Source organism: Leptopilina boulardi, unplaced genomic scaffold, assembly GCF_019393585.1.
Source record: "Leptopilina boulardi isolate dan_hultmark-lab unplaced genomic scaffold, ZJU_Lbou_2.1 LbouV2_278, whole genome shotgun sequence".
Lineage (NCBI taxonomy): Eukaryota > Metazoa > Arthropoda > Insecta > Hymenoptera > Figitidae > Leptopilina > Leptopilina boulardi.
In genome coordinates, this window is record NW_026137838.1 from 1623229 (window position 1) to 2501813 (window position 878585).

An 878585-nucleotide genomic window follows, 5' to 3' on the forward strand; every position below is an offset into this window, starting at 1 on the left:
AATTAAATTGTTTGAAAAATTATTTCAAACATGTTTTTTATATTTAAATAATAATTCTAAACGCTTTTTTAAAAAAATTTTCGATTTAAAAAAAAAAAAAGTAATTTCTTTTTTGTTAAAAAAATATATAATAATGGGTATGTATGTTTTCTACTTGGAGAGCGTATATAATAAGCGAAGTCTATAAATTGTTAATTACTATCAATTGTACAAAATCCATTATAAATCGATATTAAATCCCAAATATTTGCTGACTGTACAAAGTTTTAGAACTGAAAGTTTAAATTCTGAAAAATTTTTTGTTTGCAAAATTCCTGATTCTGTACAAATTGATCGATAATTTCTTCGAAAAAAAAATATACATATGTATAAAAATGAAATCAAAGATTAAGAAATAATCAGCTTTCAAGTTAGTTAATTGTAGATAATTACAGTACAACCTCTCGAAAATATATATCTGAAATCTTTATATTATTCACTCTAGAATTTAAATTAGTTAGAAATTATTTTTAACTAATTTTTATTTATAGAGTTATTCAAATGCAATAACTTTTTTTTAAATCAATATTAATTATTTTTAATCAATTATTGTAATAATTAATTAAACCTAATTAAATCAATAATTGATAATTATTAATATTATTAATTAATTAATAATTAATTAATTAATTAATATTGATTAAACAAAGTTAATATTAGAAAATTTTATAATAAGCGTTAAAGAAATACTAATTCAACAGAGGTTCTACTGTAAATTATATTAAGAAATATCTATATGAATGAGAAAAAAATTTGTTTACAACATTCTGTATATTTGAAAATAATTTCAAATTTAGTTTTTTGAAAAAAAAAAAATTTCTGATAAAAAATATCAGCATGTATAATGAACGAATGTGTATAAGATCAAGTGCGAATCAATATAAATATAGTATCTAAATTTTTAAGACGTTTGAAACTATGCATCAAGGGAGAGATGTTTTTAATAAAGACGGTTTTCGCACCGATTAAAAAGAAATAAAAAAAAGTGTCTCATTTTTTTTTTATTACAACCTCCTAATATCTTCCTATACACAACTTTTATACTCGAGTATTGTTTCATAAAGAAGAAAAAACAGATCACATCAAAGAAGATTAAATGAAAAAAGTTGGAAACAATTTTCAAACATTTTTGCAATTGAAGCTTATTATACATAAAATAGCAAAAAAAACTTTAAATGCGCAAAACATGACTCCGTTTATTTAATCCTAGTAGAAATTTTAATTCCAGGGGAAACATAAATTATAAATTCATTGGCGATTATAATGTTTACCTATAACGGCAAAAGTAGTTAACGACATATTGTCCCAGCATCGTAATTTAAAAAAAAAATTAAATTTTTATTTAAACATATTTTTTAATATATTTATCAAATAAAAATTCCTTAAAGTTGATATAAAAAATTTTTAATATGAAAATTTGTTATACTATAGCTAATAAAAAAAAAAAAGAAGAATTGTGTGACTCCTCTTTTATAGAATAAACGAGAAGCTAACTTGAAGTTCAAGAGCCCGCAGTGAAAATGTATTTGAAAATTTCTTTTGTTTCGTATACTTGCGCGCACTTAAAAGGATATCCAAAGAAGTTTATGGAAACTTGCCCTATAAATTTTGCCCTTAATACGAACGTTGGATAATATTAAAACGCTACTACGAGTTATGACCCCAGACGTCCATTATGCACACAGTTGATAAAGGTAGAACACGATATACTTTGTTTCACTTCCATGGCATGGGCTAAAGGCAACGGTATTTGGATCATAACGATACCCAACACGCTCGTTAAAAGCAATTTCCCTTCTTTTAATATTTAACAGTTAGCGGAAGGATTTTTCCCAAAAAAAAAAAAAAAAAATAGAAACCTTTTTCCTTTATACATAAAGGAAGATCAAAATATATATTAATATTGAAAAAAAATTCAAACGCTACTTATTATAAAAACCAAGAAGTTTCTTTTTCATTTTTAGTTACATTTTAATAATTGTTGGAATAATTGTATATTCGCGCTTATATCTCGCTTGACTCTGTCAGTAGTTGCTCTTACGTCACAACCGTATGCGCACGCACTCCTTCCTACTTCTTGTTCTTGCTTCGACCGTGAACGTCTCGATCGTCAACGAGCTCCCAATAAACGACCGTATTTATCCTTATTTCCGTGTTATTTATTGACTACATCCTGCCCTAAATAAACTGCATGCCGACAGGTTATGGGCCCAGCAACGATTCGACTGCGCTGGATGTAGCATTCGGTAAGAATTGTCCAAAATTCTGTTGGTCGCGTTTGGCGTGCTCGCGGCGTCCTTGGCTTGTCGCGCGGAAGCCATTGTGATATTGTGTGTGCCCAGAACTGTAACGAGGATTCTAACGATTTGTATGTGCCCAGAACTGTAACGAGGGTTCAAACGATTTGGAACGAAGTGTGCGAAGATATGAAAGAGACTCATTAAAAATGTCGACAATAAGGAGAGTACGTACTCGAGAACGAATAGACGCTCTGTGCGTTGGCCACTTTCTGTGCAAACAAGAAAGCACATTCCAAAAAGATATTTTCTTTGACGACTGTTAACGACAGGAATTTGGGTTGCAAAAGGTGGAACGAATGGTTTGAGTGGGTAAAATGTTTTACATTTCAATAATCGAAATTTGTTTGACGACAGTTGGAATTCAGTTTAATGACTGTTTTTAATTTTTATATAAATAAAAATTAGCTTGTTGAAGTTTTCGATGAACGACAGTATATATAACCTATAATTCACGAATAGCTTAATTCTCGAGAAAAGATATTTTAAACTAACGAGTTTATTATTTCATTGCATTTTATTTGCTAAATATCTTTAAATTTAATTAACGAGTGTATGATCAAAGTAAAAAATATTAATATAATAATTAAATTAAACGATTTGTGAACGAAATTGTGCATAAAAAAAAAAAAAAAAAAAAAAAAAAAAATTTGACTATTGGTCAGTAAATTTTCTACCTTATCCGTTGTGGTTTGGTAAGTGTATTGTCCGCTAGATGACAGTCTTTAATTTCAGAATAAAATAAATACGACTGTTTTGGTGTTGAATAATATTTACAGTAAATGACAGTTTTAACACTAGATATATATGGTTAAGCTCTAGTAGATGACTGTTTTAATGACGAATATTTGATGGTTGTGTCCAGTGACAATTCCAACCTCAAATTAAATAACAAGTGAAAATAAAAAAAGTAAATTTTTAACGAATGAAAGAGTTAACCTAAAAGTTGACTGTCTTGTTTCATATTTTATTTAACGAATGATACAAGAAATCAAATTTATTTAACGACTGTTAAGGAACTAAATAACTAGTTAATTGATGGTGGTAATGTATTAGAAAATAAAAAAAATAAATATCGATATATAAAATTCAAAAATAAAATATAGTGCACAAATAATTTCTGTTTAAATTATATACATGTTTATGAAACGATGTTCCAGCTGAAAAATATTACGACTGTCCGACTGTGTGAAAAATTCTTTTGAAGAAAAGAATTAAAATACGAAAGTGATTATATTTAACGAGTATACAGTGTGACGAATTTATTTTACTATATTTTGATGATTTTGTTATAACTATATAGTTTATCAAAAAGTACTTTTTAAACAAATATTTAAGTTAATACTTAATTATTGCTTGACGTCGTTAAAAATAAAACGCTACAAAACGAGAGAAGGACCAGTTTTACAAACGAAAGTTTATATTTTAACGAAAAGTTTTGTTTTATTATGACAGTATTTACTGACGAGGAGTTATAAACTCTTGAGAATTTATTTGTGAAATTCTAAGACACATGAATCCGCTTATCTGGGTTGTTTCTTTTTGGACGGAGTTGTGTTCATTCCCGAAAAACTTAAACAACTAGGTTTGTTTTTCGTAACAATCGACAGTAACGAGGGTTGGAAAAACGAATCAGTTCCAAATTATTTTAGCACGTGTTCTGTTTTAATGATTTAGGAGCAGACTATCTTCGAAGCACAAAAATTATTAAATGACAGTTTTTCTTGATTGTGTCAATTGACAAATGTTTATTTTGAAATTTACTTAACGATTTGTTTTTAAGGTGAAATTCACTTGAATACGAATGGATAAGTGCGGAGAAAGGGTCAAATCCAGTTGACGGCGACGTTCGATAGCGTTGGGAAGTTAATACCCAGTGGATCTTGACACAAATTTTAACTCTGAATATTCCAAGAAAAATTGACAGAAATTTGTTTTCTGATCCAATCGAAGGAACGATAATCATCTGGAAAATTCAGAATTTTATCTATGACTGTTCAATTTCTTCGGATAATGGACGATTAGTAATCGAATTGAAATCAGATTGTTCACGACAGTATACGAATGTATTTATAACGATTTGTTTATATTTAACGACTGTACGAGTGGGTTGTCGACAACATATTTAAATGACTGTTTTATAAACTTTTAAATTTGTCTGGTCAATGTGTCACCAGAAGAAAATAGAGGTCCTAGAAAGAAAAATAGTTACGACAAGGAGAAATTGATTAACGAAATGATTGATTTCTATCCCTCAGAACGAAACTGAGACAATTAAAAACGAATGTTGTTCATAAACAATGACTGTTGAGGACGGTTAAAAACGATAAATTACAAAACGACATGTAGTGTAAAGACAGTAGAAACGAAAGTAAATTAAATAATATTTATTTATAAATTATACGACGATATATAATTCAAAGATAGTAAATACGAAAGTAAATTGGAAGACGAGTAAAAGTGAATTAGAAAACGAGAGTAATGACCGAAATGATTATAAAAACGAAAGTAATTTTAATAACAAAAACGAAAGTATTTTCAATAATAAAAACGAAAGTATTTTTAATAATAAAAACGAAAGTATTTTTAATAATAAAAACGATGTTGATCACTATAAGACGAAAGACAGTATTGACGATTAATCAAAGACGGAAAAGGAAGATATCAGAACGAAAACTTATTTGGTGATTTTAATCATAAATGACAGTTTGAATGTAAACGACAGTATTAACTCAAAATTGGCAGTATTAGCCCTTTTAAAGATAAAACGATGATGTTGACGATGCATAACAAAATGCAAGAGAAGGAAAACTCTAATTTCAACAACGAGACAATGATATTAAACATCTAAAACGAGTTAGAATTGTAAATAACTTAGATCTTTCCCAAATTTAAAACGACGACTGTTCCTCTTATTCAAACGACATAAGTAGAAAATAATAAACGAGTGGTTAATAAAAAATAAATAAACATCGACAGTAACTAACAATGGTTTTAAAATTAATAACTGATGCTTTCAAAAATAAAGTTTGAGAGGCAACTGAAATCGAATTTAGTAGTAAAGACAGTAATATTAATCATGATTGTAAATTAAGTTCACGAGCTAAATTTAAATATTTATACGAGTTGTTAAGTTGTAAATTACAGACGGTAGATTTGTTTCATATTATAAATACGACAGTTATTTCTCTACAATCCTTTTAACGATGAGTTAAGAGACGAACAAATTAAAATTTTGAGACATTAAAATTGATGTCGAGAATTTTATATATTTCAGAACCAAAAAGAAATTTTAAGTAAACTAAGCGAATTTAAACGATGTGAAGTAAAATTTAACGAGTGTAACTGAAACAATTATATATACTTGAATATGATACGAAATGTGAGACGACAAAATTTTTAGTTCGGTTTGTGAAATATTTTTAATTATAAAAACCAAAAAATAAAAAAGGAGAAGAAAAATGACTTGCCTTTTTTTTAAAAGTTTAGATTATGAAAAACACGAAGCTCTTTAATTCAGTGACGAATAAAGATTTGATTGTTTGAAATTTTTATTATTTTTGCCGAAACAAATTGAATACAGGCGAGTAATAAAAGATCTCTGAATTTAATAAAAAAAAATGACAGTAATTGCTTCAAAATACTTTAGACAAACAAAACGAGATGTTTAAATAAACGATATGAATTTTACGGTATAAGACACATAAAAAAAAAAAAAAAACGATTGCTATCGAAGGAATCAGTAAATGTTACAAATGTCAAAATCTTACCTTTTATAAGACTACTTTGGAAGTATAACGACTGTCGATCAAATAAAAAAAATAGGAAAAGGAAAAAGAGGTAAGAATTTGATCAACTCAGATGACAAGCCCAAATTTCACTTATTGAGCCATCAATGTATGACAGTTTAAAAGGTAAATATAATGACCAAAATGTTAATTTCAATTTACTTAAACGATCCTATTTTAATAGTAAGTAATTTTATACAATAAATAACGACAGATAATTACGAAACAGATTTGTTTATAGAAGGATAATTTATAATCTCAAAAACGACAGATAAACGAAACAGTACGAGTGAAGAATCAAAAATTGACTTTTCAGAACTCTAGAACAGTAAATCAGGTATAATAAATCAAACTATTATTACGTCAATGCCTAAAAATATTTTCACCTTAATAGAAGAATCATGTAATAATCATGTAAATATTTTTAATCCAAAAACGAACGATTTGTTTGCGTCAAGTTTACATGAAAATCTATAAGTTCAGCTACTTCAGATAAATTTTATTGTTTTCGACACGACTGTAGTTTATGAAAAACCGAATCAAAATAACGAAATTATGAAAGCCTAATGAACAAATAAATAAACGACTTGATCAAAACGACTGAAAAAGATACAACTAGTTATAAAATGATTGACGACAGTTATAAAAATGTTAACAATATTATAAATTCAAGTATTGACACTTTTTAATAAAGTGAAGATCCACGAATGAAAATAAATTACTTATAATAAATATTCTAGATTAATTTATGCCTTCTGGGCATTCTCATAACGATTTTGTCAAAACTAATAAATCTATACGAATTAATACGAATTGATTATACGAATGTTGGGTATCTACATAAGTCACAGGAGTTATATAAATTATATAAAGAATTGCAGTCTGTAGAGTTACGACAGTATTCTAAATTTTAAAGTATATTCATTAATTAAGTAAAAGAAGTTTTACTTTTGAAACGACAGGAATAAAATAATAAGACCGTAATAAACTATTTATTCGAATCATTAATAATAAAATTTTATCCTATACACTTTCGCAAAAAACATCTAGATGCTTATAAACGATTTTTCTCGAAAATCTTTAGTTGAGAAACTGAAAACGAAATGAGTTTTTGCATAAGAAAATTTATTAAAAAAATCGCAAAATTTGTTTGACAGTAACGAGAAGTTTTATTAATTACGATCAAATCAAAATAAAAAGAATATATATACAAAATTAAACAATTGAGGTACTGATTCACAAAAGTATAGAATGACAGTCTACTAATCCTGATACATATCAATAAATAGAATCTCAGAAAAATTTAACTAAACGATACGATAAATCAGTTGATTTTAAGTTTTCTAAGTAAATTTGCAACAAACGATTAGTTTAATATAAATGATACAAAACGATTCGATTGATTAGATCATTTATTATTAACAAAAAAAATGTGTTTATGGTAAGAAATACAATACAGCCTAATTGCAGAAACGAGTTTGTCATCATACGATTTGTTCATTTAAATATTTTGTTGATAAAGTAAATTTTTAGAAAAACAATTATGTGTTATTAAAAACGGAGGGAGATAAAAATAAAGAATAAAATTAAAAAGAGTAGTAAATCACGAAAACGATTGTTAGAAACGGAGGGAGAGAAATTTAACGAAAATATTAATAAATAAGTAAATAAAAAATTAAATTCACAAGAGAGGCTTTTGAGATTCATAGTAAGAAAATATATGAAATTAGTTAAAACCAAAATTTCTAAATTTACGATTGTTTTGCAAAATTAAACCTTATCGAGTTTAAAAGATGAGTTCATTAGGACTGAAAATAAAACACAATAGAAATTTTATTTTCCATTCATATTAAGATTATAAACGATTAGTTAACTCTTAAACAAACGATAGAATCTAAAAATAAAAACGATTGGTTACGAACAATTAATAACGAATTGTATTCTATGATAAAGAGTTAAGTCTTTGCTATAATAGATTAACTAATGACAGTTAAAAATTATACAAAGTCAAATATCGATTTGAGATAAGTTTTTTTTTTTAAACAAAAAAAATACGACAGTTTATGAACTGTTAAATTCAAAGTAAGGTTAGTAATTCGAGATTTTAAAAAAAAAAAAAAAAATTAAAATTTATACGAAATAGAAGATATTGATGCGACAAAATCTATATTACTTTTTGTACGAACAGTTTTAGCGATGATAAAACATAATAATTTTTCTAGTAAGTCGATAACGATAAATTATTTGTTAACTACGACAGTAAAGAAATGTTAAATTATAAATTAGAAAATGTTAGAAATCAAAAAAAAAAATTGATTTTGTTTAAAGGTATAAAGTTAGGTAAACCAAAATGTACGATAGATATGAAAGGGACGACTGAAGGACTGCAAAAATATGACAGTTACACAAGAAGCATACGTTGAGAAGAATTTAATGAAATTTTGTCCAGATAATAAACTTCATAAAATCAGCGAATGTAATATGACAGCTATAAAATAAAGAACGAAGGGAACGTAAATTTGATGACATTTTTAAATCTTATGAAAAATAAAAAGAAACTTGACATTTCTTATAGAGAAACGATTATTAATTTTCTATACATACATAGAACTAAGAGCTTAAAAACAGCTATTGTAATCTTACCGAAAACGAGTGGAATTTGATCAGAAAAATTATCCAATATTTGTATGGAACAAAAATTATTTTTAAAGTTCGTAAGTAGACGAAACGATCTGTAAACTTATTTGGATATAAGTTTTTGCCAATTGTAAATAATCCATTTCGAATAAGTTTTTATAATACGACTGTTTGAAGATATTATCTCCTGATATGTTAATAAACAAACTTATATGGTTTAACGAAATTTGAGACTGAATATTTTTAGCCATGAATCATTATTTTAACATAATTATAACGATTAGTAAATCTTTGTTGAAAAGGTTTATCAAAACCTTCCTTACGGTGACTGTTAAATGTGATAATAATAAAGGTGCAACGATGTGTGCATAAACTAATGGTGAAATAAATTGAGGCATATGACAGGACGGATGTTCATCAAGACTATATGAAATAATTTGTTTAATACAATGTTGAAAATATCGAATGGTTTTCAACTAAAGAATAATTGGCTGATATAATAACGAATAACGAAATTATGAAATAAAGTTTTAATTAAGTGTCAAAAATACCGAATAACGACAGTTCTCTTAGGTAATTAAGATGAACAACTAAAATATAAGATAATTTCTCTCTTAGATGGTTCCAATGAACATTTGAAGCATACGACAGTTCCTCTGAGAAAGTTTAAATAAACGACTGAAATACACGATAGTAAACGATATGTGACGATGGTAATAAATTATATTATACACCTGAATTGCAATATTAATTATTTTAAATAGTTTTCAGTTACTGGATAAATTTAAAACAGGATGACTAGCAGATATGCTGCTTTAAAGATGTCCAAGGATTTCCCAAAAGTAAATTATATCAAATCCGATAATACCAATATATCCAGGATTTTCTGGTTGCGAACGAAAGTACTACGAACAACTGTGTTCAGAAAAATTTGTGAAATCTATAAATTGTTATAAAATCTGTAATTTACAAAATAGTTCATTTTTATTTCAATTGTAAACGAGTCAATCTCGGGAGGGAGTGTTGGAATAATTGTATATTCGCGCTTATATCTCGCTTGACTCTGTCAGTAGTTGCTCTTACGTCACAACCGTATGCGCACGCACTCCTTCCTACTTCTTGTTCTTGCTTCGACCGTGAACGTCTCGATCGTCAACGAGCTCCCAATAAACGACCGTATTTATCCTTATTTCCGTGTTATTTATTGACTACATCCTGCCCTAAATAAACTGCATGCCGACAATAATATTAATTTAAAAAATTTTTAATTTAAATTTCCATTTAAAATAAAATTTCCCATAAAAATCATTAATTAGAATTTTTATTTTTAAAAATTTTATTAGAAATAAATTATTTATTAAATTATTAATTACTTAAATTATTTATTAGAAATAAATTATTTAACAGAATTTTTTTTATACGAATTTTTACTTAACAAAATTTGTAGTTACAGAATTTTTGTTTGTCAGAATTTTTATTTTATAGCCATTTTATTTATTTATTTAAATATTTACATGAATTTTTATTTAAGTGAATTTTAATTCAATTGAATTTTAATTTAGTAGAATTTTGTGATTCGAATTTTTTAATTGACAGAAATTCTAATTCACCGAATTTTAATTTTTCCGAATTTTTATTTGTACAAATTTTTAAGACGCCGAATTTTCATTTATCCGAAATTACAAATGCCCAAATAAACAATCAACAGAAAGATTTAGGCGCAATTTTTAAAATTGACCGAACACGATTTTCTTGATAATTTCAAATTGGTCAATTTTAAAAATTGCGCCTAAATCTTTCTGTTAATTGTTTTTTCGGACATTTGTAATTTCAGACAAATTAAAATTTGCTGCCTTAAAAATTCGTACAAATAAAAGTTCGGACAAATTAAAATTTGGTGAATTAGAATTTCTGTCAATTGAAAATTAAAAAAAAAAATTTATACAAACAAAAATTCGAGCAAATTAAAATTCGATGATTTGGAATTTCTGTAATTTAAAAATACGAATCACATAAAATTCAATTGAATGAGAATTCTGTTAAATTAAAATTCGATTAAATTAATATTCTCTTAAATAAAAAATTATGTAAATATTTTAATTAATTAATTAATTATTAATTAAATAACAATAAAATAAAAATTCTGCCAAACAAAAATTTCGTAGCTAAAAATTTTGTTAAGTAAAAATTTGTATAAAAATTGGATTAAATAATAAATAAATAAATAAAAAGAAATTCTATCAAATTCGTCTAATAAATTCTAATTTCTAATAAAATTCATCAAAATAAAAATTCTAATTCACGATTTTTATGGAATAATCATGCGCCTCGTTTCTCAAAATAATGTTCTTTATGCGTATATACACTTTCTGAAATAATGGAATGCATACACGAGTTCAATATTTCATGTCTTAATGATTTATAAGATATAGTCAAACTTTCATTACCTAGTGAAAACAATTTTACGTTAAAACTTCCGACACTAACAAAGTTAAAATACTTGAAAATGAAAGCTTCCGAGAGAGAGAGCGAGAGAGAGAGTTTGGGGTAATGGAATGCCATAACTAATTAATGGAGAAATGTCAGCAAATAGCCTAATTGAGTAGGTGTAAGGAGAAACACCAATGGTATACATAGAGAGATAGAGAGAGAGAGAGACATACCGTAAAATCTATTGGTGTATATTTACACTAAATTTCCGTCGACGAGAGGCACTTCAACGACCACAGCTATTGGTATCTCGAGGATTACTTGGTGGTTGAAATTGGTCAGATAAGGATAACTTCACGAATTACAAGTTGCTTTCCACCACCATTTCAAATCATTGAAAATTCTGTCATAAATAATTAAACGAATAACCTCAATTTATTTTTCTAAATAAATAATTGGGAACACAAATATCGATTTGATATATAAATAAATAAAAAAGCCAATTTACTTTTGAGAAAATGTGAAAACGAAATGGAAATCGGGTAAAAAGAATTATAAATACAAATTTTTATCACTCTTTTTGCACTCTACTACGCGGCTAAAAATTATATTTTTTTATAATGCGAATAAAATAATGTTAACGAAAACCCTTTTTTTTATTTACAAAAAAAAGAAATATCGTGTTTCAACTATAATAAAGCGTGGAGCCACCAAAATCTGACCAAATTGCAATGAGATATTCTGCACTGGAGCATATTTCAAGCTAAAATATGCAAATTTTCATTGTCCGACAGAGAGCATATATATTCAATGTACATCGAGTAAAATATATAAAGCTAAATGTAATTTTCAAGCGTGAGTGCGTGCCAGTGTCACCACATCTATTCCTTCAAACTGTTTTTTTTTTTTTTTTGCAAACTGATTAGCCAAATAAACAGTAACGACGCAGAAATATATATAATTAACTAACGACCCACAATATAGACGAGAATGCAAATGTTTCTGAATGCAATGTGGAAAGGTAAACATACCTAACGACTAACTCAACACGAACAGAAACTGACACATATATATATACAAATTGGTCAAAAATATTTTTCTCTTTTTGTATATAATAAAAAAAAATTTTTTTGAGGCAAAAAAATCCTAACTATATTCAGAGCACAAATTCAGAAAAAGAGTTTACTTCATGAATTTTCATCATCGTTTTGAATCGTCGATAAATTGCTTTTAAAATTTCCAACATTGTAAGACTATATACAAATGGCTCAATTCTCTCGAGAGAATTTCAAATGAAATTCATATATATAGTCGCAGCTGACAAAATTACAATTTCAATTCACCGCGTATATCTCAAAAAAATGTAAAGATGAATAAATTTATATAAATCTTCGAAAATTAATGTCACTGACAAAAAATTCAATTTTTCAATTTAATGATAATATTCTCAATTTTTATTGGAAAATTAAGTGTTTTCAATTTAGAAAATATTTTAATTAAAAATAAATTTTTTGCAATATATTTTTAAGAAGTATTTTTTATTTCAATATATTTTTTTATTTTCATTTAAATTTACTATAAAAAAATGTTTTCAAAAAATTATATTTTTCAAAGATATAAGTATTTTTATATGAAAAGAAATTGAGAATATAACCTTAAATTTAAAATCCTATTTTTTAATATTTGTATTCGATTTTAATTTTTTATATTGTTTAAATTAAATTCGTTTGCCTAAAACTGAACCTAAAATATTTATAAGATATCATACGTGATCGATTTTATCATACGATGATTTAAGTTTATGGAAGAATTTTGATTTTATGTATGATTTAAAAACTCTAACTTACATCTCAAAAAAATAATCAAGATAATCCGGAAGCAGACATCCTCCTTTTGGTGTGATGACGACATTGCAATGATATGGTGGAATATATTTTCTTTCTAAAAAATTTTAAAATACAGTATTATTATATTATACTATGATTACAAAATATTATAAAACGTTCTAGAGAACATATTATAATATTTGCAATCATTTATTAGCAAAAAAAAAAAAAAACCCTGAAAATAGAAAAAAATTAATATCCTGAAAAAAAAACAATAGAATTAAAAATATAAAAATATTTCTCACCACAATAACACAGCTGAAAATAAGAATTGATTAAACAAAAATTATTTTATACAAAGAATATGAAGAAATAATATCCCAACAACATAGTGACATAAAGAAAAGAGTAAAGTATATTTTACTGGATTCACCAGTAAATGTGACATACACACATTATGTGTGTATTCCCGATTTTCCTACCTGCCCGTAAATTTAAATCGAAATAAAACACACTCATACAAAAAAAAAGCTATTCCTTCCTACCTATAGCTATATTTAAAATAAAAAATTCTATTTTTCAATCGCCGAATCTCACATACCACCCAGGTGCAAAGGACCTAAACTAGGGCTAACGTCCCGGGACCGTTACCGTCACCTGAGCTCAAAATTATACACATACATACACATACAATAACAATAGAGAAGAAAAAATTGACAAAAATATATTAATTCATTCTCTTAATTTGAATTAATCAAAAATAACTGTAAATTGATAGCAAAAAAAATCAGTCACTGATTCAAATAGTTTCTACTAATTATTTAATTGGAAGTAACAAATCACTAAAGAATTTAAAAAAAAATTTCAATTAAAATTTTATAAAATAAAAAATTTTTATTTAATATTTTACTGAAATTTAGTTATTGTTAAAGAATTGATAAAAAAAAAGTGAGCCAAGCTTTTGCTAACAATTAGTTATTTTTAACCAACAATTCAAATTTAGAGACAAAGTAGTAATTATAAAAATTACTACATAAAATAATAAATTTTGTCAATGATGTCACCATGTTGAAAGGATTCCCTCCCTGTTTTTAATATTACGATTGAATGAATATAATATAATATAATTCATTCATTTTTTCGTAATGTAGAAAAAATTATTCCGAAAATTAATAAATTAAAAATATTAAAAACAAATTAATTTTCATTTTATGAATTAAATTTCATTGTAATTAATTTTTTGATGCAACGAAAATTGATTAATGAAACAAATTAAAACAGGGAAGGTTTTAAACAAAAATACGACTCACCGATCGGCGATCCAACGTTGGAGCAATGATAACCAATGCCCCTACCTTGGCTTCTTCTTGGACCACCCCCGAGATCCCTGTCTCTTCCTGCACTTCTGCACAGGTCGGGGGGGATGCTGCCAGCAAAAAAATAAAATAAAAAAAAAATAGACTACATTTGGAAAATAATATGGCAGCATGCTGGGGCCACTTTTCTTCGTCCACATCCTTCCTTCATGTCCTTCCTTTCTTGAGCACACTCTGAAAAAATAAAAAAAAATTTATTAAAAAAGAATAAATAATTTCACAAGGTAATGGTAAAAATATAATCGCAACCATCTGCGTTTTTATGAATTAATTAATTATAAAAAATCACTAACTTTTGTTTCAATTTCACAAATAATTTCGACATTATTTTTTAAATATTAAAATAAACTAATGAAAAAAGACTTACTTTCACTTATTCACACACTGTGAAAGATAGATACGATGACAGCAAAAAGATGAAACTTCCTCTGCACTGCACCAACTGTCTGAAATTTTTTTTAAGAAAAACATAAAATAATTAATAATGTATGTAATTATAAATTATAATTTAATAATAAAAAACATAAATATGAAAAATAAAAATCAAATTATTTTATTTAAATTAATTCAACAATATAATTTGTAAAATATCGAAAAAAAAGTTTATCAACTAACATTGAACTGCGCTCAGCCATGCAAGATCTCCTCCAGGAGCAGCTCAGCAACAAACACCCATCAAAAAATAAACACTGGTAAACTGAAAAAATATTTTATACATAAATATAAAAAAATTAAATTACAAAATTTATTTTTATCATGAAATATTTTTTTTTAATTAATTTAAATAAAAATAATTTCTAAACCACAAACAAAAATAAACTTAAAATTTTTTATAATCATAGAAAAATAATAAAATTATTATTTAATTTACTATTTATAGTTTGAGAAAAAAAATATTCTAAACCAAACAAGATACAAACTTGTAGCAAAAATATTGGGCTCAGCCAATCAAGATCTCCTTCAGGAGCAGCATCGCAACGAACACTCATCAAGAAATTTTCTCTGACAAACTGAAAAAAAATTTATACATAAACATACAATAGTTAAATATAAATATTTTTTTTATTTAATTAATTTATTTATTAATTGGATGAATGACCTGAATGACCATATTCAATAATTAATTTAATTAAATAATTTCATTAAAGTCATTTCTAAAATTCAAATAAAAATAAACTTAAAATTTTTTTTAAAATATAAGAAAAAAAAATTATTATTTTACTTTGATTTATAATTTATTTCCTAAAAATTTTCCTAACCAAACATACAAATTTGCAACAAAAATAATTTATTCAAAATTAAATTTAAAAAAATTTCAATTTTTTTCAGGAAAAATAAATTTTACTTTTAACATCAATAACATATTCAAAAAAACAATAAATAATTGTATATGCGAATGTTAAGTATTTAATTGCTAAAATCTTTATTTTGTTCAAAGATTTTGTTATCAAATTACACAGCCATTTGACAAACAAAGCGAAAATTTAGTCGATTTTTAATAATTTTGCTAATTGTGAAATATAACCTAACAAAGTAACTTTATAACAATTTTTATAAATACGTTATCAGCTTATGATTTTCATCCAAAAATTTATTCATTGATATTAAAAGAATGTGCACTAATTATGATTATCAATCTTTTGATTTAAAAAAAAACGAATTTTTTAACCTAACCAACAAAAACATTTTATGAAATGTTTAATGATTACCTGTTCGATTTACTATTCGCTGCGCAATTTAGACTCGTTTGGTCTTTTAAAACAAGTATTAATTACAATTATTCATCTTCCGCAACACTAAAATATATATTTTTATGAAAATTTACTCAACAATTGAACGATATCTTTACACTACTGTGGCCACTTGCCAAATGCTGATCGGAAATAAATGGCAGCACCAGTATTACATTCTGCGCATGCGCAAAAGTGTAGTGGAAATTTTTTGTAAAAACTAATAATTTTACCAAATTAAACAGAAATACAATTAAAAAAGCATAAAATAATGATAAAAAGAAGTTTTAAACCCATTTAAGAGTTGAAATATTTAATTTTATTAATGGAAAAAAGTAAATTGAATGAACTAACCTAAAAAGTAATGTTGCGTCAATTTTCATGATACCTGATCGATTTATGATTTTCAACAAAAAATTGACTATTTACTAGTAAAAAAAAACATTCGATCGTTACGATTACCAATAATCCAAAATATAAAACACATTTTATGTACAATTATTATAAAAAATAACGGATCATTGGGAGGCACACTCGAGATTCAACGTCGATTAACCACTGTAGTCAAATGAATGACTCTATAACTGTATCTTGAGCGCATGCGCAGAAGTCAAGTAATTCGTGGGGTAAAAAAAATTTGTTTTAAGGCAAATTTTATTAAAACAGGATAAAAAACAAATTTTACTTCCAAAAAACTAGTAAAAGTAATCATGAATTGAAATATTTTGTTATATATTCATGAAAATAAAAAAATTATTAACCTAACCAACAAAAAAATTTTATAACATTTTCAATGATTACCTGCTTAATTTACTATTTGCAGCACGAAATATACTCGTTTGGTTATAGGAAACAAGTATTAATTATGATTATTCATCTTTCAGAACACTAAAATACATATTTTTATGAAAATTTACTCAATAATTGAACAATAACTTTACACTACTGTGGTCACTTGCCAAATGCTGATCAGAAATAAATGGCAGCACCAATATTACATTCTGCGCATGCGCAGAAGTTTAGTGGCAAATTTCTTGTAAAAAATAATAATTTTACCAAATTAAATATAAATACAATTAAAAAAGCATAAAATAATGATAAAAAGAAGTTTTAAGTGTTGAAATATTTAATTTTATCAATGGAAAAAAGTAAATTGTATGAACAAACCTAAAAAGTAATATTGCGCCAATTTTCATGATACCTGATCGATTTATGATTTTCAACACAAAATGGACTTTTTACTAGTAAAAAAAACATTTAATCGTTACGATTACCAATAATCCAAAATATAAAACATATTTTAGGTAAAATTATTATAAAAAATAACGGAACATTGCGATGCACACTCGACAATATTGTCGATTAACCACTGTAGTCAGATGAAGGACTCTATGACTGTATCTTGTGCACATGCGCAGAAGTCAAGTATTTCGAGGGGAAAAAAAATTGTTTTAAAGCAAATTTTATTAAAACAACTTCCAAAAAGACTAGTAAAAGTAATCATGAATTGAAATATTTTGATATGTATCGATGAAAATAAAAAAATTATTAACCTAACCAACAAAAAAATTTTATGATATTTTCAATGATTACCTTCTCAATTTACTATTTGCAACAAGAAATATACTCGTTTGGTTATAGGAAACAAGTATTAATAAAGATTATTCATCTTTCAGAACACTAAAATATATATTTTATGAAAATTTACTCAATAATTGAACGATATCTTTACACTACTGTGTCCACTTGCCAAATGCTGATCGGAAATAAATGGCAGCACCAATATTACATTCTACGCATGCGCAGAAATGTAGTGGCAAATTTTTTGTAAAAAATAATAATTTTACCAAATTAAACATAAATACAATTAAAAAAGCATAAAATAATAATAAAAAAAAGTTTTAAACCCATTTAAGAGTTGAAATATTTAATTTTATTAATGGAAAAAAGTAAATTGTATGAACAAACCTAAAAAGTAATATTGCGTCAATTTTCATGATACGTGATCGATTTATGATTTTCAACACAAAATTGACTTTTTACTAGTAAAAAAAACACTCAATCGTTACGATTACCAATAAACCAAAATATAAAACACATTTTATGTAAAATTATTGTTATAAATCACGGATCGTTACGACGCACGTTCGACACTCGACGTCGATTAACCAACCTAGTCAAAACAGTGACTGTCTCTGTCTCTTATGAGCATGCGCACAATGTGAAACAAATATTTTAGCGCGAAAATAATTCAAATTTGAATTTAATAATCTCCCGCATATATTAATAATACAATAAATTTTGAAAAAAATTCTAAATACAAATTCTGAAATTCATTAAAAATAAAGAAAATTATTTTTAAAAGTGAATAATAGTAAAAGGATCAGAAAATACAAAATAGTTTTTTTGTATTGATAATGTATTGTTTTTTTTAATTTACAATGTACAATGGTTGTCTTAACTATTATTACAATAATAATGGTACAATAATTACAGCACATTTCTTGAAAAGTGACAGAAAATAGTTTATCATTATTAATAGCTATAATAATTATCCGAAAATTCAATAAAATAATTTTATTATTCATTCTGTTTCTTTTCAAGGGACGTTTCTCACGAGAGTTAATAAGTATAAAAAAGACTGTTTTTCCTCGATATTTTCTCTCAATTATTATGAAGAAATTCTAAAAGCGTAACTCTGATAAAAATAGCGATTCTGTATATTTATTTATAATATATTCTATTATTTTGATTAAATCAAAAAATAAATTGATAAAAATAAAGACTCTCTTTCTAATATATAAGACAAAATTCTCTCTATATTTTAATGCCTTTAATAATAAAGTAAAAAAAATAAATATTCTCGCAATAATTGCAAGAATGTAAAAAAACAAATAAAAAATCAACGGATCAGAGCCTCTTTTTTATCTTCTTCTAGGATAAAAACTAAACTGAACTAGTAGATCTCTGATATAGGTCTTTAAAAAAAAAAAAAAAACAGTTACTGGGTAGAGACTGGAAAATTGATTCAGGTACTTTAAAAGGTCCAAAAATGTAACTAAAAAAAAATAATAATAATATAATTTACCTTCCAGAGGTAATAAAACGATTATTCTACGGGAAGATCGAGTTGAAAAAAAATGTTAACTGATTGTTTAACTTAATGAGAAAAAAAACACAACTGTAAAGCGTAAACACACTTAAAACATAAAACAAAGGATTTTTTTTTGGAGTTTCTGCTGGAAGGCACGTGGTTTTATTTTAGTTGTTGTTCGCCTCCTTTTTCATGGAACCAAGTTCCTCCAGCATCGCTTGTATTCCCTCAGGAACTCGACCTGAATCCAACTCCTGTCCCCAAAAACGATACTGAAAAAATTGGAAAAAGATTTTAGGACATTTATTTTTATGATAATATACATTTTTTTTTTAATAAAAATTTTAAATTAATAAAAAATAGAAAAATTGAATAAAAAGAAAAAAAAATATCCAAATATGATGAAATAATCGAAAATTGAAAAAAATTATGAATTTTGATGCATTATATCAAAGAGAAACGACATTATGAAAAATTTGCTGAAAAACTGTAAAACGTCTTCAGGCAAAGTTCTCTATGAATATTAAAGTGAAAAAGATTTCTGACAGAGTGAGTACCAGTAAAAAAAAAAAAAAAAAAGGAGCAGTGAAAGAAATAGAGAGAAAGACAGCAATAAAAAGAAAAATAGAAAGCAAGCGCAAAAGATTAGAGAAATGAAACATGTGAGAAATATATAAGAAATATAACAAAACAACAAAAAAAGTTAAGTTTTTTTTTTGTTTTTTGTTTTTACCATGTCTAGCTCCTTTCGGAGGGCCATCACGGCCTTTTCTCTATCGGCGACAAGCTCTTCCAGGTACTGATATCTCAACTTTTTACGAGCACGGCACTCCCTCGCGCTCTGCCGGCTTCGTTCTATATAAAACAGAAACAAAAAAAAAAAAAAAAAAACAAAAAAAGGATACAGATGAATTTACAGTTTTCTTTCTTTAAAAAAAAAAGATACATATATATAGGATTTTCAACAAAGGGTGACTCTCAATCCCTCCACACAGTAACCTTTCAAAATGACATTTCTCTCTCTCACACAAATTCTCATATATACAAAAACAATAGAATCGAAAATATTACATGAGAAAAAAAAGGACAATTAAAACGGAAATATAAATTTATAATAAAAACCGTTATTTATAAATAATTTCCCAGCGAATTTTTATTTTAACAAAAATTTCACTCGAATGAAAGGAAATTAAAAAATATGAAAAAAAAATTATTAAACATAAATTAATTTAGAACTAGATATTTAATTTAATTAATAATTATAAATTATAATTAAAAATTAATAATTAATTTAATATTCTTTAAATTATAATTAAAAATAAAAAAGTTAAATTCCAATTTAAAAAAATATAAACTAAATCAGAAAATTTAAAAATAAAAAATATTTCTCATTTTAATGTTTAAATTAAAAAAAAAAAAAAAAACCGAGTCACACAGTGTTTATAAATGAATTTTAGAAAAAAAAATGATAAATTACTTATTTTTTAAAAATTGGATCAATTGAAGGTATCAGGATAAATTTTTCTTGTAGAATTTCTGGAAGGCATCATAACTGGATAGTGGCACACTTTTGGATATATATATATATACATATATGGAATATATAATGGTTGGCACAAACAAGGAGTGTATAGTCCATACAGTGAAGTGGAAGGAATTGCAAATAATTTCGTACACTATTTCACCGAAGTGATAAAATATTTTACGATCAACCCTGCATTATCGCGCTTCCGGGCTTGTTTTACGTGATCATAAAGCTCGCCATTCACTATACATATATATATATAAACGATTCGTATATAGGCAAACACGGATACTAGATTTCGTTAAAATATAAACGTTTGTTTTTGCATCCGGCATTTGTTACTTAAAACTTCGAATCATTAAAGGTTCACGTTTCGTCGTGAAAATAAATTCTGAAAAGGAAAGACCTTCTTCAAAACAAAGCTTGAGATACTCAAGTTTAAATGTACAAATAAAAGCACAATTGCAACTCAGTGCACTATATACATATATATATATATTCTGTTACAAGTGAAACGTTTCAAGCAAAATGAATAAGTACACTGAGAATCGCAAAATATTTGCATATAAAATTCTCAGCATTTTTTTTTTCAATTTACAATTTTTTTTTATAACTCAATAAAATTCTTTTCACAAAATTTAAATTTATTTTCTAAATAATATTTAATATTTAATATTTAATATTTAATATTTAATATTTATATTTAATATTTATATTTAATATTTTTATTTAATATTTTTATTAATATTGAATATTTATATTTAATATTTATATTTGATATTCATATTTAATTATTTAATAATTTGTAAGTATTAAATTTTTTTTACTAAAATTTCAATTAAGAAATAAATTCGTCAAAAATTATTATATACATATATATGTATATAAGAAAAGTGTCTGGAAATGTTGCAAAGTTTAAAACTCATTTTCCGACGCTCCTGATAAGTTGAAAAGTAAGAAAAAGAAATTAAAGGGGATGGGTTGCTTCTTAGTCTTCAGCGCTAATTTGGCAAGACTGGGGTCCTCGTACAAGCTTTAGTACCGAGCAATAAAGCAAAGTCTAGAGAGAAAAGTTTCGATGTTCCTGTACGTGATTTTCGTCGTTAAGATACGTGCGTTGCTAAACACGAGATGAAGGTGTTAACCGTAAAAGGAGAAAAAAAAAACATGACAAAAAAAGAAATAAAATAAATTAATTTGTCACAATAATTATTAATAAAAAATAGCAAAAAAATACTAGTTTAAAAAAAAATAAAATTGTAACCGATTTCAGAAAAACATTTTTTCTAATAATAAAATAAAAAAATATTTTTTTTCCCTCATTACCATTTTCTTAAAAATAATTTTTAATGAATTTCAAAATTTGGAAAAAGTATTTTTCTATTTTTTAGTTTCAAAAATATTTCTATTAATTCTAAAATATTTTTTGTACAAAAAAAAAAATACAAAAGTATTTGAGAACTAAAAAATATCCTCACACTAAATTTTTTTTTTAAAAAAAGTATTTTCTATTTTGTAACACAATGAAAAATAATCAAACAATGAAATTAAGAAAAGAAAAATTCATAAAAATGTAAAATAAAAAAAAAAATTATTCACGAAACATATACAAATGAAATTCAAAAGCCTAAGGTGTTTAAAAAGAGGTGGAAAGAACACCGGAGAAGAAAACAATTGCGAATATAGAGCGAGAATTTCACGAGAGTGAAAAAAAAGAGGAATAATAAACATCGAGAAGAATGAAGATGAAAAAAAAAATGGTATACGATTATATAAACTTTCCACTAAATAAAAGGACTTTACGTAGCAGAAATAACAACTCGGTGAAAATTACTGTGATAGCAAAAGCGAGTAAGGCAACAGAGTTGCATTTTGCCTATACCATCGCGGTACACTTCGTCTTTGGCAAAAGGACGCGGAATAGCAAAATATTCCACGTGTATATATATATATGTATATAACGTTCGTTGTAGCTCGCGATAGTAGAGAAAATGATAAAAAGGGGGTGGATGGAGGGGGGGAGGAAGGAGGAAGGGATGACCCGCATAAATATTCATTCGCAAAAGAGATAAATATACTTCATCCATCACGTCGAATCTGTGCTCATTGCAGTCGGACGCCTCTACGAGAGGACGGATTTTGAATTCCAGAACATTACAATTTATAATTTTTTGGTTACCCTCCCATATACTTTTCCCGATCAACATAACTCGCTGGGTACGTGACGCGAAAATATGAAACAGACAATTTCTACCCCTTGGTTTTCGCAGATTTTCATTTACAAATTCTAGAATTCCAATTGCAATTTAAATTTATAATAAATGAAATATATAAAAATTTATATTGCAAATGCAATTTAAATTTATATAACATATTAAATAAATAAAAAAATTTAAATTTCCGCAATTTAAATTATAACGAATTAAATAAATAAAAATTTAAATTTACAATAAATAAAAAACTAACAAAAATTTAACCAAAAAGAAAGAAAAAAAAAATTATCATCACATTCATACATATCTAATTTGAATACCAAAAAAGGCTCTAAAAAACCACCTCTACCAAAAAAAAATGATATAACAGAAAAAATTATTTAAAAAAAAAAAAATTACCTCATCAAGCTGAAAAGTTTTTAATTTAGAAACATAATCAGAATATATCAAATAATTCAAAAAATGGAAAATGACATGCGTGAATAATTCATTTGCTACAATATGCAATCTTCCGACACATATAAAAAAAAAAAATTGCCACTCTCGTCGAGATAATTTTTTTTATCGAAAAAAAAAATTCGTCTACGTGAGTTTAAAAAAAAAAAGTGCATTCATTTGCAGATGAAAAAAAAAACAATTTGCCATCATGGGCAAAAACTTAAATGATGCAATCACTTAAAAAAGTGGAAATTTACAAAAAAAAAACAGTGCAAGAAAAAAAAATATTCAAATCTACAAGTAGTTTGATCACCCTTTTTTAGAAATAAAAATTTGAAATATTAAAAAAAAACTATTACAAAAAAAAATAGTGTCTATAAGTAGGTAAGGAAACATAGAATATAAAAAATATGTACCTATAGCTTCGTGTCGCTTTCTCTGCATCCCTTAAATAGGAAAGCATCACATATATAAATTCTTTGTTTTAAAAAAACAAAAAATAGATAAGTACGATTTTATGAAAACTGCGTTTCTATTTTTTTTATGCATTTAAAAAAAAAAATTATTCATTTATTTTTAATTTAAGAATATATTTTTCTTTTTTAAAAATCAATGAAAATAATTTGGAAAAAATTAAAATTTTATTCTAAAATAATTTTTGATAAACCAATAATATTATTTCTATACAAAAAAGCAAATGTGAAAAATAGAAACGCAGTAATTTTTATTTAGTACTCTCAGTACACTGAGAAGAAAATATTTTCAATATTTTTTGTATATTCAATTAAAAAAAAAATCTTTAATCAATATGTTACGATATTTATAAAATTTTACATTATTGATTGCATTTTATGATGAAAATCATTGAATATTTATTAATTGATTGCATTTGTACGAGAACTATTCGATGAAAATGAAAAAATGATATGAATTTCAAAGAAAAATGAAAGATTTGTGAAAAATGCAAAACTTATTGTAACGAGAAATTTTTCATCTCTTGAATTCGTTTTTTTGAACCGTATGCTATGGTATGAAAGTTTCGACTCAATTCACCGCAAATGAAATTTTTTTTTTTTTTTTTTTGAAACTAGGTGTACGTGACACTTCAAGTTCTATTCGCATCAGCTTGAAATTTGGAAACTTTTTTCTGCATATATAAAATTCTATAGTTTTTGACAAGTTTTTCATTTATTATAGAGAAATTAGCAATCAAAATTTTATTTTTGGTTTTAATAAAACGTAATTTAAATATAAACGAAAAAAAAGAGTACGAAAAAAAAATAGTCATATAGAACTTTTATAGAAAAGAAAAATGAACTATATTTTTAATTCCATTTATGTGAATTTATCTTTGAGAAATAAAATTTAAAAAAAAAATTCTAATTTGTTGAAATTTCTTTCTAGTTAAAATTGTCAACAAGAGAGAATAAATTCTACACGGTATATTTATATAACAAAGAAGAAAATAAATTTAAGAATCTCTCTCTCCTTTTTTTAGTTTGAATATAATTAAAGCTTGACAAAGAAAGTCAAAGCAATTTGTTTCCTCGAATTTCTCTATTTCTTCTCAGTGTATTGAAAAAAATTTGTTAGCTCACCAAGCTTCGCTTTCATGTCCGTCTTGTCGGACGCTTTCCTTCCGGGCTTGCGTCCTCGCTTGCCCCCCTCTTTCCGGTCACCGCGTGTGCCCTCCTGAAATAAAAAATAAAATTAAAATCAAATAAAAATTAATTTACGAGTGATTAAAATATTTTACAGCTCTAAAAAAATTTTTTCAATTTTTGGTTTTTTAAGTCGATTTAGAAAAAAAAAATTTCAATAGATCCCTCCTGAAATAAAAAATAAAATTAAAATCAAATAAATTAATTTACGAGTGATTAAAATATTTTACAGCTCCAAAATATTTTTTTTTTCAATTTTTGGTTTTTTAAGTCGATTTAGAAAAAAAAATTTTTAGTAGATCTGGTACATTTTGATCCGATTTAGAGATAAATAGTCGCGACTATTTTCCACGCTGATCACACATGAAATAGCAAAACGATCCCAAAGGAGATTTCATATATTCTACTGAGGAATAGGTTTTTATCGTTTCAACGTGGGGGAAAAAAAAAGAAAAAAAAAATATTGCAACGAAATACAAAGAACTCCGAGACACCTGGGAAATTCTCGTTTTAAGCGTCAACTCCCAGGAACGTGATTACGTCTTCCATATTTTCTCGAAGGTAAAGCAAACGCGAAAACGAATAGCCCACTCAGGTCATTGAAAAACCGGACATTGAAAAGTCGAAGTTATTTCCGGTTGTGTATAACCTCGTACATGTGTATATATATATATATATAAACATACACACCTGGGGACTAAACTCAACTGTATGGGGGTTGAAATCTTTTCCTATCCGCATAAAGAGAGATAAGTACGGTCAATGGTGAAGGTAAAAATGATTTTTAAGGGTCGTCCCAGAAAAATAACAATTTTTATACACTCTCTACCTTTAAAAATGCTAGTATCGAGAGAAAAAATTAAAAAAAGAAAATAATTTTTTAAATAAAAAAATACACTATAATAATTATAAAAATTATTAATATTTTTTAAAATCAAAAGTTCCACAACACATTTTTCAAATAGAGATGTAAAAATCTTTTTTGGCATAGGTTCAGAATACTTTTTTTTTTAACGAATATGCAAAAACGAGTAATTTTCCCAATTGTCACATTTGCAAAAAGTTACTATTATATTCTACAATTCGTTATATATAAAGGTATAAATTTTCCACTCATCCAAAAAAATGAAACAATTACGCAAAACGCTTTTTTAGTCACTGTTTCTTTTTTTTGCTCCAATTCAGTTAAATTCATTCTAGCAGATACGAAATCTGTATTGCAATCGTAAACATCCATTGGTCACTCGGAATATTGAGGTTCGCGCAAAAGCAAATACAGAAAAGAATTTCCTCTCTGAGCTTTTTGGTCCATAGAATATAAAAGAAACGTACGTGCGAGTAAAAGCGAGATAGTTTGAAAAAGTAAGATATATAAAGAATCCCAAAAGTGACGATGAGATAGAAAAAAAAAAAAAAAAAATTCGAGATTTAATATCAGATAGGATTGACGAGTATATACATATAACGTTTGAGAGATGAGAGGAGGGAATTTGTATTTTGTCACCGAGGGCGTGCATGCATAACTAAACTAAGGAACCGCGACACGAGAGAGTATATGTCCCTCGAGACGAGTCCAATTTTAATGGTTAGTCAAAGTAAAAGGGGTAGAAAAAAAAGAGAGAGAGAGAGGGAGAGAGAAAACTTCCCTTTTGAGAAAAATCTCTCTCGCCTCTGGGTCAATCTCTTCTTGCGGTTGGAATTAAATTAGCGTGGACGGATTTAAAGTTAAAGGAAATAAATCCTATTTCAACCAGGATTTCACACTATTGTGAAAGAGAAAAAGTCACTATATAGGAGATCAGTTCTGCAACCTTTTCTCAAATCCTAGCAATCTGCCAACTGCGACTTATACCTACAAAAAAAAAACTAATATAAGAAAAATTGTCATTATTTATCCCTTTGAAAAGAAAATAATAAATCAATCAAATTTAAAATAGAAAAAATAGAAAAAAAATAGAAATATTTAGAGGAAGTTGAGGCCCTTTTCTCTCGCATAATTTTCCGAGTTACGCCTAGTAACAATGAATACAAGGGAGATTCTGGGGACAATAGTGGATCATAACTACATCTACACGACGTTGCATCGCGTACTAACACAACTTCAATAAATTTGCATCGTCTATTCGAATTTCAAGGCATTTAACTCGACACAATAAATTTCAACTTATATAAAATTTTATAAATACCATTTCGATTAAAAAATTTTTTTTTCACAAATATTAAATATTTATGGAAGGGAAAAAATTCTATTTAATTAATAATAATTTCAAGAAATAAAATAATAAAATTCACAAATATTAATAATTATAAAAAATTCCTCTAATTAATAATAATTTCAGTAATTTCAACGCGAAAGTTTTGATTTAAAAATAGTTATTATAAAATTATTTGAAAAGTTTTTATGAAAGTACAAAATTTGTCTTGGGGGGGGGGAGGAGAAATGATTGAAAATATATATATATAACCGAAAGCAAACGAGAACATTAGAGACTTATTTTTATATTCGAGATTTTATACACATATAACGAAATCTGAGCTTCGAGTTGGACAAGTTTTTACTGTGAAACTATCATTTTATCCCTCTTGCATAAAAAGATAGAGTAAAGTAATGTTTGAGTATTAAAGTTTCCATATAGAAAAAGAGAAATAAGTTCCTCTGCACTCCGGAAAGCTTTAAATTACTTCAAGCATTCAATTTCCTCTTTTCTTTTTTTTTTCTTTTTTAATTTTTTATAATAGAAATTTAGGGGAAAATTTTTATTAAAATTAACATTTTTCCAAAAATTTGTAATGTTTTTTAAAAAAAAAATTAAAAAATACTATTAAAAACCAAATATTAAAACAATAATATTAAAATAATTAAACGAAATAAAAAATAAAATAATAAAAAATAAAAACACTAAAATTAACAAAGAATAAACATAGGTAAAATTGTTAGCTATAATATTTCCGCAGAAAAGATTTAATATTCTCGAAACTCGAAACTTGATCCGCACCACTAATTAAATATTAAAATAATTTGTTATCACGTCACTTAAAATTAAATCTTAACAGAATTTGCATATATTATGCTCAACTTTTTCAGTAATTTTAATTTTACTATCTAATTTTTCCAAATGACCCCTGTTTCGTGAATTCAGTTTCTCTCACTTTCATTAAAAAAAAACCTGTAACAGAATTTTTTAAAAAAGTATTAGGAAAAAAACAAAAATAATTATAATAAATTTTTTAAGCCCTATGTCTTAATATATATATATATATATATATATAATAACACTTTTATATATTCTCTGGTTATGAAAATTTTCGCAGAAATATAAAAATTGCATTTATGCAAATTTCACGCCAAGTGCATTGAACGAACGAACATCGATTTCTTTCCATGCTAATCTGGTTATATGCATGTATATATGAGTAGTTTGTAAATATCTGAATACGCCCTGCTTTAAAAAAAAAAAAAAGGAATATATGGTGAATGATGATATGCGCTCATAAATCTTTCGTTGGGGAATTTAATGAAAAACATAATACGTTCTCGATATAACTGTGCAATGTCCGATATGCTCTGTAAAATCTATGTATGTATATAATTTCATAAAAGCAAAATTTGTGCACTAAACATGTACAATACTATACAACAATATAGAATTTATCTCGCCATGTGGCACAAGAATTTCAAATGAGAAATAAATTATTCGCGTCCATTATATTAATTTTCATATTTACATACAAAAAAATAATTTATTTTCTATATTTCAAATATAACAAAAAAAATAATATTTTTATTTAAAAAAAATGTTACTTAACTATTTTTTTTCTTTTACAAATATCAAATCCAAAACTATTAAACGCGTTTTCTCTCATTATCATGATTCTACAGAAATATGTACTTGAATTACAAAATTAATTCCACTTATTTTATTAAATAAACAGAAATGAAATTATGAAATACAGATATTTTTAATTAATAAATTAAATTAAATTAAATTAAATTAATAAATTTACAATTTGGATTATTTGAAATATTTTAAATTGAAAAATTATTAAAATTGACAATTAATTTTTCAAATTGTTTTTTTTTTAAATAAATTCAATTAAATTTATTCGTATAAATCATATGAACGGATGAATGACCCGCTATATAATATGGAACTGGTAGAAATAATTCGTTACTCAATGATAGTAGTAAACCGACAGAAGCAAACTAATTAACAGATTACAATGTATGTATAAACCTCGATTCTTGATATCTTAATTGAAAGCGTTTTCATCGTCTATATTCTATGTTAATGAATACTTTTTGAAAAATCAATCAAGAAACTAATTTTCTTAATATTTGATATAAAAAAAAAAATTAAAACCTCCGAAATAAAATTTCATTCATTATTATTTAAAATATCTTTTAAAATAATTTTTTCAAATGAATAATTTTGATTTTATTTTTTTATTAAAATTATAATAATTAATTAATATAATAATTAATAATAATATTAATCAAAAAAATATAATATATAATTTCATGTAAATTTGTAATTAAAAATAATTCAAATGATCCTGCTACGTTATTAAAAAATTTTATGTGAAAATCTATCAATAAAAAAAAAACAATTCTTCCTATATATTTTCAATCGAGTTGAAGATCCTTGATTATATTGTTAAAGAATATATAAAAATACCGTTGATACGAGGTTGCGAGAGTGTTTCGTGCGTAACGACCTACTGAATGATGATGATACGCAGTTAAGACTTGCAATCGATACAAAATACAAATACACAATTCTCATTTACCTTGAATGAAAAACAAAGGAAATAAAATTTATATCTTTTACACAAAAGTGTTAATATTTTTTTTTTCAAAAAAAACGACGCATATGGGTTCAATGACATCGCGGGAAAAATCGCAATCATTATAAAACTATATTTTTTAAATCCGGCACAATTTCACCTTGAAAATTTAAAACACAAACTAGTGAAAATTTAAATAAATTCACATACAAATAAATAATTAACGCAAGTAGTTTAAATATTATTACGTTTTTTTGCAAAATTTTTACATTCTTCTATTTATGAATGAAAGAAATATTTAAATGCAAAAAAAAATAATTAATTTTCAAACGCGCACAAAGAGGGAAAAATTTTATAAATTTATATGAGAAAAATTATCACAAATTTAAAAAAAAATTAATATATAAAAAAAAAGATAAATAACTCACCGGTGAGTTGTGCAGTGTTCTTTCTGTCAACTGCGCAGCAATACACAATCTTAGAATGGTCCAGGGACCGCTTAATAAAGAAAGTACCCGATTCAATATACCGACTTCCTATTATAAATACTATACAATATTGTATTTGTAAATTCTTTTTTTTTATACACGATTACAACGCCGCATTACGGATTCACATAACATTATACGAAAAAAAAAAATTTTGTATTTTCAATATCGCAGAAATGTTGATAATAAATCGCAAATTAGCATATTATAAATTATTGTAATTGGCACTCTTTATGCAAAATGGTAAATTTACAAAAGAAAAAACAGTGTGGGAGTTGTATTATATTACATCATTATAACGTTTATATGTTAATTATTTATTTTATTACCATTGCGCACAAAAGAAACAACAAAATAATTGTTTTTGCGAGATTTGTGGGAAAAATCGATATGAAAAATTAGAAGAAAAAAAAAATACTAATGAAGTCCCGTCAATCAGAAAAATTTCATAACCAGAAAATTTTATATTATATATACAAATATTGTAACCGAAACTAAATTTTGTTCTTTGAGGTTTATTTTTTATATAATACAGAAAAAACATTTTTTTCATTACTAGTACAATATTTATGATCAAAGGAAACAGAAATTTCCTTTGATCACAAATATTGTATATATAAATACTAATGATTTCTATCTCTTTCAAAACATCCGAAATTTTTTTTTGCAGCTTTTATTTCTCGAAAATTAATAAAAACTATTTTAACTCAAAAACAAACAAAATCGTAAAACTGAATTAAAACAGAAAACATTGGAAAAATTAATTTTAAAAACAAATCGGAAAAAAAATTAAAGGAAATTAATAAATTAATTTAATTTGAATATACAAACAATTTTAAAAAAAAGATAATTACTTTAAAATACCCGAAAAAGTATTGTAAATGTTTTTTTCATTAATTAGAAATTCCTTTAGATTTGATAATTTAATTTACATTTGCAAAACACAAGTCAATATTCTCGGGACAAATTATTCAGTTGGTACATTTATTTGCAGAGAAATCATGAATGTCAGTGTTAATTAAGGAACCGATAATGAGATTTAGTAAATGGGAAACTGTCTAATAAGGTTACCTGAAAGAATATTTTTCCTTTTAAATTCGAAACATGAAAAAAAACCTTTCATAAATTGTAATTAACTAATCAAAAACAAAAAAAAAGTATAATTCACATTGCATCATATTTTTAAAAGAAAAAATATTTATAATCTACTTTTATAAGAAATAACAAAATTGAATAAATGAAATGAAATTATTTCTTGTTTTAAAGCAATGAAAAAATTTATAATTAAATAATTATTTAAAAAACAATATATATATCTTTGGAAAAGCATTCATTTCTCTTTGAAAAATGTTTCTATTTCACTGTAACATATGTGGTTCACAATTCTGAATTTCTTTATCTGTTAACAATAACGTGATACAGAGACCACAGATTTATTATATTTGAAATTGAAAGACACCAGCTGGAAGCTGAAAAGCCCTCTTGAATCCAATAAAGTAAATTAAAATATTCTTATAAATATTTATAACAAACCACTGTTGATAAAAATAATAAAAAAAATTTTGCTGCTAATAATACTACAATAAAAAATGTAATACTAAATAAAAGAGATTATAATTAACTACCATAAAACTATACAGTTTTCCATTTAATTAAATCCTAACCTTAATTTCCAACAATTAAACTTTATACTCAAGCTTTATCACATTTTGCACCATAAAGTTAAAATTAACAAAATATAAATACCTTTTCAAAATTCCTATTTGTTTTTCCATAACATTTTTTTTTTACTGTGACGATTTTTGCCTTTTAAACATGACTTCCGGTCATTTTCAAAGAAAAAAGCAATATTGAATTATAATTTCAAAATTCACCAATCACAATCGATCTTGCAATAATATTATTGGTCACTTGATTTTTCCTATATAATAACGAAAGAAACGGAAGTAACAATATACATGACATAACCTCAAAATCAAACCCCTGAGAAAAAAACTGTAAAATAAAATATAATAATGTTAATGCAAAACTAAATTTTAGCAAAAATATGAAACAAAATTTAAACATAAACACATCCCTGATTACCCACGTGATAACTTAATATACTAGTGACATCTAAATGAAGAAATATGCAACAAAGAAAAACAGAACAAGACCTAAGGCGCCAACTCGTTTCGTTTCCTGAAAACGTGAAAGCTATAACTAAAAAGACAAGAAAACACGATAGTAAATAGCGATTCCTCCATTGCGCACCTTTCCCTTCTCCCCTCAAACAATAATCTGTAGACAACAAAGACGAGGTGATTTGACATCCTGACGTCATATGAAACAACGCCCTTTGTTTAGACCCCACATACACAAAAAAAATGTAAAAACAATCGAATAACATTGTTCCATGCATTATTATACAATTAATGTTAATTATATTAACACGTGTCGTCATTTGTACTTAAAATAACAGTTACCTACTTCTTTGGATTTTTCCCCCCCAAATGATTGATTTTATATATACTGAATAAAATTTGTTTTCAACTTACCGTTTCGTTCTCAACGATGCACATCTGTTCTACCTCCATGATTCCTCTAGTTTACTGTTGTTTATTCTAATTGTCGTAAACTTTAAGCAAATGATTTTCACAATTGGTATGAAAACTTTCGAGACTTCACAACACAACGTGTATCTGTTTACAAACACTGCAAGGTCACTCAGCTGGCCGCAGACACACTATTGTTGAGAGAGTGTTGGAGAGCTTCTTCTTGCGTCATCATTCGCGATACTAGCGCCAAGCGCGGCAAAATTTTCAACTTAAATTCAAATTTGAATTCTTTCAATCGTGTATAATTTTTCATTTCAAGTTAATTTGTTTTAATTTATAATTATTATCTATAATAATTATTATTACTTAATTAAGTATTAATCAAGTATATTAATAATTAACAAAGTATATTAATAATTCAAAATAAAGATTTGAGACCGTTTCTAAATTATTGTCAATAAAAATCCAAGTCTCAAGTTTTGTTTGTTTTTTATATAAATAATAAATAAAATTCTTTTTAATATAATTGTTAATTATTAATATATTACAAATTTTCAATAAATTAGAAATAATATTTTTCTTATTAATTGTAAATAGTTGTTGATATTTTAAAAATTGTTAATAAATAAAAAAATTGATTAGAAAATTTTTTCCATGAATTTCATTATTAAAGTTTAATATAAACTTTTTACGATTATGATTATTATATATTTATCTTTAGTAGCTGTAATTATTGATTAGCTCAGCTTAACACTAAGACATAATTGCCATGTAAATTGTTCCAATTAGAGAAGATAATTACAAGATTCAAATCTCTCTCTTAGTACCTATATCAGAATATTGATTTTGAGAGAGAATTTCATGGTTCAGGTAATCAAATACTATATATTCGATAATTATTCAACTGTATTTTTTCCATTCGATTTAATTGAAACAATAGACAGTCTGCTAATATTGAAACGACCTGAAGCAAATGTCAAAATGATTTTTTATTATAATTCATCACAATTAATTGAAAATCATGGAGAATTTAATAATAAAAATTTTTAAATTTAAAAGTATTTCAAAATTTTCATATTCTAAATTATTTTTCATTGAAACGGAAAAAGAGATCTATTTTTAATTCACAAATTCAAAATAAAAAAAATCGACGTTTTGGAATGAATGATGATGAAATTGATCATGATTTTGATTGGATCATAAGAACTTGTTTAAATGGACTCAATTTATTTCTTACGATGCTTCATGTGGTTGTTTATGAAAATATGACTAATTTAAATTTCCCAGGTAAATATAATTTTAATTTATCAACAATAATAATTATTTTCAATGACGATTTATTATTATTAATTATTATTATAAATAATTAAATTAATATTTATTTATTTATAATGAATTTTAATTTATCTCTTATAGAAGTTTTGGTTTATCCATTATTTATGACCATAGTTGATCTTATAATGTACAATACTATATAAAATCGAAAATAAGCTACTGAAATATGGAAATTATTATAATTGAATGTAATTATTAATATATTTCAAAATAAATATTCAAGTAAAAAAAAAAACTGCCAATTAAATTGAACACTATATGAATTTTATTAGAGGTAAGAACAATTAGTAAAATAATTTTTAATGTTTAATTTAAAAATTAAATAAATTTTTCAATCTGATTCTATTTAACATTAATTTGTGACCTGGACAGTTAAAAGGGACCTTTTGTTTGAAAAAATTAATTTTTTATTGATTGGTGATTCTGATAGAAAAAAGTTTTCTTTATCAGAAACACCAATCAATAAAAAATCGATTTTTTCGGACAAAAGGTCCCTTTTAACTGTCCAGGTCAAATTTTAATTCTTAATATTGTTACTATTAATATTATTTGTTATTTTGTTTTAAAAAATATTCTTTAATTTTCTATTAAAAATATTGCATTAATAACTTGTGAAAATTAACTATGAAATTGTTTAGAAAAAATGTCTTACATTCAATTTTTTAATATCTCCCATAATAATTTTGATGATAATTATTTGGTAAATATTCTTTTTCATATCCATTCGAATATTTAGTATCATAATCATCTCTATAATAATCCGTCCAAGTATCATCAAATCCATCGTAGTAACGTCTCATAGCAGGATAATAGTGATCATCATTATAATAATTATGTTGATTCGAATAAATTCTAGAGAAAAAACAATTAATAACATAATATTAATAATTAAAATAAATTTATATTATATTTTTAATAGTAAAAAATTTATTTTATAATATTTTTTGCAAAAAATTAAATTACCCAGTATCGTAATGATTTCGAGGATAATAAGCATTATAATGAGGATTTTCATGAGGATAATATTCGTTATCATAATAAATATAGGGATGTTCTCGACGATAGTAGTAGATCTCATTTCCATTATGATCATAATATCTTCCTGCTCCATCGTGGTAGATTTTTCTTCTATCGTCATCATAACGACTGTTGTCATATCCTCCCGCGTAATTATATCGATTTTTGTATCTGTAAATTGTACAAACAAAAAATAATTAGATTCTTAATACAGACACAATAAAAATAAATAAATAGAAATTAAAAAATTTAATATTATCATTATATTAAATAATAAATGAAAATTTTAGATAAAGTAAATTAATTATTAAATCATGGTAAAATAAATATATTCTTTTTACCCTTTTCCCTTGTCGTAAACGCCGTGATTAGCATTATTTTTCGAAGCTAGAGCTCTATCATGAGCATCATCCTTATAAGAATCTGCGGTCTTTTCATAATTTTGTCCATTGCGTCCTTCATATCCCTTGTGTCCTTTTTGATTGTCACTATCCTCATAATAACTCGAATTATCACTTGATTCATCCTTGTGATATTTATTGACAAAACCACTTCTATGATATCCTTTCTTCTCTTGTCCCTTGTCATGTTTTTCATGTGAATGTTCACTTTGATCAATTTTTTCCGATTCACCACCAGATTGACGTGCAACATCGTGTCCCTTTGTCATCGAATCCTTTTCATCGTAATGTCCTGATTTTTTTTCCTCCTCATGTGATTTACTTTCTTTTTTCTCCGTCTCTGCACTATCCTCATTGATACTTCTTCCCTTATCATGAAGTATATATTTAGATTCACTTCCACGATTTGTAATATCCTTTATTGATGATCCTTTCTCGTTGTCTTTCACATGATGATCATCATCAAAATCCAAATTTGAACAAATTACAAATGGTATGATGATGAAAATAATTGTAAAAATCCGTAATATCTCCATTCCTCAAAAATTTTCCCTATTAAAAAGAAATAAATTTATTAATCATAAAAAAATAATATTTTTCAAATTATTTAGTAAAAAAAAATAATGAGAATATAAGTGACATTACCAAAAGGCAGTCATCGAACGATCTGCTGATTTACTCGAGAGAAAATCGCTTCTTGTAAGTGATCGAAAATCCTTGTAAAAGCGACAAAACGAAATACATCCTGTTTTCAAAAGTGACAAAGAGTACTTAAAAAGAAAAAATTAAAATCCGTGGAGAATATATCCTTTTTCGAAACGGTTTAAATTCGATTTCAAATCAATCCCTTTCTTCGTGGTCGAGGTTCTTTATCAATCGCATCGCTAAACATGACAATGACATATTGCATTGCCTTTAATTTCCCAATTTCCTTAAATTATTTATGTCGTTAATTTTCCAAAAAAAATAAACTCCTTAGAAAGAACTTCTTGCTTTTATAAATTTTTTTTTCTCCACTTTTCATCAATAAAAAGAGCGCTTTGTATATAAAAAAAAGAAACTTTATTTAAACCTAAAAACGCTTGGCGACATAGTTACAAGTACTTTTCAACGAAACAATGGATTAAAATTCATCTGCAAAAAAAGCAATAATTACTATACTCGACATTTTGCTGTTTAAGTGACAAAAAAAAACCAAAATCATCAAGTGTATAAAATATGAAAAATTAGGGTAATAAACGCAAATGATGGGGGGGACTAGAGTTGGCGAAAGGTAAAGATTATATTATAAATATTGTAAAAAATATTCAAAACTTATATTTTATGAGGCCTCAATCAAAAACAATAATTGATCGAGAATAGTAGGTACAAGATGTTCTACTGTACTCGTGACTAAATTTCGTCATAACGTTTTTTTTTTCAAAGGGAAATGGGAAACAAAAAAAAGAAGAAAAAATTTGGGCAGCTAATTGTCGATTACTTATAACGCATTATATGATACACAATATCATAGTCACTCAATTATTTTTTTTTCTTTTTTGCTTTTTTGCTGCAACAGCAAAAGCACTCGAAAAAAATATACTTATTATTCACGCAAACAATGGACTCGTACATAATTTTACATTCTTCAAAAACATTATCTTCTTCACACAAATCAGACGCTAAACAATATTTTGCACTTTCATATTTGTCAATTTAATAAATAGATGTTTTTTTCAAACATTTTGTACCAACAGATAATTTCAAAAAATAATTTAAATAATTTAAAAAAAACACACATTAAAGGAGAAATATTGACTACATTTTTTACATGAAAAATTATTTGGTAAATATTTTTTTAAAAATCGAGAATTATTAAAATTAATAGTAATTTTATTAAATTATTAATAAAAATTAAAATATGAAATTACTTGTAAAGAAATGTAACATCTAGTAATTAAATCACATTTCAATGCAACTAAGTTTAGCTTCTGATTTTTAAATCTAGCTGCGCACGTCGAATTAAATATTAAAAAAAAAAAAAAACGATCATTAACAAAAATCGTCGCACTTTTTATGGGCAGTGATGATTTGAAAAACATTCTCTTTAATTTTTGAAAGTTTGTCAATTGCTTGAAGAAAACGATACGAAATAATAATAATAATTATTAATTTTATTAATAATTTCATTATTTATAATTAAATATTAATTTAATCATTAAATGATTATCGATGTCTTTTTTTTTTTTTTAATAGAAATTCAGTGCAAATTTAAAAAAAAAATAAGAATTTAATTCTGAATACATAATAAAGCCTATAAATAATAGTCGAGAATTTTCATTGTTAATTATATAATTTAATTTTTTCTTTGGCAGTTGGAAAACTTTCAAAGTGCGAATTTAATTAGCCGATTTTTGTTAGTTTCATATACTCTAAGCAGTGTGTTTGTTATGTATGTGTCAAAACTATCACAAACAGTCTGTTGCTATTCGCATTTATAAAATTACTTTTATTGGGTGGCCTTAAAAAATGTTTTCTACAAAAATAATTTTCTCTAATACATAGAAAATTTTCTTTTTCCATTTACTGATTCTTTCTGATACATTTATTTATATCTGATATAAAAAAATAAATTTTCAGTTTTGATTTCAGTTTCTTCTTCTATACAAAACTGGGCCAAAAAAAAATACTATTTAAATATTGAAAGAAATTGTTCAACAGTTCTTGTTCTTTAATATTTTTCAAATAACTCTTTTCTGTTCTATTATATTTTTTAATTCTTATTTTTTGAAAAAATTTCGTCAATTTTAAAAAACGTAATTTTTGGAAAAAAGAAAAGTCAAAAAAGTGTTCTGTAAAATTCACAGATGGGATAAATTCATTTTTCTCTCACTTAAAAATTGAAAAACAAAAAATCATAGATTAATTATTTAGTGTGGAAGTTAAAAAAGCCCAGTTTTGATTCTACAAAACAAAACAAAAATACAACTAGTATCAAAAATGATCTATACGGTAAATTAAAAAAAAAAAAAATAATTAAGGCCACCCATTGGAAATAAACGCTGCTACAATTTAGCGACGTCATTTTCATTATCGTAACTTAATAATTTTATAATTAATTCTGTACATGTACGATCGTATACACTACGTTATTCAATTAGATACATACATACTTGTTAATGTATTTTTATGTACAGATTTTGGCGAATTAAAAATACTCGAATGTTTGTATCTTGGTGTGAATAGATGAGCAATAAAATCACACGCACTAAAATTATTATCATCAGCTTGAAACCCACTATCCATTCGATCTTATATCATTCCGAGGATTATTATTATTATCATTATTATTATTATTATTTAAGAGAAATGGAAAAAAAATGGAAGAACAACTTTTTTCCTCGATAATAGCTGTAATATTTTTCCACAGCATTTTTTTTTTTCACCATTGACGATCCTCTTTTGGTATTCTATAGTTGTTGTCATTTTTACTATACAAACTGTATTGAATGTCATTTTTAATTGATTTGGAAGCGCTACTACCGACAGATGAATTTGGCGAATTATTCAATTCTTCCTGAAGTTGTTGAATTGAACGCATAACCATTTGAATATCATCGGTTGCTTGATCGTTGGCTGGTGTTGATCCCAATAGATCATCAGTATTTATTGGTTCCTTTTTTTCCGGTGAATCATCATTTATAAATTGACTAAGATAATTTGTTGCTGCAACTGTTTCTTCAATTTGTTTTTGTTCTTGTTCAATTTTTTCCTTATCACTTTTACTCTCTCTTTTTCTTTTTTTTGTCTCATGCGATTTATGACGACCATCATAATAACGATCTTGTTTCTTTTCATTTTTATTAAAATAATCCATATCATGATCAATGTAAAATTTATGACTGTGAGAAGGAGTTGTTGGTGTTGTTGTTGTTGTTTCAATGGAGGCATCTTGAAGTACACGTATTGGCATTGAAACCATAACGGAATTTTGATTATTTATCTCCTGCTGACGGGAATGATAATTCTGCTGTTGCGATATGTTTGTTTCATTATGTGTTGTTGTTGATTCAGTGAATGGAATAATTGAAACGGTGTCTTTTTTTATTTCGTTGGTTTTTGTTACAATTGGTTTTTGATAGTCGACAGGTGTTATTGATAAAGAACTATTGCCGGTAAGATCCATGGGATTGAATTTTTCAATATTATTTGATGAGGGCTTCGCCAACAATTGCGCGGTAGGCACGACGGTTATTTTTCCGATAGGCACATTAGGAGTCGCGTTTTCTGCTTGATGATGACTACTATTATTCTTTTCTTTATGTTTCGAACTGCTTTGCTTTTTTTCATTATATGAATCATTTGATTTTGTTATTGTTAGATTGAGCGAATTTTCCGTCGCATTTACTTTATATGAATTTGAAATTGTTTTCCCTTTATCCAATGAATGTGATGTTGTATTATTCACAATAGATTCGGATTTTGATGTATTATTGACACTACCAGAAGCAATGACAATGGAATTTGATGGAACACTCGAATCCTTAGACTTCTTCTGCTTCTTTTTAGGGCTAAAATCATAAAAGAAATTTATTTCACAATTGGACAAATCTTCTCTCTCTAGTATGATAAAATTTTCTTCTAATAACAATTTAAATTAACTATTAAGAAAAAAAAAATTACATTTTCTCAAGATTTATTTTTATATTTCTTTTCTTTTACTTTTTTTTTGCAAGGAATTTTTATTGTTAAGGAAAATTGTAGGTGAGTAAATGAAAAAAATAAAACAAAAAATTATTTAAATCAGAGAAATTCTTAACTTTTACTAATAAATATTATAAACACAAAAATTTCGAATACATGTAGTACAAAAAAAATAATAATTAAAATAAACAACAACTTAAACAAAAAAAAAAAAAAAAAAAAAATATTTTAAACACTTTGAGAGCCAATTCAAGTATTTTAAAACGTATTCTCGAAGTTCAATTTTTGTTAGAACAAACTGATTTAAATTACAATCGTCATAAAAAATTATTTTTGAATATTTATTTTTTTTACGTCTCAACATTATTTTAATGAGGAGACAAAGGACGATTAGTAGCAATGATCCGTGTTAACATTCTAATGATCCAAAAAAAATCACCTCCTAAAACACACAATATAATAAACAAAATAAGCGATGCTTAATTGTTAAAACCAAAAAAGCATTTTCTAATTTTTCATTATATTTTGTTTTGTCTCTTCAAAAATATTGCATTATATTTATTTTTAATTTTTGGTTTTGACGATAAAAGAACAAAAATAAGCAGTGTAAAGCATTGAAATTTTTATAAAAATGTAAAGTCCCAATTAAAATTTTGTGAATGTGAATAAAATATTAATTATTTAATAATACTTACGAAACATTAGCCGTAGCACACTGTAAAAGCTTTTCTAATTTCATCCAACCCGCAGGCCAAAGAGGTAACACATCCGACTCGAAAAAAGATGAAACAAAATTCTCCAGACTTGTATTTCTCGGTTTTGAAATTTTAAAGTAATTTCTCCTGCAGCTTGCCATTTCCCGTAAAATGTTTCTAAAAATATATATATTTAGATTAAGTTTCATCATTAAAAATATAATTTTTTATAATTAAAATAATAAATTTAAATAAATTCTTAATAAAAAAAAGAAAAGAAATTACAAGCTCTCATTGGACCAAGGAAACTTTTTCTCTGGTAATTTGTCCGTATTTTTATTTACACTCCCATCAGCATCATTTGGATCAGATAAAGAATCTCTCATTGGTGACTGGAAATTCCTGAAAGCAATTAATAAATTTCAATTTTCAATTTTATTTTTAATTAAAGTTCAAGAAACTCAGTAATAATGTCAATGATGAGAAACAATTAAATTAGATACTGATGATGAAAAGCCCCGTATTATTTTTTTTTTTTAATAATTATTCCTTTCCGAGACATTCTTTTACTAAATATTTTATTTTAGAATTTTTAATTTAAAAAATTTTTAAATGCATGATTACAAAAAATGTCTCGGAATTAATGATGAGTTAAATATTGAATTTAAATTCAAGCATGAATAAAATTTTCAAACTTCATGTTTAATGGAGAAAATAAATGTAAGAAAAAAAGTGTAAAACCAAAAAAAAAAATCGAAATCTATTAAAAGCATAAATTTTTTATTAGGGGCACCTTACCAACAGTACCGATAAATATCCCAGTATAATTGAGGGCTGAGAAATAAAGAGAAATTTTTACTGAAAATTCCTTCCTTCTTTTTTAAAAAAAAGTTTTTCAAATTAATTTTCAATTTAAAAATAAAAAAAATTGTTATTTAATTTGAAATTACGATTAAAATCTTACAAGTTTTAATAAAACTCACTTTTCTTCAACTATCCTCTGGCATTCTTTTTTATATTTTTCCTCAGCCGCTGGCATAATTTGATCAATTATAGACTTTAACCTAAAACAATACAAATCTTTACGAACATCGTGAATTTGAAAATTCATCTTGACTATATTGTATTTATTTTTAATTTCCATTATTTAAATAATAATTAATTTTAACTTACTTTTCTAATTGTGATTTAACACGACCTTCTTGATATTGCATATGCAATTTTTTGGCCCGATTAATAAGAGTAGTTTTAGTGCATGGTACATAATGTGCCAAATGTTTATAGGTTTGTAACCTTATATTATTTGCGCCTATCATTCGAAGTTTACTCTCTAAGCTGAAAAAATAAAAAATATTAATAAATTTTCAAGACTTATAATAATTTAGTAAAAAAAAAAAAAAACAATTTATGTTAAATAAGAAAAATTCGTACCTAAAGAGAAGCGTACTAACGTTTTGATTAAAAAATTTACTTTTGCCAGTTGGTTTACGAGCAAGAACTTTTAAATTATTACAAATTTCTTTAACATCATCGGGAAGGCAATCAGGCAAAGGACATTCTTGTTCCTCATTATCGGACTCAGTTCCAGGTGCTCCAGGTGATTTTCCAGAATCCGATGTTTCACGACTTGATTCATCAACATCAACATGAGATGCATTAACTACACTTTCAATAGCGTCATCAATTTTACTATCCTTCACAATATTTGTCTCCTTTTTTTCCTCCACTTTTTTTGTATCATAACCATTGCTCGTTACTTTTTTCACAAATTTTTTCACATCAAATTTCTTCTCACTCGTTATTTTCGAACGTTGAACATCATTTGATTTTGTGTGCTTCTTTTTTTCTTCTGATTCTGTTAAAAAAAGAAAAGAATTTAATAATTAAATATTTTTTTATATTCATTTAAAATATCTTAAATAAAATCATATCAATTACCACCATTTGTTTCTTTCTCTAAATTATCAACTCTATTTTGGTCTGAATTCTTTTTAAATGATTCAGAATCTCGAGTATTTTGTAAACTATTATTTTGACCCTCATCGGAGTGATGATTTTTCTTCTTTTTTCTAATTAGAGAATCGTTATTAGCTTTTTTCTCAACATCATCTAATTTTTGTTTCTGAAAATAAATTATTGATTTAAAATTTAGAATTAATGTTATTTTTTGAAATTTAAAAATACCTTTGCAGGATGATCACGAGCGATTTCTTCTCCTTCTTCACATTCTGAAGAAGAATTCATACGTTTATCTGTTCTCTTAGGAGTATCTTCTTCATCTTCATCATCATCATCGCTAGTTTCATCTTCGTCATCGTTATCATTACGAACATTAAAGACAGTATTGTTATTAGAATTCTTGAATTCAAGAGCGCCACTATTAATATAGAAGCCACCATAAGCTGTCGTTACCTCTTCGGGTACAATTTCATCGTACTGTATAATAAAAAAAAAAATAATAATTTTTATAAAATTTCAATTGTAAAAATGAAATAAGAGAAAAAATAATACTCACAGCATCCGTATTATCGATAAAAGAATCATTTTCATCGTAACCTGCTCCCAAATCTGTGTAACTATCGAATTTATGATTGTTGATTTTCTTCCCTGATGTTGGTGTACCCTGTAATTAAATTTTTTTTTAATTTCCCAATTTTTTTTCTTTTTAGTTTCAATTCTTTAAAAGAATTTTATTCTTACATATTTGGCTTCGAATTTCCTCGCCATCTCTTTGAGCATATCCTCATCGTCATCATTATAGGGATCCAATCCATTCATACTATGATCACCTTTTCGTTTAAGCTCTTTATTTCGCTTTTTCTACAAATAAAAATTATAATTCATTAAAAAAAATTGAAATTATTTAATAATAAAAATAAAACAATTTTTTTTTTGTTTACTTTCATTGATTATTAAATTACAATATGTAAAAAAAAAGACGTTGATAAAGAAGGGAATACGAGAGAGAGACGCGAAGATGGGTGTTATAGAGAAGAGAACGCTTGGGGGTGTTGGGGTGGGTGGTTGAGGGAGAGACGCGGGGGGGAGGGAGAGGGTAATCATCCAAGGGTACGCAAAGTGTCCATCGGCACCAGGAGCGCACGAATATATACGATTTTGCGCGACAGTCTACACGTATACCAATCGAGAAAAGCTGTTTTGTTCCCCCCCCTCCCTCTCCCACTTTGAATTAACTTCTTCCTAGAGAAGCTCTGATTCTGTTCTCTCCTGATCTCCTGTTACTAGGTCCTTAGAAAGATAACGCCTGATGTATAAAAATAAACTAAAAATATAAAGATAGCAACTAATATTTTCTTTTTTCAATATAAATATATTTTTTCCCGCATTAATTCATATAATATTAATATTGATTATGAATCAAAATCTCTGATTAAGCATATGGTAACGAAATAACACGTGACCTCAAATAATATATATGAAATGGTAGATGACTACACAATAACCGACCATATATATAAAAAAAAAAAAAAAAACGAATAAGAACGGAAGAAAAAAAAGGAAGCTGTCGGCGACAGTCGGGATCAATATCCATCAGTATAAAGATGCGTTCAAGAAAATTCAACGTAGAAATGGATTTAAACCTGTTCTCGTCAGTTACTTTGTTTGGATGAGTAACATATCCCCCTCCTCCTTCTGAATTTGATGCCAATTCCTAATAAAGAAATGCAAAAAAAAAATGCAATATAAAATAACTATTCTTGTAAACTAATATAAAAATCCGCGAGAATATAATAAATAAAAAAAAAATAACTAGCAGATTTATTCTTTTTTTAAAAAATAAATTTTTATTTTAAATTTTCAATAAAAACTATTTAATTATTTTATTAATGAATTTTGAAAAGCTGGAAAATTTGGATAAATACTTAAACACATGTTTTATGATTGAAACGTGCGCGATCGTGTCGCTGCTCGCGTTTCTATACACGGATCTTTGTCCTTCAAATTAAAAAGAAAGGCATAATGGCAACGACGATAAGATGTTAGCTACGAGTGAGATTTATAAAAGAATGTAAAATAATATTTTCGAGTAATACAAAACATGTGTCGCAATACATCGCGAATCAAACAAATTTTTTTTTGCAGGTTACTCTATTGAAAATAAAGTCTCACTTGTTAGAAATGAAAATTTTTTTTTTGACACAAGAAAATAAAATAAGATGAAATTAATTTTCGTAATATAAATTGATTAAGTAAGAATGCTTGGCAGGTTATCTAGGTCTACAATCACCGAGCCTACCGCAACGTGACAGTGCGTATGGTCTGCTCCGTATGGCAGACGAATGAGATTAGAAAGGTTGCAAATCGATCAGACTTATTTTCACACATTGTGGTCAACTTGAAAAAAATTACAATTGGAACGTAATAGAAATACGAGTTTATTCTCTCGATGTAAAAAAATATTGATATGACAGTCATGCAACCCATGGGATTCACGTGGCTGATGATAGTCGTCAAAAAAAAAAATACACGAGGAAGTAGCCGACGCCTTGTACAATCTTGCCATCGGAAAATTACGAAACTAGTCAACAGGGCTGGTTCCTGATTCTTTAAACAAAAAAAAAAATAATAATCATCTACCCATACTAGAGATAGAGGAGACTCTAAGTTGGGAATTGAAAAATTTTCATGCTCAAAAGCGAAGGGATCATTTTTTTTCTAGCATTGGGATAATATTACAAACCTCGGCAGTTTTTTGAAGTTGAATATAGTTGAACTCCGGACATCTCTCTTCATTAGGTTCCGGCAGGGTCAACGTAAAGCGGTGGGAGGGAAGGAGCTTCTTGTCCTTATCCTTCTTGGCGGCGTGGCCCAGGGAATCCGGAAACTCCAGGGTTTGCAAAGGAACCCGTTTTGGTTCTGACATTATACATTTACACTAAACTCAACATGGATCACAGAAACACTTGCGCGTACTTGACAACATGCTTTTTTAAATGCCGCCCCAAATTCGCGACTCACACCGCGTCGCCATTATCGCCATATTGGCTCGTGCTCCACTGTTTTGGTTTTTACGGCACATCTCTGCCATCTGGCGTTAATTTCCTGCATTAAACCTACTACGCATGCGTCGCATATACCCACGAAATTTAAAAATAATTTTCTAAAATTGTAATTAATTTTCTGAAATAGGCTTCTTCTTTATCTTTTATATATTTATTGTAAAAATAATTTTTCTCAAAGAATTTACTCTTATTAATAATAAATTAAAATATGTACTTTGGTAGTATTCAAATTCAAATGCGAATGATTGAGGAAACAAAAGAATTTAAAAAATTATTGTCGTCATTATAATAAAAAATAAATTCCTTAATGAGGTATTTATACAAGTAAAATTACTTTAATTAATTAATTTATTAAAATTTAAAAATTTTGTCCTGAAAAAAGTGAGAATGCACCTTTAGGCTTTTATGGAATTGCACCCTGACACTTGCAGTGATTGTAGAAGTACATTTATAACCTCGTTGTAGCAGACGACAATTTTGAGCACATGTATTTACAAATTACAATACTAATTGTTATAAAAGTGAACATTGTAGTTTTTCTTTAATGTATTTTAGTTCCAAATTCTCCACATTATTTTAAAGTGAAAATAAGAAGAAAGAAAATTATATTTATTAATAAATTGTATTTAAAATTTTTCTCTAAGTTATAATAAATTTTCAATTTTGAAAGTGGTAAGTTCACATTTACCGGTGTGTAATAATGCATTATTGCACTGGTACTTATAACCTAAAAATATAATTTAAATATGGAACACGTTTATGTACAAATTTCTTGCAAAATTCTAGAAATTTTTTCGTCTTCTAGGCTATAAATACCATAATTTTAAATATTCTAAAGATTCTAATTTATTCTTAAATAATGTGAAAATTACATTGATATTTTGATTTTTATAGATATAAACTTATAAAGTAATTGACAGCACTGATAATTTTATAAATTATTTCATTTAATATGTCAAAAACAACATCGTTAAAAACTTTAAATACAGAAAATGGAGGTAGGATAAATATGTTAAAAGGATCATCAATATCTGAACGTGAAATAACACTTATGAAAGAAGATTTAGTTTCTGATGATACTTATGTTCTTGCTGTTTGTGGTACTCAAAGGTAAATATTGCAAAATATATTCTATTTAATAGATGTTTTTTTAATATTGTATTTAATTTTTTTTTTTTTACAGCGATTCAGATATTTGCATAGGAACTGCCCTTTCAAATCATTCATGTGTTATATATTCATTAACTGATGACAATTTGAACAGATATGTAACTTTAACACATAATAATGCATCAATTGTGGGCATAAAATTTAGTCCTACTTCTCGAAATATAATTTACACTGCTACCGCAGACGGATATGTTCGAATGTTTGATTTAAGATTAAAGGAGAAATTGGTACTTGAAATTAAAGGTAATTGATTTTGATTTTTTTTAAATTATTTCAAACAAAATTGAAAAGCAATGAAATATTTTATTTTTTAACAGATGACGTAAAAGGATCAAAGCCAAAACCTCTAGCAAGTTTTGATATAAGTTGTGATGAAAGACTTTTAGCAGGTGGTACTGAACTAATAAATGGAGACGCATTTATTCTTTTTTGGGACATAAGATACAGTAAATCTAAAACACAATGTAAAAACAATCTTCTAGGCGGTTATTGGGAATCACATACTGATGATATAACCAGTTTGTCTTTCAATTGTAACAAACGAGACGTATTGGCATCGGGTAGTACAGATGGCTTGATTAATATTTTTGATTTAACGCAATCTTGTGAAGACTCTGCATTAATCCACTCGTTAAATACGGAATCATCAGTGGTAAGTTAAAAAAAAAAAAAAACAGTCTCTCGTTTTATAGAAAAATTATATTTTTCAAATTTATAATTTACAAATTATTCCATTATAAAAGTAACGAGAATTTTTTAAAATAGGATAAATTAGGTTGGCTTAATACCAAAAGTCTATGGTGTACAACACATACCTTCTCATTACAATTTTGGAATAGCGAAGGAGCAACTCCGTATACCAATTTTGATAGAAGTCAACTTGCCGCCTTACAGGTAATTAATTTATTTATTAAATTATATTCTAGATATTTATACTTTGATCCAATTATCTGAACAAATACCAATTTCTGAAAGGTATATTAATGATTAAAATCATGAGTTTTTTTTTTGTTCGTTTATTTATTAATAGGAAATTTATGTTTTTTATTTTAAGAATGGAACTGTAGACAATTGTTGTCCGATACGAATTCATACTTCAAACGCATATGAAGAACCTCTGCTGGTTTTAGGATCAAATAGCGGCAAAGGGTAAAAATTTGTTTAGATAATTTTTAATATCAAATTTAATTACCATTTTCGTAATTAATTTTTGTTTATTTGTATAGAGAAAACTTAAAATGTTTGAGTGTCTCCGATGACGATTTCAACATTTGCTACAATTTAGTTGGAAACAAGCAAATTGTTCGTGACAGCTGGTTCCATAAGAAGGTATTTATGATCAAGTTTTTAAGATAATAAATTTCTTTAAGAAACAATAAAAATTAATGAACTTTGAATTTTTCCAGAGTGGTTGCTTAGTAACTGGAGGAGAAGCTGGTATTGTAAATGTATGGAAATCAATGGATTCAAATGATTCTCACAATGGTACATTAAATAAATTACATCTTAAAGCCAGAAATAATGGAAAACAAAATAGGTTCAAACCTTATTAAAGTTTATATATTTTAACACTGTTATAACAAAAATATAATTTAAATTCAGTTTGTTTATTAGGTATATAGAAATTTGTAATTAAAATTTTTTAAAATAAATATCAATTATATTTTTAGGCAATTGTGATTTTTTTTACTGCAAAATGCATCCAGTAAAATTATTATTAATACATTCTTGATATATTTATAAACATAAAAAATTATGTTTTTAAATATTTAAAAAAATTTCTTTACTATCAATGAAATTCAGAATTTTCTTTCTCATTGTCAAATACATCTACAATTGATAAACTATCCAATTCATCAACTAATTGATTATTTTCCTGAAGAATAAAACAAATTTGTTCCTGTATATCACAAATATTTCGCCATTTTTTAACATTTCCATTATCTAAAACATTTGGTCTCTCCAATGTTGATAATTTGCCTGGTAATTTATCTATTTCATGTAAAATATTATCATAATGTTCTTTACTTTCATGAAAAAGTCGATATGAAAATGATTCTAAAGTTGTTTCATAATTGCCAACATCTTTGTCTAAAATTTGAGATTGCAAATATACCGTTTGTGCCATTTTATACCAATCTGCCAATGATTCAGATCGTTGAGTAATCGCTGGTATACATTCTAAATCAAGAAGAATTTTAAGCCTACGTCCAGTTTCTGTTACCTGTTGAAAAATATTTTTTTGAATATACAAAGAAGTGAAAAGCAAAAAAATAATAATGAATAAACACAAACCTTAATTCGCTCCAAGACATGAAATTGTTCATCATTATATGAAAGACTTCGAGTTGCTCTATCACGTAATAAATGTTGCCAGCCATCTCTTAAACGATCTACCAATGTTGTTGCTCTTTGATTTGCTTTTGATGACCATGGACATTTTAAACAACGAGTAATATTATCCCATTCTGCTTGTAAAATATTTTCTTTCACGTATCTGTAAAAAAAATTGTTTTTCGAATTAATTGGAATCTGTAACAGAATAAAAGTTAAAAATTTTACCTTTGATGCAATTGTGTCACCGCTGGAGCTAGATCTACCAAAAGTTCTTTACTTTTCAAATCAAGATCCTTCTTCCAATTTTTAAATTCAAAATTAATTTGATTTCTAAATTTACGAAAAATTTGCCTAGCAATATGTTCAGTTCTCTCTGTTGCCGTGACAGTGTCTTCTATTGCTTTAGTTAAATCCTTTAAACGATGACATTTATTTAAAAGTTTTGTCAAATCTGTTGATAAAAGTTTCATAAATGCAGAAACTGCATCCTGTGATAATTTACTGCATCTCACTAAATTATCAATTCTTCTTTTACAAACATGACCAACGGAACACGATAATTTTGCTTGACTAGCATCATTTTCAACTGAGACAAGATTTGAAAATGTTGGAAATTTTGGTAATTCAGAATCTTTTGGAATAATCACATTATTATTATCACGTGAAAATAATATTAAAGGATTATCTAATGTTGTTAATGGATAACCTTTGCCAGGTGTTGATTCATCAACAAGAAATGACAATGGATTTTCATTGACTAACAATATTTGTGCATGAAGAGAAATATCAGTTTGATCTTGTATATGATTTTGAAATTCATTCATTTTTTCCTCAGGATGTAAGAAAATTTTAATAATATCAGCACGTGGAACATTAAATATATAAATTTGTTTTCTACTCAATACATCCATAACTTCAGCAAAAAAACGTTCAAAAGACCATATTCTCTGTGGATCAACTTCCAATAAACCAGCCAATAATGGTGTTGTAATTTTTTTAAGACCAGTACTTAATTGACAATTTTGTGGTAATTCTCTATTCCATTCAATTGGTCCATTTTCTGATGTTTGTGTACCTGATATTACACCCGATGCTTTTTTAGTTGTAATATAAAACATTGTTTCTTTATTTCTTCGACCGCCAAATGGACGAAATGGTAAATTTCCCGTTGCCACATGATATAAAGTAACTCCAATTGACCAAAGATCAACAGTTGCTCCAAATGTTTTTCCCACGGGTTTTCTTAAAACAGCACGCTCATACATATCAGGATGTAAATATTCTTCAGTACCATAAAGTGATACAAATTGTTGATCTTCCTGTAATTCACGTGCTGCACCAAAATCAGTAAGTTTATAAACAGTACTGCCATCATCGGCAATAAATTTCATAATATTACCAGGTTTCAAATCACGATGTACTAAATTATTATCTCTCAAATGTTTCATTCCCGCTGATAAATGTTCTAATACAAGAAGAAATTCACTTTCTGATAAACCATATGTATTTTCTGGATCATCTAAAATATTAAATAAACTTCCACCAGTACAAAGTTCCATAACAATTACTTTCCCACGGCCATCTTGTTCCTCTTCAATTGCTAATAATTTAACAATATTTTCGTGTTTAACTTTCTTTAATACTTCAAATTCTCGCATTTGAACATCATGAGGTCGCATATGACTAAGTTGATTAAATGTTTTTACAGCAACTGGTTCGCCATTATTTTTATTTACCCCTTGAAAAACAGCACCTGTGGCACCTTTTCCAAGTACACTGGTTGTACACCATACATAATTAGCAGAGCCTCGAAGAAAGGCCATTGTAGTATTTTATTTAATTCCTGTAATTAAATTAATTTAATTGTTATGATTAAAGAGAATATTTTTGCATTCAAAGTCCACTTACTTTAAACTTTGACAACTATAATTCAATAGTTTATAAAAATTTGTCAACTATAAACATTTATATTCCTCTTTTTAGTTGACTATTAAATACAACAATAATCCAATTTGACAAACTACTTTTTACATTTCTTTAATTTCTTAACAATTAACCAACTGTCAAATCTGTCAATATGTTTTTGTTTACCAATTTTGACACATGTATTATAGGTTAGTTAAACTCGTCACTTCCGCCACTCTACAGGAAACACAAAATTTGACACCGCGGAAATTATACTATTTAAAAATATTAAAATTAATACAATTTTTTCTAATTAAATATTGTGATTAAATAAATTTTCAATTATAATTACTCAAATAATAATTAATTAATTAGCGAGAGACATAATTTTCAATAAGCACAAATGGACCATTTTCTAAACTTGTCCAGTCAACCCTAAACAATTGTAAACTGCCATAATTTCATGAGAATAATTATCGGGAATCCCAATTTGATTAAAAGTTGCAATTCTTGTTTATTGTTCATGGTTTACTTTAAAAAATAATACAGGTTTTAAACCAAGGGATGTCCCGAGTTACATATGCATTTAACCAAGTGAATTAATTAATTATAAAACATTAAATAACATTGTCATTTATGCTAAAATATAACCAAATGACAATAAATTCATTATCAATAAAAAGACTGATAAAAATGATCAACTCCGACTGAGAAGAACACTTTGTTTATGTAACGTGATTTTTAAGGTTATCTCTTTGTATTTTTTTGTTCTTCTAAAAGAAAAGAAGACTAGAATAGTCTTCAAGAAAAGTAAGTTATTTGAAATTAAATGAAATTTTTTAACAATACAAAAATAATTTTGTTTATTTTTTTTTTTAAGAAATGGAGTCCACAGAACCACCGGCTCCAAAAGTACGACGCATAAACAAACAACCGCCAATGCATGTCTCAGAATGTGTTCGACAATTTAAACTTCCCAAACACTTTCCAAGTTTAGCTTTGGGTCATAAACCAGTTCCCACAGAACATACATTATCTTCGAATAGTGTTGCAAAAAATATGGAAACACAATCACAAATTAACGATAGCGAAAAGTTAAATATAAATAAAACATCAAATTCGATATTAAAAACAATAAATAAACCAATAACAATAAATTCCTTAGGGAATAATAATGTCAATGGAAAAAGTACATTAAAAACATTAAAATTAAAAAGTCCCGATGGTAAAGATCTAGGTGAAATTAAAGTAAAACTCCTAGACGCTCCTAATCAAACGCTGAAACGAAAACTCATTACTATTCCAAAAAGTGTTATACCTGCAATAACACAAAATGACACTCAAACTGAACCCGTTGTTTCGTATTCAATGAAAGATGTACAATATCCAGGATCAATTTATCAAGAACCACGCATTGAAAAAGTAGGACAAGATTTATTAAATAAAGTGAAAATAATAAGTAATGTCTCATTAAATAAACTACCAGCTGAAGATCTCTCAAAAATAATTCAAGGCAAACAAATGATTCACAAAATGTTTTCAAATACACCATTTGAACCACCAACAGTTAGTACATCGAAAATAAATAATCCCTGGATTAAAATGGACACAAATAAAGTAATTTTAACAAATTCTGATAGTAAAAAAAATAATAATTTAGAAAAAAATTTAGTATATCTCAAACCAGAGGATCATCCTTATTTGAAAAATATAACAAAATCAGGAAAACCAATTGCATTAAAACCAGTGAAATTAAAATCATTATCATTAAATTTAAATACAAATGAAGAGGCAAATATTTCTGAAACAAATTTCATTAGTGCTGGTGGATTATCAGGTTATGATAATGGCGATATGGATGAGCATTGTAATGATGAATTGTCAGTAATGATAAAAAATAGTGAAGAAAAAAAATTAGATAATTCAAAAAGTAACGATGAAATATTTTCGAAGAGAAAAGAAAATAATGAGGATTTAAAAAATGACAAAGTGCCTACAGAATCACCAGTACGTGAATGGAAAAAATTAAAATACACTCTAACGAAAAAAAATGTAATGGTAATGTTACCAAAAGTTCCATCAAAAAAAATTATTACAAATCTACCATCATCGGAGAGTGGTTCGGATTTTGGTAATCTTGCAATAAGTGACGATGATCCTACTGATCCAACAGATAGCAATAATGATGAAGAAGAAGATGATGATGATGATGATGATGACGATTTCAATAAACAAATAGCTAAAAATAATAAACCAAAGAAAAATAATAATTCTAAAAAAAGTAATTTAAATCAGAAGAGCAAAAAAATTGATAATGAATCAAACGTCGATATGAGTATCGTTGAAAGAGCACTTGCTCATGTAAAAGATAAAAATCTTCGTGAAGAGGCTTTAAAAGTTTTAGCAACATGTAAATTAGGTGTCGAACGACAAATTCCAATTCGTTCACCATCAAATGAAATTTCAATACGCGAAACATCGTGTCAAACAAATATATTTGGAAATTTAGATCCATATTGTGAGGAATTTATTGAAGTTCAAGAATCTGAGAAGAATATCAAGAAAATTAATAAAACAATAAAAGATCGTTCAATTGCATTTAAATCATTAAATTATATTGTCACACCAATGAAAGAAAAGGAGGAGAAAAGTAATTTTGCAATAGAATTGGATAAAATAATTATGGATTTGAATATTAATTCAGAAGAGAAACAGGAAGTAGAAAATATGAAAAATATTCTCGATAGACCAATACAAAGTACAGAGAAAATAAATCGTGTATCAAAACAAATTGTCGAAGATATTAAATTATTGCAAACACATGATGAAAGTGGATTAACGGGATTACACAAGGCTGTTATGCGAGATGATATTAAATCTATCAAAAGATTATTAATGATTTTACGGGTGACGAAAAATGATGTTGACATAAAAACACATGAAAATAGGGTGAGTTTTATTATAAAATTAGTGATTAAACAGAAAATTTATTTGCAATTTTATATTTTAACTCTTTTTTTTTTTAATTTTCAGACGAGCTTAGAATTGGCATTAAAAATGGATGCTGATCCAGAAATTGTTAGAGAATTATTGGAAGCTGGAGCGAATCCAACATCAGATGAAGTGGGATACGATTCAGCTTTAATAATTGCTAGTAAAAATTCATCTCCACTTTTACCTCTACTCACAAAATATACCAGCAAGGCATCTTTGAATTGTATGGATGTTGAAGGTATTTTATTTCATTCCTCCTGTTATTTTATAAAATTGAAAAAAAAAATTAATTATAATTTTGACTAATATTAAAATTCTCCCTTAGGATTTGCAGCCATTCATAATTGTGCATTGCGAGGCAATTTATCAGCGGTGAATGCCTTAATTGCAGCTGGGGCAAATATAAATTTACAAGATCTACGATCAGGAAGAACGGCTCTGTTTCATGCTATCGAAAATGGACATATTGAAACAGCACGTCAACTATTATCATCAGGTGCAAAACCAAATATAAGAAATAACGATGGACACAATATTTTACCACTTCTCGATGAACCGAAAACGCAAATATTGAAAAATATTGTTTTAAAAGCAATGAGGACACATTGAAATTATTTCAATGGAAAATTTGGTAATTATGATGAAGAGATTTATTTCCTTTTTTTAAAATGCTTTGTTACCATTTCTTTTCATCATGCTAAGATTATCTAAATAGATTAAATAATTATGTCATTGTCTTTGAAAAATATTTGATAAATAATTATGCTTTTTTTAAAAATTATTTCATTGACAATAACTTGATTAAATTATTAAGGAAACAAAGATTTGTAATCATTTGAAATTTAATAATTTCGTTATTTGCATTTTAAATTATTTAAAATTAAAAGAGCAGCTGTTATATTCGTTATAAAGCAATTTTTTACATATATATTTTTTTTAAAAAACGTCGATTTATATTATTTTTAGAAGACAAATTTTTAAGTTACATTTAAGGAATGTACATAATTCTACTTGATGTATTGTAGAAATTTATAATGTAGAATTCTTCGAAATTTGTATTAATCTTTTTTGATTATTCGAAGTTATTTATAATTATAATTAGAAAATACGAATTATTTTCAAATTATATATTAACAAAAAAAAAAAAAATTGATCACGCTTTCAAAATTTAATCATAGTTAAAAAAAAATACTTTACAATTTTTTATAATTTATATGATTATATTTAAAAGCACAATTACGTTAAATACGACAAATTTCTTTAAATATTTAAAATTTGATATGATTTTATAGCAAATATTTTTTTATTTCGAATATTTTCAAAAAATAATTGCGTTGAATGACAAAATACAGTGTCATAATATTGTAAAAAAAAAAAAAAAAAAAATTGTGAATATATATTTTGTAAATTAATGAAAGAAGAAAAATAAAGTTATATAAAATTACAATTTTGTAGCTTACTTATGAAAATAAACATTATTTGTAAATTAAATGTAATTTTATAAAAATTAAATTTTACCTTTTTTGTTGCTATTGCTGGATATAATTACATTATATTAAATATATTTTAATATAGTTAAAACTATTTGTTATGCTCTTTATGCAGTATAAATAATTTAAAAAATACTTTTTGTTATGTAAAAGTGTAAACAATTCAAATTTGAAAAACTTGTCCCTCTTGTGACGCTCGTGTCAACTAAAATCCAGCAGAACGTCAATCGTCAAGTGACGTCAAGTTTACTTCTGTTGTTATTTATTAAAAAATATTCAGCTTTTCTGCACTATTATGGCAAAATTTGATAATTAGAAATCAATATCAATAAAAGGAGGATTAATTAAATCGAAAAAAATCTATATTTAAGACTCAAAACAGGTAAGTGCGTTTGATTATATTTTTTATAAACATAACCTAAATTTTTACTGTCAATTTTTTATTTCTTTTAAATCATATTCTCATTAAATATTTGTTTTGTTAATTTCTCTATTATTATTTTCTTTAATTTCCTTATTATTAAATTTAAAATTTGCTTTAATAGTGTTCAATAAGTTACCTTAATTTAAACAGAATTGTTTTTTTTTCCAAAAGATAAAAACTCCAAAATGCCAGACGAAGAGGATATTAGTGCTTCGGTTCGCATGACGAATGATGATTTTCGAAAATTATTAATGACACCTAGAGCATCGGCTCCATCGTCAACGCCAGCAACTGTACCTGGAACACTTCGCGATGCAAGTGCAAAAACAGCACAAACACCAAATATCAGCGGTAATAATCGCGGTGAATTACGTCGAAAGAAAAAAAGTTTTTATGCCAAACTAAAAAAACAAGAGGAGGATAAAATGGCTGAATTAGCGGAAAAATATCGCGACAGAGCAAAGGAACGTCGCTCGGGTGTTAGTCAAGATTATCAACCAGAAGATCCAATGAATACAACAAGTGCTTATCGTGCCGTTGCACCCGATATACAATCGGGAATGGATGCTGCCGAACGTCGAAGGGAAATGATTCAAAATTCCAAATTTTTGGGTGGTGACATGGAGCATACTCATTTGGTGAAAGGATTGGATTTTGCCCTTTTACAAAAGGTATTTTAAACATCAAAGAATTTTTTTTTCATTACTAATATTTTGTTTTTATACAGGTGCGAAGTGAGATAAAAAATAAAGAACTGGAACAGGAGCAAGAAATGGAGAGACTAGTAAAACCGAAGGAAGCGGCAAAGGAGGAGCAGCAGCAGCAACAACAACAACAACAACAGCAGCAACAACAACAACCAAAGGAAGTGAAGAAAAAAGAGGACGAGATGCAATTTAAAACAAAAGTTGGTCGTAATATTTACAAAACAATAATGACAATGAGATCGAAGCAAATTGAACGTAATGAACTTTTTATTCCCGGTCGTATGGCCTATGTAATTGAATTGGACGATGAAAATGTGGAAGTTGACATTCCAACAACATTAATAAGAAGTAAAGCTGATGTTCCAACTGTTGATACAACACCAACTTTAACAACAAATGATATTGTTATTAATAAATTAGCGCAAATTTTGTCCTATTTACGTCAAGGTAGCCGACATGGTAAAAAAGGAAAGAAAAAAGGTCGACTTGACGATATGAATGAAATGGATATTGCACCAAAACCACCGCAAGATGATAGTATTTATGGTGATATTGGCGATTATGTACCATCAACGGAGAAAAGTAATTCCTCACATCATCATAAATCAAAAAAGAAGACAACAACATATTTTGATAAACCACATGATTCTGAAATGGAAAGTGATAAACACAATGTACCAAGATTACCAATAGCTCTTGCACAAAATATTGTTGGTACATCGGGACAACAGGCAGAATTATCAAAAGCAGGTTCAATTCTCAGTAAATTTGCCACAGAACCAGAGGGATACGCGGAATGTTATCCTGGTCTTGATGAAATGCAAGACGCAATTGATGACTCAGACGATGAGGTTGATTATACAAAAATGGATCTTGGTAATAAAAAAGGACCAATTGGTAGATGGGATTTTGATACACCGGAAGAATACAGCGAGTATATGAATAATAAAGAGGCATTGCCAAAAGCTGCTTTTCAATATGGTGTGAAAATGGCTGACGGAAGAAGAACAAGAAAATTCAATAAGGAGAAAAATGAAAAAGCCGAATTGGATCGCGAATGGCAGAAAATTCAAAATATTATGAATAAACGAAAACCATCAGGTAGTGCGGACTCTGCGCCAGAGTTCAAAGTTCCAAGATACTAAGATTTTAGTATCGTTTATACAATAAATTAATTGAATTATAAATAAATACACGATTTTTTAAGTAGGAAAAAATAGTTTATTTAAAAAAAAAAATTATCTTGTAAAATTATAAAATTTCGCATGTAATCAATAAAAAAAAGAGATAAAAATCATTAAATTGTAAATTTGTTCTTACATTTTAATTAGAAATTTTTTAGATTTAAAAAAAAAACTTTGACGAAGATGATTCGTGAATTGTTAATGCATTTCCATCAGCTGAAAAATTTCTACTGTAGATACCAAAGGACATTAAATTCTTCTCTGTTCCCTTGAAATTTAGAGAGAGTATTTTAAAATTTTCCAAATCAATTGATTCGAGAGAAAAATTCTCAGGATCGAGTGGTGTAAAATCGTTTTGAAGAGAAATTGGCATATTAATTAAACTATTTTCTCTTTTTGCCACGGTTGTAGTTATTTGAATTTTTAGAAAATTTGTTCGAAATTTAATATTATTTCTATCTAGTTGTTTACCGCAACTGCTTAAAGAATCATTTCCACAAATCATTAAACCACAAACTTCAACACCTGCATTTACAACACCGTATGATCGTACTCCAGCAAAAATACCAAAGCGATATCTGAAATTTGTTTTTAATGTATTTCTTATAAAAGAATTTCTTTTTTTTTTTTTTTATATAAATACTTTAAATATAGAGACACACCTGTAATATTCTTCCTCTTCACCAATTGTCTCATTGTGTTCTGCCTTGTAATTTAAATGACAACAAAAATTATTTTTACAAAGAGTAACAAATTTATCAGTTTCCGGTCGAATAGAAATAGTGGTGAATGATGAAAGAAAATCAGTTAAAAAACCACTGTGACTCGTATCATTGTCAATTGTTGGCATCTCATTGTTTGTAAATTGATATAAAATTTTTTCAAAATTTGTAACATTTCTTTGTCCTTGAATTACTTTTGGTATATTTGTAATTAATAAAGCATTTTTCTTTCTATCGGCATGAATTAATCCGGGAATTTTGGAATATTTTCCCGTAAAAATACCACTTCCTGTGGAACCAGTAGTTGGATTATTGAAACCAGATGCCAATAAATTAACATCATTTGCATATGACCATGCCGCTTGAACTGATAGTGCATCTAAAAATGGTAATTCTCCAAACCAATGTGTTGGATAGACAATATCTGTAATTTTATGTTTTCTCAATAATTCTAAAGCTGGTGTTTCAAATAAAATATCAAAACAAATAAAATGTCCAAATTTAACTCCAAAATCTGTTTCAAATATTGAAATATCCGGTTCGTGAGTTATATTAAAACTAAATTCCTGAAAGAGATTGTATTTTCGATAGCGACTTATTATTGTTCCATTTCGATCGAAAATTATGTTTGAATTGTAGAGATTTTTATTGTCACCACCACAATTATTGCAATCTTCTTTCTCTATATAATTAACCACTAGATAGGCGTTATACTGCTTTGCTGCACATGACAATTTTTTTAAAGCCTAAAAAAATGTTTTTTCTTTACCTTTTCTTAATTTTAAATATTTTTATAATTCTTTCAGATTATTTAAATAAGAAAAAATAAATATACCTTACCATCGAAATATTTGAATTTTCCATTTCACATGGTATTATTTTTTTTGAAATATCAGGAACAATGGGAGCAAGTGATAAATAACGATTTCGCTTTTCTTCGATGGATAAAAATATTTCATCTTCAGATTCTATTAAAATACCTGTCTCGGGATATACAATAATATCTAAATTCTAAAAACAAAAATATATTTACAATAAAAGAAGATTTAATTTAAATTGAATTTTTTTTTAATGTACTGAAAAATAATAATAGAAATTAATTAAAGTCTTTCTGAAAAATGAAAACTTACAGAATTTAATTCCTTGGCCTTTTTCAAAATGGTAATATAATTTTCAATATTGGAAAAAGCAGCAGTTTCAGAAAGTCCATGTATTGGATGATATTCAACTACAGCTCCGACATAATACAAAGATTCTGAAGAGCTCTGAAATAATATACAATAATTTATTAAATAATTATTTTATTGTTACAAAAATAAAGTACCTGCGATGAAGTGGAAAAAAATTGACAATACAAAATTGCCAAAAAATACCAGGACGTGTCTTTAAATCGCATTTTATACTCCAATTTCGAAAATTAATTAAAGCCAATTACTTCAAAAGTATCTGAAATTATAAAAAAAAAAATTACAAATTTAATAAATAAAATGATTCTAGTTTTTTAAAAACAAAAAAACTTTTGTTGATTTGAGCCCTAGTTTATAAAAATATATTTTCTCAGTATTTTCCAAAGAAAAAAATATTGCAAATTCTAATAAATATTATCTAAGAAAATGATGTGAGAAAAGAAATTGAAAACATTCCGAAACATAGTTATAGAATGATAATTAAATGCATTTTCATTGCTATAACTTTTTTTCTTTAGCGTATGTTATCAAAACTTCTTATGAATCAAAACTGACTGCTACCAGTTTCAGTTCAACTGTGTAAACATATTATCTTGTGGCTTATGACCTGATCGATTACGGGTGATTCTTTTTCCAATCTAGATTTAACCGGTTACTCGACATCAATGTTTAAGCAAATGTTCACAAATGTGATTATCAAAAAAAAAAAAAATAAATAAATAAAAAAACAAATAAAAAATTTAATACAAATTAAAGTAAATAGAAAAATTATATTTAGAACTTAAAATAAAAAAAATAATAATTTTTTTTTTAAACAAAAAATAGTTTTTAATAAATTTTAGGCAACAAATATTTCAAAAAATATTGAATATTTTAATTTAATATAATGCAAATTTGATGTGAAAAAAATTAATTTTTTTCATTATAATCTCATTACATGTTTTGTTTATATATCAACAATGTTAATTTGAGTCTTAATATTTCGATATATTATAATATTTGTCAAATATCAACTTCCATTCATACATGTCTAATATAAAACCGGTCTGCATTCTATATTTGCGTGCCAATAAAAGCAATCCTAGATCACCTTTCTTTTAGACATATATATTTTCTGTAATAAAAAAGTAAACATTAAAATTTTCAGAAGATTACTTTTAACAATTAATAAATTAGTACAAAATAATTTTTTTTCTAATCAGAAAGAAATAAAAATGACAAAAAAAAATTATAACTTACTAATAATATCCTAAATTCTAAAAATAGTAAACAATCGTTTAAAGAATTATTTTTAATTCAGTAAATTTCTTTAATCAATTCAAAGACGAAACTAATTAAAACCAGATTTCTAATTACTATTAATCGAAGATCATGACCCGTATAGAGATTATTTAATTTTTTTTTTGAAATGCACGCGTGGCTTCTTTTTTTTTTTTACTACCAATGATGATTTGTATTTCTGAATTTAACAATGACAATGTCAAATAATGAAAGATTAAGTGAAGAAAATCAACAGAAGAGAAAGAGGCAAAAGAAAAAAGAGAAAGAGAAAGAATAGAGTATATAAACCAAGCTACAATTTTCTTTCAGTTCAGTAAACTCGTTGGTTGTAGATAGTTTGTGATTAATCTATAAGAAACATCAAACAAGTGTTTCTCTCCAACTATAGTACTATAATTTATAAATAGTGAGAGTCGCATACAAGAAAGTGAAAGAAAGTGATATAATTTACTCACAATTATTATTTAAATTTAAAAAATTTTTTCATTCAAGATATTAGAACTGTTCGATAATTATTTCCAATTCAAATGTTGTCAATTAATAGAGTTATTTTTTATCAACGTTCCTTTTTTTCCAGTTCCGTAAGTTTTTTTCACAAATTTAAAAAAAAAATTATATAATTGTTTTTTTTACGAATACATTAAGTTAATTTATTTTTAATTATTATTTTTATATAATAATAATAATTAATTATTTCTTGATTTTTAATTTGATTCAATTGACACTAAATTTTCTTCAAATTCATGAATTTATTATTTGATGAAAAAATTTAATTTTGTTTTTAATATTAATTGCTTGCTATTAACTAAAAAAAAAGCATGAAAAATGGTATGCGGGAAAATTCCTGTATTTACAACATAATTGGTTACAGCTTTTTTAAGGATCTACAAAGGTGTGCGATAGTTCTCTATTTTTAATATTAGGTATGTATTTTGCACTTAGAAGTTAACATTCTCAAGTAATAAACACAAGTCTTTGACCTGCTATGAATCATAACAAATAGAATATTAAATATTTTGCAATAATTGAAAGATTGATTTTAAAGTAATTTTCCTAAAAATTTGTTATTTAAATTACAATTATAATTTTATTTATTATTAAATAATTTAATTTTGAAGTTAGTGGTATTTAATTGGTTTTAGGATTTATAAAAAATTATCCTTTTTTTAAATAACAAGAAATAAAAAATTAAACTAAAATCAATTTAATAGTTTCATCTTTTGAATAGACAAATTGAAACTGCAGTTAACCACTTAATAATATCAAGATGTGCATTCAAATTGTTAAATGTGTTATACAAGATGCATTTGATAACAAGAATTAGAAAAAATATTATTTATAAGCAATTGTAAATAAATATTTTAAAACTGTTATAAAAGAATCTTTTTTTTCAAACTATAGGCAGTGATGGCAAAATTAAAAGTAGCCATAATCGGACAAAGTAATTTTGCAGCAGAAGTGTATAAATCATTAAAACAAGATGGACATCTCATTACTGGTGTCTTCACAATTCCCGATAAGGGAAATCGAGAAGATCCACTTGGTAATTTTTAATGACACAATTTAATTTAAAATTTTATTAAATATTTAATTTAAAATTTTATTAAATATTTAATTTTAAATTTAAAATTTTACTAAATATTTATTTAATTAAATTAATTGTAATCGTAGAAAAAAATTTGGATGTGTGTTTACAGCCATTACAGCAAAAGAAGACGATGTACCGGTTTTCAAAATTAAAGCCTGGAGAAGTAAAGGAAAGACTCTACCAGAAATACTCAATCTTTATAAAGAAATTGATGTCGATTTAAATGTATTGCCATTTTGTACTCAATTTATTCCAATGGAGGTGATAAATCATCCACAACATCGTAGTATTTGTTATCATCCATCTATTTTGCCCAGACATCGTGGTGCCAGTGCAATCAGTTGGTAAGATTTACTTTCTGTTTATTAATTAAAATTAGTGTTTTTGATGAAAATTAGAAATATAATTTTTTCAATTACTACTATTATAATAATAAATAATTATTTAAAAAAGTTATTTTTCTAAGACTAAGAGAATTATTTTAAAAATTGAAAATTTACTTTTTAACAAAATTACAAGAGACACTGAATTATGCACAATAATCTCGATATTACTTAATATTAATCAGAATTTCGTGATTCTAAACTTGTAAATTAACATACAACAAAGTATCGAAAGCAAGTTTCTCACAAACTTTTCAAAAACCAGTTATATACTCGACCAACACGTTCCATTTCATGCTCCACTTATCAATTTGTTTATTATTATCGTTCATTTATATATTTATACTTTTTTTTAATTATTTTTGATTTTTATATTTATATCACTTGTATTTTAATGTAACTTTTTTATTACATATATTTTTATAATGATTCCCCCCCCCCCTTTATTTTAAAGTCAAACATTAATTTTAATTCGATAAAGAAAGATAAATTATTATTTGAAACTCACTGTGTGTTCACAAAAGGACGCTCATTAATGGTGACAAAGTTGCTGGTCTTTCAATCTTCTGGGCAGACGATGGTCTTGACACTGGACCTATTTTATTGCAAAAAACTTGTCCAGTGAATCCAAATGATACCTTAGATAGTTTATACAACAACTTTTTGTATCCTGAAGGAATAAAAGCCGTAGCCGAAGCAGTAAATCTTGTTTCCATTGGAAAAGCTCCCAAGATTGCTCAAACCGAAGAAGGAGCTACATACGATCCAATTTTAACCAAACATGAACTTCAGAGGTATTTTTGTTATCATTGAATCTGAAAAATAAAATTCTAATTAAAAATAACGAATATTAATTTAATTTTTAGATTAGACTTTTCGAAAAAATCAGTGGAAGATGTACATAATTTTATAAGAGGTCTCGACAGTGCATTTGGAGCATGGACTTTGATAAATGGAGAAGAAATTCGTCTTTATGGGAGTACAATATGGGATAAAAAAATACCACAAGGTGATAATGTTGATGTAGACGGTCGCCTTGGTATTGTTCACGATGATGGTCTTCTTATTAAAATCAATGAAAATAATTATATCAATGTGGAAAGACTGAAAATTGGCAATAGAACAATTATCGCTAGTAAATTTGGCAAACAATTGGATAATAATCAAAATATTGAATTTACTGCTGAAGAAACATGTCAAATTGATACTGTACGAAATATTTGGGAAAGTATTCTAAAGACGGAGATTTCGGATGACACTGATTTTTTTGCCTGTGGTAAATAAAAAAAAATTCTTATTTTCTAATGATGTGGTAAATTATTTTCGGTGACTTTTTTTTTAGGAGCTGGAAGTATGGATGTCGTGAGATTAGTAGAAGAAGTCAAGGATTCGGTGGGAATTTCTCTTCAAAATACCGATGTTTTTATGGCACCGATTTTTGGTGAATTTGCAAGAACAATGATTTTAAAGGGACGTGGTGATTCAGCACAATTGGAAATTAAATACGATCCAGTGGAATTAAGAGCTAATAATAAGGATCTAAAATTCCCGAGACAACTATTTATTGATGGTCAATTTATCAATGGTCAAGGAAAGCCAATTGAGACAATAAATCCTCACGATGAGAGTGTTATTTGTTCGGTTGAGTCAGCAGCACCTGAAGATGTTGATCTCGCAGTAATTGCGGCTAAACGTGCTTTCGAAGAAGGCGAATGGAGTAAAATTAGCGCAAGGGAACGAGGAGTCCTTCTCTTCAGGTAGAGTTATCATTTTTTTTAAAAATCTATTAATAATAATTAATTCAAAATCTCTCGACAGACTCGCTGATTTGATGGATGAGCATAAAGAGGAATTAGCAACAATCGAGAGCATCGATTCGGGAGCAGTTTATACTTTAGCATTAAAAACACATGTTGGAATGTCAATTGAAACATGGAGATATTTTGCCGGTTGGTGTGATAAAATTCAAGGATCAACGATACCAATTTCACATGCGCGACCAAATAGAAATTTAACAATCACACGAAAGGAGCCAATTGGTGTTTGTGCTTTGATAACGCCATGGAATTATCCTTTAATGATGCTCTCATGGAAAATGGCTGCTTGTTTGGCGGCGGGAAATACTGTTGTTATGAAACCAGCACAAACGTCACCATTGACTGCATTGAAATTTGCTGAGCTTGCAGCCAAGGCTGGTATTCCCTCGGGTGTAATTAATATTATTCCCGGAAGTGGTTCAATCACTGGCAATGCATTGGCAAATCATCCCATGGTGCGAAAATTAGGATTCACTGGTTCCACGGAAATTGGACAAGTTATAATGAGATCGTGTGCCGATAGTAATTTAAAGAAAGTCTCTCTTGAATTAGGTGGTAAGAGTCCACTCGTTATATTTGAGGACGCTGATTTGCAGCATGCGGTTAGAGTCGCGATGAGCAGTGTTTTCTTTAATAAAGGCGAAAATTGCATTGCTGCAGGTAATTAATTAATTATATAATTAACTATACTTAAATTGTAGACAATATTTAAGATTAAAAAAAAAATTTATATTAACTTACAGGTCGTCTTTTCGTGGAGGAGACAATACACGATGAGTTCTTGAAGAAAGTTGTTGAGGAAACGAAAAAACTATCAATTGGCAATCCATTGGATCGTGGAACAGCACATGGACCTCAGAATCATAAGGCTCATTTGATGAAATTAATTGAATTCACAAAAAAAGGTCTTGAGGATGGTGCACGTTTGGTTTACGGTGGTAAACAATTAAATTGTCCTGGTTTATATTTTGAGCCAACAATTTTTACTGACGTCACAGATGATATGTTTATTGCAAGAGACGAATCATTTGGTCCAATAATGATAATTTCCAAATTTACATCGAAAGATCTTGATCGTGTGGTGACTCGGGCAAATTCCACAGAATATGGCCTTGCAGCTGGTGTCCTTACAAAGGATATTTCGAGAGCCTTAAGATTTGCCGAAAAAATTGAGGCAGGCACTGTGTTCGTTAATACATATAATAAAACAGATGTTGCAGCACCTTTTGGTGGTTTTAAAAAATCCGGTTTTGGCAAAGATTTAGGCCAGGAAGCACTCAATGAATATCTGAAAACAAAAACAATTACTATCGAGTACTAATTCTTTTTTTGTGCTCATTATAAAAATTTTATTTTGAATTTAATAATAAAAAACAAATTGTGCAATTTTCATTATAATTTATAGAAATAAGTAATTTTATAAGCTGTTATTCATTATATAATTTTTTTTGTACCATATAGAATATATTTTTTAACTAATGTTATACATATTTTATGAAACTGTTAATAAATAATAATATTTCTAAAAAAATAGTGTTTAGTCAATTTTATTAATTCAAATTATTGTTAATTAATTAAAATTATCAAAAAGAAACTTCTTTCCATGGTAAATTTCAAAATACAAGTATATAAACTGTTCTAACAAGGTCATTGCCATGATTCCAGATGCTTGGGATAAGAGGTTTTTCTTTTACAGAAACTCCATATGTTAACAGTTGCACTTCTTAGAACAGAATAAAGAATTTTTTTTCTTGAAAATCTTTAGATACTTAAAAAAAGTCATTTAGAAAAATAATATAAAGTATACAGTGAAGTTTCTTTTTCATGCATAAAATTAATAATTGAACAAAAAATTCGAAAATATTTTTTCTTTTCTAATTTATTCATTTTGAAAATTATTTTTCAATGCAATAATTTTTTTTTAATTCTATATGAAAAAAATATTTATTTTTTAAATTAATATAGAGTACGAAAAAAAATTATTTCAATTAAAAAATAAGTTTGTAATCAAAAGTTATAAAAAAAAACTTATTGTAGTGGCAATATGATTTAGTAAATTTTTTTTACCTTATGCTGAACATGTTTTTCTCGAATCTAAAATGCGAAGGGCCATCCATCCCTTGTGAATTTCACAGGGGAATTTCTTGTTTCCAATGAGACGAAAGAAGTGTGGGTACCACGTGTTTAATTTTGAAGCTGGAAACACTATTCAGTTTGACTCTGTGCGTCGTTCAAGTCTGTTCGTAAAAATTTTATAATCTCCTCCAAAAAATATAATATTAATTTGTGAACACTAGTTTAAAAAAAATTTTCAACAAAAATAAAAGTGAAATATAATTTTATCGGGAATTTAAATTAATATTTGAATTAATTAACTTTTTGTATTAAATTATAAATTTCAATTTTAAAGTAAATAATTTTCAAATAAATATTTTCCAATTGAAAATTATTATTTATTTATAAATTTTAATTTAGAATTAAATTGTAATTATATTTTTTTTTTAAACTTACATTCTGGAATTTAAATTAACTTGTAAATTTGTAATCAATGATTGACATTTCATGAGTCCACCCCTTCCTGTTTCCTTTCTGCATTTTGAATTTTAATATCTTCAACACACACCCACTGCAGCTTCCTAATCACGAGATCCTTGACACATGTTGGATGTTCTGATATGAAAACTTCCTTTTTTTCCTCAGTTATTTTCAAACTGCGAAATTACTTTTAGTATTCTGAGAATCTTCTCACTGTTCAAAACTTCGTTCTGCAAATATTTCTTCAACAATAATTGTAATTTAAATCCAAGAAAAATATACGGTAAAAGTCAATTAAAAAAATAGTTTATAAAAAATTGGAAACGAAAAAAAAAAAAACAAGCAGCGGATATCGATTACAGTTCGGCTCATCATCAGGCACTTTGCTAAAATTTAAAATTGCGAGCTGCCTTTTGAAGGGCAACGCTGTGGTCGATTGGATCTTCATCTCTTCTTGGACAATTGTGAGGAATTTCTTCAAAAAAAAAATCTAAATAAAATTTTGTTCATAAATTACAAAATAAATCAAAACTGAGATTAAATAAAAGGTTTTTATTTACTGTAAATTCAAATTTCAAAATCGAGTTTTCAATTTAAATATAAAATTACTATTTATAAAATTCTGAAATTTATTAAAAAATAAATATCTATAAAATTAAATTCAAAATAAATCATTAAAGTTAATAAACAAGAATATTGTCTTAAAAAAACATAAATAAAACAAAAATGTTGACAGTTGAAATTTTGGTGAGAACGTAAATTTATTGAAGGTATTGGTACAGGCGATATATAAGATTCTCACTACTTCAGAAGCTTGTATTTAATGACCGTTATTTTGACATTTTTATCATCAGGAAAAAAAGTCATTGTGCATATTTATTTATACGGTCAAAGACAAGAAATTTATTAGAATTTCATAATCAACTTTTTATTGTTTTTTTTAAATATATCGAATGTATCTTCAATAATTGTAATTGTATCTTTAAATTACGTCCGCAATGAAACGTAGTGAAATGAACTTAGAAACTAGATCTTTGAAATCTGCGATCTAAACGTGACGATTTTACGAAATCATTACCAGGGACTTACTATCAAGCCTTTTTTTTTTTAAAAAAAAAACCCCAATTAATATTATTTTCACAATAGTCATTAATAAAATTGTAATATAGATTTTTAAAATTTCGAAATTAATTCATTTTTTTGGTTTTTTATTTTCTTTAAAAAATTTTACGTTAAAAAAAAATTTAATTGAAAATAAAAGAAACTGTAAAATTTTTAAAAGAAATTTTAATTTATCATAAAAGAAAAATTCAAATTTTACAAGCAAATCGTAAAAGGAAAAAAAAAACTCTTTTGAAATTGTAAAAAAAAATAATTACTTAAATTATAAAAGAGAAATTTACAATTTAAAAAGAAATATTTTTAATTTAAAAAAAAGTGTTTGTTAATTTGTAAAAGAAAAAAAAATGTAAAATAGATATTTACGAAAAAAAAGAACATCCTAGAACTAATAATAAAAAAAAAAAAAAAAAAAAAAAAAAATATATAATCCCCCCGATTAATGAAGACAATCGTCTCTCTAAAAGTTTATCACCTATAAAAAGTCAGTCTCACATTTCCTGTACAGTGTTGCGATAACAACGTGCTTTTTCGCTGTAATTATACTCATGTTAAACTCATTAACATACGCACAAAAAATTACACGAGCTATCAAAACGCACTCGCGAATTCGTCTTCAATAATAATGAAAATTATTATTCTGCGATTTTTCCAACAATTAACGCAGTTGATATCACGAAACAATAAAAAAAATTGATTTTTTTTTTTCAAACAAATTTTTAATCAAAGAAAAGACGAATCCACGTGTGCGATATGCACCCACTGAGAAAAAGTTGAGCCATAGAATCTATTTGGATACTTCGTATTGTCGAACGCACAATTCATAATGTCCGCACATGATTAAGATGAGTGTCTTTTCGATACAAAATACGAACATCTGCTAATTATTTACATTTATTCAATGAGAATCATCGCCTTTTTTTTTTAATCCTATCTAAGCTTCTTCTCAGTGATCTGGAATTCATTTTTTTTTTTCTTTAAAAATCTCCTTAAACTAACATAGATAGACGATTTTATTTGAAGCTAAAAGGAAACATTTAACAACGAGCAGAACCCAGCGTGTGTGGCTCCTTTCAACGAACGCGAAAAAACGTTGAAAACGCGCGAAGTAAACGTCGTTTTTTTTCTTTTTTTTTTTTTTTTATCAATTCTATATGTAACAAATTTGTGACATCAGCAACATCCGTACTTTATCAATTATTAAAAGCCGCATCTCAAAGATCGGTACATTAGCAAAAAAAAAAAAAAAAATAATAATTTAACACAATGATTAAAATGAAAAACCCCCTTTTTCAATTTTTTAAAAAAGAAAAAAATCTTTCCGAATTTTCGGAAAATGAGACAAAAAAAATAATAATTTGTTTACATTTTTAAATACTAAGTTTACAGAATTTTAAAAGACTATTTTTTTTTCTATTTTTGAATCGCAAAAAGGAAGGCTTCGGTTATTAGTTTTAACGACGGAGATAACTTCGGGCGAGATATATAATATATATATGTATATAATATATTTTTCTTTTCTTTTTTTTTTTTTTTTAATGGAGAACACGATGAACGCTGGATTATAAAACTCCGTCGTCAAAAACTAAGGAGCGGCGATGGAGCCGATGTCACTCGGACACACCAGTATCTACAGGTGGTCACCAGAAATTTGATGCTCCATAACCGCCACCTCCACCTCCTGTACCACCACCGCCGCTAATTCCTCCGCTCATGCCAATTGGATTAAAACGATGTGGATGCATTTTTTCCATTCTCATTGCGCCTGGACCTCCACCGACACCTCCCCCGCCAAAATGGTGACCTCCACGGGGTCCAAAACCACTCGATCTGCCCATTATACCTGGTGGTCCACCTGCACCTATACCTGGCATTCCTGCTCCCATCCCAACACCAACTGGTGGCCCTCCACGTCCCCTACCAGCCATTCCACCTCCTGTAAATTTTAATACTCTCTGTAGATAAAATCCTCACTCTCTCTCTCTTTCTCTACGTTAAATTAACGCAAAAAAAAAAATAATTAAAATTACGCCTCCTTCTCTAGTCTCTCCCTTTTATTCTCCAATTCTAACTTTTTCACGAACGAGTCTCGCTATTAATTTCAATTAAGTTTCTCGCTACTAATTTTGTGATGGAATTCGGACACAACCCCTAGACTGCATTAGAATTTTCATTTCATTAGATAGAATTTCCTTTTAGTGGAATTTTCATTTAATCGAAAGAATATTTGATGAAATTTTTACTTAATCGAACAGACAGAATTTTTTTTTTTTTTTTTGATAGCCTAAGGAATCAACATTAAGAATGATTTAATCGATATTTTATAATCCATTTCTTTCGGTTAATAAATAACCTGAAATTTCGACGATTTTTGATTTACCACCAAATTTTGTAATCCAATTTTCCATTTACAAATTTTGAATAAAGAAAAAGAAGTTTGAATTTTCGAGGAAAATAAGGAAAATGCCAAAATTAAAATTAAGTGAAAAAAACGTTTTCCATTTTATCAAAACTTAAAAGGAAATTAATACAAAAAATTTGTTTTTTTTCCAAAAAAAACCAAAAAGAACAAAGATAATTCAAGGGGGGGGGGGGAAATATGAAAGGCAGAACAACGTGATGAAAAAATATATATATTTTTTGTTGAAAATGATGTACAAAATACACAAAAAAAAAAAATGCGACACAAAACGTGTTACATGATACAATGCGCGAATAAAATAACAAAAATTCTGGCGAAATATAAATGAAAATACAAAAAAAAAAAAATGAAAAAAAAAAAACAAACATTAACAGTGTTTTAACGGTACTGTCGACTTAAACTGAGTCCGCGAATTTCAAAAAAAAAAAAAAAAAGAAACAAAGAAAAAAAAATGAAATAATCCATCTGTCGCATCGTTAGAAATTCATCAGTAGAATTTTTTTTTCGAGACAAAATTTTTTCTCTGTCCCATATTCTTCTGAATCTTCTTCGATGTTTATCAAATCCAATTTTTATATCATCACTTACACAACACTACCGTTTTTTTTCCCTTTTCTTCGACAATATTACCGATCAATTTATTCTTTATTATCGCTTCGCGATATAATAATTTTCCTTTTCTTAGAGCCAATTTCGGCTAAATTTAATTTACTTCGCCGGGATGAAATTATTGTGTACGTTTGTTTAAAAAAAAAAAAATAATTAAGAAAACTCAAAAAAACGTAGCTTTTGATCGTTCTCGTTTCGACGATCTAATTCGTAAGACGTCACCCGGTGTCCTATTTAAGAGGCAGTTTAGCTGACAAAAGAATTCAGACATTATTAGTTTTTTTTTCTTTTGCAACAAAAAAAAATAATATTTTTTGCTCCTGGCAATTTCGTACGACGCGTTCAATTTTCTATTTTTAAAAAAACGTATATATGGACAAAAAAATGTATACTAAGGAAAACAGACAAATACAGAATTTACTGTATTATTTTGTTTCTTTCTTTTTTTTTTGCGAAATATCTTTGCGAACGAAATTGACAAGAAAAATGTCAAAAACCAAATAAACGACCGTTTGATAAAAAAAAAAAAAAGTATATCGATTTTCAATTTAAAAAAAAAACGATATAAAAATGTAAATTAAATTGACATTAGTGAAACAAAAACGATAATAAATTTTTAATGTCAATAAAACGGAAAAAAAATAGAATCAAAACTTACCGCGACTCTGATTGTAGCCCGCTTGCCATCCAGCGTAATAAGCCGCCTTTTGTTTTCCATGTTCCTCGGCTATTTTCACGCTGAGTGGCTCAGAACCACCATCGGGAATCGTTCCATTGAGAAAATTGATCGCTTCTTGTGCTTCTTCTCGTTTATCGTATCTATTGAAAAAAAGTAACATGTAAAAATCAATTTTATATTAAATTTTCATTGCGACTAAAAATAATCCCGCAAAAAAAATTCCGTTAATTTTTATTTTGTACGCTATATATGTATTAATAATTTTCCGGTCAATAAGAATTGAAACCAGAATAATTTCGTCGAACGTAAATTTGTCAAGTGTCTCATTGCACAATGACAGTGGTTTCATACTCGCACCTGTTCGCTAATTTTGGATACATTTCAAATTCTAGCACTCTTGCTTTAATTCCCAACTAAATATCAAAAGCTATAACTAGGGCAATTAAAAATAATTTTCACCGATATCGATCATTCAAAAAAGAAAGTAAAAAAAAAAGACACTTTTTTTATTTAACTTACCTTACAAATGCAACACCTCGTGGTAAACCTGTATGTTTATCTTTGAGAATATTTTTCTGTACGATATTTCCAAATTTACTGAAAATATCTTCGATCTGCTTATCCGTTGTATTTCTGTAAAATCCAAAAATTGTAACATCAAAAAAATTAGATAATTATATAGAAAAATAGAAATCAATAAAAAGTTAATTTTTTCATACCTTGGTAAATTCGTAACGTAGAGATTGGTCTCCTTAATCTCCTCACCAGACGGACGAGCATGTGAAACTTTTAGTTTCTTGTTTTGAACTTGAAGTCCATTCAAAGTGGCAATTGCAGTATCAGCGTCTTCAATTTTTGCATAGTTAACAAAACCAAAACCATAACTGTAACCAGTCTGAAAATTTCATACAAAAATTAATTGACAAATTTCCTAATTAAAATATTGGAGCTAAAAGGTTTTAAATAAAAAATTAATCTCACCTTGTAATCCTTCATGACTCTACATGATTCAACCGGGCCAATCGTAACAAACATACTGTAGAGTTCTTTTTCTGTCATACTCTGAGGCAAATAATTTATAATCAAATTCGTTCGTGAATCCATTCCGTTGCCTTTGCTTAATTGTTGTTGTTGTTGACGTTGATGATCTGTCATATCTGGACAAGCAGTCCCGTTGACAATTCTTTGATCTATTATTGTTGGTGTCACCAATACTGGAATATGTTGTGGTTGTTGCTGTTGTAAATTGGTGCCGCTGCCGCTGCCTCCACTGCTCCCAAGAAAAACCATTGACGTGATCGGCAAATACAAAAAATATAAACAAATTTGTTACTACTATTATGCACGGTGCCATGTGCCAGCAGCAGATGATGGCCCGCACTAGAACGTATATCATCTTTTTTTTCTGAGAGACAAAAAATAAATAGAAAATAAATTTATATATGCGCATAAACAGTGCGACGTCAGACCTGCATTTGAGAAACAAACAAACAAACAAAAGCAAACATGAGGATTTGAGCGGAATATATAGACACGCAAAGTGTTTATGGAGGGGAAAAATTCAAATTTGGACTTTTACTTTTCATTTTCTTTACAATAGTATACATATATTTTTTCTAATCGTAAAAGTTTCAAAAAAAAAATTAAATTTTAATCCAGGCATAGAGTAATTTTTTTTTTTATAAGAGTAATAATACACAAAGATAGAAAATTGACGAAAACTTCTTCCTTTTCAATCTTTGCACTTCTAATTGAAACAATTAATTCAGAAGAACTTACTGAATATTTAATTTCACGAAAAATATACAAATTTCATGAAATTAAAATTCAATTAATTCGTCAAAATTATACAGATTTCAATTTAATTTCAGAAATTTTAATTTAAAAAAACTAATTTACTTTAAAAAAAAAATTGAATGGAATTTAAAAAAATCTTTTTACTTAAATTTCTATTTTATTCTAATAAATTATATATTAGATTATTTTTAATTTCCTAGAAATTAAAAAATATTAATTTTTGCAAATAAAATGAAAAAAAAAGATATATATTTATTTTATAATAAATATACGCTTATTAATTAATTATATTACGTAGAATAAGTATTTAAATCTTCTCTAGTTTTCAAAAATAATAAAAATTAAAAATTTGTATTTAATTAAATTTTCAACTCTCTAATTACAATAATATGCATTATTTACCTCATCTATATAAATGCAATATCTTTTGTCTGTTTGCTAAGTATTCCTTTTGTTTGATATTAATTTTCTCAATGTCTGATGGTCAAATGACCTTGATTGAAAAAAAATAAACAATTTAATTATTATTGCAATATTAGTGTAAAGACCTTTTCTCAAGGGTTGTAAATTTTATTACCTGAGAAGGATCTATATAATTATATTGCCTTTTAACTAAATAATAAAACAAAAAATTATGACGTAAAATTTTAAATTCAAAATTGAAGAGAATAAGAAATCTTTTAAATTACTTGAAAATTTTCCTAAATATACTCTTGAAATAAATTAATTATTTATCAGTACTTTTACCTATTTCAACCACGTAACAAGTTATTCCACTAGAACATTAATTTAATGCAAAAAAAAATTAGATTTACTCTCAATTAACTTGAAAAAAAATTTTCCTTAATTCAATTTAATTAAATTACAAAAAATAAAATAAATTGAATTATAATTTCAAAATCACATTTTTTTGTCTTTCATATTTAATTACGACGGATTCAAAGCTATTATACATATTTATAAATAATTTCATTCCCCATTTTTTATCATGAAAAAAAAGATGACATTTTTAAAACATAATATAACATAAAATTTTTTATCTGTATAGAGAAGATTACATTTAGTAGAATTTTTTTTTATTTTAAATTCTTAGTGAAAAAAAAATTGTAATTTCTTTCTTTTTTTTAAATACAAATTTAAAAAAAAATTTATATTAGTAGTTGTGCAATTTTAATTTTATTAAATTTCTAAATTTTTAAGAAAAAAAAAAAAAAAAATTCATTACAAACATAATTTTTCTCTACTCAAAGGAAAAAAAAAAAAAAAATTTTTTTCGACTTACCACAAAAACCTGGGATTATTAACTAGCAAATCTTGAAATTCCATCGTTGTATTACTCTTTTACTAAACACACAATGCCAAGGAGTGAAGTACAGGTAGAAAAAGGACTAAATGAATTTTCAATTTGAATCTATTTTCTTTTACCTCTACATTTCTCAAACAATGGCGCAGGTATTGAAAATTTCATTTTAACGATGGATTTTCAAAAAATTTCTGCATATACAGACACCAATGAATTTTTGAAATTTAGTTTACCTGAATGCCATGCAATTTAAAAGACAATAAAATGACCTTCAGGTATTATTTCTTAAATTCAATGTCAAATACACCCCTCAATAATATAATAATTAAATTTCTCAAATATATATATATGTATAACGAATTTATATTTGTAAAATTTTCACCTTAAATATATTTTAAAATTAAATATAAAATATTTAATAAAGCTAAAATTTTATTTAAAAATATTTAGCGTTATTTTTTTTTCTTTTAAACTTTTAAAGTAGATTTTTTCCACATTTCTTGTTCCTAAGTTATTGTAGTGTACAATAATTATAAGTAATAAAAATAATAACTGCATCCGTAAAACTTTTTATTTCTCAGAAAGTAATTAAAAAAAATATATAGAAAAATATTAACAGAAACAAAATATTAGGTACGAGAAATTTAATTTCAGTAGGTTATTTTAAACAGTAATTTAATGTAATTAATTATTGTTTTTGTAATATTTTGTATTCATGAGAATTGTATGTTAATAAAAATAATTAAAAGACCATAAATCGAAATAAAATTAAATATAATAACCAATTATTATCAAATTTAATTATTGGAGCATAAAAATGCTATATGAATTAGAAATTTGATACCTTTCAAATATTTCAATTATGCAAAAATATTAACTATTTTGAGGTTAGGAAGCAATAAACTAAATTTTTAAAAATATAACATAAAAATCTATTTTTAAAATAAATAATGTATAAAACTAGTAATTTTAACTGTTTAGCATTTTTTTTAAAAATAGTTTATTCACGTTATGTACTACCTCACAGGACATCATAAATGCCATGAGCCGTAAAACAGGAAATGACTCTACACCAACTTCCTGTCCTCACATTGCAACACCCATTAAAAATGTCCAACAAATAAAGAATTAAAAAACGACGCCGATACGATTATTGATAAAAGTATAATATTATCAAAATGTCCGCGTGACCTGGTTTTTTTTTTTTTTTTTTAATAAATAAAAAAGAAAAAAGGCGGTAAAATGGAAAGCTTGGCGCAACGATCGACCAAAGCCAGGGAGTAATCATTATAACAGAGAGAAAAAAAAAAACGCCAAAGTATGTGACTTACCACTCAAAAATAAGATGCCACGAAAAAAACAAGAGACCGCAAAGTCGAAGAAAACTGAAAAGAAGCACTCGCGTAACGCGTTACAAAAGTTTATTTGATACACTCCAATGGACGAAGATGAAAAAACTAAAACTTGGCGACTATCAAAACTTTTTGAGAGAGAATCGTTCGCGTGAATCGGAACGCTTACGTAGAGTTTGCGAATTACTTACACGATCAACGTGGCGAACTCAAAATTTGGTTGAAAGAATTTTCTCGTTCGTATTAAAGAATAAACGAACCTTTTTCAATATCACTTTCAGCCTTTGATCACAGTATTTGATGCCAAGCCAAAGCCCGGTTTTAGTTCTTGACCTGCCCCTCAACCTTAAATTTTACCTATCGACACTAACGCGCCAAACGACAAATGTTTGAACTATAAAAGAAGATGGCGTCCTATTTCCGGTTGAATGTAAAGGCGGAAAAATTTGAATTCTCAAGTTAAAGGAAAAAGAAAAATAATTTTTTTTCTAAAAACAAGCATGTATCTCCCCCTCCCCCCCTAAGTTGTCAAAAGAACACAGAATTAATGTTTTAATACATTAAAATTTGAAAAAAATTCATTAAATTTTGTTCTAAAGAATGATTAGCTTTAAACACAATAAAAATAACAAGAATATATGCTTATTAAACGTGAGAATAACTTGAAAATAAAAACATAACCTCAAAATGTGTGGAAAATTGTAACACAAGAAATTATAATAAACGATTAATTACCTTATTACTGGAATTACGGTGTCCATTGTGCTCCATAAAGCAGTAGCATACATCACGAAATAAAATAAATTCAACGTTGGAAATGAATCTTTTAACAACAAAAGTGAAATGATAAAATCGTTAAATGAATATGCTGTTGACGCGTCGATTCTACAATGACTAGTGACGCCGTACAAAAAAAAAAGAAAATCGCTTTTGAAGACTGGATTTTACTTATTGGCGCATGCGTGAAAAAAAAAGTTTTGAATGTTTTTTTTATAAAAAAAAAGGTTAGTTAAATAAGTTAATTAATTATATTATTATTAATTTGTTTATCTATTTTTTCAATACTTATTTTTCTTTCTATATTTATAATTTAGTTTAATATAGTATGATAAAATAAAAAATAAAAGATATAATTAAATTTTAAATTAAAATTAATTTAAAGATAAATTAAAAAAAAAACAAGTTTTATTAAATAAATTTTATTCCAAGAATGTAGAAAATTACATTTTATGCTAATAGTATTGTATACTTATGTGTATTTAATACATATTTTTATTTTTAATTATGTGAATTATAAAAATAAAACCAATTTTTAATTGTTAATTAATTTTAAAGACCAAATAGATTATTTATTTGAAATTTTTTACAAACGAAACTATTTTAATTTTTAGAAACTTAAAATTAAATTAATTTAATTTAATTATTAAACTGTTTAGTATACAATTAAATTGAAATAATTAATTTGATAATTTTATCAAATTATTTTTAATCAAATATCAAAAATCAAAATTTATGAATAAAAGTGAAAAAATTGGTTTTATTTTTATATTTAAAAAAAAGAATAAAAAGAATACCCTGATTGAAAAATATTAAATAAATAATACATAAATGAGTATATATGTATCGAATGTTTATATACAATGTTCGATGTGTTAAATATTTAAAATTTGGATCTAGTATTTTTATACTAGTTTTTTTTTTTTTTTTTAAATTAAGAATATTTGAAATTCACAAACAAGGTTTATCGTATGCTACGAAAACCGCTAATTTTTGTAAAATTAAAAAATCTCTTATGCTTACTATTTTTAAATGATTTTGGTGTATCATCAAATTCAGTCGGATCATTTTCTTTGTCCCACACGCGTAATGGAGTTTCAATACCAAAAGGACTGTATAATTTCGTAGGAGTTCGTCCCAATAAATCTCGTGATCGAGTTTGTGGAGTTTCAGATTTAATTGCATTAATATCCGGAGTAAATTGTTCTTCTAATCTTTGACGTCTTCGTGTAGGAATTTTAAATCTCTGCAAAAGATGAAAATTTTTATTTATTAAAAATAGAGATTATAATAAAATATATAAAAGGAAAAAAAGCAATTAACTTGTAAACAAACCTGTGATATACTTCCAAAAGTGACTTTAACATTTGAAAATGTTTTTGAAATTTTTTCAGCTCCAGTTTGTAATACTTTTCGAGAATCAGTTGTTACATTTCCAAGGCTTAAATTATGCCAACTTTTTCCTGAATCAGAATCCTGCTTTTTTTTCGAATTTTTTTCCTTTCCAAGAGAATTATTTGATAATTTATCATTATCATCGAAACGATCCTGTAATCTTCTTCGCAAACTTTTACGTCCTTGCATTGGTTCAATATTATTACCGGCATTTAAAAGATCCCGATGAAATGTAAAAGAGACGCTTCGTGAATCAGGAGGCATTTTTTTCTTCTTTTTTTTTAAATGACGGTTATTTTATCACTGATGTAAAATAGATCACTTTATTTTTACTTGTTTGACAAGTTTTTCTCAAATTACAAGAACTTGATACAATGTATTTTTCTTTCAATACAAAATAATCAATTTTATATCACCGGATTTTGATAATAAACAAGCGGATTTAAATGTTATAAAATTCTATTGACGTACATGACTCGTAAACTTCACAACGGTTTTTCTTTGAATTAAAATCGGAAATATTCGTGTTCAATCGGGAAATGTCGGTAAAAAGTATTGCCACCACATAAAAAAGTAAAGATGTAAGCAGTAATAAAAATCTCTTGCCTGCCTGTAAATCTGAAATCACATTTTCTATAAAATCCGTAAATAATCTTTAAACCGCTGTTTTTCAAGGATATAAATAGTAATTGATTCTAAAAATATTTTTTAAACATAAAATATATGTTGTATAAATGAAAAAATGTAGTGCAACATAACCTCAAAAACGTGAAACTCATATATAGTGGTGTAAGTTAATAAAGAATTATGTCAATGGTTTATATAAAAATTGTGTTTAATATAAATTAGAAAATGTTGAGGATATTATTAATAGAGAAAAAAACAAATTGACGAAATGAGGAAAATTGAAAAAGTTTTTTGTTTTGAGAGTTCTAAAACTCGAAATTGGACTTGAGATGCGGATTTCTTTTGACGTTTTTGCCTATTATATATGTGATTATAATCTAAAAAGTAATTAAAAAGTAATCAACAAAATGTGGATGAGTCTAATTTTTCAAGATGACATTTTTCAAGTCATTATGTGTTGATTTAACAATAGTTTGAGCCTGTCTAGTGCTTCAATGGCTTGTGTGTCTCGAAGAAGGTGATCAACGTTGAAATGGCAATATCTAGCTGGATGATATGGGGTAGAAGCCTTCGTAGTAGTAGACCTCATCGAAGTATGTATTAATTTAAAGTAATATTTTTTTTAAATTATTCTTTATATTTCAATTGAATCCTTTTTCTTTTCTAGGTCGACAGGATAACGAAGACCGCTGTGTGAAACTCGATCTGTCAAAAGGTTACTGACCTAACCTCTTTTATTTTAAAATATTTTTTGTTTGTGTCTTAATTTTTAATTTTTTTATTAATACTTTTTTTCAATATTTACAAATGTGAAATGAAAAAGTAAATCCCTTTTTTATGAATGAAGACGTATTTGAAATTTTTCGATTTTTATAAAATATTTTTTTTTTAGGTTTGAATGAAAATATTAAAGAGGCTTTAAGTAATCTCTGTCAACGGCAAGGAGTTTCGACTGGTAAAAAGCTCGCCTATTTAAATGCATTCGTGAAGCTCATTAGGGAAAATGACGCCAACGATATTGGATATTCTGTTGAACAACTATTTTGTTGGTGAGTGTTTTTTTTTTCCTCCGCTTTAGATAAATGTTTTGTAAATTTTTTATAATTAAAAATTTCATTTACATAAGATTTTTTAAATTTTTTAATATTTATTATCTTACAAAGTTGATGATGTTTCAATATTAATATGTTACAGTTTGCGTGTGGGACTTATTCATGAAGTTACACAGGTGCGTGCAGCGGCATTGCGTGCTGTTCGTTATATGCTTAAAAAAGAGCAAGATGTTGTGTCGATCAACAAGCTGCAGTATCCTTATTTCTTGGCACGTAGTATGGACATCAATCTTCGCACTGAAATGGAAAGAATACAAGCTTTACGTTTAGTACGAAGAATATTGGTACTTGCTCCAAGATATTTTAGTCCTGCTTTAGCAAGATCACTGATAAGTCTAACTAATGGTGGTATCGATGAAAAGGATCGTGGCTTTCATGCCTTTTTCTCAACACTCTGTGAATTAGGTGTTCTTAATTCAAATTTATTGATAAATTGCGGTGGTATATCAACATTGGCACGTGCCGCAATGAATGGTCAAAGTCCATCAATTATTGAATCGGCAGTTGGTGTTCTTCTTCGATTATTATCAAGACCGGAGACAAGAAATCATGTTTCACTATTTTGTCTGGCAACACCGTATTGTGAATTACATTCACCAGGTTTGGAGCGACCAAGTGAAGATCGACAACAAAAATTTACTGCCAGTAAACATGCACTTTTAAGTGTACTACGATCATTTTCGGGCGTTATTCATTTTTGTAATCCAAATCATACATCGGGATTGAAATCAATTGTTAATATACTTTATGTGGAACAACAGGATGTTAGAGGAGCGGTTCTTGAACTTTTCTATGAATTATTGGGAATACCATTGCCATTGTGGACAGATGAACCGGATGTTGCACTATCGGCCGTTGATCCAAATCGAGTACGTGAGACATGGAAATTATCCGAAGGTTTCATTGCCGCTGAGGGAAAAACAATACTTCCTTCATTAATGTCACGAAGTCCAAATATCACTGAAATGCATCTTGCACTATTGGTCTATGTACTTTTGGAATGTGGTCTACATAAAGCATTGGCCGAGGCTATTGTCACATCGGATACATTTATTTGTGTACGTGCTGCAATTCTTCTTGGTGGACTTTTACATTTATCACATTCACTACTTCCACCTGAGGTTTGTGATCTTACGCCACCATTGCCTAATTTGGTGATTCATGCAAGTCGCGGTAAACATCAAGCATTGGCAGCTGTGACAATACTTGGACGAATGCATTCAATGATGCGTGAACGACCATCGCCAACGAGTCTTTTTCTCGATCGAATGATACAAGGGGGAAATTGGTTGAGATCAACAATACCAAAAACTGATCTTCCAGTGACGCCGAAAAATTGGCTTAGACGTGAAACATCATCAGCTGTACTTTTAAAAAAATCACAAGTTCTCACACAACGCGATGTACTTTCTTGGAATTGGCCAATTATTCGTGCAATTTTACATTCACGTGAGGATTATTTTAAACTTCTTCATGATTCAGATCATCGATTATTTATCAAGAAATTGATACGTTACTTTAAGCCATCGTCAAATCAATTTAGTCGTGTTGAATTGGGAAGAACGGCAACACTTGCACGTGAATCAACATTAGCTGGTAGTCATTTAATTATTTGTCTATTGGAAATACCCGAGCCGGATAGTACACGTTTTTTAAATGAATTGGTAGCTGATATTGCTAATGAAATTAGTGCAATTCGTACAGTACAATCGGCACATGATTGTTTATTTTCACCACGTCATATGTCAACGACATGTTGTCAAAAATATTTTCTCTTTCTTGGTCAAATGAGTCATTCAGCGAAAGGTACAGTGATTCTTAAGAGTTTTAATTTATTGCAAAAATTACAAGATCTTGCAATAACAACAAATCATGATTGTTATGTGAAATTAATAATGTCAAGTTTAGATTATACTGGCAATGGTGTTAATCGAAAAGTAATGAACAAAATAATATCTGAATCTTCATTAGAGAGTACAAGACTTTATGCAACACAATTTTTACGATGTATATTGAGGGCAAAAATGAAGGATGCTTTTCAATGGGCAATTACAATTTTATCGGAGAGATTGTCTGATTCAAGTAAAGCTGTTGCATCGGCAGCTCTTGATATTCTTCATGAAGCATGCGAGGAACCACAATATTTGGAAGTTTTTTTTCAACAAAATAAAGATTGGGATAAAATATTATTGAATTTGGGTGATCGTGGTTATTTATTGAAAATAAGACTCTATTCTTTAAAATCAGGTTTTGCGAGTCTCAGTTCACCGGCTGAGGAATTGGAGAAATGGATGAAGAATGGAGGATTTGCTGAACGTTACGTTGGTTTAATTGAAGGTGAAATTCATGATTGTTTAACACGTAGACAACGTGCTGAAAATGGTAGTTATATGCGAAGAAATACTAATATTCCAATTTCACCACGTGATGTTTTTATACCACCACATTTAATTGGTCAATTAGTGCAACATGAATTGGGATTACAATTGTTAATGAGACGTAATGTTTTACAAAGATTCGCTCGAGTTGTACAGAGATTTCGCTATGAATTTGGAATGTGTGAACAGGAAGTGAATTTGAAAAATATAATGAAAGGAAGTCGTTCAATAATTGAAGATTCTTATTTGGTATCAGAAGAATCGGGAACCGATGAGGCTGCCGAATCAACACGTTTGGAAACGATTATTGATTCGGAAGTGATGGAATTGTCAGAGAGTCATCAACCACCGCAAAAAGCTGATTCTCTTGTTGAAATAAGAAGGAAATTAAGTTTAGATGAATCGAGACGCACAACACCGGAGAGAAGTTGGAAGGGTGGTGAATCGGAAATACGTGATGAAAATTTAGTTTCTTTTGAAGGGAGATTATTGAGAGTGAAAGCGGCACTTTGGGTATTGGGCCATGCTGGAACATCGGCCGAGGGAATGGAGCAATTGAAAAATTTGGGAATTATTGAAATGTTGACATTAATGGCAGAAACATGTCCTTATTATGTGGTGCGTGCAACGGCAATGTATTCATTGAGTTTGGTTAGTACAAATCGTGCTGGCGCGGATGTACTTACAACATTGAATTGGCCATGCGTGAGATTTAAAAGAGGTGAAGAATGGCCTGTTGTGCAACCAAGTGTTCCCTGTCAATCACCTAGTCCACCACCTGTTCAACGACATCATCGAAGTCTCAGCGATGGTAAACCCGAATTTCCCGAACCAGTTATTCGAAGAACGAGAAATCGATCAGAGAGCGCGGCTACTGAATTGGAAGTTCGACGACTCATTCTTCCGTAAGAATATATTTTTTTATTAAAAATCATTTTTATAACGCAGTTAATAATAAATTTTATAATTTTTCAGAGAAAGAGGCGAGACTCCGAGTCCAGTATCCAGTGTTCAGAGATTAAGTCAACAAGATGCTGAGGGTTATGCTCGACTTCGTACTATTCAACGATATCGTAGGCCGAGTTTTTCTCAAAGCAGTTTAGAGGTAAATAAAGTTATTGAATTGAATGAAATAAATTTTTATTTATTTTATATTAAAAATTTATTTTTACAGATGTATAGTTCAGATGGTAGACTTTCATTGCAGAGTTTGTCTGAATTTGAATTTTCACGAAGTTGGATTGCTGAAAGTATTTTGTCATCAACACCACCACCACCGACACTGCCACCACCGACTGATAATGATAAATCATCATACATGGGTATTTGCCTTCCGAGGAAACTTACGACAATGTTTCCCATTCCCAGTAGATCATCTTTAAAGGGTAATAAAATGGAAGAAAAATCAAAAATTGATTCATGTGGCGCCGATGAGGAATCAGGTTCGGAATATGATGTCACCGGTGATCATAATCGTGTGTGCCTAATTTGTTACACTGGAACAAATAATATTAAAGATACTGATACGGAATCAAAAATCACAAGGTAGGTTTTAAAAAAATTAATTAATAATTAATTATTTAAAGTTACGTTTATTTACTTTACTTTTTTTTAAGGGATATATTTAAACACGTGCAGCGTCTTGCAAATCCTGTATTATATAAGCATAGTAAACAAACATTGTTAACATTGCGTCAGAGGTATCCAGAGAAATTTCAAGTAAGTTTTATTTTTTTTTTAAACTTCTCATTTTCAAATTTTAACAAATTTTTTTTCTTTTCAGAATGTTTGTATATTTTCCGAGGTTTCTGCTCGCTTAGGAAGTAATACTTACAGAATACCGGCTCGTCGATTTTTGCAAGAATTATTTTTAGATTCTTCATTTGATGCGGTAAATTTTTAATTAATAAAAAAAAATAATCTTTTTATTTTTTTTTTTTGTAAATTTAATGTGAAATTTATTTTTGTATATTTAGCTGTATAAAGAGCCAGCGGAGATATTGAGTATTACGTTAGATATTGAAGAGAAATCAGTTCCTACTTCGCCTTCGGATAATTCACGTCCATCGGTAAAGCCTTCAGAGACTAAAATTAATGGTAGAGTGACACCGTTGTGTCTTCAAAATGATCCATTGACTGCGGTGCAGGAAGAGGCAACTGGACAGCCTCGAATTGTTTATCCACAAATTAAAAAAGAAACGTCACTTATCACCGAGGAGAGATTGAGTGATGAGAAAATCATTGCTGAAATTCTTAAACCAGAAGAAAGGATACGAGTGGCAAAGAGTTCCGATAAAATTTTAAAGGTAACAGGTACAAATACTGCCATAAACCTTGAATAGTACTTCTTGATATTTCAGCATCTGTACATATTTTTATATTAAACGAAAAAAAAAAATCAATTTCGCCGTACAAAAAATAAAATAAAATAAAACGGGAACTGCCACAATGACACCAGACGTTTTTAAATTTACTTAGGTAGTTACATTTTTAGAGAGTAGTTTAGTTAGAATTTCGTCTAATTTATTTTAAAATAGTTTCCATGTTTTTCTTATTTTTCTAATTATTAAATTGCTTTTTATTCAATTGGTTTTGTTGGGTAAAAGTTTTCGAAAAATAATAAAAATAATTTTAAATAAATTTGACACATATTTTTTGTTTATTTTTTTTAAATATTTCTGACAATGACAACATAATTATTAAAAATTTGTTTTTTAAATTAATTAAATTATTTTTTTTTCGCTTTTTTTTAGTATTTTAATAAATAATTATTATTTTTCTTTTTTAATTTTCAATTTACATTTCTTATATTTAATTTTAACATTTACTACTATAAAAGATTTTAATTTTCTCAATAAATGTTTAAAAAAAAGATTTTTAGAAGTAATGAGAAAATATGGAAATAAAAATTTAAAAAGTTAGTATTTAAATTTTCCCGCGCAAAAGGTCGATAACATCGATTTTTTGATAATCGCCACCAGGTGGCAGTGGTGGTCACAAATAAACAACATCTTAAACCGGACGGCACGCGCCAAGTTTCTCTCTCATTTTACAGTGAATTTTCATTATTTAATCGTGTGTTTAATTCATTCCTCGTGAAAAATCGTCATTTAATATAATCGTGAGTGATATTCTTGTTATTAAAAAACGTAATATAACGAGTGATTGTTTTTTTTCGGCGAGGGAATCCTGCACTTGGGATAAACATGTCCCGGAAGGTGCGCAGTTGTTGATTGCGCATCTCATTGCGTCTCAATTTGAGGGGGGAATGGCGTGGTAAACAACTTGTGCGCGAATCGTGAAAACACCGATTTTCTTGTTTGCGATTACGGGCATCGTGTGTTAGTGCGCGTAACGTGTGTTACTTGCCGGTTTTGAACCTCGACCTCGTTGTAATAGAGTGCCGCGGCTATAAACATGAATTCTTTTGAAAAAAAAGAGTGGTGATCTGATGTAATGGTGTTTTTGTCACACACTGAGGTTATGACACATCCTATTCGCGTTAATCTTGACGGAGAGTGTGATAGTGAGTATATTTTTAGTAATAATAGAAAATGACTAGTATGATATGAAATGTGTTTATGTTTTTATTTTCAATTGAGTTTATGTAAAGAATATATTGTGAACAAGTGTATTAGGTGTAAATTCATTTAATCTTTTGCTTGGGGAAATATTTCGGGTCGGCGTCCTTCAACCGCTTTCTTTCAACATACGGTTCCGCTAGTAACTATGACGCAGTGCCTCCTCCAACACAGGTTGAGCTACTTTGGTTCTTGTTATCTCTCTTATCTTTTGTTGCGAATTTTTAGCAGACACGTCGATAAGTTGAGACGAAACGGTGTGTGTATATGTGTTGTCATTTCGAAATGCGTTATCACACCTTGACGGTGACAAAATATATGACAATTTTTGAGCCCTTTCCGATACAGTGTTTTTTTTTATCCAAATTTTTTTGGGGATTTAATTCCGCTTTTGGCATTTTACCATCAATTATTCTCTATTTTTACTTTTTAAAATTGTGTTGACGGCCAGTGAATATAAATATAGAGTGCAGTGATTTATTTACAAACAAAACTGACTAGTGGATAGATGTTGTGCAGTATCGTATGAATGCAGTTAGTTATTGTGTACTGTTTTTGTTTACAAATCGCTATTGTTAATTTGATTATCTATTTATTGTTGTGATCCATTCAGACCCTTTGGAATTCCAAATATTGTTCCACATTCTTGTTTGAAATGACCAAGGTTGTAGTTATGTGAAAGTATTTTGCTTCATGTAGAATTCTACGTCTCAAGATTTTAATATTCAAAAATTCCAGTGGTTGATTTATAAAATGTGAAAGTATCATCTCAAAATCATTAGAATTAAAAAAAAACAACATTCAATTTGTTTTTTTTTAGAAAAAATGTTTAATGGATTTGAAGTGAAATCTCGTTATTGGATTCTTGTTTCCTAATAATGTGATTAATTTCGAAATTTTTCAATGGTCGAATTATATTATTTCACAATTAGTTTTAGAAAATACGATTTTATGTTGTGTGTAGTGAAAAATACGAATATTAAAATGGGGTTTATGGAGCGTATCATACGACCTTGCTCTTCTTTTAGTTTAGGAAAACGTGTTCTCATATTAAAAGATCGTACCTGACATAAATTTATGGCAATTTGGTTTTTAATCTTAATTATTGAAAAAGAAATTGTTATTGACAAAAAGAAAATTTTTTTTTCTTTAGAGAAAAATATTGACAGATGTTGAAATTTGATAATATAATAAACGAAGATAAAACATTGTTTTGCAATATAAAATTCAAAATTCAATCAGACATTTCGTCGATTTAAATGTTTTGAACTTGTGTGTGGCACGTGTATTCTCTTTATCTCTCTTTTTAATAGATAATATTTATATAAATAAACAACGCTAATTGTTTTGTTTACAAAATTATTTTTGTAAAAATAAATTCTTAAATAATGATGATTTATTCAAATTTGTAATTAGTTTTTTTTTCAACTTACAATTATGTAACTTTTATTTACATTTTTTTCTCTATATATATTTTTTTTTAATTCTAATTTGTAAAGCAATGTTTTATTTATTACTATATGAAAATATCGAAAAAAATATTTTGTTCTACTCCAATTGTCTTGAAATACTGTTTCAACTTGACCGAATGTACAATTTAGTTATTACGACTTTATATAGTGTCACATTCCAGGATATTTCTCTTTAGTCACTGACCTCGCGGCTGATTGTTGAGCTCTTCTAGTCTCTCGCTATGTAAAACACTTCCTATTTACTTTCCGACATCCACGTCACGATGACCAACATAACATTCTTTTATTATAGTTCAGAAAAACATATTCTCTTATTATTCATCGATGTTTTGTAATTTAATTTTTTTTTTTTTCAAAAAAAGTGCGAGTTTAAAAAAATCATTATGAATATAATTTATTATTTTTACAAAATATTTAAGAGTTTATCGTGAATTAAAAAAAGAAAAAATATATATGTGAAGTCCCGTCAAAAGTAGCTTTTCGTTTGCTTGTGTATATATATAAGCAACGTTCATTCATCATTTCATTCACCGCAGTAGGAATTTTCCCATATTTACTCGCGTGTAAAATGAATGGTGCATTCCGATTAATCTTGAAAATTATCTGTGCACACAATGACAAGATCGAAACGAACGTTCACACGGTAGATAGTATACTAAACACTTGAGTGTGTTGTATATATGAGAGAGATTATTTTTTCTTCTTTCTATATATATATATAATAATTTACCTATCTTGCGACATAATTCAAAAATAGACTATTTTTTTTATAAAAAATATATTTTTTTAAATAAGGTTTTGCTTTATTTTTTTTCTATCGGAAAATTTTCGCGCAGATTCATTTTGCAAAGATGGATAAAGAGTTAAAATTTATATCCTCTCGTATAGACTCACCGAGTCTTTGATCTGGAAAACTTAAATTACTTTCGACAAAATATATGCTCTTGAGGAGCATATATATATGATATTTATGTCAAAGAAAAATTAATTTTGTATTATTATTTTCTTTTTATTATTAATATTTTTATTATTATTATTATTATTATTATTATTATTATTATTATTATTATTTTCGTTAATATTGAATTAATACAGTTTTATCTAATTTTGATTTGGTGCAAACTTTTGTTTCTATTTTTTTTTAGAAAATTATCAAAAAATGAATTTACGAAAAAAAAAGAGTCTAAGTGGATTAAGACTATTTTTATGTTATAAAGACTCGAAGAGATATTGTCGCCAAATTCGTTTAATTTTAGTTACACGGCACATTTCCTCGCGTGGAAAATTGAATCTCTCTTTCTCTCTCTCTCGAAAGAAATATATACGCGTATTTGAAAACCGATCCCTTATCATATTCATTTTCTTCCCGCGCCTCTATAAATCCTCGTTTTTCGGATGTTATTTTTTTTCCTGTTTCGTGGTATATACGTGCGATACACACCGCGGTGGCCTTTTTGTTTCGGGAATTTTTATTCCGATCGAAGTAACTGTCATTAAAATTCAGTACCCAGACGCGAAGAGTGTCACGTGATTCGAATATTTGATCTTTCCTTAAACATATACATGAAAAAAAAACTATTGTTATTATATTTTCCCTATTTTTTGAAAAGTTGAAAATTATAAAAATTTTTGCATAATGAAATTATATGATTTAGGAAAATAAAAATGATTGATTGGTGTCAATTTGAAATATTTTTTTTTTGCCGAACAGTTAGAAGCTCATCGGGGAATTTTTCAACTGAATAAACTGTTTACAAAGGGAATTTCGAAAAGGATTTCAAATAATAACATGTAATTTTCAAAATGACTGAGTGCGCAAATTTTTGCCAGCTATACTACTGCCTTTTTAATCATGGCGTTTGCCGAAGTGCCGCGTGACAACCTCACTATATATATATATATATATATGTGTATATATAATAGACCACGTGTTCAAATACATTAAATCCACGTTTACCCTCTGCTTTCCATTTGGCGTTCCTTATAGCACGTGACAATAAAAGTGAAAAAAAAAGTTTATTTTCTTTTTTACAATTTTGAAAATAAAAAAAAACTAATGAATATAAATTATATCGAGAAGTTAACTACGTCGTAGTTCTAATTTTTATATGTACATGCTTTATTTTAATGTTTATGACTTCATTGAAGTTGTGAATTACTTTAAACGATACGTAATGGTGAATCGAGATCGTAAATCTAATTGAGACTTCATAATGAAACAAGACAAGAGAGAGAGAGAGAAAGAGAGAGAGTACATAAAATACATGTGTCTGTTGTATATTATATATATAGTATATAAAAACAAGAGTGAAAAATTTCTCGTCAATGGGAACAAAGCCGTAAAATAAATGTCTTGCTATAGTGTATATATATATATACTATACACTTATAACAACCGTGTAACAACCGCATTCCACAGTCAAGCAGCACCGCCGCGCCATATTTGAAATTTGAATCTTTCTCTTTGCTCATCCCCACCGAAGTCTCTTCTCTCACGCTCTCTCAACTCTCTTGTTGTGCCTCCTTTCATCTTTCTTTTTCTCTCTCTTTCTCTCTGTCTCACTTCCACTCTCTTTGTCTCCATCTCGATTCTCCGTCACTTTTACTTATGGCGCGTACCATGCTCTCTATGGATCCTATAAATATATACAAGTCCTAACTTATTTTCAAAATATTTTTTTTTTGTTTCAGATTCATTCTCAGTATGGATTTATCTAGGAGGATTTTCTACGTCAAGGTAAGAATTTAAATATGTATTGTAATATTAATTTTATTGTTACTATTATTATTACTATTATTTTTGTTTTGGAAAATTAATTAGGAGCAATAATGAAAATAATATATTCAGGGAAGGGGATTATAATTTTTGTTTTTTTTATTGATGATTAATAATTGCTTACGTTATCGTGCCTCGTTTTGTTTATATTTTATTAATATAAAAGGTATTTTTATGAGTGTGTTTATATTGTATAGACATATTCTTGCCCCCCCCCTCCTCCCTTCGATTAATGGTCCTTTTGCTAAAGCTCTGGTGGTGGTGCTATCATCCCTCGCACGTTTTGTGGTGGCTATAAATTGTCTGGTTACCGCGGCGGTACAAAGTTTTGTTAACGAATTCGCTTCGGAGGCCAACAACACCCTCTCAACATTTACTATACTTGCTCTCTCTCTCTCTCTCGCTCCGATATGACGTATAAGGTTGGTCCGCGAATTGGCTCTTATCGCTATGAAACAGGAGGCGATGTATCTCGCGTCACAGTTTATAGGCGCGCGTATATATATACATATATTTGAACGGCTTATATACTTTTATATATATATATATATATAATCATTCGGTTTTTTTATGCTATTTTTATTATCCAAATTCGAAATTTTATTATATTATCGATTTTTTGAATTTGGATCAAAAGACTTGTGATTTTATATCAACTATTATATTATTCTAAGGATATTCTGTTGCTGTTGCAAATTATATACAAATCAATATAAATAAAATTAATATATTTTATGATAATATTTAAAATATATTATAATTATTAATTCAATTATTATTATTTAATTAATTAATTAAATTTTTATTAATTATTCTGCATATAATATTTACATTTTTTTGACAGAAGAGCTCCGCTCTACTTAATTAATAATAATAATTAATAATTAATATTATTATATTATAAAATGAGAGATATGATGAGAATGTAAAAATTATTATTTTTTATTTATATATGGATAAATTACTTACATTGTTGATATAAATTTATTATTTTATTAACGAAGCTGAAGTACCCAACGTTTATATAAACGATTTTTAAAGAATTAATTTTTTAAAATGAAAAATTCTATAATTTTTTGTCGAAAAAATATTTCTTGTAGTTTTTATTAATCAACAAATTATAAAAAAATAATTTTTAGGCAAAAAATTAAAGAATTTTTTATTTTAAAAAATTATTTCTTTAAAAATCGTTTATATATACATTGCGTACTTCAGCTTCGTTATTATTTATATAAATTTTGTTTATATTACTGCTATAAATTTATTATTATTATTATTATTATTATGTTATAATTATATATCAAAAAAATACAATTGAAAAATTTTCATGAATGGAATTTTTTTTTAATAATTCAGACAGTCTGTTTGCCTTGAGCTCATTTTATATATTTCCAGGCCAAAATTTTAAATTTAGAGTTCAAGTAAAATTTAATCAACACTTCTTTGTATTTAATTATTTATTACACAAAAAAAAATTGAATGTTGAAAATATGTTTATATATAGATTGATTTTTTTTTATTTTTTTAAACAAAAAAAAAATATTTTCATCAACAATTTTGATTTGGAAATAAATAATTATAAATAAATTCGACATTTCCACGAATTTTTTGTGCCTGGGTCACGGTGACCAAAAACAGGGTGTCTACTAGTCCTATGGAAATGTCCTTGAAAGTCCTGGAATTTTAATTTTTGTCCTTGAATTTTTTATATTTTGCTTTTAAATTTTCAAAAATTTATAATTTTGTCAATCATGTTAAAAAAAAATTCATTAAAATAAGTAAAATGGAAATTTACTTAAGTACCTAATTAATTAATTTTTTAATTAAATTTCTGAAAACAACACAGAAAATTAAAAGGCATTAAAATAAGCTTCAACGCTTATTATTTTAATCCAATTTTGCTTATTTTAATCCATTTTGGTATTAAAATAAGCAAAATTGGATTAAAATAATAAGCGTTGCAGTTTATTTTAATACCTTATAATTTTCTGTGAATAGTTAAACTAAAAATTTTTTTATTTCTTAAGGTCATCGAATTTAATATACTGGAAAAATAAGAAATTTGTCCTGTAAAAGTCTTGGAACTTTAATTCAGATTTTTAATAGACACCCTGAAAAACCAAATTTTTATAAAATAAAAAATTCTATTAAATACGTTTCTAATTTTTATTTTATAATAATTTGAAAAAAAAATTTACAGACAAATTTAGTCATCGTGACGTACGTACTTGTTCACTTTTTCATGGAAATTTTTTTAATTATAAATAATTATAAAAATAAATAGTAATAAATAAATTAAAATTGTTATAAAATAGAATTTACTTAGTTAAATTTGTGCAGTAAAAGAAATATAATAGATTAATAAAAAATTTTATTTTTATTATAAAAATTTTATCGAAAAAAAAAAATTTCCATCCTATTTAATAAATAAATACCATAATTTTCAAAAAAAAAAAAAAATTTAATTATAAAAAATTATAAATATTTATTGTATACGTATATTGATTTGTATAGAGAAGTTTCTCAGCACACCCTGGGGAAAGAAATCGATAGAAAGCAATTTTCTAGGAATAAATTTTTAGCGACAGTTTAACCCTAGAGAAAATTGCATATTGCAAATATTGTTTACCGGCGTAAAATAGGTTTGCGTGTTTCGGTAAAAAAAAGAAGCAGTTTCTCTCTCTCTCTCTTTCTCTCATAAGCGGACGTTCTTGGTCGCGTTTGTGTTTATTATTGGTCGTACTACTACTATATGCACACGTATCACGTATGTTTCGCGCTCGTGCGTCCTGAGGAGATATTTTACATTAGACGCTTTAGCGAACTCGCACGAAGTTAATAACTGTCTGTCTGCCGGCTATAACGTCTGCCTCCCATGAACCCTATCAGTTGCTCCATCATTTTCTTTTATTTCTCCCTCTGATAATAAGACGCAAATACTCTTGTTTTATGTAAAAAAAAAAAAATTTCCACGTTCTAACACTTCTTTTTTTTATTATTATTATTTTTTTCATTTGAAGTTTGTCACCAAAAAAAAAAATAAATAATATTCGAGAAAAATTAAAAAACTTTTTTTCTATTTCTTTTTATTTGAAAGAGCAGTAAAAGTGGTGAAATATATTTATGATGTAGGCAAATTTATTATTATTATTATTATTATAGGAAGAAGGTTTGATTTAAATTTTGTCGTCGTTCGAACATTAATTACACGTGATAAGAAAATGATTTCATCACTGTAACAGTTTAAAAGAGAAATTATGCAAAAGGAAAATAAATTATCTATGTATAATATTTTGCATACTTTCAGTGATAAATCAAATCAAGTAAAACGAGTTTTCGATTATATTTCATAGAGTGGTGGTTTTGCATAAATAGCTAAAATTGTTTAAATTAGTTCACTGAGAGAAAAGTTTTATTCAACCAAAGACCAAATTTACTATTTTTTCTATAATAATTTATTATTTTATTTATTTTAAAAATAATTTTTGAACGAATTTAATTGAACCAAATAAAAGATAAATAAATATTTATTTGTATTTAATAATTATTATATCAATTTATTAAATATTTGTTTCAAATAATAGAAATTATTGGTCCAAATTACAATTAAATTAATTTAATTATTTAATTCAAATACAATTTTATTGAAGTCAATATTTACTTGATTCAAGAAGACATTTATTTGTTAATAGTCAACTGATTTATAAATTAAATAAATTATAAGTTCTATATAAAATTATAATTTCAATTATCTGAAATGATTGAACTAAAATTTTTTACTTGAACCAAAGAATTTTTATTTGAATCAAATAAATTGTATTTAAACTGGAAAGATTCCCCGGAAAGTGACCCCTGGAGGTTCTATCAGAATTCCGCCGGAACTTACAACGTAATTCCGTCGGAATTCCATCGGAGTTCCAAAGAATTTTCGATGGGATTCCGACGGAGTTCAAACGGGATTAGGACGGAATTCCGATTAATTTTTTTCAAAATTTTTAGAGTCCTAATTCCAACGTAATTCCGTCGGAATTCCATCGGAGTTTCAAAAAAATTTCCGATGGGATTCCGACGGAGTTCCAACGGAATTAGGACTCTAAAAATTTTGAAAAAAATTAATTGGAATTCCGTCCTAATTCCGTTTGAACTTCGTCGGAATCCCATTGGAAATTTTTTGGAACTCCGATGGAATTCCGACGGAATTACGTTGGAATTAGGACTCTAAAAATTTTGAAAAAAATTAATCGGAATTCCGTCCTAATTCCGTTGGAACTCCGTCGGAATCCCATCGAAAATTCTTTGGAACTCCGATGGAATTCCGACGGAATTACGTTGGAAGTTCCGGCGGAATTCTGATAGAACCTCCAGGGGGCACTTTCCGGGGGAATATTTCCAAGTGGGAACCAATAATTTCTGTATTTGAAACAAATAGCGTTTATTTAATTCAAATAAAAATTATTCAGTTCAAGTTAATATTTATTTTATAATAAAGTAACCGATTATTTGAATCAAATAAATTTTTTCCAGTGTAATTAAATATGATATATAGAAAAATTTATTTACAAAAAAAAGTACCAAATTTTTGAAATTATAAAAAATTATAAAATTATAAAAAAAATTATAAAAAATATATTTTTTTTCTTATCAAAATAAAGAATAATAGTAACATATATACAGGACACGAAGTTGTATAATATTGTGTGTGTGTGTAGGTAATGCACGCGGGGGTGGTCGATTGGGGATGAAAGGGGGATGGTTTTGAGTGAGGGGGTCGAGGGGGTGAAAGTGGGGGATCATAGTGCCCATCCTTTCCTTACTGCGCACTTTCTTACCCCTCCATTCGTATTTCCACCCTCAACGTACACGACATCCGCACCCGCAGTTCGCTTCTGGGAAAGGCGCGGCGCATGCCTTCCTTATTATTATATCTTGACTTCTCTCTTGTCGCCATATAGGCTCAAATATTATTATTATTATTATTGTTATATATATAAAAATATAAATATATATATACAAAGTGCAAAATAATAAAACCCTTTTATAGAAATAAATTTATTAGGACAATATTGTTATATTTATTGTGAATTTTTTCGTTTTTTTTCTCTCACCTTATTGTTTGAGATAACACACTCTGGGTGTTCTTTTATCGGCTTCTAACAGCATCCGAAGATTTACTTTTTTTTTTATTTTCTTTTCTAATCTTTCTTGTTTCTTTTTCTTTCTTTCTGTATGTTTTTCTTTCTCTGTCGTTGTGTAAGAAAAAAAGAAAAGTGCGACGCGAAAAACCACCTTTATAACAGCACACCGGAGATTCTCGCGCGCGTTCCTGTTATATACAAGAAGGAAGGAAGGAAGTTTCCGCGAGATTCGACGCCGGCATCCTCGCTGAATTTCTCACTCTCTTTCCTTCTCTCACTCACTCTCTCTATCTCGAGGTTGGAGATAAATTCGCAAAATTATTGCACCTTGACTACCTTCAATTATAGTTATTTCTTTCTATATAGTTGGTTATTTACTGCTTTCTATTGGTTTTACAAGATAAGCGACAATACAGTGAAAAAAAAAATTGTGATTTTGCACGAATATTGTTTTTATTTTTTTTTTCAATTTAATTTCTATTTGAATTAGAATTGACAATTTTGCATTATAATTATCGTTTAAATTTATTAAAATCCTTATTAAATTGTACTACAAAAATATTTTATTGTTTGTATCGCAATTAGTTTTAAATTAATTATTTTTATTTCAATTACTAATCATTTCAATGAATTATTATATTAACGATACAATTTTTCTTATAATTAGTTATTATATAATTAATAATTAGTTAATATAAATTGTTATATTAATATTAATTAGGTATTTATTAATATTAATAATAAATTATTATAATTATTAATTAATATTAATCATTTATTTATCTAATTTAAAAAAAATAGTAAATATTAATTATTTTTGTTGAAATAATAGTTTATTAAATGAATTTTTATTTTTTTGGAAATAAATAAAAATTGTTTTCTTTTTCAAATTACATATTTTTTCGTGTTTATTTTAATAGCAATGGAATAATGTAAATTAATAATTGGATATTTTTAGTTAGAATTTAGAAAATTTATTTTTATTCGCTGTGTAACGAAAGCTTTCTTAAAATGCATTTTTATTGTTCTCCTCTGCACTTTGTCGCTTTTATTTGTTTTAATTAAAACTAATTTTACATTGTTTGTATAAATAGTGCGCTTTATATAAAGTAAAAAAAAAAAGAAATGCTGTTTTCATACGCATAATTAAAAATTTTCACTTAATGTCTTTGTTTAGAAAATTTGTTTAAATTTATATAATATAAAAATTAAAAAAGAATATTAAACAAACAAATAATATTAAAACAAACAATATTAAAAAAATATTTTAAAAAATATTGAAAAAATATTTTAAAAAATATTGAAAAAATATTTTTTTAAAAATTGAAACAATATTTTTAATTATAATACGCAAAATGTTACTTTGTATATCCAATTTGAAAATTTCATTTGAATTTTATTATCTCTACTCGGATTTTCTAATTAGTTCCATGTTTAATTTAATTTTACAACAAGTATGTTTATATGACACGAATTACCGGTTTATTATTTAATAATATTAAAAATCAACAATATTTAAAAAATTTGAAAATTTATTTATTTAAAAAAAAATTTTTTTCTTCCATTTATATTTTATATTAATTCATTAATAAATATTTAATTATTAAATTATTTGAATGAAAATAGTTTCTTTTTTTAGATGAATATATGTTTCGCAATATAAAAAGACGAAGCTGAAGTACGCAATGTTTATATAAACGATTTTTAAAGAAATAATTTTTTAAAATGAAAAATTCTATAATTTTTTGCTTAAAAAATAAAAAATTTATTATATTTATTTATTTTTATTTATTTATTTATTTTTATAATTTGTTGATTAATGAAAACTACAAGAAATATTTTTTAGGCAAAAAATTATAGAATTTTTCATTTTAAAAAATTATTTCTTTAAAAATCGTTTATACAAACGTTGCGTACTTCAGCTTCGTTAAAAAGTGTGTCTTTAAACTCGGTTAGAATGTCACACGTAAGAATATAATAACAATAATAAGTTTTGCTTCGCATGTAGCCTTCATTAATAATTAGATGTTAATTGTTTAATATTTGTAGTGGAACGAATATCCGTCCTTAAGATCAGTACTGTATTGCAGGGTTGCATTGTACGTCATTATCATGACACTTGTACTTGTAACTCTGCGTTGATTTCATTGATGATAATGGTGTTGATGAATGAATTTTGCAACTTTTTTCACTTCCACCTGAATGAAATATTATTGCTCATAGAATAATAATTCATTAATAAATTAATATACATGAATTAATAATTTATTATTAATAAATAAAAACAAATAATAATAATAATAGTAATAATAATAATAATAATAATAATAATAATAAAAATAATACCAACACTAATAATAATTTTTTAAATAATATTAATAATAATAATAGTAATAATAATAATAAACAAAAAAATTTCTATGAAAGAAAAATTAAAAATAGTGGAAAATATTTTTTTTTGCAAACTTTCACGTTAGATGAAAATAATAAATTTTTGCCATTTTTTTTTTGGGATCGAATTTCCAATAAAACGGGAATGATTATACTGGTTTAGATAAATTATTTTTCTTCGCCATTAAGATATATTCTGATTAGGATATAATCGTTTTAGAAAATTGAAGTTTTATAAAAAGTATATATAGGAGATTAATTTTGCGAGATTGGACGATTTTCTTTCGCTCTCTATATATATCTCTCTTTCTATCTCATATAAGACAAAATGTCGTTCTGGAAGTGATTTTCTGGTTCTGAGAGCAACGTGATTTGTCGCTCGGGGAACGTTGTCAACTTGACAGACGTTTTTCGGTTCCAGAAGGTGCAGGTCTAAATTCCTAAACATCTTATCTCACGGTATATATAGCTACTCCACTTTCTGATAATTACACCTCTCTCGAGAGGTGAACGAACAGTCCGACATTATTTATGTAAATGCAATTCAATTAATTATATATATATATATATAGAAAATAGTTTTCTCTCAAATACGAAATAATCATTGAAAAACTGGAACTATATATTTACGTAAAATATATTCGAATTTTTTTTTTTCTCAGCAAAAAAAAAAGACAAGTTTCAATGATTGTCAGAAATGATTGTATTAGAAAGAGAGAAAGAATAAATATACATAAAATTATATATATTTCAAAATTTAAACCGCGTGCGTCTGTTATAAGATTACCTTATTTTATTTTTCATTTTCAATGGATAACACACAGTCACAAAATAATGACATGGTATTTTTTTTTTTTTTTCTTTTCACAATGTGCACGTGTTTACAAAGTATATTCTCCGAAGCATTTAAAAATCGTTGCTTGTTTGTTTCGCATATACATATATATAGCTCGAGAAAAATAGGGAAACAGTACAATTTTATTTCTTTTCAAACTGCAATTTCAAATGCATATATATATAGATTTGATGAATATTGCTGGTTATATTAAACAAAATTAGTTTATGGAACTATAAAACTGAAAAAAATGCATTTTTTTTGTTATTGAAAATATCTTTTTATTAATAATAATTTATATTATACTGTAAAAAGTAAATCTTATTTTAAGATGAGTTTTAAATTCAGCAGTACTAGTATTTTAATGTATTTAAATTCAAATTTAAATTCATTGCTTAGATTCAGCAAGGGCTGTCTTAAAAATGTTGCCTCTTAAAATAAGACCTCTTTTCGGCCTTAAAATAAGACTTTCTTTTTACAGTGTAATTATTATTATTATATTATCAATAAATTATTGTAATAATTATTATATAATTATGTTAATTATATTAATCTTTATTATATTTATTATATTTATTATTAATAATAATAATAATTTAGACAATAATTGTTATTGTGAAAAAAATTACTCTCTACACTGAAAAAAAAATTTATTTGATTCAAATACTCGATTACTTGAGTATTATCAAATAAATATTTATTTGAACCAAATATTATTTTTATTTGAATTAAATAAATTGTATTTGAACCAATAATTTCTGTATTTGAAACAAATACCATTTAATTGACTCAAATAATAATTATTTGATTCAAATAAATATTTATTTGATAATAGTCAAGTAATGGAGTATTTGAATCAAATAAATTTTTTTTTCAGTGTAAATCTGAATTAGTAAAAATCTTTACTAAATTAGACTAGTGACTCACTTTTTGCTTTAGAATTAGTTAAATTTTACTAATTTTTATAGTAAAAGTTACTAATAAATTAGTAAAATTTTACTAATTCAGAAACAAAAAGTGAGTCATTAATTCAAATTAGTAAACACTAGCAAAATTACACGCGCGCAAGCGCGCGTCCAACTTTAATTGCACTGGTTATTTTAAAATAATAATAATATTAATAATAATAATAATAATAATAATAATAATAATAATAATTCTGCATCAGTGGAGTATTAAATTAATAATAGGTATATTTCTAATTTTCACGTTATCATTTATTTATACACAGAAAAAAATGAGTTTGATGTTATATAAATAAATAAATTAAAGTAAAAATTTTAAAATATAAATATTAAAATTTTAGAAATAAATATTTTTGATAAAGTCAATGTTCGATGAATTTTTTATAATCTTTCAAATTACAAAAAATTAGTTATGCTAAATATTTTTTTGTATTTTCTATAAATATTTCGTTGCAAATAAAAATTTTAAATTTATGTTTTTTTTTCAAAAAATTTAATTAACTGATAATTAATAAATATTAAAAAATTATGTAATCAAAAAGAAATTTAAATTAACTGAAAATTATTAATTATATTTTAAAAAGTAGTAAGCAATTAAAAAATATTTAAAAATTTTGAAAAAATAAAACCTAAAAAAAATTTGTAATGTTTTAAACTTTAAACTTAAATTAAAAATTAAAATCAAATTGAAAATTTTTTAAAAAAGCAAACTATTTTTATATTGTTTATAGATAAAAAAATATAACAATTTAATAATTAATAATAAAAACAAATTAATAATAATAAATTTATGAATAATAATTTATAATAAATAATAATGAATAATGAAAAAATAATGAAAGATAAATAATAATTATAAGTTAAAATGTTCTAATTATCTGTAATAATCATTATATTTAAAAAAATGTATATATAATATAATATATTTATAAATAATAATAAAAATTATATTATAATTGAAACTTTTTTTTCTATAAATACCAAGTAGGAAATATACTGGTGCTGCACACAATGAACAATATTTTTCTTTTACTTTAAACTGTCACTTAGTATATGACTTAATTAATGGCGATGAATAAAAATATCCGTCGTGTTAACCATAAAATATTACGAAATCAAGAATTGTCAAAATTTTAGAAAAACAAAAGGAACAAAATACGACTAACTTCAAGTGTGGACAGACGGAATGAATGAATGAATACGGAAATTATTATAGTTAATTTTTACTAATTCAGATTTAGAGAGTATTAGAAGTAATGGTATTTAATTTTTTAAATTGAGATGAAAATAAAATTTGAGTGTTTTTTTTTCTCTCTTAGTAAGCTGGATTCTGTGTATAGTAAAAAATCTCAAGTGTCGCTCGCGTACGACTACGAGCTTTAGGAGTGGTTATGAGACATTCAGACGTAGCTTGCGGGCTAGGCATGTGGCAATGTTTTGGCCGGAATCGATCGACCGCCCCTTCTACACTGCGGCGTAGTATCGTACTTCCTTGCCTAACCCTTCACCCCACCACTTGCATAATCCACCCACGCCCTGGTTCACTCAACCACCCTCAGACAGCAGTGGCTCTCAATTTCCATCAACCCTTTTTTTTTTTTTTTTTATTTTTCTCACAACACTGTTTATATATCTTTCTCTCTCTCTCTCTCACGATCCCATTAACTTGTATATATGTGTGTTTGTGTCTTTTTCTTTTTATTGAAATTCTTTCGCGGGTTTAATTGAATCGCAATATATATATACATTCATCCTTTCAATTTACATATAAAAAAATAATTATTAATAAAAAAAATTTTTTTATTTTAATCAGGCCTCGGATTATACGAATTTTTCGACTATTTCCGACTTTTTTCGACTTATTTTAATAAAATGCGACTTTTTAGACTTTTTTTTACATTTAAAAAATTTTTTTTTTGAATAAATTACGATTTTTTTTTGTATAAAATGCAGATCTTCTTCAGATCTTCTTTATTTTAATTATTTAACAAATTTTTAACTAAAACTCTTCACTAAATTAATTATTTTTAATAATTTTAATGGAATTTATTACAAATTCAATTATTTTAAACTATTTTTCAATTAAAATTTTTATGAAATTTAATCATTGTATATAATTTAAAAAAAATTAACAAAATTAAAATTACCAAAAAATTCTAATAAATTCTTCATCAACAGAAATTATTAGAAATTTCTCTTATTATAATAATTATTGTCTGAAAATTAATACAATCTTTTGAAATTAAATTATTTTCCAAAATTTCAATTTGAAATTCAATTATTTACAAAATTTTCAATTAAAAATCTTTTAAAATTCAACAAATTTTCCAAAATTTCCATTCAAAATCAAGTAAAATTCAATTATTTTCCAAAATTTCAATCCAAAATCAACTAAAATTCAATTATTTTCAAAATTTTCAATTCAAAATCAACTAAAATTCAATTATTCTCAAAAATTTAAATTCAAAATTATTTATTATCAATATTTTAAATCTAAAATCAACTATAATTAAATTATTATTCAAAATTTCAATTGAAATTCAATTATTTTCAAAAATTTCAATTTAAAAGCTTTTAAAATTTACCATCTAAAATTGTTTGAAATTTAATAATTTCAATTATAACTCTCTTATGAAATTCAATTATCTTTAACTATTTTCATAATATTATTCGAAAATTCAATTATCTGAAACCATTTTTTAATTAAAAATCACTTGAAGTTCAATTAATGTCAAAAATCTCAATTATAAATCGTTGAAAATTCAATTATTACTTTAAAAAAATGTTATCTGAAATTATTTAATAAATTATTTTTAATTCTGTAAAATTTAATTATTGTCTGAAAATTAACAAAATCTTTTGAAATTCAATTATTTCTAAAAATTTCAACTTTATAATTCTTCTAAAATTATTATTATTTAAAAAAAAAATTTTTATTTGAAAATCTGTAAAACTTTTTTTGTTTAAAAAAAAAAGAAATCGACTTTTTCGACTTTTTTTTAACATAAATCGACTAAAACGACTTTTTTTGTGCCTTTAAGTCGATCCGAGGCCTGTATAATTTTCTTATATTATTATTATTATTAATATTGAAATATAATAAGATTAGGAAATTTTTATTATAATAAAATTTGTAATTTTTTGGTGAAAAAAAAATATTTGATAAAATAAATTATATGTTTTATCATAAACTAGTATTGAACCAGCGTTTTATTATATTGATTAAAATGAGAAATTATGTGTAAAAAGAAAGGTATGAATGAATTGTCATCTAGGACATTTATAACATTTTCAATGATAAATCAAAAATGTTGCAAAACGAGTTTTAAATTGCACATATTTCATTAGATACATATCCCGTTTTCTAGAGTGTAGATCTTCACACATTGACTTTTTTCAATATTGATAAGCATTAATTGTGATAGATCACGTCCAATATTTTACGTTTTTTTTTTTTTTTTTTTTTTTTTTCATAATATCCTTCGTGTTAAAAGGCGTTTTTATAGAAATTTTTTTTCCCAATTTTCTCTATTGGAAAAATGCAAATTTTACTTAATTATTATTAAATATTTTCTATATTTAATATCAAATTTAATAAATAAATATTTTCTATATTTAATACAGAAGTTATTTAAAATTATGAATTTTTATTTAAATTTTCATGATTAATTTGCATATAATTATTATAATGAAAATAATATTTATCGTTTTCATTTTGCACTGTTTATTTTTCTTTTTTTTTTTTTGATATTGTTATTCTAATTTTTTGTATAATGAGCCAATAATACAGTTAAAGTGATAAATCGTGGATAATAAATATACTTTATCGTACATATAATTAATATATATAAAAAAAACAAATTGTCAGCTGCATAAAGACGTCAACTGTTAATATTCAATTACATTCGATTTTAGTATTCGAAGCACACATATTTCAATTAACGTTTATATTAATTACCACTCATTTTTCTGGCGCCTAACTAATAAACGCACGAATCAATGACTAATAAAAACAATTTATAAATTATTAATAGTAAAAAATTTTTTTTATCGTAATTTTTGGTAAAAAAAAAAATATTTCATTTAAAAAAAGTCAAAATTAATTAAAAAATTTTTTCTTAATATAAAGTTATTAAAATTTTTTTTTTTTTTAAATATTTCACGTGCTTGAAATTTATAATTTATTGGAAATTGATAATACAGAAATGTATTTTTTTTTTTTCATTAACATTCGTGAAATACATTTTTTGGATATAATTAACATTCATCCAATTTAAATTATCTGTTCATTTTATAAATTATTGATAAAAATACTTTAAAAAAAAAAAAAGTGGGTCATTAGCAATAAGAGAGTGTCCCACTTACTCTGGGGGCACTGTTGTAAATTTAAATGCCTTTTAAGAATGACTTTATAACCTTTGCATTACATTTTCACTTAAATTAAACTCTTTATAAAATATCATTCAAGAATGTTAACAATTACGTGCGCAGTGACAATTAAAATAGATGACATTTCATTCTAATAGAGAGAGAGAGAGAGAGAGGTTTTCAATATCACATTTTGTGAAATCTAAAATAAATTTTTCCTGTTTTTTCAAAATATTCTTTTTTCTTTTATTATTATTTTATTTTTTTAAATTTTATTATTATTATTATTTTATTTTATTTTTTTTAATTTTATTATTATTATTATTTTATTTTTTTTAATTTTATTATTATTATTATTTTATTTTTTTAAATTTTTTTTAATTTTATTATTTTTTTATTATTGTTTATTAATTATCGTATCGTTTATAATTTGGTCCTTATTTTTGAAACAGTTGAATATTGATACACTGTGAAATAAGTTGCGTCTAACTAACTCCTTTTTTGTCTGGGAGCATTGCCAACTTTAAGCTGCGAATTTACTCCTTTTACCGTTTTCGTGCAGAGACTTCTCAAGCGCTCTCACGCCTCCTTTGCATAATTTTATCAAAATGGTGTAATACAGTCAAGTTGATTTGCATTTCAGAAATATTTTTTCCCCGAGACTTAAATAAACCTTCTCTTAATTTACTCGTTTATCGCTCTCTCTCACTCTCTCACTCTTTTTCTCTCTCTCAATATATATATATAAAAACGATGGACCAATTTTGCATTCCACTTATTACTCATTTCACCAGAAGACACTAAAATTTTTTCTTCAATTTTTTTTTTTTTATTTTACAATTTAGGAAAAAAAAAATGTGCGTCACCAAATTAAATTTGTTTTCATGTTTTTGATGATGACGTTAATGTTCGTGACGCGCTTTTTTTTTTGATAAACAAACAGGAAAAAAGAGAGTCAATTTTCTATATTTGAACTTTTATTTAAACATTGTTTACTGAAATGTCAATGAGAAGTGACATCAATTAAAAAATCGATAGAATTGTTAATTATATTTTTATTTATAGTATCCAAAAAATTTAGGTTAATTTTTTTCTTCACACAAAATTAAAAGTATCAAATTGATACCAAAAATATCAAATTGATACAAATTTTTATATCAATTTGATATTTTTGGTATCAATTTGATACTTTTAAATTAGTGTGTTATTGAATGAAATTTTTCATTTATTGAAATATAATTTTGTCCCATATATAGATTAAATTTTTCATCGGAATAATTTTTTTCCTTTTATTCAATTTTAGAATAATTTACTTGATGAATTGAGAAAAAATTACTTGACATAAATAATTTAAAAGTGTAATAATTAAAAGCCTCTAAATTATGAAATATTAATAATAATATAATAAAAAAATAATAGTAACAATAAAATAATAATAATAGTAATAAAAAAATAATATTAACAATAAAATAATAATAATAGTAATAAAAAAATAATAGTAACAATAAAATAATAATACACTGAAAAAAAAATTTGTTCGATTTAAATACTTGGTTACTTGACTATTATCAAATAAATATATTTACTTGAACCAAATAATTTTTAATTTTTAAATTTTTATTCATCAATTAAATCATAGTTAAACCAATAATTTCTGAATTTGAAAAGATTTGATTCGATAATTATTTATTATAAATAAATATTTTTATTTGATAATAATCAAGTATAACCGATTATTTGAAATAATTTTCCTTACAATGTAATAATTCTCAAGAAAAATTTTTCGCCTAATATTAATGTATAATTTAATTATCTTATCGCACTTAATGAATCAGTATAATTAAATGTAAATTCTTGTGTGAAGAAAGTAAATAAAATGAAATATTTCGTTAGTGAAGGAAAAAAAAGAAAAAAAAAACGGCGGGCAAAAATAAATCCGTGAATGCAAATCGTTCTATAACTCGTGTCCGTATTACTACGTCGTACGTTTTACGTATACAAGAGACCTACGCTCATAACTCATTGGCTACGACTGTTTAGAGAGAGAAAGAGTGAGATTGTATATAGAAGTGGGGATAGAAAGCGTCCGAGGGGAAAATTGTATTTTATATAGTGGGGAGTGGAATATCGACCATTCCCACTTCCATTCAGTTGGCATCTCGTTTTGAGGAGGAGTAAAACGTTGGGGAAATTTGTGAGAAATTGGTCATGGTTTCGTATCCCCACCACAAATTTTCACGAATATATATATATACACAGGGACAAATTCTCTTCTCCCCCTCTCACCATCATCATTTTCTTTCCTTTTCTTCTCCCCCCTCCATTTGCTCTCTCTCATCCCCACTTTGAAATTTCCCCTTCTGTGCCTCGTTGATTCGTACGTTGAACCTACGACGAGTTGTGTGTGTGTAGCCCACTCGCAAAATTTACCGAGGTGCGACGTCCTTTTTATATTTACATTACTTTTTTTTTTCTCACTTTTTCTTTTTCTCTCCTGTTGCTTCTAAAATTTTGCAAAATTATTAAATTGAAAACAATTATTATTAATGTTAATCACTTTTAATAATAATACGACTTTTTTTTTTTTATTTTCCTTCTCTCATTCTTGGCGTCCCTCCACAAAAATTAGTCTCCCCAATTTTTGTGAGGGTCGAATTTTTCTTTCACGAGCAACTGGTTTTGTCCAAGGACGAATTCCCTCGATGAGAGACACGCTGAGAACACGTAAATGACGAAAAATCAAGGAACTAAATCGATTTGACCAAAAATTTTTCTGTTATTTATAAAGTTCTCTTATTTTCAATAAAAAAAAATGAGAGATTATTTGCATGGTGTGTGGAAAATGGTGTCGTATTAATTTTATATATGAACGATACAATTTTTCATTTTTTTTCTTCTTTTTTCATTAGTTAAATGATTTTTATCCTTTTTTTTGGTATTTAGTTAAATAATTATTCTTTTTTTCTAGCTATTTATAGTTCTAGAGATTATTTCTTCAAATATACAATGTTTTGTGCTTGTATATTGCTTTCTTATTTTAAGAATGAGACACATTAAATGTGTTTTTGGTATTATTTATCTCCATTTTGTACTACAATCCCCTCATTCTGTGTACCATAAACTTCTTCTACTAAAATTCGTACGTATTATTATTCTCAAATGGAATATTGCACTTCCGGTTCATAACGTGTTTCATTGCTAAAGAAAAATGTTTTGGTCCAAAATGCATTTACTTTAGTCATAGAAAATTGTGAGGTATTAAAACAAGAATTTAATTCTAATCTTTTTTTTTAATTCTACTCTAAAACTGAATTAGTAGCCGTTAAACTAGTAAATTATTAGTAAAAAATGACTAATTCTTAGTCAAAAATAACTAATTAGTGGTTTTTTTACTAATAATTAGTAGAAAGCAACTAATTAGTAATATTACTATTTAAATTAGTAAACTTTAATAAATGACTCAGTAGTTTTATTTACTAATAATTAGTCAATAATTTAGCAACCTGAATTAGTAACCATTTTGATTAATTTTTAGTCAAATGACTAACTAATAGTAGAAAGCTCGAGAATAAAAGTAAAAAAAAATTAATATGAATAGTAGAAAACTATTAATTGATAATATAAAAGTGCCAATTAATAGTAGAAAACTACTAATTGATAGTAGAAAACTACTAATTGATAGTAGAAAACTACTAATTGATAGTAGAAAATTACTGATTGATAAATAAACTACTAATTCATTTATTAAAATTTACTAATTAAAATATTAACCTTACTAAATAAATTAATATATTCTTCAGTCATTTTTGACTAATTTTTAGTCAAAAATGACTAATAGATAGTGAAAAACTACTCATTTATATATTAAAGTATACTAATTGAAATAGTAATCTTAATAAATAAATTAGTATGGCTTTCTAGTCATTTTTGACTAATTTTCAGTTTAAAATGACAAATTTATAGTAAAAAAAAACTACTAATTTTTTTTATTATGGTTTACTAATTAAAATAGTAGTTTTACTAAATGAATTAGTAGTTTTCCACTGCTAATTAGTCAACAATTTACACTCTAAATCTGAATTAGTAAAAAATGTTTACTAATTTAAATTAGTGACTCACTTTTTGCTTTAGAATTAGTTAGATTTTACTAATTGGTAGTAAAAGTTACTAAGAATTAGTAAAATTTTACTAATTGTTAGTAATAGTTACTAATAATTAGTAAAATTTTACTAATTCAAAAGCAAAATGTGAGTCACTAATTCAGATTTAGAGAGTAGTAAAATATCAATTCTCTAAACCTAAATTATTCCCTTTTGGCTCATTTTTAGTAAAAAAACGACTAATTAATTGTAGATAACTATTAATTGATTGTAGAAAACTACCAATTAGTAGTAAAAAAACTATTAATTGATAGCAGAAAACTACCAATTAGTAGTAGTAAAAAAACTATTAATTGATAGCAGAAAACTACCAATTAGTAGTAAAAAAAACTATTAATTGATAGCAGAAAACTATACTAATCGATAGTGAAAAACTACTAATTGATTTTTTAAAATTTACTAATTGAAATAGCATAATTACTAAAGGAATCAGAAGTTTTCAACCAATTAGTAGAATTACTAATTACTGTAAAAATTTACATTCAGTTATTTTTGACTAAAAATTAGTCCAAACGGTTACTAATTCATTAAATGAACTCAGGCTCAATTAATTTGTCAAAAGTTAGTCAAATTCATATTTAGGGACTAATCTTATGTTTACTAAAGTTTCACAGTGTAAAAAAAACTAAAAATAGTTAGTAGAAATTTTCACTAATTTCGTTTCCCCTTGAAAAAGTATATATATATACTCGTAATTTTGAAGAGAAGTGTTGTTTATAATAGGGCAAGGTTCATTCATTCACTTTTGCAACACTCTCGCGAATGTTATTGTATATATATATATATATATAAAGAAATATTTGCGAGGGTTGTGAGCGCGGATTGCATGCAATTGCGGAGGAAGGTGACGAGGTAAGCGAATTGGGTGGGTGTGGTGGTTGGTTGACTGGGAAAATGGTGGGGGGTATATGGGGGGTGAAAGACAACCCCCCCCCCTCACCTCTTTTTGGTGGATGAGGGCAACCAAGAGGTCGACTAGCAAACGAATACACATACTCATATATGTATATATGTGTATATATATATATATGCCGCGTGTAGTAGAATGTTCATAGTGAATGAAACGACTGCTACGCGCGCTTGTATACTCCCCTCCCCTCTGGTAAACACCCTTCAACTCTCTCTCCCTCCCTCCCCCTTCCTCCTTGAACGCGCAGAACCTCACCTCTTTCCGCACTCAGTCTAGGTTCCCACTTATCGTCTGCTACTACCGTCACCCCCTTTCCCTTATACTTGCTTTTCACAATTTACCCCCTCCCCCCTGTTACCCCCTTTTCTCCTTCTTTCTCTCTCTCTCTTCAACCCTTGTGAATAGGCTCTCACTTCAATTTTTTCGCATAAACTTCCCTCGCAAATTTTTTTTTCCGTGTCCTCCCACGCAAAACGTTTTTTTTTTTCATTTTTAGCCGACTTTTGACTTTATAAATTTTATAACTCAAAAAGAAATTTTAAATTTGATTTAGAAAAAAAATTTATTTGATTCAAATAATTTTAAAACATTTTAGATATTTCATAATAATACTATTATCAAATAAATATTTCCTTGAACCAAGTTATAATTAAGTCAATTAAATGCATATTTGTTTCAAATATACGGAAATTAATTGGTTCAAATAGAATTTTGTTAATTGAAAATTGAAATAAAAATTATTTGGTTCTAGTAAATATTTATTTGGTTCCAGTAAATATTTACTTAGTTCCAATAAAAATTTATTTGGTTCTAGTAAATATTTATTTGGTTCGAGTAAATATTTCCTTGGTTCGAGTAAATATTTCTTTGGTTCCAGTAAATATTTACTTGGTTCCTGTAAATATTTACTTGGTTCCAGTAAATATTTACTTGGTTCCAATAAATATTTATTTGTTTCTAGTAAATATTTACTGGAACCAAATAAATATTTATTGGAACCAAGTAAATATTTACTGGAACCAAATAAATATTTACTAGAAACAAATAAATATTTTTTGGAAGCAAGTAAATATTTACTAGAAACAAATAAATATTTATTGGAACCAAGTAAATATTTACTGGAACCAAATAAATATTTATTGTAACCAAGTAAATATTTATTTAGTTCCAGTAAATATTTACTTGGTTCCAATAAATATTTATTTGGTTCCAGTAAATACATACTTGGTTCCAATAAATATTTATTTAATAATAGTCAAGTAACCGATTATTTGAATCAAATAAATATTTTTTTCAGTGTAAATAAGTGGAAATGAACTGTTACAATTAGGGGGAATGATGCGAAATTAAATCCGTTTGAGAGAGGGGAAACGGTAAAGTTGGGAAGTAGAGATTATGTTGTTTGTTTACGTTATAATTTTCGATATTATATATATCGAGCAGTATCGATTGATTGGTATTGCACTTTTTTGGTTGCTTCTGAGAGGAATTGTTTTCATTCAAGGAAAATGTGTTTAATTTCGGTAGGGGAGACCGAGGAGGAAAGTAACAAAAATCAGTTTTTTTATGCTAGCATTAAAAATATTAGTCGGATAAATTTGTCCAATATATTAAATGAAAGCTTGGACATTCACCTTTTAAATAAAATTTGAATTAAACATTTATAATAAATTGACAGTTCACAGTATAACTTTTACGCAAGCTCTTCATCTGTTACTTTCCTCCTCACCCCCGAGGAGGAAAGTAACAGTATAAAATTATGTAAAATTCTTTAGACTAATGACTATTATTAATTAGAAATATTTTTATTAGGAACACATAAAAGTTTAAGTACACTTTATACTTATTTGGCACATATTTGGGACATATTTAGCACATATTTCGAACATTTTATGAATTTAGCTCATTTTTTTTCTTAAACATATTTTATGCTTACCTAGATCACAGGTTTTTCTTAAATAAATCTCTGTTATTAGTAAAATTAAATACGATTTGCTTCAATCATTAGTTAAAACATGGACAATATCGACAACAGGAGAAAAGTAGCGTGTTACTTTCCTCCTCGGTCGCTTTTTTCTTGTATGTCAACAAAAAAGTTAAAACTACACAAATGTTAAATTGTTTGTTTAAGCACAACTTAAAGACAGATAATAAGGCTACAAAATAACGAAAGGCACATTTTGAAAAACAATAAAATTAAAGAAATACGAGACTTTGAAAATTTGAACGAAAACTTACTTTTGACGTTTTTTCTGCACATCACACCGGAATCAGACCTAACCTTTCCTGTCAGGCTCGGACACACTATGGAGGAGGAAGGGGGAACAGTGCCGACTAAAAATATGTTTGAACCATGTCTATCCGATAATTTGTTTAAAAGTTATAAGCTTTGTTACTTTCCTCCTCTGTTACTTTCCTCCTCGGTCTCCCCTATACGGTGAAAAAAAAAATTATTTCGATCAAATAAAAAATTATTGGTATAAAATAAAAATTACACTGAAAAAACAATTAATATTACAATAAAAATAATTATTTCGACAAAATAAAAATTATTTAATCCAAATAAATTACTTTTCTATTATCCATTAAATTTGAATTTAAACCAAATAAATATTTTCTAGACGTAAATATTTCAGTGAAAAATTATTAACTATTTGAAAAAAAATTTATTATTTTAAGAAATTATTTTTTAGAATCAGTTAATTATAGTTAATTATAATTTATCTGGTTTAAATATAGTGTAATACAAATAATTCAAGGTTAATATATTTTTTAAAGGGAAATAAAAAATATTTAATCCAAGTAAATATTTTTCAATATATTAAAATATAATTAATATAATTAATAATATACTCATATTTAATATAGTTTGAATTGAAGTAATTTTTTTTCACTATACCTATATTCGAAATTATATTGGAAATAATAAAAACCGCAATTTAAAGCTTAAAAAATTTTTTCTTTAAAGAAAAATTCTTTTCCGATATATATAATATATGGTTAAAAACAATTAGATGGTAATTTGTGTGCGAAACCGGAAATAGGAGGACAATATTAACTATATTTACAACTATCGTAACTAATTGGCTGGGTTATAAATATAAAAAAAAAAAGCGTTAAACAATCTTCATTAGGAGACTAAACTGATAATGTTAATGTCCATTTAAAAATAGTCTTTATACTATAATGATATAGGAAATGTACATAAATGCACCATGTACATACGTTGAAATATCTATGGAATGATGTATTTATTTACCGCTTGCAATTGATAATTCCAATTAACACAAAATTTACTTTCTAGATTATCGTTCCTAATTGCTTTGAAAAGACCGATATATACATACATATATATAGATATTTTACAATATACTTAGTAGAAATACTAATTAAGGGAAAAAACAAGTTTTTGCTTGAGAAACTAAACTGATATTATAAGCCCTTTATCAATATATTATTTTTTTTTTTTTTACCAAAATAGTAAATTTTTACAAGTTATAAATTAAAAAAAAAAAAAAATTTAAACTAAAAGTAATTTTAGAGGAAAATAATATTCAATTGGTTTCTATATATATTGATGATAAATGGAGTAAATTGTTTCTTTCAATTTTGTTATTATATTCGTCGCGACATATCAGAGATTGTCATTTGTTACTTAAACTTATTTAAGCAAATTATTTCGGGCACGTACCATGGGTCAGGGTTGATACATATACCGTGAGTGATTTAATCGACTATCCGGATGATAATAATAATAATAATAATAATAATTTTGAGCCTCGTGCCTCTATAATATGGTCCATTGCTATCAGTGCCCTGACCCCTTTCAATCCAATAAATTAATTATTGTCTCTCATTGAAAAAAATCTATTTTTAATCGAATCATATTTAACCTAAACCTTAATTCATTAACTTTAAATCGTTTATTCATACCTTTGTAACCATTCAAAATGGCAACAATAAATAGAATTTATGTTTTTTTCTTCTTCGTATTTCTTTCAAATAAAATTGATTAAGGTAAATATTTATTTGATAATAGTCGATTATTTGGAATCAAATTTTTTTTAAAGTGAAGGAAAATTAATATATTTTTTGTAAACTAATTATAATTCTAGTTATGTAACAAATTAATGTATAGAAAAAAAATGGTTTTTTTTTTGCAAAAATTCTGTATAATTAAAGTAATGTCTTTGCAACTTGTATATATAATGAGGAAGTTGAAAAACATGGCATTCCGGATTCTCACAAATAAGAAATAGTCAGTATGACTAGAATTATTAAAATTCCTTTAATATGTAAGTTATATATTGAATCGTTTGAGAGATATTAATCTTTTGTGAATATATAACTTTCTTTTGAAAATTGTTTATATAATTCAAAAATTGTTGAACTGAAATCTGCAGGACATTTTGAAAATATAAATTTTTATGTTTTAATTGAAATAATTTTTTCGCATTAAAAATTACTACAATAAAAAGTATAAAAAAAAACATTTTAACGTTTATTAAATTATTATAATTTTAAATTATTTATTATTATAATTATTATTATTATATTAATAATAACAAATTATTAATTAATTAATTATTAATTAATTAATTATTGTTAATTATTATTATTATTAATTATTAATTTTTTCAATATTTTATAAGTTGTCAAAATTTTCAAGTTGATTTCAACTTATAATATTGAAATTATTTCGTAAAATATTTATGATAAAAATTTTGCAGCAATTAAAATATATTTTCTATTGTAATTATAAATTGAATTTTAGTGAGAATTTTTTTTTTTTTATATAATATACAAATTCGCAAAGTTATAATACACAGAGATGATAATAGGTAACTTGAAACTGAACCAAAACTTCCTTAACCACAATAAACGGGCGTCTTCTCTTCTCTCTCAAAGTTTCATATTCCTTGACTTGGCTCGCATTTTGCTCTTCAGAGGTTTAGGAGGTGGTTTACGTATAATAATACGTAATCTATCTAACGACGCGTGAGAAAGTGCCATTCGCAGGTTTCTGCCCCACTGAAAATGTAGCATAGACGATGCATGAGATCGTTCATCCAACCAAAATAACGCACACATTTCGGTCACTTGGTATCGAGACACTGTTCGTTGACCATCGAAAATTACGATTTTCCACAAAATTGTCCAATATATATATAGGCGAACAAAAAAATAACTAAATCGGTCAATGTTCATTTTTAATTCAAAAATTTATATGAAAATTAATTTTAATTAAAATTTAAATTAATTTTAATTATAATTAAAATTTAAATTAATTTTAATTTTAATTAAAATTTAAATTAATTTTAATTATAATTAAAATTTAAATTAATTTTAATTATAATTAAAATTTAAAATTAATTTTATTTTTTAATTTTAATTAAAATTTAAAATTAATTTTATATTACAGAAAAAAAATAATTACGTACCTATAAATATGTAATAAAATTAAAATTATAAATAATTATACGTAATTTTATTTTATAATTAATTAATTTGTTGAATAGAAAAAAAATAATTTTTTTAAATAAACAAATATTTACTTGTGAAAATTTGATAGACAATTTATGCAATTTTTGTTTTTGTTTTGCGTATGCGTTATAATAAATTTATTTTTCGTTAAAAAGGATAATAAAAATTGTTTTAATTTTATCTGCTTTATTTTTTAATTTTCGCTTGTTATTAATTTCATGTTACAAAATTGAATATTTTTAATTTTTCTAGTTTTTGTTAATAATAAATGTTAATTTTTTATTTTACAGATTCATGATGTAGTTTTCAAAGTGCCTCGCGAAGGAGTTGATTCCCAAAAAGTGAGTTGAATTTATAATTTTATTGAATTATATATAGTACACTGAAAAAAAAATTTATTTGATTCAAATACCGGTGTATTTGGTTATTATCAAATAAATATTTATTACGAAGCTGAAGTACGCAACGTTTCTATAAACGATTTTTAAATAAATAATTTTTTAAAATAAAAAATTCTATAATTTTTTGCCTAAAAAATATTTTTTTATAATTTGTTGATTAATGAAAACGACAAGAAATATTTTTTAGGCAAAAAATTATAGAATTTTTCATTTTAAAAAATTATTTCTTTAAAAATCATTTATATAAACGTTGCGTACTTCAGCCTCGTTATTTATTTGAATCAAATATTTCAGTATTTGAAGCAAATACAATTTATTTGATTCAAATAAAAAATATATTTGATTCAAGTAAATATTTATTTGATAATAACCAAATACACCGGTATTTGAATCAAATAAATTTTTTTTTCATTGTAATAATTTATAATAATAATAATAATTAATTTTTCGATTTGAAAGAAATATTTTAGATAAATTATATTTTATTAGGAATATTAAAAATTTTTTTAATTCCATTTATAGAAACAAATTTTTTATTTTGTTGTAAATAATTTTTTTTAAAATTCAAAAAAAAAAATAGAATAAAAATGATAGTAGAAAGTTGAAACCAATAGAGTACCGCGTTATTATAATTCCAAATAAGTACAAAATTCTCCAATTTAAGCGACGCGAATTCTATTTTTTATATATATATATAAATTCCGGCAGAAGTTCTTCGCTTCTTGATTTTTTTTCCTCTCTCTCTCTCTCCTGGTTGTAATTGTTCTTCATTGTTCTCGAATCGTAAAGAATATAATGAAAAGTATATATATAAAGTATTTGCCATATATAGTTAAGTAACGAAGCTGGCTCAGAAACATTGTTGTTGTGGCCGTCGAGGTTGTGGCTTCTGCCTATAACACAGTTCACAGTTCGTCGCGAGAGTGTCACTAAAAGCATAATATATATATGTATATTTACCGCAAAATACTATATCAGTTACTTCGAAAATTTTGTCAAATATATTATGGTGGTAAAAAAAAATTTTCAACGATCAAAAAATAAAAAAACAGAAAATAGCTAAAGCCCCTAAATTGAAGCGGAAAATTATAAAAAAAATTTCTCCTAATAATCTATTTATTATTTACTGAAATATAAAAAATTATAAAAATAAATAATAATTATTATTATTAATAATAATAAATAAATTTTATTTTTATAATAATTTATTTCCATATATAGATTTTTTTGATTGTTTTTTTTTCAATTCAAAAAACTTTTCCTTTTTTCCATATAAAACACACACGTGCGTTTCTTCCCCTTTTTTATATTTACAATTTTTTATTTGCGATAAAAAAAAAAAAAAAAAAAAATTGTGACCTCGTAAAAAAAAAGATCAAGTCTCTTCTTTTTTTGATATGTATTTTTATCATAGGAATACATATACTTAAAATATTGTATTTGAAGTGTTCTCAAGGGACATGTTGACTATTTTGCCCCTGATAAAAAAAAAAAAAAACCAATTTTCGGTTATAAAAAAGAAAGGAAAAAAATTAACTTTAACTTTGAAATCAGGAAGTGTTATATACACTGTTAGATTGGATTCGTAATAGAGAGAAAATTCCATATTTTAGTAATTCATTCATGTCATATGACACGCGGGGCAGGAAATATACACGTGGCACTTGAAATTCATCGCAAAATTTTGGTGTGCTGCTGACGATCGATCGTGTGCGCTAGGATGAAGCATCCTGCTACTACACTCCATCCCAGGATTAATGTCACCCCAATTCTGACATATATAGCGCGAAATGTGACTTTATTATTGACGTGGCGCATACTCAACTCCCACAGCAGATTATTATTTTTTCCTTCTTTTTTTTTTTTTTTTTTATTTTTTCGCAAAATCAAATAATTTTCCTGCAAACAACTTTTTCTCTTTTTGTTTTTCTATCTATTGCTTTATAAATAATAATAAAACAAAATCTGTTCAATAATAATAATAATAATTAATAATGGTAAAATAATAAATAAATTAATAATACAAAAATTAACAATAACAAAATTACAATAATAATAATAATAATAATAATAAATTAATTAATAATAATACAAAAATTAATTTAAAAAAAGGCCTAGAGAAAAATTCAAAAAACGGTTTAAAAAAAAATTATAAATTTGTTTAAATTGAAAAAATGTTTATTCAATTTTGGAAAAAAACCTTTTTCCATTATTATCTGTTATTTATAGATAAAAATACGTTATTCTTAATATACCTATTATATATACGTTTATGCATCCTTTATATCTTAGAGGAAACTCCATGCCATTCTTTACCCGGCTTAATGTATAACTTAACGTTGCTCGCGTGTTTTACGAATCGGCTTACGACGTCGTTTGCATTTTAGCGCTCGTTCGGCTTCCATACAACTTGTAATATGAATATGTGAGAGAGAGGAGGAAAAAAAAAAGACTTTTCTGACACCTAAAGCTTTGAGAATTAAACTCTATCGGGCACATGAACATGTAAAACATTATATGAAAAAAGAACTTTAAAAAAAAAAAACTCCTGTAATTTATTGTAGGATTTTTCAAATATTTTTCCCTACAAACAAATGTGGAATTTTTTTTTTTATATAATCCATGAGAATTCTTAAATACCGCACAAGAGTCGAGATTTTTTTTTGTATTTTAGAAATAAAAATGTTGTCGATATATTGATTTAGGACAAAATATTTTAAGAATGTTAATCGAATTCCATTAATTAGAATATGTTTGTTAGATAAAGGAACTGGTACAAGCGATGTAGGTCTAAATTGTTCTGAATTGAATTTTTAATTAATGAATTAATTTGTTTAATTATTTATTTATTAATTAGTTTATTAATTCATTTATTCATTAATTTATTTAATTATTAATTTATTTATTTACTAATTACTAATTTACTAATATTTAACAATTTATTCATTAATTTATTTACTAATTTGTTCAATTATTTATTTGTTTATTAATTCAGTCAATTGTTCATTAATTTATTCATTGAAGAATTAATTTATTAAATAATTCATTTATTAATTAATTAGTTTATTAATGCACTGAAAAAAAATTTATTTGATTCAAATACCGGTGTATTTGGTTATTATCAAATAAATATTTACTTGAATCAAATATTTCTTATTTGAATCAAATAAATGATATTTGCTTCAAAATACTGAAATATTTGATTCAAGTAAATATTTATTTGATAATAACCAAATACACCGGTATTTGAATCAAATAAATTTTTTTTTCAGTGTGTACCTATGTATTAATTTTTTTATTTAATTGTAATTTTATTCATTTATTAATGAATGAATGAATTTATTTATGTATTTATTTATTAATTAATTCTTTTTTTAATTACCGATGCTGTCCCAGATTCCGTACAGTTTAATTTTGAAGATGGCATTTATAAAAATATTATTTTCTTTTATTTGTTTACTTAAACTAATACAGTCCATTGTATGCCAAAAAGAATAAAATTATTCAAAAGTAATTTAAATTATTGTACGCGATATTTGTCAAAATAGACGGAAACTGGGACAACGACGGTAATTTATTCAGTAATTAATTAATTTAATATATTTTTTTAAACTATTTTATTAATTAATTAATTATTTTATTAAATTATTTATTTTATTTAATAATTAATTTACTAAATAATTAACTAATATATTACTGTGTTAATTAATTTATTATTAAATATTTTATTAATTAATTTATTCACTTATTAATTAATTCATGTCATTTCTTTATTTATTTTTTTATTTTTTACTAGATAAATTTTTTTTAAAAATGACAAAATTTATTTCGTAAATATACGATTTTCTCCTTTTTTTGCAGTATTATTGAATGAAAATTTTAATGAATTAATATATATATATATATATAGTCTAAAAGTAAGGGAAAAGAGTAAAATCCGCGAGCATATTCTAAAAATGAAACAAAAGTAACCTCATTTCTTTTTTAATGGTAGAGATCCCTTTCAGAAAATACTCACGGCATTCACGTACCTATATTCTTTTTTTTTTCATCTCTCCCTTAATATTGAGAGAAAAAGAGTGAGTGAGAGAGAGAGAGGTTGAGCGAATTTTTTTTCCGCGAGTGCGCGCGTCATTAGAGCTTCATTCCGTAAAGCTGAAGTTTCTACTCTTGTAATACTCGAGCCGAGTCTGAATGAGAGTCCTCCAGCCGATTCTTGTAGAAATCATTCATATCCTTCACGAGAGATTCTCTTCTATATATAGAGGATAAATTTTTCACCGGCAAATTTTTTTCTTTTTCTATTTTTTTCACGAAAATTGCAGTAATTTTTGTCTTTTCATTTTTTTTTTAGAAATTTTTTTTATTAATTTACAGAAAATTATTTTAATTATTTGATAAGAATTATTTATTTTAAATTTATATATTTAATTGATAAATAATATTTAACAATATTAAATTATTGAAAAAAATTAGAAAATAAAAAATACATTATACACGCAGAGAAATGATTTATTTGAACCAAATAAAATATATTTGAGTTAAATAAACGCGTATATTTGTCTCAGAGCCTACTAACTTATTTATTTGGCGTAAATAAAAGTTTTATTTGTCAGAAATAAATTTTTCTTTGCCTCAAATAAATTTTTTATTTCAATGAAATAAAATATATTTGCAACAAATAAATGAGTTAGTATAGGCTCGGAGACAAATATACCATTTCTCTGAGTGTAGAAGTATGGATAAAAGAAAATAGAGAATATTTCTCGGAGAATAATTTTTTTCGGGTGAATAAAATTTTTTAATTGACGTAACAAAATTTAACTGTTTAATTTAATGAATTTTAGAATTTTTTAAAAATAATTATTTAATATTTATTTAATAATTAAATTTAATTTTAAATTTTGTTGATAAATTGATTTTTATTTTCAGAATGAAGAACCATGATCATTAGCCAATGATTATGGAATTGCAGTGTCGATTTTCGTGTCGGGCATAATCGGAGCCCAAAACGATGCGATTCTCCCAAAACAAAAAAAAAATGAAGAATGGAGTCTTGAAAATTTTTTTCGAGTGAAACTCGCGAATCAAAAGACGACAATTGTAATATATAAATAAATCTCATCTTTCATCACAAAAAGATGAATTTAAACGATTCAATGATCTCTTCGGCGAGATCCGCTGATGAGATTAAGGATCGTTGCTGCTACTGTCCTGGTGCTTTCGACTCATCATCATCATCATCATCATTATCATTATCATCATTATCGTCTCAGGATTGCAAAATAGCGGAAACATTTTGTAAAGCCTGTCAACGACTCCATAGTTTGCCAATGGAGTCTATTGAAAAAGACTGTTGTTCTTGTTGTTGTTGTTGTTGTTGTAAGTGCCTGGACAAGAATCGGTTCAGACGTCGAAATAATTGTGTGTCGAGGACTAACGTCATTGAAAGTGTTAAGGGACATCGATGTCGAAGTTGTGTGAACGAGGGTCGTTGTTTAAGGTGTGTTTCAAGTGTTGTGAGATGGACCAGTGCCAAGAAAACTGTGCGAAGACTCATTTGGCTGATTGTTCCATTATTGTTGTTGCTGACCTTCGTTTCGCCAAGTATCGCTAAACTTCAGAAATCGAGTGGAAGAATCAATAAGTCCGGTGGTGAGTCCTTTTTTTCTTTTATCAATGATTTTTTTTTTACCATTTTTCCAAACGTTCAAATTGAACCTAAAAATTTGTTTCAAATTTTTTAATTAATAAACAACGGTGAATAATATTTTTGAGCTGAAATTTTTTAGAAATTTTTCCTTTAAATAAAAATTATTTCTATAAAAATCGTTGATCATGTTGTGCGTACTTTATCATTGATGATTTAAAAAATAATTTATTTATTTTTGAATATAGAAATAAATTAAAATTTACAAAAAAAGTAGTAAATAAATTTTTTGTTTATTCGAACGTTGAGAACATTTTTTTTTTAAATTCTTCTTTTTTTAAAAGAAAAACAGATTTTTTATTCGAAATCAAATAATTTATTTTTAAAATATATTTTTAATTGAAAAATTTTATTTGGTGCAAATTATTTGAATCATAAATTATTATTTTTCTTTGAAGCCAATATATTTTTATTTACATAAATTAACACTAATTTAAATACATTGAAAAAAAAATTTATTTGGTTCAAATAATCGATTAATTATTGCCAAATAAATATTCCCTTGAACTAAATAATTTTTTATTTTTTTTTTTGAGTCAATTAAATGGTATTTGTTTTAAATACAATTTATTTAATTGAAATAAATTATTATTATTATTATTTATTTAATTGGAATAAAAATTATTTGCTTCAATTAAATATTTATTTAATTTAAATAAAAATTATTTTGTTCAAGTTAATATTTATTTGACGTATGTAAAAATTTTTTGGTTCAAGGAAATATTTATTTGGTTCAAGTAAAAATTATTTGGTTCAAGTAAATAATATTTGGCTCGAATAAAAATATTTTGGTTCAATTAAATATTTATTTAACTCAAATAAAAAATAATTTGGTTCAAGTAAATTATTTTTTGACTTAAATAAAAATTATTTTGTTCAAGTAAATATTTATTTGATGTTTGTAAAAATTATTTGGTTCAAGTAAAAGTTATATTTGGTTCAAGTAAAAATTATTTGATTCAATTATTATTATTATTGTTATATTATTATTATATCAAAATTATTTGATGTTGGTGCAAAATTTTTGGTTTTGGCAATTTACATGCGAATTCTTCGTTCGCGAGCTTAGTAAACAAAGTTCGTTGAAGAAAAAAAGAGAAAAAAAAAAACTTTTGCGAAGAAAACGTGACAAGCTCTATTCTGACTTGAGAAGAAGAGTTTATAAAGAAAATAAGAGACCGTTTAAAATAAAAGTTAAAGTGACATCTCGCAAATCTGACTTGCAACGTTTTTTTTTCTCTTTTTTTTTTTTTGAGAAAAAGTTACATTTTGAAAGACTCTTTTACATTAAACATGAATGAAGAGGAAAAATTTTCTTCTTTTTTTCCCCTAAATTTTAAATACAATTTTTTAGTATTATTATTATTATTTAAAAATAATATCAATTTTGCAATAAATTTTATTTTTAATTATCATTTTATTTATAATCGCATTCATGTCAATCATAAGGTCATTAAACCAATGAGTAAATTGATATTTTAATTATTCTAGTTTAATTGTAATTATTTTATTGTTGAAATTTTTTTTTTTATTTAAATAATGAATAATATATGAAATTAACGAAATTGTAATGAAAATGAAATTTTTTTTTGATACTTATCTATATATTCACTTCATTGAGCTCGATAATAGATCATTGAGAAAGTTTTATAATCGTTAGTCATGTTTCTCATTATCGTTCGAAGTTCATAGTCTACCGACCGAAAGGCAGACAATGAATATAATAATAACACAGTTCGTTGATTATGAAAACAGAGTAAGCAATTTTGCGAAATATTATAATATTTAGAGTACACGTGATACATAATAACAGTGAATCGGGGGTTTTTTTTTTTGCAATTTTGCAAAAAAATTTTTTTACAAACATACAAATAAAAATAATAAAAAAAAACAACAAATTTATTTATATATTATTTTTTTTATTATATATTTATGATTATAATAATTATTGGTATAATTAATTTAAATTTTGCAATCAAGTGCTTCTCACGTCACATTCATTATTGTTTCGTGAATCGATTGTATCAAAATGTTAAAGGTTGTTTACTCCATAATTATTAGATATTAAAATTGGAAGATAATTAACGTGTGCAGCGAACCAAATGGTCCCTTTATTACAATAATGAGTTAATTGGTCTATAATTTCAGGAAATGATAACGAAGTATTGATGCCAATTACTATAGTTAACATATTTTATGATGAAAAAATATATAATTAATTCGATATTTGCAATTTGGTATACTTTTTTGTTTTTGTTTTTAAATCGATTTTTGCATTTATAATATTATTTTTATTTGTATGTTTGTAATAATTAACATTTTGAAACTATATAATAATTAAAATATTAACAGGCCTCGGATTATACGACTTTTTCGACTATTTCCGACTTTTTTCGACTTATTTCAATAAAATTTTAGTATAAAATGCAAATCTTCTTTATTTCAATTATTTAACAAATTTTTAACTAAAATTCTTCACTAAATTAATTATTTCAAATTATTTGTCAATTAAAATTTTTATGAAATTAAACAATTGTTTATAATTTAAAAAAAATATCAAATAAAATTATCAAAAATTTTTAATTCAAAACCGTAAATCAATTCAAAATCAAATAAAATTCAATTATTTTCAAAAATTTCAATTCAAAATCAACTAAAAAAATTAAATTATTATCGAAAATTAATTATTATCAAAATTTTCAATCAACTAAAATTAAATTATTATCCAAAATTTCAATTGAAATTCAATTATTTTCCAAAATTTCAATTCAAAATCAAAGAAAATTCAATTATTTTCAAAATTTTCAATTCAAAATCTTTTAAAATTCAATTATTTTTTAAATTTTCAATTTAAAATCAAAATTTAATTATTTTCCGAATTTTCCATTCAAAATCAACTAAAATTCAATTATACTCAAAAATTTTTATTCAATAATTATTATCAAAATTTTCAATCAAAAATCAACAAAAATTGAATTATTATCCAAAATTTCAATTAAAAATTCAATTATTTTCAAAAATTTGAATTTAAAAGCCTCTAAAATTTAATTATTTCTAAAATTTTTTTGAAATTTAATAATTTCAATTATAATTCTAAGGAACTTCAAATATTTTTAACTATTTTTGTAATATTCTTTGAAAATTCAACTATATCTGAAACCATTTTTCAATTAAAAATGGTTTTCAAAATTATTGTATTTTTGTCCGCAATTTCTAAAAAAAAAATTTTTTAGTGAAATCATCAAAAAATTTTAATTAAAAATCACTTTAAATTCAATTAATTTAAAAAAATCTCAATAGTAAATCTTTGAAAATTCAATTATTTTTAAAAAATGTTATCTATAATAATATTTGATAAATTATTTTTAGTTCTGTAAAATTTAATTTTCATCTGCAAATTAACAAAATCTTTGTAAATTCAATTATTTCTAAAAATTTCAATTTTAACCCTTACAAAAGTATTATTATTTAAAAAAAAAATTTATTTAAAAATCTGTAAAATATTTTTGTTAAAATAAAAAAAATCGACTTTTTCGACTTTTTTTTGGAATATAAATCGACTAAAACGACTTTTTTTGTGCCTTTAAGTCGATCCGAGGCCTGTATTAATTTAAAAAAAGGGTTTCAATGTCAGTGTTTATCGGAAATAAAAATTGCAATGATTTTTTTATGACTAGGGGCATAAATATATATATATAGAGAGAGAGAGAAATAGTTGGTATATATACACTGACATGCGTGATTATCAACAAAGCAAGATTGGTTGTGCAAAATGATTTCATCCGGTACTTCTTTCCTCTCACGTTATGTTGTTGGAAGTGTTATTTGTACCACTGACAATTCAATGTTTTTTTTTTTCCTCTCGCGCTTTTCTAATTGTCTTCTCTTCTATTGTCATATAATATATCATAATAATTTCAAGTAACTAAAATTTAAAAATTATTTTTTCCATAAAAAAATTTTAATTTTTTATTTTATGAAGAAAATTTTTTATAAAATTGTTTTTCAAAAATTTGCTTTTGTATTTGTGTTTTAAAGAATAATAAATGATGGGTGTAAAGGTGAGCGCGCGAGAAAGAGGAAAAAAAACAGTCTGAATGATGTAGCACGTGTCGCGGGATAAGAACGAGGTCATTAATTGGTGACGGAATAACACAATCGTCAGTTGCGTTTGACTAAATTTTACATTCCTAAAGTACTGGGATTTTTACTAAATAAAATAAAAAAAATAAAATAAAATAAAACAGAAGGAAAAGAAAAAAAGAAAGAGAAAAAAAACATTGAATTCTCATATAAGGTTTGCGTACTTGGTTTTTAGGCGCACGTGTAAAGCGGATTTAGTACACACACTGTTTCCGGGGCGGAAAGAGTAAAATATATCACCCAGTCGTGACTCGTTGGATCTTTTTCCCCCTTCCGTTTCTCTCTTCATTAAATTCTTCCTACGTTTTTTTTTTTTTTTTGCGTTTGAATCTCCCAACATTTCTGGTATATCATTCCCACTTGGAAAGATTCCCCGGAAAGTGCCTCCTGGAGGTTCTATCAGAATTACGCCGGAACTTCCAATGTAATTCCGTTGGAATTCCATCGGAGTTCCGAATAATTTCCGATGGGATTCCGACGGTATTCTGACGGAATTAGGACTATAAAAATTTTGAAAAAAAATTAATCTGAATTCCGTCGGAATTACGTTGGAAGTTCCGGCGGTTCGGGGTTCGAATCCCCGCAAAATAAAAAAAAATCCATATTAAATAATTTTTAAAAATATATAAAAGGTAAACCCACTTGGAAAGATTCCCCGGAAAGTGCCCCCTGGAGGTTCTATCAGAATTCCGCCGGAATTTTCAACGTAATTCCGTCGGAATTCCGATTAATTATTTTTCAACATTTTTAGAGTTCTAATTCCGTCGGAATCCCATCGGAAATTCTTTGGAATTCCGTCGGAACTGCGTCCGAATTACGTTGGAAGTTCCGGCGGAATTCTAATAGAACCTCCAGGGGGCACTTTCCGGGGAATCTTTCCAAGTGGGTTTACCTTTTATATATTTTTAAAAAATTATTTAATATGGATTTATTTTTTTTATTTTGCGGGGATTCGAACCCCGAATCTTAGGCACATGAGTCGAGATGAGTTCTATAACCAACAAGCCAAATTCATTTTTATATCTTCTAATTAATTTCGTTTTTTTTTTTATTTAAATAATAAATTGAAGATTTTAGTTATTTGTGATTAATTATTTTGTTATACTTATTTCTAATTAAGAGTGTTTATTTTCTTGTTCTCTTCTATTTATGCGAGACTTCAAATGCGACGGCATTTCAATTTGCAAAAAGTGGAAAAAGATTTTCTAAGAAAGGAAACCTGTTATTCAATAGCTATAGTTTAAAAACAATATCGTGCACGATGTGAGTGACAATCATGTATCGGCGCCGAGATAAATACACACATAAGAAGCTGAACAACCAAATACATATATATATATAAAAATTGAGTCAAACTGTTGTATCCATGAATCACAGTGTAAAATTCAAAATACATTTTTCCTGAATTTTTCAAAAAAATATAGAAATTTTTTTTAATAATTCCATTTTTTAATTTCAATAAAAAAATAATTATTTTCAAATTTAAAAAATGTAATTTTTATTGTTACAAAATGTAATTGTTTTTATTGCTACAAAATTTAATTATTCTTATTGTTAAAAACTTAAATTATTTTTATTATTAAAAATTTTGAACCGCCGGCAAACTAAAAGGGCTTAGCTTTTCATTGTCCCCCCCCCCCCTGGAATAGCTGGAAACACGCTGAACGCGAGGCCAATGAAAATCACACGTAATCTCTTTTGGTCCTTCAATTGTTAAATTTAATTATTTTTATTATTAAAAATTTTTATTTTATTGTTAAAAAATTTATTTTTATTTTTGAATTAAAAATTATTATTAATTATTAAAAAATTCAATTATTTTTATTGTTGAAAAATTGAAGGGAATTTTTTTTTCTCGCCAAATTTTTATAGAGAATAAAATTGTCTTTAATTTAAAATACATTAGATCTAGTTTCATTTATGATTAGAGACTGATTTTTATATATGGATTTGGTTTGGAATTGTTTTTCACGGTAGACGTGTCGCGTCTGACGATTGTATAATATATAGATATCTATATAGAATATTGTAATATATATATATATAGGCGAGTTGAAGAGAAAATAGTATTATTTTTTTTTTACTCTTTTTCTTTTATCACTAAGGTCGTATGAAGGTGATTGCGTAGGGTGTCAATTAAACTGTCTCTCTATACGTATAGATATAGGAAAGAAACTCGAGGTTTTAAAACCCTGTTGACAACAACGACGACGAAGACGACAACAACAGCAGTCATTGATTTGAGCGTAGGCGAATTCGATTCGAAGAATTGCAAAGGCAAAGGCCATTTAAATTAAATTCACTTCAGACTATAGATTTGGAAATTTTGTTGATTTAAAAAAAATTTGTCAATTTTTATTTTATTTTTTTAATTTTACTCTCTAAATTTGAATTAGTAAAAAAAGTTTACTAATTTAAATAAGTGACTCACTTTTTGCTTTTGAATTAGTAAAATTTTACTAATTATTAGTAACTTTTTTTTTACTAACAATTAGTAAAATTTAACTTAATTCTAAAGCAAAAAGTGAGTCACTAATTTAAATTAGTAAACATTTTTACTAATTCAGATTTAGAGAGTAAAAAAGTGGAAAAATTATGCTGAAATTAAAATCAAATTTTTTTTCTGAAATAAATAAATAATTTAGTATTTATATATTAATTAGTTACAACGCTAATTGGTAATAATAAATATTAAATTGAATATTCATCTCGATAGTAATTTACTTAAATATTAATATAATTACTCTCTAAATCTGAGTCAGTCATATTTTACTGATTAGCAGTAGAAATCTACTAATTGCCATAGCGAGAATTGAGCAACTGACAATTAGTAGAAATTTACTGATTCAATTAGTAAAATATCAATTACTGATTGAATCAGTAATATAAATATATGGCGGCGGCCACAAAATCTACTGATTTAATAGTTAATTTTAAAGGTTATGTTATATACAAATTGCTGATTTACCTACACTGAAAAAAAAATTTATTTGGTTCAAATACTCGATTACTTGACTATTATCAAATAAATATTTATTTGTATCAAATAATTATTATTTGAGTCAATTAAATGATATTTGTTTCAAATACAGAAATTATTGGTTCAAATGCAATTTATTTAATTCAAATAAAAATTATTTGGTTCAAATAAATATTTATTTGATAATACTCAAGTAATTGAGTATTTGAATCAAATAAATTTTTTTTCAGTGTAAGTTATTTTCTATTGCTTGAATATTCACTAATTATATTAGTAAATTTCAAAAAATAACTGAAACTTCAATTAAAATGAAAAGTACTGATTGAATTAGTAAAATTTCTACTGGTTCAGATTTAGAGAGTAGTAAAAATGTTTACTTAATTTAAATAAGTGACTCACTTTTTGCATTAGAATTAGTTAAATTTTACTAATTGATAGTAAAAGTTACTAATAATTAGTTAAATTTTACTAATTGTTAGTAAAAGTTACTAATAATTAGTTAAATTTTACTAATTCAGAAGCAAAAAGTGAGTTACTAATTTAAATTAGTAAACATTTTTACTAATTCAGATTTTTAGAGTAAATAATAATAATAATTTATTTATTTTCTCTCTCTGCCAAAATTGAATATTACTCTTTAAATCTGAATTAGTAGTTTTCTACTAATTAGTAGCAGTTTAATTAGTAATTAGTAATAGTTTTGACTCTTTTTTTAGTAGAAAACTACTAATTCCTAGTAGAAAACTAATATTTTCTAGTAGAAAACTACTAATTCCTAGTAGAAGACTAGTAATTCCTAGTAAAAAAAAAAACTAGTAATTCCTAGTAGAAAACTACTAATTTCTAGTACAAAATTCCTAATTCCTAGTAGAAGACTACTAATTCCTGGTAGAAAACTACTAATTTCTAGTAGAAACTACTAATTCCTGGTAGAAAACTACTAATTTCTAGTAGAAAACTACTAATTTCTAGTAGAAAATTCCTAATTCCTAGTAGAAAACTACTAATTCATGGAGTAAATCGGCTTACTAATTTAAAATAGTAAAAAATACGATTTACTTCATGAATTAGTAATTTTCTACTAGCAATTAGTAGTTTTTTTTTACTACAAATTAGTCAAAACTTTTACTAATTCAATTGGTAAACGAATACGCACTCTTTCATTAGTAGAAAACTACTATAATTCAGATTTAGAGAGTAATATATATATAACCGCGAATATTAAATATTAAAAATATTAGTACCAAGAGTTATAAATAATTAAAATCGATAGATAAAATTTTCATTGAATCTCTATTGTGGTGTTTACATTTGTTTTCATTTGAATTGTATAATAAGTTCATTGACCCTTGCTATTCCTGTAACTCGACTTTGATTTTCTGATCTACATTTAGTTTAAACGATTGAAATGACACCATAAAATATTGCTTATCAATTTTTTGATATTTGAACGGTTTTTCTTAACATATCGCTATGATAATATTTTGTCAAAAAAAAAAAAAAAAGTAGGTTAAAATTTTTTTTAATAGCATGATAGGAGCTAAAAGAGCGCGTGTGATTTTATTATAATGAGGAAATTCAAACAGTACCATATGTATTATTTATTTACCGCGCACATAAATGACGATCTTATATATTAGCAAACCGAAATGGCACCACTAATTGGAAAAGTTGTCTATATAGAAAAAGGCTATTTGCCAAGGAACTGCAAATTTGATAACCGCAAGGTTTTATTGGCCTTGATTGAAAAATCTATTTTCACAAATGTTCTAAAAATATATAATGATCCAAGAAAGAAGGGACTTTTCGTTTAAAAAAAATTTTAGGTTATGTTTATAGTGATAGTTTTACCTTGATAAATATATAGTTTCTGTTTAATTAGGTAAAGTCAAAATTAGTTTTTATTAAATTTTTTATATTTAAACATAAATGTTTTGTATGAAGAGTAGATTTTATGTCAGTATTTTCACTTTAAAAATCATAAACATAACCTAAAATTTTTTTGACTTAAGGTCCCTTCTCTCGTGTAGCGTCACATATCGACGGAATTACGTTGGAAGTTCCGGCGGAATTCTGATAGAACCTCCAGGGGGCACTTTCCGGGGAATCTTTCCAAGTGGGTTTCGCTATTTTAGTGTAATTTTTCGTTGTTTTAGGTAACTATTTTGTTCCATGGCAAATATATTTTATTTAGTTCAAATAAATCATTTCCCTAAGTGTAGTTTCGTGATTTATTTAAAAAAAATAAAAAAAAAGTCGCAGTAGAAATTTTTTTTTTTTTGAAGTGTTCGGTACTTTTTTATCACTCTGTATATGATACCGAGCGGTTATAAGTAATTTAGGAAATTTTGAGAATAAAGAAGGAAAAAACCAAATATTTGCACTGAGAAAACTGGAGTGTTAAATTCAGAGGTTCAAAAAATGTATGTTCAACTGTCTTATCAAGAGAGTTTAATAGTCCTTCGAAATATATTTTTGAATTAATAAAAGAAATCTGCTTTCATATTCTGCCCGTTCACGCACGGAGGGATAAAAGCTGCGCAGAAAATTTGAATTAGCTTCTGCGCACAAAGATCGCGCTAAGATCACCACATGGACATACTGCAAAATTCGTTCGCCTCGTGAAAGAATGTGTTTCGCGTAAAAGTAAATTTTTAGTTTTATTTCAAATTTTAATGGAAAAACTGATATGAAAGTATATTAGATGAAAGTGTATTTTGTATTTGTTATATTAGTGAAATTAGTGAAAAAGGTAGGTACGTTTAAAAAAATTAATATATGGTGTTATGTCTAATATTGAGGTTAGGTTATTAAAAGAGTTTTTTTATCCTTTTTTTTAATTATTTACATAAATCACAAACAGTACAGGCTTAAGTACGAATTTTAATTTGAAAATCGTAGAATTTGACTTTATATAAAGTAAAAAAATAGTTTTGAGGTTAAAAGTGTCTTATTATGACGGACAAATTACTCATTGAAATTCGTTGATTCTCATAGTTAAGAATATACGAAATTAAATCAAAATTATATTGCAGTGATACATTATATTATTAAGTCATTTTAATTAATTATTCAAAATTTAATAAGAAATTAATTATGATAAACAATATTAAACATTATATTGGAGTGATATTAAATTGACTTTAAGATGTCTTCTCGAAATTATGTAAATATTTTGAAATCGTGGAACTGTGGAGAAGTCGTTATTCGAACATTTGAAGGTATCTATATTGTTTATAGTTTGAAAGTCAGAAAAATTTCAAAATTTTTAATATATATAAACGAGAAATGTGACTTATGTAAAGATTATTTCTTATGTGAATTTTTCAGAAAATGAAATTGATGATGAGGCGTTTTTAATACTAAACGAAAGCACGATTAAAGACTTGATTCCACTCGCAGGAACGCGAATTAAATTCATGAAAAAATATTTCGAGTATATAGAATCGGTATGATAGTTTTAAATTAAAATATTAAAATAACCGTAATCAATATTAAAAATCTTTTTTCCTTTCAAATAAAGGAATATAATACGAATTATAATATGAATATAATTTTTTTCTAGAATCAAGAAGTCATTCCTGATAATAATAATCAAAGCCAAAGTAAGTGACTTATGAAGTGTAAAGTAGCTGATGAAAATTTTTTTTTAAATTTTATTAATCTTTATAAAAAATTCATTATATAGGGTCTCAATTTGAAGGTTCTCAAGAAGTTGGAATTGCTTCATCATTTAATTTTAATTCTTCGGGAAATGAAAATATAAACTCATTTGAAATCGAGGATGACGTTAATTTTTCGAACACATTACAGGCAAACTCATTATTTCCCAATGTAAATAAACACCATATCTTAATAAAATTTTTTAATGTAATTCAGCTAAATTTCAACACTAATTTTTAGGGTTTAAAAGCATATCTCGCGACAAATTCCGATGGCAGAATCGCCCTCAAATCTGGAGAAATATTAAATAAAAAATCAAGGAAACATTTAGTTCGATCTGTTGTTGAATACTTGTTTAAAAATTTTTCTAACAACAATGTGTAAGTTTATATAATTTTTATATCATTGTTTTATGTAGTAAGACGTAAACAAAAAAAAATAAATAATTTTTTTATGATTTGCAAAAATTTATTTATGTTTGACTTAAAGAAAAAATTTAGAATTCAAATTGTAAGAATTTTTCTGACTTAAAATTTTTTAAATTACTTAACAATTTTTCGAAAATTAAACAATTAATCTTCGATAAATGTTTTGCAAACATTTTAAACAGCTTTAACAGTTTCCCACGTTTTTAACTGAAAAATATTATTGAAATAATTAATTAAAATTTTCAATATTGTAGTTGAAAGTAGTTACGAGACTTATTAATGCCAATTGATATGTACATTTGGAAAAATATATATACTATTTTATGTTTAGGATTGATAAAATATACTTCCAAAAAGTCGCTGATGAGATAGTAGCAAATTATCCGAATGAGAAGGCTTCTATTTACTTTATTCCTTCCAAGCCTAAAACAAAAAGTAGTTGCAGAACTTATAACGAAGGGAAGTTATGGAATAGATATCACATTTTGCAGCGAGCCCTACAAGGTTTTACCGAAGAAAACGATGAAAGAGATTATTACACCAAAGATGTCAGTGATGGTGTGTATTTAAGTATTAATAATTTTTAATTTGGATATTAAGACAAGTTTCAAGAAAAATGAATACTTAGTTTGAGACATTGTTTATTATATTTTACAATATTACATATATTTTACATTTTATTTATTAATAGAGCTCAGCTTCACAACAAATGAATTTTCTGTAACCGCTTTCGAATATTTGAAAAGTAATGTTGATACTTACGAAGAACAAAAGGATAACTGGCTGCTTTGCAGAGGGGAGCGAATGAATTTTTTGCAGAATCATAGCATTTACGAATACTTCGAGTTGATTCCTGCTTTGAAAGCACAATTTGGATGTCAATTATTATTACTTGATTTTAATATAAAATATCCAAATCATCAAAGAACTATATATTCAGTTTGGCAACATTTGTCAATTGCAGTTTTGAAGATTGCTGTTGAAAAGAAATTTTTTAAAGAAGATGTACTTCAATCAGTAAATGGTACGTGATATTCCATTTTTAACAACGAATACTTCAATATTAAGTTGTTTGCAATTTCTTTGTTTATTATTCTTTACTGTTCATAATATATATTTTTATTTCTAATTTCAGTAGTTGAAAATTCAATTTTTAAAAGTAATAATATTATAATTAAATTTTTTACAATTATATTTATATTATTACTTTTTATTAGTAGATGCACTTGTACTGGAATATTTACCTCGACTGTTCAGTGGATGTCCAGTAAGAAATAAAATTGAAAAGAAAAACTTCAGGCCGTCAGATGTAGAATCCGTAGAATCGTTTTACCTTAGACTTGAGGTAAAATGTGTTAAATTAAAAATTTCAATATTTATTTTTGGAATTGCAAATGTTTTTAATTTTTATTTTACAGAATTTAAGTGATCTGAATGAAGCAATAAATCGAAGAAAACACATTGTTGGAAAACGTGGAGATACACTCCAACCATTCATTGTTTCAATTGGGAGCGCCTCACATATTTCGGATTCTATTTCAATTTATGTAGACGGTGTAAGATACCTAATGACAGGTCCCGTACAAGCATTGGACTGCCTCTTTAAAATATACCAAGTTCTAGATGCGGGTTATCCATCTGTCAATATGCACATGTGGAATTTTATTCAACAGTATGTGTACAAAATTTTCACAGAAAGCGACTTAAGAAGCTCGACCCAAGAAGAAGTTGCTGTTGACTTGTGCAGTGCAAAGCCTATTTTGAAGTAAGTCGTTTAATACTTTTTTTTACCTTATTAAATTAAATAATTACATAATTTTTACTTTTTCAGAGATTTTTTATGGGACGGGATTCGTTTAAAAAAATCGAGGAAGCATTAAGTTTATCAGAGTATCTGAATTTTGTTTGCAGAAGTTTCTGCACAGTAGACTGGAGCAGTATTTTAAAACATTCTGATAATTTTCTACGCATTACTATTGTTTCTACGTTTTTGTTTTTTTATTACTTAAAACTGTTAACCAATGAGTTCAAAGTTACCGATTTAAGAGATTTTCTTTATGAAATTAAGACTGAAGTTAGTCATAATATATTGGTTTACTTAATTGTTCTGTGATATAACAGTATAAGTCACTAGTCATAATGGAAATAGGAGCATAATTGAAAACAGCATAATTAAAAATTTTGTATAACTTAAAACAAGGATTTTGCTTTCATTGATGGTAAATTTAAAACAATTGTAATCATGAATTGTTTCATATGCAAAGTTCACTGCACTTCTTCCTTCAAAAACTTTATCACTCACATGCGTGTATTCCACAATCTTGGAGAGAATAGTTTGTATGAATGTACGGTTCCGACATGTGAAAATCGGTATTCCTCACTACACTCTTTTAAACGTCACTTTAAAAACGAACATCCAACATATTTCGAAGATATAAAAAATCTGACCCTCTCGTCTTCCGTTAATACAAATTCTGCTGCCTCTGGTTCGAAAGAAAGAAATTCACTAAATAGTCTCAAATCAAATAATATTAGTACCAATGCCACAAATGAAAATATTTCCACTCAAAGTAGTGTGAACAAAATACCGAACACTTTGAAACATGCTGAAAATACTGTACAAGTCGTCAAAAGTGCATGTTTTTCACAAGTTCCGAGTACTTTGCAACAAGTACAGTGTACTTCAAATCATCTTTCAAATACACCCATTACAAGCCCTGAGGAAGCAGAATTTTCGAATTTTATTAATATCCAAATGCAGATTATGATTTCCAACTTGTACGCTAAGCCAGCAATTCCCAGGTACATCGTTCAAACCGTCATGGATGAAATGAAGAATGTAATTGCTGTTCCTTTGAAAATTCTTCAAGATAAAACGCAACAAATTTTAGTGGAAAATTCGGTTCCTCAGAACCAACAGGAGGAATTAAATTCAATGTTTAATGCTTTCCCTTTGGTTTTACAAAAATATAACTCGGAATATCTACGTTTTAAACATCTTCGCGAATCAGGGACTTTTATTGATCCTAATTCATGCACCATTAGTGAAGAAATAGAATCGATTAGAGGAAAGGAGGTCGTTAAAAGTAGATGTTCACAGGTAATACCTTTGCGGATTCTTTTAAAACAATTTCTTGAAATGGACGGTGTACTGGATTGTATTCTCGAATACGTGGCTTCTTTGGATACAGAAAGCACAGTAATCTCAAACATTGTGCAGGCAGAGTTGTGGAAACAAAATATTCAGAATTTGGAAGGAAAAATTTGTCTTCCTTTAGGCATGTTCTTCGATGAATATGAAACTGGGAACAGTCTCGGATCTCACAACGGTATACACAAGCTGGGGGGAACATACATCATACTTTTGTGTATTCCACCTGAATTTAGAGGCAAATTAGAAAATATTTTTCTTGCCATGCTACTTCATAATAGCGATCACGAAAAAGTTGGCAATAAAATAGCTTTCTCAAAATTAATTGAAGAATTTAAATACTTGTTTGACCAGGGCATTTTAGTTGAAATTAATTCGAGAAAAGTTCGTGTTCATTTTATTTTGGCAGCTATTTTTGGTGACAATCAAGGATTAAACAGAATTTTGGGCTTCAGTAGAAGCTTTGTTGCCAATCATTACTGTAGGCTTTGTAAAATAACTTACACTGAAGCGCAATACGCTACTAAGGTTGAGAGTATTGATTTGAGAAACGAGTCTAATTACGATTTCGATGTCAATCGCGATTCTTTCAAAGATACTGGAATTCACGAGTCGTGTGTTTTTAATGAAATTCCATTTTATGATTGTACGAAAAATAAGCTTGTCGATATCATGCATGACCTTCCTGAATGCGTCATACCACATGAAGTTGGGCTTGCTTTCTATGAATTCATCTTTAATGACAAAAAAATTAATTTAAATCTCGAAAAATTCAATTCGATATTATTAAATTTTAATTATCAATTTGAGACTTCCATACCTCCACTCGTAACCGAGAAGCAATTGCGAAACAAATACTTGAAAATGTCGGCTTCGGAGATGCGTGTTTTTTTCACATATATGCCTGTAATGTTCGGTCATCTAATTCCAGAAGATAACAAATACTGGCAGATGTTGCTAAAACTGCGAAGAATTTATTCCTTCGTTCTGTGTCCAAGTTTCGATATCGAGTGGCTAGAATATTTTTCATGTCTCATCACCGAGCATCACGAATTATACATTGAATTATTTGGCCCCTTAAAACCCAAGCATCACTTCATGCTGCATTACGCTTTAATTATAAAAATTATGGGACCACTTAAATTCCTTCAAGCTATAAGGGGAGAAGCAAAACATCGAGAGGGTAAATTAATTTCGAATTCAGTTTCGACCAGAGTAAATCTCTGTAAAACAATAGCAATCAAGGAACAATTGATTGCTTCGAATACATTGCTTTCAAATAAAGGTCTTAAATTAGACATTAGTTTTGGACGTTTATATGACTTAAGTGAGGAAACTGTAAATGCCTCGTTTCATTTTAATTTAGAGACCGACGAATATCGCGCAACTGAATGGATAAAAGTGAATAATACAAGATACCAATCTAATTTTGTTGTCCAAGTTGAAGAAAATAACATTTTCCCAAAATTTGCAATGATCGAAGAAATTTTAATTTCTCCTAAAAAAAATGATATTTTATTTTTTTGCGAAAGCTTAAAAACTTGCTCTTTTCAGGAACATATTTATGCTTTTGAAATTTCGAAAACACGTAAAATGTTCTTTGTTAACCAAAAAGATTTATCAGGTTATTGTCCTATTTTACATTGTGAACGGCATGGAAAAATGTATGCTATTAAAAAATATGCAATTTAATATTTTTATATATAAATATAAGAAATGAAATGTATTATTATTAATAATAAAATGTTTTATTATTAAGAGGCCGCTCTGTTTCTTTTCAATAAATATAATTTTGTCTACAATGTTAATAATTAATTTTTAATATAATATTTATTAGTTTTAAAAACACAATTTTGAAAATAAAATATCTTGCTGCAGGTAGTTTTTACACATTTTAAAATAATTACAACAGACCAACGCTATTAATTTGATTAATGCAAAATATTATGAATCTTATTCATTATTTGTTTTTTAATTGAATAGATCAGTTACCAATTAAAAAAGATAATTAATTAATGAAATCAGTTTATATAATCTTCTAATAAATTAATTGATTACTTAATGACTGATTAATATAATGTTTATTTTTGTGACATTTAATTTAATGTATTAAATTTTGAGGTTAGATTGCCATATTTATTTATTCCGCGCAAGATAAGGAAGGGATTCCTCAAGATTTATCATTTGTTCCTCAACCATAAACTTATTATCCCTCCAGGAGGGATAACACGACTTTCCCTGAATGGTGTATTCGATTACTTAGAGTGTTGTTCCATAGCCAACTCTCAAAAATGAATTCTTAATCCCTCCAGAGGTTTAATCTGAACCTCCAGTTTTCTCAGTGTGGTTCGACGAATAAAAAATTTAAAGAAAACTGATTTTCATTATTTAAGAAAATTAATTTTTATATTTAAAAAAAAAAGATTTTTATTTACATTAAAGAAAATTGATTTTTTTTTTTTGAATTTTGGGATACATAAAATGAATTCTCCGATGATGACATATGTACTGTTGGAGATTTTTCTGGAAAAAGATGGGTGGGAATGGGTCTCTCGCGTTTTGGCTATTGGCTCGATGACCAGAGAGTGTGTTTGTTGTATATGTGTGTATATAGAAGCTGAGAAGAAGTTGGGTAGGCATTTCACGTTCTGGAATGTCGTTCTCGGTTCTCTCATTTGGAGTCAGACGTCAGTGGCGGTACCGACTTTAGCGATGTTGTCCCACGACCCACGCTCCATGTACAACGACGTTTTGGTCATGATATCGACTCTCTTTCTCCTTCTCTTTCTCTTTCTCTCTCTCTCTCTCTCTCTCTCTTTCTACCAAGGCGAGCGCTTAATGATTGGCAATTGATTCTACCAAATCGAGGCCTGGGATCGCCAAAGAGACAGGGCGCATACTCGACCCTCATTTATTCCAACTCTTATACATTGTAGCATTATATACGTGTTTTTCGGCTACTTCTCCTATCTCTTGATTTCTTACCATTTACCAAACACGGACAACTTTGTTAGTCCAATTCTCAAACCTGTATATAATACATCTTATGGGAAGAAGATTTTTCTTTTTTTTACCAATGAGATGTGAATTTTTTTTTTAAATACCATTTTTACGGGGGAAATTCAAATGAGATTTTGTTGTTTAATTTTTCTTTTAAATTTTGGAAAACAAGCAATTTTTTTAATATTGTCCCAGTTAAAAATTTTGTGATTGTCGAATTAGTCATTTTTGGCTAATTTAACTGCGCCAATTCGTTCATTAAATTAATTAGTACAGTAAACCAAAATTTATTTGATTCAAATAATTAGTTACTTGCTATTAACCCCTTCGCAGTGTAGCAAAAATAAAGCTTCAGTGCCCCGTATGTGGGAAAAAAAATTTTTTTTTTTAAAATTGATATTAAAAAAAACCCGAAAATCTAAGAATACCCATTGACAAGTTTATTGTATTGTTAAAATAATGAAGTAAACGATTATTAAAATAATCAAGTAAACTATCGATAATTTATCATATTTTGTGTCTACTTATTTTTTTTGAGATGCCTCTATAGCGGTCATGCACACTGGTGGCACGACATTTTTATGCCTCTATAGAGGTCAATAACAGTGAAGGGGTTAAATAAATATATTTATTTGAAATAAATAATTTTTATTTAAATTAAATAATAATTATTTAATACAATAATAAAAATAAATATTTATTTTATAACAAAATCAAATAACCGATTACTTGAATCAAATAAATTGTTTTTCTATTGTAATCGTTTTGACTAATTCTTACTCTCAGAGAAATTATATATTTGTCTCAGAGCCTACTAACTCATTTATTTGTTGCAAATATATTTCATTTCGTTTAAATAAAAAATTTATTTGAACCAAAGAAAAATTTATTTATGACAAATAAAATTTTTAATTATGCCAAATAAATAAATTAGTAGGCTCTGAGATAAATATACGTTTATTTAACTTAAATATATTTTATTTGGTTCAAATAAATCATTTTTCTGGGTGTAATCAACTCTCTAAATCTGAATTAGTAAAAATGTTTACTAATTTAAATTAGTGAATCACTTTTTGCTTTAGAATTAGTAAAATTTTACTAATTGTTAGTAAAATTTTACTAATTGAGAAGCAAAAAGTGAGTCACTAATTTAAATTAGTAAACATTTTTACTAATTCAGATTTAGAGAGAAAAATGTATAATTGTTACATTCAGAGAAATGATTTATTTGAACCAAATAAAATATATATTTAAATTAAATAAACGTATATTTGTCTCAGAGTCTATATAAACTTATTTATTATTTAAAGTAAATAAAAATTTTATTTGTCATATATATACTCTCTAAATTTGAATTAGTGAAAAGTGAGCTACTAATTCACATTAGTAAGAATTTTTACTAACTTTTAGTAAAATATTACTATTTTATTTAGTAGTTTTAATTTTTTTTTTACTAAAATTTTTAGTAAAAAGTGACATAAAGATTAGTGAAAATTCTTACTAATTTAAATTAGTAGCTTACTTTTCACTAATTCAAATTTAGAGAGTAAATTTTTTTTTTTTGCCTCAAATAAATTTTTTATTTAAATGAAATAAAATATATTTGCAACAAATAAATGAGTTACCAAATAATTTTTATTTTGAGTCAATTAAATGAGAGACAAAAATTCGATTCGATTACAAAACGTCTAATTTAATTGGAATATAAAAATTTAAAGATTTTAATATATTATTATTTTTTTTTTTTGTTAACCAAGATACGTGTAATTTTAATTGCGACATGGCAAAAGGATATTTCTGCGTACCATGTGCTATTTTACTCTATATATATTCATAAATATGATCAAATTACGCATGCGCAATTTATTTCTTTATTTTAAGGGGGGAGGGGGGTAAAATATTAAATTACCTACGCGGACTAGATTTTTAGTACCTATTTTCCTGAAACAAAATCGCTTTTAAATTATTATTATTATTATTAAAAAAATGAATTTTTTTTTAATTTTGCAAATACATTGTATTTTGAAAGTTAATTTAAGTAGGCAATTTATTGAAAGAGTATATAAAAATGAAAAAGAATATAATAAATGAAAAGAATCATTATTATTATAATTATTATTGTGCTCAGTTAATTATGACTCTTTATTATATTTTATTGTCTCAATTTTAACAATATTACAATGTATAAGCGGCATTCAGTGTCGGAAGAATAAAAAGATTTTTTTTTTATTATCAGCATGACAATCTGTAAAAGTATATACTATTGCACAGATTGTTGAATCGTCTGATTTTTTCTCTTTTTTTTTTATTGTATTTGTCAGTCAACAACTTCCTCATTCATTATAAAAATTGTTTAATTATACTTGTGAAGTAAAGTCTTTGCGAAATATAATTTATTTGAAGTTTGATTTTGTTATATTGAAAGCGATTAAATTATTTCTGTTTTTTTGCGAAATATTCTTGTTTTTAGAGTATATAGGGTATTTTACTCTTACACTGAAAAAAAAAATTTATTTGATTCAAATAATTGGTTACTTCACCCAAAGAAATGTTTTTTTTTTTAAACCAAATATATATTTGAATTAATTAAATATATATTTGTCTCACAGCCTACTAGCCCTTTTATTTGGGGTAAATAAAATTTTTTATTTAAATCAAATAAAAATTTATTTGAATCAAATAAATATTTATTAGTCCGTGAGACAAATACACTCAGAAAAAATATATGTTTGTACCAAATGTACCATTTTTTTTATATTTACCCAATTTTTTGGTTAGTTCAAACAAAATTTGTTTAATTCAAATAAATATTTATTTGATCTAAATAACTGTTTGGTTTATTTTAATAAATTTTTTGAACAAAGAAAAAATTTGATTGAGCTAAATAAACGTTTGGTTTATGCAACCAAATGTTTGGTTAACTGCATTGAAAAAAAAAATTTATTTGATTCAAATACTCAATTACTTGAGTATTATCAAATAAATATTTATTTGAACCAAATAATTTTTATTTGAATTAAATAAATTGTATTTGAACCAATAATTTTTGTATTTCAAACAAATATCATTTAATTGACTCAAATAATAATTATTATTTGATACAAATAAATATTTATTTGATAATAGTCAAGTAATCGAGTATTTGAACCAAATAAATTTTTTTTTCAATGTGTATATCAATGCATTTATTTTGTTGATTTAAACAAAATTTAGTTGCTTCAAACGAATTTTTTTCTGAGTGTATACCTTTTTTTGTGGGTGCGTTTATATTATCCAATAAATATTTACTTGAACCAAATAATTTTTAATTTAAACAAATTAAATAATATTTGTTTTAAATATACAGAAATTATTGATTTATATAAAATTTATTTAATGCAAATAAAAATTATTTCATTCAATTAAATATTTATTTAATAGCAAGCAACTTATTTACTTGAAGCAAATAATTTTTAATTTGAATCAATTAAATTATATTTGCTTTAAATACAAAAATTATTGATTCAAAAATACAGTTTATTTAATTCAATTATATTTGGTTTTGAAAATTATTTGGTTCAAGTAAATATTTATTTTATAGTCAAGTAATCGAGTATTTGAATCAAATAAATTTTTTTATTTAAATCAAATAAAAATTTATTTAAATCAAATAAATATTAATTAGTCTGTGAGACAAATATACCTTTCTTCTGGGTGCGTTTATATTATTTCAATAAATATTTACTTGAGCCAAATAATTTTTAATTTGAACAAATTAAATAATATTTGTTTTAAATATATAAAAATTATTAATTCATATAAAATTTATTTAATGCAAATAAAAATTATTTGATTCAATTAAATATTTATTTAATAGCAAGCAACTTATTTACTTGAACCAAATAATTTTTAATTTGAATCAATTAAATTATATTTGCTTTAAATAGAAAAATTATTGATTCAAAAATACAGTTTATTTAATTCAATTATATTTTGGTTTTGAAAATTATTTGGTTCAAGTAAATATTTATTTTATAGTCAAGTAATCGAGTATTTGAATCAAATAAATTTTTTTTTCAATGTAAAATGAGATTACTTTTTTTTTTTTTTGAATATTATTTGTCATGAAAATTTTGAAGAAAACAGAAAAAAATCCTATTCAAATGAAAGTTATATGGTCGCGACGTAAATATAAGCATTGTGAACAATGTTAAATTGGTGTTTGTTGAGGTCGAATCTCGCGTATATGTGTATGTGTATAGACTCTGGTAGACTACTCGTTTTAGCCGCAGACGTTCTCCGTAAACTTCATGAGCTAAAAGTTGATCTAATTTATCAGGGTGAAGAGAGAATAAGTGCGCGCACTGAGGATAAAAGAGAGAGAGAGAGAAGATGAGAGTGAGAGAGAGGGGAGGGAAGCAGGTGGACAATAAGGTGGGGGGGAGAAAGAGGGCGCGAAAATAAGTGGGGATGGAAAGAGAGTTTGCAGCCGCATGCTCCGCCACAAAAAGGTGGGCCAATCCGCGTGAACAACAGGATGATACCATGGCGTTGGTATTCATGCGATGCACGCGTCCAAGATCCTCTCTTATAATACTTTGAATGTACGCCAATGCAGATTGTATGCATTTGAAGAAAAAAACAAACTAAAAAAACATTTTTTTTTTTTTCAAAAATAATTAGTGTTTATTTTACTGGAATTTAATTAATTTCGTTGATAAGAGGAGAATTTTATAGGTCTTAGTGTAATGAAGGATCAAATTGAATCTAAGGTTCAAAAATTTGATTTTTTTTTGGCGATACTGAAAAAAATTTCTTTCTTTCACTCAGAGAAATGATATATTTGTCTCCAAGCCTACTAACTCATTTATTTGTTGCAAATATATTTTATTTCATTGAAATAAAAAATTTATTTGAGGCAAAGAAAAATTTATTTCTGACAAATAAAACTTTTATTTACGCCAAATAAATAAGTTAATAGGCTCTGAGACAAATATACGTTTATTTAACTCAAAAATATTTTATTTGGTTCAAATAAATAATTTCTCTGCGTGTTCGAATAATTCGTTATCAAATTTACTTGTATTCAATAATTATTATATTTAATTAAATAGTAAACCAAGAAAATTATTTTATTTTGCATTTGAGATAAATACAATTTATTTGAATCAAATAAAAATATATTTTTGTAGAGTCTATAATAACTTTTTATCTCTTTCAAATAAAGAAGTTAATTTAGTACAAATAAAATGTTATTTAGCGTAAATAACATTTTTATTTAAACCGAATAAAATTTTATGTAAATGTAAAATTTATTTGAAGGAAATAAAATTTGTTTGATCTAAATATAAATTTATTTGAAACAAATATTTATTTTGCTCTGAAACAAATAATATCTCATTTCTCTGGGTGTAATTATTTCAATTAAATGTTATATGTTTCAAATAGAGAAATTATTGGTTCAAGTACAATTTAATTTATTCAAATAAAAATTAATTTGATTCAAGTAAATATTTGTTTTGGCTAAAGTAAATATTTCTTTGGTTTAAGTATATATTTATTTGATTCGAGAAAATATTTATTTAGTTCAAGTAAAAATTTATTTTGAACAAATATTTGTTTGGTTCAAGTAAAAATTTATTTTGATCAAATATTTGCTTGGTTCAAGTAAAAATTTATTTTCCTTAAATATTTGTTTGGTTCAAGTAAAAATTTATTTTGATCAAATATTTGTTTGGTTCAAGTAAAAATTTATTTTCCTTAAATATTTGTTTGGTTCAAGTAAATATTTATTTATAGTGAGATTAGCGATTATTTGAATCAAATAAAGAAGAAAAACTGAAAGTAAAATTTTTTATTTCAAAAAATCGTAAACAAAAAAGAAAAGCGAGTGATTAATTTTTATATTTTTCTATTAATTTTCAAAAAACAATGTGTATATATAATACAAGGAGATATTTTATGGGAATAAATAACAAGTTTGGAAGCAACGAAATAACATTATATGGTCAGTTCATTCATTTTTTCCTGGCGCACTTTGTTCTCACAAGAGATTGTTTGGAAAAAAGTGGGAAAGGACCAGCGAGATGTAGTCTCTCTCTCTCACTCTCTCATCCCTTTGAACTCTCTTGAACCAGAGCCGCCTGGAATTCGACAGTGGCTAAAACGAAAAAAATAATATATAAATAAAGAACGCACCCGAGAAAGAAAGAAATAAAGAAAAGAAAAGAGGGGCAAAAAAAGTAGAAAGAGAGAGAGAGAGAGAGAAGGGTTAGGGATGTATATATGGGGAAGAGGAGACGAAGAGAAGAAAAATCGTGATGCATTCCTGTTCTTAACGTCCCGGAATTCATCGAATCTCGTTGGCATTATTATATCGGAGAGAGAAAGAGAGAGAGAATAAACGGCGCGACGTACTTTCACACGCCGGCAAAAGGGTCCAATTCAATCATCGATTAACTTTGACGTCTCTGACTGGCAATTGCCATAGTCATGCGACGCAACAATTACGCGCTCTCTGATGTTATCAAATAAAAGAATAATAAAAAATTCCTATTCTTTGTATAGGGCTATATTTAACACTTTGTTAGGAAATTATTAGAAAATTTTTTTTAAATACAAAAAAAATTGTTTTTTTTTACAAAAAAAAAAAAAAATTGAAAAAAATGTTTATTTAAATTATATTTGTGTTTTTTTTTCTTTGTTTCAGGTGAGTTTCTGATTTACTTGTTTGGTTGTTTTTGCATTAGCAGTACGGTAATATGGATTTATTATTATTATTAATTTTTTTATTAAAAATTAAAATATTATTAATGTTAATTATATCTAATATTAATTAACAAATTTTTGGTCTAAATTTTTTAAATTCTACTGCAATGAAAAATAAACTTATTAATTATTATTATATTATTATTATATTATTATTATTATATTATTATTATTATTATTAATTATTTTAATATTAATAATTCATGTTCTGAATTCAAATGAACGAAAATTTTGTTTACTACTTCTTTAATTTCAAATTTTATTAAAAAATTTTTGTTTTTGTAATAGAAAACAAATTAATAAATGTATTTTTTATTGCTGTAGTAATTTTAAAAATATTTATTGACCCATAAAAATTATTTTATTCATTTGAATGTTCAGAGTTTCGTAGGTAAATAATAATTCAATGTCTTGTAAATTTGCTATTATTAGTACAAGACTATTTTTAAGTAAGACAAAAAGTTTTTCTTCTATAATTACAACATTAGTAAAGTTTACAAAGTTTATTGTCCACAATTGAGAAAAAAATTTTTCAATATAAATTATTATAATTTTTTCTTTAAAAAACATTTTGTAACAAATTTTATTAAGAAATATTTATTTAATATTTATTAATATATTAATAACTTGATAAATTAATTTATTAATTAACTATTAATATTAATTAATATTTATTTATTATATACTTTTTTCTTTTTTAATAAATTTATTTTTTCCATTTTGTTTTTATTTATTATTATTTATTAAAATGTTTATTAATTTGAATTTTTCTCTTGTTTATTTCTTATTTATTTATTAATTATTTTATTTATTAATATTTATTTAATAAAATTTTTTTCGATGAATTTTTAAAATAAAAATATTTATGCAAAAAATATTTTTTTATTTCTAATCGTTGATCATAAACGTAAACTTCATTGAATTTAATTATTTTTTTATATACACGGATAAGAAAAATTTATTGGATTTAAATATTCGACTATTATTAAATAAATATTTATTTGTATCAAATAAATTTGATTTGAGTCAATTAAATGGTATATTTGTTTAAAATACAGAAATTATTGTTTCAAATACAATTTATTCAATTCAAATAAAAATTATTTTGTTCAAGTAAATATTTATTTGATAATAGTCAAGTAATTGAGTATTTGAATCAAATAAATTTTTTTACAATGTAATTTTACAAATTCGAAATAAATAAATATATATAAATAAATATATATATATATATATATATATTTTTTTTTTTTAATTTATATATAGATTAATTAAATGCATGACAATAATGATTAATTGAAGTGGTAATCAGTTTATCGAGACGTACAACAGGTCGTGTAATTGAATTAACATAAGATGAAGTGGCTTTTGTAAGCAAAAGGGGTTAAATACAAACATATATATATATATATAAGAGAGAAGAGGTCATTGATGTTGCATTAAATTTATAAATAGAACCACATCGTTGTCACATCTTTTAGCCCCGGGGCTGTTGCAAGTTTGGACAGTGTGCGGGGTTTGACTGAATGGAAAGGGTTTTACCGGTTTACCCTTTCTTTCTCTATATATATATATAGAGTCTAGCCCCCCAGTGCTATATCGATTATTTTTCCCCGCCAGCAATAAATGTTTGACCCGTCGTGAGTCGCGTGGCCTCCGTTCAACAAGAAATACGAGCACGTGCACATTTTTTTTTTATTTTTTTTTTTGACAGTGTATATAGCAAAAAAAAAAAAAAAAATCGTCTAGACAGCCAACTTCCGGTATCCGGACGACCAAAGATAGAGCCTTTCGAACCCTTTTGCGATGCGTCGCATTGGCCTGACACCTGGCCCCGGGGCCCTTTCGTCCTTTGCTCCTTTGCCACCACCACCACCACCTAGCCGAAAAAAGGTTAATGACCTTCATTTCCGTCCGACAACTTCCGTTATATATATATATATTTCTCGGAAAATTGCACATATGAAGAAAATGCCAAGACAATGTGACTAAAAAATAAAATAATTTTTATTGAAAAAAAATTATTTAATAAAAAATAGTTTACTCTTTAAATCTGAATTAGTAGTTTTCTACTAATGAAAGAGTGCGAATTCATTTACCAATTGAATTAGTAACAGTTTTGACTAATTTTTAGTAAAAAAACTACTAATTCCTAGTAGAAAACTACTAATTTCTAGTAGAAAATTCCTAATTCCTAGTAGAAAACTACTAATTTCTAGTAGAAAATTTCTAATTCCTAGTAGAAAACTACTCATTCCTAGTAGAAAACTACTAATTTCTAGTAGAAAATTCCTAATTCCTAGTAGAAAATTAGTAATTCCTAGTAGAAAACTACTAATTTCTAGTAGGAAATTCCTTATTCCTAGTAGAAAACTACTAATTTCTAGTAGAAAATTCCTAATTTCTAGTAGAAAACTACTAATTTTCTAAAACTATTAATTCCTAGTAGAAAACTACTAATTTCTAGTAGAAAACTAGTAATTCCTAGTAGAAAACTACTCATTCCTAGTAGAAAACTACTCATTCCTAGTAGGAAAATACTAATTGATGGTGTAAATCGGCCTAGTAGAAAACTACTAATTCCTAGTAGAAAACTACTAATTCCTAGTACAAAACTACTAATTTCTAGTAGAAAATTCCTTATTCCTAGTAGAAAACTACTAATTTCTAGTAGAAAATTCCTAATTGCTAGTAGAAAACTACTAATTTTTGGAGTAAATCGGCCTAGTAGAAACTACTAATTCCTAGTAGAAAATTCCTAATTCCTAGTAGAAAACTACTAATTTCTAGTAGAAAATTTCTAATTCCTAGTAGAAAACTACTCATTCCTAGTAGAAAACTACTCATTCCTAGTAGAAAACTACTAATTTCTAGTAGAAAATTCCTAATTCCTAGTAGAAAATTAGTAATTCCTAGTAGAAAACTACTAATTTCTAGTAGGAAATTCCTTATTCCTAGTAGAAAACTACTAATTTCTAGTAGAAAATTCCTAATTTCTAGTAGAAAACTACTAATTTTCTAAAACTATTAATTCCTAGTAGAAAACTACTAATTTCTAGTAGAAAACTAGTAATTCCTAGTAGAAAACTACTCATTCCTAGTAGGAAAATACTAATTGATGGTGTAAATCGGCCTAGTAGAAAACTACTAATTCCTAGTAGAAAACTACTAATTCCTAGTACAAAACTACTAATTTCTAGTAGAAAATTCCTTATTCCTAGTAGAAAACTACTAATTTCTAGTAGAAAATTCCTAATTGCTAGTAGAAAACTACTAATTTTTGGAGTAAATCGGCCTAGTAGAAACTACTAATTCCTAGTAGAAAATTCCTAATTCCTAGTAGAAAACTACTAATTTCTAGTAGAAAATTTCTAATTCCTAGTAGAAAACTACTCATTCCTAGTAGAAAACTACTAATTTCTAGTAGAAAATTCCTAATTCCTAGTAGAAAATTAGTAATTCCTAGTAGAAAACTACTAATTTCTAGTAGGAAATTCCTTATTCCTAGTAGAAAACTACTAATTTCTAGTAGAAAATTCCTAATTTCTAGTAGAAAACTACTAATTTTCTAAAACTATTAATTCCTAGTAGAAAACTACTAATTTCTAGTAGAAAACTAGTAATTCCTAGTAGAAAACTACTCATTCCTAGTAGGAAAATACTAATTGATGGTGTAAATCGGCCTAGTAGAAAACTACTAATTCCTAGTAGAAAACTACTAATTCCTAGTACAAAACTACTAATTTCTAGTAGAAAATTCCTTATTCCTAGTAGAAAACTACTAATTTCTAGTAGAAAATTCCTAATTGCTAGTAGAAAACTACTAATTCCTAGTAGAAAATTCCTAATTCCTAGTAGAAAACTACTAACTTCTAGTAGAAAATGCCTAATTCCTAGTAGAAAACTTGTAATTCCTAGTAGAAACCTACTAATTCCTAGTAGAAAATTACTAATTTCTTGTAGAAAATTCCTAATTCCTAGTAGAAATAGTAAAAAATACGACTTACTCTATTTGAATTAGTAGTTTTTTCACTGCAAATTAGTCAATACTGTTACTAATTCAATTGGTAAACAAATACGCACTCTTTAATTTGTAGAAAACTACTAATTCAGATTTAGAGAGTAAAAAAAAAAATTATTTTTTGATTACAATTTCTTGAGAAAATAAATGAGAAAATTATTATTAATGTTTTAAATAAGTTTCAAAGAAAAAATATTTGCGAATTTAAAAATATTAGTAATAAAAATATTAAAAATATCAGTCGATTATTATAATGAGTTTCAAAATTTTTTGTGTTTAACTGATGATTTATTGTATCAATGATATGGAGTTAATCAGGATTACCTTGGCCTGTTTTCATTAGATTGTCCATACAGCTGAAGCTGAATATAATTTACTTAGAATTCGACCGTCGAACGAGATTGCCCACAGAATTCGAAATCAGTTTCTTTTTTTTTTGTCGATAATGACAATATCGACAATTTTATCCCGACGATCATATAAAACACGTCTTTATAGGTATATATTTTCCTTTTTTTCAAATGTTTTTTTTTTTAGAAAATTTATTTATTTTCTAAAAAATATTTTTACTTTTTTTTTAATTAAAATAAAATTCTAAATCTAATTTTCTATTATTAACTGTTTGTTAGCTAATTTTAAAAATAATGTCTAATTATTTCGCGGATTTCTTCTTTCGCCTGCATGGTTTTCATCCTTCTGACTGACTCTTAGTGAAACGGAATGTTCCAAGATCTTCATCACCTTTCAGTTTTTTTTTTCTTATTTCGGTTTTTTTTCCCCCTCCCTCCATATTATATTCTCGCTACTTCCTGTAAACTATTCTTGGTGTTTAAAATGAATGAAACTCATCAAAGAAAAGAAAAAAAAACTGTCTTAATTACCTAACGAGAAATCTTTCAGCGAGCGCAAAAGTAAAACATATATATATATTCGTTTCGTTTTGTCAAATAACAAGAAGTCGAATATTATGACGTTTATTTATATTATTTTATATTTTATTCTTATTAAGGAATTATTAAACTTTATTTTCAATATTTAATAAACAAAAAATATTAAAATAATATATTAATAAAAATAAAATATTTATTAAATTAAGTTTATTAAAATTAAAAATAAAATTTTTTTTATTTATAACAAATATTGGATTTAAAAAAGAAAAGAAAATAGTTTCTAAAAATAAATTTTTATATCAAACAAAAGTTGATTGTAGGAAAATTTAGCTGATTTTAAATGGAAATTTTAGTAACCGCCTACACATTTCTTTTTCATTTTAAAAATAGCTTTTTCTTTTGATAGAAAGACGAAGATTATTTGTCTATGTTAAAATATTTCATAATTTTTTTTTTTTTATTTATTGTGTATAGAAATTGCATTTATTTTATTTTTTTTTTATTTTTTATATACGTACACGTGTTTGTGAATCACTATATGGGAGTAAATAATTTTCTGGGAATACATGACGTTACGATTTCATAAATAGGCCCTTTGTGAGAGAGAGTATATTCATAGTTGGAGACAACACCTGTCTCTCAATGTTCTCTGAACTCTGCACGCAAACAAGACAAGCGCAACAAAGTTGATATTATTTTTTTTTTTACTTTTATTATTATTTTATAATAATAATAATAATAATAATAATAATAATTTATTTTCATTATTATTATTTTTAATAATTTTATATTATAATTTAAAAATCAAAAAAGGGAAGGTGTTGGTGCGTAAAATATGATTATTTGAATACAAATTATTTGCGTGATTATTATAATGACTCTATTTTTATTATGGAAAATTTCCGAATTTATTTTAGGCTCATTAGTAATTTCTTATAAATTCATATTACTGTTTTCAATTTTTAGAATTTAAAAAACTATTTTGTAGTCGAAAAACTGTTTTTTTAATTGATCACAGTTAAATTTGAAAGTACTCTTCGTATGTTTATTAAATAAATTAAGAATTAGTAACAGTTTTGAATAATTTTTAGTAAAAAATGACTAATTGCTAAAGGAAAACTACTAATTTTAGTATTATTAGTTTAGTATTAATTTATTTACTATTTTAATTAGTAAAAATTAATAAATGAATTAATAGTTTTCTACCATCAATAAGTTAATTTTTAATTAAAATTAGTTAAAACGATTACTAATTTATTTAGCAAGGCTACTATTTCAATTTCTTGGTAATACTGATTGTTAGTAGAAAATTACTAATTTAGTTAGTAATGCTACTATTTATAATAGTAAGTTTAATAATATTATTTTAATTACTAATACTAATTTTAATTAGTAATACTATTTTAATTAGTACTACTAATAATAAATTATTAGCAATACTAATAATATTCTATTAGTAGGAAATTAATAATTCATTTAGTAATTTATTTAAATTTATTGGTAAATTGGTTAGTGGAAAAATACTAATTTAGTTACTACCATTTTAATTAGTAATACTAATTTTAATTAGTAATACTATTTTAATTAGTAGTACTAATAATAAATTATTAGCAATACTAATAATATTCTATTAGTAGGAAATTACTAATACATTTAAATTTATTGGTAAATTGGTTAGTAGAAAAATACAAATTTAGTTACTACTACTACCATTTTAATTAGTAATACTAATTTTAATTAGTAATACTATTTTAATTAGTAGTACTAATAATAAATTATTAGCAATACTAATAATATTCTATTAGTAGGAAATTACTAATACATTTAAATTTATTGGTAAATTGGTTAGTAGAAAAATACTAATTTAGTTACTACTACTACCATTTTAATTAGTAATACTAATTATTAGTAGAAAGCTACTAAATCAAAGGCTTTTTTTCCTATTAGTAATACTAATTATTAGTAAAAAAAAATCTACTAATTTATTTAGTAAGGCTATTATTTTAATTAGTAAACTTTAATAAATTAGTAGTTTTCTACTATCAATTAGTTATTTTTGACTAAAAATTAACCTTCAAGTTAACTGTGATTTTATTTTCTAAATGAAAAAAAATTATTTTGTTGAATTAAAAAAGAATCATAGAAAATTTTTTATTCGTTTTCACCTCCTCTCAATTTATAATGGACATTAAAAAAATATGTTGATTAAGACACTCGTAAACTTTTGTATATATATATATATATAAATATATTACCTTTTTCCACAACGGGTGGCCTAAAAGATAAGAAGATTGCGCTGCAACTTGAACACAAGCTCTTCTAGGAACTTGTGTGTTCTCTATCATGAGATGTATAAACATATATATATATAAAAGGAACGTATAGGCCATCAGAGTGCTTCGGCCTTTGGGTGAATGGCTATACCAACCTTGAGGAGAGTGTCTGGAATGCGCGATCCGATGCAACTCCTTAAGTAGACTATTATCGAGTTCCTTTGCGACGCGACAACGAATCAGCGAAAATGCACTCTTTTTTTTCCACACATTCACAAGAGTCATCCTTATCGATTACAGTTATATAAAGCCAAAGAGACCATATAGAAATAAGGACTAAATAAACCGTGTCGGCAATAGTCTCTCTTGGAAAATAAAAATTGCTTTGCCTCAGCACTAAAATATTAACTCTCGAGTAACACGAGACAATAGTGTGTGTATGTGTGTGTTAAATTACATTTGATAGCACATCTCTTACGGGACTTCTATTGTTGTATCACGATTTTCAATATTTTTATTGTTATAAATAATAATTATTTATTAATTAATTAATAATTAATTTCTTTTATTATTTCTCATAATATTTTAGCTATTTTTTTACGCAATTAGTGCATACTAAATATTTATTTATTTGTACCAAATATTTATTTCTACAAAATAATTATTTATTTGTACCAATTATTTATTTGTACAAAATAATTATTTATTTGTACCAAACATTTATTTATTTGTACCAAATATTTATTTGTACCTACAAAATAATTATTTATTTGTACCAAATATTTATTGGTACCAAATATTTATTTGTTTGTACCAAATAATTATTTATTTGTACCAAATATTTATTTGTACAAAATAATTATTTATTTGTACAAAATAATTATTTATTTGTACCAAAAATTTATTTATTTGTACCAAAAATTTATTTATTTGTACCAAATATTTATTAGTATCAAATATTTATTTGTACCAAATATTTATTGGTACCAAATATTTATTTATTTGTACCAAATATTTATTTGTACAAAATAATTGTTTATTTATACCAAATATTTATTTGTACAAAATAATTGTTTTTTTGTACTAAATATTTATTGGTACCAAATATTTATTTGTTTGTACCAAATAATTATTTATTTCCAACAAATAATTATATATTTGTATTAAATAATTATTTACTTGTAACGAACAATAATTATTTGAGTCAATTAAAAGGTATTTATTATAAATATACAGAAACTATTGATTTACAGTTTATATTTGATTCAAATCAAAAATATTGACTCCAAAAAAATATTATTTGAGTTAATTAAATTTTATTTTGTTTCAAATAATTATTATCTGAGTCCATTAATTATTATTGTTTGAATCAATTAAATTTTATTTCAATCAAATAGAAATTTTTTTTGTTCAAATACAGTTTATTTGATTTAAATAAAAATTATTTGATCAAAATAAATATTTATTTGATAATAGCCAATATAGGTATAGCTAGTATTATCAAATAAATTATTTATTTCCATCAAATATAATTATTATTTGAGTGAATCAAAAGGTATTTATTTTAAATTCAAAATTTATTGATTAAATAAACTTTATTTGATTGAAATAAAAATTGTTTGATCAAAATAAATATATTTTATTTGTATCAAATTATTATATTTGATTCAATAAAAATGTATTTATTTTAAATACGGAAACTGATTGATACGAATACAGTTTATTTGATACAAATATAAAAATTATTTGGTATACAAATAAACATTTTTTAAGTTAACTAAATTTTATTTGTTTCAAATAATTATTATTTTAGGTCAATTGAAATTTATTTGAGTCAAATGCAAAAATTATTGGTTTAAATACAGTTTAGTTCATTCAAAGAATAAAATTACTTTGATCAAAATAAATGTTTATTTGTATAGAATAATTATTATTTTATTCAATTAAATGGTATTTATTTTAAATACAGAAACTATTTATATTCGATTACAGTTTTTTTAATTCAAATAAAAAAAATTATTGAATTCAATTAAAAAAATATTTGGATTCAAATAAAAAATACTTGATTCAAATAAAAAAACTATTTGGTCAAAATAAAGATTTATTTTCTAATAGCAAATTAATTAATTATGTGAACTAAATAATTTTTTTTCAGTATACACTGAAAAAAAATTTATTTGATTCAAATATAGGTGTATTTGGTTATTATCAAATAAATATTTAATTGAATCAAATATTTATTATTTGAATCAAATATATAATATTTGAATCAAATATTTATTATTTGAATCAAATATTTCAGTATTTGAAGCAAATACCATTTATTTGACTCAAATAAGAAATATTTGATTCAAGTAAATATTTATTTGATAATAACCAAATACAACCGGTATTTGGATCAAATAAATTTTTTTTTCAGTGTAACTTTATGAAATTTTTTTTTTGAACTTTATAATTTTACTACAATCTAAATAATAATTAGACATTTAAAACGTATTAGTTGAAAAATAGCAAAATTACACGTAAATTATTATTATGATTGTATTTCATGAGAAGAAAATGTTAAATAACTTTTTTAGGACCCCATAAGAAATGCACCTGGGTTTTATTACGGATTATACAGGAGTTACATCGTTGATGCATGATTATAGCGATTTTGTAACAGTTTGCCTCGGATCACATGGATTACACACGAGATTACTGATTTTATACATTATAGAGTGCAGTTATATATATATATATATATATATATATATATAAAATGATAATTATATGCGTCTAAAAAGATTACAAGGATTATTTTAAATATTTCCTCACATTAGATGGATTAGTCGTGTTTGTTAAAGTTTCGAAAAAAATATATTTATACTCAGAAACTCAATATTCAACAACAATTAATTAAAAAAACAAGTTTTTTGTTTAATTGTTTTTTATATTATTAATTTTAATTATTTGTTTAATCTTTGAAAATTGAATATTATTTTAAATCAAGTTATATTTTACCATTGAAAAAAAAATTAATTTTAGTAATCCGGTATAACTGCTTTAAAATAATTTTATATATATATATAGCGTTATTATTTATTGTTATTGCTAAATTTTCAAGAGAGATATGAAGATATTATTAGTGATAAATAAAAAAAAAAAAGTACACTTACAAAAGGGGGAGTACAAATTTTATAATATACAAAGTATATATAATATCATATCATAAATTTACATTCCATATACAATGTATATATACTTGATTGTAAGTACAGATAAACTTTAAGTAAAGACCAGTAAAACGGGTTTAAAATAAATTTTTCTTCATTATGTTCAACATATCATTTGCAACATTGTTGTTTTATCGTTGAGCGTTAAAGAGATTTAATAATTATTACTTTGATGAACGATATATTTTCTTATATATGAAAGTAATATATATTTTAAATTATTTATCAAATTCATCGATCAATATAATATTATATCGATATCTCAATATATATGGGCGATTCCACGTGAGATTTACCTATGACCTTTTATATTCGTTTAAATATATTTTTTCTTATTCTTTGTAGAAAAAAAAGGTTCACTTATTTTTTTTTAATTTTTTTATAAGTGCTCAAATTTTCGAGTTATGAATTTTTAAAAATCTAATTTTTTCACGTTTTTTTGAAATACAAACAGAAAATTTTAAGGTATTAAAATAAGCTGCAACGCTTATTATTTTAATCCAATTTTGCTAATTTTAATCCATTTTGGTATTAAAATTTCAATGACATGTAACTCTAAAAGTACTGAATTTAGGAATTATGATTAAAATACAAAAAAGTTTCAGTTTTTTATCGACTTTCAAAATATGTTAACTAAAAAAAAAATTTTTGAATTTGTTTAAAAAAAAACGATTTTTCATAAACAAATTAAATTTTTTTAAATTTAGGCGCGATTTTTTTTTATTTTTTTTTTAAATTTTTACACACATGAAAATAAAAAGAAAATTTTGTAATAAGTTTTAGAGTTTTTTTTTTTAGAGTGGGCCTGATAATCCTTTTGTTTATATAATTTGTTTTAAAAAAAAATTTTTACTTTTTTTTAGTTTTTTTTTATTTTTCAAAATAAAATGTATTTTAATTTGCTTTTCTATGAGTTTACTAGTAGATCCTAGTGTCAAAAACACTTTTCATTATGAAAAATTAAAAAAAAAAACTAAAATTTTTTTTTTAAACAAATTATATAAACAAAAGGATTATCAGGCCCACTCTAAAAAAAAAACTCTAAAACTTATTACAAAATTTTCTTTTTATTTTCATGTGTGTAAAAATTTAAAAAAATAAAAAAAAATCGCGCCTAAATTTAAAAAAATTTAATTTGTTTATGATTGTTTACAAATTCAAAAATTTTTTTTTCTGCAAAGAATAAGAAAAAAATATATTTAGACGAATTTAAAAGGTCATAGGTAAATCTCACGTGGAATCGCTCATATATAGAACAAAAGGTTTGAAAAATAAAAATAAAATAAGACTTTCTTCTTAAAAAAATGTTTAAAGTAAAATTTTTCTTGTATATACAATTTAAAAGAAAATTGTAAACGATTTTTCATGGATTTGTGAAAGTTTTGAGATAAAAATAGTGTTTTTTTTTTTTTTAGTTGACGAAAAAAAAAATATAATGAAGTTTTAATTGTGGTTTGCGCGATTGACGTCATCAGTTAAGAGAAAAGTAATTGTTTTATCACGGTACATCTACCATGAAATCGCAACCATGAATCATGAGAATCATTCCCAAGACGAGTTGGCAAAGATTTTATATTCTCTCCCTCTCTCTCTCTCTCTTTTATGATTCGTTACGAATTGCACCGTCACAACACATTATCACTGTATACAATATATGATTTTTATTTATTTATTTTTTATTATTTACATTTTTATTCGATATTAAATGTAAATTTGAATAATTCTTTAATTATTCCTTCAGGGAAAAAAAAATATTTATCTTGAAACGTTTCACTATAGTAGCAAAAAATTTTACTTGCTTCAATTAAATCTTTCGCTATTCTAGTGAAACATTTTTCCCTGTTTCAGGGTAAATATTTTTTTCCGTGTTGAAATTTATCCAAGAAATTTTATTTAAATATTTTAAATTGGGAGAATTAAAAATGTTTTAAAAATTGAATTTTAGAATTTGATAAAAATTATTTGAAACTTAATTTGATGCAAATAATTGATTACTTGAATTAAATAAATATTTACTTGGACCAAATAATTTTTATTATTATTTTATTTATTTATTATATTATTATTATTATTATAAACGATAATTGAATAATTAGATAATTTGAACTAATAGTTTCTGTATTTAAAAAAAAATTACAATTTAATTGACTTAAACAATAATTATTTAAATACAAATAAATATTTATTTGATAATAGTCGATTATTTGAATCGAATAAATTTTTTTTCAATGTACCAAGTGCCGGAAATTTTTACTTATAACATTATAAGTTAAGAACACATTGTAATTTCTCTTTTTAAATTCCCATGAGCAATTTTCCAATCTATACCCTTTAATCTGCACTAGAATTTATTACCTTTATATATACATTGGTAATGTGCAATAAGAGAATTATGAAGTTTATAAGAAGCGAATAATCGTAAATACATTGTATATATATATATATATTGTTGGAATTTATGGATATTATCGCTATGTCTATTTAACATTGCCAATTAATTATGTCGTATAAAGAAATCGTACATATTTATTTATTGCTATTATCAAAAAAAAAGAAAAGAAAAAGAAAAACTTGAAGAGGAAATAAAAAGAAATGTATAAAACGTTTATATTTATGAACTAAAGTCACGAATGTCGTTTATAAATCTTTTTTTTGGAATTTTTTTCTGTTTGGTTGAAATTGGATTTATTTTTACAGAAATTATTTTTAAAAGTAATAAAATAAATTAATTAAATAATAAAATAAAAATAATAAATAAATTAATTAAACAAAAAAATAAAAATAATAAATATATTAAATAACAAAATAAATTAATTAATAATTAAATAATAAAATAAATTAATTAATAATTATTAATAATGTATTTTCGATAAAAAAAATAAAATTTTCAATTTTTTTCCTGTAATATTTGAGGAAGAATGATTTAAAAAAAAAAAAAAAAAATGAAAGTCCTTAGATGGTATTATAATATGATTTTTAAGACACTTATAATGTGTTTTAATGTCGACTATTAATTATGGTAATGTGAGATAATGCACTAAGTAGAAGATGCAGCATAAAAGATTACATGCTCATTAGCTAATAGTGAATAAACATTGAGCTAAACATTTCATCCTTTCACCAAGGCCATTATTTTTTTTTCTCTCTCTCCCGTTTAAAATTCGCAGTGTGAAGTCCTTAATTGCAATTCACACACTACTGTTTGTTATCAATGCGCGATTTTAATTAATTTGCAAGATGATAAAAATTAGACTTCCACCTTTGTTTTCATTGTTACTATATATCATAACTGTCAAAAGTAATTTTGAATTTTCAAAGAAATTTTTATTAATTAATTAATATTTTATTAATTATTTATTATTAATTAATTAATATTTTATTAATTATTTATTATTTATTAATATTTTATTAATTATTTATTATTAATTAATATTTTATTATATAATTAATTGATGTGATTAAAAAATTTAATTTTTGATCAAAATTTTTGAGATAAAAAAAAAAATTTAATTTAAAAGAAAAAATAGTTTATTTTGTTTGAGAAAAGAAAATATATATACTATATTTTTCTCTCTGTAAGTAGAGGAGAAAAATTTTGTTCTTAAAGGGAAGTTTAGCAAACACTCGCGTGCATATCCGAATGAATGACGGAGCTTTAAATTAAAGCATTAAATTGTGAGAACGATGAAATTATTTTTAAACGTTGAACTCCCTTGACCTCGGCATTGAATCGTGTGTATCGAGGTCGCACTCTAGCATAGAAAGACGCGAACCATGAGAAGGTCGATGTGCGAGAATGTTTGCAAAAACGTATTATACACAATAAATATTATTAGAAAAATAAAAATTTAATTTAATTAATGTGCCCAAAAATTGTTTGGCTAAAATTCATAAATTATTTTTTAGCTTAAAAATTATTTTTTGCCCAAATTATTTTATTTCTAAATTATTTTCTAGCCCAAATTATTTCATGTCCAAATTATTTATTACCGAAATTATTTTATTTCTAAATTATTTTTTGTCCTAATTAATTTATTTCTGAATTATTTTTTGTGCAAATTATTTTATTTCTAAATTATTTTATTTCTAAATTATTTTCTAGCCCAAATTATTTAATATCCAAATTATTTATTACCGAAATTATTTTATTTCTAAATTATTTTTTGTCCTAATTAATTTATTTCTGAATTATTTTTTGTGCAAATTATTTATTACCGAAATTATTTTTTGCCCAAATTATTTTTTGTCCAAATTATTTTATTTCTAAATTATTTTCTAGCCCATATTATTTAATATCCAAATTATTTATTATCGAAATTATTTTATTTCTAAATTATTTTTTGTCCTAATTAATTTATTTCTGAATTATTTTTTGTGCAAATTATTTATTACCGAAATTATTTTTTGCCCAAATTATTTTTTGTCCAAATTATTTTATTTCTAAATTATTTTCTAGCCCATATTATTTAATATCCAAATTATTTATTATCGAAATTATTTTATTTCTAAATTATTTTTTGTCCTAATTAATTTATTTCTGAATTATTTTTTGTGCAAATTATTTATTACCGAAATTATTTTTTGCCTAAATTATTTTCTAGCCCATATTATTTAATATCCAAATTATTTATTATCGAAATTATTTTATTTCTAAATTATTTTTTGTCCTAATTAATTTATTTCTGAATTATTTTTTGTGCAAATTATTTATTATCGAAATTATTTTTTGCCCAAATTATTTCATGTCTAAATTATTTATTACCAAAATTATTTTGTGCCTAAATTGTTTATTATTTAAATTATTTGATGTAGCCCAAATTATTTTTGTTAAAATAACGAAATTATTTAATTAAATAATTTTACTTATGCAAAAAAAAAAAAATCTCAAAGATTAAAATTTTTCATATTTATTTTTTAATTTATTGATTTATTTTTTATGATTTTTTTTTTTAATTTTCCTTATACTAATAAAAAAATTTTATGCGTGTGTTTATCTAATACTTAAATTTTTATTGTTTTATTTTTGTTTACAGTGTGCCAAAGCATAGACATACGCAATTCAGTTAGCGAGTTCAGCAGACTTCAAGGTTGTCGAGTCGTCGAAGGATTTGTTCAAATTTTACTGATCGATCATGCGAACGACTCTGCCTTTTCGAATCTTACGTTTCCAGATCTTGTCGAAATCACGGAATATCTCGTACTTTACAGGTAATAATCTAAAACAAAAATTCATAATATTTTTTTCAAATAATTTTTGTAACAAAAAAAATTAACACTGCAAAAAGTAAAATTCTTGGAGGACAAAAATTCGAAAAAAAAAAATTTCCAATATTTTATTTTTCCAAACATCAAAAGTTTCGAAAATTATTCCAAATTCTAATAACTATTTTGAAAAAACGATTGCCTATTTTTTGCAGTGAATAAATAATTTTTTGTATAATTAAAATTTTTCCATAAAAATTCACAATAATAAAATTCAATTTATTGTAATTTATAATGAAGTAATTTAAAAAAAAAAATTCTCAGCAATATATAAGTATATTTTCTTGAAGTGAAATTTTATTAAAATGACGCGCGCTCTTTGATTGCCACTTTTCAAATGTCAATAAACCAGTTTATTGCGAATTGAAGAGGGTCATGTGTGTTGAATTTAGAATCTGGCAGACGAATCGCCTGCACATCCGGTTTGGCAAAATCCTCACGGAAGTACGATTCATGAAATGTGAATATAGTATATTTTTAAAGTCATATAATTCTTTTAATGGGACTTTAGTTCAAATAGAGAGTGTCATTTAGATAGATTTATTTTTGCAATCAACTTTCATTTTTTTTTTTTTTTTTTTCAATTAGGAAACGAATCTAAAGAAAAATTTCAAATCGTAATCAAGATAAAATCGATTAATTTTCCAACTATTTATATAAATGATATATGGAAAAATTAATCATTATGAATTTAAATGATATTAAAATGTAAATTCCCATATGGAGTTTTTCATTTTCTATTTTTTTTTTTTATTCAAAAACTTGTTTTTTATAATTACAAAACTATTTTTATAAATTGAAAATTATAATTAATTAAAATAATTAAATAAATAATAAATAATTAATAATTATATAAATAATAATAAATTAAATTAATAATTAAATAAATTAAAATAAATAATTATTGAAAGAATAAATGAAAATCTGTTTTTTATCAATATTTTCAGTTTAATATAATTATTATTATTTTTCAGGGTGAACGGTCTACGAAGTGTTGGTCGACTTTTTCCAAATTTAACCGTGATCCGTGGCAATTCATTATTTATCAATTATGCACTGGTGACTTTTGAGATGATGCACCTCCAGGAAATCGGTCTACATTCCTTAACCGATATTTTAAGAGGCTCCGTTCGTTTCGAGAAGAATCCTGCACTTTGTTACACTAACACTATCGACTGGGATATCATTGCCAAGAATGGAAAAGGAGAGCACGTTATTTCGGTGAGTTTAAATTCAAATATTTGAAAATTTTCACTTTTTCAAATTAAATTAATCATTTTTAATACTTAATTGAAAAAATTTAATTTTATAATTAATAATTATTTTTATCATTTAATTAATTTTTTTTTAAATTTAATTTTTGTAATTAATTTAATTAACACACACATATATAGACACTGGGAAATTAATTTATTTTGAAATGTGATTAATTGATAGTATTGATAGTAAATCAATATTAGTTAAATTAAAAATATAAATAATGTAATTAATTTTGAATTTATTGAGATTAATTTGAGATTTTTTTTTTAAATTATAAATATAGGTGGGGAAAAAAATATCTTTTTACCGTGCTTGCGCGACGAAACGTAGAAGCTTCTCTTCTTTCTGCAACTGAGATTCTCTTTAGATTAAACGGCGACTTAATGAGATAATCGATGAGTCGTTATCTCTCTGAATATTCGTGTCACGTACGCGCAAGTTAGTTACATATGCAACGTACGACATTCACATGCCAACTTCGAGACATAACACCTTGTCATCGAATGAGAAAGATGCGATTCATTAATTGCATGAATGACGAGTTATTCATAGAATTGTTAGCGCTAACATTTTTTTTTTATTCGCGATAAACACTGATAAAAGTTACTTTCACCTTGCTTGTATTTTTTTTTAATTTTCATTTATTTTTATTCCTATTTTTTTTTTATTTTTATTTATTTATATAAATTACTGAAAAATTAGTTAACGAGAAAAAATTAAATAATTTGCAATAAATTAAATTTGAAATTTTTTTTAAAAAAACTACACTGAAAAACGTCGGTGAAGTTCACAACGTTTATGATCAACGATTGAGAAGAGAAAATATTTTTCTATGCAAATTATTTATCCAAAAATTTTTTTTGCAACGTTTCTTGATCAATAATTTTTTGAAAAAAAAATTGTAGGCAAAAAATTAGTTATTCTTTTTTGAGTGAAAAATATATATTTTTTTTCAATCGTTGATCATAAACGTTGCAAACTTCACCAACGTACTGAAAAAAGTTATTTGATTCAAATAATCGACTATTATCGAATAAATATTTATTTGTATCAAATAATGAAATAAAAAATTAAGAAAATATTTATTTAATAGTAGTAAATTAATTGAATATTTGAATTTAATCATTATTTTCAGTTTAATTATTATTTTTTTTAAATCTAAAATTTTGTAAATTCTTGAAAATTCGTTCAATTTTGATATTAAAATAAAATCTTGATTTAAATTTCTATTATTCTTATATAAAAATCAAGTAGAGAACAATTCTTTGAAAATGCACTATATCTTTCTACATCTATTTTTCCGGATGCTATTTTTAGTTTTGCCTCGTTAAATATGTGCTAAGTAAGGTAAAACAAGCTACCGCAATATATATGGACATGATTATTTATCGAATCTTTTTTTTATGCTTATTTTACACTGAGAAAAAAATATATATATATATAGTCAATAAACAGTTATCAGCATATAGGATAAATATAGAAATTATTGTGGACACGTGTTATAGACCAAACATTATTCGTGCATTATCATAGAAGAAAGAGTGAGAAAGAAAAAAAATAGAAAAGTAAAAAAAAAATGAAGTTCTTTAGGTGCACTGGTTATTTCTATTGTATATATATATAAAGAAACGTCTACATGTTTGCATATATTATGCTTCTAGTTGTGTATATATTTACGGGTGAATATATTTCTTCCGTTAACTATATATGAACTTAACTTTTTCTTTTCCAATCCTCGCACGTTCTAATGAATCACTAATTTTATTCTCCTCGCTTTTGTTTCATTTGTGTGTGATATACGGGAGAGGAAGCTTTAAATAACAGATCTGATCGTATATTAAATTAGGAATGGTTTCTTGTTACTTGAAATCTATGCAAATTTAATAGGATTCAGTTAAATTATTCAATTTTAATTAGATCTCGTTAAAATCCGTTAAATTTTCTATTTTAAAAAAAAAGAGGGGGGGAAAAAAACACCTTTGAACTCGAACAGTTTTCTACGGCGTTTTATCAAATTTATTTTCCGATTGTTTTTTTTTTTTTATATTTTATAAATATTCGTTTAATAATTTAATTTTTATTAAAAATTTTTTATTGGTATTAATTTTGTTTTTTTTTTTCATTTTACAGACGAATTTTATTTATAAAGTGAGAGAAAAGATGCGCGCAATAAAATTGAACGAATCCAGAGGTCAGAAGTTAGGAAGTGACGATAGAGAAAGAGAGAGAATATTTTTTAATTAGATAACATGTTTTGACACACCGGAAATATGAAAAACAAAGATGATCGCCGCCCTCTATCGTTTGTCGATCATCCTTTCTTTGGAATATATCCCAGACACAAAAAAAATTAAAAAAAAGGGAACGAAAAGAATGGGAAGGTCACAAATAAAAAAAAAAAAAATCAGTCTCGAAGGATCGAAAGCGTTTCTCGTGTGTTGAATAAACTATACTTCCTGACTTGTCGAAAATTAAGTTTTTTTTATAATCGGAAACATTTCTAAAAGAAAAAATCGGGAAGAATTTTATTATAAAAATTTATTATTTTATTTCCTTTTTTTACAAAAACATTATTTTTTAATTTTTAATTCAATGATATTTTTTGCGTTTTTTTTTTTTTTTTAATCTAATATTCAAAGGAATAACAAGTATAGTTTGTAAATAATTCTTGTTGCACACATCGTTCGCACTAACATAATTTCTGAATATGGCATTGTTGTTAAAATTGTCACATTAAGTGTGACGTCAAAAGCAACGAGGTTTACGATCGTAATAAAAAGACGCAAAAAGGGTCAATATGTGAGAAACGGTGCGCATTTTATTTTATTTTTTTTTTGTCTTAATATTTGCTCTCGATTTTTTTCGATTATGAAAAATTTACATTTAAAATTAAAATTTGTATTAATTATTATTAAACAAGTAGAATATATCAAGATTTGTTTTTTTTTTTCCTTTTTCCATATCAGTATTTCTTTTTTTTTTTATTATTTTTTTAATCACTGAGAGAAATTTATGAAGGACTTAATTCAAGTTTTGATTTACGAAAGTATTTGGATAATTTTAACAACATTGATTTAAATGTTCTCGTGAGCGAATTTTTTTTTCTTATCTCACATGCGGCAAATTTCAAGTCACATTTATTATTTATTTATTATACTCCCCCCCCCCTCACCTCACCCCTTTTGCAGAGTTCTTAATAAAAATTAATTTTTTTGAAAAAGAGGGGGGTGAAAAAAATTTTAATCGAAGCAATAAATAACTTTTCGAAGATATATATTTATTTATATATATATATATATATAAAAGTGAACACTTTAAATCCATCAGAAAATAAATAATGGATTATGGTAAAATTATTGAAGGATTTTATTGCTTTTAACTTTATCTCAAACTCTACTTAAAAGGAAACTTTATGGCTGTTTGTCGCAAAAATGGAGTTGCACTTTCTGGTGAAGTAAATCGATAACGTTTTTAAGTGACACATATTGGAGAATTATTATTCGATTGAATTCCTGGAAAGTATCAGATTATCGTAAAATTAAGTGATAGCCACTCAAATGTGATTGCGGTGCAATAAACTTTCTTTAAAATATATGCCACCGTCTTTAAATTATGATTATTATTTAACTCTATATATGCATATGTGATTAAATTATTTTTATTTAAAAAAAAAAAAAAAAAATAGTTGTTTGACATTGAAAATTTGTCGTAATTTGAAAATAATATTTACATGATTTACATATCAAATTTAATTGGAAACAAAAATAATAAGAAAAAGGAAATTTTTATTTTCAAGATAAATTAATGATTTTGAAATTTAATGATTTATTATATTTTTAATTATTTTGTTTTTAGAATAAATTAATTTGTTTATTTTTTTTTTAATTTTGCAAAATATGAGAATAGGGATTTTTATTTATTGTAACGAAATTTTAACGTGATTAGAGGAAATTTTTTTTAATGAAACGTAACACAGGTGGTAGAATTACAGGTGTGTATGTATGTGTTTCAAGTATTTACAGTACTATAGAGGAGTAAGTACTTAATGTGTGTTTATGCGTACGTGAGGTGATACACACGCTATATACTTATATGTGATTTCCGCTTATCCGAGTAAATCCGGTCCAAGTAAACACAAACGATGGATTATTTCTATTTTGGACTCGATTGCGTATCCATTCATTCAAGGCTATATATTTCTCTCTCTTTTTTTCATTTCAATCACTTTCTTGCAAACATAATTTTTTTCCATTCATTCAACTTCACTCAATTGACCATTCATTTTTTTTTCTTTTTTTTTTTCACAATCTAATCAGTCTATAAGGGTACAGTGACGTAAACTTTCATTGAAAAATAACTTTATTTTTTAGTAAAAAAAAAAAAAAGAAAGTTGGAATACAATATTTACCTTAGGAATTGTAATTTATATTTAATTAGTAAAAATATTATTAATAAAGAAATATTTATTTGTTTTAGGGAAACAAACCGAGAAACGGTTGTCCAATTTGTGAAAAAGGCTGTCCAAAAAGAGAGACGAACAAGAATGAGCATTTATGCTGGAACAAAGAACACTGCCAAAAAAGTAAGTTTATTTTTTTGTTTCTTTAAAAATAAAATTCTTTTTTCCATATTTTTTTTCCTACAATTATTTTTGTGTCATTTCGAAAATAATTTTATTTTTAAAAATTAATTTTACCATTTTATTTCTCTTCAAAAATAAAATTAATTTTTCCATTTTTTTTTTTCTACAATTATTTTTGTATCATTCCGGAAATAATTTTATTTTTAAAAATTAATTTTACCATTTTATTTTTCTTCAAAAATAAAATATAATTTTTCCATTTTCTTTTTATATAATTATTTTTGTATTATTCCGTAAATAATTTTATTATTAAAAATTAATTTTACCATTTTATTTCTCTTCAAAAATAAAATTCATTTTTTCATTTTTTTTCTACAATTATTTTTGTATCATTCCGGAAAAAATTTTATTTTTAAAAATTAATTTTACAATTTTTTTTTCTACAATTATTTTTGTATCATTCTGAAAATAATTTTATTTTTTGAAAATTAATTTTACCATTTTATTTTTCTTTAAAAATAAAATATAATTTTTCCATTTTCTTTTTATATAATTATTTTTGTCAGGATCGCAGTAACTTTATTTTTAAAAACAGAATAAAGTTATCAATTTTCTTTTTTTTTTAAATAAGAATTCAAGTTGATGGAAAAATTACAATTTCAGAGAGTATGTCTCTTTTTTTGTCCGAGTTTGAAGATATGTTTTTTCTTTTTTTTTTTTTTCTTTTTTGTTCTCTCATCGCATTTCTTTGAAATTTATTGGGAACAGGATGATATTTGGAAGAAAGAGCGTACGGTGCTTGAATTAATGAACTACCACTAGATTTATTCTGTCTTTTAATCTTCTGCTTTATCGAGGGCGAATACGTGTTGTTATCATTGACGACGACGAGAGTCCAAGAGAGGAATAAACTGAATAAACTCTATAACGTATTCAGTGCTCGAAAAATGTTTGCACGAACCAGAATTCGATTACAATTCAAACAACGCTTTCAATTACAAGCAAGGATATCATTTACAAGCTTCCACCTTCAATATTTTCCTTTTTAATCGATAATATTATAGATAGAAAAATTATTTCGTCAATACATTTTTTTTTTTTTGAACAATTTTTGTGTAATTTTTTTTATTCTGTAATTTCAAATTTGAATTTAGATTTTTGAAATTAATTTTTTAATTGATTTGATATCATTTCTTTTTAGTTTGTTTTAATATTTTTTTTTTTCACTGACCTTCAGTGTCATAATAAAATGATAAGCTGGTTTTATCAAAACAATGTAACTGATTCCGGATGTCATCGCCGTTGCTTTGACTAAAACGTAATTGAGTTGTTTTGTTACCAATTATTCGCAAAGCATTTGTAAAAAAAAAGAAACAAACAATTGCGATTGTTTAATCAATTTCTTTTATGGTTTTTTTTTTCATTTATATTTCTGACAATTATTTTACCGTGATAAATTTTCCATAGGAATTTTTTTCAAGACTTTTTCGAAATCCGCATTTTTTTTTTTTTTTCAAGTTATTTTAAATTCACCGGAAACCCTCATAAGAATACAAAATATCGTTTCAAGGAAAGAATTCGAAAATAATTTGACTTTAAATTAAAAAGAGAATTTAATTTATTTAAATTTTTATTTCTGTAATTATTTTGTTGAAATAAAATTAATTTTTAATTTTTTTGTTTCAGTATGTGATACATGCGATGGAAGAACATGCACATTATCCGGTGAATGTTGTAATCGATCATGTCTTGGCGGTTGTTCTGCATCGACTGCCAGTAATTGTACAGTTTGCAAAAATGTCATGATTGGAAATACGTGTGTGGATCGTTGTCCAGAATCCACCTATGCATTCATGAATTATAAATGTATTACTGAGAATGAATGTCGAACTATGAAGAAACCACGTGAGGCATTAAATGTTCACAAAGACTATCCATATAAACCATTTCAAAATATTTGTCGAATGGATTGTCCCGTTGGCTATATGGATGATGAATCAAATAATTTGACAACATGCAAAAAATGTAATGGCCCATGTCAAAAAGAATGTGGCGGTGCAAATATTGATAGTATTGCATCAGCGCAAAGATTACGTGGTTGTACACATATTACCGGTAGTTTGGAAATTCAAATAAGAGGTGGAAAAAATATTGTCAAAGAAATGGAGGATAGTCTCAGTATGATTGAAGAAATTGATGGTTATTTAAAAGTTGTGCGAAGTTTTCCTTTAATTTCATTGAATTTTTTGAAAAATTTAAAAATTATACGCGGCAAATATGTTGATAATAATGAAAAATCATTAATTGTTCTTGATAATCAAAATCTTCAAGAACTTTGGGATTGGAGTTCAAATAAAACAATTAAAATTCTTCATAGGAACAATCGACCGGGAAAGGTGTTTTTTCATTTTAATCCAAAACTTTGTTTGCAAAAAATTGAAAAACTTCGTGAGGTTGCACAGTTGGAGCCATTCACTGAGGTGGAAGTTGCGCCAAATAGCAATGGTGATAAAAACGCCTGTAACGTGACATTGCTTCAAGTGAAAATTGATAAAAAAGCATCTAATGCGGCTTTGATTATTTGGGCGCCATTTGAACATCACGATCCACGTTCATTATTGGGCTATGTTGTGTATTTTATTGAAGCACCATTTCAAAATGTCACCATGTATGATGGAAGAGATGCATGCGGTGGCGATGGTTGGAAAGTTGATGATGTTTCACCAACAGAAACTTATTCGCCTGGATTTAAAAATAATACTGATGTTAAACAATTTTTAACACATATTTTAACAAAATTAAAACCATATACACAATATGCATTTTATATAAAGACATATACTATTGCCACTGAACGTTCAGGTGCACAAAGTGAAATTACTTATTTTACAACACTACCCGGTGCTCCGAGTGTACCACAAAAACTTTCGACTTACAGTAATGACAGTGATGTTTTAATTATGACTTGGCATCCACCAGCTGAGAGAAATGGAAATTTAACTCATTATCGTATTGTCGGTCGATATGAACCAGACGATTCACATTTTCTCGAACAACGAAATTACTGCGAGGAACGTAAGTTTTTAAAATAATAAAATCATATTTCTAGTAAGAAATTAGAATAATTTTTTCTAATAGAAAAATTATTTCAGCATTATCAGCACCTGAGAAAAGACCAGCAAAGGCAATTTTAATTGATGAGGAGAATAAAAAAGTTGAGGCTGATAAACAAAGTGTCACTGAACCAGAAACTGATGTTTGTGATTGTTCAAGTCGTGAAGTTGATTCTTCAACACGGGAAAAAGATGCCACGAGTTCTATTGCTTTTGAAGATGCTTTACATAATCAGGTTTATGTTAAAAGGCCAACATCACGTAGACGACGTGACGTAAGTGAAGTAATTATGACTGAAGAAATTTCATTTCAAAAACGCGATGTTTCCAGCGAAAATAAGGTAAAAAAATAATGTTCTTTTTTCAAAAATTAGCATTGATTTACTTTTTATTTCATTAATTAATGTTTTCTTGAAGGACAAAGAAGCGGGACAAAGAGGAACGAAGAAATCGTCAAAAGATGGGAATATAAAAAATTATACGACACTTAAGGAGGAACCAATACCACCTGATGAAATGGAAGATGGAAAAATACTGAAATTCGAGAGGAGAATTCCAACAACCAATTATACCACCGGTCCTATTACATTTGTGATAAGTGGACTGAGGCATTTTACTGTTTATAATATTGAAATTCAAGCATGCCGTGAAATAACATCAAACGACAGATCAATAAATGATTATTGTTCAACTAAAAGCATGAAGACTTATCGAACAATGGCACTGGATTGCGCTGATGATATTCCAGCGGATTCATTTAAAGTAACTTCAACAACAAACAAAGACAATGCTAGTCTTCCATCGCCTGAAGTTAAACTCGAATGGAACGAGCCACAAAAGCCTAATGGTCTTATTGTCACCTATCAAGTTGAATACAAAAATCGCGATATACAAAACGTAAGTATTAATAATTTATTCTGAATTTAGTAATTTATATTTTATTTTAATTTTTTTTAATTTAAAAAAATTCTTTTTTAGATAAAACCAACGACAATTTGTTTAACGAGAAAAGATTTTATTCGCAATAAATTTTATACATTAAAAGATCTTCCGGCTGGTAATTATACAATAAAAGCACGTGCAGTGAGTTTAGCTGGATATGGAAATTATACACATGAAAAAATTGTCTATATAAATGAATATAATTATGGAAAATTTTGGATTATATTTACAATTATATTAATAATTGTAATTATGAGTTTATCGGGATGTTCTGTTTATGCATGTAGAAGAAAAATGCGTAATGTTCCAAGTATGAGATTAATAGCGACTGTCAATCCAGAATATGTGAGTACTGTTTACATTCCTGATGAATGGGAAATTCCAAGGGAGAAAGTTCAACTTGAAGTAACTAAACCAATTGGTAATGGATCATTTGGAATGGTACACGAGGGAAAAGCTTTCGATGTTGTTAAAGGAAAGCATGAGGTACGTTGCGCTATCAAGACTGTCAATGATAAAGCAACCGATCGTGAACGTATCGAGTTTCTTAATGAAGCCTCAGTAATGAAGTAAGTTCAATTTATTTTCTTCAATCTTTATTATTGCTTTAGATTTATTATAGAGGTTGAATTTCTATTTTAAATTAAATTCAGAGTTGGCCACTGATCGGGAAAAAAGACAGGAATTATTATATAATAATAAAATGCTTGGTCTGTTCTTCTGTCTTAACTTGAAGTTGGCCTTTTTTGATTTCACGTGTTTTTTTTGAATAGTAATCTTATGACGTGTCAAATTTTGACAATTCTTTTTCTCATTTTTGCCAAAGTTGTATAATTGTGTTTTCAAATTTCGGAATAAGTTTCTTTAAAATTCCAAATTCGAAAATTCAATTCACGAAGCTGAAGTACACAACGTTTACCAACGAAATTTTTTTTAAAGTTGTATATTGATTCAAAAATTGTATACAAATAGAAAAAATTTATGATGAGAAAAAGATGCGCCAGGAAGTTTCGTACAAGATAGTAATTTGAAATAAATTTATTTTTAAAAATTAATTTTTAAGGTACCAGGGGCCAACGAATATCTATTAAATGTTAATTATAAAAACACAGGCCTCGAATCAACTTAAAGACATAAAAAAGTCGTTTTAGTCGATTTATATTCCAAAAAAAGTAGAATTGTTTTTTATTTTAACAAAAATATTTTACAGATTTTTAAATAAAAAAATTTTTTTTTAATAATAATCCTTTTCGAAGGGTTAAAGTTGAAATTTTTAGAAATAATTAAATTTCAAAATATATTGTTAATTTTCAAACAATTATTAAATTTTACAGAACTAAAAATAATTTATCAAACAATTTTTGGAAAACATTTTTTAAATTTAATTGAATTTTCAAAGATTTAAAATTGAGATTTTTGAAATTAATTGAAACTTTAAGTGTTTTGTAATTAAAATTTTAGATGATTTCACTAAAAATTTATTAGAAAATGCGGACAAAATACAATAATTTGAAAATCATTTTTAATTGAAAAATGGTTTCAGATAATTGAAATTTCAAAGAATATTATTAAAATAGTTAAAAATAATTGAATTTCCTTAGAGTTATAATTGAAATTATTAAATTTCAAAAAAAAAAAAATTTTGATGGAAAATTTTAGAAATAATTAAATTTTAGATGCTTTTAAATTCAAATTATTGAAAATTCAATTAATTTTGAATTCAAATTTTTGAGAATAATTAAATTTTATTTGATTTTAAATTTGGAAAATAATTGAATTTCAATTCATTTTGAATTGAAAATTTTGGGAAATAATTGAATTTTAATTGAAATTTTGGATAATAATTTAATTTAAGTTGATTTTTGATTGAAAATTTAAATAATTAATTTTGAATAGTAATTTTAGAAAATAATTGAATTTTATTTCATTTTAAATTGAAAACTTGGTAAATAATTAAATTTTAAATTGAAAATTTTTAATAATTATTGAATTTTAATTGATTTTGAATTAAAATTTCTTGTAATAATTGAATTTTAGTTTATTTTAAATTGAAATTTTTAAAAAATAATTCAATTTTATTGTGATATTTTTTTTTTTAATTATAAACAATTGTTAAATTTCATAAAAATGTTAATTGAAAAATAATTTTGATATAATTGAATTTGTGATGTATTTCATTAAAATTATTAAAAATAATTAATTTAGTGAAGAATCATTTTAGTTCAAAATTTGTTAAATAATTGAATTGAAGAAGATCTGAAGAAGATCTACATTTTATACTAAAAAAATATATTTTATTTACATTTTTTTTCAAACGTTAAAAAAGAAATGTCTCATTTTATTAGAATAAGTCGATAAAAGTCGTATTTTTGAAAAAAGTCGTATAATCCGAGGCCTGTAAACATATAATTTTCATTATTATCATTTAATATGTAATAATATTCTAATAAATTAAATTATTATTGATAATATTAATCTTTAATTTCTTTATAACAAAGAATTAAATACTCAATTTGGCGCGCTTGCGCGCTTTTAATTTTGCTAGTTATTTAATAATCTCGTAAATAATTTTAACCGGGAAAAAAGATTTTTACGCCTCTAAAACCGGGAATTTTTATTTTAGTTAGGCTACCTTATAAATTCTATAAAAAATTTTATTTTAAAAATAAATAAAATAGTAAATAAAAAAATTTAATTTTATTAATAATTTGTTTTAAGGGCTTTTAATACTCATCATGTTGTGAAATTATTGGGAGTTGTTTCACGTGGACTACCAACATGGGTTGTTATGGAGTTGATGGTAAATGGGGATTTAAAGGAATATTTGAGAAATCATCGACCGGATGCGTGTGAAGATCCAACCGTTAAGCCACCAACATTAAAAAGAATTCTAAGAATGGCTATTGAGATTGCCGATGGTATGGCTTATCTTTCGGCTAAAAAATTCGTGCATCGTGATTTGGCTGCGCGCAATTGTATGGTTGCTGAAGATTTGACGGTGAAAATTGGCGATTTTGGAATGACACGTGATATTTATGAAACCGATTATTATCGAAAAGGAACAAAGGGTCTTTTACCTGTGAGATGGATGGCACCAGAGAGTTTAAAAGATGGAGTATTTACAAGTTTCTCGGACGTTTGGAGTTATGGTGTTGTTTTATGGGAAATGGTTACACTTGCTTTGCAACCTTATCAAGGTTTATCCAATGATCAGGTAATTAGAATTTTTTTTTCTTTTTTTGGGATAAATTTGAATTTATTTTTATTTTTTAGACTCTGCGTTATGTAATTGATGGTGGAGTTATGGAAAAGCCGGAAAATTGTCCGAAATTTCTTTATCAATTAATGAGAAGAACGTGGTGTTATAAATCAAATGGACGTCCGACGTTTATTGATATTGTCAAAGTTTTTTTATATTTTACGGAAGAGGATTTTCATGATGTTAGTTTTTTTCATTCACCTGAAGGCGCTGATGCAGTGGCTCATAATGCTTCCGTTTCCTCGTACACTGAAGAGTAAGTCACTTTTTTAGTTACGAAATTATATTTTTAATTTTTTTTTTATTTGATACATTGATGGCTATTATATAAAATTGCAGCCTCATTATCTCATAAGCAACATTTTCTAGAATTATAATTAGCAGAAAATGTTTGTTAAATAAAATAAAATTGAAAAAAAAAATAATTAGTTGTTTCGCTAAACAGAAAAGTAAATAAAAATTATGTTACAGTGACATCAAAGAGATACTCAAAGAGATATTAGAAGGGGAGGAAATAATTGATGGTGAAGATTCTCCTCTACGTCAAGATTTCGGTGATTTTGGTGATTTTGCTGATTTTATGCCACTCAGTTTGAAGAGAAATTCATCACCAAGATATGCATTAGATCTTTATAGTAATGGTTCGAAATTTTCAAATTTTCACGATTATAATTCAGCGAAAGTACCACAAAAAGCTGGTTTCGATGATTTCGATGGTGTTTCAGTTGAATCAAATGAAGCATCAAGTAAAGATACATTAAATTTACCATTCGCTGAAGATAGTGTTAAATCAGTCAAGAGTTCACCGTTCGCACAAAACAAGAGTTTATCGCGTGAAAGTTTAAGCGGTGAATCGTCATTGGCAAAATCCGTAAGTCCACAAAATTCGGCACAAAAATCATTTATCGACAGTCCAAGTCCATCGAAAATATCACGTGCCGATCCCGATTATGAAAATCGTAGTCCCGAAATAATTGCGTTAAATACAAAAATTGAAAAAGCACCATTACGCATGAATTTTTCATCATTAAATACAATTGATATTGAGACAAATGATAATAATGATAAGGAGAAAAAACGTCAATCAGATTATAGAAATCGAACGGAAACATTAAATAACGGATATATCGGTAACGCGACCACGTAGTTTATTTTTGAGAAAAAAAAAAAAATTGCCCACATTACAAGGTCAACGTTCAACTTTACAAGGTAAATATAAATGTGCTTTGGGCATGAAAACATTTTTTTTTTTACAAAAAAAACAGAAATCCCTCCTTTATGTATATAAGGGATGATTTCATTTTTTTTTTTTTTTTGTTTTTTTACGCGAATGGAGAAGAATGAAAGTTTTTAAAAGAAAAATAATAATAACACTAATCTAAGCTACAAACGTAAGGTACATTTTACACTTTTTAGATGTAAAAGCGATTTAATCGAATGGTAAAATTTCGATTGACATATTAAAGATTCGATATTCCTTATATTCCATATACGGGTGTAGAAAAAATGCGTCTTAATTCCGTCTCCCTGATTAGAGTTTAAAAGTAAACGAGAAGAAAAAAAAAAAAGAAAACTTTGCTGCGTGTGTACAGATCTTTTTTTTTTTAATCTCGCGTGTCCACGAAAAAAAAAAAAATTATTGCAAATTATAATCGCGGAAACTCGTACCAAATACCTACACAATTTATTATCAAAGTCGAGTATCAAGTGTGTGGACAGTATTATAAAATATGCATGTTGTGGCAACCATCTTGACCTATCTAGTATTTAAGTCAATATCAAAGATTGAACTTGATTAATTATTTGTAATATAAAAAAAAAAAAACTAAATATTTAACTGAAACACATCTCCGGCTTCCCAGACGCGATACTCGTCGCTCGAACCCTTCAAAAAAGGAAAGAAATATAAAATTCAAAATGATTATTTACATTTTTTTTTGAAATTTTTTTGTTTTTTTTTACTAAAATCGAAGAATGGAAAAAAGTTGTAATCAATTACTCGTTTTATTTTTAAGTAATAATTGAATATTTAATTAATCGATTATTAATTGAATATTTAATTATTGTTTGATTAATTAATAATTTGTTTACTTGAATTATTAATTAGGAAATTATCAATCTAAATTAATAATTGGTCAATCAAAATATGAATTGAGTAATATTAAGTGATTAATGAAATAATTACAATCACTGGCGAAATTGTAAATTAATTAATTAATTGATTTTAAATTAATAATCAATTTAATTAATTAATTAATTGCAGCGACCTTATAGTACCCGGAGGTGGTTCAGAACGTTTCTAGTAACTAAAAAAACTATTTATTTGAATTCTAATTTTGAATTTAAATTTGTTTTTCGATTTTATAAAATAACATTCTTACGGCACTTTATGTACGAACGATTTTAAAAAAAAGCGTTTTCTGAACCATCTTGCACAGAACTGTGTCCTCGCATGCGAATGAATTTGAGAAGTATGGTGCTTTTTGAAATTGGCGTGTTCAATATATTTTTTTTTTTTTTGTTACGAGAATTAGAAGTCGTCCGAGAGTTTCAAGTCGGCAATACTATACGAGAGATGTTTTTACCACCAAATGTGTTTAAAGAGCACCTTGCTTTATTTAGCTTCTTCAATATACTTATATAGAAACTATTTATCAGACAAGCCCTCAACATTCGTCATTCAGCGATTGCTTTTATTTATTACATTTTTTTTTTATATTCTCAATTTCTAACTTTCAATTTAAATTGAAAGATTGCATTTTTTTTCTCTAGAAATATAATTAATTATATAAATTAATAATTTAATTTACATAATTTTTCGAATATTTCTATTTTTAAAGTAGTTTTCCAATTTTTTAAATTCTAAATATTATTTTTTTAAATAAATAAAATTTTATTTTCTCATTTACTGTAAATAGAAGAAAAAAAAAAGTGTAATGAAGTTGAAAGCAATATTATATTTGTAACTGAAACTTGAGCAGTTTCGAAATCGAACAAAGGTTCAAGTGTATACAATGAGGTGGGCTTATCGCAAAATCAAACTATGTAAAATATCTGTCTGTGTATATCCATACTGTTTCTTGGAGCCAATGGGTACAAACCGAGTAATTCTCCGCGTAAAATAAAAGGCTCGCTTTAAAAAAAAAAAAAAAAGAGTCTTACAAAGAATTTCCATTCGTAATAAACAGAGATAGAGAATTTTTTTTTTTCTACTATATGTATAATATTAAGTGGCAGAATGCGGTGAAATATTAAGAAAAGAAAAATAAAAAAAAAGAAAAAATTAATTATATAATACTTGGTGCTACGATCGGATTTTGTCCCTTGCTCCAGGAAGTCAGGTTCAAAGTTCAGAGGCATATTATGCTTTCATGTAGAGGAGAGAACGTAGACTGTCTTAGCCCAGTGAGAGCCAAGATTGATGACGGATGAAAAGGTCGATCCCCCACCCTTGAAAGCTGTTTATAAAAGAAAAATTAAAAAACAAAAAAAAAAAAAAGAGAAAAAAAAACCTAAGAATTTTCAAACGAATTTCAAAGCGACGAAGAAAAAAAAAATGGATAATATGCGCGAGCAACGCAAATTCAGTTGAAACTAGACATAATGAGCCTCAAATACAAGACTGATTAGCTAATCCTCTTTATAAACTCGTAATCTCCCACTAAGTTAAAGTTATTTAAAAAAAAAAACAATATAGTAGAAAGTTCCATATTTTATTCTCGATGGCTATCCTTTTTGTTTATTTTTCTGCTAAATAACCGCTTAAAGTATAATTAGTTAAGTAATTATATTAAGGACCGAAATACCAGTGACCTAATATACAGAGAACCTATTTTATTTGCAATGCTTTACATTAGATGACCTCGTACCTATGTTTTTATATATAAAAAAAAAAAAAAAAAAACAACTAAAATCAGTGAAAGTCGTACAGATTTATATATTTAAGTTTGTTAATAGATAACGAAAACTAGAAAATAATGTACACAGTCCTTTTTTTCTAATCTTGTCAAAAATTTACAATTTTTTTTTAAAAATAAATTACCGAAAATTAAAATTGTGAAAAATCTTTTTTTAATAAAGAAATTTATATTTATTTTTAGTAACAGATATTTAAGTACTTTTCTAATAATTATATAGTATTTATTAGACTAAATATTTTTAAAATATTTTTGTCAAATAATAATTTTTTATACAAATATTTGTTGATAAAAATGTTAAATGTTTTGACAAGTGGAAAAAAAGAGGAGAAAATAGAAAAAAAAATTTTTTTTGTCACCTATCATTTTCAAGAAAATTATGTACTTTCAATAATATTACTCGTCAAGATACTAAAAAATTATTTTCATTTTTATTGTTATTTATCTATAAAAAAAAAAAAAATTTTAAGTATCGTTTCTTTATTGTTAATCATTTTTATTGTAATTAGAGTTCTAAAGGAAAAATTGAGAATTTCTTTTTACGTAATGTAAAATTTTTATTTGTAATTATTATTAATTGATGAAAATTTAATTAAGTAATTATTAATTATTAATTATTAATTATTAATTTTTAATTATGAATTAAATAATTAATCTTTAATTTAATTTAGTAATTAAATAATTGTTAAGTAATTTACAGTTTTTTAATTATTAATTCCTTTTTAGGTTTTTTTTTGTAGATTTTCAATTTTCTGAGAACTCTAAAAAAAATAACTTCACTTCTATTGACAATCTACTTAAAGGCTTCTGTCTTTGATTTTTTCAAACTTTTTTTTTATATTGTTCTGTGAAAATAATTTATTAATAATTCATTACAATTAAAAATTGAGAAAATTTTTTTACATTATTGATTTTTAATTATTATTTATTGGAAAATTCTTGATTAAAATGATAAAAAAATTGTGGAAGCCTTTGAAATTGTGCTTTAAGAAAAAAAAAAAACAAATCATTTATGTACTTTTTTTTTATTCATCCAACAACGACTGTGTTATTTTCTCTGCCGAGTTCTGATTGTACCGCAATTATGAAGTATAAATGATCCTTTTCTTCCGTCTCTTCGAGCAATGGTGATATACAATTTTTTTTTTTTTTTATACAAAGAGAAGAAGAAGAAGAAATTGATTTACACTAATAAGCTTGAAGCATATACACACTGACAGATTCTAGTGTTATTATTAAATGCCAGCAGTGTATCATAAATAGAAAAAAAAAGCTCGTTCTTATTCTCAAGTATTCGAAAAAATGAATTAAGATCTTCATTTTTTCAAATCTTTGCAAATTTCTACTGTTTCTTTTTAATATTTAAAAATTACAGTAATTTTTGCATGAATCCAAAAAAAAATTATTCATTTTTTTTTATTGTAAATAGTAAAAATAAATAAAGTTTTATTTTAAATAATAAAATTCAAACAAAAAGATTCATATTTATTTAAATAATAAAACTTGAAGAAATAAATTAAAAATAACAATTTTTAATTTCTGACTTGTAAAGATTTAAAAATTGAATTTCTCGATTCACTCTTCATTGAGACGATCAACGCTTAGATTAAATTAAACATGAATATATAAATAGATAAATAAATACAGAAAAATTATATTATATATATATATATATTTAAATGTATATATTTTCAACTGTAATTGTCGCGTACAATTAATCAGAAATATGTTTCCTATATAAAAAAAAAAAATGAAAATCGCGAATCATGATTATATATCAGGAAAGAGAGTTTGACTCGCCGTTATTTCGGCCTAGCATTTTTTTGGGCTCTGTATAAAAAAAAAATAATAGTACACAACTAAGAATTATTTGTAAGAATAAAAATTGTGAATCAGAAATTTCATGTTTGTACGTGTGAATGAATGTTTCAGAGATCGTTTCAAAAAAAAAGGAAAAGAAAGAAAGAAAAAAAAAGTTTAAATGTTAAAAAAAAAGGGGCGCTGAAATGAAAAATAGTGCGGAAATTTTTTCTGAAAATGAAAATATTTTTATCTTTATAAAAACTTATGAATTTATACGATCACAGTATTGAAAAAAAAAATTTTTTTATAAAATTTGTTTTTAAAAATGATAAAAAAAAAAAAAGAAATTGACAAATTGGATTAATAATTGTGATCACAAATTTATAAGAAACATTGTACATAATTATTCCAAAAAAAAAAATATTTTTTTTTTGTTTATAGGAAATTTTTCCGTTGCAAAAAAAAATTTTTATGTTTACTAGTATTTAAAAAACTTGAATTGAAATAGATTTCCAATTTATCTGAATAAAAAGGCTGACTAAATCGAATTAATATCCATATTAATAGTAATTGTAATAAAAGTATGTAATTTTTAATTCTTAGTTCTGAAATTCTATTAAAGAATTCCTAGGATTAAGAAACAAAAAAGAAGCTATTTTTTTCTTTTGATATACAAAGCTTTATAAAATGAAAAAAAAAGAAAATTTTTGTATAATCTTCGGCGCCCCAAATCGCACGAATATCGATTAGATTTTAATTGCGATGAATAAAAATATAATAATATTAATAATTATAATAATTATAATATTAATAATAATAATAATAATAATAATAATAATAATATAATAGTAATAATAATTTAAAAATAAAAACTTTGTGTAAACTGCTACGTGCCAGCATCAATGTCGAATGATATTCAAGTGAAAAAAAAAAAATATTGAATTTAAAAATAATGGAGAGCTATTAAAAAAAAAAATCCAGCGAATTTTCGTATATTATACACAAAAAAAAGGAAATCATGTATTTTTAGAATTTCTTCATGTCGAGAAGGGGACTCATTTTTTTTTATTTTTACCAGTCCACCAAATCAATTTGTATAGTTGTTTAAAAATACCATTATATTAGTGAATTGTAAAAAAAAAATCCTTGTTTTTTAATCAACAAGCCCTAAACAACACCGTAAGATAAAAAAAAATATATAAAAAAAAATAAAACAGCTAAGGAAGAGAATTTTTTCATCAGGGAAGATCACATCAGTCATCAAAACGAAGAGATCATCAAGAAATTGTTCTCCTGAGGCAAAAACAATTTCTATCGTATAAAAAAATATAACTTTATTTTTATTACTCACTTTGCAAAAAAAAAAAAAAAATGCACTAATTAATTATTAAGGCTTTTAATAATATTATTATTATTAACTATAATAATTAATTTAAATGAATTGAATAATTAAAAATAATAATATTAATTTAAATAATTAAAACATAATAAATATATTATTAATATTAAAAATATTACAAAAAAGTAATAGTAATAATTACAAAATAAAATAGTAATAAAAAAATAGCAATACAAAAAAATAACAGTAATACAAAAAATAATAGTAATACAAAATATAATAGTAATACAAAAATAATAGTAATACAAAAATAATAGTAATATTACAAAAAAAATAATAGTAAATAATATACAAAAAAAACTAAATTTTAATAGTAATACAATCATAAATGAAAATTGCTAGAACACTTTAAACAATTATCACTAATATTAATATAAAATAAATATATTTAAGAAAAATAAAAAAATGTTTTAGATTATAAATGAATATGGTATTGATAAAAAAAAAATGAAAAATGAAAAAGCATTTGATATAAGAAGAAAAGACTACAGTTGAAGAGGAGCAACATTTTACCTGATTATTTAAAAACTAATTTCATAGGGACTGATTTCAATAAGGTTTTTATTATAATTAATTTTTGCTGGCAAATACTATTTTTTAACTATACAAAATGCGAATAATAGCCAATTTTAGTCAATGACACTATATAAGCTTAAGATTGCTATATTTACACCTTGAGCTTTTTTTAAAAAAATAATTAGTTATATTAATTTTAATTTGTTATTAGTTAGTAATTAGCAATTGATTAGGGATTATCATATAAATTATTCAATGACAATGATGTATTATCAATAATTATATTTAATTATAATATTTGCGGATTATTAATAATTAAATGAATTTGATAATTTACTGATAATCATATATTTATTATTTTTCATTGGCAATATGTAATTATACAATAATAATAATTTTATAATAATTATAATTTCATTGCCATAAATGTACATTTTTTTTTTAGGAAAATTCAAAATTTTTTTTTTTCGTTTAGTTATAAGTTTAATTATTTATTTTATACGTCTTTTTAAAAAAAAAAATAAATTATGTGCTCTCGTAAATCAGAATTTGTAGAATTTCCGAAATTTTATTTTATTTTCAATATAAAACTATCTTTATGACCTGATATTTAAAAAAAAAACATATTTTACTTCCTTGAGAATAAATGTGACTGACAATTAAATAATATTTTTGATAATATTCTATTTTGCATTGATAATTGTTCTTTTTTTTCATTTTAATTCGAATTATCTTTTTATTGTGCTAATTATTGAAAAAAAAGGAACTGGATTTCTTATATTATAATAAATAAATATTTATGTAGATAATTTTCAGATATTTTTATATTTTTGTGATAATGAAAATTATTTATAAATTGATTACAAAAAAAAAATGAAACTTATATAATAATAAAAATTAAAATATAGATAAATAGTTCTTTTGGTTTTTTAAATCAATTTAAAAAATGCAACGAATATTAAGTGATTAAAATAATAATAATAAAAAAAAAAAAATTGTAAATACTGTCAGGTCATGTAATTAAGGGACTAATTAACTTTCTGCTCAGATTGTAAAACAGCTGTGATTACTTATCAGACTTCAGAATACTCAAAAGTGTATAATTCGTAACTACAAGGTCCGAGTTTTAAATAACTGAATTTTAAGGTCACTTTTATATAATTGAAATGATTTTTTTTTCCTGTCGATTAGAAAACTGGACATTTTTTTTAGTTTTAGAAAAATTGTCAAATAATTTTCCAAAAATTTTATAAACAAAGAAACGAGATTTTATAATTTTTATTCTAATTGAAAATTTTTTTTTTTAATTATTTATTAATAATAATTTTTGATCAAGATTTGTTTATTTTCTTTTTTATGAAAAAAAACTTTTTAATTCCAAAAATTCAGACAGAAAAAAAATTGAATTCGAGAGTAAAACGTCTCCATTAATTAAAAAAAAAAAAAAATTACATTTGCAAATTGCTTCTTGTGCAAAAATTTCGCAAAAATAAAAAAACAAAAAAAAATCTTTAATCACAGAATTCTTGATGTTTTTAAAGGAGAAAAAAAATCGATCATAAGACACTTAGAAAGTAGAGTTGATTGAGGGTTACATGAGAAAGCATATCCTTTAACTGTATGTTCCTTTTTTTTCTTATTATAAAATTGTAATACATATATGACAGTCTTATAATTACTGATGAAATTATTTTTTGGAAGAAGTGAAAAGTGCAAATTAAAATTGACAAGTTTTTTTTTTTGATTGGCAAAAATAAAATTTTCCCCCAATTATTGATTAATTTTAATTTTGATTCTTTTTTTTTAAATAAATATTTTTTTTTTCAACAAGCAAATTTTGCTCAAAAAAGTAAAACAAAGAAAATTGACCGAGCTTCCAAAATAATGGGCCTTTCAATTTTTGCGTAATTTTGAAATTAAATTTTTGTAAAAAAAATAAGAAATAAAAAAGAAGAAGACACAATACAAAACAAGTGTATATGTATAAATGTTTTATTGCATAAATAAAAGTGAAAAGAAAATTCAGATATAAATTATTATTTATTATTTTGTATTTATTGTATTCTTAAAATTAAGGTAAAAAATTATTTTTTTTTTTTTTATATTTTGCGCAGGACAATATTCTCATTGTAGATCATTGAATATAACGGTGGTTTCAATTTTACGGTAAACTCGAACGACCGTGACATTGAGAATCATTTAATTCGACGAGGAAAGATTTTTCTTTTAAACTTGTTCCAAAAATTTGAAATTCTTTTTCAATTTTTCTTTTCAGATGCGAAGAATAAAAATAAAAATTTTGGTGTATTTTCAAAATTATATATATTTCATTATTTTGTTTCTTATTATTTTTTTTATTATGTTTATTTTTTTATTATTAATTTTTGTTTTTATTATTATAATTTTGTTAATATAATTTTTTTTATAATTTTTTTTGTTATATAATTTCATTATTTTGTTTCTTATTATTTTTTTTATTATGTTTATTTTTTTATTATTAATTTTTGTTTTTATTATTATAATTTTGTTAATATAATTTTTTTTATAATTTTTTTTGTTATATAATTTCATTATTTTGTTTCTTATTATTTTTTTTATTATGTTTATTTTTTTATTATTAATTTTTGCTTTTATTATTATAATTTTGTTAATATAATTTTTTTTATAATTTTTTTTGTTATATAATTTCATTATTTTGTTTCTTATTATTTTTTTTTATTAATTTTTTTTCAATTATTTAGAAACGTAGTTTTGGGAGTGTTTATGAAATTTGTTAAATCGCGTGTGTTTTCTGAAGAAAATTTTTAATGTACCATCGTTTGCAAGGTTAGAGATGTATTTTTTTTTTTTTTATAATAATTGCATGCAATTTTATATTTTTTAATAATTAATCTAACATTTTATTTTTGTTAAAAAGAGTCGCATTAATTATTTGAAAAAAATGTTACATTAATTTTAAAAAAAAAAAAGTTACATTAATTTTTTTAAAAAAAAGTATTACATTAACTTTTTAGAAAACTGTTATTAATTTTTTAAGAATTGTTATATTAATTAAAAAAAATGTTACATTAATTTTTTTAAAAAAATACCATTAATTTTTTTTCGAAAAAAATGGTTAAATTAATTTTTTTCTTTCAAAAAAAAGTTAATTAAAAATTAAGTAATAAAAAACAGTTGTTTTTTTTAAATTTCTTATCAAGAAATATGTATATAATTATGAATCTACAGTGAAAATTATTGAATTTTGTGATATTAAACATTGTAATGGATGTGATAGGCTTTATAGGCAACACAAGTTTGTCGCTTGTCCTCTTTGAGAGCATCTTACCAATAATCATAAAAATCACCTGCCGCATACTTGCCTTTCCGTTATCTTTCTCCTTTGCGCAGTGATTTCTATTTCAAAAAAAAAAAAAATAAATAAAAAAAAAAAATTCGCTTTCACGAAAGCATACAGTGTCACCACATCAACCTTTTCATTTTCTCGCTTTTATCATCATCAGCTATTTGTTTTATCATTTTTTTTTCCATTAATTAACTTTCAATTCTCATAATTTCAATCATTTTTCATTACATTTTTAGTACGCCAGCTAAAACTTCAACTAGACGTTTCTCCAATATTTCTTTTAAATTGGAAAAAAATAAGATATTTTTCATTTTAGAAAATCCTTTTTTTTTTCGCCTACAAATTTTCAAATATTTTTTTCTTTTATAGAAAAATAATTTCTTTTTTTTGCATAGAAAGATGGTTTTCTAATTATCTCGTTGAAAAATAAATTTTTTTTTTAAATAAAATAAATAGAAAAAAGTAAAGGTAATACATTGGAACCTCGATTATTGAGACGAGAAATTGTGTCTCAATAAACGAGGTTCTAGTGAATTACATTTTTCCGATTGACTGTTTCGATTTCTTTGAATCAATAATAAAATTTTATTTTAAAAAGAAAATTAAATAAAAATAAAGAAATTTCATTTTACAAAAATATATTTATTTTTTGCAATATTTTTGGATGAAAAAATCATTTTTTTTTTGCAATGTTTTTTGATTACTAGATTACTAGACGTTTCTCCAATATTTCTTTTAAATTTGAAAAATATAAGATATTTTTCATTGTAGAAAATCTTTTTTTTTTCGCCTACAAATTTTCAAATAGTTTTCTTTTATAGAAAAATAATTTCTTTTTTTTTGCATAGAAAAATGGTTTTCTAATTATCTCGTTAAAAATTAAATTTTTTTTTAAAATAAAATAAATAGAAAAAAGGTAATACATTGGAACCTCGATTATTGAGACGAGAAATTGCGTCTCAATAAACGAGGTTCTAGTGAATTAAATTTTTCCGATCGACTATTTCAATTTCTTTGAATCAATAATAATTTTGTTTTAAAAAGAAAATTAAATAAAAATAAAAAAAATTTCATTTTACAAAAATTTATTTCTTTTTTGCAATATTATTGGATGAAAAAATCATTTTTTTTTTGCAATGTTTTTTGATTACTAGATTACTAGATTATTAGACGTTTCTCCAATATTTCTTTTAAATTTGAAAAACATAAGAAATTTTTCATTGTAGAAAATCCTTTTTTTTTCGCCTACAAATTTTTAAATATTTTTCTTTTATAGAAAAATAATTTCTTTTTTTTTTGCATAGAAAGATGGTTTTCTAATTATCTCGTTAAAAAATAAATTTTTTTTTAAAAATAAAATAAATAGAAAAAAGTAAAGGTAATACATTGGAACCTCGATTATTGAGACGAGAAATTGCGTCTCAATAAACGAGGTTCTAGTGAATTAAATTTTTCCGATTGACTATTTCAATTTCTTTGAATCAATAATAAAATTTTGTTTTAAAAAGAAAATTAAATAAAAATAAAGAAATTTCATTTTGCAAAAATATATATTTCTTTTTTGCAATATTTTTGGACGAAAAAATCATTTTTTTTTGCAATGTTTTTTGATTCCTTTTTTTCACATAGAAGCATTTTTTTACATGTAAAAATTAATTTGCAATGATTATGATGATGATGATGATTTATTGAAAGGTGTAAAGTCATCGCCCTGTGGGATTTGTCGACAATTATATATATATATATATAGTATATATACTATAATGTTATGTAAAGTTGCCTGTGAACTCGGTAATGATTACGCGAGAACGGCCTCGAATACATTTTTATTGTTTTGAAATAGTATGCCACTTGCCGCGCGCAACAAACATTCGAACAAATGAAGCCAAAACGCCTCACGTTCCAGCAACCCAGATCTGCGTGTCCAAGGAAATATACCGTTAAAATGCGCCTTCAGCTTCATGTTCTGATGTGTGCACACACTGTAGCACACTGATCACCTTTCATCTAATTTCTCTCCCCCCTTTTGTTTTTTTGTTTGTTTTATTTTTATAGATTATTTATTTATTTTTTCGTAAAAATTTGCATAAAAATCACATCTAAACGAAATTTTTCCTTAAAATGGTCCATTTTTTTATTATTATTTAATATTTTTTGTTTTTTTATAAAAAAATTGGCAAAAAATCACTGCCAAATGAAATTTTTTTTTAAAATTGTCTACCTTTTTTATTATGTTTTTTTTAATAACAAATTAGTAAAAAATTAGTAAGAAATAAGGACAGTTTTAGTCAGACAATTCATTTTGAATTAATTAGCCGTTGAAAATTAGTAGAAAAAGTCAGTTTTAGTCGGACAATTTACTTATTTTTCAAAATTTGTTGAAAATAACAGTTTAACCAGATTTTTCATTTTAAATTAGGTTTTACATTCATTAATTTTTCAAAATTAGTGGGAAAGGACAGTTTTAGGCAGACAAACTCGTTTTGTATTCAATTAATTTTGAAAATTAGTAGAAAAAGGCATTTTCAGTCAGTCATTTTACTGATTATTAAAAATTAGTAGTAAAAGGCATTTTTAGTCAGACAATTTACTAATTATTAAAAAATTAGTAGTAAAAGGCAGTATCAGTCCGACAAAATTATTTTGAATTCGCTTAGTTTTAAAAATTAGTAGAAAAAGACGTTTTTAGTCAGACAATTTACTAATAATTAAAAATTAGTAGTAACAGGCATTATCAGTCAGATAAAATCGTTTTGTATTCGATTAATTTTGAAAATTAGTAGAAAAAGCCGATTTTGTTTAGACAAATCAGTTTAATTTTTAAAATTAGTAACAAAAGACGGCTTTAGTCAGACAACCTGGTCTTCAATTCGCTTAATTTTGAAAATTAGTAGAAAAAGGCATTTTCAGTCGGACATTTTACTGATTATTAAAAATTAGTAGTAAAAAGCAGTATCAGTCAGACAAAATTGTTTTGTGTTCGATTAATTTTGAAAATTAGTAGAAAAAGCCGATTTTGTTCAGACAAATCATTTTAAATGTATTTTTTATCAAAAATAGTAGAAAAAAAGTCAATGTTTGGTAGACAATCGATTTTTTTTCAAAATTAGTAACAAAAGACGGCTTTAGTCAGACAAACTGGTATTTAATTTGCTTAATTTTGAAAATTAGTATAAAAAGGCATTTTTAGTCAGACAATTGCCTAATTATTAAAAATTAGTAGTAAAAGGCATTTTTAGTCAGACAATTTACTAATTATTAAAAAATTAGTAGTAAAAGGCAGTATCAGTCCGTCAAAATCATTTTGAATTCGCTTAGTTTTGAAAATTAGTAGTAAAAGGCATTTTTAGTCAGACAATTTACTAATTTTTACAAAATTAGTAGTAAAAGGCAGTATCAGTCCGTCAAAATCATTTTGAATTCGCTTAGTTTTGAAAATTAGTAGAAAAAGACATTTTTAGTCAGACAATTTACTAATAATTAAAAATCAGTAGTAAAAGGCATTATCAGTCAGACAAATTTATTTTGAATTCGCTTAGTTTTGAAAAGTAGTAGAAAAAGACATTTTTATTTAGACAAGGCAATAATTATTTTTATATAATTATATTATTATATTTATTTATTATTTAAATGATATTGCTATTTATTTTTTTACTTTTTTAAATTCTTAAAAAAATAGAATTTTCATTAAAAAAAAACAAAAATAAAATTGTTAAAATAATTTATCAATTTTATTAGAATTCATCTTGCATATATCCAGTTATATTTCAAACAAAAATAAAAAAAAATAATAATTGCCGTTAATAAATTAATTTTTTTTAAATTTAACGGCATTTTTAGTCATACAATTTACTAATTATTAAAAATTAGTAGTAAAAAGCAGTGTCAGTCAGACAAAATCGTTTTGTATTCGATTAATTTTGAAAATTAGTAGAAAAATCCGATTTTGTTAAGACAAATAATTTTAAATGAATTTCCTACCAAAAATAGTAAAAAAAAATCAATGTTTGTTAGACAATCGATTTATTTTCCAAAATTAGTAACAAAAAACGGTTTTAGTCAGGCAAACTGGTATTCAATTTGCTTAATTTTGAAAATTAGCAAAAAAAGACATTTTTAGTCAGACAATTTACTAATTATTAAAAATTAGTAGTAAGAGGCATTATCAGTCAGACAAAATCATTTTGAATTCGCTTAGTTTTGAAAATTAGTAAAAAAAGACATTTTTATTCAGACAAGGCAATAATTATTTTTATATAATTATATTATTATATTTATTTATTATTTAAATTATATTGATATTTATTTTTTTACTTATTTAAATTCTTAAAAAAATAGAATTTTCATTAAAAAAAAAAACAAAAATAAAATTGTTAAACTAATTTATCAATTTTATTAGAATTCATCTTATACCCAGTTATATTTCAAACAAAAATAAAAAAAAAATAATAATTGCCGTTAATAAATTTATTTTTCCAATTTTGACATTTACTTCCTATACAATATCTATACTAATAGTGTTAATTAAATTTTTTTCCATATATGATATCGCGAGGCAAATATTTAAAATACATATATGTATATATATAATTGCATAATATACATAGTCTAATTAATCGAGTGGTAATATATTTTCTTTTCTCTAATTGCATTTTCTAAACATACTCCATATATGTATTACCGTCAATAAGATAAAATTTTACATGACAAGAAAAAAAAAATTTAATTATCGATTAGTATAATAACTGTATTTAAGAATTATATCTATAAAAATTATTGTAAATATTTAAAACTTTAATTTTTTTCAGTTTTAATTTTCTGTTTTTTTTAGATTTTTTTTATTTTTTTTTTAATTATACATATATGTAGATATTAGATAAAGTAGAATAATTTGATTTTAACAAACTGCTTGACTATTCCCTTTCACTATATGTAGTTATATACATCCTCTTTTCAAATGCAAGAAATTCTTTCCTGTCCTTCACACCGTTGAAAGGCCAATCAGTAGATATTTTCTATATGTGTATATATATACAAAATATTTATGAAAGTCCATAAACTAGACTTTTACAACTGTTATATTTACTTACAGGCATTTTCTTAACTACTTTTTGCAAAATAAATTTGCATTTATTGTTACATTGTATAAATTCGCATATAAATCGTTTAAAAAACACTAAAAAAAAAAATTACCGAAAATTAATTATATTTTTTAAAAAAGATAGAAAATAATTTGGAAAATTTTTCTCCACTTTGATCGACTTTAGATTGGAGGATCTATAAAAAAAAATATTTGTACAAAAATTTCTTCGGTACACTGAAAAAAATTTATTTGAATTAAATAATTGACTATTATCAAAATAAATATTTATTTATATCAAATCACAGAAAATTATAAGGTATTAAAATAAGCTGCAACGCTTATTATTTTAATCCAATTTTGCTTATTTTAATACCAAAATGGATTAAAATAAGCAAAATTGGATTAAAATAATAAGCGTTGCAGCTTATTTTAATGCCTTTTAATTTTCTGTGATAATTATTAGTTGTGTCAAATAATTATTATTTGTTAAAAATAAATATTTATTTATAATTAATTTATTTGTATTTTTAGATAGTTTAGAAAAATATAATTATAGTTTTGCCTAAACATTTTTTTTTTTCTATAGAAAAGAGAAAACAAAATTTAATTTAAATAAATTTTTAAGTCCCATTAGGTTTTTTTTGAAAAATCAAATTGTAAGTCATTGACAATATAAATCGACCTTTCTCTCTTTTGCCATAGAATCTCCATTTCTGTGATCACACATTTCTCACGCGATAAATTTTGCATAGTTTTGCCCGCACGACGACAACAACAATGACGATAGATTTTATTTATAGATAACGATCAAAAACTGAATATGTAAATTTTCTACAAAATCTTCAATATTTCTTATAGGTATTTTTATTTTCAAAATAATAATAATAATAATTACTTATTTTCATCTCACTGACTTTAATATGAGCATCAATAATAATATTTTGCTTTCTCTGTGGCATCCAAGTTAAATTGGTTCGAATGAACTGAAAGCGCATACATATAGAAATTGAGAGAGAAAGAGAGAGAGATATTATAAAGAAAAATTAGAAATGAAAATTAGAAATGTAATTCTATTTTAATATTGTTAAAGATAGTTTTGCGAAAATTAAAAATGCAATATATTTTTTTAAAATAAATTATAATTATTAAATTGTTGTAATTAAATTAATTATTAAATTATAGCAATTTTGAAAACTAAATGAATTGAAAATAAGTCGTCTGACTAATATTGTCTTTTTCTACTTATTTTTAAAATTGAACAAAATTCAAATAAATTGGTCTGACTAATACTGACTTTTTCTACTAATTTTAAAAATCAGATAAATTTAAAATTATTTGTCTGGTTAAAAATGAATTTTTTTTACTAATTTTGAAAAATCAATTAATTCAAAATAAATTGTCTGATTAAAACGGGTCTTTTTCTAATAATTTTCAAAACTAGGCGAATTAAAAACGATTTTGTCTGACTAATACTGTCATTTACTACTTATTTTCAAAATTAAGCAAATTCAAACAAATTCGTCTGACTAATACTGACTTTTTCTACTAATTTTGAAAAGCAAATATATTTAAAATTATTTGTCTAGCTAAAAATGTCTTTTTCTACTAATTTAAAAAAATCAATTAATTGAAAATAAATTGTCTGACTAAAACGGGTCTTTTTCTAATAATTTTCAAAACTAGTCGAATTCAAAATGATTTGGTATATATATATTTGGTGGACTAATACCGTCTTTTACTACTAATTTTCAATAATTAGTGAATTGTTTGACTATTACTGCCTTTACTACTAATTTTTAGTAATTAGTGAATTGTCTGAGTATTAATGCCTTTTACTACTAATTTTCAATAATTAGTGAATTGTCTAACTATTAATGCCTTTTACTACTAATTTTTAATAATTAGTCAATTGTCTGACTGAAAATACCTTTTTCTACTAATTTTCAAAATTCAGCGAATTGAATATCAGTTTATCTGACTAAAACCGTCTTTTACTACTAATTTTCAATAATTAGTGAATTGTCTGACTATTACTGCCTTTACTACTAATTTTTAATAATTAAAAAATTGTCTGACTATTACTGCTTTTTACTACTAATTTTCAAAATTAAGCGAATTGAAGATCAGTTTGTCTGAATATTACTGCCTTTACTACTAATTTTTAATAATTAGTAAATTGTCGGACTGAAACTATACTTTTACTACTAATTTTGAAAAGCAAATAAATTTAAAATGACTTTTTTGAATAAAATTGTATTTTCTACTAAATTTTAAAAATAAGATAATTCAAATAAATTCGGCTGACTAAAATTCACTTTTTCTACTGATTTTGAAAAACAAATAAATTGAAATTGAATCGTCTGACTAAAATGCTCTTTTTCTACTAATTTTCAAAAATTAAGCGAATTCAAAACAAGTTTGTCTGACTAAAACTGTCTTTTTTTACTAATTTTAAAAAAATCAATGAATTGTTTGACTATAAGTATCCTTTGTTACTAATTTTTTGAAGTAAATTAATTTTTTGACTAAAACTGACCTTCGCTACTAATTTTCAAAATTAATCGAATTCAAAACGAGTATGTCGGACTTAAACTGTCTTTTTCTACTTGTTTTTTAAAAAAATCAATTAAATGTCAGATTAAAACTGTCGTTTACTACTAATTATTAATAATTAGTGAATTGTCTGACTATTAATGCCTTTTACTACTAATTTTTAATAATTAGTAAATTGTCTGACTAAAATTGCCTTTTTCTACTAATTTTCAAAAACAAGTCTATTATTATTTATTATGCTAATACTAAAAAAAATATATATAAACATTGTAAACAATTTCTTTCCTTTTTTTCCCAACAAATTCTTTTTCAAAAATTTCCAAAAAATATTTTCTACATTCCCACGTCTATCATCACAAAATTATCAAGTATTTTTCTTTTTTGCTCCCATATAAAATAAGTCTGAGAAATTCTTGTTTCAACGACGATAATCGCTATATGGGAAAGTTAGCGGATAATATGGGACGCGTCGAGCCTGAGGATCTGCATATCGAATGATTTTAGATATACACAGATTCACAAACAAGAGAAGCAGCATCACACAGTCACATATATAAAATATATATATATCTCTCTCTCTCTCTCTATATATATAAGGATTCTAAAGCAAATCTAAACGGGGTCTGATGCAAGGGGGCCATGTATATATATTTATTCAAGGGGCCAGTTTTCTGATACTATATGGAACCGTTCCCCACTGGGTGATAGAGGGGGGTCCAGAGGAGGGCGAAACGGTGTTCGTAATCAAAGAGAGGTGAAAGAGGCGATTCATGGCACGGAAGAAAGTCTGTCTACCGACAGAGTTTCAGTTCAACACCGCGCGTTGTACTGAAAGCACGTGAATCCCCCTCTCTCTCTCTCTCTCTCCCCCCTCTAAACCCCCCCTAAATGTCCCCATTTTTTACTTTAATTTTGACACGTGATACTTTTTCCAAAAAAAAAAAAATTTAATATTCATTTTTCTCTAAATTCGCCAAGAAAAAATTGCGAATAAAAAAAATTTATTATATTGTTTAAAAAACAAAAAAACTTTTTTTTTATAGAAAAGAAGGAAAAAAAAATGTGATTTTGGTATTTTCTTTTTTGTGCGTGTTTATATTTGTGAATGTATTTGACAATAAAAAGAATTATCCCAATTTGAATGGATTTAATCGAGATGTGATGAAAAACAATTTTTTTTTTGTGAAAATATTTTTGTGAATGTCCGTGACATGGAAATTTAGAAATAAACCCTTGAATGGTATGTAATTTTTTAATTGACATAGATAGTTAGAAACAATAATTTTCAATAAAAAAATAACAATAAGGAATTATATATTTTACTAACAACAATGGGAATAATTTTATTATTATTAAATTAAGAGACAACTGGAAATTAAATTCGAAATAAAGAAAGCGATAAAAAAGGAATAATAAATTTAATAATATTTAATTTATTTTTAATATTAAATTATTATTATTATTATTATTAATATAACAATTATTAGGAATAATAATATAATAATTTTTAGAAATAAAATACCTAATAATTATTAGGAATAAATATTTTAATTTTAGTATTACAAAGTAAATTTAACATTAATATTATTTATTATAATTATGTAGAATAGAAAAATGAGTATTAATTGAAAATAAATTTTAATAAATAATAATAATAATTAATTAACAATTAAACGGGCTTAAAAAATAAAAAGGCCCTCTCGTACTAAAAGTATTAAATTATAATAAATATAATAATATAACATATTAATTATGTTTATTAATATTAATTAATATTCGAAAATAAAGGTCCTTTTAAAAAAACTAAATATTAGTTAATATTAATATAACATTTAATATTTATTATATAATATATTATTTATCATATTTATTAATATTTATTAATTATTAATATTCATTAATATTCATTATTATTTATTAATTATTAATATTCATTAATATTAATTATTAATATTAATTAAATTAACTCCAATATTAACATTAATTAAAAATGAAAAAAAAATTACTGAGCGAAAAGAGAACAAAAATTTTTAAAATAAATAAAACAATTATTTTTTAAAAGGAGAAAAAAAATTGTGAAAATATGTGGACATATGAAATTGAATGGGTATTTGTTATAAAATATATGTGACACACTACCATTTTCACGATTATTAAATCAGCAAGTGCAAATTTTTTTCTATGACAACATAAATATAAATAAAAGCCTTAAATAGTTTTGGGGCGAGTGTGTGACCGCCCATTTTATTCACAAGTCACGCTCTCTCGCTATGCTTTTACATTATAACTTTTACACTCTTTTAACAATGTCTTTTTTTTTTTTTATCTTAATCTCTTTGATTTATATAAATTTAATGACCCCTTATTTGACCTCTATTAACGATTCAAATGTCACTGACATAATTACTTAAATCCCGTATATGTAAAATGGTCCTTGCCGGCGCATAGGATGCTGCACCCATTTCATTGTATATATGTATGTGTGTGTGTGTAAAATACAATTGGATTTTATTAAGAAAAATTCAGTCAAAAACGTCAATTTAAAGAAATAAAATTTTTTTTTAACGCAATTATTATTTTTTTTAGTAATAATTATTTATAATATATAATAATTATATATTTATTTTTTAATTATTATTTTTATTTATTTTTTTTTCTCCATTTTATTTTAGTATTATAATAAGTATGGGGCCGTCCATAAACTACGTTACCACTTATTCATTCTTTTTAGACCCCCCCCCCTCGTTACCATTGCGTTAAATGCATTTTTTTTAGAATTTTTGACCCCCTCCCGCCCCTAAAATAGGTAACGTAGTTTATGGACGGCCCCTATAATATAATAATTGTAATATAATAATTATAATAAAATAATTATAATTTAGTAATTATTGTAATAAAATAATTCTAATAGAATAATTATAAAATATAATAATTATAAAATAATAATTATAAAATAATAATTATAATATAATAATTATAATATAATAATTATAATATAATAATTATAATATAATAATTATAATATAATAATTATAATATAATAATTATTAAAAAAATTATATAAATACCTGGGTCCGTAATTATTACGGAGTGATTAAATAAATAAATAAATAAATAATAATGAATATATTTTAATAATAAATTAAAAATTTAATAAATCTGTAAAATAATAATTTTTTTGGTCCATTAGTTGTTTTTGAATTAATAAAAAAAAAAGAGAAAATATCTTTCTTCCGTAAATACCAATTATGTCCGATGAAATTTATATCTGTTGAACTTGAAATGTCACATAATTTAAACATTATATTGCAGTTTATATATATATATGTTTGTAATAAGGGGTCATTGTCATAAAAGGATGTTATTCTTTATTAAAAGAACATAAAATGAGAAGCGCGTGCCGATGCTGAAGAAAACTAGTTCGTTGCAAACTGACATTGCAACATATTATATTTGCCAATCTCTCTCTCTCTCTTTCTCTCTCATTTAGTATCAAAGAGAGCGCTCTCTTTTATCCATTTATGTGCACGCATTCTCATATGACTTCCTTAAATAGTCCCTCTCGTAGATATCAAAGTAATAAATTTTTTTTCTCAATTTAAAAAAAAACCTCTTTTTCCAAAAAAACAGTTAATTCTAGTTAAATATAAATAAAAATAAATAAAATAAATATAATAAATAAATAATAAAATAAATATATAATTAATCCAGATTTTCCTGATGAAATTATTTTTAATATTATACCATTGGATGCACGTGCCTTTCTATAAAATAAATATAATTAAATATAAATAATTAAATTTTTTCCCAGCTGTTAAATTATTGTAACGTCCGAAATTATTATTAAAAATTTTTGTATAAAAAATTAAAAAATTAATAAAAATTTTTGCCTCGTAACAATAATAATTAATCGGATTAAAAATAAATGTGGAATTTTCAAGGAAAATAAAAAATGCTTTCTATATTCGAAAAGAAGTGAAACTTGTATTTCAAGAAAAATTAGCATTTTGCCAAAGGTAGAGAGAGAGAGAGAGAGAGAATCATTTTTTTTTCCCTCCCAATTGCGAATCATTATATAATTATAAAGTCAGGATTTAATTTTACGGAAGACAATTTTAACGAGTATTACTTTCCTTGTTTTGGATATTGTATATAAATAATGATTGCGGATGATTCGGTCGGAACGGCTTTTACCTATGAATAGAAAATTGATTTCCATTTCATAAATCGTTACTCGAGTTTATACCATTTATATTTCTGATCTACTCTCGTTATTTTTATTGTAATTTTTTATATTTACGATTCAAATATTCATTTTTCTATTACTATGAAAAAAAAAAATTTCCAATCAGTAACAAATGGGTAAAACTTTTTTTTTTTTATTGCTTTGGAAAAATAAATAAATTTCTTCAATTTCATTATTTGAAAAATAAAAAATAATTGAAATTAATACTTTCAACTATTAATATTTACAAATCAGATATTTCAGAATATCGAAAATTGTTAAAAATTAATATTTTCAATATAAAAAAAGGTAAAAAAAAAAATTTTCAGATTTTAAAAAATAGTTGAAAATTAATAATTTCGATTATTAATATTTTCAATACAGAAAATAGTTAAAAATATATATTTTAGAATATAAAAAATAGTTAAAAATTAATATTTTCAATATACAAAATAGTTGGAATATTTTAAAATATAAAAAGTAGTTGAAAATTAATATTTTCAATATAAAAAAAAAGTTAAAAATAAAAATTTCAGATTATAAAAAATAGTTGAACATTAATATTTTCGACTATGAATATTTTCAATACAGAAAATAGTTAAAAATATATATTTTAGAATATAAAAAATAGTTAAAAATTAATATTTTCAATATACAAAATAGTTGGAATATTTTAAAATATAAAAAGTAGTTGAAAATTAATATTTTCAATATAAAAAAAAAGTTAAAAATAAAAATTTCAGATTATAAAAAATAGTTGAACATTAATATTTTCGACTATGAATATTTTCAATACAGAAAATAGTTAAAAATATATATTTTAGAATATAAAAAATAGTTAAAAATTAATATTTTCAGTATACAAAATAGTTGGAAAATAAATATTTGAAAATATAAAAAGTAGATAGTTAAAAATTAATATTTTCAGTATACAAAATAGTTGGAATATTTGAAAATATAAAAAAGTAGTTGAAAATTAATATTTTCAATATAAAAAAATACTTGAAAACGAATATTTTGAAAATAATAAAAAATATATAGATATAAAAATAAATATTTTAAATTATAAAAAAAATATTTTTAAATAAAAAATAGTTTGTTTTTAATATATATAGAAACAATTCGTACTTATATGGGCTAAGGAAACAAAAATTGAAAATGACAAATGATGAATTAATGAAAAAAAATTTTATCAAAATAAAAATAATTTATAAAACAACTTTTTAAAAGAGAATACAACATTTTTATGTGACGCGTTTGTCTATAAATAAAAAAAAAAACAAAAAACGACTTTTATTTTCCGTTCGAAAAAGAAACTAGTTCCGCGTAAACGACATTTCTATTAATTAGTAGAAAATCTCTGCGAAAAACCAGTTTATGGGAGTAAAAGGTACACACATTCATAAAGACCAATGGCATTTTGCCATTTTTTTTTCCGTTTCCACAATATTTGCTGAGATTTGATTTGTAGTACAGATTTTACGTATAAAAAATTTTTTCATATCACATGACAGTATAAAAAAAAAAAAAATTTTTATATAGAAAATTAATAAACAAAATTTTATTAATAAATAATAAATAATAATAATAATAATAATAATAATAATAATAATAATAATAATAATAATAATAATTAATAAATAAATTATTTGATTCAAATAAAAATTATTTCGAGAGAAATAAAAATTTAGATACCAAGTAAAAATTATTTCATACAAATTAAAAATTTACAAATTAAATTTATTTGATTCAAATAAATATTTATTTAATAATTAGCAATTAACCGATTATATTTGAATCAAGTAAATTTTTTTGTTTTTAATTTATTATTTGCATTTTTAGATATTTTTTTTTCTCTTTCTTTCGTTCCAGTGAAATTGAAATAAAAATTTTTACCAACAAAATATAGTGTAAATAACTATACTGTAAAAAAAAGGGGGGGAGGGGAAATTGAAGTAATGAATAAAACACGCTGTCAAAACTTGCGGAGCGTGTCCAGAGAGCGTCAACGTTGCGTAACCCATATACAAAAAAAAAAATATATATATAATAGTAACATCGCTTATGGCTGGGAAAATGCAAAAATTCCATAGGCCTTGATTGCCTCTCTATACAATATCGTAATATAGAAATTTTCTATTTCCGCACCTAATGAGGTTCCGAAATAAATATTTTCTTATATATATATATATATATATATATCCCGTGGAAAGTGTGTTATTTTTTTGCATGAAGTAATAATAAATAGAAAAAAAAAGTCGATCGGGTTCTAATTTAATTATAATTATTATGAGATGTGAAAAAAAATACACAAAAGTATTGGGTGGGGGGAGGAGGGAAATAATACAATAAAATTAGTTAATTACACTTGATGCAAATTAGTTATTGTTTTAAACAATAAAAAATTTGTTTCTTCATTTTAATTATTATTACAGACAGAATTTTTTTTTTTTTTTTTTTTAATGAATTTTCACTGATTCGAACCAGTTTCCTCGTATGTTGTAAAGAAAAGAAGGAAAAAAGAAAACAAGAAGCTCTTTCGTTACGAAAAAATTTTTTTTTGTATTAAGAAATTTTTTTGATACTTTTAAACAAATTTCTATTTTCTTCTATTTCTCATTTATTTTATTTCTCTTTCTTAATAATTATTATTTATTTTTTTAATAATTATAAGAAAAAAAATAATAGGTAACAAATTAATAAATAAATAATAATAATAATAATAATAAATTAATAAATAAATAATAATAATAATAAATTAATAAATGAATAATAATAATAATAATAATATTATTATCATTATTATGTAACTACTACATTTTTTTAATCAGAAAAAATTGAAGATTTAATTTAACAAAAAATAAAAATATTAAAAATGACAAATTAAAAAAATTGTAAATAAATTAATTGTAGAAAAAAAAATGTATATATAGAATTTTGAAAGAGATGGAAATTGTGAATTTAACCTTTTGTCAAGAGCTCTGACAGTATTAAAACTTCCTTTTTGAAAGTGAGAGTTGCATTTTACAGGATGCAGTCCAGTGTACCTATTTCGTGAGTTTATATACACACAAACTTTGGGTCATTCCCCTTTCGCATAAAAGTCTCTATGTAAATAAATACCGCAGAGATTCAATTTCTTTTTCGTCGTGAAATAATATCCCTCTGGGATTATGGAACAAAAGTCTACTATATTTACTTTTTTTTAACACCTTTTTGTACGTATATATATAGAGAAATAGCTTTTTGTTTTGCAAATTTAAAAAAAAATCCTTCTTTTTCAATAAATTATTTTTATTCTGCCTAATTTTAATTACAAAAATTAATTTAGAAAAAAAAATTTTATTTTAGTTTTATGTGACATATTTTTGAAAAAAAAATTTTAGTTCAGCAAAACACGATGGAGCCAAAGAATTTTGCATTTTGTGCAATAAAAACCAGTTTTGTCCAAAGATGAGGGAAAAAAAAACAAGTAGTATAAGTCAATATGAGTTTTTAAATGAGTCATGAACCTCCAATGATTCCCAAATATAGAGACAGTGACAGCTTTTTCTATATATATACCAGATTTGGTTGCAATTTTTCAATAATTTAAAAATAAAATACAACTATTTGGAATTTTGCTTTCACTTTTCAAAATTTGATTTTTGAAAATTTTATTTATTTTATTTATTTATTTATGTCCGACAAAATTCAACTTTTTTTTTGACCCACAAAAAAATCAAATATTTTTGGAAACTAGGACCCCAAAAAAAAATACCCGTGTCTGACCGTTTTGCTAGATCAAGTCATTTGTGGTTTTTAGGGGTGAAAACAGCCCCTAAATAAAAAGTGACAAGATATCTTTTCAAAAATTATTAATATTTTATAGAACTTGGTATCTGGGGGTTTTCGGGGTCGCTGATTATTAATCTGATGTCAGATTTCAAAAATTCAAAATGGCGGATCCAATATGGCGATCAAATTTTTAAAAAGTTATTAATTTTTTATTTTATATCCGCCATTTTGAATTTTGACAATTTAACAGTAGATTCGTCATCAACGACCCAAAAAACCCCTAGATACCAAGGTTTAAAAAAAATTTAATAACTTTTTAAAATTTTGACCGCCATATTGAATCCGCCATTTTGAATTTTGAAAATCTGACATCAGATTAATAATCAGCGACCCCGAAAACCCTCAGATACCAAGTTTTATAAAATATTAATAATTTTTAAAAGATATCTTGTCACTTTTTATTATCTGGGTATTTGGGGGTTTTCGGGGTCGCTGATTATTAATCTGATGTCATATTCTCAAAATTCAAAATGGCGGATTCAATATGGCGGTAAAAATTTTAAAAAGTTATTAAATTTTTTTAAAACCTTGGTATCTAGGGGTTTTTTGGGGTCGCTGATGTCGAATCAGATGTTAAATTGTCAAAATTCAAAATGGCGGATATAAAATAAAAAATTAATAACTTTTTAAAAATTTGATCGCCATATTTGATCCGCCATTTTGAATTTTGAAAATCTGACATCAGATTAGTAATCAGTGATCCCGAAAATCTCCAGATACCAAGTGTTATAAAATATTAATAATTTTTAAAAGATTTAAAGAATTTTTTTGTGGGTCAAAAATTGTGACGGACGGTGATATTTCACAAATTGTAAAATTTTTGGAAAAATAAATTATTAGGCAAAAATTTATAAAACAAAATTGTTTAAAAAAATTCATTTTTCTTTCAATTATAAAAATAATTATTTTTTAAATTTTCTTTTTTGTTAATATTTACATGGAAAAAAAGAAAAAGTAATTTTTACTACTTTCGGAGTAAAACGGAAACTGTCCGAAGTTTCTGCGCATCTCTACGGCAACTTTTACTCCAAAAATAGTAAAATTTACTACAAAAATAGTTAATTTTACTATTTTTCGAGTAAAAGTTGTCAGATATGCGCAAAAACTTTGTTTTACTCTGAAAGTAATAAAAATTACTTTTTCTTTTTTTCCGTGTAAGAAAAAATAAAAATATTAAAAAAAAAAAATTAGAAAATTAATTTTTATATTTGTTACGAAAAAAGAAATAAAATAAGAAAATAAATAAAAAAAAAAGGAAAGAGGAGAGAGAATATTAAAAAAAAATGCGTTCGATAAAGTAGGATACATAAAATGGATAAAGAAGAGGTATAAGAAAGTATCTCAATGGAGTCGTAGAATCGTTCAAATCGTTGCCAGTAACATCCGCATCTTGAATAAAACGGTGGGGACCATGACCTCGATTCACGCACGTTCTCATATATGAGAAATTATCTCCGCAAGTAATTACTTGTCATGCTTTCTGTATTGATGCGGGTTCTTTCTCCCTCTATTTTTTTTTTTTTTATTTTTAATTATTTTTTTTTTTTCCCAATATATCGACAAGTTGTGAAGTGTACCATATTTTCGAGATTCAATAATACCGGTTTTCATGAGTACATTGGAATTTTCATATATTATAAAATCCATAAAGTCAAATAGTGCACGAAATAATTAACGGAAGTTTGGATTTTTTTTTTATTTCTCAGATTTGAATTTTTTTATAAAATTATTACTACGTTGAAGTATTTTGTATATTTTTATTCTATTAATTAAGAAATTAATAAAAATAATAAATTAATTAATAAATTAGTTAATAAATCAAGTCCACTTCTGGATCAAAAGGCTGAAGCTTAATAAATAAATAATAATAATAAATTAGTTAATAAATTAATTGATAGATTAATTTATTAATTAATTACTAATAATTAAGTTATTAATTTAAATGGATTTCAACTCAAAATTAAAAAAAATTAATAAATACAACTATGTATTTAATTTACTTGTTATAGGTGAATAAAAACAAGATTAGTAAATAGAGAAAATACGATTCATTAAAAAAAAAAGTATTTCTTCATTATAAGTTTCCTAATAAAAATTATAGTTTTCAATTATGGAAATTTGTTTAAATGGCAGAAAATTTATTTTGAATGAATAAAAATTTCGCCGTTTTTTTAAAATAATAGATCAACTTTGTAGCATACTAGAAATTCTTTAAATAATTTGTTTGTTTTTTTTTTTGCAGAATTTAATTTAATTTTATATCTACAATACACAGAAAATTAAAAGGCATTAAAATAAGCTGCAACGCTTATTATTTTAATCCATTTTGGTATTAAAATAAGCAAAATTGGATTAAAATAAGAAGCGTTGCAACTTATTTTAATACCTTTTAATTTTCTGTGTAATTAGTTTAAAAATATTATTTTCAAAATCTATTTTTATTTAACAATAATAATTTTTTACCCCGAAATGTATGGGTATTTATACCGAATATTTTGTATTTATTTAAAAAAAAAAAACAAAATAGTAAAAGAAAATAATAATAAAAAAAATATATATTGAAGTTAGTGATTTTTGCGGGTACTGCTCACTGTATAGAGAGCATCACATTAAGAATGTGGCTATATCTTGGCCCCGCGGCACAAATTCCGTTACACGCACTTGTACGGTCATCTCTCTCCTTTTTACACAGTCTGCCCACAACAAACATTTTTATACAGTTAATCCAAAGATTTAAGTAGAAAGAGTGTGTGCTTCCTTTTTTTTTCATTCATTTTGCTTATAATTGAATTAGAATTATGTATTTGACTAATTTTAATAATTAGTAGCAATTTTCACCAAATTTTAAGTAAAATATTACTATTTGATTTAGTAATATTTTTTTGCTAAAATTTTAAGGAACAAATGACTACAAATTAGTAGAATAATAATTATAACAGTAATAATAATTATAATAAAGTAATTCTAATAAAATAATTATAATAGAATAATTATAGTGTAATAATAATAATAATAATAATAATAATAATAATATAATAATAATATTAATAATAATAATAATAATTAATAATAATTAATTAATAATAAAAAAAATAATAATTGACAAATATTATAGACATGGGCGCGATAATTAATTTTTTAAAAATAATGTATACTTCTCTAATTACAATGAATCAATAAATGATTTATGAGATTTAATTACCATTTAAAAGGCACTACTGTAAAGAGTAGCTGCTTACAAAAAAACATTAACACATTTTTACTATTACTAATTTCTCTTGTTATTCGAAACAAAATTTATATTAATAAATAATTTAGTTAAATATAATTATTTTAAAAAATATTCAAACTGTAAAAATAGTAAAGTTTTTATTAAGAAAAAAATTTATAAAAAAAAAAATATTTTATTTGATAAAGGGTAAAAAAAATTTCATAAAAATTAAAAAAAACTTTTAAATGTGAGAAAAATTTTCTTATTCTATATATATATATATATTGAAAACACTTATTAAATCGAGAAAGTATTGATTACACGTTAAAAATTGGAAGTTTACCATGCAGAAATAAATTCTTATGAATTATTAATTTGCTTCTTTCACTTACATTCCAGTCTTATAATTATTAATATATGTTATATTCCTTTCAAGATGATTTTTAAAGTGGATTTTAAAATGAATTATAATAAGTAAACCAAAATTAAATATATATAGCTTTCATTATTTATAAGTCTTACGATATTATATATATATACGCGTTAATCACTGATTATATAATATTATATATTCTATTATATTATTATTATTAGGATCATTTTTTTTTCTTTAAGTAGGCCTCAATACATGTAAATAAATAAATTATTATTATTATTACACAATGAAATATATTATAAATATTTATAAAATAAAATATTTACTAAAATTTATTTAATTAAAAAAGTATTAATTTAATTGAAAGAAAAAATTTAGAGAAAAATAACTATAGGAGATATATTCAGTTTGAATTTATTTCTTCACAGTTTTATAAGAAAACATTTTTTTCTTTTTTTTTGCATCAAGTGTTTCGTATTAAGATAAATATCAAAAGAAAAAGGAATCGCAATATCGGTAGGAATGTTTGACAACTTGAAAAGCGTCCGTAAAATGAGGTGAATCGTTGAAACCTCTAAAAGGTATTTGTATTTTTACCTTAACCTTTTTTCGAGCCAGTTTGTATAATAGGATATCGTGTAAAGTATATTACCACCACTTTTTTTTTTTTATTCCTAAAGCTTGTTTTATTTATTTTTTTTATTTTTTTAAAAATGTCTTATCGTAAAAATGTCCTTTTTAATATAATTAATTATTTATGCAAATTATATGCAAACACTGTATCTGCATTTTATATAATGACAAAATTTAAATTAAGAATAACCATTAGGATCCTTTTAAAATTTACACTGTTTTATTTTTTTTAAAAAAAATATTATATTTTTTGAGAGGGGGAGGATTTATTATGTTGTGTTTAATTTTCCCACGCTTTCTTTAGAAGAATCAATTAGTATTTTTTTTAATACAAATTTTTTTAACTACAAAATTCTACACCTACATTGGAAAAAAAAATTTATTTCATTAACGGAAAGAAATCTTTATTTTGGAACAGCGATATGTTTCTCTATAGAATAGAGAAATTTTTTATTGTTTTAGAGAAACATATCGTTGATCCAGGTGAAATTTTTTTTTTCGTGTTTAAGTAGTTAGTTACTTGACTATTATGTCAAATAAATATTTATTTATATTAAATAAATTATAAATATAAATTTAAATAAATTATAAATAAATTTAAATACATTTAAATAAATTATAAATAAATTTAAATACATTTAAATAAATTTAAATAAATTATAAATAAATTTAAATAAATTAAATTTGGTTTGAAATATAAAAATTACTATTAGTTCTAATACAGAAATTATATCGATTCAAGTATAGCAATTATATTTCTTTAAATATAAAAATTATTGTTTTACGTATAATTAAAATTATTAAATTAAATTATTTAAATTACTAAAAATTATTTGCTTTAAGTAAATATTTATTAGATAATAGTAAAATAACTGATTATTTCAATCGAGTAAATTTTTTTTCAATCGAGAGAAATATTTTACTTTCCTTTATTTTGAGATAAAAAAAATTTATTTGAACTAAATATTTATTTATTTGTTCCAGAGTCTAATAACTTTTTATTTGTTTTAAATAGGAAAATTTTATTTAGCACAAATAAAATTTTATTTAGTGTATGTAAAATTTTTATTTAAACAAAATGAAATATTTATTTAAACAAAATAACATATTTATTTAAACTAAATAAAATCTTTTTAAACAAGTTAAAATCTATTTAAACAAGATAAAATTTATTTAAACAAAATAAAATTTATTTCAACTAAATAAAATCGTTTTAAACAAAAACAAAAATTTATTTAAACTAAACAAAATTTATTTAAACAAATAAATATGTAAACAAATATTTCTCAAATATTTTTCTGAGACAAATATTTCTTTCTTTTGGCTTATTAAATGCGTATAAAAATTTGAATGAATAAAAAATTAATTAAAAAATTATTAATTAAAAATAAAAAAAATCTCTGGCTTTCCATTTTCTATGTAAAATTTTAGAAATCACATTAAATTGTCAATCGTGATGAAAAAAAGTGATATTGGCATTTGACTGCGATGCGCGGCTAATTGAAAGCGACGACAATGTAAAAGAGAGGATTTAACAATAATTGAATATTGAATTGTTCTGATGGCCTAGTAAAATAAAGTAAAATTGTGAATTCATTGGCAAATCTATAGAATCAGCTGACTTCTTGACAGTGACCTCTGGGGTCAATCTACTTTCTACTTCTCACATTCTATACGATCATCAGTTGAGATATCCATTGGGATTATTTTGATATAGAAGTCAGCACACTTTCACGTACTAGCTTCTTTTCCAATGCATCGCGCGGGTCATTGGGATGCAATTCAGTGAAAATAGATACGTGGGAGGTGGTGGTGATTGTGTTAGGCATTCTATTCAAACGTCTTCCTATAAACAAATTTCATTTAATTTTTAACAAAAAAAAAAAATTTATTTTTTTTTTTTAAGTGAGAAATTTATTTTCACTCGTTTATAAAATTCTCTTATATTATATATTTATTAAATACACAGCCTATATATTATTTAGAAATTATTTTATCATTTAGAAAAATGACACAAAAATATTTTCAAGAAATAATAAATTGCACGAAACAGTAAATTAGCGATTAGAAAAATTTTATTAAATTAAATTATTTTACTGTAACGGAAAATGAAATTTTTCCTTTTTTTATCTCAAATCGTTTCTTATTTTTTCAATAAATAATTAAAATATTGAGACAAAAATTTGTAGTTCATTTTAAAAAAAATTCATTAAAATTAAAAATTATTTTATATTATTGTATTTTTAAAAAATTTTCTTTTTAGTAAAATTATTTGTGGATTTTTTTTTTTTTGAATTTGTAAAATATATTTGTGTATGTGAAATACATTGATGTTGTTGGAGAAAATAAGAAAGTGTCGTCGTGATAAACCCTATGGGGTTTTTTTTTCAATGAAAATACTCCCAAGTACCACTTTGCATCGATTATACACGAGGATTTTTTTTTCTAACCAAAACAATTGATTCCCGTGATCTTTTGTGCTCTGTATATTTACGTGACACAATTTTTACGGCACGATTCTAATATATTAAAAATTTCAATTTTTTTTTTTTTAGAAAAATTTTAATATATATATTTTAATAATAATGTTATTCCAGAATATTATAATTATATTATAAAAATAATTATATTATAAAAATAATTTTATTATAAAAATAATTTTATTATAAAAATTATATAATTATGTAATTATTATTATAAAAATGACTACAATAGAAAAAATTTTATTTGATTCAAATAAATCGATTACTTGACTATTATCAAATTAATCTTTACTTGAATCAAATAATTTTTGAAATCATATAATTAAATTATATAAACTGTATTTATAAACGAATAATTTCTGTATTTGAAAAAAATACCATTTAATTGATTTAATTTAATTTAATTTAATTTGTTACAAAAATTATTTGTTACAAATACAAATTTTTTAATACAAATAACAAATTATTTACTACGAATAAAAATTCTTTGATGCAAATAAAAAATTGTTTACTACAAAAAAAAAATTATTTGATGTAAATAAAAAATGATACAAATAAAAATTATTTTATGCAAATAAAAAAATGATACAAATAAAAAATTATTTTATGCAAATAAAAATTGATAGAAATAAAAATTATTTACTAAAATTATAAATTTTTTTATGGAAATTAATATTTATTTGACACACAAAAAAAATCTTCACCTGGAACAGCGTTAAATTTCTCTGGAACAGCGATATATTTCTCTAGTATAGCGAAAAGTTTAGCTATTTTAATGAAACATATCGCTATTATAGGTAAAAATTTTTTTGCCCGGATAATAGTCAAGAAACCGATTATTTGAATCAAATAAATTTTCTTTTACAGTGTATAAGAGAATTATTAAAAATTTTATTAAATTATAAAAATAATTTTATTATAAAAATTATATAATTATGTCATTATTATTATTATAAAAATGACTACATAGAAAAAAAATTTATTTGATTCAAATAATCGATTACTTGACTATTATCAAATTAATCTTTACTTGAATCAAATAATTTTTGAAATCATATAATTGAATTATATAAACTGTATTTATAAACGAATAATTTCTTTATTTGAAAAAAATACCATTTAATTGATTTAATTTAATTTAATTTGTTACAAAAATTATTTGTTACAAATACAAATTTTTTAATACAAATAACAAATTATTTACTACGAATAAAAATTCTTTGATGCAAATAAAAAATTGTTTACTACGAATAAAAAATTATTTGATGTAAATAAAAAATGATACAAATAAAAATTATTTTATGCAAATAAAAAAATGATACAAAATAAAAAATTATTTTATGCAAATAAAAATTGACAGAAATAAAAATTATTTACTAAAATTAAAAATTTTTTGATGGAAATTAATATTTATTTGACATACAAAAAAAATCTTCACCTGGAACAGCAGCGTTAAATTTCTCTGGAACAGCGATATATTTCTTTAGAATAGCGAAAAGTTTAGCTATTTTAATGAAACATATCGCTATTATAGGTGAAGATTTTTTTGCCCGGATAATAGTCAAGAAACCGATTATTTGAATCAAATAAATTTTCCTTTCCAATGTATAAGAGAATTATTAAAAATTTTATTAAAATTCGTAAATATTTATTAGAATTTAAAAAACATTTATTTAAAATTGAAATATATATTTTTTTTTAATATTTCCATAGAATAACAATTTATTTTTTTTATTTTTATTTTTTTTTAGTAAAGAATCAACATGTAATTATGTATTCACAATGTTTTACAAAAGCATGTCTCCTCTTTTTTTACAGGGAGTGGCCAACATTCCAGAGCAGAAAGATCAGCTGGAGAACAACAAGAATAATAATAATAATGAATGGATCAGTTTGATGTCAATGAACGGAAAAATGGAGATGTCAAAGGTGAAGGGTGAGGATTTCATAACGGTGGTCAGTGTGGGAACACAGGGTGAAACAAAAACAAATAATAATAATCATCCTGATAATTTTGTCACTGTTCTTTCAATTGGTACAAGCGGAAATAAAGACAATGAAACAACAAAATCCCTTACAAATGGAGTGGATCCACATCTTGAGGAGGAAGTTGAAGTTTATCGTTTACCAGGCGAACGTCTTGGTTTTGGCCTTAAATTTGAGGGTGGCAATAAAACATCAGAGAGAGTTAAACGACTTTTTATACAAAGTTGCGCCGATCAAAGTCCAGCGAGCAGGACCAAATGCTCCTGGGGCTGTCTTGGCGAAGGAGATGAGGTAATTTTTTTTTAATTTTTTAATTTGAAAAAAATTTTACACTGAAAAAAAAATTTATTTCAAATAATCGATTGACTATTATCAAATAAATATTTACTTGAATCAAATTATTTTTTAAGGAAATAATTTTTGATACCAAATAGTTGAATTAAATAAACTGTATTTAAACCAATAATTTCTTTATTTAAAACAAATTGATTCAAAAATTATTTGGTTCAAGTAAATATTTATTTGATAAAATAGTTAACCGATTATTTCTATTAAATAATTTTTTTTTTCACTGTATAAATAATAATATAATAAATTAAAATTAAAAAATTTTTTTCCTTTGTTCATCAGATTCTTAAAATTTCCTTTTTTCCTCCCCATTATAATTATAAAAATAATAAATTAATATTGAAAAAAAGTAATAATAATGGAAAGAAAATAATTGGAGTATTTTTGAGGTATAAAGATCACTTGTAAATAAACATTGCATCATGTTTCGATGAAGACATCGATAATAATAATTTTACAAGAGCAATCTTCGTACACTCTCATTATATTATATATATATATATACCAGAAAGCCAATGGTATTCAATGTAAGTAACATTAAAAAAAAAAAAAAATGAAAAAGAGCATGTACAACCGCAAAGTAACCAATATATGACCGCACAATTACTGTTGTACCCAAAGTGTGCAAATATTTCGCGTGAACCAATCGACTTGGTATTATAACATTGTGCGCGGTTCGAATGTATTGGTGAACTCCCATAAAACCAGTTTAATAAAGCTTGTCTTTCCGGATAAAAAGACACTTATTCGGATTTTTTTTTTTTTTTTTAAAACCATTAACCGTTTTCTTTCTCTCTCACTCACGACTTATTAGTACCAAAAATTGTGAAATATTACTTTCCATATAAGACATTTCCTCATTATATAAACACATAATTTTATATTTATGTTTTTTATTTGACGTAAAATGGTTTATATATATTTCTCACGTGGCCAATTCAAGAAATGATAAATGCACCTTTGCTATTATTTATAATGATTTGAAATTGGAAAATAATTTCATTGCTCTGGCCAAAAAACCACGTGTTTACTGTACTGATTTTAATGTTCAGGACCCCTTAAAAATATTTTTATATTAAATATTAAAATTTTTTTTTAATCACATTTTTTTTCTTTTTCTTTTAAAACAAAAATGTGGAATTAAAAAAAAAATCTTAGGGAGTCTGGAACATAAACATCACAGAAAATTAAAAGGAATTAAAATAAGCTGCAACGCTTATTATTTTAATCCATTTTGACATTAAAATAAGCAAAATTAGATTAAAATAATAAGCGTTGCAGCTTATTTTAAGTTTAGTTTCTAACCTAAAGTAGTTTCTAACCTAATGTAGTTCCTAACATACCCTTACCTAGTTTCTAACCAAATATAGATTCTACACAAACCTAATCTAACCAAAAGTAGTTTCTACCCTAAAATAGTTTCTAACCTTGGGTAGTTTCTACCCTAAAGTAGTTTGTCACCTAACGTAGTTTTTGACCTAAGGTAGTTTCTACCCTAAAGTAGTTTCTACCCAAGCCTAATCTAACCTAACGTAGTTTGTAACCTAACGTAGTTTTTGACCTAAGGTAGTTTCTACCCTAAAGTAGTTTGTCACCTAACGTAGTTTCTACCCTAAAGTAGTTTGTAACCTAACGTAGTTTCTACCCAAGCCTAATCTAACCTAACGTAGTTTCTACTCTAAAGTAGTTTGTAACCTAACGTAGTTTTTTACCTAAGGTAGTTTTTTACCTAAGGTAGTTTTTACCCTAAAGTAGTTTCTAACCAAGTCTTATCTAACCTAACGTAGTTTCTACCCTAAAGCAGTTTGTAACCTAACGAAGTTTTTTGACCTAAGGTAGTTTCTACCATTTTGATATTAAAATAAGCAAAATTAGATTAAAATAATAAGCGTTGCAGCTTATTTTAATACCTTATAATTTTCTGTGATAAAAAAAATTTGTTTGTTAAAAATTTTGCTTCTTTGATGAAAGAAATTTTTTAATTATAAAATAAACAAATTTTTTTTTTCACTGTCAATAATAATTTGTCATTTACACACAGAAAGTAAGTGAAAATTTATTCTGTGGTGCATTCAGCAAAGTATTTTTCATTACGTCTATGTATAACTGGAACTTAAGTGTTCGCAACTGTAAATCTGTGTTTAAAACGCACTTCCGGTCACAGGATTCTTTTTTTAACCCACTTAAGTAATCTTATAAATGGCACTTTCATTGTATTTTTTAGTTTTCCAAAAAAAAAAAACCATTTTTCTCCAAATTAATTATGTAACACTTTTTTTTTTATTATAACATAATTTTACATTGTTTTCTTTTTACATTTCATTATTACATTTTTATTACATACTAGGATAATAGAAATTATCATATTAAAAAAAAAGAGTTAAAGAATAACTAAAATAATAAATTAAATAGAAAATTCTAAAAAAAGAAGAAATAATTTTCTACACTGAATGAAAGTAATTAAAAAAAAATTTTTTATTTTAGATTCTCTCAATTGACGGTGTACCAGTGATTCTTATGACTCGTTTGGATTGTGTTCGAAGACTAAAAGAATCACAATTGGTAATAAAATTGATTGTAAGATGTCGCGGTGCATTGAGACCGGAAGTGGTTAGTGCAGAAAGAAAATCATCACCACCAACAGCATCAATGGAGAAGAATAAAATACCACCTGAATTACCATTGGCACCACCACCAGTGCCACCAAGAAAATTGAGACATCCACGTGGATTGGCTGATGGTGAGGCAAATCCAAGTCCCGTAAAAAAAACATCATCATCATCATCAGCAACATCATCCTGGGATCCTATGAAATCCGTTCCCACGTCCCAAAATGGTTCGCCACAATCGCAATCGAGTTTTCTTGGAAGCAGTTGTAACAGCAATAGCAGTAAAACCTCCGCTTACGAGAGTTGTTATTCATCGCCAAAGAGTGGTATTAATTCAAAAAATGAAAGCCCAAAAGCAATGCCCAAGGATTATTCATCTGATGCCAAATTCAAACAGGTGGGGCAAATATTATTTTTTTTTTTAATTTGAGGATTTTTTTAATTATTTTTTTTTGTTTTTTTATTGCCTTTTGTTTATCTTCTTTGTTATCTTTTAAATCTTCTGCCTTTTTTTTACATTTTTATCGTTTTATTCTTTTTTGCTGTCTTCTTCTTCTTCTGTACCTTTTTTTTTTCATTATTCTATTCTTCTGCATCTTTATCTTCTTCATCTTCTGTATTTTTATCTTCTTTATCTTCTGCATCTTCTGTATTATTATCATCTTCTGTAGATTTTTATCTTCTTCATCTCCTGCTTTTTATCTTCTATTTCTGCATTTTTATTTTCTTCATTGTCATTTTATTCCAATATTCCTTTATTTTAGGTTAGAAATGATTACGTTGGGTATGATTAGTTTAGGATTGGTTAGGTTGGGTTAGATTAGATTGGGTAATGTATCTAACCTAACCTTATGTAGTGTCTAACCTAAAGTAGTTTCTTCCTAAAAGTAGTTTATACCCTAAAGTATTTTCTAACTTAATGTAGTTTCTAACCTAACATAGCTCCTAACCTAACGTAGTTCCTAACATACCTTTACCTAGTTTCTAACCAAACATAGCTTCTACACAAAACTAATCTAATCAAAAGTAGTTTCTAACCGTACGTAGTTTCTAACTTGACGTAGTTTCTAATCTAACGTAGTTTCTACCCAAGTCTAATTTAATCTAACGTAGTTTCTACCCTAAAGTAGTTGCTAACTTGACGTAGTTTCTACCCAAGTCTAATCTAACCTAACGTAGTTTCTGTCCTAACGTAGTTTCTAACCGTACGTAGTTTCTAGCTTGACGTAGTTTCTAATCTAACGTAGTTTCTACCCCAAAGTAGTTTGTAACCTACCGTAGTTTTTGACCTAATGTAGTTTCTACCCTAAAGTAGTTTCTAACTTGACGGAGTTTCTACCCAAGTATAATCTTACCTAACGTAGTTTCTATCCTAACGTAGTTTCTACCCTAACGTAGTTTATAACCGTACGTAGTTTCTAGCTTGACGTAGTTTCTACCCAAGTCTAATCTAATGTAACGTAGTTTCTATCCCAAAGTAGTTTGTAACCTAACGTAGTTTTTGACCTAATGTAGTTTCTACCCTAAAGTAGTTTCTAACTTGACGTAGTTTCTACCCAAGTCTAATCTAACCTAACGTAGTTTCTACCCTAATGTAGATTCTACCCTAACGTAGATTCTACCCTAACGTAGTTTCTACCCTAAAGTAGTTTGTAACCTAACGTAGTTTTTGACCTAAGGTAGTTTCTACCCTAAAGTAGTTTGTCACCTAAAGTAGTTTTTGACCTAATGTAGTTTCTACCCTAAAGTAGTTTCTAACTTGACGTAGTTTCTACCCAAGTCTAATCTAACTTAACGTAGTTTCTACCCTAATGTAGATTCTACCCTAACGTAGATTCTACCCTAACGTAGATTCTACCCTAACGTAGTTCCACCCTAAAGTAGTTTGTAACCTAACGTAGTTTTTGACCTAAGGTAGTTTCTACCCTAAAGTAGTTTGTCACCTAACGTAGTTTTTGACCTAAGACAGTTTCTACCCTAAAGTAGTTTCTACCCAAGCCTAATCTAACCTAACGTAGTTTCTACCCTAAAGTAGTTTGTAACCAAACGTAGTTTTTGACCTAAGGTAGTTTCTACCCTATAGTAGTTTGTAACCTAACGTAGTTTTTGACCTAAGGTTGTTTCTACCCTGAAGTAGTTTCTAACCGTACGTATAGTTTCTAAACTAACCTAATCTAACTTAACGTAGTTCCTAACCTAACCGAACCTAACCTAATGTATTTCCTAACCCAAAAGTTCTTCATTATTTTTTTATTCCTCTGCATCATTTTTAATCTATTGCATCATCCTTTTCTTCTTTTTCTTCTTCATCATTCTTTGTCCCCTTTGCCTCAGCATCATTCCTACTCATCAGAATTTATCGAAACACCAATAAAAAAAAACCGGTACCCTTTTTCCAGGAGCCACCCGAGGCAATGGTGTACCTAGACGCAAGAATTCAGGACGCATCAAGCACACATGGAAGCACATCAGACGAGACAAGCAGTTCCCTCTCGACAGTTGTCGACAGATTTTCCATCTCTGATCGAGTCTCAACAATTTCCACTGCCTCAACAGCATCAATCGCTGGCTCCGAGCAATATTGCACATCGGACAACACCAAAGGGAATAGTCATCATCATCATAATCATCATTGCAACGACAACAATAATAATAACAGCAGTAGTAGAAGTAGTAGTGTAAAAGAATTCTTGATAGACGCTGCTCTAACAATGACAACGGGAATGTTGGCACCACTCGATCAATTGGAACTCGAATTCACCACAAATCCACCCGACTATCTACTAAATCGTCTCGCTAATTCTGAAGCCGTCACTCATGTTGAATCAAGAGGCGACGTTGAACGTGTCACTGCTGTTGTCGCTCCAAATACTGTTCTCATTGAAGAGACCATTACCCTACAGCCACCGCTCAGCTTTCAGGATGCGCCACTCAGCTATGGTCATGAATTGAGTCCAGGTATTTTTTACACTGATCTTGCTGCCGATTCAAAGACACATTTTCGGCCAATTAAAGACGATGCATCGATTGTTGAATCAATTGTCAATGGAGATGTTGATCATTCGATCATTGATGATCATTCTACTATTGACGATTCGATTATTGATGATCACAATCGTCATCATCATCAGGTGACGAATTCTGATGCGCCACCGTTACCAATTAGAAATCACGTTAATAGAATTTCTGTAAATCAACAAAATGGAAGATCCGATAATGATGACGATGATATTGTATCGGGAACGCCAATTTTGCCTCCAAAGCCAATGCCTAGAAAGGATCTCAAGGCTAGAAGAAAGAGACCACCACCGCCTCCACCTCCACCACCTAATTCAATTCCAAGACGATCTGTACCTGTACCGCCGATAGAGAGGGATCTTAATTCAGAAATTGATTTCAATTTGGAAAAAAATCCAAAGAAGACGGATAATTTAGCTGAGAAAATAAATTTCAATGAGGAAGAAGAAGTTTCGCAAGAATCGAGGGATTTGACAGAGGTATTTGCCAAACAGAATGGGGAATCAAATTTTGAAAAGGTGATAGAATTGGAAAATTCGAGAATAATGGAAACATGCTCCGATGAACATTTGGGAAAGGAAGGGAGTTTGGAAATTGGTGATTCGGAAAAGGAAGGGAATTTGGATAATGATTCTAATTTCCCGATGGTGGGAAATTTAGATAGGGGATTAAATTTAGATGAAGGATCGAGTCTAGATAAAGGAGCAAATCTAGATAAAGTAGCAAATCCAGATAAAGGATCGAATCTAGATAAAGGATCGAATCCAGATAAAGGATCGAATCTAGATAAAGGATTAAATCCAGATAAAGGATTGAATCCAAACAAGGGATCAAATCCAAACAAAGGATCAAATCCAGATATGGTAGCAAATTCAGATAAAGGATCAAATACAGATAAGGTAGCAAATTCAAAAAAAGGATCAAATCCATCTAAAGGACCAAATCCGGATAAAGTAGCAAATCCAGCTAAAGGATCAAATCCAGCTAAAGGACCAAATCCTGCTAATGAACCAAATCCGGATAAGGTAGCAAATTCAGATAAAGGAGCAAATCCAGATAAAGGACCAAATCCAGCTAAAGGACCAAATCCAGATAAATTAGCGAATTCAGCTAAAGGATCAAGTCCCCACAAAGGATCGGATCCAAATAAAAAATCAAATTCAAAATCGGAATTAAATTCCACTAAAGAATTAATAAATAAATCATCAAATGCAATAGAAATGGAATCAAATTTGAATGTAGATGAAAGAAATTCAAAGAGGGAAAATCCGAAGGAATGTGAAAATGGATCAAATAAAATGACAAACGGTGAAATGGAGGAAAATTTTTCAATTCAAGAATTACAGACAAATAAATTATTGGATATAATTGAGATGAAAATTAAAATGTCCGATGATGCGCATCATAAAAAATCCTCGACGATCTCCGAGAATGCGGAGAATGTACGATGGATAAATGAAAAGAAAATAGAAAGTGGAAAATTGAAAAATAATTTTCCCATTAATGGAAAAAGGAGTACAAATGAAATTGAAGATTATGAAAACGAAAAAGAGAAGGATACAAATAATATTGATGAAAAAAGGGAAGGAATAAAACAAGAGAGAAAAATAGAAGAAAGGAAAAAAGAAGAAATAGAAAAAGAAATAAAAGGAAAAATTAGGAAAGAAGTAAAGGGAGAAATTAGGAAAGAAATAGAAGAAATAAAAAGAGAAGAAAACGGAAATGAAGAAAATAAAAAGAAAAATATAAAAAGAATGGAAAAGAAAAGCGAAAGGGAAGAAAGTAGAAAACAAAAGACTACAAAAAACGAAGAAAAAAAAGATGATACAGAAGAAGAAATCGATTTACGAAAAAAAGAAGATAATTTGATTTCGAATAAGGAACAAGTTTTGAATCAATGTAATGGTTTTGTCATAGAAAATAAAGAAAATCATCAAATTGAAGCTAATAAAGAGGAAATTAATGACTGTAAATTAATTATAAACGAAACGCCAATTGAAAGATTGGAAAATATTTGTTCGGACATTGAAAATGTTACACAGGAAATAGAAATAAAGAGATGTTACAAAAGGGAGGAATTAATTGACGATGAGGATGATACAAGTGAAGAAAGTGATGATGCTGGAGACTATTATTGGCAGAGCAATTTGGCAACAATTGGAGAAGAGGAGGAAACTAATTCGTTGGAATATAATAACGCGTAAGTGTTATTGTAATTATTTTTTTTTTATCGAGATATAAATGTCAGCAAAACATAATTAATATATAAAATATAATAAATAATATATAAAATATATTATATAAAATATATTATATTTTTTATTATTCGTAATTCTGCATTGATATATAAATACAAATTGAAGAACAAAATATTCAAACTATAATTTTTATTATAATTATATTTATTTTTATATAAATACAAATATAAATATAAATATAAATATAAATATAATAAAAATATAATATAAATATTTAAAATAAATTTAAAAAATAATTGGATATAAAAAAAATTAGTCATCGTTAATATAAAATTTATTACATACAGCATAATATGCAAAAAAAAAATGTATAAATAATTTTTATATCTTGTAATTAATTACACGCGTCTCACAAATAAATTAAAAATCACCATTTTTTGTTTTATGTCACAAAACTAAATGTTAAATCATTAAAAAAAAGTGAATTAAATTTTGCAAGAATATTTTATTCATCAATATCAAATTTTACACAATTGACCTTTTAAATTAGGGTCGGAATTTAATTAAAATAAATTTTTATCGTTTCTATATAAAATAAAAAAAAAAAATGATGACATTATATAATTTTCTATTTTGAAAAAAAATACAAGAAAAATATTAACTAATACTTTTGAAACAACACCTTTTAGAAAGTTCAATTCAAAGTTAATTTTCAATATAATGACGATGATAAATATTTTCATATAATTCTTTTTTCAAAAAAAAAAAAAAACAAAAAAAAATGTTTTCTTTTGAAATGCAAATAACAATAATTAATAATATAGATAATAATAATAATTAATAATAATAACTATTTATAGAAATGGAATTTGGACTATTGTTAAATTGCATAACAATTCTAGAAGAATTAAAAAATGTAATTATTGTATTATATTATATTAAATTATAATATTATAATTTATTATTAATTGGGATAAAACATCAATGAAGATATATTAAATTTTATAAATTATTATTATTATTATTATTATTATTATTATTCTGTATATTTTTTATCGTTACCATTTAATAAACCAGATTATTATTATTATTATTATTATTATTAATATAAATTTGTAATTATTAATTAACTTTTTTATTTACAAATCTTTGTTTAAAATAAGAAAAAAAAAATAATGAGATATATATCAATTATTTAAAAGCTATTTTCAAAATGAAAAAAAAAGAAAAGCTTCAGAAGCTTCTTGTACAAACATTGTATATATAAAGAGAGGATGCGAGGGAAAAATGTTGAGACATGACAAAAAAATATCATGTGACCCTCTAGTTGCAAAGACTCTGTAGACGAGTTTCTGTCGTGCACAGTGCGGATCTGCACTGGCGATTAATTGATCTTGTTTTCTCATCGCTAATTATCCATGTATATTGCCTATATCTACAGTGGCAAGAAGTGCGGCGCCATTCCATTTGATATTCTTGGGATGTTACTACTTTGCAAGGTTGCCTTCCTTCAAATAGATTTAATCGAGTTAAAACTGACGTAGGTATAGGTTCTCGCAGTTTTTTTCTTTTCTTTTTTATTTATTAAATTTACAGACTTCACCACCGACAGTAATGCAATAATTGTATATATATATATATATATATATATATAAAAAAAAAAATCGCGTCGTATTATTAAAATGATTTACAAGGGAAGCCAGACTTTATCAGTCTTAATTCTTTTTTTCTACTTGTTTTTTTTTCTTTTTTTTTTAATAAAAAAGATTAGCAAATATTTTTATTTATTTCAAAATTAAATTTTTTAAAATCGAAAGTCACTGTTTTTAATTTGTAAAAATAAAAATTTGGTATTTGCCTTCAAATTATTTAGTTCTTAAAAAAAAATTCTTCTCACTGGCATAAGCGATATGTTTCACTAAAACAGGGAAAGTTTTCACTATTCCAAATAAACATATCGCTGTTCCAGATAAAAAATTTTTTTCCCTGTAATTATTTATTATTTATTTATTTATTTATTTATTTATCAAATAAACGGGACATGCCCTTTCATACAATAGTATTTATAAGAAAAAAATTACAATTATACTTAAATTATAATTATAATTATAATTATTATATTATAATATTTATTTATTATTAATAACAAATTATAATAATAAATACTATTATTTTGTATTTATCAATCGGTGGTAATAATTAATAATAATAATAATAATAATAATAATAAATAAAAAAATATTAAAAAATAATTATAATTATTGCTACACTGAAAAAAAATTTATTTGATTCAAATACCAGTGTATTTGGTTATTATCAAATAAATATTTACTTGCATCAAATATTTCTTATTTGAATCAAATATTTTCAGTATTTGAAGCAAATACCATTTATTTGATTCAAAAAAGAAATATTTGATTCAAGTAAATATTTATTTGATAATAACCAAATACACCTGTATTTGAATCAAATAAATTTTTTTTTCAGTGTACACTCAGAGAAATGGTATATTTGTCTCCGAGCCTACTAACTCATTTATTTGTTGCAAATATATTTTATTTCATTGAAATAAAAAATTTATTTGAGGCAAAGAAAAATTTATTTCTGACAAATAAAACTTTTATTTACGCCAAATAAATAAGTTAGTAGGCTTTGAGACAAATATACGTTTATTTAACTCAAATATATTTTATTTGGTTCAAATAAATCATTTCTCTGCGTGTATATTATTATTAATTAAATTCCTCCTTTTACAATAATAAATAATTATTAAAAAAATAATTATGATTATTATTAGATTATTATTATATAATTATTATTATATAATAATTATTATTATTATATTATTATTATTATTATATTATTATTATTATTATTACTCCCGGAAAATGGTGAGAAAATCAAGTCTCGCGGATTTCAACACCTGATCTATAAAATGTAAAATAAGGAAATGAGTCAAATTCATTAAATAATGTTGAAAAACACTAAAATCCACGTGACATGTTAATTTTATTCTATATATATGAAACTCCTCAACAGAAACTAATGGTCACAGTATCAAAATGCCAATATTGCACACATCAGAGATTGTAGTGATATACGTGATAAACTTTAAATCGTAAAGCAATCTAAATGGAAATTTATTAGTGAAAAAAGAAATTAATTTTTTTTTTCCTTTTCATTACAGCAATAAGGAAGTGAATGACCTTGAAGAGAAAGCAGAAGCGGAAAAAGACAAGTTAAAGAACATTCCTAGTGTCGTCGTTGTTAAAGAATGCAACAAAAATGGTGAGTTTTTGCTGAATTTTTTTTTTGAAATTTCATTATTTACAAAAAAATTTTTTTTTTTGAAATCAAGAATTCATTCTGAAAAACAGAAATTCTTTGATAATAGAAATTCTGTTTTCCAAAAGAAATTATTCTTTTTAAACAAAAAAAAATCTTTTTGAAAACAGAAATTCTTTTTGGGCAAAAAATCTTTTTGAAAACAGAAATTCTTTTTGGGCAAAAAATATTTTTGAAAACAGAAATTTTTTTTGGGCAAAAAATCTTTTTGAAAACAGAAATTCTTTTTGGGCAAAAAATATTTTTGAGAACAGAAATTTTTTTTGGAAACAGAATTTATTTTTTCAAACAGAAATTCTTTTTGAAAACAGAATTTATTTTTAAAAACAGGAATTCTTTTTGGAAACAGAATTTATTTTTGAGAAAAGAAATTTTTTTTGGAAACAGAATTTATTTTTAAAAACAGAAACTCTTTTTGGAAACAGAATTTATTTTTGAGAACAAAAATTCTTTTTGGAAACAGAATTTATTTTTTCAAACAGAAATTATTTTTGAAAACAGAATTTATTTTTGAGAACAGAAATTCTTTTTGGAAACAGAATTTATTTTTGAAAGAAATATTTTTTTTCGAAAAAAAATTCTTTTGCGATACATATAAAGCGATTGCATATACATATATATGTAGTAAATCGAGAGGCGTGAATTATGATGTCTATCGTCGTGATTTCATAGACGATAAGTGGTACGTGCGTACCTATATAACAGTCTCAGGAATTACGATGTAGGTGGTAAAAAAAAAGTATAAAAAAATGAAAAAAAAAAAAAAGAAAAGAAAAAAATTGAAACGAGTTCAGTCGTGTCACCCGGCGTTTGTTGCCTACACATTTGTGGCGTCGCACACTTTATTCCATAAAATAACTAGAATTAAAATCTTCCTGAATTAAAATATTATTATAAACACGTTTTCACCATAAAGTCTGATACTCCAAACTACTTATTACTGTAAATTAATTAATTTTTTTTTTTATTTTTAGAACTGATATAATATTCAAACTACATATTACTGTAAAATTATTTTTTTTTATATTTTTCAAATTACAAAATTAGTTATTAATTTTTTTAATAGTAAAACAATCCCAAAAATTTTGCCATTCGAATATTTTATTACTAAATTATTAAATGTGACAAAAAAGAATTTTAATTAAAACTAATTTTTTTATTCTTTTAATATCAAATTTTTTAATTATAAATTAAATGAATTTTGATATTTAATTCCTCTTTTCTAAATATTACCAATAAAAATATTTTCCACTTATTTGACTATCCGACAAAAAAAAAATTACAAAAATTACTGTAATTATCATGCAATTATTTGCCTAGGGCTATTAATAAACTGAACGTTTAAAATGTCTTTTGTGGTAAAAAAAAAACTAGAGAACTAAATTTACAGTCTGCTCTCTATACTCAGGACTCGCAGTATGCAAATAAGTAAGAGAGCATTGACTATTTTTAGTTTAATCGTTGACGTTGAAAATTCTCACACACACAAAATTCAAACGTTTTTTTTCTCGTATAAATATACATATAGACAAAATAAGGGTGAATAATGAACGATGATTGGCGCTACTTTCTCCATATATATATATACTAAAGGAAATTATTTTTTAAAAAAATATTTCGCATAAATAGTATAGGTGAGAAATTTCTCTTCGATAGAAATTAATAACAGCTTCTGGTATACTCTCAATTGACTGATCGTGTGTGGGTGTGAGAAAAAGAATCCCATATCGACGCACTTATGAGAAAGAGTGAAAGAGAAAATTGTCGATTATACCTAATCTTAAATGCATATAAAAGCCATTGCTTTTATAGCATGAGTGGGTGTTTTTAATGATTTTGTGAATTTGTTTCGTTAGGAAACAAGAAATGTTATTATTACAAGGGAGGAAGAAAGAAAATTAGTTTATGATAAATTTTATTTATTTATAATTAATTATTTATTTTATTTATAATTTATTTATTTGTAATTAATTTATTTATTCATAATTAATTAATTAACAATTAATTAATTAATTTATAATTAATTAATTAACAATTAATTTATTTATAATTAATTAATTAACAATTAATTTATTTATTTATAATTAATTAATTGCCAATTAATTAATTTATTTATAATTAATTATTTATTTTATTTATAATTTATTTATTTGTAATTAATTAATTTATTTATAATTAATTAATTGCCAATTAATTAATTAATTTATAATTAATTAATTGCCAATTAATTTATTTATTTATAATTAATTAATTACCAATTAATTTATTTATTTATAATTAATTATTTATTTTATTTATAATTTATTTATTTATAATTTATTTATTTATTTATTTATAATTAATTAATTGCCAATTAATTTATTTATTTATAATTAATTAATTGCAAATAATTAATTTACTTATAATTAATTAATTACCAATTAATTAATTTATTTATAATTAATTAATTACCAATTAATTTATGTATTTATAATTAATTAATTAATTTTGAAAAAATTGTACTATTATTTAGTTCTATTTGATATAAAAGAAATTTACAAAGAATATTATTTTATCAAAACAATAGTGACATTAATAATAATTTCAAGTTAATATTTATTTAAAATATTCTTAATTGCATTCGAATATGGTGTGTTAAATTCGCATATCGATTCAATGTTTCACTTGTATATTCACATTCCATTTCAATTGAATTTATTTGCATTCAATGGCATTGCTTATTGTATATACATATATTGGATAAATTTGATTTGCCTTGAACTCATTATAGTTGACTAAAATTTACTGTAAAATTTACATTTTTTTTGTTAATATTTACACTTTTTAGTGAATAAATATCGAAGAAACATTAATTTTTGCTTTTAATAAGGGAGCTAATTTTTAGCCATGATAGATTAGTATAGTTAATTTTAACTAAATTATTAACTAAATTATTAACTAAATATTTAGTAAATTAGTAATTAAATTATTTAAATAAATTATTAACTAAATTGTAACTTAATTGTTTACTAAATTATTTAAAAAAAATTATTAACTAAATAGTAATTTAATTGTTTACTAAATTATTTTAAAAAAATTATTAACTAAATAGTAACTTAATTGTTTACTAAGTTATTTAAATAAATAATTAACTAGATTATTAACTAAATTGTTAACTAAATTATTTAAATAAATTATTAGCCAAATAATAAATTAAATTATTAACTGAATTCTTAACTAAATATTTAGTAAATTATTTATTAAATTATTTAAATAAATTATTAACTAAATTGTAACTTAATTTTTTACTAAATTATTTTAAAAAATTATTAACTAAATAGTAACTTAATTGTTTACTAAATTATTTAAAAAAAGTATTAACTAGATTATTAATTAAATTGTTAACTATATTATTTAAATAAATTATTAGCCAAATAATAAATTAAATTATTAACTAAATTGTTAACTAAATATTTAGTAAATTATTAATTAAATTATTTAAATAAATTATTAACTAAATTGTAACTTAATTTTTTACTAAATTATTTTAAAAAATTATTAACTAAATAGTAACTAAATATTTAGTAAATTATTAATTAAATTATTTAAATAAATTATTAACTAAATTGTAACTTAATTGTTTACTAAATTATTTTAAAAAATTCCTAACTAAATAGTAACTTAATTGTTTACTAAATTATTTAAAAATATTATTAACTAAACAGTAACTTTATTGTTTACTAAATTATTTAAATAAATAATTAACTAGATTATTAACTAAATTGTTAACTAAATTATTTAAATAAATTATTATTAATTTAATTTGTTAACTTAATACACTGTAAAAAGAGAGGTATTAATTTAATACCAACCTTAGGTACTAAATTGCCTTTTGGTTCTACATATTTTAATACCTAAAATCGATACTATTTTAGTACCTTCTTTTTACAGTGTAATTATTAAATTATTTTACGAAATTATTATTATTATTAAATTTAACTAAACTGTAATTAATTCCAACTATTTCAACTGTCGAATCTCACTAATTCTAATATTAAAATTTAGAGAATATTTAGCTACATATAATTGCTATCCATATAAAAACAATTGCGAAATTAGCGAGAAGCTAACTAAATGTTAGTTGAGACATTTAATTTTTTTCTCCATAAATAATTCAAAAATCATTCATCTAAAAAACAAAACATTTCAATACACTAAATTGAAATTAATCACAGTTAAATAAAGATTGTTAAAAAAAAGAGAAGCAAAGTTAAATATCCTCCAAAAAAAAAAGAGAATTAGTCTTGAATATAAAACATCTTTCTCTCTCTCTCTCTCTCTCTTTCTCGTGGACCACCCATGTTCATCAAATACAAAACATGAATAGCATTATGCAAAAGAAGAGAGGGAAAAAAAAAGTCGATAGGCAAATTGCGGAAGACATTTTAACTAAAGAAAATATATATATAGAGAGAGAGAAAAAAAAATTAATAAAAAGAAAAAGAAGGTGAGGTGTACATGATTGATTCGATTATCGATTGGGGACCATGATGTGAAAATGGAAGGGGGGGGGGATGTTAGCGTAATGGACCAGTCATCTTTAGGTCAGTATACTATATATATGCAACATCTGCGCAGTCAGAGGCGCTCTTTAGTATATATAAAACGACGGAATGTCGTTTCTTCGATTGGTTATAGATTATAGGTATATAGCCGGCGGCAATATGGCGGTTTTGCCGGTCGGTCGTCGCTTCGATTGGAAATAAGCAGAGTGAAAGATCTTGAAATGGATGGCGATCAACGGGGGTGGGGAGGGGGGAAAAAGAAAAAAAGGGGAAACCGGGAAGAGGACCTTGAGAGCGGTCAAGCCACTGGGGGAGAGAGATGCTGTAGCACTCTCGAATCTCTGTGTGTGTGAGCCTCTCTTTCTTGGTGCGCAAACTTGTAAGCTGAGACTGTCCCGAGACCCCGCAAAAGACTCGTGCGCCCATATTATTGTGACTGTTACACTTTAAACCTCCCGCAGGCTAAAGAGTTAAATACTCTCAGCGCAACGACGATTACAGATTATATTGCGCTCGCGTGGAAAACACAAATACGGAATTTTAATCCGATAAATATTCATTGGCATGAAACTAACGAGTATTTCTAAAAAAAGAAAAAAAAAAAAAAAAGTGGGATGGAATAAATTTATTTCTCACAAAGCATCTGCAAAAATTGCAAAGTTTAATGTTTGCAACATTGCCTCAATATACAACAACATTCCGAATAGCAAATTAAAGTTGTATAATTTACTGAAACTACATTCTTATTGTTATTTATTAACTGTTGAAGTTGTAATTGACTGAAACTACAAAGAAATCAAAGTAGTTTTTATCAACAATTGAAGCTGTGTTTGAGAGAAACTACCAGATTTTGAAGCTATAATTGGCTGAAACTACCAATAATTCAAACTACTGTTTTTTAACAATTGAAGCTATTATTGACAGAAACTACAAAAAATTGAAGCTTTCATTGATCAAAACTACCAGAAGGCGAAGCTATAATTGGTAGAAACTACCAGAAATTAAAGCTATTATTAGCTGAAACTACCAGAAGTTGAAGCTATAATTTTCTGAAGCTACCAACAATTCAAACTACTGTTTTCCAACAATTGAAGCTATTATTGACAGAAACTACAAAAAATTGAAGCTTTCATTGATCAAAACTACCAGAAATTGAAGCTATCATTGGCAGAAACTACCAGAAATTGAAGCTATTATTAGTTGAAATTACAAACAATTCAAACTACTGTCTTCCAACAATTGAAGCTTTCATTGATTAAAACTACCAGAAGTTGAAGCTATAATAGGCAGAAACTACCAGAAATTAAAGCTATTATTAGCTGAAACTACTAGAAGTTGAAGCTATAATTGGCTGAAACTACCAACAATTCAAACTACCGATTTTCAACAATTGAAACTATTAATGACGGAACCTACAAAAATTTGTAGCTTTTATTGATCAAAACTACCAAAAATTGAAGCTATGATTGGCTGAAACTACCAGAAATTGAAGCTATCATTAGCTAAAACTACCAGAAGATAAAGCTATAATTAAATAAAACTACCAAAAACTAAAACTACTGTTTATGAGCAATTGAAGGTATACCATTGGCTGAAACTAAACCAGCAATTGACGCTATAATTTGCTGAAACTACTATAAATTGAAGCTATCAATGGCCGTAACTACCAACCATTGAAACTACTGCTTTTCAACAATTAAATCTATCTTTGAGGGAAACTACCTGCAATTGAACTTATAATTGACTGAAACTACCATAAAAATGAAGCTATAATTTACTGAAACTACCATAAATTGAAGCTATCATTTACTGAAACTACCATAAATTGAAGCTATTATTTACTGAAACTACCAACAATTAAAGCTACCATTGGCTGAAATTACCAACAATTGAAACTACTGTGTTTCAACAATTAAAACTATTATTGGCAGAAAATATACCTAAAGTTGAAACTATCATTTATTAAAACTATCAGAACTTGAAGCTATCATTGGATGAAACTACCATAAATTGAAGCTATCATCGGCCGAAACTACCATAAATTGATGCTATCATTGACCGAAACTACCATAAATTGAAGGTACAATTAGCTAAAATTATCAGAAATTGAAGCTATCGTCGATTAAAACTACCAAAATTGAAGCTATTACTATCTGCAGATTTATATATAGTTTCAATTAAATACATTTTTTGTTTATCACTTCCGGTTTAAAACGTTCGTTGATATTGCCTAGGGCCTGCCTCTAGTTTTTTATTTTCAAAATTCGAAAATTGTGTTTTTGGGAGTACAAAACTAAAATTTTTATTTTCGATATGAACCATCCAGCTAGGAAGTGTATATATACATATAAACTGTTAAATGGGTGTTGGTACAATAAGGACCGTTGCAAAGAACTCGCACAGCGTGTGCAATCAGTACATTTTTATCGAGAGGAATTTCTCCCTGTAACGCGACATTGCGCGAATACCTTTTCGTGGTAGAAGCTCGCTTCTTATTCGCTTCTCTCTCTTTCTCTCTCTCTCTCTCGGCCCTCACATGTTACCCAGTCGCCATCTTCAAACGAATCGTCGTCGTCGTCGTCGTCCTTCTTCTTCTTCTCTTTGCAACGCGACGCTTCGTAGAATCAAACGAACCTCGTTTGACTTGTATCTTTCGATGAGAGAAAGAAAGAAAGAAAATGAAAAAAAAAACTACTACTATCTCTGACGTGTGTTTAAAGCACAACAAAAGGAATCATTTTATGATAACAAGTTTGTTATACTTCGAATGAAGATGATTATATGACAATCATTCCCTTTAGTTCGATCCTCGTCATATCGTGGTTTAATTTCAAATAATGTATAAAAATTAATAATACATTGTTTTTTATAAACATAATTGTGACGCTCCAAGAGAAAAGGGACCTTAATGGCAAAAAATTTGAAGGTTATGTTTACCTGATCGTTTTAGCCTGATTAGTATCACAGAAAATTAAAAGGCATTAAAAAAAGCTGCAACGCTTATTATTTTAATCTAACCCGAGTCGAAATTTACTTGATTCCAATAATCGGTTACTTTGACTATTATCAAATAAATATTTACTTGAAAGGAAATAATTTTTGAAATCAAATAATTGAATTAAATAAACTGTATTTGAATAACAATAAATTTCTGTATTTGAAATGGAAAAAAAACATTTAATTGACTCAACCCATACGTGGAAAGATTTCCGGAATTTCTGCGGATAGACTTCGGAAAAATTTGCGGAGTTAGTGCAATTTTTCAATTTTCCGGAAATTACTCCGCAGAATTTTCCGCCGTCACTCCGCAAAGTTACTCCGTAAATTTTTCCAAAGTCTCTCCGCAGAAATTACGGAAACCTTTCCACGTGGGAAAAATTATTTACATCAAGAAAATATTTATTTGCACTGAGAGAAACGATTGCTTGCGATTACCATTTCGTTACCCGCTTGAAAAGATCCCCCGGAAAGTGCCCCCTGGAGGTTCTATCAGAATTCCGCCGGAACTTCCAACGTAATTCCGTCGGAATTCCATCGGAGTTGCAAAGAATTTCCGATGGGATTCCGACGGAGTTCCGACGGAATTAGGACTCTAAAAATTTTGAAAAAAATTAATCGGAATTCCGTCGGAAATTCTTTGGAACTCCGATGGAATTCTGACGGAATTACGTTGGATGTTCCGGCGGAATTCTGATAGAACCTCCAGGAGGCACTTTTCGGGGAATCTTTCCAAGTTGGTAGTAAGAGTATTTTTGCCAATTTATATTAGTCACTGTTACCATTTAATTAGTCAGCTTAACCATTTTGTTAGTAAGGTAACTAATTAAATAGTTGTTCCAAGAAACTAATTAGTTAAACTAAAAAACTAATAAAATAGTTATGCCAACCAATAAAAATAGTATAACCACAACTATAATCACAGAAAAAAACGCTGGGTAAATTTTGTTGCGGGTAATTTTTACCAATGCTAACCCGAGTCGAAATTTTTCCCTCTTTTCACCCTCGATTTTCTCAGCCTCTTTTCAGCCTGAAATCATGCGCTTATTTCCAAATCTGCATGCGTTTAGAGGTTGAAAAGAGGTCTTGGAATTTTTTCTTAATTTGAATTTTTCCAAGTTTTATTCCTCCTAAAAGTTTTATAGTATTACGACAAAGACCAATAAATATATCTTCAATAGGGTTAATAAATAATGTCCATAAGAAAAAAATCCAATTTTTACATTTTTTCTAATTTTATTTTTTCGTTTTTTTTTGTTTTTTTAACCTCTTTTACGCCTCTCTAGTCATCTTTAAACCCTCCTTTCAGCCTCCAATATAGCAGATATTTCCACTTTTTTGCAAATTCGAGGTCGAAAAGAGGGTATGAAAGTGTTGGAGAGAATAAAAGGAGGATAAAAGGAGGTTATTAGAGAACTTATAGAGAGTCTAAATTTCGATTCGGGAATTTTGCTTATTTTTAATACCAAATTGGATTAAAATAAGCAAAATTGGATTAAAATAATAAGCGTTGCAGCTTATTTTAATGCCTTTTAATTTTCTGTGATATTAATATTTCACTAAATACTAGTAAAAATTTCTAATTTTTAGTACAAAAAATATTACTAAATCAAACAGTAGTATTTCACTAAATATTAGTGAAAATTTCTACTAATTTTTAGTAAAACTATTATTAAGTTCAATAGTAATATTTTACTAAATACTAGTAAAAATTTCTACTAATTTCTAGTATTAAAAAAAAATATTACTAAATCAAATAGTTATTTTTTTTTTTGACGAAAATAAATAATAATTTAAGTATGATATGCAATTGGATTTTAAATGCTCCTTCACGCCTTCGTAAGTGCGATCGATTCATTGGAATCTCGATGCAAAGAGACTATAATAATAACGGAAGATGTGAAATGCATATCCTAAACGTTCATATATATAATTGAACGCATCAGCGAACTATATACAAATATATATATGTGGGCTAATCCGGAATAATATCTCTATTTCTAATATAAATATTTTTCCAACTTTCCAATCAACTATATGCAAAAAAAAAAATTTATTTAAGAAATCTGGATAATAAAATCGTGAAAGAATGTTACCGGTTAAATAAAATTGATTTTTTCCTATTTTTAGTATTTTCATTAATTCAAAACAGAGTAGAAAAAATGTATATTTAAGTTTTGTTAATGAGAATAAATTTTTTACTACTGGAATAATAATTATTTGATAATTATTATTATTAATCGATTATTATTATAATAATTATTTAATAATTATTATTATTAATCGATTATTAATATAATAATTAAAATAATTATTATAATTATTAATATATAATAATACTTATTACACGGATAAAAATCTTTATCTAGATCTTAAGAAAAAAAAAAAAATGTTTATTCGCGCGTGAAATTTTTGATATGTTTAATAAACACGTTCGTCATTACATAATAACATATATAACGGGAATAATTCACGAAAAGAAATGGAAATTACACTTAAAATTAATGGAGAGATTAAAATGCACTAGAAAATTATGTCTGCACTTTTAACGCTTTAAGAAAGATGCTTTAAAATTATATAAAATTTTTTTTTTTTTTTTTTAAATAAATAAATAAATTCCTCAGAGCGCGATATTATAATCTTGAAATAAGAGCCAACTTTCACCTCATCTTTATCTCTATTTAAATTAATCCCATGTAAGGGAGCATAGAATTTAAAGTTACAGCACTGGCAATCCTACTTGATTGCTGTGCATATACAACGCTTACGTTTTTATCCGCAAGTATTATATATATATGTATATATTCGACAGTGAAGCCTCGATGCAAATTATATCCTTATAACAGTATATATATATACAAACAAGTGTTTGGATTAAAATGCACTTTGAGAATTTTGTGAATACAAATATGCGGCAAACAACTCAGTTTATATACTCAAACGATAAGGCAAGTGACACAACTTTTAATCAACAATGCAATTTTCTTATAATATACAAAATATCTCTTTGCAATAAAATTAATATTATTATCATCACTGTATATAAATTATAACTCGATTCTTAACGCGGAAGTTAATAATTTCAATTTTATCGATTATAATATAGTTTTGTATTAAATTTATAATAATGCAATATATTAATTAGTGAGAAATATATTTTGCGATTCGCAAATTTTTATTTTCTACAACTAAATTTTAATTTTTTTAAGTAATTAAAAATATACTGCTGTTAATTTATATACGAAAAAAAAGAATTTTTACCCCAAAATCGATATAAAAATTACTTGCAACAAATTTTATCCTAGTTGATGGCGCCACCGTCTATGTGAATTAGCATTGGTGAAAATTACCCGTAACAAAATTTATCCAGCGTTTTTTCTGTGATAATATAGTTGTGGTTATACTATTTTTATTGGTTAGCATAATTATTTTATTAGTTTTTTAGTTTAACTAATTAGTTTCTTGGAACAACTATTTAATTAGTTACCTTACTAACAAAATGGTTAAGCTGACTAATTAAATGGTAACAGTGACTAATATAAATTGGCAAAAATACTCTTACTACCCACTTGGAAATATTCCCCGAAAAGTGCCTCCTGGAGGTTCTATCAGAATTCCGCCGGAACATCCAACGTAATTCCATCGGAATTCCATCGGAGTTCCAAAGAATTTTCCATGGGAGTCCGACGGAGTTGCGATGGAATTCCGATTAATTTTTTTCAAAATTTTTAGAGTCCTAATTCCGTCGGAACTCCGTCGGAACTCCGTCGGAATCCCATCGGAAATTCTTTGGAACTCCGATGGAATTCCGACGGAATTACGTTGGAAGTTCCGGCGGAATTCTGATAGAACCTCCAGGAGGCACTTTTCGGGGAATATTTCCAAGTGGGTAACGAAATGGTAATCGCAAGCAATCGTTTCTCTCAGTGCAAATAAATATTTTCTTGAAGCAAATAATTTTTCCCACGTGGAAAGGTTTCCGTAATTTCTGCAAAGAGACTTCGGAAAAATTTAGGGAGTGACGGCGGAAAATTCTGCGGAGTGATTTCCGGAAAATTTGAAAAATTGCACTAACTCCGCAAATTTTTCCGAAGTCTATATCCGCAGATATTCCGGAAACCTTTCCACGTATGGGTTGAGTCAAGTAAATGATTTTTTTTTCCATTTCAAATACAGAAATTTATTGTTATTCAAATACAGTTTATTTAATTCAATTATTTGATTTCAAAAATTATTTTGTTTCAAGTAAATATTTATTTGATAATAGACAAAAGTAACCGATTATTTGAATCAAGTAAATTTTTTTTCACTGATATTTATAGTGGAATTTTTTTCAAAAATAAATTCCAAAAAATAATCATTTTTAAATTACATAAATTATTATATTAACTAATTTAAACTGATATTTACTATTTATATTATTAAAAAAAATAAAATAATAATAATAATAGTAATAATAATAGTAATAATAATAATAATAATATGAAAATTGAAAATAAAATGTCATGTAATTCTCGAGGGGTTTTTAAGTCAACTCGCCGCGTTTCATGTGCGCAGAAAGGCGTAAAATTGCGATCTTTTGAAACGAAACATATATATATATATATATATATATATATATTGAAAAACGTCTTGATTTTCCACAAAAGAGAATTGCATCGTGCTCTTTAAAATTATTTAAAGAATTCTTGATAAATGTTTCGGTGAATGTGTATATGAGCATATTCTGCCGAGTTTCTCACGAACTTAATATATTTACAGTTCAAACAGACAAGGCCTGGGTAAATATATATATATATAGCGAAAAAGTGCAAGCGATGAAAAATAAATCGCAATAGTTTTTAAAACCGCCCATGAAATATTTCCATCTCAAACATCCACTTTTTTTTTTTTTTTGTCCCCCCAAAGCGGAAACTGTTCTCGCGTGGCTTTTAAGACATATATTTGATAAGTTGACAGTAAATATTATTTATTCACTTATGACGTTTGACGGAAGAAAAAAAAATAATTTTTTTATATTTCAAAAATGGATAATTAATTTGTTGACTCAATCGCAAAATAATATTATGGGTGTGCCAAAAAAATTAAATACTCATAAGAGGGAAAGTTTGATCGCCTTTTGATTTTTTACACTTTCTATATTTGCAGCTGTTTTCAATAAAAAAAATTTATTTTGTTTCAAATAATCGGTTACTTTACTATTATCAAATAAATATTTGTATAAAATAATTATTATATTTGATTCAATTAAATGGTATTTGTTTCAAATAAAAAAAAAATTTTTTTGTTTCAAATATATACTGTTTAATTTAATTCAAATAAAAATTATTTAATTCTAGTATATAATTATTTATTTGATAATTGATTTTTTTTTTCACTTGCACGTGTGTTGTGCTCGTGAATAAAAAAATAATTTTCCTATGCCTGAAGATTTAATTAACTTGAAACTTGGACAATTATCTACTAAGTGAGAAATCGCGTTTAGTTTTATTGCTGACTCAATATAGTTGACACTAAAATCTAAAAAAGAAAAAAAAAAAAAACCTCGCTAATTGATCTCGAATGACCGACAATTCAAAAAGGGGTAATAAAATTCTATCAACCATAGATTGCAAAAAAAAAAAAAAAAATATATGGGAAGTAATTATATCTTTTAATTAACTTCAAAGATGACCTCATTTTTTTAACAATAAAAATTTTTTTTTCACGTTTCTGTTTGTATAGGCATATTATTTTATGAAAGCTGAGTATATGGTTGTAAATTTTATTTAACAACAGTGATCAAATTAGCGTAAAAAATTTTTCTCATATGTAATAAAAAAAATTTTTTTTTACTCTTGCATATATGGAAAAGTTTCCTGACGTCGTTCATCAATATATATATATATATGAAAATAGCCCAATTAAGAATGAAATGTTTCTCATAAGTTATGTACTAGAACAGAAAGCCTTGTGTGCTATCTATTCAATATATGTGCATCTCAAAGTCAATATGCAATATTTCGATTTATGTTCTCTGTTTATAATAACGTTCACGTGTGTCGTTATACATATATATTATATATTTGTTTCATAATCCACACCCACGACGTTCCTCTCAAAAGCCTATTGCAAATAATTGAATGTTGAATTTTTTTTCTATAATTTAAAACTAAAATTTATTTATTTATATATTTGTTTTGAGATATATTTCAAATTTATTTATTTTATTATTATAAAGCATAAAACTTTATTTTTTTTATAAAAGACGGTAATTTTCTTTTTGGCGGTAAAAAATTTTAAAAAATAAAAATATAAAAAATTACCGACATAGGAATCTACCTTACCGACTGATGGTAAATTTTTTTTGACAAATGAGAATATAAAAATTACCGACATAGAAATCTACCTTACCGACTGATGGTAAATTTTTTTTGACAAATGAGAATATAAAAATTACCGACATAGAGATCTACCTTGCCGACTGATGATGAAACAGGCTATTCCATAAATGAAAACAAAAATACCGACATAGAAATCTACATTACCGACTGATGGTAAAACAGGTTTTTCAAAAATGAAAACAAAAAATACCGACATAGAAATCTACCTTACCGACTGACGGTAATTTTTTTGTTTTAAATGAGAATATAAAAATTACCGACATAGAGATCTATCTTGCCTGATTTCAAGGCAGTTTTGAAAGTCGGTAAAAATCTCAAAAAATTGTTTACTATCAGTCGGTAAGGTAGATTTCTACGTCGGTAATTTTTATATTTTCATTTTTCAGAAATCTGTTTTACTATCAGTCGGTAAGGTAGATTCCTGTTGGTAATTTTTATGTTTTCATTTAAAAAAATAAACTGTTTAACCATCAGTCAGTAAGGTAGATTTCTATTACGGTAATTTTTTATATTCTCATTTTTCAAAATTTTTTACCATATACGTGGGTGTTATTGTATTTATTTATTTATTTCCTTATTTTAAAGAACAAAACTATATTTTACTATAAAAGACAGTTAATGTATTTATTGGTTTTTGCAAGATAAATAATTTTCTTCTGTTTTGCAAGAATTAAATTAAAATATTTATAGTAAAATATCGTTTGCAAAAAAAAAATATAGAAAAATACATACATATATAATGTAATTTTGCAATGATGTAGCTTTTAAATGAGATTTGAATTGGATAGATGAAATTGTTGATAAAGTTCAGATTTCAATTTTATATATAAAACGTGTCTCAAGACTGTAATACTGTCACGTTTGACATTGGCCACTTCGGTCCACATAATGCGCTTCGCATAATAATGTAACGACTCTTGTGTATAGCGGTAAACAAAGTATCCTTGGATTTTTCAGTAAATGGGTATTTTTATAAATAAATAAATATATATATATATATAGTGCTTCTCTCTCGTAAAAGAAACTATTTCAAAAATGTTGAACCATCTTGAATTTATTTAAATTATATACTGGGAAAAAATTTATTTCATTTTGACTTAACTTGACTATTACCTAATAATTATTTACTTGAAGCAAATAATTTCTGTATTTGCAACAAATATTATTTAATTGATTCAATTAATAATTATCTGGTTTAAGTAAAAATTCATTAGGCTCAAATATGTTTGTATTTGGTTCAATAAAAATTTTATTGGATTAAATAAAAATTATTTGGTTCAAGTAAATATTTATTTGGCTCAAATAAAAATTATTTGGTTCAAGTAAATATTTATTTGGCTCAAATAAAAATTATTTGGTTCAAGTATACAAATTTGTACAAATAAATAAATATGAAATAAATATTTATTTAGCTCAAATAAAAATTATTTGGTTCAATAAAAAATCTTATTGTGTTAAATAAAAATTCTTTGATTCAAGTAAATATTCATTTGGCTTAAATAAAAATTATTGGGTTAATAGAAACTTTTATTGAATTAAATAAAAATTATTTGGACGAAGTAAATAATTATTTGAGATAATAAAGTAACCGATTATTTGAACCAAGTAAATTTTTTTTCACAGTAAAAGCAAACGTTAATTAAAATTATTATTAATGCAGAAAAATTTAACTGTTTTTTTTTTTTTTTTGCAAAAAATTAGTTCAGTTTTGAAACGCTATTTATGAGATGATGAAGTGCGATGAAAGAAAAAAAAATGGAAATTTTTTTTAGATATATTAAATGAAGAACAAATTATTATTATTATTATTTCGATACAAGGAACAGAGAAGAATTATGTGTTTTACTATAAATATAAAAGATCAATGGATTCAGGAATATTTATTAGTTCCTGAAGTAATTTCGATTTGAGTTGTGTTTTTAAGATACTAAATGAATCATTGATAATGTGATTGCTTGATACAAGAGGGTTGGTTCCGCGCGCGCGTGTGAATGAACTGTGACGCCTCCACAAAATCTAATAATTTAAAATAGAACACAATCTAATTTCGAAAAAGGAAATATTTATTTAATAGATATTTAATTATTATAATTGACAATTAATTAAAATTGATTAAAATTCATTAAAAATCAATCATTCCCATTTTTTTAATAAATAATTTTTTTAAATTATAAAAACTATATGAAAAAATGGGACTAATTTTTGTTTTTAAATAATTTTTTTCCTTCCGAATTGAGAAAAACTAGGCTTTGACAAATAAATATATAACAGTAGTGAGTGTGCGCTTTACCAAAAATTCATGTAAACTACAAAATACAGTGTAAAATTCGAATGACTATTTTTTGCAAAATATAAACCTTTGAAGGCAAAAAAAAAATTCTAAAATGGAAACGAAGTATTTTTTTTGGATAGAAACTAATACTACTAAGTGCATATAATTTTGCCTTTTACGTAGAGAAATTAAAAATAAACCCAATATTACTATGCAGTTAGTTACATGATTTTAAATACAAAACTATTTGACTTAACAAGTTTTTCTTGGAATCACTGCGCGGACGTCTATATAATGAACGCGAAACACTTGCATATTTTTTTTTTTCATTTCAATTTACTTCATAAAACGAGACATAATCTCTTTTCAAGCAATAAGGCCTCCATGAGAGAGCTCCGAAATAATGACGTGTTTGCACATTTCATTGATCATGTCCTCTGACAATACAGAGTCAAGGTTTCTCGCTCCTAATCAAGTTTGTTAGCAAACAAAGTTCGCTAATTGTGAAAAAATGTTTTTTTATTAAGATAATGACAATTTTTTCATTTCCTTTACTGGAAAATTTTTTTTTTTTTAAATATTAGTGTTTTGTAAATTTTGGGAAATATAATTTTTTTTGTAAATTTTCTTTAATCACATTTTAGTTTTACCTTTTAATGTTAATAATAATAAAAAAAAAATTCTATATGGTGTTACGAAAAAATAAATCAATAATAATTTTTTTATAATTGAACTTTGTCTGACTATAAACTACTTTTTCTACTTAAAATCGAAGTATTTGTATTTTAGTAGCTCAACTAATTTAATTTCAATTGGTAGGTTTTTTTGAAGGTTCTTTGAAGGTTCTTTGAAGGTAAAAAAATTATAGAGACATGCTGATTAATTTTATTTGAATTTTTTTCGATTTTTTTCATTTTCCAGGAAAACATTCTATTCAAAAAAATGGAATAAAATTGATTATTCTTAGTCTACTGCAATTAGGTTCAATTGGTAGGTTTTTTTCAAGGTTCTTTGAAGGTTCTTTGAAGGTAAAAAAATTATAGAGACATGCTGATTAATTTTATTTGAATTTTTTTCGAATTTTTTCATTTTCCAGGAAAACATTCTATTCAATAAAATGGAATAAAATTGATTATTCTTAGTCTATTGCAATTTAGGTTCAATTGGTAGGTTTTTTTGAAGGTTCTTTGAAGGTTCTTTGAAGGTAAAAAAATTATAGAGACATGCTGATTAGTTTTATTTGAATTTGTAAGGAATTTTTTCATTTTCCAGGAAAACATTCTATTCAAAAAAATGGAATCAAATTGATTATCCTTAGCCTACTGCAATTTAGGTTCAATTGGTAGTTTTTTTTAAGATTATACGTGTGATTTTAACAACATTTACAATAATATATATAATTATTATTTCTATGGTTGATAATAATTTTTGTCTGACTATAAAAAACTTTTTCTACTAGAAAAGAAAATTTCCTACTACGATAGCTTAATTTTTTTTAAATGGCTGTTCTATTACAAAATTTAGTATTAATATAAGTAATAACATTTATATAGAATTTGTAATAAATTTTGTCTGTCTATAAATGGCTTTTTCTACTTAAAATCAAAATTTGTTACTTCAGTTACTAAAATAATTTTTTTATCCTAAAAATGGTAGAAGTTTTAACAAAATTTATAATAAACTATAAATAATAATTATTTATATGATTAATAATAAATTTTTTGTCTGTCTGTAAATGACTTTTTCTACTTAAAATAAAAGTTCTTCTATTTCGTTTGCTAAAATTATATTTTTGCCTTAAAAATTGTTTGATATTTTAACAAATTTTACTATTAATATAATAAAACAAATTTTACAAAATTGATAATAAATTTTGTCTGACCGTAAACGAATTTATTCTACTTAAAGTTAAAGTTTTTTTTCCAACTTCAGTAGCTAAACCAATTTTTTCCCTTGCCAATTAACAAAAAAAAATCTCATTTCTTTTCAATCAAAGTAAATATCTCTCTTTAAGAAAATTCAAAGATGTAAACGATCATCATCATAATCATCATATATATAACAGGTTCAAAAAAGTGTGTCACTTTAGACACGTATATCAGCGCAAATTACACTTTAATAAACACACTAACGGCACGTGAGGTTGAGAAAAAGGATAAAACTATATTTAGTATATAAAACTTTGAAAAAGATATTAACTAGAAAATCATTAGGTTTGTGAAATTCACACCCGTATATAGTATATTTGCGTCTCTTATATATATATATATATTAGAGATTTGACTATTATAAGAATAATTTCTCATTTTTTTTTTTATTTTTAACTTCCCAACATTATTTTCTCGACCACAATCTTACGTGTATTTGCACATTATTTTCGACATACTTTACTCATTCATGGCAATTTATATGTAAATGATGCTCAAAAACACCTCCTTTCAATAAAATTTCATTTAGCAGTTTTTCTTTTTTATTTGCATCATTTATTTTTATCGATTTGTTTTTATTTTTATTATATAAACAAGAGAATTAAAATTTAGTCTTTAATTTTTTTCGTGTCATATACAAAAATTAATTGTTTTATAAAACAAGTTTAAAAAAATTCGAAACAAAATCGTAATTAATTATATATATTTTTATTATTATTAGTTATATTATTAATTAATAATATATAGTTAATTTAATATATAAAATATATTTAATACTAATAATAATAATAATAATAATAATAATAACTAAATATAATTAAATATAGAAAAGTTGCATAAATTTTGATTTTCATTCAACGATGACAAAGTTTATTATTTATATTTTTTAAATTAATGTCCTTCAAAGTGATAAGTAGGGAGTGTAATAAACTTTGCGAAAAGTATTATAAATTTTGATAATCAAAATTATGTCAAGTGGAGTCAATTCAAGAGCCAAAGTACAAATTATAAAATAACAAGAAACATAATATATAATGTATTAAGAATCATAATATAAGTGATCCTGACAAAGATTTTGCATTATTAATTTTTTAAACATTTTTTTTCTCTGTTTGGCAAGTACTTTTTTTTATTAATAAAAAACAACTATTTTTTTGATTAATTAATAAAAAACTATTATTTTTTTATCAATTATTAAAAAACCGAAATATTTTTATGATTAATTAATAAAAAACTACTATTTTTTCATCAATTATTAAAAAACCGAAATATTTTTTTGATTAATTTATAAAAAAGTGAAATTATTATTTTTTCTTCTTTTAACAAACAAATGATAATAATTGTACATACTCCACTTTCTCTCTTGATTGCATTACATATTGGATTCTTAACGGGAATTTAAATAAAATGATTTTACTTTATAAAGAGCATTCAACCTCATCATCATCATCATCATCATCTGACATTCATTAATGATATTATATACTTAACTTATTTTTTCCTTTTGTATTTAAAATTTATATATATACATATAAATACAGTATAATATAATATAATATAAATATATTCTATAATATTAAAAAATGAAATACAACAATAATACTACTCAATGCGTTATAACAATAAGTTATTGAAAAAAATAAATGATTTCATAAATATTTCATCAATTCTCCTCAATAATGATTCATTACTTTACAATGAATACAAAAAAAATCAGATTTATATTAGGATATGCTCCAATTTTTTTTTTAAAATAAAATTTTTTTTTTAATGCTTTATAGGAGTTTTTATTTCAATTTGACTAAATATTTCGTTACATAGTATTTCTGCTAAATGAAAAACTATTGAAAATTCGGCTAAATAAACATTCACTCCACTGGAACTTTTGCTAAATAATTTAAATAGAAAATTCGTTAAAGTTTAGAAAATTCTGCTAAATAGAAATTATACCAAATCAAAGTTTGGCTAAATAAAAATTAGTTTATGACAAAGATTGGATAAATGAAAATTATGTTGTAACAAAGTATGGCTAAATAAAAATTCGGTTATGACAAAATTCGGCTCAATGAAAATTCGGTAATAACAAAATTCTTGTATAACAAAATTTAGCTGAAGGAAAATTATATTAAAACGAAATTTGCCTAAAGAAAAATTCGGTTATAACAAAATTCGGCTAAATGCAAATTTTGTCACAAAAAAATGTGGCTAAAGAAAATTATATTTTTAAACGAAGTGTGGGTAAATAAAAATTTGGTTATAGCAAAATTCGGCTGTAAATGAAAATTCTGTTATAACAAAATTTGGCTAAAGGAAAATTATATTAAAACCAAGTTTAGCTAAATAAAAATTATGTTGAACCGAAGTTTAGCTCAATAAAAATTCGGTTATAACAAAATTCGGCTAAATGAATTTTCTGTTTTAACAAAATTTGGCTAAAGGAAAATTCGGTTATGACAAAATTCGGCTCAATGAAAATTCGGTTATAACAAAATTCTGGTATAACAAAATTTAGCTAAAGGAAAATTATATTAAAACGGAGTTTAATTAAATAAAAATTGTGTTGAAACGAAGTTTTGGCTAAATAAAAATTCGGTTATAACAAAATTCGGCTAAATGAAAATTTTGTCACTACAAAATTTGTCAAAATTATATTTTTAAACAAAGTTTGAGCTAAATAAAAATTTGGTTATACAAAAATTCGGCTATAAATGAAAATTCTGTTATAACAAAATTTGGCTAAAGGAAAATTCTGTTATAACAAAATTTGGCTAAAGGAAAATTCTGTTATAACAAAATTTGGCTAAAGGAAAATTATATTAAAACGAAGTTTGGATCAATAAAAATTAGGTTATAACAAAATTAGGCTAAATGAAAATTATGTTTTAACAAAATTTGGCTAAAGGAAAATTCGGATATCACAAAATTCGGCTAAAGGAAAATTATATTAAAACGAAGTTTGGCTAAATAAAAATTATGTTTGAACGAAGTTTGGCTCAATAAAAATTCGGTTATAACAAAATTCGGCTGAATGAAAATTCTGTTTTAACAAAATTTGGCTAAAGGAAAATTCGGTTATGACAAAATTCTGGTATAACAAAATTTAGCTGAAAGCAAATTATATTAAAACGGAGTTTAGTTAAATAAAAATTGTGTTGAAACGAAGTTTTGGCTAAATAAAAATTCGGTTATAACAAAATTCGGCTAAATGAAAATACTGTTTTAACAAAATTTGTCTAAAGGCAAATTCGGTTTTAACAAAATTCAGCTAAATAAAAATACTTCTTTTTTAGAAAATTTGGCTAAATTTTGGCGAAATGCCTCTTTTGCAATTATACAAAGTGTTCTATATGCGCACCTAATAAATATTATACGTCCCTTTTCTCTGAGTATTCTCAACAATGTGAATAATCACATTATACACGGCGACTGAAAGACAAAACGCAAAGTATGGAGAGAGTGAGCGAAAGGATATCTTTAAAACAAAAAAAGAAAAAAAAGAAAAAGAAAAGAAAAAAGAAAAAAAAATTGAAGATGGAGGAAGGAAGAACACGAGGTGGAAGAATATTATCGGGAAGAAGAAGAGAAGAAGAAGAAGAAGAAGAGAATAAACCCGTGTGGAGAGAGAAAAATATATAGAGAGAGAAAAAGATAGAGAAGAGAGAGAGAAGGAGAAAAAGGTCCATATAGAAAAGGAAAGAGAAAAACGAATAAGAACGAAGGGAAAAAGAGACAGAAAACGAAGTTAGAGTAGAGAGAAGATAGTTGAGTCTTTTGACTTCAACTCTACCGAAGACCGGTAAGGAAGCAACGTCATTGGTCGACAAGAGTACCACAGAGAGATGAACCACCACCGCGTGAGAGAGAGAGAGAGAGAGAGAAAGAGAGAAAAAGAGAGAGACGATTCTCCAGTCTCTCGTTGGCCGTCAAACCGAAAGGTTCTCCCGGTTTTTCTTTTACAATAATTTTTTATTTTTGTGTTTTTAATTTTATTTAGAAAAAAAAAAAAATTTTTTTTGTCCATTTTTATATATTTGCAAAAAGGGACTTTTTTTATGTGACCGGAAAATAATGAAAATCATCAATTGCCAAGTGATATAATTTCAAAGGTGATCCTTGATTATTTGGATACCTTTAAGGACATTTCATCTCATTAATTAGGTATTTTTTTCTAATTTTCATTAATCACTTTACTTTTTTTGCAAATAATATTAAATTTGCAATTTTTTATTCTCAATGGGAGAAATAAAAAAAAATTTATTTTCATGTTTTAATTAGCGATGAATTGAAAATATATTATTATTATTATTAATAAAGATTTGAAAATAAAATTTTAATGGAGATTAGTATAAATTTATGAAAAAAGTAAATTCACTTTCAGAGTAAAATAGTACAAATGTGACTATAAATACCTGACACTTCATTTTATTTACATATCTATTTAAGCCTTTCAAATGTAAGAGTCCATATAACGATATAATAAATGTTAATCTTTCATTTAAAAAGTACAAGTTCATTTGAATTTTGTGGAAAAAAAAATTTAACATCCGCGTGTCATGAATATTTTCAAATATACAAATTTTTTTTTATAAATATATATATACATTTTTTTATATTATGTAAAATTTTATTATAAAATCCATCAATTTCGTCATTGACTTAATTGACACTTTCTTTGGTGTTAAAATTTTATTTTGATTTTTAATAATGACAAAAATTATTTAAACAAGATTAAATTTCAATTATTTAAAAATTTATTCAAAAATTATTTATCACAATTTAAAAGTATAAAATTGATATCAAATTGATATAAAAATTTGGATCAATTTGATAATTTTAAATTAATTAAGATAGTCAACATTTAATTAAAAATTAATTAAAATTTTTATTGTAATTTATTAAAAAATTTATTTAATATTACAATTAAATTACATTATTCTATTATTTAATTATAATAAATATAACTATTATTTTTTATTTCATTATTATTATTTTTTTTAATTAAATTTAATTTTTAAATAATTAATAGAAATTAAATGGAAAATAATAATTTATAATTAATGCAGAAATTTTTTTTTTTATCATTTTCCAAATAAATATTTTCGTGACTCTGTAAAAAATAAAAATAAGGAAAATTTTACATAAAAAACTTTTCAGCTAACATTGGAATGTAAACTTCCATTTATGAGCAAGATATTTTATTTTTTCAATTATACACAATGAGGATAATTAATTTAAAAAATGCGCGCACGCGTCGATTGTTTGTTTTCACACGTGCCAGAAAAAATAATTAAAGAATAGTCCTTGTAAAAAAAAAAAATTATTTGATTCAAAATAATCGGTTAACTATTATCAAATAAATATTTACTTGAAGCAAATAATTTTTATTTGAAATAAAAATACCATTTGAAACAATAATTTTTGTATTTGAAAACAAATAAAATTGAATTGACTCTTATCAAAATTACGGATACCTAAAATTACTTGGTTCAAGTAAATATATATATATTTGATAATAGTAAAGTAGATTATTTGAATCAAATAAATTTTTTCCAGTTTATAGTTAATTAAAATAGTTGTCCTTTTTCTCAAGTGTTCAATATACAAAGAGAGCGAGAAAGAGATAATGTTCATTTTCACTTGCATTGTTGAATAGCTTCAGACGCGACCTTGACAATGTGTCAGTTAAGTAAAGGCAAGGCCGATTCTCGTATGAACGAGACAATTTGTTTCTAATTACTTTTAAAGGAAAATTTATAGTTAATTAATTTCAATGATTTTCGCAAGGAAAAATGTTTCTTAAAAGGATCATTAATTTTTTCAAACAATTGAGTATAGTAAAAAAAAAAAATTTATTTTATTCAAATAAAAATTATTATTATTATTATTTATAATACTTAATAATATTTTTTATTATTATTATTATTATTTATAATACTAAATAATATTTTTTATTATTATTATTGCTATTATTATTATTATTTAGTAGTATAAAAATTATTTTTCAGTTTTTCTATTTTTTTAATTTACTCAATTATTTCCCCTCTATAAATTATTGTATGTAATTACTGATTTTTGTAATTATTTTTTTCTATTGTTAAAAAATTGTTTTATTTTTATAAATTAATTCTAAATTTTGGAACCACTTTTTTTTTAACGGAAGAATTAAACATTTTTTTTATCCACAAACGTGTCAGTAGGACTGAAAAAAAAGTTGAATGTATGTATTTTTTTTTTTTTTTTTAGATATTCTGATTGTTCGGAAATTCGGGATATAAAAGACGATTGTTGAAAATTGCGAGTCGCGTTTACGACCCAAAAATGAAAGAAATTCAAATCGATTTCTGAAACGAAAAAAAAAGAGAGAGAGAGAGAGAGAGAAAGCGAACATTGATTCTCGGTCACGTGAAATTCATCGAGGTACTCCTTAATATTCGAAATGTGGAATGTCCTTTTGTTCCAAAGTTCTGATTTTATCGGTGGCACTGTTAACTGATTGCAATACATGCCTCTTGCATTAAAGAGAGCCAGTTATAACATATGAGAAACAGAAAGAGAAAGAGAGTGAGATTTCGTACGTGCATATTGTATATGTATACACGTTCCCGAAAAATTTACCCGTAGATTTCCCGCCCTGATAAAAAAGAAATGTCACATTTTTTTTTTTTGGTCCAATCAAGACACACGACTCTATAGTTCTCGAAATTGTTGAGAAAAAAAATATTTTTAATAATAATAATAATAATAATAATAATAATAATAATAATAATAATAATAATAATGATTTTAAAAAAATATTTTTAATAAATAATAATAATAATAATGATTTTAAAAAAATATTTTTTAATAAAGTCCGAAGAGCGAATAAATTAATTAATTTTTTTTATAGTACAATAAATAAAATTTTATTCCCTAAAATTGAATATACTTTTGAGCGGAACATTAAACTGAGTTTTATATATATAGAGAGAGAAAATCCGAGAAGAACATTATTAAATTGTAAGAGCTTGGTGGGTTTTAACATATCTATTCGCGATGTAAGCACTTCGATATACCAGGATGTTGGACATTATGAAAGTACGTTTTAACGTTGTAGTTGAAATTTTCCCGATGAAATATATATATATATATATATATATATGTATCGTGGTTGCTCGGACGTGAAATCGTTTAGATTCGTTCCTCCTCTCCCGCATCATAGAAAATAAATTATTGTATATAGTTTTTTTTTGCCTTTTTTTGAAAATAACTACAAAATTCATCCCTGATTATATAATTTTTTTTTTCTAATTTGCACGTTTTATTTTTAATTGCACTTTATTATTATTTTCCATTCATTAAGATCTCGATTTTATACAAGAATTAAAAAAAAAGAAAGAAAATAAACCGAATTTTATTTGTATTATGGCAATAGCCTAGTGGGTAGCGTGCTGGATTTACAAGACAGTGTTAAGTGTTCGAATCCTCGCGGTGGATAGATTTTTTTCTACAGTAAAAATTATTTGAATAACATTTAGTATTTAATAACAATAATTTATTATAATTATATTATATATTATTATAATTATAATTGAATACTAATTATAGTTATAATTATAATTATAATTGAATACTAATTATAGTTATAATTATAATTATAATTGAATAATAATTATTAGAGTATCTTTAATAATAATTTAATAATAATATTTATTATCAATTTCAAATTATCAAATAAGTGATACAGTTAAATGAATTAAAAAATTAAAATTAATTCTAAAAATAATTGACAAAAAAATTTTTCTAAAAGCAATAATTTTCTCAAATTTATAATACTTATAAAATCATTTGGAAAAATTCGTAAAGAAAACTATATGATTTTCTGCATAAGATGCGTTTATGCTCTATAAAAAAAGGCATACCTACTTTTTTTTCCACATTCATTATTTTATATATAAACAATACCATTGAGATACTTCCTTTCAAGACATAATGTAACTAGTTTAATGACTTTATGTAAATTTTCAAGTTTTCATCCGGGAATTAAATTAGTCAGAAAATTACTAATAAAAAACAAGAAAAAAATTGAATTTCTCATATTCAATTGCAATATAACAAAATTATTATATTTAATTCATTTCTCGCGATGTCAATTAAATTTTCATTATATCGGAGATAATTTATATATATATAGAATTTTAAAACTTAATTATCTCGCGAGGGCGATGAAAGAAATGTTTTCACCGATGATAATTATAGTATCATACGTCACATTCTTTCATCCCCCTCCGAGAGTTTATTTTATATATATATATATATATATATATATATATATATATACACGCATATTTGAGGTAAAAGTACAACAGCTGTTGTGTATACGTGATATTTTATTTTAAACTCAAGGGTAGTGTATATGTCTATATATATATATATATATATATGCGAAAGGGCTTCCTATGACAGCTGCGCAATGTATTTTATATTACAGATGGTTTACACCTGCTGATAAAATATATTTTCCGCGTATTTTGGCATTTTCCAAAAAAAAAAATAAATTTCCATTTCACTGAACCAAATTTTTTTACCCAATTCGCTATTGACCGAATTTTTATTTAACCAAATTTACTTTTGACCGAATTTTCATTTAACTAGATTTGCTTTTCAACGAATTTGTATATTTAACCGAATTAGAATTTGACCGAAATTTTATTTAGCCGAAATTATGTATTACCAAATTATTATTGAACCTAATTTGTATTTAACCAAATAAGCTTTTCACCAAATTTTCATTTAGCCGAATTTATATTTTACCGAATTTTTATTTAATCAAATTTACTAATGACTGAATTATTATTTCACCTCATTTTTATTTAGCCGAAATTATATTTTGTATAATTATTATTTAACAGAATTTACTATTGACCGAATTATTATTTAACGTAATTTTTATTTAACCAGATTCGCTGTTGGTCGAATTATTATTTAACCGAATTTGCCTTTATCCGAATTTGTATTTAACTAAAGTAGGTGTTAGCCGAATTTTCATTTAACCAAATTTGCTTTTGACCGAATTTCTATTTAACCAAATTCGCTATTGCTCGAATTATTATTTAACAAAATTTACTATTGACCGAATTATTATTGAACCTAATTTTTATTTAACCAGATTCGCTGTTGGTCGAATTATTATTTAACCGAATTTGCCTTTATCCGAATTTGTATTTAACTAAAGTAGGTGTTAGCCGAATTTTCATTTAACCGAATTGGCTTTTGACCGAATTTATGTTTCGCCGAATTTCTATTTAATCAAATTCGCTGTTGCTCGAATTATTATTTAACCGAATTTATTATTGACCGTATTATTATTTAACCCAATTTTTATTTAACCAGATTCGCTGTTGGTTGAATTATTATTTAACCGAATTTGCCTTTATTTGAATTTGTATTTAACTAAAGTAGGTTTTAGCCGAATTTTCATTTAACAAAATTTGCTTTTGACCGAATTTATGTTTCGCCGAATTTCTATTTAACCAAATTCGCTGTTGCTCGAATTATTATTTAACCAAATTTACTATTGACCGAATAATTATTTAACCAGATTTGCTGTTGGTCGAATTATTATTTAACCGAATTTGCCTTTATCCGAATTTGTATTTAACTAAAGTAGGTGTTAGCCGAATTTTCATTTAACCAAATTTGCTTTTGACCGAATTTATGTTTCGCCGAATTTCTATTTAACCAAATTCGCTGTTGCTCGAATTATTATTTAACCAAATTTACTATTGACCGAATAATTATTTAACCTAATTTTCATTTAACCAGATTTGCTGTTGGTCGAATTATTATTTAACCGAATTTGCCTTTATCCGAATTTGTATTTAACTAAAGTATGTGTTAGCCGAATTTTCATTTAACCAAATTTTCCTTTGACCGAATTTTCATTTAACCGAATTTATGTTTCGCCGAATTTCTATTTAACCAAATTCGCTGTTGCTCGATTTATTATTTAACCGAATTTACTATTGACCGAATTATTATTGAACCTAATTTTTATTTAGCCAAATTTATGTTTCGTTTAATTTTTAATGTAACCAGATTTATTTTAAATCGAATTATTATTTAACCGAATATGCTATTGACATATATAAGAAAGAATCCAATGTAACATATATATATATAAACGAGATAATTATTGATACTATAAAAGCAAGTAGAAGAAGCAAATCTTTTTTCTATTTTTTTTTGTTTTTTTTTTGCACAGAGAGAATATTCTGAAGCGCAGGAAATTGTTTACTTATGCAAGAGACGTGTAAACTTTTTAAATTCCTCATTTGCAGTGAGTTTTATGTTCCAAGCTTTGCTTAGTGCTCTGGGGGCCTCTCTCTCTGGACTCTCTTTGCAAATCGAGCTTAACGCCTCCTTAAGTTGCTTTCTATAAGCCAAGCATTAAAATTCCTGTTGGCGAGGGGAAAAAAATTTATGGTTACGTTAACCCAGTAGACCGTAAAATAGTAGCATCTATATTATCTTCTAACGTGAGAGGCTTTGATTGTCCTATAATAAAAGCTCTCTTTCTCTCTTTCTCTCTTTTATATTTATATATATATATAATAGTTTCACAGCCTAGGAAACTAATTTTACATTTTGCACCATTGGCAATATTACTCGTCTTACAATTTCTTCTACTTTCAATATATATATATAATATATAATATAATATATAATATCTCGTTTTCTTTTTTAATGTGCGATAATTATTATATACTTTTTTTTATTATAATTTCAAATTAAATTTATATATTTTCATAATTAAACTTTCGTTTAATTAAAAGAAATTTATTCTTGATTAGAAAGTTTATTAATTTTTTTTTTTGCATTTAATAATTATTTAATTCTTGGATTATAAAATTTATTACTATTAAATTATTAATAATTTTATTATATAATAATAATTTTATTATACAATGGTAATTTTATTATGCAATAATAATTTTATCCATAATAATAATATATAATTTTTCTGTTTAGTTATTGTATAATTACAATAAGATATTTAGGTTGATTGAAAGTTTTGTAATTTTATTTTTTGTTTTTTTTTGCAATAAATGTCATACGCTTTTGTTGGGGTATTATTATATTTGATTCTTTAGGTGTTATTCGATCCTAATCAAATGAAATTCATTTTCGTAATACCTCCTACGTGTAATTGATCCGCTCATATTTTCGCCCACCTGGTTTTAACTTTGACTCAGACCCCTTTTTGAAGTTTAAGATGTCAGGTGGAAGTCGTAATTCATATTTACTTTTTTTTATTTATTTATTTTTTTTTATTTCACAAATAAATCGTATAGAATTGAATAAATTGTTTAAAAAATTTAATTTAATTTTTAAACAAATAATTTTAGAAACAAAAAAAATTTCATTTAAATTAAAAAAAAATATTCTAATCAAATAATTGTCAACGATAATAATTTGTTAATAATTTATTAATAATTTAATTAATTTATAATTTATTAATAAGAATTTTTTGCGAAACTTTTTTTGTCAAAAATTCGTATTTTTAATAATAATTATTATCACATAAATAATATCTTAATTAATAATTATTTATTCTAATTTTCATAATAATTAAATCAATAATAAATTTTACGTACCCAATTTGATGTTACAATTAAGTTAAAATGTCCTGAATGAAAATCGGCGTGAAAATTTCACCTGAAAGAAAGCAAAAAAAGGATTTATTATAAAATTTACTTACAAAACTGATTGAAAATAATTTATTATTATTAATCAATAAATATCTCAGCTTCTTAGTTGTTTTTTTCAATTTATTATTTATTACAATTACTAGTATTAATATTATTATTATAATTTATTATAATTTATTATTATTATTATTATTATTATTATTATTTATTAACTATTTATTATTAATTAATGGGGTCCTAATTATTTATTTATTATTATTTGTTGTTTTATTATTTATTCTTCCATTTCTTTATTTTTTTTAGTTTTTCTCCATTAAATTTGTTTATTTTTTTTTTGCATTTATATTTTCTATTTATTAATATTACTTTTGTCAATAAATAATAAAGATTAAATACCTTTTTTTTTGATAAAAGGAGAAAATGAAAGAAATTTCTCACGGTTATTAATTTATGAATTCGCGGAAAACTATAAATAATTGGAAATAAAATAAAATCCAAAGTATTAACATTTGGCCTTTCCCATATACTATATATATTGGCCAAATAATTATTTCACTATAAATAGGAAACAATTTTGACACAAGCATTAATAAATAAAATCGAGTTTTAATCTCTTATGCGAGTCAAAGATAATACTTTGAATTTTTTTTCTCTTTCTCTCTCTCTCTCACGTCACTAATGGGTTATAGAGAACAAAAGTTCATTAGAGATGTAATGGTAAACTGCCAGCAATCTTGTAGGCTGTTTTTTTTTTTTTTTGGTTTTTTTTTTTGCCTCAACTGCGTGCAATGTGTTTTACCTTCGTGCACAGCAGGGATGTGCAAACATTAGCTCATCCTACTGAGAAAAGGGTTCACTGAAACCTTTCAAGTTAAAAAGATATTTGAGAGCGCGCGCGTCTTAACGATTTTCTTCCTGAAACTTATTATTTTATAAGAGTCAATACCAAAAAAAAAAAAAAAAAAAAAAAATATTGCAATTTTTCACCAGATAATTATCAAAATTATTATTCGATAATTATTTTTTTTATCAACCATAATGTATTATTATTATACTGTTATTATTACTATTATTTATTATTATTATTATTATTATTATTATTTTATTATTATTATTATTATTATTATTTTATTATTATTATATCGCCCAGTTATAAATTAAAATTATATTTTTATGCTTTTATTTAATAAAAATTGACGGGAATTTTATAAAAAAACAAATTTTTTTCTTCTTAATTGAAAAATAAATACTTCCTCTATATTGAAGAGGAAACAATAATGATTATAACATTAAATAAAATGCTCATAAGAGGAATTTTAGAATTTCTTTTTTTTTAAAAGAATTGATTTTCTTTTTTTCTAATTAATTAATTAAAAAGAAATTGACGGAACAATTATTAATGAATGTCAGGCCTATGACATCCGGGAAAAAGGATCGAACAAGTTATCTTATTAACTTTTACGTAAGGTAAAACATGGGAAATATTTATTACTGCCAGCATGAGTATAAAAAAAAAGAAAAAAAAAAAAAAAAAAAAGATAGAGGCAAGTCAGTAATATCAGAGAGAGGTGAAATAGTGAAATAGGCTTGTTTGAATTTAATCAACAATTTTTGCTCCTCCTGGGCAACTTATTAAAGATGAATAATCATCTTCTCATCTTGAGACACTTATATGAAATGTCCAATTGAATATATATATATATATATAGCCTCTTGCTATTATAGAAATTGAAAAGTGAAGTAATTTTTTTTCTATATATAAAGTTTTATCTTCTTCTTGGAATGTTGAGAAAAATTTTTTTTTTTTTGCAAAATTTATTTGTTCTGGACAATAATTTTTTTTTAAATCTAATTTTTTCGAATTTTATTTTTCTGCAAAAATAATTTTTTTCAAATCTAAATTTTTCCAATTTTATTTTTCTGCAAAAATAATTTTTTTTTATTTGCAAAATTAATTGTTCTCGACAATAATTTTTTTCAAATCTAATTTTTTCCAATTTTATTTTTCTCTGCAAAAATAATTTTTTTTTTTGCAAGAAAAAATAAAATTGGAAAATTTTAATGCATTTAAAAATGGAATTCTATTTTCACTTTGTGTCGCATCTAATTAGTTTGGGGCGAGGAATGGAATTTATATATGTATGTGAAATGAAAAATTACAAATCTGAGAACTACAGTTTGGAGAAACTGAGATGAAAATAGAACTTTGCGAAAGAAAGGAAGATTGTGTGTTGGAAATACAGCCAAACGACAATTAGTCCATTCATTGGAGCATCGTTGGCGAAATATTTCCCGCACAGCGTGCGTGCTTAATTACAAGTGCGTGTATATAAGTAGAAATAATAAATTTTTTAGTCACGTACAAATAGTACACAGACAGTTTACTGAACCAAAAGTTAAGTAATATAATGAAATAATTAACCTTTACAGCGAACTTGAAAATATTTTTCTATTATTAATGAAAAAAATTATAACATAAATTAATAAATAAATAAATAAATAAATAAATAAATAAATAAAAAAATAAATAAATAAATAAAAATAATTAATTTAAATAAAATAAATAAAAAAAAAATAAAAAGGAAAAATAAAGAAATGAAAGAATCTGTCAAAAGCGTCACAGAATAAAATCTTCTTGTTCTGTAATAATCGTTTTTTGACAATTTGTATATCTATGGCCTTTTTTTTTAAATGTCAGTTCTCAATTTGAAATTATTCTTCGCAATTTGCAAGAGACAAAAAGTCGTGACACTGTACTTTAAGTCTCCTTTCTCTTGTAATGGATTTTATAACTCTATAGATAAGTGAACACACGTAAAAATTCTCCTGGTACAGAGTATATATATATATATATATATGGAGAAAGTGTAACAGATAAAAAAAATTTTTTTTCTTTTTTTTTTTATTATTATTATAAAATGCGATTATCAATTGAATTTATTTTATCTGACGATAAAGGAGATAAATTTTGTCGATAAACCCCCGCGTTGCTTGTAAGTGCCCGAAATAAAAGTCCTTATTCTTCTTTTTTTCGAAAATAAAAATTTTTGATTTCCAGTAGAAAGAATAGAAAATCTTTATTTTTTCATAAATAACAAATTTATTTCTTTTATATAGAAAAAAAATAGAAAATCCAAATTCTTTTTTTTTCGTAATAAAAATTTTATTTCTAGTAGAAAAAATAGAAAATCCAAATTTATTTTTTCAAAAATAACAAATTTATTTCTTTTATATAGAAAAAATAGAAAATCCAATTTCTTTTTTTTTTCATAATAAAAATTTTATTTCTAGTAGAAAAAATAGAAAATCCAAATTTATTTTTTCAAAAATAACAAATTTATTTCTTTTATATAGAAAAAATAGAAAATCCAATTTCTTTTTTTTTTCATAATAAAAATTTTATTTCTAGTAGAAAAAATAGAAAATCCAATTTCTTTATTTTTCATAATAAAAATTTTATTTCTAGTAGAAAAAATTGAAAATCCAAATTTATTTTTTCAAAAATAACAAATTTATTTCTTTTATATAGAAAAAATAGAAAATCCAATTTCTTTTTTTTTCATAATAAAAATTTTATTTCTAGTAGAAAAAATAGAAAATCCAATTTCTTTTTTTTTCATAATAAAAATTTTATTTCTAGTAGAAAAAATTGAAAATCCAAATTTATTTTTTCAAAAATAACAAATTTATTTCTTTTATATAGAAAAAATAGAAAATCCAATTTCTTTTTTTTTCATAATAAAAATTTTATTTCTAGTAGAAAATCCAAATTTTCTTTCGAAATTTATTTCTACTATAGAAGAAAAAAAAAATTTATTTTTTTTGGGAAATAAAAAAATTCTAATAGAAATAAACTGGAAAAAAATCGTATCAAATTGCGCTCGAGGGGATTTCGAATTTTCGGTCTTAATAAAATTTGATTTTACATTATATTGAATATAATGAGTTTAAAAAAAAAAAAAAATTTTTGTATTAAAACGTATCGAAACTCTTAATTAACTGGTGGCCTCGACCCAGTAACTTATGCTTTGCATTAAAGTACGCCCTCGCCGCCCCCTGCAGATCGCTCTTGTAAAACGTTATAAAGAAAGTACAAAGCTGACAGCGAGTTGTTACGAACAAAGAGAAACCAACGCCTCTTGCGATTCGCTTTTAGCAAAGTAAATGATTGACGTTTAAAAAAATAAAAAAAAAAAAAAAGAGTGCGGTGAAGGTTAATTGTTAGAGGTGAAAGAAAAATTGTTTTTAAAAAAGTTCTTACGAGGCACTCAATATTCTCTCGATTCTTTAATCAATTCATTATATATTGGAGTTTCCTCCTTATAATTTTTTTTCTCTCAAATTAATTATTATTTAATAACGTCAAAATTTATCGCAATTAATTATAAAGCAAAAAAAAAATCACTGCACAAACAATAATAATTGATGAAATATAATAATTATTTTTAAAAAATTAATTAAATGGTGGCAATTAAAAATAAAATAATTTTTTTTTTCTACTAAATTAATTAAAAAACAAACAAAATTTGAAGATAATAATAATAATAATAATAATAATAATAGTAATAAAATAAGAAATAATATAAAGAATAAAATTATTATTATAAAATAAAATAATTTTTTTTTTCTACTAAATTAATTAAAAAACAAACAAAATTTGAAAATAATAATAATAATAATAATAATAGTAATAAAATAAAAAATAATATAAAGAATAAAATTATTATTATAAAATAAAATAATAATTTTTTTTTCCTACTAAAATTTAACAATTTCGGATTTTAGTAATTAGAATTTTTTCCCTTTTTTCAAATAAAAAAAAGAAAATTTAGCTGACGGGGCAAAAATTTGATTCTGTGTAAAAATAATGAAAGATAATATAACTCCCATCTCGCGAAATAAAAAAAAAAAAAAGGAAAAAATAAAAAAGTCTTTAAAATTCTTATAGTCAGTCATGATTTGTATCAAAGTCCATCCTTATGATGAATAACGAGTGTTTCTCGAAAGGTTTTTTTTGAATGAAAGAAACGATTCTTTCTTTCTTGAATCTCCTTGAGAGGGTCGATTCTTTCAACTCGTTTTAGAGTTGGTTCATTAAGAATTCCGCCAAAAGCATCACACCAACACACACACATTGAGAAAGAGAGAAAGAGGAAATGTTGATGAATCAGAGTATTTAATGAAATGTTATATTCCACATCGATTTACTCGCATCTTTGTAATTCATACCCTCATAATATGCTAATGTAAAAACCTAAGCACAAAATATAAATTTAATTAGACCGTTATTCTACGAAAAAAAAAAAATATATATATATATATATATACACGACCATAATTTCCATTAACTTCTATTTCATTGAATTAAAATCCCCAGGTAAAAATTATTAATGAATATAGAAAAAACAAAAAAAAAAAAAAACCTTTCTTAGAAAGATTTTTACCTTCATTTTGTTTTTTATGGATCCGATATGCAAATTTATTTTCTAGAAAAATATTAATAAAAATATATATCGAAGTATATTTAAAATAAAACAATTATAATATTTAATTATAATTATTGGTTTAATTATAATAATATTATTATTATAGTTGTATTATTATTACTGTTATTATTATTATTATTATTATTATTATTAATATTAATATTATATTAAAATATAGATAAATATTTTATAGAAATAAAAATTATTAAAGAATAGAAAAATAAATATATAACATTTGTGAAAATATCAAAATGATTTCGAAAATTGTGATATTATAAATAAGATAATGATACAAATTTAAAGTGCAAATATAACAAATGTGGAACTATAGGAAAAGTGCTTTTACTTGTACTTCTATTGGTAATATATAATCGAGTCTATTAGATTAAGGGGGTCACTCCATCAGAAATATCAACGTCAATTAATAATAGATCGTGAAAAATATTTATCAAAACACGAGAAATGCATCTTAAAATGCAATCACTTGTATATATATATATATATATATACGTTACACTAACCTCATTTTGATAAAAAAAAGTGCATTTTGGCTATGAAAATATTCAAAATTAAAAAAAATTCTTTTTCTACAATCAAAACACAATTTTTATAAAAGTTTGTTCTAACTTACTAAATTAATTTATTATTACTAGTAATTAATTATTATTTTTTTTTTACTATTACTTGTATTTTTTTATTATAATTTTTATGATTATTATTATTTTTTACTATTACTACTATTTTTTTTATTATATTTTTTATGATTATTATTATTTTTTACATATTACTACTATTTTTTTATTATATTTTTTATGATTATTATTATTTTTTACATATTACTACTATTTTTTTATTATATTTTTTATGATTATTATTATTTTTTACTATTACTATTTTTTTATTATAATTTTGAATTTTATTATCATTTTTATAATTTTTATTATTATTATTATTACTATTATTATTAAGTTGAACTTTCCGTGGTACCGTGGTATATTTCTTTTGTATATACACAGGTACCAGGGTGTGGGTACAATAAGTACCTTCAATACAAACGTGCCGGATCCTCAAAATTCCAATATAGAAGCAAAAAAAAAAAATAAAAAATGCAAATTTGAAACAAAAAATGTGCAAGCACGAAAAATGTAGACGAAAAAATGTGACCTTGATTTAATAGGATTCAGGTGGGGTGGAAAAAAAAGAAAGAAAAGAAGATAATATATAATAAGAAAAAGAAAAAAGGAGGAAAACAAAGTGAGAAAGAGATGGAAGATATTTTCAAGGCATGTCGAGCATAGCAGTCATCAATCTGCCATTCTGTAAGGGATATCCTTGCAGATTTCTTTTACGTTAGTCCTTGCTTTAGCATAACATTCGACCCCACCTACGCGTGTATAGCGACTGAATCCAATCACTTTTTCTTGGTACACGACGTCTCGATTTCATGGATGAAACCTCCCTTTTATGTGTGGGCACGCTTCTCGCTCGCACATTTATATATATATAAGTGTAGCAGACGCAAAAATGCCTTTTCAACGCGGATAAAACACAGAAGTCCTTTTTGAATCACTATCTTGAAGCATCATTCATTTTGCGAGCAAAACTTCATACTCTTATATATACGGGACAAACGCAAGTTGCAAATTTATTTTCATATACCCTAGAGAAATATTTTATACTTGCGCCAAATATAATATATTTGAATTAAGGAAACGTATATTTGCCTCAGCTTATTTATTATCAAAGAAAATTAAAAGGCATTAAAATAAGCTGCAACGCTTATTATTTTAATCCAATTTTGCTTATTTTAATCCATTTTGGTATTAAAATAAGCAAAATTGGATTAAAATAATAATTAATACCAAAATGGATTAAAATAAGCAAAATTGGATTAAAATAATAAGCATTGCAGCTTATTTTAATATACCTTTTAATTTTCTGTGATTGGTTTAAACAAAAATTTTATAAATATAAATAAATATTTACTTGATACAAATATATTATTTGCTTGATAGAAATATATTATTTCACGTTCTGAAATTTTGCCAGGGTCCAGATCGGGGCCGAATCAGACTGCCCTATTAGCCCAGACAGCACATAACATTGCAGCAATATTGCTGGGCAAGTTTCACAATATTGCCTTGTAACATTACAACAATGTTGCCACAACATTAAAATGTCCCGCCTTGCTCAATATTGCACAGTAAGCTTGCCACAAGGTTGTTGCACGGTAACATTGCCGCAAGATTGCTCGGCAAGTTTGCATCGTAAGTTTGCTGTAAGATTGATGTAAGGTCGAATAGTAAGCTAGCTGCAAACTTGATGCTTTAGAAAATTCTCGCCGTAGGCCATAAAAATAATTTTTTCTTCCATTAAAAAATAGCCGGATTTAAATGTTTTAATTCCATTTTTTATCCTATCTTTAATTTTTTTTTTAATTGAACAATTAAGTAAAATAAAATTTAAATTCTGGATATTTTCTTTTTTGAAGTGACGTTCAAATATTATATAGCCAAAAAATTGACAATAAATTTAAGAAAAGTGCCTACGGCGAGAATTTTCTGTAGCATTAAGTTTGCAGCTAGCTTACTATTCGACCTTACATGAATCTTACAGCAAGCTTACGATGCAAACTTGCCGAGCAATCTTGCGGCAATGTTACCGTGCAACATTGCTGCAAGCTTGTGGTGCAACCTTGACATAAGCTTGTGGCAAGCTTACTGTGCAATATTGAGCAAGGTGGGACATTTTAATGTTGTGGCAACATTGCTGTAATGTTACACGGCAATATTGCGAAACTTGCCCAGCAATATTGCCGCAATGTTATGTGCTGTCTGGGAGGGAAAAAAACGCAGCGCCTGATATAGCCCTGATTATAGGAAATCCACATTTTCTGATCGCCCTAATTTGGCCCTGATTAGCGTTTCATTCCCTACTAGGGCCCTGATAGGGCAATTTCTACACGAGTTATTTCATACAATATATTCATTTATTTAATACAAATATATTATTTATTTAATAAAAATAAAAATTTATTTGATAATATTCAAGTAATCGATTATTTGAATTAAATATTCTTTTTTTTCAGATTTAGATAATTATTAATAGGAATTTTGTTAAAATGCACCATGGAAAAGTAAAAAGTACAATTTAAAAATTGTGTTTCAAATATTTTTTCTTTCTTTTTTTTTTTAAATAAAACTGTTTCAGTGGCAGGTCTCAATTTAACGTAATTATTATATTTATCTTTCTGATTCACTTAAATCATCCGTAATCTAGTAACCTTATTTATCTGGTCCTTTTTGACATCCGTGAAGACTTGACCGAAACTCGATTTTAAACGTCATTAAAAGTCTTAAAATACAAGGCGCACGCGATCCTTTTTCAAAAATACCTCTATATATATATAAGTAAATCATGTCCATTTTATTTCAATTAAAAACTAATTTTTGTTATTTTTCCCCCAGTTTACTGTACTTCTATGTTTTTAAAATATTAAATGATAATTTTTAATGATAGAAATCTATTTTTAAATTATAATTATTAAATTATTATTAATACGCCCAAAGAAAAGGTTTTTTTAGAGCCAAATAAATATTTATAACAATTAAATTTAGCGCTAAATAAAATTATTTATTTTATTTATTTAACTCAAATATATTATATTTCAAATCGATTTAATTGGGTGTACGAAAGGCAGAAGTTGAATAAAAAGAAAATAAATATAACCCATCAATTAAACAAAGATTTTTGTATGGCGACTTGCTTTTTCTTTTTAAAATTATAAATGGCATTATAAATTGCCCTCCTCTTTTGTCATTAATGAATTTTTTTGTTCCTATGAAACCGGTTAGATATCCTATATTACTGAATCAAACTTTACATGTCACTAATTATGGACAAAATTCAGTCATATCTAGAATAACTAATGAGGCAAATCAGTTTTGCACAAACTTGGATTTTTACGGCATCTCTTTAAACATGTTTATTACTAAGCTACGTGAACTCGTATACCATTATGATTAAGCTATTGTTATCTTCGCTTAATTTTTATACTTTGTTAATTTTCAAATCCTTTATTATAAGTACAACTGTACGAAAGGGCACTGCCCGTAAATATGTTAAATAAATAAATAAATAACCCGTGGAGAAATTTTGAAAGGGCCCTGGCAGGGCCCAGGTTAGGAAGCTCCAAATTCGCATGAAACAGGGAATCGGGGCCACAGAAAAAGACCTATTTCAAACCCGATTAACATCGATTAAAACCGGGGCCCGACCAGAGCCTGGTTTGACCCCGGTTCCCTGTTTCTACCAGGTTAGGGCCAAGTTGGCAAATTTCTGCACTGGAATAAAAAGTAAAATATAATAAAGTAACCCGTGCAGAAATTCGCCAACTTGGCCCTGATCTGGTTGAAACAAGGAACCGGGGCCAAACCAGGCTCTGATCGGGACCCGGTTTTAATCGATGTTAATCGGGTTGAAATAGGTCTTTTTCTGTGGCCCCGATGCGAATTTGGAGCTTCCTGACCTGGGCCCTGTCAGGGCCCTTTCAAAATTTCTACACGGGAAGTATAAAATATAATCCCGTGTTGAAATTGCCCTATCAGGGCCCTAGTAGGGAATGGAAACACCACACCTGATCAGGGCCAAATCAGGGCGACCAGAAAATGTGGATTTCCTAATCAGGGCCACATCAGGCGTGGCGTTTCATTCCCTAATAGCACTGTAAAAAGAAGGTACTAAAATAGTACCGATTTTAGGTATTAAAATAGAACCAAATGACAATTTATTACCAAAAATCGGTATTAAATTAATACCTTTCGATTTACAGTGAGGGCAGTCTGATTTGGCCCCGATCTAGGCCCTGGTTAAAATTTCTGCACGAAATTTAAAGTGAAATATATCATTTTTTTGAATGAACTGCAATTGAAATATTTTTGTGAAATCTTCATGAAATACTAATTTATTTACGAAAAGACGGTGTTTGCAATTACACAGGATATTTATATGAGTAAAAAAAGAAAATTAAAAAAATACTAGGTTTCTTTAATATAGTTATAAAGTATAGAAGAGAATCGAAAAGTGCCAGAGAGTGTATATATATAAAATACAAAAGAAGGAGAATTGCAAAAAGGACACAAAACAAGAGAACGCAAACTTGGCGCGCAAAAGAGGTTGGTCTCAAAGGAAGTTATTACTATTATAAGCCTCTTAATAAAGAATAAAGAGAGGACATATTATTTTTTGTTTGCTAAATGAATTTCTCGATGTCAATTTCGAAATATCAGCTCTTTAAGCAGAGAGAGAGAGAGAGAGAAAAAAAAAAGAGGAGAGTTAACCTGATGCAAGGATTGTTTCTTCATGAGACTATGCGCGCACAAAGTGTAAAGAGCGTCTGGAAAAGGACAGAGCTAGATGGACAAAAATGGAGACCGAGTGAGGGAGAAGAGAAAGAGAGAGAAAGAGAGAGAAAGAGAAAAAAAGAGAGAGAAAAAGAGAAAGAGATAAGGGGGTAATAAGAGTGTAAGAGAGAAGGAAAAGAGTAGGAGAGAAGGGGAAATAGAGAGAGAGAAGGAGAGAGAGAGAGAGAGAGAGAGAGACAAGTTGCGTGTAAGGAGAGAAAACGAGAAAGGGAAAAGAAAAGGGAGAAGAGAATAAAGGAGAAGAAAGACGGGGTTCAAGGAGCAAGAAGAAGTTACGATGGTCCAGCGCAGCATCACCGCAGCCGGAGGTGATGACCTGCTCAAGGCCACCCGCTCCCAACCTCTTTGGCCAGAAAGCTACTCTTGTTACTTTTGTTGCTCTCTTTTCCTCTCCTCTCTTTGTCCCCTCTCTCTCTCTCTCTCTCTTCAATTCACCTCCCCATGCATCTCTTTTTACTATATATACCTTCTATGGCCCTTTTCCTCCCTATCTTACATTCTCTTCCTATTGCCTCTTCTCCCCTACCTTTGCTTTATCTCTTCATCTCTCTTTAATTCTTCTTTTGTTATCATTTTTCTGTTTACTCTCTTTTCTTAATTCTCTCCATCTCTTTTTAATTCCTCTTCTTCTTCTTTTTGTAGAAAATTCTTTTCTTTATTCCTCTCCCCTTCTCCTCTCTATTTTTTCTTCTTTCTTTGTCACTCTCGATAATCTCCTCTTTATGTACGGTGAAAAAAAATTTTTTTTTTTTATTTGATTCCAAATAAATCGGTTATACTTTATTATTAATTAAATAAATATTTATTTTTTAAAATAATTATTTAAATTAAATTTTAATGAAATTGTTTTAAATATAGAAATTGTTTGATTCAAATATAAAAAATTGTTCCAAATATAAAAATTATTGGTCCAAACACGGAAATTGGGCAAAATACAAAAATATTGGTCGAAATAAAGAAATTATTGGTCCAATTACACTCAAAAGAAATATATATATTTTATTCGCATTTATATTTGAGGCAAATAAAAATTTACTTAAAGCAAATAAAAATATATATTTGTCTCGCAATTTTTTAAAATACAGATTAAAAGAAAAAAATCGGGAATAAATAATACATAATATAAACGCGATTATAATATTTTATATATATATATAAATATATGCGGGAACCTTATCGGTCAGTGACACACACGGTGAATTCGATATAAGACGAAAATAAATTTCGCACTAATGTTAAAGAAAAAGGACTACGCGATTCTTCAATCTTGTGAGAGTTCGATGGCCGTATACTCTTCATTTTTTTTTTTTTTTTTATTTTCGTTTTGCTCTCAAGATTTCAAGTCAATGCACTCGAAAACCTGGGGACCAGATTTCCGCATCGGCTGAAAAAAAAAAATATATATATACACTCTTCGCAAAAGAATTCTATACATCGCGAAGGACATCGAGTTCACGTCTTGACAAATTATACTCAATATGCTCAGAGTTCACTGATTCAAAACAATTGCGAAAAATAAAATTAAAAAAAAAAAAGAAGTACTGACAAATATTCAGTCAACTAATACATGTTTTAAGACACTTTAAAAATAATAATAAAAAAAAAATAATAATAATAAATAAAAAAATTAATTTTTTTTTAATAAAACTAAACTAATACTAATATTAAATACTAATACTAAATACTGATACTAAAATAATATAGTAATACTCTCTGAATCTGAATTAGTAAAAATGTTTACTTATTTGAATTAGTGACTCACTTTTTGCTTCTGAATTAGTAAAATTTTACTAATTATTAGTAATTAGTAATTATTTCTCTAAATCTGAATTAGTAAAAATGTTTACTAATTTAAATTAGTGACTTACTTTTTGCTTTAGAATTAGTAAAATTTTACTAATTATTAGTAACTTTTACTAACAATTAGTAAAATTTAACTAATTCTAAAGCAAAAAGTAAGTCACTAATTTAAATTAGTAAACATTTTTACTAATTCAGATTTAGAGAGTAAATAACAGTAATAATAATAGTAATAATAATAATTATTATTATTGTTATTATTATAATTATAATCATAATTATAATTATAATATTTAAATAAATATAATTTTGTAGATTTAATTACAAACGAATATAGTATTTATTTATTACTCTCTAAATCTGAATTAGTAAAAATGTTTACTAATTTGAATTAGTGACACACTTTTTGCTTCTAAATTAGTAAAATTTTACTAATTACTAATAACTTTTACTAACAATTATTAAAATTTTACTAATTATTAATAACTTTTACTAACAATTAGTAAAATTTTACTAATTACTAATAACTTTTACTAACAATTATTAAAATTTTACTAATTATTAATAACTTTTACTAACAATTAGTAACAAGTAGTAAAATGTTACTAATTATTAATAACTTTTACTAACAATTAGTAACAAGTAGTAAAATGTTACTAATTATTTATAACTTTTACTAACAATTAGTATAATTTTACTAATTCAGAAGCAAAAAATGAGTCACTAATTAAAATTAGTAAACATTTTTACTAATTCAGATTTAGAGAATACTAAATAAATAAAAATTGTTTTTGTAATAAAAATTTAAAAAAAAAATTCCAAAATACTGAATTTAATAAATATTGAATTGAAATTCTATTTGAGGAAAATAACGAGTTTGCTTTAAGGCAACGTATAGAAGTTTTTGAGAGAGTGTATATATATGAGATCTGAAAGTATACGCGAAGCAGGTAATTCCTGTATGTGTATATATATATATATTGAGAAAGGAGGGTTTGAGAATATAAGTAGGTATCTGTATACGGAAACGTCGATGGCCACGTATTTACGCGAGGAGAGCCAAGCCGCGAATTCTTCGCGCTCAGAAAAACCGATAACGCACATATAAATATATATAAACGTGCGTATATAGTAAAATGGTATCTGATGGTTAATAAGAAAGGGTCAATTGGAGTCAACTGTGCAGCTGTGTCCACACTATATATATATATGTACTATTACTTCGATTCATTATCACTGACCTCTCTTTTATAGTCTTCGTTCACGACCTGTTCCCATCCATCTCCATCTAAAAAAACAGGAAAAAAAAAGAAATTATTTATATGCACTTTTTATTGCGACATAAATTCTTAAACGCCATCCAAAATTTACAGAAAAAAAACTCAAATGAAAATTATTTGATTCAAGTAAATATTTATTTGACTCAACTGAAAATTATTTGGTTCAAGTCAATAATATTTGGCTCGAAAAAAAAAATTTTTTCCTTCTAATAATATTTGGCTCGAATAAAAAATAATTTGGTTCAAGTAAACATTTATTTGACGTATAAGTAAAAATTATTTGGTTCAAGTAAATATTTATTTACTTTAAGTAAAAATTATTTATGGTTCAAATAAATAATATTTGGCTGAAATAAAAAATAATTTAGTTCGAATAAATAATATTTGGATTGAAAAAAAAATATTTTGGTTAAAGTAAATATTTATTTGGCGTATGTAAAAATTATTCCATTGAAGTAAATAATTATTTGGCCTAAATAAAAATTATTTGATTGAAGTAAATAATAATAATTGGCTTGAATAAAAATTATTTTGATTCAATTAAATATTTATTTGACTCAATTTGAAAAATAATTTGGTTCAAGTAAATAATTTTTGGCTTAAATAAAATTTATTTAATTCAAGTAAATATTTATTTACGCCAATAAAAATTATTTTGGTTCATAAGTAAATAATATTTGGCTCGAATAAAAATTATTTGGTTCAAGTACATAATATTTAGATCAAATAAAAATTATTTGTTGCAAGTAATATTTGGCATAAATAAAAATTATTTGGTTCAAGTAAATATTTATTTGGTTTCTGTAAAAATGATTTCAATTCAAGTAAATAATATTTGGCTGAAATAAAAAATAATTTGGTTCAAATAAATAATATTTGGCTCAAATAAAAATTATTTGCTTCAAGTATAAATATTTATTTACGCTAGTAAAAATTATTTGGTTCAAGTAAATATTTATTTATGCCAGTAAAAATTATTTTGGTTCATAAGTAAATAATATTTGTCTCAAATAAAAATTATTTGGTTCAATTAAATATTTCTTTGACTCAATTTGAAAAATAATTTGATTCAAGTAAATAATTTGTGGCTTAAATAAAATTTATTTAATTCAAGTAAATATTTATTTGGTTTAGAAAAAAATTATTTGGTTCAAGTAGATATTTATTTACGCCAGTAAATATTATTTTGGTTCATAAGTAAATAATATTTGGTTCGAATAAAAATTATTTGGTTTCTGTAAAAATTATTTCAATTCAAGTAAATAATATTTGGCTGAAATAGAAAATAATTTGGTTCAAATAAATAATATTTGGCTCAAATAAAAATTATTTGATTCAAGTATAAATATTTATTTACGCTAGTAAAAATTTTTTGATTCAAGTATAAATATTTATTTACGCTAGTAAAAATTATTTGGTTCAAGTAAATATTTATTTACGCTAGTAAAAATTATTTTTCTTCAATAAAATATTTATTTAATTAAAATAAAAATTTAAAATAACCCTTTTTTATTCTTCTTATTTCTCTTATAAAAATAAAAAATTTTGTCCTGTTTCAGTACGGGATGAGGTGGACTTCGTGAGACAAATCGCAAAGGACTTTGGGACCGAGGATAAGAAACCGGATAAAAGTGAGCCAATTTCTTTCGTTTTTTTTTCCATACACAAAATATACATATATATATATATATTTCTTTCTCTTTTTTTCGGGGGGGCTTTCTTTCTTTCTTTCTTTTACGTTCATTCTTTTTTTTTTCGCGTTTTCTCATTTACATTCCGTTAATGCGTTACGCAGCACTTGGTTTGTGAGATGGGGGGATATATACATATATATATACGTAGGAGGTAATGGCCCGAATAATGCAGAAGCAGGTTACATGTACGCCTACCTGTCCAAAAAAAAAGAAGAAGAAAAAAAAAAGCTAATTTTCTTAAATCCTTGACTCCGCACATCCTCTATATACTCTTTCGTAACTTTAACAGTTATAAAAATCGTCAACAAAATGCATTGCAAAAAGGGTCAGGTCTCTCGAAACAAGTTCGCACATGCAAATTAAAAATAAAATTTCTTCAATATATTGGCAAAAATAATTTTTCAAATTTTTAATTAAAAATATTTTTTTAAATTTTGCAAAAAGAAAAATTTAATTTTATAATGTTAAAATATTTAATGAAATTTGAGAATACATAAATTTTTTTTAATATGATAACAATCGACCTTGTGTGTTTTCACCAGAATTCTCTTAGGTTTAATTTATTTTTTTCATTTTTTTTTTTTTTTTTAATTCCCGTGTTCATTGTTGATTTTGTACATATACGAAGTCATTGTAATTTTAAGTATTGAATACACATTTTTGCGGCAATCTTATCATAATTTATGGATGTTTTTAAATAGAATTATTATTAAATTGTGCGGAAAAAAATATACCGGTGAAAATAAAAAAAAAATTAAATAAATTATTAAAAGAAAATTCCAAATTAATTTCAATAGGAAAATCAAAATATTTTAATTTAAAAACAATATTTTAAATCCAAATTTTATTTTTCCTAAAAATATATTTGAAAAATGTTTTTTAACTAAAAAATATAATACGCGAGAGAGATAACAATAAATAAACAATGAGACACGATAATATGACAATTTAAAATTTTTTTTTGAAATGATCGATAAAAATTCATAATTGAACATTCGTGTTTCAATGGATCAGCGATCAATGCAAAATGTGCTTAGTCAAACATTATATTACCGATTATCTTTCTTTCGCGCACAATTGTTCATGATGAAAAAAAAAATGTTTTTTTTTGTTTTTTATTTATTTATTTATTTTATCAGACTTTCATATTACGTCAATTCTTTATAGAAATGTGACTTGGAGATAGGTGCATTCGACTTTGAAGATTTTGCGATAAGTCGCGCGCGTACATCGAATCGTAAATAAACTTGTAAAACTGCGAGTCTCCCCCCCCCTCTTCCCACCTTGCTCTTAAAATAACAGAGCAATCAGAGCATAAATCTTTTAAAGGGCTGTCGAACAGGTGATAAAGTCATTGGAAAAAAAATATATATAAGTGTCGATGCGAATTATATATATATATACACAGGGGAAAAAAAAATTTATTTGATTCAAATAATCGGTTACTTCACTATATATTAGTCAAATAAATATTTACTTGATCCAAAAAGAAATATTTATTCTTGAACGAAATAATATTTATATTTGAACCAAATAATTTCTATTCGAACTGCATTTCTATATTTGAAAAAATATTTTATAGTCCAATAATAATTATAAATATATTTATTTGTAAAAATTAAATTAATGAAAATTAATTAACAATTTTTATTTTATTAACAAATTTAATTTATTTCATTTTTTATTAATTATTATTATTATTTATTATTGGCAATAATTCAGTAAAAGTGGGAAAAAAAGTGCAAAACTTTAATTTGCAAAATTAATAAAATTAGTTGGTATTCGTATTTAAAAAAAAAATTTTTTTTTGTGACTTGTTTATAGGTAACTTTAACGATTATGCCATATGTATATATATGTTTAATGGAAACGCACGTGTTCATATTTAATCCAACTAAGCTTTGACAGATATAAATGAAGTCCTCACTTGGGCCCAGAAAACAGACTATCAATTTAAAATCTTTTTCATGAATACTCAAACACTTCATAAATATTTAAAAAGTTGAGAAAATACAGAAACAGAAGATTTACTATTTCGCAATATATATATATATATATATATAATATATACCGTCAAATATATATATGTACTATATATACTTTCAGATCAATATGATGAAATTTTTGCGTCGTTATTTTGATCAGATTCAGAATTTCTAAAGAATGTAAAATATTATTTTTTGAAATAAAAAATTTTATTTACATTCAAGACAAAAATTAAATGCAATATTTCTTTTTTGAAAAACAAAATTTATTTGAATTATTTAAATTTTTTGAACCAAATAAATATTTTTGTAACTAAATAAAATTTATTTGAAACAATTATTTATTTGCAAATAAAATTTTTGTACTAAATAAAATTTTTCTAAACCAAATAAAATTTATTTTGTGAGAAATATATATATATATATATTTATTTTTGCAAATAAAACTTTTTTGTACCAAATAAAATTTTGGAAAATAAATAAAATTTATATTTGATTTCAAATAATTATTTATTAGCAATAAATATTTATTTACTACAAATATTTTTTAAACTTTTCGACGAATATTTATTTGCAAAAAAGAAATTTTTGTACCAAAATACATAATTTTTTGAAACGAAATAAAATTTATTCGATACAAATTTTTTTGTTATTTGAAACAATTATTTATTTACAATAAATATTTATTTGAAACAAACATTTTTTTTTGCAATAAATATTTATTTGAAACAAACATTTATTTACAATAAATAAATATTATATAAAAATATATTTGCCTCAATAAATATTGGAGGCAAATATATTTTTTCTCAATGTTGTATACCGCGAAAGAATGAAAGTTTCTGTTAATTATTTTTATCAAATTGACATGAAATTCAATTTATAAATCTTTTTTATTTTTTTTTTCGCCGATTACAATAGAAACTTTCATTGTGCGGATTGAGACTTTGATATAGACCGAAACTATATATAAATATAATACTAAATCAATGCCCAACTGTGTGTGTGTGTGAGAGTAAATCTAGTATACTTGATCTCATAAAAGCGTTCCGCATTCTCACGCAAAGTGTTCCGTTCAGCATAATTCACAGTTCATAATGAACTGCCTCTCTCTATATTAGAAGAAAAAAAAAAAAAAAAAAAAAGAAGAAAAAATTAAAAAAAAAAAAAAAAAATTCACGCGAAGAAAAGAAAATCTTTTTATACACTTTTATGGGGTTATATGCTATACATACCAGTGAGCATAGTAATTGCACGGTAGTATTATGCTAATCACTATAGTAAAAGTATTATAATGATTATGGTATGTATTACGTGACGATAGTATGCAGATAACGTTACACAGAAACACAGAAAAACTAATGTCTTTTTAAACACCCCCCCTCCCCCTTTAATTGAATTAAGTGATAAATTTATTAGCATAATAATTAATAATTAATAATTAATAATTAATAATTATTATTAACAATACTAATGAGTTAATAATAATAGTAATTAAAAATAAAAATAATTAATAATAATACTAATTAATAACAATAATAATTATTAATAATAATACTAATTAATAATAATAATTATTATTAATAATAATACTAATTAATAATAATTAATCATAATAATTAATAATTAATAATTAATAATTAATAATTAATAATTAATAATTAATAATTAATAATTAATAATTATTATTAACAATACTAATGAATTAATAATAATAGTAATTAAAAATAAAAATAATTAATAATAATACTAATTAATAATAATACTAAATAATAATAATAATTATTAATAATATTAATTAATCATAATAATTAATAATTAATATTACGATTTTATATATTTTTCGAAGCTGCTTACAAAATTTAATTATTTATTTAACAATAGAATGATTATTAATTATTTAACAATAATGTTCCTGCGTTTATAAATTAACTTTGAAAATTTTTTTTAATAAAAAATAAGGTGCAATTAAAAAATTCACTTTATTAATTACAAATTAGTTAAGTAATTAAAATTTGATTATATTTTTTTTTAATTATTTATTATCTAAATTAATAATTTAATTTTCAAATTGATGATTAAATAATTAAAATAATTATATCAATGATAGTTAATTAATTCACTAACTAATATCATTAATACTATAAGAAAACTCGGTAAAAACTAATGAGAAAAAAATTTTTATCCCTCTTTAGTGTCAATTTAATGAATATTTATAAATATTTTTGATTGATAAATAAAAAGGAAAATAAAGAAGAAGAAGAAGAATAAATATCATGGAAGTAAATTGAAGTAGTATATTACACTATTATTTTGCTTCATTATTATTCATGGATTTAAATACTTTTATAGAGAAATACAAATGTGTGATTAGTACTTAAAGTCATAAAGCGAGTAAAAGTGAATCAATCAAATAAGAAAATTACATCGTCGACTCATTTATATATACTATAATGATTCTAATTACTTTAATACATCAAAATCACTCTAAATATGTATTATCTTTTGAAATTCATTTTGCTCACAATTTTTTTCTAATTAGTATTTTTAATTTTCGTTAATTAAAAATTACTAATTAATTAGAAATTAATTAATTAATTAATTAATTAATTTTTTTATTACATTTATTAAAAATGGTTTTAATTTTTAATTTTATTAATAAATTTAAATTATAAAAATAATTAATTGAAAAATTTATTGTAAAAAAATTTTATTTTCATTTGTAACTTTCAAAATAATTTGCTATGCTTTATAGAGAAGGATAAAATTGCTATTGTTTCTTATGCAGGACTCTCTATTAATTTGCAAGTTACTCGCCAAAAAAAAAAGAAAAAAAGAATCGCGAATAAAAGTGATAATTAAAAGTTCCACATGGTCGAGAAAGGGAAAATTCGATGTCAATCTCAAATATATTTTGAATTGTAGATTTTGCAATTGTCTCGAATTCGATCCACTCGACCTTGACATTTTACAATAGAAACGAGAAAAAAAAAAATTTCCAACACATTTTAAAAAAAAAATTTGTTGAAAAATTTATTTCCTATTTTACAGTGTTGTTAAAAATAAAATTTTTTAATTAATTTATTATTTTTATATCAATTTGTATAACAATTTAATATTAAAAAAATTAAAATTAAATTAAAATTAAAAAAATATTTAAAAAAAACTGGTATTAATAATTAATTTTTAATTAATTAAATTAATTTTTTCTTTCACAGAAAATTAAAAGGCATTAAAATAAGCTGCAACGCTTATTTAATACCAAAATGGATTAAAATAAGCAAAATTGGATTAAAATAATAAGCGTTGCAGCTTATTTTAATGCCTTTTAATTTTCTATGTTTTTATTATCAAATAAATATTTACTTGAACCAAATAATTTTTATTTGAATTAAATATTCTGTATTTGAACCAATAATTTTTGTATTTGGAATTATTTCTGTATTTGGAATAATTTCTGTATTTGGACAACAATTTCTGTATTCGAACCAATAATTTCTGTATTTGAAATAAATACGATTTAATTGACTCAATAATTATTTAATAAAAAAAAAATTATTTATTTGATAATAGTCAAGTAAATAATTCTTTGAAAAAAATAATTTTTTTTTTAACTTTATTTTCTAAAATCAAATAGAAAAAATTTTTTACTCTGATTTAATTTCGTTTCAACGTTTTGTGCGTAATTTTCTAGTATGTCTATTTTCATTTCTATATTGCGAAATAATAGCCGGTGCGAAGAAAATGATAAAACCAATTAAAGTGGAATAATAAATCCAATGTTATAGAGAAAATTGAATATGCAGGAAATAAAAGAGCTATTGGTATTCCTTCAAGGGCATTTATTATATGCATCTTTTATCTCAATGGCGCGCACGTGTATAACAAAAATTTTAAGGTCAAGTTTACAAGTTCTCTCTCATATATGAAGGCAAATTATTATTTGTTACATTTGCAATGATTGTTGTAGGTCAATATTTGATGTCAACGATTTGCAATGAAACATCTGTTTAACTATCTTTTCATTATATTGACAAGTTCATAATCGTTTGTCATAACTATTACAAGACGTATTATATCAATTACTAATGTCAAGTTCTGTGACTTTTCATATATAATCTCAATATTGATCAAATAGACACAATTTTTATTTACAAAGTAAAAAAAAAAAGAAAAAAAAATTGAAAATAAAAAATTGAAAATAAAAATAAAAATTAAAAATAAAAATTAAAAATAAAAATAAAAATTTGAAATAAAAATTTTAATTAAAAATTGTAATGATAAAAATTATATTTTTCTTGCTGAATAAAAAAAAAAGAAAAAAAAACTCCCGAGTATGATTTTTAAGGAAGAAAAAAAATTCGTTCCTCATCCTTGAAGAATTAATTAATGAACTGGAACCTGATTTAAAAAAAAAAAAGGACAAAAGTAAAGTCACAAAGAGAATTATTATTATTTCAAGTGCGCGAATTTTCGATGATCGTGAAATATTCACTGGAGTAGAGAAAGATCATTGACCAATAAAACAATTTATTTTATAGAACATTGAACAAAACTCATTTTACGAATAACAAAAGAAATGTTTTTCTGGTTATTGAGTAAAATCATTATTTTTCGTGTCTTTTTAATGCCATAATGTATTAAATATTTAACTTGAGTATAATTCATGACAAGAACGTTTAATTGAATCTTGCGAGTTTCTATCCATACCGTTATTATTGCGGTGAATGAACGCCATTAATTAAAATCTTAGCAAATTCGAGAAAAAAAATTCAAATCCTTTTTTCTAAATTACTTAATTATTCTGAATTTAATTTTTCAATTCGACTTTAAGAGAGAATTTTTATTAATTATTTTTAAAAATATTTAAAAATTATTAATTAATTTATTAATTAAAACAAAAAGAGACGAAAAAATTTCCAAATTGTATTTAAAATTTTTATTTTTATTTCATTTTTTGCGAGATTTTTTGTGCAAATCTAACTTTCTTGCGTTTTTTTTTCGTAGAAAAAGCTGTTAGGAAGTAATTTATTTATTGAGATGGCGTAAAACTATTTTTTCTCTACGTTTAAACATCGTTAGTAAGCGCATTAGTTTATTTTTTTATAACTTCCCCATTTCTATTGCTGGTGTGTTAAATAGATAGGCAGCTGGCTTCGAAAGGCAAATGTCGTCCGCAGTCTCAATTGAACCTTCTTGCCGATAACTTCCAAGTTTCCTTCATCAGTTACTTTTTTTTCAAAAATATATTATTTTTCCAATTTTTTTTTTTTATTTATTTTTTATTTTTATTATTTTTATTTATTTTTAATTATTTATTTCTATAGCGTAAAAATTTGTTTTTGCAATAATTATTTTTTTTTGAAAAAAAGAGAATTAATAATTTTTTTCTCCCTACCAAAAGTGTTGTTATAATTATTATTTAATTAAAAAATGAAAAATTTAAAAAGATAATTATTTATTTATGTATATTATACGGGCATTGTATAATAATGTTTATTAAAATTAAATTAATTAATATCTAATTAATATTGCCTCATCAATTATTTGTAAATAAATAAATATTAATGACAAATAATAGAAAAATTAATTTGTGTGATTGAAATTTAAAAAAAAGTGATTTGTGAAGTGTCAAATGTTAATTAATGTGTATTAAATTGGATTTTCCAAATAAAGTGATAATTAAGGTAAAAAAAAAAAATTACTGAAATTTTTTTTTTTTCTACATGTGGGGGTTATTTTTAAATTATGTCCCACTTTCAGAGAACAAAAGGGGATTAAAATTTTCCTTGATTAACTGCATAGAAAATTAGCCAAAAATTATTGCAATATAAAATAAAAATATTTTTTGAAAAAAAAAATATAATTCATAAAATATAAATTTTTTTTAATGTAAAAATTTATAAAATATAAATATTTTTTTACTCTCTAAATCTGAATTAGTAAAATTTTACTAATTATTAGTAACTTTTACTAAAAATTAGTAAAATTTTACTAATTATTAGTAACTTTTACTAACAATTAGTAAAATTTAACTAATTCTAAAGCAAAAAGTGAGTCACTAATTTAAATTAGTAAACATTTTTACTAATTCAGATTTAGAGAGTAATAAAATAAAAATTTTTATAAAAAACTATAAATAATTTTTTTAAATTTATAAGAATACAGAAAATATACGCACAAAACGTGAAATGAAATAAATAAAATTTAAAACGCAATAGAAAACTAATTTGAATTAGCGCAAATTCATCTATTCAAATTTCGAGAGATTTATATATATATATTGTATATAAGTCGACATGTAAATTTATGAATGGTTTTAAATATTGAAATTATATTGGTATTACTTTTTATCTCACTTGGGCGCAGTGAGTTAATATTACAATTATTATTATTATTAATATTGAATTTTAAATAAGGCAAGTTCTATATAGTGAAAAATTATCAGTTTTACCAGTTTAGAAAAAAAAAAAAAAACAGAAAAAGATAGAGAAAATTTATTACTGTTCGTTTGTCAAGTGGTACAGAAGCCTGAATGCCCTGAACGTTCGACCTTAAATAGTCACGGTGAATAGAGCGCGTGAATTATAAATATTGTCGTATAGAATAAATAAATTCATGGGGGGGAAAAAAATACGCTATTTTAGCTGCTATTATTGGCGAATTTTATAATTTATTTCCAGAAAGGGAAAATCACATGTATTTGTATATACAATAAGGAAACAAATTTTATGAGTGCAGTCAGTGGAAAAAACATATTTTAGTCAGACGAAAAATAAGTGACGAAAATAAATTCCATGACGAGTGGAAACAGACGAAATTTTTTTTAATTCGAATTAATTTGAATTATTTTAAATTAATTTTAAAGTAATTTTACAGTAATTTTAAAATAATTTTAAAGTTATTTTAAAGTAATTTTAAAATAATTTTAAAGTTATTTTAAAGTAACTTCAAAGTAATTTTAAATTAAATAAAATTTTCCTTGTCTCAATAACTATTTAATAAAAATTTTTGTTTGGCGCAAATAAAATTTTATTTGGCTTAAATAAAATAAATAAAAAATTATATAAAAAATTATAAATTTTTATTTGAACAAAATAGAAATATATTTTTTTCTTGTATAGAAATCGAATGTAAAAAAAATTTGAAGTACTAAAAAATAGTTTCTATTAGTAAATATTTACCAAAACGGAAAATAAAATATAAGAAAAAAACTATTTTTTTTTCTCTAAATGTTTGTTTGTACAATAAATGCGATAAGCAAATATTGTTTCTGATATCACTGACAGTATTGCACTTAACCAACATTAACATAAATATAAACGACAGGGATGAGTTTATGTATATATATATATATCAGTTATTGCTGGCTTTCAACTTGGAATGTTAATCAGAATTTTCTCAATTGCACTTTATTAAATATAGGAAGTGGAAGAAAAATAAAAATATATATTTTTGCGGAAAAAAGAAAGAAATATTTTTAAAGAAAGAGAGAAAGAGAGAGAGAGAGAGAGAGTATAAAATTTGTGATGCTTTTAACGTTTAACTCTGAACAGATTTAGATAAGTGTAATTACATGTACATTACAGACTCTACGTCATGAACGTTAGCACTTATTTTGTTCATGTGACATAGAGCTGATAAGACCGCATGCAAATACAACTTATCAGTTTATTGACTGAGCTAGAATGTTGAAATCCTTGGAACTCAAAAGTTTTGCCTGTCTAGGAAATTCGATTTCACATTTTGTCTTTCTCATACTCTTTTGAGAGAAGAGAGAGAGAGAGAGAAAAAAAAAAACGGGCAAACTGTAATAAAGTTGCAGATGGTAAGCATGCGAGAGAGAATGCTGCCTCATAAAACTAAAGCTGAGAAATAATTTTTCCTGTCTCCTTCAATCTTACAGAAAAGATGCTCCTCTTCTTCTAAATTCTTTGCATTGCACAAATTCTAAATTAGCGACAAAGAATTTCCAATTTCAATCTCTGCCGATAAATTTAATATGAATGAAATTGGTTTTTTTTTTGTAATTTATTTCTTTCATTCTATTTGGTACACAAAAAAAATAAGAAACGCAAAAAATAAAAATTCTACACTGATAAAAAAAATTCATTTTGAATATAATCGGTTACTCTCCAAAATCTGAATTAGTAAAAATGTTTACTAATTTAAATTAGTGACTCACTTTTTTCCTTAGAATTAGTTAAATTTTACTAATTGTTAGTAAAAGTTACTTATAATTACTAAAATTTTACTAATTGAGAAGCAAAAAGTGAGTCACTAGGGTCAACTGGGGTAAATCCGAACGCTTTTAGTAAGTTTCAACAATAACATAAGTTTTTTCTTTTAAAAGACAATACTTCCGGTATTCTGGTGCATGAAGTTGTTACTTTACTTCCATAGAACAATTTTATGGGGTAGAAAAAATTTTTGATAAATTACAATCGCAGGAAACTTAGCGTTCGTATTTACCTCGATACTTTGCAACTTTCCTAAAATATGGGGGTAAATACGAACGCCACTGTATTTCAGAAAAATCTTAGGGAAAATAAATTTAAAGTATTGCAATTGTTAAACTTATATAAAAACTCAAAAAAAATACGATAATAAACCTATTATGTAATAATGCATCATATATAAATACAAAAATCAAACAGGTTAAAAATTAAAATGCATTACACAATTAAAACCTTCAATAACTTTATCAAATCAGAACGGATTTTTGAAAAACTTGGTACAGAAAGTATTTTGGAGTGATTGAATGTAAATACAAAAATAAAAGTCAAATTTTTTAAATTCAAAATGGCGTACTTTCCTAAAACTTATTTTTAAAAATGATCAAATTTGCTAACCCTGAAACCCCCCGAGTAACAATTTTCGAGCGAATCCAATGAATTTTGTAATTCTCGTCCGCCATTTTGAATTTTGAAAAACTAACTTTAAATTGGTAATTAGCGACCCCAAAAACCGTAGAATACCAAATTTTATTAAGATCCTGAAAAACTTTTTTCAACAAACCATTTGGCAAAAAAATTGAAACACTCCTTCGAGAGAACAGAGATTAAGTTTCTGCTTATTAATTACTAACGAGGATACGTATAGAAAGAAAAACTTTTTTCTATGTACTTTTATAATGTTAAAATAATAGTGTAATCAAATAAAAACAATTTTGTGTGGCTTTGATGTAAAAAAAAATTATTAAAAATACCGTTCGGATTTACCCCAGTTTTCCAATTTTCTTGGGTAAATACGAACGGTCTGATATTATTAATAAAATTTTACAGAAGGCAAAAATCAAATATAGTTTCTGTTCTAGTATTCATAACAAACAATTATAAATAATAAAATGAATTTTTAGCTTCTTTTTCTTCAAATACGAGACAAAATACTGAAAGAGTGTCATCTTTGATTTTCAATCTTTTTTGCAATACTTGTTATCTTTGTTTATGCTGTTGCTAATTAACAAACAAAAAATGGGATAATACTTAGAATCTCTTCAAGAGGATCTGAGTTAAAAATTCTCATATCGAACTTATTTTTAAAAATTTTAATTAAGCTGAAATAATTAGCGTTCGGATTTACCCCCCGTTCGGATTTACCCCGACTGACCCTAATTCAAATTAGTAAACTTTTTTACTAATTCAGATTTAGAGAGTACTTATTGTCAAATAAAAATTTTTGAAATCAAATAATTGAACTTTATTTAAAGCAATAATTTCTGTATTTAAAACAAATACGATTTAATTGACTCAATATAATTATTTAAATAAAAAATATTTATTTGATAAATAGTCGATTATTTGAATTAAATTTTTTTTTCGACTATTTATAACAATTTTATCATTGTTAATATAATTAAATGATATTATGATTGGATAATTGGACAAAAATGTAATCACTCGAAATGAATCATTGATTGATAATAGTTTTGATAATTTGTAAGTGAATCATTATACATGTATCATCAATGGATAAGAATAATATATCAATATAGAAAATATAAAATTCTAACTACCAAAGAGAATTGAAATTTTTTTTTCCCTCTACTTTATATATAGACAAACTTGCAACATTTGATCGTAAATTAGAAATAAAAAATACGAATTTAATAGTTAGATCACGATATGTCACGTTATGACTCACGAAACACTTTGTAACAAGTACTAAAACAAATGCATAAAATTTAATTTTTCCACTTCTATGTACAAGATAAAAAAAAAATTTTCTCTTGTCTAATCTGGCTTTCAAATTATAATACCTTATGGGAAAAAAAAAATTCAAAAAATTATTAACATTACAGGAAAACAAGTTCTGCAATTATCTTTCAAAACTCTGATTTTTTTGGTACTAATTTTTTTATTTTGAAAACTATTTTATTATTATTATTATTATTATTATTATTATTATTATTATATTATTATTATATTATTATATTATTATATTATTATATTATTATATTATTATTTATTTATTTATTTATTATTATTATTATTATTATTATTGTTTTACTATTTTATTTCATTATTTATATTAATTTATTATTTATTACACTGAAAAAAAAATTTATTTGGATCAAATAAAAAGTATTTGATCCAAATACAACATTTACTTGTCTATTTATCCAATAAATATGTATTTGAACCAAATACACATTTACTAAACCTAAGTATATTTTATTTTATCGTATCAAATAAATAGTTATATTTGAATGAAATACAAAGTATTCAAATCAAATACCTAAATGTATTAGGATTAAATAATGAATTATTTGTATAAAATAATTCAGTTTATTTGAATCAATTACATTAAATTTATTATGTCAAAAACTTTTTATTTGTATCAAATAAACGAAATATTTGAGTGAAATAAATGAATGAATAGTTTCAAGTAACTTATTACTTGTATTAAATAAATTCCATTTATTCAATTCAATTAATTATTTAATTGAACCGCAAATACGATTTATTTGGTTCAAAATAAAATGCGATTCAAATAAATTCAAGTTATTTGAATCAAATACATATTTTTTTTTGATCCAAATAAAAAGTATTTTGAACCAATTAAATATTTTTCAAATAATTTGAAGTATTTGAATCAAATAAATTTTTTTTTCAGGTGTACCTTATTTATTAATTATTTATTTTAAAAATCCGTTTTGTAATTCGAGCAAAACGAGAGGAAAAAAACTAATTTTGCAAAAAGGAACGAAAAGAATATTTTGAATCATTTATAAAAAACAAAATAATTTTTTTTAAAATAATATACAAAATGCATATTTCTAAATATATAGAAGAAATTTCAAAATATATATAATAAACTTTTTCATATATAGAGTTTATATGTGGTTAGGAATTATTGTGTCTTAAGATGAAACACAGTGGAAAAAAGAGGTCAGTGGCTGAAGAACAGAGAGTGTGCATTTGAATGTGTTGATTACTATTCATTTTTTGCTCACTCAATGGAAACCCATAATGAAAACTTTCCTTTCCTGTCGCTCAATTGTAATTATATTATGAAATGCTGTCAATAGCCTTCGTATATATATATAGAAAAATTATTCTTCCCTCGATTAAAAAAAAATAAAAAAATATATTACATTTTATAACCAAAATCATTTGTTTTTTAAAATGAAATTATTTTGCCAAAATAATATTTTATATTTAATACAAATAAATAATTATTTGAAAATAGTCGCCTATTTGAAATAAATTTTTTTCGTACAAAAAAAAATAATATGATATTATTATTATTATTATTATTATAAAAAAATTATTATTATTATTTCAATAATATTAAATTTATCACTTGGTGAGTGTATATTAAAGTTGTTAAAATTTAATAATAATTATTATTATTATTATAAAAAAATAATAGAATTATCTATATGTGTAGAAAATTTTTTGTGCTCTTGTAAATATCGATCTGTCCCCACTTGTATAATGGACAGAGCAATCGGGAAATATCTGATTTCAAGGCAATAGGTGAAGAGTCTTGATTCGTAAGAATCGTGACTGCTCTTATAACCACTCCCGCAAGTCAGATGCTTTAAAATCATGTCTCACGATTGTTTGCGCTCGATCAGATTGATACTTTATTATTATACCGCATTCCAAAGACAATGGTGTTACCACTCAAATTGTTTCCCACCCTACAAAAATGTGTCAAGTCTTTTAAAAACCATTATTACACTTATTGCAGAAAAAAAAGAAGAGAAAAATCCTAAAACAAAATAATTATAGAAGAGAAAATAGAAAATATAGATTTTATATATTTAGAATTTTACTCTCAGTTTAATTTTAATCATTATTGATATGACAATTAGTTTTTAAAAAAAAAAATTAAATTTCTCTTCATATATTACAAATTAAACAATTGTAACTATCTGTAAAAAATTCATAAGTGCTGTTTTTAAAACCCCTACCGATAAAATTATACATTTTAAACATTTAAGATAACTGGTATTTAATACACTTATACTTTAATCTATTATTATTCATTTAGATAATTGATATCTTTAAAAAAAAGCGGATTAAATAGAAACCGCAAATGGTTTTGTTATTTATGATCTAGGCGTCTTGAGATAAAAGCTTTTATTTTTAAATATTTATGTTCCTATATATATATCATATCTTACACAGACGAAAAGTTATTAAAATTTTTTTTTTTTTGAATTTATTATTGCCAAATAAAAAAGAAAAATATTGCCAAATAAAAGAATTGTGCCAAATATTAAAAAATAGTACCAAATACTAAAAAAACCAAATACCAAAAAATAATTATTTAATTTAAAATTAAAAATTTTATTGTGAAATTTTGATTTTGTAGAGAAATTTTGATATTATATCAAACTTGACGTTTAAAATGACAAGTAAGATTATTAATGATGATTAATTCAGAAAAATTTTATTTTATTTCACACTCAATAAACGCCGTTAATCGTAGGCGTTTATTAAACATATAATGATCAGCGTTACTTGTTTCATGTCATAAACAATAAAATTTTACAAGAAACTTTTTTTAAACCGTATTTCCTATAATAATAATAATAATAATAATAATAATAATAATAATAAATAATTGATTCACTATTTTATATCGAATATTTTTTTCAAATTTTAGAAATGTTTTTAAAATTTAGTTTAATTAAATGCAAGTCAATGAAATATCAACTAATCAGAAAATGATATTTTCTAAAACAAAAAATAATAAAAGAAAAAAAAATGTGACAAAGGTGGTGATCCATTATAAAAAAAAAAAAAAAAAAAATATGACATGAAGTAGACTTTGCGCCCAATGAAATATACAAGTGTCATGAAAAGCAGTTGACGTTTGGATGAAAGAATAAAAAGTGTAACATCCTTTTATATTCATCCTTGCGAAAGATACGAGTTCGTTGAAGAAGCAACTTTGAGTTAAAAAAAAAAAATTTTTATTTATATGTGAAGCCGCACCCAAGCAATGTGCCTTGAATAACGTAATAATTTCTGAGTGTTCTCTCTCTCTCTCTCTCTTTCTTTCTCTGTATTCTCTTGTATACCTACTTCTTTCATTAAATCAAAACTAAATGACTACTTATTCATCGCGAAAACCGTTGATAATCGTAGGCTTAAAGGGATTTATGTGAACTGCGGTTGGATTTCAGATTGTCTTTTTTTTGTTTTTTTTTTTAAAAAAAAATCTTGCTCGCGGTTGGCAATGATGCGTAAATAAAGTTGTTATACTTGGAATAAACGACAAGATTAACACCAACGAAAGGGACAATAAAAGGGAAGATCTTATTTTAAGAATGAAATATATAACTCCAGGGACGAAATGTGTCTCCATTAGGACTGATGAAGAGGGTTATATTCACAATTTTAGTTTCCTCTATTTTTTTTTTAAACGCGACAAAAATAAAAAATTTTACACATTTATTTTTCTTTATTAAAAAAGAAATATTTTTTTTTTGTTTCAGGCCCAGTAAATGGTAGAATGGACAATTGTGAAGGCGGTCAACGCCTACCCCCCGATGGGGATGAATTTCCAGCAGCTTATCAGGAATACACAAATCCTGGCCAGTATCAATTTGTAGCCAGTACAAATATAACGACAATGGCAACAAATGGAAATTTATTATGTCAAAATCAGACATACGTCACAAGCGAAAGTTTTCATCCAAAGACCAATAATAATAATCATAATAATAATAATAATCAATCATCAATTGAAAAAATTCACATTGTCTCACAATGTGTTGTCGATCATATTAATGTCAATGATCCCAAATATAAACCAAAACCCATTGTCATTTCAGAGAGAAAAATTGAAATTGCTGGTTATTATCCAAAAGAAGTGCCATCAATTGATTCTGAATTTAAAACAGATGATAATCCACCACCATTACCACTCACTGAACCACCAAAAGTTGATAATTCATTAATTCGCAATAATTCCGATCAATCGACAAGAAAATTCTCCTCAAATGGTGAACTTTGGCGACAAGATGACAAATCAGAACGATCAGTGAGGGATAAAATTGCAATGTTCTCATCGCAAAGTAGCATTGAGGTTCCTTTATTTCCTAATCAATCGACAAATTCTACGGGAAATAATAATAGTAATAGTAGTTGTAGTAATAATAGTAATAATAGAAGATTATCTAAGCACAAATCATCAGATGATGTTTTCATTGATGAGAAAGTACAACAGAAAGAATTCCCTAAATCTGTTGAGAGAACTCAAAGCTCTTTTGATATTTCCTCAACTAATCAAGTGACAAGTCCAATAAAATTCCCCCAACGACCACCTAGTCTTCCAAAAAGTTCTCCACCAACAGAATCTGGTTTTAATTTTTCAAAATCAATAACAAAATCTCCAGATGCAAAACAGTATTCATCATCGATTAGTGCCTATGGAATTAAACCCTATATGAAAAATAATTTGGATTCATCCATGGAATCTGGATTTAATAAATCTTTTGAAACATTCAATACGAAGAGTTCAACACCAACTTTGGTTAGAGCGACGAGTTTCTCAGGTGGCAGTAGTTTCAATCACGAACGTCCGCAGACCTCGAATGAAGTACTTTCGACACCACAAATTTCCAGAACAAACTCCTTGGTTTCTACATTTAGAAAACCAAACGAGGAATTACGACGAAGTAGTTTAAACCAACTCATCGAACAGAGGCGAAAGGGAATATCAAAATTACGCGGTCTCGTTATACCCGAAAAAGACGCTGTTCCGGTCGATCAAGCCATCACCGACCTTCCGGAAATCAAATCCAGGGATTCTATTTTAATAAATCAGGTTTGTCTATACTTATCCAATTTGTAAAATTCTTTTTTATAATTACATGCATTGCTTAATTATTGATGTTTTAGGTACCAAAGTCAAGTATCCAAGACAAATGGGGATCCCAGAGTTCTCTAGCCAGTAACGCGAGTACAGTAAATCTTCCCGTAAAAGCAACCACCTCGTTCAAAATGCCAGCACCTCAAATTCTTTCAAAATATTCACCGGCCTTTAAAAGAAAAAGCCTATCAGTCTACAATACATCAAATACTATTTCACCTTCCAATTACAATACCAATACAAAAGTAATAAATAATTCAGCATTAACTACCGATGCACCCAAAAGTTTAGAAAGTATATGCAGTCCCACAAGAAGTGACTACAGTTTTGAGTATCTATCATCAACAGGTTCACCGGAAAATGTACGTTGCACAAGACCAAAATTAGGACAAAAGAAAATCAGAGATTACGATGATTCCGATAATGATTCAGCTGTCAGTAGTTCACAAAGCAGTATTTCCCGTGGTTTTAGCCCACCAATGTCACCAGTACCATCCGATAGATCCACAATATCATCAGACAGATCATATATTTCATCAGAAATGAATTATCAACGTCGAACACTAATTCTCGATGGCCCTCTGAAAAATAACGAATCAATTATTTCTGAAGGGAATACTTTTTCCAGACAAAGTATTATTAGCTATCCAACATCTTCGGAAAGATCATCTTCCAGTGGTAGTTCAAATCCAAGATCACCAATCGAAACTAGTAAAAATTCTCTAATACCCCAACGACAAATTTTGAAACGAACTTGTAGCAACGATACCAATTGTAGCAGTTCCTCGACTCTAACTTCTGGATCCCAGGTAAAATACCAATAAATTTATTAACCTGTAAATTACCGTGAAGCCTAAATTTCGGCTTTTGCTAAACGCCATCTGTTAAACCTAAACATTGTTAATAAAATTTTGATTTTTCAGGCAAATGCAGAATCTTTATCGCGAAGAGTTCTAAAACCCCAGAGCGTGGAAGCCATTAACAGAAAGAACATTCTTGCAAGTGCCAAATGTCGAAGTGGAAGAGATTTGAATGGATCGCCTCTAATTCAAAGGAAATTTTCCGATGACGAAGAAGTACCAGAGCAAAATAACAGTTACCATAATCAAGCCATCAATGGAAATGGTGAACAACACGAGGAGGTAAAAATTGCCTACATTGAAATAACAGAGGATTTCAATGAGAAACCAATAGAAAAGCAAGATGAACCGAAATTACCACCAAAGAGAAGTATACCACAACCAGTTGGCAGGCCACCGAAACCCGAAAATTTAGAACCATCCAACGATCTAAAAATGTGGGTTCGCACTGAAGTGAAAAATCTCGCTGAAAAGACTTCAAATGAAAAGACAATTCAATTGAAATCAAGAAGTCGATCATCATTGACATTGGATGAGCCAACAGCTACTGATCTTCTTGGAACGAGAAATCGAATAGGCAATGAATTAAATGAGATGGAGAAAAATAAAAATCCCAATGACAATGATTTATTAACTATTTTGACAACAAAAAGCAGATCCAGGTAATTAAAATGCAAAAAAAAGTATTAACAGTTTTTAACAAAATGGTTACAAAATTAATTTGTTTCAGATCAGCGATTCACGTTGAAGAGAGCTGTTATGGAAAATCAAAAAGCCAAATGAGTCTCGAGGATATTTTGACAATAAAAAATGAGCCAAAATTAACGCGAACACAAAGTGTCACTATGGAGACAAATGGATCAAATTTTGAAAAAACAAATAAAGATACAAAATCACGAAAATCAAATACAACTGACACGTGGAGTGATGAAAGAATATTTGCGTCAAAAATTCCCGCTTTAAATAGACCAAAAGTAAATTCCGAGGATTCATCAACGGAAATTGGGGAAAAATCGAGAAATTTAGTATCAAAAATACCAACATCAAAAAGTTTAGGTCGACGTTCTGCTAGTGTCACCGATATGAAAAAGGCATTTGAAAAAACAGATTCAAGTGGAATAATTTCTCAGCAAAATCATAATCGTTTTCCAAGTTTAGATAGCAGTGTAACTGAGGAGAATATTGAAGGTGTTAATGAAAGATTTTCCAATGAACAATTTGGTAGTATTAGTTCATTGGCAAGTAGTACGAGTTTAATTTCACAACAGGAATTAGCACAATTGGTTGAGGAGGCAACATTAGAAGAGACACGTGGTTCACATGATATTATTGTTGTTCTACTTCATAAGGAGAATCCATCGGGTAGCGTTGGTATAACATTGGCCGGAGGTGTTGATTGTGAAGCTAAAGAAATTACAGTACATCGTGTATTGTCACATTCAATTGCCGATAAAGACGGTAGGGTACAAAGAGGTGATCGAATTTTAAGCATTAATGGCAGAAGTACACGGGGTCTTTCACATCGTGAAAGTCTTGCTGTTCTAAAACAACCTAGGTCCGAGGTGGTGCTAGTCGTATCAAGAGCAAGATTAGAAGATGGATGTAAATTAAGAGCACGTACCGAAAGTGTCGAGACTATTGTGGAAGGTATTTAATTTTTTTTAAATGTTAAAAAGAGTTTTTCAAATTTCCCGATTAAAAAGTAACCGACATCTGACAATGTTATCGCAAAGTTTGTATTTATCGACATATTCTGTTTTACCGATTGATGATAATAAAGAGAATTTAATGATATTTTACTATCGGTAAAACAGAAACAAATTTTGGCGCGAAATTTGAAATTCAAACGAGACAAATTATAATAAATCGTAAGAAATAAATAAATAATTATTACTTACAGGATATGAGATGAATGGTGGGGTTGAAAACACAGCATGGGGACCACCTTCGACTGTAGCAATTTATAAAGATGGAGCTGGTCTCGGATTTAGTCTGGAGGGTGGAAGGGACAGTCCTCTTGGTGATAGACCTTTAATAATTAAAAAAATATTCACAGGTGATTAATAAAATTAAATTTTTAACTATTAAGAACAAAAAGGCTTTAAATAAAAAATTTTATTTATTTTTTATAACTTATTTAATTTATTAATTTCATTTTTTTTAATTAATTTTTTAATTTAGTGGTAAATTTGATGGAAATTAAATTTTTGCAGGAGGTGCTGCAGAAAAAACAGGTGCTTTAAAAGCAGGTGATCAATTACTCGAAGTAAATGGAAATGACGTTACAAAAATGTCAAGGATAGAAGCGTGGTCCTTAATGAAAAAATTGCATGATGGAGAAGTAAATCTCCTAGTCAGGCACCCTGCCACAAAGTCATCGTGAATGGTAGTCAATCCTTTTTTTCTATTATATAAAAATAAGCATAAAATATGGTAGAAAAAAAATAAAAAACGACTGCATAGCTTTATTTCTATACTCTAAAAAAAAGCTTTCAATTTTGAAAAATATTTAATTTCTTTTTCAATACCGAAAAAACACTAATTATTTTTTTTTTTTTGTTATTTATCCGTAGATTCTGACACAGTTTTTTTTCTTTTACTGTTCTATATATAAGTTAATATTGTCAATTTTAGAATAGAAATATTATACATATATTTGATTTTATTATTTGTGTGTGCTATTATTTTTTAATGATACAAATGTATACGCAATTCTTGTTATAAGTCTTGAACTGCTTGAACACCAAAATGAAAATGCCTTAAAAGATTAAAAATTTCATTATTTTATAGTGAAATATAAAATATTCTTTATATCATTTTCATTTCTTGAAAATATCAGGGTAAAAAATTATTAAAAAATAATTTATGGGAAAAATAAGAATTCATTTTCCACATTTCCGATTTTTTTTTTTGTAAACAAATTGACTGTAAATGCCTATTATAGACCCCTATTTTTCTATTATTACAATACATCTAGTAAATAATAATAAAAAAAAATTAATGACAGTGCAATACATTAACAAAGCATATTTAAAAGTATATATTCTTTATATAAGAAATAAACTGACGACAGTTTGAAAAAAATTGACACATTTTTTACACCATGAATTTTATTAATCTAGATTAAATATATTTTTTGTAAATATCCACTGGATATAAAAGTTTATGTATTATAGTAGGAAGATTCTTTTTTTTGAAACAATTCTAAAAAAAAAATATCTCCATTCTTTTTAGATACATTATTAATTCCCAGTTTTTTTTTCTATGTAAATAGTTTTTAAAAAAGAGAAAAAAGGGATGTATAAAAAAAATTATAATGTATGAATGAAGAAAAAATTTTAAGTGCGAAATGAAAAAACAGTGACATAGATAATATAAAAATTGTTATTAATATAAGAAAACTATATATTATTATTGGAGTATTTAAATGAGGTAAAAAAAAATGTAAAAGTAAATATTATATATATATATATTTGGATTCGCCTTTGTTGTAAATCGTGCTGTGATAAATGTGTGTGGCAAACATTCGGCATAGGGCTTAATTACCATATTATTAATTTTTTCAAATTAACTCGTGTAGTTGATTAATATACAATCTAACAAAATAAATAAGTTGCAGTTTTTTTTTTTAATTTACTTTTTTTGTGTTTGGTGTCTGCTGTTATGTATGCATCTCTAAAACTATAAATGTTTTTTCTACAATTATTGTTGATTTGTAAAGCGAATTACTCTCGAGTGTAGCTTCTGATAATATAATAAATCTTTTAAAAATACGTAATTTAGTTTTTTTTTTAATTTAAAAATTTTTTACATTGGTAAAGAAAAATTAAAACTTACATGTAATAAAGGATTTATTGCAATAAAGTGTAATTTAATTATAATATATATATATACAAACACTAACAGTATATTTAATACCAATATGTTTTTTGAGGAATTCGATCTTCCTTTATTCCCATTTTGTCCATAATATCCATTTCAAAAGTTTTTAGTTCGGGCTAAAATTTAACAATAAATTTACTATTATAAATATAATATATTATATAATTTCTACAATATTAATTTTAAATAAATTTTAATTTAAAAAATTTATTTATTAATACTGTACCTTGAATGTAATTTTTTCAACTTCCTCTTTTTTAGTATCTTTATCGCCAGGTTTGTATAAACTTGGTAATTTATAATCGATCGTTTCTTTATCCGAATTGGGAATAGGAATTACTCTTCCTGTTCGTTTTGAAACACGAACTTCTTCTCCTTCTTCTGTGAATCTCCATTCAATTTCAGTTGGTTTCCTGTGTGTTTCAAAAACAAAAAATTATGTAATTTTGTTTTTTAATTAGAAAATAAAAAATTTTGTTTTCAATTAAAAACATACATATCACTTGGATCGATGAGAGAAACTTCTTCATTTACAAGTAGTGGTAATTCTCTCAATATATTTACTCCTGGAAATTCTTTATTTTTCATTATTTTAATCATTTTCGTATTAAGTCCTTGAACATTTACCCAATTTCTTTCTTGGAAAATTAAAGATACAACTCCTTGCTTTCCTTTGTCCCTTCCAGTTAAAACCTCAACCTTAAAAAAAAATATATTTTCAATAAAAATTTTTTTTTTTTTTGGTAAATATAAGTTTACTAAAAAAAATTACACATACCTTGTCACCACGAAAAAATGACCATTTTTTAATTGGTTCAATGGGAACTTTTTGATAACTTTTATTTCTACTATTGTCAAAAGAAAATTCTGATGTCCATGGACGATGAATTGAAAAATTAAATTTTTTACGTTGCACAGTACGAGGTAGATAATTTGGTAAACCACGAGGTGTTTTCCATGCTATCTATTAAATTTTTAAATATTAATTAATCATAATTATTATAATTTGTATTCAATACAATTCAAATTAAATAATTGTTAAAAATAAAGAGAATAAAAAAAAATTAATAATAATACTTACATATTATTTGATATTTTATTTAAAAAAAAATTAAAACACTTTTATTGAATAAATTAACACGATCTTCAGTTATTTTTATTAAACAATGTTATGATTAAAATTTTGTAATTTAAATCATAATTAAAAAGGGCGAATTAATTTATAATCAAAATAAAATGTTTTTGATCATGCAGTAATTTGCCTTTTACTTAACAATGTTTTAATCGTTTTAATTAACAATTAAACTTAAATTAATATAGTTAAAACAATTAATTGTATGTTTTTCATAAAAAAAACGCAAGCGTAAAAAAAACACAAATTTAAGATCGCTAAGTAAATTTTCTAACCTCAAAATTAAAGAAAAAGAAATGTTAAATTAAATGTTTGGAAAAACAACGAATACATGAAATTAAGTTAATTAATTTCACAAAAGGAATACATTTATGTAAATTAGTTTAGTATTTTTGTTATAATTAAACGAGAAAAGTAAAAATAAATTACTCACTTGCTCTCCAGTACGTTTGACATATCTTTCAGGCAAATTGGCATATTTGATCGATTCTTTGCCAACGAGATCTAAAAAATTGAATCCTCGAGGCATATTCTTGTGTTTTCAATTTTAATTAATCACTTATCACAATTAAAATGGGAATAAACAATGAAAAAAATACTATAATTACTGCAAAACTGGATGTGCTCTCTGGCTCTGAGCTCGTGAATATCTAACCTAACCTGGGAAACACATGTGCCGAAAAACACAAATGCTCATTGGTCGGTTCTTCCGCGGGCTTTCTATATTTGAAAATTTGAATTTGAAAAAAGTTTTACACAGAAAGAAAAATAAAACTTTTTGTAAATTAATCTTTACGTAAATTTCCAATAAGTAAAATATATATTAAAATTTAAAATTATTAAAACGTTTTCTCAATCAATTAACTCTAATTTTATATATGTATTAAATTATTTTAATTTATTTAACAATGAACAATAATAAAAAATGTAAAATTAAAGAATGACAAATTTAATTACTCAGGGAAATTAGAATTATTTAAATTTAATTATTAACTTTACGTACAATGCAAATAAATATTATTTAAATTTGCGTTTTATTATTTTTTCGAATTATTTTTACTTTTTATTCGAAGAAACTATTCTCTGGGTAAAAAAAATAAACTTTAATAAGAACTGTTTATAAAACGAAGAAAAAAAATGGTTTTTTATATTAATTTTTGATTAAAATAAAAATAAATTAATTAATAAATGAAAAAATTATTTTTGTTCTTTAAGCAATAAATAATTAAAATATATTTTTTTTCTCTTGGCATTGCATTGCGTTTCAAATGTCCGTACTTCGACCTGTTAACCGGTGTCTGTTATTTAATACTATCGCGGGTTCGCTCACGATGCGACGTCGTCATTTATTTCAACAATCATTACCGACCACCCTGTCATCATTTCTATATTCGTAATACCCATAATTCTTAATTGATAATAATCTCTATATACACTCAATAAAGACAGGAAAAAAATTTTAATATTGAGAAAAAATATATTTCCAAAAAAAAAAATTGATCTAAAAAAATAACTAATAAAAAAAAAATTAATCTAAATGTAATTTTCAATTTACTTCGAAATTAATTAATTTATTAATAATTTAATTAATTAATTTTAAGTTTACATAATTTTTATATCAAAGATTACTAAATAGATTACTAAATTACTAATATATTAGTTACTAAATAAATTTTGTATTTGAACTAAATATAATTTATTTAAATTAAATAGAAATATATTTTTTCTCATTTGTATATAATTTAACTTAAGAACAATAAAATTATTCTTTTATTGAAAAAAAAGGAAATTAAGCTAATTATTGCTGTGAATGAAATTCTTTAGTCATAATTTAGTCTAACACCAATCAAACGTGACAGTTTTTATTTCTTTTCTCAGAAATTTTCAACTTTCAAGAGGAAAGATTTTTAATATCTCCAAAAAAATTTTTCTATACATTTATTTCAAGAGAAATAGGCTTGTGATTTGAGATGTTGACAAATGTATTTCAGACATTGAAAGCATTTTCTTTTTCTTTATTTTAAATTTGAACGTAATTTTTTGAAGAAATTTAAAAAAAAATTAATTTTTTTTACTATAAATTTCCAATTGATTTATTTATTGATTTTAATTTTATTAACATTATTTTAAAAAATTAATTTTTTATAACATATAATTATTTATTTATTTAAAGATAATATACTTATATCTATGTTACATTATTATAATAAATAAAAATTATTTATTTATAAAAATTATTAAAAAAAAATTTTTTAATCTTTTGCGATCTGAATCATGATAGAGAACTTTTTTTTTATTCAAAATTCGAGTAAAAAAAAATAATTTAATTTAGAAAATAATTGAATTTATAAAATAATTTCATTTAAAACCTCCAAAAAAATATTAAATTAAATAATAAATTATAAAATTTTTGTAAAAGTACACAATGGAGAAAAATTAATATAGGAATGATTTAATTATAAAAAAATTAATAAACAATAAAATTAAAAAATAATTAAACAAAAATAAATTTTAAATAAAAAATAAATTACATAAATTAAATAAATTAATAAAAAATAAATTACATAAATTAATAAATAATAAATTCATAAAAAAATAAATATTCTAAATGAAATATTTGAATAATGGAACTTTGTATAAAATTTCAGGGGGGAGGAATTATATTTTTAAATAAAATAGGAATTTTTTTTAAATAATAAAAAAAAAAATTGAATAATTAAAAAAACAAAACCGTTTGAATTTTGAAGCGTATATGTTTTCATATACTATACTGCGAAATTATATTATGTCACCTACACTTTTTATCTCACTTCCGGGCCATATTATGTCTAGAGTAGGCACTCACCATGTAAATATATAAAAGCCGGGTATCTTGTACACCAAGAATTCACATGCAGTACAGTCGTCATCATGAATGGTCGTCGTCTTCGTCTTCAAGTTCAGGCCCTCAAGTTTGAGTCGTCACATCTCATTCTTCAGTTGACTGCAAATCGTCGTTCCTTCAGTTCAAATTGTTCTCTCTACGTGTTCAGATCTGTCAACAAGAGCAACATCAACAAATTTAGTATATATTTTTTTTCATAAAAAATAAATTTCAATATTTATTTATTTAACATTTTTTAAATTTATTTTATTTATTTTTTACTGTATTCTATTTATTTTTTTATTGTTTTTATTTTATTTATTTTTTTATTGTTTTTATTTTATTTATTTTTATACTGTATTTATTATTATTTTTTTTTTTATTGAATTTTTCGTTTATTTTTTTTTTTTTGGTATTTTTTTTTATTGATATAAAATTTCAATAAATACTATTACAATTGATCGTAATTTAATAGAAATTTTGTGCTTTTAATTACAGAAATTGTAATTAAATTTTAGTTTTTATTTTAATATACAATAAAATTTTTTTGTTTGTTTACTGTTTAAAAATTAAACAATTAAAAATTTTTGTGATTTGTGAAAAGTGATAAATGTGAAATTCAATTTTTCATTTAGATTGGATGTTTGAACAAAAGTGATTTAAGTTTAGTTTATTAATTTTTAAATCAATTATTTAATTAATTCAAATTAATTTTTTCTCCTTTCAGTATTTTGATTTTCAGTTTTTAAATCAAAAAAAAAAAGTACAATTGCATTATCGGTAAGCGGAGTATAAACTCTTGGTATTAAGAAAGAATTATGCTCCGTTTAACCAATAATGCGATGTATGAAAATCAACATTTTTTCTCTTCACTTCTTATGGACGATATATTATATTTTCATCAAAACAACATTTTTTTTCTCATCAAATTTAATTTGCTCCTAGCAAAACCCATATTTTAGCATTAATTCCGTAATTATTGCAGGAATTATGCTTGAAATATGCGGAGTTGCAAAAGAGTTTTACACATTTTATTTCTTCACATCGAGAATTCGACATAAACCTTCTTTTTTTTGGGAAATATTTGAGGTAAGTTGTTTTTTTGTATGGAAAGTGTATATTTTTAACTGTTACAGAATTTGTTTGTAAATTATTGAAAGTATTTTTTTTATTTTCGTAACAAAAATTATGTTTATTTTTTTAAAATAATAACGTTAATTTTTTTTGAAAAATAATTTTTATTATAAATATATAACAATCATATTTTATTTGTGTTAAGTTGATTCTTTTGTTTCAGTATACAGAGTAAAAATCTACGAGATAATAAATAAATAATAAATAATAAATAAAAAATAAATAAAATTAAAAAAAATTAATTAAATTAATAAATAATAATAAATTAATAAAAAAAAATTATTATTAATTATCTATTTATTATTATTATTATTTATTATTATTTATTATTATTATTTATTATTAATTTTTCCCATTATTATTAATTAATTAATTAATTAATTAATATTATTATTAATTAAATTAATTAAATAATAAATAATCCATTAAATTTATTTAATAGATTTTTTTTCAAAAACATTTTCCTTTCATTTTTGTCTCAAAAATACGATCCTTTTGAGAAAAGCAAATTAGTTTTTTAACTCTAATTAGACTATAAAATAATATAGAAATTTTTTCATATATTTAATTAAATGATTATTTAATTAAACAAATTAAATAGTCATTAAATTTATTTATTTAAACATAAACATAAATTATTTAATAAAAATAATAAAAATAAAATAAATTAGAAATTTTTAATAATTTGAGTTACTCAGTGACAAGAATTTTAATTTAATTATTAATTATTAGCTATATGTCTTAGCAATGAATTAATATTTAAATAAAGAATTAGTAATAATTTAATTATTTAATTAATTTAATTCAATTACAATTAATTAATTTAATTAATTGTAATTAATATTATATAATTTTTTAGCAAGTAAATTTGTTTTTTTATATAATTATAAATTAATTAATAATTATTATATAATATATTTGAAAATAATTAAATGTAATTCAAATTATTTTTAAAAAAATTAAAAATATGAATAAAATCTCTAAGAAAATCCTAAAATTAGTTAAAAAAAATATGTTTATTTACAATATTTTTTAATTGTAAATTATTTGATTAATTTTATCGAAAAAATTAACTTTAACGATATGTTATCTCGCGACTTGCTTTTGCAATATTTGTAAAGTTTCGCATTCATTTGCCATCAATTGAGAGACAATAAAGTGAATTAAAAGCTGAGATAATATAGAAAAATTTTCTCGTTTTTTTTTGGCAAATTAGTGATTTTTCGGAAAATTTGTGCAAATAATTTTGTTATTTTTGTGATTATTTTCTATTATTAATTATTTTCAAAAAAAAAAAAAAAAAAAAAAAAAAAAAAAAAAAAAAAAAAAAAAAAAAAAAAAAAAACAATGAAAATTGCTATTGTGGGTGCAGGTGTCATTGGAATGACATCGGCAGTGGCAATAAAAAATGCTTTTCCCACTGTAAATGTTACAGTTTTTGCGGATTCATTTACACCACATACTACAGGCGATGGAAGTGCTGGACTTTGGGGTCCCTATGTTCTTGGAGACACTTCTGATGAGAAAATTGTGTGAGTTTTCATACAAAATTCTCCATTGAATTTTTTTTTTTTTTTAATAAAAAAATTATAAAATAAAAAATAATTCATTTAATTATTTGACATTTGTCATTTTGTTTAAAAAAAAATTACATTTTATTTTATTGCGGCTACGATTTTTAATATTTTTTAATTAATAGTTAATTAACATTTATTTAATTATTAATTAATTTGAAGTTAGTTAATTATAAATTTATTAATAGTTAGTTAATTATTATTTAGTTAATTATTTAGTAATTAATAATTAATTAATAATATAGGAAACTGTTTATTGTGATTATAAATAATAATCATACTTTAAAATTATTTGCATGCGATAAAAAGTGGGGTTTTTTTTTTCAATGTCGATTTTTAACTTTGGTTTAGAGATTTTTTTTTCAAGCAGATCTCACGTTCCAATTATGTGGATGTCAAAAGTGTTTATAAAATAATCACTTTCTGGTTCACAATCATGACTGCTTTCTGCGAATCGCAGCCTCAACTTTTTTTTAATGCCTCTGCCATAAGAATAAACATAATTAAAAATAAAAATAGACTGAAATATTTGAAACGTTTTGTACAGTCCAATGAAAAAGAAAATAAAAAAATTCACTTTTTCCCATTGCATTCGTTTTTAATATAAACACTTATTTATTTAATTTACTTTAATAAAAAAAAAATCATTTTAATAATTGAAAGAAAATAATAATGACAAACAAATAAAGAAATAAATAATAAATAAAGTGAATAAAATAAATAATATAATAATTATAATTATAATAACAATTTTTAATTCATTTATCTAACTCCATTAAATTATAATAATAATATAAATAATTTTTTTTTTTTTTTTTTTTAAATATGCTTTATTAAACAATAAATAATTAATATTATAATAATAATAAATTAATTAAATTTTACAAATAATATTTTACAAAATTATAGAAATTTATTTATTTTTGTATTATTTTTAAATAATTTTTATTTATTAAGAATAACAAAAATATTCAGTCATTTTCTCACGATCTAACAAAAAGTTTTTTTTCTTGAAAACTAAATTACCAAATTTACACTATAATAGATGTCATTTGAAAAAAGGGTACGTCAAAAAAAAAAAAAAAAAAAAAAAACATATGTTTTAAACATTTTTTGCAAAAAATTACCAATATATAAAAAAATTGAGAAAACCAAAAAGGTTCAATTTTCTTTTTGTCAAATATTACAGGTATATATAGGGATGAAGGTTTCCTCTTTTCTATTGAATTAGGAGATTTTTATAATTTATGACTTTGTCATTTTGGTCCTTTTTTCCATCCTTTCAAAAAAAAAAAAAAGTACGCACATATTTATTTTAAATGTACCACGTGCGTTTTTAAAGTACTATAAAGTGTTTACAATTTTTTTTTTAAGTTCATTTTTATTATAGGCAATTAAATTTTACAGACGTTGGTCCGGAGACACTCACAAGTGGATGGAACAATTTTGGAAAAGTCCATTGGCACTTGAGGTGGGAATTTCTTTAACGCCAATATTTCGATTTACCAACGATCCAAAGGGATATCCAAAACCAGCTTGGGTGCCTCTCGTTTATGGCGTTCAAGAATTAAAACAAGACGAATTAAAAAGAATTAATGAAGAATATAAATCAAATTATACGTAGGAAATAGAAAATTAATTAAATAGTTTTTTAATTAATAAATAATTAAATTATATATTAATTAATAATAAAATAAATTTAAAAAAAAATTTTTAAATAAAATTTTTTATTAATTATTAATTATAAATTATTGCAATTATTATTATTATTATTATAATTATTATTATTATTATTATTACGATTATTATTAAAATAATTATTATTTTTGTAATTTTAATTATTTCTAATTTTTTAATTAAGAAATTATTTAATTATTTAATTATCTTTTTTAATAAATAGGAAAAATAAAAAAAAATTGTTTTTTTTTTTTAGAGGGGGGTGGCAATTTTTGTCCTACACGTGCGAGCCATCGAAACTATTGCCATGGTTAATGAAAACATTTAAATCAAAGTCTGGGAAAATTAAGAGGAGAAAAATTAACACACTAGACGAGCTAAAAAATGAGAAATATGATGTGATCGTAAATTGTAGTGGTTTAGGGGCACGAGAACTTGTAAAGGACTCTCAAGTTACGCCTGTTAGGGGTCAAGTGTCTCGGGTAATATCTAATATATTTCCAAACGATCATTAAATTTTCCCAAAAAAAAAAAAAAAAATTCCATTCAAAACAAACACACATCTAGGATATATTTTTTAAATAAATCTAAATTATGTGTCCTTTCTGTCACAAGTTCACTTTTTTTTTTTTTTTTCATTATTTTCATAAAAAAAATTTTTTTTGAATTTTTTTTTTAGGTAAACGCTTCATGGATGTTTCACACATTATTGGAGGATAATGATGGTGGAAATTATATCATTTCTAAGTGATTATTCAAACAATTTTTTATACCTATTTATAAATTATTATTATTTTTATTATTTTCATTATTTTTATTATTTTTATTATTTTTATTATTTTCATTATTTTTATTATTTTTATTATTTTTATTATTGTTTTTTTGTTAGGTTTCAAACTGAAATATTTATTTATCTAATTAATATATGTTTAATTAATTTTTGCTTAATTTAATTAATTTTTAAAATAATTATTTAATTAAATTAATTTAATTTTTAATTAGTAATAAAATTGAATTAACAAAATATATAATTTTTTTTTTACTTCAGTTTAGAAAGTGTGATTTTGGGTGGAACTAAACAAAAAAATGATTTCTCTCTTTCGATACGTGAAAAGGATTCAAAATTTATTCTTGATGGATGTGCACGAATGATTCCTGCATTAAAAGTAAATTTTTTATTATTTTCCACAGTATTTTTTTTGGCAAAATTACAAAAAAATTTAATTTAATTACTTGAATTAAAATTGTTTTTTTTTAAATTAAAAATTTTTTTTTTAAATTAACGTTAATAAACAAAAGATTAAAGTTTTTATGTTTTTTTTTTTTTTTTTTTTGTCAGACAAGTGAAATTTTAAGCGAATGGGTTGGACTGAGACCCGGAAGACCACAAGTTCGATTAGAAGCGGAAATTGAAAAAAATTCAAATTCTTTGGTAATAATTACTATAATATGTATTTAATTTTTTAAGATATTTAATTTTTTTACTTCGTTTTTTTTAATATTTAAAAATTAAATTTTTCCCATTCTGATTCGATTTACTAAAAAAAAATTAAAAAATAAAATAAAAAATTAATTAAATTAAATAAATATTATTTTTTATTTTAGATAATACACAACTATGGACACGGAGGAAGTGGCGTTACTTTATGTTGGGGATGTGCTTTAAATGTGGTGGAAATTTTAAAAGATCTCAAATTTCCAAATTTTAAATCAAAACTCTAAATAATTTTATTTTTATAAATTTTTTTGTTCTCAATTTATTTTCTATTGATTGTTTATTACAAAAATAAATAAATATGCAAAAAAAAATTAATTTCTTCAAAAAAAAATAAAAAAGCATTTTATAAAACAATAATTTAGAGATTCGTAAAAATAAATAGACTAAAAAAAGGAATTTTATGACACACTATTTATAGAATAAAATTATTTTAAATGAATATGTAGATTTTAGAAGACAAAAATTTCACAGAGGAAATGATTGTTATTATTTATTTGAACTGAAAATTTTAGTTAATGATGTGGGAGGTAAGTAACGTTCTGTACTAGGTACCCAACATAATTTAGCCTTGTCTCGAGATCCTTGAAAACTGAATGTAATTACTCATCTTTTAATCAATAAAAACCTAATTATAAAGAAAATAATTTCTAAGTCCCCAAACAGTCTAAACACAAGTTGAGAATGTGAAACACCTCATTTTTGTTTTCGAAATATTTTTTTGAAAGAAAATTTTTTTTATAAAGAAAAAACGACTTAAAAAACAAATGAATAAATTTTGATGTGTCAAATCGCGAAAGTGAAAATTTCAATTGTAAATAATACACGAAATTATTTTCCAAAATTTTGAAAATTACCGCTATTCATGTAAAAAAAATAAAATGTTTTTGAAAATATTTCGTTAGATTTTAAGTTTTTTTTTTTTTTTTTTTTACTAAAAGAAAAAATAATGTAAAAATAATGGTGACAAATTTGACCGGAGGACAAAAAAGATCCCTGGTATATTTGACAAAATCAACAGCAAATAATAATAATAATAATAATAATGATGGAGAATTGGAAAAAACAAAAAATCCAAAAATTTTTACCGATCAAGTTCAATTATTATTGTTTACCAAAAATAATGTCGACGAGTGTCAGAAAAAAATCTATTCGTCAAATTCTCAACAATTTTCTCATAATCACGATAAACAGAATCAATACGATCGTCAGACAAATGTTGTTTCAAAAAATTTATCAGCCAAAAATTCAAATTATAAAGGTAAATATTATTTATTTTTTAGCAAAAAAAAAAATTCTAATTTTTTTTTTTTTAATTTAGGAAATAACGCAGGAGAACGAGATAATGAGACAAGCAAAGATGAAAGTGAAAAATTATTGTCGAAAACGAAGAAAAAGAAGAAAAAAAGGTAAATTTTGACATTAAAGGAAAAAAAAAATTCTTTGAAAAATTAAATTAAAATTATAATTAAATTATATTAATAAAAAAAGGTATAATTTGAAAAAAGGTGTCTAAGTATATGTACAATTAATTGCAAATACGATGTGGTTCGAAGAGTTGCAACAAAATTTGGAATGCGTGAAGTAACAGAGGATGGTAGTTGGAATCTTTATTGGACCGATTTAAGTATAAGCATTGAAAGAGCAAAGGAAATGAAACGTTTTCAAAAAGTTAATCATTTTCCTGGCATGACTGAATTATGTCGAAAAGATTTACTCGCTAGAAATTTAAATCGAATGCTCAAACTTTTTCCACAGGATTATAATTTTTTTCCAAAAACTTGGTGTTTTCCCGCTGAGTAATAAATTTTTTATTTTTTATTTTATTATTTTAATTTTTTTATTTATTATTTTTATTTATTTTCATTTTTTATATTTTTATTTTTTTTTAAATAAATATTTAAATTTTTTCTCTTTCTATTAAAAAATTCTTTTTTATTAATTTATTTATTTTAAATTAATTTTAATTTTCGAATTAATTAAATTTTAATTTTAATTAATTAATTTTAGTTTAGGTGAGGCAATAGCATATTCAAAAGTACGAAAATCAAAAACGTTTATTATAAAACCAGACACGGGTTGCCAAGGGCGAGGGATTTTTTTAACAAAAAATTTAAAAGACATTAAACCGTATGATCGATTAATATGCCAGGTGTATCTTTCTAAGGTACTTTTTTTTATAATTAATTAAATTTTTTTTTAACTATTTCCAAACTAATAAAATAATTATTTACTTCCCATGTTTTATTTTTTTTTCCTTATTTTTTAATGAAATATTCAAGACTTCTTTTCTTTCTTTATTATAGCCTTTCTTAATCGACGGTTTCAAATTCGATCTTCGAGTCTACACATTGATAACGTCCTGTGATCCACTTAGAATTTATGTTTATAACGACGGACTCGTCAGGTAATTAATATTAATTAATTATTATTAATAAATAAATAAATAAATAAAAATTACAAATTAATTAATTATAATTAATTACAATAATAATTAATAATAAATAATAATAATTAATAAATAATTACTTAAAAAATTAATAAATAATTAATATTAATAAAATTAGTAGTGTTAATATTGTTATTATTAATATATTATTATTACTAATAATTAATTAATTATTCAAAAATTATTCATTTTTTTTTTATTTAAAATTACAGATTCGCAACGACTCGTTATAAGGAACCAATGAATCATAATACATCAAATGTTTTTATGCATTTGACTAATTATTCAGTTAACAAACATAGTCGAATGTTTGTCATTGACGATGAAATTGGAAGTAAGAGGTTCGATTAAAATTTCAATTTGAAAATTAATTAGAAATTAATTATAATGAATTATTTAATTAGAATACAAATAATAAATAATTAGTTTTTTTTACTAATTTATTAATTAATCAACTAATTTAATTAGCTAATTAATTAATTCATTAAAAATAAATAATTAGTTATTAATTAATAATTTTAGTAATTAATAATTTTATTATTTAATAATTTTATTAATTAATAATTTTATTATTTAATAATTTTATTATTTGATAATTCTTTTAATTAATAATTTTAATATTTAATAATTCTATTAATTAATAAATACAATTTTCTCAAAAAAAAAAATTTTGCCCCATTTTTAGAAAAATATCAACATTAAATAAATGGTTAAAAGAAAATAATGTAAATATTGAGGAATTATGGTGTAAAATTGATGAAGTGATTGTAAAAACAATACTCGCCGCTGTTCCTGTTTTAAAACACAATTATCACACGTGTTTTTCAAATCATGATTTGACCTATGCTTGCTTTGAATTATTGGGATTTGACATTCTTCTCGATTGGAAACTGAAACCATTTCTTTTGGAAGTACAGTATTAATTAAAAATTTTCTAAAAAAAATTTTTTTTTAAATTTTACTAAAAAAAATTTTTTTTTCAAATTTTACTAAAAAAAAATTTTTTTTTCAAATTTTACTAAAAAAAAATTTTTTTTTCAAATTTTACTAAAAAAAAACTAAAATTAATAATTTTTTAATTAAATAAAAATTAGGTAAATCATTCTCCAAGTTTTCATACCGATGCCCAATTAGACAAGGATGTCAAGGAATCATTATTGATGGACACTTTTGAAATGTTAAATTTACAATTGTGTGACAAGAAAAAAGTCATCGAGGAAGACAGAAAACGAATAAAGGAAAGATTGTTACAAGGAATCAATAAGGATCCCAAGTAATTATTTAAAAAAAAAAAATACAATTTTAGCGAAAAAAAAATTCTAGAATTTTTTTTTTTTGAAACCTTTTGATAATATCGACAAAAGTATCCTATTTCAAAACAAAAAAATGTTTCAAACACACGTGTTGGTGAAATATTTTTTCATTACAATGTTTACATTCGTTTGTAAAAAATTTTTTTTTTTTTATATATTTTTGAACACCCGCAGTTTAACTACAGGGAACCAGATAAAAATTGAAAGGGACTCAATTCAAATTCAACATGAATGGGAGGACGAGCACATGGGCAATTTTAGAAAAGTTTATCCTGGTCCACAATACGAGAAATATGATCCATTTTTCAAACAAACGGCAACATCGATGTTTCAAGACACAGCATCGTCAAGAGCCCGTGAAGAGGCATCGAAACAACAACGAGAAGAAACAGATGTAATTTTTTTTCCAAAACAAAAAAAAAAAAATTTCCATTTTTTTTGAAAAAAAATTTTTTTTTTTTTTTTTTTTTTGCAATGAGTAAAAGAACTAAATTTATTTTCCTCCCCTAGATGAGAATAAAAGAAGAAGAGAGCAAAAGAATAGGAAAGTCGATGAGTGAATATAAAACTGGTCCAGAAAGTCCGAGAACAAAGAAATTGAATTTTGCTGGAGAAAAAATTAAATCATTGCCAATAAATCGCAAGCAGGTCTCTCGCGTATTGTATATTTTGTTTGCATTTTTTGTAAAAAAAAAATCGAATTAATAAAAATTAATTTTTTTATATAGGTGAAAAAGTCAACATCACCATCGACATCGGTAAATAAACTTTATTCCTTTCGTCCTGAAATAATATCAGCATCCGAGGAACGTGAAAGAATTGCCGCAATGGCACATCGTGATTTTTTAATCAAAAGTTATGGAATGTTGGAGAAAATCTATTTATCGATGAAAAAAAATGGAATTTTACGAATTGCCGACGAAAAGAAATATTCATTTTACGATAATAAATCGTCTTCAATATACGAAAATGAAAAATCAAATTCAATATTTAAAAATCAATCAGAAAAATTATTTGATTCATCATTGAGAAATTTATCAGAAAAATCTGATTTCACCTGTAAAAATGCAACGAAACGAATTAAATTAAAATCATCTGATGAAACAACAATTATTCAAAAATCAATCAGTGTAAGATAAAATAAAATTTTACAAATAAAAAAAATGTATTAACGTAAAAAAAAAAAAATTGAATTTTATTTTCAGAACAACGAAACCAATAACAATGGTAATTCTGATTGTGATAATTGTAAGTAGGAATTAAAAATATTTATGAAATTTTTTTTTTAAATTTAAAAAAATAATTATAAATATTTTCTAGGTCTAAAGATAACTTGCAATGAAATTCCAATTTACACGAGGCCAAATATCGTTGACAAAATTTCAACAGAAAATTTCAATTTCGATGAGAGAATCACAAAAACTCACTTGGCTCGAACACTTTCAAACACTGTTAGACTTCATGCTCTTAAAAAACGAGATAATCTTAATTCTATAGTAATTAAATAAAGAGAGAGAAAATTACAAATAAAAATCTTAATTAAAAAACATCAAAAAGGTGTTTAAAAAAATAACAAAGAAAAAAGAAATACAGATCCAATCGAAAATTATTATTTTGCGAAAACCAAAATAAAAAAAAATAATAATTTTTAATGCCAACTAATTCGTTTTTTTTTTTTTTGATCTATTACTAAGACATTATTCCCAAATTTGCATATTTAAAATTAAATTTTATAATTAAAATATTAAGATTTTCTTACGATTAATGCGAAAAATAAATACAATGTACCAAAATGTATTATGTATAACAATTTTTATTGCTGATATATATTTTTGTATTCACATGATAAAAAATAAACTATGAACAATTTGTTGCATATCGCGATATTTCCGTGCTGTGATCATTTTTTTTTTTTAATGTTTAAATTGCATGACAGTTATATGTTACACAAATTTTTCTTTCTGTCGAATTGTATACACAATATGCATCTTATTTGCAGTTTCGCTATTTTGTAGATTTTTTTTTTTTCATTTTTGTCAAGTTTTATAATATTTTTTTTTTTCATCTCTCAATATTATTTCGTGAAAGTTAGTTTCTCCAATTTGAGAATTATTTTTTCTTTTGCCATACAATGACGTAAAATACACAAAAGTGAGAAGAACTAAGACACCAAAATTAAATTATGAGAGAGAAAGAAAGAAAGAGAGAGAGAATGAGAAAAGGGGAACGAAAAAAAAGAATGTTACACTTTCGTGCGTTATTTTGTGATAACATTATTTTTTTTTTATAGTTAAATATAAAAGTCTTATAATTTACATGTGAAATCAAGTGTTCTATATTATGTACATCAGCGAATTTTGTTGCAGCGTCGCTTACATTCATTTTTTTTTTTTTAATCATCATTTCCTGACATTAGTTTTAGATAAATAAATTATCTAAAAACCATAACTCAATAAATACTATCATTATACAATTCAGATTTTTCGTGTTTACAAAATCGGTAATATTCGCTTTTTTTTTTTTTTTACTTACAAACTGCAATGGCCAAATTTAAGTGTTAAAAAAATTTTTTCTTTTTTTAAATAAAATTAAAAAGAAACAAAAATGGTCAGATGCACCTAACAGATCACCGATTGACTTCTATTTACAAAATTAACACTTAAAATTACGAAAATTCGTAATTTTAATATGTGTTTGCGTAGTTTTTTTTTTTTTTTTTTTGTTTTTTTTTTATCTTCTCTGTGAAAAGATAGTCACGCTTTTTATTTATGCCAATACCATTAAGTCTAACAGAACGATCCATTAATCACTATTTACACAAAGGTATAGCTACCTACAATAATTATTTAATTATCTTTTCCCTCAGCAAAAATTAATTGTGAAGAAATATATATATATATATTTATATATAAAGATGACCGCATGATGTGTGTCTTTCCATCATTCTTTTCTCAATTGACTATTGTTTCCTCTTTTTTCTAAAAATTAAATTCAGTCACTTTAAAATATTAAAATTTGAATAAAAAAAAAAAATTGAGAAAAATTGGAATAAAAAAAGAAAAAACAAACATCGTAAAATTTATAATATTAACAATACTGAATACTAAAATTAATACCAAAAAAAATAGTAAATTACTATTTAAAAAAAAAATTAAATAAAAATATTTTGATAAAGTATTTAATACCAAAATTATTAAATTAAATATTAATATCAAATTTTCGATATAAAAACATTTAATATCAAAAAATTTCTTTCTATCATTGAGAAAAGAATGAAATAGAAGGACAAAGTAAGTATTAATGATATTCTATTCGTTGTAATACTAATATGAGCATTATGCAGTATAGAATCCTGTGTGTTACTTTTTTTTTTTGTGTAATATTTTGTTAAAAACGCACAATTAAAGTATTATGAATGGAATTAAATGATAAACAGAATATTAAACTATACAATCATCGGGTTCATTAACTTCTTATTAGCTGTCGAAGATAATAATCGGTGGTTAATATATTTTTTTCTGGTAGATTCACTCTTTCGTTAGTTTTTTTCTTTTCAAATATAAAAAAAGCACATTAAAAAATTTCTTCCACTTTAATTTTTTTTTTTTTCCCCCATAATAATGTTAAGAATATCAAAATTAATTATATAGAGAAAAAATTAAATTGTTTATAACAAATAATTTCATTTTAATACTTATAAAATGGAATCAAATTCGAGAAAATAATTTAAAATGTAGAAAAAAGAAAATAATTTTCCCTAATGTAAAAATAAACTGGTTTAAAAAAGCGTAAGTTCATTTTTTTTTGTCAAATATAAAATTATTTGAATTTAAAGCTTTTATGATTATTTATGACACTGTGTAATTAATTTGGATTATTAATTAAATCGATTTAAAAAAAACACACAGTAAAATTATTTTTTTTTTTGTAATCATTAAAAATTGTAAATTTAATTTTTGTGATGAAAAAAAAATTTTTTGTGGAAGATAAATTTCTGACTAAAATAAAAAAAAAAAGATTCTAAATGGCAAGTTTTTTTTCCCCTAAAAAAAAATTAACTGAAATCTTGCTGCGGATGTATGAGTTATTTTTTCCTTTTTTAATCTACAATCTAGATAAAATCTTCAACGACGCATAATATGATTTTAAAATATGACAATTTTTTTTTGTTAAAATTTGTCAGCGCGTCGATATTGATTGACTGCTTTTTTTTAAACACGGAGCATCTATAGATAAAAATTAGTGGCTTTATGGCTTATGCACATTAATTACTTCTTTTTTTTTCAACTACATAAAAATCCTGCTACGTTTTTTCACCGTAAACATGATAATCCTTTTTTTTTTCTTTGAAAAGTGACTCCAATCGACACATGCTGAAGGAAATAAAGACGCGCGCGCGTTTAGAAAATCAGAATAAAGAAAATTAATAGAGAAAAATAAAAATCAAGTATTGAGCATTTTCAACGTACACGTTTTACAAGAAGACTGGTGCGATTCGATAAAAAAGTGTGGTAAATTTTTTTTTTTTTTTTAAATACCGAATACTATCGTGATTATAATAATTGCTCGGTGACGTAACAATTTTTGTTTATAATGTTCACCAGCTTTCAAATTGTAATAGCTGCGTTTTTTTTTTTAATTCTCATAAAAGAGTTTCGTACCAAAATTTTTAGTTCTTTTAATATTTCAATTATTAATATTTTGATAAGTAAATTTCAATTATTAATATTAATTAATTTTTAATTATTAATATCAATAAATTGTTAATATTAATCAATTTTCAATGATTAATATTAATCAATTTTCAATGATTAATATTAATCAATTTTCAATGATTAATATTAATCAATTAATTATTAATATTTATCAATTAATTATTAATTAATTAATAACAAAATTTATTAATTTTGAAACGTCACAATTTCCAAAAAAAAAAAAAATTGTTTTCAATTTTAAAAATTCCCGTGATTTTTAAAATTTATTTTTTTTTTTTTATGGAAAATTTGTCGATTTTTAGAACAATTTCTTGGACGAATTTTCTTTTAATTCTGTTTCTTAATATCAATGAAAATTTACTATTCGGCTTTCACACTACACTCATACTTTCTTCACACGAATTTAGTCAATTTCACGTTAATAAGTGTTCTTTCTTTTTTTTTTAAAAGAACAGATGTCATTTTGAAAATTCATTAAAATCGCATATGTTCAATATCAATAATACTGCAAATAAAAATAAATCGAACTGCGACAATCGTCAAATTGCGTTTTTCTCTTTTTTTTTTTTTTTGAATCCTAAATTCCATAATCAACGAAAGGCAAATCGATCTGTCAAGATCAAGGAGACACGTGAATCGATTTTTTTTTTTAAAATTATATAAAAAAAAAACTATTTTGGCGTGCGAATCGTTCCTGCATTTAAACGTACTTTATCCAATCACGATTTTTTGTTTTTCAATTTTTTTTTTTTTGTTTTTTTTTCTTTGTAACGATACCCTAAGTTTTCAACAAGTTAAAGCTAGAAAGTTATTAACAAACAGCATGTGTCTGTAACGTAATGCGCGTGTGCTCATGTTCTTCCTTTTTTTTTTGTTTTTTTTTTGTTTTTGTAAATGTGTTTATGTTCTAACAAGGTGTAACTCACGCGTCGCAAGCACGACGATCGAAACAGTGTTATGGCTTGAACTTAACCAAGGGTATATTTTTCGTTTGTAAACATTTATCACAAACCCATTCCGCGTAAACTTCTTGCGTTAATAGCTGATAAGCAGCCTCTGACAATCCTGTGCAACCTCTGTAAAAAAAAATTACAAAAAATTACAAAAAATTACACAAAAAATTCGAAAAATTCTCAATAAAAGAAAAATATTAAATAACTACCTGTGAAACCAAAAATTACAACCAGATTCACAGAGAATGGCTTGATCATTATCATGAACTTCTTTATGGCAAACACCGCATGGATAAATTGGAGGAGCATTCGGATTTTGAGGATTAAATACCATTGGTTGATCTGGAGGATAGATCTGAAAAAAAATTCATTGAGTTTGTTTTTTTTTAATAATTAATTAATGATGATTTAAATTACCTTTCCAGCAGACACGGACATGGGTTTTTGTCCCATGCCCGGTGGTCCTTGAAAACCATGTGGCGGCATCGATCCCGACATTGGATTCATTGGATGTCCAATTGGTGGTCCACTGCCCATATTACTTGGCATATTGCCCATAGGTCCTCCCATATGTCCCATTTGATTATGATGACTGAGATTAATATTCGACATTGTATTCATTGGGCCCATATTCATATTATTAATTTGATTAGGTCCGCCCATATTCATATTTGTTGATACCATTGAACTCATTGTTGTCATTGGTCCATTCATTGGTCGGCCAAGATTATTTGGACCCATATGATTAGGATGATTTTGCGCTCCATTATGACCCAATGGACTATTAACATTATTCATTGGCGGTCCATTTAATGGACTATTGGGCGGTATATGGCTATTCATGCTATTCATATTCATTGGTCCATTTGGCATATGATTTGATCCTGGCATATTGTTCATTGGCGAACCCAATGGTCCACCCATTGGACTACCTAAATTATGTCCAATATTGTTCATTGGACTACCCATTGGACCATTGTTCATACTATTCATTGGACTGCCCATTGGTGGGCCGCTCATTTGTGAATTGCCCATATGACCCATATTCATGTGATTGTTCATTGGTCCCTGTGGCATATTTGGACCCATATTATTCATGGGACTCATACCGCCAATTGGTGGATGATTCATTGGTGACATTCCACTCATGTGATTCATATGATTGCCCATTGGCGATGAGCCCATTGGACTCATATTGCCCATATTGTGCGACATCATTGGATTCATTCCGCCAATTGATGAAAGTGGACTCATTCCTCTCATTGGTGGTCCACCCATGTGATGTGGATGATGTGGATGCATATGAGGTGGACCACCGTGCATCATGGGATTTTGTGCCGCTTGCGGGGGTGTATCGTCAAATGGATTACTCGCCACTATTGTATCACCGTATCCCGTCAACGGTGGTGGTAATAAATCCTAAAAAAAAAAAAATTATTCAAAATTAATTGAATTTTAAATTACATATAATAATCGTGAATATCTTTCGTTCATTCTGTCCACACCTGAAGTTAGTATTTGTTATAGGTCTTTTGTTTTTTTCAAATGTATTGTTTGACATTATTTTGTGTTGGTTAAAATTTTTCAATGTTTTTTTGGCATTGTTTCGATAATTAATTTTGAATAGAAATTTTAAAAAATAATTGAATTTTATTTTATTTTAAATTGAAAACTTGGTAAATAATTGAATTTTAAATTGAAAATTTGAAAATAATTTAATTTTAGTTGATTGTTGATTGAAAATTTGAAAATAATTAATTTTAGTTGATTGCTGATTGAAAATTTTGATAATAATTAATTTTGACTCGAAATTTTGGAAAATAATAAAATTTTAATTGAAATTTTGGATAATAATTTAATTTAAGTTCATTTTTAATTGAAAATTTCGATAATTAATTTTGAATAGAAATTTTAAAAAATAATTGAATTTTATTTTATTTTAAATTGAAAACTTGGTAAATAATTGAATTTTAAATTGAAAATTTGAAAATAATTTAATTTTAGTTGATTGTTGATTGAAAATTTGAAAATAATTAATTTTAGTTGATTGCTGATTGAAAATTTTGATAATAATTAATTTTGACTCAAAATTTTGGAAAATAATAAAATTTTAATTGAAATTTTGGATAATAATTTAATTTAAGTTCATTTTTAATTGAAAATTTCGATAATTAATTTTGAATAGAAATTTTAAAAAATAATTGAATTTTATTTTATTTTAAATTGAAAACTTGGTAAATAATTGAATTTTAAATTGAAAATTTGAAAATAATTTAATTTTAGTTGATTGTTGATTGAAAATTTGAAAATAATTAATTTTAGTTGATTGCTGATTGAAAATTTTGATAATAATTAATTTTGACTCAAAATTTTGGAAAATAATAAAATTTTAATTGAAATTTTGGATAATAATTTAATTTAAGTTCATTTTTAATTGAAAATTACGATAATTAATTTTGAATAGAAATTTTAAAAAATAATTGAATTTTATTTTATTTTAAATTGAAAACTTGGTAAATAATTGAATTTTAAATTGAAAATTTGAAAATAATTTAATTTTAGTTGATTGAAAATTTTGATAATAATTAATTTTGACTCGAAATTTTGGAAAATAATTGAATTTTAATTGAAATTTTGGATAATAATTTAATTTAAGTTGATGTTGAATTAAAATTTCGGGTAATATTTGAATTTTATTTAATTTTAAATTGAAAACTTGGTAAATAATTGAATTTTAAATTGAAAATTTGGAAAATAATTCAATTTTATATATAATTTAATAATATATAATAATAATTTTCATTATTATCATTTAATATGAAATAATATTCTAATAAATTTAAATTATTATTGATAATATTAATCTTTAATTTCTTTATAACAAACAATTAAATACTCAATTTGGCGCGCTTGCGCGCGTTTAATATTGCTAGTTCTATTATTAATCTTTTGTGATTTTAATTATTATTTAATGAGAGAATTTAATACCTGTACAGATGGCGGTTGTTGAGGTGTTGGTTGAGCAACATTTGCATTGGTTCGTCGCTTTTTCTTCGGATTTGCACCAGCAGGAGGAGGTGGAGGAGGATGAGGGTGAGACGAGGATTCAGGATGAGGCCCACCAGGACCCATTCCTACCCCCATACCCATTCCTCCTAAAGGCATCCTAGCAAAGGGTGGCATGCCTGCAATATTGTGGGTCATTTCCTTCTCTTCTCTTCCTTATTTTATCATGCCTTGTCAGTAGCACAGTGGCTTTGATGATTCCATATACTCAGAATACTAAAAAAAAAAAATTCATTATTTATCTTACTTTTTAGTTTTTTTCAACTCATCCATCTTATTTATCGCATACACAATCCATCATGTTCCATAAGTTTGCTATAAACTTTTCAAATTTTAAAAATTAATTTCTTTTTATATTGAATAATTCTAAAATTGAAAAAAAAATTTTTATTAAATATTTATTCATTAATTTATAATTTTAAAGCATTTAGAAACTTTTATAATCTTTGTAATTAATGGAAACAAAAAAAACCTATTATTCCAAATTTCCCGCCATTAATCCTTTCATTTAATTCCAATTAAAAAGTAATTTACCCAAATCTTTAGAATTAGAAACGCTAATTTTATTTTTGTTATTAAATCTCAATGTTTTTACAATTATCTAATTTCGCGCATGCATAAATTAACTAAAATTTCTATTTAATTTAAAAGAAAATCTCGATTTTTAGAATATTTCAAGTGCAATTCAAGGTCAACTAATCATAATTTTCTAAATCTTCTTTTTTTCCCCCGAGTACCTATTTTAACAAAAAAAAAGTCTCAAATTTATACACCCATAAAAAACTTTTTCCATTGAAAAGAAAATTTGAAAATAGTAAAAAACTCCATAAAATAATAATAGAAAAATATAGAATTTTATAAAGACTTGTTTTCAGTAACAGAAATACGGATTTTTAATTTAAATTTCCAGGGGAAAAAAAAAATTGTCTCTTTTTTTTTATCGATGTCGACCTTATTTGCATCTTGACACAGGAGCAAGGAACACAAGATGAACAAAAACAACTATACAGTTCATATACGCATCGAACTGGCTTCTCTGTGTTGGAGGTTGGTACGCGTAGGTGGTAAAGTGTATTTATATGCACGCATATAAATAAATAAGTCGACTATCGATGCTTCGCGGCGACGGAAGCGGGGTGTGATAAAAGCCACGGGACCCGCTTGAATTGCAACAAAGCTGCAAAGCCCCGGTACAGCTACAGTAAATTAAAAGAAAAGAAGAAAAAAAAAAAAAAAAAGAAAAGCAAAATAAGCATCGCCGATGCCAGTTCCCGGAACCAACCTAACCTACAGATTTTTATGAATGCATTCACATTAGCTTATCAAAATTTACGCGCTCTTATCTTATTAAATAATATACAAATACATTGGAATATTTATTAAAAAAAATACTTACTCAAACATTATAGATGAAAATTTAATTCCTTATACATTGTTCTTTTCTCTTTTCGGCAAAGACAGTTACCATTGAAATTTATGTTGTCCACCAGCCAAATGCCTTTGATAAGAATAATGCTTCTTCCTTTAGGTCCAGACTTTCTAAATTAACTCACATATTTCACATATACACAATAAGTCACTGGTTTCACTTGTTTTATTAAAATAATGTTGTAAAATTCACAAATTTTTAAATTATTTATTGGGATAACGCACGCCAGTATATCAAGTCGCCATTGTCGCGTTTCACGTGTCAATGTAGTGGTAGATCTGTACGTGTGAAAAAAAGTGTCGAACTTTTGGTACGCGCAATATTTACGAGGTGGCGCCACATGTCACATTCCTACGAACAAAAAGACCCTATTTATTCTCGCGCGAAAGTATAAATGAAAAATAATTATTTATTATTATTATTTTTTTTAGGGGGTAATAATAAATAATTATTTATAATTTATTGTATTGTGAAATTTTAAGTAACGTGATATTGTATTTTTAGCTAATAGTACGTATTTGTTATTCGTGTATAATAGTGTCGGGATTGATTACACAGCTGTTGGTAGGGTAGTCTAAGCGCAGGCAAATTATTATATTATTTATTTAACAGAAAATTCGTTTTTTTTTCTAATTTTTTATTCTTTATTTAAAATGAAAAAGAAAGAGAATTTTATTGAATTTTCAATTTTTTTTTGAAAAAGGTTTATATTTTCAGAATAAAAAAAAAATTGAGTCCTAAAATAAAGTTATATCAGTTTCGCCTGTAAAAGCATTTTAAATAAGATTAATAATCTATTTAAAAGTTCGTTAAAAGCCGAAATAGACACACACCAAAGTGAAAATAGAAATTGTTTTATAAAAAAATAGAGAAAATATTGTATTGTTAATAAAATAAAAAATGCATTGAAAATTAGTTTTTAAATATTTAATAAAATATTTCAAGTTTATATTTATTTATGTTAATTTTTATTTTTCAATAAAATAATTCTGAAATGTTCTTTTAAAATAGAAAACCTTTTTTTTATTTTAATTAATATTAAAGAATATAATTATTATAATTAATATTAGATTTACTATTATTCTATAATAATTATTTATAAATAATTATATTAAATATATTATATTATATAATATAATTAATTTTTTAATTTTTTCATTATATCTTTTATATTTTTATACTTCAAGGGTTCTTTTAAAACACGTGTACTTAAATAAATAAATAAATAAATAATATTAAATATATATTAATTATATTATATAAATAATTATTTAAAATAATTAGGTATATATAATAATTATTTATAAATAATTATATTATGTAATTATTATTATTTTATAATAATTATTATATTACAAATATTTAAATATTTTTTTTTATAAAATAAATTATATTTTAAATAAATAAATATTGAATAAACAATTAGAAATAAATTTTTTTAAGTGAAAAATAAATGAAAAAAAAGATACGTTAATTATGTATATATATATATATGACAAAAGGTTAATCGCAAAATGCAAATGCATGGAAGAACTCGAATAAGTGGCACATTACAGTTTTAAAGTTCTAACTAACAGTAGAAAATGAGTTTCGTTATATTCCATGCACGAGATCAGCGTTGTTTTATGTTAGAATTAATGAAGCCGTTTATTTTAATTAATATCTGTACAAGTCAAGTATACCGATTATCCAATTCTGATAAAAGATGTTATTAAAAATTATTTATATATTATCTGATAATTTTGCACCAAAAAAGAAAATTATTTTTTCATTAAAAGAGATTTTCGTTTTTCATTCATATATAAAGAAAAAAAAATTTACTTTTTAGAATGCAATTTTTTTAAATTTTTTTTAGGCAAATATTTGTTTAGATTATTCGCATATTTGTAATTTTGAAAGTTTAATCAAGCAGGTACTCTATTTAATTAAAGTTCCTTGAGTAGCAATTGAGAGGCCGTGCACACAGAAACTAATATATCGGCCCAACAGTACAGGTTAAACTAAACTTTAAGTTGCTTAACAATTATGGAACTCCTCCCCAAACTGCTTCAACCAAATTAGGTACAAAGCATATAGTGCTATTATGTTTGTGCAAAATCGGTCTAATTAATTTTCATAAAATGAGCCGATTTTTTTTTTTCGTTTAATAAAAATCGGTTCGTGATCGTTAAACATAATATTGATATTAATAATATTTCATTCGTATTTTTATTATTATTATTATTATTATTTTTATATTATTATTAATTTTTAATAAATTTTTATATTCTTATTATTATTTTATTAATTATTATTAAATATTGATTAATATTAAATTATTATTTTTATATTTTAATTTTTAATAAATTTTTATATTCTTATTATTATTTTATAAATTATTATTAATTATTAATTAATATTAAATTATTATTTTTATATTATTATTAATTTTTTATTAAATTTTTATATTCTTAATTTTATTTTACTAATCCTATTGTTATACTATTATTAATAATTTATTAATATATTTTTTTATTAGTTTTTTATTATTTTTTTATTAATAATATTTTATTAATGTAATTGCAAATTTGAAGGTATCAAATTGTAGCGAATTCATACAAATATTTGTATCAAATAATTTGATTCGAATATTGCTATTAATTTGATCCAATTCGGTATCCACTTGATACCTTTGAAAAAAATTCAAAAACACAAAATATATAATTAATATTAATTATACAAGTAATTAATCGAGTATTAATCGAGTATTATAATTATATTATTTAATTATTTACTTTTATATATTTACTATTATTGCTATTTCCTATTCGACTATTTATTTACAGTATTTTAAAAATTCAATTTCACTTCATACATTTTCTTCCCTTTTTTTCCTAATTTAAAAAAAAATTAAATTGCTTTGTCAAAACTTATTTTGTTAAAAGTTTCAGTTATTATTATATTTTGAAAATCTAACTATCGAAGGAAATGAAACGTAAATTGTTTTTCTCCAAAATTCAATTATTTTGTTAAAAAAAAAAAAGTTCTAAAAAGCTTATAAATAATTTGAAAAAAAAATTTTTTGTTTATTATCAAAAAAAATGGCAATTATTTTTTAAATATAAATTTTTATTTATTTATATAAAATATAGGTCAGTGGAGAAAAAGGACATGTTTACACTTTTGCGAGTAAAAAAATAGAAAAAAAAAAAAAAAAAAAATAGGTGGCAATCGAAGGTACACAAATGGATTCCACAAATAGCAACATTCGACAAACATAAACGATGTGCAAATCAATCTCTTGTGTGGTTGCGTGCTCTGAATAAGAAATAAGTGCTTAAAGGACTTTTTTTCATTTCTCTCGATACGACCGATTTACTTCCAAGTATACCTAAAGTCTCAGGATTTAATCCTAAAAAATACCTAAATCCTTATATATAATATATATAACGTATAATTTTTTTTTTTTTTTGCTCTCAACAAAAAATTGTTTTAATAGTTTTTTGTTTTAAATCACTTTTTTAAATTAAGTTAAATTTTTTTTATTATTATACTATTATTATACTATATATTATTATATTATTATACTATTTAAATATTTAATTTCAATTATTTAAATAATAAATAAATAATACAGCGAAATTTTTTTTTTTGTATAAAAATTATAATTGAAAAAAATTTCATTTTTTTATTTTTTGCTTTATCGATTATTTTATTATTTTTCTGTTTTTCAATTTATTTATTTATTTTTATTATTGTTTATTTATTGTTAATTTTAAATAGCGTTTCAATTTTATCACTCGATTATTGATTATTAATTATTTATTTAATTTTACTGAAAAAAATTTTATTAATGCCCAAAAAAAATAGTTTTGAAAATATTTAACCTTTTTTTTTCTCTTTTTTTTTAAACAACATTCTTAAACTACAGGTGATAACATCTCAAATTATCGAGGTGTTTATCTTTGAGTATATAGCGCAACTATTGCAGTATTTATATTCTAGATCCAATTATTTAATGTAAATGGATTATTCAATACACGTAATCGGGTTTCCGGGATATATGGGAATCGATGGACGCGAGTGGAATACGAAAGAATTGAATGAGTTATAAAATTCATTTTTATTGCAATCGTATTCAACCAATTCTCTCTCTCTCTCTCACTCACTCGCTCTTTTTTTTCCATATCTTTTCAAACTTTCGACAGGATTCACCTTTTGCAAATTCTTAATTAAAGAGCACATTTCATATAGAAGAATATATTTTTTTTTCCTCACGCGACAAGAAAATTTTCTCATGCTTTTTTTTCTTCAATAAAGAATTTTTTTTAAATTTAACTTTAAAATTTCTCATGTAGAAAAAGATTAGATCGCGTATGTTTATTATTGGTAATAAAAAAATAACACATACTTTATGATTAAAAAAAAAAAAATTAAAATTTATTCTTTTTGAAATATTTGGAAAATTATTATATTTATTGTAAAAAAAAAGAAATTAAATTATAATTATGGGGATTTAATGGATAAAAAAAATTTATTATAAAAAAGAAATTGAATTTATTGGAAATAAAAAAAATTCCCACTTAAGAAAAAACATTAAAATTATTATTTTTTTCAAAATATTTATTTATTTTTTTTTAATAAAAAAAGAAATTAAATTCCTATATTATGGATTTAATAATAATGAAGTATTTAGTTGTAAAATTATAATTTAAAGAGATTGTTTGAGAAAATGCTTTAATTATACAAAAACAAAAGTTCTTTTTTTGAAAGAATTTGAGATTAAAAATCAAGGGAAATATTAATAATAACGTATATATATATAACGTTGTATAATATATAGATTATAAAGTATATTGTATATAGAAAGGGGTGAAGATAACAAAAACATCAAAGTAATTATCTTCTCTTTGTATACGACAAGCTCATAAAATGAATTTAATATCTCTTAGATATTATAAACGCAGAGAAGCATCTCTCTCTCCTTTAGAAAACAGATATATGAGTAGGTTCTATATAGAAACGAAGGAAATTTCAGTAACAGCTTATTTTGAATATATATATATATATATATACAACATAAAATTTTGGAAAATAAAATTCAATTTTTACATTAATATGTGCAAAATTAAAAAATATTAAATTAAAAGCAAAAAAAAATGGAAAATTATTCCTGAATTAATTTTTGGAAAGTTGTTTTACCAGTTTCAAGTTTATGCAACATGTACCCGCACATTGTATATCTTTAATAAATGAATTCTATTTTTAACTATTCAATTGTTTTTTCTTTTTAATTCAATGGCTAAATTATTTTCAAATGAAAAACATAAAAAAATAATAATAATAAAAATAAATAATAATAATAATAATAATAATAATAATAATAATAATAATAAAAATAGCAATAATAATAAAATCATGTAAAAAAAAGTAATGTTTAATATATCAGTTTTAAAGCATTGATTCTTTTTTTTTCCTTATTTTAAGAACACACGAACAATGACTATATTGTCTGAGAGAACAATTACTGCTCGTGAAAGTGTTGTTCGACCATTTCTAAAGAAAATTTACTAACACGTTATGTATATAATCGAGTAAAAAACCAAAGAAAGGAAATTGAAGAAAAAAAAAGTAAGTTTTTCCATTTAGCTTTTTAGAATAATTTTAATTCTTTTTTTCGATATAATTTATTAGAAATAAATAAATTGTATTTGAACCAATAATTTCTATATATTTGAAACAAATACGATTTAATTGATTCGAATAATAATTAGTTAGTTCAAGTAAATATTTATTTGCTTTAAAATCAAAATTATTAGGTTCAATATAAAATTTTATTAGGTTAAACAAAAATTATTTGGTTCAAGTAAATATTTATTTGGTTCAAATGAAAATTATTTGGTTCAAATAAATATTTATTTAGCTCAAATCAAATTTATTTGGTTCAATATAAAATTTTATTAGGTTAAATAAAAATTATTTGGTTCAAGTAAATATTTATTTGCTTTAAAATCAAATTATTTGGTTTAAGTTAATATTTATTTGGTTCAAATGAAAATTACTTGGTTCAAATAAATATTTATTTAGCTTAAATCAAATTTATTTGGTTCCATATAAAATTTTATTGTGTTAAATAAAAATTATTTGGTTCAAAAAAATATTTATTTGGTTCAAATTAAAATTATTTGGTTCAAGTAAATATTTATTTGCTTTAAAATCAAATTATTTGGTTCAAGTAAATATTTATTTGCTTTAAAATCAAATTATTTGGTTTAAGTTAATATTTATTTGGCTCAAATGAAAATTATTTGGTTCAAGTAAATATTTATTTAGCTCAAATCAAATTTATTTGGTTCAATATAAAATTTTATTGGGTTAAATAAAAAATTATTTAGTTCAAGTAAATATTTATTTGGTTCAAATCAAAATTATTTGGTTCAAGTAAATATTTATTTGCTTTAAAATCAAATTATTTGGTTCAATATAAAATTTTATTGGTTTAAATAAAAAAGAAAAACGTTATTTATTTGGTGAAAAAAATATAGTTATTTCAAACAAAAATTTGTCTGGTACCAAATAAATATTTATTCGATCCAAATAATCGTTTGCTTTTTATTAATAAATTTTTCACCCAAAGAAAAAATTGAACCAAATAAACTTTTTTATTGATTTTAATCCATTTTTTGTTAATTCTAAATTGACAAAGAAAAATTTCAAATATTATTTCTATCCTTATCCAAATTATAAAATAAATATATAATTAAATTAAAAATCTCATTTGGAGGGTCTCTTCTTTACTCAAAAATATAAACGATGATTTATTGTATATTAGCATATAGTAATTAATCTTCCAAAAAAAAAGGGGAAGAAAAAAAAAATGTCAAACGTGATTGACGAGCAGGTACAAAAAAAAAAATCTTTCTCTCTTTTTTATTTAAAAAAAAGAGGAAAATGACACAAAGTGTCAATATAGAGTTAGAGAATAAAGAAGTTCAAAGAATTATTGCCAGGACGTTTCTGATGCCATAAGAGTGAAATTTTTTTTTTCTTTTTTTTTTTTTTTTTGCTGGTGTGAGCGAAAGGGGCGACCGGTAACTTTCTCGGAAGGCATTTTTCGTCTACTCTTCGATACCTATATATATATATATATATATGTATAACAAATGGAGATATTGAAAGAAAGCGATTTTTGACTTGTGCCCCATGGGTGGGATATATGCACACGTGTGGAATTGAGTGACTGGATGGAATTTACGATTGTATATACATATATATATATATATATATATATATAAATTCGATTACACACGCACACTTTCATATTTATCGCACTATAGTAACAGGGAGGAAAGCTGAGAGAGACCGCGGACCCAGTGCGTCTCTAGATTTCGTGCCGAGAAGACCAAAAAACCAACTTATAAATTCTCGACTTTTTTTTTGCGTCATCTTTCATTTCCTTTATATATATCTCTCTCTCTTTTTCTTTTTCTTTCTTTTCTCCCCTTTTTTATTCTCATTTTCTTCCACCTGTTACGTACACCCTTTGGATCAAGTGAAAAGAATTGCGATAAATCTTGTTTGAAATTCAAAAATCGAGTAATCGTGAAATTGACCATATCAAACTATATAGATATATATATATATTAGGAACCCTTGGAAAGCGTTTGTCACCACCCTTCGGCACGCTCTTGTATTTCACCATGACTTTATTAATCAAGGTAAGTGACGGAAGCGCAACAAGTTGATGTCTACCTATGTGTTTACTGCTCGAGTGTCAAACGTCAAGACAGGTCGATATATTTTACCCGAGGAATATATACATATATATATATTTTAGTCTTGTTTGATAATCAACTTTCTAAATTCGATACTTTGTATTTGTTTTAATTAGAATTTTTTTTTTTTTTCAATCAATTTTTAATTAATTTTCTTTATTTATTTATCTAATTAAATATAATTTTAATAATTATAATTCTAAAATGAAAAATTTTAATTTAACCGAAATTATAAATAAACAAATGGCGCGAATTTTAAAAATTGATACACGGAAATAAAATTTAACTGAAACAGCGAAAGGTTTCACTATACAATAGCGAAAGATTTTATTGAAACAAGTAAAACTTTTGCCATTATAGTGAAACTTTTTGCTGTTCCAGGTAAATCTTTTTTAGAATAACAGAAATTTTCGCTGTTTTAGTGAAATATATCGCTGTTACAGTTAAACTTATCGCTGCTCCAGGTAAATATATTTTCCATGCAGGGAAAAAATTTTCACCTAAAACAGCGATAAGTTTAACTAGAACAGCGATATATTTCACTGAAATAGCGAAAGTTTTCGTTATTCTAGAGAAATATATCCCTGTTACAGTTAAACTTATCGCTGCTCCAGGTAAATCTATTTTCCATGCAGGGAAAAAATTTTCACCTAAAACAGCGATAAGTTTAACTAGAACAGCGATATATTTCACTGAAATAGCGAAAGTTTTCGTTATTCTAGAGAAATATATCGCTGTTACAGTTAAACTTATCGCTGCTCCAGGTAAATCTATTTTCCATGCAGGGAAAAAATTTTCAAAACAGCGATAAGTTTAACTAGAACAGCTATATATTTCACTAAAATAGCGAAAGTTTTTGTTATATTCTAGAGAAATATATCGCTGTTCCAGATAAAGATTTTTTTTTTCATGACGTAATTATTTCTCTGGTGATTAATTTTTAAATAACGCCAAAATTTTTTGTTTATTTTTAAAAATACAAATAGAAATTAATTAATTTTTTTTATTCAATTATTAGAATTAGAATTCTTTTAAATGAAAATATAGAAATTCTATAAAAAAATTAACACTTTGTTAAATTTAAATTTGGTTAAATAAATATTGTGTTAAATAAGAAATTTACTAAATGAAAAATAACGAAAAAACTGGATAATTCAAATTTAGAAAAAAATAACTTTTTTCATATTGAAAATTTAAATATTTTTTATCACCAGATTCAATTATATTTCTATTAAAAGTTTATAACAATATTTCGAGTAATTTTCAACTTGTTTTTATCAAAGCTTTATGTAACAATCTTGTTAAAACTTTAACTTTCATGTATAAACAAAACTTAATTATTTCTGTTAAATCTCAACTGCATATTTTTGTTAGAATATATATAATAAAATATAGAATAGAATATATAATAAAATATATAATAAAATATATAATAAAATATATAATAAAATATATAATAAAAAATATAATAAAAAATATAATAAAATATATAATAAAATATATAATAAAATATATAACAAAATATATAATAGAATATGTAATTGAATATTTATCAAAATATATTTATATTTATTTTCAAAAATAATTTATTTTTTATATTATTTATTAATTATAATTATAAGCATAAAATATATAATTACAAAATTATATATATATATATTTATTTAATCTTCCTACATGAAGGAGGATAATTATAATATAAAAAAATTTAATATAATAAAATATTTTTAATTTAATTTTTAATTTAATTTTTAATTTTTATTTTATTAATTAATTATATTAGATAGAATTTTATATATTAAAATATATAATAAAATATAAATTAAAACTCTATATACACATATAAAAACTTCAAATATTTTTTTAAAATTAAAAACAATGTTGAACTCGAATAATGATTGATTGAAAAAAAAACTTTAATTAAAACTTTGTTATATTTCACTTGAAAATATATCGATTCAATTAATTATTGAAATATTTTTTAATAAGATAAAATTAAAAATTCCATATAAAAAACTTTTTTTTAAAAAGCAATTTGAAATTGAAAAAAAAATATGTTTCATTTATATAAAGTCTATTTAAACAGAGAAAAATATAAATAATTCTGAGTGTGTATATATAAATATTTATAAAATTGAAAGCAATGCTCGTAATGTATGCAATATTGTATCCAATCATATATTCTATTATTAATAATAACTTTTTCTGCGATAATGCAAAAAAATGCTTTTTGCGTAAACACACACAAACACACGATAGGAAAGGTAAATAAATTATTCATCATAATGAGACAATGATTGACCCATTTGCGGACAATATTGTTTCTCATATATATATATATATATATATTTACTGTTATCTAAAACAATAATATATAGCATTTCTAATTAAAAAAGTGGGAAGAAAATTTATTTTTCGTCATCATAAATAAATTCATTATAGTTGAACAAATTTAATGCAAATTGAATAAATTAAATAATTAAATTAATTAAATAAATAGAATTTAATGCAAACTAAATATACAGAGTGATTTTTATGTTCCGGATCCCCTAAAAAGTTTTTTAATTTTCATTTTATTTCGTTTTTTAAATAAAAATAGAATTAAAAAAAAAAAAATTTCAGTGGGTCCGGAACATAAAAATCACCCTGTATAAATAGTATTTAATATGATTAAATATGTAAATAGAATTTCATATGAATAAATATATAAATTATTTTTTATCATAATAATAAATAAATTCATCATATATAGTTGAATAAATTTAATATTATAATTATAAATAAATAAACATATAAATGTTATATAAATAATAAATAAATAAATAATAAATGAATATATAAACAAAATTTAATGTAATTAAGTTAAATTTGCTTTTAATTTAATAATTAAACAATTATGCGCTTATCTTTTACAATTAAAATACCTCCAATTTTATTCTGTGAAAAATAAAATTGTAGCAATTCAATGAAATCTCCTTGATGATAGTGTGCTCTATTAAGAAAATGTTTTAATTAAATAATTTAATTAACATTTTTTTTGAATTAACGAAACTAAAAATTTTCATCATTTAGTAAGCATATGATAATATTAATATTATAGTTAAAATAATTAGTATTATAATTATAATAATTATTGCCATAATATTATAAGAATTATTACTATAATTATAATAATTACGACTATAATATTATAATAATTATAACTATAACATACTAATTAATTAATTATTTATTTATATTTATTTACTCTCCCACCTTGCAAAGAAAAAAATTAATTATTTATTTATTAATTATTCATTAATTATTAATAATTTAGTTATTTTAACAATTAATTTATTAAAACAAATAAATATTTTATTTTGAACAATTCAGTAAACAATATAAATTATATAGTTATTGAAACTCCGAAAATTTAAACCTGTTACACACATCATCGATATGAAGATTTATTGTGATTAAGACACATTCAGCTATATATTTGGAAAATTAATTTCCATTCCCATATTGTAATAGAAAATCTATATATCCATTGTTATATATATATATAACTTGCACTCGATTATATTGTGAATATATGTTTAATATACATATGTGAGAAAACAATGGTTAATAAAATAACATGATTTTAAACAATTTGGAATTAGTGTTTGTAATGATAAGTTTAGATGGGGAATATTATCCACATATATATATAATATATATATGATAGAGGGAGAGAGATGAGGAGAATCGTGTGTGACAATGAATTGTGCATTGTCGATACAATGCGTAATGAATCATCGTGATTGCAGCACACAGTCGTATACAATTGGATATAGCGTATATATATAGCTGAGAAAGTCAATGAGGTTCGATCGCCTATGAATAAGTGTATACGTTTAGCATTCCACTCAGATAGGAGACATGATATAAATTATATTCCTGATCTCTCTCTCTCCCTCTCTCTCTCTTTCCAAATGCATTTGTAATAATTTGATTTGCAAGACTTTCTGCATGTATATGAAAAAAATATTACACTTCATTAAAATCCAGGTCACATTTGGATATATTTTACATCTCATTAATATATTGAATAATTTTTCCGCGTACAAACTCTCTCGTCGTATATAATATGCCCTTTTTTTATATAATATTTTTCATTAACGTTTCAACCCTTTTTGCAAAATATGAAAAAAATATTCAGCTAATTAAAATACTTTTTATTTAAAAAAAGAAAATTCAGTGAAATTATTTTATAAAAATATTAATAGGATATTTTAAATTCATATTGATTTTAGTATTTTTATTTTACTTTATTTTTTTTATTATAATAATAAAATAATAATACTTATTATTATAATTATTTATTTATAATTATTTATTTGTAATTATTTATATTAATATTATTATTTATTATTTATAATAATTATTATTATTATATTTATTTTATTATATCCTCATTTGGTTTTTTACAAATTCCTTAACACAAAAATATTGTACATTTCCTTACTGTTATTATATTTATTAATAGGTAATTAATATTTTATCTATTTATTATTATTAAAAAAAAATTTATTTCTTCCTTGTTATAAGTTTCACAATATATTATTTCCCATCAATTTCCCCTTATTTTTTAACAATTAAATTGTTTATAATAAATATTTATTTATTACTAATATTTATAACTAATAAATTTACCTCTAAATAATTAGAATATAAATAAATAAATTAATAAATAAATTAATAAATAAATTAATTAATAAATAAATAATAAATATAAATAAATAAATTAATAAATAAATTAATAAATAAATAATAAATATAAATAAATTAATTAATAAATAATTAAATTTTAAATTTACCTATACTTATAAATAATAAATTTATTTATAGATAATAAATAAGTATAACAAATATAATATACTAAATAATTATAATATAATAAACTACCTATTTGGACTTTATATTATAAACAATTAAATTGTTAAAAATAAGACGAAATTAATGGGGGATAATAATTGTAAAACTTAAAAATTGTGCAATGGAAATAAATTTATCCTATCTTATAATATAATAAACAAATATGATATAATAAAAAAATTTAATATAATAAAAAAATTTGATATAATAAAAAAATTTGATATAATAAATAAATTTGATACAATAAACAATTATAATATAATAAATAAATATGATACAATAAATAAATATAATTTAATAATTAAATATGATGCAATAAATAAATATTATATAATAAATATAGTATAATAAATATTTATCTACAATAAATAAATAAAAATAAATTATAAATAAATTAATAAATAAATTTATCTTTTTTTACATTAAAAAAAAATTTCATCAATATTCCATTTTTTTTTTCTTTCAGCACACGGAATAAAAAATGCAAAAGTAGATAACAAAATTTATCCCCTCCTTTATATATATTGTGTTAGAACAAGTAAAAAATTACCATAATTTTTGTACAAAAGAATTCAATGTGTCGTCGTATACGCGAGCACATTTTTCATTCTCTCTCTCTCTCTCTCTCTTCCCCTCTCCCTCAATTTTTCTTCTCAATATACATCTTTCAGCGCAGCATCTTTAATATCTTTATCCTGTCATTTGAATTTTCTTATACTCCATTTCCGAATAGCATACGCCAGCTTCCTAATGTGCTGTATTTTCCCATTCGAGATATATATCTCGTACTTTCACCCCAACACCATTGTAATATATATCCCATATCTTTCGGCCCCTTTCTCTCTCTCTCTCTTTCTCTTTTTCTCAATTCTGATTTCTTAGCCATGTTCACTCTCTTACACATCTTTTTATTTACACATATGGAGAAAAAAGATAAGAAATTATATAAAATCAAGTTAATTATAAATAAATATATTTATAGAGAGAGAGAGAGAGAGAAAGAGATAAATATTTTGGATGCAGGAAGTTGGAAACTGCGTTAATTGATGGACGTTCGTGTTTGGACACAATTCTACGATTCATCGAACGAAAGTGATATATGTTTCAAGGTATCGAGTATTAATGGGAAAACCATTAGTATCCTCTACGACTACCATAAAATATAATGGTGCTCACGGGAATGTGTATACCTACGCAAAGAGAGAGAGAGAGAGAGAGAGAGAGAGAGAGAGAGAGAGTACTATATATTTTACGAGCACCTTAATACTTGGACCACCAACCCCGACGGTGCAAAAGGACATTTCAATGCTCTCCTATAATTAAAATAACTACTTTATTTCACTTCAAACTCAATTTTTTTCATTTTCACTTTTTCGCATTACATTGCGTGTTACTTTTCATGATTCATGTTAATCCAATATGTAATTTCGCAGGCGCTGCTTTTTTTTATGTGATATAAATTCTCGTTTAAATATGTTTCATTTCATTTTCGATCGTTCATATTTTTATTGTAAATGCCGTTTTAATTTAAAAAAAAAAAAAAAATTATTTCCATCTCAATATTAACGTTTTATTAACCAGTTGGAAATTTTTAAATCTATTTTTAATTGTTTTTTTTGTGTATTACTTTATAAAAGTGTGTTTAAGATTTTAATAAACAAAATAGATAAACAAATAAAAGAGATAAATAAATAAAATAGTTAAACAAATAAAAAATAGATAAATAAAAAAACATTTAAACAAATAAAACAGTTAAACAATTAAAAAAGATAAGTAAATAAAATAGATAAATAAATAAAATAAATAAATAAAATATTTAAACAAACTAAATAATTAAAAAAATTAAATAGTTAAATAAATAAAATAGATAAATAAATAAAATATTTAAACAAATTAAATAGTTAAAGAAATAAAATTATTTAAACAATTAGAATAGATAAATAAATAAAATCGTAAAACAAATAAAATAGATAAGTAAATAAAAACGTTAAACAAATAAAATAGATAAATAAATAAAATATTTAAACAAATTAACTAGTTAAAAAAATAAAACAGATAAATAAATAAAATATTTAAACAAATTAAATAGTTAAACAAATAAAATTATTTAAACAATTAGAATAGATAAATAAATAAAAACGTTAAACAAATAAAATAGATAAATAAATAAATAAAATATTTAAACAAATTACATAGTTAAACAAATAATAACAAAGTAAATAGTTAAAAAAATTAAAGAGATGAATAAATAAAAAAGTTAAACAAATTAAATATGTAAACAAATAATAACAAAGTAAATAGTTAAAAAAAATTAAAGAGATAAATAAATAAAATAGTTAAACAAATTAAATATGTAAACAAATAATAACAAAGTAAATAGTTAAAAAAATTAAAGAGATAAATAAATAAAATATGTAAACAAATAATAACAAAGTAAATAGTTAAAAAAATTAAAGAGATAAATAAATAAAATAGTTAACCAAATTAAATATTTAAACAAATAATAACAAATTAAATAGTTAAACAATTATAATAGATAAGTAAATAAAATAGATAAATAAAATAAATAAACAAAATATTAAAAAAAAACTAAATAATTAAAAAAATAAAATAGTTAAACAAATTAAATAGTTGAACAAATAAATGAATTAAATAAATAAAATTATTTAAACAATTAGAATAGATAAATAAATAAAATGGTTAAACAAATAAAATAAATAAAACAGTTTAACAAATAAAAAAGGTAAATAAAATCGTTAAACAAATAAAATAGATTAATAAATAAAATAAATAAATAAATAAAATACTTAAACCAATTAAATAGTTAAAAAAATAAAATAGTTAAATAAATAAAATAAATAAATAAAGTAGTTAAAATAAAAATTAGATAAGAAATAAAACATAAAAATAGATGCCAATTTTCATTTTTTGAATATTTTTGTTTTTTTAATGTAAAATTATACTAATTCGCTCCTATCTCTTTCTCTCTCACTCTCTTTAAATGCAGACATTGTAAATGCATCGCAAAGAGAGTGCTAGATTTGCGTGTCCTTGACAGGCGATATTTCAAAAAAGGACCCATACTTAATTATACACGAGGTCGTCATTAGTGTTTTATACTCTAGTCGTGTCTTGAAAATAAGTCACATTCAGAAATTATTATTATTATTTATAAATTCAAACTGTTATACAATCATTTTTTTTCCTAATACGTTTTCTTAATTCATTTTATACTATTTTCCTTAAGATTAAAAATGTTTAAAAGAAACTTTAATTTAATGAAAATTAAAGCGTTCAAAGGAATAAAAAATTATTTTTTGGTTTGTTTAAAAAAAAAAAAATTATGAAAAAATAAAAATTAATTTATTTTTTTTGGATAAACAAATTTTTTTATTTACCTAAACATTCAGAACTTCAGGTACATTAAATAATTTAAAAAAAAAATGTTTCGATTTAAATGTGAATTTATTTTTGTTAAATTAGGTTTTTTAAAAAAAAATTTCGGTTATTAATTAATAAAAAAAAAAATTCTGTTACAGATTTCTTTGATATGTTTAATGATCTATACAGTGATGGTTGAGGGACAACAAAATAAAATTAAAATCACTGAGGAAAATGTAAACATTGCTTTAAATGACACTCGCTATATGAGAAGGCAAATAAACTGCGCTTTGGGGACTATCAAATGTGATCCAATTGGTGGTCGATTAAAAAGTATGTACCCAAAAAAAAAAAAAAAAAATACAAAAATAACTGAAAACATTAAAAAAAAATGTTAAAAATAATAAATAAAAATTAATAATTGTACAATTATTTCAGGTTTAGCACCACTGGTTATAAGAAACAACTGTCCACAATGTAGTCCCGAAGAAATGTATTTCATCAAAAAAGTTTTAGCACACATTCAAAACAAGTTTCCAGAAGAATGGACTTTATTAAGAGCCAAATATCTCAAACCGTAAAAATTGGCAACACAATATGTTGAAATCCTATTTTTTTTTATACAAGTGAGTGAGTGAGAAAATAAAATATTAGAAAAGAAAAAAGAAATGTTTCGAAAGACAAGAGAGTAAAAGAGAGAAGACAGAAAACATTGAGAAAATGTATGTGTGTGTGTGTGTACGTGTGAGAGAGAGGTTCTTGTCAGAATGAGAGAGTGACAGTGAAAGTTGATTGTAAAACTCTTTGGGAATTCCAATAGGAGACGCTAAGTGTCTATATCCGTTTTCAATGACGTTTTAATCTATCAGAATATTTTTCTTCCTTTTTCTTTCCTTTTTTTTTTTAAATAATACCCAGTTTTTTTCATATCATGACGCGATTTCTGTCTCACGATGTCAATAACTTTCAATTATACATTCTCTCTTCTTGAGAAATTTCAAACTTTCTTTTTCAATTAAAATCATAATATCTCTATAATAAACTATGTATAATAATAGTCACAATAATTTGTCAATTTTTTTTTTTTTTGATACCGTTAGTTTTCATATATATGTAATCTACTTTACAATATTTATGTTTTTTTATATGTATTATAATTATGTATGATTGTAGGTAATAAAAAATTGTTGACATGAAAAAATAATTTCACTCTTAATTATATATTTTCCAATTATGTTATTTTCAATAAAACAAATATATAAAATAATCCTATTAAAAATTAACTACTAACTCAGTACTGGCTCGGTATTGGTATCAGTACTGCGCCAGTAGTGAACTCTGCTATTATTAATAATAAAAATACAAAAAAAAGTATAATTAACTATTATTATTTAAGTGATAGATAATAATAATAATTGAATAATAATTTAAAAATAAAGAATAAAAAAAATTTTCTAGTTAAAATTAATAATTAATTAAAATTCATTTGTATATATTGTCAAATTATTATTGTTTGCTTTTAAACGACTCTTGTATTAATAGAGAATGTTAAATACACAGCGTAATTATAATATTCAGAGCAATATCACAAGTTGAAGGAACATTTATCAATTTGAGAAGCATTAAAAAAGTTATTTAACAATTCACTACAAGTGCCATTTAAATTAAAGAGGTCATTGAATGATTTAAACACTGCACACAAGGGTCCTTTCTATTCAAGTACGTATTATAATATTGTATATATATATATATATTATTTACATTTCTGTTGAAATACCAAAATATTGAGCAAATCATTTTCCCAAATTATAATTCCATTATTTTTTAGTTTTTTGCGCAATTTTTTTTTATTTAAAACAAAATGTTTATTCCATACAAAGAAAATAATTGTGAAAATTCAAAAAAATTATTATTATATTAAAAATTGGAATTAAATGACAGAATTTTCTTAAAAAGTAATATTACCATTCAGAGAAATGAGTCTCACAAATAAATATTAATTTGTCACAAAAAAATTTGGTTTTATTTGGTTTCAATTATTTATATTTATTAAATACAAAATTAATAATTAAAAATTAAAAGGAAATAAATAATTAATAACAAAAAAGTACAAGACATTTTTATGCCTGTTCAAGCTCCAGTGCAAATAATAAGTACTTCAAAATTTTCTCCAGTCATTCTAGATGTTTTTTCGGTCGCTAATAAAGGATTTGGGATCAAAACTGACGATTTAGCAGTTTAAAGCTGTCAAAATAGCAAGCAACGGTAAGACTTGTCTGTCTAAAAAAAAAATCTTTTGGGAAGTTGAGGGTTGACTTCAAGGTGGTAATAGGGGTCTACCTCTACTCGGATTTGGCTGTAGATTTTTTTCTACACTTTTAGGTGTATTTTGTGCAAGAATATGCAATAAAATCGTGTGCCTAAGAAAAATTGAGTTTTTTTGGAAATTTTTTTTTTTGACCTGGATGACTTTTTGGTGGTAATAGAGGTCTTCCTCTACTCGGATTTGGCTGTCGATTTTTTTCTACACTTTTAGGTGTATTTTGTGCAAGAATATGAAAAAAAATCGTCTGCCTAAGAAAAATTGAGTTTTTTTGGAAATTTTTTTTTTTGACCTGGATGACTTTTTGGTGGTAATAGAGGTCTTCCTCTACTCGGATTTGGCTGTCGATTTTTTTCTACACTTTTAGGTGTATTTTGTGCAAGAATATGAAAAAAAATCGTCTGCCTAAGAAAAATTGAGTTTTTTTGGAAATTTTTTTTTTTGACCTGGATGACTTTTTGGTGGTAATAGAGGTCTTCCTCTACTCGGATTTGGCTGTCGATTTTTTTCTACACTTTTAGGTGTATTTTGTGCAAGAATATGAAAAAAAATCGTCTGCCTAAGAAAAATTGAGTTTTTTTGGAAATTTTTTTTTTTGACCTGGATGACTTTTTGGTGGTAATAGAGGTCTTCCTCTACTCGGATTTGGCTGTCGATTTTTTTCTACACTTTTAGGTGTATTTTGTGCAAGAATATGAAAAAAAATCGTCTGCCTAAGAAAAATTGAGTTTTTTTGGAAATTTTTTTTTTTGACCTGGATGACTTTTTGGTGGTAATAGAGGTCTTCCTCTACTCGGATTTGGCTGTCGATTTTTTTCTACACTTTTAGGTGTATTTTGTGCAAGAATATGCAATAAAATCGTGTGCCTAAGAAAAATTGAGTTTTTTTGGAAATTTTTTTTTTTGACCTGGATGACTTTTTGGTGGTAATAGAGGTCTTCCTCTACTCGGATTTGGCTGTCGATTTTTTTCTACACTTTTAGGTGTATTTTGTGCAAGAATATGAAAAAAAATCGTCTGCCTAAGAAAAATTGAGTTTTTTTGGAAATTTTTTTTTTTGACCTGGATGACTTTTTGGTGGTAATAGAGGTCTTCCTCTACTCGGATTTGGCTGTCGATTTTTTTCTACACTTTTAGGTGTATTTTGTGCAAGAATATGCAATAAAATCGTGTGCCTAAGAAAAATTGAGTTTTTTTGGAAATTTTTTTTTTTGACCTGGATGACTTTTTGGTGGTAATAGAGGTCTTCCTCTACTCGGATTTGGCTGTCGATTTTTTTCTACACTTTTAGGTGTATTTTGTGCAAGAATATGAAATAAAATCGTCTGCCTAAGAAAAATTGAGTTTTTTTGGAAATTTTTTTTTTTGACCTGGATGACTTTTTGGTGGTAATAGAGGTCTTCCTCTACTCGGATTTGGCTGTCGATTTTTTTCTACACTTTTAGGTGTATTTTGTGCAAGAATATGCAATAAAATCGTCTGCCTAAGAAAAATTGAGTTTTTTTGGAAATTTTTTTTTTTGACCTGGATGACTTTTTGGTTGTAATAGAGGTCTTCCTCTACTCGGATTTGGCTGTCGATTTTTTTCTACACTTTTAGGTGTATTTTGTGCAAGAATATGCAATAAAATCGTGTGCCTAAGAAAAATTGAGTTTTTTTGGAAATTTTTTTTTTTGACCTGGATGACTTTTTGGTGGTAATAGAGGTCTTCCTCTACTCGGATTTGGCTGTCGATTTTTTTCTACACTTTTAGGTGTATTTTGTGCAAGAATATGAAAAAAAATCGTCTGCCTAAGAAAAATTGAGTTTTTTTGGAAATTTTTTTTTTTGACCTGGATGACTTTTTGGTGGTAATAGAGGTCTTCCTCTACTCGGATTTGGCTGTCGATTTTTTTCTACACTTTTAGGTGTATTTTGTGCAAGAATATGAAAAAAAATCGTCTGCCTAAGAAAAATTGAGTTTTTTTGGAAATTTTTTTTTTTGACCTGGATGACTTTTTGGTGGTAATAGAGGTCTTCCTCTACTCGGATTTGGCTGTCGATTTTTTTCTACACTTTTAGGTGTATTTTGTGCAAGAATATGCAATAAAATCGTGTGCCTAAGAAAAATTGAGTTTTTTTGGAAATTTTTTTTTTTGACCTGGATGACTTTTTGGTGGTAATAGAGGTCTTCCTCTACTCGGATTTGGCTGTCGATTTTTTTCTACACTTTTAGGTGTATTTTGTGCAAGAATATGAAAAAAAATCGTCTGCCTAAGAAAAATTGAGTTTTTTTGGAAATTTTTTTTTTTGACCTGGATGACTTTTTGGTGGTAATAGAGGTCTTCCTCTACTCGGATTTGGCTGTCGATTTTTTTCTACACTTTTAGGTGTATTTTGTGCAAGAATATGAAAAAAAATCGTCTGCCTAAGAAAAATTGAGTTTTTTTGGAAATTTTTTTTTTTGACCTGGATGACTTTTTGGTGGTAATAGAGGTCTTCCTCTACTCGGATTTGGCTGTCGATTTTTTTCTACACTTTTAGGTGTATTTTGTGCAAGAATATGAAAAAAAATCGTCTGCCTAAGAAAAATTGAGTTTTTTTGGAAATTTTTTTTTTTGACCTGGATGACTTTTTGGTGGTAATAGAGGTCTTCCTCTACTCGGATTTGGCTGTCGATTTTTTTCTACACTTTTAGGTGTATTTTGTGCAAGAATATGCAATAAAATCGTGTGCCTAAGAAAAATTGAGTTTTTTTGGAAATTTTTTTTTTTGACCTGGATGACTTTTTGGTGGTAATAGAGGTCTTCCTCTACTCGGATTTGGCTGTCGATTTTTTTCTACACTTTTAGGTGTATTTTGTGCAAGAATATGAAAAAAAATCGTCTGCCTAAGAAAAATTGAGTTTTTTTGGAAATTTTTTTTTTTGACCTGGATGACTTTTTGGTGGTAATAGAGGTCTTCCTCTACTCGGATTTGGCTGTCGATTTTTTTCTACACTTTTAGGTGTATTTTGTGCAAGAATATGCAATAAAATCGTGTGCCTAAGAAAAATTGAGTTTTTTTGGAAATTTTTTTTTTTGACCTGGATGACTTTTTGGTGGTAATAGAGGTCTTCCTCTACTCGGATTTGGCTGTCGATTTTTTTCTACACTTTTAGGTGTATTTTGTGCAAGAATATGAAATAAAATCGTCTGCCTAAGAAAAATTGAGTTTTTTTGGAAATTTTTTTTTTTGACCTGGATGACTTTTTGGTGGTAATAGAGGTCTTCCTCTACTCGGATTTGGCTGTCGATTTTTTTCTACACTTTTAGGTGTATTTTGTGCAAGAATATGCAATAAAATCGTCTGCCTAAGAAAAATTGAGTTTTTTTGGAAATTTTTTTTTTTGACCTGGATGACTTTTTGGTTGTAATAGAGGTCTTCCTCTACTCGGATTTGGCTGTCGATTTTTTTCTACACTTTTAGGTGTATTTTGTGCAAGAATATGCAATAAAATCGTGTGCCTAAGAAAAATTGAGTTTTTTTGGAAATTTTTTTTTTTGACCTGGATGACTTTTTGGTGGTAATAGAGGTCTTCCTCTACTCGGATTTGGCTGTCGATTTTTTTCTACACTTTTAGGTGTATTTTGTGCAAGAATATGAAAAAAAATCGTCTGCCTAAGAAAAATTGAGTTTTTTTGGAAATTTTTTTTTTTGACCTGGATGACTTTTTGGTGGTAATAGAGGTCTTCCTCTACTCGGATTTGGCTGTCGATTTTTTTCTACACTTTTAGGTGTATTTTGTGCAAGAATATGAAAAAAAATCGTCTGCCTAAGAAAAATTGAGTTTTTTTGGAAATTTTTTTTTTTGACCTGGATGACTTTTTGGTGGTAATAGAGGTCTTCCTCTACTCGGATTTGGCTGTCGATTTTTTTCTACACTTTTAGGTGTATTTTGTGCAAGAATATGAAATAAAATCGTCTGCCTAAGAAAAATTGAGTTTTTTTGGAAATTTTTTTTTTTGACCTGGATGACTTTTTGGTGGTAATAGAGGTCTTCCTCTACTCGGATTTGGCTGTCGATTTTTTTCTACACTTTTAGGTGTATTTTGTGCAAGAATATGCAATAAAATCGTCTGCCTAAGAAAAATTGAGTTTTTTTGGAAATTTTTTTTTTTGACCTGGATGACTTTTTGGTGGTAATAGAGGTCTTCCTCTACTCGGATTTGGCTGTCGATTTTTTTCTACACTTTTAGGTGTATTTTGTGCAAGAATATGAAAAAAAAACCGTCTGCCTAAGAAAAATTGAGTTTTTTTGGAAATTTTTTTTTTTGACCTGGATGACTTTTTGGTGGTAATAGAGGTCTTCCTCTACTCGGATTTGGCTGTCGATTTTTTTCTACACTTTTAGGTGTATTTTGTGCAAGAATATGCAATAAAATCGTGTGCCTAAGAAAAATTGAGTTTTTTTGGAAATTTTTTTTTTTGACCTGGATGACTTTTTGGTGGTAATAGAGGTCTTCCTCTACTCGGATTTGGCCGTCGATTTTTTTCTACACTTTTAGGTGTATTTTGTGCAAGAATATGCAATAAAATCGTGTGCCTAAGAAAAATTGAGTTTTTTTGGAAATTTTTTTTTTTGACCTGGATGACTTTTTGGTGGTAATAGAGGTCTTCCTCTACTCGGATTTGGCTGTCGATTTTTTTCTACACTTTTAGGTGTATTTTGTGCAAGAATATGAAAAAAAATCGTCTGCCTAAGAAAAATTGAGTTTTTTTGGAAATTTTTTTTTTTGACCTGGATGACTTTTTGGTGGTAATAGAGGTCTTCCTCTACTCGGATTTGGCTGTCGATTTTTTTCTACACTTTTAGGTGTATTTTGTGCAAGAATATGCAATAAAATCGTCTGCCTAAGAAAAATTGAGTTTTTTTGGAAATTTTTTTTTTTGACCTGGATGACTTTTTGGTGGTAATAGAGGTCTTCCTCTACTCGGATTTGGCTGTCGATTTTTTTCTACACTTTTAGGTGTATTTTGTGCAAGAATATGAAAAAAAATCGTGTGCCTAAGAAAAATTGAGTTTTTTTGGAAATTTTTTTTTTTGACCTGGATGACTTTTTGGTGGTAATAGAGGTCTTCCTCTACTCGGATTTGGCTGTCGATTTTTTTCTACACTTTTAGGTGTATTTTGTGCAAGAATATGCAATAAAATCGTGTGCCTAAGAAAAATTGAGTTTTTTTGGAAATTTTTTTTTTTGACCTGGATGACTTTTTGGTGGTAATAGAGGTCTTCCTCTACTCGGATTTGGCTGTCGATTTTTTTCTACACTTTTAGGTGTATTTTGTGCAAGAATATGCAATAAAATCGTCTGCCTAAGAAAAATTGAGTTTTTTTGGAAATTTTTTTTTTTGACCTGGATGACTTTTTGGTGGTAATAGAGGTCTTCCTCTACTCGGATTTGGCCGTCGATTTTTTTCTACACTTTTAGGTGTATTTTGTGCAAGAATATGCAATAAAATCGTGTGCCTAAGAAAAATTGAGTTTTTTTGGAAATTTTTTTTTTTCACCTGGATGACTTTTTGGTGGTAATAGAGGTCTTCCTCTACTCGGATTTGGCCGTCGATTTTTTTCTACACTTTTAGGTGTATTTTGTGCAAGAATATGCAATAAAATCGTGTGCCTAAGAAAAATTGAGTTTTTTTGGAAATTTTTTTTTTTGACCTGGATGACTTTTTGGTGGTAATAGAGGTCTTCCTCTACTCGGATTTGGCTGTCGATTTTTTTCTACACTTTTAGGTGTATTTTGTGCAAGAATATGCAATAAAATCGTGTGCCTAAGAAAAATTGAGTTTTTTTGGAAATTTTTTTTTTTGACCTGGATGACTTTTTGGTGGTAATAGAGGTCTTCCTCTACTCGGATTTGGCTGTCGATTTTTTTCTACACTTTTAGGTGTATTTTGTGCAAGAATATGCAATAAAATCGTGTGCCTAAGAAAAATTGAGTTTTTTTGGAAATTTTTTTTTTTGACCTGGATGACTTTTTGGTGGTAATAGAGGTCTTCCTCTACTCGGATTTGGCTGTCGATTTTTTTCTACACTTTTAGGTGTATTTTGTGCAAGAATATGCAATAAAATCGTGTGCCTAAGAAAAATTGAGTTTTTTTGGAAATTTTTTTTTTTGACCTGGATGACTTTTTGGTGGTAATAGAGGTCTTCCTCTACTCGGATTTGGCTGTCGATTTTTTTCTACACTTTTAGGTGTATTTTGTGCAAGAATATGCAATAAAATCGTGTGCCTAAGAAAAATTGAGTTTTTTTGGAAATTTTTTTTTTTGACCTGGATGACTTTTTGGTGGTAATAGAGGTCTTCCTCTACTCGGATTTGGCTGTCGATTTTTTTCTACACTTTTAGGTGTATTTTGTGCAAGAATATGCAATAAAATCGTGTGCCTAAGAAAAATTGAGTTTTTTTGGAAATTTTTTTTTTTGACCTGGATGACTTTTTGGTGGTAATAGAGGTCTTCCTCTACTCGGATTTGGCTGTCGATTTTTTTCTACACTTTTAGGTGTATTTTGTGCAAGAATATGCAATAAAATCGTGTGCCTAAGAAAAATTGAGTTTTTTTGGAAATTTTTTTTTTTGACCTGGATGACTTTTTGGTGGTAATAGAGGTCTTCCTCTACTCGGATTTGGCTGTCGATTTTTTTCTACACTTTTAGGTGTATTTTGTGCAAGAATATGCAATAAAATCGTGTGCCTAAGAAAAATTGAGTTTTTTTGGAAATTTTTTTTTTTGACCTGGATGACTTTTTGGTGGTAATAGAGGTCTTCCTCTACTCGGATTTGGCTGTCGATTTTTTTCTACACTTTTAGGTGTATTTTGTGCAAGAATATGCAATAAAATCGTCTGCCTAAGAAAAATTGAGTTTTTTTGGAAATTTTTTTTTTTGACCTGGATGACTTTTTGGTGGTAATATAGGTCTTCCTCTACTCGGATTTGGCTGTCGATTTTTTTCTACACTTTAAGGTGTATTTTGTGCAAGAATATGCAATAAAATCGTGTGCCTAAGAAAAATTGAGTTTTTTTGGAAATTTTTTTTTTTGACCTGGATGACTTTTTGGTGGTAATAGAGGTCTTCCTCTACTCGGATTTGGCCGTCGATTTTTTTCTACACTTTTAGGTGTATTTTGTGAAAGAATATGCAATAAAATCGTGTGCCTAAGAAAAATTGAGTTTTTTTGGAAATTTTTTTTTTTGACCTGGATGACTTTTTGGTGGTAATAGAGGTCTTCCTCTACTCGGATTTGGCTGTCGATTTTTTTCTACACTTTTAGGTGTATTTTGTGCAAGAATATGCAATAAAATCGTGTGCCTAAGAAAAATTGAGTTTTTTTGGAAATTTTTTTTTTTGACCTGGATGACTTTTTGGTGGTAATAGAGGTCTTCCTCTACTCGGATTTGGCTGTCGATTTTTTTCTACACTTTTAGGTGTATTTTGTGCAAGAATATGAAAAAAAATCGTGTGCCTAAGAAAAATTGAGTTTTTTTGGAAATTTTTTTTTTTGACCTGGATGACTTTTTGGTGGTAATAGAGGTCTTCCTCTACTCGGATTTGGCTGTCGATTTTTTTCTACACTTTTAGGTGTATTTTGTGCAAGAATATGCAATAAAATCGTCTGCCTAAGAAAAATTGAGTTTTTTTGGAAATTTTTTTTTTTGACCTGGATGACTTTTTGGTTGTAATAGAGGTCTTCCTCTACTCGGATTTGGCTGTCGATTTTTTTCTACACTTTTAGGTGTATTTTGTGCAAGAATATGCAATAAAATCGTGTGCCTAAGAAAAATTGAGTTTTTTTGGAAATTTTTTTTTTTGACCTGGATGACTTTTTGGTGGTAATAGAGGTCTTCCTCTACTCGGATTTGGCTGTCGATTTTTTTCTACACTTTTAGGTGTATTTTGTGCAAGAATATGAAAAAAAATCGTCTGCCTAAGAAAAATTGAGTTTTTTTGGAAATTTTTTTTTTTGACCTGGATGACTTTTTGGTGGTAATAGAGGTCTTCCTCTACTCGGATTTGGCTGTCGATTTTTTTCTACACTTTTAGGTGTATTTTGTGCAAGAATATGAAAAAAAATCGTCTGCCTAAGAAAAATTGAGTTTTTTTGGAAATTTTTTTTTTTGACCTGGATGACTTTTTGGTGGTAATAGAGGTCTTCCTCTACTCGGATTTGGCTGTCGATTTTTTTCTACACTTTTAGGTGTATTTTGTGCAAGAATATGAAATAAAATCGTCTGCCTAAGAAAAATTGAGTTTTTTTGGAAATTTTTTTTTTTGACCTGGATGACTTTTTGGTGGTAATAGAGGTCTTCCTCTACTCGGATTTGGCTGTCGATTTTTTTCTACACTTTTAGGTGTATTTTGTGCAAGAATATGCAATAAAATCGTCTGCCTAAGAAAAATTGAGTTTTTTTGGAAATTTTTTTTTTTGACCTGGATGACTTTTTGGTGGTAATAGAGGTCTTCCTCTACTCGGATTTGGCTGTCGATTTTTTTCTACACTTTTAGGTGTATTTTGTGCAAGAATATGAAAAAAAAACCGTCTGCCTAAGAAAAATTGAGTTTTTTTGGAAATTTTTTTTTTTGACCTGGATGACTTTTTGGTGGTAATAGAGGTCTTCCTCTACTCGGATTTGGCTGTCGATTTTTTTCTACACTTTTAGGTGTATTTTGTGCAAGAATATGCAATAAAATCGTGTGCCTAAGAAAAATTGAGTTTTTTTGGAAATTTTTTTTTTTGACCTGGATGACTTTTTGGTGGTAATAGAGGTCTTCCTCTACTCGGATTTGGCCGTCGATTTTTTTCTACACTTTTAGGTGTATTTTGTGCAAGAATATGCAATAAAATCGTGTGCCTAAGAAAAATTGAGTTTTTTTGGAAATTTTTTTTTTTGACCTGGATGACTTTTTGGTGGTAATAGAGGTCTTCCTCTACTCGGATTTGGCTGTCGATTTTTTTCTACACTTTTAGGTGTATTTTGTGCAAGAATATGCAATAAAATCGTGTGCCTAAGAAAAATTGAGTTTTTTTGGAAATTTTTTTTTTTGACCTGGATGACTTTTTGGTGGTAATAGAGGTCTTCCTCTACTCGGATTTGGCTGTCGATTTTTTTCTACACTTTTAGGTGTATTTTGTGCAAGAATATGCAATAAAATCGTGTGCCTAAGAAAAATTGACTTTTTTTGGAAATTTTTTTTTTTTACCTGGATGACTTTTTGGTGGTAATAGAGGTCTTCCTCTACTCGGATTTGGCTGTCGATTTTTTTCTACACTTTTAGGTGTATTTTGTGCAAGAATATGAAAAAAAATCGTGTGCCTAAGAAAAATTGAGTTTTTTTGGAAATTTTTTTTTTTGACCTGGATGACTTTTTGGTGGTAATAGAGGTCTTCCTCTACTCGGATTTGGCTGTCGATTTTTTTCTACACTTTTAGGTGTATTTTGTGCAAGAATATGCAATAAAATCGTGTGCCTAAGAAAAATTGACTTTTTTTGGAAATTTTTTTTTTTGACCTGGATGACTTTTTGGTGGTAATAGAGGTCTTCCTCTACTCGGATTTGGCTGTCGATTTTTTTCTACACTTTTAGGTGTATTTTGTGCAAGAATATGAAAAAAAATCGTCTGCCTAAGAAAAATTGAGTTTTTTTGGAAATTTTTTTTTTTGACCTGGATGACTTTTTGGTGGTAATAGAGGTCTTCCTCTACTCGGATTTGGCTGTCGATTTTTTTCTACACTTTTAGGTGTATTTTGTGCAAGAATATGCAATAAAATCGTCTGCCTAAGAAAAATTGAGTTTTTTTGGAAATTTTTTTTTTTGACCTGGATGACTTTTTGGTGGTAATAGAGGTCTTCCTCTACTCGGATTTGGCTGTCGATTTTTTTCTACACTTTTAGGTGTATTTTGTGCAAGAATATGAAAAAAAATCGTGTGCCTAAGAAAAATTGAGTTTTTTTGGAAATTTTTTTTTTTGACCTGGATGACTTTTTGGTGGTAATAGAGGTCTTCCTCTACTCGGATTTGGCTGTCGATTTTTTTCTACACTTTTAGGTGTATTTTGTGCAAGAATATGCAATAAAATCGTGTGCCTAAGAAAAATTGAGTTTTTTTGGAAATTTTTTTTTTTGACCTGGATGACTTTTTGGTGGTAATAGAGGTCTTCCTCTACTCGGATTTGGCTGTCGATTTTTTTCTACACTTTTAGGTGTATTTTGTGCAAGAATATGCAATAAAATCGTCTGCCTAAGAAAAATTGAGTTTTTTTGGAAATTTTTTTTTTTGACCTGGATGACTTTTTGGTGGTAATAGAGGTCTTCCTCTACTCGGATTTGGCCGTCGATTTTTTTCTACACTTTTAGGTGTATTTTGTGCAAGAATATGCAATAAAATCGTGTGCCTAAGAAAAATTGAGTTTTTTTGGAAATTTTTTTTTTTCACCTGGATGACTTTTTGGTGGTAATAGAGGTCTTCCTCTACTCGGATTTGGCCGTCGATTTTTTTCTACACTTTTAGGTGTATTTTGTGCAAGAATATGCAATAAAATCGTGTGCCTAAGAAAAATTGAGTTTTTTTGGAAATTTTTTTTTTTGACCTGGATGACTTTTTGGTGGTAATAGAGGTCTTCCTCTACTCGGATTTGGCTGTCGATTTTTTTCTACACTTTTAGGTGTATTTTGTGCAAGAATATGCAATAAAATCGTGTGCCTAAGAAAAATTGAGTTTTTTTGGAAATTTTTTTTTTTGACCTGGATGACTTTTTGGTGGTAATAGAGGTCTTCCTCTACTCGGATTTGGCTGTCGATTTTTTTCTACACTTTTAGGTGTATTTTGTGCAAGAATATGCAATAAAATCGTGTGCCTAAGAAAAATTGAGTTTTTTTGGAAATTTTTTTTTTTGACCTGGATGACTTTTTGGTGGTAATAGAGGTCTTCCTCTACTCGGATTTGGCTGTCGATTTTTTTCTACACTTTTAGGTGTATTTTGTGCAAGAATATGCAATAAAATCGTGTGCCTAAGAAAAATTGAGTTTTTTTGGAAATTTTTTTTTTTGACCTGGATGACTTTTTGGTGGTAATAGAGGTCTTCCTCTACTCGGATTTGGCTGTCGATTTTTTTCTACACTTTTAGGTGTATTTTGTGCAAGAATATGCAATAAAATCGTGTGCCTAAGAAAAATTGAGTTTTTTTGGAAATTTTTTTTTTTGACCTGGATGACTTTTTGGTGGTAATAGAGGTCTTCCTCTACTCGGATTTGGCTGTCGATTTTTTTCTACACTTTTAGGTGTATTTTGTGCAAGAATATGCAATAAAATCGTGTGCCTAAGAAAAATTGAGTTTTTTTGGAAATTTTTTTTTTTGACCTGGATGACTTTTTGGTGGTAATAGAGGTCTTCCTCTACTCGGATTTGGCTGTCGATTTTTTTCTACACTTTTAGGTGTATTTTGTGCAAGAATATGCAATAAAATCGTGTGCCTAAGAAAAATTGAGTTTTTTTGGAAATTTTTTTTTTTGACCTGGATGACTTTTTGGTGGTAATAGAGGTCTTCCTCTACTCGGATTTGGCTGTCGATTTTTTTCTACACTTTTAGGTGTATTTTGTGCAAGAATATGCAATAAAATCGTGTGCCTAAGAAAAATTGAGTTTTTTTGGAAATTTTTTTTTTTGACCTGGATGACTTTTTGGTGGTAATAGAGGTCTTCCTCTACTCGGATTTGGCTGTCGATTTTTTTCTACACTTTTAGGTGTATTTTGTGCAAGAATATGCAATAAAATCGTCTGCCTAAGAAAAATTGAGTTTTTTTGGAAATTTTTTTTTTTGACCTGGATGACTTTTTGGTGGTAATATAGGTCTTCCTCTACTCGGATTTGGCTGTCGATTTTTTTCTACACTTTAAGGTGTATTTTGTGCAAGAATATGCAATAAAATCGTGTGCCTAAGAAAAATTGAGTTTTTTTGGAAATTTTTTTTTTTGACCTGGATGACTTTTTGGTGGTAATAGAGGTCTTCCTCTACTCGGATTTGGCCGTCGATTTTTTTCTACACTTTTAGGTGTATTTTGTGAAAGAATATGCAATAAAATCGTGTGCCTAAGAAAAATTGAGTTTTTTTGGAAATTTTTTTTTTTGACCTGGATGACTTTTTGGTGGTAATAGAGGTCTTCCTCTACTCGGATTTGGCTGTCGATTTTTTTCTACACTTTTAGGTGTATTTTGTGCAAGAATATGCAATAAAATCGTGTGCCTAAGAAAAATTGAGTTTTTTTGGAAATTTTTTTTTTTGACCTGGATGACTTTTTGGTGGTAATAGAGGTCTTCCTCTACTCGGATTTGGCTGTCGATTTTTTTCTACACTTTTAGGTGTATTTTGTGCAAGAATATGAAAAAAAATCGTGTGCCTAAGAAAAATTGAGTTTTTTTGGAAATTTTTTTTTTTGACCTGGATGACTTTTTGGTGGTAATAGAGGTCTTCCTCTACTCGGATTTGGCTGTCGATTTTTTTCTACACTTTTAGGTGTATTTTGTGCAAGAATATGCAATAAAATCGTCTGCCTAAGAAAAATTGAGTTTTTTTGGAAATTTTTTTTTTGACCTGGATGACTTTTTGGTGGTAATATAGGTCTTCCTCTACTCGGATTTGGCTGTCGATTTTTTTCTACACTTTAAGGTGTATTTTGTGCAAGAATATGCAATAAAATCGTGTGCCTAAGAAAAATTGAGTTTTTTTGGAAATTTTTTTTTTTGACCTGGATGACTTTTTGGTGGTAATAGAGGTCTTCCTCTACTCGGATTTGGCCGTCGATTTTTTTCTACACTTTTAGGTGTATTTTGTGAAAGAATATGCAATAAAATCGTGTGCCTAAGAAAAATTGAGTTTTTTTGGAAATTTTTTTTTTTGACCTGGATGACTTTTTGGTGGTAATAGAGGTCTTCCTCTACTCGGATTTGGCTGTCGATTTTTTTCTACACTTTTAGGTGTATTTTGTGCAAGAATATGCAATAAAATCGTGTGCCTAAGAAAAATTGAGTTTTTTTGGAAATTTTTTTTTTTGACCTGGATGACTTTTTGGTGGTAATAGAGGTCTTCCTCTACTCGGATTTGGCCGTCGATTTTTTTCTACACTTTTAGGTGTATTTTGTGAAAGAATATGCAATAAAATCGTGTGCCTAAGAAAAATTGAGTTTTTTTGGAAATTTTTTTTTTTGACCTGGATGACTTTTTGGTGGTAATAGAGGTCTTCCTCTACTCGGATTTGGCTGTCGATTTTTTTCTACACTTTTAGGTGTATTTTGTGCAAGAATATGCAATAAAATCGTGTGCCTAAGAAAAATTGAGTTTTTTTGGAAATTTTTTTTTTTGACTAGGAGTCTTCCTCTACTCGTATTTGGCTAGTTTACAATATTGTTCAATTTAAATATTTTTAAAGTTTTAATTTTTAATGTCTTTAGTTAGATCGAAAATATTCAATAAAAGTTTTTGATTTTATATTATAATTATAGATCAAGTTAAAACTATTACTAAACATGACCTAAAATTCTTTCCTTTAAGGTTCCTTTTCACCTGAAGCATCACATATAATTCAATAATTTTGATTTATTAAATTTTATTTGGTTTAAATAAAAATTGTATATTTGCTCTAAATAAAATTTTATTCGTGCGAAATGAAATTTTTTTATTTTGAAGCAAATAAAAAGTTATTACTCTCCGACACTTATTTGATTCAAATAAATTTTATTTATCTCAAATAAAATATTTTCTCGGGTTGAAAAAATTTTATTCTTCTATACACTTAGAATGATTTTAAATTTTCTAAATTTTTTTTTACAATTCTCGTTTTCTCTTCTCTCTAAGCAAGAATTTCAGAAAATTTTCTAAAAAGGAAAATATATTCTTAAATTAAGAATATAAATGTCCTTCAAGAATATTTTTTTAAAGAGGTTTATTTTACGAATATATTCAAATAACTTTTTGGAGTAGAAAATACAAAAGTCTTAAAATTTAGAGTAAATTTTTTCTTTGTTTTAGTATATAAGCTCGGTACTAAAGCAAAAAAGAAAAAGAAAAATCCTTTGACATTGAGAATATTCCCTTCCAAAGGGTGTAAATTTCTCTCCTGAAAAAGCAATTTCAAAATGAAGCCGTCTTTTTACGTTTCTTCGTTGTATATAAAATGACAGTGTCAAAGTGTTTTCTTTTGGTCTTGCGGAAAAAGAAGTTTCAAGGGCTGCTTAAAGTTAAAGTATATAGAGAAAGGTAAAATCGACATAAAGTGGTTTGCGTTGGGAGGGGGGTCTCCTTTTTTTGAGCAAAAAAAAAAAAAAAAATAACCCTAGAGAAAAAAGGCGAAAAAATTGAAGAGAGAGAGAGAGAAAAAAGAAAACATCACGAGCTTTGCAACGAAACGAGGCATCGTGGAATAAATTCGTATGCACGAGGCGGCAAGTCTGCGTGTCGTGACGTAAGCTTGTTCCTTGCGTCTAAAGTGCAGCACGGTCTTTACTCCATAAGTTTTCCAAGCTCTTCGACCTCTCGGGGATTATACGTGAGTTGCTATCGGGTCCCGAACAAAAGCAACTCGTTTTCGTTCTTCACAAGAGGAGAAAATAGATAAAAAGGTATAGTGAAGTTCCGTTCGCAAAAGTTCTTGCCGCTAGATAGAGGAGCCTTTATAACACGATGGTTTTTAAAGCTCATATAGGCGCGCAATACTCACAAAACCAGAAAGAAAGTGATTTTATTCTTTGGCAGGACAACCACAATTTTTTTTTTTTTTTTTTTTATTTTATACCAAAATATTTTTTTTTTTAGAAAAAAAAGGAAACGAAAGAATTCAAAATTTTAGATTTATTTCCCTTGACACGTGCGGAATTTTTCTTTTTATTTGAACAAAATTAGGACGAATTTTTATTTATAACGGACAATTTTCATTTTAGAGAATTTATCTAAGGAAATTTTTTTCAGAAGAGCAAATTTTTATTTATGGTAGATTTTGATTAAAATTATTGATTTAAAAAATTTTATTAATGAGATTTTATTTAAAAGAATTTTAATTTAATGTAAGTCTCATTCAATCGATATTTTATGTGATTTGAATTTTTAAATTGACAGAAATTCCAATTCACTGAATTTTAATTTTTTCTAATTTTACTTTGTCCGAATTTCAATTCGTCCGAATTTTAATTTGCCCATATTTTCATTTATCCGAATTTTTATTTGTCCCAATTTTAATTTGTCCGATTTTTAATTTGCTCATATTTTAATTTATCCGAATAATTATTTGTCCCAATTTTAATTTGTCCATATTTTAATTTATCCGAATTTACATTTGTCCGAATTTTAATTTGCCCATATTTTAATTTATCCGAATTTTTATTTGTCCCAATTTTAATTTGTCCGATTTTTAATTTGCCCATATTTTAATTTATCCGAATAATTATTTGTCCCAATTTTAATTTGTCCATATTTTAATTTATCCGAATTTACATTTGTCCGAATTTTAATTTGCCCATATTTTAATTTATCCGAATTTTTATTTGTCCCAATTTTAATTTGTCCGAGTTTTAATTTGCCCATATTTTAATTTATCCGAATAATTATTTGTCCCAATTTTAATTTGGCCATATTTTAATTTATCCGAATTTACATTTGTCCGAATTTTAATTTGCCCATATTTTAATTTGTCCGAATTTTAATTTGCCCATATTTTCATTTATCCGAATTTTTATTTGTCCCAATTTTAATTTGTTCATATTTTAATTTATCCGAAATTTTATTTGTCTCAATTTTAATTTCTCCCAATTTTAATTTGTCCATATTTTAATTTATCCCAATTTTTATTTGTCCCAATTTTAATTTGTCCGAATTTTAATTTGCCCATATTTTAATTTATCCGAATTTTTATTTGTCCCAATTTTAATTTGTCCGAATTTTAATTTGCCCATATTTTAATTTGTCCGAATTTTAATTTTGCCCATATTTTAATTTATCAGAATTTTTATTTGTCTCAATTTTAATTTGTCCCAATTTTTTAATATCCGAATTTTGATTTGTCCGAATTTTTAATTGCCTACATTTTAATTTATTCGAATTTTTATTTGTCTCAATTTTAATTTGTCACAATTTATTAATATCCGAATTTTTAATTCTCCAATTGACCGAAATTTCAAATGACCGAATAGGTACTATTTTAATATCATCCTAACTAACAGACGGTAATTTTGCGCAAATTTCTATTTTACCGACGTGTATTAAATTAACATTTTCTAATATCTCTGTCGGTAAAATAAATATCTACACAAAATTACGCGGCATTTAAATAACCTATAAACCAAATTGGCGGGAATTTAAAAAAATTAATTTAATTTTTAAAAATTACGCCGTTTATTAACGCAAAAAAAATATTAAAAAGCAACAAAAAAAAAAAAAATGTTAAATTATGCGAAATGCAAACGTTTAAAGTCTCTCGATGAGAATTTCGACAATCACAAATTAGAAACGATAAAATTGTACATAGTTGAAAATGTAATTTGAATGCCTGTTCCTTCATTAAAGGTTTTGAACTCATTTAATCCCGAAGTGTCGATAGGTACAACACAATCGGATTGGATGATCAACGTTTCATGTATGTATGTGTGTGTGTGTGTGTATGAGAATCCAATAAAAGCGAGGGAAATGAATGGGGCTTTTGAACGTGGATCAGATCCGTAAGTGGAGAACGCAAGCACGAAAAGGCTTAATGAAAGTTGCCTGTTGCTTTTCTGCGAAAATAGCCACAAAATTGATGAACAGAGAGAGAAAGAGAGAGAGAGAGAGAGAGAAAGAGAGAAAGTGATTGAGTGAGAGTCGAAAGAAAAGAGAAAGAGAGAGAAAAGACCCGGAACATCGACTATGAAGATAAGAATTCTTATATCGTTGCAGAAGAAAATCGCTTTTAGATACGATGCGACAGACGATCGCCAGAAGGGCAATCCTCTCCCAATACACCGAGGGGATTTTCCCAAAAAAAAGAAGAAGAAGAAGAAGAAGGAAAAAAGAAAAGTCCTCTGAAAAGAAGACGAAAGGGATTTGTGAGCCGAAACCGGAAGTTGCCCACGGCTCTCAATAACTTGGTAAACGCAGACATCGTGTATAACATGTGCAAAGAGAAACTGTTTCAAACAGATTCTACCATAAAGTGTCACACTCAAAAATATTCTCTCTTATATCTATATTGAACACTTGAAAATTTATTACACCAACAATGGAAATTTTACAATCAGATTTTTTTCCTCTCTTCAATATTTAAATTATTTAAATTATATAATTTTAAATTTTTATTTTTAATTAAATATTTCAATGATATAATAATTTAATAATTTTCTCTCAATTTAAAAAAAAAAACTATTTTTTTTATTATATTTAATTGTTAAAATAAAATAAAAATTTTTTTTTAGTATTTTATTGGTTGTGGAATATTTGTTGTATAATTTAGAGTATAAATAATGTAGTGTCGTTATTAATATCTATATGTAATTGAAAGTTATTGAAAAAAATAATAAAAAAAAAAAAAAAAACAGTTTTTACTTTAGTTCACGTTGAACAAAGTAGGAAATTGCGAAAGTTTCTATATTATATTAATATCGGAGAATTTCATTGGCATTTCGCGATTATCTGACATTTTAAAAACTTTTCAGAGAAAAAAAAATCATCCACTTCTATAATGTTTAAAATCTTTGTTACATTCGTTTATTTAAATCGACACGACTATTTGCTGCAGCAAAAGAATTGCATTATTTTTTTATTATTTCTGTGGTAATAATTAAAATAATAATAAAATTTTTTATTAATTCAAAAAAATTATATTAAAACACAAATATTATTAATTATGCAATGTCAATGCAAATATTTAATATTATTTTATAAATAATATAATTTTTAATAATAAAAAAATAATTTTTTCTTTCAAAATTCAATGAAAATGTGATTAATATATAATTATGGAAAATTTACAATTTATAATATGTATGAAATATTAAGTGTCAAGTGAAATATATTAATTTCAAATTATTTCAGTGTTATTATACGCGTCCGCGACAGACAAAAAGGAAGTTAATTTCGTTTCAATTATACGTGGAATTATCCTTTGACTTTGTGAAAGACTTTTTACGCGCGCGCGCGCGCATATGCCTTTAAATTGTATTTGCAAAATTTTCGCATTAATTTCTCTTTTTTACGCATATTTTCCCCTTCGTATATATATATATTATTTTAAATAATGTTTTTTCTAAATCTTCTTTTTTTTAAATAGAAATACAAATATTTTACAAAAAATAATAATTTTTATCAAAAATTTGAATTTTTCACTTTCAACATTTTTTCTGTATGACTAATGTATATTATAAATTAACATGTGTAGGAAACAAAAGTTGGCATATTAAAAAACAAAAAATTGCCCCAAAAAAACCAAAACCGCATTTTTAAACCCAAAAAATAAAAAAAATAAAAAGTTCTACACCCAAATTCTTGATTTATATATACACAAACAACTAACTGTATATATGTGGGTACACATTTTTATTTTGATGACACTTTTTATTTGCTCGGTACTTCGTACATTTAGCAGCAAATTTTTTTTCCTCCCTCCTTCTCTCTCTCTCTCTCCGTCTCTCTCGCTCCGAAAGGCAAACACTTTACTTTCAACAATGTAAAACAATGTCATTGTGCCCATAAAAACTGCTCTATTCGCGACTCTCATTAAAAAAAGGCACATACACATACAAAATGTGTAATAAATCCCTACTGGCGTCAGAAGGCTCTAAAAAAAAGGAAAGACAACCTCATGGAGAAATTTCATTATAAAAAATTTTTTTTTTTTTTACAAAGTTTCATTGCAATTTTCTTATGTATGTTATACAAAAGAGATCAGTGAGGGATGCTCATTTCCGTTAATGAATTTAATTAATGGCATTCTTTCTCTCCCTCCTTTCCTCAGAGCCCATGATTATCTCATAAAAATAATAATTTCGAATTTTCATTTTAAAGAATTTTATTAGATATTGCTTATTAGACGAATTTTCATTTTTCGAATTAGCATTTGAGAAAAAATATATTTTTTGAATTTTTCCTTTACACAATTTTTAGGTATTGAATTTTTATTTGATAAAATTTTTATTTTACAAAATATCATTTTACCAAACTTTTTATTTAAAAGAATTCTAATTTAACCGAATTTTAATTTAACTGAATTCTCATTTATTGTAGAATTTTAAGTGCTTCGAATTTTTAAATTCTAGAATTTTTCAATTTACCGAATTTTAATTTATACGAATTTTTATTTGTCTAAATTTTAATTTTTCCGAATTTTAATTTGTCTTAATTTTTATTTGTCCAAATTGCATTTTATCCTAATTTTTATTTGTACAAATTTTCAATTAATAGAATTTTTAAGACGCCGAATTTTCATTTGTCCGAAATTACCAATTGACCGAACAAACAATCGGCAAAAAGATTTCGATGTAATTTTTTAAAATTGACCAATTAGAATTATTATCACGAAAATTTTAATGGGTCAATTTTAAAAATTGCGCCTAAATATTTCTGTCGATTGTTTTTTTTTTTTTTTGGTTATATTTGTAATTTCGGACAAATGAAAATTCGGCGTCTTAAAAATTGGTACAAATAAAAATTCGGATGAATTAAAATTTGGAGAAATTAAAGTTCGAACAAATTAAAATTCGGAGAAATTAAAGTTCGGACAAATTAAAATTTGGACCAATAAAAATATGGGCAAATTAAAATTCGGACAAATTAATGTTCGAACAAATAAAAATTTGGACAAATTAAAATTCGGAAAAATTAAAGTTCGGACAAATTAAAATTTGGATTAATTAAAATTTGGATCAATACAAATTTGGATAAATGAAAATTCGGACAAATTAAAATTTGGACAAATAAAAATTCAGACATATTAAAATTCGCAAAAATTAAAATTTGGACCAATACAAATTTGGACAAATTAAAATTAGGACTAATAAAAATTTGGGCAAATTAAAATTCGGACAAATTAATGTTCGAACAAATAAAAATATGGACAAATTAAAATTCGGAAAAATTAAAGTTCGGATAAATTAAAATTTGGATCAATACAAATTTGGATAAATGAAAATTCGGACAAATTAAAATTTGGACAAATAAAAATTCAGACATATTAAAATTCGCAAAAATTAAAATTTGGACCAATACAAATTTGGACAAATTAAAATTAGGACTAATTAAAATTTGTACCAATACAAATTTGGACAAATTAAAATTTGGACTAATTAAAATTTGGACCAATACAAATTTTGATAAATTAAAATTCGGACAAATTAAAATTTGGAAAAATAAAAATTCAGACATATTAAAATTCGCAAAAATTAAAATTTGTAATTTGTAATTTGTAATTTACAAATTTGGACAAATTAAAATTGGGACAAATAAAAATTCGGACGAATTGAAATTCGGACAAATTAAAATTAGAAAAAATTAAAATGCGGTGAATGGGAATTTCTGTCCATTTAAAAATTCGAATCACATAAAATTCGATTGAATGAGTATTCTGTTAAATTAAAATTCATTTAAATTAAAAATTCATGTAAAGAAAATGTCTGTAAAATAAAAATTCCGCTAAATAAAAATTCGGTAGTATAAAAAATTTTTTTAAAGTAAAAATTCGTATAAAAAGAAATTCTGTTAAATGCTAATTCAAAGAATGAAAATTCGTCTAAAAAATTATTATATTTCTAATAAAATTCTTTAAAGTAAAAATTTCTAATTAATGATTTTTATGGGATAAACATGAGCCCTATGGGAATTATACTAAAATTAAATTCGGTCAAATTAAAATTATTTTTTTTTAAACTAAAAAATTAGATAAAAATAAAATTCCATGAAATCTGAAAATTCTGCCCTAAATAAAAGTTTGGTGAAAATTTTGTAAGTTAAATTATCGTTTAAATAGAAATTCTCTGAAATGCTAATTTGAAAAATGAAAATTCATCAACAAAAAAAATAATTGTATTTCTAATAAAATTCTTTAAAATAAAAATTCTAATTAATGATTTTTATGGGATAATTATGCTAATATTTCCCATGGGAATTATGCTAAAATTAAATTCGAATTTTTTTTTACTAAAAAATTAGGTAAAAAACAAATTCCGTGAAATGAAAATTCTGCTAAACAAAAGTTAGGTAAAAATTAAATTCGTTTAAATTAGAATTCTTTTGTTTAAAAAATTCGCGGTAAAAATCGAAATTCCGTGAAATCTGAAAATTCTGCGCTAAATAAAAGTTCGGTTAAAATTTTGTAAGTAAAATTCGTTTAAATATAGAAATTCTCTTAAATGTTAATTCGAAAAATGAAAATTCGTCTAAAAAAATTTTCTAATAAAATTTCTTAATTTGAAAATGTAAACTAATTATTTTTATGGAATAATCATCTCTCTCTCTCATTTTTTTTACAGAGAGGGGACAAATCTGGTTGCGGTTGAGTGCTATGACATAAAAAATAAACACACACACACACACACACACACGTACGCAAAGAAGGTGCGAGGGAATAAAAAACCCAAAGGCAAGAAAAGAAGAAGAAGAAGAAAAAAAAAAGATAAAAATCGGTAAGTATTCTTCTAATGCAAGGGCCTGGGCCATAAAAGACAGGGATACCCAACTCTTACACCCGTATACCAACATAACGCGTCTATGATGCTTGTGAAGGAGTGAGAGGGGTATATTGAACCCAGGTAGAATGGGGTAGAAGGAAAGAGAAAGAGAGAGAGTGAGAGAGAGTGGGGGAGAAAGGTGGGTATACATATATACACGGGTAGATACATAGCACAGCTTGCGGAGGGCACAAGTTAGTGTCTATATAGGCAAGAGATCGATAGAGGACAGAATCCCGGGACATCCCCAGCGATCCTGTTCTCTTATTCTTGCAAGAAGCGTCCTAGTAGCGTGGCCCTCGTACCTTTCACGGCCGTTCATGTCAAGACACTGGAGTCGCTTGAATTATCACCTACCTTGTAACACTCATACACATACACTATTATTATTATCATTCAAAATTTCCCAATGAGTAATATGCCATGTGTCCCTTTTCCGGTATCTCTTTTTTCCCCTTTTTCTCCTTCTCTCTCTCTCTCTCTCTCTACCTGTTTTTCCATTCCGCTGCAGAAAATTCATCTCTCCACTGCTGAATCAGCTCGAAAAATTACTCAATTTATATATATATATATATACATAACGAGACTTTATTTATATTATTCATTTTCAAAAATTATTTTCAATTTTATTTTTCACTTGGGAAAAATTTATTTATTTATTTAGAAAATAATTTAGTTAAGGAAACAAATTTTAAAGAGAAATTTTTTTTTTCTTTATAATTATGTTTGACTGAAATTTAATTTTACTACTTGTAAATATGAAAATTAGAATAATTTCAAGAGTCTGGGTGGAAAAAGTACTTTTTACTGGATGATGCTACAATTATGGGATTTTAATGTATTCTGACGAGACTTAACTGTATAACTAATGAAAAAAAAATTTTTTTCTGTCCATGGAAAAAAAATATATTTACCTGAAACAGCAAAATGTTTTACTAAAATAGCGAAAGATTTAATTAAAACAATAATAAATCTTTTGCTAAGTGAAACGTTTTCCTGTTCCAGGTAAATTTTTTTTTGTCTGCCTTGAAAAAAAACTGTTACTACTGAAAATTTGAAAATTTTTTGGGTAAAAACTTTTGGTCTAACTGAAACTTACTTTTATTACTTTAAGAAAATTGTAATTGTTTATTTTAATTTTGTCTGACTGAAAAATTTATTTATTTATTTAGAAAATAATTTAGTTAAGGAAACAAATTTTAAAGAGGAAATTTTTTTTTTTTTTTTTTTTATAATTATGTCAGACTGAAATTTAATTTTACTACTTGTAAATATGAAAATTAGAATAATTTCAAGAGTCTGGGTGGAAAAAGTACTTTTTATTGGATGATGCTACAATTATGGGATTTTAATGTATTCTGACGAGACTTAACTGTATAACTAGTGAAAAAAAAATTTTTTTCTGTCCACGGAAAAAAAATATATTTACCTGAAACAGCAAAATGTTTTACTAGAATAGCAAAATGATTTAATTGAAACAATAATAAAAATTTTGCTAAACTATATATATAGTGAAACGTTTCCCTGTTCCAGGTAAATTTTTTTTGTCTGCCTTAAAAAAAAACTGTTACTATACTGAAAATTTGAAAATGTTTTGGGTAAAAACTTTTGGTCTAACTGAAACTTACTTTTACTACTTTTGGAAAATTGTAACTGTTTATTTTAATTTTGTCTGACTGAAACTAACTTTTACTACTGAGAAAAAATTAAATAATCAGGGGAAACAATCTTTATTTGAAACAGTATAATATATTTCTCTAATAGCGAAAACTATCGCTAATCCACTCAAACTTATCTCTGTTCTAGGTAAAGATTTTTTTCCATGATAATTTAATAATTAATTACAAAAGGGATTTTAATTTTTGTAAATCCGTTAACTTAAATAAATAAATAAAAATTAAATCATAAAATAATAATAATTAAAAGTAAATTAAAATAATTAAAAACAAAATAAAAAAAATTCAATAGGAAAATAGATATAATAATAATAATACCAAAAAAATTGTTTTTTCTAACTAAAACTTACTTTTACTATACTGATGCTACAATTAGAAGAATTTAAATCGACCTGTCTGACTAAAAGCCATTTTTTCTACTGAAGCATTATTTTAAAAACTGTCCAGTCTGACTGAAACTAACTTTTACTATTTTAAAATTAAAAATATTCCGTCTGACTAAAACTTGCTATTATCACTGATATACTAACAATTATGAACCAAAAGTTTTGAACGTTCAAATGAACGAAATTTTTTTTTGCAACTTCTTTAAGTACGAATTTTATTACAAAATTTTGTTTTAAATATCTAAAAAGAAATTATTATTTTAATAATTGTTAAATTTATTGTTTTATTTTACATTGACATCATAATTTTTGATAATTTATAGATTGAAAAAAATATTTCGTTCATTTGAACGTTCAGAACTTTTGGCTCATTTACATTTCATGAATTAGAAAGATATTGTCAACTGTACTGAAAAATTAAAAAAAAAAATGTGTCTGACCAAAACGTACTTTTACTACTGAAATTTTTAAAAATAAAATAATGAATAAAATAATAAAACGTAAAATTTAAAACAATATTGTTTAATTCCGCCTCTTAAATATAGTTAAAGATTACCGATAAACAAATATAAACAAGCATTAATTATAAATATTCATAAACTTGCAATTTGCTAAATTAATCAAACGATTAAAATTGGAAATAGTTGAAGGAAATTAAATTATTCAATTCTACATCCTTCTCAGATAAAACAATAAGATGCCTTTAAAAAAAATGTGACTAAAATTTTAAACAAAATCTACATTCCTGTCTATAAATTATTGAAAAAGTACTACTTCCATTAAAAAAATGAATAAAATAAATTAAACATTTATAAAAAATTTTATTTAATTTATATTGTTTTTAATAAAGCAATAAAAACAAATTTTTTAATTTTATTTTTTCATAAAGGAATAATTTATCATTAAAATTTAAAAAAAAATCAGTAATACAAATTGCCCTACTTTATTTATAAATATGTTCAGAATTTGCTAATTACATTAAAAGTAATTTAATATTAATAATTATATCCAATTTACAATTCGGTCAATTTTATTTATTCACGTTAATTACATCCCAGAGACATCATTGTTTATTGAGAAGTTATTCGACATTATTTTTCATGCACTTTTTAAATTTACATGATTTAATTATCATTACAATGTATACTATAACGATGAAAAATTTCAATTTTTAGGAAAAACATTTTCTTTATTAAGACTGAAACTGTATATATTTATTATAGTTTTAGCCCTAATAAAGAAAAATATTTTTATCCTAAATGATAAAAAAATATTTGACGCATAAATTCGATAATAGAATATTCTTTATTTAAATCACAAGATTAAAGGGATTATCTTCTAGTTCTTAAGAAAAATCCGAATTGATATCGTTAAGTACCAAAAATCTTCTAATATTAGAGACGTGGGGGAAAATACGTTATTTTATTTTTTGTTTTCTTTAAGAGGGTCATAATCGCTTTTCCTTCTTTCTAAAATAACATATATATATATATATATGTTAAATGTAGAAACAAAAAGTCGATTAGGGTCTCCCTCAAATGGAAAATAAACTTGTCTCTAATTTGAAAACAAATATAGTAAATTTATTTACTCTCAAAACAGTATATAATAGAGTAATTATCACTTACTTTCTAAATCTGAATTAGTAAAAATGTTTACTAATTTGAATTAGTGATTCACTTTTTGCTTCTGAATTAGTAAAATTTTACTAATTATTAGTAACTTTTACTAACAATTAGTAAAATTTAACTAATTCTAAAACAAAAAGTGAGTCACTAATTTCAATTAGTAAACATTTTTACTAATTCAGATTTAGAGAGCATAAATTAGTAGTTTTCTCCCACTTGGAAAGATTCCCCGGAAAATGATCCCTGGAGGTTCTATCAGAATTCCGACGGAACTTCCAACGTAATTCCGTTGGAATTCCATCGGAGTTCCAAAGAATTTTCAATAGGATTTCGACGGAGTTCCGACGAAATTCTAACGGAATTCCGACGGAATTAGGACTCTAAAAATTGTGAAAAAAAATTAATCGGAATTCCGTTGGAGTCCCATCGGAAATTCTTTGGAACTCCGATGGAATTCCAACGGAATTACGTTGGAAGTTCCGGCGGAATTCTGATAGAACCTCCAGGGGGCACTTTCCGGGGAATCTTTCCAAGTGGGCTACTAGCAATTATTAGTTTTTTACTAAAAATTCCGACGGAATTCCGATTAATTTTTTTTTTCAAAATTTTTAGAGTCCTAATTCCGTCGGAATTCCGTCAGAATTTCGTCGGAACTCCGTCGAAATTCTATTGGAAATTTTTTGGAACTCCGATGGAATTACGTTGGAAATTCCGTCGGAATTCTGATAGAACCTCCAGGGGTTACTATCCGGGGAATCTTTCCAAGTGGGAGAAAACTACTAATTCATGCTCTCTAAATCTGAATTAGTAAAAATGTTTACTAATTTAAATTAGTGACTCACTTTTTGCTTTAGAATTAGTTAAATTTTACTAATTGTTAGTAAAAGTTACTAATAATAATTAGTAAAATTTTACTAATTCAGAAGCAAAAAGTGAGTCACTAATTCAAATTAGTAAACATTTTTACTAATTCAGATTTAGAGAGTGGAGTAAATCGGCTTACTAATTTGAAATAGTAAAAAATACGACTTAGTAGTTTCCTACTAGCAATTAGTAGTTTTTTACTAAAAATTATTCACAACTGTTATTTTAAGGTAAGTTTGAGGCTACGTTTCTCCTTTGCGCTATGAAATTTTAAAGAGGACCCTAATGACCCTAATTTTGGGGTTATGTCCGTCTCCGTCAAAAAATAGATTTTTCACCTATGACCATGATTTTTGAGGTTATGTTCGTTTTAATAATAAAATTGGTAAATATATTCCATTCTTGTAAAACAGTGGCAGCGGCGGCGATATCTTTTTGTAATATAAAGGTAGGCAAATATATGTATATATATAATATATATAATGCTGAGAAGGTTGTTTTCTGCAAGGAAATGTAATAGGCTTCATGCCCTAGCTTTTGAATGTCGAGGCCTGCCGCATGCACACACTGCTTTTGCCCTCTCGGAGCAACTAACGAGATTAGAAGACGTAGGAGGCATAAACTCTCAGTGCCGAGATTCACCTCTCGCGTTTAGGTGCCGGTATATATAATAACTGAAGGAGAGATTACCTTCTGTGCAACCTTCGAGCTCATTACTCGTTAGGGATGTCACAGATAAGAGAGAAGGACCATATTAACGAAAAATAATTTTTACACATTTAATTCGTAATAAAAATTAGAAATTACAATTAAAATTCAATAATTTAATTTAATTAAATTTTACACATACAAAAATTAAATTCTAATTAATTTAAATTCTATTTAAACCAAATATTTATTTATTATTATTATTATTATTATTATTATTTATTTATTATTTGAGTTAAATAAACGTATATTTATCTCAGCATCAACTAGACTTTTTATTTGTTTTAAATAAAAATTTTATTCGACATAAATAAAACATATATATTTGAACCAAATAAAATTTTATTTAAAACCAAATAAAATTTATTTCAAACAAATAAAAAAATCTAGTTGGTGCTGAGACAAATAATTTTTCTGTGTAATTAATTGTCGAATAGGTTTTTCAGAATATGAAAAATAAAAATTATAAAAGCAATTTTTCTCTCATTTTGTAATTTTTTTTTTTAACTCTTTTTCAAAATTTGATAAATATAAACGTAATAAAAAAATAATATAATTAAAATTAAATATTCTCTTTCCATTATGTATTACAAATTGTTGATGTTAAAACAGAATGGATAGATATTTGAAAATATGAAGCAAAACAAAATATAATGATTCAAGTATATATATATACAACAATAAGCATCGTTGAATAAAACATTGATCCTATATGTGTGTATAATCGACAGTGAATTTGATGGACATTGACGAGTACGAGTTTTTTTTTTTTTTTATTTTTATTTTTATCAAATAAGTGCCATTCACGTGATAATTAATCCTTTACAAAATTTATATAAACAAAATTATTCTACAAAATGAGAAAAAAAAATTTATATTGTAACCCTTAAAAAAAAAAATTGTATTACTAAATGAAATATTTACTTTTAATACACGAGACCACCAGGTTAAGTAATAATCAATAAATAAATCTTTGAGATTAACTAATTAATATTACACGAGGCTACCAAACTAAGTAAAATCAATTATTATATTAATCTCAAAATTAAACAAATAATAAATTAATTTCAGGTTACACTGGCGTTGCAATAATAAATAGAATCAAAAATCAAAACTTAAATCATAATTTATTGTTGGGCGCCAGACTGAGTCAAATTAAAAAAAATAATAATAATAATGCAACGACTTTAAAGTTACTCGACTACTCAAAAACTAAACGGTAGAGAGGGGTGGTCTTTACAATAAAAATTAAGAAGAAAACTAATTATTTTAAATCGAAAGAAAAATTAATTTAGACACAAGATTTAAATATGATCACAAATTTTAATTAAATAATTCTAAATCACAAAAGTTTTAATACAAGAAATTAAATCAAAAACAATAATAATTTAAGTATTCATTTGTCTTACGGAATTCCAAGATTGAATTAACCAAATTATAAAATTAAATCGAAACAAAAAAAAATTATTCATTCATCCATTATACAAAAATCAAAATTTATCTAGGTTGGGTCAAAACAATATTTTAGGGAAATTCACAAAATAAAATTTTGTGGAAAATTCACAGAATATAAATAATTTAAGGAATGGTCTAAACACAATTAGGGAAAATATCAATATTGATAAAAATCACAAAAATCAATAAACATTGGGAAAATCATAAAAATTACAATTAAAACATGTCACAATGTTAATTTAATAATTAACATAAGAAAATTGAATAATAGAAAAGAATTCAGTAAAGGAAATCAATTACAAAATAAAAAAAATCAAAGATGGACACATAAAAAAATAACATCTATTAAATTAAATTAAAGAATCTAAAAAAAAAAATCTTTACTGAATTCTTTATTAAATAAAACTTCTTACCGAAATTAAAAGAATAATAGTCTTCCAAAAACACAAAAAAAAAAGGAAACTAAATTTAAATGATTTTTTTAAATTAAATGAATTTTAATCTTCACTTAGAGGCTGTTGACAAACGAATAAATGATTTTATGAAATTTTCTTCTTCGTGTTATTCGTTTCCATAGTGACGATCTTCATTTGTCGTCTGCTTCTTCCAAATCAACAACAACAGTATCGTAGTAATAAAATTGTGGACCCCAATTCTTGATTTCTTCTTACAAACTTCATATTTGTTTAATCCAGATGTTAAATTTATAAATAATTTATTAGACACTCCTCCATTATCCTCTAATACAGATCTTGATGTAGAAATCACAATAAAAAAAAACACAATGGGAATCAAATTCCAACATTTATATGTATCCCTTAGCACCAGGTTCGTATGACGATTTTAATGGGCCACCGGCATAGGAGCTTCGCGTATAGGAGACGGAAGGCTCAATAAATTCTACCGAGGATATAAATATAATCTTCTTAAAGATGCAAAAATCCAATATAAATAGGCAATAACACAATAGTTTGTTTAATAATTTCCAAAACAATATAAATCCTCGGGCCATGGAATAGAAGAAAATCAAAATTTGTTGAAGCGTTGTGATTGGTTGACACAGAATTCAGACGATATAAGGCGGTAAACTTGAAATGATTCAAAGAAATCTTGTAGAATAATATTGTCCATTAATAAATGAATTGCGTCCAATTTATCCATTAATTTAGTCAATAAGATCCCACGTTGACTCAGGAAATAGGAACAGGAACAGGAATCGGAAACGGAGTTTTACAAAATACATAATTAATTTACTTAAAATTAAACAAAAACCTAACGTTCAATCCAGGAATATCCGTTACAACCTCCAAACAGAAATATTAATAGAAAATTAAATAGATTTTTTTATTTAAATATTCATATTCAAGATTATTCAATCGAAATTAAATAATTCATAAAGAAATTGTGACGTGTAAAATTGAATTTAATTTTACAGCGTTACACACTCCCTTCCTTAGCAAAGACCAAGGGTCTTTAAAGCTAAAGAATACAAATTTTAAAGAACATAAAATAATAAGAAGATTTATCTAGAATTCAGTATTAAATTAATAAGAAAATTTATAAACATATTGAATTTACTTTATAACCGATATTCCTTAACTGATTGTAAGATATCATTATTATAAATAGTGAAATTAATTATTATAACTAATCATAAATCTGAAAATTGACATGTTTTAATTATTGATGAGGTAGGAAGAAACAGAAAGAAACAAAGAATTTAGAAAAGACATAAATATAACATTTATTACAATAAAATATATGATATATTCTTATTAAGGTATCATTTAATGCTAATTTATAATACTGAAGAATTATCATTTATCACATAAGTCTTTTCTTTTGTAATAATAATAAACATAATTAATCTTTACATTATTAATTAAACATGATAACAGAAAATTGGGAATACATTATTCTTAATGAATAATAAAAAAATAATACTAAGGATCAAAATTAAAGTAAAATAGAATGAAGCAATATATTTTGCTTGTAATGGAATGAACAACAAAATATGACTGATATAGAATAATTAAATAAACAAGAGAAATAAAAAAATATAGTTAGAATTTTAACTCAAAAGAAGTCAAGCCTTATTGTCCACGTTTTCTTTTGTGAGCATCACTACAGTTAGGACATTGGTTGATACGATAGTTCGGTAATCCACATCCAAAACAAAAAATATTGAATTTAATTTGATCACAGTTGTCATAAAAATGGTCAATTGCTTTACAATTCCAACAACCCTGTCTCAAATCAGCTTTCAACCAATTCAAAGTTGATGACTTTAAATTAGCAGGAGCAGATACTTTGGAATTCAAAAGTGAGGGAATCGTTTCATTATCTTTAGACTCATTAGGACGATATCGTTTCTGGACATGATGTCCATTTTCTTGGTCGGAATCACTTCTGGGAGAATTAACTTTATTTTTCGAAGAAGAGATTACTTTTGGTATTGTTCCAACATAAGGTTCATTTTTAGAAGCAGTATTTACTTTGGTGTTTGGTCTATTATTGGGTCTGAATGGCTCATGATCTTGAAGTAAGATTTGAGTTCCGACGGTTCTAGTACGAGGTGAAACTTGAGTGATAACGTGTCGTTTTACTGGAGGGTCATTCAAAGTTTCTGAAAAATCAACATTATTCACTTGAACATCAATATCTTTCATTTGAACATTGGACTGGGTCGAAACATTAGTAGTTTTGACAATGTTCAAGGAAGGTACAAGATTGTCATCAGAAGTATAAGTCGTTTCAGTTTGAATCGAAACATCAAACTTTAATGGGGAATAAGTTAGTTTAACCGATGGTGTAGATATAAAATCAGTTTGAGTCATAATTTCCTTTTGATTAACAATAGTTTGAGTAGAAATACTCTGAATCAATATTGGGTTTGTTTCAGTTGAAACATTAATTAGAAGGGGAGGAACAGAAGGTACAGCAAAATTTATTTTAACAATTTCTTCGATGGGATCAGTTTGAGTGGAATTATTACATGATGCAGGGAATTCTTTAATATGAGATGAATTTCCTTTAATATTACGAAGTTCATCTTCTGCGTCAAATGCTTCTAAAAGTGATGGTATGAAATTTTTATGTTTGTTTCCTATAGTCTGCAGAATATTGCTGTACGGCTTGATGTAAATCCATCCAGGGTGAGCTTTGCTTCTAGCTGTGTCTTCTTCTGTCCATTCTGCAGCAATACGTTCTCCGTCATTTTTCTTTTTAATTAAATCTTCTAATTGTTCTTGTAATGAAACAGCTTGTTTTAATATGACATCATATTCTTTTAACAACTCATTATATTGATCAACAATATTGTTGTAATCTTTGACATCAACTGTTTTCGGCATTATTTGAATGACAAACAAAAATCTACAACAAAAAAAAAATATCCAAAAGAAAAATATAATAAATTGCAGATTTAAACAGATGAAACAAAGGGTTTTATATATTCAACATGAGTTTTGGTGACGAATTCATCTTCAAGAGTGCTAATTTCATAAACAATGGGTGATAATACTTTAGAAACTTTAAACGGTCCATCATATTTTGGGTTTAGTTTAGCGGCAATATGTTTTACTTTAGAAGAAAGGGTTCTATTACGAATTAATACAAGGTCACCAACTTTAAATTGCAAATTCCTCCTATGGGAATTATATGACTTTGATTGTTTTTGAAATGCTAAATCAAGATTTTTAATAATCCAATCTTTAGTTATTTGTATTTTCTTCATGCGTTCATTCCATAATTCAATAGATTTAAGGTCAATATCAACATTATTTGGGGTTTTATTTTTACAAAGAGAGTTAATCGGTGGAGGGTCTCTTCCTAAATTCAAAAAAGCGGGAGAAGTTTTTAAAGTGTCATGAAAAGAAGTGTTATATGCAAAACGAAAATCAGAAAGGTGTTCATCCCAAGTACGATGATCTTCTTTAATAAAAGAAACAATCATGGTTTTCAAAACTCTATTTACTCGCTCAACGGGATTTGCTTGGGGATGATAAGGGGGAGATGTTGAATGAACAATATTAAATTCCAAAGTTAATGATTTAATAACATTATTTATAAATTCGGTACCATTATCTGTGTGAAGAACTTTAGGTGTTCCCCATCGATTTACAATTAATTCTACAAAGGAATCTCTGATCTTTTTACCATTTGCTGACCTTAAAGGCACTACTTCAATCCATTTCGTAAATAAATCTTGCATAACTAAAATATATTGAAAACCAGACTTACTTCTAGGCAAAGGACCAATAATATCAGCCGCGACAATTTGCCAAGGTTCATCAATATTTCGATTTCCCATCATACCACAAGGAGCTTTTTGTTCTACTTTACATTTCTGACAGATTTCACACCTTTTTACATAATCAGAAACATCTTTATAACAACCAGGCCAAAAATAGTTTAATGCAATTTTCTTATAGGTCTTATCAATTCCAAAATGAGCAGATTGAGGATCGTTATGACATTCAAAAAGGATTATCTTACGAGAATCATCATCGGGAACTAATTTCCAAGCATTTAAATCTTTTACCAATGTAGAAATTAAGGGATCGGGTCTATAATGGTATAACTTATCATCAATTATTTTCCAAGTAGGAAATTTATCAGGGAAATTTTTAACAGACATAAATCTACGAATATACCAAGAGATATTAGGGGTCTGAATTAAATTAATTTGTTCTTTCGGAGTTTCAAACATTCTAGAAAGGGCATCGGGGACATGATTAGAACTTCCTTTTCTATAAATAATATCAAAATCATATTCTGAAAGAGCAAGTGACCATCTAGCCAATCGACCTGTAGGGTTTTTGAGGTTATGAAGCCATTTCAAACTCGCATGATCTGTTACCACAGTAAAATGATATCCTTCTAAATATTCTCTAAATTTTTTGATAGCCCATATAATGACAAGACATTCTAATTCAGTTATAGTATAATTACGTTCAGCATCCAAAAGTGATCTACTGGCATAAGCTATGACATGTTCGACATTATTTATTTTTTGAATTAAAACTGCACCAAGACCAGATGTACTTGCATCAGTTTGAAGTTCGAAAGGGACATTAAAATCAGGACAAGACAAAATTGGGGATTCTATTAAATACTTTTTAAGTTTTTCAAAAGCAGAGTTTTGGTCATCAGTCCAAATCCAAGATTGGTTTTTACGTAACAATAAGGTTAATGGAGAAACTATAGTTGAAAAATTCTGAATAAACCTACGATACCAGGAAGCCATTCCCAAGAATCTCCTTAATTCTTTGATGTTTTTTGGAATAGGAAATTCTACAATAGAGATAATTTTATCTGGATCTGTCGATAAACCATGATCATTAATCACATATCCTAAATATTTTACTTCAGAGCAACAAAATTCACTTTTCTTCAAATTTATTGACAAATTTGCTTCCAAAATTTTCTTAATTACTTTATCGAGCCATTCTAAATGTTTATCAAAAGTTTCTGTGATGATGATAAAATCATCAAGATAAGTAAAAACATTTGGTTCCATATCAGGTCCAATCAGAGAGTCAATAAGTCGTTGGAATGTGGCAGGGGCATTAGTTAGGCCAAAAGGCATTCTAGTGAATTGGAATAAACCACGTCCAGGGACTGTAAAGGCTGTCTTTTCACGACTATTAGGATCCAAAGGAATATTAAGAAAACCTTTATTAATATCTAACTTTGAAATATATTTAGCTTTTCTTAATTTCTGTAATATAGAATCAATTTTCGGAAGAGGATAAGCATCCTTTTTCGTTAATTTATTCACGACTCTAAAATCCAAACATAAGCGATAAGTTCCATCAGGTTTTCTTATCATCACAATAGGTGATGACCAACTACTGTTCGAAGGTTCAATAATATCATATTTTAACAAAATGTCGACTTCAGAATTCACAGATTCTTGTAATTTTGGAGAATAGGAATAATATCTTTGTTTCACAGGTTTGTTATCACCAGTGTCAATCTCATGTTCAATTAGTTTAGTTAATCCAGGCATACCATCATTTTCAGGAATAGTCTTAAGAAATTCATTTAATCTATCAATTTGTTCAATTGTCAATTCTAATAAACCACAACACATATTGGGTTTCTTTTCTATTAATTCAAATTCAAAAATCTCATTAGGATTTTCATTAAAGAACCAACATTTCTTTCCATAATCAATACTCATATTAAATAACTTGAGGAAATCTAATCCGATAATAAAGTCAACAGGCAAAGAATTCAAAATTCTAAATTTCAACAGATGACATTTATTATTTAACTCTATAGGAGCACAAATTTCTTCGGAAACTGTTTCAATTACACTATTTGCTAATTGAACTTTACCATAATTCTTTTCTACAACAAATCCTAATTTCTTTTGCAAATCTTTATTAATTTTACCCATAAAAGAACGAGATGCACCACTATCAATGAGAGCTTTAATCGAATAATCAAAAATTTTAATAGTGACGTACAATAATGGGTACGAATCAGATAAATCATTAGAAACATAAGCAATTTCAGAAATATTAAAAATCGAAGATAAATCAAAATTTTTAATATCAATAAGAGGATTATCTATAATTACATCATTTGTTTGTTCATTAATCATTATGTCATTATTAGGGATTGTCTCAATATTTGCATTTTCAACCAATAATAATATAGGTTCTTTGTTTATATCAATATCTAAATTTTTAACTTGATTTTTAACGATGAAATCTATATTACTTTCAAGTTTATCAATTTCTTTTTTATCAACAAAATATTTATTGGAATCACAATAAATAGATATATCATGATCTTTTGGAATGTAAAGTCCATTAAATTCAGATAAATCCGTTGACATATTTAAACATTCTATTTCAATTAATTGATCAGATTGAATCATTTTATTTTTCTTTGTATTATTTGAGGGCATTTCATTGATATTAAGAGACGATTGAGCCCTAGGCAATGACTCTGACTCTAGTTTTTTGCACATTTAGGGCAATTAATTTTTGTCACATCTTTATGACCACATTTATAACAAAAAATTGTTCTAGGTTCTGTACAATCAGGAAACTTATGACCTTCTTTGTTACAATTGTAACAACGGAATTTCTTTAAGTTTTCATTAGAGAAAGTTGGTTTTCTTAATTTATCAGGAATTATTGGGGGAGGGTCAAGATTAGTTTTAGGAGTCTGAATTTGGTTATTTTTATTGGAATTATTAGATTCTTTAATAACCAAAAGAGAATCCAAAAGAGAGTCAATATCTAAATTATTTTCCTTAATCAAATTCAAAGATTCTTTATTATGTTGATTTCTTGATCTGGAAGGTTCTCTATAAGCCAAATCAGGAAGTAATGATTTTTCTGGAGTAGGAGGTGGTCTAAATACTCTACTCAACGAATGACTTTTTTCAATTGATTTAGCAATCTTTTCTAATTGGGAAATACTAACAAGATTCTGACGTGGAATAATCATTTGGAATCTAGGTAATAAGTTTCGATGAACGAAACTTAATTCCTCGTCAACCGATAATCTAGGGACAATTCTATCAAAAAGAGACAACATGCAAGTAATAAAATCTGAAACAGATTCTCTTTCTCCTTGGGTGCGTCGATAAACTTCTTGTCGCAATTCAAATTGGAAATCAGGATCTACAAATCTCGATTGAAATGAATAATGAAATTCTTCAAAATTTCTCCAAAGATGACGCGAACCTCTAAACCAGTTCAAAGCAACACCAGAAAGAAAGAAAGGTAAAACTTGTAATAAAACTTGATCAGAAACATGTATAATAGAACGACCTTCTATAATTTTCATTAGAAAAGCTTCAGGATCTTCAGATTTAGAACCATTAAACTTTAAATTCCATCTTCTCATTGTTTCTAAAGCTATAGTAGCTGGATTTTTATGTTCATAATGTCTATAAGAAGAATCATCGAAGCGAACTCGACGATGGTCAAAATTGGGATGTTCATAATTGTTACTATCAAATTGAGGTTTATTATTTTTCTCAGAAGAATAATAATGATTAGATTGGTCACGAATATTATTTCTTTGATCATAAGAATGTCTAAAATTGACATTTTCATAATCATTATGGGAATAATCAAAACGAGATTCATTTCGTTCGTCTGGGAAATCAAAATGATTCGATCTATCACGAACAGTATTTCGATCATTGTATGAGGGTCTAAAATCATTATTTTGTCGATCATAATAAGATCTAGAATCATTGTTTCCATGAAAGAAGTTTTGTTTATTTTGTTCAACTCGTGAATAAGAAGCATTATTTTTATTATATCTATTAAATTCGGGACCAAAATCAGGAGGAATCTCGGAACGATACATGAAATCTTGAGAATCTACATTATTTCTAGTAGAACGTATATTTGTTTTAGGTTCATATCTAGAAGAATCATGATTTCTTTCATTGACTATTTCTCTACGAGAATCAAAGTTTCTTGAGCGAGAATTATTTTTGAACGAAGGATTATGATTTTTAAAATAATTATGGGAAGGGTCATAATTATTCTCATTATTAAAATCTAACAAGTGATTAGATTTATAAGATTCTCTAACTCTATTTCGATCAAAATCTGGGGAAGAAGTTCTACTACTTATACCATCAAAAGTAATTAAATCATCATTATCAACTGGTGGATTAGTTGGATTTATATTTTGTTCATTATTGGGATCAATAGTATTTACTTCAATATGTTGATTGGATGCTTCATTAAATTGATCAATATTGGGATCATCAAGTTGATCATCGTTAGCATATTCAATCAATTCGTCATTTACTTCTTTGTCATAATTAGGGATTATAGGCAAGTCAATATTTTTCATTAATCTATTTCGTCTAGCTGCTATATTACCAACAGCAGTTAAGCCACGCTTTTTTTAATTCAGATGTCAATTCTTCTTTACTTAAATGGTTGACCCATTGGTCTAAATTGAATGGTTGGGGATTCATTTTGATTCAATGAATGTTTTGATAGTTTAAATGGAATAAGACAATAGAATATAATTAATTAAATTAATCAATTAGTTTTTCTTAATAAATTAAATTGCGCCGCCCCACGTTGGGCGCCAAAAATGTAACCCTTAAAAAAAAAAATTGTATTACTAAATGAAATATTTACTTTTAATACACGAGACCACCAGGTTAAGTAATAATCAATAAATAAATCTTTGAGATTAACTAATTAATATTACACGAGGCTACCAAACTAAGTAAAATCAATTATTATATTAATCTCAAAATTAAACAAATAATAAATTAATTTCAGGTTACACTGGCGTTGCAATAATAAATAGAATCAAAAATCAAAACTTAAATCATAATTTATTGTTGGGCGCCAGACTGAGTCAAATTAAAAAAAATAATAATAATAATGCAACGACTTTAAAGTTACTCGACTACTCAAAAACTAAACGGTAGAGAGGGGTGGTCTTTACAATAAAAATTAAGAAGAAAACTAATTATTTTAAATCGAAAGAAAAATTAATTTAGACACAAGATTTAAATATGATCACAAATTTTAATTAAATAATTCTAAATCACAAAAGTTTTAATACAAGAAATTAAATCAAAAACAATAATAATTTAAGTATTCATTTGTCTTACGGAATTCCAAGATTGAATTAACCAAATTATAAAATTAAATCGAAACAAAAAAAAATTATTCATTCATCCATTATACAAAAATCAAAATTTATCTAGGTTGGGTCAAAACAATATTTTAGGGAAATTCACAAAATAAAATTTTGTGGAAAATTCACAGAATATAAATAATTTAAGGAATGGTCTAAACACAATTAGGGAAAATATCAATATTGATAAAAATCACAAAAATCAATAAACATTGGGAAAATCATAAAAATTACAATTAAAACATGTCACAATGTTAATTTAATAATTAACATAAGAAAATTGAATAATAGAAAAGAATTCAGTAAAGGAAATCAATTACAAAATAAAAAAAATCAAAGATGGACACATAAAAAAATAACATCTATTAAATTAAATTAAAGAATCTAAAAAAAAAAATCTTTACTGAATTCTTTATTAAATAAAACTTCTTACCGAAATTAAAAGAATAATAGTCTTCCAAAAACACAAAAAAAAAAGGAAACTAAATTTAAATGATTTTTTTAAATTAAATGAATTTTAATCTTCACTTAGAGGCTGTTGACAAACGAATAAATGATTTTATGAAATTTTCTTCTTCGTGTTATTCGTTTCCATAGTGACGATCTTCATTTGTCGTCTGCTTCTTCCAAATCAACAACAACAGTATCGTAGTAATAAAATTGTGGACCCCAATTCTTGATTTCTTCTTACAAACTTCATATTTGTTTAATCCAGATGTTAAATTTATAAATAATTTATTAGACACTCCTCCATTATCCTCTAATACAGATCTTGATGTAGAAATCACAATAAAAAAAAACACAATGGGAATCAAATTCCAACATTTATATGTATCCCTTAGCACCAGGTTCGTATGACGATTTTAATGGGCCACCGGCATAGGAGCTTCGCGTATAGGAGACGGAAGGCTCAATAAATTCTACCGAGGATATAAATATAATCTTCTTAAAGATGCAAAAATCCAATATAAATAGGCAATAACACAATAGTTTGTTTAATAATTTCCAAAACAATATAAATCCTCGGGCCATGGAATAGAAGAAAATCAAAATTTGTTGAAGCGTTGTGATTGGTTGACACAGAATTCAGACGATATAAGGCGGTAAACTTGAAATGATTCAAAGAAATCTTGTAGAATAATATTGTCCATTAATAAATGAATTGCGTCCAATTTATCCATTAATTTAGTCAATAAGATCCCACGTTGACTCAGGAAATAGGAACAGGAACAGGAATCGGAAACGGAGTTTTACAAAATACATAATTAATTTACTTAAAATTAAACAAAAACCTAACGTTCAATCCAGGAATATCCGTTACAACCTCCAAACAGAAATATTAATAGAAAATTAAATAGATTTTTTTATTTAAATATTCATATTCAAGATTATTCAATCGAAATTAAATAATTCATAAAGAAATTGTGACGTGTAAAATTGAATTTAATTTTACAGCGTTACAATATATACATATATTGAAATATTTTAACACCGCGAATTTTTGTTAATTAATTAAAAACTGAATGATTGAATAATTCCAATATTAATTTATTATTTTACATTATTTTGAAATGTAGATTTTAATATCATTTATATTTTCCCGAGATTTTCCACACAAATTTGTACATATATGAGAAAAATTGTTTTATACGCAAATTAAAAAATAATAAAAATAATAAATTAATAAAATAATAAAAATAAATAAAAATAATAAAAATAAATAAAAATAACAAAATAATGAAAATAATAAAATTAAATAAAAGTAATAAAAATAAAATAATAAAAATTTATTTATCTCATCTAAATAATTATTTATTTCCAAAAAAAAAAAATTATTTAACATAAATAAAAATTTTATTTTAAAAATAATTTAAATTAAATTCAAAAATAAATTTTTATTTAGAAAAAAAAACAAAATAAAAATTTTGTTTAAAAAAATAAAAATTTAACTCAAGGATAAAAGTATAATTTTTTCTCTGAATGTAATTATTCAGTTTTTAATTTAAAATAATTAAATCGCTACTCGCTTTACGGCTTTAAAGAAACAAATTTTTTAAAAATTAAATTTTTTTTGCAAAAAAAAAAAAAAAAAAGTTAGAGAATTTTATAAGCTGGATAACACTGATAATTAACTGTATTATTATTGAGCAAAATGTTCCATTAAATTAAACCTATACTTAAGGTTAATAAAATTTATTATACTTAAAATCCAATTATGACCTAGTTGGAAAAAGGGGAGAAAAAAGAGAGTTTTGGGGGGGGGGGCAAAAAAAGAGATTCTATATACATTACACCGAAAACTGGTTGAAAATAAAATAGGTGAGAGTTTTACTCTGATTAGAATTGAATGGGGGCATTTATTAAATCCCCGTTGATCTTGGTTCAAACGTGTTGGGGGAAAGGGGTAATTCTTACCCATTAAAAGGATCAGGATTATAAATAGACCAAATAGTTCTTTAGATGAAAAGTTATTTTCAACTTCTCTTACACTTTTCTACTTCCAATTGTATTTACTCGCAAAAAAAAAAATATAGATAATTAGCCGTAATTGTTTAAAAATCATTTTTCATTAATAGTTTTTTTTTCTTATCAAAATTGTATTATTTTTCAATGAAATTTTTTTTACTAATTCAATTTTTGTTTAATAAATATATTAATAAAACAATGTAATATTTACCATTACGTTCCATTTTATTTGATTGGTGGGAATAAAAATTGACTCACCTGAAACAAACAAAAGAAATAATTTATTTAATATTTCAATAGTAATAATTTAGAAAATTAATAAATAATCACTAAAATATTGTTATTTAATTACAATTATTATTTATAATTAATTATAGAAATTATTAAATTTATTATTAATTAAATTATTATTATTTGTTTTTTTAATTATTTTTACTTGTATTTTAATTATTATTATTATTATTATTATTATTATTATTATTATTATTATTATTATTATTATTATTATTATTATTATTATTATTTTTATTGTATTATATAAGTAATTACATAAAAAATAATAATAATTACGGGACTTAAATGTCAAAGAATTAAATGACATTAAAAAAAAAAAGTGACGCCAAAGGCGTCAAAGAATAATACAGTTAGAGCTCCGTAACTAAAATAAAAAAAAAAAAGAGGAAAGAAATTTAACGAGTGAACCTTAGCCTTGATACGTTGGGAAGGATGCGTCGTAAAGAGGAATCTAATTTGAATAGAAATTTGCTTACAGATTTTACGTTTTTTCTTTCTTTTTTCTTTTTTTTGTAAAATAATCTCCGGTTTTCCTTGTTTATCACACTGTTGTGTGCCATAAAACTGATATAATGTTTACTTAAAGAAAAATTACAATACATTCTTTTCTAAATTACAAAATAAGCTGCTTTTTTTTTAATAATCGTGCCTAAAATTTAATTTCCAAATTGTTTTGCTCTATAATTAAAATTTTTTTTTTCTTCAATATTTTATTTCTTTTATAATTTATTTTCTTTTCTTCTTTTTTAAACAATATTCATTATTTTTACTTATTCCAATAATTTATTTTTCAAATTAAAGTTTTTTTAATAAACACTTTTTTGAGAAAAAAAAAAAAAATTATTGATATAATTGTAAAGCTGTTAATGACAATTAATATATTATGCATTGGGGGCGTGGGCGCAAAAAAAAAAAGTAATAAAATAAGAAGTATATATAAAAGTTTTTAATGAGCTGGCTAACAAGCTTTTAATCAGTTTTTATCGCCAAAGGCTTTCTAACATTTTAATCATATTATTGACTTTGAGATTTGAAGTACCGAAGTTGCTTCCACAGTTTCAGATTTAACGGTTTATAGTCCACCTCCCACTCCTCTAACTAAAACCTCAAAAACATATAAACTTTCCACTATTATGGCAGAAATTAACTGAAAATATCCCAATTTTCACACTTCAAAATAGGTATCATATATGTATAATCAATTTTAATTAACTATGATATTGTTGACTCTTCGAGATCTACTTGCATTTTAATCTACTATTAACATACACATTAAAACCATAAATAACCTACGTTTTATTTAATAATAATAATAATAATAATAATAATAATTAATAATATTATTTATCAATAATAATTATTTATTATTTATTGTAATTTATAATTTATTATTTATTAATAATAATAATTACTAATAATATTATTTATTAATAGTAATTATTATTATTATTATTATATTAGGTAGTATTAATTATTATTATTATTATAGTACATTAGTATTAATATTTATTTCCATTCATTGTTGATATAAAATATTTAAATAAAAATAAATATTTTAATTAAATTAAATAAGTAATTATTGCAAAAAAAAAAAATTTTTTTAGGATTAATATTGATAATTAATTCGAAGAAAATGTTTTTCAATTGTACGAATTGGTTTGATTTTGATTTCTCAGCATTCGCAATGAAATGGCACTTTTTTTTTATTGCTATTCAAGAGAAGATTTAACCCCTATGTATTAGTGATCGATAAAAAACACTTCGAAGAAAGTACCCTATATATATATATATATACTTTGTTTTATCGTATCTATAAGAAAGTAAATTTTTTTATGTAATTTTTACGTATTTAGAACGTAAAAGGTATTGCTAATGGAACCCATAAATCGTTGTGTGTGTGTGTGTGTAATTTAATATTTTTATAGCAATTAATTTAATGATAATGAATATATATTATAAACAATATTCATTAGTAAATGGGGAAATTATTATCGAATTTAGAAGAATTAATAAAAAAAAATTTTATTTTATTACAATTTTATTCTAAACTTATATTAAAATTTTATTCAGTTTTTTTTTTAATTAAAAAAACAAATAAAATTTTGTTTCGATTTTGACAATAATAAAAGTAAATTTTTTTCTAAACAGTATTTTTTAAATTTATTATTACTGATTAATTTATTTATTTTTTTTATTTATTATAAAAGTAAATTTTTTCCTAAATAGTATTTTTTTAATTTATTATTTATTTATTTTTATTTTTTTAAATAGTATTTTTTTTATTTGTTTATTTATTATAAAAATAAATTTTTTCCTAAATAGTATTTTTTTAATTTATTATTTATTTATTTTTATTTTTTTTATTTATTTTTTTTTATTTATTTGTTTATTTATTATAAAAATAAATTTTTTCCTAAATAGTATTTTTTTAATTTTACTTCGCGCTTAATTTTGAAAATAAAAAAAGGGTACATTTTTGTATGTAATGAAATTGAAAAAAAAGAATATATAATAAAGTAAATAGGCCATAAAAATGAAGTTTAGAATAAAAGAAGAGAATAAAAATGCAAATACAAGGGAAGAGTTTAAAAGCTTTCTTGATTTGCATATTTATATATATATATATATATATACGCACGCTGTAATTTTGTCAAGAGTTCAAAAATTGGTATATAGCCCTTTTTTTTCTCATGCACATAATAATAAAACGATTTTTTTGGATTTAGAAAAATCCACTATAAAAGACATAAATTCTATATTTATAAATCCACTTCTAAAAAAAAGGAAGGGAAAAGAATATCTCTTGACAGAAACGTGTAACTAGATTTCAAGTGTTTATCACTAGTCTCCTGACAATTATATATAAAGATGATTGACAACAATAAAAATGCATGAGCTTTATTCTGAAATTTTTTTTTTTTTTTTTTTTTTGACATATTCAAAAAGCTGATGTATATAATTGTATAAAATGCTTACTAGAGTGGACATGACAATTCATGCGAATATTTTTATATAGAGCATTGTTACACACACGCGAAATATATAAGGGAAAATCTCCAAGTTTCAGATTTTTCTAAATAATAAAACAAAAGTCACTTTTTTCCCTTCTTTTTATATAAATGGGGTAAAAAAAAAAGAAATATAATTCGAATTGTTTGCAACTGAATATCTTTTGAAAATATAATGGAAAATTGGCACCGGTTTTTAATTACGCTTGATAATTATATTTTTTTTTTCATTTCAAAATGTAGAGAGGAATAATTAATTTTTCAAAAGAGTATAATTATAATTAAACGTTATATAATATAATATCTATTATGGTAAAATGTTCCAAAAAAATGGAAAGAAATTTCTCTCTTTTATAAATGGATTTTCTATTTTGGTGATTAATTTTTTATTTTTTTTTTTTGTAATTATTTATTTTACATAAAAAAAGAAAATATTGAAAAGACAAAAAAAATAATAAATAATATTTTAAAATTTATTTCAATTTTTAAGTTAGATTTAAATAATACAAAAATTCGCGATTGCGCACAAATTATTATGCTAAAGAACAAAATTTTTATATATACTGTTTTAAAAAAAAAAGTTTTTTTCTGTCTACAATGGGAACAAAGTTTTCTTTGGAAAAACTTCATCACGAGTTATTCTACTCTCGTGATTTATGCTTATATATACCTTTTGGCGTACACACAAGCTTTTTTTTTCTTAACAAACAAAAAAAAAAAAGAAAAAAAATTCCAAGAGTCTAAATAAAAAGTTGAAATAAGCGTTTCCGAGTTAGTAAACAATCAGCACAAGAAAGAAACATTCAACGTCGAATATGAAAAGTTTTGCCGAGTTAGGTGTATGAAATCACTGCTTCAATAAGGTGCACAAAAGTTGAGAGAGAGAGAGAGAGAGAGAGAGAGAGAGAGAGATTTGAGGGAGAAGGGTGAAACTGTGTATGTATAGGCCAAATTCGCCAGGGGAGCTTTTGAAACTGGAAGGCGCCAAGTGGTCACGTTTATTTACCACAGCTGTGCCACTATATTTTGGACTTATACTTGCTAAGTCATATTGTGAAATACAGGTTATTTGTATATTTTAACATTTTCCGGATTAATATAATACACAACCCGCAAAATCGTTGTCCACAATTTTATTGCATGTAAATCCTCGTGTTTATTTTGAATAATAAACGAAAATTTACCAATGTTCGCGTACGATTTTCCCCAAGTTCAATATTGGAATAATTACAAACCAGTAAACAAAATTGAGAGGAAAATTTTTCGAGAAATATTGCTCTTGAAAATAAAAAAAAAAAATTACTTCTCAAAGAAAAATATTTGCTGTAACAATTTTTTGTATAATTATTTGTTAATTGGATTTTTTTTTCAATTCTATTCAGACAAAAAAGAAAACAATTTTTTAATTTTAATAAATAAATAAATAAATTTTCCATGTTCAATATTGAGATAATTACATAGTAAACAAAATTGAGAGCAAATTTTCGAGAAATATTGCTTTAAAAAAAAAAGAAAATAGTCGTCAAAGAAAAATATAATTTTTGTAATAATTTGTTAATTCGATTTTTTAATTCTATTCAGACAAGAGATTAACAAAAAAAAAGAATAAAAAAACAAATTTTTATTTTATTAATTTTAATAAATAAATAAATTTTCCATGTTCAATATTGAAAATAATTACATCACGGAGAAAAATCCATTTTTTATTGGATAACAGAGAATTTGTTGTATAACATCTATCTAAAATGATATATCAATCATCACCGTTGGTCACATTATCATTTTAAAATTTATATTTGAATTGGATATTGCATGCTTGTAGTAGGCCACCGTCATCAACCAAGTTGCTTCAGGCAACCAATTGAGAAGCATATACCGGTAAGTCATGTGACGCGCAAGCGCATTGTGTTAATTGCATATGGATGCCGCGCTTGTAATGACGGTTCATATCGTCGTGTCTCGTGAAAAGTGTTAATCGTGTTAATTATTATTGTGATAAAAAATGGATGAAAGCACAATAAAATTTCTACAAATCGTTGCACCGGAGCATGCCGACTTTTTAATCGAAACATTTCGAGGTAAGTTTTTATTATCCTTGATGAATATACAAATGTTTGACTCTAACCTCTAAACCTTACTGCACATGTTTTCTGGATCATCATTATTTCCCATATTTTATTTATTTATCATTGTATTTATTTTATGCATATTATTTGGTAGAAATTCTTTTTCTCAAAAATTTTCATTCACAAGAATTATGCTTTTCGTAAAAATAGCATTTAAGAAAGTTTTCATTCGAGTGACATGATATGTAAACAGTATGTCGTTATCAAATTATCGTGTGAGAGAAACAGCTTTATTTTCCCAAATTATTATTTTTGAATAAATTGATTTCCATACGATTTCTTATATATTCAACGCCATTATTATGTTTACATTATTCAGTAAAAAAAAACCATTTATTATCGTATCGTGTATGAAAGATATTTTTATTTAATTAAATCTATTTTTTCTAAATATTATTAAAAAAGGGATAGATATCCCACCAATCAAAATAGTTGTACTAACAAAATTAAAGGTAACTGTGCGCAAGAGAAATGGATGAGGCATTCAACGGAATGTATATATACTAGCTATCGAAATTTGTTACAGTATCCAACTTGAAAGTACCCAGATAGCACGGAAACTTGCAGCAAGCTTGCTTCAAGCTTGTCTGAGCTAGCGAAATGTCCCACCCAGGGCAAGCTTGCCGTGAAAGCTTGCTGTAAGCTTTCCAGGAAAGGTTGCTGCAATCTTGCCATGAAAGATTTCTACAAGATTGCTGCAAGCATACTAAGAATGATTGCGGCAAGCTTGCCGTGAAAGATTGCTGTAAGCTTGCTACGTAAGGTTGCAGGAGAATTTCAACAAGCTTCTGGAAAGGTTGCTGCAAGGTTGCAGAAAGCTTGCTGCAATTATTAAAAAATACATTTTAAATTAAAAAAAAATTATTTGTTTTTTTTAAATTTGAAAATCCTTGTGACGTTTATTATTATTAATTATGTCCTGTTTATTTTCATTTGGAAACTTAACAAGAAAATTTTCGAAACAAATTTGAGGGGACTGGGAATTGAACCCGGGTTCGACAGACACTAACCAAAGACCCTAACCGAGAACCTACTCGACCAACTATCAGAGTATAAAATATCTTGCTCTTAACCCTCGTTTTTCAACTGTTTTTCAACTCATAAAAACATTCGAGGGTTAAGAGCAAGATTTTTTTATTCTCTGATAGTTGGTCGAGTAGGTTCTCGGTTAGGGTCTTTGGTTAGTGTCTGTCGAAACCGGGTTCAATTCCCAGTCCCCTCAAATTTGTTTCGAAAATTTTCTCGTTAAGTTTCCAAATGAAAATAAACAGGGCATAATTAATAATAATAAGCGTCACAAGGATTTTCAAATTTAAAAAAAACAAATAATTTTTTTTTAATTTAAAATGTATTTTTTAATAATTGCAGCAAGCTTTCTGCAACCTTGCAGCAACCTTTCCAGAAGCTTGTTGAAATTCTCCTGCAACCTTACGTAGCAAGCTTACAGCAATCTTTCACGGCAATTAATATTCTTTAAATTTACCTCAAATGTATACTTTATATATATCAATCGATTCGTCTTGACGTAAGGAATACGATTTTATTATATATAACCTTAAATTTTTCTATTTAAAAATTTTTTCGATTAAAAAAAAATTTTTGGAAAAAAGACGATAACATTTTTTTTTGGTATTTTTCAAAATCCTTTGGTCAGATTTGAGATATTAATATGATAAATAAGCCTACCAAATTTTATCTAAATCCATTAAAACCTGTTAAAGTTATCTTCTAAACAAAAAAGGGATCCACACACACACATACATACATCCGGACAATTGATTAGGATCTCATATAACATGTTTCTATAAAGAAAAAAAAAATTGTTTCTGCCACTTTGAAAAGTTTTATAAACGAAAGGACTACAAAGCTTCCTCCACGAGGAAGCAAAATTGAGAGTAAATTTTCGAGAAATATTGTTTTAAAAAAATTAATTTTGTAAAAAATATTTGCAATAACAATTTTTGTTAATTGTCAACTAAAATAAATTTTTGTAATTCTATTCAAAGTACAGATTGACAAAAAAGTATTTAAAAGAAAAATAAATAAAAATTATTTTTATATAAATAAATAATTGCTAAATAAATAAAATTCTGTAAATTGACCCCAACATCGTAAAATGTTAGAAACAGTTAGAAAAATTGTTTTTAAAACGAAAAATGTCACTCTTTATACAAAATGACATTTTTCCCCCCAAAAAAAAAGTAGAAAAGTTTAAAGATTCTTTATCCACTTGAAATCGAACAGATCCTATATAAATGTGTGACAATGTCAGAATTGTTCGATAAAGCTATATTGGACAGAGACTAAGAGACATTTAATTGACAGAATAAAGGAGAATAGAAGTGACGTAAGAACTTAAAAGCACTGGACATAAATTTGACAAATTTTCTAATCCAACATTTTTCAAAATTGTTTTAAAAATAATTACAAAAAAAAAATCTAATTACAAATCTTATAAAAAAAAATTACAAGTTAAGGAGTATATTTTCAATAAAAATTTTTTTTTGCATAAAAATTCAAAAAATGTAAAATCGTTTTGAAAAATTGCTCCATGCACATTATAATAATATTATCTAATATTGTATTGTTGAAGAATTTTCTTGATGATAAAAAGACCGGTTATATATATATATATATATATATATATATATATATATATATATATATATATAATAAAACGAAAAGGTTCTCCATCTCCATTACTTTCTCTCCATTTAGTTTTCTAACCCTTTTGTCTTGTGTTACGTATATTTCAATATCTTTTCAACATCCGCAAAAGCACGTGTTGAAATTCACTAAAATTCAATGGTGCGTTAACCAAGTTCAAAAGAGATCTACTTCCACATCAATTTTCGACAAAAGTGTCAGAAGCGAGATTCCTTTTCTTTTTTTTTTTTTCAAGAGAAAAACCCCAACATATTCCTCATGTATAACCTCGGTGATATCAGACAGACAATAAAACTCTTATCATTTTTATATTTCTCCAGGAATCTGTCATCTTTCAACATTCCCTTCGTGTTTCACTCACAAAAATTTTCTACCTTTGATATATTTCTTTTTAAAATGCCCATTAGGATGCGAACAAAATATATATATATAAGGAAAAGGAAACAGAAATGTCACTAAAAGAAAAATTGAAGATTTTTTTTTTTCAAAATTAAAATTATTTTTTATTCACAAAATTAATAGCGTTAATTAGTGGAAATTTTGAATTTATAACATAATTAAATTAGAAACTGATTTTCGAAGTTTCTGAAATTACGAAATAAATCCCGAAGTGGTATTAAATTTGTCATTATAGATCGCAATAGACAAATTAATCCAGATTGTTTGAAAAGTAAATATCTGGAATTAGTCTGAGATTAGAAGGAGATTTAGATGTTTGGACTAAATTCCGATTGTTGAGGACTAAATTTTTTACAGAAATAGATTTTTTTAGATTATGCCAAAATCATTTACAAAAAATTTTTTTTTTTTTTAGGATTCCAACTGAATTCAAATTTTCGATTTCGTAAATAAAAACGGAAATTTTGGATTTTTATCCCAAATTTTTAACCAAATTATATCGCAAAGTACTTTTTTAGTGCGAATTTCAAAATTAACATAAAAGATTTTTAATTTTTTATCCCAAATTTTTAATTAAATTATCCCAAAGTATTTTTTTAGTTCCAATTTCAAAATTAACATAAAGATTTTGAATTTTCAATCTATAAATTTAGCTAAATTATTGCAAAGTATTTTTTTTAGTGCAAATTTCAAAATTAACCTCAATTAGTACACAGAAAAAATTTATTTGTTTCAAATAATCGGTTACTCAACTATTATCAAATAAATATTTACTTGGACCAAATAATTTTTTGTTTCAATTAAATAAATTGTATTTGGACCAATTATTTCTGGATTTGAAACAAATACCACTAATTGAAATAAATTAATAAATTAATAAATTAACAAAAAATTAATAAATAAATAAAAATTATTATTATCATTATTACCTATTAATTAAATTAATTCAAAAATTTTGGATTATTTTTCCCAAAACTTGAAACCAAATTATTGCAAAGTATTTTCTTTTAGTGCAAATTTCAAAGTACATAGAAAAATAAATAAATAAAAGTAAAATAAAAATAAATAAAAATAATATTTAAAAAAAAATAAATGAAAAAATAAAATAAATAAATAAAAATAATATTAAAAAAAAAAAAAATGAAAAAATAAAATAAATAAATAAAAATTATTAAATACAAATAAATATTTATTACAGTTAAGTAACCGATTATTTAAACCAAATAAATATTTATTACAGTCAACTAACCGATTATTTGAATCAAAAAAAATTTTTTTTCTCAGACTAATTTCTCCATTAAACGATTATTTTTTTGTAATTAGGCCGATAACATATTTATATAATTAACTTCTGATTATTAATTTGATTATAAAAATGCGGAAATAAATTAATGAGAACTAAAAGACAGGTTTCCCGTATAAATATATAGCAATTCGGCTTAAAGTGTCGACTGTTACCGGTAAAAAAAAAAAGATGTGTGCTCACTTCCGTAAAAAAAATATATATATATACATCTAGAATTCAGCCGGGATCGAGGTTTTTAATCACGGAAATGTCTCTCCGCGTCATAGCTCATGGGCAAATCTCTCGCGGCCACGTTTATTACAAGTAAAAAATAACAGGGCGACGTATCGAAGAATATATATATATATATATATTTCTTTCAAACTGACATGAATTTTTTTTTTCTACCAAACTAGAAGGAGAAAATGACAATTCTTTTTTTTCCATAACCAAAAAAAAAATTGATTTTCCATACACGATATTTATATTTTCATATTATATAAGCTTTTTCGATATATACAATAGTTGAATATATATATATATATATATATATATATGTATATCAAAAAATATTTTTCACCATCATATTTTTCGCGCTCGCGACGACGTTGTTAAGCCATCGAAAATTGCTGGAAAATTGGAGTGCGTCACTGGTCGTATTTTTCAGAATATCGAATAAGTACTCTCTCTCTCTCTCTTTCTCTCTTATTTAAATTTTTTTTTTTTTTTTTTTTTTTGAAATTTAACCAATTTACTATTTTATCGTACGGGGCAGTTGGTTTAATTTATGAAAGATATTTTAGCGCATATATTGTCTGAAAAAAATAATTTTTTGATATCATTTGCACATACACGAAATTGTTTTCATACGCTTTTTCATATTATATTTTGCATTTATTATATCCATACCATTCCAAATCGGAATCAATTAAAAAGTGTGGCTAATTTAAAAAGCGAGACGAATTTTTAATACTCGGATTTTTGAATTGTTAATTGAAGTTTAATTTAAACGAGAGAATATATTTCACATTATCATTGTTTTAATAATAATTTGAATATTTGAGAAATTTATTTATCTTTAGTTTCATTTTTTTTTTTTTTTTAATAATTTTAGTTATTTAATTGCCAATGTTAATTATTTAATTGATTATTTTAATTTTTTAATTGTAAATATTAATTATTCAATTATTATTAATAAAATAAAAGAGTAAAATAATTAGTATAATAATTATTATTACAATTATAATAATAATAATAATAATAATAATAATAATAATAATAATTTTTCCTACTAATAATTAATATTATTATTATTACAATTATAATAATAATAATAATAATAATAATAATAATAATAATAATAATAATAATTTTTTCTACTAATAATTAATATTATTATAATTATTATCCTACTCTTTTGGTTATTTTTATAATAAAAATGAGGATATAAATTAATGAGAACTAAGAAAGGTTTTTTAAAAAATAATTTTTTTTAAATTAATAATTAAGTGACGATAAAATTAATCAATTAAAATTAATTAATTAATTAAAAGTTATAAAGATAAAAATATAATAGTAAAATTATAATAAAATTAATAAAATTAATAAAATGAAAAAATTAATAAATTTAAAAAATTAATAATTAATAAAAAAAAACAGTTAAAATTATTTGCTGTTGAATTTTTCATTAACTGTTAGCCATTTCCAGAAACGAAAGAAAAAAAGTAAAGAGAGTATTACAAAGATTTTCAAGCAAAAAGAATAAAGAAAAACATGGTAGAGCTTAATATAAAAATCTAAAAAAAAAAAATTGTGGTTACTATTATCATCATAATCATTACATGATAATACAACTCACAATTTGTTTCTGTTTATAAAAAAACGAAAATATATTTCTCGTTTCCCTTATATAAAAGAAGCGGAGAAAAAGAAAATTAGAGTAATTTTCCTGATCCCAAGATGATGCCATTATAAGAGAGCACAATTTCTGATACTGATATCACACGACATTAGAATATAGGACAACATCTGTTGCATTTACATGAAAAATTGGGTAATTTCCGCGTTGGGGAAGAAGATTTCTTTTTCTTTTTATATATATATATATATATATATATATATATATATATATATATATATGTGTATAAGAATTTTTTCCCATCTGTCGTGAAAATTGGCACATAAGAGTTAAGCTTTTTGAAAGGGCAATGATCCAATTTTCTCACGTACAGTATACGATTTGTGGTGAATGTGTGTACTGGACAATAACATACGTGTAAAGCTAAAGATAAGCTCAGGAAAATACGCGCAGTCACGTATTTTTGAAATATATACACGTCAGCCGGATGTGTATGTATGAATTTCGATAGGCATTAGTACATCGTTGAGAACGATAAAGCGGACACGTTTGTAAGATCGATCGTTTCCGAGAGTCTCCTCTCTCTCTCTCTCTCGCGATCTGAAACTTCTTTCCTTTTCCATTTTTTTTTTTTTTTTTGCATTTTTTTCAAAGTCTTGGGACCTCTTTGAATATTGCAATAAAGTATTTCAATTCAATAAATTTCATCACACCTTTCTATTGCAAATAATATTATCGGATTTTGAAGTTCATATTGTCAAAAAAAAAAAATTTGACTTTACATCACAACTTAAATTCCTAAAATTGAACGTTCAAATGAAGGAAAAATTTTTTTTTGTTTTTTGCAACAATAAATTAATAATTTATAAAATAAAATTAATTAATAGTTTATAAAATAAAATTAATTAATAGTTTATGAAATAAAATTAATTAATAGTTTATAAAATAAAAAAAATTAATAATTTATTTAAGACGTTCCACGAGAGAAGGGACCTTACGTAAAAAAAATTTTTAGGTTATGTTTGTGATTTTTTTAAGAGAAAATACTTACAGAGAATCGGCTCTTATGTTTAAGTCTCCATTACATTTGAAAAATTCAATATAAATAATTTTGGTTTTTCTCTAATCTAAAAAGAAACTTTTTACCAAGGTAAAACTATCAGTGAACATAACCTAAAATTTTTTTGACGAAAAGTCCCTAATCTTGTGAAAGGTCAAAAGTGTTAAATAAACCTTTTTTTATTTTTTATTGCAGCAATTACTGTTTAAATACTTTTAAAAAATTAATTAAAATAATTAATATTAATAATAAAATAAATAATATAATAATAAACATAAATATGTAATATAAATAAAATATAATAACAATACAATAAATAAATAATACAAAAAATAAATTAAAACAATTTCGTATAATAATTAATTACTTTATTTATAATTATTAATTTCTATTATTATTATATATTATTTGTATAATTATAATATGTTATTATATTATTATTATTATTATTATTATTATTTCTAGTAATTATTAATTATTTTCGTTGTAATTACTAATAATTTTAAATTATTTCCTTCATTTGAACGTTGAGAACAAATTTTGGCACACTGAGAAAAATGTTTAGTATCATCTACCAAAGTTTGGTTCTCTCTACCAAATTTTTTATTTGATATATGTGCAACTAATCGGTTTGGTTCGGGCTACTAAATTTTTTCGTTGAATCATTTTGTTCGGTCTACCAAATTTTTTGTTTTGCACAACTAACTTATTGTTTTTAAGCAAACAAAAAATTTAGTTAAATGAAAATTTTTTTTTTGTTTTCTCAACCAACTTATTTTTTTGTTTCACCCTTTTCTCCGAGCTTTTCTCTTTATATAACCTACCTATGCCTACTTAAATTAATTTCTATCGCGGAAAAAACCTAACACTGCTGGGGCTCGAACCCTCAGACTACGCAACGCTAGTCGAGAACGCTGACCACTACTCTACGAATCCTACTAACAATTTGAGATTAAATCATTTTCACAATGTATAAAAGCTGGAAAAAAACTTTCGTTCTTGTAACAAGTTTTATTTATTTATTTTCACTACACAAACTTTTTTCTTAAAAAATGTCTGAAAAACATAAAAACTTCAACACTGAAACTTCACGACGCGAACGACATATGGTTAATGTTGACATCCCGTGAATGGGAAGCGACGCCATATTTACGAGAAGAGCGCGTGCGCAATACAGCATGTCAGCTATTTAGTACTGGGAACCAAACTATTTAGTTCATAAACATGAAAGCTTCAAATATATTTTTTGGTAGAGCCAACTAAACTTCCCGATTTATTGCCACTTTCTATTCTGTTGTGACAACCATATTTTAGTAACGCCAACTAAAAAAGCTCAACTAAATTATTTTCTTATTATTACGAAATTATTTTTCTCAGTGCACATTTTGCAAAATTTACATATATATTTTTACATTATTAAAAAAAAAAAAAAAAATTTAACTAAAGATTTGACAAAAATTTGCGAATATAAGGTGCGTGTGAAACATAAATAAATTGAAACAATTTAAAAATTTGTTTACAAACCCGCATTGAAAATTGGGTTTAAATTTGCTGACTATCGAGTGCATTCATAGTGACGAATAGAAAGTAATTCATTCACCAGATAAAAAAAAAAAAAAAAAATGAAAAGAAAAAAAAATGCTGGAAATCAATTCATGACCGACTGGCAAATAATTTTGTCTCTTGTTTCTGTTTTTGAAATATTCCCCCATCACGAAAGACGCGCGCGATTTATAAAACAAATGTTTGCCCTCGATAAATAAAAAATAAAAATGTAAATTTTTTTTTCTTCTTTCTTTTTTGGAGATATATATAATAAAACTGTGTAAAAACGTTTGGAAAATTTTGTGGCTTTCAAGTAAATTGAAAAGATGTTATTTTTTTTTTTACCAAAAAACTGTAAAATCTCAATGCACTTTTAGTTTTGATTTCTTCATTTCGCTGGGTTTCAAAAAAAAAAAAAAATAGAATGATAGCGATTTTTTGAAAAGAGAAAATTTTCATGTTCGAAAAATATTTTTCTCTTGAAATTTTTATTAAAAAAAAAAAAAAAATAATAATAAATTGTGAAATATTCGAAAATAACGAAATTCGAAAAAATACAATGGTATTTTTTATGGAGCAAAACAAATTTTTTGAATGCATTGAAAAAAAATTTATTTGATTTAAATTTATCAAATAAGTAAACAAATAAATAATTATTATTTGAATTAAATAAATTTTATTTCAACCAATAATTTATGTATTTAAAATAAATACCATTTAATTGACTCAAGTAGGTAATTATTTAATACATTTAAATATTTATTTGATTCAATTAACCAATTATTTGAATGAAATAAATTTTTTTCAGTGTGCTGGACTACTATTATAAAATAAATATTTATTTGTAACAAATAAATTTTATTTGAACCAATAATTTCTGTATTTAAACAAAATACCATTTAATTGACTCAAATAATAATTATTTAATACAAATAAATATTTATTTGATAATAGTCCAGTACACTGAAAAAAATTTATTTCATTCAAATAATTTGTTACTTGAATCAAATAAATATTTACTTGAACCAAATAATTTTTTAGTATTGGTATTTTGTTTTTAATTCAGAAATTATTGTTCCAAATGCAGTTTATTTAATTCAATAATAAAAATTATTTGGTCCAACTAAATATTTATTTGATAATAAATTTGAAAAAAATAAAATTAAGTAAATTTGAATTAAATAAATTTTTTTTTAGTAACCAATTAGTTGAATCTACTAAATTTTTTTCACTGTAAATTTATTTCTCCTTTCTACAAAGTCTATAAAATAAAAAAAAAAACGAAAATTTCGTTATTGTATTACATATTTCAAAAAAAAAATTTTTTTGCAAAATTATTTTATAGTAAAAAAAAGACCAAATAGCTTTTATACAATATTTCTGCAATAAAAAATTTCTTTATGAATATAAATCTAATTGGTTTTAAAAGGATTTTTGAGATCAATTTTTTTTGAGTTTCAAATGTCATAGGGATTTTTAACAAAAAAATTGTTATGAATTCGTATTAAATTTTAAAAAAAAATGAATATACAGCGAGTAACTAATACCTTCTCGCACGAGATGAGAATGTAAAAAATTTTTTTTGTTTTTTTCCCTAAAGCCTTCGTTGGGAGAATATTTTTCGTTATATATTTTTGGACTGCTCGCAATTTTCCCCTGAAACTTCGTTTACATAGAGAGTAAAGGAAATGTTGTTTAGCCATTGTAATGTGCGTATATCAAAATGCGAATAAAGTTTTTGAAACGTTTTTCCGGATATGGTAATTCATCAGAATTTTCAGAAGTAGAAGAGTGTCTACGTGCTTGGAAAAATGCATTACTATATATATATATATATATATATATATATATATATATATATACGATGGAAAGTAGAATGAATTCTCTCGTCGGTTAAAAATTTTTCGTGCTTTTTCTATCTTTTTCCGATAACGCGGTCCGTGATTCTCGGGATATTTCCATTTGTAAAGTAGTCTTTTTATAGTTTCACTAGAGGTAAAAAAAAAAGTGAAAAAAAAAAAAAAATGCGAAAGAAAAGGAAAGACAGTAGATTACATCCCACGACACACCGGGTGCATTTCTCTTCCGCGACTGAACGTGCAAGTAAGCACGTTCACGGGGGAATCCTTTTTCTTCACGACTTCCGGTAGCGAAAGTTACGACAAACACGTCCCGATGTCGAAGCATTGAAATGTTTATACTTGTATTAAAAAAAGAAGAAAAAAAAAAAAAAAAGAGTTCACAATTCTCGTTATACGATATATAGGGACTTTAAGAAATTCAAGTGTCCCTTTTTGGTATGACCAATATATTCCATCGTCACGCTAACAAAACAAGTTAAATGGACCACATTTTTTACTGAGAGCATAATCGAGCATGAAACCAGGATAAGTGGATCATAAGTTCGCCACCAGAAGGTGATAACTTTCTTCAAGTGGAAAAGATATTTTTCTTCGCTTTCTTTTTTTATTATCCAACTTTTATCTGTTTATCTGTATTTTATTTACTGTAAATTACATTTTTTCAAGAGGAGAAAAAGAGACTAAAATTCTTTTCCCCTCATTCGAAATTTAATTTTTTTTGATTTATTTTTTCAAAACAAATTTTTTTTGTTTTTAATTTCTTAAAATATTTTTTAATATGAGAAGAATCCACAAAAAATTAAAAGGCATTAAAATAAGCTGCAACACTTATTATTTTAATCCAATTTTGCTTATTTTATTTCATTTTGGTATTAAAATAAGCAAAATTGGATTAAAATAATAAGCGTTGCAGCTTATTTTAATACCTTATAATTTTCTGTGTCCTCTCTTTAAATCTGAATTAGTAAAAAGTGAGTTACTAATTTAAATTAGTAAGAATTTTCACTAATTTTCAGTCACTTTTTATTAAAACTTTAGTAAAAAAAAAATTTGAAACTCAAATAGTAATATTTTACTAAGAATTAGAAAAAATTCTCACTAATGTGAATTAGTAGCTCACTTTTTAATTCAAAAGAGAGCTCTCATTTTGAGTACTTTAGTAAATTCCAAAACCGAATTTTTTATTATATTTATTCCACAAATTGAAAATTTATTTTTTTCTTTTATATTTTTGTCGCGACAAAAAAATATCTATAATTGTTTTTTTTTTAGAGAATAGCATTTTTTGGGGCGAAAAAAAAAAATTCCCCGCGAGTAGAAATTCGTGTTCATATATGAAAATAGTACCGATTTTTATGGTTATTGGAAATTTTTACGAGATCCAACTTTTTCATCTATAGATCTATTTATTATACTTGTTTTTAAGATAGAAAATTTCCTATGATGAAATTATGTTTTGCTTTTATAATGGGAAATTTATTCTATATATATATATATGAAATTCTGATCAATATAGAAATTCGAAATATGTGAAAAAGATATATAGAGCACAGAAATGGTATATATTGTATATATGTGGAGGGGAAAAAAATATTTTCTAGAAAAATCTTCAACTTCTTTTCGAAAGCTTGGAGGAAAGCTTTCAAGATATTAAAACAATTTTATAGGGAGCGATTACAGTATTGCCAGGAGCTACTCACAAATCTCCAACACAGTCTTTTTCTTGAAAATCCTTTAAATTTTCTCTTCGGATATTGCGCGGGAAATATTTTGTATATATATGCACCGTGAATTTTTCGGAATTTCGAAGGAAATATCATATTTATGAAAATTTCATTATGTAAATTAATAATAAATTTATACTAATTTCTATTAAAATATCACTATTTAATTTAGTTTCTTTCTACTTAATTTTTAGTGAAAAATTACTACAAATTAGTATATGAATTTTCACTAATTCTTAGTATATTATTTAATGGTAAAATAATAATAAAAAAAAAAAATTAAGAAATAAATTATTACTATTTGAATGAGTAATACATTTTTTTACTAAAATTTTGATGAAAATTTAATAAAAATTAGTACAAAATTATTGCTATTTTTTTTAGTAATTTATTACTATTTTTATTAGTAATTTATTACTAAAATTTTAGTGATTAGTAGAAATAATAATTATTATTAATGTTGTATATTATATATTAGGTAAATTATTAATAGAATTTTTCACAAATTTTTAGTAAAATATAACTATTTTTGCTTCCTTGTGGAGGAAGCATTGTAGTCCTTTCGTTTAATTTTTCCTTTCCAACTGAATATTTACTTGTACTACTGACAATATTGTACTACTACTTGTACTACTGCTGACTAATACTACTGAGTGATACTACTGAGAAAATTTCAACCATTAGAATGTCTGGCTAAATATTTATTTGAACCACTGAATAAATTTAAAAGTTTGACTCAAGGTCAAGGTCAAGTCAAGGTCGTTCAAGGTCATTTGAAGGTCACGTCAAGGTCATTCAAGGTCAAGTCAAGGTCATTCAAGGTCGTTTGAAGGTCAAATCAAGAATGTCTGACTAAATATTTACTTCTATTACTGACGAAATTGCAAACCCGTCCAACTAAATATTCACTTGTACTACTGACAATATTGTACTACTACTTGTACTACTGCTGAGTTATACTACTGAGTGATACTACTGAGAAAATTTCAGACATTCAGAATGTCTGACCAAATATTTACTTGTATTACTAACAAAATTGCAAACCCGTCCAACTAAATTTTAACTTGTACTACTGACAATATTGTACTACTACTTGTACTACTGCTGACTAATACTACTGAGTGATACTACTGAGAAAATTTCAACCATTAGAATGCCTGGCTAAATATTTATTTGAACCACTGAATAAATTTAGAAGTGCTTTAAAAGCTTGACACAAGGTCAAGGTCAAGTCAAGGTCGTTCAAGGTCATTTGAAGGTCACGTCAAGGTCATTCAAGGTCATTCAAGGTCATTTGAAGGTCAAGTCAAGGTCATTCAAGGTCGTTTGAAGGTCAAATCAAGAATGTCTGACTAAATATTTACTTGTATTACTAACAAAATTGCAAACCCATCCAACTGAATATTTACTTGTACTACTGACAATATTGTACTGCTACTTGTACTACTGATGACTAATACTACTGAGTGATACTACTGAGAAAATTTCAAACATTCAGAATGTCTGACTAAATATTTACTTGTATTACTAACGAAATTGCAAACCCGTCCAACTAAATTTTAACTTGTACTACTGACAATATTGTACTACTACTTGTACTACTGCTGACTAATACTACTGAGTAATACTACTGAGAAAATTTCAACCATTAGAATGTCTGGCTAAATATTTATTTGAACCACTGAATAAATTTTGAAGTGCTTTAAAAGCTTGACACAAGGTCAAGGTCAAGTCAAGGTCGTTCAAGGTCATTTGAAGGTCAAGTCAAGGTCATTCAAGGTCATTTGAAGGTCAAGTCAAGGTCATTCAAGGTCATTTGAAGGTCAAGTCAAGGTCATTCAAGGTCGTTTGAAGGTCAAATCAAGAATGTCTGACTAAATATTTACTTGTATTACTAACAAAATTGCAAACCCGTCCAACTAAATATTAACTTGTACTACTGACAATATTGTACTACTACTTGTACTACTGCTGAGTAATACTACTGACCGTCCAACTAAATATTCACTTGTACTACTAACAATATTGTACTACTACTTGTACTACTGCTGAGTAATACTACTGACCGTCCAACTAAATATTAACTTGTACTACTGAAAATATTGTACTACTACTTGTACTACTGCTGAGTAATACTACTGACCGTCCAACTAAATATTAACTTGTACTACTGACAATATTGTACTACTACTTGTACTACTGCTGACTAATACTACTGAGAAAATTTCAACCATTAGAATGTCTGGCTAAATATTTATTTGAACCACTGAAAAAATTTTGAAGTGCTTTAAAAGTTTGACACAAGGTCAAGGTCAAGTCAAGGTCGTTCAAGGTTATTTGAAGGTCACGTCAAGGTCATTCAAGGTCATTTGAAGGTCAAGTCAAGGTCATTCAAGGTCATTTGAAGGTCAAGTCAAGGTCGTTTGAAGGTCAAATTAAGAATGTCTGACTAAATATTTACTTGTATTACTAACAAAATTGCAAACCCGTCCAACTGAATATTTACTTGTACTACTACTTGTACTGTGGATAGAATGTTTTCCTGAAAAATGAAAAAATCTCTTACATAGTCAAATAAAATTAAACATCATGTCTCTATTATTTTTTTTACCTTCAAACAAAAAAAATTACCTCAGAAAAATCCTACCAATTAAACCTAAATTGCAAGAGAATAGGAATAATAATTTTTTTTTCGATTTTTTGCTTCCTCGTGGAGGAAGCTTTGTAGTTCTTTCGTTTATAAATATTTTCAAAGTGGCGGAAACAATTTTTTCTCTATATAGAATTATGTTATATGAGATCCTGATCAATTGTCCGGATTTATGTATGTGTGTGTGTGGGTGTGTGTGTGTGGATCCCTTTTTTGTTTAGACGATAACTTTATCAGGTTTTAATGGATTTAGATAAAATATGGTAGGCTCATTTATCATATTAATATCTCAAATCTAACCAAAGGATTTTAAAAAATACAAAAAAAATTTTATCGTCTTTTTTCCAAAAATTTTTTTTTTAATCGAAAAAAATTTTTAAATAGAAAAATTTAAGATTATATATAATTTGACTAAAATATTACTAATTGATTCAGTAATATTTTTCTACTAAATTTTTAGTGAAAAATGACTACAAATTAGTATTAATTTTGACTAATTTTTAGTAAAATATTACTAATTTATTTAGTACCTAATGTATTATTAATGTTTTACTAAATAGTTTCTAAAAAAATTAGTAGAAATAATAATAATTATTATTGTTGTATATTTTATTTGGTAAATCATTAGTAGAAATTTTCACTAATTTCTATTAAAATATTACTAATTAATTTAGTACTTAATCTATTACTAAGTTTAAGTAAAAGTTAACTAAAAATTAGTATAGATAATAATTATTAGTATTGTACATTATATTACGTAATTTATTTATTAAAAAATTTGCACTTATTTTTTACTAAAATATTACTATTTGATTTAGTAATATTTTTCTACTTAATTTTTAGAGAAAAATGACTACTTAGTAAAAATTTTCACTATTTTTTAGTTAAACAATACTATTTTCTTTAGTACCTAACCTAGTACTAAATTTTAGTGAAAATTTACTAAAAATTAATAGAAATAATAATTATTAGTACTATTATATTAGATATTTAATTAGTAGAAATTTTCACTTAATTTTTAGTAAAAATTCATTAAAAAATAAGTAGAAATAACTAAAAAGTAGTAAAAATTAACTAAAAATTCAGTAGAAATTAAATAAAATAAATAGAAATTTTCACTAATTTAAATTAGTCAACCAATTTTTCTCATACTTAAATTTCAAAAAACCATAACGATGCATAAAAATTAGTTTACCATTTTCCTATTTTGAAACGTTAAAAATATCTCTTCAACGTCTAAAATAAAAAAACCAAAAAGTAAACTTGTTTTTGTTTTGCTTTTTTTTGCGAGAAAATAAGTTTTAGCGAAAGAAACACAAATACAATGAAAAAGCGAATTTTCAGGTGTGGGGGATTCTTTTTTCAAAAGGGGGGAATAAAGAAATCCGTTTGAGAAAAGCCAGTAAATCCCGGGTAGATGTGCGTGCTCGGCACCTTTGATCTACACAAGATGTGCAACATCCGGTACAGAGATCTCTCTCTCTCTCCCCCCTTCTCTCTATCTATAGGCTACCTTTCTCTCTCTCTCGCTCTTGTAATAATTCGATAATCTTTTATCAGGTGTTACATCTCGTCTTGCGGCACGTATTTGCGCCGACGAGGTGGTACACATGCATCACGAAACAGAGAGATAATAAATGGAAAATTATATCCCAGCACCATACCAAAGAGAAACGGAACATCCAGGACCTGCGCGGGACTACGAGAGGCATCTCTCTCTCCCGCTATAGTTGTGAGGGCGTCCCGACGCTCACCGTCGCGATCAACTGACACATCAGTACACGCGTCTCGACGCCCGGGAATGCGTCTCTCATCCAAAGGGAAGCTGTAGTACTATTCAAAAAAAAAAAAACATCTCAAAATTGTTTTTTTCTCAAATTTTTTCACCAAAAGAAAAATTTGGAAAAAAAATTTTTAGTGATAAAAAAAAAGTGATTTTTAAAAATAATTAAAAAAATACGTGTGTAATGTCTCGTGCGGATTTTGGCACGCGACTATAATGCACCACTTGACAGACGAGGTAGAAAAAAAAAATTAAACATAATAATACTTCGAAGTTTATAAATGTAAAACGCGTGTTCGTTTTCGCATATATACAAATTTATAACTGTGAAACAAACAGGAAATGGTGCACATTTTGAGCTTTCAAATCCGAGATAAATGCGTTTACAATGGAGAGAGAGGTGACTCTTTTTTTACATGATCCTTCGATTGTTCCGTTTTCCCCCTACCCACTTTAGGCCGATGAATAATCGTGCGCAATTCGGTTAACCCGACTTTTCCGACAGGTAAACCGGGCGCGAGTTACAATGTTGTGCACGAAAAAAAAAAAAAAAAAAAAAAAAGATAATAAATATCGCGAGAGAGCGGTTAGTGGGTTTTTTTTTTTAATGGCGTGATTTTTTTCATTCGTTTGGTATATATATTTTTTTTATATGTATCTCTCTCTCTCTCTTTTAGGTATACATAAAATGTTTTTCGGTCGACAAGTTTGTGAGAAGCAATTTGTGATTTGAGAGGGAAAATAATATATTTATGACCATCCACAGCGATTTAGTGTTTTTTGTGGAAAAAAGGGATTTTTTTTTTGAGGGGGGGTGAATTCAGGGTTTATTTTGTATATACATATATATTTTTTACACATACATATTTTGAAGTAAAATACTATTTGTGCGGAATTTTTGTCCGCTCAGTTTCATTCAATTACCGGGCTAAACGCGCGCGACTCCACTATCTCTGTCCCCGGAAATAATAATTTATTTCCGTTGTTTACACAACTATCGTCCCTTCATTCCTATATAGAAGATTTCACATTCCCCGCATTTAATGGCGCTTCAAGAAATTAATTAAAAATCCAAAGTTAATTGTGAATTTCAAAATGCCCGAAAATGCTAACAAAAAAAGAATTTCTTACACAAATTTTATTCAAAATTTTCATTTGGAAAAAAAATTGAAAGAAACAAAATTTTTTCACAATTTCCATTTGGAAAAACAATAGTTATATTCAAAATTTTTTCACAATTTTCATTTGGAAAAATTATTATAATTTTATTTTTATTTATTATATTTATTATTTTTTTTTATTATTTATATTATTTTATTATTTTATTTCTTTCATTTATTATATTTATTATTTACTATTTTCTATTATTTTTTTTTTATTTATTATTTTAGTTTTGTGACAAGTATTTTTTACTTCCCTATTTCTTTGCAATAGTTGGCAAAAAAAAATTTTTTTTGCATTAATTACAGTATTAATAAGTTACCAGTTTTTTAAAAAAAACATTCTACCCCTTTTTTATAAAATGAAAATAGAAAAACAAATTCGTCGTCTGTTTTCTGCTTTACACTGTGTAACGTCAAAACACACACCCCCAGTGAAAAATTGTGAAAAAAATACAAATGTAGAGAAAATGTCGCCTGTCCAAGTGACAAACTTTTCAAAGGGGAAAAATTTACAAAAATAAAATGAAAACACACGACAAAACTGAACAATTACCGTCATCATAAAACAGACGAGCTTTCAAGAGAAAAGAAGGAAAAAAAAAAAAAAAAAAAAATTATATTAAATTTTTTTTCACGCAGTTTCTTCTTTGAAAATGGTGTCAGGTGGACAGAGAAAACGTTGCATGTTTCACAATTTTTATTTTTTTCGTTTTTTTTTTTAAATTTCACGGCATGTTTTGGAATGTGTAAAAAGAATATAAAGAGAAAGCAGAAAAGGAAGGAAGGAAGGAAAGGAAAGTGGTTGGTATAACATTCTATTTTCCTTTCCTCTGTTTTCTTATATTTTATTTGGTGAATTTTTCGCGTTTTCAAATTGTCTAACCACCTTTTGCCATTTATGCTTTTTTTTTTTTGATAAATATTTGTTTCAAAAACATTTTTCTTGTCACAAAACTAATAAAAAATAAAAAAAAATAAAAAATAATAATTGTAAAAACATATTTTATTATTATAAACTTTACAATAAAAACTTTATTACCTACTGTAATAAATTTTTTATTACAAAAGTTTATCAAAAACAAGAAAAAAAATATTTACAATTAGGTATTAATAAAATTACAAAAAAATATTACAAAATAGTTTTCAATTTTTAATTTATATTTTCATGTACCTGTTATTTGATTCATTTAATTCATTTTTTTATTATGTTAAAAATAAATAATGTTAATAATAATAATAATAAAATAATAGTAATAAATAATAATGATAAATAATAGAAATAAATAATAGTAATAAATAATAATGATAAATAATAGAAATAAATAATAGTAATAAATAATAATAAATAATAGTAATAAATAATAGAAATAAAAAATAGTAATAAATAATAATAATAAATATTAATAATAATTTTACTTTTAAATAATTTATCAAATTTTGATAAATAAAAAATAATTTATGTAATGTTATAAACAATTTGAATATAAACGACTTCCGTTGCGTTTCAGAATATTGTTTAAAATTGAAAATGCAAGATGGATAAAATGATAGTCATGTAGAACAATTTCCTTTCAATAAAATATATATATATATATATATAATCGATTTGCATCAGCGGTTGCAAGATTGACAATCGGCGATTGAATAAATTCTGAATATTACTATGAACTCTATGTAACCACTCTATCGAATCATCACTAATGGAAGCTTAAAATTTAACAAAAAAAAATAAAAAAAACTTTTTTTTCACTTTTCTAAAATTCACAAAGACAAAAATCACTTTTTCATATTTATTAATTTAAAGTTCCGAATCAATATAAAAATATAAAAAAAAAGAACAAGACTGAAAAATTTTTTTGCATTTAATTTTATTAATAATTCTATAAAAAAAATTTCCTTTATATTTTATAATTGGAAATATTGTTTAACCAATAGAAAATGAGCTTTAAAAAGGAATTTCTTTTTTTTTTTTTATATATATAAAGTCGAATTTACACATCAATTACAAATTCTAATCACTTGTGATTTTGTACTTTCGAAGTAATTAACCAACAAATTGCAGACAAACAAGTATCTAGTTACCCGTAATCTAATTTCCATCCACAAAGCAATCTGTGACGTAATTACATTCAACAAATTCGATTGAAAATATACTCGAAACTTGAGGATGAAGATTGTACTGTAAATATTTAGTTTTCTTTTACTTTTTTTTTCATCTTATTCTTTTTTCAATTTATTATACTTTGAGAGGAAAAAACAAATTTTCAATATCAAAGGATTCATTTTATATTTTGATAGAATAAATTTTTTTTTTATGTAATTTTCCTTTAATAATTTTTTCATATAATTCTGTAATATAATAATTTGTTTTGTACAATAATTTTTTTTGATATAATAATTAATTTTCTATAATAATTTTGTTATATAATAATTAATTTTCTATAACAATTTTTTGATATAATAATTAGTTTTCTATAATAATTTTTTTTATGTAATAATTTTTTTATATAATAATTAATTTTCTGTAATAATTTTGTTATATAATAATTAATTTTCTGTAACAATTTTTTGATATAATAATTAATTTTCTATAATAATTTTGTTATATAATAATTAATTTTCTATAACAATTTTTTGATATAATAATTAATTTTCTATAACAATTTTTTGATATAAATAATTAGTTTTCTATAATAATTTTGTTATATAATAATTAATTTTCTATAACAATTTTTTGATATAATAATTAATTTTCTATAACAATTTTTTGATATAAATAATTAATTTTCTATAATAATTTTGTTATATAATAATTAATTTTCCATAACAATTTTTTGATATAATAATTAATTTTCTATAACAATTTTTTGATATAAATAATTAATTTTCTATAACAATTTTCTGATATAATAATTAGTTTTCTATAATAATTTTGTTATATAATAATTAATTTTCCATAACAATTTTTTGATATAATAATTAATTTTCTATAACAGTTTTTTGATATACCTAATAATTAATTTTCTATAATAATTTTGTTATATAATAATTAGTTTTCTATAATAATTTTTTTTTATGTTATAATTTTGTTATATAATAATTAATTTTCTATAAAAAAATTTTTTTAACCAAAATTGAAAATAAACGAAAGTTCTGTTGTTTTTGAATAAGAAAAAAAAACACACTTTGGTCCCCCCCCCTTATCTCTCATATTAGATCTATAACTTGACTTTCATGCGCGAAGTTAATTAAAAAGGACATTTTTAACTTTATATAAAGTAAATTTTCTGAGAAAGGTCTTGAATAAATTAGAGTCTTTACGAGTCTCTTTAAACTCGTGACTTCATTAAAGGTAACGCGAAGGAAGTTGAAACTGTATAATCAATTTACTACTACCTATTTAGCTTCTAAACGCGATAAGCTGACTCTAAAGTTTTCAGATTGCTGGGCAAGAGAATATTTTCCTTCTTCTCCTCTCCTAAGACTTCACGAGGCGATGAATCTGTGACTAAAAAAAAAAGAGAGAGAGAGAGACAGAGAGAGAAAATATACGCGAGACACACACCAGTAGTTGAAATATTTCAATCAAACAGCTACTTAAAAACAAAAAGTTTTCCACGATTAAACTATTTAAAAGTTTACCCACTAAATAAAATTCGTGTTAAAAATCTCTCAAGTGAAAACTTTTCGTGCGCTCAAGAGAGACAGAAAGAGAGAGAGAGAAAGAGGGACAAAGAGACACGTTAATGCTTAAAACATTACCTAGATGATGATAATTATTATTCATTGTCTAATTTGAACATTTCTTGGAAAATTTTCATACTTTATCAACAATTTTCATTCAAGAATGAAAACATTAATTTACCACTTGAGGGGAAAAAAAACTATTTTGCATAAAATGTTTCAAAAAAAATTTTTTTTTTTAATTATTCTAATAAAACAAAATTTAATCTTTCAATTTCCAAATAAGTAAAAAAAAGTTTATTTAATTATTCTGATTTCCAAATAAAAAAAAAAATTGTATTTGTTAATTATTCTAATTTCCAAATAAAAAAAAGTTTAATCTTTTAATTATTCTAATGTCCAATTAAAAATTTTTAATTTTTTAATTATTATAATTTTCGAATAAGTAAAAAACCCACTTTAATCAATTATTCTAATTTTAAAAATGAAAAGGATTTTTTAATTTTTTAATAATTTTTATTTTTCTTTTTTTTTTTTTTAATTATATTTCTAATTTTCAAATGAGTATATTGAAGAAAAAAAATTATATATATATACTATATATTGTGAGATTTTTTTTTTCCAACAATGAAAATGCGATAGTGGAATTCGTATAAAAAATATATATATAGAGATTTATTGAATTATGAAAAAGCTCAATGAATAGAATAAGAGGACACAAGATATATAGTGCGAGTGTAATCTGATAGAGGAGATAATTGGATGATATCATTCTAACGAGCTGGTTAGCAGTTAATTATGTGAAAATTTTTTTTAGAATTTAATGACCATGTAGGTCCTCAAGCATTCATTAAAACCGCTAATTTTGGAAATGTGATAATTATTATTCAGTATAGCAAGTTCTTAAAATGTATATACATATTCTATTAAATATAATTAAATTTCATTTTTTTTTCCCCCTAATGACTCTTTAATAAAATAAAAATTTCATTATTTAAATTATAAACGAGAACTTTACAAAATTATACTGTTATTATTATTATTATTATTATTATTATTATTATTATTATTAATTTTATTATCATTATTATTATTATTATTATTATTATTATTACTATTATTACTATTATTATTCGTATCAGTAACTTTATATAATAATTTACTATTTTAATAAATTTTCTCAATAATTATTTAACAATTAATTATAATAATGATAATAATTTGTTTCAATTTTAATTTATCAAACAGGATTATTTATATTATTATTATTATTATTTATTATTAATATTACTATTATTAATATTATTATTATTTTTATTATTATTATTATTATTAATAATAATATAACTAATTATAAACTACCCAAATAATTTATTTTTCTTTTTTTTAAATAAAATAAATATTGAATAAAATCTACTTTAATCGACATTTTGTAACCCCCATGAACTTAGCACGGAAAAAAATCTTTACCTGGAACAGCGATAAGTTTCACTGAAACAGCGATATGTTTCACTAAAACAGAGAAAGTTTTCCCTATTTTAGAAAAACATATCGCTGTTCCAGATAAAGTTTTTTTTTCCCTGTATAATTGTAATAAAAAGTAGTTTTTTTTTTTTAAAGAAAAGCAAATTTTTTGAGTAGTTTATAGTTTTATATTATTATTATTATTAATATAAATTTATTATTATTATTGATAATAATATAAATATTGAATAAAAATTACTGTAATCGTAATTTTGTAAATAATTTGTAAAAAATAGTTTTTTTTTATTTAAAAAAATAAAAACAAATTATTTTGGGTAGTTTCTTGTACATGTATATATATATATAGAAGAGCATTGATTGAAATTCAATGCAGCACTTTCAGTTAGTAGTTCAATTAGTTCGTAGTTAGAAAAATAATTTTAAATGGGTTTTCAACCAGGAATACGAATGAATTCAAAACGTCAGCCACAAGCACTTAGGTCTCGAGAAAAAATCCCTCTCGTTCTAGGTAAATATCCCCCCTCTCTCTCTTTCTCTCTTCCTATATATATATAGAGTTAAAAGCAGATTGTAGATTGTTCGATATTTTTTCAATTTCTGCTTTTGAAATCATATTTTATTCTCTTAAATTTTTATAAAAATTGTTTAAATTCTTAAGTTATATAGAAAAATTTTTCATAAATTTAAAAAAAAAGATTTTTCTCTATTTTTTTTTTTTGCTCGGATAGTAAATGTCACATGTACATATATTGTATATAATAATATGATTTTTTTTTGTAGATGCGCACGAAGTAAAATTCATTATGGCAATAAAGAAAAGATATGAATTGTCATTAAAAATCTCGTAAAGAGCTTTACCTGAGAGAGAGAGAGAGAGAGAGAGAGAGAGAGAGAGAGAGAGAGAGACATAATATTTTAATGATACAGATGTTTCGAATATTAAAATAGAGTTGAAAAATATATATTCATGGAAAAAATATCAATTTTTATTAGTTTTATACTATCGAATAAATATTTTATAAAGATATTTACAGATTAGATTTAAATTCAATTGTATAAAAATATTTTCTCATTCTTTATTAATTTAATTGAACTAGTTTTTAAAGGAAAATTTAATATTTTCAAATACCGCTATTTTTTTTATTCGAATAATAAAAAAAAATTGAAACTATTTTTTATTATTAGTTGATTTAATTAATTTTTATAAATTTAAAAATATTTTATTGTGACATTCAATAAACTAAAAATGTCACAAAAATATTTTCAAATTTTATATATATATGATGTAGCATATTTGGCATTAAACCTAACTGTAAATATGTAACTGAAATATTTTTTAATTTTGAACTTTTTTAAATTCGATATCACAATGTAGAAAACGAAGTATATAAAGCCTGAAACTTGAACCAAGAAATATCGGAAAGAAACGAAAGTTTTTCTCGTTTTAATGTAAAAAGTTTGCTTCGTTTACTTTGAGCGTAAATATCAGGTAACATATCTAAAAATATTTAAACGATTTTTTGGTACCAGAATCGAAAAAAAAAAATGTTTACGAGACAAAATATTTAAACGATTTTTATTCCGAAAGAAATAAAAAGAAATTGCGACACATTTCTATAGAAAAAAATAACTTTTTTTTATTTTGCACAAATATTGTATTTTATTTATTATTTCTCTCATGTCAGTAAAAAAAACGAATTTTTTTCAATAAAAAAAAAAAAATCGTAGGATTAAAATTACTAATTGACCTTATTGATTAATCTTTTACATACAAATTCAATTGAAACAATAAATAACGGTTTGTGAAATTAAAATTTCATTTTGTTTTTTTTTTTTTTTTTTTTTTTTTTTTTTTTTTTTTGGAGATTTGTACTAAATTGGATAATCGGGAGATTTCCAAAAATTGAGAGAGAGTATATGTATGTGTCTATAATTAATGCGCGATTCTTGTTTAATGAATTTCTAATGGAAACAGCCGCTATTTTAAATAAATCAATACAGGAGTTCTGAATTCCTTCCTATATACATTATTGATAGGGAATTATTGAAAATACCATTTTACATATGCATTATTAATATATCTAAACTATAAGCGCGTTGATCATTCTACAATTATCCTGATAATATATATATATATATATATATATATATATATATATATATATATATTTTACATTTATTAAGCTCATTAAATAAACTCGCGAATTAGTATATTTTACACATCAAAATACACAGTTACGATATAATACGTGAATTTCTCTATTTATTCTAAATTAACCCAATTAGCTCATTTTAATATCAGATAAAAGATATTATAAATTATCTATGTAATGAACGTGCTACAATTAGAATTATATTTAAACAAACAAATGAAAAATATTCTATAATAATAATAATTATCATTATATTATATAATATAAATAATAAATAAAAAATATATAATTTATTATATTATAAACTATAATAATAAAAATAATAATAATAATTGTTAATTTATTTATAAAATAAAAATGGACTTTTTTTTTATTACAAAATCTATTTGAGAAAAAAAATTATTTAATGATTTACAAACCAAAAGGTGGAGAATTAATTAATTGGGGATTTATTTCTCTCCTAATTTTTTGTGCAAACATTGGAAAAATTAAAATGAAAATCCCTTTTCGAGTTTTAATCATATACAAACTTGTTAATAGAATGAGAAATTGTGAAATAAATTGTTTTATTTATAATCTTCGCGAATGGATTTTAATATTTTTTTAAAATAATTTTAATTATCATTATTTCTTTTTTTGTTTATAAATTATTGTTGTATAAACAATATGTTAAACTAGTAATTAAGTTGGAAATAAATTAAATTAAGTAATAAGTAAAAAAATGTATAAAAAAAATTGTATAAAAATATAAATATAGAATATAAATATTTATAAAAGTTTATAATAATTTATAGATATTTATATTTCCTAAAAAATTGTTTTATAATTTATTATTGTATTTTTTAATTACACAATTTATTATTATATTTTTAATTATATAATTTATATAATAAAATAAATTATATAAATAATATAATTTATAAATAAACGAAATTAATATTAAGAAATTTTTTATGAAAATTAATTGACAATTTTTGGAAATGTAATTTTAGTCTTTTAGCCAAAATTTGTGATTTAAATAACATATATATACACATGTATAAAGATATTCTCTAATTAAACGAATAATAGAGGTAATTTCATATGTAATTATTGCAGGATGAGGGTGGCATGGCTGATTTTGTGCTACGTACTTCTCGAAAGTTACATCGACATCGTCGGCGTAGTCAGTGCAAACCAGATCACACGACACGATTTCTCCTTAGCAACGAATTTTCCAACGTCTGACAATAGTGAGCAAATTTTCATTCTTTTCTAACACACCTCCACCTATCCCTTCTCAACCATTCTATTCACATTTTCTCGTTATTTTATATATAGATATGTGTTGAATTTCCATTTACTTTTTTTTTTTTCTTTTTTTTTTCCTCGCTATATTCCGTCTCTCCCAATATTTAAGCTTATGCATCGATAAGTTTCAGGGTGTTACCGCATGTGTACGAATGCGATAGACCATAGATTTATCGCATGAAATTTTCCCGCCCGAATTTATGAAAAAAAAAAAAAAAAAAAAATGGTTCAAAGCATTCCCCCATAGTATCGACATTATTTTTTATTTTATTACATTTTCAGGATTTTGCAACGCGTAAAATGTTTTTTTTTCATTGTCATCGTAGCAAGGAATAAAAAGAAAAAAGTTTGGAAAATAATATATATATATATATATATATATATATATATATATATATATGAGAAAGATATTATTCAAATATTTGGAGGGGGGAAAATCAATTACTGATATTAAAAAAAAGTGGAGAGAGTATGAGTTTGTATTATTGCTTTGAAATTATTTTTTATCTTCAGATATCAATCAATAATAGATAGGGTTCAATTAATAGCGAAAGAATTTCATTTTAAAAAGTGTAATTAAAATTTTTTATAATTAATTTTTCGTTATTAAATTAATTTTATTAGGATCAGTTTAATGAATGTATAAAATAGATAAATGGTGACTATATATGTTTTTGAGTAAGCTCGTGAGTAATTTTAAAAAAATTAAATTTTATCCAGTCATCATTTTTATTTCGAAAAATATGACGAGAAATAGGCGCAAAGATATATATTTATCTTTCAAATGTGTATGGTTTTATTAAAGATCGTAAAACTCTGTGCGCAAATCCGACATTTATACTTAATTTAGCGCTCAAGATTTATAAGTTTTAGCTCTATAAACTTTTTTTTATTTGACGCAAAGCATTTCCGTTTTCTTTATTGTCATACTATGTATTGTAATTCCAATTGTGCATTGAAAAAATATTTTAATCCCATTAACCTAATTTTATTTTTTTTTTTTTAATTATAAAATAACAAAAAATAAATTTTTTTCTTTAAAAAAATTTTCATTTTTATGAATAATAATTCTCATCTCGTAAAGAAATTTCAAAAAAAAAATTCCAGTTCGCCCGGAAAGAAATATGATTTCGAAAAAAAAATGACAGACGTTTTTAAGTGTTCCCTATATAAAAAAGTTTTCTCTCTCTCTCTCTCTCTTTATGCAAAAGTATTTTTTTGTGCTGAAACAGATTAAAAGATATGTTTTCGCTCAAAATGAAATAGCTTAAGTTTTTTGAAAGTTAAGAGTTGAAGCCTGAAAGTGTTGAAGTTAAAAGAAATTTTTGTGAAAGACTCTCCTCTCTCTCTCTCTCTTCTAAGAAGTAAAATCTAGTTATGCCACTCTATCATCCAACTTTCAAACTCCTCGATATCCGGAAACTTAAGAGAGAGAGAAAAGTATGTTTTCAACCCCTCAAGAGAATTCACCTTAAATTTTCTAAACCCTAAGAATTAAAGAACGAATGCGGAAACCGATCCAAGAATCACAAGGAAATAAAAAAAAAAAAAAAAAAAAACTTTATTTTCTCCCCGAGTATAAACATTCTATGCGCGCGCCAAGATCAAATGCCGCAGAGGAGGACCTCAGGATTTCATCATCTCCTTCATACAAAACTTGGTCCAAAACTTATATAAACTATAAAAGAGGATTTTCAAAATTAATTATCGCACACTCGCAAAATAAGGGATGCAAATATAATTATTGTGAAATAAACTCGACGCGAGAAAAGAACAAAAAATTCTTATAATATTATAAAAAAAAAAATTAACCGTTATTTAAAATTTAATTTTTTTCGATGGGTATAGTATTTTTGTTCTTATAAATGTAAAGACAAGAATCACTGACAAAAAAATGAGGTATACAAAGGTTTGAAGTTTTTTTTTTTTGTTTATAATTGAAGGTGTAAGTTGAAGAAAAATTGTATAACGTCTAGAGTCATTAAACATTAGTAAGGGAAAAACAAGAAGTGGTCGCGCTTCATGTATATATATATATATATAGATGTATATTTTGAAGGCGAAAAGAAATGTGAAGGAGTCAGTCGCGTTGGCGACCCAGAAGTTGAAGTGGTTTGCCTGGGACTTTACCAAGTTTTTCTCCTTTGAAGATGAAAGATATTAATTAAACTGTCACGGCCACGAGGACCAACTTTATTTTACCACTTACAAGTTTACCACTTTGCTTTTCTACAAGCAAACCTCTTACAAGTCCAAAGGTCTTGCACTCGCGATATCAATGCATTATTATATTATTCTCTCTTGTCGCGTGGTGGAAGGTGAGCGTGAGATTTCAATGTGCGACTATATTAACCCTCGTAGGAATTATTATCGTTTTGCAAACTCAAAATATGTGTGAGAGAGAGAAAGAGAGTTATGCATATAACGATGATTGTGAAACGAGTCGTAAAATATATACACACACGCGAAAGGTTAATATTCGCGGTCATCTCTCTCTCTCTTTGTAAACCCTCCCCCCGAGCCACCACCCTTTCGAAATATGTTATCGTTTATCAACATTGCACAGCCTTGACCGAGAATAAAATTCAAATTTACTAATTTTCACAGACTGTTACGGACACAAAATAATGTTCAATTCAACGTATCGTGTCACGAATGAATTAAGAAAGAGTGACATATAGAATTACTCACAAACCACGTAATGAATGAGTCACAAATTTCTCACAAAGAAGAGACGAATCACGAATGATGGCTAAAAAGTCAACCATCATGAATGGCTCAGAAAAAAACCACAGTCACGAATAGCTTCTGAAAAAGTCACGAATTAGAAATTCCCCTAAGAAAAGTTACAAATTAGAAATACACCTCGCGAAAAGTCACGAATTAGAAATGCCCTAAGAAAAAGTCGCGAATTAGAAATGAACCTCATAAAAAAAAGTCACGAATTAGAAATACATATAAGGAAAAAGTCATGAATTCTAAATGGGACTCATTGAAAAGTCACGAATTAGAAATGCCCCTAAGAAAAAAGTCACCAATTAGAAAGAAAAAAGTCACTAAAAAGTCACGAATTAGAAATTCCCCTAAGGAAAAGTCACGAATTAGAAATGTCCCTAAGAAAAAAGTCACGAATTAGAAATGCCCTTAAGAAAAAAGTCACGAATTAGAAATGCCCCTAAGAAAAACGTCACGAAAAAGTCACGAATTAGAAATGCTCCTAAGAAAAAAGTCACGAATGCCCCTAAGAAAAAGTCACGAAAAAGTCACGAATGCCCCTAAGAAAAAAGTCACGAAAAAGTCACGAATGCTCCTAAGAAAAAGTCACGAAAAAGTCACGAATGCCCCTAAGAAAAAAGTCACGAATGCTCCTAAAAAAAGTCACGAAAAAGTCACGAATGCTCCTAAGAAAAAAGTCACGAAAAAGTCACGAATGTTCCTAAGAAAAAAGTCACGAAAAAGTCACGAATGCCCCTAACAAAAAAGTCACGAAAAAATCACGAAAAAGTCACGAATGCTCCTAAGAAAAAAGTCACGAATGTTCCTAAGAAAAAAGTCACGAAAAAGTCACGAATGCCCCCTAACAAAAAAGTCACGAAAAAATCACGAAAAAGTCACGAATGCTCCTAAGAAAAAAGTCACGAAAAAATCACGAAAAAGTCACGAATGCTCCTAAGAAAAAAGTCACGAAAAAATCACGAAAAAGTCACGAATGCTCCTAAGAAAAAAGTCACGAATTAGAAATGCCCTTAAGAAAAAAGTCACGAAAAAGTCACGAATGCCCCTAAGAAAAAAGTCACGAAAAAGTCACGAATGCCCCTAAGAAAAAAGTTACGAAAAAGTCACGAATGTTCCTAAGAAAAACGTCACGAAAAAGTCACGAATTAGAAATGCTCCTAAGAAAAAAGTCACGAAAAAGTCACGAATGCCACTAAGAAAAAAGTCACGAAAAAGTCACGAATGCTCCTAAAAAAAGTCACGAAAAAGTCACGAATGCTCCTAAGAAAAAAGTCACGAAAAAGTCACGAATGTTCCTAAGAAAAAAGTCACGAATGCCCCTAACAAAAAAGTCACGAAAAAGTCACGAATGCCCCTAAGAAAAAAGTCACGAAAAAGTCACGAATGCTCCTAAGAAAAAAGTCACGAATTAGAAATGCCCTTAAGAAAAAAGTCACGAAAAAGTCACGAATGCCCCTAAGAAAAAAGTCACGAAAAAGTCACGAATGCCCCTAAGAAAAAAGTCACGAAAAAGTCACGAATGCTCCTAAGAAAAAAGTCACGAAAAAGTCACGAATGCCCCTAAGAAAAAAGTCACGAAAAAGTCACGAATGCCTCTAAGAAAAAATCACGAAAAAATCACGAAAAAGTCACGAATGCTCCTAAGAAAAAAAAGTCACGAATTAGAAATGCCCTTAAGAAAAAAGTCACGAAAAAGTCACGAATGCCCCTAAGAAAAAAGTCACAAAAAAATCACGAAAAAGTCACGAATGCCCCTAAGAAAAAAGTCACGAAAAAGTCACGAATGCCTCTAAGAAAAAATCACGAAAAAATCACGAAAAAGTCACGAATACTCCTAAGAAAAAAGTCACGAAAAAGTCACGAATGCCCCTAAGAAAAAAGTCACGAATTAGAAATGCTCCTAAGAAAAAAGTCACGAAAAAGTCACGAATGCCCCTAAGAAAAAAGTCACGAAAAAGTCACGAATTAGAAATGCTCCTAAGAAAAAAGTCACGAAAAAGTCACGAATGCTCCTAAGAAAAAAGTCACGAAAAAGTCACGAATGCCCCTAAGAAAAAAGTCACGAAAAAGTCACGAATTAGAAATTCCCCTAAGAAAAAAGTCACGAAAAAGTCACGAATGCCCCTAAGAAAAAAGTCACAAAAAGTCACGAATGCCCCTAACAAAAAAGTCACGAAAAAATCACGAAAAAGTCACGAATGCTCCTAAGAAAAAAGTCACGAAAAAGTCACGAATGCCCCTAAGAAAAAAGTCAAGAAAAAGTCACGAATGCCTCTAAGAAAAAATCACGAAAAAATCACGAAAAAGTCACGAATGCTCCTAAGAAAAAAAAGTCACGAATTAGAAATGCCCTTAAGAAAAAAGTCACGAAAAAGTCACGAATGCCCCTAAGAAAAAAGTCACAAAAAAGTCACGAAAAAGTCACGAATGCCCCTAAGAAAAAAGTCACGAAAAAGTCACGAATGCTCCTAAGAAAAAAGTCACGAAAAAGTCACGAATGCCCCTAAGAAAAAAGTCACGAATTAGAAATGCTCCTAAGAAAAAAGTCACGAAAAAGTCACGAATGCCCCTAAGAAAAAAGTCACGAAAAAGTCACGAATTAGAAATGCTCCTAAGAAAAAAGTCACGAAAAAGTCACGAAATAGTCACGAATGCTCCTAAGAAAAAAGTCACGAAAAAGTCACGAATGCTCCTAAGAAAAAAGTCACGAATTAGAAATGCCCCTAAGAAAAAAGTCACGAAAAAGTCACGAATGCCCCTAAGAAAAAAGTCACGAAAAAGTCACGAATGCCCCTAAGAAAAAAGTCACGAAAAAGTCACGAATGCCTCTAAGAAAAAATCACGAAAAAATCACGAAAAAGTCACGAATGCTCCTAAGAAAAAAAAGTCACGAATTAGAAATGCCCTTAAGAAAAAAGTCACGAAAAAGTCACGAATGCCCCTAAGAAAAAAGTCACAAAAAAATCACGAAAAAGTCACGAATGCCCCTAAGAAAAAAGTCACGAAAAAGTCACGAATGCCTCTAAGAAAAAATCACGAAAAAATCACGAAAAAGTCACGAATACTCCTAAGAAAAAAGTCACGAAAAAGTCACGAATGCCCCTAAGAAAAAAGTCACGAATTAGAAATGCTCCTAAGAAAAAAGTCACGAAAAAGTCACGAATGCCCCTAAGAAAAAAGTCACGAAAAAGTCACGAATTAGAAATGCTCCTAAGAAAAAAGTCACGAAAAAGTCACGAATGCTCCTAAGAAAAAAGTCACGAAAAAGTCACGAATTAGAAATTCCCCTAAGAAAAAAGTCACGAAAAAGTCACGAATGCCCCTAAGAAAAAAGTCACAAAAAGTCACGAATGCCCCTAACAAAAAAGTCACGAAAAAATCACGAAAAAGTCACGAATGCTCCTAAGAAAAAAGTCACGAAAAAGTCACGAATGCCCCTAAGAAAAAAGTCAAGAAAAAGTCACGAATGCCTCTAAGAAAAAATCACGAAAAAATCACGAAAAAGTCACGAATGCTCCTAAGAAAAAAAAGTCACGAATTAGAAATGCCCTTAAGAAAAAAGTCACGAAAAAGTCACGAATGCCCCTAAGAAAAAAGTCAAGAAAAAGTCACGAATGCCTCTAAGAAAAAATCACGAAAAAATCACGAAAAAGTCACGAATGCTCCTAAGAAAAAAAAGTCACGAATTAGAAATGCCCTTAAGAAAAAAGTCACGAAAAAGTCACGAATGCCCCTAAGAAAAAAGTCACAAAAAAGTCACGAAAAAGTCACGAATGCCCCTAAGAAAAAAGTCACGAAAAAGTCACGAATGCTCCTAAGAAAAAAGTCACGAAAAAGTCACGAATGCCCCTAAGAAAAAAGTCACGAAAAAGTCACGAATGCCCCTAAGAAAAAAGTCACGAAAAAGTCACGAATGCTCCTAAGAAAAAAGTCACGAAAAAGTCACGAATGCCCCTAAGAAAAAAGTCACGAAAAAGTCACGAATTAGAAATACCCCTAAGAAAGAAGTCACGAATTAGAAATTCCCCTAAGAAAAAAGTCACGAAAAAGTCACGAATTAGAAATGCTCCTAAGAAAAAAGTCACGAAAAAGTCACGAAAAAGTCACGAATGCCCCTAAGAAAAAAGTCACGAAAAAGTCACGAATTAGAAATTCCCCTAAGAAAAAAGTCACGAAAAAGTCACGAATGCCCCTAAGAAAAAAGTCACGAAAAAGTCACGAATGCCCCTAACAAAAAAGTCACGAAAAAATCACGAAAAAGTCACGAATGCTCCTAAGAAAAAAGTCACGAAAAAGTCACGAATGCCCCTAAGAAAAAAGTCACGAAAAAGTCACGAATGCCTCTAAGAAAAAATCACGAAAAAATCACGAAAAAGTCACGAATGCTCCTAAGAAAAAAAAAGTCACGAATTAGAAATGCCCTTAAGAAAAAAGTCACGAAAAAGTCACGAATGCCCCTAAGAAAAAAGTCACAAAAAAGTCACGAAAAAGTCACGAATGCCCCTAAGAAAAAAGTCACGAAAAAGTCACGAATGCTCCTAAGAAAAAAGTCACGAAAAAGTCACGAATGCCCCTAAGAAAAAAAGTCACGAATTAGAAATGCTCCTAAGAAAAAAGTCACGAAAAAGTCACGAATGCCCCTAAGAAAAAAGTCACGAAAAAGTCACGAATTAGAAATGCTCCTAAGAAAAAAGTCACGAAAAAGTCACGAAAAAGTCACGAATGCTCCTAAGAAAAAAGTCACGAAAAAGTCACGAATGCTCCTAAGAAAAAAGTCACGAATTAGAAATGCCCCTAAGAAAAAAGTCACGAAAAAGTCACGAATGCCCCTAAGAAAAAAGTCACGAAAAAGTCACGAATGCCTCTAAGAAAAAATCACGAAAAAGTCACGAATGCTCCTAAGAAAAAAAAGTCACGAATTAGAAATGCCCTTAAGAAAAAAGTCACGAAAAAGTCACGAATGCCCCTAAGAAAAAAGTCACAAAAAAATCACGAAAAAGTCACGAATGCCCCTAAGAAAAAAGTCACGAAAAAGTCACGAATGCCCCTAAGAAAAAAGTCACGAAAAAGTCACGAATGCTCCTAAGAAAAAAGTCACGAAAAAGTCACGAATGCCCCTAAGAAAAAAGTCACGAAAAAGTCACGAATGCCCCTAAGAAAAAAGTCACGAAAAAGTCACGAATGCTCCTAAGAAAAAAGTCACGAAAAAGTCACGAATGCCCCTAAGAAAAAAGTCACGAAAAAGTCACGAATTAGAAATACCCCTAAGAAAGAAGTCACGAATTAGAAATTCCCCTAAGAAAAAAGTCACGAAAAAGTCACGAATTAGAAATGCTCCTAAGAAAAAAGTCACGAATTAGAAATTCCCCTAAGAAAAAAGTCAAGAAAAAGTCACGAATGCCCCTAAGAAAAAAGTCACGAATTAGAAATGCTCCTAAGAAAAAAGTCAAGAAAAAGTCACGAATGCCCCTAAGAAAAATGTCACAAATTAGAAATGCCCTAAGAAAAAAAAAGTCACGAATTAGAAATTATCCTAAGAAAAAAGTCACGAATTAGAAATGTCCCTAAGAAAAAAAAGTCACGAATTAGAAATGTCCCTAAGAAAAAAAGTCACGAATTAGAAATTGTTCTAAGAAAAAAGTCACGAATTAGAAATTCTCCTAAGCAAAAAGTCACTAATTAGAAATGAGACTCGTGAAAAAGTCACTAATTAGAAATGTTCATAAGTAAATAATCAGGAATTAGAAATGGGCCTCGTGAAACAGTCACGAATTAGAATTCTTGACATTTCAAGAGCGATTCGGTACTCATGTGTGGCTTTTGTGAGCAGTTCGTGACTCGTAACTTGTTATTGAGTTTTTCACGAGCAGTAAAAAAGTCATGAATGAGTCACGAACTGCTTGTGAAAAAGTCTCGTATTACGAATGAGTCATGTATTTTTGTGAACTTATTAACATAAAAAATAAGAATAATTGATTAAATAATGTAATAATTAATGAAATAATTTAATAAATGAATTAGTTAAATAAATATATTTAACCAGAAAAATTTGTTTACTTTTTTTATAAAATAAATTAATTACCTTTTTTCAATACTCTGAAATTTTTTTTATTTAAGTATAGCGTATAAGCTAATTTTAAAAATAAGATTACCAGAATGCAAAAATTTCCCTCCTATGAGACGATAAAGAATGTAATTCAAATTCCTAACATTCGAGACTCAAGAGCAGAAGAGAGACAAGAGCGACGTTGAAAATTCCACTCTCCCTCTCTCTATTATTTACAGAGTATCTAATTTCTTTCCAATATTCTCGCAAATTGGTATATTATGAAAATTATGCAAAATCTATCGAAATTTAAATTGAATAAAATTATTTGCCTAAGAAAATCCAAACTATATTAATAGAAAAACAAATTAATGGAAAAATATTACAAAATAAAGTAATAGGTATAAAGGAGAAATAAATTTATAAATAAAATAAAAAAGATAAATAAAAATGTTGAAAGTAAAAACAAAGATTAATTAAAAAATAATTATTTATACGTGAGATAATAAATAATTTTTTTAAAATCTCAAATCGAAATTTAGGGTCTCTTACAATATAATAAAAAAGTTATTTGTCAGATAACATTCAAGTGAAAGATATTTAAAAGTTCTAAAGACGATCTTATGCAAATTTATCTCAAGTTTTATAGAATGTTTGATTTAAAAGTAGATTAAAGCCCTTTTGGATCGTGTTATTCAAGACCTTGCTTCAAAAGTTTAAGCATGAATCTTATCCAATTCTTTTGAAACTATTGAAGGCTCATTTGTCTCAGTTCGTCTTCATTAAAATTGTTTTGTCTTCAATTTTTGATATGAACCTCGCAAAAGATTTATACATAGATTTTCATTTTTTTTTTTAAATAATCAAAATGGTAAAAAAAAGTTTAATTATTGAGAATAAAACATTTTTTTTGTATTTAATATTGTAATTATATTTTATTAACTATGTAATGTAAAAATATAATTTTTTTCATAAATTTTATAATTTATTTATAAGTTTTTTTATATTATAAATTTTTTATAATATTAAATTTTTTACATTTATAAATCTTTTATAGAAAAGAAAAATATAGAAAAAAAATTATTAAAGAATTGATAAAACGATGTAATAAATATAACTTAATTAAAAATAAAAATAAATGTACAAAGTAGAAAGCAAAAAAAAAAAAGAAGTGAAAATTACCAACACGAGAGAACGTATAAATAAATAATTAGGTTGCGACTTTTGCGTAAAACCATTTGACAATAAAATGTTTATGATTGTTCGCAGTGTAAAAGTTGGTTTGAATACAAATTGAAATGTTTCTATATATATATATAGCTGCGAGAAATAACGTAAAATTTTCTGTCTTAAAACAGCTTTTACAACTGATCTCTCGTGCTGGCATTCCGGCATTTCCTATTCAGATCGTTTTTCCAGGACAAAGGAAATCCGACGAGTTGCGGTTTTAGCTTGAGGCCGTTTAAAGTGAAAGGCTCAACGTCAGATATGAATAACATTTTATCAGTTTTAAGATAATTAAATCCTATTGTAAAATAACGTTATTATATGTACATTTATTTTTTTTTATTTCTTTTGTTTAATAGTAAAATAAGAAAAAAAAAATGATAAGAAAGTAGAAAAGCAAGTGAGAATAAAGGGATAATGTTGGAAGACAATAGATATACACTGAATGGACTTGTTTGATACTTGTTAGATAATAGGTTGTTATTTATCAAAACGATGAGATATTGATTACATTCTATTTTTTAATTAATTAATTAATATTAAATTTAATTATTCATAGACAATAGGCTGCTAATTATCTGCTATAATTTTTATATAGATTTAATTATAAATCGTTTTTTAATTTAATTTTTTTGTTATTTAATTATTTTTTTTAAATTCAATTACACTAAATACAATTAGAAATAAAATGTTTTATTCTCAATGGAATTTTAAAAAGTTTAATTTACCCTTTTTACGGATTTGATATATAAAAAAAATCTAATTATTCGTACAATATAATGTTATTTCATTTGCGGATATTTTAAATTTAAAATGTTAAAATATGTTAAATTTATAATTGCTGAGTGAAAAATATGAAAGAAAAAAAAATTTCTGACGTTTATCACGTAATATGTAAAATTTTCAGTTGTAAAATTCAAAATAACTCAGGCATATATCATATTGATATATAAAAAATAGTTTATAAATAAATAATTTCAGATAGAGTAACATTTCTCTTGCCTAATTTCATATTTATAATTTCATCTATATATACATATATATACTTTGGGATGAAATTGGTACTTCATTGCTATGAGAATACAGAAACGAATAATTATTATACGTTTATTTCACCGGAAGGCAGTTAGATTGCTTGTGGATAAAACATTTTGAGTAAATGCTCGAAATTACGAGGAATTTTTTTTTCTTCTTTTTTAATAAACGACTCATACATAAAAATGAAAAGCCAAAATCTATGCATAACAATTTTTCAACGTTTTTAATTATTAATATAGCGTTTTTAAAATAAATATACTTGAGTCAAGGAATAATGTTTGAATAATAATGAAAAAATAATAAATAAAAAGAAGATGAAACAATAAATAAAAGTAAATAAAAATAAATAAAAATAAAAAAAATAATAAATACAAAGAATATTAAATAATGAATAAAATAAATATTTAATAAACTTTAAAAATAAAATAAATATTCATATGCTTTTTTCTAAACATTAATTTGTAGAATAATTTTGGGGCTTGCATTTAAATATATTAAAAAATTGAAATGCAAAATACAGTAAAACCCACGCATATCGGATTTCAAGGGAAAAATAAAAATGTAAAAAATTACCGACAGAAATCTACCTTACCGACTATTGCCATCAGTCGGTAAGGTAGATTTCTATGTCGTTAATTTTTTATATTTTCACTTTTCAAAAAACTGTCTTTTCTTATTAAATCAGAACTCAAAGGCAGTTAAATATTAATAATGCAAAGTAAATATAAATAAATATATTATTAGTAATTATAAAAAAAATTATTAAATAAAACTTAAATTATAAATTATTAATAAAACTTAAATTAGAATTTAAGTTTTACTTAGTTCTTTCATTTTTCGTTGATTTAAATATTGGCGCCAACCTTGTCCGTATAAATTGACTTTATTAAATTGTTTTATATAATAATAAATGTTGCATATTATATAATACGGGTCCGATGTACGAGGGTTTCACTGTATTGCAAATTTTTATAATTGACTACGATAAAAAAATACTTTGAATTTTTTATCTCCTGGGATTTCAGTGTAACGAGAATGAGGAAAATCGTAATTACTGAAAATTAGCACAGTCTCGCGCGCCTCATGAAATCTGCTATTTCGTGTTTTCGCCAAAGAAAATCTTACAAGAAATTCCATGTAATTATGTTACTAACGTTTTAATGAAAAAAAAAAAACAAAAAGTATTTTTTTCATTAAGAACAAAAAATTAAAAAAGTCTAATTATATAATTTGTATAAAAAAAATGTCTATTTCACATTTGTGAATGTCATATATATATATATTTTTTTTTTTTCATTTTTCCTTACTCAGCAATTCAATTTTCTTCAAATTTAAAAGTGAATCCCTCTATCTAATATATACATATATGTATACTTTTACTGTTGAAAATGTAATATTCATAAAAAATGCATTTTTCCGGTAAAATGATCCTCAGTTAAACTCTGAAAAAGTATATCTTCTGAGAAACACGAGTTTCAGTTTGATGGACTGTTTCAGCCGAATGGCCAACTGAACGTGAGTAGACGTTCAGGAAAACTTTATTCGAAAGTTTTTTTTTTTTTTTTTTTTTTTTTATCAAAAGTTTTGATCACTAGTTGTATTAACTCGTGTAGTTCTGTTCGCCAAGATCTAGTAAGTGCTAGTATAACAAGTATCTAACTTTTCAGTGGATCTTAAGCCTCTTCTCACTATATATATATATATACACTATTTGAAATATATATATTTGATCAAATAAAATTAATCAAAAAAATAAAATAAAACATAATATTACTGAAGAAAGTGAATTAAAAATTGAATATCGTTTATGTAATTTAATGAGGTAATAATGTAATGAGACAGGAAACAAAAGAATTTCAGCTAATTAAGAAAATTTTTTTTTCCTGTTAAGGTACAAAAGAGAGGTTATATATGTATATATATATATATTATCCGCGAGCATAAGATAAAAGCATTGAAATTCAATTTCTTTTTTTGTTAACATATATATATATATATATATAGTCGCGGGCAAATTCCTAAGAAAAGTAACCTACCCAGTTGTAGAGAGAGAGTTTTCAAAGAAGGAGAGTAAAAGCAAACTCATCAAAGTTTGATTAAAAAAATTTTTTTTTCGAGATCAAAGACCGCAGATTCAATTTATTAAAAAATTACAATTTTGAGACAGATTAAATCATAATGTCAAGTTTTTTTTCTCTCTCTTTTTTCCACGAGGGGATATTATGAGAAGTAGAAGAAGACGATGAAGAAAAAGATGATAATGATGATGATGATGAGAAATTGCATAACGAGATAATTTATATATTTTCCTGACAACTTAAAATCAAATGATTCATTCTTTTGCGCAGTATACAAGAAACTTTTGATTAATTAATATTTATTTTTTTCTATAAAAGAATGAGAGATACGCAAGAATATATAATCGATCATGATTGAGAGATGTTCATTATGGGTGTGGATTATCCTTTGAAAAAAGTGAATTAATAATAATGTAAAATTTCCAATTTGTCATGGAAATATTTATAATCCAGATATATATATATATATATTCTGTCGATTAAATTATAATTATAGGCTGTAAAAAATTAATGAGTTAAAATATTAGTAAAAAATGATAAATTATTTGGAATAATGTTCAAGAAGAAAATAATATGTCAAAAGAAAAATAGAAAAAGAAGATTAGAAAAAGCAAATTAGAATAAGTAATTTGCAATAAGAAATAAAGAATTAGAAAGTAAAATGTCCTACGGAAAGAAATGCCTAAATCTGTTTTATCGGCAGTTGCTTTTTTAGCAATCTGTTTTATCTACAGTCGGTTTTGTAGAAATCTGTGTTATCTACAGTCGGTTTTATAGCAATCTGTTTTATCTACAGTCGATTTTGTAGAAATCTGTGTTATCTACAGTCGGTTTTATAGCAATCTGTTTTATCGGCAGTAGCTTTTTTAGCAATCTGTTTTATCTGCAGTCGGTTTTGTAGAAATCTGTGTTATCTACAGTCGGTTCTATAGCAATCTGTTTTACCTAAAGTCGGTTCTATAGCAATCTGTTTTACCTACAGTCGGTTTTGTAGAAATCTGTGTTATCTACAGTCGGTTCTATAGCAATCTGTTTTACCTACAGTCGGTTTTGTAGAAATCTATGTTATCTACAGTCGGTTCTATAGTAATCTGTTTTACCATCAGTTAGTAAAATACATTTTCTAATTTTGAGTGGAATTTCTTACAAATTGTAACTATTTTACCGGGAAAATTTTTACTTTATCACTTTTAGAAAGTAACAAAAAAAAAAAACTACCGAGATGAAAAATTGAATTTCAACTGCAATTCCTGCAAATCGAGTACAATTTTCTTTTGTCAAAGGTATTTTAGTAACAAAAGCACAAGCCCACAGTGTTTGTATATATGTAAATGTGTATACAGTGGAAAATGCGTAGTGCGATATGGTATGAAATTCCATGATGCTTGGACGTTAATTTCGCACACTTTCGACATTATACTACAAATGCGCACTGTCATGTACACCCTGGGTGTGTATACTTGTGTGTAACGTTTGCGGCGTACCACGGTTGCAATTGTAATTACCTCGTTCCCCGTGTGTGCATGAAGCGTCGAAATGCTGTTGGTCGTCGCGGCGCGTAAGAGGATTATATCGAAGTGCACACGCCACCCCAAAAGATTAAGAGTCGTCGGGTGATAAACCAGGAGAATTTGCGACTTTAAATTTTCCCGTTCCCCTTTTCTCTCTCTCTCTCTCTCTCTTTCTCTCTCAATCTCTCTTTCTCTCTCTCTCTCTCTCTCTCTCACTCTCTAGCCACCTTTCGACCTCCGTAAACCCAACATCGCCGCTTCCAAGTCCTTCGTCGCACCCCAAAAACTTTTCTTCGTGTAGACGTAGATATATATCTCACCTTTAGCTAAGTCGCAAGCTGTTACTCCTTGGACCCCGCATCACCGTTTCCCTAAAACTCGCACTCTCACCCTCTCTTTCTTCTTCTTCTTCTACTTCACCATCGTGAATACCACTAAAATTCGTCTCTTTCTTTTGGCTCTTACACTAACGAAAAAAAAAAAAAAAAAAAAAAAAAAAACTTTACTTCGCATATAAGTTTCGATCCCTGTGAGTCATCAATTATTATTTTTTTTCCCCGCCTCCAAACGCTATTAAGTAAACCGTGCAATAATTCTAGTGGCAGAGGCCAATAAGCAAATTCAAACTTTAATTAACGGTGTAACCCCCCTCCCCTCTCTTCCCCCTCCATATCGGAGAGATTGAAATCGATTTGGTAAAATTAGTGTGAGATTCTCGTACAAAGGACTAATTCTTGCGCGTTTGGGAATATTCGAGTAATGAATGTCGTGACATTTTTTTTAAAAGGGCTTTTAAAAAAATTAAATTTTATGTGTAATTTTTATAATAAAAGAGAGGGGGAAATGTGAAATATATTATTGGCTGAGTTTCATATATTGTAGTATCTATTTTTAAATTCAGTAGAAAAAGTAGTCAAGACAAAAAATTTGCGAAATTTTCATATAGGCGTGTTAGTAGTAAAAGCGTACTTTAGTCAGACAGACTTTTCAGTGGAACAAGTAATTTTAAGTCAGACAAAATTTTTCCTTCTACATAAATATCGTCTAAGTAGTATAAAATTATTTCAGTCAGCCAATCAGTCAAAGAATTTGTAATAATATCAGGTAGAAAAAAGTACATAAATAGTCAGAAAAATTTTTCCCAATATTTTATCAGTAGTAAAAGTCTAGTTTCGTTAGACAAACTTTTCAGTAGAACAAATACTTTCTCCTCAAACAAAACGTTTCTAAAATTTACATAAATACTGTCTCAGTAGTAAAAGAATATTTTAGTCAGACGGTAACATGCAAACATTTTTTTTTTTTTTTTCATAAAAGCAAAACTTTTAGTTTGTAATAAAAGCTAAATATTTCTTTAAATTAAAAAAGTTTAAAAACTCTTTAAAAAATAGATATTTTAATAAGTACTTCAATTAAAAAGTTATTAATTTCAATTTCTTAGTTTTATAAAGAGATACACCAAAATATATCAAAGTCAATTATAATTTAAAAAGTTTTTAATTTTTTTATTAAATTTTTTTTATTAATTTATTATTTTATTTTTTATTTTTTATATTTGCCTCTATTTACAAGAAGTAAAATAGTAGAAAATAAAAAAATTTAATTTCTTATAACAATTTTCATAATATTAATATAAAAATGTACATATATATATTTCCATAATGTGAAATATTGAGGAAAATTGATGAGATAATGGAAAATGAAATTTATCATAGCAATGAACTAAATCTATCTCGATATATGTATATACATATATATATATATATGTGTATACGTCAGTGAAATTTTATTTAAATCAACTTACGGTTCAACCGAGAAGAGATGGAATATCTAATTTTCAGAAACGTACTTTCATTCGAAAACGTTCGCGTTTGCCGAGTCAACCGCAACAAAATAAACATGATTTTATAATATGTTAGCGGAATCGTAATTCCTGTGCCATCCATCCCCTTTATAGTAATGTTCACTTGATGTAAAATTTTCCATTTATTTAGCTTAGCTATATTTATTTAGCTGTGACTAAAATTCCATTTTGTTACAAATAATATCCAAAAGCCACCGTTTAAGAATTAAATATACAAAAAAATTAAAATAAAAATATTAAAAAAAAAAATAAATTAAATAATTTAAATAAATTGAATTGAAAAATTAAATTAATAAAATTATAGTGAAAAATAAAATTCAAGAAAAATTATAAATCTCACAATCAGTTGAGAAGTACAATCGAATTTATATATATATAAAATAACATGAACCGTGAATATCAAATCATAATGATAATTCCATTTATTCCAAATCATTTAATGTTAAATCAAGAGAAAGGGAATCAAAATGATATTGTTGAAATTGGAAACTGTATATTTATCTTATTCCCCCCTCTCTTTCTCTTTGTATATATATATATATATATATATCTATCTATCTAATTATGTTATGCACGCAAAGGTGCAGAGGCAAAATGTAGAATACTTTAAAAACGCGCAGGTAAATGCAGTCGTGCTTTCATCATCAGCATTTGAAAGCACTAATTTCTGTTAAAATGAAATTTAATTCAAGCTCAAAAACAAATAATAACTAAATAAAACTTATAGCAAACACGAATGACCAATTAGAAGTTTAAAATTTTAATGAGAGAGTTCCCCTTTTTAAACCTTCTAGATTTCACTCATTAATCTTCTATTTATAATTTTATTTTCAAATACATTTCTTTTATAGATTTTTTACATAAAAGAAAATCTCGGGAAAAAAATTATTTACTTTCATCATCGAAAATAGAAAAATAAAAAAAAATTAAATTTTGCCCAAAGAAAATTAATTTTCTAGTAATTTTAATAATGAAAAATTTTTTCAAACTAAAAGCATATTAGATAATTTTAAAAAATGCACGAAATTTGCTGAGGCAAATATTTGGATGAACTGAATATTTTTCTAAATTATCGCTAATAATAATTTAGCAATCTCAGCGATATTGGGGTAAAAAAAAATTTAGATAATTGATTTCAAGACATTTGTGAAACTATAGGTATATATATATATACATAACTTGAACTCGCCGCACAGAATATAGTTATGGGTATACCTAAAGTTTTAAACAGAATTCGTAATTATAAATCAACATTCGGAATATAATCAAAGAGAAGTGATTTGATTGGGAACTAAAATAAGCTTTCGAAAGCCGCAAACTATACCAATAATGGTTTGTTCAGTTGAACCAGCGGATTTCCCTCCAGAGTGCATCGCTGTTGAACTTGAAGCGGATGTTCTCTGCGGGACAGGAAGTCTAAAACTAAGTTCAAGTATATACCATAGCACGCGAAATTACGTTACACAGTAGTGATGTCGCTAATAATTGCAATAACGTTTGCAAAGTTTATCCCCCCCCCCCCGCTCCTAGAACCTTGATGCGAGAGTGGGCAAACTAAGCTCTAAAGTCAAAAGGGCAGTCACAGTGTATGTAGCTCTTATTGCATTCGAGTTCCTCAAAGAGAGGAGAACCTCGCACGTGTCAGCCACGTTATATTATCTATGTATATATATACCTGATATTTGCCTCGAGGAAAATACTTGCAACTTAAAAATCTTTTCAAAACCTTGCATAATACCATCATAGCTATGCAAATTTAAAGGCAGTACACAGAACCATAAAGACACAATTGACCATTCCTATGCTAAGTTAACCTGCACTATTCATCTAACTTTTGATAACGAATCGTCTTCAAAAAAAAAAACCTCTACAGCATATGCATTCTTTTCAAGCATGGAAAAAATTATTTATCTTTTTTATATTTTTTAACCTAACGTGTAAAACCTTCTTCATTTGTTGAATTTCATTAACCTGGATAGAAAAAATTTTATAGCACCTGTTGACTAATTACAACACAGAAAATTAAAAGGCATTAAAATAAGCTACAACGCTTCTTATTTTTATCCAATTTTTCTTATTTTAATCCATTTTGGTATTAAAATAAGCAAAATTGTATTAAAATAATAAGCGTTGCAGCTTATTTTAATGCCTTTTAATTTTCTGTGAAGCAATTAAACATCTGTTAAATAATTCATAGCAGTCTTGTTTTCTAATTTCTAATTTAGATTTGGAGAGTAAATGTAAATCATTAATTTACTACTGTAATAACATTATCATAAAATATGATTATTACACAATCCAACAACTATTTACTAAACTAATTGAGACTTGCCAAGAACATAATCATTAACTGAATTCCATTGGTATATTATATTTGAAAATTAAATTACAGAGGCTCGCAAAACAGTGGATTTTAATTAATGGATCGGCAACAATTTTGCCGCAAAAGTTCCAAAGAAATTTCTCCCAAAAAAAAAAAAAAAACGAAAATTGCTACCCATTGATTTTGATTCTAATATCCGAATCCATCAAAATTCGAAAACAAAATCTATCAGAAACAAAATAATTTGCAATTCTGATTCAAAATAGAATTACTTATTTTCGTAACCAGATTTTAAAAATATCGGATACTGTATTTAATTTTAGAACATTGTCTGAATTTTATTGGCATTAGATTTGAAAATTAAATATCAGAGGCTCATAAAACAGTGAATTTTAATCAGCAACAATTTGATCCGTACAAGTTCTAAGGAAATTTTTCCAGAAATCGAAAATTACTACCCATAATTTTGATTTTGATTCTAAAATCAGAATCAATGAAAGTTGGAAAACCAAACTAATCCTTGATTTGTATACAGCAGAATCAAAATTATAATTTGCAATTCCGATTCAAAATAAAGTTACCTGTTTCGCTCTAAATTTTACAAAAATCGGATCTAATTGTATTTAATTTTTAAACGTTACCATAATCTGAATTCCATTGGCATTAGATTTGAAAATTAAATATCAGAGGCTCATAAAACAGTGAATTTTAATCAGAGGATCAGCAACAATTTGATCCGTACAAGTTCTAAAGAAATTTTTCCAGAAAGCGAAAACTATTACCAATAATTTTGATTTTGATTTTGATTTTGAAATCAAAATCAACACAAAGTTCGAAAACAACCCAACATCTTTGACGTGTATATATCAGAACCAAATTTATAATTTGCAATTCTGATTCAAAATAGAATTACTTATTTTTGTAACTAGATTTTAAAAATATCGGATACTGTATTTAATTTTAGAACATTGTCTGAATTTCATTGGTATTAGATTTGAAAATTAAATATCAGAGGCTCATAAACCAGTGAATTTTAATCAGCAACAATTTGTCAGCACAAGTTCTAAGAAAATTTTTCCAGAAATCGAAAACTACTACCCATAATTTTGATTTTGATTCTAAAATCAGAATCAATCAAATTTGGAAAACCAAACTAATCCTTGATTTGTATACAGCAGAATCAAATTTATAATTTGCAATTCCGATTCAAAATAAAGTTACCTGTTTTGCTCTAAATTTTACAAAAATCGGATCTAATGTATTTAATTTTTGAACGTTAACCATAATCTGAATTCCATTGGCATCGGATTTGAAAATTAAATTTCAGAGGCTCATAAAACAGTGAATTTTAATCAGAGCAACAATTTTATCCGTACAAGTTCTAAAGAAATTTTTCCAGAAAGCAAAAACTATTACCCATAATTTTGATTTTGATATCAAAATCAACAAAAAGTTCGAAAACAACCCAACATCTTTGACTTGTATATATCAGAACCAAATTTATAATTTGCAATTCCGATTCAAAATGAAACTACCTAATTTTCGTTGCAGATTTTTAAAATATCGGATATTGTATTTAATTTACATAACCATAATCTAAATTCCATTGGCATTAGATTTGAAAATTAAATTACAGAGGCTCATACAAAACAGAAAACCTTAATCAGCAAGAATTTGGCGGTACAGGTTTCAAAAAAATTCCTCCAGAAAGCAAAAACTGCTACCCATTTTTGATTCTATAATCAAAATCGACCAAAGTTCGAAAAAAAACTAAGATTTATATATATATATCAGAATCAAAATAATTTGCGATTTAATTCCGATTCAAAAGAAAATAACTCTTCGTAAAAACAGAATCGAAAATGTATTTAATTTTACAATCCCCTATGAAAATTAATAAAGAGGATAATGAATAATCTTCGAGCGAACATACGGAAGATTCAGTCTCCTTATACTGGATCACTATACATGTTTTGTAAGTTCTATCATTTAATAATTCAACGATCCTAAAAGTATAATTACCCTTCTTCTTCTTCTTCATCATCATCTACACTACCCTGTTATATTGCCTCAGCTACTATTAAATTATTATTATTATTACCCATAAAAACCAACTTTTCTTTTATAAACTCTTTTTAAAATTGCAAATTTTTTTTAATATTTAATTTACAAATGGAAAATTTTCAAGGAAACCTACTCTCTTTTCAATTTTTTATCTAAAAATAAATATCATTTATTTTTTCTTATTGTAGTATGCTTTTATCATTTATATTGACAATGGAATTAGCAGTATTTTAATAAAAAAAAAAAAATTAAAAAAAAAAAATGACGTTAATGTAAAAAAAAAATTGTATTAAAGTACACGGCGGCTTTTGGTCAAAGGTTAATGTTTGCCCGAAGTGTTTCCTTTTACGCACACGGGCTTTAATTCCCTGAGAGTTCTCATTTGATGCAAGAAACCTGAATAGTCCGCATCTCACTCAAACGCCCCAGAATCAGTGAAATTTTTCTTTTCACTGAATTTCACAGACGACTCAGCTAGAATTTCCTTTGGTGCCTTATTTATATAAAAATATATATAGGCAAAAAAAAATATATATAAAATTATATATCTATATATATTTATTGACGTGTTCTCTGATGTATATATGTACAATTTACTTATACATATGAATAAGGGAAAGTGCACTCGAACATGGTATACACTTTGCTACCTATGAGGATTTCCTGAGTGTCGTCGAGCACGTTTCTTCAAGGATGGAGAGAGAGAGAGAGAGTAAAATAAAAAAAAGAACTATCAACCCAGGTTTCGCATACTTTGGAGATTTTATTCGACGCACGTTTATCTTTCGTTGCTGTGAAATGTACTGTGCAAGAATTAAATCCACCTTGATCGTGACGCAGTTGTAAACGATGCCTCGAATTTACGGTGGGGGATGAAGTCAATCAAATACGTGAAAATAAGAGAGAGAGAGAGAGAAAGAGACTAGTACGGGATTCGGAAGAGAAAACAATATTCTTTTTTTCATCTCCCCCTATCAGAAGAAGGAAATGTTTATTTTATAGGGTGCTAATCGTTTTACGGTGTTACTGGATTTACGGATAATTGCATCGAAAACGTTTCGCACATTATATAATTAATTGTCCCATTCACACATCGACCGCCAACAATCACAATAATTTCATTAATTGTTCCATTTTTTTTTCAAAGCATTATGAAAATTATCAATTATTAATTATTAATTATTAATTAGCAATTAGTCATTAAAATTACAGTATTTACACTGAGAAAAATATGCTATTGAATTAATTAGCATTTCTGCCAAAGGTATACAAAATTATTGATTCAAAAGCATATATGCTATAGAATCTATAAAATATTTTACAAATTTTATAGCATATCAATAATTTTTATACCTTTGGCAGAAATGCTGTTGATTCAATAGCATATTTTTCTCAGTGCTTATATAATTATTATAATTATTTGTATATTTGTAATTATTATTCAAATTATTTATAATTATAATAATTTTAAAGAACTCAATTTTTTTCTAAGTTTTTATCAAAGAAAATTTAAACTGACGCGGTAAATTGTATTTTTAACAGGTTATTTGGTGAAAACATGTAAATTTAGAAAGTTGCTGCTAAATTATACTTTTACTATGTAAAAAGTATAACTATAAAAGCTGCACTATCGCCTCGAGGAACTTAGTTACAAGTACCACTTCTCTTTTTTTCTTTTCTTTCATTTTTTTTTCTTTTTTTTCTTTTTTTTTTGAAGTTTCTCCACGAGTAAAAATCCTTTTTAAAGTTTTCTCACGTCTTTAAATACTCGGTTGAGAAAAAAATTTTTTCAAGTTAGTAAAAAATCAAAAAGCTCGGATTTCTGGGAAAAATTCATTTCACCATCTCTTTCCTTGCACAACGCAGTAATAATTAATAATAGAAAGGCACAGTTTAATTAATTTTCTGCATCTTGCAAACTTTATACAAAGTATTTGCCATCACAATGGAATAGAATAGAAATTATTGATTATATATTTTTTAATAAGAAATCCAATTAAAATCAATCAACAAGTGTTTATGCAATATGCAATTAATTATACTTGTTGTAAATTTTTTTGTCTACTAATTTTTATTTATTATTAAATTTAACTAAAGAAGAAAAAAGAAGATTAACACAAGTTTTCGAAACTATTTTCACTTGTTGTTATACAAATAATAAAACATCAATTCTATCGTATGAAACCAAAGAAAGTTTTTGCCACAAATTTAATCCTCCAATGAGTTTTGGAGAAAAGGTATAAAATTCGTTTGAAGTTTTCTTAAAGGAATTTTCAACTCTTATTTCTTTTGTTGTTTTCGTTACGTTTATGGGAGCAAGGGAAAACGAGAGAGAGAGAGAGAGAGACGATATGTTGTAACCACATTGCAGGGTTGAGAAGTTGAGATCAAAAGTGGTTGATTTTGTGTGTAAACGTTGCCCTCTGTTACGTCGAGTAATGGGACTTTAAAGGCTCTCTTGTCGTGCACAAGTGCGGTACTCGACAAACAAGATCTTCTTAATGAGTATAATCCGCAAATAATTATATCGTTTATATAATAATGCATCTAAGGAAATAATTTTGATAACATCGCAACATTTCAATTTCAAAATATATATTTTCAATATTCGAAATATGAAAAATAAACGATTTTACTGTATATATATGATTGTTAAAATCTCCCTTGAAGAAAAAGAAAAATCCCCGAAGAAAATGTTAAGCCTCAAAAGAAAATATTTTCAAGAAGAAGAAAAAATCTTGTTGAAAACAAGTTAAAAAAAAAAAACGAATCGGAAAAAATCCTAAGAAAGATTGCAAGTCTTAGAAATGTTGAAGGCTATATAAAGAAAGCACGTTTCAAGTTAAAGCGTCACTAGAAAAATTCTCAACAAAAGAATTTCATTTCTAAAAACGGAAACTGCGAACGTGTGTCACTGGACATATATACCTAAATCGAATGCTTCTGACTATATATATCTATATCTTCATGTCTCTATATATACTATATTGTAAATGACAAATTTCAACTGAAATTTGAAGCATTTAATACCAGACAGTTATGAACCACAAGAGACATTCTGACAAGCCTTTGACTCGCTAAGGTTGTTCCATTAAATGTACTCGGAGAGAGCACATCCTGACAATTACGTACTTGCTCGCTCCAGTTGTCATTCCTTGAATCTGTATCGCTTGTTAGACTCGTTGCTACTCGTTTTAAAATAAAAAATAAAAAAAAAAATATATATACGCGTCTCTCCCTTTTTATTCTTGAATTTAAATTTTCCACCAGCAACTTGCTATTTAACCAAGCGCATTTATTGTGAACCAGTTAATTCATATAAGCATTTTACACTTGTTCTCACAAATTCTTTAGAAATTTCTATGTATATACATTTGCAGTTTATCTCTCCAGCGAGAGATTTTCTTTATATCATCTAAATTTTTCACATGTTTCCATTTTCAAAATTACGTTACAATTTTTTTTTTTATAAATTAAAAAAGTCAAATATTTCTTTATTATTTATTTTTATTAATTTATTATTTTTTTATTTATTTATTATTTATTTAGAAAAAAGTTTTTTGCCAATATCGAAAGAATTTAAAAAAAAAAAATACCAAAAATTCTTTAACTCGAAATTTAAGGAAAATAAAATTTAAATACATTTAAAATTTCTATTTTGAAATAATTGAATTAAGATGTAAATTTATTGAAATCAATGTATTTAAATTGTAAATTTATTTGATTTTAAAATTCACGAAACTTTCCCAGAGAACCTTTAAAGGAAAATCAAAAACGAAGACGAAAGAGAGAGAGAGAGAGAGAGATTTTCATAAATGTTAATACAGCAAGTAAATCTTTGTGGTGAGCGAGCGCGGGTTTAAAAAAAGGGGGGTTTGAGGAAATTTAAAGGAGATTTTACTTGCGGTATCGTATAGATAAATAGAAAATGGATTCAGGATAAGGTCGAACTTGGAACTCGATAGTTATAAAGTTAAAGCAAAAGGAAAAGCGGGAGCCGCACTTCATCGTGACAGTGATTAATTGAACAAACCACACAACTCTCCCAACTCCTTACTATTTAGCTTATCCAAAATTTAGCACAACGATCTAACTATTTTGTATTTAATGTCCATACACGTTAACTAATCGTGTTAAATTGATAATGGAAATTTATTACACACTAATGACAACGCCATTTTCGGAAATCATTTTAATTTTAAATTCAAAAAAATTATTTTAACAAAAAAAATTGTTTTTTCCTCAGAAGAAAATTAATTATGTAATTTTTCATACTAAATTATTCCTCTTAAATCGAGAGGAATTTTCTTTTCAATTGAAAAAAAAAGTTCTTATGTAAAATTATTTTCAAAAATAATTAATTCTAGCAAATTAAGATAAAATTGAGTAAAAAAATTATTACGAACCATTTAATCCTGTATCAAACATCCATGCTCTGGGTATAATATCCAAGAGTCTGAAAAAGAAAAAAATAGTTAAAAAATTTATTTTCCAAACAATTTTATATAAATCTAATTACAATTCGCATAATTTTTAAAAAAACAAAAAATGGTGAGATAAAGAATTTTCAAAAAATGTCACAAACAAAATTTGTGAAAATGAAAAAATTTGATTAGAGAGTGAGAGAGAGAGAGAGAGAGAGAGAGAGGCTGTACGATCATTGTAATATATTCCAATTTTCAATCAATTCACTTCGATAGAAATAAATGGTATTTTATTCAATTATCGAGAAAGTGGATTTATTGTCATCTAGATTGTGATTTACTCACTCAATTGACGAATAAAAATTTGAAAACATTTCAGCATTAAAAGCGCGAAAGCAACAAAAAAAAAAGAAAAAAAATTCCCAATATTGAATTTAAACCTGTAAATTCCACTTTATACCAAACATTCCATCATGATTGAAAGTGTCAAAAGTCCTTTCCTTTGATTGAATCAAATCGAATTCTGATATATATATATATATATATATATATATATATATATATATATATATATATATATATATATATATATATATATATATATAAATAAATACTGATCAAGTTTGAACAGTAAATATATATATTATCGTTAAATTTTTTTTTATCTCCCATTGTATTTATATTCTCCAGCAAAACAAAAAAAAATATTTTTCAATTTAAAAAGAATATTCCACTTTTTAATTTACAATATTTTTTTTGTAAAATAATAATACATAATTCGCATTATTATTATTTTTATTTTTATTATTATTATTTTTATTATTATATTATTATATTATTATATTATTATATTATTATAATTATTAATTATTAATATTATATTATTATTTTTATTGTTATTATTATTAATTATTGTATAATTATATATAATTTATTATATTATTAATTACTTTGTAATAATGCATTACAATAATTTTTTTTTAACTGTCTAATAATTTTCAAGTGTATTTTGTTGTAAATTTGATTTTACATTAGCGCATGATATTTAAATTGAGACAGCAGTTTGCATAATTTAACGATAAGAGCCCTAATGAACTTCGCCACGTACGCCGAAAGCTATATGAAAATCGCTCCATTTCCCGTGACATAAATATTCTTAAATAAAAATTTTTAATTCAAATAAAAAAAAAATTTTTTTTTTTCCACCTCAAGAAATATTTTTTCCCGCACACTGAAAAAAAATTTATTTAATTCAAATAATTCATTTTACTATTATCAAATAAATATTTACTTGAACCAAATGATTATAATATTATTTTAGTCAATTAAATGTTATTTGTTTCAAATACAGAAATTATTGTTTCAAATATAATTTAATTAATTCAAATAAAAAAATTATTTAGTTCAAGTTTTATTTGATAATAGTCAATCGATTATTTGTATCAAATAAATTTTTTTTCAGTGGCACAAAAAATAATAATTATACTCTTTTTATTTTTCTCTCAATTATCTATCATCGAATTACGATAAATTATATTTATATAGTTTTTTTTTCTCTTTTTTTATTTCAATGACAGTTTAAAAAAGAGGATGTGATTTTTCAAAGGGGATTTTTGCTCCCTCTTGCTTAAAAGAATTGACGTGTGTAAAAGACATAAAAAATTAGAACATTGTCTCAGCTGCTCCTGCGCAAGAGACTTGACGATTTCTTCATCTCATTTCTTTTTTATCCTCAAGTCTTTTGCAGCTCAAAAAGGGGAAAAGAAAATGCGAGAGTTAGAGAGGAAAAGCCAATATATATATGGTTGTAAAGGGGAAAAAAAAAAAAAAAAAAAAAAAAAAGTTGCATATATCTATATTACCAAGGTGTGTGCGGTTGGTATTCTGAGATACGTCAAAACTACTTATGCGTTGATCTATTCTGAAGCATGTGCGAGAAGAAAGGTCCCATAGCAGTGTGGCTGCAGTGTGCAGGGATTATGATAAGATATTCACTGCTAGAAACAGCAAGAGAGAGTGAGAGAGAGAGAGAGAGGAATTTGCAGCTTCCCGGGTACCTAGAAGGTAATATAAGGAAACGCCGAAAGAAAATAGCTTGATCTTGACTTGGCTAAAGGAGGAGGAAAAGTAAAGGGGTTGAGGAGTGAAAAAGGAGTGATGTGATAGAGGAGAAGAGATATAGATAGGCGAGAGAGCAAGAAAAGTAAACGTAGTTCAAGATGAACTAAAAGGAGAGAAAGGAAAATTGGAAAGGAAACGAGAGGAAGAGAAGGGAAAAAAAAGGACCATCCACGTAATACAAACTCTCTGCCTATACCGATATCCCCCCTATATATATATAGCACTTTTATTTTATGACCAAATTATTCCTCAGCGAAATAATTCCATCTTCGCGCAAAAATGCTATACTGTATATTTATATATATAACCCTCTCACTCTATGTATATGCATAAAACCAGATTGTATTCTAAAATACAAATGAGAAAATTCTCTTTTTCTCAAATAAAATAGGATGAAATTTTTTGTGATTCAAGACATTCGTAAATTTTCCCTTTTTCACTGCCAAAAATATATACTATTCTTATTATCACATATTAAAAGAACCAAATATTATATATAAATAAATAAATTATTTTTTTGTACTAAATTAAAAAAAAAATGTTTATCTCTGTTTCAGATTTTCCAAGTTTCGTTGTTTCTATTACGAACGTTACGGCTGCCATTGGGAAAAAGGCAGTCTTATCTTGTACAATACGAAATTTAGGTCATTACAAGGTAAAATAAAAAAAAAAGTGCTTTTTAAATTTTTTATCTCCCGGAAAAATATTTTCACTAACAACTAAATTGTCCGACATGTGACATATCGCAAACGAATATAATAAGTAGTTACACAAATTCAAAAAAATATTTCTATATGGAAAAAAATACAATTTTAAAAATTGTTTTATATTTATATTGTTTAAAATCTGACAAATCGCTATTCAAGCTTTTTATTTGAATATATATATATATAAATTAATTATGTATTTACAACTAAAATTATAAATCCATATAAACAAATGTTAATTACACATGGGAAGATGATTAGCAAATTAATATGTGTCATTCATTTATAAATATGAATTTTCACATATCATCTATATAATTACTGTTATGTCCATTATATCCGAACAATGAAATCGATTCAATCAATTCGTAATTAATTTCAAATAATTGAAATATCCGACATGAACAATATGTTATAGTATATACATACTCCAATTACATATATATGTGAGATAATGAAATTAAAGTTTATTTTTTTGGCTTTTATAAATCGTTTTCGAGAATTCTAAAAAAAAATATTTGCATTTATTATTTTTAATAAAACCAAACTCTAAGTACATGAACATAATAATGTATTTTCATACATATCTTTTACTATAATTAGAAAAATTTCCCTTAAATATTATTTATTCAAAATATTTTAATAAAAATAACAAAATATTTATAATTAAATTAATTTAAAAAGAACAAGCAAACATTAATGATTTTTTAAATAAGCAGGACTTTTATTTTAACAAAACATTTAATTATCCACATAAATAAAAAAATATAATTCTACAAAACCTCATATGACGAGAATATAAAAGGAGAAAAGAGAATTTAAAGTGCTATACTAAAATAGTCTGTGATTGTACCAATTTATTGCAATGAGAAGCCCGCCTTTCGTTTGTCGGATAAAACCTACAAATTAAACAAACAGTTCTCCATAAACTCAAAAAACTTTTCTTCAAAGCAACATGTAAACTCGACTACTATAACTCATTTTTGCAATTATTCAAACTTTCTAAAATTATTATTTTCAAATCAATATATTATATCAAATAAAATATTTAAAAAACATAATAATTAAAATTAATTTAAATAAACAGTACATTAATTAAAAAAATTAAGGTCAATTAAAAAATGTGCAATTTTTAAATTTAAGAGATAAACCACCGGTAATAGAACCAAAGTCTTAACCCGGAAGTTGACTACAAAAAATTTATGGCGCACTTTTTGATTGGTCCAGCGGATGCTGAGCTACACTAGAAAACAAATTTGGAAAAAATTTAGAAAAATTAAATTTGCGAGATAATCGTTCCGGAATACCGCCAATAAAATAGGGAAAAAGTTTCGAACAAAATATGTATGGCGCACTTTTTGATTGGTCCAGTGGATGCTGAGCTACACTTAAAAATATTTTGGAAAAATTTCGAAAAATTAAATTTGCGAGATAATCGTTCGGGAATACCGCCATAGTGATTAAAAGAAAGTTCTGAACAAAAAATGCAGGGCGCACTTTTTGATTGGTCCAGCGGATGCTGAGCTACACTCAGATAAATTTTTTAAAAAATTTCGAAAATTTAAATTTGCGAGATAATTGATCGGGAATACCGCTAAAGTCTTTAGCAAAAAGTATCGAACAAAAAATGTATGGCGCACTTTTTGATTGGTCCAGCGGATGCTGAGCTACACTAGAAAACAAATTTGGAAAAAATTTAGAAAAATTAAATTTGCGATATAATCGTTCCGTAATACCGCCAATAAAATAGGGAAAAAGTTTCGAACAAAATATGTATGGCGCACTTTTTGATTGGTCCAGTGGATGCTGAGCTACACTAGAAAACAAATTTGGAAAAATTTACGAAAAATTAAGTTCGCGAGATAATGTCTCGGGAATACCGCCAAAAAAATTGCCAAAAAGTTCCGAACAAAATATGTATGGCGCACTTTTTGATTGGTCCAGCGGATGCTGAGCTACACTCAGATAAATTTTTTAAAAAATTTCGAAAAATTAAATTTGGGAGATAATTGATCGGGAATACCGCCAAAGTCTTAACCCGGGAGTCTCGAACAAAAAATGTATGGGGCACTTTTTGATTGGTCCAGTGGATGCTGAGATACACTAAAAAATATTTTGGAAAAATTTCGAAAAATTAAATTCGCTAGATAATTGATCGGGAATAACGCCATAGTGATTAGAAGAAAGTTCTGAACAAAAAATGTATGAGGCACTTTTTGATTGGTCCAGCGGATGCTGAGCTACACTCAGATGAATTTTTAAAAAAATTTCGAAAAATTAAATTTGCGAGATAATTGATCGGGAATACCGCTAAAGTCTTAACCCGGGAGTCTCGAACAAAAAATGTATGGCGCACTTTTTGATTGGTCCAGCGGATGCTGAGCTACACTCAGATAAATTTTTTAAAAAATTTCGAAAAATTAAATTTGCGAGATAATTGATCGGGAATACCGCCAAAGTCTTTAGCAAAAAGTAGCGAACAAAAAATGTATGGCGCACTTTTTGATTGGTCCAGCGGATGCTGAGCTACACTAGAAAACAAATTTGGAAAAATTTACGAAAAATTAAGTTCGCGAGATAATGTCTCGGGAATACCGCCAAAAAAATAGTCAAAAAGTTCCGAACAAAATATGTATGGCGCACTTTTTGATTGGTCCAGCGGATGCTGAGCTACACTAGAAAACAAATTTGGAGAAAATTTAGAAAAATTAAATTTGCAAAATAATGGTTCCGGAATACCGCCAATAAAATAGGGAAAAAGTTTTGAACAAAATATGTATGGCGCACTTTTTGATTGGTCCAGCGGATGCTGAGCTACACTTAAAAATATTTTGGAAAAATTTTCGAAAAATTAAATTTTCCAGATAATCGTTCGGGAATACCGCCAAAGTCTTAAGCAAAAAGTAGCGAACAAAAAATGTATGGCGCACTTTTTGATTGGTCCAGCGGATGCTGAGCTACACTAGAAAACAAATTTGGAAAAAATTTAGAAAAATTAAATTTGCGAGATAATCGTTCTGGAATACCGCCAATAAAATAGGGAAAAAGATTCGATCAAAATATGTATGGCGCACTTTTTGATTGGTCCAGTGGATGCTGAGCTACACTTAAAAATATTTTGGAAAAATTTTCGAAAAATTAAATTTGCGAGATAATCGTTCGGGAATACCGCCATAATGATTAGAAGAAAGTTCTGAACAAAAAATGTATGGGACACTTTTTGATTGGTCCAGCGGATGCTGAGCTACACTTAAAAATATTTTGGAAAAATTTTCGAAATATTAAATTTTCCAGATAATCGTTCAAGAATACCGCCAAAGTCTTTAGCAAAAAGTAGCGAACAAAAAATGTATGGCGCACTTTTTGATTGGTCCAGCGGATGCTGAGCTACACTAGAAAACAAATTTGGAAAAAATTTAGAAAAATTAAATTTGCGAGATAATCGTTCTGCAATACCGACAATAAAATGGGGAAAAAGTTTCGAACAAAATATGTATGGCGCACTTTTTGATTGGTCCAGCGGATGCTGAGCTACACTCAGATAAATTTTTTAAAAAATTTCGAAAAATTAAATTTTCCAAATAATCGTTCGGGAATACCACCAAAATCTTTAGCAAAAAGTAGCGAACAAAAAATGTATGGCGCACTTTTTGATTGGTACAGCGGATGCTGAGCTACACTAGAAAACAAATTTGGAAAAAATTTAGAAAAATTAAATTAGCGATATAATCGTTCCGTAATACCGCCAATAAAATAGGGAAAAAGTTTCGAACAAAATATGTATGGCGCACTTTTTGATTGGTCCAGTGGATGCTGAGCAACACTTAAAAATATTTTGGAAAAATTTTCGAAAAATTAAATTTGCGAGATAATCGTTCATGAATACCGCCATAGTGATTAGAAGAAAGTTCTGAACAAAAAATGTATAGCGCACTTTTTGATTGGTCCAGCGGATGCTGAGCTACACTAGAAAACAAATTTGGAAAAAATTTAGAAAAATTAAATTTGCGAGATAATCGTTCCGGAATACCGCCAATAAAATAGGGAAAAAGTTTCGAACAAAATATGTATGGCGCACTTTTTGATTGGTCCAGTGGATGCTGAGCTACACTTAAAAATATTTTGGAAAAATTTTCGAAAAATTAAATTTGCGAGATAATCGTTCGGGAATTCCGCCATAGTGATTAGAAGAAAGTTTTGAACAAAATATGTATAGCGCACTTTTTGATTGGTCCAGCGGATGCTGAGCTACACTAGAAAACAAATTTGGAAAAAATTTCGAAAAATTAAATTTTTCAGATAATCGTTCGGGAATACCTCCAAAGTCTTTAGCAAAAAGTAGCGAACAAAAAATGTATGGCGCACTTTTTGATTGGTCCAGCGGATGCTGAGCTACACTAGAAAACAAATTTGGAAAAAATTTAGAAAAATTAAATTTTCAAGATAATCGTTCTGGAATACCGCCAATAAAATAGGGAAAAAGTTTCGAACAAAATATGTATGTCGCACTTTTTGATTGGTCCAGTGGATGCTGAGCTACACTTAAAAATATTTTGGAAAAGTTTTCGAAAAATTAAATTTGCGAGATAATCGTTCAGGAATACCGCCATAATGATTAGAAGTAAGTTCTGAACAAAAAATGTATGGCGCACTTTTTGATTGGTCCAGCGGATGCTGAGCTACACTTAAAAATATTTTGGAAAAATTTTCAAAAAATTAAATTTTCCAGATAATCGTTCGGGAATACCGCCAAAGTCTTAACCCGGGAGTCTCGAACAAAAAATGTATGGGGCACTTTTTGATTGGTCCAGCGGATGCTGAGCTACACTAGAAAACAAATTTGGAAAAAATTTAGAAAAATTAAATCTGCGATATAATCGTTCCGTAATACCGCCAATAAAATAGGGAAAAAGTTTCGAACAAAATATGTATGGCGCACTTTTTGATTGGTCCAGTGGATGCTGAGCTACACTTAAAAATATTTTGGAAAAATTTTCGAAAAATTAAATTTGCGAGATAATCGTTCATGAATACCGCCATAGTGATTAGAAGAAAGTTCTGAACAAAAAATGTATAGCGCACTTTTTGATTGGTCCAGCGGATGCTGAGCTACACTAGAAAACAAATTTGGAAAAAATTTAGAAAAATTAAATTTGCGAGATAATCGTTCCGGAATACCGCCAATAAAATAGGGAAAAAGTTTCGAACAAAATATGTATGGCGCACTTTTTGATTGGTCCAGTGGATGCTGAGCTGCACTTAAAAATATTTTGGAAAAATTTCGAAAAATTAAATTTTTCAGATAATCGTTCGGGAATACCTCCAAAGTCTTTAGCAAAAAGTAGCGAACAAAAAATGTATGGCGCACTTTTTGATTGGTCCAGCGGATGCTGAGCTACACTAGAAAACAAATTTGGAAAAAATTTAGAAAAATTAAATTTGCAAGATAATCGTTCTGGAATACCGCCAATAAAATAGGGAAAAAGTTTCGAACAAAATATGTATGTCGCACTTTTTGATTGGTCCAGTGGATGCTGAGCTACACTTAAAAATATTTTGGAAAAGTTTTCGAAAAATTAAATTTGCGAGATAATCGTTCAGGAATACCGCCATAATGATTAGAAGTAAGTTCTGAACAAAAAATGTATGGCGCACTTTTTGATTGGTCCAGCGGATGCTGAGCTACACTTAAAAATATTTTAGAAAAATTTTCAAAAAATTAAATTTTCCAGATAATCGTTCGGGAATACCGCCAAAGTCTTAACCCGGGAGTCTCGAACAAAAAATGTATGGGGCACTTTTTGATTGGTCCAGCGGATGCTGAGCTACACTTAAAAATATTTTGGAAAAATTTTCAAAAAATTAAATTTTCCAGATAATCGTTCGGGAATACCGCCAAAGTCTTTAGCAAAAAGTAGCGAACAAAAATGTATGGCGCACTTTTTGATTGGTCCAGCGGATGCTGAGCTACACTAGAAAACAAATTTGGAAAAAATTTAGAAAAATTAAATTTGCGAGATACTCGTTCCGGAATACCGCCAATAAAATAGGGAAAAAGTTTTGAACAAAATATGTATGGCGCACTTTTTGATTGGTCCAGTGGATGCTGAGCTACACTTAAAAATATTTTGGAAAAATTTTCGTAAAATTAAATTTGCGAGATAATCGTTCGGGAATTCCGCCATAGTGATTAGAAGAAAGTTCTGAACAAAAAATGTATGGGGCACTTTTTGATTGGTCCAGCGGATGCTGAGCTACACTTAAAAATATTTTGGAAAAATTTTCAAAAAATTAAATTTTCCAGATAATCGTTCGGAAATACCGCCAAAGTCTTTAGCAAAAAGTAGCGAACAAAAAATGTATGGCGCACTTTTTGATTGGTCCAGCGGATGCTGAGCTACACTAGAAAACAAATTTGGAAAAATTTACGAAAAATTAAGTTCGCGAGATAATGTCTCGGGAATACCGCCAAAAAAATAGTCAAAAAGTTCCGAACAAAATATGTATGGCGCACTTTTTGATTGGTCCAGCGGATGCTGAGCTACACTAGAAAACAAATTTGGAGAAATTTTAGAAAATTTAAATTTGCAAAATAATCGTTCCGGAATACCGCCAATAAAATAGGGAAAAAGTTTCGAACAAAATATGTATGGCGCACTTTTTGATTGGTCCAGCGGATGCTGAGCTACACTCAGATAAATTTTTTAAAAAATGTCGAAAAATTAAATTTGCGAGATTATTGATCGGGAATACCGCCAAAGTCTTAACCCGGGAGTCTCGAACAAAAAATGTATGGGGCACTTTTCGATTGGTCCAGCGGATGCTAAGCTACACTTAAAAATATTTTGGAAAAATTTTCGAAAAATTAAATTTTCCAGATAATCGTTCGGGAATACCGCCAAAGTCTTTAGCAAAAAGTAGCGAACAAAAAATGTATGGCGCACTTTTTGATTGGTCCAGTGGATGCTGAGCTACACTTAAAAATATTTTGTAAAAATTTTCGAAAAATTAAATTTGCGAGATAATCGTTCGGGAATACCGCTAAAGTCTTAACCCGGGAGTCTCGAACAAAAAATGTATGGCGCACTTTTTGATTGGTCCAGCGGATGCTGAGCTACACTCAGATAAATTTTTTAAAAAATGTCGAAAAATTAAATTTGCGAGATAATTGATCGGGAATACCGCCAAAGTCTTAACCCGGGAGTCTCGAAAAAAAAATGTATGGGGCACTTTTTGATTGGTCTAGCGGATGCTGAGCTCCACTTAAAAATATTTTGGAAAAATTTTCGAAAAATTAAATTTTCCAGATAATCGTTCGGGAATACCGCCAAAGTCTTTAGCAAAAAGTAGCGAACAAAAAATGTATGTCGCACTTTTTGATTGGTCCAGCGGATGCTGAGCTACACTAGAAAACAAATTTGGAAAAAATTTAGAAAAATTAAATTTGCGAGATACTCGTTCCGGAATACCGCCAATAAAATAGGGAAAAAGTTTCGAACAAAATATGTATGGCGCACTTTTTGATTGGTCCAGTGGATGCTGAGCTACACTTAAAAATATTTTGGAAAAATTTTCGAAAAATTAAATTTGCGAGATAATCGTTCGGGAATACCGCTAAAGTCTTAACCCGGGAGTCTCGAACAAAAAATGTATGGCGCACTTTTTGATTGGTCCAGCGGATGCTGAGCTACACTTAAAAATATTTTGGAAAAATTTTCGAAAAATTAAATTTTCCAGATAATCGTTCGGGAATACCGCCAAAGTCTATAGCAAAAAGTAGGAACAAAAAATGTATGGCGCACTTTTTGATTGGTCCAGCGGATGCTGAGCTACACTAGAAAAAAAATTTGGAAAAAATTTAGAAAAATTAAATTTGCGAGATAATCGTTCCGGAATACCGCCAATAAAATAGGGAAAAAGTTTCGAACGAAATATGTATGGCGCACTTTTTGATTGGTCCAGCGGATACTGAGCTACACTAGAAAACAAATTTGGAAAAATTTACGAAAAATTAAGTTCGCGAGATAATGTCTCGGGAATACCGCCAAAAAAATAGGGAAAAAGTTTCGAACAAAATATGTATGGCGCACTTTTTGATTGGTCCAGTGGATGCTGAGCTACACTAGAAAACAAATTTGGAGAAAATTTAGAAAAATTAAATTTGCAAAATAATCGTTCCGGAATACCGCCAATAAAATAGGGAAAAAGTTTCGAACAAAATATGTATGGCGCACTTTTTGATTGGTCCAGTGGATGCTGAGATACACTTAAAAATATTTTGGAAAAATTTCGAAAAATTAAATTCGCTAGATAATCGTTCGGGAATAACGCCATAATGATTAGAAGAAAGTTCTGAACAAAAAATGTATGGCGCACTTTTTGATTGGTCCAGCGGATGCTGAGCTACACTAGAAAACAAATTTGGAAAAAATTTAGAAAAATTAAATTTGCGAGATACTCGTTCCGGAATACCGCCAATAAAATAGGGAAAAAGTTTCGAACAAAATATGTATGGCGCACTTTTTGATTGGTCCAGTGGATGCTGAGCTACACTTAAAAATATTTTGGAAAAAATTTCGAAAAATTAAATTTGCGAGATAATCGTTCGGGAATACCGCTAAAGTCTTAACCCGGGAGTCTCGAACAAAAAATGTATGGCGCACTTTTTGATTGGTCCAGCGGATGCTGAGCTACACTTAAAAATATTTTGGAAAAATTTTCGAAAAATTAAATTTTCCAGATAATCGTTCGGGAATACCGCCAAAGTCTATAGCAAAAAGTAGGAACAAAAAATGTATGGCGCACTTTTTGATTGGTCCAGCGGATGCTGAGCTACACTAGAAAAAAAATTTGGAAAAAATTTAGAAAAATTAAATTTGCGAGATAATCGTTCCGGAATACCGCCAATAAAATAGGGAAAAAGTTTCGAACGAAATATGTATGGCGCACTTTTTGATTGGTCCAGCGGATACTGAGCTACACTAGAAAACAAATTTGGAAAAATTTACGAAAAATTAAGTTCGCGAGATAATGTCTCGGGAATACCGCCAAAAAAATAGGGAAAAAGTTTCGAACAAAATATGTATGGCGCACTTTTTGATTGGTCCAGTGGATGCTGAGCTACACTAGAAAACAAATTTGGAGAAAATTTAGAAAAATTAAATTTGCAAAATAATCGTTCCGGAATACCGCCAATAAAATAGGGAAAAAGTTTCGAACAAAATATGTATGGCGCACTTTTTGATTGGTCCAGTGGATGCTGAGATACACTTAAAAATATTTTGGAAAAATTTCGAAAAATTAAATTCGCTAGATAATCGTTCGGGAATAACGCCATAATGATTAGAAGAAAGTTCTGAACAAAAAATGTATGGCGCACTTTTTGATTGGTCCAGCGGATGCTGAGCTACACTAGAAAACAAATTTGGAAAAAATTTAGAAAAATTAAATTTGCGAGATACTCGTTCCGGAATACCGCCATAGTGATTAGAAGAAAGTTCTGAACAAAAAATGTATGGCGCACTTTTTGATTGGTCCAGTGGATGCTGAGCTACACTTAAAAATATTTTGGAAAAATTTTCGAAAAATTAAATTTGCGAGATAATCGTTCGGGAATACCGCCATAATGATTAGAAGAAAGTTCTGAACAAAAAATGTATGGCGCACTTTTTGATTGGTCCAGCGGATGCTGAGCTACACTAGAAAACAAATTTGGAAAAAATTTAGAAAAATTAAATTTGCGAGATACTCGTTCCGGAATACCGCCAATAAAATAGGGAAAAAGTTTTGAACAAAATATGTATGGCGCACTTTTTGATTGGTCCAGTGGATGCTGAGCTACACTTAAAAATATTTTGGAAAAATTTTCGAAAAATTAAATTTGCGAGATAATCGTTCGGGAATTCCGCCATAGTGATTAGAAGAAAGTTCTGAACAAAAAATGTATGGCGCACTTTTTGATTGGTCCAGCGGATGCTGAGCTACACTTAAAAATATTTTGGAAAAATTTTCGAAATATTAAATTTTCCAGATAATCGTTCGGGAATACCGCCAAAGTCTTTAGCAAAAAGTAGCGAACAAAAAATGTATGTCGCACTTTTTGATTGGTCCAGCGGATGCTGAGCTACACTAGAAAACAAATTTGGAAAAATTTTAGAAAAATTAAATTTGCGAGATAATCGTTCTGGAATACCGCCAATAAAATAGGAAAAAAGTTTTGAACAAAATATGTATGGCGCACTTTTTGATTGGTCCAGTGGATGCTGAGCTGCACTTAAAAATATTTTGGAAAAATTTCGAAAAATTAAATTTTCCAGATAATCGTTCGGGAATACCGCCAAAGTCTTTAGCAAAAAGTAGCGAACAAAAAATGTATGTCGCACTTTTTGATTGGTCCAGCGGATGCTGAGCTACACTAGAAAACAAATTTGGAAAAAATTTAGAAAAATAAAATTTGCGAGATAATCGTTCTGGAATACCGCCAATAAAATAGGGAAAAAGTTTCGAACAAAATATGTATGGCGCACTTTTTGATTGGTCCAGTGGATGCTGAGCTACACTTAAAAATATTTTGGAAAAATTTTCGAAAAATTAAATTTGCGAGATAATCGTTCGGGAATACCGCTAAAGTCTTAACCCGGGAGTCTCGAACAAAAAATGTATGGCGCACTTTTTGATTGGTCCAGCGGATGCTGAGCTACACTTAAAAATATTTTGGAAAAATTTTCGAAAAATTAAATTTTCCAGATAATCGTTCGGGAATACCGCCAAAGTCTATAGCAAAAAGTAGGAACAAAAAATGTATGGCGCACTTTTTGATTGGTCCAGCGGATGCTGAGCTACACTAGAAAAAAAATTTGGAAAAAATTTAGAAAAATTAAATTTGCGAGATAATCGTTCCGGAATACCGCCAATAAAATAGGGAAAAAGTTTCGAACGAAATATGTATGGCGCACTTTATGATTGGTCCAGCGGATACTGAGCTACACTAGAAAACAAATTTGGAAAAATTTACGAAAAATTAAGTTCGCGAGATAATGTCTCGGGAATACCGCCAAAAAAATAGGGAAAAAGTTTCGAACAAAATATGTATGGCGCACTTTTTGATTGGTCCAGTGGATGCTGAGCTACACTTAAAAATATTTTGGAAAAATTTTCGAAAAACTAAATTTGCGAGATAATCGTTCGGGAATACCGCCATAATGATTAGAAGAAAGTTCTGAACAAAAAATGTATGGCGCACTTTTTGATTGGTCCAGCGGATGCTGAGCTACACTAGAAAACAAATTTGGAGAAAATTTAGAAAAATTAAATTTGCAAAATAATCGTTCCGGAATACCGCCAATAAAATAGGGAAAAAGTTTCGAACAAAATATGTATGGCGCACTTTTTGATTGGTCCAGTGGATGCTGAGATACACTTAAAAATATTTTGGAAAAATTTCGAAAAATTAAATTCGCTAGATAATCGTTCGGGAATAACGCCATAATGATTAGAAGAAAGTTCTGAACAAAAAATGTATGGCGCACTTTTTGATTGGTCCAGCGGATGCTGAGCTACACTAGAAAACAAATTTGGAAAAAATTTAGAAAAATTAAATTTGCGAGATACTCGTTCCGGAATACCGCCATAGTGATTAGAAGAAAGTTCTGAACAAAAAATGTATGGCGCACTTTTTGATTGGTCCAGTGGATGCTGAGCTACACTTAAAAATATTTTGGAAAAATTTTCGAAAAATTAAATTTGCGAGATAATCGTTCGGGAATACCGCCATAATGATTAGAAGAAAGTTCTGAACAAAAAATGTATGGCGCACTTTTTGATTGGTCCAGCGGATGCTGAGCTACACTAGAAAACAAATTTGGAAAAAATTTAGAAAAATTAAATTTGCGAGATACTCGTTCCGGAATACCGCCAATAAAATAGGGAAAAAGTTTTGAACAAAATATGTATGGCGCACTTTTTGATTGGTCCAGTGGATGCTGAGCTACACTTAAAAATATTTTGGAAAAATTTTCGAAAAATTAAATTTGCGAGATAATCGTTCGGGAATTCCGCCATAGTGATTAGAAGAAAGTTCTGAACAAAAAATGTATGGCGCACTTTTTGATTGGTCCAGCGGATGCTGAGCTACACTCAGATAAATTTTTTAAAAAATTTCGAAAAATTAAATTTGCGAGATAATTGATCGGGAATACCGCCAAAGTCTTAACCCGGGAGTCTCGAACAAAAAATATATGGGGCACTTTTTGATTAGTCCAGCGGATGCTGAGCTACACTTAAAAATATTTTGGAAAAATTTTCGAAATATTAAATTTTCCAGATAATCGTTCGGGAATACCGCCAAAGTCTTTAGCAAAAAGTAGCGAACAAAAAATGTATGTCGCACTTTTTGATTGGTCCAGCGGATGCTGAGCTACACTAGAAAACAAATTTGGAAAAATTTTAGAAAAATTAAATTTGCGAGATAATCGTTCTGGAATACCGCCAATAAAATAGGAAAAAAGTTTTGAACAAAATATGTATGGCGCACTTTTTGATTGGTCCAGTGGATGCTGAGCTGCACTTAAAAATATTTTGGAAAAATTTCGAAAAATTAAATTTTCCAGATAATCGTTCGGGAATACCGCCAAAGTCTTTAGCAAAAAGTAGCGAACAAAAAATGTATGGCGCACTTTTTGATTGGTCCAGCGGATGCTGAGCTACACTAGAAAACAAATTTGGAAAAAATTTAGAAAAATTAAATTTGCAAGATAATCGTTCTGGAATACCGCCTATAAAATAGGGAAAAAGTTTCGAACAAAATATTTATGGCGCACTTTTTGATTGGTCCAGTGGATGCTGAGCTACACTTAAAAATATTTTGGAAAAATTTCGAAAAATTAAATTTTCCAGATAATCGTTCGGGAATACCGTCAAATTCTTTAGCAAAAAGTAGCGAACAAAAAATGTATGGCGCACTTTTTGATTGGTCCAGCGGATGCTGAGCTACACTAGAAAACAAATTTGGAAAAAATTTAGAAAAATTAAATTTGCAAGATAATCGTTCTGGAATACCGCCTATAAAATAGGGAAAAAGTTTCGAACAAAATATTTATGGCGCACTTTTTGATTGGTCCAGTGGATGCTGAGCTACACTTAAAAATATTTTGGAAAAATTTTCGAAAAATTAAATTTTCCAGATAATCGTTCGGGAATACCGCCAATAAAATAGGAAAAAAGTTTCGAACAAAATATGTATGGCGCACTTTTTGATTGGTCCAGTGGATGCTGAGCTGCACTTAAAAATATTTTGGAAAAATTTCGAAAAATTAAATTTTCCAGATAATCGTTCGGGAATACCGCCAAAGTCTTTAGCAAAAAGTAGCGAACAAAAAATGTATGGCGCACTTTTAGATTGGTCCAGCGGATGCTGAGCTACACTAGAATACAAATTTGGAAAAAATTTAGAAAAATTAAATTTGCGAGATAATCGTTCCGGAATACCGCCAATAAAATAGGGAAAAAGTTTTGAACAAAATATGTATAGCGCACTTTTTGATTGGTCCAGTGGATGCTGAGCTACACTTAAAAATATTTTGGAAAAATTTTCGAAAAATTAAATTTGCGAGATAATTGATCGGGAATACCGCCATAATGATTAGAAGAAAGTTCTGAACAAAAAATGTATGGCGCACTTTTTGATTGGTCCAGTGGATGCTGAGCTGCACTTAAAAATATTTTGGAAAAATTTCGAAAAATTAAATTTTCCAGATAATCGTTCGGGAATACCGCCAAAGTCTTTAGCAAAAAGTAGCGAACAAAAAATGTATGGCGCACTTTTTGATTGGTCCAGCGGATGCTGAGCTACACTAGAATACAAATTTGGAAAAAATTTAGAAAAATTAAATTTGCAAGATAATCGTTCTGGAATACCGCCTATAAAATAGGGAAAAAGTTTCGAACAAAATATTTATGGCGCACTTTTTGATTGGTCCAGTGGATGCTGAGCTACACTTAAAAATATTTTGGAAAAATTTTCGAAAAATTAAATTTTCCAGATAATCGTTCGGGAATACCGCCAATAAAATAGGGAAAAAGTTTCGAACAAAATATGTATGGCGGACTTTTTGATTGGTCCAGTGGATGCTAAGCTGCACTTAAAAATATTTTGGAAAAATTTCGAAAAATTAAATTTTCCAGATAATCGTTCGGGAATACCGCCAAAGTCTTTAGCAAAAAGTAGCGAACAAAAAATGTATGGCGCACTTTTAGATTGGTCCAGCGGATGCTGAGCTACACTAGAATACAAATTTGGAAAAAATTTAGAAAAATTAAATTTGCGAGATAATCGTTCCGGAATACCGCCAATAAAATAGGGAAAAAGTTTTGAACAAAATATGTATAGCGCACTTTTTGATTGGTCCAGTGGATGCTGAGCTACACTTAAAAATATTTTGGAAAAATTTTCGAAAAATTAAATTTGCGAGATAATTGATCGGGAATACCGCCATAATGATTAGAAGAAAGTTCTGAACAAAAAATGTATGGCGCACTTTTTGATTGGTCCAGTGGATGCTGAGCTGCACTTAAAAATATTTTGGAAAAATTTCGAAAAATTAAATTTTCCAGATAATCGTTCGGGAATACCGCCAAAGTCTTTAGCAAAAAGTAGCGAACAAAAAATGTATGGCGCACTTTTTGATTGGTCCAGTGGATGCTGAGCTACACTTAAAAATATTTTGGAAAAATTTTCGAAAAATTAAATTTTCCAGATAATCGTTCGGGAATACCGCCAATAAAATAGGGAAAAAGTTTCGAACAAAATATGTATGGCGGACTTTTTGATTGGTCCAGTGGATGCTGAGCTGCACTAGAAAACAAATTTGGAAAAAATTTAGAAAAATTAAATTTGCGAGATACTCGTTCCGGAATACCGCCAATAAAATAGGGAAAAAGTTTTGAACAAAATATGTATGGCGCAATTTTTGATTGGTCCAGTGGATGCTGAGCTACACTTAAAAATATTTTGGAAAAATTTTCGAAAAATTAAATTTTCCAGATAATCGTTCGGGAATACCGCCAAAGTCTTTAGCAAAAAGTAGCGAACAAAAAATGTATGGCGCACTTTTTGATTGGTCCAGCGGATGCTGAGCTACACTAGAAAACAAATTTGGAAAAAATTTAGAAAAATTAAATTTGCGAGATACTCGTTCCGGAATACCGCCAATAAAATAGGGAAAAAGTTTCGAACAAAATATGTATGGCGCACTTTTTGATTGGTCCAGCGGATGCTGAGCTACACTTAAAAATATTTTGGAAAAATTTTCGAAAAATTAAATTTTCCAGATAATCGTTCGGGATTACCGCCAAAGTCTTTAGCAAAAAGTAGCGAACAAAAAATGTATGGCGCACTTTTTGATTGGTCCAGTGGATGCTGAGCTACACTTAAAAATATTTTGGAAAAATATTCGAAAAATTAAATTTGCGAGATAATCGTTCGGGAATACCGCTAAAGTCTTAACCCGGGAGTGTCGAACAAAAAATGTATGGCGCACTTTTTGATTGGTCCAGCGGATGCTGAGCTACACTTAAAAATATTTTGGAAAAATTTTCGAAATATTAAATTTTCCAGATAATCGTTCGGGAATACCGCCAAAGTCTTTAGCAAAAAGTAGCGAACAAAAAATGTATGGCGCACTTTTTGATTGGTCCAGCGGATGCTGAGCTACACTCAGATAAATTTTTTAAAAAATGTCGAAAAATTAAATTTGCGAGATAATTGATCGGGAATACCGCTAAAGTCTTAACCCGGGAGTCTCGAACAAAAAATGTATGGCGCACTTTTTGATTGGTCCAGCGGATGCTGAGCTACACTCAGATAAATTTTTTAAAAAATGTCGAAAAATTAAATTTGCGAGATAATTGATCGGGAATACCGCCAAAGTCTTAACCCGGGAGTCTCGAACAAAAAATGTATGGGGCACTTTTTGATTGGTCCAGCGGATGCTGAGCTACACTCAGATAAATTTTTTAAAAAATGTCGAAAAATTAAATTTGCGAGATAATTGATCGGGAATACCGCCAAAGTCTTAACCCGGGAGTCTCGAACAAAAAATGTATGGGGCACTTTTTGATTGGTCCAGCGGATGCTGAGCTACACTTAAAAATATTTTGGAAAAATTTTCAAAAAATTAAATTTTCCAGATAATCGTTCGGGAATACCGCCAAAGTCTTTAGCAAAAAGTAGCGAACAAAAAATGTATGGCGCACTTTTTGATTAGTCCAGCGGATGCTGAGCTACACTAGAATACAAATTTGGAAAAAATTTAGAAAAATTAAATTTGCGAGATAATCGTTCCGGAATACCGCCAATAAAATAGGGAAAAAGTTTTGAACAAAATATGTATAGCGCACTTTTTGATTGGTCCAGTGGATGCTGAGCTACACTTAAAAATATTTTGGAAAAATTTTCGAAAAATTAAATTTGCGAGATAATTGATCGGGAATACCGCCATAATGATTAGAAGAAAGTTCTGAACAAAAAATGTATGGGGCACTTTTTGATTGGTCCAGCGGATGCTGAGCTACACTAGAAAACAAATTTGGAAAAAATTTAGAAAAATTAAATTTGCGAGATACTCGTTCCGGAATACCGCCAATAAAATAGGGAAAAAGTTTTGAACAAAATATGTATGGCGCAATTTTTGATTGGTCCAGTGGATGCTGAGCTACACTTAAAAATATTTTGGAAAAATTTTCGAAAAATTAAATTTGCGAGATAATCGTTCGGGAATTCCGCCATAGTGATTAGAAGAAAGTTTTGAACAAAATATGTATAGCGCACTTTTTGATTGGTCCAGTGGATGCTGAGCTACACTTAAAAATATTTTGGAAAAATTTTCGAAAAATTAAATTTGCGAGATAATTGATCGGGAATACCGCCATAATGATTAGAAGAAAGTTCTGAACAAAAAATGTATGGCGCACTTTTTGATTGGTCCAGCGGATGCTGAGCTACACTAGAAAACAAATTTGGAAAAAATTTAGAAAAATTAAATTTGCGAGATACTCGTTCCGGAATACCGCCAATAAAATAGGGAAAAAGTTTCGAACAAAATATGTATGGCGCACTTTTTGATTGGTCTAGTGGATGCTGAGCTACACTTAAAAATATTTTGGAAAAATTTTCGAAAAATTAAATTTTCCAGATAATCGTTCGGGAATACCGCCAAAGTCTTTAGCAAAAAGTAGCGAACAAAAAATGTATGGCGCACTTTTTGATTGGTCCAGCGGATGCTGAGCTACACTAGAAAACAAATTTGGAAAAAATTTAGAAAAATTAAATTTGCAAGATAATCGTTCTGGAATACCGCCTATAAAATAGGGAAAAAGTTTCGAACAAAATATTTATGGCGCACTTTTTGATTGGTCCAGCGGATGCTGAGCTACACTCAGATAAATTTTTTAAAAAATGTCGAAAAATTAAATTTGCGAGATAATCGTTCGGGAATACCGCTAAAGTCTTAACCCGGGAGTCTCGAACAAAAAATGTATGGGGCACTTTTTGATTGGTCCAGCGGATGCTGAGCTACACTTAAAAATATTTTGGAAAAATTTTCGAAAAATTAAATTTTCCAGATAATCGTTCGGGATTACCGCCAAAGTCTTTAGCAAAAAGTAGCGAACAAAAAATGTATGGCGCACTTTTTGATTGGTCCAGTGGATGCTGAGCTACACTTAAAAATATTTTGGAAAAATATTCGAAAAATTAAATTTGCGAGATAATCGTTCGGGAATACCGCTAAAGTCTTAACCCGGGAGTCTCGAACAAAAAATGTATGGCGCACTTTTTGATTGGTCCAGCGGATGCTGAGCTACACTTAAAAATATTTTGGAAAAATTTTCGAAAAATTAAATTTTCCAAACAATCGTTCGGGAATACCACCAAAGTCTTTAGCAAAAAGTAGCGAACAAAAAATATATGGGGCACTTTTTGATTGGTCCAGCGGATGCTGAGCTACACTTAAAAATATTTTGGAAAAATTTTCGAAATATTAAATTTTCCAGATAATCGTTCGGGAATACCGCCAAAGTCTTTAGCAAAAAGTAGCGAACAAAAAATGTATGGCGCACTTTTTGATTGGTCCAGCGGATGCTGAGCTACACTCAGATAAATTTTTTAAAAAATGTCGAAAAATTAAATTTGCGAGATAATTGATCGGGAATACCGCTAAAGTCTTAACCCGGGAGTCTCGAACAAAAAATGTATGGCGCACTTTTTGATTGGTCCAGCGGATGCTGAGCTACACTCAGATAAATTTTTTAAAAAATGTCGAAAAATTAAATTTGCGAGATAATTGATCGGGAATACCGCCAAAGTCTTAACCCGGGAGTCTCGAACAAAAAATGTATGGGGCACTTTTTGATTGGTCCAGCGGATGCTGAGCTACACTCAGATAAATTTTTTAAAAAATGTCGAAAAATTAAATTTGCGAGATAATTGATCGGGAATACCGCCAAAGTCTTAACCCGGGAGTCTCGAACAAAAAATGTATGGGGCACTTTTTGATTGGTCCAGCGGATGCTGAGCTACACTTAAAAATATTTTGGAAAAATTTTCAAAAAATTAAATTTTCCAGATAATCGTTCGGGAATACCGCCAAAGTCTTTAGCAAAAAGTAGCGAACAAAAAATGTATGGCGCACTTTTTGATTGGTCCTACGGATGCTGAGCTACACTAGAAAACAAATTTGGAAAAAATTTAGAAAAATTAAATTTGCAAGATAATCGTTCTGGAATACCGCCAATAAAATAGGGAAAAAGTTTCGAACAAAATATGTATGGCGCACTTTTTGATTGGTCCAGCGGATGCTGAGCTACACTAGAAAACAAATTTGGAAAAAATTTAGAAAAATTAAATTTGCAAGATAATCGTTCTGGAATACCGCCTATAAAATAGGGAAAAAGTTTCGAACAAAATATTTATGGCGCACTTTTTGATTGGTCCAGCGGATGCTGAGCTACACTCAGATAAATTTTTTAAAAAATGTCGAAAAATTAAATTTGCGAGATAATCGTTCGGGAATACCGCTAAAGTCTTAACCCGGGAGTCTCGAACAAAAAATGTATGGGGCACTTTTTGATTGGTCCAGCGGATGCTGAGCTACACTTAAAAATATTTTGGAAAAATTTTCGAAAAATTAAATTTTCCAGATAATCGTTCGGGATTACCGCCAAAGTCTTTAGCAAAAAGTAGCGAACAAAAAATGTATGGCGCACTTTTTGATTGGTCCAGTGGATGCTGAGCTACACTTAAAAATATTTTGGAAAAATATTCGAAAAATTAAATTTGCGAGATAATCGTTCGGGAATACCGCTAAAGTCTTAACCCGGGAGTCTCGAACAAAAAATGTATGGCGCACTTTTTGATTGGTCCAGCGGATGCTGAGCTACACTTAAAAATATTTTGGAAAAATTTTCGAAAAATTAAATTTTCCAAACAATCGTTCGGGAATACCACCAAAGTCTTTAGCAAAAAGTAGCGAACAAAAAATATATGGGGCACTTTTTGATTGGTCCAGCGGATGCTGAGCTACACTTAAAAATATTTTGGAAAAATTTTCGAAATATTAAATTTTCCAGATAATCGTTCGGGAATACCGCCAAAGTCTTTAGCAAAAAGTAGCGAACAAAAAATGTATGGCGCACTTTTTGATTGGTCCAGCGGATGCTGAGCTACACTCAGATAAATTTTTTAAAAAATGTCGAAAAATTAAATTTGCGAGATAATTGATCGGGAATACCGCTAAAGTCTTAACCCGGGAGTCTCGAACAAAAAATGTATGGCGCACTTTTTGATTGGTCCAGCGGATGCTGAGCTACACTCAGATAAATTTTTTAAAAAATGTCGAAAAATTAAATTTGCGAGATAATTGATCGGGAATACCGCCAAAGTCTTAACCCGGGAGTCTCGAACAAAAAATGTATGGGGCACTTTTTGATTGGTCCAGCGGATGCTGAGCTACACTCAGATAAATTTTTTAAAAAATGTCGAAAAATTAAATTTGCGAGATAATTGATCGGGAATACCGCCAAAGTCTTAACCCGGGAGTCTCGAACAAAAAATGTATGGGGCACTTTTTGATTGGTCCAGCGGATGCTGAGCTACACTTAAAAATATTTTGGAAAAATTTTCAAAAAATTAAATTTTCCAGATAATCGTTCGGGAATACCGCCAAAGTCTTTAGCAAAAAGTAGCGAACAAAAAATGTATGGCGCACTTTTTGATTGGTCCTACGGATGCTGAGCTACACTAGAAAACAAATTTGGAAAAAATTTAGAAAAATTAAATTTGCAAGATAATCGTTCTGGAATACCGCCAATAAAATAGGGAAAAAGTTTCGAACAAAATATGTATGGCGCACTTTTTGATTGGTCCAGTGGATGCTGAGCTACACTTAAAAATATTTTGGAAAAATTTTCGAAAAATTAAATTTGCGAGATCATCGTTCGGGAATACCGCCATAATGATTAGAAGAAAGTTCTGAACAAAAAATGTATGGGGCACTTTTTGATTGGTCCAGCGGATGCTGAGCTACACTTAAAAATATTTTGGAAAAATTTTCGAAAAATTAAATTTTCCAGATAATCGTTCGGGAATACCGCCAAAGTCTTTAGCAAAAAGTAGCGAACAAAAAATGTATGGCGCACTTTTTGATTGGTCCAGCGGATGCTGAGCTACACTAGAAAACAAATTTGGAAAAAATTTAGAAAAATTAAATTTGCGAGATAATCGTTCCGGAATACCGCCAATAAAATAGGGAAAAAGGTTCGAACAAAATATGTATGGCGCACTTTTTGATTGGTCCAGTGGATGCTGAGCTGCACTTAAAAATATTTTGGAAAAATTTCGAAAAATTAAATTTTCCAGATAATCGTTCGGGAATACCGCCAAAGTCTTTAGCAAAAAGTAGCGAACAAAAAATGTATGGCGCACTTTTAGATTGGTCCAGCGGATGCTGAGCTACACTAGAAAAAAAATTTGGAAAAAATTTAGAAAAATTAAATTTGCAAAATAATCGTTCCGGAATACCGCCAATAAAATAGGGAAAAAGTTTCGAACAAAATATGTATGGCGCACTTTTTTGATTGGTCCAGTGGATGCTGAGCTACACTTAAAAACATTTTGGAAAATTTTTCAAAAAATTAAATTTCAGAGATAATCGCTCGGGAATACCACCAAAAAAATAGTCAAAAAGTTTGGAACCGAAAATATATGGCGCACTTTCTGATTGGTCCAGCGGATGCTGAGCTACACTTGAAAATATTTTGGAAAAATTTTCGAAAAAATTAAATTTTTCAGATAATCGTTCGGGAATACCGCCAAATTTTTTAGATAAAAGTAGCGAACAAAAAATGTATAGCGCCCTTTTTATTGGTTCAGCGGATGCTGAAGTAGGTTAACATAAATTTTGGTATTTTTTGAAAAAATTTCGATTTTTTAAATTCTTGAGATATTTCCTCTCAATTGCAAAAAAAAAATATATTATTTTAATTTATACAATGTGGACAAATTGATTCGACTATATAAAAATTTTGTCGACTTGGATGGAATAGTTCCGAATAATAATAGATAAAATTTAGCACACTGTACCAATTTAAAAAAGTTTTCCCCGTTTCGTTTGCGCGAAACGAAAGTTTAAAAATGTAGAATAGCTTGCTTTTATGTTGAGACGTTGACATTTTTCACTGAAGCTGACAAAAGGAAATGGCCTTTGTCGGAACTGTAATCTTGGGTAAAGAGAAGATTAATTGCTCGACTGAAAGTCGTCAGGGAAGCATTTTGGTATTCCGTAAATGGTTGAATCAAGACTGTGGGTGTCGCATCATAAATTTCTTCTAAATAAAAAAGAGCTAAAGCCTAAAACTGTTGGATCATAAAAAGCTTTATGATATATATCATGATATTCCCGATATTACAATCTTTGTGTCTTATCATTTTCTTTTAATAAAATTTTCCTCTATTTTTCATCAAATTACCTATAGAGGTAATTTTAATCCTAATAATGATTAGAATTATTTTCGTTTTGAGTAATTTTTGATAAAATATGTTTTGCAAAGGAAGTGATTTAATTATTCAATTAAATAAAAACAAGACAATAAAATTGACAGATATTATTATACGGAATGTTCAAATTAAAACAAAGGAATTAATTACATTTACTCAACTAAGTACAGTTTATTAGCAATTCAATTCGACAAATTAACATGTCAACTGCAAAATTATTTATATATAATTTGATTATTTCACAGTTAAATGAAACAACGTGATACGTCAATAAAAGAGATTTTGTTAAATGCCACAAATTAAAAATTTTAAATATAGAAATATCAAAAATACACTGAAAAAAAATTTCATTTGATTCAAATAATCAGTTACTTTAAGTAAATATTTACTCGAGCTAAATAATTTTTTCGAAATTTTTTTATAAGATTCAGCTAATGATTTACTTAATAATTCTTTAGCTAGTTTGATGAGGAAAAAATTTATCTCGTGAACAAAAAAAATAAGTACACAAACATGAAATTTAGTCAGTGAAATGAGCATTTTAATCATGATTGCAAGCTAGTTGTTTGCCAGATCTTTGAAGACAGAAATTTCCTTTGAATAAGAGAGAGTGAGTGAACTAAAATGTCAACAAAGTTTCTCGAAGAGCGGGAAAGCAGCAGAAATTTAACATGGTTTCTCTCTCAATTTTTTTTTTTCTATTTTTTTTTGCCTATTTTGAGAGAGTCATTATACAAACCCATGTATAACAGAACGATTCACAAGCCCCTGGAAAATCCACGATTACCACCCGCTACGTTAATAACAGTTGCCGATAAGCCAATTAGTTTGTGACATGTGCTGATATTCGTTCTCGCGCCCTATGCCTGCTACTGGCGTGTATAAATGTATACAAATAAATAAATTCACAGGATATTGCTTGGGGTTTCGACGCGATTTTTAATCGAGGTAAAATTCAAACGTAACACGCGCGCGTCGTATTGATAGAACGATTCCATTCGTTGCACTTTACCGAACTCTATATAATCTAAAAATTACTAATTGCCAACGTATATATACACACAAATAAGGTGGTTGGGGGAAAAAAAAAAAAAACTAAAACAAACGAGAAAATTTAAATAAAACAAAAAATGTTTTTCCCATCTGTTATTTGATTGATGGACATTTGATTACGTCGTATTTTACAAAACAACCTGTCTACATACGATTTATAGGCTTGAAAAAAAAAAATTTTAAAAGACATATTTCTCAACAATTTAATTAACCTGTCAATATAAATACACCTTTAAATTGATCAACTAATTACATCTTTGAAATCAGTATTGCAATTAATCCAACCAGTCAATTTTCTATCAGAAGCGTCAGAGCAAATATATTTCTTTATTAATTATAATCTCTTCTATTAATTTAAAATTAAATAAAATTTAAATACAAATACAATAATTTTATTGTTAATTATTTGAAATAAAATACTATTTAATAATTGAAAATTGGGATTTTTAACATTTACAGAAAACTCGATATTCAATATGTATTTTTCCTTTCTCTTTTTGATATATATATATATATATATATATATATATATATATATATATACAATAAAAGAAAGGAAAAGAAGCTAGGTAAAGATTGGAACTTTAAATCATAGGAAGCGAGGTACATATTCCATTTTCTCTTAGCAAACAAAATGTTTAAACTGTTCTTTTGATACTTTAAACAGAATTATATGTTTTTATAAGGTTTTGAGATTGAATATTTTATGTTCAGTTTTTATTTCGCAACTGTCTCTTTTATTTACAGTTATATAAATTTACGTTCTTTTAGATTCAAAAATTTTCCTCCTCTTTTTTTACATATACCTCTTCGACAAATTTATATATGTATTTTTATATTTTCATTTAACTTTTTATCATTTTACATTTGCGTTTATTTTTACAACAATTTTTTTTCCATTTTAATCCTTACATATTTTCTTTTACACTTAAATGTGTTTCACTTATTTTTCTTTTATATTTACATTTGTAATTTTACATTTTTATTTGTTATTTTCTGACGCTTCAGTAGTTTTTATATTATTGATGAAAAATAATTCTTTTAGTTCAAAAAAAAAAAAATTAAGCAAATTATTCTTAATTTTAATGAAAAATTTGAGAAATTAATTAGTTTAATCCAAAAGAAAAATGTATTTTAAATCCTACAATACGAAATTGAAGGAAATTATTTTTTAATAAATTAAAAACTCTCGAGGTACATTATTATTTCCTAGCTAGTATAAAGAAAAACAATTTTTTTTTTTTTGAAAATCTACATTAAGAAATGAAACTAAGAAGAAAAATAATGGAAAAATAGAAGTATGAGTTAATTAAAAAAAAAAATAAATAAACTCCGTTTTGTCGGGACGAATCTATTAAAATTTATTTTAAAGCCTTTCTTTTTCCCATCATTTCTTTTTCTCAAACGTAATATTTCTCGTTTTATGAGAATTTTTTTCGTTTTATTGCATGGATTCATTTCATCATATCGCTGAGGAACCATTCTGTTAGCTAATTAACTCCAGTTTTAATTTAAATGCTCAGTTTCAAAAAATAAAAGAAAGAAAAAGAAAGAATGGATGGAGACAGTTGAAAAAAATGTCGATATCTATCGTTAATTATTTTTCTAATTAGAAGACAATTGAATCGCGATTTTTTTTTTGATGGTGTGAAAATATATATAGATATAGGGTAAATTATCAATAAGTTTAGATCATTTTTTTTTCTAGATCCAAAAAAAAAATATTATTCCGAAAGAAAAAGTTTTTCTTTATTAATCCTTTATATTTAAGAGTAGTTCTCTATATAAATAACACGAATTTATGATTACGAGAAAAAGTTTTTGCAGGAGTTTTAAAATTAAAACTTATAAAAGTTCCGTTTGATTTGAAAACATTTTTTTAAAATTATTATTAGAAGTCGAAAAATATTATATTTTTAATTTTTCTGTACAGAATTTTTAGTTAGAAAAAAAGTACACTTATTTACCTGTACTCATTTGGTGAAGATGTAATACCGAGGGTGACCCAAGTTTGTGACCTGGGTGTTACTATTGACAGTACACTATCATTTAATTCTCATATTTCTGATGTTATAAGTAGAGCCCTTAGGTCGCTTGGCTTTGTGACAAGAAATGCATCCTTGTTTCGAAATGAACGTACTCTTAAAATTTTGTTTTTTACTTTTGTCATGAGTATATTGCAGTATGCGTCAATTATTTGGGTGCCATACTATGCATATTTGTTAATAAGATTGGAGCGTGTTCAAAATCGGTTTCTTCGGTTTGCGGCAAGACAATTGGGTATACCTTTCAATTTTTTTGAACATAATTATGATGAGCTACGAAATCGTTTGAATTTGCCCAAAATTGTCACTAGATTTTTATATTCAGATTTAATTTTTTTGTACAAGTTGTTAAATAATTTCACGAATTGTTCAGTACTTTTATCATCGATTAAATTCTTTGTACCTACGAAATCATCTAGATATCTTTCACTTTTTTATGTGCAGTATCACAAAACGAATTATGCGAAAAATTCTCTGATTGCAAGAATAAGCAGAGAGGCTAATACTAGTTCTGGTACGCTTGATTTTTTTGATGCCTCACTGACAAGGTTTATCTCTAGTCTGAGACAATTGTTATACAGCCAAGCCTAAGCGTTAAGTATATTACCTTAATTGGTTATATGTGATTAGGCTTTGTATGCCATTATTATTAAGTACTTCTGTACGAAAGGGTTTATTTGTAACCCGTTTATGTTTAAATAAATAAATAAATAAGTTAGTAAATTTTTATTTGGTAAAATTTTTATTTGGAAAAATTTCTCTTTACACTAATTTTTATTTAAAAGGCTTCTATTTTTACCAAATTTTAATTTAGCACAATTTTCATTTAATAGAATTTTAAGTACTTCGAATTTTTAAATTCTAGAATTTTCAATTCACCGAATTTAAATTTATCCAAATTTTAGTTTTTCCGAATTTTAATTTGTCCTAATTTTTATTTATACGAATTGTTATTTAATAGAATTTTTAAAACGCCGAATTTTCATTTATCCGCAATTGCCAAACAAATAATCGACAGAAAGATTTCAGCGCTGTTTTCAAAAATTAACCAATCACGAATTTCTTGATAATTTCTGATTGGTCAATTTTCAAAATCGCGTCAAAATAATTTTGTAGGTTATGTTTGTTCGGACGTTTCCAATTTCGGTCCAATGAAAAATCGGTTTATTAATAATTATATCAAATAACAATTCGTCGAATTAGAAATTTTGACATTTAAAAATTCGTAGCACATAAAATTCTATATAAATAATATATAATAATAATAATAATAATATAATTGAGTTAAGAATTTTTTTTTTTTTATCAAAACATTTAGTGGCTTTTTTTTCAGTGTAATGTACAATTAGAGGAGAATTCGAACGCGGTTTGATGGTGTGAATTGTGTTTATAAAGAGGGGGTAAATTGCTAAGTTTAGATAAACGTAAGTTTGAACGGAAAGGAATTAGAATCGGATTTAGAGTTAGACAGGAGGTAAGGTGAGATATGTTGTTTTGGATGTGAGGGAGGATAGGTGGTATGTGGTTAAATGCTTTAGGAAGATAGTAAGGGTAGGAAGGATTGACGGCATGAGAGAGAGAAAGAGAGAGGTGCATTAGAGTGGACTAGTCACCAGAATAGATTAGGGTAGAATTAGAATGTACAGTAGCGTATCAAACGAGAGGGGTTTCAAGAGACCAATTTCTTGAAATATGTATCTCAAGTGGCTCTTTTCTAAGAAAACATCAATTATGGTGTCCCATTTCCAAGTAGCTCAAAAGTTTATATATTTAACCCTCGATTTAACCCTTGTATACGAGAATACAAGCTAAAAATACACCAAAAGAAAAATCCAATTTTGTTCTATAAAAAAAAAACGTACGTCTTTTCTAAAATAATTATTTCGTTCTGTAATAACAAAAATCAAATTTTGTTCTCATTTAGAAAATACAAAAAAAAAGTAAATTTTGTATTTTCTAAAATAATTATATTTGGTTCTATAATCAAATTAAATCATTTTTCACAAATAATAATAAAATATAATTGTATTGAATTTTTGTATTTACATACCCATTTGTTGATAATTTTGATGAAAGATGCTGATAAAAAACTCACCCTGAAACAGAAAAATAAAAAATAATTAAAACATTTTTCGTTTATAAATAATGTATAATAATAAAATAATAATAACAATGAAATTCTGAACCCCAAGTTGGAACCAAAAAAAAAATTTCTACCACATTTTAGTTAAAATATAATATAAATATAATTTCTATTATGTATATAATAAAATGTAATCACAATATATAAAAAAAAATGTAATCATGATGTATAATAAAATATAATAACATCCATAAAACAAAAACTGTATGAAAACTTTTTTTTTTTTTTAATCTACCCACCATAATCGGAAGTGACGAAAAACAGTGGATGTCGAATTATTTTTTTTAGGGATAGATTTTTATTTTATCGAAAGAGGAGGGCAATAAAGCTCCACGTCTCTTGGCAGCGCGTACCATACATATATATATACATACACACATCCTTTGCCCGTGTATAATCATATTTTCCTATTTCAATCCGAAATGATTTAAACATGCAGGAACAAAAGTTATATATGGTAACATAGGTACTTGCTTGGGATTTGATTTGTTATGTAGAGGGATATTTCACTGAATAATAACAATTTATAATGTTTTAATAACGTAATATCCGTAGCTATTAAAAACCTCTCTCCGTATATCAAAATAAAGTTATTAAGCATAAGCTCGAGAAAAAAGAAAAATCTTTTTTTAATATGCCCTCTTCTGAATTTTAATCGTTTATATAAAAAAAAATTTAGAAGAAAAAAATTTTATTTTCAATTGTAAAATTAAATTTTAACAAAATATTTATTATTCTTATTATTATAGTATTATTATATTAATATATTATTATATTATAATATTATTACTATTATATTATTATTTTATTATTTTTATTATTATTATTATAGTTATTAAATTATTACTTGATTTTAATTTTTTCTATTTTCAGTACTAGTACTTTTTTTCAAAGGTTAAATTTTCATTCATTTCAACTTCAGAGGAATATTTTTTCGTACAGGTAAAAAAAATTCGTACTGATGAAAATTGAATAATCAAACTAGTGATCAATTTCCCTTTAATGTCACATACATACACGAAATTTTATATTGCCAAAAAAAAGTAATTTGTATTCCTCTCATTTTTTACCTCCCAAATACTCTTTTAATATATCGACACAGTTATCTTTTACAGAATTGCAACTCGTTATACTTATCTACTACAAAGATATCATCTTTTATATATATTATAGAGGCTTTACTTTTCTCACCAAAAATCTTTGATCCATATTGTCTATATACTTTGATCTATTTCTCTCTGCGATAAAAATTTGTTTTTTCCCCCTCACACAAATTTGATATACATTTTTTTTTCCAATCATTGATTTGTTCACACAGAAGTTTTTTTGATAAATTTCTCACTGATCAAATGCGTTTAAAAATGAGATGATATTTTTTCCTCATCCTTATCTGTATAGACATTTTTCTAGCCACCCTTGGAAAAGATGTTTCACACCCTTGTATATAAATTTTTTTTGAGGCTTTTTTTTTTTGTAATCGAAACTATTTTTTGGGTGAAAAAAAAACGAAAATAAATCGGGAAATTTTTTTTTATTGGAAAGAGGGGAGAGAGAGCGATTCAGAGGACTTGATCAAGATCATACATTCGAATTGTACAAGAGAAATAGGAGGAGGAGGGAGGTGGATATACACGTGTGGTTATATACCCTTCGGTGTAATATTTCGAGAGTCCCTGGGCCACGAATCCACGTTAGCGCTAAGAGATTGCTGGCCCCCATACCCTTGTCTGCCAGCTTTTCTCTCCCTCTCTTCCTCTTCCGTTCCATTGTAATCATGGAAACAATCATTTCTCTCTCTCTAACATCCATTTTCTCTCACTTTCTTCTCCGGTTGTTCGGCTTGACTCTCTTTCTCTCTCTCTCTCTCTCTTGCTTGCACTAAAAAGAGAGAACGGAGAGAGAGAGAGAGAGAAAGACTGAATCGTTATCTGTCCCTGTTCATCTGACAGTCGCCTCGCCGGTTGCGGGCTACCCTTTCACTCGCCTCCGCAGCAATCACCGATTTGTCTGAATAAGCCCCGGGCAAGTATATGCTCGTGCTCTACCCTGGGGAAACACCTCTCCCGATCCCGGCTAGCAGCTATACCCGCACCGACTCTGTCTCTCTCTTTCTCTCTCTCTCTCTCTCTCGCTCTCTCTCACCCTCCAAAATAGTTCCTCGGTGCTCATCGATGCTTAATGGAAACGAAAAGCTCGTGTTGGAAATCGTCACGCGAACCAACTATACGTGCCCGATCACTATACACTACCAATGTTGCTGTTTCATGGTTATATATATATATATAATATAGATATATATATATATAGAAAACTAGTACGATTGACCTCTCTGCTTCACTGGATTTTGTGTTCGTTTTCATTCATCCCCACGTATATACACGAAAAACATGCCCTACTCGACAATAACTATACACCAGTATCAAAACACCTGCCAAAGTGGTTCTATACACCCAAAAATATGTAATTTGACACGACTTCTATTGCAGCTTTTAAATAATGCATGAATCTAAAGTTAAAAAAAGCAATTTTTTTCAGAGCCATTTTCTAAATTAAATAATTGCTGTTTTTTATTTTTTAATACATTAAATAATAATAATAATAAATAATAAATTATTAATAGAATAAATAATACTAATAATAATAATAATAATAGGTAATAATAATAATAATAATAATAATAAAAATAAGGAAAAAAAGCAGGCGCAGAGCGCCTACATCTAGGGTTTCGTGGCTTTTTAAATTCAGATCAAAAGTTATTTGAATATAATAAATAATCTATTTATTGCCACAGTAACTGTTGCCATAGTAACTTTTGCCATAATAAGTAACTGTTCCCATAGTAACGGTTGCCATAGTAACTTTTACCATAGTAACTATTGCCATAAAAACTGCACAGAAAATTAAAAGGCATTAAAATAAGCTGCAACGCTTATTATTTTAATCCAATTTTGCTTATTATAATCCATTTTGGTATTAAAATAAGCAAAATTAGATTAAAATAATAAGCGTTGCAGCTTATTTTAATGCCTTTTAATTTTCTGTGTGTTGCCCTAGTAACTAACTTTTGACATAGTAACTTTTGCCATAGTAACTATTGCCCTAGTAACTTTTGCAATAGTAACTTTTGCAATAGTAACTTTTGCCATAGTAAGTGACTGTTGCCCTAGTAACTTTTGCCATAGTAACTGTTGCCCTAGTAACTTTTGCCATAGTAACTGTTGCCCTAGTAACTTTTGCAATAGTAACTTTTGCCATAGTTAGTAACTGTTGCCCTAGTAACTTTTGCAATAGTAACTTTTGCCATAGTTAGTAACTGTTGCCCTAGTAACTTTTGCAATAGTAACTTCTGCTATAGTATGTAATAAAAAAAAATTGTGTTTCAAAAAATGATATATTTGATTCAAAACAAAACTTTTCTCTGTACACGAAAGAAAATTTTTTATTTCATTCAAATAAACCGGTTACTTGGCTGTTAACAAATAAATATTTACTTGAACCAAATAATTTTTCATTAAATTAAATTAATTTTATTTGAACCAATAAATTCTGTACTTGAAACAAATACCATTTAATTGCGACTCAAATAATAATTATTTAAATTTTACTAATTCGTTAGTCAAATTTTTTTTTCCAATATTAATTAGTTAAATTTTACTTATTCAAAAGCAAAAATTAAGCTACAAATGAGAGATAAATAAAAATTCTTTTGTCACGAAAATGAGTCAAAATTATTTTAACAGCTACACACGTAATTATTTTCCTCTCAATATGAAGATATATATATATATTTCTTTTTTGAGTTAAAATATTATATTCTAACATTTCATGGTATTCGATTACATTAAAATCATAAAAGTAGACGTCGAATTCGTAACAAAATTTGATATTTTCATAAAAGAATCAGTTACATTTTTTGAAAATAAACAATTTTTATCAGCAAAAATATGTACATTTGTTATTTCAAATAAATAATCACTGCTATTAATTTAATTAATTAAATTCCGTCCCATCAATTTGTTAAAATAAATAAAAGAAAAATTAATTTAATTTAATTAATTAATTCAAGTATATTTTTTCAATATTTAAAATTTTTTGTATGGAAAAATTTTGTTTTTAATTTGTAATCATTTCCCTTTCACTTTATAAAATTTGATAAAAAAAATTGTAGTAACAATTTTGGTTTTTACTATAAAAAAAATATATTTATTATCCCTGTAAAATATAACCGTCATATATATAGATGAAAAATCACACCCTCTGTTTGCTGCAATCGTTCATCAGTAAAATATGTTTCCAATCATTTAATGCATTGGTGTTTCGTCAATCCCCTTGCGTTAACAATTTATTATCTAAAAGCAAATATTTTCACTAGCAAATTCTTAAAATCAGTCCAAAAAAAAAAAATTACCCAATTCCCTTACGCACGTTTTTTCATTGAAAAATGATATTCTTAAAATATTATACATTTTCTCATTAATATAATAAATATAGGTGTATTGATTTCAAAATAAAAGCATTTATCAACAGTAGAAAATTTTTAAAAATATTTCTCTAGAACATTATTATATAATATTTTTATTATTATTATTTTTATTATTACTATTTTTTTATTATTACTATTTTTCATTACTACTATTTTTTATTATTATTTTTTATTATTACTTTTTTAATTATTATTTTTTATTATTATTAATTTGTTTTAAATAAAATATATTTTGTTCAAAAAATAGTTTTTCTGTAAAATAATAAATTAGTTTCAACAAAATTTTAAAAAAAAGACAAAATCAAGGTGCGTGTTTTTCGAAAGATTAGAAATTTAATTTTCTACTATTGCTGATCCTTAACCTGTCAAAAGTATTAGTTTGAAGGGCTTTCGAGATAATTATGAGACTCAGCTACCTTGCAGAAAAGCATTCTAAGATCGCTTAACGAACTTTGTGAGAGAAATAGTTTGCTAGTCTTTTCGGGAGAAAAGTGGGAACTCTCCGAGACGGAAGAGCAGTAAGGACAAAAACGAGGCAGAAGAGTGCCATTGCTCTCTTACTCTCTCTCTCTCTCTCTCTCTCTCTCTCTCTCTCTCTCTCTCTCTCTCTCTCTCTCTCTCTCTCTCTCTCTCTCTCTCTCTCTCTCTCTCTCTCTCTCTCTCTCTCTCTCTCTCTCTCTCTCTCTCTCTCTCTCTCTCTCTCTCTCTCTCTCTCTCTCTCTCTCTCTCTCTCTCTCTCTCTCTCTCTCTCTCTCTCTCTCTCTCTCTCTCTCTCTCTCTCTCTCTCTCTCTCTCTCTCTCTCTCTCAACTAAAGTGAATCAATAACGCATCGTGAGTTTTCAAAGGATACTCTCGCTTCCGTTTTTCTTTTTCCTTCTCTTCCGCGGAAACGTCACTAGTCTATGTTAATAATCGAACACTTCAAGAAACACAACTTCCTAAAGCTTTCTTATATCTCTCTTTTTCTCTCTTATTTCAATCGGAACTGATCAGTCGTTAAACTGAACTGACGCCAAACTATTTCGAATGTCCAAAAGGCACTTATTGTGTTCACCTATATATTTCGGAAAAAAGCCAATATAATCTAATAAATTGACATTTCTATTTCTTATCTTTTATTATATATATATATATGAAATAAAATAAATGAAAAAAATATATCAATATAAAAAGAATTTTCGTTGTAAAAAGAGGCAATATCTTTTCTACTGCAATTCTGATTTTGGACAATTTTTTTTTAAATATTAAAACAGTGAACAAAAATTTATTCTGAAAAACCGGTGTCTTATTTTAAGACGTACACTGAAAAAAAAATTTATTTGATTCAAATACCGGTGTATTTGGTTATTAGCAAATAAATATTTACTTGAATCAAATATTTCTTATTTGAATCAAATAAATTGTATTTGCTTCAAATACTGAAATATTTGATTCAAATAAGAAATATTTGATTCAAATAAATATTTATATGATAATAACCAAATACACCGGTATTTGAATCAAATAAATTTTTTTTTCAGTGTAAGACATTTAAGAAACGTCTTATATCACATTTTAGAATATTTATTTAAACTATTTATTTAGAATATTTATTTAAAATATTCATAAATTTAGAATATACATATAATTTAAAAATAGTATATTAAAATAATATTTATTTAGCACATCTATTTCTTTCTCTAGATGTATAGGTCAGCGCTGATCATTTGTTGTAAGCACTTCTTGAAACAAGTATTGGAAACAGATATTTCAATATCTGTTTTAGACTTGTTGTCAATGGTAATTAAATTTCAAATATAACTATTGTTTCATTTCAAGGGGTCCTAAATGAAAACTTATTTGTAAGAGAGAAAATAGAAAATACACCTAGTTATATTTCTATCAGTTTTTATGAATTTCCTTTTTTTTCAAAAGGCCGATTAGTAAGAGGATCTTTTTTTTTCCTAAAAAAAAGGAAAACGATACTTTTCTACTTAAAGAAAAGAAGAAATGATAAATGATCCAAGATTTTGTTCTATTTAAAAAATAGAAAACAATTTTTCCTACAATATAGAAAAATAATAAAACTCGAAAAACAGAAGAACGAAATAAAAAAAAAAAGAACTAAAAATTATATAATAATTTTATGTACGATTTCAAGAGAGAAATATAAAAATGCAACTGAGTGTGAGAAAAATCTCCTCATCATATGCAAGTGACGGAGATTTAATATTTATATAAAAAAATAAAAAATAATATAGTGTTTAACATAAAAAAAAGAAAATGTTTCAGAAACGTACCGATGTGAAAAAAAAAATTAATTTATACTTTTTGTGCTATAAAACCTACCATAAAGAAAATAAATTACCATACATAAAAAAGATTTCAAAAAGCCAATGAAGAGGAATAAGAAAATATTCCCAATATAAAACAAAATAGGAACATTTTCGGGAAACAAAAAAAAAAATTTTCAAGATTATTTATCAACTGAAAATAAAAGAGAGGAGAAAAATATGCGCACTTTGGGTACACATCTTTTTCTGATAGCCGTAATAAATTAGAAGTGTATAATGACAGGATATGAAAAAGAAAATTTTTTTTTTTCATATTTTTTCCTACTTCACTCACTCGAATATATATATATATATAAATATATATATATTCTCTCAATCATCTGTTTTCTTCCCTGTACCTCCCATTACTATTATTTTTTCGTTCTTTTTTCTTTTCGATTTCTCGCTCTCTCTCACTCACTCTCTCTCTCTTTCTTTGTCATTTACTCGCCTCACTGAACTCCATACATCTGCAACTCGCATCCGGCATCCCATAGCATTGTACGGGTGAATTTGGACGGGAGAAAAATTTTCTGTCGAGTTGAAAAATTCCTTCTTTGAATAAAAACGTTCAAGTTGGTAAAACTGTATTCATCGAATTTTTATTTTTTTTTGCGCAAAAAAAAAAAGAACACGTATTCCAACCAAACATTCCCGCATTGAAGCCGTTATCAATTATCATGTGATATATTCAACGCTTTTTTTATATTTAAAAAAAAGAAAATTGAACGCTGGCAGGTCGAACAATACAAAACTGAATCAAGAAAAATAAATTCTAGTATTTACAAAAAAGAAAAAAATTGTACCAATTACAATATAGATTGCACTATTTACAATTAGTATTGTAATTATTACAATACTATTTATAATTAGTATTGTTATTATTACAATACTATTTACAATTAGTTTTGTAATTATTACAATACTATTTACAATTAGTTTTGTAATTATTACAATCATGGTAAAAATTTTCAAGAAAAGTAATCGCCGATACACTGAAATAAAAATTATTTGATTTAAATAATCGATTACTTGACTATATTGTCAAATAAATATTTACTTGAACCAAATAATTTTTAGTTGAATTAAAAAATTTGTATTTGAACTAATAATTTCTGTATTTGAAACAAATGCCATCTCAAATAATAATTATTTGATACAAATAAATATTTATATTTCATAATACTGAAGTAACTTATTATTTGAATGAAATATTTTTTCTACAAATAAGTAACTGATTATTTAAATAAAATAAATGTTTGTTTTCAGTGTATAAAGTTTTTTAAATAAGGTTTTTATTAATAAATAATGAAAAAAAAAACTTTCCGTAAAATTTTTAGCTCCTATTGTAAAAACTTACTATATCATATACTCATGACAATCGTTAAAAATTGAAAGAAAGAATAAAAAATTCAAGAAAGACACTCGTGTAAAATTAGATTGCACCAAAATGACATAAGGGGGAATTCGATACAAGAGAGATATATAGAGAACCTTTTGCATTATCAATTACACAAGAAATTTTTACGACGAGTATTATTGAAAGCTACAGTTCAAATCGAAGTTCATGACCTCCTTGAAAGAAAAAGCACGTTCGATACATTCAGCCAGATAAATCTTTATCGAGCACATGATATGAACATTGTAGCCAGAGCAGCTTTTTTCCACGAGTGCTCTTCTTATATATATATATATATATATAAAATATTTTTTTTTACCTGAAACAGAAAACCTGTCGAGTACCTATTGTTCTAGAGAGAGATCCGGGGGTTTTAGCGCAGATGTCCTATACCCAGTAAGAACTTTCCCATTGAAGGGCTTCCAGTAAAGTAAAATGTTATCGAGTCGTGATTTTCAGAGACGGAGAAATGAGCATATCTCGAGTTTTGTGTGAGATATATTTTATATATATATATATATAGCTTTGTATATATATAACAGCTTCTCTGTATATTTGAAATGAAGATGAGACTGTGTAGGCCCTTAAAGAGGGCTTTAGATTATTATCAAAAAGAAACGCTCTCCTTTATCTTGTGATAAGAAATTACTCGACTCTTAGGACGAGATAAAGAGGAAAAACTTTCTCTGATGTTTCTCTTTTTTTCCTCTCATTCTCTCTCACACTGACGTTTCTTAATCATCCTTTTACTCCAGACAGACAATCTTTTCCGATTATCACTACCTGAAGAATTATTTCTTTTATATACTTTTTGCTCCAAATCCTTCTCTCTATTTTAAGTCAGAATTCTTTTTTTTCAATTTTTAACCAATTTTTTTTTAACTTTTTTTTTTTTAAACGAATTAACTAAGTGTTATTAATTATTATTAGTCTAATAGGACTGAAAAATGAATATTCTAATTTTTAATTCTAAAAAATTTTCTACTTAAATAGACATACTGAAAATTAATTCTTAAGTATTTTTACACGGAGAAAAATGAGTGTAATAGGATAGCTAATTTTTAGCTACAGTAGCTAATATTTAGCTGTTACAGCAAACTATTTTAGCTATAGTAGCTAATTTTTAGCTGTATTAGCTAACGAAAATTGCTGTCCATATAATAGCAAATAGGGTTAGCTAAAATAGCTAAATTTTTGCTAATATGGCTAACTTTTTTTCTCCGTGTAAGAATAAAAAATTATTAACTATTGACCAATAAAAATAATTTATTAATTCTTTCCGTGCAAAAATTTTGCCAGGGTTCAGATCGGGGGCGGATCAGGCTGCCCTATTAGAGAATGAAACACTGCGCCTGATGTGGTTCTAATTAGGAAATTCATACATTTTCTGGTCGTCTTGATTTGGCCTTGATCAAGTGTGGCGTTTCATTCTTTACTAGGGCCCTAATAGGGCAACTTCTACAAGGGTTGTTTGCCAATAACAAAATTTTTAATTTTTAATATAAAACGCAAAAGATTTCATTCTTAAAGTCAAAAATATTCTTAAAGTCAAAAATATTCTTAAAGTTATAAATATTCTCGAAATGAAAATATTCTCGAAATAAAAATATTTCCTACTTTAATATGAATATTTCTTTCAAGAATATCGTGAAAAAGTAGAATATTCTTTTTTCAGTGTATATATATAGAGAAAAACGAAAATACTTTAAAAATAAAAAAATAATTTTTCCACTACACCTGGAGCAGTTTCCTTTTTTCTGTTATACAATTTAGAAGCTATATATATATATATATTTTTTTTATTATCGTTTTACTTGAAAATGAACTTTCGTTCGAATAGATACATATATATAGTTGTTTTAAATCTGATGTGATTGAAATGTCATATACATATAAATGGAGGAATTATATACATTGAAAGTCCCATCGAAAGCGAATACCTTTATATCGAACACTATATGACAACTATATGACAAAAGGACACTGTTGGCAGAACCTTGCGAATTGATCTAGTGGTATAGGGAAACAATAGGCAATCCAACATACACCTATATATATATAGAAAGGGAAGTACATGTTGAAATTGTAGATATAAACGAAACAATAAGATCTGTGACGCGGGCTGACGATCGGACCTTTAATTATTGAGTAGGTAATTAATCAATTGATTAATCATTCGTGTAATTGATATTGGATGATGAATGCTTCTATGAAATCTATAACTATTATTATGAATATTTAATATTATTCACATTTTTTTATCTCCATTATCTCAAATAAATTATTCATTTTTTTTTAATGGAGCACAATGAATTAAAATTTTTATGATAAATTTTTAATTTATAGTTCTAACTTCAGATGGGATTAAAAATGTCAATTAATTATCAAAAATGTTTTTTTTTTCGAAAAAAAAGGGGTGAAAAAAATATTGAAATATGAATATTGCAAAGACTGTGTGGCAGTTTCCTTTGTACACCACAATTTTTCTTTGATCCAAATAGCACATTTTTGTCTCAGACGTTGTTGTATAGTACACGTTTGGGAATACAAATTCACAAGTTCAAAGAAAGAGAGAGAAAGACGAGACTTGAAATCTGTTGGGTGTAATTTAACATATACACCGCGTATATACAGAAAGGTTTCTTGGCTATGTGGGGAAATAATTCATGCGAACTTGGTTGAGTACGTTCTTGAAGTTGTTCTACACACATTATAATTTTATGTTCCCTTTTGTGTTTTGATGAGGTATCAATGTTTTTATGAGAAAGCAAAACGTATTTTCAGACAAATATCAAAATTTAAAAAAAAATGAAATTATTTTTTTTTAAAAATTATCTCTCATTTTTTAATTAAATAATTATACAATAAAGGTGGAAATTTGAAAACACGCAGCTTGAAAAATCCTGATAAATTGCATGTTACATATTTACATTGCAAAAAGAAAACGAAAAAAGAAAAAAAATAGAAAAACTTTTTTAAGTCGCGCTCACGTTCAATGCAAACTAAAAGTATTTGTTGATTTCATTTGAGAGTCTTACAAATATTTATTCTGACTACTGAGAAAATCTGACTGTCTGACCACAGTGTTTTTGAACTACTCACATCCTTCGGTTCAATTTCCAGTGGTAAAGGAACTTTCTGGTCAGACATTTCAGCATGCCGCGGATTCTCTTTGCTTCAAATTTCCAGTAGTTGGAAGGCTATTCGGTCAGACAATTCAAATCCAATTTCAATAATATACTTTTATTTTGCAATTGTAATTTTGTAATTGTAATAAATTATATTAACAAATAATAATATTAATAACATTAATAAAAATGTAAAACTAAAATATAAAAAAAAATGGGGGTGGACACTAATAAAAACAATTCCCAACTATTTCCCAATTTTCCAGACATAGTTTTCCTTGTTAGCATTAGCAAAATGGTAAAATCAAAAAACTAAATTAATTAAATAAAATTAAGAAATGTAATTAATGCTTTCAAAAGAAAATTTCCTTGGCTTCAAAATGATGCTAATCATTTTTGTAAACAAAATTGTTTTTTTATTGCGGTAGAAAAAATAATTTTAAAAAAATTATATCTCTAACCTTAGTCTGCAGCCGATGAATATTATAAATTTCAAGTGATAAGATTTAAAAATTTTCGATCACTCCCGCAACATTAAATATAATTTAGACAGAAAATACTTTTTTATAAAGATTTCAGCGATCGCGGTTTTAAAAATTTCGAACAATCCCGGAAATGAAGGAAAAAAATTTCACTGTAATACTTTTAAAATCGCAAATTAAAAAAAAATTCGAGCACTCCCGAAATTATTCGCGCACTTCAAAATTTGCAAAAAATAAAAATTCTAAGAAATATGTTTAAAATAGTAAAATTTTTAATTTAAAAATTAAAATATCGAAAGCCCCATTGACAACGTCTGAACAGGTCAATGCACGAATTGCAACTAATTAAAGGATCTTTGGAATGTTATAATTTTATGGCTTAAGATAACCTTTATAGTTGAATGTAAACATACCGCTCGGGTCGCAGGTATGTAGGTAATAAAATTCCAAGATCGTCACATTATTTAAATACTTCAGAATTATAATTATTCAATTTAAATATTATTTCATTAAATTTTTTGTACAAAATACTAATTTTTAAATATTTCAAAATTATAACTCTTTTGAAGCTCAAGAAATTCTTTTTTTAAAACTATTAATTACATTTTATATTTAAAATACTGTTAATAAAATAAATTTTATTTTAAAAATACTCAAATTTTGTTTGTAAAATTTAATTTTTAAATATCATTTCCGATTTTGATCAATATTTGCAGCTTTTTCCAGGCTACACGGAGAAAATTGAAATTTTTGTGCTTTACTAAACCTGGAACTTTCATTTCGTCGCTACAATAAATCTGTATTGTTGCACTAATATATTTGTTACTACAACAAAATTATACTACTAAAACAAAAGTTGTTAACAACAAAATTTTATTGTCTCATACAACAAATTTGTATTGTACCAACTAAAAATTTGTTTTACTAACAAATATATTGTTACTACTACAATACAGATTTGTTATACCCATCAAAATTTGTTAGATACAAAATTTATTCTGTAATAATTTTTTCGATAGCCACCTCTTTTGTGGATATTTTGAGTAAATTCAAAAAGAAAGTAAGAAACTTGATTGCAACAGAGAAAAATGTATCGAAAATAACTTGACCTGAATAAAATACAAGTAAATATATATATTTGCAAAAGGGGAGTGGAAATTGAACTTTTGAAAATGCGCATAAATACGCAGTAGATCTGTAGGCAGCATTAAGCATGAAATGAAGTCATTAAAAAGCGAGATTACAGCGATTTGTCAGAAATACAGAGTATTCCATCTCGACATGAGTGTCCATTCAGAAGCACGAGTTCCCCATTATTTTTCCGAATGCCGGACACTCAAACTGGGTTTAAATTTCAAATCCGCGCTCGTCGATCGACGAAGAAGCTTACACCTATATATATATAAAATATCGATTAAAACTCAACTCTTGCCCCCCCCCCTAGAGTCTCCTCTCATCCCTCGCATATATATCGGCCATTCGAAAATGAACGCGCGAAACGAAACGAAGAATCATTCGACTATATCGTTAAAAGGAAATTGCTTTCTATTCGACAGGTGGGATGGTTGCGCCTTGGGGATCAGACGATACTGTCAATGGGCGAGAAAACGGTAATTCAATCGCCACGTTTCTCTGTTACCCTCGAGAATGTCAAGACAACGAATCAAACGCCTTCAAAAGGAGAAGAGGAAACTACATGGCGTTTGAATATTCACACATTGAAGGAAGCTGATCGTGGCTGTTATATGTGTCAACTCAACACCAACCCTATGTTGAACCAACTGGGGTGCGTGGACGTTCTAGGTATGCTTAATTGCATGGTGCACATTCCTACAACATAGTGCACGCTTGACAGATAGCTCGGTGTGCCATCGTTGTGCATAGGTTTCGATTAGCTACGATGAAAACGTGTAGCACTGGCACAGAATTACATGTTACTACCTAACCGCTTCTCTCTATCTCATTCACACACACTACGTATATATATATATATACATACGCACTCACTGATTCATATACATATAGATGTTACGCTGGCATTTAACCAGAATGCGTAAATCACACAATATACACTAAATAATTATCGATATACATACATATATATATAATAATTGCATTGCAACAATGAATGCCTAACAATCCTATTTTCCGAAACAAAAGACATTGTTGTCACACTGTAAAACAATCTTACATTATATTAGTTCTAAGATTAATTATGAAAACAATTTTTGAATTAGATTAGATTAGCCAGAATTTAATGTGAAAGCCTTATCAGAATTTTGTATATCATAAAATTGAAGACATTTTTTGAGGAGCAAAAATTGACAAAACTAATCAAAATCGGGTAAGGGCACTCGCATTGAAACGTAGGGTTCCGAACACCTGTTAAATTTATTTCTACAAACGTAAATTTAAAAGAAACACAGAAAATTATAAGGTATTAAAATAAGCTGCAACGCTTATTATTTTAATCCAATTTTGCTTATTTTAAAACCAAAATAGATTCAAATAAGCAAAATTGGATTAAAATAATAAGCGTTGCAGCTTATTTTAATGCCTTTTAATTTTCTGTAAATATAAGCATTAAATGTCCAGCCATTGGTAAAACTACTAAAGGAAAGAACTAACTAAGAAATAAATGGAAAAAATTACCAATAATTTCTACAACCATTGGTAACCACTAAAACTACAAGCATAAGAAAGCACTACTAAAGAAAAAAAATTACCAATGATGATCACACTGAAAAAAAATTATTTGATTCAAATAATCGGTTACTTTCCAATCACGCCACAGGACGACAAAAATTTTGTCCTACTTCAAAACCAAGAACCAAAAATTAAAAGACATTAAAATAAGCTGCAACGCTTATTATTTTAATCCATTTTGATATTAAAATAAGCAAAATTGGATTAAAATAATAAGCATTGCAGCTTATTTTAATACCTTATAATTTTCTGTGTACTTTACCGAAGCATTTTAAACTGCTGAATCCGAATCTGACCTCATATAATTGACAGATTCGGATTTAGTGCTTCAAAATAATTCGAAAAAGTAAAGTCCAGTTCTTCTATCTGAAATAGAACAAAATATCGTCCGGCCTTAATAATAATTTATTTCTTCCTAATAATTAATATTTGAGTCAATTAAATTGTATTTGTTTCAAAAACCGAAATTATTGCTTCAAATACAAATTTAATAAAATCCAAATAAAAATTATTTCGTTAAATATTTATTTGAACAGGATTCATTGCATCGAATAAATTTTTTTCCATGTATCCAATACAAAGCACTACTAATGAAATAATTTACCAAACAATATCTAATAAAAAAAACGATTTCACAACCATGAAACCCCATTTCATTGCGAGTGCCGCGCACTTGTCCGATTTTTTAATTAAATGTTACATTTATATTTTTTGTTTTTTTTTTATTTATGTACATTTTGATCATGTTTATTAAATTTACTTAAGCAAACAAAAATCCACATTTATAGTAAGCGTTCTGTTTCATTTTTATGAAAAAAACTGCAATTTTCGAAACTACAAACGATGTAAGACTGTTTTTACAGCGTGGTATTTACAATTCCTTGAAATGTATATAAAAAATTCAACCAGTGCTCTTCAAGCGTCAATATCCACACAAAGTAGGTATAACAAACAGTCTCTTTAAGACCGCGAGTTTACGATTAATTAATAGTTGAGTGAATTACAAACAGTTGCGTGAAATTAACTGCTATAAAATTCAAGTAATTAAAGAAAATAAAAAAAAAACGATAGAAAGAATAATTTTCATTTTAATTTCTTGTTTTCAGATAAATAATTAATAAAATTACACTAGGGAAAAATATTCTCAACCTTTCATGCCAAAGGCATAAAAATTATTGATTCTATGTAGAATTTTTTATTTTTATGCCTTTGGCATAGAAATGTTGAGTATATTTTTCTCAATAAATTAATAAATAAAACTTAATTTTTAATAAAAGTAGACATTTCATTGAAAAATGTCAAGAGAAAAGGATGTATGAAATTTGGCATTGTTAGAGAAGATTTTTAAAAATAAATACTATAAACATATCTCTCTCTCTCCACCTTGTGTAATCTCTACTGGACGACATGTTTTTCTTTGTGTGTATATAACAAGGTATATAGGTGTATACATACACACATCTTGAATTGCATTTCAAAGACGCTTTCCCACAATACTGTCCACACAACTCGCTACAATTTTAACTTTAACTCTAGATTTAGCTCCAGATTCTCAAAGGAAACAGGAATCGTTTCAAGCAAAAGACGCTTAAACTATCTCTAACTAGACGTATATATATATATAGTTGAGCTCTCAACAACAGCAAGCAAAAAAAGGACTTAAAAGCAACTACGCAACTTTCATATAATTATAATTAAATCTGTCTTTTCCTAAAGCGAGAGAGAGAGAGAGAGAGAGAGAGAGAGACATTGTTCAGCATTAAATAGTTGAAAGCATATTTTAAATTGTTTTCCCCTCTTGTCATTAAAAAAAAAATCTGATGTTTCACATTAAACAAATATTTTTATATAAAAACAAAAATATGTAAAAATAATTCCAATTTCTAATTTTAAAAAAATTTCAAATGCAAACGAAAAAAAAAAAAAAAACTTTTCATCAACACTTTTCATTTGAAAATTATTAATGAATTTAATTGTTAATATACCGGCGCGCATGTTTTCAAGGATAAAATAAAGTTTTTAACTCGACTTAATTTATACACCTTTCTCTTTTTAATTAAATTCTTCTCGGTAATCTCAGACTGTTAATTATTATGTACTTCCTTCATAATTGTACTAAACTTAATTTGTCCCATTTCCATATTTAACTCTCAGAATCCCGCACAGTTCAACTTCCCAACTTTTCTCCAACCTTAACATTTATTCCTTGAGCAATGAAAATACTTTCTAATAACAATTTTGCATTTCTGAAATTTTTTTACCCTCCCCCCCCCAAAAAAAAAGAGAGAAAAAAAAAGATAGAGAAAACTCTTGAATTTCACAGAGAAAATGTAATGTAAGTGCATCTATATATCATTCTCTTCATATTTTTATGTGTATGGAAGAAAATAATATATAATATTTATAAGTGCGAGGGTAAAATTTCGTGTAAAATAATTCAAAAAAGAAGTAAAATTTACGTTAAATTCAAACACTTTACTTTGTAATATACCTGTGTGCAACTGTAATTTCTGTCCACCTTTCGAAACTTGCTCTTTAACTCAAAGTTTGTAAAAGGATTGAACCTCAGAGTTCAGACAGAAGAGCATTGAAACTATTTAGATGCCTCAAATTAGAAGTGTATATCTTCAAAGTTGAAGCTATTAGAGAAGGTTAGGTACAAACTTGTGATTTACAAATGATCAACTTCCAATTCGGGAAAATTGCACATTTTATTAGAAATTCCAACGATCAAATTAAATGATATATAATTTAATGTTTGTCTTTCATTTACTATAATTGAAAAATTTAATAAACTTGAAACAAGTTGTTATTAATTAATTTAAACAATTCAATTAATTAACTACTTATTCGAGATTTATTAATTAATCAATTATTTTAATTTTTTAAATTTTAATTATTTTTAAATTTTTATTTACTTTTACAGGATTGACACAAAAATATTTTGTTTTTCCCTGATTTCAAGTTAGAATTTAAATTTTTTTCCCTGATCCTACACTGAAAAAAAAATTTATCTGATTCAAATAATTGGTTACTTGATTGTTATCAACTAATATTTATTTGAAATCAAATGATTTTTATTTGAATTAAATGAACTATATTTGAAGCTATAATTTCTGTATTTGGAACTATAATTTCTGAACAATAATTTCGGTATTTGGAACAATAATTTCTTTATTTGGAACATTAATTTCTGTATTTGAAATAAATAAAATTTTATTGACTCAAATAATAATTATTTAATACAAATAAATATTTACTTGCACTCAGAAAAAAGATATATTTGAACCAAATGTACCATTTTTTTATATTTACCCAATTTTTTGGTTAGTTCAAACAAAATTTGTTTAATTCAAATAAATATTTATTTGATCTAAATAACTGTTTGGTTTATTTTAATAAATTTTTTGAACAAAGAAAAAATTTGATTGAGCTAAATAAACGTTTGGTTTATGCAACCAAATGTTTGGTTAACTGTATATCAATGCATTTATTTTGTTGATTTAACCAAAATTTGGTTGCTTCAAATGAATTTTTTTCTGAGTGTGATAATAGTCAATAGTAAATTTGAATCAAGTAAATTGTTTTCGGTCTAATGAAAATAATTCAAGAGGTTTTTAATTATAAAAAATTGAAACTAATTTTTAGAAGCAAAAGTTTGAATTGAAAATTTCAAAAATTATAATTTTTAGTAGCATTTTTATAAATTGAATAGTTTCTAAAATTCCCTGACTTTTTCCTAACTTTCCTTATCCGTGGCAACCCTGTTTTAGGAAATATTTTTTGCCAATTACGAACCAGTTTTTTTATACAGAAAAAAAATAATATTTACCATCACATTACACTCCATTTTCATCAGTTGTTTGTAGAAAAAGTTGACTTACATCTGAAACAAAAAAAAAATGTATTTTATTATTAGTAATTTATATAAAAATTTTTTAAATTTTGAATAATAAATTTTCTTTTAATTTTGAATAATAAATTTAAAAAATTTTTGATAATAAATTTTTTTTAATTTTGAACTAATACTATAAGTCTATAAATAATTAAAATAAATTTTCAATTTAAAAAAAATTGTCTCCTTCAATTTTAACATTGAAAAAAAAAAGAAATCATCTAACTTATTTGAAAATAGAAAATTTAAAATAGAAAATCCCGTTAAAAATATTTATCCATTCCGTTACGCACAAAAATCCATATAACGATAACAAGATTATTTTCCATATTTTCAAGACTTGGAATTGAAGATTAGAATTTTCAATATATTTTTGTAAAGAAATTTTTCACCATTAAATTTTCCATATAATTAAAAACGACAGAGATGATATTTGCTATTTTAAGATCTTATGTCGAAACTAATTTACTATAAGAATGCACTAAGCTTTACGGCTTTTCAATTTGAAAAAAAGAATTAAAGCCGTGAAACTTCCACTTTGAGAGGAAAAAAAAGAAAGAGAGAGAGAGAGAGCTGATTAAAAAAAATAAAAAAGAAAAGTAGTAGTAGTAGTAGTAGTAGTGAAAAATTAGTTTTACGCTTCTGTTGTTGTGAAGAGAGAAGAGACAGTATTGAGAAAATTACATTGTGTTTCCTTGGGTAAAAAAAAAGGGGGGGGAGGGAGAAAATTTGCCCTCGCACTTCCACCGTTTTCGCGTGCCTTCCTTCCTCGTTTCACTAACACAAGGTCGCTTATTTGCAGTCCCTCCTGATATACTGCCTAACGGAACCTCAGCGGGAGAGGTTTCCGTCGCGGAAGGAGAAAATGCTACTCTCTCGTGTAAGGCATCCGGTAGACCAGAGCCACGAATTGTTTGGAAGCATGAAAAAAATACGTTAATACTGATGAAAGGACCTCACGACAAACTAATAAATGGTAAGTAAAATCTTAAATATTTTCTATTTTCATTCATGATGATAATAGAAAAATTTTAATAAAAAGAAAATTGGAAATAATGCAGAAAATTACAAACATATATATATATGGTCAGAGAAAATATTTCAAGCCCTTTTCAAATATCTTTCTGCCTTCGAGAGAGAGACCCCAATAACGAAAACACCGACCTTAACAAATTTTCTCATATATAAAAGCTGAGTCGAGAAAAAAATATAAATTTCCCTTTTTCGTATAACTTTCCAACAAAGGATTTCGATTTCTATAAGAAATTGATATTTTTTAATTAATTCTTTTATTAGTAAATTTCATTATCAAAAAAAAAAAAAAAAAATCGTTTCAAATAATTTATTACTTTTTTATATAATAGAAAAATAGTATTGAATCAAGAAAACCTATTGTCTTTATTTGATTCTTATGATTTTTTTTAATCAAAAAAAGATTTACCTTTCAAAATTTTTACTTGTTTCAGTAAAATCTTTCGCTATTTTAGTGAAACCTTTCGCTGTTTCAGGTAAATATTTTTTTCCGCGATATTTTCTTCAGAGTTCAGTTTTTATATTTTTTTTTCCCTGATTTATTAAAAAAAAACATTTTTAGGCTCCAGAGGTCGCGAAAAACATCGAAATATATCAGAAAACCACAATCGTAAATTTTCACTTCTATATATGGAGGAAGCAATATTCAATTAAAATAGATTTCCGTGCTCGTATATATGTATATAAAGTCAAAGGAACATGTTGAATATGTCATAGTCGAGATTAACTTGTCGATATTATATTTCTACATCCGACAAGGTCCTGACCGAGACCAAGATTGGCTCTCAGTGTATATATATATATTACTATATATACTATAAAACAATGGTCCCGACGATGGCCAGTTCTGAATTTCAGGTTCTATATTCTGCCTATATATACCACATATGTGTAAAGAGTATATGTGTGGGCATTGAATGTTAAGTATGTGCGCATTGTTCTTCCCCAGCAACCACAAATTCTCTCCTTGTAAATGCTATAGAAATCCGTGCACAAAGAACGTTGAAAATGTAGTACTTATTAGCAATACGCATAATGGAAAACAAGTGAACCCTAATGCAATTCGTGCATGCATAAAGAGTGACCTATATTTTTTCTTCGAGATTTTCAATTTTTTTGTTTTCTTTTATATTCGTTATTTCTTCAAATATTTATATATATTTTTTTATTACTTTGCTCGCAGGACAAAAAAAATTTTTTAAATTAAAATATAGTTTTTTTTTTTTACTAAAATTCGAAAAATTTTTCCTTTCCAAATAAATTTTAATATTGATTAACAAATATTTAATTAAATTCTTTTATTTCACTCACTTCATCCATAGATATTATTATATAAACGTCTTTTTTTAATTTCTCTACAAAAAAAAAAAAAATATTCTTCTCTCTATTTTCTTAAATAAAGATTCTTTAATGCAAATAGGAAAATAACCTGAATATTTCATATTCTCTTGTACGTCAACAGTTTAATTAGCTTTTTATATATTTTTCTCCCATATTTAATTTTTTAAAGAAAAAAAATCTAACTAGATCCAAACAGAGAAAATGATATTAATATTTTTTAATACAAAATTCATTTAATAATTAAAACTACATTTGTTAATTAAAAAAAAAAATTTCTTATACATTTTTTACGTATAATTTTTTTTTTAAAGAAATATATAGAAAAAAAATGCTTCAGAACAAAAAAAAAACTTTATATTGTCATCGGAAAGCAATAATAATTTTAATTGTGTTTCAACCGTAAAAATAAATTGATGAGATAGAATTGGATTTTACTTACACACTCATGCAGAAAATGATTACAATCATATATCTCGAAAAGAACTTGTTCTAAAATGAAATAAAAAAGACTTTCTCGTTCAATTTAAAAAAAAAAAATAAAAAATTTTTGTTTCTAAATATTTTTTTTATAAAAAATTTGTTTGCAATCTTTTCGTTGTTTTTTATCAAAATAGTTTTTTTAATATATACAAAATATTTAAGGCAAAATCAGTTGACATTTTTCATACCTTATACGTACTATATAAATATTTTTTAGAAGTGTGCGTTTCATTCTTAAAGTAAAGATCAAGGAGAGAATTTTTCTGCGGGGGAAGAAAAAATAAAATGTGAGAAACGAGATTTCCAATTATTTGAAGAAGTTCCATTTCAAAATGTGATCCTTAGTCTTTCAAACGAAATAGACGATTCAAAGTGCTTGCAAAAAAATGAGTTTGCGGTGTTCATTTCACGCTTGAAGGAAGAAGGAACGAGTTCAATCGATCCCTCAGAAAATGAGAAGAAGATATATGGGTCTTTCCAATGTGGGTTTTTGGTCTGTGATCTTTCGAATTTTCTATCATAAAAGGTAATATACTTTTACTTTGAAAGTTCATAATTGAGACTTCTCTCACTCTCTTTAACCGGATATACATTTTAAAAGATAATCACATTATCACCGCATTTCGAGAGAGAGAAAATCATTCCAATTAATAGTTCCTCATAATTTTTTTTAGCAACTATTTTCAAATATTTATTTTTTAATTAAATATTAAAATTAATATTAAAATATTTAAATTAATATTAAAATTTGTAATTTAATATTAATTAAACCATTTTTAATAATACCATTATTAAAATTTAATTGTTGTTGATTGACAAAAGGATATATCTTGTTTGTTTAGTTGTTTGTCGATTATAATTTCAAGTTGAATTAGGTTGCATAATCTAAAATAGGAGTCTAATAGGGGTTATTCAAATATGCATTACGCTCGAAGGGTAGCGAGAATCAGATTCGATGTTACCAACCATTATAATAGGGTTACAGAGAAATGCACCATAATAGGGAGAATCAGATCCAAAGATCTAAATCGAATGAGCATCGTATTACCTACTTTATTAATTAAGAGAATGTAGTATTAATTTCTAATTACTTTATATATATATATAAACTGAAAATGAAATTCAATTACAATTAAAATCCACTTCCTATTTAATTATTTATTTTTTCCGTCTCTATATCAAATTTTCAATTTTTTTTGCCATATGCTAATTATTCTTAATTTACGAATAATACCCGCGGTAAATAATAAAAAGATTAATCAATAATTTGATAAAACAGGAGGATAATATTATATTATGTATTACGGAATTAAAATTCTATTTATAGAAAACTAATATTGACAAAATAATTATAGAGGTTATTAACCTTATTTTTAATCGATAATTTTTTTAAAAAATAATTTACCAAAAACTAAAATTCGATGAATAATTTGAAAATAGTGTTTGATAAAGTATACAAATATATAATATATCTTTTTCCTAAGTAATTTCCTAATTACCATCCATTATCCCTCAACAAATTTGATCTCGTTTTATTATATTTTTTTTTCTTAGTTGAATTTAATCGTAAGCTGAAAGGAATTTCCGTTAAGGGAACGTGCCATAAACCACGATGGAAAATGTGGTGCGAGAGGGGAAGATCAACCTATTTTTTTTTTTTTTTTGCTTTTAGTCGCTTCTCTCTTTTCTCGTTTTTTTTTACAGAGCGCACCCTTTATGTTAATTCGCGTAATCAGTAGTATTGGAGGTGAAGATTCTACAGCTCGTGTAAAAAAGTTTCACCGCACCTTGCGTGGCATGGGTTAAGTGCATTATAGCTTGTGATTACGAGCCACTATGCCCTGTAATCAAAGTCATTAAAATTGTGGAAAATTCAAAATGTGCATTCCCATTTACCAAAATAATTTTCTCTTTCCATATATGTATGTATATATATTATCATGAGAATAAATTTCAGAGAAAAAAAATATTTGACATTACAGTGAGCAGCGCGTCAGGCGAGAGATTGGAATTAAACAGGGTGGACAGGAGGCAAATGGGAGCTTATCTTTGTATAGCAAGCAACGATGTCCCCCCAGCAGTCAGCAAGAGGGTTCATCTCAGAGTAAACTGTGAGTATTTGCACGCCAAAGAGATTATATTTTGACAAAATGAGTTGACAAGTGTGCGGTCCATATATGAGGGGGGGGGGGGTGAAAAAGGGAGATATGAAGCCTGTGACAAGACTTCCTAATTGTCTGCCACGAATTTTGACATGTTTATCAATCATTCACAATATTCCCGTGATGATTCATTAAAATCAAAAATTTTTATTTGGTCAGTTTACATGAAAAGAAAAACAAAAATTCTTTCTCGTTATTAATTCCTTCAGATATAACAAACTGATTAAAAATCTCAATTTTATATTTTTTATAAATATCGAAATAATTCGCTAAACCGAATATCGTTTTTTTTGAAAATAAAATAGAAAAATATTTTCTATTTTTTAATATTTAAAACAATTTTCATTATAATTAAATAATAATAGTTAAAGTTTTAAATAGTTTTTTAATAGTTTAAAATTAAAGTTAAAGCAATTACAGTCGATAAAAAAAAAATCACTAATAGATTTTTCCATTTATCTATATATATATAAAAGAATTCATGACGGAAATTTTCAAAGAGTGCGCACACAATTTTTCCTTTATCTATTTTCGCCACTTTTCGAATTCAAAACCTTTCATATAGAAAGAAAGGAAAGATTTGAAAACAGAAGTAGATAATCGACCCGAAAAAAGACAGCAGAAACGCGGTATTGTTAGAAACAGATACAGAATGGAATAGAAATAGTAAAAAAGAGGCAAACAATTGGACAGGAATAGATAGCATTGTTTGAAGGAAGAATAGAATAGTTTATAGATTGCTAAAAAAAAAAAAACACAAAGAAAGTCCCTCTCCCTCTTTTTCTTTTAAAACAAAATATTAGTGTAGCAATTAGTTTCCACTTATTTTTAATATATCAACATTCCTTTCATAAATAATAATAATAATAAGAATAATATTAATAATAATAATAATAATAATAATAATAATAAAATAATAATAATATTGGAAGAATGCGATTATTGACTTGAAGGAATTTTTTTTTTTTTTTAAATAAAACGCCAATTTAGAATTTTCTTAATAAAAGAAAAAAAGCAAAACAAAAGAGAAGAACAAATATACTAATATATAGGCAGAGTTCCAAGAGCAATGGTGTGTACATATTTAAATGTAGGTCAGTGAATTTGAAATTCTAGACAAGCAAGGCTCGAATTCAACCTTTTATTCATTTTCCATTGGAATATCTATCAATATGATAAACATGTCACAATAAAATGATAGTCTTCAAAAAGCTTTTTTTTCCCAACATTTTCAACAATTCAATTGATATTGAATTAGCATGTCAAAAAGAAAAAAAATATATAATAATTGATTTTCCAATATGTTATAGGGAAAATTAAACAAAAAATAATAATAAAAATAATTTTTGTTTTTTAGAAAAAAATTTTGTTGGAAATAAATTTTCCTCGGGAGTTTAAAAAAAAATATTTGAAGAGAAATTTTTAATTTAGTAAAATATGTTGGTTAGAAGCTAAAAAAAAAATATGAGTTTTTATTAAGTTTATATATATATATATATATATATGGGGAAAAAAACATTTTATAACTTTCCATTAAAATTTTATGCTGAATTCCATCCAGCATCCGGGGTAGAGAGAGAGAGAGGGGGGAGGAAAAAAAAATTCTTTATATTAAAGTTCCATGCAACGGATTATAAAGATTCTGAAACAATTCCAACCATTCGCAAACTTTATTTCCGTTGTTCGCGTCAAATCTCTATATAGCGGATATAATATCTGCGATCGGTTGGTGCTATTCCGGAATCCGGATAATCTGTTTCATGGGACTCCAGTTTAAGAGAAAACGTCATATATTGCGCCCAGGAAAAGTTATTGTTTACAGTCATAATTTAATATAAAAGAACAAAAATTATTTTATATAAGTCATTTTTTTTTTTTTTAGAGAATAATTCAAGCGGCAATTCTCTTTTTCCAATTTTTTTCAGATAAATTACAAAATTTCATAAATTTTAAATTACAAATAAAAATTATATTTTTATTTTTTTTACGTGTTAATAGTTTTCCTTATAATGTATAGTGTAATTTCCCAAACCGCGAGCGGAAGAATCTACTTAATTGTTGCAACAAATTTTGAAATTCACAAACATTAACAATTCATTTCTTCATCATGTTTAATTGAACAAAGCTATATATGGAATGCGCAATGTTGAAATTCGAAATTTCACAACTAACGAGCTAAATGAATAATGTAATAACTTTACAACAACAGTTGGTGCAAAAGTTTGTAACTAACTTCTATACAATTTAAAGTTTCACATATATATATGTACAAAATAATATATATAAGCAAATAAATTGATATCAAATATATAGAAATATATTTCAGTGGCATTAATTGGAAATTATTTTTTACGAAAAATATATTTAAAATCGGTAATAATTTTGTAATATAAAAAATGAGAAATATATTTATTTGAAATGTAAGGTGCAAAGGGAGAGAGAGTAAAAGAAGAAGATTTCTTAAAGGAGACAAATCACGCTATTGATTGTTTGAAAAGGGTAAAGTGAAGGTCTTGTTATTTGAACGTGCTAAACGTTTCGACCAGAGAGTTCCGAAATCAATACTGATTGATGTCTATTTCATTAACGTCAGCTTGAATGCGGGTACTGGAGAGTAATTCCAAGAGAGATTCCCTTATTGAACGCTATTATCCGAAAACTTGCGAGTACGTAACACACATCTATACAAAATTACTCCAAATATTGTTCATTCTTGATATCTTGATATTTACTTGAAAATCAAATTACATTGTGCCAATAAAACCCCTTAATTCAATAACCAACTTTTTTTAAACCTAAATTATTTAATCAATTAAATTTTTAATTAAATTAATTTATAATGTAATTTATAATTATAATTTATTATTTATAAAATAATTTATATTTACTATTTATAAAATAAGTTATAATTTATATTTATAATTTAAATTAAATTAAATAAAAACAGTGACACACGTTTTCAAATCATTTTTTTTTTTTATGAAAAAACTTATTGGAATGAAACAAACTTTTTTTTTCTGATTAAAGATTCTTTTCCTATTATATGAACTAAATTATACATATACGCGACCTTATCATATCTTCTTTTTTTGCTCATGCTTATTTCATTACATAAATTTAAATTTAAATAGAGAGTAAAATCTAAAACTTCATCTTTCTCTCTCTCTCTCTGAGACGTTATTATGCATTCAAACAATTTTAGTTCAAAAACTTACACAATATTTCTAATTATACCGACTGAATAAATATTAAAGTTTTAAAATGCATTAGCAATTTTTCGTTTTTTTTTTTTTCTTTAAATATAGTTATATAGTGGAGTGTTAAAAAACAACTAACGCACCTGATTTTATGAATAAAACATGAATACGTTGATATGCATAGAAAAATTCCCCGACTATTTCGATTTAATGTATCGAAGGTAGATTTTTCAATTTTAAAAAGTCAAGTTATTTAAAAACAAGTATATACTACAAACTTCATTTATATATATTTTTTTTACAAGCAAACAGGAGAATTTTTTTTTAATTCGAGTACATATAATATATTTTTTTTTAAAAATGTACGTTTTATTTGTAAAGCACGATGCAAATTCGCAATTTATTAAACAAGAATTTTAAAAGTATATTTAAAAAAAAACCCTTTTGTTCAATGTAATAATTCAATTTAGTGTGTATTTAATCAATATGTCAGTACATATAAACCAACAGAAATTAATTAAGTAAAATATTTTATAATTTCGAAAATATTTCAAAAATATTTCAAAAATATTTCAAAAATGTGAAGTAAATATTTTTCAAATTAATAAATGTTTTTTCAGTAGTTATGAAAAAATATATTCTCCAAAAATAAGAAAAAAAAATGATACGTCACGAAAAAAATGTGAATAAAAAAAAAACAAGATGAAAAAGGCATTTTTCGTTCTTTATAAAACAGAAGGAATGAGTTGTTAATTGAAAACAAAAAAAAATAATATGAAAAGCATTATTATAATCTCCCTTGTTATTCAAAAGCAGAGGAGAGAAATTTTTTGTAGACACCTTTCACAAGTATTTTACTTGTATCTGTTAATACTCCTGATGTTAATTTCTTGTTTTTCTCTATTTTTTTTTTTCTTAAAAAAGTCGGAACTTGCCGCAGCTAATGAGAACGCAACAGAATCGTTATTGCACACATTACGCCGTTGAATTTTTAAAAATAATTCCCTGCTAAATGTAGTCTTTATCCGAGATAATATCGCTTTTACACTGTAAAAAAAATGTTCTAAATTAGTATCACTTTCTCGTACTAAAATAGTACCTACTGAAATTAATCCCAAGCGGTATCAATACAGTACTGCATGAGGTATTAAATTTAAAGCAGTGAAATTTTTGTTTTGTAAACTATGAAATAAATTATTTAATAATATTAAAGTAGTTTTAATTAAAAAAATTTTTTAAATAGAATTTCAAAACTTAAGAAACAATAATGATTAATTAATTATTTATATGAATTAATTATTTTCATTATTTTCGAAATGGAAAAATTTTATGCTTTTTATATATTTGGGGATAAATAAAGTGGGTATTATTTAAAGTAATGAAATGTACATATCATTTTAAATTCAAAAAGTAGAATAGAAAAGAAAGTTTCTTACTTGCTGTATGCCACGAGGCTGCATCTGGATCACATGTCCGTTGCGCTGATTATGCCCGGGAAGACCTCAGAATTGGGAATGTCTGCTGCTTCCAAGATTTCTTCGTTGATGAGGGCAATGTTTAGAATATTAATTCCAGCATTTACGTCCCTGTTCCAAACGACATGACAGTTTTGGCAAAATGCATACCGCTTGGGGGACCTGGAAACAATATTTTTCTGGTTGCATGAGCTACACATTTTTGTTGTGTATCCTTCATAGGCGCTTACAACCTTCAGTCTTTCTTCTCCAACTTGTTTCGATCGTTCTCTCAACCGCTTCTCTATTTTCATTATTGGGGTTTTGACGTGTCCTTTCATACACGGATTAATTTTTGTTGATCCTATGGCCACAAAGCACGGTTCTTTCTTTACATTGTCTCCCATAATGAAATTGACAACTCTGTCCATTTCCCGTTGTACCATTATCAGCTTGTTGAATTTTAAATTTCGAAAACATCTTTCTGTCAATTTATCTTGTTTAATTTCGAATTGTTTTAAATAGAATTTAGCAAGTAATAGGTACTTTGTCGGATCATTTTTATCGACTTTGTTGTATTTTTCGTTCTTCTTCATAAAGTTGTTGTACCTCTCGTCAATGTCTTTCGAGTATTTGTGCAGCAGGCTTTTTCGACGCAATTCGCCATTACGAAATCGAAAAGTTTTTGTATTTGCGTAAATTAGAGTGTGTTGCTTCTTGTCTACTTTTTTGGTCCTTTCATCTTTTTTTATATGGGGATCATCTTCACGCATTCCTCCGCCAAACATTGCCTTCAGACCTGGATCGAGGCCCACGAACCGTTGATATTTAATTTTCTTCTTCTTCTTCGTTTTCTTTTGATTTCCACTTGATGGTAATGTCTCCTCTTCCTGCTTTTCCTTCTTCAAATCAAATATCAGAGACACTTTAACGCCATCTGTCTGCATACATCGAGGTACACTACATGCTCGTTTATTCTTGTGTTTGTCCTTAACTTTCTTCAGATCAAAAAGTGCTTCCCACAATGTTTTTAGATTGTCGTATTTCTTTTTCAACTTGGCCACGTTTTTTTCTTTCTCTCTTTCTGTAGGATCCACTTTTATCAACTTTTCTCTTATTTTATCTACCTGTTCCTTTTCAGTACTTTCAGTCGTTAAATTTTTCAAGTAATTCAAGACATCCCTTTCAAGAACAGTTTCGGTATACGTGGCATGATGCAAGCCGAAACGCTTCATGGGAAAAAGGACAAATCCTTTGGCCCCGCTGTCAACCAACTCTCTCTGCATTCTCATGAATAGGGGTAGAAATTTGTAACACAAATGTGGAATGTCTAAATCTTGAAAATTCAAAAGTCCAACCTCTTCTTTTTCTATCTTTTCTAATTTTTTCTCTTTTTTTCCTTTATCGTTTTGCTCCTGGTTCACTTTTTTCTTTTTCTTCTCCTCCTTCTCTTTCTCCCTCTTCAAACGAATTTCTTTTAACTCTTCCGTTTTTCTCTGTATGTCTTCCAAATAACCGTACAGTGTATCGTCATAACACATATCATATATAAGCAAGTTGATCAGTGCTTTTTCCACATTTTTATTTTTCTCCTTCATCTCCTTACTGGTCCAACATTCTTTCTTGCCACTTTTTTTGAAGGTAAAAATTTGTTCTTTATTTTCATTTTTCTGTTTCCTCTTTTCTATTTTTTCCTCCTTCTTTCTTATTCGTTCTCGTTGATTCCTTTCCCTTTCCTTCTCACTCTTATTCTCATCCCTTTTGAGTTGCTTTGTTATTTTTTTTATTTCTTGATTTTTACAAGGTTTCTTTGTGTAAGCTGCCTTTGCTTTTTCTCGAGCACTTTGTTGCTTATTTTTACGTGCTTGTTTCAATTCCTCTGATGTTGGTATTATTCCTTCCCTCCTTTGGTTTTCTTCTTTCCTTTGATTACCCTTCTTCTTGAAATTCTCCAGTCTTTTTTCATTTTTTTTTGTTTTCTTTTCCACTAGCTTCTTATCCTTTTCCGGTACTTTCTTCTTGTCACTTTCTTCTTGTTGAGGAATTCCAAATTCTTTGAATTTCAAATATTTTAGAAGCATTTTAGGTCCCTGCTGGTGCAAATGAACCCGCAAGTCCTTATCCATTTCTCGGCTTGCTTGGAGAAGAAGATCCGTTTCGAATTTACAATTGACGATTGTCAACATTTCAATTCGAAACTTATTGTATTCTTCGAGTCTTTCTTGATTTTTCTGCCACCATTTCTTTTTTCCATGTAGCTCCTCAAACTTTTTGAACAAAAGTTGATCAATTTCATTTTCTTCGTCGGCCATTTCTTTCTTAAATTCTTCAAATAATTGATACAACTCAGGATCTTTCTTTTTACAATTGTTGTAAACATTTTCCGTTCTTTCTTTAAAGCAATTCATTATTCTGTAATGCTCAAAACCAGTAATGGCATACTCCTCGGCAAGTCTGCAATCTGGTTTATTCATAAGATAGTTGACAAATATCGCTGTGAGGATTTTCATTCTGCTTGAATTTCTTACATCATGTTCGATTTTATTTTTCATGACATTATTGTCATCTTTTTGTAAAATTGAATTGAGGGACATGTATATTGCATAACTCTTTTGCACTTTCCTTTTCTGGATCCTGGCTTTCAACTTTCCTTTTTTTTTGTTGCTTTCTTTCATCCTCTCCTTTGAAGACTTTCCTTCTTCTTCACAAGTTTCAGACGATTCGTCAACGATCATTGGTTCATCGTCATCAGATGCATTTCCTCCACGATTTTTGGCTTTCGAGGTTGTTGGTTTCGATGGTTGTTGCTTGCGTTTTCCTTCAACTTCTGCAACAAGTAAATTGATGGTTATTTGTTTGCAATTCATTCCAAATTGGATTTTTTCTGTAAGGAAAGAATTGTCAATTATATACTCACTTTTTTCGACTTGCTTGATTTTGTCTTCCTTGAGTTTTGTGACTCTGTCTTTTGCGCCTGCTGCAGTCGGAGATGAATGTCGACTGATTTTTTTGGCTTTCTTAATCACGGGTGGTGTGCCTTTATCTGTGGATGCCACTTTTCTTTTCTTTAAACTGCTGTCGGTTGCTGGTTGTTGTTGGTCGATTTCCATTGCTTCGTGTTCTGCATCTACCAACATTTCTTCGCATGAACGTAAATCCAAATCTAATATTTTAAATTTGCCTGTGAATGAGGAGCATGAGCTGTCTTCATTAACTGGTGCAAAGTTGGTTGACAATCTTCTTCTTCTGCCACTAGTAACAGATGCAGTCGAGTTTGTATCATCATCATCATCATCATCCGGATCGTACATTCCTTGTCTACTTGTAGATGGTTGTGTCCCATCAAAAATGATTTTATGCTTTTGCCTCTTCGTTTCTGCAAAAAAAAAAGCAATCCAATATATACTTGTTGCATAAATTTCTACAAAACTTGCATTTCACACTAATAAAAGTAGTGTAAATTAAAATTGCAATTAATCTAATAATCCGTCAATTTTGATGAAATTTCCAAATTACACTCACTTTGAATCTTTTGATCGGTTAGTGATGCAAAGATGGCCTTTTGTATGTCGTCTGATTCAGCACACTCCTCATCCTTACTTGCCGATGATTGTGTCTCGTTTCTTGACGATTGCTCTTCTAAGTCTGTAAAATAGTTTCATTATAAATTTAAATCATGGCTACCTTATCATATATGATGTTTTCAATAATTTAACATAATTTATCATAGTATTAGCACATCAGCGGGTAGTGATCCTGTAGAATATCGTAAAAGAAACCCTCATGCTGGTAAGATATCATGATTTCCTTCCTTAAAGATACTCTCTTTACACATTTGCTAATACTATGATAATTATTTCATTTATTTAATAGTTGCTTTATTTACAAAATTTTGCCGTATTTTCTTCATTCTTGCGTGGACTGAAAAGTCTTTTAAATATGGACAACTTCTTCTCAGGAGACTCTGAGACCCTTTGCTTCTTCTTTTCATTGCTTGTTGGAGTTGTAGGGTTGCTGCTCAACTGAGATATCAAACTGTCGGTGCTTCCATCTGAAATTCAATTTTTATTTAACACATCACAACTTACTTGATAAATTAAGTTTATTTGAAAGTTGAAAACAAAAACTTTTAAGCTACCTCTGTCGGCGTTTGCTGCACTTGCTTCCTCTTTTTTCCTCATGTCTTTTTCAGCAATCAATTCTGCTTGTTTTCTTTTTTGTATTCCTTCTGAAAAATGTAACATTGAACATGTCAACAATTTTCCTCTTAAAGTAAAGTCCTTTTTAAGAAAAGAATTACATACCTTGCAATTTTTCAACAACTTTTAATTTACGCTTATGTTCGTCGATGGTTTCAGTTATATTGGAAGTGGCCTTACGGCCACTAGTCACAGGCCTATTTGGACGAGCAAAACCGGAAGCGTCGTCTTTGCTTGTGCTTGGGTATCCTGCAATTAAATGCAAACAAATTGACATTAATAATAATAAATTAAATTACTATCATTTTCATAGGTAAAGATTGAATTTGTAAAACAAAATGACATTAAGAACTTACTCATTGCAGTTTGCTCTGCGCTTTCGTTACATATACTTGATACGCCGTGCTTGTTGTAAGCACGGATGCGAAACTTGTACTGCTTGTTCATATTTAAACCATAAATTCTTTTCTCCGTTTCGACGGATTCGTGTAAAGAGGATATTTTCCAAACGCCATTTTCCCACACTTCAATAATATATCCTGTTATTGAAGAAGTGTTGAGTATTGACGGTATTGTCCAAGTGAGCTTAGCGTTCTTTTCCACTTTACCAATTACTATCAAATCACAAGGTGCATCTGGTGGACCTGAAAATCAGATACATACAGCATTGTCAATATATAATTTTATATTGATTTGACAAAAACATGATGCTAATAACATTTACATTTCAGTTTACATTTCTTATTTTGAAAAATGCTTAAACTTACAAAGATTTGATTCTATCACGCTTGATCCACTGGCACCATCGTCGTCGTTTGCTTCTGAAAAAAAATTAAATCCCCCTTCACACACACTGCTGTACACGCTCAAATTATGGTTAAAGTTGAAAATTATTAAATTGAATGGATGAAAAAATTGATAATAATTTACTTTTTTCTTGTATTGGCAACAGCCACACCGTACTCGAACCCTCATCGGATTTCTCTTCACCATTTACGGCTCGAACACGCAATTGATATTTCTGACCTTTAATTAGCCCTTCCACAATTCCAGTAGGTATTGCCGGTTTGATTGTGGTGGAAATTGTCCAATCTTCTTCAACTGTTTTCCACTCAATCAGGTACTCATCTACATCATTTTGTTGGTCTTCATCCACATGCCAGGCAAGACATACAAAATTTTTCCCTAAAGACTGAACATTCAAATATTCAGGCTCTGGTAGGGCTAGAAAGCAGAAAGAAAAAATATTTTAACATCACAAATGCATTATATTATACTCTTTAATAATGATGCAAATTACAAATGTTTGGGTCTTCCCGTCGTAATGGTATGAGCAGCTCAACTGATACTACTTTATGGTCGACATTGCTATTCCGATTTTCTCCTTCCGTTTCTGCAATAAGAAATTAATAATTAAACTTCTTGTATGCAATATTCATACCCCTTTTTTTTGGAATACGTCAATAACTCACCAGCAGAAGGCATTTGTACACGCACACTCGGTTGGCATACATCACTAGAGAGGCCATGACTGTTGATCGATCTGACTCCCAATGTGTAAGTTTTATTTATCTCCAATTTCGATATACGTCCACTATTTTGTGGAGCTTTCACTATCAACACTGGTTGAAGCTTTCTTCTTTCCTCTCCCAACTCGACAATGTAATTTGTTATTACCAAGTCATCTTTCCGTTGTGCCGGTGATGATGACCAGCTAATATCAATGTAATTTTCGCCCACATCATCTACACGTACGTTGAAGGGTGCACTAGGTGGCTCTTGAAAGAAGATGTAGATATTATTGTTTAGTCACAAAATTTAATTGACATTCAATTTATTAGCAAGCAATATAATATACATACTTCCTTTTGAACTGCCCTTGATTTTCTTCATTTTCTATTGCTTGGTCTTATGCAATTTTGATTATTGACATCATACACCTGGAATGATAAAAATAATTAAGATATACAATAATTTATTTGTGTTTGCGACACTAATTTCAAAATTGCGACTTGCGTTAAAATTAATTAAAATAGGAAAATATAAAAAAAACTTAAAATCTAATTTCTTAAAAAGCTCAGTTGCTTAATGAAATATTAATTGCCATCTTTTCAAATGTAAATGAATTTCTGATGAAGGAGTGTATCAAGATATACATTATAAATGTTACAATAAATGCAGAATTCAATACTAGAAAATAAATTACATTTAAGGGGAGGGACAGTTAAAATTTCAACCTTTCAATATTTACGTTGTTTGAAAATAATCAATTTTTTTTGGTTTTATTTATGATCTAAATTTATTCTATATTAATACAATTAAAAAAAATTTTTTTGTCCATTTTCGAAATTTTAGAATTGCTATCACGTTTAACTAATTGCAATTCAATATGTTTTCCACCTACTTCAATATGAACTTGACCGACAGTAGTAATCGTTCTGTTTCTAAGAATATATATCTCGGATCGGTCTATATTGACAAAAGGAGCCACCATGTGACAGTACCCTTAGTTATGAAGTCGAATGGAAATTGATACCACAAGTAGGTATTAAAACAGACCTAAGCAGTATTGAAATCAAACCGCTTTTAAAAGAGTACCCATTTTATATCGTCCATCCTTTTTACAGTGTAGTATTTTCCCACTATATATATACATATACTTTTTCCTTATAGCATATTTTTCCCCTTTATTTTCATTTTACTATTTTTGTTTTTGAATTGCAATACGTGTACATACAATGGACCAAAACATGGTTTGCAAAAGTACTTTTCCAAGTTTGTATTCGTTTTCGCGGTTTGCTTTTGACCCCATGGAGAAATAGAAAGAAGAAAAAGAAGAAGAAGAAGTGAATGCAGAGGTGTACAAGAGAAGAGACCAAAAGTCGTTTCGAATTTCCGGATATGCCATTCTTACTCACGGAATAAGACTTGTCCCATTGTCTGTTTCCCACGTTATTTCTTTCTTTTTATATTATCTATTTTCCTTTCTTTCTTTTCTTCTTTCTTTAAAGAGGTTTGCATTTTCGCTTCTTGAAATCGTAAACTTCAACAAAATCTAATCCCGCAGTGACCTAACCAAGATGCAGAATTGAATAACCTTCTGGGTATATAAGTCTTAAAAAAGACAAATCGAATTTTTCTTTTCGCTTTTTTTTTCTTCTTCTTATAATTCTCATCACGTAAAAAGGTTACTTTTAAAGTGTGTTCAAATAAGGTCAAGACTCTCTTGACTTTTCAAGTTACATTACTGTTATTAAGTAATTAATCCCTTGTTATTAACTCAAAAAAAAGTTTGTCAATAACTTCTTTTTATTTTAAACTTTAAATTTTGTTTATTCTGTATACGAAAAAGATTTTTGAAATCATATTGAGAATGAAGATAATTAAAAAGTTTTTAATAGTTTTCATAACCTTTCTTTTCTTACAAAAAAAAAAAGAGAGAGAGACTTGAAAGCTCGAGAGAGTGTACTCTAAACTAAATAAAATAGAATAAAGACGGGTAACTAAAGCCGCAACCAAAAGTTGCAAGTAAGGCGCGCAAGAACTTCAACAATTAGCAGCTATACTAAAGCACTAGACTTAGAACAAAGCACATAAGTTTCTAACTTTCACTCAGTAACATAATAATGAAATATTTACTGAGTTATACTACATTGTATATATAAAGTATCATTATAGATCATAAAATAATTATTAAATAATCCCCCAAAATATACTCGTCAAAAAATTTCTTTCATTTAAAAATGTTTACAAATTTTAATAAATTCTTATTTTTTCAGTTGCTCCCCGTGTTATAATAAAGGAACAAATTTTGGGAACACCAATTAATACAAATGTCACTTTAAAATGTGAAATCGAAGGTTTTCCAAAGACAATTAATTTTTGGAAACACAAAACAGTGGATAATTTAGATGGAGTTCTCGTGAGTGGGTAAGTAATTAATATTACTAATTATTCAAACTTTTATTATGATTTAATTTTTAATCTAATTACTTGATTTTTAAAATTGGTTAAAAAAAAGAAAAATTATCATTTCTTTTCCACCGCAGATGAAATTACATTTTTCTAAAGAGATTTTATTCGATGATTATTATTCGCGCGCAATTTAAATTCTGAAGAGTTTTTCTGACCTTTCGCTCGTTTGATTTTATATTCATCTTTTGCAATTTTTTTTTTTTTTTTTTTTTCTATATTCCTTTTTTTGTATGACGGGGAAATTTAATTTGCATATTAATTTTCATCAATCAATTTTTGATTACACACAGAAAAAGATATGAGATTACTGAAAAAATGAATCCAGACGAGGAATGGAAAATAACTACAATATTGAATATAAAAGGAGTACAACCAAAAGATTTAGGTTTATATACCTGTTTAGCATCATCGAGTTTGGGAATTGCCGAATCGTCCATCAGCTTACTCGGTAAGAATTGATTTTAAAAATTTAATTATTTGAATAATATTTTCTTTCAAATACTTTTTTGCCCAATTATTTTTCGCATAAATTTATAAATTATATGTAAACAAAAGTTAACGATAGAAATGTTGATTTTTCAAACGATATATTTTAATTTTTTTTTTTTTTTTTTTTATCTCATTATGTATCTTGAAAACTTTTCTTTGTACAAATTTTCCTGTACAATATATTTCTCAACTAACTTTCTTTCTTTTGTAATTATTCATGAAGAAGCGAAGAATTCTAGAAAGAAGCTTATACTCTCAATCCGTGTTTCTAAAAAACTTTTCAAAGTTCAATTGAAGAGGAAAAATGAAAAATAAAGGGATACAATACACAATATTCCACGGCAACTCTCAGCATTATTTAAATTCCAATCTTGTTTAAATAATGAAAACAAAAGTAACACGAAACTTAATAGCCGCACATTGTTTCAATTAAAAAAATTTTTTTTCCCTTAAAATCGAAAAGAGATTATTGAAAATTTTTTTACAAACTTCGAAAAGTTGTTTATAAGTATAATTTTGTAATGCAACTAAAAAAAATAGAAATTAAATTTTCTACATTAACCTATTTTTTTCGAAATGAATGAAATATTTTAAATATATCTCTTTTTTTTAAATATTGTCAGATTTAAATTAATAAAGCTTTTTGAAATGAAACCAGAATTAAACGAAATATAGAAAAAGTATTATAAATTAATTTAATCATTTAATTAACTTATATGTAATTTTTTAATTAGATATTATATGCAAGATATTTGAAATGATTTCCAGATTGTAAATTAATTAACTTTAATTCAATATTTCTTTCAATCCAAATGGGAATAATGTTAATTTTTCAAAATTTTTTTTAGACATTCATTTTAGAGTTCTAAAAAAGATATATGTATTCACCACAAATTGGGTTTGATTAATTATAAAATTTATTAATTTTTAATTAAATTAGTTGATAATTAAATTACAATTTAATATAGTAAGACAGAATACCGCTTCGAACTTTCATCAATCTAAAAGTAAGGTTTCATAATGTTAAATTTTCAAAAGTTCTACATATTCCGATATATTTAACATACGTTTTAATTACTTGTAAATTAATTTAAAAAAACAGATAATTTAATCATTATTTAATATTATTAATTATTAAATTAATTATATTCTGTATCGTCTGCAGTTTTTGGAAATGTTGTATTTTTTTATTGATAAAAAAAAAAAAATTTGCAAATTAAAATTTGATAAGTGGAATTTGAACTTAAAATTTCTGATACATTTATCAAATAATTTATCGAAAATATGAATATATAAAACAATTTCCTGGGAATAATTTTATAAAACATTTCTTTTCAAGAATAGTGAAATTAAGAGCAAACGAAAAAAAATAATTCTAAAGACACAAATTTTGCTTTTATTTTCAGAAATTCAACCCCATACATTTCCAACAAGAGCGACAATGAACGGAGGGCAACATAGGAATAGACTACCAAATGAGATGGATTCAACAACCCTAAATAGAATATTTCACCAGCTTAGTACACCGGCAATGCAGAAAAGCACTGCAAGATTGGTATCCAATAAGATTTTAACGACCACTATGGATCCTCGTATAGCGTTAACCAAGAACAAGAACGCTCTTAAACATAATGAAGTGCTGAACGTGCAGAGCAACGCCATTGCCATAAACGTGATCAAGCAGATAAGTGCGATTTGTGTGCTGGTTTCTTTTACGCTGCGGTAATTCGAAGCGACGATAAAATTAGAAAACTGCTAGGTACAAGAGCAACGATTTTCCATTTTATAATGCGCCTAACGATGAGAACAACGATCCGCGTCTGTTATATATATATATATATACATACAATGGAAGAGTAAATTCTCTTTTACAATATAAAAAAGGGGGAACAGACTATTGATGGCGCAATCAAGATTTTTTTTAACCCGGCGAAAAAAAAGAAAATTCAATGTTTTTAATATAGACACAGAATTTAGCCGAAATAATATATTTTCTAATCACAAATAATCTTGATGATTTCAATCAATTTGGAAAAAAGTTAAGACACAAAAATAATCCAATTTTGTTTTCACATAGCTTTCCAATTTTTACAGTTGTTGAAAATAAAGAATTAGTGTCTAAAAAACAATGTAATGACTTCATTATTTTTCAAATTCACTTCCAAATATTATAGAAAAAAATAATAATAATAATTAACTCTAATTTTTAAAATCTTTCGTTAATATTATACAATTAAAAATTTTTTTTGTAGTTGCAAATTTTTAAATTGTACAAATTTGGAAAATTTTTAATATTGTTAGGAGAGAAAAAAGTTGTAAATGTCTTTTTTTTCCAAAAAGAAAACTACTTCTTTCTAAAAATAAAAGCAAATGCCAAAGAAAAATTTGCGAATGTTTCTATGAAATATTTGCAATCAATTATTATCACACTTTACTAAAAGTCGACTGAATTGAAAATTTCAAAAAATGCTAATAAAAAAATCAGCCCAAAAAAAATATTATCAAGAAAGAAATCTCTTTCTACATGTACAGATTCCTGCTTAAACTGTTAAGATCGTAGTTAACTTAATAATATATATATATTGTATTTTAAAAATAATTATAGCTACTAGACTGTAATAACTGTTTTTATTATTTCTGTTATTAAACGTTTCAGGGATGTCTTGTCTGTATACAAATTAAAATAATTATTTAAATGTAAAATCTTTTTAATAAAATCAAGAGATGATAAATTTTTTCTTTAATTCCCATAGCCATATATAAAAAAACAAAATTTTTCAGTAGTTTAAATTTAAGTTTCATTTCTCATAAAAAATCATTTTTTCACAGACTTTCTAATTCAAAATTTTTGCACTATACAAACTAATTTCAAAACCATCACTTTATTCCATAAATAATAAAAACAATTTTTTAATTCTTTCCAAATATAAAAAAAAAAAATTTCATTCCATCATTAATTTAAAAAATGAATCATCATAATTAAAAAAACAATAATCTATAAATATATCCAAAACTCGTATGCTCCGAAAAAAAAAATTATTTAAAGTTGCTTGATGAAATTTTTTATAAAAAATAAAAAATAAAAAAAAAGAATATATATATACATAAATGTAAGAAAAAAAAAATGTTTGTGATATTAAGGCTTACGTTCGCTCTTGTCTTCTATCTGACAATATTTTGCAATTAATGAAAAGAAAAATAAAAAAAAAAGTATATAGATAAACTCTCTTTATTTCAAATCAAATGCTGACAAATAATTAGCGTATCAAAGTCTCTAGATTTAAGGAAAGGCAAAAAAAAGATACTTAAATGTGAAATAAATAAATAGCTCTAGAAAAAAGAAAATTCCGATATGTGTATAAGAAAGGTATAATAAATATAAGATTATTGAAAAAAAAAAATTATAAGCAAATTTAATCTCAGAAAAAATGCGATTATGATGCTAATAAAACTGATAAATAGCATATCGACGTAAAATTTCATATCCATAAATAAACACAATACATTGTACTAATTTAGAAAAAAAAATTCGATTAGAAACTTATTATTTTATCGATAATTTTGATACTTTATACAAAAAGAATCAAAATGTATCGAATTTAATTAAGGCTTTAGTATCTAAGAAAAAATAAACCTAAATTCGATTTGTAATGAAATACAATTTGAATAAAAGAAAAATAAAAAAATAATAATATTAATTATAGCGCATTTCAAGAAGATAATACAATATTGTATAGAAAACGAAATAATACTAAAAGTGGTTAAATTTAAGTCCTGCTAGCTCCATTTGAATCGGATGTAGATTAGTGAGAAAATAGTTATGAATAGGCTGGTAAAAGACGAAACTATTTACTGGCAAAAAAAAAGTAAATTGCGAGGATTTAAAAACACATTTTTTAAAAGTTCGACTAGTAAGTGACGTTAGCTCCTTTTTTTCCTCAAAATCTGAATTTAAAAATTTATATACTTGAAAAATAAATTTTCAGTTTCACACCTATTTCCTAATTAAGCGAATTAATCAATAAAATGTTAATTTTTTTTTCAAAAAACAAGGCCTATTACATTTTTCTAAACCTGACACATAATTTATAGTCCAAAATTAGAAAGAAAATTTTTAATTCCATTTGAAAAAAAATCCTGAGAGAAAAAAGAAATTGTTAAAATATATTGGAACTGTTTAGATAGAATATCATTAAAATTAATAATGATTAATAGCTAGTTTAAGGAATTTTCTTTTCAATAATAAACAAATGCGTTTAAAAGTGAAAAAAATCGCATTTTATTAAGTTTTATTCAATAAGGACTAGATTTAATTTTTAGATAAGATAATTTTTTTCTAGGTACGATAATTTCCTATAGATAGATAATAATTTTCTATTAAAAAAAAAAAAAAATGGAAAATTTTCTCTTTAGAATTTAAGTAACAGCATCGTGTGGATTACTGTCTTTTCAAAAAAAAAAGAAAAAAGAAAAAAAAATGCAGGGAATGATGTTATGATAAGTGTAATTGACTACAGTATTGAACGATGCTCAATATTATTACTATTATTACAATAATGATTATATTTAAAGACGTTGTTGTTTATAGAAAAATATATATATTGTGAGAATAAGCTGAGAATAAAAAAAAAAAAAAAAAAAGAATGTGCTCAAAATTGGACAATTATATATAAGTATAGCTTCGCTATCTTAACGTGTTGACAAATAATGTATATCGTGTAACTAGCATTATTGTTTTGTTTTCATAGACCTACTTTAAGCTTACATAAGTGTATTTTTTATGTATATTCCAGTCGAAGGAACAAATACAAAATGTTTGTCATACGAACGTAATTCTCACATTTTTCATTTTTTTGTGGACATTACCTTTATCGCGTCTCTAAATACACACAGATGGTCCAACTTTGGTCGATTTAAAATGTTATATATATTTGTTTTTTTTTTACAACCATCCTATTCCTCTCAAGACCAAAACAATATACTGAAAGCCATGAAGAGACAGCATAATGCAACATAAGGACTCTTTCGCTCCCCAATCCTGGCACACTTCCAGAAGATCCCCAGGAATCTAGCGACGACACAATCATTTAAAAACGGTTCTTTGACAAAAAAAAAGAAAACGAGAAACAGAAAAAATAAAAGAGAAAATGAATATTTCAGAAAAAGCTTTTACCCCTCTCTTTTTTTTTGGTACTAACCCAACTTTATTCCTATCCAGCAAACTGGGCACTATAGATCGAATATACGCACACGTACAAATTAGCAGCAGAATTACTGTCAGCAGACTCTGGAAATTAAATAGGGCAGACTACCCATGGAAAAGAAAGAGAATTAAAATTCGTCTTAAATAATCTTTGTTTTCAGTAATAATGATAAACTTTTGTTTTGACAATAAATTGGATTATTATAAAATTATTCAATTTCAATTATTATTATTATTATACAATTGGATTATTTATTAAATTTTCGATAAAATAAAAATTACGTTCAAAAAACATTCAAGCAATAATTATTTAAAAATACAATAGATTTTCATTTTTAAAAAATCAATGAACTTCAACCTAATAATTAGCATTATTATTATAATTTGTTCTGATTTGACATTTCTTTAAAAACATTTGAGGTTATGTAATCAAAAATAAATTAACATTGTAAAATTCAAATTTTAAAAAACTGATAAACTATCTTTTGAAATAAATTTTCATTTCCTGATTCAATGGAATTTAAAAACAAATAATTACAATAACAAAAATATACTTTTTAAAATTTTTGAGGTTATATCTACATCAGTGACAAAACAAAATTTTATCATCATTACTAAAAAGATAAAAGTAACAAATTTAAGTTTTCCGACTCACCATTGCATTAGACAAACAATTCTATATCGAATCAACTAATCAGTTAAGTAAAACTGATTTAAATAAATGTTTCACATGCAAAAAACGTCGACAATGTTGACGTGTCGGAAGACAATGAGCAACAATGGACGCAGCCATCTTGAATTTTAGAAAAGGCGAGTTCACATAAATGGAGTTTGCGCAGAGACATAATTATCATCGACCAATGAGAAAACGGCGCGTAATTTAAATATCACAACAAATATTTTTTGTTATTTTAACCAAATTTTCTAAACTTCTTCTCAAAAACAATAGAATATTTTAATTACATGTAAAAAAAACTAATTTCTATCAAATAATTATCCTAAATTTTTTTTAATTTTTCCCAATATTTTCAAATAACCAATGTATTTCTATTGATGTCTTATAAAATAAGAAACACCCACGATTCAAGTGCGCAAAATCTCTTTAAACGCGTTTGACAGCGCATTGGAATTCCGACAACTCGGCGATTGTCGTGAAAATGACAACGATGTTCAAATTTGGATAAATAACATTAAATAATTAAGTCTTTTTTTTTAAAAAAAAATCGCGGTTTCTTTGAAACCTGTGACTGTACGTCACACTATCATTAAAAGCGCTTTTGTGTGAAAGAATGCGGAACGTATAAGAAGTAGAAAAAAAAACTCAACATCGTGATTCACAGGACGAATTCTCTCGTCAGCGTGTGAGCAGTGGTAAAATGGCTGCGGGAAACGTCAATACATTTTCCATTGATAAACGACTCTCGTTTTGTAAATAAGTCCAACGAAATCGTCATCATATTGGTAAATGTTGTGTCAGTGATTTACAAAAAAATTTCAATAGACATCATTATTTTGAAGCATATGCAACGAGAATGGCAGAATTTGTACGAGGAGGACCCAGCGTGTCAAACAGTGTTAAGGTATATGTTTATATATTGTTTTGTTATTCTTATATATATGTATATATATATATATAGTATATTAAAACCGGACGTTTCCAACATTCTCCAATTCTTATCAAGAAAAAAAATCCCTTCTCACAGATAAATGGAAAACAAAGGAAAGAGAATGATATTTATTCTCCAAGACTTTAAATATAACAAACGCGACAATAAAAAAAAAAAGAAAATAGACAATATGACGCTCTTCTTTTTTTTCAATTAAAATTCATTCCAATTGTTTACAAATTATCGAAAAATACAATTTTTTGTTATTATTTTTCTTTCGATCACTGGATTTTTTTAAAGAGAAAGTAGACAAACACAGAAAACAGAACTGTAATTTTCCCATATACGCAAATCTTTAATTTAATTGTTCTTTTATAATTATGGGAAGAAAAAAAAGAACCGTAATTAACTAACTGGAGCCTTTGCTATATAATGTCGAGAGAGATAACTACATATTATTCGTTTGATAATACTTTAATTTTTATACAGGAATTTTATTTTCAAAAATTAATTTATATTTAATTTTTTATTTTTAAATTAATACATATTAATTTGTATTAGAATACAGAAATAGTAATATGGATCTTATTTTTAATAGGAATCTTTAATATATTCAATTTTTTTTATAAATTATAAAGAATACATTTACTTTTTTAATTATTGAAAAAAAATTTCCTGCATAAAAATACTGAATACTTTTTTTTACGTGAAAAACAGATTGATCACAATAGTAAGGGAGGATCACCCAGTACCGGAAGTGAAGATGGAGGTCCTAATGAATCCCTAAATGCGGAAAACGAATTTGATCCATTTTTAGAAAATATACCAGATGATCCTCCAGACACGGAAGAGCCAGATAGTGGAAACAACACACTTTTAACTGCTCCCCCAGAAAACCAGTAAGTTTTTTTTTATAATAATTAATTAAATAAATAAAAAACGAGAATTTTTTTCAATTAAAGAAATTTTATCCCACTAATGAGAAATTTCAGCACTTTACTTGAAATTTTATTAATTATATAAAGAATTATTCTCAACAGAATAAAAACAATAATAATGTGAAAATAAATTAATTTTTCCCACAGATGGTATCATGGACGATTGGATAGGTTCACTGCCGAGGAAAGATTGTGGGACGCGAGTAAAATGGGAACATATTTAGTTCGTGAGAGTGACAGAAAGCCCGGTAGTTATGTTCTTTCATACCTGGGACGTACGGGAATTAATCATTTTCGAATTACAGCTGTTTGCGGTGATTACTATATCGGTAAGTAGAAAAAAAAGAAGACTTGCAATGAAAATGTGAATGAGATTATTTTTTTTTGCCTAACACTGTTTTTCAATTGATTATTGCAGGCGGTCGTCAATTTAATAGCCTTTCAGACCTTGTTGCCTATTATACCCATTGTTCAGATCTGTTGAAAAGAGAACGCCTTATACATCCAACACCACCACCTGAGCCTGTCAATGATAAGAAACGAATTGTCGCAATATTGCCCTACACTAAAATGCCTGATACTGATGAACTTAGCTTTCAAAAGGGTGATATTTTTTTCGTTCACAACGATATGGGTGATGGATGGCTTTGGGTCACTGCCCATAGAACTGGCGAGCAAGGCCTAATTTTTCGTGAACTTGTCGAGGATTTAGATGATTCAATTGATCCAAATACTGTATTCTCATGGTTTCATCCAAATGTCACGAAAAGCGAGGCTGTCGATATGTTAGTCAAAGCAGGACCCGGCAGTTTTCTAGTCAGTAATTTGGAAAATTTTTCAAAAATGAAAATAATTATTTATCCAAATTATTTTTCAAATTTTGAATATAATTTTTTTTTTATTCAAATATTTTGATATTTTTCAAATTAAAATAAAAAACAAAATTTTAATTAATTTGCAAACTTCAGGTATATAAATTGTTTTATGAAAATTAATTTATAAAAAGGAAGATGAAAAGTAAAAACTAGATTTTTTTTTTTTTGATAGGTCAGACCTTCAGACAATAGCCCTGGCGATTATTCTCTTTTCTTCCATATCAATAATCAAATTCAAAGATTCAGAATTGAAAAGAAAGGTGTACGTTATTTGATGGGCGGTCGAACTTTCGAATGTCTAGACGCTGTTATAAACAGGTAAATAATTTCTATCCTAATTTTTCCGATTTTTGGAAACTGAAAAAAACTTTTGCATTTTTTCCTTGAAAATTGTGGGAAAAATGTAACAAAAAATGAAAACAAATTTCTTTCGTCGTGTAATAATTTTTTTTTTTCAACTTTATATAGATATCGAAAGGAGCAGATAGTGGAAGGTCACACATTAGTTCAAGCGATGGTGACGGAACCCGATGGCAGTGTTCGTGTTAATAGAGAAGTGCAACACGCCGAGAAAATATACGCAACCTTACGAGAGTGTCGAGAACAATCTGGAGCAAAGAAAAATAAGGGAATTAAAATGCAAGGTTATTTAGAGAAGAAATCAGAGAAAAATAAAAAATGGAAGGCATTGTATTTTGTACTTCTCGTTGATGCTACCGATACTCATTTATATTTATACGATAATCCTAAACGAACAAAGCCAAAGGGCCTCATTGATTTAAGCTGCGCTTATTTATATCAGGCAAGTTTTATTCTACATCTTCAAACAAATAAATGAAAAAAAATGGAATTGAATAGACAATTTTTTTTCAGGTTCATGAGAGTGTTTTCGATAGACCTCACTGCTTTCAATTGGTAGAGCGAGCTCTTCCCTGTTTAGCAACGATAACATATTTGGCAGCACCAAATTCTGAAAACGCATCAGACTGGATCAATGCTTTAAAACCATTGTGTGTTTCACAATTAACACGTGCGCCAAAAGTCGCTCGTTTACGTGAATTGCGCTCATTGCATTTACACATTCTTGACGCACATCGACTTCCATATAAATTGGTGCCGAATCCATTTATTATTGTAGCTTTAAATAATGTTAAAGTTGCCCGCACAAAAGTTAAGACTGGATTACATCCCCTTTGGGATGAAGAATTTATACTCGAGTACGTAAATTAAATTTAAATTTATTATTTGACTGCCAATGGAATATTTTTTGAGAAGAAGAAATTATTTTAATACTTCAAATTATTTTACAGAGATGTACCACCGGATGTGATGTCATTTTCTCTAACATTATACAATAAAGGAAAACGAAGTAAAGATACCGAGGTGGCTGAACTGACAGTCGATCTATCAAGTCTGACTAATGGAGAAGAAATGGATGAGTGGTATCCATTATCTGGCGTTACACCACTTGGAGAATGGGGAGCGTTACGTTTGCGTTTAAGGTAATAATCTCTCTAAAAATTGTTGAATATTTTGTCAAAACGATAATAATTTATCATAACATGATGAAAAATAAGAGGATCTAATGCAAAAAAAATTTTTCTAGATACCGACACGATTTGGCAATGCCACCAGAAGAATACAGTCCATTGCAACAATTGTTACTGGATCCGGAATTACACGTTGTCAGGGCATTAGCTGATGTTTGTCATTTGGATCGTGTTCCATTGGCAAATAGTCTTCTCAGAATATTTAGGTAGTTTTCGAATTTCAAAAATAATTTTAAAATAATTTTTTTCTTAAATTTAAAATGCTAAATTTAATTAAATTTTTTTTATAGGCACGACAGAAAAGAAGCCGATCTTCTCAAGTCTTTAAATCAGGCAGAAGTAAGTAATTTTATCAAATTGGAACATGAATTGAATAATTTTCAATTTATTTTTTTGCAGGTCGATAAAGAAGACGAAACACCAACACTATTTAGAGCTGCAAGCCTTACGACAACATTGATGGATCTTTATATGAAATCAGTGTGTACGTCATTCTTAAAAGCTGCTCTACGTGACACAATAGTCAAATTAATCGAAAGTAAACAAAGCTGTGAATTAAATCCTACAAAAATGGACTCGCCAGAAGACGCTTGCAATAATGCTGAATTTTTATTACAAGTACGTCGTTACTTTTTTTTTTAAATTTTCAAAAATTATTTCAATGAAAAACTAATTTTTTTTTATTGCATAGGTTTTGGATGAAGTAACTTTGAGCATTTTTACAAGCCCTGATGCATGTCCTAAAACATTAAGGTACATTTGCGGTTGTTTACAAAGAGCAGTAGTTTCAAAATGGCCTCACGAAAGATTGGTCAGAACAAGAGTCGTTAGCGGTTTTATATTTTTACGTTTATTGTGTCCAGCAATTTTAAATCCAAGATCTTTTAATCTTATCGCTGAACCACCACCGCCTGCTGCTGCACGGTAATAAAAAAAAAATAATAAAATTTTTTAACTGCATTAAATAATTAAAATAATTTTCAAATATTCATTTTAAACAGATCCTTGGTTATGGTTGCAAAATGTCTACAAAATTTGGCAAATTTAGTCGAATTCGGTGGTAAAGAACCGTATATGGAAGTTGTTAATCCATTTATTCTTAAAAACAAAGAAAGAATGGTCGTATTTTTAGATCAATTATCTGTAAGTATTTTCAAATTGTTTTTTAATAATAAATTTTTTAAATAAAAATATAATTTGAAATTCTTTTTTTAACTGTTACAGAATATTACGGAGAAACCAGATTCTGAGGGCACAGATCCAAGAGGAAAATGTGGTTCTGACACGGCAAGAGATTTGGCAACTTTGCATCATATTTGTGTATCACATTTAAAAGAGCTACAAGCTTTGTCAAAAACTCAGGTATTGTTATCACTATTTTTTAAAAAAAAAATTACAAAGATGAATGTAATTTACAGTGATATATTTAGAAATATTCTAGAAACAAATCAATTTTAATAAACGAATGTTGAATTTATTACAGCCCACAATCAAACAATTGGTAACTGTGACGGAAATGTTGAGCAAACACAAACAGAAATATATGGAAATGATACGGTAGTGCTGAAGCCATAAACCATCGATAAAATGCCAAAACGCGACAAAATAGTTAACAAATCAATATCGACAAGTTAAACATAGTAGTATTTAATGATAAATATGATTAATTGGTTTAACTAAAATTTTAACAGACTGACGTGCCATATATTATTGTATACACACAAGCCTACATTTACTATTTACTTATGTAATTAGAATTTAGTTTATACATTATATAGCAAAAGTAACATAACAGTGATATAGCAATTATTATATAGGCATATGACAATTTTATATTCACTTAGGTGCTCGAAAATAAATATATATAAATCGAAATAAGTTCCTAATTTAATCGATCCACCCATTAAAATTATCCTAATATTCCTATTAACTTGAGATTTTAAAAAATATTAATTTTAATTAACAAATATATTTATAATAAATAATTAAAATTTTTTTAAATTTAATTGCAAAATTAAATTAGTTTAAAATTTTTAAATTGCATTTCGTATAAATAGTTTCCGAGAATTCAAGCTTATTACCTGAGCATCGGAAACGTTTGTAAACAAAAAGGGAGAAAGTAATTTTAGGGGGCAGGGGATTAGACAAATGTATCACACCATTGCAGAAAAACACCTTTAAGATAATAAAATGTAAACAAATTATATTAATCAGAATTTAACAAAATTTACTCACTTTTGTTTGATTGCCACCATGTTGTCCAATCCAGACTGGGGTGATATTAATTCCATAATATAGAGCAGATTGATGTTAATCCTGTTGCACTCACTAATCACAAATGTAAACACTAATGACCTTCAAGTATATCACTTCGGATATATTTCACTATGAATTTTATAAGACACTTATTTCTTTTATTTATCACAAATTAATCACTTTTCTTTATTTCACATAATGTAATTTCACTCGAAATAATTGATGAATTAATTATTAATTCTAATCGTAAACACTAGAAGACACGGTACAACTATGAAACTTTAAGAAAAGTGGGGAGAAGAAATACCCCGAAATTGCTCTACTTCGTCTGTGATTGGTCGAAAATGTCTACGGTGTCGTGGAGCAGGTGTAATTGAGAATTAGTAACTTGCCACAATAAAGTACCGATCATATGATGTATATATGTATATATATCACATAATTATATTTAAATATTTATTATATATTTATATATATATATATATACTTCGTTTATATTAAATTATACTAATCACAAAATATATCACAGATTCTAAAAAACGTTACTTGAATTACGTTCACACAAATTCAAACTCAATTGAAAACCTGCTCCTCGCTCCGTAGTTGGTCGAAAAATTCTACGGTGTCGCGGAACACATTAGTTGAGAATTAGTGAAGAATTTCTTTTGATAGTTATTAATTATCACTTAATTATTTGATCCATCCTTCTTTTTTGAGAGTCTTTTATTGAAATCTAACCGACTGAGTATAAAAAACCACGATTCAAATTAATTAATTGTGAAATAATTGTCTCAAGTCCACTTTGTGCGCCAATTTACCATCTTGCTGTTTCTTCACATTAAAACCGATAATTTCACGAAAAACGTTTACTTTTTCGGCACTCCCGATATAAAAATACGAAAACCTACACGAAATTGATTATTAAAATTCGCACTTTAACTTTAATTACTTGAAAATAATTTAGAAAATTGAAAAATTCTAACAAACGACACGGAAAACGACCGCACATAGCTGCACTCTACAGTGCACTGTAGTTACCAACCTGCTTCTTGCTTGTGATTGGTCGAAAATTCTACGGTGTTGCGAAACACGTTAGCTGAGAATTAGTGAAGAATTAGTTGACCGTTATTAATTTTAACTCGATATATTTTTATTAAATTAATTATTTAGTCCATCTTTTTTTTGGAAGAGTCCATTATTGAAAATTAATCGATCGACTAGGAAAAAACCCGGTTTAAATTAATTAATTTTGGTTTATAATTGTCGCGAATCCTCTTTGTGCACTAATTTACCGCCTAATTGTTTCTTTACATTATAGAACCGATAATTTAATTCAAAATGTTCATTATTTCGGCACTCCCGACTTATAAATGCGAAAACCTACATGAAATCGATTATTAAAATTCACACTTTAGATTTAATTACTAGAAAATAATTAAGAAATTGAAAAATTCTCACGAGCGACACGCAAAACGACCGCACATTGCTGCACTCTACAGCATACTGCTGAAGTCAAAGCAATGACCATACTGAATCCCGATTCTTGCTCGTGATTGGTCGAAAATTCTACGGTGTTGCGGAACACTTTAGCTGAGAATTAGTGAAGAATTAGTTGACCGTTATTAATTTTAACTCGATATCTTTTAATTAAATTAATTATTTAGTCCATCTTTCTTTTCGGAGAGTCTTTTATTAAAAATTTATCGACTGATTAGGAAAAAACCCAGTTTAAATTAATTAATTTTAATTTATAATTGTCGAGAATCCTTTTTGTATGCCACTTTACCATCCTGCTGTTTCTTCACATTAAAACCGATGATTTCACGAAAAACGTTTATTCCTTCGGCACTCCCGACTTATAAATACGAAAACCTACACGAAATTGATTAATAAAATTCACACTTTAGGTTTAATTACTTAAAAATACTTGTTAAAATGAACAAATTTCCACGAGCTACACAGAACACTACCGCACACAACTGCTTTCAAAAAAGCACTAACAGTCTGAACATAGTTGCGTATCGAGTACGCGATAATAATCGAATCGAATATCGATTCGAACAAGAATCGATTCTTTGTTTATTTTTTTTACTCATAACCTATAAATAAACTGTCATGATGTAATATAATTTGTTTACTTTCTTTTAAAGTATATATTTATAAATAATACACAAAACTTTTATTTATGAATATTCTTTTGTAATAGTGAAAAATCGGATTTAAGAATTATAAAAATGATTTCAAACGCTTTTCGTTTATCAATTTGTTCAAGTAGTTTTCTCTATACTTTTTATGTTATGTGTAATTTGATGATTTTCTTATCAAGTCATTGTGATAATCAAAAACTTGTTCAACTTACTGAAACAGGTATGATTTTTAAATTGTATTTAATAGTCACTAATTTTTTTTATTATTATAATGCTCTATTTGATATAAATCTATTTTAAATTATTTTAATACAATTAACAAAAAATTATTAAAAGTAGAACAATATTTAAACAATGATTTTAATTTATTAAAGCACCTGCAAATTAATTATATGCAGGAAAAAAAAATTGAAAAACGTAATACTCCAATTGTTACCACTCTTTTTAATTTCTACTTTTCAAACAGTAGTATTGTTTTATTTGTGTGATTGTTTAAAAAAAATTTAAATAATATTAAATAATTACTGTAAAATTTATTTATTATTAGAAATAATTTTTTACTTACCATTTAATTTTTTTTTTCGCCAGAAGATGAGGAAGAGGATTCAATTCTTTTGACAATACGATATTTAATATTCGACACATGCTTGATAGTTGCCTTTATACTACAACACTCAATAATGGCTAGTGATTTCATAAAGGAAATCTTTTGTTCATTAAAAATAGAAGATCTTGAACGAAGTATTTATAATGCATGCAGCGCAGGAGCACTTCATTTAATGATTAAATTCTGGACGCCAATATCGTCGTTAATACTTTGGAATATAAATACAACACAAAATTCCAAAATATCATTGATGATGACAGCTTTTCAAATTATTGGCTGGATTGTCGTCTACAGTGGCTGTCTCATGATGGATATTGGTGAATTAGTTGGAATAAAACAAGTTATTTATAAAATTAAAAATTATCCATCACCAATGAGTACAAAATCCCGAGAATTAAAACGATATTTTGCTCACATGAGACATCCAAGTTATATTGGATTCACTTTGATTCTTTGGATTCATCCATTCATGAGGTAGCAAAATATTTATTTTTAAATATAAATTAAGAAAGTTTATATTTTCAAAAAAAAAAATATTAATTTATTTTGTTTCAGCCTTGACCGATTATTGTTGGCAATTATTCTAACAGTATTTATGACAATGATGTGGAACATTGATCAGCAAGATTATCATTATCATCTAGAATCGTTTAATAGAAAAAAGAGAAACTTACATTATTCTTAAATTTTTTTAATTTATATTTATTTCATCTTTTATCGATTATTTATGCTTTCAGTATTCATTCACGCTTCACATTAACACTTGCCATTAATTTATAATTATTTATTTTGCTAATCTTAAAAAGATTAAATAATCCTTTCTAATAATATTTAATTAATATTACGCTAAATTTAAATATTTAACTAATATTAGACTAAAAAAAATTATTTTTTTGTACCAAGTGGGTGTGTGTGTGTGATTTTCTATGATGAGTATTTATAATATAGGATATTTTATTTAATCTGTTTTTTGTATTAAAAGAGCAGTTCCTTTGAGTATCCAATATGATTGTTTTTGTTTTGAGGGTAAAAGAATTGATAAAACAAAATTTGTACTGTGTCCAGTTGTCGATAAAACTCCAGCACGAATGCTCGTCTTATAAAGAGGACAAACATATCTAGGATCATTTGCCGGTAACGATAAAACTGGTTGAATGTGTAAAACTGGCAGTAAAGGATTCATTTCACCTGTAAGTGAAACAAAGATTTACTATAATTTTTTTTTGTTCAAATTGAAAATTAATAAATATAATTTTTCGAAAAAATTTATTTTTCATTTAAAAAATTACCTTTATTTGCATCGACTAAAATCATAGATTGAAAATCCCATCGACCAGCGTCAATAAATAGGCCATGAATAAAAACACCATCCAAAGGTTCTTGAAGATTTTGATAAGCGGACGCAATTTCTTTATTTTCTCTCTTGTGAACTGTTTCGATTTCTTCTTGTTGTAAAAGTATTTTTGTTGCTTTAAAATCCAATTTCAAATGATCAATTGGAATATTATATTTCCTCGCATGAGTTTGAAGCACTCCTGTTATAAATCCTTGAGGAAAGGACAATCCTGATATCCAAAAGGAAATTGGTTTTGAATTTTTCAACCAGATCTGTAAAAAATTTGTAAACAAAAAAGAAATAAAATTTTATATTTTAATTACAAAATTATCAATATGAAAAATTGAAACCTGAATAAAATCAATTCGAAGTTCTAAATCTCGAATCCATGATCCTAAAGTTTTTAGCGAAGGATAGACATTTACTTTGTGCCATACTTCCGGTACCTAATTTTTTTTATTATATAATTAAATTTTCGTTTAATTAATTTTCTATTCTAATTATTTTTTATATTCACTTGATTGTTGACTAAAGCGTTAAACACAGCTTCCAGTTCCGTTGACATCACAACAAATCCTTTAATAGCTCGTTGTAAATTTTCCATTGATGAGTGTATTTTTGATAATAATTTATTATAACGATCAACTTCGTGAAGTAAAACAGTCGTAAGTGATGGAAGACGACCAGCAAAATCTTTCTGTTCGTAAATTATTTTTATACAAATAAAAATAGAAAATAATATATTTTAAATTATTTACTTTCAAATGACTTGAATGACAATCATCTGAATCAATTTTAAGAATGATTCTTCCCATAATCATACTGGCTAATTCATAAGCAATGTCAGACGTTGATTTTCCTTTTTCGCCAATATCTTCTTTTCGTTGCACATCCATTATTGTATCCAAAACAATTTTCGTTTCTTTCAACTGCAAAAACGAGAATAAATCAATTGAAATAATTATTTTTAATTATTTTCCTTTAAATTAATTTTTAAATTCACCTGAAATGTTATATTTGCATTCTCGTGCATTCCAAAAATTTCAGGATCTTCAATAATAGGGAAATTTTCTATAAATTCTCTATATTCATAAAGTGTGATTAAATTTGGAGAAAAGTACGTTCCAGATGCTGAATAAACGTAATCTGAAAATAATTCAATTAATTAATAAATAATTAATTAAATTAATTCATCAGTTTGAATTAAATTCATTTTTTTCAAAACTTACTCGTTTCTAATGTTTTTGGTGAGAAAAAATCATTGAGTATTGTTTTTAAACAACGCAAATCCCAATTATCAGTTATTCTGCCTCCATAAGTGATTTCACCTGAAATTAATTTATATTAATTATAGTTTTTAATTTATGAAAAATAAAACGAAAATACCAGTTATGTATGTCAAGGCAGCCCATGGAATTGTTTCGTTACAAAACATTTTTAAATTTAAAAGGCAACATTCTCTGTCATTATTATTAAATTCATAATGAATATTCCATCCTAGTGGACCGAATTTTTTTCTCTCCTGAATAATTGCATGGAAAAAGCAAATTCCAAATATCATTTTTCTCCAATTTAGTTCTAAAGCTGTAAAAATTAATTTTTAATTTTATAATAAACTGGAATTATTTTAAATTATCTTATTTTTTTATACTTACGATTATTTTCAAAGAAATCTTCATTAAGATCAAAGAAAGCACGTTTAATATTTGCTTTGAGTCCTTTGGGCGGTTCATTTGTGACTTTCATTGAATTTTGAAGAACCGAAACTGGAAATGATTTACTTGGCATTGAACTTAAAAATAGACGAAAATTATCGTTAACACCATCGGATTCTTGAATTATTTCGATAATTAATTTTTCCATATTATTCATCCATGATGTGGCTAAATGACAATTTTGTAAAAACACCCAATTTCCTGTTTCTTTTCCTTTTTGCAAAAGATTTTCTGCTATTGGTCCTTGACCCTGACCCAATGATATTGATTGATATTTTTCGCCAAATCCCATTTTCGATGCAAATCTCTGAAATGCACTAAACGGATCGGAGCCAGTGCTTAAAATAAATACCAACGGTATTATTTTCGAAGTATCGGGATAACTGAAAATTAAAATAATTATATTAAATTTTTAATAAATATAAATTATTTTTTGTTTTGTTATTTTTTTTCTATTTGTAGAATTAAATTATGAAAATTTACAGTAATTCCAGAGAAACCATTGGTGATTCAACGAATTTCTGTCCAAGATTTTTTTTCACATATGCAGTGAGAGCAAAAATTAATTTCTCTTCTTTTAACGCTTTTAGTAGCATCAGTTTTTCTATATCAGTCAGTATTTTATCCCAGTTGAATTCGGCTTTTTTATTGTTATCAGGAATGATATTTATTTCCTAAATAACAAATTTGGTATAATTAATTGATATTTTTGTATTTTATTAATTAAATAAATTTTTACCTCTTGAAAATATTCAATGGACAAATGAATCTTTTTGAAAACGTCAGTCATAATATTTGCGAATGATTTAAAATGATTTGCTAGAAAATTCACCGAGATCCACATTGTTTCAGTCAAAGTTGGATAATCCGGTTTCTTAGACTTAAAAAACACAATTTTTTAATATTAGACAAATAAAAAAATATATTAATTTCAGATTTATAAAAATAATTAATAATATCAGATAATTACTGTCTTAAATTGTCCAGCACCACGTAGCAAAAATTCCCATTCCGAATAGCTGACAATTCGAGAATGTAAAAAAATCGCCATATTTAACATGAGACTAAAAACAAGTTTATGTCGTTCAAATAATCCTCGCGATACATTTGTATAAATTGATGAAGTAATTTCTTCATATAAAATTGTCAATCGAATATCAAGATTTTCGCTTTTTTCACTCATCTCGATGACATTATTGAATATCTAAAAAAATTTCAATTTCAAAATTATATTAAATTAATATAAATAAATTAGAATAATTACAATTAATTTTCGATTTTTGAGGACAAAAATTTTTAACACTCACCTGATTAAAATATTTTAGAGAAAATTGATACATGGGATCGATTTCAGCTAAATCAGCAACAACAAAATATAAAACAGAACCACGAGTAGCTACGGAACGATATTTATCTCGAGTGATGGAAATCTTTTCTTCTGTAGCTTCAGTTTCAATTAATCTCGTGACAATAATCGCCGAAGTCTCTTTACTATTATTTAGAGTCTCAATTAATTCTTCATTATCGAGAATATTATCACCGGAACTAAATAGAAGTGAAAGAATTTTATCCTCTATATTTTGAAGTTGATTTTTGTCCGCATTGATCTTTGCTATCAATTCGTTTCTCAATTTTTCCAATTCTGGTTTTTCCAAACGTACCACATCACTGTAATAATTAATTATTTTATAAATTAATTAATTTTAATAACAACATTTTTGTCTTACGCAAGAAGTTGTTCTTCTAATCCCGAAGGTGTTACAGTAAAATTGACAATTGTCACTTTAATACAAATTTCTGGTAAGTAATGAGGATTAGCCATTTTTGAGGTGATGTATAAACGAAAATTTTCATCGTACTCGATGTCACTTTCTCCTAGACGTATCAATTTTCTTCCTCCCTGTAAATTGATTGATTTAATTTAATAATGATTTAAATATTTTTTTTAAGTTAAATATTAAAATAAAATCATCCTACTTGAACAAAAGTTTGTTTTAAAAGAACTGGCTCCAAACTGGGATCCAAAATTTCACCGACATCTTCAATTAAAATTGGCGAACCAATTCTAATGCACGATTCCATGATTCTCATTAAATTTCCATCCGTTAGTTTACAAATTTTTAACTGATTCTGCTGTTCCATATTTCTTATCCAGCGATTAGCCTACATTAATAATTCTAATAAAATATTTTTATAATTAAATATAAATTTTTTTCAACGAAAATATATTTCACCTGTTCTTGTGGATCAATCATAAGTGACCATTTTTCAGCTTGAGTGACAAAAATTGCATTTTCCGTACTGATCTGATCTCGAGGTAAACCAAAACTATTCCATAAACGAATTTCATAAGGATCAGCTAAAACAGCAATTAAATTAAAATTTCCCGTTGTTGTTATTTTCTGTTCTTCACAAGTTTTCAGCCATTTTATTAATAATTCTTTTCTGTATTCACTGGTGAATGCACCTAAATAAGCTAAAGCACCAGCAGCCACTAAAGTGTCTCCCATAAAATTTTCCATCTGCCTATCGAAATCCTATTACATTTTTTTTATTAATAATATTGATTTTATTAAAAATTTTCTTTTTTTAATTTTTATTTACTTTCATATTTTCCTGCCAGCGAATTTCTTCATCTGCCAATGCCGATGTTAATCTTCCCGATCTATTGAGTCGAGCCTCACTCAATTGAATATTATATTCCAAAGATGTTAAATTATCAACAGCTTCCTTATATTCTTGTCTTAATTTATTTATTTTATTCTCAACTTCACGTAATTGTTCTTGTTTTTGTTCCAAAACATCCATAATAGAGCGTAATTCTTTTTCCGCCGCTTGTAATCTAAAAATTCAATAATATTCGATAATAATAGTAAAAATAAATGTGAAATATTAGAATAAATTCTCACTTGAGACGTTTTGGATGTACAATTCTAAATAATTTCGCATAACCATCAATAGCTCGAACCCAAATGCAAATTGATTTACAAACTTTGCTTTGTTTTGCAACAATATTTGGCTTAAAATTTGGATTATTTATATAGTCTTGCAATTTTTTTAAAAGTTTATCATTAATATCATCTTTTGGATATTCAATTAATCGATCTAAAAAGTGTAAATCACCGAGAACGACTCTCGCAGTTATCCAATCAAGTCTGCAAAGAATTTTTTAAATTAAAATATAAAGCACCATTAATTAATTTATTTATTTATTTGCTTACTTTTCTCCTAATAACAAATTAACGGCTTCCATCACGTATCGAACAAGCGGTGGTGGACTATTGAAAACTTTAATTTCATTGATATCATTTTTATTCAATGATTCCAGGGCTTTTTGTGCTTCCTCCAATGCTGGCATCGCTGCTTCTAAATCTTTCCTAGCTTCAGTTTCTAAAGCAGCTGTTTCTTCTGCTTTTACCTATTGAAGAATAAAATTATTTTTTATTATTATTTAATTATTAAATTCATTTACTTATAGATTTTAAACAAATTTAATTAATTAAACTACCTTGACAATTGCTTCATCAGCAGCAACAGTGATTCTAACTTTGTCGAGTTCAATCTGTTGCTTCGCAAGTATCTGCATTAATTTCGAAACTTCCTCTGAACTTGTCTTTAATTGAGGAGCCAGAATTATCAATTGCTCCTTCATCATCGCAACTGTCTCGTTTGTTTCTTTCAATTTCTAAAATGAAAATTCCTTATCAAAATTTACTTCACTTCTGATGAAAATAATATTTGAATTTAACTCACATTCAAGCCATTCGCAATTTTACTTTTCAGCGTTAAAGTTGTTTTAATTTTTTTCTTCAATGTCGCTAAGAAAAGTTTTAATAATGCTAAATAACTACTGGGTGTCGTGTAATATCTTCTTCGCATCTCATTGAAAAATCGAACAGTCATCTCTTCAACACTCTGTGTAATTAAGCAAAAAAATAATTACAAAACTGAAAATTTTTTTTAAATAAAAAAATCGTATTTAATATTAATGATGAAAATATTGAAATATTTTACTTCATGCATTAAAACACAAATTGATGATAAAGCAGATAATTTATTTTCATCGTGATTTGCAATTGATTCGATTGTTTTCTTTGCTACTGAGAGAAGTGCTTCATTTGGCCATTTTGTGAACCAATCTATTGTACAGCAATTAACCAATGATGGAAACATTCGGCAACGATGTCTTTTTTAAAAAATTAATAAATCTGTTATTTAATTTTCTCTAAAAAAAATTAAATTTCCATTTTTTTAAAGGACAATTTCCTTTTTCTCTCTAGAATGATCTTTTAATTAATTAACTAAATAGATTACAACCTGAAAGTGTTGCCCACAGGACTCATGCAGAGCATTAAATGAAGATGATTTCTAACTCTTCCGATAAAATAATTGTAAATTCCATCTCGGTCAGATTCTTTGATTCCAGCATCTTTGGCAGCCAGTCTTGTGGCAATTATTGCCTTTTCTAATTCGTCAGCTTCAAATAAATTTGGTACCTCTCCTGTAAGTTATTTTTTATGTTTCACTTTTTTATTTCCTTTTTATTTTCTTTAATTTATTTTAAAAAATTTTCTAATAAAAAAAGCAAAACGAAAATTAAATTATCTCACCGGAATTTAAAGTATTGTTTATATCCTCCAAAAATTCCTCGAGTACAATTTGTGTATCAGTAAAAAGAAAAGTGACATCTTCGGCAAATGCTCCTGGTTTAAAATAAAATCGTCGAAGATCATCGTGCCAGGAATTCATGTCGTAGCCACGCGTCACTTCAATTTGCATACAACTGTTTGAGAAAAGTAAATTAATTTCAATTTTATCATTATCATTTTGAAAACCTACCGATAGCCGTTCAAATGGGACGCTAATTTTGTTAAACTTTGTTTTCCCATTCCACCAACACCAACAAGAAGACCATTTCCTCTTTCTGATCTCAAAATTCTCGCCAGTCTACATAAATGTTCAACAGCATCCGTGAAAAATATAAGATTCATCTCCTTCGAAGTCACTAAACAGTAATCGTCCAAATAATTCTGAAAATATTTTTACTTTCATTTTTTCACCTATTTTTTTTAAAAAATAAATTTCAATTTCGATAATAAAGAAAACATACTTGCAAAATATTTGTTGCTTTTGTTAAATCGGTGATTTCTTCATAAAATCTCTGCTCTTTTGAAGCTCCAAAGGACATAAAGTCACCGAAAAGAAGTAATGGAGGCTGTGTGACAACTTCATCTCCAAGTGAAATCACCTCGTCTCCAAATTTTCGCGAACAGGTTTCGGTCAAAAGATGATAAAAGTAACTTTTGTCTTCTATATTTATTAATCGATCGTGAAAAACCCTCAAGCACTCGTGATAAAAGAGCCTAGAAATTTTTGAAATTATTTATTAAAATATAATTAAAAATACAAAACAACAAACAAACCTTAACATTTGTTTCACATCAATAACAATTGATGGATCTGCTTGAAGCATTCCTTGAATACATTTTGATAAATCTCGCAAATTAAAAATATAATGACTCTTTTCAGGCGTTGGAAGCAAGTCAATTGCAATTCTATTGTAAATTTCAATAGTTGCCGATACAATTTTATCACCGATTTCAATTATTGGTTGCAAAAATTCTTGAAGAAATCCTTTCATTATTGACCTGGAGATTCAGACACTTATTTGATAATAATAAGTTAATTAATTAGTAATATATTTTTTTTTTTTTACCTAAAAATGTCTTTCAGAGAAACTTCGGAAGGCGTTGGAATAACCAACATTCCAAAATGACGAATAAATCTTGGAGTGAGAGGATTTCTTCCACCTCCAGGAGGAGCACAGGCGCAACTTAACACAACATCTTCCATTGTTTTCCAAAACAATTTATCTCGATCGTAAATGCCTCCAAAATCGAGAAATTGTCTAAAATTAATTTATTTGGAGTTTAATATTGCGATATTAAAAATATTTTTAAAAATCAAAAAAAATACCTCAATAATTCTATTGGTGGTTGTGAGCCATAAGTATCCAATTTTGGCATATTTACATCATCGATGAAAATGCAAATTCGTTTTCCGATAGGCGCTCCCAATACTGTTCGTTTCTTTTTCTCTAATTTTAATTCTAAAATCTCTTGAATTCTCCCGCTACTTGTTTGAGCGGAAAAATTCATTACAACCGGAACCCAAAATCCAGATTGTTGAAGTGTTTTTAAAACTACTTTGGCTATTACTGATTTTCCAACACCTGAAAATTAGAAAAAAATTTATTTCAATATTTTTAAATTAAATATCTAAAAATCGTACTTTATGTAAAAAATAAATAAATGTGAAATTTAAATGAATTTGAAAAAACATAACTAACCAGTGCCGCCTGTAAAAAGTACTGGTTTATTAACATTCAAAAGTTTCTCCATAAGATAACCAAATCGTACTGTGTCGACAGTTGGAACGAGAATTTCAAAAAATGGCACCGTTTTGTCATATGTAAACGATGGCATTAATTTTATCCATAATTCTAAATTTCGATTTTTTGTATTTATGTAAAGATCCCACAAATTTTCAGAGGGTAAACTATTAATTAATGAAAAATTAATGAAAAATAATACTAATGATCAATTTAAAAAAGGAAATTTTAAATAGAAATTATAAAAGTAAATTTGATTGATAATTATTAGTAGATTTAATAATAATACCGAGAATATGAATTGTCCTTGAATTGTTTTTTCACAAATAACTCGAAAGTTTCTCTGGCAGAATCAATTAAATTTCCACCAATTGCCCAAATATACGAGATAATAAATGACTGGGTGAGAAAACTTTTCAAATTTTCCACGTCAGTAAATTTATCGATTGCATTTGGCTCTAGAATAATGCTTTCCATTAAAGCACAAAGCATATTTACTTTTCCGATACCCACCTAAATTAAAAAAAATTCTTCATAAAATGCAATATCAGATATTAATTTTATAATTTCTTATAAGAAATAATTTAACACCTTTAATACGAACCTGTGGTATAGTTTGTTGACAATTCTTTTTCAAAAATGCCAATCCTTCTTCTACGTAAGTCTCCAAAAGATACATTATCTCTTGACGCAACGATTCATTAATTATAGTCTCAGGAATTTTTTGCAACCAACTTTTTGCATATGGCATCCATTTAAGATCAGCAGGATCAAAATACACCATTCCTATTATGAAGAGTGAATTTTTATAAACTATTTTCTTTTTTAAATCCCAATATAAAAAATTAATTTTACCACATCTACTGACAGTTGCCGGTGAAGCTTGAGAAAGATCCATAACTTCAAAAAGCATATGAACATATGGAGTAAATTTAATTCTCTCTGAATTCGCGAGACACAACATTTTATTATCATCTAAAACAGTATTCATATTTTCTATCCAAATAGCGTCGACGGGACCATCGCAAACAACCCACTGATGTTCTTCTGTTGTGAACTGAAAACATTTTTTATTTTAGCAAAATATTTAATAACTACTAATTAATTAAATAAATACAAAAAAAAAAATTTGAAATGAAATGAATCTTACAGAACAAGCGTGGCGAATAATTGCTCCAATTAAACCGTCGTGCCATTCATTGCTCATGGTATCCACTGATCCGTATAATTCCCCAATTGTCACAGCTTTTGGATTTAAAACGTACGTGTGAACTTTTTGATAATATGATTTTGGTACATTCATTTCATGAAGTTGTGTGTATGTATCCCTTAATGTCTGTGAAAAAAAAGTCAGTAGAAAATTTAAAAAATTTAATTTAGTACAGGAAAAAAAGTTATATATATTTTTTTGGTAAAAAACGATATTAAATAAGAAATTACCTGAAGAACAGTTGTTTTACCAGATCCAGTGGGACCAACTAACATGACACCATGTCTGACTAACATTGTTTCATGTAATTGAATAGTTTTAACAATAGAACACGATTCCGGCTGTAAACCTGCATCTATCATCATCTGTAAATAATAAAAATTATATCAGAAATTTTGTTTAATTTATAAAATTTCTTTATGTTTAAAATGTAATTTAATTGATTTTATTATTTAATTTTTAATGTGAAAATTTACCTTCTCAGCAGTTTCTTGAAAAACGCCGTAGTCTTCATCGGGAAGCACAATATCTGAAACAGAAAATCAAAAAATTAATTAAGACGATTCAATTTAAAAAACTAATTAATTTACTTCTATAAAATATTTTTCGAACCTGGAAACAAATCGCCTAGTATTCCCAAAAATAATTCTGTATCATCAGCCAAAAATTTGGGTAGATTACTGTCCCTTAAAGCCCTCAGCAAGACGACGTCTTCCAATTTTTCAGGATTTTCTCGCTTTAAACTTCCTGCCATTACCAAAACACTCTTTACTGCCCTGTAAATTAAAAAAAAAATCAATTAAAAGAAAATTTTTAAAGGATCAAATTTAATAATATAAAATAGTAAAGTTCACCTCATTCCAAAATCATAATGATCTTGCTGAGATAGTTGTTCGCTGCACAATGTGTACATTAATGTCATTTTTGTCGATAATGACTTGGAGGATTCAAAACCCTCCGAATATAATGTTACTTCTGCGATGAGTTCTAAAAAAATAATTAAAATATTTATTAGTTAATTAAATTGTTTCTATATTGTTTTTTATTTTCTTACTGTAATCTGGAACCATCATCGCAAATGGTCTGAAAAGTGATTTTAAATTATCTGGTAATTCAGTGCGTCCAGCATAACCAGGATTCATGGTGACAAAAGTTGCACAAGACATCACTAATTTTATCACGCGACCCTCAAACATAAATCTGTAGGAAAAACAAAAAATTAATAAAATCAATTTCAATAAATTAATAAAATTAATTTCAATACTATTTTAAATAAAATTTTTTCTTACTCATTAGCGCGGATAATTTTAGCATTTCTAATAGTAATTAATTGTTGAGCAATTACAGAAAGCACCTCAATGTCAATTCGATTAAATTCATCGAAACAACACCAAGCACCAGAAGTGGCCAAACCAGAAAAAAATCTTCCCATCATCTTTTAGAAATAGATTTTCAATTAATTAAAGTATAATAATAAAATTATATATAATTAAATTATAATTATTAATAAATTACTACTTACCCTGTAATCTAAACCTTCCGAACAATTAAATACAACACATTGAACAGCTAATGCTTTAGCAAGATCTTTCGTCGTCTCAGTTTTTCCAGTTCCAGCTGGACCTGCAGGTGCTCCACCTAATTTTTAATTAAATTAATTTTTTAATCTTCTAAAAATTCTTTTCGATGGCAAATATTATTTAATATATTTTATACCTAAATCCAATTGAAGTGCTCCCATAAGACATAAATAGCATCTATCTGTTAAAGGTGTGATAACTAATCTTCTTTGAGCACCAAGATATTCATAGCCATAACGATATTCTGCATTACTCATTTTTGCCAAACAACTGTCGATTTCTTCGTCCCAATAGTAACGTAAATTTTTCATCCAATCAAAACTTGAACTAAAATAAAAACAAAAAGCTTTCCAATTAAATTTTTTTAAATTTCAAAAATTCGGAAAAGAAAATTAACAGATTTAAAATCAAATATCATTAATTTAAATTTTTTACCTGGATTGAATTTTATTTTCCACTAAAACTGAAATAATATCTCTCGCGTGTACATCGACCGTTATAAGATTGATAATAACTTCGCGTATTAATTTCGGTAATTCTCCTCTTACTAGGCCTGCCAATTCATTTAAATCCTATAGTTAGAACAGAAAAAAGAAATTAATTACGAATACAGAAAAGAAAAGGATAATAATTGAAAATAAAAATCTTACTGTAAAACATTTGATTTCAAAAGTTTTCATAGCATTCGCGTCTCCTGATTCCAAAATAACATGAACGTCTTGAGCCCAAAATATTTGAGAAACCGTTAAGACATTCTATTTAATGAATAAAAAATTTTTTTTTGCAATTTTTCTTAAATACCAAAAAGGAAAAATTAGATTTAATTTTTCCGAAAATTTTTAAAACAATTATAAGTAATTTTCAAAAAAAAAAAAAAAAAATACCTGAGACGGAAAAGATTCGATAAACTTTCGTCTTCCTTTCTCTTTAAGATCAATGATGCCTTTTTTCATTTCCCTCTTGAGTGCTGCAAACATTGCTTGCTCCACATTTCCAAGCCAATCTTCCACATTTCCTCTGGCTTTTAACCCTTTCTGTAAAACAACTCTCTCTCCCTCCGGTGATAACATGGCTATAATATCCGTCGTAAGAACAGCATCTTTTTTATTCTCTTTATTTCCCAGATTTGCAATTGCAAACTCAAGACGATAAATTGCATCGAAACACTTTTGTAAATGCCTCTGAACTGCATGAGGATTTCTCGTCTATGAAAAATTAAATTAATTATTTACCAATAACAATTAGGGAAATAAAAATTATAATTAATCACAAAACCTTAGTTTTCCGTTTCAGGCTGCATTAATAAAAGATAATTTGGAATATTTATCATCAAATTATTTTAAAAATATATTTTTTCAAATAAAGAAAATCTATTATCGTATACATACTTGGGCTAAAATTTCCAAAAGCTCGTCATTAGAGAGAAAGAAAAATCTCGGAAATGCGATACGCTTTGTTTCGAGATAAGCCTCCAGGCATTTGAGAATTTGATCTAAATTGTTATTATTTTCCATGAAACGTTCCAGTAATCCTGGCTGAATGCAAATTTCCATAACCAAAGGCACCTAAAAGAAATTATTTAATTTACAAGATTAATTTTTAACGCATTTTAACTTTTTTAATTTTTAAATTTTAATTCAATGTAATAAAAATAGAAGGATAATTTTTCAATTTACCTTTGTTGTTTTTCTCATAATTTCCTTCCAAGATCTATCGACTACCGCAAAGAGTTTCGCTTCTATTGGAAGTTGTCGTTTAATATCAGGAGCAGAGAAAATTGCCTCCAAGTACATCCACTGCTGTTGACAATACTGCCAAGCTTCCTGAAAAATATAAATACAATTCATAGTAGCAAAAATTTAAAATTAAAAACTTTTTTTAATTTAGAAAATATAAAATTTATACCAAAGTACGAGACACAAGATCCAGTTGTTTAATCCAATCATCAACTTTCGATTTAATTGAAGCAACATGTCGAGAAGCGGCAATTGTTTGAATATTAATATTACTATCATCGAGAGCCAATTGAATTTCCTCGATTGATCCAAGATAATAAACATCCTTAATTTCCTTATAAGGTAAAACAATAAATTCCAATGTTTTCCATGTGTCTACAACTTTTTTCAACATTATTTCTAAAGCTGCCTCTGAACTTGCACAAGAAGCAATTTCCATTAATTCATTTGGATAATCAAAAATTCCAAGACTCTCGAGAAGTTCCAATGTTAATGATTCTTCCAATTGAAATTTATAATTCAAAAGTTCCTCAATTTTCATCCAATGACGTGATTGTAAATTTGGATTTCTCAAATGTCCAATAGTTGAGAGTTTGTCTTTGAAATATTCCACTTTTTCTTTAAAATTTGGCAAAACATTATTTGACGGTAGACCTTTTTCAAATTGAACAATATTTTTTAAATTTCGCGTTGTAAAATTTGTTATTTCTTCAACGTTTAAAATGTTAAAATTATCTTGATACCATTTTTCTAAAGTTTTTGACCAACTTATTACACTTTCCCAAAGAAGACTTCGTAGTTTTACTTCATTTATTGCGTGATCGAGAATTTCGAATTTTGTCATTTCCACCTGAATTTAACGAGTTAGAATAAAATAAATTGAAATAAAATTGAATTTAGAAAAATAATTTTTACCTTAAATCCTTTTTGATGATTTCGATATTCAGAAGCTAATTCTGCACATTCTTGTAAACGTTGAGAGAGATCGTTGAGAGTCTCGAGACAACCTTCCACATTGCTATCAGCATCCAACAACCAGGATTGCTGTAATTAATTTTTTTTTTGATTAGTCAGAATAATTAATAATTAATTATTGTTTTTATAATAACTTACAGTCGCTTCGTCATTAATGTCCGAAATTTTATTAATAACAGCATCTATATCTTTTTGTATTTGAACATTAAACTTGGTTATCAACTTTTCTCGATCCTTCAATTTTTTATTAACGGCTGAACATAATGTTGTAAATTGTACACTTATTCCCTGAAAAAAAGTGATTAATTTTTTTATTTTTGAATTATCAATTTTTATAATTAAACAAAGAAAAAATATATTTTACCAAATAATTCGCAGCATCCATTGCAGGAACGGGAAATTGATATTCTTCCATTATATCGTAAATTTCTTTAACGTACACTAATTCCACTTCCATTCTCTCCACATTCTGTTGTGCTTGATCGACAAAATTTATGTAAGCCACATAATCATCAGTTGTCACTGGATTTGTATCCAAATAATTTATAGCATCATTAACTTCATTCAAAAGAGCGTCTACTCTTGCTTTACCTAAACTGATAATTAAAAAAAGTTCTTCAATTTGTAGTTAATAAAAAAATAAAACAATTTTTATTCTCACCATGGTATGACTTTTTCAAGAACAATCCATTTTTGTGTAGGAGCAGGTAATGCTAAAATTTTCAATCTTGTCAATTTAATATAAAATATTCCTAAAAATTCTTCCTCTTCTATTGCAGAAATTTCAACAATTTCATTTTGATATCTTTCACAAAATTCACGAAAAATCGAACACTCTTCATTTTCTCTTATAATCATTTCATTAGCATTTATATCTTCCTTGAAGAATGTCTCAATAGAATTAAATTTACTTGAAAATTCTTTTACAGCAAGAAAATGTTCTTTTAAAATATTTTCAAATTTTCCCTTCAAATCATTCATAAGAAAATCATCATTTATAATTGTCAAAATTTCTGGTGGCTTTCCTGATATTCGATTTTCAATTTTGTGATTGATCATTGGCCTAAAATATAATTCATTGACATTTTAATCATCCGATTAGAAAAATTGACTACTAGAAATTAAAAATAAAAGAAAAATTGAAATTATAAGACCTTGTAAAAATATCGAAAAATGGATCAGATAAAAATGGCTTTATCTCAAATAAATTTTCCTCCCACATTAATTGGATTGTTTTAATGACGTGCCAGAAAATTTCTTCAGATGGATCCAAAGCGATTCCAGTTTCCAAAGAAATTATCAAGTCCACTACAAAGTAGGGATACTGAAAAATAATTTTCTATTATTAAAAAATAATTAATTATTTCATTCCTTTTCTAATTATCTATTTAAAAAATTAAATTTCAATTCATTTAATATTGTAATAATAATAATTTTCATACGCGATGTTTCTCTTTTAAATTTGATTTCGAGTCCATCTCTTCTTCATCATTTGATAAAGAATAATTTACACTTTCTTGTAGAGTGTTCAGCAAAACTTTGTACGTATTGTATAATAAATTTTGCATCATGTCCGTTTGTAAATAATCAATCAGATGGATAAAACTAAATTATAAAAAAATTTTTTAATATTAAGAAATTTTTTTTAATCTTGAGTTTTTTTCTTTTTTTATTACCATGATAGACGATAACATTTTTCTCTTTTTTTTGCCTGTTCAATGTGACTCATTTTTAAAATTCCATCTTTTGGCATTTTAAATTTTGTTCCCGCGAAACGTCCTGATGAAAAATATTCATTTTTTAAATTCCTCATTAATTAATTACCATTAACAAATTTTTTTTTGTTACGTACCTAATTGTCCAAATTCAGTTTGTTCAATAGTTATATTTGAATCATCGGGCGTGTATCCAGCTTCCAAAAGGGTTTTTAAACAAGCATCTTTCACTAATTTTGCAATTAATTCTCTGAATTTATCTAATTTGCTCCTAACATCCTCGAGTTTAGCAAACTGCAAAAAAAATGTAATTTTTAATTTAATTACATTTAGAAAAAATAATTTCCAGTATTTTTTTTTAGAATAAAAATATAATTTCAATAATAATGTTTAATTTACTTGAATTTCCATAAAGAGAAAAAGGGGTAATTTTTCGAAAATACTTGTATCAACAAGAGACACGTGTAAAAATTCTTTACACTTGGTATTAATTTCAAGAAGAGTTTTACTTAATATTGAATGTGTCACAAAAAGATTTTCCAATAAATAATCCCTCGCTTTATTATATTTTCTCCATGATATTGACTTTCTCCAAACGTAAAAAGCTTTCCACGTGCGAAAAATCGTGAAAGTTTTGATCTAAAATATAAATAAAAATTTTAATTTAATTTCATAAACAAATATAAAAAAAAAATGTAAATTTATAATAAAATAAAAATTTACTTTTGCGATTTTTAAATAATCTTTATATTCTCTCTCCCATAATTCAATTGGTGTGAAAATCATTTCGTCTGGACTATATTTTGTAACTCCATTTGCACTAATTGTCATATATGATTTGCCAATTTCTTCATAAGGTACTACCCTGATATAAAATTGTAAATTTAATTAAATCGATTGTATTAAATACCAAAATAAAAATTAAAAATTCATTTTTAGAAAAAAATAAAACTTACTTGAAGGCATAGGGTGTGAAAAATTTAGAAGATCTCTCGACGGCGTAAATCATGTAATAAAAATCAATTGAAGAATCTGTTTGTAATTTTTGAATTAATTCCAATTGATCAGAAATTTTTGGCGGATGGCACTTTTGATTTCGAACAATTTCCTGATCATCGAGTACTTTTCCTTTTGGTTTAACTTGAACTGAAAATATTTTGAAACAATTTTTTTCTAATTTATCTGTAAAATAAGTTTTTATTCAAAAACTGTGGAATTTATTCTACTCACTGCTTACAGTTTTTGACCAAGAAAGTATGTTTGAGGGCGAATAATCTTCATCTTTTTTTTCTTGTTCTTCCCGAGGAACTAAAGGACTCATTGCTTCTTTTTCAATAGAAAATTCATTCTAGTAATTATAATAAAAAAAATTGTTTTGAAAAATTAAAAAATTAATAAATATATTATAATACAAAATAATTTCTTACAAGAGATTCAGATTCCTTTTTTTCATCTAACATTTCGAGAAATTTCTTGTGTGGTTTGTGAAATGGGATTTCATCAATTTGTCTGATATAAAGTATTAATTATGCTGTATATAAATTTTATTATCTAATCTAATTATGTTTTTATTAATATTATGAATTATTTTACTTGGATCGATGAATTAAAGGATTCCGAAATATATGCGCAATAAGAGGGTCAAATTTTTCATTATTATTTGAATTTGAATCAGATTTGATATTTTTCTTTTTACGAACTTTCAGACTATCTTTATAGTCATCTTGATTCGTCAACCTTCTTTTAATTTGATTCTTTTTCATATTTTCGTTTTTGATTTACTGTAATTTTTATTTTCTTTTTTATTTGTTTTAATTTTAATTATCTCAATTTACGATTTTGTATTAATTTTCTATATTTTCAATTATTTATTTCTTGGATCTTTATTTACTTTCAGTATTTATTAAATATTTTTATTTACCGTGTATTAATGAATTTTCTTTAAAGTTACCGTTTCACTTTTAAATTATTATTATTTTAATATTAATTAATTTATAAATATATATATATTTCCGCACTTATTTCTAAAATTCACTGAAACGTTAAAATTAATAAAAATATAACTATTTTAAAAATAGAAACTTAGAAATAGAAAATCTTTTAACTTCTCATAGACCACACGTGGTGTATTTTCAATATTCGTTTCTTTGGTTATATTGATTAAACAAACGAAATAGAGAAATAGAAAAATTGAAAAAACAAGTGAGAAAATTTTATTTTAATTATCGGAAATTTACTTCTAATTTTTGTAAACTATGATTGAATATTTTTAACAAAAAAGTTAATAAATTCTTGAATTAAAATAGAGATTAGAATATTAGAAAAATTAATAAAAAAGTTAATTAAAAATTATTAAAATTAATGAAAAATTTTTAAATATTGAAAACGATTTTTTTTTAAAGTGATGTGAGGTAAAAGAAAACTCTTTGTTTTTTTAGCTACAAAAGGCACCCATTATAGTATATTTCATAAAGTAATAAAATACAACGGTAGTACAATACTGAAATAATAGTGTTATTCAAATATAATATTTACAATTTGACGACGAAGTTGCGATAGATTTTGAAATGTAGAAGGGGGGTAAGAAAGAGGGGGGGAGGGGGCTAATAAGATTAGCTACTTAAAATAACATTAATAAATATCTAAGAATTAGAGATAAAAATGACTATCTGTATAATTTGAAACGTACAATTTTTTTCTTTTATTTTTTTTGTTTTCTTCTTTCATGACTGCAAAATAATTCTATTATGCTGTCATTCATATATGTAAAAAGAAATCTCTTTCTCGAAAGTAATGAGCGCGACAAAAATTCGCCAGAAAATATAAAACATTTACAATTCGATTGCTCGCTTTAAAAAAAAAAAAATTACTTTCGAGAATGAGAAAATTCGCAGTCGGTTGCACCGATTTAAAATTTTTTATTTGCGTCAAAAATTTTAAATGAAAAATTGAGATTCATTAAAATGATGACATATAATTTTTTGAAATTAATTAAATTTCAATAATTTATCAATTTTCTATTATTGAAGCAAAACTTATAAAATTTTTTTAATCACTGAATTTAATTTAGATTTTAAAAAATAATGGAATTTAAAAATAGTTTATAAAGTCATTGGTACAGCAAATTTTTTTGTTTATACTTGTTGGGTGCATTAGACTGTGTTCGCTGCAACTTCTAATTCATATCTACGAGACTACAAGTTTTTTTTTTTTTTTAGGTACTTGAAATCAAAAGATTTGAAAATAAAATCTTCTTCGGTCATTATCCAGAAGATATCGTTCGCAATATCTTGGCAGACCGTGGCATTTAAAAAATGGCTATACGCAACCAACTTTCTTGGAAAGAGAGCGATAATATATTTTTTTTTTTCGTAAAAATCGTCCCATCGCTATTTTCCAAGTCTTTTTTTTTTTTAATTTCACTTTATATTGAAATTAAAAAAAAAAAAACGAACAAAAATATATAGATGATTGATCGTGATTCTCCAGGTTCTTGTTTTTTTTTTTTTTTCTTTAACAATAAGATTGGCTCAAAAAAAATATCGCAGAGAATCACGATCGTACGCAGCGAATATCGCTCCCAAAAATTCATCATCCGTATAAAAAATACATTTATGAAAAATAATGTGTGTGGAACTGCCTTAAGATGAGCTTAAAATTTCTTTTTTTAAAGCTCTTCTAAAACTTGTTACCACACAAGATCGCCTTATAAATTTATATGTAAATATAGAAAAATTTACCAACTAATTTTTTTTTTTGAAAAAATCGGTTTCTTACAGGCCAAGAGACAATAAGATTAAAATTGTAGATTACGATAAAAAAAAGGTTGTACAAATGACTTGACATAAAGAATATATGTATATAATATTACATATTCGATATACATATATATATATATTCTGGAAATTGTATATTTATATGTATAGCAGGTTATATTATTTGTTTATATATATATATAAACCTTTAATATTACATTATATTACAAGAATGGTATGTGCGTTGGATTGGCATTCTTGAGAATTTGTTTTTTGATGCCCCTTTAAAAAAAAGTTTTTAACTTTCTTTTCATTTAATTATCAGGCAGTGGAAAAAATGTTTGACTAGGGACATTTTGTAATTCATCACATTTATTCTCAAGAATGCCAATTTTTTTCCTTCTCAATAATAAATCGGTAACCGATGCTCAAGCATTCCATCAGTCATCCAAGTAAAAAAAAAAACGAATCCAAATCGTTTCGAGTATGAAAGTATTTTGCAGCGTGTTAATCGTACAGGAAAATACATTTTTTTCTACTTTTTTAAAAAAAAAAAAACTACTACTTTCAATACACGAAGAACAATATTTTCTCAAACAAATTGGAAAGTTTCTTCGGATTCTTTTTATTTAAGTATAAATGACTATCTTAAATGACCTTGTTTCCCTTTTTTTTTTTTTTAAACATTACTTTCAAATAGTACCTGATAATAAGAAACGTGGCCTTCGTCTAAATTCGCTTGTTCTCAAAGATTAATGGACATGTCTTGATCGTAAGGAGTTAGATTAGCATCAGGCGATGAAGGTGAGGTAACTGGCGTCGAGGTTGAACTGATGGGCGATTGAAGAGGTGTTGAACTTGATGGCATTTGTGACGTTGGACTTTCAAGTGTCGAATTCCAGTGACTTCTGTCCGTTCCATCGCCACCGTCGTCCGAGACAATTGAGATGTCCGCAATTATACCACTTTCTACAAAAAAAATTTTGTTTAAGAAAATATTCTAAATTAGCTAATTCTAAATTAATTCTGTTTTATTTTTTTTTAACTTACCGACACTACATTGACTATTAAGAGTAGTGCTTCGGTGATGAGGTCTGGGACTCGCGTCGAGACCCAAATTAAGAGTATTTGGTGGACCACTACTTCCTCCGCTGCTAGAAGACGAACTGACGGATATAACACTGTGAGGTCTTCTACTGTATCGACCAGAGTCATCCGACAATGATATAGCAATCGAATTCCTGAACCTTGGAGCTGAATTAGAAAAAAAAATTTACATTAACAGAATTTTATATTATAAAAATTAAAATTATATAAATGTAAAAAATTTTACTTTTTGACAATTGAGCGACGCTGATCGATCGATCATTAATTTGATCCGCACTAGGTCGAATATCCAGACAGGGTTTATTTCCTATTCCCATACTAGACATTTCCGCCAGGCGCACTTCTGTAATTCGATAATTTTTCCAATCACAAATTGTACAATTATTTCTGATTTGTTGAAAAATTGAAATTTCTAAAAAAAAATTTACCTCTGTTTCGAAGCGCCTGCTTCCAGAGAAGTTTGCTAAGCTCCTCGGTCCAAGCTTTCTTGATATCTTCGCTGGCACACTGTAACGTATACGTATCACCGGGTTTTCTCTTTCTGAACCAAATTTCAAATTTAGTCGGTGAATCAGCAATAACAGCTGTTAATCCAATGTCCGTCGTTTTGATACTGTGCTTATAGATATAAATATCGAGATTCTAAAAAAGAAAAATCAATCAATTTCTATTACAATTCGATCATTTTTTTTTTCATTTACTTACCTTTCGATCGGGAAATCGTCTTGCTTTGCTGAACAAAATTAAATCCTCAAAGAGAAATACTTGTCGCAAACATTTTTTACCCTTGCCCTGCCAAACTAGGAACTCATTTTGTCTCAGCAATCTTCCCTGCTCCTTTACGTTAACCTGGAAAAATTATTTACATATTTTTTGTTAATTATTAAAATATAAAATAAAGCGAAGAGTGTATTAATTTTTTTTTTGTTTAAAGTAACGTTTGCACAACTTACGTCACAATCACGAAGTGAATCCATTGCAAGAAGATCGTTTCCATGTCGAAGTTGAAATCGTACCATTTGTTCGGCTGCTCTTAAATCGGCTTCACCTTCAACTATTGGTTTTGCCTCATCACTGTCGTCTTTCTCGTCCTTATCGCCGCTGATTATCTGATCCGAAACATCAGTACCGGCTTTCACCAATTGCTGAAGAAGTAATGCATATTTTCCCATTCTTTGAACTGGTTTCAAAAGATAACTAGCGAGATCCATTTTATCACCAAGTTCCATTTGTTTCGCTTTAAAAAAATTACTTCCATATTCCGCCATTAGAGAATCCGAATTCGGTTTATTTTTATTGTACAAGGCGTATAGATAAAATTTCTTTTCCTGCGAACAAATCAAATAGAAATTCGGTAAAAATTCAGTTATTTCGAAAAATAAAAATTCGTCTAAAAATAAAATAAATAAATAAATAATTAAAAAATAAATCGAATTCTTTAAAATGAAAATTCGAAAATTTATCAGATAATTATGCGCTCTATAATGTTAAATAATTTTTTATCTATATTTTTGAATTTAATTCCATCTAATTGTTACTTTTTTCTTGTTTTTATTTTCCTCAACGTTTACTCATTTTATATTTCTTTCAATTTTCATTTTTCCTAATCGCCATTTATCATAATCAGCAAGTTACATAAATTTTCCTTATTGACGTATCGTCTATTTTTAGACTGTTGATTAAGTTAAAACAAAAAAATTTTATATAACTTGCATTTTACAAAATTATTTTAGATAAAAAAAGGAAAAAAAATTTAGTTTTAGCAAAAAAAGTCAATTATTAGAAAAATCTAGTTTTGTTGTAACCTAGATCCAATTTTTCAAAATTCATAATTTAGTTTCAATTTAAAAATGTAATTATTTTAATTAATTTTCGATTTAAATTAAAAAAAAATTTGTATTTTAATACTCACATGTCGTAGGAAGCATTGACCAACCATCATTGGTGACTGTTCACATTGTTCTAATTCACGCAAAAAATGTTGACTGTGAAACTCGTAGATTTTCTCCACATTACCGAAAATGACATTTCTTTGGCCTCTCAACGATTGTGGAATGTCCTCACGCACCAACTCTGGTATATAATTCTAAAAGATCACACAACGTATGATTAATCATTGTTCTCAATCTCTATATGTTAATGGATTAAAAAAAAAAAAATAAAGAAACCAATAGAATTGACTTTTAAAGACAGACAATTACCTCTATTATGTATTCAAGGGACTTGACGTAGTCGCGTTCAGTCTGTATCATTTCCCTCATTATGAGCAGTATTGTTCTGTAAGAAGAAACATTTCATTAGTGTGCCATTATGTAACGGAATCTTACTCTTCATTTATTAATGAAACAAAATTTTTTTACTTTTTAGCTTTCATTCCTGGTGCGATGCTGGGAGCACGATGAAGATGTGAATTAACTGGTGGTTTCACCAATCTTCTTGGTGCTGGACTTCGAGGCGGTGTTCTCGGTGGTGAACAATCCAAAAGTTGTTCGGCACTCTCACGAAGTTCTGCAATATTATCGAGAACTGGTCGGCCACCACTTCCTGATCCAATACTCTCCATTGGTCCAGCGTATGATGCTCCACTGTCGCTGTCGTCCCATGATGTACCTTCAAAAATTTCAAAATTAATTAAATTGAAATAATAAAATTTAGTTTTAAATAAAAAATATTTTTTTTACGTTTATTTAAGGAATCGTCCCATGAGTTGGCCGAGTCCGTGGTGCCATAGGATCTTCTTCTCGCAGGACTTCCGGGCGCTGAACATGCTCTTGTGAATTCGAGTGCCTCGTTGCATTTGCTTTTTGCTAAACGACATTGCTCGAGGAGAATTTCGTTGCCGAGTTTTTCCGCTAATGCCATCATTTCGGTGAAATGTTCCGGTGGTGGTGGTGGTCTTGCCATAAGAAATTGTTGTGCCCTTCGTTCGCCGGCTAATTTTGCCTCTTGGGCCCATTCGTAAGCACGATCCTGAAGTAAACAGCATCTCGATGTATCCTCAAGATATTCACGTCTATCCTCTAAACGAGAGCCAAATCCACGTAAATGATGTTTCAACGATCTTGCAAGTTCACGAAGTCCACTTGCACTCGCTGCCTCAGCAAGATCACTTCCCTTATCCAAATGTCTCTGCAAAAGAAAAATATTTTTTCATTATTAAAAATTCAAATTTATTAATTATTAAATAAAAATTAATAAAATGGAAAATTGAATTTTTTTTTATTTTCTCAGTCGCGCAATGACCTCAATAATCTTTCGCAAGGAATATTTAAAAAAAATATAATTGATTATTGTACATCATTTCCACGCATCAGTTTCCTACGCAAGAAATTTTTGCAGCGTCTCATATATGTAAATGAGATCTTTCATAGCAACAGGATGCTACAGGAATATGTTTATTGTAATTTCTTTCACAATAAAATTTTTATTTTCCCTGAGAATAAAAATTATTACTTTTTTCGAATTGTGAATTTTTTTAAAAAAATTCTGTCAAATTATTTTTTGTGGAGAAAAAAAATCCTCACGTAAATTTTGGTGTGGTTGAAATGGCCAACAATATTTGTACAGCTTTCTCATTAATTTTTTTTTTCCCCACCCCATTATAAATAAAGAAACATGTTTTTTCCCCCTGTGTAATGTATTCTATAAATCGACATATGGGCGTAACTAATATTATGTGTCAGTATATTTGGTGGCGTGTGTCATAGAGATGATATACCTAATTTTTGGGGTGGTTGAAGATGATCTTGTGGGGTTTTCGAAAAAGGAACCACTTCTATTATAAAATATATATATGGTTCCCCATATTATCGAATCTATTTATGATCGTACATGTGTGAAAAATTTTTTTTTCCTCACATTTCATTTAAACTATATACAAGTACCGAATTTATTATAGTTCTCAACACTATTATTTTCCCCTAAATTTAATAGTAATTTAAAAAAATATCAATAAATAAATACAGTTATTTGGAAAAAATTTGAAAATATTCAAAATTAAAAAAATTTACTAAATTATTAAAATTAATTTTTTTCTATTAATTAACAATACTAATTAATTAATAATAATTAATTTTTATATTATAAAAATTATAATTTATATTATAAAAATTATATTATAATTGAAATTAGTGAAAAAAATAATTGGATGCTTTTATATTCTAAATGGAATATTTTGTCTTTATTAGGATTTTTGTTCGTTTTCTCTCTTTTTGAAATTTCTCACATATTTTTTTTTGTACAGCGTTTAAGGGTCTAATTAATATGCCCCGTGACAGGAAATATCTCGAAGGGTGGCCCTAATGAAGTTTGTGGGAATAAAAGGGCGATAATATTTAACTGAATGGGCTTTTTGATTGAAGTTTAAGTAACCTTCCGTGTTTAATAGGGATGATCCATCGTCAATTACAACTCCAAGGGAAAATGGATCCTTTTTCATTGACACGTGTTGCAGAGACGATATATATATGTTCTTTCTCTCATAAGTAATGCCTTTGGGAAATTTGAGATATTTTTTTAATTCATTTTATTTTTTTAATAATTTATTTTAAAAAATGGATTTTTAATCGTATAATCAAATTTTAATAAATAATTACCACTCTTTTTGTAAAAATACAAATTTATTTTTTTTTTTATTTTAATTTCAAATTTTTATAATTTTTATTCCTTCCTTTACCGATTAGACTATTAAAAAAATAAAAATAGAAAAATGGAGTAAAAAAAAAATAACAAAATTTTTTTTGGGGAAAATATTTGTTGAGAACAAAAATGGAATTCAAAAATGAAATTATCAACTATAAATGTAGTTGATACAAAAAATTTTTGCGGGCTTTGACACATGTACAAGATTCCATGAAAGTATCATAAATATTTCAGATTGTAAATTCACGGTTTGTACTCTGGAGATCATATATTTTCATTTCCTCTTCTTTGATCTTTTACAACTGTGAAACATGAATTCCAAGCGCACAAAACTACTTCTTAATATATTTTTTTTCCTCCAGTTAAGCAAAAAAAAAAAAAAATAATAATTAAAAGAATTTTAATTAAATTTCATATTTAATTTTCTGTATTTATATAATATTTTGATTCTAATATTAAAAATACAGTTTCAAGTCTATTAAGAGATTGAAAAAAATATTATTGAAATTATTGAAAAATACAAAGAAACAAAAGAAGGGTAAATTAGAAAAAATCGATGGTTAAAAAAAAGAATTTTTTTTTTTTTTTGTAAATTAAAGCTTTCTCCCACTTTTACAACAGGTTTTTAATCTAATAATAATCGTAGAAATTTCTTGAACTTGCGTACGATTATCGAGCGATGTACATGCCAAATCGTCCATCAAGCGTGAAATCTAGATTAATTAAGTTAATTTAATCAAAAAGCAATTAAATTCTTAACAAAATCCTGCAAAACGTGTACACGAGTTTAGAATATTTTCTTTTTTTTTTAAAAAAATGATTATTCGCATAAAAATCGAATTAATTAATAGTGCATTCTATTAATTTTTTTGTTATTAAAATTTATTAATAATAAATAATTACTATTTATTATTAATAAATTATATTTATTAAAAAAAAATGATTACTATTTATTGATAATAAAAAATTAATTTTTTGTTAATAATAAATAATGAACATTTATATATTACACTAAACTAAATCAAAAAATTATTTTATTCTTTAGAAACACGTTATTATGATTTAAAAATGCAGTCAGAGCTATTTTTGAATTTTTCTCCTTAAAATCCCTGCACAAGGATTATCCTGCATGAGATATTTGAAGTGAATGTATATATAATCTTGAAAAATGTGTCTAAAGCAGGTTTTGAATTCATATACTGTAGGTATATATATATATATATATATCAATGGTACTTTGTTCAATTCATGTAATAACATACTTCAACTTCAGAATTGTATTTCTAACCATTGATTAAGTATTCCACAAGTCTGTTAATTGCAAAATAAGACAAGAAAAATCAAGGAAATATATTACAAATATAAAATCATATTAGGAAAATGTAAATTCAGAATTTAATTTCAATTCTTAACTTGACTTTTTCCTACTAAATTTTAATTAATTTTTTTCATTTAATAAAAAAAAAATTCGTTAAAATTTTTACTAAATGAAATTTAAAGTAAATTTTCTGTATTTACTGAATAATTAACTAATTTTTTAAATTTAATTAATATAATTATTGTAATTTATTAATTAAAACACTAGATTCACTATAACGTAATATTGTAGTTTCATTATTATAAGTAAATTAAAATTTACTTTATAATAGAAAATTGCAATTTAGTTTGTATAAAGTTTATAATTGAAACAAAATTGTAAATTGACTCTATAAAATTATAATTTTGTATATATATATGTATTTTATGCTTGCACAAGTGATCGGTTAATAAACACGAATTCCTTTCAAAAAGGAGAGAGAGAGAGAGAGAGAGAGAGAGATAACTAAGATTATTATACTTTCTAATTATGGCGATATTGGATCATGGTAATTGGCAGTTTATTTGCAGTGTCGCTACCAAGTTGGAAAGTCGTTAAATGTGCGCTTATGCTCACACATATTATATATACATAAACTTGAAAATACGCGTCAAAATTTATCAGCGAGAAAATTATCGCCAAGATTGTTATATAGAAAATTATGAGAATTCAATTTAGATTTTCGAGAAATTTCTATAATAAAACAAAAAAACAAAAAAAAATCATTGAAGAAAATAATTTACAAAATTTTTTACAAATTAATTATTTCTATATTCTGTACAAAATTTATCAAAAATAATTTTTAGATTTTTTTAAAACAATCTGTATTTTTTAAATAATTTTTCAAACCAAATAATTTATAGAAATTACTAAAATAAATTTTTCTCAAAAATCTGTAGAATCTGTAAAATTTACCAAACAGTTTATAAATTTTGTTAAACGTAGAAATTATCAAAATAGTTTGCAGAATTTTTCATTACAATTTGTAAAATTTACTAAACAATTTGTAAAATTTGCTAAATGAATTTAAAAATATAGAATTTATGTAAAAAATTTTTTTTTAATTTTCCTTTAGAATCTGTAGAATTTATCAAACGGTTTGTGAAATTTGCTAAATAAATTTAAAATTGTAGAATTTACTAAAAAAAATTTTTTGTAGAATTTCCCTTTTAAATCTGTAGCATTTACCAAACATTTTGTAAATTTTTCTAAATGTAGAAATTATAAAAAAAATTTGTACAATTTCCCTTTACAATCTGTAAAATTTACTAAACAATTTGAAAAATTTGCTAAATAAATTTAAAAACGTAGAATTTATGTAAAAATTTTTTTTTAATTTTCCTTTAGAATCTGTAGAATTTATCAAACGGTTTGTGAAATTTGCTAAATAAATTTAAAATTGTAGAATTTACTAAAAAAAAAAAGATTGTAGAATTTCCCTTTTAAATCTGTAGCATTTACCAAACATTTTATAAATTTTTCTAAATGTAAAAATTATAAAAAAAATCTGTAGAATTTCCCTTTAGAATCTGTAAAATTTACCAAACAGTTTGTAAAATTTGCTAAACGTAGAATTTAAAAACATAGAATTTAACTAAATTTTTTGTTTTTTAAATTCCCTTTTAGAATCTGTAGAATTTATACCAAACAGTTTGTAAAAAATTTTGCTAAAGGATTTAAAAATTGTAAAATAAAAATGTGTTGTAAAAGCGAAAAATTTTAAAATTTTAGCGAAAAAAAAAATTATCAGACAAAATTTGGGGGGTTTGAAAAATTCGTCACACATTTTTGCGATGAAGAAAATGCGAAATGGCTATGGCGAATACTAAAATTCCCTAGAGGTGTAATTAATTATAATCGAGTTGAGCGGGGAATTTTCAGCTGATGTATAATGAATCATGCTTTGTTAAACTTGGCGCCCCTAGCCGGATGAATAAATTGACGCTTCCGTCACGCCTCCTTATGTACAACATAAATGTTTTTTTAAATTTTATTCTACTCTGATAATAAGATTTTTTTTTTCATCTCTAGTGCATTAACCACATTTAACTGCTTCTATTTTATTCCCATCATCATTATTTTCACAATCGTCAAGTTTTTTTCAAGTCACTTTCCTTTTATAGTGAAAATTCATTTCCTTCAACAATTCCTAAAAAAAAAAAAAACTAATTTGTGGAACATAAAATTATTTGTTGATGTTTAGTATATATGTATAGAAAAAAAAATGGCAGATGCTAAGCGAAACAATTCTCACGAAAGTGTTTTCGGTATTTGGAAGAAAAAAAAAAGTCTACTTATTTTTTTTGAAGTCTGAACGCGCTGGTTTAAGAATGTTATTTTTCGAAATGGTTGTTAGAGTCACGCTATGGTCATTTCGATGGTGAAAATAGAGCCGTTCGTTTCGCGTTAAATTTACAGTAAATTGCAGTTTCCAATAACCGATAATCAGCTTGCAAAGCACTATATATATGTGTGTCTTATATTTTTTTTTCATTTTTTTTTTCTGACAAAGATTATTCGAACTACAGAGTGCTCTTTAGTATCATTAAACACAATGGACCAAAAACCCAATGAAAAAAAAAACAAGAAACTTCCGAATATAATTATTTGGTCCATTACGGTCATTTTAAGAATGCTTTTTAATTTTGGATTCTGTTTTACGATTTTTCAAATTGCCAATAAAACCCATAAATAATTACATATTTATTTTTCTATTAATTTTCAACTTTACAAACAATTTTTTCGATTTTTAGTATTCGTTTTATAAGTATTTTATTATTATTATTATTATTATTATTATTTTATTAGTTTAAAATTATAAAGTTTTTATTAAAAAAATATATTCTAAATTTAAGAATATTTAGTGTATTTAATTCTTGGCATGTAAATTCTTTTCAATTAACTGTACTAATTGAAAAATGTAATTCTAAAAAAAAAAATTGTGAATTAATTTATAATGAACATTGGATTTCTCTAATATTTCTATATATGTTTATATGTATAAATAGAAGGAAGAAAATTCTCTTTTTCACTTGCAATTTCTAAAGTATCGTGTGTCGGAAACATCTGTAGATACACACGTCTTTCAAGAAAAGAGCGACAGTTTTCACTAAACTGGCTTTCCTTCGTTTTACACAGAAAACAATTTTTTTTTATTTATATATAAAAACTGACAAAGTTGCTAGACATTTGCGTGAACGAATGCACTATGTTAGGTTGCTGACCAGAATAGAATGCTGTGGCATAAGAAAGTTGCACCTACTTGTATATATATATGCAAGCACTATATATGTATTTTTTTGCAAATTTTTCAAATTCCAGAAAAACATTTTTTTTTAATTTAAAAAATATAAAAATAATTCTTTTTATTTCTTACTTTTTTTTTAGTCTATTAATTATTATTTTTAACTTAGTACACTGAAAAAAAATTTATTTTATTTAAATAATCGATTACTATCAGATAAATATTTATACTTGAACCAAATAATTTTTAAGTCAATTAAATGATATTTTTAAATTATTGTTCCAAATACAGAAAAAAATTGTTGCAAATACAGAAATTATTGTTGCAATTACAAGAAAATATTGTTTTTAAAAACACAAATTATTGTTTCAAATATAGAAATTATTGATCAAAAAACAATTTATTTAATTCAAATAAAAATTATTTGATTTTGAAATATATTTATTTGATTCAAATAATCACACCCAGAGAAATGATTTATTTGTACCAAATAAAATATATTTGAATTAAATAAACGTATATTTGTCTCAGAGCCTACTAACTTATTTATTTGGCGTAAATAAAAATTTTATTTGTCAGAAATAAATTTTTTATTTCAATGAAATAAAATATATTTGCAACAAATAAATGAGTTAATAGGCTCGGAGACAAATATACTATTTCTCTGAGTGCAGTTACTTGACTACTATAAAATAAATAATATTAAAACTTATTATTTAAATTCAATGATAGTTTCAAATATAGAAATGAATTTTTCTAATACAACAATTATTACTCCAAATATACAATTTATTTAATTCAAATAAAAAAAAATTTGGTTCAAGTAAATATTTATTTCATAAATAATCAAATATTTGAATCAAATAATTTTTTTCCAATATATAAAATCGCAATAAAAAATATAAAATTAAATAATTTAATTTTACAATATAAAATATATAAAATTATAAATTAAAATATAATAAAATATTGAAAAAAAATAAAATAAATTTTATTTTACTGATTGAAATCCCTTTTTCCCTCCTTCGCTCATTACAAATAATTAAATATTTATGTTTCATATAATATTTACCCCTGCAAGGGTCCATTGTAAAGATATGATTTTACTGTGTCTCGATAAAAAAAAAAAAATTCTCTTTGAAAGAACTTATATATTATTCCCTTGCATTATTAAATACAATGTTTGTTGAAGTTTTTAAGCTCAACGCACAACGATTTATGTCACCCCTAATGCAAAAAATCAACCCTTATCATTCTGTAGACATAAAGTATTACACAAAAAGTAATTTAAGAGAAAAAAATAACCACAAATCGTTTTGTCAAAGCATGTAAAAAATTTTATATTCTAATTTTCAAAATATAATTATTATTTGTTTTTTTATTATTATTTTATTATTTCAATATTTTTTTTTAATTAATTGTACATTTCAAGGACCTTAATTGTAAAAATAAAATTTTTTTTATTATTATTTTTTTTTAATTGACATTTGACAGAACGTTAATGCAGAAAGAATTGAAAAAAATATTTACATGCGTCAGTAAATAGTTAAAAAGATTTTAAGACATTTTGATTATATGCACGTATTGTATTTATATATATGTAAAAGGAAAAGGTAATTAAAAACAATTAGAAGGGAAAGTGACACATCATTGACATTATTGCGGGAGGTGAAAAAAAAACACCGGAAGAAATTTAAAATGCTTACAAAAGGGAATTTTAGAGATGTTTCTTTAATCATTCAAGAAAAAAAAAGAAACATTTGAACAAGAGTCACAATTTCTAAAAATGGAAGAAAACTTTCTTTGTAGATTATTGAGAAATAAACATACGTTTATTTAAAATGAAAGTCAATTGAAAAGAAAACTTCTTAATTTGTTTATTTAAAAAAAAAATTAATAAATTAATTAATAAATAAAAATATAATCTCATTCAATTTTTGACAAAAATTCGTCATCTTTTCATTTCATTACTAAAATAAAAAATGAAGAAATCTTTATAATTCCCCACCATAAAAATTCGAAAATCTTCACAAAATATCGAGAATCACAAAATTATGTAAATATCCTGTTTTTTTTCCTAATTTTTCCTCAATTTAAAATTTAAAATTCAATATAACTTATAAAGTGTTACATAATGAGATGATATAAAAGAAAATATTTTTTTTTTATAGAACTTGAAACCTATTACAAAATGTATATAGTGCGCAAATATATAATGAAATATGATATTATATCAAAAGTACATCATGAGGAAAAAAAAATTATGCAAATATGATCGATATGCAGTCTAGTGTGACTAAAAAAAAGTAACGATCTGAAAATCGTATCTTTTGTGTTCGATTTTTTTCCCCTCCTATATATATATATATATAGCTTCTTTCGAGATTTCAAGTCACAAATCACCTGTCGCGCGATACTTTCTCCTATATATACGAGATGAGATCTTACAATGAAGATGGTATAATACAAAAAGCAGACAACTATCCAGGGACAAATGTTTAACGTTTGAATACATATATAGATATAAGAAAACTTTGCAAAATACCTCACGAAGTCTTCTACAATATATAGACAAAAGTTATTTATTTATTTAGTAAATAAATAGGCTTTCACCTCTGTGTCAGGGTTCACATTACAAAAATCAATCGTCACGATCTTCAATCAGAGGAGAGACGATGAAAATCTTGTGACATTTTATATATGTGAGATAACTTTTCACATTTCTAGAAAAAAAATGGAATGGGAAAAAGAAATTATTATAATTTAGAATTGATTGGAATTTTACCCCGAAATATGTTTCAAAGAATTTTTATCTCAATAGTAGCTCCAATTAGTAGTAACTTCAGCTAATTATAGCTTCAATTAGTAGAACTTCAGCTAATTATACCTTTAATTAGTAGCAACTTCAGCTAATTATAGCTTTAATTCTTAGTAACTCCAGCTAATTATACCTTCAATTAGTAGTAACTTCAGCTAATTATAGCTTCAATTCTTAGTAACTTCGGATAATTATACCTTCAATTAGTAGCAACTTCAGCTAATTATAGCTTCAATTCTTAGTAACTTCAGCTAATTATACCTTCAATTAGTAGCAACTTCAGCTAATTATAGCTTCAATTCTTAGTAACTTCGGCTATAATTACACGCTTCAATTCGTACTACCTTTGGGTATAATAATAGTTTCAATTTATAGTACCTTCAAAAATTGGTAGGTTCGATTAGTAAATAATAATTTAAATTATTCGTAATTAGTAATACTTTAAGTAATTATGACTTCAATTATTAGTAGTAACTTAAAAAAAATTGTAGCTACAATTAGTAGTATTTAGATAATTATAACTTCAATTAGTAGTACCTTAAATTAATAGTAGCTTCAATTAGTACTACTATAACTAATTATTACTTCAATTATTAATAGTACATAAAAATAATTGCAACTTCAATTAGCAGTATCTTAAACTAATTGTAGCCCTAAATAGTAGTATAGCTTCACTTAGCAGTATCTTAAACAAATAATAGCTTCAATTAGTAGTACTTTAGATAATTATAACTTTAATTAGTAACACCTTAAATTAATCGTGGCTTCAATTATAGTAGTACCATGAACTAATTGTAGTTTCATTTATCAGTAACTTAAAATAACTGTACTTTGAACTAATTATACCATTAATTAGTAGTACCTTCAACTAATTATAATTTTAATTTGGTTGTATCTTGAACTAATTGTAGCTACAGTTAGTAGTACCTTTAACTAATTGTAGCTTCAGTTAGTAGTACCTTGAATTAATTGTACCTTCAATTAGCAGTACCTTTAACTAACTATTATTTTAATTTGGTAGTATATTGAACTAATTGTAGCTTCAGTTAGTAGTACATTTAACTACTTGTAGCTCCAATTATCAGAAGCTTGAACTAATTGTAGCTTCAGTTAGTAGTACCTTGAATTAATTGTACCCTCAGTTAGCAGTACTTTGAACTAACTGTACCTTTAATTAGTAGTACCTTTAACTAATTATAATTTTAATTCGGTAGTATCTTGAAGTAATTGTAGCTTCCGTTAGAATTACATTAAACTAATTGTAGCTTCAGTTAGTAGTACCTTGAACTAATTGTAGCTTCCATTAGTAGTACTTTGAACTAATTGTAGCTTCAATTACTAGTACCTTAAACTAATTGTAGCTTTAGTTAGTAGTACCTTAAACTAATTGTAGCTTCAGTTTGTAGTACCTTGTATTAATTGTACCTTCAATTAGTAGTACCTTTAACTAATTATAATTTTAATTTGGTAGTATCTTGAAGTAATTGTAGCTTCAGTTAGTAGTACCTTAAACTAATTGTAGCTTCAGTTAGTAGTACCTTGAACTAATTGTAGCTTCAATTAGTAGTACATTAAACTAATTGTATCTAAAATTAGTAATACATTAAACTAATTGTAGATTCATTTAGTAAGTACATAAAAAAAATAAACACTGCTATACGTTACAATTTGTATAACAAAAAAAAAAACCTCAAACAAAACAAATGTGGGGGAAAGTTTGAAACCGATTTACAGCAATGAAATTAAATTGACATGTTCAAAAAGTAACAAAGAATTTATCGGTGAGGGTTCACAAAGTAGTTGTGTAAATGAAAAGGATCGTACACCTGTATAGTATAATGCATTTTACATCCGAGCGATAATGACTTTCACTTGAGGAGCTCTTTTTATTGATGCGAGAAAGACATATCCACTCTGCGCTTATTTTAAAGTCTTTTTCTTTCTCTCTTTCAAAAGAAGATGCTTAACATCCTCCATACACACATATATATATATACCATACATGTTAGAGATCACGTCTATATAATCCATAAAATTAGTATGTAAAAGTTTCTTTATAAAAATTATGTACTTTCGCTATTGGTATATATATATATTACGCCAGGCGCATTTAGTTTAAGAGATCATGTGTGTAACTTTTTAGAGCCTTGAACCTTGTATTTTCAAATCCTTTTCATATTAAATTATTAGAGATATCGACATTTATTCCTATTTTATTTAATTTATTTACTATTATTAGTATCATATTATTATTATTATTATTATTATTATTATTATTATATTTTATATTAATATTATATTACTATTATATTACTATTATATTACTATTATATTACTATTATAGTACTATTATAGTACTATTATAGTACTATTATAGTACTATTATATTATTAGTATATTATTATTATTATTATTTAATTTTACCGAATGAATTGAAAATTTTTACATTTTTTTATTTCTTTTTCTATATTTATTTCTTATAATTTAATTATATTTTTTTATATTCTAATTATGCTTTTATATTGTAATTATATTTTCCATTAAGAATATTAAATATTTATTATCTATTAATTAAGATAATTATATATTACAATTATACAGTATATAAAACGCTTAGAAATAATTTTGAAAAAATTTTCACGCATGGGGGATCGAACCCAGGGCTCTTGGGACGCGCAAGTCATGTACTCTAACCACACAGCCACAAATCAACTCCAAAAGTGAGTTAAAATCTCTTTTTTTATAATAAATCTTTGACAGAAAAAACAGTTATAATTACCAAAAAAAAAAAAAAAAAAAAAAAAAAAACTATAATGTAACAAATATTGAAATGCGCGAATTATTGAAATTAATTACTTTTAATTTTATTAATATATATATTCAATATGAAAGATTTACTTGGCACGTATGCAAAGTTTGTGACATTGATTAAAGCAACTGTTCATGTCATGTATATAGTTGAGATGAACTGCGTGGCTAAGTGTCTCGAGAATTGCATTCCACAACTGCAAAGGTCAAAATACTCCTTTTCATCTTGCAAGTGCATAAGATGCCTTGCCTCCGAGCCGCCTTCTTTCTTTCTCTCTCTCTCTCTCTCTCTCTCTTTTTTTTATTTTTTCTTTCTTTTTTCTCCCTTATAACACTCGATAATAATCGCTTCAATATATAGTTTTCGTACAAATTTTTTTTCTTTCTTTTAATTTCTTTTCTTTTTTTTTATGATAATTACGTGGCAAGCGGTGAAAAATTTTAATTACTTTTCTGATATAAAAATTAATATACAAGTTTCGGCGAATATATATATATATATTAAAAAACTTCTTTCAATAAATCAAAACGGTGAATTTATTCTTTATATTTGGTTATATTACTCCAGAATGAATAAAATATTTTATGAATACATAAAACTAATGTACAAAATTATGAATGTAATATAAGTTTTAATCTTATATTTCAAAAGTGCATGTAAATGACTTGAAATGATATCGGGACTTTTAATATAAATAAAAATGACATCATTTATTTTTTTTAAAGGGAATTTCTCAAAGAAAAATTAAGAGAAAAAATGTTTTTAATAAGAAAAATCTTTTTTATGTTCCCTTTAATTTCGTTAATAGTAAAAAAAAAGAAATTAAATAAAATTTCAAGCAAAATAAATTATTTATTAATTTATATTAAATGCATTTGATTGATTTAATTAAAATTTGGTTTTTAAATGAATTTTTTTCTGAGTGGAGAGAGAAAGAGAGAGAGAGAGAGAGAGAGAGAGAAGGAAAGAGAGCTTTTAGGAATTCTTCTGTGTGCAATTTTAAGTGATTTATAAATTAATTAATTATTTTCAGATTGCAAATTATATAATGAACATTTTAATCTCTGTGACATTAAAGTGGCATCAAGTATATCTTTCACATTTACATGTTAATTAAATCCAATTAAAATTCTATAAAAATCACAATTTTTTTTAAGCGACGTAATTTTTCATCAATTCTTTATTAATAAATAAATTTAGTAAATTATTAATTTATTAATAGGTAACTAATTTATTAATTTGTAATTAATTTATCAATAAGTAATTTATTTATAATTACATAATTTATTAATAAGTACAACCAGAGAAATATTTTAATTGAACCAAATATATATAATATATTTGAGTTAAATAAACGTATATTTATCTCCGAACCTACTGGGCCAATTTATTTGGCGTAAATAAATTTTTTTTATTTAAATCAAATAAAAATTTATTTTAATCAATAATAAATATTTGGCTTTGAGACAAATATATCATTTCTCTGGGTGTAACTAAATTATTAATTTGTAATTAATTTATAAATAATTTATTAATTAATTAAATAAACTAATTCGAAAAATTCGAAAATTCTTTGTAGGAATGAAATTAAGATATAAAAATTTATTTATGTTAAATTAAATTCGGATAAGTAATCTTAATTCCAATACTTGTTATAACGATTTTACAATGCAAAAAAAAGAACACATTTGCAAAAGCAATGTCCTCATATATCATTCTCGAATTTTTGGTATCACTGTGCATAGTACATATGTATATATATATAAAATCCGGTTTTCTCTTGTCACTCTTTTCTCTGCCTCTGGAGAAATGTCTCGACGTCAAAATATATAAATCATGACTTCTAATTCCCCCCTTTGAATATAGTGAATATAAGAAGAAAGAAGAGGATAAGATATAAGGATATACACCATTGGCTTTACATAATCGCCTAGAGCCAAGCATGTTGTTTTTATTATTCACTTTTATTGGCCGCTGTGTTATACTTATTGCAAGTCTATGTATGATATATATATATATATATATATATATATATATATATATATATATATATATGCAACAAGCAACAGGTTCAAGACGCTTTCACAAAAGTCAGAATAAAATAGAGTATCCCTAAATTGCTATATATAGGAAACTTGATTATCAAGGAAATGCACGAAGATATATAATAATTAATCTCCCTTCACTGAATAATGATAATTCTGATTAAATCGAGCATTTATGCATAACTGAGTGATAATATAATCGATAATATTCGTTTAATATAGACCAAACATGATTATCGATTAATTTTTTTGGGGTTTTTTTTTTTATGAAAATTAACGCTTATATAACGAAACGGAAGTTGCATCCATTAACTATTAATTTATTTTCTGAATATAATAATTAAGTATCATAAGTTGTAAGTGGTACTAATTTTATTGTAATTATAAATTGTAACTGTCAATTAATAATCAATACCTATGGAATTACAAGGAAAAAAAATTTATTTGATTCGGATAAACGGTTACTTTACTATTATCAAATATTTATTTGTATTAAATAAATATTTCTGTATTAAATAAATATCTATCTGTATCAAAGAAATATCTATCTGTATCAAATAAATATCTATCTGTATCAAATAAATATTTATTTGTATCAAACAATAATTTTTATTTGAATCAAACAAACTGTAATTAAATCAATATTTCTGTAATTAAAACAAATAAAATTTAATTGACTCAAAACTTATTTGGTTCAAGGAAATATTTATTTGGTAATTGTCAAGTAACAATTATTATTTGAACCAAATAAATTTTTTTCATTGTATCATCAATATTGTAACTAAAGCAAATTGTAACTATCCCTAATTATAATTATTTATTAATTTTAATTATCTTTAATTGGGAGTATCAATTAATTGTAACCATCCTTAATTATAATTATCAATTAATTGTAACTATACTTAATTACAATTATCAATTAATTGTAATCATCCTTAATTATAATTATCATTTAATTGTAACCATCCTTAATTATAATTATCATTTAATTGTAACCATTCTTAATTATAATTACCAATTAATTGTAACTATTCTTAATTTTAATTATAAATTAATTGTAACTATCCTTAATTATAAGTAGCAATTAATTATTACCACTACCAATTGTTACTATCATTAGTTGTAACTACCATTTTTGTAATTATTTATTAACTATTTATTTTGTTTATTTTTATTTATTTATTATTTTGTTAATTTTTATTCATTTATTATTTATTTATTTTTAATTTAATTATTATTTATTTATTACTTTGATTTATTTTGATTTATTTTTTATAGTAAATTTTATAGTTTTCGAAATCAATCGCGGAGAAAAAAATCCAACGCCATGGAGAATCGAACCCTGGATTCTTGCACCGCAAGTCGTGAACCTTAACCACTAGACTATCGACTAATATTTTTTTCAACTTTAATTCCAAACAGTTCTATATACAATCTGTTAAACTAGTTAACACAAACTAACACTAATTAAAACAATTCCCCCCCCCCCCAAAAAAATTCTACTACAATTTTCTATAAATATTTTTTTAATTTTCTCAGCCTATATAAATTACTAAATAAATTTCCTAAATAATAGTTTCAAGAATTTTCTCGCACTTATCGTATCCGGAAGAATTGGAAAAAAAAAATCATGCTGATTATCTGGTTTGGGCGAGATATTTGGTGAATTAGTATAACAGGGTCACAAATAGAAACTAGAAAGTTAATCTGTAAAAGGTTGGTGTTCTGTGATATGGTTCAGCGCCCGGTGTATATATATATATATATATATAAAAGGTGTGGCTGAAAAATGGTACTTATAAAAAATTGAACTTCGAAATTTCCTTCTTCTCATGCACCGCGCACCATATAAACGAGAGAGTTCATAAGATATACTTTGATTTGAAAATTAATGGAATCAGGTAAATTGGCACTTGTATATTTTATGAATTCACTGTATATGTGTATAAATTTTCGTATAGTTTTTTTTTTTCCTTTAAAATCATTCATAAATATATAAACGAATCGTATATATTAACTTAATTAATGGAATTTATCGTTTCAAACTGAAAACATATATCTATATATATATTTATAATAAATTATATAATGTGTTATGTAATTTCTTTTCGTATAAATGCGGGTCCTTTGATACGGAAAATTTCATTAAATCACAGAAAATATATACACACACACACACACACTGGAAAAAATATTTATTTGATAATAGTCAAATAACCGGCTATTTTAATCAAATAATTTTTTTTATTTATTTATAAATATAAATATATTATGAATATTTTAAAAAATTAGAGAATAATTTACATAATTTATACTAATTATAATAAATAATAATTAAAAATTATTTATAATAAATTAAATTTATAATAATTATAATCAATAATAATTAAAAATTATTTATTTATTTAAATAAATAAAAAAATAAAATAAATTTTTTTATTTTAAATAATATATATTATTTTCAGTTTGTAATAAAAATTTCAAAAAAAAGAAACCTATAGAAAAATGTTTTCTATTAAAAATTACTAATTAAACAAATTTTCCAAAAGTGAATTTTCACATTTTCAAAGGGAGGAAAATTGAAGAAAAAAAAAAAAAAAATGTTGCCCTCCTACAAGGTAGACAATGATCTCTCGATGATTCGTTGGTAGCAAAAACGGTCTGTAATTTTTGCTATTCACGTAGAAAACAAATATTACCACAATGGTTGGAGAGTGCGTACTGCGTTTGGCACAAAAGGTCACGCATCTGCCACTTCTGCAACCATTGGGGGCAATCATAAGTTTCCCTTTCTCGTCTCTCAAATCCCAATATTATATATTATTCTCGTTTTAGTGTGAAAATTACAGCTGCCTTCAATCCTGATACAAAAAAAAAAAAAAAAACTGGACACGAAACTATGTATTTAGTTAAACAAATGATCAAAAGAGGGGAATTTTTCATTCTTTCTATTTTGCAAAAAAAAAATCCCATTTTTATATCTAGTTACAATTATTTTCAAGTTTCTTTCTTTTTTACATTTCAATGTATTTTTTTCAATAATAAAAATTTTAATAGAAAATAAGTTTTACTCCTCGAAAAAAGGGAAACAATTTCAAGGTAAATACGTATATTAATTATTATTAATTATAAATGAATTATTATATATTATTAATTATAAATTAATTGTTATATATAATTAATTATAAATTAATTATTATATATTATTAATTATAAATTAATAATTAATTCTTAAATTTAGAATTATTTATACTCTTATAAAATAAGATTTTATTCTAAATTTCAGTGTATATTAATTAATTAATAACAATTAATTAACAATTGTAAATTATTTTTTTCAAAAATAATTGAAATAAAAAATAAAAAAAAAATTATAGGGGGAGAAATTTACCCTTGTGAAAAATAAGGACCTCAATTTATAAAAACGGAACCAAAGAGTCACTTAATTTTTTCTTGTCAAAACAACATCCACTTCCGATATGTGTATATAAGGTACCAAGAGTGTATTGGTAAAAATGTACTATATAATTTATATTGATGAAAAGCGTGTATCGTTTCATTTACCTCGAGAGCCATTTAAATCAGAACCATAAGAGTTCTCAAATTTCGTCACAGCAGTTTGACATCCCCCCCCCTTTTTTTTTTTTGCCTTTGCACCTGGTTAATGAGATCAAAAGAATTTGGTAAACGACACCCATACATGATATTTCAGTGTCGAATTCAGCACACTCTGATATCAATCATAAATTTCATTCTTTTCTTTTTTTTTTTATATACAAAATTATATACTCTAGTGTTTCATTCTTTATAATTCTTTACAATTCTTTTAAATTCTTTTAAATTCTTAAAAATTTGCAAGCCCCCTTCAATATTTTTTTTTCTGTTTTTGCTTACGCTTTCATTTTTTATACTCATATTACTTTTTAGAGAAAAAAAAATTGTCACCTAAATTAAAAATATTTAAACTATTTTTTTTGGAAAAATATTCTTTTTAACTAATATATGCTGGAATTATTTATATTATTATGTGAAATTTGATTATATTTGATTGAATATTTTTTTCTTGGGAATGAATATAATATATTTTTAACTCTTATGAAATAATTACTTCCGATATTTCTCACATGTCGAGAGGCGCATTTTGTGAGAAATCCACGTGATCACTGTAACATATATGTGCGAATCGTTATGGAATGTAACGTCGACCTTCAAAAAGTATATATATATATTCTTTGAATACTTTCAGAAAATGCGAGAGATTTCTCATTGTCTGTGATCAGTGTTACATTCCTCAATATGTAATTATGAAAACTAATTCAATTTCTATCAAATAGATATCAAATTCCAATTTCCATTTTAAGTAGTTATTAACAATTTTTTTTATTTTTTGTAATATTTGTTTTTACATAAATCATTTTTTTTTTTTGTAATTATTATAGCAAATTTCTCATTCTGCAAAACTAAAACTAATTTAATATTTACGCTTTGTCACATATAAGATCTTTTTTTATTATAAAAAACAAATTTTTAATTTAGAAAAATTTTATTTTAAATATAAGCAATTTGTTTTTTAATAAATAAATAAATTTTTTTTTAACATTTTCCTATATTTCAATGTTTGACATTTTGAAATAATATTTATAAGTTTAACATTTTCTTAAATTTTGAAATTCACTTTGAATTACCATAATAATAATTAAGTCTAAGACTGTCATTAATCAGTGTTGTTGGCAATAAGAGAAATAAGATATTTCTTATAACGCGATTAATAAATACTGACAAAATCATTAAACTTAGATTAAAAAAATTGAAAAATTATGAAAATATATTTGTTTTCGCTGAATTTTATAAAGATGTTCACCTTGTTTTCATGATATAAATTTATAAGAATTTAAATTAATTAAATTAAAAAAATATAAATTTTTTTATAAATATACAAATTTCCGTAAATATAAAAAATTGTATAAAAATACAAAATAAAATAATAAATTAATATTTAAATAAATAATAATCCCTTTGTAGTTTTTAGAGCACGTGGACCTTTCTTCTTTGAATTTATTTTTTTTTTTTTTAATGATCTAAATTTGAAAATTCATGCCCGAATCATAAATATAACACCTGGACCATCGAAAAGAGGGGTTTTTTTTTTAATATTGTTTTTGAAATGCTATTTTTTTTTATTGAATGGTATCGATAAATTAATGAATCATTAATTAATTAACGATTTGAAAATTTACATTCTCATTCTGAACGTTTGGAAAAAAAGGGCAATGTCTGTTTCTCCAACAACATATGTCGAAAATTCAATTTATTCTAATAGAAGCAAATCAAATTCTTAATAATTAGGACTCAGTAAGCCCTGGGGGATTGAAGTCAATTGAGGGTTCTAAAATCGATTTCTCGGACATCTGTCTGATAGCTGACAATCGAACAACAAAAAGATATATAGATCCATTCTATATATGATTTGATCCCTCCCGCACATTTATTTTTGATATTTAATTCCATCGATCTTTTTTTGTCAAAAAGAATCCATTTTTCAAGATTTTCTACCGAATTTCATTTTCCTAAATAAATATTTTCACAAACTATTCTTAATATTTCTAACACAATTTTCCCCCAAAAATAAATTTTTTTAATTTTCAAACTATATTTTTTATATTGTTTTTTAATAGAAATTTTTGGAAATTGAAAACAATTTTTTTTTACTTCAATTTTTGAATTAAATATACGATGTTAAAAAAACATTTCGAAAATGTAAGGAAAATATAATTGGGAAAATTCGGAAAAAAGTAATTAGGAAAATATAATTGGGAAAATTCGAAAAAAAGTAATTAGGAAAATATAATTGGGAAAATTCGGAAAAAAGTAATTAGGAAAATATTTTTAGAATAAAATTTAATATTTGGAAAAAATGTTTATTAGGAATATAGAATTAGGAAATACGTTGGGAACGCGATTTTTAAAAAAAATAACTGAAATTTTTGCATTTACTTTAGTATGTGTGGGTAATTGTTCGTGAGGAGCAATTTAGAGAAACGCTTGATCGGCAATATAAATATTTTTCTACTTTCTATCGCATCAAACAGGAATGGTGCGGTTTTCACGATATATATATATATATATTGGAGAATGTGAGCTGAACTTTTGTATATATACGAATTCAGGAAATTATAATGAAATCGTTAATGCGCGAACGTTGAAAAATGTCAACTTCGATTTATTTCGCGTTTAATCGTTTTAATTGTTTCACGAATGACTTTACCGGAAATTTTTACAGCCTCTTAAAAAATTGTTTCTTTATAAAAAAAAATTTACTTTCTTCCATTCTTTTTTTGTTCCGTAATTTTCAATTTTTACGCAGAACTTTTAATTATTAAAATGAAATTTAAGTAATTATTTTACAAAATATTATTTAAATAATTCATTTACAAATTAATATTTAAATAATTAATTTACAAAATATTACTTAAATAATTAATTTGTAAAATATTATTTAAATAATTAATTTATAACATATTATTTCAATAATTAATTTATAACATATTATTTAAGTAATTAATTTATAAAAAATATAAATTAATTAATTAATTAAATATTATTAAAACAATTAAATAATTAATTTTTTTTTAATTACAAAAATTCTTACCGCTATGCTGAAGATGATAATAAATTGAGAGTCGTCAAATGAACTTACCTGAAACAAATAAGAAATTTATTTATTAGAAAATTTGTTTAAAACAATAAATTAGTAATTATAATTAGGTAAATATTTACAATTATTGAATTAATTATTATTTAAATAATAATTATTATTATTCAAATAAAATCAAATAATAATTATCAAAACAATCAACAATTATACTGCATTGTCAAAAGAATAAAATAAATAAATATATAATAAATTAATTGTATTATAATTATTATGAATTTATTAATTAATTAATTGTTGGCTAATAATTTAAAAATAAGTCAACTATAATATAATCAAACTAAATAAATTATACAACAAAAAGCATATAGATAAATATTAAATAATATTTAAATATAATTTAATTATATATTGAAACTTAAATATAATTGATAATGAAATATATATAGTTAAACTGTAAACAATAATTAAATAGAATCTAATTAAACAATAAATAATATTTAAATTATTATTATAAATTAATTATAAATTTAATTATAAATTTACTATAAATAAATACAATAATTAAATGCTAATAATAAAAAATGAAAGCAGTTTATTTTTTAAAAAACATAATTGCAATTAAAAAATTCTTCATTTAATCGACCAAGGGGGAATTATGCAACACAAAATAGAATGCGATCGACGATTTAATACAATGTAGACATCAGGGGCCTTATATATAAAGGTACACACACATACATAACAATAATTTTGCAATACATCAATAGAAAATTTATATACGCTTTCGATTATATATACCTTTCGCTTGCGGATAGAAGGAGAAAAAAATATTAACTCCTGACACAAATGGATGTCTATCACTCTCGTTTTCTTTCAAGTCATTAATCCGTCTCTTTATTCTCTCTCTCTCTCTTTCTCTCTCTCTATATATATATTTTGTCTTTCTATATTCTCTCAGCAGGAGATCTGGCGTTTAAGTTGTTTTTTTTTCTTCAAACACGTGACACCCTATGCGCACACGATGCGTTTAAACCAGAGGGTTGTAATTTTCCCGACACATGGGGTGTGAAAAAAAAAAAAACAAAAGGACACTAATCTTGTGGCTTTTTAATTTTAGACACACAATCTATGGGGGATTCACTGGAATAATATATATATTTTTTGTTTTTTAAAAATATTTTTTATTTTGATTTATATACTTTTTAAATTTTGAATTAGTGAGAATTTATTTGCTAATTTTATATTAGTAAAAATTTGTTATAATTTTTAGTCATTTTTCATTAAAATTTTTAGTAAAAAAGACTACTAAATTAAATAGTAATAGTATTAATAGTAAATACTAAAAAATTAGTGGGAATTTCTATTTTAATTTTTAGTTATTTTGCACTAAAATTTTCGTGAAAAAAAACTACTTAATCAAATATCAGTATTTAGTATTAATACTAAATACTAAAAAATTAGCGAAAATTTCCTACTAATTTTTAGTTATTTTTCACTTCAACTTTAGTAAAAATAAATTATTTCTAATTAAAATTGTAATATTTTACTATAAATAGGTACAAATTTTTAATAAATTTTAGTCATTATTTACTAAATTTTAGTCATTTTCTACTAAAAATTTAGTAAAACAAAATACTAAATCAAATAGTATTAATACTAAATACTAAAAAATTAGTGGGAATTTCTATTAATTTTTAGTCATTTTGCACTAAAATTTTCGTGAAAAAAAATACTAAATCAAATATCTAAATATCTAATTAAAATTGTAATATTTTACTATAAATAGGTACAAATTTTTAATAAATTTTAGTTATTATTTACTAAATTTTAGTCATATTCTAGTAAAAATTTAGTCAAACAAAATACTAAATCAAATAGTAATACTTAACTAAAAAATTTCTACTAATGTTTAGTTATTTTTCACTAAAACTTTAGTTAAAAAAATGACTAAATCAATTAGTACTATTTTACTCTATCAATAGTAAATACTAACCACTAAATACTAAAAAATTAGCGAAAATTTCATTTTGTCCAAAAACTTTAGTAAATAAAATTATTTCTAAATCAAATAGTAATATTTTATTAAAAAAATTGGTACAAATACTAAATTTTAGTAATTTTTTATTAAATTTTAGTGATTCTTTACTAAAAATTTAGTAAAACAAAATACCAAAAGCAAACAGTAATATTTTACTAAAAACCAGTGAAAATTTTAACTAATTTTTAGTCATTTTTCATTAAAAAATTTTAGTAAAAAAAACTATACTGAACCAAAAAATAACTTGTAAACCAATTGAATAAGCGGTAAATATTTCCATTTGTTAATTTTTCATTTATTTTTTACATTCTCGTTTCAAACTAAACTTTTGTTTTAATTTAAAAATATTAATATAGGTAAATTAATAAAACTTCAAATTGTGAAAATAAATATTGACCGATTGTTAAAGGAGGACAGAAAATTAAAAAAGAAAAGAAAAAAAAAATTGAGGCCACGAATGGGAAATTTCGAGCAACATCCGGACAATTTTTTATTTTTATGTAAATAGGTTAATTTTGTTCAGTTTGAACTTAAAATCAAAGCACGTAGTTTATAGTTGGAAGTCTTGTGAATATCAATATGTATCATATATTGGTGTAAATAAGAGAAAGAGAGAAAGAGATAATACACATGTAGAAAAGATATAGGTATAAAATTGGGACAAGAGCCAGGGATGAATAATAGTAGAATAACATGTGTTTTACTCGTGGTTAGGTATTCAAGTACCGCTTCAGTTACACTTGAATATGAATATACCCTCAAAAGAGAGACTCTATGTTCGCACGTCTTTAAAGCAAAGCTAAACAACCATATTAAAATCCATACGACATAAACGTTTCTCTTATAACGGGAGCATTTAACGTTTGCGCACACATTAAAATTAAAATTATCCAAATTTGTTCTAGAATCTTTTTCTTTATCTTTTTTGAATATTTTATATTAGGCATTTTTCTTCACGCTTCCGCTAAAACAAAACTTATTTTGTTACGCACAACGAAACTAACGGATGTTTGTGTTAATTTTTCCAAATTATAGTGGGAGAGAAATTTTTTTTCTGATAATAATAATTGTAACTATTTGGCGTAATTACCACATTAAATTGTAAATATTACTGATAATTACTAAATATTACTAATAATTACTAAATATTACTAATAATTACTAAATATTACTAATAATTACTATTTATAACTAATCATTACTAATAATTACTAATTATTACTAATTGTTATTAATAATTACTAATTATTATTACAATTAAAAATAACCAATATTATTAATTAATAATTAGAATTATTGATAATTTTTATATTAATGGTAATATATTAATTTTGTCACCTAACAATATCTAACTGTGGAAAAATCTACAGCCGGGAGGATTCGAACCCTCGCTTTTGAATTGCAAGTCGAAGACTCTGAACACTAGACTAAGAATACTATTCGAACTCTAGTAATTAGTTTTTACGGTTAATAATAATAATTATCAATCGTACAGTCTCAATAAATAAAATTATTATAATTTTTTTTTACAATTATAACAACAGTTATTATAATAATAATAATTTTAATTATTTTTCATTGTAATCTGCTTATCAGAAACAAAAATTACGAGCACTGATGAATATTTCAAAGTTATAGAGCAGTGAAAAATTTTCTTCACGTTCAATTTAATATGCAAATTCTTTTTTTTATCTTCCTTTTTTGGAAAAACAGTTACATTCTATTTTTACGCAAAATAACTAAACAATTTTTTTAAATCAATTTAATTTGATAAATTAATTAAATTTATTATTAATTAATTTAATTAACTAAATTAATTGAATTTATTAATCATTAATTAAATTAACCAAATTAATTATTTAAAATTATTTAAAATTATTATAAATTAATTAAATTAACTAAATTAATTATTTAAAATTATTATAAATTAATTTAATTAACTATCAAAATTTTGATCCAGAAATTTATTTAAATTAACTAAATTAATTAATTAACATTATTATAAATTACTTTAGTTAATTTAATTTTTTAAAAATCTATATTATTTATTATATAGAAATTTATAAAAAAAATCTCAATCTGAATTAGTCATTTAAAAAAATGAAGAAAAATAATCGGCCGAATGAGAGAAAAGTCTAATTTGATAAAACGGTAGTTAAATCTATTTTATTTTAAGTATATATATTGGATAAGAATAAATTCTTCTTCGTCCCACATATATTGAGAAGGGAATATTGAACATACTCGCGCGAGAGATAAATAATGTTGATGTTTGAGCACGCAAATGGGTGTGTCAACTTTGAGGTCCTACCTACGTGAATAAGCACTATATACATCTTAAAATGTATTATGTACTTCAAATCGACAGTCTCGCACGATCTTTGTTCACTGAGAATGTCAATTTGTTCTTTCCATTTCAATAATGTATTCTCATCTACATTTGAAAATTAATCTATATATATTTATTTGCATATTCAGAATTTGACACGAATATTTCAATGATTCACAATTTTTTTTTTTATATTTATATCATATATAAATTTATTTATATAAATTATATTATTAATAAATAATATATTGTATTCTATTTTGAAAATAAATAAATAAATATTGTATTATAAATATATACTATATATTATATTATAAATATATTATATAAATATAATATTATAAATACAACATATTATATTGTAATTATTTATTATATTTTGTATTATATATTATATATATATAATTCATGTTTAGATGTTATTTACAATCATAAAATACGAAATTAACCAAATTCGACTGAGGAAAAAACTTTCCGTCGCCAGGATTCGAACCCTCAATTCCAATTTGCAAATCGAGTACTCTGACCACGAGGCTATGATATACTATGACATTCCACTTAGCTGAATTGAAATATTCAAAGTCTATATTCAGAAAAAATTGCCTATATCCTTTTTTCCTCAATGTATTTTCATCCAATTCTAAAATATATTATAAAATATGCTAAAAATAAAAAAAAAATTGATTAACTGAAAAATATCTACTTTGAGTGACAGAAAAGAAGAAGAAGAATGATGAAAATAAATTTCTGCGAGTTTCCAAATTGAAAACCGTTAGATTGTATAAGAGGCGCATAAATGAATCTCCATTGTTGATGTTATCTCAAAGGGAGAGAGAGAGAGAGAAAGTCGCATTTGGCTCGCGTTTGAGCAAACACAACCCTTTGAATGATGAAGAATTAAATGCTTTCCACAGTGAATATATATATATATATGTCTATACAGAAGCAAAGAAAAATATTTTGACTGAATCATCCTTTCTGTATGGACCACACACGCAAAAGGGATGAGGGAGGGGGGGTGGAGGAGAAAATATAAAGATGCGGGAAGTTATGCGTCGATTGGAGCTCGTAAAACGGTGCATATAACATTCCTCACTTTGCAGTGTATATATTCATCTCATCATTTATGAGGTATACAAAAATGTATATTAAATATTTATATAATTTCTATGTTTACGGCGAAGACTCGCGGAAAATTAATTATATATAATATTTTTATAATTATTATTATCGCATTTTTATTATTAAATTTTTATGTTTTCTGTATTTCTCGAAAGAAATTAATTTTTTTTTGAATTAAATAAACTTTACTTGGATTAATAATAATTTTTGTATTTGGACAAATATTTTCTGTATTTGAAACAGTAATTTCTGTATTTGGTCCAATAATTTCTGTATTTCAAAAAAAATAATTTTTGTATTTGGACCAATTTTTTTTTTTATTGTATTTGAACCAGTAATTTTTGTATTTGGTCTAAAATTTTCTGTATTTGAACCAATTTTTTTTATTGTATTTAAATCAGTAATTTCTGTATTTGGTCCAATAAGTTCTTTACTTCAAAAAAATAATTTCTGTATTTGGACCAATATTTTTTGTATTTGAACCAGTAATTTCTTATTTGGTCCAATAATTTCTGTATTTGAACCAGTATTTTCTGTATTTGAAACAGTACTTTCTGTATTTGGTCCAAGAATTTTTGTATTTGAAACAGTACTTTCTGTATTTGGTCCAATAATTTCTGTATTTGAACCAGTATTTATTGTATTTGAAACAGTACTTTCTGTATTTGGTCCATTAATTTCTGCGTATTTCAAAAAAAAATTTTTTTTTGTATTTGGACCAATTTTTTTTATTGTATTTAAACCAGTAATTTCTGCATTTGGTCTAATATTTTCTGTATTTGGACCAGTAATTTCTGTATTTAGTTCAATAATTTCATTATTTAAAAAAAATAATTTCTGTATTTGTATCAGTAATTTCTGTATTTGTAAAAATAATTAATTAAATTAATTAACTAATTAATTAATTAGTTTCAAAAATTAAATTAAAATCAAAAAATTAATTATCACCTCTACAAGAAGTTTTATAAAAGAAGAATTAAAAAGTAATAAAAAATAAAAAGTTTGAAATAATTTTCTAAAAGTGTAAATTGAAATTATTTGAAGAATTCTTTTGTTAAGTTTAGTGTGGACAAGCATTTTTGGAATCGAAAAATGACCAACTCACATACACACAGTGAGAGATGCAGAAATGCGATGGAATGAACCAAGAGACCATAAAGGGCGAAACAAGAGGTAAAAAAGATCATGTGAAAGAAGAAGAGGTCCATATGGAATGAAAGAGGAAAGAGACAAGAGGAGAATGTTGACTATACGCTAAAAATATATATATATATAGGCAAAAGACATTGACTCTCAGTGGCAAAAGGTGAAGGGGGAAACATCGCTTTGCTTTTACTTTCGGATTTGTCAAAATAACCGAATTGCATCTTTTCTTTTTCTTATTTGCAATTATCTCAAAATTCTTTAAAATAAACAGAAAAATTCTTTCCTCTCAATTTATTTTTCTATTTTTGTACATTTTTTGTATTTTCTGTATTTTTTGTATCTTCTGTATTTTTGCATTTTCTGTATTTTTTGTACCTTCTGTATTTTGTGTATTTTCTATATTTTTTGTATCTTCTGTATTTTCTGTATTTTTTGTACCTTCTATATTTTTTGTATCTTCAGTATTTTTGTATTTTCTGTATTTTTTGTACCTTCTATATTTTTTGTATCTTCTGTATTTTTGTATTTTCTGTATTTTTTGTACCTTCTGTATGTTTGTATTTTCTGTATTTTTTGTATCTTCTGTATTTTTGTATTTTCTGTATTTTTGTATTTTCTGTATTTTTGTATTTTCTGTATTTTTTGTACCTTCTGTATTTTATTTATTTTCTGTATTTTTTGTATCTTCTGTATTTTTGTATTTTCTGTATTTTGTATATCTTCTGTATTTTTTTGTATTTTTTTTGTATTTTCTTTATTTTTTTGTATTTTCTGTCTTTTCTGTATTTTTTGTATTTTCTGTATTTTTGTATCTTCTGTATTGTTGTATTTTCTGTTTTTTTGTATTTTCTGTCTTTTCTGTATTTTTTGTATTGTCTGTATTTTTGTATCTTCTGTATTTTTGTATTTTCTGTATTTTATTGTGTTTTATGTCTTTTCTGTATTTTTTGAATTTTCTGTCTTTTCTGTATTTTTTGTATTTTCTATATTTTTTGTATCTTCTGCATTTTTGTATTTTCTGTATTTTTTTGTATTTTTTGTATTTTCTGTATTTTCTGTATTTTTTGTATCTTCTGTATTTTTGTGTTTTCTGTATTTTTTTCTTTTTTCTATTTTATGTACTTTTTTTTGTACTAATTATAACAATAAATTTTCACACGTATCGCGTAATCAATACAATAATGAATTACATAATCCACACAACAATGTACATATATATATCTAATTTGCATAATTAAATATAAGAAGATATAAATTTTCAAAAGCGATATATATATAACGTGATATTGGAATAAGATAATAACAATATATATTGTGGGAACGTGTATATATATGAAAAACTGGTTCGAGAATATTGAGAGCATTAAATATATAAAATAAATGAGGTGATGGCATACTCACGGAAGAAATACCGCGCATAATTACACTATTGATGTGATCACATATATGTGCCAATAAATAATTGCGCGAGCTTCTCGCGATATTAGCAAAGTCAGAAAATTATTCATGCGAACTCAATTCTTATTATATATCGTTTTACAATACACATATATATATACTTTTGTGAAAGTAAATTTATTTTATAGAATTTCATTTAGCAAATAGATAAAAATCGAGAAACCGAAACTGTTAAAAGACAATGAATAAAAGGAAAAGAAAAAAGTAAGAAGCGAAAATTAATATATATATATAAGAATAGACGGAGAAAGTAGTGCACGCGAAAAAAAATATGAATTTGAATTGATAATTTTATTCCCATTTTTTTTTCTATTAATCTAATTTATTATCTATTGTTATTGCAATTTTCGTTGAACAAACCGTTTTTACCATAATAAATATTTATTTTTCAAATATTCAATATTTGTAATAAATAAAAAATTTTATTCTGTTATTTTTAATTACAGTAAAAAAAATTTTTTTTAAATTTTTTCCATGTATTTATTTATTGACTATTTGTGCCAATTAAAATATATTCTTATCTCAAAAAGTGAAAATTTAATTTTTCCATTTTTTTTTTGTACAAGATATATTAAGATCTAATTAATAATATAGTTAATGAGAATTTCACTTTTCTCCCAATATCAGTTGTTTTTAAACAAGTCGACAAGAAAACGAGAATCTTACATATTTTATTTAAAAAAAAAATGAAGAAATAAAACATAAACAACTTGTTTGTAATGAAGCATAAATTTTGTTTGTAATTATGCGCCTTCAATACAAGTGTGATTTTCACTCTCTTAAAATTAATGATAAATGTGAATCGGAAATGAAAATCTTTTCGATTTGAAGAATTATTATCATTTTCCTCTGAACTTGTAAAGCAAAATGCATTTCTCATCATATATATACGATAAAGTGCGTCTGGTCATTCTTAGAAATAAATATTATCACTTCGTGGCATTATAGTGACATACTTTAATATATTTTTCAAAATTAACAATTCATTAAATTTTCATTTAATTAATTAATTTTGCAATTCAAATCATTTAATTTAATTAAAATAATTATAATAATACTTAAATATTATTAATTAAATAATTAATAATTATTAAAATATTATTTAAATAATTAAATTAATAATAAATTAATAATTAATTAATAATTAAATAATTAAATAATTTATTTTTTTTGGTGAAATTTTTTGACTTTTTTTTAAATATCAAAAAATCTAAAAAAAAAAATTGGCGTTTAGAGTGTGAAATATGTATTCGCTTTTCAGTGGTATTATCTCCCGGCCACTGGTCATAAATTATGCGCTCTTGAACGTAAATAATTTTATCAGTTGTTTTAACGATAAGAGACATTCTATTTGGTTTTTTTTTTGCCATTTTCAAGATAAGGTCAAGGAATATTTGGAAAAATCGGAGATTTGTACATGTTAAAAATTTTGTTTATCAATTTATTGTACGCACGAGAAATAAGTCAAAGCAGTTGCAAATCATCTTTATAAATTAATATTTAAAAAAAATTATTTGTTTTCGCGAATTTAATACATAAATCATTGTAAATAATTGTTCAATCGAAAAAAAAAAAAAAAAACTGAAATAATTATTAATATAAATAAATTAATAACTAAAAAAATAATAATATAACTACAATAATTGTTAATATTTATTAACAAATTATTAATAATTTTGGTACTAATAAATAAATAAATATTAATAAATAAAATAATTATTAATTAATTAAAAATTAATATAAATAAATTATAGTAACTAAAAAAATTATTAATTAATTAAAAATTAATATAAATAAATTTTAGTAACTAAAAGAAGTTTTAAAAAAAATAAATAGAAAGTATTTTTTTTTAATGATGCATTTATATTTTTCATAAAATTATAAAAATAGACAAAAATCGAGTGTCAAGTAGAAAAACAAAAGAGAAGAAACGATAAATAAATGAGAAAGTTTACTATATCCAAAGAAGTTTATATACATATATAAAAATATGCGATTCGTATGGGGGGAATTGACTCATTATTTATTTCGAAATCCTCATTAAATTGATGATCGAAAATAGTGGACATTATATTATATATTTGAAAATAATGAATGATAATGTGAACGTTGGGAAAGAACGGACGTGAACAATCCTTTACCAAACGGGGCATGAACTTCGTCACTCAATTGTCTTTATATATATATATATATATATATATATATATATATATATATATATATATATATATATATATATATATATATATATCTTTAAGAGACTCCTATACTATTATTATCATTCAAAAATTATTGTAGAGAAAAAAAAATGTTCGATGATGAGCAACCACTCGATAAATGAGAAAATACTAATTAACGGTAACAGATGATGAGAACAAGAAAATATAAAAAAATAACAATGGTAACATATTTTAAAGTCTCTTTTAAAAAGTCATAGAAAAAAATCAACTTAAAATAAAAAACAAGTAAAATAATAATTTTTTAATAATTTATTATTTAATAAATTAAATAATTAACTAAAAAAAAATAGAAAATTTTTTGTAAAGGAAAATTTTCTTTGAAAATTAATTAAATAAAATATTATATAAAAAACTGATTATTATTATTATTATTACATAATTTAATGAATTTTTGAGAAAAAAGTAAATCACACATAAAGAAGAGTAATAAAAAGTTGGTTAGGAGTTTTATTTGAATTTCACTCTTGGAAGATTGCTCAACAATTCACAATCTTAGTTTCCATTGAGAACCCGGAAATGAACAAATGTTGATTAATTTATAAAAATGTAATTAAGAGGAATGTGAAAAAGGATGCGAAGTTCGGAAGAATCTCCAAGTTACGTATTATATTATATGGACACTTGAAAATTGTTTCGTTAAAACTTTTTTACGACCAATATGTGAACACAATAAAAAAAAAAAAAAAATTTTTTTTTCTATGGGAAAGTGTCGAAAAATCATTTTTTAAATTAAAAAAAATATAAATAAATAAAATTCATTTATTTAACTAAATTTATTTAACTAATTAAATAAATTTATTTAAATAAAGAAATTTATTCAAATAAATTTAGTTAAATAAAATATTTATAATTACAAAAATATTGTTTATATGCAATGATAATATGCAAAAGGCTAATTTTACAATTTAATTTTACACAACAACCTCTGTTGGTTACAAAATATTTGAAAAGACCAATCAATATAAATATGTGAATTTAATTGTAGATATTTTATCGAAAAAAAATTCATAAAATTATATATTTATACATAATTTGGTATAGTGTGATGTAATAACGTATAAAATGATTTTTACAAATGATATTTTATTCTATGACAATTTTCAGAAAACTTATGTAAAACATCTATTGCATATTATATGAGAAAATAAATTTGTTTTTTTTTGTTTACTTTTATATTTTCATCATAGTGATTTTAACCGGATTTATCTAATTTATAATAAGACGAGTGTAAAGATACATTCAGGTCAGATGACTTAGAGGTGCAAAGAAGCCTTTTATATTGAAAGATCACACAAAAAATAATTAATTCACATTTTCATAAAAAAAATTTTTTTTTTTAAATTAATGAAAATTAATACAAAATTTTGTACTGAAAAAAATTTGATCTGCAAAACTTCGTAGAATTGAAATATAATTTTAATGTAAATTTAAATTATAATTAGTAATTAAATTAGTAATTAAATTAATAATTAAATTAGTTATTAAATTAATAATTAAATTAGTAATTAAATTAGTAAGAATATTAATAATAAATTTAGTAATAAAAAAGTAAACAAAATTATTTAATTTTAGTTAATAAAAAAATAAATGTTGCAAATTAATAATAATAAAAGAAAAATGGAATAGATTCTGATTTTTCAATAAGGGAAAAAATTTAAATAAACCGTTAGCCAAAAACTTTTTATACAAATTACATAATTTATGCCGGGGATTATATTTCTATAGAATCAAGTGCTGGAAAATAGGATTTTAGCCGCAAATGAATCCTTTATTAATCGGATATGAAACTAAATTTAAAATTCTCATAGATTATTAAAATTTCACTTCATAAATAGATGAGATTTGCATAAATTACGAGCACTTGTGAGCAAGTAACGGGTTCAATAACAATTGAAAATATGGGGTGAAAACAAGCACCAAAAATTAAATACTATTTATTTTTAATTTTAATTTTTAATTTTATTATTTTTTACAATTTTGATTCTTATTGTTACTATTATTGATTATTTAATATATTATTATCATTATTACTATTATTATTATTACTATTATTATTATTATTATTATTATTATTATTACTTTTTTTTATTAATATTTTTATAATTATTTTTATTATTATTGTCGTTGATTTTTATTTTTTTTATTATTGTTATTGTTATATAAAATAATAATTTTCTTTTTTCAAGTATCCTATTATTTATTTATTTTTCATTGAAATTTACAAAAATGAAAATTTTATTTCGTTAAATTATCTAAAACTTTCTTATTCCCGTTATTTGCCTTAAACTATGTATTTGTATTATCTTGAAAAAAAAATCTGTTTCTCTTTTTCTAAGCCCATTTACACTATAAATAAATAAAAAAAAAACAATTTTCTACTATTTATTTCATAAAAAATTCGAAACTTTTCAATCATTTACGCGAACAATTTTCATGTTTTCACAGAAAAATATATATATATATATATTAGAGAAAATTAACTGAATAAATTTTGTTTAATTCAAGTGAAATTGTGTTCCTTTTACTCCGCGAAAATATATATTTATTTATAATTTCATTTAAAGAAATACGTATATTTTCAAATTATTTCTACGATTCAAAAAAAAGGTTTTGTCCTTTTTTTTGAATCGTTGAAATAATTTGAATTAATTAAATAAAAATTAATAATAAATTAATAATAATAATAATAATAATAAATATTAATATTAATATTAATAATAATAATATTAATAATTATAATGTTAATAATAATAATAATATTAATAATAATAATAAATTAATAATAAATTAATAATTAAATCTTGTAATTACGAAATTCAAATTTTAGTTAAATAAAAATTATTTGATATAAAAAATTAAAAATTAAATCTCTCGATTAGAAGATAAAAATTTTGAAACAAAGGTGAAGATCACAAAAGCAGAGTAATGTATATCGTCGGTCAAAGGCGCAATTTTGACCGTTCAACGCGGCCATTGAATTACAAAATAATGGCGTGGTAATTCCTAAAATCTTGCGTTAGACTCGCCCGTCTTGGCCTTTAATGATCATTTCGACGAAAGATAACCCGGCGTGTATATATTTAAGTTGAATAGAGCGTATCATTACAAAAATTCATTTTACGATTCTTCCTCGGATGCTGTTCGCGCGAGAGAGAAGATCTCCTCAATTTTCTCTCTCTCTCTCTCTCTCTCTCTCTATATATATATAACAACAACTTCTCGTGTCTCGAGTAAGCGTTAACAATTTTATATATATATATATATATATATATATATATATATATATATATACATGGAATCCGAATTTTCAGTGCACTTTTTATTTGTATTTTTTTTTTTAAATCCCAAAAGCCTTGGGCCAAAGAGGAATCGTAAATTTTTGGGCTCTGATCGCGATCGCTTATACAATATAATTTTTTTTTTTTTGAAATAAGATGAAGAAAAAAAAAAGAAGAGTGAAAAAATGCTTCTGGAACCTTTAATTCCGAGGCCCTTTTTACAACCGGCAATTTTCGGGATTATGTAAATTACTCTATACCCAAACAAAAAGTTTGATAAGAATCCCAAATCACTGATAAAGAATCTGTTTTTTTATTTCTTGTATTTTGAAAATTAAATTTTAATCGAAATAATTATTTTTAATTTAAAAATTGAATTTTTACATATTTTTTAAAATTATTATTAATAATTAAATAATTAATAATTATAATTAATAATAATAATAATAATAATAATAATAATTTTTATAATTAATAATTATAATTATTAATTATTAATAATTTAATAATTATAATTTGTTAATTTAATTAATAATAATATTCCAAAATTTTTTCAATGATATGTATTTAAAAAAAATTTTTGCCAATTTTGAATTAATAACCTTTTACATATATATATAGAAAAAATATGAATGTTCTTTTTTTTAATGTTGTTTTATGATTATTATTATTACTATTATTATTAATGTATACATGGAAAATGGAATCTGATTTCTCACGAGAAGGTATCATGACTAATAAATCGGTCACGGAAACAATTAACTTACGAATGAGAATATTATTTATATTGTGCATACAATTCACGACCGACAATTTCTCCTTTCAATAATTGAGACATTCGAGCGATTATAACGATGTAAATCGGTTCCTCTCGCATGTGAAACATTCAAACATGTCTTTTACACAACTATATTTATATGCAAAACAATTTCATTATATTATATTTTATATATATGTAATCGAACTTTGCCAATCATTTATATATAAAATAATGCAAGCGATGATATAAAACTATCATTATTATTCACATTTAATAATAATTTACAGTCAATTGTTTTAGGAATTTTTCAAATCTCTTATTTTTAATTCCAAAAGAAATTTCATTTTTAATTTTTTTTATTAATTATTTAATTATTTATTACAGTATTATTTTATTATTTTATTAGTTATTAATTATTTAATTTCGGTATTTAATTAATTTTTTAATTTAATTTTTGCATTTAATTAATTTTTTTAATTTAATTTTTGCATTTAATTAATTTTTTAATACAATTCAGTTTTTGCACTTCATTAATTTTTTAATTAAAATTATTTTAAATTACAAAATAAATAAATTTTAATTTATTGAAAAAAATTAAAAATATTTTTTGTAAACTAGTTAATTAAAAAAAAAAAGTAACTGAAAAAATTGGCTGTGTTTGATTTATGTGAATTTGATTATAATCAGCGAGAAGATGAAATTTAATATTGCATTTTATCGTAATTCGTAATGTAACTTTTCTGCGCCTACACAAATTGCACCCGCATATAATGCACCCCTCACGCCCACGCTTTTTTTTTTTTTTTTTGATTTTTAAAATGCAATATTGCATATACTTTTAAGTAACAATAATTCTATTCGAAATGAAACTAAAAGAAAAAAAAAAAAAATTTCTTACATTAAAACAACATTGAAAAGAGAATAAACGCCGATTTACCACATTATTAATGATCATTTCAAATCAAATCCTATTTCTCATGTAGTAGCTTTCAGTTTTAAATAAATTTTTCATGAATAAATTCCTCCAAAGAGAAAACACTACTGGGAAAGTAATTTATTTTATTTAAACAATAGTTATTTTTATTCAAATCATTCAAATTTCAATTTTATGAATCTTCAATTTTCAAATTACAATTATGTTAAATTATTATTAGTTTTCGAATTTAATTTTTTTTTTTTAGTCAATGATGCGAAATTCAGAGAAATTAAAAGAAACATTTTTTTTTGCGAGCAACAAAACCCACGTGAAATGAACTTGTGGCTAAAACGGTTATTCAATTTCCCAATTTGGAGAAGAATGGAGGAAAAAAAAATAGGTGAGATGATTCACGAAACACGAATGTTCGTAACGAATTGATTAAATTGGAGAAGTTATTTTAGAGATAAAAAAGGATCGTTTTTTTCTCTATTCAATAAAATATTTTTCAGAAGTAAAAAGACAAAAATAAAAAAATATATTTATGAATAATAAATAAATAAATAAATAAATAAAAAAAATAAATAAATAAAAAAATAAATAAATAAATAATAATATAATAAAATAATAATAAATAATAAAAATAAAAATAAATAATAAATTAGTAAAATAAAAAATAAATAAAATGCTCAATTTTCCAACGAATGTACTTTTGTAACATATAAATTAAAAATTTCAAAGGAAAAATGATTTCAATTTTTTTTTTTTTTTTATGTAATGTTGAGATGTAATTTTACAATGTCAATGACCTTTATACGAAGATTATCAGTATTGAAATATTGCTATATACTCATATACATAATATGAATCTCATATGATACATTTTACTCCAGGACATTCAATATTTTTAGAGATAACATCTCTTGGGATTTTTTTTTTTTCGATTAAATTGGTACAAGATGAGTGAGAAATGAAATAAAAATATTCTTTAGAATCCGGAAGCTTATAAAGGACCAGAGCTATATATTTTTTTCTCTCTCTCTCTAACTTACAAGAGTTTGGATCTAAAGTTGCGTAGGCAGTTTGTAAAGGCAAAGAGCTATAATCGTTAAATGATTTTTCTGAAATTATCGGCTTTTAAACGCAGCGATAAATCATGGAAGCGCGTGTCATGATGTAGTCACTTTACGTTGATAATGAAAGTTAAACGATTTTTTCTTCATTTTAAATTATTCCATAAAGAACGATAGAAAAGCATGTGGAATATGTTTTTTTCTTTTTTTTTTTTGGTGAAGAATTTTTCAATTTATTTTATTATTGAATTTATTCGATTTTTTATTATTTAATTAATTTAAAAAAATAATTAACATAGTAATTTTTATTGAGAACATTAAATAATTAGGTATATTCTAATAATTAATTAATAATTAATTATTTACTATTTATTAATTATTAATTATTAATTATTTGTTAATTATTTATTAATTATTAACAATTAATTTACTAGTTATTGTAATTATAATTTACAATTTATTCCGCTAATTAATAAATAGGAAATTGAAATTTAACCAACGATTATTTTTTAATTACAGCTGATGACAAGAGGTTAACAACCTCAAGTGATGAACTAAATTTTTTAAATTAATAATTTTATAATTCATTGACATTATATTAAAAGGAAAATATAACTGTTTTTTTTTTTGATCAATTAATTTTAATTTTCGATGAAAAATGATTTTAGAATTTTTATGCATTTAAAAATATATTCTAAAAGCTTGTTCAAAAAGTATTTCTAACGAGTCTATATAGATATAGAATTCAATCAATCCTCTAAACTATTTCCAAAAGGAATTCCTCAGCATCATCTTTTTCCTCCTAAATCATCTCTCGAGATATATATTGGGAAATTTTAACAGGAATCGATTATTATAAACAAATTCAATTGTTTGTAATTGAAAATGGGATAAAAAAAACGAGTTCCAAGAATTTATTCCAAGAATTTATTCCAAGAATTTATTCCAAAAATTTAAGTATATTCTATTCTTAAAATAAGAATATAGATTTAGAATATTTAATTTAAAGAGTCGAATATTAAATATAAGAATAAATATTAATTTATTTTTTAAATAAATTATTTTTACTCTTTTCCTCTTACTGCAAGAGTATTTTGTATATTTTAATTTTACAAGAAGAGTATATTCTTAATTGAAGAATATATCTCGAATTATGCCAAGATAGTACTCTTATTACAAGAGTAATAATACTCTTATTAAAAGAATAAAAATACTCTTATTATAAGAATAATAATACTCTTATTACAAGAATAATAATACTCTTATTGCAAGAATAAAAATACTCTTATTTCAAGAGTAATAATATTCTTATTACAAGAATAAAAATACTCTTATTACAAGAGTAATAATATTCTTATTACAAGAATAAAAAATACTCTTATTACAAGAGTAATAATATTCCTATTACAAGAATATTAATACTCTTATTACAAGAGTAATAATATTCTTATTACAAGAATAATAATACTCTTATTACGAGAGTAATAATATTCTTATTACAAGAATAAAAATACTCTTATTACAAGAGTAATAATATTCTTATTACAAGAATAAAAATACTCTTATTACAAGAATAATAATACTCTTATTGCAAGAATAAAAATACTCTTATTACAAGAGTAATAATATTCTTATTACAAGAATAATAATACTCTTATTACAAGAGTAATAATATTCTTATTACAAGAATAAAAATACTCTTATTACAAGAGTATTTTGTATACTTTACTTTCAAAAGAAGAATATATTCTAAATTTGAGAGTAATCTCGAACTATATATATAACTACTATAATTAATTATATTCTAAATTTAAGAATATATCCCAAACTATGCTAAGATACTCTCATTACAAGAGTAAATTCTAATAATGAATCGACATTTTCAATTTAAAAAAAAAAATTCTCTGCAGGAAAAAAATCAAAAAATCATTAAATTCACGATTTCAGACACAAAAATAATAATAAAAAAAAAATAATGATGAAAAATTTGATAAACACAAATTCACGAAAACTCACATTGAGTCTTGGCACAGAGACTGATCTGCTATTGATTCTCCTACGTCGAAGTAATCTTGCACGTTCTCGATCACGCCTCGTGGACCTATCATCTTGTCGTAGCAAGCACAATCCATCTTGAATAACACTTGAATAATTATAATCATCATTATAATTATCATCTAATGAACGAACACTTAACAAGACGCATCCATCGTTCTCGTCAACACTTGCCACTGCGTCACAACGCATTCCATCAAATTCACGAGAATTATTATTATTATTATTATTATTATTCACTTTATAATCCTTTGATTCCTTGCCCGATTCTCTAAATCCATATGAACCAAATGATGATGATCTTTTTCTAAATTTATCACTATTTGTATTACGAAATGAGCTCAATGAACGTCTTGCAATTAATCTTTCAGTTTTTGTTATAAATTCTGGTTTAGTCATTAATTTTGAATCACTTCTTTGACGATATCTTATCGTGATCACATCAGTTGATGATGATGATGATGATAATGATGATGTGGAAATTGAATCGACCTTGGCAACAACATCGTTGGTTTTTTTCTCCTTCCAGGTACTTTCTCTTATTTTCATCAAATCAATTGAATCACTTGATTTCAGGGGACTTATGATCCAGGGGAGGAGACTTCCTTCCTGTTTTTCAATTGGTTTTTTATTTTTTTGCTGTTGTTGATTTTTCTGATGATCCTTTTGCTTTTGATTCTTTTGGGGATTTTTTTTGTCCTTTTGATTCTTCTGATGATCCTTTTGGTGATCCCTTTGCTCTTTTTGATCTTTCTGATGATCATTTAGTTCTTTTTGGTTCCATTGATGATCTCTTTGCTCGTTTTGGTTCCTCTGATGATCATTTGGGTCTTTTTGATTTCCTGGGTGATCCCTTTGCTCTTTTTGATCCTTCTGATGATCATTCGGTTCTTTTTGATTCCACTGATGATCTCTTTGCTCGTTTTGGTTCCTCTGATGATCCTTTGGGTCTTTTTGATTTCCTGGGTGATCCCTTTGCTCTTTTTGATCCTTCTGATGATCATTCAGTTCTTTTTGATCCTTCTGATGATCATTCAGTTCTTTTTGGTTCCACTGATGATCTCTTTGCTCGTTTTGGTTCCTCTGATGATCATTTGGGTCCTTTTGATTCTTCTGATGATCCTTTTGGTGATCCCTTTGCTCTTTTTGATCCTTCTGATGATCATTCAGTTCTTTTTGGTTCCACTGATGATCCCTTTGCTCGGTTTGGTTCCTCTGACGATCCTTTGGGTCTTTTTGATTCTCTTGGTGATCTCTTTGCTCTTTTTGATCCTTCTGATGATCCCTTTGCTCTTTTAGACTCCTCTGATGATCCCTTTGCTCTTCTTGATTCCTCTGATGATCCCTTTGCTCGTTTTGCCACTTCTGACACTGCTGATTCCTCTGTTCTTTTTCATTCTTTTCATCCCTCTGATCCTGCTGCTTATTCAGTTGATTGATCAGATCCTTTTTGTTTTGATTATCCTCCCGTTGATCATAATTCTTATCCCACTGTTTTTTATCTACCTCATCATTATGATTATTCCAATCGTTATTAATCTTCAGATTTTGATCAGAATTTTTTTCTTCACAATTATTCACAAATTCCGTTTTTCTTTCTAAATTGATGAATTTAAAATCATCATTCACATGACCTTGCTTACAAAATGGTTGTTGTAAACTGATCGCGTCACCAGGTACAGAGGCACAGAAACTCCTTCTCAAAGGGCTTGAACCCCTGACATAAATTTCTTCACTGGTCCATAAATCTTTGGTGTGATCTTGAAGGTTAACGACTGTGGAGTACCTAAAGCGACCTTGAGCCAAACATCTTCTCTCATGGCAACATATCAACTTTGCATTATTCGAGACATGAGATTCCTCAACTTTTGGGGTTATTGAACCAGTGGATGATATTTGATAATTATCAAATTTTTCATTATTTATAATTTTTGAATAACACGTGTTTTTTTTTGAATCGGTGATTATTTTCACTTTTGTTTTATTATCAATCTTTTCTGATTGAATCACATTGTCACACTGACGCACGGAGATGAGACGACATCCGCCGTCAACTCCGTCGTTCTTCTTCTTCTTCTCCTCCGTGATGAACATCCGAAATAGCTATGTCTCGGAATTCATAATTGCAACACACTGTTCTAAATTTAATTTTCCCTTTCCAAATATTATTTTATTCACATTTTTTGACACTGCGCAGAGTTCTTAAATTGCCAAATTTTTTTTTCACATAATTTTTTTTTTCCGGAGAGGGGGAATTTTCTTTTTAATGAAAGAAAATTTTTTTTTGTATTTTTTCTAATTTCTGTAATTTTTATTTTTTCTAATTTGTAATTTTTATTTTTTGAAATTGAAAATCACGCACAGCCGGTTTCACGTTGAAGAATTTTTTTTTTGTTTCCGATACACATGGAGGAGACGCACAGCCCGCGAGCGCTGTTGGCCTACTGCGGTCTCCTAGTACTGCACGAATACATTGCGCGCCTCGTCTCTCTTTCAGACATTATACACACGACGAGAATGTACTCACACAAATTTCTGAACCCCTCCTGATACACTCGATTCCATTTCATTCCTTATGCGCTGTAGCCGGCATGCTGGATTTTACTCTCCTTCTCTCTTTTCTCTCTCACTCTCTCTCTCTCACTCTTTTTACTATAGGGTTCTCTGAACATACACACGATGTAATATAACGTGTAATCACTCTCGTTGTAAATACTCCAAAGCATTATTATTGTTATTCTCCAATTTGTGTTATTTCGAGTTCTGCACGATTAACATTATACCTTTTCCGCATAATTGGCATTTTTAAAGACCAACGAAAAAAAAAAAAAACTCGTTACGTCAAAGGAAAAAATTCAATTTCAATTGAAAATTAATAATATAGTACTAAAATTACTAGAAAAAAATTTTTGAACAACTATTTGTTGGAATCAAATACATTGCTACAAGGAAAAAAAAATCTTTATCTACCCACTTGGAAAGATTCCCCGGAAAGTGCCCCCTGGAGGTTCTATCAGAATTCCGCCGGAATTTTCAACGTAATTCCGTCGGAATTCTATCGGAGTTCCAAAGAATTTCCGATGAAATTCTGACGGAATTAGGACTCTAACAATTTTGAAAAAAATTAATCGGAATTACGATGGAAGTTCCGGCGGAATTCCATCGGAGTTCCAAAGAATTTCCGACGGAATTCTGACGGAATTAGGACTCTAACAATTTTGAAAAAAATTAATCGGAATTCCGACGGAATTACGTTATAAGTTCCGGCGGAATTCCATCGGAGTTCCAAAGAATTTCCGACGGAATTCTGACGGAATTAAGACTCTAACAATTTTGAAAAAAATTAATCGGAATTCCGGCGGAATTCCATCGGAGTTCCAAAGAATTTCCGACGGAATTCTGACGGAATTAGGACTCTAACAATTTTGAAAAAAATTAATCGGAATTCCGACGGAATTACGTTATAAGTTCTGGCGGAATTCCATCGGAGTTCCAAAAAATTTCCGATGGAATTCTGACGGAATTAGGACTCTAACAATATTGAAAAAAATTAATCGAAATTCCATCGGAATCCCATCGGAAATTCTTTGGAACTCCGATGGAATTCCGACGAAATTACGTGGGAAATTCCGGCGGAATTCTGATAGAACCTCCAGGGGTCACTTTCCAGGGAATCTTTCCAAGTGGGTAGAACAGCGATATGTTATTCACTAAAACAGCGAAAATTTTCGTTATTCTAGAGAAATATATCGCTACTCCAGAGAAACTTATATCGCTGTTCCAGGCGAAGATTTTTTTGCGTCTATATAGAAAAATGATATATTTATGCCAACTCATTTGTTGCAAATATATTTTATTTCTTTTTAAATAAAAAATTTATTTGAGGCAAAGAAAAATTTATTGCAAACCACAGAAAAATATATTTGAGTTAAAGAAAAATTTATTTGAGCCATAAAAAAATTTATTTGAGCCATAGAAAAATTTATTTGGGCCATAGAAAAATTGATTTGTGCCAAAGAAAAAATTTATTTGAGCCAAAGAAAAATTTATGTATGACAAATAAAATTTTTATTTATACGCCAAAATAGTTAGTTAGGCTCTGGAGACAATTATACACCGTTTATTTAACTCAAATATATTTTATTTGATTCAAATAAATCATTTCTCTAGATACAGTGTTATAATATCAAATTTTTATTTTAATAAATCAAAAATTTTATTTATCATAATCAAAATCTTTCCTTGTTGGAAAAATTTATTTACCCTCTAAATTTGAAATTTGTACACGGAAAAAAATCTTCATCTGGAACAAGTTTCACTGGAACAAGGATATATTTCACTAAAGCAACGATAGTTATCGCTATTCTAGGAAAAAATATATCGCTGTTTCAGATTTTTTTGTGTATAAATATTTTTACACGAAAAAAAAATTTACCTGTAACAGCGAAATTTTGCGCTATAGTAGCATTTATTTGTTTCAGTTAAATCTTTCCCTATTCCAGTAAAACCTTTCGCTGTTTCAAGTAAATAAACTTATTCAGATCAAATAAATATTTTTCTAAATCAAATTTTGTTTGAAATAACTAGAAAATTTGGTAGATACTGAAAATTAAAATTATATTTTTATTTGTAGGAAGAGAGATAAAAAAAGATTTTTTTTAATAATAAAATTATTATTATTATAATTATTATTAATATTATTATTATTATTATTATTATTTTTATTATTATTATTATTATTATTGTAATAGGAAAAAAGAAACAAAATTTTCTGGATATGATAAAGATGGCACAGTATAAATAAATAAAATAAATATATATATATATATATATATAGAAACGTATCGAAACGAGTTTTTGAAAAGGTCATTTCTGTTTGAGAAGTTGATTCAATAAACGGAGCGGAATCAACTCACGTGGCGCATCCAATGAAAAGGGTGAAAGAGAGGAGAGGTCTTTAATTAATCAAAACCCGCTCGCGCACGTGCTTTAACACAGAAAACGACACGTGCAATATTCAACTTCGAATTTCGCACTTTCAAGTGCATCCCGTTTTCTGTTTGCAATTTTTTTTTTTCTTCTCCGTCTTTGCGAGTTCGTTAATATTTGCGCAATCATAAAATTCACCGTCTTAATTGGATCGTATAAATATAAATAAATAAATAAAAAAAAAAAAAACTAAATGATAATTTGTTTTCAAAATGAACTTTTCCATAATTAGAATTATATTTATTACGATTATATTCAAATATATTTTAAATAAATATTGTGACAGGTTTAATTAAAAAAAAAAATTTGTTAATTTAGCGTAAGTTCATTTTTTTTTTGTAATTAGAAAATGTTAAAATATTCAATATTATGTAATTGAAAATTCATAAATCGTTTCTACTATTGATTTTTAATTTATGCACCCATATTGATTTTGAAAAAAGAAATTTCATATACGATTCAATGAAATAATGTTTTGCATTTTTAGTCGCGCACTAAATCGATTGCCCGCATGTCAAATATATATAGCAGAGGAGAAATTTCAAATCCGTAATCAAAAAAACAGTTTACGCTACATATTTTTTTTTTTTTTTTGTAATTAGTGCTCTTTGCATAAATTTATTATAAAAAAAAATATGTGGCAGACTAGTTGCGATAAAATGTATATAATATAGGGGACACTTTCAAATTTCTGCAAATAATGAAAGCAACGTAAATCAATTTTTTATATAGAAAATATTATTACTATATCTATATTTATTATTTAAATTAATAATTAATTATTTAATAATTATTTTAAATTATTTAGAATTAGAATTTTATTTCTTTTGACAATACAAAATTTGTTTCTTGACCTTTAAATTATTTATTTTTAATATTATTTAAATAAAATATTATTATTTTAGCAGAAAATAGATAATAATTATTATTATTATGATAATAATGGTAATAGTAAAAAATTATATAAGCGAAGTGAGAAAAATAAAAACCAATAAATAAATAAAAAAAAAACAATAAATTGTTAAAATATTCTAAAAATGTCAAATCAGAGTTTTTATATACATATCTTTTTCTGGATCCTAAAGAATTTATTTTTTCATATTGAAAGTCATTATGGAATAAAAGTGAATTAACGGTTTTAGAAACACTAATATTATAATAATGCCGAGAAATTACGGTGTATATAATTCATATATATATATATAATATAATAATAATAATATGAAAGTGTAAAAAGCATTGAGAACAAAAAAGTATATGTTTATAATTGTAGACTTTTGTGATAAATAGTCTCTTTTATATATTAAACTTATATTAATGGTATAATTAGTCGGAAGATGATTGGAGGTTTAAGATGATGATACTCAGGTGAAATTAGGTTACAAAAATTGACTAATTATTCTTTAGGTCAGCAAGTTTTTCAAACTCATTTAATTATGGAAAATATAGAGAAAATAGAGAGAGAAAAAAGATTTAAATCGATCACAGTAGTATGAGAAGAAAATAATATTCAATGTAAAAATTTTTTCTTTTTTCTCTAAATAATATTTATTTATATAATATTGAATTTAAAAAAAATATTTTTTTCTCCAAAGAAATTCAATTGTAAAATAATTTAAATTGAACAATTAATAATTAATCATATTGTTTAATTAAAATAAATTATTCATTATTCAATATTAATAAAAAAAATAGTGATTAGTATAAAAAAAAATGTTTTTCGATTTTTCAAAAATGAAAATAATATTTTTTGTTGAAAATAAATTAAAATGTCAAGCAACTTGAATGATTTATTCACATATGATTTGCTCCTACTTGTATATATATATATATATATATATATATATATATATTGCATGTGAAGTAAATAAGGAATGATTTTACGATCCTGGGCGTGGATGGCAAAGAAGTTATATACTTGTAATATAGAGAGAGGAGGCAAGAATAATAATCTGTATAAGGAATAATCAGCGGACGCCTTTCAATGCTAATTGCTCATTTAAAAAGCGCGACGCGATTCTCATCCAAGACCAAAGAGTTTAAATCTACTCAACAAGAAACCTGAAGGTCTTGACTTAGGTCATAGGCTATCTTTTCAATGAATGTTACGTCTTGATCTCATTCACAAATCAACTAATAAATTTATAAATAAAACTATAAAATGCTCACAAATCGCCAATCATTTTATTATTAAATTATAAATATTATCTTCTTAAATTATTTCATTGCTAAAAAGTAGAACGCGGTATTTCATTTTCTTCCCACTTATTAGTTTATTATTATTTATTTTTTATTATACTAATACTAATACTAATACTAATACTAATACTAATACTAATACTAATACTAATACTAATACTAAAACTAATAATAATACTAAAAAAAATACCATAGTAACTGGTACCAACATAACTAGTACCAAAGTTACAGGTACTATAGTAACTAAATGGTACCAAAGTAACTAAATGACACCAATGTAACTGGTACAAAAGTAACTAGTACCATAGTAACTGGTACCAAAGTAAGTGGTACCAATATAACTAGTAACAAAGTTACTGGTACCATAGTAACTAAATGGTACTAAAGTAACTGGCACCAAAGTAACTGATACCAATATAACTAGTACCAACATAACTGGTACCAATATAACTAGTACCATAGTAACTAAATGGTACTAAAGTAACTGGTACCAAAGTAACTGGTACTAAAGTAACTGGTACCAAAGTAACTGGTACCATAGTAACTGGTACCAAAGTAAGTGGTACCAATATAACTAGTAACAAAGTTACTGGTACCATAGTAACTAAATGGTACTAAAGTAACTGGTACCAAAGTAACTGGTACTAAAGTAACTGGTACCAAAGTAACTGGTACCATAGTAACTGGTACCAAAGTAACTGGTACTAAAGTAACTAAAGGGTACCAAAGTAACTGGTACCATAGTAACTAAATGGTACTAAAGTAACTGGTACCAAAGTAATTGGTACCATAGTAACTGGTACCATAGTAACTGGTACCAAAGTAACTGGTACTATAGTAACTAAATGGTACCAAAGTAACTGGTACCATAGTAACTAAATGGTACCAAAGTAACTGGTACCATAGTAACTAAATGGTACCAAAGTAACTGGTACCATAGTAACTAAATGGTACTAAAGTAACTGGTACCAAAGTAACTGGTACCAACACAACTAGTACCAAAGTTGCTGGTACTATAGTAACTAAATGGTACTAAAGTAACTGGTACAAAAGTAATTGGTACCAATATAACTAATACCAAATTTACTGGTACCATAGTAATATAATATAATATAATTATTTTTGATAATTATAAATTTATATTTATATAATTAAATTCAGTTGTAATAATATTATTTTAGATATATATTATTATTAGAACTAAAATCTAATTATATCGCGCGTGTGTGATATGCATATTATTATAATAAATTATTAATATATTTATTACGATGATGATTGTATTTATAGCGGCGAGAAAAATTTATAAAGAATATATATATATTATTGCGTACTTGTGAACTGTTATATCACAAAATTTTGTTTTGAATTGAATAATTCGTTGTTAGATAACAGTTATTATAGACGAAAAAAAAAAAATGACTTATCACCATGATAATTTTTCGAACTACTGTCAAAAAAAAATGAAGAGAAAAATTCAGTGACCTTGAAACATATTGTATATATATATTTTATGAAATTTTCAAAAATTAATCAAACGATTTACTTGCGCATATATAGAATGTTTTGAAATGAAAATCTTTTAATATATTCAAAAAAAAAATGAGTTTTGATGAATAAGACTAATAACCATTTTTTTTTTAAATTACCAAGTGATAAAAAGCAGTTTTTTTTATATTGGGTCATAAAAGTTCTAGTTTGGTTGATATTATAATTTATTAGTTAATATTACCTACTCGCAATATATTAAATAACAAAATGTTAAATTTGTTGTTTATCGCAATACGATATTAGAAATTAAAAACATTTTTTCCATTCATTATTAAATTTATTTACAAATTTTAATTAGTAATGTTATTAAACTTGTTTTGAATTTATATTTTTCTCTAAAAAAAAAAACAAAAGTTTGTTTAATATTTATAATATATATAAAAATTTTTAGTTACAATATATTTTAATAAAATGTCAATTTTCTGCATAAATATTGGATATATGATATTTTGTTAGATTAGATTAGTAATTATGCAATTGCACTACCGTTTTCATTATAACTGTAAACGAAGACCGCAAAAGTGTGTCTCTCATTAATTAGCATTTCTAAACTTTCACGAAGATTTTTTTTTTTTTTAAACTTTTATAAACATTCATGATTTTCAATTTTTATGGTTTCAACCATAAAGAGAGTGAGAAAAAACACAAATTTGTTATATTCACTTTTTTCTGTAGAAAAGTAATTTATATAATCATATATTTTTTGTTATACTAAAAAGGAATAAAAGAGAGAAATATTTTTATAGAAGGATCAATGAGAAAAGTGTGAAAACATATTTTTTTACGAATACATAATCCTAATATCGACTGTTTTGTACAATTTTTTTAACTATTTTTTTTTTTTTTTTTTACAAAATGAGATCTATTTTCACTGTGCGTATAGATTACTTCGGTCTTCCAAAAATGGGATAAGCTATTAGGTAAACATTCCACAGAGTATACGATAGGAGTTTATTCTCGAAAAAAAGGACCAATAAAGTCAAGACGTGATAAGGGAGCTTAAGTGGATATCATGGGTCATGAGAAACGTTTCCTATCAGACTGAGGAAATATTGAAACAGCAGCCTCATTTCGAAACTTTTCGAATACTAAACATTGAATTTATACTGTCGCACGGGAGTTTTATTTACTGAATCTATTTAGTAAATAGAATACAAATAGTTAACGAGAAAAAATTTAAAAAAAAATAAATACTAAAAATAAAAATTTTAATTTAAGAAAATAAATTTTTTTTAATAAAAAAATAATTTAAAAAATTCTTTTGTAATTCATATATATATATGACTAGATAAATAACCGTTAAGTTTAAACAAATGACTATTAACTTCTATAATTGGAACATGAAATTCTTTCAAATCGGAGCACACATATAGCCATTATGTGCGTGTAATAATCGCCTATCGATTGAAATAAATACAGAGTAGGCGTTTACTAAACACTACAGGAGATTAATATAAGTGCAAAACAGGTTTATGTATACTCCCTTTTCATTTGCATCTAATATGTCGAGTGGAAGAAAAGAGAAAAAAAATTGAAATTTTCAATTTATTAAAATCAGAATTTAAAAGAACTGGTACACATTTGTTTTGAACAAGAAATAAATTAGTATACCAATCACCACTTAATGATATTATTCAGCGATTAATGATAATATCAATATTGATTGCAGAAACATAATAGTAGTGATATTAATGGTAGTTTAGTAAATTTTTTGATTTTTTTTAGTTAACAAAAATGAAGGCGACCAATAATTCACCAAATAATGTTGGTACCAAACAATAGTGGTAACAAACTATGGTGGTATCAAACTACGGTGGTACCAATTAGTGACGGTACCAAACTATGGTGGTACCATTTAGTAGCGGTACCAAACTATGATGGTACCATTTAGTGGCGGTACCAAACTATGGTGGTACCATTTAGTGGCGGTACCAAACTATGGTGGTACCAATAAATGGCGGTACCAAACTATGGTGGTACCGAACAATAGTGGTATCAAACTATGGCGGTACCAAACTATGGTGGTATCAATTAATAGCGGTACCAAACTATGGTGGTACCATTCAGTGGCGGTACCAAACTATGGTGATGCCAAACTATGGTGGTACCGAACAATAGTGGTATCAAACTATGGTGTTACCAAGCTACGGTGGTTTCAATTAGTGGCGGTACCAAACTATGGTGGTACCAATTAATAGCGGTATCAAACTATGGCGGTACCAAACTATGGTGGTACCAATTAATAGCGGTACCAAACTATGGTGTTTCTAAACTATGGTGGTACCAATTAATGGCGACACCAAACTATGGTGGTACCAATTAATAGCGGTACCACACTATGGTGGTACCAAACTATGGTGTTTCTAAACTATGGTGGTACTAATTAATGGCGGCACCAAACTATGGTGGTACCGAACAATGGTGGTACCGAACAATGGTGGTACCAATTAATAGTGGTACCAAACTATGGTGTTACCAAACTATGGTGGTACCAATTAATGGTGGTTCCAATTAATGGCGGTAGCAAACTATGGCGATACCAAACTATGGTGGTACCAATACATTGTGGTACCAATTAATAATGGTACCAAAAAGTGGCTGTACCGAAAAATAGTGGTTTAAATTAGCTGTACCAATAAATAGTAATTTAAATCTTTTGTAGTACCAAAATTCTATCAATGTTAGAATTAATTAATGAAAGTTTTAGTTTAACTTTCTTCTTCTTTCCTGTTTATTTTTTTTATATAAAATATTTTTTTCCAAGCTCTAAGGAGTGATAATAAATTTATTTTTTTGCTTGAACATGAGAAAAAAGTTGCGCCTTTGTATACTGTAACTAGAACAGATAGGAAGTGGAATCAAAACCAGTTGCATGTCTAGGAAAGAAACTAATTACTGAGTAAACGAAAGGTGTATATCATTTTGCACTCAGCAGTCTTGAAGGATTGATTTCAATTTAATCAGATTAGAATGCGTATATACAAGAATTCTATACATATATAATTCTATATATTATGTATATTAATATAAATTGTTCTTTACAAAAGGTAAATATATATCCATAAGGGGTGTTGGAATATAATCACTAACTGAAGCTGGTCCATTAGCTCCCGGAGAATGTAATTTACAATTACTGCGTAATGTGCGTGTAATGCCTTTGTGGATATATATATATATATATGTATACATATTTCCACAATGGAATAGTTGCGATGAAAGTGCCTCGTGTAATCTAGACTAAAGCAAAGTACAAGGATCGTGTTTACCCTCATCGTTAAAAGACAATTTCCCTCTATAGACATTTTTGGCATTATCTTTACACTTTTCTTCTCTAAAAACATTTTTTTTTTTTTTTTTGTTTCGAACCGAAAAAATATAAATTATCAAAGTAAAATGATTCACTGATTAAATATTATGTTTCTCCACTAAATAATGTTATTTGGTAGAAATTATTTTATCTCATTATTTTATCTAGTTATTTTTTATTTAGTTATTTTTTTTATCTAAAAAAAAATATTTTTTTGTATAAAGAAAAAAATTTTTTTAATTTTTCAGCGTTATTGTGGTGTTTTTCCTTGAGAATTTTGAATTCTCTCTATACTTTCGTTGCAAGTGTATACAATAATATTTTGTGCTGGTTCATTACCACGAGGCGCAATTCAGGTTCTTTGGCATGCAGATCTTGTGGTCTGGGGTCGTGTTACATACGCGACAATCATAAAAAGTGAAGTGGGTGACCCAACCACAATCACACCACCCACTGAGACCATCATGTACATATATGTAAAAGTCACATACTTCCAACCAAGGTGAGATGATGAAACTATATAAATGGAAATTGTAACTGTTCTCAAGCGAGAACTTTTTGTCCAAACACTTTCCATTCAAAACTACAATATTACAATTTTTCATTCACATTTTTTTTTGACCCGTTTTTTTATTTACTCTATATTTAAAAAACAAAATTTGCTTCTAATTAAAAATATATTTATAAATAAATAAAAATTTTCTATTATGAAAAATAAATATTCAAATAAAAAAAAGGAAGATTTTTTTTGAAAAATAATTTGGTTTTATAAAAAATGTGTAAATAATTAAAAATTTGTTTTTATGAAAAATATGTATAAGTAAAAATTTGGATATAAGGAAATTAGCGCAAAATAAAATAAATTTAAAGTAAAAAAAAAGAAAATTAATTACATTTTCCAGTGAAAAATTAAATTGGCAATTCTTTGAATTAATTAACAATTTACAATGAAATTTAAATATATATTTTTTTTTCTCCACTTTTATGTAATAAATAATAATTGCTGCACGCAATAAAATGAAAGAAAACAATGTAAATGATAAATAGCGATTAGATTTTTTTTTTACTTTTCTTATATATATATACAAAGAATTTCGAAAGTTTCTACATATGCGCGCTTATTATCAGTCATTAATTAGTTAATTAATTGTAATGTGTCAAGAGGGGTAGTGCGCCGTATTTCCGGCAAAACTATAAGAATCGTGATTTCCGATAAATCTGTCTGATATTATATATATATATATATACACGTGACGTGATTCTAAATTCAGTAACCGTTTCAAAATCGATTGCGCAAAATCATCATAAGAATCGGCACAAGGCGGTTATGCTCGTTAGTTTGAACTCTGGCTCTATAATGGCACTTATATACAACTTTCCTTCATATTTGATCACCTTTCAATTTAAGTCCCCTGCTCCCCTCAATAAATTTATAATAACTAAAAAAACCAAACTTTGGTTTTGCGGCATCAAACTATGGTGGTACCAAACTATGATAGTACCAATTAATTGTGTTACCAATTAATGGTGGTACCAAATTATGGTGGTACCAATTAATGGTGGTATCAAATTATGGTGGTACCAATTAATGGTGGTACCAAATTATGGTGGTACCAAAACTATGGTAGTACCAAAACTATGGTAGTACCAAACTATGGTGGTACCAATATATTGTTGAACCAATTAATTGTGTTACCAATTAATGGTGGTACCAATTAATGGTGGTACCAAATTATGGTGGTACCAATTAATGGTGGTACCAATTAATGGTGGTACCAAACTATGGTGGTACCAAAACTATGGTAGTACCAAACTATGCTGGTACCAATATATTGTTGTACCAATTAATGGTGGTACCAAATTATGGTGGTACCAATTAATCGTGGTACCAAACTATGGTGGTACCAAACTACAGTCGTACCAAACTATGGTAGTACCAAAATATGATAGTACCAATGCTTAATGAACCATAATACAAATTGTTCTAAAAAAATAATTTAAAAATTTCTCAATTTTTTGAATAATTGAAAATAAATTTTGATTTTTATATAAAACCGACCATTTTGTTAATAAATGATTTGTTAACAAAAATTTTTTTATCTTTTATTTTTTAAAACAAGTTTTTGGTTTTCTATGAGTAAAATAAAAGATCCTAGCGGTCAAAAAATTTTTTTATAAATATAATAAATAAAAAAATAGAAAAAAATAAAAATTGTTTTTAACAAATTATTTATTTAACAAAAAGGCACTGAAACTTTTAGCAAAATTTTCTCAGCACTTCTTTCAGATATGTAAAAAAAATCGGGAACAAAATTTAAAAAAAAAATTTTCCAATTTACATGAGAATTATTTTCTTGTTTGGATGAATATTGCATTAATATGTTGCATCTGCCGATTTGCAACGGTGAGAAATTATCACGCCATTGAAAACTTTCTCATCGAAAGTTTATAAATGATCAAAATATAGCGTTAGTATTTTTTTTTTTTTTTTTTTTTTAATAAAATTTTTGCTAATACTGTATAGGAAAATATATAAAGTACAATTACATGCATGTATAATTTCCGTAAATTGCATCTTAATAAATCTTTTTAATGTTACGGTAAATTATCATAAAAATTTTTATATTATATTTATGAGCAAAAAAAAAAAATTTTTCGTTTTAGTTTTCTTTGTCTCTTTTTTTTTTAGTTCATTAACCTCATAATAAACTATTTTGTCATTTGCATAATTTGTGTAATTTTCATAAAAACGTATATTTTATCTAATTTTAAATTTTATTTATGAAAAATTAAAACATTAAATTTTTAAAGAGCAAATTAAATGCGCAGTTTTAAAATGCAAAAACGATTCTAATTGGAAAAAATTAATTTTTTTCCAAAAGAAAAATTTTTTAAACGAAACAATAATTTGCCTCTATTAAATGTGAGTTTAAATTAGTTAAAAGATAATTTAAATTATTTAAAATCAAATTTAAAATTATTTTGAAGCTAATTTCAATTATTTCAAAGTTAATTTAAATTATTTAAAACCTGATTAATTATTTATTAGCTGATTTAAATTATTTAAAACATAATTAATTATTTATTAGCGGATTCAATTATAATTAAAACCTAATTCAATTTATTTATTAACCGATTTAAATTAATTTAAGCTTAATTTAAATTTTTTAAATATTAATTTTATATTTAGACAAAATATTTGTTGGATTAGTAAAAAATATTTGTTACACAAACATAATTCAAAGATATATTATTATTGTCCATAAGGAAATAGATTTTTCTCCTATCATTTAAAAATTATGACTTTTCTTTATTTTATAATATATATATTGTGTATATGAATGTGTAACATATTACATAAAAATGGAATTCTTTTTTTTTTTTTAAACTTTTGTCAATATATATGTGACAGTAAATTTTTTTTACACGCGTTCCACATAACCGCAAATGCTTTCACACACTTTTCGATTGCGGTCTCAATTGCATCATCGGTGGAATCCATTTGGGATCCAGAAAATGACTAACGATCAATAAAATTCAATAGCAATTTCTCAACTTTTACTTAAAAAAAAAAAAAGAAAAAAACAAACAAAGTTAACGATGATAAATTTCATAATCTCGTGAAAAATAAGAAAAAATCAATAAAACTATTATTTATTATTATTTTATTATTAATAATTAATTAATAATTAATTAATATATTATTATGACTATATTATTATTATTTTTATTATTTTTTATTATTATTTTATTACTACCATTATTATTATAAACTATTATAATACAAATTATTATAATTTTTTTTACGTGGAAAAATAATTGAAAATTGAATGTGAATTTCAAAAAATTATTACTATGCGGAAATAGAATATGTGCCAATATATATTTATAAGAAGGAAGAATGGAAAAAGGGCGAGACATATTTGTCTGGCCAAGGTCGATTGATATTTCGCTCGTTACATTTATATATATATAAATCGTCAAAGTTACGCCTTTCTATATTGGTTAACTATACATTCCTATTTGGTTAGCTACCTTATTTTTGTTCCACTTTAAACGTGTGTTAACCTACTTTGTGTTTGGTACGTTAAAAAAAAAAAAAAATTTTATTTTCCTTTTTGCACCTACGCGTATAATGAACCACATGCGTAATGTCATTTCTTTTGTTTCTCTCTCCCTCACTCTTTTACGAATATTTATGTCGCAATACACGTGAGAGTTGAAGTAAAGGCGTTTGTGGCGCTTGCAAAGTGCAATGACATTATAAAATAACAAAATGCAATTTCTACTCTTTTAAAGTTCACCGACAAATTTTATTATTCATATATTTTACTTAGGGCAAATAAATATTTATTAATGGTGGTACCGAAATATCGTGGTACCAATTAATTATATTACTAATACATTGTGGTACCAATCTATGATGGTACCAATTAATTGCGGCACCAAACTATTATAGTACCAAACTATGGTGGTACCAAACTATAGTGGTACCAATACATTGTTGTACCAATTAATCGTGGTACCATTTAATGGTGGTACCAATTAATCGTGATACCAAACTATGGTAGTACCAAACTATGATAGTACCAAACTATGATAGTATCAATGAATTGTGCTACCAATACATTGTGGTACCAAATTATGGTGGTACCAAAGTATGGTGGTACCAAACTATGGTGGTACCAATCAATGGTGGTACTAATTAATGGCGGTACCAAATTATGACGGCACCAAACTATGGTGGTAGCAAACTATGGCGGCACCAAACTATGGTGGTATCAAACTATGGCGGCACCAAACTATGGTGGTATCAAACTATGTCGGCACCAAACTATGGTGGTACCAAGCTATGGTGGTACCAAATTATGGTGGTAATAAACTATGGCAGTACTAATTAATTGTGGTACCAATTAATCGTGGTACCAAACTATGGTGGTACTAAACTACAGTCGTACCAAACTATGGTAGTACTAAAATATGATAGTACCTATTAATTGTGTTACCAATTCATTGTGGTACCAATCAATGGTGGTACTAATTAATAACAGTATCAATTAATGGTGGTACCAATTAATGGTGGTACCAAATTATGGCGGCACCAAACTATGGTGGCACCTAGCTATGGTGGTACTAAGCTATGGTGGTTCCAAACTATGGTAGTACCAAACTATGAGAGTATCAATTAATTGTGTTACTAATACAATGTGGTACCAAATTATTGTGGTACCAAACTATGATGGTACCAAACTATGGTGGTATCAATTAATTATGTTACCAATACGTTGTGGTACCCAATTAATTGTGTTACTAATACATTGTGGTACCAATTAATGGCGGTACCAAATAATAGTGGTACAAAACAATGGCATATATATATATTAAATATTAATATTAAAAAAAATTATAAGAATAATGTTCTTTTTCACTTTTGTCTATTAAAGTCTAAATAGATAATGAGTCTATTCTCATTTTTTCTTATAAAAAAAAAAGTTTAGAGACACAAAAAAACAAAATCGACAAAAACTTGATAGATAGTTAGGTGAAACTTGACGAAGAAAAAGAGGAAAAAAAATCGAGGACACACTTTGGAATAATTCTTGAAAGTTTCGAATTGATACGAAAACGGTACTCCTGCAGATAAGTTCTATCGTCAGGTAAGTAACGAATCGAGTTTTCTCTCTTAACGATTACTAATCTACTGACTTCCATTCAACTTGATTGTATATATGTAGGATGTGTAAAAATAAAAAAAAAAAAAAAAAAGAAAAGAAAAAAAACTTTTACTTACACTTGCCGGTTCAATGTTATCAGAAATCTGATAATTTACTTTAAAAAAAAACCATGTAAAGAATTTCTATAAATAAATGTTTTGTCTAGTCGAACAATCGTTGAACAATTTATTATTTACAATTACAGTTCTTAAATAATTTATTTTTATTATTATTTATTTTTTATTATTTTTAATATTTTTATTTTTATTATTTTTAATATTTTTATTTTTATAATTTTTATTATTTGCCTAATAAAAACATTCGTTTGACTAGAATTTGACATTTACTACTTAATTGCCACTGACTGACAAAAAACGGATTTTACTACTTGTTAATGTAAATTATAAAAGATTTATTTTTTCAATTAAAAAATAAAATTTATTTTTCGAATATTTAAATTTTAATTAAAGTAGCAAAAAAGTTATTCACAATTCGCAACATTGTCTGACTATAATTTACCTGTACTACTGGAAAATTTATTTTCTAACAAAAGCAATTAATATTTTGTGAAACTATATTTTCATTGCTACTATTTTTTAAATTAATTTAAATTAAACAAATTTTTTAAATTATTTTATTTAAACTTATTTATTTTATTATTTTATTAATAAATAATGCCTGTCTGACTAAACGTGATCTATACTACTGAAAATTGAAAAAAAAATTTAAATTTTGAAGTAACAAACTTTTCACTTTTTAATTTTTGAACAATTTACTTTATTATATAAATAATGGCTGACTATAACTGACCTAACTACTGATTATTGTAAATAAATAATAAATAATAAAAAAATAAATTAATATTTATGATTACGTCGAATATTAAAAATTTGTTAAAAATCATCACATTCAGTGTCTGATCAAAAATGGCTGTTACTACTTGCATGACTGTGTACCGCTGTCGGTTCAAAAGATTTCTACGATCGCAAAACTTTCACTAACTTGAAAGTTAAATCGTTTGGCGTCGCCACTAACTGGACTATTCGAAATTAATATTAATATTTTATAAAACTCCAAAAAATCATAGAAAAATAATTTATTTCAACTTTCTTGAAATAAATTAATAGTTTAGAAAATAAATTCCCTTTTTTTTTGAATGATTAAACTGGAAAAGAAAAAAAAATTTCTAGATATCTAACTTACCATCAGTGATATCGATCAAAATGTCGGTAAGTAACGATCGATGATAAATCGCAGGGACTGTTATCGACCAATTTATCAATATCACCGGTCGGTAAAATCGATACCTACAATTTTTTTTTAGATGTTTTCGAAAAATCGCTAATTGAAAAAATTAAATGTTAATCGTGTTTTTTTTAATTAAATAAAAAATAACTAACTAATTAATTAATTTTTTTTTTACATTACATTACCATCATAGTTTTGGTGCCACTAATGTTAGGTGCTATTATAGTTTGATGCCGACATTAATTGGTACCACCAGAGATTGGTACCACCATAATTTGGTAATACCATTAATTGGTACCACCAGAGATTGGTACCACCATTAATAGGTACCACCAGAGATTGGTACCACCAGAGATTGGTACCACCAGAGATTGGTACCATCAGAGATTGGTACCACCAGAGATTGGTACCACCAGAGATTGGTACCACCATTAATAGGTACCACCAGAGATTGGTACCACCAGAGATTGGTACCACCAGAGATTGGTACCACCAGAGATTGGTACCACCATAATTTGGTAATTCCATTAATTGGTACCATAATTTATTAGTAACACAATTAAAATTGAAATAAATTGGTTTAGTTACTTTTTCAGTTCTAAATTAATATTTTTGTTTAATAAACGTTTTTTGAATGAAACAAGGAAGAAAATCTTTATCTGGAACAGCTATACGTTTCTCTAGAATAGCGATAACTTTCGCTATTTTAGTAAAATATATCGCTGTTCCAGTGAAACTTATCGCTGTTTAAGGTGAAGATTTTTTTCCGTGAATGCAATTTTTTGGCATAAAATCACGTTTTTTGAGAAAAAGATCATTTTTTCAGAGAAACGATCAAAAATTCTTGGAATTTAAAAAAAGATTAAAATTTATCAACATGTATATTATATATATATAGAGAGAGAGAGAGAAACATCGTTCACCCTATGAACTTTTAGGAAATATATATAGAAATGATTGAAACTAATATGAGAAACCGACCAGTGAAAGTAATCAGGGAATAACAAACGACCAGCTTCTTCTCCATTAATTTCTTATTATTTATTATTGAAAATTCTGCAACCTTCCCATGAATATGATACCGCATATAGGTATGGGATCAAAGAGTAACATTAATGACAGTTATCGCTATGTCTTCGACGTGTGTTTCAACTTAGAGAAAGAGAGAGAGAGAGAGAGAGGGAATCTGTTTTTTCTCTTGTCTTAATAATAAAAGGAAAGATAAAAGATAAATTGACTCAAAGAAACTATTTAACATCTGATCTCTATTTTAGTCGAGATATATAATATATATATATATATATATTTACTATTCTTTTTGCTTCTTTGCGATCATTATGTGATCGTTTGCAAAACTTAAATTTTTGACAAGCTTGACAGATGCTCAATGAATCGTGAAAAAGAGAAACCTATGAAAGTATTGACTATCAGCGACATATTTAAATTATACAGATTTTTGAAGGGCAAACTATTCCCACTCAGGAGAAAATTAACAAATTTTTCCCACCTTCTCCTTCGTAGAGGATGTATTTTTAAATTAAAATTGGTTAATTTGAAAATAAAAATAATTAAAATTTAAAAAAAAATAGTAAATCAATAATTCTGGTAATATAACCGAAAACAAAATTTATTTCATTTAAATAATTGATTACTTATCAATAATCAAATAAATATTTATCTGAGCCAAATAATTATTAAAATTAAATAAACTATATTTGAACCAAATTTTACTATTTGAAAAAATACCATTTAATTGACTCTAATAATTATTTAATAAAAATAAATATTGTTAATTAATATATTAATATTATTAATTATTATATTATTATATTATTATATTAATAATTATTATTTGACAATTGACAAATAAACGATTTTTCTGAATAAAATAATATTTTTTTCTGTATTCGCTTTTTTAAATTAATGTTAATTCAATTTTTTGTTAAATGTCTGTTAATAGTGGGTTTGGTTTGGTTTTCGATAATAAATTATTTGAAAATTTTGATTAATTTTTAAAAGAAATGACAATAAAATCAGTAAAAATAGAAGAAAAAATTTTTGTTTTTTTGTTACTCACCATGGACGTGAAGTAAAACTTTTCAAATTCCCTCTCGTGGTCTCGTGCAGTTGTAAGTGTTGAAGCCGCGTGCTGAGCGTGTTTTGAAAGAATGTCTTCACCTTTTTTACAAAGCCAGGACAAAATCTGTAACAAAAAACCGCAGTCACAATTAAATTTTCTTCTTCTTTTAAATCAATAATTATTTTTATATAATTTTAATTAAAAGAATTTCCTATATATATTTATCAATTTTATTCTACCTTACAAATTGATAATAATATATAAGTTCTTGAATAATAATTACTAATATATTATTAATTAATCATTTTGTAATTAATTTGTAATAATTAATAGTAGGAAATAATTTATCAATTACTAATTTACCACCATAGCTTGGTACCACTATTGATTAGTACCACTATTGATTGGTACCACCATAGTTTGGTACCACAATGTATTGGTACCACCATAGTTTTATACCACAATTAATTGGTACCACCATAGTTTGGCACCTCCATAATTTGGTACCTCCATAATTTGGTACCACCATAGTTTTGGTACCACCATAGTTTGGTGCCGCAATTAATTGGTACCATCATAGATTGGTACCATCATAGATTGGTACCACCATAGTTTTGGTACCACCATAGTTTGGTGCCGCAATTAATTGGTACCATCATAGATTGGTACTACTATTGATTGGTACCACCATAGTTTGGTACCACAAATGTTTGGTACTACCATAGTTTGGTAACACCATAGTTTGGTACCACAATGTATTGGTACCACCATAGTTTTATACCACAATTAATTGGTACCACCATAGTTTGGTACCTCCATAATTTGGCACGACCATAGTTTTATACCACAATTAATTGGTACCACCATAGTTTGGTACCTCCATAATTTGGTACCACCATAGTTTGGTACCTCCATAATTTGGTACCACCATAGTTTTGGTACCACCATAGTTTGGTGCCGCAATTAATTGGTACCATCATAGATTGGTACTACTATTGATTGGTACCACCATAGTTTGGTACCACAAATGTTTGGTACTAATTATTAGTAATAATAAATTATTTCAATTAATAATTAATTAATTATAATTAATTATAAGAGTAATTACAGGAGTACTTTGTACGAAAGGGCTATTTTCGTGTTTATTACGTATAAACAAATAATTTCTAAAAAAAAAAAATAAATTTTTTACATAACTTTACTAATTTTAACAATACATATATATATAAAATTTCTTAAATTCTTTCACCGAGAATGTATAACAAAAAGCAGAGAAAAAAAAATTATTCAACAGGTTCGAAACGAGTTCTATAGTCTCGAATCATAACACGTTTGGCGAATGATCGATATGCAGAAAGAAATTGGTTCTGAATTGGGTAATTAAGAGTGGATCGCGAGCGCACGTGGTTGTTTCATAGGAATTTTTTTTTTTTTCTTTTTTTTGAAGGCAAGAGGAAGAGAAATTATTTATGGGAGTCGAATGATGGTCCTTAAAAAAAAACAAAAAAAAAAAAAAAAATTGTATGGTTGATCCTTTGGATCATATATCATTTCTACATATGGACAAACAATATTGCAACAAATGACAAATCGTCAGAAGAATCTGCCTTTACTGATAAAAGCCTCGTATCCTTTTAAAAAGAAGAAAACAGTCATTCCCTATGAAGGAGAAATTAATTATTTTTTCCTTTTTAATAGATTATTATTTCACTATAATTAAAATTATTATTTTTTTTATATTATATTTTTTAATTGTACTGCATTTTTTTTAATTATACTCTAATTTTTGACCGGCAGGAGAAGGGGAATTTTTATTTAAAAAAAAAAATCTACTTGTTAATAAATAAATAATTATTACGAATAATAATTTATTATTTGCAATAAAAAATAATTTATAATAGTCAAGAAAATTTTTTTTTGAAATAAAAATTATTTAACAATGTTTAAATAATTTATTTGAAATAAAAAATTATTTGATAATAGTCAAGTATACTTTTTTTTTCAAATAAAAAAATTAGTTACAAGTAAATATTTATTTACTTAAAATTTTTTATATTCATTTATTTTACACCCAATCGATTATTTAAATCAACAAAATTTTTTTTCACTGTACAGTGAAACCTTTTGCTGTTTCAATAAAAAAATTTTTTTCCCACACTCCCTTCACGCAAATAAAAAGAAAAAAAAAATATCGCAATTAAAAAAAAAATCATTGTAACTTATCAAAAAAAAAAAAAAAAACGATTTGCAATAAACCACATAAATATCAGATGCAAAAGTGGGAAATAAATTTTTTTTTTTTTTTCCAAAGAGGGCGTAACAAGTCCTGGGGGCGTATAATTGTAGAAATTCGGGTCGATTTGAACGCAAGTGCATCACAAGAGTAACGAGGAACTTAAATCCTCTCTCGGTGCTTAATTAGAACGCATTTGGTACTATTAATCATCCGACAGGTTCGCGAGAACCTTATAAAGAAAAATCGAATAAAAAAAAAAAAAAAAAAAAAAAATCAAAAGGGGGATAATTAAGGGGCGCGCATCACACAGAGAGTGTGAAAGAGAATATATATATATATAAAGAAAAGGCGGAGAAAGATCCAAGTAATAAGATGAAGAAAGAAAGAAAGAAAGATTTTTGAAAGGGGGCAAAGAAAAAGGCGGGAGGAGGTGAACTTCACTTTTTCTTCTTCTTCTTCTTCTTCTTTTGAAGGCGAGGGAGGTCTTTGATGATCATGAGTAACGTCTTCGTGAAGCCCAAGGGGCTTTTTTAGTTCTCTCTCTCTCTCTCTCTCTCTCTCTCTCTCTCTCTCTCTCTCTCTCTCTTTTAGGTTCAATACACAAACGCCATCTTGCGTGAGAATGAGGGATAAAGATCGGCGAAAAGACCGAAGGCGAAAGAGAGAGGAAGCGAGAGTTCGATTATAAAGTTAACCATTGGGTTATTCGGGTCACTGGGCCATGTTAAGAATCCCGCGCGACTGATCCTCACAAGACTTGTATTTCTCTCTCTATATATATACATCGCATCTACTATATGGAACCCCTTGCAGCATCCGTGCTGTGCGAATCTGCGAACATGACCTCCTCCCGCGCTATGAGACTCAATCTCGCGCCTTTTCCCGACAAGTCTCTCTCTCTCTTTCTCTCTCTTTTAACTTGTTTCACCTCCCAACGGCGCTTTTGCAACTCTATATGCAAAACCTGCCACGCGACTTCCGCGAGATGGTATTTAGGTTTCATATACAAAAAAAAAATTTTCATTTCCATTAGTTTTTGGAATAATTTCATTTTATTTATATATGGACAGAAAATGGTTTATGTATTTATATGGTAATTGGAATGTAGTTTGCTTTCATTCACACAAGTTTTCTTGTGGAACTCGAAGTATCTTTGCAATTGAGATCAGAAATTTTAGAGAAGATTTAAGAAAAAAAAGGAAATGATTTGAAATTGTGTGAAAAAAAGGGGAATAAAAAATTTTGTACCAAATTTCAGCTCATTGGGTCAAAATGACCTCGGGTTTTAGGAGGGGGGGGAGGAAGTAAATCGGAAAAAGCAGGAAGTGATTGCAGGAGAATAAATCACTGGTAGAAATCACTGGTAATAATAAAGATAATAATAGCAATATAATAATAATTGTATAATAAAACAATAAATTATATAACAGTAATTATATTACTTTGTAATAATAATAATAATAATAATAATAATAATGATAATAATAATAATAATATTCATATAGGGCGCATTTTTCTTTTTTATAAGCCCGTTTACATGTGAATAAATAATAGTAATTAAATAAACAAATTAATTAAATAAATAATATAACAATAATTATTCACTTATTATTAATTAATAATTATTATTTAATTATTTAATAATAATTAGTAGTAAATAATAATTTATTAATGTAATAAATATTATTAATAATTTATTAATGTAATAATTATTATTAATAATTTATTAATATAATAATTATTATTAAATAAAAAATTTATTAATATAACAATAAGATTTCGAAAATATTATTAGAAGAAAAAAGTTGATCAGTAAAAAAATTAGTAAAATTATACAATAAACAAGAATTTTAAAATCGATCTCGTAATTTCATATATTGTATTTATATTTTATAATGGATCAATGTTGACAAGAGATTTTCACCGATATGTTGGCACAACGTAAAAGCGTAACTGATTCAGTGAAACGATTTTCCGGAGTCATAAACATATCTTAAGGTCAGTTAAGTGTTTTCCCTCGTAGCAATTAGAAATTACGTGCCTTAATGTATATCTCAAATATCAATTAAATATATATATATATATTTCTCATTATATTCGAAAGTGAATTTCAATAAAAAAAAAAAAAACCTCAGGAACTTTATTGGAAAATTTACAAAAAGTATTGTAAACAATTATTTTGTTTAAATTAAACTCAAAGTTAAGAATTTTATTATTTTTTTAATTTTATTTTGGTTTTATTTATTTTTATTGTTAATTAATTAATTTAATTATTTGTTTTTATTGTTAATTAATTAATGAAATTATTTATTTTATTATTAAGTAATTAATTATTTATTTATTATAATTATTATTTATTTATTATTAAATATTATTAATTAATTAATATTGACTGCGGACTGCGGGAACTGGTGTTGTAAATAAATAAATAAATAAATAAATAAATAATTAGTCAAATAAGTAAACAAATACATAAATAATAAAATATCTTCAAATAAATAATGTAACAAAAAAACAAATACAAATCAAAATCAGAAGAACAATTAAATAAACATAAATAATTTAGCAAATGTTTAAATAATTTTTCCAAAATATTAATTAACTAATAAATAAACAAATGAACTAATAAACAAATTAATAAAGAAATAAAATATTATAATTATTTATAATTAATTTATAATTATAATTTATAACTAATAAAACGAAGAAAATAAACAATAAAAATAAATAAATTATAAATAATGAAATTAATAAAAATAAATAAATATAAATAATCAAATAAATAATTAATCAATTTTAAACAAATAGGTATATGAATTCTATTATTATTTTGCAAATATAAAAAAATAAATAAATTGTTAATTAATTTATTAATTAATTTAAACAAATAATTAAAGGAATAGTATAAAAATTTGTTTTAATAAAATTTTTTGTTAAAAAAAATAAAAGCAAACCTATAAAGATGGACAAACTTGATTATATGGAATCTGCGTTTTTGTTTTTGGGGAACGCGAATGATTCGCGGGCAATTTATTCAAACGCGCTTAAAAAAAAAAGAAAGAAAAAAAAAATTATTTTTTTTTACAACCGATTTGAAAACGATAATATCGCGCGCGGTATACTGTGGCGCGACACGGGTTTGCGTGTCTCAAACGGCAAATCGCGACTCAACGCAGATTAATGGACCGAGTTTTATTCCCGCTCGTGCGGGTCGCCCACGCGAGAAATCTATAAAGTTCACTATCACTCAAACTCTACTGACGACGATATTTAGAATCACACACGCGCTATTTGTCAATTAATTTTCAATACAAAGTATATTCTCTAAATAAAACAAATAAACAAACAAACAAACAAATAATTTTAAACTGAGAGGAAAATTTCTACATTTTTTCCTCTTGAAATTTTTCCTCTTTTTTTTTCTCCTCTTTAAGGATGGTTAAAATATTTTCGAAAAATTTATTATAATTATTTGCAAATTATTTTTTTTATAATTATTAAAAAATTATTTATATTATTTATTATTAATTTATAAATGGAAATAATTTTATTTATTTATTTACAAAAACATTTCCCGTAGTCCAAATGGACCAAAAAATTTATAATTTGTTTGGAAATTAGTTTTATTATAATTCTGTTTAAAAATTATTTAATTTTTTTATATATTTATATTTTTTTTTTTTTTTGCAAAAAGGATAAAAATCATTTGTTTGAGAAGACGCAAGTCTGAACTTTCATTCAAAGACTTTCTGGTTCAATATTTATTTTAATCGAGTCAAAACATGAAATCCTTTCGCTTTTCAACTTCACTTGTATGTTTTATATATAGGAAAATATTCTTCAAGCATCTCTCAGCAGAGACTCTTTTCTTGTGCGTAACACGCTTTTGCTTTTAGTGATACAAAAAAAAAAAAGAAAAGAAAAGTGTTCAGCGAAACATTTTATTGACAATTAACACTCATTCCCACGGAATTAGTTGCTCTTACAATTCTCATACTACTTTATATCCGAGTTATTAAATCATTTAATTAAAGGTTAAATCTCCAACGTTAATCGGTGACAAATAACATTTCCGGTAGTATTTTCCTCATTTTAATAAATTTTTTTAAAAATAAAAATTAAAAAAAAAATTAAAAAAATAAATTAAAATTAAATAATAATTTATTTATTTAATAAACGGGCTTACAAAAAAACAATAATATAGGAAATAATAATTTATTATATAAATATATTATTATATAAATATAATTTATATAATAATAAATAATTATTATTATAAATAATAATAATAATAAAAAAAAATTTAATCGAATCGAAAAAATTTTGATCAAATAATTAATTGTTATAATTATATTAAAAAAAAAAAATTACGATATATTGCGAGGCAATAAATAAAAAAAATTAAAAATAATAATTATAAACCAACACATATTGTAATTTATCAACTGTACAAGAATCGTATATATAAGTTTATTCCCAAGCAAATAAAACTGTTTGCAATTGAATAAAATGAAATCGATCATGCAAAAGTCGATTTTTTTTTTCGATTGTACAATTTTGAATTATGATTTACCAATTTAGCCGTAGCTAATCGTTTATAAAAAGAGTTGAAAACGAGCTAGTTATACAAATCGTAAAAGGTTTTACTGAGAGAGTTATAAGATTAGTTCTTATGCTTCAGTAGCTCATGAATTATAATTCTCGCTATAAATGTTGAAGGGAAGAGGGGGGAGAATTGTGTTTAGAAGAACATGTGGGAGGGGGGATAGAGAACTTGCACTAGTCGTGAGATCATATTTATTACAGCAATAAAGATTTATCGTTTGTTTGTTCTTCGGGCAATATTATTTGAAAAATGTCGTTTATATAAAAGAATATTAAAAAATTAATAAATAAAACCAATTTTCTTTTTTTTTAGTAAAAATTGAAATCCTGTCTGGGTATTAAGAATTTTTCTATAAAGTCTCTATTTCATAATAATTAGTTGATACAAATAAATAATTATTTGATACAAATAAATAATTAGTTGATACAAATAAATATTTATTTGATAATAGACAATCAATTATTAGAATCAAATTTTTTTCTAGTTAAATTAGAAATAATTTTTATTTTTATTAATATTAAAAAAAAAATTACTGTTAAAAATTTGAAAAATTAAAAATATTTCGATTAGAGGGAAAAAATTGGCTTTTGGATGCTGTTTAATTGAAAGAAAAATTCTTTGCCCTCGTTAAGGGCGAGATATCTTGGACTATACACACACACACACATACAGAATGCAACTGGTTATACACATGCCATACATGGTACGGAAGCGAGGTGCTTTTGCTCGTAAAATATGACGCGTATCTTCTTATATTAGGAGTAAATTGTATCCTCATTATATCTCATGCAATTCTCGCTAACGCTTTACCATCAAGACAACATTCATCAAACAATATATATATATGAACCTTTCTTAAAAAAAATTTTTTTCTTTTTTTTCCCTTAAATTTTATCTCTCTTGGCATGTGCATTAAAACTTCAAATATTCTCGCTAATCAAGAAAATCTTTTCTTCAGGGCACTTTCTTTCTGTGATCATAAATATTATTTCAAAAGAAAGTGTTCTGACAATTATTGCGAACTTTAACTTCAAGCGCGATAGGGCGTGATCGTTTTTTTTTTCTTACCTAAGCGGAATAAAAAAAAAAAATATATTTAATGGAAAAATTATTACCAAATTTAAATAAAATGATAATTAAACTAAATAATAATATTAATATTTTTATTATTGTTAATATTACTATTACTATATTACTATTACTGTATTAATATTATTAATATTACTATTAATTATTATTAATAATATTAATATTAATTTGTTATTAGTAATTAATTAATTTATTACTAATAATTAATGTTTTTATTATAATAATAAATAATTAATTACTAATATTAATATCACTATTAATTGTTATTAATAATATTTTAATTACTATTATTATTGTAATTATTATTATATAGTTGTATTATAATATGTCAACCACTAATTGTAAGTAAATAATGTAGGACAACTATATGTACAGCTATTGATATTTGATTAAGAAAAAAAAAATTGATACAGTAGACCCTCGATAACTGTATAGTTAATAATAGTTATTTTATTATCAATTTATGAGAATTTATTTTTCTTTAACAATCACTGAAAATGATAATTAAAGTTTTAATAAAAATACACTGGACTAACAGTAAAAATAATCATATTTACATTGGACTTTCGATAACTGTATATATATATATATAGTCATATTAATAACTACAATTATTATCGAGGGTTTACTGTTCTCTCTATATTGAAATAAATTTTTAAAAAAAAGTTCAATAATTTTTTTTTCAAACTTCAAAATTCTCTAAATTTCAAAATGAAAATAAAAATTTAATTTTTTTTTAGTGCCAACTAAAAAAAAATCCGCGCAGGTGTTTTTATTTTTTTTTGTAAATAAAAATGATTATTTTACCGATTATAAAAGCAGATGATGAGTGTATAAAGCAGGTGAGTTAATTTTAGTATACACTTGCATGGGAAGTTTGCATTAAGGTGAAGCAATGAAGACATATAATTTCAAAGAACAAGACGCACTGCTAGTTGCTTATCACATGCCCTCGATAAGATAAGTACGCGACAGGATGTTATACACACATATGACAAGACAGTAACAGAGTTAATGTTATTAGATCATATATATATAAGGAACGACGATTACAAGCGCGTAAAATTCGACTCGACCCTCATCGCTTTGTAAAACTGCCGATCTCAATTGACTACATTAAAGAAATAAAGAAAAAAAAGAAGAAGGTCCCTTCAAATAACATTAAATAAAAAATGTTCCTACAAGAAGCTCCCCGGTATTTTTCCTAGAAATGCTAATCAACTACTTAACAAAACCTTTGTCATTTTTCTCTATGCGTCTAGATAATAATCTAAACATTCCAATTCTATTTTTCAATTTTTAAATTTTTTCTCCTTATTAGTTTTTTTCTTTTTGTAAAATAATATTTTTTTTATTTATAAAAATATTGTCCCGTCAACTTAATAAATAAAATTATATTAATAATTATTAATAATAATAATAATATATATATATATAATAAGAATAATAATTAATTTGAAAATAATAATGATTAATAATAATAATTAATAATAATAAAAATTAATTTTTAACAATAATAATTAATAATAATAATTATTATAATAATTATAATAATAATTAATTTTTATAATTAATAATAATAATTAATTATTAGTCCTTCTTCTTAATATAATAATAATTATTATTATATTATTATTTCAAAATAATAAATATAATTTATATTGAAAAAAACCTCAACAGAATTATTGTTTTTCAATAATTAAATTAAAATTAATTATTTTTAAAATCAAAAATTCTTTGAAAAAAAAAATTAATAAAAATTGTCGCGATCTTTATTCGATAAATAGAATAGAAATTTTCTCACAAAAAATACTGACTTATCAGTAAAAAAAAGGGGGGATGTAAAAAGAGAAGATTTTTTTTTTCGTAATATGTTATCGGGACAAGTTGATGTTGAATTTTATCCAGGACCTTCTGGCTAAACAAAGGGTTCCATCAGCTAGACGTAAATCACTTTTAAAAGAGATCGGGACGAGGAGAAAAGAAGTTACCATGCGCTCAAAGAGAGAAGGAGAGTCTCTCAAGTGGGACCACACACACAGCAAGTTCCCCAAAAAATAAAGAGTGGAAGAAGTCCTTCAGGACTTGTCGAACATCTCATGTGGGCGGATATATCCGCAGAATAATGTTTACCGAGCCATCATTCATGAAAAAAAATCAATTTCAAAAAAAAAGATCCCAAAAAATTTTTTACGAGTCCCCTTCTCCCTCTTTATTTATTTTTTTTTTTGCCGTTATGTCACTTTATTGAGAACCACTTATTATCGATTTTGTACCGGCAATTAAAATTCAATTTTCGTTTCAATGAATTTTTTCAATTAAAATTTTACAAGTGAATTTATTTTTCGAATTGGTTTCAATTTAAATTAATCGACGTAGTAATTATTTACTAATAGAGGAAAATTTTTTTTTTTTTTTTATTAATAATAGGATGAGAAAAAAATTTTTTTCAGTCAAATAAAAATTTTGTTTTAAATACAAAAATTATTGGTTCAAATATAGTTTATTTGATTCTATAAAAAATAATTTGAAAATAAAAATTATTTGATAAATAGTCAAGTAATTTATTTATTTGAAATAAAAATCATTTGATTAATGGAAATATTTTTTTTTATAATAGTCAAGTAATTTATTTGTTTCAAATAAAAATTATTTTGTTCAAGTAAATATTTTTTTTATAATAATCAAGTAATTTATTTATTTGAAATAAAAATTATTTGATAAAAAAATAAAAATTATATTTTGCAAATAAGAATTCTTTGATACAAATAAATTTTTTTCACTGCAGTAAATTATTAATTACAATATTATTAGGGAATTAATATTAATTTAATTATTAATAATAATAATTATTAAATTATTTTAATTGTTATCGAAATTATTTTAATTTCAAATCTTAAAAAATAATGAAAAAAAAAATCCAAATAACAAAAAATTAAAACAAATTGAATATTTTAATTGACTGAAGCAAGTATAAAATTCGAACAATTGCGATCAATTCGAATTAAACTAAAGAACAGAAATCAAGAGTAAAAAAAACTTGTCAAGAGAGAAAATTTTCCTGCAAGTGAACTCAATAATTGTAAAAGACCTGGAATTACCTGACAAGAGAGTATAGCAGTAAATTTTTTATTCCCCCTCACATGTCTCGTGGCATGGGTGTTTTATTAGCTAACTGAATAAAATCAGGAGCCTACATGTTCACAATTACATTATATATATATTATTGATTTCAAAATGAAATCATTTTGATATTTATATATATATATATAAAAGTACCAACACTCAACATTTATAATATTATTTGAATTTGTCAAAGAAATAATAATAATAATAACAATAATAATAATAGAGAGATGGTGAGTCATTCATTGATGACAGAAATGGTCACATCCCACGTAATCCGCGCGCAGGTTGATTGCAATCATTACACAATTCACTCTCACCCGCGATATAACCTTCTTCCGATTTTTACATTTTTTTTTTTTTTTTTTTTTTTTTTTTTTTTTAAATTAAATTCAAGGCAAATTGTTTCAAAATGTTTTAATTGTTTTTATTAAACTCCTTTTCCCCCCGGCGAGTTAGTTGAAAGCGTTCGGATGCTGCGGGAGAGAAAGAGTTACTGATCCCTGGATCTGATCTCAGGTTAAGGCTTACCCGCAGCGTAACCCCCCTTTTTCTAACCGGTCGCGACACTGACACTTATTTTCCTGCCGGCTCGATTATCAAAAACGCCCCTTCATCCGCTCTCGAGTCCTGATGAAACTTTAGGATCCTGACATTAAAAAAAAAAAAAAAAAAAAAAGAAAAAGAGAAAAAAAAACGAGAATTGACCCTTGGATGCGCAGACAGAGTGTCTGCATATTTTTATTTTTAAATGTCGATAAATCATTGTAGAAATTTCTTTGAGCGTTAAATTAGTTTTTATTTTAATGATAATGAGGTCCATTTGTCAAATTTTTAGATTCTAATGTCAGAGAAAAATTTTAATTGTTTTTTTTTTTCGATCGAAACGAGAATAACAGAAATATAGAAAATAAAAAATATAAAAAATAAAGGAAATACGAAAAAATAAAGAAAAGTCAAAAAATAGAAACTTCAAAATCAAAAGAAATACAAAAAATAGAGAAAATAAAGAAACTTGATTGGTTAGGTTAGTTGGTCAGGTTCTTTCCTTCTGCGCGGCGGACCCGGGTTCAATCCCTAGTCCCTCCAAATTTATTTCCAAAAATTTCTGTGTTAATGTTGGGAATAAAAAACCGGAAGGCAAGGCAACAATGAAATAAGTACAAAAAATAAAGAACAGACAAAAAACAAGAAACTACAAATAATAAAGAAACTACAAAAATTAAAGAATTACAAAAAATAAAAAATACACAAAATAAAAGAAATACAAAAAATAAAAAAAAGATAAAAAAAGAAATACAAAGAATAAAGAATATACAAAAAACAAAAAATAGAATACAAAAATAAAATAAATACAAAAAAAGAAATACAAAGAATAAAGAATATAAAGAGAAGACAATGAATAGAAAATACAAAAAATAAAAGAAATACAAAAAAAGAAAATACCTAAAGTAACAGAAATACAAAAAAATAAAGAATACAAAAAATAAAGAAAAGACAAAAAATAGAAACTACAAAAAATAAAGAAACTACAAAAATAAAAGAAATACAAAAAATAAAGAAAAAACAAAAAAAGAAATACAAAAAATAAAGAAAAAACAAAAAAAGAAATACAAAAAATAAAGAAAAGACAAAAAAAGAAATACAAAAAATAAAGAAAAGACAAAATACAAAGAATAAAGAAAAGACAAAAAACAAAGAATAAAGAAAAGACAAAAAACAAAAAATAGAATACAAAAATAAAAGAAATACAAAAAATAAAGAAAATACCAAAAAAAGAAATACAAAGAAAATACAAAAAACAAAAGAAATACAAAAAATAGAATGCAAAAATAAAAATAAATAGATAAAATAGATAAATTTATAAAAATAAAGAGAAGACAAAGAATAGAAAATACAAAAAATAAAAGAAATACAAAAAAAAAGAAAATACAAAAATTGGAAATGAAGAGAAAATACCCAAAGTAAAGAAACCAAAAACGTTAAAATAATATATAACAAATAAAAAAAAAAAACTTACAACAAAAATAAAAACCAAAAATTTTAATTTGAGAAAAAATAACTACTGAATAAAAGGAATTTTTATATATGACACACAAGATGCTACTCTCTTAACCACAAGGTAAAATGCCCTGCCACCGATCGAGACTTGCATACATGATGTCATGTTACACAACACCCGTTTCCTGTAAAAATAAAGATCTCGAGCAGGGATAGAAAATTTATTCAACATTTTTTTAGTGGCCATTGCCCCCTCACAGTTATTGAGAAAAAAATAACGTTACATCTTCGTCATATTATATAGTTTGAAAATTTAACATTGATGGATTAACCTCTTAGATAAATTCAAACAAGAAAAAAAAATTATTTACTCTATTTATATATATATAGAAACTTTTAATCATCAGTGACACACACACACACTAATCTGTCAAATTGACTGAAAAGAAAACTATTTAACTAGAAAAAGAATTTTGTCGAGTGGAAAAAAAACAAGAAAATAAAAATCTTCATAAAAGTAAAAAAAAAAAATGGTTAAAAAAACTAGGATAATAAAAATTTACAAAACACCTAGTGGAAAATATAAAAAAAACGAAGTTAACGGAAAATAAACAAATTAGATAATGAACGATTTGTTTTTTAAATTATACGGAAAATTAGTAATAAAATTGTGAAACAAGTTTATAACTAGATAGAGAAAAAAAGACAAAACTATCGATCCCGCTAGTCACTCAATTAACTATTTAATTTTTTTTTCAAACTCAGTAGTTAAAATTTATATAAAAAGATAACATAAATAAAAAAAAAATTGGGTTTAAATAACCAAAAAAAAAAATGAAAATAATTTCAAAATCAAAAAATAGAAAATTTACAGTTTTGATAATTTCATATTTCCCGTTTTATTTAAACTATAAGCCGCAAGAAAGTGTGTGCAGAGATTAATTGCAAGTGGCAAATGCAATTTCTGTGCCACCAGAGTCTCATAACGGGAAAATTATTTTGCCTTTCGATTTGCGGGGGAATGAATTAACATGATGATGATGATGATTCACGAATCTCTTAATTAAATAGATACTTATGTAATTTCACAAGATTACGAAGAGATAAGCGATAGTTGCATATATATATATAGAGAGAGAAAATTTATCCCTGACAATTTCACGATTTTCAATTTAATATAATATATTTTAGAACTAATTAGAACAAATTCATTATTAAATTTAAAAAGACAAACAATATTTCGATATTAATTAATATTTTACATTTATTTTGATGAATATTAATTATTAATATTGAATATTTATTTACTCATCGGTTATTTAATATTCAATATTTATTTCTTGGAATATTGATTTAATTAAAATATTATTTTGCAAACATAATTAATAATTAATTAGTACTTAATAGTTAATACTGAATTATTAATTATTTAATTATTATAACTTAAACTATTAATTACCTAATAATTAATTAGTATATAATTATTAATTATATAACTAATAATAAATTAACTATTAAATACTAAATAATTAATTATTACTAAATTATTTGTTACTCAATTATTAATAACAAAACTATTAATTACCTAATAAATAATTATTTAGCAGTTAATTATTATTAACTAAACTATCAATTACCTAATAGTTAATGCTTTTAATTATTAATTATTTATTAATAAATTAACTATTAAATACTAAATTATTAGTTATTCAATTATTCATAACTAAATTATAAACTACTTAATAATTAATTAACAACAAAATGCCGTATAAAACAATAATTGTTTATACTATTATTAATTATTAATTAAATAAATTGTTATTATAAATTAATAAATACCTAATAAATTCAATTTAACGAAATGAATAAAATTTAAGCAATGAGTTTAATGTAATTCGTAATGCAGAATTTTTTTTCTTTCTTAATTACATACATGTTTTTGATTAGAAATAAAACAATGAGTTTCCACATTGTAAAAAAATGGTGAATGATATGTATGGAATAATAAAAAAGTAATTTAATGGAAACAAAAAAAAAATAAATAAAAAGAAGTGATTAATCGCGAGAACCGGGTGTCAGGCGGAACAATGTAAGGAGCCGTTTAATTATTCATTGACCGTTTAAGCCTCGGGGAATGAGTCAGCCAGCATCAGAGATCACAATGCCTCGCGTGCCGGTCAATCGTTCAATAATGACGATCCACACGATCAGTCTTTGGTTTTCATATATATATATATATATATATATATATATATATATATATGTATATATTATGTAATCGACCACACGGTTCTCTCGCACCTTTATTATTATATACTGTAAAACAATGTCGCCAACCTAAACTCCTCTCAAAGATACAATAAACAATCGAAAATCGATTACTATATAATTATCTATCTCGAAAAAATTGCATTTTTTTTTTGTCGCACTATTTAATAGTTCCATGTATGGGATGTGAATTAAAGATTAGTAATAATTTCCATTTCCTTTTTGTAAATGTAAATTTTTTTAACAAAGATATTTATAATAAATAAATAAAAATAATTAGGGATTAATAATCTTTTTTTAATTATGTAGAAAAAAAAATTATAGCTACTAATAATTACAATTATTGTTTTTAATAAGTAATTATTTTTACAGTTAATTATTAATTGTTATAATTATAGACAATTGTTTATTAATTAATTGTTTATCATAAACAATTGTTTATTAACTAATTGCACATTACAAACAATTATTTATTAGGAACAATTATTAATTATAATTATTTATTTTTTGTTCATTGTAAACAATTTTTAATTAATTACTTATTTGTTATAAACAATTGTTAATTATTAATTGTTTATTATTGACAATTGTTAATTAATAAATTGTTCAATAAATACTATTTGTTTATTAATTATTTATTACTAACAATTATTAATTAATTCTTTATTTATCATAAACAATTGTTTATTAACTAATTGCATATTACAAACAATTATTTATTAGGAACAATTGTTAATTAATAAATTGTTCAATAAATAATATTTGTTTATTAATTATTTATTACTAACAAATTATTAATTAATTATTTATTATTAACAATTAACAATTGTTAATTTATTTATTGAAAATAATTTAATAAAAATAAAAAATAATTTAATAATTTTACAACGAATAACTAATTACATTAAATAATAATTAATTAATAGTAACAATTATTATTAATTATAATATAACTAATTCCCTAAATATTGAACAAAAATATATTCTTAATCAAAGAGGAAAAAAAAACTGAAAATACTCCTTTTTCTACCCAAAAATAATTTTCTACTACTCTATAGAGGAAAAAATGAACTCCTTCAAAATAACATCTGATAGACAATCAGAGGACAAACAAACAATTATTTATTAGGAACAATTCTTAATTATAATTATTTATTTTTTGTTCATTGTAAACAATTTTTAATTAATTACTTATTTGTTATAAAAAATTGTTAATTATTAATTGTTTATTATTGACAATTGTTAATTAATAAATTGTTCAATAAATACTATTTGTTTATTAATTATTTATTACTAACAAATTATTAATTAATTATTTATTACTAATAATTATTAATTAATTATTTATTATTAACAATTGTTAATTTATTTATTGAAAATAATTTAATATATAAATAAAAAATAATTTAATAATTTTACAACGAATAACTAATTACATTAAATAATTAATTAATAGTAATAATTATTATTAATTATAATATAATTAATTCCCTAAATATTGAACAAAAATATATTCTCAATCAAAGAGGAAAAAAAAACTGAAAATACTCCTTTTTCTACCCAAAAATAATTTTCTACTACTCTATAGAGGAAAAATGAACTCCTTCAAAATAACATATGATAGGCAATCAGAGGAAATTTTCCTCTCAATATCAAATTACTTCTGACTTAATGTATATATGAAGAATGTTTAAAATCGATTTTGTCTGGCATTTAAAATTTATTTTTTTTTTTTTTGCAATATCGAGTCATGCCGGCAATCCATTTCTAAATCATGTTTGACAAATGAGTTAAATCGTCCTATTGTGGGCTTTGTTTCTCTTTCTCTCATTCATATATATATATATATATATATATATGTATATAGAGAGAGTTATTTTGTATGCACTTAAAACAGGTCATTCGTAATAAAGTCGCGCCCCGAACCCTGGGATAAAGCAATTTCGCAATATTGCCGCGCGACGATAATTTATATGGGCTCTCCAAAGGAGAGAATATTGCACAAGAATCAACTGTCAAGGAAATATATATATATATTTCTCTGTTTAACAGGACTCGTGATTCGTTCTTATCGGTTACACGTCCGTGTCACGACGGGACAAAGGATTCGACGAAAAAAGATACCGAGGGAGGGAGAGAAACACGTTGTTTAGATTCCATTATGCTCCACTAATTTTTTTTTTTTTTTTTCTAACTCAAAAAATTAATGACACTTTTTTTCAATGTCATCAAATTCGAGAATTTTTCTCCAAGGAGCAACCAGAAAAATGATTTATTTGAACCAAATAAAATATATTTAAGTTAAATAAACGTATATTATTTATCTCAGAGCCTACTAATTTATTTATTTGGCATAATTAAAAATTTTATTTGTCATAAATAAATTTTTCTTTGGTTCAAATAAATTTTTTATTTCAATGAAATAAAATATATTTGCAACAAATAAATGAGTTAGTAGGCTCTGAGACAAATATATAATTTGTCTGAGAGAGGAAAAATAAAATTTTATTTTCAATGGAAATTAATAATAAATAATAAAATAATTAATAAATAATAAAAAATTACTAATTTGGAAATATAAAAAATAAAGAAAATTATTTTTAATAATATAATTAATTATAATAATATAGGGGGGGGGTAATTAATTAATTAAATTATTAAATTAATGAATTCCTCCTGTTCTCTCCTATATAATTATTAATTATTATTAATAATAAAATTTTCTTTGATATTTGGGAGATATTTTTTAAAAATTAATTTCCAAATTATTTTAATTTTCTACGCAGAATTAATTTAGCAATATACTTTTTAATATTCCTCACCAGTTTAGTGGATGAAATTAAAATTTTAAAAAATCAAAACCGTTGTGTGGCACACATCAATTTCCGCTATTAGATTAAAATCGAATGAAAATCGTGAATAACATGAAAATGCAAATGTCAAAGAATATAATTTAATTAACTGTCAAATATTCAACTTTTGAATATGTAATTTCTTTAATGTTTTGTTGAGGATTTATATATGGCGGATGCTGTTATATACTCCGAGGGGCATATTATCTTTAACGAGTATGACTTCTCTCATCTCTTATATATATATATATATATTGCGCGATACATATACATTTATAGTTTCTATTTCCCTTGGGAATGGTACAACGGCGTCAAAAAGCATATAGGCAATAATAAGCGCGGCGGCGGCTCGCGGCAAACTCTCCTCTTTTTACACCCACGTGAAATCGAGGAATTTTTTTTTTTTTTTTTTATTTCTAAATCGCACGAGAAACAGCACGTAATACACTAACCACAACGTAACTATATGAAGACTACGGTAGCTTCTTGTATTTTTTTTTTTTTTTTTTTTTTGAGCCTCTCTCTTGACTATATGGACGAGAGGCCATCCAGTATACCACATTATTACTACCACTGCCATAACACTCAAAACCATCCTTTTTCCACTTGGAACAACGCCGATAAAGACAATTTATGCCAATGTTGTTTCTGAAATTTTCTTAGTCACGTTTCGAACATTTTTTTTATTTTTATTTACTAGTTTTTACGCACGATTCTCTAAAAAGAAAAAATTTACTTTTTTTTTCTCTCTCCTATTATCTAGGGGAAATAAAATTTGCTTCCTCTAAATCAAATTATTTTTATTATTGAAATTAGAAGAGGCCACTAATAAAGAAGAAGAAGAAAAATCTCGTCACTACTTTTTCGAAATTTAATTTCTGTAATTTATTATTTAATTTATTATTTAATAAAATAAACTAAATTATTAAATAGCCCACTTGGAAAGATTCCCCGGAAAGTGCCCCCTAGAGGTTCTATCAGAATTCCGCCGGAACTTCCAACGTAATTCCGTCGGAATTCCATCGGAGTTCCAAAGAATTTTCGATGGGATTCCGACGTCGTTCCGACGAAATTAGGACTCTAACAATTTTGAAAAAAATTAATCGGAATTCCGTCGGAATCCCATTTTAAATTCCTTGGAACTCCGATGGAATTCCGACGGAATTACGTTGGAAGTTCCGATGGAATTCAGGCGGAATTCCATCGGAGTTCCAAAGAATTTCCAATGGGATTCCGACGGAATTCTGACGGAATTCCGATTAATTTTTTTCAAAATTGTTAGAGTCCTAATTCCGTCGGAACTCCGTCGGAATCCCATCGGAAATTCTTTAGAACTCCGATGGAATTCCGACGGAATTACATTGGAAGTTCCGGCGGAATTCTGATAGAACCTCCAGGGGGCACTTTCCGGGGAATCTTTCCAAGTGGGAGAATTTAATTCAATATTCAAAATTTTTCAAACGGATCACAAATTTTTAAAAAGTAATTAATTTTCAATGTTACCATTTTTTTTTGCTTCTATTAGAATCAAAATATTTCTGAAAATATTTAGTTTTATTTATTATTTATTTTATTAGAAGAAAAAATTTTTTTTAAGTTATAAACAATTAAAACTTTTGTGATTATTTATTCACAATTTATAGTTAGTCTTACCAGAAAATTGTTATTTTAAATAGTTTCTTTAATTGTTTATTTTATAAAATGTTGATAAAAACTTATTTTCTTCATGTTCTAAAATTTTTTTTTATTCTGCTCTCTAAATCTGAATTAGAAAAAATGTTTACTAATTTGAATTAGTGATTCACTTTTTGCTTCTGAATTAGTAAAATTTTACTAATTTTTAGTAAAAGTTACTAATAATCTCTAAATCTGAATTAGAAAAATGTTTACTAATTTGAATTAGTGACTCACTTTTTGCTTCTGAATTAGTAAAATTTTACTAATTTTTAGTACAAGTTACTAATAATCTCTAAATCTGAATTAGTAAAAATGTTTACTAATTTGAATTAGTGACTCACTTTTTGCTTCTGAATTAGTAAAATTTTACTAATTTTTAGTAAAAGTTACTAATAATCTCTAAATCTGAATTAGTAAAAATGTTTACTAATTTGAATTAGTGACTCACTTTTTGCTTCTGAATTAGTAAAATTTTACTAATTGTTAGTAAAAGTTACTATAATAATTAGTAGAATTTTACTAATTCAGAAGCAAAAAGTGAGTCACTAATTCAAATTAGTAAACATTTTTACTAATTCAGATTTAGAGAGTGCATATATTTTTTAGTATAAACCCATTGTAAAAACATAAAACTAAAAAAAAGTTACTTAATAATAATTATTTATTTAAATAATAACTAATTTATTTAAATACTAATTAAATAAAACTAATTATTACTTACTGTAAATAGTATATTAATTATAATTATATAAATATTACTAAATATTTAAATAGTAATTAAATAATAACAATAATTATTATTTATTGTAATTAATACCTTTATTAATTATAATTATAATCTAGAGAAATTTTTATTTAACACAGTTGTTTAATTGTTTATAACTTTAACAAAAAAATTATTTTTTTGCTCCAAAAATAAATATTTTGACTACAATAGAAGTAAAAAAAAATGGTTTAACATTGAACATTAATTTCAGATTTTTGTAATTAAAATCGTAATCACAATTTCAATTTGTTTTGAAAATGTAATTAAATTTCCATGAAAAAAAAATTCCCCCCACCCCACACACCCTTTTTTTGTTAGGATATAAATTTATCGAGAGGGAGAGGATTACGAAAAAAAGAAAAAAAAAAAAAAAGAAACGATAAAATTATTCATATTGACCAAGGAGGTTGCGTATAAAGTTGATTGGAGATGAGTAAAATGGATAAGATGAAGGAATTTCTGGACCAGGAGCAGGTGTTGTACTTGAAGGTTGTGTATATTCAAAGAGGGAACCTGATTTAATACTCGTCGCGAAAGCGCAAGCAGCCTGCTTGACGCCTTTTCGTCATTATATACATACCAAAGATAAACTTGGAAATAATTTTTCTTTTTTTTTTTTTTTTTTTTTTTCTTAAACGATCATCAAGATATATTCGTAAGTTTTCAGAATAAAAAAATTCTCTTTCGATGTTCTCGCGACCGATTAATCGAAGATAAGTGAGATGATCAGGTGTAATTAGGGTCGTGATTTTCTCATATATATATATATGAAATGAGGTCTCATGTACCAAGAATTTAATGACTCTGAAAATAAAAAAAATCTTCACGCTCTTTTCGTTTTCCCAGCCTCAATTATTATCGACTTATGCAAAATTAAGAAGATTAAAAAAAAAAATTATTAAAAAAAATTTTATTAAAAATATTTTACTAAAAAATTTATTAAAAAAGTTTTATTAAATTATTCCAGGGGCCAATGAAAATCTCGCATAGGCCCTTTTGGTCGCCAGCGATTCAATTTAATTCAAAAATTGTACTGAAAAATTTATTTTAAAAATTGTATTAAAAATTGTATTAAAAAATGTATTAAAGAAAATTTTATTATAAAAAATTGCTTTATTAAAATAAAAAATGAAAATTTAACAAAATGAAAAATAGTAATATTCGTTTTTAGAGTAAATTCAAAATTACTGTAATATTGTCGACATAATACTTAATAAAAAATTTTCTAGGACAAAATTGAGGCTGGAGAGTTTCTGGTAAAATAAGAAGTTTTGTATACGAAAAGAGACTGAAAATTATTGTCTATGGAAAAGAGTGCCTCGAGGGGTTTTTTTTCCCTCTCATGTTATACTAAAGTTTTGAAAACGATCTTATTTTCTATCGTTTTGCTCGGCACGATATCAAACACACAGATTATAACTTGTAGACGACCGATGGTGTTAAGATTAGAGAAAGGCACTATATGGCAGTGCATCATAGAAATATTTACACCCAACTCAAATATAAACAAGTGTTCGCGATAGCCAAACGATCCTTGGGATATATCATAAATTTCTCAAAAAGAGAAGAAGAAAAAATTTTTGTACATTTATTTAAATTATGTAAACCAAAATGTCATATCAGCAATTCGTTATATTAGAATGTCATGAATGATTCAAAATTAATAAGGAAACAAAATTTATTCTCCTGCTCTTCTCTTTTTACATAATAACAAAAATTTCTCTTTTTTTTTGTTTATTTGACTTTAGTTTATAATTTCAAAAATTTACCCAAATTAGAATTAGAAAAAAATTTAATTTAAATTAGTGATTTAATTTTTGCTTTTGATATTGCCACACTGAAAAAAAAATTTACTTGAATCAAATAATCGGTTACTTGACTATTATCAAATAAATATTTACTTGAACCAAATAAATATTTAATTGAACCAAATATATATTTACTTGCACCAAATAAATATTTAATTAAACCAAATATATATTTAATTGAACCAAATACATATTTACTTGCACCAAATATATATTTACTTGCACCAAATAAATATTTAATTGAACCAAATATATATTTACTTGCACCAAATAAATATTTAATTGAACCAAATATATATTTACATGCACCAAATAAATATTTAATTGAACCAAATAAATATTTAATTGAAAAAAATATATATTTACTTGCACCAAATGAATATTTAATTGAACCAAATGAATATTTAATTGAACCAAATATATATTTACTTGCACCAAATAAATATTTAATTGAACCAAATATATATTTACTTGCACCAAATAAATATTTAATTGAAAAAAATAAATATTTAATTAAACCAAATACTTAAATATTAAAGGAACCAAATATATATTTACTTGCACTAAATAAATATTTAATTGAAAAAAAAATATATTTACTTGCACCAAATGAATATTTAATTGAACCAAATAAATATTTACTTGCACCAAATAAATATTTAATTGAACCAAATATATATTTACTTGCACCAAATATGTATATATTTACTTGCACCAAATAAATATTTAATTGAACCAAATATATATTTAATTGAACCAAATATATATTTACTTGTACTAAATAAATATTTAATTGAAAAAAATATATATTTACTTGCACCAAATAAGTATTTAATTGAACCAAATATTTATATTTACTTGCACTAAATAAATATTTAATTGAACCAAATTTATATTTACTTGGACCAAAAAAATATTTATTTGAAGAAAATAATTTTTATTTGAATGAAATAAAATGTCTTTGAACTAATAATTTCTGTAATTGATTCAAATAATAATAATTATTTAATACAAATAAATAATTATTTAATATAAATAAATATTTATTTGATAATAAGTAACAGATTAATTGAATTAAATAAATTTTTTTTTCCGTACATTATTAAATTAATTTAAAAAAAAGTATCCTCCGCTATAATTTAATTTCCAAGAGGAAAAATAGGGAAAAAAAACAGTTAATATTAATTTGCAACTTTCTTGAAAAGGATTTTTTTTTTTTTTGAAAATAAGATTAAAAAAAAAAAAAAATTGCTACCGCGAAACCGCGAATGCCTATCTCGACAGTATGGCGCGCGGTTAATCCCATTAATCTTTGGTTTCATTCTGATTGCATGAACGAGACACTTGATATTATCTCTATTTTGACCCTTCTCTATATCCGCAGTTTAACATGGTTTCTGTCGGTTAACGGTTAGATGGATAATGCGGTAAACGAAACCTAATGGTCTAACTCCCTTTATAACTCTTGTCACCTGATCCCAGTTTCACGTCACGCAAATCATTTCAAATTCCAATTACATTAACTCAATAATGACACTCGTTTATAAAATTCAATCGATATTTTTTTTTTTTAACGATTTTTAATTTTTACAATGGATATAAAATTTTTGGTTATCAAATAAAATTTTTTATTTTGAACCAAATTATTTTTTTATTTCAAATAAATAAATTACTCGACTATTATGAAAAAAAAATATTTGAGCCAAATAATTTTTATTTAAAATAAATAAATTGATTATTATTAAATAAATATTTAATTGAACCAAAAAATTTTTATTTTTATCAAATAATTTTTTTTTTTAAATAAATAAAATAAATTATTTGACTAATAGCAAATAAATATTTACTTGAATCAAATAATTTTTACTGGAATTAATTTTTAATTATTTGTTTTGTAAACGATTAATAAAATATCCAAAAGATTCTATCATTACTATTTTTTTTTAAATTCTATATTGAAAAGAATTTCAAGCATTTATTGCGAAACAAATATAAATATAATAACTCGAAGCAAATAAAATACGCGAATTGACACTAATTATATATTATTGAGAGAGTGAAAAGATTAAATCGAGAAAAAATTTAATTGATTAAGATTTACAAAGTACGTATACACAAGAGAACGGTTTATGATTTAATTAATCAATTTATATATCATTCTTTTATGGCATTTTCTTTTTGTCATAAATTATATATTGTGTATATATAAGTTGATCAAGGTATATATACAATCCTGATATAAGAGATTCAATAAAACATCATTTTAATCGTGTGGGCAAAACGTCGCCATTTTACGGTAGTAGAGTGCTAAGTAGGAGAATTGTACACATTATTTTATATATATAGCAAACAGATTAGTACGACCTCTCTTGTTTCCAGCCAACTCACGCGGGGTTATTTCACAATCATCGCGTTACAAAATCTCTAAACATACGACGATTTATTTTCAACTAGTGCACTATAGAGTTGTGATAGGAGGTGAAAATTAAAATATTATACTTATTGTGACTCACGGGAAAATTATTTTTATAATTAGAAAAAAATTCAAAAAGGAAAAAAAAATACAAAAACAAAAAAATTCAAAAATAAAATAAAAATATAAAATAAATAAATAAATATTCTTTCGAAAAAAGGAGAGGATAATAAAAATTGCATATTATTGGATGTATGAAACATTTTCAAAATAGAAATATAATAAAAGTCAATTCAGTTGAAGTAAATTGACGGATTTTGAAGTGAAGTTTTTTTTGGGGGGTGGGGGTTAAAAAAATAGAACTGAACTTGAACCTGAGAAGTATTAATATATATGTATATGAGATATATGTTCATAAAATATGGTTTGTCCATAAAATAAATTTATGTTACCACTTGAACACTTTAGAAGGACCAACATAAGGGATTGCGTATTGAAATTTTATTTTTGACAGTAAATCATCATTTGAAGGCCACAGTTCAAAAGGTCCCTTATTTTTCCCATCATTATTGATGTAATTCGCCATTCGTTGAAATACGAACCAATTTATTGTTTCGCGTATTTTGAAAAAAAAAACTCATATTTTAATTAAAAAAATATTTTTTAATTTCAAATTTCAAATTTTAATTAAAAAAATATTTTTTCATTTCAAATTTTAATTAAAAATTTTAATTTGAAAAATTTTAAACAAAAAAAAAATGATTATAAAACTTTTTTTACGTGTGTAAGATAGGTAAATAGTAATAGATATAAACTATTAAAATAGTTTCCCTAGGTTTAAAAACAAAACTGGTTTGATTTTATCAGAAGAGCGTTGAATTTGATTTAAAAAGGAAGTTTTTTTTTTTTTATTTTTTTGTAAAAGGGCCAGACTAAACCTTCTTGGAAACGATAAAAGCCTATTGCCATCTCTTGTCGCGTCAACATCGCTACTCGATCTGTTACCGGCAGGAAACGTGTTTCTTTCTATATAAGGCGTTATGACGCTAAAATGGTTCCTGTGCGCTAATTTGCATAAGCATTACTTCATACAACAATGGTATCAGACCAAACTAAAACTTATTTTTTGTAATTTTTTTTATTTTTATTATTATTATTATTACTATTATTATTACTAACTTATTATTACTAATTATTATTACTATAAAATTATTATTATTATTATTATTATTATTACTATTATTATTGTTATCTTGTCCCGTTAACTTATTAAATAAATAAATAATTATTATTATTATAATTTTTCAATATTATTTTTTACAAAAGAAATCTAGTTGTAAATATTATTAATTAATTATATAAATAATAATTAATAATTAACTATAATTAATTATAGAATGTTTTCCATAAGAATTTAACTTGTTCCCAATACTGCGGTAGAAGAAAAATATTTTTTTATTTGACAATGTGAAAAATTACATAAAATGTATAAAAGACTGAAAAGATTAATATTTCTCTCTCCCTCTTATTTATTTATTTATTTTTTTTAATGTATAATATTATAAAAGAGAAAACTGTTCGACATGATTCTTTTTTCTGGTGCGCAAAGATCCGAGTAACCGAAATTCTGATCAGTGTGTGTTGTTTATATATATCAAAAGAAGCCCGTAGGTATAAAAGTTACTTCGCTCTCGATTGGTATATATATGGTGTTTCTTATCCGATAGAAAGAAACTGCTTTTAATCGCGATTTCAGTTTGCAACTAAAGGAAAGTATGTTGCATCAAAAATACATTTTCTTTTTCTATATACACATCAAATGTTCCATTATATATACTCATTGAATAATTTATTTATCCTTTCCTCATAACTATATTATATACTCTTCAATAAAAATTATTTTTTACAGACAAAAATATATAAATAATAAAACGAAACGGTATTGACAAAAATAGATTTAAAAATATATTTTATTTATAAATTATTATATATTATTATTATTATTATTATATATAATAATTTATTTATAAATTATTACCTCTATATTTTTTTATTATTTATTTATAATTTTTTTATAATTTCTTTATAATTTATATATAATTTATTTATAATTTATTTATAAAAAAATATAAAATTAGAAAAAAAAAATAATTTCAGACTTTTGAAATCCTTATTATTAAATTTCACGTTTCGTTTTTTTATTTCGTACTAGATTTGAATATTTTCGCTTTTACATTTGCAATAAGTAATATATAAATGATCTCATATCGGAGAATATTTATTATATTGAAAATTCTATAGTTTATAAATAAATGTTGAAAAATTTTCGATTTTTGTATATATATATATATACTATCATCATCAGAAATATTTTAGTCGATTTTGCAGGTGCGACTGGTTATTACGATTGACACGCGCATCTTACCGTGAAATAATGACGTTCACGCTAACGATCTCTCTAATATCCTGTAAAATCAGCGTCTTCTCCTATCATTACAGGTTTTAATGTTTCAGTGAATGAAAGGCCTCGCAACATTGCTTTAGCACGTGCGCGGCTCTCTTGTCTCAAGTTTTCTGCCAATTGCAAACGTCATTAGGGATATATACTTCCTTGGTCAAAGCAAAAACAATTCTCTCAATTAAATATATACAAGAAATTATTTTTTTTTTTTTTTGAAATCTAAATGTCTTTTTTAGATAAAGAAGTATTTTTTTCAAAATTTTCTAATAGTATTTTAATGACAAGAAACAATTATTACTGTTAAAATGATAAAACAATTTAAATTAATATGTAATATTTTTAATTAATTAATTTTTTTATTTAAAGCAGTTGGTATTTGATTTTTGTTAATTAATTTTTTAAATAGAAATTTGAAAATTTGAGACAGGAATGGCACTTTTAGTTACTATAAACTAAATGAACTTTATTAATAATCAATGATCGCAATAATCAATAATTAATAATCAATTACAAATTATTTTTTGTTAATTAATTTTTTAAATTACAATTTGAAAATTCAGAAAGAAGGACACTTTCAATTACTAAACTAAACTAAATTCTATAAATGATCAATGATCGAAATAATCGATAATCAATTATCAATAATAAATCAATATTAATCAATAAGCAATCAAAATAATAAACGATCATTTAAAATTAATCAATGTCATTTCAATGAACCAATTATAAATTAAACTGAAACTTTGTTATTTTGTTCGGTTCGCGAATCCGATTTAAAATGATTAAGCAATGAGTTGTAATAAAAAAAAAAAAAAAATTTACTACATTTATAATGTCTTCTTTTCGAAAGGAAAAGTTGCTTCTGTATTAGTTTGTCATTTCCACAGAATCATTAACCATCTCTTTAATTACAATATTTCTGCAGATGCTATCTTTTCACATATATACATAATATGTTTTCTCATATTTGCCCTCTCTTTTAAACATATATATTACACCTTCTCGCATGCACATGTTTGGAATGTTATAATTATATTCTCGATAAAATAAATTATATCGGATAATATCTTTTTTTCATTTTTCTTATATCCCCTTCTCGATTTTTTCATTGGGAGGAAATAATCTCACCATACATTCGCTCTCAAAAATACTATTCAAACAAATATTTCTTATCGATTTCAATTGGAAAAATAATTAAAATTTCGCGCAATTAATTTTTTGATGGCATTTATTTTTTTTATGCCGCGAGAAAAAAAAAGATTTATTTTCATGATCTACATATAGAACCTCAAAAAAGACATATATATATATATATGAGAGTTCAAGATCGTGATCATCGATCGCGATTGGCCATTCGTAAAACCTGCTAAATAAGTGGAACGCGTTTGAATGGAATGCACAACCAGATTTGCTCGAGGCTCTTCTCTCTGTCATTATTTTCTCTGTCCTTTAAGAAAAAAAATTTCTTTTTTTTTTTTTTTTTTGGTTCAAACCCTAGGTTATTGTAAGACAAAGAAAAAATTATTGTTACAGGGCTCCTCGTTAGAATTTTGACATTTTGTCACGAGCTTCTTGGAAAAAAAAAAATTTATAAGTGGATCATTTGTACAGAGAAATTTCATCAAGAAAGAAAAAAAAAAGTGTCCTGAGATTTAAGAAATGAAAGGGGGCAAAGATATATATTTCTGTCACTGAAATAATACCAGCTGTAATTTTATTACCGTTTCGGAAGTTCATTATTTTTTCTTTTGTATACGAAAAGGAAATGATAATAATTAGACCATGTCTCGGATGGAAAAAAATTAAAGAATAAGGTAAATGAGTTTTTTTTTTTAAAGAAATAAATCTAAATTCTATTTTTAATCCTATGGAGTATTATAATTTTGAAATATAATTAGAAGTAATAAATGTAATCACAATTTATTTTTAGGGTAATAAATGTAATTATACATTAATATAATTAGATTAATTATTTTAGTAATCTCTACATTTGGAAATTAGTACAATTATTTAAACAGTCGAACCTGTTTTACCGATTAATGATAATGCAGACAACGCAGTCGAATCTGTTTTACCGATTAATGATAAAGCATATGGCACATTCAAATCTGTTTTACCGACTAATTATAATGCAGATGACGCTGTCGAATCTGTTTTACCGACTAATGATAATGCAGATGACGCCGTCGAATCTGTTTTACCGAATAATGGAAATGCAGATGGCACAGTCGAATCTGTTTTATCGATTAATAGTACTACAGATTTCCCTTTTCAGTTCAGTAATCATTCAACTGAATTTCAGCAGAATGTGAATTTCAGTAAAGAAATAATAATGAAAATGCAGATGGCATAGTCGAACCTGTTTTACCGATTAATGATAATGCAGACAACGCAGTCGAATCTGTTTTACCGATTAATGATAAAGCAGATGGTACAGTCAAATCTGTTTTACCGACTAATGATAATGCAGATGACGCCGTCGAATCTGTTTTACCGAATAATGGAAATGTAGATGGCACAGTCGAATCTGTTTTACCAATTAACAGTAATACAGATTTCCCCATTCAGTTCAGTGATAATTCAACTGAATTTCCGCAGAATGTGAATTTCAGTAAAGAAATAATAATGATAATGCAGATGACGCCGTCGAATCTGTTTTACCGACTAATGCTAATGCAGATAACACAGTCAAATCTGTTTTACCGATTAACAGTAATACAGATTTCCCTATTTAATTCAGTAATAATTCAACTGAATTTCAGCAGAATGTGAATTTCAATAAAGAAACGAATACATTGAAATGTTAATATCGATTATTCGATTTGTAACGACAGAATAAATTGGTAATGAAAAAAAAGAGATGAGCAATAAAAAGGGGAGGGGGAAATAAAAAAATTACAAGAACAGAGATTGTATTTAAGTCGAGAAGCTGTGGTTGTGGCATCCTTTTGCGTTCCGTTCTCACGTGTTTCACGCGTTCCCGCATATTTATTTTATACGATCACATCACCTGTGCCATGTGCACGTGCAGGTGACACGTACAAGAGCATCGAGTGATTAATTAATTCCAGAAACAACCATATATATATAATACCGCAAATCACTTTTCACTCTAACTACCATGAATATCCTTTTCAAATATTATTATTCAATAATTATTTCAATAAAAAAATAATTAAATTAATAATTAATTTAATAATTAAATTTATTTAAATTATATTAAAAAATTGAAAACAAAAAGATAATAAACACGTCGACAACGGGAAGTAATTGAGAAGAAATTTTTTCTACCTTATCTCAATTTCTACTTATTGTTCCTTTTTTTTAATCACATACATTTTGATGAGAGGTGAATTGAAAGAAAGAAAAAAAAATTGGTACAAGTCGATTTTCTCTGTTTGGTGTACGACTCACCGTGAAAGGAGAAAAAAAAGAAGGAATCGAACAATTAAACAATTGTCAAGTGTGGCCCACTTGTTATATTATTTCTCGTGTTGTCTCGAATGTATAAGTACCTATATGTAAAACAAAAGTGACGCTGTTGTGCGCGAATCTTCTGTGAAATCAATTTCTAACGGTACGAGATATTGCCATACTCTGCATCATCTTTCAATGACTGGAAAGAATTATCAGAGCGTATTGTGAAATAACTGAACTTTCATACAAGATTTGCAAAAAAAAAAATATTTAAATTTCACGATTTTTATTTGCTTTATTTTTATTATAATAATTAATAAATTAATTAATAATTAATAAATTGTTACTATTATTTTCGAATAATAAAATATTTTTCTTGGGAGAATTAAAATTCGGCTAAACAAATATTCGGTGAGGATAAAAATTACTGATCTGATTGGTAAATAATTCACTTTGATTTTTATAAACTACAATTTTATTTTTTTTTATTTGTACAATTCCCATAATTGCACATTTCGCCTCCTTTAACGAGAATTAAATTATATACAAATCTAGGTTTGAATACAACATAATTCTCGAGGCCATATATATATATATATATATAAATGTAAGATTTCTCTCAAACAATTCATTCAATTTGATAAATTTGAAATTTGCTATTGAAAAAAAAATTCTAATAGGGAAGTAATAAATTGCAATTAGATGTCACACGATTAAGTTTATAAAAAAACTAACGGGGGTAATCCCGTTACTAAATCGGATGTCAATTTTTTTTTTTTTTTTGCAAATTTTTCTCTTATAGAAACGTTCAGTCTGATTATTTTTCTATATATGTGAAAAGTTGTACATATAGGTATATACATATATAATACAGCTCAATTCCGTGCATGGCACTTGGCTCTTTTCTTGCGTCAAGTCGTTAAGTTTCTGAATGGGCAAGTTGCGGCTTCCTTCACGCACAAAGCATTCCTTGGTAATTAGATACGTGATGCGTTCCACGTGAGTTTAACTTACGCACGCATGTGTATATATACGCTGAACCCAAAGAAACAAAACATAATATATATATATATAGAGAAGAGGTAAATCGAAACATGTGATGCAAAAGCCAACTATATATATATATATATACACTATTCTCGATGTGAGTCTATAACTTCATCTCCGGGGGCAACTCACTGCGATTCTCACTCTGCAGTTTATTGAAACTTTCTTAGGAAATCGTGTCTTGGAATTGGAACACAACAGAAACTTGACGATTGCTCTGTTTCTTTCAAGCTCTCTAATTTTTTTTCCCCTTACAAATCTGTTGTTTAAAATTTTGGTTTAATTAAATTTGATTTTTATAAATCATTTTGGAATTTGAAAAAGGTCGAAGATTTTTTTTTTGGGACGTAGATGCAATAAATATTGACAATCTGCTGTTTAAATATTTTGGTTGGTTATAGATTTGATTTCTATATACATGATGAAGCAACAAATAATCAAAATCTGCTATTTAAAGATTTGGTTTGATTGCAAATTCGATTTTCATATTTAGTAAATCTTTTCGGATTTTGAAAATTTAGTTGGTTACAGATTTGATTTCTATGCATGAAGAGGCAAAAAATAGCCAAAATCTGCTATTTGAGGATTTCGTTAAATGATTACGAAGATGCAACAAATATTGACAATCTGCTGTTTAAAATTTTGGTTGGTTATAGATTTGATTTCTATATGCATGAAGAAGCAACATATAATCAAAATCTGCTATTTAAAGATTTGGTTTGATTGCAAATTCGATTTTCATATTTAGTAAATCTTTTCAGATTTTGAAAATTTGGTTGGTTATAGATTTGATTTCTATACGCATGAAGAAGCAACAAATAGCCAAAATCTGCTATTTAAAGATTTGGTTTGATTGCAAATTCGATTTTCATATTTAGTAAATCTTTTTAGATTTTGAAAATTTGGTTGGTTACAGATTTGATTTCTATGCATGAAGAGGCAACAAATAGCCAAAATCTGCTATTTGAGGATTTCGTTAAATGATTACGTAGATGCAACAAATATTGACAATCTGCTGTTTAAAATTTTGGTTGGTTATAGATTTGATTTCTATATGCATGAAGAAGCAACAAATAATCAAAATCTGCTATTTAAAGATTTGGTTTGATTGCAAATTCAATTTTCATATTTAGTAAATCTGTTCAGATTTTGAAAATTTGGTTGGTTACAGATTTGATTTCTATACGCATGAAGAAGCAACAAATAGCCAAAATCTGCTATTTAAAGATTTGGTTTGATTGCAAATTCGATTTTCATATTTAGTAAATCTTTTCAGATTTTGAAAATTTGGTTGGTTACAGATTTGATTTCTATGCATGAAGTGGCAAAAAATAGCCAAAATCTGCTATTTGAGGATTTCGTTAAATGATTACAGATTTGATTTTGATAATAGTTTTCGGATTTTGAAGAGGGCTAAAAACGTTTTCTCTCGATACGAAAAAGCAACAGATATGCATAATCTGCTGTTTGAAAATTTGATTAAATGGTAACAGATTTGATTCCTATAATAAATCTTTACGGATTTTGAAAAAGGCTGAAATAATTTTTTCTATGCAAGAAAAGGCAACAAATAATCAAAATCTGCTGTTTTAAGATTTGTTTAAATGGTAACAAATTTGATTCCTACAATCAATTCTATTCAGATATTGAAAAATTTTAAAAACCTTTTCTCTCGGAATGAAGAACCAAAAAAAAAAAATAACTATCCCCCATTTAAAAATTTGGTTTGATTACAGATTTGATATTTTCCAATTTTGAAAACGTCTAAAAACCGTTTTCTCTCAGGATTCAGAAACAACTAATCACAATCTACAATTTGAAAAATTTGATTTCTATAATAAATAAATCTCTACCGATTTTTGAAAACGTTTTCTCTCCGGATGACGGGGCAACAAATAAAAAAAATTTCTCGCACCATTAACGTCCGAATCAATACCAACTTATATGAACGCAATATGTCTCAAAGCAATAAATGTCAGACCCTGTTTTTTTGCTTGGAAATTGTATTTTATAAGTCATATTTAGCGTCTTATGATCACTGATCGTTAGATAAACTTTCCATCTTTGTATGTTGAACAAGATTTCTATTGGTCCATTGCCGGGGTAATAAAAGTCATCTACTGATCTTAAAACATATACCGTTAAACTATCACTAAAATGACACTGGAGGACATGCAAGAGGAAATTTTCATCCGCATGTATCATCTGTACCATCTCATCTTGTTGCGTTTTCTCGTGATAATAAAATTTTTGCGCGCATCAATTCTCCTATGGGTCGCACAAGCCAGAAATGTTCACTTTGACTCCGCCTTCCGTCAATCCGGATCCCATGGTTTTCCGCGACGTTAGTTTAAAGACCCCCATAACCTCGTTCGGCCCCTCGCCTTAAGCGACCTTTCGTGATGTCGACCTCCTTTATATCCCAACCACGTCATTGACCTAAACCTTCCAGAACTTTTGTGTGTGTGAGAGAGAGAGAGAAAGAGAGGAAGATGCTACTTTGTCCGAGTTGATATATTCACGCCTGCTTCAATCTTTCTCTTACAGTTTATCTTTCACATTCAATTTCCCCGCGCGCATATATAAGTGTGTGATCATTTCAATCGTTTTTTCAGGCATACCCAAAAATTAAATTTCTATTCTCTAAATCTGAATCAGGAAATTTTTTACTATTTCTTCATCAAATGAATTAGTAACCTTTTGGCAAATTTTTGGATCAAAAATTAATTAACTAAAAAACTAATTACTAACTGATGGTAGAAAATTACTAATTTATTCTGTTGAAGCTATTATTAGTTTTTATTACTATTAATAAAATAATTTACACTGTTTTTTTGAAGGTGCTACTTCAATTCTAAAAGAAATAATAACTATTTATAAAAAAAATATATTTCTAACCTTAATCTGCAATTGATATTTTGTACAAAATCCACTGGAAGCACACGCGATTTAAAAAATTGGAATACTTTCAAAAAACCACGTTTTTAAATACTTAAAAAAAAACACTTTTTAAGGTTCTAATTTATGATTTTTTAAATTTTGAATACTTCCGAAATTATTAAATTATAAGAAACAAAATACTTTTTCTAATTATTTAAGCGATCGCGATTTTAAGAATTTCGAACACTCTCGGAACAAAAAATTCAATAAAATGCCAAAAAGTTACACACTGTAAAATTTTTTTGTTCGGGAATTAAAAAAAATTATATTGTATTATTAATATTAAATAAATAATAAATAAATATTAAATTATTAAATTAATATTACGTTAATATTTAATTATTAATATTTAATAAAAATTAAATTGATAAATAAATATAAAATTAAAAAATTTCCCGAAGCTATTCATTATTAAAATGTGAAAACATAAAAAAAAGAAAAAAAAATTTTCACTGCTTTTAAAATTACAAAAATTTATACTCGAGCACGTCTAAACAGGTCAATACACGAATTGCAACTGATTACAATTGTCTTTGGAATTTTCCAAAAGCATTGTTATGATCTGAGCAATAAGTTACCCTTTTATTGCAAAGTAAATAAACAGCACGGCACGCATGTATAAAGGTAATAAAATTTCAAAATCACATTGACGCATATCAAATATTTCGAAATTATAATATTTAAAAATATTAACTAAATTTTGAATCCGACAAATATTTAATGTTTCCATTAACTGCATTTATTTATATGAAAAATATAAAAAAAAAGTATTATATAAAAAATCTAATGAAAATATTAAATAAAAAACCTTAAAAAATATTGTATTAAAAAATATTTTTTATAAATTAAAAAAAAAATAAATAAAGTAATATTCAGATTTATTTAATCGATTTTCTCTATATTAGGTACTCTATTTCGTTAATTATTTCATTTCGCGGCGAGATTAGTGAAAGTAATAACCTTTTAATTTCGATAAAATTAAAAGGCAAACTTTTCCTCGAGGAAGAATCTGCAAATAATTCTTCCAATCGAAGGTCACTTCCATTAAAAAAAACAAACAAATTGTAAAAGAATTAAGTAATCAATTTTTTTTTCAAATTTCAAATATACTTTCCAAATACTCGACATTGATCTAAATTCCCATTATATTTATATACAATGCAAAAGCTATAAAATTGGAAAATGTTACCATCACAAATCTTGCTTTTTTAAAAAAAATTTCTAAAATAAACTTTACGTAAAAAATATATTTTCAAAGACAAAATAAATATTATTTTCAAAGGCAAAATAAATTTTATTTTCTCTTTAAAAAAAATAAATAAATAAACAATTTAACCGCGTGCGCACGTGACAAGATTGATTCACATCTTTATAAAAGCTTTCGCTAGCAGATTTATTCGTGACAGTAATATTCCAAAGCGATTTTATAGCACTCCATATATATATATATATATATATATATACAATCATGACTTTGCTTTTATTAATGAAACAATTTGTTTGTCTCTTGTAAGAAAAGTTGTTGGGAGAATAGAAAACCACCTAGTTATTTAATTTACGATAAAAGTGAAGTAATTGCTACGGCATTATCGCAGAGAGAAAAGACACTTATAATAGAGAAAATCTCTTCCAATGCAAATTTATTAGACAGACAAAATAGTCATAAAATTCAATTCTCTCATTGTCAAAATAAAAAATAATAAATTACACAAATTTTCTCAATTTAATAATAAATTAGTTTCTTCATGTAGAAAAAAAATGGCGGGGGGAGGAGGAGGAGGAGAATGTTTCTTTTATTAAAGAAGAAAATATCGAGTCTTGTGATCAACAATAAGAAATGACAAAAGACACTTTTGTCAATCGTTGCTAGTGGGTATATATTGTAAAAAAAAAAAAAAAAAGAAAGTTGCCTCGTTATTCATGAGAATAAAATGGCAATGAAAATGAAATAATGAAACAGCTAGAGAGTTATATTCGTCGTCGCGAGAAAATTTAGAATCGTCCCTTGTATGGGAAGCTAATGAGCACACCTCCTGAAGCGAAGGATCTTTTGGTTCAAGGGCACGGTCATTGTATATATACACAAGTTGTAAAATTATTTCTTTCCCATAAGAATCATGTCTCTTTAGAAATAATTTTTTTTAGGAATAATTATTTAGCGCACAGTCGCGAAAAAATTGATAGAAAGTAATAAAAATAATAAATTGTAATAACAATAGCAAAAACAACAACAATAATAATAATACTAGTAATAATAATAATAATAGTAATAATAATAATAGTAATAATAATAGTAATAATAATAGTAATAATAATAGTAATAATAATAATAGTAATAATAATAATAATAATAATAGTAATAATAATATTAATAATAACAGTAATATGTAATATATATAGTAGTATGTAAAAATAGTAATAGAGCAATAATAATCAGTAATAATAACAATAATTCAGATATTAATGCAATCGTAAAAAAATTATTTCCACTCACCTCTCGGGCTTGATCTTCAATACTGCGAAGAACTGCAAGATTTCTGATGGTGGCCCGTCGTGATTCGAATGATGATTCCAGTCTCGAGGCGACAGTTCCCACTTCCTCCAATATTCTTTGCGCTCGTTCCAGAGATAATCTGTAATTATAACCATTAATTTTTCCCTTCAGTAATTGTTACAATTTATGAATTAAAAAATTTAATTATTTCAATTATTAATAAAAATTTTAACACTTAAAGTAATTTATCAAAAAAAAATAAATTAAACACGGAAAATTAATTAAATACTGTACCATTTTATTTAAAAAAAAAAAAAAATTGAATTTTGAGATGATACACTGACACCGGCAAAGAAAATACTAAACGTCTACCTGAGATAATTTCCAGAAATACCCGCATTAAATTTTCTTTTATTTACATCTATAATTATTATTTATTTCTAAATTAAATTGAAAATCATCTTCAAGGACATGATCTTCAATATTATATAAATAAATATAATCACAAGGGGTTTGGGGTTGGAAAAATATTATTCAAAATATACTGAGTGTTCAGAATAAAAATAGAAATAATATAGAATGAAATTGAAAATAAAATAAAAAGTATTAAATTAATTAATATAAATTAAAAGTCCATAGAGAAAATTTTATAATAATAATTCGTTATATTAATTAATTAAATATATTAAATGAGCGTTGGAATTTTTTGTGGTTTTATTAATAATTGAATATAATATTTAATTAAAATTAATTAATAATTATTTTAATAATTTTTTTTTAAATTATTAATATTAACAGTATCTAAGAATAATTATTCCAGTAATTAATAATATTAATTTTAATCAACAAAATAATATAAATAATTATAAAATAAAAAAACCTTATTAATAATTAATGTTATTAATTAATAAAAATTTTCAAAAGCTTATAAAATACAAATATATAATATTGTTATTATTATTATTATTATTAGAGAATGATCATAAATAAAGGAAGGAAAGGTCCTCTATTCTTATTTACATATATCATAAAATGACAATCCATTCTTTAGGGTTAAATGGAACGAGAACTCTCGACTTTTACTTCTTGCCTTTTATATTGAGTCTCTAACAATAAGTACAGTCAAGATTTCTCATTTGTGTTTCGCGAACGAGTTTTTAGTTCATCTAAATTCTTTTCTTGACGAGAAGAGACAAAGTAAACGATTCACAACTGAGTTTCCAGGATGTCCTTTTCGAGAAAGTATAACGACTTTGTGTCTTTTTTTTTTTTTCATTCAAACTGACGACAGAATTCATTTATTTTTAATAATGACAATATTCCAAAATTTCAATTCAAAAATCATGTCTCGAAACATCAAAAGATTATAAAAAAAAAACTAGGAAAAAAAAAATAAATAGAAAATTTATTAAAAAATATAATAAATAATTAATAAAATATAATAAATACAATATAAAATTGTATAATTAAATTTTTAAAAATAATTTATTAAAATAATAATAATTGTAGAAAAAAATGTTTGTATATGAATTATATAAAGAAGCGTGTATTTAAATAAAAAAAGGAGATCGGGCATGAAAATTAAAATTATTCAAAAAGAAGATTTCGCTTTAAATGCAAAAAAGAATTTTAATATTTGGCTCACCTGACGTTGTCCACATGTGAGAGTGGAACAGCTCGTTCCTCGAGGGAAGTCATCGTCTCGTCGGCATCACGGGCTGTTCTTCGCGATGTGGGGTCTGCAAGTAGTCGGCTCAGGGATGTCAGACTTCCGGACAGGTTGGTACATTCCTTTAGTTCAGACATTTCCAGAGCTAACCGTCGTCCTGCAGCCTGCCACTCGGTCATCAGGCTGTCGTACTCCTTGTAACATTGAAATCCAGGTCAATAACAATTCACCGAAAATTTAAGAAACACAATTTTCATATACACACATTATTAACACCAATATTTTTACTTATTCAAATATTTCAATATTATACTTTCTTTCCTTCTTTCAAATATTTTCATTACAATATTAATTTATTAAAAAAAAAAAATCCATCTAATTTTTAATTAAAAAAAAAACAAACAATATGGGGAGGAAGAGAATTTGAAAGCAAAAATATATCATTAAAAAAATTTGTGCGTTATAAAAATTTTGTGTGTTGATTGCAATTCGTTTGGACACTCGCATGTTTCAATCATAAATCATAAAGGTGAACACATCTCGTTGACTGTCAAATAAGGCTCGATCGTCGACACACACGAGAATGGAATGTGGAACGACTACACCTGCCGTCTACCCACTGTCTGTTTTAATACACACTCACGTGTGTATCACGTTTGAATTCGCTAGCATATTATAAAGCGACGCGCATCGCGAATTCAAAGAGTTCTTCCGCTAATGTTTATTAAAACTTGATTTGAATATGAAATATATACTAATAAAAAAAAGGTAACTATTTTGCATTACAATTATTTTCACAAAAAAAAAAGTTTCCAACCATTTTTGAAAGTGGTACCAACAATTAATTGTACCAAGAAATAATGGTACCAATAACTAATAATAGTACCAATAATTGATATTACCAATAGTTAATGGTACCAAGTATTAACAATACCAATGCTTAATGGTACCAATTATTAGTGGTACCAGTAATTTATGGTACCAACTGTTATTGGTACTAACTATTAGTGGTACCAGTTATTTATGGTACCCATTATTAATGGTAAAAGTACCTTATAGTTCCAACTATTAATAGTACTAAATTTTAGTGGTACCCATTATTAATAGTACCAGCAATTTGTGGTTCCAACTATTAATGCTACCAAATATTAATGATACCAACTATTAATGGTACGAAATATTAGTGGTACCATTAACAGTTGGTACCATTAACAGTTGGTACCATTAACAGTTGGTACCAATTATTAATGGTACCAGCTGTTAATGGTACCAGTTATTTATGGTACCAACTATTAATAGTACCATTTATATATGGTACCAACTATTAATCGTATCAATAATTTATGCTTCTAACAATTAAAGGCACTAACTACTAGTGGTAACAGTAATTTATGGTACCATTTATTAATGGCACTAACTATAAGTGGTACCAGTTATTTATGGTACCCATTATTAATGGTACCAGTACCTTATGGTTCCAACTATTATGGTACTAAATTTTAGTGGTACCAATTATTAATAATACCAGCAATTTGTGGTTCCAACTATTAATGCTACTAATTATTTATAGTACCAACTATTAATGGTACTAAGAATTAGTGGTACCAGTAGTTTATGATACCAATAATTAATGGTACCAGTTATTTATGTTACCAACTATTAATAGTACCAGTTATATATAGTACCAACTATTAATCGTATCAATAATTTATGCTTCCAACTATTAAAGGCACTAACTACTAGTGGTGCCAGTAATTTATGGTACCATTTATTAATGGCACTAACTATTAGTGATACCAGTTATTTATGGTACCAACTAATAATTGTTCCAATTTTTAATAGTACTATTAGTGACACAAACTATTAATGGTTCAATCTACTAATGGTACCAACTATCTATGGCACTGGTAAATAATGCTACCAACTATTAATGATACCGTTAGTGATATCAGTTACATGTGGTACCAACCATAAATGAAACAAAGTATTCATAGTACCAATAATTAATAGTACCAACAATTAATGTTGCCAAATGTTAATGGTACCAACTAATCATGGTACCAACTATTAGTGGTACCAACTATTAATGGTACCAACTAATCATGGTAATAACTATTAATTATACCAACAATTAATGTTGCCAAATGTTAATGGTACTAACTAATCATGGTACCAACTATTAATGGTACCAACTAATCATGGTAATAACTATTAATTATACCAACTAGTAATGTTACCAACTATTAATTGTACCAACTAATGATGGTACTAACTATTAATTATACCAAATATTAATGGAACAAACTATTCATAGTACCAATAATTAATAATACCAACAATTAATGTTACCAAATGTTAATGGTACCAACTAATCATGGTACCAACTATTAATGGTACCAGCTATTAATGATACCAACTAATCATGGTACCAACTATTAATGGTACTAACTATTAATGGTACCAAATATTAATGATACCAACTATTAATGGTACTAATAATAGTACCAATGATTAATGATACTACTGATTATTAATGGTACCAATTATCAAAAACACTAATAGTTTAGCAAAAAAATATACATAAAAAATAAAATAGAAAACATTTAGCAAAAAAAAAAAAATGCAAACTTATTTACGAACACTACGTACATAAACTATATAACACGTAAATGTCTGACAATAGAAAAGGTCGTTTAAATGCAAAAAAAGTACCGTCTAGATCGACAAGCGGGATAAGAAGATTCGAAAGACGCAGAAAAAAAGACCGCTTAGAGTTGTTTTAGCTAAAGATTATTGTAGACTTGAACTTGATTCGGGAAACAAAGGAACGGCTCCGATTGTTGTATAGAGATTAGATGAAGGGATTATATTTACCTTGTAGAAGGCTACCCATTGAGCATGACTGTAATTCGTTTCTCGCCTAGGGATGTATTTGTCCAGGGTCGATTGGTCCAGGACGATGGTCTGAAAATAGCAAAAAAAAAAGAAAAAGAAAAGAAAAATAAGAGAATTACATTTTAGTTCCCCTTCAATTATATGAGACGACGACGAGACAATATACTATTAACGTTGTGAATTAACTATTTAAGGCTCTGTGTATATATATAGAAAGGGGGGGAGATATGTTAGAACACGCGGAGAACAAATCGACTTGAATTACCCAGTGTTAAATACCAAATGGGTACTTTATTGCCGTCACAATTGCATTATGTCGTTATACGTTTTACAATAAAAGATCGTAGCCATAACAAAGTTTAAGAAATGTTTTTTTTTTCATTGACCCCAAGTTTCGATATTAATTTACCCTCTTTTCAATACGAAGGCAAAATATACTTTTGTATTTAAAAAACAATTAGTCCAATTTTTTTTTCTTACCTTGATTTGACTACGTGGGAAAGGATTGATCGCGCCTTCCATTGGTTGCAGAAGAAGGACCTGAGGTACTTTGATTTTGGCCTGCAATTAAAAATTTTAAATTTAATTTAATTCTTAAAATCGGTTCAAACAAAAAATGGTGAAAAAAATTGTACCAATAATTAATGGTACCAACTATTAATGGTACCAACTAATCATGGTACCAACTAATTATGGAACCAACTAATTATGGTACCAACTAATTATGGTACCAACTAATCATGGTACCAACTAATTATGGTAACAACTATTAATGGTAACAACTATTAATGGTACCAACTAATCATGGTGCCAACTAATCACGGTACCAACTAATTATGGTACCAACTATTAATGGTGCCAACTAATCATGGTGCCAACTAATTATGGTACCAACTATTATTGGTACCATTAATTTATGGTACCAACTAATCATGGTGCCAACTAATCACGGTACCAACTAATCATGGTACCAACTAATCATAGTACCAACTAATCATGGTACCAACTAATTATGGTACCAACTATTAATGGTACCAACTAATTATGGTACCAACTATTAATGGCACCAACTAATCATGGTAAGAACTATTAATGGTACCAACTATTAATTCTATCAACTAATGATGGTACCAATAATTTCAAAATTTTCAATTTAATTTAATTTTTAAATCAACTAAATTTTTTGTTCAATGTTTTTAAAATCGGTGCAAACAAAAAAAAATAGCCATTAATTGAGACTTTTTATTACTTATTTATTTTTAATTATTAATTATATAATTAATTTAATTTTACCTGTACTAAAAATAGGGCACGGTCTAGAAGTTCCACATTTTCATTAAGTTTGCCTAAGAGAAGAATTGTGAAGCCATCTTTTGTTTGGTCGGAGCTGAAACATAAACAAAAAAAAACATTAAGAAAACTAATTTCAAAATTTCATTTTTATTTATTTTTTTCTAATACAAAATAACGTTTGAAAATTTGTTATTAAAAATTGAAAAAAAAAAACCCCAAGGAAATAGACGAGGGCATCTTATTGTTGAATCTAAAACTGGAACACATAAATCGAATGCAGAAACAAACATTATATATATATTTGTGGTCGATTCCCACGTTCAGTGGGTTAACTATATAAACTACTGTCAACTGTATATATAATAGATAAAATCTAGCGACTTGGCGAATCGATGACATTTGCGACGCGATCTTTTTTTTTCTCTTTTAGAAAAAAAAAATGTACAGAATAAACATTTCTGGCATTAAATTATGACACGTGGGTGGTTTCACCTTATGTGTTTTGCGTTTCTCACGCGGCTCCTGTGTCACTGGGGCCCTCTCACCCCTACACCTGTAAATCCCACAAGTAATCATACTCAAACTGATATCCCACAAAGGCGTAGTCACTTCCTACTTTCAACTATTTCATTATTTTTTTCAAAATTTACCAAAACGAAAATATTTAAATAATTTCTATTTAAAAAAAAAAATTTTTTTTTATAAAGAGAAGTAAAAAAAAAGCTTAGAGATTTTCAAGACGAATAATTACGATAAAGAAATTGCATCCGCCAGTATGTAAAAAGATATGCCTTCGGGATGAGATGCTGACCATTAAAAAAAAAAAAAAAAAAAAACAGGGAGGAAAAATAAAAAGAGAATTAAAAAAAAAAGAAGACACGAATGTTTAATGGCTGATCGTTGTCAATTCTCGTCAGTCCTTTTATGGTGGGGACTCTGACAGTTATTATTTCGAATCACTAATTGTATAATCGTACGCGTTCTCTGTCACAATTTTTATTCACAATTTATAAACGCCCTCGTCTTACGCCCACATCTTTTTTTTATATCCTGTCAATTACAATCAGATCAAATGACAACCGAATCATTGTTGTCCTTTGAAAAATTAGTGTTACAAAAAATTTTATTATCATCTCAAAAATTAATAAAAAAAAAAATTTTTTGGCTAAAGAGATAATAGAAAATAAATTACAAAATAATATTAGTGGTACCAAGAATTTATGGTTCTAACTATAAATGGTACCAGTAATTTATGGTACCAACTATATATGGTACTGGTAGTTTATGGTACCAACTATTAATAGTACCAGTTATTTATGGTACCTGTATGTTTATGGTACCAACTATTAATAGTACCAGGTATTTATGGTACCGGTATGTTTATGGTACCAACTATTAATAGTACCGGTAGTTTATGGTACCAACTATTAATAGAACAAGTTATTTATGGTACCAACTATTAATGGTAGCAATTATTTATGGTATCAACTATTAATCGTATCAATAATTTATGTTTCCATCCATTAATGATACTAAATATTAAGGGTACCAGTAATTTATGGTACCAACTATTATTGGTACCTGTAATTTAGGGTTCCAACTATTATTGGTACCATTAATTTATGGTACCAACTATTATTGGTACCAGTTACTTTTGGTACCGGTAGTTTATGGTACCAACGAATTATGGTACCAGTAAATTATGGTCCCAACTACTAATGGTACTAAATATTAGTGGTACCTATAATTAATGGAACCAATTATTAATTGTATTAACTGTTACTTAATAGTGGTACAAACTATTAATAAACAGAAAATAAATAATAAAATATGAAATAAAATATAAAATAAAATACAAAATAAAGAGAAAGAATAAAAACCAAAATGTTATGGGTCGTTTAGTGTATATGCAACAGTGATAGGTTAAATCAAGAGTGTTTTTGTTGAAGTTCATATATGTATAGAGAGAGAGAAAGAATCGTATATGGAAAAGATCCACGTGGTTAGATATATAATTCACGTTCATTATACAAGTGTTGTTACGCCATTGCGTTGGATATATCGTATAGAAACTCATGCATTAAGTAACCTCATTGTAAACCTAGACCTTGCAGTGTGCCGGTAACATTCGTATCGCAACATCTCCTCGAATACCTTGTTACATTGGATAGGCAGTAAGTAGCCTGAGGTACAAATAAGAATTTCCAAGCACCCAATAACCCTCACATTTTCCCTCATATAAAAAAAATTTTTTTTTTCTTTTTTCATTCTATCTGTATTTACATGCAATAAATGCATTCATCCCCCTTTTTCCATCTCTCTTTCTCTCTATCTCTCACTCTCTTTTAGCTTATATCTGATTTCATACAATAAAATAATATAATTTACAATAGCCATTTTATCTCACTAGGTCAAAAGGTAAATTGCTTCTACAATTGTTTCCATCGTCAATACATGATGTTCCTCTTTATATGTACAAAACTATAACCAATATTAAAGATAATTTGTTTATCTCATATGGATATATTTTCAAAATTTGTAATTTTGTTTAGCAGATAAAAATCATTATTATTTATTAAACCATTTATTTTCTTTGAATATTTAAATGGCATCAAAGACCAATCCATTAATTAATGGCAACAAGGATCAATGTGACCATTAATTATGGTTACCAACAAATAATGATACCAACTATTAATGGCACCAACTAATCATGGTAATAACTATTAATTGTACCAACTATTAATGATACCAACTGTTAATGCTACTAACTATTAATGGTACTAAATATTAATGATACCAACTAATTATGGTGCCAACTATTAATGGTACCAACTAATTATGGTGCCAACTATTATTGGTGCCAACTATTAATGGTACCAACTAATTATGGTGCCAACTATTAATGGCACCAACTAATTATGGTGCCAACTATTAATGGTGACAACTATTAATGGTGCCAACTATTAATGGTACCAACTAATTATGGTGCCAACTATTAATGGTGTCAACTATTAATGGCACCAACTAATTATGGTGCCAACTAATTATGGTGCCAACTATTAATGGTACCAACTATTTATGGTGCGAACTATTTATAGTAGTAATGATCTTTGGTACCAACAATTCATGGTTCCAATAATTAATGGTATCAACTATTTATGGCACTAATTATCAATTATACCAATAGTTTTTGGTACCAATAATTAATGATACCAAAAATTAATTAGCTATTAATTGTTTTATCGGTTGATGGTACCAATAATAAATTGGCTATTAATCAATGGTACCGAGATTTAATGTCACCAAATATCAATGGGATAATTAATTAGCGGTACCAACAATTAATGGTACCAAAGATCAGTGTGATCATTAATTTTTGGTACAATTATTTATAAGATTAATGGTGTTGTTTCAATGATTCTTAATTTTGACACGATTTAGAAAAAAAATGTCATGAATAAAAATGAGATGCGTTTATAATCCCACCGCTGTCACTCCATTTTAATAAGATTTTCGCACGCAATAAAAAAAAAAGAAAAGAACAACAACAACAAAAAAAAACATTACGAAAGGCACACCAAAGTTTATTGGGTGTTATAACTCATCATGAAAATGCGGTCAGGTGCACAACTAGATCAGCGAAAGATCTCCCTAGTGATCCTATATCGTTGAATCTTCATCGTGACTATGTCTGCACGTTGTCATGATATACGATACATGATGAGGTGCTACGTGAGGCAAAAGATATGAACTCGACCGTTACTGACTATGTCCTATAATATTAATTACATTCGCAAAAACGTTCTCTATATATAAGAATATCGATATATCGAGAGATTATTATTAATGCGAAAACGATATTATAGTGCTTCGAGGCTATATATATATATTTATAAGAATATAAATAATAATCCTGACCAAAGTTTATTGTATAAAAAAAAATTTCATATCTAACTCTATGATTTCAAGTAACTTTTGCGATCAAACGAGAATGAGATTATCTTCGTAAATCATTTGAAAATCAAAGATGTGAATCTTGTTAATGGACCGTCACAATTATCCATAACATATAAAACACAGCATGATATCAAATGTTATTCAAATATGGAAATGTCTTTTTATCACCTGCTCCATTTTGTATTTCAAAAAAAAAAAAATAATTTCCGGTAATTACGCGCTGTTTTGAAAGTTGTTAATAATTGTCACTTGTCAACAAACTATTTAATTGAACTTCAATATAAAAAATTTAATTTATTTTTTATAAATTAATAATAAATTAATTAATAATTAATTAATAAATAAATTATTAATTATAATAAAAAAAAGAAAAATCCAATATCGCCTTTGAAAAATAGACATCATATTGCGAACTAAATGAAAAAGATATAAAATAGCTAATAGGAAGAAAATTTCTCGCCTTTACTGAAGCGATATATATCTATATATTTACTATACTGTCAATGACGATCGTAAAGAAGAGAATTCCAATTTGGTTCAGTATTATTTCTAAATTGGAATTTAATAGCTTAGCTTGTTAGTATTGACAGCTTCTTTTACTCGTGAAAGAACATAAGGTCTATAAAACATGTATTGAGTGTTTTCTTTTTTTTTTTTTGTTATCCAACTTATCGTGAACATAAGCTTTTCCATAGGCAACGGTTTTTTGTTGTGTCTTAACTGGCAAATGCAAATCTTACATATTATCGTTGCGCGAAAAGAAGCTGAAAACTAATACAGACATTTGGCACATCGCTCGTAAATCGAGTAAAAGCTTATTTATGGACTCCATAATTTTGCCTATTAAGTCCTTGCTTGCGCGAAATGCGCGATTGAATATCAAAAACCATAATTCAATGCTATATTAATTCCCATTTCGAGATATATATACACACACAAACAAAATAGGAGAGGGATATTGGCACGAGAGTGCATTTATATTACTTTTATAGACACATTTAAGAGTCTAATATCGTTTCACTTTGTACTTTATGATATCGTTAGAGCAAATAAGTGTGACACGCTGCTGCTCTTAGACTTATCGACAATCTCTCGTCACATACACACAAAACATACACTATAAGTATACAAAAGAATTGAATTTATACTGATAGAAAAATACATTGCTCTTTTCAAAATGTTTATCGCGATTGTATGTTCTCGTTTGTAATTCGTATCGGTAACGATGAATTGTATCAATGATAAGAAGTACCAATAAATAGCTGGAACTATTTATGGTGTTAATAATCAATGATACCAATGATTATTGATACCAATGCTAATTGGTACCAACTATTAAGGGTACCAGCTATTTATGGTACACATATTCAGTGGTACCAATGCTTAATGGTACCAACGATTTATGGTACCAATAATTAATTGCACTAAAGATTAATGGTACCAATAATTACTTGTACCAATGCCTAATGGTACCAATGATTTATGGTACCAATAATGATTAATGTTACCAATAATTACTGGTACCAACGCTTCATAATACCAAAAATTAATGATACCAATAATTAATTGCACTAAAGATTAATGGTACCAACAATTTCTAGTACCAACGCTTCATGATACCAAAAATTAATGATACCAATGATTTATGGTACAAATATTCAATGGTACCAATACTTAACGATACCAAAAGTTAATGGTACCAAATATTTATTGTACAAATATTAAATGGTACCAATGATTAATGGTACCAATAATTAATTGCACTAAAGTTTAATGGTACCAATAATTACTTGTACCAATGCTTTATGATCCCAAAGATTAATGGTACCAATGCTTAATGGTACGAACGATTTATGGAACCAATAATTAATTGCACTAAAGATTAATGGTACCAATAATTATTTGTACCAATGCTTAATGATCCCAAAGATTAATAGTACCAATGCCTAATGGTACCAACGATTTATGGTACCAATAATGATTAATGGTACTAATAGTTACTGGTACCAACGCTTCAAAAAACAAAAATTAATGATACCAACGATTTATGGTACAAACATTCAATGATACCAATAATTACTGGTACCAACGTTTCATGATATAAAAAATTAATGATACCAATGATTTATGGTACAAATATTCAATGGTACCAATACTCAACGATACCAAAAGTTAATGGTACCAATGCTTAATGGTACCAACGATTTATGGAACCAGTAATTAATTGCACTAATGATTAATGGTACCAATGCTTAATGACACCAATAAATAATGGTACCAACTATTTATGGTACAAATACTCAATGGTACCAATGCCTAATGGTACTACGTTTTATGGTACCAGTAATGTTTAATGGTACCAATAATTACTGCTAGCAACGATTAATAATACTAAAAAACAATGGTACCAACAGTTAGTGGTAAAAATAATTAACAGTCTCGATAATTAGTGGCACTATTAATGGTACTGACGGTTAAAGGTACCAATGATTAATGCTCCCTGTAATCAGTGGTACCAACAATTAAAAGTACAAATTGATAATAACATAAATAATCAGTAGGATCAACTAATTATATTGCCAACGATTTATGGTACCAATAAATAATTTTACCACTTGTAAGAAGACTAGAAAGTTTAAATAGAAATAAAAAAAGAAGAGAAATAAAAATTGAAAAACAGATAATTATAATAAATGATAAAACTATGCAAACATATTTTGCAAAAAAAAAATCCCTCTCCTTGGGAACATTAACGAAAAAAAAGAGTAAATTTTTTAACTTTGAATTTGATGTGAAAATTGCCTTATACGCATTTTAGCCGCCCACTAATTAGTGTCTTAACTTTCACGATATTACGATCTTTAGTCTTCTTAGTAACAAATTCAAGCGAACTTTGATTTTCTTTTTCTTATACTTATAGACACTGTTTATCGCGTTAATGGTTATAGCAAAACTCAATGTTGTATTTATATTTATGTGTATGTATCTATGTATGCGGAGAAAGTGGAGCTTCCGTGTATCACATCATTATCGTTGACTTAACAAACGGACATTAATAGCCGGGATCATAATAAATCAGTTATTTATTAATTTGTCGAAGAAAATCCATAAAAAAAAAAGAAAAGGAAAAAATAAGAACAAAACAGTGCCAACGTGAGAGAGAGAAAAAAATTTGTTTTAGAAGTGCAGTAATTTTGACTGTATATATATCGATATATTTATATATATATATACATATAATTCCCTTATTATTTATTCATATACTGATAATAATTATGATTCAGCAACTATGCAAATTCAAGATCCGGTTGCTCTCAGGATCTATCGTGTTGCATGTTTCGTCGAACTCTAATCATCAGTTCTGCTAAAATTACAAGGCAGTCATAATAATCTGCACACTGATGCACTTCCGACTGATCTAACGATGAGAAAAAAAAAATTTCATACACGCCTCAATCTTCTATATATTCTGGAAAAATTACTGAATTTTTATCTCAATTTTAAATTCAAATTACTCTAATCTATTTTTTGTTTTTCTTTTATTCGTTTACTTTTTCTTTTAGTGAGAGAAAGAGAGAAATATTTAAAAAAAATTTTATTTCTATAATGTATAATTTTTATTTATATTAAAGTTAATTATAAACCGTAATATAAGTATTTGAAAACCGTTGCTATAAAAACTATTGCTATGGAAACTGTTACTATCGAAACCGTTTCTATGGTTAACCATTAGTTGGTACCATCAATAATTGGTATTAATAATAGTTGGTACCATTAATAGTTAGTACCAGGAATAGTTGGTACCAATAATTAATCGTAGCAATAAATAATTAATGGTACCAACAATCAATGGTACCAATAATTAATGGTACCAATAATTAATGGTACCAATAATTAATGATACCAACTATTACTGGTACTAACTATTAATGGTACCAACTATTATTAATAACAATTATTAATGGTACCATTAATTGTTGGTACAATTGATTGTTGGTACTAATAATTAATTGTAGCAATAATTAATGGTACCAACAATTACTGGTACCAATAATTAATTATACCAACTATTACTGGTACTTACTATTAATGGTACCAACTAATATGATACACTAATGATACCAATAATTAATGATACCAACTATTACTGGTACCAACAATTACTGGTACCAATAATTAATTATACCAACTATTACTGGTACTTACCAATAATTAATGATACCAACTATTACTGGTACCAACAATTACTGGTACCAATAATTAATTATACCAACTATTACTGGTACTAACTATTAATGGTACCAACTAATATTAATTAATTGATTGTTGGTACCAATAATTAATCGTAGCAATAATTAATGGTACCAACAATCAATGGCACCAATAATTAATGGTACCAACAATTAATGGTACCAATAATTAATTATACCAACCATTACTTGTACTAACTATTAATGGTACCAACTATTATTAATAACAATTATTAATGGTACCATTAATTGTTGGTACTATTTATTGTTGGTATCATTAATTGTTGCAACCATAAATCATTGGTACTATGGATTACTAATATAATTAATAGTTGGTACCAATTATAATTGGTATAATTAATTGGTACCATTAATTGGTATCATTAATTATTGGTACAATTAATTGTTGGTACCATTATTTGTTGGCACCATTAATTATTGCTCCGTTGCTATGGAAACTGGTACTTGGAAATTGTTGCTATGGAAACTGTTACTATGGAAATCGTTGCTATGGAAACTGTTACTATGGGAACCTTTGCTTTAATAGACGAATTGTAGTGTATGGACAGACGGACGGACACTAAAGCCATAGTAAATAAAAAATTAAAAAAAAAATTGCTACAGGAAATAAAAAATCATGAAATAGTACTTGTTAGTACGATAGGATGTATGTTAGTGGTTCGTCAGAAAATTGTTATGGAACTTCATATCGCTAGAAGGGTGTTTGGAAGAAGCTCTTTTGTTTTCGAAGGACAGTGAGCTAGGCAATAGGGTATGGTTTCCCATAAAAGACCATGCGATGAACGATACTGCAATATAGGTTGACCAAAGCCGCTATATATATATGTATGTATGTATGTATGTATAAACATGAAATGTTTTATGGTTTAGAGAGTACGCGAATGCGGTTAAACGAGCGTCGAGGAGGGCTCGTAACTTTCTGTCGATGCGGGCGCGCACACACCATACACACCATAGTTTACGATCCACCTAGGACTTTCGCGATGAGAGAGGCCAGAAAATGATCGACCATGTAATACCGTTTTTACTTTTGCCGGGTTGCTTCTTTCATTTCGTTCCCATTTGGAACTCTTTTTTTTTTTTTTTTTCTTTACAAGATATTTTCCCCTTACTCCCTTTTCAGTAGTATTGATGGGGAGGTTACAAAATGTACTGTATATTTTTGTTAGGTAGTATAGAAAAAAAAAAAAACATTGTGGGCAAAACTTGTGAGACGCCTTGTGGTATTTTACGACACTTACCTTGGTAAACGAGTGAGGTAGAGGAGAAAGGACGCCACTTCCCGTGCAGAGAGAGTCTCCGTCCTTTTTACATTGCTGTCGAACTCCAGGACTGGTCTCCCTGTAGAATCCGAATAGCCTGGACAAAAAAAAAAAAACAAGAAAACAATAATTAATTAAATTCATAAATTATATTTACTTTTGATATTGTGATAAAAAAAATATCTGTATTTCAATAAATTTATTTATTTATAGAAAAGGATTTTAAGAAAATTATTAAACTATTGTTAAAGAAACTTGCGGTGTCTAAAATATATATATGTTTATAAATAGTCAAGCCCTTACTGAGAATTTATGATTGGAGCGTATTCAAGTATATATATATATATTCAAACACTAGGTTTTCCCATTAAAACGCTGACAATGCCTAAGTATTGTTTGTTTCCCGAGAAATATTCTCACCGCAAAGTTGGAACAGCTGGGGAAATCACGTGCGAGGAACACTCGCGTGGATATAACATTGGGTTGCACTCAAATGGTAACGTGTCCGTGTATGTATAGGTTTCATATAGGTGTACGATAGCCACTGCTTTTGAAAGCAATACCTATATTGTATATTCGAGGACAAAGACAAGAAAAGGTGGAGAAAGAGCCACGTGCCACTAACCATCGTCTCATCTCCTTTTGAGCAAGAAAAAAAAATTTATAATTTCTGATAAAAAATAATTAATAGAATCAATTTGTAATTCTAACAATTATCAACAATGTTATCAATAATTAATAATTCCAAAAATTCAGGGTACCAATAATTATTGATACCAATTATCGATGGTAACGCATATTAATGGTAACACATACTAATGGTATCAATGATTAATTGTACCAATTATTGATGGTATCATACCAAGGGTACCAATAATTGATGGTACCACTGATTATTGATACCATTAAAAGTTGTCACCCTTAATTATTGGTACCATTTATACTATCAATAACCGGTACCGTTAACAGTTGGTACCATAAATAACTGATACCAGTAATAGTACCATAAATTACTGGTACCACTAATATTTAGTACCATTAATAGTTGGTACCATAAATTACTGGTACCATAATTAGTTGGTACCATAAACTACCGGCACCATAAATAACTGATACTAATAACAGTTGGTACCATTAATAATTGGTACCATAAACTACTGGAACAACTAATATTTGGTACCACTAATATTTAGTACCATTAATAATTGGTACCACAAAAAACTGTTACCATTAATAGTTGGTACCAGAAATAACTGGTATCATTAATAATTGGGACCATAATTAGTTGGAACTATAAGTTACTGGTACCATAATTAGTTGGTACCATAAACTACCGGCACCATAAATAACTGATACCAATAACAGTTGGTACCATTAATAATTCGTACCATAAACTATTGGAACCACTAATATTTGGTACCACTAATATTTAGTACCATTAATAATTGGTACTACAAAAAACTGTTACCATTAATAGTTGGTACCACAAATAACTGGTACCATTAATAATTGGGACCATAAATTTTTGGTACCATTAATAGTACCAGAAATTAATTTTTTCATTGATCTTTGGTGCCATTAATTAATTACATTTATATATAAGATATTTTTAAATTTAATTAATATACTTGAAATGACGTTAATTAAAATTGAACAAGTGCAAAAGATCAAAAGTGCCGAGTATTTTCGAAATTCTAACGTGCGTCAACAATTTGAAAATAGATTTTGTATACCGAGAATTATTAAAGGTACAGCTACCAGGGATTAACTGGAGCGCAATTTAGCTGACCACTTTAGAAGCGCGACGCATCAGCGCAGTGTTGCAGTGTGAACGCAGAAAAACAGAAATAGAATCTTCTACTGCAGAGAGATTTATAGATGGCAAGTGTTTTATCGCTTAAAGCTTATCTCGAAGACGTGTTTAGCATTCCAATGAGACCAGTTTCAACTTGACACTTTGATAAGAGTTTTTTAAATAATACAAAAAAAAAAATAATAATAATAATAAGTTCCATATGTCAGGCATATTATTGACACATTCTTGCGCATCATGTTGTTATTTAAACTTTTAACTATCGTATAAAGCATTCCTCGATTCACTTTTTCTTTTACTACTACTGCATATATAGAGAAGAGTATATATTAATTACAATCAATGCTGCAGTTTTTACAATCATATCTGTTGAAAATTATTATTGACGGTATAAGCGAGTCAACGATCGCTTTCAATGCCGCAACGATGATAAAAATAATGAAACGGATCTCTAATTTTTTTTTCCATTCAAGAAATAAATCGTTTGAAGTATTAATTTTTTCATTTCGATCAAATAAATTTTTCTATATTGATAGCATTGATATTTTTTAATAATATATATAATTATTAATACCATTAATTGTACCATTAATTATTGGTATCATTAATTGTTGGAATCATTAATTATTGGTACCATTAATTAATGGTACCATTAATTATTGCTACAATTAGTTATTAGTACCATTAATAGTTGGTATTATTAATTATTGGTACCATTAATTGTTGGTTCTATTAATTGTTGGTACCATTATTTATTGCTACCATAAATTAATGGTACCAATTATAATTGGTATAATTAACAGTTGGTATCATCAATAATTAATATTAATAATAGTTGGTACCATAAATAATTAGTCCCAGTAATAGTTGGTACCATTAATAACTGTTATTGATAATAGTTGGTACCATAAATAATTAGTACCAGTAATAGTTGGTATTATTAATTATTGGTACCATTAATTGTTGGTACCATTATTTATTGCTACCATAAATTAATGGTACCAATTATAATTGGTATAATTAACAGTTGGTATCATCAATAATTAATATTAATAATAGTTGGTACCATAAATAATTAGTACCAGTAATAGTTGGTACCATTAATAACTGTTATTGATAATAGTTGGTACCATAAATAATTAGTACCAGTAATAGTTGGTATCATTAATTATTGGTACCTTTAATTGTTGGTACCATTAATTGTTTGCTACCATAAATTAATGGTACCAATTATAATTGGTATAATTCATAGTTGGTACCATCAATAATTAATATTAATAATAGTTGGTACCATTAATAATTAGTACCAGTAATAGTTGGTATCATTAATTATTGGTACCATTAATTGTTGGCACCATTAATTATTGCTACGATTAATTATTGGTACCACTAATTATTTGTAACAATTATTGATTGCATTGATATTTATTCTCATTCATAATTGATACCATTAATCGTCCATATCATAAAATGGTTTTAATCTTTATAATTCTTTATTTTTAACTAAATAAATATTTGACGTATATTGTAATAAATAATAATAATTATTATTATTATCATTAGCCAGCATTGAATGAAGAAGTTTGAAAGTAGAATCATTTTCTGAATGGGGTAAACAATATTTTTGTAAAAATCGAAATTTGATTTAAATTGCCCGGAAAATCAATTAATATGCGTGAGTGAGTGCGGAAGATACTTGGTGATATACGATATGTAGGTAATAATGCCTTGAGCATGAAATAGTAACCAAATGAACGTAACTCGTGAGAAAGACCAGACGATTATTGGTAGATAGAAACGTCAAATGCGTGGCCGTTTAGCCATTTCTTGGGGATTTATCACAATTGTAAAATATATTATACGTAATACACATTATCTTTCTATGTATAGCATATATAGGTTAGAAAATGCCGTTAATCCTTGGTGGATTTCTGCGATTATATTGCTTTTAAGTCGTGGGTTTTATATGAGAATGATTATTTTTTTTTCTTTTTCTTTCAATTTTTATCAACTCTAAAAGCCAACAGTGAAATAAATCCCAAATAGGAAGTTACGCCTTTTATCATACACACGGTGTATGTATATTCATCCCATTTAACTGTGTAATCAAACAACGCGATAAATTTGCATTTTCATTCGATGATTACATTCATGTTTCTTCACGTTTATTGAGTAATGAAACAAGAAAAATTTTCTTTACGAATATTTATATGTGCCGAGCTGCTAACACCTTTAGCCATTATTAAATTTATATGTAAATATTATAATAGTTGCTATATATTTATAATTATCATTAAATTTTTCTTATTATTTTATTATTATTATTAAAAAAAAATCGCGAGCAATTTTCTATTTGTAAAAAAAAAATTTAATGACAAAATATACCGTAGACGCGCTAAATATTCTCTTATCGTTAATTGAATTGCACGTGTTTTATATATATATGTATATCATATCGCTGGAAGTAGATTTACAATTTTTTATGATAGTTCGATTCAGAAGCACATATTACCATAACTGATCGATTATCGGGTTGGAAACTCTTCAAGAAAAGACGATATGAAGACTTGCCAACCAGGAAGATGAGAAGGAACTGGTTGGTAACTTTTCATTATTAGCGAAAAAAAATATTAGAAACTAAAAAAAAAAACTTACATTCCTATCATAGTGTGCATAATTTTATCAAGGATGGATACATTAATTATTTCCTTTGGTAATAAACAATTATTATCGGTAATAATTGTCGCTGACTATAAATTTTATACGTTAAAACATCAATCGTTTGGTGTATTTACATTAATAAAGCTCAAAGTTAGAGACAATTTTTGAATTTTATAAAATTTACTATATTTATTAGGATCAACGGCAATTGAGCTACAGACGATCAAAATTTGAACAAAAAAAATTCGTACTTAGTAGTATTAATATTATCAATAAACAATTAACGATAACAATAATTATTAATTCTGCCAATAATTAGTGGTACCAACATTTAATTATACTAATAATTAATTATACCAAATATTAATAGTACCATAAATTATTGGTACCAACTAATTCGGGGACCAGTGATTAATAGTATCAAAAGTTAATGGTACCAACTATTTATGATATAAATATTCAATGGTACCAATGATTAATGGTACCAACGATTTATGGTAGCAATAATTAATTGCATTAATGATCAATGGTACAATTATTTACTGGTACCAACGGTTAATGTTATCAAACATTAATGGTACTAGCTATTAATTGTACTAACGGTTAATGGTACCAACTATTAATGGTACCAACTATTAATGACACCAACTATTAATAAAACCAACTATTTATGGTACAAACTATTAATGAAACCAACTATTTATGGTACCAACTATTAATAAAACCAACTATTTATGGTACCAACTATGAATGGTACCAACTATTAATGACACCAACTATTAATAAAACCAACCATTTATAGTACCAACTATTAATGACACCAACTATTTATGGTATCAACTATTAATAATACCAACTATTAATGGTACCAACTATTAATGGTACCAACTATTAATGACACCAATTATTTATGGTACCAACTATTAATAAAACCAACTATTTATGGTACCAACTATTAATGACACCAACTATTTATGGTATCAACTATTAATAATACCAACTATTTATGGTACCAACTATTAATGACACCAACTATTAATATAACCAACTATTTATGGTACAAACTATTTATGAAACCAACTATTTATGGTACCAACTATTAATAAAACCAACTATTTATGGTACCAACTATGAATGGTACCAACTATTAATGACACCAACTATTAATAAAACCAACCATTTATAGTACCAACTATTAATGACACCAACTATTTATGGTATCAACTATTAATAATACCAACTATTAATGGTACCAACTATTAATGGTACCAACTATTAATGACACCAATTATTTATGGTACCAACTATTAATAAAACCAACTATTTATGGTACCAACTATTAATGACACCAACTATTTATGGTATCAACTATTAATAATACCAACTATTTATGGTACCAACTATTAATGACACCAACTATTAATATAACCAACTATTTATGGTACAAACTATTTATGAAACCAACTATTTATGGTACCAACTATTAATAAAACCAACTATTTATGGTACCAACTATTAATGACACCACCTATTAATCGTACTTACGGTTAGTAGTACTAACGGTTAGTGGTACAAATAATTAATGAGACCAACTATTCATGGTACCAACTATTATTTATTCCAATAATTAATTGCATTAATGATCAATGGTACAATTATTTACTGGTACCAACGGTTAATGTTATCAAAAATTAATGGTACCAGCTATTAATTGTACTAACGGTTAATTGTACTAACTATTAATGGTACCAACTATTATTTATTCCAATAATTTATGGTACCAATGATTAATCATACTAATAATTAATAGTACTAATATTATTAATGGTACCAATAATTAATGGTATGATTAATATTACTTTTAATTGATGCTTCTAATTATTGAACCAATGATTAATTGTACGATCAATTGTCCAAATTATCAATACAAACAATTATTAATGGTATAATTATGTAATTATTAATGCTCTTAGACGGCTCTCGGCTCTATTCTTCTCACAACTACGATATTATAAAGAAGTATAATCATATAAATGTTGTTGAAAAAGGTTTTCTCTCAGCGATACAGTTAAAGGTACCTGTTCTGATATACAGTGTTCATGTTTATAAATATCCATATGATTATGGTTATCACATCGCAATAGGATGATAAGTGCATTAGCAACGCACGAGTTCCGTAGGTTCAACTCGTTTTGGATCACCTCGACCCTGAGATGAACATATATATATGCATTTATGAATGTTTTGCGTGTGTTTTCATTTTATGTATATATATGTGTGTCGGCCTGCTTTTCAACCCGCGGCAGGATCGCTTCAGGATCCAGGAAAGATCGGTACACGATAATTAATGACGTTTTCTGCCGGTCGCTAACGGTGAAAGGGAAAAGAGGATGAATCTCTTTAGGGCCCTCGTTAAATATTCTCTTAAAGGCGAAAAATTTTGCTTTGTCCGTTAGAATAATTAGTATATGAATGCCTATTATATGCGCCGCGTGTTCATAATGTTGAAAAAAAAAGAACAACGGAAACGATTTGCATTTATATATTTAGTTGTTGTTGTTGTTGTTGTCTTGACACTATTATTTAAATTGGCAAATAAAAGAAAATTGCGCACTTTCTTATTTTAAAATTATTATTTTTTAAAAATTGTTTTAAAATTAAATTTCCCATTAAAAGAATGAAACGTTTATGTTTACTTTCGATAATTTGAATATAAATGTATAGTTTGACATCAATTTGCATAATATTAAAAAATAATCTTTTGTATTTTATATTAAACATTTGTTAATTTCCCTTAGTTAATTAATTAACTAAATAATTATCTAATTATTAAATAAAAATAAAAAGTTAATATTTTGGTGTACAATGTTTCTTTATTTGAAATTTATTTCACTCTAGTCAACGATAATTAATTATTTCTATTAAATTTTGTATATTTTTTTTATATTTCTATTTATTTTAATTAATTTCATTTATTTATTTTAATTATCTAATATGTATATATATAGAGATCTTCAATATTCCACAAAAGTGAATGGTTGACCTTTTCCACTTGTAAGTAGAAAAATCAAGTTACGGTGAGACACAAGCGTTGAAATTTATTTGCCACTAATGAATGCAATTTTTCACTTGCAAAAAAAAAACAATAATTTCTTAATAGCCTCTAATCCCGTGAAAGTCAAGGCTCTGTTTATTTTATATTTATAAGCCGACAATAATTTAAAAGGATTGTAATATAAAATAATAATAAAAAAAAAAAATTTTAAACTTTGCTTTTTCTTTTATCCTTAAACTTTATTTATTTATAAAAATATGAATAATAATTAAAATTAATTACTATTAATTTAAAAAATGGTTAATATTTTAATAAAGAAAGAGAGAGAGAGAGAGAGAAACCAGTTTATTATGTCACTAGGGAAAATTGCCTGACACACATACCAATGAAACCTTTCGGACATGTCTCTCGGATAACCCTGAGGCGTGGCTCTAACGTTGTTTGAAACGTCGCATATAGTGTGGGTCGAGACTTGCAAGGTTCAAAAGGGCAAAATAAAGTTTATCGCGAGAAACACACCTGAAACGCAGAGACACTAATCTCTATGAAAGTGGGTAGGCAATGTCAACGTCCTTACATATAGCCATTTAAGCAAAAGGTGAAAGATTTCGGGTTAATCGAGGTGAAATTTTCGAACGGCATTTCACGTAACATCATTCTGACGTCATATCATCAAAAAACCGTTTACTCAATTTTTTTTTTTCAATTTTCAAAATTCATTTTTAATTTATCAATTTCCACCTTGTCATTCAATGTGAGATTGTAATACATGAATGGTTATTGTTAACTCACAAAAGATTATACATATATATGACAACCATAAATTTAAATTATTAACGGTTTCAAATATTTATGACTTTAACAAAATAAATAAATAAAAAAATGTAAAATATAAAAAAAATAAATAAAAAAATAAATAAAAAAAATTAAATAAATCAAAAACGATTAAACAACCAGTAATTCCAACCATTACGCAATAATAAGTGCTACCAGTGATTGAAGATATCAATTATTAGTGGTACAAAATTTTAGTGGAACAAATAGTAAAGGATAATGACAATTAATTGTACCAATTATGGATGGTATATAAGATCAATGGTACCACAAATATCAATGACACCAATTATTAATAGTATCAACTATTAATGGTACCAACTATTAATTATACCAATTATTAATAGTACCAACTATTAATTGTACCAACTATTAATTATACCAATTATTAATGGTGCCAACAATTAATGGTAGCAGTTATTAATGATGCCAACTATTACTGGTACCAACTATTAATGGTAGCAGCTATTAAAGGTACCAACTATTACTGGTACCAACTATTAATTATACCAACTATTAATGGTAGCAACTATTATAGGTACCAACTATTAATTATACCAATTTTTAATGGTACCAACTATTAATTATACCTATTATTAATGGTACCAACTATTAATTACACCAATTATTAATGGTACTAACTATTACTGGTACCAACTATTAATGGTAGCAGCTATTAAAGGTACCAACTATTACTGGTACCAACTATTAATTATACCAACTATTAATGGTAGCAACTATTAAAGGTACCAACTATTAATGGTAGCAGAAATTAATGGTACCAAATATTAATTATACCAATTTTTAATGGTAGAAGCTATTAATGGTAGCAACTATTAAGTATACCAATTATTAATTGTACCAACCATTAATAGTGCTAATTATTAATAGCACCAACTATTAATGGTACCAACCAATAATTGTACCAATAATCTATGGTACCAATGATTGATGGTATCCACAAATAATGGTACTAATTGTCACTGGTACTAATAATTAAATGTAAAAATAATAATCAGTGGTATCAACTATTAATGATACCAGTAATCAATGGTACCAAGGATTAATGATACCAATTATCAATGGTAACAAATATCAATGGGTGGTGAACGTTAATCTTGAAATAATTTTGAGTGCTCAAATATATTGGCAATAGAAAAAGATGAGTCAGTTCGCGGCGAAGAAGAAGAAGAAGAAGAAGTCGACCGTACAAGCCCCTGTGGCGAGTCTCACGCCCCCATGCTAACAAATACCTATTACTATTTACGAGTTGGAAAATATCTTTACTGGCCATTCACAGGGCGTTTATTAATCACGTATTCAGAATTGTGCCGTGTAAAGCAGATCTCTAGCAAGACAATAACGGACCAAACAACATAGATATATATGTATGTATATCTATATATATATATATATATATATATATATATATACAATAGACAACACATGAAATGATAGTGAGAGTTGATGAAAAGCGAACAAGAGAAATTCGACAACAATTTTCATGCAATATTTTAATTTTTTATGATACATATTAAGAAATTTCTCTTCAATTTTTTTTTAATGTCAAGGTCAAAAGGCGAGGGAAAAGGAACTTAATTTTACCCCTGCGAATCACAAATTATGCAATTTCACAGATAATAATATTGCAAAGTGTATGTGTGTGTATCTAATATCATCTGTATATGAACGTGAAAGTTTGGAACGTGAATTAAATTGTTTACAAATGATAGCGTTTATCAAATTACCATAGTTACATAGCAAAATTCATAAAGGACTTTGCACTGAAAAAAAAAATTTATTTGATTTAAATATAATTTATTTGACTCAATAATAAATAATTTATTAATAAATAAATAATTTACTAATAAATTATTTATTAGAAAATAAATTATAGTCAAGTAATCGATTATTTGAACCAAGAAAATTTTTTTCCACTGTCTGTAAAATAGAAAACTAAATTAAAAATGAAAGAAAATCCTCTAATATTGAGAATATAATTTTTTTTTCTCATCAGTGTACAATTATTTATTTACCCACATTTACGGGACGTATTAAATTATTAATTGAGGTGAAAAATTGTAGGATATTGTTATTAATAGCAGTTTGTGGTTGCACTTTACGTAAGGTGGAGTAAGCCACTAAATCTTAGAGTATAATTAGTGTCATATTAAAGGTCATAGAGGCTAGATTAAAAGGAAATGAAAAGTTCAGTAGACGGTCCCGCAATGAAATCTTCGAGGAACAATATATATATATACTAGGGGGCTATGCCCCCTGCGCGCTTCGCGCGCCAACCCCCATCCCCCCTCCTCTCTTCCCCTCCTTTTCCCCACCACCACCCTAAATTTAAAGGTTATGTTCGTTTCAAGACTCTGAATATAGCCGCAAGTCCACCCTCTCCCTTCTCTTCTACCCCCTCTTCTCTTGACTTGCGGCTATATTCAGAGTCTTGGAACAGCGGCTTCGCGCGCCAACCCCCACCCCCCCTCCTCTCTTCCCCTCCTTTTCCCCTCCCCCACCCTAAATTTAATGGTTAAGATCGTTTCAAGACTCTGAATATAGCCGCAAGTCCCCCCCCTCTCCCTTCTCTTCTCCCCCCCCCTTCTCTTGACTTGCGGCTATATTCAGAGTCTTGGAACAGCGGCGGCGGCGGCGGCGGCGGCGTTGGCGGCGATATCTTTTTGTAATATAGGTAGATATATAGGTTTTTCCAACATTGAAGCGATTCACGGCTCAATTCTGCTAAAGAGCTCCAACAAGCGTGACTCGCGTTAATTACCATTCGAGAAGGCGAAACATTTTCGACTCGAAGGTCTCGTGATCTCCCCGCTTATTCTCTCATTAATCAGAGAGAGAGACTGCAATTAACGCCCTGCACACTTTGTGTGTCTCACTTATTTATATATATATATAAAGGAGTCCCAACAACTTGACTATAAATCGGTAACCGTGAAATTTAATAATTATCATGGCTCCGCTTTTACACTGTCAAACTTTGACAGTTTGCGATTTTTCTCAATAGTCATAATTTGTATTTAATTATATAAATTTTAATCTCCCCATTAAATTATAATGTTAAATTATAATTTTCCCTCTTGACACATATATTTAATTACAGTTTCTTGTTAAAAAAAAAATAATAATAACAAAAGATACTTTCTATTTTTGACTAAAGGAAAATTTAAAAAATATAAAATTATTACCATTAATTAATGGTACCAAATAAATGTAGTACCAGTGATAAATGGTACCAACAATTAATTGTACGAATAATTATTGGTACCAACAATTAATTGTATGAATAATTAATTATACTAATGATAAATAATAAAAAAGGTTAATGGTACCAACTATTTATAGTACAAATAATCAATGGTACCAATCATTAATGGTACCAATAATTAATGATACAAATATTTACAGGTACCAAAAATTTGTGGTACCAATAATTACAGGTACCAATTTCTAATAATACCAATGATTAATGGTACCAACTATTTATGGTACAAATATTTAATAGTACCAACTATTTATGGTACCAATGCTTAAAAATACCAAAGATTAATGGTACCAACTATTTATGGTACAAATAATAAATGGTACCAATGATTAATGGTACCAATAATTTACGGTACCAATAATTACTGGTACAAATGCATAATGATACCAATGATTAATGGTACCAACTATTTATGGTACAAATATTCAATGGTACCAACTATTTATAATATAAATATTTAACAGTACCAACAATTTATGGTACGAATGCTTAATAATACCAAAGATTAATGGTACCAACAATTAATCGTATGAATAATTAATGATACTAATGATAAATAATATTAAAGGTTAATGATACCAACTATTTATAGTACAAATAATCAGTGGTACCAATAATAAATGGTACAAATATTTACAGGTACCAACAATTTGTGGTACCAATAATTACTGGTTCCAATGCCTAATAATATCAAAGATTAATGGTACCAACTATTTATGGTACAAATATTCAATGATACCAACTATTTATAGTACCAATATATAATATTACCAACTATTCATGGTACCAATGCTTAAAAATACCAAAGATTAATGGTACCAACTAATTATGGTACAAATAATAAATGGTACCAATGCTTAATAATACCAAAGATTAATGGTACCAACTATTTATGGTACAAATAATAAATGGTACCAATGATTAATGGTACCAACGATTTATGGTACCCATAATCAATTGCACTAATAATCAATAGTAGAAATATTTACTGGTACCAACGTTTAATAATACCAAAAATTAATGGTACCAACGAGTTATAGTACCAGTTATTATTGGTACCAATGATTTATTGTACTGATAATTAATTATATCAATAATTAATGGTACCATAAATTAGTGGTATCAACTAAATATACTACCAGTGATTAATGGTACCAAAGATTAATTATATGAATAAATAATGATACCATTAATTAATGGTACCATCGATTATTTGTACGAATACCAATAATGATACCAATATTAATTAATAAAAATATAAAATAAAAAAATTAAATATTGTAATAATTTTTTTAATGAATAGAGAAATAATTGTGTGCGTGAAAAAAAAATAATGCCAGATAAAATAGTTGAGGCAATAAAATCTATTTGTCACAGATGGAAAATTTATTCATTTAACTTCTAATCTCTTGTAATCTGAGACGAGAAATCGCGATTTCCTTTCCTAGTTTGTGTGAGGAATTGATCGCTCTTAGAACTCGAGTTCGAATCGTTGTCGTTGTTTTTAAAAAAAAAGTGCGTTCGCGATTGAGTCCCATTGATCAACCCGATAAGCTCGATAAATAATTAACGATTGGTCACGGCGAAACTTGACCAGAGCGCGCAAAACACAGGTGAGCCTTCATGGGATCTAGGTCGCATCCTGAATTCGCAACCTTTCTGTTTAGAATGTTTTTTTTTTTTTTTTTTTTTTTTTTTAAACGAAAAAAAAAATTCTATATTTACCCACATTTTCTATATACGCGCTCTCTTATAGGATGGAACTTGTCACGCGTTAAGTCTTTATATGCGAGTTGACGCGAAAGTCGAAAATCAGGAAACGTGAGAAAAAATTCTCCCCCGAGACATATTGAGAAGTCAATAAATAATTTATAAGACGCGCGGTAACATTTTCTAAATTCTCTCTTTCTCTCTCTCTCTCTCTCTTTCTTTCTCTCAATCTGTCATGTCTTATAATCACTATCAATGTGTCTCAGTTTCATTTTTATTGAAAGTGACATATTTTGAAATGATTCTGAGAAATGATAATTAGAAAAATAAAAATTCGTTTAAAAAATAATTATTGAAAATAAAAATTCTAACAACTATAATTTTTATGGAATAAAAATTTATCCTTGAAATAATTTAATTTGTGCGCCCCGGAAAGAAAAAATTTTTAAATTTCGAATTAGTAAAGTTTAATTAAATTAATTGTACCAACGATTAATTGAATGAATAATTAATGATACCAATGATAAATGGTATCATAAGTTAATGGTACCAACTATTTATGGTACAATGGTACCATTATATTCAATGGTACCAAATATTAATGGTACCAATAATTAATGGTACAAATATTTACAGGTACCAACAATTTGTGGTACCAATAATTACTGGTACCAATGCCTAATAATACCAATGATTAATGGTACCAACTATTTATGGTACAAATAATAAATGGTACCAATGATTAATGGTACCAAGAATTAATGGTACCAATAATTACTGGTACCAATTCCTAATGATACCAATGATTAATGGTACCAACTATTTATGGTACAATTATTCAATGGTACCAACTATTTATAGTACAAATATTTAATAGTACCAACTATTTATGGTACCAATGCTTAAAAATACCAACGATTAATGGTACCAACTATTTATGGTACAAATAATAAATGGTACGAAGAATTAATGGTACCAATAATTACTGGTACCAATTCCTAATAATACCAATGATTAATGGTACCAACTATTTATGGTACAATTATTCAATGGTACCAACTATTTATAGTACAAATATTTAATAGTACCAACTATTTATGGTACCAATGCTTAAAAATACCAACGATTAATGGTACCAACTATTTATGGTACAAATAATAAATGGTACCAATGATTAATGGTACCAATTATTAATGGTACCAACGATTAATTATATTAATAATTCATGGTACTAATGATTCTTAATGCTACCAACTCTTAATTGTACCAATAATTCATAGTAACAATGATTAATGATTGGAATGGTCAGTGGTACCAATAATTAATGGTACTCATAATTAATATGGTGTCAACTATTAATGGTACCAACTATTAATTATACCAACTGTTAATTATACCATTAATCTATGGTACCAATGACTTATGGTATCTACAATTAATGGTACAAATTATCAGTGGTACCAATAATTAAAAGTAAAAATAATAATCATTTTATTATTATTATTATTATTATTAGTTCTGTGGAATTTTTTTTTTTTTTGCAAATATAAATAAGTCATTATTGTTGGTGCGTTGATGAGAGACATCCCGCACGTTATAAGATGAGAGGAGAATAACGACACAGTAAATTTTCTCAGATCTGATTTACGATTTATGTTGGCAGGCCTGTCGAGTGAGGGAAGATCATAGTGTCAGAAAGATCTGAGGAGGGTGGAGTAGCACCTTGTTTTTCCTCTTTTATGAACGCTATACGCTAATACAGTGCTTAGAGTGCTTAGACTTATAAAGATTGAGCAGAGAGAAAAAAAAGAGAGAGAGAGAGAGAGAGAGAGAAACACGTAAGTTAGCCTAAGGAGTTTCTTGGCAAAAGCAGACGTTTCAAGCACTTTACGAGCACCCAGTTTCTCGATAAAGACGTCCCTAACCTTTTTTTTTTTATTTTTTTTATTTTGCCTCTTTGTAGCCTATCTCTTGGTTCTGTCTTTACAAAGCTTTTTTGTTTTCTACTTTATCTCAGTTTCCATCCCCCTTTTTATCTTAAAGATTCTTATAAGCCCTTACTAACATTTCAAAATAAGCCACGTATCAGTTTCGTCTTCACATTTTCCCTATTTTATTTTTCCTCAAAACTTATTTTCCTTTTATGTTAATTTTACCCTGCTTTTGACTTTAATTTAAAATTTGTTTTTTAATTTAAAATTTATTTTTTAAATTAAATTTTTTTTCTATTTTAAATTTATTTTTCGATTTTTAATTCATTTTTCTAATTAAAATTTATTTTTTTATTTTAAATTTCATAGTTTTTAGTTATATTAATCCTTGTTTATAAAATTGATTGGAGTTTTAAATTTATTGTAAATTTATTTCTTGAAAGTGTTTGGATAAATTTTTTTTTTTCAAACGTAGAGTAATTTGAACAGTTTTACTTACAAAATGGAAATAATTTTACTTTCCGATTTTGTTGAGCAATATATTTATTAGATTTTTTTGTTTTTTTTTTCTTTTTGTCTTTTTGAAATTTGCAAAATATTCCAATTGGACATGAGAGTGAATTTTAAATGGCTAGTTTATCTTAACTTGTGAAGAAATTCTTCAAAGTCGAACGCGATCGATATCTCCATGCACTTCGCCAAGTTAGACAAGAGCATAGGTATCTAATATCCATCTATTTGACCTATTAGATTCTAGTTCACAGTGCATAAAAGTTGAACATATATAAATTTTTTTTTTTCTCAAAAAATACAAATTTCTCTCCAATAATCTTTGAATTCATTAATTTTTTATTCAAACAAAAAAAAAAAAAAAAAGAGAAAAGAAAATAATCACTAGAAATTTAAAGACTTTGTTAGATTTATTGAAATGAAATAACTACTATCTATATCAGAAAAAAATTTGATTCAAATAATCTTTTACTTGAAATAAATATTTATATTTTATTATTAAATTATTATTTACTAAATCATTTTTTATTTAATATTATTTTATTATGTAATTATTATTTTACTACTTAACTATTATTTTATTATCAATCTATTATTTAATAATTAAACTATTATTTATAATTATTAAATAATTATTAAATAATTATTAAGCCCGTTTATTTGTTAAATAAATATATTATTTGAGTCAACTAAATTCGCTACTACTTTTAAAACGACTAATTTTTCAAAAGAATGTACAAAAAAAACTATTAATTAGCTAAACTTGTCTAACAGTAAAGTTGATAAATTCACTTGGACGATTCATCGATGCGTGTAATAATCACCCAACCGCCAAAATGGATACATTGAAGTATATATATATATATATATAAGATGTGAATTATTTTCAACGTAAATTAGAAATAAAACGCGTTTGTAAAGTGCAGTTGCATTTAATAGTATTGGTGTTTAAATATATATATATACGTACTATATTTAATTCGATTACAGTTAAATTGCCATTTAATTACAAATATATACACCGTCTGAGTATAAAATGTCGTTCGTATTTTGTCGAAGCGAAAAACGATTCAACTGAACAGTTGTAGTCGCATTCACACTTTTCTAATAACTGCAACCCGTCAAGATAATTAGCAGTGTATAAAACTTCCATTAAAACGAGACGTTCGACAAGTCAATGTTTTTTATAACTATTCTTTTTAAACTATTTTTTTTAACTATTATTTTTTTAAACTATTTTTTAAATTATTTTTTTAACTATTATTTTTTAAAACTATTTTTTAAACTATTTTTTTAACTATTATTTTTTTAAACTATTTTTTAAACTATTTTTTTAACTATTATTTTTTTAAACTATTTTTTAAACTATTTTTTTAACTATAATTTTTTTAAACTATTTTTTTAACTATTATTTTTTTAAACTATTTTTTGAACTATTTTTTTTATCATTATCTACTGTCGACTTAAGGTACTATTGAATTGAATTACCATCGGTTTTAAACTACCATTGATTTAAACTACCGCCAATTTAAACTACCATTGATTTAAATTATCGTCAATTTAAACTACCATCGATTTTAAACTACCATTGATATAAACTACCATTGATATAAACTACCGTCGATTTAAACTACCAATGATTCAAACTACCATTGATATAAACTACCGTCGATTTCAACTACCATCGATTTTAAACTACCATTGATTTAAACTACCGCCAATTTAAACTACCATTGATTTAAATTATCGTCAATTAAAACTACCATCGATTTTAAACTACCATTGATTCAAACTACCATTGATATAAACTACCATCGATTTTAAACTACCATTGATATAAACTACCGTCGATTTAAACTACCATTGATTTTAAACTACCATTAATTCAAACTACCATCGATTTTAAAGTACCATTGATTCAAACTACCATTGATATAAACTATCACTGGTTTTTCTATTTTTTCTATTTATTTATTATATTTTTACTAATTACTATAGTATACACTAACCGTTTAAGCTTATGTACAAGAGAAAAAATCCCCAACCGCCAGGAATTGAACTCACGACCCTAATACTCGCAAGTCAATAACTTAGCCACCTAACCACGACGCCCTAAATGAAAATTTCCATTTTACTAAAAGACATTCCTTATCGTTTCTATAACAATCAATAACGACAAAAACAAATTTTTTTGATATTTTTGACTTTAGCAAACTCAAATTAAATAAAACAAATTCAAAATGAAAAAATTTCGATTTAAAAAATCGATTCAACAAAAACGTTTCTAATTTAATCGGGAAGAGAGAAGAAAAAAGAAGAAAGAATCACACGCACACATTGTATATGGGGAACGTATGTACATACGCAAATAGAATTTAGTCGCGAGGATGTTGAGGGCGTGTGAATCGTGTTTGAAGATTCAGCGCGTTCTTTGGGTGTGTCCTTGCTTCCGCATACTCTTTCGCGGTCACCACATTATCTACCTACATTGGAAGATGCTCATTTATATATATATTGGAGTTTCTTTATACATTCTTCACGCTTGTTTGTATTTGCGTTTTGACGTAGGTGGCAAAAACATATATATATATTTATAGGAACTATTACACGGACAGTATATTCTTTTCTATAAATACTGGCATCGTTTTATGAAATTCCCTGAGTGACACTGTCCGTTCGCACAAAGTGATTTACTTCACGTTCTTAAAGTGTTACTACTTTACACCAAAGAACCGGAATTAAGATATGATTTTTTGTTTTCTTATATACCCGTTCCTAAGTATTCGACAGTAATAATTTTTTTAATTATTTATATTTATAATTATTTATAAATATTTATAATTTTTTTTTATTATTTATAATTATTGATAATTATAATAACAACAAAATTATTAATAAACTATAATCACAATATAAAATTATTACTGAATTCAAAAAAAAAAAAATCTTTACGCAAAGATTCTTTCGCATTTCGATAAAATGAAACTGTAAAAATATAAATTAAAATTGTAATTAATTTTCACTCACCAGGCAGTGTGAGACCACAATTTAAAACATGCTCAAGAATATCGTGAATTGTCCTGGGAGGTGAAACATCTTCTATCTTCTTCTTGGTACCTATAACAGAAAAAAAAATATCGAACTAAATTAATGATAAGTACTAAATATGGCACATGCATTTCCAGTTAGGAAATATATATTCAAGAGCAATAAACTATTAATCAAAAATATTCATTAATAATCGGGGATTTAATTTATAATATAATTATTGTGTCAATTATTACCTGTCAACTCAACTTATTGATACCTAAATTACCTCACAGCATTATAAATATTAAATAACAATTGGAAAAAGAAAAATTAGTTCACAGCCGTATTTTTTAATAAATTTATTTAACTTTTATTTCCTGCATCAAATTAGATCAAGGTTCAGTAATTATTAATGAAAATATTAATTTTAGTCTGTTATAATTTTATATAATTATAAATAAAACTAGTTTAAAAAAAGTAAATAAAAATAAAAAATAATAAAGAATAAAAATAAAAAAAAAATAATAAATAAAAATAAGAAAAAAGAAATAAAAATAATAATTAATAAAATTGGTAATTATTTAATTAAATATAAAAATCTCAGCAAATAGCACTATCGAAAATTAAAAAAGCATTTTGGTAATGAAACTCGACAATCAATCAAATTACATTTCAGTGTTTGTGGAACGTGTTTTTTTTTCCTCGATTCAAGAGTAATCGGATCTGACTTGTATGCGCAAGGGTTCGAGTGCAGAACAGCTGAATAAATTGTACTTTGATTTCATCACATAAGTATCGAATAACCGGATTGACAAGGCTTGAGAGAATATTGTACTCGCAATAACTATACTATTAATTTGATTGATGTATTAGTTTAATCTAATGGATGTGTGTATATAATTAAAAAAAAAAAAAAAAAAAACACCAGTTTTTGAAATGCGATGAAATGCAATTAGTTTCAATTTATCTTTCACACTATTGTATGAAAAATGTAAAATTTTTTTTCATGAAAAAATTATTTTTAAATTCAATAAAAAATTTATAGTAAAAAAAATGTAATAAAAAATAAAAAAATGTAATAAAAAATAAAAAATTGAATAACAAAATTTCAACGCCTAATAAAAAAGTTTTCATGATTTAATTTTTTAAAGCAACTTTTTGACTTTCTATAACAAAGCTTTCTAAAAAGATGAAAGTAGAGAATTTCTATTAAGTGTATATAAAATAGAAACAAAGGATTATTATTTAAAAATTAGAAACTTAGATGAGAAATTTCGCAAAAGGAATTTTGTAAAATTGCTTTTTTTCCCTTTGCATTTTTTGAAAAAAAAAAAAAACATAACGGAATTAGTATGTATGACTTGTTGTCAAAATAAGAATAACGCGTCCATTTAAAGTGAGAGCACGTCCATATACACCTGGCATTGGCAAATGGCCAACGTTATATTACCCATCATACCCTAACGAAAAAGTCGGTAAATTTTCAAAAGCTATTAAATTATCCACTTGCCAGTTTTGCGACTCAAAAATTTCGATGAGAATCATCCAAATAAAGAATAAGATGCATGAAAATTACTCTTCACGCGGTTTTTTTTTTTTTTTTTTTTCAATGATCCAAATTCAAGACAAACATTAACCTCAATAATGATGATTGGCAATTTCAACTCTTTTTTTCGGGCAAAGTTAAAAAAAAAAATTTAGTTTTTATTATCAAGCAAATTAATTACAAGTTTTTTTTTATTGCTTCTCAAATGAAAAATGACACTTGAAGAATTTACACTCAAATTGTATATATTAACTCATTTACTTATTACAAATATATATTTAAAATAAAAAAATTTATTTGAGGCAAAGAAAAATTTATTTTTAACAAATAAATTTTTTTTATAAAATTTTTATTTACGCCAAATAAATAAATTAGCAGAGACAAATATATGTTTATTTAACTGAAATATATTTTATTTGATTCAAATAAATCATTTCTCTGGATGTAAGTTTTATTCTTAAATATGCGGAAAATTCTTGAAAATAGAATTTAAATATAAAATTTTATATTTCTTTAACAAGAATATTTTTTGCGATAGGAATTTTTTTTTTCTGAAGTAGTTTTTTAAAATGAATTTTTCAGTTCGTGTGACATTATTTGTGTCCTTGGAAAAAAGGACGGAACTGAGAGTAAAAAGAAAATTATACGCATTATTGTGGCATGCATCGTTGATAACAATGATGTTAGAGAGCTACAAAAAAAGTAGTCTACCTTGAACTGAATGCATCTTTGACCCATCTAGATTTATGTTAATTATTATTAATTTTCTTTTTCTTTTGTAGTCAAGTCTTTTACTTTGTCCTTTTTAATAAACACCCTTGAAAAAAAAAATTAGAATACAAATATGCATTAAAATTAATTTGCTAGAAAAAAAAAGTTAATACAAAAATAGGAAATAGAAATATAAAAAAAATAAATAAATAAAAAAAAATGTTAATACAGAAATACAAAAAATACAAAAAGTACAGAAAATACAAAAAATACAAAAAGTACCGAAAATACAAAAAGTACCGAAAATACAAAAAGTACAGAAAATACAAAAAATACAAAAAGTACCGAAAATACAAAAAGTACCGAAAATACAAAAAGTACCGAAAATACAAAAAGTACCGAAAATACAAAAAGTACCGAAAATACAAAAAATACAAAAAGTACCGAAAATACAAAAAATACAAAAAGTACCGAAAATACAAAAAATACAAAAAGTACCGAAAATACAAAAAATACAAAAAGTACCGAAAATACAAAAAATACAAAAAGTACAGAAAACACAAAAAATACAAAAAGTACCGAAAATACAAAAAATACAAAAAGTACAGAAAATACAAAAAATACAAAAAGTACAGAAAATACAAAAAATACAAGAAGTACCGAAAATATAGAAAATTAACAAAATGAGTGTAAAAATCAAAATCACATTTTTATCATCCTTACAAAATTAGAAACTTCAAAGAAGATTCTTCAGTGTGCGAAATATGTTTTCTCATTTTATCACCATCTCCACGCTCTGCATTCTTCAGCATCAGTAAATGCAAATTTCACCCAAAAAAAAAAATAAAAACAGTTTTACTATAAGGTGAGAAAAAAAAACCAAAATACCAAAGATGCCGCTTCAGTTATCCTTCTTTGTCTCTAAAATCCCTCTCTCGTTCCCTTTATCTTTTTCCCTTGATTTACATGACATGGAGATGGTAAAAAATAAAAAAAAAAAAAAAATAATCTTGTTTTGGTTTTACTTTGGCCTGCATAAAATATATAAAACCTTCTTGTGAAAAATATTGAACGCGACGACTACACTAAGGTCTAGTATGCAAATCTTAGAAGAAAGAAAAAAAAGAAGAAGAAGAAGGTGAGAAGAAAGGGTCAGAAGGTGAATTTAGAAAACCCCATATCAGGCCCTTTGGCTCTGATCGCAAAATAACGCTCCCTGAACTTCTCTCACCGGAAGAATGCAACCACGATTCTGTTACAAACATTTACGCACAAAGTGCATTTGCATGCCTTTCAAGAATATATAATTATCTTTACTTATTGCGCTTTCTTGTTATTTATTTGCTTAGAAGACAAAATTTTCTCTAATTCAATTTTTTTTTATGACCAATAAAAAAAAAATAAAATAAATTTATGTCCACACTGAAAAAAAAATTTATTTGATTCAAATACTCAATTACTAGAGTATTATCAAATAAATATTTATTTGAACCAAATAATTTTTATTTGAATTAAATAAATTGTATTTGAACCAATAATTTTTGTACTTGAAACAAATACCATTTAATTGACTCAAATAATAATTATTTGATACAAATAAATATTTATTTGATAATAGTCAAGTAATCGAGTATTTGAATCAAATAAATTTTTTTTTCAGTGCACGGACTTTCGATCAAAAATTTGCCTCAAAAAAAAAAAATATTTTATTGATTAAAATTATAATTTGAAAAACTTTTTATTAATTTTATAATAAATTATTGAATTTTAAATATTAAAAAATATACAGAAAAATAAATAAAATGAAATAAATAAATTATATAAATTGCGTATCGAAATATCCGTAATGAAATATTCTTAGTGGAGAAAATCCTCATCGGGAACAGCGATATATTTCCCTAAAACAGGAAAAGTTTTTCCCTATTCTAGAGAAACGTATCGCTGTTCCAGATAAAAAATGTTTGTCCCTCAAAATAAAAATAAATCTTCTAAAAATATTTCCGAATTTAATAAATCTTTTTTCAACTCTCATCTAGTGAAAAAAAATCACTTTTCTCGATCTTATTGACTCTATATATTTTTTTATCGTTATGCAAAAACCCCTATCTTTATTATTTTTATTAAAAAAAAATACCAAAGAATTTCCACATCGAAATAATAAAACTGTCACTTTAAGAAAGTTTCATTGTGCTGAAAAAAAAAAAATCTGTTTTCAAATTATATAACTTTGCGAAATCCCTACACACAATATTGTCGTAATAATTTTTGACATGAAATTTATATATTTAAATAAGAAAGAAAAAAGCACACAAATATATATAAAGAGTCAGAAATCTACTCGTCATTTAATTTTCTCTTTGGTAAAAAATAATAGGTGAAAAAAAAATATATATATTATAGATACGGGATAAAAAATATTATTAACCAGATAAAATATATCTCAAGGTGTGGGTAAAACAGTATTTGTATCATTTATGAATGGTAGTTTGTTACTTTTACGAGCATTGGTCTCCGCAAGTTACGCAATAACGGACAAACGATTTCTTGTTAAAGAGAAACGTTAATGCCGCCTTCGTGCGGCCATTTGCAAAAAAAAAAAAAAAAAAAAAAAACTCGTAGGCGTTAATAATTGAAAATTGTTTTACGAGAGTCCCATATGCAACACTCAAAAAAAAAAAGTATATTTCTTTTTCGGCGCGCGCGAAGCTCGAGTATATTTTTTTTTCTTTTTCTTTTTTCTCAAGGTAAAAGAAATGAATATATACACGAAGAAGCACCTCGTATATCACGTTATCCTCGACTTGTTGCTTATTTACTCTTTTGGTATTTCACTTTGCAACATTGTTGCAATTGTATTAATATACCTTTTATAAAAAATATTTGATAAATGGCTTCGGATCCTTTTTTTCAAAAAATATTTTTTTTTATTTTTATTTTGCTAAATTTTTTTTTTTTTTTCTAACAAAATTCAAAATTCAGAAATTATTTTTCTAACAAAGTTGAAGTTCTAAAATAATTTTTCTAACAGAATTTAAATTCTGAAATTATTTTTCTAGCAAAGTTCAAATTCTGAAATTATTTTTCTAGCAAAGTTCAAGTTGTAAAATTTTTCTAGCAAAGTTCAAGTTCTAAAATAATTTTTCTAACAGAATTCAAATTCTGAAATTATTTTTCTAGCAAAGTTCAAATTCTGAAATTATTTTTCTAGCAAAGTTCAAGTTGTAAAATAATTTTTCTAGCAAAGTTCAAGTTCTAAAATAATTTTTCTAACAGAATTCAAATTCTGAAATTATTTTTCTAGCAAAGTTCAAATTCTGAAATTATTTTTCTAGCAAAGTTCAAGTTGTAAAATAATTTTTCTAGCAAAGTTCAAGTTCTAAAATAATTTTTCTAACAGAATTCAAATTCTGAAATTATTTTTCTAGCAAAGTTCAAGTTGTAAAATAATTTTTCTAGTAAAGTTCAAGTTCTAAAATAATTTTTCTAACGGAATTCAAATTCTGAAATTATTTTTCTAGCAAAGTTCAAGTTGTAAAATAATTTTTCTAGCAAAGTTCAAGTTCTAAAATAATTTTTTTAACAGAATTCAAATTCTGAAATTATTTTTCTAGCAAAGCTTAAATTCTGAAATTATTTTTCTAGCAAAGTTCAAGTTGTAAAATAATTTTTCTAGCAAAGTTCACGTTCTAAAATAATTTTTCTAACAATATTCAAATTTAAAAAAAAAATGTTCTAAAAAATTTGAATTCCTACCAATGAATTTAAATTACTAAGAAAGTTCAATTTAAAATTATAGAAATCGTTTTTTTTAATTCAGAAACAACTTCGAAGACGTATCATTTTTATTTTTCTATCTAAACAAAAATCAATGAAAATTATTATTTGAAAATCCAACATATTGTAAAATTTTATATGTTAGAAAAATAGATTTTAGAAATCAAAATTTGTTAAAAAATTTTTTTTTTTTTTTGAAAACTAGTTTTATTAGAAAATTGTTTTTTTTAGAAAAATTAGAAAATATTTTTCAGAAAAAAATATTTATATTTATATTAAATTGACAAATGTTCAGTATTTTCCAAAAAATTTAATTTAATAAAATTAGTTTTGGTATTTAAAAAAAACCTAATTTTATTTTAATAAATATTTTTAAATTAAAAAAATAATTTCCAAGTTTAGATAAAATTTTCTATTTCTATATTAAATTTAAAAAAAACTTTTACTTTTAAATAATAATAATTTTTTTTTCTCCACAGCGTGAAAAGAGCAAATAAAATTAAAAAAAAAAATCACGAACCTAATGATTGTAACACGTTTAAATTTATTATGCACGATGTGAGAAGTCAATTAGGAGTTAATGACCTTTCGCCAACTGGAAAGAATATTACGCAAGACTATAACGACGAACTAATGCATCGTTGTCAATTATGCATATATCTACATAATAAATATATACATATATATATAGTGAGAATTCTCAGTTTCATTATTCATGACTATATAACAGAAACACAAAATTTTCTATGAAAAGAGAATATAGAGTACATATATACATTATTATAAATTATAACAAAGAAGGACAAAGGACAAGTGTGATAAAAGAAAAACAAAATCAAATGCACTTATCAATCGCGCGTTATACGGTTACGAGGAAACAATTAATCATATTGATATTTTGTAATTAACAAGTAGGGGGCAAATTCATCAAAATGAAAAGAAAAAAAAAGAATCATGATCTAAATTCACTGTATTCAGTCAATTATTTTATCGATATTCGATTTTTGTTCTGATTTATGTGAGTAAAATAATAATAATAAAAAAAGGCGATTACAGACGGAATAATGATTTCATTATACATCACAAAATTGTAAAAAAAAAAAAATTCCATTTGTACCAGAAAAGTTTTTTTTACACCAAATATTCCATTTTTTGGTATTAAATTATTTATTATTATTATTATTACCTATTACAATTATTATTTGATTATTTTTATTTAGTTAATTCAAATAAAATTTGGTTTAAAAAAATTAATTTATTTGATCTGAATAAACGTTTGGTTTATTTTAAAAAATTTTTCGATTAAAGAAGGAATTTTATTGAGTCAAATAAAGTTTTGGCTAATTCATCTATAAAAGTTTGGTTTACTGTACGCACACCCAAAGAAATGTTTTATTTGAACCAAATATAATATATTTCAGTTAAATAAATGTATATTTGTCTCACAGCCTACTAGCCTATTTATTTGGCGTAAATAAAATTTTTTATTTAAATCAAATAAAAATTTTTTTAAATCAAATAAAAATTTATTGTAATCAAATAAATATTTATTAGGCTGTGAGAAAAATAAATCATTTCGCTGGGTGCAGCAAAAGTAAAACCAAAAAACCAAATTTGGTTATTTCAAACAAAAATTTGTTCTGACTACACTGAAAAAAAAATTTATTTGATTCAAATACTTCAAATTATTTGAAAAATATTTAATTGGTTCAAATACTTTTTATTTGGATCAAAAAAATATGTATTTGATTCAAATAACTTGAATTATTTGAATCGCATTTATTTGAACCAAATACATCGTATTTGGTTCAATTAAATAATTAATTGAATTGAATAAATGAATTTATTTATAATACAAATAATGAGTTACTTGAAACTATTCATTCATTTATTTCACTCAAATATGTCGTTTATTTGATACAAATAAAAAGTATTTGACACAATAAATTTATGTAATTAATTCAACATTTTATGCAAATAAATGATGTATTTGGATCAAATAAAATAATAATTGCCGCAATTAAAGAGGTTTTAGTTTCAATTAAAAAACAATTACTTATAACAAATAATCGAATATTTGATTCAAGAAAATTTTTAGTTGTTTCAAGCAAAATATTTTGTTAATGCAAATAAATATTTATTTGGATCAAAAAACATGCAGTATTGAATGAAATAATTTTCATAATTGATTCAAATAATTATTTATTATAACTTTGAATATTCCATTTATTTGATTTGAATATTTTGTATTTGATTCAAATAACTATTTATTTGATACGATAAAATAAAATACTTAGATTTAGTAAATGTATATTTGGTTCAAATACATATTTATTGGATAATAGACAAGTAAATGATGTATTTGGATTAAATACTTTTTATTTGATCCAAATAAATTTTTTTTTCAGTGTATAATATCAATAACTAAAAAAAATATAAAAAAAAATAATAATAAAAAAATTTAAAAATTATTCAATTTCTCCAATAATTAAGAAATATAAATTTTTCTCAACAATTATTTTCATATAATTTGAATCGACTAATAGAAATCTTTTTCAAAGGAAGATATAATCTCGCATATATATATATATAATAGTATAATTATTATCCTATATATTTGATCGCGTAATTGATAATAATTAATTCTTTAAACACGACAAGAATTGTTAATTAAGAGACTACTATAAACTAAAGTTAAATATATTAAAATGTTTTTTCGAAATTTTACCTTTGACATTTATTTAAAGGCGCGGATTTGAAGGTGAAGATCGTGGAAATCGAAAGTAGAAAAATTTTGTTAATAATAAGCTATTTCTATATTGTAATGACCTGGTAATAAGCTTTAGGGCAATTTGTATATCGTAAATCTATAGGCGTTTAGTGGTATATATAGGATATATAATAATTTAATAAGGAAATCGATGCGTATCGCAAGATTAATGTGATAATTGCTGTGAATATATCATTAGCGTGAAAAAGATCGCTTACTTTGATATCAAATATATTTATACTTTGGACACACACACACACATCAGAGAGAGAGAAAGAGAGGCTGTTTTGCCGCACATTTAGAAAACAATCTCCTCGAGGCGTACAAATACCTTCCTAAATCACTAAATATATATATAAAAATAAAAAGTGAAATTTTTACAAAACAAAAAATTTTTTTCCACAATTTTTTTTTTCTTCGAAAAGAATTTTATTTAAAAATATTTTTTTCAGCAAATCAATTTTCTTTCAATTAATGAAAACACCTAGAGAAATGATATATATTTGTCTCAGAGCCAAATAAATATTTATTTGATTCAAATAAATTTTTGATTTAAATAAAAATTTTTATTTACGCCAAATAAATAGGCTAGAAGGCTGTGAGACAAATATAACGTTTATTTAACTCAAATATATTATATTTGGTTCAAATAAAATATTTCTCAATTTCAAAAATTTATTTGAGCGAAAGAAAAATTTTATTTATGACAAATAAAATTTTTATTTAAATAGAATAAAATATATTTGCAACAAATAAATGAGTTAGTAAACTCTGAGACAAATATAACGTTTATTTAACTCAAATATATTATGTTTGGTTCAAATAAAATATTTCAAAAATTTATTTGAGCGAAAGAAAAATTTATTTATGACAAATAAAATTTTTATTTAAATAGAATAAAATATATTTGCAACAAATAAATGAGTTAGTAAACTCTGAGACAAATATAACGTTTATTTAACTCAAATATATTATATTTGGTTCAAATAAAATATTTCTCAATTTCAAAAATTTATTTGAAAGAAAAATTTATTTATGACAAATAAAATTTTTATTTAAATAGAATAAAATATATTTGCAACAAATAAATGATATAGTAAACTCTGAGACAAATATAACGTTTATTTAACTAAAATATATTATATTTGGTTCAAATAAACTATTTCTCTGGATGTGAGTGAAGTTTCTAAATTTCTTTCAGAATTATTCGAATTTTTTTAGATTCCTAGAACATTTTTTGAAAGAATTTTTTTTTCCTAACAGAAATGAAAAAGGAGAAAAAAGAATTTTTTTTGTAACCAAAAAAATTCACTTCGACGAATAAATTGTCATCAATCATTGAAGAAAGCATCATTAAAACTTTATTATATTTTCAAATATTTCCAAATACAATATATTATTAAATTAATACTCGAAAATATTTTGGATAAAAAATTGAATCATTGACAAATAATGATGATGGAATATTGAAATTGATTTTGAAGTTAACTGTATTGATAACAATTGAATATCTGTAGGTGGTATATATAGTAAATTGTCATCTTGTATTGTGTAAGAGTTCATCTATACGTTTACCTCATTTTTTTTTAACATCTCACCATTGTCAATGATCATTGACACTCAAAAAAAAAAACGGAGGAAACTATTTATATTTAAACATACATATATAAATAAATAAAAAAAATAAAATAATAATAATAATAATAAAAGTAAACAGTATCGACAAGAACGATCACCGCATTACATTTCCAAAGATCATTATACTCCGATGAACTCTAAAAGGCAAACGGAAGTTGCGTAAGAACGCATATGAAAAAAATATTCCATGCCTTTCATAAAATAATTTTTAGCTCATATATATATATAAAATGATTTTCAATCATGATTGTGCATTTCAATTTGTATTCACATTATGGATAATTAATTTCTCATTTTACTCTGCATTACAATGTTATTTTATTCTTTGATCAAACGAATGTAATTATATTTGTATATAATTTATGTTTTTTCTTTTTTTGTTTCGTCCGCGGAATTTTAATTTCCTATAGCAGAAATCTTAATTTCATCTTATATATGTGGCCTAGACAACAAAAGGGGAGAAAGAGAAAGAGAGAGAAAAATAGTATATATTTAATAAATCAATATTATAACTATAGTATGGCAATAAAATTATCGGTTGTTAAGACATGTGTGATAAAGATTAACAATTTGTCGACGCCATATATTTATTTCGATATTTCTGCGAGAACAAGTTTTAAAGAGAGGCCACTATATATATATAGCGTGTTCAGAAATCATTTGTCCATTTCAACAGGAATTCCTATCTCGATTTCGCTCCGCATGAATAGTCCATTGTGCCATTCAATGTTTATATAGTATTTATGAAAACTTCAAAAAAATTTTTTCAAATTTCCAAATCGAATACATCTATTTTATATAATTTCGAATTTTTTTTTTACACTCAGAAAAAAGATATGTTTGAACCAAATGTACCATTTTTTTTATATTTACCCAATTTTTTGGTTAGTTTTCAAACAAAATTTGTTTAATTCAAATAAATATTTATTTGATCTAAATAACCATTTTTTTATATTTACCCAATTTTTTGGTTAGTTCAAACAAAATTTGTTTAATTCAAATAAATATTTATTTGATCTAAATAACTGTTTGGTTTATTTTAATAAATTTTTTGAACAAAGAAAAAATTTGATTGAGCTAAATAAACATTTGGTTTATGCAACCAAATGTTTGGTTAACTGCATTTATTTTGTTGATTTAACCAAAATTTGGTTGCTTCAAACGAATTTTTTTCTGAGTGTATTTCAAAAAAGCTGCGTAAAAAAATCTTTATTTGGAACAGGCGATATGTTTCTCTAGAATAGCGAAAATTTTCTGTTTTAGTTAAACATATCGCTGTTCCAATAAATCTTATCGCATTTTTTTTTAATTTATTATTTAATTTTATTTATTTTCTATTTTTTGGAATTTTGCCAGTTTTTATAAATAATTTTTTCTACAAAGAATATATAAATAGATTCCGGTTTCTAAATGTGGGATAAAATTGAAGAGAAAAAAAATTAATCAAATTGAATTACAATAGAAAATGTACATTGAATTGTATCAAGGAGAGGTTGAATGTAATTTTGTTATATGGCACCTTATCTCAGCGAAATCCAGAAATAGTTTTTTTTTTTATTTTTATTTTTATTATTATACACCACAACAGAAGTGCATCGACTTGCTATTTTCAGCTCTCGTTTCTCCTATCCGGGTCAAAGATTGCGTCACGCAAACTAACTTCTTAACGGTCGGAAAATTCGCGAGGGGCTAAGCTCCCAGGGAGAAACGTGTCTGTTATCATTTAAAGTCCGTACCGCAGACACCAACTTTGATAAAATTCACTTGATAATCCCTTTAAAGTAAAAAAAAAAAAATAATAAAACCTCTCTCACTCTTGAAATAAAGGGTAATTCCCTTTTTAGAAAAGAGGAAAAAAAAAAAATAAAGCACGAGGAAAAAAATAGTTTTTATGAAAAATTACTTTTAAAAGATAAAAAGAGATTAATTTTTTCTAAAAAGTTTTTTTTTAACAAATTGTTTAAAAAAATTATTTTTTTAAAAAATACTTCTTTCTTCAAAAAAAAAATGTTTTTAATAACTTTGTAAAATGTGGCGAAAGATTAATTAAAAAAATTTTCTCTTTGTAAAAATCTCATACGTTTCGGATTATTAAATACATATAAATATATACATATATAAATACATATATATATATTATGAAAGCAATTTAAATAAGACCATCAGGCAATTTAAATTTTCGTACGAAGACAACTTAATTTTCTCTTTTGAATTTAATTCAAAGAGAGAAAGAAATCAATTTATATTCATCAGGAAGGTGGGTTATAGATCTTTCAGAAAATGAGACCTTCCGGTGGCACATCTTATTTTGGATTCAGGTTAACCGCGATACTTAAACTGATATATATATATAGGGAAACAAAAACCGGTTTTTTTTCTCAATATAATATATTCGTATGTTATGTATAATGATCCCAAAAAAACGAGAACAGGAAAATCAGTGTTCCAAAAACAAAAAAAAAATTGATGATTTTCATCAAAAAACCATATTTATCCATTTAAGAATAATCACTTAAAATATTTGGGATAATATCTCTTCTCATTCCACCCATTAAAGATAATTTTTTTCTTTTGCCCAAAAAACGTTTAATATTGTTCTGATTTACTTTAATTGAAGCAATGAACATTTAATTAAATATATTAACAAAAATTACAGGTGAAAAGGAAAATATTTTAAAGGGAAAAAAAATTAAAGTTAAAATATATTAATTTATTTATTAATTAAAGCAAAATGAAAAGTAAACTAAATAAAAAATAAAATGAAAAGTAAACAAAATAAAAAATAAATAAAATAAAAAGTAAACGAAATAAAAAATAAATAAAATAAAAAGTAAACGAAATAAAAAATAAATAAAGTAAAAGTAAACAAAATAAATAGTAAAAAAAGTAAAAAGAGAATAAAAAAAATTAGACCAAAGGAAAAGAAAAGAGCCTTATTACCCACTTGGAAAGATTCCCCGGAAAGTGCCCCCTGGAGATTCTATCAGAATTCCGCCGGAACTTCCAACGTAATTCCATCGGAATTCCATCGGAGTTCCAAAGAATTTTCGATGGGATTCCGATTAATTTTTTTCAAAATTTTTAGAGTCCTAATTCCGTCGGAATTCCATCGGAGTTCCAAAGAATTTTCGATGGGATTCCGATTAATTTTTTTCAAAATTTTTAGAGTCCTAATTCCGTCGGAATTCCATCGGAGTTCCAAAGAATTTTCGATGGGATTCCGATTAATTTTTTTCAAAATTTTTAGAGTCCTAATTCCGTAGGAATTCCATCGGAGTTCCAAAGAATTTTCAATGGAATTCCGACGGAATTAGGACTTTAAAAATTTTGAAAAAAATTAATCGGAATTCCATCAGAAATTCTTTGCAACTCCGATGGAATTCCGACGGAATTACGTTGGAAGTTCCGGCGGAATTTTGATAGAACCTCCAGGGGGCACTTTCCGGGAAATCTTTCCAAGTGAATAGAACAATTGTTTCAATAAACGTAATTTAAAAAAAAAGTATTCATAAACATTTTTTTATATATTACATACAGTATAAAAGAAAGTAAATTACTCTTAAACTTTAATTAACAGTCTTGATAATTTCGATTAAATCAACAAATTATCTCACGTTTTATTATGATTGAATGCATTCTCTTGTGAATCAAATAACTTTTATACTATATATATATATATAGTGATCTTTTCCTTCTCTTTTATTACTGCCATTACTTTTTAATTGAAGGTGTGTTTTTAATATGTGAGATCGCGGACACTTGTGTATCTCTTAATAATCTTTATATATTTATATTCAAGTAAAGTCAAGAAATATTTTTACTGTATAAAAAATTCTTTCGCATATAAAAAAAAATAAATATTAAACGTATATATACAAATATAGAATAAGAAGAGAAGTGAGAGAGATTTTCATCTAGCAATTTTAATGATTTCAGAAACATTTCAAAGAAAACAGGTTCTCTTCTTATAAGCTCGTGCTCGCGACCAAATGATTCCTATATGTGATTGAGTCAAGTTAATCAAGACAAGTTACAACCCAAAGTGATTTGTTAACACCAATGTTCTTCTTTTTTTTTTTATTTCTTTCTCTTTTCAGTGCCAATCAAAATTTTATTTTTAATTTCGTACGAAAATTTTATAAGCCAAAAAAAAGACAATTAACATTTTTAATTTTAAATTAAAATTGAAACTGAAAAATTATAATTTTAATTATTATTTTAATTGAAATTAAAATTAAATTTTAATTAAAATTTTTTGCAAAAGTTATTATAATCATTAATTTATATGTATTTAACGGTAATTGTTATAAATGAGAAAATTTACGATTTTCAAATAATTGTTTTTGGTTACAACTGTAAACTTTGGAAGGAGCATCTCTCTCTCTTTCTCTATATATACATATTCGTTGCTAAAACATTTGCATAAATCAAACATGAGGTCGATTGACTCGTAGCCGAAGGTCGATTGGATCTTGGCTTTACGACGTGTTTTTTCCTTGCATTTTAAACACATCTATTTATTCTCAACGGAACTAGGAAGATGCACATTCTCGCGTGCCCGGACTTCTATTTTTCTCTCTCTCTCTCTCTCTCTTTCGCAAAATTTTTCTTTGTTTATGCACACAGTTCAAAAGGTTCATGTGGGAGCATTTGTGAAATTCTCGCCATTCTCAAATGAAAATATAATTATTTAAACGATTCAAAGAATCAATTCATCTTTTTCAATTTTGACTCGAAATTTTCACAAAAAAAAAAAAAAAATTCCCTTTGAATACTTTTTCTTTTTTTTTAAATTTTAATAAAATCTGTTACTTAAATAAAATATAAATTATTTTTTTTTTTTTTGCAAAAAACTAAAAAATAATTTTTTAATTTACTTATCGACTTTTGAACAATACTATAAAACATTTGCGAGCGTATCGCGAATTCTGGGTGGCCTCTTATATTATATGACGTGTCGCTTCTCTTTGCGTGTTTTCCGGCCGAGTCGCGAAAGTTCCCAGAAGCCGAGGGAAACTTATTCCACGAGATCCAGCTGACAAAGACGGTTTTACAGCGGCAAAAAAAAAAAAAAAGAAAAGAAAGAAAAGAAAAATAATAAAAAGAAGCATTGACCCGCTTAGTACATCTCACGTACAAGTAATTAAAAATTTTCTTTTATACAAATCGATTAATCATTTATTCTCGAATCGTATATATTCCACTTTACTTTTTTGCACCAATTAAAAATTTCTATCAAGCAGATGCACACTATATATATATATATATATATATATATATAAATGACAATTAGCATATGATTAACCTGCGAAATTTATTGCACCAATAAAAAAAAAATACAAAGGAAAAATGCCGAAAAGACATAAAAAAAAAAATATCACAAAAAGAAAAAAAAATACAAGAAAATCCTGTTTCAGAAGGTAAGGAAAAAAAAACATTGAGAAATACGAGAATTATACTAAAATATCTGTTTTCAAAACGTCTCCCTAAGATCGGTATTACATACCATAATATTGGAAATAAAAAAAAAGAAAATAAAAGCGAGTTTGACAACTTTGCTTGAAAAGGCGCCATGTATCATCGATCGTTTATATTGCGACAGAGAGAGACTAAACGAAAGACACGGACCTCCTGAAGAGCAGAGAGTGTATATACGAAAAATCAACGAACAAAATTCTCAACTGGAAATCGATATCGATTCTTGGCGCGATCAATCTTCAATTGAGAGAGTGAGTGAGAGAGAGAGATTAAATCCGCATATTTATATACAGTATTTTCAATATTATATTACAATTTCTTTTTTTTTTCAAAGTGTTATATGGACATTAATATAGATTTTCGTATTCGCACAGTGTGAGGTATCCGGTAACCAGATAATCAGAATGGTAATTAAGGTATACATTGGTTTACTTATATCACTAGGTTTAATTTAACTATATAATTACAAGAGGACGTTGACATTTGAATCTGCGAACAAGTGATATAGCAAGAGTAATTGTTTGAAATAATTATTAGTATAACCACTGGATAGTACTGGAAGTAGAAAACTGATAAATAATAGTAGAAAACTACTAACTGATACTAGAAAACTTTATATGATAATAGAAACCTGACTGATAGTAGAAAACTAATAACTGATAGTAGAAAAATTAATAACGGATAGTAGAGAAACTACTAATTGATAGTAGAAACCTACTGACTGATAGTAGAAAACTACTGACTAATAGTAGGCAACTAATAACTGATAGTAGAAAATCAAATAATTGATAGTAGAAAACTACTAATTGATAGTAGAAATCTGCTGACTGATAGTAGAAAACTACTGACTAATAGTAGGCAACTAATAACTGATAGTAGAAAATCAAATAATTGATAGTAGAAAACAACTAACTAGTAGTAGAAAACTACTATATGATACTATGAAACTGCTGTATGATAGTAGGCAACTACTAATTTATGGTAGGAAACTACTAACTGATAGTTAAAGCCTAATGACTGATAGTAAAGAAAAACTACTACTTGATAACAGAAAACTACTGACTGATAGTAGAAAACTGCTATATGATGATAGAAATCTACTGACTGATAGTAGAAAACTAATGACTGATAGTAGTTTCCTACTAACTATTAGTAGAAAACTACTTATGATACTACAAAACTACTGTATGATAGTAGGAAAATACTAATTAATGGTAGGAAGCTACTAACTGATAGTAAAAAACTACTTATTGATAATAGAATACTAATAATAATAATACTCTATATGATACTAGAAAACTACTATATGATAGTAGAAAACTAATAACTAATAGTAGGAAACCACTGACTGATAGTAAAGAACGACTAATTGATAATAGAAGACAACTGACTGATATTAAAAAACTACTGACTAATAATAGAAAACTTCTGACTGATAGTTGAAAATTGTTAATTTATAGTAGAAAACTACTAACTAGTTGTAGAATACTTCAATATGATAGTAAGAAACTACTAATATATGGTAGGAAAATATTAACTGATAGTATAAAACTGCTAATTGATAATAGAAAACTACTGGCTAGTAATAGAACATTACTGACTGATGCTAGAAAATTACTATATGATAGTAAAAATCTACTATATGATAATAGAAACCTACGGACTGATATTAGAAAATTAATAACTGATAGTAGAAAAACTACTCATGGATAGTAAAAACCTACTGACTGATAGTAGATAACTGATAATTGATAGTAGAAAAACTACTAATGGATAGTAGAAACCTACTGACTGATAGTAGATAACTGATAACTGATAGTAGAAAAACTACTAATGGATAGTAGAAACCTACTGACTGATAGTAGAAAACTACTAATTTATAGTAGGCAACTACTAAAACTGATAGTAGAAAAACTACTAATGGATAGTAGAAACCTACTGACTGATAGTATAGATAACTGATAACTGATAGTAGAAAAACTACTAATGGATAGTGGAAACCTACTGACTGATAATAGAAAACTACTAATTTATAGAAGGCAACTACTAAAACTGATAGTAGAAAACTACTGGTTAATACTATCCATCCTTGAAATTGACGATTCAAATTTTAAGATCAACAAATTAAATCTTAGTTACGATTTCTAAAAAAAATTATCCCCTTTTAATGAAAAACTAGTTTTTAGTTTTAAATACAAAAAGACCTCGTTTCTACCCGCAATAATAGTGTGGCAATAAATTAACTGTCAAGTGAAGCTACGGTAGCTTAAAAAGAGGAAAAAAAACCATTAATTTGAATTTACGATAGCACTTAATTAAAATTGTATTTAATATTACAATTTTCTGCATTTGTGACTTTGTATATATATATATATATATTTAGCGAGAGTGAGAGAGAAATATCCAAGCGTTAGGTATCCGGTTATATCGATAATCAAAAGTAATTAGGTACTTTGGTTTAGTTAACTAAGTAGTTTAACTAATTACATGGCGGTGCTCGCGTTGACATTGGAAACTCGACTCGCGGATAACAAGACGATTCGTATTCACCGCCAATAGTCGTTATAATCGATTCGCGAGAATAAAAGGTATATATCTCCCCCCCCTCCTGCCACCTCTTTCCTCCCTTTTATATCGAAATGCTCGCACAACCAAGTCAAGTTTCCATTTGTGGCCCTAATCGCTTCCGTGGAGTTAACTTCATGGGGTAATGTGCCAGATTGTCAAGTCTGATGCTGTGTGTGAGTGTGTAAATGGACCGAACTATATTTTTATGTGGGTTTTACGATGCCTACGTTCTTTTTAACAAAAAGGAGAATTTTTTTTTCCTTCTTTTCACTTTATCACCTTTTTTTTATTATAGTTTCATATATACCTATAATTTTTAAATTTATCTTTATTTTCTTTACCACTATAAAATGTCGTGACTGAATTTTCTTTTTAAAAAAATAAAAAAAAATTTTTTTTTTTAAACACATACAATGGAAACAATTTTATTTAATTCAAATAATTGGTTACTATTATCAAAATAAATATTTGTATTTAATAATTATTAATTTTTCATTACTTAGAATTTTTTTTTTTTTACTAATTTCTAAGTTTTGAGCGGTTTAGTTGAGGACGCCATCACTAGGGCGAGTATTTTAGTTGAAAACGCTACCGCTAGAGGAACACTACGTGAACAATATCTGATAGTCAAGTAAACGATTATTTGAATCAAATAAATTTTTCAGTGTATAATTATAAATACAATATAAATAATAATGATCTATTTTCAAAATTAATTTGCCAAGAAATTGTAAGTAAATAAATTTTTGGTAAAAAGTAAGTAAAGAAAAAAAAAATTATTTAACAGTTGAAAAAAAAAATTCTCTCTTCGTAATTATATGGAGATCTTATAAAGGATAATTTACTTGATTAATTGAGTTCATTATCTCAATAAATTATAATTTAATTTCAAGTTGAAAAGAAGGTTAATATTCATAAATTTATTGACTGTCGTTTAGAAAAGAACACCCGTTAATTGACAACTATCCTAATCGACGGAAGAAGCTAATTATTCTAAACTGTTTTTTTTTTTTTTATCATTTCAAAAGTAGACACTACTTATTACATATATTAGTTAAAAGTAACAACCTTCATACAAATGTAAATAGAAGTTTAACTCGTGTAATTTTCGCAATATTTATATTTAACGAGATATAGGGTAAATGCACCAGTGGTGGATCAGGTACCAATGGTGGATCAACAGCGTTAAAAAGGTTAAAATAAGCTATTTCTAATTGAACTAAATGTTTCTATCGTTTAGGGGAGGTGTATAGATAAGTTTTATGAAATAAAATCATTTGAAAATATTTAGGAAAACAAAGCAATACAACAATTGTTGATTTTATGCTTTTTCACATGAAATCTTAAAAAATAATTGTTTAGTCTAAATTTTTTTAATTTTTAGAGTAGAAAGTAATCAATTCTTTCGATATAGAATACTTTTGAAAAAAAATTTACATCATTAAGTTATTTTTGTGTAGTGTAAAGGGGTAAATGATCCACGACTGGAGCAATGTCATTTTATTGTTGAATGGGGGTGTGAGGGGGTGTAAACGTTACAAGCAGGTCGAAAACTACACGATAGTGTCCTTGAAGACTTGTTAATTCATACTATTGTAAAGATTACCCTATATTTTTCATTTGAAAAAATCTGTACACCTTTAAAGTCAAAATAATAAATTTAGTAGGCTTAATTGATCCACCACTGGTGCAGTTACCCTATATTTAATAACGTATGTATATAATTTGCATTTACCGACAATATAAACACATACACATATAGAAGCATCAAGATCGTAAAGATCATCGCAGTTCGATCGCAATTCTGACTTTCATGTTAGGACTTTATGTCTACATTTTAAAAACTTAAGTTGTCCCGAACGTGACAAGCGAACCTGCTTCCATTTCACATTAGTAGCAAAATATAACGATCCATAGTGACAGGATATTATAACTGGATGTATAATAATATTTTCTTCATATATATATATATATATATATTGCCCTTTGAAGTGTATCATACATTTTTATTTTAATCGCGAAAACTTGTTATATATGAGTGAAGGATAAATTGTAGAGAATTATAATTCCGAAACACTTTCACTGCATACACAGAAAATATTTCTAAGATATCTTTCATCTTAATTTGCAATCTTGTGAAGTGAATAAATTAAAGAGGGAAAGAAAAAAAAATTTATTTTTTTATCCAATTTTTCTTGTTGGTAAATAGGAATAAAAAAAGTATTTTTTTTTAAATAATATGAAAATAATAAAATAAAGGGAATTTTTTTTACGTTTTCTGCAGTGTAGAATAGTTTAGTAAAGTACAACGAACCGAGCAGTTGTTGTTTCACACCAACTGTCGCGCTTCATTAACACTTGATTGCCATTGACGCGCTTTCGATCCTTGGGATTCATTCATAGTCTACACGCAACTTCTGCGCAACCCACTCGCGTCTATGTCTGACTGAACCTCCAAGGGAGACGCTTGTAAACGCAAGCCCACACTACTCAACTGTCAGATAAAGTTGTTCAATGAAATAAATTCTCCAAATCATAATAATTGCTTGGTTTATATTTTTTTTTCATTTTTCAAATTAACCACACTAAAACTGTCTATCAAAATTATATCCCTACACACACGTTCCCTAATTATATCCTAGAATTTTTAACAAAATTGTGAATCTGGTTCTGATCAATTTTAGACAAAATAATCAATCTTCTTTCTAAATCTAAATTTACAAAAGAAAATTTCCCAATAATTTTTTATCAAAGAAATCCTCAGAAACACTCGGCATGGCAACAGACAAGGTTATTTTTTTTTATGGTAATCTAAAGAAGGTATAAAAGCAGCTTGGAGGGCGATTGTGAATGAAACGAATGGAATGGACACGTCAATGGGATCCCCTTGATAATGAAGCACAAACGACTCGAAAGACCGGCTTTTGAGGGACATGGTCAATCCCACACATCTCGTCAGGTGTCATTGCTGCCATAGATAAGGGGGCCTTCAAGCTTCACATCTTTACAAAATTCAATATTTCCTGAATTTTCTTCCTGTATATATTATTTATCTTTTATATATAAATGATTCGTGCAAAATTTTGAATCAATTTTTTAATTAGAATATATTTCTATTAATGGAGAGAAAGACCAAAAAAAAAAAAAACGGCGAAATGAAACATAAGAAAAGAAGAAAGAAAAATTAAGAAACAAAGAAAGGGAAAAAAGCCAGAGACATAATTTAAATTCAATTCGCTGTAGGTCTTACTTAAGTCAGTCTTATCCCTTAACACGAAGACTCTTGAAAGGATCTTTTCATGCGCAATTCTTGCGGCATGTACCACAAGGTCTTTTGACTCTAAGTACATCGTAACGGCATGTCGCGACGAGTCTCTTGAATAAATGATAATTCCCCGTCTTTTGCACTTGTATATATATATATATATATATACGCATAGCAAACTATCGAGAATATTTTCTAAAAAGCAATACACCCACTCACACACAAAGTATTGAGGATTAAAACTTTGAAGAATCGAAGCAGCAAAAGCGAGGTGAATAGCCTTTATCTTTTTTCCAGTTAAGTAGATGATTAAGGGGCGCCGCGCCGTATACAGATGCAACCAATCGAACCAACTAAAGAACTCGTGTAGTTCACCAACTATAACGTTCAATCAACTCTCGTGTATGATCAGGAAAAATAAAAAAAAAAGAACTCCCCCTCGTTTTAATTCGATTAAAGTCACGCTTGATTAAACGAGGATGATACACAGACGGTAGAAAATCCTTGACCCACCTTTATACTTTCATTTGCTTTACTTTTAGAAATTATTTCTACATAAAAAAAATAATTTTTAATAACTGAAAGCTAGTGTAAATTAAAGCTACTCTAACTAACAGAAAATAACAAATCCGTTGACCCTAAAAAAGCATTTTTTTGAAACTAACAGAAAATAACAAATCCGTTGACCCTAAAAAAACATTTTCTTGAAACTAACAGAAAATAACAAATCCGTTGACCCTAAAAAAGCATTTTCTTGTAACTAACAGAAAATAACAAATCCGTTGACCCTAAAAAAGCATTTTCTTGAAACTAACAGAAGATAACAAATCCGTTGACCCTAAAAAAGCATTTTCTGTTAGGTGGATTTTTTTGCCATCCGTTTTGTGTCAGATTCGCAATGTCCAGTTTAGTCTTGACACGTGGAGCATCATTATATAAATATAGAGAGTATGTTGACCCTTTGCATGAGGAAAAAAAAAATACTGAAAAGAAGGCGGGTAAACTGCCACGAATCCCTGCGGGTAGGGTGTGGCTGTACGAGTGTGGGCGAAATTGAGCATATTTTCTCTATACATATAACTCTTGAAATGTGCATTTCCTAATGTGAAACAATGTATTGAGTAGCGAACAGAAGCGAATTGTAACAGGTTTCTTGTTACATATCCTTTATTGCAAAACAAAACCATTGTTCTGACAAGCGTTACCTTTTATCAAAAATCGAAATGCATTCTTCGTTCATCATTATTGTAAAAAAAAAAAATGTCGAATAAAATATTTTCTAAACTATCGAAAAATGAAAACTACAGTAGAAGTATAGCAGAAAAATTAAAACTACCAAAAAATATTAGAGAATTATAAGAATAATTAGAAAAACTATTTTTAAAATCGAAGAAGAGAAACGACCTTGAAAGGGAAGTTGAAATCAACGAGGAATTTAGAAGGAAAGTATGTGGGAGTACATAGTGAAAGAAAGGTCCTTGATTAATCACAAGCGATACCATGTACGTATTTTCGCTTTCTCAATGTCTCTTTCTCTTCGTCTGACATACACATATATAGTAAAAACGTGCGTGACGCAGCTTCTTTGCATTTTGTTACAATTTTGTATTTGGCTTAAAAAACATACCGAAATTTTTTCCAGTAAAAATAAATTCACAATATCAGAATTGTAAAGTTCCAATATAGAATGATTTCGCATCAGAAATTTATAATTAGGGTACAATTTAAAACAATACCAAACACTCGAAAAATAATACAAATTAAAGAAAATAAAATTTCTACTCACCGAAACCCATGCGCACTTCCTCCTCGTCATCGCTGTCAATATGTTTAATCCCAGCCACCTCAAACGTTCTAGCCTCCTCCTTTTCCGAATTACACTCGCAATTTTCATTTCCACAATCACAAGACTCGTTACCACAACGACAACCAAGTAATGGATCATCAGTGTCAATATTTCTGCACGCAGTACAAGGAAACGTTAAATCATCCAACGAGACTCTTTCAATTTTTCTCTCCACCGTCACAAGAAGCGATTGAATATAAGCCGGTAGTTCATCATCAGCAATTTGATCTGGATGTAAATTTTCCAATCTCTCAGAAGCAGAATCTTGATTTAATCGCGACGATTCCTTACACAAAACACTCTCCAAATATGATGGTGTTTTAAGATCATTAGCTTGAAGTATACGACATCTTGTCTCACAACGACTTGTCTCCTTCCACTTTTCCATTGTCGATGATGAAACAACTTTGGCGTTTCTTCGAACACGTGATCTTGTCTCGATACTGTTCACAAATTCACCGGGTAGACTAGATTTCTTTGTGACAATACATCGACTACTGCTTGTTGAACGACGACAATCGTTATTTCTAATATCGTCTTTCCATGTATCAACACTTGATGATGATTTTGATTTAACAACAGCAGTAAGTTCGTGATTATTTTCAAGTGATAATCGCGAGCATTCAAGTCTCTCTGATGATCTACTACTCTCGTGATGATTATCGGCGCTTGTTTCCCATGTTCGCGTACGAGTTTCCTCGCGCGATCTACGACGAGGTCGCCACTTTGAACTACTCGAACTTGTTTGATGATTGCTGCTGCTGCTATTATTATTATTATTATTATTATTGCTATGATGATGTTGATGATGAACCACTGTACTCGATGAGGTGGAAACTTTATGCGAAGTATCGCGCCAATCCATGAACTCGTCCTCCCGGTCCCAGCCGAGGAACCCTGGGGCCCGCATCGACGAGGCTCGCCACACTAGGGCTATCTAAACAGTCAAAGAATAGAAAAATAATTATTAAAGTTTGGTTGGCTATTTTTTTTATCACTATGCTATTTACACGGCAAATAATTAACGCTTTGGCGTCTGTCTGTTTGTTGTAAACTATAGTTCGTCTACCACAGCAACGGTATCCATAGCAACGCTTTCTATAGCAGCGGTTATTATGGAGTAACAGTTTCCTTAGCAACAGCTTCCATAGTAACGGTTTCTATAGCAACGGTTTCCTTAGTAACAGTTTCATAGCAACGGTTTCTGTAGGAACAGTTTCCATAGCAACGGTTTCTATAGCAACAGTTTCCATAATAACGGTTTCTATAGCAACGGTTTTCTCAGTAACAGTTTCTATAGCAACGGTTTCCTTAGCAACAGTTTCCATAGTAACGTTTTCTATAGTAACGGTTTCTATAGCAACGGTTATTATGGAGTAACAGTTTCCTTAACAACAGCTTCCATAGTAACGGTTTCTATAGCAACGGTTTCCTTAGCAACAGTTTCCATAGTAACGGTTTCTATAGCAACAGTTTCCGTAGCAACAGTTTCCATAGTAACGGTTTCTATAGCAACGGTTTCCATAGTAACGGTTTCTATAGCAACGTTTTCTATAGCAACGGTTTCCATAGTAACGGTTTCTATAGCAACGGTTATTATGGAGTAACAGTTTCCTTAACAACAGCTTCCATAGTAACGGCTTCTATAGCAACGGTTTCCTTAGCAACAGTTTCCATAGTAACGGTTTCTATAGCAACAGTTTCCGTAGCAACAGTTTCCATAGTAACAGTGTCTATAGCAACAGTTTCCTTAGTAACAGTTCCATAGCAACGGTTTCTATAGGAACAGTTTCCATAGCAACAGTTTCCGTAGCAACGGTGTCCCTAGTAACAGTTTCTATAGCAACGATTTCCTTAGTAACAGTTCCATAGCAACGGTTTCCATAGTAACCGTTTCCATTGAAATGGTTTCCATAGTAATAGTTTCCATGGCAACGGTTTCTATAGCAACAGTATCCATAACAATAGTTCCCGTAGCAACAGTTCCATAGCAACGGTTTCTGTAGGAACAGTTTCCATAGCAACGGTTTCTATAGCAACAGTTTCCGTAGCAACGGTTTCTATAACAACAGTTTCCATAGTAACGGTTTCTATAGCAACGGTTTTCTTAGCAACAGTTTCCATAATAACGGTTTCTATAGCAACGGTTTCCTTAGTAACAGTTTCATAGCAACGTTTTCCATAGTAACGGTTTCTATAGCAACGGTTTCCTTAGTAACAGTTCCACAGTAACGGTTTCCATAGCAACGGTTTGTAATCAGGATTAATACAACAGCCACGAAAACTTTTAATACAAAAGCTAAGCGTCTGCATCTGCTTCTTTGGCCGATATTTTTTTTAGGTTAGAAATCTCGTGAATTGACAAGTACAAGTAGTGCCAATTGTGTGACACAAAACTACAGCTAATGGCGGCAAATTTAAAAATTGTACAAATAAACTGACGATTTCTAATAACAAAAAAAGAAAAATGATTTTTAAAATCTACTTCTTCTATTTGATTAAGCATATGATAAAATTTAAATTTCTATTTAAATTTATTTATTTGATTAAACTGTTTATTAAAGACATAATTAGATTTTACTCTATAAGTATAAAAAAAAAAAAATTTCTTTCTATAAAAATTTGCAAACTGATTAATTATGATAAAAATGTTTTCTTTTTTTTCCTTCCTGAAAAAACTTGTCATTCCTGTCTCTATTCACATAAATATTAAATTGATGTCGCGCACTTGTATTATATACACTTCCTCATAAGAGAATTTCAATCTTGATAAATTCGAATCGATTTATCTCATTCATGAAATTATTTTCTAGTTTAAACTATATATTCAATTAGAGAATGAATGTTAAAGTTATTAAAGGTGTTATGCTAATTTATGGACACATGATTTTTTTTCTTCTTCTTCTTCCATAATCCCTATATATTATTTATTAATGTCGTTTCTATATAGCTATAGGGATAAAATTAACCCACAATTAAGAAAACATTGATTATATTACGGTACACAGGAATGATAAAGTGAATATAAAACCTGCTTAGCCAGTAATAAATGCAAATTTTCTTTTTTAATGATTCTAATTCAAAAAATAAATTCTATATGAAAAAAAATGTATTATCAAGAAAAGAAGTATATTTTAAAATATGACAAAAATTTTTATTTCTAAATTTAAGTTATAACTTAATCGAAAAAAAAATTGATATTATTTTATAGAAATAGAATTTTTTTTTTCAAAAGAAAATAAGACTTTCTCTTTTACGTTTGTGAAAATTATTTCTTGAGATTGAAAAGGTTCTTCCGTTTCCCTTTGTTTTCCAAGTGAACAGTAACATATTCTCATTAGGTATTGTCAAGAGATCTGTTATACCAATTTTAGTATAACAGGCATTACAAACGATAGGAATTTAACCGACGTGTTTCAACCGCAAGCAAACTCTCAGGAAGTAATCTTGAAAACAAAGAGTAACAAGGACAACATACATATATACGTATACAATTTTGTGTGGTGCGGTCATCGCAAAGCTCGTGAGAAATAAAAAATCTCGCAGCATCACACAAAAGGAAAGTCGTGCATGTAAAACAACATATACATATATATATATACCTCAACAGTGTTTTCTTCCACGTTTTCAGCGTCTGCTGCCGTTGTTGCGGAAGGAGTTTTCGCAGTTGCGACCGCAGCTGCACTCCTGATGCAAAGGTAACATTCCCCAAGACGTAATGATGATGCCTCAACTTCTCCTAATCGTAAGACAAGACCACTTCCATTTAGAGTCAGAGGCCAACCTTTTGGAACCACAGATTCATTTCCCTGTAACAGAAAAATAAGAAAATTTTTTTTTAATAATGATTATAATTTATCATATTCTAATTAATATTTGTCCTGTTTGCGTTAAAATTAATTTCTTTATAATATTAATTATTATTTACTATACCTAATTTATTTATTAGTATTTCCTACTTTTTACTAATTTCTGTATTCATAATCTGTTATCAAATAATTTTATTCGCAACAAATCTGTTATCAAATAAATATTCATTTGTGCCAACAATTTTTTATTTGTAACAAATCTGTTATTCAATAAATATTTATTTGCATCAACAAATTTTGATTTGTAGCGAATCTGTTATTAAATAATTTTGATTTGTAATGAATCTGTTATCAAATAATTTTTGCTCATACCAAATCTGTTATCAAACAAATATTTATTTGTATCAAATAGTTTTTATGTCTAACAAATCTGTTAGCAAATAAATATTTATTTGTGCCAACAATTTTTTATTTGTAACAATTATGTTATTCAATAAATATTTATTTGCATCAAAAAATTTTGATTTGTAGCGAATCTGTTATCAAATAATTTTTGTTCATACCAAATCTGTTATATGAAACAAATTTTTATGTGTATCAAATAATTTTGATTTGTAACGAATCTGTTATCAAATAATTTTTGCTCGTACCAAATCTGTTATTCAATAAATATTTATTTGCATCAAAAAATTTTGATTTGTAGCGAATCTGTTATCAAATAATTTTTGTTCATACCAAATCTGTTATATGAAACAAATTTTTATGTGTATCAAATAATTTTGATTTGTATCAAATAGTTTTTATGTCTAACAAATCTGTTAGCAAATAAATATTTATCTGTATCAAATATCTTTGATTTGTATAGCAAATAATTTTTACTAAAATCAAATAAACAGCATTCAAACCAATAATTTCCGTAGTTGAAACAATTTTAATTGACCCAAAAATTATTTGGTTCAAAGAAATATTAATTTGATAGTAAAGCAACTGATTATTTGAATCAAATAAATTTTTTTGTTTCATTGTACTAAGGGTAGAATTAATATTCCGGTTCGACTCACCAGAATTCTAGTTATGAATTTTTTTCACTGGCAACAATTGTCATTATTTTATAGAAAGGTGATAATTTTGATAAGATGAAAATTTTGCGGAAATTGTTGTTATTATTATGCAAATATACATACACACATTTATATATAGATATAGAAGGAAAAAGTGAATCGTGAATGTTTCATCCTTCACGTTCACTTTCACCGCAACTTTCATATCAAAAGGCCCGATATCAGTCTTGTAAATATAGAGCAAGCGCGATTAAAAGAACTAAATGGTACCTCATATATTGAAATTGCACAATTTGAATTGAATTTTTTAAATGTATATGAAAATTTAGCTTTACAATATCGGTAATAGTTATTGAGTGTTAATGATTTAATAAAATACTGGAGAAATCTACGCAATGAATCAAAACTTTCATAAAGGCTATGAATCACCTTTCAAGCGTGAAGTTGAAAGCTGAAGATTTTAAGAACATCAGAACATTGCACCAGGAAAAGGCCTTTTCAAAAGTTGTAAAGGCGCAATGAGAGTATAAATATAGTAGTAGTAGTAGTAGTAATTATACTGTGATTTATACCCATTAAGAAGTCTAATTATGCAATATTTTTTTCTCAAATAGAGAGATAAAATTATATATATATGGGAAATTTGTATTTTTCGGCTGTTTGGATTTTCAAAAATTTCCAATTAATTAATTCCTGTTTTTCTTTTACTAAAATTTTTCAGAATTAATATTTCAGAAACTTTTTTTTTTTTTAAAGACGTTTGCATTTTTGTACATTAAGTTTATTTCGACGAAATTGTGTAAAGTGAGGTTTAAAATAAAACCGTCCAGTTGAAAATGATATGGAATGCAGGTTCTGGAATTTAATCAAGATTGAAATTGTGTCTCGTATGCAGAATGAAAGAGTGTTGAGTTATTTTAACTGAAGAATTTAACGGTCGTGTATTATAAAAACAGAAGAATGTAATATATTTATATATCAGTAAGTTGGTAGCAATGGGTGAGGTTCTTGGTAACTAGTAAACCATGTGACACTACAGGGTGGTCGTCAAGAAAATATCAGCACAAGATCAAAAATCCACACACGACTGGTAAGACTTGTTTTGAGGAGAAATTTTTTTTATTTGCGAAAAAGCATCTTTATTTGCAATGCTGTTTTGGCTTTTTTTGGCTTTTATCATTTGAATATTAATTTTATTGTAAAATTTAATTCCTCTAGGTCATTTTTACCTGAAATTTGATACAAATTTACATTTTTCCAATAGAATTGCTCCCACGTTCTTGCATAAGCAATTAGAAGGTGTTTTAAAGTGCACGTTGTAACAAAACACAGACCTCGCCCACGTCTATACTCCAGATAAGCAATTAGGCAGCAGTGGATATGACATAATTATTTGTTAGTGCCACACAGAACTGAATCGTAAATCGCAATGCAATTAGGGAACATTCACTAGTCTGCAAATTAATTATCCTTCAACGAATGACGACGTCTGCATTTCAACCGCTTGATGGTTTAATCTACACTGACAGATGGGAACGCCTATTACATTTCTTTTCATTTACAAAAGATTTATATATTTTCTCCAACTGCTATTTAAAAACCTCCCGCGCAATAAAAAATACAAATTCAAAAACCATTTCTATTCGTTTGTGATTACTATCATTAAAGAAACCCAAGTTCATTGACAGTGATGATTTGCAGTTTATTTATTATTTTTACCCTTCAATCACGTGTGTGTGTGTGTGATATTATTTTTCCAGATGAAAGAAAAAAAAAAAAACAATAAACTAGTCTAACAAGTTTTCTTGATTAGATTCTAATATTATTGACTAGATGATAATTTATCGTTGTCATAAATTATAATTTATCAGTTTTCTAAAAGGATTATATTACCGATGGATGTTAATTGACGGCTCTCACTTTCTTTCTATCAAAATGTACAATAAATAAATTGATACCATATATATATATATATATATATATATATATATATACAATCATTCTTCTAAACATGGTCATGCGTCGAAGGTAATGTTAATTAAATAAATTTTTCATCTTAAAATTCAACACACCCTGTGTTGTTCTTTTTCTTTTCTTAAATTGATTGATTTGATTGAGAGTGATTTCGTGATGAAAAATTATATTAAACAAAGATTAAACCACGCCTTAAAATGCTTCAATTATACCAATCCTATTTCCTGTATAACTATCTCACCATCTACTATAATCTCCTTCTCTCTTTTTTTCTCTCTCTCTCTCATCGTATGACATTAAAATTGGCCAATTTTACCTTGACCTTAGACTATTTTTATATTCTCCTTTATTTCTTAGGCAAATTAAAAAAATTCAGTTTTCAATTTGAAAAAAAAATTGTAGTAAAAAAAATGTTGTGCTCACGTGGTGATGGGGCAAAATGAATTTAAAAAAATATGTTGAAAGATCGATTACCAACAATCATTTTATTGGAGGGACAATATACGTTTGTTTATATCGTGATATGCAACTGCACCTCATAAGGTCCCGCCTTGCAAAAGAACATCAGTAAATATTATATCTGATGAAAGTTGCCATAAAGTTGATCTTGATCGGCATCTTTTAGTGATCACACAGAGGAAAAGAGAGAGAGAGAGAGACTTGCAAGATTTCAAATCGACTCGAGAAGAAAAAAAAAGGCCATCTTTACCTTCGACATTGGAAACTTTCATGCTCGTGTTGTTGTTACGATCAAATTAATCGACATGACACGAGTACTTTCCGCAATGTCGTCGCCTTGCAACATGAATGCTTTCATCTACAAAACAGATGTATATAAAATATTCACTATAATAATTGTATAATTTTACTACAATTTAATGTTGTCAATTTTGAATAAAATTGAGTATTGTAGAAATTAAATTTCAAATTAACTTTTTAGAATCAATGAAATTTAGTTATGGAAGTAATTAGAATTTAGTAACTGAAGCTCTTTATTCTATATTCTAATTAAGTAGAATTTTATTGAAAAAGTAGAAATGTACCTGTTTTACCGACTGCTGATAGTACAGAGCAAAACTGTTTTGCCGACTGTTGATAAAACAGAACAAACCCTGTTTTACCATCTACTGATGAACTAGGACATATTTGTTTTACGTTAAAAACAGTCGAATCTGTTTAATCGACTGATAATACAGAGCAAATCTGTTTTGCCGACTGTTAATGAAACAAAGCAAATTTATTCTGCCAATTGTTATTGTAAGAAACCAAACCTGTTTTACCGACTATTGATAAAACGGAGTAAGTCTGTTTTGCCGACTGTTGAAGAAAGGAAAGCAAATCTGTTTTACCGGCTGCTGATAAAACAGAGACAAACCTGTTTTACCAACTGTTGATAAAGCAGAACAAATCTGTTTTACCTACTGCTGAAAAGCAGATTAGCCTCAAAATCAGTAATAATTCTACACTTTTCAGTAAAATATAACAGAATATCAAGTGGAAAACTGTCTTGAATTACAATTAAATTAATAAAAACTTTTGTTTGAAAAGTAAAAATATATTTTTAGTCTAACCAGCCTAATTTTTTCTCCCCCCTTATATTAATTACCGACTAATGAAAGTAATACCATCGAGGAATTAGTGTTCCGTGAGAAACAACGCACGTTGAGTTTGTTCTTTCTTTTTCCTTTTTTTCAAAAAAAAAAAAAAAGAATAGGGTGTATTTCTTGTAGTAAAGCGCTTCTTCCGTGAAGCACAATAATTCCATGATAAAAAGGGAGAAGAAAGAGAGAGAGAGAGTTAAAAAAAAAAGTAAAGAGGCCTCGTTTAAGGCAGTAATGCAATTCATTATCGCGGCATCTTCAACGACGCGGTGTTTGCTGCTGCCTAGATGGCGAACAACAAAAACCAATACACTTACACCAGAATATATATATGTATGTATAAAACCTAAGTCTGCAATGCATTTGTGAATTACGATCTGCAAAAGTTGCGTTGCCACTGCGAGTGTTAAATATAATAAGTTCCAAGTCCCGTTTTCCAGCTCATATATATATATATATATATATATATATATATATATATATATATATATAATCGATTGGATGATTTATGTTTTGAGTCACAAAGGAAACTATTGCCCTATTGTCTCGAGTGCACATTTTTAACCTCTACTCTAACAATATTAAAATAGCGTGAATTTTTTTTTTTTTTTAAATTATATTTGTTACTCTATGCACATTGTACGTGCTATTACTGTAAACATTATTACAATAATATACGCCCTATTACAATATGATACACTATTAAATAATATATAACACCATACTTATATATTAAGTAATAGTATTCAATAAAATGAGATTAAATCACACTATAGAAAAAAAAAAGTCTCGCATTGTATAAATAACAAGATTGATTTCTCCTTTCAACCGGAATCAATTATAATTTTTCTCCAAAAGTAATTAATTTTAATTATAATTTGCAATGTAAATTATAAAATTTTATACTACTCTTAATTCGCTTAAAAAAAACTCGATTTTGATTTGAAAATACATATAATAGAATAAACAATATTAATTCAAGGAAAAAAATAATTGAAAAAAAAAATAAATTCAAGTGAAAATTGTAATTATAATTAGATAAAAATGTGATGACTATGAATTTTCTTGAGCAAATATTTTATAGACGCGTGTACGAGAGAGAGAGAGAGAGAGAGGGACTTTATTGAATCTCTTCCGGGACTTCCTTTGTAAGGAAATTACGGGATCGCCGTATATGTTTAAAAGTTATAAAGGCGATATCGCACACACAATACACCCGGTGAACATCACAAGAGAGTGGAGAGAGAAAGAGAGAGAGAGAGAAGAGTATGCGCGCTTTTAAAGCAACCGCGCGCGAGTTACTCTCCCAACTATATAATAATGACAATATATATATATGTATATATAGTATATATGAAAGCGTTGGACGCACGCTTATAAAACCGGCTTTTATAACTTATAAGGCACAACTTCTTCACTATGTCAAGATGAAAATACACACGCCTTTTGTTGCGGAAGTGTGGGTGTCAGGTGGACGAGGTCACCAAGTTTTGCACTATAAGCTTCCTTCCGTGAAAAAATATATATATATAAACATCATATTATTGCAAATTTCTCGAATGGAGAGTCCATCATTTAAGCCTTTTTTTAAATCGTAAATGATTTTCACTTATTTCCGGTTAGAAATTTTCCAAGATATTCATTTTCAATATTTATTTTCAAATCCTTTGACATTTCTTTACTTTTGATTCTATTTTTTTTAAACTTAATTCTTTTTTTGGCCTAATATATATTTACTTTCAGTTTTATTCCGCCTAATGGATATTTAATCTAATTCGTGTTTAGCAAATCTATATTGAACCTAATTTTTATTTAACATAATTTATTTTTGATCCCATATTTATCAGAGCCGAATTTTTTATTGGCCCAATGAATATTTAACCTAATACGTATTTAGCCTGATCATCATTGAATCTGATTTCCTTTTCGCCTAATATGTATCAGGCCCCAATTCGTGTTTAGCGAAATTTTTATAGGACCTAATTTGTATTTAATCTAATTCCTTTTTTGCCTAATATATATCAGGTCCTAATATTTATTTGGCATAATGAATACTGAACCTAATTATTAATTAACTTAATTCCTTTTTGATCTAATACATATAAAGCTCTATTTCTTGTTTAGCTTAATTTTTATTGAACATAATTCGTATTTAACCTAATTTCTTTTTTTCCTAACGAGTATCAGGCCCTAATTCGTGTTTAACCAAATGTATATTAATCCTAATTTTTATTTAACCTAATTCCTATTTGACCTAATAATTATCAGGCCCTAATTCTTTTTTGTTCTAAAGAATATAGAACTTAATTCGTGTTTAGCATTATCTATATTAAACCCAATTCGTCTTTAACCCAATTCTTTTTTAGCCTAGTATGTATCAGGACCTAACTCGTGTTTAGCCAAATTTATACTAAACCTAATTTTTATTTAACTTAATTTCTGTGTCGTCTAATAATTATTAGGCTCTAATTCTTATTTGGCCTAATGAATAATGAACCTAATTCTGATTTAACCGAATACATTTTTGGTCTATTATGTATCAGACCCTAATTAATGTTTAGCCTATTTTTTATAGAAACTAATTCGTATTTAGCCGTATTCCTTTTTGGGCTAATATGTATCAAACCCTAATTCTTATTTGGCCTAATGAATATTGAACCTAATTCGTGTTAAACCTAATCTATATTGAACCTAATTCGTACTTAACCAATTTGTTTTTAGCTTAATATGTATCAGGTCCTAATTTATGTTTAGCTTAATTTTTATTGAATCTACTTCGTATGTAACCTAATTCCTGTGTCGTCTAATAATTATCAGACGCGAATTCGAGTTTAGCCAAATTTTTATTGAACCTAATTTTTATTTAACTTAATTTCTGTGTCGTCTAATAATTATTAGGCTCTAATTCTTATTTGGCCTAATAAATAATGAACCTAATTCTTATTTAACCGAATACATTTTTGGTCTATTATGTATCAGACCCTAATTAATGTTTAGACTATTTTTTATAGAAACTAATTCGTATTTAGCCGTATTCCTTTTTGGGCTAATATGTATCAAACCCTAATTCTTATTTGGCCTAATGAATATTAAACCTAATTGGTGTTAAACCTAATCTATATTGAACCTAATTCGTACTTAACCAATTTGTTTTTTAGCTTAATATGTATCAGGTCCTAATTTATGTTTAGCTTAGTTTTTATTGAACCTGCTTCGTATTTAACCTAATTCCTGTGTCGTCTAATAATTATCAGACCCGAATTCGAGTTTAGCCAAATTTTTATTGAACCTAATTCGTATTTAACCTAATTTAAATTATATTAAATAAAATAAATAAATGTGAGATAATTTTTTGTTTTGAAAAATTGACCTACATTCAGGGGAAAATGTCAAAACATTTATATTGAGCAATTTAATTAAAGGATACAAATTGAAGGTGTGTGAAATATTAATAATAATCGTTCCAACGAACAATGAAGTTTCTAATAATACAGATTTGAGTTTAGTTCACGTGAACACACATAAGCTTAGAAAATACGAGAGAGAGAGAGAACATTATAAACGCGTTGAAATGCATAATAAACTTTACTCGATGAAAACACAGCGTGAACATTTTGATAAACCGCAATACAGCTATATGTCGAGTTTGTGGTATAGATTACATAGAAGAAGAGGAAGAAAAAAAAAAGATGAAGAGAAGAAGAAGCTTATATGACTTCTCTCGTTTAAAATGCAGATTAGACCACGGTTGCCCTTTAAATATATAGAAACCGACAAATTATTTCCTCACTGTCTACTTATACATGGAATGATGCAAAAAACATTTTTTATAATATTTGCAAAACTAGGAAAAAATATAAAAAAATAGGAAAAAATATACAAAATACAAAAAAAATGTACAAAATACGAAAAAATATCCAAAATTATTAATATTTATAATAATAATATTTATAATAACAATAATATTTTTATTTTGAGAAAATTCTTTTATCTTTGATATTAAGAAAAATTGTTTGTCAAACAAAAAAAAAAATACTGCAAAGTTAATAATATGCTAATGAAGTGAACGTTATCGATTGATATGAGGCAATCAAATCGATCGATCGATCTATCGGAATATTACCAAGGAGCGCAAACTTCTTTTCCGAGTTCCTTTAATAATTATAATAATAATAATAATACGCCCACCAACGTTGCAAATTCTTATATTGGCAATACTCGAGCCAATTAAAACAAATCGCAAAAATATCATGTGTGTGCATATATATATATATGCACCTGCGATATAATCGCGAATGCGTCGACGTTTACGATCGATTGACTCTATTGGGGGTTTTATGCCATTCGTGTGCGGTTCAAGCGCGTGGGAAGTCGTTTCAAACCAGTGTCAATGACAATCCACGCGACAAACGGTGCAACTTTATATAAATATTGACATGACAGAAATGTCTCAATTTTTTTTGCAATTAATTTTTTTGAAAAGCAAGATGAATTGATTATTTTTGCACACTCTTCTCTTGATTCGCTTCTGTATATATATATATATATATATATATATATATATATAATATACCGATTAACCGATTCACGTGACCAAGTGATAATAAATTATTGCCGTACTGCATTAATTACTTTCGCAGTAACACCGTGGGAAACGTTTTCTATATAACCCCAACGACGAGAAAAAGTTTCCATTGACATTGAAATATATCAGCGTTGCGAGGCAACATCATTTTATATTATATATACACTATATAACTATATATATTCAGTGCGAACTGCTTTCAATGTTTGGTGTTAATTAGGATGTTCGATATTGTGTTCTTTTTTTATTGCAAATACTTTTCGCAAGTTTACTCTCACAAAAATAATTTTTAATAATTAGGAATTAGGTTAAACACGAATTAGGTTCAATATATATTTGGCTAAATACGAATTAGGGACTAATACTCATTAGGCCAACATGGAATTATGTTAAATACGAATTAGGTCCAATAAAAATTATGCTAAACACGAATTAGGGCCTGGTACATAGTACGCCAAAAAGGAATTAGGTTAAATAATACTTAGGTACAATATTCAATAGGTCAAATAAGAATTAGCGCCTGATATACGTTAGTCCAAAAAGTAATTAGGTTAAATACGAATTAGGTTCAATATAAATTTGGCTAAACACAAATTAGGGCCTGATACATATTAGTCCAAACAGGAATTAGGTTCAATAAGAATTTGGTTAAACAGGAATTAGGGCCTGATACTCATTAGGCCAATATGGAATTATGTTAAATACGAATTAGGTCCAATAAAAATTAGGCTAAACACGAATTATGACCTGTTAATTACTAGACAACACAGGAATTAGGTTACATAAAAATTAGGTTCAATATATATTTGGCTAAACGCGAATTAGGGCCTGGTACATAGTACGCCAAAAAGGAATTAGGTTAAATAATACTTAGGTACAATATTCATTAGGCCAAATACGAATTAGGACCCGATATTTGTTAGTGCAAAAAGTAATCAGGTTAAATACGAATTAGGTACAATATAAATTTGGCTAAACACGAATTAGGGCATGATACAGATTAGTCCAAAAAGGAATTAGGTTCAATAAGAATTTGGCTATACACGAATTAGGGCATGATACTCATTAGGCCAACATGGAATTACGTTAAATACGAATTAAGTGCAATAAAAATTAGACTAAACACGAATTATGGCCTGTTAATTATTAGATGACACAGGAATTAGGTTAAATAAAAATTAGGTTCAATATAGTACTTAGCTAAACACGAATTAGGGCCTGGTACATAGTACGACAAAAAGGAATTAGGGTAAATAATACTTAGGTACAATATTCATTACGCCAAATAAGAATTAGGACCTGATATTTGTTAGTCCAAAAAGTAATCAAGTTAAATACGAATTAGGTTCAATATAAATTTGGCTAAACACGAATTAGGGCCTGATACAGATTAGTCCAAAAAGGAATTAGGTTCAATAAGAATTTGGCTAAACACGAATTAGGGCCTTATACTCATTAGGTCAACATGGAATTACGTTAAATACGAATTAAGTGCAATAAAAATTAGGCTAAACATGAATTATGGCCTGTTAATTATTAGACGACACAGGAATTAGGTTAAATAAAAATTAGGTTCAATATAGACTTTGCTAAACATGAATCAGGGTTTTATACGTATATTAGGCCAAAAGGAATTAGGTAATTTTCTGAGGAAAAAATAACTTTAATTTCGATCAAGGAACGACATACCAAGGAAGATAAAAAGAATGATGAATATGTGATAAAAAAAAAAAGTAAAAGAACATTATATTTGTTCCTGAAAGGAACTAACGAGTTGTCACAAAAAAAAGAATATATGAAACACTTTCGTTTTCGAATGTGTATATGAGATGAAACGCCCAAAGTCGTTAATCTTCGCGGGTCATTCACCGTGCGCATATTATAAAAGCACCAAAAGAATATATATGATTTTCAACTAAAGGTAATCTTATTTTTTTAATCCCCTGAGGGTCGAACATCTTTAAATATAGAGAAAAATATAGAAATTTTAAATTTTAAAATAGAAAAATACAAATAAAATAAAATATATAAATAAAATAATATAGAAATATATATATATGTTGCAATACGACACACATTATATCTGATGTGACATTTCATGAAAAATATGACACGCCTCGGATGAATTAAAAATTACGCGCTAAGGAGTTTTATAATAATTATTATTATTATGATCATCATCCGTTCTCACGGGCGCGCGGTATAATTATTATCACTATTTGTTATCTTTTAAATGCGGTATAAGGTCGAGTATGAGGTCAAATTATTGAAAGAGGTGCCGCATGATTTTCCGGACCATCGCAAAATCTTCACATCGTTGCACGCTTTTAAGGTGTCTCGACTAATATGAAAAAAAAAAATATCAGCAAAAGTAATTAACCTGAGAAAGTTTCAACGACGACAACAACGACGAAGACGACGACGACGTGGATTTACCATCATTATCGTTTATATATTTTCATTATATAACATTGACAAGATAACGCCTAATGTATATGGCTGGAAAAACTTTTCCATTAGCCATTTACTATGCCTTTCGAAACTAATTAATTAATTAATAATAATAACAATAATAAATTAAATAAAATCGTTTTAGAACTTTTCAATTTATAATTGTTTAATAATAATAATAATTTTTCATAAAAAAATATTCATAACACCAACAGAATAATAATAATAATTTTGTAATAATATTATTGATTTTTAATGCAAGAATATTTTTTATAATGAAAAAAGAATTTTTGTAATAAAATGAAAATGTACAGAAAAATTTGGTGACTAAAAATAATATATTTGGAACTTGGGGAAAAATTGAAAATAATTTTTTTTTTTTTTTGTGTCAAGATCGAAGAATCTTGGACGTATGTATATATTGCTGAGAATAACAAGGAACCAATCAGAAACAGGATGCTCTTATCTGAGGGAGTCTGGCTCGTTAACGAAGAAGCCGATAATATATAATGATTGACAGTCGCATAATTAAGTGATGATGTGCTTTACTTGTTCTCTCTCTCTCTCTTTTTTTTCTCTATGTATAATTTTATCGATAATATCCTTGAAAATTAGCCTTCACTTGCCAAATTTCGATTAATTATTATCTTTGATAAATTTCCCCAAAAATAAATATAATATTAATAAAAAATCTCTACTTGAAAACAAAATTTGTAATAAAAAACATTGAATAAAAAATAAACAGTAAAAAAACGAGCAAAAAAAGAAAGGAAAAATAAAAAAAAAAAATTCAAAGAGATATATAAAAATGAATGAAAAGAAACTGGATAAAAAGGGTCAAAAGCCGCTTATCAGTGACATTCTAGGTTTCGTATAGACTATAGCCAGAAGCAAGATCGCTTCGCGAAGTAAACGGACAATCAAACCCGGAACACGTAGCACGCGAGACTATAGACTAAGCTTCCTCTCCCGTTGAGCCACAAACAGAGAGAGAGAGAGAGAAGCTGCATAATAATCTCAGTGTCCAAGTCTTCGAGAGTACTTGGTGGTCATGCTTGGACGCAGTTGCCAGCACGCGATAGACTTACAAAAAAAAAAATAAATAAATAAAAACTAAAAAAAATTACTGTAATGACTATATAGAGATTCTAAGTCTCTCTCTCTCTCTCTGCGTGCACCTGGAGAACACCTCCAGGGCCCAAAAAGAGATACCACCCAGTTGGCCTCTTTTTCTCTTCGACTTTTTTTTTTTTTTCTTTTTTCGTAGTCCCTCCTTTTCCTTCTTCCTCTTTCATTTCTCATTCCACATGCAAGGAATTACATACATACATATATATATTTCTTGTAAAGAACAAACTTGTAACCATATAACGATATTATATCGTTTTACATTCTTAATGTCTTGGAACCAATTTAAATGTTTGTTGCATTATTAATTTCCTATGTAGTTTTTACACGCAATTCAGTACAGTAAGAAACTAACGTTACATATTATACGTATTCTTCTTTTTTTTTATAACATCAAGTGTTATTTGATTCCACAACTTTGTTGTATAATCGCTTCTGGGAAATTCTTCTCAAATTATAGAATTAAATCGCCAATTCAAAGAAGAATAAATATCTTTGTATTAGTAAATTCAATAGTCATTCAATTTTACTAATTTTTTACTAATATTCGTTTATTCTTTCTATATTTGTAAATTTTCAACTATTTAACCTAATTCTCATTTAGCTAAATGTATATTTAACCAATTTTTATTTGGCCTAATGTATATTTAAACTAATTCTAATTTGGTCCAATGTATATTTAATCTAATTTGTGCTTAACCTAATCTATATTGAATCTACTTCGTATTTAAACTTATTGATTTTTGGTATAATATTTATCAGGCCATAATTCTTATTTGTCCGAATGAATATTTACCATAATTCCTGTTAAGCATAATCCATATTAAAACTAATTCATATTTAACCGAATTATTTTCTGGTTTAATATTTATCAGACCCTAATTCGTATTTAATGTTATTCCGTTTTGGTCTAGTATGTATCAAGCCCAAATTCGTACTTAGCCTAATTTATATTGAAATTAATTCCTTTTTTTGGATAATATGTATCGGGCCCTAATTCGTGTTCATCCAAATTTTTATAGAACCTATTTTTTATTTAGCCTAATACCCGTTTCGTCTAATAATTATCAAGCCCTAATTCGTTTTTAACCAAATTATTATCAGACCCTAATTCGTGTTTTGATACATTTTTATTGAACCTAATTCCTTTTTGGACTAATGAGTAACAGACCCTGATTCGTGTTTAGCCAAATTTTTATTGAACCTATTTTGTATTTATCCTAATTACTTTTTCGACCAATATATATCAGGCCCTAATTTTAATTTGGCTAATGAATATTGAACTTAATTATTATTTAACCTATGTCCTTTTTGGCCTAATATGTATCGGGCCCTAATTCGTGTTTATCCAAATTATTATAGAACCTATTTTTTATTTAGCCTAATACCCGTTTCGTCTAATAATTATCAAGCCCTAATTCGTTTTTAACCAAATTATTATCAGCCCTAATTCGTGTATAGACCAATTTTTATTGAACCTAATTTGTATTTAACCTAATTCCTTTTTGGTCTAATTTGTATAAAGCCCTAATTCGTGTTTAACCAAATCTATATTGAACCTAATTTTTATTTCACCTAATTCCTGTCTAGTAATTATCAGGCCCTAATTCGTGTTTTGATACATTTTTATTGAACCTAATTCCTTTTCGGACTAATGAGTAACAGACCCAGATTCGTGTTTAGTCAAATTTTTATTGAACCTATTTCATATTTAACCTAATTACTTATTCGACCAATATATATCAGGGCCCTAATTTTTATTTGGCTAATGAATATTGAACCTAATTATTATTTAACCTATGTCCTTTTTGGCCTAATATGTATCGGGTCCTAATTCGTGTTTATCCAAATTTTTATAGAACCTATTTTTTATTTAGCCTAATACCCGCTTCGTCTAATAATTATCAGGCCCTAGTTCGTTCTTAACCAAATTATTATCAGCCCTAATTCGTGTATAGACCAATTTTTATTGAACCTAATTTGTATTTAACCTAATTACTTTTTAGGCTAGTATGTATCAGACCCTAATTCGTGTTTAACCAAAATCTATATTGAACCTAATTTTTATTTAACCTAATTCCTGTCTAGTAATTATTAGGCCCTAATTTGTGTTTTGCTACATTTTTATTGAACCTAATTCTTTTTTGGACTAATATCTATCAGGCCCTAATTCTCATTTGACATAATGAATATTTTATCTTATTCGTGTTTAGTCTAATCTATATTGAACCCAATTCGTATTTAACCTAATTAATTTTTGGAATAATGAGTATCAGACCCTGATTCGTGTTAGGCAAATTTTTATTGAACCTATTTCGTATTTAACCTAATTACTTTTTCGACCAATATATATCAGGCCCTAATTCTTATTTGGCTAATGAATATTGAACCTAATTATTATTTAACCTTTGTCCTTTTTGGCCTAATGTGTACCAGACCCTAATTCGTGTTTAGTCAAATTTATATTGAACCTAATTCTTGATTAGCCTAATTTCTGTTTGGTTTAATAATTATCAGGCCCTAATTCGTGTTTAGCCAAATCTTTATTGAACCTAATTATTATTTAACCTGATTCCTATTTGATCTAATAATTATAAGGTTCTCTTTTAATAATTTTCGTATAATTTCGATTAATGATTTCTATTTTTGGATGTAGAATATGATTTTAATACTTATATCGATTATTATCGCGCAGTACATTGCAACAAAGTTGAATTTATTTCCGTTTAGTAAATCAATGCCTGATCTTAGCCCCAAGTGCCGTTGTTGTTGAGGCGACAGAATTTGCGGTTAAAGTCGCCTCCAATCAGACGGAAGGCAAATTTATTGTTATTTAAATGCGCACCCAGTGTCAGAGCAAGAAGGCTTTCCTTACATCGGTTAACCTCCTTGGGCGATAAACGTAAACTAGATGCTTTAGTCTCTTCTGTAAAGCACCACTTCGACTTATGTATATATACATATATACATATAGTATACGTGTCTCAGATTCTGTTACAGTTAAAGGGTTCACAGCACAAGTGGATCAATGGGCATGAGAAATATTGAATTATGACTTTTTGCAGGCAAGTAGCTTTCGCATACTTTTAAAGTTATGAAACAAAATCGTTTCAGGCAATTCCAAGTTCATTTGATTAATGGCCGTATATACTGCTAACGAATAATTTTACTGTACTTTTCGAATCACCGTTACAACTCTTTGTCAATTTTCCCCTCACCCCCCTTTCTCTTGCAATATTTGTGCATAATTTCTTTTTTTTATAATTTGCAAACTTTCATTTTTTTTATTTTATTAAATTTTTATGTCAATTTTTTTTAATTACTTTTCTGTGTTAATTGTTTTTTTTAACGTTCAATAATTATTTTTCTCTAGTAATTATTTTTTTTTTACAATTATTTAATTATTTTTCTCTATTAATTATTTTTTACATTATTTTTTTTTCTAAATTTGCGATTTATAAAAATGAATACCAAAGCGATTTCAATAATTAAAAAGAAAATTTATTAGGAAATTTTATTTTTAATTTTTTTTTTTTGAAATGGAAAAAATTATACAAACAGTCAACGTTTGAAACTTATAAAATTTATATTTCTTTGTCGACAGGAAGTTGGTAATAGCAAATTGCACGCAACTGAGTACGCGCATTCTAATTTAATTCCGCACTGAGATGTCAGCAATAAATGATACACTTCTGATGTGTTTAATTTCAAATTACATTTTGTTATTTCAAGTAAAATTCAATTCATTTTTAATCCATCAATTAATTTTATTTCAATTTTCATCAAATAATTAATAATAGGATATAAAATTATATAATAAATAAATAAAAAAATACAAAAAATACTTGTATAGTTTTACTTTTCTACTTTTTTCAAAAAAAAATTTAGGAATTTGAATTCTTTTATTTTGAAATAAGAATCAAGTGGTCAATTTTACGAGTTGAGAGAGAGAGATAAAAAGAAGAAGAATTGCTTCTTATACCATCAGTGAACATTGAGAAGCGTAATTAAAGCTTTCGTTCCATCGCAGAATCGCACGCAAGTTATCCAAGGACAACCAATGTTATATATCTAGAACTAACTCTCTCAAGAGAGGGCTCATTGTCATAATTATCCAGTAGACTGCATAATGAACACGAGAGCCAAAGAGAGCTCATTTAATATTCACTTCAAGTTTCGATGTGCAATGACCCTTAATTCCTCATTCCTTTTTTTTTCCTTAAAAATACTATTCGCTTGTCATTTTCTTTTTTTTTCACGAGAATTTATTGCTTTCTTTTCAGTCACATTCTCTCTTCTTTCAAGTAAATTTACATTCATCTCAATTTTTTTAATACCTCTTATTATTATTAGTTTTTTCATTATTTTTAAAAATTATTATTATAAAATGTACATTTAACCTAATTTTTATGTAATGTATATTTCACCTAATTCTCATTTGGCCTAAAGTATATTTAACCTAATTCCCATTTGGCCTAATAAATATTTAACGTCATTCTTATTTTGACTAGTGTATATTTAACCTAATTCTAATTTAGTCCAATGTATATTTCACATAATTCGTCCTTAGCCTAAAGTATATTGAACTAAACTTTTATTTAACCTTATTCCTTTGGGACCTAACATTTATCAGGCCATAATTATTTGGCCGAATTAATATTTAACCTAATTCCTGTTTAGCCCAATCTATAATAAACCTGATTCCTTTTTGGTCTAATACGTATCAGGACCTAATTCGTGTTTAGCCTAATTTTTATTGAACCTAATTCGCATTTAACCTAATTCCTTTCTGGCTTGGTGAGTATCAGACCTTAACTCGAGTTTAGCCAATTTTTTATTAAATCTAATTCGTGTTTAACCTAATTAATTTTTAGGCTAATATGTATCAGACCCTAATTCGTGTTTAGCCAAATATATATTGAACCTAATTCTTATTTAATCTCTGTTGGGTCTAATAACTATCAGACCCTAATTCTTATTTCGACTAATGAATATTTAACCTAATTTGTGTTTAGCTAAATCTATATTGAACCTAATTTAAGTGTCATCAAATAATTCTCCGCCCCTAATTTGTTTTTAGCCATATTTTTATTGAACCTAATTCGCATTTTACCTAATTACTTTTTAGGCTAATATGTATCAGACCCTAATTCGTGTTTAGCTATAAATATATATTGAACCTAGTTCGTATTTAATTTAATTCCTGTTGAGTCTAATAATTATCAGACCCTAATTCTTATTTTGCCTAATGAATATTTAACCTAATTCGTGTTTAACCTAATCTATATTAAACCTAATTCGTATTTAACCTAATTAGGCTACTATGTATCAGACCCTAATTCGTGTTTAGCCAATTATATATTGAACCTAATTCTTATTTAATCTCTGTTGGGTCTAATAACTATCAGACCCTAATTCTTATTTCGACTAATGAATATTTAACCTAATTTGTGTTTAGCTAAATCTATATTGAACCTAATTTCTGTGTCATCGATTAATTCTCCGCCCCTAATTTGTTTTTAGCCATATTTTTATTGAACCTAATTCGCATTTTATCTAATTACTTTTTAGGCTAATATGTATCAGACCCTAATTCGTGTTTAGCTATAAATATATATTGAACCTAGTTCGTATTTAATTTAATTCCTATTGAGTCTAATAATTATCAGACCCTAATTCTTATTTTGCCTAATGAATATTTAACCTAATTCGTGTCAAACTTAATCTATATGAAACCTAATTCGTATTTATCCGAATTATTTTTTTGGAATAATTTTTTACTTATTCCTGAAGCAAAATTCTTGAGCAAAATTTCATTGACAATTTGTTATTTTTAACTAATTCAGATTTAGATAATACTAAAAATAAATATAAAAATAATTAATTTTTAAGAGGGAAATATTTTGAAAGAAATTCACTTAAAATATATAAATGAGAATTCCTGTGACTTATCGAATACCCACATGTGTTTGTAAAGTTCATGTATATATATATATATACACGGGTAATGAGCAACGTGTTCCATTTTATCAGAGGGAGAGCGTCCTAATTTTTTTCTTTCACTGTTTAATCTCGTGTGCAATGTGTAAAGTAGTAGCAAGCGAAACTCGTTGCCGCTTTTATATATATATATATGTAGACGGGATACGCGATTTTCTTCCTATCCAATGTTAAACACGCAAGCAAACATCGCGACAGTGTTTCGCGACTCTTTTTTTTTCTTCACTTCTTCTTCTTCTTCTTTATTTCCTCAAGATAATTACTAACCACATTTTTACAAATAATTCCAATCCCAATTAAGACAAATTTCTTCTTATTTCTTAATTGCTTTGAATGAAAAAAAAGAAAAAAAATAGAAGAAAATAGACAAGTTAATTTAATTTAATTTTTTTCTTTTTTCATGGTATTATATATATGTATATATATATACACCTGGTTGGGCACGTGTTCACCGTTACTGATCAAGGTGTCCAGGAAGTCGGTTAAATATTAGCCATGCAAATTTGCTATTGCACCATTGAGCGTAAATAAAATCTTTGAAGAGAATATAACAGCTGTGCTGTCCAAAGCGCGGTAATAACACTATATATATATATATATATATATATATATATATATATATATATATAGACTTGTCTGTGGCCTATAAAAAAAAAATAAATGATGGAAAAAAAATAAATAACTGCAAACATTAAGGCGCCGGCAATTCTCTATAGACAGGTGATGTTTCACTATTATAATATTTGTCTCAGAACCTAATAACTTTTTATTTATTGTAAATAAAGAAAAATTTAGCACAAGTAAAATTTTATTTGTGCTAAATAAAAATTTTACTTGTGCTAAATTTTATTTTCCGCAAAATAAAATTAATTTGAAGCAAATAAATAATTATTTATTTCGTATTTAACCTAATTACTTTTTCGACCAATATATATCAGGTCCTAATTTTTATTTGGCTAATGAATATTGAACCTAATTATTATTTAACCTATGTCCTCTTTGGCCTAATATGTATCGGGCCCTAATTCGTGTTTATCCAAATTTTTATAGAACCTATTTTTTATTTAGCCTAATACCCGCTTCGTCTAATAATTATCAGGCCCTAATTCGTTTTTAACCAAATTATTATCAGCCCTAATTCGTTTTTAACCAAATTATTATCAGCCCTAATTCGTGTATAGACCAATTTTTATTGAACCTAATTTGTATTTAACCTAATTCCTTTTTGGTCTAATGAGTATAAAGTCCTAATTCGTGTTTAACCAAAATCTATGTTGAACCTAATTTTTATATAACCTAATTCCTATCTAGTAATTACCAGGACCTAATTCGTGTTTTGCTACATTTTTATTGAACCTAATTCCTTTTTGGACTAATATGTATCAGGCCCAAATTCTCATTTGACCTAATGAATATTTCGCTGGGTTAGTGGAAAAAAAGGACACGTCATAGTTAAATCAAACGGACGTGTCCTTTTTTCCCACTAACCCAGCGATTTAATCTTATTCGTGTTTAGTCTAATCTACATTGAACCCAATTCGTATTTAACTTAATTACTTTTTAGACTAATGAATACCAGACCCTGATTCGTGTTAGGTAAATTTTTATTGAACCTATTTCGTATTTAACCAAATTTCTTTTTCGACCCATATATATCAGGCCCTAATTCTTATTTAGCTAATGAATATTGAACCTAATTATTATTTAACCTTTGTCCTTTTTGGCCTAATATGTACCAGGCCCTAATTCGTGTTTAGTTAAATTTATATTGAACCTAATTCTTGATTAGCCTAATTCCTGTTTGGTTTAATAATTATCAGGCCCTAATTCGTGTTTAGTTAGCACAGTTTAGTATTATGTTTCACTATTATAATATTTGTCTCAGAACCTAATAACTTTTTATTTATTCTGAATAAAGAAAAATTTAGCACAAGTAAAATTTTATTTGTGCTAAATTTTATTTTCCGCAAAATAAAATTAATTTGAAGCAAATAAATAATTATTTGGCTATATTTTTTCTCTGGATGTAGTCTAGCAAGGAGGGGATTTTTTTTTATTCCCTAGTGTTAAAAAAGCTTATTTCTTTCCCTAGTGCTAAAAAAAAGTCACTTTTTTCTTTTCAAGAACAAAATTCTCATAAAAAAACATTTTTTATCCATTCATCTATATATGGATTATCAATAAATATAGTTAATCCTCGCCTAAGGATTAGATATCCGCAATTTTAGTCGATTTTTATAAAATATTTGCAAAAAATAAATTTCAAAACGTAGATCATCTAATCGTTTATAGACTTTCTTTCTCTTGACGGAAACTGCTCTCACCTACATATATATATATATATAAATATGCTCACGATTTATACATATATTATATAAATATATTTTGTTGTAAATGAGAAATATGAAGAGTGTATATATATAAGGGAGAGTCTCATGAAGTCCTCGGGCTTGCCACATTTGCTCACCTGGCACTTTCTGTGTCGTTAGAAACGAGTCAAGTACCTCGTTGTTGTTGATTGGTGCATGCGCATAATGACTATCAACAACGAAGGATTATGGTCCCACATGTATTTTGTTGAACCGCGCCTCGAACTTGTATGTCAGGACTAAGTGGCGATTTCATCTCTCTCTCTCTCTCTCTCTCTCACTCTCCCTCTTTCTTTGGTCCAGGTTGTAATTTGTCCTCAACCACCTTGACTTTCATTCTGAACAGTTCCAGGAAACAAAAGTGATACTGAAAGCGAAAGTTTTAGTATATAAGAGAAGAAAAACGATCCTTGTTGGCTTAAACAGCAATTCACTAAATTGGACATTTTTATTTTATTCCCAAGAATCTCGTCAAGATTAATTCATTCTTTACCTTCAAGTATATATTTTCCTCTGATTCTTCTTTTTTTTCTTTCTTTACTTTCTTATTTCTGTGATTTTTTTAGCGTTTTCTTTGATTCCTTTACTTAAATTAAAATTTTCTCAATGTCTTGAAGTATCTTCTGTCTCTACAGTATTTTTTGTATTTTCTCTATCGTATTTAACCTAGCTAATTCATTTTTCCTCTAACATCAATCAAGCCCCTAATTCGCGTTTAAAGTAATTTTTAATGGGCCTAATTTGTATTTGACCTAATTCCTTTTTGGACTAATCAGTATCAGGCCCTAATTCTTGTTTAGCCAAATTCTTATTGTACCTAATTCCTTTTTGGACTAATATGTATCAGACCCTAATTCGTATTTAGCCAAATATTTATTGAACCTAATTTTTATTGAACCAAATTCTTGTGCCTTCTAATAATTATCAGGCCCTAATTCGTGTTTAGCCAAATTTATATTGAACCTACTTCGTATTTAACCTAATTCCTTTTTGTCCTAATACGTATCAGGTCCTAATTCGTATTTACCCTAATTTTTATCCTCACTCGTATTTAACCTAATTCCTTTTTGGCCTAATGAGTACCAGGCCCTAATTTGTGTTTAGCCTAATCTTTATTCTATCAAATTTATATTTAACATAATTCCTTGTTTGCCTAATGAGTACCAGGCCCTAATTTATGTTTAGCCTAATTTTTATAGTACCTAATTCGTATTCAACATAATTCCTTGTTGGCTTAATGAATACCAGGCCCTAATTTGTGTTTAGCCTAATTTTTATTGTACCTAATTCGTATTTAACCTAATTTCTTGTTGGCCTAATGAGTATCAGTCTATAATTCGTGTTTAGCCAAATTTATATTGATTCTAATTCTTATTTAACCTAATTCGTGTTTAGCCTAATATTTTTTTCCCATTAAATATATATTAAGACTAATTCTTATTTAACCTAATTCCTTTTCGTCCTAATACGTATCAGGCCCTAATTCGTATTTATCCTCATTTTTATCCTCATTCGTATTTAACGTAATTCCATTTTGGACTAATGAGAACCAGGCCCTAATTTGAGTTTAGCCTAATTATTATTCTATCTAATTTATATTTAACATAAATCCTTGTTGGCCTAATGAGTACCAGGCCCTAATTTATGTTTAGCCTAATTTTTATAGTACCTAATTCGTATTCAACATAATTCCTTGTTGGCCTAATGAATACCAGGCCCTAATTTGTGTTTAGCCTAATTTTTATTGTACCTAATTCGTATTTAACCTAATTTCTTGTTGGCTAATGAGTATTAGACCCTAATTCGTGTTTAGCCTAATATTTATTTTCCCATTAAATATATATTAAGTCTAATTCATATTTAACCGAATTTCTTTTTGGAATAATTTTTTACCAATTCCTTAAGGAAAAAAGTCTTGAAATATCTTTACAATAACAGATTTCACTCAACACACGATTATTTGAATATTTCACTTAATCTTTTTGAAAAAACAAATTGCTACTCATTGAATATGATAAATTTGCAAATCGTGTGAATATAAAACAAATTGCATTTATAATATTCAACACAAACTTCATGACATTTTGCCAACTTATACATATATGTGTATATGAAAATATTTTTATCCGCTCATATTCGCTATAATATAAAAAAAATTCTAATTGCGCATATATATATAAAATACGCGCTCGCGCGAATTTATACAAATTGCTCTTTGCGCAAAACTGTTGTGAATTTGAGATCTTCTGACATTTTATAGATGCGAGATATTATTCGTATTACAATTCACGTAACAAGAGTCATATCACGGAGAATCGTGACTATATGAAGAATTAACGTTATATTTGAGTGTTCATCATTCGCAGAAATATAAATAGCGAAATGAAATTTGAAAAAATAAAAAAAAAAATAAAATATTTTTTTTTTCTAACAAAAACAAAGAAGAGTTCTATTATTGCAAGGACGACAATTATTGTAGCTATATACTTTTCGTTTCACAAAAAAAAAAAAAGGAGAAGAGAAGAAAAAAAAACGTGAGAGAGATTCTTCCTTGAGGACTTTAATGTTAGTATATATTACGCGTGGGAACTCAAAGTTTCTCGGTCCCATGTGTAAAAAAAAAAAATTGAATGGTGTCGAGAAACGCAGCATAAATGATTAGTAATCATCGAGAATATGAGCGCAATGAAATGACCCCGATAAATATCATCGACAACAACAGACGATGTCGATTAATTAATCTTTTCTCGAATTCACTCACGAGAACAATCGAATCACTTTTTTTTCAGTGGTAGCAGGAAAAAAAACAATTTTTATTAATATTTTGCTTGTTATTATTATAATTATTATTATACTACTTTTAAAAATAAAAAAATTCTTATTTATTATTATTAATTTTTTTTTATTATTATTTATTTAAATATAATTAAAGATTTATATATTGTTAAAGATTTATGAACCGCGAAAAGAAAAAAATGACAAAATTTATAGTAATGAATTATATTTCGATGTTCACACACACGTTTATTTTACGAAAACCTTTGCTCTCAATCTATCATATATTTTTGCAAAAGAAAAAAAATTTTTCGTGGCAACAAACGAGGATATTTATATATTATATACTATATACGCAGTATGAGAAGAAGAAAAGTGATTTACCGCAATCTAGAGCCTTTCAACTCTTCAATAAATCATGCAATCGATAGTAAATCTTTCTTCATTTCTTGCTCTGTTGCCTTTGCTTATTGCCATCTCAACTGTGATAGAGAATTTTTTTTTTCATTTTCAATAATGGAAAAAAATAATTGAATATTTGAATATGAAGGTTAAAATTTTTTGTCTTTTTTTTTTCTTTATTATTGGAAATAATAATAGTATCAGGATCTAATTCGTGTTTAGCCTAATTATTATTGAACCTAATTTGTATTTAACCTAATTTCTTTTTAGCCGAATGAGTATCAGGCCCTAATTCGTGTTTAGCCAAATTTTTATTGAACCTAATTCGCATTTAACCTAATTTCTGTATCATCTAATAATTATCCGATCCTAATTCGTGTTTCGACTAATTTTTATTGAACCTATTTCGCATTTAACCTAATTTCTGTGTCATCTAATAATTATCAGTTCCTAATTCGTGTTTTGCCTAATTTTTATTGAACCTAATTTGTATTTAACCTAATTTCTTTTTAGCCGAATGAGTATCAGGCCCTAATTCGTGTTTAGCCAAATTTTTATTGAATCTAATTCGCATTTAACCTAATTTCTGTGTCATCTAATAATTATCAGATCCTAATTCGTGTTTTGCCTAATTTTTATTGAACCTAATTTGTATTTAACCTAATTTCTTTTTAGCCGAATGAGTATCAGGCCCTAATTCGTGTTTAGCCAAATTTTTATTGAACCTAATTCGCATTTAACCTAATTTCTGTGTCATCTAATAATTATCCGATCCTAATTCGTGTTTCGCCTAATTTTTATTGAACCTATTTCGCATTTAACCTAATTTCTGTGTCATCTAATAATTATCAGATCCTAATTCGTGTTTTGCCTAATTTTTATTGAATCTAATTTGTATTTAACCTAATTTCTTTGTTGCCGAATGAGTATCAGGCCCTAATTCGTGTTTAGACACATTTTTATTGAACCTAATTCGCATTTAACCTAATTTCTGTGTCATCTAATAATTATCAGATCCTAATTCGTGTTTCGTCTAATTTTTATTAGACCTAATTCGTATTTAACCTAATTCCTTTTGGCTTAATAAGTATCAGACCCTAATTCGTGTTTAGCCTAATATTTTATTGGACCTAATTTGTATTTAATATTTTTCCTTTTGGCTCAATGAGTATCAGGCCCTAATTCGTGTTTAGCTAAATTGTTATTGAACTCCAATAAGTTGTAATAATAGAATTAGAATAGTATTCAAATAAGTTCTCATATTAGAAGTAGAGTAAAATTAGAGTAGAATTAAAATAGAAAAAAATTTCTAATTTTTGTTAGGAAAAAAACAATTTTTTTCAACCTCTCTGAACAATGAAAAAAAAAAGGGAAAATTTCCATAGATTCGCACAGCGTCTATACATATTACAAATGACTCATAATATGTGTTATGGATGCTGCGTATATATAGGAAAAATAAAACGAACGGAGCAAATTGCAAAGGACCACACACGATGCGTTTAAGCGTCCTTTAGGAGAAATAAACCGTCGAATAAGCGCGGCTGCGGCTTGACTGGGGAGAATTTACCTCTCGCGACGAACCTTTGAATTGCTCGTTTAGAGGCTGAAAAGGATCAGTGGCTGCGACTGACGAAGTTGAGCTAAGGAAAAAAAAAAAAAAAAAAAAAACACAGAGAGAGAAGAATACAGATTCACGTGGGTGGTTGTGGTCCATAAGAGCCGGAAGGATCTCCACTATATGACTATAAGGATCTCTACATATAGAATTCCCCTGATCCTTATACAATCTCAAGCTATAAAAGTTCAAATCACACTTTTCCTAACGGGAATCCGTTATATGGATATGTCATTTACAAGTAGCGCATAAAGTGCCATTTATTCCTTTTATCTCCTCTCTCTCAAAAAAAAAAAAAAAAAAATTTAATGGAAAAAGTTTTATTCGAAACGTGCTATTTCCTACTTTATATTCCACTGCACGAAAATTCAGTTCATTGACCCTCAAAATTTTATATTTTACCTCAATTTTTTTTTTTTACTGATATTTTCAATTGGAAACAAATTTAATTAATTCGTATTAATAATATTAATTTATTTGAAACAAATATAAATTTATTTGTTTCAAATAAATATTTACATCTCGAAAAATATTTTATTGGCGTCTATTTGAGACTAATAAAATTTATTTAAAGCAAATAAAAATATATTTGTCTCAGTGCCCTAATAACTTTATTTTTTTAAAATAAAAAAATTTATTTAGCATAAATAAATAATATTAAATAAAATTTATTTGAAACAAATAAATATATTTATTTGGCTCTACAAATAAATCTTTTCTCTAGGCAAATATTTTGATAAGTATACATCTTTTCTCTGGACGTAATTATAATTTTAGATGTGAGAAAAAAAATTTGCCAACCTCTGGAATTTGTCATCAGAGAAAAAAATTAGCGTATTAGAAAAAAGTTTTTCGACTTTCTAATTCAATAAATATAAATTTCACGATGTATAAAACAAGCGCTATAATACTATATATATATATGAAAGATTAAGTGCTAAATAAAATAGAAGGAATAGCCACGACATTATATCGTGTGGCCATTTAAGAGTTCGTTATAAATCATTGACTATTGTTATTGTATATAATAAAATTTTTCATGACTTACTAAACATATAGAAATTTAGTATTTCAAATTTCTCTATTTTTCTCTAACATGTTTTAAAATTTGCGATTATATAGAGTCATAAGATGTTCAATTTCATTATATTTCTCAAATGCATGTTTTATAAATGTAAAGTCTTTCAAAATTGTTTTTTAGGAATTGAATTACGCGCAAAAAAAAGCAATAATTTATGATCGAGTAATTACATGAATATTTTATAGCTCATTCGTTTTTAATATACAACAAAACGAAAATTATGTGAATTTGAAATTTTATTATAACATTTATCACTCATTCTTTATTGTCCATTATCATCTCTATATTACGCGATGGAAAGCTCGTTACTTTATAATATAACAATTTTGATCGTTTTTAACAATGATTAAAAATTTATTTCATTCAAATAATTGATTATACTTGACTATTATCAAATAATATTTTTGTACTATATAATTTTTTTATGATAATTTTATTATTATATAATATTATTTATTATTATATATATTATTATTTATTATTATATATATTATTATTTATTATTATATTTATAAATATAAATAAATAAAAATAATTAAAAACTTTTCGAATTTAAAAAAAAAATCTGATTTCCCAGAAAAGAAATTATCTGAACAATTAAAAAATCTAGTGAATGGAAAACACACGAGCTTTTGTTTCGTTTTTTGAAGGTGAGAAAAAAAAGTGTATTTCGTGGCCACGCGACGACCCACAACGAATGTGTAACTACACTTTGAACGCGTGTGAAAGCATTGCAGTGGTCGGCTTTGAGATCTTGCCTGATTAATCGTCCCTCTCGAAAATGCAATTTACTCAGGCGCAAGATTTCTCCTTCGTCCGGATTTGAAGAGGAGGGAGAAAAAATTACACCGCGATTCAATGTGATTACTTGCAAAAAGAAAACAACAAAAAAAAAACATATACTTGTTCACAAGAATTGGAGATGAAAAAGAAAAAAAAAATTCGCTCCCAAAGATGGTACAGAGATTATAAGATTTTTTGTTCTATATATAATATATTTTAGATCAAAATCATTGAAAAACTAATTTTTTTTCGCCTCAATTTTTATTTAATTTTAATAATAATAAATATAATAAATAATAGTAAATATAATAAATAATAATAAATATGATAAATAATAGGAAATATAATAAATAATAGTAAATATAATAAATAATAATAATAATTTTAATTTAATTAATTAAGTTAATTTTTTTTACATTCCCTTTTTTTCGAATGAGAATTTTGAAAAATTATTTGCGAAAGAAAATTTTATTTTCTATATTATTATAGGGGCAGTAAAATATCAGTTTTAGACATGCGGTTGGAAAAATTATCTCGCGAGGGAAAAGTGAATTTTGATTACAATGTCCGCAATATCCTAATGACGGAGCTATTAGATTCGCATTAAAGAATTAATGCGAGTATTAAAATTATTTTCCTATATATTCAAAGTTATTATGAAAGTTTTTCTTGATAATTGACTAGAAAAAAAAAAATATATTTATACGAAGACAAAGAAATCGCTTTTAAAAACTTCCATATTAATTTAGTATTTAATTATTTATTTTAGTACTATTTAATTTAGTACTATAATCACAATAATTTAAAAATATCAAATTGATACCAAAAATATCAAATTGATATTAAAAATTTTGTATCAATTTGATATTTTTGGTATCAATTTGATGCTTTTAAATTTGTGTGATATAAAAATTGTAATTAAAAAATAAATAAATATTCATTAATAATTTTAGGTTTAACTCAAAACTCACCAAAAATGTGTGGACTTAACTTCTAGGAAATATGTTTTTTGAAAAAAAAACCTCCAAAGGAAACTCACCTGAAACAAAAAAGAAAATAATTATAGATTATATTAATTAAAACATAATTCTATCTTATTTTAATTAACAAATAATAATAAAAATTACTACTAATAAAATAACTAAATTTTTCTTTTTTATTCGTAAATAATAATACAAATAAATAAAAAATAAAATAAAATATAACAATTAAATAAATAAATAATAAAATAATAATATTAATAAATAAAAAAAACCAATTTTTTAAATCGAAAACAAAAAATTACTTTTCGCCGAATTCGAAGTTGAAAAAAAAAAAGTATAAAAATCGTTGCACACCTGAATCGCGAATTATCGTCAGGTGTGACTTATAAATGTTAAGAATGAGAATAATTCGCCGTGGATATAGTAAGTTAAGAGGTAACAAACGATCGTTAGGGGATTAAACAGAGGCGTATAAACGGCAATTGAATATACACTTGGAGAAGGAGCTCTCGGGAGTCGACTCGAGGCGATGATAAATCTATGAGAAACATCATAAGGAAAGGAAGAGGAGATAGCGCAGACTCCACTCTATTCTCAACAAGAACAACAATAACAACAACTATAAAATGAGAAAGAAAAGCGAAAGGGAATCTTTTATATTATTATTTATATACTATTTTCCCAACTCCAATCATTTATTTCTATCTCTCTCTCTCTCTCTCCTCTTAATTAATCTCGTTATCAATAATCTGCGAAATTACACTTATTAGCACTACAATGCTCCCAATAAGATCTGATAAAATCTCTATTTTACTATAAATACATTATTATTATTATTATTATCACTGCTAATTTGACTCAATAATAATTCTCTCATAATTCAATCAATTTTCATTTTATCATTATAATCAATTTTCGAGAATAGCGTATATGTATTAGTTTTAGCAAAATAAATTGAAATTATTTTATTATACAATTAAATTATTATTTTATAATAATAATAATAATAATAATAATAATAATAATAATAATAATAATAATAATAATAATAATAAAAACAATAAAAATAGTAATGATAATAATAATTCTATTACTATTTTTGTGAAACAATTCTTTCTACTAATTGATCCGTTAAATAATTAATAAGGTAATTAAATTACTACTAATAAATTTTTTTACTTATTAAATTAGTAAATTATTAGATAAATTAAATTAGTAAATTAATTATTAGGTTAATATTAATAATATTAATTATTATTAATAATAATAAAAAAATTATAATGATAACAGTATATATATATATATATAATGTTAATTTCTAATAAATTAACAAAGTTTGATACGTGCAAATATAATTTTGATACAAGGAAATCAAATAATGTTTTCTTTAATTGTTTCAATTACCAGACTTATCTGATTAGTGTGATTAAATATGGATTTATTCCTTTTGGCAATCGCCAATTATATCTTATCAGCGATAAATGTAATAATTCAAATTTTCTCGACTATATTCAATTGCGTGTGAGTAATTTTAATAACAAATTTCACTAATTTTATCTTGTCCGCACAATTTTTTCAGCGCTTTCCGATTTATTTTTTTTTATTTTTCTAATTTTAATTGATTTTGTTTTGAATTTTGTATTACAAAAACAAAAAATAATCTCTGTTTTATTTATAAATAATCTCTTTTTTATTTTTTATAAATAATATAGTTCTAAAAATATTCATACAGATACACTGAAAACAAAATTTATTTGATTCAAATAATCAATTACTTGACAATCAAATAAATATATTTACTTGGATCAAATAAATTTTCTATTCAAAAATACTGTCTTTGTTTGAAAATTCGAATAGAGTTTTTGATAATTTTTCGAATTAATTTCCAATTTCGAAAGTGAATAAATATAATTTCCCTCCGCGGTATCTATTGGTTTTTTTTTTATATTGTTAAGTGTGACCTTTGTCTTTGAAAAATGTTTGAAAATTTTTTTTATTCCATTGTCAAAAAACAAAACACGTACAAGAGAAAGAGAGGCGTTTAAAAATTTGAAGAAAAAAATTTTTTTTCTTTTTTTTTGAAAAATCAGAAAACACACTCGTTTTCAGAGAAATCTCGTGATTCTTTGACCCACACCTGTGTACACGAAGACAGTGTATGCAGGTGCAACGAGTATAGTGTGGCCATTTTTAAGTATACATATAGCACCTCGTTGTCTTCCGTATAGTCGGGTTTGTCCTTTAGCCGCGAACTTTGAACCACAAGTCAACTAACTACTATATACCATAAGAAAGTAACTGTACTATAACCATCAGAACCACTTTTCATTCTTTACTCTCCATTGCGAGGAGCAATATTTTACACTTAGTGTCATTTAATATCACGTCGCTTAAAGTAAAAGTGCTTTTATAAGTGAACAAAAAAGCAAAAAGTAGAAAAAAAAATTGCAGAAAATAGTAAAAAAAAAAATATATATTTCAGTTAAATAAACGTACATTTGTCTCTGCTAACTTATTTATTTGGCGTATAAACATATTTGCAATAAATAAACGAGTTAGTCGAAGACCATTTCTCTGAGTATATTGATTTAAATATACAGTTTATTTGATTCAATTAAAAATTATTTAATACACTGAAAAAAAAAGTTTATTTAATTCAAATAATTGGTTATCAAATAAATATTTACTTGAACCAAATAATTTTTGAAATCAAATAATTGAATTAAATATTTTAAACAATTTCTGTATTTGAACCAATTTCTCTATTTGAAGTAAATACTATTTAGTTGACTCAAAAATTAATTAATCCAAGGAAATATTTATTTGCTAATAATAAAGAATTATTTGAAACAAGTAATTATTTTTTTGAATTGCGTAACTGGTACCATAGCAACTGGTACCAAAATAACTGTTACCACAGTTAGTGGTACCAAAGTAACTGGTACCAACGTAATTAAGTGGTACCATAGTAACTGGTACCAACGTAACTAACTGGTACCACAGTTAGTGGTACCAAAGTAACTGGTACCAAAGCAACTAGTACCAACGTAATTGGTACCAACGTAACTAACTGGTACCATAGTTAGTGGTACCGTAGTAACTGGTACCAACGTAATTAAATGGTACCATAGTTAGTGGTACCGTAGTAACTGGTACCAACGTAATTAAATGGTACCATAGTTAGTGGTACCGTAGTAACTGGTACCAACGTAATTAAATGGTACCAACGTAACTGGTATCAACTTAACTGGTACCAAAGTAACAGGTACTAAAGTAACGGGTACCAAAGTAACAGGTACCAAAGTAAATGGTACCAAAGTAACTGGTACCAAAGTAACTGGTACCATAGTAACTGGTACCAAAGTAACTGGTACCATAGTAACTGGTACCAAAGTAACTGGTACCATAGTAACTGGTACCACAGTTAGTGGTACCAAAGTAACTGGTATCGTAGTTAGTGGTACCGTAGTAACTGGTACCAACGCAACTGGTACCATAGTTAGTGGTACCAAAGTAGCAGGTATACATTTATAATATGATTTATTTATTATTTCTCATTATTTAATTTACTTATTCAAATGTTACTACATTTTTTTTACATTTTTCCTTATATTGAAATTCAATGTGTCGATAAATAATTGACAAATGATATTCGTTTAAAATGACAATTTTCATATTATACTGTCGATTGTGAGAGTATAAAACCTTATAAAGAAATTGAATTGAAAATAAGTAGCGAGCACAATATTGTGTGAGACGCTTTCTAAAATGAATCAAATTAAAGCTTTCGTTTATAATAGGTGGGTGGACAATAAATTATAATAAATAGTCTTATTATGTCTACAAGGAAATCTCGTTAAGATCTAGTCTCTCTGTTTTATATATATATTTTTTTTTATTTCTTTATTTATTTATATAAATATATTTAAACATTTACTGCGATTTTATGCAACTAATTGAATTTCGAATAGTAAATACAAAATTAACTGTATAGAATTAAAAACAATTAGAATAATGTTGAAATTAAGTTGGGACCATGAAAGGAGGAGGGGGAAATGAATTCCATATATTATACCGACAGTATCGATGATCTTGCCGATTATCGATCCTGAGAAAACGTGATTTATTAAGCATGACTTCGTGCCAGCTCACACATGTGGCTCGTTATCCTTATCGACAAAAGAATATCACCTAATCCACATGAACCGCGAGACATGACTTCCTGCTTTTTCCACAAAGTTCCATTGATTTTAATTCCCGCCGTGTAAAAACTAATAATGCTTCAATTTTCTTCGAAAAAAAAAAAAAAATTTATTACGCAATTCAAAAAAAAATTTACTTGTTTAAAATAATTCTTGTTTATCAGAAAAATAAATATTTACTTGGACTAAATAATTTTTGAGTCAACTAAATAGTATTTTCCTCAAATAGAGAAATTGGTTAAAATATTTAATTCAATTATTTAGTTTCAAAAATTATTTGGTTCAAGTAAATATTTATTTACGGTATGGTACCACTAACTATGGTACCAGTTACGTTGGTACCAGTTACTACGGTACCAGTTACTTTGGTACCTGTTACTTTGGTACCCCTAACTATGGTACCAGTTACGTTGGTACCATTTAATTACGTTGGTACCATTTACTACGGTACCACTAACTATGGTACCAGTTACTTTGGTACCAGTTACTTTGGTACCATTTACTTTGGCACCTGTTACTTTGGTACCCGTTACTTTAGTACCTGTTACTTTGGTACCAGTTAAGTTGATACCAGTTACGTTGGTACCATTTAATTACGTTGGTACCAGTTACTACGGTACCACTAACTATGGTACCAGTTGGTTACGTTGGTACCAATTACGTTGGTACTAGTTACTTTGGTACCTGTTACTTTGGTACCATTTAGTTACTATGGTACCAGTTACTTTGGTACTTGTTACTTTGGTACCCGTTACTTTAGTACCAGTTAAGTTGATACCAGTTACGTTGGTACCACTAACTACGGTACCAGTTAATTTGGTACCACTAACTATGGTACATTTATACATAAAATAAAAATTCAGGAAAAATTGATGTGAAATCATATATTATAAAAAAGTGAAACAAAAAAAATAAAATAAAGTGAACTGAACAAAAATTTATTTGATTCAAATACTCGATTACTTGACTATTATCAAATAATAGTCAATAATACTTGAATCAAATAATTTTTATTTGAATTAAATAAATTTTATTTAAACCAATAATTTCTGTATTTGAAACAAGTACCATTTAATTGACTCAATATATGTAATAATTTTTTTCAGTGTGTACAATGAAAATATAAATTTTATCATTCGATAAAACAAAAATAAAATGAAGGATAAATTAATGGGAAATAATATTTATCAAAAATATATTGTAAAGTAAAAAAAATTAAAAATTAAAATAAATTTTTTTATTTTTATAAAACAAAAATAAAATGTAGGAGAAATTACGTAAGTTTCGAAAGAAGAATACGTTGAAAAAAAAAATTTTTTTTAAAATTATTTTCGAAAATTAACGAAAACATTTTACAACTCATGAAAAAAAAGAAAGATTTAAAACGAAATACCTTTTTTCAAAGTATTTCCCCACACTGAAAATGAATATTTTGTGTAACATATAATGAATGAAATTTCATCGTTTGTAATTTTATCAGAGAGAGAGAGAGAAAGAGAGAGAGAGAGAAAGATATATGTAAGAACTTTTGCGAAAGCATTTTAACCAAAATTGAATTTGGCCTGACGTAAGTGAATTTCGTCACGTCCCACAAGTCAAGACTGATTTACAGACGGCATTTGAAGGAAAGAAGAAAAAAAAAAAAAAAAAAATGTAATGTGAGGTCAGCCAGCGTATCTTGTGGAACCGTTCGTGAAATGTTAATCGCATCCGTGGAAACCTGTTATTAGTGTTATAGCGCGTGGGTCATAAGCTAATAAGTTTGTGTATATGCCTCCCTTAAAAGAGCAATATCAAACCAACTCGCGAGAATGATTGAAAGTGTGCTCGTTTTCAAACATTGATTATCTCTCGATGGAAAGCAAATATATATTTATAAAATGTGAAGAGCAAAAACTAATAAAAAAAAAATAGAAATTACCTAACACATTTTAAAATTATTATTATGTCAAATAGATAATTTGATGATAATTTATTACTTTCATTTTTGATCGACTGTGTTAATTAGTTACTTCATCGATTAATTATTTTTTTCTTCCTAATGTCTGACAAATACATTAGTCTATTATATATCTTCATTAAACTCTATTTAAAAAAAAAGCTAATCTTTCAATGACGTAATTTTTTTTTAAATCCAAGTGATTAATTATTAATTTCTCACAACTAATTATGTAAATTAACTAATTATGCCATAAATGTATTATATAATTTTTTTTTTTTGTAATTTAAATAGAAATAAATTTTTTTGATATAAAAATAAATGTTTTTATTTTTAATATTATTTTAAAATTATTTTTATTTATAATATAGAAAATAAATTATTTAGTGCAAAAATAGATTATTTGTAATATAAATAAAAATAATTTTTTTTTTTTAATACCAGTTTTTAGAGAAACGGAATATTTTAGGTAAGTACGAGTTTTGAGAAACTAATTTTACAGTAACGCTGAATCAATATTAACAACATTATTTGTCAGTTTGATAAGGAAAAGTGCTTTTTATCAAATAGAATATGTCACTGGTGTAACGGGTAATTATATGCTTGTAATATCCATAAGTACTTGAGAATAAAATGATAAATATCCTTTAGGAAGTGCTACATAGGATCATTTATTTTCACTTTATATATATATAAATATTAATTTAATACTTTGTAAACTATTTTCACACAATGTTTTATCGAAATTATATAACAAATTTTGAATATTCGAAAATTATTTACTAAAATATCGTACGTTAAAAAGTATTTACCAGTTTTTTATCAAAAATAAAATAAAAATAAAAAATAAAGAAAATAAATAATAATAATTAATTATAAAAAAAGGAAATAAAAAAGAAAATAAGAAAATATTTCACTAATTTATTTATTGCAAATATATTTAATTTTAATTTAAGTAAAAAATTTATTTGAGCCAAAGAAAAATTTATTTATCACAAACAAAAATTTTATTTACGCCAAATAAATAAATTAATAGGCTCTGAGACAAATATACGTTTATTTAACTCAAATATATTTTGTTTGGTTGAAATAAATAATAATTATTATTTATTAATTAATAGAATTACAAAAAAAAAATTACAAAAAAATTACAAAAGATTGTATAATGAAAAGAAAATAATTAAAAATTTTCTTTACCGTAAAATTTTAAAAGAAAAATTGTCTTATTATATTATTATTATTATTTGAATCAAATAATTTGTTACAGTATTTGTAAATAAATAAATAGTAAAAAATTATTAAAATTTTATTTCAAAAAAACAAAAAAATGTTTCTAATTTTTTTATTAAAAAAAAAAAAAAAACAGATATTCTCTTGCGGGAGAAAACTTTTTGACTTGATATATTTGGTTCGCGTAATAAATACATCAACGCGCGTCATGTACGTACTTATTTTCTTCACCGTATTGTACTCTATTTTACACACCGTGTTGGTTCGGTAAAGGGGTAGAAAGGATCCGTAAATTACAGACGAAGGTCAAATTTACGTAGCACAAACCCATCAAAGAATATCATAAATTACAAAAAATGGAAAAAAAAATTATTATTTTTTTTTTATTTTTTTGCGCTCACTGGCTCCAGTAGAAATCATCTAAATAGACGTTTTGCTTCTCTTTCTCAGATTCCACTGAATGATTGCAGGGTACAAAACCGCTAAATTACTTTTTCCATACCGCAAAACTTGACCTAAGATACTGACTAACTCTCTTTGTATAATAATAATCGAATGCAAGTGTTGCAGCTGCATTTATGGTATATTGGATACATAAAATGGAAACGTGGCAGCTGGATACACAGAAGACATATATACTCGTTATATTACAGTCATCACTCCATGTGGGATGACACTTGTGGGGACTCTGAATAAACGTCTATAGTCTATAGAATATATATAGAAGATGAAAACAGCAAGTATTCTCTTTCAATATATTTACATTATAATGTAAAATTCTCTTTTGCCAAACATATTGTGGCGCCACTATTAAATTTTATAAAGAGGGTGGAAGCCTAACAAAAATCAAGACAAAAGTTTTCTTTCTATAATAATATATCAAAAAACTATACAATCAGTTCTTTATTTTCAAAAAGAAAAAAAAAAATTTTCCAAAAGAAAAAATTTTCTATTATTTAAATCTCAATAACAGATTAAATTGAGAGGAAAAAAGATTTCGAGTACCAAATTTTGCTTTTCTTAATATAAAATTTATCACCTTTTCTATATATATACAAAATTCTATACGATTTTTTTCAATTCTGTATTAAAAGAAACTAAAAATGAGGAAATTTTTTTTTTCTTTTCAAAAGAGAAAAAAAATTAGGAGACAATCAGATATGAGTATACTATTTCAATTGGATTTAATTCAGTCGTATATATAATTTATAGCGAAACAAATATGCGTGAAAGTTGACGGTTTTGGGATTTATGAAAATAGTCGCGCAATAGGAGATAAATATATAGGAATATATTTATTCTATAATTTCAATTCGACTTTGATAATTTTTCTATTTAAATATTAGATAAATGCTTATAATCAGAGTAAATTGATTTAACATCGGGAATTATAATCTTTGATCAAAAATTCTGCATTCGTATATGGCGATATGCAAATTTCAAATATTTCAAAGTCGTTTATAATATGCAATCGAAAAGATATTTTATATATATATATATATATATATATATATATATATATATATATATATATATATATTTCGAGAAAGTTTGATCTAAATATTTTAAATTCTTGCCGCAAGTGATAAAAAAAATTGAGTTATAAATTAGAAAAATTTAAAAAATTAATTAATTAATAATTATTAATTATTAGTACACTGAAAAAAAAATTTATTTGGCTCAAATACTCGATTACTTAACTATTATCAAATAAATATTTATTTGTATCAAATAATTAATATTTGAATCAATTAAATGATATTTGTTTCAAATACAGAAATTATTGGTTCAAATACAATTTATTTAATTCAAATAAAAATTATTTGGTTCAAATAAATATTTATTTGATAATACTCAACTAATCGAGTATTTGAATCAAATAAATTTTTTTTTCAGTGTACGATTAATTGTTATTAATTATTAATTATTAATAATAATAATAATAATAATAAGTAATTAATAATAATTAATAAAAGTACAATTTAAAAATTTTGAATAAAACTTAAATACCAATAGTAAAATTATGCCAATTTTTATCTTATCGTCTGACTAGAATTTATTATGACTACTAATTTACTAAAAATTATAAAGGCTGACTGAAACTAATTTTTGCTACTTATGTTAAAATAATAGAAATTTAAATCTTGGTCTGACTAAATTTGACCTTTACTACTGATAAGTAAATTATAATACATAAATTCCAAGAATTTAATAGATTGAGTAAAACTGGAATTTACTACTAGTATGAAAATAATTAGCAAAACTGTCTGGATTAAAATTACCTTTACTACTTATACAAAAATAATAATAATTTTGTAATTTGTCTGACTGAAACTGCCTTTTACTACTTATACAAAAATATCAAATTTACTTTGTCTGACTAAAAGTGACTTTTCTACTTATTTAAAGAGAACAAAAATTTTTGTATTGTCTGACTAAAACTGACATTCACTACTAATACAAAAAATATCCTAAACGCTTGTCTGACTGAAAATGACTTTTACTCCTCATACCAAAAAATTAAATAATTAATTAAAATTACCTTTACTACTTATACAAAAATAATAAGAATTTTGTACTTTGTCTGACTAAAACTGCCTTTTACTACTCATACAAAAATATCAAAAAAAAATTACTTTGTCTGACTAAAAGTGACTTTTCTACTTATTTAAAGAGAACAACATTTTTTGCATTGTCTGACTAAAACTGACATTCACTACTAATACAAAAAAATATCCTAAACGCTTGTCTGACTGAAAATGACTTTTACTCCTCATACCAAAAAAATTACAAAAATTTGTCTGGCTAAAAATTACTATCGAATAAAAAAAAATTCTACTCTCTAAATTTGAATCAGCGATAAGTATGCCACTGGTACCAATCAGCGGATATACGCTGAAAAATCAGTCAAATTCCACTAATTCATCAGTGCATATAAGCTGATTATAATCAGTGGTATACTTATAGCTGAGAATCAGCGAGATTCCGCTGATTCAAATTTAGAGAGTATTAAATTCAAATTCGAGTTAATAATAATTATATAAAATTGAAATTCGATAAAATAAAAAAAAATCAGTAAAATCAAAAAATTCGTTAAATTAAAAATTCTTGTACTATAAACCCACTTGGAAAGATTCCCCTGAAAGTGCCCCCTGGAGGTTCTATCAGAATTCCGTCGGAACTTCCAACATAATTCCGTCGGAATTCCATCGGAGTTCCAAAGAATTTCCAATGGGATTCCGACGGAATTCCGATTAATTTTTTTCTCAAAATTTTTAGAGTTCTAATTCCGTCGGAATTCCGTCAGAATTCCATCGGAATCCCATCGGAAATTCTTTTTTCAACTCCAATGGAATTCCGACGGAATTACGTTGGAAGTTCCGGCGGAATTCTGATAGAACCTCCAGGAGTCACTTTCCGGGGAATCATTCCAAGTGGGAAAATTCGGTTAAATAGAAATTCGGTTAAATGAAAATTCGAACAATTTTAGAGTTTTTTTTTTAATGCATCGCTAGATTCGATTTCTATTTTTATTTAATTTTGAAAAAAAATTAAATACGAATTTTTTTTTCTTGTTTCGCATACATATATTTCATATTTACAAAGATTGTCGATAAAATTGAGAATATTAGAACGTCAGTGTTAAATGTGGTGTTTACTATATACCTCGTTGGCCTATATTGGTTGGAAATAAATTGCAATTTTTTTTTTTCGTAACTTGACACGAATGGGATTTCGTGATCAGTGCTATGAACTCTAACCAGAGTAAAGTAGCAAAAGATAGATCGTGCTGGTAATTAAGTCGTACCAGTGTGCAAGGCTAATTAGGCGAAAGTGCACGCGGTACGCGTGGATAAACGTGATGCACTTGGAGTCAAGAAATCTTATTGGTACCTATATATCTATATGTGTGTATGCCCGGATAATATATATATATATATATATAGTTAATCACCTACACTAGAAATGTTTTCTCTTCCAAGTGTCCATTAACCATGGAGACTTGTCGTATACATTGTCGACATTGTAGCACGTATAAGCAAAGAAAAAATGCCCTCCTCGAGTCAACTAAATTTGCTCTTACGTATAGTGGATATAATGAATATTCGTTTACTCCAACTAATGACTTACATGCGAATCAGGCTTTAAGGAGACTAAGATTTATCGTCTTTTCAAATTCATTGGAATATCTTATTTCAAATACACAAAGAATTTTTTTTTTTTTAAGTAACAAACTTTCAAAAAATTTGTTAAATCTAATTTCTGTTTAACCGAATTTGCTGTAAAAATAATTGAAAGAAATAAAAAAAAAATCTAAAATTCTGTAAATATAAATTTATGAAATTCTGTCAAATGAAAATTCTAACAAATTAATTTTATTCACATTTCCTTGGAATAATGAAATTGGAAAGAAGAGAATTTTCTCTAAAAAAAAAAGAAAAAAAAATCACATTAATCCGATTACGAAGACTTAACAGATTATCGTGTTATTCAACCTTTCAAAGAGACTCTATATACCTGAAAGGATATCAAGTTTCGGAAATGTTCGTTTATATATCGAAGAAATTGTCTGTCTTTACGAATTTTCTATTTTAAAAACAAGAGTTACGAACCATAAGAGATTAATTTCGAAAATAATCCTTTTTTATTTATTCATTAATTTACAAAAAAATTCATTTCACTTTCAAATTCAATTTCTTTTTTCATTATTTAAAATTCAATTTTCATTCTCAAATTGAAAATTCATTAAAAAGGTACGTGACATTTTATATATACAATATCAAGTACATATAAAAGGAGATAAAAATTTCATTATCTCTCTACAAATTAAAAAAAAAAAAAAAAAAAAAAATTCACATTAAAAATATGTACGAACGATATATAGGGGAAAAAGTGTAACATATCGAGAAATTCTTTGGAAGAAATGAATTTCTAGGAAGGGGATCCTTGATATGGAAGGAAGCAACGTGAGGACACAAAGTTTCAATGTTAAAAAATAAAAATAAAAGAATTCAAGAAAGAGAAGCTCAAGAGAAGAAGGTGCACACAGTGGATAAACGTGTCCTGTAGGTAGCAAGTCGCGTGGCCTTCGACGTGCATTGCATGAGATGTGTGTATACATATATATATATATATATACATTTCAAATCGAGAGGAGGCTTTCAAGAGAAGTCGCGGGAAAAATAAAAAGAAGTAACTTTCTACTGTTATAAAAGTCTATATCGAGTTAGAATCCAAAAAAAAAAATTCCCAACTCACTTGAAAATTCTCATCAGCAATTTCTTTCAATTAATTTCCAAGTTTAAAAATCCCATAGAACCGTAATCAAAGTTTTTGATATTTATAAAAAAAAAGAGAGAGAGAATTACAACTGTCGCCAAAATTACCGTTGTAACTACCGTTTATTTTTGCTAATATATGGTTTTAATTAAAAATTTTTTTTATATTTTAATTACTTAATTTTCTAATAAATTTTTTCTATTAGGTTATTTTTTTACAATTTTTGTTATAAAAAATCAAAAATAAAGATTTTAATTTTTTATTATATTTTCCAATCAATTTTTATTATTTTATTGTAACTGTTACCATAGCAACCGATACCATAGCAACCGGTACCACAGTAACTGGTACCAAAGTTACTGGTATCACTGTAACTGGTACCAACATAACTAGTACCAAAGTTACTGGTACCAAAGTAACTTGTACCAAAGTAACTAGTATCAAAGTTACTGGTATTAAAGTTACTGGTACCATAGTAACTAAATAGTATCAAAGTAACTGGTACCAACATAACTAATACCAAATTTACTGGTACTAAAGTAACTGGTACCAAAGTTACTGGTACCATAGTAACTGGTACCAATGTAACAGGTACCAAAGTAACTAGTACCAAAGTAACTGGTGCCAACATAACTAGTACCAAAGTTACTGGTACCACGGTAACTGGTATGAACATAACTAGTACCAAAGTTACTGGTACCACGGTAACTGGTACTAACATAACTAGTACCAAAGTTACTGGTACCAAAGTTACTGGTACCAAAGTAACTGGTACCAATATAACTAGTACCAAAGTTACTGGTATGATAGTAACTAAATGGTACCAAAGCAGCTGGTACCAAAGTAACTGGTACTATAGTAACTAAATGGCACCAAAGTAACTGGTACTAAAGTATCTGGTACCATATTAACTGGTACCATAGTAACTAGTACCCACACAGCACAACATCTTACACCAGGCCTACAGCAGGCTTACATGTAAGGTTTGTAAGGTAACATCGTAAGCCCATAGTAGACTTACAGTAAACCTAAAATGTCCGCCTTACAGTAAGCTTACATGGTAGGGTCGAGGTAAGCTTACATGGTAGGGTCGAGGTAAGCTTACACGGTAAGGTCGAGGTAAGCTTACACGGTAAGGTCGAGGTAAGCTTACATGGTAGGGTCGAGGTAAGCTTACATGGTAGGGTCGAGGTAAGCTTACATGGTAGGGTCGAGGTAAGCTTACACGGTAAGGTCGAGGTAAGCTTATGAGTAAAGGCTGTGGTAAGGTTATTATTAAGTTGTAAGGTTGAGGTAAGGTTGTGGTAAGCTTACAAGGTAAGGCAAGTTATATTCAAATAATAATATTAATAATAAATAAATATTCAATAAAAAAATTTTTCTTTTGCCTTATTCTATTTTGGGAACCTATCATTTCGCAGAAAGTTTTGAAAACAAATTTGGGAGGAGTAGGATTCGAACCCGGGACCGAAGTATATACCTAACAACCTAACCAACTGAGCTAAACGGGGAACTGACAATGAGAAAAGTAATCTTACTTTTAAAGTGGAACCAAGAAGATAATCAACTCCTTAAAAGCAAGATTACTTTTCTCATTGTCAGTTCCCCGTTTAGCTCAGTTGGTTAGGTTGTTAGGTATATACTTCGGTCCCGGGTTCGAATCCTACTCCTCCCAAATTTGTTTTCAAAACTTTCTGCGAAATGATAGGTTCCCAAAATAGAATAAGGCAAAAGAAAAATTTTTTTATTGAATATTTATTTATTATTAATATTATTATTTGAATATAACTTGCCTTACCTTGTAAGCTTACCACAACCTTACCTCAACCTTACAACTTAATAATAACCTTACCACAGCCTTTACTCATAAGCTTACCTCGACCTTACCGTGTAAGCTTACCTCGACCCTACCATGTAAGCTTACCTCGACCCTACCATGTAAGCTTACCTCGACCCTACCATGTAAGCTTACCTCGACCTTACCGTGTAAGCTTACCTCGACCTTACCGTGTAAGCTTACCTCGACCCTACCATGTAAGCTTACCTCGACCCTACCATGTAAGCTTACTGTAAGGCGGACATTTTAGGTTTACTGTAAGTCTACTATGGGCTTACGATGTTACCTTACAAACCTTACATGTAAGCCTGCTGTAGGCCTAGTGTAAGATGTTGTGCTGTGTGGGTACCAACATAACTAGTACCAAAGTAACTGGTACCAAAGTAGCTGGTACCAAAGTAACTAATACCAAAGTTACTGGTACTATAGTAACTAAATGGTACCAAAGTAACTGGTACCAAAGCAACTGGTACCAAAGTAACTGGTACCATAGTAACTGGTACCATAGTAACTGGTACCATAGTAACTAAATGGTACTAAAGTAACTTTTACTAAAGTAACTGGTACTAAAGTAACTGGTACCAAAGTCACTGGTACCATAGTAACTAATTGGTACCAAAGTAACAGATACCAATGTAACAGGTACCATACGAACTTGTATTACTTTTTCTAATAAATTTTTTTATTGCCTATTTTTTAAAACATTTGATATAAAACTATAAAAACACAATGAATAAGAAAATTTTCTTTAAAGTTGTTAGTATTTTTTTTTTTCATTTTTTTCTACAATTTATTTTTTTCATTGTCGTGTTTTATGCTCAAGGTTGAAATATTCCCTGATGCGCGAAAGAGGAATTTGATATATCCAATAAAATACCACGGGCGCAAACGCGATCATAAATCGACAACAATAACGACTTAAACGATATAATTTGCGTTGATATATTTTTATATCCGTTTGGATAAGGACTTGTTTATAAATATATGTGAAAATTGCATTATCTGTCGACAATAATAAACGATAATGCGATTCAAATGATGGAGTAAAGTGCAAGTCGATTTATGTTTTAAATTACATTTTTTTTTTTATTATTATTATTTTACTCTCACGATGGTTATTTCTTCTTTTTCGGTGAAAATTGATCGTGGCGCATATATATATAGCATATATAATCGTTTAAAAGAATTTTTGAAAATGTCTTTTAATAAATATTATTGTTATTATATTTATTGACTCGATCAATTTGTAAACAGGTATATAAGCTGCAAAAAGGATTATGGTCGAGTTGCCGATCTAGTATATAACAGAAAGAGAAGAGAGAGAAAAAAAACAGAAAAGAAAAAAAAAAGCCACATTTCCACGGTTCGTTATACTAACCATTGCCGCGACGGCGCGTCCTCGCGACTAGACTCACAAGATCGATAAATATTGCATGATCCCCATGATACCTTGGTGGATAGATCAGCAGGAAGTATAATATTGATTCAAGATACTAACTTCTTCTTTTCATTCTTCAAACGAAATAACTCTAAATTATCCTTTTTTTTATATCCTCTATATATATATATCGGAATGTCTCACATAAAAGAAACAAGTTAACTAATTTACGATGCCCCTTAAAAACGAATGGCGACGGTCAATTTTTTTCTTCTGATTCAAATTTGTTACAAAAATCTTTCGCAGCACAAATTCGAAAATTTTTTTTTTACGATCTATTAAAAAAAATTATTTGAAACAAAAAATATTTTTTTGACTCAGAGCCTAATAAGTGTTAAATAAAAAAAATTATTTAGCACAAATATAATTTGTGTTAAATAAAGAAATTTATTTAGCACAAATAAAATTTATTTATTTAGCGCAAATAAAATTTATTTGAAACAAATAAATATTTATTTCTCCATGAGAGACAAAAATATATCTTTTTTCTTTATTCTTTTTTTTTATAAATTATTCTTTTACGAATTGAAAATCTTTGTTTGAAATTATAATCTATTTTGAATTTGTAATGAAGTTTTGAATTTTCTGCGCGACTTAATCGATTATTTTTTATTTTTTCAGAGAGAGGGTACTTTCTCCACGATTCGCATTGATCGCGCATCTTCATTGGGAGCAAATCGAGAGTCGATATAAAAAGCCATATAGCCTTCGACATTAACCACAATGTATATAGTGTATAGTTTAGATTAAGTCTTTATCCGATCGCTGTCTCCAACTTACATAGTAGGCAAAAGAAACCGCGATCGCGGAGTTAGAGCTTCCGGATCTGTCACGACCCTCATTCACTTATTCAAGGTCTCACAAGACTTTCCCAAATAGCTTTCTTTAAGTTTTTTTTTTTTCAAGACTTTTATTATGGAAAAAATAAATTACAATAACAGTTCTAAAAAAAAAAAAAAACAGAAATTTTTTTTCCTAAAAAAACCGATTTTTTAAATAAAATTCATTTTTTTCATTTTCAACATGGAATTTCTGTTATACAAGATTTGCCAAGAAAAAGAGGGGAAAAACTAAACGATCGGTCAGCAAAGTACAAAGATCCTTCTTCTATCTCTTTTCCTTCGGAAGTTCCAGGAAGGTCAAAGGACGAAAGGAACCACCGTGGGATCGACGGTGAGATAACTACAGGTCATGAGAGAAAGAGAGATACTTCTTCGAGAGGAAGGAAACAAGTGCGAGGGAATCTCTTCTCAAGCTTGGACAGAAACCAAACATGAATGCATTATTATTACGCAACAAAAAGCATGCTATTTGCTAAACTTTCACTCTTATTAAGAAAACAAAATAAAAAAAAAAAAAAAAAAAAAAAAAGAAGAAGATAAAAAAAGGGGGGAAAAAAAATTACAAAATTACAATAATTTTAAGTTTCATATTTCAAGACAAGAATTTTTTTTTTTTTTTTTTTGATGATCTCAACACATTTCTTGTGTTTACTCTCTAAATTTGAATTTTCATTTGACATATAATTCCGTTATTTAAAATTTATTTTTAACCGAATTTTTATTCGTTCGAATTTTACTGAATAAAAATGATTTTTTTTTTTGCCTAACAATCTTCGAAATTCGTCAATTAAAAATCACTAATTCGTAAATATAGTCACTAATTCGTCAATTAAAAATCACTAATTCGTAAATATAGTTACTAATTCGTCAATTAAAAATCATTAATTCGTAAATATAAAACCACTAATTCGTCAATTAAAAATCACTAATTCGTAAATATAATCATTAATTCGTAAATATAAAACCACTAATTCGTAAATATTAAAAATCACTAATTCGTAAATATAGTCACTAATTCGTCAATTAAAAATCACTAATTCGTAAATATAATCATTAATTCGTAAATATTAAAAATCACTAATTCGTAAATATAGTCACTAATTCACTAATTCGTAAATATAATCATTAATTCGTAAATATTAAAAATCACTAATTCGTAAATATAGTCACTAATTCGTCAATTAAAAATCACTAATTCGTAAATATAATCATTAATTCGTAAATATTAAAATTCACTAATTCATAAAAAAGTCACAAATTCGTAAATTAAAAATCTCTAATTCGTATATAAAATCCCAACGTTCCCATTGAAATAAATTTACGCAGGATGTTTATAATACGAAAGAGAGTTTTCCTTTACCCAGTGTTCGTGTTTTTTTAATTGTCAATTGTAAAGTCAATAAAGTTAATTGTAAAATTGTGTTTAAGAGTTAAACAAGGCACCTTCCCTTTACCTCGATAATGTCGCATTACTTTCAATTCGATCCAATTTCTCGATAGTTATCATATATATAGATATACTGTTTTCCACATGGTTCTCACGAACGATGACACCAAATGCAAACGGACACGAAGTGGATCGAAATCGGTCAGGGAAACTGGAACACAACATGGTTGCAATGGTAGATCGTCGGCGCCATGGTTTTGCAACTATATATATATAAGATCTATTGAGATCCCATCGTCAATTCCACCCGCGTTCTATACTCGAATCTCTTTCTCTCTCACTCTCTTTCTGAACTTCAATAAAATAATCTTGTTTACTTATTCTGTCACGAAATTTAAATTTTAATGAAGATTGCATCTAATCATTCCATGGTTTATAATCTCAAAAAAAAAAATTACAATGATTTTTTTTCGAGGGACAATAATAACAGACACAGGAAATATGAGCGCTTATTTGAATATTACATGCCACATTATTTTCTACTGTATTTTTCATAATCGTCGTAAAAGAATAATTTATAACTCAATTATGTATATGTATATATACTGACAATCAAGAGAAATTTGGAACAGAAAATTACTTTCGAATTTGTTTCTTAAATTGCACTTTCTTTCTTCTTTTTCTTTTTTTGTCGACTCTTTAAATGACAATTATATGGAGTTAAAACTTATGTCCATATTTAAGAATAATAATCGGTTCTCAAAATTTGGGGGGGGGGAATCAACTGCTGTCAATTTTTATTACACACAGAGAGAGAAAAGATATATTTGTCTCAGAGCCAAATAAATATATTTATTTATTGCAACTAAATTTTATTTGTTGCAAATAAAATTTTTACTTACACTGAGAAAAATGTTTAGTCAGAGCAACCAAAATTTGGTTGGGCCAACAAAAAAATTTTGTTGATATTTAAGCAACCAAACTATTTGTTTGAGTCAACCAAAAAATTAGGTTGAGTGTTTTTTGTTGGCATAACAAAAATGTTTGGTTGTCGCAACCAAATTTTGGTTAAGACAACAAACGATCATTTGGTTTCTTAGACCAAACTATTTTGTTGTGTTAACCAAATTATTTTGTTGTCGTAACTAAATTTTGGTTGGAATTTAAAAATGTTCAACCAAATAATTTTGTAGATCTAACCAAATGTTTGGTTGAGATAACCCTACGACTTTGTTTCAACCAAAATTTGGTTACAAGAACCAAAATTGCCTAACCAAACAATTTTGTTTGCAAACACTAAATTTTTTTTCCCAGTTTACGCCTAATAAATTTGCTAGTAGGCTCAGAGACAAATATTTAAATAAAACAATTTATTTGAGTCAAAGAAAAATTTATTTATGACAAATAAAATTTTTATTTACCCCAAATAAATGGACTGAGACAAATATACGTTTATTGAAATCAAATATATATTTTATTCGATTCAAATAAATCATTTCTCAGAGTGAACAATTTTCGTAATTTGTCAAAAAAAAAAAAAAAAAAAGTTTTAAAATATTCTTTCAAAAAAAAAAAATTAAAACAGAAAGTGAATTTGAAAAGTGAAATCGAATTCCACGATTTTTCATATATTTATATATGTTGTTGAATGTAAATTATTGTTGATATCGTTATTTAAATCAGAATGATTAAAATCTAGAAAATCTCGCACAGGATCGGAAGTATATATATATATATATAAATGCTCGCCTCTTTGAAAGTGTATCGAGTGCGCATTTTCAAAGGATCTCTCAATAATGCGTTTCAAATATATATTTGTCTTATAAAGCGGAAATTAACAGTCGATATCAACTTTCATATATATATAGGTATATTTATATAAAGAAATGTTCCATTATAAATAACGTTCTTGTTATTTGACTTCTGCCGCAAAAGTATTCTAATCGGCATCTTATCATCCAAACACCTTTCTTCACTTCCAACATTTAATATATATCCTTTTAGATATCAAATTCACTGTAGGTGAAAATTTTATGTCTCTTGACCCCCGCCACATTTTACTAAAACACTATTTTAATCAAAATTCTCATCTTCGGGTCGTTGAAAACTTGTTTTTTCAATAATTTCAATTTTATAAAATATGCAAAATAAAATTCTATCGAAAATAAAATTCTATAAGGAAATAAATAAATAAATTCTATATAAGAAAGTAATAAATAAAAATAAAAATGTAAAAAAAATTTTTTTTTTTTAATTTTAACTTAATTTTGCTTAAAGGATTTTGGTTCGTTGAAAATGAACATGTTATTTCCTTGCGCAGTATAAAGATTGGCCGATGAGGAATAAAGTGCGTTCGTGACCACTAACCAGTCAGGCAATCATTTCGTTTTCTTAGTTTCTTGGTTTCCGGCATAGGTAGCCGTTATCGTTTCTCAGAATCACGTAAATCACGTGGACCAGTTCTTGCGTGAGGCGACAGAAAGGAAAACAAAAGAGGATCGATTGGAAGACACTGACAACATGAAAACAAGAAATTTTTCTCTTTTTTGTCCCCTATATATATATATATATATGTATTCGCAATGTACTTTCTTTAATTCTCTTCTTTTTTTCAATTAAAATTATCCCACATCTTCATTTAAAAAAAAAAATTCTTCATTTGCATATTTTAATGTCAATTTTTTTCAAATTAAAATTTGAAACACAAGGAAAAAGATATGAAATCTAAACTTTGTAATGTTTACTTCTCTTTTAGTAATCAGATATAAATATTTGTGAAAGAAAACATATGATAACCTATACAATTATCAGGCATCGAAATAATGTACGTGATATTTTGTGAATTTTAAATTAGTAAAAAAAATATATACATATGGAGGACATGATTACAGAAAATCGTGTGGTATCGAGCAAAAATTCTACGGTTAGAAATAAAGAATCAAACATGCTCCAGTTTCATTTTGTTTAACAAGATGCCGTGTTCGATACGTATTATATTCAAAGTCGCGATTCACAATCGATAATTTTTGCCAACTAGAACATCCGTTTTGTAGTATCGTATATATTTATAAAGAAACAGGTTCGTGGCATGTTTTAATTTAACCAGCAAAATTTCAAATGCTCAAATATAAATATATATACAATTTCAAATAATATGCTAATTCGACAGAAAAGAAATTTTTTTTTTTACAAATATTCAATTCGCATATGGTAATTAAAATTCATCTCATAATTAGAGACAGGAATTTTGTGCTTGAGTATTTGAAGCAATAGTATTTGAAACTAATAATTGGATACTTGACTAGAAAATAGATATTTCAAACATATGAAAAACCTACTTTGAACCTACCTAGTACCTAATTCGATCCTACTTTAAACCTAGCTAGTACCTAATTTGAACCTATTTCGAAACTACCTAGTACCTAATTTCCTACCCAATTCCTAATTTGATCCTACTTTGAAGCTACCTAGTACCTTATTTGATCCTGCTTTGAACCTACTGTAAACCTACCTTTAACCTAGTTTGAACCTACCTAGTACCTAAGTTGATCCTACTTTGAACCTACTTAGTACCTAATTTGTTTCTACTTTGAACCTACCTAGTAACTAATTTGACACTACTTTGAACCTACCTAATACTTAATTTGATTCTACTTTGAACCAACTTAGTACCTACTTTGAACCTACCCAGTTCCTAATTTGATCCTATTTTGAACCTACCTAGTAACTAATTTGACACTACTTTGAACCTACCTAGTACCTAATTCGATCCTACTTTGAACCTACCTAGTACCTAATTTGATCCTACTTTGAACCTACTTATTACCTAATTCGATCCTACTTTGAACCTACTTAGTACCTAATTTGTTCCTATTTTGAACCTACTAACTAATTTGACACTACTTTGAACCTACCTAGTACCTAATTTGATCCTACTTTGAACCTACTTAGTACCTGATTTGTTCCTATTTTGAACCTGCCTAATACTTAATTTCATCCTACTTTGAACCTACCTAGTACCTAATTTGTTCCTATTTTGAACCTACCTAGTAACTATTTGATACTACTTTGAACGTACCTAGTAACTAATTTGACATTACTTTGAACCTACCTAGTAACTAATTTGACACTACTTTGTATCTACCTAGTACCTAATTTGATCCTACTTTGAACCTACCTAGTACCTAATATTTGATCCTACTTTGAACCTACCAAGTAATTACTTAGAACCTATTTTGAACCTACCTAGTACGTAATTTGAAACTACTTTGAACCTAGCTAGTATAACTAATTTGACCCTACTTTGAACCAACCTAGTGCCGAATTTTATCCTACTAGGTAGGTTCAACGTAGGGTCAAATTAGTTACTAGGTAGGTTCAAAGTAGGATCAAATTAGGTATTAGGTGGGTTCAAAGAAGGTTCAGATTAGGTACTAGGTAGGTACAAAGAAGGTTGAAAGTAGGTACTAGGTAGGTTTAAAATAGGTTTAAAGTAGGATCAAATTAAGTAGTAGGTAGGTACAAAGTAGTGTCAAATTAGTTACTAGGTAGGTTCAAAGTAATGTCAAATTAGTTACTAGGTAGGTTCAAAGTAGTATCAAATAGTTACTAGGTAGGTTCAAAAAAGGAACAAATTAGGTACTAGGTAGGTTCAAAGTAGGATGAAATTAAGTATTAGGCAGGTTCAAAATAGGAACAAATTAGGTACTAAGTAGGTTCAAAGTAGGATCAAATTAGGTACTAGGTAGGTTCAAAGTAGGATCAAATTAGGTATTAGGTGGTTCAAAGAAGGTTCAGATTAGGTACTAGGTAGGTTCAAAGAAGGTTCAAAGTAGGTACTAGGTAGGTTCAAAATAGGTTTAAAGTAGGATCAAATTAGGTACTCGTATATTTACTCGAGATTAATAGTTATTTAAACCAAATAATTTTCGTTACCAAATATTTGAATTAAACAAACAGTATTTGAATCAATAATTTCTGTACTTGATACAAATTGAGCCAAATAAAAATTATTTAATATAACTAAATATTTATTCAGTTACCCAATTTAATCAAATAAATTTTTTTTTTAAATAATTCGAACTGGAAATAAAGAAATACATTTAGTGAAAGTGCAAATTATGTAAAACAGAGTGTGAACATTGAACAATGACCTTTAATGCGACTACAGTTAAAACCGCGCGTTGATTCCCATGAAACTGTATGCATCAGCGTAATTAGATCGTTCATCCCTATTGGTAACTGTTTTCTGTCGAGTCATGCACATATTCGTATAGTCCAATTAGTCGTTCTATCAGTTCAGCATGGCTTTTTTGCAAACTCGATTGTCAGGCGCATCCATTTCGAGTCCATTTCTCTCTCTCTCTCTCTCTTTTTTTTTTTTTTAATTCCATTTAAACGAGATGAAGAAGAAGAAGAAGAAGTGAGCACACTATCACTTTCCGGCTTTCGTTGCGCGTGACAACAGAGCATAACAGTTTGTTTGTTCGTCGCATTGGAATATGCAAACTGCATTCTTCTTCTTCTTCGTTAGAAAGAAAAGGATCAAAGTCAGCGCGGAAACAAGTTTTTGTCTTTGTATTATATATGAGAGAAAAAATTCCACCAAGGAAACGAATAGAAGGGACCCAATGATGGTAATTACTCGTTGCAAAACAGAGACACGACGTCGATGACCCCAAGTGTGACCCTTTTCCTATATATATATATATAAGACTCGCCCGGTTACGCCGCGCGCGAAATCACGAGAAATCCCTCTATACATATACATATATATACATATACATAAAAGAAGCGTGGAAAGAGGGATCGTCGAGGTCGAATTTCGATTTCGTCGGAAGATCAAGATCTCTGCTTAATTAGAAAACAATAAACAAGAATCCGCGTATTATTCCTTAAAAAATCATTAATTAGAATTTTTTTTATTTTATTAATTTTTTAATGGAAATAAAAATTATTATTTAGACGAATTTTTATTTTTCGAATTAGAATTTGGCAGAATTTTCTTTTATACGAATTTTTACTATTTACTTAGTAGAATTATTATTCCATTGAATTTTATGTGATTCGAATTTTTAGATGACAAAAATTCCAATTCACCGAATTATAATTTGTCCGAATTATAATTGGTCCGAATTATATATAATTTGTTCGAATTTTTATTTGTCCAAATTTTAATTTGTCCGAATTATAATTTGTACGAATTTTTATTTGTACAAATTTTAATTTGTCCGAATTATAATTGGTCCGAATTATATATAATTTGTCCGAATTTTTATTTGTCCAAATTTTAATTTGTCCGAATTATAATTGGTCCGAATTATATATAATTTGTCCGAATTATAATTGGTCCGAATTATATATAATTTGTCCGAATTATAATTGGTCCGAATTATATATAATTTGTCCGAATTTTTATTTGTACTAATTTTAATTTGTCCGAATTATAATTTAATTTTTCCGAATTTTCATTTGTCCGAAATTACAAATGGCCGAACAAACAATTGACAGAAAGATTTTGACGCAATTTTTGAAAATTGACCAATCACGATTTTTTTTTTTGGGTAATTTCTAATTGGTAAATTTTCAAAAATTGCGCCGAAATCTTTCTGTCGATTGTTTGTTCGGCTATTTGTAGTTTCGGACAAATAAAAAATTTGTACAAATTATAATTCGAACAAATAAAAATTCTGACCAATAAAAATTAGTACAGATAGAAAATTATGAACAACATATAATTCGGACCAATAAATATTCGGACAAATAAATATTCGAGCAAATTATAATTTGGACTAATTATATAATTCGGTAAATTGGAATTTTTGTCATTTAAAAATTCGAATTACATAAAATTCGATTAAAAGAAAATTCTTCTAAATTAAAATTCTCTGAAATAAAAATTCCTGTAAAGAAAATGATTATAAAATAAAAATTGTGTCAAAAATTCGTTAGCTTAAAATTTTATTAAGTGAAAATTCGTATAAAAATAACAAAATTCTCTCAAATGCTAATTCAAAAATTAAAAATTCATCTAAAAATAATTTCTAATCAAATTTTTTAATATAATCCAAAATTTTTTTCGAATCATTTTCGACTTTTTTTTTAATTCAATTTATTTATTAGCATATAAACGAGCAATCCAATTTGATTTAGAATCGCAAAAGTAGTTTTTCATGACTTATAGTCACACAATTTAGTCATTATAGATTATCGTGAATAAAAAGCAGTTCCTGGTTTTATATTGGTATAATAAATAAAAAAAAAAAAAATTTTAATCTCGACATTTCCACAAGGATCCTAATGGCAAATGATGATTCTATGTTTGAGAAAGTGATGATCATGAGAAAATAAAGGAATGAAAGAATTGAAGGTGAAAGGAACAACAACATTTGCAAAACAATTTTTTTTTTTTTTCGACGAAGAATGTCCACTCTGTCATGATTTGAAATTGTATATATAAATCTAACGATCTCTATGAATTCAATTATTATTATACGGAATCACTGATACATATTCATGAAGATTCATTTATATGAGAAAACCTTCGGGGTAAACTACATCGCTCTCATCACTTTTTGGTCCAATTTTCTTAAGATTCTTCCTGTTATCAATTACAATTCATTTACCTATCATTTATACCGTTTATTTTCCATTTCTTTTTTTTCAGAAAAAAAAAAATTCGTTCGTAATTATTTTCTGAATATCAAAAAGATGATTATAATCTAATTCGAAGTATTTTAATCTGATTTCTAATTATATTCTTCCGATCCTGGCAGATCTAATAAAACAAACATATTTTCAAATAGAAAAATTTATTCCATAGCAAAAAAAAAATCTTTATCTGGAACAGCAATAATCTCTAGAATAGCGAAAACTTTTCCTGTTTTAGTGAAACATTTCTCAGTTTCAGTGAAACTTATCGTAAAGATTTTTTTTTTCATGTAAAAATTTTGAATTAAATTAAAAAATTAAAGGAACCAAAAATAAATGATGAAAATCTCCTTGGATATAATTTTCTATAACTTTCTAAAATAGTTGTTTCTGAGAAAGTTATATATTTATTTGAAATCGAAAATTAAATATATTGATCCCCGACAATATATAATAAATAAAATATATGTGTGAAATTATGAAAATAAAATGAAAATAGTTAATTCAATGTGTTTAAGCATTTGATGACTAATAGATAAATTATACATAGATAATAGGAGTCATCGATCAAGTAATGGAACTCTATACACATCGCGTATATACGTTGACGATAGTATAAATAATTCATAAATCCTTGATATATAAAATGTATTATTTTGAAAATCACTCACCAATTACACGCGGTACATTCAGGAATTATATGTTATATAAACACTCACCTGTAACAAAAAAAAAAAATTAAACAGTCATTAATATAAGTGGCAATAAATCTGTATTATTATTTTTTTCATCATTTTTTTCCGAAATCAATTATTCAATTTTATTGAAGATAAAATTTTCCAATTTTTCAGATTTTCTCGTTTTTAATTAATTAAAAAAAAAAGGCAAAAAATTATTAAATCGCATATTAAAGATTACAAATTTTCTAGAATTTCAATTAATTCAAAGAAGGGGAAAAAAAAGGATTTGCCATTCCTGTATTTTTTTTTTTTTAATTTTACTGGCATCGGAGAATTTGGTCGATTGGTTTTTTGATCTTCTGCCGATTGCAAGGATTATTTACGACTTCCAATTAATCCTGACACGCAGCTGAGCATAAACGACTGTCACTTCAATCGGATATATAACTAAATGGATGGCAATAATTTGTTCCTTTTTCTCTCTCTCTCTCTCTCTTTTTGACGACCGCCTACGTTGGACAAAAACATATTCAAATCAATTCCAAAGAATGTCTTCTCCATTCATGGCTTTTTTTATTCCCAAACCAAATTTTTTACTATCGAAATCAACTCATTTGTCTTGAAAATTTCTAACTAAATTTTTTTTTATGATTTACTGTTTTATGTTTATATGTATCTATTTTATGTATTATATTCGTTTTTATTTTTAAATAGAAATAATAAATAAAAATAAACATAAATAATAAATAAATAAAAATAAATATATAAATAATAAATAAATAAAAAAAATTATATAAAAATAATAAATATTAAAAGTAAAAAAAATCCACGAAAATTATATTTTTGCAATAAGAAAAATATTGTTTCGTGTATTTCTAAAAACGATAAAATTCTATGGGATTTGACCAAGAAGTAAAGAGAGAGAGAAAGAGAGAGAATGAAAAAAAGGACTAGAGTTAGGATCGCTAGATATTTTTTAAAAGAGAGACTCGTGCTAGGAGCACGAGAGTACGATTAACATACAATACGAACATAATTCTCTGGTTGCCTCTCTTGAAAATTCTGTAAGCTGCCTTATGGACTATGTAGAGGCGCGCGAGGCTGCCCTTCTGGGCCCTTTTCATTTTGCCCTACTAGAAAACCTATACCAACTTCTTCTTTACATATAAACCACTTTTCAAAACACAAAGGGCTTTCTCGATTTAAATCAATCAATTTTTCTCCATTTATTTATTTATTCATTTTTTTTTATTTATAAATAAATATATTATTTACCACATTATTTATAAATCATATACAGGGTGTCTACTAGAAATCTGAATTAAAATTCCAGGACTTTTTCAGGACTTTCCAGGACAAATTTTTTATTTTTCCAAGACATTAAATTGAATGACCTTAAGGAATAAAAAAAAATTTTAGTTTAACTATTGTTTTCAGAAATTATTAAAAAATTAATTAATTACTTAAGTAAATTTTCATTTTACTTATTTAATGAATTTTTTTTTAAACTTGATTGACAAAATTATAAATTTTTGAAAATTTAAATGCAAAATATAAAAAATGCAAGGACAAAAATTAAAATTCCAGGACTTTCAAGGACATTTTTTCAAATTCCAGGACATTTCTAGGACTTCCAGGACTAGTAGACACCCTGAATATAGTCCTAAGGAAACATATTATTATAATTATTATTAATTAATTAATACAATTTAAAATTATCAAAAAAAAATTTATCGAAGAAAATAATAATCGTATCAAAAATTAAATACTGGCGCAGTACTGGCGAGCTACTGGTACCTGTACTGCACCAGTAGTAAATTGACGCTTTCCTTATAAGGGCTATATTATTATTAATTAATTAATACAATTTAAAATTATCGAAAAAAATTTATCGAGTATCAAAATCGTATCAAAAATTAAATACTGGCGCAGTACTGGCGAGAGCTACTGGTACCTGTACCACCTCAATAGTAAACTTTATCAATATTCTGGCACGGAATTCTAAAATTAAATAATTATTGAAAATTAATTTTTATTAAAGGCAAAAATAATATTTTAAAATTAAATAAAAAAAAATTTTTAATTAAAATTTTCATAAATCTCGAGCAAATGTCAACAGTTGCTATTGACCTTTTATTATAATAAACGAGCATTGACATATTCAATATTGAGTATATACATATGAGCAAATATCGAATCTGTCATTAAGCGACATGTGCTGATTTCTCAAAATTACTATCAGCAATCATCGTTATTGTTATTATTATTATTATTATTATTATAAAAAGACGGCTCGATCATAACCCTACACACTCGACCAATCTGATAAGTCCTGAAAGTTATTGAGAGCATATTTTTGATTGAAATCAAAGGACGAACTTTCGAGAAAAAAAATATTATATATATATATAACGAAAGACTATCAAAATAACACTTTCGATTGATGCAATTCACCAATACGAAAGTTTTTATATGTACAAAAATTAATTGCCTTTTTTTTCATCAGTGAAAGTATTATTATTCCCTTCATTATTACATTTAATCCTAATTGCAAAAAAAAAAGATATTTTTGTCTCGAACAAAATAAATATTTATTTATTGCTAATTATTATTTATTTGTTGCAAATAAATATTTATTTGTTGCAAATAAATATTTATTTGTTGCAAATAAATATTTATTCGTTGCAAATAAATATTTATTTATTTGCCAAAAATAATTATTTATTTGTTGGAAATAAATTTTTCCTTACGCTAAATTTATGAACTGAGACAAATATATATACGTTTATTTAACTCAAATATATATATTACATATTTGGTTCGAATAAAAAAAATTTCTCTGAATGATGAAAGAGAAATATAGTGAATTTTGCTAAATAAAACCTAATTTGATGAAGTGTTGTTTGGCGGATAGAAATTCCCCATGAATTTGTCAATTTTATATAGATTGCGAGATGTCAATGATTAGAGGTATAGCAAACATCGTGTTCGTTGAATGACACAGATGGACTACCTGTTTTCTAACCTGTTTGATACCAGTTTTCTATCGGCGCCAACGCGTCCGACAAGGCACTGTCTCCACTTCTACACTTGGATATTGTCGCATAACTCTAGTTGTTGGTTCCAAGTTATTCGCCATTTTCTTCTCTTTCTCTCTGTCTCTCTCTCTCTGTCTCTCTCTCTCTCTCTCTTTATATATATTATGCAATGGAACTTCCGAGAATATTTGATATACCATAGAAAGAGCGAGAGAGACTTGGGGCTCCTTGCCTACTCACAATGAATATGTATTTTAGCCGTGTATACGTGTTTCACATGACGATGTACAAATTTAATCCCATTTCATAATTTTTTTTTTTTTTTTCACTATTTTGTAATTTTACGTTTCTGTAATGGTAATTTCTAATTTTTTTGCTTCAAATTTTTTTTTTTTTCTTACTTTCCAGACAAAAATTTCGTCCAATTCAGAAAAAAATTTGGGGACGCATGATTCTGTTCTAAAAATCATTAGTCATAATTTACATTTTATCGAATTTTATTTGTCCTAATTAGTTTTAAGTTATTTGTTCGAAATAGTATTTGGCATAATTTACATCAAAGCGATTTTCTATATTAAAGAATTTTTATATAACGGAAAATTCAACTCACAGAATTTTTAATTCTACGAATTTTTATTTGTCAGAATTTTTATTTGCTCGAATTTTCATTTAACATAAATAGGCATTTTAAAGAATTTTTATTGGGTAGAATTTTATTGAATAGAATTTTCATTCAGATGAATTTTCATTTATTCGGAATTATTATTTGATATAATTTCCATATATAATCGATTTTTCATACTACAGAATTTTTACTTAACCGACAAATCATTTAATAGAATTTCTAATTGATAGAATTTTCATTTGTCCGAATTTTCAAATGGCCGAACAAACAATCGACAGAAAGATTTCAGCGCGATTTTTAAAATCAACCAATCACAATTTTATGAATAATTTTTAATTGGTTGATTTTAAAAATCGCGCCGAAATAAATAAAAAAAATTTGATTTGATTTTAATAGGAATTTTATTTGCGCTAAATAAAATTTTATTTTGATTAAAAAAAAAATTTTTCTCTGCACGTATAAATTTTTCCAATACCAATTAGAAGAAAACAAATTTTGAATCAATTTGAAAAATAAACAAAATTTTACATAATCAATGAGAAAAATTTTGCATTGAATTAAACACTTATGAAAGAAATTTATTATACCAAAGAAAAATTCCATTTTTTCTCTCCTCAAATAAATTTCGATTCTAAACAAGATTTAATCAATTTGTGAAAAGGGTTGGAGAAAGGGGGCGTTGCCCCACACACACACATAAGATAGAAAAAAGAAATTTGTTAAAATAAAAAAGCGAGACTGAATTTTAAATTAATGATGAAATTCATAAAATTATAATCCTCGTGTGTTTGAGCGTGAAAAATTTATAGTCTCGCGCATGAAAAATATTTCCCTCTCTTTCTTTCATTTTTTTTTTTTTTGGGACGTTTTGTATTGCCCCAAGTGCTAAATAATCAATAAAAAAAAAAATAGATATTTTTTTTATATCGAGAAAGCGAGCCTTGAGATATTTTCACATTGAGAAAAGAAAGAATAAGATGCACCGTGTGGAACGAATTTAGGAACCAAAAATACGCGCTTAAACATATTAATATGTTCAGCCCATTTCCGTATAGTGTGTGTGTGTGTGTCAAAATTTAAACCACCCACATAAAAAAAAGGAACTTGATTCAAATATGTAAAAGTGTGAAGTTTTTATGATTTTTTATGATCGTATTATGATTATCCAAAAAAAAAAAAGTATTTCATTTTGTAATTTAAAAGAAATTTTTATTTTTTATTTCTAAAATTTTACATACAAATCACGTTCTTTTTCTTTAAAGTGAAAGTGTAACGATGTTTGATTCTTTTTTTTTAGAATTTATTGTTGATATTAAACCATCTTGGTATGTTAATAAGATATTTTTTGATTTACTCACATATATATGGAAAAGTATGAAAAATATTAAAATTGACAGAAAATAATTTATTTTTTTTTTATTTGTTTTTCAAAAATTTTTTTTTTCATTTCTCTTTTTGGAAATAAAAAATTTAAAAAAAAAATGAAATTAAAAACGGAATATTTTTTTAAATTTCTGATTTTTTGGAGGGATTTGTTTTTCAAAATTTTTTTTCATTTTTCTCTTTTTGGAAATAAAAAATTTAAAAAAAAAAATGAAATTAAAAACGGAATATTTTTTTAAATTTCTGATTTTTTGGAGGGATTTGTTTTTCAAAAATTTTTTTCATTTCTCTTTTTGGAAATAAAAAATTAAAAAAAAATGAAATTAAAAATATTTTTTTAAATTTCTGATTTTTTTGGATGGGAAATTTTTTGAAATGTGCGAAATTCTTGACCAGCGCAAATCGCGAAATATAGGTGCTATTACGCGAGAGTGGTCGTTTATTTATAGATAGCCTGGCAAAGTACCGAAATGTCGCGTGTCTCGCTATATGTTTTCGTCTCACGCATATTTTATGCAAATGAATTAGAGTCTCGCCTTCATTATTTTTATTCTATGTCCCTATATATATCGGTATGAGATTATATATATTATATTTGAAGAAAAGGTGTCGCATAAATTCGAGTAAATAGCCATATTTTTTTTTTAATCTCATTTTTCTCTCCCCGTTTTAATGGATTTTTGAAAGTATTTTTTTTTGTTTACTTCAAACAAGGAGAAAGTTATTATTTTTTTTTTTTATCAAATTCGAAGAATTTTTTTTACAAAATTTGCAAATGTACTTTATAAACCAAGCCAAATAATTCCGTAACGAAATTTTTCCTTCGTGAAAATATTTTTTTTCTTCCTATTATCAAATTTATCTACATTTGATAATTACATAAATATAATAAAAATCAGATATTTCATTTCCCAGGTATATATATATATATAAATATTTTATTCCAAGAATAAATTCATTTTTTCCTGTATAATTAATTGAAAAAAAGGAGACGAGTCTCACGCGATTAATTGTCTTTATTAATTTTATATCACACATAAGTTTAAAAAAAAAAAATTAATTCTTGTTTAGAATCTAAACTACTAGATATGCATTATGTGTATATAATTAGGATTGAAAATTATTTCGACCTCACATGCAAGTACGTCATTCTCATAATAATGTGTGTGTCTATTACTCGCGTGTTGCGTGAAACTATATGGTGTCGGCATGAATCAACTACTGCGAATGCCACATTGTTAGTATTTGATACCAACATATATATATATGAATTTACACTTATGCGTCGAATACTGAGACCTAAATCATCTAACTAATGTTATATGCTCATTTACATTAGAGGAAAATATTTTCTCGCGAGTCAAGCATTTCAAAGAGAGTTCAAGAACAAGTTGGAATTTAATTTCTCACCGTCGCATTTATAAATACCATTGTTTCAAATCATCGATTTCTGACATCGATTTGTAATTATCATTGTAAGGGGGGGGGGGATTTATAATTATTGCTGAAAAACTGACATGGAAAATATGAAAAAAAAATAATAATTAGAAAATTGTTTAAAATACCTAATCTATTAATTTATATTATTTAATAATTAAATATAAATATATTTTCAATTCATAATTTTTTTTATTTTTATTTATTACATTTAATATTTTATTTCCTATTTATTTATATATTAATAAAAATAAATAGTAAATTAAATAATAAACGTGATAAATAAATAATAAATAAAGTGAATAATTTTTCATAGATTTATTTAATTTATTATTTTATTTACCATTTATTTATATTAATAAAAATAAAATAAATAAATAGTAAAGTTCTTCACAAAATTTTAGCTCGATCCATCAAATATTTTACGAGAAAATTTGCGGAAAATATTTATATATATATACAACAATCACATGCCCTTAATTCTTAAATTTCATTCATTAATTTACATCCAAAAAAATGATTTATTTGAACACAATAAAATATATTTGAACACAATAAAATATATTTGAGTTAAAAAAACGTATATTTGTCTCAAAGCCTACCAACTTATTTATTTGGAGTAAATAAAAATTTTATTTGAAGTAAATAAATTTTTCTTTGGCTCAAATAAATTTTTTATTTAAATGAAATAAAATATATTTGCAACAAATAAATGAGTTTAGTAGGCTCGAAAACAAATATTCACCATTTCTCTAATTGTAATTTTTTAAATTTTGTTATTGTTATTTGTTTCATTATTATTATATTATTATATTATTATTATATTATTATTACCTATATTATTATTATTATTATTATTATTATTATTATTATTATTATTATTATTATTATATTATTATTACCTATATTATTATTATTATTATTATTATTATTATATTATTACCTATATTATTTTTATTATTTTTCTCATTATTATTATAAATGTTATTATTATTTTGTCCCCCTTATTTTGTTAATTAATCCAATTCTTAATTTTATATTTTACTTTCTTATTAAATCAAATATTTTATATTACTTTTACTCGAGTATATAATAAACCTTCTTTTTTTTGGGATCTCATTAAAAAGTTGTTATCTTCAATTTATAATGTAATATTTTTCTTTTTTTTTTTGTTTTGATTTTATAACGAACAAATGAGACAGAAGTTATACAAAGAATTGAAAATTAGCATTAAGTGTACAGTGGAAGCAGATGTAAGTAACATTCTGCATACGTACATGGTTTTGCACATGAGTTGAACATGCACTTATATGTTGTTCGTGGAGAACAGAGCAGTTCATTGTTCCAACGACACTCGGATGAACGCATATAACAATCCGGTTTGCAACTCGAAACTAGACCTTTGGCTTCTATATATACAGAGACTTTTAGATTCAATTTACTGCACTAATAATTTTTCCAATTTTTTTTTTAATTTTCTTTTTTAAAAATAACGATTTTTTTAATAGTTTTTGAATATTCTAAAATTAATTTTATCGCACTATCACTATTATAGATTTATTTATTTTATTATTAACCATACTATTTATTAATAATTATTAGGTTTTTGAAAGATATATAATTAATTTCCAGTCGAACAAGTGGATATAATTATAATCCAGTACAATTTTATACAGTAAAGAGAACTTAAAAGAGTATTATACCCTCACTGACCCAAATACCATCTCTAAACTATTTAACAAGGTCTAAAAATACAACCTTACAATATAAGTCACTTCATAATAACTCTTCCTATGAAGGATTATAATTTTTTTCAAAAAAATAGCAAAATAAGCGCTAAAAGGTTATCCATAATCGAGCCTAATGATTTACGAGGTAATAAAAAAAAGGAAAATTCATAAATATAATGATAGAGCAATGAGTGCAAGTGGATGTAATTACATTTTACATAATGGACAATACTTAAAACTGTTTAAACATTTTTTTTTTTTTTACATGTGAAGGATCGGACAAGATATATAGAAAAAAAAAATATATATATATGTGGGAACATTGTTTATATGGGGGATATAAGTGTTTCTGATATATACAAAAGTAGGTCCTCTGCGTGATAGTTTTTTTTAAAGATGCGTATATATGCATAAGGAAAATGTAGGAAGAGAGGATGAAAAAAAAAAAAAAAAAAAAATTCTCAAGACAAAGAGAAGTATGGGGACACAAAGAGGAGGAAAGAATGTTATAGGTGGCTCGAAACCGTGTATCATATATCCAGAAGCTCGCGGATATTATGTATCGGATTCAACGAATATATATATACATGGACCTTTATTCTACTTTACTTCTTTATTTTTTTTTTTATTATTTTTATTTTACTTTTTCCACATTCAAAATACTACAAATATTCAATTACCGTACATTTAATTTCGAAAATATCAAAAAAAAATTTTAATTTCCAATATATTGTAATATTTAAATTATACTAAAATCTTTGAAAACAATGAGAAAAATAAATTTAAATATCCTATAATGACAATAATAATCGAGAGAAAATGAAAAATATTCTGCGAAAAGAGTAATTGATAGTATTATTACCAACTCGAGGATTACATTATGCACTATTATTGTCAACTATTCTCCTTGTTTTTGTGATAGGATCTTAAAAAATGATTGCGCGAAGATGACTTGGCTACCGGTTTTATCAGAATAAATTACTCTAAGACGATATAGATAAAGTATAGAAACGATCGATATACGCCAACACATATAAATATCAGACTAGATCGCGCCTATTTTATTCAGTATAATAATGATAATAATAAAAAGAATATTATAATAATAGTAATAAAATTAATAATCAAAATAATCAAAAATAATTTTAAAAAAATAAAAATAATAAATAAAATATAATAAAAAAATGATAATAATATAATAATTATAATAATTTTAATAAAATAATAATAATAATAATAATAATAATAAAAAAAAAATAATAATAATAATAATAATAAATAATAATAATAATAATACATTACCCAATGCACACAAACTGCCATCTTGATCACGATCCCCCTTCGTTATTTATATTACCTATTTAACAATCTACATTTTCACACTTTTATTCGCGGAATTCACTTTCATCTTTTCGAGGATGAAGGTCACTATTATAAAAGTCACGAAATTGTAATCGAAATAGAGTATATATATTTCTGATTGAATCTATAGCACGAAAGTGGGTTGCAGATTTTATATTATTATTGTATATATAATCGAGTGTAGCATTATTTCGAAACTGAATAGCATTTGTCACGTCACCTCTATTGTGTGAATATTTATAATCTCATTTTTTTTTTTTTTTTTGTTTTTTAAATTATTTTTCCTTCTGAATTTGTTTTGAATTCAAACTCGATTCGATCTTTATATTTTTGAAAGACAAGAGCAGAGAGAAAAATGCTAATCAAAATTCTGTTAAGTGCGAAAACGAAGCCAATTTCAAACAGGGAAAATGCTAATGAAAATCAATGCATTAAATATATGAACTATATTATGGAAAATTGCTACACGAAAAAAAGTATAAAGTAATTTTTACTATATACTTACAATTATAGTAAAAGGTAAATTGTCCTGAAATTCTGGGTATTATTGACAACTTTTGCTTCGGAAATAGTGAAAAGGAAAAAGAATTTTACTATTTTAATTTTTTCCGGAGCAAAATTTGTCAAAAATGCTCAGAAATTCCGAACAGTTTAGGATTTACTTCGGAAGTAGTAAAATGTACTTTATTTTTGATTCCAATTATTTTCAGGCTAATGAAAATCGATCCACTAATTGTTGACTAATATTTCCAAAACGGAAAAGGCTAATGAAAATCAATCCACCAGATGCAAACTATTATTTCTAACAAATCAATGTGAATCATACAAAGTGAAAACCAATTTAGCTTTGAACATCGAACATAAAATTTTCCAATAAAGAATTCTGACTATCACAGAAAAAACCTGAATTCAAATTGAGTATAGATTCTATACTCAATTTGATTCGCAACAAAAATGAAACTGGTTGTCTCATTTCGAGTTCTAAGGTAAAAGTATCAAAATGAAACAGGCAAGTTTCATTTTGAGAAAAAGAAAAATGGAAAAATATTGTGAAATAACGAATAATTTTGCACAAAAACATGAAATATAATAATTACAAAGAAGTAAATAACACGCTAGACTTAATATATTTGATTAAAAATTGCTTGTAATCGCGTAATAAAATAATAAAGGAAATATGTTTTTAGGTTAGAAAAATGAAAACATGTGTTTTGACAACAGGAACGGTACTGCCAACTTAAATAATAGCGGTAAATTTAAAAACTTATGAAATTAATTATTATCTACGTAAATAATAATAAATAATTTTTATTTAAAAACTTCTAAATATTCGTACTGGTCAAAATAATCTTTCTGGTGTTGTTGAAATATTAGAAACAATAATTGAAATACAAAATTACTCTGCTTATGATGCCAACTTAGAAATCTGAAATTCCAGCCAATATCATTTTGAATAACATGAAGTTTGTCCCATATTCATTTCGATACCCAAAAAAAAATGAGTTGCAACAAAAATGAGTCCAAGTTTTTTCTGTGATACCAAAATCAGTATCAGCACTAAGATCGCAAGCATAAGGTTTTAGTTCAGATTTTAGGAAAATAAAAAAGATGTTTAGATTTTAGGAACATGTTTAGGATTTAGAAAAATTTAGGAACTTGAAAACAAGGAAAATCAACACACTTAAAATTGTTGATATATATTTTTCGGACTTGTAAAAAAAAGAAGAAGAAGAAGAAGAAGCGACAAAGGAGAGAGTTGGACAATACCGGGAGAGTACCGTTCGTTACAATTCAAATGCTTACAGTGCAACAATCGCACCGACGCATGTAGGTACATACCGAGAGGAGCCACGAGCGTCCTAGCAAGTCGACTATTCAACACACATACACATATACACTTGGTTGAACAATGCATAACAAGCATTGTCTCTCTACTCCGCCCTCCAATTCCATTCCATACTGTATTGCCTTTATCTCTCACTCTATTTTCGTTATGGGCACGGACTCGACATATATGCTCTATGCGTTCAAGGGGAGTAAATTACCAACGCATATACACACAGACACAAATGCATAAAAAAAAAAACGAGTAAAGACAGATACTAAATTGACGGTGAAGACTATGGCTGCTTCAGTTGCCTCAACATGTGTGCTCAATTATCTTTTCATTTCACTCAATCGAGTTCTCTCTATAATGAAATTATGATCGGTTTCATATATAGTGGTACAAAGGCATTCGCTTATAAACTTCAATTCATTTTCGATTCAATGAATATTTTGCGATTTAAAATTTTTTTATGCATTTATTTGCGGATTTTATTGAACACTTGGAAAAGAGAATTATTTTTTTTATATCGAACTATTTTTAATGATGCGAGTAAACTGAATTTGGGTCACGTGAAAATTTGGTGTTAATGCTCAAAAATTGGGAAAATTAAAGTAAATTTAAGCAGTAAAAACGTATTTGGAACAAATTTCACAAAAATTGTGGAAATCAAACTAAAAGCGCAGGAAAAATTATGCTAAGCTCAAAAATTGTGGAAATCAAACTAAAAACCCAGAAATTATTTTATGCTCTAAAATTGTGGAAATCAAACTAAAAACCAAAAAATTATTTTACGCTCAAAAATTGTGAAAAACAAACTAAAAATTCAGAAATTATTTTACGCTCAAAAATTATGGAAAGCAAACTAGAAATCCAGAAATTATTTTACGCTCAAAAATTGTGAAAATCAAACTAAAAGCGCAGAAAAAATTATGCTAAGCTCAAAAATTGTGGAAATCAAACTAAAAACCCAGAAATTATTTTACGCTCAAAAATTGTGAAAATCAAACTAAAAGCGCAGAAAAAATTATGCTAAGCTCAAAAATTGTGGAAATCAAACTAAAAACCCAGAAATTATTTTATGCTCTAAAATTGTGGAAATCAAACTAAAAACCAAGGAATTATTTTACGCTCAAAAATTGTGAAAAACAAACTAAAAATTCAGAAATTATTTTACGCTCAAAAATTGTGGAAAGCAAACTAAAAATCCAGTAATTATTTTACGCTCAAAAATAGTGGAAATTAAACTATAAGAACCCAGAAAAAATTATGCTAAGCTCAAAAATTGGGGAATTCAAACTAAAAACCAAAAAATTATTTTACACTCAAAAATTGTGAAAATCAAACTAAAAACCCAGAAATTATTTTACGCTCAAAAATTGTGGAAATCAAACTAAAAGTGCAGAAAAAATTATGCTATGCTCAAAAATTGGGGAAATCAAACTAAAAACCAAGAAATTATTTTACGCTCAAAAATTGTGGAAATCAAATTAAAAACTCAGAAATTATTTTACGCTCAAAAAATGTGTAAAACAAACTAAAAATCCAGAAATTATTTTACGCTCTAAAATTGTGGAGATGAAACTAAAAACACAGAAATTATTTTCCGCTCAAAAATTGTGGAAATCAAACTAAAAGCGCAAAAAAAATTATGCTAAGCTCAAAAATTGTGGAAAACAAACTAAAAATTCAGAAATTATTTTACGCTCAAAAATTGTAGAAATCAAACCAAATTTAACCAGATATTTATTTGAAGAAAATTAATTTTAACCTCAAAAGTAGATTTAACTCATAAACCAATTTTTGAGCGAAACAAATTTTAGCACTGCTAATTTTTAGCCAATTTTTTAAAAAGCAATAAAAAATTAACAATTTGAAAAAAATTCATTAGCTAAAAATCCGATAATTATTTTTCTCGTTATAGTAAAAAAAAAAAAAAAAAAAAATCTAGTGCGAAATAATATGGCATGAATTCAATGTTGTCAAACGGGTATACATACAATGCAGGTGAGCTGCTCTGATTGGAGTTTGCAGCTGTACGCATTTAATGCACCGACCGGTGTGTGTTTATATATATATATATGTATAAATAATTACATATACGAGCCAGTAAAGCACCCAGGCAAAATGTTAACCATTATTATCTCTACTCGTGTTCGAATTGGGTTTAACGCAACTTTCTTCGCAACAAGAATCGACAACAACTGCTACAATTATTGTCGAATCAAGCGAATTAACTATATATATATATATATATACACTTGCATAATAAGCTCCAGATGCACCGCATATTATTGCCACTAATAATAAAAATTTCACTTTCACGAATTGTTACGCAATGTGTATAACGATAATTCTATATAATATTTAAAGAAAAGTAAACTTTGATATTAAAACTAAATAAATAACTTACGTTCAATAGCGTCAAAAATTATTATCATCAGAAAAGAAATTCCGTCACTCACCTGTAACAAAAAAAAAGAAAAAACATTATTAAACATCGTGCAAATAATCATTAAAAAAGTACAAATAATTTTTCAATGAAAAAATTATTTTAATGTACAGAAATTTTGCCAGGGCCCAGATCGGGGCCAGAACAGGCTGCCATATTAGGGAATAGCCGCGCCTGATGTGACCCTGATTAGGTAATCCACATTTTCTCGTCACCCTGATTTGACCCTGAGCAGTTGTGGCGTTTCATTCCCTACTAGGGCCCTGTTAAGGTAATTTCTACACGGGATTAAAAAAAACATCTTTTAGGTTATTTTTTTATAATTTTTCCCATTCAAAAATAATTTATTTTCTAGTTGATCATAAACGTCTTCAGCATTGTAAAAAAAATCAATTTTAATTTAAAAAAAAACCATTTTTTTAGATAAAATTTTTTATAATTTTCCATTTTCAAAATTAATTTATTTTCTACTTATATTCATAAACCTTTTCAGCCTCGCATAATAAAAAGAATCAATTTTTGTTAAGGAACTATAATTCTCACAGCAATATATGCAAAAAGTCATAAATTTTGCATTACATTTGTGCGCTAGGTTTTCCGTTAATGAGTCACGAACAAGAAATGTCTCGACACGATGCAAAAAAAAAAAAGAAAAATAGCAATAAAATTCGTGATATAAAATGTAAACGTTTTTATGAAAAATCGTTAATTACTCTCACATACACACACACTATAATCTCTCCAATAATTGATAAATTAAAAGTGCAAATATACCGCGAGAACTTATTCATCAACTCGCACAAATGTAATAAATCATCAAAGTTCACTTATTTACAAACTATAAACCGATTGCTCAAACCACCTAATTAACTTATCAGCAATGCTAATTGGGTCAGTGTTGGAAGTTAGTAATTCAATAACAATTTGTCCCGCTCACGTAGAAACGCCAATCATCGTATGAATTTTGCACACCCTGTCGAAAGTTTCAATCATGAATCATATATATATATATATATGTCTAAAATATATTTGCCTTATACGCGATATACTCACCTTGACTTCCCAGCAAGAGAAAGAACAAGTCAGTGAATGTTTATATATGAAAATTTCTATATCTCCATCTCTTATATGGTATATATATATATATGCAAGTAATAAATATATATCTCTCAACATAGTTCGAGTCGTTGTATATATATATATGAATGTTGCGGTTTTCCTCACGACACTGAACGAGATACAGTTATTATCAAATTGCGGGCACACTTGGCATTCGACATAATTCATTTCCTATATTTAGCATTGGAGTATAGAAAATAGATTATGAAAACAGTATTCCGAGTACCATCATTTGGATATGTGTTACATTATTTTTTTAAAAATTCTATTGATTTTAGCAAATAATTTATACTATTTATCTATTTTTCGCAAAAACTACTTCGGTGAAAAAATTTTAAAGGGGCTCTGTCAGGGCCCAAGTCGGGAAGCACTAAATCCGTTTGGCGCCACAAAAAAAGGTCTATTTCAGTTAAAATCGATAAAAACCGGGGCCTAACTAGATCCTGATCAGCACCTAGTGTGAACCTGATCAGGGCCTGCTATGGCCCTAGTAAGGTTTCTTATTTCATCTCCCGTGCAGAAATTTTGTCCAGGGCCCAAATCGGGGCCGGATCAGACTGCCCTATTAGGGAATGAAACGTCGCGCTTGATGAGGCCATGATTAGAAAATCCACATTTTCTGGTCGCCCTGATTTGGCGTTTCATTCCCTACTAGGGCCCTGGTAGGGCAATTTCTACACGGGCTTGTTCAGAAACTAGTGAAAATTATAATTATCTAAATGAACAATCGCTAGTTTCTATACATTATAAATACTTAGAAACAAGATAGTACAACTGTTATAGTTTCCAAATAGTCAAAATATCTAGAAACTAGATAGTACAACTTAAATAGTTTCCAAATAGTTAAAATATCTAGAAACTGGATAGTATATCTAGTTTCTATATACTTTAACCATCTAGAAACTAGATTGTATAACTGTCCTAAAATTTCTAAGTAATCTGGATGATTGTAGATAGTTTCCATATAGTTTTAGTAACTAGAAACTAAACAGTGTAACAGTCTAATAATACTAATTACTTTCTATTGCAAAATAATGTACATAAACAAGATAGTTTCCATACAATTTGAGTGTCTTTAAACTAGGTCGTAGTGTAACAGTTCCCGCTAGTTTTAGAATAGTTGAACTATACTGAAACTGAATAGAAAATAGTATACCAAACCAATAGAGAAACGTGAAATATTTTTATACGGGGAAATAAGGGATTTTAAACCTAATAATTGTTCTGTCTATTCTTTTGCATTTTCTAAGAATATCTAGACAGTTTCTACATAGTTAACTATCTAGAAACTGGATAGTTTTCATATAGTTTTAGTATCTAGAAACTAGACAGTATAACTGTCCTGATATTTCTAAGTAATGCACCAAATAGTTTCCGTATAGTTCAAGAATGTAGAAACTGGTTAGTCGTAGCGTCTAGTTTCTATATAGTTTTCCTATAGAAAACAAGTAAAACTCTACCGTAACTAAATAGAAACGTGAAATATTTTCACAAGTTATTTTCCTTCGATTCACATTTAGAGAGTGCATAAAATAATAATTAGCGAAAATTGAAACACACTAGACAAATGTCAAATGTATAAATAAAGAACTTATGATAAATGAGAGCACACAAAGCTATATAAGCCTTCAGGTTATTGAAAGCAGATTACGTTTCGCGCGTGAATACAAGATTTTACCGTTGCGAGTGCTTCCGCGTCAAGAGCTGATAAGCCGAGAGCGCAGTATATAGATAAAACCAAAAAAAAAAAAAAAAAAAAAACAATATCATATACGCGGGGTTGAAAATACAACTAAAACCGTGACTACGCATATAATAACTGTTGACTGCACAAAATGCAAAACAACATAAAATAACTAGATATATATTAATGTCGCCCGTGCGTATATTATAATTCTTGTGAAAGAAATTTTAATCAATATAAAACGTGAATAAATTACGAAGAAGGAATATAATATAAACTATTTAAATGATTTTGATAAGAAGATATAATCGAGTCACATAAAATAATTTGTGAATGCAATATTTGATAATAATTGGTCGAAAAAGGAAAATCAACTCTCACTTATATACTGAGACAAAATAAAAAAAAAGAAATATATAAATCATAACTTGATTTAAAGTCAAGGTGAGTAAGAAAATTTTATATACGTTGATTTCAAAGAGGAAGCTTCATATATTTCATTTGATATATAAGAAAAGAAAAATTTACTATAATTTCAAAAAAAATATAATAGGAATTTTTGACCTAATTTGAAAAAAGTACTTTCAGCGAACGCTCATTTCACGTTGTTGTGCACCGGTTCTCGTCCGATCACCGAAGTTAAGCAGCGTTGAGCGCGGTTAGTACTTGGATGGGTGACCGCTTGGGAATACCGCGTAGTGTTGGCTTAATTTTTTTTTTCATTTTCATTTTAGAATAAAATTACATTTTTTGGTTAAAAACCAATAGTCGGAAATGTAATCTTAATTTTTAGGGTTTTGTGGCTCAGGCACTAAGCTTTATAGTTACCATGCCAACCAATACCATAGCAACTGGTACCATAGCAACCAGTATCATAACAACTTGTACCATAGCAACCGGTATCATTGCAATTGGTAGCATAGTAACTGGTACCAAAGTAACTGGTACCAACATAACTAGTGCCAACATAACTAGTACCATAGCAACTAGTAGCAATATAACTAGTACCAATATAACTAGTACCAAAGATACTAGTATCATAGTAACTAGTACCAAAGTTACTGGTACCACAGTAACTGGTACCAAAGTAACTGGTACTAAAGTTACTAGTACCATAGTAACTGGTACCAAAGTAACTGGTACTAAAGTTACTAGTACCATAGTAACTAAATGGTACCAAAGTAACTAGTACCATAGTAACTGGTACTAAAGTAACTAGTACCATAGTAACTAGTACCAAAGTTACTGGTACCATAGTAACTAAATGGTACCAATGTTACTGGTACCATAGTAACTAGTACCATAGTAACTGGTACCAAAGTAACTGGTACTAAAGTTACTAGTACCATAGTAACTGGTACCAAAGTAACTGGTACTAAAGTTACTAGTACCATAGTAACTAAATGGTACCAAAGTAACTAGTACCATAATAACTAGTACCAAAGTTACTGGTACCATAGTAACTAAATGGTACCAATGTAACTAGTACTAAAGTTACTAGTACCATAGTAATTAGTACCAAAGTAACTGGTACCAACATAACTAGTACCATAGCAACTAGTACCAATATAACTAGTACCAAAGTTACTAGTACCATAGTAACTAAATGGTACCAAAGTAACTAGTACCATAGTAACTAGTACCAAAGTTACTGGTACCATAGTAACTAAATGGTACCAATGTAACTAGTACTAAAGTTACTAGTACCATAGTAACTAAATGGTACCAAAGTAACTAGTACCATAGTAATTGGTACCAACATAACTAGTACCAACATAACTAGTACCATAGCAACTAGTACCAATATAACTAGTACCAAAGTTACTAGTACCATAGTAACTAAATGGTACCAAAGTAACTAGTACCATAGTAACTAGTACCAAATTTACTGGTACCATAGTAACTAAATGGTACCAATGTAACTAGTACTAAAGTTACTAGTACCATAGTAATTAGTACCAAAGTAACTGGTACCAACATAACTAGTACCATAGCAACTAGTACCAATATAACTAGTACCAAAGTTACTAGTACCATAGTAACTAAATGGTACCAAAGTAACTAGTACCATAGTAACTAGTACCAAAGTTACTGGTACCATAGTAACTAAATGGTACCAATGTAACTAGTACTAAAGTTACTAGTACCATAGTAACTAAATGGTACCAAAGTAACTAGTACCATAGTAATTGGTACCAACATAACTAGTACCAACATAACTAGTACCAACATAACTAGTACCAATATAACTAGTACCAAAGTTACTAGTACCATAGTAACTAAATGGTACCAAAGTAACTAGTACCATAGTAACTAGTACCAAATTTACTGGTACCATAGTAACTAAATGGTACCAAAGTAACTAGTACCATAGTAACTGGTACTAAAGTAACTAGTACCATAGTAATTAGTACCAAAGTAACTGGTACCAACATAACTAGTACCATAGCAACTAGTACCAATTTAACTAGTACCAAAGTTACTAGTACCATAGTAACTAAATGGTACCAAAGTAACTAGTACCATAGTAACTAGTACCAAAGTTACTGGTACCATAGTAACTAAATGGTACCAATGTAACTAGTACTAAAGTTACTAGTACCATAGTAACTAAATGGTACCAAAGTAACTAGTACTATAGTAATTGGTACCAACATAACTAGTACCAACATAACTAGTACCATAGCAACTAGTACCAATATAACTAGTACCAAAGTTACTAGTACCATAGTAACTAAATGGTACCAAAGTAACTAGTACCATAGTAACTAGTACCAAATTTACTGGTACCATAGTAACTAAATGGTACCAAAGTAACTGGTACTAAAGTTACTAGTACCATAGTAAGTAAATGGTACCAAAGTAACTGGTACCATAGCAACCGTTTCCATGAGAACCGATACTATTACCATTTTTTCCTTAGCAATGGTAATATAAAGATTAGTATTTTTAAACGTGGAAAATTATCGAAAAATAAATGAGAAAAAAAGAAAATAGTGAACGATATACAGACATGGAGAATGATCGAGGAAACTCCCATAGAAATTCTTATGTCGAGTTCACATGCGCGAGTAAATATCGACTTTAAACTGATAACGGTTTCGTATCGCGCGGGACGACCAAGTCAACAAGACCACACTGTTTAATGTTTTTGGTATCGCATCGATTTACTTTCTCGAGAGAGAAAGAGAGACTCTGTTTCCCTGAGAGAGGAGACCTGAGGGAAATCATTGAGTTCGATATAGTATTTATATATATATATATATATATATATATATTTTGCGGTACACACAAGTAGTGACCATACGAAAAAGGTTAGTTCTCGCGTGAGAACGTATGTATATTATATGCTCTCAACTCTCCAAAGAGAGCTTTTATATATATATATATATATATATATATATACAACGACGAAGTGAAAAACAATCCGGAAAACGTCCTATACACTCTGAGTAATGATTACGCGCGCTCTCATATATGCGCTAAAACATGCACGACAAGATTATTGCATGAATCGAGAACGGATAAAGAGATCCTTGACTACTTGATACTATTCAAGGAAATTACTGATTATATATCGAGAAAACTATACGATATAAAGTTATTCATTTTGTGACATTTATTTATTGCCCATTGATCGCGATTCAATATATTAATGAAACTTTTTAGAAATAAAAAAAAAAAATCACAGGAATTTCCCGATCAATGTCAAGAGAACAAAAAATTGTAAAAAAAAAAAAACTTTATTATTTAGTTTATTAATAATTTTTGTTATTTTTTCGAACTTCTAAGATTAATAAAATCACTTTCTTTCTTCTCATCATATACCGGAAATTATTTCATAATAATCCAAGCAGATCTCAAATACAGAAAAAAAAAAGTAAATGCAATCAATCAATGATAAAAAGATATCACAAATATTATCTTGACAACTTTTATCAAAATCGACAAATACAACAATAAAAGATCAAAAAAAAATATTTCACTCAAGTTTTTATTTTTATCGAAAGATGAAGATTTTTTTGCAAATAATTTTTATTCTCTTTGTGTCAAAATTTGGTGAGTTTTTTTTTTTTAATAACTATTATTTAGTGACAAGAATATAAAAAAAACAAGTTTAAAAGTGTGGATAGTGTTAAAAAATGGTTTTTCATCAAGTTAGAAACAATTAATTATTATAACAATAATATAATTATATAATAATAATATAATTAGATAATAATAATAATAATAATAATTATTATTATTATTATTAATTATTTTTTAAACCAAAAATTTACATTAAAAATTAATTAAAAGTAAAAAAAAAATTACAGTAAAATCCGAGCCGGAATTGTCAAAAAAAGAGAATGAAATAACATTAAAAAATACATGGATTCCCGATGAAGATGAAAATATACTTGACAATGAGGAAATTAAATCAATAGCAAAAATTAAAAATTTAGATAAAAAAATAACTTTTCGTCTTTACACAAGGGAAACTGGTGACAATTATGAATTATTAAAACTTAACGATATTGACAGATTAAAAGCGAGTCATTTTAATCCTAAAAGACCTACAAAATTTTTTTCACACGGTTGGCGAACTGCCATAAGCAGAAGAAGTTCATTAAGAAAAATGATTCGCGAAGGTATATAATATAAAAATATAATTAAATAATTTTGGAAAAAAAAAGAAATAAATAATGTTTTAAAAAACTTACAGCATTTTTGGAAAGTGAAGATTGTAATTTAATAATGATAACATGGTATAAATTGTCATTTAGACCATATTTTATAATTAGAAAAAATATTGAAAAAATGGGCCGATTTATTGCATCATTTATTAATTTTTTGGAAATGGAAGAAATGAATTTAAATAGTACAACTCTCATTGGTCTTTCGCTTGGCTCACATGTTGTTGGTGTAACGGGTTATTATACAAAAAGAAAAGTAAATAATATTATCGGTATGTATAATATAATTATATACATATATATATAATTAGAAAATAAAATTTCATTTAATTATTTTGTAACAAGATAATTAATTTCACTTAATTATTTATTACAAGATAATTATAATTTCGTTATTAAACGATAATTAGAATTAATATATTAATAATTATTAATTTCTATAGTTATTAATATTAATTAATAAATTAATGAATAAATAAATAAATTAATAAATTAATTAAATTCGAAATTAAAAACAAATAGGTTTGGATCCTTCGTGGTATCTCTACAATTCCTGCGGATGGAGATGTCGAATTTCAACGCAATCGGGAAATAATGTGGAAATTATACACACTAATGATAATCTTATTGGAAATCCAAATGCACTGGGACATGTGGATTTTTATCCAAATGGAGGCTCAAAACAACCGGGTTGTATTTTTGATATAATGGGACTTTGTTCACATCATAGAGCACTTCTCTACTATTTAGAATCTCTTTCAACAAAACGAGGATTTCATGCAATGAATTGCAATTCCTATAATCATTTTCTGTCAGGTGAATGTAATGGACATAGGGAAATTATGGGTGGCATTGATATTTCATTTAAAAAACAAGGTATTTATTATTTAATGACAAATTCGAAAATACCTTACGCCAAAGGAAAAATAGAGAAATAAAAATAAAAATTTATTCCACTAAATGGAAACTACTAAATGGATGAGTAAAATATATATAATGAAAAAATTTACAAAAATTCGTATAAACTTTTTCAAGGATGTCCTCAATTTACCATTCTGCCAATTACGAATCCAATTTGAATTGTTACGCACAATTTAAATTCGGTTATGTGTGCTCGTTTCTTTGGTATCGATTAGATTAATTTATTTCTGTATTGATCAAATTCTGTAGACAATTAAGTGAAAGGAAATTTATTCAAGCCAATATCCTGCGTGTCTTTATTGTAAAAAAGAATTAATTAAAAAAAATAAAATTATTACCTAAAATAAAGGAATTTTATCAAATTATTTTTTCGAATTTTAACAATAAAAAAAGTTAATATCTTTCATCAAATGTAAACCATGTTGTTTGAAATTCTTTTTTTTTAATTATATCTGATCTTCGTTTCTTTTCTCCGTTTAAATATATTATAAATATAACGATATTTCATTATTGCTGACAAAATTCGCAAGACTGGATGATAGCGCAATATAATATACTTCTTGGTATACACGATGATTGTACATTATTAATTGACAGGCTCGTTATTATACGATCATATTTGCAAAAGTTTCTTTCCCAAACTTATATTATATATATATATCTCTCTCTCTTTTTTTTTCTCTCTTAAGCTCTGTGTTCTCGTTCGATTCGACAGCATAATTAATTGACAAGCACGATTACGGTATTAATGGAAAGACAGCGCGATCAAATGAAAAATGACGTATTTTTGCGCTATATTGCTGTTTTGCTTTATCCCCCAAGTTCTTTTTATTTATATTTTTTTTATTCTTAAATAAGCCTTCAAAACTCATTATCCGCAGCCATGTAACGAAAAATCTTTAATCGCAAAAAAAAGTCTTGCAAAAAAAAAAAAAATTTGCAAACAATTATTTGGGTCGCATACATTATCTCGTATACAATTCAACTTTCATTAAATGTTTCATTAAAATTAAATTTTTTTTAATAATTTTAATACTGTGAGACAAAATAAAAAAATAGAAATATATAAATCATAACTTGATTTAAAGTCAAGGTGAGTAAGAAAATTTTACATACGTTGATTTCAAAGAGGAAGCTTCATATATTTCATTTGATATATAAGAAAAGAAAAAATTTACTATAATTTCCAAACCAATATATAATAGGAATTTTTCACCGAATTTGAAAAAAGTACTTTCAGCGAACGCTCATTTCACGTTGTTGTGCACCGGTTCTCGTCCGATCACCGAAGTTAAGCAGCGTTGAGCGCGGTTAGTACTTGGATGGGTGACCGCTTGGGAATACCGCGTAGTGTTGGCTTAATTTTTTTTTTCATTTTCATTTTAAAATGAAATTACATTTTTTGTTAAAAAACCAACAGTTGGAAATATAATTCTAATAATAACTAGTACAAAGTTACTAGTACTATAGTAACCAGATGGTACCAAAGTAACTAGTACCAAAGTAACTAGTACTAAAGTTACTAGTACCATAGTAACTAAATGGTACCAAAGTAACTAGTACCATAGTAACTGGTACCAAAGTAACTGGTACTAAAGTTACTAGTACCATAGTAACTAAATGGTACCAAAGTAACTAGTACCATAGTAACTGGTACCAAAGTAACTGGTACCAAAGTAACTAGTACCATAGTAACTGGTACCAACATAACTAGTACCATTGCAACTAGTACCAATATAACTAGTACCAAAGTTACTAGTACCATAGTAACTAAATGGTACCAAAGTAACTAGTACCATAGTAACTGGTACCAACATAACTAGTACCATTGCAACTAGTACCAATATAACTAGTACCATTGCAACTAGTACCAATATAACTAGTACCAAAGTTACTAGTATCATAGTAACTAGTACAAAGTTACTAGTACCATAGTAACTAAATGGTACCAAAGTAACTAGTACCATAGTAACTGGTACCAAAGTAACTGGTACCAAAGTAACTAGTACCATAGTAACTGGTACCAACATAACTAGTACCAACATAACTAGTACCAAAGTTATTAGTATCATAGTAACTAGTACAAAGTTACTAGTACTATAGTAACCAAATGGTACCAAAGTAACTAGTACCAAAGTAACTAGTACTAAAGTTACTAGTACCATAGTAACTATATGGTACCAAAGTAACTAGTACCATAGTAACTGGTACCAAAGTAACTGGTACTAAAGTTACTAATACCATAGTAACTAAATTGTACCAAAGTAACTAGTACCATAGTAACTGGTACCAAAGTAACTAGTACTAAAGTTACTAGTACCATAGTAACTAAATGGTACCAAAGTAACTAGTACCATAGTAACTGGTACCAAAGTAACTGGTACTAAAGTTACTAGTACCATAGTAACTAAATGGTACCAAAGTAACTAGTACCATAGTAACTGGTACCAAAGTAACTAGTACTAAAGTTACTAGTACCATAGTAACTAAATGGTACCAAAGTAACTAGTACCATAGTAACTGGTACCAAAGTAACTGGTACCAAAGTAACTAGTACCATAGTAACTGGTACCAACATAACTAGTACCATTGCAACTAGTACCAATATAACTAGTACCAAAGTTACTAGTACCATAGTAACTAAATGGTACCAAAGTAACTAGTACCATAGTAACTGGTACCAACATAACTAGTACCATTGCAACTAGTACCAATATAACTAGTACCATTGCAACTAGTACCAATATAACTAGTACCAAAGTTACTAGTATCATAGTAACTAGTACAAAGTTACTAGTACCATAGTAACTAAATGGTACCAAAGTAACTAGTACCATAGTAACTGGTACCAAAGTAACTGGTACCAAAGTAACTAGTACCATAGTAACTGGTACCAACATAACTAGTACCAACATAACTAGTACCAAAGTTATTAGTATCATAGTAACTAGTACAAAGTTACTAGTACTATAGTAACCAAATGGTACCAAAGTAACTAGTACCAAAGTAACTAGTACTAAAGTTACTAGTACCATAGTAACTATATGGTACCAAAGTAACTAGTACCATAGTAACTGGTACCAAAGTAACTGGTACTAAAGTTACTAATACCATAGTAACTAAATTGTACCAAAGTAACTAGTACCATAGTAACTGGTACCAAAGTAACTAGTACTAAAGTTACTAGTACCATAGTAACTAAATGGTACCAAAGTAACTAGTACCATAGTAACTGGTACCAAAGTAACTGGTACTAAAGTTACTAGTACCATAGTAACTAAATGGTACCAAAGTAACTAGTACCATAGTAACTGGTACCAAAGTAACTAGTACTAAAGTTACTAGTACCATAGTAACTAAATGGTACCAAAGTAACTAGTACCACAGTAACTGGTACTAAAGTACCAGTTTGCAATTTGCAAACAATTATTTGGGTCGCATACATTATCTCGTATACAATTCAACTTTCGTTAAATGTTTCATTAAAATTAAATTTATTTTAATAATGAATGACAATTAATTAAATAAATAAAAATTGTAATTTATTTTATTATAACAAATAAATAAATATTTATTTGAATCAGCCAATAGTTTAATTAATTCAATCTAATTCTTTTTTTAATCTTTTTTTTTAATTTGTTTGAATCAATTAAATTTTGTTTGAATCAATCAAGTTTTGTTTGAAATAAATAAATTTTCTTTGTGTCAAAAAAATATTTTTTCTGTATGTATGTACAAAATTGTAACCTAAATTTTTCATGAAAATTAACAGTGATCGATTTTTTTTTTGTAAAAATAACCCATAAAAAATACAATTTTCTACGTGCCTTAAACTAGGCTAAACATATATACATAATAACGTCATTAAATTATTGTTGGAAAAGTTATTCCCGCATATATTTAAAATGAAATAATTCACAAAATATTATTCTCATTTTGCGCAATGAATTTTCTTATTCAATTTTGTATAATAATTCGCGCGATATTGTATATATAAAGTCATTTCAAAAGTCACGAATTCAAAACGATTGCATATATAAAGTTAATAACTATAGCAAATGGAAAATATATAAACGAGTTCCTGTATTCGTATACATATCAAAGTATCATAGACATTTTCCATAAGTATTATGCATATATATAATAATCCTCTCTTATGACACGTTGTTATTATATACCGCGATCCATGTTCATATACGTGCTACTCTCATCACTGATTGTAAATTTTAGAGCGTGATGAGCAATCATTTATATACACGTCGTAATAACCGATGAAAGTATATCTTTTCTTTCTCTTGGGTATAAAACACATTTCGACAAATTAAACGTCACAGTGTGGCTATATAGAAAAATATACAGCATCCCATTTTATCGTTTTGTCACAATTTTTTCCCTTTTACAAATTGCCGCGATTTTATGATTCCCGAGAGACGTTCCTTTTTATATATATATATAGATACTAAAAATTTAGAAAACACAAGTATACTAAAAAAAAAATTCATATGTAAAAAAATATTTACCTGAAACACCAAAAAGTTTTGCTAGAATAGAAAAATTTTTAATTTCAATTAAATCATTTACTATTCTTAGTGAAAATTTTCGCTATTCCAGATGAAATTTTTTTCCTGCAGTTAAAATTCAAAAAATTTTCGATATGGATTTTTATCTACTGTGTTTTTGGTGTTTATGTTATTCTCCCACGGAAGTGACACTGAAAGAGGGAATATTCGGGATGAAAGATTCGAACATGAAACAATTTGAAATAACAATAGTCAGGAACAAACAATGTGTTCGCTTCCAGGCTCGTGACTATGATGCAGTTACATGGCAAATAAAGGTTACTAGCCTCTCCCATCAATAACGCTCATACCACCGTCTTCTTATATATATATATATATATATATATATATATATATATATATATATATGTATACAAATACAATCGTCTTGCGTCATTCGGATCATGATTTGTTTTGTTTTTCTGTCACAAAGAATACTGTGAGTTAGTTCGCGCGGGGACCACCATGCTCGCGTTTTCAATACGCCCTCGAGTTCATTTCAAAACGCTATATATATATATATATATGTTTTCCTATTTCATATTTCATAATACATGTTGTTGTATTTCCGGTTTTCTTATTTTTTTTTTTTTTAGTTAAAAGATTCAACAATTGCATCTCATTGATGTGAACCATTTTTGCTAAAATTACCATAGCTATATTATAAAAATAATTTTTTCCCCTCATTTAACTCAAGATGCTAACAACCTTATTGCTATATACTAACAATTGAGAATTAAATTATCGAAATGAAAATAATATTATAAACCTATCATTATGAAAGTTTCACCACCAAATTACACGAGCCGGTTTTACTTCGTTAAGAGGAAACATATTCTCCTTGAACTTATAATTCAAAAATAACAAACGGTATAAAAGTTATAAAGAAATGTTTTTCAAAGAACCGGAAACCGTATCGCTTTCAACATCCTGACTTTTCAGTTTCAAAAACTATGTTGGTATCAGTTACTTTGGTACCTGTTACTTTGGTACCAGTTTCTTTGGTACCACTAACTGTGGTACCATTTAATTATTTTGGTACCTGTTACTTTGGTACCTGTTACTTTGGTACCAGTTACTTTAGTACCTGTTACTTTGGTACCAGTTACTTTGATACCAGTTACTATGGTACCTTTTTCTATGGTACCAGTTGTTCTGGTACCAGTTACTTTGGTACCAGTTACGTTGGTACCAGTTACTTTGATACCAGTTACTATGGTACCAGTTACTTTAATAACAAGTTACGTTGATACCAGTTACTTTGGTACCACTAACTATGGTACCAATTACGTTGGTACCATTTAATTACGTTGGTACTAGATATTATGGTACCAGTTACTTTAGTACAACTAACTATAGTACCAGTTACGTTGGTACTAGTTACTTTGGTACCACTTACTATGGTACTAGTTACTTTGGTACAGGTTACTATGGTACCAGTTACTTTGATACCAGTTACTATGGTATCAGTTTCTATGGTACCAGTTACTATGGTACCAGTTGCTATGGTACCAGTTACGTTGATACCAGTTACTTTGGTACCATAGTTAGTGGTACCATTTAATTACGTTGGTACCAGATATTATGGTACCAGTTACTTTGGTACCAGTTACTTTGGTACCACTAACTATAGTACCAGTTACGTTGGTACCATTTAATTACGTTGGTACCACTTACGTTGGTACTAGTTACTTTGGTACCAGTTACTATGGTACTAGTTACTTTGGTACAGATTACTATGGTACCCGTTACTTTGATACCAGTTACTATGGTACCAGTAACTTTGATACCAGTTACTATGGTACAAGTTGCTATGGTACCAGTTACGTTGATACCAGTTACTTTGGTACCATAGTTAGTGGTACCATTTAATTACGTTGGTACCAGATATTATGGTACCAGTTACTTTGGTACCAGTTACTATGGTACCAGTTACTTTGGTACCACTAACTATAGTACCAGTTACGTTGGTACCATTTAATTACGTTGGTACCACTTACGTTGGTACTAGTTACTTTGGTACCAGTTACTATGGTACTAGTTACTTTGTACAGATTACTATGGTACCAGTTACTTTGATACCAGTTACTATGGTACCAGTTTCTATAGTACCAGTTACTATGGTACTAGTTACTTTGTTACCAGTTACTTTGGTACCAGTTACGTTCGTACTATTTAATTACGTTGGTACCAGTTACTTTGGTACCGCTAACTATAGTACCAGTTGGTATGGTACCGGTTGCTATGTTAAGTGTTACCAAGGAAACGGTTGCTGTGGTAATGATTGCGAGGGAAACGACTACTATGGAAACAGTTTATATAGTAACTGTTTCTATGGCAACAGTACAAGTGTATGACAGACGGACTGACGGACGCCAAAGCGAAACTACAACGCTTTCCATCCTAAGCCACGGAACCCTAAAAATGATTAAAAATTGTAAAATTGATATCGCAATGATCCGGTTATTTATAGTATGTGAAATAAAAAAAAAATTGAATCGCAACGAAATAGCACCTTGTCAATGAAAAACGATAAAGCAACAAATCTCGACTATTTCTTTCATCAGTTTTCATAACAGCCATTCAATATTAAAACTATAAGAATGAAAATAATTTCTTATTGGCTCTCAAATGTCGCCTACGCATATATTTACTCCACTATAAACCATTTATTAATCTGGTACACATTAAAAAAAGAAAAAAAAAAAAAAAGGAGAATTCTTTCCGATTGCAAGACACACACGCAGCGGCATGGTGAACACACCAACTCTGCATTTCAGGTAGCATTTCACTACCTGCCGCGAGACTCTGTGGGCAGTTTGGAATGTCAGTTATGGTGCACGTGCGTGCGCATGTGTACATTATATCGTTGTCCTAACGCGCATTTGCCCACATGTATAAATATGTGTGTGTGTGTACCGCAAGGACCAACTGTCTTTATCAGTGGCACGAGCATCTCAACGATTCAGGACCAGGTTGTTGTTGGTAGGCAGCAAGGTACGCCCACGTCATTAGATAATTCATATCATTGATATTACTTGGCGGTAGGTAATGCGGTGCAACTCAACTATCGTCGTTTGTACATCCTCCCAACCCCATCCCAATTCTCTTCCATACCGTAAAGATCGGTTCAAGAGATCGGCGCCGCCGTTGCACGTTTCTTATTTAATTTTTGTTTTTTTCGTATCGGATTACCAGTATGTTGGTTTTTTTTTTGAAAAATATCATGAAATGTTTTAACTACCATCGTCTGTGAATATATTTATAGTAATTACCATCGTTTGTCGCTACTAGTTGATTTAAAAAGAAAAAAATTTTGCTTTTAACTATATATTAAATATTTCTTGTAAATGCAAAAAATATTCTAGAAATAAAAAAAAATTCCCTGGCCATTTTAGAAAATGGTTTTCTTAATGTTGCAGTAATATATTGAAAAGGTCATTTTGATCAAGATAACTGAAATTTGGCACAAATTTATATCTCTAGTTTCTGTTAAATATGGTTAATAGATAAAATTTGTATGGAAAATAAAGAAAATTGTATTGGAATAAAATAAAAAGCCTACTTTCAGCGTTCTATATACAAAACATTATTTCAAAGATCATTTTGACCGAGAGAACTGAAATTTGGCACAAATCTATACCAAATACATTTTGCCTAGCATTGAAAATCGACAAAATTATCATAAAAATAGAAAAAATTTGTATTGGAATAAAATAAGAAGACTACTTTTTATATTCTTTTCACAAAGGAAGATTGCAAAGGTCATTTTGACCAAGACACCTGAATTTTGGCACAAATCTACACCTATATTTTTCGCAATGTGTTAAAAAATAGAAAAGATTGTATCCAAAACAGAAAATTGTATTGAAAACATAAAATATTGTACTGCAAAGAAATAAGAACCCTACTTTTATGGTTCCAGTCACAAAGGTCATTTTGACCGAGACAACTGAAATTTGGCACAATTCTATACCAATAAATTTTGCCTAGCATTGAAAAACGACAAAATTATCATATAAAAATAGAGAAAATTTGTATTGGAATAAAATAAAAAGTCTACTATTAATATTCTATCATTAAATGATGATTACAAAGGTCATTTTGACCAAGACAACTGAAATTTGGCACAAATCTGTACCTGTACTTTTTGTCATATGTATTGTAAAACGGCAAAATTGTCATAAAAATAGAAAAAATTTGTATTGGAATAAAATAAGAAGCCTACTTTTTATATACTTTTCACAAAAGGAAGATAGCAAAGGTCATTTTGACCAAGACACCTGATTTTTGGCACAAATCTACACCTATATTTTTCGCCATGTGTTAGAAAATAGAAAAAATTGTATCCAAAACAGAAAATTGTTTTGAAAACATAAAATATTGTACTGCAAATAAATAAGAACCCTACTTTTATGGTTCCATTCACAAAGGTCATTTTGACCGAGACAACTGAAATTTGGCACAATTCTATACTAATAAATTTTGCCTAGCATTGAAAAGCGACAAAATTGTCATAAAAATAGAGAAAATTTGTATTGGAATAAAATAAAAAGCCCAACTATTAATATTCTATCATTAAATGATAATTACAAAGGTCATTTTGACCAAGACACCTGAATTTTGGCACAAATCTACACCTATATTTTTCGCCATGTGTTAGAAAATAGAAAAAATTGTATCCAAAACAGAAAATTGTATTGAAAACATATAAAATATTGTACTGCAAATAAAAAAGAACCCTAATTTTATGGTTCCATTCACAAAGATTATTTTGACCGAGACAACAGACTTTTGGCACAAATCTACACTTATATTTTTCGGCATGTGTTAGAAAATAGAAAAAATTGTATCCAAACAAGAAAATTGTATAGAAACCATAAAATATTGTACTGCAAATAAATAAAAACCCTACTTTTATGGTACCATTCACAAGGAAAGATTTCAAAGGTCATTTTGACCGAGACAATAGACTTTTGGCACAAATCGATATTTTCACCAACTTTTTTTTTGTATAAAAATCCAACTAATTCCCACAGCAAAATCAATCCCTAATAATTCAAATTAGTTCAAACTTTGTCTACCTCTAACAAAATCAAAAAAATATTTGTCATTTAAAAAATAAAATATATTTATACCTATATAATTTTTTCTCTACATTTTTTTTTCCCCTTTCCTTTTTTTTATTATATTATTCCAGTTTAAAAATGCATATGCAAGATTCCAGTTGACTTGTTCTCTTTTCGAAGGAATATCGCTCGCCGACATAATAACCCCCCTGTGTTTTAGTCATCGCGCATATAGGCCCGCAGTCGAATGAACGTTTAAGAAATTAACCCTCTTAAGACGTGCACTCAACCTTAAAATCGCCCTCTCTTATATATATGTATTTGAAGGATAGGTCAGCCGGCAAGAATGTATATATATATATATATACTCTTTAACGTTACTATACGCCTTGTACTTGAAACAAGATGAGAGTGCTTAACATGTAAACGGATCCTTGAGAGAATAAAACGCGCGCGCAGTGTTGGAATTTAAAAAGACGTTCCTTCTGACAACCGGACTTTAGGGCTCATAAAAATAAAAAGGGAATCGCGACGAGAACATTGTGGCAGCTGACGGACAATCACTATAATTTCACTGACGTAAAAACGCCATTTCTGCCAAAATCTCTTCAAAGCCACACGGCTACCATGAGCCGCCACACACACAATTGCCCAGAAGCAACAATTTTTTTTGAAAATATTGAAAAAAAACTGTCTTGAGGAAAAAAAAAAAATTTTCTATATACAAAAGTTATAAAATTTAAATTCATATTTGAAATTCGTTGAATAAGCGGTTTTGAAAAGGAGACGGCGCGACTTTATGAAGAAAATTTTTTTATAGTCCCTATATGGGTGATAAACTTATGGAGGGCTTTCAAAAAGTAACGCTTTTGAGACTCGTATGCGTGGTAAAAATTAGTTTAGTTACCGCCTTCAAAGAATGTAGATTTTTTTTTAAAGTTGTATTTCGATCTTCGTTCTTTCTTTTTTTTTACGTGAGAAAAAAGGTAATAATAAGTGAAGAAAGTAAAATTGCTGTTTAAAATACGTTTTTGAATGGTGATCAAGTATTTTACGACTTAATCGACGAGTTTCAAAAGAAGTAGTCGAGAGAATGAAAGCGAACAGAAGAAAAAAAAAAAATTCGAATATATGGAGTAAAATTGTATATGATCGTATAATTTTGTAAATGGTGATTTTTATCATCATCGATTTTGATAAAGTATAGCGATGATTATTATTATAGAATTATTGTTTCTTTTTTGGTGAAAGTATATTTTCTCGAAACAATTTTTTTTACATTTAATGATTATAACTGTGATATAGATTCTTGAAAATTTTTCTTAATTAATTCCAAAGAATTGCAGATGAATTTTTGAGACTGTGTTTGACCCTCGCGGAATCTGCTCCTCAAATATATATATAATTCTGAGAAGATGCGATGATGAGTCCTTAAGCGATTACCGAGAATTTTATCCTTCAAAATTTTTGTAAAATTTAGGGGAGATAATGATGATTGTCTTAGACAATTTTGTTTGCTTTCATTACAATTTTAAACGCAGATTTTAATTTTTTTTTATACAGAAATTCTGTGAAAAGGTTTCAGACAAGAAAATTTCCAAAATATCGATTTAAAATTAACAAAGTAAATATAAATAATATATTTTATGTCTTAATTTCTATAATTAAAAAAAAAATTAACAACTAAGTTATATAATTTATAAATCGAGTAATAAATTCTTCCAATTAAAAATATGGGAAGAAATAATATTTTAATTATGAAAGTTTCCGATTAGAAGAAATAATAATTATCTGAAATTATTAGTTATGATGAAACACTTTGATGAAATAATACGAACTTATTTAACTTTTGTGAAAAGAGAAAATTTATGAAAGCGACAAAATCGAGATAATAAATATCAAATCTGAATTAGGAATAATAAATTCGAAGCTAAAAAAATATTAAATCGAAGCTAAAATATATTTCTCAAAAGGAAAGAAGGCGAAATTCTCCTTTTTTGAAGAAGATTATCGACAATAATTAAAAGCTAAATAACGTATCGCAAACGTTTATAACGGATAAAAAAAATATTTAAAAAACTTCTACTATCATTGTAGGGAAAATTAATTTATTTCATTGCTTCATTGGAAATTGTATTCCCTTGAGCAATTGCGGATATTTTTCCTCTCTCATTGAACTCTTTTAATCGTAATATATATATATATGTATAAGAACTCTCATTGCGATAGGCAGTGCGATTAATATTCTGACATAAATTCTGACGCATTTCATGGAAAGTTGACAAGGCATTTCATGGAAACTTTCAATTAACCGATAGATAGCCTTTTCTTTAGTTGAAGGCCTTCGTAATATATATATATATATATATATATATATATATATATATATATATATATTTAATAAAACTTTTGTACACTTGCGAAACAACAAAAGGGGTATCCTCTATTAAGCAGAAATCGTGCAAACGTTTCATTTTTTCCATATGTATATAATCTTACAGATTTTCAAACATAATTACAATTGTATTTTTTTTTTTTTACATTTCTCATAAAAGGTTAAACGATTTATTTATAAAATATAATAAGGGATATGAGAACGTTGACGTGAAAATTTATTTATAAATTAAATGTTTATAAAAAACACAGAAAATTAAAAGGCATTAAAATAAGCTGCAACGCTTATTATTTTAATCCAATTTTGCTTATTTTAATACCAAAATGGATTAAAATAAGCAAAATTGGATTAAAATAATAAGCGTTGCAGCTTATTTTAATGCCTTTTAATTTTCTGTGAAGTTGTACTGATTCTTATGCATTGAGAATATGGAGAGCATTAAATCATTAGAATTTTCATTTTAAAGAATTTTATTCTATTATTTTTGACGAATTTTATTATCATTTGACAGAATTTATTTTTTAAACAAATTTTTACTTTACAGAATTTTTAGGTAAATTTTATTTGGTAGAATTTTTATTTTATTTCTCTTTACATAATTTTTTTCAAAAATTTTAATTTAACCAAATTTTAATTTAGTAGAATTCTCATTTAATCAAATTTTAAGTGCTTTGAATTTTTAAATGCTGGAATCAATTTTAGAATCAATTTTTTGAATCTTAACACAGAAAATTATAAGGCATTAAAATAAGCTGCAATGCTTATTATTTTAATCTAATTTTGCTTATTTTAATACCAAAATGGATTAAAATAAATTTTAATTGTATTAAAATAATAAGCTTTGCAGCTTATTTTAATACCTTTTAATTTTCTGTGAATTTTATCAAAATTTTTATTTGTATACAAATTGTTATGTGACAAAATTCTTAAAAGGCAGAATTTTAATTTATCCAAAATTGCAAATGGCTAAATTAAAATTCAGTTAAATTAGAATAAATAAAAAATTTGGTAAAAACACAGAAAATTAAAAGGCATTAAAATAAGCTGCAACGCTTATAAATTTTAAACCAATTTTGCTTATTTTAATCCATTTTGGTATTAAAATAAACAAAATTGGATTAAAATAATAGCAGCTTATTTTAATACCTTACAATTTTCTGTGAAGAAATTTTGTGAAATAAAAATTCTGCCAAAATAAAAGTTCCTATAAAAATTTTGTTAAATAAAAATTCGTTTAGAAAAAAAATTCTGTGTAAATAAAAATTCTATCCAATAAAAAAGTTCCGTAGGATAAAAATTTTTTTAAAGTAAAAATTCATTTAAAAAAGAAAATTCTGTTATAAAGGCTATTACGAAAAATAAAAAAATTCATCTAAAAAATAATTTATATCGAATAAAATTCTTTAAATTGAAATTTTCTAATTATTTTCATGGAATAATAATTTTTCTCTCGAAAATATATATATATATCAATTATAGCGGATTAATGAATTCTTATCGGTCTATTTTCTAGTAATAAGAGCAATGATAATCGCGCCTAAAGGTGATCAGAAACTAAGCGAAGCCTTCCGGGCAAATTTGTTTTACACTTTTTCTTTTTCCTAGTAAAAGAGAAGCACGACCTGTTTTGTAAGTATGTATATATATATATATATAAAACATAGCTGTGATTATGCTCTCAACGAGTTACTTGCTAAACTCGTTTTGGCGTAACTTCGCGTAGGATTGGTTGTGACAACTGTCTTCGTATCAGAGAGGGACATTAAAGAAAACTAGAAAAGGGAAGGATAGTAATAGATATAGAAACGAAGATAAGAACTATTTCTTTTTCACACGAAAGTGATAAAAGTGGGAGCGGCGCACGAGAACGCAGGTGGGATGACAATTTTTTTTTTTTTATTTTGCAAAAAAAAGAAAATAAAATAGTTTTTAATTAATGGCACCGTGAAATTGCACCCTGTCGCAAGAACAAATTAAGCGCGTGAGAGGTCGCCGACATTTATGGTGGCATATATGTATATATACACAACCGAGCTTCCTGATGATTTCAATGAGATCACATGAGAGAAAAAGAGAGAAAGAGAGAGAGAGAGAGAGAGAGAGAGAGAGAGAGAGAGAGAATCTCGTAAATGAGGCGTGTAACACGCCTTGTTATATAATATATAAAGAAGATAATTTGTTCATTGATTTTCCGTCTCGGTATATATATCCAATTATACAGAAAATCAGGAAAAAAAAAGACAGAAGTTTAAACAAGTATAAAAATCGGGCAATAATAATATAATTTTCAAAATCTAGTACCTAATTTAAATAAAAAAAACAGGTAATAATAATGATTGAATTTTTCAAAGTATAGGTATTTTATGATTGGCTTAATTTTTTTCCAGAATGATAATTTTTCGAGGGCACATTCAATTGAGTAATGATGGCCATTTATTTATTTTTTTTTTTTTTTGGGCAATAAAATGCAATTATATGTTTATCACTTATGGCAATTCACACCTTTTGAATAACGACGCGAGAAAAACTTTCATTTTAAAGGGCAGATATAAAAACGACGGAAATGGAGATGAACTTTCGCCAATCGATCTTACGGGTACTTATTTCGCATTTTTTTTATTTTTATTTTTATTATTTTTTTTTATCCCCGCGGGATAATAAATTTAGACTAACCGACGAAGACAAAACAGAAAATATTTTTTTTTCTTTAAATTCTATTTGAAACTAAGATTAAAAATTTTCGATAGATAATAAATAAATTAAGTAGTTATAGTAATTAATTAACAATTTTTATAACAATTATAGTAATTAATTAATAATTATTATAATAATTAATTATTAATTAGTATAACAATATTATAATAATATTAATTAATAGTCTAACAATTTCAATAATTAATTAACAATTTGTATAACAATTAATAAATAGTATAACTAATTAGTAAAGTTACTAATTTACTTGTGAAAATACACACAAAAAAAAGTAGAGTAACTTTTACTATACTTAAAAAGTAAAATCTAAATTGTCCGAAACTTCTGTGCATCTCTGTCAACTTTTGCTCCAGATTTAGTAAAATTTATTACACTGAAATATTAAAGTTTACCATATAGTAAAGTTTACTATACTAAAATAATAAAAATTACTATGCTGAAATAGTAAAGTTTACCATATAGTAATGTTTACTATACTAAAATAATAAAAATTACTATGCTGAAATAGTAAAGTTTACTATACTGAAATAGTAAAATTTACCATACTGAAATAGTAAAGTTATTTATACCGAAATAGTAGTTTTTACTATTTCCGGAGCAAAAATCGACAGAAATTTCTATCAGTTAGGGATTTACTTGGGAAGTAGTAAAAGTTACTTTATTTTTGTTTCCCATTTTTTCCGTAAACATATTTACCAAAAATCAAAAATTGCAAATTTTTTATAGGGGGGACCTTACACTGAATTTTTTTTAAAAAATATAATTAAACCAGCTTCTTATAAAGAAAATCTATTAAACTTCTAATAAAAATTAAAACCCTGAATTTGAAGATTCGAAATTAAAAACATCTTTTTCTAAATTTTTTCTATTATAAAAAATCTCACCTCCAAAGATAAAAATCCGAAAAGGCACACACAGTGAACTTCCGTGAAATGTAATTTCCAAAAGGCACCAAGATTCCAATTAAGACACTATTTTTTCACAGTACAGAAGAGTCACAAAAAAAGGAAAACACTTTTTTTTTTTTTTTTTTTTTTTTTTAATCCCAACTGAAGATGAAAAAGAAGACTAAGGCACACGTATAGGGAAAAAATTAACAATTCTTTCACAAATTACACCCCGAGTCACTGAATCCTTTTTTTTCAACACTAGTCCATTGATGAATCTATTACCTCAATAAAGGTCAGGATCACTTTTTTTTTTTGGAGGGGAAGGTTATAGGCATTCACGTAATTCGATTATATCGATTGAATCGCAACACTCAGAGAGAAAAGGTCAATGTCGACACGCACTCCGTCTTTTACACAAATGCCGGCGGCGCTACCGCGATACAAGAGAGTCACGCCGGTAAATACCCTTGTGTGTATATACATATATATATATATATATATTCGCCTTATAATCGACAACGACGATGGCCTCGCCTCAAGAACTGACCTACGACGAATCGTTCACCTCGTTCGTGGCGTGCTAGTGCGAATGACCCTTCATTCACGACATGCACGAGGAACTCCAAAAAAAAAAAAAAAAAAAACCGAAAAGAACACAAGTAAACACAATAAACAAACAACAAAACAGTTGTCACGATCGTCACGAGCGATTCTCAGTTTCATCCATACTGGATCGATCACAGCTGATCATCCCCAACAGAATATGATCACAAAAATGATCAAATAAATCCACAATTGTATCAAAATCACTTTTGGATTAAAATCACAAAAAAATTCAGTTAATTAAAATTCGTTTTTTAAAAAAAAGTGGAGAAGGGTAAAATAATCCTTAGGAGGGGGATTGAAAATCTAAAAAAAAAAAAAATTAGAGGCACGTGGTTTATCTCGGATACAGCATCCGTAGAGGATGATTGTATATATATATATATATAGTGAGAGAACTGCTGGATATATGAACACAGAGAGAAATTGAAAAGTGGACGTGCAGTCGTGCGGTTGCGACGGCAATGCCCCCGTGTCGGCTGGTTTGAGCCGCGCGCGGTCGGGAACCCCGATGGTTCCCCTTCTCCTATAGCGGATCGCCGTGCCCGTGCTCCCCACCTGAATCAACCAACAACAACGGCGCGCCATCTTCAACGGCACGGAACCGGTACCCACACCACCCGCCACCACCATCATGTCACATCTCTCCTTCTGAAAATATATAGGAAAAACCACCACTGTGTCGCGAGAATCGAACCGTTCTCCATATACAAGACAAAGAACGCCGCCGGATGCTGCACTGGACCACACTCATCAAGATCATTTTCACTTACAGAGACATACTCTCTTTTATCTTTCTATAACCGCAAAAAGCAATTTTTTCTTTTCCTTTCGCTTTTAAATCTTATTTATATTTTGTTGTTCGAGACTTTGTGTAATAATAGTTTTCACGGATTTGGACCAATAAAATAAAAGAAGAGAAAATTAATCTTCGATTTTTACGTCACTAAAAAAAAAAGCATTGATTCAAGAAAACTATTTTCTATATAGCCACTATATAGTTAAACTATACAGAAACTAGCTAGAAACGAAACGCTACGGCAAACAAGTTTCTAGATAGTCGAACTATGTGGAAACTATCTAGTTTCTGGATATTCAAACTATGTGAAAACTGTCTAGTTTATCTGAGGTATTTAGGAAGGTCACGACAGATATACTATCTAGCTTCTAGATAATTAAACTATTTGGAAACTATCCGGATTATTTAGGAAAGTTGGCACAGATATACTATCTAGTTTCTAGATAGTTGAACTACATGAAAACTGTCTAATACATTTGGATTACATATCTACAAAGGTCAGGATAGTTATATTTAAGTTTTAGATATTTAAACTATATGAAAACTGTGTAGTTTCTAGGTACTTGAACTGTATGGAAACTATTTAGCATTTTGATAATTATACTATATGGAAACTAATTAGCGCATCTAGATTATTTAGAAAGGGCAGAACAGTTATATTGTCCAGTTTCTAGATATTCCAACTATATGGAAACTATCTTCTTTCCAGATACTCAAACTATGTTTAAACTATGTAGTTTCTAGATACTGAAACTATATCGGAACTATCAAGTTTCTTGATACCAAAACTATACGAAAACTTTCTAGTTCTATATACATAAACTATATGGAAACTGTATAGTTTTTAGATACTTAAACTATGTGGAAACTGTCTAGCTTTCGTATAGTTATACTATTCAGTTTCTAGGCACTGAAACTACATGGAAACTATATGAAAACTATCTAGTTCCTAGATACTAAAACTATATGGAAACTATCTAGTTCCTAGATACTAAAACTATATAGAAACTATCGAGTTTCTCGATACTTACACTATATGAAAACTCTTTAGTTCTAGGTACGTAAACTATATGGAAACTGTATAGCTTTTAGATGCTTAACCTGCATAGTAACTACTTAGTTTCTAGTTATTAAAACTATGTGGAAATTGTCTTGATTCTAGATACTTGAACTATACTGGAAACTATCTAGTTTTTCCTTTCTTCAAGTATATGAAAACTATCTAGCGCATCTAGATTATTTAGGAAGGTCAGGACAGTTATACTATCCAGTTTCTAGATACTTATACTATATGGTAACTATGTAGTTCTAGATACTTAAACTGTATAAAAACTTGGAGAATTTCTAAATTCTTAAATTGAATAAATTCTATTTAGTTTCTAGATACTTGAACTATATGGAAACTGTCTAGCTCCAGGATAGTTCTATTATCCAGTTTCTAGATACTTGAACTATTTGAAAACTATCTAGTTTCTACATGCTAAAACTGTATGGAAACTATCTGGATTATTTGGAAAGTTTAGGACAGTTACACTATCTAGTTTATTGACACTTGAACTATATGGAAACCATTCAGCATATCTAGATTATTTATAAAAAGACAGAACAGTTATATTATTTAGGTTCTAAATTCTTAAACTATACGAAAACTACTTAGGTTATTTAGAAAAGTTCGGACAGTAGTTTCTAGCTAGTTTCTATCTAGTTCCTATCTAGTTTTTAGCTAGTTTCTATCTAGTTTTGTATCTAGTTCCTATCTAGTTTCTATCTAGTTTCTATCTAGTTTCCATCTAGTTTCCATCTAGTTTTTATCTAGTTTTTATCTAGTTTCTATGTAGTTTCTATCTAGTTTCTATCTAGTTTTTAGATCAGTCTAGATCAATGTAGAATTTTTGAGAAGAAGCCTTAAAGACAGGTTAAACAAGAACAATAAAATATACAAAACTACTGAAATTCATTGAAACAATTATTATTACAATCTCTCTGTGCAGAAAACTATTGTTCATGTATATATATTTTAACACATATACATATAAAATTTTGTAAAAAAAAATTCCTATCGAATGGAATTCGATTCACTATGGATATTAAACAAAACTGATTAATGAGAAATGCAACGATATAAACTACGACTATGACAAATCATGTAAGTTGTGACTCTGATCATATATTGATTAGCTGCAGCTATGACAAATCAATGATGTCATAAATATATATGCAATCAATTATATATTTGAATTGAATTACTAAAGTTAATTGAACTCGCATATAATGCAATTGGCGGCAATGAGGTATGTTCCCAGTCTTGATAAGGCTATTAATTTGTTGAAATCTGGCTCAATTATGCTGGTCGCTTTATATATATATATATATATAGAGTCAAATACACAGTCACGGTTTCAATTTATTGTTATCAATAGGACAATCACTTGTTCTTTCATATATATGTGTGACGTCACATATATAAGGGGCTTCGACTAATAAAATTTATTAACGAATTCAATTAGAAATACCAAAAAAAGAATTCTGATTTTTTTCTAACGCACGAAAAAATTGTCTCCGAATTAAATAACTTTCAAATTTTGATTTATGTAACATTAATAAACACTAGACATTTTTCTAATCGTTTTTTAAAAGTCATATTAAAATATATTTTGTAATAAATCTTACTTACGAAAATTCGTCATTGAAATATAAGCGCATGTGACACTCACCTGAAACAAGAAAGAAAAATATTTATATTAAAAAAAATATCATTGATGCAAGAAAATTATTTACTGGTCCGTATATTTGATCAAGATTTTCGTAAAATTTTCTTAGATCAAGAAAATAGATTTTCTTGATTCAATATACTATTTTTTCCATGTACATTAAAAATTAAAATATTTAATATGCTAAATATATACAACAATCCCCTAATTTGTTCGAGCATTGTTAATAAATAAAAATTTTACTTTTTCTATATTATATCTATTATTATTGTATATTATCTATTCTTTATAAATAGGTGACCAAAAAAAAAGAATAAATTTACAAGTACAAATATTTATAATTCAAAAGACGCCCCAAGCAAACAAGAAATCTCCATTTAATATTCCACAGTTATTCATACAATTTCTCAAGAAATTATGTCATATTCTTGTATTTCTTTCTTTTCTTTTTTTTCAAAGATATTAGATAAAAATCTTTCGACACACAAAGGTCAACGATCCCCGAAAAATAAAAAAAAGAAAAAATTACAAGAAAGACTCGTGGCTGCATCGGTGTTTTTATATGTCCGCACGATAAAATACGGCTTCACACACATACACATACATAAAAGTTTTCGTAATACCAAGATGAGATGCGGTCTCAGTCCTCCCGCAATGACAAAAATGTAATATGTATAAAGGTATATAGAGAATGAAGAGTCTAAAGAAAATCCCACAAGGAAAAAGAGCGTAGAAACAAGAAAAGGAAGAAAATGAGAGAGAGAAAGAGAGAGAGAGAGAGAGGCAAAAAAACTTTCTCTTGCAACCCCCTTGAAACTCTCTAAAGCTATCTCTCGAGTCAGACACGATTTTCCACCCCCTGACTCCTTCGCGTTTGGACGCTACTTCTATTTGCGCCATCTTGGATTACATGGCTTCCGGTGTGGGTGGGTTTCTTCCTCACAATTTGATTCTCGTTCCATGTGAGCCAATGCAGCGCAAGGGTTGAAAATGGCGAAAACTGTCAAGGGGTTGAGAATTGGGGACGGGCTAAAGATAAAGTACCCTGATTAAGTCTCTCCCTCTCTCTCTCTTTCTTTTTCGCATTTACCTTATTTAATATTATATACCAGTTTTCTTTGATGCAAATATAATTGAAATTTCCATTATGCTAATCATGAATAAATTTGTAGTTAAAAAAAAAAATTATGAAAATTTTTCAATGTTTTTTAATTATTTTTTTTTTATTATTATTCCTTATACTCCTTTTAGGTCTTTACTTTCATTTTTAAACCCTTATATTACACTGAAAAAAAATTTATTTGATTCAAATATTCAGATATTTTATTATTATCAAATAAATATTTAATAAAGCCAAATAAATATTTAGTTGAACCAAATATATATTTAGTTGAACCACATAATTTTTATTTGAATCAATCAAATGGTATTTGTTTCAAATACAGAAATTATTGGTCCAAATATAACACGAAAAAAAAGATTTATCTGGAACAGCGAAACGTTTTACCATATAGTAGCAAAAGTTTTACTTGTTTCAGTTAAATCTTTCGTTATTCAAGTGAATAACCTTTCGCTGTTTCTGTTAAATATTTTTTTCCATGAATTTATTTTATTCAAATAAAAATTATTTGGTTCAAATAAATTATTTTTTGTTTTTCAGTTTATATTATAATAATTTTATTTATTATAGCAGAACTGTTATTAATCGAATTTTGTTTGTAAAATTTTTATTTAACAAAACTAGAATTTGTTTTCTATAATTTTTTATTTAACTGTTATTATTATTATTATTATTATTATTTTTTTTTTTTTTTTGCGCAAGGGCAAACGTGGAAATTATTATTATTATTATTATTATTATTATTATTATTATTATTATTATTGTTGTTGTTATTATTATTAGTATTACTATATATCATTTTATAGTAATAATAAAAATTAATATTAGTTGCAATTTTGTTTTTGATAATTAGTTTTTATATTTTAATTTCTTTGGATTTTCACTTGAAAATAACATTCGAGATTATAGAGAGTGTGATATGTATATTTGAGAAGGCAAGAACTTATCCTTTTAACCCTAACTTAAATGCAAGTGACTATGAATAAATTTCTCGTCATTAAAGTCGAGTTTATATATTTTTATTATTTTTCGATAAAACACGTTTATAGGACGTTAATTATTATTAATGACGATTTTGACATACAAGTTCAACTCTTAAATTGTTTATAAATAAAATAAAGAAAATCTCTTAGTAGATTTTGCATCATGTAATTGACATATTATTTTTTTTAGTCAAAAAAAAAAAAAATCTCGTCTCAAGATTAAAATTCTTTTTGGTCAAAAAAAAAATTTATTTTACCAACAAAAAATTTTGTCAAAAACTATTTATTTTGTCAATAATAAATTTTGTTCAAAAACTATTTATTTTGCCAATAATAAAAAAACCCCGCACCATTTACATGGGAATTTGGGGTCCGGTGAAATTTTCTGCAACTTTATAATTTTGTAGTTTTTGACCTCCTGAACAAAAAATGTAAATGGCAAAATTCCAAAAAAATGGACAGATTTTTTAAAAATTGAGGTTTAAGTTTAAAAAATAGTGTTACAAGCGAAAAAAATTCAAAAATGAGTAAAACCAAAAGAAGTAAACAAACTATCTTAAAACTCGCTACTCGAGGGTTTTCGCGGTCTCATTACGAATTCGATGTCAATTTTTGAAAATCCAAAATGGCGGATCCAAAATGGCCGACGATTTTTTAAAATACATTGAATTCCCTTAAATCTTGTTACTCGGGGGTTTTCGGGGTCGCTAATTACGAATTCGAGGATAGTTTTTCAAAATTCAAAATACCGAATGCAGACTGACGAAAAAAGGTTTAAAAATTATTTTTTTAACGAGTTTTAAGAAAGTTTGTTTAGTTCTTTTGGTTTTACTCATTTTTAAATTTTTTTCGCTTTTAACACTATTTTTTAAACTTAAACCTCAATTTTTAAATAAATCTGTCCATTTTTTGGAATTTTGCCATTTACATTTTTTGTTCAGGAGGTCAAAAACTACAAAAGTTCAAAGTTGCAGAAAATTTCATCGGACCCCAAATTCCCCATGATTAAAAATTTTATTAATAAAAAGAAAAATTATTCCCAAGAAAAAAAAATTGATATTAATTTATTTTTTTTTGTCTGATAAAAACAGTGTTTATTAATGAAATTCTCTTCATTTTATTTTTGCAAGCAAGTATATATAGTTGTTTTTGTCTTGGGTATTTAAAAGGCAGTATCAGCTTCTGCGAAAGGCCTCCTGTATATATAGAACAAAAAGCGCATAGTCCCATGTAGCACGACTTCGTGTCGGATAATGGATGAACCCGGTTATTTACATATTTTTCAATGTTCCCTGTGTTTGCATATTTTACTTTTCTTAGTGGTAGGTCAGGCAAGGCAGTACCTAGCACCACCTAACTCAGGGTTGTACAATAAGTCTTCTACGACTGTATATACACATATATATATAAGACGACTCGAAAGTTCATTGAAATCGGCGCGAAATAGAAGACGAAAATTTTCAAAGAGAGTGAGAGGGAAAGGAATATACACACACGACGAGGGAGAAAGGGTTAGGTTTGAAAAAGGAGAGAAGGGAAAAGAGAGAGAGAGAGAGAAAGAGAGGAAAGGAGAAGTCATTGAACGAGAGTAGAGAATTCCCGCAGCCATCCGGAGAAATCCCATGTGGCTCTATATAACACTCGAAAACAGAGCAGGAAATTATTTTCGGATTATCTCTTATGGAAAACAGAGCCCCGGGGGCTTTTTTAATCGGTTTTTGCTTCCGCAAAAATAACCTATTAATATTCAAGAATATCTCTCTATTAATCAATTTTTAATTAATTTTCCCTATTGGGAAAATTGGAATATTTTGAAAATTTGAAAATTTTTTATTAAAAGGTCTCGGATTATATACGATTTTTTCGACGAAAGATTTCACTAGAATAGCGAAAGATTTAACTGAAACAGGTGAAACTAGTATAGTGAAACGTTTCGCTGTTACAGGTAAATCTTTTTTTGCCATGTGTAAATAAAAATTCTAAATAAAAATTATAATTCTATTAGTAGCAGTTCTGTTAAATAAAAATTCGACAAAAAAAAATTTACCTGGAACAGTGAAAGGTTTCGCTACAGTAGCAAAAGTTTTATTTATTTCAGTTAAATCTTTCGCTGTTTCAAGTAAATTTTTTTTTCGTTTCTTTTAATTCGACAGAATAAAAAATTCGCCTTATAAAATTCTGAAAATACAACCCTGATGAAAAAACAATAAATAATATAGTATAAACAAAAAATAGAAATGAAAAAAAAATGCGAATAGACATAGGAAATTAGACTTGGTGGAGGCTATATAAGACACTCAGACTCTCTCTCTCTCCTTTCTCGAGAGAATTGAAATCATTGGTGGTGTACCCACACCCGGACAAGATATTCTAATCGGCGTGACGACGTGATACGCAATTAATCCATCATACGTCAAGTCGTCACGGTGAATAATGCATATCGGCGCCACGATGCATTTCCTTACGTTTCAAGCATTAATAAATAAATACATATATATATATATATAAATATACAGGAATATATATTTATATTTATTTTATATATGTATATGTAAATATAGGTTTATGATTAATGACACCGCTATCGGTGCGTGAACGTTGCAAATAGTATTACAAGAGGACCTGCAAACTATACACGTTCATAGAAACCGTTTATCCATTTCTATTACCGCGATATAATGTCGCTTCAAATTTTCTTCTATATATGAAAATAACTCGCAATGAAAAATACCAACTTTATATATAAACGAAATTAAAAATAGTTTAGAATCTAAAAATTTGTGTACGAAAAGAATTACATATAATAATCGTGAATATCTTTCGTTCATTCTGTCCACACCTGAAGTTAGTATTTGTTATAGGTATTTTGTTTTTTTTAAATGTATTGTTTGACATATTATTTTGTGTTGGTTAAAATTTTTCAATGTTTTTTTGGCATTGTTTCGATAATTAATTTTGAATAGAAATTTTAAAAAATAATTGAATTTTATTCTATTTTAAATTGAAAACTTGGTAAATAATTGAATTTTAAATAGAAAATTTGAAAATAATTTAATTTTAGTTGATTGTTGATTGAAAATTTGAAAATAATTAATTTTAGATGATTGCTGATTGAAAATTTTGATAATAATTAATTTTGGATTAAAATTTTGGAAAATAATTAAATTTTAATTGAAATTTTGGATAATAATTTAATTTAAGTTGATTTTGGATTAAAATTTCGGGTAATAATTGAATTTTAATTGAAATTTTCGATAATAATTTAATTTAAGTTCATTTTTAATTGAAAATTTCGATAATTAATTTTGAATAAAAATTTTAAAAAATAATTGAATTTTATTTCATTTTAAATTGAAAACTTGGTAAATAATTGAATTTTAAATTGAAAATTTTGAAAATAATTTAATCTTAGTTGATTGAAAATTTTGATAATAATTAATTTTAGTTGATTGTTGATTGAAAATTTTGATAATAATTAATTTTGACTCGAAATTTTGGAAAATAATTGAATTTTAATTGAAATTTTGGATAATAATTTAATTTAAGTTGATGTTGAATTAAAATTTCGGGTAATATTTGAATTTTATTTAATTTTAAATTGAAAACTTGGTAAATAATTGAATTTTAAATTGAAAATTTGGAAAATAATTCAATTTTATATATAATTTAATAACATATAATAATAATTTTCATTATTATCATTTAATATGAAATAATATTCTAATAACTTTAAATTATTATTGATAATATTAATCTTTAATTTCTTTATAACAAACAATTAAATACTCAATTTGGCGCGCTTGCGCGCGTTTAATATTGCTAGTTTTAAATAATTATTAAAAAATTAAAATTAAAAAAAATAAACGAAAATCTACTACGGAAAAAATCTTTGACTGGAACAGCGATAAGTTTCACTGGAACAGCTATATGTTTCACAGCGAAAGTTTTCGCTATTTTAGAGAAACATATTGCTGCTTCAGATAAAGATTTTTTTCCCCTGTACGGAATTATTTTATAATTATAAATAAAATATTTTCCATTACAAAAAAAATTCATAGCATACCAAAATAATCTCATTATTCCTTAAAAAAAATTTTTCCTATTAACTTCCTGCGTAACGTAAAAATCTTTTTACATTATTCTTTTTACACTCTCGACAAAAGAAACACCCACCTGCCTTTTTTTTTTTATTTTATTTTTTTTTTTTTTGTTAAATTCTGACAATAGAAAAACAAGATCGATAATACATAATTTATGATGACGCATAATGCATAATAACGATGCTACGATTAGATGATTTGAAATCTGACAAATGGTGAAAGTAGAATTGCCAATGATCTGATTTAAATGTCGCAATAAATTCAAGAAACTGTCGCGCGTCTAAAACTTGTTATAATATCTCTTTCTCTCTCTCTCTCTCTCTCTCACTCTCTCGTCACAGTTCGATAAATTACTTATAATAATAATAATTTCCAAGATATATATCTATAAATAATAAATTGCCTAAAAATAATATTAAAGAAAACAATCATCAAAAAATTGTCAAATTCAATTGTTACGTCTACACGTGGGAGAGATTAAAAAAAAAAAAAAATTGAGAAATAACTCTTGGCAACGTTTCTTTCTTTTTTTTTTAATATCGCAATATACGAAAGTTTCAAAGTATTGAATTTCCTATTTAAGGCTGATTGAATATGTAAAAATATATAATTTGCGCAACAATGAGAAACTTTGCAATATTAATATATTTGCATCGTAGGTGTAAAAATTGTAGCCTAAAAAATTAATTTAATTTTTATTCTGCAAAAGAAATTCACTCGTGTAAAGTGAAATTGAAACTCCTAATTGGCCAAGGGTAAAAAAAAAAGGAAGGTCACGATTTTTTTTTTGCCCCAACAGAAGATAAATTTTAGTCGATTCTTTGGTTTGGGCTTTTATAATGTCCGCTAAAAACTTTTTCTCGCGCACTTTTTGAAATCGCAAAATGCTTCGCGAGACACAAGGGCGTGGACGCGACGGCGTACTTTTAATTACTCTCGTGATTTAAAGGCGGAACACAAAAGCTCACGTGAAAAACAGAGATAACGAATTCGTATAGAATTGTTCCCGCGGACCGGAACTTCCGAAATTCTAAAATGCTTCCTCACACACATTTTCAAGCAATAATTAAAGGCACCTTCGCACGGATCCTTTCACCAAAAAACTTTTTATCGTGTAAAAGAGTGTTATAAAATCGACAAAAACGAGAGAAAGAAAAAAAAAACACCAAACTTCTGGAAAAACTCACTCGTTGAATAAAGAAGAATTTTGCACGCAATCGGTAAACTTTTTTTTTTCTGCTACCTTTATTCAAGAGAACTCCACTTTCTATAATATATCAAATCATCAAATAAAAAAAAAAAAAGTTTTATTACAAAATCACTTCGATATAACTTTCATGAAATTTTTATTGAATAAAAAAAAATTTAGTGTAAAAAAAATAAATTTATTTGATTTAAATAAAATTGGTTGACTATTGTCAAATAAATATTTACTTGAACCAAATAAACGAAACCAAATAATTGAATTAAATAAACTGTTTTTGAAATAAATACAATTTAATTGATACACAAATAATAATTATTTGATACAAACAAATATTTATTTGATACAAAAAAATATTTATTTGTTACAAAAAAATATTTAATTGATACAAATAAATATTTGATAGTAGTCAAGTAACCGATTATTTGAATCAAATAAAATTTTTTTCAGTGTAAAAACTAGTTAGCATCTACAAAATTAAAAATTTCAAAAAAAAGAGAAAAAATTCTCTTGATTAATTTTGCCAAATGAAAAATGAGTATTATAAATAATGAGATTACTGAGGCTGTAACAATTATCAACCGTAGGTAAACAATTTTAACAATTGTGCTGGGAGGGTTTAAAGTGCTTCTGAGGGATAAGGTAGTTATGCACAAATGGTCTATTGAGAAACGGAAATCGTACGCTCTATCGATTCTATAAACTCTGACCCCAAAAGCCATTATATTCGAAAGGAACATATGCGCAAACATAACTGAACCTACTTATTTGCAAGCGGATCAAAAAATTCCCGGAAAGACTACGAAAAAAAAATCCACTTTTTCTCCATCTTAAAAATTACTCTACATTAAAATATTCCACATAAAAAAAAAAACTCTACAATAAAATTATATAAAATACTTTTTATATAAAAATACATCTCACTTTCTACAAGAGGAATTTTTGTCCCCTATATATGTAAAATTATCGCGAGAATTTGCTGCAAATATGTTTTTAGTGTTTTTAATTAAAAATAATACACCAATTACTTTGAACCCTCATCAAAAAAAAGAGTGGGAGTCATAAATCACGTCAGGTGCTTTAATTACGCGAACAATCGACGTTGTACTGACGTTGAAAGCATTTTTACAATTCCAAAGATCGAGGATCGATAACCTAATTACTAATTACACTCGAAACCGTTACAAGAAGTAAGAAACGACCGATGTTCATTTACAAAGAGCGCCACATCCTTCTCCCATTTTTCTTTCTCGACCTACACAGTCGCAAAAATATAAACAAAAAAATTTTTTTTTAAACAAATTATGATTTTTAATTATCTTTTTTTTTTAACAATCGTATACTTGTAAAACGAGACCAATAACATAGATCATTAGAGATGGGCGTTTTTTTTTTATATAAATACTAATTTGAGAACCATCAGTATAATCACCCGCATATACAATAAAAAATAACTGTAAACTACATTTATAACGAACTCGATCGAAGGGGAAAAGAGATTACATGTCGGAATTACGACTTATATATATATATATATATATATATATATATATAAAGGGACCAAAATCCAACAACTCACATATTAATTAAATTGCTCCTATACCACAACACTATAATCTCAATTGACGAGAATCACATAAATAAAAATTTTTATAACGAACCAAACGCGCCATCTTCGTTGGAAATAATAAATAAGGAGCACAAAAAAAAACGTAAGGATGGAAAAGTTAAAGAAGTTTTTACGAGCGCACTTGGAAATTTCAGTGAAATTTAAAGCCAGCCACAAAACCAACATGTCAATTGACATATGACTGGGATAAAAAAAAAAAATTTCCAACTTTATGTATCCGGTCAGAATTTTTAATTTTTCTAAACTTGAAATTTTTTTGAAAATATTTTTATTGGCAGTAAAAAAAATAATTGTATAACTAATCGTTTATCAATATTTAGTATTACATATAATTAAATTATAAATAATTAATTGAAATATATAATTTATTTATAAAGTATTTTTTATATGCGAATTTTTATTAAATAAAAAAAATGTATGAAAGGCAAACAAAATTTTTCTGTAGTTTGAAATTAAAAAATGTAATATAAAAAAAAAATTTTAAATAAATTTATTATTTAAATTTTCTTTAAACATAAAATTTTCTAAAATCAAAGAATTCTTTTTCCTAATCAAGAAAATAATTATTTAATCATGTATTTTTTTTTAATAAATAAAAAATTGTAAATAATTCACTGAAATTTCATTTGCCTAAAACACTTTTTTAATTTTAATAGAAGAAAATTAAATTGAATATAAAAATTATTATTGGCATTTAATTTAATTATTTTAATAATAATAAATTTTAATATAATTATTCATCAAAAAATAATAATTAATAATTCAGTTATTATCAATTATAATGATCATAATTTAAATTAATTTCTACTACCAGAAAAAATAAAATATGATAAACTTATTATTATTTATAATAATAATAATTACTATTTTGAATTATAATAATTACTATTAAAAATTATAATAATTAGTATTATAAATTATAATATTTACTATTATAAATTATAATAATTACTATTATAAATAATTACAATTATTATTTAATAAACAATAAAAATTATAAATAATAATTATTAGAAATAAATAATTAATCTTTTAAATAATTTTAAAAAAATTATAAATTAACTAAAAGTACCTAAAAGAAATTTTGTTTTCAAAAAAATTATCAACCCCCGTAAGGGTTTTCAAAAATTGCCGTAGCCGTATTTTTTTATTTGCCTAAAACACTTTTTTCATTTTAATAGAAGAAAATTAAATTAAATACCTATAAAAAATTATTATTGGCATTTAATTTAATTATTTTAAATACCAACTTATTTAAATATAAAAGAAAAATTTAATTATTTTAATAATAATAAATTTTAATATAATTATTCATCAAAAAATGATAATTAATAATTCAGTTATTATCAATTATAATGATCATAATTTAAATTAATTTCTACTACCAGAAAAAATAAAATATAAACTTTTATTAAATTATTATTATTATAAATAATAATTACTGTTTTGAATTATAATAATTAATATTAAAAATTATAATATTTATTATTACAAATTATAATAATTACTATTATAAATAATAACAATTATTATTATAATAAACAATAAAAATTATAAATAATAATTATTAGAAATAAATAATTAATCTTTTAAATAATTTTAAAAAAATTATAAATTAACTAAAAATACCTAAAAGAAGTTTGTTTTCAAAAAAATTATCAACCCCCGTAAGGGTTTTCAAAAATTGCCGTAGCCGATGATATTTCACATCGTCTTGGCGGGGTATTGGTAAAAGTTTTCAACTAGCAATAATCGCACCTCGGTAGAACCTCATTGGTTACGATATCGCCACTGCGCAAAGCTGATGAGAATGTCTAAACGAGGGACTCTTATAGTTTTCGAATGTCGTGTTCGACTGCGAGTGAATCAAACCCCATCCATCTGACGTGACATTGAGGAACTAACATTCCCGACGCGGGACAAATGAAACTCAACCGCTAACTCGATCGACTGCGCGCGCTCTGCAGGTAAATTTCAAGCGAGAGGCGCCAAGTCTCACATTAACTTCTCACTCACACACACACATAAGACTTGTATTTGTAACCACGTATAACTGTAACAAGCGCGTAATATAAAACCTGTACGATGGATAATGTTTCCTCTTGACGAATTTCTTTTCTTTTTTTTTTAAATTCAATCACGACATTAATTTTTTATAACAGAAATTCCTCTCTTTTGAAAATAAACAATTAATTTCTATTTAGTGAAAAATGGTTAAGAAAATTTTAAAAATAAATAATATTCACATTTTTTTAATGAAAAAAATTTTTAAATCGTTTAATTTTTTTGCAGGGAAAAAATCTTTACCTGGAACAATGATAATTTTCACTGGAATAGTGATATATTTCACTAAAATAGCGAAAGTTTTCGCTACTCTAGAGAAACATATCGCTGTTCTAGATAATTTTTTTTCCGTGTTATAAAATTGTTAATTAAAAATAAATTAAAAAAATCTTTACTGTAAAAAATTAAACGATTTAGAATTTTTTTCACTTATTAAAAAAAAAATAAGACCAAACAGTAATATAAACTATAATTAATATTGTTTTTAGAAATTAGCAAATAAACTTTACAAATTATAAAATTTAAACAAACTTAATTTAATCAGCTTAATAAAATTTGAAATTAACACACATTTATATATATTAAACAAAAGAGAGCAATTCCATTAATATGAATAAAATTACGCAATGTAAACGTCAATGAACTCGCATGTATATAATTGACACATTAAGTGACTTATAGGCGTTATAAACAAGCTCGAATATACATTTGAATAATCAATAAGATGTTAAATGAACATTAAAACAAAAAAAAAAAAGAAACACGTTTCTTAATCGTTCTTGCCCTTGGCAATCAGATATTTCCTATTTCCCTTTTTATCACAATTTTTTTTTTCTTTTTCATTTTTAAACCTGCGAGAAAGGTGTTTAGACTTACCACCTTCCCAAGGAAGCCTTTGATATGTTAATTTATTCAAATCGTATGGTCTTTTTCCTCAGTGGAAGAGATCAGGAAATAAATATATAGTTGCACTATATATATATATATATAGAGAGAGAGAGAGGTTTTGCATGGCGCGACGATGTGGTCAAATAAAAATCCCCCCTCCACCCCTCCCAAACATGCTAATTAACGATTCCACCGATTCCGATTCCTAGTAATGAGTTAATTTACGGGGCAGGCGTATAAAGATGTTTTGTATGGCGTTTAGTAATTATAACGCGGCGCGACTAAACCCGTTATAGAAACAGGACGGTCGTGGGTGAACCATCTAGGAGACCCTCCCTGACTCTTTAGGTATGTAAGATACTCGTGTTGTCAGCAGTAACAGGGTACAGGACGATTCATTAATGACTTGACTCGTGTGAAAGCTTGTTCCAACGGAACAGTCACATTTTTTTTCCTTTCCTATATATACACTTCCCACATACATATATATATATATAGAGAGAGAGACAATATACATATATGCTTATAAACATTTAACTGGAGAACAAACCGGCGCTGTCATTAAATGACCTCCACATAAATGCACTTTATTTTTATCACTATCGTCCAATTTCTTGTTATATCGCAATTTTTACTTATTTCCTGGTTAGTTATTATACTTACAATTTGGTACTGAAGGTATACTATGTACTATAAATAAATTTAAAAACCTATAAATATTTAAGGTACTGTGGTACTTAAATACTTAAGGTAGTAAGATACTGAAGGTACTTAGGTACAGAAAGTACTAAGCTTTAAAGATTATTCAGAACTAAGTACCTACAGAACTTAAGTACCTTAGAATCTTAGTACCTTCTGTACGGTAGTACTTTCCTTGTCTTATAGAACCTTTAGTACCTTAGAACCTTTAATACCTTAGTAGCTTCAGAGCTTAGTACCTACAGTATCTAAGTACCTTCTGTACCTTAAAATCTTCTAAATCTTAGCACCTTCTGTATCTTAGTACCTTCAGTACCTTAGTACCTTTTGTACCTTAGTACCTTCTGTATCTTAGTACCTTCAGTACCTTAGTTCCTTTTGTACCTTAGTACCTTCTGTATCTTAATATACCTTCTGTACCTTAGTACCTTCTGTATCTTAGTACATTCTGTACCTAAGTACCTTTTGTACATTAGTACCTTCTGTATCTTAGTACCTTCAGTACCTTAGTTCCTTTTGTACCTTAGTACCTTCTGTATCTTAATATACCTTCTGTACCTTAGTACCTTCTGTATCTTAGTACCTTCTGTACCTAAGTACCTTTTGTACATTAGTACCTTCTGTACCTTAGGACCTTCTGTATCTTCAATACCTTGGTATCTTCAGAGCTTAGTACCTTATTACTGAAGGTACTAAGGTACAGAAAGTACTAAGGTACTAAAGTACAGAAAGTACTAAGGTACAAAATTTACTAAAGTGCAGAAGGTACTAAAGTACAGAAAGTACTAAGGTACAAAAGTTACTAAAGTGCAGAAGGTACTAAAGTACAGAAAGTACTAAGGTACAAAAGTTACTAAAGTGCAGAAGGTACTAAAGTACAGAAAGTACCAAGGTACAAAAGTTACTAAAGTGCAGAAGGTACTAAAGTACAGAAAGTACTAAGTTGCAGGAAGTACTAAGGTACAAAAGGTACTAAGGTGCAAAAAGTACTAAGATAGAAAAGGTACTAAGGTACAAAAGGTACAAAGATAATGAAGGTACTAAGAAATAGAAGGTATACTAAGGTACAGAAGATACTAAAGGTTCTAAAGTACAGAAGGATTTGAAGGTACTAAGGTACTGAAGGTACTAAGGTACAGAAGGTACTAACACAGAAAATTAAAAGGCATTAAAAGAAGCTGCAACGCTTCTTATTTTAATGCCTTTTAATTTTCTGTGAAGGTACTGGAAGTACTAATATACTGAAGGTACTAAGTTACCGCAGGTATTTAATTACTGAAGGTACTAAGCTATGAAGATTCTTAGGTATTGAAGATATTAAAGGCACTAAGGTTCTGAAGATATTGAAGATACTAAGGTACTGAAGATACCGAAGGTACTAAAGAACCTAAGGTACTGTAGGTACCAAAGCACTGTAACTACTAACATATTTAGGTACTGAAGAAAATTAATACAGAAAAAATACATATACTAAGCATTGGGAGTACAAAGTCAGGCTCCTAATTTTTGTAAAAACGATTTCTAAGAAATTTAAACTTGCATTGTTTGGAGAATCACGATTTAAAACGTCTACTATAAAGTACTACATATACATATATATATGATTAAACTGGAAATTGAAAACAAGTGACACTTGACTCATTCATAATAAGAGATTCACTGAGACTAATGTCACTAACCTATGCCACCTACTCTTTTCAATAACGCGAAGGTTCATGAAGTACAAACAATGACTGGCAGAGGCTTTTATTCTTAAACTGGTTTCTGGAACCTGTGGAGCTCGCGACAGCAGGATGCCAACTATGCCATCATAACTCTAATTGTACAACCAAAGCCTACACTTAATATTGCTCCCTCTCTCTTTCTCTCTCTCTCTCTCTTGCTTTTTCTCGTTCACTTTTTAAAAAATCCTGATTTATGTGAGAAATATATCATTCCGGGAAATATTCAACTCTTCAGATTGTAATGGAGATACTTTAGTATTTGATTCATTTATATATATATGAGAAGGAAAAAGAATTACTCTTTCAAATATATATATATTCATCAACAAAATAAATGTCACTTATCGTTAAAAACGTTTTACAAAGATGTCACACGCATCTTTTCTCACGCGTTTTTTATATTAATTTTTATATTAAGGTTTGCTCTCTAAATCTGAATTAGTAAAAATTTTAATTAATTTTAATTAGTGACTCAATTTCTCCTTTGGGATTTAATTTAGTTAAAAGTAGCTAAATATTAGACCCACAGAAATTATGTATTATTTGTCTCTGAATGAAATAAATTTTATTTGTTTCAAATAAAATATTTCTCTGAATGTAAAGGTAGCTAATTTTTTTTTAAAGTGTTTAAAAATAACAGAGCGGAAATACAAACTACAAGCTAATTTGATTAATAATTACAAATAAAATAGCAGGAAAAAAGAAATGTAAAATTCTTAAAACGATGATTAATTACATCTAAAACGAGAAAACATTGTTGACAAATTAATCAGCCAAGTACCATTAGCTGAACAAGATTATTCTTCATAGTTGCCCGGTCGCACATATAATGTGACAAACCGCAGGCAATTAAAATATTAGCAATCTTCCGGGGTCTAGAATCTCTAGCGATCATTATCAACTGATTAAGTATGCAGATAGAGAGAGGGAGAGAGAGAGAGAGAGAGAGAGAGAGAGAGAGAGAGAGAGAAAGAGAGAATGTGACGAGCAAGAGGCGGATTTTCACAATTTCTCCTTTATAAATACACACACATACATATAAAATGAATAAAAGGAATGACTGTGAATACTTATAGATGGTACATACAATCCAATATAAATACACCAAGTCTCTCAACAGGCGAGAACAGCACGCACCTTGTTACCTGTTGGCTGTCCTGACACACCTACCACCAACGAGCGTGGGATAATACGACCTTCGTAAGGTGAAGCTAATATAAAACGAGCAGATGCAGGCAACTGGGTCGACGCGATGCCAGAGCCAATTAAGAAGGATTCTACTGGAAAATGATTCCCGGGGACCCCTACACATCAGAAACGTGATCCTCAAATCGCGATATTCAAACGAACCTACGACCTCTCTTTCTCTTCTGGCTCCCTACTATTCTAATTTAAATTACATAAAAATTCATAAATATATATATATATATCGACATTTCCTATATACAAATAATGACAAAAAATGGTCATACCGTTTGATGTTATTTTTCCTGGCAATATACATTTTAATTGTCTGTATGGAATTGTTGTATTATTGCCCAAATATTGCCGTAAAACATTCGTGATATTTTCATCTAATATTGTCCCAATATTGTTGTGAAATATTCGCTATATTTCCCTGTAATAATGGTGCAAAATTGCAGCCATATAGTACAGAAGGTACTAAGGTACAAAAGGTACTCAGGTACAAAAGGTACTCAGGTACAAAAGATACTCAGGTACAGAAGGTACTAAAGTACAAAAGGAACTAAGGTACAGAAGGTACTAAGGTACAGTACTTTGAACATTTAGTACCTTCTGTACTTTAGTACCTTCTGTACTTTAGAACCTTCTGTACCTTAGTACATTCAGTACTAAGCTCTGAAAATACTAAGGTACTAAAGTACAAAAGGAACTAAGGTACAACACTTTAGAACCTTTAGTACCTTAGTACTTTCTGCACTTTAGTACCTTCTGTACCTTAGTACCATCTGTACTTTAGAACCTTCAGTACCTTAGTACCTTCTCTACCTTAGTACCTTCTGTACCTTAGTACCTTCTGTACCTTAGTACCATATGTACTTTAGAACCTTCTTTACCTTAGTACCTTCTGTACCTTACTACCATCTGTACTTTAGAACCTTCTTTACCTTAGTACCTTCAGTACTAAGCTCTGAAGATACTAAGGTACAGTAGGTACTACGGTACAAAAGGTACTAAGGTACAAAAGGTACTAAAGTACAAAAGGAACTAAAGTACAAAAGGAACTAAGGTACAGAAGGTACTAACACTGTAAAAAGAAGGTACTAAAATAGTACCGATTTTAGGTATTAAAATAGAACCAAAAGGCAATTTAGTACCTGAAGTTGGTATTAAATTAATACCTCTCGTTTTACAGTATAGCTACAGAAGGTACTAAGGTACAGAAGATACTAAAGGTTCTAATGTACTGAAGGTACTAAGGTCATAAGATACCAAAGATACTAAAGGCGACTATTTAGAAAGATTTTACTAACAACTAAATATTTTAATCGAATTCAAATTCAGAAAGGAGAATTCGGTTGATAAACTTAAAGACAACTGCATTCACAGATGCATATATCGATCATTGGCAAAAATTTCTATTTTTAATTTGCAAATATGACAAGATAAAATATTTTCTCCGATAAATGTTTCCGAAAACAATGACATTTTTAATTTCCCTATAAATATATATATATACAATTCACGAGGTCGAAGTTGGTTTCGTTTCTCGGATTCGCTTTGAAAAATAACGGTACTCGTTGACCTTCGGCCCTTTGGAGGAAGGAAGTTTGTTGACATCTCTTATACTGTTTGTATATATATAGAGAGAGAGAAAGAGAGACTGAATCGTTGATAGGCACATAAAATACCTTATACGCACTGCCACCGATTGGAGATTCTGATAAGATATAATCAATGCCGGTTGTCATCGGTGAGTTCGGTAGCACACACACTCGATACTTAAATCTCTTACAGATTTTTCACTTTGTTAGCGCGAAGACTATTTTTTTTCTCATTATTGTTAACTAAAAGGTATCAAATTGATCAAAAATGTTGCAGGAATTTTTGGTATTAATTTGATACCTGTATCAATATATATATATATATGGTTAAGTATATATATAAGAGCAAAAGTATGTATATTGTAAGAACATTGCATATGTATAATATATGAGAGAGGCTGCAGAATCGAGTGACTTTTTGCGCATATATTGCGAGAAAGAAAGGAGTAAATGAAAGAGAAGACCAATGAATCTTTGAATGCAAAAAAACACCACCACGCACTTGATAGTTAATAAATTTCTCTTCGTGTACTTAAATCATTTAATCAGAAGGGTCTTTTTGCCGCGTGTGTTCTGGCTCTACATTGACGATTTATTTATTTTAAATAACATACTTTAATTAAAAATAATATACTGTTACTGTTTTTTTTATTATTATTTTTTTTTACTACTATTAATATTTTACTGTCAGTAGTAACAGTATGTTTTAGTCAGATTCGTTCTAAATTTGGAATTAGTAGCAAAAAAGAGTTTTAGTTTTAAAAGTCCAGCAATTTTTTTTTTTAGTAGTCAAAGTTTATTTCAGTCAGACAGATCTAAATTTATTTTACTTTCAGTAGCAAAATTATGTTTTAGTCAGGCTCTATCTTTTCTAAATTTGTAAACCAGTAACAAAAACAGTTTTAGTCCCAAAGAACTGGAATTTTTTTACTAGTCAAAGTCGATTTCGGTCAGACAGAACTAAATTGTATTTTAGTTTCAGTAGTAAAAGAATGTTTTAGTCAGACTCAACCTGTTCTAAATTTCGAATAAGTAGTAAAAAAGAATCCTAAAGTCCTGTAATTTTTTAATATCAGTAGTCAAAGTAAATTTCAGTCAGACAGAACTAAATGTATTTTAGTTTCAGTATTAAAATAATGTTTCAGTCAGACTCAACCTGTTCTAAATTTGGAATAAGTAGTAAAAAACAGTTCTAAAGTCCTGTGATTTTTTAATATCAGTAGTCAAAGTAAATTTCAGTCAGACAGAACTAAATTTATTTTAGTCTCAGTAGTAAAAGAACATTTTAGTCAGACTCTACCTATTTTAAATTTAGAATCTGTAATAAAAAAAAAACAATAAAAAAAAGTCCAGTAATTTTTTTTATCAGTAGTCAAAATAAATTTTTGCCAGACAAAAAGGATTTAATTAATTTAATACAACAGTAGTGAATGTCAGTTTTAGTCAGACGATTAAATGAAAATAATAATAATAATAAAAGTAAATAATAATAATAATAATAAAAATAACAATATTAATAAGAATAATTACAATAATAAGAATCACTATAATAATTATTAATTATAATTATTTTAGTTACGTGATTCTTCGTCTACTGATAAAATTATTACTGCATGTACGATATTATATGATATAGTAACGGAATCACAATGGGTACTAAATTAACAGACATATATATGCGTTTCTTGGTTATAAGGTTATTATTCATTAATGTGTGTAAAATTTCTTTTTCTCATGCTGCGTGTGTATATATATATATATATATAAAGTGTAATTTGTGTCGACAAAGTTTAATTTATCTGTCTACATATAAAGAAAAATTTCCGGCAGCATATAGTACGGGTACCGGCATTGATTATTAATTGAATGATTGCACCCTTGGCCATTTATTAAACGCACTTTAATTCGTTCTTTTCGTCTTGACGCGCGCGCGCACGTTCTCTCTCACTGTTATCTCATGAAAACTTCTCTCGACAAGGGCTTTTGCAGAAGCTCCATTATACGTCTATAATAAGCACCTATATATACGATTATATACCGCGCGCACTCTTCACAAAGAAGAAAAAGAAGAGTTTCAATATCGACGCATCGAAAGGCGGCATCTCTTGCTTTTATATAAACTTTATAAACAGTCGCGCACTTTACCTATATATATTCATGACCTTTTATACCTTCCCGCAACATAGCGAGATAATTATTATAAAATTAAGGGTTTCCCGCGATCATCGCTTCTTGTTCAGAAGCACTAAGAAAATTAGTATTTTTTTTTTCTAATCAGTAGCTAATAATAATAATGGTTTTTAAATTGTGGTAGCTTTAATTAATTATTATTTCAATAAATAAAAATTATTTGATTTAAGTAAATATTTATTTGAAACTAGTAACTTAGTACCTTCAATATCTTCAGAACCTCAGTGCCTTTAATATCTTCAATACCTTAGAATCTGCATAGCTTAATACCTTCAGTAATTAAATACCTGCGGTAACTTAGTACCTTCAGTATATTAGTACTTCCAGTACCTTCACAGAAAATTAAAAGGCATTAAAATAAGCTGCAACGCTTATTATTTTAATCTAATTTTGCTTATTTTAATATCAAAATGGTAGAAACTACCTTAGGTCAAAAAACTTCGTTAGGTTACAAACTGCTTTAGGGTAGAAACTACGTTAGATTAGAAACTACGTCAAGTTCGAAACTACGTCAAGTTAGAAACTACGTACGGTTAGAAACTACTTTAGGTTAGAAACTACGTTAGGTTAGATTAGACTTGGATAGAAACTACTTTAAGATAGAAACTACCTTAGGTCAAAAACTACGTTAGGTCAAAAACTACGTTAGGTTACAAACTACTTTAGGGTAGAAACTACGTTAGGTTAGATTAGACTTGGGTAGAAACTACTTTAAGATAGAAACTACCTTAGGTCAAAAACTACGTTAGGTCAAAAACTACGTTAGGTTACAAACTACTTTAGGGTAGAAACTACGTTAGGTTAGATTAGGCTTGGGTAGAAACTACTTTAGGGTAGAAACTATCTTAGGTCAAAAACTACGTTAGGTTACAAACTACTTTAGGGTAGAAATTACGTTAGGTTAGATTAGGCTTGGGCAGAAACTACTTTAGGGTAGAAACTATCTTAGGTCAAAAACTACGTTAGGTGACAAACTACTTTAGGGTAGAAACTACCCAAGGTTAGAAACTATTTTAGGATAGAAACTACTTTTGGTTAGATTAGGTTTGTGTAGAATCTATATTTGGTTAGAAACTAGGTAAGGGTATGTTAGGAACTACGTTAGGTTAGAAAGTACTTTAGGGTAGAAACTACTTTAGGTTAGAAACTAAACTTAAAATAAGCTGCAACGCTTATTATTTTAATCCAATTTTGCTTATTTTAATACAAAAATGGATTAAAATAAGCAAAATTGAATTAAAATAATAAGCGTTGCAGCTTATTTCAATGCCTTTTAATTTTTTGTGAAAAAATACAGAAAGCCAACTTCTAAATATTAATTAAAAATAACATTAATTAGGGATAATTCCTCAAAAAAAAATATTTCCGAAAAATCAAAACTAAATATTAAAAACCTAAAAAAAATTCTTTTTCAAATTTGGTAATATACCTGAGAGGCATTATCGAAAGTTAGTCGAGCATGATTTGCAGGATTAAATTTCTCGTTGAAAGTTAATTCCCGTACTTTGTATATATATAGTGGGTATAGTTGAATAAATAGTAACATCACACTGTGTGAGGGCACCCTTTTGACAAACTCTCTTACTCACAAACTGGATTAACACTTCAAGTGCCACGTGCTCGTCCTCTCTATTTCTGAGCTCAATTCAAAGGGGGATATATACGGTTACCCACAAGAACAGATTATTATTGTTATTATTATTATTATTATGTTTCGCAAGAGGGGTTCTCACACCCCCGCAAACTTCGTCTCGCCAGGAAACGTTTTAATCGAACGTCGCTGCGGGGATATGATAAATCGAAGGCCCTCTACCGTCTTCTATATACAAATGAAACAAGACCTCTTCTCTACATGTATATATATATATTCACATAATGCAAAATAATAGTTCGATGTTAGGGTCGAGTCAAAATTATATTCAGCCAAACGGGAAATGCAGAGATAACCAGAGGGGTTTAATAACTGCACTCATATATGAGAGAAGATGAAAACTTTATTAATTCAGATGTACTGTTAGGTATTGTTCATACAGATAACGGATTTTTTTAAATTGAAAAAATTTTTTAGTACGGACAAAAAAATCTAGGTAATATTTAGCTAATTCAGATAAATCCAATTGGTATTGTATGGATAGCAATTGTTATACGGAGAAAAATTTTACCTACTAAATCTGGAACTAAAATTTTGTTTGGTACAGAAAATCTGTATTGCTGTAGGTAATTCCTATTAATACTAACAATTTATTCGTTGCAACAATTTCTTAAAAATATACAAATTTCTTATTTCTTATAAAAAATTTATTGTAACAAGTAAAAATTTGTTGTAGTAACAAATATATTGTTAGTGCAACAATACAGATTATGAGCCAAAAATTTTGAATGTTCAAATGAACGAAATTTTTTTTGCAACTTTTATAAGTACGAATTTTATTATAAAATTTTGTTTAAATATCTAAAAAGAAATTATTATTTTAATAATTGTTAAATTTATTGTTCTATTTTACATTGACATCATAATTTTTGATAATTTATAGATTGAAAAAAATATTTCGTTCATTTGAACGTTCAGAACTTTTGGCCCATATACAGATTTGTTAAAGCAACCAAACAAAATTTTAGTTCCAGATTTAGTAAGTAGAATTTTTCTCCGTATACAGCTAATAATTAGTTTTCACAGTTAATTTACATTTAATTATCAATCAGTATTATTTTGACACAACATTTTTTGTAACAATTGTTGTACAACTGGTAATATTTTTTTTGTACAATTATTAAAATCAAAAAAAAAATTTGTACAAAGAATAAATTAACAGTTGTACAAAATAAAATTTTCAATTTTAATACACTGTACAAAAGAATAATTACCACTTGTACAAAAATTGTTAGGAAAAATACGTGTATCAAAATAATACTGATCCGCTAATTAATAGTAACAATAACAAATTTTTTGAATAATTTAAATTCCAATTGTAAATTTATAAAGAAAAATTTGCTTTTCGAATTCTAAAGACAATTCCTCTTTCTCTTGTTTCATTCCGGACAGTTAGCACTTGATACATCTGACAATGAAAGTAAGGGGATAAAAAAAAGAATGTTTTAAACTTTCGATTGTTTGTGTCTTTCTTTTTTTCGATTCCTTTTTTTATTTTTTTTTTTTTTTTGAAACTTCAGTCGGACAATTCTTGTGGTAAGCAGGCATGTCGCGATTAAAAGCGAAGGAGAACCACCCATCCACCCACAAGGGTAATAAATCTTGCGATGTGCGCGCCTCGAAAAAGGCAATACTTATACGCGTCATGTCGCGCATTCGCGACATTTTGGCAGATATAGGGCACAGCGCGACATCTTCGATGGAAAGCGGAGCAAACACACACACACACACACACAATTGCCATTTCGTTTATAAATATATATGTATACACAAGTTTTGTATGCTCGTTAGCGAAGGATTTCTGAAAGTAGGTAGGTAGACCTAACCTAATATAGTCCACGTGCAGTTCCCTTAAGACTTTGACGAAGTGTGCTTGCCTTTAATTGAATTCCAACACAGGAAATTAACTCGATTTACTAAGAGGACAAAAAAAAAGACACACACGCACACACATAGAAAGAGCTCGATGACCCATTGAAATGGGAAAATGCTTGTTGTAACTGACCGTAATCGCCTTTAAAAACCCATTACGCAAACCATTCTCTTTGACATGGGAGACTTTTTTTTTAGTAAATATATTTTATATCTGCTTGCGAAAAATCAACTTCATTAGATGAAATAAACATAAGGAAAATCAAGTTCACTGGAGAAAATACTCGCGTACTATTTTTATCGTACAAATTTTTGTCTACACAGAAAATTACACACTAAAAAATAATACTTACTTTCAGTTCACTTTTGACTAAAACCGGTAACATAAGAACCATTTTTACTGAATTTCAGCCTCGAGTATATGAATTTAAGTCCTAAAATTGACCTAATCTTTTAAGATAAAAATTACGCTAGTTTTCAGGCATTTTGATTTTAAGGTGTTAACGGTTTTAGTATTTGTTTTTTGTGTGTAAAAGGCATTAAAATAAGCTGCAACGCTTATTATATTTTAATCCAATTTTGCTTATTTTAATACTAAAATGGATTAAAATAAGAAAAATTCGATTAAAATAATAAGCGTTGCAGCTTATTTTAATGCCTTTTAATTTTCTGTGAAAATTGTCAGAAAATCCAAACAATTTAGAATTTATTTTGCAAATTAATAAAAGTAACTTTATTTTTGTTTCCGACAAATAGAAAAAATTATAAAAATTAAAAAAATTAATTAATAAAAAGATGAATTATTACGCGTGTATGGCATAATAACAATAATTTCCATCGCATAATAATGTCAAACGCGAGTATATAGATTGATCTCGAACTTGACTGCGCGTGTTTGCGCGCGCGCTTTCTTTATGGGAGAGTTGAGATTGCAAACTCTCCTCTCCATTTCTCTTGATGCGATGAGTGTGTATCGTTTCATTTTCTACATTGCTGTAAATTCCCTTTTTCAACGATCACTCGCGTGACACTTTATTGACGCAATTATTGCTCACACGGAGCAATTTTGTAAATTAAGAAAAAAAGAAAAATTCCTCTCTCTCTCTCTCTCTCTTCCGTCATCGTCACGTCTTTTTATAATTTTTTTTTCCTTTTATATGTGAATTGCATAATTTTAGCTTGTTAAGACCTCATATGTACTTTTGCGAAATGTAGTTTAATATCATTTTTTTTATACCAGAAAATGTTGATTGCTCATTAAGATTTTTTATTTTTTAAAAAACAGTTTGTATTTTTGCTTTTTTATTAGTTTTTTAGTTCGCGTATTATTTTAAGGTCGCTAAAATTTGAATTAGTAAACATTTTAACTAATGACTAGTGAATTAATTTTTATTTTTGAATTAGTAAAAATAACTAATTAATAGCAAAAAAAAATTATACTAGACAATTATTAAATTTTAACTTTCCTTTTTATTAGTAAAATTTAACTATTTAATAGTAAAAATATCGAATTAGTACATTTTACCAAATCCAAAATAAAATTGTGACACAGAAAATTAAAAGGCATTAAAATAATAAGCGTTGCAACTTATTTTAATACCTTTTAATTTTCTGTGAGTCACTAATCCCAATTAGTTAAAAATTTTACTAATTCAAATTTATAGAGAATACCATAGCTAAAAAGATTTCCTAATATTTAAATCAATTATTTTTTAAAATAGTTTTAGGTTTAAAAAATGAATTTTACAAAAGCTTTTTTGTTCAAAATGTACCACTAACAAAAAATTATTTTATTAAAAATATTTTTCTAACCTTATTATAATCTGTAGAGGGCAACCGATGTAACTTAAGATTTTAGACAAGATCTACTGATGGAAACACACACGCGATTTAAAAAAAATTCGTACACTCCCGAAATTAAAATTTTGAATTTAAAAAACAAAATACTTTTTCTAAATATTTAATCGATCGCGATTTAAGAAATTTTGAACACTCAAAAAATAAAAAATTTACTAAAATGACAAAAAAAAAATTTTTTTAAATTTAAATTAAAATTTAAAACTTTTTTGTTCGCGTATTAAAATAATCGAGCATTCCCGAAACTATATTCACTATTCTTTGAAAATATCAAATAAAAAACAAAAGAAAAATAATTAATTTTATAGAAAAATTTATATTCACGTGACTACGTATTAACAGGTCAAGACACGAATTGCAACTGATTGAATTGTTTTTCGGATTTACCGCATTGTTATTGACCTTCGTCCCTTTGTACTCTTCAATAAACAAACATACAGATCGGGACCCAGGTATAAAAGTAATAAAGTTCATTGAACTTAATTTAAATAAATAAATAAAATTCCAAAAATGCTTCATTAAATATATAAAGTATAATAATTTAATAAATTAAATATATTTTTAAAATAATTTTTGCTAGTGATGCGATTTAAAATAATTCTATTTTTTCAGAATTTTATTTTCAAAACAATTGAATAAAATTTGCTTATTTCACTTTAATTAAAAATTGTTATTTTAAAGATTTCAATATTTTCATTCTAAATAAACGATTTTTATTTGAAATTATAATTCCCTGTTTTTTCCCGGTTAACATAAAATTCCAAACTAATTCCCAGTTTTCTCGGATCATTTATGCGGCCACCCTGCTTATTTTCTGAATACGTTATAGAGTTGTTCAAAATTATATTTAATTATTAGCCCCCGAGACCTGTATTTCTCGCGTCTCTGTTTCTTCATTTTTTTTTCTCTCTTCACAAGATATGACCACTATTTTCCATGAAATCATTTGACACATTCTACTTTTGCAGCTTCGAATCATATATGAGCGTGTGTGTGTGTTGTTAACGGCAGTTAAACTTCTCGGTGTTTTGCATTTATTTATCCTTTTTTTTCCATACGCGATCGTCATTACATATATATATATATGAAAGAAAAGGTGTCACGGAGACAGCAGCCGAGGTTACTGTTACGAGAGTCGTTACAGTGAAAACATAAAGTCTATTTGCCAAGAATAAATATCTTCTTCCTCTTTTTAACTTGCGCGCGTTCTGGTCAAAGAAGTCAGTTGGTGGTCTTCATGGGTCATGGTCGAGAGGTTCAATTTTCTCTCTCTTTATTACATTTGAAAGGGACCTTCCTGATATTAGACAAACGTATATATATATATATATATTTTTTCCTCTATATTGGTCAGTGTGCTAGAAAAAATTCATTTCCTAACCTTAAAAATTCTTTAAGACAAATTTGATTATTGACCTGAATTTCATTGATGAGTTTACAAATACAAGAATGATGATTTTAATGAAGTTGTTGAATTATTGATTAAAATGTTTTGTTAGCATTCGATGACAATCAATTTTTTGTATTAAGGCGATATTTAAAAATTTTTTGTTATAGTTGGATACAAAGTGGCATTGTGGAAAAACGGGACCTGGTACATATGGGAAGCTGCGAGGAATGTTGTTACAAGAATTGTTGTATATTAGACGCAGAAAAGAGACATAAAAGCTTGACCAAGTCTTGATGTTAACGGTGCCTCGTACGAATTGATTGACAATGATTGAAACCCGCAAGGTCTCAAAGAACAATTCCCGCGAGTGTGAGAGTAAATGTTCTCTCTCTCTTGTTTCTGGTGTGACCCCATGGAAATATAAATAAAAGAGAAAGGGCTCTTTCAATTTTTTTAGAGGAGCATCCAATTTTTAAAGGAAAATTGGAACAGATTTAGAAGAAGAATTAATTACAGGATAGTAAAATTTATTTTAGGATCGAGTATCGTATGAGTTGAAAGTGCTAATTTTTCAAGAAATAATAGAATTTTGTTCTGTAGAATATTATTTTTGCAGAATAGTTATTCAGAAGAATCTTAATTTTGCAGAAAGCAGATTAGAAAGAAGATTATCAAGGAGCTTAGAAAGAATATTAATCTAACAGAATATTTATCTGTTCGAATATTAATTTTAAAATTCAAATGTTCAAAAGCAAAAAATGTTCTCACTCAGAAAAATATGCTATTGAATCAACAGCATTTCTGCTAAAGGCATAAAAATTATTGATTCTGAAGCATAAAGAATTTTTAAAATATTATATTCTATAGCATATGCTTCAAAATCAATAATTTTTATGCCTTTGGCAGAAATGCCGTTGATTCAATAGCATATTTTTCTGAGTGTAGGAATCCTTAGTTAATGTTACTCTGATTTTTAGGGGTTCCACTTGTCACTATAGAAGCCTAGCTAAATGGCCTACACTCAGAAAAATATGCTGTTCAATCAACAGCATTTCTGCTAAAAGCATAAAAATTATTGATTCTGAAGCATAGGCTATAAAATCTATATAATATTTTACAAATTCTGTAGCATATGCTTCAAAATCAATAATTTTTATGCCTCTAGCAGAAATGCTGTTGATTCAATAGCATATTTTTCTCAGTGCATCTAAATAAAAATTCTGTAAAATTAAAATTCTGTGCAACTTTTTTCTTTGAAAAACTAAAATTACTATTCTACAAAAATAATCTAAAATCTATTAAATCATAATTCTAAAAAAGCATACATTTATTCATTCGTTTCAAAATTATTTACGAAAATTAAAATTTGAATAGCTTCTCAACTTTTTAGAAATACCATTAATTGAAAGCACATAATTTATAATTGAAAGTACCATTGTTTAAAACCATAATAAATTAAAATTATTTTATCAATAACTTTTTGTTATATTGTCGCAGGTGGACAACCATAATGAAAATAATTCTCTAATTCGCGCACAATAGAATAATATAAATCTCAATGAAAATCGCGCAGCTACTAAAGAAGTATGAAATTATGAAATAATTGAATAGAACTTTTCTCTTCCTACTTTCTTTGTGCTTAGAAAGTAGTTAGAAAAAAAAATAAAAATAAATTAGAATAGTAGCGATATATCTTCCCTCTTTCTATATATGACACGCCTCTTTTGTAAATCTTAAATAACGTTTTACCTATCAGTTCCATCTACACCTTCCTATAACAATTCCGCAGAAGGTGCATTAAGCGCGTATATATGTTCTCGAGATTTTCTGTTACGCGCGAACACAACAAAAGCATGGAATCACCTATTAAAACTTTGCAAATCACTTAACCTTTTGTGTATTTGCCATATGTGCTTTTCCCTCACCGTGACCACATTATATATTTTTTTTTTAATAATAAAAGTCACGTTCGCTCTATTGTCTCATTTTTTTCTCTTTTCATTATCAGAAAATTCTGACTTTTTTTTTCTAAATATTTGTTAAAAAAAATTTTTTTAAATTTTATTTGACTCACCCTTTCAGTTGCAATCCGCTTCACTTCCTCGAGTAGGTTGGCTGCAGGTGACAGGTAACTCTTGACAAAGTTCTCGAGATTTCCATGATATGCACACACCAAAATATCCCGTGCTTGTCTCGTTAAAAGGTCGAGTACATCTTCACCGTAAATTGGTCCCAAAAAAGTCCGCACCAATGAAGCAGCATCTCCTCGTGTCTGTAACATATATTTATCAATTTTTTATGAGTGAAAGCGCGGATAAAAATATATCGTGATTGATCCAACCGTGTATAATTTAATTTAATTTCTTTTATACATATTTTTTTTTGTATATATTATTATTTATATTTTATTTATAAATACAACTTTTAAATATAGTTTGAGAAAAAAATAAAAATATAAAATGTTTTATGATGTGAAAAGTTTTGTGTTATGGGTCACGTGTTAGTGACACTAGAACGGAAACCGGAAGATGAAGAAAACACCGTACTCAAGTCAAATCTAGAGGGGTCAGAGTAAACTAGCCGTTTATGTTGTGGTGACGAATTGTGCACAATTAATTTTATACGGAAGAGTACATCAACGTTGATACTGGACCCCTTCTTATATATTATATCAAGCTAAATACCTATATATTAATGATAGTAAATTGAAATTATTAAATAATTTTCATCTTCTATTATATTCGAAATTATCTATTATAGTGCAACTTGTAATTTAATTCGCAATTTTCTAATTATAATTAATTTTCCATATAGGGAAAATGTGGTTTTTATCTAGATGAGGTAAAAATTACCTGCAACATAACTTCTCCAAGGTTGGCAATCCAGCATTTTTTCTGAATTTTGGATTTGATTTTTAAGTTAAAAAATTTTACTCCTAATTTTCCATTAACTCTAGAAATTTTTTAAGGTCAACTTGTATCGTTACTTATTATATTTTGATTCTGTTTGCTTCTTGACCCTTTCAATCAGATGTTGAAAATACTTGCACTGAGAAAAATATTCTATTGAATCAATAGCATTTCTGCCAAAGGCATAAAAATTATTGATTCTGAAGCATATGCTACAGAATTTGTAAAATATTATGTAGATTTTATAGCATATGCTTCATAATCAATCATTTTTATGCCTTTAGCAGAAATGCTGTTGATTGAACAGCATATTTTTCTGAGTGTAGGCCATTTAGCTAGGCTTCTATAGTCACAAGTGGAACCCCTAAAAATCAGAGTAACATTAACTAGGATTCCTACACTCAGAAAAATATGCTATTGAATCAACGGCATTTCTGCCAAAGGCATAAAAATTATTGATTCTGAAGCATATGCTACAGAATTTGTAAAATATTTTATAGATTTTATAGCCTATGCTTCAGAATCAATAATTTTTATGCCTTTGGCAGAAATGCCGTTGATTCAACACCATATTTTTCTGAGTGTAGGCCATTGAGCTAGGCTCCTATAGTCACAAGTGGAACCCCTAAAAATCAGAGTAGCATTAACTAGGATTCCTACACTCAGAAAAATATGCTATTGAATCAACGGCATTTCTGCCAAAGGCATAAAAATTATTGATTCTGAAGCATATGCTACAGAATATAATATTTTAAAAATTCTATATGCTTCAGAATCAATAATTTTTATGCCTTTAGCAGAAATGCTGTTGATTCAAAAGCATATTTTTCTCAGTGTAGTTATTACGGCAAGGAATTTTTTGGGATAACTAGGAATCCTAATTAATGTTACTCTGATTTTTAGTGGGTTCCTCTCGTGATTATAGGAACCTACCATAATCTGCTAAGCATTTTTTTCAGTGTATTAATTATTGTCGTTATTAATTATTTCGAGTTGTGTTGAAGTAAATATCAGTCGTCAGTTATCTAGTCATCGTCGTCGTTGATAAATTCAGCGTTGGTTCGTTTACTTATTGTTCGAATCTTAATTGTTTGGTCACCATTTCCCCGATGATTTTTTTGATCAGAATTTCCCTTTGGAGTTAAGATAAATTAAGTGTTCGAATAATATGGACTATTTTTATTAATGATTCTAAAAAGATTTTACCATTATAAACTATTCAAATTTCAAGACTAATACACTGATTTTAATCTAAGGATCACGAGTTAACAATTCAAAATCTATTATCCGTATCGCAATTGTAGATAAATATCTCTTCGGAATTTTGTTAAACTTAACCAAAAAGCAAGATTACTTCATCTCTGATCTTTATGGTCGTAGTCGTCGTTGTCGAAGAATGTTAATATCCCCCTCGCAAATACCGCAACAAACATCGAGCATCGTTGAACTAGTTGCTATTTCATTTCCTAACATAATGGCCTAATCCCTGAAACGTTGGGTAATGTTACTTACTATATATTTCGCAGTAGGTATATGCATTGGCATATTTGCTCTGCTCTCAAGTATACATACAGTGATAGAAAGAAAGCAAAAAAAAAAAAAGAATTCGCATTCTGAATCACAAGTGTATGGTTTTCCCTTTGGAAGAATGTGGGTGTATTGTGTATCGATTGGCGGCATAAAGTGCATAAACATCGTGGTTTAGTGTGGCAGATTGGAGAGACCGCTTATTCGTTCGATGTAACTATTATATTCGTGAGTTGGTCTTTCTCTCTCTCTCTCTCTCACTCTCTCGAACTCGCCCACGTGTTTCCGCCCTCATGGTGCGTGTACAGTTGACCATAACATGAGACATATAAAAAAAAAAAGAGTCTGCACAAAACACGACGATATGTGCTGCGAACTCGGTCTCATCAAAAAAATTTTTTTCCCTTCACGCATCTTTTCCCATATATACATTTGTATTAACTATACCATGATGATATGGGGAAAGTAGGAAAACCATTATTTTTTTTATGACCATATACAGAAATTAGGTTTTAGATGAATCCATTCACTTTAGATAAGTTGAGAGATAAAACCAAGTGCCGAGCAATGTTGGAATTTAAACACATAAATAAATATAGTTCGAGAAAAAAAAAGCAGATTTTTCGTTTAAAATTCTTGTGCGACTCGAATTGTATATTTCTAAGTACTCTCTCTCTATCTCTCTGTGAGTCACTTGCGATGAAATTATAATTTATTTAGGCCAATGTAAAAAATTAAACCCACTTTAAAAAGAAGGTTATTCTGAATCTTTTATCAAAAAAAAGATTTTTCCAAAATAGTTTCAGATTAAATAGTAGTGGCATTTGTGAAACGAAAAATATCGAATTTCACTCTCAATTTCAGTTTTTCGAAGAATGTATTATTATATAAGGGTAAAAGGAGGATAAAAAAAAAGAAGATCATTGGGATAATAATGTTGAGCGCCATCTGATGTGTTGGCGTAAGGATGCGTTACAGGGCCGTGAAGATTCAAAAGGTGTGCTCGAGGGGTGTAACCGGATACAAGTGACGAATAATAGAACTGACGACCTTGTCCGATAAAACGTCACATTACACGAAGGCGCCTTATATATAAAGAACAAATTCGAAATATTTTCTCCAAACAATGAATTTTAACTAAAATTATTTTTTCCAAACACCTCAAGTTCCTGAGTTCAAAAAGCTTTGTTTCTGAATTTGAATTAGTAATCAATAGAAAAAATTGTTATATAATAATTTTTAGATACAAAAAATTATTAAATAATTTTTTTTTGAGATACAAAAACACAGTTGATTTCAATGAGAAAAAGTCAGCCCTATTTGAAAAAAAAAAAAATTCCAAATCATAAATCTCCCTGGTGCATTATTATGAACTCTCGGCAAATAAGAACCGAGCAAATAAGCAAACATCAATATTTGGTCACGGATATTTAAGTTTTGAATGAGGAGGGGAAAATTATGAAGTTAGCTTGGCAAAAAAGAATAAAAAAAACACATTTCGACTGGTGAATGCATTAAAAAAAAAAAATAAAAAAATAAAATAAAGTTTCGTCAAAGGGTGAATTTAACCCTATTGTATTCATGATGGGGTTGCACATGTAATGCTTAACGAGAAGAATAGTCATAAATTAAGTGCAATTCACGAAGACAATTTTAATCGACCGCCTTATGGGCTGGCGTTTGTTTATTAATGCGTTTTCGCCATGCGTCGACCTTGATTTATGGCACCCTCACGTATATATATATAAATAAATATATATATATATATGGGAACGGGTGCTAATGTATGGTGATTTATATATACGCGACGATAAGGAGCTTCGGGTCCAAAAGTCCAGTTACTTTTATGCACTTGTCTATGCAAAAAAAAAAACCCTATTGTTTAATCGATTAAAAAACCGCGTGTCCTACATTCTTCGAATTATTATTAATTATTTATCTTCCAATAGAAATTTATTTAAAAAAAAAAATTTAATTTTTCCATAAATGTAGAAATTTTCCTACCAGGGCCATAGTAGGGAATGTAACGCCACACCTGATCAGGGCCAAATCAGGGCGACCAGAAAATGTGCGGATTTCCTAATCAGGGCCACATCAGTCGCGGCTATTCCCTAATAGGACAGCCTGTTCAGGCCCCGATCTGGGCCCTGGCAAAATTTCTGCACGGAAATTCCATACACACAAAAAACAAATACTGAAACCGTTAACATCTTAAAAGCAAAATGCCTGAAAACTAACGTAATTTTGATATTAAAACTAGATTAGGTCAATTTTAGGACTTAAAATCATACACTTAGGGCTGAAATTCAGTAAAAATGGTTCTAATGTTAACGGTTTTAGTCAAAAGTGAACTGAAAGTAAGTATTATTTTTTAGTGTGTATGAGAATATCAAATATTATTTTTTCTAAATGTTCTTCATTTTGGAATAATTAAATAAATAATATTCAAATAATAAAATAAAAATAATTAATAAAAAAAGTAACTAACGATCATAGGGTAAAAATAGAGTTATATATTAGAAAGTGAAACAAGAAGTTGATATTCTATTAAACATATATATTGAAGAAAATAGATTGATGCTGTAAATATTATTCAAATAAATTCAATTATTTTTATAATATGAAATGATAATAATTAAATTAACCCACAGTGGTGGTGGAAGCGACTTGATAATTCAAAGTTGTCCTGACAGAGGCCCTCAGGCGTCGGTTTCACTATACATATATATATATATATATATATATATATATATATATATATACACGAAGGGAGAAAATCAATGAGGTTACTGACAGGATAGAGATTTATGTCCAAGTCTACAAAAGTTCATCATCGCATAAGTATCAAAAAAAAAGAAGAAAGAGACGGATCCGGTTTTTCTTCATTTTTCTTTTTTTCAATTCGCCACTTGATAGTCAATAAATTTTCTGCATAAACGACAGAAATTCTTTTGACATACGGATTTCAGAAAAGAAGAGATTAAGAGAGGGCGAAAGAAAGAGATTATGAAAAATGATGGAACTGAAAGAAGATTAAAAAGGGACTAAAAAACCAAATCAGTAATGTAAAACGAAAAACTAGTAATTTTACTAAAAAAAAAAAATAAAATAATTTCAATAATAAAATAAAAATTTTTTTTCTAATAGGAAATTGAAGAAAATTATCATACATTTGTCGTCTTCAATAAGGTAATATAAATTCAATAAGGTGCGAAAATTCACATCGACATTGGCAAAAGGCAATGTACCGTTTATGCAGAACATTTTGTATAAATCTCAGGTGTATTGAATATCGTGTGTGTATACAATAAGAATGTAAAGGAAGCCAAAAGGCGCGCCTGCTCTCTCGAGAGCGCAAGTGATGGACGCGAACTCTCCTTTGCAAAACGACCTCGTATATAAAAAAAAAAAAAAAAAAAAAAAACAACTGAATGTGTCAGTTATTCTTTAGTTACGCCAGAGAGACAGTAATATCGCGAAGAAAATTACTAATCCCAGTTTTGATTGACCTTCTCAAAAAAACCTTCGACCCTTTTTTCCCCCAAAATTTTTTCCCTAAAAAAAAAACAATACAAATTAAACTGTCTACTTTTTTTACCAAAACCCTTCATATAATTTTTGACGAAATTACAGTGTAATTAAAAATGTTGAAATTGGCAAGCATGCGGAGCGTTAATAATTAAGCGAATTATAAGAAAGATATAAACCCTTTTTGGATTTTTTTTTTATCAATATATATATATAGAAAAACTTGCTAGTTCAATTTGTTGTCAAATTAAATCAGAGGCAAATTGAATAAGAATTCACAAAAGGGTGAATGAATCACCTCAAACGAATTTGAAAATTCAATTACAATTTAATACACGTTTGAAGTTTCTCTGGCGAAAAAGAGAGATTTTATTTTATGTCAAATATATTTTTTTTTCCCCAACCTATTTTTCGTTTCTCTGCGATTTTAAATTGGAAAATTTAATTACGGGAATTAAAATTTTTTACTAGTTGAAAAATTTTATATATAAATATATTTTTTTTTTTTTTAATTTTTAAACTGCCTCCGAGGGAAATAAATATTTATTTGTATCAAATAAGTATTAAGTCAAATTAAATATGATATTTGTTTGAAATACAGAAATTATTAGTTCAAATTTTAATTAATTTAAATACAAAAATTATTTGATTCAAGTAAATATTTATTTGATAAGGGTCAATCAATTATTTGAATCAACTAAATATTTATTTGATAAGGTCAATCAATTATTTTAATCAAGTAAATATTTATTTGATAAGGGTCAACCAATTATTTGAATCAAATAAATTTTTTTTCAGTGTAATTCCGATTATTTTAATTAGATAAAAGAAGAAATAAATAAATAAAGAAGAAAAATATTTTTTTCGACGAAATGTATTTACACCCCCCTCAAGGCGTTTATAACGGGGATTAAAAATACGCGATAAGAGTTTATAAATTTTCGCGCGTTGTTACAAAACAATTATATAAGATATGAAGGGAACAGTTAATTGGATTATAGGATACTTTGCATATATAGGATATAACGGCGGATATATATATATATATATATATATATATATATATATATATATATATATATATATATATGAAGTTTATATCATCATATAAGAGCATAAAAGCAAGGAACTGAGTTACACAATACAAACATAGAAATGCACAGGAAGGACTATACTGGCATTATCCATCAATGCTCAGCGATTCGGTTAAGGATAATATGGTTGGACCACCGCGGGGGCAACACACAGTAAGAGAGAGAGTTTACTGAGAGACACGATGAAAACGCGCATTAATCAGAGTTCCCAACGTTTCAAACCGTGTATATAACGTGCGCTTAGATGAACTGCCAGCTTCTTTGCGCTCACGAGAAATCGTTCTTATATACATATATATATATATATATATATATATATTGTTCTCTCGCGAATGAAGTTTTAATTTCTGTTTCAGAGAAGTGAATTATGAATTTGAATTCTCAAGTGACTGTCGATGACTCTATTTCTCCTTATAATACTTCATATAACATAACGCACAACTTCGCATATTACTCAATATATATATATATATATTGTCGATGAGAAATTTCAAAGATTTATTATTATTAGGTTTATCCATTTTTCATGTACACTTGATGTGTACCTCAAGAGTTCAATAAATACTTTTTGATAAATTGAAAAGTTCAAGTACCATGTAATATATCATATGCGCAAATGGAAAAACGAAAAAAAAATATACATTTCTAATACAATACTGGGAAAATAAAACTGAACTTAGCCATTTTAAATTTGTTGCAATTTTCACTAATTTTTAGTAAAACAATAATTTAATTTAGTTTTTTTTACTTATGTAGTGAAAAATGACTAATAATTAGTAAGAAAAAAATGTTACTAATTTTTTAATAATAAAATACTAAATAAAATACCTACTAATGGTATTTACTAATTTTTTAGTAAAATATTACTATATTTGATTTAGTACTATTTTTGTACTAAAGTTTAAGAAATAATGAACTAATTATTAATAAAAAAAAAAAAATGCAGCTTCATACTAATTTTTATTGCTAAATGTTACTATTTTCTTTAGTAATATTTTTATTACTAAATTATTTTTTATTTATTAATTATATAATTATTAGTAACATTTAGCGATAAATAACTAATAATTAGTAAAAATATTAACTAATTTTTAATAAAATATTACTATATGATTTAACAATATTTTTTATTTAAGTTTTCTACTAATTTTTAGTTATTTATAACTAAAATTTAAAAAAAATTAATAAATGAAATATTTGACTAAAAAATAGTAAAAATTTCTACTAATTATTAGACATATTTATCTAAAACTTCAGTAAAAAAATAGGTATTACTAAATGAACTCTCTAAATCTGAATTAGTACAAATGGTTACTAATTTGAATTAGTGACTCACTTTTTGCTTCTGAATTAGTAAAATTTTACTAACAATTAGTAAAATTTAACTAATTCAGAAACAAAAAATTAGTCACTACTTGAAATTAGTAAACATTTTCACTAATTCAGATTTAGAGAGAACATTAGTAATAATATCAGTAATATGTTTATGTTTTCAAATAAATAAATATTAAAAATATTAGTAATATTTTTTACTAAAAATTAGAGAATAAATTACTACTAATTATTTGTCATTTTTCACTAAAACAGTACTAAAAAAATAGTAATAATTCCAATAGTAATATTTTCCTAAATATTAGTGAAAATTACTAATTCTTATAATAATTTTTTACTAAAACTTTAGTAAAAAATATTTCTAAATCAAATAGTAATATTTTACTAAAAATTAAAATTGAAAAATTTATTCTAATTTTCAGTAATTTTTCCCTAAATAATAATAAATAGATAAATTATAAATACAACAAAAATTTAGTAATAAAAATATTACTAAATCAAACACTAACATTTTACTATAAAAATTAGTAAATATATTCACTAATTTTTAGTGAAATATTACTATTTGATTAAGTAATATTTTTATTACTAAAGTTTTAGTGAAAAATAACTAATAAATAATAAAAAATATTTTTTAGTACAATATATTTGATTTAGTACTACTATTTTTTTTTACTAAAGTTTTAGTAAATTTTACCATTTCATATATTTTTTTTACCAAAAATTTTAGTAAAAAAAATATTTAAAAAATAGTGGAAATTTTAATTAATTTTTAGTAAAATATTACTATTTACTCCAGTAATAATTTGTTACTAAAAATTTACTAATTTAAATTTAATGAGTAGTACTGGAAAAATTCTATATCGAATCACTTCTATCAAATCAGAAAAACAAAATACTACCAAAAATTACTGAAACCAAAAACAAAAATAACAAATTCTTTCAACTTCGTAAAAAAACAAACTAACATTGAGGAAATGTTATAACGAGGCAAAGCTATTGAGGTGATTATACTCTGTTTAACAAGAACTTCTCTCGCGATTGATCGATAATATAAAATCAAAGTTCGCGCAAACTTTCGGTTTCTCTTTTCGTGTATATATATATATATGGCGTGGTTTTCCGACAAATAAAATTGATTTCAAACGAGAGTGTGTGTCGCGCGCTCGCGCAAAGGATGACGACGACGACGCGACCTGATAGTTAACGGCGATAAAACCGGTCGCATGTCGATCTACAGGTCACGGCTATATGTATATGTGTATGTGACACTCTTGTTTTATAGGGCGATGACGTCATACTCCAGGTAACCTACGAGAAAACGAGCATATAAAATGCATCCGGTGGGTGTGTCGCTCCCATACCCTTTTGTGACTCTGCTTGGCGCTAGGAGCGACGAGGTCCATTATAAAACGCCGGTGTGTTTAAACGCCACACTAAACAGACGTGCACGAAAGGGAAGGTAAATATATTTTTGCCAAGAGGTAAATATCCGATTGTATTACGCCGCCTCGTCCTTCTAGATCAAATACGTAGTCACGTAGTACTGATTGTTCCGCCACAGTAATTTTAAAAACAAGAGTTTTTCGCGCCGCCTATAGGTGTCGTGCTTCGTGCTGCTTGCTGAACTGTCATTATGTTGTTCTGTGCGTTCCGCGCAACATCGCGTTAAAATAACGAAAACGATAATGTCATCTTCATCAGAGAAAAGTTCACCAAGAGACCGTCAGGAACATCGCCGCAAAAAGAGGAAGCATTCTTCATCGAAAGTATTTCGACAAAAAATGAAAAAACTCGAAAAAAAGATGAAAAAATTGAAGCGTTCTCATCGATATCGTGAAAGCAGTACGTCATCCTCGGCATCTACCTCCAGCTCAGCGTCAAACAGCAGTCGCAACACTGAAAAGGTAACTAGAAGCCCTTCCCGAAGTTTTTCCCGAAGCCTATCTCGAAGTCCTCGCAATGAACGTGGTCCGAGAGACACGTCAAATGTCAGAGGCGAAAGGAGTCTGAGTCGTGATCAACAAGACCGCGACCGTGAATTCAGACATTCCAGAAATATTAGTGAAAAGCGTCTCCCGCGAGGAACGCTACACAAGAAAACTGGAAATGGTGAGAACAATGAGCACGATCCGAGAGACGTGTCACGTTCTAAAAAAACTCGATCTAGGTCCATATCAAAAACACCTGAAAATGCGACAAAAAAGGTTAACCCAAGCGACGCCGGGGCTGAGTCGGTAACAAACGGAGACAGCTTTCTAAAATTGTTAGGAGAGGGCGCGCAAGAGGAAATTCAATTTAGTGCACCAATCCACAATTCAATTGCGGAAATGTGGTCAAAAATTTTGAAAGTCGGTTTGCCCAAGGAAAGCATTAAAGACCTAATTAAAAAATATCCTATCGCAGAAAATTGCCAAATGATGGGTGCGCCTCGATTAAATGCGGAAATAAAAACCGGAATGAGTACTACCGCACTGAAAAAAGATACATATCAAGTATTAGCTCAAAATAAACTCAGTGCTTCCATCAGTGCTCTCGGAAATGTACTTCATCAAATTTTAGATGCAAATAAAGGCGAGAAGGAACTAAATTCAGGTACTTTGGCCTTGATTTTTACTACTCTTTGCGACGCAGGTAAAATTATGACCGACTTGCAACACGACCTGTCAATAACTCGCAGGAGTTTTATAATACCTTCCTTCAGTTTAATACTAAAAAAGATTGCTGAAGAATCGAACGTCGACACATCGTTGTTCGGCGAAAATTTTGCAGAAAAATTAAAATCTGCCAAAGAAGTTGAAAAATCAACAAAAGAAATTTCGAAAAATCCAGCATCACAGACTTCAACAAGGGCCAGTCATCAGAACAGGGACAAGGCTGCCGGATATTCGTCATCAAAAAATTTAAACTGGAGAGGCCCCTCCAAAAAATCATACTCGAGCTTGAAGAGGGGGGGCCAGGGATATCGCAGCAGTCGGAGCCAGACATCGAGACGAGGGAAGAATTAGTGGTAAGTAAAACCGCAGGTCGCCTGCGATTTTTTAGTAAAGAGTGGGGGAAAGTGACAACCGACCGATCAATTCTTGAATGCGTTAAAGGTTACAAAATACCCTTTGACGACATACCCACTCAAACACAACGTCCATCAGAGCCTGAACTCTCGATTGAGGAAAATGCAAGGACAGCTCAGGCTATCCTTCAACTCCAAAAAATAAGTGCGGTGGCTCCTTGCAAGCCATGTAAGGGAGAATTTTTGTCATCACATTTTTTAAGAGAAAAATCTAGTGGCGAGGATCGCTTCATTCTTAATTTAAAAAAATTAAACAAGTTTATAACGACCTCCCACTTTAAAATCGAAGACATGAAAACTGCCTTACGGCTTATAAACCGAGGCTCCTTCATGGCTGTAATGGATTTGAAGGATGCTTATCTCATGGTCCCTATTACAAACGAACATCAAAAATTCCTCCGTTTCTCATTTCGAAATGTCGATTACGAATTTAAATGTTTGCCTTTTGGTCTTTGCACTGCACCGTTTGTGTTCACTAAACTCCTCAAACCGGTAGTGCAAAAACTAAGAAGCCAAGGTATCATTCTAGTCATATACTTAGACGACGTATTAATTATTGCTAAAACCGAAGCCGAATGCAGGCAAAATATTTTCATAGTTCGAACTTTGCTGGAATCACTTGGCTTTATAATCAGCGAAAGTAAAAGTCAGTTAATTCCATCACAAACTTGTATTTTTTTAGGACTGGTTATCGACAGTAAAAATTTTTGCTTAGAACTAACTGAAAAAAAACGGAAGTCTATCTCTCAGTTAGTTAACAGATTTGTAATAAACAAAGTTTGTAAAATACAGGAATTGGCACAATTGATTGGCGTTTTAGTTGCTGCGTGTCCCGCAGTTCAATACGGTTGGCTGTATACGAAGAGGTTAGAGCGTGAAAAATACTTAGCATTAGATAATTCAAACAATAATTACAATGCTCGAATAACTCTTTCTAATTTAATACAGTCAGACCTAGAATGGTGGGCGCACAAAGCAAAGAAATCGTCTCACCCAATTCGCGAATTTAAATTTACCAAAGAGATTTTTAGCGACGCATCCTTGACTGGCTGGGGAGCTTTCTGTGAGGGTGAGAAAGCTAGGGGACTGTGGAGCATCGAAGAGCAGAAACTTCACATAAATGCACTGGAATTAAAAGCAGCATTTATGGGCCTGAAGTGTTTTGCTAAACAAAACAATAATTGTGAGATCCTTCTACGCATGGATAACACGACATCCATAGCATACGTAAATAGAATGGGAGGAATACAGTACCCCCGATTAACACAACTTGCCCGCGAGATTTGGGAATGGTGCGAAGTTAGAAATCTATGGATATTTTCTTCGTACATTCCATCCAAAGAAAATAAGGACGCTGACGAATTATCCAGAACCCTCCCTCAAGAGACTGAGTGGGAATTGGCTGACTGGGCATTCAAAAAAATTGAAAAAAGATTTGGAACATTTGAAATTGATTTATTCGCATCAAGCGTTAACGCTAAATGCAAAAAATACGTATCATGGCTAAGAGACCCCGATTCCGTTACCATAGACGCATTCACCATGAAATGGGGTTGTCACTTTTTCTACGCTTTCCCTCCTTTTGCACTATTACTAAGAGTTGTACAAAAAATTCAAATTGATAAAGCAGAAGGTGTTGTGGTGGTGCCTGATTGGCCTACTCAACCCTGGTACCCACTTCTAATGTCACTAGCTGTCGAAAAATCCATTGTTTTCAAACCTAATAAAAGTCTTTTATCTTCTCCTCACAGGAAAACGCACCCGCTTCACCAATCGCTTTCCCTGGTAGCGATACTCTTATCCGGGAAGCGTTCATGAAAAAAGGAGCATCTCAGGAGGCCGCTGAAATGATGTTAAATTCCCTGTCACCAAAGACTATACAACAATATAGCAAACCCATCAAACTTTGGTGGGAATTCTGCCAAAGAAATAATCTCGACATTTTTTGCGACTCAACTCCAGCTGCCTTACAATTCTTCACTGAGACTGCGAGAACCACTCGCTCATATAGTACGCTGAACGTTTACCGATCAGCAGTATCTCTGCTAATGGACAATAAAATCGGCAAAGATCCCAGCATCACTAGATTTTTTAAAGGCGTACACACGACCAAACCATCACAGTCTAGGTACGATGCGACCTGGGACCCTCAACTTGTTCTTCAATATTTGTCAACCTTGTATCCAAACGATACCTTAACCTTGGAAAAGTTGACCATGAAGTTAACGACTCTTCTATCTCTCATCACGGCTCAAAGAATCCAAACATTGAAGGCGATCCGTTTAGAAAATATTAATCTAGAGAGAGAACCTATCCAAATCAAAATTACAGACCGACTGAAGACAACAGGCAGAACGAGATACCAACCGCTCCTTGAAATACCCTCGTTTGAAAATCAACCGGAATTGTGTGCAGCAGGAGTACTTCGCACTTATATACAAAAAACGGAAAAAATAAGAAAAGGCGACAAAACCAAGGGTTACCTCTTGCTCACATATAAAAAACCCCACCAGGCCGCGACAACAGCAAGCATAAGTCGATGGATCAAAGATACACTCAATAAGAGTGGTATCAATACCGACATCTTCACAGCCTACAGCACTAGGCACGCATCGACATCAGCCGCAGCAAGACGTGGGATTAATATTGAAATTATAAGGAAAGCAGCGGGATGGACCGCTAATTCTTCAGTATTTGGAAGATTTTACAATCGTCCGTTAATACAGTCAGAATCGTTCGCAGCAGCCGTCATTCAAAACTGAAAAATTATATTACCCTTGAATTTTTTATTTTTCTATTCCTAATGTCTTATTTCTCTCAAGCACTATAAGTTTTTCTTCCAATAAACTAAACTTTTGTTCATCACTCGTTGAATGATATTGTTGCTATAATAAATATAATAACACAAAATCGCTCCACGCTTTAAACATCTACGTATTTGATCTAGAAGGACGAGGCGGCGTAATACAATTAAATGATTGAACGAACTTACCTTAAGTGATGTTCAATCGCAATTGTATAAGCCGCCTCGTCCGAATAGATCACACCCACCCAACCCAAAAAGAATAAACAGGTAAACCAATTCATTAACCCCTAAGCGATTTTGTTCAACTTTAAAATATAATGGCAGTTCAGCAAGCAGCACGAAGCACGACACCTATAGGCGGCGCGAAAAACTCTTGTTTTTAAAATTACTGTGGCGGAACAATCAGTACTACGTGACTACGTATTTGATCTATTCGGACGAGGCGGCTTATACAATTGCGATTGAACATCACTTAAGGTAAGTTCGTTCAATCATTTAATTATATTCGTCATTTTTTTTTTTTTTTTTCATCATTACCCGAAATGCCAACATTGGCCCAGTATTGTCCCGAGAAGTACGACAAACGTTACTGGGCCAGTATTGGCACCGGTTTGGCAAAAATTTTAATTTGCCAAAATTGGAGCGAATTTTAATCCGTTACAGTGCTATACCGATTTTCAGAAATTTTAATTTGACAAACTAGTGTAGAAATTGCCCTATCGGGGCCCTAGTAGGGAATATAACGCCACACCTAATCAGGGCCAAATCAGAGCGACCAGAACATGTGGATTTCCTAATCAGGGCCACATCAGGCGCGGCGTTTCATTCCCTAATAGGGCAGTCTGTTCCGGCCCCGATCTGGGCCTTGGCAAAAATTCTACTTGGCGATTCGCCATCGAATTTCGTCCCATTAATGGCGTAAAAATGGCAAAAGTTTTGAATTTTTTAACAGAAAATTCTTTTTGCCAATGCAAAAATGAATCTCGGCTTAATAAAGGCGCAACGACGGCTAGATTAAGGCCTGGTTTGGCCCCGATCGGATTCACTGTTTCCACCAGGTCAGGGCCAGGTTAGCGAATTTATAAACGGGAAAAGAAATGCTCTGGATGTATTTTGCAAAATAAACTCTTAAGGTTATTGAATTAGATTGAAAAATACCGATTTTCAGAAATTTTAATTTTGTCAAACTAGTGTAGAAATTACCCTATCGGGGCCCTTGTAGGAAATGAAACGCCTCACCTAATCAGGGCCAAATTAGGGCGACCAGAACATGTGGATTTTCTAATCAGGGCCACATCAGGCGCAGCTATTCCCTAATATGGCAGCCTGTTCCGGCCCCGATCTGGGCCCTGGCAATAATTCTACTTTAACGTCAAATCTCGTCCCATTAATGGCGTAAAAATGGCAAAAGTTTTGAATTTTTTACAGCAAATTCTTTTTGCCAATGCAAAAATGAATCTCGGCTTAATAAAGGCGCAACGACGGCTATACCAGGGCCTGGTTTGGCCCCGATCGGGTTCCCTGTTTCAGCCAGGTCAGAGCCAGTTTAGGGAATTTATGAACGCGGGAAAAGAAAAAGAAGATATTGTCAGAAAATTCAAATGCAATAAAGATATGAAAAAGAAACTAGAAAAATTCACTTCCGTTGCCGCACTGTTGTAATTTAAAAACCAAATAATAAATAAACAAAACGATTGACGAAATATGTATATATATAAAGTTTTGTGGTTAACTGTCTAGAAAGTGAAGCATATAGGTGTGAGTTTGTGATTACTGTCAAAGCGTTTTACATATGTTTCTATTATGTAAGAGAGACAAGAATAAAGATGTAAATAGTTCCACATGCCTGTCGTGTAAACGCAATACCTTGCAAATTGCCTGTAATATCGCGTCCATTATTTACTGAATAAACCCAATCAGAACGACTATTCATTGTTTTCCTATTGCACGAGTATGTGTATATAGTCATATATATATGTACTCTAAAATGTTTGTGTATTTTATAATACCCTCCTGCACGTGTGCACGTTTATTTTGCTACTGTTCATGGATCGTTTAATTAATTATAAAAAAGAAAAAATAATCGAAGAACCGTTATATAGGCAAGTCAATCAGATGCATTACCTAATCCGTGACTTGACTATATATATATATACAATATATATAGTTTCAAATGCTTATTATTACAATGAGGGAGAAACGTTTTGTTAATTGAATTTTTCGATTGAGTGAACGATACCTGTTAATAATTCAATCATACTTGTTTGTTTCGATCTAAATTGTTCTCCTTTTTTTTCCTATTTCAAACTATTATGTAATTCGAAATGTTTATTAAAATATTTTGTATTAATTAAAATTGATTTTATGATCAACTTCCCGTTTGCATTGACATTAAATTCTCTATACTCGTGTTTCAATTACAAGCTTCTTTATACTTTAATGTTTTTCCCATTAAAATTTCATATTATAAACAGGACTAAAAAATTTTTAAATAGAATTTATTTGAAAATTAAATCCTATTGTTATTTGCTTCAATTTTGTTTTAATTTCCAATTATTTTATTTATTACACTGAAGACTTGGTTAATGAGACATCTGAAATAAGTCTCAGTAAGCGAGTTTCTAGTGTATTTGTCAAAATATATTTTTCAATTTTTATTGATTAATTTTAATTAGAAAATATACTAGAAACTTGGTTACTGGGACTTATTATTGATGTCTCATTAACCAAGTTTCGAGTGTAATAAAAAAAATAAAATTCGAATTGCAAATAAATACAATGGAAACTCGGTAACTGGGACTTATTATTTTAGATGTCTCATTAACCAAGTTTCGAGTGTAATAAAAAAAATAAAATTCGAATTGCAAATAAATACAGTGGAAACTCGGTAACTGGGACTTATTATTTTAGATGTCTCATTAACAAAGTTTCCAGTGTAATGGAAAATAAAATTCGATCTGCAAATAAATACAGTGGAAACTCGGTTACTGAGACTAATTTTAGATGTCTCATTAACAAAGTTCCCAGTGTAATGGAAAATAAAATTCGACCTGCAATTAAATACAGTGGAAACTCGGTTACTGAGACTAATTTTAGATGTCTCATTAACAAAGTTCCCAGTGTAATGGAAAATAAAATTCGACCTGCAATTAAATACAGTGGAAACTCGGTTACTGGGACTAATTTTAGATGTTTCATTAACCAAGTTCCCAGTGTAATGCAAAATAAAATTCGATCTGCAAATAAATACAGTGGAAACTCGGTTACTGAGACTAATTTTAGATGTCTCATTAACAAAGTTCCCAGTGTAATGGAAAATAAAATTCGACCTGCAAATAAATACAGTGGAAACTCGGTTACTGGGACTAATTTTAGATGTCTCATTAACAAAGTTCCCAGTGTAATAGAAAATAAAATTCGATCTGCAAATAAATACAATGGAAACTCGGTTACTGGGACTAATTTTAGATGTCTCATTAACCAAGTTTCCAGTGTAATAAAAAAAAATTCGAATTCCAAATAAATTAACCCCAATAACAAGTTATAATAAAAAAAAAAATAAAAAACAAGGTAAATATTGGAAAATAAAACAAAATTGAAGCAAATAACAATAGTATGTAATTTCCTCGAAGAATAAATGAATTATCCAAAGATTGCTTTCATTTTTAAGATACACCCCTTAATCGTTAAAACTCCATTAAGAACATAATCAATTTTCACAAGTCTTGCCGACAGTACTTTCTCTGAATCCTTTAGGGGCAACCCTCTCGGGCAATTTTGTTAAAGTGGGTTTCCTTCCGCTTTACAATTCAGTTTCATTCCACCCAAGAGTCATGAACTTTCTTTCTTTTCTTTATTTTTTTTTCTTTTTTTTTCCTTTTTTTCATATATACTTTACTGCCCCCTTTTTCCTTTACTCAGTTCTCAATTTTACTCCACTTCGCCATAATGTACAAAGTAAGATAAAATATAGTAAGTCTGAGACTTCAAGGGAAAAAAAAATTCTCAGTTCCTTTATCGAAAGACCACGTCATATATATTTATGTAATTAGCAATGTATACTTAATTTGTCCCGCACGCGACGATTCGCGTGACTTTATAAAATTTATATAGAAAAAAATACCTTTCAAAAAACATTTAATTTAACATTTTTAATTTACATGTTAACGCAAGAGTGATTCTTCGAATTTTAAATAAGTCTTATTTAAATTGAATTTTTTTTTTCTTAAAAAAAAAAAATACAATTTTTCAGAAATCTAACAAAAATTATATTATTATTCTCAAACTGCGGAAGTGTTAAAGTAAAACTGTGTTTCGTGTCGAGAAAATTAGAAAACTTTCTCATCAAACAATTTTTACAATTTCTCTATTATTTATTTTTTCAAGAAAGGATAATTTGTAAGTTTAAAAAAAAAACAGAGCCAATTGATTGAAAGTCGAACAAAATGGAAAATACTTATATATATTTTATTTGTAATTTTATGGAAAAATTGAAACGTTTTTTTTTTTAGAAGAACAATATTGGTTACGTGACTATAGCAACGTACTCGAATCGAATTTATTTTTTTGCAATTTAAAAAAAGAACTAGATGGAAAATTTGAAAAAAAAAATAATTTAAACCCTTCACTTTCACATTAATTTTAATGAGGGGAAAAAAAAATTATTTGCAAGTCTATGGTTTGATGAGTCAGCGCAATGGCAAAAAGGCTTGTCTCTCCCATGGCGAACGTTATAGTCGAAGTCAGCAGCGCGGCACATTGTCAATGGATCGCGTGACCTCTTAAGTGGCCAGTATAGATATAATTTCAATAATGAATCCCTCCACAAGTCCCTTGAGGCATGTTCGTGAAAATACTACAGAGAACGGTGAAACATAATATCCCGTGCACTTGACCTTCGAAATTATCTAAGCGTAACTTCCTCCGCATTAATTATTATTGTCTCTTTGAGATTTTTTTTCCCCCTCTATTGAAAATTAATCTCAACTTTCTATTTTCAAGAAGGTAAGAAAAATTAATACAACAATCTAAATATGTAAAATTTAAATAGAATATTAGTTTTATAAAAGTGAATGAAAAGAATGGGAGATTTCTCATATATACATAGTAGACATGTCGGTCTACACACTCTAAATGAAATTGCACACGAAATGAAATGCTTCACGTCGAAACCGTCGCCTTGGGGCAATATGTGCGGGTGGAAAATATATACACACAATGTCGAAACTGAGTTCCCTATCTCTGCATTAATAAACTGCATCTCTTGTCTAAAATTGATTTTTTTTTTATTCAACCAACAGATTTGAACATCGTCCCTTTCGATAACAAAAGTGAATTTATAGAAGCAGATATTCCGATCGACACTTTTTTATTGAAGTGGATTGAAAAAGAAATGCCCTGGAAGTATTTTACATAAGCTCTTAAGGTTATTGAATTAGATTGAAAAATACCGATTTTCAGAAATTTTAATTTTGCCAAAGTAGAAATTGCCCTATCGGGGCCCTAGTAGGAAATGAAACGCCACACCTGATTAGGGCCAAATCAGGGCGACCAGAACATATGAATTTCCTAATCAGAGCCACATCAGTGGCGGCTATTCCCTAATATGGCAGCCTGTTCTGGCCCCGATCTGGGCCCTGGCAAAAATTCTATTTTGACTTTAAATCTCGTCCCATAAATGGGGCAAAAATGGCAAAAGTTTTCAATTATTTACAGAAACTGTTCCAATGATAAAATTTCGGCCCAATAAAGACGCAACGACGGTAAGACCAGGGCCTGGTTTGGTTCCCTGTTTCAACCAGGTCAGGGCCAGGTTAGCGAATTTCTGCCCGGGAAAAGAAATGCTCTGGATGTATTTTGCAATAAACTCTTAAGGTTATAGAATCAGATTGAAAAATACCGATTTTCAGAAATTTTAATTTTGCCAAAGTAGAAATTGCCCTAACAGGGCCCTAGTAGGAAATGAAACGCCACACCTGATCAGGGCCAAATCAGGGCGACCAGAACATGTGGATTTCCTAATCAGGGGCACATCAGGCGCAGCTATTCCCTAATATGGCAGTCTGTTTCGGCCCCGATCTGGGCCCTGGCAAAAATTCTATTTTGACGTCAAATCTCGTCCCATAAATGGGGCAAAAATGGCAAAAGTTTTCACTTATTTACAGAAACTGTGCCAATGATAAAATTTCGACCCAATAAAGACGCAACAACGGCCAAACCAGGGCCTGGTTTTGTTCCCTATTTCAACCAGGTCAGGACCAGGTTAGCGAATTTTTGCACGGGAAAAGAAATGCCCTGGAAGTATTTTGCAATAAACTCTTAAGGTTATATTGAATTAGACTAAAACAAAACCCTACACGCTTTTGCCCGTGCAGAAATTCGCCAACCTGGCCCTGACCTGGTTGAAACAGAAAACCAGCCCTGGTGGGACGCAATTTTAATCGGGCTGAAATAGGGCTTCTTCTGTGGTCCCGATTGGGTTCCCTGTTTCATGCGAATTTACAACTTCCCAACCTGGGCCGTGCCAGGGCCATTTCAAAATTTCTGCATGGGTGGTTAAAAAATTTTTACACCAGAAAAAATTAGCAGTTACAACCATAATTAATTTGGTTTAAAAGAATTAATTTTCGTTGAATTTGAAGAAAAATGGAAATAACAACAAAGAAAAGTGAGAAAAGGAGAAAGAGAGAGGCAATGTCCTTTCCATTCTCATGTTCGACACACGGCCAGCAACGTGTCAGTTTTGCCATGGGATTTATCATGGTTTTCGCTGGCACGATCTGCTCCAGTATATATATATATATATATATATATATGTATACACAGACCCTGAGGATGTTGATTAATATCCTTGGCTAAAGACACGCGCTGATAGGTGCGCTAGGAACTCGAGACACGGCTGCCTGGGTGGTGCCTATATGGTGCCGCTTAATTATTCGCGCGATAGACCATTCGCTTTGGCATGCTAACTCTATATGTATACATATATATGTACTCACCGCACTGGCACGTCGCGTCGTTATCCGGTCGCCGCTTGTAAAATAAACCACTCAACCTATATAGCCATTTTCCCCCCCATTTTTTCTCTTCTTTTCATCTTGCACTAGATTTACGCACATAAACGCCTACGCAAATACTGCATATAGTCCATCAAAATATTTTACTTTCTTCGAGAGAGAGAGAGAGAGAGAGAGTAATTTTTTTTATCATATTTCTAAGATAACGAATTTCAGAATCCAAAATGGTTTCATTTACAATTATAAAAGAAAATTATTTTTTGCTCTGCGTCTCTTGGGGAGTCGGACATCCGCTGCGTGTAGGTGGAAAAGTAATGCGGCAGTACTACCCAAAGGCGGAAGAGTAAATTCTAACGGAACGTTAATGGAGGTAAAGGTACACACACTGGCGAATCTGATATAGCCCCTAGGCCTCGGTTATATGTGAGACCAGAAGAGAGAAAGAGAAAGAGAGAGAGAGAGATTAGTGATAAAGCTTTAAACCCTGTGTGCATTGTGGATCGAACGACAGCACAGTAAGCCGATGCTGATGCCATTTGCCGGCCGGTGTTTAGAACCCGCTGGCGGTGCCTTTTAAAACTGACATCATATACACCATATATTATGCGTGGGTGTAGTTTTTTTTTTTTAAACAAAAGTTCCCTTTATGCAAATAATCACCATCTTTTCCAATAAAAGTATCTTAGGGGATTGATAAGCTACGATGAACAACACTAAACCTAAAATTTTGTTTGGTACAAGAAATTTGCACTAACTACTACTACTAACATTACAACAATTTTTAGTTTTACAATACTTTGTTGTAAGAAACATTTTGTAAATAAAAATCGGTTGCAGTAATAAATGATTACTAGTAGTAATTGTTAGTGCAAATTTCTTGTAGCTAGTTTCCTTAACGGAAGTGCAAAAATCTCTCAGTTTTATGTTTCTCAAAAATTATAGAAAAAAACCTCACTTTCATCGCGCTGTCACTAATTAACTTCCAACATGAACTTTTCTTAAATAATAGTTTTATCTTTCCTCATAATATGTTACAAGAAAGTTTCTGTCATCCTCCGAAAAAAATACACAGAAAATATAACCTAAACGAACTTTGACTAATACTCCTCATGGATTTTGTCATCAACTTTTAATAAAGTTGAAAAAATACTGGCATTTTGTAAGGTTATCTGCTTCCGCAGGTTAATATACACACAGGGAGCCGTAACGACTACTCGTCAGGTTGTCTACATCGGCACACTTATATATATATATATATTGCAGCCTGGTTTTGCGTGAAGATTCCGTTATGAAAACTTTCATTTTCATTTTTCCACTCGACCATTTTCAAACTTCAACTGTCATCGTAAAAACGTTTACTGTATATATACACCGAGACATCGTGAGAGTAAAGAAATATAAACAAGAACAAGAAAGTATAAACGCACCTAAATACATTACATTTTGTTTGAATTTTGAGAAAAATACACAGAAATTGCAAATGAAATTGCCTGTGTCCCGCGTAGAAATATATTTAATGATTTCAGAACACCTTTTCAAATAACGGTTATATTCTCTTATTCAAATATTATAAATATATACATAAAAGAACAGTTCGCCTCAAAATGATACGCATTTAATTATAAAATACCATATACAAGTCATATATTTATATTGCCTAACGATCGTGAAATTCTAATCGGGTACTCTGTTGTTTTATCAAAACGATCTCTGACTCGGAAATAATTATTTTTGCAAATAATGGTTAAATTGCAAAAAAAATGTAAGATTTGTATATAAATGTTTTAATTAAACATAATATGGACAATAATTAGAAAAAAATCATATTCCAGTCACGGTATATCAGTAATTAAAAGTAGAAAGTTCTAGAAACACCTTTGATAATTTTTGCCTTTGACTTTATAAAATGAAAATTTTAATTAACGTGATATTTACCAACTATATGTATAATTAGAAGAAAGATGACGAAATGTGAATAAGAATAAAAGTGAGACTAATCTTTAATTGCTGATGGTATAGCAATTTTACGCATACCTGACATGAGACAAAAAAAAGAAGAAGAACAAGAGATCTTATAAAACCGGATTAAATTGTCTAAAGTTTGCATTTACCAATATAACTTTATATATATTAAGTGAGACATTCGGTGTCTTAACTGACGGAATACAAGCGTTACTAAGTTGATTTCTCACAAGGGTCGTCGCGTCGCTATAACTTTCTTTGAATAAATCCCTCGAGAGACATGTACCTGTCTATCGATTTACCATCACCAGCTAAAAGTACTTCCATTTGTGGTAGCACCTAATTAATCTCTACAAAATTAAATTTTAAAAAAGTACTACAATTTACCTTTACAATTTTGTTATTTTCAAAAAAAAAAAAAAAAAAAAAATGTTTTTCAAACATGACAAGGAAACATTTGTGATTCTCATGGTCATAATAATCGAAGACGTGACAGACTCTCGTGGGATATGGGTCAGTTACAAGATGGGTGTGATGTCTCTCCCTCCTCCTCCTATGGCCACAGAGATGAAGAAGATGCTGTAGACAACTTTCGTGGTTATCGGTTAGAGTGGGAGGATCACAGCACGAACCCTGAGGACACTCACGTCACGGAAATAATAACCATCCATTATCTTAACCGTGGTTATAAGAACCTAGTGATTTTCAAACGCGTATATGGACACTTCACTATTAATACGGGACTGTCATCCGCGGCACGCAGTCTCGTTACAAGATGACGACCTTTTCACCTTTTCATACTCATCAGAAAAATTATTTTCAGAATAGAACAAAATTCTGAAAGGATATAGAAATCCTAAATTAAATAACGAAGAGAAAACAAAACTGTATCATGGGAACTTTTGGAACGAAATCTTGAATGATTGCGATTGCAATTTTGCGATATTCCGCGAATATATTTACAAAGTACTATCTAAAGCAGATACTGTCACCGATAAGTAAACGCAAACCCACTTATCCTAAAGGCCATAGCCTTTCGAATAACCAAAAAAAAAGTTACAAAAATTTTTACAAAAATTAAAACGCAATGTCATTAATTAACCACGTGACTTTATAATGTCATTCGAAGACAGTAAGGAAATTTTCACAAATCACGATCATCACGGAATTACAAAGGAACCCCAACCCTCTATCACTTTCTCTTGCATCCGATCCTCCTCTCTTCCTACATCACAGAGGGACCAAAAGAAAATAAGAGTTCATGAGAGAGACACACGGAATCTTTATGATTTATTACTGAATTCAAACATTGTTGTACCTGAGGCTGATTTCCTAATCGATAATTTATTGGATCGTACCTTCACTTAGTAAAAATGTGACAGCAAAAGAAATTCCAATGCCACATCTTGTTTCCTTTTTTTTTTTGAAAACAATTACATCACAATTCGTGATATTATTGTTTTAAGGAATTTTCCCACCGGAAATATTTAGTTTATATATATATGTATATCAATAACGAAAGTTTATGAACTTTATTTATATCTCGACATCCTGCGATTTAAAGTGACGTTATACTGACGGCAATTATGACACTTAATGGTATCGCTTTTAAGATAAGAAAAGGTTGGGTACAATACGGGTCTTGAAAATACAGATTGGGACTGTCAACATATATGCAAGTCGAGACATTGTTAGACAAAGTGATTACTCAAGATAATTCTTATCAAAATGCACTCGTCTACAGGAACTCTAAAAGTTTTCCATTATTTTTTGGCCCAAATTTCAAAATTTTAATAATCAATTTTGTGTGGGTTGAAGGAAAAAATCTAATTTTCGATTTCTCTGGCTCAAAATATTAATTCAGAGAAATATATAATTTAAAAATTTATATATTTATTCTACTCACATTTTGAAGAGGAAAAATCGTCAATTTGAAAGAATGGTACTCACCTGGAAAAAAGCAAATAAAACTTTTGTTAAAATCACAAAAAACATGAGTGTCAATAGTATTATTATTAATAGTATTATTAGTACACTGCAAAAAGAAGTTTATTTTAAGATGTTTTGGTAGTGTTTTCAAGATATCTTAAACATCTTAATGTCTTAAAAACGCTACCAAAACATCTTAAAATAAAATATTTCTTTTTGCAGTGTACTATTAGTATTATTATATTATTATATTACCAATAGTAACCAACAATTATGACGTCAAAAATATTCCATATACCAAACAATATTATATATATACCTATATATGCCAAATTGTATTATTATGCCACAAATATATTATTACTTTGTCAAAGAGGACTATTATATTATTATAATTGTTATAATGGCACACAGGTACAATTATATAAATACATTATTTGTGATTTATGTAATCACAAGTCGGTAATTCTGAAATCTTTTTTATTTTTTTTTCGTCAATTTATGATTGACAGTGTGCAGGAAACATAAAATCCTTTCGCACATATACACGAATCATCACAAAAGATAGCGATCACGGATTCTGCAAAAGCTACTTGAAGTTCATCACTTTCTCCATAAGAATTTAACTCATCTATACGGAAAAAGGGCAAAGGCCATTTCTCCCTGATTGGCACACACACTCATAATTAAAAATCAAAGAAAAAAAAAAATCTATAATTAATATATAAAAATAAAGACCTCCCGGAATAAATAACTTTCAAACATTCTCTAGATAAAATAATTTCAAGAAAAAAGTCAATTTTTGTTAAGGGAAATTCAACTATTATATAGTATATAAATTCTTTCCACCCACTATGAAATAAATCACTTTCATTTTTTTTTATCATAATGAGTCACTTTTCTCTCTTATAATATAGATTTGTTTCACGCACTTCTTAAAGGAAAGTCACATTTTTTTTATTTAGTTTTGTTAAGGCGCAGTAATAATCACGTTAACTCCACAGGTTGCTGATCGAAAACTATATAATATATGAAAAGAAACGATCTGTTGAGAGCATGCAGACGACTTGGTTTAGGTTTATAATCAATTCTTACGTATATGTGTATATGTATGAATGTATTGAACGCCACGTGTGGTAAAACCACAGGGTTTTGCTCCTACGGTACGTAACATGGTGCATTGACCACGAGAGTTGCAAATTAAATTTGATGCTGAGCCACCGCGCCACCTTCACGCACCAGACAACACACTTGATATATACGGAAACTATATATATATATATACAAATGCGTTTCAATCTAATCAGTGCGTTTCGTGACAAGCGCCACTTTATTCGATGATTTAATGCAATTTCATACCAAATTGATCCAATAAACTAGAAAGCAGTATAGAAATAATTTTTTTTCCCCAACACTACTGATAAACTCCAATATTATAATGTCAGTTATTTATACTCTATCTCTCATTGGACACTTTCTCTAGTATTATAATAATTAATTTCGAAAATTTCTGCTATTTATTTCTGTAATTTTTACCTTAAAACAAAAGCATGTAACTGGCAAAAAGAAAAGGTTATTTTTGACACTAGTTTTGGTCAAAATTACCTTTCTTGAAAAATTAACCTGCATTAAAAATTAAGGGTGCATTGCTTTATTAAGGTAAAAATTTCATAAAAAGCAGATTTTCACAGAAAAATTAAAAGGCATTAAAATAAGCTGCAACGCTTATTTAATACCAAAATGGATTAAAATAAGCAAAATTGAATTAAAATAATAAGCGCTGCAGCTTATTTTAATGCCTTTTAATTTTCTGTGTATATTAGTATTAAAACAAACATAACCTCAAAATTCAAAGTCCTAGGTCTCCAAGATTCATGGATCAAACATAACCTTAAAATTCAAGCACAGAAAATTAAAAGGCATTAAAATAACTGCAACGCTTATTATTTTAATTCAATTTTGCTTATTTTAATCCATTTTGGCATTAAAATAAGCAAAATTGGATTAAAATAATAAGCGTTGCAGCTTATTTTAATGCCTTTTAATTTTCTGTGTTGTGTTTTTTTCAGTTCAAAAATTTTTTTTAAGATTTAAAATGTCGTTCATGAAATTTAGTGCTGCACTTCTTCACGAAACGTAATAAATTTTATCAAAATTCTAATCCTTCCTGTTTCTGCATCGTGTACCCGGGACACACAGCAGTACGACATCCTTCCTCATCTCATAAAATATCTCAAGAAATCGTGTATATAACCCTTCCGAGGTCTCGAACCTAAGTATATATATATATATAACGGGATTCTCCTTCAGGGATGAATGGAAGTATTGTTATATATATACTATATTCTAAATCAAAAGTTATAAATATTGAAAAAAAAATTGGGGAGAATTTAAAAAAGAAGAAGGTAACGCGTGTACGACACGAGAATGATGGTTAACATATTTTTTTTTTTTTTAAGTACAAACACGCCCACCTGCGACACAAGACTTGGAGAAATGGTAACGGTTTTATTTCTTGGGTTATGTCTTCTTCTTGAGCGCGGGTTTCTTTGATGCCGAAAGGAAGTGAATCGCGTGCGATGGTAATGCGACACCATGCCACAAGCAATGTGGGTTTATATTCGACGTCTTTCGCATTTGTTTCTTTATAATCGCCTTCTTTGGTAATTTCAAATTTCACCTCCATAGAGTCAATCCTACTTCAACTGAACCAGAAAAACTATGTATTTTTGAGAAATATTCAACATTTTTTTAAAAACAGAAACAAATACTAAAATTTTGAATAAAATCCAATAAATAAATATACAAAATTTCTTTTTGTCTTTGTATGTAAGTCTTATGACGATTTAGAAAATAATTTAAATTCAAATGGATCAATGCTTTTGATCTGTCGGTGTTTATATTGCGAATTAAAACAAAGGTGAAAGTAAGGAATAATATATATATATATTTATAAAATGATTAGTGAAAAAAATTGAAGGTAATTTTTTTTTCAAAATTATTTTCTATGGTTTATAACAATGTCACGTGATATCCGTACAAATCGGATATTCAGTAAGATTACATTGTCTGGACTAATAAAGTTTCTATTTATCTATCTATTCATCTACATATTATTGAACAACCATTCAGTCCGATGTTCCTCAGAACCATTCCCCCATCATTCTATAGTAGTGTTGTTCTATATAGTCTTTTATGATAAAGTTATATCTTTCATTGTTGAGACTCAACTGCTACTATATAGAAAGTATACAAAATTTTTCAAGAGTAGAATTTAAGAAATATTTAGTCTCAATTCTAGAATATTTTTTGCATATTTTTCAAATATTTTTCAAATATTTTTCAAATATTTTTCAAATATTTGTCAAATATTTAAATATTTAAATAATTTAAAAATATTTGAAATTTTAAAATTAAAAACAAAATTTAAAGTTATTTTTAAAATTCTGGAGCATGTTTTAATGGTATTTTTTTATCTGTGAATCATATTCGAATGTTTGCAAATAATTGACAACTGGTTTTTAACTGGAACACATTTTGACGAACAATTTTTTTTTTTTCTTAATCAGATAAATGTGATTTTGCGCAACATTTCACATTCTTTATTTCATTTGACACTAAAATGATTTTACTTTGAAAATTTTATATCCTTTAAGTTAATCCTATTTAAAGTTTATATTTGATAAAAGAACCTTCAATTTTCAACGTCTAAAACATATTTTCTAATTTTTTTTTATCAAAAAACAACTAACCATAAATTGTAAAACTAATGATATTTTGAACGAAAAGTATTTTATTTAATGTTAAACAAAATGATAGACTGATCAAAAAAAAAGTCATTCCAATAAATTACAAGCTACTCGTTAAATATTCAAAGAAATTTCTAAAAGCTTTTTGAAAGATATATTTTAGAAGACTGTAGACGAATATAGAGAAAATATACAATTACTATACACGATTTTAAAAGCATGAAAGATTTCAATATTATAATTTCAATAAATTATTTATAAATTAATTGAAAAGTAGAAAAATTGAAAATAATAGAAAATAAATTAAAAACAAATTAATAATAATAAAAATTAAAAACAAATTAAAAACAAATTAATAATAATAAATATAAAAACAAATAAAAAATAATATAATTTAATTTACTATTTTGAACTTTTTTTCAGTTTTGAAACTTTGTTAATTACTTCCATATCGTCTTAATTAATCAAAAATGTTTCGCAAAGAATATTTCTGAATTATATATTTTTAGATAATTATTCGATTCTAATTGAAGACACTCAAATTTACCTTTAGGGGCTATAACTCAAAATGAGCAAAAGAAAAAAAAAGAAGTGAATTAATTTAAACTTTCGTATCTCACGATAGTTGTGCTTCTTTATATTATTATTTTTTATTTGTTCCTTTGTGTTTGGACTTTCGCTGAGTCGCATGGTGCACGGAAAGACTATATACACGCGCGCAGTCACAACAACTACAGCCTGCGGCCAAGGATAATAAGGTGTCAACGTACAAGGTATATCCTATACACGGGATATCGGTATCAAACGGTTTCCGGGTCCCAAGCTCGTGCAATATAAAAGCTTATATGTTTCGCATCGAGGCAAATCCTAGAGAGAAAGAAAGAGAGAGAGAGACTCGTGAAAGCCCACAGGCAATGAAAATCAAGCTATGAAACGTCGTTATGCCATCGCGCACGTACTTCAACCAACGAAGACGCAAAATTTATATCCACTTTTCGCGTGATTTCATTGTTTTATCATCGTTGTAGAGATTATTTACATTTAAACACTTATTATAAATATATACACGCGTGAAACGGATCTGACGCGTTGATTCTCAATTTGATTGCTTCAGCAACATATGTGGCCATTAATAAAATGTAAACAATAGAAAAATATTTTTAAAAACGTACACGCAAAATCTGTTCAAAAAAATATATAATTTGTGTGTTAGAAATTTTGTATTAGGAAAAAACTTTTCCTCAAAATAAGTAACTTGAAGTACAACAAAAATGAATCCAAGTTTTTTCTAAATTTTCCAATAAAGTAGAACAAAAGAACGATGTATTTATAAATTATTCTATTGATTATCAAAAATAACGCACCGCGTCCCCATTTGTCTCGAATATATCAGGTTAATGAGATTTTGAAAAATTCACATATATTAACGGTTTAAGAGTGAATTTTTCAGAAAATAGAAACATATTGTTACCAACAATTTATTTATTTGTATTTTTTTCATCTAAATTCAAAAAGATAATCATTGATTTCCTGTTGAAACACACAGAAATCAGAAGTGCACCGTTAACCTTTCTCTTCCCTAATTTCTTCCATTTAAGTAGGCGGACTTGATTACTTTTTCCGTAAAGGAAAAACTCCCGATATTTATCATGAAACAACTTCATTTCGTAACTCTGATGTCACTCCTAATAATGAAAATTACAGTTTTTCTAGAAATTGATCCAGATAAAAGCGCAAACTTGTGTAACAAAAAAGTGGCAATTTCCTATATAAAGGAAAATTAGGGAAGTGAGAGAGTATTTTTTTTTTTCTATGGACCAAATTATAAGAGGTAATTATTATTGATCAAATGAATCGCGCGTAATTCGCATTTAAAAGCCAACCCACACGAGAGAGATATAGGCATATAATACCATTAAACTATCATTATTCATCCGACATGCTCAGACCTCACGCGACGCGCTTTCATTTCACTCGGCACTAGGGAGATTAATTGCATGGAGACAACGCATTATGTCCAGATTGCTGGAAGAAAAGGTATATGCATCTTCATGAGGATTGAAATGCGAGTCTCGTCGCGCACTCAAAGAAGAAGAAGATAATTCTTAAGATAATATAATCCCCCATCAAGAATAGTGGTATGGTAACACCATGTCCTGCAAATTCTCAAGGTCCTTTCACTGTTTTTTTTTTTTTCCAATATTGATAATTTATAGATTACTCATTTGGTATATCCATTTTCAAATGAAACTCAATCTTTATTTTCACTGCAATTTCAATTTTTTTTTTCTCAGTATTATTATTATATTTATTACGTTTCTAATAATAGTTACGAGTAGGAATAAAATTGAAATGCAATATGAGTCTCAAAAGGTTAAGACGAAATGGAATAATTTTCGGTATATATTCTATTTGAAATAGTCTCTCTCTCTGACCGTAATCCTATATCATGTTGAAAGATTTAAAGTTAAAATTATACCCTCCTGACCAAGAGGTTTTACTTTCGGTGTACACTTAATCTATGTTGCGTTCACGATTATCTTTATCTACCTCATGGACCTCGGGGTGTCTGACCTGTCATAAAAAAAAGTGTGAGAACCTATATAGAAGGAGAAGGATTCTCTGATAACTTAGAAAATCGCGTCTATAAAACAGCAATATGAACCAAAGAACTTCAAATCACTATTAAATACTAAGTATATAATTTTTTTTTTTTTCTAAATCATTCTAAATTTTTTAAATTCGCGGCGGGATGTCTCTTTGCAATCGGTAGTAACATCATATTATATATGAATATATATTCTTTGAAAGTTGTTGTAATAACGGTTCCTGGAATTTTACTCAAACTGAATTACAGTGGTTTCCAACAACGAGTGCTAAACTTTTATCTCTTCTTATGATATATGACTAAACTTCAGTACAGACCTTAGCTTTGTGTGCTCTGGCGGGCTTCGCGCGTTATGCTCAAATACAACACGTGTTGACCATGTAACAATATGACTCGGGTCATCAATTTTTTTCCCTCTCATTTCAAAAAAAAAACTAATCATTAAATGACATCTTGTCTCTAAAAATCACGGAAGTTTCACATTACAGAATTGGTAAAATTGTATGCAGAAAAAAAAATTCCTTGGAGAATATTTTAATAACAGATGACGACAATTATATAAATCAATTAGCATATATATGATTCGAAGCCCTAGGGGGACATTTTTCCACACTTTCAGTTATAGAATGGCATATAACTCTAACTGCAAAGTATATATATGACAGTCAATTGCAATCATCTTGCAATTAGTGTTGCATCGAGGGGCAATAAAGTTTGTTTATAGAACAATAATTAGTCGCGCAGAACGATCATTTCTCGAGAAGAGAGATGGGAGGTTTGTGACTTGGACGATACCCATAGGCGAATCACGTATATATGTATGGTATATGGCGTAAATCTAATCCACTCGACAGCGGACGATCGCCCGCTGAAACGCGCTACCCGATCATCAGTCGTGAAAGTGTAGCCATGGAAAATGATTACACGATCTTCGTTTTTTTTTGCAGCCTCTCTCTCTTTCTCTTTCTTTCAATACTATTTCAGCCCTACGCGCGCGGATCATAGATTAAGCCGCGCCTCCTCCACTAGTGGAAAACGATAAACAGAAACGGCGCAAATGGGATTTATTGTAATTGGTGGTAATGATGGTTTTACTTGGCACGGCTCAGCACCTTACTCGCACTTAAACACTTTGGCGATGACGTCGATCATAAGTCACGAGACATGTATAAAAGGCGCAAAGTGCGTAATTCCTCTTTAGCAATATTATTCCGTTCTAATATTCTGATTAAATCGAGCTAATGATTGTGAGGCTACTATACAATCTTAAGGAATAATTTTCAAAATTATTTATTGACTTTTGTCCTACTTCCTAAATCCAAGAGGCAGATTTTTCCAAAGCATTTTGAATTCGAATCCGAACCCTAAAATCTGTATATAAAAATTAACTGCAACATGAAGCAGATTAATGTTCAGATTTTGGGGTTCGGATTCGGATTTAAATCTGTATATAAAAATTAACTGCAACATATTGCAGATTAATGTTCAGATTTTGGGGTTCGGATTTAAATCTGTATATAAAAATTAACTGCAACATGTTGCAGATTAATGTTCAGATTTTGGGGTTCGGATTCGGATTTAAATCTGTATATAAAAATTAACTGCAACATGTTGCAGATTAATGTTCAGATTTTGGGGTTCGGATTCGGATTTAAAATGCTTCGAAAACACAGAAAACTAAAAGGCAATAAAATAAGCTGCAACGCTTATTATTTTAATCCAATTTTGCTTATTTTAATACCAAAATGGATTAAAATAATAAACGTTGCAGCAGCTTATTTTAATGCCTTTTAATTTTCTGTGGAAATCTAATTCTTGGGTTTAGGAAGTAGGACAAAATTTAGTCTAAATAATTCGAAAATTCCTATAGTTTAGCAAATTTTATCCTATAGTTGACAGTAGGTCCTAGGCCGACAGTATTGGTTAAAATTACCCGCAACAAAATTTATCCAACCTTTTTTCTGTAATTATATTTGAGACCAGATTCGGATTCAGCAAGTCAAAATTTCGTAAACAATCTCTGGCAAAATTTTATCAGCCTGTATTTCCAAAAAAAAAAGAAAATGAAAGTCGGAATCATTTAATTATAATTGAAAATTCTCGTTTTAAAGATAAAAAATATATTTACGGAAAGCTTGTATACTGTATGTACACACATCCGCACGAAAATTGTGTAGCAGGAAATATCACAGCTGCCGCAAAGGATATAACACTAGCACCATTCGTCTTGATTTATTGCACCCGCGCAAACCAGGCTGAATTTCATATATGAATCTCAGGAAGCGCAAGATGAAAAGAGATCAGTTGTTTGTGTATGTATATATATAGACAAGAAAGAGAAGCGTGATTTAAGAAAATAAGGCAGAAGGATTTGTTACTTTGTTTGTTAAGCGCGTGAAAGTGAGACCAATGGCGAAGATTTGCCTCAACTGACAAATCGGTTCTTACTTTCAGTCCCGACAACTATACGGAAGGTTCGCACGATCGACGAGAGATGCCCTCAAGTCTTGAGAGAATGACGTTTTAGAAGAAAAACTAAAATAAGATTCAATAACAAACCTAATTTTTTGGAATTCAAATATTTGTTTTTCGAATTAAAATGATTTGGAAATTATTTTCTCGCAGATATAAACTATCCGAGATTAGTGAACCTAAAAGCAGGAAGATCGTTTGCTTAGATGAGAGAGGGTTTAATTCAGCGTGTAAGCGAACTCTTCCAGGAAGTTGAATATAGCAACCCTTTTGCTAAAGCAACAACAATGGTTTTGTATATACGGAAAAGCTAATGCATCTCAACCGATTTTCTCGCCTCTGACATTGCACCGTGTGGCAAATAACAGTTGGTGAACGGTACTTTATTTTTTCAACTTCAAAGTTCAAGTTATTTCTTTTCTCTTTCGGATAACTATATCTGAATGTAAAAAAGGAATAACAATACTTTAATACAAATAGTTACAAATAGTATTTGAAGCATTTTTTAAGTGCTAAAAGAAGCAAGAGTTATAAAGAGTGAGAAAATGTAACAGAACTTTCATTGAAATCTCGAAAGTGAACTTTATCGTTATCGAAGCAAAGTAAAAGTAAAACTTGGATTGTAAAGCAAAAGAATATATATAGCTAACTTCAATTGTCCTCGCGCACATACTTGAGGGGGATTCGTATCCAATTCACTGGGTTTGCGGTTTATAAGTCGGTGACTCTTAAACCATACACAACGTGGTCCAGATAGATCACGTGCGATATAATTAATGAGCACGACCTGCAATTCCCATACACACCTCTTAGCTCATGGCTTCACCCTAACAAGTACCTAGATTCTCCAGGTTAGTTTGCTAACCTTACCTTAACCCAAGAACAAAATCGAGGTAACAATGGCGACAGTAGGCAAAAAAAAAAAAAAAATCTTTGCATAAATAACTCTCCAGCACAATAGACTCCATGCATTATATACTGTATACATTTTACTCATGAAAATCCACATATTTCAGAAAAAGTACTATTTGTTGGTTTTTTTTACTGATGAAAGTTTCAAATATTTAAAACTATTTTTATCTACATGTTGCAAAATTATTTTCGAACGTTCGGAAAATATAAAGAGAATAAATAAATTCCCCCAAAAACAAAGAAAGACTTACCCCAATGTTGATTCCATTTGTCAGTTCCTCACTCGTGTCCTGATGATTTTTGTTGAAGACCAAAATGTCGACATCATCCACCTCCTCGAAATTGTTAGTTGTTGTCGTAACTTCCGGCACATCTGCTATCAATGTATCGCTTGAATCACACTTGCTCATAATATTATCATCCTGAATCTCCGTTTCCTTCTTCTCAGTTGGTGGACCTTCGACAAGGTTATCAGGGTCCTTCGTCGTCTTTTCTTTCCGTGCTTCTTCATGAACGCCAATGTCACTGGCATCCACGTACAGTGAACCTCTACTGCCCTTATCGAAATCGTTCTTTGATTCATCATCATCATCATCATCGAATTGTTCTTTCTTTGAATTCTTCGAATCATGAATATCGTGCTTGTTTATTTTTGATGATGATACCTCATGGGGAACGGAAGAGATTGTTTCTTCAAGGTCGTCATCAGTTGTAACCAGTTCTGGTTTGCTGCTAGAATCAGATGACTCTTTAAGATACCAAGAACTACAATTCTCCCTTTTTCTTTCAACAGAATTGTCTTCACTTTTTGAGAGGGCACCTTTACATTTTTTCAAATAACTTTTCACTCTTCTTGCTTTACTTTTTCGTGTCTCATGACCTCGTGAAATACCATCTGTCTCATTTGGCTTATCCGTTTGTTCGTGATCAATTTTTGAATTTTCTTTGGTATCCGGGGCAGAGGTGTCGTCCTCACATTCCTTTGCAAGAGTCCAGGTCTCATCTTTCTCGGATGCTCGACGATCCACTGGAATCACCTGAAAACAAAAAATGCAAATATAATTTTAAAACTTGTCTATAGTAATTTCTGTTTTAAAAAGAAAAAAAAAAAATTACAATAAGAGACTGTGCAGTAGTTACACAACTCCCGGTAAGTTAAACATGTGTAACATGGACTCAGCAGAAGAGAGAAACGAGCTCGTCTTGAATCGTTTGTTTCATGCCGGAAATGGCGCTTTGGTATATTAAAGATGCTGGCGGGGTTCATATATACTATATGCATATAGAAAAGGATTAGGGATGTCTCCAATGTCTAGTGCTGATCGACAGTTAAGCAAACTGAGCAATACAACATATAGCAAAAGACTTTCATCGTTTTAGAGAACGGCCGAGAACACAAGATTGAATCTTAGACGCGATCAAGGCGATAACCGAGAGGCGTGGGAGCGAATACGGCTAATCTTTCGAGCGAGTAGCTCATTCAAATCCGAGCGTGTCTCCTTCTCCACCTTCACCGTCACCTTTTACGATATAACCGCGCGCACAACTACATATCCTAATGACAAGAGCCACCATGTCATTGACTCGAAATAGGGAAAGCTACTTCATAAAATCCCTTCTTTCTTTTTAAAAAAAATACTTCCTTACTTCCAAAAATTTATGGTAGAAAATAACTTTTTTTCTACTGTCTTTTCTTCAACATTTTTCGCATAATCCGCAAGGAAATGAAACTCTATTGATGACTTTCAAACAGGGGGAATAGAAAACGTGTTTCAAACTCATTACCCATTCATTTATATAACGATATCGTTTTAATAAGGATCAATACTAATCGATAGGTTAGATTTCCGATATGTGTTTATTTTGGAAAAATTATAACAGAGTGAAAACAACTAATGAATATTGCTTTGACAACATCCTGGTGCTTAAGTTAACACTCTATTGAGAGTAAATTAAATAGACTTGTTTGGCTACATGATATTGACTCCATAATTTGCTTTTTCACCTTCTGTTCAAATAACAAATTGTTTCCTGTTTTCGATTTTCCACACCTAAATCCATTATTCTACCATTAATAAAACCAAACAAAATTTTACTATTTTTTATTTCGAGTTCAAAATTGAGCGAAAATTAATAAATTTAAATAACGTAATCATTTCTGCAAAAAAATGATTCTATTTCACGAAACCTTGAATCAATTAGAAGCACATGGTTGTACTCTATTGAAGCATGAAATGTACAAGTGGAATGTAAGCAAAAAAAAAAAATTGCCTGCGTAATTAAAAAACTGCGACTGAAAAATTGCTATACTAAAATTCTACTATAAAATACTAATAAAAATCAATGATTCCGTTAGCATTTTTTTTTCCCACCTTTAAAAATATAATTTTACTACACGACGACAAATATTTATTTCTCATTTAATGGTTTTTGTTACAAGCTCAAAACACCGTTTTATGAAGGAGATGAAAAATTCAACTTAGAATTTACGCACATAAATAAATGGAAAATTTTTGTCGTAAGTGCAGTATTAAGACATAGAAAGAGAGAGAGAGATTTAAACTAAATTGTGCTCAACGAAGCATGTTGCTCCGGATGTCCACTTGCCTCTCTTTATTCCAAAGAAACCTAAGTAACACAAGGATTTATCGATCCCTGATTCACGCCACCACTATATGGTACTTTGGAATCTAGTAACTCAAGCACTTGACACTTAGTAAGTGCGTGCAAGTAAAGACACATTCGAGTTGAAAAAGAGAAAGATTGGCGCATTCGATATTTCCGTATACTTCAATATATACCGATCCTCGAATATTTATTTTCCTTTACACAATTTCAGAAAACGGGGCGTTAAACTTATGACCCGGAATTTTACGCAAAAGGATAAGATCAAAGAGGAAGTACTTAAAAACAAGTTTAGAGCCTTTTGCAACATTGTCGGTTTTACAACAAGGCAAAAATCAGTTCACAGTACAATTTTTATTTTAACAATGTAAAACGAGACACAAAAATCTTTTTTAAATCCTTGTTTCCTGCTTGTTAATAAAGACAATATAAAAATTAGAACTAAACAAGATGCTCATATAAGCGCATAGTAAAATTACTTTCGTGAAATTTGAGCTTTAAAATTTCACCCAACTTCCATCGAGACGTCGCTCACGATCTCGATCGCGGAAATAAGGTTATGTCGATTATATCGCGCGTGCGCGATAAGAAAACGCAAATAACAATATGTACATGTTTTTGCTAACTGATTTCGATTCCTCCTCCTATAGCGACCAAATAGGAGAGAGTATAGCAAAATGTGATTTTGCGATAAAAACAATTTTAAACTAAAAATACTTTATTAAAAAAAAAAAAGACTAAAATCGTGAATATTAAATTATTTCGCTAACTAAAACGACAGGTTACAAAGTACCCGCTGAAAGAGAGCTTCCTCTCTCTCTCTCCTCTCTCTATAAAGAGATAAACGCCACTTGTTTTCCCCTTCAATCTACATGGCAAGTCTATATATAAATTTTTTTTTTTTTTTTCACTACGCTCGTAACACGCATCGTCCAATCATCTCAGAGAGGCGAGATTGGATCGGGAGCATAATTCGATGTGTAGTCTCTTTTGCGTGCTCAGATTATGTTAGGTTAGTGAAATGCAAGGCAGCCCAAGGGCAAGGCGAGTCCATGAACAGGCACACAAAGCGGCGCAATGCTTTTAAAGTTGGGAAATAAAAAAAAATAAAAAAATTCTTATAGGAAGAGAGTGGTGGTGGTGTTATACGGAGACTGCTCGACGTCTGGCTGAGCCCACGGGGGGTGCCACGACCCCCCGAGGGTGCGATCGATTTTGCCCCCTCCCCCCCTCATACTCCACCCGAGAGAGTAGACAACGAGAAGCGGAGGCACTGGCCTCGCGCTGCTTCACCCCATCCCACCTCATTTCAAAAACCCACCCAGCTTATACTACCTCCTCATATCGCGACGTTTACCACACACTCAGACATATCCTAATATATATGTATATGCGAAGAATTCTGCATTCAGAAATAGTTTCTTTGAATCAATTAAAAAAAAATTTATTTCATATTAAAAATATTTAGCTCCAGGTAAAAATTTACAGATGAATATTTAATCTAAGCTAAAAATTTATCTCACCTAAATATATTTTTGTTACACTGAAAAATAATTTATTTGATTCAAATATTACTTGATTATAAAATAAAAAATTTACTTAAACGAAATAATTTTTAAAACCAAATAATTGAATTAAACTGTATTTGAAACAAATACTCTCTAAATCTGAATTAGTAAAAATGTTTATTAATTTGAATTAGTGACTCACTTTTTGCTTCTGAATTAGTAAAATTTTACTAATTATTAGTAACTTTTACTAACAATTAGTAAAATTTTACTAATTCAGAAGCAAAAAGTGAGTCACTAATTCAAATTAGTAAACATTTTTACTAATTCAGTAAAAGTTACTAATAATTAGTAAAATTTTACTAATTCAGAAGCAAAAAGTGAGTTACTAATTCAAATTAGTAAACATTTTTACTAATTCAGATTTAGAGAGTACCATTTAATTGACTCAAATAAATTTCTTTTCAGTTAAATTTCAATAAAAATTCAGTTATTTTTCATAACCTAAAAATAAATTTTTTAGTTATTTTTAACTGATTACTAGAAATATTTTTATTCAAATTGGCTGAACTTTTTGCTTTCGAATTAGTTATTTTTTACTTATTAAAATTTAGAAAGAAAATTATTTGATTCAAGTAAACTGAAAATTAAAATTAATTAAAATTTACCAATAGTAATTAATCAAATTAATTATTTGAATCAAATAAATTTTTTTTTCAGTGCAGAGCTAAATAAACATTTATATCTCAAACTAAACTTCAGTTTAAATATATATATACTTTATAAACAAGAAACGAATTTCTACAATCCAGTTTGGTAAACTTCGAGTAAAATTCGATTAAAATCATTCGAAACAATTTCAATCTAAAAAATAAGCATAATCTGTTACCATATTCTGTGTGAAAAAAAAAAAAAAAAAGAAAATAAATGAGATGGAAAAATATGTAGAAGAAACTGAATGATTTAGCAAATGATCTTTAAAGAATAGAGCCATAAAAATTCTACCTGAATATATATTTATTTAAAAATTATGAGGGTAGTTTTTAGCATCGCATTATTTAAAGATTTATGTATACACAACGATAAAAATGCATATGAAAAAAAAAAGTGGAGCATAATGATTAGAAATCATATATATATCTTAAAAATAATCTTAGAAATAAAAAATAATTTTTAAATAAGAAGATACAGTCTCGCACACTAATAAAAGTGATTATCTCGAACCAATAAATTTTCACAGAGGGAGGCATAAATTTCAATCTAAATAGGAATCTCATTTCTGAATGTATTTTGTGTATGTGTCGCGCATCAGCGAAAAAGAAAGGAGGAAAAACTACCTTGCATTTCGCGAGAGTCCACACACATACAAAAAGGCGAAGAAAAGACAGATCTCTTGTCTCTCGAATGCACAAAAGGGTTGTCGTTTACTGTTGGCATTCGTAAAAGCGAATATGTGTGGGCGTGTGCACACTCGTAAAAAAAAAAAATGTGTTGACAGTACCATTAAGACGACGCGGTGCTCATATTTACCGAGATATTTACTGTGGTCCGTAAAACTTGGAATTTGTCAATGACCTTATATCTTGTACCTCATTCTTCAAAAAAAAAAAAAAAAAAACTGAGAAAATTTTTTTTGAAGCGTTTTTTCACGTAACACTCTAAATGGAGGAAATTTGTATTCACACAACAGAAGTACAAAATACTTGCAAAAACTACATAAGAATATATGTTATACTTGAAATAAAATATACACAAATTTAAAATGTTATGCAAGGATATAAAACAATTTTGTACTTTGAAAAAAATAATTTGCAATAATTTAAATAATTCTTTATAAACTTCATTTTTTATATATATTGAATAGAAGCCGAAAATAAGTCACGGAATAATAATTCTTTAAGATTAATTTGCATATATATAATATACAAAAATAGCAAAAATGTTGCAAAAAAAAAAAATGTAGGTGAGCTATTTAAATAGTTCGTTTCGTGATATAACTATCGATTTTCACTCTCTATGTCGTGTAATGGCCGTTTCAGTTGGCCTAGTTAAAGTTCATACTGACATAAAAATAATTCAAGAATACCGACAGGAAATCAACCCCCCCTGAGCCTTGAAACACGCGAATCTTTCCGTCAAAGGTGGTATAAGGTTTAATATGAAATCAATTGAACAACTTCGAAAATGATAGTCGAACATGCAACGAAGCAATGATCATATATATGAATTAATTTTCAAAGAAAAACAAAAAATTTCTAAAGTTTTAAACGTTCATATTTTTTTTTCTATTTAAAAATAAATTTAAAAACAAATTTAAAAATAAAAAATATAAAAAAATAAAATAAATTAATTAATTTTTTAAATAAATTTCAAAATTAATTTAAAAATAAAGGCGTACACTACTAAATTTAGGGAGTACGAAAAATAATAAGTATATACTGAATTTTAAAGAAAGAACGTGCTTAGACCATTAAATGAATGAGAAACAATCGCCCAAAAACCGTGAGACCAACTCTTTTTGCAGTCCTTTACATTTTGACTTTCTTTCAAACAAAATCGTGTACTTTAAATTTCAAATTTACTTCTTTAATAGAATTTAAACGAGTTTTCAATTTCTGCACAAGTTGAGAAGCGCAAATAATGCGAAACGAAAAAAAAATTAACTTTAAACATTAAATTTATTTTAAAAATTTAATTAAATTTTTAATTTAATAAAAAAAATAATTAAATTTTTATTTTAATAAAATAAAAAAAATTTAATTTAATAAAATGAGTCAATGGAATTTATTATATTCGAATAATAAATTAAATGATAAAACCCAGTAAAATGTGAACTAAATGTAAAATTTTATTAGCATAAACGGAGCTAATTTTATTCATTAAGATTAGATTCCGATCAAATGATATATACTTGTTTTGTGTACGATTCTGGATATATGGGATTTGAAATTAAAAAATTTTTTTTTTATATGTTACTTATTTGCCTGTCCACATTTGCCCCGTTATTTTACAATATAAACATAGTTCACTTGTACAACACTGATGGTAAAACAGTTTATCGGAATAATAAACGAAAGATAATAAATATTAACCTTTCTTAGATAAAAAAAAAAGAATAATAAAAGTCTAACCATTTTAACTTCTAATGAAACATATTTTAAATTGTCTATTATTTGCAAAAGGCAAATGTAATTTCTAAAAACCTATTTAAATGCGCAAAAAAGAAATTTACTCAAGAGATGACGCCTGTGTTAATTAACCACTTAGAACATTTCCATCTCATTTACATTTCAATAGTTTTTTTTTTTTTTTATTTTTTTTAAACAAAGCGATTATTTTTTTTCTCAACCAATTTTCTATTTTCAAAGAAGTAAATAGTTTTTAATTAATAATTTTCGTGTGTGGAAAAAGTATTTCTGATCCCGAAAAAAAATCTCAATATTTTGGTTTGAAGTGAAGCGCGAATGATACTAAACAGAAAGCAATCATCGTTGACGAGAATTTTTTTTTTTTTTCAAGAAAAAAATATTTGATGTATGCAAATTAGTAGAATAACGATACCTTCTTCCGGCGCAGCAGCTTCCAGTCAAAGTGACTCATCCTTAGCTCGTTAACCTTTCTTTCTTCCCTCGCACTTTTTTTTTATACACCTTCCCGAATATCACCTTTTTTTCACCCTTTCTTTTTTTTTAAATTTTTTATCCACATCAAAAATTGAAGTTCGATTTAATAATATTTCTCTCAGCTCACTTCATTTCATCTTCGTGCGTGTGTCAAAAGAAAAAAAAAAAAAATCTTTCGCTCCAGGTGAGGGACATTGTCCACTTTAAAAAATCAACGTCATCATCACGACACGATGTATCTGACCGGTCATTGAAAAATTCATTGTTCTCCATGCTTGACTCTTGAGAGATGCAAAAGTCGAATTCATTTTCGAAACATAAGTTAAAAAGAAGAAGAAGAAGAAGAAAAGATTCTCAGTTCTCTAAAGTCAATACATCAATCACTTCCGGTTTTTTTTTCCCCCTGTAATATTTATGCAATCGTAAAAATGATTTTGCAAAAAAGAAATTCGTCAAGAGGATTATATAATAATTATAAAATAATTTTGAGAATCGAGAAAAAGTCGATTTCCATTTCTCTCTAAACTAAATCCTCGAATTTTGAATTAGTCACATTTTTATTATGGGTAATAGAAAATATCGACTTTGTCTAGTATCACAGAATCCTGTACCGCCATATAGAGCAAGTGACTCTCAAATACTATTCCGCCCGCGTCTTTATAATGCACCACCCTTATATATATAAATTTCCGAATTTATTTTCTATAATTCCATATTCCAATTTTCTTGTGTTATTTTAATTTTTTTCCTCATATTGAGAATTACATTTTCAAATATAAAATCACTTTCACGAGATGCGAAACACACACGAGAGTTGTTCGAAATATACCGGCATTGTTGCATTATCGACTGACCCCGTTCAAAGCAACCGACGACCAACGACACCCTGGATTTATAGGCGTCAATTTATACAGACACATAATTAATGAACCAGTTAATGATCGTAAAAAAAAAATTATATATGCAAAGTCTCACTGTTTGTAACCGCGTTTATTTTCAAGTTCCATTGATGAATTTGATACGTTTACTATAGGGTGCAGGGCGGCGTACTGTCAAAATATCGGAAGAGACGAAGCGCCACTCGAGGGGTGGGTGAGTGGGTGGTGTAAAAGCGAGAGGGATAATAGAGAAAGAGGAAATCAGACCGTATAACTACCACGGAGCATGCGTCATAAAATATATATATATATATATTTATCCTCAGACGCTTTTATCGAAAGCGAAAATTTTTTTCAAGAAAAAATTCTAATTACCACACAAGAAAGAAATTATTTTTATTTTATTTTTCTATTTAGAAAAAAATTTTAATTTTCCAATTTAATTTTAAATTGGAAAAAATTTATTTGATTCAAATACTCGATTACTTGACTATAAAATAAATATTTACTTGAACCAAATAATTTCTAAAAACCAAATAATTAAATTAAATTTATTTGAACTTCTGTATTTGAAACAAATACATGGAAAAAAAATCTTCACCTCTGGAACAAGGATAAATTTCATTGGAACAGTGATATATTTCACTACAACAGCTAAAGTTTTCGCTATGAGAAAAATATTCCAGATAAATATTTTTTTCCGTGATACCATTTTATTGACTCAGATAAAATAATAATTATTTTGATACAAATAAATTTTCTTTTTAGTGTACTAATTTTACTAATATTTTTACTAATTTAATTGATTTTTTCAACCTAATTCTATACGCTGAAAAAAAAATTTATTTGATTCAAATACTCGATTACTTGAGTATTATCAAATAAATATTTATTTGAACCAAATAATTTTTATTTGAATTAAATAAATTGTATTTGAACCAATAATTTCTGTATTTGAAACAAATGCCATCTCAAATAATAATTATTTGATACAAATAAATATTTATTTGATAATAGTCAAGTAATGGAGTATATTTGAATCAAATAAATTTTTTTTTCAGTGTACATAATTGCCCGTGTATAAATAAATTAATAACATTTTACTAAAAAAAATAAAATTAATAATTTATTTATTATAAAATAATAAAGCCTAAAAAAACTGAACGTTCGAAACTAGTTATAGCTAATTTAGCTAATTACAATTAGCTAATTTTTACTCTTTGTCAAAAAATTCATATTTACGATTTTAAAAATAAATAATTTAACATAAAAGTCAAGTTAATAATTTATATATTAAAAATTACTATAATTATTATATGAGATACTGTAATTTGTTTTTATTATATAATATTTAAAGAAAATATTTTTTTAAAAAAAAATAATAATAAAAATAACGTAATTGCGTTCAGTGTAAAAATTGAACCTCGCACCTTTATAACTGACTATATATCATGAACGTTCAAACAACCGGTGTTTGAAACAGTTGGCTCATATATACATATACTCTTATGTGTACAGACCATTTTAATACTAAACGAACGGCGCGGTATACTGTTTATCAATTTCAAATAAATCATATATAGGGGCAACTGAAACACCCTCCTGTATATATGAGAAAGGGTACACTGTGCATTAGTAAATTATTACAATAGCCAACTTATCGATTTAACTTTGCAAATTTTAAATAATGCATATAACAAAACAACAAATTCAAATTCTCGACCAATTACAGTAATTGGAATATTTCATTAAAATAATAGAAATTTCGAAAACAGTATTTCAAAAATATTTCAAATTAATTAATAATTTCATTTTGACAAAAAAATATAAATTTTATGTAGAATAAAATTATTAATTAATAAATAAATAATTAACAGTTAAATAATTAATTATTAATTAATTGTTAAATAATCTATTATTAATTAATTATTTATTTATTATTAATTATTATTTAAATTATTTAAAAATAAAAATTTTACTTCGTCCAAAAAAAATAAATATTTATCTTTAATTTATAATTTTTGTCGTCATTCAAAAGCTACTTTTTTTTGAAATTTCTACAATAAATCAGATGGCAAAGTTATTAAATGCTTCAATTAAAACTTTCTATTCATTTGAATTTAATTAATTTTCTACTAAATTGAATTTGAATACGAGTTTTCACCGCGTTCGCGCAATTATATTCAGTTTTAGAGAGATTTGATTCAGGTTGAGGTTACATAAGAAAAAGGAGGATTCGCAAAAAAAAAAAAAAAAAAGAATCTATTTAAACATAGATAATTTCACGATTACTGGTTAATCGCAAATTGTAGCTAATTGAATGAGGTCTTTACATTGTAAACTAAACTTGTTTCATCATAAATTATCTTACGTAAAAGAGCGCAATATATTACGATGAAAATTAAATCTGTAAATTTAATACGAATAAATATGTGAATTAATTTCTCCTCTCTTGTAAACATATAGTTTTTTTGAAAAATTCAATTTCTCTCATAATAATAATAATAGAATTTTATTATAATTTTTGTTTTTACAATTTTAAAATTAATGAAAAGAATTTTAATTTTATGAACACGACGACGCTATTGTTATTTTTTAAAGATTCATTTATTGTTATTACTAATATGGAAGCTGACCTACATATTTACGAATTGAATTATAGTAACAAAATGAGACATAAGAGATACACTATACTCTTCGCAAAATTTCCCATGACTAATAGAAATGTGTCGTTGAAAGCCTATTTCTTCTTCCCTTTTTTGCTACACGTTTAATATTATTTTCTTTGTCATATACAGAATAATATTTTCTCTTTGTGAATGACATCACAAAATTTCTTCTTTTTTCGTTCAGAAAAAAAAAAAAATTTAAAGTAATATTTTTATAAAAAAATTATGCGAATATTTTTTAAATAGAGGCAACAAAATCATCAAAATTTTGTATTTTGAAAATTATTTAAATATTTTAAACATTTTTTAATGAAAAGAGATTCAACCACCGGAAATTAGAAGAGAAAGGAATTGTTTTTCGCCCAGGTAGCGACATCTATTCGCAGGAGCCTAAACTCTCATCAAGAATACTTTTACCATTAAAGACGAATTTGAAATCGTATCGTTCACGTGTTGTATTGTCTACATAATACGGATTGACACATTCATTATAATGTGACTTAATTCAACCTACGAATCAGCCTTGCTCATTATTTTTGCAGAATACGCATCACATTAAAAAAAGAAATCGAAAGTGACCTTCGAGCTCAAGAATGTTCCATTCCTATTGTCATCTCGTGACATTAGATTTTTTTTTTTATTATTCCTTTATAACCGTTTTTTCATATTGACCATTGAAAAAAGAAATTCGATATATTACTTTCTAAAAAAAAAAAAATAAATTAGAAATTTAGAAAAAGTGAATTCAGAAAAAAAGAAATCAATTTATTTTGCTTCCAATGTAATTTAATAAAATTTTATTTTGCAACTATAATAAACTATTATGCATATCAAATTGAATAAAAGTTATTCAAAGATTTGAATTTAGATGAAAAAATATACACAATTAACTATGCTTTCTTTGACCGAAATTAAAGTTTTAATGAGTTGCAATTATACGATCCAATTTCTTTTTCGTGGTCACTGATCCATTTTCCCTTAGGACTGAAAAGCAACTGATCTACAAAGATCATCATCATCATTAGAAATACCTGATTGCAATCTCTATATATATATATATATCGACTTCTATTTTGTATTTGCCAGAGCCTTCAACTTCGCTTCACTTCAAGAAGCTATCGGAATCATCTCGAGAGGCTTTCGAATTAACACTAAACCATAATTACGATTCTAATTAAGCACGCTTGTTAATACATTCGGCCGTTACTCTCGTGTCTAGTAACAATTCAACACATATATATAAAATAATTTTTCCTACATACAGTCGCCAACTTTTTATATATAAAAATTTCCAACAAAAAAAAAAATTAATATATTTACGTGATGTAATACTATTTTATGCAATCATGTTGTGCAATTTAATTGTCATTAAATAAGTATGATGCGTAACTATTTCCTGGCTAAGATATATAACAATTGAAAGTAAAATATATTTAAAAAAAAAAAAGATTTTTTTTCGTTCAAAATGAAAAAGAAAATTTTAAAATCGTTTACAAAAAAAAAGGGACGCATGAATAAATTTTAAAAATAAATTGTTAGAAATTAATAATAAATTATTAATAAAATAAATTATTTAATAAAATTTCATAGGTATATATTTTTTATTGAACCGAATTTTATTTGTTCGAATAATTATTTTGCAAAATTTTCATTAAACTGATTTTTTTGTATTACTGAATTTTTATACAATCGAAAATTTAATTTACAGAATTTTTATTTTTTTCGCAGATAAATGAAAATTTGAGCAAATAAAAATTCTGTTAAATGATTTTTTCCTTAAGTATAAATTCTGTAGTATAAAAAATCTGTTATGCCTATGAAAATTCTAGCAAATAATAATTCGAACAAATGAAAATTCGTCTAAATCTAAAATAAAATTCTATATATATTAAATTCTACCTATAATAAAAATAATAATAAATAATAATGTAATAATAATTCTAATTATTTATAATAATTAATAATAATAAATAAATAATAATAAAATAAATAAATAATAGAGAAAAGATGTTATTTATACTTTTTTCTGATGATAAATAAATAATAATAAATAAATATAAATTAAATAAAAATTCGAGCAAGTAAAAATTCAATAAAATATCGAAAATCGGTTCAATGAAAAATTAATAAAAATTAATAAAAAATAATTAAAAAATTAATTCTGAAAATTAATAATTCTAACAAATAAAATTCAGCTCAATGGAAATGATATCTAATAAAATTCTATTGAATATGAAAATTCTAACAATTAATTTTTAGAACTTATTCATACGTCCCAAAAAAAAATCAAAAATAATTTGATTTAAATTTTAATAGTATACAGAAAAGAAAATTTATTTGATTCAAATAATCAGTTACTTGACGATTATCAAATAAATCTTTAACAAATAATAATAAAAATAATAATAATAAAAAAATAATAATTTAAATAAATAATAATAAATAATAATAATAAATAATAATAATAATAATAATAATAATAATAATAATTTAATTTAAATAATTTTCATTTTAATTAAATAAATTGTATTTGGACCAATAAATTCTGTATTTGAAATAAATAACAATTACCTCAAATAATTAAATTAATTAATTATTAATTGCTACTTATTAATTGTTAATTGTTAATTGTTAATTATTAATTGTTAATTATTAATTATTTAATACAAATAAACACATATAATAATTAACCGATTATTTGGATCAAATAAATTTTTTTTCACTGCAATAAAAAAAAAAAATTCCTCCAAATCATTTTTTTGAGAAAAAGAAAAAAAAATTTCCATAAGTAAAACGTTCAATTAAATAGAAATCAGTGTTATCTTAAAGTAAATTGAAAAATCTTAAAAAAATTGATGTAGTATGTAATTTTGTCACGATATCTGAGAAGATAACAAAGCAAGTGCTTTGTGAAATTTAATTCGGTAAGTAGTGTATATAAGAATCTTTCTATAAGGAGAGAGGTGAACAATCGACCTTAGGAAGAAAAGAACAACGGTCCATATATATATATAGTTCGTGCCTGCCTATCTTCTCAACATAAAAATCACTCTTTGTATCTTAGCCAATTAATGTCGACTAACTAATAATACATGAATGTATGGACGTATATATAATTATTTCATGATTTAAATAGGAGGACAAAAGTACTCTATATATACACACAAATATGTTTATATATATATATATATATATATATATATATATATATATATATATATACTTTTTAGAACTTATATATGTATGCGTATTACAGTGTAAACCGTGGGTATCAATTTTCTATGTAAAATACCTTATATACAAGATAAGCAGATCATAATTGGTAGTTTGCCTCCGGTTTGAGATATCTCGATATAATACGCGAACCGAACTGTTTTCCCGCGAAGAGAGAGAGATTATCCGTTTCGTGTGCGCAATTCCACTAATTGTTGATTGTGCAATAAACGGAAGAAGCGTATATATATGAAACTTTCCGACAGGATTAATTTCTTAAACTTTACATGCGAAAAAAAATCGTTTTTAAACTCGATAAAAAGAAATAAGTATCAAATAAATTAAAAATTATAATATTATTATTATTATTATTATTATTATTAAAAATTTTAATAAATTATTAAACTGCAAAATTAGAATTTTTTTTATAAAGCAATTTAAATTTTATAAACAAAAATTCTAGAAGAAATGATCTAAAAAAGCAAATTATTTTTTTTTTCCAGCAAAAAATATAAAAAAGTATAAATTATTATAAAATGTTAATTCAGGGTTTTAAATTACAAACACGTGCTTACATTGCTATTACATATATATATACAGTACGTCAATTAACTTCAATTATGTTTGAATTTAAAATGGTTGAGTGTCATATTTTACCTTGTTTATTTGAAGCGCTTTTAAAACTTTTCCGGTTTACACTCTCGCATATATGACGTTATTATACAATGAGAAAAAAAAAAGTGCAACAAAAACGATTTCATTATTTTCAAACTTTGCCCGCACGGAAAGAGAAACTAGAAAGATAATAAAAAAAAAAAAAAATATGAGAAACGTAATTTTTAGTTATTTGAAAAATTCGGGAAGTCGTGAGACTGACAAGAAAGGTACAAAAAAAACAATGCACTGTAATTAATTAGCTCTGATCGTATATCAGCTAAGAGGTTCAATAGTTAACGTAAAACAGTAATAGAGGTAACCGCACCACAAACTGAAGTGTTACAATTTATTGTTTTCAGTTGTAAATGAACTCTCATATACGCACCACACTAACACTTATGAGCGCACTGACTTTAATAACATAATGAACAAAGATACGCATCTCTCTCTTTGAATTGTTTTATTGCTTCTAAACTGTGCTCACATATTTGTTTTTAAACCAGTTTAAATTTGTCTCTCTAAATCTTTAAATGCTACTTCATTTATTTAATTTTTATTCAGTATTATAATAAAACTAGCAATATTAAACGCGCGCAAGCGCGCCAAATTGAGTATTTAATTGTTTGTTATAAAGAAATTAAAGATTAATATTATCAATAATAATTTAAATTTATTAGAATATTATTTCATATTAAATGATAATAATGAAAATTATTATTATATGTTATTAAATTATATATAAAATTGAATTATTTTCCAAATTTTCAATTTAAAATTCAATTATTTACCAAGTTTTCAATTTAAAATTAAATAAAATTCAAATATTACCCGAAATTTTAATTCAACATCAACTTAAATTAAATTATTATCCAAAATTTCAATTAAAATTCAATTATTTTCCAAAATTTCGAGTCAAAATTAATTATTATCCAAAATTTCAATTAAAATTTTATTATTTTCCAAAATTTCGAGTCAAAATTAATTATTATCAAAATTTTCAATCAGCAATCAACTAAAATTAATTATTTTCAAATTTTCAATCAACAATCAACTAAAATTAAATTATTTTCAAATTTTCAATTTAAAATTCAATTATTTACCAAGTTTTCAATTTAAAATAAAATAAAATTCAATTATTTTTTAAAATTTCTATTCAAAATTAATTATCGAAACAATGCCAAAAAAACATTGAAAAATTTTAACCAACACAAAATAATGTCAAACAATACATTTAAAAAAAACAAAAGACCTATAACAAATACTAACTTCAGCTGTGGACAGAATGAACGAAAGATATTCACGATTATTATATGTAATTTTCTTTTTAAAAAATTTAAAATTTCTATAAAAATCTATTACAAAGTAGCACTAAAAAAAATGATTTAAATAATAATTGTCCTCGAAAAAATTATTATTTAATAATTAACTATTATCAAATAAATATATTTACTTGAACCAAATAATTTTTATTTGAATAAAATAATTTTTTTAAACTCTATTTTATGTAAAAAAAAATTCATTTGATTGAAATATTCGATTACTTGAGTATTATCAAATAAAAATATTTACTTGAACCAAATAATTTTTATTTGAATTAAATTAAATTTTATTTAAAAACAATAAGTTTTGTATTTTGAAACAAATACAATTTAATTGGCTCGAATAAAATAAATATTTATGTATATGTATTTGAATCAAATAAATTTTTTTTTTTTCAGTGTAGCATTGAAAAATTTAATCAGGAAATTTTGTAAAACTGTGTCGAATGTCAGTATATATGGATAAAAGACGAGGAATAAACGAACTTGCCCCGGTGAAACGCAGGAAATGTCTCACGCCTTTCCTTCGTGACAGGACGCATTTGGCGAAAAAGAATTGAAATCAATCAACGTCTACCGACCCCGTGCATGCAGCATTATTGTCGTATATGCAAATTCGGCGCGTCACCCGCATCCATAAATTACTGTTTTATCAAGTAGACAAAGGATACACCATAAAGAAAAAAATGAAATAAAATACCATCGAGGTGGAGAAAGCTCTCAATTTCATACATGTATATATATATATATATATGAAAATGATATTTATCGAAAAAGAAGTCAAAGGATGAAGCACGTGTTAAATGATACTTAAAAAAAAAAAATTATATTTAAAATAATTATTTTTTTTTTTTTTTGAAAATGGGAAAAAAGGTTTAAAGATGAACTCTTCTCATAACAGAAAAGTGGCGGAAGCACAAAACAATTAAAATTCAACGAGTCATTTAGTTTCAGCGCGTCTCAAGGTTATATTAAATTCTCTGAAAGTGACACCCCTATTTCCTGCCTTATGACTCTTAATCTAATCATCATATCTGATTCCAAACATAAACTATTGTACCTAACCGACTTTAAAAACTTTATAAGTAACAAAAAAAAAAAATTTAATTACTTTTGTATTCTAATGATATTTAAATTTTCAAATTACTTCTATGCGGCAATTAAACAAATTCAACGATCCAAGAGTAATTTTCATGGTTTTTGAATTTCTATACTTTCACTCGCGCAATATTGCTTCCCTATAAAATTCAACACGATATCACTGCAGGCGCAAAATAATAATTACAATAATGTTTTTCACGAATTTAACGAAGCGTAATCTGATTTATTTTACTTTTAGAAAAAAAAAAAATGTGAAAAAAAATTAATGAAATAAATTAATAATATTGATTTTTGCCTGACGATTATTTACACTTTTTATACAATTATAAAAAAAAAATTATAATTTTTGCAGATTCTTATTAATTAGCGATATAGTAAATTCAATGGATCAAAATTGCGTCAATTGTTCTTCTACATGTCGCGAGGAACGTGATGGAACTAATGATAGATTTATTAGAATAATTGTATTCAAATAGTGTACCAAGAGTGAACACATAAACAAAGGAATCTTTGTTTTATCATTAGAGAAATAAGGTATATATGTATGTATCGCACGTGCATTTTATGTACTGTCAATGTATTTACTTTATTTTTTTTTATATTCCGCAACGCACTCTCCCTGCTATTATTTTAAAATACCGATTTTTATCTCGCAATTCAATTCGCAAATATTTCATTTCAAATTAAAAATCATAAAGCAAAAAAAAATTCTATTTCAATCAAATTAAATGTAAATTAAATTATTTTGGTATAAATAAATTAATAAATAATATAATAAAATTAATAAAAATAATAATTTATAATAATTTGAACGTTTTTTATCCAGTTTCAATTTTTAATAATTCTAAATATCACAAAAACTTTAACTTTATTAATAATAATAATAATAATAATAATAATAATAATAATAATAATTACTACTATTGTTTATAATAAATAAAAAACAAAGATTCAATTAATAATTATTTAATGAAAATAAAATTTAAAAATTATTTAATTTTTGTTTCAATCAGCAAGCGAATAAATAATCAAATTAATAAAAATAATAATTATTATTATTGTTAATAATAATAAAAATTATAATTATTTTTATTGTATTTTAAAATAAGTAAATATTATTATTATTGTTTTAGATTAAAAAAAAAATTGCTTTAGATCTTATAAATAAAAAACACAACTATTATTTAACAGGGTGTCTATAACAAAGATTGAGAAAAAAATTCCCTGACTTTACTCTGATTCCTCCCTGACATTTTTTTGATTTTTCCCTGACTTTTTAATAACCTTATTTCTGCTTTTTTTGGACAAAAATATATTGTTACTGACATATTTAACAATAAATTAATTTCTAATGGTAGTAACAAATGGTAATAAAAACCATATTCAAGTTTTTTTAGATTTAAAAATTTTTAAATTCACAAAAAAAATTTTAATTTTTGTAGAAATTTACAGAAATTTTCCTGACTTTGAATAAAATTTTTCTGAAATTCCCTGACATTTCCCTGACCGTTAGACACCCTGTTTAATAAAAATAAATTTTTAAAATGATTTAATTTTTGTTTTAATCCGCAAACGAATAAATAATTAATAATAAAATTAATAAAAATAATAATTTAATAATCATTTTGAGGTTATTTTTATCTAATTTCAATTTTTAATGATCTTAAATACCACTTCATTAATAATAGTAATTATTATTATTATTATTATTACTATTATTATTATTACTATTATTGTTAATAATAATAAAAATAATTATTATTTCTATTGTATTTGAAAATAATTGATTATTATTATTGAGAAGCAAGTTTTCAAAACCTGATAAATCTATATTTTCTTATTTCGAGAAATTCAAACAAATGACTTTCCACACATAAACACTAGAGTTAATTTTAAAATAAAAAATTTATAATAATTTATTTCTATAACAATGTTTTTATATTCAAGACGTTATGTTTCTAATTGAACTTTGGCATAATTGAGTGATTTACAGGTTTTGGTAATTTTTTCTAATATAAAACATACAAATTGTAAATCATCTTGGTTATGTCAATAAGTTTTTGAAAAATGGATTTATCAAGTTTTGAAAATTTGCTCCTCTATTGTTTTAGAGTAAAAAATTATTTATTGCTAAATTAATTATAAATAAATAAAATCAATTAAGAATATAGAATGAAACAAAAGTGGAATTATATTTCACTAATTCAATTCGAATAAGATATACTAATCTCAATCTAAAACGAGAGGAACAGAGAACAATTAAGCAGAGTCTAAGAATTTTGCAAAACTAATTCGAGGAATTAGCATCGTCTGGCCTATCTGCTAATTAAAGTCTAAGATTACATTTTAACGACCCTCCCTCCTATATATCGAAAGAGAGAGAGAGAGACTTGTTTACAGAAGAGAGAAGATTACAAGTTTTTGATATACATAAAAAAGGGTTATTACTATTATTGATTGGGTTTCTATATTTATCCTCTCTCGTGAGAGAGAGAGAGAGAGAGAGAGAGAGAGAGAGAGAGAGAGAGACCGTTCATTGATAGGACGTTGCACTAGGATGACGCCATCCTTTCGGGGTAAAGTATGCAGGAAGTAAGTCTCTCTTTCTCTCTCACCGTGCGCGTAATGGAAGTCGAGAAAATATTTATCACTAACAGTATGTAGACTCTATATATATATATGTGCTCCAGGTATAGGGCTTCTATGCGCACAATACGATAACACAAGAAATCGTGTGTGCACACAGTTCCGAAGCCCGGAACGAGACGCGAATGTGGCCAAGAGGTAGATTTATGGGGGATGGAGGGGGGGGGGAGGGAGGCACACAGCCTATGACCAGGTTCACGGTCACGGGGACCAACCGATCGTCCATAGTCTGACCACCTAACATAACCCGACCGCTAAATTACACCCTCACTGAGTAGGTATAGCATTAAATTTATTAAGACCACAGAAAATTTGTTTCCAATCCTGGGTTCAAATACACAATTGTTTATTTTCTCCGTATGGTATTCTCTTTCAGTTTCAATTTATATATATATAGTTATAATATTTTCACTTGATACGACACCGCGTGTAAAATTATAATCAAATGAAAGCCGAGAAGAAATTTAATTTAATCACATATATATTTTTTTTATATATATATAATTTAATTTAAAACACATCACACAAGAGAAAAAGATTCACGCGGCGACAATTATTTTAATTAAGCTCTCACCTGTGTTGAAAAGAAATGTATAAAAATTAAATTATCTTATTTTATAATTAATTCCCATTATTATTTTATACCTCTATGTCTCTTTTGTGTAAAAATCAATTTACATTAATGATAATAAATTATTTTTTTAAAAATATAATTTTGTTTACTAAAGTTAAGATTAGTTTTCCTAAGTTAAATAAACATCTTCTATTTACAGAGAGAAAAAAGATAAAACAGATATTTTTTTCCATATTAAAGTGGAGCAATAGTCTACATTTTTTTTTTCAAATAAAAATGAATCATTATTTAGGGAAAAAAATATGATGACTTTTAAAATTTACTTACGGAAAATAAATGTTAACTAAACTGAGATATTAGATTCTAATGATCAATTTTCAAGACACCTCAACGAAGAAAATGAAACTACAAGAGAGAGAGAGAGAGTAAGGGGCGAATAGTTTTTCTGCTGCAGAGCAATTATCCAATTACCGCGTTTACATTGGCTTTGCAGTCTAATAATTGCACTCCTATAACTCGGTAAGAAAAGTATTGGCCTTCAAACTAAAAAATACCTTGCTCTCTGGACCACACATGTGGTTTAGAAAAATTATTTGCCTTCCAAGACTAAACCGCAAAAAGGAACTTAAATTTCTTCTTCACGCATAGTGTATTTTGACAGAAAAATATCAAAATAAGTTATAAATTTAAAAAATTAAATTTTTAAATATTTTATAAAAATTAAAATAGTTTTACTTTTATTAATTAAAAGTGTATTAGAAAATAACTACTTCTCCATCAATTTAAAGATTGAATAAATGATTTATGACGAGCTATGACGTTGCAAATCGCTCCCCCTTTTCGCACTTTCAAAGATAAGATTTTAAAATCAGTTGTAAGCTTTCAACTCTTTAAATTTACACACGATTCATATATACATAATTATATGCATGAACTTGAATTTCGTATGCCCGATATTTTTTACCCCCCGTGGCTTCAATTTATTTAACATTTTTTATTTCACAATTTTTTTTTTTAATTTCACAAATCTTGAAAATTATTTTTAAATTTTTATTTTGCAAAATTCAATTTTTTGTTCAACTAAAAATTGAAAAGTCAAAATTAAATTACGATAACAAAAAAAAACCTCCCCGAGAATAAAAAGGGAACAATAGCTCTCAAGTTCAATCCCTTTTTATAAGACGAGAGACAAAACTTCCCTTCGATATAGAAAAAAAAAAGAACCAGGAAAGCGAGATGGATCAAATTTCTCTCAGAGTGAAAAAAAATTGCTGATCGCAAAATAATAAAATTTTTAAAAAAAGAAAAAAAAACTCACCGGCAAGTTTCTTATTCCCATACGAACTTTGGAGTACTTCCTCATAAAAACTCGCCAAAGCACGTAAGCCATGTTGATGGTGATGATAATCCCCGATGATATCCGTCGGATCGTCACCTTGGAATACTCCTCTTGTCAAAGTGCCTCTCTTTCAAGCTGACATCACGATTCACAACATCTGACATAGATCAGTCTTGACCACTGACGACTATCGTATTTCATTTCCTCTTGTGCCATAATTCTTCCTTTGACTTTAAACTTGATTTTCAATGAATCCACTCATTATTCTTCCTTTGATTTCTCACTTTCAATTATTCAATTTTATTTATTTCCTTTAAATTATTAAAAAAAATTTCACTATTTCCTCATTCAAGGTCAGATTAGATTTTTCCAATGTCGAAATTGTCACTATCTCAAAAAAATTTATCTCCTCATCGTCCTCTAAATTGCGATTACGTATATTGCAAATAACCTTGCAATTTGTTCTTTAGTTTTCACACATTCAATTTTGTTACATAAACAAACCACAATCAATGAAGCATGGATCCAATTCACGATCACTGGAAATCAAAAAGGAAATCTTTATTGCGACACTGAACTTGAGAATTTTAATTTTACATAACCTATAAAGCAAATTAATCCCGAAATTATCATTTATTACGAATTAATTTTAATTAAAATATAAAAGTGCAATAAAATTATTCTTCATTTTTAAATTCGTATTAAACGAGAGATAAAAACAAACGTCCTTGATACAAGTTTGTTTACCTTTCAAATATTTTTGCACTTTTCTAAGAATAATTATGAACTGCTTCCGCACATAACAGGAGAAAAATAAACTGCCCTCAAACTTGCGTAATAATAATTGCAAGGCATCACGAGGAGCATGTATATATATATATTCAACAATGTAAACGCGAGTCACTCCTTTCGTATTATAACTTGCAATTTTCTTGATTTACAATCCGAGAAACCGACAAAAAAAAACATCCTTCGATGTTAATACACACATAATTTCATTAATAAACAATGACGATGACTCGAGAACACACTAAACACGACTATTCACGACAATGTTCAAACTAACACTCGAGAAAATTTCATTGTTAATAACCGTTAACAATTCCGGATTCAAGATGGCGGACTTGCAACAAATTTTCAATTTTTCGATATTTCGATATTTTATTCAATCACTCGCGATTATTTTCTTTTTGCACTTATTAAAAAAAAGAAATTCACAATTGTAAATCCGATTGAATTAAATTTGATTGGAAAATTCGGGAAAATTCATACTATACGTCGCGCGCGCTTTTTCTGAAAAATTAACCTCAATTGACATCGACTTTTTTCAACGACAATTTAATCAGGGAATAAAAATTGTTGAACATCCATTATTTACCAATTAAACACTGACTTTTTTTTTCGATGAAAATTAAATATAAAACAATAAAAGAACGATGAAAACACTACTCACAGTTGACTGCAGCACTGTCGGGAAATAACTGACAATACAACACACGCAACCGGCTGGTCTCGCGGGTTCCGCGCCGTTCATCGAAACAAGGGGAACACGAACAGGATCATTTCAAAAACTATGCAAAATTAGGAACGTTATAAAAAAAATTGAACCAACGGATTATTTGAATTATTTTTTTTTAGGAAAATATTAAAAATTAAAATATCAATAATTTGTTAAATTAATAAATTAAAAAAAGTGAGGTTAGAATTTAAGTTTCAGCGCTAATAAAAAATAAAAAACAGGAGGATCATGATTTGAAAATA

General features: G+C 26.5%; 28 protein-coding genes, 1 long non-coding RNA gene and 3 other non-coding genes across 46 annotated transcripts; 17 read left to right on the forward strand and 15 right to left on the reverse strand.

Annotated features, from left to right (window-relative positions):
* Positions 1–18524: 18524 nt before the first annotated feature.
* Positions 18525–33066, reverse strand: LOC127281871 (REPTOR-binding partner). 2 transcript variants are annotated; one of them, XM_051305840.1, is made up of 5 exons: positions 32865–33065; positions 24992–25085; positions 23810–23839; positions 19951–20072; positions 18525–19489 (listed from the first exon to the last, which is right to left on the reverse strand). In XM_051305840.1, the coding sequence occupies exons 1-5, from the start codon at positions 32901–32903 to the stop codon at positions 19385–19387; spliced, it is 390 nt and encodes a 129-aa protein (XP_051161797.1). In that variant the 5' UTR covers positions 32904–33065; the 3' UTR covers positions 18525–19384. The 2 variants fall into 2 exon arrangements, with proteins under 2 accessions (XP_051161797.1, XP_051161798.1); XM_051305841.1 differs by lacking the exon at positions 23810–23839 and having other exon boundaries at positions 32865–33066.
* A 1642-nt stretch (positions 33067–34708) lies between these two features.
* LOC127282063 (GATA zinc finger domain-containing protein 14-like) lies at positions 34709–36561 on the reverse strand. Its single transcript, XM_051306135.1, has 4 exons — positions 36263–36561; positions 35558–36169; positions 35163–35387; positions 34709–35051 (listed from the first exon to the last, which is right to left on the reverse strand). The coding sequence occupies exons 2-4, from the start codon at positions 36151–36153 to the stop codon at positions 34862–34864; spliced, it is 1011 nt and encodes a 336-aa protein (XP_051162092.1). The 5' UTR covers positions 36154–36169; positions 36263–36561; the 3' UTR covers positions 34709–34861.
* Positions 36562–36909: 348 nt separating this feature from the next.
* LOC127282058 (ubinuclein-1) lies at positions 36910–46023 on the reverse strand. Of its 2 annotated transcripts, none has more exons than XM_051306130.1 (11): positions 45698–46023; positions 43696–43815; positions 43511–43618; positions 43180–43431; positions 42937–43117; positions 42427–42850; positions 42169–42330; positions 41979–42059; positions 41281–41397; positions 40996–41172; positions 36910–40167 (listed from the first exon to the last, which is right to left on the reverse strand). In XM_051306130.1, the coding sequence occupies exons 1-11, from the start codon at positions 45878–45880 to the stop codon at positions 39039–39041; spliced, it is 2934 nt and encodes a 977-aa protein (XP_051162087.1). In that variant the 5' UTR covers positions 45881–46023; the 3' UTR covers positions 36910–39038. The 2 variants fall into 2 exon arrangements, with proteins under 2 accessions (XP_051162087.1, XP_051162086.1); XM_051306129.1 differs by having other exon boundaries at positions 42934–43117; positions 45698–46022.
* Positions 46024–46490: 467 nt separating this feature from the next.
* On the forward strand, positions 46491–48863 carry LOC127282062 (WD repeat-containing protein 89). Its single transcript, XM_051306133.1, has 8 exons — positions 46491–46691; positions 46914–47129; positions 47203–47432; positions 47507–47841; positions 47955–48083; positions 48244–48338; positions 48416–48518; positions 48596–48863. The coding sequence occupies exons 2-8, from the start codon at positions 46972–46974 to the stop codon at positions 48740–48742; spliced, it is 1197 nt and encodes a 398-aa protein (XP_051162090.1). The 5' UTR covers positions 46491–46691; positions 46914–46971; the 3' UTR covers positions 48743–48863.
* Positions 48728–51667, reverse strand: LOC127282061 (inhibitor of nuclear factor kappa-B kinase subunit epsilon). The gene is made up of 4 exons (XM_051306132.1): positions 51435–51667; positions 49752–51369; positions 49485–49686; positions 48728–49413 (listed from the first exon to the last, which is right to left on the reverse strand). The coding sequence occupies exons 2-4, from the start codon at positions 51347–51349 to the stop codon at positions 48979–48981; spliced, it is 2235 nt and encodes a 744-aa protein (XP_051162089.1). The 5' UTR covers positions 51350–51369; positions 51435–51667; the 3' UTR covers positions 48728–48978.
* A 284-nt stretch (positions 51668–51951) lies between these two features.
* LOC127282060 (uncharacterized) lies at positions 51952–55721 on the forward strand. Its single transcript, XM_051306131.1, has 4 exons — positions 51952–52241; positions 52312–54380; positions 54465–54663; positions 54751–55721. The coding sequence occupies exons 2-4, from the start codon at positions 52314–52316 to the stop codon at positions 55032–55034; spliced, it is 2550 nt and encodes an 849-aa protein (XP_051162088.1). The 5' UTR covers positions 51952–52241; positions 52312–52313; the 3' UTR covers positions 55035–55721.
* A 405-nt stretch (positions 55722–56126) lies between these two features.
* Positions 56127–58348, forward strand: LOC127282071 (protein Red). Its single transcript, XM_051306146.1, has 3 exons — positions 56127–56297; positions 56511–57010; positions 57067–58348. The coding sequence occupies exons 2-3, from the start codon at positions 56525–56527 to the stop codon at positions 58189–58191; spliced, it is 1611 nt and encodes a 536-aa protein (XP_051162103.1). The 5' UTR covers positions 56127–56297; positions 56511–56524; the 3' UTR covers positions 58192–58348.
* Positions 58334–64033, reverse strand: LOC127282072 (vanin-like protein 1). 6 transcript variants are annotated; one of them, XM_051306147.1, is made up of 7 exons: positions 61379–61516; positions 61166–61253; positions 60277–60398; positions 60083–60217; positions 59793–59963; positions 58893–59698; positions 58334–58808 (listed from the first exon to the last, which is right to left on the reverse strand). In XM_051306147.1, the coding sequence occupies exons 3-7, from the start codon at positions 60346–60348 to the stop codon at positions 58391–58393; spliced, it is 1602 nt and encodes a 533-aa protein (XP_051162104.1). In that variant the 5' UTR covers positions 60349–60398; positions 61166–61253; positions 61379–61516; the 3' UTR covers positions 58334–58390. The 6 variants fall into 6 exon arrangements, with proteins under 6 accessions (XP_051162104.1, XP_051162105.1, XP_051162109.1 ...); XM_051306148.1 differs by lacking the exons at positions 61166–61253; positions 61379–61516 and adding an exon at positions 63900–64033; XM_051306152.1 differs by lacking the exon at positions 61166–61253 and having other exon boundaries at positions 61496–61514.
* On the forward strand, positions 61722–66739 carry LOC127282069 (cytosolic 10-formyltetrahydrofolate dehydrogenase). The gene is made up of 9 exons (XM_051306143.1): positions 61722–62001; positions 62292–62343; positions 62822–62963; positions 63118–63352; positions 63916–64185; positions 64258–64667; positions 64734–65148; positions 65210–65868; positions 65952–66739. Exons 3-9 carry the CDS (start codon positions 62828–62830, stop codon positions 66527–66529), a joined length of 2703 nt encoding a protein of 900 aa, XP_051162100.1. The 5' UTR covers positions 61722–62001; positions 62292–62343; positions 62822–62827; the 3' UTR covers positions 66530–66739.
* Positions 66740–70372: 3633 nt separating this feature from the next.
* LOC127282075 (sex-lethal homolog) lies at positions 70373–77927 on the reverse strand. Of its 3 annotated transcripts, none has more exons than XM_051306158.1 (6): positions 77760–77927; positions 73554–73842; positions 73292–73467; positions 73092–73205; positions 72552–72712; positions 70373–70798 (listed from the first exon to the last, which is right to left on the reverse strand). In XM_051306158.1, the coding sequence occupies exons 1-6, from the start codon at positions 77810–77812 to the stop codon at positions 70503–70505; spliced, it is 1089 nt and encodes a 362-aa protein (XP_051162115.1). In that variant the 5' UTR covers positions 77813–77927; the 3' UTR covers positions 70373–70502. The 3 variants fall into 3 exon arrangements, with proteins under 3 accessions (XP_051162115.1, XP_051162118.1, XP_051162117.1); XM_051306161.1 differs by lacking the exon at positions 77760–77927 and adding an exon at positions 77004–77393; XM_051306160.1 differs by lacking the exon at positions 77760–77927 and adding an exon at positions 75652–75788.
* An 837-nt stretch (positions 77928–78764) lies between these two features.
* Positions 78765–79667, reverse strand: LOC127282078 (uncharacterized). The gene is made up of 2 exons (XM_051306164.1): positions 79137–79667; positions 78765–79047 (listed from the first exon to the last, which is right to left on the reverse strand). Exons 1-2 carry the CDS (start codon positions 79458–79460, stop codon positions 78766–78768), a joined length of 606 nt encoding a protein of 201 aa, XP_051162121.1. The 5' UTR covers positions 79461–79667; the 3' UTR covers position 78765.
* A 108-nt stretch (positions 79668–79775) lies between these two features.
* On the forward strand, positions 79776–85767 carry LOC127282066 (rapamycin-insensitive companion of mTOR). The gene is made up of 9 exons (XM_051306138.1): positions 79776–80416; positions 80491–80538; positions 80716–80872; positions 81018–84218; positions 84289–84418; positions 84488–84858; positions 84930–85032; positions 85097–85204; positions 85290–85767. The coding sequence occupies exons 1-9, from the start codon at positions 80356–80358 to the stop codon at positions 85653–85655; spliced, it is 4545 nt and encodes a 1514-aa protein (XP_051162095.1). The 5' UTR covers positions 79776–80355; the 3' UTR covers positions 85656–85767.
* A 547-nt stretch (positions 85768–86314) lies between these two features.
* Positions 86315–180455, forward strand: LOC127282065 (insulin-like receptor). Its single transcript, XM_051306137.1, has 14 exons — positions 86315–86839; positions 91058–91103; positions 115681–115731; positions 120724–121446; positions 161046–161220; positions 162249–162495; positions 167011–167116; positions 168803–170191; positions 170269–170570; positions 170647–171126; positions 171208–171740; positions 173890–174385; positions 174445–174686; positions 174902–180455. Exons 4-14 carry the CDS (start codon positions 120933–120935, stop codon positions 175575–175577), a joined length of 5160 nt encoding a protein of 1719 aa, XP_051162094.1. The 5' UTR covers positions 86315–86839; positions 91058–91103; positions 115681–115731; positions 120724–120932; the 3' UTR covers positions 175578–180455.
* Positions 161002–490463, reverse strand: LOC127282067 (caldesmon-like). Of its 2 annotated transcripts, XR_007843138.1 has the most exons (10): positions 490011–490463; positions 487076–489920; positions 477365–477418; positions 458929–458974; positions 428887–428936; positions 292848–293036; positions 286887–287017; positions 265078–265124; positions 251074–251134; positions 161002–161228 (listed from the first exon to the last, which is right to left on the reverse strand). XR_007843138.1 is itself a non-coding variant. In XM_051306139.1 (3 exons), the coding sequence occupies exons 1-2, from the start codon at positions 490402–490404 to the stop codon at positions 487105–487107; spliced, it is 3210 nt and encodes a 1069-aa protein (XP_051162096.1). In that variant the 5' UTR covers positions 490405–490463; the 3' UTR covers positions 486290–486686; positions 487076–487104. The 2 variants fall into 2 exon arrangements, 1 of the variants encoding a protein (XP_051162096.1); XM_051306139.1 differs by lacking the exons at positions 161002–161228; positions 251074–251134; positions 265078–265124; ... (3 more) ...; positions 458929–458974; positions 477365–477418 and adding an exon at positions 486290–486686.
* LOC127282064 (probable serine/threonine-protein kinase DDB_G0282963) lies at positions 194101–288761 on the forward strand. Its single transcript, XM_051306136.1, has 12 exons — positions 194101–194287; positions 209631–210089; positions 212631–213152; positions 215155–217973; positions 221159–221259; positions 266676–266747; positions 282750–284083; positions 284158–284937; positions 285052–285650; positions 285719–286635; positions 286889–287044; positions 287202–288761. The coding sequence occupies exons 1-12, from the start codon at positions 194285–194287 to the stop codon at positions 287369–287371; spliced, it is 7932 nt and encodes a 2643-aa protein (XP_051162093.1). The 5' UTR covers positions 194101–194284; the 3' UTR covers positions 287372–288761.
* Positions 288822–290655, reverse strand: LOC127282077 (probable 39S ribosomal protein L24, mitochondrial). The gene is made up of 5 exons (XM_051306163.1): positions 290436–290655; positions 289649–289834; positions 289367–289569; positions 289097–289283; positions 288822–288986 (listed from the first exon to the last, which is right to left on the reverse strand). The coding sequence occupies exons 1-5, from the start codon at positions 290529–290531 to the stop codon at positions 288900–288902; spliced, it is 759 nt and encodes a 252-aa protein (XP_051162120.1). The 5' UTR covers positions 290532–290655; the 3' UTR covers positions 288822–288899.
* On the forward strand, positions 295141–299059 carry LOC127282076 (D-aspartate oxidase). The gene is made up of 7 exons (XM_051306162.1): positions 295141–295531; positions 296981–297193; positions 297507–297732; positions 297930–297997; positions 298299–298416; positions 298590–298682; positions 298856–299059. The coding sequence occupies exons 1-7, from the start codon at positions 295347–295349 to the stop codon at positions 298970–298972; spliced, it is 1020 nt and encodes a 339-aa protein (XP_051162119.1). The 5' UTR covers positions 295141–295346; the 3' UTR covers positions 298973–299059.
* Positions 299209–307793, forward strand: LOC127282070 (tubulin polyglutamylase TTLL13-like). 2 transcript variants are annotated; one of them, XM_051306144.1, is made up of 13 exons: positions 299209–300006; positions 300067–300154; positions 300254–300544; positions 300756–300912; positions 301052–301152; positions 301407–301535; positions 301880–302105; positions 302289–302467; positions 302682–302901; positions 303018–303155; positions 303236–303637; positions 303713–303755; positions 303828–307793. In XM_051306144.1, exons 1-13 carry the CDS (start codon positions 299706–299708, stop codon positions 304013–304015), a joined length of 2463 nt encoding a protein of 820 aa, XP_051162101.1. In that variant the 5' UTR covers positions 299209–299705; the 3' UTR covers positions 304016–307793. The 2 variants fall into 2 exon arrangements, with proteins under 2 accessions (XP_051162101.1, XP_051162102.1); XM_051306145.1 differs by having other exon boundaries at positions 299967–300006; positions 300237–300544.
* LOC127282073 (protein pygopus) lies at positions 308079–312947 on the reverse strand. Its single transcript, XM_051306154.1, has 5 exons — positions 312638–312947; positions 311164–311457; positions 308593–309594; positions 308385–308530; positions 308079–308298 (listed from the first exon to the last, which is right to left on the reverse strand). The coding sequence occupies exons 2-5, from the start codon at positions 311377–311379 to the stop codon at positions 308178–308180; spliced, it is 1485 nt and encodes a 494-aa protein (XP_051162111.1). The 5' UTR covers positions 311380–311457; positions 312638–312947; the 3' UTR covers positions 308079–308177.
* Positions 320007–329908, forward strand: LOC127282079 (ejaculatory bulb-specific protein 3-like). The gene is made up of 3 exons (XM_051306165.1): positions 320007–320367; positions 328863–329037; positions 329143–329908. The coding sequence occupies exons 1-3, from the start codon at positions 320350–320352 to the stop codon at positions 329283–329285; spliced, it is 336 nt and encodes a 111-aa protein (XP_051162122.1). The 5' UTR covers positions 320007–320349; the 3' UTR covers positions 329286–329908.
* Positions 376855–498488, forward strand: LOC127282074 (lachesin-like). Of its 3 annotated transcripts, none has more exons than XM_051306157.1 (9): positions 376855–376937; positions 403402–403535; positions 431583–431680; positions 472383–472629; positions 478230–478403; positions 482263–482391; positions 495072–495222; positions 495558–495715; positions 497163–498488. In XM_051306157.1, exons 2-9 carry the CDS (start codon positions 403403–403405, stop codon positions 497480–497482), a joined length of 1410 nt encoding a protein of 469 aa, XP_051162114.1. In that variant the 5' UTR covers positions 376855–376937; position 403402; the 3' UTR covers positions 497483–498488. The 3 variants fall into 3 exon arrangements, with proteins under 3 accessions (XP_051162114.1, XP_051162113.1, XP_051162112.1); XM_051306156.1 differs by lacking the exon at positions 376855–376937 and adding an exon at positions 393788–394055; XM_051306155.1 differs by lacking the exon at positions 376855–376937 and adding an exon at positions 394075–394218.
* A 1755-nt stretch (positions 498489–500243) lies between these two features.
* Positions 500244–501769, reverse strand: LOC127282080 (protein kish-A). Its single transcript, XM_051306166.1, has 3 exons — positions 501615–501769; positions 500955–501064; positions 500244–500824 (listed from the first exon to the last, which is right to left on the reverse strand). The coding sequence occupies exons 1-3, from the start codon at positions 501615–501617 to the stop codon at positions 500719–500721; spliced, it is 219 nt and encodes a 72-aa protein (XP_051162123.1). The 5' UTR covers positions 501618–501769; the 3' UTR covers positions 500244–500718.
* A 303-nt stretch (positions 501770–502072) lies between these two features.
* On the forward strand, positions 502073–507807 carry LOC127282068 (ras GTPase-activating protein 1). Its single transcript, XM_051306142.1, has 15 exons — positions 502073–502539; positions 503284–503465; positions 503652–503833; positions 503923–504320; positions 504552–504697; positions 504848–505181; positions 505253–505596; positions 505690–505881; positions 505986–506135; positions 506220–506268; positions 506329–506547; positions 506621–506853; positions 506931–507072; positions 507154–507291; positions 507413–507807. Exons 1-15 carry the CDS (start codon positions 502492–502494, stop codon positions 507488–507490), a joined length of 2835 nt encoding a protein of 944 aa, XP_051162099.1. The 5' UTR covers positions 502073–502491; the 3' UTR covers positions 507491–507807.
* A 2476-nt stretch (positions 507808–510283) lies between these two features.
* LOC127281804 (nurim homolog) lies at positions 510284–511731 on the forward strand. Of its 2 annotated transcripts, none has more exons than XM_051305713.1 (3): positions 510284–510552; positions 510924–511413; positions 511495–511731. In XM_051305713.1, exons 1-3 carry the CDS (start codon positions 510420–510422, stop codon positions 511622–511624), a joined length of 753 nt encoding a protein of 250 aa, XP_051161670.1. In that variant the 5' UTR covers positions 510284–510419; the 3' UTR covers positions 511625–511731. The 2 variants fall into 2 exon arrangements, with proteins under 2 accessions (XP_051161670.1, XP_051161669.1); XM_051305712.1 differs by having other exon boundaries at positions 510285–510552; positions 510921–511413.
* Positions 511732–511859: 128 nt separating this feature from the next.
* Positions 511860–528918, reverse strand: LOC127281889 (dynein axonemal heavy chain 6). Its single transcript, XM_051305863.1, has 60 exons — positions 528828–528918; positions 528554–528743; positions 528324–528462; positions 527997–528236; positions 527735–527891; positions 527559–527661; positions 527325–527487; positions 527037–527206; positions 526544–526945; positions 526247–526478; positions 526021–526170; positions 525823–525951; positions 525077–525757; positions 524848–524994; positions 524560–524736; positions 524056–524376; positions 523822–523926; positions 523607–523743; positions 523308–523498; positions 523114–523229; positions 522881–523026; positions 522646–522791; positions 522446–522578; positions 522204–522367; positions 522068–522120; positions 521822–521956; positions 521532–521717; positions 521237–521438; positions 520986–521167; positions 520671–520894; positions 520340–520548; positions 519967–520222; positions 519707–519898; positions 519414–519638; positions 519101–519353; positions 518830–519020; positions 518601–518773; positions 518308–518491; positions 518005–518176; positions 517744–517905; positions 517499–517675; positions 517212–517408; positions 516900–517145; positions 516595–516832; positions 516225–516527; positions 515968–516153; positions 515718–515890; positions 515298–515658; positions 514961–515194; positions 514730–514870; positions 514474–514664; positions 513931–514373; positions 513662–513859; positions 513505–513603; positions 513279–513421; positions 513034–513204; positions 512793–512972; positions 512626–512721; positions 512229–512547; positions 511860–512127 (listed from the first exon to the last, which is right to left on the reverse strand). Exons 1-60 carry the CDS (start codon positions 528916–528918, stop codon positions 511898–511900), a joined length of 11955 nt encoding a protein of 3984 aa, XP_051161820.1. The 3' UTR covers positions 511860–511897.
* Positions 528919–530083: 1165 nt separating this feature from the next.
* Positions 530084–877363, reverse strand: LOC127282032 (uncharacterized). The gene is made up of 23 exons (XM_051306104.1): positions 876804–877363; positions 854924–855709; positions 819833–820030; positions 694108–694314; positions 690446–691442; positions 666907–666996; positions 648062–648179; positions 638590–638683; positions 637777–637857; positions 637276–637365; positions 634378–634595; positions 632733–632871; positions 595529–595654; positions 535141–535588; positions 534820–535069; positions 534661–534736; positions 534372–534545; positions 533413–533787; positions 533165–533308; positions 532888–533101; positions 532686–532802; positions 532403–532606; positions 530084–532321 (listed from the first exon to the last, which is right to left on the reverse strand). The coding sequence occupies exons 1-23, from the start codon at positions 876873–876875 to the stop codon at positions 532098–532100; spliced, it is 5442 nt and encodes a 1813-aa protein (XP_051162061.1). The 5' UTR covers positions 876876–877363; the 3' UTR covers positions 530084–532097.
* On the reverse strand, positions 711686–712691 carry LOC127282036 (uncharacterized). The gene is made up of 3 exons (XR_007843136.1): positions 712558–712691; positions 712228–712260; positions 711686–711973 (listed from the first exon to the last, which is right to left on the reverse strand). It is a non-coding gene; the product is annotated as an uncharacterized LOC127282036 (long non-coding RNA).
* On the forward strand, positions 766853–766972 carry LOC127282082 (5S ribosomal RNA). The gene has a single exon (XR_007843140.1). It is a non-coding gene; the product is annotated as a 5S ribosomal RNA (ribosomal RNA).
* Positions 770166–772210, forward strand: LOC127282035 (phospholipase A1 member A-like). Its single transcript, XM_051306106.1, has 4 exons — positions 770166–770324; positions 770582–770896; positions 770971–771213; positions 771464–772210. Exons 1-4 carry the CDS (start codon positions 770276–770278, stop codon positions 771877–771879), a joined length of 1023 nt encoding a protein of 340 aa, XP_051162063.1. The 5' UTR covers positions 770166–770275; the 3' UTR covers positions 771880–772210.
* Positions 773102–773221, forward strand: LOC127282083 (5S ribosomal RNA). Its single transcript, XR_007843141.1, has one exon. It is a non-coding gene; the product is annotated as a 5S ribosomal RNA (ribosomal RNA).
* On the reverse strand, positions 802300–802440 carry LOC127282085 (U4 spliceosomal RNA). The gene has a single exon (XR_007843143.1). It is a non-coding gene; the product is annotated as a U4 spliceosomal RNA (small nuclear RNA).
* On the forward strand, positions 829616–833109 carry LOC127282033 (uncharacterized). The gene is made up of 2 exons (XM_051306105.1): positions 829616–831158; positions 832970–833109. Exon 1 carries the CDS (start codon positions 829837–829839, stop codon positions 831154–831156), a length of 1320 nt encoding a protein of 439 aa, XP_051162062.1. The 5' UTR covers positions 829616–829836; the 3' UTR covers positions 831157–831158; positions 832970–833109.
* Positions 877364–878585: the final 1222 nt, after the last annotated feature.

Coding starts and splice junctions, on each gene's coding strand:
- LOC127281871 (XM_051305840.1), bottom strand. CDS start 32,903: ATGGAGGTAGAACAGATGTGCATCGTTGAGAACGAAACG. Junction 25,086..32,864: donor GCATCGTTGAGAACGAAACG/GTAAGTTGAAAA, acceptor TTTTTATTTCAG/GAGGGCACACGCGGTGACCG. Junction 23,840..24,991: donor GGACATGAAAGCGAAGCTTG/GTGAGCTAACAA, acceptor TTCCTATTTAAG/GGATGCAGAGAAAGCGACAC.
- LOC127282063 (XM_051306135.1), bottom strand. CDS start 36,153: ATGGAGATATTACGGATTTTTACAATTATTTTCATCATCATACCATTT. Junction 35,388..35,557: donor GTTTACGACAAGGGAAAAGG/GTAAAAAGAATA, acceptor TACAATTTACAG/ATACAAAAATCGATATAATT. Junction 35,052..35,162: donor CGAAATCATTACGATACTGG/GTAATTTAATTT, acceptor TTTTTTCTCTAG/AATTTATTCGAATCAACATA.
- LOC127282058 (XM_051306129.1), bottom strand. CDS start 45,880: ATGTCAGAACCAAAACGGGTTCCTTTGCAAACCCTGGAGTTTCCGGAT. Junction 42,060..42,168: donor GTTAAATCACAATTAGAAAA/GTAAGTTAAAAT, acceptor GTATTGTTTTAG/GTTAAAGTCTATAATTGATC. Junction 40,168..40,995: donor TGTGCTACGGCTAATGTTTC/GTAAGTATTATT, acceptor TTATGATTTTAG/CCCTAAAAAGAAGCAGAAGA.
- LOC127282062 (XM_051306133.1), top strand. CDS start 46,972: ATGTCAAAAACAACATCGTTAAAAACTTTAAATACAGAAAATGGAGGT. Junction 48,084..48,243: donor GTCAACTTGCCGCCTTACAG/GTAATTAATTTA, acceptor TTTTATTTTAAG/AATGGAACTGTAGACAATTG. Junction 48,339..48,415: donor GGATCAAATAGCGGCAAAGG/GTAAAAATTTGT, acceptor TTATTTGTATAG/AGAAAACTTAAAATGTTTGA.
- LOC127282061 (XM_051306132.1), bottom strand. CDS start 51,349: ATGGCCTTTCTTCGAGGCTCTGCTAATTATGTATGGTGTACAACCAGT. Junction 49,687..49,751: donor GTGACACAATTGCATCAAAG/GTAAAATTTTTA, acceptor TTTTTTTTACAG/ATACGTGAAAGAAAATATTT. Junction 49,414..49,484: donor ATGTCTTGGAGCGAATTAAG/GTTTGTGTTTAT, acceptor ATTTTTCAACAG/GTAACAGAAACTGGACGTAG.
- LOC127282060 (XM_051306131.1), top strand. CDS start 52,314: ATGGAGTCCACAGAACCACCGGCTCCAAAAGTACGACGCATAAACAAA. Junction 54,381..54,464: donor TAAAAACACATGAAAATAGG/GTGAGTTTTATT, acceptor TTTAATTTTCAG/ACGAGCTTAGAATTGGCATT. Junction 54,664..54,750: donor GAATTGTATGGATGTTGAAG/GTATTTTATTTC, acceptor ATTCTCCCTTAG/GATTTGCAGCCATTCATAAT.
- LOC127282071 (XM_051306146.1), top strand. CDS start 56,525: ATGCCAGACGAAGAGGATATTAGTGCTTCGGTTCGCATGACGAATGAT. Junction 57,011..57,066: donor ATTTTGCCCTTTTACAAAAG/GTATTTTAAACA, acceptor GTTTTTATACAG/GTGCGAAGTGAGATAAAAAA.
- LOC127282072 (XM_051306148.1), bottom strand. CDS start 60,348: ATGCGATTTAAAGACACGTCCTGGTATTTTTTGGCAATTTTGTATTGT. Junction 59,964..60,082: donor AGGCCAAGGAATTAAATTCT/GTAAGTTTTCAT, acceptor TTTTGTTTTTAG/AATTTAGATATTATTGTATA. Junction 59,699..59,792: donor AAAATTCAAATATTTCGATG/GTAAGGTATATT, acceptor ACATTTTTTTAG/GCTTTAAAAAAATTGTCATG.
- LOC127282069 (XM_051306143.1), top strand. CDS start 62,828: ATGGCAAAATTAAAAGTAGCCATAATCGGACAAAGTAATTTTGCAGCA. Junction 62,964..63,117: donor AAATCGAGAAGATCCACTTG/GTAATTTTTAAT, acceptor GTGTGTTTACAG/CCATTACAGCAAAAGAAGAC. Junction 64,668..64,733: donor CACTGATTTTTTTGCCTGTG/GTAAATAAAAAA, acceptor CTTTTTTTTTAG/GAGCTGGAAGTATGGATGTC.
- LOC127282075 (XM_051306158.1), bottom strand. CDS start 77,812: ATGTATGCTACTGCTTTATGGAGCACAATGGACACCGTAATTCCAGTA. Junction 73,468..73,553: donor GAGTCATGAAGGATTACAAG/GTGAGATTAATT, acceptor TGAAATTTTCAG/ACTGGTTACAGTTATGGTTT. Junction 72,713..73,091: donor CGAGGTGTTGCATTTGTAAG/GTAAGTTAAATA, acceptor TTTTTTCAATAG/ATACGATAAACGAGAAGAAG.
- LOC127282078 (XM_051306164.1), bottom strand. CDS start 79,460: ATGCCTCCTGATTCACGAAGCGTCTCTTTTACATTTCATCGGGATCTT. Junction 79,048..79,136: donor CTTTTGGAAGTATATCACAG/GTTTGTTTACAA, acceptor CATCTTTTGCAG/AGATTTAAAATTCCTACACG.
- LOC127282066 (XM_051306138.1), top strand. CDS start 80,356: ATGGCAATATCTAGCTGGATGATATGGGGTAGAAGCCTTCGTAGTAGT. Junction 80,417..80,490: donor TAGTAGTAGACCTCATCGAA/GTATGTATTAAT, acceptor TTTCTTTTCTAG/GTCGACAGGATAACGAAGAC. Junction 84,859..84,929: donor ACGGAATCAAAAATCACAAG/GTAGGTTTTAAA, acceptor CTTTTTTTTAAG/GGATATATTTAAACACGTGC.
- LOC127282065 (XM_051306137.1), top strand. CDS start 120,933: ATGAATTTAAACGATTCAATGATCTCTTCGGCGAGATCCGCTGATGAG. Junction 161,221..162,248: donor GAATATCTCGTACTTTACAG/GTAATAATCTAA, acceptor ATTATTTTTCAG/GGTGAACGGTCTACGAAGTG. Junction 162,496..167,010: donor AAGGAGAGCACGTTATTTCG/GTGAGTTTAAAT, acceptor TATTTGTTTTAG/GGAAACAAACCGAGAAACGG.
- LOC127282064 (XM_051306136.1), top strand. Junction 210,090..212,630: donor GTCTTGGCGAAGGAGATGAG/GTAATTTTTTTT, acceptor TTTTTATTTTAG/ATTCTCTCAATTGACGGTGT. Junction 217,974..221,158: donor TCGTTGGAATATAATAACGC/GTAAGTGTTATT, acceptor TTTTCATTACAG/CAATAAGGAAGTGAATGACC.
- LOC127282077 (XM_051306163.1), bottom strand. CDS start 290,531: ATGCCTCGAGGATTCAATTTTTTAGATCTCGTTGGCAAAGAATCGATC. Junction 289,284..289,366: donor CTCATCGATCCAAGTGATAT/GTATGTTTTTAA, acceptor TGAAACACACAG/GAAACCAACTGAAATTGAAT. Junction 288,987..289,096: donor TTGAAAAAATTACATTCAAG/GTACAGTATTAA, acceptor GTTAAATTTTAG/CCCGAACTAAAAACTTTTGA.
- LOC127282076 (XM_051306162.1), top strand. CDS start 295,347: ATGAAAATTGCTATTGTGGGTGCAGGTGTCATTGGAATGACATCGGCA. Junction 297,194..297,506: donor GAATATAAATCAAATTATAC/GTAGGAAATAGA, acceptor TTTTTTTTTTAG/AGGGGGGTGGCAATTTTTGT. Junction 298,417..298,589: donor GAATGATTCCTGCATTAAAA/GTAAATTTTTTA, acceptor TTTTTTTGTCAG/ACAAGTGAAATTTTAAGCGA.
- LOC127282070 (XM_051306144.1), top strand. CDS start 299,706: ATGGTGACAAATTTGACCGGAGGACAAAAAAGATCCCTGGTATATTTG. Junction 301,536..301,879: donor GATGAAATTGGAAGTAAGAG/GTTCGATTAAAA, acceptor CCCCATTTTTAG/AAAAATATCAACATTAAATA. Junction 303,156..303,235: donor TGCCAATAAATCGCAAGCAG/GTCTCTCGCGTA, acceptor TTTTTTATATAG/GTGAAAAAGTCAACATCACC.
- LOC127282073 (XM_051306154.1), bottom strand. CDS start 311,379: ATGACCCACAATATTGCAGGCATGCCACCCTTTGCTAGGATGCCTTTA. Junction 309,595..311,163: donor AACAACCGCCATCTGTACAG/GTATTAAATTCT, acceptor TTTTTTTTTTAG/GATTTATTACCACCACCGTT. Junction 308,531..308,592: donor TGTCCGTGTCTGCTGGAAAG/GTAATTTAAATC, acceptor ATTTTTTTTCAG/ATCTATCCTCCAGATCAACC.
- LOC127282079 (XM_051306165.1), top strand. Junction 329,038..329,142: donor AATTGGTGGTCGATTAAAAA/GTATGTACCCAA, acceptor CAATTATTTCAG/GTTTAGCACCACTGGTTATA.
- LOC127282074 (XM_051306155.1), top strand. CDS start 394,196: ATGCGTTTACAATGGAGAGAGAG. Junction 482,392..495,071: donor GGTTCATCTCAGAGTAAACT/GTGAGTATTTGC, acceptor TTATTTTTTCAG/TTGCTCCCCGTGTTATAATA. Junction 495,716..497,162: donor ATCGTCCATCAGCTTACTCG/GTAAGAATTGAT, acceptor TTTTATTTTCAG/AAATTCAACCCCATACATTT.
- LOC127282067 (XM_051306139.1), bottom strand. CDS start 490,404: ATGTACGATCCGGATGATGATGATGATGATGATACAAACTCGACTGCA. Junction 489,921..490,010: donor AATCAAGCAAGTCGAAAAAA/GTGAGTATATAA, acceptor TACTTGTTGCAG/AAGTTGAAGGAAAACGCAAG.
- LOC127282080 (XM_051306166.1), bottom strand. Junction 500,825..500,954: donor CTGGATAGGAATAAAGTTGG/GTTAGTACCAAA, acceptor TGTCGTCGCTAG/ATTCCTGGGGATCTTCTGGA.
- LOC127282068 (XM_051306142.1), top strand. CDS start 502,492: ATGGCAGAATTTGTACGAGGAGGACCCAGCGTGTCAAACAGTGTTAAG. Junction 506,269..506,328: donor AGTCTTTAAATCAGGCAGAA/GTAAGTAATTTT, acceptor ATTTTTTTGCAG/GTCGATAAAGAAGACGAAAC. Junction 507,073..507,153: donor TATTTTTAGATCAATTATCT/GTAAGTATTTTC, acceptor TAACTGTTACAG/AATATTACGGAGAAACCAGA.
- LOC127281804 (XM_051305712.1), top strand. CDS start 510,420: ATGATTTCAAACGCTTTTCGTTTATCAATTTGTTCAAGTAGTTTTCTC. Junction 510,553..510,920: donor TGTTCAACTTACTGAAACAG/GTATGATTTTTA, acceptor TTTTTTCGCCAG/AAGATGAGGAAGAGGATTCA. Junction 511,414..511,494: donor TGGATTCATCCATTCATGAG/GTAGCAAAATAT, acceptor ATTTTGTTTCAG/CCTTGACCGATTATTGTTGG.
- LOC127281889 (XM_051305863.1), bottom strand. CDS start 528,918: ATGAGTCCTTTAGTTCCTCGGGAAGAACAAGAAAAAAAAGATGAAGAT. Junction 519,021..519,100: donor AAGCAACAAATATTTTGCAA/GTATGTTTTCTT, acceptor AAATATTTTCAG/AATTATTTGGACGATTACTG. Junction 518,774..518,829: donor TCCCATTTGAACGGCTATCG/GTAGGTTTTCAA, acceptor TTTCTCAAACAG/TTGTATGCAAATTGAAGTGA.
- LOC127282035 (XM_051306106.1), top strand. CDS start 770,276: ATGAAGATTTTTTTGCAAATAATTTTTATTCTCTTTGTGTCAAAATTT. Junction 770,897..770,970: donor AAGAAAAATGATTCGCGAAG/GTATATAATATA, acceptor AAAAACTTACAG/CATTTTTGGAAAGTGAAGAT. Junction 771,214..771,463: donor AAAAGTAAATAATATTATCG/GTATGTATAATA, acceptor AAAAACAAATAG/GTTTGGATCCTTCGTGGTAT.
- LOC127282033 (XM_051306105.1), top strand. CDS start 829,837: ATGTCATCTTCATCAGAGAAAAGTTCACCAAGAGACCGTCAGGAACAT.
- LOC127282032 (XM_051306104.1), bottom strand. CDS start 876,875: ATGGCTTACGTGCTTTGGCGAGTTTTTATGAGGAAGTACTCCAAAGTT. Junction 534,546..534,660: donor CCCTTGAATACATAATAGAG/GTAATTGTCTGT, acceptor GTGATCTTTTAG/AATTATATACCAGAGTTGGT. Junction 533,788..534,371: donor GTCAATGCTTCCTACGACAT/GTGAGTATTAAA, acceptor ATTTGTTCGCAG/GAAAAGAAATTTTATCTATA.